This window comes from Pseudorca crassidens, chromosome 1 (assembly GCF_039906515.1).
Source record: "Pseudorca crassidens isolate mPseCra1 chromosome 1, mPseCra1.hap1, whole genome shotgun sequence".
Classification (NCBI taxonomy): Eukaryota; Metazoa; Chordata; class Mammalia; order Artiodactyla; family Delphinidae; genus Pseudorca; species Pseudorca crassidens.
In genome coordinates, this window is record NC_090296.1 from 65,936,688 (window position 1) to 67,002,951 (window position 1,066,264).

Consider the following 1,066,264-nt stretch of genomic DNA (forward strand, 5'->3'; position numbering starts at 1 on the left):
AACATACAAAAAGTAGACAGAAGTTGCCTTTTGCTGGCCTCTGTCAACTCTGAGACTCAAGGCCTAGTGAAGTAAGCAAACTTCTCCCACAAACTCCCCTTTCCTGCTCAAGAGGCATAGACACACTTTGAACTGCCATAGGGCACTCACTGGCCTCTCCCTGTTCAGCCTGCATGCCTCAGTTGTCTCCTTCCTCAGTTTTTCCTTCCAACTAATTAAACAAGGAGGCCATTAGACTGGGGTGGCTCTAATGCCTTGGTAGCTACATAAGCAAACAAAACCTAAGTCAGAGTCATGCGCTGGAATCCAAGAAAGTGAAACGTGAAACGACCAATCACAAACAGCCCACTGGCCTTTCCCAAATAAGGCGACTGCTTAAGCTACAACCATCAAATCATTGTTTGCTCTGTTTCAGTGTCCAATCTACAAAAATACTGCTCCTAGGTCCTGTCAGTGGAGCCCTCCTAACCACCTTCAGTTGGGGCTGCCAGATTCAAATCGAGTCACGCTCAAATCAACTCTTTAAAATGTTTAATGTGACTCAGTTTACCTTTTAACATGATTACTACTTTATGCTATCACTTAACAGAGAACTGCAACATTTAGAGATTTATAATTCTTAAATATAGAGGCAATAAACCACCAAAACAATGACTTCTCCAATCTGATCTGAATATTTTACATTTTGATATATTGTATTGAAACTGCAGTTGTTGAAATTTTTCCAGAACTTCCATTTTCTTCTATTGAACTAAGAATGGAAATTAGTAAGAATAATTAACTTTATAAGGATACTGATAGTTTTTTTAAAAAAAAGAAATACGCTCCTTTTGTATGCTGAACTGTGACAAAATTTTTAGTTGTTATATTAATTAATATGCAGTTTACCCAAGTATTGGGAATTTCATGAAAAATGCTCAAAATAAAGTCATGGTAATACCTAAGAAAAACAAAAAGAAATTAAAGAAAAATTTTTTTGGTGCCGAAACCCGAGTCAAACCAGAAATTAAAATTATTTTGACATACAATTATTTAGTAACTAGTCTTCTAAATTCATAAAACTATATAGTCTAAAACCAAAGTAAAAATTCAGTACTTAAAATTTACAATTTTAAGTCTGTATAATTTTTACAAAATTGACAACCTCTGCTATCCTATTGTTATTATCGTCACTTGTTTTATAAAGACCACAGAACATCTTCTGTTTGAGGAAAAACACTATACGACTAACATTCAAAATCTAATTCCAATTTTAGTATGTCTCTGGTCACTGGAAATAATAACAAAAAACTTCTGTAAAAGTCTGTGCCTAACTCCCCCCTCTCAGGGATCATCTTAATTTTTTTTAATCCATCCTGAAAAATGTAACATTTTTCAAGCAGCTGATGCTTTTAAACATGCTGGACTGGGCTGAGCATTCCTTCGTCCTGATGTCATGCACCAGCATTTGTCTCAGAAGACATCTTTTGTAGTTGTAACCAAAAGGCAAAAGAAATCAGGGCTGTGAACAAGGAGAGAGGGAGAGAGAAGGAAAACTGCTTAGACCAATTCACTGAAAAGAATTCCGACACAAACCTGTATATTTTTAGTCACTCAACGTGCACACTTTTAAAATAAAGCCTTCTGACTTTTATAAGGTATTTGCTTATTTTCACACTATTGGTTTTAAAAATACTCTCTGCTTTATGGTAATGTGTCACAGGGAAGTTAGCTATAGTTTCATGAAAGACGTTTTCATCCCTGACTGGCATCTTCTCAATAGCTGGGGCCCAGGCACACCGCTCTCTTCCCGGCAAGGCCCTCTGCGCTGAAACAGTGCAGCATTCATAACTTATTCTCAGCACCGCGGGGCAGCTCCACAGAAAAGCTTCTCCAACCTAATGGGTTACATCACTGCAAAGTCTTCCACTTGGCCTAGGTGAAAAACATGAATGCATGCCCCATTCATCTCTCCACCTTAAAAAAAATAAAGTAAAATCATAACCACCCTAAGCTAAAGACCTGCATTCCCACAGCCCAGCTCCATCAAAGCTACAACACTGCTCTGACTGAAGCTTAGGCAGTGTTGCTGCTAACTTTCTAAATCGCCACTAACCTTCAAACTAATGTTCACAACTTTTGCCGCTATTTAAAAAGCCCAATAAGATACCAAAAATAACTTAAAATTTTAATGGAAAAGTCTTTGATTGGTGCTAACACTGTCTTTAGGTTTAGGTCACATTTTTAAAATATACTTGACATACAGTCATGGAACCAAAAACCTCACCCTCCCCACTGACATCAACACACATAAATCAAGGCACACAGAGGGTTCCCTTTCTCCTTTCTCCATACTTTCCCTGATGGTCAAAGGAAATCATATGCACCCAAATCTTCCCAGAGTGTGCAAATATCCATGATGCTTTGGAAGGTAGACACTCAGTAGTCCATCCAAAACATTTTAAGTTGAAGAAAATACACTGTTTTCCTGTCTCCTCATTAGAATATGCCTTTTAAGCCTGAACCATAATGCATGGCATGAGAACATTTCCATCTTAGTCTCAAAACACAGATATATATATATATATATATATATATATATATATACACACACACACACATATATTCACACTTGGAGAAAAAAAACCCATTGGTCACATTCTTTTCTCTAAGTCATACAAATGAGTAAGGGCAGGGTATAGCTAATGCTCCAGCCAAAATTTTTAAAAGGCTGAAAAACATTCAAAACCACAGAGGCATACAGACTGCCCCGGGAGGCAGGCAGTGTTCTCCTGCACACGGTTCAGAATCCTCACGGCGGTATCCACGTGGGCTCCTAGGGCTCCTGTGACAACGGCAGCAGCTCCACATCCTTACTGCCTTACTGCTGTCAGTCTGAATGACAAGGGAAAGCCATGTCAATTATGAAGAATCACAGACCTTATAACTAAGGACTCACTCAAAGCCATTTATATCCTTGATCGTGTAAATCCATCCTCGCTCACCAACCCATGACGTGATAGAACTTTACAGCTTCTTCTAAGCTATTTCTGTGCATTATGGAGAATCAAGTTTCCATCCATGTTCAGAATCTGAATCCTAAGCATCCTTGTGAAGTGCTCACAAGTTTGCATTCCTATAAACCCAAGAGCTTTTCTTACACCTTCTCTTCCCCTCAATGATGTGTCCTTTCTTTGGAGTTGGCTGAGTTTTTGTTTTGTTTTGTTTGTTTTTCAAACATAATCCCTAACTTACATACATGAAAAAAAGATATCTTCCCTAGAAAGTCAACGTGGAGATTTCTAAAAGAGGCTCAATTTTTTTTACAAAACATAATATACATTTTGAGTATTAGATAAACACTTTACAAAAAAACAAAAAAAGCATAAACATTAATTCTTGAAATAGTAAAAGTCCCCATTTGCGCAGGAACAGCCGAACATCAACACAGTAGACTTTTTAATAACCAAAGATCCTCTCCCTGTGTTATTTGTGTGATGTATATTTTTTATGTACTGTATATTTCTGGCTTTTCAAAAATGTTCAGTAGCCTCTGGACTGTGTAGCTGTACCTCTCTCCTACAAGACAGATCACTGAAGCCCTCCATAAACTAAGTAAAAAGGAGACACTGGCATATAAAAAAACCACTGTTACCAAGCCCATCTATAGGATTCCTTTCCTTGTTTCCCATTTTCTTTACCAGTATATATTATCTGCTTGTTTACCTAAGTCTTATTATAAGCATATCTTGCTGAGACAGTATTCTGGCAAGTCATGCCCAGATGGCCCTAATAAACATCAAGTAATAATCATTATCATAATGTAAAGGACTCTTTATGAGAAAATAGATATAATTTGGCCCTCAAATTCTTTACATCTTTATGCAAATTACATCCAGAACTTAACTGGCTGGCAAGGTAGATGTTAAATCAGAAAACCTCCCCTAATGCAATCGGCCTTAACAATTAAGTGAGATACTGCATTTTTAGAACATAGGAATGACTACACTGGAACCACATACTTGGTGGCCATTCCTCCAGAAAGTCTTTTAGAAGACAGGGCAAAAATTCACAGAATATTCACATGACTAAGGATAATTAACGTCAACCATTTCCACCCTACAAAAGAAAATAGAGCTTCTGTTAAGAATGAACAATAAAGACATTATGTTGGTTCCATTGTTGTTGCTTTTCTTGAAGCAGTTCCCATCTCTAAAAAATATATGCAAACACAACAGTATTCCAGCTATCCCAATGTTACCCAATTTGCTGATAATGTTGTTGGAATAAATTTTGTAAATACTAGAAGAAAATTAAAAACTGCTTCAAATTATTTCCATTCGAAATACAGCACAAGAAAGGCTTAAAGAGAATTGAAACATAGTATTTAGGTAGTTATTCAACTTATATGCCACATCTCCAAAAACTGATGAAGACAAAATGTTGTTCAAAGAGCGCCAGATCGCTGTTATACTTCATCTCTTTCCTTTTTTATATTTACTTAACCCTTCTTAAGCATTTTCACCTTATATAATCACTAAAAAAAAGTGGCAAGATTTACATGGATATCACCCACTCAATCCAAGTGGAAGATCTCTGAAGAGCAGAATGAGGAAGATCCTCACTTGGCTTCTAACTCCATATAAAATTCTAAAACATAGCAGGGGTTAAAACCAAACAAAACTAAAATTGAGCCCTTATAATCCAGGTCAGGGTTACCTCTAAACAATACTCAACTCACTTTCAGAACATGGGACAACATAGAATGTGTTATATATACTGAATCTAGTCAGTGAGGCTGCATTTTAAACCACTGTGTATTAAAGTTTTTCTTCTAAATGAGTTTTCCTGTGCTACACTTGATAATTCTATCTCATTCAATAAGCTTTGATGAATTACATAAATATAGCACAACATCACTAATTTATAGCCATTATTGGAGAAGGAAACCCAAAACATACCATACCGTTTCAGCCAAAGATTTGAATTTATAGTGTTTGGCAAGGACTTTTGGAATGAATACTGGTGTATGTTATTTTTTCATTTATAAAGGGAAATATTCCATTCAAGATTATTGTTGAAAGAGTTAAGTAAAAAACCTACAATGCCAGATAGAAGTGTTCATCTCAAAAATGAATGCTTGAATATAAGTCAGTGCCCTGTTCCCTGAATATTGGGAATGTAAACAGGTTATTCTAGCAAATCATTCCACCATTATAAAGTATACACACACGCACAGTATTTGGTGGAGTAAGTTGTGGGAGAAGTTCTATAGTCTAAAGGAAAATACAAAATTTTGCAAAGAAAAAATTTTCAAGTTTGTAAACTCTACAAAATACTCTAAGAAAGACAGAACTTAAGGAATTTCTTGTCTTTGATGGAAAATATATTCAATATAACTACTAGTTGAGGACAATGAAAATCTTCCTCCATATCTTCGTGTAATAGCGAAATGCTATTCAAACATCTATGGTTCTGTATGTTGAAAATTGTTTTTCTTTTCTAATTACACCTAAAAAACAAATTGTCCTTTCATCTTCACTTAGGATAACTTATAATTACATACCATGCTGCAAACTACTACAAATGGCCAAACCAGACACATATTTCTGGTACAGCCTCAAACTTTCAAATCATTCCCGCCACTATGGGACAATAAATGAAAGCTGCAAGTTACCCAAAGCTTTATTTCAGCCAGTAGTTTCAGCTGTGCCTCCACCATCTGAGTGATACTAGCAGGTGGGAAATTGAGTGATTTTGGTTTCACTTTCTTTTTTCCCTCTATCCTACCGTTAGCAGTAAAATGCCCATTGAAGGATGCATATAACGTAGTGGACAGATGCAAGGGACCATGCAGAAGATAAGCATATAGAATTTAGGAACTAATCGGATTTGAGGAGGAGGAGTTTGTCTTAAATACTGCCAAGTATTGAGCATACATAACAGAAGTAAAAACCTGAGGTGAGATGTTAATTACTTAAGGAGTACATACAGAGAGAGGCGTTATTTTAAGGGGTATCCTATTTTGGAATTTGAAAAGCTGGGTTGATACCTCGAGGGAGGAGAAAGAAAAATAACACAGAAACTGAGATGAGACATGGGGAACAAAGATGCAACGTGATGGGCCATGGGCATAGAGCTGCTATTTGACACCCTAAGAATGGATGAGATCAGCTAGGGAGAAAGTACAAACAGAAGAGAAACTGGCCTGGGATTATCTGCATTTGTGCAATCAAGAGTTGAGTATGCTTTCGTTGTGCCCATCAAGACAGTATGCTGCTGAAGCTCTTACTACCATCCCAATGAAAATAGTGAAATAATTTTTCACTTAGTGAAATAATGAATAGTGAAATAATGTGAATAATAGTAGTGAATAATAATAGTGAAATAATGTGCTGCTGTAAGTACGCCTGAGAAACATCTATGTGATACCTTAAGGGAATCCTTTATGGCTCGATAAAAAGCTCAGCAGGATTTATTTTTAAATAGTCAATGTTCTGAGTACTTTTCTAATCAAAAGAACATACTATTTTTCAGTAAGAATAAAAATGCCTGAAAATTTTAATGTAACATATAATTTATATAGTTTCTCATCAAAAAATTTACTGAATAGAGACACAACTGTGCTTAAGATGGATCCCATTAAAAATAATTAAATGGCTGCCACATTTCACCTCAGAGGTGGATTCATTTCCATACTGGACTCGAAGATCACTTTCTGTAAAGTAGTCTCAAGATGCATGTTCCGTTTACAAAAGCTCTTCAGATGAAAGATGTTTTTGCAAATGCAAAATATGAATTATTGTCATCATCATCATTTTTATTGTGCTCGGCATGTGAATGGATTTTGCATCTGGTGGCTCTAAGGTTTTACCACAGCAGGGGTGGCTGGGATAAAATCGAAATTCCTAGAGCAATACTGTAATACTAATACTTGGAACCAGAGTGACATCCAAGAGGGATAATGACTTTCTGATGAAGCGAGCAGCTCCTCCGTGGTAAGAAGAGAAACGCCAAACCCGGAAGCTGGTGCAAACTCACTCCTAACTCCTGGCTGAAAGTGGATAATAAGTGGCTGCAGGCATTTCTTAGTTCTCCTGTGCGAACCTCTAACAACAAGAACCACTACAGGCCACAGTGCCGAGGAGCTGAACAATTTGAAAAATATGTGTGTGTTTATGTGTGTGTGTGTGTGTGTGTGTGTGTGTGTGTGTGTATATATAGATATATATATATGGCTAAAAAATTAAATTGAAATACTATTTTCTAAATACCTTCCACAACATAAGTGGCCTGTATCTTCTTTCAAGACAGAGTATCAGTTTATTTCAAATTTAGAGATACTGGCCTTGATTCAAATTCATGGCAGTTATAGAAACCAATGTTCCGTGCCTTGATTCAGGTGGCAAGCATTAAATCTTTTTCCGGCTGTCATGCAACAACAACTTTAATACAAATTAGCACTGCCAAACTCAGTTTTTCTGGGCTCAGAGGTCCTTGATGCTACTCTGTGAATTTTATTCAGACTTTCACATGAACTGTGCTCTTCCGAAATGGTAGCATCTGAGAAGAAAAAGCTAAACAAAAAAAATACTATTTAATTATTCTCAATGTATTCTAATTTACAGCTCATTACAAAAAAAATTAATATCCCCCTTTTTATTTTGATTAATGTGAAACAACCATTATGTCATACAGGAGAGTGTTCTTAAATGCAAATTCCGATTCTTATCACTGCAGTTCTCCCTTCAAGCTGTTTACATTGAATAGAGACCTGTCAATCAATACTAATTCAAAAATACAGTGCTTGTGTTAGTATCTCATGGTTTCTGAGTCAAACCTTTCCAAAGCTCACAACCATGGGAACAACAGACCAAAATAAAAGAGCCACCTCTTCTCACTAGATAGGAAAACTCAATTAACTCTGAACCTGACACTCCCAAACAACTTTGGGATGACTTCCAGCAAGGAAAGATCTGTCCAAGAAACAATATTTCAAGTTAGGAATGGATTCGTCTTGTTTCTCAAATTGTCTTTTAATTAAGACACCCCAGGGAAAAACATAGTGATAAAGTACTTAGTCTTAGCTTCCAGGTCTCTGGATGTGTGATATGTTCAAAACCATGATCCTCTGGCAAAATTTTAACACTCACAGAAACTCTATTTAGCTGCTTTAGAACGGACATAATGTCATTTCTTTTCTTAAAAAAAACGTTTCTGACAAGTCCGTTGGTATGATACTAAACTCACCTCCTGGTTTAGTAGCAGCTTTCACTTAATAACCACCTCAAAGCCCACAGATTGGGCAATGTAACACAAAAAGAATCTCATTCCGAACTTTGGTTATGTAGTTTTACTCTTTCTTGACCTGAGAAATTCAGGAACCGGTATTTTTAGACTGGTGGAAAAAAAGTTTAAAAACTGAGACTTTGGGGGAAAATGTGATTCCCTCAAATGTTATATTTAAATACCTAAAACAGAGAAAATTATGTTAGGGTGCCTTTAAAACCACGATGTATTTAAATACCTAAATAGAACAAATTATGCTAGGGTGCCTTGATATATTGCAGCCCTCAGACCCAAGGAAGGAGATGTCACCAATAATGGCCCACAGACATGTATGGTCTTCTTAAATGGCCTTAAATATTGTGAAGATGTGAAATACAGGAGAGTGGTATCAGAGAGACACTGACTCCTTACTACTCATCTGACTTTTCGACTGAAACCTTTACTCTCTGAGCCCTAGTGTTCTAAATTGCAAAATGAAAACAATAGTACCTACCTCAAGGAATTTCTGCAAGGTAATCGTTGAGAAAACGTGTCTAATTCAGTGATGCACACAATATTCACTAAATAACTGTTAGTTCTGAATCTTAACTACACAGCAAACAGTGAAGTGGGCATTAGCATCCCCATTTTACAGAATAAGAAACTGGGACTTGGACAGCGCAACTAGTTTGTTGGAGGGCACACAGGTTTTAAGCGGCAGAGCCAGATGTTTTAGAGGCAAACAGCAGTAAGCAGAATAATAACTAATATTATTATTAGCAAACATTTATTGTGTTCCTACACACTACACTAAGCTCTTTAAGATGTTATCCAGTGTAATCTCCTAAGGACCCTATGAAATTCACACTATTATCCCCAATGTTATAGATAAGGAAAAAACTGAGGCTCAGAATATTTGAGCGACTTTAAATCACTCAGCAATTATTTATTAAGTCCTTATGATAGTCCAGGCATGGGGGATACAAACACGAGAGGACAGACAGGATTCTTGACCTCTTAACTTTCCAAAATCACACCTAAACAATCTTGAAAGGTTGTCACCTTAGAGACTGAGGAAGACATCAATCTAAAACTGAACGTTGTCATTACCTGACACTTAGGGAAAAGAAATAACCAACCATTTACAGACCTCTTCTCCTTAATCCATCCAACATTTCTCTAGTACACAAAATTTTTATCATTTCCACTTTAAAGTGAAATACAGAAATATTAACAATATTGGATCGAAGGATTAAAAAGAGGTTTCAATAGAACATTTCTGAGGGATTGGAACCTAGACACCTAGTGAACCCATCCAATGCCAGAGACCCAGTTCCCTCCACGAAGAGTCTGGGGGGCCCTCCTTCTACCCCGCCTTCTATTGCCCAGATCTATACACAGCTAAGATTTATATACACAAACTCCAGGACCCCTTCCAACTTCCTATATATGAGACAGAAGCTCCTGGCAGGACCACCACTTTGCACAACTCGGGGTGGGGGGCATCATTTGCTTCAATTACAAGGGAAATCATGCTCTGTGAGCTGTACAAGGCATGGCCCTGGCCCCAGCTATGTATTTGTGCTTTTCCTTTGGAGTAAGGTGACATGCTTGTTTTCCCCAAAGTGGTCTGTGCCCACCTCAACTCCTAGCTTCCAATCTTACAAGAGTCAAAGCAGAATATACACACCCTGCTCCAGGTGCACAGAGCCTCTCCTTCAATGTACTAGCTGAGTGATTCTTAGCAAGTCTTACCACCTCCCCAATTCTCCATTTCCTCATCTGTAAATGTGATAATAACAATAGCACCCAACTCAAATGGTTATTGTAAAGATTAACTGACAGAACAAAGTACCTAGCACAGTGCCTGGCACATGTGGCCTCAATAAATATTATTAGTGTTTAATTATATTTATTAACACAATATTATAACTATTTTACCATTCCTCTCCAATTCACCCAGACCCATACAATAATACTTGTGAGAAATACCAGGAAAAATAGCACTAAAAGAAGAGATACATTTTTTAAATGAGACCCCAAAATAGATTTCAGATCTCCAGACACTGCCTGTGCTGTGTGGCTACTAAAAGAATGACAATATTGACACAAACTGTTGAAGTTTTTCAAGCCAGCGATTTTGTGTGTTTTTTTCTCCTCTATTGACAATTCAATTGACTAAATAGATTAGGGGTGTGTGTGTGTGTGTGTGTGTGTGTGTGAGAGAGAGAGAGAGAGAGAGTGTGTGTGTATGTGTGTATCAGAGACAAAACTTATAAAAAAGTAATCATGGTCTTACGTCTAGAAATACCAACTAGAGGAACCTGAGTTAGAAAATCATGGCCATCTTTGGAGCCTACAGTCTATTGTAAAGCACAGAAAATATGAGGAGGCAAAATCTTGATGCCTGCCCCAAATAAGGGAAGTGAAAAGTTGACCTAACAGACTATATATATAATTATGGTGATAATCGGTGTTTTCAGCTGTTGTAATCTAAAAATATCTTTAAAATAAATTTTATGCTGTGACAACAGTGACTTTTTTTTTTTTAACTTGGAGAGATGTACTTGATAGAAAAGAGTCTTCTGAGAACAGAAGAGAAGGAGCTAACTCAAGGACCAAGGACAAAGGATGAGTCGTGTCTCTAGAAAATCCACATTTACACTCATCCACCCTTGAGTCTCTGAGTGTGCTGTGACTAGACAGGACTATAAATGCTTGACGTGATGGCCATAACCTGATAGATGGAAGTTACCTTGATTCTTCTCTTTTCACTCTTCGGTGGGGGCTGTTTAAATAAAGGTGTCAGATCAGATAATTAACCATAGTACGCAGATATTTCTCCCTGACATAGATTGCAAAGCCCTTTCCTCCTCTCAGTCTTCAGGTATGGTCTGTGTATATGTATATACTAACAAAAGAAGCATTGACTAATGTTGATATCTAAATGAAAAATGATTAAGGAACAGTAAACTCTTGGAAAGAACAGGAAAGAGGTGTGGAATTGGGCCTGGTAAATCATTTAAAGCAGCAATCTCCAAACTTCTTTGATCGTGCACCACTATCAGTAAAACATTTTCTAGAATCGGTCTTTAGCATGCATGTACCATTTATAAATATGTACAACTGTACTAATATTGCATGTATGTTACAAAACAGAGACAAGAAATAAAATTTTAAAGGCAAAGTTTAAAAAGGAATATAAATCAAAGTTTCATTATTTTCTTCCTGAACCAAAATAGGTCTTTCTGCAAACCACTGGAGTGAGCACATCCCATTTGGAGACCCTGATTTCAGAGACAAGGAACAAGTGAGACACACAAAGACCTAGTGTGAGAGCTGTCTTCTCACTTGCCCCCTACCACCTCACTTACTGTCTACATGAATGTTTCTTAAAGTGGAGTCCAGGGGCCACCTACATCAGAACTGTCTGAAGTACCTGGAGATTCCCAGTCTTCATTCCTGCCTGATTTAATCAGTAGGTCTGTAAGCCTTCATGTTTATCAAGCTTTCCAAAGAATTTTTATGCACGCTAATGTTTGAAAGCCCTGATGTGCATCGATCCCCAGGAGCTGACTGCCTTTGCTCCTTCCTGTTTGTGGTCCCCAAGGAGGTCAGAAGAAGGAAAAGTCTAAGGTTAGAGTGATTCTGGCAAAACACACACAAACAGAACCGCCACCACTACCATCACAGTCACCATAACAGCAAGAAAAAACCTCCAAGAAAGAAAATCACTTTTAAGAGGTAGAAATGCTGTCAAAACTGCAGAGCTATTTGTTGGTATCAACCCTCCATGATCTGTTGAATTTTTAGTCTTCCTTTCCTATAAAGTACTTTGCATTCCTCCACTAAAAATATTACCAAAGTTTAAAAATTAAAACTGATATAATATGAATATACTAAGATATGGTGTATATATTTTTGCTCCATCACACTGGTTCAGTGATTTAAAGACAGCAAAGATGCTCCTTTGTAAATCTCTGCTGTTGTCAACAACAACAAAGGTGACCATGACCATTTGAAAGAAATAATGGAAATAAGACCCTTCTAGAAACTGAAAGAAAAAGAAACAACCATATTTCCTCAAAAGAAGACAAAGAATCACCCAGCTGTTGATACAAGTTCTCTAGGCTGGTGATATTAAAAGACTTGGTCTGGAGGCAAAAGGTTCTTTATTTAAATACCCACATCTGTTAGAAGTCTTTAATTTTTCAAGTGCTTGTTACAGACTTCTATGTCAAATTTTGCTAGTATGGTACAGTGGAAAACTATTCTACCAGTATCATCCTCTAACTATAGACAAATGTAGAGATCATGATTGATTACCTACTAAATTCTGACATTATTTTATTGATCAAACATCCTTCTCTATTTACTCTCATTAGAAATACTTTTTAAAACTTCTTTAGTTTGTTCTTTTGTGTTATATCTGGGTTTTGTTTGGTTTTAACTTTTTTAAGTACCTTCCTTCCTGTATAATTTGGATGATATTGTGATAAATAAGGGTGGCCATGTGGCACTGATCTGATCACTGAGATGGAAGCTTGGCGCTTCTGGGAAAACCTTTCTTTGCTTTTCTGATAAAAAGCATGAAGGTGGCTGTCCCTCCACAAGCCCTCACCCGCCATCGTGGAGCTGCAGTAGCTACCTTCTAATCATGGAAAAGAAACCAAGAGGAGCAAAGGTGAAACCAGCTCTGTCTTCTTTAGGCTGTTAAACGAACACCAATAGTCACCTACCTCTGTACTTGTCATTATCTTAAAAAAAAAATAATCTTTCTTTTTCTTCATTAACTTCCAAAATCGAGTCCAAACGTCACCAAATATTTGAATTATTCTCACTCTTCTGAACTAGTAAAGCACTCTATCTGTACAAAGTCTCATCATGTTTTTATGTGTTATTATGATGATTTTTTTCCCACTGGAAGGTGAAGTTCTTGAGGGTGGAGGTCCTATTTCATTCATCTTGGCTCCCCACAAAGCACTCAGCAGAGTGACTAGCAATCATACGTATTTAGTTTAATATTTATTGAATGAATTTATTGATAATGAATGATAACCTCCTTTGTCACTTAGACAACAATAATCAGACTCACAAATCTCCTTATGGAAATGGCTCCTGTGTAGACTGTATTTATATACTCTATATGGATATAACCATTCACTCATTCATTCCTCAACATTAATCTATTAATCTATGTGCAAGGCAACATATTATATGCCAAAGGAGCAGAAATCCATTTGATATAGTTTGTGACTTCAAATAAAGTAATTTATTGTAGAAAATACATGTTCACTTAAATTATGCCCTGTGGCCTATTTCAGATGTCAGCACTTGAAAGGGTTACTTAATCTGGGTATCCCTGCTATAGAAGTGACGTTCAAAATTCAAGATATACTTGTAGAACTAAAACAGATTTTCGTTTATAAGCAATTTCAAACTCACAAACAAATGAAATTCTAAAAGTATATTTTTATAGGAAACCTGGAATACTTTTTCAAACAAATCACTTTTTAGATTATGGTTAGATATCTGATCAGCCTCAGATGCCTGTGTAACCTTAATGTGGCAGAATTATGGATCAAATATTCCCAGCACAAACACTAGGTCAGTGAAAAATGAAATTAAAAAATTAACTCAACCCCACGCTACCCCACTCCTCGTTTGGGTTTGGAGTTAGCTCAAGGCAAAAACTCCAAATAGATGAATGTGTTCTTAGAATCTTTCCTTCCTTTAGAGTCTTCTCTTGCCTACATACTAAGCTGAAAGTGCCTTTATTCAAATCTTAATAACCACTCCCCTTCTTGTATCACAGAAGGGTCCCTAACCATCATCAAAACCATTACCTTTCCCACTCTAACTCCCCAAGCAAAACTCTCTTTACTTCAGGTAGAATAAAGAAGGCAATGTGATCACACTAATTTGCAAGGGTGCTTTCCGGAAGTATCTGCCTTGTAAAAAGAGAGCGTGTGCTACCCTATCCCATCACCATCCCATCACCCATCAACATGAGGTGAGCATTTCAGGTAAATCAGGGCAGCAGTTTTCCATCATGTGGGGGAGGCTTTCTTGAAACAAGTCTGGAATGAGCTGACTTTGGGGGTGAGCTTCTCTATCCTAACCCTTCTATCACTTCTCTTTCCCATTCCTGGACTCACAGTTCTCAAGGGCCCTTCTAAAAATGTATTTTATTCAACAAAGAAATATGAAGGATCTACTATGTGGCAAAGTGTTGCTTTTTACCCCTTTTCCTACAGTAGACAGAGCAGGGATTTTAATAAGGGAGAGAGCAATGGCTGAACAGGGGCAACCTGTTGGATTTATTATGGGTCATTTGAAATTTGGGAACCATCCGTACTTAAGGGGTTGAAGACTAATTAAAACAAAAATGTGACTGTAAGGAGTTTAACTGTTCTTTCCTGCTGTAGACTTCAGCAAAGTCTATGCGTGCGTGCGTGCGTGCGTGCGTGCGTGCGTGCGTGCGTGTGTGTGTGTGTCACTGAGTAACCATGATCTTTAGGAATCTTCTAAGGCAGTAATGGATATAAACTATTTTCAGTATTTTTTTTAAATCTGAGGAAAGTCTTACATTTGTTCTTAAATAAGGCTGAACAAGGTAACTAAAACATCAAGTTTCTTTGATTTTAACTAGTATTACATGGTCAGTGTTTACTACACAGCATATCTCAGGCTGACCAAGGGTCCCACTGGTAGACATCTATCAGTAACTAATAAAGAATGGCAAGACCTGAATACATCCTAATAAGTGCTGTTTACAAGATTAAAATATTTCTAAACGGGTCTGGAATGAACATAATACTTTGGGTCCTTGGTAATGAAAAGTCTGGAAAACACGATCATAAACTTCATTACAATAGGAACAAATTGAGGAAATAAATTACATTCCAGAAAAGTTTACATGGATATTCGTCATCAATTGATGAGGCAGTCTACACGAAAAAATTAAAATGTGATCTGAAATGGAGCTCATTTTAATGGAGAAGTAACAGATATTATTTCTTCTATTTTTCCTGCTGAAAGTTATAACTATTATTTTTAAGTTACTTTCACCTGTAAACGTAGACATTTTTAACAAATATTATTAAATATTTAATAAATGTTGCCCCTAGGAATTGAAGATAACATTATACCTGGAAAATAATTTTCAGTCCTATTTTTTAAAACTGATCCATTTCATGAAAGATGTCTTAAAAGCCATATACTTTGTTAAAGATGATGCACAAATGATAAGCCTATAAAGAAAAACAGAAATCATTTTCACAGAAGTCCAAATCATAACTACCACAGGGAGGAGGGGGAGTGCACACTTCCGGGTGGCCATTTCTGTGATGGTAATAGTATCTGTCTTACCCTGGGTAGGTGTTATGTTCAAGTCCTAACCCCCAGTACCTCAGAATGTGACCTTATTTGGAAACAGGGTCTTTACAGATATAGATATGGTCATTAGGACGGGCCCCAATTCAATATGACTAGTATAATTATAAAAAGGAAAAATTGGGGAGGACACCACGCGAAGATGAAGGCGGAGATGGGGGTGCTGCATCAACAAGCCAAGGAACGCGTAAGATTTCCAGCAAACCACCAGAAGAGGAGAGAAGCAGGAAATGCATTCTCCCGCGCTATCCTCAGAAGGAACAACCCTGCCTTCACCTTCATCTTGGACTTCTATCCTCTAGAAGGGTGAGACAATAAAGCTCCTTTTTTTGTTTGGTTTGGTTTGGTTTGGGGGTTTTTTTTGTTTTTTTGCGGTACGCGGGCCTCTCACTGTTTTGGCCTCTCCCGTTGCAGAGCACAGGCTCCGGATGCGCAGGCTCAGCGGCCATGGCTCACGGGCCCAGCCGCCCAGCGGCATGTGGGATCTTCCCAGACCAGGGCACGAACCCGTGTCCCCTGCATCGGCAGGCGGACTCTCAACCACTGCGCCACCAGGGAAGCCCAAAGCTCTGTTGTTTAAGCCACCCAGTGTGTGGTGCTTTGTTACAACTGCCCTAGAAAACGAATACAGTAAGGTAATTATTTTCTATAATTATTTTTAAACTGTATATACATACGTTGTATGGACTTTTCTGAAGTACGTTAATTTTATTTTTTTATTTTTTATTATTAATTTTAATTAACAATAAAAAGTCAAAATAAATCCCATTCCTTTTGCAAAGGTAAGAAAGAAAAACATGAAACTCTACACAAGAATCAAGACAGACATATTAGGTTAGGTCTCTGGGCTGGATAATTAAAGAAGTCATGGAGCTTGAGGGTAAGAGAACAGCCGAAGGCAGCAACAAAACCATGAGGACGCATATTTTGCCTTTCTTCAAAAACTGAGAACGTTTAGATGTTAATCTATTTCTAACCTAGGACAAATTGATAGAAGAGAATCAAAATCAAGTTCTGCTGTTATACCACTGATGACTTTTGATTCCTTTTAACCTGTGTTTTAAAATGTCCTTCCCAGGTTTATAAAATCATTTTTATTAATAGCCAGATATCTAAACGTCTTTCAAAATTTTAGTTCCCACTATTGCAAATGCCCTCTAAAAACAGTTTTAATTTCATGTCTCATTCAACCTACGTGCCTGTGTCTCTTTGCTCTTCTCAATTAGCCTCATTATATTAAGTTATTAGTAACATGAATTTCCTTTTACATATTTAGTTATAAGAGGCAATTCCACCTGATATTCTTTTCTAAATTATGGCGGGGCACAAGAATTAATTAATTTCTAATGCATCTTTTCTTTAAAAATGTTTCTGAAAATAAACACTTTTTTGTCTACACATCTACTAATTCCACTATCTACCATTTATTTTTCATCACCAGGGTAAGATTTTTGCAACTAGGATCTGCAAGTTTACAAGGCTAATATTAATCTTATTTTACAGATAAGAAAGCTGAGATTCAGAAGTGGCGCAGTGGGAAATGGGAAAGCAGACATTAAAATCTAGCACCTATAGTCCTTCCATTACAAAAAAGTTTTTTTTAGTCTGATATAACAAATTCCATCTAAACCTACACATTCAATTCAACAAAATCACCAAGGTAGGAAGAGAATTTGGTTCAGACTCTTTTTGGGACACAACATGGGCAATACCTTCTCATAAAAGCTTTAAGACAAATACTATACGATATCACTTATATGTGGAACCTAAAAAATACAACAAACTAATGAACACAACAAAATAGAAGCAGACTCACAGATACAGAGAACAAACTAGTGGTTACCAGTGGGGAGAGGGAAGTGGGACGGGCAATATAGGGGTAGGAGATTAGAGGTACAAACTATTAGGTATAAGATAAGCTACAAGGATATATTATACAACATGAGAAATTCAGCCAATATTTTATAATAACTATAAATGGAGTATAACCTTTAAAAACTGTGAATGACTATACTGTATACCTGTAACATATAATATTGTACATCAACTACACTTCAATTTAAAAAAATCTTTAGGACCTTATTGGTACATTTTTTTTCCTAATGAAATAGTTGTTGTGGAATCAGCCTCCAGGATGGTTCCCAGTAATCCCTCACCTCCTTGCATTTCACTTTGTGTAGTTCATTCCATCCACACTGTAGCAGGGTTGGTCTCTGTGACCAAGAGAATATGATATGACACTTCCAAGTTTAGGGTCTAAAAGACTGCAGCTTCCATTTAGGGTCTCTCCTCAGACCCTCTCTGTCTCTCATCACTCAATCTGATGTAAGCCAGTTGCCACTGTAAGGACACTGAGGCAGCCTAGGGAGAGGTCTAGGAGGTGAGGAAATGAGACTTCCAGCAATATGCAGCAAGGACCTGAGATCTGCCAACAACCATGTGAGCTGAGCCACCTTGGAAGTGAGACTCTAGCCAGCGTTTGACTGCAATCTCATGAGAGACTCTGAGTCAGAACCACCCAGGTAAACACTCCAAGATTCCTTTCCCTCAGAAACTGCGTTAGATAATAAACGTTGTTATATAAGTGTACTGGTTATGAAAAGTAATGTGATTTAAAACTTGAAAATGTACCATTTTTATACTTTATTATTGGATTTAGGAACCATGTAATCCATAATTATATTCCAAGTATAAAACTGGTAAACTCATTGACATAATATAGTTTAATACATATATAAGACTCCAACCTGGATCATCCTAAGAATTTTAACACCAATGATTCAAATCAAAACATTTTATATACACTTACATTATATGGCACATATATTAAAATTTTTTAAAATACTGTTAGATTTTCACAACTGCCATTTCTTTATGCTTCTCTAATCACACTTTTTTTATATATAAATTTATTTATTTATTTTGTTTTTGGTTGCGTTAGATCTTCATTGCTGAGTGCGGGCTTTCTCAAGTTGCGGCGAGCGGGGGCTACTCTTCTTTGCGGTGTGCGGGCTTCTCATTGCGGTGGCTTCTCTTGTTGTGGAGCACGGGCTCTAGGCACGCGGACTTCAGTAGTTGTGGCTCGTGGGCTCTAGAGTGCAGGCTCAGTAATTATGGCGCACGGGCTTAGTTGCTCCATGGCATGTGGGATCTTCCCAGACCAAGGATAGAACCCGTGTCCCCTACATTGGCAGACGGATTCTTAATCGCTGTGCCACCAGGGAAGCCCTAATTACACCTTTTTAAACGTACAAACTCCTTCTCTGGCAGATTAAATAGGCTACCTGATTTACAACAGATGCTCCCATGAAATCTTCAGGATTTCCTCTACTCATATGGAATTTTAAATATTTTCATTGAGATATTTCCTTCTCTTCTATTTACAACACAATATACGTACATATGTAACAACTGCACTTTTTAACTTAAATAAATAGTCAAAATAATGGGGTGCAGGGAGAAGTTCAGCACATTTACTATAAAATATCTGGTATATCAGACAGGAACCTGGGATCTGGAATCCAGGGGACCTGGGCTGGAATCCTGACTATAAAATTTGCTAGCTGTGTGACCTTAGGCAATTTACTTAACCTCTCTGTACCGCTGCATCCTCATTTATAAAATGGCAACAATAACACCTATCCCATAGGGTTGAATATGGAATGAATAATGCACAGAGTCTAGAATAAATCAATGATGTTTGTCATTTTTTAGTGTTGAAAAAAAAGTAAAACAAAAAGCTGAAAAAAATTTTCCAGTTGGGGACAATATTGTTTTGGAGTAGTCATTTTGTCCATATTCCATCATTATTTTTATAAGTGTGATCACTTTGGAACTCACATTTTAGTGAAGGCAAAATAACTATTGTTTGAACACAATTTTCAGGTATATCGAGGAAGAATATACAGTGAAAAACTGCATCTTCCATTAATGAATGGCATCTCAGACCCCCCAAACCGTAGCGCCTCCCCAGTCTATTTTTCTTTTTTCTGTAACAATAACAGAAGTCCTAAATACTAGGATTTTTTATGCCATGCAATTTTCATATTACTTGGTATTTATTATGTAGAACTTTATAATCTACAAAGCATTTTCCATGCATTATCTCACTGAATCATGTACTAAGTTCTAGCTACATACTGAATATTAATTTCAAATATAAAATTAATTTAAACATCAAAATGGGGAGCTCTCTCCTAACTTCAAAGTTGATCACAGCACCAAAGACTGCTTCTGTCTCTTAAATGGTTCTTCCCAGGGAAGGAGATGGGCTGGCTGGAAGCTGCGGTCCACCACATCCTTAAGTGTGCTTAGGGATTCAGTACACCCTCCTCGGTATCAGCTATACAAGTCATACCCACTCCATGCCCTCTCCCTGCAGTCAGCACTTGAGGTAAAAGGAGACCATTCTTCGAAAAAGCTGAAGAACCCAGTTTCAAAGTTTCTCTCTTCTTTTTTTCCCCCACAAGTTGCTTTGGAACAGCCTGAACCATTATCCTTTTTAGCAGCTCATTATTTCAGTTTAATGTCCTTATCTGCTGTCTTCTCTCCATTCGGCAAAGCTCCTCTTATCAAATGTTACTCTGTATTTAAAATCTAAAAGATAGCTAACATGGGGTTTATTACAGAAAATACAGAAAAGACCTGTTTTGCCATTATTTATTTGCATTCAGAACTGCCTGCATTTTTAAAGCAACTTCTTTAGCCCCAGAAAGTGTCGGGGTTTTTTTTGTTGTTGTCTTTTTGGTTTTTGCGGTACGCGGGCCTCTCACTGTTGTGGCCTCTCCCATGGCAGAGCACAGGCTCCGGACGCACAGGCTCAGCAGTCATGGCTCACGGACCCAGCCGCTCCGCGGCATGTGGGATCTTCCCGGACCGGGGCACGAACCCGTGTCCCCTGCATTGGCAGGCGGACTCTCAACCACTGCGCCACACAGAGAAGCCCGAAAGTGTCGTTTTTATCATTAAATTCTATCTAGACTTTCTTCAGGATCATCACCTATCATCACTAACAATGAGAAAAGTCACTGGATGGTACCCATTTAAACAATAAATAGTTTTCAGAAGGGAAGGAGATGAAGAAATCTTGAATTAGAAGGAAATATGTACTTTAAAATTGTGATATAAATTCCTAAACTTTAGTATACTTTTAGATTTCATATAATGCTGGTAATCTATCTCTTGTTAATGCTTGCATTTAAAACAGTTCCATTTATAAATACAAACTCTTCTTAACATTTTTCATCATTTAGTAATCATTTATTTTTTTTATTTTTTTGTGGTACACGGGCCTCTCACTGCTGTGGCCTCTCCCGTTGCGGAGCACAGGCTCCGGACGCGCAGGCTCAGCGGCCATGGCTCATAGGCCCAGCCGCTCCGCGGCACGTGGGATCCTCCCAGACCGGGGCACGAACCCGTGTCCGCTGCAGCGGCAGGCGGACTCTCAACCACTGTGCCACCAGGGAAGCCCCTATTAATCATTTATTAAATGCTCTGTCTAGTTCTAACTTTATGCTAATGTTATTACTTGCAGTTTGAAATCAGTAGCGCTTAATAATTTCAAAATTCATTTTTAACAACTTCAATAATAAACATCAGTCTTTATATGTTTCAATTCAAACCAACATTAATTAACCAATTCATTTTGGGGGACATCCTCCTTTACAGGTAGGAAGACCTTCAAAATATTTCATTACCATCCTCTCCTCTCCCTCCCTTTAACACAGTAAGGCCCTAATCTCAAATAGCGTCACACAGATTCTCAATGACGTCAGGAAGCAACACACCACTGTACCAAAATATTTGTTTAAAACAAAAAGCTTTCTTTTTTCTTCTAATTGCTTCTTTTGACTCCATAACTGCAAATGAAAATTATGTGAGGGGTTTCATATTTGTGTTTCATCATTAAGAGGATTTTAACTTATGTTACACTTTGATAACTGAATATCATATGCTGTTCTGTATTTGAACTTCTGAACCATTCTCTTTATTCTTTTACTTTTTATTTACCACTAAAATGTAGCTTTCTAAAAGAATTTAAGTAAGACCACAGCTGATTAGCAGAGAAGACACAGCTCCTCACCCATAAAATGGGGGTATGATCTCTTCCTCAGAGGGTTTCTATGGAAATTAAATGAGATAATGTGTTTAATGCTCTTAGCACATGGCCTGAGACACAGAAAGAGTTCAACACATGTGCTTTCATTACGATGATGCTGAAGACGGAGGGTGTGGCCACATAAGGTATCAGACAATCCTCACACTATGAATAACCCAGGGGCATCCTCAATTTGAGACATGGAGCAATTTATCACAACATGTTATACAGATTAAGTGTGAAACAGAGCAGAACCAACATAAAATGGCATCACTACAATCAGATATGAATTCACATTTTTCAGAGAAATGTTATTAGGTTTCAAATTACTGGTAAAATATTATTTTGGGTTTTAAATATTTGTTTCTATAATGGAAATAGTAACAAACAATTTCAAGTTTAAAAATGTTTATTTCAAGAACTGCCATGAAATTACCATTTATGTGGGGAATTAAGCAGCACAAACTTTCTCTAAATACTTCCAGAGTTTGGTGAGTATGTTTAAACACACATGCTGGGGGAAACACAACAAACTGAAACACAATATACTGCTGTCGGGGTTCTTAAGATTAAATGAAACCGTCTTACTACAGGTTTTCCTCTCCTACTATGTCTTAAAGGATCGCTATTACATTTTACATAAGTCCTCTGCTTTTTCCTAATTCTACATTAAACACATAAGTATACATTTTGTATGAATAAAATTCATGGATAAGCAAAGATTATATTCTATAGTAAAGGACCAAAATAATGTTTAAAAACTCAAACAAATGTATGGCTGCTTTGAGCTGACAGAATAATGAGGAAAATCATTGTATTATTTTTGAATTAATAAAAGCTATAATAGTGTATAGAATAGCTGCTTCCCCCACCCCACCCCCCAAAAAAGAAAACGTCTATAATTTGACATTACACTGTGGTGTTCTTGGTGATTCGTCTGAGAAGCTGTCTCAGCCAACTACCTCTGGGGCACAGGAAGAGATATGTCTCTTTAGTTTCCATTTGTATTTGAACAGATTCTTTACATGTTAATGCAGGATTTTACTTTTACTTTTCTCCTGTTCCAGGAAATATTCAAGGATATAACCTTATATAACCATATAATAAGTTATATCTTCTCCATGGCTATTGTAATAAACATTGTCTTTAATAAGTTTTAATAAGTTATAAGTTTTAATAAGTTATAACTTTTCTCCTGTTCCAGGAAATATTCAAGGATATAACCTTATATAACCATATAATAAGTTATATCTTCTCCATGGCTATTGTAATGAACATTGTCTTTCCTGCTTCTCTCCAAACTCATTACATGAGTTTGTTAATGACTGTAAAGGATATTTAAGTCAAAGAAAAAAAAATATCCTATTTAAATATAAAGAAAACATAAAAGTAAGGAAACCTTCTTGGATGATTTCCATTTTAAAGTTCTTCCATGTGTTTGATTACTATCTTATAACCAGTATCCCCTTCCCTTCCAAAGCCCCCTGATACATAATTGGAAGGATAGGAAGAGCTACAGATTCTACCTATTTCAACAATTAATCATTACTCACACAAAATGCAAGTGAAAACTGACGTAAAACATTAGACATGGGGTATCCCTTATGTACATGGGGTGTCCCTTTCATAATCTACCTGGCTTCAGTCAGCATATCCCCTTTTTGTGGAGTATACTCCAGCCAAGAAAGACTATAGATAATAGTACTACATTCATACTTACTACTTGGTGAATTCAGAAAAGAGGGTTTTCACCTCTGTAAACCTGAAGATAGTCAGGGATTTCAACAGAAAGTGGTGATGCTGTTATTGAGGAAATGAAGCCTGCCCAAGGCTTCTAAACCGAGCACCATGTGCATATTCCTGGGGCTCTCACTGAACGTGTTGTCTCCTCTACTATCACAGTCATAATTAAGTCTGTGTCTGCCAGAGACTTGAACACTATTCATGCAAACTGCAGATTTCACAAAAGAAAAGAAGTCTAAAAATGGCAAAATGACAATACAATCATGGTACATGAAGTATTTACTCCTGTAAATGAAAATATAGTTCTTCTGAAGGATTAGCTTATTTCAATTGTCCAAACTTAACATTACTAGACTTAAGGTCATTACTCATCTTTGGAGTCTTTATTTGATTTACTGTTAAAGCATGCAAATACACACACACACACACACACACACACACACACACACACACACACACACACACACACACACACACACACACACACACCCTAGTAAATACCCGGCATCTCCTATCAAAAGTTGAGCCAGATCCAGAAATAAAGGATTTGTGGTTTCTGGGGAATAAGATAAGAAGTAAAGCAAAAGTTTAGGAACAGAAACATCAAGGCATAAGTAAACAAGTTTAAGAGTTGATCAAAATAAGTAGAGTGTTCAGAAACCAGGAGGTCAAAAGAAAGATCAGAAAGATAGGCCAGATTTTAATGGTCAAAGCAGACAGCAGTATATTTGCCAGTAGTGTGTGTGACAGAACCAGATAGCAGTATCACCAACAACACACTGCTGTGAGCCTGTTCTAGGACTACATTTCCTGCCCGTGTATTTACTTATCACTCACTCATTTGGCATACAACTGAGCACATACTGTGTGCAAGTACTGTATAGTTAAATGTGGGGTCCCTTTGATTTTGAAGTGCCCAAGGGACATCTGAATGGCTATGGCCAATAGACAGCTGTGTATATGGATTTAGAGATCAGGAGAGATACTGGTCGAAAATGAACAGGTGTGGTTTTGTCAGCGTCTTTATTTGCTTTTATGAGCCATGGAAATAAGTGGTAGACTCCTGTAGGGAGGAGAGAATGAGGTGTGTTGAAATCAGGCCAGAACCCTGAACAACAGAGAGCTGGGAGGAATACCAGAAAAGCATGGCATCATGCAAGACAAGGGAACAGAGTGTCACAGAAAGGAAGGAGTGGTCAGAAGTGTCAGATGCTGCCAAGAGATTATGGAAATAAAGACTGAAAGTGTCTATAGGTAATAGGTCACCTCCAGAGTGGAGATATACAAGGAAGCTGACTATATATCATTGGCTAAGAAAAACTGAAGGTCACAGTAAGTTCATGGGGGTGAGAAAGAGGGTATTAACACTTCTGGAAGCATTCAGTTATTTGGGGAGAGGAGAGCTTTCATTTTAAAGAATTCATAAGAAAACAAGAAAAAAATCAAAGTAGAGAATAGAGGTCACAGGTTTTTTCAAAAAAGAAAAACAAACCTTTAGGTGGCACTTGGAAAGGTCCGACTTTAAGGGAATTGATGAAGTATATTTAAGGAAACGCTGAGTGAGTCTGAGATAAAGGAGCCTAGAAAGAGTGGTCAAATGTGAAAGCTACACTGAAGCTTTCCTGTACTGAGTTGGGGTGGGGAGCGGGGAGTATAACAGCAACGATTCAAAAGCGAGAGTTTCTACATTTAGGCTACAAAATGTCCTAACCTATAAAACTAAGAGAAAATGAGAACTTGCACAAGCTTATAATGCTTCCTTTGATTTTACCACCAAGTTCGAGATTAAGCAGCATACATTCTCCAGAGTGAGAGACAGAAGGATAACAGAGTGACTCTGTCAACCAAACCGAAACTTTTGCAGCTTTCATAATTTCTAAGAGACGACGCACATGTAAAATAAATGCCTGGAATAGAAAATAAATGCTTATAATGAGCAACACTTAAAGATATCAAAAATGAGTTACAAATTCAAATGCTGAGAAAGTTAATGTGCTAAAGAGTTTATCACTGTGACACAAAATCATAATGCAATAAGCAGTAATTGTTAACATATTATTATTAAAACTGTAAGACATATGTGTAGTTGCTCAAATTTTCCAGGTGGAAAAGCACAGTCCAGAGATGGTCCGTGTTTTTCAGAAAGAGAGCAATCTTTCTAAATAGACATTGGATATAGAAGACCACTTTTATCTGGAGTTGGGAAGCCAGAGTAGATCTGGACAAAATAAATCAAATCATCATCACACTGGGGCACCAGACCAAATAGCCATGCATCATTATACTCGTTTCTGGAACTCAGTGCTCTCATCGGGCAAATAGAAAGCTTTTGCCCATTTGATTGAGTTTTCATTATTAACACTGAATAGAATTTCTAACTGTGTCATAGGGCAGAGCTCTGTTGCCATGTGTATCGTGTGTGTGTGTGTGTGTGTGTGTATGGACATATTTAGGTGTATACATCAAGGGATCAGATGTTATTTTGGTTCCAGGGAATTCGATGTGCTTCTTTATGCCTACGTTAATAAATTTCTAGCTAAATTTTATTCCTAAAATTATTCAAGATATACATCAATACATCTGAATATGCCTGATAAGCACTGAAGACAAAATTTAGTGACTACAGATAATAAACTTTGGAGAAAGTGAGCAATGTTCAGAGTAAAGAGAGAAAGGAATAAGTATATTTGAACTACTGATCCATTCTTTCCCTAGAGTCATTAATTATTTCATTTCTTTATATATATTAAGTTCAAGCAAGTTTATCAAATTTTATCCCTCTACTGGTTTGAATGAAAGTAACAACCTTCACCACTATTAATCAATCATGGTAAAAAGCTAAATTAATCATGGTTTTTCACTGTATCCTTATATGTGATTTTCTGTGCAAAGATTCTTGCTATAGGTACTATGTACACATGGTCATGTGATGGATGGACTGTGCTACTAGAGAAGAGATGCCTGGAAAAATGTCAGCTCTCTTTGTCATCTGTTCTATTTTACAAGATTGAATTTTTTAATTTTAGTCTAATCAACTTAAATTATTACAGGTACAATTTTGTGAAATATAGAATTAATGAAATTCAAATTTTATAGAACTATAATTGACTATCAAATAGGTTTAATATGATTCTAATTGGAAATATTCCATTGCTTCAGAATTCATCCATTTGGTGCTATCGTTTGGAGGTAAAGAAACTATCAATGGCATATTTGGTTCTAACTGATTTTCTTGGTCCTCTGCTTAATAGAGAGTCCTGACACATCTTGAACCGAAGACTATTCTCTATAGAGTTACAGGGGTATACTCTTCAGGGAATCTAGAACAGATAATGTAAATAATTCAGCTCTGAAACCCAGAATGCACTAGAAATTTCTAAGCATTGGTAAAAATTTTATAATTATAAAATGTTTAATTTTCCCTAATAATTTATTTTTTAGATCAGTGGTCATGCAGTATGCAAAGTGTGTTTGTAGATTTCTGACAGATAAGGAGGATTTTTGGAATGAAACACAAATACGAAATAGGCATAATTAGAACTAAAATTCATTCATTACTTCATTCCCTAGCTCTGTTCCAGGAATGTATTTCACCACTGGGCATGCAAAATGAAGGAGAATAATTTCTTCCCTTCCAGAGAGGTCACAATCTACATAGAAAGACAAGTACAGAAGAAACTATAACTTATTTCTTTATCATCCATTATTTTGGTTAACAGTACTCTATTCTGGTTATGAATACTTAGAATTTTAACAACAGATTCTGATGATGAATTATGATTTGCTTGCCAACAGGTAGACAATCTCTATGTCCCACTGGCACGTCCTCAAGAGCACCTTCCAGTTTGATATTTTAGCATGATCTCCAGATATTTGATTGGCATTTATATGGATAAAGAAGATGTGGCACATATATACAACGGAACATTACTCAGCCATAAAAAAACCTGAAATTGAGTTATTTGTAGTGAGGTGGATGGACCTAGAGTCTGTCATACAGAGTGAAGTAAGTCAGAGAGAAAAACAAATACCGTACGCTAACACATATATATTGAATCTAGAAAAAAAAATGGTTCTGAAGAACCAAGGGGCAGGACAGGAATAAAGACACAGATGTAGAGGATGGACTTGAGGACAGGGGGACAGGGAAGGGTAAGCTGGGACGAAGTGAGAGAGTGGCATGGACATATATACACTACCAAATGTAAAATAGATAGCTGGTGGGAAGCAGCCACATAGCACAGGGAGATCAGCTCGGTGCTTTGTGACCACCTAGAGGGGTGGGATAGGGAGGATGGGAGGGAGACACAAGAGGGAGGACATTTGGGGATATATATATATGTTTAGCTGATTCACTTTGTTATAAAGCAGAAACTAACACACCAGTGTAAAGCAATTATACTCCAATAAAGATGTTTTAAAAAAAAATCCCCATTGCAGAGAATAACTAGGGAATGTATCCAATAGAGAATATTTGGATCTGAGTGGTCTCATTAGTTAGACCATGTACTGATAATGAATTTGCATTAAATTATGTTAGAATGGTATTGTTAAATCCTATTGGGATAAAAACTGGGCTAAAACACTAGAAAGGGAGAAAGCGAAGTGCCAAGTCATTGGGCACTGATTGGAGGTAAACTCCTAATTTATAGCTGGATCTGAATTAACTAGAAGCCACAGGTTATTTTAAGCAAGGCTTTTAAGTGAGATACATCAACAAACTATGGTATATAGAAAAGTGCCATGCTATGCAAAAGACGGGAATATATTATGACCCATGCCACCATAACTCACAAAATGTAAATCTATTCACATTTAAATGTTATAAAAACCATGCAGGAAGTAGAACTACAGATTATAAATTCCTAAATAAGATCATAATCTTCTCATAACAGTCTTTAATGTAATACCTTAGCATAATGCTAGGTATGATCTGCAAACTTTTGGCTGATCTGTTTATGTTGCAATTGTAATCATTAGCTTTACAGAGATAGTTACCATGAAATCAGAAGATAAGAAAGGTTATGATATAGTATAATTTGGGGATGCAAAAAGACTCAATACCTACAAGTCAATGGAATGTATTAAAGGCGATATATAAGATGGGACCTATATCATCAGTTGGATCCATGTGGGGTGGTACAGAAAAGGGAAAAACATTATGATGAAGGAAGGTGATGTGAGAAAGTGGCGAAGCCCCAGAATAAAGATTGAAAACAGAAAATAAATCCACAAGAGTCAGAAGGAAGCTAGTATGGTAAAAGGATGTCATCTCTACCATATACTAAGTCAACACAAACTAAGGTTTGAGCCCAGTTTCAAATCCTCACTAACTGTGACCTTATCTATAAATTGGAGATATTGGCAAAGCCTATCTTATTGTGTGACAGAGAAACTTAAACGATATAATGCAAAGGCACGATGTGAACTCTCAGCAAGTTAAAATTTATGGATAAATAGAGGAAACCAGGAAGAGAGCATGCTTACAAAATAGGACAGATATCTACTGTGATATAATATGTCATGAGAATATGAATGTATTAACATCGTAAGGATCCATCCACTACCGAATCAACTAAACCTACATAAGCTTCAGATACTGCATCATATGCAATTTTGGAAAGATTACATATTTGGAACCTTGGTCATTTTCTCTCCAAATCATTGACTTCGTTTTGCATTAAGCTCAAAGAATCTCTAAACTATAGGACTATGTCAGCACTAGATCCTCTCATCCCTTCTATAAAAATCCCCATAATAGTGATTCGTATTGTTGAGAGACAAGTCTCCATGAGTTTTCTTGCATTTTCTGCACATCTTGTAGGCAAGGTACCAACCGTCCCTTGCTCCAAACTATCTATTAATGTTTGTTTGTATGGAGAACAGCCTTGGAGGATAGAGCTAGCATTCCTCCCTTCATAGGAAAGGGGAGACATCTCTAAAAGGTTTAGGTTCCCTAAGATCGGAGTTCTTCTTATAACCCAAGCTACTGCATGTGCAGGTATTATCTAGTCTTCTTTGTATCATCCTGTAGGAACTGGGGCTCACAGAACTAGATGTTGATACCCTGGCTATTGCTAACGCTGTATTAAACTTTTCTTCATCTCTGAATCAGGGGTTTTGCATCTTCTACCAGCATCCATTAAACTGTAGCAGGCCATTAGCTTGCAAGTAGGATAAAGTCTCAGACTCTTCAAAATTCTTGAGACAGGTTTTCAGGGAAAATATACTCCCGTGTGTAACTGATGAAAATGTTATGAATATGCCATTTCAGGAGATTCTTGGATCCTCTGAAGCCCATTCACCTACTGCTATAACGTGGACCATGGGTTAAAGATTCCTGCTTAAGTTAGGAGAGGCCACACTCAATCAGGGCCTATCAAAAGTCTTTTTGACCATGTATAGAGCAAATGCTGCTAACAAGCGAATAACAGCAAAATATAGCTAGATGGTAATGTTTGCCCTTGGAACAAGACTTGGTAAATGAACTTCAGAAGAAGTGGGAATGGGATGGATCTGGCTAAGTCTATTGTGGTTTGTGGTTCAACCCAAATCTAAACATCTGCCGCAGACTCCTTTCTACAAAGAACACTATGGCCATCTATAAATTCCACATTTAAATTCTATTTCAGCACTGAGTGGACACTTCCAACCTTGGTGTCACAATATACCACCCAAATCTAAATCTCTTCTCTTGGTGCTAGCTCTTTACCACAGTGAGAGACTTTTAACTAGACAGAAAAAGAAAATGGTTACCAACAAAAATATGTACATTACATGTATTTAACCCAGCTCATGACATTTATCCATTTTTACACTCAATAATGTGAGAAAATTAACACATTATTTCTAAAACAATGTCACGATGAGATGTTAAATTTTCAGAAGAGGTATTTCAAAGTGTTGACTAATGTATCTCTTGGGAAGGGGTATATACATGTGATACGGAGAGACAGGCAAGAACACACTAAAGATTCTCTGTGTTCTATTAATTAAAAATTTGTTTATTATTATTGGTTCATTTTAAAAATGAAAATAAGCTTTATTCCTAACTATAAATTGTTCTATTCATATTATCTCCTAACAGCTAGCCAAAATCAGCTTTGGAAAAATGGTTTTGATGAGTGAAAGGGAGAGACAGGAGTTACAGAAGTCCAGTCTACACCATACCCTGCTTTTTTCTTTTCCTAAGTGTTTCCACAGTAAAAAATGGAAAATTACTTTTTGAGGAATAGAGTGCTTTTAGGGAAAATATTTTGATCAGTGGTGTTAAATTATCACTGACAAGTATAAAATAGGTTTAGGGGATAAAATACTCTTAATCTACAGATAATATATAGAATACAGATTTAGATAATCTGCATATATATAGAAATTAGGAAAAAAGTTAATTACCTCCTTGCAGTATCTATTAATATCATTAATCAAAGAAAACAATAAATAAGTGACGATACATCTATTTAAAAAGTCATTAGCCTATTAGAAGCAAGAAATCTTATCCAATCATAAATATTTAAATCTGTCTACACTACAAACACTAAGTCAGTTCAACTTTACAAGTAAGGGAGAGGAATTAGAAGAAAGCTCCTTTGAAAAACAAGGTTAAAGAGAAATAAATAATTGTTGTAGTTTAGGCATATATCTCACTACAGAAATTTATTCTTTTATAAATGTTTTAGGAACACACAAAATTTTCAGAGATTAGTTATTCCCCTAAGCACTCACCTGTCCATCAAATATTACATTAACTTCCTTCTTTATGGTATATCATCTGGTTTTCAAATATTTCCAGAGTTGTTCTACTGTCTTGATTGAATTTAACCAACAAATGTATTTATCACTGAACACTTTTTGTGTTTTTCTTCAGTGTTACATTGAGTCATGTGCATAATATGTCACTTTAAAATATAACTTAATATAGCCTATTGCTTCCTCTGCAATGTCCCTCTGGACATTCCTGCAATAAGAAGTTTCCTGTCAAAGATGTTTTCATAAAAGAAAAATACTTAGGTATCCTATATTTTATTGATTGAAACCTGCTTGACAAGCATCACATTTGATCTAAAAACTTTAATAGTTTTATAAATAAAGAATATATGTGTTAATACCATCAGAAAAAACATCCACAAATACTTCAACTCGTTACTTTGTATCATATAGTCATGCAATTCAAGTCATGTAGTCATATAATTTTGTAGCTGGAAGGAAATGTTAGCAACTCAGTATACAAATAAAGAAACTGAGGCTGTAAACGGTTAAAGGACCTATGTAAAGTACAACTTCCTACAAAGATAATGAAAGACTGACACTGGTGACCAGGACTTATGCCATGATCTGCTGTTCTACTGGAACCCAACAAGCAAGTAGCCAATGGTAATTCATAATGTATTGCCATGACAATCTCGATATATCCATGGGCTCCTGTCTTAAGCTTAAGAACACATTTATTATTGAGTAATGGAACTCTTCCTGCTTTTTGCCTGCCCTTTATTGTACACAGAAACTGACAGCCCTTTGCACAGCTTGACTTTTAGGGCTCTCTACTGACTTACGTCCTAGCATATTTGAATAGCAGTTTAAATATCCTGATCCAGGGATGTTATAGCATTCTTATTACAGTTATCTTTTACAATATACAAAACCACATTAACTAGGGGATGGTGCTACTGTCATAAAAAGTGCTATGCCCCAAATCATTTGTTTAAGTTGCTCTACAGCCACATCAATACTATGCAGAAACCGGCCTTGGGAAGTTCTTAACCTTCTGAAGATAAATACAAAGGTGTAAGATAGTTCTTTCTTTTTGCTAAGAATGTTCTATCTTGTTAGTAGTTGTTTGTATCAAATATGAAGTGACTGCTAAAAGATATATTTAACTTTTTATGATATAGGCTTCCCTACATTAATGGGGGAAAAAAACATTTTAGTTTTTTATTTTGGCCATCCACGTGGCTTGTGAGATCGTAGTTCCCTGACCAGGGATGGAACCCGGGCCCTCGGCAGAGAAACTGCAGAGTCCCAACCATTGGACCACCAGGGAATTCCCCCATTTTATTTTTTAAATGATCCCAATTCCTTGTCCTAAAAACAAAAAAATAATGTATGAGATTAAACCCTTGGATGAAACCATGTGCAGGAGCAGTACAGGTTATGGAAAAATATGCCTTCATAATACCTTCTGCTATCTCTGTTGCTAACTATAACCCTTGCATATATAATTCCATTATACTTTTATAATTCAGGGTTTTGAAAATGCTTTTGAACCATTAATATATTTTCCTGGTTAAAATTCTTTGAGATGTTCTTAACAAGAGTCTTAGATAATGAATTTGGGCAAACTCTGGAACAGTCTTTACAGTATTATCATTCTCATTAATTTTCAGAACTACCCACTGTGTTGAGATGATTGTCATGGGCCTAAGACTTCAATTTGGCTAAATATTTTTGCATATATTTCAACATATAAGTAACCAACAGATGTTTAAATGTTAAGTTCATATGGAAGAAATGGTTAAATGTGTTTACTCTTATCTCATGATTTCTTGGCAACACTAATTCTTATTTTATTATTTCTTTATGTATTTCACAACTTCCTCTATGCTTTGGTCTATAATGACCGATAATTCCAAAATCTCTTCAAAGATAAAACAATCCTTTAATTTAACCCATTTATACATGTATAATATTTAACAAATGTAACATATGTAGCATCACTAATTTTTAAAAACAGAAAACCTTAAATAGTAATTCAAACATTATTTTTATAAAATATACGGAATTCATATAAAGCATAGAACTACACTTCTTTTTTTTTTTTTTTTTTTTTACACAAAGAGAGTTTTCCATTTATATTCTTATTTGGCTTTAGCAACCTGATATATGATACTGCCCTAACCTGCCAGAAAAAAAGATGGGTAGGAGGCTAAAAACAATATTACTTTTAAGAGAGTTAATGCAGTACACAGTTCTATACTTTCATCCAGTTTATTCTTTTTTCTTTGCCTTTTTGGTTATCTCTGAAGACTGCTTCTGTTTCCATTGTTTCATCCTTTAGCATTCACATATCAGAGCAATAAGTATTTCATTACTGGTTTATCTGTCCAGAGGCTTGAGAAGCGGTAACAATTAACCCTCCCTTCACAGTGATTGATACAGGCTTTGCTTTCAATTTGTTCCACTACACAGATCATGAAATTCTGAATGCAATCATCCTCATTGACCTACACTTTCAAACACACAGCTACAATGAGACGAAAGTAATTATTAAAAGGAACACAGGACTACTAAGATCTGAAACAAAGTCTTTTAAAAATCTGTTAGATGACCTTCTGGTAAAATTGGCAAATTTTTATGTTAAGGAAAATGATAGCTTTGTGTCCCTGCCTGAAAATGCAAGCTGATCAATGTATATTGTGGTGACTGCAGTATGTACTTCCAAAATACAGAAAGCCATTTTAGAACTGTTACAAACTAGAGATAAACTGTCAACATTGTAGCTTAATCTGCCTAAAATTTTTCTCAAGGAAACTCAACTTCTTGATTTGTGTATAAAGAACAAACATTGACCAAAGCAGAGAATGAAGATTGGTAAAAGCAATAGCTTTACTCTATAAGAAGAGTTGCATACCTGAGTCCTACATCTTCCCTCTCCATTTTCCCTTTAGGTGAAGATTCACAGTAAGAAATGAATACATTTTTCACAAAGTCTGAAAAATAGCTTCAAATAAATATTAATCTACTGCAATCGATATATATGAGGAATGGAGAGGGGAGAGCAGGAGAGTGGTGACTACAGAACTATATTAAAACAAGGGTTGCAGTTAAAGAAAATCAGGGCAGAAAGCAAGGCAGCAGGCCTGAGGCTCTAATCACAGAACAGAGTGATGGAGATGAACCAATACTGCATGGATTAGCAATGAATTATTTTGAACTGTAATCATATGCCTGCACAGAAGAGAGGCAAAACTAGCCATTACTCATAAACTGATCTGCTGATTTCTTGAGAGAGGTGGTGGGGTGGGGGTGGGGTTGATGAGAATAAATTCATATGTTAAACTAATTCAGAATAATGAAAACGTAAAGATGTGGTTACACGTCAAGTTACATTCTATTTTTAATGTCTGCTCCATACTACATAACATGGGATGTTTACAGTATGAACTGTAAAGTGCTTGGATTCAAGTAGGATTAATCCAACCATTTCTTCTAAGATTAGGATGTGAGGTATTTACTCCACTCTCCATTTTTTCTTGTCCAATAAAACCATTTCTGAATAACTTTAATACCCCCAAATGTAAAACATTTAAGTAGTTAGTTATAAAGAAGAAACAGCATTCAAGGAATTAACTTCTTTTGGATAATCTGAAATATTCATACCAAATGAAGATTCAATTGTTAGAACTAATTTTGTTAGGAAGAAAAAAAATCAAAACTGCTGGTAGCAAGAGATTCCTGAGATTCTTATGAACACACTGTTTAAATGAAGAGCACTTTAATCAGTAGAGGAATCCTCACGTTTCTAATGTCTTGCTGTGCATTCTGCAGGTTATAGTAGCAGCTGGTAGAGGTCATATATCTTTTGTGAGCATCCCAAAAAGGCTCACTGCCAGACTGTTAAATTATGAATAAGCAATGAACAAAAGAATGCAGATACGGTGGTGACAAGATAATCCAAGCAAATTTATCTATGACAAATTTCACAGGATTAACAAATTACATTTACACAGAACAATAAAAATGTGCAAAAAAAAATGATGAGCCTACTTTTCCTTAAACCATTAGGAAAACAAAAAAGTCACCAATCCACTGCATAAATTTAAATTTAACTTGATCTAAAGTAAGACATTTATAATATGTTCAAGATACCTTTGTAACATTTTCTCATTTCAGGTAGATCTATACAAATATGGTATATCTGGTTTATATTTTATATATGTTACACTGTAAAGACTATATATAAATATATGTTTGGCTTATATATAAATCATGTATACAACATAAAGAAATTTCCTACAATAAATAAAAATCATCCCATTCATATATACGAATAGAATGGATATGTTTTTAAGAAATAGATTTTGAGGAATGAATTATTTTTGTAGGGAAAAATGCTCCCTCAATCAGTGTAATACATATTAGCTACTAAAATATCCTTATTCATTGATATCTCCTTTTTCTAGGACCAGAGAGAGAGGTTCTGCAAACAGTTTCAATCATTCCACTTGCTCCTACCAAAATACTGCAGTCTTTATGAGTAAAGTGCTTCTGAATGAAGTTTAGAACTAGTACCCTTTCCTGCAGTGTTACAATAGCAGAAAGGAATTCATAATTGTGGGGGGGGGGAGGATAACTGATTTCAGCTATATTCACTAAAGATGACCCTTAACCCACTATTACACTTTTCTTTATAATAAAATTTTTAAAATAAATCTTACAAATGAAGAAAGCCCCAGTCTATCAGAAGTAATCAGATATTACTGAAATGACCTGTGATTCCATAAAGTGGTCTTAAAATGCTATGTGGCACTACTTTCCAAAATATGTGATAAATATTTAAGTTTTAATGTTATATATAACCTCGGTACCCAAGTCAGAGCTGTTTAATTCTGCATTAGCATACCGATGATAATAAAATACTGTAATCAGATACAATTTCTTTTAAGATGATCTGAATGCTGTTTGAAATTTTGTAGCCTATTTTTCACTTATACTTCCTATTGACTGTTGCTTTTTATCTTCCATATTTTAGCAAAACATCTCTCTAAATGAGCCCTTTCCAACATTTCACAAGGCAACCTATTCTTTATGTAAACAAGAAATTTTCTGAATGTAAAAGTGAATATTTAATTGTTACACAAACAAAATACTCAGCTTTCAACCACAAATACTCAAGCGCTGCTTATCTAGTCCTTTCAAGCCCTGAAATTCCTACTATACATTTTATTTTTAAGGAAGCTATTTGGTTGACAGTATTAGATCTAAAAACGGGAAGATAAATGTGGCATGCTTGTCTATTACCTCAAATCTAGCATACATTCTACAATGAGCAGTGATAGAGTCAGATGCTACAAAGTTTCCTGAAGTATAGCTTTTGTCAAAGAACTGTTACACACCAGACCAACCTCTGTGATCCCTGGCATTAGAGGAATTAAAATGTTACCAAGACTTTCCCTTCTTGAAGATGCGGCAAGTGTGTGAGCTTCTGGGAGGAGGGTGGGGGGAACTCAGTAACGATAACTTATCACTTATGTATTTATTGTGGTCCATTTTTAACATGTTTTTAATTAAATGAGTTAATTAATATACGTAAAGCCCTTAGAACAGTACCTGGTACACAGTGCTATATAAATGCTTGCTGTCATTATTATAATGCCAGATAATTTGGCAAGAGGCCAACTTTTGAGATATACAAGAGTCCTTATATATCTCAGAAGATAACATTCAGAAATACAGGAACTAGAGTGTGTTATTCAGAAAGCCTATGAGGTTGTTTCTACCCATTCAGTGGCAAAACTATCCCAAAATAAAAACATCTCAACTGTAATCTTTAGATTAAACTGTGGCACACTCTGAGGCAAGAATAACACAGGCGGAAGAGGTCACTGAATACTTCACAGTCTAAGACCAAAGAGGCCTACGTACATGGCAAACTGATTCTTCTGAAACCATTCAGTAAAAAGTCTGCCCCAAAGTATAGACAGCTGTGGAGCTTGCCCACAAAACTACCAGAATGTTAAAAGGTAGAGTGAGAATAATTTCTTGATTCTTCCTCTAACTTTATAAACACGGTATTTCTGAACTTCTCCAAACATCTGAGGAAGGACTAAGAAGCAGAGACCTAGTTCACTACTCACAGCCCACACAGTCTTTCTGCCATAGGAACTTTCTGGCATCGGCTCAGAAATCCCCGACTCTAGAAAATCCAAAAATGTAGGCCCCTCCACACTGCAGTTAAGGTACATTTCTAGAGACAAACCTGATTTCAATCTCTAACTCTACCACCTTCTTTGGGAACAGTAAGCCTCTGTTTTCTCATCCATAAATGGGGATATTAGCACTTCCCTTGTAGGGCAGTGGAGAAACCAATGAGAAAATTACTACAAAGTATTTAACACAGGGCCTGAAACATGTAAGGTCCAATAAATCTTTATTATGATCATATGTGATCTATTTTCATTTTAAAATCCCATCAAAGATCTTTAAAATTTTTTGCTATAATTTCATTTACATTATATAGCATCTTTTCTTTCTTTCTCCCAAGAATCTCTAATCATTTTATAGTCATTACTTACAATATTTTACAGGCTGAATACCTGTCCCCGCAGAACACTAAGCTAACAGAAGTCAAAGTAGATAAGGAGTCTTATTTATAGGTCTATGAATTCTGTACTTCCTACTCTTCCAGAAAAGGGTGTTTTCTGGCCCTTGATACTATTTCACATATCCAATATAAAGACAAGTCTATAACTAGAGCAACTGCTCTTACAGGGTGTATTATTCACCACCATCCCCCACACAAGTCATGATGGTCCATTGCAGAGGTTGGATAAATAAAGCTGAATGAAAAAACCGATCAATAATTATAGACGGGGCCCATGAGCAGTTTGGACAACAGTAATGTGCGATTTTCATCTTGCCTCTCACGATTTTGTACACGAGATCACAAGTATTCCAATTAATTCACCAAAACATTACACTTTAGACATGTATACAGACTTCAAGTGTTGTTTAATCTTGTCACTGCCCTAGTAATTTCAGATATAGTAGCAGTCACCTTCCTCTTACTAAGCCATGTCCTGCTTATGCACTGTACTATTATTAATATTACTACAAATTATTCTATGTACAGTTCTATCAAACTTACTAGTGCAAACATCCTACTCACACTAATGGGGCCCAGCGCAGTAAAAAATATCATTCAGTTACAGTTGGTTTATTACACTGCCCAATGAGGAAATAAAAACGAACAAACAAACAAACAAAAAAAACAGGCACTGTTTACTGTGAAAATACTAACATTAAATGCAAAGCAAACATAACTGAATTTTCCCATAAATTCAGGAAGTTCTTAGCTAATCATAGTATAGATTTAAATATTTAAAGTTTCACATATTCCATTATGAGCAACTTTGGAAGCATTTAAATTTTAAAATTAATATTTAATCAAATGAACTAAAATTTTCAACATACTAACCCTTACACTAGGTTTCAGCCTTACCCATTGTATGCAATTAAGAAATGTTGATAAAGCACTTGAAGTTAGATTCTAAGCCAACAGCAATGCAGAATTTTTTAAAAGTTAATTCAAGAGATGAAACGCTATAATATAGAAAAAGTAGCCATGTAAACATAACAGGGGAGGGGCTAGTTATGCTCTCACGTGTGCTTAATTTTCTTTAAATTTAGTGAGTGGCATTCTGCATAGGAAAGAGAATCACTAGAATCGCAGGAAAAAATAGGAAAAGAAAAATAGACTATCTAAGGGTCATTAGTAATAATAATAAAGCACTTAAGGAAGTTTACAGAGAAAAACATCACCAGGAATGATTCAGAAATCTCTGTGACATATCCCCTGCAAATACCCCACAAAATTTAAAGCTCAACAGCTTAAAAAATAACTAAATAAAAGCTAAACTGCCTAAATCCTCCCGCAAAAGTTCTGCTTTACAAAAGCATATACAGTACAGATACACCATCATAGAAAACCTCACCACAGAGCAGGGGACCCTGGACATCAGGTCCAGTTTCAAACAGATGTAATTTTAACATGCCAGTGGGCCAGACCAGAAGAGTTGAGGGGTTCATGGAAATTCTGGCATTCCCATAAAATAGATCTATTGTAGGTAGGGGCAACCATTGTGTAGAAGAATTCTGGGGAAAACTCAAACTTCATATTGCCAAAAATATCAAGCTGTTACAATGTGTAGATTATATTTAAATTGCAATATAATTCTTACCAATTCATTGCTGAACAAGACATTAATTCCCCATAACTTTTAGTCAAAAATAAGTCATATTTTTAAGAATATTTTAAAGACACAGGGACTAAAACTTTACTCATAATACCACTAGGTGCTAAAAATTAACTCATGTAACTTTTTTTTTTTAAAACCAAAAGCATCAAATAATCTTGGATTCGAGTTTGCTCATTGTAACAAATCAAATCTAGTAATTGGCATATTACAGATTTGAAGTAGCTTTGTGTCTCTCAATTTATAAATCAGAAATTGGAAATATGAAAGGATGTTGTAATGTGGGAGGGTCCTACGTAATGAAGGTCATTATAACTCCTGGCTCCAGAGCTATACAATCTAATATCCTCTCTGGTGGTTCTATGATATGCCCATGCATTACAGTTCTTGTTGACAGTCTGTTGCCTTGGAAATATTTCATTATTTCAGTTTATCCATTTGTAGACCCTTGGCCTTGTGATATGAAGGCCATCCTATTTCATATTTTCGATTATCATTTAAGCAATCTTGTGGAGCTATTTATATATAAGCAAGTGTTAGACAACGCACATCATTATTTATCACTCTGTTTAAGCTTACACTGTAGGAAGAAATACCTCCAAAAAAGTCTCCACCACCACCTTTACTTTTTAAACCAAAAGCCCTGTGCAAATGGAATATGCTTTGCAAAGCCAGCATGGGCATATCGCATGCCTGACACTTCTGTCTAATTTTCTCGGTTATACATCCACATAGTGGAAACACTCTGTGGTAGTGCTATATAATTTGCAGCCTATTGGAGTTTTGTTTTGTTTTTTGTTTTTTGTTTTGTTTAAATGCACAAGGTTTTCAACTTGTTCTTTCAGGCTCCAAAGAGACACTTTGTGTGTATGAGTCAGAGAAATTTAAGGAATACTAAATAATAACGTAAGACATTATCAAGAAAAAGCTTCTCTTTCCAAAATTTACTCTGTAAACATTATTAGAAGGAAATGACTTTTGTACTGTATTCTTAAACTCAGGTCAGATATGTCATAAATAAACAACAAGACAATTCAAAAGATGTATTTTTTCAAGTTTTTGATTACTGGTATATTTGAAAAGCAGTAAAGAATAGTGTCCATAAATGCCTTTATGAAATCAATGATTTGGAAACCATTTTTTAAGGAAAAGCGAGATCACTTGAAGCATGTCCACAGAAAGCCATCTCTTATAAACATATTTGTGTTCAACCGTTACAGAGAAATCATACTACTAACCAGTAAGTTCAGGCACAAAGTGCACACAAAGGTAAAATGACTACTTAGCTGAAGCAAGTAACTATGAAAAACACCCCTCCTGAACCAACCATCTGACTTCCCATTTCTCATTACAAAACCAAATCAACTAACATGTGTAATGTTTACAGTTAAAGTGTTAAGAACATTTAAAACCCTAATAACAAAGTGAACCCTTGGGGCATAAAACAACTGTTTGGATAACGGGCCAAGTTTGTGGTTATTACTGTTTGAAAACATTTAGTTTTATAAGTCCTTCCTTCCTTTCCTCTATATCGCTCCTTCTGCCCCTACCTCCTTAGTACTACTCCCTCTCCCTACAGGTTAAACCTTCTCAGATCCAACCTTTAAAATGACAGCTTCCGAGCTGAACAAGAAGATGCTATTAAAGGGCATTAAATTAAATACAGTATATCCTCCTACAACTTCAATCAGAATTTCAGGCCAAGTGTTATTTAGTTCAGCTCTCAAGTGGAGCAGAATAACAAATCGCGCACTTTGATTTACCTTCTTCGAATGCCAAATGGAGACAGGTGATAAAGAACGCGCTCATGCACAGGCTATGAAGTTTCCTCTAGAAATTAATTCTATCTTCAAGATTCCCATCTCAGAGAAATTCCCAAAATGGCACACAAATAGGCCTCTGCTAGAGAGATTACTGGGGCCATCCCAGTAAATACACTTACTACCAGCAGAACTGGGGATGAAGGAGGCAAAGAGGAAGGAAAGAACGGAGGAAATCAATTACAAACTTCTGATTTCAAAAAGTATTCATCATCATGTTAAATAAGAAGTAATTATTAAAAGCCTTGCACGATGCTCTGAGACATAATTTTTCTACCTACAAGAGTAAAGTACTTAATACGTGAATTCTCATAAAACACTAAGACTAAATGTTCGTTTTAGCTTTTGAGTTGTCAGATAGTTAATGCTACTCACTTTTAACATCTTTAAAAACTGGACTGTGTATGATTTATTCTCAGGTACATGATTTATATAGAAATTAGCTAGAGTTTAGAATGAGTCACTTAAGCACCAACTTAAAATTATTTCCTTAATCCTGACAATTCTGCGGTCCCTACTGTATGGAGGAAACAAGCAACAGTGCAACTGAAGCTTTTTAAAGGAATAGCTTGTTTAATAATATCTCCCTACCGCCTCTTGATGTAAACTATACGTTAAATGCTACGTTGTACCAAAAATAAAACTACCCACGTAATAATAATTAAGTCTTGCTACTGCGGACTGCCCTCATCTTCTTTTCAAGTTCACTTAAGCCTGTGAGGAAAGTAAACATCGCTGCTTGGGGGCGGGAGTGGGGGGGACAGGGGGTGCATATATCTAACCGCATTTGTTTTCCTCACGATTCAATGGGTAACATTTCATACTTCCTACTGAGCATTTTCTCCTTGGAGACAGAGAGAGATATTCACTTTGCTCAAACCAATATGCTATATGCAATTAACGTCATTAACGCTGCCAATTAATAGCAAATAGGATTCCAAACAAAGTAGGCTGGGTGGACAGCAGGAGGGAAAACCACGTGGGGCGGAGGGGTGCTTAGTTACTCCGAAATCTAACAATGCCATCCACGTAGGACGGTTAAGGAAATTTTGAATACAAACTCCCTTTCCCTTTGGCTTTGGTTTAACTAACTTCAAACAGACATGCTCGGCTGAGCTCCTTGCCTGGCTAGGCAATTCTCACCAGGAACTTTTTTAAACACAGATCCCCAAACAGTAACTAACGGGGCAGAGATGCTCCAACTGTTGGCACATTTTGGATCTCGCTGTTGGCTTGCTGATTTGGATTGAAGGATTTTCTTCTTTCTTTTCCTTATTTTCTGTGGGGGACAAGGGAGTGGAGAGGAGGGCAGGAGAGGAGAACAGAGGGCAAAGCAGGAGACCCACAAGTTGCCGAGGCTGGGGACGCAGCCTGGGCGGCAGGGAGGCGGCGGCCGCGCGCCTCTCTCCGCCCGGCCCGGCCTAGCTGCTCCGCGCGGAGACAGTCCCTCGGCGACACCGTCCGGGCCTGGCGCGAGCTCCGCGCTCCCCGCCCCCGGCCTCCTCCTCCTCTCCTCTCCTCCTCCCCCTTCTCGCCTGCCTTCCCTCCCCCTCCCCAGCCTCATTCCTTCCTAGAGAGCAGCTGCCAAGGGACCTGCGGCGGCCCCGGGGATCCCCCGGCCCCCCCACCCGCTCCGCTGCTCCCACTCACACAGCAGCCCCTTCTTTTCTGTTTGTTTCTCTTTCTTTTTCTTTTCTTTTTTGCTTTTTCATTCTTTCTTTTTTTTTTTTCTGTCAGCGAGTCACTTCATTCGCCGAGCCGAGGAGGTGCGACCGCTCGGAGAGCCTGGCGCCGCCGCCGCTGCCGCAGCCGCCGCGGGCGGACAATGCGCGCGGGGACTGCGAGCGAGCGCGGAGCCGCCAGCCCGCCGACCAGGTCCCCGCGGGCTCGCGGCCCAAGAGGCGGGCTGCGGAGCGGGCCCCGCCACCTTGGCGGCGGCGGCGGCGGCGGCGGCAGCGGCAGCAGCAGCAGCCGCCTCGGCGGCAGGTTCAATAAACAGAAAAGTGTTACCGTTCTCGCCTGGAAGGATCCTGCTGAAAGCTGGGCTTGGTGGGCGCCATCTTCCTGCTATTTTTTTTCCTCTCTTACTTTTTGCCTCTCTCCCCCCTCCTGGGGCGGGGGGCGTGGGCAGGGCGGGAGGGGGTTGTGCGTGTGCGTGGGGTGGCGGGAGTGAGTGCGGGCGTGCGCGGCGCTCAGCGGCGGCCAGGCGGGCGGCGGCCGTGGCCTTGGCCGTGGCGGCGGCGGCGGCGGCGGCGGCGGCGGCCGTGCTGCTGAGGCCGGGAGGCTACGGAAAAGTAGTGGGGCCGGAGCCTCGCCGGCGGCCGGCCGTCCCCTCGCGCCGCCGGTGCCTCTCGCCGCAGGTCGCCGCCTCCTCCGCCGCTTGCGCCTTCTCCTCCCCCTGCTCTCCGGGCGCCGCCGCCGTCCATGCGCCGCAGAGCCCCCGCGGCCCGGGCCGCTCCGGCTCCCGAGACATGCCCAGCGCGGAGACAGGCGACCGGCGGCGGCGGCGGAGGAGGGGGAGGCGGCGGCGCGGGGGGGGGGGGGGAGGCGGCCGCGCGGCCCCGCGGGCAGCCAGGCCCAGGGCCCCGCCGCCTCCGGGTTCTCGCCTCGCGCGCCGCCACACCCCCCGCAGTCACCCCACCACCGCCACTCAGAGCTGGCCCGGTGGCAGGTGGGGTACACACCCTCCCGGCGGGGGGCGGGGGGGACCTAGGTCGGGAGGGGCGGGGACGGGGAGGACGCGCAGGGGGTTTCCAGCTTGACCGCTGTGAAAGTATTTCTGGGCATTTTCCAGCTGCTTTGCTCCAGAGCGCTCTCTCGCACACAGACACCCCCCTTTCTCTCTCCGTCTCCTCTTCTCTCTCTCTCCCTCTCTCCCCCCCTCTCTCTCCCCCTCTCCTTCCGTCTGTCTCCCTCCGTGTCTCCCCCCTCCCTCTCCCTCTCTCCATCTCTCTCTCTCTCCCTCTCTCTCTGTCTCTCTCTCTCCCTCCGTCTCTCTCTCGATCGCGCTCTCTCGCGCGCTCTCTCGCTCTCTCGCTCGCTCTCTCTCGCGCGCTCTCTCGCTCTCTCTCTCTCTCTCTCTCTCGCGTTCGGGGACTGGGAAGCTCCGCTGCCGGCGCAACAACGCCACTCAGTTGCAGTTTCGAACACTTCCCTTCTCTGGAGTATCGCGGCCAGGAGGAAAGAAACAGAGAGAGGAGCTGGGAGGCCACGGGAGCGGGCTTCACAGGACGGCGTCCGGGGCGCGCCTCCGGGGACAGCGCGTGGGGGTGTCCGGGCGGAGCGGCCCCGAGCGCCCCGTGAGCGAGTGCAGCGGCAGTACAGGCACCTTGTGGCTCGAGCGCTCTCAGCAGCGTTGCAAAGCCGGAGCAGCTGCATTATTCACGCACTTGCAAGTCTGCAGACCCCGGGGTTCACACGTGAATTCCCAGGAGTTTAAACGCAGTTAGATAAAACGCTTCTCTCGACTTGGCTTATAGGACCTGAGACCCGACCGGACTGCGGGCCTCGGGGATCCAGCCCAGTCGCCTCCTTATTTTACAGCTCAGCGAGGCCTAGGGAAAGGGCCACTCAGTGCAGGGCCAGTGCTGGAATCCTATTGCCTGGGGAGCCCCTGGTCAGAGCGTTTTCTCCACTAAACCGCTCAGCTGGGTGTGGGCAGCTTTTTAGGCAGAGAGTTGGGTCAGTCATGTGTCACCCAGGAAAGTAGAAAGGACTCTTAAAGCATTCCCACTTTGAATAAATGAAAGAGCCGGACGAAAAACATCAATCCTATGAGAGGCTTTGCATTTTACTTTAAACTTAAGAAAAAAATAGACCTGCAAAGGGGTCCCATTCAGTTCTACCATTCCAGTACAGTGGGGCTGAGAGTTAGAAACTTGGAAACATAAGTGTTTTTCGTGACAGACATGTTTAATCTGCGTGATGGTGTTTGAGTTGTCTTTGGAGTACACTCTACAGGTAGGAGAAGATGAGAGTGATTGAAAAATGAAGTGGAGAGCGTTGAGTACAAGATAGACAGGGGCTGGAAGGGAGGGGAAAAAGTTGCCTGCTGGAAGTTTTGGCTCCAGGACGGCCAGCTTAGGGCATTTCTACCCAAAGATGACAAATGAGAGAAGCTTGTGTTCTTCCAACAGGCCACTCTTTGCTTGAAAACCCTCCACCCCTGTCACTCCCTCATTAGACTCCCCAAAATAAGTTAATGCAAAAACAAATTTTGGCAGGGGGGAATGTTGTCGCCATTCACTCTGACAGATCCAGGTCTTGAGGTGGAAACTAAGTCTGCCCTTCACAGCCCCTTCAGCCTAACAAGTAGGTGGCCCACATTCCCAATAAAATTCCAGAGGACAGGGGACTTGTGACTCAGACCCTGCCAATAATCTTCTTGCCCCACATGACTCTCTCCCTTGTCCCCAAATTAACTAAAATTAAAGGCAGTAACAGGTGTCATCATATCTGAGTAACGAAACCAAGAGCTACATTTTTCACAACTAGCACCTTCTCTTCTGTCAATATGACAGAACATAAAAAGAGAAGAAGGGAACAATACATCCCAAAGGCTAGAGTTTAGAGTTGATTATTTTTAAAGCTTTAGACTTTAGAACTGCAGTGGGATTCAGACTTGAAAAAGTGGCCCAAATTCAAAGATGAAGGTGGAAGCATCGGTACAGCTTTCGGCGTTTGAGTGCGGGACCATGGAGGATTACCCCTGCATGCTCCTGACTTGCAGGGAAATTGGCCCTGGGAAGATCTTTATGATGAAAGACACCAACACTCAGAGAGTAAACATAAAGGCTGAAAGTTCATGACTACCTCTTACGCCCAATTCATATCTTAAGGGTTAGTTGAAGTTCCCTGGAGGTCCCTGAAATCATCCAAAGGCCATCTGACATTTCTGACCCTTGACTCCCTACTTCAGAGATCACACTATTGTGACTATTGCCTGCACTTCCTAGTTAAAGTGATCACTGGATTCTATTGTCATTTAAATGTTTTATAAGTGACAAAAAAAAAACCCCATAAAACCATACCTGAACCATGAAAAGGAAAAATCTAATTCTTTCCTGGTCCTTTATGTTTGAAAGATTCCCAGATCTTTTGTATTAAAGGTTATTGTAATCACTGAAGTAAAACAAGACTAAAATAATTTAAAAATCTCTTTGACAAGGAATAGCCTCTTTTTGACTTATTTTCAAGACTCTTTGTTTTAAACTTCTGACAATACTCAGAGCATATAATGAAGTCTTCTACAGAATATCTGCAATACTGGCCATCAACTTGGAAAACATTCAGTGTGTTATGCAAAACCTGCTCTGGTTGCTGAGCCACTGGTTAGAAGGCACAAAATATGGCAGTGATAGATTATCTTAACCTTTTCAGTTTAAACACTGTTGGTTCAAATCAAAGGTTCTCAAATCAATGAAGTTTGAAATACAAGGTAAGAATAGGAGCTGTTATTTGAATTATGCATTGTGTATATTTTAAGTTAAATGCCATTGGCAAAGCTCTCAGATGTTTAATCGTATGCAATCTGGGAAACACAAATATTTAATTTCACACTTTCATGTGTTCTTTTTTTCTTCCCATCTTCTATAAAACTGAGCCCCACAAATGGGAAGCTTACCTTTCATACTACATCGTTAGTATTTCTCAGCACATTTTTGTGGATTACATTTTTGATAAAATCTTGCAACATCTCAAGTTGTCCTTAAGGAAAAACTTCAGGGTTCTAGGGCTGTTGGTGGTGGTGGTAATTTTTTTCCCCTTTCTTTCCTAACTGAATCAAAGAATGTTTACTATTTCAATGTCACAACCATATTTTTTTAAATCCATAAATGTTTGGAGGAAATGCAAACAATAAATACTTTAAAACTTCCTTCTTCCCACCTAACCTAACTTTGTAAAATTTGCTTCCTAACTTGCATCTCTGAATCTTACGCATTTGCATTATAATACGTTTAAGATGAATACTTAACAGCGCCGAGGAGACTCGGATTTCATGCTGTATTTCCCTGTAGTAACAGGTGACATGATAACACTATTATGTAGAATTGCAAGTGTACGGCTACACGTGAAAACTGTTCCCATTCTGTTTGGAAACAAATGATCAATCAGCCTCAGGTGATCAATTGCCCCCCTGGCCGCCCGTCAGCGCGGGTCCGCACCCGGCAGAAGCATTGAGAAAATTCCGCTGAAAGGGACGAGGATCCCAAACTTTGCAAAAGCACCTTGTTCTGTGCCTCAGACTTCGCTGTAACTCCTTGGCTACGCGGGGTTGAGACTCTAGATTTGGGGCCAGGCAGAAGGCAAAGGTTGATTTGACTTCGCCAGTACACTGGAGTGCCTCTCAATCCGAATTGTGAATTATTTTTTCCTGTCTTATCTGTAGAACGAGGGGCAAGCAAAGTGAGCCCTGGCGATGTGCATGTGTGTTGTAACGCATAAAACAGGAGGCAAAGTGAGTCCCACCCCAGCACCCCGGAGCGGGGGCACTATCCCAGCCCAGGCGGGACTACTCACCGCTGCTGGTAGGAGGTGATGCCCTGGACGTTCTGCGGGGTGCCGTTGGCCGCGGCGCCGGCCCTCCCCATGCCCGCGCCGGCCGGCACCCCCGCGGCCGCCCCGCCGGCTGCCGCGGCCGTCACCTGCACGCTGAAATCCGGAAAGATTCGGATCATCGCCGCGGCTTCGGCCCCCGGGCGCGGCGGCTCTGGGCTCGGGCTGGCGGGGGCTCGGGCTGGGGCTCGGGCAGCGGCGGCAGCAGCAGCAGCGCGAGCAGCGGCGGCGGCAGCAGCGGAGCCAGGCACTAGCCTGCAATCCCATTAGTGAGCCGCGGCCACTGTGCGCGGCGGAGAGGCGCTTTGATGTGCGCGCAGCGGGCTGGGGGGGCCGCAAGCGCAAGGAGGAGGTGCGGGGGGGGGCGTGCGAGGGACTTGCAAACAGCAAAACGTGTCAGGGTGGGTCCTTTTTTCCCTTTTGGGGGGCGGTGGTGCTCCCCCCTCTTTTCCAGGATGTTGCTCTCACTGGCTGCTCCGACTGCGCTGCGCGAGCCCAGCTGAGGGAAGAAGGGGAGGGGGTGGCGGAGGAAGGATGCACCGGGAGGCTTAGAGAGGACTTGGCTGGTGCAAGGGGATGACGGGCAGCGGAGGGTGCCTTTCTTTCCCGCCCCCTCAACACAAACACGCACACACACACCGCGCACTTCCGACTCCAAGTGTAAGACAGGCGCGCTCTCTCCCCTCTTTTCTCTAGAGAAATAACCACCATCCAAGCAGGCTCGCGCCTCCCGCGGCTCCCTGTAACCTGAACTCTAGCCCGCGTGTGCAGGAATGGGGGCGCAGAGCCTCCCCTCCGGGCCGGGACCCCTCTCTGCCCGTCTTCTGTACACTAGGCAGCGCGAGGGTTGCCAACTGCAAGTTGGACTACTGGAGAACTTGATGCTTATCGAGGAGGGATGGTGTGCAAAGGAGAAGGTGGGGGGGGGAGGCGCTTTTGTGCAATGGAGAGTTTGTTCCCTTTATAAGAAGGGACTCTCCTAGCTTCTGGTGGGCTGGCATGTTGGTCTTGGACAAACTTGTGAGGTGGGGACCGCAGGTCCAGCTGGAGGGATTCGGGTGTGCCCCTGATGACCCATCTCTATACGCCCCTTTCGAACGACGAAACGAATAAATTAGCAGCCACAACTGGGGCGAACTCTGCAAATTCCAACCACCAGGGAAACAAAAAGAGAAAACACGTGCATTTATTTCCTCGTGTCTTCCAGTTACTTCTCCATATTGTTACATCGGTGTTTCTTTAGGGGATGAGGAGGGATGCTGTGGTTTGGGCGCGCCCTTTTACTGACAACTTGTACTCCTTATAGCCTGCATAATGGGTGGGGCCAATGGGAGTGAATGATTACCCCTACCCCCTGCCCAGGACCCCCAGTGGCCCCACTTCCTCCCTCTTTCTTCCGGGTGGCGACACTGGACCTGAGTTGCCGGGAGGACGGTGCAGCCCTTACGCGACGCGGGGCTCGGGCTCCCCTCCTTTTGCGCGCCACCGCCCCCAACAAGCTTGGCTGGTGCTCCTGTTGGTTTCCCCATCTCGCTCTCTCGTCTCTTCCTCTCCCCGCGCGCAGAGGCCCGGGCCTGGCAGCTGGGGGACAACTGGCCGCCGCGCCCGCCGCGCGAAACCACCTTGGGCTCGGCGGAGCGTGGTGGCCGCGGCCGCGCCGCTCGACCCTCTGCCAATAGCGCCTCGCCGAACGAGGCACCTGCTTAACCCTTTGAGCCTGGGGCGCAGCCGGCCGCTGGGACCCAGAGAGGCAGGGCCGATTGGCCAGAAGTTGCCGAGGACGAGAGCGATAGAGACTGCCCAGCCCGGCGTGCCGGCACAAGGTCTGGGGGCCAGACGCCTACCCTCGCCGCAGAACTGGGCGTCCCCTTTCACCCTCGTGGCTCCCGGAAAACAGCCAAGCCGCACAAAGGCCGGTCCGCGCCCCGGCGGCGTCCCGCTCTGGCTGAGCAACCTCTGCGCTCCCCTAACCCGAGTCAGTTTCCGGAGAAGCCGCCCGCGCCCGGCAGCCGCAGGGAGCCAGAGGGAGGGAGCCCCAGCTCTGGCTGGCCGGGCCCACGGCGCAGCTGCGTTTCCATTTTCCTCTCAAAGAAAATGCTTTGGACGGCAGATAATACCAGGAGATATGAAACTGCTTCGTCCCCCACATGTTGCACGTAAAAAGAATCGTAATGAGCATCTGTGGCATGTGCTAGGGATCCCACGAGTTAGTTGAAGATCTAACTGAGGTCCTGACTGCCTCCTTCCCAGGAAGGGGTCTTTTTCTAGTTCAAAGGCATTTCATTAAGAGATATTAATACTTGTTAAGTGGCCAAACGCAAAGTCACTGAACCGGCGAGGGTAGGGGCACGTGGTTAAGTGGAAAGACACCGTGGTGGGATCAGGTCACAGATGTGGCCAGGCCAGGCCTTGCGGTTTGACTCGGGTCTCAGAGCTCTCCCCTTCCCACCTCTCATCCTCAGGGCTGAGTCTGAAGAGATCTCAAATACCAACTCTTGGCTCTGCAAGCTTTCCTGTAGAAAGAAGTGGGAGTTTGTGCTAATTATAGCCAGGTCAGGAATGATCTAGGGGTTGGGAAAAGTTCTCCTTCTCTGACTGCATAGGTCAAGGCCAGCAGTACTGTAGGCCAAAGGAAGCCCAGTTAACGGCTGACCAATGAGACTTAACATGAACAGATATGCAGACAGTGGATTTCTATAAAATAGCATGTCTGAATTATTGGCCCTTTGTGGGCTGGTGCCTGTGCCTGGCATTTGATATCTAGGTCAACCAGTTGGTGGAGGTTTCCAGCAAGTGGCTGCTTCTTCCATGTGTACTTTGACTCCAATATGGGATGCCATGTTTCAGGTTAGATCTGGTGGATCCAGAGGCAGTCCCTCATATGCTAAACAATGCCAGAGGCAGATAAAATGCTCTTTTGCCAAAAAAAGGATTTTTAGAAAATTATTTTTCCTTTTAGAGTATTTTCTGCACAATCCACGAGTTACATTTATAGACAGTATCACCCTTCTTCTTTAACTGTTTTAATATTGATTCTATGAATAGAAAAGACCAGCTATTATATTTTATTGACTACTTATTTTACAGACTAGTTGGTCTGGAAATATGTGATCCTGCTTCTCTTCTTTTTTGGAGGGCAAGTTTTTCTTGGAAGCCCAAAGGGCAAACCTATCCCACTCGAAAGAAGATGTGAGGTCTGCTGTTAGATATTTGAAACTAGATATGCTTAAGCTACTTCAATTATACTTGATATTATTAAAATAGAGTTTAATGAGCACATTCAACTTCAAAGTTCCAAGCTTTCAACTGTCCATATTTAAGAGAATTAATATGGCTCCTGCCCTCCAGAAACTTTCTTTTCTAAAATAGAAATAAACAGACTACTCAAAGAAGACTTGCACAGTGGGTTACCTTAGAATGTATGTGATAAGTCTGTTTCAGTATTTTGTCTTTACATGTAAAAATTTGGAAGTTTGGTTTGCATGCATGACAGACAAATTCCTTATTGCATCTTCTTATCTCCATGTTCATTAAGGACCTTAAGCAAAATATAAGTTTATTCCCTCATTAGTAATTCAGATTTCATTACTCTACTCTTTCAGTTAAAATCTTTACATGCTGGCAGCCGTTTTGAAATATTTTGAAAGTTGCTTTGGCACTCATCCAACCAAAAGGGCTCCAGTTAACATTAAACTGTATACTTTCTCATTGTATATCCTTCTCCCCCCACCTAAAATCTACATATTGTTATGTAGAGATATAGAAAAGGATTTTATGTCATAACTCTGAAAACATACATATGATACACACACAGCCACCACAATTATATATTTACATCTTTATCCTTGGTGTCATTGTACAACTGTGCCTTTTGCTCATATGATATAAATATCTATTCTCTGGAAATTCATTTCCATTGACTTAGAGTTAAATGGTTTGACTTTGAATTTTCATGATTGGCTGTCAGAAGCTGCCAGTGACAGGTAGGAGACAGGAGCTACAAAGCTTTATTGTATCTAATTTTTGCTTTACTTTGGTCAGGTATTTAAGAGGAAAATAAAATAGTACACAGAGATCAGAAAAAGATAAAGCAAAACAAAATAAACAGAATGAAAATACTATATGTAATGAATAACGTAAGATATGCTTTACTCTGAAAAGTTGAGTGTTTTATTGAAGGGATCATGCTTCAATGAGAGGGGTTTTTTCCCATTAAAAAACACCCATGTGAGGACTTTCCTGGTGGCACAGTGGTTAAGAATCCGCCTGCCAATGCAGGGAACACGGGTTTGAGCACTGGTCCAGGAAGATCCCACATGCCGTGGAGCAACTAAGCCCATGCGCCACAACTACTGAGCCTGTGCTCTACAGCCCACGAGCCACAACTACTGAGCCTGTCCTCTAGAGCCAGCGAGCCACAACTACTGAGCCCACGTGCCACAGCTACTGAAGCCCACACACTCTAGAGCCTGTGCTGCTCAACAAGAGAAGCCACCACAATGAGAAGCCCACGCACCGCAACGAAGAGTAGCCCCAGTTCGCTGCAACTACAGAAAGCCCACGCGCAGCAATGAAAACCCAACACAGCGCCCCCCCCACAAAAAAGAAAACATCTGAGATCATTTACAATAATCTGAGAGATGAGTCTTCATTGTAGGAAAAGCCATGAGCTAAAATTAAGGTCCCTGCATATCCTGGGAAGGAGATTTTACATTCTGTAGAGGGGTTTAATATTTGATTTAAACAATTTTCCATCTTTGCTCCTCAATCCAAATTGAATTCAAGCTCTTACTACTAACTTTGCCATGTGATTAATATGTCTCCTAGTCCATTCAAAAGCAAAGCTACAATGTCAGGGTAGAAAAAAATGACGTGAACTTCACAATAATGTCTTTCTCAATATTCCAGAAGAGAAACTAAGGAATTAAGAGAGAATACCTAATAAATCATTATTTATAATATATGTATGTCCATTTATAATATATAAGGAGAGTACTGAGGATTTTTTCATATTACTACTACCTATATCAAATACTGAATATCTCAAGCTATTATGCTAAACTAATTCTCAGAGGACTTTATAAATATATAGCTAGAAACAGAAGAGGTTTAGTTAAAAGAGAAGAAAATCTTTTAGCTATTTTCTAAAATCAGCAGCAGGCAGTAGGAGAGGAGGAATTGTTTTAAAAAAAATTAGTGAGTGGGGAAGGGTCTCAGATCCATACGGTTTTATTTTTTTTTAGTTAAAATATTCACACATCATGTAATATTATTCCAAAGCATGTGCAAATCAATAGAATCTAACTAAAGCTAAACTTAGACTTACATGCAAAAAAACTAAATTGTCTTAACATATTTAAAAGACTAATTTGTCTTTAAACAACAATCTCAAAAATTGCTCTTGCCTATTTTTTCATGATAGAGAATTTGATTTGGGGGTTGAAATATCTCTAATTTTTAGGAGACAATTTTAAATCTACCTGTGATTATAAAGGAGTCCCAAAATGTTGGTTCCAGTTTGCTTCTTCTATGACTGTCAGCATAATTAGAACTTGAAAAGACCCACTAAGTTGTGAGTTGTGACTTGCACCTCAGATCCAGCAGCCCATGCTACTTTTTGTTTCAGTGAAAATTAGACCTAGTGCTCACTGGAAATTTTATTTCTGTTTGGCTGGATTCCTCCAAGTAGGCATACTTAAATAGCCAATGGACTCTTTTCTTCACTTAATTTTCTTATTAATTGTAAAAGTATTAATTCAGTGCATGCTTGATTGAAGGAGTGACATTGCTTTGGACTGATTTTTTTCAAAATGAAAACAACCATACTAGATGAGTTTTTACTTGAATTTTTCATTTTCAGTAGGATGGGATATTTTATAAACCTAATCACATAGCAAATCAAACAGTTTTATTACACTCCATGCTGTGTCAAACATTCTGTTTTTATTAAACTGTTTTGTCTTTTCACCTAGAGGAGTGATTCTCAAACTTTAGCATGCATCAGATCACAAGAAGGGCTTATCAAAGCACAAATTTCTGAGTCTTACCTTTACAAGATCTTATTCAGTAGGTCTGGGGTGGGGCTAATAATCTGCATTTCTAACAAATTGCTAGATGATACTGATGCCATTTGTCCAGGCACCATATTTGAGAACTGCTGACCTGCAGTGTTTAAGATAGAGGGTTGAGTTGGGAGGTCTAGATTCAGAGCCCAACTTTGCTACACACTGATTGAGCGGTCAAGGGCAAGTTCTTTAAGCTCTCTCAGCTTCCACAACCTAACCTGGTATTAATTCAGGTCAGCAAAAATGGATTTGCCCTGCCTGATGGGGATTTGGGCACAGTTCCTTCCTTCAGGGAGTCAAGGGTTTATAAGCAGAAGTAAATATATAAAGAAATTGCAGTTGCAATTATTGCAATTGCAATAAAGTGTCCTAAGGGCAACAACAGATTTACATAAAAAGTACAAAAGTGGCATGGGAGGTTGGGGTTTGAACCAGATGAGAAGAGAAATAAAATGTGGTCAGAAGCTTGGGGTAAGAATCATGCACTCTGGGTTTGACTACAGTTCTACCATTTACAAGCTGGGTGACTTCAAGCAATTTATTTATTTTCACCAAGGCTCTGTTCCTTTCTTTGTAAAACTAGTAATATATGTAGTTCTCAAAGGATTGTTGTAGGGTTTAAGTGATATAAGGTGTGGAAAGTACTTAGTACAGTGCCTGACTCATGTTAATTACTCAATGAAAGGTAGTCATCACCATGAGGACAGTCTCTTAAGTTCTCTTCCAAGTTCTCTTCCTTGGAGATGGGAAAGGTCTTGATGGTTACCCAGATAAGTTATGAAATATTTAGATGCTCTATTTATGAATGTTGACAACTCTAAAGTTATTTATTTTAAATTCTACAACAATACACCTGCAGTTCTAAGTGACTAATTTTGTTGATCAAAGTTAAGAAAGACACCAGATAAAATTACTGCAAGTGTTTCCTAAAGTCCAGTGCACTTTCCTAGAGGCTTGAAGTTCAGCTTTACACAAAGGGCAGTAAACTTCTGACATTAATCATATGCAAGATGTATAGGACCTAGAGATTATCATACTAAGTGAAGTAAGTCAGACAGACAAAGACATATATCATATGATATCACATATGTGGATCCTAAAAAATGATACAAATGAACTTAATTACAAAACAGAAACAGACTCACAGACTTAGAAAACAAACCTATGGTTACCAAAGGGGAAAGGTGTTGGGGGAGGGAAAAATTAGGAGGTTGGGATTAATATAAACACACTACTATGTATAAAATAGATAAGCAGCAAGGACCTTCTGTATAGCACAGGGAACTCTACTCAATACTCTATAATAACATATAGGAAAAGAATATGAAAAAGAAAAGGGGTATGTATATGTATAACTGAATAACTTTACTGTACATGTGAAACTAATACAACATTGTAAATCGACTATACTCCATTATAAAATTTAAAAATATATTTGTAAAGAAAACTGAAAAAAAAGGTGTGCAATGCAGTATCCCATCATCCTTGTTACGAGAAATATATCTGGTTGGTATTGTTATCAACCTTCATATTATAAATATGAAAAAGAAAGGGGTATGTATATGTATAACTGAATAACTTTACTGTACATGTGAAACTAACACAACATTGTAAATCGACTATACTCCATCATAAAATTTAAAAATATATTTGTAAAGAAAACTGAAAAAAAAGGTGTGCAATGCAGTATCCCATCATCCTTGTTACGAGAAATATATCTGGTTGGTATTGTTATCAACCTTCATATTATAAATAAACAATCTTTGATTAAAGAAAATTAAATATAGTAAAGATTTTTAAATAGATATGTAGAGGCATAAAATAAAATAGTAGATAACAGATCCACTATTGTATTGGTTATTACTGGAAACAAATATATGGGTTTTATTTCCAATCTTTTGAAGTTAATAAGGGTAAGGATAACTGAATCTTTTACCAGAGTGTTCCTTGGCACAATGATTCACAACATTTTTGTCTCAAGTCTCCTTTAACTCTTAAACATTTGGAGGCCATTCAAAGAGCTTTGGGTTATGTACATCACATCTATCAATATTTAATGTAGTCAAAATTAACATATATATGCAAAAATTTCTTATTAGTTCATTTTAAAAATAACAAACTCATTACATGTTAACATAATAACACTTTTTATTTTAAACACTATTTTGTAAACTATTTTAACACTATTTTTTCCAACCAAATAAGAAATAGTGATATTGTTTTATTTATTTATTTTGCTTTCTTTAATATCTGGCTTAATAGAAGACAACAAGATTCCCATATCTTTTCTGCATTCAGTCTGTTACAATAAGTTGTCTTGGTGAAGAAAATCTAGGTTCACATAGATACAAGGTTAGAAAAGAGTTGAGTTAAATTTTAATAGCCTTTACATATAATTGTAGATATTCTTCTTTGCTGTTATTATACCAACACTCGTAAGTAGTAATTTCTTAAAAGTTAGCTGTAATGTGGAATCTGGAATGATATTAAGAAAGTTTTCACACTCTAATCACTGAAATCCATTGGCCTGTAGATTTTTTTGTCCATACATGGCTTTATATCATATGCAATGATAATTTTTAAAACATTAACTAACTGGATTACGCAGTTTTTCCAAAGGTTAACGCATTTTATTATACAATATCAGTAAAAATCACAATTGCTAGTATCTCTACCACTCTGTTCAGTAAAGTCTCTGCATACTGGGAAGCTGTCAAGCTCACAATGACAGGTACAAGTTTCCTAAAATTCTAATTATCGCTTGGAATCTCAAATATTATTGGTAGCTAAATACCGTCAGTTGGATCTTCAAAGTGACAGACACACTTCATTCATTTTCAAGAAAATGTCTGTCAAATACTCACATCTGAATACCCATAGTTTGTCAGTTATTCTTTCAAATAGTGTTCCATGAAAAAAGTGGCTAGTTCAGCTTGCAACAAAAACAATGGCAAGAGTATTTTTTTCAGATACTTACACATATGTAGCAAAAGTGTTTTATGAGTACTTCCCATTTCACCACAAAGGATATTTAAAGATATGTGTTCAAGGGTCCAGATGTAATAAAGTTAATAATTCTTACTGCTTCATCAAGGCTGTTCTCAAATGAACCTGGCAGCTTTTTACTGTGAATGTGCGGCAGGGGAGAATACAGTGACTACTAGTGTAGTTTGGTGCTACTGCCTTGATTCATGCTGATGCCCGAGCAGTTCTACTCACCATTGCTTTTGTACCATCAGCATCCACAGTGAAACATCCACAATGAAAAAGGCAAATAATGTTTTAATATTATTATATTATTAGCATTACTATAGTATATTAAAATAGTTTTGACTTCATGGACACCCTGAAAACATCCTCAACCCACACTTTGAGAACTGCTGTCTTAAGAGTATGTGTCTAAGTTATTGTTATGACCAATAAGTAAGAGGAAAAGTTTAAACTTCCTTTCTGCTGTATTTTTTTAAAGAGTGAAAATACACTTTGCAATTATGTGTCAGTTTGCTATCAAATCATGAATAGATTATTACGAATGTTGTACTTGGGATTTTGATTTCATGTAGAACTCAGAAATAGATACTTTGTTTTCTTCTATTGTTATCCAGGAAGTGGGTATAGCTTCTAACAAAGCAATTCCAGCACTTAATGTTGAAGATCTGGGACCAGTAACTTAATTTTCCCTCTGTTCTCCAAGAAAAAGATGGGAATACAGAAATCAGAATGGTACTTCAGAAGGATGGAAAGATGAAACTCAGAAGGAGCTAGATTAAGTTCCATAGCAGAAAGAGGTTTTCCATTGTTCAGAACCTGAAGAGGGCCACCTCTGGAGGTGCTGAGCCTCCCTAACTTGGAACAAAATGACTACCTTCTAGAAGTTCAGATAAAGAGCTGGAGTCAGTGACCTTTAAGTTCATATTCTATGTAGACATAATATTTAATCATATTATCTCTATTCCATAAGCAAAATACCATAACACTATTTTCAAAGAAGTGTTGTACAATCTTTCTAACCAGCTTCACAGGCAACCACAAATATTTTCTATATCATTTATCATTATTCTTAGGCTGGAGGATTTTAAAATCTTGTTCAGAATGGAAAAACAAACTGAGTTATTGTGCAAAGCATCTTCAGTGTCTCAAAACCCACAAACCACAAGAAAAAGGGAAAGATCTGTAATTTAAGTATTTATACTAATTAATTTTGTTTAAGTACCCTGGACAGCTGCTCAAGATGCAGACCAAATAGGAGGAGAGTAACAATCTTTTGAAGTTAAATCACTACTTGTTATTAGTATTCATAATCAAAGGCATATCTCAAAGAGATGATAAACTACTGAAGAATTAATCATTTATTATGGAATTTAAAATAATCTGGCTCAAGAATTATATCTCAACTGTGAGATACATATTCGACGGAAGTTGTAGAAGAAGAAGCTTCTTGGCTGACTTATTTACAGAGACAGCTTTTCAGTGTTTTTGTCTCAGGGGAATCAAGAAAGGATGTGTATCAGAGAAATGTCATCCATGTATCTTTGCACAAAGGGAAGATACCAACATAACTCTGTTTTAATTTTACTTATTTTGACTGAGAAATGATCCCTCTTAAAAAGTGATTTGTGTAGTCATAGTCAAAGAAAACTAAAACTTGAGGAAGATTCATTGAGAATTATAAGTTATTATATATGAGGGGAAATCTAAACCAAATTTCAAAGTTTTGCCAATCTTATTTTGTTTTATTTTGGAGAATGATAAGAAGTATTTTCACTTGGAAAGTGCCTTGATGTCAAAGATCTTGGTTTATTATGACTTTTTAAATTTTATTTATTTTTATTTTTGGCTACATTGGGTCTTTGTTGCTGCACATGGACTTTCTCTAGTTGCCACCACTGGGGACTTCTCTTTGTTGTGGTGTGCGGGCTCCTCATTGCAGTGGCTTCTCTGGTTGCGGAGCACAGGCTCTAGGCGTGCGGGCTCAGTAGTTGTGGCATGCAGGCTCAGTAGCACAGGCTCAGTAGTTGTGGCGCACGGGCTTAGTTGCTCCACGGCATGTGGGATCTTCATGGACCAGGGCTTGAACCCGTGTCCCCTGCATTGGCAGGCAGATTCTTAACCGCTGAGCCACCAGGGAAGTCCCTATTATGACTTTTTATTCTTAACTTTTTCTAAAACGAAATATTGAACTTACCAAAGTAAAATATACTGTATATGAAATCACTTCAGCTTTGTGTAACAACAACCCAAATTAATAACTGCTGAGATAAAATAGTTTATTTCCCTCTCATGTAAATGTTTGGGATATACGAGTAAAATGTGATCACATTCTTTCTTTTTTTTTTTTTCTTAAAGGAAGAAGACAAATTTTTTGGAATTTCAGTGCAATAAGAAATCTTGTATTGTGAGCTATGATTTTAAACGTATTTATAACATAGAACTAAACCCAGCGAAATCTGCAGATATTATTTACTCAATACTAATGTGGTCAACTATTGTTCCTTTGACCCATATTCAGAATATGAGGGAGAAGTATCAAGAATCAAGATTGCTGGGCTTCCCTGGTGGTGCAGTGGTTGAGAGTCCGCCTGCCGATGCAGGGGACACGGGTTCGTGCCCCGGTCCAGGAAGATCCCACATGCCACGGAGCGGCTGGGCCCGTGAGCCATGGCCGCTGAACCTGCGTGTCTGGAGCCTGTGCTCCGCAACGGGAGAGGCCACAACAGTGAGAGGCCCGCGTACCGCAAAAAACAAAAGCAAAGAATCAAGATTGCTTATAGTGGGAACATGGACTCTAGAAAACCTCAACCACCACTTTCACTGAAGGAATGGCTGCAGGCATTCAGCAGTTTGAGAATGAGAGATCCTTCTATTGGTGATCTTGGGTGACTTAACATTTTCAATCTGGTTCTGCAGAGACAAGTTACATACATAGAATAACTTGCTCCCTCACCCATTCTCTACCAAAGACTCTCTTACCTTCAACTTGAGCTTCTTTTAAACTTGTAACTCCAGGTTTCTTTTCAAGCACATTTCAATATTACATGCCCTGTTGTTACCATTTGAAAATTATAGAGAAGCTCAGATGGTTTAATAATAGTTTAGGAAACTCCTATTCTACATTGTATGTTAGGGGTCAGGAAAGGGAAAACTTGAAATCCAGTGCCTGGATTTTAACCTGGCCAGGAACTTGAAGCAAATTACTTACCCTCTCAGGGAAGAGTTCCTTTCATTCATTTCCTTTTAATGATGCATGGATTTATTTCAACAAATACTCCTTGAACACCTATTATATGCCAAGTACTCTTTTAAGCAGCAGGGCTACAGCAGGACCTAAAACAAAGCCGCTGCTCATGTGGAGGTTTCACTATAGGTAAGAGGAGATAGCAATGAACTAACTTCTGTAAAAGTCAGAAACGACAACTTAATAGGGTTGTTATAAGGATGAAATAAAGTAAGCAATATAAAGTGTTTAGCCTAGTACTGACATGCAAACACAATTCTAGGTGGAAGCTATTATTGATGGTGTTACATGGGTTTGGGAATAGTATGAATCAAAAAAATTGAGTTTGCATTAATAGTCTAAAATAACATACCTAGTCTGCATGGAAGGAGTTATTCCTATTTTGAAAACAAACAAATGAAAAAAGCCTGTAATAGCTAATGGAAAATAATCCCACATTAAAATAATTTGTACCTCTCTTCTCTTATTTCTCTGATTTTTCAGGGTAGAATACATGTATTTTAAAGTACCCACAAATAATTAGTGGTGTTAAAATGGGTAAAGAAATGAAAATTAAAAATTGATGTTTCTTGGTCATCTGTTAGTAGTCAGGTACTATGTTAGGCATTTTATACACACTCTCTTCTTTAAACCTCATAACAACCCTAAAAAGTACATACTATTAGCCCCACATTAATAGATGGAAAAAATTCATTAATTACAACAGACTCCAGTAAATACTTGGAACAACTAAAGAAAAATAAAGACAATGAAAATAGCTTATACTTTTTAGCGGCATTATTGTTTTACAAGTACATATTATTGGCTGTATATATTTTTCACGTAAGAAACAAAGGAATGAAATACCACCGATCAGATAGAGAAGATAACTGACAGTTTTTATATTTTAATAATTAATTGTCCTAAAATAAATCAGAATTTTTTTTGCTTCCCCTTCTAAATTCATTCAGTAATGATATAAAATGGTCATAATACTCTAGTTCAATTAGGAATGCTCATAGAAATTTTAGGGATTTTTTTTTTCCTGTTGGGTAATGAGAGCAATGGTATAGATCAACGGTTCTCAATGTATGGTCCCCAGACCAGCATCATCATCATGGGAACCTGTTAGAAATGCAAATTTTTGATTCTCACCTATTGAATAAAAAATTCTGAGAGTGGGGCCTATGCCCCCCAGGTGACTATGATGTCCTTAAAGTTTGAGGACCACTGGCATGGATAATTATTGGTAACCACTAAACAATATTACAGATCATTATAAAGCTATCTTTTTCTGAGGCAAAAGTCTCTCTCCTTAGCATAAAAAATTTATGTCATTTGTTTCTTTATGTGAAAATAGAAAACAAAGCATTCCTTTAAAGACTCAGCATTTCCAAACATTTCCCAAAATCACCATTTTGGGGGCTGTGCAGATAGCGAAACTTGAGCAAATATTTCAAAGGCAAACCAAAGTCTCATTTCCTTTCTAAGTTCTACTTTTAAAGGACTAGAGAATATGTTGCAAAGACTCAAGATCCTGAAAGTACGGAAGAGAAAACCAAAAGAAAGAGTGAATACAGAGCCCTCACAAACGCGCTTTAGAGGCTTACTATCCTACCTGGAGGGCTGGAAGGAGCAGGTCCTATTCAAAATGTAGGAGGTCGGCGAGCGGGATTGGTTTGTTAAAGCTGTCATAGAGATTAAAGCTTCCCAAAGCTCCTGTCCTAACATCAAGTCAATTTCTTGCTAAACTCTTTCTCATTTTAAATGGGAAAAAGATTAGACTGTTGAGTGCTTGGGGAAAAATACAAAACTGGCTGGTAGGCAAGCTTTCCTTTTTAAAAGAAAAATTCTCGCAGCCTTCTGAACTCAAAGATAGCTTAATAAAAGTTACGGAGAAGTCTAAAACCCGTGGGGGAAAAATAAGAGGGTAAGAAAAAGGAAACCAGATCCTTTCTAAGATCAGTGTTCCTTAAATATCAGTGAAATAAAACATCTTCAAAGTTCTTCCAGAGGTACTGCTGAGACGGAAAAGACCAACAAATAATTCCAAATAAGTTTGGAGACTTTAACTCGAGAATAGCATGGAAAACACATGATATAAGAACAGAAAACTATGCTTGGCATTCAAAGTATTCATATTTCTCACATGTACACATGCCCTCCTGTGGTATGGATGCCCTCCTCACCATCTAATCAAAAACTCCTTTGACAGAGACCTGTTGCAGGATATAACAGGTATGTAGCGAAGACCTAAATTTTATTTTCATTCAAATGTAAAAAGTAGTAAAGAAAGGACTCCTGAAGTTTAAATCATTACCCCAGTCTGTTGGTCACAAAGCTATGGCTTGCACTATAGTTTTGAGAAATGAGGCGAAAGTGACAGTGATTGTAGCAAAATTTCTGGTGTAACAGGGCACAGGTGAACAGTTTCCATGAATTAAGTTGAAAGAAAGTTCAAGTGCTCCTGAAGCAGGTGGGCAATGTAGACTTTAGCCAAAATCAGAATCAAGTTATTTAGATATTGCAACTAGGAATGAAATGCAAAGATGAAGATAGGAGTGCAAGAGGTTTTAGAAGTTGTGTGTTGGATGGCGATGGGTCATAATGCCCAGGAAAGATAAAGAAAGAGGAAGCAGGATTTGGCAAAGTCTTTAGACTAGGATATAAATCTGAGATTTGTGAAAAGAAAGTGGGAGGAAGAATTGGGCAGGGAGTGTCTCAGATTGTGAAACCCTGGGGAGTCAGTTGTGTGTCAGAGGAATTCCACATTGGGCAGAAGAGGTCAGGCCCTGGCAGGCCTACCATGCTCAGTCACTCTGAGGACCACCAGGGAAGAGTGTGGTCTTGGCTCAAAAGCTGTGACATTCTATGCAAGCATTGCCCCTGGAGGCTGTCGGCTATCTCACAGCTGAACGGCAAGTTCTTTCCTGAAGGGAGATCCAAGCGGCACACTTCCGTGGTGCCCACAGGCCACTCCTGTGCCATAGGGATTCATGTCTGCAATCAGGAGCAGCCCTCCAGGACTCCAGTGGGTCTTTCTTCCTGAGAAGAGCTACAGCCCTTCTTGCAGCTGGTGTGCCTCCCTGCCCTTCTTCCCACTCTCACTCTAAATTTCCCTTGCCCTCAATCATCACCTCAACTGCCCCTCATGGTTTTTCAAAGGAGTGTTTCTCTCTGCCACAGATAGCTTGGACTTCTTTCAGAACCCCAGGGGCGTGCATTGAGATTCTCCAACTGGGGTATTCCATAAATTCCACTGTATCTTTTCCACACTGACATCTTCAAAATCATAAAATATGCCTGATCATATAGTCCAAGCAGCGGGGCTTGTTCATGCAGCCTGGAGCTGCCACAGAGCCCTGCCCCTGGTATTTGGGCTGAAGCAGTATTCCTAAGTGTGGAATGTGTTGCTTCCAGAACCCCAAGAAACTTCCCAGGCATTGTGCTTCTTTCTTTGTTGTAAGATTTACAAGATGCAGCAATTTGGGTTTTGGGGATATTTTTGGTTTTTTTTTTTTTTTTTTACTTTGGAGGGGATGTCCCAGCATGTCTATGATTCTATGATTGCTGAGTCCCTAAAATTTTACTGATATGACAGGCCCCTGAATCTTCATATGGTTTATTTCCTGTCCTCTGGAGGACATGTATCTTACCAAGGCTTTCAGTATGCTAGCCACCTCTTACTCAACCTGCCATATTTACATAATATGATCAATGCAATGGACAAATGTGATATTCTGAAGGATATTGAATGGTCCAGATCTCTTAGGACTATATTATGACAGTTTACATAGCCCTGGGGCAAAACTGTGAATACATACTGTTGTCTATACCATGTGGACCAAAGAGAACTATTTCTGTTCACTTTTCTTCATTAGGATAGAAAGTAACAAACACATTTGCCAAATCAAAGGCTGCATATCATGTCCTTGCCAAGGCGAAATCCTATATTCCAGAGTACCTCTAAGTCAATAAAGTCTCCTTTATCCAGTACTATGTTCTGGCCTCCTTTGTCAAGCACCTTCAAAATCTAATCCCCAGGGCCACTTCCCCAGCTTCTGCTGGAATATGCTGGCTAATTTAGGATATGATTTCTCAATTCTCAGGCTCAGCACATCTTTAGCTGGGTTACACTGAGACTTGATCCAGTTACCAACATGGCAGCCAGAAGTGGTAGAGGTAGATCTTGAGGGGAAGCCCCCAATTGCCTTCCTGCGAAGAAGTCCCAGCAGTGTCTTCCCACGTAGGGATGACCAGGCGCCCTACACAGGCTCTGAATGTTCAGAGGAATCTGGGGAGCCAAAAGCTTTAGGGTTATCTACTCTGATGCTTCCCTATCCCATATGTCAAACTTGCTGATTCTCCCAGTTAGTGCCCTGCTCATTAGGTCTGTCTCCACTGAGCATTCAATCATCTGAAGCTCAATGATTCTAAGTCTGGAGTTGGTTATTGGCTTTTTCTGCTTACCTCCTGCAGAAGATAAATACTGCTTTTGAAGCTGCTAACGAGGTCCCCAGGACTTCTCACTTGATTTTTGATCTGTTAATTGCCATTAGCTTTTCATTATTTTTCTCTAGTGTTTCAATTCAATCTAGTAACAGCAGCCAAATACATTGTCCTTATATACGTTATTCTCCACCCATCTTCCACGCAGCACTTTTCAAAGTCCTCAATCATTGTTGCAATCAGGGTGTCCCCCTCCACAGCAACACCTGTGAAATTTTTAGCAATGGAATCACCACCTTGTGACAGGGACTATATGTGCTCCGCTTACCACCAAGATGGGGGTCCTCATTGCCAGAGGAGGGCTGAATAATCCAGGCCCAAAACCTATTTCATCATCAGTTTGGGTCCCCCAGAAGACAGCTGCTGAGGCAGAGTTAGGAATGCATAAGGTCTACTGGGAGAGGTAACACCTGTGAAAGGTAAAGGGGAAGGAAGCAAGATTGGACAGAGAAAACCTTTAGACGAGTTGCAGGTCTAAATGTATGAAAGGAAAGTGGGAGGAAGCAAACTGGAAGAACCTCAGACTGCCATACAGACCTAACAAAGCATTGGTCAACCCAGTGGGAAGCTCCAAATAAAAAATCACCCACAGAGGAGAATAGCATCGGGCAGAAATGGCCAGGCCCCAGAACCCTGCCATGTTTGGTCACTGCAAAGGGTCACCCAGTCCCAGCCTGGCCCAGGCGCAAATGCTATGGTAGATCCTCAAGTCACTGCAACTGGAGGCTGGCTGTCAGCTCATTGCACTCTGAGTCCCACTTCCATAGCTGCCACAGTTATTTTATTAACAAACACTTCTCATTTCAAAGAATAGTGGTAGGTTTGATAGGAAATACAGAGTGAATAAATACGGTTCTTGCTATCCGAGGAGCTGGCAGTGTAGAAAAAGGGAAAGCCATGCACAGCACAAAGAAGTGGCCCAAGTTGCAAAGTTGCCAGGGGACACCTGTTATTTTTGTCTGTTCAGCATCCCTTTCCCTTTTTATGCAAACTTTACACCAGTTTTCCTCTGAGGAATCACCCCTCTCTGTTGATGTGGAAATGCCCCACCATCCCCATCTTCACCGACCCCCATCACTTCCAAAAGAGGGCAAGACTCAGACTTGGCCACTCGGGACCTTTGTTAAAAATATGCTTTATTTCCCCATTGGTGTTGCTTGCTGTAAAGATGCGGTAAGTCTGGAGTTGCCAGAGAGTACCTCATGAAGACAGCCTAACCAAGAGGGAAGCCAAGGCAAAGGAAAGCAGAGCTGAGAAGAAGAATTTGAGAAACTGGATTGTGATGACACATTTGGAGCCCTTGGAGGCCCCCCCCCCCCCCCAGACTTTGAGACCTAGATCCACTCCTAGACTTTTCAGTTTTAGGAACCAATAAATTGTCTCTTTGGCTTCAGGCTGTTTGAGATGGATTTAGTCACTTTCAACTAGATGAGTCTTAATACAAAAATGGTAGAGAAAGGACTGAACTGTGATATGTTTTAAGGCATAATCCTCTTTAATATGGGCCCAAGAAGGATCATTTAATATAAGAATTAGAAACAACCTCACGCAGTCTGGTTCCAATCCAATCCGATGTCAGCAAAAGCTGAGTGACTCATCAGAGGTCACAGAACCACTTGGTGGCAAATCACATGTTGACTCTAAGTCTTCAGTTTCTAGGCCACAATTATTTATACTGTGACACCCTATATCCCTTCAGAAAAGGGAGGTTACACAGTGTAATTCATAGAACTCAGAGAAAGAGAAAAAAAATGAATTTATAAATAATAACAGCTACTGCTAATTTAGTATTTAATGCCAGTAATCCTGGATAATGCGGCTATTGAAGAGTAGTTACTAGCGTGGGCTTCATATTATAATTTAGTACTACTTAAGTGAGAACAAAATCAAAATACACACTTTTTTTTTTTTTTTTTTTTTTGCAGTACGCGGGCCTCTCACTGCTGTGGCCTCTCCCGTTGCGGAGCACAGGCTCCGGACGCGCAGGCTCAGTAGCCATGGCTCACAGGCCCCGCCACTCCGCGGCATGTGGGATCTTCCCGGACCGGAGCACGAACCCGCGTCCCCTGCATCGGCAGGCAGACTCCCAACCACTGCGCCACCAGGGAAGCCCCAAAATACACACTTTTGAACCAAGTGTGAGAAATGTTTAATCCTTATTAATTTTTCCTTTTGTGATGGGCCTGAAAATTCTACTTTCAGCACACTTCTGTCTTTTAAAACTTATTTAGGACTTGTTAAAAATCTGGAATGTTGTAAGAGGAAAACCATTTTGGAAAATTCAAATGAACTTTTTCTACTGCACTGTTATCTACCTAATTATTGTAAAGAACATCATGGAGACTCTTTTGTCTTAACAGTGCCACTTCCTCGTTATGATAATGTATTCTTATAGCAGCATTTTAAAAAATCAGCATTCTTAGGTTTTAAAGTTAAATTAAAAGCTAAACTTTTGAGTGATGATCATGTCTACATAAAATACCTTAAGGAAAAGGTGAAGCATTTCTACATTTATGAGTAACTGATTCTTTTATAATTTTTTTATTTTCTAGAAAAGGGCTTATAAACAATCTGGGGCTTTCTATTTCAGAGATTTATTTGTAGGTTTTTATTTGTTTTACCAGGCATTATATTATTTTAATTTTAAAATGTGTTTGGATTTTTTTTCATATGTCCCAGATTTTTCTAAAAACAACATTATGCTTGATCACATGCTCACCATCATGTAATTAGCTTAGTGGATCAGTTTTACACTCCGCAAAATGGAAACAGAGAGGAGCAGACCACATTTGAAGAGAGCGCACTCCGTTATACACACTCCACTTGGCAACTCTCTGGGCTTCTATTTTTTAAGATAAATTTGATTTCAGAAATTTCATCTATAATATTCAAGTTAAAGCCTCAAGGAGCCCCATGCAAATCTTCAGATTCGAGATGCCATAACTGCAAACAGATGCACTTAAAGTGTACGTAAAAGTGCCATCCTTGCAAACCCCTAGTTAACAAAATATTGATGACGAGAAAAGCAAAGAAATGAAACTCAAGCATATTAATGAGAAAGGAGGAAAGTTGTATCTTGGTAGTTTGCTACTAAGGAAAGTCTGTTGTTTTGCCTCCTCAGATTCAGTAAATTCATTAGTACACTCAAGTCATATTCACTGAGCATCTATGTTCATTCAGCACTGGAGATACGGAGATGGATGTACCCAACCCTGATGCTTGAGGATCTCCAAAAAGTAGGGAAGTTAGAGACAGAAATAAATGACTAGGGTACCATGTGAGAAGTGCTGCAGTAGAGCTTTATGATGACTGAGGTGAAAGCAGAGATGAGAAGGTGAAGGTGGCCTAAGCAAAGGAAAGGTAAGATAAAAGAAGCCTCACAGACAAGAATATACAGTGGAGAAAAGACAGCCTCTTCTATAAGTGGTGCTGGGAAAATTGGACAGCTACATGTAAAAGTATGAAATTAGAACACTCCCTAACACCATACACAAAAATAAACTCAAAATGGATTAAAGACCTAAATGTAAGCCCAGACACTATAAAAGTCTTAGAGGAAAACATAGGCAGAACACTCTATGATACAAATCACAGCAAGATCCTTTTTGACCCACCTCCTAGAGAAATGGAAATAAAAACAAAAATAAACACATGGGACCTAATGAAACTTAAAAGCTTTTGCACAACAAAGGAAACCATAAACAAGACCAAAAGACAACCCTCAGAATGGAAGAAAATATTTGCAAATGAAGCAACTGACAAAGGATTAATCTCAAAAATTTACAAGCAGCGTATGCAGCTCAATAAAAAAAAGACAAACAACCCAAACCAAAAATGGGCAGAAGACCTAAACAGACATTTCTCCAAAGAAGATATACAGATTGCCAACAAACACATGAAAAGATGCTCAACATCACTAATCATTAGAGAAATGTAAATCAAAATTACAATGAGATATCATCTCATACCGGTCAGAATGGCCATCATCAAAAAATCTTGAAACAATAAATGCTGGAGAGGGTGTGGAGAAAAGGGAACACTCTTGCACTGTTGGTGGGAATGTAAATTGATACAGCCACTATGGAGAACAGTATGGAGGTTCCTTAAAAAACTAAAAAAAGAATTACCATATGACCCAGCATTCCCACTACTGGGCATATACCTGGAGAAAACCATAATTCAAAGAGTCATGTACCAAAATGTTCATTGCATCTCTATTTACAATAGCCAGGACATGGAAGCAACCTAACTGTCCATTGACAGATGAATGGATAAAGAAGATGTGGCACATATATACAATGGAATATTACTCAGCCATAAAAAGAAACGAAACTGAGTTATTTGCAGTGAGGTGGATGGACCTAGAGTCTGTCATACAGAGTGAAGTAAGTCAGAAAAAGAAAAACAAATACCGTATGCTAACACATATATAAGGAATCTAAGAAAGAAAAAAAAAAGGTCATGAAGAACCTAGGGGTAAGACGGGAATAAAGACACAGACCTACTAGAGAATGGACTTGAGGATATGGGGAGGGGGAAGGGTAAGCTGTGACAAAGTGAGAGAGTGGCATGGACATATATACACTACCAAACGTAAAATAGGTAGCTAGTGGGAAGCAGCCCCATAGCACAGGGAGATCAGCTCGGTGCTTTGTGACCACCTAGAGGGGTGGTATAGGGAGGGTGGGAGGGAGGGAGACACAAGAGGGAAGAGATATGGGAACATATGTATATGTGTAACTGATTCACTTTGTTATAAAGCAGAAACTAACACACCATTGTAAAGCAAGTATACTCCAATAAAGATGTAAAAAAAAATAAAAAAGAAGCCTCACAGATGAGGAAATCAGTAGAAATTTAACAGGTGTAGAAAGAAAGGGCATTCCAGGTCAGCAGTTTCTAGTAGATGAAGTGGAACATGCATGTTTCAGGCCAGGAGTGGAGCGTGGTTAGAGAGCAGACAGGGTCTGCAGTGGGGCATGTAGGTGAAGCAGCTAAGCAAAATGAGCAACAAGAAATTACACTCAGGTGTACAAAGTAGGCAGGTGCCAGATTTTAAAGACCTGGAAGGCCAAGCCATGGAATTTGGATTTTACCTCATTGTTCATAGAGAGTCACTAAAGATGTTTTTATTTTATTTTAGCAAGATTATAGCATAATCATATCATAATACAGAAAGATAAAGTCTGCAAGATTGTGGAGGGTGCATTAGTGGAAAAAGATACGGGAGCTATGGACCCTTTTGGAAAAACTGTTCCAATAGAAAGAGGCATGGGGATGAGCCCTTGAACTGGGGATAATGCAGTGGAGTAAAGGAGAAAGGAATGTAGCTTAGATGAAAGGTGGAGGTCAGTGACATTAATTTCAAATAAAGGAGGAAACAGGGAAAAGAAACAGGCTTACAAATAGGACTGGAGACAGGGGTTGGTGGAGCAGAGGTGGGGACATGTTTGAGTTGGGACATGTTGAGGTGCCTGTAGGTATCCAGGTGGAGCTACCCAGTAAACCACTGGAATATTGGTCAAAAACTGAGGACAGCTGAGCCCAGTTGAGGACAAGCAATCATGGCACAGAGGGAGGACAGGCTGCTTGAGGACCATTCAAGTCCATGCCAGCTGTAACCACAAGAAATTGAGGTTTTTATCATAATTGTCTTCTGGGTGGCTATAAACACACAAGAAAACATTTTTGAACATATATACACTACTATATATAAAATAGATTAACCAACTAAGGACCTACTGTGTAGCACAGGAAACTCTACTCAATATTCTGCATATAGGGCTTCCCTGGTGGTGCAGTGGTTAAGAATCCGCCTGCCAATGCAGGGAACATGGGTTCAAGCCCTGGTCCGGGAAGATCTCACATGCCATGGAGCAACTAAGCCCATGCACCACAACTACTGAGCCTGTGCTCTAGAGCCTGCGAGCCACAACTACTGAGCCCACGTGTCACAGCTACTGAAGCCTGCTCACCTAGAGCCCATGCTCCTCAACGAGAGAAGCTACCGCAATGAGAAGCCCACACACCACAACAAAGAGCAGCCCCCACTTGCCACAACGAGAGAAAGCCCGCACACAGCAACGAAGACCCAACGCAGTCCAAAATAAATAAATAAATAAATAAATAAAATTGTTTAAAAAAGATTATTCACTAAAAAAAATTGTTTTAAATATTCTGCATATAGATGGGAAAAGAATCTGAAAAAGAATAGATATATGTATATGTATAACTGAATCACTTTGCTGTACACCTGAAACTAACACAACATTGGAAATCAACTATAAGATAAAAATTAAATTACAAAAACATTCTTGAGCCCACAGAGCCCTCATTAAAGAACAGATGGAGGGGAATCAAGATGGCGGAGGAGTAGGAGGATGTGGAGCTGTTCATTTGTGGGTGTGCTCTGTTGTGTCCCCTTTTGCCGTGTGCGGGCTCACAAATTACACTGTTGTTGGCACTGCTCTCAGCCCTACCTTAACTGTGGGTATGCCAGCAGTTGGCCCAGGTGACTCTCAGGCATTGTTTACACCATGCCACTAGCGTAGATCCACTGAGGTCAGGTTCCAGGATTGCAGTAATCATGGAACTGGACCCCTTGTGGGCACTATGGAGGCAGCTCAGACTCTGGCCTGGCCCAGCCTCCACATGTACATGCCCACAAAGACCACAGCTGCTAAAGCTAGATCCATCTCAGCTGCAGGAGCATGCACTGTCCATTCAGATGTTCTGCGTGTGCTGAGTTTACAATGTTGGTCACAGGGGTGTAAATCCATGGTTTGCACAGCTGTGAGGAGAGATTTCAGCTCTTCTTCCTTAGTTGCATGACCCCTGGGGCTCAGCTGTGGTTTCAGACCCACTTCTGCATGTGGGCCACCCACAGGTGTCTGCTCTTGAGGCTGTTCCGAAGCATATGAGCTCACCCAAGCAGGGAGGGGGTGTGGAGGAGGTGGCAGTGGCCAGGGAAGGGAGAGCCCACCCTGATGGGGATGGGGCAGGAGACTTTCCTATTGCCCAGGGAGGCAGGGACCAGTGCATGGGGAGAGAGGCTGGTGAAAACAATGCCTGAGAGACACCTGGGCCAATTGCTGGCATACCCACAGTTAAGGTGAGGCTGAGAGCAGTGCCAAAAACAGTGTAATTTGTGAGCCCACAAAATAGGTGAAAGGGGACACAACAGAGCAACCCACAGATGAACAGCTCCACAGGAGGAATACTCAGTGGCTTCTCTCCCAGTGGGAGTGCTCCAATCCCACATACTTCGCATGACAGATAAGAAACACAGCGAAAAAACAGAGCTGGGGGCCTCTACTCCAACAACTAGGGAGCAGACACTGTCTCTGACAGGGCAGTGACAACCACAGAGCAAATATCTTGCTTAGTATCCAGTGCAGGCTCTTGTCACCATAATATCAGTCACACATCCTATCAAGAGGATATTGGTCAGCATACACTGAGGAAAGAGGTGGCAGACATCTGTACTAAAAACAGCACTTGCACCAAAAGATATTAAACCCACACAGGCTACAGAGGGACATTCCCACATAAAAATAGCCCTCCAAGACAGTCTAAGTGTCTGGCATCAGTAGGAAGAACCCTGAGAGCATTTAGCCTTGAATACCAGTGGGGCCTGAGTGCAGGAGCTCCACGGGGCTGGGAGAAACAGAGACTCCACTCTTGGAGAATGCACACAAGGTCTCATGTGCACTGGAACCCAGCAAAAAGCTGTACTTCCATAGGAACATGGGCTAGACCTACCTAGGGTTCTTGGAGGGTCTTCTGAAGAGGCAAAGGTTGGCTATAGCTCACTGTGGGGGCAAAGACACCAGTAGTGGAGGCTCCAGGGAATACTGCTTAGCATGAGCTCTCCCAGAGGTCCCCATTTCAGCACCAAGACCCGGCCCCACCCAACAACCTGCAGGCTCCAGTGTTGGAAAGCCTCAGGACAAACAACCAAAAAGACAGGAACTCAGACACACCCATCAGGAGACAGGCTGCCTAAAGTCATACAGAGCTCAGAGCCACATCAATACACACCCCTTGACATGGCCCTGTCCACCAGAGGGACAAGACCCAGCTCCACCCAACAGAGGCACCAGTCCCTCCAACCAGGAAGCCTATACAAGTCCCTGTTCCAACCTCACCCACCAGGGGGCAGACACCAATATCAAGAGGAACTATGATCCTGCAGCCTGCATAAAGGAGACCACAATACAGAAAGTTTGACAAAGTGAGATGACAGAGAAATATGTTGCAGACTAAGGAACAAGATAAAAACCCACAAGAACAACTAAATGATGAGGAGATAGGCAATCTGTTCAAAAAAGAATTCAGAGTAATGATAGTAAGGATGATTCAAAATCTCAGAAAAAGAATGGAGGCACAGACCAAGAAGATACAAGAAATGTTTAACAAAGATGTAGAAGATTTAAAGAACAAAGATGAACAACACAATAACTAAAATGAAAAATAAACTAGAAAGAATCAATAGCAGAATAACGGAGGCAGAAGAATGAAGAAGTGAGCTGAAAGACACAGTGGTGGAAATCACTGTCACATAACAGAATAAAGAAAAAAGAAAAGAAATGAGGACAGTCTCAGATATTGCTGGGACAACATTAAATGCACCATCATTTGCATTATAGAGGCCCCAGAAGAAGAAGAGGAAGGGAAAGGGCCTGAGAAAATATTTCAAGAAATTATAGCTGAAAACTTCCCTAACATGGGAAAGGAAACAATCACTCAAGTCAAGGAAGTGCAGAGAGTTCCAGGCATGATAAACCCAAGGAGGAACATGATGAGACATATATTAATCAAACTGACAAAAACTGAAGACAAAGAAAAAATATGAAAAGCAACAAATAACGTACAAGGGAATCCCCATAAGCTTATCAGCTAATTTTCAGCAGAAAATCTGCAGGCCAGAAGAGAGTGGCACTATATATTTAAAGTGATGAAGGGGAAAAAATCTACAGCCAAGAATACACTACCCAGCAAAGCTTTCATTCAGATTTGATGGAGAAATCAAAAGCTTTACAGACAAGCAAAAGCAAAGATAATTCAGCACCAAAAAAACCACATTTACAACAAATGCTAAAGGAACTTCTCTAGACAGAGGGGGAAAAGGGCCACAACTGGAAAAAAGAAAATCCCAAATGGAAAAGCTAACCAGTAAATTCAAATATAAAGTAATAGTAGGGAGCTGGAGGAATCAGGCTCCCTGATTTCAGACTATACTACAAAGATACAGTAATCAAGACAGTATGGTACTGACACAAAAACAGAAATATAGATCAATGAAACAGGATAGAGAGCCCAGAGATAAACCCACGCACATATGGTCACCTTATTTTTGATAAAGGAGGCAAGAATATACAATGGAGAAAAGACAGCCTCTTCAATAAGTGATGCTGGGAAAACTGGACAGGTACATGTAAAAGAATGAAATTAGAACACTCCTTAACACCATACACAAAAATAAGCTCAAAGATTAAAGACCTAAATGTAAGGCCAGACACTATAAAAGTCTTAGAGGAAAACACAGGCAGAACACTCTATGACATAAATCACAGCAAGATCCTTTTTGACCCACCTCCTAGAGAAATGGAAATTAAAAAAAAAAAAAAAAAAAACAAATGGGACCTAATGAAACTTAAAAGTTTTGCACAGCAGAGGAAACCATAAACAAGATGAAAAGACAACTCTCAGAATGGGAGAAAATATTTTCAAACAAAACAGCTGACAAAGATTAATCTCCAAAATATACAAGCAGCTCATGCAGCTCAATATCAAAAAAACAAGCAACCCAATCCAAAGATGGGCAGAAGACCTAAATAGACATTTCTCCAAAGAAGATATACAGATTGTCAACAAACACATGAAAGAATATTCAACACCAGTAATCATTAGAGAAATGCAAATCAAAACTACAATGAGGTATCACATCACAGCAGTCAGAATGGCCATAATCAAAAAATCTACAAACAATAAATAATGGAGAGGTTATGGAGAAAAGGGAACCCTCTTGCACTGTTGGTGGGAATGAAAATTGATACAGCCACTATGGAGAACAGTATGGAGGTTCCTTAAAAAACTAAAAATAGAACTACCGTACGACCCAGCAATCCCACTACTGGGCATATACCTGGAGAAAACCATAATTCAAAAAGAGTCATGTACCACAATGGTCATTGCAGCTCTATTTACAATAAGCAGGACATGGAATCAACCTAATTGTCCATCGACAGATGAATGGATAAAGAAGATGTGGCACATATATACAATGGAATATTACTCAGCCATAAAAAGAAATTGAGTTATTTGTAGTGAGGTGGATGGACCTAGAGTCTGTCATACAGAGTGAAGTAAGTCAGAAAGAGAAAAAAAAAATACCGTATGCTAACACATATATATGGAATCTAAGAAAAAAAAGGTCATGAAGAACCTAGGGGCAGGACAGGAATAAAGATGCAGATGTAGAGAATGGACATGAGGACACGGGAAAGGGAAAGGGTAAGCTGAGACAAAGTGAGAGAGTGGCATGGACATATATATATATACTACCAAATGTAAAATTGATAGCTAGTAGGAAGCAGACACATAGCACAGGGAGATCAGCTCGGTGCTTTGTGTGCACCTAGAGGGGTGAGAGGGAGGTTGGGAGAGAGACACAAGAGGGAGGAGATATGGGGATGTATGTATATGTATAGCTGATTAACTTTGTTATAAAGCAGAAACTAACACACCATTGTAAAGCAATTATACTCCAATAAAGATGTTTAAAATAATTAAAAAATAAAGTTATAGTAGGAAATCATCTACATATAAATATTATATCAACACCACAAGCATGAAGAGAGGACAATTGCAGGAAATGTGAACTGCATTTGAAATTAAGAGACCAGCAACTTAAAACAACTTGGTACATAATATAGACCACTACGTCAAAACATCATGGGAACTTCAAACCAAAAAATTACAATAGATACACACACAAAAAAGAAAATCAACCCAAACACAACCCTAAATATAGGCAACAAATCACAAGAAAAGAGAACGAAAGAAGAATGGAAGAAATAAGCCTGACGAAAACAAATCCAAAACAATTAAGAAAATGGCAATAGGAATATACCTATCAGTAATTACCTTGAATGTAAATGGATTAAATGCTCCAACCAATAGACATAGACTGGATGAATGGATACAAAAACAAGACCCACATACATGCTGTCTACAACATACCCACGTCAGACCTAGGGACACGTACAGACTGAAAGTGAGGGGATGGAAAAAGATATTCCATGAAAATGGAAATTAAAAGAAAGCTGGAGTAGCACTACTCATATCAGAAAAAATAGACTTTAAAATAAAAACTATTACAAGTGACAAGGAAGGACAGAACATAATGATCAAGAGATCAATCCAAGAAGATATAAAAATAAATACATATAAATATAATATAAATATATATATAAATATAAATATATATGCACCTAAAATAGGAGAACCTCAATATATAAGGCAAATGCTAACAGCCATAAAAGGGGAAATAGTAACACAATAATAGCGGGGGACTTTAACTCCCCACTTACACCAATGAACAGATCATCCAGACACAAAATTAATAAGGAACACAAGCCTTAAATGACACATTAGACCAGATGAACTTAACTGATATTTGTAGGTCATCCAAAAGCAGCAGAATACACTTTCTTCTCAAATGTACATGGAACATTCTCCAGGATAGATAACATCTTGGACCACAAAGAAAACCTCAGTAAATTTAAGAAAATTGAAATCAATCAAGCATCTTTTCCAACCACAACACAATGAGATTAGAAATAAATTACAGGAAAAACACTGTAAAAAAAACCCACAGAGACATGGAGGCTAAACAGTAATCAAATTACCAATGGCATTTTTCACAAAATTAGAACAAAAAATTTTACAATTTGTATGGAAACACAAGGGACTCCAAATGGACAAAGCAATCTTGAGAAAGGAAAACGAAGCTGGAGGAATCAGACTCCCTGACTTCAGACTATACTACAAAGCTAAAGTAATCAAAACAGTTTGGTACTGGCACAAAAACAGAAATATAGATCAATGGAACAGGGTAGAAATTCTAGAAATAAGCCCACACACCCATGGTCAACTAATCTATGACAAAGGAGGTAAGAATATACCATGGAGAAAAGACAGTCTCTTCAATAAGCAGTGCTGGGAAAACTGGACAACTACATGTAAAAAAATGAAATTAGAACACTCTAACACCATACACAAAAATAAATTCAAACTGGATTAAAGACCTAAATGTAAGGTCGGATACAATAAAACTCTGAAAACATGGGCAGAACACTCTCTGACATAAATCACAGCAATACCTTTTTTGATCCACCTCCTAGGGTAATGAAAATAAAAACAAAAATAAACAAGTGCAACCTAATTAAACTTAAAAGCTTTTGCCCAGCAAAGGAAACCATAAACAAAATGAAAACACAAGCCACAATATGGGAGAAAATATTTTCAAATGAAGCAACCAACAAGGGATTAATCTCCAAATTATACAAACAGCCCATGCAGCTCAATATCAAAAAAAAAACAAACAACCCAATCAAAAATTGGGCAGAAGTTCTAAATAGACATTGCTCCAAAGACATACGGATGGCCAAAAAGCACATGAGAAGATGCTCAACATCACTAATTATTATTAGAGAAATGCAAATCAAAGCTACAATGAGGTATCACCTCACACTGGTCAGAATGGCCATCATCAAAAAACCTACAAACAATGTATGTTGGCGAGGGTGTGGAGAAAGGGAACCCTCCTACAGTGTTGGTGGGAATGTAAATTGGTACAACCATTATAGAGAACAGTATGGGGGTTCCTTAAAAGACTAAAAATAGAGTTAACATATGATCTAGCAATACCACTCCTGGGCATATATCTGGAGAAAACCATGATTCAAAAGGATACTTGCACCCCAGTGTTCACTGCAGCACTATTTACAATAGCCAAGACATGGAAGCAACCAAAATGTCCATCGACAGAGGAGTGAATAAAGAAGATGTGGTACATATATACAATAGAATATTACACAGCTATAAAAAAGAATGAAATAATGCCATTTGCAGCAACATAGATGGACCTAGAGATTGTCATACTGAGTGATGTAAGTCAGAGAAAGAAAAATATCATATGTCATCACTGATATGAGGAATCTAAAAAAAGTGGTACAAATGAACATGTTTACAAAACAGAAATAGAGTCACATATGTAGAAAACAAACTTATGGGTACCAGGGGAGAAGTGGGGGGGAATAAACTGGGAGATTGGGATTGACATATACATACTAAGATATATAAAATAAATAGTTAATAAGAACCTACTGTATAGCATAGGGAACTCTACTCAATACTCTGTAATGACCTATATGGGAAAAGATTCTAAAAGAGTGGACATATGTATATGTATAACTGACTCTCTACTGTACACTTGAAACTAATACAACGTTGTAAATCAACTTTACTCCAATAAAAATTTGAAAAAAAACAGATGCCTAGAGAAAGCAGGTGACTTGTCTCAGCCACACAGCTGGTAGGTAGTGAATTGAATTCAGACCTCTAGGCCATTGTACCCCACCAGACAAAACCCCCAAATGTAATATGATCTCTGAAGTAATGAACAGAGCCAACCCTCTGGACCTCAATTACTTCATCTGTGAAAAACTTTTGGATAGGATAATCTCAAAACTCCTGTCTGACTCTAAAAGCCTATTATTATGTGCTTCACTAATGAGCAAAACCTAGTCTTTTAATCCTGGTTCATCACATCCAGTCTGAGTGAACTTGAGTAAATCACAAATCCTCTGAAGCCCAGTTTCCTCATCAGTACAAATTGTTATGAGGATTTGATTATTGTGGCAATGTGCTTTTACATTTATCACAGTGGTCATCAGGAAAACGCAAATTAAAACAATGTGATGTTACTACATATTCTCTGGAATGGTTAAAATGTAAAGGACAGGTAAGATCAGCAGCTCAGTGCAACAGCTCTCAACTGCTGCCAGTGGGATTGTAGACTGCTCAACCATGTTGGAAGACCAGCACTGTCCAAAGGACATGCACACCCTGTGACCAAGCATCTCTGCCTCAAGCAAGTACCCAGTAGAAACACATCTATTAACCAAAAGTCATGCACAAGCATGTTTATGCAGCATTACTCATATGAACCTGTGAGATAATAGAAAATGTATTTATTGGTCTTTGCCCCTGGTTCTTGACACAGAGCTCCTAAAACCCTTGTAATTTCTCGAGTGATAAGAGCACTAGGAACATCTTATGTTTTAGTGAGGCACTCAGGGTGGGCTCCTTGATGGCTTCTGGATGGGAGCTGGTCACCAGAAAGACCAAGCCATGATTAGAAGCTTGGAGTTTTCAGCCCTGTCCTCCTCTTCTCTAAAGAGGGCAGAGGGGCTGGAAATGGAGTTAATGATTGAACATTAACTGTGTGATGAAGCCTCCATAAAAATCCCAATAGTACAGGTTTTGGAGAGCTTTCAGGTGGGTGAACATGTCTACTAATAGGGAGAGTGACACACCCCAACTCCCTTGGGACAGAAGCTCCTGTTCTTGGGACCTTCCTAGATCTCGTCCTATATATCTCTTCATTTGGCTTTTTATCTGTATCTTTTATCATATCTTTTAATAAACTGGTAGGTGTTTTCCTGAGTTCTGTGAGCTATTCTAGCAAATAATCAAATCCCAGGGGAAGGAAGTGATGAGAACCTCCAATTTGCAGCCAAGTTGGACAAAAACTATGGGTAACCTGGGGACCCAGTACTTGTGATTGGCACCTGAAGTGAGGGGCAGCATTATGGGACAGAGCCCTTCACCTGTGGGATCTCTCACTATCTCCAGGTAGATAGTGCCAGAATTGAGTTTAATTGCAGGATATCCAGCTGGTGTCATAGGGAGTTGCTTGGTGTGGAGAAAAATCCCACCACGTGTGGTGACCACACGTGTCAGAAGTGAAAGAAAAAGATACAGGAGGAGAACCATAGGTTTTTCCAAAACAGAACCCTAAACTAGAAATTTTCCCAAAACCCATCAACAACAGAATGGATAAATAAATCAAGGCATATGCAAAGATAGAATGAGAATGAAAGAACTACGACTACATACAATGTGGCTAAATCTCACCAACAAAAGGCTGAGCAGAAGAAGTCGGACACAAAATGGTACATACAGACTATTTCAATTTATATAAAATTCCAAAGCAGGCAAAACTACTCCATGCTGTTAGAAAATAGGAAGGGGTTACCCTCAAGGTGGAAGATGAATAGTTTAAGGAAGGCTGGTAATATTCTGTCCCTTGATCTGGATGTGGATTATACACATATCATTTGTAAAAAATTGTAGGAGTTCTACACCTACAGTTTTTGCATGCACACTGTACTTCAATAAGTTTTAAAACTCTTCCACTACCCAGCAGTTATTAACATCCTCTATATGCAAATATTTATTTCTCGATATACCTATGTATTTATTTACCTTCTAAATATCTGTCTACATCTCTACAACAGCATGTCTTTCTGACTAGGTCACTCTTTTCTCTACAATAAATGGTTTGCTGTGATGTGGAAGAGCATCCGGGTTTTTCCCCACTGGTTGTGACCAGCAGTGTTTCCTAGTGCACAAGTGCTCAACTCCATACAGCATTTCCAGTGAACTCTTTGAGAACACTCTGCTTAGGGCCCCGCATGTGAAACTTTCTGAATAAATACCATCTAAGGGGACATGAAATATTTGTCCCTGAAAATAAAAGCATAAAAACCATAACCAACTAGGTTCTTGAATGAATTGGCAAGTAAATCATTTTTATAAAAGAGTTGATTTGAAAACACCATATAAAAATATCCCATGGTCTGATCTCCTTGTATACTTTATTCTATTTTCATCATGATGTATTACACTATAGAAAATTAATGATGATTCTTCTCTAAATGATGCTTTCTAATTATTATAATCTGGTAAAAGTATGTCCTATTAATTAGATAGCTATGCTAAAATTAACACAGTTTTATTAATTGAAACATTGCGGCAGGAAAACCAGTACTAAAAATTAGGTAATTAAAAAATGTAACAGTGTCAGAGGTTTAAATCCATGGAAATTAGGAGGGGGGAAATGTTGGAAAACTTGTGACAGTTTCAAATACTGGATATTTGTGGTGATGCAAAAAAAAATTTAAGCCTTTTAATTGAAATTTTCAGAGATATTTAGTATGTTTTTTTTCAACTGTGGTTTGTGTAAAATTAGAGAACTAAGATTGGAACTGCTGTTTGTCAAGCTTGAAAGAATGATTAAAATATGTTAAGTAAATTAAACTTTGTAGATTGAATATAATAGTATCTAAATCTTCTAATTCTCTAGCCCATTTTCTTTGTCCAAATTAGAATAAAAAGAACTTAGGTTTTAAATCCCATATAATTTCTTTCCTTATACTGCGTTATATTTACAAACCATCTCTAGGTAAGGGAACCCTCCTTCAAAGCATCATTTTAAGTTTCTTGCAGGAGATAATTTAACTACAATGCATTCAAGATGATCCAGCAATCCCCTTCTTGGGCATGTATCCAGAAAAGACAAAAACTCTAATTCAAAAAGATACATGGACCCCAGTGTTCATAGCAGCACTATTTACATAGCCAAGACATGGAAGCAATCTAAGCGTCCATCGACGGGTGGAGCAATAAAGAAGATATGGTATATATACAATGGAATATTACTCAGCCATCAAAAAGAATGAAATAATGCATTTGCAGCAACATGGATGGATACAGAGATTATCATATTAAGTGAAGTAAGTCAGACAGAGAAAGACAAATATCATGATATCACTTATATGTGGAATCTAAAATATACAAATAAACTTATTTGCAAAACAGAAACAGACACACAGACGTAGAAAACAAACTTACAGTTACCAAAGGGGAAAGGGAGGGAGGGATAAATTAGGAGTTTGGGATTAACAGATACAAACTACTACACATAAAATAGATAAACAACAAGGGCATACTGTATAGCACAGGGAACTATAGTCAATATCTTGTAATAACCTATAATGTAAAATAATCTGAAAAAGAATATATATGTGTATGTGTGTTTATATGTATATATATATATAGCTGAATCACTTCGCTGTACACCTGAAGTATAGTTGTAAGTCAACTATACTTCAATTTTTAAAATTATAGCAATAAAAAAAAAGAACAGTGGACAATTAATGACAGAGGCAGCTACATACTAGCCCACTGAGAGGAAAACCAGAAAATGATAAGAAACGTGAATACTTACTTGTTTGTCTGAAAGGGGTTTCAACATGATCACTTTATCTTAGCTGTGGGTTTTCCGCTTGAATGTGCATCATACACCTGTTGAAGGAAACATTCTGTTATTTAGCTGGGCTGGTGGGGGATGGGGGGGAAGAATTTTTAGCAACTTGGATCTCTATGCACCTGAACATGGCTTTGTATTTAAACTTGAAGAAACCCTTTGGTCACCTGCTCCTGACTGGCTTCTAATTTCTGACTTGATGAGAACATTCCAGTGCTATTCCTGCTCCCTCCCATGTTTCTTCCTCTTCCTTCTCCATCTCCTTTCTTCTTACTCACCCCTGTCAGAGGCCTTCAGGAGTGTTTTCATTTCAAGCTTTTACTTCACAACAGCTTCGCTGAAGTAGGATTCTCAAAACAAATAACACCCATCACCAGCCCTCCACCATTGTCCAATTAAAAGAAGAACACCATAGGGCTTGTTTTCCACAGAAAAGTAGTGTTGAGAGTAGCAGAATTATAAGCCTATCTAGGCATGTTGTAAAGCTGTTTGAAAAGTGACTCAGAGCAAGTTTTGTGAATGGAGACGTAGTGCTCAAGTCACACTCTGCTTTAAAAGTTGTAACAAATACAGATAAATTAAAAAGAAAAAGAAAAAAAGAACAACAATTAAAAGAAGAAACAAGGTTCATGTAAAAATTATAGCTTTTATTTAAAAAAGACCACTAATTTTTGGTTTTAGAAAAAACATGGAGGGAATGCAAATCTTGGTGAATAGAAAACTGCAGTGTTAAAGAAGAAAATGAATAGCAGTTTAAAGCTGCAAGTCCAATAATGACCAGCACCAGAAAGCAATGGCCAAATAAAGGTTAAAAAGGAAGGTGACAGGGCTTCCCTGGTGGCGCAGTGGTTGAGAGACCGCCTGCCGATTCAGGGGACACGGGTTCGTGCCCCGGTCCGGGAAGATCCCACGTGCTGCGGAGCGGCTGGGCCCGTGAGCCATGGCCACTGAGCCTGCGCGTCCGGAGCCTGTTGCTCCGCAACGGGAGAGGCCACAACAGTGAGAGGTCCGCGCACCGCAAAAAAAAAAAAAAAAAAAAAAAAAAAAAAAAAGGAAGGTGACAGATACTCTGACTAAAACTGATCTTGAAAATGAGCTTCCTTTGAACATGAAGTGGAAAAATCCAGAGTTTGCATTGCCAACTGTTTACAAAGGAAAGATGATTCAGAAGAAGTACGTGACTTAAACAATAAAATCTTTCAGATTCTTCTGGGAAGATTGGTCGATAATATGAAATTTAAACTAACATTTGGACTTTGTCCATTTTGTGCACAGGGAAGACATTTTTGGCATGCTATTTAAAATATTTTCATATCAGTTTATCATTCCAAAATATAGTGGAAACACGCACATCTGCAGTTGCACTCTGTGGTGTAAAGAAAAAAAATGGAAAAGGCTGAAGCCACTTTACCTTATATAGAAATAAATCATAATTCCCTATATACATTTTGTACTTATTTCCACCCTTGAACGTATGTAAGCTACAATTTTAAGAATTTCTTTGTAAGAGCAAAATCACCTTGAAAACTTGGGCAAGTTACTTAACCCCTGCTATGCTTTGATTTCCCAATCTAAACAACGGAGACAATAGTAAAGCCTATTTCCGTGGGTTATTGTAAGGATCTAAAAACTACTAAATAGCTAAAACTTCTTAGGGCAGTGTATGGAAATAGTACCAAAAATAAACAGAAGAAAAAAAGCCAAAATAAAGCAGTGAGGCAATACTTACTATTTATTAAATTACCAGCTATTAAAACATTTGTAACTGCTAGAAAAAAAAGAATACGTGACAGAGACTGTACGTGCCCTGCACTGCCTAAAATATTTACTATCTGGCCCTTTACAAAACTATTCATCCATCTCTGCTCTAATAGGTAATCTTGACTACAATAGATATGTTTTATAAGTGTAAGTGAATAATATATATGGAATGCCAGAGATATTTAATTTTCTCTGGATTACATAGCATTTACTAAGATTAAAAATTGATTATGTGACCAAATTATAATTTCTTGTATAAGTTCAAATGTTACCAAAATATTTATCAAAGGAAAGTATATAGAAGTATGTCTGATGCCAGCAAATTGTTAATCAGGTTTTTGTAATCCCTGTTTCTGTTATTGTTTAAAGCCTGGGCCATGAACATGACTACCAAGAGCTATCATATATGCGCAGATGCCACAGGGATTTATTACCAAATTAACCTCATTGAGGGCTATGGTGGATGCACAACTCCAGGGGGCACTAGCCACATTGTGTTCTATGAGTTACGCTTAGAGTTGTCTTTTTTTTTTAATTTTATATTGGAGTATAGTTGATTAACAATGTTGTGTTAGTTTCAGGTGTACAGCAAAGTGATTTAATTATACATATACATATATCTATTCTTTTTCAGATTCTTTTCTGATATAGGTTACTGCAGAATATTGAGTAGAGTACAGTAGGTCCTTGTTGATTATCTATTTTATATATAATAGTGTGTATATGTTAATCCCAAAACTCCTAATTTATCCCTCCCCCCAACCTTTCCCCTTTGGTAACCATAAATTTGTTTCCTATGTCTGTGAGTCTGTTTCTGTTTTGTAAATAAGTTCATTAGTATCTTTTTTTTTTATGAACAAATTCCCCTGTGTTGTGTGACACAATGGTACTGATCTAGGCTCCTTTTTAAGTGGAATTTGAGTTGGCAAATAAGGAAGATAATGTACGCAACGTATTTTTAAATTTTAACAGAATATTTGTTAAACTCCACCTTGACATCTTGAAAAGGGTGGTTATATTTTCCAGAGATTTAGAGATTATTGAGTGATGTATGCCAGCTGGTTGGGGGTCAGGGCAGTGGGACTAGTGGCCTATCATGGGACAGTTATCTTGGTCCAGGAAAGCTAAACTTAGTTTTAATCAATGCTCTAAATGAGGACAGAGAAGCTATGCTTATCTAATTTGCTTACGACATAAAGCTGGGAGGCCTAGAGGATACTAGGTCTGGTTTACAAATGGAAATTTACCGATGGACCAAAACTAAGGAAAACAATCATAATAGAAATCAATATTTTGCATTAAGGAACCCTCTAAATCATGACTCTCTCAATAAAGATACATGTAATTTATTTTTCAACCTAAATGTATTTTGGGTTCAAAAGACTCAAGGAATTTTAAAAAGATGGGGGTAAGTATAGAGAACAATAGTTGGTCTTAAATATCTGATTTACTTTTTTAAAGTAAAAGAGTAGAAATTTAATACATTTTTTCCAGAGGTGAAAATGTAAGACAGGACTTAGAAGTTAAAAAACTGAAGGGTTTCAAGCCAGGTTTAGCCCACAAATATATTTTTTTAATTTACCACCCTCCTCCAGAGTATTTTATCTAACATTTTTACTTAGTTACTTGTGTTGAAAAGCCACAAGACTTCATATATACATCTGGATTTTCAGCATCTTTTGAGTCACAGGAAGATCTGGCAGCATTGGCCCCACACTCCTCTAGCGGCATCCAGCAAGAGCCGGGCAGTGCCTTCCACTCACCACAGTCCCCACCGCTCCCTATTGACACACCTGGTCTGCCATACTCATTTATGCATGTGCCTGGCCTCTAGATATCTGAACTTTTGTGACTCCTTTAAAATAAAGGGATGAAGAAATTCTGAAAAAATGAAACCTGTCTCCAAATGTAGTGGGTTGCCTTAAGGGCTGTTGAGCTTCCTATCAACCTACACTTCCTATCGTTGAAGCGTAGGTTGACATGGATATTAGAGAGAATTCTGGCATGGGGCTGGAGGCTGGGCTAGATCAACGTTTATCAAATGTGTTTGTAAGAGAGACTTGCAGTGTTATTTGCTTAAATTATTTTTTATTCTAATGACTCCTCAACATTCACAAACAAAACTTGAGTTAAAATCTTATGTTTTAGCTCTGATTTGTATAAATTCCAAACAAATATTTAAATTCCAAAATTATTGCTGTCAACATCTCTTCAAAAACATTTAAAAAGCAGTCAAAACTTTATGTTTCCAGATTTTTATATTTTCATATTTTAATGTAAGTGTTTATGATGCGTAGACACAGCTACATTTATATTTCATCATCCACATAGTTTTAGATCAACACTTTGGCATTGTGCTTAGTTGGAACTGTAAACTGAGGGATGATTCCCACGGTCCAATTTACCCATGAAGCTAGGTCATTCGCAACCAATATTCAGAGAAAAATAAAAAGATGATCCTAATTATGCCAATTCATTTTGAGAATGAATTTTGAAGAGCTAATTTATACTATTTGAGATTCAAGTGAGCACATGTAGGTTCCTTTTTCCAGTGAAAATCTCTGACTCACTGAAATGAAGTCCATGGGTATTTGTAGTAAGTGCTTAATGGGTGGTCACCATTGTTGGGACAATAGATGTATCAGATAAAGTCCTTGCTCTTAAGGAGCGTACTCCCTCGCGAAAGTCCCAAACAGAAGAGAAATAATTAAAAATAATAAAAACAGTGTATAACCAAATATACTGCTGATTACATATACAATAGGTATCCAGAGAAAGGAAAGCATAACACACACCAATGTAATGTGTAGAGAATGAGTAGAATGTGGACAGTCCAAAGGAGGCAGAAAGATATTCTAAGATATTCTAAGTATTCCTACGTTAGGGAAACGACTGAGGCATGTGTGGGCATGTGAGAAGCTTGATTATAGAGGTCCTGAACACTTCCCAAGGTTGAAACCTCAAGCATAAGATTGCTATTTAAGCAGAGATGAAATAGTGTGAATTTGTAGCTGAGTCTGTTATCATGGCCCTGAGAATTTCCTCCAGCAAACTTTGATAAGAACCAAGGATGCAGAACCAAGAAAGGCGACAGTAGGTAAAAGAGGCATAGGATTTTAAGGTGACATCTCATGTGTTATTGACAGGATTGTTCTTTTCAAGAAGTCCACCCTGGGTAAGGAAGCAAATAAAACCAGAATCGCCTGGATATGGGCTGGAAGAAGGGAAGAATTTGAGGACACAGTGAGAACAAAGAGAAGAGCAGAAGGAATGAGGAAGTGAATAGGTTTCATATTTTTTAAAATTCCTGTCATTAATTCAAGGTGTACAAGTGTGGAGGGTCTGGGTGATAGTGTAGCCACAGATGAGGCTGTGCCGGGACCAAGTGAAGTTGAGTGATGCCTGAAGATGAGGGTTTGTGAGGCCAGGGAGTTACTGGGTCATCACCATCTGCACTGAAGCCAAGAAAAATGGTGACAGACATGGGTTTTAGAGGATGGTGGAGGCTTCAGCGCCACTATCATTGGGGAGACTGGGCAGCATCTGGGTGACCAGAAGCTGAGGTGAGGGAGAGAGAGGTTTGGGGAAAGGTCATGGATTCCGGAAGAGGACTGTTGACTGGGTAAAGTTAGGAGGATAATGAACTAGATGCAGCAGTGATTAAGGAATTGGTTGCCTCTTGCATAAAAAACGTCACGTGTATCTTTTCATGTCCCCTTTGGTCACTGGTTACTGCACACACAGCTGACCTGACAGCACCTCAGCTCTAGAACACACTCAGCTCTTACCTTCTAGCCCAGGGCCTGACAATACAATGAAGCCTTCACATACGTGCAATCTAAAACAGAGGGAGTTAACACCGATATGGACAGTACTTGTCCAACACTTCTCTGGTAGATACATGCTCCCCTCTTCCATCTGTCAGGCAAATAATTCTGAGGTGATTTCCAGAAGTCTCCTCAGAGCATCCCAGATGGACTGGCCTCCTGTTGTCCACAGCAGTGACAGGTCTGATAACACATCTTTGGACTGACTTTCCCTCCTTCCTGGGTTCACTCCTCCAGGCTCCCCATCCTGTTTCCTGGGGTTGCTTCTTCAAATATACTAACTGAACGCAAGCCCTTGTTGCAGACCTGCATTCCTGGATTAACCTAAGACCCTTATCTGAAGGTAGAAGACATTAAGTAGACAGTAAGAAAGGTTTCATGGTCACGTAAATGTCAAGTTTCAGTTAGGTGAGGAGGAAGGAGCCCTGAAAGACGCAGGAGGAGTTTATTACAGTACACAAGTTTCCAAAGGATCCTCTTGGAATGGGTGGCAGATCAGAGCTAGAGCAGAGTTGATAGAGACGAAAGCATGTAAAGAAAAAAGGGAGGTGATATATGAATCACATATGTTAATTTCCTCTTTGCTAGAAAATAAATATACTAATAACCACAAGGGGCATATTTTAGACAGCTGTATTTATTTCTGTAGCTTTGCATTTGTCTTCCTCTTCATTTGTTCCACCCTGGATAGATCAGACAGTCTAGCCTTGCTGTGTATCTCTGTTTCTTGCCAACATGCTGATGTCATCCTATATCTAGCCCTTAAAGTCACTTCAACTCACATTCATGTCTTTTGTCTTCTTCGTGGTGGCTAAGTTACTATAGCTTCATTGAACTTGCTTTTCTCTAAGTAGGATACATGGTCAATTCATCTCAGAGAAAATGTCAAGAAACAAACTATTTCCATACACAATAATATCATGTACTGTCCATTAGGGAAAGTTAAAAATATATATATGTATATATAATTGTGTAATTTTTAAAAATTACACACACAATTCTGATAGACTGCTAGATTCCTGGAGATATTTTTTGCCATATTCCCACCAAATTTTGCCATATTCCTTGAACTTTTGAAATTTGAACGAATAAATCATAAAATATTTTGTCTATTCTGAGCTGAGGTTCGTCATTTTTAGACATTTTGGGTTAAAATTCTAGGTTATAAGAGACATTGGTCATGAGTTATAACAAACAGAGAAAAGACATCTGTTGTTACTTCCTGAACCTGCTGAGTCACAAGCCATAAGGATTCACCAGCCCTGTATCAGACGGCAGGCCCAGGAGAGCGGCCGACATGTTTGACTTTCAACTGAACCTCGAATTGTTATTGCTTAGAAAGAATTCACAAAGGAGACACATTTGTTTTGGAATCATAGAAAAGTGAGATCAAAAGAGACCTTTCAGGTCACGGGCTCCCCATTTCCTGCCGCTCTTTTATGTCACTGTTTTGTTTTGTTTTTTCTTTTGTGTACTGCTCACCCTAGCCCTAAATTTCTTCACAGATGACCCTTTGTGGAATTATTTCACAATGTAACATTACTGATAAAAGTGCTTACATTTGTAGGTCTCTTGCCCATAGCTATTCTAGGTCTGGTCTTTCTAATGCAGAGCCAAGTTGTGATTACCCAGTTGGACCCCTCCTCTTCCCTGCCCACATTTTTGCACATGAGAATCATCTCATCTCTTATAGTCATGGCTGCATTCGTATACACAGCTTTTAAAATTCCTCTTCTTTATCCAAGTTTTGTCAATTATTTCTGCTATTTGTTTTTTAATTCCTCCTACTTTATGTCTCACCTCTCAATGATGAGGTAGTTTTAACAGGTTTTTTTCTCAAATATGATTCTTCACCTCATCATCAGAGTTAGTAATGGCAGTTTAAGTGATGGATTTCAAAGCACATTTCAAAAAACGTCATCCTAACCATCCAAGAGACTCTAATCCACAGAAACAGTCTTGTTGGGTACCCTCCCTCCTTTCCTGAACAGTAGGCTCTTCCAAAGCTAACTGATTATAACAATGCTGATATTAGACATGAAAATGTATCTGTTAAGCATGTATTGGCATGTGCTTACTAAGCCCCCTATCAAAGAAGTTGGTTTTTGTACTCTGTCCCTAGGAGTTTAAATCTAAGATTATCTATATACACAGCTAGTCAGATAAAAATATAGTATTTTACTGGCATCTGTTTATGTGAAATATAGCAGACTTGGGCTGCTTTCTATAGCTGACACATTGATTTTTTGGTTGGTGGAGGAGGGAATCACCCCTACCCCACAGTCAGTTCATGGGATTTAATCGCAGCTGATCCATGCCCTCCATCTCCTAACACACAAACATGTGCTTACACACACACATACACTCACTCACTTGGGAAGGGGAGAGGAGCACCTGACTCTGGCCTGGCCATTTAGAACATTCTGAATGTTTTGGAGATGGGAATGTGATAAAACTTTCCAGTGAGACTCAGTCATGGGACTTTTGTCTTTCCAATGAAGTTACTGAGAGGACGTATAAGCACAGAACTATTGGTGGCCATCTCGCCAACTTTTACAAAGGTTCTTTCTGAAGGAAACAACAAAAGGAAAACAAATCCAAAAGATGAAGAAAGAACTCAAATTCTGATGACATCCTTTGAAAGCCAGAAGAGAGATCTTTACTGAAGCCTGTTCTACTCCCATACTTTCCAATTATATGAGTCAATATACTTCTGCTTGGTTTAAGTCGGTTTGATTTAGGTTCCTGTCACTTGCAACTGAAAGAGTCCTTACTAACATGTGTAGTTTGCCAAATAACCAGTCTGACCAGCCTTTTATGTCAGCCTGTTGCATTCTAGCACATGTCAAAGGAGATCTACATACCATTTGCTTCAGAATCATCTGGAATGCTTAGAAAACGCAGATTGTTAAACTGTGTACCCCAAGCTTCTTAATCAGAATCCAGAAAGGTGAGGCTGAGGAACCTCGTGTTTGTCAAGTTACCTCTGGTGATTTTATGCACATTAAATTTTGAAAAACACTACAGAAGTCATAACTTTTGATTATATCAACTCAGATCAACCAGTTTTTATCAGATTGACTTGTGAGCTCAGTCAAATTGCAATTCTTTTCAAACAATTTTTCATCAGAGTTTTAAATGTCAACACTGATGTAGATAGAAAAAAGAGTAAATACTAAGGCCACATGTGAAAGAACTGTCATGGGACTTAACATGTTTAAATAACAGTGGAAGTTCCTTATCAATAGTGTTTTACCTGTAATCTAAGTGGCCATTAGAAGAAACAGATAAGTCAGGAGGGGAAAATTAAGTAACTTTATCTCAAACAGACGTGGGAATCAGGACAGACAACAGGAGAGACATGACTATTCAGTGTTTTTGTTCTTTCAGATGTTGAAGGAACTTTCCACCTTTCCAATATGGCATTAATCTCCCACACTGGAATAATTCCTCATTTCCCACAGACTGTTGGTACAATGAAATATTCTTCCCTCTGCTTCTTTGGGCCTTTTCTATTATATTTAAATGCATATATGTTTAAGTAAAGTTTTTGAAGCAGACACCTTGAAACTCAAGAAATTCACTTCCAAATCAGTTTCAGGAGACATGGAAGATGTGAAGCAAAATCTATATGAATCTCTCAACTGGTCAATAGATAAATACAGGGACTTCCCTGGTGGCGCAGTGGTTGAGAGTTCGCCAGCCAATGCAGGGGACACAGGTTCAAGCCCTGGTTTGGGAAGATCCCACATGCCATGGAGCAACTAAGCCCATGCACCACAACTACTGCGCCTGTGCTCTAGAGCCCGCGAGCCACAACTACTGAGCCCATGCACCACAACTACTGAAGCCCATGTGCCCTGGAGCCTGTGCTCCGCAACAACAGAAGCCACTGCAATGAGAAGCACACGCACCACAACGTAGAGTAGCCCCCACTCACCGCAACTAGAAAAAGCCCACGCACAGCAACGAAGACACAGTGCAGCCAAAAATAAATAAATTTATAAAAAAAAATAGATAAATATATTGTGGTAGATACTTAGTGAAAATTTGGAAAGAAATATTAACACCATTTAGCTATACTGATCAATCTAAAAAGCATTAGGCTAAGTGAAATATTCAAACACAATAGAGTGCATACTGTATAATTCCTATATGAGATTCTAGAAAAGACAAAACTATAATGACAGAAAGTAGTCAGTAGTTGCCTAGGGCTGGGCATAAGAAGGCTTCTCTTACAAAGAGGCACAAGAGAACTTTTTAGAGTGATGGAATTGTTCTATATCTTGGTGGAGGTTACATGACTGCATATATACCAATGCTTATCAAGCTGTACACTTCACATGAGTGAATTGTATTGTATGTAAACTATGCCTCCATAAAACTATTATTAAAAAGTGAACTTTACACGGCACAGATTTTATCAGAGCAGGGGAGGTAGAACCCAAAGAACAGTTCTAAGTAGTCATGGACTGAAGTCTTGGGGAAACTGCCTTCGGCCTGGAGATGCAGGCAGGTCCCAGCAAGGGAAGGACCTGGGAGTTCTAATCGGGGGGAGAGGGATCTCATTATAGAGTGGTAGCTTCCTCACTCGCCCTCTTTTATGGTGCTTGCTGGCTTCAGTGCCACAAGTGATCAGAGCCAGATGAGGCTCAAAGCTCTACCTAAAGGTGACTAAGGGAGGAATGAGGTCTTCTGAATTATCTCACTGATAGGGATGTATCGACATAGGAGGTAGGGACCAGGAAGGGCTGTGATAGATGAGAGTTAACACACAGAGAAGCATCCCCATGTGGGCATCTGTGGTGTGCAGCTGCGAGATGTACAGGGAAGGAAGAATACACTTCCTAGTCTAGGGAATATTTATCTAGAGACCAATGGCCTTTTGTCGTAGGCTAGTCCTGTTGGAATTATTTTAAAGATGTCACCAGGTTATTTGCCTGAAAAACAAGTTCTAAACAGCTTACAAATGAAAAACTAAAGGTTACTAAACATCTATTGAATTAGAAAGTTATCTTCTGGGGGGGTGGGGGGGAAAGGCTTTGTAAAAGATAGGGGAAATTGCTCCTGAAAAATTGAGGGCATTTAGCAAACAAGCTTGATTACAACTGCTTTACCCCAGACCTTCCCAGTGAGAAGATTTGTTTGTTTTTTAGGGGGAGGATGGGGTTTTGTTGTTTGTTTTTTGTTTGTTTGTTTTGAGAGTGCTTTCTCATAAATATCCTGTCTGAGAGACAGGAGAGAGACAGCTGAGAGAACAAATGAGAACAATTGAATTCTGTCTACTTCATGAACCCTTAAAAATAATAGGGTGTCCCCATCAGTAGTGTTTTATGAGCCGAAGGATGGGTTTGGACTGCCAAGTGGGATAACTTTTTATTTAAACTTTAATTTTCTCTTTCACTCATTTTCTGTCATAAAGCAAATGAAATTTGGCTTTTAAAAAAGTAGTAACTCATGTAAAGAAACTATTAGAGGGATTATTAAAAATCCATAAATTATATTAAATTTATAAAAAGCTCTTAGTGTCAATAAATAAGTCATGTCCTTATCTAGACACATTTAAACTGGGCATCCATAAAAAACCACAAGGAAATGAAAAGTTCAGATGGAAGAAGAATCACTAGATGAATTACTTCATCCTAAATGTTGCAGTTGGCTTCTTTTACAGGAACAATTTTTTTTCCAGAGGTGATAAATGCAGAACCTCATCAATCTGGCTCTTTACCCTTGGCAGATACTTGTCTTTCTATATGCATTTTATTTTCCTCTTTGGCTCCAGACACAAAATAGAGTATTCTTTGTGATCCAGGATTTGTTTGAAGGGATCTCATCTGGAAGGAAGTCAAGCAGGGCACTAGCAGGGGAGCTTTTACAGATTATGACCTGTAATCTGGTTAATACTCTGAAACACAAAGATCGGAAGGCTGGGATAAGACCACTTCATACGTGGCCATGTGCGCTCTCCCTCCCCCACCTCCTCCGAAGTCATCCCAGAGACTGAGAAGAGCCCAGCCTGCACTTGCTAGCAAGCTAAGAGGGAAGATAACAGAGATGTAATGGCATATATTCCAAGTCTAGCGTGGGTTAATCACCTAATAATAGGATTCCCTCATTCTGCTATTATTGCCGTATGCATCAATTTCCTTCTTAATTTAGGATATCATACCCATGGTCTTTGATCAAAAGAGGCTGTTAGGGTTGAATGTAAGGTTTTACTTTCACTCAGATATTTGGGCTGGTCCTTAAAGTTTTAGTTTTTTACTAAAAGGTTACATGAAACCAATGTTTAACTTTACATATCCATTTGGAGACCAGCAAATTTTAATTTGTCCTCTCTTAAGAACCATCTGCTGAATGTAAATCTTCATAACATCTAAGTTAAATTGTGACTATGTTTACCTTTCTTTGAATACAAAGAAGCTTCTAGAAGATACTACATGGTATAATTTTTCTATCTAAAATGAAAGAGGAGTGTTTATTTCCCAACTCAAATTTGATGCTTTTTTGATTGTATAGCTTACAAATAGCTTTTTAATGGCCATTTTTAAGTCCTAAGACATTATTTCTGTTTTGGAAATAATAACTTTGTGAGGGACAAAATCACCGAGACAGGTTTTGTGCAGATGAGTCTTCAACACGTTCACTTGCACACACATGCCCTGTGTGCAAGGGGATTAGGCATCCCAGCAGTGATTCCTCAAGTAATAAATTCTAGACTTAAGAAATCTATTATACATGCAGATTGGGAGTTTGGGGTTAGCAGATTCAAACTAGTATATACAGGGTGGATAAACAACAAGGTCCTACTGTATAGCACAGGAAGCTATATTCAATATCCTATGACAAGCTATAATGGAAAAGAACATGAAAAATATATATGCATGTATAACTGAGTCACTTTGCTATACAGCAGATATTAAACACAACATTGTAAATCAACTATACTTCAATAAATTTTTTTTTTTTAAAAAAGGAAATATACATGCAGGAAAAGTTTTGGAGGAAGCACAACCCAAACCCATAGTTCTTAAGGGCACCACCCCTTCGTTCCCCTGTCTGGGGAGCAATTTATTTAGAGGAATACTTTGTCTGACAGACATAGCAAGAGAGAAATCTCTAGACCTCAGAAATCTCCATCCACCTGTTCTGTGAAGCAGTCATCGTCCTTTGAATCTGTTTCCTCTGATTCTGATGCCACCAGGACAGGGAGATGTGTGAGAGGTGAGAGTGATTTTTGCTCCTGGAATGACACTAGAGATCCCTGATTCACTATGGGTGAAGTTTTTGCAGACTAGCTGGGGAACCAAATTGTGTTTCAAAGAAATACTACCAGGAAAAAAGTAAATTTCCAACAATTGACTTGTGTACTAACTCTTAGCTCTAACCCACTCGTAAATTGGGAGCTTCTGGGATTATTCTTCTGCGGTCAATTGTTTGCCATATTGGTTGAGAAACTGAAGTTAGGCTAAGTAATTTCCTCAAAAGGTTCAGAGACCAAAATGCCTAGAAATTTCCAGACATATCCAATTTACAGATTATTCATTTCATCCTGCACACTGTTATTTTGTTCATACATAAACTTACTTGTCAAAGAATGAGCCAAAGCACTGATCCAAGTGCATTTTTAAATATGAACATTAAAAAAAAATCCTTCTGGGTAAGCAAGACAGTAGATTTTAACTCTCCATTCTTCCATGACTCAATGGAAAGGATCAGTTCTAACACCACCTTCACCATCCCACAGTGTTCAAATAAACCTCTATGTGTTTTGCACATTTTTTGCTTGTAGAGAAGAAAAAGAAAATGGAAAGAGGGAGCTTTCAGCATGAAAATATGTGGCTGACTTAGGCACTTAGGAAGTTTCTCTGCCCTATTTTCTCTATTTATAAACCGTGCTTCTCAGTGCATTTTTGCAATGAGATTTTTAAAAACAGATTTATATTATTAGGGAAATGCAGAATAAAATGTAAGATACAGTTAATACAGTTCTGGGATGGAGCAAAGTGTTAATGCAAAATGAACATACATTAGAGAACATGTAACCTTTCTGAGGATGAATTTCCCACATAAATCTTCTCCTTTCTCTGGAGGCTGTGAGACAAATATCTAGGCTTTCAAAATCAGAAAGCTTTTGATTCCGAGTAAGAAGGGGCCTGGGGCAAGTGACATAACTTTTCTGTACCAATGTCCTCATTTGTAAAATGAGGATAACAATACCTTATGACTCTACAAAACTGTGAAAACCAAAAAGAAAGAAAGAAAGAAAGAAAATTAAAGTTCCAATTTTGTAATTCAAAAACTGATGGGCCATTTGACTGTGAATTTTAAATGCCTGAGCAGGTGAATTCTAGTTCTTTTGCACATCCAAACCTTTCTTTCCCTTTCTTTTAATCAATAAGTTTATAAGCTTGAGTATTTATGGTATGATCACAAGTTTACAATACCCGTCCACATACATCATTTCATTTGATCCTCACAGCAGCTCTGTGGGGCAGATGTAATGTTTCCAGGGAGGAAACTGAATGCCAAAGAAGCTAATACTTTGCCTGAACCTCCCGGCCTGGAAGCAGTTGAGTTCAGCAGAGTTCAGCCTTGAACTGCCATGTGGCCCTAGCAGGATCATGGCTGGACACAGCCAGTTCCTCATTAAGGTGAAGAAGGCCATATTTTTCTTTATCCCTCTTGTTCTCAAAGCTCCCTTAAAACCCACCAGAAAGGGTATATGCCCAGTAGTGGGATTGCTGGGTCAAATGGTAGTTCTAATTTTAGTTTTTTAAGGAACCTCCATACTGTTCTCCCTAGGGGCTGTATCAATTTACATTCCCACCAACAGTGCAAGAGGGTTTCCTTTTCTCCACACCCTCTCCAGCATTTATTGTTTGTAGATTCTTTGATGATGGCCATTCTGACTGGTGTGAGGTGATACCTCACCATAGTTTTGATTTGCATACCCTGAGAAAACCATAATTCAAAAAGAGGCGTGTACCACAATGTTCACTGCAGCTCTCTTTACAATAGCCAGGACATGGAAGCAAGCTAAGTGTCCATCGACAGATGAATGGATAAAGATGTGGCACATATATACAATGGAATATTACTCAGCCATAAAAAGAAATGAAACTGAGTTATTTGTAGTGAGGTGGATGGACATAGAGTCTGTCATACAGAGTGAAGTAAGTCAGAAAGAGAAAAACAAATACCATATGCTAACACATATATGTGGAATCTAAAAAAAAAAACAAAAGGTTCTGAAGAACAGAGGGACAGGATAAAGATGCAGGATGTAGAGAATGCACTTGAGGACAAGGGTGGGGGGAAGGGTAAGCTGGGACAAAGTGAGAGAGTGGCATGAACACATATACACTACCAAACGTAAAATAGATGGCTGGTGGGAAGCAGCCATATAGCACATGGGTGCTTTGTGACCACCTAAAGGGGTGGGATAGGGAGGGTGGGAGGGAGCCGCAAGAGGGAGGAGATACGGGGATATATGTATATGTATAGATGACTCACTTTCTCATAAAGCAGAAACTAACACACCATTGTAAAGCAATCAAACTCCAATAAAGATGTTAAAATAAATAAATCAGCAACATAAAAAAAAAATCCATCAGAAAAATGGGCTGAGTTCTCAGGAAGGTATATGTATATACAACAGATACAAGTTCTCTCTAGGCAGCCACAGAGTTTTATACAGCTCAACTAAGAATTGCTATTCATTAGTCCTTTATCTTATTTGTTCCAAATACCTTTTTCCAAACAATCAAGCGGGGGATGGGAGCAGGAGGGAATGAGCAAGAAAGAAATGCCAGTAATCACAGTGAGTAACAGTCGTAGGGGTAAAGTGACAGCTCAAGGCTTTACTGTTGTCATAAAAGTGGTGCAGTTTTAAAGCTTTAAGATGAGCAAATCTCTGGGGTCTCTGTCCACTGTGGTTCTAATAGCATTAGAAAGGGTGAGTTGGTATAAACAATAACAAGATTTATGTGAGCGCAAACTGCTGACTATTGACTCTGATTCTGAAGAGAGAAGAAAAGAGAAAGCAAAACTAGACTGGATTCCTGTTATGTCCCTATTTATGGGAAAGCGAGGAACTTGACCAATCCTAGTGGACATTAACAATGGAAAGGCAAGCAGATGATTCTGATGCCGTTGATAGAAATTAAATGGAAAAGAGACAATAAAAAAAAAAGCTGTAGTGTGGCTACTTTGTACCGCAGGTTTCTAACCAGCAAAAGAGACTGACAGTGAGCTGGGTGGGACAGCTTTGTTCTCAGAGGAACAAAGATTTTGAAATCCTACTGTGCGGGACAAAACATCTAACCTAAAGGGGCTGCCAGTAGAAAATAAAACTCAAACACTTTCATTCATGACTCACCTTTCAGTTGGTAAAATCTATCTGAAAAAAAAAAATCCAGAATTTGTTCTTCCTCTTGGACTTGACTTTTATACCATACTAGTGTATGAGGGATTCTACCTCCCCTACCTTCTTCCCTTGTTTGTCAGTAAAATACTGAACCAGAGTCTTTTCTTTTCAGTTTATTATGACTTAGAAGAGGTATTTTTCTACTCTGCAGAAACTTCCCATTGGCTTTATGATTATTTTTGAGCTATCACAAATATTTTGGCCTCATCTGTTTATGTTAACAATGTCATTAACTCAGCTAGATCTTTTCAGCAACAAAAGAATGCCTCTTATTACAATCTCTTAGATGGCAAGTCCATCTTCTTAAAAACCACATGATTCTAAAAACAAATATGTAGGGAAGGAGTCTTTGGCCACAGGAGGGAACTTAACCAAAGTACCATTGACAGATCTTAATAAAAGAAAAATCAAGCTTAAAATAGAGAATTGCATACTTGAGCACAAGACCTGCTCCCATAATCTGGGAATTTTATGGTCTCTCTAAAGGAAAGAATATGTGGTCTGTTCAATGTGATCATGAAATATCTCCCTGAGACCTTAAAATGTAATGTGTCAGATGTTCAATCCATTCAGTTTGGACCAATTGTGTAGCTAAGATGTCAGCTCCCCAGTTTCAAGACAGGCCTCTGGTGTTTTAGCCACAGTCTACAGCCTTCAGGAAAGGCTTGGAAACTATAAAGCTGAGGACATATTACAAATATTAGGATAGAAATATAGCTTTGTTATATATTTATTAAATATATTTGAATATCATATCTATACATCTACTTTTCTATAAAAGACTTGGAAAGACACAAATTAAACCCTAAGAAGAAGCTTTTACTTTTCATTTTGTACATTACTATATATATTTGATTTTTTTGCAATGAGAATTTAGTAATTTAGCAATTAACATAGAGTCAACACAGTGTTTTTTTCTTAAGTATGTTTGAGGTGATTGATACATTAAAAATATATATATATATCTGGTAGTCTCAGACACGTTCAGTGCACAGTTAAAACCAAGTGTTTTGGGGTGATCTTGGGGCTAAGACAGAAATCATGATGTGAGAAGGGTTATTTTTGTATTGACTAGAACAGCACTGTAAATTCACCAATTCACCCTAATTTTTTGTTACCCTTGAGATGCATTTAGATCAAGTAGTCAGCGATCATTTCTGCTTCAGGAGAATAAATGATTACCCCAGATAAGCAACTGATCCATTACTAAGAGTTCATCTCAACAAAAGAATACTTTAGAGTACCAATTCTAGGGATATGTGTTGTACATATTCTGATGGTTTGGCATTGGGAGCTCACGTTCAAGACGTAGAATAACAGCAAGATTTTAGCTTTGGAGCAAGATCTTTGATTGACAAGTCCCTGCTACTTAGAAAGTTGAATGCTCTGGGCTTAGAACTCTGTGTCCTGACACGCGCAGCCTCACACTAAATAAAGCATGTGTTCAGACATTTTTCTGAGAGAACGGAAACTAATAACCGACTGCAGTTAGGTTTGTTTACAAATATTTGTAAAATATGCAGTAGAAACAAAGGAACCAGTGCTGAGCTGCTCAGATGAGGAAGGAGGGGAGGGGGAGGGGACAGCAAAGGGAAGGGGAGTGTGGGTCGGGGTCGGATGCTCAGAGTTGTTCCAACCAATTGCATAAATCAAGTCACTTATGAAGATATAAAAAGTAGAAGACCAAGTTCACGAAAGCCCAGACACTGCAGATTGCAGAAGAGACATCCTCTCTAAAGCAACTGAACAAGGAGAAAAAGGGCAAGAAAGAGATACTTCATAAAGCCAGGCCTAAACGAATGCTTTCTGCCCTACACCTTCACATTTACACTTACCCTAAAAAGATTAAATATCATAATAATTCTGAGATTTCTGGCTCTCAAGATTTCCATTATGACACATCAATAAAGCAAGGCAAGGTGACTGAGAAAGAACGGCTGGCTTTCATTTCCTGCTCATTTGAAGGTCACTTTTGGAGATAAAGATTATATTTTTGCAGAACCAGAGTATACACGAACATTTCTAGAAACTTGTAACATCAGATGTTCTGAACGAGCAAAGGAAAATGAATGATCCTATTAAGATACTTCTGACCATAAATCAGAGGTGTTAAGCTCTGACTGGCTAACTTCAGCTTCCCATTTGACTCATTTGAAAACGGAACTGATGTGAATATAGATTGGAGACACATGCTCGGTACCATTAAAGGTACCTCATAAGCTACTACCCTCCGGTCATAGATTGAAATACAGTGTGCCTAGCACCTGGATACAAATATTTGCATCGCTTCATTGTTAAGTGACTCTGTACAAATAGCAGAAAAATGGGTGTCATGCTTTTAATACAAAAGAACTGCTGGTGTTAAAGCTCACAGACTCACAGGGGAGGGTGGAGAGCAATTCGCTAATGTATAGCACCTGAGAAGGGTGGTCTCATTTTCAAGCTTACCCCGCCGCCATTTGCAAAAGCATCTATTTCTCCCCTTGTGCTGCTCTTCCCACCTCCCTCCCTCTAATATGCTTAGTGACATCTTGCTTTGATCCTCTAGTGAGCAACCCTTCAGCAAGAGAGATGTAGACCCATCTTCTGCCATTTGCACTGAGTTCTTAGTTTCCAGAGACTTTTCCCCAGTTAGCATGGTAACGTTCTGCCACTCATTCACAGGCAAGTGATTAAAACCTTGAGCCTCTGTTTTTCCATCTGAAAAATGAAGCTAAAATAGCTCTTGTCCCAGAGACTTGTTCTGAGGCATAGAATTGAATTTGTTAATGTATATGAAATACCTGGCACTTAGCGGGTGGGCAACAAACGTAATTATCTTCCTTCTGTTAAAAAGGGGCCATGTAGGTAAAGACAAACTCCTTGACAACAAAAATCCCAACAGTTAAGTGATGCAAATAACTGTTCTTTTTCTTTGCTGAAAACAGGATTTGTTGGATGCATTAATTTACCTTTGTTTTTCCAGGGCTCCACGTGGTGTCTGGCATGGGGCAGATACTCATGACATTTGCTTCATAAATATTGCTTTAAAAGTCCTCTATAGGGGCTTTCCTGGTGGCGCAGTGGTTGAGAGTCCGCCTGCCGATTCAGGGGACGCGGGTTCGTGCCCCGGTCCGGTAGGATCCCGCTATGCCGCGGAGCGTCTGGGCCCGTGAGCCATGGCCGCTGAGCCTGCGTGTCCAGAGCCTGGGCTCCACAACGGGAGAGGCCACAACAGTGAGAGGCCCGCGTACCGCAAAAAAAAAAAAAAAAAAAAAAAAAGTCCTCTATAAATGCAAACAGGTCAACCATTTTTACAGTCAGCTGAAGGGGGAAATCGGTCATGATAGTTTAAGAAATGTTATCAAGAGCCTGCGTGATGGAGGCAAGTGTTTTGAGCTCCGTGAGAGCCTTTGCCTTCCTTGTGAGCTGGGTGCCACTAATCTACACAACTCACAGAGCAGAACATTAGAAACAGCTGCTTAAGGACTTTGTGACTATTACTTATCCTTGAATGTGAAATAGTGACATATATACTTACATCTGCACAGGATAGAGCAGAGATACCCAGACATAACCTTTAAAAGAAACCAAAGTAGTATCTTATATATTCTAATATAACCACCAGAGGCATTACAATTAGGGAAGTCACATATGAAGGCAATTGTATGGCTAAAGATAAAAAAGCATCCTAAGAACTAAATAATGACTCAACCTATAAATTATGATTTTATCATCTAAGCAGTTTTTGAGAAGTAAAACTAAATATCTTTCATACTTAGAGTTTAAATGATAAACTATAGTCCTTTAATACTAACACATTTCAAAGAAAGATGAAAAAGGTTATTGGTGTAAAATTCTATAGTTTTTTTAATCAAGAATTTTTTGGGAAAGTCTATAAAATTTTAAAAGAAATGCCTCAAATTAAGCAGGACTTCACTGAAAACCCACAGTGCATCTGAACTGAGGGTTTGTTTGTTTGCTTGTTTTTGAGTAAATAAATGATCAAAACGAGATGTTATAGAATCCAGAATCTGTTTCTATCTCCTAAAAAATTCCTGGAGAGGATACTCCAATTTTGTTTTGACATGTTTTTGGTGTTGTAGCGATGACTTTTGCACCTAGCTACAAATATTGTAGTCTGTAAGACTTTGGAAGTTATCTGTTTCTTCATTCAGTGCCATGCCAAGATATTCTGTTTTGTTTTTTTCACAAGACTCAGTTTTCTTTATTCAAGTTGGAAAATTAAATTAAAATATCAACTATTTCTCATTAATTCTGAAACTATTCACTAATGCTGTTTGGTGTAGATGTTAAAAATCACAAACAAACTATTTTAAAACTAGGCTTGTTAACTTATCATCTATGGAAGTATTTTCAAGATCTTCCAAACTTTATCAGAAAAAAGAAGAAAAAAAGAAAAGAAAAAAGATTGTCATTTCTTGTCTTTATTATATACTATATACTTGATCATATACTCCAAGTATAATGTTCACAGATTTCTATATTCATTCAAATGCTCATTCCACAAATTTTTACTTCCCTAAAATGCCCTAAGCTCTGGATAGAATTATGAAGAAATTCCACAGTATTCTCTGCCCTCATGAGGCTTACAATCTAACACGTGAGACAGACATTAATTTTTTGAAAGTCACACAAAAGAATAATTACAAACCATGATAAGTGCTCTAAAGCAAATGCATTGGGTGCAATGAGAGCATAGAACAGGGCGTCTGACCTCATTTGGTGGCTCAGGGAAGACTTCCCTGAGGAAAATAGCTGCATTGAGGTATGAAGATTACTGGTCAGTCATCCGTGATGGAAAAAGCTAGACATGAATGCCATTTTGCCAACCTAGTTTGAAAAATTGGGAAGAATCATTTTATTTTGCAGTAAGTAGAAAAAAGGCCACTGTAGCTAGAGAATGTAGGAATGGTTCCCAGCTCTGAGTACCAACCCTTACTTGGGGAGCTTTAAAAATATACCAGGGCTTGGACACCACCTCAGAGATTTAGATCCAATCATTCTGGGATGAGAGTGACCTATGGTATATAGTTTTTAAAGTTCCCCAGGTGATTCTAATGCACAGCTGGAATGCAGAACTATTGCTGTAGAGTTAGGGGGAGTGCAGCTGGAGAAAAAGCTCAGGATTAGATCATGGAGTACATTGCATGCCTTGTTAAGGTTTTTGGTCTTTAAACTAAGAGCAATAGGAAGCCTTTGAAAGATCATGGGAAAAGTAGATATGTAAATGTAATGGTGGTGGAGACAACCAACGGCTGCAATAATAGTAAACTATTAGCTTTAGCAATGATGTTACACTCATTCATTTATTTAGTCATTTCTTTTTCCCCATGGAAAAACAGTTCACCGAGATATTAATTTATGTTTTTCCCTCTTACATTTATTTCTCTCTCATCACCTTCATTATGTAACTACCCTTGCCTCAGGGAAGAATTTGAAGTGAACTCTCTTACTGTCTTTTGCAAAAGTTTCTTATCACTGAAGAAATTATTTTAGGTGTCCTAGAGTGGAAGGTAAGAGATGGCAGTGCCTGCAAACATGAGCATTGTTTGGGGCCAAAGGATGTAGAAGACCTTACACGAGAGTGGAGTGGGGCCGCAAGTGGTGACTTGGGGGTCCCAAAGCAGAGAATGCTGGTAAGCACACCCTCCCCCCATCCAACCGTCTATGTTGATTAAAGCTGCATTTCCCACCATCCATGCAGGGTTTGGCCTTAAGGTTGAGTTTAATTTGATTTAAACAAAATGAAGATATATGACATATCTAAGACACTAAAGTTATGGTTACAGATTCACAATCTTTATATTACACCGGACCATATCCAGTGAGCACATGTATATGACAGTCATCATGCTAGAGGCTCGGAACAGAGTACTGTGCAAACTAGTTCCTGGCTAGAGCTTACAGCACAGTGAGGAAGACGGACAAGGAATGGAATGAGAATGATTCTGTAACAAAAAGAGAAGAAATGTGCAGGGATGGTGAATATGCAGAAATGGCCGCATTAAGATGACATTTAAGCTGAATGAGACAGAAGTGCCCAGAAAAGAGGGAGGCTTAGGAATCCTGAGTTGAAAAAGTATGGCCAGCCAGGCTGGCTGTGCTTTAACAAGCGAAGAGGAGAACAGCATGAGGCAGGGTGTTAGAGGTAAGAGTCTGATCATGGAAGACCTGAGGTAGGGAGTCTGAATTGTATTAAGTGGCATGGGAAGCCACTGAAAAGTCTTAAGCAAGGGACTAACATGATCCAATTTTAAAATTAATTATAAAATAAGTCTAATATACATAATGACACAGAGAATAAGATAATTTTACTTTATCTACCATCTTTATTTAATAAATGTTAAAAGCATCTTTTTAAAGGTCTAAACTACAGATATATTTGAATCTCCTATTCCTCCCTTTCCTTGCACAGAGGAAACCAGTATCCTGAAGATTTTAAGACTTTTACTATAAATATTATCCATAAAGTTTTTATAATAGTTGTGTGGTTTTAAATTTAACATTGATAGCATAGTATTTGTGAATCATTATTCACTTTGCTTTTTTGATTAATATTTGGTTTGGCAAGACTAAAAAGAGAGAAGAGTGAAATTACTAAATACAAGAATGAAAGAGGATACATCACTATCAAACTTATAAAAATAAAAAGAATTATAGGGAATAATATGAACAATTGTATGCCAACAAATTATGTAATCCAGATGAAATGAACAAATTCCTAGAAAGATACAAACTACCAAAACTGATTCAAGAATAGAAACTTTCAATAGAACCGTAGCAAGTAAAGAGATTAAATTAGTAATAATAATAATAATAAAACTTCCCACAGAGAAGGCTCAGATAGCTTCACTGTGAATTCCTCCAAATGTAGGGAAGAATTAAGACAAACCCTTCACAAAGTCTTCCAAAAAATTGAGTAGGAGGGAATACTGCCCAACTCATTCTGAGACCAGCATTACCCTGATACATTATAAGAAATGAAGACATCATAAGAAATGAAAACTGTAGACCAATATTCTTTATGGATATAAATGCAAAAATCTTCAGAAAAATACTAGCAAACTGAACTCAGCAGTGTATAAAAGGATTATACACCATAGTCAAGTGGGGTTTATCCCAGAAATGCAAGGTTGCTTTAACATATAAATATCAATCAATATAATGCATCATATTAATAGAATCATGGGCAAAAATCATAAGATCATCTCAATAAATTCAGTATTGGCATTTGACAAAATCCAACTCTCTTTCATGATAAAAAATTCAACAAACTAAGAATAGAAGGGAACTTCCTCAGCCTGACAAAGGCAATCTGTTAAAAATCCTCATGGGACTTCCCTGGTGGCACAGTGGATAAGACTGCGCTCCCAATGCAGGGGGCCCAGGTTCAATCCCTGGTGAGGGAACTAGATCTGACATGCCTGCCGCAACTAAGAGTTCTCATGCCACAACTAAGGAGCCCGTGTGCTGCAACTAAGGAGCTCGTGAGTCGCAACTAAGGAGCCCTGGAGCTGCAACTAAGGAGCCCTCCTGCTGCAACTAAGACTGGCGCAACCAAATAAATTAATTAATTTTTTAAAAAAAGAAAGAAAGTAAATGGGGACTTCCCTGGTGGTCCAGTGGTTAAGACTCCAGTGGTTAAGACTTCACCTTCACCTGCAGGGGGTGCAGGTTCGATCCCTGGTCAGGGAGCTGAGATTTCACATGCCTCACAGCCAAAAAACCAAAACATAAAAAACAGAAGGAATATTGTAACAAATTCAATAAAGACTTTAAAAATGGTCCACATCAAAAAATAAAATAAAATAAAATCCACAGATAACACCATACTTAATGGTGAAAGATTGAATGCTTTCTCCCAAAATCAAAAACAAGACAAGAATGTCTGCTCTTGTTACTTCTATTCAACATTTTACTGGAAGTCCTAACCAGGAAAATTAGTCAAGAAAGAAAGGAAAGAAGGAAGGAGGGGAGGAAGGAAGGAAGGGAGGGAAGGAGAAAGGAAGAACATCCAGATTAAAAAGGAAGAAGTAAAACAAGCTCTATTCAGAGATGTCATGACCTTGCATATAGAAAATCCCAAAGAATACACACACACACACAAACTGTTAGAACTAATCAAAGAATTCAGCAAAGTTGTAGAATATGAGATCAATATATAAAAATCAATATTTCTATATATTGGCAATAAAATTTGAAAACTAAATTAAGAAAACAATTCAATTTACAATAACATCAAGAAGAGTAAGATATTTAGAATTAATTTAACAGAAAAAGTGCAAGATGTATACATTGAAAACTATGAAATATTGAAAGAAAACCTAAATAAATGGAAAGACATCCATGTTCACAGATTGGAAGACAGTACTCTTAAGATAGCAATATTCCCCAAATTTACCTATGGATTCAATGTAATCTCAGTCAAAATCTCAGCCACATATTACTTTTTGAGAAATTGGCAATGACATTAAAATTTGTATAAAATGCAAGACACTAATCACCAAAAACAATCTTGAAAGAGAAGAAAAATATTGGAAGTCTCACAGTGGTTTCAAACCTTACTACAAAACTACCATAATCAAAACAGTACAACACTGGCATAAGGATAGATACATTGATAAATGGAATAGAAGTAAGAGTACAGAAATAAACTATTAAGTGTATGTTTAATTGATTTTTGACAAAGGTATCAAGACAATTCAATGGGGAAAGAAAAGTCTTTTTCAAAAATAATGCAACCACGCCATACTGTTTTGCTGCTGCAAAGCAGGCCCAACAGCCTCAGCCCACCCTATGGGGATCTGTGAAGCTGGGATCGCCCAATGGAGTTGTTTCATGTTGGACCACAGGGCCAGACATTTAATTTCTGTTTTGATTAATCATTGGTTGTGGATCATTCCCAGAAGGGAATGACCTGTGATGAGTGGGTCTCTACAGCTGAAGCAATCCTATAAAGGGCTGACAGCTGAACAATCTTCATTGACAACACTCCCAGCTGCTGAGGCAACAAGGTCATTCTTAAAGGGGCAGCATATCTCCATGTCCATCAGAAGAACACTTCCATTATCTTGAAAAGGTTCCCTATCCCTCTTAGCACTCAATTCTGAACCCACCAGGAGCAAAGGCTCTTCTAGATATTTATCACCATAAAACAGTTTTGGTTAATCTTTAACTTCACATAAATGGAATCATAAAATCTGTTCTCTTTTATATCTGATTTATTTCACTAAACATGTGTTTGAGTTTCGTCATGTTGTCTGTGTGAATATTTCAATTCTTTTTAATATATACTATTTTATTGTATTACTATACAATTTATTTTTCCATTTTCCTCTTGAATATCTAGGTTGTTTTCAGACTTGTTTATTATAAGTAAAGCTGCTAAAAACAAGTCATTTTGTGGAAAAAGTATTTTCATTTATCTTGGGCAGATAATTAGAAGTAGAAATATTTGGCTATGAGGTGGATGTCTGTTTAAGAAATTGCCAAACATTTTATATTTTCACCAGTAATATGTGAGAGTTCCAGTTATTCTACACCTTTGCCACTATTTGGTATTGTCAGACCTTTTAATTTTAGCAATTATAGTGATTGTGAAGTGGTATCTCGTGGTCGTTTTAATTTGTATTTTCCTGATGCCTAACAAACCTTTACATGTACTTATTTGCATCTGTATATCTTCTCTTGTGAAGTACCTATTTAAGTCTTTTGCACCTTCACAACCCTCTCCTCTTTAAATTAGGTTTTCTTGTTTCTTAGTTTTCAGAAGTTCTTTATATATTCTGAATACAACTTTTTACATCAGATATATATTGCAAATATTTTCTCTTAGTCTATGACTTACCTTAATTTTCTTAACTATCTTTCAAAGAGCAAAGGCTTTTAAATTTGATGAAGTTCATTTTATCATGTTTTCTTTTATATTTCTTACTCTTTATGTCTTATTTAAGAAACCTTTGCATAAGTCAAAGCCACTAATATTTTTCTTCTGTTTTTGTATAGAATTTGTGTAGTTAGTCCTTACATTTTATTCTATGATTCATTTCAAAGTTGAAACTGTTATGGGAACCCCCCCCAGGCCCATGAGAGGCCAGCTTGGAACGTGGCTCCACCTACCAGTGGGCTATCACAAGCCCTGGGACGCTGCAAGGCACTGAAGTCTGCCACCTTGTGACTCAGGTCTGGCCACCAGCATCCAGCAGTCTCAATACTAGGCAGGGCCTGGCAACCAACCAGGCTAGGGACAAGCCACAATTACCAGTGTGCCCACAGTAGTCACCCACCACTACAGAAGGGCCCATGCAGCCCAGATAGAGGGCACGCCTAGAGCATATATAGCTCTGGTGACCAGAGGGAAGTGCACTGCTGGGTTCCATAGGATGTCTCTTACAAAAGGCCAATTCTCCAAGATCAAAAAACATAACCAACTTACCAAATATGTGGAAATAAAACCAGAAAATTGGGCAAAATGGGTCAACAGCAGAATAAGTTCCAAACAAAAAAACAAGATAAAACTCCAGAAGAACAACTAAGTGAAGTGGAAATAAGCGATCGACCTGCTAAAGAGTTCAAGGTAACAATCATAAAGAAGCTCAACAAAGTTGGGAGAAGAATGAATGAACACAATGAGAAGCTAGAAGTTTCAAATAGAGTTAGAATATAAAGAACCAAACAGAGCTAAAAGAATACATTAACAAATGAAAAACACACTAGAAGGAATCAACAGTAAATTAGATGATAAAGAAGAAGAGATCAGCAAACTGGAAGACAGTGTAGAGGAAATCACTGAAGCTGAACAGAATAAAGAACAAAAAGAAATGAGAACAGTTTAAAAGGCCTCTGGGACATCAAGTTTGCATTAAAAGTGACATAGAAGGAGAGGGAGTGGGGAGAGATCATATTTGAAGACATAATTGCTGAAAACTTCCTTAACCTGGGAAAGTAAACAGACATCCAGGTCCAAGAGGCACAGAGTCCCAAACAGGATCAAACCAAAGAGGTCCACACCAAGGCATGTTGTAATTAAAATGGCAAAAATTAATGATAAAGAAAGAATATTAAAAGCAGCAAGGGAAAAGTAACTAGTTACATAAAAGGGAACCCCCATAAGAGTCTCTGCTGACTTTTCAGCAGAAACTGCAGGCCAGAAGAGAGTGGGATGATATAATTAAAGTTATGGAAGGAAACAACTTACAACCAAGAATACTCTACCTGGCAAGGCTATAATTTAGACCTGAAGAAGATATCAAGAGTTTTACAGACAAGCAAAAGCTAAAACAATTCAGTATTATGAAATCAGCTTTACAAGGAATGTTTAAGGAACTTTTCTAAATGGAAGAGAAAAGGTCACAACTAGAAATATGAAAATTATAAAAGGAAAAAAATCTCAGTGGAAATATAAAGTAAAGGTCAACTACTTATAAAGCTACTAGGAATGTGAAAACACAAAAGTAGTAAAATCATTTATATAAATAGTAGTTAAGGAACACGTAAAATATGATGTCAAAAACATTAAGTGTGGGGGAAGGGAGTAAAAATGTAGGGTTGTTAAAATGCATGTGAACTTAAGAGATCAGCAACTTAAAATAATTGTGTGTGTGTGTGTGTCTGTGTCTGTGTGTGTATGTATGTATGTATCATGGTAACCACAAACCAAAAATCTATAGTAAATACACACACACAAAAGAGAAATGAATCCAAATATAACATTAAAGATAGTCATCAAATCAAAGGGAAGAGAGCAAAAGAAGAAGAAATGAACAAAAAAGATCTACAAAACTGAAAACCACTAACAAAATGGCAATAAATACATGCCTATCAACAATTACTTTAAATATAAATGGATTAAATGCTCCAATCAAAAGACACAGAGTGTCTGAAATGGATCTAAAATAAGACCCATATATGTGCTGCCTATATGAGATTCACTTCAGATATAAAGACACACTTAGACTGAAAGTGAGGGGCTGGAAAAAAGTATTCATTGCAAATGGAAATCAAAAGAAAGCCAAGGTAGCAATAATTATATCAGAAAAATAGACATTAAAACAAAGACTGTAATAAGAGAGAAAAAAGGACATTACAGAATTAACAAGGGATTAATCCAAGAAGATATAACAGTTGTAATATATATGTACACAACATAGTAGCACCTAAATATAAAGCAAATATTAACAGACGTAAAGGGAAAAACTGACAGTAAAGTCCCCAATAATAGTAGGGGACTTTACCCACTTACATCAATGGGCAGATCATCCAGACAAAAATTGATGGTTGTGCACTGGTGGTGCAATGGTTAAGAATCTGCCTGCCAATGTAGGGGATATGGGTTCAAGCCTTGGTCCAGGAAGGTCCCACGTGCTGCAGAGCAACTAAGCCCATGCACCACAACTACTGAGCCTGAACTCTAGAGCCCGCGAGCCAAACTACTGAGCCCAAGTGCCAGAACTATGGAAGCCTGTGCACAAAGAGCCTGTGCTCTGCAACAAGAGAAACCACCACAATGAGAAGCCTGTGCACTGCAGTGAATAGTAACCCCGCTTGCCACAACTAGAGAAAGCCCACACGCAGCAACAAAGACCCAACACAGCCAAAAACAAATAAATAAATAATAAATAAATTTATTTTTTAAAAATCGACGGGGAAGCACTGGCCTTAAATGACACATTGGATCAGATTTACTTAATAGACATATATAGAATATTCCATCCAAAAAAAGCAGAACAGCAGAGACCTTCAAGATGGTGGAAGAGTAAGACATGGAGATCAGCTTCCTCCCCACAAATATATCAGAAATACATCTACATGTGGAACAACTCCTACAAAACATCTACTGAACACTGGCAGAAGACTTCAGACCTCCCAAAAGGCAAGAAACTCCCCATGTACCTGGGTATTGCAAAAGAAAAACGAAAAAACAGAGACAAAAGAATAGAGACGGGACCTACACCAGTGAGAGGGGGCTGTGAAGGAGGAAAAGTTTCCACACACTAGGAAGCCCCTTCACTGGTGGAGACAGTGGGTGGCGGGGGGGGGAGCTTCGGAGCCACGGAGGAGAGCGCAGCAACAGGGATGCAGAGGGCAAAGTGGAGAGATTCCCGCACAGAGGATCGGTGCCGACCAGCACTCACCAGCTTGAGAGGCTTGCCTGCTCACCTGCTGGGATGGGTGGGGGCTGGGAGCTGAGGCTCCGGCTTCGGTGGTCAGATCCCAAGGAAAGGACTGGGGTTGTCTGCATGAACACAGCCTGAAGGCGGCTACTGCACCACAGCTAGCCGGGAGGGAGTCCAGGAAAAAGTCTGGAACTGCCTAAGAGACAAGACACAATTGTTTTGGGGTGCACAAGGAGAGGGGATTCAGAGCACTGCCTAATTGAGCTCCAGAGTGGGGGGGGACACTGCTATCAGCGCAGACCCCAGAAACGGGCATGAGATGCTAAGGCTGCTGCTGCAGCCACCAAGAAGTCTGTGTGCGAGCACAGGTCACTATCCACACCTCCCCTCCCAGGAGCCTGTGCAGCCCGTCACTGCCAGGGTCCCGTGATCCAGGGACAGCTTCCCCGGGAGAACACATGGTGTGCCTCAGGTGGTTGCAACGTCATGCCAGCCTCTGCAGCCACAGGCTCGCCCCGCATTCCGTACTCCTCCATTATCCTGGCCTGAGTGAGCCAGAGCCCCTTAATCAGCTGCTCCTTTAACCCTGTCCTGTGTGAGAGAAGAACAGACGCCCTCAGGCGACCTACATGAAGAGGCGGGGCCAAATCCAAAGCTGAACCCCAGAGGCTGCACAAACAAAGAAGAGAAAGGGAAATCTCTCCCAGCAGCCTCAAGAGCAGTGGATTAAATCTACACAATCAACTTGATGTACCCTGCATCTGTGGAATACCTGAATAGACAACAAATCATCCCAAATTGAGGTGGTGGACTTAGGGAGCAGTGATATATTTTGTTTTTTCCTTTTTTTCTTTTTGTGAGTATGTGTGTGTATGTTTCTTTGTGTGATTTTCTCTGTAGACCTTTGCTTTTACCATTTGTCCTAGAGTTCTGTCTGTCCATTTTTTGTTTTTTTAGTATAGTTTTTAGAGCTTGTTATAATTGGTGGATTTGTTTTTTGGTTGGGTTGCTCTCTTCTTCCTTTCTTGATTTCTTTTTTTAATTACTTTATAATTTTTAATAATTATTTTTTATTTTAATTACTTTCTTTTCTTTCCTTCCTTCCTTCTTTCCTTCCTTCCTTCCTTCTTTCCTTCCTTCCTTCCTTCCTTCCTTCCTTCCTTCCTTCCTTCCTTCCTTCCTTCCTTCCTTCCTTCCTTTCTTTCTTTCTTTCTTTCTTTCTTTCTTTCTTTCTTTCTTTCTTTCTTTCTTTCTTTCTTTCTTTCTTTCTTTCTTTCTTCTTTTTTTAGCCCTTTTCTTCTGAGCCGTGTGGCTGACAGGGTCTTGGTGCTCCAGCTGGGTGTCAGGCCTTTGCCTCTGAGGTAGGAGGGCCAAGTTCAGGACATTGGTCCAACAGAGACCTCCCAGCTCCATATAATATCAAACAGCAAAAGCTCTCCTAGAGAGCTCCATCTCAACGCTAAGACCCAGCTCCACTCAATGAATAGCAAGATACAGTGTTGGACACCTCATGTCAAAAAACTAGCAAGACAGGAGCACAACTGCACCCATTAGCAGAGAGGCTGCCTAAAATTGTAACAAGGTCACAGACACCCCAAAACATACCACCAGACATAGACCTGCCCGCCAGAAAGACAACATCCAGCCTCATCCACCAGAACACAGGCACAAGTCCCCTCCACCCGTAAGGCTACACAACCCACTGAACCATCCTTAACCACTGGGGGCAGACACCAAAAACAAAGGGAACTACAAACCTGCAGCCTGTGAAAAGGAGACCCCAAACACAGTAAGTTAAGCAAAATGAAAAGACAGAGAAACACACAGCAGATGAAGGAAAAAGGTAAAAACCCAGACCAAAACAAATGAAGAGGAAATAATCAATCTACCTGAAAAAAAATTCAGAGTAATGATAGTAAAGATGATCCAAAATCTTGGAAAGAGAATGGAGAAAATACAAGAAACATTTAACAAGGACCTAGAAGAACTAAAGAGCAAATGAACAATGATAAACAACACAATACATGAAATAAAAAATTCTCTAGAAGGAATCAATAGCAGAATAACTGAGTCAGAAGAACTGATAATTGACCTGGAAGATAAAATAGTGGAACTAACTACTGCAGAGAAGAATGACGATAAAAGAATGAAAAGAATTGAGGACAGTCTCAGAGACCTCTGGGACAACATTAAACACACCAACATTCGAATTATAGGGTTCCCAGAAGAAGAGAAAAAGAAAGGGACTGAGAAAATATTTGAAGAGATTATAGTTGAAAACTTCTCTAATATGGGAAGGGAAATAGTTAATCAAGTCCAGGAAGCACAGAGAGTCCCATACAGGATAAATCCAAGGAGAAACACGCCAAGACACATATTAATCAAATTATCAAAAATTAAATACAAAGAAAAAATATTAAAAGCAGTAAGGGAAAAACAACAAATAACATGCAAGGGAATCCCCATAAGGTTAACAGCTGATCTTTTAGTAGAAACTCTGCAAGCCAGAAAGGAGTGGCAAGACATATTTAAAGTGAGGAAAGGGAAAAACCTACAACCAAGATTGCTCTACCCAGCAAGGATCTCATTCAGATTTGACAGAGAAATTAAAACCTTTACAGAGAAGCAATAGCTAAGATAATTCAGCACCACTAAACCATCTTTACAACAAATGCCAAAGGAAATTCTCTAGGCAGGAAACACAGGAGAAGGAAAAGACTTACAGTAACAAACCAAAAACAATTAAGAAAATGGTAATAGGAACATACATATCAACAATTAACTTAAATGTAAATGGATTAAACGCTCCAACCAAAAGACATAGACTGGCTGAATGGACACAAAAACAAGACCCGTATATATGCTGTCTACAAGAGACCCACTTCAGACCTAGGGACACATACAGACTGAAAGTGAGGGGATGGAAAAAGATATTCAGTGGATACTGGTGATATGAAGAGTACACAAGTTTCTCTCTACCCCTATGTATTTCCCTGTCACTGGAGTCACTAATGGGGAAAATGATAAAAGCATGAATACTAATTAGTTAGTTGTAAAATGAGAAGCAGAGAGCCCAAAGGTATGCCACAAAAAGTGGGCAAGCTCAGTGGTTGGGAAGCTGTACAGAAGTGTAGAGGGACTAGGAGATATAGGATCAAGGACTGAGGGATGGGACTCCTTGAAGAAACACCAAAGGCAGGACTAGCGTTGCTTAAGACCAATTATTTTGAGTTGCTAATTTTGCCATCAAAATTTTCACTGCGGTACTTGCGATCAAAAAATGTCAGCAGTTTCTTCAGATGTTTTAGGAAGTATGGTTTGGGGACACACTAAATGTCAATCCTACTGTTAACTGCTATTGAGGAGTTAATGGTAGGATGGGGTCCCTAAAACATAGTTAGGTGTGGTCATCTTCCCTACAACCTCCTAGGCAACCAAGAGGCAAGTTTGGGGCAATGGGACTGTAAGAGAGATGCTATTATATATCGAGATCTGCTGATCTTAGAAAAGTTACTATCGTCGGAGAAAGGAATGTGATGATGATGGTGTTGATGCTGGTGGTGGTGGCAATGATGATGGTCGTAATGATGACAATGATTTGATAGGGTAAAAGGGGTACACAACCAACAGTGAGAAAGCCTGGGTACTAGCTCAGCTCTGCTATAGACCAGCTCCATGACTGTGAACAAATCAATTATTCTAAGATGTTGCTTTCTCATCTCTATGATGGGAAGATTAATACTTTCCTGTGTGCCTCTTAAGGCCGTTACATGGGCAAAGCAAGAAATAGATGGGATCACTCTGCAATAAGCGTTGTGCTTAATTAAGTAAGTAATGACACAGATTTGCTCGATTGCCTTTGCCAACCAAGTTGCCAGCCAGGTTGCTAGCTTTCACATGGGATCATGTGAGGTGAAAAAAAACTCCATATGCAGAGGCTGTGGGACTTTGGGAGCTTTGTGTGAAAAATGTAACCAAATATGTGAGGTTTTAATAAGTGTAAGGTTTGCAATCCTAATTCAATGTAACTTATACAAATTTTTTTAAATAACATATTTTTATGGCATTTATATTTTCAAAATGTTTTCTAAAATAGCTGACCCATAATAGAAAAGAAGTATTCATAAGGATGAAAGGGAAAATGGTACAGCTGAGAAGGAAGTGTTGGCCTAGCATTTAAAACTCTAGTCCATTATTATTGCAGGGCTCTGAGCAAGGACCTCAGTTTCCCCATCTGCCAATTGAAGATGAGGAACCGGATGATTTTCAACGTCCTTACTAACTCCAGCATTTGATAATTCTATGAAATTACCTATGTTTTCCCATGTTTCCAGATGGAGATGACTTTGAATGGCATTCTCATTTGAGCCAGCCCTGCTGTCATCTCTGGTAGTACTGGTTCTCCTATTATTGATGGAATGTGACAAGTAAAGAAGAGGTGGAGAAATGTGCTTTGAAAACCAAACATGATATACATATATATCTCAAAATATCTGCTTACAGTTTGCATGTAATTTGTAGGATGTAAATGTCAAAGTAAAAACTTGATAAAGTTAGCACACAGTAGTTGGGTTTAACAGAGAACCAGACATGAACCTGGACACCACTAATGAATGGGCTACCATACACAGGCTGGACCAGAGCCCTCCAGATCACAAGTGGCAGAAGACAATCTATAAGATGGGGGAGTACTGGAAATCAAGACACATTGCTGAAGACCAACCAAATGTCCGTAATGATCTGGGCTTTCTTCAGTGTAGTTTCCGGAACCGAGTGCATCCTGTTTCTAAAAGTTGCAAGGATAGCATGTTAGAATTTACTGTAAGTAGTTTAGATGCTTTAGGGTTATTAAATAATCTTAGCCCATTATGCCACAATCATCATCTTGATATTGAAGCACCCCTATATAAGATCCCACAGTGTTTGCACCATTTTACAGTTGCATTCCATGCAGTGTCCTTCCCCTTCATTAATCTTTCCCAACTCCTTTTAGTCAGTTTTGGAAACAAAGAGAAATCCCAGAGATGAAAGAACTCTTTATTAGTTTCCTTACTTTCTACACCACATCTTTCAGAGAAGGAAATCTCTTAATCTTCTCCTACAACTTCCTCTAAGGTCTAATCAGTTTTGTATCAGGAAACACTTGATACATAAGCTGATGCTGTCTTGCCATGAAAGAAAACCTTTACAAAGACCCCAAAAAGGTACTACTGAATAAGGCATTTGGCAGTTCTTGCCTTCCATGTCTCCACCATATCTCCCAGCACAATGTACACCATGTACTCCATAAGTGGCCCTTTTATGAATCTGAGCTTTTGTATATATCCTTACCTCCAACAGGAATGCTCACCTATCTACCCACTCACCCCTTCCTCTGACACATCCTTACTTACCCTATAATACCTAATTCAAATATCCCCTTCTCCTGGAAACTTTCTTTGACCAATACCACCCTTCATACATGCATATACACACATGCATACACATGCATACAGAGTTAGATGCTCTTTAACTCAGCTCCCATAGCAAACTTTGCTTTATTCCTACTTATCGCCACAACACACTGTAATTGTTGGCTTATTTCCCCCTCAAAATTTAGATAATAACTCTCTTGTGGTCAGGGACTGTCTTATTCATGTCCATATCTCTGCCACCTAGCACAGTACTTGGACTACAGAAAGTAGTCAAGAAATATTCAGTAAATGAATAAATGCATCCATCTCAAGTACTGGTCCCTCCCACTATTTCTCTAAAGCAATCTTTTTTGCTTCCACATTAAAATTATGAAAACTTAACAAGTTCTTGATGACAATTTGGAAGCCTCACTAGGACCTCTCAGACGGTATTTCTCTTGTGCTTCAAAATGTATCTGCTTTGCATGACAGTCCAGATGTCATCCTTTCCACATTTTCCCAGAATTACCTTGAGCTGAATATGTGCCTCCCGTGTACTTCCAAACCTTCTATCTGGGCAGGCACCTCTGTTGTTAGCTAACTGTCGGCGTTACACTGCTGTATTCATAAAGGATTGTCAGCACGGTGCAGTATTACTATGCGAGATCATTTGCTCATGTAAAAGACACATTAAACCTAGCAGTTGCTTTGTCTCTTGTCAAGGGAATTGTGTGCTGTTACATTAGAGATGAGAGTTTGCAGTGTCAACCTGCTACTGCTGTTTTTGCTACCTACTTTGGAAGAATCCACAATTCGTGCATTTCCTTGTTCTTCTTCTCTGTTAACAACTTAGCCACTATCCAAACAGGAATCTTATCAGTGCCAGGAAAATAAAATCCCTTGGGGCAAGGGTCATTTCATGCAAGCTTCTCTACCATGGACTTGAGTCATGTTCTTTATCCTCAGGCCAGTGTCTGGGGCACTGCCACTCCCTACTAAGAGGCTTCCCACCATCTACCATATGAGTTTCCAAACTGGCATTCAGGATTTCCCATTGTCTCATTTTTACCAGGCTTCCAACAGGCTTCATACTGAATGCCCCCTCCAACACCAACTTCTTACTGGAATTACCACCTATTTGTTGCCTAAACTTTTGGAAACCTGCTCTACTGGCCAGGCTAACTTGTTACCTACACATGCAGCAGAGTTCCCCTCCAGAACTGCCCCAACAGGCAGTCTAATTCCAAAGTCCTTTTCCTCCTAGTCTGCCCCATTCTACAGACATTAACTGTGCCATATCTGCCCTATCCTGAAACATGACACATGATAGGATATGATATACAGGATATTTCCAGTTTAAAGAAGAAGGAGAAATGATTACTGAAAGAAAAAAATCCAACTTCCTCCCTCTGTTTCCCACAAGATTTTCTTCCCTCCTTCATCCTTGTCTCCAAAATCCTAGCAGAAAATGAAATATCCAAACCAAGCAAAAAAAAAACAAGAAGAAAAAGCTTAAAGAACCAGAGGCTCTTGGGGAAAATTGGAGTCTTTGCAAGTAGGAAAAGGTGTTAATGTTAGCTTAATCACTGGCCAGGACTACTTTTTTTAAAGCTCACTTTGGTAACCTCTATTACTACTAAGAAACAGCACATTTTCAACACTACATCTTGCCTCAGCAGGCCCCTTTCAACACTATTATGGCTCTGTTATAGACTCACCAAATTGCATTAATCACTTTCTTCAAGATGCAGGTTGTACTGGATAATACATTTTTAAGTTTCCTTTGCTGCAAGAGCTTTCTAGCAATGGAGTAGCCTGTAAAAAGCCAGCCCTTTCCATTCTGAGGCCAACAATGCAGTATATTCTCTTTTCCTTTAACCGTCTCCTGCTCTCTGGTGTAGAGACCATTGTTTCAGGGTGCTTGAAGAGAGGGGATTCCTTCCCTGCCTGCCCACAGAAGGCAGAGCCCCAGAGACAGGTGTGAGCCACAGCTACCAGCACAGACCCCAGTGATGGACATGAAACGCTAAGGTTGCTGCTGCAGACACCAAGAGTCCTGTGTGCAAGCACAGGTCACTATCCACAACCCCCCGGGAGCCTGTGCAGCCCTCCACTGCCAGGGTCCTGTGATCCAGGGACAAGTTCCCCAGGAGAATACAGGGTGTGCCTCAGGCTGTTGTAATGTCACCCCAGCCTCTGCAGACACAGGCTAACCCCACATTCCAATTATAACTACTGTATCCCCTCCATCCCCAAGCCTGAATGAGCAAGAGCCCACTAATCAGCTGCTGCTTTAACCCCCTCCTGTCTGGGTGGGAACAAATGTCTGAGGGCTACCTACATGAAAAGGCGGGGCCAAAAGCAAAGCTGAACTCCAGGAGCTGTGTGAACAAACAAGAGAAAGGGAAATTTCTCCGTGCAGCCTCAGGAGCAGCGGATTAAATCCCCACCATCAACCTGATGTACCCTGCATCTGTGGAATACACAACGAATCATCCCAAAATTGAGGTGGTAGACTTTGGGAGCAACTGTAATCTTGGAGTTTGCTGTCTGAGACTGATATTTTTCTGATTTTTATATTTATCTTAGTTTAGTTTTTAGCACTTGGTATCATTGGTGGATTTGTTTATTGCTTTGGTTGCTCTCTCTTCTTTTTTTTCTTTTAATTTTTTTACTTTAATAATTTATTTTTTTTTTTTCTTTCTTTTTTTCTCCCTTTTCTTCTGAGACCTGTGGCTGACAGGGTCTTGGTGCTCCAGGTGGCTGTTGGGCCTGAGCCTCTAAGGTGGGAGAGTCGAGTTCAGGACATTGGACCACCAGAGACCTCCTGACCCCACGTAATATCAGTCAGAGAAAGCTCTCCCAGAGATCTCCACCTCAATGTTAAGACCCAGCTCCACCCAATGGCCAGCAAGCTCCAGTGCTGGATGCCCCATGTCAAAAACTAGAAAGACAGGAACACAACTAAACCCATTAGCAGAGAGGCTGCCTAAAATCATACTAAGTTCACAGACACACCAAAACACACGACTGGACGCGGCCCTGCCCACCAGAAAGACAAGATCTAGCCCCACCCACCAGAACACAGGTACCAGTACCCTCCAGCAGGAAGCCTACACAAGCCAATGAACAAACCTCACCCACTGGTGGCAGACACCAAAAACAATGGGAACTACGAACATGCAGCCTGCAAAAAGGAGACCCCAAACACAGTAAGGCAAAAAAAATGTGAGGATAGAGGAGTATGCAGCAGATGAAGGAGCAGGGTAATAACCCACCAGACCAAACATATGAAGAGGAAATAGGCAGTCTACCTGAAAAAGAATTCAGAGTAATGATAGTAAAGATGATCCAAAATCTTGGAAATAGAATGGAGAAAATAACAGAAACGTTTAACAGGGAACTAGAAGAACTAAAGAGCAAACAAACAATGATGAACAGCACAATAAATGAAATTAAAAATTCTCTAGAAGGAATCAAAGGCAGATTAATGGAGGCAGAAGAACAGATAAGTGACCTGGAAAATAAAATAGTGGAAATAACTACTGCAGAGCAGAATAGAGAAAAAAGAATGAAAAGAAAACTGAGGACAGTTTCAGAGACCTCTGGGACATTAAATGCAACAACATTCTACTTATAGGGGTCCTAGAAGAGAAAGAGAAAAAGAAAGAGTCTGAGAAGATATTTGAAGAGAGTACAGTTGAAAACTTCCCCAACACGGGAAAGGAAATAGTCAAGCAAGTCCAGGAAGTGCAGAGAGTCCCATACAGGATAAATCCAAGGAGAAACACACTAAGATGCATATTAATCAAACTATCAAAAATTAACTACAAAAAAAAATTATTAAAAGCAGCAAGGGAGAAACAACAAATAACATGCAAGGGAATTCCCATAAGGTTAACAGCTGATCTTTCAGCAGAAACTCTGCAAGCCAGAAGGGAGTGGCAAGACATATTTAAAATGATGAAAGGGAAAAACCTACCACCAAGATTACTCTACCCAGAAAGGACCTCATTCAGATTCGACAGAGAAATTAAAACCTTTACAGACAAGCAAAAGCTAAGATAATTCAGCACCACTAAACCAGCTTTACAACAAATGCTAAAGGAACTTCTCTAGGCAGGAAACACAAGAGAAGGAAAAGACCTACAATAACAAACCCCAAACAATGAAAAAAATGGTAATAGGAACATACATATCTATAATTACCTTAAATGTAAATGGATTAAATGCTCCAACCAAAAGACACAGACTGGCTGAATGGATACAAAAACAAGACCTGTATATGTACTGTCTACAAGAGACCCATTTCAGACCTAGGGACACATACAGACTTAAAGTGAGGGGATGGAAAAAGATATTCCATGCACATAGAAATCAAAAGAAACAGGAATAGCAATTCTCCTATCAGACAAAAAAGACGTTAAAATAAAGACTATTACAAGAAACAAAGAAGTACACTACATTATGATAAAGAAATTAATCCAAGAAGAAGATATAACAATTGTAAATATTTATGCACCAACATAGGAGCACCTCAATACATAAGGCAAAAGCAAATAGCCATAAAAGGGGAAATAGACAGTAACAGAATCGTAGTAGAGAAATTTAACACCCTACTTTCACCAATAGACAGATCATCCAAAATGAAAATTAATAAGGGAACGCAAGCTTTAAATGATACGTTAAACAAGGTAGACTTAATTGATACTTATAGGACATTCCATCCAAAAACAGCAGAATACATTTTCTTCTCAAGTGCTCATAGAACATTCTCCAGGATAGATCACATCTTGGGTCACAAATCAAGCCTTGGTAAATGTAAGAAAATGAGATTGTATCAAGTATCTTTTCTGACTACAATGCTATGGGCCTAGATATCAATTACAGGAAGAAAACTATAAAACATACAAACACATGGAGGCTAAACAATACACTACTTAATAACCAAGAGATCACTGAAGAAATCAAAGAGGAAATCAAAAAATACCTAGAAACAAATGACAATGAAAACAAAACAACCCCAAACCTATGGAATGCACCAAAAGCAGTTCTAAGAGGGAAATTTATAGCAATACAATTGTACCTCAAGAAATATCTCAAATAAACAACCTAAACTTACACATAAAGCAATTAGAGAAAGAGGAACAAACCCCCCCCAAAGTTAGCAGAAGGAATGAAATACAAAAATCAGATCAGAAATAAATGAAAAAGAAATGAAGTAAACAATAGCAAAGATCAATAAAACTAAAAGATGGTTCTCTGAGAAGATAAACAAAATTGATAAACCAGTAGCCAGACTCATCAAGAAAGAAAGGGAGAAGACTCAAATCAACAGAATTAGAAATGAAAAAGGAGAAGTAACAACTGACACTGCATAAAGACAAAGGATCATGAGAGACTACTACAATCAACTATATGCCAATAAAATGGACAACCTGGGAGAAATGGACAAAACCTTAGAAAAGCACAACCTTACAAGGCTGAACCAGGAAGAAATAGAAAATATAAACAGACAAATCACAAGCACTGAAATTGAGACTGTGATTAAAAATCTTCCAACAAACAAAAGCCCAGGACCAGATGGATTCACAGGCAAATTCTATCAAATATTTAGAGAAGATAACACTTATCCTTCTCAAACTCTTCCAAAATATAGAAGAGGGAGACACACTCCCAAACTCATTCTACGAGGTCACCATCACCCTGATACCAAAACCAGAAAAAGATGTCAAAAAGAAAGAAAACTGCAGGCCAAATTCACTGATGAACATAGATGCAAAAATCCTCAACAAAATACTAGCAAACAGAATCCAACAGCACATTAAAAAGATCATACACCTTGATCAAGTGGGGTTTATCCCAGGAATGCAAGGACTCTTCAATATACACAAATCAACCAACGTGATACACCATATTAACAAATTGAAGGATAAAAACCATATGATCATCTCAGTAGATGAAGGAAAAGCTTTTGCCAAAATTCAACACCCATTTATGATAAAAACCCTCCAGAGAGCAGGCATAGAGGGAACTTACCTCAACATAATAAACGCCATATATAACAAACACACAGCCAACAATGTTCTCAATGGTGAAAAACTGAAACCGTTTCCACTAAGATCAGGAACAAGACAAGGTCACCCACTCTCATCACTATTATTCCACATAGTTTTGGAAGTTTTAGCCACAGCAATCAGAGAAGAAAAAGAAATAAAAGGAATCCAAATGGGAAAAGCAGAAGTAAAGCTGTCACTGTTTGCAGATGACATGATACTATACAAAGAGAATCCTAAAGATGCTACCAGAAAACTAGTAGAGCTAATCAATGAATTTGGTAAAGTAGCAGGATAAAAATAATTCACAGAAATCTCTTGCATTCCTATACACTAGTGATGAAAAATCTGAAAGAGAAATTAAGGAAACACTGTCATTTACTATTGCAACAAAAAGAATAAAATACCTAGGAATAAACCTACCTAAGGAGACAAAAGACCTGTATGCAGAAAACTATAAGAAACTGATGAAAGAAATTAAAGATGATACAAACAGATGGAGAGATATACCATGTTCTTGGATTGGAAGAATCAACATTGTGAAAAAGACTATACTATTCAAAGCAATATATAGATTCAGTGCAATCCCTATCAAACTACCAATGGCATTTTTCATAGAACTAGAACTAAAAATTTCACAATTTGTATGGAAACACAAAAGACCCCGAATAGCCAAAGCAATCTTGTGAAAGAAAAACGGAGCTAGAGGAATCAGGCTTCCAGACTTCAGACTGTACTACAAAGCTACAGTAATCAAGACAGTATGGTACTGATACAAAAACAGAAAGAGAGATCTATGGAACAGGATTGAAAGCCCAGAGATAATCCCATTCACATATGGTCACCTTAATGTGATAAAGGAGGCAAGAATATACAATGGAGAAGACAGCCTCTTCAATAAGTGGTGCTGGGAAAACTGGACAGTTACATGTAAAAGAATGATATTACAACACTCCCTAACACCATACACAAAAGTAAACTCAAAATGGATTAAAGACCTAAAAGTAAGGCCAGACACTATAAAACTCTTAGAGGAAAACATAGGCAGAACACTCTATGACATGAATCACAGCAAGATCCTTTTGACCCACCTCCTAGAGAAATGGAAATAAAAACAAAAATAAACAAATGGGACATAAGGTAACATAAATGCTTTTGCACAGCAAAAGATTTTGCCCAGTAAAGGAAACCATAAACAAGAGGAAACGACAACCCTTAGAATGGGAGAAAATATTTGCAGATGAAGCAACTGACAAAGGATTAATCTCCAAAATATACAAGCTGCTCATGCAGCTCAATATCAAAAAAACAAACAGAAATGAGTGGAAGACCTAAATCGACATTTCTCCAAAGAAGATATGCAAGAAGCCAATAAATACATGAAAAGATACTCAACATCACTAATCATTAGAGAAATGCAACTCAAAACCACAGTGAGGTTTCACCTCCCACCAGTCAGAATGGCCGTCATCAAAAAATCTACAAACTATAAATGCTGGAGAGGGTGCATCGAAAAGGGAATCCTCCTGCACTATGGTGGGAATGTAAATTGATACAACCACTATGGAGAACTACCATAAGACACAACAATCCCACTACTGGCCATATACCCTGAGAAAACCATAATTCAAAAAGTCATGTAGGGCTTCCCTGGTGGAGCAGTGGTTGAGCGTCTGCCTGCCAATGCAGAGGACACAGGTTCGTGCCCCAGTCCGTTAAGATCCCACATGCCATGGAGTGGCTAGGCCCGTGAGCCATGGCCACTGAGCCTGTGCGTCCAGAGCCTGTGCTCCGCAACGTGAGAGGCCACAACAGTGAGAGGCCCGTGTACTGCAAAAAAAAAAAAAAAAAAAAAAAGTCATGTACCATACTGTTCATTGCAGCTCTATTTACAGTAGCCAGGACATGGAAGCAACCTAAGTGTCCATCGACAGATGAATGGATAAAGTAGCTGTGGCACATATATACAATGGAACATTACTCAGCCATAAAAAGAAACAAAACTGAGTAATTTGTAGTGAGGTGGATGGACCTAGAGTCTGTCATACAGAGTGAAGTATGTCAGAAAGAGAAAAAGAAATACCGTATGCTAACACATATACATGGAATCTAAGAAAAAAAAGAAAGTTCTGAAGAACATATGGGCAGGACAGGAATAAAGATGCAGACATAGGGAATGGACTTGAGGATACAGGGAGGTGGAAGGGTAAGCTGGGACGAATTGAGAGAGTGGCATGGACTTATATATACTACCAAATGTAAAATAGATAACTAGTGGGAAGCAGCTGCATAGCACAGGGAGATCAGCTTGGTGCTTTGTGACCACCCAGAGGGGTGGGACAGGGAGGGTGGGTGGGAGGGAGATGCAAAAGGAAGGAAATATGGGGGTATATGTATATGTATAGCTGATTCAGTTTGTTATAAAGCTGAAACTAACACACCATTGAAAAGCAATTATACTGCAATAAAGTTATTAAAAGATAAATACAGAAAAAGATCAGAAGACAAATCATATCAAGCATCTTTTCCAACATAGTGCTATGAGAGTAGAAACAAACTAAAAGGAAAAAGAATACAGTAAAGAAACACATGGAGGGTAAATAATATGCTACTAAACAATCAATGAGTTACTGAAGAAATATAAAAATAATCAAGGAATAACTGGAGACAAATGAAAATGAAACACAACTATCCAAAATCCATGGGACACAGCAAAAGCAGTTCTAAGAGGAAAGTTCATTGTAATACAAGTCTACCTAAGAAAAAGAAAAAATTAAAGAAAAAATTAAACTAAAAACCCAACCTCGCACCTAAAAGAACTAGAAACAGAATAACAAATAAGACCTAAAATTAGTAGAAGAAAAGAAATAATAAAGATCAGAGCACATAAATAAATAAATAGAGAAACTAAAAAAAAAAAAAAACCACCTAAAACAGAGCAATGAAAAAAAAAAAGAGCTGGTTCTTTGAACAGATATACAAAATTCATAAAATTTTAGCCAGACTCATCAAGAAAAAAATAAAAGATAAATAAAACCAGAAATGAAAAAGAAGTTAAGAATTGACACCACAGAAATATAAAGGATCATAAGCTATTACTATGAACAGTTATACATCAATAAAACATATATCCTTGAAGAAATGGACAAATAGTTAAATAGTTAGAAATGTACAATCTCCCAAGACTGAATCAGGAAGAAACAGAAAATACGAACAGACCAATTACTAGTAATGAAATTGATCAGTTAAAACAACAACAAAAAAAACAAACCAACTCCCAAGAAACAAAAGTCCAGGACCAGATGGCTTCACAGGTAAATTCTATCAAACATTTAGAGAAGAATTAACACCTATCATTCTGAAACTATTCCCAAAAATTGCAGAGGAAAGAATACTTCCAATCTCAGTTGATGTGGCAAGCATGACTCTGATACCAAAATCAGACAAAGATATCATAAAAAAAGAAAGTTATAGGCCAATATCACTAATGAATTTAGATACAATAATCCTCAACAAAATATTAGCAAATTGAATTCAACAGTACAATAACAGGATCATACACCATGATCAAGTGGGATTTACCCTGGAGAAGCAAGAATGGTTCAACATCTACAAGTTGAGGAATGTGCTACTCCACATGAACACAATGAAGATAAAAGTCATATGATCATCTCAGTAGAGGCAGAAAAAGCTTTTGACAAAATTCAACATCCATTTATGATTAAAACTGTCCAAAGTGGGTATAGAGGGAACATATCTTAACATAATAAAGGTTATATATGACAAGCCCACAGCTAACATCATTCTCAACAGTGAAAATTTTAAAGCATTTCCCCTAAGAAAAGGAACAAGACAGGGATGTCCACTCCTACCACTTTTATTTAACATATTATTGGAAGTCCTAGCCACAGCAATCAGACAAGGGAAAGAAATAAAAGGAAACCAAATTGGAAAGGAAGAAGTAAAACTGTCACTCTTTGCAAATAACATGATACTGTACATAGAAAATCCTTAAGACACCACCAAAAATAATAGTAGAATTCATCAATGAATTTGGTAAAGTTGCTGGATACAAAATTAATATACAGAAATCTGCTGAATTTCTATACACTAACAACATACTATCAGAAAGAGAAATTAAGAAAACAATCCCATTTATAATTGTATCAAAAAGAGTAAATATCTAGGAATAAATCTAAGGAGGGAAAACCTGTACTTAGAAAACTGTAAGACATAGGTGAAAGAAGTTGAAGATGACATAAACAAATGGAAAGACATACCATGCTCATGGATTAGAAGAATTAACATTGTTAAAATGACGATACTACCCAAGGCAATCTATAGATCCAATGCAATCCCTATTAAAATTCCAATGGCATTTTTCATAGGACTAGAACAAATAATTTTAAATTTTGCATGGAAAACCAAAAGACCCCGAATAGCAAAAACAACCTTGAGAAAGAGGAACACAGCTGGAGGAATCATGCTTCCTGACTTCAGACAATACTACAAAGCTACAGTAATGAAAACAGTGTGTATGGTACTGGCACAAAAACAGACACATAGATCAATGGAACAGAATAGAGCCCAGAAATGAATCCACACTTATATGGGCAAATAATCTAGGACAAAGGAGGCAAAAAACAGTCTCTTCGATGAATGGTATTGGACAGCTGGACAGCTACATGCAAAAGAATCAAATTGGATTACTTTCTCACACCGTATACAAAAGTAAACTCAAAATGGCTTAGACTTAAATGCAAGACCTTAAACCATAAAACTTATAGAAGAAAACATAGTCAGTATGTTCTTTGATACTGGTCTTACCAACATTTTTTATAAGTCTCCTTGGGTACAAGGGAAACAAAAGCAAAATAAAGAAAGGGTCTATATCAAACTTAAAAGTTTTGCACCATGAAGGAAACCATAAACAAAATGGAAAGGCTGCTTACTGAATGGGACAAGATATTTGTCAACAATAAATGCAATGAAGCGTCAATATCCAAAATATATAAAGAACTCATACAACTCAACATCAAAAAAAAAAAACCAACCTGATTAAAAAATTTTAAAATGGGCAGAGATCCTGAATAGATATTTTTCCAAAGAAGACAAACAGATGACCAACAGGCACATGAAAAGATGTTCAACATCACTAATCATCAGGGAAATGCAAACCAAATCACAATGAGATATTACCTCACACCTGTCAGAATGGCTATCATCAAAAAGACAACAAATAACAAATGTTGGTGAGGATGTATAGAAAAGGGAACACCTGTACCTTGTTGGTGGGAATATAAATTGGTACAGCCTCTATGGAAAACAGTTTGGAGCTTCCTCAAAAAACTAAAAATAGAACTACAATATGATCCAGCAGTTCCGCTCTTCGGTATTTATCTGAAGAAAATGAAAACATTAATTAGAAAACATATATGCACCCCTGTGTTCATTGCAGCATTATTTACAATAGCCAAGGTATGGAACTGACATAAGTACCCATCAACAAATGAATGGATAAAGATGTGGTACACATATACAATGGAATACTACTCAGTCATATAAAAGAATGAAATCTTGCCATTTGCAATGACATGGATCGACCTAGAGGGTGTTATGCTAAGTGAAATAAATCAGAGAGAGATAGACAAATACCATATGATTTCACTTATATGTGTAATCTAGAAAACAAAACAAATGAATAAACATAACAAAACAAAAACAGAGTTATAGATACAGAGAACAAACAAGTGGTTGCCAGAGGGAAGGGGGTTTACAGGGAGAAGAAAAGTAGGTGAGGGAGATTTTGAGTTTTAAACTTCCAGTTACAAAATAAATGACTCACAGGTGAAATGTTCAGTGTGGGAAATTTAGTCAATAATTATGTAATATCTTTGTATGCTGACAGATGGTAACTAGACTTACTGTGGTGATCATTTTGAAATGTATAGAAATTTAAAATCTCTCTGTTCTGCACCAGGAACTAACATAATGCTGTCGATTATACTACAAAACCAAATAAACAAACTCATCGAAAAAGAGATCAGCTTTCTGGTTACCAGAGGAAGGGGGTGGGGAGATGGGGAATTTGATGAAAGTAGTCAAAAGTTATAAACTTCCAGTTATAAGATAAATAAATACTAGGAATATAATATACAACATGATAAATGTAATTAACACTGCTGTATGTTATATATGAAAATTGTTAAGAGGTTAAATCCTAAGAGTTCTCAACACAGGAAAAAAATTTTTTCTATTTCTTTAATTTTGTATCTATATGAGATGATGGACATTCAGTAAACTTATTGTGGTAATTATTTCATGATATTTGTAAGTCAAATTATTATTCTGTACACCTTAAACTTATATAGAGTGCTGTATGTCAGTTATATCTCAAAACTGGAAGAAAGAAAAAAAAGCAATATATGAAGAAACTCTTATAAAATTCCAAAATACGGTCTTTTTTCTTGAACAGAGGTAACCTAATAAAGCACACTTGGAGAATTTAAAATGTGTCTATTTATTTCTTCATCCAGTGGTATTGATTACATGCTACCTGCTGTGCTGAGCTTTGGTACTCAAAATTCTCTGCTGACAATTCCTGCCCTCAGTGATCTTTCAGTCTTGTGGGGAAGACCATGAAAACAAAGAAAACCCCAAAGGATAATTACTGTCATGGAGACATATGCTAAGTGGTGTGCAAGTGTATAAACCACTCAGGGGAGATACCATCTAGTTTGAAAGGACCAGCAGTGGCTAACCATGGAAACCAGCAGAGCCTCTGTGTTCTAAGCAAGGGAAGAGTCACATGTGCAAAGGAAAAGATGAGAAAATTGAGAGATAGGGTAGCACGTTTGGAAAAGTACAGGGGTTCTTTCTGTGACTTAGACATCATAAGTCTGATTCAGGTATCTTTTACAGTCTACAGAGATAAGAGAGCAAATTGTTTCTGACAGATTCTGTTGCTCTTTGTTTCGAAACTTTATCCTGCCTACATCAAGGAAACTACTCCCATTCTTTTGTCCTAATAGTCAAGGACTAGAAGGAATCAGACATCCTGCAATTACCCAATTACAAAATTCCAAAACTTTGGAATAAGGATTTACCTTATTCCAAAGAAGTGTTTTTAAACAAATTTACAGTATGCTGGTGGCTAAATGTTGGGGTAAAAAAAAAAACTTTCAAGGGAGGGTATCAAATTTACATTTACTATTGTCTACCTTGCCATTTTCCAAATATACTCCTAAAGAAATTGCTGAAATTATACAATGGTAATAGTTAAACAGTTAAACGTTGCTATAGTCCAGTTTGTCAAGGAAATGTAAATCTTAATTTTTAGTTTCAGGAGGAACCTAATGTCTTAAAATTTGGTTTCCTTTACCATCTGCTAAATACATTTTCGAGAGCATATAAATCAAATTTACATATATTTACATATGAACAACACTAGGAAATTCTAAAGAAATATTTATGTGCGTTCTATTCAATTAGAAATGACCAGAAAAGTAAATCATGCTGGAGGTAAGCACTAAAGAAAAGACCCTGTAGCTTTCAGGAAACATCATTTTTATACTTGAAGGAAAGGTTATGATGGAGACATTATTCTTAGCAAATAATCCTAAACTCAAAAGGAAAACCTAAGTATTTTGACTCAGTGTTTTCTTTGAAGACACAACAACTTTAATTTGATCCAGATTTGATAAATATTTTTCTTCTTATCAGCAAAAAAAAAAAAGATGACAATCTGAGTTTCCCTTTAGGCGGTTTCCATTTTCTGAAGTTCAGGCACAGAGGCCTCTGAGAGAAGCATCCCTTTCTGCACTACACATTCATCACTGTCACGTTGTGTGGTCATCACTTATAGTTGCAGAAATATTCCCTTTTTTCTACCCAAGCAATATAAATAACACCAAGAGTATTTTCCACTGTGAAAATGGTATTAGGGCAACGATAATAAGTTGCCACCACCAAGTGTCTGAAAGACTCAGGAGATGCCACCCACAGACATTCATGTCCACATCCACGTCCAGAAAGGGGCAGAAAAGGCAACCTCCCGAAGGTCTCAGTGGCCTGCCTGGCAGCTAAGCCCGTCAGGTTTGATGTCATAGTGGTTTCTCCTATTGTCCATGCTTTGTTTATGGATTACTCTTTTGTTTACACAGAGTAATGCTTTCATAGCTTCAATTTACTGAATTCTGGGAAACATTATCTTGCTAAGGTGGATCAGTGGGTGCAAAGAGGATAAAATTCTTCCTGCTTCATTAATTTATCCAGGTATCACTGGTTTTAAACCACCTCCCCATATGTAGGTCCAGAGATAAAAAAAAGTTTCAGTGCGTCCAGAGATTCAGAAAGTTCAGGTTATCAGCCACAAATTAGCATTTTGAGATGCATAAAGTTTATTTTTGTTCTTGGCAGACTGTTTTTGAGCTTGTTTGTGACTGGATATATCCTATATGGTACTAGATTGAGTTACTGTCACTGGGCACCATGCCAATGTTGGATCTTATTTATTCCTAGTTAATCACTCTACATGCAAGGGGTATAACCAACACTAAACACAACAAAGCCATATTGTTAGGAAATCCAGCATCTGACCACAGTCAGGGTAAACCAGCTTCTCAGGTGTCAGTTTTCCTCTTAGAAAGTCCAGATTTTTCATAATAAAACTCCAGGGAGAAAACAGAAAGACAAGACTTGCTCTCTATTTCCTTTATTTCTTAGTTTAAGTTCTTAATGATATATGGGGATTACAGGAGAAAGAATCCTGGGAATTACAAATATGAGGCTTCCAGATTAAAATCTAAGAAGTATGCTTCTGGGTAAGTGGTTAGGGACACGTAGGAGAGCTATGATGGTGTAGTAAGTTCATTGGAGAGTGAGAATGAGAACTTAAAACAGAGAGCAAGGAAACCTTTCCTGATGCTTACTTCTAAGACTGTTACGGGAATTGTTTCAGGTGTCAAGTGATTGATACCAAAGAAATGTGAATATACAAGCTATGAATCAGATTGACTTAGTCTGCTTTTAGTGTGTGCAGCTAATATATACAGTTCATCAATGAGGTGCTAATTAATGGATAGGATAGTTGACTGTGGATTATTTCAAGCTGATTTTTGCCAGCCTCCAACATTGCCCCCTAAGATCTTTACCTCCCAATATTCGTGCTTTTATGCATATCCTCCCATATTGAATCATGAGTGGTCTGTGTGACCAAAAGAATATGGCAGAGGTGACTTCCTAGCCTAGGTCATCAAAGGCAATGTTCTTTTAGCTCATTCTTTCTGGAGGAAGCCTGTGATGATATCATGAAGACAATCAATGCGCCCTATGGAGAGGCTCCTGTGAAGAGGAACTGAATCCTCCCACCAACAGCCAGTACCAACTTGGCAGCCATGCAGGTGAGCCACCTTGGAAGTGGATCCTCCAATCCCAGCTGAGCCTGCAGATGACTATGGCCCCAATCAACTTCTGAATGAACCTCACAGGAAACCTTAAGCCAGAACTGCCTAGCCAAGTGGGGCCAGAATTCCTGATCCACAGAAACAATAAACAAATTTTACGATTGTTTTAAGGCTTTACGTTTTGTAGTAATTTGTTACAGAACAATAGATAGCTAATATTCAACTTCCATACTTTCCATCCCATTTCCCCCGGTTACTCTACTTACCTCAAAAACACCTAACCTTGGAAACCAATCCCCACTCAGGCCTGTCTCCTTGTAGGTTGTTAACTGTTCACCAAAACCTCTTTTCCTCAATGTCCTGAGCGCTCGGCTAGACCACAGTGTCCAGCCTCCCTGAGGTTGGGTGGAGCCATGTGATTAGCTTCTGCCCAGTGAGGGTAGGAAGTAGTATAACTTAAAACCTGGATCATGACCCTCCCAAGTGTGCTTCCCTCTGCTATTTTCCTTTCCTGCCCAATTGGGATGCAACCCTCAGGGTTAACCTCTGAAGCCACAGGGTAAAGATGGCATTGCCACTGTTAGCCCAGGACCCTGGAAGACTGTAGAGCAACGTGAACTATTTTGTAAGCAAGGAATCTCTTTGTTCTGATGCTGCGAAGCTTTGGGGGTCTATCTGTTACACCAATCTAGACTATTCTAATCTACTCACTGCCATCTCACTTTCCAGATTTTCTGGAACCTTTATCAGATCTTTTTCCCAGAAAATTTTGTTTTCCTGTATACTATTTCTTTAGAGTTAAGTTCTCTCATAAACTGGTAAACAAATCTATTCTAATATGATCAACAAGTGTGTCTGCATTAAGGTTTGAGCACTACAAGATAACACATTGCAATTTTAACAAGGTCTTCTGCAGATCTGTATTAAACTAAAGAAGCAACCCCAGAGAATTTCAAGAAACTTAGCAAGTCAGTGAAATAGAGTTTAGAGGACAAACAGATTTTGATGACTCCAGTCCCAGCATGCAGGAAGCTTCCAATATTTTTAGGGTGTTGCTACTGAACTGTAACCTATTCTCAGAGTTTTAGTTTGGCTGATTCTAATGCAGATGGAGGTTTGTCTCTAATCTTCATGACACCACACCATTATGTCTGCTGCTTCTGGAGACTGGCATTTGGGCTCAATTGTCATATGTAGTTGGCTGAGGTTTTTTTTGTTTTTTTTGTGTTTTTTTGCGGTACGCGAGCCTCTCACCACCGCGGCCTGTCCCGTTGCAGAGCACAGGCTCCAGACACGCAGGCCCAGCGGCCATGGCCCACGGGCGCAGCCGCTCCGCGGCACGTGGGATGCCCCCGGACCGGGACACGAACCCACGTCCCCTGCATCGGCAGGCGGACCACCCACCACTGCACCACCAGGCGAGCCCTGGCTGAGTATTTTTAATCCTCAAATATTTTCCATGTCCTTTAGGCATCAGCAAGAAAGGAAGCCAAATATAGTGACCTGAGGATCTGTGGTTTTGTGATATCCTAAAACATTGAGGAAGATGTTACTATGTCTTAACAAAAGCATTTTAGTTTTAGCTTATTTTTTGTTTGTTTTATGAAAACGAGATAAGAAAGAAAAAAGGATTGACGAAAATATACACACAGTGGTGGCTACACCTGAAAGGTGATGCCAACTACGGAAAGATTATGCCAGCATCAGATTTTAGCTTGCTATTTTTCCTCATGCTCCGCTACATATTTCCCACCATTCTCCAAGTAGCCAGAGATGGGTGACTGGAGACTATGTCAACTTCTAGCTTATTAAGATCTGCAAGTAGTAACAGAGCAGTTTAAGAATGTCTTCATATGGATAATAATAGCATGAAGACATTCTCTTTGTAATTGTGTCTTAATCTGGGTACCCCAGAAAGTAGAACCCCAGGCAGAACGCCTATGTACAAATCCTTTATTAAAAAGTCCAATCCTGACTCTTGGAAAGATGGTAGAGTAGGAAGACCCTGGGGTCACCTCCTCTCATGGGCCCACCAAAATTACAACTACTTCAAGAGTGATTATTGGTGAGAAAGATTGGAATCTATTAGAAAAGCTCCTCTACAACTAAAGCTATAAAGAAGGAACCAAACGAGATGGGTAAGAGGGGCAGAGTCACATGGTATAGTCAAGATATATAACTTCAGGTTGGTGACCCACAAATGGGAGAATAATTAAAATTTTGGAGGTTCTCCCTGAGGAGTAAGGGGTCTGAGCCCCACATTGAGCTCCTAAGTCCAGGGGACCTACACCAGGAAGACAAGCCCCCAGGATGTTTGGCTTTGAAGGCCAGCAGGGTTTACTTTCTGGAGAGCCAAAGGATTGTGTGAAATAGGGACTCCACTCTTAAAGGAAGTACACAAAATCTCACATGCTCTGGGACTCAGGGAAGAAGCAGTAATTTGAAAGGAGCCTGGGTCAGACCCACCTGATCTTGGAGAGTTTCCCAGAGAAGCAGGAAGCAACTGGATGTCATCCTGGGGACACAGACACTGCTGCCATTTTGGAATGCTCCCTGTACCTTACTAGCCTTGGGACCCAGCCTTGGCCCATCCCACCAGCCTGTAGACACCAGTACCGGGATCACTTTGGCCAGGCAATTAGCCAGGCAGGGACACAACCACACTCACCAGCAGGCAGTCTGGCTTCAGACCCCCAGAGCCTGAAGTCACCCCTGGACATGGCTCCATCCACCAGAGGGCCAAGGACCCAGCCCCAAACATCAGTGCATGGGTGCCAGACCCTAGTATCCCAATGCACTACATACAGAGACCCTGGGCCCCAGCCCTGCCCACCAGTGAGCAGACACCAGCCCCAGGACCACAGCAGCCCTGTAGCCTGCTGTGGCAAGACCCAGCCAACACCAGCAGGCTCGCACCAGCCGTGGGACCCTCCAGGCTCTGGCCCTGACCACCAGTGGCCAATTTCATCTCTGGGAGACTTTGGGCCTGTCAGAGGGTGGACCTAGGATGCAGCCTCATCCACCAGCAGGCTGACATGAGCTTCAGAAAGAACCCTTAAAGCCATACAACCAGAGACCCCAGACCCAGCTCCACCACCAGTGAGCTGGCGCTAACCCTGGGACACACTGGGCCCTGGCCCTGCCCACTATCATGCCAACACCAGCTCTAAAATACCTTAAACTCCTCAGACGGCTGCCCTTGGATCCAAACCCCTTACCAATGGACCAGTACCCACTTTGGGACATCCTGGAACCCCAGCCAGCTGAGTCAGGAATGAGCTTCAACCATCAGGCCAACCTAGGAAACTGCAACCCCACAACACACCCCAGAACCTGGCTTGCCCACCAGTGAGCCAGCACAAGCCATAGGACCCTATGTGGTTCAACAGTCAGGCACATTGTGACCTGGTCCCACCAACCAGTGGCTAGCAAGCTCCACACAGGGCAGGATCTGGCAATCAACTGGACCAGGGGCCAGCCACACCTACCAGACCACCCAGAGTAGTCAGCCTGCCACAACTGAAGAATCTATGCAGACCACATGGGGGCAAGTAGCTCTAGTGATCAGAGGGGAGCGTGGTGCTGGGGTGCATAGGATGTCTCCTACATAAGAACACACTCCAAGGAAACATAACCAACTGACGAGACACATAGAAATAAAAACAGAAAATTAGGAAAAATGAGGAGACAGTGGAACATTTTCCAAACAAAAGAACCAGATAAAACCCCAGAAGAACTAAGTGTAAAGTTGATAGGCAACCTACCTGATAAAGAGTGCAAGGTAATGATCACAAAGATGATCAGAAAACTTGGGAAAAGAATGGATGAACAGTATGAGAAGTTAGAAGTTTTAACAAAGAGTTAGAAAATATAAAGAAGAACCAAACAGAGCTAAAGAATACAATTACTGAAATTAAAAATATACTAGAAGGAATCAACAGTAGATAAAATGATCCAGAGGAACGAATCAGTGAGCCAGAGGACAGAGTATTGGAAATTACTGAAGATGAACAGAAAAAAGAAAACAAGAATAAAAAAAAATGAGGGCAGTTTAAGAGAGCTCTGGGACAATATCAAGTGTACTAACATTCACATTATAGGGGCCCTTGAATGAAAAGAGGGGTCAGAAAACATATTTAAGACGTAATAGCTGAAAACTTCCCTAACCTAGGAAAGGAAAAAGACATCCAGGTCCAGGAAGCACAAAGAGTCCCAACTAGGATCAACCTAAAGAGGTCCACACCAAAGACACATAGTAAATAAAATGGCAAAAATAAAATATACAGAGAGAATATCAAAAGCTGAGAGGAAAAGCAACTAGTTACATACAAGGGAACCCACATAAGACTCTCAGCTGAACTTTTAGCAAAAACTCTGCAGGCCAGAAGGGAGTGGCATGATATAATTAAAATTGAAAGGGAAAACCTACAACCAAGAATACTCTATCCAGCAAGGCTACCGTTCAGATTTAAAGGAGAGATGAAGAGTTTTACAGACAAGCAAAAGCAAAAATAGTTCAGCACCATGAAACCGGCTTTACAAGAAATGTGAGAGGGACTTTCCTAAGTGGTAAAGAAAAGGTTACACCTATAAACATGAAAATTACAAAAAGAAAAATCTCATTGGTAAAGGAAAATATACAGTAAATGTAGTAGGTCAACCATGTATAAAGTTACTAAGAAGGTGAAAATACAAAAGTAGTAAAATCATCCTTATCAACAATAAGTAGTTAAGGAATACACAAAACAAAAATATGTAAAATATGACGTCAAAAGCATTAAACGTTTTTGGGATGGGGAGTAAATATGCAGTGTTGTTAAATTGTATTCAGACTTAAGGGATAAACAAGGTATAATAATTATATATATATATTTATATTGCTATATATAAACCTCATGGTAACCACAAACCAAATATCTATAATATACACATACACACAAAAGAGAAAGGAATCCAAACGTAACACTAAAGATAGCAACCAAATCAAAGGGAAGAGAGCAAAAGAAGTAATGAACACAAATGAACTACAAAAACAACCCCCAAACCATTAGCAAAATGGCAATAAATACATACCTATCAATAATTACTCTAAATGTAAATGGACTGAATGCTCCAACCAAAAGACATAGAATGGCTGAATAGACACAAAAAAAGACACATATACATGCTGCCTACAAAAGACTCACTTCAAATTTAAAGGCATACACAACTGAAAATGAGAGGATAGAAAAAAATGATTCCATGTGAATGGAAAAAACAACAACAAAAAAGAGACAAACAAGGACACTACGTAATGATCAAGGGATTAATCCAAGAAGATATAACAACTGTAAATATATATGCACTCAACACAGGAGCATCTAAATACATGAAGCAAATACTAACAGATATAAAGGGATATAAAGGGAGAAATTGACAGTACCACATAATAATAGGGACCATTAACACTGACTTATATCAATAGACAGATCATCCAGACAGAAAATAAATAAGGAAACACTGGCTATAAATGACACAGTAGACAAAATGGCCTTAATAAATATATATAGGCCATCCAATCCAAAAGCAGCAGAATACACATTATTTTCAAGTGCACATGGAACAGTGTCCAAGAGAGATCACATGCTAGGCCACAAAACAAGTCTCAATAAATTTAAGAAAAATGAAATCATATCAAGCATCTTTTCTAACCACAATGCCATGAGACTAGAAATCAACTACAAGGAAAAAAACTGCAGAAAACACAAACACATGGAGGCTAAACAATATGCTACTAAACAACAAATGGGTCACTGAAGAAATCAAAGAAGAAACCAAGAAACACCTGGAGACAAATGAAAATGAAAACACAATGACCCAAAATCTATGGGGCATAGCCAAAGCAGTTCTCAAAGGAAAGTTTCTAGCAATTCAAGTCTACCTCAGGAAAAAGAAAAGTTTCAAGTAAACAACCTAATCTTATATCTAAAGAAACTAGAAAAAAGAACAAACACTTTTCCTTTAGTAGAAGGAAAAAAGTAAGAAAAGATCAGAGCAGAAATAAATGAAATATAGACTAGAGAGACATAGAAAAGATCAATGAAATTGAGTTGGTTCTTTGAAAAGATAACAAAATTGAAAAACCTTTAGCCAGAATCAGCAGGAAAAAAAGAGAGAGGACCCAAATCAATAAAATCAGAAATGAAAAAAGAAGTTACAACCAACACCACAGAAATATAAAGGATCATGAGAAATTACTACAAACAACTATATGCCAATAAAAGAGACAACCTAGAAGAAATGTACAAATTCCTAGAAATGTACAATCTCCCAAAACTGAACAAGGAAGAAATAAAAAATATGAACAGTCCAATTACCACTAGTGAAATTGAATCAGTAATTTCAAAACATCCCAACAAACAAAAGTCCAGAACAGGATGGCTTCACAAGTGAATTCTACCAAACATTTAGAGAACAGTTAAAACCTATCCTTCTCAAACTACTCCAAAAAATTGAAGAGGAAGTAATGCTTCTGAACTCATTCTACAAGGCTACCATCACTCTGATAACAAAATCAGACAAAGACATCACTAAAAAAGAAAATTACCAGCCAATATCACTGGTAAGGTAGATGTAATCATCCTCAACAAAATTTTAGCAAATCAAATTCAACAATGCATTAAAAGGAGCATACACCATGATCAGACTGGATTTATCCCAGGGATGCAAGGATAGTTCAATATCCACAAATCAATCAATGTAATACTCAAGATTAACAAATTGAAAATTTTAAAAATGATATAATCATTTCAATAGATGCAGAAAAAGCTTTTGACAAAATTCAACATTCATTTATTATAAAAACTCTCAACAAAGTAGGAACAGAGGGAACATACCTCAATGTAATAAAGGTCATATCTGGAGAGACCTTCAAGATGGCTGAGGAATAAGACATGGAGACCACCTTCCTCCCCACAAATACATCAGAAATATATCTACATGTGGAACAACTCCTACAGAACACCTACTGAATGCTGACAGAAGACCTCAGATTTCCCAAAAGGCAAGAAACTCCCCACGTACCTGGGTAGGGCAAAAGAAAAAACAGACAAAAGAATAGGGACAGGACCAGCACCTCTGGGAGGGGGCTGTGAAGGAGGAAATGTTTCCACACACTAGGAAGCCCCTTCACTGGCAGAGATGGGGGCTGGCAAGGGGGGAAGCTTCAGAGATATGGAGGAGAGCGCAGCAACAGGGGTGCAGAGGGCAAAGCGGAGAGATTCCCACACAGAGGACCAGGGCCGACCAGTACTCACCAGCCTGAGAGGCTTGTCTGCTCACCCACAGGGGTGGGTGGGGGCTGGAACCTGAGGCTCCAGCTTCACAGATCAGACCCCAGGGAGAGGACTGGGGTTGGCTGCGTGAACACAGCCTGAAGGGGGCTAGTGCACCACAGCTAGCCTTGCCAGGAGGGAGTCGGGGAGAAAGTCTGGAACTGCCTAAGAGGCAAGAGATCATTGCTTTGGGGTGCGCCAGGAGAGGGGATTCAGAGAACTGCATAAATGAGCTCCAGAGATGGGCATGAGATGCTAAGGCTGCTCCTACAGCCACCAAGAAGCCTGTTTGCAAGCACAGGTCACTATCCACACCCCACCTCCCAGGAGCCTGTGCAGCCCACCACTGCCAGGGTCCCGTGATCCAGGGACAACTTCCCCGGGAGAACACACGGCATGCCCCAGGCTGTTGCAATGTCACGCCAGCCTCCATCGATGTAGCCTCGCCCTGCATTCCATACCCCTCCTTCCCCCCGGTCTGAGGGAGCCAGATCCCCCTAATCAGCTGCTCCTTTAACCCCGTCCTCTCTGTGCGGAAACAGACGCCCTCAGGCAAGCTACACGAAGAGACGGGGCCAAATCCAAAGCTGAGCACCAGGAGCTGTGCAAACAAAGAAGAGAAAGGGAAATCTCTCCCAGCAGCCTCAGGAGCAGCGGATTAAATCTCCACAGTCAACTTGATGTACCCTGCATCTCTGGAATACCTGAACAGGCAACGAATGATCCCAAAATTGAGGTGGTGGACTTTGGGAGCAACTGTGGACTTGCGGTTCACTTTCTGCATCTGGTTTTACGTTTACCTTACTTAAGTGTTTAGAGTTTATTATCATTGGTATATTAGTTGATTGATTTTGTTGCTCTCTTCCATTTTTTTGTAATATATATATATTTTTATTCCTTGTTCTCTTTTTGTGAGTGTGTGTGTGTATGCTTCTTTGTGTGATTTTGTCTGCATAGCTTTGCTTTTATCATTTGTCCTAGGGTTCTGTCTGTCAGTTCTATTTTAATTAGTTTTATTTTTAATAATTTTTAAATTTTTTATTTTAATAACTTTTTATATTATTTAATTAAATAATATATTTATTAATATTTTTCTCCCTTTGCTTCTGAGCCATGTTGCTGACAGGGTCTTGGTGTTCCCGCTAGGTGCCAGGCCTGTACCTCTGAGGTGGGACAGCCAAGTTCAGGACATTGGGCCACCAGTGGCCTCCGGCTCCACATAATATCAAATGATGAAAGCGCTCCCAGAGAGCTCCATCTCAATGCTAAGACCCAGCTCCACATGACGACCAGCAAGCCACAGTGCTGGACACCCTATGCCAAACAACTAGCAAGACAGGAACACAACACCACCCATTAGGAGAGAGGCTGCCTAAAATCATAATAAGTTCACAATCACACCAAAACACACCACCAGATGTGGCCTGCCCACCAGAAAGACAAGACCCAGCCTCATCCACCAGAACACAGGCACCAGTCCTCTCCACAAGGAAGCCTACTCAACCGACTGAACCATCCTTAGCCACTGGGGGTATACACGCCAAACAACAGGAACTACAAACCTGTAGCCTGTAAAAAGGAGACCCCAAACACATTAAGTTAAGCAAAATGAAAAGATAGAAAAACACATAGCAGATGAAGGAGCAATGTAAAAACTGACCACACTAAACAAACAAAGAGGAAATAGGTAGTCTACCTGAAAAAGAATTCAGAGTAATGATAGTAAAGATGATCCAAAATCTTGGAAAGAGAATGGAGAAAATACAAGAAATGTTTAACTAGGACCTTGAAGAAATAAAGAGCAAACAAACAATGATGAACAATACAATAACTGAAATTTAAAATTCTCTAGAAGGAATCAATAGCAGAATAACTGACGCAGAAGAACGGATAAGTGATCTGGAAGATAAAAGAGTAGAACTAACTACTGCAGAGCAGAATGAAGAAAAAAGAATGAAGAGAATTGAGGACAGTCTCAGAGACCTCTGGGACAACATTAAACACAGTAACGTTTGAATTATAGGGGTCCCAGAAGAAGGAGAGAAAAAGAAAGGGACTGAGAAAATATTTGAAGAGATTATAGTTGAAAACTTCCCTAATATGGGAAAGGAAATAGTCAATCAAGCCCAGGAAGCACAGAGAGTCCCATACAGGATAAATCCAAGGAGAAACAAGCCAAGACACATATTAATCAAATTATCAAAAATTAAATACAAAGAAAAAATATTAAAAGCAGTAAGGGAAAAGCAACAAATAACATACAAGGGAATCTTCATAAGGTTGACAGCTGATCTTCTTTTTTTTTTTTTTTTTTTTTTTTTTTGCGGTACGCAGGTCTCTCACTGTTGTGGCCTCTCCCATTGCAGAGCACAGGCTCCGGACGCGCAGGCTCAGTGGCCATGGCTGACGGGCCCAGCCGTTCTGTGGCATGTGGGATCTTCCCAGACCAAGGCACGAACATGTGTCCCCTGCATCGGCAGGCAGACTCTCAACGTCTGCGCCACAGGGAAGCCCAACAGCTGACCTTTCAGTAGTAACTCTGCAAGCCAGAAAGGAGTGGCAAGACATATTTAAAGTGAGGAAAGGGAAAAACCTACAACCAAGATTACCCTACCCAGCAACGATCTCATTCAGATTTGACAGAGAAATTAAAACCTTTACAGAGAAGCAAAAGCTAAGATAATTCAGCACCACTAAATGAGCTTTACAACAAATGCTAAAAGAACTTCTCTAGGGAGGAAACACAAGAAAGAAAAAGACCTACAATAACAAACCCAAAACAATTAAGAAAATGGTAATAGGAACATACATATCGATAAATAGCTTATATGTAAATGGATTAAATGCTCCAACCAAAAGACATAGACTGGCTGAATGGATACAAAAACAAGACCCATATATATGCTATCTACAAGAGACCCACTTCAGACCTAGGGACACATACAGACTGAAAGTGAGGGAATGGAAAAAGATATTCCATGCAAATGGAAATTAAAAGAAAGCTGGAGTAGCAATTCTCGTATCAGACAAAATAGACTTTAAAATAAAGACTATTACAAGAGACAAAGAAGGATGCTACATAATGAACGAGGGATCAATCCAAGAAGAAGATATAACAATTGTAAATATTTATGCACCCAACATAGGAGCACCTCAATACATAAAGCAAATGTTAACAGCCATAAAAGGGGAAATCAACAGTAACACAATCATAGCAGGGCACTTTAACACCCCACTTTCACCAATGGACAGATCATTCAAAATGAAAGTAAATAAGGAAACACAAACTTTAAATGATACATTAAACAAGGTGGACTTAATTGATATTTATAGGACATTCCATCCAAAAACAAGAGAATACACTTTCTTCTCAAGACTCATGGAACATTCTCCAGGATAGATCATATCTTAGGTCACAAATCAAGACTTGGTAAATTTTAAAAATTTGAAATCTTAAGTATCTTTTCTGACCACAATGTTATGAGACTAGATATCAATTACAGGAAAAAATCTGTAAAAAATACAAACACATGGAGGCTAAACAATACACTACTAGATAACCAAGAGATCACTGAAGAAATGAAAGAGGAAATCAAAAAATACCTAGAAACAAATGACAATGAAACACCATGACCCAAAACCTATGGGATGCAGCAAAAGCAGCTCTAAGAGGGAAGTTTATAACAATACAATCCTACCTCAAGAAACATCTCAAATAAACAACCTAAATTTACACTTAATGCAATTAGAGAAAGAAGAACAAAAAAACCCCAAAGTTAGCAGAAGGAAAGAAATCATAAAGATCATACCAGAAATAAATGAAAAAGAAATGAAGGAAATGATAGCAAAGATCAATAAAACTAAAAGCTGGTTCTTTGAGAAGATAAACAAAATTGATAAACCATTAGCCATTAGCCAGACTCATCAAGAAATAAAGGGGAAGACTCAAATCTAGAATTAGAAATGAAAAAGGAGAAGCAACAACTGACACTGCAGAAATACAAAGGATCATGAGAGACTACTACAATCAACTATATGCCAATAAAACCTGGAAGAAATGGACAAATTCATAGAAAAGTACAACCTTCTGAGACTGAACCAGGAAGAAATAGAAAATATAAACAGACCAATCACAAGCACTGAAATTGAAACTGTGACTAAAAATCTTCCAAAAAACAAAAGCCCAGGACCAGATGGATTCACAGGCGAATCAATCAAACATTTATAGAAGAGCTAAAACCTATCGTTTTCAAACTCCTCCAAAATATAGCACAGGGAGAAACACTCCCAAACTCATTCTATGAGGCCTGCATCACCCTGATACCAACACCAGACAAAGATGTCACAAAGAAAGAAAACTACAGGCTAATATCTCTGATGAACATAGATGCAAAAATCCTCAACAAAATAAGAGTAAAAAGAACCCAAAAGTACATTTGAAGGATCATACACCATGATCAAGTGGGATTTATCCCAGGAATGCAAGGATTCTTCAATATACACAAATCAATCAACGTGATATACCATATTAACAAATTGAAGGAGAAAAACCATATGATCATCTCAATAGATGCAGGAAAAGCTTTTGACAAAATTCAACACCCATTTATGATAAAAAACCCTCCAGAAAGTAGACATAGAAGGAACTTACCTCAACATAATAAAGTCCATATGACAAATCCACAGCCAACATTGTCCTCAATGGTGAAAAATTGAAACCATTTCCTCTAAGATCAGGAACAAGACAAGTTTGCCCACTCTCACCACTATTATTATTCTACATAGATTTGGAAGTTTTAGCCACAGCAATCAGATAAGAAAAAGAAATAAAAGGGATCCAAATTGGAAAAGAAGAAGTAAAGCTGTCACTGTTTTCAGGTGACATGATACTATACATAGAGAATCCTAAAGATGCTACCAGAAAACTACTAGAGCTAATCAATGAATTTGGTAAATTAGCAGCATACAAAATTAATGCACAGAAATCTCTTGCTTTCCTATACACCAATGATGAAAAATCTGAAAGTGAAATTAAGGAAACACTGCCATTTACCACTGAAACAGTAAGAATAAAATACCAAGGATTAAACCTACCAAAGTAGACAAAAGACCTGTATGCAGAAAGCTATAAGACACTGATGAAAGAAATTAAAGATGATACAAACAGATGGAGAGATATACCATGTACGTGGATTGGAAAAATCAACATTGTACAAATGACTATACTACCCAAAGCAATCTATCAATTCATTGCAATCCCTATCAAACTACCAATGGCATTTTTCACAGAACTAGAACAAAAATTTCACAATTTGTATGGAAACACAAAAGACCCCGAATAGCAAAGCTATCTTGAGAAAGAAAAATGGAGCTGGAGGAATCAAGCTCTCAGATTTCAGAATGTACTGCAAAGCTACAGTAATCAAGACAGTATGGTACTGACACAAAAAAAGAAATATATATTAATGGAACAGGATAGAAAGCCCAGAGATAAACTATGCACGTATGGTCACCTTAATTTGATAAAGGAGGCAAGAACATACAATGGAGAAAAGACAGCCTCTTCAGTAAGTGGTGCTGGGAAAAGTGGACAGCTACATGTAAAAGAATGAAATTAGAACACTCCCTAACATCATACACAAAAATAAGCTCAAAATGGATTAAAGACCTAAATGTAAGGCCAGATACTATAAACCTCTTAGAGGAAAACATAGGCAGAACACTCTATGACATAAATCACAGCAAGATCCTTTTTGACCCACCTCCTAGAGAAATGGAAATAAAAACAAAAATAAACAAATGGAACCTAATGAAACTTCACAGCTAAGGAAACCATAAAGACGAAAAGACAACCCTTAGAATGGGAGAAAATATTTGCAAATGAAGCAACTGACAAAAGATTAATCTCCAAAGTATACAAGCAGCTCATGCAGCTCAATATCTAAAAAAACAAACAACTCAATCCAAAAATGGGCAGAAGACCTAAATAGACATTTCTCCAAAGATATACAGATTGCCAACAAACACATGAAAGCATGCTCAACATCACTAATCATTAGAGAATTGTAAATCAAAACTACAATGAGATATCCTCTCATGCCATTCAGAATGACCATCATAAAAAATATCTACAAACTATAAATGCTGGAGAGGGTGTGGAGAAAAGGGAACCCTCTTGCACTGTTGGTGGGAATGTAAATTGATACAGCCACTATGGAGAACAGTATGGAGGTTCCTTAAAAAAATAAAAATAGAACTACCATATGACCCAGCAATCCCACTACTGGCCATATACCCTCAGAAAACCATAATTCAAAAAGAGTCATGTACCACAATATTCACTGCAGCTCTATTTACAATAGCCAGCCCATGGAAGCAACCTAATTGTCTATCGACAGATGAATGGATAAAGAAGATGTGGCACATATACACAATGGAATATTACTCAGCCATATAAAGAAATGAAATTGGGTTATTTTTAATGAGGTGGTTGGACCTAGAGTCTGTTATACAGAGTGAAGTAAGTCAGAAAGGGAAAAACAAATACCGTATGCTAACACATATATATGGAATCTAAAAAAAAAAAAATGTTCTGAAGAACCTAGGGACAGGACAGGAATAAAGATACAGACATAGAAAATGGACTTGAGGACACGGGGTGGGGGAATGGTAAGCTGACAAAGTGAGAGAGTGACATGGACATATATACACCACTACCAAATGTAAAATAGATAGCTAGTGGGAAATAGCCACATAGCACAGGGATATCAGCTCAGAGCTTTGTGACTACCTAGAGGGGTGGGATAGGGAGGATGGGAGGGAGATGCCAGAGGCAGTCGATATAGGGATATATTAATATGTGTAGCTGATTCACTTTGTTATAAAGCAGAAACTAACACATGACTGTAAAGTAATTATACTCTAATAAAGATGTTAAATAACAATTAAAAATGCATAGGAAAAAAATTCTAAGGCTCTTACCAAGCATAATAGAATTATTTGAAAAATAATCTATTGAATAAAACATTTTTCCTTTATTTTCCATACTGTAAAATTCCAAGTGCAATGCAATGAATGTCTATTACATTCATTAAGTGTTATTACATTCAAAATTTACCTTTTAATTTGGCAGAACTTGGTGGTGTTGACCATGTTCTTTGTGTGCTAGTCCCAAGTGTGGCTAGACAAACAGAACTGTAATGAAGTATAGTATAATTTATCTTTGTTTCTTCTCTATTGTAATTCTTTTCCAATACCTACGTTTGATGGCAGAACTTTTGAAACATGTAATTTTACGCTACAGAATGGCTTATGATAATTTTCTACCTTACTCCTTCTCTTGGACTTGAGTGTTGCTGTGTCTGTAAAATATTTCCAATATACTCAAAATCTAAGACCATATGCACACACACACACAAAAGTTATATCTGATATGCCCAGCTAATGTCATATTCAACAGTGAAAAGCTAAAAGCATTTCCTCTAAGATCAGGAATAAGACAATAATACCCATTCTCACCACTTTCTTTAACATAGAATTGGAAGTCCTAGCCATAGCAATCAGACAAGAAAAAGAATCCAAATTGAAAAGGAAGAAGTAGAATTGTCACTGTTTGTGGGTGACATGATGCTATACATAGGAAAGCCTAAAGATGCCACCAGAATACTACTAGAGTTCATCAATGAATTTGGTAAAGTTGCAGGATACAAAATTAAAATGCAGAAATCGGTTACATTTTTATACACTAACAATGAAGTATCAGAAAGAGAAATTAAGGAAACTATCCCATTTACCATTCCCCAAAAAGCATAAAATACCTAGGAATAAACCTACCTAAGGAGGCAAAAAACCTGTACTCTGAAAACTATAAGACACTGATGAAAGAAATTGAAGACAACACAAACAGATGGAAAGGTATACTGTGTTCTTGGATCAGAAGAATTCATATGTTAAAATGAGCATACTACCCAAGTCAATCTACAGATTCAATGCAATCCCTATGAAAACACCAGAGGCATTTTTTTCACAGAACTAGAACAAGTAATTTTTGTTTTGTTTTTTTGCGGTACGCGGGCCTCTCACTGTGTGGCCTCTCCTGTTGCGGACCACAGGCTCCGCTCCGGACGCATGGAGCACAGACTCCAGACGTGCGGAGCACAAGCTTCAGATGCGCAGGCTCAATGGCCATGGCTCACGGGCCTAGTCGCTTCGCGGCATGTGCGATCTTCCTGGAACGGGGCATGAACCTGTGTCCCCTGCATTGGCAGGCGGACTCTCAACCACTGTGCCACCAGGGAAGCCCTAGAACAAGTAATTTTAAAATTTGTATCGCAACACAAAAGATCCTAAATAGCCAAAACAATATTGAGAAAGAACAGAGCTGGAGGTATCATGCTCCCTGACTTCAGACTATACTACAAAGCTACAGTAGTCGAATCATTATGTTACTAGCACAAAAACAGACACATAGATCAATGGAACAGAAGAGAGCCCAGAAACAAACCCACACACTTATGGTCAACTAATCTATGACAAAGGAGACCAGATTGTGCAATGGGGAAAACACATTCTCTTCAACAAGTGGTGCTGGGAAAACTGGACAGCTACATGTAAAAGAATGAGATTAGAACATTCCCTCACACCATGTACAAAAATAAACTCAAAATGGACTAAAGACCTAAATGTAAGACTGAGAACCATAAAAATCCTAGAAGAAAATATAGGCAGAACACTCTTTGACATAAACTGTAGTAATATTGTTTTGGGCCTATCTCCTAAGACAAATGAAACAAAACAAAAATTTAAAAATGGGAGTTAATTAAACTTAAAAGCTTTTGCACAGCAAAGGAAACCACTGACAAAATGAAAAGACAACCTACTGAATTGAAGAAAATATTTGCAAATGATATGACTGATAAAGGGTTAATATCCAAAACATATAAACAGCTCATACAACTCAATAAAAAAAATACAGCCCAATTAAAAAAAGGTCTGAAGACCCAAAAAGACATTTTTTCCATGAAAGTCATGTAGATGGCCAACAGGAACAAGAAAAAGTACTCAACATTGCTAATTATCAGAGAAATGCAACTCAAAACCACAATGAGATATCACCTCACACTTGTCAGAATGGCTATCATGAAAAAAAAAGCACAAATAACAAATGTTGGCAAGAATATGAAGAAAAGGGAACTCTCATACACTGTTGGTCAGAATGTAAATTTGTGTAGTCACTGTGGAAAACAGTATGGAAGTTCCTCGAAAAGCTAAAAGTAGAACTACCATATGACCTAGCAATTCCACTCCTGGGCATATATACAACGAAAAAAAAACCACTAATGCAAAAATATACATGCACCCTAATGTTCATAGCAGCACTATTTACAACACCGAAGATATGGAAGCAACATAAGTGTCCAGCAACAGAGGAATGGATAAAGAAGATATGGTACATATATACAATGGAATACTACTCAGTCATTTAAAAGAATGAAATTTTGTCATTTGCAACAACATGGATGGACCTGGAGGGTATTATGCTTAGTGAGATAAGTCAGACAAAGAAAAATACTATATATTATCACTTATGTGTGGAAGCTAAGAATAAAACAAATGAATGAATACAACAAAACAGAAACAGACTCACAGACAGAGAACAAACTAGTCGTTTCCAGTGGGGAGAGGGAAGTGGGTAGGGGCAAGATAGGAATATGGGATTAAGAGGTACAAACTACTATGTATAAAATAAATAAACTACAAGGATATATTGTACAGCACAGGGAATATAGCCATTATTTTATAATAACTTTAAATGGAGTATAACCTATAAAAATTTTGAATCACTATGTTGTATGCCTGAAACTAATATAATATTATAAATCAACTATACCTCAGTAAAAATAGAGGTACAAACTTCGGGAGCAGAGGTGAGGTTCGAGTGGAGTGATGCAAGATGAAAAGGAGTTGCATTTATCCAGTGATTCCATCACCTGTTGGCCAAAGATTCTTTCCACAAGGTGTAAACTCCCCTGAATTTCTGTGTTGTATTACTTGGGGAGGAACATATCACTATAGAGTAGTTTGCATATTCTGTAATTTATGTAAATATAATCAAAGGATGTGCTCTCTTTTTGTCTGTTTTTTTCACTCTTTGACTCAGCAAAATGATTTTGAGATTCATTCTTTTTGTAACATGTATGAATAGTGGTGGTGGACATGCCCTAATTTGATCCCCACATGGAGCCACACCCTTTTTGGCCCCCATTGTGGCTGGGACCTGTGACATGCTTCTAGCCAATAGAATGTGGCAAAGGTGATGGATGCCATGTTCCTGCTTATTTCACTTTTGCCCCATTGTTAAAATTAGATCTTTACTTCACCTAGAATTTATTTTGAATTATGATGCGATATGAATTTCTAAATTTTAAAGTATAAGTAGTCCCCAAATAACTTATTGATTTCTTTTCCCCAATCATATTGTGGTACCAGTTGTACCATATATTACATTTTTGTGTCCAGAATGTATTCTGGATGATGAAGAACTTTTCAGATCTGAAAACCAGTGGGGGAAAAAAATCGCAGAAGAGGGCTTCCCTGGTGGTGCAGTGGTTGAGAGTCCGCCTGCCGATGCAGGGGACACGGGTTCGTGCCCCAGTTCGGGAAGATGCCACATGCCGCAGAGCGGCTGGCCCCATGAGCCATGGCCGCTGATCCTGCGTGGCCGGAGCCTGTGCTCCGCAACGGGAGAGGCCACAACAGTGAGAGGCCCACGTACTGAAAAAAAAAAAAAAAATCGCTGAAGAAATGTAATGAGAAAAATTAAAAAGTTAAAAAGGTACTATGTGGGAAAAAATTTGGCAATGCAAATGGAAAAAGAAGTTTGTTCCCTGATTATAAAGTTCTTAAAATTTTGTGTGCAAAGGAATTTATAAGAGAAGAAAGGCAAGTTTCTGGTAAAAATAATGATAATAAAAACTAACATATTTGAACAATAACATCCAGAGTCACTGGACTAATTGCTTTATGTGGATCTCATTTATCCCCACACAGCCTTATGAAGTAATAGAGTTTAAGTATATCTTAATCTCAGGAAAATAGCAGCATATTATTTATTTTCATTTAGTAAGTTAGCAAAGTTTATTGAAATGTTGTTTGTTAGAAAATTTCCCAAGGAATTTCCCAAGAAATTTCCCAAGACACAAAAAGCACAAGTCATAAAAGAAAAAAATTATAAATTAAATTTCAGTAATTAAAATACTTTTGACATTCAAAATACACGATTAAGAAATGTAAGGACACAAATTGGAAGAAAATATTTGTATTAAGTATATCTGATAAAAGGACTTTTATTTGGGATTTATAAAGTTTCAAATCTCAATGAGAAGACGATGAACAATACATTTAAAAATTAGACAAAAGATTGGAAGAGACACTTCACCAAAGAAGATATACAGATGGCAAATAAGCGTATGAAAAAGCTCAATATCATGAGTCTGTAGGACGATGCAAACTAAAACCACAGTGCGATGCCACTACATACACATTAGTATGGCTAATATTAAGAAGATTGGCCATACCAAGTATTGGCAAGGATTTGAATCAAGTGGAACACTGCTAACACTGTTGGTGGGAATGTTCAGTGGGGTACAACTTTGGAAAAAGAGTTTGCATTAAAAGTTAAAAGTTAACTTTAAAAGTTTCTTTAAAATTAAGCATTCACTTATCGTGTAACCCAGATATCCCACACTTAGGTATTTGGTCAAGAGAAATGAAAGCATCTTCACAGGAAAACTTGAACGCAAGTGTTCATAGCAGTTTTCTTCAAACTAGCCATAATCTAAAGCAAGCCAAACATCTCAGTGGGAGAAAGGAAAACAAATTGTAGTTAATCCATACAATAGAATATTCCTCAGCAATAAAAAGCAAAGAACTTCTGTCACACAAGCAACATGGGTAGATATCAAAAACATTACACTGAGTGATAAAAGCCAGATCTAAAAGTATACTTACTGTGTGATTCTATTATCTGAAACTCTAGAATAGGCACAACATATCTATAGTGACAGATCAAATGTTGCCCAGGCCAGGGAAGTGAGGGACATAAAAGGACATTCTCTTTGAAGTATTCTATACCTTAATTGTAATACTAGTTGCACACATACATTTTTCAAAACTCCTTGACATATAAACTTTAAATGGATAATTTTAAGTACATTATACCTTAATAAAGCTAATTATCAAAAACGATTTTCATCCCAGTGAGTTTTTTTTTACATTACTGAAGCTAAAATACTAAAAAAAAATCTTCAAAAAAGTTTTGCTACAAAAATATTTTGCTAAAGAAATACTGACATAACTTCTTGTTGAAGAATTATAAATTATACAAAATGTGAACAATATTTAATGACATATGAAAATAACCAAGTGGATTTTTAAGGGAAAAAAGTCATATAACTATATCTGAATTGTACCTTTCTTTAAAATTTTCAAATCAGCCCTTACAGCTTGAAATTTAATTTTTTTTGTGCTTGTGTGCTCCCTTATTATTTTTTTAACTCTTGGAAAAATGCTTGTTTCACGGTGTAGCCTTTTGCAAATTATTGTGTTGCCCAAGGATACATTTTTTTTGTCCCTGACTTTCCATTCATAGTTTCGAAGAAAGAAGAACATAAGTACATAATCTGTTTCTTCAAGACCTGGGAATATCCCTAGCCACATGGAAAAATAAATTTTGCATGGTTTTTGTTTTGTTTAACAGGATTGACCCAAACCAGGCACACTGAAAATATTTCATATAAAAAAGTTGGTATAAATAATAATGTATTTAAAAACACATTTAGGTAGGGCTTATTGTGATTGTGCTATTTTCTTTCTTGAAAGTTAGAATTCATGAATTTTTGCACAGTACATGATTTTATGTCTAAAAATAATTATAAACACTCAGAAGAAATGTTTCACTTTATTTCACATTTGGTCTAAGATTTTATCATTTTAATTGTCCTTGTGGTTATTTGTGTGTCAGAGGAGCATTTCCCATTCTAAAAGTTACCCCAATTCTCTTTAATTGAAGGAATGGAATCAGAAATTGAGTCCTCAGGCAAAGCCAGGGAGCAAAATGGAACACTGGCTCCCTTTAGTTTTCAGAGCATTAAAAGTACGATGGTCTAGTATAATTCAGGGAATGAATACTCCCACTAATAAAATATTTTAAGATTTATTTTACTTTGCTCACAACACTTTCAGTGCCTCCCAGATGCCAATTAAATAGTCTTCTTTCTGAGAATGGAATTCAAGGCCTTCCATGATCGGCCTTCGTTCCACAATTTACCAGCTATGACTTTGGGCAAGAAAATACACAGGGAGAGTAATATCTTGCTCATAAATTTGCTGTGGGTAATAAATGAAAAATAAAATCATTGAGCACACTATATGTGTGGCATATAGTGAATAGTTAGTAGTGAGAGATATTCATTTCATGTGTTACTGTTATGTTTGTTTGTTTTGTGTTTTTAAAATTCCCCTACTGTGTTGTAACTTAAAGGATCACTGTTATTTTTATTTTTATTTTGTCTATTCAATGGACATTAATTGAAGGCCTACCATTGCCAGGCATCATGGTGGGTGCAGATGCTACATTGGCAAAGAAAATGAACATGGCACCAACCCTCAAGTAGCTTTCAGTTCCATGCGGAAGAGAGTCAATAAACAAGAAAAGAAATTTAAGGGGGAAAGTAGCTAATGGGGGATATCAGCATGAGATGGGGAGAGGGAGACCCAATTTTGGTGGTTGTTGTTAGAGAAGGCCTGAGAAAGGAGCTGCACATCATGCAAAGAGCTGAAGAAAAGGGCATCCTGGCAAGTGGAATAGCATGGGCAACAGGCCAGATTTAACATAGACTGGTAGGTGGATGAACAGAGAGAAGGGGCTTGGAAACTAATGAGCAAAAGGGATACAGTCCTGAGATCTGCCTAGAAAAGTCTGCACGGGCCAGGTCTTGAAGGCTTCGCAAGGAGTTTGGGCAGCATTCCGAATGCTGTGGAAAATCATGGCAGGATGCTAAGCAGAGTGATAGCACACAACTAAGTTGCAAAAAGACCATTCTGCAGGACGTTGAGGGTGGAATGAATGGGGCCTGGGAGTCGAGACAGTGGAGGAGGGGACAAAAGTGGAAGAGAACCTCCAACATCTGGCTCCTGCCTGCCTCTCTCAGTCCTCAGCTGTGCTCCTTTCCCTACTGCCTCCTGGTCCTTTTTTTTTTTTTCTTAATTTTTATTGGAGTATAAAATATTGTGTTTAAAATGTGTTTTGCCTCCTGTTCTTCAGCCACTTCTTTCTTCCTCTCTGTGTAATAAGCTGGGCTTTTGCATCATTTATTTTCTCTACCTGGAATGATCCTCACTCACATCACTGTCTGAATGGCTCAGTCTTGTACTTTGGGTCACAGTGCATAGTCCCCTTCTCAGAGAGGCCTTTCTTACTTCTTGCTGGATGCACACCTAATAACCTTTATGGATCAATGCTGAATTGTTAAGTGTCAAATTCAATATTAAGTTCATTATAAAAAGGATGCCTCTCCAGGATAGATCAAATCTTGGGTCACAAATCAAGCCTTGGTAAATTTAAGAAAATTGAAATTGTATCAAGTATCTTTTCCCACCACAACACTATGAGGCTAGATATCAATTTCAGGAAGAGATCTGTAACAAAAAACAAACACATGGAGGCTAAACAATCCACTACTTAATAACCAAGTGATCACTGAAGAAATCAAAGAGGAAATCAAAAAATACCTAGAAACAAATGACAATGGAGACACGACGACCCTATGGGATGCAGCAAAAGCAGTTCCAAGAGGGAAGTTTATAGCAATACAATCCTACCTTAAGAAACAGGAAACATCTCGAATAAACAACCTAACCTTGCACCTAAAGCAATTAGAGAAAGAAGAACAAAAAACCCCCAAAGTTAGCAGAAGGAAACAAATCATAAAGATCATACCAGAAATAAATGAAAAAGAAATGAAGGAAATGATAGCAAAGATCAATAAAACTAAAAGCTGGTTCTCTGAGAAGATAAACAAAATTGATAAACCATTAGCCAGATTCATCAAGAAAAAAAGGGAGAAGACTCAAATCAATAGAATTAGAAATGAAAAAGGAGAAATAACAACTGACAATGCAGAAATACAAAAGATCATGAGAGATTGCTACAAACAACTCTATGCCAATAAAATGGACAACCTGGAAGAAATGGACAAATTCTTAGAAATGCACAAACTGCCAAGACTGAATCAGGAAGAAATAGAAAATATGAACAGACCAATCACAAGCACTGAAATTGAAACTGTGATTAAAAATCTTCCAACAAACAAAAGCCCAGGACCAGATGGCTTCACAGGCGAATTCTTTCAAACATCTAGAGAAGAGCTAACACCTATCCTTCTCAAACTCTTCCAAAATATAGCAGAATGAGGAACACTCCCAAACTCATTTTACGAGGCCACCATCACCCTGATACCAACACCAGACAAAGATGTCACAAAGAAAGAAAATTACAGGCCAATATCACTGATGAACATAGATGGAAAAATCCTCAACAAAATACTAGCAAACAGAATCCAACAGCACATTAAAAGGATCATATATCATGATCAAGTGGGGTTTATTCCAGGAATGCAAGGATTCTTCAATATACGCAAATGAATCAACGTGATATACCATATTAACAAATTGAAGGAGAAAAACCATATGATCATCTCAATAATGCAGAGAAAGCTTTCAACAAAATTCAACACCCATTTATGATAAAAATCCTGCAGAAAGTAAGCATAGAGGGAACTTTCCCCAACATAATAAAGGCCATATATGACAAAGCCACAGCCAACATCGTCCTCAATGGTGAAAAACAGAAACCATTTCCACTAAGATCAGGAAGAAGACAAGGTTGCCCACTCTCAACACTCTTATTCAACATAGTTTTGGAAGTTTTAGCCACAGCAATCAGAGAAGAAAAGGAAATAAAAGGAATCCAAATCAGAAAAGAAGAGGTAAAGTTGTCACTGTTTGCAGATGACATGATACTATACATAGAGAATCCTAAAGATGCTACCAGAAAACTACTAGAGCTAATCATGAATTTGGTGAAGTAGCAGGATACAAAATTAATGCACAGAAATCTCTGGCATTCCTATACACTAATGATGAAAAATCTGAAAGTGAAATTAAAAAAACACTCCCATTTACCACTGCAACAAAAATAATAAAATATCTAGGAGTAAACCTACCTAAGGAGACAAAAGATCTGTATGCAGAAAATTATAAGACACTGATGAAAGAAATTAAAGATGATATGAACAGATGGAGAGATATACCATGTTCTTGGATTGGAAGAATCAACGTTGTACAAATGACTCTACTACCCACAGCAATCTACAGATTCAATGTAATCCCTATCAAATTACCACTGGCATTTTTCACAGAACTAGAAAAAAATTTTTCACAATTTGTATGGAAACACAAAAGACCCTGGATAGCCAAAGCAATCTTGAGAATGAAAAACAGAGCTGGAGGAATCAGGCTCCCTGACTTCGGACTATACTACAAAGCTACAATAATCAAGACAGTATGGTACTGGCACAAAAACAGAAAGATAGATCAATGGAACAGGATAGAAAGCCCAGAGATAAACCCATACACATATGGTCACTTTATCTTTGATAAAGGAGGCAGGAATGTACAGTGGAGAAAGGACCGCCTCTTCAATAAGTGGTGCTGGGAAAACTGGACAGGTACATGTAAAAGTATGAGATTAGATCACTCCCTAACACCATACACAAAAATAAGCTCAAAATGGATTAAAGACCTAAATGTAAGGCAAGAAACTATCAAACTCTTAGAGGAAAACATAGGCAGAACATTCTATGACATAAATCACAGCAAGATCCTTTTTGACCCACCTCCTAGAGAAATGGAAATAAAACAAAAATAAACAAATGGGACCTAATGAAACTTAAAAGCTTTTTCACAGCAAGGGAAACCATAAACAAGACCAAAAGACAACCCTCAGAACGGGAGAAAATATTTGCAAATGAAGCAACTGACAAAGGATTAATCTCAAAAATTTACAAGCAGCTCATGCAGCTCAATAACAAAAACAAATAACCCAATCCAAAAATGGGCAGAAGACCTAACTAGACATTTCTCTAAAGAAGATATACAGATTGCCAACAAACACATGCAAGAATGCTGAACATCATTAATCATTAGAGAAATGCAAATCAAAACTACAATGAGATATCATCTCACACTTGTCAGAATGGCCATCATCAAAAAATCTAGAAACAATAAATGCTGGAGAGGGTGTGGAGAAAAGGGAACACTCTTGCACTGCTGGTGGGAATGTGAATTGGTACAGCCACTATGGAGAACAGTATGGATGTTCCTTAAAAAACTACAAACAAAACTACCATATGACCCAGGAATCCCACTACTGGGCATATACCCTGAGAAAACTATAATTCAAAAAGAGTCATGTACCAAAATGTTCATTGCAGCTCTATTTACAATAGCCAGGAGGTGGAAGCAACCTAAGTGTCCATCATCAGATGAATGGATAAAGAAGATGTGGCACATATATACAATGGAATATTACTCAGCAATAAAAAGAAACGAAATTGAGTTATTTGTAGTGAGGTGGATGGACCTAGAGTCTGTCATACAGAGTGAAGTAAGTCAGAAAGAGAAAGACAAATACCATATGCTAACAAATATATAAGGAATCTAAGAAAAAAAGAAGGTCATGAAGAACTTAGGGGTAAGATGGGAATAAAGACACAGACCTACTAGAGAATGGACTTGAGGATATGGGGAGGGGGAAGGGTAAGTTGTGACAAAGTGAGAGAGTGGCATGGACATATACACACTACCAAACGTAAAATAGACAGCTAGTAGGAAGCAGCTGCATAGCACAGGGAGATCAGCTTGGTGCTTTGTGACCACCTAGAGGGGTGGGATGGGGAGGGTGGGAGGGAGGGAGATGCAAGACAGAAGAGATATAGGAACATATGTATACGTATAACTGATTCACTTTGTTATAAAGCAGAAACTAACACACCATTGTAAAGCAATTATACTCCAATAAAGATGTTTTAAAAAAGGATGCCTGATTTAAAAAATAAGTCTAATAGTTGAATAAATAAATGTAATTATTTCTACAGTCTTGTCATGGAAAATTTTAATAGTGGATTTTGAAAGTTTGAAACTGAAGGACAGAAACTATTTCTCAGCACCGTCAACCACTTGACAGCTCACTCAGTCACTGTAATGCTACCGCCTATTAACTTCAGTAGAGGAGAAGATAGTTTGGGGTTTCCTGCTTTTTCTCTGGCAGCATCATCTTGTTTTCATGCTCTCTGTAGTCTGCAGTATGAACAGATGCAGTGGTTTACCATGGGTGTTGTAAAACATGCTTTTTAAAGTTGCGCCTCATTAAGAAATGTTGAGGTATAAAATTTGGCATTCTGCTTTTAATTCATCTTAACAAGATGCAAATGATTCCCAAGGAGGATATTTTCTCAAAATTATAGCCTAAATGGAGTTTGATAATTGAAAGTTAAATATACATCTTAAAGGGTTTTGTTTGTTTATCTGCCAATCTACTTCCTTATTTATTTAACTGGTTAAAAGTTCCTCACAACTGCATTTGTACATAAGTAAAATTCTCAGCTTTTGTAATCATCATATAGCGTAACAGCTACTCTACGGTTATAGTGATAATAAATATAAATTTTTATTTCAACTGAGTCTTTGTAGAATTTAAAGCATAAAGTAGATTTCATTCCAAATTATGTCTATAATGCTTATCTATAGTTGAAAATAGATACTCAGATATTAACAATGAATCTTAATGATATATTTCATTTTTATTACTAATGTCATTTTCATTAGTAATGCTGGAAACCTACATGATTAACCAATCATTAATTATTGACAAGTTTAGGGATGCCAAAAATGACCTTGAAATAGGCATTCGGGTATTTTGCCATCCAAAGGCTGAGGTCAAGGACAAATAGCAGATTTTGTCTGAATATGAAGACCCAAACAAAAATGGAATGCATCTCTGCTTACCACCATTGCCTCCAAAAGAGAACCCTGTTTTATTAGTAGTAGTATATTCATCACTAACTGATTTTTCCTTCTTTTTTAAAATTATCTGTATCCTTTCTTTGGAATGCTGCTCCATGAGAATAGGGATTCTGTTTGTCTCGTTCAATGGTATGTTCCCTGCACCCAAAAGTGCCTGGTGCATAGCGGGAGTCCAATGAATGCTTGCTGGGTGGACGAATGGATAATATACAGTAGTAGAGGCAAGAGATGATGGTGGCTCGACCCTTGCAAAAGAAATTTGGAAAGTAATAGATTTTTTGTACACAGAATAAATAGCACCAGACAAAGGGTTGAATAGTAGCAGATGAGGGCAAATTATTAAGCAGGGTTGACTTCCAGGGTTCTGAATTGAGAAATTTTTGTATCTTCAGTGTTTAGCATCCAGCCTAACACATAGCAGGTGCCTCAAGAATGTTTGTTATGTTAGTGAATTGACTTGAGCTTGGACTTCGATAGATTCAATTAGCAGTTATGAAATTGACAAGCACCTGTGAGCATTCTGGACATGATTTTTCCCAAATTCGTGCCCACTGCTGACACCTGATGGTCACATCACTTCCCAGTGGCTGAACTCCACAAGCAGAAGCTGCTGAGGGGCAGCGTGTTGAACTTTACTGGCCCGGAGAGAGACACAGAAAAGTATGATTATGATTGCTATCATTTAACTTCTGGTTTCAACCAGGTTGCTCTAAGGCTTTGCAGTTCCTCATTTTCTTCCCTGGAGGAAAATGAAGAACACTAATTCAGAAAAATATGGCAAATTTTCAAATTAATTATTGGAGCAGTATCTGAACCATGAAAAATTCTGTTTCCAAAAGAGGATTTAAAAAGAGCATAGGCACTAATTGTCATCGAGCCCTTACTGCATTTTATAGATTTTTCATTTTGTAAAGCAGTGATTCATTCCAAAGGAAAAAGCTGAACAGCAATTCCAGCGAAAAGTTAAATTAATACAGACATTAGCCCAGACTCTACGCGGGTGACGTTGGCAGACTACATGAGGCTCTTCCTCCGGCGGACACAGCGCATGAGAAGACAACCTCCTGATTTCTTCACTGCCATAGTCATTTACTAGATTGTGAGCCCGGATGTGTCCTTCCCCCTGGAATTCATTATGTGGACTTCATGGACTTGCTGGCCCTCCAGTTAGCCAGTTTTCTTGCCTGATTTCTTAAGAAAGGGACAAAGTTATTTGGATGCAGCAGTATCCTGCACAATATGGAGTCTATCATTTTTCCCCTCTCAATGATTTCACGAATAATGATGTGTAGAGCAGAGAGAAGATAACCATTTCAGCATGTGGCCACCAATCACCTCTTACTGTTTTCAAAGAATGAGCAAATGTTCTTCTACACTTTGGGTCAAAATAATTTTTTTTTAAATGGCTAGAGTCATAGGTGTGCCTATGCAGAAAAGTTTCATTTTTAGAATCAACAGAATCGTAGTATCCTCTCCTCACTAACCTCACTACATCAAATCTCCATCCCCTGTAATGAGTCTGAAAGGCTGTAAGCTTGATATCCTTTCCCCACCTGCCCTGCCCCCACTCTCACTGGTTCTGTGGACTTCAGGTGACAACAGGACAGCACAGGGGCATGGGAAAACAATAGGTCTCAGAAGGGACTGGCCTGCCTTCAAATCTTAGCTGAGCCCCATCGTGGCTGTTTGACCTCAGGAAAGTTGCTGATCATCTTCTGTGCAATGGGTTTCGTAATAAACATCTTGCAAAGCATTAGAGACAGTGTATGCATTAGAGAGATATATATGAAGTTCCTGTCATGACTGATCACAGCTGTCATTGTTGCTGCCTAAACCCTCAAGCACCCCGATTTGTTCATTTATCAATAGGATCATCTTCCCTTGAGTTCTATATTGTGAGACTGCCTCATATTCCATATATTCAACATCCCCCTGTCATCCCTCACTTATTCATTTAACAAATATGAGCTGTGAAATTATTATGTGCTGGGTCTGGCGTGAGTCCAGCTGCCTTAGAAATCTCCCTGCCTTTTGGTATTAAAAAAAATCCAGGGTATCCTTTATTTAAATATCTATATTCATTTCAATATTAACCAACTTGTTGGGTGCTACTGTTTTGGACAGCATGATGCTAGCATTAGAACAAGACACAGACCACTGGGAGTTTGCAATCTAATAACTGATGCAGCTGTAGACAAAGTATTTCAAACAAGTAACCTAATAAACACATTTATAATTTAGGTAATTTAGGTCTGGAGTCTTAGAGTTTATTGTCTCTATCATGGGAAGCCATATAAAATCTGAGGGATCATAGAGAAAAAAGATGTATATAACATACTTATATGTTAACGTATTCATATGTTAACACTTATGTAAGCTTAAAACTTCCTAGATATATAAAATATACAATTTATATGTTCAGTAGAGGACCTAAAACAGTTATGTCTAGAAATAAAAGTCTCATTTTTGTACATGTGATTTAGTTTTTTAGTTTCTCTTAATCTTTAAACTGTTGCATCATAAATAGACTTTCTAATCACAAATATTCTGAGAAAAGATTACAGCCTGTGCCTGATTCTCTGGGGAGTTCCGAGACAGATAGAGCATGGATAACTGGTATCTGCAAACAGTATATCAAATCTCACTTTAGTCCAAAGTTCTAATATTTTTCCTGCTGAACCTTTGGCCAGAGCTACTGACAAATAGCAAAGTAGATAGAGTCTGCTAGTGACCATGAGCCCAGAGGCTTTGAACCCAACTGCAATGAGAAATTAGGAATGTACGAGAGGATCCAATGCTTGGCCACCCCCGCAGAGGGAAGAGAGACGTTTGCCCAGGAGCTAGTGGGGAAGTCCGTTCACCAAGCAGGGTTATAGGGCAGCAGAGGGAGCCAGGAGTAGTCTGTAAGGCTCTGTGCTCCCAGACCCGGCCTGCTCTGTGAGGGTAATTAAAACCTCACCCTTAGAGGAGTGACCCAGTCTTCTGAGTGCTCAGAATATTATATGAAAAATTTCCAGAAATGGTTATTCATTTAATCGTAATTAAGTGTCTACTGTGTGCAAAAGCTCCATGAATGCAGCTGTAATCTGGTGTTTTGCATGACCTTGCTTCTGCTTTTATTCTCCTCAAGAAAGTCAACCAGCAAAATCTTGTTGTTAGGGAGAGGAAAGTGCTCTATTTGTCATTTCTGAACTGAAATGCTTCCATCAACCTTGAATTACAGGAAGAGTCTCCTATACTTAGCTATTGTTTGCATCATCGTCATCATCATTATTCCAGGCTCCTGAAGGAGAGCGGAGAGTGCTTCTTTTAATGCCAACTGTGATTTGCATGTTCATAGAAGGTTTGAAGTTTCAGAAATTAAATGTCGGGGTGTAAAATTTTCCTGAAGGAAGAAAGTATGATTGCATCGAACTTTCAGAGTACAATCAAAGTCTAAAGGAAATATAATTATTATTGTCGGTTTATCACCTCAAACATGTTGTTGTAAATGTCATTATATCAGATGAGTTTGGTAACAGGTTTTCCATTTTGCACTTTATTTGACAAGGTGATTCATTGTTTAGTGCAGTTTAAGATGTCAGTCCTTCTGGAAGGAATTGAGCTGAGCTGATGTGCATAAGAACATTCTTCCATCAAAGTATATGATTAAAGAAGGGTTAGACTCCTGAAATATTGTTTCCAAACTTGCTTTGAATAAGACTAGTTTCTTTGTCGAGATATAATTTATCACCGTTTGCTGCATCTGGGAAAGTGTATGTAGACTATACATGCTGCCGGTGGCACTTTGTAGAGCTCTAAGTCTGTGCAAAATGGTCCTACTTTGAATAAGTTTGTCTGCATCATGGAAACCTAGTTAGTAATTGAAGCTGTGTTTTTTTATGTTTTTGTTTCAAATAAAGTATCTCACAGTAAACCAAGGTGATAGAGCAAACATTTGGTCCAGCATCACTGCATGCAGTATGTTGGATTAGTATGTGCTGGTCACCCAATATTAGACATTTCACAACAGAGCGTCCAGCTTTTGAGCCCCCAAAAGGGAGCCAAAACCTTCTTTTTGCCATTTTGATGATGCCAAAAGCATTTCTTTCTTCTCTTTGTTAAATTCTCATGTAAAAATTTTAAATGAGTATAGATCTTTGTAATAAAGAACATCATTTATATATATATATATATATATATATATATATATATATATATATATATATATATATATATATATATATGTACACACACCTACAAAGAGCCAGGAACTGGGCTAATTAATACATTATCTCTCATATTCAAAGCAACCTTGTCAATTATTTGCATCCTCATTATACAGTTGAGGGATCTGAGGCTCTGAAAGGATAAGTAATTTGCCTAAAGACATATAGATAGTGGGTGACAGAGTTGGGATTCGAACTGAGGCCCTGTGAGTCCAAAGCCCAAAGTTCTTCTTCTACTGTGGTTGGTGTGCATCCAAAGCACATCAAACTTCTCTCCTAGCTAGCAGTGTTGCCTATAGGTTTTACTGCTTGCTTATGCAATACCTATATTCATATACAGTATCTTTTAAAATTCTAGTTGGTGTCTGTTAGTGTCTTATTTCAGGTGCAATTGTACACATCAAACATAAGCTATAAGAAGGGACATTCTTTCTTTTCCTTCCCCAAATTGAAATATATGCTGATTTCAACAAAGGTCAAAATGGCCCAAGTCCCTTATAGGGAAATTAGATTAAAAAGAACTCCCAAATATCTTCCAAATTACATTATTTAAAATTAACCAGGTAGAGGGTGTCAGGTGATAAAATTCCTTGTTTAAATCGAATTGAACAGCCTTTATGAGACATGCAATTACCAACATCTGATGATGTAAAATAATTGTGACGTATTTATGCGATGTATTTATGTCATTAAAAATTGACAGATATGTCATAGTTGAAAAATATCCTCTCCAATGATAAAAGAAGAGTCAGACTTGAGGCTCACATGGGTACAAGGTTGAAATATTTTCGAGGCCCCTCAGGTTGTCTTGAGGATGGGGACGTCCAGGATAATTGGCAGGGCTCTCAGTCCTGTCTGGGCTCTGGATCCACTGGAAACCTCGGTATGCCAAACTGGGGGAGGAAATTTGGTGACTTCCCGTTTATGTCACAGCATCAGAAGCTTTGAAACTCGAGCGTTGTATGTGTATTTGACCATAGGTTTCTTGGACTATGTTACCAAAAATAAAGCTATCTCGAGATAAGAGGGCTTGTTTTCATTTCCATTTAGATTTTTTTTAACATCTTTATTGGAGTATAATTCCTTTACAATGGTGTGTTAGTTTCTGCTTTATAACAAAGTGAATCAGTTATATACATACATATGTTCCCATATCTCTTCCCTCTTGCATCTCCCTCCCTAAAGGCATATCAGTATGCATATGATCACCTACGCACACCTACCAACAAACACACACTTGATGGTTTTAAATTCAGTAATAGAGTTAAAACAGTCATCATACATCTTATAAATAACACATCACTCAGCAAACAACAGAGGACTGTAGAGTGATTCAGTGCTTGGTGCCGTGTGGTTCAGATCCCAGTTCTACTTCCGTACTATTTCTGGGACTTTGGGCAATTATTTAACTTCTCTGTTCTCAGCTTCTCCATATTTAAAGTAGTATCTACTTCATAGACTTATATGTGTTATACTTGTAAAGCTCCTAGACGAGTATTTGGACACATAGTGAGTGCTATATAACTATCTGCTTAATAAATAAGATGTTTTTTTCTTGAAGCAACATGATTATCTATTACCTCATACCTCCTAGAATGTCTATTATCAAAAAGACAAGAAATAGCAAAGGGCAAGAATGTGAGGAAAGGGGAACACTTGTGCACTGTTGATGGGAATGTAAATTGATGCAGCCACTATGGAAAATAGTATGGAGGTTCCTCAAAAAAAAAAAAAAAAATAGAACTACCCTATGATCTAGCAATTCCACTTCTGCATATTTATCTGAAGAAAAACAAAAACACTAACTTGGAAAGATATCTGTACCCCCATGCTCACTGCAGCATTATTTACAAGAGCCATGATATGGAAATAACCTAAGTGTCTATTGATAGATGAATAGATAAATGTGATGTACACACACACACTGGAATATTATTCAGCCATAAAAAAGAAAGTGAAATGAAAGAGAAATAAGTCAGAGAAAGACAAATATTGTCTGATGTCACTTATATGTGGTTGTGTAACCTAAAACCAAACAAAAACAAAAACTAGCTCATAGATACAGAAAACAGATTGGTGGTTGCCAGGGGAAGCAGCAAGGGATGGGCATGGGCAGAAAGAATAAAGGGGGTCAAAAGGTACAAACTTCCAGTTATAAAATAAATAAGTCATGGGGATGTAATGTACAGCATGGTGACTATAGCTAATATTGTATTGCACATGTGAAAGTTGCTAAGAAAGTAGATCTTAAACATTTCATAAAGAAAAAAAATTGTACACAAATTGTATGGTATGCACAGTGACAGATGTGAACTAGACTTACTGTGGTGATCATTTCACAATATATACAAATGTTGAATCATTATTTTGCACACCTGAAACTAGTATAATGTTATATGTCAGGTGTACCTTAATAAAAAATTATAATGGATTAGGAAAAATATACTTAGAAGCATATTTTGAGGAGCATTAAGTCTTTTAAAGTTGTGATAAAACTTGAAGGTACAATAGAAGTCACCTTTTAGTGTGAATTGGCTTCAGGGTAACTACAAAAGAACCAAAATAATGTACACAGGTAATATTGGTTTGCTCATTATTATTCTAAACTACTGTTCTTAAGTGGCCGTAGTCAGACAACTAAACTGCTTGAATCCAAGACCAACCCTGGACAAGTTACCTAATGTTCCTGAACCTCAGTTTCTTCATCTATAAAATAGGAATGCTAATATACCTACTAGTTAGGTTATTGTGAGAACCAAATAAGTTAACATTTGTCAGGCACTACTAACTACAGTGCTTAACTCAATAATAGTTATGATTAATATTAATATTTAGAGTTTTATTATTTGAGTCCCTTGTCCACATTCTCTCATTTGTTTGTTAAGAACAAGTGTAAATGCTATCAGTGGACTAACTGGAATAATGCAGGAGAATGCCAGTGGACCACAGCAAGAGGTGAGTAAGCCTATAGGCACACAGGCAGGGATGGCCAGATTTTTATAGAATAATTTGGCAAGTTTTGACTTCTGTATTTTTAAAAATATGTGGAGAAATCACAGTGAATTTAGAGAATGAAGAATAAAATAAAACATTGAGTGAGGAAATAGGAAACCAACCCTGGGATAAAAGATAGAAAGGATTGGCCTTATTTACCTGAAAAGAGACTGATAAGTTATTTGGTCAAGGTTTTGAAGGATAGCTTTTATGAGAGTGTTATTTTCATATATGAGAAGATAAGGGAGCTGACTGTAGATAGTAGACAGCAAAGTGGACAACATAAGGACTTCTGTCCACAAATGATGGACGTTCCCACCGCAGGACAGTCTCTCAAAAACCTCTAGAAATCTTCAAACATAAGATAAATAATCACTATCTTGGATGTTTAGAGTAATTAAATCTAATTCCTACGAATGAAAAGCTGGACCTGATAACCATATTCTACGCCAAGATTTAATTTTGTATACTGAAGACCAGAGCTTTCCAAACTCAGTTCTGTCCGACACCAGCCTGTGGTGTCACTGTTGTCTGAGGTTGGGCCCTCTCAGCCCCCATGGTGGCCCATCACCACGGACAACCTCCTCTATTTACTCCAGAGTAGGATGTCATCACTTCGTATGTGCCATGAGGTGAAAAATATAGGAAATAATGACTTGGTTGTGTGATGGTCTGAAAAAGAGCTGGCATCTACACACAAATATTATCAATCAACTGAAAACATTTTGGAGGCTAAATACAAGCTTGTGAACACATAGGATGAGCCAGGACAGAAATGAGAAAATTAAGGAATTTACAGTCTTCATTATTCAGACTGTTTAGGTGTTCCTTGGATTTTCCTTAGGAAAAGAACATTAGAGGAATCCAACTGGAACATTACAATGACTTGGCCAATGTGACATCTGTCACTTCATGACAAGTGCTGATGGAGCCCATCCATTTCCAATAATCTGTACTTTGAAAATCTGGAGTGATACAATTCCAAATTTCCTTGGCAGAAAGCCAAAACAACCTCTTGCGCTAAAGGACACAGATCACATTCATCATGTTCTTTGACTTTTTGTCTCTTACTTCTGTGTCACCAAATTTTATGCTTGGGAACTTTGTATTTCATCATAACCAGAGTAGGAAATATGACCCATTTAGTCATTCACTCACCAGTCATTCATTCTTTTATTTAGCAAAGACATAGAGCATTTATAAATTTAGAGAATGATAGTTCAAAGCTTTAGATGACCCAATAAAACAGAAAGCTAACTGGGGCTATGAGACAAATGTTAAAATAACTATTATATAAGGGAGTGTATAAGAAGAGTTATGAGGGTAAGTTGGGAAAATAGTTTAGGACAACAGAAAGGGAGGTGAGAAATCAGCATGCAGCATATATTTCTGAAGGTAAAATGCAGTCTTTCAATTAGGAGTATTTTAAGACTTTTCATGGAACTTACTGATTTATCACTGGTCACTGAATCCATAAAGAGGCCTAAGTGTATGATCTCAACATAGATTCAAGGCTTATAATTCTCTCTCAGGGCCATTACTGCTGGACAGTATGGCACAAATTAACGTGGCTAGGATGAGCCTTCTTTTTGACAGATGAAATGTCCATTTTAAATGGCATAAAACAGGGCTGGATCCCAAGTGCCCTCCTTTTAATTTTATAACTGAACAAATTGGTTGTCTTTAGATGACCCGGCCACAGCAAGACAAGTACTTCTCATGTGTTGATGACATGCCTTCCTCTATGGTTACAGAAGTGGCTTTGACAAGCAGTTCAGCCTATTGGCCAACTTATGTCAGGAGAAGCTTCTAAATATTAATTCTCCTAAAACCAAAATGATCAATTATGGCAGGCATGCTTTGACATGTAAATGGATAATATCAAACTAGTCTGCTCAACCGACTGCCATACATAACTCCTAAGGATCAAATTTGTGATTTACCTGGTTAACCCTTGGTATGCAGTTGGTCTCAAAATTAAACCTTTTTACAGGGGTCATGTTAAGGATCTTCTGTTATCCTCAAAACCTTCTAAGACAGGCCATCTCCTTTGTGCCTTATGGTACAGACTTCTGACGTTTCTATCAATTTGTGCAGACACTGAATTGCTTTGTGAGAATTGCCCTTGATCTGTTTGAAAGTGCTCATTTGGCTCTCTGTTGTACAGAGGTGAAGTGACTGTCCATTAAGATAAAAATATCAGACAAGCCTTTTTATTTTCACAGGGCAACAACATCTTTGTCATCTACACATCTGATCTTTTTTTCAGTCAGAAATGTGGACTATCTGTGAGTAGAACAAGACAGTAATCTCAAATTTGAATTGTGTATTATTCATCCCCTGTCAAAAGCCTGGCTGAGACTACTGATACTTATGTGGAATTGCCAAAGGGATCCACCAATCAGGCATTTTCAAGATTCTCCAAAATACAACCATGTTGTACCCTCAGTTTTCATCTAAGCTTATTGTAAGAAGTAGCTCTATGCAGACTTCTTTTTTAAAAAAGTAGACTTAAATTATAGTATCTATTGTGTTATTCAATGGTCCCCAAATAAAGACTCATTGGGCAAATTCCTCCTCCCAAAGCTCAGGAGCAGGAAAAAAGTTACTTCCTTTTATTAGATAAGGAACACTCTCATTGGTCACATTTTATTGTTTACTTTGCTGAAAAGCTCAGAGTAAATTTTTATGCTTAGATTCAGTACTTTCCCTTAGTCTGGATTTTCAAATAATTATTCCCTCACTATTTTTATTTCTTGGCTCATGTCTTTTATTATATTAATGATTTTCCACTTAATTGTGATTTTATTGTAAACTGCCTCATATCACACATCACTTTTGAAAGTAGGCAGTGTATAAATACATATGAAACATAGATTGGGTAGTGAGTTAGGGATTGTTTGGAGGAATGACTAAGAAAGCGTGGTCAATGTAATACCTGCAGAAGAATAACCTGATGCCTGTGTTATACAGACACTTAGGCTTTACCCCAAGTCTACTGGATCAGAATAAATGTGGGGACTGGGAATTTTCATTTTCACAAGCTTCTCCAGTGAGTCTCCTACAGACTAAGGATTGAGAATTACAAAGTTACGAACTTTCCTTCAGAAGAAGGATACGTCTTATATTTCACAAGCATTGTCTACAGCTCTAGTAAGACACAAATTTAGATATTCATAAAAGACTTGATTAAATGAAATGTGTGAGGCAAAGTGATAAGCCCTATGCCTGAACCAAGAATGAAAAAGGAATTGGAAAATTATTGCTATGAACCCTGTGTGAGTCATGGGGAGTCTTGGCAACAGGGTGGCAGTGGGAATGGAAAGTATTTAAACAAAATTTCAAAATGTGGGGAAGAAGGAACACCAGGTCTTTTCTAGTCACATTTGGGGGTGTTAGAGAGAGAGAGAGAGAGAGAGATTCCAGAATCTGAATGTTGAGCAAGTGGGTAAAGTTAATGTCATTATGTGAGATAGACAATCATATAAAAGAGTAAAAAATTACAAGTTTGGGTTTTAAAGTATGAGGTCCTAAGAAAACTATTAGGTGAAAAGACAGTTGGATAAATGGACCTAGATCTAGAATTCCTGAGAAAAGCCAAGCTCGGTGATGAAATGCTGGAATGTTCCACCTAGAGGTGAGTTGAAATCATGGAAGTAGAGGTTGCACCCTCTACTTCCATGATAGAGTGGAACTATAGAGTGAAAAGAAAGGTAGGCCAAGAAGGAAACCTGGAGAAAGACCTCCAGTGAGAATGGAGGAAGGAGACACGTGTCAAAACGTAGGAGGTAGAAGAGAGAATTGTGGGCTTCAGAAGTCAAAAGAAAAATGGCTTTCAAGAAAGGTTTCAACTGCCAGATGCTCCTTTGCTGTCTGGTAGGATTATAATTTCCCGAGGAATTGTAGTTGAGCCATTTCAGTAGAGTGGAGGGGGCAGAAATAAGACTGCGGAGGGAGAACAAATGGGAGGGGCAGACTAGCATAAAACTAGAATTCAGATAGTGTAGGATGGAGAGATATGATGGTCACATGATCAGGAAGAAGGATTGAGGAGGAAGCTGCTGTCAGACTCTATGGTGCTTTTTGAAAAGTTAGGACAATTTGACACTTTCTCTGGGTAGACATATTCCCTCGTGTGTGCTGGCGTGACTTGGCCAGCAGAATATTGGATGATTTCATCCTGACTGACCCCTTTTTGTGCAGTGTACAAACAGAGGTGACACTCTTTGAGAGAAAGTTTTTGATAACAGCACATATTTAAGAATGTTTCTAGGCCTTGATAAAGCCACCATTTGTTGGTGGGAGTAAGGATGGCATGGAGTGTAGCTAAGAGACAGGAGGATAAAGATAACTGCTAGGGGAAAATCAAGGGAAGCGTGAGAACATGGACTCAAACCACAGTTGCTCTTAGAAAACAATATGCCAACACCTTATTTAAAAAAAAATACTCATCATTAATCCTTTCACACAATATGGACATAGAATGAACTCCAAATCTCCTTTTGCATTTACAAAAGAGCTTCAAAAAAGTTGTGACTTCAGTGAGTGCCATATAGTTAAAAAAAAGAATGAGGAAGATCTCAAGAATTGATATGGAGTGACTTCCAGATGATATTATTAAATGAAAAAAAATCAAAGGCAAAAGACACAGGTGGTATGCCACCTTTTGTGCTAGAAAGAAAGGAAAATAAAAACATATTAGTATATCTGCTTATTACTACAGAAAGAAGCAGAGGAAAAATAAGCCAGAAGACACTGGAACTTTGGACTTACAAGGCCTGAGGGGAATCGAGGTTGATGAGCTAGAGGAAGGAGTGACACTGTTTGAATATACCTTTTGTGTAGTTTTCACTTTGGAAAGCATGTTAATATTCTACATATATAAAAATACAATTAAGTTAATAAGAGTTGGAGGGAAGAAGAAAATAACCTAAAACTGAAAGGAAATGGAAACAATGAACTTAATTTTGTTCTAAATGAATGTCATAATGGAAGGGAAATAATAAAGAAAGAAGGGAAAGAAAGAAGGAAGAAACGAAGGGAGGCAGGAAGGGAGGATGAGAAAGGGACCGATAACTTAGTAACAACGTAACTTTAGAACACAGTATTTGACCATACACCCTCAGTCTTGAGCAGAGTTGGGAAAGAGAATGTGGGGATGGGGAAACTGCAAATGAATTCTGAACTCTTTTTAGCAGATTTGTTTATTATAATAGTTCTGATGCAATTCTGAAACCATTTAAAATGTATTATATTATTCAGCAAATGAGTAAATGTGTTAATGTTGTGGGTATCCAGGGTTGTCATGGTGGAAGAAGGGAAATACGAATATGGAATGAGAGAAGTCAAGAAAGAATCTGTGGGATGGATTGAAATTGGAGGAACTGGTACAAACTCCTGATTTCTATAATAAGTCTATGTATATGTATATGCATGTTTGTATGTGCATGTATACATCTGTACATATGAATATGCCTTTGCACATATACGTGTACATATATGTATATACACACTTGTGTATTTCCTATCTTTGTTGGCTGAAGAGTCAAAAAAGCAAAAACACCTCAATAGCCCTAAGCACACCTACCACTCTAGATCTTGGTCTCTAATGCCAACCCCTACTAAAAAGAACCAAGGCTCTGCAGAGAAATGGCTGATAAAGAATTTGGGCAGGTAGGTACAAGGTAAGACTGGAACACCTTGTTATACCAGAAAGTAAGGGATTGTTTAAAAGATGTCATAAGAATTGAAGAGCTAGATTGAAGAGGCTCCCACTAGCCAAACCTGGGACAATTTCTATACCAAAATAATCTGAGTATAGTAATGAATTATAAATAATTGGGAAAAAAGAAATTCATGAATTCATACTTATGATAAATAGATAAGTAGGGGAGAAAGGAGAGATCTTATTGTGGTGAAATACCAAGGGCCACCTGGTAAGTGTGAAGAGAGTGGTAGAGTTGGAAAATCACAATTTTGCAACCATCTTGGTAAGGATTGGACCAGACAAGAATTATCAATGGATGCTAAATAAAGGGAAATTTTTGAGGAGGTTCAGGATATTTGCATGGTTTTAAAGTGTTTCTCCATAAAATGACCAAAATTAACATCACTAATGGGGGGCAGATGAACACTGTGTGTCTCTACATATGATATCCTGAGGACAGAAAATCACCTATGCAATATTCTTGTTGAGAATGCATAACTTTAATTCAATCACAAGGAAAGATCAAACACAAAATGAGGAATAATCTATTTTATATTATTATTTTTTTAAGATTTTTTTTATGTGGACCATTTTTTTAAAAGTCTTTATTGAACTTGTTACAACATTGCTTCTGCTTTATGTTTTGGTTTTTTGGCCATGAGGCATGTGGGATCCTAACTCCCTGACCAGGGATCAAACCTGCACCCCCTGCATTAGAAGGTGAAGTCTTAACCACTGGACTGCCAGAGAGGTCCCAGAATAATCTATTTTAAAAAGGGGGAATCTATTCTTCAAAATCGCCAATGTCATAAAAAGACAAAGAAAGGCTGGGGAAATGTTTCCAGATTGAAGGAGATTAAAGAGACATGACAACTAAATTCAAGACTTAAATTGTGTACTGAAGAGGGGAAAAGTGCAATAAGGGGTATTATTAAGGAAATTTACAAAATTGGAATGTGAAAGGTAGATCAAATAAAAAGACTTCATATATTTTATATTTATATCCATAAATATATCAATGTAAATTTACCAGGTTGACAACTGCACTATGATTATTTAAGAGAACTCACCTATATCCTTGTAAAGAAATATATAATAAAATATTTAGGGATAAAAGGCCATGATGTATATAATTTATTTTCAAATGGCTCAGATAAAAAGCCATATGGTTGGGTAGGTAGAAAGATAAAGCAAATGGGTTGAGATATTAACAATAGGTACACTATTAACAATGTCGTGTACCTATATTAACAATAGGTACACTATTGCACTATTTTTATTTTTGTAATAATTTGTAAATCTGAACTTATTTCCTAATAAAACTTTAAAAGTTGTCATTTGTTGTTATTTTAAATGTGTATAGGGGTGGAGTCAGGATTAGGAGACGCTGAATTCGTCTCTGCACAACTAGGCCACCTGCCAGGCACGGGTGGGGGTCCATGGGCACCTAAGGGGATGGGAGGAACCCCCAGCGACTGGGTAGGACGTGTGGGGGAGTGAGTGGGGAGGAGAAGTGGAGGCGGGACAGGACTGGCACCCCTGATGGGTGGCTGGGGGAGGGGAAGGGGTCCCACGCCATGCAGGGGAAAGGGGTGACCACTGGGAGGGCAGAGGATCAAAAGGGAGCATGGCCAGCATTTCCCCTGACTACTTGGGCCACAGGGAGCCTGCTGAGATCCTGTGCCTGATCCTCTACCACTGAGGCCCCCTCCAGCTGCATGGGTCCTGATGGAATGGGAGGGAGGGAAGGGGAGCAAAAGTAAAGGCTGGACCTACAGGACTGGCACCCCTGAGGGGCAGCTGGGGGAGGGGAGGAGTTCCTACATCCAGCAGGACCCAACCATGGTTAGGGGTCCAGCAGTGATGCGGGAGACCCTGGGTATGGGGGTGGCGCAGAGGAATGGAAGGGAGCACGGCCAGCACTTTCCCTGCCCTCTTGGGCACCATGGAGCCTGTTGGGATCCCTGGCCTAATCCTCTGCCCTTAGAGCCTCCCTCCTGCTGTACAGAACCCAAACCCCACCCCTACACCCTCACCCAGGGCCCCACCTCTACATGCAGCACTGGGAGAAGCCCTCCAACCACGCTGGGCCTAAACCCCACCCACACACCCTCATCCAGGGCCTTACCTTTAAACTCTAAACTCCACACTCTGGAGGTCCCCCTCTGGACATGCTGCCTCTCCCCTTCCATGCAGATCCTAAGCCTAGGCCCCATCCCACAGCTGAACATCACCTCACATAGGCCCCACCCCACCCTAAACCTAAATTCCACCCCTGTCTAAGCTCCACCCCCATAGCTAAGGCTTTTCTGGCCTTTTTTTTTCTTCTTCTTTTAGGTTGGGGTTCTGTTTTACCTTGTTGTTGTTGATTCATTTATATTTTTATTTTTTCTAATAAATCTTTTATTTTTCTAATTTTATTTTATTCTTTATACTTTGTTATCATTCTGCTCCTTTTGGCTTGTTCTCTTTTGGTTTTTCTTCTTTCTTTTTTCTGTTGTGGTTTTGTTTTACCTTGTTGCAGTTGTTTCAATTATATATATTTTTCCTAATATATTATTTATCTTTCTAATTTTATTTTTTATGCTTTGTTATTGTACTGCTACATTTTTTCTTTTCTTTTGCCACATCGCACAGCTTGCGGGATCTTGGTTCCCAGGCTGGGGGTCAGGCCTGAGCTCCTGTGGTGGGAGCACTGAGTCCAAACCACTGGGCTAACAGAGAACCTCAAGGAATATTAATCGGAGTGAGGCCTCTCGGAGGTCCTCATCTTGGCACCAAGACCTGGCTCTACCTAACTGCCTGCAAATTCCAGTGCTGGATGTCTCAGGCCAAACAACAAGTAAGACAGGAATACAGCCTCACCCATCAAAAAATAATGAAATGACAAAAAAATATGTTACAGACGAAGGAGCAAGGTAAAAACCTAAAAGACCAAATAAACGAAGACAAAATAGGCAACTTACCTGCAAAAGAATTCAGAGTAATGATAGTAAAGATGATCCAAAACCTCAGAAACAGAATGGAGAAAATACAAGAAACATTTAACAAGGACTCGAAGAACTAAAGAGCAAACAAACAGTGATGAACAACAAATAACTGAAATTAAAAATACTCTACAAGGAATCAATAGCAGAATAACTGAGGCAGAAGAACGGATAAGTTAGCTGGAAGATAACATGGTGGAAATAACTGCCATGGAGAAGGATAAAGAGAAAAGAATGAAAAGATTTGAGGACAGTCTCAGAGACCTCTGGGACAACATTAAATATACCAACATTCGAATTATAGGGCTACCAGAAGAAGAAGAGAAAAAGAAAGTGTCTGAGAAAATATTTGAAGAGATTATAGTTGAAAACTTCCCTAACATGGGAAAGGGAAGAGCCACTTAAGTCCAGGAACTGCAGAGTCCCATACAGGCTAAACCCTAGGAAAAACACACCAAGACACATATTAATCAAACAAACAAAAAATAAATTCAAAGAAAAAAATATTAAAAGCAGCAAGTGAAAAGCAAAAAATAACATACAAGGGAATCCTCATAAAGTTATCAGCTGATTTCTCAGCAGAAACTCTACAGGCCAGAAGGGAGTGGCATGATATGCTTAAAGTGATGAAAGGGAAAAACCTACAACCAAGATTACTCTACCCAGAAAGGATCTCATTTAGATTCCACAGAGAAATCAAAAGTTTTACAGACAAACAAAAGCTAAGAGAATTCAGTACCACCAAACCAGCTTTACAACAATGCTAAAGGAACTTCTCTAAGCATGAAACACAAGAGAAGAAAAAGACCCAGAAAAACAAACCCAAAACAATTATGAAAATGGTAATAGGAACATACATATCAATAACCACCTTGAATGTGAATGGATTAAATGCTCCAATCAAAAGACACAGACTGGCTGAATGGATACAAAAACAAGACCCTTATATACACTGTCTACAGGAAGCCCACTTCAGACCTAGGGACACATACAGACTGAAAGTGAGGGGATGGAAAAAGATATTCCATGCAAATGGAATCACAGAAAGCTGGAGTAGCAATACTCATATCAGATAAAATAGACTTCAGAGTAAAGACTGTTACAAAAGATAAGGAAGGACACTACATAATGATCAATGGATCAATCCAAGAAGAAAACATAACAATTATAAATATTTGTGCACTCTACACAGGAGCACCTCAATACATAAGGCAACTGCTAACAGCCATAAAGGAGAAATTGACAGTAATACAATAATAGTGGGGGAATTTAACACCCTACTTATACCAACAGACAGATCATCCAGACAGAAAATAAATAAACACAATCTTTAAATGACACAATAGACCAGATAGACCTAATTGATATTTTTAGGATATTCCACCCAAAAGCAGAAGAATACACTTTCTTCTCAAGTGCACATGGAACGTTCTTCAGAATACATCACATCTTGGGTCTCAAATCAAGCCTTGTAAAATTTAAAAAAATTGAAATCTTTTCAAGCATGTTTTCCAACCAAAGCTCTATGAGATTAGAAATCAATCACAGGAAAAAAAACTGTTAAAAAAAGCAAATACATGGAGGCTAAAGACTGTGCTTCTAAATAACCAAGAGATCACTGAAGAAATCAAAGAAGAAATTTAAAAAAAAATACCTAGAAACAAATGACAACAAAAACAAGATGATCCAAAACATATGGGATGCAGCAAAAGCAGTTCTAAGAGGGAAGTTTATAGCAATTCAAACTCACATCAAGAAGCAAGAAAAATCTCAAACAATCTAACCTTACAACTAAAGCGACTAGAAAAAGAACAAAACCCCAAAGTTAGTAGAAGGAAAGAAGTCGTAAAGATCAGAGCAGAAATAAATGAAATAGAAACAAAGAAAACAATAGCAAAGATCAATAAAACTAAAAGCTGGTTCTGTGAGAAGATAAACAAAATCGATAAACCCTTAGCCAGACACATCAAGAAAAAAAGGTAGAGGACACAAATCACTAAAATTAGAAATGAAAAAGGAGAAATCACAACTGACACTGCAGAAACACAAAGGATCGTAAGAGACTACTACAAACAACTATATGCCAATAAAATTGACAACCCAGAGGAAATGGACAAATTCTTGGAAAGGTACAACTTTCTAAGATTGAACCAGGAAGAATTAGAAAATATAAGCAGATGAATCAGAGGTAATGAAATTGAAATTGTAATTTAAAATCTTCCAACAAACAAAAGTCCAGGACCAGAAGGCTTCACAGGCGAATTCTGTCAAACAATTAGAGAAGAGTTAACACCTATCATTCTCAAACTCTTCCAAAAAATTGCAGAGGGAGGAATACTCCCAAACTCATTCTATGAGGTCACGATCATCCTGATACCAAAACCAGTTAAAGGATATCACAAAGAAAGAAAATTACAGAACAATATCACTGATAAACATAGATGCAAAAATCCTCAACAAAATACTAGCAAGCAGAATCTAATGACACATTTAAAAGATCATACACCATGATCAACTGGTATTTATCCCAGGGATGTAAAGATTCTTCAATATATGCAAAACAATCAATGTGATACACTACATTAACAAATTAAAGAATAGAAACCATATGATCATCACAATAGATGCAGCAAAAGCTTTCGACAAAATTCAACACCCATTTATGATAAAAACTCTTAAGTAAGTGGGCACAGAGGGAACCTACTTCAACATAATAAAAGTCATATATGACAAACCCACAGCAATCATTCTCAGTGATGAAAAACTGAAAGCATTTTCTAAAATCAGAAACAAGACAATGAGGTCCACCCTTGCCACTATTATTCAACATAGTATTGGAAGTCGTAGCCACGGCAATCAGAGAAGAAAAATAAATGAAAGGAAAACAAATTGGAAAAGAAGAAGTAAAACTGTCACTGTTTGCAGATGACATGGTCCTATACATAGAAAATCCTAAAGATGCCACCAGAAAACTACTAGAACTAATCAATGAATTTGGTAAGTTTGCAGGATACAAAAATCTCTTTGCACAGAAATCTCTTGCATTCCTATACACTAACAACAAAAGATCAGAAAGAGAAATTAAGGAAACAATCCCATTTACCATCGCAACAAAAAGAATAAAATACCAAGGATTAAACCTACCTAAGGAGACAAAAGACCTGTATGCAGAAAACCATAAAACACTGATGAAAGAAATCAAAGATGACAGATGGAGAGATATACCATGCTCCTGGATTAGAAGAATCAATATTATGAAAATGACTATACTACCCAAAGCAATCTACAGGTTCAATACAATCCCTATCAAACTACCAATGGCATTTTTCACAGAACTAGAACAAGAAATTTTACAATTTTTATGGAAACACAAAAGACCCCGAATAGCCAAAGCAATCTTGAGAAAGAAAAATGGAGCTGGAAGAATCAGACTCCCTGACTTCAGACTATACTAGAAAGCTACAGTAATCAAGACAGTACGGTACTGGCACAAAAACAGAAATATAGATCAGCAGAACAGGATAGAAAGCCCAGAGATAAACCCAGGCACATATGGTCACCTTATCTTTGACAAAGGAGGCAAGAATACACAATGGAGAAAAGACAGCCTCTTCAATAAGTGGTGCTGGGAAAACTGGACAGCTACATGTAAAAGAATGAAATTAGAACACTCCCTAACACCATACACAGAAGTAAACTACAAATGGATTAAAGACCTAAATGTAAGGCCAGACACTATAAAACTCTTAGAGGAAAACATAGGCAGAACACTCTATGACATAAGTCACAGCAAATCCTTTCTGACTCACCTCCTAGAGGAATGGAAATAAAAACAATAAACAAATGGGACCTAATGAAACTTAAAAGCTTTGGCACAGTAAAGGAAGCCATAAACAAGATGAAAAGACAACTCTCAGAATGGGAGAAAATATTTGCAAATGAAGCAACTGACAAAGGATTAATCTCCAAAACGTACAAGCAACTCATGCAGCTCCATATCAAAAAAAAAGAAGCAAAAATGCATGGAAGACCTAAATAGACATTTCTCCAAAGAAGACATACAAGATGGCCAACAAACACATGAAAGGATACTCAACATCACTAATCATTAGAAAAATGCAAATCAAAACCACAGTGAGGTACCACCTCCCACCAGTTAGAATGGCCAAAATCAAAAAATCTAGAAACGATAAATGCTGGAGAGGGTGTGTAGAAAAGGGAACCCTCCTGCACTATGGTGGGAATGTAAATTGATACAACCACTATGAAGAACAGTATGGAGGTTCCTTAAAAAATGAAAAATAGAATTACCATATGATCTAGCAATCCCACTACTGGGCATATACCCAGAGAAAACCATAATTCGAAAAGAGTCATACACCACAATGTTCATTGCAGCACTATTTACAATAGCTAGGACATGGAAGCAACCCAAGTGTCCATCGACAGATGAATGGAAAAAGAAGATATGGCACATATATACAATGGAATATTACTCAACCATAAAAAGGAATGAAATTGAGTTATTTGTAGTGAGGTGGATGGACCTAGAGTCTGTCATACAGAGTCAAGTAAGTCAGAAAGAGAAAAACAAATACCGTATGCTAACGCATATATATAGAATCTGAAAGAGCAGAACTGATGAACCTAGTGGCAGGATAGGAATAAAGATGCAGACGTAGAGAACGGACTTGAAGACTCAGTGGGGAAAGGGGAAAGTGGGATGAAGTGAGAGAATAGCATTGACATATATACACCACCAAATGTAAAATGGATGGCTAGTGGGAAGCTGCTGCATAGCACAGGGAGATCAATTCGATGCTTTGTGATGACCTGGAGGGATGGGATAGGGAGGGTGGGAGGGAGGCTCAAGATGGAGGGGATATGGGGATATATGTATACATATAGCTGATTCACTTTGTTGTACAGCAGAAACTAACACAATATTGTAAAGCGATTATACTCCAATAAACATGTGGGGGGAAAATGTGTACAGTTAGGTGTGTTGCCAGTGTGAAACTCAGCAAATATGATCCAGGAATTCTGCCATCTTAGAAAATATCTTCTGAAGATAATGAGAAATTTTGAGATAAATTTTTTACAAACTGAAACCTCAGTATTTACTCTTAAAACTATTACCTTTAGGGGCAAAAAGACCTAAGTGAAGAAAAATCAGATAAAAAGCCCACATTTTCATTTCATTAAATTAAAATTTAATTTATACTTATACTTTGAATTTTCTCTCTCCATCACCTCTTTCAGATATGAAACAAAATACATGAAAGGGAAATTGCATATTTTAAGTATTCTCAAGCAAAAATGTACGTTCCTACTAGAACATTAATCTCATCCTTCATAATTAACTATTGCATTTTTCTTTCATCAGGCTCTGACCTTTAAGGTGTTCCTGTTGTGTGTGTTTTTAATGCCTAACTTTTCTAGAAAATGTGCAGAGGTCATAATAAGGCATAATTATATACAGTATATAATTTTCTTTTGCCTTTTTCAAGTGCTAATTTAGCTATCATTTCTTCATATCGAATTTTTGTAAGAAATACTTTTAAAAACGAAAAGTCCTTTCTTCAGTATTGGCATGAGTTATATGTTCAATATATAATATAGACAGGAAATTTAGTAATATACGTATGGATGTTAAGTGAACTCTGTAAAATAAATCCTTATTTATCTAGGATGGGAAATGAGTTTCTGAAACAGCTTTTTTCCTCCACACACACTCTGCCTTTATGAAAAGGAAACAAGTAATAACTAGCCTGCTGTATGGTCAGGACACCCAAGGTGGCCGTTCTCTTTGCTCTCTGTACATCCCCTGCTCGACCAGTCCCTGCCTCACCTATACCTTACTCACCTGACTGACCTTCCTTCTTAATCATAGAGCCTAATCAGGAAATGCCTGTGTACTTGCCCTTGGCCCCAGCTAGCAATTATTCTAATTTTTAGATCAGGACTATCTCCACTATGTTGGTTTATCACAGGGGCTGTGAGGGGTGCGCCCCTCTGGGGTTTCCCTGGCAACCGATGAGCCAACTTGATGTCATTTCCCCCTATAACTGGTACTCTCCCTCTTCTCCTGGTAGCAAAGATTACTACCATATCCTGCCCACCTCCTGCTGCATGCAGTGGGGTGTTGCTACAGGATTTTGCTTTAGATGTGTAAGCTCCTCCATCCATTAAACCAGTTATGTCTCTGTCACTGACGCCGGTCTCTTCCCTTGGTCTTGAGGCTGGGCAAGTACAGGGCTTGCAGGTCTGCAGGGTACAGCCCCTCACCTACCTCTCCAGTCCTCAATTTCCTTATTGTAAAACAGGCATAAAATTAGTACAGTGCCTGGCACATAGTGGGCACTCAAGTAATAATGATTTATTTTGTTTTTATTTAGATTGATTTAAAAAATAATATCCAGAGTGTGTTTACTGACTTAGTCTGATTTCCTATAATTTACACATTTACCATACTGGACGATAATTGGTAATCATTATGCTGCTGAATCATCAAAGGTTACATTTTTTAAAAAAATGGTTAAGTTGCCAGGAAGTCATACATAATTTAAAAAATCAGACCCTTAGGTTAAGAAGAAGAATATTCTGATGTTCAGTCATTCTGAACCAATCAGAATCTGTAATCTTTTATTTTTTAAATATAGCAATTAAATATTTCATTCACGTTGAGCAATGCCTCTTAGCCTTTAAATAATTAGTAATTTTACATTCTATAAAATATTTTTCCATATAGTTTGTATCATTAGTATATTATAAGAGAATAATCCTAGACTTAGAACACTGAACAAAGCACTAGAAGAGGGGCAAATGGTATACATGTTAAAAAGGACCTGTTTCTGAAAAGTTAAGGAGCTTGTATTTTACAAAACCTTGCTGTAAGCATCATCGGTCATTTGAGATTGGCAAGGATGAGAGAACCTATATGAAGACTGATTTGATTTTCACACCATTTTAATGACAAGATAAAATTCAGCAACTTGGATTTCTATATAAAAAGACACTTTAAAATAAATGAAACATACTTGCAAGCAAGCAAACATGCACACGCACAGGGAAGTATTTGTTTTGAATTGCTGACAGTGAAAGTAACTTGATCAACTAATAGAACCAGACTAATTCTATAAACCTTAGAGTATTCTTTTATAAACCAGTGGTTAGGGAATATAGGGTTAGGGAATATAGGGATTTAAAGAGGATCTTATGCATTTTTATGTTCCTAATGCATTATGTTCCTAATCATTTTAGTCCTTGGATAAATTTTGCTGAATAATATTTGTTTTATGCCAGTAATGGCCCATTTTTTTATAGGGAGGTGGGATTTTGTTTTTAATGGAAGGTTAAGTGCAAGGACAAATAAATGTTTTAATAACTTTAGTATAGTTTTTATTAAATCATGTAATTAATTAGTAATACCTTTTATTAAATTAATAAAATCCATTATTATGTGTCTTGATGGTGTGGAAAAAATACCAAATTTTACATCTGGTGATACTAGTCCAAATTTCCCACATAAAATAGGTCAAGAAGGAGAAAGAACAATGCCACAGTCTATAAAGTTGATGCACATGGCAGCTTATGTGGTAGAGACACAAAATGTTTTGTGAGCCTCTGGAAGATCTTGATGTTCCATATCTTATGCCTCTGTAGTTAACAAGGAGTGAAGTTACTTAGGCTAAATCATCAAAATGAGCCATTTCACCAATGTAAGTCTGAGGCCAAGTTTTGTTGCATTTTACATCTACTTCTCTTAAATTCACATTTTTTGAAGAACGTACTCACCAGGAAGCACAAGTTCTTTGTGGCTGCGGAGCACCTGGGGCTGTACATCCACACACAGGGGTGTTGATTCTCTTGTTCTTTGGAAGTCCTTTCCCAGGTTTGGGGACACTTCCTTTCAAGCAAGAGAGTGCAAGCCTCCATATCAGTGGTTCGTAAACATGACGTCACAAGGGATTTGTAACCAATAATAAAGTACCAATATTTAGGAATCACTTTTTGTTTAAGTATGAATTAGATTGTCTTCAAAGAATTAGCTATACATAGACTAATGTCACCCCACTCAGCTGCATTAAGATCCCCTTCATGAGTTGGGGAGAAGGGGACACGGCCTTTCCTGACTGGAAGTTACTAATCAATGCTTGGCAAAAGTTGGAAGTGTCTCACACGTGGGAACACCTTCCATGTTGTGTGTGTTGCAACAGAAGAGGGACTGAGAAAAGTTGCTTTGAAGTCGCATGCCCTGGCTTACTTCAAAACACAAGTACAAACAGTCCTCATATTTTCTGTTTTGGTGAGGGCCCATTAGTCAAGGATCAGAATGGTCTCAAGGCATTGGCCAAAAGGCCTTGGCCAGAGAAACCTTAACATTGTGGGCCTGACTTGCATCTGTCACTTGTTATTTTACTCTGGAAATGCAAATACATGACAAGTCTCAAATTAAGAGGCTGTTGCTATATGCAAGGCAGTGGTTGCTTTTTAAGAAGGAGAAAGTGGCTAAAAGACCACTGTCTTTGACTGTCCCCTCTCTAGGTACATGGCAGTGGGAGATGGCAGTGCTGTCAAAAGTGAATTAAGAAAAAAAGTAAAGGGACTTCCCTGGTGGTGCAGTGGTTAAGAATCCACCTGCCAATGTAGGGGACACGGGTTCGAGCCCTGGTCCAGGAAGATCCCACATGCCGTGGAGCAACTAAACCCGTGTACCACAACTACCGAGCCTGTGCTCTAGAGCCCGTGAGCCACAACTACTGAGCCCACGTGCCACAACTACTGAAGCCCACGTGCCTAGAGCCTGTGCTCCACAACAAGAGAGGCCAGTATAATGAGAAGCCTGCACAGCGCAAGGAAGAGTAGCCCTCGCTCGCCACAACTAGAGAAAGCCTGAGTGCAGCAATGAAGACTCCATGCATCCAAAAATAAATAAATAAATTTATAAAAAAATAAAAATAAAAAATGGATGTTCTTTAAAAAAAAAAGGTAAAGAAAGACTGTTACCGTTGAACATCTATTCAATAAGAGTGTCGTTACGTATGACCAGAGCAGGGTGTGTGGTGAGTAATTATTTCCTTAGTAAATTCAGATTGTTATTTATGACCAGCCCTTAGGAAATGCAAGTGTATCTTAAACAGTCTTTGATCATGGTTTCACCTTTGTTTGGGTTGAAAAATAAATTTGAAAATCCTGACTCTGAAATGGATTGGTTTTAAATTTCTTTGGACTACTTTAGAAAAACATTCAGAAAAGGGATTCCAGTTTACTGGTGAATCGAAGTGAGTTTAGGTTGTGTCAATTTTCCTGATGGTTTTGATTGAAATTAATGACTTAGTCTGTAATTGAGTAACCCTTTAAATCAAACCCAGCCTGTAATAAGTGAACCAAATTTAAATCCTTAAGCCAACTATGCATGTAGAACAATCTTTAAGTTTATGAAACAAAGCACACTTCACTTTACTAAGGACACATGAAACTGAAATCGAGAACTCAATAAAATCTAGAAAGCAAAAAATAACTATTGCAGGTGCTAATAACTTACATTGATTTTGCAAATGAAAATCTATCTACCTCTAAGAAAATGGTGTCAGAATTTAGGGTACTGTAGACCAGGGATGAGAAAACTTTTTCTGTAACGGGCCAAAGAGTAAATATCTTAGGCTTTGCAGGCCATATGGTCTCCATCACAACTACTTAATTCTGCAATTATAGTGCAAAAGCAGCCATAGACAATATGTAAACAAATGTGTGTGGCTGTGTTCCAATAAAACTTTATTCATGGACACTAAAATTTGAATTTCATGTAATTTTCACATGTTATGAAACACTTTTGATTTTTTTCAACCATTTAAAAATTTTAAAACCATTCTTAGCTCATAGGCCAAACAAACAGGCAGTGGGCCAGATTTAGCTCACAAACTGTAGTTTGCTGACCCCTGCCTTAGCCTAATGAAGCATGAGCTGTAAGAGTAGGCAGGGAACTTCCAGACACATGAAGAATGTCAGTGGATCATTCGCCCTTCATTAAAGAGTAGCTATTGAACATAACATCACCTATGTACTCTCCTTGACAAAAAAGTTTACCCTGAGTTGAATGAGAAAACTGAACACATCCAGACTGTGGGTCATTCTATAAAACTGGACTGGGCTCTTCAGAAATGTCCGTTATGAACGACCAAAGAAAGAAAGAATAAAAGCACAGGGAAACTGTTCAAGATTAAAAAGATAGTAAAACTAAAAGTAATGTGTGACCTTTGCTTGGATCCTGGATTAAAGCAAAAAACAACTGTAAAAGGACACTATTGGGGCATTTGGAGAAATTCATTTGAGTATGTATTATCAGGTATTACTGTATCAATGTTAAGTTTCTTGGGTGTGAGAATGGTGTTGTGGACTTGTAGAATAATGCCTTGCTCTTAGGTGATACATGCCGCAGCATTTACACATCTGCAATTTAATTTCAAATGGTTTGATCACACAAAAGTGTGTGTGTGTGTGTGTGTGTGCGCGCGTGTGTGTGTGTAGAGATGAAACAAATGTGGTAAAATATTAGGAATAAATAAATCTGAGTGATGAGTATGCAAATATTACTGTACTACTCATTCAACTTTTATAGGCCTGAAAATATTCAAAATAAAAATTGGACAAAGAATATATAGAAAAAAAGAGACAGCTGTAAATTTAGTTGGTTCAAGTTAAAAAATTTGAAAGGTAAGAATTATATGGTACTTGAAAAATTAAGTATTTGTTAAAATTCTAAAAATAATACCAATTCCATTTAGAAATTAAAACAATCTGACTTATAAGAAACAGCTGGATCATTTCAGGGTGTTCTGATATTTTCATCTAATTTGTTCCCAGGAAAATTACAGCATTGGTAAAACCTGAGTTGGGCTAATCAAACACAACAAAGTTATTAAACTAAGCTTCTCAAAAGCCCTGAAATTAGATTGTTCTGTTGTTGCATAAGATGCATATTTATTCAGTGACCAGAAATCTGAAATATATTTTTTCTGCAATTAAAACTTACAAATATAAAAACCACTTCTAGTAGTCAAATCCAGGTAATTCTGCATATTGTTTGCTCACTAGATTTTTGAAAATGTAGGGAAACAAGATAGGAAACAAAATAAATGAGTCCTCTTTTAATTTGGAGAAATTACCCTATTCAAGGACATGAAAGGTACTTTCACAAAAAAACTGTAAACCCTTTGTAGACAGAAACCGTGTTTTAGTTGCCTTTGTACCTCTAACGCCAAACACATTGCCTCACACACGTAGCCAGTCAATGAATGAATGTTGTTGAATGACTGGATGAATAAATGGAGTGGGGGGGACCCTGCTTTATATGGAAACAGGTTAGGTTCAGATTTGACGTAAGGAAAGGATTCAACATGACTCCGGCACTGGACTGGGCCACTGAAGGAAGTAATGAATTCTTATTTATTTACTTATTTATTTATTTATTGAAATTTACAATAATAGAATAAACATATATCTTGGATATATTCTGAGAGAAAACTTACCACTTAAATGTTCGGATATTTTTCTACATGTATGATGGGCAAGACAGTTCCTCAGTTTCAAGGATACTGCCTCTTAACATTCAGTCAGGTTTAAATGGATCTGAAAATCATGACAAATGAAGGGTGGTGGAGGGAACCGAAGAACAGAAATCACAGCAGCTGGGAGAGGATGACTAACTGGTCTCTCTCTTCAGGGTGGCCAGGAGAAAGGAGCAGAAATACTCTGAGCGGCTCATCAGGACAGAACTAGGACCACTGAGCAAAACTAAAGGCGAGGGGAAAGCAGAACTATGCAGATTTTAGCAACCTAAGAAATAACTTTCTAACAAAGAGACGCATCCAACGGCGGGACAGCTTGCCTTGACAGACAATGAACCACTGTCACTGAAAGTGTGTAGGCAGAGTTGGTGCGACCGTTTTCAAGGCTGCCTGGTGGGGGGCAGGGGTGTCGTGCCTACCTAGACTGAAGGAGTGAGGCTATTCCATCACTTCCAGCCTGAAAAAGCACTGTTCAATAAACCGGAAAGTCATGCTACAAATTTGGTGTTAATACTAAGCAGATAATTAAAAAACACATTTTCAATACCTCAAAGTCTTCAATGAGCACACAACAGGTAAATAGAACATCTCGGTCAGTTTGCTCTTCAAATGTTTTACCAATAGACTTAAACTTGGCATTGTTAATTACTATGCAAGGAAAATTTAGGTTGTCTCAGTATATAAAGTAATACCGTACCTCAACGGAGCTCCAGAATGCTCTTAGGTATTTCAGAGACTCCAGGATTTGTTCCTTCTCTGTGGTCTGGCTGCTAACCCTGTGTACTCTGTGATAATCTCGAGCCTAGCTTATTTTCTACAGCTGCCCCCTAACGAGGCATTTACCTCTAATCTCTTTCCCCTGTGTTGAATACTGCAGCTAGATGTCTGCCTAAAACCCCTTTTGAACAAATTGCTACCCATTAAAAAGCCTAGAATGATTCATCAATTTAGAAATATGTATGGAAAAGATTAGAAGAGGCATAACAATACAAATAGTTATTAAGTGGCAGAACTATAGGCTATTATTTTTTAAATGTTCTTGGTGTGGTACTAATAAAGTTCTAATAATAAGTAAAATCAGGTGCAAAACAAAGACGATACAAAGTTTCCTTACTACTTAGCAATATTACGTACAAAAGCTCCAACCTAACATTTTAAAAGACCTTTCATTAAGTCTCACAATTTACTGTTTCTCCTACTATCCCTGCAATAAAGCTGCACTATTTTCTACTGTCAAACTTCCAGCTCTCTTTTAACCCTTTTTTTCCTCCTTGTCCTTCATTGCTGTTTCTGTCTTTGTGCCTCTTTCACTGCTTTCTTCTCTTCCTCATGTACAGGACAACTACTGAATCTCACTGTGTGTTCACCTCGTCCATAATGTAGGTAAGCCTCCTGAGGGCAGGGCTTTTGTTTGTTCATCATTGCATCCCCTGCATCTAGAACAATGCCTTGCAGGTAGAAGATGTTAATGAATTATCAGTTGAATGAATGATTGTCATTACTGTGACTATCTGAATCTACATTGTTTCTTTTTGAAATTTGATATAAACTGATTATATATTGTATGGTTTTATATTGCATTTCATCATTTTTCTAATTGTTTATAAGTGTTTTAGTGTAGGTTTCTCAAAATGAATAGATAAATGTCATCCATATTACCTAATTCAATACTTCAATTCAGCAAGTTTTTATTCTGTACCTACTGTGTGTCAGGCACTTTAGTAGGTATTAGGATATAAATTCAAAACTACATTTAACAAGAGCAATAAAGACTAAATGGAATATTTCTTAGCTAATTTCTTTTACACAAAATAAATACACCTGAAATTTATAGTCTAAATCAAAAAATAATCAACTTTTTTATACTTCTCTACCATCTTTCCATCAAACCCATTCAAAATAATTATATAAAATAAATACAAGATATACTAGGTATCCTGAAACCCAACACTAAACCATTAATGATAAGTAGAAATAAAATATCTAGGATAAATTTTTATTGGTTTAGGGGAACTGGCATTTAATCATTTGCGTTCCAAGATCTTTATAGTTACCAGAAAGATTTTGGAAATTGTGACAGCATCATGTGTAGTTTAAGTAATTTTAAGTCTCTTATACAATATGGATATTTTGGAAGCTGCTACATGTCACATTTTTCCAGAACCAGATGCAATAATTTGGTAAAGAACACAGGTAGAAGAGATCACTAATTTTCCTTTTCCCCCAATAAACTATGTTTATTATGCCAATTTTAATTACCATGCAATCTAATGGATTTAAGGCTTATATTTTCCACATCACTAGACATCACAAAAATGAAAGCATTTTATACTGTCATTATACATCAGTGTTTGTACTTGGTTATACATATATACAGAAATTATTCACACATCTTAACCTTGCTATTTCCTCCTTTCAAACCAACATAATTTTACCGTGAAAGCAGCTTTTTAATAAATGGTATAAGAAATACAGCAAGGCACACTTTTTTAAAAAACTTTTTTCTCATTGCCACCTCAAGAAGCATAAAAAACAAAAATGTTGTACATAATTTAATAGTAGAATGTCACCAGTTTATAATATACAACACCATATAGTTGTTTCCTGAAGTGCTGCATAGATTATTATTTTTAAAAGGAAATAAATAAAATGGCGCTTTTAAAAGTTGCTTAATTTTGAAAGAAGGGCCAGTGTTTCTTCCCTATGCTGCAATCAAATCAAATGTTGGCCTTTTACGTAAACCTCTTTCCATGAACATAGGCATCATAGCATAAAAAAATCCAGACTGAAACGTGAAATTGGTCAAGTACCAGCGGGGGGGTGGGGGGGGGCATTCCAGACAGGTGAATTTAATGGACCATCAATTTGGTGAACTCCAGAATTTTAGAGAGTAGATGGGGAGGGGAGAAGGCAAACTGAAAAGTCTCTCTGGAGAGGTGGGGTCGGTAGAGGTAGCTTGGGACAGGAATCCATGGGAGAACAAGCAGCTTTGCTGAACTTCAAAGACAACCACCTAAAGAGAACCAGTGCACACATCCAGATCACAAGGCTCATGTGGACAACCGCATTCGGAAGAAAGATTCATCTTGGGAGAGGTCAGTGTAACAAATGGCAGTGACGCGATGGAACCAGAGACCAGCCCAGGGCGGAAATATGAGGCCACCCCTGAGTTGCAGCCAGGCTTACCTACAAGAAACACAAAAGTGACAAGAAAAGATTTCAGAAGTGTCTGTTTCATTTGCAAAACTGAGCCCCTTTGAAGAACAATGAAGGCTGCCATTTAGAACTACTTGCTAATGTTCTGAAATAAAAGGATACATAAAATATAGTGATTTTAGTGATTTTGATAGCCCAAATGCTTCAGAATCAATGTGAAAAAAATATATATATTTTAAAAAGACATGGTTTTAAAGAAAAGAAAAATCATCAAGTTTGATCTTTTCTCTGGATCTCACCTACTCTTTTGCTTGTGAACTCAGTTTTGAACACTCAAGAAGCCTCAAATCAATATGAAAATGTGAGGCTGCCAATGCCAAGTGATGCAGAAAAGTATCAACAGTGATTCACAAACTGGGAGCCTTGACCCTCGGGTTTAACCTTTCCTTCAATCACTATATGTGTGACAGTGGAACTGAACAATTCCATTATTTTATAATGGGGAAATATTCATAACTGTGATAATCCCAAATGCTTCAGTCCCTTGTCTATAAAAGGATACAACTGGGGCTTCTAGCTCAAATAGGAATGCATTTCATTTAAAGCACAGACAGCATTGTGCAAATGAGAATGATTCAATTATTTCTGTACATCTGATGGCTCAGATACAAATTTGTTACAAACTCAATTGGTTCTTCATATTTCTGAGTAGCTAAAAGCAACCTGTCGAGTGTGAGGAACAATTAAATTCCAGGTTTAGGCAATGCAGGGTACAATTACGTTAGGTCCTCTGACCAGCTCTCAAATATAGCAAGGCTTTTGCTTGTATGGGTTTAAACTGAGTTCTGAAGTCTGATGTCTGATGTCAGGTTGCTTTACTGTCCTTCTAGAAGTAAATGTTCTCATTCTTTCTGTCTTGCTCTCTCTTCCTCTATAACCTTGCAACCTGTTTAAGAGCCAGAAAAACTTGAGCAAATGTGGTTTGGCTGAAGCCACAGGATGTTGGGGAGAGAAGGCAAATTATCAAAAACAGGGAGAGACAGACAGGAACAGACGGGACGAAATTTGGTACAGTAAAATAACGCAGTAACTCAAGAAAGCATGGTGCATTGTTCAAATGCTGAGGACACGACTCATTTGAAATCTGGCCACTGAGTAGGGAATCCTTAGGTGAGGCAAATACGGTCTCACTAAATGATGGTATTTAAATTCCTCTGCATAATCAAGACTTTCAACTTGGCCCACGTGGAAAGGGGCAGGACAAACTGGTTGAGACAAAGATCTGGGCTGTGTGTGTGTGTGTGTGTGTGTGCGTGCATGTGTGCGTGCCCATGTGTGTGTGTGTGCCCGCGTGTGTGTGCGGTTGAGACAAAGATCTGGGGTGTGTGTGTGTGTGTGTGTGTCCGTGTGTGTGTGCGCGCGCGTGTGCCCGTGTGTGTGTGCCCGCGTGTGTGTGTGCCCGTGTGTGTGTGTGTGTGTGTGTGTGTGTGAGAGAGAGATGGGTGATGCCCAATAAAATCTTTGTTATTTGGCATGGCAGGGCTCATTATTCAGAAGTGCTAGATAATCAGAAAACACTTCACATCCACCAAGACCTTGATTTATTAAAGTGATTTTAAAGGAAAATATGCTAAGATTACACCTATGTTGTTTAGTGAAAAATTAATACTCTATCACCAAGAGTAGTTTCTTAAACTTGCTTGGTCAGCTTTGGGTCACGTTAAACACTTAATGTCAATCCAATTAATAGAATAAGAATGTGTTGTGTACATGAGAAACGTTTGCTTTTACAGCTTTCCCAGTTTGTAAAAACTGAGCGGCAGCACTTTTTACTGTGTATGTGTATACTTGAGCATGTACGAATACAAGTGATTGCCTAAAATCTAAAATCTATAGGCCAGCTCTTTGCAGACCAATAAAGTAGGAAAGGCAATAGAGCTAAAAAGTTCTGAAGGAAATATATACATCCTAAGTAAATACAGTACCCCCACACACTAAAACAAGCCCGAAGAGCAGAGCAAACCGAAAGGAAAAGAAGTGTATACACTGGCTGAATGTGATGAGTTCAATTTTTGTACCACAGGATTTATCCAGCCTGAAGTTTACGGTTAAATCATTCACCAAAGATCAGAGGCTTATGATGAGGATTATGAAGAAATAACTATCAGAATACAGCAAAAAGATTAGTGCAAAGTACACCTCTTAGGCAGGTCCTAGGAGGCTCCCCAGAAAAACATTATATGCTTCCTCAAAATTAGGCAGAAATATCTGGATGTATCCAGTTACCTTTCCTTTGATGTGATTTGCTGTAACTGACCTCTCTATTTTTGTAGAAACATGACACATATATGAAAATAGTGAAAAGCACAGCAGTGTACCTGGAAATCAGTGCAAATGCATACTGTGTTAGATCGTGTTAAAGTTTCTCAGTTTCAGTGGGTTTTTGATTAGAACACAGTAAATGAAAAACGTGTTCCAAAAATTTTGAAAAAAAAAGTTTGTTACTGTTGCAGACTGGAACTGCTATTTTAAGTTATAGCTCTTCTAGAAGGCATTACAATAATTTCATCATCTGAGAACTTATTTCTGGGGAAAAAAGCAAACTGAATTTGGTGAACTTTATTTTCCCGATAAAAAGAGCACCTCAACTGATGGTTTTCAAATGGCTTAAAAAAGTAGAGCTTTTTCTTATAGGAAGAACAATGACAACAGTTAAGCTTTTATAGACATGAAACCTCTTATTTACCAAATAATTTTACTATGTATTCCTGACATTTAACACAGAAGGCATGTCAGCATTTTGAGATAAAATAACTTGTCCTGGTTGGTAGTATTTTAACAATATGTAAATATTTACACCAGGTGCCCAGTGTTAATGACTGGTGAAAAGTTTAGGCATCCAGACGTTTGTCTACATGATACTGGAAAAACTGAATAGGCCCAGTAAATATGGCTACCTAAATGGCCTTAGGCTGATAACAAGTCACTGGGTGGCGATGTGAGTTCTGCAGAAGTAAAATCAGGCTGCTTCTCCTATTGCCTGAGATCAGCCAGGCATCGAACCACAGGGTCCCACAAAATATTGCTAAATGGAAAGTGGGCTGGCTTGTAGTTTTACACTGTGCATGCCTGTAAAACGTGAGGATTACACAGATCCATCAGCATATTCCCATCCCTGGGTCTAAAGATGGAGCTGTGAGTCATTACATTTCATTCCAATTCTATATCTGTGTAGGGGAGAGAAGAAATCCCCGGAGCATCAAAAAGGGAGGAGTACACCCCATAGGCTTCTCCAGGGCCAGAGCTTCTTGAGACCAGATCTCAGCATGACTGGTGACTTGAGGGTCACAGTCACATGATGTCGTGCTCAGAGTGGTGTTGCTTTCAAGCCTTGATACCCTTTCAGAAAACAGAAATCAGCCAGGCTCTACCGGCCCTTTTGCGGAGGTTAGCAGAGCCGGCGGTACAATTGGTTCTCATAGAACTTGTTTTGAAGCAGCTTATGGAATCGCAGTTGTTCTTCCTTAATGGTCAGTTTTACAGCATACTGATAGAGAATGTGGTTATAGGGTGGACATGTTTCACAGAAAATACATTTCTCTCTCTCCTACTTTTGTTCTCCCTTGCAACCAATTGTAAATAGAGTCTGAAACACAGAAGATTAGTTGAGCTATATTAGTAAGTAGGATGCTTTTCTTCAATTTTGCATACTGAGTTTATTTTTAGGGTATATATATGGTATAGATTCCCCCCCTCACTCCCCATTTCTAGCAGCTCTACACAGAATCACACATTTTAATGAGCTGAGGGCACAGGTGTTGCAGGAAAAAAAGTAATGATGTTTGCCATTCATCTTTCAAATTAAATAATGTGTTTTTAAATAGTAACTTTTTTCATAATACATTATGGGAACAACATTTATCTGTCACATTTTAAAAGATGTATTTGTAATAAATGTAAATTACTTTTAGAAAATCAGTAATTAGGCTCATCAAAAAATAAACAATCTGCCACAAAAAAGATAATCTTTAGCATAGTTAAGTGTAATAACTGTTATTTGAATAAGTTAACAAATTAGGGTAGATTGCTTCTGTAATTCATTTCCTATAGCACAAGTTTAGGTTACTGCATTAAGCTTCTGGAGTACGGGTGGAGACGGCATTCAGTACCTCACACTTCGGTGAAATACAACTCTCACATTCAAAAACTGAAATTTTCTTCTTTAAACTTGATTGAGAAAGTATATTCATCATTGGGGCTTAGAAACGGGAAATAACAGAATTTTTGTGTCACTTTTAGAGCTGTATCATCATATCAGAATTATCAATCAATAGCTGTCTTATTAAACATGAAGAGTAGAATGACTTTCTCAAAAAAATTGGATGGAAATCAGCCTGTCACCTTCAGGCAAAATTCAAAAATTCTGTTCTTATCAAAACACCATTAACTTGTCACGTATTCTCTCTGCATTTGCTTTCTGAGCCTGTTCTCAGTCTCTGTGTGGATAAATAAAAGCCTCTTCTTTAACATCAACTTTCCCCTCCTATTTGAATCCTCAGACTTGGTCATGATTAGGAGCTGTGACAGCACAGCCTTCCACCGGGGAAGCAAATGTGATGATAGTTACATTAGACAGAAGCGTAAAAGGAAGGCTCAGATCAGGAGATGCAGCCTTTAACCTAATCATTGTTCATCTCCAGGCACTGAAGGAAGCGGGCATCTCTGTGCACAGAAGCTGAAGCGGGGAGCACTGTCACCGTGCATGCATTCTGATCAGAGGGTATAATTGCAATTTTCAGAACCTTTTTTCCTCCCTTAATGGAAGAATTTGAGGCCCTACATTATTTGACTACTTCCTCAAATTTTTTATTCTTCTTGCCATAATGATGTAATGAAGGTAATGTTGCTAAAAATGTCAACTGTGACTGTTCTCTCCCCTTTTGCTTCATAGTTACTTGCATTGTTGGGAGTATTTCTTTCATCTAAATGTCTTATTCAGGTAAATATCTGCCAAGAACAGCTATCCTGACTAGTCTTTTCTCCTATCATAGCTTTGTTGACTAAAATTCATATTTTAAGTATGTATATATTAAATATATGTTAAAATATATCATATATATATATAAAAAAAAACATGAGGACTATACGCACCTTTCAATGAGATGATTTTCATGCTTGGAGAGGGTTACATTCTACCTATGCATATTTCTATGTCGTTCTTCATGAAGGTTCAGAAGATTTTCTTCACAGGTTAAAGTTTTGGGGTTGGGATGCAATGCAGCCGTGTCTTTTGGCTGCTTTGCCTTCGAGGAGAATCCGGGAACTCTAGATTGGGCTGAAGAAGCATCATGTTCTTCTGGCCTTCCAGACTCACCTGAGTTTTCTGAACTCTCCTTTTCACCGCTCAGCCTTGAAGGAGTAGTTAACTCTGAGCTTTCTCCATAGACATTAGAAGCTTGGGGTAAACCATCCACTTCCTTTCCTACATCACCTCTTTTTGGAGGGGGAGGACCTGAAAGAGCCATCACGTCTGCATCATCGACGAGGAGAGAAGTATCACTGAACTTGGAAGAGCCTGCTGCTGCTTGCAGTGGCACTGGAGCTTCACTGGGAACTGCAGGTTCATTTGGAAGAGCGCTGGAGAAACAGGACTGGTATTCAGAAGGGTCCTCCTCAACACAGGCCTCGAAGAAGCATTCGGTGTCTTCCTTGTCTTCTGAGCCAGAGTCAGTCATGTCCGGTGGCAGTGGAGTGTTGCTCTTCTCTTCTATGTAATTGGTGACCTCCCCGCAATCACTGTCATGAGATGAGAGAGATAAGTATGAATAAAAGTCCCCCTTTCTCAGCTGGATGGGCCGGTGGGAATGTTCCAACACCTTCTCCTTGATTTGAGTTAATGAAGTAGGAGCAGCTGCCTCATTTTCAGGTTGAGATTTACATTTTAGGGCTGTTGAAGCCATGTCAATGATTTCCTTAACAAAGTCGTGTACGGAACAATCTTCGGCATCTTTCTGATGGAAAACATCTGGGTCACAGTTGCAACAGGAAACGTTGTCACTGATAGAAACGGTTTCCTCTGTTTCGCTTTGTTCAAGTGCTAGGCAGCAACGAGCAGATTTTCCAGCCATATCTGGTGCATCATTAGATGAAGATTTCAGTACCTCAGAGTCCTGTCTATTGATAACACTGGTTTCTGAAGGCAGTTCTGGACAAGACTTCTCAGTGGGAGTAGAAGCAGCACTTTGATTTTCAAAATGGTGGTGATTTTGACATTTCTTTGGAACATGTCTAACCATCTGGGGAACAAATTCCTTTCCAGCAATATTTGAATCATCTGAGCTATCCATAAGTGCTCTGCACTTACACTGCTCACTCTCTGAAATCCTTTTCCCGGTTGAACCAAGATTTTCTGATTCCTTTGAAATCTCATTCAGTTTGTCCTTCTGCCTTTCTGGAATAGTTTCAATATTGCCATTTTCCATGTCTGCCACATATGGATCTTTATTAACTTCGAAAATATTTTTCTTATTTTCACCCTTTGTCCCTAACTCACAGGTGTGGGGTAAATTCTTACTATTTCCATTATTTTCGGAGAGATGTTTTATGGAGCCATTTAGAAGGGCCTCAATGTTCAGGGTGTCAGAGGAATTGTTCATCTCACTACTACTTACATCCTTACTGCCCTTTATTTCATCACTGAGATTACACCTTCTCTTATCTCTTGTCAAGGAAAACTTCGGTCTAATCCAGGTCTGCAGCTCATTCTTTATATAGTCCAGCCCTGACATCAAGTTGCACTCTTCATAAATTTCATCATCTGTTGCAATACTGGAGTCGTCATCCTCATCTTTGATGCACAGTTCTTCTTCTGTCAAGGTGAGCGTCGAGCTGGAGAGGAGGTCACTGTCGTCTTCATCATCAGTGCAGGCAGAGGTGCAAGAGACATTCACGATCATGCTGACATTGACATCACTTTCATCGGCCACTGAACGAGGCAGGCGCTTCCTGAATGATGCATTTGATTCCGGGATCTTGTTCTTGTGTAACACAATATCCTCTGAGCAAAGAGAGAGCTCATCACTGCTGCTAAGTTCTGTAAGAGATGCTGGCGAGTCTTCATTGATAGAAGATGCTATGTCCAATGACAGTTGGCCAGGAAAAGACATCTTTTGGGAGCAGCTTTGAAGAGTGATATCGGAAACACTTCGCTTTATCTTTTGCTCCGAAGGGCTCTGGATATTCTCCAAACGATTCAGGAGATCTAATGTTCTTTTACTCAGTTCACCAACTGAGCCACTGCTCACGCTTATGTCCCCAGAGCTGTGACAGCTAAAAAGATCTTCATTGCTTTTATAGGATGTCAACCAACTTTCTAAAGAAGTGCTTCGCTGAAGGCTGTCACTGCCATTTTTAAAGATGCCCAATGCGAATAAATCACCCCCTGGAGAAAGAGACTCAATAGAGGAACTATGAGATAAAAGGGAGAGCTGTTTGGCATTCTGCATGCCACTGAAGGTCTTCTCTACATCACCACTTTTATATGAATTGCGATCCATTTCATGAGATGCACTTGCCAAAATCCTTTCATGGGGAGGTGCATCTGGTTGTAACTCTGTAGCCTGATGTTTAGATTTGCAGGATTTTTTATCAAAATAAAAACCATGAAGCAGGGGATCCTCCACATGTGCTTTTTCACTTTGTGACTGTTTCATTATCATTGGTAATTTGAGTTTTGAGCCTTGGAGGTATGAGTAATCATAAAATGTAAACACATCATGTTTTCCTTGTAATTCTTCTCCCAAACAATCAGGGGTATGTTTGGTAACAGTGTTTAAATCTCCAACTTTTCCATTTACACAACCGACTGGTGAAATGGATAACTGAGAGCTATTTGGAAGCTTAATTTGTTCCTCCTCATCTTTAAACTTTTGCTTTAACACGTTAACTGCATCTCCCATTTGTGGGTCCAGATGTTCAGTTTCAGGGTTACTTGGGGACCCATCCACCACATTGTGCAAGCACATTTCAGAGTTGGTAGTGGTTTCAGTGTCTCCTTCACTGACAATTCCACTCTCACTGCCTGAATTCTGACTCATGTCTCCTCCGTGGCACGGGCAGGGCTTCACCGAATTGGAAGCCCCTAGAAGATCCGGCAAAGATTTGGCAGATGAAAATGAAGAGTCTTTACTGAGACTCTTAGTTAAAACGCTAGACTGTGTCATGCTAGTGAAGGTCGGACTGTTTTTCAGGAATGGGATGTGGTTGTCTTCATAGAGCTCAACATTGTGGAGGCTGTATACTTGGTAAATGTGTGGACTGGACGGGGCAGTGATACTCGATGCACACTGAGATGCCCCGTGGTCACCTGCCTCTTCTTCATAACCAGGGTCCTCACTACCTGTCTCTTCAAGCTTTAAGGAAGGCAAGACAGGTTGGGATTCTTGATCAAGGTCATTCGATTCTTCATTCAAACTAATTAACTTGTTACTTATGTCAGTTTCATCCCATTCCAGGGCATCCTCACTTGTCCCATTTAGGTCCATCAAGCCAGGATCAATCACATTCAAAGTCTCCTGTGTAGGAGAAGTGAAAAAAAAGAACAATTAGGGAACACAAGCATGAACATTTTATCCATTCAAAACCTCTTGGAAGAGTCAGGAAAGAAATTTGCCCCAAGCATGAATTTGAAAGATAGCATAATTATCAGCTCTACTCCTTTCTGGAATAACATCCAAAATTATTGAAAAATGCTTTTCTATCAATAGTAATTTTTCACTGAGGGCAATAGCACAGATTAAAATGTAAGATTATTACAGTCAAATTGTAATATATGGAATTAGCCATTTCCCATTGATTCTTCTATCATTTTTAACCTTGGATTGGGTGAAGATAAAACTGTCAGGTAAATAAAGGTAAAAAGAGTATAGCTTATGACATCTTTTAGGGAATATTCACTCTGATATTATCTCAGTTCTGGAGTTCATAATGGAGTACTATCTGCAGCCACATATGGTGAACCCCCTCCTGCTTCTATTCCTGGATTCTCCACTTGAAGCAGCTTCTGCCTGGGAAAAGAGAATAGAGTTGTATCTACCTGTAGAGCCATTCACAGGCCAGAGGCTCTCACGTGTCTATCTTTTCCACTGTATTCCCTTTCAGCATTCTTCTTCTTCAGAATTTGGCTCTGTTCCCAATCAGACCCAAGATGAGCAACCTCCGACTGGTTTCCGTACCTACATCTTTCTGGACCTTGCGTCTCGGGCCCCACTGCTGCAGGGCAGCTTCTTAATCACAGTTCTCTCAGTCCCTCTCTTCCGCAGTCCCTCTCTATGACAGAGATTCCACTTTGAGCCTTGTTAACTTCTCTCACTATTGCCTCCTTATTTCTAACAAGCACTAACCTCCCGCTCCAGCCCACCTGCAGCCCTACAATAGCAACTATCTGAGGACTTCCTGACTCCAAGGATGAAGTAGCCCAGATTCTCTTATGCTGCTCTCTGCCTGCACAGATGGGACCTTGATCTTTCCTTGGACTTCTTGATTTTAACCCTGCTTGGTGGAGCTTGACACATTCTGGGACATAGAAGCTGAATGGGCTCCTGGACTCTGTATTCCTCCACCATCCTCACTTGCTGGCCAGCTGTCTGGATTCACGCTAGAGCCAAGAGAGGTGATATAGGTACTGCAGGCCCTGACAGGCTCACCTACAAACAGAAACTCAAACAGAACCCTGCGGTTCAGCTTATACTTATGCAGGGTAACCAGGTGGATGAACAGGATTCTAGAACGATGCAGAGCGGCTGAAGTGCTGACCTGCTGCTAACCAGCTGCATGGCCTCGGGCAAGTTGCTCAACATTTCCAAGCAGCAGTCTCCTCATGTCACTTTTTCAAGGGGGTGAGCATTATCTATCTTTGGAGATAATTCTGAGTACTAAATGGGCTAACGCTTGTGAAGGGCTGAGGAAGCAGTCAGTATAAAGCAGCTGTAATTCTCAGTGCATACGGAGAATTGCTCTAGAGTGGCCTTAATTCATGAAGGGAGAATCCTTCTCATCATTCCTTTCAATTTGCTCTTAAAATCACAAGGGAGGTCTTCCCTCGTGGCTCAGTGGTTGAGAATCTGCCTGCCGGTGTGGGGAACACGGGTTTGAGCCCTGGTCCGGGAAGATCCCACATGCTGCGGAGCAACTAAGCCCGTGTGCCACAACTACTGAGCCTGTGCTCTAGAGCCCGCGAGCCACAACTACTGAGCCCGTGTGCCACAACTACTGAAGCCCGCACACCACAACGAAGGGTAGCCCCCACTCACCACAACTAGAGGAAGCCTGCGCACAGCAACAAAGACCCAACGCAGCCAAAAATAAATAAATAAAATAAATAAATTTTTAAAAAATTATAAAAACCACAAGAGTTTCATGACATGGTAGGTAGAGAGAGGTGTCCCACAGTATTAACAGGTGAGCATATTTGCGTTACAATTCAGAATTATTTTAACAGTCTGGTTGAAAAACAGGCCATGATGCTTTTCTTCCTCAGGAGTGGGAAAAAGGCTTTACCAGCAGCACATTCACAGAACTTTCCTAAGAAGTCCTCAGTCCTTCCTGAAACTAATAGTTGAAGGATACCACACAAACACATTAAGTATAAAATAACCATTAGCACTTTATTATACTGGTTATGTAAGAGATTATCTGTATAGCTTACTTAAGTTTAAAAGAGTCCAGATACAAAGTAAACATTAATTAAGGGATATTCTTAAATGTTATAATAGAATCTTCCCTGCCAACGTTACAGCAGTTAATCTAGTACACTGGCCATCATCACGCCCGCTTAGGTATGGAGTATGTTCACCGTGATGAATTTTTATTAGAATTTCTGTTTATTCTTTGCTTGCTGATAAAGGAAGTACTAATGACCAGTTAGTACAGCTAATGAATGTTAAAATCTTCAGCTGTAGAAACAATCAATCAGTCTAATCAAATAGTATATTAATTTCAAATACTATCTTGGAGACACTGTACTCTGAGAATGCTAATAAATAATTGAACTCGTCTTTCAAAGGAGTTCTCTCTGTAACTTTCTGGTTGATTTTAACATTTAGAAGCACAGATTTTCTGTGAGAGTCCCAAACCGGGGGGCTCACACTAGCTGCAGGAACCTTGCCATCTGGATGTGCGCTGGGAGCTTAGCCCAAGTGATGCCTGTAATTCGGACTTGCCTTCCATGACAGTCATTTTCTGACCAAATGCTGCCTTTATGGCTTTACAAATGCAAGCCTACAAAAGTATAAAACTTGCAGCAGCATCTAAAAGAACAAATCTTTTGCTCAATAATGTAGTTAGAGTGGAAAATTTCCATAGGAGAAGCTTAAACTTTTGTATGTAATATCATCCTTTACCCTTCTTAATTCTTTCTTCCTATAAATCTCTTAAATTTATTGTAACTTCCAAAAAATTTTTATGTCAACTGCGGGGAATATCTGACAAGATCCATTAGAAAATCATTCAATTTAGACTTTAAATTTTACATATCAAAGAAGTGCTACTCACTCTGCCCTCACTCACTTTTTTTCTGTCGTGAATTAAATTCTGTCAATATTTTCAATAAAATCTCCATTTCTTCAAGATTTAACTTCAAACATAAAACATACCTTGGGGGCAAAAAATAGGAAAAGTTTCCAAGAGGAAGGATATTACAATATTTATATAAGAAAAAAGTTGTCTTTGAAAAAAAAAAAGACATGTACAGAGTAATGTTAACTGGCTGTAAAATTATTTGGTCAAATGCTCTCTTTGATGATAGCCCAAAATAGCCAATAATCCTCAAGCTAGTTAAGCATTTTTTGTTGTTGTTTTTTTCTCTAGAGGAATTGTCTGGTACTTTTTAAAAAGTCACAAATGTTCCTTTCTTTGATAAAGTGATAAATCAAGCATGGATTTAGAAAAAAATCTAAGAATATTTGTGAAGCCAAAAGGATGGTGAGTAGTACACGAGGTTCCAATAGAGAGTCTGGCTTTCCAGAGATAATTCTGAATTAAATTCATTTGTGCCAAGTCCTTTCATTTACAAACTTGTTTCACTGGTGCAGAATTTTGGCCTAAACCAAGGGCTCTATATAAAGAATTACAAACACACACACACACACACACGCACACGCACACGCACACATATACACACACACACATCTTTACAGATCTGCTCAAGACCAAGTGGAATTAATTGGTGTTACTTTATTTTTTATTCTTGGAGGCAGGTTATTTATATTAGTGTAATATATACAGAGAAAGTAACTAAAAAGTGGCTGGAGAAATATGATGATGATGATGATGATGAAAGAACCAATATTCCAGTTGCAGCAAGTAATACATATCTAAATTAATTTCCTTCTGTACTTGCATGACTTTGAGTTAGGTATCCCAGGATTGCATTTCTAGTATTTTCATAATATTTTAGGTTATGGTAGATTTTTATAAGCAATCAGAAACACTAAAGAGTGGAGACGAAGGAACCTGACATTCTATAAAACAAAAACCCAACAGAGTTCTGATATAGCTACCTCTGAATTCCTTTAATTTCCTTTAAAAAGTTGTAACTTTTGAAAAACTAAAGTATCTCGAAAAGACTAGGATGAACTGAATGTTCCAGTCAAACTTCTGGTACTCAGAATGGCCAAAACCATTAGGAGGTCTTGCAATCTGTGTTCCCCTGTTTATTCTAGATCTAGGAATTTATTAAGCAACACCACTTGCAAAGCCCTGGGAGGAAAGATTTATCTGTGGGAAAGTAGAATACAACAGAAACATACAATAAATAAAAATAACAAAAACATAAACAGCATTAACCGTAATTGAATAAAGATAAGCATATTTACCCTAGGGCAAAAGGCAGAACACAGGGAAGCCTGAGGCGGCAATGGAAACAGGGAGAAAATAATATATAGATCAGGGTCGGGGAATCCATTTAAATGAGGGGATATTCCATCCCTTCATATACTCATTCTGCTTTTTTGATGCAGTATTTTCCCACCCCTCCAAATGCAAAAACCAAAGTGTCTGATCATTAGATGCATAATTATTTTCCTAAATTAGACTGAGGTAGAAACTTTTTAAAAACAACATCAACAACCATAAGAAAGAGCTAGTCCTTAATAAATAGAAAGAGCTTTTATGAGAATTCAGAGTTTGTAGTACTTTGTCGCTTGTTGGGCAGAGAACAGATTCAGAGTTAGCAAGAAAAAAATATAGATGAAAAGAGAAATAGGATAAAAAGCAAAAATGTTCACTGTTTATCAACCATTTTGGGATTTGGGGCAAACAGATCTGGGTTTGAATCCTGGATATCCCCCCCTTCACAGGTTAGCGGTATGATCCTGGACGAGTTATTTAACATCTGTGTGCCTCAGTTCCACCATTTATCTATTCAAGATAATCAGAGCACATTGTGTCTGTCTTAGAGACTGTTGGGAGCTTTAAATGATAAGATGTCTGTAAAGACCTATGGGAAGGGCCTGACACACAGTAGTGGTACAAGGACTGCAGCTATCAGCATATACTGCCTGTAAAGAGAGAGGAAGATAGTGCAGCTGACTGTTAAATAACCTTATCAAGGTTTGCATTAAGACTGGTGGTTTGTTGACTAAGCTCTTTAGTGCAACCACATGCATGGAATCCAATGAAATCAACACCAGTTAGGCCCCTAACTCACTCCCATTGCACTACAAATGGGGTGTGGGTTTGTCTTTGCATGTCCTCACTGGGCTTACCCCTTAGGAAAAGCCAGATGAGAAAAGAAGCCTGTCCAGCCCTCAGCAGGGCCCATAGCACAAGGACTTTCTATTTCCTGAAAATAATCTTTATTTTCAAAAAGGCAGGTCTATTGTCTGTGAAATTCTATCACAACTGACACATTAGAGCAATCAAATCCTGCTCACTATCTATCAGATTGACAATAATGTTAAAGTAACTTGTCTCAGCTCAGAAAAAGCTTTGAAATTCTGTCTCACACTAATGATCAAAAACTGTTCTAGTGAATGCTCTTTTTCAATAACAGAGCTGATCAGAAACTCAAAACAGACAAGTAAAACCCAAAGCCATCTCACAAATCTCACTAAAATGAGTACTGACATGGACATATTTCCTAGTCTTGGCTCCAGAGATATTTCTGAATTAGCTGAAAATGAAAAATCCATTAGATGTTGTTTTAAAGTAAGTTTTACAATAGCAAAAATTGCCTTAGTTTTCAACAGGAACCAGGGACGAAAGAGAGTTCAGTGTTGAGAATCAGGGGTTTTCCTCCCAGCTATAAACTTTATGAGGGCAGGGGCTCCTCTGTCCTGTCTCCACTAGTGCCCTGGCAACTAAAACCATGCCTGGCAGGGAGCAGGTTCTCAAAAAATTATTTAATGAGCAAAGAAAGACTTGTCTGTGGTCTCATGAATTGTTGAAGAACTCTGGGGAAAGGTTCTGCGGTTTTTTTGCCATGACAAAACCACATGGAGAATTTTTGACTGTATAACTGGTGCTACTGCTCAGTTATAAGAGCGAGCAGCCTCAAAAACATTATGCTAGGTGAAAGAAGTCAGACACCAAAAGCCATATGTTGTATAATTCCATTTATGTAAAATAGCTAGACTAGGTAAATTCATAGAGACAGAATCGAAATTGGTGGTTGCTAGGGCTTCCCTGGTGGCGCAGTGGTTGAGAGTCTACCTGCCGATGCAGGGGACGCGGGTTCGTGCCCCGGTCTGGGAAGATGCCGCGGAGCGGCTGGGCCCGTGAGGCATGGCCGCTGAGCCTGCGCGTCCGGAGCCTGTGCTCCGCAACGGGAGAGGCCACAACAGTGAGAGGCCCGCGTACCACAAAAAAAAAAAAAAAATTGGTGGTTGCCAGAGACTTGTGGGAGGGGAGAATGGGGAGCGATTCCTTAATGGGTGCAGGGTTTCCTTTTGGGGAGATGAAAATGTTTTGGAATTAGATAGAGGTGACGGTTATGTAACATTGTGAATGTACTAAATGCCACTGAATTGCTCACTTTAAACGATTAATTTTATGTTATGTTAATTTCACCTCAAAAAAAGCCAAAAAACAAAAAACCCCCAAAAACCCAAGCAAATGTAGTTCTCAGTCCTACTGTTTCTGAACCTGTAAGATCATCAAACATAACAGGACATCATCGCTCTGTTGAGGAACTTGCTTACAAAAATATTACAACAGATATTTCTGAACTCATTTACATCACTGTACATATATTATCAATAAAGATAATTTTTTATTACAGGCTTCTTTGTTTGGTCTGAATGCATGCCCATCATTCCCAGAAATGCTGAAGACCATCCTGTGTATAATACTTCTCTTAGTTCAACTTCACTCATTTCGATGCAACAGTCTCTTGAGGAGAGAGGAGTGTGATTACCAGAGCCCTCATTTGCTGAACCCTCTGGCAGGGTCAACAGTGACCTTCTGACAGCCCAGTCCAACTGATTCTCCTTTGCCCTTATTTTACTTGATTCCTCCACAGCATTTGACTCCATTTTTCTTGATATTTTCTCCTCCTTTGATTACCTTGATGCTAAGCCTCCTTGTAAAATCCACTCAAGCCGACTGTTAAATGATAGTGTGTCCCACAGTTCTGTTTGGCTTTTTTTCACCCTACAGACTCTCCTACCATAGGTTTAGCCACATGAGGCCTGATTGTCTATTATTTTGAGGGTGGTATAGGCTACATTGAGGAGAAAGGCATTCAGAGAAAGGGTTGGAGGAGGGGGACACTGCAAGAAGAGGGAAGAGTAAGAAGCAAAGGCAGATGGGACAGAGCCTTGTGGGTACCTTCAAGGGAAGGATGAGCAACGAGCAAAAGAAACACAGGAAGAATATCCAAGTAGGACTGGTATGAAATTCTGGGAACTGAGAGAAGAATCCTTTTAAAGTAGCAGGTGGTTAAGAGTGTTATAGAAGCAGAGAAGATAAGATGAATGGGAGGTGAGGGAAAGCCAGTGAATTAGCAAGAAGAAAGTCATTTGTTGCCTTGGAAAGGGCAGGTCCTAGAGGCTGGTGGGTGAGGAAAGGAGCACAGGATGTGCTTGAGAGTAACCTGAAGGAATCCAGGTTCCACAGTAAAGCTACGGTTGAAATTGGGAGCCTGGTCCTACCAGGTGCTATTCACTGCCTTTCTTGCCTTCTAGCACCATCGTGGAAGGAGAGCACAAGTGGAGAAACCGTGGAGGCCACAGAATGTACAGGAAACTCTTCAGTTGTTCTAACATCTCTTCCCTCAACTTCAGACACAGTAACCCATCCTGACTCTGTATCCATTTGAAAACAAAAAAATCCTATTTAATACTTCTTTTTTTTTTCGGTACACGGGCCTCTCACTGTTGCGGCCCCTCCCATTGCGGAGCACAGGCTCCGTATGCGCAGGCTCAGTAGCCATGGCTCACAGGCCCCGCCACTCCACGGCATGTGGGATCTTCCCGGACCGGGGCACGAACCTGTGTCCCCTGCATTGGCAGGCGGACTCTCAACCACTGCGCCACCAGGGAAGCCCCTATTTAATACTTTTTAAGTTTGATTTTTTTTGTGTGAAGAACAGGTTGCCAAGAAATTTAAGGTTCTATAAACAGGGTGATTGTGAGGCTGTAAGGAGGAATTCCATAGAAGAAGGAAACACAAATTATAAGCACTTCTTTCTGCCCTTTCTGTAACTTCAGTGTCACAGTACTATTTTGACTAAAAGGCAACATGTTTGTGCCAATAAATTAAATAAATTTAATTACTGTTAAAATGTCTAAATAACTCTTAGGTGTAGTAACCTCAGTGTTGGTATATTAAAGCTAGGTGGCAAAGATGAATTTCTTGCATCAAGCTATTTTTTCAACAAATTAATTATTGTATAAATCATTATTCGTTAAGCATACACTGTAGGAAAAAGTTGTTTTCCCACCCAACTCTGAATGTTTCATTGAAAGTATTATAACTAGAAAAATAATCTACTTCCACTGGAAAATAAATTATTTTATCTTAAATATTGCTTTATGTGCAAACATTGAAATTTTATTGTATTCAGAACAGACTGAATAGGGAAATTGGCTTATTTTTCTGTTTTTAGTCACTCTTCTGTTTTCCAGAAAATTTTCCCCAGAGTTGCAAGAAAGTATCTACATTTAGGATTATTTAAAAATGAATTTAAAAAAACAGCAACTTGGGAAGAGATTTTTAAATAAAAGGAATTTCTTTATCTGACCTCTTCAGTACTGTGTAGAACTGAAACCAATAAAATGAAGTACAAAAGAAAAATAAACTCAATAAAGTTGTAAAAAACCCAACCGTAGTAAAATGGTGGCATTTTCTACATTCTACCACATGGTAAAACTATTTGAATGACAACAGACCCACATGCCAAGTTGCATAAATGATTTTTTCCCCTAATGATAACATCTGGCCCAATTCTTCTGTCATTATTCTGTTTGGTGTTTGCCTTTTGACTGTCAAAAGTTGACATAACATTTGAGTTTTGTGCCTTGGGATGTAATTTTTGCCTCACCTTTGCCTTAGCGAAAAGTATACTCTTGTTCCTCCCTTTATGATAAGGAGCTCCCATTAATAAAACCTACAATTTTTTAAAACCTACAAAGCATATTTGTAGTAAAGAGGAGGTGAACAGTCTTGTAAACAAGTGAAGTTTTACTGACATAGACTTAGTTTCCCAACTTTCAGACTGAATTTTAAGAACACAGATTTGTGGCATGATTCTGAGGTAGTTACATGTACAAGGAGAGCTTTGCCAACACGCTGAAGTCTGCCTGCAAAGCCAAATATCAGCTGACAAAGTTCACTCACGTCTAGGATCAGTGTCCTTTGTGAAGTACATATCATTGGGTTGGTCAAAAAGTTCGTTCAGATTTTTTGTAGCATTTTGCAGAAAAACCCGAATGAACTTTTTGGCCAACCCAGTAGTTGAGAGAATTGTTGTGTCTTTTCACTCTCTAAAGGTCCACATTAAGAACCAACATTGTGCTATTGCTGTTTTCTTTTTAAAAATTTATTTATTTAATTTATTTTTTTGGCTGTGTTGGGTCTTCGTTGCTGCGCGCAGGCTTTCTCTACTTGCAGCGAATGGGGGCTACTCTTCGTTGCAATGCGCACTCTTCTCATTGTGGTGGCTTCTCTTGTTGTGGAGCACAGGCTCTGAGCGGGCGGGCTTCAGTAGCTGTGGCGTGCGGGCTCAGTAGTTGTGGCTCACAGGCTCTAGAGCGCACGCTCAGTAGCTGTGGTGCACAGGCTTAGTTGTTCTGCAGCATGTGGGATCTTCCCAGACCAGGGCTCGAACCCATGTTCCCTGCATTGGCAGGCAGATTCTTAATCACTATGCCACCAGGGAAGTCCCAGCTACTGCTGTTTTTAATGGTTTGCTCCTCTCAGATAAATAGGGGTATGGGATTCGTTTTGTTTGTTTCCATTCAATTTTAATAGTGTGATTACAACTCACCATTCAGAGAAAAAAACAAGAAAAATGTTGGAATGACCAAAAATGGTACATATTATTTTAATCTCTTTTCCATCTTATTTGTGCCAGTCAACCAAACTTGTTTCTTGCTTTTCCCAGTTTATTATCTGATTGGCCCAATGTCTAACATGATTAACAAGGAAGTCAGTTATGATTTGTTTTCTTAAATGGCTTAACCTTTGTTTATACATCTGACTTGATTTGATTCACATTTTTGTTTTAATAGCCTCCTTTAAAGACAACTGCTTTTAGACTTAAGGAGAACTGAAAAACCTCTGCTAGAATAGCTCCCTAGAGCTATACTGTTCCTTCCATAAAAATGACTGGAAAATATACAAGTTACACTTTAGGCTAGAAAATTTGCTTGAAATTTCAGGATGAATTTTCCTAGAAGGTAGTAAATGTATTTGAAGTAAGTTTCTAAGAGATTTTATACTTCTGACTCCTAGAGTCCTTAGACATGTTAAAAATGTAGAATCCCTGGGCTTCCCTGGTGGCACAGTGGTTGGGAGTCCACCTGCCGGTGTGGGGGAACACGGGTTCGAGCCCTCCCTGGTCCTGGAGGATCCCACATGCCGCGGAGCAACTAAGCCTGTGCGCCACAACTACTGAGCCTGTGCTCTAGAGCCCATGAGCCACAACTACTGAGCCCGCATGCCACAACCACTGAAGCCCATGCACCTAGAGCCTGTGCTCCACAACAAGAGAAGCCACTGCAATAAGAAGCCCGTGCACCGCAACAAAGAGTAGCCCCACTCGCTGCAACTAGAGAAAGCCCGTGCACAGCAATGAAGACACAATACAGCCAAAAATAAAAATAAATGAAATAAATAAATTTATTTAAAAAAAATGTAGAATCCCTGGGGGATTTTCTTTTTTTTGAGATCTCAAGGGGAAAATAGTAATGATTCTGAGCTCCGATTAGATTTAAAAACTCAGTCTTCATTGGAATAGAAGCTCTGGTCCTGGGCTGTCATGAAGGAGGCTCTTGAGAGTTTTAAATGTTGGGACCTTAATTCAAACTGTAACCCAAATCAAAGAAATGTAAATTTCATTCTATGGGAGAAAATATTTGCAAATGAAGCAACTGATAAAGGATTAATCTCCATAATATACAAGGAGCTCATGCAGCTCAATACCAAAAAAGCAAACACTCCAATCCAAAAATAGGCAGAAGACCTAAAAAGACATGTCTCCAAAGAAGATATACAGATTACTGACAAACACATGAAAGGATGCTCAACATCACTAATCATTAGAGAGATGCAAATCAAAACTACAATGAGGTATCACCTCATACTGGTCAGAATGGCCATCATCAAAAATTCTACAGACAATAAATGCTGGAGAGGGTGTGGAGAAAAAGGAACCCTCTTGCACTGTTGGTGGTAATGTAAATTGATACACCCACTATGGAGAACAGTAGGAGGTTCCTCAAAAAACTAAAAATAGAACTACCATATGACCCAGCAATCCCACTACTGGGCATATACCCTGAGAAAACCATAATTCAAAAAGAGTCATGTACCACAATGTTCACCGCAGCTCTATTTATAATAGCCAGGACATGGAAGCAACCTAAGTGTCCATCGACAGATGAATGGATAAAGAAGATGTGGCACATATATACAATTGAATATTACTCAGCCATAAAAAGAAACGAAATTGAGTTATTTGTAGTGAGGTGGATGGACCTAGAGTCTGTCATACAGAGTGAAGTAAGTCAGAAAGAGAAAAACAAATACTGTATGCTAACACATATATATGAATCTAAAAAAAGAAAACAACAATGGTTCTGAAGAACCTAGGGGCAGGACAGGAATCAAGACGCAGACATAGAGAATGGACTTGAGGACACGGGGAGGGGGAAGGGTAAGCTGGGACGAAGTGAGAGAGTAGCAATGACATATATACACTACCAAATGTAAAATAGACAGCTAGTGGGAAGCAGCTGCATAGCACCGGGAGATCAGCTCAGTGCTTTGTGTCTACCTAGAGGGGTGGGATAGGGAGGGTGGGAGGGAGATGCAGGAGGATATGGGGATATATGTATACGTATAGCAGTTTCACTTTGTTATACAACAGCAACTAACACAACAATGTAAAGCAATTATACTCCAATAAAGATGTTAAAAAAAATTTTCATTCTAGAGGAAAAATGATCTCAAAATGTGAATTCATTTTGTAAATTAAAAAATAAAAAAAGAATATTAGAGGCTTAGGGTCACCTTAATCCCTTAAAATCCTTTTTTAATGTAACAAATAACCAAAAATAATTTCAAACCCCGAACTCTTCAGATATGGGCCCTTGAGCTGGCAACTAAGAGAATATACTGAGCTTATAGTCCAGAGAGGCAAGACACTGATGGCCAGTGGAGCTAATAACCTGAGCCAGACCTGCTCAATTTACCACTGCAAGCACGCGACCATGGTAGCATTTGTGACATCTCTGCTTTGCTTGCAGTCAGTGCAGACTGAGGCATACTTTGACTACAGAAAGCTTGGCTACTTTTTTTCTTAATAAATGGCAAGTAATCAGGAAAATATGAAGCCAGGTGACCTCCACCTCCTACCAAATCAACAGTTTTTCAAAGGCCTACTCTGTGCAAGACATTCTCCTGGCAGATATCACTGCTGTTATTAGGAAGAATGGGGAACACTTAGATAAACAGAGATCCCTTATGTTTGTCTACGGATAGGTTCTATACTAAGGTATCAAAGAGTTTGGTTTCTTTCTCCAAAATTAAAGTCCCCCCTCCCACAAAATTAACCATTTTCCCTCATTATTCAGTAAAACCACTAGATGAGCTCTGACTCCATAAACTTTAGGAACTCGTTTATTATGTTGTCTGATCAGACCTTGCGTTTATTTACACAGTGTACCCATAAAACCCAGCTTTCATTAGTGCTGGGGAGGCATAGCCCTGCTTCCTTTGCTGGGGAAGGTGAAGCTGGAGAAGATAATTAACCATGAAACAATAAGGAGGCTTGCTGGGTAAGCAGTAGTGTGAAAACAGTTACTCCTCACAAAAGAGGGGAAATTAGCTTGCTGGATAAAAAAGGAAGTGTCAGATTGAAGACTGAAAGGCCTGCCAACAGAAGTAGATAGCTCTATGCATCATTAATGAAATTTTTTAACACTTAAAACGCCACAGCTGTCCACATTTAAATGCATGTAAATGCCATGTGTTTCCAGAGATTAATATGCTTGTTAAAATATTTCTTTCCCCTTAAACTTCTAGATGTTGTCTCTGTCTATTTCATTTCACCTACTTCCTTTCCAAGAATAAAAATACACTAGCTTTCTCAGCATTGTGTCCTCATTTCCAAAGCCCACGTACACCAGGCGTCCTGGAGATAGGCAGCGTGCTCATTATATTTTAACAAACACATTATTTTATATTCATAATACCGATATTTTAGTAAACAGAAAGTTTGTTTTGATTTTGCTGCTTTACAGAGTGAAGACTTATGATGTGCATTTCCTTTCAAAACTTCCTCCTGGAGCATTAGTGCTCCCTGAAGCAGCCCCATTTTGGCAGAAATTCAGTTCTGTGCAGTGCCAAAAGAAATAGAATAAACAAACACTGCTCCATGCAGCTGGCGAGATAATTTACATATTACTGCACACCAAACATGAAGACCTGAATATGGATTAGAGCTACGGTGATGACACAAATGTCATATAGATAAAGAGAAACAAAATCCAACACATTGTTGTTTATTTTACCACTGCTACTGTATGAGTGTCACTCAGAAAGAAAAAAAAAAAAAAAGGAAGAATTGCTTTTTGAAAATTGGACTCCTTTCCTTATTTGAAGTGGGTTCTTTCAGACTGTAAAACAAGAAAAGAGCAGAAGGGCGTGTGTTATTTTGGATCCCCTAATATTCTGTCCTTTTGTTTTATAACAAACCCATTTTCATGTGCATCAATTTGGATGAGGTGGGTTAGTGATCTCACAAGAACAACCTTTAATATACAAAGACACCTGAATTCCTATCTAGCCTTTTCTCCACACTTGACAATTTCAGTTGAGCACTGTGCTCCTTAACTGACAGTTTAAGTTCCATGAATGGAATCCTTGGTTAGAGAGGTCCAGCAGGCCATTTGGGCCCATTAAAGCTCCATCAGGATATACCATCCTGTGGACAGGACTTGCCTAGAGTTCTCAGCTAACTTGTCTTTCTTCTTGCATGTCAGTTGACCCTTCTCATCCATATCTAGATGTACAGGTGTCCTAAGGAAGAAGGGACATCTCTCTGGATGTTTATTGCTGTAAGTCTTTTTCTAGTCCTTGGGGATGACAAGAGCTATATAAAGAGCTAAGAAAGTAACATAACAAATGATGATGGTGATATGGTAAGGAATAAAAAGAATGTAAAATATTTGAGTTTCCACCAAATAAAAAATTCTTTATCCTGCATTGGACAGGGTTGACTTTTGTTTACCTGCAAAAACTGCTCTTGAAATGGGATTATTTTAGGAGCGTCTAGCTCTTTAATTTTTAGAAGTAATTGTCACTACCCCTACTCTTGCCTAAGTGTAAAAACAAAGGGAGAAATCAGGGCCATGTGAGAGAATCTAGTTAGATATCATTAGAGTTTAACAGTCAAGGAATGTGTTTTAACGCTGAAGAAACAAACCATTTCAGAACAGTCAAGGGAGCTGGAGTTATTTTACCAGGTGAGGAAAAGGCTATATTGGGACTTATTTTCTATAGCACTTCGGAAGTTACTATGACTTGAACAATGAAAAAGTTCTCTATTTCCAGAACTCCAAACGCAAGAAATGGAATTACATTGCAACAGGAAAAAGCAGGTAAGATATACCAAAAGGATTTTTTATTAAAAGGGCAACAGAACATTCTCATAGACTCCCATGACAGTTTGCGAAAAATCTATCCCTAGACATTTTTAAAAACAGAAGAAGCAACAACATGTTCAGGATGATCCTACATACCACTTTCAAACCAAGCTTCCTAAAATAAATCCTTTCATTGCATTACTCCGCTCACTAAAACAAAACAAAACAAATAAACAAACAACTTGCAATGGTCATTTTCTCTTCAAATTATTCTGACCTGTTTTTTTTTTTTTTTTCTTCTTTTTTTTTGGCTGCTCTGCATGGCATGCAGGATCTTAATTCCCCAACCAGGGATCGAACCCGTGCCCCCTGCATTGGAAACGCAGTCTTAACCACTGCACCGCCAGGGAAGTCCCCTGACTGACTTCTAAGGCATTCCTTAATCTGGTCATCTAAAAATGACTGAGATTTAATTTAATGTTCCTCCAAAGCTGACCTTCACTATAGTTACTGCCTCAAGAATATTCACTGTTCATGTATGTTACCATGCCTATGTTCATAGTAGGTATTCAATAAATAATTTTTGATTGAATGAAAGAATGTGGTTTCTATTGCCCTCACCAAATATCTCAAAATTCAGGCTGAAACTCCTCTATAAAGGTTCCTCTGAATACTCAGCCCTCAGTGACTTCCCTCTCCTTTGATTCTTACACTAGTAATAGAACCACACAATTTAGTATTAACATTTGTTTATTTGTTCAACAAATGTTCATTAAATACTTACTACATAGTACGGCCCAAGCATTGAACAGATATAAAAGTAAACTGAGCACAGACTCACCTCTCAAGTATCTTGCAGCTTTGCATTTAGTTTTCTAACTGGTACTGTCATTTTCAGCCCACACACAGCTTGGAATAATTATTGTCTCATCTATGTCAATATTATCTTACTATATCACTGCATATAGCTTGCAAACTCCTTGAGACTGAAGGTCATGTCCTGAACTACTTCTGTATAGACAAATCTCAGAACAATGCTGAGCACAGAGCAGGTACTCAAGGGGCACTTGATCATTATCTGCCAATAGGTTCAGTTCCTTCCAATACTATGACCCAATGGAATCAGACAACAAACCATCTTGGCAAATAGGTTAAATATTCAGAATCCAAAACTTGCATAATCAGGAGTGATACACTGATGGTATTATGGCTTGGGAAAATATTTAATCTATATTAAAGCAGCGTTAGTTACTCTGACTTTAGGCCTACGGGTCTGCTCGTACTATTTTGCACTACTACACTCCTCTATGCAAAAATTAGCTTTTTCAATATGGGTGTTTCAATTTTAACCCCCTGGATAACTAAACACAGAATCTTTTCTTTGATATTCAGCAAACTTAGTCATTTATATGTTAAAAAAATCATAAGCATAATTCAAGTGAAAAAACAGACCTAAAATATTAGCCCTGTATAAAAAAGAAAATTAGAGTAAATCTGATCTTTCTATAGTGGGATAAGAAAATTATTTGACCCCAGTGGCATTGCCACTTAGATGTTTTCTCTTCAATCAAAATTTAAATGTGACTATTGCTTCATGATCAGCAGGTTGGTATTGAGGCTTAATACCTATTATTTCTAGACCTGTGCTTCCCAATATTTTTCAAGATATGACATATAGAAAATGCTAATATAGACTTACATACTGGGAAGGAAGGAGAGGTTGCTCACTGCAAAAGGCAAATAAATGGCTTGGACTCCTCCCAGGCCCCACCCTGCCCTCCTCCCCACACCAGGAGGGATAAGGATTTCAGTATTTTAATTCATCTCTAACTGATTCAGCATACATGGAAGGGCAGTTATACATGAGGATAAATATAATTAGAGGTTTTTCTGGTTAAGAAAGCCATAAACATATGAGAAGGCAGAGAGGTAGGTAAACGAAGACTGAATTAATGGCTGACTAGTGTAGAAAGAAAAAAAATGAGCATACTAAAGCAAGTTATCATGAACTTTTTCAACAACTTCATTCATTCATCCAATAAATATGTATTCAGCAAATTTAGTCAACACATATTTACTGAATGCTCAGTACTGAATAAGACAGACAAGATTTAATTTTCAGACCTAGTGAGTGAGATCACAATCTGTGCTAAAATAGAAGAGGTGGTCTTGATCTACTCTAGGAGGTCAAGAAAAAGTTGCCTGAGGAAGTGGTTCTTGAGCTGTTTTCTGAAGGATAATACAAACTTTCTGGGAGGAAACTCCTGGTATGGGTGAGTGGTGAAGGCAGAAGGAACAAGGCACTTAGGCAGGGGGGAGCATGCTGCATTTGAGGGCCTGATGGCAGAAAGTGGGTCTGGTCTACAGGGAGAGGATATGTGGCTGTTCTGGAGAAGCAGGCAAGGTGGCATCAGATCAGCATTTTTAAAAGATTACACAGGCTACAGTGTAGTGAACGAACTGGAAAGGGGGCAAAAGTTGGTATGCGGAAAGCAATGGTTGAGGCTACTGCGGTGATACAGGTAAAATAAGAATAATAACAACTAACACTTATTGAACACTTTCTCTGTGCCAGGTAACAGTATCCTAAACACTTTATGAGAGAGGCTAATAGCTTGGACTAAGGTGGTATACAGTAAGGGAAAACTGGATGGACTTTAGAGCCATTTAGAAAGAAAGACCCATAAGCCATGAAAAAATTTCTGAAAAATCATGATTTTTTTAATGGTTTTAAATATTCCATCAATTTACTAAAATGTTTACTTAAAATATATATTATTCAAAATCCCTATTGTTTCCCATTATGTTTGGTTTTGTCAATAAAACATGATAGGCATGTTCTGATAAAGAGCTCAGATTATCTTCTGAAAGCAAATTCGAGAAGGATAAAAACTAGGCCAAAGGGCATGAACACTTTTTAGGATATTGATAAATAGCTAAAGATTATGCCAGTTGGCAACCCATTCTCACCTCTCTACCAGTGGAATTTGTCATAAATTTTCCCTCTTTCTGATGGGTGAAAAAATAACAACTGATAAACTGTGTTACTTTGCATTTCTTTCATTACTACTTAGATTGGTTATCTATTCAATGGTTTAGTAACCATTTGTATTTATTACTTTGTGAATCACTTAATCATGTCCTTTGCCCACCTTTTTTCTTTTTTGATATTTAAAACTAACTGGATGGACAATTATTGGGGCAAAGGTTTATGTAGTATGAAAGGACTTCAACCTAAAATGGAACTGGAGGATATAAAAGGGAAAATCTCATGCACAGTCCTTCAGAAGAACAGAACTTAATAAATGAGAGACTAAGTTCCCTGTAAATGCCCAATTTCTGTAAATTGGATCGAGACTTACCTCCTGACCAATGAATATCCACCAAGAATTTCTCCCCGTCCTCAAGCCAATGTACTTACTGCTTGGACTCTGGCTCCCTGCACATAAATAGAGCCTGCCCCAAACCCTCAATGGACCTGCCTGTAGCTTGCTACAGCATGCCTTTCCTGAATTGCAATTTCTCTGCTATTCACAAATAAACTCAATTTCTAGTAATTCAAGCTTGCCTCAGTTTACCTCCTTATTTAGGTTGGCAATAGTCAGAGTGGGACCAGCCTATGTAGTCTTGGAAGATTATGAACTTTGACTTACAAGCAAAATGGAGCTACAACATATCCTTATTCAGTGGAATAACATCATTACAACAGCATTTCAGTCACTGAAGCCCGACAGTGGTACATTGTATAGAATGGAGGGCCTACTTGGAAGTAAGCACACCAGCAAGGAGTCTACTCTAGCCACTAGGCTGTGGCAATAGGAGTAGATTAGCGTTAGGGTAGAGAGAACAGAAAAAGGAGAATGTGTCCTTTCATCAATTTTGTCACACAAAAATTACTAAGGTAAATGGGAGTTTACATTCCAGCTCAAACCCACTTCCACCATTAACAGTTCTGTTTCTTCAGATTCTCAGTTGAAAAGGTCTTCACTCCTTTAGGAATCATTCTCATTGCCTTTGGGCCCTCTCTGCTTGCAGTCCCTCTGCTTCAATCTGAGTTTCAACCTCTTGCCCAGGCCCTTTTGGATTGATGCTTTCTAAGAACTGGATTCTTAGCACTGCTTGACCCTGATCCTGTATCTTAGATTTCTCCTGGATTTACATCCTGCAGCCTTGGATCAGGCTTTAAAGTCCTAGCTTGGACTAGAACCCTTCATTTCCACCAGTGCTGAGGACTTCTATTTTAGCTCCTACAGGTAAAGAGCTTTGGAAGTTGTCACTCCTGTCTTCAAAAGAAGGAAAAGCTAAGAAAATTGAAACTCAGTGACTTTTCTTGGACCCATCAGAGAACTGAGGTTGCAGGGCAAACTGTTACCCTGAAATCTGTAGACACAGGTGAATCTAGAGAATCATAGATAAGATCTGATCATCTGGAGCTGAAGTCACTGGAGCCATAAATTGGTAGCAACTATTAAATAGTAATTTCATTGACTTGCTGAAGGCTGCATGTGGTCAGCTTGAGAGTGAAAAACTCCTAGGGACCATAGTCTTGGGGGGTGGGAGTGGGTGGGACACATTTTCATGCGTTTTACCTCCAGGAACCCCAGCAGGTTCTCACAGTAATGAGCCAAGAATGATTCCCTTGTGGTTCTGACAGGGGGAGCGGAAGAGTAACCATTGTGAAATATATCCAAAACATTCTCCATAACAAAGGCTTTGCTGGGAAAAAGATCTTTACCAGAGCCTTATCCCAACTGAGGGAAGGGCACCTCTCTGACTTCACTCCCTGTAGCCTTCCTGTCTCACCTAAGAAGGTCAGGAAGCTAAGAAACATTTACGAAGGTCACAGCCCAAGCATAGGCCCACTAAAACTGAGTGATAGCCTTAAAATTATACACTTTTCCTCTCCCAATCATTATCACTATACAAGGGTTCCAGTACAATAATAGCAGATCAGAGCTAAAAGAGCTGCAAGATGTCTGAGGAAGAATTCATAGGAAAACTCAAAGGCAATACAGGAGACAAAAACAAGGACACCAAAGGAATTTGAAGCTCAGCATAAAAGAATTACAGCTATGGGAAACATGAAATACACCTCAACTCCTAGCCAGATTAACATAAAACCTCAACCTTACTAACTTCAATTTCTATCACCTGATAGGTCATGTCTAGTTTTAACAACAACAACAAAATTACAAGGCATGCTGAAAGGAAAGTAAAAGAACCAATATGAAGAGACAAAACAAGCATCAGAATCAGAAAGATATGACACATATTTGGGGACTAATGGACAGAAAATTTTTAATAACTATGTTTCAAATATTAAGGGCTCTAATGGAAAAAGGAAACAACATGTAAGAATACATGGGTAATGTAAGCGGAGAGATAGAAACTCTAAGAGTGAATAAAAATTTAATGTTAGATATTTAAAAAACTGTAAAAGAAAAGTGAAGAATGCCTTTGGTAGATTTGAAGATAAGTCAACAAAAAATTCCAAACTGAAATGCAAAGAGAAAAAGTGATAAGAATCAGACATTCAAGAACTTTGGGACAATTTCAAAGGGTACAATATGTGCGTAATTGGAATACCAGAAAGAGAAGACAGAGAGAATGGAGGCCAAGAATATTTCAAGTAGGCTGAGAATACTCCCAAATTAATGACACACTAAAACAATGAGACAGGAAGCAGGATAAACACTAAAAAATATACACCTAGGCGTATCATATTCATACTGCAGAAAAACCAAAGAGAAAGAAAATCTTGAAAGAAGTCAGAGTGGGTAAAAATCTCCCTTATAGGGGAACAATGACAAGAATTACAGCAGACTTCTCATCAGAAACCATGCAAGCAAGAGGAAATTGTAGTGAAATATATAAATTATCAAAAGACAAAAATCACTAACCTATAATTCTATATCCCAAAACTTCTTAAAAAGTGAAGGAGAAATAAAGACTTTCTCAGATAAACAAAAACTGAGGGATTTGTTGTCAGCAGACCTGCCCTGCAAGAAATACTGAAAGAAGTTCTTCAGGAAGAAGGACAAAAATATTGGTAAGAAACTTGGATCTGTATAAAGGAAAAAGCATTGAAGAAGGAAAAATTAAAGGTAAAATAAAATCTTACATATAAAATAAAAGCTTACACCCCAACCTGGGGGTCTGGCAACGGGAGGAGGAATTCCTAGAGAATCAGACTTTGAAGCCTAGTGGGATTTCATTGCAGGACTTCGACAGGACTGGGGGAAACAGAGACTCCACTCTTGGAGGGCACACATAAAGTAGTGTGCGCATCAGGACCCAGAGGAAAGAGCAGTGACCCCAGGGGAGACTGAACCAAACCTACCTGCTAGTGTTGGAGGGTCTCCTACAGAGGCGGGGGGTGGCTGTGGTTCACCGTGGGGAAAAGGACACTGGCAGCAGAAGTTCTGGGAAGCACTCCTTGGCGTGAGCCCTCCCAGAGTCTGTCAGTAGCCCCACCAAAGAGCCCAGGTAGGCTCCAGTGTTGGGTTGCCTCACGCCAAACAACCAACAGGGAGGGAATCCAGCCCCAACCATCAGCAGTCAAGCGGATTAAAGTTTTAGTGAGCTCTTCCCACCAGAGCAACACTCAGCTCTACCCACCACCAGTCCCTCCCATCAGGAAGTTTGCACAAGCTTTTTAGATAGCTTCATCCACCAGAGAGCAGACAGCAACAGTAAGAAGAACTACACTCCTGCAGCCTGTGTAATGAAAACCACATTCATACAAAGACAGACAAAATGAAAAGGCAGAGGACTATGTACCAGATGAAGGAAAAAAACAAAACCCAAGAAAAACAACTAAATGAAGTGGAGATAGGCAAACTTCCAGAAAAAGAATTCAGAATAATGATAGTGAAGATGATCCAGGACCTCGGAAAAACAATGGAGGCAAAGATCGAGAAGATGCAAGAAATGTTTAACAAAGACCTAGAAGAATTAAAGAACAAACAAACAGAGATGAACAATACAATAACTGAAATGAAAAATACACTAGAAGGAATCAACAGCAGAATAACTGAGGCAGAAGAATGGATAAGTGACCTGGAAGACAGAATGGTGGAATTCACTGCTGCGGAACAGAATAAAGAAAAAAGAATGAAAAGAAAACAGCCTAAGAGACCTCTGGAACAACATTAAACACAACAACATTCACATTATAGGGGTCCCAGAAGGAGAAGAGAGAGAGAAAGGACCCAAGAAAATATTTGAAGAGATTATTGTCAAAAACTTCCCAAACATGGGGGCTTCCCTGGTGGCGCAGTGGTTGAGAGTCTGCCTGTCGAAGCAGGGGACGTGGGTTCGTGCCCCGGTCCAGGAGGATCCACATGCCAGGGAGTGGCTGGGCCCGTGGGCCATGGCCGCTGAGCCTGCGCATCCGGAGCCTGTGCTCCGCAACGGGAGAGGCCACAGCAGTGAAAGGCCCGTGTACCACAAAAAAACAAACAAACAAAAAAAACTTCCCTAACATGGGAAAGGAAATAGTCACCCAAGTCCAGGAACTGCAGCAAGTCCCATACAGGATAAACAGAAGGAGAAACATGCCAAGACACATAGTAACATAGTTATTTTGCCAATAACACATAGTAATTGGCAAAAATTAAAGACAAATAAAAATTATTGAAAGCAGCAAGGGAAAAATGACAAATTACATACAAGGGAACTCCCATAAGGTTAACAGCTGATTTCTCAGCAGAAACTCTATAAGCCAGAAGGCAGTGGCATGATATACTTAAAGTGATGAAAGGGAAGAACCTACAACCAAGATTACTCTACCCGGCAAGGATCTCATTCAGACTCGATGGAGAAATCAAAAGCTTTACAGACAAGCAAAAGCTAAGAGAATTCAGCACCACCAAACCAGCTCTACAACAAATGCTACAGGAACTTCTCTAAGTGGGAAACACAAGAGAAGAAAAGGACCTACAAAAACAAACCCAAAACAATTAAGAAAATGGTAACAGGAACATACATGTCGATAATTACCTTAAACGTGAATGGATTAAATGCTCCAACCAAAAGACACAGGCTTGCTGAATAGATACAAAAACAAGACCCATATATATGCTGTCTACAAGAGATCCACTTCAGACCTGGGGACACATACAGACTGAAAGTAAGGGGATGGAAAAAGATATTCCATGCAAAAGGAAATCAAAAGAAAGCTGGAGTAGCAATAGTCATATCAGATAAAATAAACTTTAAAACAAATAATGTTACAAGAGACAAGGAAGGACACTACATAATGATCAAGGGATCAATCCAAGAAGTAGATATAACGATTATAAATATATATGCACCCAACATAGGAACACCTCAATACATAAGGCAACTGCTAACAGCTATAAGAGAGGAAATCGACAGTAACACAATAATAGTGGGGACTTTAACACCTCACTTACACCAATGGACAAATCATCCAAAATGTAAATAAATAAGGAAACAGAAGCTTTAAATGACACAACAGACCAGATAGATTTAATTGATATTTATAGGACATTTCATCCAAAAACAGCAGATTACACTTTCTTCTCAAGTGTGCACGGAACATTCTCCAGGATACATCACATCTTGGGTCACAAATAAAGCCTCAGTAAATTTAAGAAAATTGAAATCATATCAAGCATCTTTTCTGACCATAACACTATGAGATTAGAAATGAATTACAGGGAAAAACACGTAAAAAACCCAAACACATGGAGGCTAAACAATACGTTACTAAATAACCAAGAGATCCCTGAAGAAATCAAAGAGGAAATCAAAAAATACCTAGAGAAAAATGACAATGAAAACACGACGATCCAAAACCTACAGGATGCAGCAAAAGCAGTTCTAAGAGGGAAGTTTATAGCTATACAAGCCTACTTCAGGAAACAAGAAAAATCTCAAATAAACAATCTAACCTTACACCTAAAGGAACTAGAGAAAGAAGAACAAACAAAACCCAAAGTTAGCAGAAGGAAATAAATCATAAAGATCAGAGCAGAAATAAATGAAATAGAAACAAAACAATAGCAAAGATCAATAAAACTAAAAGCTGATTCTTTCAAAAGATAAACAAAATTGATAAACCATTAGCCAGAGTCATCAGGAAAAAGAGGGAGAGGACTCAAATCAATAAAATTAGAAATGAAAAAGGAGAAGTTACAACAGACACCACAGAAATACAAAGCATCCTAAGAGAATACTACAAGCAACTCTATGCCAATAAAATGGACGACCTGGAAGAAATGGACAAATTCTTAGAAAGGTATAACCTTTGAAGGCTGAACCAGGAAGAAACAGAAAATATGAACAGACCAACCACAAGTAATGAAATTGAAACTGTGATTTAAAATGTTCCAACAAACAAAAGTCCAGGACCAGATGGCTTCACAGGTGAATTCTATCAAATATTTAGAGAAGAGCTAACACCCATCCTTCTCAAACTCTTCCAAAAAATTTCAGAGGGAGGAATACTCCCAAACTCATTCTACGAGGCCACCATCACCCTGATACAAAAACCAGACAAAGATACTACAAAAAAAGAAAATTACAGACCAATATCACTGATGAATATAGATACAAAAATCCTCAACAAAATACTAGCAAACAGAATCCAACAACACATTAAAAGAATCATACGCCATGATCAAGTGGGATTTACCCCAGGGATGAAAGGATTCTTCAATATATGCAAATCAATCAGTGTGATACACCATATTAACAAATTGAAGAAGAAAAACCATATGATCATCTCAATAGATGCAGAAAAAGCTTTTGACAAAATTCAACACCCATTTATGATAAAAACTCTCCAGAAAGTGGGCCTAGAGGGAACCTACCTCAACACAATAGAGGCCATATACAACAATCCCACAGCAAATATCATTCTCAATGGTGACAACCTGAAAGCATTTCCTCTAAGATCAGGAAAAAGACAAGGGTATACACTCTCGCCATGATTATTCAACATAGTTTTGGAATTCTTAGCCACGGCAATCAGAGAAGAAAAAGAAACAAAAGGAATACAAATTGGAAAGAGGAAGTAAAACTGTCACTGTTTGCAAATGACATGATACTATAGAGAATCCTAAAAATGCCATCAGAAAACTACTAGAGCTAATCAATGAATTAGGTAAAGTTGCAGGGTACAAAATTTATGCACAGAAAGCTCTTGCATTCCTATACACTAATGAAGAAAAATCTGAAAGTGAAATTAAGAAAACACTCCCATTTACCACTGCAACAAAAAGAATAAAATACCTAGGAATAAACCTACCTAGGGAGACAAAAGACCTGCATGCAGAAAAGTATAAGACACTGATGAAAGAAATTAAAGATGATACCAAGAGATGGAGAAATATACCATGTTCTTGGATTGGAACAATCAATATTGTGAAAATGACTATACTACCCAAAGCAATCTACAGATTCAATGCAATCACTATCAAATTACCAATGGCATTTTTTCGGAACTAGAACAAAAAATCTTAAAATTTGTATGGAGACACAAAAGACCTCAAATAGCCAAAGCAGTCTTGAGGGAAAAAAATCGAGCAGGGGGAATCAGACTCCCTGACTTCAGACTATACTACAAAGCTAGAGTAATCAAGATAATATGGTACTGGTACAAAAACAGAATCACAGATCAATGGAACAAGATAGAAAGCCCAGAGATAAACCTACGCACCTATGGTCAACTAATCTATGACAAAGGAGGCAAGGATATACAATGGAGAAAAGACAATCTCTTCAATAAGTGGTGCTGGCAAAACTGGACAGCTACATGTAAAAGAATGAAATTAGAACACTCCGTAACACCATACACAAAAATAAACTCAAAATGGATTCGAGACCTAAATGTAAGACCGGACAGTATAAAACTCTTAGAGGAAAACATAGGAAGAACACTCTTTGACATAAATCACAGCAATATCTTTTTTGATCCACCTCCTAGAGTAACGGAAATAAAAACAAAAATAAACAAATGGGACCTAATGAAACTTCAAAGCTTTTCCACAGCAAAGGAAACCATAAACAAGACAAAAAGACAATGCTCAGAATTGGAGAAAATATTTGCAAACGAATCAGTGGACAAAGGATTAATCTCCAAAATATATAAACAGCTCATGCAGCTCAATATTAAAAAAACAAACAACCCAATGGAAAAATGGGCAGAAGACATAAGTAGACATTTCTCCAAAGAAGACATACAGATGGCCAAGAAGCACGTGAAAAGCTGCTCAACATCACTAATTATTAGAGAAATGCAAAACAAAACTACAATGAGGTATCACCTCACACCAATTAGAATGGGCATCATCAGAAACTGTACAAACAACAAATGCTGGAGAGGGTGTGGAGAAAAGGGAACCCTCTTGCACTGTTGGAGGGAATGTAAATTGATACAGCCACTATTGAGAACAGTATGGAAATTCCTTTAAAAACTAAAAATAGAATTACCATATGATCCAGCAATCCCACTACTGAGCATATACCCTGAGAAAACCATACTTCAAAAAGATGCATGCACCCCAATGTTCATTGCAGCACTATTTAACAATAGTCAGGTCATGGAAGCAACCTAAATGCCCATAGACAGACGAATGGATAAAGAAGTTGAGGTACATATATACAATGGAATGTTACTCAGCCATAAAAAGGAATGAAATTGGGTCATTTGTAGAGATGTGGATCGATCTAGAGACTGTCATACGGAGCGAGGTAAGTCAGCAAGAGAAAAACAAATATCGTATATTAACCCATGTATGTGGAACGTGGAAAAATGGTACAGATGAACCGGTTTGCAGGGCAGAAGTTGAGACACAGATGTAGAGAACATATGGACACCAAGGGGAGAAAGCTGTGGGGGGGTGGCAATGGTGGTGTGATGACTTGGATGATTGGGATTGACATGTATACACTGATGTGTATAAAATTGATGACTAATAAGAACCTGCTGTATAAAAAAATAAATAAAATTAAATTAAAAAAAAACAACTAATACTAAACTTTCTGTGGGTTATTTGTATGGAAATATGTTAATATAAATGTTTCAGACATTACATGAAATTCCTAAAAATATTATATGTTCTGGTATAATGTTATAAGTCATAATTCTAGTTGTTATTTTAAAATGTTCATCTCAGAAATAACTAAATTTCCTTGTCAATTGCCTTATTATGAACTGTCATCAAATCTTTAACCGTGGTCATTTTTAAGTCTTTTGTCATTTACAGACAGTTCTGGGTGTACTTTGATGCTTTTGCAAAAATGTTCTTATAAAAGGGTTTGATCTTCAAGGAATTCATGGAAAAGACTCTGACAAGCACAGGTTTCTGGTAACTGACTATACCGTTGAATTGAATGAATAAGCATTTTCAGAACTCTAATGGAAAACTGATGAATTCATAAAAGTGCTAACAAAAGATCAAGATGAAAAAAATATTAATTACATGGGACTGAGTGAACTGATGAGGATGAATATAATTTTTGTGACTTTCTGTTTGAATAAAAAAAAATTATGACTTCTGTTAACAAATGAATTACTTCTATACTTCAACAAAATCTTTTAGAATCTTTATGTTTATCATGCTATACATTTTGATTTTGTGTTCTATATTGTGTTCTATCTTTATATATGGGATACAAATAATTTGTAAGCATTATTTCATTCCCATTTTTGGATAATTTACTATTCCTTAAAAGAAATGATATAAATTTATGCTGTCCTCAACCAGTCATTACCTGTAGTATTTAAGAGAGCAGAAGAAAAGACAGCCTTACAGACTTGGAAGGAGATTTTTAACAAAAGTTAGCTTATGGCTATCTTGTAAATATTTGTTGGAAATTCAAATTTTAAATACTTGTTGAATATTATCATTAATTACAGCAAAATAATATAACATATATTTGTTATATACACTATAACATATATAACATTATAGTATATAATATGTATATAACATGTAATTATATATACAATGAAATCAATACCAATAACAATTTCAATTATAGAATTCAGGCATTTCTAGGAATACAAAGGGAAAAAAACAAACATGATAGATATTAATCCAACTATATTAATAATCACTTTAAATGTGGATGATCTAAATAATGCAATTAAAAGCTAGAGATTTTCAGCATAGATAAAAGAATAAGATCCAACTATATGTTGTCTATAGAACCTCACTTTAAATGCAAAGACTCAGAACAGTTAAAAGAATGGATAAAGATATACCATACTAACATTAATCAAAAGAAAGCTGAAATAAAATTTTTAAAATAAAATTTAAAAAAATTGAAATGACTTCCAACACAACAACAACAACAAAAAAGAAAGCTGGAGTAGCTATATATATTTAGACAAAGCAGACTCAAAAAACAAGGAAAATTATCAGGGATAAAAAGGGGCAGTATAATAATAAAGGGATCAATTCTTCAAGAAGACAATAATCCTAAACATGTATGTATCCAACAAGAGGATATCAAAATACATGAGACAAAAACGGACAGAACTGCAAGGAGAAACAGAAAATCCACTATTATGGCTGGATTTCAACTAGTGCTGAGGACTTCTGATCTTAGCTCTTTCGGTAACTGATTGATTAATCAACATTCTTTCAGTAAGTGATATATCAATCAGGCAGAAAACTAGTAAGGAAATAGTTGACTTGAATAACACTATCAATCAACTTGATCTTTTTTTTTTTTTAACATCTTTACTGGAGTATAATTGTTTTACAATGGTGTGTTAGTTTCTGCTTTATAACAAAGTGAATCAGCTATACATATACTTATATCCCCATATCTCTTCTCTCTTGTGTCTCCCTCCCTCCCACCCTCCCTATCCCACCCCTCTAGGTGGTCACAAAGCACCGAGATGATCTCCCTGTGCTATGTGGCTACTTCCCACTAACTAACGATTTTACATTTGTTAGTGTATATATGTCCATTTCACTCTCTCACTTTAATCAACTTGATCTTAATTGACATTTGTAGAATATTTTAGCAGCAGAATACATATTCTTCTCAAACTCACATGGAACATTTACCAAGACAGACCACATTCTGAGCCACAAAACACACCTTAACAAATTTAAAAGAATAGAAATCACGCAATGTATTGTTCTCAGACCACAACGGAATTAAACTAGAAATCAATAACAGAAAGCTGAAAAATTCCCAAATATTTGGAGATTAAACAACAAACTTCTAAATAACACAGTTAAAGAAATATCAAGAGAAAGTTTAAAATATTTTTTAATTTATTTTTTTAAAGATTTTATTTTTGATGTGGACCATTTTTTAAAGTCTTTATTGAATTTGTTACAATATTGCTTCTGTTTTATGTTTTGGTTTTTTGGCCATAAGTCATGTGGGATCTTAGCTCCACGACCAGGGGTTGAACCCACACCCCTGCATTGGAAGGTGAAGTCTTAACCACTGCACCACCAGGGAAGTCCCTTAAAATATTTTAAACTAAATAAAAATGAAAATGTAATTTATCAAGATTTCTGAGATGCAGCAAAAGTAGTGCTTAGAGGGAAATTTATAGCATTAAATGCCTATATTAGAAAAGAAGAAAGATATAAAAATCAGTAACCTAAGCTCCTACTTTAGGAAACTTAGAAAAAAAGAGCAATTTAACTCCAAAACAAGCAGGAAAAAAGAAATAGTAAAAATTAGAACAAAAATCAATGAAATTGAAAACAGAATAATAGAGAAAATCAACTAAATCAACCAGTGCTGAGAGGAGTGTGGCTTTAATTCAACTGGTTTAGCTTTGGCCAATTCTTTTTCTTTTAATTAATTTTTATTGGAGTACAGCTGATTTACATGTTGTGTTAGTTTCTGCTGTAGAGCAAAGTGAATCAGTTATACATATACATATACCCACTCTTTTTCAGATTCTTTTTCCATATAGGTCATTACAGAATATTGAGTAGAGTTCCCTGTGCTATACAGTAGGTTCGTATTAGTTACCTATTTTATGTATAGTAGTGTGGACATGTCAATCCCAATCTCCCAATTTATCCCTCCCACCGCTTTTCCCCTTGGTAACCATAGTTTGTTTTCTACATCTGTGACTCTATTTCTGTTTTGTAAATAGGTTCATCTGTACCATTTTTTTAGATTCCACAGATAAGTGATATCATATGATATCTGTCTTTCTGACTTACTTCACTCAGTATGACAGTCTCTAGGCCCATCCATGTTGCTGCAAATGGCAGCATTATTTACAGTAGCCAGACATGGGAGCAACCTAAATGTCCATTGAGGGAGGAATGGATAAAGAGGATGTGGTATATATACACAATGGAATATTACTCAGCCATTAAAAAAGAACAAAATAATGCTTTGGCCAATTCTGAATGAAAAGGAGGAAGATAAGCATGAGTGGTTATGCCAACCATGGAATCTATCACTTAATTCAGGATTTCCTCAACTACTCACTTCTCTGTCATTTGTTCATGTGTTTATTAAGCAAAAATATATTAATTGCCTAGTATGCCACATAATGTATTAATTTCTAGATAACTAAAAGATAAATAAGACTTGGTTCCTACAATAACATAAACAATAATAGCAGCTAACATTTATTGACCCTGTGGCAGCAGTTGTTCAAAGAACTTTTCACCTATTAATTCATTTAAACCTTATCAAACCCAAGGTAGGTATTACTGTTATCTCCAGCTCACATATGAAGAAGCTGAGGCATAGAAAAGTTAAATAATTTGCCACAATCACATAGAAACTAAGTGGCAAAGTCTGGCCCAAGCTCTTAGTCATCACATTCTATTGTAATACTCAAGGAAGGAAAATTCCTCAGCTTCTCTTGAAAATTTACTCTGTCTACTGGAAATGCTCACATTAAGGACACGTTTCTTATATTTAACCTCAAGATCTTCAACTGTAATTTAAAATTGTTTCTTTCCTTCTTTCTTCCTTTCCCCCTTTCCCTTTCCACCCTCCCTCTGCCCCTCTTTCCCTGCCTTCCTTCTTTTTTTTTTGGCTATTATGAGTGGAAACAGGAGAGAGGACATGTAGAGCTGTATATAATGCACTTTCATACACTGAAGAAAAATGGTAAGGGATATATGAAAGAAAAATAAATCAATTGGAAACTACTTTTAAAAGAGATTTGGTATTTGAAGCTTGGCTAGAAATACTCTAAAGGAAGAAAGTTGTTTTTGACATGTATAAAGATTTTTTAACAACCATCTCTCTTGTAAGTAATTAAGTATAAGTAATTACATAATTACTTGATTATGTAGCAGCACTAAAATTTTACAGGAGGTTTTTCACTTAAACTCTACCATTATAAAAATAATTGCCACAAGTCAAAATTATTTTCTAAATGCTGTAATTCTTTCTGCTTTTAATTTTGAGGGGGGTGGAATCTAGGTCTATTTTTGTTTAGCAACCAGAGCCAGAGAAATATGTAATTTAATAATGTGTCACTGTGTTCAGACACTGACTTAAAACTTAGAATAAATCCCTAAATTATGATGGTGAGAAACACTTAGATGGGAAATGAAATTATAAGCCAAGGCATATTCTAGGGAATTTCTTTGGTCATAAGTTTCTAAAATCATCAGTCATAATAGGGTGAGAATGCTATTGCTTTAGTCACAAAATGGCATTTTAAAATACTTGGTATCTCAAAATGCATCACCAAATAATAAGATTGAGAGATAGAAAAAGCTTTAGAAATAAAGAAGACTCACAAAACATCATGTTATGTAACCTCTTCTTGCAAGAAACAAGCTTGGGTAACAAAATATGTGGGATTCCCCCCCCCAATTTTCTTTCATTCTTTCTTTCTTTGCTTTTTTTCTTTTTAAAGTGAGCTGTCTCATTGCAAATTTTCTCAAGTTCTTAGAACTCTAATTAAAATGTGGTAATTGGTTATGTTACCTCAATTACCATGATGCATGGACATTGATGCAAAGCGACACCAATTGAATCCCTTGGGTGTTTTACCCTGGGGCCATCCCATTTATCGTGGCCTTATTATTTTCAATTATGTGGCTAGATGTGTTGCATACTTTCAAGGCCAATAAATATGCAGGGGTTTTCTGAACACAAGGTTGTGTTTTCAATGCTAGAGCTCTGGAGTGACAGGGCAAAAAGAAAAAAATATTTTTGTGAAGAATAAAAACTTAAAACCCTAAATACACTAAGGATTCAAAGGCACCCTTGCTGAAATAAAGGTATTTCAAAGGAATCCAGGTTACTTCTTTTTAAAACACTTGTATGGAAAGCAAGAATGATTTATTTGCTATTGATAACTACTTCTCCTAGGTAAGAAAATACTGATGGGACCATTCAGAGGCCTTATATGATGAGTTAGACAGGAGAGGAAACTGAGATAGAAAAGACAAAAGTTTTCTTCCTCTTTAGATAAAGGTTTGGGTTTTGAAAAGAGCTAAGCAGAGCTATACTGTGTACTTTACAGAGATACAATATAAGCACAATAGTATTTTACAGAGATCTGTCCCCAGCATGAAGGTGATGGTAAGAGCACCCTGAAATGGTTACAGCATATAATGTTTCCTAATGGGACACTACTGGTGTTTGTGGGAGACAAGCCATAGATTGCTCTATGCCTAGCTGTTGTCATCCAACATCTAGCCATTTAATGCTAGTGGTGTCCTCAGGTATTATGAATGACTCCTGGACATTTCTCCACAATAAATCCAGGAGTGAATTAGGACATTATTTGGGGACATCATCAATAAATACACGTTGACACTTTGTCAAACGAGTTTCATTTGCTGAGAATGATCCTTGTATCTTCACCAGGTTTTCGTTTTTAAAAAAATAATCACACTCTCAGAACAAAGAACATCTTCTGTCCTTTCACTTATTAATTTATGCCTTGATTTATTTTGAGTATTTTCAAATAGGTACAGCATCCATCCATATGCTGCAGATGACAGAAGAAACTGAGTTGGTAAAAGGAGGAGTTGTACTGTACAAAGATCTTTTAAAGACTGGCAGGACAGGTATATTTATGACAGAATCCCAAACTTCACTGCCAAATCAACACCCGAAGAGTCTTATATTTGCAACACTTTGAAAATACTTTACCATCTAAGCCTCATACATGTATTAATGTCAGGTCATTTTTCCCTTCATTTTTATCTTTGGATTCAACAGCAAACTCAAAAGAATTTTACATAAAATCATTCTATTACTTTTAGAAGTATTTTTGGAGTAAAAACGATTGACCATAACAAATTTATGGTTACCAAAGGGAAAGGTGGGGGGGGGGGGATAAATTAGGAAGTTGGGATTAACATGTACATACTACTATATATAAAACAGATAACCAATGAGCACCTACTGTATAGCACAGGGAACTCAGGGAACTGTACTCAACATTTTGTAATAACCTAACAGGGAAAAGAATCTGAAAAAGAATCTACCTGAATCACCTGATGTACAGGTGGATACCTGAATCACTTTGATGTACACCTGGAACTAACACAATATTGTAAATGAACTATACTTCAATAAAGAATTATATCGATAGACCCTTTAAGAGCTGAAAGAGCTGAAAGGCCTAGAATCAGGTATGCATGGATCCAGATCTTCTTCCTCCACTTACTAGCTCTATGACCTTGCACAATTTACTTAATCTTTCAAAAATTTAGTTTCTTCAAGTTGTTATGAATATTAAATGAGATAATGTATGAAAAATGGTAACCCAGTGACCAGGACATGGTACACGTTCAATACTGCTAGCAAATAACAAACAGTCCTGTCCTCATAGTGAGTAATCCTTATACTACTTAGTTTTTTAGAGGGATCTTTGCCAGACAATCAAACAAACAAAATTAACAAGAGAAAATAAAATAAACTGAGAAATACATTTCCTTAAGATATATAAAACTTTCTTATGTTAGCAACTTTGTGAATTCCCCTGAGGGAACGGATCTATATTAGACTGAACCTGTCTGGTAGACAGAAGTTTTATTGAGACAGCACTTGAATAAAGAAATTTGATCTGTGATACATACAAATCACTTCTGGAAAACTGGCTTTCTTGAGACAAATTCCATGAATGTCAGGAGTTTCTGTGAAGAATGTGTAAATTTAATAAGAAGCACAAATACCTAGAGGAAATGCTTAAATAAGTGTTAATGAGCTATCAGTGGTCAACCAACACACATGGCAGCCCAAATTCTTTTCTAGTTTTTCTAGTACTTTGAATGGGAAAATGCTTATTTACTCCACTTTCTTAAGGTTCTTATTTTTAAAAAGTACTGCTTTTCCTAGCCCAGTTAGATATGATTGATTTTTGGCAATGAAAACTTCTTTAGATATCACCTATGATAATGAAGAAATTTGATCCATGATTTCCTAAACTGTATTGGAAAAATGGGATTACTTAATTTCAAAATCCACTAGGCTCAATTTGTATTTATGAAAGTCCTATTATTATACTTGATTTGAAAAGAAAAGTGGTGGCATACACACCACCCTTATCATTAAAGAAGGCTTCATCTTAGAGAGACAATTTAGGATGTTGATTCAGGACACTGACCCTGGAGTGAAAATGCCAAAATGCCTATATTTGAATGCCAGATCAGTTACAAACTAGCTGGGTTACTTTGGACAAGTTGCTGAAACCTTCTTTGTCTCAGTGTGTAAAATTAAGAGAATAATACTACATATATCATATGGTTATCAAAATTTTTAAATGACTTAAAATGTAAATCACTTAGAAAAGTGCCTGACACATATTAAGTGCTGTGTTAGCTATTATAATTACTACTATTATTATTATTTTGGTTCTTCAGAAAATGATTGCTTATTTTTATTTACTTACTCCCAGGCAAGGATTCTCACTGTCGGGCTTCAAGGTAATCTATCCACCCATTTGTAATTACATGTAAAATTCTGTATCTGCCCATGTGTTTTTTAAACCATTTTATTGAGAAATAAGTGGCATAAAATAGACTGCATGACATGTACAATGTACAATTTTATATGTTTTGACATATGAATACACGCACAAAACCATCATACTATCAAGATCATGGATATATGTATTACTCCAGAAAGCTTCCTCTTTACATTTTATGATTCTTCCAGTGGTCAGAAAGATTTTACCCTATAATATTTTTTCTAAATTTTTACATCTTACATATAGGTTTATGATCCATTTTGACTCATTTTTGTATATGGTGCAATATATTGTTCAATTTCATATTTGTGCATACGGGTATTCAGTTAGTCCAGGATTATTTGTTGAAAGACTATCCTTGGAATTGCCTTTGCACCTTTGTCAAAAACCAATTAACCATTTATGTGGAGCTCTAGTTCTGAAATATCTATCCTGATCTATTTCTTGGCTTTGACACTAATGCCATATTCTCTTGACTACTATAGCTTTATCATAAGTCTTGAAATTAGGAGCTGTAAGTCCTCCAACTTTATTCATTTTTTAAAAAACTTTTTTGGACTACTACATTTAAAATAGATAACCAACAAGGACCAAGTGTATAGCACAGGGAACTCTGCTCAATATTCTGTAATAACCTAAATGGGTGAAGAATTTGAAAAAGAATAGATACAAGTATATGTATAATTGAATCACTTTGCTGTACACCTGAAACTAACACAACATTGTTAATCAACTATGCTCCAATATAAAATAAAAATTTTAAATAAAATAAAATAAAATAAAACTGTTTTGGCTATTCCAGTTTCTTTGCATTTCCATGTGAATTTTAGAATCAGCTTATAAATTTCTACCAAAAACATAACTGGGATTTTCATTTGTATTAAGTTGACTTTATAGATAAACCTGGGGAGAATTGATATCTGAATAGTATTGTGCTTAAGGAAACAATTCTACTTACCATCACATCATAAAGAATAAAAGACCTAGGACTAAACCTACCTAAGGAGACAAAAGACCTATACTCTTATACACTAATGAAAGAAATTGAAGATGACACATACAGATGGAAAGATATAATATGTTCGTGGATTGGAAGACTCAATATTGTCAAAATGACTATACTACCCAAGGCAATCTACAGATTCAATGCAAATTACCAGTGGCATTTTTCACAGAACTAGAGCAAAAAAAAAAAAAAAAAAAAAAAAATTAAATCTATTTGTAAATACAAAAGACCCTAAATAGCCAAAGCAATTCTGAGAAAGAAAAATGTTGCTGGAGGAATCATAGTCCCTAACTTCAGGCTATACTACAAAGCTACAGTAATCAAAACAGTATGGTACTGGCACAAACACAGAAACACTGATCAATGGAACAGGATAGAAAGCCCAGAAATAAACCCATGCACCTATGGTCAATTAATCTGTGACAAAGAAGGCAAGCATATACAATGGAGAAAAGACAGTCTCTTCAATAAGTGGTGCTGGGAAAACGGGACAGCTACATGTAAAAAAATGAGATTAGAACATTCTCTAAAACCATACACAAAAATAAATACAAAATGGATTAAAGACCTAAATGTAAGGCCAGACACTATAAAACTCTTAGAGGAAAACATAGGCAGGACATTCTTTGACATAAATTGCAGCAATATCTTTTTTGATCCACTTACTAGAGTAATGAAAATAAAAACAAAAATAAATAAATGGGACCTAATTAAACTTAAAAGCTTCTGCACAGCAAAGGAAACCACAAGCAAAATGAAAAGACAACCCACAGAATGGGAGAAAGTGCAAATGAAGTGACCGACAAGGGATTAATCTCCAAAATATACAAACAGCTCATGCAGCTCTATGTCAAAAAAAAACCAACCCAATCAAAAAATGGGCAGAAGATCTAAATAGACATTTCTCCAAAGAAGACATACCGATGGCCAAAGAGCACATGACAAGATGTCCAACCTCACTAATTATCAGAGATATGCAATCGAAACTACAATGAGGTATTATCTCAAACTGGTCAGAATGGCCATCACCAAAAAGTCCACAAACAATAAATGCTGGAGAGGGTGTGGAAAAAAGGGAACCCTCCTACACTGTTGGTGTGAATGTAAATTGGTACAACCATTATGGAGAACAGTATGGAGGTTCCTTAAAAAACTAAAAATAGAACTACCATATGATCCAGCAATCCCACTCCTGGGCATATATCTGGAGAAAACCATAATCCAAAAAGATAATGCACCCCAGTGTTCACTGTAGCACTATTTACAATAGCCAAGACATGGAAGCAAGCTAAATGTCCACCGAATGGATAAAGATGTGGTACATATATACAGTGGAATATTAGCCATAAAAAAGAATGAAATAATGTCATTTGCAGCAAAATGGGTAGACCTAGAGATTATCATACTAAGTGAAGTAAGTCAGACAAAGATAAATATCATATGATATCACTCATATGTGGAATCTAATTTTAAAAATGATACAAATGAACTTATTTACAAAACAGAAACAGACTTACAGATATCGAAAACAAAGTTATGCTTACCAGAGGCGAAACGTGGTGGAGGAGGGATAAATCAGGAGTTGGGATGAACGTACATACACTACTATATATAAGATAGATAACCAAAAAGGACCTACTGTATAGCACAGGGAACTCTACTCAATATTCTGTGATAACCTATATGAGAAAAGAATCTAAAAAAGAATGAATATATGTGTATGTATAACTGAATCACTTTGCTGTAAACCTGAAACTAACACAGCACTGTAAATCAACTATATTCCAATAAAATTAAAACAAATAATAATAATAATATTGTGCTTTCTGATCCATGAACACAGTATAGCGTATAGTGTATAGTATAGTGTTCATCACTCACTTATATAGTTTCTCTCAGTAATATTTTGTAGCAATATTTTGTTTTCAGCATATAGGTCTTCCATATTTTTATTAGATATATCCCTAAACATTTCATATTTTTGCTGCTATTGTAAATGATATTGTTCTTAATTTCAATTTCTGATTGTTAATTGATAGTATATAAAAATACAACTGATATTTATATATTGATCTTGTATCCTACAGCCTTCTTAAATCCTTTATTAGCTCTAGGATCTTTTTTGGAGATTCCATAGCATTTTCTACATAGATGACCATAGAGTTTATGAGTAAGATAACTGTGCTCCTTAATTTCCAAGCAGCATGTCTTTAATTCCTTTTTCTTGCTTTATTTCACTAACTAAAACTTCCAGTGCAATGCTGAATAGAAATGGTGAAAATGGACATCCTTCTTACCATGTTCCTCTTATGTTAGAAGAAAAGTGTTCAGTGTTTTATCACTAAGTTTGATGTAGCTTTTATCAGGAAGGATGTTGGATTTTGGCAAATGCTTTTTCTGCATACCCTGGAATGTAGTTTCCCTTTCTCTTTGTGGTGAACCACACTGATTTTTTTTCAAACTAATTTTGCATTTCTAGACCTCACATGGTCATAATGTGTTATCTATCTTATATACCATTGATTATTTGATAAAAATTTATTAAGAATCTGTTTATCTATATTCATGAGGGATACTGGTCAGTAGTTTTCTTGTAATGTCTTTGAGTAATGCTGAGTTGGGAAGTATTTCTTCCTTTTCAATTTTCTGGAAGATTTTGCGTAAAATTAGTATAATTTCTTCCTTAACTATTTGGGAGACTTTACCCATAAAGCTGTCTAGGCCTGGAGTTTTCTTTGTAGGGAAATTTTAAGCTAATGGTTTAATTTATTTAGCAGATATGGAGCTATTCAGGTTGTGTATTTCCTTTTGAGTAAATGTCTACTGTTTGCAACTTTTAAGGAATTTGTATATTTTATTTAAATAATTGAATTTAATGGCATAAAATTATTCATAATATTTCCTTTATATTCTTTTATATTAGTAGAATCTGTAGTGATGTCTATCTCTTATTCCTGATAATGATAATTTGTTTCTTTTCTCCTTTTTCCCTGATCCGTCTTGCTAGAGCTTTATTAGTTTCATTGATCTCAAAACAAAAAACACCCAGCTTTCTTCCTCATTAACTTTTTTCTATTGTTTTTTCTGTTTTGAATTTCAATGACTTCTGCTGTAAACTTTATTATTTACTTTCTTCTACTTACTTTGTGATTAATTTGTCTTTCTCTAGTTGCATAAATGTGAAAACTAAGATTATTATTTTGGTGGCAAATTTTCGTTGGTACAAATTTTAATATTTTTTCTATTTCTATTCAGTTCAAAATAATCTCTAATTTCCCTTTTTCATTTCTTCTTGGTCCCAGGAGTTGTAGATAAGTGTGTTATTTAGTTTCCTTATATTTGAGGACTTTACCAATATATTTCTAATATTTATTTCTAAACTAATTCCATCATAGTCAGAGAACAGGGTGTAATAAGAATGTTTTTTAAATTTGAGACTTGCTCTGTGGCTCAGAAGAGAGTCAATTTTGGTAGATGTTCTGTCAACACTTGAAAAGGATGTATATTCTCCTGTTGTTGGATGGAGTGTTTTAAATGTCAATTAGGTCAAGTTGATTTATGGTGTGATTCAAGTTTTTTATATCCTTACTGATTTTCTGTCTACTTGTACTATTGATTATTGAGAAAAGTATTGGAATCTCTGCCCCAAATTGTATATTCTTATCTTCTTGTAATTGTATCAGTACTTGATTTATGAATTTGTAAGTTTTGTTACTACAGCACAAACATTTAGTAATGGTGTGCCCTCTTGATTAATTAGCACTTTATCACTAAGAAATATCTTTCTTTATACCTTGTAATATTCTTTGCTCTGAACTCTAATTTGTTTAATATTAATATGGACACTCCAACTCTCTTTTGATTGCATTAGCTTAATATATATTTTTCCATCCTTTTACTTTTAACTTAATTTTTCTTTATAATTAAAATATAGTTCAGTCTTGCTTTTTTAATGCAATCTGTTAATTACTGCCTTTTAACTGGGGGTTTTAGTCCATTTATATTTAACAGAATTATTGATGCATTTGGTTCAGTTTTCTATATATTACATCTGTTCTTTATTCTTATTTTTCCTCTTTTTCTGCATTGTGTGTGATATTTTAAAATGATTTCCTTTTCTTTCCTTTGTTGGCCTATTTGTTATAGCTTCTTGTATTTTTAAAGAATCATAGTATATATTTTATCTTATTTATCTTTAAGTGATTCTATACCATTCTATACCACTTATCCATCTTTAAGTGATACTATATATCTTTAAGTGATACTATACTTAATATACGAACCATACAATTGTATAGTTCCATTTCCTGGCCTTTGTGATATTTTTGTCATATGTTCTACTTCTACATATGTTATAAATCCCATAATACATTGTTATTATCTTGCTTTAAATAACCTATTATCATTTAAAGAGATTTAAATAAGATGAAAAAAGACATTTCATATTAACCCACACAGTAAGTATTTCTAGTGCTTTTCATTTCTCTGTGCAGACTCAGGCTTCCACTAATACCATTTTCTTTTTTCCTGTAAGGGTTTCCCTTAACATTTCTTGCAGTTCTGCTGCTGCTGATTTTTTTTAAAGTTTTGATATCTGAAAACCATTTATTTTTGTTTTCCTTTTTGAATAGTATTTTCTCTGTGTATAGAATTCTGGGTTGTTTTCTTCCAATACTTTAAAGATGTTGTTCCACTATCTTCTGACTTGTATTATTTCTGAAAAAAGTATGCTATAACTCTTCCTTCTTATTCTTCTGTATATAATGTACCTTTTTCCTCTAGATACTTTGAAGATACTCTTATCACTGGTTTTAATCAATTTGAACAGAATACCCCTTGGTGTAGTTTTTTTCATGTTTCTTGTGCTTAAGTTTGGTGACATTCTGAATCTGTGGGTTTATAGTTTTCATCAAATTTGGAAAATTTGGGCCATTATTTCTTCAAAAATTGTTTCTCCCTCTGCCCTTTTTTCAGGGATTCCAATTACATATACATTAGGCTGCTTGAAGTTATCTCACAGCTCACTAATGCTATGCTTTTGTCTTTTTTTTCCTCTTTGCTTCATTTTGGACAGTTTCTATCGCTATGTTTACAGGTTTATGAATTGTTGCTTCCACACTGTCTACTTGGTTGTTAATACCAGCCAGGGTATTTTTTATCTCAGTTATTATAGTTTTCATCTGTAGAAGTTTGATTTTAGACAGATATCTTCAATGTCTCTACTAAATAAGCTCAATATATTTTCTAGTTTCTTGAATGTATGGAATGCAAAAAAAATAACTTTTAACGTTCTTGTCTATTAAATCTATAATATGTCATTTCTGGATTTGTTTCTATTAATTGAATTTTCTCCTCATTTTCAAAGATATTATACTTCTTCTTTGTACACTGGAAGCTTTTGGCTGGACGCCAGACACTATAAATTTTACCTTGCTGGATGCTGGATACTTAGATGCTTATAAGCATTCTTGAGTTTTGTAACTGGGATATAGTTAAATAACTTTGAAAGAGTTTGATCCTTTCAGGTCTTCCTTTTAAGCTTTTTGGGCAAGACTAGAGTAGCATTTAATCTAATTTTGCCTCATTACTAAGGTAAAACTGTTCTTGATACTGTGTCACATGCCCTGTGAATAATAAGGATTCTACTGTGACTGATGGGAAAAGGAACTATTCCCAGCTGTGTGTCAGCTCCAAGGATTGTTCCCTATAATTTTTTCAGGTGGTTTCTTCTGCTGAAGATTTAAAAGGATCCCTCTGCATAGCTCTAGAGTCATCTCTCTGTGCAGCTCTCTCCTCTGTGGTACTATGCCTTGTAGCAACTTTAGCTGCCTTGTCCTCCTCAGACTCCCAGACCTGTCCCCTCAACCCAGGGATAATGCTAGGCTCTGCATGGATTTCCTCTTTGCACACCGTGATCTGAAAACTCTGTCTAGGCAGAAATTTGAGTAATCACAGTATCACTTCAATCATTTCACATCTCTTCATTGCCTGGTATCCAAGGTCTTAAAATTGTGATTTTTCCCAGCTTTTAAATTGTTTCAGGTAGAAGGGTCCTGGTCCTTTACTCAATCCTGGCTGGAAGTGGAAGTCGGCCCATGCATTTTTAGAGGAAGAAGCCCTATGGCCTTTATCAATAAGTTATCTTCTCTTTGCTAATGATTAATATGAGTAGATGTATAAATTATTGGTATGGATTCTTGGTGTTTCCATGGTTGTCTCATATATTTTAATTAGCATCTATTGTAGGAAATGAGATTCAAACTTTTAATAGAAAAAATCCTGATTCTCTATAACTAACACATCACAAATTCAGAACACTATTTTGGCAAGTGGGACGATCTAAGGTAACTCAGGCACATGGTATTGCTAGCCAAAATGTAGCCTGAATCATAGAAAGAAGGCAGGAGACTAGAAATAATAACATATGATTCAAATGAAAATTAGAATTAAAGAGTAAAAAGTATAGACAGAGATCATTTTTTACAGGTAACACAGAAATAAACCAAATAAGTCTGGGAAAAGAGCTTGAATGTAGAAAGGACAAGGTGTAGTGTCAAATAATTACGCAATTTCAAATCTTGATGATAAGGGAGAAAGATGCTTTTGGGTTTTGTCTGTTTTAACTCCCAGAATTTAATATAAGCTCTCTTGCTTTCTTCCAGTTAAAAAAGAGAGAGAGAGATTCATTATTTACCTAGTTAGGAGAAAGAGAGAAGCTTGCTTAATTGACATTTGTACATTTATCTGAATTTTCCTGAATACTATGGAAAGAGTTTCCATATTTTTGTCAGTACTAACTGTAAAGCTTGAAGCGCATAATTACCTCAATAGACCTAGCATCATAGTTATTTGCATATTTGTATTAACTATACTTTTTGAGGAGAAGGAGGATATCTTGTTTACCTTTAAATCTCTAACACTGATTACTATAGAGCATCACTTAGAGAAAATTCACTTATTTAACAAATACTATGGAGTACCTGTTAAGTCCTGCATACTATGTAGGGCTTTTAGGAATGTAAAGGTGAGCAGAAACTGGCGTGCGGCTGCCTTCTTCAGACTAGTGGAGAAGACCAACAGTAATTAAATCATCACACAAACAGATGTAACATGAAAAATGAAGAGCACTGGATAGACGATTAGGTGACATCTCTTATACAGGCTATTTCCAAAGTGACTAAGGAAATTCTACAACACGGAGATAGAATTAGAGCTTCTAATTCTAAGTGCCAGAACGTAGCCCACACTTTCAGAATGACTTTATTCAATACCTCATAGAGAATTTCCTTCAGATATAATTTGAAGAAAAGAGAGTATACCCTGGGGGACTTCATATCATACTTTAAAACTTGGAAAAACTGACCCTACCAGGCAAGAATAAAGGTTAAAAGGTATCTCCTTGGTGATCTCACAAAGGTGAAATATTCACATAGGAACATAACACTCAAAGCCATTTTGTGAGGATATAAACATTGAGAATTAATATAGAAATAGTAACTCCAAACCAAATGCCAGAATGAAACAAAATTTATCAATTGAAAGCTTGTATTCATTCATTTAGCAAATGTCTATTAAACATCTACTATATGCAGGAATGTCCCAGGCCCTGGAAATATAGCAGTGAAAGTCCCTGTACACAAGAAGGGGATGGCATGGGGGTGGGGACATAGGATAAAAAAGCAAACAGACCACTTAGAGGCTTCTGAGTCTCTACAAAGGCAGTGTCCCACATTGGTAAAATACTTGTTTGCCCATCAAAGCAACTTGGACTCTTTACCCAACCAACAGAGATCAGAGCAAGAAATATCTCCAATGTAATGAGGTACATGGTGTTCATTGTATTGCTGGCATTAGTGCCACTCGATACTCTTCTATCCCTTTCTCGAGTGATTTTCAATCTTATTTAGCAAAGAGGACCTTATTTGCTACCTCATCATTCCAGAAAACCTAACATTCAGCAGCCAACCTAAAGAAAAGGGGGTGTTTTGTCCATCTGCAATTTTTATCTACCTCTCTGTAGTAGCTTGAGCCTCTAAGAAGCAGCCAGGGTTTCAAAGCTAAAGCTTACCGCTTTACCACAGAAGTAGGATAAAAATGTCTACAGCTAGTCTGCAGAGATCCAGTCCTGCATCCCTCATCATATGATTTCAAATAAATCTCCAAAGAAACCCAGTTTTGTTTCCTCCAAAGCTTGAATGTTTCCAAAATGTTAAGAGCTTCTCCAGGTGCAGTTGGTTTTTGGGTAAATTTTATTATCACCACTACTATGCTTAGATGTTTCAAACTATAGAATAAAAAATAACCTCTTCTATGCTTTCAAACACTCAGAGAAAAAGAAAGAAAGAAAGGAAGGAAGGAAGGAAGGAAGGAAGGAAGGAAGGAAGGAAGGAAGGAAGAAAGAAAGAAAGAAAGAAAAGAAAGAAAAAGAAAGGAAGAAAGAAAGAAAAAGAAAGAAAAGAAAAGAAAATACTCTAGCTAAATAGCTTCACAACAAATAGGTCATTTCAAGAAAAGACATCCAATTATATAGAATCTGATTACTGGTAATAACTTGGAAGTCTTAAGAAATTTAATGACTTCAGTGCAAAACAATTAAAGTGAACTACTGAGGATAAAATCACCCCCTAGACTCAACATAACTACAGATGCAAAAAGAGTGAGAAGGCTTACTGCTTCATTGTCCCTTCTGTTCCCAGTCCCCAATGCCAAACACATCAGATAACCTAAATATTTAGGTATTGTTAAAATTAGAATTCATAGGAGAAGTCTGTTTTTCAGTGGCAGGATTATTATACTTGATTTTACAATTTTGAATCTTGAACTTTCCAAAGACATAGAACTGATAATATAAATACACAAGAAAAAATTTCCATTGTATGTATGTATGTATGTATGTATGTGTGTGTGTATTTCATTTATGTAAGTCAAACATGAGAATTAGGCCTTCAACTAACAGACACTAACTTCAAGGTCATTTGGGGAATGTAATCTTTTTATCAATAAATCCTCTCCCTTAAGGTTTTCTGGACAAGTGTGTATTCTACATTATAATAAAACAACTCTAGTTATATATATATCTTTCCTTCATCTAGCAACAGCTTTTGCATTTACAGTCAATTTGGAAAATTCTTAAAAGGGGTCCCGACCTCTACCTTGAGCACTGCATTAAAACTCTCAGAGGAAACTTGCTAGTTCTCAGCAGCACAACTGTATTGGAAGGAGCTCTAAGCAGGAGCAATGAAGATTGTTTTACACGTCGATGGTGTTAATTCATATCATGTAAAGAAAAGGTAAACTGTATACTTTGTTGCCTTGTCTGTAAAGCATACACATTGCCCCATATGCTCCGAGAGTGGTAAACCACCTCCAAGCAAAATCTTCATGGGGTATTGTATGATTAATGATATTGTTGGTGAGGTTTACCAAACCTTAGTTTGGTAAGGTTAAGCAAAGTCTCCATATGAATTTTTTAAAAGACAATGAGACTAAAATGCATCTTATCGGTAGGCAAATGAATCTCTGTTGTATGATAAAAGCAGTTTCTTTTAGCGGTTAGAGATTTAGCTAGCAAAACCACTTGTAAGATGAACACATTTTCCAAGCCCTGAAAGAATTTCTTTTTTTTTAAGAAAAATGAGAGAGCATTATGCTTTAAAAAAGAAATCATCACTCACAGGTTCCTTTCCCATCTTCTTTTGTAGCCGTGTTTGCCACTGGACGGCTTGCATGACAATGGCTTCCCACCTTCTTTCAAGATTTACAATGATCAACTGCATGGGCTGGTGGTCCGCGTTCAGATTGCAGGTCTCCCGGTCATCCAGAAGATGTTGGCATAATCGCAGGATGGAGGCCACTCCACGACGTCGCTGCTTTATTTCACAACAGAGGGACTGCAACAGAAAGAGGGACCGATCCATTAGTGTTTCTAGGGCAGATTTCCCTAAAACATAAAACACCCTCTTCCACCGTAATTTTAAATTGTAGTGATATGCTCAGCTGTGAACAATAGGACAAGAAGGACTCTGGAGTTGCCTTTGGATTAGAGATCTTCTACAGACACCCAACTGATGCCAATGAATTTAGATGTATCTCATTCCTCTTCCCTTTTTTTTTTTTAAAACTGACTTCTACATCTAAAATGTTGGGTCCCACTTTGATATCTAGGTGATTAACTTAATGAAATAAAGCATTTATGCCAAACAGGTTGACATGCTTTGATTCAAGGTCACAGGAAACACAAAAGACAGAAAAGTCCTCCAAAAGGAAATGGAGTATTTCCAAATTTACTCCTAGATTCTTTGGAGCCAAAAGTTTACTTTTCTAGGCTGGAAATAAGTTAAATAAGATTGCAAAAAAATTGATATATAACAGCTATTGTTTGAAAAAAATGATAAGCAACATTTCTCTTCCGAAACTTGATTAACAAAGCAATAATGTTCTGAAAACAGAAATTAGGATACTGGATTATTAATGCATTATTTGTTAGTTGCGTGTTTCTTTTAATAGACATTCACACTATTTAAGAAGGATATGCATGCATCAAAGTAAGATTTTGCCCCCAGAAGCATTTGTATTGCTGCAGTGACCCTAAGCTGAACGATTCAAGCAAAATAGTGGGTACACATGTCTAAAAGTATTATATCTCTTCTTTGCCTACGGACAGTGTGTAAGTGATACTCTAATTCAAAGCCTTTGGGAGAAACGATGATTATATCCACAAACATCATTGAATTACTAATCTCCTTCTACTGCCACAATTGGACTGTTCTAACAGTTAACAGATTGCTTATTAATCAACAAGGATACACAAGACAATGCAATTTCATTTAGTGCTAGAGTTTTAATGCCTAAAAGTATTTGTGCTTAAAATGTTAATCTAGATAAGTCTTCATTAGAAGAAGTCTTAAAATGATTAAGTGCAGTTCATTGAAATGTGCAGAGTGGTAGTAGACCAGCAGGTGGACGTCTCATACAGATGTTCCACTTATTGATATAATACATGCTATAGCCATTTAAACAACCCTAACTCAGTAATAGCTGGAATTCTATTATTTCTGTAATGAGAGAACCCTGTGCCTTTAATATTTTTGAATTTTAAATAAGGTGAATGACAAATTCCCATACCTCTATTTACAGCAAAATATGACTAGGAATTTTATTATTCAGTTTATACCAGTACAGCATTTTTTGTTATGTTTCTTGAACTTACCCTTATTTATTTTCCTAGGGATCATTACTATTTTCCTATATAACTCCTGATAGAATGACCAGGTCTGACAAATTTCTTTACTGATGCTATTCATTAGTTCAATGCTGAATGAGGAGAAACCCCTACACATTCAAAGATAAAACTTGAGGGTCTACCAAAGCAATAGGCATTGTTTCCATTACCTCTCCCAATCCTGCTAACTGACCCTCCCCACATGCATTCTCTCTCTTTCTCCTTCTATTTCTCTCTCTCTTTCTCTCTCTCTCTCTCTCTCTCTCTCACACACACACACACACTCCCTTCAATAATTTGCTCTCTTGCTCTAGAACAACTGTCGAGCAAGTCAAACTATCAAGCCCACTTAATATCTGTCATTTTTTGGCCCAATCGTAAACACTTCAAGATAATAATATAGCCAACTGGGATTGATTCAGATGAGTTCTATGAATATACATGTTGAAGATTTTGGGTTTTTGTCTGTGTTTTGTCATTAAATTGTTAAAAATAAAGAGCTAGAAAAATCAAGAGATGTTTCCATGCCACAAAACTGGATCTTGCAAAACTCCATTTTAAGTTGACTAAAATAATGACTGCATTTCTCCAGCCAACAAAAAGTCCCTATGTTTCTTAGCTAAATGAGAGTTTGCCATGGATGACACTAAAGGTATGTGTGGACTTAGCATAGCCACATTAGGTGATATTCACAAAGCAGCCCAAATGGGCTTCATTCACCTCACAGGCATTTTCAAAGTTCTGAAACAGGACATGTGAGGTTGCTAGGGGAAATTTTCAAAAAGGTGATTGGCCATAACTTTTTATTAGTATATAGAATGTATCCAGTATTTAAGTATCCAGATGATCCCCACCCCACATCTTAATGACATTCTATGGGTTTTAAAACTGTGTTAGCTGTTTTTAAAAACTGTTGACACTGTTAACACTCAATATCTGATTTTCAGATCTCCACAATTCTTCAGTTTAAGAAGTTTTAAATATTCAAAGAACTTAGTGTACATTCTAGATTAATTTATTCTATACGCACACTTTGGAAATAACACTACTTATAAAAGGAGAGGAACATTGAGAATTTTACATGGCCAACATACTTTTCAGTATTTTTTTACATCTAAGTGATATAACTGATAAGATAACATTCTTTTACATAAATGTGTTTCCATGACAACCATTAAAATGTACATGCTTATTTATAATCACAAACACATACTAAATAAAATCAGTGCATCTGCTGGTAATGTTTCTTAGAATCAGTAGAGTTCACATTATTTCCATGGTACACTATGCGTAGAGAAATGTTAAATATAACTACATAGGAACAAAATGATTATTATAACTATTTTTGGCTTACATTTTCAGAGAACAGAACAGAAACCCAAGCTAAGCAATCTAAGTAAGGCACAGAAATAAGACAGACTCATCCCTGCCTTCCAGACCTCCTCAAATGTGTATTGCACCTTGCATCTGCCAGGCACTGTTTCAGGCATGGAGCCTTCAAAAAGGAGCAAGTTACTGCTCCCTCTCTCAAGGAGCTGAGAGTCTATTGGAGGTGGACTATACAGTACCAAGAATAATACAGAGAGGTAGGTGCTAACAGAAGTTTGTGCAGGTTGCTATCAGAGGAGTTGTGAAATCTTCAGGGAAACAATGTGAGCCAGATGGTCCAAGTTGGGTGGCTGCGGTTATAAGGACAGAAGGTCCAGTAGCAAGTAGCCTGGGACCCTGGGAGTACCCAGTGTGTTGGAGAAAAGAGAGAGTAAAGCAGATGGAAAAGGAAGTAAGGAACAGAAAAGTTTACAAGGTTTTTCATTTTTGCCAGTTTTGAAGCATTGTCCTTGATATCCAATGAGATCATGTTGGTTCCCAAGCACAGTCATATTGCCTTCCCAGAAAAGTAGAAAGAAAAGAAGTGGGAAAGAAAATGTAAAAAGAAAGAAGGAGAACTAATTATCAATATATCTAAGAGAAAGATATTCCAGATGCTTTTGTATTTAGTTATGTATTTAATTATCATTATTTTTGTACTTAGTTATGTATTTAGTATCATTATTATTTGGTAATCTTTAGGAACTTTTTCCTACAAAGCTATCTCTGTTAGTATGGAGGTCATTGTCTTAGTATCATTTCAGAATCCAATTGTTGGAATATAGGTCGGTGTTCTACTTTTAAGTCTCTAATGACCTATTTAATTTGGTTATTTTACACTTCTACTCAACTTCCTCATGTTACTCAAAAAGCATATTTGCTATAAAAGTTGAGAAGTATATAAAAGTGAAAATCAAAAATTCTAATTTGTTTTTTCCTTTACAAATCTCCAACCCTTTAAACATATCTTTTTGGACATGTTATAAGAGAGCTGCCAACAGACGGAAGATTTTTGCTTTATACTTATAAACGATCAATCTGATTTTCAATTCACCAGTGGTGATACAAAGGGGTGTTTTTGGTTTATGTAGGGCTTGTCTCCTCTCCTGACTTGCTTTATGAACTTCTCTGACTGTTGAAACCACTCATATTGTGGAGCCAAATGTGATGTAACATCATTCCTGCCACTGCCTTCAGTTCAACACCACTGAACGTAAGGCTTCCAATATTGGTAATTTATTCTTCATTATACATTAAATTTATGTATTTATGCACACATATTGCATAGAATGATTATATTTACTTGTACAGTTGACCCTTAAACAATGCCGGGGTTAGGGGTACCAACCCCCAGCACAATCAAAAATCTGATTATAATTTATGTCCAGCCCAGGGTTCCTCTGTATCCAGGGTTCCACATCTGCAAATTCAACCAACGCACTCATCATAGAGTACAGTAGTATTTACTGTTGAAAAAAAATCCGAGTATAAGTGGACCTGTACAGTTCAAACACATGTTGTTCAAGAGTCAAATCTCCACCCATATTCTTGACATTAAATAATACTGTCATCTCCTATTACAAAAGGATATAAATAAGGCTACAATTAAAGAACTACAATTAGACCAAGAACCAAAATGCACAATAAATAAAATGTAAGAACTAAATAGAGAAAAAAGACATGAGGAGGAAAATGAAATTCAAAAAATACCAAAACCAAGTATATGGTAAACGCAGAGAGAAAACAATTAAATCTAGCTGAGAAACTCCAAAGAAATTTGTCTCCATATCTCTTACATAATTTTATTTAGCAGTTAATGTAATATCATTAGGTAGGTCAACAGAAACAAAGTGGTGGGACTTTAGGTAATGCGTCAAATTAAAAAATTATTTATGAAGCAATTCCATTTCTAAAGTCAAACATGACTTTACCTTCTAGATGAATCAATTGTTTAAACACTATCTATTGAATATGCCTTCTATGTGGCAAGCACAACAAAGAAACGTCAATCTGTATATGTATATGATATGTACCTGCCTTCAACGTAGTTGGCGTGAGGAAATATACGGAGAGAAAAGAGAGAAGTGAAAAGACAGGCACATTCTTCTAGTTTAAATAGGATCATACAAAAGCAGACAGCTCCATCTCTTTGTTGCAAGGGTTTTCTACACTTTTTCATGTGCTTTTCTTCTTTTTTGCATTTTCTGTATTTTACCATTCTAATTATATGAGGTGAGCAATTGTCTTCTCTTAGTCTGCTACCTGTGACCAAATTTTCTAGAGCAAAATTTCTCAGTGTGTTCCCTGGGCCAAGCAGTATTAGTATCATCTGGAATCTTGTTAGAAACAAGAATTCCCTGGTGCCACTCCATATCTTGTGAATCAGCAACTCTGGGGTGGGCCCCAATGAGGCATGGTTTAACCAGCCCTACAGGTGATTACAATGCATGTTAAAGTTTGAGAACATTGCTCTACAGAAAACAGAGGAACTTAGTTTCTCAGATAAGAAAATTAATCTAGTTGAGTAGTTTTTTAGAAGTATAAAAATAGAAGGTGTAAGTTCTGATTCTGGAGTTGCACTTGTAGCCAAGAGCCTAAAGACCACACCCATGAGTGATCAATTATTTTTTTAATTAATTTTTATTGGAATACAGTTGCTTTACAATGTTATGTTAGTTTCTACTGTACAGCAAAATGAATCAGCTATACATATACATATATCCCTCTTTTTTGGATTTCCTTCCCATTTAGGTCACCACAGTGCATTAAGTAGAGTTCCCTGTGCTGTACAGTATGTTCTCATTAGTTATCTATTTTATACATAGTATCAATAGTGTATATGTGTCAATCCCAATCTCCCAATTCCTCCCACACCCAATTATTTTTTAATTGTTACTGAATGGCTAAAAAAATTAATGAATCAATCAATGAATAGATCTTTTCAGCCAGTGATAACTTTATATTATTAGTATTTGCTTGATGATCTCCAGAATTTTAATATAATTAAGAATGCTGAGCTCATGCAGCTCAATATCAAAAAAAACAAACAACCCAATCAAAAAATGGGCAGAAGACCTAAATAGACATTTCTCCAAAGAAGACATACAGATGGGCAAGAAGCACATGACAAGCTGCTCAACATCACTAATTATTAGAGAAATGCAAATCAAAACTACAATGAGGTATCACCTCACACCAGTCAGAATGGGCCTCATCAGAAAATCTACAAACAACAAATGCTGGAGAGGGTGTGGAGAAAAGGGAACCCTCTTTCACTGTTGGTGGGAATGTAAATTGATACAGCCACTATTGAGAACAGTATGGAAATTCCTTAAAAAACTGAAAATAGAATTACCATATGACCCAGCAATCCCACTACTGGGCATATACCTGGAGAAAACCATAATTCAAAAAGAGTCATGTACCACAATGGTCATTGCAGCTCTATTTACAATAAGCAGGACATGGAATCAACCTAATTGTCCATCGACAGATGAATGGATAAAGAAGATGTGGCACATATATACAATGGAATATTACTCAGCCATAAAAAGGAATGAAACTGGGTCATTTGTAGAGACGTGGATGGATCTAGAGACTGTCATACAGAGTGAAGTAAGTCAGCAAGAGAAAAACAAATATCGTATATTAATGCATATATGTGGAACCTAGAAAAATGGTACAGATGAACCGACTTGCAGGGCAGAAATAGAAACACAGATGTAGAGAACAAACGTCTGGACACCAAGGGGGTAAAGTGGAGGGGTGGTGGTGGTGGGATGAACTGGGAGATTGGGATTGACATATATACCCTAATATGTATAAAATAGATAACTAATAAGAACCTGCTGTATAAAAAAATAAAATTTAATTTAAAAAAAGAATGCTGATGGTTTGAGTACTGTATTTGGGGATTTTACTCCTTTTGGTTATTTTTATCAAGTAAGTCATTTACTAATTAATGACTCTAACATATTTGGCACTGTGCTAAATTAAATAGAAGCTTTGCTCTCATAGAGTTTACACAGTAATCAAACCTTGATGACTGTTTGGAAGGTACAAGGCATCAGGTAATGCTACTGCCTACAGCCATAGTCTGAGAAGAATGTATAGCAGGTGGGAAAAATGAGAGGCTATACTGGTACCTCTATGATTCTCCAGAAGATGCTTTTGACTGGTTGGTTCAGAATCATAATTTGGGGGCAAGGTTGGCAAAGATCACATGAATGATATTTCTTATAGCAATAAACATTTATTGGGTATCAATTATGTGCCAAACACCATAATTTTCATTACAGGAATGGCATTGGTGGATAAGAGGCATATAATATGATGTGGTATCTGATCTTAAGGGCTTGTAATCTGGCTGTGAAGAGAAGCCTCTGGCTACTCAAAATGAGAGCTATCAATGCAAGGCAAAGGTTTTTGATAAGACCTAACCCATCAGGTTGTGGTAGGTTTCTTTTTTTGGGGGGGCGGTACGCGGGCCTCTCACTGTTGTGGCCTCTCCCGTAGCGGAGCACAGGCTCCAGACGCGCAGGCTCAGCGGCCATGGCTCACGGGCCCAGCCACTCCGCGGCATGTGGGATCTTCCCGGACAGGGGCACGAACCCGTGTCCCCTGCATCGGCAGGCAGACTCTCAACCACTGCGCCACCAGGGAAGCCCTGTAGGTTTTAAATGAAGTAAGTGAGGTGAATGTGCCATGTGAATAGTGAGGCTGTGACCCAAAAGTAATGTGCAATTGATACACATGCTAAATTATGGGCATTGACTTTGGAGATGAGAAAGATCATTACCAGCTGGAACAGATAAAGATCCATAGGACTAGAACTAGGCCATGAAAGTTGCTAAAGTTCGAAAAAGTGGAGGGGAAGAAGGACAGGCATTACAGCTGGGGGATTCACATAAGAAAAGGTCAAGAAACCACAGATTTTTTTTTTTTTTGGCCGCGCCACTTGGCTTGCGGGATCAAACTCGTGCCCTCAGCAGTGAAAGTGCACGGTCCTAACCACTGGACCACCAGGGAATGCCCAAGAAACCATAACTTTTGCGACATTTTAAAAAGCATGGAATTTCAAGTGGAATGTGATGTTAATAATAATTCAATTATCCACCTATCCATCTAAATATACTTGAGTGCCTCTTATATTCCAGGCACTGTTCTCACTGGTAGGGATATAATGGTGGGCAGCAAGATTTCTGCTCTCATGGAATTTATATGCAAATTTGTCTGTGTGTTGTGGGGTGGCAGTGGTGTGAGGCTGGAAATAAAACATAAATAAATATACCAGAAAACATCAATATATGTTGGTGAGGAGACAGAGAAACTGGAACCCTCATCTGTTGCTGGTGGGATTTCAAAATGACGTACTCACTTTGGAAAACAGTACATTTCCTCAAAAAGTTAAACAGAATTACCATATGGTCCAGGAGTTTCTCTCCTAGGTATATACCCAAAAGAACTGAGAACATATGACCACACAAAAACCTGTAGACAAATTCATAACCACATGATTGCCAAAAGGTGCAAATGACCCAAACATCCATTAATAGATAAATAGATTAAAAAAAAACAGTATATCCATACAATGGGATATTTTTTGGCAATAAAAAGGAATGAAGTACTGATACATATCACAGCATGGATGAAAACATTATGCTAAGTGAAATAAGCTGGACACAAAAGGCCACGTGTTGTATGAGTTCATTTATATGAAATGGCCAGAATAGGCAAGTGCATAGAAACAGAAGGTATATTAGTAGGTGCCAGGGGCTGCAGTCGGGGATATAGGGAGTGACTGCTGAGAGGTAAACGGTTTCTTTTCAGGGCAGTAAAAACATTTTGAAATTAGATGTTATGGTATATGAATTATATCTCAATAAAGTTGTTATTTTTTAAAATCTCTCAGTTAAGGGCAGGTATATATTGTCAACCACAAAACTGATGATATAATCAGATAATTTTCCATTCCTTTAGAGTGTGTTATGACAACAGACTCGATATTACCAATACCATCCAGTCAGTCACCATGGTTCTGCAACCATGGATCAATACACTGATTAATACACTTACAAATGCAAATGTAGAACTTTTATTTATTTTTTTAAAAGTAATGGCTATAAAATTTCCTGGGATACAGTTACAACTACAGACCTATAAATCTCAGTCAACAGATAAAACATTCTGCTATATGATAAAAAAATACAGTTCCTTTTTAAATATAGCTGTCCTAACTTCTAGAGACATCATAAAACATAACAGAAAAGTATATATGTAAGAGCATGCCTGGAAAAGGAGTTGAAGAAAATGTGGGAGTTGAAGAATGTTAGTTAAGTGTAATTATTGCAGTGATGAGTTTCATATATATTTAGATACATCTTATGAAATTGTAATCTATTGTGTTAGTATCTGTACAAGAATGAGAGACCTGACATGTCAGATAGACTTCATATACTTTACCAAAGATGATTCTGAGTTGACTATATGGATCTGAACCAAAACAAAAAAAAATAATGCTGTGTTTACTTCAAATAATCAAGATTTACTTGAATGCAAAATAATAACCAACAATCATTGAGCCATAAATTGCTAGAGCTCTTTTCTTAGTAGTATTTTCTTAGCTATTTTTCACTAATCTCCTACACTAATGACAAATGTTTTTTGTGTATTTCTGTGTGCTATGCATTTTTTAGGTACTTTATATGTATGGACTCATTTAATCCTCACAACAGCACTCTGAGACATACATTGCTGTCATCTACCTATTTTACAAATGAGATAATGGCGACACAGAGAGGTTAAGTAACAGCAAATAAGGAGCAAAGGATTTTAACCCATGCCACCTGAATGCAGAGCCAGTTCATGAAAACACTATGCTACACCGCCTTTCATAAGAGAGCTGAAGAAGCTTCGAAAATTTCAACATTTTCAAACCATCTCTGCCCCTGAGTTCTAACCAGAAGTGACCACAGCCATAAAGTTACTGTTGATCAGAGAGCCAACAACTTCTTCCATATACCTGTCAGGGGTCTATTTTATACCCATTCCTAAGTCTGCAAATATGATAAGAATTTATAACCTATGCAATTCTTAAGCCCAGGGTAGTTAATGATAGCAGAGGTGGAAAAAATGCTAATTAATTAATTGAACAAATATTTATTAAACACCTTTATAATGGGCACTGTTCTCAGTGCTTGAGATACATCAGTGAACAAAACAGACAAAACTTTCTGCCCTCAAGGACTTCATATTCTAGCAGACAGTGGGAGATAATCTCTTTTCTGAGAAAGATGTAAATCATATAAATAATAAAGAAGAGATTTAACAAAAGTAAGAAACATTCATTAGGGCAAATGATTATCAAAGTTTCCAGCAAGGGGTCAGCTGATTTGGTCCTGACATCTCCATTCTTGAGCCAATTATGTGCTTAACTTAACTATACCTAGTGTATAGTGTATGTTACAAATAAGAAAAAATAAAAATAAATTAAAAAAAAAAATAAACTGACCCAGCAAGATTAACAGTTTTGATAGGAAGAGAAAAAAAAGGAAACAGGGAAAAGAAATTGGAAGTATTAAAGCAAGATACCCTTTTTCTAAATATGCACACCCATATCTATATTATCCTGAAAACCCCACTGAAAAGAATGGTGAGCAACCTGTTGTGTATTGACCTGTGTGAGCCATCTTGTTCTGGTAGAGGAGATGGTGGCCATCACAGATAAGGAATGGGCTGAGCAGGCAGCTTTGGCTCTTTTGGCAAACATGAATTTAACAGACATGATGTCAGAAATAAATCTAGTCAAAAAAAAGAAAAAGAAAAAAAGAAAGAAATCTAGCCCCAAACCAAAATGGAAGTGAATATCAGAAAAATGATTCTATTAAAAATGAACTTTAGGGCTTCCCTGGTGGCACAGTGGTTGAGAGTCCGCCTGCCGATGCAGGGGACAAGGGTTCTTGCCCCGGTCTGGGAGGATCCCACATGCCGCGGAGCGGCTGGGCCCGTGAGCCATGGCCGCTGAGCCTGCGCGTCCGGAGCCTGTGCTCCGCAACGAGAGAGGCCACAACAGTGAGAGGCCCGCGTACCGCAAAACAACAACAACAACAACAAAAAAACTTTAGGGAATTCCCTGGTGGTCCAGTGGTTAGGACTCCATGCGTCCACTGTTGAGGGTGCGGTTCAATCTCTGGTCGGAGAACTAAGACCCCACGAGCCACGCGGCATGGCCAATAAATAAATAAATTAAATAAAAATAAAACTTAAAAAAATATGGAACAAAAAAGGAAAAAGAATTTCCAACCTGGAATTGTAAAGGAGTAATTCAAAACAGCCAAAAAAATTAAAACACCTCAAGTGAGGTATGAATGACGACTTGCATATTTTAAAGAAAATATGGACAAAAGACATCTTCATATTTTACCTGATTCCAAACTTAAAAGATGTCAGCCAATATAGGAACTCAGCTCAGCTGCAAACTCTGGGACTTAATCTATATTGGAGCTAAATATTCTATAAGCATGCAGTGAACTGCAAAAACTAGCAATTGAAAAATGACATGATTAAATGGCACGACATGCAATCATTTGCTCTCAATTATATCAATGTATCTTCTTCATTTCTAGGAGTCAGGCAGAAATATTGTTTTTTAAATGCCTCTATCAAATTGGTCACCAATAATAAAATAGATGAGAGTCCTAATAAGCTCATTTACATACCATACATCATACAGTACAAAACTATTCTCTCTGAACAGTTTTGCTCATAGATTTGTCTCCTGGTTGTCATGAGTCTTTGCTACATTAGCAGATTTTAGAAGCGTAATACTGCCTTCAGGACCATTTGTAGAAAAACATTTATGAAACTCTTCTAGTTAACCCTTGGCAGGATCCTTATTGCTAATTATGGAAAAGGTACTGATATAATATCTTGGCTGTCACATTGTATTATGGTGACGGTAGAAGCAGAATCTAGGTCTGACATTTTGGAAATACCATCTAACTGCAAGTCAGAAACAGAGAATGACAGTTCTAAGTAGATTATAACTTCTTGCAAAATAACAAACTGGTTTACTTAATGTAAAAGCTGGATTTTAAAAACAGCAGTAAAGGCCCCTGAATTGATTCACCAAGCACATCTCTATCAGCTCCTTGAAGAAGGTCTGGGATGTGTGCCAAAATACTTTTTAAATTGTACATGACAGTATAAGTCTAGATTCTAACACTAAATGATTTATTTTAACCATTTAAAATCAAAATAGTTTCAGCGAACACTTTCATTTTTAAGAAAAATCATCTACCCTCTGTTCACCTAGGCAGCAGATAAGTGAGGTGTCATCTTTACCTCCAGTTCTAATTAGCCTGACCTTTGACCTAGAAAAGGATCTTGTTCTTGCAATCTAGTATCCTCACCAATCAAGTTGAATCATTAACGGCCGCCAGGACTATTAATTCTACATATTCTTGGACACCCTTCAATGAATGGTGTCATCAAGGGAAAAACTAAACATTCTTTTAATACACTCATATTTATGTTTTAATTCTTTTGTACCTTCATCTGTTAATTAAAAACATTAATTATATTTGGAAAGGAGTATTTCTATACCTCTTAGCTACTTTTTAGCTGTAGACCAAAATTAATAACCATTCTAAAAATGAAGACCCTCACTGTGTTATTCCATGAAAGCTGCTGTTAGCCCTGTGTAGCATTCTTTAATTTCTTTGTGACTTACCCTACACTAGGTTAAGTACTTTTAAACATGTTTGTTTTTAAGAATCAAGCTCAGTGGTCGTGTGCTTAGTTCATATTCACATGTAATTAGTAATAAGTTATATACTTCCTTTTCTAAATTAAAAACACTATTAAAATTCCAGACATACAAAACAATATGAAGATTACGTTACTCTAAAGAAAACTGTAATAGCTTACAGATTGCTTGTATCATTACTAAAATGCTGGTATCTATTACAGAGTCTCCCTGGAATAAAGAATGCACTTTAAAAACATGTCCATTATTGTTAAGATGCTAAACTAGTCTGCAATTACAGAAAGGTAACTTTTAGCAATAAGGGGGAAAGGGTGCTGGATATAAATGCAACTTAGCCATTATACTATACCTTTTCTTAAAATCCCACTCTCTTTTCATAAGCAGATGAGGCACTAATTGCCTTTTATTTTTACATTATATTTTGAAATCTTTTTACAATACCCACTGTGCTTTTTAACTCTTACCGATTCCACTCAAAGTAATTCTGGAGGGGACTTCCCTGGTGGTCCAGTGGTTAAGAATCACCTTCCAGTGCAGGGGACGCAGGTTCAATCCCTGTCTGGGAAACTAAGATCCCACATGCCACCACGGGGCAGCTAAGCCCGCGCACGGCAACTACTGAGCCCACACGCCACAACTAGAGAGAGAAGCCTGCGTGCCACAACGAAGACCACCGCACGCCACAATGAAAGAGCCCACATGCCGCAGCTAAAACCCAACGCAGCCAAAAATAAAATAAATATTTTTAAAAAACAAGTAATTCTGGAGAACGGATGAAGGTGATTTTCTTCTCTGGATTATTTGTGGATCCCAACTACCTGAACTCATCTGTGAGTTCAGATGAAAGAAGAACCATCATAAAGACCACACCTGGGGGATGAAATAACATTAAGAAGGAAAGCAAGAGAACACGGGAGCAAGGACGACACAAAAGGAATTCCCAGTGATAATGTGGAACACAGAGGACAGGACAGATTATTGGACTAATTTGTTTCATGAATCACTCAACTCTGCTGCGTGGTATTTTCTAACTCTCTCATCCATACACAGTTGACTATTCTTCACCCGCCTCCTCCATCAAACCGTATTTTTCCAGACTTATCTCTGGCTAACTTACTTGTTATTTCCTATGAAGCCACTCCTGGAACTCATCACAAAGCTCAGAGTGTTACTTGAAGTATAACAGCTAGGAATTTGTATTTTAGGGAAGTATTACTGTTATTCAAGAATCCTACAGATGGGAAGTAAATGAATTCAAGAACTCTAGGGACACAGCAAGAATGCAGGAAGAAAGTTAGGCTGTGGGGAATAACACCACTAAAAAAGAGGAAAATGATACTAAGGACAAAAAAGTCAATATAAGAAAGACCGTTCTATTTTTTTTCATTTATTCCTCCCTGACCTGGAAGAGGCTGAGGTATAGCCAGCTCTATAAACTTCATATTTCTGATTTTATTTTCATAGCACCTAAAATAAATAGGACATTTTCCTGTGGGTCTGGACCATTGGGAATTTGCTTCTTAGCTCTTTCCTTTGCTTTTGTGGTGGAAGCCCCGGGCAATTCAACTCCTTTTTTGCTAGTTTTCAGTATTCCCAGATGTGCAGTAATACTAACCACACTCTCAGGTTAGTAAACTTCTCTTAGAAGTTTAACTAATATATAACGGAAAAACTCTTTAACTGTTATATCAGGTAGTAGAGAGATGCTGACTAAATATTAGCCAACTGGTAAATTGCTCTGATGATTACTTAGCTCAAAGCAATATTCCACAACCTTATGAAAAGGAAATGTAATAAGAACTTCATTCTTTAAACACTCCCATATCTTAAACAAAGCAGAGGTCCAGGAGAAATTTTTGAGAGCAGTTTCTTGAAAAAGCTAATTTTCCTTTTAGAAGAACATGTTTTCTTTTCTTCTGAGAAAAGATGCCGTACCCCTCTCCTGCCTGTTCCCCAAAACAAGATTAAATACACTGGGGGGAAGTCCTCTCATTAAACCCCTTCATCTGGCACCAAGGTAGAACATAAGTCATCTAAGCATAAAGGTATTTTAGTTGAACATCTGAGAAGCAACTTGGATTGAGGGAGGGAAAGAAACACAGCTTAGGGCCTTCACCTAGTTTGGCAGTAATTATTTACGTGATCTCAAGTAAATGATGTAACTTTTATGTGCCCTCAATACCCCTTCCCTAAAATGCAATGATTCTTTAGCCTTTACCATCTTTGGCATCAGATTATTACATAATTTTATTTTGTTATGAGACAGGAAAAATATCATATGGCGGTCTGAGATGGTCTTTTAAAAGATAATAATAAAACATGGAATATCTCTCAAATCAGTTGCAAGATGATTCTTACCTGCTCTGATAAACTTTGAGGGGTGATAGGGTACTAGTTTCACTTTGTCTTTATCATTCTTATTCATTTTCCTTTTCATTGGCCTGAACTGTGGGCAACTGCTCTAAATGGACAAGTGTGTTGTTGCAGTTGTTTACATGAAACAACCTTGCTTGGCCTCAGATTCTTCTCATGTCTTGGTCATGTTCTAACATCCTCAAAGTCTAACTCCAAATATCTTTATAGTGAGAACCACATGCCTAAGCAAAGCACACAAGACTGAAAATTTAAGTTCTATTGCTGCTTTTGCAAAGCATTGAAGTCTGTTGCACCGGTGTTTTATAGAGTTAGTATGGCATGGTTGAATGGATCCATTGGTTCTCTTGCTGGTGGTCTTGGCTTACAAATAAAGGAGAAAATTGGTCTCGAAACATCCCTCCAAATCCTAAAAGTCACTTCTCCTGTCATGACTGAGGGGCAATAAAGGATATTTTTTAGAAAATGAGGAGAGCATATAGGGAAGGAGGAACCTATCGCCTATCCTATGCTTCGCAAATGAACTTCTAACACCAGACCTGTCATTCTGGTTTCACACTTATCTTCATGACATTACATTGAAAAAGAAAGAAAAATATCCTTGGGGAAGAAAATATTATATTTTAAGTGTACAGGGTATAAGTTAGAATTTAATCAATGGTTTAGAGTATCAGTAAAATTAAGAGAGATAAGTTAGGCCATTTTTTTTCCAGATAGGAATAATAATTTTTGCCCCTGCCCTATCTTAGAGAAGTTTTTGGGAGGATTAATGAGCTAATGTCTGTAAAGCTCCTTAAGCTCCTCATATGGAGGTACAACATAAACACTAGGTGAAAAATGATAGCAAACTCCATACTGAGTTGAACTCCTGAGAGTAAAACCCCTGAAGTGAGAAGATGCAGGGTCAGGATGGGTAGACTCTGAGTTCCAATGCCAGAAAAGCCTTGGTTTGTTGTCATATCTATTTTTAATACTGTTTAAAACAGTACTTCATAGCATTAGTAAGCATTTCTACATTTCCTATCAATCACAATGTCCCTTGTGATGATCATTTTTTATTTCTATTCATCAAATGATAGGCTTATTATCTCTATTTTGTAGAGGAAAAATCAAGATGTGAAAATTGCAAAGGCATCAATGATGACTCACATAAAATCATCGGTTTGGTATTATTGGACTATAGCCTGGGTTAGGATTCAGGAGATATGGGCTGCCATCTGGCTCTGGTTGTATGGTCCTGGGTGAGTCACTTAATTTATCAGAGACTTGGTTTTCTCTTCTTTGGAATAAGGAGGTTGAAATAGCCAAATGACCTCAAATACCATCTTGTGATGAAATTCTACAATGTGCTAAGTACTTCTTTAGTATCTAGCAACTCTAAGGCATTGTCTTTGTTACTGTGAAGGGCATGCAAAAAATGACAACTTCAAGATAGTTCCTACTCCTGGATGGACCTAGAGATTATCATACTAAGTGAAGTAAGCCAGACAAAGACAAATCTCATATGATGTCGCTTATATGTGGAATCTAAAAAAAATGATACTAACAAACTTATTTACAAAACAGAAACAGACTCACAAACATAGAAAACAATCTTATGGTTACCAAAGGGGAAATGAGGGGAGGGATAAATTAGGAGTTTGGGATTAACAGATACACACTACTATATATAAAATAGATAACCAACAAGGACCCACTGTATGGCACAGGGAACTATACTCAATATTTTGTAATAACCTATAAGGGAAAATAATCTGAAAAAGAATATATATATACTGTATATATTATATATATATATACATATAACTGAATCACTTTGCTGTACACCTGAAATTAGAACAGCATTGTAAATCAACTATACTTCAATAAAAAGTTTTTAAAAAAAATATAGTTCCTACTCTTAACAAGTTTATATACTTAAAATAACAATGAAATACCACCATGTACCTATTAGAATGGCCAAAATTTGGAACACACAACACCAAATACTGGCAAGGTTAGGGAGAAACAGGAGGTCTCATTCATTGCTGGTAGGAATGCAAAATGGTACCAACACTTTGGGAGACAGTTTGGGAATTTCTTACAAAACTGAACACACTCTTACCATATAATCCAGCAATCACACTCCTTGGTATTTACCCAAAGGAGCTGAAAAGTTATGTTCACACAAGAACCTGCACATGGATATTTATAGCAGCTTTATTCATAATTACCAAAACCTGGAAGCAACCAAGATGTCTTTTAGTAGGTGAATGAATTAGTAAACTGTGGTGCCTCCAGACAGTGGAATATTACTCAGTGCTAAAAAGAAATGACTTACTAAGCCATGAAAAGATGTGGAGGAATCTTAAATGCACATTACTAACTGATAGAAGCCAATCTGAAAGGGCTACATACTATAATTCCAAACGCATGACATTCTGGAAAAGGCAAAACTATCGGGAGTAAAAAGACCAGAGGTTGCCAGGGGTTGGGGTGGTGAGTGCGGGATGATGAATGAATAGGCAGAGTACAGAGGATTTTTAGGTCAGTGAAATACTAGGCATGATGATGGATGCATCATTATACATTTGTCCAAACCCATAGAATGTACAAACCAAGAGTGAACGGTAACATAAACTATGGATGCTGGGTGTATGATGTGTCAATAAAGGCTCATCAATATGCACTGAATATGACTTTCAAAAGGAGGGAACTAAACATATAAAGAACTTATGATAATCAAATAGTAGGTAAAACTTTCCTGATCTAAAGCAGGGTTTAAGTTCTCAAAATCAATTAGGACTCACCAAGTTCCCAGCAAAAGAAATAAAGAGACCAACACCCAGTCACACACAAATGAAAAACAAAGTTCTATGTGGCAACAAAAATTAGACTTCTCCTTTTCTGGCATCTCCAAATGCCAAAAGAATCATTAGCAGTTTTGATGGCAAAAGGTTATACTCCCCATAACAAAGTTTTCTGTTCAGCAAGCTATTGTTTATATGCAAGGTCAAGAAAAATACATTTTCAGACATGCAATGGTTTGGAGAATATACCAGGAAAGTACTTTTTCTATAAAAATTATTAGAAGGGGCTTCCCTGGTGGCGCAGCGGTTGAGAGTTCGCCTGCCGATGCAGGGGACATGGGTTTGTGCCCCAGTCCGGGAAGATCCCACATACTGCAGAGCGGCTGGGCCTGTGAGCCATGGCCCCTGAGCCTGCGCATCTGGAGCCTGTGCTCCGCAACGGGAGAGGCCACAACAGTGAGAGGCCCGCGTACCGCAAAAAAAAAAAAAAAAAAAATTATTAGAAGACAATCCAATAGTCAGTACTAAGAATAATTTTTTTTAATGGAAAACCATGGTATAAAAAAATATGTTGAGGAATAAAAAATGTATAAGGAATTAATTCTGAATTATTTTTCATATTCTTATAAAATAAATGCAAATGTCAAAAGAAACTATTGAAAGTATGAGAAAGAATGTGATTATATTAATAAAATAATAATAATTAGCTGCACCAATAATTAACTGGCATATTTCTTTCTACTTTTAAATCAACCAAGTCCTGATGAAACAAAACATGTTACCTGTGCCACCATCCTGACTGAAATTCATAACTAGGAAGACCTTTTCATTTGCATTTTATACAACATCTCTATTCAAATTATAAAGACACTATAATGTTAGAAAGGAAATGGGTATGAAGAGAAAGCTACCACGGTGCCAAAGGCAACAACATTGCAACTTTGGTTCAAAAGATGCCTTTGTCCTTCTGAAGCATCATTTTCAATGAAGTAAACATGAATCCTGGCATATAAAGTTGATTATATACCAGAAATTTTGTGCCAAACCAAAAGTATTGTTTAGAGGAATTAAAGGGCATCTACAATTGAATAAATTTACTGATAGAAAAAGATGGCTAGTATAGAATCACAGAATGCTAGAGTTGAATTCTTTCAATCCAAGAGCCTAAATTTACAAATAAAAACTATCAGGTAAAGAGAAGAGAAATTATTTGCTGAGATTACACAGCTGAAAATCCTAGATCATAATGTTGCCAACTAACAGAACCTAGTGAGAGATATTCAATAAATACCATTAATTGGTTAAATATAAAAGAATGATGTGGTAAAATTACAGAAAAATGACCGACAATTCAATATGAACACTGAAAAAAAAGACTTGTTTGTTTCCTTAATTTAAGGTCTAATTTTAGGGGGGGGGGCGGTATACGTGTATCTGTATAGAGCAATAATCTGTGAGAAATATGATGAAACTATAAAGGGGTGTTTACAAAAGAGAGTCAGGGAGACAGAAAATAGGGAAGAAAATGTCCTCCAAGTGTTACCACCTTGCTCAAAAGCTGTAAAGCAGCCTAATGTGGAGACCCACCTTTGATAATCTGGGACCTAGTTTTCTGCACCCCAGAAAAGCTGTCCAGTCCACAGGTCAAAGGGCAAACTTAGGAGGTCTACTGACTATCTCCTTTTTTTCTAGTCTTAAGAGGAAAACAATTCTCTTGTGGTCTTACCTGGGCAGTAATAGGCCAATGATCCAACTAACAGATAATTCAGTTCTTAAAGATCCTACAACTAATCCTGAAGTAATTGAAACCCATGGAATTTTCCCTGATTACTATTTACCATTTACTTTATCCATTTGCCCTACTGTATTACAAATAAATGCTTTTTAAAAAGGACAAGCTTATGCTATAATAATTATAATGCTGATAGCATTATAATGCTGAGTTCTCACTAGGTAGCCTCCATTTTAAGGAGCTTTCATATATATTATCTCATTTAATACTCACAGCCACTCTATGAGGTAAGTGTTATTACTATGTCTATTTTTATGATGAGAAACCTGGGGCTTTAAGAAAAATCGTGGATTAGAAATAGGTAGAGACAGGATAAACTCATGCGTCTTGAACCCACAGGCTTAAGCTTCTACATTATGGTGGATCAGATTCACTGCTTCAATCTTATCTACATGAAGAGCATGGAGACATGTTTGCAATGCTGTACTCCCAGTTTCTTCATAATTTGAGTTTATTATCAATTAAAACAACATTTAAATAATGTTAAGAAATCAAGTAAGAATAGAAATATTCATCACTGTGGTTTCAGAGCCTAAATGCAGTTCTGTCTGGTTTTTGAGGCAGCAGTGAAGGATGGGTGACATCTCTCTGTTATCTTTCTAGATTAGCAGTGCAGCCTTTAACTTCCATGAATCTGGTTTACCTGAGAGCAGTAATACAAACAACACATATGACATGAGTATATGGCTACCTCTATGAATCCTCAATTCAGGGGCAGATTGCCCCACTTCAGGAATCATTCAGCATCTTCTAGAAAAAGGTGTACTCAGAAAGAATTAGGCCTTTGTTACTCCATTTTCTTTTACTTTAGAAGGCTTACAATGGGATTGCCTATAAAAATTTCCTGTGGGTCTTCCCACTACCCCCAGATGGTAGTGTGAATAACATTTATTTAAATCTATCTTTGAATTTCAACCTTAACCAAGCCAATGTTTTTTTTCTTTACAAGGCAGCTCTATATTGTATCCAATTACTCAAAATTACTTCCAAAGAAGTGTTAGGCAATGGATTTTTTTTATATACAGTGGGGAAAATATCTAATAAAAGCTGATTTCAGTACTTACTTTTTGATGAACATACATGGTTAATATAATAGCTTTTTAAAAAAATGTATTTAAGACACATAGAAAGGATTAAATCCTGTCTGATATCTGTTGATTTTGAAAGCATTTTACATGCTTTTGTTACAGCCAGATTGAATTACTGTAATTCTTTGTTTGCAGCTTTGCCAACAGCATCATTACCAAGTTTGTATGGCTCCAGGACACAGCAGCAGAGATGATCCTGGACCTGTAGGAACCATGGCCTCCTCTCTCAAATCTCAAAACTTCCAACATATTCTCTTCTGTCTTTCAACCTTATCTCCTTAAAAATGCGGGTTTTGAAGGACATAGGACGTGATTATTTATGGTGCCATTTGAGATTGATTATAGTGGACATGGGAAATTCCCTCTAAATGTCTTGGCTAGATTGGTTCTATTTTTATTTCTGGAAATTACACAGTGAGATTTGGGAAAATACTTCTTAAGGCATGTGAACTGTGTTTAGCTCTTTTATGTATCTATTTTGTAAAAGTACATCAGTGATATTCCCTTTCAGAGTAATTACTTAGTAATGCTGCATACCTCATAGTTAATTTGAAATCCTGTTAAAGACCCTACTCTAAAATTTTTAATGTCCAAGGTTTAAAACATTGACTTGCTGACTTCCTCTATTGAGGCGGGGGGGGGGGTGGTCATCAAGAAGACGTGACTATCGTTTGACCTTCAAGCTGAACCCGGGCAACTGGACTCCTCTTCTCCTCCCCTGTCCTCGGAATGTGTGTTCTGCTTGCCTTCCCTGCCCTCAGAAGCTGCCCCAAAGATACAGCCTTGAGATAACAGTGTGGTGGTGAGATTATCTGGACTGTGTACATGACTGAACCCAGTTCAGGCCTCTATATAAACCTTTAAGATTCTGGAGGTGGGGAAATTTCTTGTCTCGTGGCTGCCCATGACAAGCCTCCTAAGTTCCCTTTCCTATTAAACCTGCCACCTGCCAATGTGGAGTGGTCTGCCTCTTTCTTCAGTCTCTTCCTGCCCTCTGTTTGTGGCGGTTGGTTTCAGGTTATATCTGGGAAGCTCCTGAGGAGGTTACAACCTAACATCCTCTAGATGGCTATCCAAGGAATCAGAAAAGGGATGAGGAACAATAGAGTAAGTTATGAGTTAACATCTTTTTCTCTTTCCAGAAAATAGATCTTTGACCCAAGGACTACTGAGTCTACAAAGTAGCGGCAGATTCTGAAAGACTTTCTAGACCTGACTATTGGCTCTATCACTTATTAACTGTATGAACTTCATTAACTTCAATTTTCCCTGCCTCAGTTTTTTCATCCATAAGTTGGGGATAATAAACCAGCTGCCTCAAGATGGTGATGAGGATTAAATAAGTGAATGGAGAAACTTAGAAACTGTGACTCACATCTAATGAGCACTCAATAAGTACTGGTTGTCACTATTACAATTATTAAAAGAATGTTTTCTTCCTCCTAATGCAATTATTGTGTGGCCTCCTTTCCTTAAAGGAGATGCAGATGGTACCCATTCCCATGTTTATGATAGTTTTTGTAATCCAGAGCAGGGTCAGAAAACTAAGGTCTGCTAGCCACTGCCGGCTCTTGTAAATAGTTTTGTAAATGAGTTTTATTAAACACACAATATTTATTCATTTACATATTCTCTGTGGCTGCTTTTACACTATAACAGCAGAGCTGAATAACTGCGACAGAGATTATATTACCTGCTTTTTATAGAAAATGTTTGCCAACCCTTGATTTAGAGTAAAACAAGGTTTCAATGTTTACCGAAGGGTCAGCAAATGACAGAATGGGAGAATACTAAAATTTGAACCCAAAGACCATGGCTTTTGCTTTGTCTCTGCTGCTGGTTGCTGTGCGAATTCAAACAAGTCACATTAACTTTCCATATCTCAAGTTCTTCATTCATGAAAATAAATAAAAACACACATAAGAAGGTGACCACAATTTTCAACTTATATAATTAGGGTAAGGTTTAAATATAATAACATGCATAAAAGTGCTTGGTCAAATTCCTTTTTTTTTAATTTGATTTTTTTTAATATAGCAGGTTCTTATTAGTTACCTATTTTATACATATTAATGCATATATGTCAACCCCAATCTCCCAATTCATCTCCATGCCCCACCCCCCGCTTCCCCCCTTGGTGTCCATAGTTTGTCCATAGTCACATCTGTGGCTCTATTTCTGCCTTGCTAACTGGTTCATCTGTACCATTTTTCTAGATTTCACATATATGCGTTAATATATGATATTCGTTTTTCTTTTTCTGATTTACTTCACTCTGTATAACCGTCTCTAGGTCCATCCATGTGTCTACAAATGACCCAATACCGTCCCTTTTTATGGCTGAGTAATATTCCATTGTATATATATACCACATCTTTATCCATTCATCTGTTGATGGGCATTTAGGTTGTTTCCATGACCTGGTTATTGTAAATAGTGCTGCAATGAACATTGGGGTGCATGTGTCCTTTTGAATTATGGTTTTCTCTGGGTATATGCCCAGTAGTGGGATTGCTGGGTCATATAGTAATTCTATTTTTAGATTTTGAAGGAACCTCCATACTGTTCTCCATAGTGGCTGTATGAATTTACATTCCCACCAACAGTACAGGAGGGTTCCCTTTTCTCCACACCCTCTCCGGTATTTGTTGTTTGTAGATTTTCTGATTATGCCCATTCTGACCTGTGTGAGGTGATACCCCATTGGAGTTTTGATTTGCATTTTTCTACAAATTAGTGATGTTGAGAAGCTTTCCATGTGCCTCTTCGCCATCTATATGTCTTTGGATAAATGTCTATTTAGGTCTTCTGCCCAATTTTTGATTGGATTGTTTATTTTTTAAATATTGAGCTGCAAGTGCTGTTTATATATTTTGGAGATGAATCCTTTGTCCATTGAATTCATTTGCAAGTATTTTCTCCCATTCTGAGTGTTGTCTTTTCATCTTGTTTATGGTTTCCTTTGCTGTGCAAAAGCTTTTAGTTTCATTAGGTCCCATTTGTTTATTTTTGTTTTTATTTCCATTACTCTAGGAGGCGGGTCAAAAAAGATCTTGCTGTGATTTATGTCAAAGAGTGTTTGTTCTTCCTATGTTTTCCTCTAAGAGTTGTATAGTGTTCGGTTTACATTTAGGTCTTTAATCCATTTCAAGTTTATTTTTGTGTATGGTGTTAGGAAGTGTTCTAATTTCATTCTTTTACATGTAGCTGTCCAGTTTTGCCAGCATCACTTATTGAAGAGACTGTCTTTTCTCCATTGTATATCCTTGCCTCCTTTGTCATAGATTAGTTGACCATAGGTGCGTGGGTTCTCTGGGCTCTCTATCCTGTTCCACTAATCTATATTTCTGTTTTTGTGTCAGGACCGTATTGTCTTGATTACTGTAGCTTTGTAGTACAGTCTGAAGTCAGGAAGTCTGATTCCTCCATCTCTGTTTTTTTCCCTCAAGATTGCTTTCGCTATTCAGGGTCTTTCGTGTCTCCACACAAATTTTAAGATTTTTTGTCCCAGTTCTGTAAAAAAATGCCATTGATAATTCGATAGGGATTGCAATGAATCTGTAAATTGCTTTGGGTTATATATTCAATTTCACAATATTGATTCTTTCAATGTAAGAACATGGTATATCTCTCCATCTGTTTCTGTCATCTTTGATTTCTTTTATCAGTGTCTCATCGTTTTCTGGGTACAGGTCTTTTACCTCCTTAGGTAGGTTTATACCTAAGTATTTTATTCTTTTTGTTGTAATGGTGCATGGGATTGTTTCCTTAATTTCTCTTTCTGATCTTTCATTGTTAGTGTATAGGAATTCAAGAGATTTCTGTGCATTAATTTTGTATCCTGCTAATTCACCGAATTCATTGATTAGCTCTAGTAGTTTTCTGGTGGCATCTTTAGCATTCTCTATGTATAGTATCATGTCATCTGCAAACTGTGACAGTTTCACTTCTTCTTTTCCAGTTTGTATTACTTTTATTTCTTTTTCTTCTCTGATTGCCATGGCTAGGACTTCCAAAACTATGTTGAATAATCATGGCGAGAGTGGACACCCTTGTCTTGTTCATAAAGGAAATTTTTTCAGTTTTTCACCATTGAGAATGATGTTGGCTGTGGGTGTGTCGTATATGGCCTTTATTATGTTGAGGTAGGTTCCCTCTATGCCCACTTCCTGGAGAGTTTTTCTCATAAATTGCTGTTGAATTTTGCCAAAAGCTTTTTCTGCATCTACTGAGATGATCACATGGTTTTTATTCTTCAATTTGTTAATATGGTGGATCACATTGATTCATTTGTGTATACTGAAGAATCATTGCATCCCTGGGATAAACCCCACTTGATCATGGCGTATGATCCTTTTAATGTGTTGTTGGATTCTGTTTGCTAGTATTTTGTTGAGGATTTTTGCATTTATATTCATCAGTGATATTGGTCTTTTTTGTAGTATCCTTGTCTGGTTTTGGTATCAGGGTGCTGGTGGCCTCATAGAATGAGTCTGGGAGTGTTCCTTCCTCTGAAATTTTTGGAAGAGTTTGAGAAGGATGGGTGTTAGCTCTTCTCTAAATGTTTGATAGAATTCACCTGTGAAGCCATCTGGTCCTGGACTTTTGTTTGTTGGAACATTTTAAATCACAGTTTCCATTTCATTACTTGTAAATGGTCTGTTCATATTTTCTATTTCTTCTTGGTTCAGTCTTGGAAGGTTATACCTTTCTAAGAATTTGTCCATTTCTTCCAGGTTGTCCATTTTATTGGCATGGAGTTGCTTGTAGTAGTCTCTTATGATGCTTTGTATTTCTGCAGTGTCTGTTGTTACTTCTCCTTTTTCATTTCTAATATTATGGATTTGAGTCCTCTCCCTCTTTTTCTTGATGAGTCAGGCTAAAGGTTTATCAATTCTGTTTATCTTCTCAAAGAACCAGCTTTTAGCTGTATTGATCTTTGCTATTGTTTTCTTTGTTTCTATTTCATTTATTTCTGCTCTGGTCTTTATGATTTCTTTCCTTCTACTAACTTTGGGTTTTGTTTGTTCTTCTTTCTCTAGTTCCTTTAGGTGTAAGGTTAGATTGTTTATTTGAGATTTTTCTTGTTTCTTGAGGTAGGCTTGTATTGCTATAAACTTCCCTCTTAGAACTGCTTTTGCTGCATCCCATAGGCTTTGGATCGTCATCTATTCATTGTTATTGGTCTCTAGGTATTTTCTGATTTCCTCTTTGATTTTTTTCAGTGATCGCTTGCTTATTTAGTAACATATTGTTTAGCTTCCATGCATTTGTGTTTTTTATGTATTTTGCCCTGTAATTGATATCCAATTTCATAGTGTTGGGGTCAGAAAAGATGCTTGATATGATTTCAATTTTCTTAAATTTACCGACGCTTGATTTGTGAGCCATGATGTGATCTATCCTGGAGAATGTTCTGTGTGCATATGAGAAGAAAGTGTAATCTGCTGTTTTTGGATGGAATTTCCTATAAATATCAATTAAATCTATCTGGTCTATCATGTCATTTAAAGCTTCTGTTTCCTTATTAATTTTCTGTCTGGATGATCTGTCCATTGGTGTAAGTGAGGTGTTAAAGTCCCCCACTATTACTGAGTTACTGTCAATTTCCTCTCTTATAGCTGTTAGCAGTTGCCTTATGTATTGAGGTGTTCCTATGTTGGGTGCATATATATTTATAATTGTTATGTCTTCTTCTTGGATTTATCCCTTGATCATTATGTAGTGTCCTTCCTTGTCTCTTGTAACATTTTTTATTTTAAAGTCTATTTTATCTGATATGAGAATTGCTACTCCAGCTTTCTTTTGATTTCCATTTGCATGGATTATCTTTTCCCATCCCCTCACTTTCAGTCTATATGTGTCCCTAGGTCTGAAGTGGGTCCCTTGTAGACAGCATATATATGGATCTTGTGTTTGTATCCATTTAGCGAGCCTGTGTCTTTTGGTTGGAGCATTTAGTCCATTCACATTTAAGGTAATTGTCGATATGTATGTTCCCATTACCGTTTTCTTAATTGTTTTGGGTTCGTTTTTGTAGGTCCTTTTCTTCTCTTGTGTTTCCCACTTAGAGAAGTTCCTTTAGCATTTTCTGTAGAGCTGGTTTGGTGGTGCTGAATTCTCTTAGCTTTTGCTTGTCTGTAAAGCTTTTGATTTCTCCATCGAATCTGAATAAGATCCTGGCTGGGTAGAATAATCTTGGTTGTAGGTTCTTCCTTTGCATCACTTTAAATATATCATGCCACTCCTTTCTGGCTTGTAGAGTTTCTGCTGAGAAATCAGCTGTTAACCTTATGGGAGTTCTGTTGTATGTTCTTTGTCATTTTTCCCTTGTTGCTTTTAATAATTTTTCTTTGTCTTTTTTTTTTTTTGTCAATTTGATTACTATGTGTCTCGGCATGTTTGTCCTTGGGTTTATCCTGCCTGGGACTCTCTGTGTTTCCTGGACGTGGGTGGCTATTTCCTTTCCCATGTTAGGGAAGTTTTTGATTATAATCTCTTCAAATATTTTCTTGGGTCCTTTCGCTCTCTCTTCTCCTTCTGGGACCCCTATAATGCGAATGTTGGTTTGTTTAATGTTGCCAGAGGTCTCTTAGGCTGTCTTCATTTCTTTTCATTCTTTTTTCTTTATTCTGTTCCATGGCAGTGAATTGCACCATTCTGTCTTCCAGGTCACTTATCTGTTCTTCTGCCTCAGTTATTCTGCTATTGATTCCTTCTAGTGTATTTTTCATTTCAGTTATTGTATTGCTCATCTCTGTTTGTTTGTTCTTTAATTCTTCCAGGTCTTTGTTAAACATTTCTTGCATCTTTTCAATCTTTATCTCCGTTGTTTTTCTGAGGTCCTGGATCATCTTCACTATCATTATTCTGAATTCTTTTTCTGGAAGTTTGCCTATCTCCGCTTCATTTAGTTGTTTTTCTTGGGTTTTGTCTGGTTCCTTCATCTGGTACATAGTCCTCTGCCTTTTCATTTTGTCTGTCTTTCTGTGAATGTGGTTTTCATTATACAGGCTGCAGGAACATAGTTCTTCTTGCTTTTGCTGTCTGCTCTCTGGTGGATGAAGCTATCTAAAAAGTTTGTGCAAACTTCCTGATGGGAGGGACTGGTGGTGGGTAGAGCTGGGTGTTGCTCTGGTGAGCAGAGCTCAGCAAAACTTTAATCTGCTTGTCTGCTGATGGGTGGCACTGAGTTCCCTCCCTGTTGGTTATTTGGTCTGAGGCGACCCAGCACTGGAGGCTACAGGCTCTTTGGTGAGGCTAATGGTGGGCTCCAGGAGGGCTCACGCCAAGGAGTACTTCCCAGAACTCCCATTGCCAGTGTCCTTGCCCCCACGGTGAGCCACAGCCACCCCCCGCCTCTGCAGGAGACCCTCCAACACTAGCAGGTAGGCCTGGCTCAGTCTCCTGCGGGGGTTGCTGCTCCTTCCCCTGGGTCTCAATGCAAACACACTTTGTGTGTGCCCTCCAAGAGTGGAGTCTCTGTTTCCCCCAGTCCTGTTGAAGTCCTGCAGTCAAATCCCACTAGCCTTCAAAGTCTGATTCTCTGGGAATTCCCCCTTCTGTTGCCGGGCCCCCAGGTTGGGAAGCCTGGTGTGGGGCTCAGAACCTTCACTCCAGTGGGTGGACTTCTGTGGTATAATTGTTCTCCAGTTTGTGAGTCACCCACCTAGCGGTTATGGGGTTTGATTTTATCGTGATTGCGCCACTCCTACCATCTCATTGAGACTTCTCCTTTGTCTTCGGATGTGGGGTATCTTTTTTGGTGAGTTCCAGTGTCTTCCTGTCAATGATTGTTCATCAGTTTGTTGTGATTCCAGTGCTCTCACAAGAGGGAGTGAGTGCATGTCCTTCTACTCTGTCATTTTGAACCAATCAGTGCTTGGTCAAATTTAAATTGGTAAGCAAACTTGGGACATTAGTCATTGTGAAGGTTACCAAATCTATCCCATTCATTCTTCTTATGACAGAGCCTCTTGGCTGGTCTAAACTTGTCCTTCCCAGGCTGATTCTGGGCCCAGTCCAGTGCCGCAGTCTCCTTTAGCTGGTAACCGATAATTTCTCCCCAATTTGAGTCTTCAGAATAATGAATTTTGTTATGGGATACAAGGAACATATGATTAAGTAATTATTTTCTTTTCTCTCTGAAGGATCATCATTAAAAAGTAAAGCTTTCCAGCCAATGGCATTGAAGCTGTCCATACACAGCTCTAAGGGGCCCTTTGCCAGCTGGCCTCATTAAATCTCTGATGTGCTCTCTGAGTTTTGTTGTCATGGTGTGTTCACTCTTGGACACTTTTGCATTTCTGTCCCAGGGTTTTTAGGTTCACACCTTCGTGTTTCTCCCATCCTGGGCTTTAACTCTTTCTTAGGTAGAATTTTGCCTCATGTCTAATCCCACATTTATCAATTACTGTCTTAGAGAAAAAGAATATTTTCCACTATTGCTTTTTCTCTTTTTCTGAAAACTTAAGATCCTGATCCTTTCTCTCATCCCAGACCAAACTCTGAGAAGGAAACAGTTGTGTCTATGAAGCGACAGATTTTCCTTTTTATACGCAGCACCCTCCCTCCCTGTTCTCCTGGGTAGTGCACTGTGGCTTAGCTATCATTACTCTGGGTGTCATATAAAGAAATTCATTCTGTGAAAAGCCTGAGATTTTAGAGAATGGAGAATCATAAAACTAAACCCTGTGGATAAAGCCTGTCTTCTGTGTTCTGTGTGACTAATGACAGCAGAAGACATTTGGGAACCCACAAGAAGAGGCAGAACATGGCAAAGAGTTTCTGACACATAAAGGTTCTTTAATAACTCTCTTATTTGAGTGGTTTTATCACTTAGAAAGGCAGAGGTTATCTGTTTTCTGGATTTGTGGTAAGTAAAAAGTTTTTATTCTGCATATGCCTATTACCAATTATGATTTTTGACAGGTTTTAAACATTATATTACAATATTATTGTGTTACAAACGTTTGATTTCATTCTTCCAATGAATGTGGTAATATACAGAACACTTAACTAATAGACTGAGCACTAAAGAGTAAACAGCTCAGAAATAGTCATAATTCTGGCTAGGAAAGACGTTTACTCCAACTGACACACAGAAAGCTTTCTTTAAAAAACAAAAAAAAAAGTGCTGTCATGCTAGATCCACTTAGCTTATCCAATCAAACTCCTCAAGATCAAAACTTTAGAAGGGACTAGAGTTTCAGGTCATACAGAAAAATCATCAGGGCTCCATATTCTCAAAAAGTTTTAAAAGTTTCAATTTAAAAAGTGACACATAACACACCACTGTAAAGCAATTATACTCCAATAAAGATGTTAAAAAAAATAAAATAATAAAATAAAAAGTGACACATGGCAAAGAAATTTACACTGATATTGTACAAAAATGTAAAATGAAAACACAAATATTTTCACCTCCCCAGATCTTTAATAGCTACAACCATTTGCTATTCTGGCCAAATTGCTGAAGATTGTGACTAATAAACCTTCCACAAAGAAACAATGATATTTAGTTCTGTCCTGCTCTTCCCATTGAGTCACCTGGCATGTTAAGGACATCCACTAAATACCAATAAATACCAATTTTGCATAGTAGTTCAGAGAATGGGCTTTAGAGTCAGACAGTTCTGGATTTAAAACCTAATTCTACCACTCATTATATGTGGCCTTGGACACACAAAACTTAACCTCCATGTGCCTGTTTCCATATCTGCAAAATTGGGATCCTAATACCAACCTCATAAGTTGCTGTTAGCTTTATATGTATATACACATATATTCACAAAGGAATATTCACAAAGGAATATTACGCAATGTCAAAGTAAGTGAATTACAGCCATATTCAGTGAGATGAATGAAGCTTGGCATTATAATGTTAAATGAAAAAGAAGTCCTAAAAGATAACATACAGCATGATTACCTTTTAATAAGTTTAAAAACAACTAAAATTAAAAATATTCTTTCTTACTAGAGGAAAGCAAGGAAATAAAGAACATGGGATTCAGGATCATGATTATCTTAGGTAAGGATAGAAGGGGATGGAATAGGGCTGGGAAAAACACATGATGAGGTATACATCACCATCAAGATCCTGCCTGTTGTTTGGAGTAGGAAAGTCTCTATTTATTATTTTATTTTAAAAATAGCTAAATAAATAAGAGTCGGGCATAAATGTAGTGAGTTTAATGAATGGTGATACTGAAAACATAAACATGCTTTGAAGAAATAAAAGAGCAAAAAGCATGTGATAATCTCTGGTACTTTTGAAAGAAAAATTCTATGATTATTTTCAGGCACTAAGATGCACATGGTAAATAATGAATTAGGGGTAGTGAATATTCCCTAGTGGCTACAAAGTATTTGTTAGCAAACGACTAGAATTCTTTAAGAATTATTCAATGATTTGGAAGCCCAGAGATTTTTCTCTGTCTCTCTCTGTGTCTCTTAATCTCTTTTAAATTTGTTACAAGGACCTAGCTGAAGATAATGTTGAGGACACTGTATAAGCCTAAAGCATAAAGCTAATATCATTTGGCAGCGCCCAATTTTTATGTAACATCTTTGGGCTTATAATGTTGAGATTTCTATCCTTTACGAATACACCATTACAAAAAGTAGAAATAATGATTTACATGTATGAACTCATAACCGCATAAGATGAATATTACCAGCATCCCATTTTATAGATGAAGAAACTGAGGCACCAGGGATCATACAAGAAATATGATCAAGGTCACACGACTGACTGGGGCCATTAACCAGTTCACTAAAGCTGCGATATAGATACTATAGAGAGAAAATAAATTTCACAACATCTAGCCTACTGATGACCGGGATGTTTTATATGGTACCTGTTAAGTTCAAACAACACAGAGGGAAATATCTGAAGACTCCATCTCCCTGCAATGGGGGGGTTAGAGTGAAACAAGCGGAGGTGAAGTAACAAATCATCTGGATGTTAGATTTTAGATAGTGAAACCCATTTGCCTTGGCAAGAGACTTTTTAACTTCTGGTTTTAACTTCAACTCAGTGGCAGACAAGGAGTTCAAGTAAAACAGTGTGTAGATGTGTAATGCAGACAGTTTACTGAGAAGTACTGTGGTCTTACCTTGGAGGGGGTCTCCTCTTGGGTTATGCAGGTGAGCAAGGGGGGCCTGTCTGTCTGGCAGAGGGAAGGTGAACTACATATGACTACGTTCTCTGATATGCAGAATGCTGGAAGACTGCAGAGCAGAATGTGAGATGACTAAAACCTGGTCCTAGAAGGCTTTGAGAAGAAATAGTTGCTTGGTCTCAAGAAGTTCTTTCCTTCTGGATTTTCCCCTTTCTCCTCTTTCAGATCTGTTAAGCCAGCAAATTCATGTTTGCAACCCCAAAGCCTTGGGCTGACACCAGCCAGAGTTCGAATAATCACTGCAGTTACAGGAGGGTTCAAGCAGTACAGGCCAGTGTGGCCAATGAGAACAAAGATTTCAACTTTAAACTGCTTTTGAATAGATATTGTGTAAACCATGGGAACAAACGCTTTTTCTTCATGGACATACAGCGAACACGTACACAGCCATGTGGCTAAGTTTGACATTTTTCTAGAGTGGAAAATGCCTCTAATGTAGGAAACACTTTTACTTTATTTCTTCCTTCCATAAATAGTTGATTCTTTCATGTGTAAAAATTATGTTTCCTTTTGTTAGCATTAATGGTCTTATCTTAAATCATGTGTTTTTATCATATCAATTTATGGAAGTATTTTTAGCCACATTATTTATAGAACATTTAGGTCTGCCTTTCAAAGTCCTCAGTAATCTTTAGTGTTTGCTGGTCTGCTTTTAATTTATCAAAGCCCTCCTTCAACAGGCGTTGCACAAAACACACAAGCAGCAGAGATTTCCCCTATACAATGTGTATTTGATACGCTTAATGTTCATCTTTATACACACACAGACGTTGGCATATAAGAAATGTGGAGGGTGCCTATAAATTCAAGGAAACATTTAAGAGCACAGTGATACATAGATACACGGGTATAATACTTTACGTACTTGATAAATATTTTATCCCTACCATAAAGAAAGCTTTTTATAAACTTTGATTGTTTTTTATTACCTTAAAGTATTGCAGTTGTTTCTCAGCATTCATTGTTCCTTCCTTTTCTTGTCTCAGACAGGAATTGAAGATGAAAAGCTCTGTATCTCTTAGCCACCCTTTCAGTTCTTTGATCCTGACCTCCAGCTGCCTTACCAGGCTTCCGCTTTCAGGAGAGAGCAGGTCACGTGCACCCGACCCACTGTGCCCTGCCATTGTGTCCTGGATCTTCTCTCCTAGGGTTTTCTAATGCATCAGATTAAAAACAAAAACAAAAACAGCAAAAAACAAAAACATTGATTAGCATAGGTACCAAATACGTATCACAGTTTGGCTGGTGACAAGAGCCACCTGGAAGGTGTCTGCTGCACCTCCCACCTCACAACTGACATTCAGTTCAGATTAGCTCAATGTTCCATTTAGGATTCGATTCTTGAGCCGTGGGTGTTGTTCTGACTACCACTAGAGGCTTACGAAGACGTCATTCACTTCTAATTTCCTCTAACAGAAAGGAGCTTTGACCCAAAAGTTCACCATGGTCACTGATAAAAACTCATTTCAATTCTCATGAAAGGAGTTTACAGTAAAAATTCTCTGCAAAAAATTTTCAGGAGATAGAAGTTTGAGTTTAATCAATATACTAAAGAGGCCAAGAGTAGACTATGCATGGAGAATTAAATTCCTTTTTTTTTCCTTTTTTTTTGTTTTGTTTTGTGAGGTACAATTCCCTAAACCTTATGACACAGGACTGTTAAGAAGGGGTAGCCTCCTCGGTGCTGTTGATTTTACCTGACCTAGAAATTGTTCAACCCTTCAATTCTTCCCACTTTGCATTTGTGGATGCTAGACTTTCTAAAATATGTGTTAAAATAAGCCCCAATCCACTATGCTAGAAGCCTGCTTAGATGAACCACTATGGCATGAAGGTACAGTCAGGAAAGGCTTTTTTTTTTTTTTTTTTTTTTTTTTTTGGTGGAAAACACTCTGGAGAATCAGGACGAGTTAATCTATAATGATGAATTAAAGCTACAAAAATAGGCTTTAAAACACAAATAAAATTAAGTCAACAAACATTCGTCTGCTGTGTAGTGTTCCGTAAATGGTATCTTTAGGAGAAAAATCGCCTTTCGTGGCAACACCCTTGTATTTTCATGGTGCAAATATTGATAATTTGAAGACCCTCAGTGGAATCCAGATTTAGCTATTGTTTTTATGCTGTAACAAAAGTAGCAGCAGGAGGTGAAATCAATGCCCTTGGAGGGTAGGGTCACAAAAAAGAATTTATTGCCACTTTTTTGTTCTGGAACAGTTTGCAATCATAAATTCTTCATAAACAGAATACTTCAGAGAATGGTCCATCTTCATAAATATACGACAGAGGACATCAATTTCATTTAATTCACAATTTGTGTCAGCACAGCAGATGCCAATGCCTGCCTTGATAGGGTTGTTTAATATGCAATTGAGACAGAGTAATATGCAGCACAGGGGACAAAATTTCACAGATTAAACTGTACGCACCACTGACATTTCATTCTAATGTATTTCCATTCCACACTGTTCACCTTAGATGAAAGTAATATTAAAAACCATATCCCTCTATTTTACTATTGTTAGAAGTTAAAATCCTTGTCTTTAATTTTTTTTCATGCCAATTAAAATGTAATCATGCCAATTAAAGCAGTATGCCTGGTGGTGGTAGTGTAGCACAGGTTTTGTTAAAATCTTCCCAGCACCCTTCTCTCCCCAGAAATCATTACAAAACTCTGCGTACTGCATTCGAATGATATTTTTGTTAAAATGACAACCATTTTTAAGGTATCTGCCTCATAAAGGATAGCTAAATATTCTGTTTCTTTTTTTAATGTTATCTTGATTTAAAATTTTTGTTTAGGGAGCTATATACGTGACATACTTCAAACAATTTTCCAAAAAGATTATTGTTAATTATTTATCAAATTAGAAATAGATATGTGAAAATACAGCACAGGCAGACTATCGCTTTATCTATCAAGCATATAAAGTTGCTGCTCTCATCTATTTAGTAAACAGTCTTTTAAAATGTCAGACACTAACCGCATTTCTCCTGTATGAGATCAATGAATTCTGTAGAATTTAGTAGGTTCTGATTTAAATCACCATATTATAAAATGAAAGCCATTAATTACTATTGAAAAGTAATGTAACAATAGGTCAGAGTAAAAACTTTTAACGTTTTAAGTTACTTTGCACGATTGCAGAGTGTGGTGAATTTAAATGAGAAAGCAAGGATTTCAACTTGCAGTTTTTTAATCACCTAGATTAAGCATGGCATAAACTGAACACTGGCATTCCTCCAAGTCATCAAGGTACATGGAGAGCTTTTTATTCAAAATATTTTTGGAGTATTATTTCTTTAAAAATTAAAAGGCAGGAAAGGGAAGGCATGCAAAATCATGCTCTATAACTGACACCACCCATACTTAGCTGTTATAATTAATCATTTAAGTAATTGACAAATTTAGCTTACCCTTGATTTGAAGTGAAGGCAATTTAGGAGAGAAGTTGATGAAAAAATACAGTTTAACCTCTCTCTCTCAGCTGTCTTCCTACAAAAGGACAATACTGTCTCCTGCACAGTGCCATCCTGGTCTCTGGATAACAGAATCTCTATATTGCCTTTTTGCCAGATTCTTGCATCTCAGTCTTTGGCTGAGACCCAGCCCATCATTGCGCGAAATGAATTACATGAAACTTTTTTTTTTTTTTTTTGGCTTTTGTTAAAAGTGAGCTGGAAATTGAGGCACAAAACAGAGGCCGATTTAATTCTGCAATTCAGATTTGGGTCAAGTTTGCATCTTTGTTTTTGTGGCTTTAGTGTGACTTGAAAGCTATAGTGACAACTCCACTTTTCATCTGAAGGGTACAGTAAATAGTTAAACAGTGGATGTCTCTAACATGTACCTTCAGAATAAATTCTATTAACATTCATTCAAGCATGACAGTCAGTGTATATCAGGATATACTGTATTATAGTTGACTTGGTGCATGCCCATAATACATGGCATATTTTACTTACCTTTTTACGTATTAAAGAACCAAAATTATTAAAAATCTGAGAGAAGACAAGTTCAGAGTAAAAAAAAAAAAAAAAAAAAAAAAAAACAGAAGAGGAAAAGCTGTGTTTTTCCCCCATAATAGCATGAATAGCTTGTTAGAAATGTAGGTAGTGAATTGAAAGAGAGAGATATTTGTGCCTCAAATTAGAAATCAGACAGGGTGCTTCACAAAAAATGTACACATAACCTACAAACAGTAATAAAAATGCAAATACCCCAAGCAGTTCCCATTTTTCATTAATTGAATCCACTTTTTCAAGGAGATCATTTGGTAGTAAAACGCCACCTTTCTTCAAAGCTTCAACCTTACTAAGCAGCTCCGTCTTTTTCAGGTCCCTGATGGACATTTCCACACTGTATCGCTAAAACGGGAAGAGAAAAAAAGATACCATTAGGGAAAGAGGTGTTCTTAGAAAATCTTTGAGCACAGAGTTAGTGAGGCTCATGGGTGTTAAAAGTTTGTGTTTCCAATAAAATTAATGGGGAGGCTAAACTAAGAAACTTGAGTAGTTGAGAAAAATTGCTGAAAACAGTTAAAAATATACAAATTTCTCACATATACACAAACATCCAAGGTATTCCATTTAGTTGACTACGATTTATGTCTTTCCAAACTAAAGTTTGTACACACATTTGATCTTTATCTTAAAATACTCCAAATAGGAACATACCTGGTCTAGAGGGATTTAATATCAAAATTAGTTTTGGCCAACATTTGGCTCCAGAGTACTGCCCATCACCCATCTCTGTCTCCCAAAGGACTAGTCTCAGAGTGGTACAAATAAAATGATCCCTAAAAAGCGTGTAACTTCCTCCTTATCCTATAAGTCCCCTAAATTCTGTTAACTTTTTTTTTTTCATTTTTCTTTTACTTAAAAATTCTGTGTGGGCTTGGAGAAGAGGTACATATAGAGAGGAAAAAACAAAAAACCAAAAGAACAGTGTTTTGAGAATGGTTACAAATCTACACTTCCTTATTGATTGCTGTAAAATGTCCCAAACATCACAATCGATTACAGAACTCTCTTCCCGCAATATACGTTGTATTCTAACAAACTGTCAAGTGTGTGTCTCCTAAAGGATGTTTTGCTGGTGATAATAAGTGCTATTTAATGTGACAGTTAACTAGGGTGATTCTCTTCAAATAACTCTATTTGGATAGCTTCATAGTTAGAAAGTCCTATATTATAGGACAACTATAATTGACTATGGATGTAGTTTTTAAATATGCACCTAAAAACAACTCTGAATAGAAAAACTGGATTCTGGTTAGAGCATTAAACATATTTTACAACTTTAGCACATTTCCAAATGTATACTGGCAATCCCTAAACTTCTTTCTTCAATGCATAAAAGTTAGGTTACTGGGGTCCTTGGTAATAATACACCATTGTCCTAACTGAGCTAAGATGAGCACCTTACCAGATCTAATAAGAAATGCTTTTGTCTGGGCAAAGTAGGAAATCAGCACATTCAAAACATGCCCAAGCACTTGGATGATTTTATTCAACTTGAAAACATGATACTGTGTAAGATCCCAAACTAAACTACAATTGGAAGCAGCTTAAAGGAAAAGAAGGTGTAAAATCCCTGTTTCGGTTAATAGGTCCTCAGCATTTTCCTGCATATGTTTGCATACTTTTAGTTTCATATTTTAATCTTTCATTTACACTAAACATGCACATCATTTGTATTATGTAAACTTCTCCAAATGCTAGTCATTTGTGGATCACAGAACAAAATGTTTTAAATGAGGTGATTTAAAGCATTTCGTAGTATTAATGAATGTTGATCAGGGTGTCAGAGTATCCAAAATTACATGAATATGCATAACGAAAAGAATCAAGGGTTGCTTTAGAGCTCTTCCAGAATTTGGCCTGTGATACATGGGAATTCTGATTGTATTTTCTAATGGCAGGCAATTACCAAGACCACATTACTACAACACTTATAAAACACACTGTCCACTCGAGTTTTCTGGACTCAACACTCAACAAGTATTCTAGAAACCTAAATAGTGTTTTATTTATCAGAGTAATGATTGGAGGAGAGGGCAATCTGCTTTATGTAAGCAGAGTTCCATCTAAAGATGATATGGCTGACAAAGATTTACATAATTAATTTGGTAAGACTTCTTTGACATAATATTGGGGGAACTAGCATTTCAAGCAAGTAGAAGAATCCTATTCAAATCTTTTGCTTATGCCATGTGCATTAATTGACAGAGGGAGTCCTCCAGCTGTGCCACCCGGGATCAGCCTCGACCAGTTACCACTTTCACTTGTAACAAGCTCACCTCCTCTCGTTACCCCAACTTTGAACAGCTCCTCCCCAGCAGATCAGTCAAGAAAGACAACAGTTTAAATGTGTCCCATAAACATCATAGTCTTGTAATAATAAAAATATTAAAAACAATTAATTTAATTTTAGACATAATAAAATAATTTTCTCTATGAAATCTAGTACTGGTAGTCACGGCAACAGCTATTATAAAAGGTTATTACATTAAAAAACTTGTCTTTAAGTATGCTCTCTGTCTTTGTCACCATGTAACCTACTGTATAAACAGACTGATGAAAGATGTGATTGATGGACAATGCCTTCAAACTATAAGAGTTAAGAGAATACAGCTAATTGTTAGATGTATTGGTATGTGCGTGAGAGGTAATAGAATGTCATGTAATTTAAGATGAAAATATTTATTTTAATGTTTGAAGCACTCTGAAGGTTGAATCTGATATAATTTAGGGCCTCAAGCTGTATATGTCATCATGCCAGAGGGTTATATTTTTGTTGACGTTAGTATGTTGCTTTTCTCTCTCCAACATTTTCAGAAGCATTAGAGAGGGACAATCAACTGTCAGCTCTATCAGTTCTCGGTCATTCTATCAAGTATCAAGTAGGGCTACTTTAGCCTGTGGTGAGAAAATAATTTAGTCTTCATATTCATTCCGTCCACAGCAGTAGGTGAGCAGAGGTTGCCCCACTGTGCCCTGTAGTCTAGGGATGTTATGATATAGACTACTCTTCAATAGTCAAAAATGAGATTAACAAAGTTAACAAAGTCAGATGGCTTTTCTTGAGTGCTAAGGTAAATAAGCATCCAGTATTTAATTTCCCCACAGCACCTGCTGTGGGCCTGTCTAGTCAAAAATAAAATATATTCTATTGAAAGGGCGTATTTACATTATTAAGTGTATTTGCTTGGCCAATTCAATTTTGACTAATGAAGCCTCCTAATAGATATGTGAATGATCTAAATTAAAGACACAGGCCACTCCTATTCTAAATGCCACTCCTGTGTGTATATAGAGATATATAAAGAAACCTTTAAAAACCGAATTAAAAATAACCACAAACACTAGCTCATTTTTAAAGCTAAGAGTTAAAGAAGTTTTTAGAAAATTCTTATTCAGTGCTTCCTTTTTAAAAGCACAAATACTAAAATTGAATTATAAAACAAAGTCAGCCAAAACAGGACTTCTGAAGTAAATAAAATTAGAAATGCATGAAGACTTGATTGAGATAACTTTTTTGACAGTTATGCTAAAGGGATTTTTCCCCCCAAACCTTTTTTTTCCTTTTTTTTTTTTTTTTTTTTTTGTTAAAAATCACACCGAAAATTCTGCCCAAATGGAGACTGGAACAATGCCTTGAAACAGTGTTAATTGTCACCATGGAAACCAGAAGAATAAGCCATTTTGAAACTGGTATAGAAGGCACACATTGAGCAACTCAAGCATTTTTCTGCCTCCCTCAATGTTAAAGAACAAGATGCCTTGTCACTGTGAGGTCAGAGAAAGAAAGCGTCATGAAAGGGATGTCGATGCTCACCGTCTAGTAAGTAAAAAAATAAAAAATAAACTACATACAGCTAATGCTACAAGACTCTACCCAGTGAATCTTTTTGAAATACAAAGATCATCAAAAGATGGCCAGGATTGGGGGATGGATTCCACCTAAGCAAAACTTCAGGGCTATATTATGTGAACCTTGCCCCCAAAGCTCCCTGGGAATTCTGCTGTTGTAATAAAACTTCAGAAGAGGAAAGAAAAAAGGCAGCATGATGGAATTCAAAATAATGCTCTAAAAAGCACACAGAGAGATTAAGACATCCATTGTAAGACTTTTGTATGGTGCTTCTGTTGGTTATGCTGAAAAGAGACCAGACATTGCTGAGCGGAGAGTGAAGTTTTGGCTACGAAAAACACAAGAATTAAACCAAAGAATTTTCTTGATTATTAGAATAGGGCTGTCAGATGCTGTATCTTCAGGGTTTGAGTATTTACATCTTACACTGTTCTTTAACTGGGCTTCATGTGATTTTATATGAGGAAGAGTAAAAGCAAGGAAAATGATCTAGTTATTATAATTACAGTTTGATTATCTTTCCCAGTGCAAAGTAATACCATAAACACCTGTATATCCAGCATAATCCCCTTTCCCATAAACACACAACAGGTAGAGAAAATACACTGAGAAAATAAAATGTATTATAGTCTATCAACAAGAAAGCTTATGCTAGGAACACACCAAAACGCCAAACCACTGGTAAAATTATGCGTGAAAATATGCATTTTTGCACAAAAATGCAGGGATGTGTCCGTCTATGACTCCCGTATTGTGTTTTCGGGCTAGTGTTTGCCCTCCTCATGCGAGGCTTCATGGTGGCCCCTCAGCAAGTCCATGCCTAATGCCATTCAGTGGTGAACAAAGAGTCTTTTTATATGAAAGTCCAGGGTTCACAGCTCAGCTGTACATGCTGAGTGCAGGAATCTGCTAGAGGCCAGTGTCCCCTTTGCAGCAGTTCTTGCACTGCCCCCTTTTTCAAGCACCAGTGTCCAGCATCTCACAATGCATGTGATGTTTCACATGGAGCCAATATCACCAACACTTAGGGAAGATGTTCAAGACTGAAGACGAGGGTTCAAGCCCAAGACAAACAATAAGTTTGTCTTATTGTTTTGTCAAAAGTCTTTATTTCTTGCAAATTCCTTGTATTTTACCATTAGCAATTTATGGCGAATAACTGCACAGAGAAATTATAAAGACTCCTATAATTGTCCTTGTAAATTGATAACAGGCTTTCTTGATTGGGATAAATCTGCTTGCTGAGCCTTTGGAAAAATTAAAAAGTGCAATGTCATTTAAAATTGCCAGAACTCACACAGCAAATTACATCTGAGGTTAAGAATTGAGTTTTCCCCCCTCTTCTAGCTTATTTCATTTGCATGATCTGGAAATCACATTACATTGGCCATGTATTGTTAATTGGATATAGATTGCATTATCTTTAATATAAATCAAACTACAAATATTAAAATGAATTGCAAATTCCCTAATAGAAGATCATAAAACAATCTTTTTTAAAGTATCCCCCATTAATAATTTAATTCCAATTATATCACTCAGAAAACTTAAGTAGGAAACCTGGCAACTTATTTCTCCAATCATTCCTTTTACATAACAAATACCTAAGGCTTTTTTAATAAATACCCAGAGCAAAATTCACTGTTAGAGAACAAAAATAACAAACAGCCATGACTGAAAACTTTTCAATGCCAATTTTAAGTAAAATACTGCATAAGAACACCAAATCTGCCTGTCTTGTCCCTTCCCTACCCAGGTCTAGGGTGAGAAAAAAGTCTCCTACAGAAAAGATTTACTAAGTTTAAGAACTATTGTAATCATACTCTGAAATTATAAAATTGATTATTATTCTTCTATTTATTTCTTAAAAGGTCCTCTAGCCCCTTAGATTTTTCTATAAATTTGATGTCTTTCTGAAGTCTCTGCATGGCCTTTAATGAGTTTATATTAAATATTTAATACTGTTTAGGGCATATCCACTACTACCAAAAACAGTTATATTCCCAGCAGTCCCACTGTTTCAGGCAGAGGACTTGATTGATCCTCCTAGCCTGAATTGAGTAGAATGAAAAGAAGCAGTTGGAAAATAGCTGCAATCATTTAATGCAGATGACCTCTGACAGCCTCGCAGCTCTTCTATCTGAACAGAAATTTGCATGGGGTCTCTGTGCAGAGGAACAATGTAACCTAAATGGTAGACAATCTTTATTCTAATGAAGTGGGTGTCAAGGTCAATGTAAAACTGCAATGATAAATGGTACACCACTAGGCAAGAGAAGTTGCATAGCCATTGTAGTGCTTTCACATTAATTGAAGACTGAAATGCACTGCGTGAAAAGCACAAGCCTCTCTTTTCACCAAAATGTGTTAATGCGCCAATGCTGAAATGATTTCAAGATGTTTGCCTGTTGACATGTATCTTATTGCAAAAATAACGTAAATATGAAATTATGGCACAAAATGGATATTTTTAGAATTTAGCTTTTTCCCTGAATATAATTACAAAAATCTAAATGAAATATCTCCAAACAACATACTGACACCTAATGTAATTCCTTTGATCCCCCTTCCTTTTCTTCTTCTATTTAGACCTGTCTTTAATTAGTTTCAACCAGCCACCTTTTATAGACCCTTCGATGGGTACTTTCATACTGAGCTAAGTGTAAAACAGGACCGAGTAGAGGAGAATCATTCAAATATATATATTTTCCCTCTTACTTCTAAGTTTTCTACTTGGTCTGTCGTTAAGATCTTCAGGTGTTGTCTGTCCTGAATAAAAGTGTAATGAAAAGCCCATGGTTTGCAAAAGAAAATAGCTATTTTCTAGCATGAGAACTAGAAAACTATAATCTGGTTGTTTGACATTGCCAAAATGACTACACAGCAATAATTACACCACTTCTTCAGTTGATCTAGCAATTCTGTGGCAGTCAATATTTTTCTTTATATGAAAATAAGGACAGTAAGCTGCTTTTAAAAAATCCTGATCTATTTAAGCCTGTGAAGGGAACATTGTTTGCTAATACACTCATTAGCAACCAAGCATTTTAAGTTCATCAATTAAACAGGAAATGGAGTTGCACCGTTAGCCACAATTTGCTAAAATACTGATAAGAGCATATTGCTAACCATTTGAGAAACATTTCCAGGCTCAACACATAATATGTTATAAACTGGATGCATTTTTATGGTTGACATTTTTTTCTGATTCCGGTAGACTCTGTGATACAGCCACCTTTCACAACACTAAGCTTCCTGCTACAAATAGATTTTAATAATGGAATTACAGTTATACTAGTCAAGAATGGTCTGTAGGTCTTTCGGTCTGCAGTCTCGGTGAATAGAAGGCTATTGGTACGATTTACTGTAAAATAACTGATATTGCTTGTTTGAAAGTCTGATGTAAAAACAAACCGTCTCAAATAGAAATCGACCTTCCTGAAATGGTAATTCAGAGAAAAAAAAATCTCAACATGAATAAGGATAGTGAAAAAGGAAAAAAAGTTACCGATGAAACTGTTTAAAAAACTGTACAGCTTCATCTGCGTGTGATTTGTCAGGTCTGAAGCTTTGACGTGCCCAAGGGGCAGACCCCAGCGGGGAGTGGGCTGCCGAGCTAAATAGCTGTGAAAGAAGTCTTAATGTAGGATGGAATTCAAACTAACCTTGACATGACCTCGGGAAAAATATGCAAAAAGTAAAATGAATGCACTCTGCAAGATACATCCTAATTTTGTGGTGGAGCTGGTTAGTTTTACAAACATAACTGAGACCTTAAAAGAAAAATAGAGAGCTAGTAAAACGGGAAAACTTTGGAATTCAGGCAAAAAAAAAAAAAAAAAAAAAGATGTAAGCAGGCATGATGTGTTACGGTGAAGGCATGTGAACCATTTGGAAAGAATCCAAATAAAAACCCACACCGAACAATATTGTTGTCAGCCTGTCTATTCAGGAAAATTGGTTTTTTTAGGTTGAATATAAATGACACAAAGCCAAGATTACATCATTGCATTACAAAGTCTGTTGTGGCTTTTAGCTGAACAAGCCCCATGGATCTATTGGTTTAGGACAGTAATTCAGTAAGGAGGTTTTAATGTGTTATTTTTCCTCCAGTGTCAATAAAAAATAGAAGAATTTAAGAAAGAAATATCGTGAAGGCTCTCTGGTCTCTTCCTTGCTTTTGATCCATATTTGATAAGCCAAACTCAAATTTTAGTTGATGCACTGAGTCTTGATTTGACTTTATTGTAAATTTTGCTGTTTTGAAGTGATCGGCTTAAGGAGGAAGGCATTTGTTCTAGCTCCCCAGCCAAGGACTGGCTAACTCATTGGATATACAGAAATTTTAATTGAGTGTCAACTTGTGCAGAGATTCAATCCTATTACCTTCTCGATGCAATTTTGGAGCAATACCAGTTATTTACTACACTACTAACCAGACTTTAAACATAATTAAATTGCTAAGAACATACACCCCAAATCTAATGACTTAAATCCCTACAGCAAGGATGTGGATCCCTGGATCAGGTATATAAGCTTCTATTAGATTTTCATAAGCATAAAGTGAGCAGAAGGATGCAATCATTTAGAAGTACAGAAGTACAAGGAATTTTGCTAAGAACCTGTTGAACAGCCATTTGTAAAGATCACTGCTTAATAGATATGTCATGCCATAGGGCCCTTTTTTTGGTTTAGTCTTATTCACTATTTTTATTAGTGAACATATTTGTATATGGCATGTTGATTAGATTGCCAGATTATACTAATCTCATTTATGAATAAAGAAGAATAAATATTTTAGCTCAGATATCATAAACTCAAGCACCTACAGGTAGTGGTATACTAGTAAGCTGGCTCCCTGAGGGAGTGATTTCCCTGGTGTAAATATTCCCATCATGGTGGATTCCAAGCTACCAATGGTTGCTACTGCTGGCAAAATTCCTGAATGTTTGACAATCAGCTCTCAAAAGCTAGAACTAACCAGATCCAGCAGCCCACTACCTGGCATCTAGTGTACAGGAGTTGAGTATAGATAAGTCATCTTCTATCTTTCATACTCTAACTATTGCTAGGGTCATAGAAAGAGAGAACTATTGATATTTTTCTCTACTAAAAGAAAATGCATAAATGTGATGATTACTAACATTTGATTCCAGTCAAGGGAAAATAAGAGGAAGTAGTGTGGATTACAGAGGACAGGAGAGCACAAGTTTCTCTACTCAGCTCTGCCAACTGTTCCTGTGTAGGAATATGGCTTCAATATGGCTTCTGTATGGCCAGGTACACATCTGAAGAGAAGACAGAATGTATATTTTTATGTGAAATCTTATAATTTTTATGTTGAATTAAAAATTTTTAACACTGTACACGTCAACCTACGTCTCTGAGTTAGATCTGAATTTGCAGGCAACTATTTTGCAGTGTCTCTTTTAGACGATGATACTAGACTCCAAAGAGAACACAACATGCTGGCATGGTAGATGAAACTGAAGAAGGAGATAGGACAAATATCAAGCCAGACAGAGTTAATAACCATCCCCTCCCCTCACAAAAAAAATAGAAATACAGAAATTGCACAAAGAATGGAGGTGACTAGGTTTCAATTGTCTTTAGGTTCAATGAGTCAACAGACAGTGGAAGGAATGTAAAAAAAAAAAAAGAAAGAAATATATTCGGGGCTGAACTGAGACAAACCCAGGGTCAAAAAAAAAAAAAGAAAGGTAGCAGACAGGTCAGCTTGACTATGGTTTACTAGGCCCAAACCTGTAGTCCTTGTTCTCATTGGGTTCCATGTTCTGAGAGGGACCTAAGCAATGTATTAAATATCCAAAGGAGAGCACTTAAGGAAGGGAGAAGATTCAACACTTCTCCAGGGAGCAGGCTGTGGAAGAAGCCAGAGATAGATATTCAGCCGAGAGATAAATAAGAGTTGAATATGACAGAAGAGAGGGAAAAACATGTTAGCAGATTTGGAATATTTACAGGAGTAAATAGAAAACATTAATTTGTTTCATCTGACCTCAGAGGTCAAGCCTGGGATCAAAGACTGAAGCACAAGAAGAAAGAAAGCTTGGGCGATAGTGAGTTCACACTCACCAGACTTACTTAGGCAGAGACCAGAAGTCTACCTAGTTGGGATATTTTATGGGATAATGAGGCACTGAATGAGGATTGGTCTAGAAGATAGTCTAGAATTCCTCCCTATTTTAGAAAGTTGAGCTTCTTTGGGCCCACATTTACCAGATCAGCCATAACAATCACGTTATTATGTGCAGAAGAAATGCCAAGACTGAAAAACAGCAAGTTAAGGAGAAGCTGTCACTTGCTGGAAAGAGACTCAGATATAAGATACTCATGCAGAGAAACCCAGGAGACCAACAGTGGAGCAAAGACACAACCACATAAAATGTAAGCTATACAATCTAAGCTCAAATACAGAGAACAAAAAGAAAAGGCAAGGTTGACTGAAATATTCTCAAATCATCTTCAATCTGTCCTACTTTAGAGGCATATTTGATGAATTCCTGAACTTAAGGAAACCTTTTGGGTCCTGTTTTTGACTAAATATTTTTAGGATATAGGAAACTTCTACTATACAATTTATGCAGTTAGGCCCATATTTCAAGAAGTCCTTCCTGTAGATATTTTAAAGACAAACTTCACAAATACCACTCTCAAAAATTTTCTTCCATTGATATATATCAGAACTTTCTCTAGCAGATATCTAGGAAACGTGTTATAACTCTTGCTACCAGCAGTGTGGGCATAATGGCAATTTCTCCTACATGCTATGAAACTTCATGGTTCTGCTGTATTATGTCGAAAATCTGCACATCTCAATGGGTTTTCTGTTCATTCCAATGCACTTCAGTGACGATGTGGATCATTGCCATAATACATCATGACTGTTCTAATTACAGTTTCATTATGATATACCCTATCAGGGCTGTTGTAATGCCATGTCAGCAAATAGTAAGAATAGTTATGCAATTATGTAATATCTGTTAGAGTATGCAGTGTAGAATGGAAAAAAAAAAAAGAAAAAAGACATGAGGAGCAGCAGTTAATGTAATGAAACCCAGTCTTCTCCTTTAAAAAAGTTTCTAATTTAAAATACCATTTCTTTTGTTTCCCATCTCCCAACCTAAACAAATGCCTTCAATCACATTTATTTTTGTTTAATTGGATACTACTATATAATTTAATGGACTGATTTTTTTTAATAAAGCAAAATAAGAAGAGAAAAGGGAAGTCCTTGACTGTAAGCTGTTCTCTGTATTTCACAAAAGAATAAGATTCACCTAATATATGTGACAAGAAATCCAGTAAAAATTTAAGTGTAATAAATTAAAGCCCACTGAGGCTTACTATTATGCAAACTTCAAATACAACGTCACATTCTTCTGTTGCCCTTGATCTCTTGTTGCACATAGAATTTCTTGCCTCATCTCCTAAAACTCAATTGACCAGCTCTGTCTTAAAAAAAACTAAGATAATGAAATGAGATAAAGCATTAGCATCCATATTTACTTCTCTAAATTATGACCATAAGCATTCACTTGCCTTTAGTCCAGCTGCCAAAATATACCCAAATATCTACAAAAATAGAAATCTTGTCATTTGTCATAAATTTGAAGAATAAACTCTCAAAGGATGAGGGCATGCCTTTTTGGTCAACCATGGAGTATCTTGAACATTTGAGGCCTTCAGAAAACACTGAGTCAATGAATAGTTTCTCAAACTGAGTGATACATGAACTGCTTTTTGTTGTTTTAATATACAATCATGGGAAAATTTATATATCAAAGCTTACCCCATATCTTTATAGCTGAATTACAGGCCTGTTCAATGCATTTATAATAGAAATGCTGACGAAGCCTAAAGCATGGATGTGTACAGTTGTGCAGCAGCAGCCATTTCAAATATAGATATATTTTTAGCATTAGGAGGGACCAAGTTTGTTTAAATCTGGACTTTTTTTTTTACAATTGCAAGTAATGTTAATAACACACTGTAAATGTTAAGGCTAAGTGTGCAATGTCAAAATAGATTGAATCTCTCTGAAAATTGGAAATTCAGGCTTTTCAAACGTAATCCAGATGTTTGGCTTTTATTCAGATTTCAAGAAAGAGGGAACTAATATGATATAAAATTCATACATGCATATTTCATTAGTGCCTTTTGTATCACTGAATTAAACATTCTGAAACGTGCTTTTCCCAAATCACATAGAGTTTTAAACTAAAGCAGTTGCCAAGATGTTGCTCACCTCAAACATAACGCCAAATGAATCTCATGAGGAAGAAACTATAGATTTCTTATGGTAACTCTGTTGATAATGTTTCTCCAAAGAGAGTATCCTGCTTTCTCTTTGAGGATGACAAGAAAAATGAGAAGTAGAACACTGTAGCCATTGTAGTGTATCAAAAAGATATTACTGCCGAACATGGTAACTTTGAAAATCTGTGAAAATCAGTGGCCTAAATGAAGGCTGAAAGCACTGTCTCCCATACTGTCATCATCAAAAACAATCCTTTCAAGTTTAGTGCATATGGGCATTCCCTAGGGGCCATGGACTCCAGCACTGAGAAGCATGTCTAGAACTCACCATGAAGGTGTTAAGACAGAGCCAATCAAAACATTTCCAGGGTTGTCTGCTCTGAAAACACAAGAGAAATGCCCTCATACCTTTATGTATTCACATCATGACTTTTCTTTGGTAGGGTGTTTTTAACCTTTCAAAGGGTTTTAACATCTATAATCTTAATAGATCCATAATGCCATGGGGTTCTTCTTGGTGACTGCCTGAGTCCATGTATAATAAAACATTCGATCTCTTAGGCCACTTTTTGAGAGTACTCTGGGTGTCTTCACATCAGATGAGGATGAATGTTGTTTCAGAATTAGGATATAAGCTCCTGCAATGGAGTATATAAGGTCAGGGACCATGTTTTGTTGACCCTCTATCTGCTGTAACTCTAAGCATTATGGCTTAGATATAGAAGGTAGTTGGAAAATATTTATTCATTTGAATTTCTCCTAAAAGACCAGGTGAGCCTGTATCAGGCTGTTGAAATATATGCCAGGTAAAATTATATAGTACACAGAAATGAGTAGCAGGTGATTGCCTTATTTCTCTTTGAATTTAATGCTCAGTAAAACTTATTTGGTTAAATCATTCCGTATAGAATTTTTAGAAACAGTGAACAAATTTAATTGTTTCCCATGGCCAGGAATGGTTAATATAAGAAAAGCTCCTATAAAATGTATCAAAGAAAAGAGGAAGGTGACAGCAGCTCTTTAAATATTTAAGGACACCTTTTATGAGTTCAGTGTTTTCTCACAGCAATAATATTTGATCAGAATGCAAGAGGCTGGCTCCAATTTCTAGTTCTAACACGAGACTGCTATAGACTTAAAAACCTTTCTGTTCTAGCCTCTCTTCTTTGTTTCTTTGGGGTACATGTCCATATTTACCAGACAGAGCTTTTAAGAAAATAAACTTTAAAGATTTTAGGCTTTAAGCTTTAAGTACTGTGTCTTGCTTCAGCCTCAAAAAGCTTGACTGTCATTTCAATGGATTTTTCTCTTTTTTGTTCTCCTACGCGGCAAACCCGTGGGGAAAGTTAGTAATATCACTTCTGTCTTACGGGTTAAAAATTGATGCACAGACGTTAAGTGACTTGCCCAAGGTCAATAAGACCATGCTAAAAGGCAGAAACAGAATTTTCTGGAAGAATTTCGGCTTAGTTTGCTAGGCCATTCTGTTATTCTTGAAAATGCATCTTTAGATATCAGTCCAGACATCTGAGGAAATTAGTGGGCCCTGGGAGTATAATGTAAATAAAGTCAAGAATGCCATCCAAAGTGACTTTAGAGTAGTCAAAACACAGTTAAGAACCCCACCCTTATAGCTTCTACAGCCAGATTCACTTTGGTGTGGGCTCATCTTCCAAACCTCCATACATCTTCAACAGCATGAGGCTGAGGCTAAAAGGGCAGATAGGAGAGTCCTCACTGTTAGTCATGCCTGTCATCCAGGAGCTCTGGGGTACAGGTAAAAATTTATTAGTATAAACTAAGACTATAAAGAGCAAACCTTGGTTGTGACAACTGCTTTTAACTGCAGTTATGTAAGGGAGTCTACCATAAACATTCAAGTAAGTTTACTAAAACAGCGCATCAAAGAGAAACATACTGTGTTTGTGTGTATGTGTATGTATGTGTATCCAATCACACAAGTGATAAAAGTAAGGAAGAGGATGGAGAGAAGATTTAGAGAACAAAATGAAGGAAATGCAGAGATGGATGGAGAGAAAGTAATAAGTAAATAGGGAAAATTACAAAGGTTTAAACAGATGGGGAAACAATAACTAGTCCGCAGAGAATAAACCACAACAACTACATAAAAATAAAAGTATTGCAGAAGAGGAAGAAAATCACAGCTGGAGAGAAGGTCTTTAGTGAATGACTTCCCTGAAATAATCAGATGAAAGAATATGATAATGATGGCTTAAAAAATTGTGTAAGGGCTACAGAAATTCACTAAGAGGAGATGAGAACAAAAAGAGGCAGAAGTACCAGGATGTGGCCATTTAGTACAGCTTACATCCATAATAAAGGATTACTTTTCAAGAATAAATAGGTACTAAAATTTGTGATTTCGAGGATTTTCTCTAAGCACCATCGCTAGGGAGCCCCTTCACTGGGCACCATCTTCCCCGTGACTGTTAATTCTGCCTTTGCTATATTGGTGGCTTGCTACATGGTCCAAGGGATGCCGTGTCATATTTCTGTGTAAAATCTGTTCCATTTAAGACAGGGACAATGATATACTCGCCACTTACCCACCACAGATATATTTTAAGAAGTAAATAGGTCAGTTTCTACAAAATTTCAAATCTCTGTGGAAAATGCATCATTAAAAAAAAAAGTCTCTACTTTTAATAACATGACTTTTGTAATAAGATTTTTTTGGTCTGTTACCCATTTGCAAGTAAGAATGCAAATTTCCCATTCATTTTTCTTATATGTCTTAGAAATAAGGTACTATAACTATTGTCTACATTAGAGAGTAAAACAAGTCACACTGGAGGGGAGTCATTGAAAAGGTACTATATATATATATTTTTTTTTTCCCTGATCTTTTAGAAAATATATCAACAAAGCATTACTATTTTTCTCTACCCTTAATGAAGGGAGGAGGGAACATGTTGATATTACCCAGTAATACTACTTCTCAAAATCTATACACACATGACCATTTAATAACCAAGTTCTATAAATATGGAAACAGAAAAGGACCCATGCCAAACATTTTAATTTGTGAACTAATGAGTTTCAAAGAGTTAGGCCAAAAAAAAAAAGAAAATATATGCCTGGAATCAGATTGCCCATTTTTAAACTCTGCTTGCATTGCTTACTAGCTGTGTAATTCTCTACGCCTTAGTTGCTCATCGGGGGATAATATTAATACTTCTTTCATAAGGTTGCTCTGAGGACTGAATGTGCTAATATATGCAATGTCCTAGACAATTCCTATTACATAATAAGCACTATATTCAAGCGTTTGTTCACACTTGATCCAAATGCTGCACGCTAAAAAAAATAACCTGTGGCATAACTTTTCTCATCTCTTTTATGCCCCTAGTTTGTATATTTATGTAAAACTTCCCTTCACTAAATAAAACACTGAATCTAGGAATCAAAATTCAGTAGGAAAAAAACCTTGCCTTTTATTGACTTCCACTGAACACATAGCTGAAAGCTATTGTGATTTGCCATTGGTTTGTTACTCTTCCCCAGTGTGTCTTCCTGATTTTGGTAAAGGCCTAGGAGCATGTCAAACTAATTCCCAAATCTGAGGGGTTTTCCCATATTGCATTCTTCTGCAATGCACCTGTCTCCATTCAACTTATTAAAATTCTATCTGGCAAGGTCCAGTTCAAATTTCATTTCTTCTACAAAGATGTTCTAAGATGAGCACGTTTTTTTTTGGTTTGTTTTGGTTTTTTTTTGCGGTACGCGGGCCTCTCACTGTTGTGGCCTCTCCCGTTGTGAAGCACAGGCTCCGGACGCACAGGCTCAGCGGCCATGCCTCACGGGCCCAGCCACTCCACGGCATGTGGGATCTGCCCGGACCGGGGCACAAACCCATGTCCCCTGCATCGGCAGGCGGACTCTCAACCACTGCACCACCAGGGAAGCCCAGCACTTTTTTTATACCACACAAATGTGCTATCTTGGCTGTAATTTCATGTTTTTTGGTTTTATTTTTCTAAATGGATTATAAATTACTATGGAAAAGGATAACCTTCCTTTTAGTTTGTTCTCCATAGAATATAGTAATACCTAACAAATGCTTATTACCTCATCTTCATAGTCAGACAGCATCATTCCTTACTCTTCCTTACTTTTTAAAGTAAGGGTGGAATTATTCAACCATTAATTCCTAATACGTGTATTAGAACATATGGACATATTTAATTTTTAAAATATATGTGAGAAAGGAGAATTAAGGTAGGAAATATCATTGTGTGTAGGCACACAGAAAGTGATGCAAATTTCATAAATTATTAGTGGGGCTTGATACTAATTAGTACAGTTTGGAAAGTAGAAAAAAACTTGAAATCAATGTTTCCCCAAGTAAATATGAATCCGCCTTTAACCAGATAGCTCTCCAGAGAAGTAGCCCCAGTAGGGAATTTGGAATTAGTGTGATCGTCTGTCACTAGGTCTCCCAGGGCTGACTTTGAATTCAAATGTGAGCCTATTCTCTACCAAAATACCCTAGAGACCATTCTGGTCTTTTTGTCATAGACAGCTAAATGCCTTTAGCCATATTTGCCATGACATCCAATGTGACGAATGAAATACAAACCAGGGGTGTACATACCGTAACACAAGCAGAAGGTAAGAACAGGTTGTTCATATGATGTGAAGTGACCCATTTTCAATGGAAATATAAATAAATATATCTATTCTACGCTGTCAAGAAATCTGAGGAACATTTGGTAACTCTGCCTAAAGAAAACGGTAGGAAAATTAAAATATGTGGAAAATAAGATGTCAAAGAGAAAGCTGAACTTCCATAACAGATTTAGCAAAGGACACTGTTGAGAACCTGATTGAATAGCTATGTAAAAAAGAGTGGATATATGTATATGTATAACTGATTCAATTTGCTGTAAGCAGAAACTAACGCAACATTGTAAATCAACTCTACTCCAATAAAAATTCATTTAAAAACAAATGAAATTTTATATAAATCTGAAAAAAAGAAGAGTTATCTACTACTGAATAAAAGTAAAATGGAAAGGAAAGGGTCCAAGAAGGCTCATAATATATGTATTTATGACTACTATCTGAGATGAACTAAAAATAACATGGCATTCAGAAATTACCACTGTTGGGCTACCCTAGTGGTGCAGTGGTTAAGAATCCGCCTGCCAATGCAGGGGACATGGGTTCAAGCCCTGGTTTGGGAAGATCCCACATGCCGTGGAGCAACTAGGCCCGTGCACCACAACTACTGAGCCTGTGCTCTTAAAGCCCGTGTGCCACAACTACTGAAGCCTGCGCGCCTAGAGCCCGAGCTCCGCAACAAGAGAAGTCACCGCAATGAGAAGCCTGTGCACCGCAACGAAGAGTAACCCTGCTCACTGCAACTAGAGAAAGCCCACTCACAGCAACGAAGACCCAGCGCGGCCAAAAATAAATAAATAAATAAAATAAATTTATTTTTTAAAAATTAGAAATTACCCCTGTTATGGTAGTTTTCCAAAAAAATTATATTAATTCAAATATATATTGTTTCCTTAGCTTTGAAATTGTTCCTAAAATCCTGATTTTTGCCAGATTGCCTATAGGCAAAATCAATTACTAATTAGAACAATCTTTGTTTTTTCACCAAAGAGAGAATATTGAAGTTGGAACACACCTTGGAGCTACCTAGTCCATCCCCCTCACTTTACAGATGAAGAAAATGAAACCTGAGAGCATGAGTGTCAGTGCCTAGGGAGAATCCGGCCTCCTTGTGCTTTATCACAGGGCTTTCCAATCTTTTTTTTCCTATCACTGGTCTTTAGTGAAGCTTAAAAATAAGATCAAAGAACACTCAAAAGAGGATCTAGATTATAAAATAACATAAAGAAACTGAGGCACTGAAATGAAGTCCATTCACATTCTCAAGAGAATTTAATACGTGGAGATCTGAGTGACAGTGGCCTTTGCCTTTTCCTGAGGAAGCCTCGAGATCAGTTAATCCTGATAGTATGCATATGAGAGTGTGACTGAGTTGTGGTAAAGCTCTTAGAGTAATAGCCAAACTTTTTTTTAAACTCCACTTTGTTGTACGTGTGTATGTGAGAGTGTGCAGCTACATATTTTTATTTTGTTTTTACTCTTTCTAAGTCTGATGGATAATTCATTTTCTAAAAAGGTCAGTGTAAATTTCTGTTTCGGGGTCAGACACGAAATTTAGGGTTCATAGAATGATTTCAGAGCAGTCCAGCCGCCAGAGAAATACTCATAAAAGCAGAATAACAGCCAAAGTTGAAAGAAGTGTGTTAGAGCCACTCTCTGCTTTCCTTTGGGTCCCGCAAGCACGCTAGAGTATAGGAGGCCACCTGGTGGTGAAATGAACCAATTAACCATTTAATATTACATTGAAAAGCAAGCAAAATAGGCAGATTTGGGGTTGTTAAAAAAGAAAAACTAGAACCTTGAGCAAAAAACTGATAGTCAACATGTATTATTGCAATACAACAGAGAGAAAATTGAACTGGAAAATCATTCGTCTGTAGAATAACGTATATTCCTAAAATGTTGCCATAATAGTTATTATTTATACCAGGGACTGGCAAACTTTTTCTGTGAAGAGCCAGATAGTAGAGGTGACCCTTGAACAACTCGGGGGTTAGGGGCACCAACACACACACAGTCAAAATTCCAAGTATAACTTTTCAGTGGACCCTCTCCACCTGAGATTCAGCAACTATGAATTCAACCAACTGTGGATCATGTAGTACTGTAGTACTTATTTACTGAAAAACATCCATGTATAAGTAGACCCATGCAGTTCAAACCCACACTGTCCAAGGGTCAACTGTAAATAGTTTAGGCATGTGAGCATGTAAACAGTGTAGGCCTGTGAGCCTAAACATATAATCACTGCTGAAACTACTCAATTCTGCTATCTTAGTGTAAAAACAGCCACAAACAATTCATAATGAATGTGCCTGGCTGTGTTCCAATAAAACTTTATTTCAAAAAATCCAGGCTATAGTCTAGATTTGACCTTCAGGCTGTAGTTTGTCAACCCCTGATTCTGTACTATGTATTGAGCGCGTACTATTTACTATAAGCAGAGGGCTGAACCCCTTACATACCTCAATGAGTCCTAACAAACTTTCAGGGTAGGTGCTATCCCCATTTCACAGGTTTAAAAACTGCAGCTTAAAAAGTTTAAATAGGAGCTTCCCTGGTAGCACAGTGGTTGGGAATCTGCCTGCCAATGCAGGGGATGCGAGTTCGAGCCCTGGTCTGGGAAGATCCCACATGCCGCGGAGCAACTGGGCCCGTGAGCCATAATTACTGAGCCTGCGCGTCTGGAGCCTGTGCTCCGCAACAAGACAGGCCGCGATAGTGAGAGGCCCGTGCACCGCCGTGAAGAGTGGCCCCCGCTTGCCACAACTAGAGAAAGCCCTCGCACAGAAACAAAAGACCCAACACAGTCATAAATAAATAAATTAATTAATAATAAAAAAAATGTCAGGTGCTGTGCTGACTGTTAAAAAAAAAGTTTAAATAATTTGGTGTATAATGTACTCTGCTCCCTCTAACTTAGAAATGCTTTATGTAGCCTCCTGACCATTTTTCTCTGTGATTGCGGACACCTGTTCTGACCCTCCCTCTCATTCATCCTGCAGAGGCTGCTTTTGGTTTCCCTCCATGGTGACTTTGCTCCTGTTTCTCTACCTCATGTTCTCTTGAAATGTTGTCTCTTACCATCTCTTTCTCCAACACTTCTTTTATGTTTAAAAGCTTTATGTCAGTTTTCATAACAACAGATGCAAGCAAGCACAGAAAAAAGACAAAAGCAATGTATTAAAAATAGATAGCCACATATACAACAATAAGCCAAAGAAACTGTCATACCATATTTGTTCCAAATGGAATGTGAACCAAAAACATGATGCTCACTCTTACATAAATAATATATTACACATCCACTGGGAGAAGAAGCAGCTCTGTCCCTAAGTGGCAAGAGGATTCTTTTGGTCCATTTTTATCTTATTTTCTTTTTCTTTTTAAACTCTTTTTTCCCCAGGTATACACTGTAAGTCATACCATCTCAGACCACATTCCTCTTCCAAACAAACCATGAACTATTTTATTAACTGTTAATAAGAGAAAGTTGAAAAACCTGATGCAGAAATCCACAGAGCTCACTAAGGCCCCTCAAATACATGGATTTACCAGCAGTCTCTCAATATTAGCATATTTTCTCCTACAAAAGAGGACTGAAGTGGTTTCATTTAGATGGAGTGTAGACAAAACTGAAATAAAGGATTTTTAAAAGATTTTTTAACTTGAAAAGAAAACTGCAAAAGATTCAGATATGTGACTATATTGGAAAATAGAAAAGATTTAATTATGGAACATGGATTCTGGCTGATTTGACAATTAAACCTAACAACAGAAGGGATTTACACTAGATATAAGAAGACTTTCAGGGCAGTGAGAATTGTTAAACATTTTAATGGAAGGTTGTGAATTCCCTCTGGAAAGGTCTTTAATGGAGGACAAATTCTCTCCTATCTGGAATGGATAAAAAACAATCTCTGGGGCTTCCCTGGTGGCACAGTGGTTGAGAGTCCGCCTGCCGATGCAGGGGACGCGGGTTCGTGCCCTGGTCCGCGAAGATCCCACATGCCGCGGAGCGGCTGGGCCCGTGAGCCATGGTCGCTGGGCCTGCGCGTCCGGAGCCTGTGCTCTGCAACGGGAGAGGCCGCAGCAGTGAGAGGCCCGCGTACCGCAAAAAAAAAAAAAAAAAAAAAAAAAAAAAAAAATCTCTGAAAGAGAGGAAATGAAATGAAGGTTGTTTTGAGGTCACTTGCAGTCCTGAAACTTCAGGTAAAATTCTCACTTCTCATGGGTAAATAACTGTACAAAACCTCTAAGGGATTCACTTTGGAAGATTCAGGAGAAAACACTTGTTAAGCAGGTGATTCAATTCAGAAAGTATTGAGTGTCAAATATTACCTAACTCTGGGGAGACGTCCACCCCAGGAGGGCACATGTCTGAGCAGCACCGTGGACAATGGACAGGGAACACAATTATTTACTTAATTTTTTAAAAAAATCTTTGAGCTCCAGTCAGCTTTCTGTAACTATTTCCTGAACTTGGTGACCTCAAAAATCCTGCAAGAGCTGGCTGTCACATGAAATTTCTGGCATTATTCATGGTATCCCTGGATCTTTTTGTAAACAGAAAAGGCTCTGACAGTGTTTCTATACTTTATTTCCTTTTCTAGCCCAAACTTGGATGGATGGAGCCTCTTAAAGTATCATCAAAACACTGGTTATAAAATGCTAGCCAAATCTGGGCTCTTGTGCTATACTCCCTTGTTGTAGAGAAAAAATGCAATGAGCTCAACTCTAGAGATTCATTTATATTGAAGTCTTCAGGAACGTGAGGAGTTTTGTTCGTGGCTTATAAGAAAACCAGAGATTCAAGGAATGGGTCTTTAGTATCACCAGGCTGAAGAGAGTGAAGAAGAGGAGAGAACAACCATACAGAGAGAAGTGTTCCTCAGGCTTATTTTCAAATCTCAGCATGTCCCAGCTGAGGAGGAAGGACAAAGTTCAGTGGGAAGACAGTAAACCCAAAAGGATGCCAAAGTAGACACAAAGAGGGGCAAGAAGTGAATTTATCACGAATCTTCATCAAATTCTAATTTTAAATGGCACATCTTTTAACCTTTTCTTTATTGCTTAAAATCATTAAAGCTTACAATTAATCACTAAAAGTATAAATGACCATAGGATTATTTTTTTAAATAATGAGTATAAAATTTTTAAATACAAGAGTGGGAGTAAGTTTCGAAATTACATTTCAGCTTTTTCTTGACATTATAGAAGTGAAATTTAGTTTTTTAAGTTTCATATTCTGAATTGGCTTGCTATAGCTTTGGAAAGATGAGTCAGTCTTTTAGACTCTCTCCCCACTTCACCCTCATCATGACGGACTTGGATTAAAGAGCCAGCCAAAGTCCAAATCTCCTATTTTTCTCACCCCTTCATGATTAAATTTTTAGACACACACTCTTCTGAAGTCAAACCAGATTTTCTACAATGAAAGTGTCAGTAAAATCTCCTGGTAACTATGGTACAAGAACAAATTATGGTGATATACTTCACATTTCAAATGACTGTTCATGTTTACCTATACTTATTATTCTATTATTAGGCTTCGCATTTGCATGGTTCATGTTATCCTCACATGTATAAACACTTGTACTGAGATTGTCTACATAATCAAGAATACAACAGTGAATACTACAGTTTGAAAGGTTGGAAACTAGCCATAGAATTATGGTGATTAGTTGTACATTTTTGTACCATTTGTCTCAGACATGGATGTCACTGTCCTTCCCTTCCTCCCTCCCTCTTTTTTTCCCTATCACCACGTTTTTTCCCCTGATAGCAACCTGGCCAAATCTGGGTACTCTGAGTATTAAGAGCTATCCTTAAGGCACATTGGTTTTTCAAGGAGAGAAATTTTTGTTTTTCTTTTTATATATAATGTAAGAGGAAGCCATGAAGTTTTAGACTCAATTACCACAGCATGAAAATAGGATTGTTTTCTTGAAAAAGTAACGAGTTGATAGTATAGCTCTGATTAATAGGATCTAATTAATAGATTATTAAATAAGCCTTATTGGAAAAATGTTTCTCACCATATATTTATTGAGTTTCTATTCTGTGCCAGGTACTGTGCTAAGCACTGGAGCTATATCAATAAACAACACAGACATGAATCCTGCCCTTGGAATGTGAAATCTAACAAAAATTATAATCATTCATTCTCAAATTTAGTCCACAAAGTTTAAATCTATCATATTATTTAAAAATATGCATTTTATTAATAACAAAGTACTCATGGCTAAATTATTCTCAAGGAGGGTTCTCTCAGGGAGGCACCTGTGAGTATTGAAAGGGATAATTCTATTGTAATGAAGGTAGCAAAATCCAGTATGCCAAACTTTATAACATAGAAATGAGCTCCAGACTGAAACTTGGCAGATATGAAAAGAGTTTGTATAGTTATTTATATATGCATGATTTAAATGTCTTGGGACAGCCAGCATGTCTGGTCCAAGGAGTCTGACTTCATCCAGATTCAATCCTGATGAAAGATTCTTTTAATTCAACATGTTAATACTTTGTATATGTGTGCATATGTGTAAACACACATAAATGTATGCATAAATGTGTGTACCTCTTCCACAGACTTCCTAGTTTCCAATGGCTAAAATGAGGTGACAAGGGGAATATCACAGATCACAAAGCTTTGTGCAAATGTCTATGAGCATATGGAATCAACCACTTAAGAAGCAGCCGAGGTAGTAAATTCAGACGAGTTTCAGGGGTGTATAGATATCCTATTGGAGAAAGTTGTGGTCTGAGAAAGACTGGAAGAAAATTTGAAATCAACCCCAAAAGCAATAAGGATTTTAGTCTGGTTGACTCTTTCCTAGCTTTAGAGAAAGAAAATGTGCGTGTGTGTGTGTGTGTGTGTGTGTGTGTATTGTGTCTTAGGTAAATGAATCAAGGTTCAGCAGCAAGACCACTCTTCCCTCTTAGCTTCCCAGTGCGCCTCATTAGGGATAGAGTGTCACAGAAGTGCCTATTTTAAGAAAGTATGAGCTTCACAAATGCCCACTCTATTAAAAATATGCTTGGAATGCCCTTGTTTCTGAGAAATGCATTTGCTTCCTTGACAGGACTGGAAGGTGGTTTTTCTGTAAATGATATTCCTCTAGAGCATCTCTCCATGGGGACACTTCTTCAATGACTCCCTTTGGCAATAACAGAATCCATGAGGTTGAATCTTCCTTGGGCAATGCTGCCTTTAGTGCATCTCCCAAAATGACATAAATATTTTCGGCCTTGGCTTTCCTGAATCTGACAGAATATAACAGGAGGCTCCTGTTATGGCAACACTTCCCCAGGGTGCTGAGGTGCTTAAGAAAGGCTGATGAGTGGCTAAAGAACCAGCCCAAACCCATCATGTTTTCTCTGCAGATGTACCATCTAAATATTTAGGACTTTCTTCTTTCTATCTTAGCACAAAAAGTTCATGAAGAGGGCGGAAAGAGAAGAGGATATGGGGCAACACTGAGCAGGCAAGGATCAAACCCTGACTTATTTACTTATTTCTTGTGGTAGTTATTGGTGCAGCTCAACAAATATTTCTAGTTTTCTGCCTTCCAGCATATAGTAGGAATGCATTTCCCCATTCAGTTTGGAGTAAGGTGGAGCCATGCGATTCGTTTGGGCCGATGATTGAGAGGAAGTGACAAGTGTTTCTTCCAAGTAGATTTAGTGACTAGAGTGAGACCCTCCAGAAGTCTCTCTTCTCTTTGTCACATTGAGGGAATATTTAAGAGGGTGGCTTGTCCATGAGTATGATTCCTGGAGTAACAGCAATGTGAAGGATAGCTCATAGCCAACTTGTGATGGACATGTAGTATAAATACATGAGAAATAAATCTTTGCAGGTTTAAACCTTTGAGATTTGGCGGTTGTTTGTTATCTCAGCAAACCCTAGCCTAATCTGACTGAGAAACTAGTTCTGTGTCTTTCAGGCTAGCCACTTAACTGTATTTCAGGCTCAGAGTACATGAAATGGGGAAAATAATTCATGAACATTGTGAGCATTAAATACAATGATGTACATAGGGCACTGACATAGTCAAATAGTAAGATCTGACCAATATTAATTTTTTTGTCCCTCTATCCTACTCCTATCTCATAACACACACACACACACACACACACACACACAGATACTTCCCTTCTTATCAAATGGTGAAGTAGGTAACATCTGCGTCCTTGGTCCCTTTTCTGGATTTCTTCCCTCTACCCACTCCCCACTCTATCTTCCCTTCTCAGTGTCTTTCCATTTAAACTAGATGTTAAAATTGGCATTTAATTCAATATTATTCTCCCCCTCCCCATAGATTATCTGCATCCAGTAGAGTACACTCTTTTTTACCACAAAGAAATGAATCTTAAGGATGGGATTTAAAGTTAGACATAGTAGTAAAACAAGGACAGAAAGGAAGGAGGTTAGAGAGTTTATCTGTAAAAGCACTATGGTTGAGCTTTGCCTGCCCCCTGCCCCATCCCCAGCCAAGGCTCACCAGCCTATTCTGAACAGGTACCTGGACTTCCTTTGAAATAACTAAAACATTATTTATGTACCCTTCTAGTCCCACCTCCCTGCTTTAGGAATATATGCATGAAATCCTAACAAGCTGTAAAAACTAGAATGATAATAAAGACGAAATATTTGGATTCAATAGCATATATATCTTATACACTTCCTTGTAGTTACAGTTACGATAACCAATGCCTTCCTGATGTAATTACATGAAACATTAAATCTAACATTTATCCTTTTACATTAAGACCACTTTGTCAATGACAATATTTGGTTTTCATCTTTAAACTCTGGTACTTATTTTTGACAAAATAAATAACCCCCAGTTCTTACCATGGCTGTCTGTAAAGTTTAATCACACATCATATAACTTTTTTTCTAGCTTCAAACCAGATTAGCTTACATATGAATATAACCGCTACAAATAAGTAATTTAAAAATAGGAAATGCTAAAAAGTAGGTGAGGGACATTTCCATTAAGTCACTGATCTGAAACATATCTATATAGTGTTGAGCGGTTCAGGAGCCAAAGGTGGCAGTGAACCAAACGCCCTTTCTTATAAGGAACTTAAATGTTCCTCTAATTTATTTTATAAAAACCAGAAAAAAATCTACAAATATGTAGAGTTAAAGCCAAATATCTCAGCTTAACATGGGGCAGGGGGGAACACTGCACATTCACATCTAATTAAGTAAAAGTCATTTTTCAAAAGCTAAAGGCTGAAATTTTCACAATTTAATCCAAATTTTTATTAGCAAACTCTAATGATTATCCTGATTGCAATTAATAAAATCTCCCAAACAGGTCAACTCATTTAAGTGCTATCTGCAATCATTTGGATTTTAACATGACGGTTATTACTTATTACCGTGAAACCAAGTAGCACAATGAGATATTGATTACTTTTAACCTTTAGATCCAAGGATTCAAGAAAGGTTAGAATAGCGGAACATTCTTCCTTTCTTGGCTGGCAAATGTATAGCCTTCAGGAGAATTCAAATGATTCCCATTGGCCAAGTAGATCCAAGATTAGTTCATTCTCTGGGCTGACAAGAAATGATGATGCTTTTAAAAATAACACCCAGCACGTATCTAGTGAAGTGTTACATTTATATAACCAATGGCCTCAAGATGTGCTTCACATCACAGCAAATCTCAGGCTGTTAACCCTTTACCAAGTTTTGTTTGTGAAAGTATCTTTGTTGGAATGAGATATTAAATATAATAGCTTTAATTGGAATAAACTCATCTCATTACACCAAGTTCTCTGGTAGGTTCCAAAAGGCTGAACACAATCACTGGCCACTGTTGGCCACTAGCACTTCTTTTGGTTTTCTTTTTTCCATGACAACATTTAGAAATAATTTTCACACTTGTGCCACTGAAAAGCAATGAGTTCTAGGTAGAGTCCAGCAAAACTATGGGCAAGGGAAACATAACAGTTATGTGTTAGATTAATTTGCAGAACACTTGGCATTATTATTGCCAAGTTGTCAAATTGCTCCAAGTTGTTCCGGAAGGTTGTTATTAATAGTATGTTTTCTGAGGAAAGTTCTGTCTACTTTTGGAACTGCATTTCTGTTGCCAAGGAAACTCCTTTAAGCACAGTTTTCTAGGAGCACACTGCTGCTTTTGTTTGCCAGTGTCCTATTCATATCATCTAAGTAAGCGTTTTATATGCTCCAGCCTGCAGTCCCAAATGTTGAAGTTTTAGCCCATTTAAGTTGCTTTTTCAAACATAGCTAATGCCTGCTATGATTTTCCTCTCCCTTTATCCCCGCTTCTCTCTCCACTCTCCACCCAAAGCCCCTCTCTCCCCGCCTTCTTCCCACTCTCCCTCCAACATAACCAAATCTTACTATTCAAGGTTTATTTTTTTAAACAGTTGCATTAGGGAAGATAGTTTTCACAAGTTTTTGATGAATTAACTTCAATTTGAATAATAATTCCATAGGTTGTAGCATTAGTCCTTCAAGTGTTAATTATCTTTTCACTCTAAAATTAATGTAGTCATTTCCTACTGACTCCTCTACCCCATTTACTGAAGTGCTGAGGAAAACATGTCATTGAGTCCTGAGCCAGCCCTGTTGTGATTAAGCGTGGTCACATGGCCCATCTCTGCCAAAAGGAGGGCCCTGAGAAAAGGTGACAAAGACAGTGATTTCCTGTCAGCAAAGAGTAAGACAGGGCTGTCTAGAAGTGATGCAAATGAGGGGAACTTTCCCCACGGCTTGTTTGATCCACTCTAGGCCAGAGCAGGCCAGGCCAGGGAGAGAGGGAGAAGCACAATACAGCAGAGGCTGCCCAGAGAGCCAACGCACCTTCCGGCCAGTGGCTCACCCGCCAGAGACAAAAACTGCTGGCGGGGCTTCCCTTCCTTGCCCCTCTGCATACAGAGCCAGCTATTTCTTGGCATACTATTCTCTTAACATCCTTCTTTTTTTTTTCCTTTTAAAAAAGCAAGGAAAATAGGTATTATAAGCTCCAGCATAAATAGTGTTTCATATATTGTTCAGAAACCACATCCATCTACTTTTTCTTCTAAACATTTTCAGGATAAGTTTTGCCCTTTCTCAAGAAAGAAAAGAAAAGGAAAGAAAGAAAACATATACATATATTCAAGTATTCAGAGCAAACACTGATTAATCAACGCTCAAGTTAATATGACAACTAATCTAAGGACTTTTTGAACTTTAATAAAAATGGAACAACAAAGTCACTTCTAGGTAGCAGTGGAGGTGGCCTAGGTTTTTCCATTCCGATTACTTTAAAAAAGATTAGATAATGTTTTTTGAAATATTATAATGATTTTAAGCATATTCTTCTTATCTTAATAGAGTTTTAATCTAACATACAATTAAGCTCTACAAATAATCTACTGGGAAAGAGGTAAAAAATTATCATTAGGTTCTTGTGCTTGATATATCTGGTACATTTTTACCTTGACGGCTTCAATAACTAGTAATTTGCTTCATTTTGAACAATCAAGGTAGAAAATTTAGGTACTGAAATTCCAATATAAGGCCTAATTAACAGAATTTAATTTTTTGACATGTACTTCTATTCTTGTAAATTTTTTTAATAAGTTCATGGATTTTCTTCTATTTTAATCCTAGCTACTATGACCTGGACTGTGAACCAGCCTACCATTACATTTTTAAGAGCTCAAGTTCAGTCATAAAGGTATCAAGCCACATCTGAAATTATTTAGATCAATGTAGTCCAGAACAAAATGAAAGAGAACTATTGTAGAGGGTTGAATTTATAAAATATAGGAATAGCATGATTAATCTGTTTTCTATGATTGGTTCATAGCTATGGCATCATTTTGGCATCAACAGTTATAAAATAACAAGTCAACTATGTCCCATTTTTCTTCTTTTACACTGTATTTCTTATCTCCCAGAATTTCCTATCTCATTCCATACATGTTTCTTTTAAAAGTCATAATGCTTTTCTTATAATATACACCAAAATTCTCTAAAGTAACATTTTCTCCTTTAAAATTTAGCCCTTTCTTGTACCTGGCTTTTCTTCCTGAAACAATTCTCCTTTCAATGTTTTGGTTTTAAAAATTTGTTTGTATTTGATTTTTTAGCATTTTCTTATTTATTCATTCATCTACCCATGATTTTAATTTACTCCTTTATTCTTTTTTTCTTTGGTTAACTTTGAATTAACTAATTTCAACTGCTTTTCCATCTCTTCAACGTTTATATTTCTTTCTCATTTTACTAATAACCTCTTCTTTTCCAATATATAATAACGATGTCCTTTCATTAATTCCATCTGGTCACACTATCATTGAAAGGAGCTACCTATGGGCGAGAGCTGTGCTCAAAATCTCTAACCATTACCTGGCAATAGAGTCAGAGAAAAAATAACTAACTCATTTGTCAGAAGTATTAAGTTCAGGCAGGGCTTCCCTGGTGGCGCAGTGGTTGAGAGTCCGCCTGCCGATGCAGGGGACGCGGGTTTGTGCCCCGGTCCGGGAAGATCCCACATGCCGCGGAGCGGCTGGGCCCGTGAGCCATGGCCGCTGAGCCTGCGCGTCCGGAGCCTGTGCTCCGCAATGGGAGAGGCCACAACAGTGAGAGGCCCGCGTACCACAAAAAAAAAAAAAAAAAAAAAAAAAGTATTAAGTTCAGAAATCTACTTGTAAGAAATATTGTGGTTAGGCATTTCTCTACTATACCATTCTAACCCCTTATATAAAAAAATCCTAAAAGAAAATATCTTTGTTTCTAAGTATCAAAATAAACAATTTCTCCAAAGGAAGTATAATGTTTTTTCTCATGGAAAATGTAAATTTAGCGTTTGACCACATTTCCTTCTTTGCTTTCACTACCAGGAAACCCAGAATAAACTTTCAGGATCATCTTTAGTAATTGTGTAGGACCTTATAGTCTGTGCCTACACATCAACTCTTCTCACAGAAATAGAATCCAGCTTACATATATTTTCCCAGTTCTGATTTGTACTTATATATTAAAAATATTTTTATTGTTCCCCTGTGAATTTTTATAAGTTCTTACAACCTCAAACCAATAACAAAATAAAAATGCAATTAATATGTTTAGTGAGCATTGTATTATATAGAATGAATGGTTCTTTTCCTTTTTCACACAGGATATATTTTTACAGATATGCCAATGGAGAAAGATAGAGGACACTTGCATTTTTCCCATAAAAGCGGAAACCATGAGTAACCAACCCTCTAAATTAAGTATAGCATCTTCAGTGTAAATTCCCTGAAAGTATACAGGTCTTGGTTGAAGTGAGTGTTAATATTGTTATTTTTTTTTTAAGTTGGAAGGGTTATTTTTAACCCCTGAGAAGTAATATAATCTAATATTTTATTGATGAGCAACAGCTAAGCCATTCACTCAAGGAACAAATCTATAAATGTGGTGTTTTAGTGAGCTTCACACTACCTGAAAACAGCTCTTGTTTAATTATAACAATAATCACCAGCCTACAACTTCTGAATTGGGCCCTTGAACTTAACCCTTGCAACCCCACACCAATCCAGGACGGCTAGGGGCTCTGTCACCTGTGCTCTGCAGATGGCAGAGAACAGCAGTGCCCTGTGGCAAGGAAAGAAGCCCATGACAGGGCACAGCCTCACGGCACTCCAGAACCAGCTGCGCCTGCTGCAGAGGGCAAGGCGGCAGCAACAGCCGCTGCCTGGCCTCCAGTTCTCCCATCATGGAGATGCTTCCAGGCCACTCAGTGTATAAAATATATAGGATGGGGGAGGAGGTGTCTTGCGCTTCCCTGAACCCAAGAATAATGCCACCTTTGATCTGCAGATATGAAAAAATGAAGCTTTTCCTTTGCAAGTGGGTTTTAAATATTTCTCCATTAATAGTTAATGCACATGCAGACAGCTCCCTGTGATTATGAATTCTGGCTTCGTAACGCTAGTCCAAATAGGAGCTGAACTTTCAAAATCATGGTGTTACTTTTGACAAATTAAATTGTCCTACTTAGGAAGGTAGCAGGAATGAAGAGAAAGAAAATGAGAGAGTGGGAGTAAATTCTCCTTGGAGCTTATTCTCAGATTGAGGAAGAAAAAAGACAAGAAAAGACTACATTTGTGTTTTCTAAGCTGATGATACTGCCAATGTTTATTAGAAAATAGCTTCAGAAGGTCCCCATTCTGAGGCTGAGCCAGACCGAAAAGGGGGAAGGAAAGACATTGGCAGTATGTCTCACTGTCTCCAAACAAAGAAGAAAACATATTTAAGGGAGTGGTTACTTTTTAATAAGAATCAGGTTGTTCTAATGGCCCTGCAGTTTAAAACTAATCAGAAAGAAAATGATCTTAAATTTCTAACAATCTGAAAATAACAAGAAATGTTTTAAACAGATAATCCACTTTACAGCCCACTGTAATATTAAGGTTCTAAATTATGTGAGGTTGTATCTATGTATTCTTTGCCTGTTAAACCTAATTCTCTTCCTTTAAAAGTTCCTTGAATATTTTGCTGGTTTGGGGTAACCAAGATATCATAATAGGTGCTCCGCTCAGGAGGTCTGCTGAATGAATAGTCTGGGGTCTTTATCAGAAGTTCCATATCTAGGAGTTAAGGTCACATGATTTTCTAGCAGAGACAAGAATAGAAAATAAACAGGTAAAGTCAGGAAAGGTGGTGTCTAACATTGAAAATGCTAAAAAATCTTCACACTCACTGACGACCATCTTACTATCTTTTCTCTAACCTAACATTTCCAAAGGTGATTTTCAGGCATCAACCTAGGACTAAGTAATGCAGAATTGGGGTCTGGGCATGCCTATGCATACCAGGAAATCAGCTGAAAGATGAAACAGAGAGAGCCCCACCCCAGGGAAAGGAGAACAAAAGTTTCAGATTCTACGATAACAGGAATAATGATTCTGTCCTGATCTACAGTTCCTGGAATTTTACCATCACTCAGTTGAAGGTCTCTCTTAAAAGTTTTTCACCCTCATTGTTTACATTAATAGCAGGGATCATGAGCTTCAATCCCATCCTTAACTGTTTTAACTCAACAACTATTAGTTCAATATCAACCATGTAAGGTGCTTTGCTTAATAACAAAGAATACAAGGGCAAAGCATTTTTCTTGCTGTTATACAAGCATTTTAAGAAATGAAGATGATGTAGATACGTTGAGATAGATTGAAAATGCTATGAAATGAGTTGGGTGTCCAACTGAGTTGTCACAATGACTAGAGGAACATGAATAACAAATGTCCTGTAGTGGAAGGAACGGTTGCACAAACTAATAAAAAATTGTTTTGTCCCAAATGTCAATGGTACCCTTGGTGAAAAATGCTGATGAAGCATTGGTAATTTTTAGGGCCAACAAATTTTAAGATTAAAGATGATTAAGGTAGACTCAAATGGTGTTGAAAGCCTAGAAAGGCCGGGGACCAACTGAAAAGCTTTAGTCCTTTAGGGGTCTCTGTGATCAACCGGCTCCAAACCTCCTTCGCCCAAGGCATTAGTTTTGTTGATTCCTAGAAAAGCAGATTAGAACAGAGAAATGGAACACTGAAAATGTTGACCTAACCTAAGAATCCCTGGGGATTCTGGGCAAAGACCTGAGATTAATTTTCTTCCCTCAGTTTTTCTAATTCAGGAGCCACCCCAAGTTCTAAATTACTCCTTCATCAATATCCTCAGGATTGCTTTGGAGGTTTCTAAACGTCTGGAATAATTTGGGAGCTTATATAAAGAGAGACCCTCTACAAACCTATAGCACTGTCCTTGGTTTCTAACATAATCTTTAATTTGTTTACAAGCCTAATGCAAAATCAGTGCTAGTCTAGTGAGCTTAGATATGCTGAGCATCTGAAAGAAGAAACAGAGGACATGAATCACAAATGAAGAGCCCCAGTATAAAAATGTTTGGAGGGCTTCCCTGGTGGCGCAGCGGTTGAGAGTCCGCCTGCCGATGCAGGGGACGCGGGTTCATGCCCCGGTCCAGGAAGAACTCACATGCCGCAGAGTGGCTGGGCCCGTGAGCCATGGCCGCTGGGCCTGTGCTTCCGGAACCTGTGCTCTGCAACAGGAGAGGCCACAACGGTGGGAGGCCCACGTACCGGAAAAAATAAATAAATAAATAAATGTTTGGAAAAATACTATAATCCAGAAGTACTGACTGGGTGGAATAATGGCCTTCAATATGCCAGAATGGGAATTCTCAGGCAGAGCACTTACAAGGAAACCACAAGTAAAGGAAGAGTGCATTTTTTGTTCAATGTCTTCCTATTAATTGTGATGTAAATTATATGAATGTGATTTTGACAAAGAATAGCACTGTTTCTAAAAAAAATAGTGGTTTATGTGCAAAATACAAAATGCATCAAGAAGAAAAGAAATGTTATTTGGCATCATGGGTGAAATAAAATCTGAGATAATGGCTTATGATTAGATAACTTTTGTATTTTTTTTCTTTTTTGGCTGAAATTTTAATGCTTAAGTCTTAGGAATGAAACAAATATTTTTATACCATTAAATTAATATAGACTTATAGGCACTTTTCACACATAATTCTTGATCCCGGCATGAAATGCGAAATCACCTGGCTTTGGTTACATTAGGTTGAAATTGTTACTCTAACAATATGTGAGGCCAGAAGATGGTAGCTTTGTGGGTAATGTGGACAGCTATCCATATAGGAAACAGCTAGTAGTCAACAAACTTGATTAATGTTGGGCAGAATTCTTTAGGGAGTAAAATATCACCTTTTGCTGAGTCCCTAGGGAGCTTATATCTTCTCTTAACTAAGATGATCCCCGAGGGACACTAATTAAAGTCTACCAGACCCTTGAAAATAAATCTCTCTCTTTAGAGGAGGGAAAATTTAAAATAATATATTAAGGAAAGGTAACTTAAAATGATAAAAATTGGAGAAGAAAGAAGACAACTTTTATTTGACCTTGAATGTACTTCTTATTCTATAAGAAATTTTAAAAAGCTAGAGGGTAGTTGTTTCTTGTCATTATACTGTTGCTGATTCTGTGGTTAGTTATTAATTTTATTTTTTATGATTCACAATCTGCTCTTTGAAATATGCCATATGCTCAAAGCAATTCAAGGATGACAACTGTCAGAATTACTCCAATAAAAATTGCCTAAATGAGGAAGATTTACTGCAGTCTGATTTTTCAGTGGAAAGTCCCTCTACCCTCCCCAACTGCTTTTTCAGACACTGAATCTTACAACCATTTTTTTCAGTCAAAATCTCATGCTTGTTTTGTAAGAACTTCTAAGACTATTTAAATAGAATTGGTAAAACACATTAAGCTAGGGGTGAATTAACAGACATGGAAAACAATATAGATAGTTATTAGATGGATTGCCTACAATCAATATGTTGAGTACAAAGACAGTTTTCTTAAATCACATGCAAATGCATTGACTTAATTTGACAACGTCTGCGCTACGTAACACCAATAAACATTAAATTGGACAAGGTCTGTACCCCGGAAGCAGCAAGCCAAACAGAAGGCAAATTTCTTTTATCTCTGGGAAGATCTGAGGGGTGGATAGACTCCACCTGAGTACTCCAATCAAAACACATTTTGTTAATGTTACCAATCCATTTATCCTTCATTTTGTTTCAGTCTACTTATTAATGCAGTTTCATTTATTGCTATTCATCTTGAAGATAAACCTTTGTCCTTCTATAGAATTACACCAAATAGAATGTGATAAAGGGAACTTTCTTGCAATTATGATGTCCATGCAGCCTGTCAGCACACAAGGGATGGAAATGAGTTTGGGGACAGGGAAGAGAATTCTAATAGACACCATGATACATACAATGAACGCAAAAGATATCCTGAGAGAAAGACTTGTCAGGCTAATCAGATCTTCCACAGCAAGGTAAAGGCAAGAAGGGTAGCTCTGACCTTGTAAAGATGCCGCTGCTGCTCCTCTGACATCATCAGGTCGTGACTGTCCATCACGAGGGACTCCATGTCAATCAGCCAATCCCAGAGCTCCTGATATTCTGAATCAAAGTCCAGAAGCCTGAAGATAAGGCACAGAATGTATTATGCATAAATACAGTGTAGTTGTTCAAATCTCATATTACAATAATATATTCTTGAAAACCTGTGATGTTCCTAGGTGATACCTATAAAAAGAGAAGGAAAAATTCTCTGTGTGGTTAAACAGAGAGCAAAATAGGAACTCAAGCTTGTGACATAGCCATTGCTTAGATTTTGAAAACGTAACCTGTAATTCTGATGCTCATACCTGAGACATATCATGGCTATTTCCATTTGTTCACCCTTTCTGAGCACTTGCAGCATTTGAACAAAATGATTACTACTATGTCCTTGAGAAAGAGCATTGCCATATTTAACAGAATGAGAAATGGAGGGTCAGTGCCTTGTGAAGGTTACACAGTCAAGAACTTGGGGTAAAAACAGCACTCTCAACATTCAAACCCCTTTCTCTATGACTAAATTTTCCACAGATATTGCATCCCAATACCTTCATGATTAAGAATACTAATTCAACTAACTTCTCTAAAATGATCACAATATACTATCCTATCCAAAATATTATTTTCACTGGGAAGTGACTCAATCATTTATCTGTCCCTCTGCTGTCTATCTGCCTATCTCTGCAAACATATATCCTACATATATTGTCATGGATGAGTAGCCAGCATTTCAGCTTAACACTCAGGGATAGGCTTGAGTGACTCTGGTAAGCCAGTGAGAACCAGGGGCAGATCCAGTATGAGACAGGTGTTCCCCACAGACATGTAGGAAACAAAGGTAAGGACAGGAAGTCAAAACAATGAATCTCTGAATAGCCAGCAATCATTAAAATTCAAAGGAGGATCACTGTGGTTTTCAACAAAATAAATCATTAGAATAAGGAGCTTAAAAGGATTAATGTGATTCTCTCTTGAAAGCTTGGTGAATAAGTAAAGCTCAGATTCTTCTAAAACACTGTGATCAGAAAATAAAAGCACAGAATGAAAAACTATGACTGTGTCCTTCTCCCCAAAATCATCCCCCTAAAAGAAATCCTAGAGTCTTGTCAAACTCTAACTGAGCAAAACCTTATCAGTACTAATGAAGCAGCAGCCTCAGGTATGAATCTGAATTTATCAAGTGAGCATTTTATTACCACCTTGTTCCTGTCTCTATACACGAAATGACTGCTTTCCAAGAAAATGAACATCCACTTTTCATAACTTACAATTTAATCTTAATAGATTTGTCAAAAAAAATTAAGGTGTGTCTGGTGATGAAGGAGACTAGATCTAGAATTGTCTAGTTTATTTTAATTACTTTACCATAATTATAAAGCTTCTTGATTAGAACCATAAGTGCCCAGGACAAGGATTATCATTGGCTAACACATAGAATTAATTAATAAATGTTTACTGAATACCAATGATGGGTATAGGTGATGTAGCCAAAAACTTTAGTAAGGCTAAGGTGGTCTAGAGCAGTGCTTTTCAAACTCTAATGTGCATATGGCATAGCTGAGGAGCTTGTTGAAATGCAGATACTGACTCAGTACTTCTAGGGTGGGGCTGAGATTCTGTGTTTCTCATGAGTGTTGGCACCTAACAACGCTGCTGGTCCTGGGTCTCACTTGGAGTAGCAAGGACTTACAGCATACATGTGAAATCTGAAATAGTATCCCATTTCAAAATACTACCAAACAAGCCAAAACCACTGCAACAGGGACAAATAAACCATCAGCCTTTCTTTATTCATTCTGTGAGTGACTAATAAGGAATGACTAATAAGCATTTGCTCACACGACGGGCACAGTCATTTAGAAATACCTCCTGAATTATGTTCATTGTTTTTCTCTCCTTGCACCCTCCCACATTTTGACCGTAAAGACAGGGCAAAGGTGGAATGCTATCCCCCAAATTAGGAGAGTATGATCCTAATACTTGCATACAGGAGAGAATATCCAGGGGAATAATAAAAGCAAAGGGTAAAGGAAGGAAAAAGCTCACCCCTTCCATCTCAGTGGATTTGGAAACTAAGAACAAAATAAAGGTAAGAGGAGCAGGTGCTCAAATGTGTGTCCGCCCCTCTCTTGGCCTAAGACCTAAAGGGAAAGCCAAAAGCACCAGGATGTCAGCTCTGTTTCCTGCTAGGAAGTCTGGGAGATTGCCTTAAACAATGTCCTCACAATAACCTGAAGTGGAGATGTTGTAGTCAGAGAGCTGTGGTCAGGACTCCCTTTGCTACCCTGTTCTCTCATCCCCCATGAGGAGACTGTTCTCTCATCCTTCCATGAGGTTTCTTGGAGTTCAGCTGGTGAACTTGACAGAGGTGTTGCCATGGCAACAGAGACACAATGACCACACCCCCCCACCCCTGCAAGGAGAGCCAGGGGGGCTTCTGAAGCCAGACCTCAGGGAGTTGGCTGGGCCAGTGAAGGCTGAGATGAGGCTTAGTCAGCAGGAAATACCTCCTGACCAAGCCAAGAGATAACAACACAGCTACAGCCTTCTGTCGGGAGCAACCTCATAATGTCGGGGGCAAGACCCATTTCACTGAACCCAGCCAGCCTGCACCCAGGGGCCACATTAAGCCAGGGGGCCTCACTGTACCCCAGAATCACAAGGTCATGTAAGCCCGCTATATGCTCAGATGTCATCCTGCACAAAAGGGAGAGGAATAGGAAATCTCAAAAACAGCATTTATCCCAAGAGGTTGTTCCCTAAAGAGAAGGTTAATTTGTTAGGAGAGGCTACAAGCATTTTGTGTAAGAGTCTGAACTCTGATCTTAAAACCAGGTTTTTTTCCCTTGCTGTACCAGGAAAGTATGTATTTAGGAAGTCTCATAAATTAGCAATCAGTAAGAGATAATAAGGAAGCCTGTTTTCTTTTCTATACGTGTATGATTTAAAAAGAAACTTTGATTATGACTAAACAATTCAAGGGCGAGGTATGAGTTTATCTTTGTATCCCTAATGCCCAGGATAGTACCTGGTAAATGATGATGATTGAATGTAGATAATGAAATCAAAAACTTTTAGTAGGACCAGAATGACTTCAGAAAAGCAGTATGTGATAGAGATAATATCTCATCCCCAAATGCCAATATCAACCAGTGCAATATAGATAGACTTCATTCGTTCTGAAGGTGAGATTTTGCCTTCAGTGTACAATCGTACATTTGCTTACTTGAAATGATTATATGCAGTATATTCTCAATTAATGTGAGTTGCCTTCCCATCCCTCTCACATCCTGCTTCTATATTAAAAATTAAAGGAGATTTATGAGTAGATTTTAAATAGATGAAAACTGCATATGGGATGATAAAATGTTCACAATCATGGAATTTTTTTTACTAGCTCTTTAACATGTCTTTATATCCATTGAGCTGTTCCCTCCTATTATTCTCCCTATCAAAGGACTTGGAACAAAAGCCATTTCTTCTAGTTAAATGTACCTCAGGCTCGTTCTCGGATGGTCTACACTGGAGACCAGCGAGTGGTGAATGAACCTAACACAGATACACTTCCTCCAGTCTAGTCTATTTTCATCCTAGCTGAGAATATTTAGGCTTGAGTTTGTTAAATATGGTAAATGCTTTGGTTCTATAGTTTGTTTCATTAAGTGTAGAATCGGCGCTAGTGTTTTCTAAACAACAAATTCTCATAAGGTCCTAATACTGAAGCCAAAAACTTTTTTTTTTTTTTTTTTTTTTTTGTGGTACGCGGGCCTCTCACTGTTGTTGCCTCTCCCGTTGCGGAGCACAGGCTCCGGACGCGCAGGCTCAGCGGCCATGGCTCACGGGCCCAGCCGCTCCGCGGCATGTGGGATCTTCCCGGACCGGGGCACGAACCCGTGTTCCCTGCTTCGGCAGGCAGACTCTCAACCACTGCGCCACCAGGGAAGCCCGACAAAAACATTTTTTAAGCATTTGTGCCTGATTTCAGGTTCCTTGCCATGTGTTAATTCACAGCTTAGAAAAAAACCTGACAGTTTTCCAAAATTAGTGAAATCAAATACATAACTTTGTAGCAAATCAGAAATAAATTACTAGAATTTCTTTGTTGGTTTTTTTGAAACCTTCTGAAATGACTATAATTTAACGTGCTCATTATATTAGGAAAATCCTTGGGTAAAGGAAGTAGCTTACTGTCTTATGTTTATATTACCTGCAAAGGTGTGCTGTATACTAGTGATTTTATAAAAGATGTTTTCCAGGGAAAATGCCAGCTACTATACAGGAAAACAAAATAGATCATAGATGAGTAAATTTATCAGGGGTAGCATAGAACTAGTTAACAGTTCTACATCCCTTTGAAGAATATGCTGATTCAATCAGCTGAATTCAGAACCAGGTACTTTTTTTTTGAAGTCCCTGTGACAAATGCTCTCTTTTTAAAAGGGAGAGAGAGGTGACTGAAATTGTGGCAAGTAGTTCAGAATCTTATAAAGCCTACAAGTACAGGAACTACTCTTTTGGAGGGATTTTCCTTATAAAGTTTTCTTTGTAAATGTGCTTGGGTTCATGTCAACTCATTCACTCAAATATATAATCTCCTAGATGTTAAAAGGTCTCAAAGCACACCTTTTCAGTACTCTATGAATATGTTATACTCTCTATGAAAATGTTACGAGGCAGACTTGTATAATACTCTAAGAAGGTGTTATAAATCAAACACATGACCAAAATGCTATTCTTCCGGACATTTTTCCTTTAAGTTGCCACATACCTGAAGGGTTCACAACAAAAGAGTTGGACATTCTATTGTAGGTATGATATAACCAGTTTCGGAGCTTTAAAAGCTTCATCATGGTATGAGGAGAAAGCCTTCTAAATCAAAGTCAGTTTTTGTTAGACAAATACAGAATTATGTGTTTATTTCATGGTCTGAAATTCTAATAGAGACAGAGACAAGACTATGGAAAAATAAATGTGCAATTTTTTCTTTAGAGTTTATTTCTAAATTTGGGCTAACTACTATGGTAATTGCCAAAAGTATTTCCCAATATCTTGTTCACCATTTTCTCTGTCTTTTTAAGGTTAAAAAAAGATTCCAGGGCCTTTCACCATAGAAATAAAATATTAACAAGCCTGTTCAGTATCATTTTTCTGCAGATTGGATAGCAATATATTATTTGTGAGGCCGGCACAGTCTAAGAAATGATCCTTCCTCTAAACCCTGGTGGGAGTTATGTTTGACCAGCTAAGTGTTTGAATACATAAATGCATTCAGCCTTTGGTATTTAAAGTGAGCATCATTAACTCAACATTTCAACTTAAACTTTGCTTAAAAGATAAAGTTTCACCCAAGTGAAATCAATGGGAGGTGTGTGTGAATATATGAGGTTCCAGCTTGGTCCACTAAGGAATTTTGATTAAACCAGACACCAAATGAAGAAATCATCAAAATAGAGCAACTATTGGTTGAAGAACAAATAATACTAAAAAGCCCTGGAAGTTTTTCTACCTAAGGCTGAGTAATACATATTTTGGAGCATTTAAGAATCCATCTTTTGTAAACTGAATGGTTCATTTCACACCAACACATCCAAAGACACAAGATAGGTTCCTGAGATACCAGCTTGTCTATGTTGGACCTTCTGTTAAATGATCCAATTTTCCTAGCGTCTTTAGCATATTGATTCTTTCCCCAAATATTCACTAAGTGTTCACTGTTCACTTTATTTGCTCAAGGAAGTTTGCCTCTGGTTTTCAAAAATGACACTAAAGGTAATGGTAACAAAATCTTGTAAAAAAAATAGTTTAAGAATATTACTGAAGTAAAATACTAATAATAGATTAGAATTTCCCATCATCCTCTATTCCATGTGTCACATAAGCACAGAAGGGAGATACAAGAGTGGCACCTAGCCCAATCATAATATCATTAAAGAATAAAATTTAGCTTTCTAGACATGATATCTGATATGCACAGTTGCATGTAGAATCCCTTTCCACTCTAAACATATTAAAGTGTGGACACTAATTTACAATTTTGAATGAAAATTCATGAGCCACTTCCTCATGAGAAAAGCAGCCTGCCTTTGCCATTAATAAATAAAAAGGAATATGGAGTTCTTTCCAGCAGTAATTTTCTCAATTCTCATATACACCCATGTACATATGAAAATGTCTAAGAAAAGTAAGATCAACCCTACAGATTTGTTAATGACTTGGCCCCACTTTCTCATGGTCTCATGGACAGTCTGTCCATAAACACTTGCTACTAAAATAAAAGCCATAAAGCAAAAAAATTCTAACCTCCAGGATTAGCCATAAAATTAGAAATATTAATGTAAATTTCTAGACCTATTTAGAGGATTCTGCTAGGCTGTCAGGAAGTCATATCTTTCTCTAAATTTTCAGATAATACACTGGACTAAGTTCTAGCCAAAAAGCTTGAAAACATTCTGAAGAATTTAGAATCAATAGTGATTCTAACACAAATGGGAGAACCTACACGTCCAAAGAGACAAAGCAAGAGATGATGTTTAAAAAAAAAAAAAAAAAAAAAGATATAAACCTTCCTACCTATGTCAGTGTCTGTGTGTTAGACGGGGCTGGATCCAGACTTGCTACTGGCACTGGTGAGCATTGGGCAGCTCAGCCTTTGGTAAAAGGTCTACTCCACCCTAGGCCTCCCTGTTTTTCAAAGATTTAAGAAGCAACAGAGAATATTTACCCTCAGGGTTAGGGTAGGAGGTAAATAACCTAGAAATAACTCTCGGCCACCCAATCCCTAACAAAAACCTGGTGGCAGACTTAATATGGAGACCTCTCCCAAAATGACTTTGTCTATCTCCTCCATCAAGGCTGACCCTGGCCACAGAGTGCTATGCTCAGACTACAGCGTTCTGGTTACTCGTAGAACGGCTCTCAGTGAATTGTGCTTTGCCATCACTTCTGCAGCCTACATCAAAAAACTGCCTTGGGAATTTGTTTTCTCTTATAGGGATGTAGTATCACAGATGCCTATCTTCTCCTCGAAGAACTACAGCAGAAATTCCTCTCAGGACTCAATGGCATAAGCAGCTGTTTCCGCAGCTTTATATATTATTTTTCATCTTAGGACACTATGAATTTTCTGATGGATGAGATTTCACTCTTTTCTTTGGATGTGGAAAGCTTAGAGCCAAATCACTGCCCTTCTTGAGGACATGCATAGAATATGCATTTGTTTGTTTTCTTACACATGTTTTACTTTTGCTTAACTTACTTCAGTCAAATATTTATTCTATTTTATTGTAAATATTTTTGTAAGTTGACTTAAATCCTCTGTGAAAGACATGGGGGAATGCATAAAGGAATAAATTTTAAAGAAAAGAATTAAGCTCTGCACATTAAAATGAGGTAGATTAGATTTGTCTTAGGTTCCCTCATACCTCTGTCCTTCTTCAACAGACCCCATAAACTCTCCAAAGCAGTACAGAAATTGTTTGAACATTATTAAGATGGATATATATATAATTGTTGACTTTACCGTTAACTTTGTTAACTTTGAAATAATACTTCCCCAGAAATTATGCCACTACCTCTCTGGTTTACCCTTTGTTGGCTCCTGGCATGGATGGCATTAGATTACTGAAGTGGAAGACTGTCTAGGTCTAAAATTAGTTTAAGGTATTTGCACATTAGAAGGATATAATATCATGGTCCCAAATGAATACATTTATACTGGTGAGATTTTTTTTTTTCAGCCCAGAAAGACCTATTTTAATAATCACATAGTGCCTAGAATGTCAGTTTTTCAGAAGGTAGTCAGGCACTTTTGGCTACTTTGACTACAGGCTGTGTTGAGATCTTATTGTTCAATAACACCACAGCACAAGAGAAGGTACAAAAAGAACCGGAACTGAACACTGAGCAGCTGTTCATTAGTTTAAGACAGGGGAATAATCAGGGGAAGAAAATAGAAATGCAGGGTGGAAATAAGGTCTCTTTGGGCTGTCTAGTGATATATCTGCAAAGGTGTTCTCAACATTGGCACACGTAAGAGATAGTACTTCATTTTAAGGCTGGTGTGTACCAAAAAGAAAACATTTTATGTAGCAATGTTCCAAAAACACCCATTGAGCAGAAATTCCAAATTGTCACTTTTTTTGTGTGTGTCTTTGTGTGTGCATATGAGAGAGAGAGAGAGAGAGAGAGAGAGAGAGAGAATATGAGTGAGCATGAATGTTCATCCCACTGCACAGAGATATTTTTGGCCTTTTGCTCAACAGAAAACTAGAAAGATCACCCTGCTGCAGTGAAATCCAGGGGTGATTATATCGCTTCTCAGGTAGTTACAGTCATTCAGTGTATCTTATTGCTTAATTAATTTAGAGTCAAATTTGATCTTTAATCAAGCAATGTTTTAAATAGTGATATATTTGTTTTCATCTGTCAGTATCATTCCTCTTTGGGAGTGTTTTTTATATATGGTGTGTATATATATATATATATATATATCTGTGTATGTTTTCACACTGATCCAGGGATACTTCTCTTCCTAAAGGAAAATGGACTCATCTTTCCTGCTGAACGTTTAGCCTTTTGTCTAATTAAAGTTCACTGAGTTCAGCCTGTTGTGCTTGGAAATAACCTATATATACTGTTTGTATTTGGAAGTAAAATTTACGCTAAAACCTTACAGGGTGAATACTCCTGTATTCTTACACACAGAGCATAAACCTTAACTACATATCCATCTGTAGACATTGCCCAAATTCCCCTACAACCAGAGGAAGCCTGGCATATGACTGAGACTGAGGTATCTTCTAGAACTTTACCACAAGAACAGAAGTCTCTAAGAGCTCCCTTGGGATTCCCTCCTGATCCCAGGAAGCAGAGTCAGGAAACATCTCCATGCCCTTCTGCTTCAAATTATTATTTATGGTAACCCTTAATACGTGCATGCGTGCACGCTCACACACGCGCGCACACACACACACACACACACACCCCTACATACACACCTGAAATCCTCACCCTCATTCTACCTGACCTTTTCCTAATGGCTAGTATCTATGCATCTTTTAAGACAGCTCAGATGTTCCCTCCTCCCATAAACCTCCCTGACCCCTTCTAGCCAGGCTGGATTAGGCAAGCCTCCTAAGTATCCCCATAATACCGTCTATCTGGAATTTTGACCATCATTTCATAAGGTTGTATCTGAGTGTCTCTGTCTTTCTCCCTCACTAGACAGTAGAGATCAAGTCATATGTATTTTTTCCATTCCTAGTACCTCATACAACTCCTCGCAACATAGTAGTTGCTCCGATGCATATTTCATTAACTAATTTTTCACATATCTATTACATTCCAGGTATTTTAGACATTTTCTTATTGATTATTGTAGTTCTATGCTGCAAAAAGCATGGGAAGTAGACTGGGATAATAATCAGTCTACTTAATAATAGGAATAATAAAATAATAATAGGAATAATAAAATACTACTATTTTACAGACTGAGATATTGCATACTGAGGAGGTTAAGTGTCTCAATCAAGGTCACACAGCTAAAAAGTAGCAGAGTGCCAACTTGAATCCAAATCTTTAATTTTTAATCATGTATGCTCTCTCTCCTCCTTTAAGAAATTAGACTAGAGTGAATGTATGACTGTCCCTAAAAATAAATGTTACTGTGCATTTGGAAGGAATCAGAGCAGACCTAATGCATTCTAATATCTAGGATCAGGACATGTTGCCTGCAGCTTTAAGACAGAAAATAATAGTCAACTGTAGTCCTCAATTCCTGCTAATCAAGATATCACATGGAATTTTCAATGGTGTAGTTTTTATTTTAGAAGACTTCTATAATAGAGCCTGAAAGAGTCTAACTGAAAGAAAAATGTTCCTATTAGCCATACCTTTTAAAACGAGCATTCTTAGAGATACTGTTATGTCTACCTGGGGTAGATTTTATGGGATAGACTACCACAAGGTAAGCTCCTAGATCTCTTAGCCTCTACCACCTCATAGTTACCATACTGTCCTTGTTGATGGTTGAGGAGCCCAAGACACTCCTGAGCTCCAGACCTGCTTCCTTAGATGTTACGCAGATCATAAAAAGAACTATGTCCCAAACACTCAGCTTCTCCCCACCCCCCTGCTCCTCCCTTTCAGGAGAGGCGCTGTCTTAAATGCCCCCCATCCACTCAGTGACCAGGGCCTGTCTTCAACGTCCTTCTTTCAGTTTCCATTCCTGCTGTCTTATTAGCTCAGGCTCTAACTATTTCTCACGTGGATAACTGGAATAGCCTCTTAACCGATCGCTGTCTAGTATTGCCCATGGCAATGTATTCTCCCGACTGCTGACAGAATACTGTTTGAAAATTGCCAGTCTAGTCTTGCTGGGATCCTTGGCTGGTTCCAGCTGTGTGTACACACTGTCTCCTTTGTGGGAGACACTCTGGCTGTCACTTCTGACCCTGGCCATCCTCCATGGACACTTCTCCTAGCAGGCGTTCCTGACTGACATGCTCCTGCCACCCTTTGGGTCCCACTGTCTCTACATCCCCAGTGCCTAGTAGAGTCTGCACTTCCTAGTTGCTCAAGAGTTACTAAGTGTTGAATGACACGGAAATCATTTGAATCCAAATCCTCCTAGTTTCCTTCTCCCCCTTGAGCCAGCAACTGGAGCATCAGAGTGGTTCCTTTTTCTCCCTCATTCCCCTCAGCCAAGGTTTATCGACTCCTTCTGGCTTTAGCCTCCAATCCTGTCTCCACTTTTTCCATTACTGGTCTCCGCCCCCAGACTTTCCAAGTTAGTACATGTGGAGTGGGACCCAGAATCTGCATGTCTAACAAATTCCCAGGAGACACTAATGCTGTTGGTCCAGACTTTGAAAACCACTAAAGCAATGGTTCTCAGCTGGAAGAGGGCATCAAATACATTTTGGGCCACTCCTGCCTACTGAGTCAGAATTTTTCGGGAGGTGAGACGGGCAGGCATTTTTTGGCTTAAAAGCTGCATAGGTAATCCTGATGCACTATCCTGGTTAAGAACCATGAACTCAGTGATTAACTCTAGGATCTGGACTTGACTTTCTTCCTAAGCCTGATTTTTCACCACCCCCTCCAACTTTCTACCCTCCTCTCCAGTCATATGGAACAGCAGGTAGTCTAATGATTCCAGACCTTTGCTCCCTCTCTCAGACCCCCAGATCCGTTTTAGTTATTCATTTATGCATCAATGCATTCGCCGAGCACCTAGCACATTCCAGGGTGCAGGGCTGAGTGTGGTGAACATGACAGGCACAACCCTGCCTCATGGAGCCTACACTGTTTGCTCTGAGCTTCCCTGGCACCCTCTGCTTCCTCTTCTTCCTCATTGCACAGGCAAATACTGGCTTAATGCTGCACTCTCTTGCTAGACTATTTCATGAAGGTAGGGACTACGGTCTGTCTTTGTAAGTGCTCAATAAATGTTTGTTCAGATTAAATTGGAAAACTCTTCCCCTGACCTAGGCTTCTTTTGAAAATCATCTCCAGAGTCCTCTCTTTCTGCTGTCTTTCCTGACCTGCTCCAACTCCCCCTACTGCAGTCAGCATTGAGTTTCGCCTTCCATAAGCCCTGATCCTGACTCCAAGCAGATTTCTAACTCAGCACTTGTGATCCTTTACTACATGTTGTTTACAGATCTGGCTCCTCCTACCAAACTGTGAGTCCCTCAAGGGCAGGGACCATTTCATCTCTGCACTTCATATAGGAGGTATTTAATAATATTCATCAAATTAATGAATGAAGTTAATTCTGTTTTCACTTACCACCTGCTTTGCAATGTTTTTGCCCAAAATTCCTTGTGGCTTTAATGAAATTGCCTTAAGACTCTTCCATTTTTCCACAGTAGGAAGATACCATAATTTAAATTTTATATAGTATGGAATATGCATAACATGTGTTTTAGGGGGAAAAATGTTTATCAAGGGTCTGAATGAAATTCTCAGAGAGAGGGCAAAGTGTAACTTTATGGGTTGTCCACTGCATCGTGACCCAGGACTCTGAGTTGAGGTCCTGGACAAGCCAGTCACCCCGCCTTTCTGCCTCTCAGTTCTATCATTTATAAGCTGAACAAAAGACCTGGTTTTTAATCTACACTAAATCTTGATATGGATGCTACTTAATGAATTAAACAAGATTTTGAAATTCATTAAAAAAATGAAATCAGATAACTCCTTGATAGAAAGAGGTGTTACAAAAAGAGATGGTTATACTTTACAAAGTACACAGATTATAAGTGTTCTTGACAAACTCTGCTCAGAACATCATGCCATGCACTTAGTAGGCCTTCAGTGGATATTTACTGGATGAAAGACACAAAACAATCTATAAGCTTTCATTTAAATCAGCCAGAATCAAAAGTACCAACCTGCTCCCACTGAGAATCACCAGTGATTCAAGCATTGTATGTCCCTACGGGAAGCCATGGTTTCCCACTTTGTGATGCAGGAGCCAGTGCCCAGAGTCTCCCACAGAGGGGCACACTCCGTTACTACAGCTCACACAGGTTCACATACTTTTGGGGAAATCTTCCCACTGCACATATTCATGACTGCTAAACACACATTGCACAGTTGTATATAAGCTGTGTTAAATCACCTTGATGCACACCTTTTCGTCAAGCCAGAAAGGTTATAAACTCATTTCTAAACAATACTTTGGTTATGCAAAATTCTTAGAAATTTAAGATCTCCATTCAGTCTAGCAGCTGAGTCTTCCCTGGAGTAACCTTATACATTTTTCAACTACATACTCTTCTTCGCATGCATGTAGGCACGGGGAGGAAATGAAAATATACAAATTGTATCACTAACTTAATGTTCTCTTTAGTAGATTGGATATCTATCTGCATATGGAATGAAGACCCTAGAAATCCCACACTATTCCCACAATTGCTTATCGGAAACAATGCTCATTCTATGTAACAAAATGAACGGTTAATGAAGTTTATGTATCATCGGAGCAGATAATTTTACAAGGCTGTGTTCTTAAGGCTTCAGAATTAAGGATTCAACTGTGGGAGCAAAGAGTCTTAGGGGCAGGACACCCCAGATAACCTCACCCACATACATTTCTCAAACAATGGTTTTCTGTATGTAAACAGAAAATAGAAAGGAGTATATGCTTTTTGTCCTTAGTATTAAATAGCTGCCTTTTCTTTAGCATACTGTTAAATTTCTGCACAATGCACAGCCTTCAGCACCCTAAGGAGCATAAACAAAGGATATCAGGCAAGTTCACGTACTCCCACTTTACAGAACAATGCTTGTTGTTAACTAAGCAATTCCCAGGGCAGATTTATGATTTGTGGAGCCCAGAGTAAGTACTCAGGTTGGGCCCTTGGAATCCAAGGTCAGAAGCACATGGTGCCCGCTCAACCCCCAGCACTTTTAGAAAACATGAAAATGTGACCTAAAGTTTGTGGTTGTGGGTACACCAGAGACTATTTAGGCGTTTAGAAAAATTAAAGCACGTTAAGGCCTCAAAACAGCGTATTGTTCATGCTCCAAGGTTTAACCTTTTCTTTCTTATTTGCTGCTATGCTTGTCCTCTTGCGAATAAATGCCTTCTGAATCGTATAAGATGAATCAAATATATGTATAACATGTCTATGTATAACAAATATCTTAATAGAGCAACAAATTATATGGATAGGTAAATTTTAAAATTTGAAAAGTCCTTTCCCATTTCCTAAAAAAGAATTATGACTCTGATTCTTTTCTTGCATTCTTAGACCTTGGGTTATATCACAAGACAGGATTTGTAACTTGTGTTCTTAATTTATCCCCCAAATTTGAATTTTAAGTCACGTCAGAACCATAAGCACTTACTTCTTTCCTCCTGTCTTTTCAAGGAATATTTTGGCTAGAGTTACACCCCATAGATTTATACTGTGCTATTAACATCTAATAGAACTTGGGGGAACAGTTTCTCCTCCGTGTTGTCTGGCTCAAGTATAAGAGCGAAATAGGTCACTGTTTCCATTTTTATGAGTATAATTATTATCAAGTCATTAAAACTATGAAATAATTAAATTTCATTTCACTCTTTTACTCTTTAATAATCACCTACTAAATATTCAAATTGAGCCAGAAAAAAATTTTTTTAATATACGTTTTTAAAAAATTCTATACATGTATTATATATACATACATATTTATATATACACACACAGTGTTCGCATAACTTTAAAGTAATTTGGAAATATTTGAATGCACGACTTAACTATTCAATAGCATGGGTAGTTAGTACAATATAGAGACAGCCATTAGTCCATTAGTCTCAGGCTGAATGAAATTGTTGGTGGGTCACTGAAATTGCTGGGTCTTTTCACATACCATAGACAATAAGCGCTAGTCCATTATTCCAGTTGACTTTATGTGACAAACCGGTTAGCTCATAGCCCCTAAACAATTATTAAATGTCTATATTTTTCATAAAAATTATGTTCTACCAAGTTTACAGTGAGGTTCTGGTATTTAAAAGTTGCTTCTATAGACTTTAAAATAAACGGTGAAGTTTAAAGAGGGGGAAATATACTGAAAAGAGTTACAGGCATAGTGTAGTGACAGAAACACTCATAAAATCACAAGGCTGTTTTGAAAACAATAATAACAAAGTTAGGAAGTTCTGGGTGAGATGACACACTGAAAAAATCCACAGTCTTCAATTCTGAAGTGAATGGAAAAGAACATAAATGCCTCATCTATCGCGCTTCTCTTGTTATCTAGGGACGAAATGCCTGCCTAACACCTACCAGTGGAACATCATTGAAAAAGTAGAGATTAGTGAGAATAAAACAACAAAAAGAATAGTTCCCTACCCATTGCCTCCTACTGAATGAACTTTTGACATATCAGCAAACTCTTCTTTCCTCTTGCTGCTGCTGGTATACTGCTCGCTGTACAGCTTGAGGGACATCTGCTCAACAGCATCTCTTTGTGCTTCCAGGTAGCATAGTTGAACCTCAGCCTGGAGAGAGAAAAAAAGAGGAATTGTTGTTTTAATCCAGAAGGAATGCATTTCAAGTGAGGTGTAACAACTCAAAGAATGGGAATTGTTCACATCATTATCCTGCTCCTTTTCAGGTTGGATTTAATGGGATCAGCTGGGCATATTACAGAATTATATTTTAGATTTGAATCTTATAAGTTCCTCCTTAAAATATGACCTGAATAAATGAATTCTCAGAAGACTCAGTAAATATCACAAAATATCCCTGAGATCGTAATACTGTATGATGAGACTTTACATAAAAATTCTGTGAAATTCCTTAATAATATTCTTCCTCGTATTGCCACATATGTAACATTTATTTTTTTAAAGATTCCCCCTCCGATCCATACATTTGCATGGACACATACTTTGAATGCTTCTCATTATCTTCCCCGAGGAGAATAAAAAAGCCTAGTATTAATTCAATACCTTTCCAATAGTGACAACGGACTTCCTGTATTACATTTTTTTTTTGGTTCTCTGGATTTTGTCTTAATAATGTTAAAATAGAGAGAACAGTGATTTTGCTTACATGCAGGCTTGAATTGTTAAATCTTTCATAGATACTTGGGGCTCACTGTAGTACAGGGAGAGGTAGTAAGTTCTCCATGCTGTTTTCTATCAAACCAAGGCCAAAAGAATGCTGAATAATATTTGGCATGGAATAGCATTGAATAGATGCTTTATTTATTGCAGCTGTTGTGATCCCTGTGGCTTTAGAGTTCCCTAGAACACCAGATGAGACGGGGAATGAAGTCTTCTCGGTGGCATGCTTGCCTATGGTGAAGGGGAAAGAGCAATGATGAGTTATGTGCACTGTGGACCAAAGGAGCTCTTATTTTCTTTTGGCGCACTTCACTAAATCCAACACATCCGTTAACATTTCTCAATAGCCTTAAAACTTCTGTTTCTTTATAATTTAATTATATATATTCTCCTACAAAAAAACAGGTCTGAGTCAGACCTGTTTGACCCAGGTCAGAATTCTATAACATGCAGGAAAAGCAGTTGCCAGAATGGAAAAGCAAAGTCAGACATGACCTCCTACTCTTTGCATCCAGTGCCAACCAAGGCCTTTTGCCTGGTCTCTGGTTTTACAGACTCAACCATGGAAAGAAAGAGAGAGTGTTGCAAAGTAGCAGCTGCTTAAAAGGGCAAATCAGGACTCTGTAAAGGAAATGGGTAGCTTATGAACTGTAAGATCTCAAACCACTCTAGAGTTCGCATTTTGTTGCTTTCCACAGCAGCTACTTATGAATGTTCTAGATACTGAGGAAGAACTTTAAAAATGCTAAAATTACTATACTCATATAACTGAAGTTTCAGAAATCAGTTAAGAACTGCAATCTATGTATTGGTTCATGTAAACTCTTCTTGCCCAAATGAATTGGCTTGAATCAGAATAGACTCAACTGGATTAAGAATTATGTCAAACAGTATAAACAAAGGATAATGTTACATGGAGTACATTCAGTATGGGAAGAGGGGTATGGCCGATGGAAAAGCACAAAGGAAATACTAGATTTAGTGTTATTCGGCATATTTATTAATAGATAGTGAAAGAGAAGGTATGGGGTATATTAATGGCAACACAGAAGAGTGCCAACTCAGAGCTTTGCAGATATCATAGAATGTGGAGAAATGATACCTACAGACCTAAGAATATTTTTTAACAGTTGGGGGGAGGTACATGAAACTGAATAGAGGGAGTCAATGATTAGAAAAAAACAACAGAATATATCTTTCAAAAGAGCATACAATATTCTTAAGTAACTAAATATGAGATAACTGAGAGATACTGAACAATAGTCAAAGAATTTAATGCAACTAGAGATTATCATACTAAGTGAAGTAAGTCAGAAAGAGAAAGAGAAATACCATGTGATACCACTAAAATATGGCACAATGAACCTCTCTACAAAACGGAAACAGACTCATAGACATAGAGAAGAGACTTGTGGTTGCCAAGGGGGTGGGGGAGGGAGAGGGATGGACTGGGAGTTTGGGGTTAGTAGATGCAAACTATTACATTTAGAATGGATAAACAACAAGGTCCTACTGTATCCTGAACCATAATGGAAAAGAATATAAAAAAAGAATATCTGTGTGTGCATAACTGAGTCATTTTGCTGTACAGCAGAGATTGCCACAACATGGTAAATCAACTCTACTTCAGTAAAATAACAGTAATAATAATTTTTAAAAAGAACTTAAAAACAATCTTTCCAAATGCTACCCCCCCACCCCTCCCCTCCTCAATGCTATAGGGATACTGAGGAGGACATCCCACACAAAGTATTCTATTGGTAACCCCATTAAAATATTGAATCTGCACCATTAGATGCCAAGGGGCATATCTGATCCCTACAGGTTCCCATTAATTTTTAACCACCCTAAGGTAGCAAATTAGACCACTGCTTTTTCTGGGTAAAGATTTCACAAATGTGTGTCACTGGTCACAAAAAGCATCATTAAGAGGGAGGTCAACTTAATATAGACTCATCACTACTATAGAAGAATAATTGAAGTTCATCCCTTTGAGATCCTAGGCCATTTCTGCGCACAGAGGGAAACACCTCTCATGATAGGGATACGTGGAAAGGAGCTCAGAGAGAGACAAGTTGCTGAGAGCAACTTGAAAAATAATTAGTCACCTTACAAAAGTGATTGAAATGTTGTTAATCTAAGACTTTTATTGCACAATATCTCAAAGGCATTTGACATAGGAAACTTCCCTGTGCTAACAAGGAGATGAATTAGATGGCCCAGGTCTTTTCTATCCACCTCTATTTCTATCTCTGCTTTCACTGATTCATTCCTAAACGTGATGATAAAAATAGAACCAAAGTTGCTTCTTCTGCTAAGGATGAATGACTTTGCCAGTCTAAATCTCTCTGCAAACTGTCTTAACTTTTTCTCATACTGTATCTTAGTCCAAAGGTAATTTTTTTTTTTTTTCTCTTGCAGTAGGTGGGCATCTCGCTGTTATGGCCTCTCCCGTTGCGGAGCACAGGCTCCAGACGCGCAGGCTCAGCGGCCATGGCTCACGGGCCCAGCCTCTCCGCGGCATGTGGGATCTTCCCGGACCGGGGCACGAACCCGTGTCCCCTGCATCGGCAGGCGGACTCTCAACCACTGCGCCACCAGGGAAGCCCCAAAGGTAAATTTTTAAGAAAAAGATTTGAAGAAACTATAGTTCTTAAAAAAATAGTAACACTGAATCTTTGATTAAAAGAATTTCATTTCTTAGCATCTATTACAATTGTGGACGCTTTTAAAAGTGACTACATTTTACAAATAGAAACTAAGACATTAAATAATATTACTGATCCTACTAATCAATCAATGGGATTGATTGTAATCAATGGGATTTAACAAACTATTAAGGAAAATAAAAAGGAACAAGAGGGAACAGACTCAGTGACAGATCCACCTCTCACTTCCTGGTAGGTGCCGTCAATGGGAGTAGGAATATAAAAACAGCAGTACAGGTGAATGGAACAAATGAGCTGGAATTGAGCCTTTTGGTTTGAGGTACTAGTGTGATTCCCCAAATGAGATGTTCAGCAAGCAAGTGGAAATATTAAGACTGAAATATAAACCCAGAGGCAATGGTTGACATTAGGACAGGAAATGAGACTGCCATGGGAGATGGTGTATGATGAGAAGAGAAAAAGAATCAGTTCTCACTTATTCTAATCTAGGCCTGCATTACACCTTAGCTGACCTAATGCGATGGATTCTCAAACACTCTCCCTCCCTCTTTCTCCACCATCCCCAAGTCTATTTTATAGATATTTCCTTGATCTTTTTGAATCACATCTGGGATCACTGGTCGTTGGTATTTCAGGGCTTAATTCTGGATCTCTTTTCTTTATTTATACTCTCTTCCATGGCTTTCCATGCCATCTATGTAGTAATGGCCTCCTATTCTCTCCTCTGAGTGCCATAACTACCTACCCAATCAATCACCTGACATTGCTAACTGAATTTACTTTAGGCATCACTGTTTAAAACACTCTCCATTCTCATCCTTATCGTGTGCCCCGAAAGTTTGTTCTTAGGACTTTCCCGTTAAATCAATGGCACCATCTGTTGCTTAGGTCAGAAACTTGAGAGTCTTCCATGACTCCTCTTCTTCATTTTCCACAGCCAGTTACTCCCTAAATTCTGTTGATTCCTCTTTCAAAATGTCTCTCCAGTCTGTCTTCACAGTCTGCATTGCTGCCAGACTGGTCCAAGCCTTCATCATCTCTCCCCTGTAGTACAGAAATTATCTTCTAATATGTATCTCCCCTCACCCATTCCTGCCCCTCTAACCTCTTCCCTTACAGGACCAGAGTGGTCTCTATAAAACTGAGTTGGTTTCATACTGCATTCAGATCTAAAACACAAACTTCTTCCACGGCTCATTAGATTTGGTTCCTGCCTGTCTCAGACTTCATTTCCTACTTGTCTCCCTCTTGATCACTATGCACCGTCATGCTTGCCTTCTCCCAGTTCTTTAAACAGCTCTTTCCTGTCTCAGGACCTCTGCATATACTGTTCCCTTTCTCTGGAACATTCTCTTGGTAACATCTTCTCATCCTTTAGCTCTCAGCTGACATGTTACTTCTCAGAGAGGTCTTCCCTGACCACCCAATCAAAAGTAGATCCACTCTATCTTTCTCCATTTCGGAAGTGTTAATTTCCTTCACAGCACATATCACAACTTAAAATTCTTACATTTGGGGCTTCCCTAGTGGCGCAGTGGTTGAGAGTCCGCCTGCTGATGCAGGGGACACAGGTTCGTGCCCTGGTCCGGGAAGATCCCACATGCTGCGGAGTGGCTGGGCCCGTGAGCCATGGCCGCTGAGCCTGCACGTCCACAACGGGAGAGGCCACAACAGTGAGAGGCCCACGTACCGCAAAAAAAAAAAAAAAAAAAAATTCTTACATTTGCTGGCTTACACTTTTTCTGTCTCTGTCTCCAGATTCTAAGCTCCATACAGGGACACTGTCTGTCTGTCTCCTCAGCCATTTTGTATTCCCAGCACCTTGGCAGTATCTGGAACATGATAGGGGCTCAGTAAATAATTTATTACTCATATATTCACTGAGCCTTTATCATGTGTCAGGAACTGTACCAGGGACTGTGGGTACAAAGAAGAACAAAACATAGCCCCTTTTCTCAAGGGACTGCAGTGTAGTGGAGGAAAGAGCCATGCCAACAGATACCTACAAATGTGCCAAGTGAAATGATTGTGGGGGAAGATGGGAAATAAAAGAACTAATTGCCTGAAGGTGAGGAGTAGGCAGTAAAGGCTTGACAGAGGTGGCATTTGAGCCAGATCTGGGAGCATGGCTATGACTTTGTCAGGTAAAGAAGCAGATGAATATCTTTATAGGCAGAGTACCTCATTTTGTTCAGAGACCCAGAGTTATGAAAGGATGTGGCATGTTCAGAGAATGGTGGCTGGAGTTTTGGAGGCATTTGGATGAAGAGGCTAAAGTAGAAGGGGATAGGCTATGGAGGATGTCAGGTTAGGGAGTCGGAACCCTATCCAATGACCTGCCAACAAAAGAGGACATTGTTTCTGTGATGGCATTATCTTCCTCCATCTCCCTTTTTCTGTCATGGGAACATAGGTGTCTGATGGATGAGTCCAAATATGCTCATAAAGCTCCTACCTCCTGGCGTACTTTGACAACATTGCATTGAGAAGGGAATCAACAGCTTCCAAGAGGCCAGAAGCCCAGCATCCCAAACAGGGGAAATGCCTAAGAGATTCTACTAACTCATATCTCTCTAGTAAACGTTTAACATAATGTTATAGACTCAGGACACATAATGTCATAACTTTTCAATTTGTATGTTGAAGCCTTAAACCCCAATGTGACTGTATTTGGAGACAGGGTCTTTAAAGAGGTAATTAAGGTTAAATAGATCACAAGGGTGTGGCCCTAATCCAACAGGACTGGTGTCCTTATAAGAAGATGCAGAGCGCTCCCACAGAGAAAAGGTCATGTGAGGACACAATGAGAAGGTAGCCAGTCATTTACAAGCAAGGAGAGAGGCCTCACCAGAAATCCAACCTGCCAAACCTCCCAACATGTTGATCTGGGACTTCCAGCCTCCAGAACTGTAAGAAAGAAATAAATAAATCTGTTGTTTAAGCCACCTAGTCTGTGGTAGTTTGTTATTGCCACCCTAGCAGACTAATACACATAATAAAGTTAGAAACACTGCCTTCTCATCTGAGGTTTAATACAATTGCTTTGCCGCTTATCATTGCTAGTATGTTTTCCCCTTTTATTTTGTATGCACCTATAGCTTAAATCACTACAGATACTCTTTCAAATTTAGACTACAAAATAATAATATAATCAGAACACAAGACAGTGTTCTAAAATATTTTATTTAAATTTGGCTTGGTATGTGGTGATCCAAATTCAACGATCTTCTCCAGGGCCTGAATAATTACTCAACCATCTACCTTCCTCTGATATTGTGTCTAATGACAAAATAGTTAGCCCATGAAAAATTTGGTGGTGGGGAGGTAAGTTTCAGTTATTCTAACAGTCTTTAAGGATTAAACACATACTTTTATAATCACATATAGACATATGCCTTATCCTTGCCCTAAAAAGCACTGATTTATTTAAGAAATATCAATTATTTCATTATCACTGCACGTCACAGCATCCTTTGTTGGGTTAAGTATCCTGAGAATGTTAAATAATTAATTTTACTCTTTCTTAACTCATGCCATTGTAGGTCTGCCTGCTCATTCATATTGTACTTCATAGCTTCCCACCACATCTACCCACCCACTTGCATCTGGGTCCACATCCTCTGCTTTCTCTCCTTTTTCTGTGGAAACAGTCCGTATTTCTATCCAAGACCAATCCCCTCTACTTAGGCACTAGACCCCCTCTTATCTACACAAAGATTATCACCCCAGCAGCAAACCACCCTTCTCCCCTTCATCAAGTTTTTCCTCTCTACTATAATTATTCTCATTAGCACATTACCACCCCAGCCCCAGATGCTGTTTCTCCCATGTTAAAAAAAAGAAAAAAGGAAAAATAATCTCTAGACATCAGTTGATACCAATCTATCCTCTGGCTAAAGCCCCATTTCTCTGTTCTCCATTACAGCAAAGTCACTTTTACATGTATTATCTATACTCACTATGTCCAATCCCTCTCCTATTTTCTCTTGAATACACTCCAACTAGGCTGTTGTCCAAATTCCCCAGTTGAGTCCTCAGTCTTCAACCTATCCGGACATGCTCCAGCATGGCTTGTGGGCATGCTCTAGGGGCATTTGGTCTTGTTTGCAAGCTAGCTTGGTCCCTAACCTCCCTCAGGTCTTGTCTGAAAATGTCATCTTCTTATTCAGGTCTTATTTGATCTTCTACTTAATACTTCAACCGATCCCCACCCCCAGCAATCCTTATCATCCTTTATACATATTCACCATGTGTAGCTAAAATATGTAACTTATTTTGTATTGTCCATCTTCCCCCAGTGGACTGAAAGCCACGTGAGGACAGGGACTTTTATCCATATATTCATTGCTGCATCTCCAGCACCCAGCACAGCACACAGTATGTGATAGGCACTCTATACAAATTAGCTGAATAGATCTTACTGAGTTTGAAAATCTAAAATGGTTTAAAGTCTACAAAGAAATAAAACAGATAGTTTGAAGGCTGTAGCCTCAGCTTGATTTTTAAAATAGTTGGCTTCATTTTCTCTTAGAAAGGAGACTATTTTTTTCTTTGACAGAAAATTATTGTAATATACAACTTGTTTACTTTTATCTAGGGAAAAAAGGAAGAAGAAAAGCTTCTTTATTTCGAGTCATTTGGTAATATTTTATTCAGCTAATAGAGTGATCCTATACTTCACGTATTATATTAGAAACTAACCACGATGGTCTCACACTTATAGAATGAAAATTTCGGCTATTGTCATCATGCAGTAAGCTGCACAATCCATTTCAAAATGAAGTTTTAAGTCTTCTGGGTAAGAACTTGTTTTAGCTTAATAAAATCTGATTTCCCATTAAAAAAGAGTCATTTGAGCTTTTGGAAGAAACATTAGCAATGTCACACTTTGGAAGAATCCACACCAATTCAGGAGGACCATGGAGATCCATCAATACAATGGAGGGGAACTGTACTTTTTCCGACAATCATTTTGTCATTTGGGAATATCTTCCTACTTTTACTAGTTGTTGTTGTTGTTGTTGTTTTTACCCTTTGATGCACTGTCTCTAATCACATGCCTTTTTCTCTTATTCCTTAGACAAATATTTACTATGCCTCCCCTCTCACCTCCCCATAGTATCCTTCTCACGCAACTAGCCCAACTTGCTTCATTCTTCTGGAAACACCTTCAGTCTCTAGACCCCCACAGGCTCTGACAAGGACTTTCAGGGTTGATTAGAATCTACACTTGGAAATCTCCATGCTTTTGTTTGGCAGAATTCCTCATACTCACTCCAGGATTTAGCGTTGTCACCTCTACAGTGTTTTCTTCCCCCAAGATCCCAGTTATTTTGTGCGTTGTTGCTTTTGCCATCACTGTTGGAGGTTCATGGTTTCCTGAAATAACTCATCTTTGGAATTGAATTCAAAGTGCATTTCCTTTGTCTAGAAATGAACTCTCTGAAGACATTTATCACACATCCATGATTAGCTACATTCTAACTAAGTACAAAGAATATTTGGCATTATAAAGGATAAGAGTCTCTCTTCAGCCCTGTGTGCACAACTGAATGGAGTAACAAAGCCTCCTTCTCCTACACAGTTGGAGCAGGGAGTCATAGGACTAAGGAGCAATGTTTCTCTTTGGAGTAAAGCTGATTAGAGGTCTTCATCTGACAAACATATTTTGGGAGTCTCTTATATGTAAGACATTGTACAAGATACAAATCTGGGTCAGACATGGTGCCTGTCCTTAGGGAACCTAAACATAGAATTACAGAAAATTATGTTACATAATAGGAGCTAAAATATTTATTCAAGGATATGACCAATATTACACTTTGAAAATGTTGTCAAAGAAACGGTAAGTTCATTAGAATATTCTTTTTATCAATGGATAAGAAAGTTATAAAAGTATTTAAATATATAAATATTTTCCCATTTAAAGTTAAATATACATTAAAAATTTAACAAGAATCTCAAAGCTATTTCAATATTATACTTAGCAAAGATTACTGTATATACTAATCTGTACATTAGGATATAAAACTTCTCTGACCATATTGGCAGCCCCAGAAAAACTAGCCTTAGGTTCCCAAGGTTTACTTATATTTATATTCATGGATAATTAACTCAGGACAACTGCAAAAGATAAATGATTTAAGTAAAAAATATTATATCTTTAAAATGTCATCTTTATTTCTATTGACTTGGTGCTATTTGCAAACCATTAAAACCATTCACTGTAATGTTTAAGAAATTCAATTTTAAAGCTATGTCCTTAATGATATTTGTTAAATGGTAAGCATTTAAACAAAGCAGAAAAATTAACATGAATGCTATTTTCATTATTTCTTCTGCATTTGTGTGTAAAGAAAAATGTTTCCTTCCTCCATGTTAATGATAGATGAGATGTTTAGTAAAAACAACGACAATAATGCCTCCACCTAACAAATATAAAGAACAAATATATCACACAATCGCATTTGTGGGTAGCCTTATCCACCACCACCCTCCTCCTCTTTGCAATGGAAGTAGTTAAAGCGATTAAAAATTCAGCATCCTATGTCATGAGCTAGGGTGGGAAGGGAGTGTGATTACACTGTGTGGACTGGAGGGGATGATCAGAATTTCGATGTTTCTCCATTACTGTTTCCTTAGCAAATCTCTGCACGATGACACAGGCATCAAGTCTGTGTTTATATTCTTCAGCTGTATCCTTATTCCCATCTTCCAAATTCCACTACAGCAAATCCTTATGTACTTTCTGGCAGAAACTAAAAATTAAAGATGTATAATGTGAAGATACAATCTTAGTTTCTCTTGCCCTGCAGGACTGGCAGTTCCTTCCCAAGTACAATTATGTTGGCAAATGCTACTATTAACTCTATGACTACAATGTGCACTCCAGCTCCTTTGAAATTCTATAAAATAGTTGTCCTTAGATGGTGATAGAAAGGAAGGAATGAAGCAGGAACAACAAGAATTACTTTACATACTAATAATAACAATTTAGCTATCAAAACAGAACTGAACAAGTCTGCCTTTATACTGTCCTTTTAAAAATTTAGCCTCCTAGGGTTCTAATAATCAGGGCCTATGGTTCAGGAATGCACGGTAGCACTCAGCTCAGTGCCTGTATCCTCATTTCAAAGAGAATCATTCAAACCGACATCCACCCTGTCAAGAGTCTTGACTTTGAGCTGCTAATGTAGAATAAAAATCAATATAAATTTTGATCATTTGATGAATATTTACTTCTTTCTTTAGTGTTTGGGGATTTAGAATTGAAAAGTGCTGAATCAAGTCATTTTATTTTTTTGTGTTTGTGCCAACACCAATTTACTACCCTCCAGAAAGTTCCTGAACAAGATGTCTCAGGTGGCATGCATGTTGGTTTTTCCTGTCAATCATAACAGTATGTCAGTAGGGAACCATAATCATTTCCCTTTCATACTCTTAGTGTTCCAAAAAGGAATATTTTGATTACATCCCTGGAAAAGGTAAACTTTCTCATTTAGACACACTATTGTGAGCCTGGGTGTCTGTTGGTTTTGGCATTTGGTTGAGCCTCAATTGATACAATCTATTAAAAGTTAAACACTTTATCTTAGGCTCCAAGGATCTTGCACAATAAATAGAGTTTCCAATTGGTTCCTCTACAAATAATATTCAGTATCACCCCCAAGACAAAGAGCTTTTATAGAAGCTGTCATCTTTCTCGTGCATTTTCTGAAAAATAACAAGAACACATTGACTAATCACTCTAATCAGCAGACCGATTTCAGAATAAAAAAGACTTTACATTTTCATTATAAATAAAAAGAAAATGCACTACAGACAAATAAGTCTAAAAAAAATGACAATTAAAATGTGATTCCAGAGACTTCCGTGGCGGTCCAGTGGTTAAGACTTCGCCTTCCAAAGCAAGGGGTGCGGGTTCGATCCCTGGTTGGGGAGCTAAGATCCCACATGCCTCGTGGCCGAAAAACCAAAACAGAAGTAATACTGTAACAAATTCAATAAAGACTTTAAAAATGGTCCACATCAAAAAAATCTTAAAAATAAATAAGTAATAAATAAAATGTGATTCCAATGTAAGTCTAGTTATATGAGTAGAGTAGCATGTCACCATTTTTATTATGATACCTTGATATATGTAACAAAAGCTTACTATTCTTGCACAATGTTTCCATAGTGATTTTTAAAAGAATAGTCTTTCCTAATTTGTAAAAGACTAACTGCAAACACCAAAAAGGTAAGCTATTCTCATTTTTTAAAAAATTTCGCATATGACATAGTGGCAGAAGATTCAATATTAAGGAGACATTTTTGGTGGTGCCTTATAAATTAAATAAAAATGGCAGCAGCTGCTTTTCCCAAGGATGATCTAGCCCTGGACAATCACTAGATATTATGTAGACAGATGTTTTAAATAAAATAAGTATTTAGATTGCTAGATACCTTGCTAGATATGAAGGCAATTATAGGATGTCTTTGTTAAATTACATTTTTCATTTTTGTGAGGGAAAAAAAGAATTGTCCTGGAAACAGTACCGACAGGAAATGATCCTATATCTAAAACAGCTGGAGACTGTAACTAATATAAATTTACTTGAAAATAAAAATGCTGTGTGCCTCTGGAGACATGCAGTAACATGCCATAAAAACAGATGAGAATATAAAAGTATTTAAAAGGAGAGAAAACACATTTTATCTAGATATTATACTGAGATGTGATTCACTGATAAATGAGAAATATTTGAAGATGAAGAAAGAAAAGAAAGTCAGAAGTCATTTAAAAACTTAGATATTTTATTTAAAACCATATTTGTAGGAAATATAAAAATAATTTTCTAGGGAAAACGCTTTGCTTTTCAATATATTCGTTATTAATTAATTTACTAAAGTCATAATAAAAATGTAAATGCAGATAATAGTGTTTAATTAGGAAATTCTAATGAAAGCAGAGGATGCTTAGCATGAGTAAGGCAAGGACCCCAAATGCTGAATAAGAACATTGGAGTAAATCTCAAAGCTATATGTAAGAGCCTCCATAAAGGGAAGGGAGGAAGATGGCAGAAGAGTAAGACGCAGAGATCACCTTCCTCCCCACAGATATATCAGAAATACATCTACATGTGGAACAACTCCTACAGAACACCTACTGAATGCTGGCAGAAGACCTCAGACCTCCCAAAAGGCAAGAAACTCCCCAGGTACCTGGGTAGGGCAAAAGAAAAATGAAAAAACAGAGACAAAAGAATAGGGATGGGACCTGCACCAGTGGGAGGGAGCCGTGAAGGAGGAAAGGTTTCCACACACTAGGAAGCCCCTTTGTGGGCGGAGACTGCGGGTGGCGGAGAGGGGAAGCTTCGGAGCCACGGAGGAGAGCACAGCCACAGGGTGCGGAGGGCAAAGCAAAGACATTCCCGCACAGAGGACTGGTGCCGACCAGCACTTACCAGCCCAAGAAGCTTGTCTGCTCACCCGCCGGGGCGGGCGGGGCTGGGAGCTGAGGCTTGGGCTTCGGTAGGATCGCAGGGAGAGGACTGGGGTTGGTGGCATGAACACGTCCTGAAGGGGGCTAGTGCACCATGGCTAGCCGGGAGGGAGTCCGGGAAAAACTCAGGACCTGCTAAAGAGGCAAGAGACTTTTTCTTGCCTCTTTGTTTCCTGGTGCACAAGGAGAGGGGATTAAGAGCACTGCTTAAAGGAGCTCCAGAGACGGCGCGTGCCACGGCTATCTGCGCAGACCCCCGAGAGGGGCATGAGACGCTAAGGCTGCTGCTGCAGCCACCAAAAAGCCTGTGTGCGAGTACAGGTCACTATCCACACCTCCCCTCCCGGAAGCCTGTGCAGCCCGCCACTGCCAGGGTCCCGTGAGCCAGGGATAACTTCCCTGGGAGAACGCATGGGGCGCCTGAGGCTGGTGCAACGTCACGTTGGCCTCTGCCGCCGCAGGCTTGCCTCGCACTCCATGCCCCTCCCCCCCCGCCCGCCACAGCCTGAGTGAGCCAGAGTCCTGAATCAGCTGCTCCTTAAGCTCATCCTGTTTGAGCGAAGAACAGACGCCCTCCAGCGACCTACATGCAGAGGCGGGGCCAAATCCAAAGCTGAGCCCCGGGAGCTGTGCAATCAAAGAAGAGAAAGGGAAATCTCTCCCAGCAGCCTCAGGAGCAGCAGATTAAAGCTCCACAATCAACTTCATGTACCCTGCATCTGTGGAATACCTGAACAGACAACGAATCATCCCAAATTGAGGAGGTGGACTTTGGGAGCAACATATATTATTTTTTCCCCTTTTCCTCTTTTTGGGAGTGTGTATGTATATGCTTCTGTCTGAGATTTTGTCTGTATAGCTTTGCTTTCACCATTTGTCCTAGGGTTCTGTCCATCTGGTTTTTTTTTTACTTTTAAAAAATCTTCTTCTTAATAATTATTTTTTATTTTAATAACTTTATTTTATCTTTATTTTATTGTATCCTCTTTTTTTCTTTCTTTCTATTTTTTCTCCCTTTTATTCTGAGCCGTATGGATGAAAGGCTCTTGGTGCTCCAGCCAGGAGTCAGTGCTGTGCCTCTGAGGTGGGAGAGCCAACTTCAGGACATAGGTCCACAAGAGACCTCCCAGCTCCACGTAATATAAAACGGCGAAAATCTCCCAGAGATCTCCATCTCAACACCAAGACCCAGCTTCACTCAACGACCAGCAAGCTACAGTGCTGGACACCCTATGCCAAACAACTAGCAAGACAGGAACACAGCCCCATCCATTAGCAGAGAGGCTGCCTAAAATCACAATAAGGCCACAGACACCCCAAAACACACCGCCAGACGTGGACCTGCCCACCAGAAAGACAAGATCCAGCCTCATCCACCAGAACACAGGCACTAGTCCCCTCCACCAGGAAGCCTACACAACCCACTGAACCAACCTTAGTCACTGGGGACAGACACCAAAAACAATAGGAACTACGAACCTGAAGCCTGTGAAAAGGAGACCCCAAACACAGTAAGATAAGCAAAATGAGAAGAAAGAAAAACACACAGCAGATGAAGGAGCAAGGTAAAAACACACCAGACCTAACAAATGAAGAGGAAATAGGCAGTCTACTTAAAAAAGAATTCAGAATAATGATAGTAAAGATGATCCAAAATCTTGGAAATAGAGAAAATGCAAGAAACATTTAACAAGGACCTAGAAGAACTAAAGATGAAACAAGCAACGATGAACAACACAATAAATGAAATTAAAAATACTCTAGAAGGGATCAATAGCAGAATAACTGAGGAAGAAGAATGGATAAGTGACCTGGAAGATAAAATAGTGGAAATAACTACTGCAGAGCAGAATAAAGAAAAAAGAATGAAAAGAACTGAGGACAGTCTCAGAGACCTCTGGGATAACATTAAATGCACCAACATTCAAATTATAGGGGTCTCAGAAGAAGAAGAGAAAAAGAAAGGGACTGAGAAAATATTTGAAGAGATTATAGTTGAAAACTTCCCTAATATGGGAAAGGAAATAGTTAATCAAGTCCAGGAAGCACAGACAGTCCCATACAGGATAAATCCAAGGAGAAATATGCCACGACACATATTAATTAAACTATCAAAAATTAAATATAAAGAAAACATATTAAAAGCAGCAAGGGAAAAACAACAAATAACATACAAGGGAATCCCCATAAGGTTAACAGCTGATCTTTCAGCCGAAACTCTGCAAGCCAGAAGGGAGTGGCAGGACATATTTAAAGTGATGAAGGAGAAAAACCTACAACCAAGATTACTCTACCTAGCAAGGATCTCATTCAGACTTGATGGAGAAATTAAAACCTTTACAGACAAGCAAAAACTGAGAGAGTTCAGCACCACCAAACCAGCTTTACAACAACTGCTAAAGGAACTTCTCTAGGCAAGAAACACAAGAGAAGGAAAACACCTACAATAACTAACCTAAAACATTTAAGAAAATGGGAATAGGAACATACATATCGATAATTACCTTAAATGTAAATGGATTAAATGCTCCCACCAAAAGACATAGACTGGCTGAATGGATACAAAAACAAGACCCATATATATGCTATCTACAAGAGACCCACTTCAGACCTAGGGACACATAGAGACTGAAAGTGAGGGGCTGGAAAAAGATAATCCATGCAAATGGAAATCAAAAGAAAGCTGGAGTAGCAATACTCATATCAGATAAAATAGACTTGAAAATAAAGACTATTACAAGAGACAAAGAAGGACACTACATAATGATCAAGGGATCGATCCAAGAAGAAGATATAACAATTGTAAATATTTATGCACCCAACATAGGAGCACCTCAATACATAAGGCAAATACTAACAGCCATAAAGGGGAAATCGACAGTAACACAATCATAGTAGGGGACTTTAACACCCCATCTTCACCAATGGACAGATCATCCAAAAGAAAAATAAATAAGGAAACACAAGCTTTAAATGATACATTAAACAAGTTGGACTTAATTGATATTTATAGGACATTCCACCCAAAAACAACAGAATACACATTTTTCTCAAATGCTCATGGAACATTCTCCAGGATAGATCACCTCTTGCTTCACAAATCAAACCTTGGTAAATTTAAGAAAATTAAACTTGCATCAAGTATCTTTTCCGACCACAACACTATGAGACTAGATACCAATTACAGGAAAAGATCTATAAAAAATACAAACACGTGGAGTCTAAACAATACACTACTTAATAACAGAGATCACTGAAGAAATCAAAGAGGAAATCAAAAAATACCTAGAAACAAATGACAATGGAGACACGACGACCCAAAACCTATGGGATGCAGCAAAAGCAGTTCTAAGCGGGAAGTTTATAGCAATACAATCCTACCTTAAGAAACAGTAAACATCTCAAATAAACAACCTAACCTTGCACCTAAAGCAACTAGAAAAAGAACAAAAAACCCCCAAAGTTAGCAGAAGGAAAGAAACCATAAAGATCAGATCAGAAATAAATGAAAAAGAAATGAAGGGAAGGATAGCAAAGGTCAATAAAACTAAAAGCTAGTTCTTTGAGAAGATAAACAAAATTGATAAATCAGTAGCCAGACTCATCAAGAAAAAAAGGGAGAAGACTCAAATCAATAGAATTAGAAATGAAAAAGGAGAAGTAACAACTGACACTGCAGAAATACAAAGGATCATGAGAGATTACTACAAACAACTCTATGCCAATAAAATGGACAACCTGGAAGAAATGGACAAATTCTTAGAAATGCACAACCTGCCGAGACTGAACCAGGAAGAAATAGAAAATATGAACAGACCAATCACAAGCACTGAAATTGAAACTGTGATTAAAAATCTTCCAACAAACAAAAGCCCAGGACCAGATGGCTTCACAGACGAATTCTATTAAACATTTAGAGAAGAGCTAACACCTATCCTTCTCAAACTCTTCCAAAATATAGCAGAGAGAGGAACACTCCCCAACTCATTCTACGAGGCTACCATCACCCTGATACCAAAACCAGACAAAGATGTCACAAAGAAAAAAACTGCAGGCCAATATCACTGATGAACATAGATGCAAAAATCCTCAACAAAATACTAGCAAAGAGAATCCAATAGCACATTAAAAGGATCATACACTATGATCAAGTGGAGTTTATTACAGGAATGCAAGGATTCTTCAATATATGCAAATCAATCAACATGATCCACCATATTAACAAATGGAAGGAGAAAAACCGTATGATCATCTCAATAGATGCAGAGAAAGCTTTCGACAAAATTCAACACCCATTTATGATAAAAACCCTGCAGAAAGTAGGCATAGAGGGAACTTTTCTCAACATAATAAAGGCCATACATGACAAACCCACAGCCAACATCATCCTCAATGGTGAAAAACTGAAACCATTTCCACTAAGATAAGGAACAAGACAAGGTTGCCCACTCTCACCTCTAGTATTCAACATAGTTTTGGAAGTTTTAGCCACAGCAATCAGAGAAGAAAAAGAAATAAAAGGAATCCAAATGGGAAAAGCAGAAGTAAAGCTGTCACTGTTTGCAGATGACATGATACTATACATAGAGAATCCTAAAGATGCTACCAGAAAACTACTAAAGCTAATCAATGAATCTGGTAAAGTAGCAGGATACAACATTAATGCACAGAAATCTCTTGCATTCCTATACACTAATGATGAAAAATCTGAAAGTGAAATTAAGAAAACACTCCCATTTACCATTGCAACAAAAAGAATAAAATATCTAGGAATAAACCTACCTCAGGAGACAAAAGACCTATATGCAGAAAATTATAAGACACTGACGAAAGAAATTAAAGATGATACAAATACATGGAGAGATATACCATGTTCTTGGATTGGAAGAATCAACATTGTGAAAATGACTCTACTACCCAAAGCAATTTACAGATTCAATGCAATCCCTATGAAACTACCACTGGCTTTTTTCACAGAACTAGAACAAAAAATTTCACCATTTGAATGGAAACACAAAAGACCCCGAATAGCCAAAGCAATATTGAGAATGAAAAATGGAGCTGGAGGAATCAGGCTCCCTGACTTCAGACTATACTACAAAGCTACAGTAATCAAGACAGTATGGTACTGGCACAAAAACAGAAATATAGATCAATGGAACAGGATAGAAAGCCCAGAGATAAACCCACACACATATGGTCACCTTATCTTTGATAAAGGAGGCAAGAATATACAGTGGAGAAAAGACAGCCCTTCAATAAGTGGTGCTGGGAAAACTGTACAGGTACATGTAAAGGTATGAAATTCGAACACTCCCTAACACCATACACAAAAATAAACTCCAAATGGATTAAAGACCTAAATGTAAGGCCAGACACTATCAAACTCTTAGAGGAAAACATAGGCAGAACACTCTGACATAAATCACAGCAAGATCCTTTTTGACCCTCCTCCTAGAGAAATGGAAATAAAAACAAAATTAAACAAATGGGACCTAATGAAACTTAAAAGGTTCTGCACAGCAAAGGAAACCATAAATAAGACCAAAAGACAGCACTCAGAATGGGAGAAAATATTTGCAAATGAAGCAACTGACAAAGGATTAATCTCCAAAATTTACAAGCAGCTCATGCAGCTCAATGACAAAAGAACAACCCAATCCAAAAATGGGCAGAAGACCTAAATAGACATTTTTCCAAGAAAATATACAGATTGCCAACAAACACATGAAAGAATGCTCAACATCATTAATCATTAGAGAAATGCAAATCAAAACTACAGTGAGATATCATCTCATACTGGTCAGAATGGCCATCATCAAAAAATCTAGAAACAATAAATACTGGAGAGGGTGTGGAGAAAAGGGAACACTCTTGCACTGCTGGTGGAAATGTGAATTGGTACAGCCACTATGGAGAACAGTATGGGGGTTCCTTAAAAAAGTAAAAATAGAACTACCATACGACCCAGCAATCCCACTACTGGGCATATATCCTGAGAAAGCCAGAATTCAAAACGAGTCATGTACCAAAATGTTCATTGCAGCTCAGACATGGAAGCAACCTAAGTGTCCAACATTGGATGAATGGATAAAGAAGATGTGGCACATATATACAATGGAATATTACTCAGTCATAAAAGAAAACAAAATTGAGTTATGTGTAGTGAGGTGGATGGACCCAGAATCTGTCATACAGAGTGAAGTAAGTCAGAAAGAGAAAAGGAAATACTGTATGCTAACACATATATATGGAATCTAAGAAAGAAAAAAAAAAGGTCATGAAGAACCTAGGGGTAAGACAGGAATAAAGACACAGACCTACTAGAGAATGGACTTGAGGATATGGGGAGGGGGAAGGGTAAGCTGTGACAAAGTGAGAGAGTGGCATGGACATATATACACTACCAAACGTAAAATAGGTAGCTAGTGGGAAGCAGCCACATAGCACAGGGAGATCAGCTTAGTGGTTTGTGACCACCTAGAGGGGTGGGAAAGGGAGGGTGGGAGGGAGGGAGATGCAAGAGGGAGGGGATATGGGAACATGTGTATATGTATAACTGATTCACTTTGTTATAAAGCAGAAACTAACACACCACTTTAAAGCAATTATATTCCAATAAAGATGTTAAAAAAAAAAAAAGAGCCTCCTTAAAAAAACTCTCATTACTTTTGTCCATGATCCCCATCCCTACTCTTGTTAGCTATTGAATTAGAAAGATACATTAGAAAGATCTGATGTACTAGTACATTTCAAATATTCACAGGCATTAACATTAACATAGTACCCATCTCTAAGTTCATGAATTTCAATATTCTTCACTTAAAGATTGAAATACATTGATCTACAAGATAATTTTAAGAAAGGTTAATGGATGGAAATCTATTTTCACAGCAGCGGTGAGGAGAGCCTGCAAAAGACCCCCAAGTCTTGAGTGTCCACCTCCCTCATCTCCACCTAAGACTCATCCCGGCCCTGCTCCCAGGGGTCTGGGTATCAGGCAGGAGGAAATCACGTGAAACTGGATTTCCTTTGGGGCCCCAATTCGCACAGCCAGAAAAGACCTCAGAGCCTCAGAAATTAGCTTATCTTGTCAACAGGGAAGGAGACCCAACGGGAGGAAAGTAGTATGAGGAGAATAAAGGCAAGTGGAAGAGCAAGGGAAAAAAGCAAGTGTGTATGATGAGTGTGAAGAATGGTTATTACAAACACAAAATGGAATGTTCTTAAATAAAAGCTTAACTTAAACAAAATTCTTTCATAGGCTGAAGTTGTAATATGCTTAAAAATGAAACTCTAGAACCCAAATTAAACTCAAAACGTATTTCTTATAGACTAAAGTATTTGTGCACCCCCCCTCCAAATTCATATGTTGAAACCTAACACTCAATGTGCTGGTGTTAGGAGGTGAGGCCTTTGGTAGGTGATTACATCATGAGGGTGGAGTCCTCATGAATTGGATTAGTGTCCTTATTAAGGAAACCCCAGAGAACTCTCTCGCCCTTCTGACATGTGAGCCACAGTGAACCAGGAAGTGGGCCCTCACCAGATCCCGAATCTGCCAGCACCTTGATCTTGGACTTTCCAGCCTCCAAAACTGTGAGAAATAAATTTCTGATGTTTAGAAGCCACCCAGCCCATGGCATTCTGTTACAGAAGTCCAAACAGACTAAGACAATATCCAATAATTCTTCCTTCCTTTCTACAAGTTCACCAAGTATTAAAAAGAGCTACTGGGATTATTTTCTGGTAAATCTGTGACAGAAGCACACACTCACATGCACACACACACACACACACACACACACACACCCTTGCACAAAAATTTGCAACAGTAGCTCCTATGCATTTATATCATCTTTACTACTACATAGATTGATCACCACTGCTGCTTACAGCTTATAAAGGTGGGCTTGTTGCTTAGTTGTTTCTGAAAATACTCACTAGCTTATTGCTATTATATCTGGAAGAGACTGAAAAAAATACAAATACACATTTTTATTTCCTCTTCGAAGGCTTGATTCCTACCCATCAGGCATACCGCTGTTCTAAGTAAGGGATAAATTAAGCAAAATTATATCCTCCTTCTTTCTCCTCCCTTTTGCTTAACTCTTTTTCTGATCATTATATTAGGACCAGAGTGAAAAAAATGAACTATTGCTATCTCCTAAGCCAAAAGACTAGTTATAAAAAGAATTTCTAAATATGGCTCTGTCCACGGCTGACAAATTACAACAGACTGCTCCATTATTATTTTATATTTCCATTATTCTGTATTTCCCCATTATCGATAACACAATAGTAGACATTAGATATTATGCTCAAAATCTATTTAAAGGAAAGATCTGACCTAGCCTCAACCAGTGTGGTGCAGACATACTTTCCCTTGGGTATCAGAGTCTTCAGGGTCCTGCTGTTTCTGGCCTTTGCTGTCTGTCATTCCTTCCAAGCTGCTCTCACGCTCACCCACACATTCCAGCTATACTAGGCTTCTTTCAATTCGTTGAATGAACACTAGCTCCTTCCCATGCTGTCCCCTCTCCCTAGAACTTTCCTCCTTCCTTCTTCATATGGCTATCACCTTCATATCCTTTAGGTCTGTTTAAATATTACTTCATTCCCTGATCATCTCACTGCAGATAAGTATCTCCTATTATTCTCTTTCTCAGGTCGTATTTATTTTCTTCCTAAATTTACTATATCTTACAATTATAGTTATTGGACTAAATGATTTTTTTTTTGCTTATTTACACACTTGCTTTTTCTGATCCATATCCCAGTGAAATGTAAATTCCACAAGGGCAGAGACCTTATCTTTCCTCTTCATAATTGTATCCTCAATGTCAGAAAATTGTGTGTTGATTGAATGAATGAATGAATAAATGAATGGGCTGTTGAGTGAAGGCTCATGAACAATCCTTCAAGGAAGCTTGAAGGAGAGGCAATGTCCTGGTAGAAAGCAGAGATCCTTGGCCAGTGCTGCAAACACCTCAGGTTGCCAATCTGAGTGGTAAGATATAAATGGTGGCATTTAAAGACTTCCTGAGCTGTGGCAGGATGAATATCCTTAAAGGTGATGCTTTGACCAAAGTCTACTGAGATTCCTTCAGTTTAAAATAGATTGGGATTGTCTAAGAATTGCAAACAAGAAAACTTGTGGGAGCAATGAAGCCTCTGTGTTACACATTTTAATTTAAAGTGATGATGCTTAATTTTAGCAGGTCTTATGATACTTTAACCCTGAGATAAAATACTTAGTTGAACTAACAGAAAAAAAAAAAAAGTGTCACTACTTAAGATGACTATTACCACAAAATTGGTAAGTAAAAAGAAAAAATAAGGTATTTCACTTGCTTTTTAAAAGAGAAACTGTAGTTCATCTGAGGTTGATATGAGGAAGCTCTACAGAAAAGAAATGCCAGTTAAAAATATGGAAGGAGGGCTTCCCTGGTGGCACAGTGGTTGAGAGTCCGCCTGCCGATGCAGGGGACACGGGTTCGTGCCCGTGAGCCATGGCCGTTCGAGCCTGCGTTGAGCCAGCCATGGCCGTTGAGCCTGCGCGTCCGGAGCCTGTGCTCCGCAATGGGAGAGGCCGCAACAGTGAGAGGCCCGCGTACCGCAAAAAAAAAAAAAAAAAAAAAAAAAAAAAAAAAGTTAGGAAATAACAGAATTAGAAAACCAGCATTTCACAATCCCCAAAGAAATCATTGATTCCAACAAAAATCATCAATGGATTCTAAAACCATTAAGCAAAGCTTTGATGGAGAACTAAATATTCACATGATGTCAAAACACTGTCCTACAGATTACCTGCTAATTATAAGGACAGTCTGATGTCTATGAAGAAGATATTTGGCTGTCATCACTTTACCATCACAGAGAATGGACAACACAACCTGATGAGATGTCATATGAAGTATAGGTGCCAAAACCATTCAACCTGAATCCAAGGAAGCCTCTGGACCAAATTTATAGGTTATAGGAAATAGGGGCTAGGGGAAAAGTTACAAGACACCATGAGGAAGTAATCAGACAAATCTAGAACATAAAACATTTCACATAATGATTCACCTGTTCCTTCAAATTGGTATTTAAAGGCTTCTGGGACTTCAGTTTGAGTGGAGTTGTTTTTCCAGTTTTATTGAGAAATAACTGACTTCCACCACAGTATAAGTTTAAGGAGTATAACATGATGGTTTGATTTACATACATACTGTGAAAAGATTATTGCAATAGGTTTAGCCAACATCCATCATCTCCTATAGATACAATAAAAAGAAAAGAAAAAAGAAAAGAAAAAAACCTTTCCTTGTGATGAGACTCTCAGGAATCACTCTCATAACAACTTCTCTATATATCATACAGCCGTATTAACTATAGTCATCATGTTGTACATTATATCCCTAGTTCTTATGTATCTTATAACTGAAAACTTGTACCTTTTTGACCACCTTCCTCCAATTCCTCCTCCCCCCACCCTCTGCCTCTGGAACCACATGTCTGATCTCTTTTTTTATGAGTTTTTTTTTTTATTACACATATAAGTAAGATAATACAGTATTTGTCTTTCTCTCTCTGACTTATTTCCCTTAGCATAATGCCTTTAATGTCCATCCATTTTGTCACAAATGGTAGAATTTCCTCATTTTTATGGCTGAATAATATACTATTTTGTAGAACTTCTTTAACCATTCATCCATTGATGGACACTTAGGTTGTTTCCATGTCTTGACTATTGTAAATAATGCTGCTATGAACATGGGCGTGCAGGTACCTTTTCAAGTTGGTGTTTTCATTTCCTCTGGATATATTCCTAGAAGGGGGATTGCTAGATCATATGATAGCAGTTATATATTTAACTTTTTGATGCTCCTCCACACTGTTCTCCATAGTGGCTGTACCAATTTACAATCCCACCAACAGTGCACAGGGGTTCCCTTTTCTCCACATCCACGCCAGCATTTGTTATCTAGTCTTTTTTTTTTTTTGCGGTACACGGGCCTCTCACTGTTGTGGCCTCTCCCTTTGCGGAGCACAGGCTCCGGACGCGCAGGGTCAGCAACCATGGCTCACGGGCCCAGCTGCTCCTCGGCATGTGGGATCTTCCCGGACCGGGGCACGAACCCATGTCCCCTACATCGGCAGGCAGACTGTCAACCACTGTGCCACCAGGGAAGCCCCCCTCCCTCTTGAGCCTCCCTCCCACCCTCCCTATTCCACCCCTCTAGGTGGTCACAAAGCACAGAGCTGATCTCCCTGTGCTATGTGGCTTCTTCCCACCAGCTATCTATTTTACATTTGGTAGTGTATATATGTCCATGCCACTCTCTCCCTTCGTCCCAGCTTACCCTTCCCCTCCCCATGTCCTCAAGTCCATTCTCTATGTCTGTGTCTTTATTCCTGTCCTGGCCCTAGGTTCTTCAGAACCTTTTTATTTTTTTCTTTTAGATTCCATATATATGTGTTAGCACACGGTATTTGTTTTTCTCTTTCTGACTTACTTCACTCTGTATGACAGTCTCTAGGTCCATCCACCTCACTACAAATAACTCAATTTCGTTTCTTTTTATGGCCGAGTAATATTCCATTGCATATATGTGCCACATCTTCTTTATCCATTCATCTGTCGATGGACACTTAGGTTGCTTCCATGTCCTGGCTATTGTAAATAGAGTTGCAATGAACATTGTGGTACATGACTCTTTTTGAATTATGGTTTTCTCAGGGTATATGCCCAGTAGTGGGTTTGCTGGGTCGTATGGTAGTTCTATTTTTACTTTTTTAAGGAACCTCCTTACTGTTCTCCATAGTGGCTGTATCAATTTACATTCCCATCAACAGTGCAAGAGGGTTCCCTTTTCTCCACACCCTCTCGAGCACTTATTGTTTTATGGTGAGTCTTGAAACCAGCAATTAAGAAAAGTTAGGTGATCTTTGTGAGAAAGTGGGAGAGTGAGCATTGAGACATAGACAGTCAAGGACAAATGGCTAGAGTGAAAAAAAAAAAAGAAGAAGAAATACAGTGATAGAAATAGCCCAAAAGCCTTTTTATATTTCCTGTAGGTTCTAGAAAAATCATGAGATAGTAAATTAAGAAAGATGTATGGTGAATTGAGTCATTAAATAGTTCACCTTCCTCACTCCAGCTTAATTAGTGTTTCCACATTCTCTGCGAACACATAACCTTTCCATATACCCTCAAAATCATATGTTTTAAATATTATTCACAAGGTGGTGATGAATCAACTATCTTCCTAAAGTGGATTCCAGGTTCATGTAAGCCTCACTGACACCTCTAAAAAGTTTGTTCTTATTTAGCACTTGAGGAAAAGCAGGTTAATTTTCTATAATCTTTTTCTTCCCTGTAAGCTTTTTACCAGGCGCTAAAATCACTTATTTTCAGAATTCTCTCAACCCCCTGGGCTGGAAGGTAGTCCTCCAGCCAACTCCTTTCTCCCACCACCAAACACTGACATTTCTTTCCAGGCTTTTTGAGTGATCGCCTCACAATTAGGAAAAGCCCAGTATACCCTTCAGGTTGTCACTTCCTACCAGATGTTTTCCAGCTGTTCCCAATGTCTTCCTGCTAATGCTCTGCCATTTTCCACCTTAATGGTGCCACAGTGGAGATTAGATGCTTTGGTGACTTTACTCTTAGACTTGTAAAGACCTGGCCCATTGCCTCATCATGAGAAATCTGATATGCATAGTTGTCACATTTCTCCAAATAGTTGTTGTATTTATCTCAGCTGCTAACTAACCAACATTGAGCCAATTGTGACATGAAGTATGTAAGCACTCACTATCACCTCTAAGCCTGTATCACTCTTAATGGACACATTCACTTCTCATTTCCAGCAATCATATGTCCTGCCATCAAGACGACACCTGATGTCTTCTTGCCCCAAAAGTACTATTAGTTTTTCCTTAAAAAAATTTTTATTTTTAGGCTTCCCTGGTGGCACAGTGGTTGAGAGTCCGCCTGCCGATGCAGGGGACATGGGTTCGTGCCCTGGTCCGGGAAGATCCCACATGCCGCGGAGTGGCTGGGCCCGTGAGCCATGGCCGCTGAGCCTGCACGTCCAGAGCCTGTGCTCCGCAACGGGAGAGACCACAACAGTGAGAGGCACGCGTACCGCAAAAAAAAAAAAAATTATTTTTTAAATCAGCAGGACGGTAAGCAGTTACGTGCCTTTTTGTCACCTTTCTGGTTATACCTTACACATGGAAATCTTATGCTCATTTGATATTCTCCACAGCTGAATGAAGACAAATCCTGGTCCTCTGAGATCCACAGTCAGTTAGAGTCAGAGTTTGCCCAGGAACAGCAGTAACTGGTGCTTATTTCCAGAGCCTGTAAATCAGTGTGTATACTTCTTGAGGAGATTTGTGTATACTTCTATACACAAATATAGTATTTCTATAGTATACAAATAGTATACTATACAAATAGTATACTTCTATACACAAATATATTTGTGTATACTTCTATACACAAATATACTTCTATACACAAATAGTATACTATACAAATAGTATACTTCTATACACAAATATAGTATTTCTATAGTATACAAATAGTATAGTATTTCTATAGTATACAAATATACTATTTGTGTATACTTCTTGAGGAGATTACTGCTCCCTTCAATTATGTAGAGTAATGGAAACTATTTTTCTGAAACCATGATTATACTAGATGTCAAAAAGGTTAGCACCATTAGCTCATAATCCTTTCCCAAGACCCAATGGGAATGGTTGTGACTGGGACTCCAGCAAACATAACACTAAGTTTCGGAGAAATGACATGCACACTAATTACAATGTACCTGTCTGCAGGCATCTATCTATATTTTTAATTCATTAATTTAAAATTTCGGCCCACTACATGATAACATGTTATCTTACAAGATAAAACAAGCCCTCTATGGCTCTCTTAAATTTATAGTTTATTTAAAGTATTCAATATTTGTGCTTATGGGGTCGCAAGCCAGATCTGCACGTAAAATGGTCAGATTATAAACCTGGGACTAAAAGAGGGTGTTCACATCATCCCTGCCAGCATAAACACAAGTCCTCTGATCTCCTAACACTGACTATTTTATATTGAACAAGAAGCCTCTTCCCCATTGCAGCTCATATTTAACTGAAATTAACAAAGCCATCGATCTTTTATTTGACAAAGCAGTAAGATCCCAAACAGCAACTTCATGCTTTACCTGAAGCAGTCACACATGTAGCAACAGTGCAATTGTCTGGCTGAAAGTTAAAAAATTCACTCATTTCCACTTCAGTCAATAAAGGTACTTAGTCGTTTTGCAAACACTTAAAGAGTATCTTCAATTTAGAAAACATCCTAGCATCTTATCAGGTGTGCTGGGCCTTGTAAGGGATGAAGATAAGGTCTTTAAGGAGCTTCTAGTTAGTTAGCAGAAGACACAGATTGTCACAGGTAATTATAATGCAAGGCAGAATGGCATAAAAGAAAGAAGAGCAACAAAAAGGAGCTAACAGTACATTGGAAATACATGGAAGAGATGGTATTTCCACTGGGTCTTAGTGGATGAACAGAATTTTGACCAGCAGACAAGAAATAAATACAGTTAGGCTAAAAAGAGCCTTCAGAAATGAACCTACCAAACTCCACTGTACTTCATATAATCACTGATATTTTGCACTCCTAAGAGTGTTATTTAAGTTTTCAATGCAGTTAATTGAAACCCTACTAGATGCAAATCAAAAGTTTCAGCCTTAATTGAGATATTTTGAAAACTGAACCCATTGATTCAGGCAGGTGCTACATGAGATTCCATTAATATAGGTAATTAACATTAGCCTCTGCTTTAATTAACATGCACACTTTAATTAGCAAAGCATTAACCAACATTAAAAAATCTGATCTTCGTGCATCACAAAAAACTGCAAAGTTATGACTACTATGTTATTTTTCTCCAAGGCTGTAAATCACAAAACAGCAATCACTTTTGAAGTACACACCAAATTTAAAATATTAAACAGGGAGATATATACAATATGAGTGAAAACTCTATCAAAATGAAAAAGAATGTTCTTTAGAAAATATAGAGCCAACAGCATTCACATTTTAAACATGAATTACATTATAATCTTTCAATGATCATTTGGAGGGCAGAAGACTTTGACTTAAAAGAATCCCCATAGACTGTTATCTTCCTTATATGAAATAAACAAATGACTATAATAGAGTTAACAATGTGACTACCTCCTAATCGCTTCTTATCCTTTCCAGGGACCAAAGAAAGCATCAGGTGCAATGTCGTTTAATACTTAAGGTTTCAAACTAGCAAAAATTTCATTTTTAAAACAACCTATCTTGCCTTGTTTTATCTTAAAGAGCCACATGCATTGGAACAGTTCTTTATTGTCAACTACCATGTACTGAACCACCAATAATTACTTACTAAGAACGTATTTTTGTAAAACACAGAATTGACTTTGTTATTTCTTTACTATGATCAAGTAGATGTGCCAATTTTCAAGTACTATTAATATTGTTAATATTCTACATTACCTATTTTTTTATCATTTTAATGAAAACAGCTTCATCTTTATATGGAATAAATGGTACCCATGTGAAACATTGTATTCTTTTGTCCCAAGACATACTAAAATTATAGTAAAAACATTACAAGCCTTTTAAAACCCACATTTACAGAAAAAGCAATAATATCCTGATTAAGCATTAAGAAAAACATTCATAATATTGCACAAAATTAAAATAACTAAGTCCCCACTGATCTCCTACTGTGTGTAAGGCAGTATTTTGGACAGAAAAACCCAAGTGACGATGACAAAAGTGTCCCTCATGAGCTTACATTCAAACCTGAAACTGAAAATACCAGAAATCACAGCCATTGTAAAAGTTGGTGCAATGAGAGAAAAAGCAGCGGCCTCCACGATTAGATTTGTAGGCTCATCTGCTGTCTTAAGCAGTTACTAACGTTGAAATTGCTTGTTCCCAGAGACTTCAGAGAGAGTTGGGTCTGTTCCCACCATCGGCCACTTCACCACAGCCTACTACACAGTGTCAGCATTTTTACCCTTCACTCTCTGAGCTCCTTTTCAGCTGACAAATTGGGCAGTGAATGTTTCTTGGGTTCTCCAAGCTGTTACAGTGAATTCCTTGCCCCCTTCTCCTATGGCAAATCAGGGTCTGGGCTCCTGGGAGACCATGCAGGAGCCGGGTGTCCTCCCGGGATCGGTGCTGAGGGCAGTGCCTGGAAACAGGTGCAAGGGCACCTCTCAATTCTGTTTAAGTGAATTTGAAAAGCCTTTATCAAATTCTTCCTCTGTTCTGGAGATTATGACAAAATTCCTTATATAGGGTGGCCATATATCAGTAGTACCTGTGCTCTTCCCATTAAATTCACTTGGGCTTTCATGCAGGAAAGGTACAAGCAGGAGAGACATAAGCACAGAACCCTGATTTAGAAATGTGTGACAGATCTTCACAAACATCCCTCCTGGTTTTAAGTTCCAAAGTCTTTCCTAGAGAAGTCCTCCAGTGTTCCAAGAGTGGACCCATTGCATCCAGCACTGAGCCATTTGTTTAACTGCATATCAACATTTAAGACAAAGGCCTAACAGCGAAAATTCACTCTCCACTGAATCGATTCTTTCTCCTCCTCACTCTGAAGTAATGTTTCTTAGACCACCAGCTTCAAAATCAGCCTGTGGGCTCACTAAAATGCAGATTCTGAGGCCCAGATGGGAGGAAATGAATCCTAGTTTCTGGGGGTGGGTCATTTTTAACCAGCGCATCCAGGTAACGCTTACTCAGAGTAAATCTGGAGAAACTCTGAGAGAGAGAAACCACAGGCCCCTACTTATCATATTACAGGACATGGTCCTGAAAATAAGCAAAATAGTCCATATCTAGCTGCGTAACTTCCGTATAGATTAATGTGGAAGGAAAAAATAAGTTTTTAGGGGAAAGATTTGTTAAAATTGAGTCACTTTTGACAACTTACAAAATTTGATGGGCAGATAATAAAAGTCACATAAAAATAGAAATATTTATGTTCACTTTGAATATATTTTTATAGTCATCTCTGCTGTAGATATAGATATTGCTTCATAACCACATTTTAGGCATGGAGTTTTCAAATACATTTCTTAAAAAAAAAAAAATCAAAGTTAGCTCCACTCTACTTTTATTACGTTTACTTCACCAATAGATGGCTGAATCTTTATCATGTTTCATATCAACCAACTCCTCATGATTTTCACGGAAATAATTAAAAGAGGTTTATCTTGAGAGAAACAGACTAATCTTAAAAGAGATAGATTTAACATACATTGACTTTCTTTAGATTTCTGATTATACTCCGTAAGACATGATCACCACAAATCTGGGAAAATAGGTTCAACTCACCCTCCTAGACAAAAGGTTAGGAGGGCAGAAAAGGTTTTCCCCATTTTGACCCTAATCTCCTTTTTCAATCTTATCTCCCATTACCTTCTACACAATCTTCTTCCCCAGGCCATTTGTCTATTCATCATGGCTCCTAACGAGAAGCTTTCTACTCCTGAGTCTTTGAAAGCAACATTTCTCCTCCATGAAACACTTTCTTTAGTCTTCTCTCTCACTTAGATAAAACCAAAAAGTCCTCTGCGACTTCCCTGGCGGTCCAGTGGTTAAGACTTCACGTTCCAATGCAGGGGGTGTGGGTTTGATCCCTGGTCAGGGAGCTAAGATCCCACATACCTCGTGGCCAGAAAACCAAAACATAGAGCAGAAGCAGCATCGTAACAAATTTAATAAAGACTTTAAAAATGGTCCACATCAAAAAAATCTTAAAAAAAAAAACCTCCTCGAAGGGCCAACACTAACACCTCCCCAATTCCAAATCTTGTGCCTCTATTCTTCCATTATGTATCACTGGCCACCCTGCACTGGTAAAGATCTATTTGCTCAGGTGTGTAAGTCTTCTTTTCCCAATTAAATCACAATCTTCTTATAGTCAAGGAATCTCCTAAAGCTTTTAGAACCTTGCCTCACACATCAGAGTTACCTGAAAGCTTGTTATCAACATTCTAAAAGATTGAGTCCTGGAAATGTAATGTACAACATGATGGCTATGGTTAACAATACTGTACTGTATATTTGAAAGTTGCTAAAGGAGTAGATCTTTAACAATCTTATCACAAAGAAAAAAACCTTTGTAACCATGTAAGGTGATGGATGTTAACTAATATTATTGTGGTAATCATTTTGCAATATGTACATATATGAAAACATTATGTTGTACACCTTAAACTTATACAATTTTGTATGTCAATTATATCTGAATAAATCTAGAAAAATAAAGAATACCTTAAAATCAAATAAATGAATAATAAAAAGATTTACAAAAAGATACAATAATATATTATTCAAATATGGTATAGGGTTTATCCTTTAGTTTGAGTTATAGTTAACATTTTTCACCCAAAATCCACATGAGAACCAGATATAGATTCATATAGGTCACAGATGTCACCAAGGTAGAAGAAGAATAATAGAATGTTAGTGACTAGGTAAGTACTGAGGTGAAAGAAGTTAAATTAGTAGCATCATAGGCTGGTACAGCTGGAGGTGACTTCAACTTTTTTATAATACTCAATTTCTGAAAAATAGTTTCAGAATAATAGCTACTATTGAGGAAAACTACACAAAAGTGTAAAAGTGCTTTACTGTCTACTCCTGACACTGAACAGTAATGATGTGTTTATTGTGTTGGGGAGGAAAATTTTTCCCTTTTCTCTTTCTAGGTTCTTTGGTTGGCCTAATAATTAAATTGACATAAGACGGATTAACAGGAGGAAAACAAACTTAATTATGTACATACAGGAGCCCCACAAAGACATGAGACTCAAAGGCAGTCAGGCATTGAGGCTTAAATACCATCCTGAGGTAAGAAGGGGGTAGGGTCTTGGGGCTTCAAAGGGGGAGGAAGACAACTCACAGGAAGACGAGATCAAATGTTTACCATGCCATGCAGACAAGTCTTTCTGTATAAAAAGTTATCTCTGGTAAGAGCTGGCTTCCTGGTACTGGCCTCCTTCTAAATTCTTTCAGGCAGATAAGGGAGAAGAAGTTTTTTCTGAGTCTGTTGGGTCTTAATGGCCTTCTGCTCAAAACAATCCACATGCCAAAGGGGCACACTGTGGTGGCCTATTCTGCTCTCCCACAGTTGCAATCTGTAGTATCGTACTGAGTAGAAGGTATACAGAGATACAGTTGTATACAGTCCTCAAAGTGTCAACTCTATCTACCATTCCTTAAAAGTAACCCAGAAATATCAATATTGTCTAAACTAGAGATAAGTGAAAGACAAACAGTAAAGACACTGAAAATACAAAGTGTGATTACTTCTGACATCCATCCATCCACACGGCATAAATTAACATAGCAGCATCACCCTGGCTTTTAAAACTATATATTACTTTGTATTTATCCCCCACATATTTCTGAATGATAGACAATTACATTAGGGAACAATTTTTAGTTTTACTGACTATTTTTCTTTTTTTCCTTTCCTTTCTCTTTCTTCTTCTCTCCCATCTTTTCCCTTTCCTCTCAAAAATGAAAATATATGAATGAATAGGCATTACCATTGAATTGAATAGTATCATCAGGGTAGAAGGTAATTGATGAGAAAAGAAAGGGTGATAATAAAGGATCTCACCCAATTATAACTGAAACAGGAGCAGGGTACACCTTTAAAAGAATGACATAGACATAGGACATGACAAAAATTGGTTAGAACCACCTAGGTCCAAGATGGTGGAAGATTTGACTTCCAGTGGACCTTGAGCCTCATGATATGCTCATTGTAATACATTAGCATATGCTAAATGGCATACCCACCAGCACCCGTGACAGTTCCAAGGCCAACCATCAAAGATCAAAAAGTGGGTGGTGGCCCAATTCCTAGAAATCTCCACCCCTTCCCCAAAATAGTTGGAATAATCCTCCCACTCATTAGCCTATGAAATTACCCAGTCCATAAAAACTAACCATCCCATATTTCGGGGCCTCTCGCCTTCTGAGATGGCCCACACTCTGTCTGTGGAGTGTGTTTCCCTCTAAATAAATCCACTTCTTACTCAGCATTTGGTCTCTCACTGAATTCTTTCTGCCCCTAGGCATCAAGAACCTGAGCTTCATTAAGTCCTAAGACCAGCTGTGTGATCTCAAAAGACCGTGGGTTCAATTCCCAATCTGAGGAGCTTGGTTTCATAAGCACTAACTCTCTCTCTCTCCCTTCCTCCCTCTCTCTCCCTTTCTCTCTCCTAAGAGAATGAACAACATCATTCAGATAAAGAGTATGTGTTTCTGTGGCAAAACATGGCAGAATCAGTGGGATACTCTGTCCCTTCAAGGAATTTGTAGGGATCTCCTAAAAATCAAGAAGAATCATAGGTGAATATTTTACAATATATAAAATGAATTAAAACTTGAATTCTGTTCTTAATTGAACATTAAAATTAAGCTTTATGGTAAAACCATAGTGATTTTTATGCTTACCAATTTATAAAATACTTTATTACAAAAATGGACTTTATATCTTAATTCAAATTAAAGCATTCCAATAAAACTCATTTTCTGATGAGACAGAAATCTCTGACAGTTAACTGTTTCTTAATCTGCTGCATATTCATGCTTTTCCTGATAGTTATTTCTATTTCGATAATCAATTTTACCCATTGATACAGTATTTGTGTTGATGAATTTTTCTGAATTCAACTCTTTTTAAAAAATAAATAAATAAATTTATTTGTTTTTGGCTGAGTTGGGTCTTTGTTGCTGCACACTGGCTTTCTCTAGCTGCGGTGAGCAGGGCTACTCTTCATTGCAATTCGCAGACTTCTCATTGTGGTGGCTTCTCTTGTTGCAGAGCACGGGCTCCAGGCGTGTGTAGGCTTCAGTAGTTGTGGCTCATGGGCTCTAGAGCTCAGGCTCAGTAGTTGTGGTGCACGGGCTTAGTTGCTCCGTGGCATGTGGGATCTTCCTGGGCCAGGGTTTGAACCTGTGTCCCCTGCATTGGCAGGTGGATTCTTAACCACTGCGCCACCAGGGAAGCCCTGAATTCAACTCTCAGTTTGCATTTTCATCATCAAAATATTTTACAACCAAAATTTAAGTAATAAATAAGATTGAGGCTGCAAGTCCTACATATGTTATTTTGTTAATTTATAGAAGTCCTTAGAATATGATTCTTTTGTATCCTTTTTTATTGTATAAAAATAGTTACTTAATAATATTTCTAACTGTGTACAAGGCATCTTCCTAAAATACTATAGTGTGATATGTCTCAGTCTTAACTAATAAGCCCACAAAATTGTGTGTTTTGTTTTGATTTAATTGGTTTGTTGCATTTGTGATTGGGTTCTTCCTAATTCACTTTCTCATAGAGGAGAAAATTCTCATTTTAGTCAAAGCCATTTCATTCCATGACAGAACATCCCCTAGGGGAGCCTTTAGGGTATGAAAAATATGCTGTAGGACAGTGTCAGGAAAACAAACCCAGAATGTCAGTGGTGCAGGCTTCAGAGTCCAACTTTTGTGAAACTAGAGTTTGTAATGGCCTTGCAAAGTCCCCCAGTCACTTGCAAATGACATACCAATATTAAATTGAGCATGACATTATTTAAAAGAGGAAATTACATAGCAGATATATAGCTGCTAAAAATTATGGGCATTTTATAGGGAAAAATCTGATTTTTAATAATGGTCTGAAATAATGACTTTAAGTTTGAGCAATTAGTAAGAGTTTAAGGTACAATGGTTTCCAATTAGACTTGTGCACATGGCAGAAGAACCCAAATGGCCCAAGACATGGGTCTTCTAATTTGTTACTATGAGTCTGCACAGGTTTTTAATGGTCAGAAACCTGTACGTTGCCACTCATTCAACTTGCATGAACATGAAATGATAGAAATCAATTCTTGCATTTTTCTGTTGAACATATCATGACCATAACCAAAAAAATGAGGCAATCTTTCATTTGCTCTAGTTTTGCTAACACAGAGACCAGAAAGAGCAAATGAACAAATACACACCTGTTACTGCCTACTCAACGATTTCATTATGTTCTTAAAGATAAATATCATCATTCCCATTACATAGATGAGGAAATTGATACAGAAGCCATATTTATAGATTAACAAAAGAAAGAGGAAGGGAAAAAAATGGCCAAACATGGTAATTACATTTTCAATGGTAGAATACCTAAATTGAGGCCAAACATGTAACACGTAGCATTTAAAAGTTAGAATAGATCACCGGTATGTCCTTAAAAGGCAAACTACTCTAAATTATGTTGGGCTTCTTGCACAGTACACAGCTAAGCTGCCTCAGGATGAACTACTGCAGAGTAAACTGCTTATACTTGTTTGCATTGCACACGACTTTAACATTTAGGGAGTTTCATTTGAGAAAAGAAGAATGAGACACCAATAATAAGTTATCTTTTTAAACTCTAACTCTGAAATTTATGGTTATGAGACAAACTCAGATCTACAAAATTCAAATAAAATCCCAAACCCTAGATAATTAGTTCAGCATCTATGTTAAATTAAGAGAGAACAAGAGGCCCTCTTAAGGCCTATTTTTAAAAGTGATCTATATACAATGTGAGCACTGTGTGCTGCTTAGAGAAACCCTGTGTCTCCATCAAAGACCAGGAAGTTTTCTCTACAACACATCTTCTGCCTTCTCTTCATTTGTTAAACCAGCTGAAAATCATTTACCAAACCATTCTGCAAAACCAGCTTAGTGGCCAACCAACTCTTACCTTTTTATATCATTCTTATGAAATCCAGGTCACTTCAGAAAGGTGTTGTGGGCTTCCCTGGTGGCACAGTGGTTAAGAATCCGCCTGCCAATGCAGGGGACATGGGTTTGATGCCTGGTCGAGGAAGATCCCACAGGCCGTGGAGCAACTAAGCCCGTGCGCCACAACTACTGAGCCTGCGCTCTAGAGCCCCCAAGCCACAACTACTGAGCCCGCATGCCACAACTACTGAAGCCCGTGCGCCTAGAGCCCATGCTCTGCAACAAGAGAAGCCACTGCAATGAGAAGCCCGTGCAGCGCAAGGAAGAGTACCCCTGCTCACTGCAACCAGAGAAAAGCCCGCGCACAGCAACAAAGACCCAATGCAGCCAAAAATAAATAAATAAATAACTCCCTTTAAAAAGGTGTTGTATAAAATTTACCATAAATTATTTAAAGTGATTTGTTTACTATTGCGTATTTGTTCTGTATTTGCATCCTAAATTTTCAGACTGCTAAAACTTATATTTAATTATCTCATATTTATAAAAAAGCAGAAGTAATACCTGACTTGTAGTAAGAAAAAAAAATGTCTCTTTAACTTTATAAGTGATAAGCACAAAATAAAAATAAAATTACAGTGGACTCTATTGTCGCCTTTCAGTTAATGTCTTAGAAATATAAAGATATTTGTAGAAATTTAATGAAAACTTTTCAGCACAATTAAATGTAAAATAAGTTTTAACACGCATTTCTCCTGCCAATTGGCATATGTAATAGAAAAATGGTACAGAATAGGTTAAACAGTCTAAAAGGATTTTAGCCTTAAATTTGGCAGAAGTTAAATGGCTGTGACATTGGGTTCTTCTGCTTTATTCCAGCTAGTAATCCACCCTCAAAGTTCCTGTCAGGTAAATGACCTTGTATTTCATTAACTGATAATTAAATGGATTTATTCCACTAACGGTTTTAATTAAAATGCTAGAAATATTGATTACCCCTCTCATCCTTATTCCCCCAGATGAAAAAAAGGTTTTAGGAATGTTTATTTAGAGAAGACAGAGAATTAAATTAGATTGAATCTCTATGAGACCCAAAGACTGGTTCTTTCATTTCTGCTGCTCAAGCAGAAAAAGGTTTCAATTTTTTGATGTTTGATTAATTATTTTGAAATCCATTTATGCTTACCTTGGTGTTTAATTAAAAATGTCATTTTTAGCATAATTAAATTGGCTATCTGTGGAAGACTAACTTCAAACTTATATTTTAAAAATGCAATGCCTTTTTTTTTGGTAAAAGAAACTTCTTAGTTATTCGCTTTTTTTGGTAGAGATACTGCCTCATGAATGAAAAACTAAGGAGAGCTGGAGCTTAATTGGATTTCCTACATTTGAATATTAGGCCACATATGCTTATGACTAGGCTAGGTTTATTTGGCTGTGCTCTTTAATCCATTAGTGATTCATTCATTCTAACAAATACAGAGTATGCTCTTCCAAATGTGCTGGATTTCACAGTGTTTACACTGACAAAATGTACCTCATAAAAGCTGTCTTCAGCAGGCTTGGGTGCTTTTCTACAGCACTGATTCAAGTATGTTAAGATACAGTTTCTACTGTCAGTTCTGTCAAAGCACACCCAGGCAACTGGAAACCGTTTTTGCTAAACATCAGACCTGATAATGACAAAGTGGGAAGCGTAATAAACAGGAAAGGAAGGCCCAATCCTTCTTGCTTAAGGCACACTTGACCAAAAGGAAATGTACTCCTATCTGTTCCTCAAAAAGGCAATTCTAAAAATGATCACCATTATTATTTATGAAACAGTGCTAAAAAACTAATTTCTACATAGGTGAATAGTAATTCATAAGAAAACCACAACCAAAGAAGTAACTAATGGAAACCAAATCTTACTCAAGACAGATATTTTGTTGTAGCTTTTAAACCAAAATCAGCTCAAATCAACATATTTTCTAAAATGGCTGCCTTTTAAACAACTCTTCCTAAATTCTCCTCTAGCTAAGTTTGGGCCTTAATGCATAGTCCTGGCTTGCTGAGGTCACAGAAATGAGAACACATGCAATTCTCACGTTCATGACTGCTGAAGCTTCAAGAACGGAAGTAGGCATTTGCATTATTTTAAATGGAAAGACAGTAAACGGAGAAATAGTGATCTAAAGACCCTAGACGAATTCCCATTTTGGCGCACTTTCATATATCACTATTTGGGTGTTTTTTTTCATTTATTTTATAGCTTACAGGTATATCTTCTCAGGGCATACTTGCATAGTTTCTCTTTTGATGGAAAAAGGCAAGTATAGTCATACTGATAATATAATTCTTTGAATTCTTCAATTAATTCCAGAAGGGCTTTTGAATATGTTTGTGCTCTGAATAAAAAGGCATATTTCATAGAGCTGGGCAGAGTAGATGGTGGTGGCTAATGCTCCACTGACATGAAGTTCAGAGCTTCAATTGCTAGAAAGAATAGTAACTTTTAGCACTCATACACCTAAATTATACTACTGGTGCCAACATCTATTAGCTAGATTTTAGCAGTCTAATTGAAACTGTGTGGATTTTCTCAAAGATTGTTACAAGTCATTGATATATCTTCATTCTGTCTTATTATCAGAACAAAATCTTGGCTAAAGCTTTTACCAGACAGCTTCATTCAACTTACTGAATGTGAGAAAATATTTGCAAATGATACGACAGGTAAGGGGTTAATATCCAACATATATAAACAGCTCATACAACTCGACATCAAAAAAACAAACAACCTGATTAAAAAATGGGCAGAAGAACTGAATAGACATTTTTCCAAAGAGGAAATGCAGACGGCCAACAAGCACATGAAACTATGCTCAACATTGCTAATCACCAGGGAAATGCAAATCAAAACCACAAAGAGATACCATCCCACACCTGTGAGAATGGCTATCATCAAAAAGAACACAAATAACAAGTGTTGGCGTGGATTTGGAGAAAAGGGAACCCTCATATACTATTGATAGGAATGTAAGTTGGTGCAGCCACTGTGGAAAACAGTAGGAGGCTTCTGAAAAAATTAAAAATAGAACTACCATATGGCCTAGCAATTCTACTCCTGGCTATTTATCTGAAAAACACAAAAACACTAATTGAAAAAGATACATGCACCCCAATGTTCATAGCAGCATTATTTACAATAGCCAAGACATGGAAGCAACCTAAATGTCCATCAACAGATGAATGGATAAATAAGATATGATGTATTTATACAATGGAACACTACTCAGCCATAAAAAAGAATGAAGTTTTGCCATTTGCAGCAACATGGATGGACTTGGAGTGCATTATGTGAGGTGAAATAAATCAGATAGAGAAAGATAAATACTCTATGATATCATTTACATGTGGAATCTAAAAAATAGAACTAGTGAATATAACAAAAAAGAAGCAGACTCACAGATATAGAGAACAAACTAGTGGTTACCAGTGGGGAGAGGGAAGTGGGGAGGGGCAATACAGGAGTAGGGGAGTAAGAGGTACAAACTATTAGATATAAAATAAGCTACAGGTATATATTGTATAACATGGGGAATATAGCAAATATTTTATAATAACTATAAATAGAGTATAACCTTTAAAAATTGTGAATCACTCTATTGCACACCTGTAACATAATATTGTACAGCAACTACACTTCAGTAAAATAATAATAATTTTTAAAAACTAAGGATGATATTTAAAGTCTGCTCAGGCTTCCTAAGCAAAAGATAAGGAAAAAGGAAAAAGGTTTATACATTTTCATTAAAAAAGAGGACTAGAAAAAGTGAAAGTAAGCAGGATTCCAAGAGCCTATTTTCCTTACCAGTAAAAGGAAACATATTTGGTCTTATACCTCAGTTTTCTCTTCTAGCAAATGGGAATAATGCCTAAGGAAAAGGATTATGCCTTCATGAAATCCCTGGCATCTGCAGATGTAAAGACCAATGAATACCACTTGTAAAATGATAACTGTATCAGTGGTTCAATTTGTATAGAAGAACAAAGACAGAGAGATAAGAGATGTCGGCCTGGGCTACTATACTTGAAAAGTGTCATGTTTCATTTTCATAATACTAGGAGCAGGGTTTTACATAACACCTACCATTTCTGGTATTTAAATAACAACCACTTGTCAAGATTACTGATAATCCTAGCAGGTACACCTACTTTTTTGACTACTGTTTTGGGAGAGGGTGACTTGGTATGCCATCAGACACATACAGAAATATTTTCAAGTTGCCAATATAGTTTTAGTGCCTTTCCCATGAACTTTAAGAACTGGCCAAGATGAATAACTTTATTTGTATCATTAATATGACACATTTTAACCTGTCTACATACAAAAGTAGTGCTGTTAACAATTGCAACTTTTTTCAAATATGCTATGAATCACTGTATTCCTTTTCCCTCTTTTCATGCACCATTGCCACTATCTTACCTTCAGCGGTTTTGCTAGATTTCAGTGAAGATGGAACTAGGGGGCACACATTAGAATTTTATATCAGTTCAAGAAGGGGAGAGAAGAAAGACATATGAAGCCAGAATGACATTCACTGAAGGTTCCCTAGGGAAGATAACACATGTTTTTGTCTCTCACCTGCTAGGCATGCTAAATCAGTGCAATGATAAGCTAATTTATGAAATATATTTCATTGAAACCTGGACATCTTTACTGTTGCTAGTTCAGCCATTAGAATGTCAGAAATAATGGCAGCCTAATTTTTAAAAAGTAGAAGACTTGAATTTTCTGAAACAATGCTTATAGTAGATTTCATACGCAGCTTCAGATTTCTAACAAAAATAAATGCTACCATGCAGTTGCTTAGCCTAAATCCAGAATCTCTATCTGAATTTCTCTGGAACTCGTCATACCGGCAGTGGATGCCATCATTGACACATTACAGTGTCAAAGTGATTGGGTTTTGGGAAATCCCAATACATATAAACATATCTATTATATGTGTTCTAAGATGTACAACTGCCATTTAGCTCTTTATGATCCTTTACAATGATGTATAACTCAAATGTCCAATCTTGGCTTTTTTTCTGCTTTTTCAAGACACATCTTGACCCATTTTTCTTTAGAACTGTGACTTTAACAAAGCTTTTAGGCCATCACAACCAGAAGAGTGGGCCTAGGGTTGATAGAGTGATTCCAAAGATGTGTGCATCAACCTTTCCAAGTGGGCACAATTAAAATACAATGCCATGGTGGTAGCCCCTGAAACCAATCCTCTTTTGTTAGTAGTAGAGCAGATAGCTTCTTGTATAATCAATGCCTTCTCCAAGGAATGGAAAATTAAATGTGGATCAAATTAAAAGCATCTAAGCATAAAATTAGAACCAAAACAGGAATTTCCCATTAAAAAGTGTTATTGAGCCTTGTGTGATATTTTTTGAAGACTCCTTTTCCCTGCCATGCTCTGATCCTCCTGCCAGGTTCCCAAGAATTATACATAAACAGTGTCTGCTTCCCTTCCCATCCTCCTGCATCTCTTGCCAGATTAACTTGAATTCAGCACAGCCCTGTTTGAGGCTTGGGAGCTCATCAACGCAGGAGTGAGCTTCTTTGTCACCCGCACTAGACTGCCATCAAGAAGCACACAAGGTAGGAGGAGACCAGTTACAAAAAAGATTGTCTGCTTACCCACGAATATATTAGCAATCTGCAATGATGGGAAAGGAAATGCAGCAAACATTCCTGAGATCTTAATGGAATTTTTTTTTTTTTTTTTTTTTTTTTTTTGCGGTACGCGGGCCTCTCTCACTGCTGTGGCCTCTCCCATTGTGGAGCACAGGCTCCAGACGCGCAAGCTCAGCGGCCATGGCTCATGGGTCCAGCCGCTCCGCGGCATGTGGGATCTTCCCAGACGGGGGCATGAACCCGTGTCCCCTGCATCGGCAGGCGGACTCTCAACCACTGCGCCACCAGGGAAGCCCCAGCTTAATGGAATTTAAATAAAATATTCAAGGTTGAAAAATTCCTCAGTGCTACCTTGCTCTTTTAAGTGTGCACCTTTTAGAATGAAATAGTTTTCTCTGATACTATACATACAAATAAATAAGTGGGATTTGGGCTTCCCTGGTGGAGAAGTGGTTGAGCGTCCGCTTGCCGATGCAGGGGACACGGGTTCGTGCCCCGGTCAGCGAAGATCCCACATGCCGCGGAGCGGCTGGGCCCGTGAGCCATGGCCGCTGAGCCTGCGCGTACGGAGCCTGTGCTCCACAATGGGAGAGGCCACAACAGTGATAGGCCCGCATACTGCTAAAAAAAAAAAGTGGGATTTTATTTAACGACAATTTTTCTATGCACAGAGTCAGAAATTGAGTAGAGCCTAACCTTTTGAGGTTAGGTCACTATCAAATATGAATACTATTTGTCTTTAGCTGGATAATAGCACCATCCTAAACAACATACTGAAGCATGTTTCACAGCAAAGATGATAACAAAAGATTTAGGTTTGTCACAGAAATAAACCTGTAACTGAGAGGTAGCTGGTTTGTAACTCTTGTGCATGAATGATCCACTGATTACAGTAAACACACCTGTTAGTCAAAGACCAGAAGAATCATGACATGGCAGTTTTTCTTTTAAAAAAAGTAGCCCTCCCTTGACAAAAACAAAATGGAATTTTATTGAGTAATCATATGAAGAACTCCTGCACTCTTTGTGGAAGAAATTGGAGCGATTAAGTGAGAAGGCTAAAAAAGAATTTATATGTGTGGAGAAATACGAATGTTTCAGTATGTGAGAGTTGGTGAGTATAAAGAATGGAGCAAAGGAAACAAAGGCAGAGAGAAGCTATGGGATTAAAAAAATCTTGGTTCCCAAAATACTATAGGGAACTTAAAAGCAACCCAAGGCTTTGTTATATAGACTTTGTGTCACTTTATAGAAAAGTAGAAAAATAGTTCAAGTATTTAAAACCCTTTTTAGCTCCTAGGCCAGTAGAACTCTTGGAAACATCCTGGAAACAAAACCCCTTGGGCAGTATTTACAGAGAGATCAAATGAATGTCTCCAGAAACCAGCGCTACCTTAGAGTTTCTTCGCTCCAAGGTCACCAGATAAAGCCCAGCCAGGTTACAAATTACTGAGAGCTTTCCTCTGTGATGTTGGCTTGGAAACACTTGATAGGAGGAAGAAATGACCCTCACAGAGAAAGCCACTTCTCTGGACATTATTTGACAGGCTTTGGAGGGTAGCAACTTCCCATCGCTACCACCTCTTCAAATTGCTGAAGTGCAATCCCAACTCCATCTGCACTAAGATCTATGTAGATGTTGGGCTTACAATGCCTCTGTTATCCTTCTGTGGCAAATAGATCACCAAACTAAATCAGACCATTTAACATCAAATGATCTGTTGGAAATGATCTACTCTAGCAAATGTCACATCCTCAAGGGTCTGCAACTGAGTACCTTTCATAAGTCAAAATTGTGTGCTCTCTATATATGTGTACCTATATGAACATCTATTAATGTAGGGTTCATTAATATTTCAATATGTCAGGTGAATATATCTATGAGAAATAGAGGGAAAAGGCAAATAACCAAAGTCAGCATTATAAGTATATTTAAGCCTACATATTGAATCCTAACTGAAGATGAAGAAACATGCATTTTTCATTTCTACTTCAGATGGCTTTAGTCTGGGCAGAGAATCAAGACTAAGTACCAAGTCCATTACAGCTCAAATGTCCATTTACTTAAAGGACATGTCTCTTGCCTTTATGTTTCCCCCCCATGACACATAGTTGGCAAAAGGCAACACTGTAACCTTTCTTCAACAGCAAAAATGTTTTTTAAAAAAGGAAACATTCTCATGCTCATAAATCAGGAGGAGAAAAAGAAGGGGGGGAGAATAAAAACAGGAGATCAAAAGAGAATGTAGAAAGAAAATGAAGAACAAAAGAAAAACAAAAGAGGGGAGGGAGGCAAACAGGACACACCTTTCTTTACATAATATGCATCCTCGTAGGTGGGTTTCACCATTGGTTCCTACTTTCTCCTTTCAGGGTTAGAAGATTACTGAACAGTCATTAGGGTAACACATTGATAAGATAGTCCCTTTCAAGAGATTCAGAGCATTAATCTTCCTTATTATATGTGTTTCAGAGTTATACTGAAATGTACACATTGGTTCTAGTTGTACTAGTAAGTCTCGATTTATCCTCTTATATTGTCATAAAAACTTTTTTATCCTAGTGAAAAAATTCTAATACTATGTGAACTTTAATTGTATTTCCAATTTCCTCATCATATTGTATTCCCATGGTACAGTATTAACACTGATATACTTTAACTGTGCTTCATGTATAAATTTATACACACAGAGGCGTATGAATTTTTTAATGGGATTTACCTGAGTAATGCTAATAGGGAGCCACACATGTAAATCCTTGTGCATTGAAATGAAAATACATCTCTACATATTCTCAAATAAGGCTTCTTGGGGGTTCATTTAACGCTTGTGGGGAATTCATTTATATTTGTAACCAGCTCTAATCATTTGAAGGTCACAGCATTTGGAGTAATTCTTAAATGCTTCTGTCTGTGGTGAATGAATAGAATAAACTATGTTAAAATTTGTTGCTTTCCTCAAAGCCCATTGAAAAATGAGATGCCTAATTTTAAGGACATTTTCCCCCTATTTAAAAAAATAAATCAACTTTGTGAAAGAAAACATGTAGAGCTGCCAAGTATATATAAGTTCAAAAGTTTTTCTATTGCCTGAAATAGATATGCAAGAAATTACATTAAAGTTTTAAACAGAAACAGAAGTTTTCAGTCAATGTAGATAAAAATCTATTAGCGATAAAATTGTTTGACAAAAACTGTGTAACTACAATGCCACTGGCTGCAAGCCTATTATTGAATGCAAGTGGAAAATAAGAATAGCACTCCTGAAGGGGGCATTGCTAAAGTGACACAAAATAAACACAGCCACTTCAGTATAATTTTTCACATTAATTATGTTCTCTTATCGGAGATGTATAACTAGCCAAGTATAACAGCAATAACAAGATAGCACCAAAGTTATTTTGCAAACAGGAAAAAGCAAATAAAATAATACTGATATGCTAGTTATTAGATTACTAGCCTTTTATCTTGTGGAATAGCTTCCCTGAACAAAAAGACTATATTAATCATTTCTGTTCCTTTCAGTAAATGATATTGCATTTCTGGAAAAACAATGTTAACAGTCTTTCTCCTTAAAGATACCTTCATTCATTTGCTGATTTGCCATTTCCAAATCTTCAGCTACTAAGAACATTTTCAAAAACAACTTTCAGCATAAAACGCTGGCTTTTTTTTTTTCTCTTTCTTGCCAGGTTAAAATGCAATACCCTAAAAACAAAATGTTCCTCGCTTTCTTTAATGGAACCCTTGCACCCTGTTATTTACAATTTTATCAAGCATGAACCTATGGATTATACCATTTTTAGTCTCCTTAAATAAATTCCCCTTTACTCAAGTTCTAATTGTAGCTCTCCATTATTTCTCACAGAGTGAAATGTAGGGACCACACTGAATTTAACCAATCTCCATCAGGAGTCTTTGAGGTTTGTCCTGTGGAGGCCATCGTTTTTGTCCATTAATCTTAGAAATAACCCCAAAGTTCAAGTCAAGCAGGCTTGGTTAATATAAGTCCTTTAGTTTTTCACCCAAAAGACAGAAGTTCTCTTTCTCTTTGCCTGAACATCCTAGCTTTCAGATTTTCTTTATTGTAGAGTATATTATTATATCTTCCACTTCTTCCATTTATATAATTTGTATTCTTCTTTTTGCACTCAGATCTACCCTTCTATACACGGAGCATGCCAGATATAATCAAATTATATTACCTGATTACTCATTACCGTCACAGAGAGGAGATGGGCATATTTTTCTTTATTAGTCTCAAAATATTATTTTTAGTGAAGGACAAATTCAAAAGGACCTCGCAGGGAGTAGAAGAGCAGTAATCTACTTCTCCTGCATCCCCACTAAAAATGGTATCCGCGACATGCCTTAAAAGAAAGCTGAGGATTCTCTGGGTGGAACATCCAGTGGCAATAGTTCAAGGAAACATGTCACCAAAAAGTCATCAAAGGAAAATGGCAGCAGCTAATGATTCCTTCCTATTTCACATCTTTAGATTTCTGTTTGTGCACTTCTGCTTGTTTCTACGTTTTTGTTTGCATACTTTTGTTTGTACATTTTTTTGTTGGTATTTGTCTGTAACAAAGAGTCCCATGCCATTACTACACAGATTCTCTGAGGCAGTATTTCTGTGTTGTTTCTAAATCACATTCTTTGAAGCTTAGCATTCATGTTTTAGAACTCTGATCTCTTTGGGGAATGATAGGATATTAAAATATACCACTAGATGTGTTTAAGACTCTGAATCAATCAAAGGTTATCTGTGAGGGCTAATGTGAGCATAGGTAACAGATAGTTGGTCTCTATTCACAATGTGAAGCATACAGAAAAACTCATTAATTTTAAGGATTGATTAGAACATATGCTTATGTTTGCATTTTATTTATGTAGACATTTATGAATTATTAAAAATAAAATTATTTCTTTTCATCCCCCTAGATTAGATATGAGGATAATAAAGAAGATATGTTGAGGAGAAAACTGGAAGGTCATGGACCCCCAAAAAGAAATAAGAGGGTTCATTCCTCCCTAAGGCCGAAATCAAAGCTCTGGAGTGATTTTAAAATGTTTTTTAAAAAATGATTTAATATAGTGAGTTGAGATACATTACATTAGATATAATTAGACCTAGACAGGAAAGGTGGTTCTGAGAAGCTAATGAAATATCATTAAGGTTGAATATAAGATTGTTGATTAGGATAAAGCTAATCCTGATTAGGATAAACAAGATAGGAGCTAGAGATCTTATTTTTCCTCTTACTTATACATTAATTTTGAGTGAAGAAAAGGTAAGCTATCTTGTCTTTACTGGAAAGAAAAAATAGACTATTACTGCCTTTACATTTTATTAAAATATTCTCTCATGACAATAATGTCTTCTCCACTTAATTCTTAGAAAAGACATTTGCCTTGAGATATATCTACATTAAGGTAAATGACATGAATAAAATTAAATTTACTTGCTGTATCTTTTGCCTTCACAGCAAAGAAGAACTACAAGGCCCTGAGCAGGCTGGCTGCTCCTTCCCTCCCAAATCCCACCCCCAGTCCCCCACCCTCACCAACATACACACACCATGGCCCTCTCTGCACTCTCTGCTCCAGCCACTACGGAGCATAATCACCAATACTCTCTCAGCCATAAAAGATTTTCAGTTTCTCACTCCACCGCACTTCTACCTATTTCGTATCTAATCATTATTTAGATCTCCATTCCATTTTGCTACCTTGGTGGACACGTGTCCGACCTCCCTGACTAGATCAAAACAACTGCAAGTTCTCCTAACACTCTAGACCTCTCCCTTGTGCTATTCTTTTCACAGGTGCAGTTTTATTTTTATCTCTGCAGATATTTGACTACATCCCATCTTCCTCAAGCCTCATGAGGGTACAAATCCTATCTGGTTTTGCTCACTGTCGTTTTCCCCAAAGCTTAGTGTGATCTCTAGCACATGGAAGGCACTCAATGAACATTTGGCAAGTGAATGAATGAGTGATTTTCACATTTTATTGGAATGATTATTGTTGTATAGACATTAGTTCTACTCTTGAGATAAATGAAGATGGATGCAGCATCCTCTCTGTAAAACTTTGATGTATACTTGAAACCTTTTCTCCAAGAGTAAATATCTCTGTTCTATGAGCACAAAAATGATTAGCCACAAGTCATAAGATCATGTATACACATGCAAAAACAACTTAGATATTTCTGGGTCACCAACAGTCCCTTTAATCATCTTCAGGGCTTACTGGTAAGCCTCAATGGAGCATAACATTAATTTATTTTGAACCGTTCAATGGCAATAGCATTTAAATACTATTATATATTGCATGTATGTCAGTTATCCATGCTGATGGCAGAGAACCAAAGTAAATCCTATATATATGAAACCATCTAGACTTTGAAATTTAGACAGTGTTATTGCTGTATCAGGACCAAAATTCCCAATGAGGCACATAAATTCATAAAGCATTTCATATTCTTTATTGCTCCTTCCTCTATACTTCCATAAGGTATCATGTATTCTCTGATTTTAGTCCATGTTTTTTGCTGGTATTATAGCTATAATTTTGTATATTGTCAGTCCCTTTCCTCACCTATAATGACCTTAGGAGTAGAAACCAAGTTTTGTTCATGGTATGCCACCTCCAACACTTTATCCAACCAACAACCAAGCACAGTGCTTTCCTAGTTAAAACACAATACATACGTTTTAAATGGAGGGAGGAGAAAAAAAATTAAAGAGAGAGAGAAGAGGAAAAGAGAGGAGGGAAAAGGAGATGGATACAAATGGTGGTCTTTCCATTGATTATACCATTTTGCTTGGGTGAGGCCATTTGCAGCAGTTATTTCACAAAAAACTCAGCAATTGTTAAGGTTTCATCACAATATGCCATCATCTGTGATTAGATTTTCATTCCTTCTCACTATCTCTCTCCTTCAATTATCTGGCTAAAACACGAATACACAGTGAAATAGTCAAAATGTTGGATGCAGAAGAGAAAAGGAAATGAAGCAGAGGCTATAAAACACAGAGTTGAACACACTGGAGCCCACCCTCCAGTGCCTCTGCCTGTGTCAGAATGGAAGTTTGGGACAACTGGATCCTACCATGTTTCTTTACTCAAAGGAGAGACTCCTTTTCTGTCTTTTCACTTACTCTTACCCCAATTCTGCCACCAACTCATTTTCCTCTTGACGTCCCCACCAGCCTTTTCCTCAGTGGGGGTTGCTCAGCTTCCCCGTTCCACTAACCACAATGTGCACAAGACAGTCTTCCTATTCCCCACAGCCTTTTCCAGATCACTGCTCATCACTGCTCACTGATCATTTGCTTGTTTTGATGGGCAAGTCATTTGATTGCCAGCAATTATGTTATATGTGTGTAGATATTTCAGCACATGTACCATTTACTACATTACAAAGTCTGTTATTTTTAAAGGTATATAGATTTTTTGGTTAAAATGTCTAACAGATACCAGGACACCTTTATTTTAAATAATTTTTAAAGTAAGTGCAAAGTCCTTACAAACACTAGTCTATACATATACAACTGAGCTAGAAGAACACTATTTGCATGTAAATCAATTAAGCTTAGTAGTAGATTCCAGATCTCTTGAGAACTATCTAACATAAATCAACGAATAAATCGAATGGTTCCACATTGTTCTCACAAAAGCTAATAAGCATGGCTTCATAACACCCTGTTTTTTTTGTTTTTCTTTTTTTTTTTTTTTGCGGTACGTGGGCCTCTCACTGTTGTGGCCTCTCCCGTTGCGGAGCACAGGCTCCGGATGCGCAGGCTCAGCGGCCATGGCTCACAGGCCCAGCCGCTCCGCGGCATGTGGGATCTTCCCAGATCGGGGCACGAACCCGTGTCCCCTGCATCAGCAGGCAGACTCTCAACCACTGCACCACCAGGGAAGCCCAACACTCTGTTTTTTGAAGTAATCTCCTCTTCTACCTTTATTTGGCTTAAGATATATTTTCCTACAACCTTCACATATGTATCCACACTTTAAAAAAATTAACTACTGTAATTAATCACTAACTTTCAACATTCTTTATGTGCTTAGTAAAATATGCCCAGTGAAACAAAATGATTTTCCCATAAAAATGCTTGACATTCTTTTCCCCCACTATAATTATCAATACCGTGAATGTAACCCTTGTCTATTTCTACCGGTGTCCTTCAATCCTATTCTGTTCTAATTCATTCATCTAGCTTAGCTATAACACTAGCTCCCAGCTTCAAGACAGCTTCTTAGCCACAGCTAAATTAATAATAGAGTTGAGGGTAGTACTTTCTAAAATTACTTTCAATTTGATAATTAGAGATGGACTGAGGATGTACTTGCTTTATGTGATTTTTTTTGTAGTGAATGATACAAGTTAAAGTGGACAATAAAACATCCAAACACAGAGCCCCGGTTACTTATTTTTGTATATAACTTTATACATACTTTAAGCCTTACACCAAAGACTTTTACTCTGATCACGACTCATACAGCAAGCTTTCTATAATTCCTTGTTCTTCACAGTTGTATAGAATCGGCAAGCTTGTTTTCCATGCCCCTATTCCCCCACTAAAATAAATCGACTCCTAGAGTTTCCTGGAAAGGCTGTAACTTGATTTTCCAACCTGAAAACAATTAATAAAGCACTCGGCAGTGAGTCCCAAATAATACAAGACAACTTAACCTTGGCAGACATACACTTCATTGAGCTAGAAATGATCTTCCCTTTCAAAACTCCTCTGATTAAATTCAGTAGTGTTGAGGTCACTCTTGAGCTCTTTATTGAAAACTAACCCTAGTGCCTGGGTCTCACTTCTTTTAGCTCTGAATTCTTGACATGTTTTTATCTCAACACCAAACCTATTGCTATGGCTACATGACTCTTTCAAGTTTGGGTGTATTTAGGAGAGAACTGGATGATATGCCAGATGTCAACCATTTTCAGAATGGTCTGAAAGTAGTAATGCATTAAAGCTATGGCCATTGCTATACTGACTCTACCCCCCACCTCACCCCCAAATAACTAGCTGTCAAGATGAATAACCTCAAGGGAATTACTATCAATCAATTAAGTTGGACAGCCACGATGTCCTCAGCCTATAGAAGGATTCAAAGCAGGTTTAACTCATCGCCATTTTCAAAAAGCTTAAAACCAGGAAGAAACAATAGTGAGCAAGTAAAAGACAGTACCAAAAAAAATCTGTCAGGGAAGACTTCATAGAGAAAGTAGGCTTTGAACTCAAACCTGAAGTTTGGTTAGAAGTGACTGAGGTAAATGAGAAGTCAGAAAAGCATTCCAGGTGAAGGAAACTACATAAAGCCAGTTAACATTTATTGGGCATTTACTATGTGACAGGGACCACAGTGAGCACTTTACAAGCTTAACATTGCTATTTCTACAGCCCCATGAGTTGGGTACTTTGATTGTCCCCACTTTGTAGATAAGGAAGTTGAAACTTAGATAGCCTGAGTATCTTGTTTAAGGTTACCCAGTCAGTCGATGGTGGGTGCCCTAAACTCTAGTGCCCTAAACATATGTGTGGAGGTTGGGGGACAATGAAGAAACTGACCCAACTAGTGATGGAGGCTATGTGGAGCAAATGCAGAAAATGTTTGATATATGAATTAGATTGTAGGCTGCCTTAGAAATAGAAAAGTTTGAATTTGAAATAAGGAGCCATGGAAGGTCTGTGAGCAAGACAGCAGTGCTGGAGGAAGACTTAGAGTTGCAGAGACATGAGGACTGGTTTGATGAGGCTGGAGAAACACTTGGTTAGGCCTTTGGTAATTGTATTTGGTAAGCTTTGCTTTAGTAACAACCACCAAATGTTTGGGGCTTACAAAAACAAATGTTTACTTCTCACTTAAGTTACATGTCTGCTAAGGACGGCTGTGAGTGAGTTGTGAGTCTTCCCCATCTGTCTTTTTCATTCCTGGATCCAGGCTGAAAGAGCAGCCCCTATTTGGACATGCTATTCTTGTGGCAGAGGAAAAGAGCCAGAGAGCTGACGAAGACATGCAATGGCTCTTAAAACATCTGCTCACTTACCTTTGTCAAAGGCAAGTCACACAGCCAAGCTCAAGCTCAATGTCAGTGGGGCAGGGGTGCATCCTCCTCCACAGGAGGCCTGCAAGTCACATGGTAGAAGGCAGGGTGTATAATCCTCTTACAGGAAAGGGGAGTGAATCGTGGGAACAATAATGCAATCTACCAGAGGAAGCCTGTGCTCTTTACAGATGCTGTGGCTGTAAATTAAAGCAACAGACTGAAATGAGTAAACTTCACAGAAGGAGGTGAAATCTCTTGTTCTCCCCAGATAGAGGGCTCTGTTCTAAGGAGAACAACTGCTGTTCTATTTCCATATTTGCTGATGTAAAAGTCTTATGCTGTATGATTTTATCATCCTGTGCCTAAAATCTGTCAAAGACTGAAAAATGAATCAAAGACAGTTTATATGAATTGATGGGGTGGATATGAATCCTTTATACTCTGTCTCATTACAATTACAACTAAATTAAATTAGAAAGGTAAACAGAGAAAGGACCCAGTTAACGTGTCTATACTGTCTTGATTCTCTATCCTAGATGGCATTATAATTAAGATGATTCTACCTATTGACTCTGAGGCTGCTGACTTAATAAACGATTCCAGTTGTGTACAAAATATATGTGATGCAAATGAGTGATAGTTAAAAATGAACTAACCTAAATACATTTTGGTGCTGTTAAAAAGGAGACTGCAGGCCGAAAATGGAGTCACTTGTGCTAAACCCCACGTCAGCAAACCAAGACTTAATACCTAACCTAACTGCCGTTTCAACTCCCCCCCCCAGGAATGTAACCTTTAACCAGTCAGGCAGGAATTATCTGGTCAGCACTAGTGAGGTAATCCACCCAACAGGCCTTGCCGTACCACTTAGGAGGGCAACCTTCCCTGAAGCAATGCATTCTTTGCTAATATTTTCTTTTTTTGCCCCCTTTCCACTCTTAAAGACCTTTTCTTTTCTATACCTTGGTGGGGCTCCTTTCTGTTTGCTAGATAGGATGCTGCCCAATTTATTAAATGAATCATTTAATAAACCAATTTGACCTTTAAATTTACTCAGTTGAATTTTTATTTAACAGCGCTAAACAAGTTACCCCAAACATGCAGATCATTAAATCAAATAAAAATGATATCACGATATTCTTAGAATGAGTCATTTCCAAATCTTTCTTTGGAATTTTTTAAACCTATAAAACTTAAATCTGAACCTTAGCTTTACACTATTTCGTTTTCTCAGTCAAGTCTCTTGTTCCCACTGATCATTTATAGCTTCCAAGGTCATTCCAAAAGGTCACTGTTTACCTGGTTCAAAGCCTGGTTCTTTGATTCCCCATCCTAGCTGCACATCAAGCTTTCCTGTTTGAATTCTTAAACAGAGATGCATGTCTCTGCAAATTCATCACTTCACCTGAGCATAAAGTTTGCTGATACCAGAACATTCCCATTAAAGATCAATTTTCCCTGACATTCCATTAGAAAATGGTCTGTCTCTCTCCTTTCTTGCAAATCCTACCAAATCTTTTAAGGGGAGCCCAAGTTTTCCCAGAGCATGCAATTTGAAAGTCTAGGGAAGACAACATATTGGGATGTGCAGTAGATATTAAGTACTTAATAAATATTTGTAAATGGAAAAGTAAATTGATTGATCATTCTAGCAGTTAAGCTTCTCTTATATAGAAAAAGCTCCTGAACTTTTATTTAAAGGGATTTAAAGAGAATTCAATATATTTTTTGCATAAGATGCTCAATAATTATTTATCGTTGTTTACCAGGACAAGGAGGAAAAAGTATAGTCCATAGTTCATAACAAAACAGATGTCCCATCACGTCACTTCCCATCCTCCCCCTATTTTTTTATTAAACAAACCTTTTTAGGTTCTGGGCATGCAGGTTGGGGGGAGGGGAGGAATGAATATAACGCTGAAAATTCTAACGTTAGGAAGAGAAAGTTGTCTCACTCCCCATCGTCTAAAATGCCATTTCCTAAATACTACAGAATGTTATTAGAATGTCATCAAGGTCTAAGAAGGCTTCTTTTGTATTATAATGATCTATTACATGTAACCATGTTTATAAAAGAACATTGACAACTCACAGCATAACCACATCTAGAGTATATTATATTTGCTTTCTAAAGAACTTTACCTAAATTGACAATCGAAATGCTGCTGTAAATTTTTAAATCATTTGAAACATCTCATTTACGTGGCAACTTCAACTGCTTATTCTAAGGTTACTTTCTATACAGTAGCTCAAATAGTCTTGAGTTGCATCTTATTGTGAAATGCTGGAGGGCTGGCTTCAATCATAGCTACAAACTTTGAAACACTGGAAAAATATGAACAGGATCCCATCTCTTCTTGCTGCAATTACTGCTCTCAGGAGATCAATAAATGTATTCTCCCAGTTTTTTTTGGGTTTTTTTTTGCGGTACGCGGGCCTCTCACTGTTGTGGCCTCTCCCGTTGCGGAGCACAGGCTCCGGACGCGCAGGCTCAGCGGCCATGGCTCACAGGCCCAGCCGCTCCGCAGTATGTGGGATCTTCCTGGACCGGGGCACGAACCCGCGTCCCCTGCATCAGCAGGCGGACTCTCAACCACTGCGCCACCAGGGAAGCCCTATTCTCCTAGTTTTGTACAATTGCATAACTGTAATATATAGTGTTTACTAACTCTGTTTTGCTACATTTGTAAAACCTATTTAAAATCTAACCAATCTCAATCTTAAAAAATCATAAACGAATCAATCATGAAATCCAATCATGAAATCATAAACTATCCAAGAAGGCATTCTGAAAAGTGGAAAATTGGTAAATATAAAACCTGTCATTATAACGTCATGAGTTCATTTGCATAAGCACGGAAGTGGTGCCAATCCTAATCTTACGCACAAACATAGGGTGCACAAAGAATAATTTTCTAAAAATAACATGGTAAACAATAGACGGGGTATTTCACGCACAATGTGAGATTTTAGTAAAATAGGTATGAGAACAAACCTCTCAAACAAAATGAAGTGCCATTTGTGGAAAATGCGTCATGGAAACCGTGTTTCTTAATATGAAGTATAAAATATCTTGATCTAATTTATTTTATTTTTTTAAATTTTTATTTATTTTATTTATTTATTTTTGGCTGCGTTGGGTCTTCATTGCTGCACGCAGGCTTTCTCTAGTTGCAGTGAGCAGGGGCTACTCTTCGTCGTGGTGGGCAGGCTTCTCATTGTGGTGGCTTCTCTTGTTGTGGAGCATGGGCTCTAGGCACACAGGCTTCTGTAGTTGTGGCACAAGGGCTCAGTAGTTGTGGCTCATGGGCTCTAGAGCACAGGCTCAGGAGTTGTGGTGCACAGGCTTAGCTGCTCCGCGGCTTGTGGGATCTTCCCAGACCAGGGCTCGAACCCATGTCCCCTGCCTTGGCAGGCAGATTCTTAACCACTGGGCCACCAGGGAAGCCCCTCTTGATCTAATTTAAATCTCTATATAATCTGTGAATTTTTAAAAATTCACCAAAATTTCTGGAAATAGAAAAAAGACTAGAAGGAAATATTATATGTAAAAATGTTAGCCATCCTTACAATTCAATGGTAAGGTAGTTATCACTTTATATCTTTTTTATTGTTTATTGTAGTTTCCATGTTTTCTTCAATGAACATCTATTACTATTAATATCAGAAGGAATAATAAATTGTCTAGAACATTTAAAGAAATAGCCCCTTTGAATCAAGAAAGGGTTATACTGTTAAGCAGACTTTATGCATTCTACATAGAAGGGCTTACCTTTTACTTTAAATTTCAAAGAATATTTGAGGCGTATATTATCAGGTTATAATTTCACTTCTGTTGGGGTTATTGCTTGCATTTGAGTCCTAGCAGGTAACACATTCGCTTTGATAGGAATATTTTCTCTCTGGTCCAAAACCATCTAGCCTTTTTCCCTGAACTAAATTATTACAAATATGTCTTGGAAAATAAAATCAATGCTGATACCCAACTCCATTGCATTTACAGGTTTTTCATCAAATTCTACAAGTAATGCATTATATTGCTTTTCTTTTCCATAGTAGCAACATGAGGTAATTTCCATTATATTCTTTTCGGAGTTGAAAAAAAAATCTTTCATTTCCTAAATGTTGAACAATACAATAAGCTGCTTGCTTATATTCTCATCTGGATCTTATTTCTTATTTCAGTTTAAAGATGGTTTGAAGTAAATTAAATGGGCCTATGAAACAAGATATTCTCAAAACCCAAGTTTAAAATGAGATGAGATCTTCAAGTAAAAAATTTACTTGTGGGGCTTCCCTGGTGGCGCAATGGTTGAGAGTCTGCCTGCCAATGCAGCGGACACGGGTTCATGCCCCGGTCCGAGAGGATCCCACATGCCGCGGAGCGGCTAGGCCCATGAGCCATGGTTGCTGAGTCTGCACGTCCGGAGCCTGTGCTCCACAACAGAAGAGGCCACAACAGTGAGAGGCTTGCATACCAAAGAAAAAAACAAAAAATTTACTTGTTATATTTTGACAACTTTATTTAATGGAGACAGAGGAGGCAGATGAGAACTATAGCCTCGGTTTACACACTGGAGAAGAAAAATCCACATATTAGAATAATAAGTCTCCAGGAATCACAATGAAATGGTGATAATCACCTAGCTATTGGAAAGCAGTTTTCTTTCCCTCTCACGTAGAGGTCATTCCAAACTAATACTGTGATTGTTCAGTGTAATATGGCAGAGTATTACCATTCTTAAAAAGACATAATTTCAAGTCACTGAAGAAGTTTGGTTGTGTTTAAAAATCTGGGGTCTAGCCCTTCCAGCTTCCTGGTAAATGAAAGCTCACAGGCAACTAGCTACACTGGAACATGTCATAACCTTACATGAATGTTCTCTGATTAGAAAAAAAGCTTAAGATTGTCTTCTCATATTTACAAAAGAAGCTCACTTACACTTGGGCATCCAGAGACATGGGACTAGTTTCAGAGTTTACTTCTAGTAAGTCAGACAGAGAAAGACAAATATCACATGATACCGTTTATATGTGGAATCTAAAAAAAATCGTACAAATAAACTTATTTACAAAACAGAAATAGAGTCACAGATGTAGAAAACAAATTTATGGTTACCAGGGGGTAAGTGGGGGGTGGGGATAAACTGGGAGATTGGGATTGACGTACACACACACTACTATATATAAAATAGATAACTAATAAGAACCTACTGTACAGGTAGGCAAGGATTTGGTATAAGTTGCTTGGCTGCCATTTCACAGCAAAGAAATTTGCTAAAGGAATTGATAATAGCCTTATCTTCCTTTGGAAAGGATTGAAATTACTTTACATTTTTGGTACTCTATTCAATACTCTACTCAATACTCTGTAATGACCTATATGGGAAAAGAATCTAAAAACGAAGGGATATATGTGTATGTATAACTGACTCACTTTGCTGTACAGCAGAAACTAACACAACATGGTAAATCAACTATACTTTAATAAAAATTAATTAAAAAAATAAAAATTTTTAAAAAGAGCTTACTTCTACTGGCTCCTGGGGAAAAATTATGCTGTATGGCTTTCACAATGAAAAAAAAAATATATATATATAATATAAAATATTACATTTATATATTATATAAACTATATAAATATATATATGCCTGTCTTTTTTCATTTCTTTCTCTCTCTTTTTTCTTTTTTTTTTTCAAGAAACTAGCACTTCAGCAAATCACATAGTTATGCTGTGTTATGATGCATGATGCTTTCATAGTAATGTGACATGTCTAAATGACAAAACGCTGGCTATCTACCAAAAATGTAAAGTAGTTTAAATCCTTTCCAAAGGAAGAAAAGGCTATTATCAATTCCTTTAGCAAATTTCTTTGCTGTAAAATGGCAGCCAACCAACTTAATACCAAATCTTCACAAAGTTTATGATTACAACGAAACAAAGGGTTTTAGGTATGGATGATTTTGTTTATGAAATTGTTCACTACCCATAGCTCTTTCCTTCTTGGCTCAAAGAGGTAAAATTATAAACCTTGAAATTGCCATCTCTCTCTTTTGTTCCTAGAGAAGGAGTAATAGCAGATTTCCTCCTCAAACTGCACATCCCTCCCATTTCTCCATGAGATCTGAACTGCAGGTAGTTGAAGTTTTTATTTAGAAGACAGCTTATTTATAAATCACAGATGGCAAAGTTCTGGCATTAATTTTCACTTTTGTTTGGCTCAACTTAAATATTTTAATAAAGTATTTTATTCTGACTTCTCACAGGTACTGCTACCCTGATAGAACCAGTGACACACAGATGTATGGAATTCTCAAGAGAGATGAGCTTTCCTTAAAATTTGAAGGAAAAAAAAACTCCATTGCGGGGGCGGTTTCTATTCCCATTTAGTTGGAGATAAAGGGAGAAACAGAAGGAATAAATAAAGAGAGGAAAGAAGGGAGATGTGTATTGTGTTTTAAAGGCTTGGCAAATGTATCCACACCTAGCCATATAAATAGACCCTTTCAATTAAAAAAAAAAAAAAGGCAAAAACAAACAAAACACTTCTTTCCTTATATCATTCCCTCCCCCTGCTATTTTTTCCTTGCAGTGGTCCAGGTTGAAATTATTTCCTGGAATCAATCAGCCAGCCCTAATTCTCATAGAAGACTTTAGAGCAGTTTGTGTCTAATAACAGCTCTGTGGAGGTCTTTGAAATTCTAATAAAGACCCATCAACCTATCAGAAGAACATGTAATTTATGTTCATTACTTCGTGGAGCCTGGCTGTAGAATTTGGATGGTTGCACCTCAGTTAAAACTTGAAGTTAATATCATTTAACTAAAAACTTCAATTAAAAGTTCTATTCTTAGTAGCATTAATACCCTCTTAATACCCACCAGATAACTGACCTCCTGATCCTTTCCTCACTGAGAAACCTTCTGGTAACACAGTCAGGGACTTAGCAGTGAAGAGCACTCTATGGGGGATTATTGTGTAACCAAGCACCTTGACTTACCATATCTCCATTCTTTGACAAATGTTGTGTTTTTCCATTATAGGTGTTTCTGTTTCTAAAAGAGAAAGTCGCTCAGGCTCCACACCAATCCGTCCACCTCCCTTTGCCCTGCAGAGGTTCACCATATAATTGGTAAAAACTTCAAATGTAATTAAAATGGTGTAAGTTAGAGTAGGTCTACTATTCGTGAGCAGTGATTGCTGCCTGTTAAGAACCTTAATCTCTACGATTTGAGATCACTCTAAAGAAGAAAAAAATGAAGACTTAAAAAGCAGTTAAATGTGGCTTTCTAAGTCTCTTTCCGACTGGGCTTTGCGAACGGTGTTAAACTGGAAAATGGGAGATAAAAAAGAAGAAAAGTCCAAAAGGGTGATTAAACAAGAGAGACTTCCACAAATCCTTGAAGAACTTCATTTCCTGTTTTCCTTCTTCCAGAGACCATCATTAACCAGGGGGTAGTGCCAGAGAAGAAACAGAAGGGACACTAACCCAATTTTCTGTTAAAATAACGTCCTACTAGGTTCAGCTCCTGAGAACATTGAGAAATTCTCATTCCATAATGTAAGTTATTTTAGGGGCACTGTTTAAGGAAAAATAATAAGCTCCTTATAATGCTCTGAAACTTTATACCTTAATTAAGAACGGATCAAGTTGGTAGAAAACAAATCCAATTTTTGTGGCAACTCAAACTCACAAACTAGAAAACTAAAATAGTACCAAATACAGAGTACTAAATAACTAATTTTATTCCAAGTCAAACTGGACTTCAAATTGAAGTCAAGTAGTGCTGATATATATGATACCCCTTGTTCAAAGTTCATGTTTTGTGTTTCTCTGACTTTTGCATTGAGTTTTTTACTGCAGCAGGAGATTATTCAAAGAATGACGGCCAGGTAATCTTTGATTCCTCAGAGGACAGACACAAGATGAACTAAGCATCTGATGGTACTTTCAGATGTAAGCAAAAGAATTTATTAACAAGGATTTTTCTGCTAATGTAATGTGTCACTCTGAGGAGATATATAATCCCTTTGTCTACAAGTCTGTCAGACTTTAGGTCTATATTCATGTCTATAAAGCCTGAACAAAGGCAGGGAAATTGAATTAAACTTCAGTTAATATCAGCCTAATCGTTCAGCGATTTCCAATTAGTTCAGGGTAAAAAAAAGAAAAGAAAAAAGAAATATTTTTCCTCCATTCACCAACAAAGCAGTACCTATTATATACTGTGCAAGGTATTGGTAAGAAAACAAAGATGAAAGAGGTGTATAGTTCCTGCCCTCAAGGAGTTTATAATCTAGTGAACAATAATAAGACAGAATGGAATATATGAGAAATCACACAGAAGCAACATGCTGAAGAAATGTAGCAGATGCGATTAATTTTGACTGGGGGAAAATTAGGAAGAGCCTAATGGATGGAGCAGTATTTGAGCTGAACTTTGGAGAAATAGAGTCTGAATGGACAGAAAGCAAAGAAGAACACTCCAAGGAAACAGTTTTGCACCTATGGTTGAGTGTGGTGCTGGAAAAGCAGGGCTGAGGTATGGGCTATGCAACAGAACTAAGGGCCAATGAGCCTGGAGAAGTGATTTGGTGCGGGATCAAGGACAATTCTGAATGCCTTGTTAAGGAGTTCAGATTTACACGTGGCAAGGCTTTTGAGCTGAAGTTTGATGTGATCCAACATGTATTTTAGGAAGATGACAACGGAAGTACAATGACTGGTACACAGACATAAAATTGAGGCTCAGAGTCAATTAAAAGTCAGTGACACTCATCCCCAGCACTGGGTGGGGAGACTTGGGGTGGGTTGGGCACCACCAAGTTAATACCATAGAATTATAGGCAAACAGTCAGGATACCCTTAGAACCTCATCTGTAAAATACAAATTACTTGCAATTCACTGATTCTGTCTGTGGGAAATTAGATTTCAAGATCAGTGTGGCTGGAAAATGAGGCCTAGACCAAGTACAGTGATTGGGGATAGAAAGGAGATGAGACATAACAGAAAAGCATCTCAATGGCTCAACTGAACGTGAGTGTCTCCACTGATTTGTAAATAAAATGCTCCTTGATCCAAGCTGGCGAAACAAACCAAGTTAGACACATACCTGGTATTATAACAGACTTCTCATTTCATCCCTATTGGTCTCTGTACATATTAGACCAAAGCCAGGCCCAAGTGGAGCCAGGCCCAACTAAATAACACCTGGAATGACCCCGGAAGGGCTGGTGAAATATTGTCCCTTTGGTTGAAACAGTGCTTAACTCATGTCTTTCCAGCAGATGCCAGGAGCAGGACAAGCAATGGTCTATGTTCTGCATGCAGCTGGGGCTCAGGTATGATCACAGGTGAGGCTTCCATAGACCAAAAAGAAAAACTGTCAACCAAACATTTTTACTACACTGAAAGAAAATGGCACAAGAAGGTTCTTTTTTTTTTTTTTGGAAAATATATTGTTCTTCCAGGCTGCAGTGAAATAGTTTCTATTTAATTGCACAGAAATCCTAAGAAGGTTACAGCAGTGAAACATTAAAATTCTAAGGGCAACTAATAACATTAAAACTTTATAGCCCCAGATAGAATAATTTAGACAAAAACAACATGAACATATGTTTTGTGTAATAATAACAAACATTTATAGCTGTCAAGAGAGAAGAACACAGGTTTATGCACACCTTAATGGTGTGCATGGGTGAGCATGAGTGTATTTAAAACATAATATATTACAAAAATGACAGCAGGCATGGCTCTTCTGGGTACTATGTTAAATCAATGAATAAATTACCAAAAGTGAGCTGTGGCTGTTTGGATGTGTAATTGAGCTTAACGTATGTAGTGTTATTTCAAAAGAAACTGTTCAAGGAGTTTCAAGCCCAATCCACTGCGCATCTATCCTAGGCAGTTTACAAATAGCAATAAATGAAACTGTTTCACAGTAGGAAGGAAGTTTACTTAAATGGAGGAAAAGTTAATTTTAATAAGCTTTGCAGGAATTGAAAACAAACTTATAAATAATTTGCTTATGTTCACCAAATTGGAAATTGAAATGTTAATATTTAAATTTATTTTAATTATTCACTGTATGACTCACAAAATCACTAGAAATTACCTGTTCAACTTAAAACAAATACATATATACAACCCTTCATAAAAATATGTTTATTATTCTACTTGTTTTAATTATACCATTTGAATGCCACCCTTTTTCAAAAAAATTATTAGGACTACAGAATATGAAATAAATTTTAAGCTTGTTTGTGCCGACAAGTTAATGGCAATTGGTAATAACTGTGCTGCAGATAAAGCCAGTAATGTGATTTTTAGAATAAAAATAACTTCTTATAATTTTCTTTCTAATTATAAGTTGTTTGTCTTACTTAGCACCCTACCACAGTTTTATGAAACAGAGAAAGAGGTATGTTTTCTTATTTTTCCCAGCCTTACTCATCTCACAGTTTTCTGTAATATATAAAATGCTGTGACCCTTTTACATAGGAAAAGTGAACAAAATTCCCTAAGAATTAAGTCCTGAACCATTTGAATTACAGATCTCGCCAAGTAGCCAAAACGGCCACTCAATGGCTGTAATTTCTTTTTAGGAACGACAATTTAAGCATTTTAAAATGTTATGATGGGTTTAGGTAACAAGCATGCTGACTCCTTATTTTTCATTTCTTTTCTGTTAATGGGGTCCTTATATTATGGTAGATGCAGGATGCAGGAATGTCATGTGCTTTATGAAAAGGAGCCTATTTTTCTTGAACAGCGTATTTTCATCTGTCCCATTGGTCCTGTGCTTTGTCGTCATTTATGGCCACCTAACACAAGTATCTTCCAATACTCTCTGCAATTGTATGGGGCCCTGGACTCATAAACCCAAAGACTTGCTTTTCATTCACATTAGATGAAATAGCTTCCTACTAGCCCTGAAAAGAACTAAAATAGCTTGTACTTAAAGATCTTTTTATTCAAAATCACAAAACGATTATGTACATCAACTATACCTCAATTTTTTTTTTTTAAAAAAAGCACAATACAATGAGGTAGGAGGCTGTCCCTCTGCACTTTCAGCACCACTTCTACTCATATTTCCAAAGTCAACTCACTTTGCCACTCGACTCTCTTCTCCCAAAATTTTGCACAAACCAACCAATTTACTGACTCTGTCAAGCACTAATCTCCCAGGGTTTCCATGCTTCTACGAGCAGATGATGATTAACACAGTCGGGGCAGTCAGATGCAGACAGACAGTGAAGCCCACTTACCGCTCCATGCTTGTTAGGAGACCAAGATATGAAAATTATTAGGACAGGAAATACTGCTTTATGGGTTGGAGTTTAAAGACCAGGCCACATATGCTGAAACAGGTGAAGCTACTTGGAAATAACTTCCTTATCTAACCCTCTTTTGAATCTTCTCTGTCTGCATCTGTGGTCATCATTCTCTCATCTCCAGGGGCTAACCCCACTGAGGCATCACTGGTAGTTAAGCCGCAAGAGTCAAATACTTTGCAGAAAGGAATTTACTGAGGCTCCTAAGGGCAAAGCCATAAGAACCAGAGCCTCTCCCTGACTACACTCATTTTACGCAACACTTTTTCCTTTCCTGATTTAAACTGAGTCCCACAGAATTAATGGGCAAAGAGTCAGGGGATGTGGGAAGCGGAAAGGGATCAGCAGCTAAATTAGTGCTCAATGCCAGTTGGCATGTTTTAAATGTTACCCTATGAATACTAGACCTACCAAGAGTAAATAATGAATATAAGTCATAGAAGCAATTTACTGTAGAGCTCTAGATACATATTAATATAATCTTAACATCGAAGACCCTTGACAAGATATCATACTAATTATTTCCAATAACAAACATAAAATCATAATTCAAGAGTTCAGATCCTGTATCACTAAATCTCAGGATTTAGTCACCTAAGGGTATTATCCTAGAGTTCCAAAAGTATGAAGATGTCACACACTGAATCTGTGGGGTCTATAAGGCTGGTATTTCTGCACTGAAGAGAAATTCCAGGAATCACGGGATGGTGTGTGGAAGGCACGGCCTGTGCTAGGACTGATTTTTCTGGCACCTTAACGGCTCCCACCACCACTGCCTCTGGTACCACCCAGGGTCCCTATTGTGAAGCATCTGGCTCTGAGTATTGGTGCCTCAAAGTGGCTATTTTCAGGTTTGACTTCCTGTTTTCCTTTTCACATCCATTCCTTCTGACTCCACTTGTGGATTTAGTCTTTGCTTACGACTGTCTTTGGTTTACTTGTTCACCTCGTCGCTGATTGAGTGACTCTCCTCCATTCTATGTCCCACTCAAAGCTCCTCACTGTAACCCAGTGAGGCCCCAGTCCCACACACCCACCATTGCAAGAGAACAGGGAGTCAGACTCCTACCCTGGCTGCAACTATAAGAGTCTAGAAGTGTACAAAATGTCTCTGGTCTTCTTAGCTACCACGTATGAATTAGTCAACCATCCAACTCTGACAGTACTTCCATATATATCATCTGATCTCATCAACAAGCTTGTGAGGGAGGGAGGTAGCATTATCACTCCTCCTTTGCAGATGATCACACAGGTGCAGAGAAGGGATTCTCTGACTTAATGATCCCTGGGGAAAGTACCTTCCATTTGTCTGTGGTTTATGGATATATGGACTTATTTCAAGCCCTCAGATTTCTAATTCTGAAATATATCTATTTGTCTCTATCATTATTTCTAGTCTCAATGTCAGTTCTTCCCCAGTTATGAAAATAATTGATAATATTAGTCTTGGGGGAAAAAACCTACTAAATTTATGTGGGCTTTTTCCTCCAAAGCATATTAATCACTATACTATCACTACTATATCATAGGACATATTCTTATTACAGTTTGTTTGAAATATCAATATAAACTTTACCAAATCAGCATACCTTTCCTTATCCCAAAACTATTAATAAAATTATGAAGCACTAAGTAACTAAACTGAAGTAATGGAAACTAAATAGTTGTACAGTGGTACATTTTCTCCTTTACCAGCTTTTGTAACTTTCATTAAACTTAATTGAATTCTCAGACATATTCTATTAAGGGATGATAATCTTATAGAACTTACAGGAAACAGAAAAATAAATACAAAAAGAGATATACTTTATTGAAATTACACATTTCATTGTCCTCCCTGGGAGTTCAATAACAACTATTTAAATGAAAATTAAAAATTATAGTGTTAGTACAGATGCCACACTTATTAATATATAACTGGTATGTCTAGGATGTCAGTGAGCTAACTCACTCATAAATAACCCTATTTAAAATATCAAGGAAAAAAAATGTCAAGAAAAGGCAAATTTCCAAACACATAGTAGGTTGCTTTGTTTTTCCTTTTTCTTTTTATTATGAAATGCAAAGCTATAAAACATTTTGCATTAAAAAGATACTTCACTTTAGTCTTATACAACTGGCCTAGATTCCATCATATCGATTAAATTTAATCATTGTAATCTACATAACCTCAGAGAATATAGATCAGTTTACAAAACTGGGACTAACAGACTAACAGAATAAGGGACTAACAGAAATAAATAATCTAAAAGAATGCCCACATAATTGAAGGACTTTGATTTCTGTTGTAAGTGTTTTGTTTACTGACAAGCATTTTTGAAAGTAGACTTTAAGGGACATATGTTGAGCACTGCAGTGTATAGAACGATTAACAAGAAATAGTTCCCTACCTTCAGACAGCAAACAGCCTGAGGGACAACTTTAATACAAAATTCAAAGACAGAATGTGATATGTGCTATAATTGAGGTACAAATGCTTTAGGAACGTTGAGAAAATTGAGTCATTTGACTTAGATGGGTATTGGGTGAGAGTGAAAAGGACTGAACAGTTAGAGATGGGCAAAGATATAAGGAGCAGAATGAGACGAGCATAGAAAAAAGGACAAGTTGAGCAGTTCTGGAGGCTAGAAGTAGGCCCATGTTGCAAAGGAAGACAAGAGACTCAAAGGAACAATGCTCAAAAGGAAGGAACTTTATAGGCAGGCAATGGAAAACCACTGAAGCATCCTGCGTAGGTGAGTCACGGTGCAAATGGAAAAGAGGCACAGACAAGAAGGTCAAATTGGGAGGCTAGTTTCAGAACTTCATCCTACGGAACCTGTGAGCTCTGCAGAGGTTGGGGACAGGTAGGGCTATAGAAGGTCCAGGTGGTAGCAAGCAGGGGACAAAGCCTCCAGGTTCTGAGTCAACCAAGAAATTTCACTTTGGTTTGTTTTCTATATTGGGATTATGAATAACATTTATTTTGAATAAAACTATTGGCTAATAATTTATCAATTAAAACCACTAATCAGGATCAAATGTTTTGTTTATAAATTAGGGAGCTGAGGCTCAGAGACTGTTTTATTTGATAACCAAGAAGTCATGAGTGAACACCGATGAGGATAATTTCAATAAAGTGACTGTGGCTAAAGTCATCACGTAGTCGTGGTTTGATGACTTTAATAACCGTTGTTTGATGCTGCTGCTGCTGATTGTATCATTAGTGCAACATCCCCAACCCACTTCCCTTTTAGGAGGAGAAGTGTGCCTATACTCCCTAATATCCAATTTTCCCATTTACAGGAAGAGAGAGAACTATTGATTGCCTAGGAAAAGTACACACAACAGGAGTTTCAATTTCCAGGTATTCACTGAAAGAAGCTGTTGTAAGACAGCGACTGCTTAAAATGCAAGATTTCCAAAGAAATTCTATCTTCAAACTCTTTTACCTGATTTCCTTTTTGTGCATTAGCCAAAGGAGAATAGTCATTAAGCTTTTTGTGTACAACTGAGACTAAAAGAAATCTGCAGATAACAACAGAAGATGATATTTGTCAAAGGTCTGAAGCAGTAATACAACTGAAAACTACTTCACAATTGGATAAAATACAAAAGTAATTAAAAGGGAAGAAAAAACACTCAGAACATCAAGTTTACCTTTATCCAGTGATATCTTTGTTCACATCACTGTTCTCTTTGTTCTATATTACACAGTTAATAACTCTTAGCCTTCAACCAAAATAAAAAAGGGGCAAAATTTTCAATTACTGATTTACAGTAACAGTTATAAAATTCTCAATTATTCGGAAATGAGATGATTTCATTTCATTCCAAAATGCAACATTATTATTAGCACTATTTAATGATAATTTGAAGAAATACATTTTGTTTTCTGTTGTCATGTTAATCTAATTTATTTGAAAGAAAAAACTCGTGACACAAGAACTTCATGAATGAGAATGGGCAGTGGGGTCCAGAAAGATGCTATTTTATAAATATGTAATTCTCAGAAGAGTTTGCAAAGAGGAGAAACAGTGTGTGACCAGAAAAGGGGGTCAGTATAAAGCACTTGTTATATACAACAGGCCAGGTTCTGTAACCTCTGAGGTCTTAAGTAACGGGAAAAATTCCAACACATTAAGCTGGTCGGCATCGTCCTACAAGAGTCAATTTCACTGATACTATTGAGCCTGCTCAGCATTGGAATCGCAAGTTTACATCATGTGGTTATTAGTTACTTTCAGATAGGAAAGAAATAAAAGCTTTGGGGATGAGGGACTGAAAAGGAGAAAAAATCTGAGACAGACAGAGTTTTTCAAAATTCTACATAATTCAAAAAGCATAGCCCTCAAATTATGGATGAATCTGAGAAGGTTCAGATAAGTACTGAAGGTCAAATATGCTGATGAAACTTTACTAATTTCTTTCTGGTTTCACAACTGGACCAAAAATTCCCATCAGAAAGTATTGGTTTTACCGGTTTTAGCCAGACGGAACTATCCAGTGAAATTCAATATTTCCCCCTATCTATCTAATGACAGCCAGACAAGGCATCAGATGAATGACAGTAGGGAAATACATTTGACCAAGCTGTTTTGGAAAAACGCATGCATGTGTGTTCTATAGAGACTCTGTTCCAGTGAAGTGATCTGGGACATTTTACAAAGCAGACCTCCCCAACCTTAAATTTCCTACAAAGGTCTAGAAGAGTATAAAAGAATATAATAAACTACATTATGTTAGCTAAACCTCATTCATCATTTACTAGAAGGATGTGTATGTACACAGATTATAGTGTACCAAATATAATATGTCAAAGATTAGGCTTTGTTAGAGATTCAAATAGTAGTATGATTTAGTTCTGTCCTTTGAGTTTATGTCAATTTAGAAACCTTTACCTTCTCAGGTTCAATCTCACCTAATCTTGTTAGAGAGCTTTCGAGCAAAGAGTATATATTTCATCAACCAGTGTGCTGGTCAGCTGCTAAGTCACATTAGATGCTTTTAATCTTTTTCAAAGCAACTCAGAATATATTTTTTTCAGCAAGTCTGTTTAAATAGAAACCAAAAAAAACAAAAAACAAAAAACTAACAGCCTATTAAAACAATTAACTAAGTGATTCAAGGAAATACAAAAAAAAAAGGTAAGTAAATAATATCACACTTCTTCTTTATCATATAAATTACTAGTTATTTGGGGAGAAAGAGGTGAAACAGCTCTTTTAAAGATTGTTTTATTTACAGTAAAAAGCAAGAGGCAAAGGAAATGCAAGAGAACTGTAGAGAGGAAGATCAGATGGTAAGATAGGATTGTGTCATTATTTACACAGCTAAGATAAAAAGATGAGAAGATAAAGGGGAGTGCTGTCTTTAACTTTAATAATAATATTATATCGACCAATTAAAAATTTTTAAATATATACTTTTAGCTCAAATAAAGTTTAAAGCGAGCAAAACAAAGAACTTTAGGATGTAGTCGCTGCCCTGAGGACTTTTTAGTCATGGAGTGTAATCACCTTAAAAGTTAACTTACAAAAGGTATAAATGAGAGCTCAAGACAACAACGGAAATGGGTCACAAGGCTGTGTGTGATTAATCACCAAATGTATGGTACAAATAGTAAATACAATATAGTTTAGAAGGAATAGCAATCACCTAGGACTGGAAAGTTGCAGGAAATCTCTATTGAGAAGGTGGGATTTGAATCTCACTCTTGTTCTCCAGTCCCTCCTCACTCTCAACCCTCTCTCTATTCATATAATTGCCTCACTGACTAATCACATTGACTTTGCCTTTGTTCTAAATCCTTTGGCTTCCTTCCCTCTTTACCATTGCTTACCACTCAATATTCTTTCTTTCTCTCCTATCTCATAAGACATACCCTCCCTTCCTGAAATCCACAGCTCCACCTGACTCACTTCCTCTCCAACATCTGAATCATTGTGCCAATTCATCTTCTTTCTCATCCTTCTTGCAACTATCTTCTTCAACCATCCCTTTTTAACTATTCCTATTCTCTAACCTATAAACATGCTAAGGTCACCCCTACCCCATGAAAATTTCCTTTTAACTACATTCCTACTATCCCCTGGTTAACAGCATTCTGGGAGGCAAGAGCTGGGAGTTTCACTATTGAGCATGTATATTCTCACTTAATCCCCAGTTGTAATATGACGTCCTTGCTCTCAGTTACCCTAGACATCCCTCAAGCTTCTATCATACTTCTCCTTCATTCTCACACAATAGGCTTTTCTTGTCAATATCAACTTCCAAGGCTACAGCTATTAAATCTACATGGACTTCCCTATCAAATTATCAGTGGCATTTTTCACAGAATATTAGAACAAAAAAATCTTACAATTTGTATGGAAACACAAAAGACTCCAAATAGCTAAAGCAATACTGAGAAAGAAAAATAGAGCTGGAGGAATCAGGCTCCCTGACTTCAGACTATACTACAAAGCTACAGTAATCAAGACAATATGGTACTGGCACAAAAACAGAAATATAGATCAATGGAACAGGATAGAAAGTCCAGAGATAAACCCACACACCTATGGTCACCTAATCTATGACAAAGGTGGCAAGAATATACAATGGAGAAAAGATAGTCTCTTCAATAAGTGGTGCTGAGAAACCTGGACAGCTACATGTAAAAGAATGAAATTAGAACACTCCCTAATACCATACACAAAAATAAACAAAGTGGATTAAAGACCTAAATGTAAGGCTGGATACTATAAAACTCTTGGAGGAAAACATAGGCAGAACACTCTTTGACATAAATCACAGCGAGATCTTTTTTGATTCACCTCCTAGAGTAATGAAAATAAAAACAAAAATGAACAAATGGGACCTAATGAAACTTAAAAGCTTTTGCACAGCAAAGGAAACCATAAACAAAACGAAAAGACAATCCTCAGAATGGGAAAATATTTACAAATGAAGCAACTGACAAGGGATTAATCTCCAAAATATACAAATAGCTTATGCAGCTCAATATCAAAAAAACAAAAAACCCAATCCAAAAATGGGCAGAAGACCTAAATAGACATTTCTCCAAGGAAGACATAGATGGCCAAAAAGCACATGAAAAGATGGTCAACATCACTAATTATTAGAGAAATGCTAATCAAAACTACAGCGAGGTATCAACTCACACCAGTCAGAATGGCCATCATCAAAAAATCTACAAACAACAAATGCTGGAGAGGATGTGGAGAAAAGGGACCCCTCTTACACTGTTGGTGGGAATGGAAATTGGTACAGCCACTATGGAGAACACTATAGAGGTTCCTTAAAAAACTAAAAATAGAACTACCATATGACCCAGCAATCCCACTCCTGGGCATATAGCCAGAGAAAACCATAATTTGAAAAGATACATGCAACCCAGTGTTCATTGCAGCACTATTTACAATAGCCAGGACATGGAAGCAACCTAAATGTCCATCAATAGAGGAATGGATAAAGATGTGGTACATATATACAATGGAATATTACTCAGCCATAAAAAAGAACGAAATAATGTCATTTGCAGCAACATGGATGGACCTACAGATTGTCATACTGAGTGAAGTAAGTCAGACAAGGAAAGACAAAGTAAGTGAGACAAAGAAAGACATCTATATTGCCTATAGATGGAATCTAAAAAAATGGTACAAGTGAACCTATTTACAAAACAGAAATAGAGTCACAGATATGAAAAACAATCTTAAGGTTCCATATCTGTTTTCCACAGATATGGAAAACAAACTTAAGTCACAGATATGGAAAACAAACTTAAGGGGGTAAAGGCAGGGGAGGGATAAATTGGGAAATTGGGATTGACATATACACACTACTATATATAAAATAGATAACTAATAAGAACCTACTGTGCAGCACAGGGAACTCTACTCAATACTCCGTAATGACCTACATGGGAATAGAATCTAAAAAAGAGTGGATATATGTTTATGTATAACTGACTCACTTTGCTGTACACCTGAAACACAACATTGTAAATCAGCTATACTCCAATAAAAATTTTTTGTTTTAAATCTATGTGTACTGTCAAACCTGCAACCTCAGCATTGATCCCTGCTCCAAGCTTCAGGCTTACATTTTCAACTGAGTGTTGCACATAACTACACAGATAATTTTTTGGCTTCTCCCATCTCTAAATCATTGTTCTCAAACTTGCCTGCACTTTGGAATCACCTGCAGAGGTTACAAAATATCTCTGCCCAGGTTATACATCCAGATATTCTTATTAATTAGACATCTGTCCTACCTCAGTTAATAGTAACACCATTCTCCTAACTGTTCATGCTCAATTCCTTTGAATCATCATTAACTATTCCCTCTGACCTCCATTCCCTCAATGCCAAATCCTAATATTTCTTCTATAATATCGCTTCTACTTTTTTCTTTCTATTATCATGGCCACTGCTTGAATTTCACTGCCTTTAGTTATTATACTAGTTTCCTAATTCATTGTCAGTCCTTCCGCTCTCATCCTACTTTTGCCATCTGTTTTCTGTGGCTAAATCCAATCATTAAAACAGGGGTCCCCAACCCCCGGGCCATGGACCAGTACCAGTCCGTGGCCTGTTAGGAGCCGGGCCACACAGAAGCTTCATCTGCAGCTCCCCATCACTCTCATTACCAACTGAACCCTCGCTCACAGTACTGCCTGAACCATCCCCCCCCCCCCCGTCTGTGGAAAAATTGTCTTCCACGAAACCGGTCCCTGGTGCCAAAATGTTGGGGACCGTTGATTAAAAACGCTAAAGGCATACTAACAAAACACAAACTCTTCAGCTGACATTCAGACCTCTCCAGTACATAGCTCAAAGCTTTTCAGGCTTTATTTTCCACTAGGTCCTCATCCCTTCCCATAAACACATGGACACTCTATGTTCAAAAGAGCCAAACTATTCGCTGTTCACCATTCTCTAGATGTCCCTCATATCTTCCTTTTTTCCATGCTTTTTACCATGTTATTTCCTCTACCTGGAATGCTCTCCCTTCAATATCTTCCTACTAACAATTTGTCAGAATATTAGAGACCTCCACAAAAATCCATCTTCTCTTAGAGCAAAGAGCTTTCCCAGGCACAATCAGATTGAAATAATGTCCCTTCCCCCAATTTCCCTATTTCTTATGTTCCTATCTCTTATTATAGTATTCATCACACAGTCTGCCTTAATTTAGAATTATATATGTGTGTGTCTTTCTCTACTGCTGGGCAGTGAGCATGGAGAGGAACAGTGTCCTGTCCAGAGCTATGACATCACAATGTAGTTACGTATTCAATATTTATCGATTTTAAGGACGGATAAGAGCAGTGTAAGTAGAGAGAATGGGAAAAGCCCTGGGCAAAAGCAAAGGGAAAAGGCATTTGGAAGATGGTGAATTAACTAGAACATTAACGAAATGAAACAGTGACATGAATCTTGACTAAGCAGGTGGAGTCCAATGACAGGGTAAGGAATTTGGCCTTTACGCTGTCACATACGGATTTCAAAAAGACTTTGAATAAGCCTGAGTACCTAATATGTGTTTGGAGCCTAAGTTTTTTATCAGTAAAGTAAAAATGACAACAGAAGCTACAACTGCTATACTGTTGGGAAGAATGAACGAGACGATCCAGGTAAAAGGCTTGATACAAACCTAGACCATAGTAAGCCTGCTAACTATGCTAACCCCATTAATAGAGTATGTTAGACACACACACACACAATGGTTATACAATAATGTCTAAGATGTCAAAAATAAAGACAGTTTTTCTGGCTTTGAGTTCCACAGCTAGAGAAAGGAAAGAATAAGATAGAAAGAGCAAGAGACATGAAAGCATTAATGTTCATGAAGCAACTTAGGCAGATGAACTTCACTGGATACATACTTCCTTCTTTTATCTTTCTCTTTCTGTTCCTTCTCTCTCTTTTCTTTCCCTCTCTCTTTTCCTTTGTCTTAGCCTCTTGCTTTAGGCTTCCTTTTTCCCTTTCCCCTTTCTCACACAGAAAGATCCATGGTCTTGCTTAGCCCTGCAGGGGGCAATGCTAAACCAGTGTTGGCCTCTGCAGGCCAGATAAGTACAAAGATGAGAAGTCACCACTCCCACCCAACGCAAAATGGCCTGGAAGCCGCAGTGAGATGGATCCCTGGACTCTGGCCCAGCAGGACCTCTGATCTAGTTAATGTTTGCTGAGAAACATAAACCTTCATTTTGGCACAGTGGGAGGTAAGACTGGTGATGTTCGGTGAGGCCTGGCGGCAAAGAGCACTACAGTACACTGAAAAAATATCTCTGTCTCTGTTAGCATCAGAACCACATAAATGGCTATATTCCAGGTAATTTCCGAGGAGAAGGAAAAACCAGAATGTGGACATCTCAATGCTTTTTGACCTCACTGGATGGGAGAGATACTCTGGGTGTGAGAACAGTTAAACAGACTTTTGGAGTATTCAGGGTGTTGAGTGCAGGTGTGTGTACATTTGAAAACTGCTGTTTTATAAGAAGTCCTAGGTGACTCAATAAACACAAGAGCCAGAGCAAAGTAATCCCTTTAGCAGGGCTCTCCCAGCTCAGACGCTCCCCTGCCAGAAACAACACATTCTGGGGAAAAAGTGTAAATCACACACTGAGGTAATTGTTCCACACTTTCAAATAATTTACTTATTAATTTTAAAGTGGTTTTTTGAAGCAATTCTGTATCTTGCCTTCTTTTTTGTGCTTAAATACTTACAGATTTTTAAAAAAATGTTGACCTCCACTATATATCAAAAAGTACCTCTAAGGTGTTCAACTATATATTATCTTCAAAATAGATCAGGCTGAGTTACAAAATGTGAGTTCTGCCAGTAAAAGAGTGTTGCTTTCTGCAGAATGTAACTTTGCTTCTAATACCATGCATCTCTGCAACTCTAGTTGTTACGGATTCAGAGATTAGGCACTCTTTGACTAAATAGGGAAAAAAAAATAGGCTACCTACTCTTGCCAGTGACATTTCCCTGTGTTGATTAGAGACACCAAAGAATTTCACTCCCAGAATCATCCAGCAATGGAAACACAGTACGAAAAATCAAGATAAGCTATGGTTTTATACATCATATAGACCATGATAGGGCTGACCATTAGCTGTCCTTTGACTTAATATATGTTATATCATCTCAATCATTTTTTCAGTCACCTAGTTACAGTGGCAGACTACTAAAAAATTTCCTCATCTTGGGCCCACCCACACATCTGATAATATGCAAATTTAAGTGCCTCAAGGAGATTAGAAGAACTATCTTTTATTCGATTCCATCACAAATTTAGTAACCACAACTGATCTTCAAAAAAATAACTCACTTTTGTTTCTGTCTTTCACAAACATTTTTGAAGAAAAGTTGCCCTTCTATTAACAAAAAAAGGACTACTGAAGAATCCACAGTAGAAGAAAGAGCTCTCCTTAGGTACTGCATTTCAGTACTGTTTATATAGTTTAGCAGGAAAGGAACTGGATACTGGCTTTTAGGAAGAATTCTGCAAGGAAGAGGTGGAATTGGTAATGCATTTACTACTCATTTGCTTGCATCAAGAACTCCATTCCATTTCAATATGCCAACATCCTAATTAAGATGATCTAAATCTTAGGTGATCTATTATTCTAGATCTAAGATAGCCCAATCTACATTAGACAAGATGTTACACTGTGTGCTTACACTGAGACGATAAGCCCACTGAGCAGAAAAGCGTGTCTTCCCTCATGTCTGACCTGGCACTGGGCAGAGCCCCTCTGTCAGCACTCAATAAATAATGGCCAGGCCTTTGCCTGTTGTCTTTGTTTCTACTACTTTAGGCCCAGTTTAAGCTTATGATATCATGTCTGGTTCCTTTGACAACATATACCTGTGCTCCTTTTTTTTGCATGAGGAAAAGAGAAAAGTATCTTAAGTAATTCTTTATATATGTCAGTGCCAAGTGTATGTGGGACTAACCATATATAAATGCAATTCCCATTCAATATCTTAAAGCTGTTTCTGAAGATCCTATATTAAACAGCATGCAACTACAAAAGCATTTGAGCCAGAAAAGAAAAGAATGCAGAGACAATGCTTTGTCTCACCAATGCTTTGGAAGAATCAGGATCAAATTCCGTTCCAGGATAATAATATCCAGCTGCACTGTTACCCAAGAGATACTATATAACACAGAGAAAATTATCATATAAAGTCCTCCCTAAATCAGCCTCTTTCTCTCCCTTCAGTTAAAGAAAGTTACCCATAACTCATTAGCATAAATACTAGGTTAAGACTTGGGTGTCTGGTAAACAAACAGAAAATATGTGTTAGTATTAGACTTGCCCACTCTTGACATTCAGTGAAAGGCTAGGTGGTCAGTGACATACCCAAGTTAGAGTACCCACAAACGTCCCTTCTCAGCCAATATCTGAAACTGTCATTCGTAGACCTGAGCAAACATTTAAGAAATGTCCTTAACCTTGTTCTTTTTTTTTTTAAAACATCTTTATTGGAGTATAATTGCTTTACAATGGTGTGTTAGTTTCTGCTTTATAACAAAGTGAATCAGTTGTTCTTGTGCTATTGTTGAATAGATAACATTGATGACCTTCACAGTCTGATATCCATTTCCAAAGGGATGACAACTTCAATCTAAGAACCTCAAAGAAGCCAGATAAAATAAGCACAACCCTAGAGTTCAAAGCAGCTAAACCCTCTATCTCCTTTCACTAAGGAAGTGAAGATCTTGGTTGGAACCCAGGCTAGGTCACCCTTCTAGTAGCTATAAAGTTCTCTGAATTTACAATAAAGTCTTCAAATATTCTTTATTTTGGAAATGTATATATTTCCTTAAAGAGGACAAAAGAACCATTGTTATGTGCTTTCTATGATGCAAAGTTCGAGATGTCATGTGGGGAAATCCTGGCCTTGATTCTAAGACATCTGTAATGATGGCAAGCTCTATAGGTAAAAAGTAAAAACAGAGGATAAGTACAGTTTAAAGGAGGCAATGTGCAAAATTTAAGAATGCTTCTTTCCTTTCAGGATTTTTGTTTTTTGCCTTGAGAGGTCAAAAAAAGAATGCACCCTTTGTTAGGAGTTAGATATTCACTGTGTTTTGAAATCCCTCCAGCTATACACCATTCATAAGTTTAACATACTGAAAAAGCCTAGTTTAAGGTGATAAACTTTCATCAATCTATCTTAAAATAAAATATATAATTACAAGCATACTTTCAATTCTTGGATATGCATGCCAAAGCTCTATTTCTAGAATTGGTGAATTTTGTTTTCTATTTCCATGTATAAAAGATCTCACAATCCTGGGAAAACACTTTTTTTAAAATGAAATACAACAAATAAGGTATGCTGCCGAGTCCTGGGGGAGAAGTTTCCCAGAGTCTTTGAATTTCCTCCTAACCTCCTTCTTTACGAGATTTCTAAGACCAAGTCATTTTCTGCAGTCTCTCAAACAAGGTAAAAAAGAAAAATACCCCCTAGATATATTCCTTAGATTTTCTATTATGCTTCTCAAGTTCCCAGTAGCTTCTGAAGTAAACCTAAGATGAATTCTGGAGTTATTTTTTTTATTATGTTTTAATTTTAGTTCCTCTTTTAGGACTAAGATGAAATAGATGATCATAACTGCTGTGCTAGGAGATGCATTTCATGGCACAGTTCGTACATGACCTGCTCAAGGTCACGTCACAGAAAGAGGGCCGACATGATAGATAAAAAGTTGAATCCAGCTTTCAGTCTTGGTGAACTCCAGGGTTTAAGCTTGCTCTATTTGGTGCAATATGGAAAGAAAAATTTCTGTTTAAACAGGACAGATTAGATACATTCTGTTTAGGGACCTCAGTCGGCTTGGATAGTGTCAGTTAGAGACATACGAGGAATTACTGCTCACATCACTGATCATTAAGGGTCATTTTTTGTCACATCGTGAGCCTTGGGTAGATTGCGGCAAGCTGGCCTAATCGTGGCCCAGAAGATCCCAGGTCTGTTCTCTGTGCCCATCAACTTCACCCAGGCAGAAATCCTTCCCTCCACCCTCCATTTAGAACATCAACCCCCCTGCAAGTCTCTCCTTGATACTCCCACTTGGGGGTAGTTATTTCCTTCTCCTTGTGCTCATAGAACTTTGTACCTACCTCTACTAGAGTATTTGTCAGATTCTATTAGAATTATTTGTCTGTTGTCTCCACCACTAGAGTATGAATTCTTGCACATTTACCCTCATCTCAGACTTACTATATGCCAGGCACCCCTTAATCTGCATCACAGTTCCTTGAGGTGGATGTTAGCATTGCCTCCGTCATACAAATGAGGGAGCTGAGGCACAGAGAAGTTAAGTCATTGCTAGTTAAGTGTCAGGAGTTGAGCTCAGACAGTCTGACTTCATAGTCTGAGCCCCTCCTGTTATTCCTTGTGCTTGCCCAAGGGACTAAGGAAGGCAGTTCATAAACATTAAGCAAACAGAAGGAATGACCATTCTGATTTCTCCTCAGTTTCCTAAGCTTAAATTTAGAAATATATTTTCTTTGTCTTAAGTTGATTTCACCTTCACCCTTGACCATGGATGAGTTCATCTGTCCTAAGAAAATTCAACCCAAACTGGGGAAGAGAGAACTAGCTGGGAGGCAAAGGCCTGGGGTGTGGCCAGCTCTGTCACATCCAAGTCTTAGACTCTCACACCTCCCTCAGGTTCTACATCTGTAGACGCCCACAGAAGCCTCTCCTCGTAGCCGCTTTTAGATGCACCACACTGTGCACATAGCGTGACATGAAAATGCTTTGGAATAGTAATACTATTAACCAGAAAAACTACTTATGCTATTCTTTGTAGACTGATGTGACTCAAGAAAGACATTTTCACTTGGTAGATGATTCAAATAGAGAGGGTTTTCGTTGCTGTTGTTGTTTTGTTTTGTTTAGAACTGAGACACCCAAATCATTAAGAATCAGATGTATCTATTTTTCCTCCTAATATCTAAATTCACATCTCAAGTCCCTTCAGATCAATGGCATATATTCTACCTTTTAAATCACTTTGTAATTCTTGCATTTTACATATATTCTTTATTTTTCTGGTTAAAATAATTCTAACTCATTGTAGAGACTTAGAAAATTCAAAGACATTTTAAAATATAAAATTGCATCTTATAGGTCTCTTCCAATGTTTAAAAATTCTCTTCTAAAACATTATTTTTAATGGTTATGTAACCTTTCATTAGGATAAGATGTAGCATAATTTAATTAAACAGCCCCTGTTTTAAACATTTTGGTTGATACCAATTATTTGGTATTGTAAGTAACAACAGGACATTCTTTCACATTGTGTGAGGATCCCCGTTATGTGAGGATCGTATAGCACCGTAGGAAAAGGGCCTTCTTAGAGCCTATGACAGCCGGTTTTCTGGGAGCTTGTGGAATGCAGATTCTGGGGCCCTTCCCAGGAGACTGACTCATTTGAGGCGGGGCCTGGGGAAGGTGGTCCTCTTTTTGAGAAATGTTGACATTGCCTCTCATTTAATAATACTTTCTCCCCATTTGGCTCAGTTATCCTCTTTACTTCATCTCAGCATCTCCCGACAAAATGAGCTCATTTAAAAGTGTCCAGTTCAAACTGGCCCTGGTGAATAGAGCCACTCGTTTTCAACACAGGTCTTCTATTAACGCAGGTGATTGCACCATCTCTGCAGCTCCACTTTGGTGCCTCCCCACCCTCACCCAGACTCACCGCACTCACCCACCCACGCTCCACACCAAAGCCAAGGACAGGTTTTTAGGCTGCGAATCAATGCTGTCGTTTCCCTGCTCACTCCCAAACCCTCCCCTTTGTGCCCACAGCCACTCAGCCTCCCTTGCACACTCCCCACCTCCCCTCTAGCTGCACAGCCTGCTCACAGAATGCCACTTCCTCAAAGAAGCGCTCCCTGATGCCCTGATCTAAATCGCTTCTCCCAGTCCAACCTCTGGTTGCTTCCTTTTCTTTTCTTTCACAGCCCATCATGGTTTCTAAAAGCATGGTTGTTAGATTTAAGTCTGTCACCCCACTTCACCACAAGCTCCGTGAGACAGGTACTGAGGCTGATTGTCCACCACCATGCCCCACCTTGAGCAGTGCCAGTAACAGGCAGTGCTCTAGGTGGTGTTGAAAATGGGCTCGGGGGCCAAAGGGCTCAGATTCAAATCCTAGCTCTGCTACCTACTACCTGTGTGACCTTAAGCCAGTTACTTAACTTCTCTGTGCCTCCATTTTTTCCATTGGAAATTAGAATAGGACTGCCTTATTTATAAGGTTTAAATAGTTTGTTGTGAGAATTAAATGAGAGAATACACAGAAGTACTGTAGAACAGTGTCTGGCATGTGGAATGCATCCAATACAGGATAGCTTTTAAAAAGTAAGCACTCAGTTTATTTTTGTTAAATAAATAAAACACAACAAAGTTTTTAGTCGTGTCCTTTCTCATCATCACTGCCCCCTATCCCAGCCAAAGTATTAGCCCAATCAACTTCTTCCTGCAGTCTGCTCCTCGAAAGGGCTCCACTTCTGCCCTGAGAAGTCTGCTGAAGACACTCTCCATTCCCTATGATTAGTTCCAGCTTTGATCCTTTCATCACGTCACTTCCTAAAATATGTGTGCATGTGCCAAGCCACCTCTCTTCCTTCCTTCAAGTATTTTCTGAAATGTGACCTCCTCCATGGAACCTTCTTTAAAGGGAACTGAGCTCATCATTCCATCCTCTGTTTCCAACAAATAAGTTCAAGGTTGTTGTTCGAGATTCCAAAGCTATAAACCACCTAAGTTTTTCACTGGCTGCGTGGCCTCACCACTGCAGGGCAGATTGGGTTTCTCCTTGCCTGCACTTGAGAATGTGAGGCTCAGAGGGCAGAGGGTTTGTTTAACTCGCTCTGTATACATTTAGCCCAATGCCAATCCACATGGGGACTGAATAAATGTGACTTGATGATGATTTAATTACTTTGTCCATGCCAGGAATAGAAGCCATGAACTCTTAAATCTGTTCCCCCCATGTTACAGTATGTTTCCATGCTTAGTCTATTATGAGACTGGTTTTCTGCATCAACTTTCACAAAAGAACAAATACAAAAGAAAAGAGAGATTGCAAGAAAATATCAAATTAATAAAATTATCTTCTACTTCATGAGTCCATTATCTTCTACATCATGAGCCCAAAGATACCTTTAGAACAGTGGTGCACTGTATCAGAAGGTGCCTCATTTAAAATGTAACTGCATACGCTTTACGGATTATTTTGTAAATCTAAAGCAGATAACCAAAACATGTCAATATTCATTCTTAAAGTACTTGTATTCGGTGCATGCACCATTGTGGAGAACTTACACTCAGAGCAAAAAGATTTTTAGCAAAGCATATGACCTTCTTCTCACTACAATGACCATCCCCTAATTAAGCAATGCATCTGATAGTCATTAACAGGAATGAGATAATGAATCACTTTCTCTCTTCTTTGTTAATTTGCTGTAACCAAGCGGCTAATGGATGTCAGAGCTGAGTGATTGCACTGATTATAGTGATTTATAGTTGCAACAAAACAATTTAAAACCATTCGGATTATTCATGTTAAAGATGCTTTATGTTTTGTTTACTAAATGTTTTATGTCCCCCTTTCTCCTACCCCTAAAGTACTTTCCCCCTCCTACTCTGCCACTTTTCACAAAAAGACCCCTTCCTGGAAAACTTGAAAGTTGTAGGCTTTTTTATTGTTTTAAACTTAACCATTTCATTTTGTTTATACATACCTATACAGAGAGAGATATATAAAGTTTACCCAGTAAAAACGAAAAGCCTTAGGAGTAGAAAGAAAACTTCAGTGGTGCCTAGTTCAAAAGAAGACAGAAGTAAGAGGAAATAAGACAAACTTCAAGCCACTTACCTTGGGGCTTCCCGTCCCTTCCTCACCCTCCACAGACACATCAGTAGCCAGAATCGCAGCTTTGATGGTATCCAGAGCCCTGAGAATCCAGCTGTGTTGCCGTTTGATTTGCCTCTGTAGCTCCTTCCATTGACTTGCTATCATCCGCAGCATGTCCTTTAGTCCTTCTCCAAAAGGAGGGGAAAGCACAAGTTACGAACTCAACTGCACTTTTACCCATTATTGTTTTTCATTTAGCAAATTAGATGGATATTTCTAACAATAAACATAATTTTAAGCAACCATTACCATCACCTGCCACTCAGAACAGAGGTTGGGGATTTCTGACTTGACAGAAGGCGTAAGGACACAAAAATGGGATGACCACGTAGATGCATGGTTTGGAATCGACTTAGATTTAATATATTGACTAAAGAAATGTATATGGAACAAAAAATCACGATACATAAAAATTATTAACACCACAGCTTCACATTCCAAATAAAAGGCCCTGTGTGTATCTGTGTGGAGACTTTATAATGATCAGAAAATGTATGGAAATAGGTAAAGTTAATTCAACCCGAACTATAGTAAATGGGCCAGATTTAAGACAGCAGTCTTTAGTGTTACCACATCAGATTAATGCTGCTCTTTTCTTATTTAGCTGTGGTAAGCTCAAAACAAGTGCCAAACTGTAATTCATCCTGTCTTATGGTCTTTTACTACCAGGATAAGTATAACCAAATGACAAAACTATTTCTTATTTATAATCTGTTCCTCATAAATACATTAATACTGGAGTAAGAATTGGTCTAAGGCCAAAACTCTGCTAATGCAATGACCAGCAAAGAACATGCAAAACGTTCATGTGTGTGAATTGGCAGGGAAATAATCAGGTATCTCTAGACTGCCTGCCTTATATCTGTAATGATATCTATAAGTACCTGAATGCATATGCATTATAACTATAGGCACAATTCTCCTTCATTATCTTAATGTTATTTCCAGAGCACCTACATCAAAAAGCATGTCAGTGAAGTTTTCAGGAATGTGATTTCAATTGAAACTCAGGCGAACACCAAGCCCCAAATGAACAGACCATTTGGAGGCAGTATTTCATCTTACAAGTATCACAGCATTGTGTGCAGTATATGAAACATTTATAAATCTTGAAGGTCAATCTGATAATGTAAATATTAATAATACATAAGGAAGTGAATATATGCAGTAATTTACAGCAATGCTTCTTCATTCTTAATAGTCTGGAGACATAAAGACTTGCAATATTTCAGGAGGATTTACCTGCTTTGTGAGATGCAATAAGCTCGAGAAGTTGGAGTCCTTCCTCCTCCACAGCTTCCTTGAGAGCACAATGACTGTCTACATTCAACTTAAAACTCTGCAAGGAAAGATACGAGCATCAAAGCCTGGCAAGGCAGTTAAAACATCCATACAAAATGACTTGCTACTTTTTATCAAGAGCCACACAGTCCAATTTACTCAATAGACAAACTAATTGGCAATACTAAAAGCTATTGATATTTGGGATCTGGGCTCAGAATGTTTCCATTAGGTTAGCAGAGTGCATCTGTTTGGAAACAGCTGACAAATCTAGAAATTCATTAGGTTTTTATGAAAAGTCACATCCCGTGGGCTATATCAAGAGTAGCAGTGTTCTATAAAATATACTGAATTTCTACCAGCACATATGAGCTCATTTCGTCACTTTTTAGAAATGTTACTGATAGCACTATTTATGAAACCATAAGAAAATTGGCAACATAAATTATATTAGCCTTATGTGCACATATATAAATCCATTAATATAGTGGGGTTTGATTCAGCTGTTTCTCAGATATCACACAAACCACAGGATTTTGAGGTGGATTCAGGTGCTGTAGTGAGGAGTCCAATGGTTTTCAAATGTTTGAATTTTAAGTTTATTCCTTACAATATGACATTGAGTTATAAATGAATATGTCGAGTACATCAGGGGCATTTTTCGCTCATGATAGTCATCCAAAAGACAAAGACCGTTATGGATGAATTGCAACTCAGAGCCATTTCTTTCAGGAAGCCTTCCCTAATGCCTTACACAGAATTAATTACTCCCCTCTCTCGGCTTCCTCTGCTCCTTATACCTGCTTCTATTGTAGAATTTATCATACTGAATTCTGCTTTATTCCTATACTTGCCTACCAAACTATAAGCAAGAAAGAACTACAATTGAAAGAATCGCCAGCTTCACATTTATTTCCAACTCATGTCACATACGAGGTGTTCAATAAATGTTTGCAGGAATAGTGGATATCTGCTGAACTGGATCAATAGGACTCTCTCAAGGGGAAGGTTTCCATTTAAATATTTCAAGAAACACAGATGGTTTTCCAAAGATTTTTCCGTCTCTGGAATGTTATAAGGTGTTCCAAACACAGGAGGTCCAATGGAGAGTAATCATAGTGACCAATCTGTTGAATCAATGGTTAGTCTTCAGGGTGAAAATCCATTCCTCGACTTGACTAATTTGAAAAAGTATGGATTTTGAAAGACTACGTTCCACATTTCGGCTTCTCCGTAATAGGGCTCCAAAGTATACAATATACTTTGCTCTCTCTAAACACTCACTGAGCAATGGCTGCATGTACTACACACTGAACTTAGTATTAAGAATATTTGACAGAAATTCGAGATGATAGTCTCAGTTGGAATGTAATTTGGATGAAAGAGGTTAAACAACCATAACTTATGAAATTAGATATTAATTTTTCCAGTCTTTCACTCATTCATTCATTCAGAAACCATGTATTATGCCTATTCTGTACACTGGACAGGGTAATAGCAATTTAAGGGGTATAAGGCATGGCCCCTGCACATCAAAGGGCATCCTCCATCACCTTGGATGTTCATTGGTGAGTCTTTTTCTTAGTGGAAAAAAGGGGTCTTTTAAAGCTCAAAAGAAAAAGCACAACAGTCAAAATAAGCTGAAAATGAAGGAGATAGGGACAGGCAGATCAGAACTTGAAGTATAAAGATAAGAATCTTGACTAAAAAAAATGACTCCAAAATGATGAATCATTTCATCTTACTAGAAGCATAAGAACAGTAAAGTTTCAGCATAATATGGCAGAAAGAGACTTGCTGGTTTCCCCAAGGGTTGTTCACTATTTCTTGTATTGCCCTCTTTCAGCTGCAGGTATTTGGTTGAATAAAATAAAGTATGACAATATATCAGAAGCCTGATGCTTCTGGTCAATCCAAACGATATAATAGCTATTAAAAATTAAATAATTATTATTTATAGCCAAAACACGACTGTAATTTACTTTTTGCCACTGCAGTGGAAATCATCACCTCTGAAGGAATGCCATGCAGATTGAGGTACATGTTTGTGTTTCAGGGAGAAGGGACATGGAAAAGAAAAATACTTGAGATCAACCCGAGAATGCCAACATTGAGGAAGAAATCTATTCTAGAGATTTCCTCATAACTGTAAAATTAGCCTAGTATTCTCTGTTTACTTACAACAGACTAGTGCTGAATAGTTGGTAATCATGAGCTTCCAAAGACGTGCATCAGGCCTATGTCTCAGCAAAAGAGAACCTTAGGACCTGTGGGTAGGTTGGACAATTTGACATAATTGAAGCCAATAGCATAGAATAGATGCAGCTGGATCTGGTTCTGCCTCAAGATAATGTGGAAGCATTTGATTAGGACATTGGAAAAGATGAAGTATTCATTATTAAAAAAAGATAAGCTTTATGCTATAGGAAAGAACCATTTAATATAGCTATTACCCAAATGGTACAATATTGCTTAATTTTCAGATGTATCCATTAACCATTAATAATATCAAGTAAGGAATTCACAATGGGCCTCTGAGAAGGCAGGCAAGCAGGCACATTAACAACATTGTCAATGAAATTTCTGGCTGCTAAAGGATTCTGTAATAAACTCTCCCCATTCTGCCCCCACTTCTTCCCTAAGGAAGGAAGCTTAGGCGAAAGAGTTTTTTCTTTTCTTTTCTTTTTTTTTGAACTTGATACCTGGACACATCTCCATTCTTGTGCTACTAACATGTTTCCTCAGCAATGCCTTATGGTATATAGTCCCTTTGCAACATCCATAGCACTCCCTGAAAATGCAGGGCATTCTCTGCAGATTTAATTTACAGCAACAACATGGCCATAGACAGGTACCACAGACCTACATCATTGACGATTATGTGAAATTCCATAAATATGAGTAACCTGGGACCTGTGAGACACCCCATCTTTTTCGTGTCTTTACAGCAGCATGAAACTGAACATCTAGATGAGAATAACTAAGGAAATGAAAAATACAGTGGCTGAGACAAAGGACTAGATTATCAAAAAGATGATGCTTCACAGGTTGACCAATGGGTATTCCTAGCCTCACCAGCATCTATAGATATGGGTACATTACTCCTTGTCAGGATCCAAATTCAGGTAAGCACACTGATTGTACTTTAATCATGATCACACCTTACTAAGTAGATAAAAATCTACATCTTATCCTATTCCATTCAAATTTCTGAAGATCCCAGTTTGATGGAAGTATGGAGATCATGTGGATATGAAATGAAACCAAGGAAATGTACACCTTGATGCACAAAACTATGACAAACATGAAGATAGCTACTCATGAGGGATCATAAGAATTGATATGAATCTCCTGGTACAGGAAATAGTGGGAAAGACCATAATCATATTCAGAAGCTTAAAGATCCAAAATGTCTAGGTTTTAGCAGAATCACATCATGAACATAGACTTTCTGCCATCCCCATGGAATACTGTTAGTGTCTGCCAGGTCCACTGAGGTCCATGAATTTTATAATGTTTGTGAACAGAGAGGCCAAAAAGAGTTACTGCATCTCTCCCGACATAATATATGCTTTTAAAAAAAGCATAAATTAATACAACAGGTATTTATTGAGCAGTCTCTGCCAGGCCTATAGACACAAAAATTAACAATACCCAATTCCAGCACACACCACTTATAGTCTGTTGGGTAAAACAGATCAAAAGCAAGTAGCCTTATATGACCCAGCACAGAATAAATATGTAATTGGGGTTTGATGTATAACAGAGAGTGGCAGGGCCTTAAACTGAACAGTGATATGCATGCCCAATGAGATTTAACTTTTTTTAATTAAAGTATCATGCAGGCCAAGTAAAAATAAGATTGTAGGCTATATTCCTTATGAGTGTGATAGTGGTAGATAGGTGCTGTGGGAGCTCAAGCTGGGAACCAGGTTCTGCAGAGGCTGGCACGGAGCTTGGGAAGAAAGGATTGATTTGCATGTGGGGCTGGAGACACGCTTTACTGCAGCAGGAATAGAGGAGCCAGAAGCAGCTTGGTATGGCTGGGACAAGGTGGAAGCAGGGGATGTGGGAGCTGCAGCTACACATGGCATTTTACTCCAAGAGCCATAAGAGTCATGGAAGAAGAGGTCAACAACACGGGAGGGTGACCAGTACAGTTCTGTGTTCTAGAAACATCTTTCTGGCTTTTATACAGAGTTGACTTTAGACGGGCAGACAAGGAGGCCGTTTAGGAGGCTGCTATGGTAATGGAGGCCAGATGTTTCTGTATGCTCATATTTTTTTTAAATTAAAAAAAGGTATGTTTTTTCTTCTAAATGAATGGAAGAAGGAAAAATGGAGAAAATCTTCTGTCTTTTTAAGTTTTTCTCAGTGCGTGAGAACAGCATGTGTCAGATTTTAGTTCTTTGGCTGTTCTGATGATAAATACCAGAGGTTTATTAGTCAGGAGTCTCCAAATGTGAAAGACATATTGAACTGATGAACTTTTACTCCCACTGTCATTTTAAAGAGATGCTATATATGCTGATGAATAAGACACTTGATGACACATTTTCTTCACACAAAAGATTTTTACTACCCTAAGAAAATGAAAACTTGCTTTTTCACAAGGGCAGGAGGAGGAACGTGTGTTCAGTCAGAAAAGCAGAGGCTTGAAAAGTCACCTGCTATCTGCCTTAGGCTGTCTCCACCCGGGCTCCATCTGAGCTGTGCCCAGAACCATCCTGCATTCCCAGAGGGGTTCTTGGTGGGGAAGAAAGTCATGATCCGCTGTGCACAGCCTGGCAGTTTCTCTCCTGCTCTGCCCAATGCCATCCATAGAGGATGGTCAGATGGTCCTCAAAATAGAAAATATACCTTCCAAATGCCACATGTGCCAAAAATGCAAAGATTTTCATGAGTAAATATTTTTGTTTAAGAACCTCCGAAAAACTTGATAAGACATTATACAGCCATTAAAATGAAGACTATGAAATCACATGAAAAATAGGTAGAACACATTACAAGCCAAAAAATGAAAGTTCAAATTGTATCCATGATTAAACTGTAACTGTGTAAATGGATAGTCCCAGTGTGTAGAAAAAGACTATAGGGAAATGCAACAAAATGTTAACACCACTTGTGCAGGGTAGGACTTAGAGTTAACATAGCCTGGTCTTATGGAATGAATTCTCAGGGCTTTAGCTTTCTGAAACACAAAATGACAAGTAATACTATCTAACTTCCAAGTTGTAAGAATTAGAGACAATGGTTGTAAAGCATTGAAGCAGTGCTTGGCAATGAGTGGGGCTAAAGAAAAATCATTATAGACTTTTTAAATTCATTTTCTCTATTTTCCAAATGTTCTGTGTAGCAAGTGGTACTTTGTGGCACTTACTGTTGAGGCTCTCTGAACTCCTCAAGTACAGATACCAGGTTCTCTTTGCTTTGGGGCCACCACCCAGCACAGGGGGCCACCCAAACACAGATGCTGCTCTCTGAGAGTCCAGAGAGCAGGGGACTGAGAGACCAGTGATCTGAGTCTTCCTTTTGTGTGCCCTTGGACAAGTCATCTAACCCTTCTGGGCTTCTGTTTCTTTACCTACAATCCAGGCATTTGGACTCAATATTTTCCATTTCTTGGACACTTCGATTTTATCTTTAAGCCACACCGTTAAGCACAGGTGGCTCAGGAGAATTTTTATTCTAAAGCAGAAAATTTTCAAAGCGGGAAAAATCCCAAAGGCCGTCTAACTATTCATCTACCCTAGGGCAGCTCTGTCCCTCCACATCCCAGGCAGATGTGTTCATTCTATTTTTAACTATCTCCAGGGAAGTTTCTTCTAACTTCTCATCCTGAGTCCGCAACGTTTCTTCTCAGGAATTTGAGAGCTCTGTGAATAGGAGCACAAGCTTCCCTCAGCTTCGGATTCTTTTGCCAAGTCATCTCTCCAGCGTAGGAGTTGGAGATCAGAAACACTGTGAGGATATGCCAACAAAATCCACACGTCCAGTCAATCACCAAGCCCTGACAATTTATTTCTCTATCCTCACCTCTCTGTATCGACTAACACTGCCTTAGATTCAGGCCCTCATCATCATCCCTTGCCAGGCTGACTTCAACAGCCTCCAGTCATGACCCCCTCAAAACTACATTTTTTTCTTTATTTGTGGCATGCCTATGAAGGTGCAGGCAATCATCCTAAGCTTGAGGGATGCGGCTGTGAGCAAGATAAATATAGTTCCTGGCCTCATAGAGCTCACAGTCTAGCAGCGGGGACAGGAGGTGGGGAATGCGTATCTTAAAAACAGGAGGCTGCAGTTGATTATATCAAGGGGACTAATGACATGGTGTGGGTGCTGGGGACAAGCATGGGCTCTGGAGCTGGGCAAGTCTGGGTTCAAATCCTGGCTCCTCCATCACCCCCTGTGTAGCTCGGGGCAATCTCTTTGTACTCAGTTTCTTCAAAGGTAAAAAGGGGGATACGTCAGTGCCTATCTCATGGGGTTGCTGTGAGGATGAAATGCCTTGATACCTGTAGAACAGAGCCTGGCATATTGTAATAGCTCAATAAAAACATTTTATTACACAGAATGTTCTGTCTACAAAACAACTCTTGTTAAATGCCTCCGATGTCTTCCCCAGGTTGCAGGATAAGGTCCAGCCTCCAGCATGACCTACAGAGTCTCTGGGATCCCACTCAAGGCTGCCTCTTGGGTCCCAGGTCTGCCTTGAAATGCACCAGCTCCCATCAGTCATCTTGGTCCTCTAAGATTCTGCTCTCGCTTGCACCTCTGCCTGAAAAGTCCTTTTTCCCCTCCCCTGGCTCGGCCCTGCTCATCCTTTAAAATTCATCCCAGGTGTCACCCTTGCTAGCAAGTTTTCCCGGACCATCTTCCAGCCTCCTGGTTTCCCCTCCTCAGCATCCACAGTGACTGCAGAGCTCGAACCTCTACTTACTACACTGTTGTATAACTACTGATGATGGGTCTGCTTCCCACCCATGAGTTGAAAGTAGAACTTCACTTTTCATTTGTGCTTGTATCTTCAATGCCTAGGACAGTGCCTGGCACACAGCACACACCTAATAAATGTTCAAGGAGCAAATGAATGAAGATTCGTACCAAAAACCTTCCACGAAGCTTTCAAAATGCTGCCTATAGTATTTTGGGCTATATTGGTGCAATCACTCTTCACTTGGAGGTGGTTGATAAATGTCCCCAAATTTTACTCATTGAACGCCATGTAAATGAGCTGTCATGTTCCTTCGCTTACAAAATTACTTGCCAATTACACTTAGATGATCCCGGTGTAATTGCCATGTAAACTGTACCCTGGCTGAGATAGCCCAAATCATCAATTTAACTTTACCCTCTCATCATATGGTACTTACCACATAATTAAATAAATGGTCAGCCACCACCACAATTATATATCTCCCCAACAAAATGAAGTGGCTACATTTGTCATTGATTTATTGGTTACGACAATATGCAACACACCACCACGTATAATATCAGAAGCTTTAAAAAATTGAAAGCACTATGTACTCTTGAGAAAGATGTTCCAAGTTCATGAACAAAAAGATAAGCATTATAAAAACATTGTTTTCCTTTTTTTAAAAAAGGCACTAAGATGTAAAGACAAAAACCCTTGTTCTTCCTGAGGAAACATTTTTTTTCCTGAAACCGCAGATAATAAAAACATTTCCAAGCATTCGAAAGTGAATTTAGCTCCTCAACCAAATCACAATTTCTTTCAAACAAGCAGTTGCATTTTTTTGTGGAAGGTAAATATATTTTACTAAGGCTGGCATTCTTTTTTTGATAGACTTGCTAAAATCTTATTCAAGGATTAGATAGATGGGAGAGATCCTGAATGTTGATGGTGCCTCTTAGTGACCAAATTTTCATTTGCTTTTCTGCATGCTACCTCCACACCTGGCACAGGTAATCACACTGACTCCCTAGCATGACCACATTAGGCCAAATGGATTTGCAGAGGTTCTGTCTAAAGGGACCATGTCACTTCCAGAACACACTGCTCTGAGGCCCTAATTGAAAAAGAGGTCAATGCTGGCCCAAATATCTCTCTACCTCCTGCGGTGGAATAATTGATGTGCAGCAGCCCCTACAGATGTGGAGTCACCAAGGTGACGGATGGATATAAGTATATTATTCACACGTACATCTGTTAATATACAGGTCCCAGTGCAAACACCAAGACCTAAGAATATTATGTGGATTTAGGACAATCCCTGAAGGACTCCAGTTTCATTAAAAATTTGTTTGGCAGCCTGGGGAAGATCTATTCCAACTCCCAGATGCTTCATGCATTTGAGAGGGGGAACCAAATTGCTTTAAAAATAAATTTAATAAATTTCGTAATGTCAAGTCATTAACATCCTGTGTAGTCATACAGTCTTCATCTTTTGAAATAGTAATGTTAACCTGTGGAATTTTAACCTTTCTAGTATCTGAGTTAACATTTTATTTTCCTTGTGTTTTTTGCCAAAGGGGATGAATTACACCCTGAAAGCAGAAGAAACTATCCTATTTTTTCCCTCTATAGGTGTTTTTCTTGTCACAAATATACCAGACAATACCCAGAAAGCTCTGTGACCAGAGTCCATTTTGATTTGGAAACTGTAAGGAAATAATTTACCTTGCAGACATTCTCAGTTATTGTTTGATGATTTATAATATTAGCTATAATTTGCTGCTGTAATGGTTGTAACACTGTTTTTACAAGTGCTCATTTAACAGATTTGTTTAGTACTTATTATGCATGTGCAGGGCAGGGTGTCAGAGCGACACCAAAAAGACACAAGCAGTCCCTCAAGGAGGTGACAGTCACAGGTGAATCATTAGGGCAGGGTAGGTGGGGAGAGATTCAACCTCTCTAGGAACACCTGAGATTCTCACACCACCTGTTCTCAGGGTCTCCGAGGGGTGTGCACAACTCCGTCAAAATGAACAAAGCATCCTCACTTACAACAGGTTTATGCGATCTTCACAACAACCTTCAGTAGATACGACAGGCATTTTTCTGGCTAGAGTAAAGATCTGTTTCAGGCCTGAAACTTTTATCTTAATATCATTTGTGCCAGGTGAATTGCTTCAAGATTCCCAAATTCCATGTAACACAGTAGATAAGTAAGATCTGCGCATGGGTCTATACAGGGAGACAGTGGGTGACAGCATCCTGGCTCAAGTGAGTTAGGTCACACACTGGCTCTTGTCCATACATAGTGTCCTTCGATCGTGCATAAACCCTATAGTACAAGGCAGTCTGCAAACTGTCTCTTCAGTGCTTAGCATGCCACCACCCTAAATAGCAAGTGCTCAATAAATCCAGTATTTCTCTGTCATTCTACTTTAAAACAGTCATCACATTCTAAAGAAAAAGAATAAAGTAATAAATCGGGAAAATGTCTGGGTGACAGCAATTTTTATCTTTTTAAAATTATTTAATTTAATTTATTTTTTTATACAGCAGGTTCTTATTAGTTATCCATTTTATGCATATTAGTGTATACATGTCAATCCCAATCTCCCAATTCATCACACCACCGCCACTTTCCCCCCTTGGTGTCCATACGTTTGTCCTCTACATCAGTGTCTCTATTTCTGCCCTGCAAACTGGTTCATCTGTACCATTTTTCTAGGCTCCACATATGTGCATTAATATACGATATTTGTATTTCTCTTTCTGACTTACTTCACTCTGTACGACAGTCCCTAGATCTATCCACGTCTCTACAAATGACCCAATTTCGTTCCTTTTTATGGCTACGTAATATTCAATTGTATGTATGAACCACATCTTCTTTATCCATTTGTCTGTCAATGGGCATTTAGGTTGCTTCCATGACCTGGCTACTATAAATAGTGCTGCAATGAATATTGGGGTGAATGTGTCTTTTTGAATTATGGTTTTCTCAGGGTATATGCCCAGGAGTGGGATTGCTGGGTCATAAGGTAAATCTATTTTTAGTTTTTTAAGGAACCTCCACACTGTTCTCCATGGTGGTTGTATCAATTTACATTCCCACCAACAGTGCAAGAAGGTTCCCTTTACTGCATACTCTCTCCAGCATTTGTTGTTTGTAGATTTTCTGATGATGCCCATCCTAACTGGTGTGAGCTGATACCTCACTGTAGTTTTGATTAGCATTTCTCTAATAATAAGTGATGTTGAGCCCGTTTTCATGTGCTTCTTGGCTACCTGTATGTCTTCTTTGAAGAAATGTCTACTTATGTCTTCTGCCCATTTTTCCATTGGGTTGTTTGTTTTTTTAATATTGAGCTGCATGAGCTGTTTATATATTTTGGAGATTAAACCTTTGTCAGTTGATACATTTGCAAATATTTTCTCCCATTCTGAGGGTTGTCTTTTTGTCTTGTTTGTAGTTTCCTTTGCTTTGCAAAAGCTTTTAAGTTTCATTAGGTCTCATTGGTTTATTTTTGTTTTTATTCCCATTACTCTAGGAGGTGGACTGAAAAAGATCTTGCTGTGATTTATGTCAAAGAGTGTTCTTACTGTGTTTTCCCCTAAGTGTTTTATAGTGTCCAGTCTTACATTTAGGTCTTGAATCCATTTTGAGTTTACTTTTGTGTATGGTGTTAGGGAGTGTTCGAATTTCATTCTTTTACATGTAGCTGTCCAGGTTTCCCAGCACCACTTATTGAGGAGACTGTCTTTTCTCCATTGTATATCCTTGTCTCCTTTGTCATAGATTAGGTGACCATAGGTGTGTGGGTTTATATCTGGACTTTCTATCCTGTTCCATTGATCTATATTTCTGTTTTTGTACCAGTACCATATTGTCTTGATTACTGTAGCTTTGTAGTATAGTCTGAAGTCAGGGAGTCTGATTCCTCCAACTCCGTTTTTTTCCCTAAAGACAGCTTTGGCTATTCAGGGTCTTTTGTGTCTCCATACAAATTTTAAGATTTTTTGTTCTAGTTCTGTGAAAAATGCCATTGGTAATTTGATAGGGATTACATTGAATCTGTAGACTGCTTTGGGTAATATAGTCATTTTCACAATATTGATTCTTCCAATCCAAGAACATGGTATACCTCTCCATCTGTTTCTATCATCTTTAATTTCTTTCACCAGTGTCTTATAGTTTTCTGCATACAGGTCTTTTGTCTCCTTAAGTAGGTTTATTCCTAGGTATTTTATTCTTTTTGTTGCAACAGTAAATGGCAGTGTTTCCTTAATTTCTCTTTCAGATTTTTCATCATTAGTGTATAGGAATGCAAGAGATTTCTGTGCATTAATTTTGTATCCTGCTAGTTCACCAAATTCATTGATTAGCTCTAGTAGTTTTCTGGTAGCATCTTTAGGATTCTCTATGTATAGTATCATGTCATCTGCAAACAGTGGCAGTTTTACTTCTTCTTTTCCAATTTGTATATTTTATTTCTTTTTCTTCTCTGATTGCTGTGGCTAGGACTTCCAAAACTATGTTGCATAACAGTGGTGAGAGTAGACATCCTTGTCTTATTCCTGATCTTAGAGGAAATGGTTTCAGTTTTTCACCATTGAGGATGATGTTTGCTGTGAGTTTGTCATATATGGCCTTTATTATGTTGAGGGAGGTTCTCTGTATGCCCACTTTCTGGAGAGTTTTAATCATAAATGGTGTTGAATTTTGTCAAAAGGTCTTTCTGCATCTATTGAGATGATCAAATTGTTAATATGGTTTATCACATTAAGTGAACTGTGTATATTGAAGAATCCTTGCATCCCTAGGATAAATCCCACTTGATCATGGTGTATGATTCTTTTAATGTGTTATTGGATTCTGTTTGCTACTATTTTGTTGAGGATTTTTGTATCTATATTCATCAGTGATATTGGTCTGTAATTTTCTTTTTTTGTAGTATCTTTGTCTGGTTTTGGTATCAGGGTGATGGTGGCCTCATAGAATAAGTTTGGGAGTGTTCCTTCCTCTACCATTTTTTGCAAGAGTTTGAGAAGGATGGGTGTTAGCTCTTCTCTAAATGTTTGATAGAATTCACCTGTGAAGCCATCTGGTCCTGGACTTTTGTTTGTTGGAACATTTTTAATCACAGTTTCCATTTCATTACTTGTGGTTGGTCTGTTCATATTTTCTATTTCTTCCTGGTTCAGTCTTAGAAGGTTCCCCCTTTCTAACAATTTGTCTATTTCTTCCAGGTTGTCCATTTTATTGGCATAGAGTTGCTTGTAGTAGTCTCTTAGGATGTTTTGTATTTCTGCTGTGTCTGTTGTAACGTCTCCTTTTTCATTCCTAATTTTATTGATTTGTGTCCTCTCCCTCTTTTTCTTGATGACTCTGGCTAATGGTTTATCAATTTTGTTTATCTTCTCAAAGAACCAGCTTTTTGTTTTATTGATCTTTGCTATTGTTTTCTTTGTTTCTATTTCATTTATTTCTGCTCTGATCTTTATGATTTCTTTCCTTCTACTAACTTTGCTTTAGTTTGTTCTTCTTTCTCTAGTTCCTTTAGGTGTAAGGTTAGATTGTTTATTTGAGATTTTTCTTGTTTCTTGAGGTAGGCTTGTATTGCTATAAACTTCCCACTTAGAACTGCTTTTGCTGCTTCCCATAAGTTTTGGATCGTCATGTTTTGTCATTTGTCTCTAGACATTTTTTTATTTCCTCTTTGATTTCTTCAGCAATCTCTTGGTTATGTAATAACATATTGTTTAGCCTCCATGTGTTTGTGTTTTTTACGTTTTTTTTCCTGTAATTGATTTCTAATCTCATAGTGTTGTGGTCAGAAAAGATGCTTGATATGATTTCAACTTTCTTAAATTTACTAGGGCTTGATTTGTGACCCAAGATGTGATCTATCCTGGAGAATGTTCTGTTTGCACTTGAGAAGAAAGATTAATCTTCTGTTTTTAGATGGAATGTCCTATAAATATCAATAAAGTCCATCTTGTTTAATGTGTCATTTAAAGCTTGTGCTTCCTTATTAATTTTCTGTCTGGATGATCTGTCCATTGGTGTAAGTGAGCTGTTAAAGTCCTCCACTGTTATTGTGTTACTGTCGATTTCCTCTTTTATAGCTGTTAGCAGTTGCCTTATGTATTGAGGTATTCCTATGTTGGGTGCATATATAATTGTTATATCTTCTTCTTAGATTTATCCCTTGATCATTATGTAGTGTCCTTCCTTGTCTCTTGTAACATTCTTTATTTTAAAGTCTGTTTTATCTGATATAAGTAATGCTACTCCAGCTTTCCCTTGATTTCCATTTGCATGGAATAACTTTTTTCATCCCCTCACTTTCAGTCTGTATGTGTCCCTAGGTCTGAAGTGGGTCCCTTGTAGACAGCATATATATGGGTCTTGTTTTTGTATCCATTCAGCGAGCCTGTGTCTTTTGGTTGGAGCATTTAATCCATTCATGTTTAAGGTAATTATCAATATGTATGTTCCTATTACCATTTTCTTACTTGTTTTGGGTTTGTTTTTGTAGGTCCTCTTCTTTTTTTGTGTTTCCCACTTAGAGAAGTTCCTTTAGCATTTGTTGTAGAGTTGGTTTGGTGTTGCTGAAATCTCTTAGCTTTTGCTTGTCTGTAAAACTTTTGATTTCTCCGTCGAATCTCAATGAGATCCTTGCCGGGTACAGTAATCTTGGTTGCAGGTTCTTCCCTTTCTTCACTTCAAATATATCATGCCTATCTCTTCTGGCTTGTAGAGTTTCTGCTGAGAAATCAGCTGTTAACCTTATGGGAGTTCCTTTGTATGTTATTCGTCGTTTTACCCTTGTTGCTTTCATTAATTTTTCTTTGTCTTTAATTTTTGTCAATTTGATTACTATGTGTCTCGGTATGTTTCTCCTTGGATTTATCCTGCCTGGGACTCTTTGTGCTTCCTGGACTTGGGTGGCTATTTCCCTTCCCTTGTTTGGGAAGTTTTCAACTATAATCTCTTCAAATATTTTCTTGGGTCCTTTCTCTCTCTCTTCTTCTGGGACCCCTATCATGCGAATGTTGTTGCATTTATTGTTGCCCCAGAAGTCTCTTAGGCTGTCTTCATTTCTTTTCATTCTTTTTTCTTTATTCTGTTCTGCGGCAGTGAATTCCACCATTCTGTCTTCCAGGTCACTTATCCGTTCTTCTGCCTCAGTTATTCTGCTATTAATTCCTTCTACTGTATTTTTCATTTCAGTTAATGTACTGTCCATCTCTGTTTGTTGGTTCTTTAATTCTTCTAGTGTTTCTTTTTTAATTCTTCTAGGTCTGTATTAAACATTTCTTGCATCCTCTCGATCTTTGCCTCTATTCTTTTTCCAAGGTCCTGGATCATTTTCACCATCATTATTCTGAATTCTTTTTCTGGAAGGTTTCCTATCTCCACTTCATTTAGTTGTTTTTCTGGGGTTTTATCTTGTTCCTTCATCTGGTACACAGCCCTCTGCCTTTTCATCTTGTCTATCTTTCTGTGAATGTGGTTTTTGTTCCACAGGTTGCAGGATTGTAGTTCTTGCTTCTGCTGTCTGCCCTCTTGTGGATGAGGCTATCTGTCTAAGAGGCTTGTGCAAGTTTCCTGATGGAAGGGACTGGTGGTGGGTAGAGCTGGGTGTTGCTCTGGTGGGCAGAGCTCAGTAAAATTTTAATCTGCTTCTCTGCTGATGGGTTGGGCTGGGTTCCCTCCATGTTAGTTGTTTGGCTTGAGGCAACCCAATGCTGGAGGCTACCCAACTCTTTGGTGGGGCTAATGGCAGACTCTGGGAGGGCTCATGCCAAAGAGTACTTCCCAGAACTTCCGTTGCCAGTACCCTTGTCCTCACAGTGAGCCACAGCCACTCCCCGCCTCTACAGGAGACCCTCCAACACTAGCAGGTAGGGCTGGTTCAGTCTCCCCTCGGGTCACTGCTCCTTCCCCTGGGTCCCAATGCACACACTACTTGGTGTATGCCCTCCAAGAGTGGAGTCTCTGTTTCCCCCAGTCCTGTAGAAGTCCTGTAATCAAATCCCACTATCCTTCAAAGTCTGATTCTCTAGGAATTCTTCCTCCTGTTGCCGGACCCCCAGGTTGGGAAGCCTGATGTGGGGCTCAGAACCTTCACTCCAGTGGGTGGACTTCTGTGGCATAAGTGTTCTCCAGTTTGTGAGTCATTCACCCAGCAGTTATGGGATTTTATTTTATTGTGATTGCGCCCCTCCTACCGTCTCATTGTGGCTTCTCCTTTGTCTTTGGATGTGGGGTATCTTTTTTGGTGAGTTCCAGTGTCTTCCTGTTGATGATTGTTCAGCTGTTAGTTGTGATTCCGGTGCTCTCGCAAGAGGGAGTTAGTGCACATCCTTCTACTCCGCCACCTTGAACCAATCTCCGACAGCAATTTTTAAAATGATGGGAACAAGAGTCTCAAAATTGAGTCAGGCAAAAAGTATGTTCCCAGGTGCTTGGAACAGTTCAGGGATCCTTTTTAACTGAAAAGGGAAGACAATACTATTTGTCTCCTAGATGCACAGAATAAGTTATATGAGCAAAAGAATGTGGTCCAGGACTTTCACATGTCCAAGATGAGCCTCCTCTCCTTAGGCATCAACCTCAAAATGCCTAAGTGCTATAAATTTCCAGCAGATCTTTCCATCCACAAGCTACCAAAGTAAGTAACTCAAGGCTGGGAGTCGAGTATCTCAAATCCCTCAAACAGAAGTAATGCTTCTCCCTGATAAACTCTCAGCTACTCACCTTAAACTGACAGGAATCAAGGATGACAAGCAAATGGAACTTCAAAGCTCCTATGAGGCCACCAGCCCTACTCAGCAAGGCTGAGGGGAGGTGGCAGCCAAATTGAGACAGCTCAGGCTTTTGAAGCGCGATCGAGTGTCTGTTGTTAACTGAAGAGTACAGGCATGTGGTAGCTGCTCGTGTTGTGAAGCTCAGCTTTCTTGGGCCAGAGCTGCCTGTCCTCTCAGCAGAGGAGTGTAGGCAGGGAGAGGTGGGCACCGGAAAGTGGGAAAACGGAGAGCCTGTCATCTCTTCACTTCAAGCAATGAGAAATGGAACACAGGTAGACACAGAAGGGCAAGCAAAAGAAACACAGCTGAATGTATTTTGGGAAATTTTCTGGTATGACTAAAAACTTTGTGAGAAGTATATTGTTTTTCTTACGATACAAATGAAAGCTATTTAAAAAAAAAAGATATAAATACCTAAATATAGATGGCAGGAAGACATCTGTACTGAGCTTTTGTTAGCCAGTCATATTATTAGTTTAATTCAGTCTGTTTTTATAAGTACTTAGAGTAATGACACAATAAGGAATGAGGAAAAAATTTCAGACCCTTCAAGGGCAGATTGTTATACTCCAATCCATTTTCCATTATGCCCATTGTTATTCTCTCATTTAAGCCATGGACTTATCCAGTTAATATATGGCAAGCTGACCCTCCCCCCATGGAATTTACAGTTGATTCTTGTCACTCTCCTGTTTTAAAATAAAATCAAACCTTCAATGAGTCCCCTTTGCCCTCAGAGAAAAGTTCAATCCATTAAAAGGACGTTCAATCTCTTTTACCACGCAGCCCTAACCTGGAGGACACAATTTAGCCTCAGCCACACCAGATGGCTCACCCCACCTCCCTTACTTGCCCATAAAATTTCCTCCCATCTCCTCTCCTCCCCTCTTTATCTAACAAATCATATATGGCCTGTGAGGTCTACATCAAATTACCTCTCTGAGCCTTCCCTACTCTGAGGAAGAACCAATAAAACTTTGTTCTGTGCTCCAAACAGTACTTTGCTTATCCTACAAGAAGTTTACTGCTCAAAATTATATTACATTCATCATTTATGGGTCCAAAGATGACTACATTTATTCTATGGTCATCTCCCTTAGATTGCAAATCCCTAGAAGAAAGAAGCGAAACTCATTCATCATGTATTCCTAACACATAAACAACTGCCTGGCACTCGCAGGTGCTTAACATATATGAACTCATCATCACCATTTCCCCCATGTTTTCTCATTTATCAAATTGAATTAAGAATGTTGTTTTTCCAAGGCTATTTCTATGTGGTTGGTTAATGTTTGCCCAACATGACATGGTGCTACCTATGCAAATTTATCTCCCAAGTTTAAGCCAGGCCTTTATGCTTGGCTCTTTTTCCTAATTATCGCACAGATGTCTGGTGTCAGTTTGACTTTGCTTTCTCCTACTAGATACTCTGATTGGCTACAGATTTAAAAAAAAACTTCTGCTTTGTTTTCCTGCAATTGATTGCATATGATGTGGTACCATTTTGTGAATTAGGCATGGATAAAAACTATTTGGGAGATGACAGTTATCTTTTCGGAAGCAAACGGACATGAAATGTAATCTCTTGAGGGAGAAGTTGCTGTCATGCTCTGCTGCTTACTCTTCAGCAGTCTAACTCTGAAGGTAATATAAATTCTTTCAAAGGAAAAAAATCTAAATAGTTATGATGCTTTTTTTATGATGCTTCTACTTACATGTAATTTTTGGTGACTTTTGCTTCTTTAGCCAATAAAAATGGTGGTGAGGGAAACAACCTTAGTGTCCACCATCAGTTGAATGGGTAATCAAATTGTGCTATAACTATGCAATGGAATACTATTCAGCAATAAAAATGAATGAACAATTGGAACATACAACATCAAAATAAGTATGCTGGGTGAAAGAAACCAGACCAAAGAAGAAAAAAATAGAGAGAGAAAGAGAACATGTTGTTTGATTCCATTTATGCAAAATTCTAGAAAGTACAATCTAACAGTGATGGAAAGTAGACCCTTGATTACTTAGGGATGAAGGAAAGGCTGAGAGGGAAGGGAGGGAGCAATTACAAAGGGTCATGAAGAGGCTTTTGGAGGTGATGGATATGTTCACCACCTTGACTGTGGTGACGGTTTCATGGGTGTGTACATTTGTCAAAACTTGCGAAATTGTTTACGTTAAGTATATACAATTTAGTATGCCAATTATACCTCAATGAAGCTGTTAAAAAAGTGGACAGAGGTGAAGAAGAAGGGAATCCATTCAAGAACATATGTATACAATGCTATTTTAAAAGTGGTTTTCAAAGAGCAATGTTCAATATGCTCAATACTTGCAAAATTCAAACATTTTCCTGCAAATGTCATTTTCTAAGGAGATAGGAATTGTATTTTTGAAGGAGCAGCCAGGTTGCAAGCAGATGATTAATTATCATGGAAAATCATTGATGTATCATCGCAATTTCACAGTATTTCTTACAGTTAGAATAAAGCTCCTTCATATCTCTCATAAAGGTATTGTGAAGGTTTAATTGATTTGTGTTGGTGAAAACCCTTGGTTACTGTTATGGAAAAGAATTGAATTAAGTATCAAAATATAAATGTACAAATTTTGCTATTGTTTATTTGCTTTTGTTTATAATAAATATTGCAGGGTGCCAACTATTCTAACACATTATTAACTCAGGGGAGACACCAGACTCAGAGGCTTGTACATCTGTTGGTTTAACGTTTAAAATATAGACTCGATAGAGATGTTTAATGAAACTCATGTACCTAAGTCTACATACTAGATAATCTTGCAAATAAATACCTCTTGCCCACTCATTAAGGAGCAGTAATGACTTATGTGGTGTGAACTAAGAAATATAAATCTCTAGACTTAGTTGTATACTTTCTTTATGGAAAGATAGATATTTTTTGCCTTCTTTGGAGAAGAATAACTTAGTATTAACTCAGCACCACAGTAAGGAAATAAAATAAAAAATATAAATGACAATATTGCTCAGGAGATATGTAGAGAGACATTGTGCTCAGATAGACAGTAACTCAGAGTTTGTTTGAAAGATGTTTAAACAACAGGCTGTATCTAGACTAGCAGACACAGCATGAAGTAAAACAGTGACTCAATAATTGTCTTTAAGTATCATTCAATGGCAATCCACACACAGTAGGTCTTCAGTAACTGTTAAACAGTATTATTCATAATTTCAGCCCCTGAGATTTTGAGTTAACAACAGTGAACAAATCTGGAGATTACAGTCCCTCACTATTCACAAAGCAGAGGTAAGGATGTTCCCATGTTATCTCTAGCCCAACTAATACAGACATGATGGTGGAGAAAATTCATTCAAGAAAGTGTTGACCATTAGGCGGGAACAAGGTTATTCTTTAAGAGATAAACATTTTAAGAAGGGCTGTTTGTTGTGGATCTGAGGTAGAGATCCACAGCAAAGGGGATAATGATTTTCACATTCTGGCCGAGAATGCCATTATGAGGCAGGTACTGGATACTTGCCATTCATTACGTCTGTAAAGAGTTCCACAATTTACAGGACTAGAATACAGTCATCACAAGCCACATGTGGCAATTTAAATGCAAACATAAGTTAATTACAGTTAGAAAATTCATTTCCTCAGTTGCTCTAGCCACATTTCAAGTGCTCAGTAGATAGCTGTGGTTAGTTATTGCACATTGGATGTGCAATATAGAATATTCCATCATCACAGAAAGTTCTAATGGATAGTGTTGGGCTAGAATGAGACAGAGGCCAACACAGGGATGCTAAGTAAAGAATTGTGTAGTACGGATTTGAGACCAGGAGTGCACGTTGGTTACAAAGAGGTTGTGTCACTCAACTCCCAAAGAGAGGAGAGACCTTCGTTCATATTCTCCTAGCCTGGCTTTCATTTCAATAAATAGTCTAGTGTTAAAGTGCCCTTTGTGTCCCCATGCCCTCTGGGACCTCAAAAACAAAATGTGTGTTTTCCATAAAATATTAAATCAAGAGAAATTAAGACAGCACACTTAATGTGAAATAAAGTTCATATACTCCTGTTTAAACACAGATTAGAATTTCTGTCAGAACAATGCCAGTGAAAAGTTGACATTCTAATTAATACAATTTACTTTATAAAGCATTGAATATCTTTATCTTGCTATTATGAAATGCCCTCTTTAAAAAAAAAAAAAATCAAGGCTCTACTCAACAGGGAATTGAATGCTAAGGGCAGTATTTAAAAACCCACGTACAAGAGAGGTGGTTAGGGTCACTGGCGTTTTTACACACCATCAACCCAGGTCTCTAAAAACAGAAGCATCCTCTACCAGTTTTGTGATTTTTTTTTATCTTTCACAAGACCATCTGCATGCAGCAATAGGATTTTGAGGCTGTTTTTCTTGCAATGATATAAAATACACTGCAAAACACAAGCAGCAAAAAACTAAAACATCCTCTCTGTCTTCCCCCTCTTCTCTCCTTCTCTCTTCTCCCTCTCTCTCCTTCTCTCATTTAATATCACAGGGAACCGTTCTGGAACCCTGTGAACTAACATACATGCAGGACTCCCACACACTGTTTACTCAATCCAAATTCTGAGTATGTAAGAGGGGCAGAAAATCAGCCCCACAGTTGGGTACCCAAGGATTCGTGTTCATTGCCTTTGTCGATTTTATGCTATCAGTGAAAGGAATAAAGATGAGATCCTTAAAGCTTGAATTTTCATTTCCTATGACAACGTGCTTTTTCTTCATGCTTTATCACACTCGACTACTTGGTTTCCACCCCTTCATAATTGATATCGGCCATTTGAAGCATTCAGTAAAAACCTCATGAGGTTCATCAAATGTCCCCCAGTCTATAATTCTTGCTTCTAACATATTCAGAAGCATATTCATCCAAGTGTTTTCTACTTCCTCTCCATGGATTTCCCTGTGCACAGGGACCAGTGTAATGACAGTTGTATTAATTATATGCTGAAAAACCCACATAGCAGCAAAAATGATGGAGATCATCGTTTTAAATATTTTATTAAAATAACCCAATGTAGAACAGATAAAGTAGACTCTCTTGATAATGAGAGGTTCATTAATTTTACAAGAATTCTAGAAAACTTAGAATGGTCATCAAAATTACCTCTTTCATTTTTTCTTTTTAAGAAGAGGAAAACCTTCAATTGTCACTTTAGAGAGCAAAGGTCTAGTAAAATTTTCTAAGTTATATTTTTAAATAATTACTTACCTTTATGGAAAAAGCTTTGAAAAAATAGCTTGAAATATGGAGGATTTAGATTTCATAGCATTACTTGAAATGCCTGTAAATTTTCAGCTTCTGCAATTTACCCCATTAAAACTTGGTTTATTAGCATATAATGACTTCTGATAAGTAAAACTGATATTCTCCATAAACAAACAAGTAGCACATTAAAATCCTTCCCTAACTAACAGCAAGAGCAGCATAATCTTGCCTACCAAGTGCGTCTCCAGGTACAGTTTAAGGCCATCCGTCTCTGCTTTGGGAGGTGTCCAATTCTCAGTGGTTTCCATGGCTTCGTTTAACCATTGAATAAATTCATCCAGCTTGTTTACAAACCCCTTGTGACAGAAAAGAGGAAAAAAGGACAAGAAAAGCATGTTAACTGGTTATTTTTTAAAGCCAATCTTAAAAATTCCAAACCTTGTCGATGGTAAAATTGATACCATTGCACTCCCGTCCTATTTCCACGTTGTACAACAAAATTCCCACCATTCTTGCCACTGAAATCTATTAAAATGGAAAGAAACTGTCCATGACTCCCTCTTAGTTTTTTCCTAGGAACACTTTTTTTTGAGGAATTTGGATTGGACTGCAGGGTGCCATTGGAAAGGTGACCTCAAATCATCAAAACATTTCTGGGTGTCTGGCAAGCGCCCCCTCACCAAAAAATCAGGTCAGGTCTGCTAGGAACACTCATTGGCTTTGGGGGATAAAAGTACTCCTATAAAGATGGTGTTCTTTACTCAGAAGCCCATGGAGTTGAGGTGTCTTAACTGAACTAGAAATCTATTTTTAAATTACAAAAGTGTTTAAATGGACTTGGATGAGTGATGAGTTCTACTAACAGCCCAAGTGTCTGTTACTGAATCTGGGTTCTAAGAAGCAAGGAAAGGTAAAGGACCAATGAACAAATGTAAACGCCTAACTCTGGGTGTGTCCTGGACATAAAAAAATATTCTTGGTTAAGAAGCACAATTCACAACAATCTTGCAAGTTTTCAAATAGTGGTTGACCATTTAAAAGAACACATCTGTGGAAACTGAAAATATTTTGAAAAAATGAAAGCCCAGCTGTGAACCTTAGGGGAAGGAAACGGGGCTGGGCACCTGCTTGCCATGGCTGGGTAAACAGCACCACCTGGAGGTCGAAAGGAGAAAGGACAGGCTCCTACATGTAAACTCATTGAGATGGCTTGAGAACTATTTCCCTATTGAACTTAACCCATTTTTCAGATTTACCTTTTGATTAATTTTGATTAACATTTTAATGCTCAACTTGTGAGTTAACTTGTAATAAAAAGCTAGACACTCCTCTATCAGGGGGAATCTTAGCTTTCCACCTCCCCTCCTGCTTACATGTGTAGCCACAAAAATATAAACAGAAATCATGAAAGCAAATGAAACAGTAGTCCATCCGATTCTTGATACCTTTGTCACCTGCTATTTCTCCACCTCTCCCAGCCCCTTTCTGTGTGTACTGTCACCAGTGTTCTGTGTAGTGGACAGTGTACTGACTACTATCCCAATATCATGAGACGGTTATTCTTAGAGAAACCAAGTAGTCTCCACTCTATATACCGAACTATGCAATGTGCAGGAGAATTCACACTTGGATGCAGACAACGAATATTTGATGCTCATTTTCAGAAGCTCTGCTAAAGGCTTTGTGGTGTGAATGAAGGAAAATGAGGCTGACATAAGTAACAACATAGGAAAATGAGAAAAAAATACAAAATTTTACTTATTTTGTAATATAAATCAAATCCTAGTACAAGAGATATATTGGTCACTCATTCATTCTTTTAACAAATATTTATTAAGCACCTACTCTGTGTAAAGCACACTGTTGGACATTACTGGGAATAAAATGATAAATATCACTGAAGTAAAGTTTCAGCTGAAATAAAGCATGTCTAAGCACTGGCCTACTGAATTCAGGTAATTTTAATCATTAGAAAAAGTTTTACAAGCAATAAAGAGTTGGGACACGCTCCCGGATTTTCCTGTGAAATGTACTCTGTCCATATCAGAATTGTCTATACCCAAATTTGTTTCTATTTTTAGTATTTGACCTGTCTGTTTCTCTAATATTCTGAGTTCCCATGTACTTACCTGGAGAGTCAAAGACAACTATAAAAATCACACTTTCTTCACGGCACAATCCAGTGTTGCATTACATAAAAAGCACATTTGACACACGTTCGACTCACTGCTACAGGCTGAATTACAAACCTTTGAAAGGCCACATTTTAGCCTTCGTCATTCAGACTCCTGTATCTCATCTGTTCAGTCTCTCTCGTCACTTTCTACCACTGGTGTCCTTCTTGTCCCTTTTTGCCCCTCTTCCATTACCTTTCTCTGACTCCCTGCAGAGCTCTCCAGGGGCACACTGAGGGTGACCAGTCCACAGGTCCCAGTCCTCTTGGGCTACCCCCTTAATTGTTTCCTCCTCGGTGGGCCCCTTGCCATAGTCATATTTGATACATGTTCTGAGAGCCTGATGATTGGAGCCAAGCCAGGATTCAACCCCTGGAAGAAATCTTGGTCATCCAACTTGGGAGAAAATGGAACAGCCGTTAGCCTGTTACTACCATCAGTGGACAGCACACTTCCCACTTCCAAATCATTTGCTGGAGGAATCAAATCATTTGCATTTTGAAAGTTCCTTAATGAGGTGCTTTTAAAAAATCTTACTCTTAAACTTTCTAGAGCATCAATCTCTTTAAAGACTAAGAAGCACAGTGCAAGTGTATGTAAAGGTACATTTTCAGGTTTGTGAAAAATAATTTGCTAGAGCCCTCAGCTGATTAACATACATTTGAAGATTATATTTGCAAGGAAAATATAAGGTTAGTCTTGCAAACAGCTACACTCTCATAACAGGTTAAGTACCCATTACTGAACCCTCCTGCGCTATCGGTGGGAATGTAAACTGGTGCAGCCATTATGGAAACCAGTAGGGAGGTCCCTTTAAAAACTAAAAAAAGAGCTAAAAATACCAATATGATCCAGCAATCCCACTCCTGGGCATATATCCAAAAAAAAGAGAACTCTAATTCGAAAAGATGTATGCACCCCAATGCTCATAGCAGCATTATTTACAAAGACATGGAAGCAACCTAAGTGTCCAACGACAGATGAATGGATAAGGAAGTGGTATATATATATATATATATATATATATATATATATATATACACACACACACACACACACACACACACACACACACACAATGGAACACTACTCAGCCACGAAAAAGAATGAAATATTGCCATTTGCAGCAACATGGATGGACCTAGAGATAATCATAGTAAGTGAAGTAAACCAGACAAGGACAAATATTATATCACTTATATATGGAATCTAAAAAATAGCACAAATGAATCTATGTACAAAACAAACAGATTCACAGACATAGGAAACAAACTTATAGTTACCAAAGGGGAAAGGGGGGGAGGCATAAATTGGGGGAGCGGGATAACTTAGGAGTACAGGATTAACAGATGCACACTACCATATATAAAATAAACAATAAGGATTTACTGTATAGCACAAGGAACTATATTCAATATCCGGTAATATCCTATAATGGAAAATAATCTGAAAAAAAATATATGTATCTGAATCACTTTGTTGTACACCTGAAACTAACACAACCTTGTAAATCAACTATGCTTCAATTTAAAGAAGAATACTCATTATTTCTTTTATTTTCCTAACTAGTTCTCTTCTATGACAAACCTAGTCTGGTTAACTAGAAACTGTGTGGGTGATTACTGTTGCCCTTTGACAAAGCTGTCATGTGCAGCTGGGACAAAAAGGAGGGTCTTCCTTGTATCAGACATGGGACCAGGAAACAGTGACATAGTAGGAAACAAGACATGGTCCCCGCCTTACGGAGTTAAAAGCCCAGGGGTAATTTTTTTATAGAATTACATGATTTTTAGAACAAACTGAAATTGAAAACTATTTCTCTAAAAGGGGAAGTATACAACAGGAAGTAGACACTTGTCAACACAATTCTGTGAAGTGGTGCTGATTATGGTCATTTTACAGATGAGAAAACTGAGGGTCAAAGAAGGTGACTAGCCCACTGGCAGGGTTGGGACCTGAACCCATATCTCATTCCAAAGTCTATTCCTCTCAGGGTACCACGGTGCCCTCTAGAAACAGCGCTCCTAGAGACACATTATCTGACCCAGATGAGGGTGAAGAAACATTTCTTGCCACTCCCACATTCTTACCGCTGAGATAAAACTCTCTACGTTCTAAGTCCTTCTCCCTTCACATTCACTATTTTCTGTTAATTTTTCTGAAAGGGGATGGGTGATGACGTTAGACACAACAAAAACCTTTTTTTTTAAAGCAAGCAAAAAATCACTGTAAATTTCATTTCTAATTTATAGAAAATTTAAACCAAAACTTTAAGGCAGTTACATGCTTAAGTGAGCCCATTCTAACAGTGCCTTAATTACAGATGAGTCTGACTCAGTTTAATCACAGAGGAGATGGCCCCTGGTTCATCAACTATCAGGAGATAGTTTAGCCAACGGGCTCAACTGCTAATGTCCTCTCAGTATTTGTTGTTTGGATGTGTGTGTGAACATGTGTGTGTTCACCCCCAGCAGGATGTACATTTCTCAGTGGAAATCAAGGTGAAATCTGACCTAGTCCAGATCAAGTCAGCTGCCTTCAGAGAGGGACCTGCTGAAAATTATCAGGAAGTGAACTATTTTCACTGTATTTTTGAAAATAAAAAAGGGCAGCCTCTGCTGCTGAACTTTTTAAACCATTCAAAACAAGTATTTACCCCTTTCTTAGTATTCCAAGATTAAAGGATTCAGTGAATGACCTCATCTGAACAATGCTAGCTGAAACAATAAGTAATCCTCATAGAACATTCACTATGTGCCAGGTATTGGGCACATGGCATTGGGCATGTCTCCTTACTTCTCAGGGCCTCAGTCTTCTCATCTGTAAAATGGGGTGACAGTAGTACCCACCTCACAGGGTCTTTAAGAGACTCAAATGATCTAGTTGGGCCAGCTGATCTAATAATTTGTCTAAGTTCCTGGCAGAAATTAGAACTTGAAAAACATTTAAATGAGGATTAATTGTGGCAGCAGAAGAGGGTATAGTAAAAGAGAAAAAAACATGCTTATCATCAACCAATGTGGATAATGGTAAGAGAATAGCTGCTACAACCAGACGAAACTGAATTTGATTCCAGGCTCCATCCACCTCTTACTAACAGTATAAACTAAATGAGCTACTTGATGTCTCTGAACTTCAGTTTCTTCATCTATAAGACAGGGACAGGGATATCCATTTGGGGTTTACGTGAGGATTTCAAGAGAAATTATATTTTAAAGCCTGGCTTGATAAATGATTTTTAAAAACCATTCCTAATTAACAGGTTCCAATTTGATGTTTTATGTCCAATTTGACCTTTTATATTTTCACTCAAAACTTTTGGTTATTCTCTAAGCATACAGCACTCTGCTAGGTGTCCAGGAAAGATGGAGAGAAAAGTCTTCTCACAGCCACTATATGAGAGGTGGCACCAACCACTCTGGGGGTGCAGAGGAGGGAGTCATGACTTCTGTCTCAGATCATCACATGAGGCGGTGTGGCAGGGGCAGCATCTGAACCTGCAGGCTAGCAAAGATTTCCCTACCTCCTTATTCCACCAGCAAGTCCGAAGGGGATCACATTTCTCTATTACACAACTACAAGTTTAAGAATAATTTGGCTTAATTTTTCAAAACAGGACCCATGCTTTGGAGCCAGTCTTTACATTAGCAATGGTTGCCAATGAGTAATCGCAATCCTCTCACCCTACCCACAAGGAAGCTTAATTTAGGCTCTGACAGCTGGTAAAATTAGAACTCCCCTTAGAAGCAAACTTATGCATTGAGGTTTTATATGTACATCTACCAACGTATATATTTCATCTTCCATTTTTGCTTAATTCTTATACACCGAATTCCTATATGAAATGACTAATTAAGCTTTTTACACAATAGCACTCAAGTGTAATGCACCTTTCCTAACCGCATATCAGTGTACTTACTGTGCCGCCAAGACACAGAGGCTCAAGGTAAAATCAAAGCGAGTTAAAAGTGGTACTTTGGACTCAACCAACTCACACATTTACCCACATCCTTACCTATAAAATGCAACGCAGTATCAGTAATTGACAGAAGGGAGGGTACGGTGTGTACTCTTAGAAGAAAGACTGAAGAGAAGATGAAATGGTTTAAGGCAGTTTTAACCCTGTTGCCACAAGAAAACTCAAATACTGAAATGTTTTATGAAATATTTAGCTTCTCTTCTAAAGGTTGAATGGAATGTCTTTAGAATTTTAAAATATTTCTGATAAAATTATCCCAGAATAAAGGCTGTCAGTTGGAAAGAGAGAATAAAAAGGGCATCGAGTGGTATTATCTAAAACTGACCAGGTGGGAAGTTCTATTCTGAACTCAGTATCATGTGGAAGGGATAAATTGAGCTGAATCCCCAATTTCGTCAAACACTAATGACAGTGGTTTCAGCTGGGAAAAGAAGAGCCCAGAAAGATCCCTGACTCTCATAATGGGAAAGGGTTTCCGCCAACAAATCCAGAGGCTTTAACTTCAGTTGCTCCCTATTGATTTCTAAGAAGAAATAATCGACAATTTTAAGGGAAAAACAAGTTTGGAATGCATATCATCAAAGTCTAATAAAAATAGGAATGAATAAAAGAATTGGGAATAAACTGGAACTAATAATAATATTAACTGAGTACCAATGATATGCCAGGCACTTATGTTATACTTACAACTACTCTATGCTGTAAGATTCCCACGCTCTCCATTTTGCAGAGGAGAAACCTGAAGGACAGACAAGCTCGAATACTTAACGGCTGTCAGCAGTGAAGCTGGGGATTCTCCCACACAGCTTTGCTCACTGGCTCTGTGTAAGACCTTGTTTCAAGCACCCCCAATCCTCCAGAGGCACTGGATGAGCATATCAGATCATCTTTATCTGCCTCTAAATCCCAAACAAGGATCTAAGATGCTCACACTTTAGAGTTTAGGATTATGATCATTTAATAGTTTACTTATAGGTATTTTCTATCCAGTATTATAAATAACAGTACTAAACATCTGGGTGCTGACTATCTACCAACTATTCTTCTGATAATTTATGTAGTCCTTTAATCTGCATAAATTTCTCTACTGTACAGAGGAAGAGGCTGAGCATAGAAGAGTTATACAATTTATTCAAGGTCATAAAGCCATTAAATAGCTCTTAAGTAGTTTTGCTCCAGGGCTCAAGCTCTGAACTGCTCCACCACACCGTCTTTCTCAGCAGACTCACCCTGAGGTTCACAGAGAAAAACAAAGGACAGAAACATCCACTGTTGTCCATTCTTACTTCCCAAGTCTCTGTGAGAAGCCCAGCCTGTGCCACACTACTTCAACGTTCCCATCACTGCCGCCTGTGTTTTAGGTAATTCTCCCTACTCTGCGCTCTCTTCCATCTTCCTTTTCTCCTTTCTTTCTTGACTACTGTTCTCTTTTGCCTTTTCCTTCTCTTTCCTCTCCCCCTAGTCCCTTCACTCCCTTGTTCTTCCCTCCTCTCTCCTTTCTTTCACTCCCCTCCCTTCCTCTCCTCTTCCTTCTCTCTTTTTTCTATAGCTTAAAGTCTCCCCCAACAATTGATTATTGGAGCGAATCAATCACTTTTAACAAACAACATTTCCTCACATGTCCATACAGTTTTAATGAAAAGGGCTGTCTCCTTGACACTGAAGTACAGAGCTGAAATGTTGTTATAATCTTGTGTTTAGATATAAATACTTTCCTGATTAGTAAAACCTCCTTGTAAATCTAATAACTGGAAAAAGAATGCATGTAGCAAGATGGGAGTGTTTGTAGATACTAAAATTATTAAAAAGATTACTTGTGATTGTTGAGTCTTATTTATCTAAATATTCTAAATTTTCTCTAGGGGACATACAGTTCTTCAGTAATAACAAAGTTACACTTTTAGAAAAAAATGGAACTCAATGCGGAGAGTTTATCACATTGAATGAGCAAAAAAATAACCAACTTCCTACCAGAGAAGTTCAGGGTGGTGAGTCAGTAAAGGGTAACAACTCAGCCACTGCACTATCATTGGAACCAAGAAGATAGAAAACAGCATTTACTAAATACATCTGCTTGAAAAGGAGAAGCATTCCCATGCAGATTAGAAGCACAGACCTGATCTTCAAAAGGCCCTTACATCCCATCTAGTTCAATGCCCCCATCTTACAGGTGAGGAAACCGAGGTTCAGAAAGGTTAACTACTTGATTGGTAACAGGCAGCCAGTTGGTAGCTGAGGCAGAAGAATGCAGGTGCTGTGTCCTTAAGTATAGAACTCTAATTGTTCACTTTAAAGTTTTTGTGGACATCTTTTGAACAAAATTTCTAGAGTTCAAAAAAGAGGACAGAATTAGAGTTTTAAAGAATAATGTAAAATTCCAGAGTACTGTTGGTTTACCTAATTGGGTATAGTATCTAGATTGGGTGGCACTGGACCAGCTGAAAAAGTATAGAGGGCACTGAGAGGAACAGAGAACATTCTTGGCAGATAAAATCCAGTAGAGAACAGTTCATTCTGAGAAATCTAAGTAGCTGATGGCTAACGCTCTGGAGGCAAATAGGGAAACTGAGAAATGAGGTTGGAGAGTCTGGCCAAGAGCCAGGCACCTACACCTCGCTCCGGAGTTAGGACTTTAACCTAAGAACGATGGGGTGGTCACTGCAGGTCTGAAGCAGAAGAGAGGGAGAATTTGATTAGCATCTGAGAAGACTTGCTCTGACTGCAGTGTGGAGAGTGGATTGCCAGGTGTTAGGCTGAGATCAGAAAAGCCAGTAAAAAGGCTGCTACACTACTGCATGAAAAAGTCGATGAGGGCTAGACTGAATAGCAGCAGTGGACATGGAGGGAACATGCAAGACTGCAGAGAGAGACAGAAGTTAGAGTGGACAGGACCAGTTGAATGTGATGGATTCAAAAACTTGAGAAATTTGTTACAATCTGAGATGACTGCCAGCTTTCAATTTTCATTCGAGGTACTATTCTCTGAAAGAAGCAATAAGATATTCAGAAGGAAGAAGTAATTTGCAGGTATATGATAAACATGGTATTAGATAGCATGAGTTTGGCTTCTGAGGTGTGGAGCAAGATCCAGGTTGGAGAAAGCAACATACAGGTGGTGCTGGAGACCATGGGCATGGAGAGAACCTAGGAACAGTGTGTAGGGGCATATCCGCTGTGTCTTCTACAGATTGAGGCCCCACAGTGCAATGCACTCAATTTTATTCACCCCAGTCCCTCATTCTGTGTCTGTCTCAGTGGTTCTCGACACTGGCTGTGTCCCTAAATTAAACTGTGAAACATACACCAAATTCAGAGAAGGGAAATCTGCTTCAAAGTCCATCAGGGCAACAAAGATAAAAAGCCAACAGCTGAGGTGCACTAGGAACATATTCATGTTGATCTTGGGAAAAAAAAAAAAAAAAAAGTACTTGCTGCCCCTTTGTGACAAGCTTTTTGCAAAATCTGGTATAACCAGAAAATAGGATGTGCTAATAGGAAGCACTCCTGAGAGAGGCATGTTCTAGCTGTAAAATGAGGGAATTAAGTTGGACAATTTCTCATGCCTTTCTTACTGTTACCATCTGTGGTTCTTGCATATAGAGCCTCCTTCAAAGCCAGGGATGTTCAGATGATTTCCCTGTTCTTTTAGTTACACAGGGAACTGATCTTTGGTGACTTCCACATACCTTCCCAATGTCTTCTACTCCTCTCACCATATCTATCCTTCAAGATGCAGCTTCAATGCTCATCTCCCAGCAAATGATCCCAACCTAGTGCTACCTTTTCAACACACTTGCTTAATTTTTCCATCTTTAGCAGTCAGGGGTCTCAGGGGCAATTGTAAACTTATTGTAGTCCCTTCCTTTTTCTTCCCATAATACGTTGTAATGAGATTCCTCTGGTTAGAGTGCTGTGGGAACTACTATTTATAAGTACATAATTATAAATACATATTATAAATATGTATAAATACAAATTATACATAAATAAGTACATATTATTTATAAGTTGTTGTGTGACAATATTATAAACTAGAAGGTTGTTTGTGTTTATCTGAACACACATTCATAGCATAAATTCCCCTACATAAACTTTCTAAGATGTCAGAGAAGTGCATTAACTAAAATTATTGGGCCAGTTAGAGGAGAATTATCTCTAACACAACATAAGAATCATCTATCAAGGCAGAAGGCCCAGAGTCTCACAGGGAAGAGGGGTGCAGGAGTCTAGGGTGACTATCACAGGTCCCAGGAAGGAGGACAGGCGGCCTTAACCATTGTGGGTTGGGGGTGAGTAGGAGGTTGAAGCTTCATAATGACCAAGATGCCTGAAGGTAGGAGGAGAAAATAGGGTGGTAGCATTTGATCCCAAAAGGCCAGAGCTATCTACATACAAAGAGCTGCTGAGGCCTCACCCCTCTCCTCCCATAATAGTAATAATAACAACAATAACAACCACAAGAGCTAACATTTATTGAATGCTTACTACATGCCAGGTACTATTCTAAGCTCTTTACACATTTAATGGTCCAAAAAAAAAAAAAAAACTCTATGTGGAAGATACACTTTTAACCCTATTTTGCAAGGGAGGAAACTGGGGCAAGAGAGATCAAGTCACTTGCTCAAGGTAACACAGGTGATAATACACAGAACCTCATCTACCTGACAGATGGAAAGCACCTGGGCCTCAGCATACAGGCAGCACCTTTCCTGGGTAAAGTTTCTTATTCACCATGCAAATCTCAGGCCAATCATCTTTACAGAATGAGATCAAGAGGCTCAGACATGATCTGACATCATGAGTGAGCCGGACACAGAACCCACACTCTTGGAACGATCTGCCCCCATACTGTCAGAACAGAGCACAAACAGCAGTGCTGACAGTTAATTTTAAGACATCACAACGGCAAATCTGCCAAGATGAATGTTTCCAATCTGCTCCATTTAGCTGACCTTACTTGCTATAAATTCGGGCTAATCCATATCTAATTCTTACTGGGTTACTCACTTGTGTGCTGTTCACCATTGTCCCTGATCTCTTGGCATCTAGCAAACACTAGCCAGGCCCCAAATTCCTCTAGGATGTCTGGTTCTTCTCACATTACAGTGCTGGGAATGCAGCATGAATAGTTGCATACCTCCAGGCTCACTAATGCCATGGCCTCATACTCACTTACCACTACGGTCTTCTAAGGGAGATTCACCCAGAATTCCATGGAACAGAAAGAAATTCCATGTTGAAGTGATATGTTCCGGTGAATATTTTGGAGAGAACTGGCTGCATCTCTTAGTTATGCCTCTTAGTCTCTTATAAAATTTCAGAACTGAGAGGTATCTTAAGAGGTCAGCCAATTCAATTTCTTTACTAATGTTTATTTTTCGAAACTGAGGCTTGGGAGTTAAGTTTCCAAGGTCACAATGCTACATAGGGGCAGAATTAAGATTCTTACTCTAGTTCTTTCTATTATTGTTGATGCTATTCCCTGAATTCATAGGAAAAGTCACAATAATGATAAGACTAGTATTTATGTAGCCTTTAGAGTTGACAATGAACTGTTGCTCTTTGTAATTTCATACAATAATCTGTGCAATGGCGTAACAAACATAATTAATATCCCATTTTAAAGACTAGGAGATTTAAACAGTAAACTTTCAGCAACTTATTCAAGTTTTCATAATTAAACAGTAGGGGGCTGTGAACTGAGCCCAAAGTTCCTGCTTTTAAGTCTTGTACCCTTAAGTAAATTACTAACTTCTCTATGTATAATATCTGTGTCCTCATTGGTAAAATGAGGATATAATAAAAGTGTCTTCATCAAAGAAGGACTTTTTTTTCTTGAGAATTAAATGTGTTAAATGAATAAAACTCTTAGCATCTTGCCTGACATGTTATAAGTAGGCAATATATGTCAAGGTTTTGTTTGTTTTTTAATTGCTACCTTTATAAAACATCCTACTGCTAATACAGAGTCATTACTTTAGGCTTAAGGATAAAGAAGAATTCACTAATATCCTAATAATAATTTTAGTTGAATTTAAAAATACAACACTGAGTTTATTCCTCTTTTGATTTTCATCATCATAGAAATATTTGCTGTCAAATGCAGTTAGGAACTTTCATCATCTTGACACAACAAAATGTAATTTAATCATAGCTTTTTCACACCAAGAAAATAACAAAGAACTATTTTCATCTTAATGTTTAAAACTGCAAACAAAAAACTGCACCTTCCGTATACATTTCAGAAGTTAAAAACGAGACGCACTGACTGGATGCAGCCTCACGGTGGTGCTAAATCATCATTGATAAAGGCTCGAGACCCAGCTAAGGCTCTGCAGAAACCAAACTGACGCAGGATTGAAACCTTCCTACTGGGTTAACCAGGAAGGTATTTGCTTTGGATCCCTATGGTTCTTCTCCAGCAACCTTGAGCAATGACCTTGACATACTCCCAACAAATCCATTAGTAATGTTAATTCAGTTTTTTTCCTGGCACTGCAACAAATAAATTATACACAAATATATACAATATTACCCTTAAAAAGAACTGTGCAGCTTTATATTTTAATGTTATTAATTGAGAATTCTCAACTTGGATTTGGCCACAGCATTTGCATATAAGATAACATTTACCTTTGCTCCATTCATCAACTGTGTATCTTAATTTCTTATGTCCCTTGGAACCATTTATTAAAGTCCTTACATCTCCCTGCCCCAAACCTCAGCTTGAAATCTCAACTCTTTTGACCCCCTTCCTCCACTATCTCATTTTTTAAAAGCCACAAAATTGTACTGATTTCTCTTTTATAACATCTCCCACCTCTGTTTCTTTATTTTCCTTAGTTGGCTTCCAAAACCACAGTTCAGACCCTTTTAGCAATAACCTTCAAAATTAGTCTTAGAGCATTAGCTACCAACCTTGACTGTACGTCAGAAATGCATGAAGGAGCTTTAAAAAATACCTGTTCCTCAAGAGTCTGATTTAATAGCTCTGGGTGGAGGCTGAAATTGGAATTTTTTTTCAAAGCACCCCGGTGATTATAATGTGCAGCTACAATCACGAACCACTTCGCTAGAGCTGTATCCAGCACACCATGGCCAGATCAACCTTAAACTACCAACCATCTGAGCCAAAAATTTTAAGTAATGTCTCCTCTTCAGAAAGATTGCAAATTAGTGACTTGAAGGCTAAACCTATCCTATGGATGTGTTTTATTTGGCCCGTTTTTAAATTGTTCAGACCCAAAATTAACAAATTGGGAGATGTCACATAAAACCCAGATTTGCTACTTCTTTTTAAAAATTGCAAGATCTTGCCACACAGGGCCCACACTCCCGTGCAACAATCACTTGGAACTGAGCAGTTTGCTGCCCTCTAGACATGGCACTTACCCTCCGTTACTCAGTCTCTTTCACTCCCCACTTCCACCCGGCTGTATGACCCATTTATATTATCTGTCTGCCCCTCTTAGAGTCATTTTAGTTTGTAACTCCTGGTCTAAAGGAAAAAGTTCAATCTGAATGATACATTCACTCACTCACTTATTCATTGATTCATGCATTCATTAGACAGGTATTTATTTTGTGTCTGTGCTACGTAAACACTTGGAATTCAAAGTTCATATTTTGGTCCTTTCTTTCTAACTTTATATTCCCCTTCCCTTCAACTAACTCTATTCTAACCAGCAATTGGTTTAAGAGAACATCTCCCTCCTAAAGTTCATAGCCTAGAGGCTAATTTCCCAAACTCCTTTGCAGTTAGGTGATGCCATATGACAAAGTCTGGACCAATGGGATGTGAACGGAAGAAATGTGTACAACTTCCAAGTCCTGTCTGTGAGAAGAAAGCTGGGTGCTCTCCACGTTCCCCTTCTGGTGAGATGGAACACAGATACAGCATTTGTGCACCATAGTGCAAGAGCGACAGGGAGAAAGCACCTGAATCCCTAGATGGCCTCTATCTTCCCTGGATCGTCTGCCTACCTCTTGTTATGTATCTGGGGATCTCTTTGTTTATAGCAGTTTAGCCTACACCCTTTACTATTTCCCAAATATACCTTAAATATTCTTGCCCTCAATCTTAGCTTATACCAAAGCTTCTGTCACTAACATTCTGCCTTCTCATCTCTCCTAAATTCTACTCATTATTCAAGGTCCAGCTCAAGTAGTCCACCTTCTGTGATGCTTGGTCTAGGTACACTTGTTATCTTCCTTCCTCTGCTCTCCCATTGTGTAACTTTCCACTTGAGACTTATCAAATATTATCTTATTTAATAAACAGAGCCTAGAATTATGTTGTCCTATCTCTTTCAAATTCTAAGTCCAGAATTTAAAACAAAATTTTAGATTGTGCGTAGCATAAAGAAGAATGTTCAGAGTTCCTACAGCATTCTGCTACTAACACCGCTTGTTGAATAATAATCTGTACTATCAATTCATGTTCAATTTGTGATCTTTTAGGACTCCTGAATCTTCCAATTTTAATTACAAAGCTGAGCCTTCCCAACTCTTTAAAAATGTAGCTTCTTCCTTGATATTTAAACTGAATTGTTTATTCTTGCATCTAAACAGTTCCTCAACCCTCTGGATACATATTTCTAAGACTAAGAAATGTACTGAGAAGATCAAGGGTTCAAGCTCGAATGGTGATGAAGAGCCAACTCACAGTCTCCTCTCATATTCAGAATCTGAGAATCTCTACGACAACATCAGAGGAAGAAAGTAGAAGATACTCTTGGGGAAGGAAATTAAAAGGGAAAATAGGGGCCAGAGAGTGAAAACTATATATTCTAGAAAAATAGTAAAGAAAAAGAATAGGAGAGAAGATATAAGGAAGAGAGAGAATTCAGATATAGGAGGAAGACTAGCAACTGTGAGGGAAAAGGTTAGCATAAGGGAAAGGCACATACAAAACGAAATGCCAGTGAAGAACAGTGGAATCCAATAACCTTAAAATGCTTCCTATCTGATAGGATGCTCTTAAGAGAGCATTATAAACACCAAAGTGCAGACTACCACTCCACCAACTCTAGGAAAACTGCTATGTGGTTGGTATAAAAGAAACATCAAAGGCAGGTGAGAATTAAATTTACAGCAGACCTTGATTATAAGTTACTCTGGGGACAAATAAAGAAAAATACAGCTGTGTTACAAATCAAGTAAAGAATGGCAGACAGGACTTTTTAAAAAGAGTGACTCCCAAGTGTTTTTCTAAAGACGAATCTTGTCTCTTGAAGTTGTGTCCTACCACACAAAAAAGCTAGGGGTGAGATCTTTAAAGCACGAGAGGTAATCACACTGAGATAAAATACAAAATAACTCAAAGACTTAAACGCGTAAACTGTAAAACTCCTAAAAGAAAACATAAAATAAAAGCCTCATGACATGGGTCTTGGCAATGATTTCTTGGATATGACACTAAAAGCACAGCCAACAAAAGCAAAAAGAGACAAATGGGGCCATATCATCCTTTAAAAATTTTGTGCATCAAAGGGCCCAATCAACAGAGTGAAAAGGAATGGGAGAAAATGTTTGCAAATGAAATATATAATAAAAGGTTAAGATCCAGAATATAAAGAACTCCTACAACTCAACAACAAAAAAATCAAATAACCCAATTTAAAAAGTGGACAACATACTTGAATAGACATTCTTCCAAAGAGGATATACAAATGGCCAACAAGCATATGTAAAGATGTTCAACATCACTAATCATCAGAGAAACGCAAATCAAAATCATAATGAGATAATTCAAAAGAGTGATGTGCCACAATGTTCACTGCAGCTCTACTGACAATAGCCAGGACGTGGAAGCAACCTAAGTGTCCATCGACAGATGAATGGATAAAAGATGTGGCACATACATACAATGGAATATTACTCAGCCATAAAAAGAAATGAAATTGAGTTATTTGTAGTGAGATGGATGGACCTAGAGACTGTCATACAGAGTGAAGTCAGAAAGAGAAAAACAAATACCATATGCTAACACATATATATGGAATCTAAAAAAGAAAGTGGTTTTGAAGAACCTAGGAGCAGGACAGGAATAGAGACGCAGATGTAGAGAATGGACTTGAGGACACGGGGAGGGGAAAGGGTAAGCTGGGACGAAGTGAGAGAGTGGCATTGACATATGTACACTACCAAATCCAAATGTAAAACAGATAGCTAGTGGGAAGCAGCCGCATAGCACAGGGAAATCAGCTCCGTGCTCTGTGACCCCCTAGAGGGGTGGGATAGGGAGGGTGGGAGGGAGATACAAGAGGGAAGAGATATGGGGATATATGTATATGTATAGCTGATTCACTTTGTTATACAGCAGAAACTAACACACCATTGTAAATCAATTATACTCCAATAAAGATGTTAAAAAATATCATAATGAGATATTACCTCACACCCATTAGGATGGTTACTATCTTAAAAAAAAAAACAAAAAAAACCCCAGAAAATAACAATTGTTGATGAGGATATGGAGAAACTGAAACTCTTGTGCACTGTTGTTGGGATTGTAAAATGGAGCAACCATGACGGAAAAGGGTATAGTGATTTCCCAAAAAATTAAAAGTACAACTACCATATGGTCCAGCAGCAATCCTATCCAATTTCTGGGTATATACCCACAGAATTGAAAGCAGGGTCTTGAAGAGGTATTTGCACACCTACGTTCATAACAGCATTATTCACCATAGCCAAGAAATGGAAGCAAGTCCAATATCCCTCCACAGATGAATGGGTAAACAAAATGTGGTATATACATACAGTGGAATTATTCACCCTTAAAAAGGAAGGAAATCCTGTCATATGTTGCAACATGGATGAATCTTGAGGACATTATCCTAAGTGAAACAAACCAGTCACAAAAAGACAAATACTATATGATTCCAATTATGTGAGGTATGTAAAGTAGTCAAATTCATAGAAACAAAAAGTAGAATTGTGCCCACGGGGGGCTGGAGCAGAGGGGGAAAGGGCAGGTGTTTAATTGGTATGGAGTTTCAAATTTGCAAGATGAAAAAGTTCTGGAGATCTGTTTCACAACAATATGAATACACTTACTACTGAACTGTACACTTAAAAATGGTTAGGAAGGCAAATTTTATGTTACGTTTTTTTACCACAATGGAAGAAGAAGGAAAAGAGAACACAGGACAACAGGATATTTCTTTAATGACTGCCATCATCAGTGTGGTATCATTGATGTGTCAACATATGGTCGAAATGAGGGTGAAAGATAGGATGGATCCTATCTGGACCATTTTACCTCTTGGAAAAAGAAATGCAGAAATCAGTGCCAAGTTAATCCCAGGACCAAACCTCTTCTATATTCCCATTAACCTGGTATTACTGACCACATCCCAGCTCTACCTCTAGGCAGCAGCAAGGGTGACTGTCTTTGTGCTGCTACCACAGACTAGACTGCAATTTTACATAGCCTAGTTACAAAGATCAAGCACTCAGACAAATATTTGCTGCACTGAATCTGAAATAATTTATGTGCAAGGACATTCTTAGCTGGCACCAAAGATTGGGTTTTTAAATTGGGTTATAGATGTCTCTGAGATAAAATGTTAAACAGCTGAGTCATTGAACTATAGCTGGGACACCATAATCTAGCATTTGAAGACATTTATATCTCTGGGGAGAAGAGGAATCAGCTACATCATGCATCCATTAACTTAGTACCAATGAGTCCAACCTAATGGAGTCATGTCTTTCAGGACGAGTTCTAAGGTCCCCATTGACTCTTTAAAACAAATCTAAAGGTTGAATTTTTTTTTTTTCTTTATCCTTATTCTTCTTGATCTTTTGCAAAGAATGAAGCTAGTGTTCATCATACTACACATCTCTTCTCCCTTCATTTACTTAATACCCGAGAATCCTGTTCCTTCCTGGTCCCCACAACTAGGCCTCTTCCTTACTCCTGCCTCGTAACTGGACTAAAACTTGAAAGTCAGTTGTCCTCCTCTTCTCTTCTCCATCTATCCTCAGTCTCTCAGGGAATTCTTTTATTCCCAAGACTTTATCTAGTGGGAAGAGCAAAGCAGATAGGGCTTGAAGCATGGCTCTATGACTTACTAGCTGTGCAGCTTAGGAGAGGTGATTTCATCTCTCTGAACTCCTCTCCTCCACTCTAAAATGGGGACTCATTCATCCTTTCATCCAACAACCTTTATTGAGCACCTACTATGTAGCAGGCAATGTTCTAAGTACATGAGATTCACTAGCAAGCTACACAGATAAACATGTCTGCCTTCACAGATCTCCCAGTCTAGCAGGGGGAGACAAAAATTAATAATAATACACATGCTAAATAAGAGAATGATATAAAATTACAGAATATGGTGAGAGCTGTAGAAGAAAAGAAAAAGAAGTCAGGTCACACTTTTTAAAAGGTGGTCAGGGTAACCTTCCCTAAGAAATTATTATTTGACCAAGTCCCAGGAGGTGGAGGAATTAGAAAAAAAATGCATCTGACAGAGAATGTGCAGCCAGAGGGAGCTGACAAAGGTCTGAAAGGCAGGGGTGTACCCAGCTTGTTCCAGGAACGGCAAAGGGTCCAGTGGGAATGGAGTGAAGTGAGCATGGGGAAGAGCAGTTGGAAATGAGTCAGAGAGGAAATCAGGGGACCAGTCCATGTAGGATCTCTGAATGCCATGGGAGCTGTTGCAGAGTTTTGAGCAGAGGGGTGACATGATCTGATTTATGTTTTTGGTTTTTCTGGCTGTGTTGGGTCTTAGTTGTGACGCACGGGCTCCAGAATGTGTGGGCTCTGTAGTTTGCGGCACGCGGGCTCTCTAATCGAAGCATGCAGACTCAGTAGTTGTGGCGTGTGGGCTTAGCTGTCCCGCAGCATGTGGGGTCTTAGTCGCCCCCCCAGCCGAACAGAGATCGAACCTGCATTCCCTGCGTTGGAAGGTGGATTCTTAACCACTGGACCTCCAGGGAAATCCCTGATTTATGTTTTAAAAGGATCACTCTGGCTGCTTTGTTGGGAATAGACTGTAAGGGGAGCAGAACGGAAGCAGGGAAACCAGTTAGGAGGCTACCTCAGTAATCCAGGCAGGAGGTGATGGTGGCTAGGACCAGAGTGGGAGTACTGGAGAAGAAGAGAAGTGGCCAATGTAAGATAATAAAACCTACCTTGTAGGGCTGTTGCTTTAAGAATCTTATGAGAGCACTACTTCAGATAAAGTGCCAAGTATTTGCCTGATACAAGGAAGATGTTAAATAATACCCTCTCTTATTATATTTTCCTGGTTGAATACGTTTTCTGGGTCACTATATGGAGGAGGTCAAAGCTAGAATGTGATACCCAAGGTCAACTGACATGGGGATTTGTAGTCACCCCTGCCTGAAGCATTGAAAGGAAGTTGGGCTGAGGAAGGGGCTTAATCCCCTTTCAGGTTTCACTTCATATCCCAACTCCAAGACAGTATTTCCAACGGCCTACATTTCCTCTTAAAAGTTTCATCGTATACTCAGTATCAGTGCATGTATTTTTAAAAATTACCTGCCTCACCTCTACCTCAAGCCCATCCAAATGTTTCCCATCCAAATGTTTCCTTCTATTAAAACGACACCAGTCCCTAGAGACTGATAACTTAGCTTCATCTTTGTAGAATTATGGAATAAAAGGATGCTTCCATTGGAAGTTGGTATAATAGCCATCATCTGCTTAAAACATCTCTATTTACAAAAAAGAAACGAGGCCCAGAATGGAGCAGCATTAGCTGTGGGCCACTCCTGGCTTTAATGACTGTGCAAGGGCTGGAACCAGTTTCCTGGATCCCGTTCACTTTATCAACAGCGCCCCCCATTCGCCCATCCCCCATCACAGCAGCCCCTAACACTGGCTGCCACAGGCATCTCTGCACTGGTCACCGCCATGGCTGCCATGACCATCTTTCCTGTTTATTGCCAATTAGGCCTTCCAGAAAGGCTATTGGAGGCCATGGCACACACTGCTTTAAGTGTGCTGGCTCTGGGTTCAAATTCTGACTCTGCACTCACTAGCTGTGAGGCCTTGAGCGAGTTTCCTAACCACAATCTGCCTTAGCATCTTCATCTGAAAAGTTCTTACCTCCCAGGACCTAAGTAGAATAAGGCATGTAAAGCCCTCAGCACAGAACCAGCACAAAATAAGAGCCCAAGGAGCATGAGTTATTGTTAGTTGTATAACTATTCTCAGTCCCTTTCAGAGACGTTACCATGGATGCCTGGTAAGCAAATCCTAATTGCCTTGGTCTGGCCATCAGGGCCTTGCAGCTACCAGGTCTATTAAATGTATGGAAACTTTTATTGCTCTCTGCTCACTGACCTTCCAGTCAAGACAGTTGTGGATCCCAATACCATGCTCATTCCCAATACCCACCTCTGCATTTTGGTTTTTGCTCCTTCTACCTGAAATGCCCACTTCCTTCTCTCTAAATCCTGGCACATCCTTCAAAGCCCCGGTGAAGGTTTATTATTTCACAAGAACTTCCCAGGTAAATCCTAGCTCTACTGATATTATTTCTTCTCTACAATACTACAGTATTTACATGTAGTACATACTAGTCACTTCCTAATGGAGAGGCAAGGGAGTATTTAGTTAATAGTATGGGTTCTAGAGCAGACTACCTGGTCTCTCTCAGCCTCAGTCTCCTCTACGTAAAATGGGGTTAATATTAGGGCTGTTGTGAGGGTTGGACACATAAATACTTAGTAAACAATTCTTAATATATGTTACGATTATTATATATTGCTGTTAGCTTTACCCTCTTTGTTTTATGTACCCATATGTACTATACTTTTATCCAGTATCTTAAATCACAGCTTACATTAAGGAGCTGAATTCTGAGAATTTTGACGTCTGTCCTTCAAGATTCCATCACATAACAATTTGTTCTAAAAGTACAGATTTACCCAAAATATCAACTCCCCAATCTCAGAGCCCACAGATGGTACAGAGTATAGGTACCATGGTTATTAGCCAGAGGAGGAAGACTGAAGAAAAAAATTCCTGATAAATTAGAAATACCTGGTCTTTTTCTACAAGAAGTTAATATTGGAGATGTGAGAGCTATTCTGGGGTGAGAACCAACAAATCAAAAAAGTACTGAGGGTAACTGGAACTTTCCCTTCATGTGTTCCTGAGGTACTGGCGTGTGCACAGCTACTGTTCTACCTTATTTTGTATTCCGTTCAAGGGGGTCCACCAGTCATCAGGAGCCATGTTAGGTTTGAGCAATATCAACAGAGAGATGTATACCAGCAGGGACACATCAAACTAATGCACAGACAAGGGCAGTTCCTAGTGATGCCACTGTTACAACTCAGTGATCATCGTGTGTTTTTTTTTTCTTTCTTTCTTTAGGGAATCGGTTATGTTTATCAAAAATAGCAACACATTTTATCATGGGGTGGGGAAGAGTTCACCTTTTCCCAGCAATACTTCCAAAAATCAGGTAAGAAATCATTCCGATTAAGAAGACCACCCTTACCTCTATTTTTTCCCATATGGCTTCATAGTTGTCTTGGTGTTGAATATCTTGCATCAGTTTCTGAATTAAAGAGGACTTTGTAGTGGAATGGCTCTCATTTTTCTCAGAGGATGAAGCTCTCTCTGACTTCTCATCAATGTATTTTTTCATGCCAGAGAGAGGCACGCACAACTCCTCGTCGGAAGGAAGGTCACTAAGGGGGCCAGATTCAATGCTCTCCCCGAGCGAAGAGGCTATATCACTGGATGAGCTTGGAGACACCCTGCCTAGCCTTGTATGCTTCTTCTTGACATGGTATGTTGGATAGATCTCAGAATCTGAATTCATTTCAGACAGTTCCCAGTCATCAATATTCTGAATGGTTTCTCCCCTGGGTTTCTGAGGCAGAAGCTTTGTTAGGTTTTCCAACTTCAAAGCTAATACTTCTGTCTGCTTAAGGTGAGAGGGCAGTGCTAGGTACTCATCAGAGCCATACCAGGCCTCCACAACCTGACCGTTCCTGGTGACGTGACTTGGGGAGGAGGTGTAGCTTTTTTTGCTTTTGTGTTCTGAAAGAAGGGGTACCACAGACGTGACGTTGTCTGAGCCAGCAGAGGACTCACTGCTCGGACTAAAAGGGGGTGAACTGGATGTTTCCGACTGCACCGGCAATTGGGCATTCCAACTACTCTGGTTATACGGCTCAAGTGAGGATGTGGAAGCAGAATCTGTTTCTGGCCCCTCTATGGCCTTGGAAGTGCTAGAAGGAATTCCATTCGGCACTACTGAGCTCCTAGTGCTTTGGGCTTGCTTGCCTGAACTGGGGTCCTGTTTAGGTGTCTGGCATGAAGGCACCTCTTCTACGGTCTTGTGAGGCTTTTTAAGTCGAAGTTTCTCTTTATGGCCGTCACTCAGCCTCCCCAGGCTGGAGGAGATCTCCTTAATGTGACTTGTGACTGTGTTTTCAAGATTCCCATCCCCCACCTGGTGCAAACACTCATGTGAGTAGCTGGCAGCAGAAGGTCTGTTGGGGTGAGACGACTGTAACACCAGGCAAAGTTTAGCTCTGTCAAGAGGGTCCGCCAAGGAAGGCGCGCTCCTGCTCATCTCAGGCTTGAGATCAACCACCTGCTTCATGCCACCAGCACCTTTCAGATTATTCTTAAAAGTCTCCTCTTTAAGGAAAAGCCCTCTTTTTGGCAACGTGGGCTGTGTGGGAGAGTCCTCGTTATAATTAAAGCAATCTCTGATGGATCGCTTGGGGGTTGCATTTTCACAAGGAAGAGGCTGTTGATTCTTTGCCCCGAGTTGGGAAGAGGAATCAGATTCTTGCTTCACAGTCTCCAAAGAGGGTTGTCCAGCATTTGTCAGAGCTTCCCCTGAAGATGACAGCCCCTGCGTTAAGCCTGGCTGCTCCTCCGCTGTGGCCGCACTGTCTTCCTCACACCCACCTCTGTCATCTGCTGAAAGAGACACCTGAGACGCCTCCTCACTAACTGCTTCGCTGCAGTTGGAAGGGACCGCGTCAGGAGCCACCGTAAGTAACCCAACGCTTCGGATAAGCTCAGGGAATTCCTTTTCCATTTCACTGTAGCTCCAAGAGTCAAAGGGTTTGGTTTTGACCTGGCTAGAGGTCATATCACCCAGGCCACTGAGCAAATCCTCACTTGGACTGTAGTCAGACAGTTCGAAAGCAGTAATGCCACAATCCAGAGACAAGTAATTCTGAGAGCATTTGATAGTTAACTGTCCTGAGTCATCCACTTCTGTTAGAGCATCAAGCCGGTCCTGAAACAGACAACGGGAATGGTTTCAGTAAAGGCAACATTATATTCAACTGCTGCTCACATGAAATCTCAGCAGAGGCCACTATAAAGGTCAAAAATGCTTCAATCTCAATTGTTTCTGGTTTGAGATATAGAAAGGCATGTTCATTATCATATTGCTTTATATAGTATCCTGTTCTTAAATATTTAAGGATTTTTCTTTAATCTGGAGAACAGAGCCTTGATAGAAATGGTCAAGGCCAAGCCAAAAATAACCATTCTTACCCTAACTTTCTATTTTAAAATGGTGCATTTTTCATTTAGTAAGCATTTCTTAAGTGATGCCTTAAGTAATAACATTTCTGAAAACAAAATAACATGAGAGTGAAATCTCCATGGATGTCTCTCTTGCTTATCACCCCATCACCTACCACAGTGGCGAGCTCATAGTAGATGCTCAGTAAATATTTTAAAGTAGAATAATTAATTATAGTAAGTCTGTTGTGTTAAATATATATTCACAAATCACAAGAAGATGAACTACTGAATGTGCATACATAACAAAAATAGTTCAAGGCCAACTTCTCTTTGTCCCCACCTTTTAAAGGTAACCACAGGAAATCCTGGAGAAAATTAATGAGTCAAAAGTGTATCATCTTAGCCCCCATCCCCGCCCTCTGTATGCACTCTCCCCTACCCTCCACCCCCATCCCCATTTCCATTTGTGTGTGCTAGATACCAAGTGCCCACCTTCCTTCAAGGTAAGCTGATGTGAAATTCCCCTATGCTAAAAAATAGTATTATAAGTAAGTGTTTTTAATTTTTTAATCTTTAGTTGTATAATTCAGGTTCTTTTCTCATTACTAACGCAGTTGCTGTTATCACACAACAAATGGGGAGACTTTTACTTGATGATTTGTTCGGGGCAGAAGGACCTCTGGAATCCTACATGCCTACCAGGCTGAAGGATAGCTGGTCTAATCTAGCCCCTTAGGAGATGAAGGAAGAAAACTGAAAAGTAAAGCGTGGCTATATCCCCAGATCTCTGCTCTCCTGGAGGAGGGATGGGGTGAGCAGGACCCTGTATCATTTCAACCAGGTTATCCCAAGATCTGGCCTTTCCAGGACCTTACATCAAGTTTTGGGGGTCATTTGTTTGTTTTGCTTTGTTCTCTCCCTTCAGACCTTTACCTTGCCTTTACCTCCTACTCCCTTCACTCTTTTTTTTTTTTTTTTTTTTTTTTTTTGCGGTACGCGGACCTCTCATTGTTGTGGCCTCTCCCATTGCGGAGCACAGGCTCCGGACGCACAGGCTCAGTGGCCATGGCTCACGGGCCCAGCCGCTCCGTGGCATGTGGGATCTTCCCGGACCAGGGCACGAACCCCTGTCCCCTGCATCGGCAGGTGGACTCTCAACCACTGCGCCACCAGGGAAGCCCACTCCCTTCACTCTTATTCCACAACATCCAGATAAATAATAATGACGAAAAACCTCATTTTACCTTTCTAGGCCTCAATGTCCTCATCTTATAAATGGGGGTGGTTGATTACCACTACTACTTTTTCATTTAATCCTCAAAACAATTTTCTTCTGGGGTCTGTACGATTGTCCCTGTTTTACGTAAGTGGAGCTGAGCCAAAAGAAGGTGCATAACTAGCACACAGCCTCGGGACTAAGGCTGAGCTAAGCCTTAAACAAAGGCTGTCTGACCCATAATTTGACCCCTATGCCATAATTTGCTCTGATTCACTGGATGTTATTTTAAACGGACATACCCCCTCCTCCAGTTTGTCCTGCACATTGCCACCAGAGTAACCTTTACAAATTTCAAGTCTTGATGCTATTACTTCTCTGCTTAAAATCCTTTATTAACTTCCTGCTGCTAGGTTAAAACCCAAACCCTTTAAGAACAGACATGAAGAGGCCTCTCTCAAGCCACTCCCCCCTCCCTGGCTGCACCCAGCTACGGTATCATCCCTCCAATTTTTTAATGTGTTCCTCCTGCCCCAGAGCCTTTGCACATGCTATTTCCTCTGCCAAGAAAGCTTCCCACCTGTAAAACTCTTAACTAGTTAATTTTTACTCACCCCTCAGACCTCAGATCAAGCTTCACTTCTGCAAGATTCTAAACACCCACCTAAGTCAGAATCTTTTCTTATAAGCGCTCATAAAACTACGTTGTTTGTCCTTTAAATATTTATCTCAAGCTTTAAATACATATTATTGTGATTATTTGATTAATCTGTTTATCCCACTAGTTTGTAAGCACCACAGAGTATAAATCACATAGAAAATGGCTGACTTTCCAGGATACCTGCAACACTTAGCATAGTGAGCTACACAGAATTCAAAGATACATCTGTTGAATGAATGAATGAATGAATGAAGACATTTTGGAATGTATCTCTATGCCTTCATGAAGTTTATTCCTCTGATTATGTAGTTTTCATTGATTCCAGTAATTAAAAGCCCAAACCTCAGAGTTAAATTCTAGCTCAAGCACTAATTGTTCATGTGATCAGGAACCAGTAGCTTGATATCACTAAGCCTCATTTCCCTCATCTGTAAAAATGAAACAATAAGCCATGCCATAGGGCTGTTGGGAGGCTTAAAGAAGACAGAATATGTAAGACACAAGTCTGGCACATGGATAGGTTCTCAATGAATGCTTACTCTTATTACTTATTTTTTATATATATATATATATATATATATTTTTTTTTTTTTTTTTTTTTTTTTTTTGCAGTACGTGGGTCTCTCACTGTTGTGGCCTCTCCCATTGTGGAGCACAGGCTCCGGATGCGCAGGCTCAGTGGCCATGGCTCACGGGCCCAGCCGCTCCGCGGCATGTGGTATCCTCCCGGACCGGGGCACGAACCCATGTCCCCTGCATCGGCTGGCGGACTCTCAACCACTGCACCACCAGGGAAGCCCTATTATATATTTTTTTACTAATCAAATATACCGAGGGGGGAAGTTTCATCAAAATGAGAGGTGTCCCTATGCTAAATTATACTGCACAAAGTAAGAAACCAATATTAACTGCCAATATCAACAAAAATGGTCTAACTGGAATTGTTTGGCTTTTATGCTTCATATCTGGAGCAGGATCTTTAAAGAAAGAAGTCAGAAGCCCAAAACACCAAGGAATGAGCCAGTCAAACAAAAGTCACAGCGCAATTTTCAAGAGAATAATAGAGGAAACTCCAATTTAAAAGCAGGTTGCATTTGCTAAAAGTTTTTTTATTTGGTTGTTCAATGTTCAGAACTTACTCCTTTACAAAAATAGTACTATAAATAGTGATTAAGCTCCAAAGCTATCCCATAAGTTAGTATTTAAATTATTAACTAGTTGAAATTTACATTATTTTTAATCATTTTTATCACAAAGTTACAGCACTGCATCTACTTAAGTGAGGTCAAAGAGGCATTAAGGAAAAATGTTCCTATGATGAATAGAAAAAAAAAGATGTGAGAGTTCAGGTAAAAATTAGACCCATGAAAATGTCAGCTACCCGCTTCTGGACAGGCAAGGAATACCATAACCGTGGGAAATTATTTGATCCCAGTTTTGGTGGTCACAGAACGTTAAGACCAGGGGATACTGTGTTGTTCAAAAATAACAGGTACTCAATAAATGATGTTAGCTGAACATACGGCATGAGACATCTAGATAATAGGGTATGGCTGCCTTTTCCTAATTAAGTCTTTCCCTGAAGATCCCTTCCCTAGCCAGTCTTTCGTTTGGAAAAGAAAATACCATACTCAAAAACACTTAATGGGGCTTCCTTGCTGGCGCAGTGGTTGGGAGTCCGCCTGCTGGTGCGGGGGACGCGGATTCGTGCCCCGGTCTGGGAGGATCCCACATGCCGCGGAGCGGCTGGGTCCGTGAGCCATGGCCTCTGAGTCTGCGCATCCGGAGCCTGTGCTCCGCAACAAGAGAGGCCACAGCAGTGAGAGGTCCGCGTACCGCAAAAAAAAACAAAAAAACAAAAAAACAAAAAAAACACACTTAATGCTCCAAAGGGAGCCCTCTCCCATCCTGTTGCCAATCAGGCCAACTACTGCTGTGCATGGCTGATTGTCATTCAGGGGTAACTAGTTTTAATTCATACTGCATTTTTTAATGTGAAAAAAAAAATTCCCTCCCTGAAAAACAAAACAAAAAAACAGCACATAGCATATGCATTTCATATCCTAAAGACCAAGTGGCAAGCACCTACCCATATATTTTAACACAGTTGGCCATTATTTAAGAGCATTCCTCAAAAGTATTTTTCTACATTTCACAGTGCAGAGGCAATTTAAAAAAAATACAGTTCTCTGAAGTTTCTCAGAGCAGATAAATAATGAGTTTCATTTCTTAAAATATTGCTTAGTAATACTAATATTTTAGTCCCACTGCTTTCTACTGGACCACCTTCCCAGATAGTTTTCTAATGCATGTAATTAATAAAGTCTCAGGTGGATATGGAGGTGGGGGAAGAGTGCATGTTGTTTTTACTGGCCTTTTTATTTTAGAAATACCACATTTTATTTTGTAGTGCTTCTAGCTGTGTCATGGCAGCCTAGCAATGTCCAAACAGACCCCCATTTAATATGTTATGAAGCAGTTTCTCAGATGAAGGTTATGTTTTATGGAGATGGTATCTTATTCACTTTATTGATGAGCAATTTATTCACTTTACTGCTGGCTTCAATATTGTCTCAGACATCAAGGAAACCCTTTTTCCTCCCTAATTTGAAACAAGAAATTTTGCTTTGTTCCTTACCCATAAATAAGTTTGAAGTTCTAATTCCAAATGCCTTCTCAGATCTTTCTTTGTTTAACCGTGAATTCTGTCACCAGCTGAACATGAGATTTGATACTTATAATTTAGAGATTTGATACTTATAATTTAGAGATTTGAAAATCTCCCTACTAAAATGCCCCCAAGGTTTATATTAGTGTCCATTGCCATTTCAGAGTTGACTTTGTGCCCTGATTTAGTGACCTTACTCAGAAGAGTTGAAAACAGAATTTCACTGTTTCAATTATGGTTACGGCAAAAAATTTTGTATGCCTCTCTCTACCCTTCCTCCCCTAATTTCACTACATGGTGTTTGTTATGCTTCAATTACTAACATATAAATTCATGGACCTCTTACAAGAAGGCGACAGCCCCCAGAGTCCTCAGACCACAGGGTCGAGACCCTTGCTCAGATTCCTTTCAGCTCTCCCATGTTGGTGCTCTGATTCTGACTGCCTTGCAGAGAGCAGCAGTGGACGAAGAGGAACAAGCAATGATAGGGAAATGGGAAGCAAGGCAAAGTTTAGTTTCTGATGGGAAAAGGGAAAACAGACAAAGTCTTTCAATATTTTTATTTATACTATCGTAATAATTCTTGACAATTTCCATTTTCTACAGGCTGAATTTATGAGTCAAATAGCTAATCTCCATGATCAATCCCAGTCAACCAACCTACAGTGATATCTCCCTCTTCCACACTTAAAGCAGTTATTATCTGCATTATTTACTTCAGTTCAACTCATCGACTTTTATATACAGCGACACGAACTAGGTGCTGTGGGAGATACAGAGATGATTATAATCTGGTGCCAACAATCACGAAGTTCAAATCTAGCACGCACTTTGTCGTAATATAAATTGCCCTGTGATGAGTGCTCGTGGAAGAACACACAAAGTGCAATGATGTGAGTGCTCTGGAAGGACCAATGTGTTCCCACTGAGAGGGTGAGTATCATTTAGGTAAAGTGCTTACCACACCATCTGGCATATGGTAAGTTCTTAATCAATGTTCGCTATTGTGTTACTACTATTAACAGTTATCACTACCTGTGTGACTACCTCTCTCAGCCTCAGTCTTCTTATCTGTAAGATGGATACAATAATATCATCTGTAAAATAAGGATAATAGCACTTGCCCTGCTAACTTCCCAGAACTGTTTGAGGATCTAACAAAAGTATGACGGTGATTCCTAACATTTAATAGCATGTGTTATTCATCTTTGAATGCCTAGTGCCTTATAAAGAGTAAGAAGTCAATAAATATTTAGGGGAGGTAGAAAGGAAAGTAGGAAGGAAGGGAAGAAGGAAATAATTATTATTATCTTTACCAAAGAGATCAGTTAAGAGCTGGTTTTGCTTGTTTTATTTAATTATTCTTAGGTTTATGCCCTTAAGCATTCGCTTAGCCTCTCTTAAACTCAATTTTTCCATCTATAAAATGGAACTATTTTTTTAAATTGACGTATAGCTGATTTACAATATTGTGTTATTTTCAGGTGTACAGCAAAGTGATTCAGTTACATATATTTTTTTTTAGTTTCTTTTCCATTATAGACTATTACAAGATACTTAACATACTTCCCTGTGCTATACAGTAAATCCTTGTTTTATCTAATTTATATACAGTGGTTTGTATCTGTTAATCCCATACTCCTAATTCATCCCTCCTCCCTCCCTTTCCCCTTTGGTAACCATAAGTTTGTTTTCTATGTCTCTGAGTCTGTTTCTGTTTTGTGAATATATTCATTTATATTATTTTTTATATTCCACATATAAGTGATAATCATATAGTATTTGTCCTTCTCTGTCTGACTTACTTCACTTAGTATGATAATCTCTAGGTCCATCCATGTTGCTGCAAATGGCAATCTTTCATTCTTTTTTATGGATGAGTAATATTGAAATGGAACTACTTTTAATACCCATTACCCTCCTTACTAAATGAAACAATAAATATAAATTGCTTATCACAGTATCTGAAATATAGAAAATTTCAGTATAACACATTTTTTACACAATGGGAGCTTTGCCCTAAAGTATTTTTTGTTTGTTCAGCTGGTTTTGTTTCAGTAAGGCATTTGCCAATTTGTTTACAAGATATGGTCTGCTCCATATTTAAATAAAGGAATAAAACTCACTTTGTTTTTGTACGGACAGAAAGAGAACTTGCCACTTTCTTGACTTTCAAACCTATTCTTTTTTTTTTCTTTTTTTCTTTTTGTGGTACACGGGCCTCTCACTGTTGTGGCCTCTCCCGTTGCAGAGCACAGGCTCCAGATGCGCAGGCTCAGCGGCCATGGCTCACGGCCCCAGCCGCTCCGCGGCACATGGGATCTTCCCGGACCGGGGCACAAACCCGCCTCCCCCTCATCAGCAGGCGGATTCTCAACCACTGTGCCACCAGGGAAGCCCCAAACCTATTCTTTAATGGGCTATGAAACTCAACTGATTTCCAAAAAGAGAAAAATGAATTTACCTTCACTGGAAGAACATTTACTATTCTAGTTTATTAGCATGTTTTACGCCATCTCCCTCTTCATCCCATAAATCTTTCACAGCTGAATTTATTCTGATAAAGCTGAGAATTTTATCCTAATTCTCTTCCTATTTTCCACAGTTCCAGTGTGCTGACAGAAACAAATAAAACTAACAAATAAGATCAGGAATCCATTGCTTCAGGAAAGACGGTAATGGAGACAGTGCTTCAATTCACAGAGAAATGTCCACAAAGCAGATGGCTAAGAATCCACTGTTCCTTTACCCCTCATACAACGTATTCCTGCATCTCTACAACAGGACTAAAGACTGACTTCAAACATGAAAATGCACTGAATTGCTTTCAATCGAATCTGTAAATAATTGTTGAGCTCACATTGTGAGACCCATGATGGGTACTACTTAATATAAACTCACTACATAGCTGTGAAAATAGTGGCCAGTAACAATTAGATAGTCTCAATGGCTTTTCATCTTTCTTGGGCTACCACTTTGTGAATAATACAAGTTCAAATAAACACATGATGAACATATTCCACAAAACACCAATAACAACGAAAACAATAAACCCTAGAGCACTTTCATATCCCCAGCTCTAATCAGAGTTGTGGTCAGTAAATGTTTATTGAATGAATAAATACATATGTAATATGAGTTGGTTTGACTCAATGATTTCTAATGCCCCCTCTAAGTGGTTGAAAGTGGGCAGATCTGATGACTGATCAATACTGGATTTTGGACAGAGCCAGGAAAACACATGGGTAGAAACAAAAAAAGAATGTACAGATTGGAGATACCAGGTAGATATCTAAAGTACTGTCTCTTCAGAGTTTAGACAAACCTTCCCCATCTCTGATCTCCCACCTCATTAGCATACACCTCCTCCTAAACACCAGATTTAGGGCAGAGTTGACTAGTTTGGGATTCTTTGTTGTTTCCCATAACCACAAGGGTCCCAATCAGGAACTTCTAGGGATCCCACTTGGGATGGATGGCATCTGAGGACTATCTCACACACCTACATATTCATTCTACGATTTTAAAAGGAACTCTACCAAAGTCTGTATCACCTCCCTCATTGCCACAATATTAGGAAAAGCTAAATGAAAACAAAGACTGTGACCTAAAGTTAGAAGTGAGCCCAGTAGATGTTCATTCCCAGAAACTTCCAGGGCCTGCAGGGAATTTGCCACAGCAAGAGCATCATTATTACAAAAACAATAATCAACAAATATAAATCATTTATGAGAAGAAGCCCAGATTTGTTTTGTGTTGTTGATAATGTTGGAGCCACTGAAACATTAATAACTTAATGAGATGCAACACTCTTTATAAGGTCTTTTAATACACATTTATATTAATGCCTTCTAAGCTTGTATAATACATATTTTCCACAAAATCAACAGCAGAGCACTAAACTGGGTTTCAAGAGTCAAGGGACTATATACATACACACACACTCTATGTATCTATACATGATATCTATTTATCTATCTATCTACCTACCTACCTATCCATCCGTCCAACTATCCATCCATCTATTTATCTATCTACCTACCTACCTATCCATCCGTCCATCTATCCATCCATCTATTTATCTATCCATCCATCCATCCACACACACGTATATATAGCCCCTACTTAGCTAGCACAATGCCTCTCCCTCTCTCTCTCTTTCTCTCTCGCTCTGACATATATGTCAGTTTTATTTGGGAATAGGAGAGTTCACTTGGATTTAACTTTACAGTGTTCATTCTTAAGCTATGAATCAAGATTAACAGCAGCAAACTCTTTAAACTATGCTTACTATGAGTACAAAAAAATCTAAATATACTGGTTGTGCAAAATTCTAAAGTCCATATGACTCACTGCAACCAGAATGATTTTCTAAACCATGAATTGAATCGCATCAATTCCCTGAACAAACTCTTCTGTTATCCGCAAAATAAAGTCCACGTCTCTTAATATGACTTTTTAATATGGCTTTTCATTTTCATGATCTGACCTCTGCTTACATATTACTTCAAATCCTGCTTCCTGGTCCCTTGAACTTTTTCCTCTCTGAGGCTGTCATTCTCTCTCTTACCTCTGGATCTTTGATCATGCCATTCCTTCTGTCTAGAACAGTTTCTACCTCTGTTCATCAGTCTAATCCTGCTTCTCCTTCAGGTCTCAGGTTAGACTCACTTCTCCTGTAAAGGCTTCCCTGTCTGAATTAGGTGCCCCTTCTCTCTCCTCCAGTGGCATCATGTAGACCATTGTATCTGCATGTAGATCATGCAGATCACAGTCTGGTCTTAATGTCTGTCCACTTGCCTCCACTCCCCACTAGTCTCTGCTCTTTGAAAGCAAAGGCCATGTTTTGATCACTATTACACTCTTAGCACCTAGTGCCTGGCCCATATAAGCACTCAATGAATATTTATCAAATAATTGAACAAGGAACAGGAAGCCAGGTTAGCACCAACAGCTACGGGTGGTATCTGTGCAAACTACCGCTGTGAATGAACTCTGGTTTTTAGCTTCATTCACATTAGAAGTGCCCTAGCCTCTAGTCACTATACCTAGATTCAACACCGGGCTTAGGACCTGCTTATTTACCTATAAAGAATTCCTATCCCACACCTCTGAACTGAAAACATCCTCAAATAATGACACCTGACAATGCACTATTTGGCTTCAGGGAAAACACCCACCTCCTGTGTCTCTTCGGAGAAAGCTTGCAGAATGTCCGTCTGTCTGGTGTAGTTGCCATTGGCGTCCTGCAGACCTTGCAGAATGCGCTCCCGCAGAACCAGCACTGAGACGCGGAGCTGGTGCCAGAGGAGTTGCACCGCGTGGATGTCCACAATCACGTTGACGGAGTAGGATAGCAGCTTCAGGGAGAACTCCGTTTCAAGGAGGGCATGGATTTGCTCAACATGATCAGAAATATCTTCACAAATGTCCTGCAATACAGAAAAGCAAATATACGATGACTCCTTTGCCTTAACCTGGGAAGGGGATGGTAGAAAGGTCACTCCTTCACCTGACACCAATGATCAGGGCCAACAGGTCAGGTGAGCACATGTTGGATAGCTGGCCTTTGTTTCAGTTCAGATAGAGTCACAGGCCATATTCCTGGGCATTGGGCCTTCAGTGCACACAGGTAAGTTGATCTCTTTCTAAGCCACGAAAATTCTACTATTTTTCAGGTACTCACATTGAAAGTTCATCCAAGGTGAGAGGTTACCTCACAAATCCGCTCTTTGTTCTCTTTATTTACTGTTAGTTTGGGATTTAGGTAAGGGAGCCAACAGCTCTTCTCTTTGCTACTGGTGAGCTCCACCGAACACATAGTATCTCAGGATAGAAGCATCCTCCAGACATGTAGCATGAAGAAAAATGGGCTAGAATGTGTGCTGCATTGGAACTCCTAGCCATTCTCAGTGAGCCATGGGATCTTCAAGGTAAGGGATAATTGTCAGTTTCCCACAGGGACACAATTTAATATTTAAATTCTTAATGGATATCCACGCTTTGCAAACAAAATCACTCTTAAGAAGGAAAGAGAAACCCCAAGAGTGAAGAAAAACAAAATACAGTTTGGTTTTGTTTTTAAGACTCAGACATTTAAAATAAAACCATTACTATATCAAAGTTTCAATGTCCTCCTCACATACTATTAGGTAGGCAGATTTTATCTGATGTGTCACTTGTCCTTACAAGTTCCCACATTTTCAATGTGCTGTCAGAGGCGAGCAGCATGAAATGGGCAGCATCACTGGTAATACCTACTTGAGCAACTGGAGTCCATTAAGCATCAAAATGATGCCCATGTCAGCAAAAAGTGCTCAGTTACTCACTTTTAGTTATGTATCAGTGATTTCTTTTAAGTGCAGCTTTTATTTATGATTTTTGTTAAAGCTAAAATTTTAAGACAGCCTTTGAGTTCTGAGCCCCATATTGAATATCAAAACAGTCATTCTATGCTGGAAATATAACCTTCTGATTTCATACAATTCAATTACTTGTTTTCAAAGAAAACTAAAATGTAACCTGTATTTGACAATGTGTAATAGTAAGCCAAAAAAACTATTGAATAATGATAGAAAGTTGTGCTGAATTCTGAACAAAAATTAATGTACAATTCCAATACATGCTCCAACATTAGTTCTTGAAATCCAAGACCTAACTGGTAATAAATTGGTGATAATAACTTGAAACAGATTAAAAGTTTAAACTAAATAGACTTTGGAGTTCTGATTAGGTAAATTTCTTAGAAAAAAATATGGCCCATGGGCTTATGCGGTCCAATAGAGACTTGGGGCAAAAATTATAATACCCTATTAACCAGTACATAAGAACCAATCATGGCCAGATTAGCTAGTCTCTGCTTACCTTCAGCAGAAAAGAGCAGGCCTCTAACTATCATCAGATATTCCATGTAGCCTGGGGTCTTAGCTGATGCTTGTTTGGACATCTACTCCATTTACCCCACGCATTTTATTCCTGATACCTCAACCACCACCCCAAAGCAAATGCCCTGCATGCTTTGTCCTATTAGGATGCTCATTTCTATGTAGTACTGTGTTGCCTTGGAAAATGCCCTTCCTCCCATTGCTGACCTCTTCCAAATTCTCAGGACTCTCCTGGCTAATATCCCCAATCCATTGTAAAAACGTGCCTTAACCTCTTCACAAATGCTACCTCTACCTCCTGTTCCTACCCAAACCTGACCTTGCTCAAGGCTTCTGCTTCCTCCACTGCTCTCCCAGGGGAAGCAGCTCATTCTCCCAGGCTCAGCTGAGAGATTGGGAAGGGTGGAGGAAGGAGGGGAGCTGATGGGGGAAGGGCAGACCTCAGTGCTTTTTTGTCACTTTCTGATCATTACTCTTTTGCCTTCTTTCTTCGTAGGTGCCTACTGTCTGCTAAACCTTCCTGTCATCCTCCCTTACTACTGTTATCTACATTCTTCTCTCTCACTCCTCTGCACTGAAGAATGCATCTGGTTCACGGTTTTCCTCTCCATCCTGAGCACACCATTGTCTTAGGTAATTTCAGCGTTCACACTGAGGAGCCAGCCAACACTCTAGCCTCGGATTTCCTTTACTTCACTCCTCCTAAGACCTTCACGCCATTCTACCGGATGACTCTGGATCTGGTCGTCACTTCACCTGGGGAACAACATCAGAAAGTCCCTTGTGCCCCCAACCTCTCTTTGACAGACCTTTTTACTCCCATTCCCCCACTACAGGTGCTTTTCAACCCCCTCCAGGCCACCATCCCCTCCAGCCGCTTTCCTCATATACCCCCTGTCTCCTAGCACAGCTTCCACAGTGGTTACACTTCAACCACTCTCTCGGCAGCGTGCTCAACTTCCTCGCACTCTTGATTCCATGACTCAGAATTTGTGAGTCTCTGTCTCTTAGGCCCCACTGCAATCTAGAGATGCAGAAAAATGACATACCTGAGAGAGAAAAAGGTTTGAGTAACCCTTCTGCCACCTGCTCAGAAGAGCTAAATAGGCATTTCTACACCATCCTACGCTCATCTCCCAATACAGAAGGTTATATGTATAGCCTTGGTACCATGAAAACTTCATGCCAAAGCACATGTCATCTGCTCTATTTACACACATTTGGCTCCTTCATAATGGATGCAGGAATCTAGTCAGAGCCAGTTCATGGGTCAAGATGTCAGGCAACCATCCAGGGGAAACTATGTGTAAGGGGCACTAAAGCATCAATGGTGCCAGTTAACTCAGGTTTTCATACCCTCCTCCTTAGTAACTGTGAAATGTGAATTAGCCCTGTTCCCACAGAAACAGATGGGCCCTGAGGAGAAAGAAACACCTTCCCCACAAGGGCTGACCTCACTCTGTTGAGTATTTTGGCAATATGCACATGAAGGATCTGCTGAAATTCTGAAACTAAATAATGCATAGCATGGTGCAATTTTCTGGAGTCTATTAATTTATTTAATTACTTTTATGCCCTCTACTTTGCCATTGGTTGTCTGGCTTGACAAAATTACATGCACGCACAAATTATAGAACAAGAACTACAGATAAATGTGTAGGTTGTATATTCGAGTGTGTGAGTATATATACTCCCTCTCCCTCTAAACGGGGACTATGCTTTGAACACTTGATGAGATGTTTGTTTAGAGAAAGGTAGCTAATTCTGAATCTACATCTAGGTTTTAATAACAGAAGACCTGCTTTTCCCTGTCCCTCTATATAAATGTCAAACAAATATTTAAAAAAATATTCAGTCTGAAGCTTCTTGTGCTTTGGCCCTTAAATACTGCCAGTTTGTTTGGATGTTACATGAAACAAGTTGAAGATTACGAACATTCAGTCAGATAACCAGGTATCAGAAACTTTAAAAACTGATTTGCTGAATGGCTTCCTCCCAGCAGAGATTGTTTGGAATTAAAAGGCACTGAGAGATCTGACTTGTTGGAGGCCCTGTGGGCACTAGATTAATAAGATGAAGTAGAAGCTTGGGTGTGGAGTTGGATTGGAGCCCAACTGATGCATGTAAGGAATCACTGGCTTTTCAGGTTCTACCAGATGTTTAACTTGAGCAGATAGCAACTGGAAACTGGACTCAACTCACATGGCTGAACTGCCCAGTGTATAACAAACTTTCGAGCACTGCAGTGCTACTTGGTGGAAACAAAGTAGTAACTTTAGAAGAAATTCACAGTTTTTTAGGAATATGAAAAGAAACAATCCCTTTGGGACTGGAGATACATAATATATATCTGAAGAACCTATAAGCAAAAATATTTCTCCCCATCTATTTACCAAGAGTATTAACAGGAAATAAAATCTTTCATTCATAGTTGGAGGTTTAAAACGCTTAACATGGCAATGACTAGTTATGCTGATACAGTGAATAAAATTCATAGTGAAGTGTAATTGCCCAAAAAGTGTTAATGTTTGATTTCAGATTCTTTTCTATTTTGATAGAGGGTGTTAGTAGGCAGAAAATTGAATGTCCACAGAAGAGGTAAGGTCAAGAAAGGGATGAGGATGCTAAAGATTCTATGAGTGACAGCCAAGGAGTCCTTTCCAGCAACCATGAGAAAAATGGTTAGGTCCACTGGTCCATCTTCTATAAAGCAATTTATTCCAGGCTCTGATTTCATAGTCGTAGCCTGAAATTATCCCATTTCTTCTGTTCACGCCTAATTCTGGTCACTATTTCCATCAGTTCCAGCCCCTCTCCCCAGTGTTGTCTGTGTTAGACCTTTCTTCTCTGACTTCTAGACTCCTCTCCTGATTCCCAAGTATGCATCATCTGGAATGATGCAACCATGGACAGATCCACCAGCCCAGACTTCTCACACTCTTAAGACTCTAGGTTCAGTCTATCGCCCTTAAAGGCAGCTCGCACTCCTTGTAAACCAAGTCCACAAACAGAGAGCTGGAGGACTCTGAGAATGTAGAGGTGGAGGAAAGCCAGATCCAGAGAGAGGGGCCAAGGATACCAAGACAAACTGTTAACCTTCAGAAGCTCACCTGGAGTTGGTCCCATTATCTTGTTCTGTTATAGACAAAGGAAAGCTAAAAATCGAACTTCCTATGAATATGTGGCAACAGGAGGCTGTTTCACATAATTAATGAAGATTTTATATCATCAGACGGTAGCTTCATTCCCAGAGGATTTATTTCAGCATGTGAATGTTTTCCGCAAGTAGAGGACTGGTTCCTCAGGACCTCTTTGTATAATTAGTGGCGACCATTAAATTGGGCAGTCAAGAATTTTGATGATATGGATCTTACTTTAACAGACTAATAATGAACAAAAACTTAATTTCAGTAGATAAAATTGCTAAGTTATTTTTCAATATCATCAATTGGTATCAACTGCTTTAGCTACTTAAAATCTCCCATAGTTCTAACATGAATTTCATTCATTCTCTTATATCCTTTCCTCTGAGAAAAGATGTTCTCCAGCAAGCTCATTTAAATGACTAAATCAACAGACGTCTCAAAGAATAACAAACTTTAATTTTAAACTGAAGATAGTCTTTAAATGTCCTTAAAGCAATAACATTTTTTATAGCTACTCAAATTGTCCCCAGCACAATTAAGGATAGAAGGATAATGTCTTTAGGAATTAATTACTTCTGTTTTTTCAGTGAATGTATTGAGTACCTACTATGTACTAACCCATGTGCTGGGGAAACAAAGGTGAATAAATGCCAGGGTTTGGTCCCCTGGAGTTCCCTGCCTGGTGGGAGGGGGCATATAATGAGAAATTATAGTCAGGAAAATAAGTGTTCACAAAGGGTACACAGATGAGGAGGAAATGATTGTGTCCACAGGTGCAAAGAGGAAAGGGGCACAAGCGCTTTTCAAAGGAAGTAAAGTTTGGGTCTTGAAGAAGACAACCAGGAGGATGAGATAGAGAAGAACATTCCAGGAAGTAGCAGGTGTCAGTGTTGTCTCCATAACTGTGGACCTGGGGTTTAGCACCAATTTCTTAGGCACGGCATATTACACACTGTCCATAAAAGAACAAATTTTGACTTCATCAAAATTTAAAACTTTTGCTCATGAAAGATATTTTTAAGAAAAGGAAAGGATAAACTACAGACTGAGAAAAATATTTGCAAATTACTTACCCAACAAAGGATTTCTATCCAGAACATACAGAGAATTCTCAAAACTCAACAGTAAGGAAACAACCAACCCAATTGTAAAATAGGCAAAAGACTTGAACACTTTACCTAAGTGGACATAATGATGGTAAATAAGCACATGAAACAATCTTCAGCCTCGTTAGCCATTAGGGAAATGCAAATTAAAACCATAGTGAGAAACCAGTTTATACTTATTAGACCGATTAGAATAAAAAATTGCTGACAATACCAAGTGCTGAGGAGTTCCAAAGCAGTTGGAACTCTCCTACACTAATGATGAGAATGCAAAATGGTACAGTCATACTTGAAAACAGTTGAGCAGTTTCTTATGAAGTTAGACATACATTTACAATCTGACCCAGCAATCCCACTCCTGGGTGTTTATCCTAGAGAAATGATGACTCAGGTACACACAAAAATGAAAAGACACTCTATTCATAAAAACCAAAACCTAAATGTCCTTCAGTGGAGAAATGGATAAACAAACTACAGTACATCTATACAACACACAGCAATCAGGGAAAAGAAGAACTATTGATACAGGCAACAATTTGGATAAACTTCAAAAGCAGTATGCTAAGTGAAAGAAGCTAGTCTCAAAAGGGTATACACTGTATAAGTCCATTTATACAACATTCTCAAAAGACAAAGCTATAGTAATGAAGAATATATCAGTGGTTGCCAGGGATTGGGGGTGGGGAGGGCATGACTATCGACTGAGAGCATGAGGGCATTTTTTGGGCTGATGGAACTGTTCTGAATTCTGATTACAGAGAAGGTAATAGAAATCTACACATGGGTGAAAACTCGTAGAACAGTACACCAAAACCCCCCACAATTTTGCTGTATGATAATTTTAAAACTAATGAAACAAAAGGAAGCCAGTTTATAGTCTCTTAGTAAAATGCATGTAAAAATTAATTTGGGGTCACACGTTCCCTTCATATTCTTGGAAATGACAAATAGCACAGCCCTTAAGGTCATGGCACTACTATCATCATCTCTGATTCTGTAGCTTCCACATTAGTTTCTGGCAAGTATCAAAGAAAATGAGGCTCATCTGGAGCCCATCTCAAAGTGAATTAAAGCAAATGACAGTGGAAACAATGTATATTCAAAAGTTGCATGAAAATTTTGTCCATAGGTATTACTGCATTAATGTGGGAAAGTGATGTTATTTTCTTGTTTAATTCACATAGAGCACAGTAGCCCCTGTGGCATTCAGTATTACTCACAGCACAAAATGCACTGAATACATTATGTTGCCAACTGCCCACTTCACTCAACCTTCATGACACCTTGCGGTCTCAAAATTGCAGCTGCTGCTGCCTGTCACTGAAACAGGACTCTTCTCTGGTTACCTAGTAGCTGATACAAACACCGAGGACCTGAGACTGTTTACAAATAAACTCCAGCTGGTTGGGTCAGTATTTTTCCTTTAATTTAGTTGTATGTTTATGTGAGAGAGGTGTCTTTCTTTGGTAAGATTGTTGTATATGTATTTTCCAGTTGTATCTTATTTCTTCTAGACAGATATAGGGCTTTTAAGATACCTGTTATGTATTTAACCAGTATGTCCAGTTTTCACCAGAGTGAGACAGAAGTGAGGGTGTCCTTCCTGTGAGTGTTCTGACTGCTTACTCTAATAACTCTAAGTACGACTGCCCCAGCTCCTGCTAACTGTCCCTGGGAGGGGATCTGTTTGCTGCCTCATCATTAGGCCACCACGCCCATTTCCAACCATTCTCAAAACATCTTGAACGTTTCCTCATGAAATTACAAGTATCTGTGGATCAACATTCTGCCAAAGTGCCCCAAATTGCCAGTCTCCAAGGGCTCCATGAGAATGTGGAGGGAAACCTGCCCTTCCAGCAACTTTCTCGCCCAGGTCCTAAAGCAACACTGGGCACCCCAGTTTCACTAAGTCCCACAAATGCAGCCGCTCCCACTTCTCTCTTGTTTCTTGCTTCCCTACATGCAATCCCCAAATGAGAAAACATAGCAAATCCCTCCAGTACCTATAACCTGACTCTGCATAGGGACAAACAGTAATCAACAGTCATTTCTGCATTCTTCTACTACCCAAATAATGTTTCTTTCTCTTCCCCCAAATAATTTCATTGTTTCTCTCAAAACACTCTTGAGTTACATTTGTATAACTGCAGGACACATTGAGATGGTTTTTCTAAAACAAAACATGAATTAAAGTCTACTTTTAAAGGATAGGTCTCCTCACTCCCACTTCCATCTTCTTCCCTATCAGAGTTTCAAAAACCTTGAGCCCTCATCTTATCCAGAGGATACCATTACATTTAAAATAAAGAGTTTTTATGTTCTAAAGTCAGTAAGCAAGAGATAAGTAAATATAAGATGTATTTTGTGTACATAATTTAGTCTTACTGCAAAATGCCATGTCATCATGACTGCTCATTTTGTTTACTAGCAATTGTAGAAATGAATGATTAAAGTGTCTTTTACCCATATGCTCACCATATGTGTGTGTTCATTAGAAAAAGCTGAAAAGAGATTCTTACCTAATACATGTACTTTGTATTTTAAAATACAGATCAAGGGAATAGCCGTTACTTGTTTAAAAAAACTTGCAAGTGAACCATGTGAACTAAAACTTGCAACCTCATATAAAAAATATTGCAGAGTATGAATGTCACCTACAGCTGACTTTCAAAACTGTACTTTCTCCAAAAGACAGATTAATAGATGTTCCTATGACAAGGTATTTTTATTTCCGCAAAAGTAGACTACCCTCTCTTTTTTCCCTTCCTCTACACTTTTCTTTTTTTTTAAATTATAGCCATATTTTTAAAATATTTTATTTACTTATTTTTATTTTTGGTTGCGACAGGTCTTTTTTGTGGTATGCGGGATCTTCATTGCAGCATGCAAGATCCTTTTGTTGTGGCGCGTGGGCTCTTCGTTGCAGCACAGAGACTTCTCTCTAGTTGCAGCGTGCAGGTTTTCTCTCTCTAGTTGTGGCACGCAGGCTCCAGAGCGCGTGGGCTCTGTAGTTTGCCGTACGTGGGCTCTCTAGTTGAGGCGTGTGGGCTCAGTAGTTGTGGCGCATGGGCTTAGTCGCCCCATGGGATCTTAGTTCCCTGACCAGGGATCAAACCCACGTCCCCTGCATTGGAAGGCGGACTCTTTACCACTGGACCACCAGGGAAGCCCTGTTCCTCTTCACTTTCTAATGGTCCTAGTTTCTTCATTGTCATATTGAGAATGACTGTGATGAAGACTGGTGAGAGGGATGCTGAGACTTTTATGATCATCATAGTACTTCTCTCCAAAGTTTGAAGAACTTTATGATTATAAAGAGTGGTTATCCTTTTAATTACTAAAATTCTGCAAGTATGAGGACTGAACTGAGATTATTTATGCAGAAGTGATTTTTCTGTTACCATTAGCTGGTACTCATCCACCTCCCTCACTAGATTGCACCTTTCTGGAAGCAGGAAGTGTATCTTACTCGTCTGCACTGCTAGGACACCGCCATACATGGGGGCAGTGCCCAAAGGATGCCTGAGGAATTGGATTCAATTGGATAAAATACTGTATTTCACAAATCAATGTAAAATCCTTAAAAAGCAAGTACTAATTTAGCTTCCTCTCCCAAGTATATCCACACTAATCAGTATGCAATCTGCAAATTAAGTAACTGACATCATCTCCTGTTTTGATTAGGAGAGGTGATGAAGAAAGCACATGGATTTGGGAGAGTGAAGGAGATTGTAGAAAGAGGAGGATGAAGATGCTTAATACAGACTTGGAAGCCTGCACACTTCTGCTTCCATGCTCTGAAAGCCTCCTTTGCCTTAAATTGACAAAGAACCAATTAAAAGTTCTGCCTGGCCATACCTGGCCATATCCAAATCAGGATTGTTCTGCTTTCCATTACTGAAATTTTTTTGGTTTAAAATTGTTATTTTAAAAGCGTCAGAGAGTTCACTGATGAAGATTCCACTTTAAATTCTTAATCCCAGGCTCTGACTTATTCGAGAGGGAAAAAATCCTGAGCAAAAAGACAAGAGGAAAATTGACAATTGCTATTGCACACTGGAAAACCCATTTTTTTCTAACTGAGCTATGCTTAGTCACATTCATATTCAGTGTTCTAGATAAAGGTTCAAAATGTAAGTTCATTCACTAGTGAAAATCACAGCTATGGCCTCAACACTCAATAGCCCATCTGGAAATTGCTCGGAAGGTCTGTACTTTCCCCAGGACATCTTTATAGAACTGATTTCAGGTAGAAATTGACAGAGAAGTCAGTGGCGGTTTTTATACTGAAGTGTGCAGTATAATCGTGTGTTAATCATGCAGATTCCAGGGCTGCTCCTTTTGAAGAGAGATGGGATGAAGAAATCTGCATTTTCTTAAGCATGCAGTGGTCATTATGCCCGTGTTCTAAGCAACCAACCACAATTGAAAAACACTGAGCCAGAGGTGGGTCATCTGTCTAGAAACAGGAGCTACAGCCAAGCCTGTTGCTACACAACCCTAAGAACAAAACCCAGCGACTTGAAAGGCAGTCTGCCACTGACATTACACAGATGTCTCTACCGGAGAATTTACATTCTTTGTGTTCCAGAACACAATTTTCCACAACCTTATTTATCTACTGCTTACAGTGTTGTGATAATCTCTAGGGTAGCATCAGGTTTGCAGGTTCCTCTAACATGCTTTATTTTTTTTTCTGATTTTTTACACTTTTTAAATATAATAGAACAGATACAAAATATCACACATAAAAATATATAGCTTAGTGAATTACGATAAGGCAAACAACTAACCAGGTCAAAAATTAGAACTTTGCCAGCCACCCCAGAAGTGCCCCCATGTGCCCCCTCCCCATCACAGACCCTCCAAGCCTCAAAAAAGTGATCACTATCCTGACTTGAAGAGCAATCACTTTCCTGCATCTCTTTATGGTTTTATCACCCAAGTATGCACGCCTGGTACTATAATTTACTGTTGCCCATATGTTCATTTGCTATGTCTGTAAGTCTTTTTAAATCTACAGAGTCCATCTCTATTCCTTTTGGTTTTTTTCATATAACTCACCTGTTGAAAGTCCTAGGGCATTAGACTTGCAGAGTTTCCCATAACTTGGATTTCTTGGTTGCAGCCATGTGAAAACAGTCAGTGTGTTGGTCCTCTTCCTACAAACTGGCAGCTGGATCCTAGGCCTGATTAGTTTAAGGTACAATGTCTTTGACTAAACCATCAGTAGTATTGTGTTCTTTCATCAAGAGGAATTTAACTTTGGTTTTTGCTCTTTTTTTTTTTTTTTTTTTTTTGGCGGTACGCGGGGCTCTCACTGTTGTGGCCTCTCCCACTGCGGAGCACAGGCTCCAGACGCGCAGGCTCAGCGGCCATGGCTCACGGGCCCAGCCGCACCGCGGCATGTGGGATCTTCCCGGACCGGGGCACAAACCCATGTCCCCTGCATCGGCAGGTGGACTCTCAACCACTGCGCCACCAGGGAAGCCCGGTTTTTGCTCTTTTTTGATAGTTGATGCTATCGACTATTTTGACAGTTGATGCTCTGTACCTAAAACTGTTAATGTATTGGAGATTGTAAAATGATGATATTCTATCAATTTGTTTTCATTTACTAGCTGGAATAGAAGATGCTTCTCTTTATGGAAAATTTGGTTACAGTGATATAATTCATAAAGGAAAGTCAAGATATATGCTTGATTCTTTCCTTTTCTTCAGTTTTCAAGATAATGAATTGGTTTTCAAGACAATGAATTGGTTCTCTGTTACATTCAGAAGGTAACCAACCAGTCGGTTTTTAATATCATGTTGTACTCATGGATTTAAACATGTTCGATGGATTTTGATCCATAGCAATTCTCAACCTTATTGAAGGGCAAACTGTCCATCTTTGGCCAGTGGTATCCCCTTCAATTTGACTCCAGATTGGCTATTCTAAGTAGACTTTGATAGCTTCCTTGCTCATCTTGTATATTTCCATACTTGAAATCTGCCATTTTTCTAATAAGCCTTGGTTTCCTTTAATGAGAAAAGTTTTTTCAGACTACCATCTGGACAGTAGGGATGCTCATTACTTCTAGGTTAGTGATTGTTTCTACGCTTTTTTTTTTTAATTAACAGAGCTAGTAGATATGTATATTTTTTAAAAAAAAACACTTTATGAGTTCATAACTGATATTTCCAATTCAAATTCATGACCACAGGGTTTTAACCTAATATCTTCTATATGACATCTCTATCTCCTTTCTTCCACACCAAGAATTCTGATTCTCATGAACACAGGGGGTGATGGAATTAGAGAATCCCGTAATTACTCATTTGTTTTATCTCACATTATACATATGACAGTTTCAGAATACTAATGCTAATACTACTATTAATACTGGCCCTGAAGCAAATGACTACGATAGGCATGTAAAAGATCTGGTCAACGTGGCTTTTGTTACCACAGAAGAGAGCTGGGTCACCTTTGGTTTGTCTTTAACTGGTCTTTGAGAGAACGGAACTTATACCCTAGTCTCACATTCATGGCTGTGCATATTACACAGTTTAAACATTTGCGGGTTTTGTAGGTTCCCACATTAATCAAGGTCCTTTTCGAAGGGAAAAAAAGCCTCAATAAAAATATAACCACATGACCATTAGTTTTCCTACAAGGAGGGAAAAGACTTTGCTTTTAGAAGGCATGCCTTAAGAGACTTCCTGCCTCAGCAGACCCTTCTAATCTTTGCAGATCATCACAGAATATGCAAAAGGACAAAAATCAATGAAAGTAGTAATCAACAATATTCCAAAGAGACTGCACCATTACATGAACTTGAGTGCTGGGTTTGCCAGATAAAACACTCTTTCTTTTCCTTTCTAGTATAACACCTACAGAGCATAGGGTGATTCTTATTACTTATTAGTTTAGGGCTGACCAGAGATGAAGATGGATCTTCTCTTTAAACCATGAACTGTGAAGATCTCTTCATTTTCCACCTCACATGGCCAAAGTTGTGCACTTCACATATTTGCTTTGTTTGTTCAGTGATCTATAGGTCATTTCTGTCTATTTCTATGAGGTCTGTCTGCCTTAGAAAATTCTTGTGTGGCAAGCACTGCATTTGTCTATTTTGCTTTATAGAGTATAGTACCACAAGCAAATAGATTCTTAATACATGCTGATGTTAGTGATCCTTAATTCACGGACCATGAAATAGGAGCTTGTAAGATGATCATGAGAAAGAATAAATGAATCATAATATGTATCTAGATTACTCTGCACCAGGATGAATATTAGAAGGTCTTAGTTCTTGGTCTTGCTGTGTCCTGGTTATCCTTGTCCCAGTAGATCACTGAGTCTCAGTTTCCTCATCTGCAATAAAGTGGTAGATGGAATAGCATCCACCAAGCTGGATGGTGTTCCATCCACCACCATCAAGCTCTAAAATTTTCTTTTGTTTTCTTTTTCTTTTATTTTGTGTAGCCCTCCCATAATACATAGCCTGAATTTTCATTACCCAGAAGTTTTTGTGTATCTCTGAAAATCCTCGTAACATGACTGCTACTTCCTTCTAGTAGTAGAACAAGCACTAGACTAGGAATCAGGAGACCTGAGTTCCAGTCCTGGGGACATTGAAAAGTATCTCTCTGGGTTCTCCAGGTGACCCTCCCATAAGATTTGAAATAACAGCACTGATCCATACCAGCAGGCTGAGGAGGAAAGATCTATGATTCATTCAAAATGAGAGCTAAACAGGGAGATCAGCTCGGTGCTTTGTGACCACCTGGAGGAGTGGGATAGGGAGGGTGGGAGGGAGGGAGACGCAAGAGGGAAGAGATATGGGAACATACGTATATGTATAACTGATTCACTTTGTTATAAAGCAGAAACTAACACAGCATTGTAAAGCAATTATACCCCAATAAAGATGTTAAAAAAAATTTTAAAAATTAAAAAAAATAAATATAGAATTACAAAAAGGAAAAAAAGAGAGAGCTAAGACCCCTACACTTCCACCCCAGGGTTAATGTCCTGAGGAGCCCCTTTGGTTGTGTTTTCCTTAGTCACCATGATAGACTCAGGCCATTATTCTTCCACTTTCCTATTCCCCCATTCCTGCAAACACACACACACACACACACACACACACACACAAACACGCCTGTGCGTGTACACATATTCCTTTGAGGCTCATTCCCATCTGCCTATACCACCCACTACTACCTCTTCATTCCAATCACTTAAGATTTTATTTTCTAAAAATTTATCAAAATTTTTAGCAATTTAGATTTATTTACCTGAGATGGAAATTTTCTAGTAACTCTCTTGAAATTTTGGAGCACTTCAAGTTATAAATGGTCTTATAAATTCATCTACAAATGCTTTCTCTTGACCTATTCATAAATACTCTTCATACTGGGAGAAAGAAGTGAAGAGGATGAAAGTCCTATTTGGGATTTCATTGCTGACTCATGATGCGACCTTGGAAAGGTCAACCTCTTTCTTAGATGTACTCTTTATATATTTAGATCACTAAGAACATGGCACAGCTTCTAAGGATGTGTTTCTATGTCTTCCTCCCCCACATAAATATATCCACAGCAACTAGCTTGGCTGTTGATTTGTATTTAAACACCTACAGCATGCCTGTTGGAAGCTAACATTATAGACACAAGTTTTTAGATCTCACATCTGAGAGTCCGGAACAGGAAATGAAACCTCATAGGATTAGAGTACTGTGGAAAACTAATTTTAGGGGCCATGGTTAACACCCTGTGAATGAGATAACAACAAATCCATATTCTGAAGCCAATACTACCCTTTTATGTAAGGTAGGTGGGAATGTAGGTCATCAATTAACCTTCTGAAAAACTCCCACTGCCTCCCATGGACCCAATAATTTCATTTCCAGGAAACTCTCCTAAGGCAGTAATGCATTTACCTACTGAAATGCTATCACAGAGTTGTTTTTTTAATTGTGAAAAAAATCTAACAGCCAAAAGATCAAAAGAGAGGAGATTGGTTTAACATGATGTGGTGTTCCATACAATGAAAAAATAGACAAATACTACAATATGCGTGTTGGATGTTCAAGATATATTGTTAATTGAGAAAAACTAACTTATATGAGTTCTATTAAAAATTATAGTTATGTATAGTCATAGGGAAAGAACTGAGAAATATGTTAAAATAAAGCTGTTCATAGTATTCTCTAGGTGGCAGCATTGTAAATGATTTTTAATGTACTGTTTTTCTCCACTAGAGATTCATTTCTTTTGTGAAAAAAAGAAGTAAAAAGTAAACAACAATGAAGAAGTTAGTTTCTATGGCAACATGTCAAGGAATGCAGAGTTATGCAGAGTAAGTAATATGTAGAGTACAGTATCAATAGAGTCAAAATCATTTACTGAAGAAGATCAATGTCAGAGCAACAGGATCCCAGACTCCTGGCATTCTTTTTCTGTAGGATAGACCTGTCACTTCATTCACAGATATCCTACCAGCATTCTCTTAGGGCTCTCTGTCAGATGGCCAGGTGCTACTAGCCAAGTACTAACAGATAAATAACATATCATTAATCAGTGGTTATTAAGACTTTCAGCTCTGTTTTTGTTTTGATTGCCTTTTTTAAAGTTTAATAGAATTGATATAAAGATACAGGTGAGGGAAAGACATTAATCACCTGAAATGAGTGAGAATGTATGTATTACTCATCCTCTCTCCCTTCTAATTTGATTGATTGATTTGTCCCAGAGCATGACTGCATAGATCATTAACCCTCTTCTATATTTTCATATAAACCCATAAGGGAGGGATGTTTCTGGGGAAAGATTCCATTACTTGACAAAGTAAGACCTTGTTTATCTCCAGGAGTGACCTCAATATCCTAGGATTCAGAATCTTCCACTTTCAAGCTACTACAGCCTTTGAGTAATTACTGGAGAAGTGAAGACATCTAAAGAGACCTCAGCACTCCCTTGGGGGTATACTTTACATAACTAAAGTAACAGTTCTTCACAATTGCTTAGGAGTTATTGAAATACACAATTTTTGCTGACCGATTTATATAAACTTTTGTTTACTTCCATAAATGCAAATAACTTGTACTGGTGGATTTGTTTTGTTCCTATGCTCATTCCTTCATCCACAGAACCACAAAGAGCAAAAAGCATACATCTAGCACATTTTCTGAAAAATTTAATGCTGAGCATCAAAGCCTAAATGAGAACATAGAATTCAGCTTATATCTTAGTTAAGAAAATCCATTTTGGTATTTTGCCTGCTCCGTCGTGCTTGACTGACTCTGTATCAGAACTGCTCTTCAGCAAGAACTAGACATACAAAGCATGATGAAAGTTACTGAATTCCAATAATGTGGTTTTAAATCTACCCTCAATTGCCTTTTTCCAGAGGCCCCTTTGGGAAATAAAAATGGATCAAAATAACATATCTGACCACCAAGTACAGAAACCATCCACTATTAATGTCCCAATGACACACCAAAATGAAAGACGAAGGATCCATTCAAATAGTCTTATAACACTGATTCAGGCTCCTCAAAGGACATTGTACTTTACTTTTGAAATCAGCAACCAACTGCGAAATAAATTCAATTTTAATTGCACTTTCCAAACTTCCAGACTAATTTTACCTATAAAATCATTTTAACCTCACTGCTTACTTAGTTTGACTGTAAACTTAGTGAGGAAGAATGTTCTGTTTTCTGACTACACACACAGAATCCTACTCATATCTCACAAGGAGCACAAAGCACACAAAAGGAAAAGCAGGACCAGTAAATGAGCTCTGAGCAAGCACAAAGACCAAGCAAACCTCAGGTTACTCCTTTCAACATTTAATCCATGATTAATAAGCTCCTCCCTATAGTATCCTAACTCTTAAGCCTCTCTACCCCTATTTAATTGCGGACAGAAACCGTCTTGTGAATGTCTAGTGAAAATTCTGGTGTGTACAAGTAAATTAATAATGAGTAATAAAATTAAAGAAATAAACTAAAAGGGGCAAATGACTTGGAGATCAGAAAATAAGAGTAAGGAAAGACGATAAGAGAGATTTACAAGGATAAGGTAACTTAGATTGTTTCTCCATGATTTAGATTTTACCTTTGCCCAAAAAAGGGGGAGAGAGGAATGTGGCTTACAAATAGTAAAGTTTACTGTTAAAGTCTGAAAAAGGACAGGAGGGAGAAAGATAAATAAGACACTTAAAATGATATAATTGCTGCATTCAAGCACTCAGTTCAGCTCTACGGAAGGAGAAGAAGATGTGTGACCAGAAGTGGTTGGTTGAAGAAAAAGACCTGGTGTGAGAAATTTGAGACATAAAGGAATTATCAGTAGTTAACACAAGAGGGTGGCAGTAGATGGTTTCTGTGACTGCGGTGAACTAAGGACCTGGAACAACCACACATGGAAGATCCTGCTTCTTTGGAATTGCACGACATCTTCTTGGCAATAATTCATACTTTGAGTGGAAAGCAGAACCAAAGTTTCAACTGAGAAAGTCAGGTGCAGAGAGGCCTACATAGACTGGAAATGGCTGAATTGAAATCAGAGGGAGAACATTGACAACAAGGAAATTCCTAAGGAAAATTTATCTCTGGAACTAGTGAAAAGCGGATTCTGTAATTAAACTTTGTCCATGGTGTTTGTCTGCTTATACTCTATAGAGGATTTGTTCTCCAGGTTTGCTCACACAAACATCAAGAAGGTTCTCACACTCCAAGCAGAGGGTAGAAGGTACGTGCAGAAAGATTTGATCCAGAGGGACCCTCTTTTCCTCCTTTCTCCCGCAGGTTGGTACAAAGGTCAAGATCACCAGTGACCCCCGAGGAGCCCTCTGTATCAAAATGCCCCTGGGGTTTCATCACAGAGCAACAAAGAATGAGGATTTGACGGGTCAGCTTGACTCCAGTGATTTCCTTCATCCGGGGCTGACATGAGAAAATAGACAGATGCTTCCCTGAAATTGACAAACGTTCTGTCATCATATGATGAGAGCAATGAGGCCATCTAGATGTTGGAAAAAGCAGCTAAGCACCTAATTATAATAGCATTCGTTCTCTATAGAACAGGTCACTTAGGTGGAAAATATTAGCATGGATACAGCTTAAGATCTATAAATAGTCTATGAAAGTGGCAGAACAAAAGCTGACAACAACTATGTGAGTAGAATGTAAAATAAGTATCAAAATATCTCTGGGAAACAGGATTGGAGGTAATTTTTTCTTTATATGTATCCATATGTTTATTTATATATTACAATTTAGCATAAGGAACATGGAATATTTTTCAAAAAATAATCATTTGGTGGTCTTTTTGCCTGCTTGTTTGTTCTTCAGCATATACACAAAGATCCTGTCTTTTAAAAATAGGAGGCAATAAGTGCATTGCAGCAGAAAGACATGGTTAGCAGTAGTCATGGGAGAAGAGCTGGGCAGAAGGAGGGAAAAAATAACACAAAGCCTTTTGTGTAAGGGCCCCGGATCCTAGGTGATGACCAGTGCCAGATCCCCCTTAAGGTACTCTGCCCACAAAGATATTACAGCCAAGTCCTGACCCATGAACTCACCCTAAAACTTCCTTTAAATGTAGCCAGAATACATCTTGTTTTTCAAACTGTGGGAGGTCAGCTGCTAGGGCTTATGGAATGACAAAGATTTCCGGGAGAGGCAACCTCAGTGAGAATAAAAGAGTGTCAAGTAACATACAGCAAGTGTAAACTGACACCAAGGCTGGAATGACCAGCCCTCAGATGGACTATAAAAAGCCAGCAGAGTTGCGCATCTCATCAGCAGGACTCTAGTTGCCTTGGAGCCAGACTGAGTCTGGGAATTGTGACCACTCCAGCCACCGACGAGCAGGCAGTGCCCTGATCCAGCCCAAGCAAGAGGCTGGTGTCCTGGAGCCACCTCCCCTCTTGTGTAAGCGCCTCGATGAGACACAGGCCAGGACAGTGTCATTTATAACAGCGCAACCTGCACTCCACTTATACAGCCAAGTAGGAGTCATAAAATACACTTATATACCACACCAATGGCCAATTAAAGGATTTTTTAAAACTTAAAAATTATTGTTCAACAGAAGTTTACTGCAAAAAAGTTAGAAAAGCTAAGACAAAATAATTAATCAGGGACCATGTCTGTCTCATTTACCATTTATCCCTAGATCCCAAAACAACGCCTGGCACATAGTAGGCTCTCAATAAGTAAATAATCACTGAATGAAGAATAATTAAATAAATCTCCAATAACCTACTCTTCATACAAAGTAGTGCATAACTTTCTAGATCGTATTCTATTTTTGTGCTGTTTTTCACTCAGTGGCATAACATGAATATTCTTTCATGTCAATAAATATGTTTCATAATTCTTTATGGCTGCACAGTATTCCATTTTATGAAAACAGAGTATTGTTTGAATCAATCCTTTGTAGCTGGATGTTGGCCTTGGAGTGTCATTCTCTTAACGGCACAAATATCCTATTGGTCAATCACTAAATTCCGATTTTTCCTTTTGGTAGAATACTAAGTTCCATGAGGATAGGAACCTTTCCTGTCTTGTCACTAGATCTCCGGAACCTAGTACAGTTTCTAAAGATCAATAAAGAATGAATAAGCAATGACACTTGTCTGTCCGCTTTCTTTGATTCCTATTTCAATGGCCCTGCTCCTGTCTGAACCACTGGCAAAGCCCTCAAGCTGGTTTCCTTCTTCTAATATGTCTAACCACCTTTCCTAAGGCACGTTCCCTCATTCCTTTACTGAGTTAAATACCAATACATGCCCCTTTAATTATGTGATGAATTCCCCCTTTCATCATGTGATTCCCTTGCTCAGAACAACCTTAAAGTCTCTGCAATGCAAGGATAAATTCAAAAGTCTTTATTCTAGTTTATCAAGGACCGCCATAAAATAATCACAGAATACTTTAAAAATGGGAATCTACCATAGAGATTTTTCAGTCTGAAACCATCATTTCACTATGAGGTAACTGAAGCTTACAAGTTTCAATGACCTGCCAAGGACACATGGCTGGCCAGTGGTAGAACCCAGGTCTTTGGCCTGCAGGCCACGGCTTGTTCCTTTAGGCCACGTCAGCTGTGTCCCAGTCTACCTTGCCAGCTTCATCTCCTACCCAGATCCTCACTTCAGAGGAGACAGTTTTCAGACTGTCACAAAATAAGCATGACTCGCCTGGCTCTTGCCTTTTGCTCAGAGCATTACTATTGCCTAAACTGTCCTCCTGTCTGGCTTCTGTGCCTGATCTAATCTTTTTCAAGGCCCAGTTCAAGTCCTGCCTCCTCCACAATTCTTTTGCCAGGCCAAGCTCAATTCTTAGTCCTCTGATCTAGAATAACACGTGCCTGCCCCACTCGTTCCAGCACTTAATTATACATTGCCTTGCAATGGGAAATATTTCACAGCTAGGTGAAGTAGCTTACTGCATGTGTAAGAAGGAAAAGAATGGTGGAAATGGAAAAAACACCATACAATGTGCTGAGCCAGCCAAATACATTCTGATGCTGGAGCAGGCCACTTAATAAGGACAGCCGCCCAGGCATTACATCTTGATGCTTCCTTTCACCCTTCCTTATTTTAAATGTCGAACTTAATTTAAGGCCAGTGTTTCTGGTTTGCTAATTTCTGCAAAAGCCTTCCACCTTCAAGGCAAGATTATTTTTTATACTTTGAGGCACTGTATGGTAAGACCTTTGAGGGGAACAACTGTGCCTTACTTATTTTAGTATTCACAACAGTGCCTTGTGCAAAGCATTATACTACAAATTTTGGAACAAATCTGATTACTTTTCTATAAGTAATTCTACAAAGGCCCAAATTGAGATTTGCTATGGTATGATCCCCTAACTGATTCATATTTTTGACAAGTAATGAGCAATTACTGGATAGATAAACACAATACCGACCAAGATGGAAAGAAGATGGTCAAAAAATTTTACTATAGTTACTATTATGCCAAAGAACAAACAAAACCCTGTAATACAGTTAATTTACCTTATTCGAGTCACCACTGTCTATTCTTATACCAATACCATAACTCAGGGAAAGTACCGCTTTTTAGGCACCATGCATAGACATTTTTTTTCTTTTCCTTAAGGTCTTCCTAAGAAGTATGTGTGGGGGGGCTGTGTGTATAATGATATATGAACACAAGAAAAGAGATAGGGAACTTACTTTAGACTGAAGAATTAAAATGAGATATACATATATGGCCGTTACATATGCCATAAAACTGTTATTTATTATTGACATATTGATACACAAGTTTGGGATCTACTGTCTCTATATGTATTTCTGAATCAGGGACTGGATAATGGATCCATTCACAGATTTACTGATGCGTGAATGGACCATCTCCCCCTATTGGCCAACAAATGTACATATGTCTAGATACCCACATATGCACACAAAATCAAGGCCAGATCTTACAGCCATGGCATGACTGAAATTCTGGAGGGGTTGGGGGAGGGAGTGCAGGTTATGTGGATGTGGTAGGAGCTGGTATCTTCACAGTAAAGCGTTTACCATAATCTTTGCAGTCTATTTTTATTTTCACTTTCTACACTGTGGCAGAACAAACAGAACTATGACTTTTGTTTTACACTCTATCTACAAAGCTGATTCAATGTTCTTAGGATAATTCTATTAAGTTTCAGACAATTATATTCCCTTCCATTCGTCAGGACTTTAGGACATTCCTTCAAGTCATTGATATGGAGGAGGATTAATGCTAGAGTTTATACATCCAAAAGTAATGTTTTCTCTCAAAGTCATCACTCTGTGGAGCTATCTGCCTTTTTCAACAGTACAGTTAAAATAGAAATTTCTAGAATTCCACTTTAAGAACAGCCTTCAGGACAAGTTCACAAATTGCACAGTAAAATGAATGTCATGTCTTCACATTCATTTCTTATTTTGACCAATAATACCCAGCTTAGTAACCCGGCTTACTCACCCTATGCTTGGCCCTAAATAACTTTTGCCTGTTTTCAAAAATCAAATTTACTATAAAAAGTTTGAGAACTGGACACCACTAAGGACTTTCAAAGAAGTATGCAGATGTCTCTAAAGGAGATTCCAAAAAATGGATTCTCAAACTACTGTGCATATTATTGGACTATGATTGTGAAAATGAGTACATTTGATACAAATTCCTTATGACTGAGCAACTAAATGGAATCATTCATATTTACATATAACTCATAAATAAGATATGCATATACATTATGCATGTATCAGAATGCCTTGTACATAATACTCAATTAATATACTTTTTCAATAATTGTTCCTAAGTACAGGATCAGTGTTATTGACACAGCAGTGTTATTGATCACATCTTTATTTAAAATTTTGATATTTTGTTCATCATGATTTGTCTACATTGATTTTGGTTATTTAAAATATTTCATTAAAATATTATTTATCTTGATTACTAAGTTTCTTTGTCACCCTCTGAAATTTTGTGCCTGAGGCAATTCCCTCACTTGCCTCACACTAATCTCAGCTCTGCTTTGGCTAACCTACTGGCTAAGGAAGATGACAGAACCTCCCATGCTAAGCCAGGCCTACATTGGCCACCACCAGCCAACCAACAGACACATGAGCTAGATAAATGCTTGCTGCCATATGGCACTGAATTGTGGAGTGGCTTCTCATGCAGCAAGAGCTAACTGATACAGCAATGACAATTATAGGTCTACACAGATTAAGTATTTGGGGCCAGTAGACTCTAAGAGTTATGATTATATTATTCAAAGTTCACTGCTTATCTGGAAAAATAAATGAGAAGTTATAGTAGATTGTATTACTGATTTCTAATAGTTAATGCTCTTCTCTGTGAAAGGATTATACTTCCTCACCCCATTGATAACAGGCTTGGCCATATGACTTTTGTTTTGGCCAATGAAATGTGAGCCAAAATGAAGTAGTTAGAATTTTAATAACCATAGAGTGACTCTCTCATCACTCTTTCCTTTCTGATTTCAGGAGACCTGAATATCACCAAAAGAGTCACTCCTTCAGCCTGATCTCAGAGGATAAAGACATGAAGCAGAGCTGAAGCCCAGTCTGTGATGGACATGTAATGATGGACATGTAATGTGAGTTCACATGTTGTTGTAAACCATGAAGATCTGGGAGTTGATTTACGATAGCCAAGATATGGAAGCAACCCAAATGCCATCAACGGATGAATGAATAAAGTAGATGTGGTATATATATACAGTGGTTTATTACTCAACCATAAAAAAAAGAATGAAATTCTGCCATTTGCAGCAACATGGATGGACCTAGAGAATATTATGCTTAGTAAAATGAGTCAGACAGAGAAAGGCAAATGCTGCATGATATTACTTATGTGTAGAATCTAATAAGTAATACAAATTAGTATATATGTAAAACAGAAACAGACTGACTATGTAGAAAACAAACTAGTGGTTACCAAAAGGGAAAGGGAAGTGGGGAGGGGCAAATCAGGGGTATGGGATTAAGAGATACAACTACTATGTAAAAATAGATAAGCAACAAGGATATACTGTATAGCATAGGGAATTATAGCAATTATCTTGTAATAACTTTTAATGGAGCATAATCTGTAAAAATACTGAATCACTATGCTGTACACCTGAAACTAATATAATATTGTAAATCAACTATACTTATAAAAAAAGATCTGAGAGTTGTTTCTTGCCACAAAATAACTTGGAGAAAGCCAACAGAACCAGGGGAGTGACTATTGGGAAGGAGAAGGTAAGCCTACTACTATTCAAAGATGATATGATTATATACTTGGAAAGTTGCAACAAACAAGAAAATTCAATCAGTGAGTAGAGTAAAAAACTAATACCTAGAAGTCAATAGCTATCATATTTGCAAACAGTAAGCTCTTGGAAGCTATAACTGAAGATTTCATTAACAATATAGCAACAATGAAGATAAAGTGCCTTGTAATGAACTTAAGAAAAATGTAGAAGACCTAAATGAAGAAAACTTTAAAACACTAATGAAGATTTTTTTTAAAAAAGATAAACAAGTGGAACAACAAAATATGTCCTTGGATTCCACATCATTAAATAGCAGCCCTCTCTAAGTTATTTTATAAATGTGATACAAGTCCCAATACAAATAACAACAGATTGCCCTTTTTATTGTGGGGAGGAGTTAAAGGTTGGGGTTGAAAACCCAACCCGTGATTCTAACATAAAACTGGATAAACAGGAATAACCAGAGAAAACCTAAAAAAACCACAATAAGGGCAGACTAGTCTAATAAATATCAAAATATGTTATAAAGTCTCAGTAATTAAAACTGTGTAATACTGTCACATAGAAATGGAAAAAACAAGTCCAGGAGTAGACCCAAATACACATGGGTATTTGAGCATGTGATAAATGGGGCATCTCAAAAAAGTGAGGAAAAAAGTAACAACTAGATAAATATCTAAAAAGATTAAGCTGGATCCACCATATGCCTGAATAAATCCCAAATGTATCAAAGATTTAAATGTAAAGAAATAAAAATGTAAAAATTACTAGGAAAAAATAGCTAAATTACTTATAACCTTGGAATGAGTAAGCCCTTCTGGATTCAAAATCCAGAGCTATTAAAAGAAAGATAAACTTGTCTAAAATGAAAAAAGAAAGGTTCTGCATAATGGTGAAAAAGTATACCTGAAGCATAGTCAATGACAAATGACAAACCAGAAAAAAAATATTGTGGCTCATAACCCAGGGCTTATACCCCTAATCAACACAGAGCTCCTACAAATCAATAAAGAAAAGACCAACAACACAGCTGAAAAATAAGCAAAGGAAATGAGCACAGTTCATAGAAAAAGTAATACAAATGGTTCTAAACATATGAAAAGCTACTCAACCTTTTTCAGAGTAAGAGAAATATAAATTTAAACTACACCAAAATATCATTTCTCAGCTACAAGGCAAAAATTCAAAAATTTGATAACACAAACTATTAACAAAGGTGTAGGAAAAAGACACTCATACATTCCTGGTTAGAGGGTAAATTACTGCAACCACTGTAGAGAGCTCTTTGGCTATTTCTATCAAATTCCAAATGCATACACACATTGACTTAGAATCCTATTTCTAAGAATTTATGTCTCTAATATATTTACACTTTTTGTGAAATGACTCATGTTCAAGCCTATTTATTATAATACAATTTATAATATCAAAATATCGGAAACAGACTAAATGTCCATTAATAGGTGGCTAGTTAAGTAAATTATGGTACATTCATCCAGTAGAATACTACACAGCTATAAAAAAAGAATGGTGATGATTAAAAGGATCTCTATATTCTGACACAGAAAGACCTCCATTAAGTTTAAAAATCAAGGTTTGGAATAGTGTGTATAGAATAACACAGAAGAAAGAATATATATTCATATTTGTTTATAAATGCATATACAAACTCAGGAAGGATCTATAAGAAACAGATAAGAATGAGTACCTACCTGGTTGGGATAGGGAAGGGAGAAGCTTGGCAGAAGGGCCAACCCTCTGCATTGGAGGATGGAAGGGGCACCTTGCAATATATATATTTTAATATTTAAAAAATTTTGAAGCCTGTGAATGTATTTCATATTCAAAAATTTAAGACAACACCAAAAACTCCAAACTAGTTTGCTATAGGTAATTTAAAGCTAAAGGGCAGTCAGTGGTCTAATCATATTATCTTCAATAAAACCTTACCTAAGGGACTCGTGCTATAATCAGTAGTCCATGGAGAGCCATCACTCTTTACTACTAGTCTGTTTTGAGGAATATTATCTCTTTTCTTCATCTAAAATATCCCCTTCCATCTAAGAAATAAAGCGGCTTATTCAAGCACTTCAATTCAACAGTTTCACCATTAAGAGCACTTCTGTTACTATTCTTCTAAGCACTTCTAAAAAGCTGAAAACTTCAATTGAACAGACTGCTCATTATAACATAAAATGCAATTTATACATTGATTGAAACAGCTTGATGAGGACCTTAATAATCCTCTGCTTTGAATGAGGAACTTCAGTATGCTGAAGGAAAAGGCCCACTCAAAATGATAATGCAGGGCTTCCCTGGTGGCACAGTAGTTGAGAGTCCACCTGCCGATGCAGGGGACACGGGTTCGTGCCCCGGTCTGGGAAGATCCCCCATGCCGCGGAGCAGCTGGGCCCGTGAGCCACGGCCGCTGAGCCTGCGCGTCCGAAGCCTGTGCTCCGCAACGGGACAGGCCACAACAGTGAAAGGCCCGCGTACTGCAAAAAAAAAAAGATAATGCGGTGCTCAGAAGAGTACTATTAGTTGAACCATTCAGTAATAAGGCATATTTGCTTCATATACTGGGGTGCCTGTCATCTAACAAAACAGCAGTAATAGGATACTGTCATTAAGTCATAGAGCAGCCTAGGAGAACTGATGAGACAAAATATTGAAGACATCAGGTTTTCTGCAAGAACTGTATCTACATGGACAGAATTAAAGAGTAGGTTGAGGGATAAATAAATGAAGGTTGGGCAGTCTGATTGAAGAAACATCACTCTAGGGACCTGCATTCTACTTACATTTCTTCATTAACTAGCCCATCATTTAGTCTGCTTGGACATCAGTTTCCTGATTTGTAAAATGTGGATAATAACACCCTATTTGCTATGGTAGAGACTCTGCTACATGCTCACTAAACCCATTTCGTTTTCCTCTTGGGCACAGGGCTAATTTCCCAGGTGCCCCAGGGAGTTAGGTGGGGTCATATGACTGAGTACTGGTCAATGGAATGTGGGTGGAAGTGATACTTTGTTGCCAGGCCTAATCCCCAAAACCTCCTTTGGGATACTCTAGGAACTCTCTTCCTTGTCTTCTGGCTGGATTCAAAAGATCCAGTGGAGAAATCTGAGGTCATAGAAAAATGGCAGAGTCTCAAGAACTGCACTGTCCAATATGGTAGCACTTGAAATGTGGATACTCCAAATTGAGATGTACTGTAAATATAAAATACAGGCTGGATTTTGAAGACTTAGTATAAAAAAGTTTTAAATAGCTTATTAATAATTTTTATAATGATTGCATGTTAGAATCATATTTTGGACAAACTGGGTTAAATAAAATAATATTATTAAAATTTATTTTGCCTATTTTTTAAATGTGGCTACTAGAAAATTTAAAATCACATACATGATTCACATTTGTGGCTCACATTATATTTTTATTGGACAACGCTGCTCCAGATGTTAGGAGCCTTGATCCCTGAATGACTGCAAAGAGCAGAACTGCTCCACTACAGTGCTGTGCCATCACTAGTCCAGAATGCTTCTGCAAGAAGAAACTGCAGGGCTCAGCCTTTGTTCCTTTGGGAGTTCAACCTATGTCCCCCGTATGCATACCTGCTCCAGCTGAGCTAAAGGAAAGAGATTTGTTTACACCAAGGGTAAAAGGGATGGGGGAAGAGTATCTTATGAGATGATGTGGTTATGACCATCATACATTCAGACTCTGGAAAACATTTGGCAAAGCTGGTAGAGAAAGGGATAAAAGTTTGGGGATATAGAGACTTCTCCACACAGGTGGTGATCAGCACTAAAGTACAGAACCGCTCAGTTCTATTTGCCCATCCAAAGCTTCACCATTCTAACTAGTACAGGCACCCCACAATGACACCACCATACCAATCCTGAGTAGATACATTACAGGAATGCAATTTTAACCATCGGCACCTGTGCACCCTGGATGCTGAGCATGCTCTCCTTCCCACCAGAGGCTTGAGATAAGTATGTTCAGTGTCACAAGTGCAGGAAACAGCAACTGGTTGAGTATGATATTTTCCTCCTTTCCTTCAGACATATTGCAATATTCATTTTCACATAATAACAACAAAAAATCTTACCAAGTAAATGTTTTGTAGCAATCTGCCAAACGGTCAGGTCACGGGATGTATGTGGGCGACTACTTCTTCACAAAGCCCACACAAGTCTTTTGTAAGCAAGATCATTGCTAAGAATAATCTGTTTATATTTCCTGTTGATAATTCCACAGATCAAGCTGATAAACCACGTTAGTGACTTTTTCCCTCCCTCTTTTGGTCTCTTTCTTTTTGAACACAAAGATCTTTTATAAGTGAACCAAGCACAAAGGTACTAAAGAAAGGGAAGAAAATCAGAGCCTCAGGTACTTCTTGGACATGTCAATTACAGTTAAACTGTTATAAATAATACCTATATATAGATACACTCTTTCAGTTCATACAAATTCTTACTGAAAAGCTTTAATTTTTTATCATGTACACATAAATTTATTCAATAAGTTCTACTTTTAGTAATAGGTATTTGGTATGAGTGAAGATTAATTAACTGCAATTGTGAGATTTTTCAGATTAAAAACCATGTAACAAAGACTGTGTCTAGTCTCTCTTTTTGATTAATGCTTGAAAAACTTTAACATTTGAAATAAGTAAAACTCAATGCCATTTTTAGTTTGAATAATAAATATGTGATAATATCAAATATATAATTAAAAATGATAATAAATGTATAGTAATATCTCAAGCTTCATGTAATATATTAATAGTGATATTTATTTAATATTACTACTACTGTATCAAAAAATGTTATCCAAGTTCTATTCTAAGCATCAATATCAAGGCTTTGCATTATCTACCACATTCATCTTCTAAACAGGTCACATTATAATATATACAGACCTGAGTGTGTAAGATCAAAATCAAACATCATCTAAAAGCTGAGCAAGGGGCAGCTTCCTAATTGTATAAAGAATGAGAGGCCTAAATGAGTGATTAAGAATAAAAATTCCTTCTCTCTCTCTCCTTTTGTTGCACTAAGTTTTATTTTTCTCAAGTGTTTTAAACTTTTGTGTTGTGAAATACAGCTTGCAAAGATAAAATTTATAAATCATAAATTTAAATTTTAACTAATAATCACAAAGTGAATACATGTGTAATCATCACTGTGCTGAAGAAACTGAACATTGCTAACAGCCAAGATGCTCCTCATACACCCTTTTTCTAGAGGTGATTAAGCCTATTACTTTATGTTAACCACTTCTTCCTTCTTTTTTTATCATTTTACCTAATTAGTATGGGCACCTAAATAAACAGTTTAGTTTATCCTGTTTCTGATTTTTATATAAATGTAATCATACAGTGTGTATTCTCGTTTTGCTTTTTTCATATGACATTAAGTTTAAAAGATTTTTTCCTATCCTGTATGTTTTCTATCACAAGCAATGTTCTAAAAATAGAATATATAATTTATATGTAAAGTATAAAGAATAATAATAAAACGAACACTCATGTGCCCATCACCCAGCTTTAGAAATTTCTCTCATTTATAAACTGGGTTTGCTTAACAGTTTCCAAAATGTTTTGACAAAAAAAGAAAAGGAGGGAAGATATGTAGAACTATTTAACAACCAACTATTATTAACTTGGTAGTTCAGAGCCTCTAAACATCTTTGCCGGTAATACAACCAAACCAGGCTGACCTCCTGACCCCAGGGCCTTGGAGCTGCCCTGGCCTAGATGGTGACTGAAGCTAATTTATTCCCATGGCCAAATTGCAGATGCTATATATACTGTATGGAAAGGAACAGAGGTAAATCCCACCTGGGGTCTGAGCTGCTGTAAGCTGCTTTTCTCTGAACTCTGTCCTCAGTATACTAACAGCTCTACACACAAAATCATTTTGTTGCTCTGATTTCAGTCCTATAGGCATATCATGATAGCTCATTCCTGGTCCCTGAAGACACCTTCCTCGCCAAGTGCTGTCGTGGAGTGCCTTCTGGTGATAATCACTTCCTTTAGGTAACACCCAGCTCATGACAGCACTGAACAAAAGCTCCAATTTCTTCCTATATCCTCCATACACATAGGTAAATACTCATTCATTCAACAAATATTCATTGAGCTCCAAGACTGTGTAAGGCATTCCATTAGGTAATATATGCAACATGGAGCATAGTAAGTAGAGTAAGAGCTCTAGTAAAAACCCAGACATGGACAAAAAAAGTAATCATTGAAGATACACTTATTACAAGGTAAATGGTAAAAATCTCTGGAAGAGGGAAGTAGGATATATATTAATAAAATAGTTGCTACCTCTTTGGAAATAGGTGAATTAATTTATTTTGGGCTCTTCTATCCTAAGCGATCCTATGAGGCCAGAGGGTGCCCTCTTACACTCCACTGGCCACACACTGCTGCACCACAGCCTAGGTGTGCTAGAACGTGCAATAGGCCTCTCTTCCTGACTGCACTAGCTTCTTGAGGGCAGGGACCATGTAGTGTCATTCATCCTCCAATTCCCATTGGCTGACATATGGGAGGGCCTCAATAAATAAGTGGTAAATTAATGAACAAGTATTTGCTACCTGAAACTTAAGCTAAAATCTAAAATAAAAGTTTAAAAATATTTCCCTCATGGAATTTTCCCTTATATGAAGAAGTTATGCCTTAATATGTTGATATACATGTTAACTTGATTACTGAATAGCTCTAGGGATTCTAAACAGAAAAAAGATTCTTTTTTAATAAAAAGTATCTACAGGGAATTCCCTGGCAGTCCAGTGGTTAGGACTCCACATTTTCACTGCCAAGAGCACGGGTTCAATCCCTGGTTGGGAACTAAGATCCTACAAGCCGCGCAGCAAGGTCAAAAAAACAAAACCAAACAAACAAAAAGTACCTACAGAAGGTAGAATACTTCTATTTCTCTATGAGGTGGGTCAAAAAGGATCTTGCTGTGATTTATGTCATACAGTGTTCTGCCTATGTTTTCCTATAAGGCTTTTATAGTGTGTGGTCTTAAATTTAGGTCTTTAATCCATTTTTAGTTTATTTGTGTGTATGGTGTTAGGGAATGTTCTAATTTCATTCTTTTACATGTAGCTGTCTAGGTTTTCCTGCACCACTTATTGAAGAGGCTGTCTTTTCTCCATTGTATATTCTTGCCTCCTTTATCAAAAATAAGGAGACCATATGTGAGTGCGTTTACCTCTGGTCTTTCTATCCTGTTTCATTGATCTATATTTCTGTTCTTGTGGCAGTACCATACTGTCTTGATTATTGTAGCTTTGTAGTATAGTCTGAAGTCAGGGAGGCTGATACCTCCAGCTCCGTTGTTCTTCCTCAAGATTGCTTTGGCTATTCGGGGTCTTTTGGGTTTCCATCCAAATTGTGAAATTTTTTGCTCTAGTTCTGTGAAAATGCCAGTGGTAGTTTGATAGGGATTTCATTGAATCTGTAGATTGCTTTGGGTAGTATAGTTATTTTCACAATGTTGATTCTTCCAATCCAAGAACATGGTATATCTCTCCATCTATTTGTATCACCTTTTATTAGATATTTTATTCTTTTTGTTGCAGTGGTAAATGGGAGTGTTTCCTTCATTTCACTTTCAGATTTTTCATCATTAGTGTACAGGAATGCAAGAGATTTCTGTGCATTAATGTTGTATCCTGTTACTTTACCAAATTCATTGATTAGCTCTAGTCGTTTTCTGGTAGCATCTTTAGGATTCTCTATGTATAGTATCATGTCATCTGCAAAGAGTGACAGCTTTACTTCTTCTTTTCCAATTTGGATTCCTTTTATTTCTTTTTCTTCTCTGATTGCTGTGGCTAAAACTTCCAAAACAATGTTGAATAATAGTGGTGAGAGTGGGCAACCTTGTCTTCTTCTTGATCTTAGTGGAAATGGTTTCAGTTTTTCACCATTGAGGACGATGTTTGCTGTGGGTTTATCATATATGGCCTTTATTATGTTGAGGTAAGTTTCCTCTATGACTACTTTCTGGAGGGTTTTATCATAAATGGGTGTTGAATTTTGTCAAAAGCTTTTTCTGCATCTATTGAGATGATCATATGGTTTTTGTTCTTCAATTTGCTAATGTGGTGTATCATGTTGATTGATTTGCATACACTGAAGAATCCTTGAATTCCTGGGATAAACCCACTTGATCATGGTGTATGATCCTTTTAATGTGCTGTTGGATTCTGTTTGCTAGTATTTTGTTGAGGATTTTTGCATCTATGTTCATCAGTGATATTGGCCTGTAGTTTTCTTTTTTTGTGACATCTTTGTCTCAGCTCTATTTACAATAGCCAGGACATGCAAGCACCTAAGTTGTCTTTCAACAGATGAATGGATAAAGAAGATGTGGCACATATATACAATAGAATATTACTCAGCCATAAAAAGATACGAAACTGAGTTATTCGTAGTGAGGTGGATGGACCTAGAGGCTGTCATACAGAGTGAAGTAAGTCAGAAAGAGTAAAACAAATACCGTATGCTAACACATATATATGAAATCTAAAAAAAAAAAAAAAAAAAAAAAGGTCATGAAGAACCTAGGGGCAGGACGGGAATAAAGACGCAGACCTACAAGAGAATGGACTTGAGGACACGGGGAGGGGGAAGGGTAAGCTGGGACAAAGTGAGAGAGTGGCATGGACATATATACACTACTAAATGTAAAACCTATAGCTAGTGGGAAGCAGCCGCACAGCACAGGGAGATCAGCTCGGTGCTTTGTGCCCACCTAGAGGGGTGGTATAGGGAGGGTGGGAGAAAGGAAGATGCAAGAAGAAAGAGATATGGGGATATATGTATATGTATAACTGATTCAGTTTGCTATAAAGCAGAAACTAACACACCATTGTAAAGCAATTATACTCCAATAAAAATGTTAAGAAAAAAAAAGGTAGAATATTATAGGCATGACTGGAAAAATGATTCTAGCACCTAATTCAAGGGTCATCAGTTGTTATATATTCAGGACTGATATTCAGGCAGCATCCAGCACTAAGGCCACACCTTAGTTTGCTTATAGCTTATAGCTGACATCAGTTATGATTGGCCAGTGCTCATTTTATGGTACATGCTAAACATATGAATATCATGCATTATATAGAAAGAAGGCTACTTACTGTAAAATGACAATCACACAACAGTGGAGGAGGGATGGCTATAGAAACTCTGCTACTGTGAAAACGGAATTGTAGAAGGATATCTGAAAGCTGTTAGTGAATTCTACTTATACCTTAATTAATAAAATAAATATATTAATAAATAAAAGTTATACTGTTTATTTTTGCATAAATACCTTAGATAGAAAGTCCCTAAAAGAGAAAAGCCTTTAAAACAAAGCAGGAGTCACTATATTAATATCAGAAAAAGTAAATTTCAGAGCAAAGAATATTACCAGAGATAAAGAGTCATAATGATAAAGGTATAAGTTCATCAAGGGGACATAACAATCCTAAATGTCAATGCATCTAATGAGAGTACCTCAAAATACATAAAGCAAAAATTGATAAAACTGCAAAGAGCAATAGATCACAATTATAACTGGATATTTCAATACCCCTCTCTCAATAACTGATAGAACCAATAGACATAAAATCAGTAAGGATACATACACAGAGAAGATTTGAACAACACTAGCAACCAACTTGACAGAATTGACATTTTACAAATCTTTCTCAAATAAGAGCAGGATACACATTCTTTTTAAGTGCCCATAGAATGTTTACCAAGGTAGATTTATTTAATTATAAATTTATTTAATTATAAAACAAGTCTCAATTTATATATAAAACAATTTTATATATAAAATTTATTTAATTATAAAACAAGTCTCAATAAGTTTTAAAAGATTCAAGCCATAAAAATTATGCTCTTTGGCTACAATGAAATTAAATTAGAATACTAAAAACAATAACAAAAAGACCTCTGGAAAATCCCCATATATTTGGGAAATAAATAATACACTTCTAAATAATTCATGAGTCAAAGAAGAAATCAAAAAATAAATTAGAAAGCATTTTTAAATGGATAAAAATAAATATACAATCTATAAAAATTCTTATGCTGCTGCTTAAGTAGTACTTAGGAGAAAATTTATAGCACTAAACACCTATATGAAAACTGAAGAAAAGACTCAAATCAATGACCTCAGATTCCACCATAGGAAGTCAGAAAAAGAAGAGCACTGAGATAGTATACGTAGAGAAACCCTAAAACTATAATATACATTTGGTCATTGATAAGCTACCAAGGATGAACCTTCTCAAAGACATCCCTGCTAAATATCAACTCAGCCACTGAGGATGTATGCCCACAGTCACCAGGCTTGACAAACACTGTAGGCAGCACTTAGCAGAAACAGTAAGTTCTTTTTAGAAGACCAAACAAAGAAGTTAAGAATTGAAAGAAGGATATAACACAGACATACTGGATGTATTCACAGGAAGTAACCTTGATGAGCATGTTTTTAACGAGATAGCTCTCATACTTCAGGACAATATTTCACTCTTGCTACTATTGTTGGGGATTTAAGGCTAAACTTTCATTAAAATGAGTTAATGTTCATAAATCACTTAGAATAAGCCACACAAAAGTGCCATTTTTACAGGTCCAAAATTATCAAATATTGGCAATTACATATTGTTCAAGCTAATAATTCCTGAGACTACAATAGATATAAATGTTAGAAAAGCAATAATACTGCAGCTTCTCAAGGTTATTAAATAGACATAATGCACAAAAAGCAGGATAATACTCTTTTCAACTATTATTTTTTTAATTTCTTAAGTCTCAGACCATGACCCTTGTCTCTAGAAAATCTTTACCCACCAAGGTTACAATTTAATATCCAATATATCCAATATAGGCCACCCCCAAATCCAACCCCACAGACATCCTTCTAGGGATACCCAAAAGGCTTCATGTGATCATATATATACACCTATGTGTTTCTTGATAATGAAAGGACAGTTTTTGCTCCTGAGAAATTTATCCGAGTTCATGCAATATCAGTGTATCTCAGTTTATGAACCTGATGCACAAAAAGAACCATCTAAACATAGTTTGTTATAACTTCTTATTCATTTTATACATAGATTCCTTAAAAATGATCAGCTTTTGAAGTATGTGTTAAATTATTCCAATTACAGAACCCTGTTTGCACATATGTTTCAGAAATACATCTGTCATATGATATGAGGTATACGTTTAAATCTGTATAAGTGCTGGATTAAATAACCCACCCAGGCAGAAGTACCAAAGCATCACTTACAGCATTTACATACTTATTTTATGTGCCAGATATCTGGAAGCCAAAACTAAATTCGATACTTTATAATATAGGTCAACATTGGAGCAAGAAGAGAAAATACTGCAGCATTTTATGTTAGTTACACTGATACAGAGCACAGACAGAAGGCTAAGTGAGGTTATTTGGATAAGAGTAGTGTTGATTTTCATCTTAGTCTAAAGATAAAAACCTAGACCCTCTTAAGTGGTTTTTTAAATATATGAAAACTACACTAAGAGGCTTAACATTTTCTCCCATTTTTTCTCACAAATATAAAGCCTGTCTTTTGGAGCTAGGATAAGAGAAATAAACAGAAAAGAGGAAGGTAAATTTTAAAGAGGAATTTCACCACATGCCAGATAAATTGTACTTTGTCTGAACTCCATCAGTCTCCCTTATGTCCTAGAATTTTCATGCACCTGAGTAAGAAAATAAAGACTTTCATTTGCAAAATGTCAAGGAAGGGACTGAAATAAAGTGCCCACCAATACAGACACACCGTGTGCAAAAGAGGCATTTGAGATCCCATGTCCAACTCTGGAACTCAACAGTTTTATGATCTCTGTCCAACTGATAAAACAATTCCATGTAAACAACAGCCTACCTGAACTGCACTGCAAGAAGAGATCCAAAGCACCGTGGGGTCCTACACAGGCTGCGGAAGTTTCATGTCCCTCAGCCAAGGCATCCGCTTCTGTCAGTTACTCCACCACCGACCAACAGATTGAAAGCAGGGCACTGAAAGCCCAGATCTTATAACTCTAGACTTGGTCTTTAACCAGCTGTCACTGGCTACCAGCTTTACAAACTGAGAGTATAAAACACATCATATAACTTTCTTTCCATACCTGAACACTTACATGCTTTGGGCCTAACTGCCTAGAGGCGTGTTTTGAACTGTTAACTATAGTAAGCTTTCAAATCCTCAGTCCCGTCAGTCCCCAGCTCCCAGACTGCTAACTGGAATTTCAGTCCACATGTGCCCCTCACAATTAGCAGGGTTATTTTAGGCACTGACCTAAGTTCTCAGAGAATGTAAGCTGATGGCAAGGGGGAGTCTAATGTGTCAAGCTGCTTGGTTACAATAGAAAGCTCATTCGAGAAGCTCACAATCTGTGTGCAGCGCTTCCTCAACACCCCACTACATGTATTTTGACTTTAGCTGAGGAGAAACACCGAAATTATACACCTATATTTAATACCCACAGAGAGCTTAGACCCATCATGAATAATAATTCAACAGAAGCATGCAAGCGACTTGGACAGCTTTTTTATGAAACAGTTTTAAGTTCTGACCGTCAGTATTTAGTCACACGGTGTGTCATTCCACAGGAAGTCCCAGTAAAAGTAAACTACCCAGAATCTAATCAAGATTATTGATTCCCTTCCAGGCTCTCAGAGAGAAAGCTAGAAATACAAAATACTCTATAAACATTTCTCATAATTATTAAAGTTAGTTCCCCTCTACAAACTAATACATGTCTACTAGGTCCTACTATTTCTAATAAAGTACTCCACCTACTGGCTAATATGACTGTTTTGCAGACACTGTCTCATGGGAGAAATAACCGAAAGAAGAAAACAGTAGCAGGAAACTGCACTGTGCACCTTACCAGTGAGTCCCTCCATGCAGCACTGAACATTCTGACTCCCAGGGGAACATGGGATAAATTCACAAACATTTCAACTTCCTCATCAACACCCTTCTCATGGTTTCCACAAAAGTCAGAACTCAAAGAGAGAACTTGAACTCCCAGGAAGGGGTGGATATAAATTAGACAAAGGAAGAATTTCCTGAGTTGGAGATTTGCTGAGAACTACTTGTAGAAAGAATGAGTCAAACCTCATTCTAAGAGAAGTTTAAATAAAAGTGTTGATAAATGTGTTAGGAATGGCTAGCCATGGCCTCCCTAAAGAGAAAGCAACAAAATGGGTAAAGTCTAAAGGTCTCATCTCTTTCCTTGGTTACTGCTCCCTCAAACTTCTTGATAGTCAGCTCAGTGGTCACCTCCTCTGGAAGCTACATGACTCCCCTTAGCTAGCTTAATGCCCCCTAATCAGTGCTTTCTTTAATGGTCTTGTTACCTCTTCCTAGCACCCCAAACAGGGAACTCTACTTGGCAGTCGATGTGCCATGTTCCTCTTTGCAGAGCAGGCTTAAATCAGCACTGGGCCCTTAGCAGATGTCAATGAATGTCTGCTGAATGAACAAATTGGGGGATGTTCTAGAATCACTGGAGCACACAAGGCCTGCTTCTGGGTTCAACAGGCCATTCCCACTGTATTCCCACTCTCCTGAGATATTGTTAGTTCAGGGTGACGAGCAGCTCCGAGGTGGCACAATAGATGTCTCACAGACTTCACTATAAAACCGGACGACTATTTGATGAAGGAGCAAACAAGTGAATAAACCACACGTCACATCTTTAGGAAAAGTGTTCTTAGAGCCCGTTCCCACTTCCAGGCTTAAGCCAGGCCTGCTCTAGTCAGTTAGTGCCAATGATAAATAAGAATCCACCTTCCCAAAGCCAAAAGGCTTTCACACAGTTCCCTCTCTGACATGAAATTACCCTTTTTTCTCTAACACCCCAGCTCAAACTTCCCACAATCTGAAGTCTTGCATTTGTGATGATGACACAGAAAGGGAAGACACATCCAGCAGTCAAAGCCAACTCACAACGTGGATGAATCGCAGACTATAATGGCTACAAACTGGTGGCACTTTAATCTTCAAATTCTTTGAATATCTTTCAAGAATGAGGAAAAAAACATATTTTCTATTAGGAGTAATGAAAAGTATTTGTACCACTGGAATATCTCTTAGGAGTTATTTTTTCATCGCTGATTTTTTTCTAGAACTTGATAGCATAGCCTGTGGCATTTTTTTTTTTTAAGAGAGAGAGAGATATAACCCCAGTTCTGTGGTCAGTTATATCCTGGCAGCAGAAAAAGAACATGTACTTCACAGGGTCCTATTTTTAATTCTCATTTAAATAGCTGTCAGCTCTTGCCCGCACAAAAGAAGAAAGATGACAAAATCAAGACAAGATTTTCTGACCAGAACCAAGTATTAATATTGGTCTGGAAATCTATACTTATCTGAGAATTTACATACTTCTCAGCGAGTTTAGGAAGCATCCATACATAACTTTCCATAAGTCTAGCACACAACACAAGTTATAGACAGATAGATAGATAGAAAGATAGGTCATCCAATAGAGACATTCAACAAAGCTATAAAAAAAGAGATTCTTCTAAAATGAGATAAGGGAAATGTATTTCTTTAATGGCTCTTTAATATATTGAGAAATATTCTTTAATATATTGAGAAATATATTCATTCATTTAAATATATATTAGTTTGTTCAATATACATTATATATTAAGTTCTGTGCTCAGCTCTCAGAAATTTAAAAACGAAAAGAACATGGCCTCTATCCTCATTGAACTTAGAATTTAGAGAAATAGATAAGTAAATAATCACAATGTTGTTTGAGAAGCACAGAAATGGTATCTGCAGAGGGTGTCATGAGAACAGGAAGGTGAGGAGGGGCACCATAGTCAGAATAAGACAGAGAAGATAGAGGTGAGGGGCTGAACCAAGATGGCAGAGTAGAAGGACATGCTCTCACTCCTTCTTGCAAAAACACCAGAATCACAACTAGCTGCTGGACAGTCATCGACAGGAAGACACTGGAGCTCACCAAAAAAGATACCCCACATCGAAAGACAAAGGAGAAGCCACAATGAGACGGTAGGAGGGGCACAATCACAGTAAAATCAAATCCCATAACTGCTGGGTGGGTGACTCACAGACTGGAAAACACTTATACCAAAGAAGTCCACCCACTGGAGTGAAGGTTCTGAGCCCCACGTCAGGCTTCCCAACCTGGGGTTCCGGCAACGGGAGGAGGAATTCCTAGAGAATCAGACTTTGAAGGATAGTGGGATTTGATTACAGGATTTCAACAGGACTGGGGGAAACAGAGACTCTACTCTTAGAGGGCACACACAAAGTAGTATGTGCACTGGGACCCAGGGGAAGGAGCAGTGACCCGAGGGGAGACTGAACCAGCCCTACCTGCTAGTGTTGGAGGGTCTCCTGCAGAGGCAGGGGGTGGCTGTGGCTCACCGTGGGGACAAGGACACTGGCAGTAGAAGTTCTGGGAAGTACTCCTTGGCATGAGCCCTCCCAGAGTCTGCCATTAGCCCCACCAAAGAGCCCAGGTAGGCTCCAGTGTTGGGTTGCCTCAGGGCAAAAGAGCAACAGGGAGAGAACCCAGCCCCACCCATCAGCAGTCAAATGGATTAAGGTTTTACTGACCTCTGCCCACCAGAGCAACAGTCAGCTCTACCCACCACCAGTTCCTCCCATCAGGAAACTTACACAAGCCTCTTAAATAGCCTCATCCACCAGAGGGCAGACAGCAGAAGCAAGAAGAACTACAATCCTGCAGCCTGTGGAACAAAAATCACATTCACAGAAAGATAGACAAGATGAAAAGGCAGAGGGTTATGTACCAGATGAAGGAACAAGATAAAACACCAGAAAAACAACTAAATGAAGTGGAGATAGGCAACCTTCCAGAAAAAGAATTCAGAATAATGATAGTGAAGATGATCCAGGACCACGGAAAAAGAATGGAGGCAAAGATCGAGAAGATGCAAGAAGTGTTTAACAAAGACCTAGAATAATTAAAGAACAAACAAACAGAGATGAACAATATAATAACTGAAATGAAAACTACACTAGAAGGAACCAATAGCAGAATAACTGAGGCAGAAGAACGGATAAGTGACCTGGAAGACAGAATGGTGGAATTCACTGCTGTGGAACAGAATAAAGAAAAAAGAATGAAAAGAAATGAAGACAGCCTAAGAGACCTCTGGGACAGCATTAAACACAACAACATTTGCATTATAGGGGGTCCCAGAAGGAGAAGAGAGAGAGAAAGGACCACAGAAAATATTTGAAGAGATAATAATCGAAAACTTCCCTAACATGGGAAAGGAAATAGCCACCCAAGTCCAGGAAGTGCAGAGAGTCCCATACAGGATAAATCCAAGGAGAAACACACCAAGATACATAGTAATCAAATTGGCAAAAATTAAAGACAAAGAAAAATTATTGAAAGCAGCAAGGGAAAAACGACAAATTATATATAAGGGAACTCCCATAAGGATAACAGCTGATTTCTCAGCAGAAACTCTGCAAGCCAAAGGGAGTGGCATGATATACTTAAAGTGATGAAAGGGAAGAACCTAAAACCAAGATTACTCTACCCAGCAAGGATCTCATTCAGATACAAAAGAGAAATCAAATGCTTTACAGACAAGCAAAAGCTAAGAGTACTCAGCACCACCAAACCAGCTCTACAACAAATGCTAAAGGAACTTCTCTAAGTGGGAAACAGAAGGGAAGACAAGGACCTACAAAGACAAACCCAAAAGAATTAAGAAAATGGTCAAAGGAACATACATATCGATAATTACCTTAAAAGTGAATGAATTAAATGCTCCCACCAAAAGACACAGGCATGCTGAATGGATACAAAAACAAGACCCATATATATGCTGTCTACAAGAGACCCACTTCAGACCTAGGGACACATACAGACTGAAAGTGAGGGGATGGAAAAAGATATTCCATGCAAATGGAAATCAAAAGAAAGCTGGAGTAGCAATATTCATATCAGATAAAATAGACTTTAAAATAAAGAATGTTAAAAGAGACAATGAAGGACACTACATAATGATCAAGGGATCAATCCAAGAAGATATAACAATTATAAATATATATGCACCCAACATACGAGCACTTCAATACATAAGGCAACTGCTAACAGCTATAAAACAGGAAATCGACAGTAACACAATAATAGTGGGGGACTTTAACACCTCACTTACACCAATGGACAGATCATCCAAAATGAAAACAAATAAGGAAACAGAAGCTTTAAATGACACAACAGACAAGATAGATTTAATTGATATTTATAGGACATTCCATGCAAAAACAGCAGATTACACTTTCTTCTCAAGTGCACACGGATTATTTGCCAGGATAGATCACATCTTGGGGCACAAATCAAGCCTCAGTAAATTTAAGAAAATTGAAATCATATCAAGCATCTTTTCTCACCACAAGGCTAAGAGACTAGAAATGAATTACAGGGAAAAAAATGTAAAAAACCCAAACACATGGAGGCTAAACAATACGTTACTAAATAACCAAGAGATCACTGAAGAAATCAAAGAGGAAATAAAAAAATGTCTAGAGAAAAATGACCATGAAAACATGACGATCCAAAACCTATGGGATGCAGCAAAAGCAGTTCTAACAGGGAACTTTATAGCTATACAAGCTTACCTCAAGAGAAAAGAAAAATCCCAAGTAAACAATCTAACCTTACACCTAAAGGAACTAGAGAAAGAAGAACAAACAAAACCCAAAGTTAGCAGAAGAAAAGAAATCATAAAGAACAAAGCAGAAATAAATGAAATAGAAACAAAGAACACAATAGCAAAGATCAATAAAACTAAAGGCTGGGTCTTTGAGAAGATAAACAAAATTGATAAACCATTAGCCAGAGTCATCAAGAAAAAGAGGGAGAGGACTCAAATCAATAAAATTAGGAATGAAAAAGGAGATGTTACAACAGACACCGCAGAAATACAAAGCATCCTAAGAGAGTACTACAAGCAACTCTATGCCAATAAAATGGAAAACCTGGAAGAAATGGACAAATTCTTAGAAAGGGGGAACCTTCCAAGACTGAACCAGGAAAAAATAGAAAATATGAACAGACCAATCACAAGTAATGAAATGGAAACTGTGATTAAAAATGTTCCAACAAACAAAAGTCCAGGACCAGATGGCTTCACAGGTGAATTCTATCAAACATTTAGAGAAGAGCTAACACCCATTCTTCTCAACTCTTCCAAAAAATTGCAGAGGAAGGAACACTCCCAAACTTATTCTATGAGGCCACCATCACCCTGATACCAAAACCAGACAAAGATACTAGAAAAAAAGAAAATTAAAGACCAATATCACTGATGAATATAGATGTAAAAATCGTCAACAAAATACTAGCAAACAGAATCCAACAACACATTAAAAGGATCATACACCATGATCAAGTGGGATTTATCCCAGGGATGCAAAGATTCTTCAATATATGCAAATCAATCAATGTGATACACCATATTAACAAATTGAAGAAGGAAAAACCATATGATCATCTCAATAGATGCAGAAAAGGCTTTTGACAAAATTCAACACCCATTTATGATAAAAACTCTCCAAAAAGTGGGCATAGAGGGAACCTACCTCAACATAATAAAGGCCATATATGACAAACCCACAGCAACCATCATTCTCACTGGTGAAATACTGAAAGCATTTCCTCTAGGATCAGGAACAAGACAAGGATGTCCACTCTCACCACGATTATTCAACATTGTTTTGGAAGTCTTAGCCACGGCAATCAGAGAAGAAAAAGAGATAAAAGGAATAAAAATTGGAAAAGAAGAAGTAAAACTGTCACTGTTTGAAGATGACATAATACTATACATAGAGAATCCTAAAGATGCCACCAGAAAACTACTAGAGTTAATCAATGAATTCGGTGAGCTAGCAGGATACAAAATTAATGCACAGAAATCTCTTGCATTCCTATACACTAATGATGAAAAATTTGAAAGAGAAATTAAGGAAACACTGCCATTTACTGTTCCAACAAAAAGAATAAAATACCTAAGAATAAACCTACCTAAGGAGACATAAGACCTGTATGCAGAAAACTATAAGACACTGGTGAAAGAAATAAAAGGTGATACAAATAGATGGAGAGATATACCATGTTCTTGGTTTGGAAGAATCAATATTGTGAAAATGACTATACTACCCAAAGCAATCTACAGATTCAATGCAATCCCTATCAACCAGCAATGGTATTTTTTACGGAGCTAGAACAAAAAGTCTTAAAATTTGTATGGAGACACAAAAGACCCCGAATAGCCAAAGCAGTCTTAAGGGAAAAAAACGGAGTTGGAGGAATCAGACTCCCTGACTTCAGACTATACTACAAAGCTACAGTAATCAAGACAATATGGTACTGGCACAAAAACAGAAATATAGATCAATGGAAGAGGATAGAAAGTCCAGATATAAACCCATGCACCTATGGTCACCTAATCTATGACAAAGGAGGCAAGGATATACAATGGAGAAAAGACAGTCTCTTCAATAAGTGGTGCTGGGAAAACTGGACAGCTACATGTAAAAGAATGAAATTAGAACACTCCCTAACACCATACACAAAAATAAACTCAAAATGGATTGAGACCTAAATGTAAGATCAGACACTATAAAACTCTTAGAGGAAAATATAGGAAGAACACTCTTTGGCATAAATCACAGCAAGATCTTTTTTGATCCACCTCCTAGAGTAATGGAAATAAAAACAAAGGTAAACAAATGGGACCTAATGGAACTTCAAAACTTTTGCACAGCAAGGGAAACTATAAACAAGACAAAAAGACAACCCTCAGAATGGGAGAAAATATTTGCAAATGATGCAACAGACAAAGGATTAATCTCAAAAAAAAATAATCAGCTCATGCAGCTGAATATTAAGAAAACAAACAACCCAATCCAAAAATGGGCAGAAGACCTAAATAGACATTTCTCCAAAGAAGACATACAGATGGCCAAGAAGCACATGAAAAGCTGCTCAACATCGTTAATTATTAGAGAAATGCAAATCAAAACTAAAATGAGGTATCACCACACACCAGTTAGAATGGGCATCATCAGAAAATCTACAAACAACGAATGCTGGAGAGGTTGTGGAGAAAAAGCAATCCTCTTGCACTGTTGATGGGAATGTAAATTTATACAGCCACTATGGAGAACAGTACAGAGGTTCCTTAAAAAACTAAAAATAGAATTACCATATGATCCAGCAGTCCCACTACTGGGCATACACCCAGAGAAAACCATAATTCAAAAAGACACATGCATTCCAGTGTTCATTGCAGCACTATTTACAATAGCCAGGTCATGGAAGCAACTTAAATGCCCATCGACAGATGAATGGATAAAGATGTGGAGACGTGTGTGGATCTAGAGAGTGTCATACAGAGTGAAGTAAGTCAGAAAGAGAAAAACAAATATCGTATATTAACGTGTATATGTGGGACCTGGAAAAATGGTACAGATGAACCAGTGTGCAGGGCAGAACTTGAGACACAGATGTAGAGAACAAACATATGGACACCAAGGGGGGAAAGCGGCGGGGGTTTTGGGGTAGTGGTGTGATGAATTGGGTGATTAGGATTGACACGTATACACTGATGTGTATAAAATTGATGACTAATAAGAAACTGCTGTATAAAAAAATAAATAAAATAAAATTCAAAAATTAAAATAAATACGTTAATTAACAAACAAAAAAGAAAAAGCATTTAAGCAAATGAAATACTGCTTCAAATTATAAAAAGTGACAATTGGAAATATATGAAGAAAAGATGAGCAGAAACAGTATAGTAGTGAAGACTTTAACAGACTACTTTTTAGTTACTGATTAGAAAACCAAAATAAAGACAGAGTATTTTAAAAATATATCTCATGAAGTTAATTTAAAATATTGTACCTTTAAAGTTGCAGGATACAAAATAAATACAAAGAAATCTGTTGCATTTCTATACACTAACAACAAAAGTTCAGAAAGAGAAATTAAAGTAACAGTTCCATTTATCATCACATCAAAAAGAATAAAATACCTAGGAATAAACTTCCCTAAGAGGGGAAAAGGCCTGTACTCAAAAAAGTATAAGACACTGGTGAAAGAAATCGAAGATGACACAAACAGATGGAAAGGGATACCATGTTCTTGGATCAGAAAAATCAATATTGTCAGAATGACTATACTACCCAAGGCAATCTACAGATTCAATGCAACCCCTATCAAATTACCAAGGGCATTTTTCACAGAATTAGAACAAAAAAATCTTAAAATTTGTATGGAGACACAAAAGACCCCAAATAGCTAAAGCAATCTTGAGAAAGAAAAGCAGGGCTGGAGGAATCAGGCTCCCTGACTTCCTCCTTTGTAGACTATACTACGATTTCCTTTGTAGACTACTACAAAGCTACAGTAATCAAAACAGTATGGCACTGGCACAAAAACAGAAATAAAGATCAATGGAACAGGATAGAAAACCCAGAAATAAACCCACACACCTATGGTCAATTAATCTATGACAAAGGAGGCAATAATATACAATGGAGAAAAGATAGTCTCTTCAACAAATGTTGCTGGGAAAATTGGACAGCTACGTGTAAAAAAATGAAATTAGAACATTCTTTAACACCATACACAAAGATAAACTCAAAATGGATTAAAGACCTAAGTGTAAGATCAGATACTATAAAACCCATAGAGGAAAATATAGGCAGGATGATCTTTGACATAAATTGCAGCAATATTTTTTGGATCCGTCTCCTAAAGTAATGGAAACAAAAACCAAAATAAACAAATGGGACCTAATTAAACTCAAAAGTTTTGCACAGCAAAGGAAACCGTAAACAAAATGAAAAGACAACCCACAGAATGGGAGAAAATACTTGCAAACGATGCGACTGACAAGGGATTAATTTCCAAAATTTACAAACTCGTCATGCAGCTCAATATCAAAAACACAAACAACCCAATCCAAAAATGGGCAGAAGACCTAAATAGACACTTCTCCAAAGAAGACATACAGATGGCCAAGAGGCACATGAAAAGATGCTCAACATTGCTAATTGTTAGAGAAATACAAATAATGCAAATCAAAACTACAATGAGATATCACCACACAGCAGTCAGAATGGCCATCATCAAAAGGTCTACAAACAATAAATGCTGAAGAAAGTGTGGAGAAAAGGGAACCCTTCTGTACTGTTGGTGGGAATGTAAATTGGTACAGTCACTATGGAAAACAGTATGGGGGTTCCTTGAAAAACAATAAATAGAGCTACCATATGATCCACCAATCCCACTCCTGGGCATATATCTGGAGAAAACCATAATTCAGAAAGATACATGCACCCCAATGTTCACTGAAGCAGTGTTTACAATAGCCAAGACATGGAAGCAACCTAAATGTCCATTGACGGATGAATGGATAGAGAAGATGTGGTATATATATACGATAGCATACTATTCAGCCATAAAGAATAATAAAATAATGCCATTTGCAGCAAAATGGATGGACCTGGAGATTATCATACTAAGTGAAGTAAGTCAGACAGAGAAAGACAAATATCATATGAGATCACTTATGTGCAGAATCTAAAAAAAAAAATGATACAAATGAACTTATTTACAAAACAGAAACAGACTCACAGACTTAGAGAACAAACTTACGGTTATGGGGGGCGGGGAAGGGATTGATTGGAAGTTTGGGACTGACATCTACATACCTCTATATTTAAAATAGATAACCAATAAGGACCTACTGTATAGCACAGGGAACTCTGCTCAATACCCTGTAATAACCTAAATGGGAAAAGAATTTGAAAAAGAATAGATACATGTATATGTATAATTGAATCACTCTGCTGTACACCTGAAACTAACACAACATTGTTAATCAGCTATACTCTAATATAAAATATTTTTTTAATGGAAAAAAATTTTTAAATAAATGAATAAAATAAAATATTGTACCTTTCAAAAAAGAAAAAGAGGTGAGGGGACTTCCCTTGTGGTCCAGTGGTAAAGAATCCACTTTCCAATTCAGGGGACGTGGGTTCGATCCCTGGTCAGGGAACTAAGATCCAACATGCCGTGGGGCAGCTAAGCCCACACACCACAACTACCGAGCTCACGTGCCTCAACTAGAGCCAGTGTGCCACAAACTACAGAGCCCACACACTCTGGAACCCGCACACCACAACTAGAGAGAGAAAACCTGCATGCCACAGCTAGAGAGAAGCCTGCGCACCACAATAAAGAGCTCGCGCGCCGCAATGAAGGATCCCACATGCCGCAACTAAGACCCGACCCAGCCAAAAATAAATAAAAAATAAATCTTAAAAAAAAAAAAAGAGGTGAGGTAAAGCTTTTTCCCAAAGAACAAGTAAAAGAGTCAGACATGGATTTTGTGGGGAAGCATTCAAGGAAAGAAAGCATCCTATGAGAAGACCTGGAAGCAGCAGAGTATGAGGTACTTTTGTTGAGGGAGCTGAAAACATGTCAGTATGAGAAGAGCCCAGCATGTGAGGGTGGGAGTGAGCAGAGAGCCAAGAGATGGAGCCAGAGGATAAGATAATTTGTCACACTGCAGGCCAGCCCAGAGGAAGGGATGTCTAGGATAATGGCTTGCAGTGCACCTTAATCCTGAGGGGCTTCTGCGGGCCTTTTGTGGTAGAGGACTTCAATTAAAACAATTCAATTAAGTCATGATTTAGTTTCCCATTTGAGTCATGAATCCATGTAGATAAAATCAATTGTTGTTACATAAAAATTGCATGAGTGATGTTTGATCTTACTCTTTATGTAGTATTTACAACCTAAATATGGATGTAGCTATAAACATAAGCTTCATTTTTAAAAGCACACATAGTACATTTTAAAGCAATGATTCAGAATCACAAAATCATTCGGGTTGGAAATCTTCTGGTTCAATTTCCTCTTATTGTAGAGGAGGAAACCATGGTCCAGAGAGGTTGTCACTTGTTCCAGTCATACGCTAGAAAGGGGCAGCCCCTGTATAATGACGGAGATCTATGAGTATCCTACAGCACACAGTCCCTGCCTTCAGTATTTGCTGTAGTGGGGAGGGGGGAGAGGATAAGTATAATACATATAATTTTATCTTATGGGTTACAGAGAGCTATTGTTGGATTTTAAACATAGCAGCAAAAGCTTGGGTGAGATTTGTATTTTAGAAGGATCACTCCTTATTTCGAAAGGGGAGTGAGAATAGAGGTCTTTTCAATAACTCAGACAAAGAATTATGATAGTTGGACCTAAGCAAAGGCAGTGGGGATGAAAAAGAGTGAACATATTATAGAAACAATAGAGAGATATAATCGACATTATTTGGTAACCAGTTAGACATTGTGGGTAAAGAAGCAGAGATATTGAGCATGGGTAACTCCTTGTTTCCTGGCATTGGTAACTGAGTAAATCAGGAGGAGGTATCTAATGGGATGCACATGAAGTATTTATTCAGAAAGGAGATGTCACCTAGCCTTGAGATGAGCAGAATGAGCCTGAGATCAGTGGAGTGACAGATGTCACAGCCAGATCACCTTCACATCCCATGGGACACTAAATGATATTCTTGGTATTTGAGCTAGTTCATACTACCTTTGTGGCTCCCAGAGGCATGGACATAAATCATAATTACCATTCCCTGATAATACCATTATACTTTGTGTCTTAAACTTCCATTTTTATCATTTCTTGATTTCTACTCCTAGTTATGGCAGACTAGCTTATGTAGACCAACCATCTCACTGAGAATAACTAGATAAGCTGAACAAAAAAGTATCAGTTTGAAGGCATAAGAGAATTACCAAGGCAACAGGGATTTGAGAAACTAAGATCCCACAGAGAATGGAAATTCAGAGAGAGAAGATATCTGGCACCATTTTCCCCTTAAAGCCCTTTGCAGAGTTGTAAGCAGAGCTAACAGGTTGAGAAGGCAGGCTGAACTTCTAGCAGTTTTCACTGCTGGAGGGACAAAAACTGGAGCTCGGAACGCAGCAAGGAGAAGGATCCCTGGTTAAAAAAAAAACAACACCACCAAAACAAACACAAAAATCAGGCTTTCAGGGGGAACCTCTAAAGGACCACTCTAGAGGAGTACAGTAAATCAGGAATAGGCCAGTCCTCACCAATGAATCCAGCAATACATAAAAAAGAATAATATATCATGACCAAGTTTGATTCATTCCAGGAAAGCAATGTTGCTTTAATGTTTGAAAAAGAAATTTTAAAAAATCACATAAAGATCTCAATTCAGGAAAAAAAAATTCACTAAAAATGCAACATTCCTGGATAAATCTCATAGACATATTTTGAGCAAAGGAAGTTAGATACAAAAGAATATATCTAGCATGATTATATTTATTTTAAGCTCAAAAGCAGGCAAAACTAAACTATATTACTTAGAGATGCTTACATGGCAGCAAAACTATAAAGCAATGAAATGACTATCATAAAGTCAGAATGTTGGTTACTTCTGAAGGGATGAAGGGGCTGAGATCAGAGGGAGTATGTGGGATGTTTCTATGTTCCTGGCAAAGTTCTACTTTTGTTGTTTAAGCTAGGTAGTAATAAGTCAAATGTTTGCTTTAAAGTTTTTCAAATCAAAAACATATACACACACACACACACACACACACACACATATATATATAACTACAGCAATTTTAAAAAGGAAATATATACTGATAGGAATATAGGAAGACTTGAATGGATAAGGAAACTATGAGAAGATACTATGTTATTGGATAAGAAGACTCAAGGTTATGAAGATGTCAATTCTTCCTAAATTCACCTCTAATGTAACATAAGCCTAATTTAAAAAACCAGAAATTTATTTGGTACCAGACAAGCTGATTATAAATTTTAAGTGGAAAAATAAGCTAGAAAGGCAGCAAATTTTTGAAAATATCATTCTTTTCAGAACTTTTCTTTTAGTTGGAGGTAGAGACAAAAACAACCAGATAACTAATGAAACATAAAACTATACTATATAAAGCAATGTAGTACTTATACATGAATAAAGAGATGAATGGAAATATAAAGCTAGAACCAGAAATGTGATGAAGATGGTGTAAGTGGGGAAAAGATCATTTATTCAACAAATAATCAAAGGTTACCTTAGTGCCTCAAGGTAACCTTTGATCTTTGGTTAAAAAAACTTTTATGCCCCTGTTTTTAAGATGTACGTCAATAAAAATTCTCAAAGAATAAAGATTTAAAATTTAAAAAAATCAAAATTTAAAAGTATTGGAGAAAAATACATGGAAAAGTTATTTACAGTCTCAAAGTGAGGAAGACTTAAATATGACACAAAACCTATAAGAGAAAAAATTTGATATATTCCACTATAAAAAGAAATTATACTTCTATATGAAAATAAAACACTATAAACAAAGTTAAAAGATAAACGGAAGGGACATCCCTGGTGGTCCAGTGGTAAATTCCAATGCAGGGGACGCAGGTTTGATCCCTGCTCAGGGAACTAAAATCCCACATGATGCGGAGCAATTAAGCCCGTGTGCCACAACTACTGAGATCACGCACCTCAAGGAGAGAGCCCACATGCTGCAAACTACAGAGCCCATGGGCTCTGGAGTCCATGCACCACAACTAAAGAGAGAAAACCCGCATGCCCCAACTAGAGAGAAACTCACACACTGCAATGAAAGATCCTGTATGCCTCAACGAAGATCCCATGTGCCACAACCAAGACCTGACACAGCCAAATAAATAAATAAATAATTTTAAAAAAGATAAATGGAAAACCAAGAAGAGTATTCACAAATATTCACATTATCTATAAATCAACAAATGAAAGGTCAACAACCCAACAAAGTTTATAGAAAAGGTATTAGTAGGAAGATTATATGAAAAGAAATACAATTGTCTTTTAAATATGTAAAAAGATATTCAACCTCACTCATTATAAGGGAATTGAAAATTAAAGCTACAGTGAAATACCATTTTCATTTATCAGATTAGCAATATCAAAGAGTTAGTATGTGTTGAGAGAGGCATGCTCATATCTTGCTGGTGAGAATATAAATTTGTATAAGATTTATAGAAAATGATTTGGCACTATCTATCAAAATTACCAATATAAATTTTATACCCTTTGACCAGCAAATTATAATTCTAGAGATTCTTTTCCAGCAGATATACTCACATAATAGAAGATGACATTATGAAGATATTCATTTCAGTACTGCAAATAACATAAATGTCCATTAATAGAGGACTGATTAAATAAATTGTTTATACATATAGTGCAAAACTATGCAGGCGTTATTCTGATTTGGAATGTTCTCCAAGATATGTATTGTTCTCATACGTGCAAAACACTTTTGTAACCGTTGCAACATTTGCATGAAAAAGAAAATGAATAATTCATTCATCCATAAATATTACTTGAACATATTTTCTGTGCCAAGCACTTTTCTAGGCCCTTGGAAAATATGAGAGGACAAACCAGAAAAAGACAGACAATAAGAAAAACTATATAGTGTATGTGTGTTAGTAGTAAGTGCTTTGAAGGAAGGGAAAAACAAAATAGGGGGAATAGAGAGCACTTAGGTGGTAGTGGGGACACTGCTTTATATAGAGTCGTCAGGAAAGACTTTCTGATAAAGTGATATTTGAACAGAGACATCAAGGAAATGAGGGTTGAGACAGGAGGGCATCTGGGGGAAGTGCATCCCAAGAAGTCAGAAGAGCAAGTGCAAAGGTTTAGGAGTGCTAAGTATGCTTAGTGTATCTAGGGAAAAACTAATTAGACCTGAACAAGGGGGAGAGTGTAGGAGATGTAGCCAGAAAGGTTGGTGGTGTGGAGGGAAGGACACATGTTGCCATTGCGAGGACTTAGGGCTTTTATTCTGAGATGGAAAACCACTGGAGAGTGTTACAGGATGGTGTGCTGGGAAGCAGACTCCACAACGAAGATTAGTATCCAGGAAGTTTTTTAGGGAGTGCTCTTGGGATGAACGCTTGAGGAAGGGGAAGGAAGGAGGCAGGGGTTGGGCAAGCTGGGCTGTAAAGCAGTCTCAACTTATGCATCAGTCCACCCCAAATGTAACTCTGAAACTGAGAATGCTCTTCAAATTGTCCCAAGTAGGGAAATGGCGGGGGGGCCCAGGCAGTTATAGCCCCACATAGCTTAAATGTAGCATGAAAATGGAGATTTCAGTGAGTTTATCAAAGGACAGGAGAAGAGGAATTGGAGACAGGAATTGAAGACAACTTTTCAAGGATTACTGCTGTAAGGCAAGCAAAGAAATGAGGTAGTAGCTGAAAGGGAATGTACAAGTCAAGGAAGAGTTCTTCCTGTTTCAGGCTGTGCTACGTTACTGCTTGTTTGTGTACTGAAGGGACTAATGCAGCTTATGTTTGTTTTGGAAGAATCTATATTAAATTGATAGCAATGATTGTCCCTGAAGAGGAGAACCTTAAGGCCAGATAATAAGGGTAGGAAGGAGGCATCAGTGTTTACCATTTTGTACCTTTGCATGCATTACCTAATCACAAATCAATCAATAAACAAAGTGGAACAATAAAGTAGATATTTATAATATTGACACAGAAAGAGATCCTAAAATAGTCTGTGAGGTAAGAGAGTTGGTTAAATAATAGTAACCAGTATGTTTTTTAAAATTATATAAGTACGAATATAAATATGGACTAAAAGTCTACAGAAAAATATATACCAAGTTGTCACCAGAGGTTATCTCAAATAAATATGAAAGGAGAATTCTCACTTATCTGTTGTTTTATTTTTTTACAACAATCTTGTATATCAGGAAACATATATATTTTTCATATTTTAAAACTATCTTTACCATATATGAATCTATAAATATGAATTAATCCTCTGTGTACTGAAGCAACAAGAAGACCAACTAGATACTTTCCTGGGTCACTGGGGTCTTCAGGCATGAGCAGATGGGGTAGGGGCTGAGGGGGAATAAGGAGAATTAGACCTGGGCTGATTGAGTAAAAGTGTACTGAACTCTGGCTCCTGAGAGCATGTCTTGCATTGCTTTACATACCAAACCATGCCTACCACAGTGACACCTAAATTCAAACAAATGATAACTGAAAATAGATTTTTTAAAAATATTTGGGCTCCACACTGGTTTATACTAAATCATGAAACCATTTCTTCCTTCCTTCATAATAGATATGTGAGTCACTTCACACAAATATCTACAAATCATGGAAAGAAATCCAATGTCAGAAAGCGTGACCAACTATGAATGGGCACCTTGACTATGAACAGGACACAAATGTTTAAGAAGAGAGCCCTTTGGATTCTGCATATTGTGCTATTATTTCAATCACAAGACTTCAGGGCTTAATACAGATCTTTCATTAATGCAAGAGCCCACACAGGAGAATTTACTATCAGGTCAGTTGTGAATTTTGTCCTCTTAAAAGATGACTCCAATGTTCTCTTAGTTAGGGCTATGATCAACTGCTTCTTTCTTTTAAACATCTGATATAGTGACCAATATTTCTCTCAACCAACAGCTGCCCATCACCTGTCTGAATTCGTTGAAATGTGAATATACATTTAGTCAGAATATGCTCCTCAAAGGAAGACTGTTAAGAGACACAAACCCCAACACCAAGGTCCAATTCTCTTACATTTGCAGAAAGATTGGTTTTTCCTCTCACAGCTCAAGACACCCTGCAAATCCCAAATTAGCCTCACAAGGCTTAAATGGCCACAGTGCCAGCATGAGGAAGGTAAAGAACTCTAGAAACCCCTGAGCACAAGAGTTGTGAGAAAAGATAAACATATGGGCCCATCTATATGATACAGAAAATGTTCAGGATATAATATTAAGTTAAAGAAACAATGATTTTTATTTTCTTCTCATTTTTATAAGAATATGTATTATTCATATAATCAGGGGGAAATAATAGAAGTGATTTTTTTTTTTTTTTTTTTTTTTTTTTTGCGGTACGTGGGCCTCTCACTGTTGTGGCCTCTCCCGTTGCAGAGCACAGGCTCAGCGGCCATGGCTCATGGGCCCAGCTGCTCCGCGGCATATGGGATCTTCCCAGAGCGGGGCACGAACCCGCATCCCCTGCAACGGCAGGCGGACTCTCAACCACTGCACCACCAGGGAAGCCCCAATAGAAGTGATTTTTAAAAGCAATTGTATGTGATGCTAAAAATAAATCAAAGTGGGAAGTGGATGTTTGCCTGATATAAGCTACATGTTCCTAAATCTAAACCCAATGGAATTCTTTCTCAGAAGGCATTTTCCCCATGTCCTTGGGGCATCCTTTAACATGTCAAATTCTCATGGAAATAGGAGTGGGTAGCCCCATCCTCTCCTCCCAATATATTTTCCTCAACGTCTCTAACTTGAAACTAGTTCCTTCTTCCTGTATACTAATTTTATTCTGAACCAAAGACAACATAGTAGAAATCAGGAATTCTTATGGTGAATGATGAATTCTATTAGTACCAAGGAGACTTGTTCACGCTGCTATCTCATTCTCTATCTTAATCCAATTATTCTCTCTCTAAAAGAGCCATAATCATCTTTCTTCATACACAGTCATCACAACGGAGTTTGTGTGTCCTGGGAGCTCCCCATAAAACCTACCCTGAGATGTTCATTTTCTTTCCCTGACCTGCACCTTGAGCAGACATATACTTCAGGCTAAATCTGGTTTTCCACATGCTAATTATCTCTTTCTGGCATCAAATTACATTTGTGTGTTTCCTGATGGCAGAGGTCTCCTCTGATGTGTCTTCTGTCTCACTTGGCTTTCCCTCTGAGGACATTCAGTTCATCTTCAATCCTTGTCTCCATGGTCTATTAGCTTAGCTGCTGCTGCTTCATGTCTTGACTCCATGTGGGGGCTGGAATTTTCCTCCTCACAATTCACTTACTTAACCGTTCAGCCATCTGTTTAGCAGAAGGACCTCATCTTCCTGACATCTATCCCTTGATTTCAGAGATCTGAGTGTGATGTCTTCTTGGCACATTTGATAGCAATCACATAGGAACTTGGCTTGTAGGCACATGGGTGTGTGTGTGCGTGTGCTTGTGTGTGTGTGTGTGTGAGAGAGAGAGAGAGAGAGAGAGAGACAGAGAGAGAGAGATGCTTCTTGGCAACAACATTCACTGATGTTGGCTCTTAAACATTAAATATGAAAACTCAAAACTCCATACATGGCAATGCTCAGTAAATGTCTTTGCTCTGAGTCTCAGTGTTTGCTTCTGGCTTTTAGGGCTGATGCCCACTAGATCTGTCATGCCCAGCTATGTGAAAGATTCACTGTGGATGCTAAACCCCAGCCAGGCATGCCCATTGACTGAAAAATCTAAGACTCTCATCATACTAGCTACATTTACATGGTGCTTATAATGGCCAGGCATCATTCTAAGCATTTCACAGATACTATTTAATTTATGTTCATTACAGTCTTATGAGGTAGATGCTATTATTATGACCATCAGAAAAGAAAAATGAGGCACAGTGAACTGCCTTTTGTAGCTGTGTAAGAGGTGGGGCTGGAATTTGAACCCAGACAGTTGGGCTCCAAGAATCAACTCCCTTAACCACCACTCTAAATGGCCTTTCATATGTAGCAAGAGCTCTATAAATAAAAATGCTTCATTACTGAAAAGATCTGGCTAAATTCTGAGTTTGGGAACCAAAGTAGTAAATATGCCACAAGGCATTCTTGCAAGTCTGTGATACACACTTGTCTTGAATTGTGGCACTAAATTAGTTTGTCAGGACAGACACTCACACACATATGGAAGCCAAGTTGCCTTGGAGCTGAGCTTCAACCAGCCAGCCTCAGCCACTCCTCGGGAGAACTGTGAACCCCACCCTCAACTTCCTTTTTCAGCTGCTTCTACTTATGGAATATTTTTTCTCTCTCTTTACTATTTTTAACTCTGTGATTCAGAATGATCCTCAACTTGGGGTCCAACATCTAAGGGTTTTAATCTTTATCTGCACAATTAAGGTATGGCTAGATTAAATTCTATGTATGGGAAATAAGGCTAAAATCCAGTAGGAGACTTAGACTGCTATGCAAGTATCTTAATACAATGCATCTTTGAGGTAATTTACACAAGGGAAGCTCAACTGAAACCTCTTCCAGCCCCCATTTTGCTGTTTGCTCTTGTCTGAGTAGAATCTGAGCTGGTTTTAGGGGCTCCTGAATAAGAAGGCGCCATGCATTTTTCCCCAGACCTCTCAACCCTATCTAAGGAGTTGTTGATTCTACAGATCTACCCTCCTTCCCTCGCCTTCTGTTGATAACCCTTTTAAAAACGATCTCTGCAAGAATGTTAAGTGTTCGAGGTCAGAATTTTTGTCAAGTTTTGTTCATTGTTATGCCAAGAAAAATGTCTGACATGTGGTAGGCTCTCAGTATTTATTGAATTGATAAATATCATATAAGATACCAGGAAATATAGCATATAAATATGTTTAAGAACAATATATTGAACTTTTGTTTCAGCATAGAAATAGTACAATCTAAAGGCACAAAGTAGATAATAATTGCAATACCGTGCAGTTAAAAGTGGGCTTAAAACATTTTTATGGCTAGTTGAAAGAGCTAAAAATGATTTCTGGCTGCAGACTCGGCTCACAGACTATGATGTAAGGATTCAGGTGAGCAAGTGGTTGTAAGCTAGTGCTGCAAACAGAAGCTGGTTTTCCTTGAATCTCCCACTGAGGAAATTCATCAAGATGCTTCTTTTGAAGCTTTGCTCCTCAAAGAATAGTCAATATGCACCTGCCATCAGTCCTTCAAGACACCTTGCCCAAATGTCACCTTCAAAATACAAACCAACATCAAAAATATTCACTAAAAATTATGAAATGGGGGGACGTCTGAATCAGCGCAGCCAGTGTGAGGGCAGAATGGTATAGTAAATTAACAGAGTAGGTCTAGAGATAGCCTGAAAGTCAGTCTTAGCATTGCTATTAACAATTTCGATTCCTTGGGAGAGAAACTTAACCTTGATGCCTCAATTCCCTCATTTGTTAAGTTAGGACCAGGACTCATGTCATAGGATGAGGATTAAATGTGATAGTACATGCATCGTATCTGACATATAGTAAGTGCTGAATAAAAGTTCACTATGATGAATTATACATTCATGGACCATTAAAAGTAAAGTATAAAAGAATACTACACTGAGATCTCTATTCCTTTGTATAATGTTCAACAGGCTGTAGCTCTGGCTTCATTTTCCGAGAGAAAATTTAAACAAATATACTTCCTATGTCTCCAATAAAAATATAAAGTTGAGAATGCATGTTCCAGAGCTGTGGAAGTGAACAAATGCACAATTCTTTCCCAAATGAATGGAAAGTTAATTTTCATCTAAAAGAACCAATATACTTCCTATCTTCCAAATCAAAGAACATATAAACAAATTTATAGAAAAGTAACAGAGATCTGGAATCAGAACAAATTTTGGAAAATGAGTAACATGCAAATACCAAGCAGAATTTTTAAGCTAAATGCAAGACCAAGTAAACTGGAAACATATCCCTCATAGAGAACTTCGATCCTCATCTCCCTCAGGGAGAAGCACGTTTCCTGCAAGAGGCAATCCCTATTTCTTTTCTGTTTGTGAACTAGGAGCCAGCCCCATCTGGAATTTAGTTCTTTACAAATAAGTTTGTCTGTCAGTTTGTTTACCTTGAAGCCGTTTTTCTCTCCTCAGAGAATTCTAAGGACGATATTCACAGTCAGTATATTTTTAACCAGAGAACTTGTTTGTATATGCAAGTTGAAACATGTGAAATTACCTATATTTAACTGCCTTTGCCCTACAAAAAAGCAATTTCATATGGTTCCGCTTCATTTTTTGTAAACTGGATGGATGCGCTTTTGGGGGAGCTGGGAGGTAAGGAAGTGGGTGGATAAGAAGGGATGTATTTCTCAACAAATTTTTACTTCACCTTTTCAAAGTTGTATCACAAAACCAAACACTTGTTGAGGAACTGGAACCACTTCCCATGGAAGGAATTAAATTCTTTTAGTGGTGATGAAAAAAGACAGGGCTGCTCACGTTGCCAGCAGCAGTAGACCCATGACCCAACTGTACGAGAAGGTAACAAAGAAGTAAACCACTAACCAAGCAAAGAAAACAATGACTTTCTGCCCCCTGCGCTGGGATGAAAGCTGCACATGCGGTGGATGAACAAGTTATTCTGAGAAACAAGACCAGGCAGTTACCTACCATGTAGAGCACTGGATTTTCAGTCCCCTCACCTATAGTACACACCCTTTCAATGAACTTTGTCCAGGCAGGTTTACTAAACAATGGCAAAATGCTTGAATTATGAACCTATAGGAACATAAGCAGAAGGCAGATTGCCCCATTAATGAGGCATTTCAATCTCTTCTTCCCCCATTCCCTTGCTTTCTCTCTTTCTGCTTCGGAATTTTCATTAAGTATGACATTGGACTTATTCTGAGAGCAAACACTGTATATTCTGGCTTTACTAATTTGAAAATCAGATGGTCTCTTTACTGGCCCCAGGGAAGAGGGAAAACAACTTGTTATCAACAATTGCGCTTGGCTTTTCATTTTCTAGTTTTCAAACTCATAATTCCATTATTACCTGTTATGTGTGTGCCCTGGCGACAGTGTGAACAGTCTATAAAGCAGGCTTCCAGCACGTCACTGCCTCTGAGCACTACCCCTCATTATCTGCCATCTCCACCTGGTCCTCAACCCACTGCCCACCAAAAGCAAAATAAAACATAATTCTAAACTGTCACCTGTTATATTGGAAATATTGTTTCAAAACTTGTGGTAAAAAAAGCAATAGGTCAATCTTAGAGAAAATAAATGCAGGACATAGAAACTGTTTTTCACATTGCAGTTCCAACATTTCACAGGAATTTATATTTAGGCAAATATAGGTGTTTGGGAGTGCTTCTGGACTCTAATCATTCTGAGAGCGGAATAGTCCAACCAGTTTAAACTAGATTTTCACTCTTTGTAGCCCATGTGGCATTCTCAACATTTCTATGCATTAGAGTTACATCATTTTCTCTCTTTTTTTCCCTTTAATACAACAGCCATTATATTCCATTTCACAACCCTTAAGTTTCCAGTATCAAATTACCCAGCTGTTGTTTCAACCTCTCTCAGTTGCTAAGAGATGAAGATGGTGGCAGACCAGACCAATTTTCTTCAACACAGAATTGCAAGTTGACAGAAGAAGGAACTAAATTCAGCCAAAGCACAATGAGCCCAACAGTTGGCAGCCAGGCTGTGCGTCTTTTCACAGCTGCAGGAGACAGTTGGTTCAGAGAACTTCGTTGCGGTCTCCCTGCCAACATCACTGCCATGTTTTCATGAGTTCTCCACAATGCCTCTCAGCAAAGGGGGGCATTTGCATTTGCATTACGGAGATCAGTCTGCTGTTACATTGCCTCTCCCAGAATTAAGTTCCATGGCTAAAGACCATGATCTTTTCTGGGCCAAGCCCTTTAATAATAATAATAACAACAACAACAACAACAGAGAAAAGCTGTGGGAAGCAGTTATACTCCCCCACCACTTCTGATTAAGACACTTAGGCCCCCAGCTGTAAGCAGAGTTGGCTGCTTATTGCTTTCAGCTGAGACCCTCTCTGGGAATTGCCCTCAGCTGCCTCACCCAAGGTCACACCCTTCCCTGGGAGCTTTCCACATCCAATGTCTGCTCCGTGGGGGGAGGTATAAAGCATTGCAGGGAAGGAGTGGGTACAGTTCTATGGAGTTCCCCACAGGAATGACTAGGGCCTCTATTGCAGCTGCACTGAGGTTCACCTCCTCCCTCTGCTTGATTTGACCTCTCTCACCTCTCTCAGGTGTTTTCCCAATGGTTCATTCCAATAAGCCTCCGACATGCAAATCTCAGAGCCTCAGAATCTGCTTCCTAGGAACCCAACCTACTAGGACAAGTACATTCTCAAACCTCTGGTTTCTTTTAAGGAACAACCCACTTAGCCTCCACATATTGAAGTCTGAAAGAAATCTCATTAGGACTATTTTTCTTGGTTTATTCACAATAATTGTGCCAGCACACAAGTCATAACCCAGAATGCATGACACGCGTGCTTGCTCAGTGGAGTCCAGCAAGGCAATGTCCAGTGTTTCATTCTTGGCCAAACTCCAGTCAGCAACGTCAACAGAACCACGGTAAAACGGAGGCAGATGAAACAGATAAGAGGCTATAAAGACAGTTTGTACCCTGGATGGGGGTGCAGGTTTCGATTAACGTTAATTGTGCAATGAGGATGTTAGCTGCAGCCCTGGTAGGGGGTACACAATTCTATCTACCCCAACCGGGTGAGAGGATGTTGAAAGAGTTTACAAGAAAAATTGAATAAAGATAGAAATATACCTCAGGAACAGGGGATGCACTGGCTTGTGAAACTAAATCCCAGCTGATGGCCATGGACTTGGATTGCCCCACTGGCAGGGAAGATTTAAACTATGTATGAGAAGGTTCAGCATGCTAATCTATGGTTTCCAAAGTAGCCCCCAGGGTTTGCATTCTGGGCCAGTGTGTTACTATACTATACATGTCCATAACTGGATTGAAGAACTGGTCATGGATCAAGTAACTTCTGCTTCCTTTATGTGTGTGACTACGAAACACTAGGAAAAGGTAGAAATGAGTATAGAGATGATAACATAAGTCATGGTACTTTGTGCTAGATTTAGTACTAAGTTTTGTAATTATCAAGATAATATCTGTTCATTATTTAAAGTTTTTGAAATCTTTTAAAGAATCTGAAATATAATATTGCCTTAAGGTTTTAATTTGAAATGTTTCATACCTGCTGTGATTTTAATAAAATTTAAAATTTGATTAATTTTTAATATAAAAGGATCTAGCTTATTATGGTTATAAGTTTGGTTTATTATATTTTCTAATTTGCCTAAGTGCATAGAAAGATTGGCTTAGTTAAGCTTCTAAGTCTATGCTAGTATTCATTTAAGGTGTCAGATTGATAGGGTAAAATGTTTTAGGAAATTTAACGGAATTTGTGAATGATATAATTTGTTAAACTTAAGAGCTAACTGAACATTAACCAAAAAGTTATCTTATTTTTATACTCAACTTACTAGATAAGTTTCCAGTATCAAATTACTTGATAGTTGGAATTGATACAGGAATTGACGTTGCACTATTTAAACGCTTAAGAAACATCAAGCTTTAAAATTTTCAACTTTAATAATGCAATTTCTAAGCGTTCCTGTCTACCTCAATTGTCAGCAATTATTTAAGCCTCACCTCCTACTGTCTGTTCAAACTATGAATCTCTCTATCACAGGAAACTTAAATATTTTGTTAGCGTTTACATGCCCTCCAATTTCAGATGGCAATTTTCCTCTCAGCTGCTTTAAATGGCTCCCTAATTATGTTTCCCAAGAGATGAAGCTGATGAATTTGGTAGGAAAGAACTATGCCTTCTTTGTTCAGTTGCTGATGTGAGTCCCAACAACAGCAATGATACAATTTCTATTGAATAAATCATGAGTCAGATAAGAAAATCATGTAACTTTCTCCAAAAACAAAATATTGTAAATCCAAAACTATAACGAAAGTTCTTAGTCTTGGTTTGACTCACAATCTCTCATGGGGTGGGGGGTGGGGGCAGGCGGGAGTTAAGTCTCTAAAACAGTGCTTCTCAGTTTTTAAAGGGCATATGGGTCACTTGGGGATCTTGCCAAGCTGCAGGCTCTGATTCAGTATGTCTGGGGCAGGAGGAGAGATTCTGCACGTCTAGCAGGTTCCCAGGCACTGACTAAGCTTCCAGTCCACAGACCACACTTTGGGTAGCAAAGCTCTAAACGTCAGTACTCCAGCTGATGTTCTGTAGCCTTTTTAGTGGTGAAGATTCTGTCAGGAGTAGCAGGAAGGGAGTGGTGGCGCAAAGTACTAACCCTGGACCTAATATGGTATTAATATATTTGCAGGAATTGATGTTGCACTATTTAAAGGTTTGTTGAAAGAGCAACTGAAGTTAAAGCAACTCAATAATTTCCCAACATCTACAGGCTATTTTCTTAGGAAATAAAAAGATAGACATTAGGCTTAAAAGAGTTAAAATGTCATATATGCATGTCAGTAAATATGTCCATTCTGATCATTAGGTAACTGAAGGCATAATCCTTCATTTCAGAAACATACAATGCAATCTGTATTTCATAACTCAGAGACATCTTTGAGCAGCATTTCTTTGGCTGACAGACCAAGAGTATGCTTTAGGCATCTGTTTCTGCTAAATAGCAAGGCAAGGAAAGCTCGAAAAGCTGCAGAGAACTGGTTTCTCTGTTGACGCTAGGTGGTGCTATAATACAAGTAAACTGTAAATGTACAGCAAATACCTTCCCCTGCCAGGATTCAATTCTTAATGATTTATCATTAAATCTTGCTTACTTTCTTACAGATCGAGTTCAAAATTGATCTTGAGCTTATTATAGAGATTAATGGACATGTTTCAAAAGTTTTCTACTTCTAGGAAACACTATAGCAATCTACTGATAGTTTAATATGTCACATAACCTAATAGTTATTTATGAACATTTGTATGCATATGTTTTTTAATTGTTCTTAAATTACATGAGAGAATCTTAGTGGTCACAAAGTTTGTGATACATTGGCATACAAAGGAAGTTATGAAAATCTCTTCCCTTAGAGATGTTTAAGGGCAACACAAAACCCTCTACTGATTTCCTGGATTCGTTTCATAGGCCTGCTTCAAAGAAGGTTGATGAACTTTACCAGACAATGGCTAAAAATGATTTCCAGGCACTAGGTCTCATGGCAGAACAGGAAAGTACTTCCCCAAAGCTGCATCAGTTCTCATGGTAAACCCCATGAGTCAGGAAGGAGTGACAAAGCAGTACGTTGGAGGGATCAGCAAATTTTCTAGTAGAAGGCTTAACTAATACCTCTTCCAGCAGCAGTACTATAGAGTTTAGGACAATCTGTTTTACACATTCCACTAAACAGAGATTAATTTGTACTAAACCTGCCTATTATTCACATCTTATTACAAGTCACTTTAAACAAATCTCAGATCAGTATCCTAGAAATAATGATGTTGATGAAGGTGCTTTAGGATTCTTAGAGCAGAGGGCAAGTCCAATCAGAATGCAGGGCACTTGGGGATTGGCAAGTCTCTAGAGGTTGTTGTGATTATGCGAGGGCTTGATCGGGGCGGGGGGGTGGGGAAACAACATGAGGGTGTGGAGTACCATGAAGACAGAATGGAGCAACAAAGATGGGAGATGGTAGGACAACAAAACATACCATAAACAAAAGTCCTGTTCTGCAGTTTTGCCTTAAGTCACGGTAGCACAGGTGTGTGACCTAGCAGAGACCTTGATCCGAACAAGAGAGATGACATCCTGCAACACCCCATAATTACAGGGTGCCTCAGCACAGAGATGTAAACTTTAATCAACAAGTCCCTGCCCTCAAGGAATGCCCAATCTAGTGTTTCTGTGCTACACTGATGGGGTAGGCTGACCTTCAGTCCACAAAAGGGCAAGGCATTGTCTGACAAGCCTCTGACGTATTCGTTTCCTAGATATGGAAAGCACTGGCAGACAGGGATGAAAACTGAGTCCAACCCCTCAAAAGGCACAGAGTAGGAAATATTTTTGTCATGAAACTAACTCTTCTGAGTATGTCATTTCATTTCCTCTTCATTGACATCATCTGTAAATATTAATGGGGTGCCTACTTTGTTCAAGGCACCAGGGTTCCTCTCATATTAGTGGCTGAATAGAAAAATCATGTCTTCCTAGATTCTAAATGCTATTGTTTGGGTTCCTACCTCATGAGGACTGCCTTTTATTGCTAAAAGACAAGGACCCCTCTTTTTAAACCTAACTACCACACCATTATTTTACCCCTAAAAATTAATTCCTTAATATTATAAAGTATCCAATCAGTGTCCATATTTCCTCAATTGTCCTGTATATATCTTGTTTGTATACCTTGAATTTTGAATCAGGATCCAAGCAAGTTCCAACACTGATTGGTTAATATGGCTCTAACACCTCTATTTATCTATAGGTTTTCTCTCTCCATCTCTCTCCCTGTCTTGGAAATTCTGTTGAAGAAGTAGCATTGTCTGTCCTGTAGAGCTTCACATTTCACATAGTCTGGGTTTTGCTGATTGCAACCCCATGGTATTATTTAACACATCTCCCTCTCCTCCATGTTTCCTGGAAATTGACAGTCAGATCTAAAGTCTTGATCATATTCAGGTTTCTTTTTCTTTCTTTTTCTTTTTTCTTCTTTTGGCAAGACTAATTTATGGATGGTATTGTACAGTTTTGTAAAGAGTTACATATGGTTGTCTTTTGTTTTGTGATTTTTATCAGCCAGTGAAAATTACTGCCAGCAGTTCTTATATGGACCTTTGTCCAGTCATTCTGATTACCTAACACATATTCTCCAGTAGATTCCTTAGTAACTACTCAGGAAAAAACATACCCTGATTTCTTGCAAATTTATCTGTGGTCTTTATACTTGAAGTTCTGTTTGGCTGAATCCTTCTTTCCCCAAGTATCCTAGACATGTTACTCCACTGTCTTCTGGCAAAAAAAATTTTTTAAATCAGCTGACAAAAATCTAGTGACAGTCACATTCTTTCCCTTATTAATGACTTGGTTGTTTAGCCTGGATGACCATAGGATTTTTTTCCTCCTTCTTATAGTCCAAAGGTTTTTCATTTTCTGGGTAGAGTTCTTTCCCCTCATATGTGTAGTTCCTTTCCAATACATAATTTTAAATCATTTTAAAATTTATTTCAAGAAAGTTTTCATGAAATAGAGATGTTAATATTCTATTCTAATGTTTTAATTTTCTTCCTTGGAGATTCTTACTGTGCATGTTTAATCTGCTTGGCAATCTACCTGTATCTATTACTCTTTCTCAAATCCTTTTTAACTCTTTATTTCTTTGTTTTTACTGAGGTATAATTTACATACAATTGCATTAATCTTTTTTAAGGACAGCTGACCCTTTAACTACAAGGGGGTTAAAACTTACAGTCAGCCCTCCATAACCGCAGTTCCTCTGCATCCTCGGATTCAACCAACCATGGATGGTGTAGTCCTGGAGCATTTACTAGTGAAAAATATCTGCATATAAGTGGACCTGCTCAGTTCAAACCCATGTTGTTCAAGGCCAGCTATATATACAGTTTGGCAAGTTTTGGCAAATGTAACTAGGAGCGTTTCTAACATATAGAACATTCCCATCTCCCCAAAAGTTTTCTCATGCCTCTTTGCAGTCAATCACTTCCCCCTTCCCCACATACATAAACTCCCAAACCACTGATCTGTTTTCACTCCCTATATTTTGGCTTTTCTAGAATGTCATTTAAATGGAATTGCACAGCATGTAGTCTTTTTTGTGTCTGACTTATTTCATGTAGCATAATACTTTTGAGATTTACTCATGTTGATACATGTACAATTAGTTCATTTTTTTATTAAGTACTATTTCTTTCTGGATAAATGAAAATTTCTTTATTTATCCACCAGTTAATGGGTATTTGGGCTATTTCCGTTTGGGGGCTATTAGGAATGTCTTTCCTCCTTTCCATATTCCATATTTCTTAAGGTATTAGCTGTTGTGTTTATTTGCCCTTGTGTTCCTTCTTTAAAGTCTTTATTCCTGAAATTATTTTTCCTTTATTTCTAATTCTTTCCTGAGTTTTTTTACCTCTGTTAAAATCTTCCTTCTCTTCAACAGTCATACTTCTGAGTTTTGTAATTCTGATTCATGTTTTTACTTCATAGCTTCTATTATTTTCTTAATTGCTTTTGGCTCAGTTGGAAATATTAGGCATCATTTTCATGTTTTGTGGGCATATCTTTCTGGCATGCTTTCACTGTCAGCAAAGATGTTATTCTGCTCCTTATTCTCCTATCTTTTTTTTTTAATTGAAGTATAGTTAACTTACAATATTATATTTGTTTCAGATGTACAACATAGTGATTCAATATTTCTATCGATTGCTCACCATACAATGTTATTATTATTTTATTGACTATATTCCCTGTGCTATACATTATACTCCTGTGACTTATTTATTTTATAACTGGTAGTTTGTACCTCCTAATCCCCTTCACCAATTTTGCCCATCCCCACCCCCACTCTCTCCTCTGGCAACAACTAGCTTGTTCTCTGTATCTGTTTTGTTATATTTGTTTCTTTGTTTTGTTTTCTGCTCCTTCATCTCTCTTTTTTTAATAATAATTTTGTATGGTAATCAACCTTTTCTGTTGCTCATTTTCTTTATTACTATTGTGGCTACTAATAATACTTTTAAGGGCATTTGCAATTACATATAATATAGGAAAACTTCCTAATCCAAGTGTATACAAAACTAGGTATGTCGTCAGCAACGCAGATAATTATACAGCTTCCATCAACTGTGGAGAGTAGTTAACATTACTATTGTCTATGAATTTTATGAAGTCAGTGTTTATCCTTATTTTACTGAAGAAGAAAGTGATACACCTGAAATTTATAAGCTTCAAGTTAACAGTAGGGCAAATATTACAACTCTAAGCTCCTAATTATCAACCTATATACAAAGATGTACATAACTGAAATGAAGATTCATTATCCTAATCTGAAGAACTGTCTTTTCTAAGTAGACTTTTCTCTGCTTTGGATTCCTTTTAGAAAACGAAAACAAATTTGATACACTTTTAACTGTTAATACAGCTTTAGGTTAGTAAAAGAACTGTCTTGAACAAGTTAACTTTCTTTTATATACTAACATATATTTGCCAAGGGTTTTCATTCACACTAACTTGCTATCAAGGAGGCAGATTGAACAAGATGTGACTTTGATCACTGGTGAATATCTGTAGCAAAATGGATGGAATCCTTACCTCGCAAAGTAAATTATTGTGATTTGCTAAAATAATGACCAGGTCAGCCTTGAAAAGTTGGGAAAGGAAGGTTTCAGGCAACTGAACATAAGGGAAACATTTAAATTTTCTATTTTGTCATAATTTGGGTCCCATTATATAATTAAGGTTTATGGTCTCCGAACAGAGATGAAAATGCCAACAGGAACAATTCAGAAATGCATGTTTATGATGTAGACAAGAAGCATGTGGTCCAGAGACCGGACCCTGTCTTTGCAGTTTCACCAGGCATCTGAACTTTATCAGAATGTCAGCCCCTGCAGCACACAGGAAAGAATTTCCAGTGTGGTCATCACACAAGTATCTTTCTGTTTGGTTTCACTCTCATCTAGTACTGTGCTGAAGTCCTGAAGTTGATCCTAGATTAAAAAGTAGTTTGGGATTTTGGAGTTTTGCCTGCCCTGGCCGAGTGCTAAGAATGAGGGGAAGGGGTATTTTACCATATTTGCAGTATAGACAAGTTTCGAATTTCGAGCTGCCTCCACTCTACACCAAGGCCATTTGAGGGCCAAAATGTGAAGCAGATGAAGTTTGGAATCTTCATGACTTCATCCGATATTGCTAAAAATGCTCATTGGCAGGGAAGTTTCAGGCCCATCCCCTCCCCCACTTGATCAAAACCTGCATATTCTATATTACATTTCCTCAGGTCCTACTCAGTAGATGATAAGGCCCTATTCTGTAGATTAATTCAATGGTTCCTCAACCCTGTCTTCACCAAGAAACCTCTTCTGTTAGCTATCTCACTATAGCCAATCCTTTCCCACCATAAACCCCATGTTCTGAAAGACTGTGCCTTTTGGAAAAATTAAATTTATTTAGAAATTATTTTTCCATTTTTCCATTTATTCAATGACAAATACAACTGCTTCTCAGAGCTCCCTGACCAATATGAGATAAGAGATGTTAGTTACCTCATGGGCTTGATAGAACTTCAGACAGAAAGCAGTAAAAAAAATGTCAGTCTCTGAAACCATATCATGGATAAATGTATAATATCTATTAGGCTTTTTGAAGTTTCCAAAGTAGTTTGAAGACTATCATTTTTTTTCAATATCATAGGTTAAAGATCATTGATTTATTTCATATTAAAATTATTTCTCCTAATATGTATTACTCCCTCCTCTTGGGTAAGACAATATCTTTCTTTGCTTAAATGCATATAATTATTAGCACTAAAGAAGTAGCAAGTCCATTAAGAGTTATATTTGAGGTCCATAGGCATGATCCAGTTCTCTAACTCTGGTCATGACCAGCCCTGTCTGCCACCGGCAAATAGATGACAATTTAAGGTACCTATTTTGAAATAGATATCTTTTTTATTTTTTAAATTTATTTAGGCTGCACTGACTCTTAGTTGCGGCGCACAGGATCTTCATTGTGGCCTGCGGGATCTTCAGTTGCGGCATGCGGACTCTCAGTTGAGGCATGCTTTTGGGATCTAGTTCCCGACCAGGGATTGAACCCGGGCCCCCAGCATTGGGAGCATAGGGACCAGGGAAGTCCCTTGAAATAGATATCTTGACTCAGCCATATGACAAGCCATTTTTAACTATAATATAATCTTGGTTGATTTAGATTTCACATCTATCAAAATTATTTGTTTCAATTTGAGAACACTATCTTATAAGTATTGCTACCAGCTACTTATTTTTGTTGTTCGATAATGAAACAAAAAAATCTTGAAAGTTGTATTTGGTGATTTGCAGTTGTATTTGGTGATTTGCTTACACAGTATGATAGTTTTTTACTCTGTATTTTGGGTTTTGGTTTTTGTAAAAAGAATTTTGATCTCTGCTTTCTGTTCTTTCTAAAGTCAGAACTGAACTACATTTCTGTGAAGACAATATTTCTGCTTTTTTCTTCATTTTGAAAGATTTGCTAAATTAAATACTATGCCATTCAAAGACTGCTCAACATTAAAATGAAACCACTGAACACTGCTTTTCATATAAGGCATTGTGATAATATCTAGACCAATTTCCATGGATCCTATTGTCCTTAGCACTATTATTGTACCTGCTTTATAATCAAATAGTCTCATGCATTTATCACATCTTAAAACAATGTTAATCCGGGCTTCCCTGGTGGTGCAGTGGTTGAGAGTCCGCCTGCCGATGCAGGGGACACGGGTTCGTGCCCCAGTTCGGGAAGATCCCACATGCCCCGGAGCGGCTGGGCCCATGAGCCATGGCCGCTGGGCCTGCGCGTCTGGAGCCTGTGCTCCGCTACGGGAGAGATCACAACAGTAAGAAGCCCGCGTATCGCAAAAAAAAAAAAGTTAATCCTTACCCCCTTGTAAATTTTTGAAATGCATGTATTTCTGCCCTTTTCTACATATGCTGTTCCACCACTTAAAAAAACAAACCAAAACCCCACAAAACTTCAGGCCTTAAAAAATGATGAGGCAAAGGCAACAACAAAATCCCTTCCTCTCATCAACGTGGCTGCTCCAGACTGTCCTGCTTTGATCCATCACCTTCCCCCACCGACCCATTTTATATAGGCAGATGGACAGTAACTCAGTCTCTGGGATTTATACTTCATGTACTTCCAAAGTAGGTTTGGGGCAAGTTACAAATGTCATGTAATGTAAAAATAGGACAGCACTGATAAAAACAGACCAGAGTCACTCTAAAGGAGATAAAAGCGACAGGGATTATAAGGCTCACCATTGTTTTTTCCCAGCGTCAATATCACAAAAGAAGATTTTGGAGCGAACAAATTTTGCTTCAATAAAAAGGGGAGGAGAAGGAAATTTATTGTCAAGGAAGTACTTCTTGGGACTTTGAGTAAACCATGTCCGATGACAACTTGGCAAACACACTGAGACCCTCTTCCAATGGATAATTCTCATATTAACATCATTCAGCTGCTACACGTTCAAGAAAAACACACCATCCAATTGCTGTATATTCAAGGAAAATACATGACCAAATTTTTAAATGAATAAAAGAAAGAAAACAATTTAATACAAGAAAGGATTTATGTTGGGGAAAATAACTCTATCATTCCAAATCTATAATTATATGCCTTTTTAACTATATTGTAAAAAAGAAATGTGAAATAAAAAACAACTCCTTAAACATCTAAAAATGTGTATTATCTGCATCTTTTCATCTCATAAAAAGATCAAGTTTTCACTATAATTTATCTTCCTTTTGGTCTGCCCCAGCAAACCATTGGTCCTTACATTGTGTCACCTCATTTTCAACTGCTTTACATCAGCAAGTACAAGACCAAGTATTGCCATGAGTGGAAATCCCTGTGGTATAGGTATCAGAGCTGGCCACGTAAGAAGCTGTGCTCTGACCAGAAACCTTGCGAGTCTTTGGTTCCTACAGAAGGAGAAGCATTCTCAAAGAGTTGATATCTAGCAAATGACTCACTGGAAGGCGTATGCCCTTTCTAAATTTAAGATCTCTTACGTGTCTTAGAAGACCCAGACGAAATAGAAGGAAGTCCAGCAACCTTAATTTCTCCAAGTTATTTTTTGCTAGCAGCCACTGGATGTTCAAAAAATGCCAGTGAAAAGAGAGATCCCGAGGAAGGCAATCACACATAAACACTCAAGAAAATGACTTTGAAGGCATATTCAAACTGCGGGAAGGCCGTGGCCATCTGGTTAGTTTTGCAGGCTGATGAAAACCTTATGCATAACTTGAAGCTGTCCGTCCTTACAGTTTCTTATGTAAAGTCATAAAGTAAATTAAGGTATTAAGTTCAAGTTTCAGAGATGAGCTGAAGACAGAGATTGACAGCTTCGCCAAACTCAAAGAACCTTCACTTCTAAGAATGTTGCCTAACTTGGACGCCATTCACGAGAAAAAAGATTTGATTTGTAATTTGGCTTAAAGAGTCAGTTTGAAAAATTCTATTATCACTACAGGAATTTGAAATAGTTAATAATTAGCATTTGGCAGCCTGACTTTTAAATGGCTTGTCAGCCTATATAAGCATTTACTTCAAAATAAACTCCTAGATAAATACTAGTTATCAAACCGGATTGTAACATTGGCTTAAACTTCATCTGAGAGACAGTATAAATCCTGCCACCACCTGACTTGTCATTTAGAGCTTAAGGATGTAGAGGAAAGGATGCTGGGTAGAGGATCAGAAGAGCAGGGCCTCACCTAGATTCTGCCCCTTGTTAGCTGTGTGACTCTGAGAACTCACTTAACTTCCCTGGACCTCCGCTTTCTCATTTGTAGAATGAGGAGTGGGATTGCATGATCTCTCAGGTTTCATCACATTGTAAGGTTAAAACAAAAATTACCCCACTTCTCTAAATGTCCTTGTATAGAAAATCCGACCTTAGTATTTATGCCTACCAAAAAAAAAAAAAAAATGTTTCTGAAGCCAGGGGTCCCTTTCCCATGATGAAGTCTTCCAAGTCATGTTGTCTCCACCACTACCACCATCATTAGTCCTTACTTTAGGTGTTAAACTAGATTGTAGAGGATTAAGGGTCTCTTGACTTCCATCCTTACAACCAATAGATGTTTTAATAATAGGAATATCATACATGACAGTAGCACTTTCCTTTTATTTGTTTAAAGTATTCATAAATATTATTTCATTTCTAAAAACTATCTAGTGAGTTAAGTGGTGAGTATTATTATTCATATCTTGAATAGAAAATTTTAATGAGACTTAAGAGAGGTTCAGTGACTTGCCCCAGTAGATATGAATGCCTCTCTCATAATCAACCAAGGGAATACTTATTAATGCAGTCTCTGGAGGGCAGCTCTGCAATACGGACCAATCTTAAATATTTTTTTATATGAGTACAAAAAGATATATGCTCAAAGATAATAATCACAACACTTTTTATAACAGTGAAAAAATTGAAGCAACCTATACATCAATAGCAGACTAGGCAAGTAAGTTAAGGCACATCCAGGCAGTGGATTACTACACAACATTAAACAAGATTGCAAAGAGCTATATAGTTAATTAAATGGAAATAAGGCTACAACTTACCCATGAATTAAAGACAAGGAGTGGAGGAAGTAGAGGTTAAAACATCAATCAGCACTGTCCAATAGAACTTCTGCAATTATGGAAATGGTCATCTGTGCTGTCAAATAGAGCTGCCACCAACTACACTTAAAGTGTGGCTAAGGAACTGAATTTTTAAAAGTTTTATTTAATTTTAATTAATTTAAGTTTAAATATCCATATTTGGCTAGTGGCTATTGATTCAGACAGCACAGCAGACATTGATATTTATTTTATGACTGTGTGTTGCTTTATAATCAGAAAAAATATTAAGTGTTTTGTTTAAACATCAATAGCAACAACAAATCAACCAACCTGTACTTAAGAGACAACCAGAAGATACAGGAATAAATTAGTTCACAGCAGGTTTATCAAAGGAGTTGCTCTTCCTGCAGAGTGAGATCCCAATCCATGGTTTATATGTATGGTTTCCAAACCTGGGCATGATTGCGCTAATTTGGCAAGTTTCCTAGATACTTCACATACCAGCAAATAAATAGCTTTATGCCAAGAAAGCTATATCCTTTGTGCTAGCTCTGGTGAATAGACCAGAAAGAAAGAGTGATAAATGGAAGACTGCAGAAAATAAAAGCTGGAGCATTGAAAGCAGGGCCAGATTTTTTAAAGGATGATGAATTATTCAACTCACTGAATAGATCTGTAGTGATTAGGAAGCTCATGCCTTCTACTTACAAGTTTTGATTATATCAAAATGTAATGAAGCAACAGAATACCTTATTTTCTCAAATGCCAGCTAGTAAAAAGCTTAGTCTTAGGGAATCATGCGAACTAGCTAAAGGCTAACTTGACTTTTAAGACCTGCATGAAGCAGGAAGGATGTTTGTTCGTTCACAGGTATTTCCAAATTCCAGTCTATTTGCAAACTAAAGCAACATTTTCCCTCAAGTCAATTAATTTTTTCCACTACCAGGTTATTAGGTAGATGAAATATAATAATGAAACCACTTTCCCGATTTGTGTTTTTCTTAATATTCTGCTATTATAAATAAGCTATAATAAACATATTCATGAAGAAGGCTTTTTTTTTTTCCTACATTTGGGGTTTTAAAAAGCCTTCTTAAAAAACAAATTGGCCCAAATTGTAGCATTCTTAACAATAAAACTATAACTAATTAATGTCCTCAATTAATTGGATCTTCCCCTTATTCTACTTTTTAGGAGAAAAAAAATAATCCCAAAAAGAATATTGAAGGAAAAAGGAAATGTTCAGCATACACCTCTTACTACGTCTAAATCTACATTACTCTATTTGGTGAAAATGATGTTCCAATGATTACCTCAAAAGCTTCAGTATCCTTAATTCTGAGAAAGATTTATGTATGTTCAGTACTATACACTTGAAATTTGGGGAGACAGTGTACTAATATACAGTAAAAATTTTTTTAGTATTTGTTCTTTATTTCATTCTGTTAACTAGGAATGTCAAATGAAATATGTCCTGCCCCTTGCAGCCCTTGTTACTTAAAGCTATATTTTATTTTTTAAAAGGCTATATTTACTTTTTTTTTTTTTTTTTTTTTTGCGGTACGCGGGCCTCTCACTGCTGTGGCCTCTCCCGTTGCGGAGCACAGGCTCCGGACGCGCAGGCTCAGCGGCCATGGCTCACGGGCCCAGCCGCTCTGTAGCATGTGGGATCTTCCCAGACCAGGGCACGAACCTGTGTCCCCTGCATCGGCAGGTGGACGCTCAACCACTGCGCCACCAGCGAAGCCCTTAATTTTTGTTTTTTTTATACTTTTTCAATATATTTGTGTGTAAAATAATAGTATAATTTGAAAACAAGGCTCAGAGATCATGTTCTTCCTCAATAGGTAAAAGAATAAAACTATGTTTTATCTTTAAAAAAAGCTATATTTTATTGTGCCTTAATGACAAAAAGCAAATAATAGAAAAGTGTATTGTAATTGGCAGTATACACAGTTGCCACAAATCTCACACACATACACATACGCACACTTGCCAGCTCACCCTGCCGTAGCCACAAAAGCAGCAAGCAGAGTTTGAACTGCAAAATTATAATCAAGACTAGGGACATTTATATAGCACCTGAGAGACGTCCACGTTCTTCTAAAGAATGAGCTTACTAGGACTAGGGACATTTATATAGCACCTGAGAGATGTCCACGTTCTTCTAAAGAGTGATCTTACTTGATCTTTAGCCTTTAGAGATAAATACTTACATCCAAGAAAATAAGGTTCAGAGGCATTACTGAACCGCCTGGTGTCTAACTTCTCGTGAGTAGCAGGGACAGGCTAAGAGCCAGGTTTGCCATCTCCAGATCCCGGGGGCTTTCCACTCAGCCTCACTTCCCGCCAGCCCTGAGCCAGCAGAAAGTGGGCAGGCATGAGGGCAGGGATGACAACTGACTGTCACTGATTTGAAGAACTCCCATTCCAACATTATAAGCTGGTTTATACCAGTGGGGCATCAAGTGTTCATTACTCTCTATGTGCTTCTGAAATTTTGGAGGCTGCTTAAACTAAAGGAGCCACCACCAAAAAAAAAGGACTGAGACATTCCAATATGTCCTATAGAAGACAGCTTCAACCCAGCTTTAAGAATACCTTCAGCCATTTTAGTAGTTACGACCAATATGTTTAGAATCTAGTTTCTTCTGCTTGAATTCATATGACTTGAGGTAAAAACTGGCAGTTTTCAACAGGGCCTCTTTCGGAAGCCTTTTCCTTCCATCTACCGTTCATGGGCCCAGAGCCCTCTCCTCCATCAAAAACATTTCTAAGAAAACCTCTGGTAGGTATTCTTGATGTGAATGTAAGCCCAAACATTACTTATCCCAATGACATTTATTTTTAATGCTTTATCTCCAATTATGGAAAGGAAGCCTTCGTGGAGGACAGAGGGAATTCAGGCATTAAAGAATATACTGGGAAGTTGATTTTTCAAGGTGAAGATCTCTCCTGCAATCTTACCATATACCTGGGACTGGGCAGCTCCCTCAAAGCTCCTGATGTTCATGTATGTTTAAAAAAAAAAACAAAACCTAATGCAAAGGAGAATCCAGGTGACTCTTTTCCACTAAACATAAGACTGTGGAATCAAGCATGCATTTTCAATATATCTCTTTCTCTTTCAGAATCTTCCCACTTTGAAATTAGGAAAAAGTGAACTGAAAAAGCAGCATTATATAGTATACTACAGGAATTAACTTGGAGTCCCCATGAATGGGTTTCAAAGGTGTCTTGAAATAGTATGCAAAATATTATGGGCATGTGTGTGCAATGCCTTGTGAAGATGATTTATAGTTTTCAGCACATTCTCAAAGAAATTACTAATCTAAAAAAGGTTAACACAGACTTTAGAATTGGAAAGACCTAGTTTTTATTCCTAGCTCTACCACTTTCTAGCTGTGTGACCTTAGGCAAGTCAATTAACCTCTCTGTACCTCACATCCCTCACCAGAAGTCCAAGTATTATTGTAAGGATTAACTGAGAAAATACATACAGATCACTTTGAGGAAAGCAAAGCATAAATGCTAGGTAGCTGGTTAGTATTATTACTAGCAGAGAAAAGGATCAGAGGAAATTTAAGAGGAAGGAAGTTTTCTTATCCAGATGCAGAAGGAGGAGACTGAGGATCAAAGCCACAAATTTGGCAGAATTTACAGTTTGCTTAGGGTATACCTAGTTATCCTTGCAAAATGTTATGGCTGGAAGGAGCCCTATGGTTCCCTCATTTTATAAATGAAGAAGATGAGACCCAGAAAAGAGAGGTGTTGCCATATCATAAGATTAGAGACAGAACTTGGACACTGGATTTTGGTCCTACTCCAGGCAGCCAAGAACAAACAGAAGCTGCCACTGAGATACTGTTGTTATCCAACTACAAACAAAATCACTCAGCTTCACCTGATTTACAGATGTTTTTCCTCCCTTGCAAGAGGACCTTTGGTCCTGGGCATCATTAATCAAGATGTCAGTGCATTTCAATTCTAGTTCTTCCCCCTCTGCTCTCCTTGCTACAGAAAAAGCAGTGTGCATGGGTAGATTTCTGATGGATTTAACTATGTCATTGTACCTGTTTTAACCTTTGAAACCAAGATCCCCACTAGGAACTGTTAGAGAGAATGTCACGAGCGAGCACATTTCCATACCAGCTTTCACTTGGACACAGAATGGGTGTAAAGGAACATTAAACTGCCAAGTAGTCAAAGAGGAAATTGGTTCATAATTCCACTTCCTTTCAAACATGAATACGTGTTACACTGGAGATTTAGAAGAAATGAACTGGTAAAGGACTTGAGTAGGACTTAACAAATTTAATTTGGCCCAAACTTTGGGTTTTATTAACCAGAATATCTTGTCTTTCAAGGGGATTTAATTAAGGTTACTCATCACCTCATTCTTATTTAGGAAAATGTCAAAGTTTGCTCTGAGTTAATTCCAACAAAATTATGCTTGTTTTTTGGCCAAGACCTAACCCCAAAACTACTGTGAACAATTATACTAATTTTGAAATGCTTATAAATACATTTTACTATTTCACTGAAATATCCTCGGGAAGTTATGTTTTCCCTGGCATGCTAATGCCACTCAGAGCAGTAGGGAAAGTTTAAAATGATAATATGAGGATTCAGTCAGTCAGCTGACCAAAAATGTTTGCATTTTTATACAAAAGAGTGGAAGAACTTTCCCTTAAAAAGCTTTCTTTTTTGCAGGGGGGTAAATTGGGAGTTTGGGATTGACATGTATACACTGCTATATTTAAAATAGATAACCAACAAGGACCTACTGTAAAAAAAATTATTTTAATAAAATAAAAAGGGGGGCAAAAGCTTTTAAACTTGTTTGAGAATATTAGAGAACAACATATGAAAAAGCAAATAAGAACGCAAGATAGCAAACACTGGTGCTAAATCATGGATCAAGAGAGCAGGGAGGGCTGAGAGCATCCAGGAAGGCTTTACAGCTGAGAGAGGAGATGTGTGCTAGGCTTTGGGTCACTGGTTTTAAGTTAGTTGTGAATGAGAATAGTTATGAGTCTAGAATTTGTGCTGTAATGTCTAGCTGGGGTTATGATATACGGAAAACATACTCATCTTCTTAAAAAGATTCAGTTTGGAATAAGATTTTTTTTTTACTATCTTTGAATAATAAATCTATAAAAATCAAAATAAAACAAACAACAGAACCTAAGTTTGATGATAAATAAAAATTACCACATTTGATTTACAAAATTAAAGCAGAGACCATAAAATTCTATTAAATAAATACATACTCTTTATTAAGCCTTGTGCTTTAAGCTTCAATACATTTCTTCTGGAAACCTGCAACACATTTATGGAATTGCATTTTAAAACATGTATTGAGCCCTTTGCATACCTCCGCCAAAAGTCTGAAAGTTGCATGAATACTTCAGTCTTTTCTTTTCCTCCCCAGGGAGAAGCCAGGAACTCAGAGTTTTCTCCTGATTATGCCACAGAGCACCAATGGGAGTACTAGCAAGATACTGCAGAGGATGGAAAATCCCTTCTAATGGCTCATGAAACTTGTCACAGCCGTGTGTCTGACAGAGGCTTGGTGCTCCAGCCGGGTGTCAGGCCTGAGCCTCTGAGGTGGGAGAGCCAAGTTCAGGACACTGGACCACCAGAGACCTCCCAGCCCCACGTAATATCAATCGGCAAGAGTTCTCCCAGAGACCTCCGTCTCAACGCTAAGACCCACCTCCACTCAATGACCAGCACTCCAGGGATAGACACCCCATACTAAACAACTAGCAAGACAGGAACACAACACCACCCATTAGAAGAGAGGCTGCCTAAAATCATAAAAGGTTCACAGACACCACCAAACACACCACCGGATGCAGTCCTGCCCACCAGAAACACAAGATCCAGCCTCATCAACCAGAACACAGGCACCAGTCCCCTCCACCAGGAAGCCTAAACAACCCAATGAACCAACCTTACCCACTGGGGACAGACACCAAAAACAACAGGAACTATGAACCTACAGCTGGCAAAAAGGAGACCCCAAACACAGTAAGTTAAGCAAAATGAGAAGACACAGAAATACACAGCAAATGAAGGAGCAAGGTAAAAACACACCAGACCAAACAAATGAAGAGAAAATAGGCAGTCTACCTGAAAAATAATTCAGAGTAATGATAGTAAAGATGATCCAAAATCTTGGAAATAGAATAGAAAAAATACAAAAAACATTTAACAAGGACCTAGAAGAACTAAACAGCAAACAAACAAGGATGAACAACACAATAAATGAAATTAAAAATTCTCTAGAAGAAATCAATAGCAGATTAACTGAGGCAGAAGAATGGAGAAGTGACCTGGAAGATAAAACAGGGGAAATAACTATCGCAGAGCAGAATAAAGAAAAAAGAAAGAAGAGAATTGAGGACAATCACAGAGACCTCTGGGACAATATTAAATGCACCAACATTCAAAATATAGGGGTCCCAGAAGAAGAAGAGAAAAAGAAAGGAACTTGGAAAATATTTGAAGACATTATAGTTGAAAACTTCCCTAATATGGCAAAGGAAATATTCAATCAAGCCCAGGAAGCACAGAGAGTACCATACAGGATAAATCCAAGGAGAAACACACCAAGACACATATCAATAAAAGTATCAAAAATTAAATACAAAGAAAAAATATTAAAAGTAGCAAGGGAAAAATAACATACAAGGGAATCCCCATGAGGTTAACAGCTGATATTTCAGCAGAAACTCTGAAAACCAGAAGGGAGTGGCAGGACATATTTAAAGTGATGAAATGGAAGAACCTACAACCAAGATTACTCTACCCAGCAAGGATCTCATTCAGATTTGATGGAGAAATTAAAACCTTTACAGACAAGCAAAAGCTAAGAGAATTCAGCACCACCAAACCAGCTTTACAAAAAATGCTGAAGGAACTTCTCTAGGCAGGAAGCACAAGAGAAGGAAAAGTCCTACAATAACAAACCCAAAACAATTAAGGAAATGGTAATGGGAACACACATATCGATAATTACCTTAAATGTAAATGGATTAAATGTTCCAAACAAAGACATAGACTGGCTGACTGGATACAAAAACAAGACCCATATATGTGCTCTCTAAAAGAGACCCACTTCAGACCTAGGGACACATGCAGACTGAAAGTGAGGGGATGGAAAAAGATATTCCATGTAAAAGGAAATCAAAAGAAAGCTGGAGTAGCAATTCTCATTTCACACAAAATAGACTTTAAAATAAAGACTATTACAAGAGACAAGGAAAGACACTACATAACGATCAAGGGATCAATTCAAGAAGAAGATATAACAATTGTAAATATTTATGCACCCAACATAGGAGCACCTCAATACATAAGGCACATGCTAACATACACGGGGAAGTCAACAGTAACACAAGAATAGTAGGGGACTTTAACACCCACTTTCACCAATGGACAGATCAACCAAAATGAAAATAAATAAGGAAACACAAGTTTTAAATGATACATTAAACAAGATGGACTTAATTGAATTTACAGGACATTCCATCCAAAAACAACAGAATACACTTTCTTCTCAAGTGCTCATGGAAAATCCTCCAGGATACATCATATCCTGGGTCACAAATCAAGCCTTGGTAAATTTAAGAAAATTGAAATCGTATCAAGTGTCTTTTCGACCACAATGCTATAGACTAGATATCAATTACAGGAAAAACACTGTAAAAAAATACAAACACATGGAGGCTAAACAATATGCTACTTAATAACCAAGAGATCACTGAAGAAATCAAAGAGGAATTCCAAAAACACCTAGAAACAAATGACAATGAAACCATAACGGCCCGAAACCTATGGGATGCAGCAAAAGAAGTTCTAAGAGGGAAGTTTATAACAATACAGTCCTACTCAAGAAACAAGAAAAATCTCAAATAAACAACTTAACCTTACACCTAAAGCAATTACAGAAAGAAAAACAAAAAATCCCCAAAGTTAGCAGAAGGAAAGATATCATAAAGATCAGATCAGAAATAAATGAAAAAGAAATGAAGGAAACGATAGCAAAGATCAATAAAACTAAAAGCTGGTTATTTAAGAAGATAAACAAAATAGATAAACCATTAGCCAGACTCATCAAGAAAAAAAGGGAGAAGACTCAAATCAATATAATTAGAAATGAAAAAGGAGAAGTAACAACTGACACTGCAGAAATACAAGGATCATGAGAGATTACTACAAGCAACTCTATGCCAATAAAATGGACAACTTGGAATGGACAAATTCTTAGAAAAGCACAACCTTCTGAGACTGAACCAGGAAGAAATAGAAAATATGAACAGACCAATCACAACCACTGAAATTGAAACTGTGATTAAAAATCTTTCAACAAACTAAAGCCCAGGACCAGATGGCTTCACAGACCAATTCTATCAAACATTTAGAGAAGAGCTAACACCTATCCTTCTCAAACTCTTCCAAAATATAGCAGAGGGAGGAACACTCCCTAACTCATTCTACAGGGCCACCATCACCCTGATACAAAAAGCAGACAAGGATGTAACAAAGAAAGAAAACTACAGGCCAATATCACTGATGAACATAGATGCAAAAATCCTCAACAAAATACTAGCAAACAGAATCCAACAGCACATTAAAAGGATCACACACCATGATCAAGTGGGATTTATCGCAGGAATTCAAGGATTCTTCAATATATGCAAATCAATCAAAGTGATACACCATATTAACAAATTGAAGGATAAAAACCATATGATCATCTTAATAGATGCAGAAAAAGCTTTTGACAAAATTCAACACCGACTAATGATAAAAACTCTCCAGAAAGCAGGCATAGAGGGAACTTACCTCAACATAATAAAGGCCATATATGACAAACCCACAGCCAACATCGTTCTCAATGGTGAAAAACTGGAATTATTTCCACTAAGATCAGGAAAAAGACAAAGTTGCCCACTGTCACCAATATTATTCAACATAGTTTTGGAATTTTTAGCCACAGCAATCAGAGAAGAAAAAGAAATAAAAGGAATCCAAATCAGAAAAGAAGAAGTAAAACTGTCACTGTTTACAGATAACTTCATACTATACATAGAGAATCCTAAAGATGCTACCAGAAAACTACTAGAGGTAATTAATGAATTTAGTAAAGTAGCAGGATACAACATTAATGTACAGAAATCTCTTGCATTCCTATACACTAATGATGAAAAATTTGAAAGAGAAATTAAGGAAACACTGCCATTTACCACTGCAACAAAAAGAATAAAATACCTAGGAATAAATCCACCTAAGGAGACAAAAGACCTGTATGTAGAAAACTATAAGACACTGATAAAAGAAATAAAAGACGATACAAACAGATGGAGAGATATACCATGTTCTTGGATTGGAAGAATCAACATTGTGAAAATGACTATACTACCCAAAGCAATCTATAGATTCAATGCAATCCCTATCAAACTGCCGATGGCATTTTTCACAGAACTAGAACAAAAAATTTCACAATTTGTATAGAAATACAGAAGACCCCAAACAGCCAGAGCAATCTTGAGAAAGAAAGATGGAGCTGGAGGAATCAGGCTCCCTGACTTCAGACTATACTACAAAGCCACGGTAATCAAGACAGTATGGTACTGGCACAAAACCAGAAATATAAATCAATGGAACAGGATAGAAAGCCCAGAGATAAACCCATGCACATATGGTCACCTTATCTTTGATAAAGGAGGCAAGAATATACAATGGAAAAAAGACAGCCCTTCAATAAGTGGTGCTGGGAAAACTGGACAGCTACATGTAAAAGAATGAAATTAGAACACTCCCTAACACCATGCACAAAAATAAACTCAAAATGGATTAAAGACCTAAATATAAGGCCAGACAGTATAAAACTTTTAGAGGAAAACATAGGTAGAAGACTCTTTGACACAAATCACAGCAAGATCCTCTTTGACCCACCTCCTAGAGAAATAGAAATAAAGACCAAAATAAACAAATGGGACCTAATGAAATTTAAAAGCTTTTGCACAGCAAAGGAAACTATAAACAAGACGAAAAGACAATCCTCAGAATGGGAGAAAACATTTGCAAATGAAGCAACTGACAAAGGATTAATCTCCAAAGTATACAAGCAGCTCATGCAGCTCAATATCAAAAAAACAAACAACCCAATTCAAAAATGGCCAGAAGACCTAAATAGACATTTTTCCAAAGAAGATATACAGATTGCCATCAAACACATGAAAGGATGCTCAACATCATTAATTATTAGAGAAATGCAAATCAACACTACAATGAGGTATCACCTCACACCAGTCAGAATGGCCATCATCAAAATATCTACAAACAACAAATGCTGAAGAGGTTGTGGAGAAAAGGGAACCCTCTTGCACTGTTGGTGGGAATGTAAATTGATACAGCCACTATGAAGAACAGTATGGAGGTTCCTTAAGAAACTAAAAATAGAATTAGCATATGACCCAGCAATCCCACTACTGGGCATATACCCTGAGAAAACCATAATTCAAAAAGAGTTATGTACCACAATGTTCACTGCAGCCCTATTTACAGTAGCCAGGATATGGAAGCAATCTAAGTGTCCATCGACAGATGAATGGATAAAGAAGATGTGGCACATATATACAATAGAATATTACTCTGTCATAAAAAGAAAAGAAATTGAGTTATTTATAGTGAGGTGGATGGACCTAGAGTCTGTCATACAGAGTGAAGCAAGTCAGAAAGAGAAAAACAAATACCGTATGCTAACACATATATATGGAATCTAAAAAAAAAAACAAATGGTCTGAAGAAACTAGGAGCAGGACAGGAATAAAGATGTAGACGTAGAGAAGGGACTTGAGGACAGAGGGAGGGGGAAAGGTAAGCTGGGACGAAGTGAAAGAGTGGCATGGACATATATACCCTACCAAATGTAAAATAGATAGCTAGTGGGAAGCAGCCACATAGCACAGGGAGATCAGCTCGGTACTTTGTGAACACCTAGAGGGGTGGGATAGGGAGTGTGGGAGGGAGACGTAAGAGGGAGGGGGATATATGTATACATATAGCTGATTCACTTTGTTATACAGCAGAAACTAACACAACAATGTAAAGCAATTATACTCCAATAAAGATGAATAAGATAAAATAAGATAAAATGATAAGATAAAAAGAAAAGATGTATTGAATTTTAGGGTAACCGCATGAAACAGTTATGAAATATTTATTCTTATTTATGGTCTTGTGGCAGACATAGAAATATGCATGCCCTCAGATTTCCAGCATAAGTGTGAACTAACTTTCCCTGAGGAAGACCTGCTAATTATTCACAAGTCTAAGTTTATCGGGTTGTATTCTATCAACAAAATAATCAGAGGAAATGTATTTTATGCTGATTATTTTCTTCTGTCCTGATTTCAAAGTCACACAAATGTATCATCAGAGATACATAGTTATGGAATAGAATAAAACAGGATTCCTCGTAACAACTAAAGTAGTAATAACTCAAATTGGATGCTGTGTCTAAAAGCATCTAATTCTCTAATCAAAATGCTGTTTTCTTCAGACTTTTCTCATTGAACTCATTTTCAAATTCTTTAATAATATTATTACTTTTCTCTATACCCTGTGTTCATGGTTTTCTTCAAATTGTGATGTCTATGATAATCCTCATTTTCCATGCTATTATTGCTATTTAAAAACTACACAGCTGGACAATCTAGTAGACTAGTTGGGCCACCTTGAAAATTAATGCTCCCATCCTGAGCTCTAAATACATTAGCACATGTGGCTAAGGTTCATGCGTACCCAAAGAGCTTCCATAATATGTGTCATAAACTACCAAAGTTATTTTTTCCATGTCACCCTTCCCAAGTCTTAACCAAGAGTATTCACACGTAAATATTTTTAAACATGTGCCTGATCTGAGATTTTTAGATAATCTCCCAAAATCATAATGAAAGTATATTAATCATTCAACAATCAAAAAGTATTTATTTAGCACTTGGAGTGTGTGTGGGGGAGGGGGAGGGGTGGAGAGATTATTACTCAATAATTAAGATCGATTTTTTTCACATAATTGTGTCTCTTACATGTCTAAAATTAGCCTTCCAAACATTAAACATTCTTTTTATTTCATCCATTTTTATTGGTCCATGATACCAAATATTCTTACACAGCCTAGACATTAATAATACGAAAAACTTTTCCACTGTTAATCACCATACTGACCCATACTCCCAGGACACTTAACAACTAGTATTCAGATTCCCTGAGAAGATACACCCTGAGGAAGACACATCAGCCAAAAAAGAGATTCCAGCCACAAATCTGGGCTTTGGGAAAATAAAAAAATTTAACATCCTCATACCCACCAACAGAGAAATCGGCTTCATTTTCCAGTTTTCTGGGATTTGGAATATACTGTGGGGGGTTGTCATGTGATCCCATATAAATACAAACTAATCACATTGCAAAAACTGGACCAAGTTACACTTACTTGCATAGTACGTTCCAAAATTAAAATACATATCAAAGATATTGAGGAAAGTTGAGAGCGGTCTAAAGCAGTAACTATCAAAATGTCCTGGCTTGACTCAGAAGAGAAAGACAAATTTTACATCATGACGAATCATATATATATATATATATATATGTATATGTATATAACTAAAACCAAGTTTCACAAGATAGTATTTATCCTTACTTCATGTAATTCTATTTCACTGTTTTAGCTCTTTAGTTCATCAAATTGATTTCACAACAACTAACCACTAACCACTGAGAGCTACTTCTTGAAAAACAGCCATCTAAAGAGCAAAGAGGATAATATTTACTCTTTCCCAGAAATAATGGTATTTGATCTGAAACTGGTACTTATTTAACCTAAGATACGTTACAAATTGAAAACTACTCAAAGACGTTATAAATTGAACGTTTCAGGCTTTAACACAGTTTATTAAGATCAGATCCTCCAAGCCCCAAACTGTTGATGTCAGAAGTTTAGTTCCACTCAGAGTCCCCATTATCAAGAATTTCTGAAACTCCTAGGGTGAGTTTTGGATGTACCCAAGGATCAACCCCAGCTCTCGCTCACTGTCACAGCCAGCCAGACCCTGGACTCTACAGTTGCCACTTTGGTACCTCCTCTGCCACTGCAGGCAGAGCTTGTTATGCTCCAGCAGTAGGAGACAGAGAATTCTTTCCCTCCTACACCTATGGAACAAGGGAGAAGTCCAGGCGGAGAGTCAGCTGAGACAGGTCCCCCGCGTTACACCCACAGCCCTTTGCCTTCACTGGGTACCCACACTGCCCAGGTGGCTGTTCAGGATGGGTTCCAGAACCGGGAACACACTTTACCACACACCATTACTCCCCTCCCCTCTGCTCTGAGGCAGTCTCCTTGCCCCAGGATGAAGGTGAACCCTCTTTCAAGAGCTCCATCATCCCAGGACTTCCATAGTCCTCAGTCCTTCAGGCACATCTGATGTGACAACCCCAACTGTGGAGAGGATTCAAGCCTTTTCCCCAGGAAGCCCTTCAGACCCCATGTAAGTCACTGGGCATCTGGATTTAACTCCAGATGTTAGGCACATCTCAGTCTGGGTACAGCCCAGTCAGAACGTCTTGTAAACAGAATCTCCGTTCAACGTTCTATCTTTGAGAATCAGGCGCAAATCGAAGATACAGACACAAATTTCACCTGGAGAGTGGAATTTATCTCAAGGGGGTTATTTGGGGAGCTGATTCCAGCAAAGTCACTTCAAGACTTCTATCTGGCATCCAGCCACATCTTTTAGTCTAAGCCTTGCCTCTTTCCTGCTATCATGTTTCCAGGAATACAAATAATATTCTCTCTAAGAAGACTGTTAATCAGGAAGCATGGGTATCTAATTTGCCTATTTAGCACCCAAATACATTCATCCAGACCAGAAGTTGCAGTTAAAGTCAAACCCTTTTAGGTTCTTGGTCTGGTTTTCCTGCACAGCACAGCCTCTGAATCCAAAGGACAAGGGGGAGGAGAAGGAAAGTTTCTAAAAATGGTTCAGCTGGCTTCTCATACTTACTCCTAAAGAATATCTGGAAGCTAAGAAGCAAAATATGTGGATTACATTTTCTATTTAAAAAATAATGGAAAATACTACACAGTGTAATATATCGCATTGTTTCCATATTTTAATCTTAAACTGAGATGTTTTTATTTATTCACTCTCTAGAACAATCACCAACCCCCACCCCAATTTTGGGAACTTTATAATAGTGGTTTGTAGTTCACCCTGGGGGTTACAATAAAACTTCCCCTAAGAACTTGGAAATAAGGTTGGTAAGAATAGTCTCTGATAAACAAACTTTAAGATCAACACAATGACCAGAAGATAAGCAAAGTTACCTTTAAAGAAAAAGAGCAGTTCCAGGCCCTCTAGCTCATGGACCAAAATCCTTGCCAAAGAAGGAGTCAAACAGAAAGTGGGGTGGAAGGAAGACCAGCACAGCTACCTAGGCAGAATAGACTCCCCCAGGCAGACTCCCCAGACAAGAGGTCCAAGATTCTGAATCACACGCAGACTCTCCCTGACGGGAGAGTAATATCCCAAATGCACTTGGGCCTGATTCATCCGACACCATTGTCCTAATTCAATCCTCACCACGAAGGCTTCCTCCTGTGAATTCCAGTGCAAGCCTGCCTATGGGGAGAGAAGGCACTGACCAGAAAGATTTGGACTCATCTATCCAACCACAGATATAAACTGGTTTCCACCAAATGCCCAGCCCTTGCCCTAGGCAACAGGGATACAGTGGAGAATCAGACATTTGAGGTCCTTGGAGCTAATACAAATAAATAAATAAGGAAATTAAAGCTAGTGATAAGAACTATTACAGTAAAGGAAACTATAAACAAGACAAAAAGACGACCCTCAGAATGGGAGAAAATATTTGCAAACGAATCAACAGACAAAGCATTAATCTCAAAAATATATAAACAGCTCATGCAGCTGAATATTAAAAAAACAAACAACCCAATTCAAAAATGGGCAGAAGACCTAAATAGACATTTCTCCAAAGAAGACATACAGATGGCCAAGAGGCACATGAAAAGCTGTTCAACATCACTAATTATTAGAGAAATGCAAATCAAAACTACAATGAGTTATCACCTCACACCAGTTAGAATGGGCATCATCAGAAAATCTACAAACAACAAATGCTGGAGAGGGTGTGGAGAAAAGGGAACCCCCTTGCACTGTTGGTGGGATTGCAAATTGATACAGCCACTATGGAGAACAGTATGGAGGTTCCTTAAAGAACTAAAAATAGAATTAGCATATGACCCAGCAATCCCACTACTGGGCATATACCCAGAGAAAACCATAATTCAAAAAGACACATGCACCCCAATGTTCAGTGAAGCACTATTTACAATAGCCAGGTCATGGAAGCAACTTAAATGCCCACCGACAGACGAATGGATAAAGAAGTTGTGGTACATATATACAATGGAATATTACTCAGCCACAAAAAGGAACGAAATTGGGTCATTTGTAGAGACATGGACCTAGAGACTGTCATACAGAGTGACGTAAGTCAGAAAGAGAAAAACAAATATCGTATATTAACGCATGTAAGTGGACTCCAGAAAAATGGTACAGATGAACCAGTTTGCAAGGCAGAAACAAAGACACAGATGTAGAGAACAAACGTATGGACACCAAGGGGTGAACACGGGGGATGCGGGGGAGAACTGGGAGATTGGGGTTGACATATATACACCAATATGTATAAAATAGATAATAAGTAAGAACCTGCTGTATAAAAAATAAATAAAAATTTAAAAAAAATCTATCAAGGCATAAAATATTTCCGTCGCCTCCCCCAAATTCTTTTATGTTGCTTTTCCTTGCTCTCATCACACTGTTCTGGTTCTTTTTAACCTCAGATTAGTTTTCCCTGTTCTAGAACCTGATATAAATGGAATGATACAGGATGTATATACTCTTTTGCATACTTTTTGTTTTGAGTTTCAACCATGTTGTTGCAGATATCTGCAGTTCGTGCTGTTTTATTACTAAATAGCAATCCATTTGTACAAATATAACACAACTTTCTTATTTATTTTCCTCTTGAAGGATACCTGAGCTTCAGACAGTTTTTTGCTATTATTTATAAAGCTGATATGAAAATTCTTAAACAAGTCTCTATGAACATATGCTTCCTTTTTCTTGGGTAAATACCTAGGAATGGAATTTCTGAGCTTATGGAATATATATGTTTAACTTTTGAGTAACTGACAGACCTTTTTTCAAACATGGTAATAGCATTGAAGAATTTTTGCCATTAACTGAGCTGAATAATGGACTAGATGATGGCTGGGGGAGGAGATGGGTGTTTTAAGAACAGGGGTTAGGAAGAGCTTCTTTGAGAAAGTGACATTAAATATAAAACCAGAGGGGGGAGCCCACCCTGAGCATTTTCCAAAAGCATTTCTCAACTAATTTTTTTTAAGTTATACATCAACAGGATGGCAGAGAAAACTGTGATGACAAGATTTAGAACAAGCACTGTGAAAGGGAGTCTGAGGCGTGTAGACGAGTTAGGTAAGGGTAGCTCCTTTTATGTGCTTGCCTCTCACGGAGCAGAGCACAGGCCCCTCCTCGCTCCCAACCCCTGCTCAGCCTTCTCCCAGGTTTGTGCCTCCAGATATTAGAACTTGGCTGCGCCGCTGGCCGACTGCTTGATGAGGATCCAGAATCTGCGAGGCAAAGCTAGAGCTAGGCAGAGGCAACAGGAAAAGCTGTGAGGCAAGAACTAGACTAACATTTCTTTTGAACTTTCAATCCGCTTGGAGCTTTATAAACAAGGGGAAAGTAACAGGAGACACGGCAAGAGAAGCAGGCAGGGGCAGAACCACAGGAAGAGGTTTGGGTTTTATTGTAAGCCAACAGGAAGCAAGGGAGTTACATGACTGGATTTACATTTTTAAAAGACCCCACTGGCTGCTGTGTAGAGAATAAACTGCAGGGTAGTAGAAGAGGCTCTAAAAGTAGCCCAGGCAAGCAGTGATGTGGCTTGACTAGGGTGGCAGCAGTAGCATAGGGGAGAAGTGAATGGATTTAGGGCATATTTTGGAGATGGATCCCCAGGACTTGTTAATAGACATATATGTGGGGCATGGAATCACACTTCGGCTTGGCAAAAAAGTGGTGCCTTTTACTGAAATTGGGAAGATGGGGTCGGGGAGGCATTCAGGGCTTTTCAATGGGCATATCAGTTTGAGATGCTCACTAGAGATACAAGATGTCTCTTAGGCAGTTGGGGCTCCTGGGAGAACACTGGGATGGATATATAAATTTAGAAATTATGTGCGCCTAGATGGTCCTTAAAGCCATGGCATTCCCATCCCTGCGATGGTTATTTTTCATAGTAAATTAATAAACTGAATAATTCACCAAGGCATGCAGCCAAGCGGGGATGCCCCATCGGAGATAGCTGGCCTTTCCCCGGCTGGGCCTGCCCCTCTGCTTTGCCATACACCTAACTTAAGAGCTGCTTCTACAAGGTTGTTTTGTTGTTGTTTTGATTCCACACATAAAATTCTGTGACCCAGTTCCCCTTTATTCTTGTGGATCAGTGTGGAAATCTGAAGAACTGACATGTATTTAAAATCTTTTTTTTTTAATGTATCAAAGTGCTTATTTGGTTAAATTAAAAAATGTTACGCAAATAAAGGGAAAACTTAAATAAGCAGATTAGGAGACCCTAAACCCTTGTTAACAAGGCCATAGCTCACTGACCAGAGCTTGTCGACTTTGGCCTCAATGTGGAAGGGCTCTATTATTATAGAATATTCTAGAACATTCAGAGAATGTTGGTTAAGTCACTTGATGAAATAAGCATCAAAAAAGGAATGATAGAAATCCTAGAATTAAATTAACATACGACAATTTCACTTCATCCCTTTAGCTGCTATTGATGAACTACTATGTGACTACTGTGCTGACTTCCTGCCCTCCTGGGGCTCCTTTCTCAGCAGGGGAGACAGACCACACTGTGGGACAGAGCTGAACGGAGGCAGTGAGATGCCTTTTGAGTGAGGTGAGAAGGTGACAGGCAGTTCCAATGAGAAAAAGAAGCAAATTGCCCCACAGGGGATTTCTCAACACTAAACATAATCCCGGTTGACTGTACAAAAACGTTTACATTCCTATTTGGAATTAAAATTTAAGTTTTCACTTAAGTACTATATTGATGTAATTAAATGAAGTTAGTTGACACACTGTTTTCAGGTGCCCTTAGCATTTTTAGTGGAATCTTCTAAAGATATTTCCATTCCCCCCATTCTCCTTTATCGTTTACCACCTTTTCTGTGTAGATTTGAAAGATTTTAGAGAGCAACAGGCATCTTTCCTTGCAAACCCAATCCTGTATTTCTTTTAGGGAGCTACATAAGTAAGTGCAACATTAGAGGGAATGGAGGAGGGGGTGGGGTGCTGCGGAGCCCCCTGACTCCCATCTCACTGCAACCCGGAGAAGCTGGGGAGCTGCTCCTCTGATTAAAGGGACTGTGCTGCAGGAACTGAGAGACACAACTCCCTGCTGCCACGGTGGGGAAACCAGTCGGGCTGGCATTCCGTTAAAGCTCCGTCCGTTAAAGCGGGCTCCTAGCCACCTCTGATACCTTTCATGCTTGCTCCTTCCCAAGAACCCGAAGAAAGAAGGCCACCCAGGCCTGCTCAACCTGGGAGAAGCCCAGCCACCTTGGCATTCTGGCCCTTTTGTTTTTTCTCTCTCTCTTCAACCCCCTCCTTCCCTTTCTTGGACACTCTCTCTCATGGGGCGGCTGGGCCCAGGATCTGCTGAACCAGCCTGGGAAGGCTAAGCCAGCTCTGCTCTAGGCTTTGGGGCACATAACGCTCTCTTAATTGTCCTTTCCTCTCACGCTGATGGCTGCATCTTATGTCATTTAAGTATTAAGATGCAAGAATCTGTTTGGTCTTTGGTTTCAGATCATTTAAAATGAACCAGCTGAGGTAGAGGAATTCTCCTTAGTATCTCATCTAACTGACTAGAAATTAACATTGGGGTTTGGGGCCAATGTCCTAATTGGTTATAAATCTGCCCTGCTTTGCCCACCATTGACCTGAGCATGTATTTCCCTCGGGGACCCGGAAGAGAGGAGTGGCTATGGCAGGGCAAGATTCACGGTATTTTGGGGTTCCTAGGCCAAAATCTCTATTAATAGCACTCTTTACTAGCATCTCCGTCTCATTATTATCAACGGTCAGGCTTTTTAACGGCTCTCTAAAAGTCACACACATTTTTTTAATGTCTAAACTTTAGATGAGCTGTTATAAAAGCACCTTTGTTCTGCATGATGTATTGTACCTTTTAGAATGTACTCATTCTAAAAGGAGAACACCGCCCTTCTCCATCATGCGAGAACCCACTGTTTGCCACAAAGGCAGCATGAACTTCAACAGAAGTTAGTAATCACATACATATACAATCACTGCTCAGTTTGATTTTTTACCTATGAGAGTCTTTGTTAAACCTTTTGTAATAAATATTTTTATTCTTTACTACTGATTTCTATGACATTGCGCAAAAATGCCACCCCCCCCCATTTTTCCTCGCTTCTCCGCATTATCCCCTGGGGTCAGTTTTATTCTAGATGTTTAGCCCACAAAGTAAAACGAGGAAAGAATTCCACCCATGTTTATCTACAAAAATAATGGTTTCAAACCTGTTATTCTGTTTTTCTTCTTGGATGCTTTCTCCTTGAGAATTACAGAACTCAGGCTCTAGGCACTACAGCCACCTTCAGACTTCTGTCTGGAATGGACCTGAGCCCAGAGACCTTCCTTACCTTTAGTTGAACTAGATGCACATCCACATGCTTGCTGTCCGAGTCCTGCTGGACTGAATAGGTTAGGTCTCGGACCCTCTCTGAGGTCATCCGGAGCCAGGTCTCAATTTCAGGTAAGTGGAGGACAATCTTCCAGTCGGCCCCTGTATGCAGTGGGGGTGGCTTTTCGTACTGCTGGTCAGAATCCATGTCTTTCATTGCCTCTTCTCCCTCACCCTGCTCCACAGTGGGTGTCAAGTTGATGGCCATGGGTGAAGCATCAGTAGCCATGGGATCCAGGTCCTGTGACCTCAGAGGGGAAAGTGTCACGCTCATGGTTAACATGGAGAAGTCTAAGCCTTACTTCTTTCCAAAACAGCTGAAAGGCAAAAGGAAAAAAGAGAGCAAAAGTCAGACAAGATTCCCAAATAAAGGAATGGTACTTCACAGAAGAAGCAAGATTTCTAAATTAAGCCAAGTTTCTAAATTAAGAAACCATAGCTCATAACAAAAACAGAAAGAGGTGTTTTGAGTTTCTACCAACTAGACCCAAGACCCAGCATTTATCCAGCGATTTCTAAGCTATTGGAAGCATCCTTCCTATACTGGTTCAATAGGAACACAAAACGGTGTGGTACTGCCTATCCCAACATCCATTCTCACCTCATTCCTTAATAACAAATTCCTGATTTTCAGTTGTGCATGTTCCTGCCAAGAATTTAAAACTACATTCCCTATCTCCATCGGAGCTCACTGTGGTCATGTGGCTAAGTTCTGACCAATGAAGTGTATGGTTTCTTTTTAAGATAAAGTTGATTAGTTTACTAATGATCTAGCTATGTAATTTATCTTTCTTCTGTAACCAGTCTGATATAAAATAACAACTTTTAGGATCTTGTACTTTGAACACTTTAAATAGACATTATTTTTAGTTTCAAGAGAAAGTTCTTCAAGGCAATGGGTTTCTTTTCCTTTTCTTTTTCTAGTTCTATACATTCAAGTTAGTTTATAACCCCATTCTTCCAAAGATGAAAGGCGGCTGATCAAAATATGAAATTAAATGTGATTGTCAGAAAGTAGTTATATTTCTTTATATTCTTAAGATTAACTTAATAACAAAAACAAAATTATTTTACCTACAAACGTGGAAGGGAAAAGTCAAGAATGCTCCCAGTTTGACTAGGAATATGTAACCTTCCACACAGGAATGAGCACAGGGAATAAAAAGACTTGTTGAATTGACAAAAGCCTTAAGAATAAGTTATTCTCATGATATATTATTTCAGAAGCCTTCTAATGCTGTAGCATACTGCCTCTCCCCCGATTTCTTGAGCATTTTATTTTTAAATTAAATGATAAGGGGGTTTACAGATGAATTTTTGAAAACAAAGTTATTTGCAAAGAGCAAAATATTATGTCATAAGGTAAGTTTATCACTTTGGTACCTGCCTTAGAGAATGGTTTTAGGCTTCAACAGCTTTCTACACCTGATTGCAAGAGGGGGAAATCCACGCCCCACATTTTTAACCACCCTTGCATACAGTCTTTAAAATAACAATAATACTAGACTTGACTATTTTTTGGAACCAATTAGAAGATATCAAAATTTCACTGGGAGGGATGAAGCTCCAGGAAAAGTGAGCTACCACACTACTTCTTAATAAACCATACCCTAGTCTCAGTCTCTGATTCTGATTTCCAGAAGCACTTTAAAAATTTTAATCAATTCACTGCCTTCTGGGGTGGTGAATCACTATTTAGAATCACTGTCCCAGAGAAGGAATCTGATACACAAAGGTTAATAAAGGTTTTTAATGCAAGGTCAAAGAACTAGTAATGAAGAAGTCACTGGTGTCACAGTGGTTCCCTCTTCTAAGAAACCAGACTCAAGCAAACCAGAAAACTAAGTGCCAGGCCAGTGTGAAATGAACCGTTTCACCTTCACCCACACACTCACTCGCTCCAAGCCCCTACCTAAGAGCCCTGTACAACTGTAAAACAATGCTTGGTCATTGTGCTTTCTCTGAAACCCCTAAATCGAGGCAAGGCCTCCTCTGAAATACATATCTTACTGTAAACTAAAGAACATACCAAAGAATTGGCTCAATGTAATTTATATCCCAACATACACTTCTATATATACTATCAGGCTGTGCACCAGGCAGGCACAGTGCAGTTTTGTGTGGTTTGGAGCAAGATGCTCCACGTTTGCGGGTCTCAGTTTCCTCATCTGTAAAATGACAAAATTGGACTAAATGATCAATAAGATTCCATCTGACCATGAGAATCTGTACTTACCTAGGGTTATTTATCCAGAGATTTCTAAGCTCTAGGGTTATTTATCCAGAGATTTCTAAGCTATTAGAAGCATCCTACCTATACTGAGAGCTATGTAGATACTAAAGGATGGACCTCCATTTCACCAAGCAGGCAAACGGCATCAATATTTGTCCTACTTAATGGAAAGAAATAAATTATTACCATGCAAACACATTTTGTAAATCATTATTTACACATTATATGTTGCTAATTCTTTCCAGAGGAATAAATATGGGAGATTCTTCCCTCTGGGAGTTTGCACTTAAGACTTAACACAGATGTGGTTATATATGCAAAGGACAAATAGAATAAAATAAAAACATTAAACAAAAATGTAGTTGGTGTGGGCTTCCCTGGTGGCACAATGGTAGAGAGTCCGCCTGCCGATGCAGGGGACACGGGTTCGTGCCCCAGTCCGGGAGGATCCCGCATGCCGCGGAGCGGCTGGGCCCGTGAGCCATGGCTGCTGGGCCTGCGCGTCCGGAGCCTGTGCTCCGCAACGGGAGAGGCCTTAGCAGTGAGAGGCCCGCGTACCGCAAAAAAAAAAAAAAAAAAAAAATGTAGCTGGTGTGCATCACACATGAGTAAAGGGCAAGGAAACCTTATATTCAAGCTGCCAAGGCAAAAGTTACCTGCATCTACAAAATTTCAACCTGCATGTGATGTTTCCATATTTAGCTGATCAGACTGTAAACAAGAGAATTTCCATAACACAAAACAGTGAAGCAAAGCAACGCTTTACTCAAGTTTTATTTCAACTTCTGTCTATTTACTTTCCTTCACATACAGCTTTGTCCCTGGGGAAGGAATACCGTATGTGTCATAACAGCATAGCAAGCCCAGGAAGTGGCATAAAATTGATTAATTACTTATTTTCATGGAAACTAATTACTATAAACATTTAATTTTCAATTCCAGTAGTTCACATTTAGATGTACCACCCATGGATAACCAACCTGTATTTCTGATTTTCACAAAAGCACGTCTGATTTCCAAGATAAATTTATACTTTAAAGGAAAACTGCCTCATATTGTAGAGATCTACAATAACAATCTTTGTGTGTATTTTTCCTGCCCTTATCATGACTATTCAAGCTTGCTTTCCCATCAAATTAATTACTCCATTTGAATATGCAAACAAATAGTAGGAAATTCAACACAACTCTATATATCTTCTAAATTCTAAGTTTTCTATTTTTTTTTTATGCAAGGATCCATGCAATAAGATTCCTTTCTAGTCACAGAGAAATTTGAAAAAAAAAAAAAGCCAGTAGACAACAACTTCTGACAATGCAAATGAAGCACTGACTCAAGTACATACAGATACACATGCAGTTATATCTCTGGCTGCAAAGCTGCATGAGAGGAGGGAACAACCAGCTTTCTGGAACCCAATGACCTCCTGTTCTCCACCCACCCCTCTGCCCCCATCAAATGCTTATCTGTGGCCACGTTTCCAGCATTAGAGATAATACCACCTTGAACCCAGCTGCTGTTAAAAATAACACAGATCAAATCCTTTCCTTTCCACAAACCCAAAGAAGATTCAACATTTAAGGTGCAAAAGCCAAAAGCAGTAAAGATTTTAAAGGTTTTTTTTAAAAAATTTGTGCTAAGGCTTTTCTTACCACACTCTATCATCCTACAGAAACAGAAGAAACATACCATGGCTTGCTTACTAACCAAGGACTGGTGCTGCTACCTCCCTGACAGTCCACAAATTTTCAGTCGAAACCTGACGTTAGCAGAATACATTCAATTTGAATAAGACATTTAAATCAGGAGCATGCTCTTCGACCAAACTAGGAAGCAAAAAATGCAGCTACACACCCATCAAAACTGCCCACCTCTTTCTCCCTTCTCTTGTGATTGTCTCTCTTAAATAAAAGGACGGAAAAGCTGGAAATCAGCTGACTGTACTCACTGTAAATGCTTTTGTCCCTAAAGGTCTTTCAGGATTAAGTGCCTGGCTCCTCCTCCTCTCGCCCCCTCGGGTTCTCTTCTTGTAGCCAAACAAGATAAAGGCGGGTATCAGGGCTGCTTCATGCCAGCAGGACACTGGTGAGTCTGTAAGGCACCAGCTTCAAATGCCCTTAGTGGCCTAAATCTCTTGCAAAGAGAGGGCTACTACACTGTCCCTATTTGGAAGCTAATCTATAAGCTCCAGGCTTGTGAGGTTATAGGCTGGGCTTTTGCAGCGGTGATAAGTGAGTTGAGAAAAAGGAGACAGTTGCCAAAACAAGGATCACTATGGAAAAGAGTATTTGGGTAGACAGAGCACAGCCAGGCACGGTTCAGAAGAACCAAGACTGTATACCCCAAGATTGAGCAAATCCTAAAGCAGGATAAATTTTAAAGTGTATAAATAAATTAATAGTACTATAGTAACATAACCAGCTGACAAAGTCAATCTGAGCTAAATGCATTCAAGCCCTCTCTCTTTTCTTAGGAAGAAACTGTTCTTTCCAAACAAGAGCATCTTCACGTGTATAGTTTGAGAGGTAGTCTTATCATCATGTAACTCACCCCCAAACCTAAATACTTACTCTCAATCTTTCTGTGCTCTGCTTACTGCCCCCAAAATGAGAGACTAAAGCATAATTCAGGCCAAATTAACGAATCTGCTTGCTACAAAGGACATGTTACCAAACTGGGGTAGAGAAAATTAAGTTAGGCATCACTAAGTGTGCTTTTTTCTCTTGCTTCTTTTTTTTCTTTCATATTCTCATAATCATTCTTCACAGAACCTATTCAAAGAGACTGAATTTTGAAAGGGAAAGAAAAGTTCCAGGGGAATGTTTTGAATTTTGTCTCTGGCTAGCTCTCATGCTTTGACTGCATTAAGGAAAAATAAATGAACTCAAGAGGTGAACCCTATATCCGATTCCAGGACTCTAGAATCGGGCTCTACAAAAAAAACCCCACAAAAACAAGCTTAATAAATTGCTTAATTAAATGTCGCAGTCTACCCAGATGAATGAGGCTCTAATTCATCACCTAGTTTTAAATCTTGCTGTCTGTCTCACTCTCTGGCCTCTTGTGAGGTCAAGAGTTGGGAAACTTTAAATGGCTTTAAGCTTTTTAAGAGGAGAGCCGAAGAATTCCTACAAAATATTAAGTTAAATCTGTACTTAAGGGAAAAAAGAGTGAGTGTCTTTTGTAAGATGCTCTAAGGAAGTTTCCATAATCACCGATTCCTCCTTCTCCTTGGCCCTCTTCTCCTCCCAGCCCCACACCCTCCAGCACTCATCTGGAGTAACACTGATAAACGAGATCACTGTGGTAACCCCAGATTAGGCTCACTTTCTAATCCTCCTGCCGTAACAGAGCAGCCTGCAAGTGGATGTCAGTGAGAAGAAAAATCTCAAGCTTTAAGTGTACAGGCTTGGGGAGCAGGAAAGGGAGTGAACACAGCACGTAAATACAGGGGCCCAGACAGATTTCTACAATTTAAAAGACCCTGATGTTATCACTGATGTTCCCCCCAACACTTTTCCCCTTTACTATATCCTTTTGTATGGCTGTCCCCTCAGGCAAATGGCTGATTACATCTGGTTAATCACACAGAGACCATGCACCCTCTCCTGGGTCTCTCCTCAATCACTGCTAACTCCCTTGCCCAGAGCATAGGGTCTTCTGTCACCCATAACACACTTCATCAATCATCTTCCTTGCTCAAGCCGTCCGTCCTCCTACTACGCGCCCCCACCCTGCATTATTCAGATCCTTCTCCTGTGGCGTGGACACCCAGATTGACTCAGTTAGTCATCACACCTCCCATGTCTTCCTTCCACCACTACAGTGGTCAGCTGCTGTCACTCAGAGATTCATTTGGCTGCATCACCTCACTTGGGGTAGATTTGTAAAAATAATACATAATTTATACAGTTGTTACTTTTGTCAATGCTATTGATACAAAGAAAATGAAACAAGATTCATTTCAAATCAACTGACATTACTGAGAATCAACTATATATAAGGTATTATGTATATCTATGACTCATCAGATTTACTTTCAAGGAAATTATAATTTAATGGGGACAATTTCCCTCTGTCTACTCTCCCCTAACACACACACACACACACACACACACACACACACACACACACACATCTACTGATACCTATTACATAGGCAGGATGTGGGCAAAGCCCTGTGAGGCCCCAGTGGAATGGCATTAATCCGGGATGGAGGAAAGATAAGGAAGAACCTTTACTGAAGAAGGAAATATTTGAGATGAGCTTGTAAAAATGGCTATGATTGGGCTTCCCTGGTGGCGCAGTGGTTGAGAGTCCGCCTGCCGATGCAGGGGACACGGGTTCGTGCCCGGTCCAGGAAGATCCCACGTGCCGCGGAGCGGCTGGGCCCGTGAACCATGGCCGCTGAGCCTGCGCGTCCGGAGCCTGTGCTCCGCAACAGGAGAGGCCACAACAGTGAGAGGCCCGCGTACTGCCAAAAACAAAACAAAACAAAAAAATGGCTACGATTTAGATGGGCAGAAAGAGAAGGGAGATGGGGAAAGAATTCCAGGCTGGGAGAAATACATGGACAAAGATACCAAGAAGTTGGGAGAATCAGCAAATAATTCAGTGTTGAGAGGAATTGGGAGCTTGATGGGAACCGGGAACCGGAAACAGATAAGGCTATAAGGTAAATTGCAGCCATGTTATAAGAGGGCTTTGAACACCAAACTATGGAGGTTGGAATGAGTCTCACAGGGATCAGGAACTCTAAAAAGACTGCAAAAGAAGAGAAATAAAATTACAGTTGTTTGCTAGAATGAGACAGAAAAATCAATATACAAACTTTTATTTACCAAGAAAATGAAATGAGAAATCAGCATTATGAGAGAATCAACATCTTCTTTTCCAGGCAGACTTCATCAATATAAAATGTAAGGTTAAAAACTTCTTTATAGCCCATAAAAAAACAGGAAGAGAGACTGATTCAGATCTAGAAGTCTGACTTTTAGATCAGAGTGATTAAAGGAGTTCTGTGCTCTGTTCTACCTACTCCATTAAATATAAAAAGAGTTCTCCATTTTTAGCTCTCCATTAACCCTAGCATCATAGATTTGAAGTGGAAAAAATTTTAGGATCATTTTATGCAATGTTTTTTCTTATTCTAAAAAGTTTTAATTAATTAAAAAGTAATATATATTAATTCAAACATTGTAAAAATAGATAACACTGAAGTTAAAAGATCCTCCTCTATCCCAACATTCTCATCCCCAGTCAATAAGTGATAAGGGGCTATTTAGCTTTTGTGCCCTCAATATGTAAAGTAGAAAGGAAATGAGCCCTAAAAGAAAAGTTGTCTTTAAAGATTCTGAAGCCTAAATTCGTTGGTTATCTCTACTAAAGAAGCAATATAGAAGTGTTTGCTAATGCAGTGTTTATTTACCAGGTATTAATAGGTATTCTACAAAAAGTTGCCCCTCACAAATAAATTGAGAGTGCTAGGCAACTTCTGGGAAGAGACAGCCAACTGAATATATGTGTCTAATTTGGCTCCCTCCAGAAACCTCACTAACACTACTGCAGAGTAGTTTTAGTTTGAAATTTGTTTTTGTTTTTTTTTTAAGTATAAACACTCAAGAATGGGAGGAAAAATAGTAATATTTTTGGAAGCTGAAAATCAGATGAACGAGTGATAAATGCCTTAGCCAACCCAAGAAAACAAAATCCTAAACTAATGGCACAGAGAGCAAAGAACCAACCTGATTTTACTTCAGAATTCTTCAAGTATTTTGAAATTGCTGGAACAAGATACCTCTGGAACTGGAGATGGAAAAGTATGTAGTGAAAAATTAACTTTACCCAAAAAAAAGTCTGGCCTTTGTTCCAACTCCTAAGAGGTAACCTCTAAACTTTCAGAATTTCCTGAGTGATAGGATTATTTTTGTTGTTCATGGTGGGCCCCTCAGATGACACCTAATAGTCTATACTAACAAGGTGATGCATGATGGGGGCTAGCCAGACAGAAAGACCATTCATGTTATTAGAGGGTTGGGGCTTTGAGCAACCACATGGGCAAAGATTCAATCATTCATGTCTAAGTAATGAAGCCCCAATAAGAACTAGGACACTGAAGCTCAAGCAAACTTCCAAAGTTGGCAATACCCCATGAGTATTGTCACACACCAAGGGCAAGAGGTAGTGCATCCCTAAGGACATGGAAGCTTTGTGTTGGGAAACTTCTCAGTCCCAGATTCCACCCTATGTGTTTCTTCCTTTGGCTGGTTCTGATTTGTACCCTTTTGGTATAATAAAACTACAATTATAAGTATAGCACTTTCCTGAGCTCTGTGAGTTGATTTATCAAATTATCAAATCTGAAGGAATCTGTGAGAACCTCCAAATTTATCATTAGCTAGTCTCATGTGAGGACAGTCCTGGAGACCCCTGAACTTGAAGCTGGTGTCAGAAGTCTTGGGCAAACTAGACAGTCTTGGAGAACTGTACCCTTAACCTCAAGTTTGGCCTAACTCTGGGTAAAGGGGCAATGACACATTGAGAAGATTAATTCTAATTTAAAAATGTTTAGAAGCAGTTAGAATTCTAGGTCTTTCCTTATTCTGTGTTGCTGGGTAGGTGTACCCACTCCAATTCTAGAGCTTTATTCTCCAGAAAGAATCAATCAAAGGGTCTCTGGACTTAGGGACTCTGGGCAGTTGAGTATAGAGTTACCTTGAAAATAGGTGAATTAAGTTAACATAGGCATTCTGAGTGCTGAGACCACTCCCAGCCCCCTTCCACAACTTGACTCTCCTAAGCTTTTATCCTCCAGTTAGCAGACTAGAGACCACCCCCCCCCCCAAGAAGATCTGATCAGTCCAAGAAGACATGATACTGAAAATTGGCACATCCAGATCACCCTACAATGACATTCAGTCAATAGGCCTACCCACACACTCAGAGCATTCAATCAGCTTTCTAGTCTCCTACTCTTAAATATGATCAGGCAGTCAAGGATTAGCAGAGATTAAGGGAAAACTCTAATTTGGATAACAGGCCCAAAGGAAGCAAACAAAAAACCTCAACCTAGAGGAAAGATTATGCAAGGAGAAGATGATTTTGGTGAAAAAGAAAAATTATCAGAGATAAGCTATTGTATCCATGAAACAAGAACAGAATTTTATTTTTTAAAAGAAATATTTATAGAACAAAAAAAAATTTGGCAAAATAAAAACATGATTGCCAAAAGGGAAATCTCATTACAATGGCTGAAAATAAAGTTGAGGAAATCTCACAGAAAGTAAAGAAAAAGATAAATAGACAAAAATTAGGAGAGAAAGATAATTAGTGACCAATCCAGGAGGTCTAACACCTGAAGAACAGGAGTCCCTGAAGGCAAAAGGGAAGAGAAAGGAAAATATCATTAATAAAATCTTTTGAGAAGTGAAGGACGTGAGTCTCTACATTAAAAAGACCCATCTAGTGTATGAAAATAGACTCACACTAAGGCATTTTATTGAAATCCCAGAATATTAGGAAAATAAGATTTGGGTTAGAGTTAGAGGTATATACAAAGAATTATAAATTAGATTGCTTTGGATTTCTCAACAGCAACTGTGATACTGTGATTTATAATAAAAATATATATTTGGTCTTTGTCCCCATTTCTGGCACACAGTGCCTAAAGCTCTTGGAAAGTCCAAAGCACAAAAGCAATGAGAGCATCTTTTGTTATAGTATTTGTTCTTTTGTCCTCAGTTCCTGAAATAGCTCCAGAGCCATGATGGTGAAAGGAGTCTTGTTATTCTTATAAGTCCCTTTCAACCACACCTGAGTTTATGTTAATGAGGTGACTTTCAGAAGGGACGAGGGCTGATTGCCAGGGAAACCAACCATGATTAGGAGGTTGGAACTTTTGGTCCCACCCCCCAACCTCTGGGGAGAAGAGTGAGGCTGGAGGTTGAATCAGTCACCAATGCCAATGATTTAATTAATCATGCCTGTGCAATAAAGCCCCCATAAAAACCCAAAAGGACAGGCTGTGGAGAGCCACAAGATTGATGAACGAGAATGCATCCACATTCTGGGTAGGTGGTATGTCCCAAACTCCACAGACAGAAGCTTCTATGCTCGGGACCCTTCTGGACACTGCCCTATATACCTCTTTATCTGATTATTCATTCGTATCCTTTAATATCCTTTGTAACAAACTGGTAATCTAGTAAGTAACCTGTTCTCCTCAGTTCTGTGAGTAGCTCTAATAAATTAATCGAAACTGAGGAGGGGTCATGGGAACCTGAGGAGGGGGGTGATTTACAGCCAGTCAGTCATATCCACAGGAAACAATCTGGATTTGCAATTGGTACCTGAAGTGGGTAGGGAGAGGGGGGAAGTTCTGTGGGACTGAGCCCTTAACAGGTGGGATCTGACACTATTTTCAGGCAGACAGTTAAATTATAGGACACCAAGCTGGTATCACTGAGTCACTTGGTGTGGGGAAAACCATCACACATTTGGTGATCAGAAATGCCAAAAGTGAAGAAGAGTACTGAGAGCGGAAGAGACAGACAGGAGTGTGACCTTCCATAAGAGCAACACTGGAAGCTAAAAGACAATTGTTTTCCTCGAGAAGGAAAAAGAGGGGACTTCCCTGGCAGTCTTCCCACTGCAGAGGGCATGGGTTCGATCCCTGATGAAGGAAGTAAGATCCCTGCATGCCGCAAGGTATGGCCAAAAAAATTTTTTTTAATTTTTAAAAAGGAAGGAAAAAGAACTCTAGCATATAATTGTATACTGAGAATAATATAGTTTGATAAAAAATCAAATGTGAGGATAGAATAAGAGATTATTTTCCAGACATTTTCTCAAGAGATACCAGTCTCTTTGGTAGATACTCTACCAAAATAAAAGAGTAAACCAAGAAAGAGGAAGTCAGGAGACACAGCAAACAGGAGATCTAGCACCCCAGGGTGGTGAGGAAGAGAACTCTAAGGATGCCAGCCATATACCTGGGCAAGGAAGGCATCCAGCACAGATTGGAACAGGTCACATACCAAGAACAGATTTATTGATCTAGTGGAGAATTGGGGTTGAATTAAACACAGAAAACTAAGCAAATAACAACAATAAACTCTAGGAAAAAGTTAAAAGGTATACAAAAATAGAATAGGAATTATATTATTCTATGTGGTTTACCTAAAAATTACATTTACATATTCTTAATATAAACACTAAATGTTGGTATAATACAAATCACAACATAATTTTACAGGAAGAATTGGGGGGGTAAGAATTGTGTGTGTGCACACATGTGCACGTGTGCCCCTGTGAGAGAAAAGTAAGAGAGAGAGAGGGATGGGATCAGGGAACAAGCTAAATAAACTCCCATCTTTCATAGTGAGAAGTCAATAGATTAAAAAAATAGAAAAAATACTCAGGAGGTAGCCATACCATTCTGTTGTTTTAAGATGAAGGTAGTTACCAAAGAATCAGCTAACAGATGAAAAATGGTTGCCTCTGGAGAATGGGAAATGGAAAAGAAGGTCTAAGGGCTGCTGTTTGTCTAAAATCCCAAAACTACTTGACTCTCAACTATTTGTGTATAAACACATAACTTCAAAATATCTAGATTAAAAAATGAAAGTGTTTCTTAATTGCGGGACAGGGCTTTAATACTCTCTGATATATTGAGAATCTCCAAATAAGGGGTAGGAATATTTGGTGCCTTAGTTCCCAAACTTATTTGACTATGAAAATGATTATTTTTGTTTTGTTTTGTTTTGGGTAGAGAATGTCACCAGACTGGATGGGGAACTCAGTTAAAATGCTAAATTTAAACTTGTACCTACCCACTTGTTTAAACACTATATTTTTAAATACAAAATGCTTACTGTGATTCAGTTCAATAATAAGGTTGTATTTGTGTCAGTCCAATAATTCCTTTAAGAAATAAGTCTTCCTATGAACTAAATCTGATATCATGATGAAAGCCACAGGTGATTAAGTGACCGAGTTTACAGGTTATTTCGTTATTTGTCCCATGAGTAGATTTGTTCTGGAGTGAATAACTTTTATTTCTGAAGACAACTGAATCAGACTGAAATACAAAATAATGAACTTAAGCCAAATCTTTCAACTAATATTACATTTGTTTGTGCTACTCATGCTGCAACTTGAGAACACTTCAAATAACTACCCACACTGCTGTTCTTTCATAAACAGAAAGCATTTTACGGGTGATGAACCCTCATAAAGACCAGGATTTTCAAAAGCATTATTTCCTATCCACTGTTATTTCCTACTCACCCTAACCTCCCAGACATGCAAAAAAAGATTTTCTTTAGAAGATTCTGATGTCAGATTTAAAAATACTAATGGAGACAGCAAAGGCTCTTAATATCCAAAGGTCTGATGTGATCAGAGATCCTCCCTCTGAATGCTCTTTACTACAGAAAGAATAATGAAAGGTCTGGTACTATATTTACTTTTCAAATAAACAATTTCAGCAAGGTAGAATCTATTTATTTCAAATATTTTACAATCATTTTGCTTTAAAATTTTTGTATCAAGTTCATTAGATACTGTCAAGCGTTTTTGCCCATCTACTCATCTAACTTGAAGGTGGGTGTCTGATAAAGTATGATTTGCTCCAACATGAATTGGTGTTTTAAAAAATAATTCCTATAAAAAATAAAAATTCTACATCATGGATCTTCAAGGAAAAATAAAATATATATTTTCTAATGAAAAGCAGATACATAGTACAAGCCCATATTTATTTAGTGTTCTGTATGTGCTGGTAGACAATAAAAGCATGGGGCATGAACTAGCTTAGCATAAATTCACATTCATTTAATTTTTGTCTTTTTCTTAATAAATTATTGATTCTCTTGCCTAAGAAAATAAATAGCAATAATAGAAAGTGCTGAGTAAGAGCTAATGACTTAAAAGCCTCTAAAAGCCTAAAAAGAACCTAGCAGATCCTTCACCAACCCTAAAAATTGTTAGATTGAATATTACCAGATGCTTTGACAGATCTTCCTTTCAGCATATGGAAAAAAATATTTTATTTTTTTAATTTAGGTGGCTCCTCTAAATCATAGGGGTAAAAGGGACAAAATGATGAATACTATAACAGATCAACCCATACTCTCTCCCCTCTGTAAGACAGCTAAAGCTTAAGTTGAAATCAAAAACCCTCCAGCCATTAGATTTTATCACTTACCACCAACCAAGTCTAGCTGTGGTGTGGGAAGGGAGCAGCAGTTTCCCAGAGAGGTCATCATTTCTGAGGCTTTCACTTCTTGCTCTCCTTAGGTAAGTCTTGGATAAGACTTTATCATCAAGCACATGAGCACCTGGCAGTCATCCAAGAGTGATTCAGATGCATTAAAACTGACTAAGATTTTTATTTTAATTTTTCATATCTTCCTTATCAATAGTTAAAATTGATATGATACTCAGAAACAGTAGTTCCTTCTCCAATAGTCTCAGAAAAGCATCTGTTTATAATTTTTCAGTTAATGCTTCACAATCATATCATACATCACATGACACAGCTATTTTGGGTCTTACTTAGTCATTTGCAGCCAAATACAAAAGAACCTCAGACAACTTCTGCTTGTCATAGCTTCTATTCATTGTGCCCTTTGCCCTGATCCTCTCATTGTTAATAGTTCCATAAGATTCCTTGATCTGGATATTAAACGTCTTTTGAATGAATTTCTTCAACAAGAAATGTTACTTCATATGATTGAAAATGAACAAGCGAGAATATTTCTTCAATATGTAGCCGACAATTTTTAAAATAAGAGTATTTGGAACGACCCTTTAATTAAACTGGAGTCTACAAGGTGAGAGTTTTGTTTCATTTTTTAAATAATGTAACACAAGCAGCTGAGAGAATATGGTTTTTCTTTGCTTCCACCATAATGCTCAAAATAACATGAAGAAAACAGATTTAGACGGCTTTATAAGGAAGCAGAGGAATATAATGGCCTGACAGTTTTATGTATACCACAGTTTCAAGAAAAAAGGAATTTAATGAGCATCTCACTTTGACACTTTCCTGGTGCTATGGAAAACAAGTGAGTCAACACTTGTTTACCATCCACCTTCCAGGAACTTCAGGTCCAGGAAAGGAAGAACTAGCAGGGCTTCCCTGGTGGCGCAGTGGTTGAGAGTCTGCCTGCCAATGCAGGGGACACGGGTTCGTGTCCCAGTCCGGGAAGATCCCACATGTCGTGGAGTGGCTAGGCCCATGAGCCATGGCCACTAAGCCTGCGTGTCCGGAGCCTGTGCTCTGCAACGGGAGAGGCCACAACAGTGAGAGGCCTGCGTACCGCAAAAAAAAAAAAAAAAAAAAAAAAGGAAGAACTAGCAGCTTCTGTGTGTACTTACTTCTCAACTGAACTATAAAGAGAAATAGGTTGGAGAAAAACTGATCTTGAACATAAAGAATAAGTCTGTACTTTTTTTTCCTTTTTTTACCAGCTTTATTGAGATATAATTGATATATAAAATTGTGCACAATTAAGTGCATGTGATGATTTGATACACACAAATATTGCAAAATGATTACCACATAAGGTTAGTTACATCCATCAACTCACATAATTATGATTTTGTGTGTCTGTGGTGAGATCACTTAAGATATAGTATTATTAACTATAGTCACAAGGCTGTCCAATAGATTCCCAGGACCTAATCATCTTATAACTGGAAGATTTTCTCTCTAACAACCACCATTCTACTTCCCATTTCTATGAGCTTGGCTTTATTTTAGATTCCACATACAAATAAAATTATACAGTATTTGCCTTTCCCTGTCTGACTTTTATCACTTAGCCCTCAGGTCCATCCATGTCACAAATGGCAGTATTTCCTTTTTCATGGAATATATATATATATATATATATATCACCTTTTATTTACCCATTTGTCTGTTGATAAACACAGATTTTTCTCATATCCTGGCTATTGTGAACAGTGTTTCAATAAACATGGGGGTACAGATATCTCTTCCAGATTGTGATTTCATTTTCTTTAGATATATACCCAGAAGCAGGATTGCTGGATCATATGGTAGTTCTATTTTTAATTTTTTGAGGAACCTTCATACTGTTTTCCATAGTAGCTACATCAATTTATATTCCCATCAACAGTGCACAAGAGTTCCCTTTTCTCCACATCCTTACCAGCACCTGTTGCCACTTGTCTCTTTGAGAATAGTTATTCTAATAAGTGTGAAGTGATACCTCACTGTGGTTCTGATTTGTATTTCCCTGATGATTAGTAACATTGAGCAACTTTTCTTGTACCCGTTGGCCATTTGTATATCTCTTCGGAAAAATTTCTATTCAGGTCCTCTGCCCATTTTTTAAATTGGACTATTTGCAGGGGGTGGGTTGTTATCAAGTTGTATAAGTTTCTTACATATTTTGGATGTTAACTCCTTATCTAATATATGGTTTGCAAATATTTTCTCCCATTCCATACACTGCAAAAACTCTCTTCCCAATTGAGTATTCCTGGCTCCTTTGTCAAATATGAGTTGACCATATATGCATGGTTTTATTTGTAAGCTGTATGCTCTATTCCATTGGTCTATGTGTCTGTTTTTATGCCAGTACCATGCTGTTTTGATTACTATATCTTTGTAGTATAGTTTGAAATGAGGACCTGTGATGCCTCCAGCTTTTTTGTTCTTTCTCAAGATTGCTTTGACTATTCAGAGCCTTTTGTGGTTCCATACAAATTTTAGGATAGTTTTTTTTTCTATTTTTGTGAAAAATACCATTGGAATTTTAATAGAGATCACATTAAATCTATATATGGCTTTGAGTAATATGGACATTTTAATAATATTAGAGAGATGGCCAAGATGGTAGAGTAAGAAGACCCTGAACTCACCTCCTTCCACAGACACACCAAAATCACAGCTACTTATAAAGCAACTATGAGAACAACCTGAAGACTAGCAGAAAAGATCTTCTACAACCAAAGACATAAAGAAGAAACCATAAGATGGGTAGCAGACACAGTATAGCCAGGACTCAGATACCTGGGTCAGCTACCCACAAATGGGAGGAACATCATAATTGCAGAGACCCCCAGTGAGTCCCCATGCAGAGGCCCAAACCTCACATCAGGCTCCCCAAGCCAGGGCTCCTGCACTGGGAAGACAAAGCCAGGACATCTAGCTTTGAAAACCAGTGGGAATTGTTTTGGGAAAGCAAGAGGGCTACAGGAAACAAAGACTCCACTCTTAAAGGGCACACACAATACCTCACATGCTCTGAGTCCCATCACAGAGGCAACAGTTTGAAAAGAGTCTGGGTCAATCCATTTGCTGATCTTGGAGAGCCCTCTGGAGAGGCAGGAGGCAACTGGGACTCCCCGCTTAAGACAGAGACACTTAGAGCAGCCATTCTGGGGAGTCTGTTCTACCACAATAACACCAGCACTGGCAAGTGCCATTTTGGAATCCTCTCTCTAGTCTATAGCACCAGGGACATAACTCAACTCACCAGTGGACTAGCACCAGCCCCAATCTTGGCCCCCCTCCAAGGTTGTCCAGACAGCCACATGGGGGCTCAAGTCTGACCTCCAGTGAGCAAGCACCAGCCCCTAGACCCCAAGGCCATGCATATAGCTGCAGCAGGACCTAGCCCCACCCTCCAGGAGGCCAACACCAGGTCCTAGTCCCTCTGGGCTGCACAGACAGCCACAGGGGGACCCAGCCCCACCCACCCCCAAGCCACACAGCCCACTGCAAAGGACGCCTACCCTGAAGCCACCACATGAAGCATGACCTTGCAGCCAATCAGTCCAGGGGAGAGATTGGCGTACCAGTGCACCCACAGTAATCAGCCCCAACACAATAGAAAGGCAAACTCATCCCACATTGAGGGCAACACTATAGTGTATAGCTCTGGTGACCAGAGGGGAGTGCTTCTGGGCCCCATAGGACATCTCCTACTAGAGGCCACTTCTCCAAGATTGAGAAATGTAACCAACTTACCTAACACATTGAAATAAACACAGAGAACTGAGCAAAATGAGGAGACAGAGGACTATGTTCCAAACAAAGGAGACATAACCACAGAAAAAGAACTAAACAAAGTGGAGATAAGCAATCTATCCAATAAAGTGTGCAAGGTAATGATCATATAAAGATGCTTTCCAAACTTGGGAGAAGAATAGATGAACAAGTGAGAATTTCAACAAAGAGTTAGAAAATATAAAGAACAGTGCTGAAGAATACAATAACTGAAATAAAAATATACACTAAAAGAAATCAACAATAGATTAGATGATAAAGAGGAACAGATCAGCAATCTGGAAGACAGGATAGTGGAAACCACCCAAGCTGAACAGAAAAATGCAAAAGGAATTTCAAAAAATGAGGATAGTTTAAGAGACCTCTGGGACAGCATCAAACATACTAACATTCATATCATAGGGGTCCCAGAAGGAGAACAGAGAAAGAAAGGGGCAGAGAACTTCTTTGAAGAAATAGCTGAAAACTTCCCTAACCTGGGAAGGAAAACAGACATCCAGGTCCAGGAAGCATACAGAGTCCCAAACAAGATCAACCCAAAGAGGTCCACACCAAGACACATTCTAATTAAAATGGCAAAAATTAAAGATAAAGAAAGAATCTTGAAAGCAGCAAGAGAAATGCAACTAGCTATACACAATGAAACTTCCATAATATTATCAGCTGGCTTTTCAGCAGAAACTTGCAGGCCAGAGGGAGTGGTACAATATATTCAAAATGAAAGGAAAAAACCTAAAACCTACCTGGCAAGCTTATCATTCAGATTTGAAGAAAATATAAAGAGTTTTACAGAAAAGCAAAAGCTAAAAGAGTTTAGCACCACTAACCTGGCTTTACAAGAAATGTTAAAGGGACTTCTCTAAATGGAAAAGAAAAGAATATTGTGAAAGGAAAAATCTCACTGGTAAAGGCAAACATACAGTAAAAGTACTAGATCAACCAGTTATAAAGCTAGTAGAAAGGTTAAAACACAAAAATAGTAAAATCACTATATCCACAGTAAGTAGCTAAGGCATACACACAACAAAAAGACATAAAATATGATGTCAAAAACATTAAACATGGAGATGGTAGTAAAACTGTAAGGTGGTTAGAATGTGTTCAAACTTAAAAGATCATCAATTTTAAATAATCATATATATGAACCTCATGGTAACCACAAACCAAAAACCTATAATACACACACACACACACACACACACACACACACACATACACAACACAAAAGAGAAAGGAATCCAAGCATACCATTAAGACATCAAATCACAAGGGAAGACACCAAAAGAAGAAGAAAGGAACAAAAAGAACTACAAAAACAACCAGAAATCAATTAATAAAATAACAGGAAGCACATAATCATCAATAGTTACTTTAAATGTAAATGACAGAGTGGCTGAATGGATAAAAAAACAAAACCCATATATATGTTGCCTATAAAAGACTCACTTCAGATCTAAAGAAACACACAGACTGAAAGTGAGGGGATGGAAAAGGTAATCCATGCAAATGGAAAGGAATAGAAAGCTGGGGTAACAATACATATATAAGACAAAATAGACTTTAAAACAAAGTCTAAGACTTTGTAAAAAGAGACAAAGAAAGACATTACATAATAATAAAGGAATCAAACAACAGGAAGATATAGCAATTATAAATATATATGCACCCAACATAGTACCTAAATACATAAAGCAAATATTCACAACATAAAGGGAGACATTGACAGTAATACAATGATAGTAGGGGACTTTAACACCCCACTTAAATTGATGGACAAATCATCCAGATAGAAAATCAATAAGGAAACACTAGCCTTAAATGACACATTAGACCGGATGTAATTAATAAATATATACAGAACACTTTATCCAAAACAGCAAAATACACATTCTTTTCAAATAACATGCTAGGCCACAAAACAAGTCTCAGTAAGTTTAAGAAGATTGAAATCATATCAAGCATTTTTTCCAACCACGATAATATGAGACTAGAAATGAACTGGAAGAAAAGACTGCAAAACCAGAAACAAGTGGAGGCTAAAGAACATGCTACTAAACAACCAATGGAAATCGAAGAAGAAAATCAAAAAATACCTGGAGAAAAGTCAAAATGGAAACACAACAACCCAAAATCTTGGGACTCAGCAAAAGCTAAGAGGGAAGTTTATAACAACACAAGCCTACATCAGGAAACAAGAAAAATCTCAAATAAAAAATCTAACCTTACACCTAAAGGAATTAGAAAAAGAATAAAGAAAACCCAGAGTTAGTAGATGGAAAGAAATAATAAAGATAGTGGAAATGAATAAAATAGAAACTAAAAAAAACAATAGAAAAGACCAATGAAACTAAGATCTGATTCTATGAAAGGATAAACAAAATTGATAAACCTTTAGCCAGACATGCTACTGATGTCACACTTTACATCTTTTTATGTTGTACATCCATTACCAAATTATTGTAGCTATAGTTATCTTTAATGTTATTGTTTTTTAACTTTTATACTAGAGACATAAAAGTGTTTCACACACCACCATCACATTAATAGGGTATTCTGAATTTGACTATATATTTAACTTCATCAGTGAGTTTTATACATTTTCATGTTGCTATTTAGTGCCCTTTCATTTCAGCTTGAAGAACTCCCTTTAGCATCTCTTGTAAGCAGGTCTAGTGGTGATGAACTCCCTTAGCTTTTGATTGTTGAGGAATGTCTTTATTTCTCCTTCATTTCTGAAGGACAGTTTTTGCCTACAAGGCAAAAGGGATATAGTATTCTTGGTTGGCAGGATTTTTTTCTTTTAGCACTTTGAATATATCATCTCACTCACTCCTGAAATGCACAGTACTGCAGAGAAATCCACTGATAACCTTATGGGGTTTCCCTTGTATGTGACAAGTCATTTTTCTCTTGCTGCTTTCAAAATCCTCTCCTTTCTTTGACTTTTAACATTGAATTGTAATGTGTCTCAAAGTAATCTTTGGGTGGATCTCATCTGGGATCCTTGGAGCTTCCCGTAACTGAGTGTTCATATCTTTCCTAAGATTTGGAAAATTTTCAGCTATTATGTCTTTCTTTAATTTTTCTGACCTTTCTCCCTTTTTCTTCTGGGACTCCCATGATGAGAATGTTCATTCGTTTGATGATGTCCATAATTCAGGTAGATTTTCTTCAGCCTTTTTCATCTTTTCTCCTTTTTGTTCCTCTAACTGGCTAATTTTTTTGAGGTTAATTTGTGCTTTTATTTGCTAGTATAACTTAACTACAATGACCTGAAAACTTTTTTGATATAAAAAATACATTTTATATCACAGTCCAACAAACACACACTTATCTAATATGTATACATATATAAGTGAAACAAAAGTTTTCTAACTGGCTAATTTTAAATGACCTGTCTTCTAGTTCACTGATTCTTTCTTCTGCACAATCAAGTCTGCTGCTGAAGCTCTCACTGAATTTTTCAGTTCTGTCATTGCATTGTTCAGCTCTAGGATTCCTGTTTCATTCTTTTCTATGGTTTCTATTTCTTTATTAAGCTCATTTTGTTCATGCATTGTTTTCCTGAGATTGTTTAGTTGTCTATTTGTGTTCTCCTGCATTTCATTGTTTTTTAAGATGATTATTTTCAATTATTTGTCAGGCAAATTATAGATCTTCATTTCTCTGTGGTTGGAGCTTTTTTGGTTTCCTTTGGTGGTGTCATATTGCCTGACTCTTCATGATCCATGTGGCTTTGCATTGTTTTTTGTGCATTTAAAGGAGTGAACACCTCTTCCAGGTTTTACAGACTGGTTTCAGCAAGAAAATACCTTCTCCTGTCTGTTCCTTGGGTTGATGGGATTACCTATAGAACCACAGTTATGCTGGGTTGGAGCTGGTTATGAGGTTGTTGCTGGGTATGCGGTGAGATCTTTGGTTGGCAGGCTTGTTATCAGGGTCTCAGGTGGGTATGGATCATGCCTGGTGCCCAGGTGGTTAGAACTGCCTCTAGTACCTTATTCAGTAAGGTGGTGCTGGGATAAGTGTCCACTTCAGGGTCCACAGTGGGGTCTTCAGACAGTGGATCTATTACCAGATGTGTGGCAGGTGTAGTGTCCGGGACGATTGCTGCCTGGTCACTGGATGGGTCCCTGTGTGGGCAAGACTGACCCTGGACCATGGCTGAGAGAGGCTGAAAGCAAGCCCCAGGACTGTTTCAGTTTTCACAGCCAAGACTGAAGTCTGCAGACCTGCCTCTGGAGGCATGGATCAGTGGGTCTCCCACCAGGTCCCTGAGCAGGCTTGACTGGTCCCTGACTGTGACTAGAGGGGCTAAAGCCAAGTGTAGGGCCTTTCAGGATCTCCTGAAGCACAGACATGTCTCCCACCTGGTCCCTGTGCCAGCTTAACTGCTCATGGACTGTGGCTGGGAGGGCCTGGAACCAAGTATAGGGCCCTTTCAGGATCTCCAAGAGTTCAGACAGAAGTGTCTGCTGCCTGGTCTCTGTGCCAACAAAACTGCTAGCAGACTGAGGCTGTGAAGGGACTGGAGTAAAGGGCCCTTTCAGGATCTCTGAGGGCACAGATGGGAGTGTCTCCTGCTAGGACCCTACAGCCTCAGGACTGTTGGCAGACTGGCAGACTGTGGCTGTGAGGAAGCTAAAGCCACATATAAGGCCCTTTCAGGTTCTCCTGGGATGCAGATGAGAGTTTCTCCTGCCTGGTCCCTATGCCAACAGGCCTGCTCATGGATTGTGGCTGGCAAGGGACTAATGCCTAGTCTAAAGCCCTTTCAGGATCTTCAGGGCACAGATGAGAGTATCTTCTACCTGGTCACGTCTCTGTACTTTTTTTTTTTTTAACATCTTTATTGGAATATAATTTGCTTTACAGTGTTGTGTTAGTTTCTGCTGTATAACAAAGTGAATCAGCTATATGCATACATATATCCCCATATCCCCTCCCTCTTGCATCTCTCCCCTATACTTTTTTTTTTTTTTTTTTTTTTTTGCGGTATGCGGGCCTCTCACTGCTGTGGCCTCTCCCGTTGTGGAGCACAGGCTCCGGACGTGCAGGCTCAGTGGCCATGGCTCACGGGCCCAGCCGCTCCACAGCATGTGGGATCTTCCCAGACTGGGGCACGAACCCGTGTCCCCTGCATTGGCAGGCGGACTCTCAACCACTGCGCCACCAGGGAAGCCCCCACTATACTTTTAAACTAAGTTTCTGAGTCTATAGTACAAAAAAAAAAAAAAGCTATCTGACTATCATTACCAGGGTTCTTATAACCTTTTACATTTACACTTATATATTTAACCTTCTTTTAATATAACAAGATTTATATATATATATTTAAATATAACAAGGTTTATATTATAACATGATCTCTGTGATCATGCATACTTTTACCATGAAATTTAAAATAATTATCTTTATGAGGGCAGAACATTTTAAAATAGCATCTTGGGACCACACTATGCAGCAGTCATTTGAATTAAATAACACTGTTTTTTATTATTCTAAAAGTAATCAAAAGTCTTAAAATAACAATGGTAATTCTTAAACACTTGAGTATCTGCTCAGTTAAGGCACTGCGGTAAGCACATGTGCAAAAAAATCACCCTAAAAACCTTAGGAAATGCATGTGTATTGCATACAATAACACTGTAGGATGACATCATCCGATGGCTAATAGAGTCTTCTACACCCACATATTGCATTACACCTCCCAAAGAATTCAACATCATGCAGATTGAACCCCTTTGTCTTCTTGTCGTTATTTCTTTTTCAGTAACACCAGATATTTCTGTGTCCATGAAATATTTACAGAGAAAAATATCTTAAAATCTCATTCTTAGGGTGTAATTGGATCAATTACCTCCATTCAAAATTCAACTGGGGAGAGGGGTTAAAAATACATAAAATAATTACTTCTTCTTCAAACTCAACATAATCCAAATTTAATTATCTGAACAGAGGCAAGTTTAACGTAGTGAGTGGATTAGTCTGGTAAATTATTCAAGGTCATCTGCTCCCTAGAGTAAGATTAATTAGAGACCTAAACTACCAGAAGTTCAGTTTGTCACTCTCATTTGTAACTTGGCTATAAAGTAAAAGGCCTTCAAATTTTTCCTCAATGCTTTGTGTCATCTTCATAAACAATGCCTAGAGAATAAGGATAAAATATATCAATATATTCATTCAGCTGCAAAATTTGACAAGGTAAGCTCTGACAGCCAGCAGAACAAATGTTCTGAACAGAAGACATAGAGATTCTATATGAACATAGATAGTGACCAGAGCATGATTTCCCAAAACATGGTCTACATAATACTGGTCCTGTAAAGTCCTTGTAAGAAAGGGTTCAGAGGTTGAATACATCTGGGAAACACTGTTTACACATTTCCCCTAGGGGAGATACACAGCACACGTTAGCTCCTGGGAGTCTTCGGAAAGAAACTTAATTTTGTTTAATCCAGTATTTTCCAAACATTTTTCTGCATTAACAGAACTTGTGCTCCTTGGGACACACTTTGGGGGACACTACTCTGGAAAACTTCAAGTATTCTTTGTATACAAAGAGTGTGGATTCCAGACCTCGTGTAGTCAAAAGCAAGAAGCCTTTTGTCTTTTGACTTCAGCAGTCCCTTCCTCTGTCTGCCCAGCCTGACACAACTGCAATCTACCAGTATTAAAAGAAGAAAAGACTACAAGTCCTGCTTAGTTTTCTATTTTATTTACCTTTTAATTTCAACTCTGAATCTCCCATTCTGCATTTGATAGGTGTATGTCTCTTTTGATATTTTCTTAGTTTCAGACTGGGACCCTTAATCTGACATTCTAGATTCTGGTTAGCCAAATCTATGACTAACTTCTGGCGTTTTTTTATGCTCAGTGTCTAGCTTTCCCTTTGATCCTCTGCAGATACCTGTCAATTTAGGTTTCTACTTTGGACTCATCCTTCTGCCTGTGACAGATTCAATAAAGGCAAACCCCAAACTGTGACAATGAGAATGTGCTCCATAAAGACACAGAAATCCAACAATGTTTCATGCAGCTTGGATTCACCCATCAGTCAATGAGGATACACTTGAAGAGCTTCTTCTTTCATCAAGAGCTGTGGCAAATTCAGCAGAAAGCACACTGGCAGGGCACTTCACTTTGAGTTATGTTTGGGGATGAGTTGGAGCAGAAAGCAAGAGAGAAATTTGTGGTTCAATAACTATGAAATTTCCCCATCCTATGGCTGTATAATTACAAGATTTAAGAATGGTTTTCCCTGAAACTTTTATTTTGTCCCTATGACTACCCCTTACTTGCTTAATGCTATCCTTACATGGTACCTTTGGGTGATCAGGACAAGAAGCTGTTAAAAAGAAAGACAGGCAATTTAAAGCAGTATATCCAATCCTAAGGCCCTCTAGATAGCCTCCACAGTAGAAATCCAGGAGACACTGTATATAAAATGGCAACCTGCCTTACTTAGTCTGGTCCTGTATTTCTTAACGAATACAAATGCCTTTGATTAAAGAGAAAAGATGGTAGGATGGGCTGAGAGTAGGTGTAGACAATGCACTTTTCTTTGTCTTAATCTTGACTCTGGAGGCTTTCATTGTAAACAAGGCAATCAATCCTACACTTGCCATTTAAGACGCTGCTAGAACCCCAGATTCCCTCTGTTGGGAGTCTGCCTCTCTCTAGAGAGAGTAAAATGAAGAGTCTCTGGACTACAGGATACAAACACAATTGAAGGCAGAGGTACCATACCCTACGCTGAAGAATTAGGTCAACATATACTTATTTAATGTTTAGATCTCATCTATTCTTCCACTCAGATCCCAGAATGCTATCAGCATGGCCTTAACCCTCTAGTCAGGAGGTTGGAATCTGATCAGATCCAAAGGAAAGACTGAAAGATATTGTTGAGGGAGGATATTCCATCAGTAAACAGCTCATATCACCCTGTAGCATGATTTTTCAACCTTGATACTATTGACATTTGGGGACAGATAATTCTTTATTATAAAGAGCTGACCTGGGACTTCCCTGGTGGCAGTGGTTAAAAATCTGCCGCCAATGCAGGGGACACGGGTTCAATGCCTGGTCCAGGAAGATCCCACATGCCGTGGAGCAACTAAGCCCGTGTGCCACAACTACTGAGCCCACGCGCCACAACTACTGAAGCCTGTGCACCCTAGGGTCTGTGTGCCACAAATCCTGAGCCCATGCGCTGCTACTGAAGCCCACACGCTCTAGGGCCCGCGTGCCGCAACTATAGAAAAGCCCGCACACAGCAACGAAGACTCAATGCAGCCAAAAAAAAAAAAAAAAAAACAGCTGAACTGTGCATTGTAGGATGTTCACCACCAGATGCCAATAGCACTCCCACCTCTCCGGTGATGACAATCAAAATGTCTTTAGATAGTGCCAAATGTTTCCTAGGAGCAAAATCACTCCTGGTGGAGAATCACTGCCTTAATTGAGACTCACAGTTGACATGCCCCTCCCACATACCCAGAGCTTCAAATCACCTTCTTAAATATTTTGAAATTATGTATGGGTGAATATAGATACTCTTGTAATCTGTGTTTGAATTAATTAACCATTTAGGAAGCATAGTGTAGTTTGATTCTTCTCAACTAAAATTATTTTGTTCTTTACAAGACCTAAACGTAAAAAAACTTTCTAAAAAACACCATCTAAAGTTAAATGTATTCCTCCCCCCAAATTTAAAAATTAAAAACAAAAACTATTAATATTATCTGTCTATGAGAGATGAACTGAGGTTTACTTTATTTTACAAAATTCTAAACAGTCTGTTCTTTCTCACTCAAGGAACATTTATTAGCTTAATCATCATCATCATCATCTAAAAATATCATCATACATGATGATCAAGAGAGGTGAGTAAGTCAGGTGAATTCTCCTGAGGATACCTCTGAGGTTCTGGCCACCTTTAAGAGATGTCCATCTAATATCAGTTTAAATATGTGGAATGTTATTACCTTTCACATTGTTAACTACTTTTAATGTCAATTTCAAATTAAAAGGGGAAGAAAACCTTTGCTATTACGCTATATAAATATGTGAAGTACACTGTGCATGTAAGAAAAATCCTTTTAGAATGTATATATAAAGGTACAGTATAACTGAATCACTTTGCTGGACAGCAGAAATTAACACAACAGTGTAAATCAACTATTCTTCAATAAAATACATTTTTTTAAAAAAGAAAGAAAAACGCTTTCATGAGAACCATACAATTTCGAAGTAGAAAGGAACCTCGGGAGCCATCTGTCAACCTCTTATCCCAGGAAAGAATCACCACATCAAGATTCCTGGAACATGATCAAGCATAAAGGGCTGCTGTTTTTTTAAGAAGATGGTTCAGTTGTGAATCAATGAGAAAGCTACCCAAATCTACTTTTATAACCTTCTTTTAAAGGTCTAACCTTTAACGAAAAAAGTATTTTTCTCTCTAATTCATCAGTTTCAGTTCAAAAGTTCTGGGCTCCTCCCTCATCCATGTATTTTGAAGCCCCTAAATATCCCTAAGCCTCAGCAGTGTCAGGAAATGAAGTAGAACAAGCTTCCTAAGACATCTGACAGTGCACCCATGCCACCAAAACCCTTCCCACCTGTACCTAACTCCTTTCAAACACACCCAGAGTCACCTAGGTAGTTAGCATTTTCAAAAGGGAAGGACTCGGGCTTTCCTGGTGGCACAGTGGTTGAGAGTCCGCCTGCCGATGCAGTGGAGGCGGGTTCGTGCCCCGGTCCGGGAGGATCCCACATGCCACGGAGCGGCTGGGCCCGTGAGCCATGGCCGCTGAGCCTGCGCGTCCGGAGCCTGTGCTCCGCAACAGGAGAGGCCACAACAGTGAGAGGCCCGCGTACCGCGGAAAAAAAAAAAAAAGGGAAGGACTCTTTGTGTAAGATTGGTTATATCAACTAATCATGCAGCCTTTCACCAGCATCATCCTCTCTCCATGGACATGAGCCTCTACCCTTCACCAATATCCATTCACCAAGGAGTGATCCTTATTCCTACTCTAAGGCCATGGGAGTAAAGGCACAAATGTCATCTTCCTCCCCTACATACACCTATTTGGAGATACCTTAAACTATAGCAGAGTATAATTAACATCCCTGATTATGAAAGAGGCTAAAATCGTCACACTCAATTTACTTGTAATCTTAGGGAAAACTGTACAGTAGACACCCAAGTTCTCATTCTTATCTTTAGAGAGACTTCTCATTCACCTAAGTGAAAATCCAATGAGCTCCCAACAGTTAAAACCATCACCAAAATCCATCCTGTCTGTTTCCCTGAATGCTGAAAACATTTTAGTATAAATAATTTTGCTAATCTGAGACCATTTCCTTTTTTGTAAATTTTTATATCTCCAGCCCAATTCAAGTCAATCATTTCAAAGTTAAATTTGCAAATGATGCAATGACTTTTACAAGATAATGCAACAGTTGAAGACTCATTAAAATTTTTATTGTACCTTTCAGTAGACTTTTGTTCTTTCCCCCTCCTTCTCTGTTCATATCCACTTGATTAATCCTGGCTCCCAGCCAGCCAGTCTGCTCCCCTACCCCGCAGCTAACCATGGTGTGCCAAATACTACTTTTTACTCATGCTGTGGCAGCTCCTCTCTTCTGAGAAGCTTTACTTCCTCCTCTGTGTTACAGTTTGGGGGAGTTACAAGGCCAATGATTTACACAGGTAGCAGAGGTTCCTGACACCAGCCAGAAGAAGCCCACTCTTCTAGCACTTTTCTGCACATCATCAGACAGTAGGTATCATCTGCAGTCCAGCAAGGAATTCTTGTTAGGACCTGGGGTGTTGCTGGTGCCTCAGCTCCTAATAGGCATTAAACCAAATATTTTACCCAGATTCATCCTACCTACCACTATGGAAGCTTTGTTTCCTCCAGGTTGGTACCTCACAACCCAGAATCCTAGGAGATTTTGTTTGTTTGGTTTTTGTGTTTCTGTGGAGGTTGCCATTGCTCTGAGGTTACCTGGTACCATTTATTAGAGGGTCTCTAAATCTAAAACTATGGGCTTCCTGAAAACTACTAGGAAGTAAAATGAGAATGATAGATTATAAAGTAGAATAAAAGAAGAAGTAGAGAAACTCTGAATCTCAAACCACCTCCCCGACATGCAGTGATTATTTAATTTTTCTTACTCTACAACGTTGCCCACACCTCTGTGCGGGTCAGCCTCCCCAGGTGCCTCTTCAGGCCTGGCAAGGTGGGCTCAACCTCTGCTCCTACCCTCTATGCTCTGTGGTGGCTGAGGTTCTTCTCTGTGCCTGTGTGGTGATCTCCTCACACATAGCTGAGCTGGTGAACTGACGCTGCCCAGGCCCGAAAACAGCGGGGGCTGGACGGTTTGTCTAATTCTCTGAACATAAACTTGGCAGGAGGTTCTTTGAGTTACTAAGCAACTGAACATCGGACATGAAGCCTTTTACAACCTTTCCATAGATTACTAAAAGTTCCCAGGACAAATTCAGGTCTGGTCCAGTGAAGAAAGAATTAGGAAATAGAGGTAGCCAAGAAGGGGGTGGGGAGAAGAGAGCCAAGAGAGCGAAAGAAAACAGCAATCTGCAGAAGCAGGAAGAAGAGGACGGCAGATAGATGGGAGGCACTTGGGTGAGGGATGGAGACTCTCAGAGAAGAATATGCAGATACGATCATACAAAGCCCAGAAAAGCATCTTCCAAAAGCTCTTGGAAGCAGTCTTGCAGCAAAAAAGAGAAGAGTTCCTAAGGTTTTTATTTGTTGTACAGAATAACGGGTCTGAGGCAGGAAGTAAATGGGCACCCCTCGGGTAAAGCAATTAGAGATTCATTCCCTGTGGATCGATACTCCCAGATGAGAATAGCAGGACAACTGAGAGAGGAGGTTGGGCCCTGCCCAGACAGAAGATAAGAGATCACATATTTCTCATTCTTGAAGTGAGGAGACCTCCCCGACTACACATGCACAGAAAGGCTCCTTAGAGGTCAAAAGGGAAGTGATGCTAAGCGACGCTAAACACCACAGGCCTCTTCGGTGGAATCCATCTTGGTTAAGAGATGCGTGTGCACACATGGGAAGATCTGAGATATACCAAATACGGACTTTGAACCAGGCAAATCAAAATGACTGGCCAAAGGAAACCCAGAAGAAATGCCCCATAAAAGTGATTCAAACTGCCACGGGGTCACAACTCTCTCTGAGCCCGCCCGTGTGTCTATCCACATGTATCATACTCTTTTTTTCTCCTAATAAATACTTTACTTGTTTTACTACTTTCCGTCTTTGTGGGAATTCTTTTTCTGCAAAGCTGTAGGGCCAGAGCCTTGTCACTGACCACTGGTCTCGTGGCTAGGATTCGGTGCTCTCACTGACACAACCCAACCTCAATCACTGGCCAGGAACTGAAACCCTGCTTCAAGCCACTGCAGGCCGAGGCCACCTGAGATCGGGTCCTTCCTCCATTTTGTTATAATCACTCCACTCAGCCACTCACCTCAAATACACAGCTGTCACAAAATCTGTGATAGGAGGCTAACACACCTGACAATCTCATGTAGACACACAAGGAATAGAAAACCAATTAGAGAGAAACAGCATGGATGTACGGGTTCACTACCTCTGGCTTAGAAAGCTCTCGATTCATACCTTACTGTCCTGGGCAAGACACATGTTCCTGCTGCCACTCTGGATCCACTTCCTATCCTGCTCCCCGGTATAGGCAATAAGGGGGTGAATTGTTGGTGGAAAATTGGAGAATTTGAAAATAAGAAATAAACCAACCAAAAGTCAATCAGCATTTTATTAACACATGGCTAAATATCTAAAACCAAGAATTGCTACAGTTTTAATAATATGTATATAGGCCTCAAATTTCCTCTCCCTTTCCCCCTCTCTCTCTATTTCTCTCTCTCTCTCTGACTTTACTAAACATCGTACTCAACATGGAAGCCAATTCAATTAGCTTCCAGTCATACCATCAGCCTCGACATACAGAGACCCAGCTACAGGCACTTCTTTCCAGAGTTAAATTCTAGGGGTCTAGAATCAGTGGTGTCTGCTACAAGAGCATTCTTGCCTCTAGCCCCCAGAGTACTACATATCTCTTGTTCAAACAGTAGATTAGAAAAAGTGATTGTCAAGAGGAAAACCAAAACTTGAGTTACATCAATTCTACCGTTCTGTGTGGTCACATGGAATTTTTAATTCATGTTTAAAATTTAAAGCAGTTAAACAGAGTGCAACTGTAATGTTTTGTTTGATAAATGCAAACTTAAGATCATACATGAACTATTTAACTGAATTTAAATACCTTTAAATTGTAATTTATTCTTTTTAATTGTTAACTATATGTATCATAAAATGTAAGGGTGAATCAATGAAATGATAATTATGACTGATTATTTGCATGATTATTATTGAAAATAATTTTTGTCCTATATGGGCAAGGGTAAGGGTATTAAAAATTATCTGTTCTGGGTGTCAAAAATGCTAGGTACACCATTACCTCTTTGGAGCATGTAAATAGTCTCCCTTGCTCTCTGGCTTCTGAGTGGGTTCTTACAGGACCACTGGTGGGGATTAGGAAAGCAGAAGAGCGAGATTGGGGCATTCATCAATTCGCTTCCTTGCAGGCTTGTCCCAGTCTGGCAACATCCTTTAACTTTTTTCCCAAGTTGTATTGAAATGTGATTGACAAATAAGCACTGTATATATTGAAGGTGCACAACATGATGTTTTGAAATATGTATACATTGTGAAATGATTTCCCCAATCAAGCGAATTTACCTACGCATCACCTTACATATTTACTTTGTGTGTGTGTGTGTGGTGAGAACACTTAAGACCTATTCTCTTAGCAACTCTCAAGTATATGATACAGTATTAACTATAGTCACCATGCTGTACATCAGATCTCGAGAACTTATTCACCTTGCATAACTGAAACTTAGTACTATATATTTGACCAACATCTCCCCATTTCCCTACCTCCCTGGCACTGACAACCACAGTTCTACTCTTTTTCTGAGTTAGGTTTTTTTAGATACCTCATACAAGTAAGATTATATGGTATTTGTCTATCTGTGTCTGGCTTACTTCACTTAGTATAATGTCCTCTAGAATCATCCAGGTTGTCGCAAATGACAGGATTTCCTTCTTTTTCATGGTTGGATAATAATCCGTTGTATAGTATCCCAATATACCACATTTCTTTATCCATTCATCCATAGATGGCCATTTAGTCTGTTTCCATATCTTGGCTATTGTAAATAACGCTGCAATGACATAGGGGTACAGCTATAGTGATGTCATTTCCTTCAGATATATATCAGAAGTGGGACTGCTGGATCACATGGAAGTTCTCTCTTTAGTTTTTTTTTAAGGAACCTCCATACTGTTTTCCATAATGGCTACACCAGTTTACATTCCCACCATCCTTTGGCTTTGGTCAAAGTCATTCTCTCTCCCCCCCTCGACCATTCATTCTCTCCCTCTCCCTCTCCTTCCCTCTGGATTAAGATTATTACCTGCTCACCTCATCAATTCAGACCCAGGGGTGGACAGGCACTGCTCTCATCCCTTAGTAGCCTGAGGATACTAGACTATCCCTTGTCATTTCCCTATACCCTGTCCATGCCTTTATAAATTTAGTTTTATTTAAACTCTCTGAAAATTATCCCGTTTGTAGAAATCACCTATTTCCTGCTAAGACCCTAACTAATATGTACTCTTACTCCTTATAACCCCAATTTCCATCACAATTCTTCATTATCCTAGACCTCAAATGGAAATTTTTCTCCTCCTTAACTATGTATATTCTAATTCCATAGGGTCTTAGGATCCTGGGAATGGAGTAGTTGATATCAGTTGTTTAATTACAGTTTCACTATTCAGGGAAAAGTAGATGTGCACTTAGCTGAGGAATCGCTGCAGCACAGCCTCTATATATCACCTCCCTTCTCAAATATTTTCCAGTCACCTCATAAAAATAACACTGGACAAATTGCCTCATTTAGCACAACTCCTCCCTCCATAAAAATCACTTTATTATTTTTCTGCTTCTCCCAACAGTGGGAACTAAGAGTTCACCACTCATACCATCTCTAAAAATTAAATTTGTACATTCTGAGATTAATCAAAACCTTTCATTATTTTAAAAGGGCTAATCTTAAAGCTATTGGGAAGAATTAATTCCAGGCAGCACTGACTTTAATCTGTCCACATCCTCTGCATTTCATTTCATCCATTTCTAAGTTAACAGCACTTAAAATCATAACTAAAAGACTCTACTGTAAGTTTCTCTTAGAATGAGGAACACTTTTGTTAATAATTTTCAAAACAATTTTATGGGAGAAAAGCCACATTCATTGAAATTCAAAGGATCTCTATTATCTGCCTTGTAATGTTTACAATGACTGAAACACTCTCACAGTGTGAGGACTTGACCTCAGGGTGCCAAGCAAACTCAAGCAAGAAAACAGAATTCTACCTAGTAAAGAGTAAAACATGATTTCTGCAAAGCAATTCATCAATCTGATCTGACTTTAACGTGATTACTCAGGAGAGAATCTGGTGGTGGAGAGGGCCACTGAAGATACAATTACCATAACTAATCTGACTTGATGAAAATGAGAGGTAGAGTTGAACAACGGCAACAATAGCAATAAAAACATCTAATACATCACGCTTACTATGTGTGCAAGGCACTGTTTTAAATGTTTTACGTGCATTCACTCATTTAATCTTCAAAGCAATCCCAGGAATTAGATCACTATCACTATTCCCATTTTACAGATGAAGAAACTGAGATTCAGAGAGTTTAAGTGATTTGTCCAGGATGACACAGCTAGTAAGTGACAGAGCTGGGATTCAAGTGTAGGCCATCTGGCTTAGCGCCAATACATCTAACCACCAAGACATACCATCTCCACTAGAACTTGGGAAAACAGTCGTTTTATTGGTGTGCAATTAAAAAAAATAAAATCAGGGCTTCCCTGGTGGTGCAGTGGTTGAGAGTCCGCCTGCCGATGCAGGGGACACGGGTTCGTGCCCTGGTCCAGGAAGATCCCACATGCCGTGGAGTAGCTGGGCCCATGAGCCATGGCCGCTAAGCCTGCGCGTCCAGAGCCTGTGCTCTGCAACGGGAGAGGCCACAGCAGTGAGAGGCCCGCGTACCGCAAAAAAAATAAAATAAAATAAAATCATTTTATCACAGTACATGAATTCCATTTAATTTCTACTTCCCTTTCAGGAACAACAACTAAAAATGGGAACTGAGGTATCCCAAGAGAACTCTTACTACCATAACATTTGTGAAGTCATAGACATGACATTAGGACCTAGTTTTGTCAGGAGAAAAGAAAATGAATAAACTAGTTCAGTAATTCTCATTATTTAGGAGGCAATCAAGAACCCTTTTGTGAATCTGTTGACAGCTATGGTCCCTCTCCCCAGAAAACATTTACTTTGCATTCCATTTCAGGGAGTTTGCAGAAGCCCTGATGCCCACCCATAGACCCTAGGTGAGAAAACTCTCTTCTTAGATGAATTCTATGTCTACATTGCTGTATGAATTCTATGTCTTAGATGAATTCTATGTCTACATTGCTGTATAATTCATTTTTTAAAAAAAAGAATCAACCAAAAAACCAATATTTATTGGGTGACTTCTACTTTCAAAGCACTGTGCTGAATCTTGTGTGGAGAATATAAGAAAAGACATTCTATACCCTTGTCTTCAAAGAGCTGCATAGTCAAATTTGCAAAATAAGACAGGATAAGAGCATGGTCATTAATGCTCTAGGGACTCAGAAGAAAGAATATTACTTCTAGCCTGGGTTGTCAGGCAAGGCTTTAAAAGAAGACTTGGAATATGATGTGGTCTAGAGAAATGATTATGACTGGAGAGGAAATAAGAAATGGCATTTGATATCAGAAAATAATAGAATTCTTCCTTTTAACACTTGCTTGAATTTGTAGGCTAAGAAAATTACTTTTATGAGAAATATTATGTTTTAGCTATAATTGTTAAGAGCCTTATTCTCCTACCAGATACTGTGCTTCCTGCCACATTAGTACCAATGTGCTCACCTCGGCCCAGCTATCTGCTGGGAGGACAGCACACAACTGGCAGCCCTTGGCCTTTCCTCTCAGAAGCCAAGTAGATGGTGCATCACACTGTTTACTAGGATAAGGATACTTGTCAACAGAAATTGGCTTGCAGCTATTAACTCATCCCCTTGTGGCCAGAGAAGCCAACAGATAGCAATTTATTTTGATTCTGAGGTGGCTTTCTAACTCATTAGCAATCCCAGGAGCCCCTACTCTTTTCATTCAACTTGAACAGCCCTTGATGTTGTGAATAAAGAAGCTGTCCAAACTAGGATTAAAAAGAAGGGGGAAAAAAATTACTGTTCCTTTTCTCAGACGCCATGTGGAGGTGCTGAACTGACTCAGCTCCCTAGAGAGCTCCCTTTTTCTTTTCTTTGCAACCCTGGTCAGGATTCAGGATTCAGGAATTTGCATCACATGGCCTTGATTCTTGCTGCAATTCTTTCCAGCAAAAATTCCACACAGAAGGACGGGTATAATTGAAATTCTGGTAGAATCAATGTTGACTTGATTGGGGAATTCTAGAAACTAGAAAAAAGTCTGAAAGGAGACAGGTTAAGTTACTAATTACCTAGGCTTGCCAAAAAATAACAATGTATAGAAATAGAATACAAGGAAGAAGACATCCAGTAAAACTGTCATCGTGCATTCAACCACAAATGGATACCGCAGTCCTACATGTGCAAAGGAGAGGCAGGTTTGGAGCAGTTGCCTCCTTTCAAGAGATTCATAGTTTTGACAGTGTTACAGTATATCCCCAGAGGACTGGGTAAAAGTGGAGGGTGGCAGGGTGAGGTAAAGCGGAGAAGAAAGTATCACAGAAAACTAGTAGATGAAAAAAAAGAACTGAAAGCATAATTTTAAATGAACTCATACTTTGACACTCTATAACTGGGGGTAGCAAGAATAAGACCTAACAAACTAATACAATGGCTGCATCACTTAGAATATTTGGTGTTGTAAACAACCAGAAAACTCTGACTCAAACTGTATTTAAAATTTTTAAGTTTTTCCATTTATACAATACCTCACATAATAAATAACAGAAGCAGGGTAGTACCTAGCCAAGGAGGAGCTATCAGGATTCCAGCTCTGCTGCCCTGGGATTCTCTTGGCTCTGCCCTCTACCCTAGACTGGCTTCATCCTCAGGATGAAAGCAAGATGCCTATAGTAATTCTAGATATCATGTCCTGACACAGTGGCCAGAGGAAAAACAGGACCAGCCTTTCCTGTGTCTTTTTCTCAGGACTGAGGGAATTTTCCTGGAAGCTTGAGGCTGACTTCCCCTTACATCTCTTCCAGCAGATTTAGATCACGTGCCCCTTCCTAAACCAAGCACCAGTGGGAAGAACAGGATTACCATGAGTGGTTGTCAAAGTGCAGTCCCCAGACCATCAGTGGTACCTGGGAAGGATGCAACTATTAGGACTAGCTCCAGACTTACTGAATCAGAATCTCCTGAGTTGGGGCACAGCAATCTGTGTTTTAACAAGAATTCCAGGTGATTCAGATGCACCTAAGTTTGTGAACCACCGGTTTAGACTAGAGTAGAATGGGTATTTGATTCCCAACCACAATGACCAGGACACTGGTGGAGGGATCAGCAACTGAGGCAGACCACAACCATTAAGATGACCAAAGACTTATATTCAACTAGTATTTGTGAATGCTTGCTCCATTCCAACTTTTTTTTTACCTTCACTATACCCTTTAACTCTACACAGCATCTCTGTCAGGTATTACTGTCTCCATTTTACAGATGAAGAAATGGAAGCTCAGGAAATTTAAGTTAACTCAATCAATTTTACATAGCAAAGTCAAGATCTGAGCTTAGGTCTTCTGATTCTAAATCTTGTTTTCGGGGGCTTCCGGGAAGATGGCGGAAGAGTAAGACGTGAAGATCACCTTCCTCCCCACAGATACACCAGAAATACATCTACACGTGGAACAACTCCTACACCTACTGAATGCTGGCATAAGACCTCAGACCTCCCAAAAGGCAAGAAACTCCCCCACGTACCTGGGTAGGGCAAAAGAAAAAAGAAAAAACAGAGACAAAAGGATAGGGACGGGACCTGTACCAGCGGGAGGGAGCTGTGAAGGAGGAAGGGTTTCCACACACTAGGAAGCCCCTTCACGGGCGGAGACTGCGGGTGGCGGAGGGGGAAGCTTCAGAGCCGCGGAGGAGAGCACAGCAACAGGGGTGTGAGAGCAAAGCGGACAGCTTTCTGCACAGAGGATTAGGGCCGACCGGCACTCACCAGCCCAAGAGGCTTGTCTGCTCACCCGCCGGGGTGGGCGGGCCTGGGAGTTGAGGCTCGGGCTTCCGTCGGAGCGCCGGAAGAGGACTGGGGTTGGCGGCATGAACGCAGCCTGCAGGGGGTTAGTGTACCACGGCTAGCCGGGAGGGAGTCTGGGGAAAAGTCTGGACCTGCTGAAGAGACAAGAGACTTTTTCTTCCCTCTTTGTTTCCTGGTGCTCGAGGACAGGGGATTAAGAGCAACACTTAAACGAGCTCCAGAGACGTGCGCGAGCCACGGCTAACAGCGTGGGCCCCAGAGACGGGCATGAGACGCTAAGGCTGCTGCTGCCGCCACCAAGAAGCCTGTGTGCGAGCACAGGTCACTATCCACACCTCCCTTCCGGGGAGCCTGTGCAGCCTGCCACTGCCAGGGTCCCGTGATCCAGGGACAACTTCCCCGGGAGAACACACGGTACGCCTCAGGTTGTTGCACTGTCGTGCCGGCCTCCACAAGCTCACCCCACATCCATACCCCTCCCTCCCCCGGCCTGAGTGAGCCAGAGCCCCCGAATCAGCGGCTCCTTTAACCTCGTCTTGTCTGAGCGAAGAACAGAAGCCCTCCGGCGACCTACAGGCAGAGGCGGGGCCAAATCCAAAGCTGAGGCCCTGGGAGCTGTGAGAACAAAGAAGAGAAAGGGAAATCTCTCCCAGCAGCCTCAGAAGCAGCGGATTAAAGCTCCACAATCAACTTGATGTACCCTGCATCTGTGGAATACATGAATAGACAACGAATCATCCCAAATTGAGGAGGTGGACTTTTAGAGCAAGATTTATGATTTTTTCCCCTTTTCCTCTTTTTCTGAGTGTGTATGCTTCTGTGTGAGATTCTGTCTGTATAGCTTTGCTTCCACCATTTGTCCTAGGGTTCTATCGGTCTGATTTTTTTGTTTGTTTTTTTAATATTTTTTCTTTTTTTTCTTAATAACTATTTTTTATTTTAATAACTTTATTATATTTAATCTTATTTTATTTTACTTTATCTTCTTTCTTTTTTTCCTTCCTTCCCTCCTTCCTTCCTTCCTCCCTCCCTCCCTTCTTTCTTTCTTTCTTTCTTTTCCTTCCTTCCTTCCTTTCTTTCTTTGTTTCTTCTACTAATTCTTTCTTTCTACTTCTTCTCCCTTTTATTCTGAGCCATGTGGATGAAAGGCTCTTGGTGCTGCAGCCAGGAGTCACTGCTGTGTCTCTGAAGTGGGAGAGCCAACTTCAGGACACTGGTCCACAAGAGACCTCCCAGCTCCACATCATATCAAACGGCAAAAATCTCCCAGAGATCTCCATCTCAACACCAGCACCCAGCTTCACTCAACGACCAGCAAGCTACAGTGCTGGACATCCTATGCCAAACAACTAGCAAGACAGGAACACAACCCCACCCATTAGCAGAGAGGCTACCTAAAATCATAATAAGTCCCCAAAACACACCACCAGATGTGGACCTGCCCACCAGAAAGACAAGATCCAGCCTCATCCACCAGAACACAGGCACTAGTCCCCTCCACCATGAAGCCTACACAACCCAAAGAACCAACCTTAGCCACTGGGGACAGACACCAAAAACAACGGGAGCTATGAACCTGCAGCCTGCAAAAAGGAAGCCCCAAACACAGTAAGATAAGCAAAATGAGAAGACAGAAAAACACACAGCAGATGAAGGAGCAAGATAAAAACCCCCCAGATCTAACAAATGAGGAGGAAATAGGCAGTCTACCTGAAAAAGAATTCAGAATAATGATAGTAAAGATGATCCAAAATCTTGGAAATAGAATAGACAAAAGGCAAGAAACATTTAACAGGACCTAGAAGAACTAAAGATGAAACAAACAATGATGAACAACACAATAAATGAAATGAAAAATAGAAGGGACCAATAGCAGAATAACTGAGGCAGAAGAACGGATAAGTGACCTGGAAGATAAAATAGTGGAAATAACTACTGCAGAGCAGAATCAAGAAAAAAGAATGAAAAGAACTGAGGACAGTCTCAGAGACCTCTGGGACAACATTAAACACATCAACATTCAAATTATAGGGGTTCCAGAAGAAGAAGAGAAAAAGAAAGGGTCTAAGAAAATATTTTAAGAGATTATAGTTGAAAACTTCCCCAATATGGGAAAGGAAATAGTTAATCAAGTCCAGGAAGCACAGAGAGTCCCATATAGGATAAATCCAAGGAGAAATATGCCAAGACACATTAATCAAACTATCAAAAATTAAATACAAAGAAAATATATTAAAAGCAGCAAGGGAAAAACAACAAATAACACACAAGGGAATCCCTATAAGGTTAACAGCTGATCTTGCAGCAGAAACTCTACAAGCCAGAAGGGACTGACAGGACATATTGAAAGTGATGAAGGAGAAAAACCTGCAACCAAGATTACTCTACACAGCAAGGATCGCATTCAGATTTGATGGAAAAATTAAAACCTTTACAGAAAGCAAAAGCTGAGAGAGTTCAACACCACCAAACCAGCTTTACAAAAAACGCTAAAGGAACTTCTCTAGGCAAGAAACAAGAGAAGGAAAAGACATACAGTAAGGAACCCCCAAAAATTGAGAAAATGTGAATAGGAACATACATATCAATACTTACCTTAAATGTAAATGGATTAAATGCTCCCACCAAAAGACACAGATTGGCTGAATGGATACAAAAACAAGACCCATATATTTGCTGTCTACAGGAAACCCACTTCAGACCTAGAGACACATACAGACTGAAAGTAAGGGGATGGATAAAGATATTTCATGCAAATGGAAACCAAAAGAAAGCTGTAGTAGCAATTCTCATATCAGACAAAATAGACTTTAAAATAAAGACTATTAGAAGAGACAAAAAAGGACACTACATAATGATCAAGGGATCAATCCAAGAAGAAGATATAACAATTGTAAATATTTATGCACCCAACATAGGAGCACCTCAATAGATAAGGCAAATACTAACAGCCATAAAAGGGGAAATTGACAGTGACACATTCATAGTAGGGGACTTTAACACCCCACTTTCACCATTGGACACATCATCCAAAATGAAAATAAATAAGGACACACAAGCTTTAAATGATACATTAAACAAGATGGACTTAATTGATATTTATAGGACATTCCATCCAAAAACGATAGAATACACATTTTCTCAAGTGCTCATGGAACATTCTCCAGGATAGATCATATCGTGGGTCACAATTGAAGCCTTGGTAAATTTAAGAAAATTGAAATTGTTTCAAGTATCTTTTCCGACCACAACACTATGAGACTAGATATCAATTACAGGAAAAGATCTGTAAAAAATACAAACACATGGAGGCTAAACAATACACTACTTAATAACAAAGTGATCACTGAAGAAACCAAAGAGGAGATAAAAAAAATACCTAGAAAGAAATGACAATGGAGACACGACAACCCAAAATCTATGGGATGCAGCAAAAGCAGTTCTAAGAGGGAATTTTATAGCAATACAATCCTACCTTAAGAAACAGGAAACATCTCGAATAAACAACCTAACCTTGCACCTAAAGCAATTAGAGAAAAAAGAACAAAAAATAATCCCCAAAGTTAGCACAAGGAAAGAAATCATAAAAATCAGATCAGAAATAAATGAAAAAGAAATGAAGGAAACGACAGCAAAGATCAATAAAATTAAAGCTGTTTCTTTGAGAAGATAAACAAAATTGATAAACCATTAGCCAGACTCATCAAGAAAAAAAGGGACAAGACTCAAATCAATAGAATTAGAAATGAAAAAGGAGAAGTAACTACTGACACTGCAGAAATACAAAAGATCATGAGAGATTACTACAAGCAACTCTATGCCAATAAAATGGACAACCTGGAAGAAATGGACAAATTCTTAAAAATGCACAACCTTCTGAGACTGAACCAGGAAGAAATAGAAAATATGAGCAGAACCATCAGAAGCACTGAAACTGAAAACTTGATTAAAAATCTTCCAACAAACAAAAGCTCAGGACCAGATGGCTTCACAGGCGAATTCTATCAAACATTTAGAGAAGAATTAACACCTATCCTTCTCAAACTCTTCCAAAATATAGCAGAGGGAGGAACACTCCCAAACTCATTCTTATGAGGCCACCATCACCTTGATACCAAAACCAGACAAGGATGTCACAAAGAAAGAAAACTACAGGCCAATATCACTGATGAACATAGGTGCAAAAATCCTCCACAAAATACTAGCAAACAGAATCCAACAGCACATTAAAAGGATCATAAACCATGATCAAGTGGGGTTTATTCCAGGAATGCAAGGATTCTTCAGTATACGCAAAACAATCAATGTGATAAACCATATTAACAGATTGAAGGAGAAAAACCATATGATCCTCTCAATAGATGCAGAGAAAGCTTTTGACAAAATTCAAAACCCATTTATGATAAAAACCCTGCAGAAAGTAGGCATAGAGGGAACTTTCCTCAACATAATAAAGGCCATATATGACAAACCCACAGACAACACTGTCCTCAATGGTGAAAAACTGAAAGCATTTCCACTAAGATCAGAAACAAAACAAGGTTGCCCACTCTCACCACTCTTATTCAACATAGTTTTGGAAGTTTTAGCCACAACAATCAGAGAAGAAAAGGAAATAAAAGGAATCCAAATCGGAAAAGAAGTAAAGCTGTCACTGTTTGCAGATGACATGATACTATACATAGAGAATCCTAAAGATGCTACCAGAAAACTACTAGAGCTAATCAATGAATTTGGTAAAGTAGAAGGATACAAAATTAATGCACAGAAATCTCTGGCATTTCTATACACTAATAATGAAAAATCTGAAAGTGAAATCAAGAAAACACTCCCATTTACCATTGCAACAAGAAGAATAATATATCTAGGAATAAACCTACCTAAGGAGACAAAAGTCCTGTATGCATAAAATTATAAGACACTGATGAAAGAAATTAAAGATGATACAAATAGATGGAGAGATATACCATGTTATTGGATTGGAAGAATCAACATTGTGAAAATGACTATACTACCCAAAGCAATCTACACATTCAATGCAATCCCTATCAAACTACCACTGGTATTTTTCACAGAACTAGAACAAAAAATTTCACAATTTGTATGGAAACACAAAAGACCCCGAATAGCCAAAGCAATCTTGAGAACAAAAAACGGAGCTGGAGGAATCAGGCTCCCTGACTTCTGACTATACTACAAAGCTACAGTAATCAAGACAATATGGTACTGCCACAAAAACAGAAAAACAGATCAATGGAACAGGATAGAAAGCCCAGAGATAAACCCACGTACATATGGTCACCTTATCTTTGATAAAGGAGGCAGGAATGTACAGTGGAGAAAGGACAGCCTCTTCAATAAGTGGTGCTGGCAAAATTGGACAGCTACATATAAAAGTGTGAGATTAGATCACTCCCTAACACCATGCACAAAAATAAGCTGAAAATGGATTAAAGAGCTAAATGTAAGACCAGACACTATCAAACTCTTAGAGGAAAACATAGGCAGAACACTCAATGACATAAATCACAGCAAGATCCTTTTTGACCCACTTCCGAGAGAAATGGAAATAAAAACAAAAATAAACAAATGGGACCTAATGAAACTTCAAAGCTTTTGCACAGTAAAGGAAACCATAAACAAGACCAAAAGACAACCCTCAGAATGGGAGAAAATATTTGCAAATGAAGCAACTGACAGAGAATTAATCTCCAAGATTTATAAGCAGCTCATGCAGCTCAATAACAAAAAAACAAACAACCCAATCCAAAAATGGGCATAAGACCTAAATAGACATTTCTCCAAAGATATACAGACTTCCAACAAACACATGAACGAATGCTGAACTTCATTAATCATTAGATAAATGCAAATCAAAACTACAATGAGATATCATCTCACACAAGTCAGAATGGCCATTATCAAAAAATCTAGAAACAATAAATGCTGGAGAGGGTGTGGAGAAAAGGGAACCCTCTTGCACTGTTGGTGGGAATGTAAATTGATACAGCCACTATGGAGAACAGTATGGAGGTTCCTTAAAAAACTAAAAATAGAACTACCATATGACCCAGCAATCCCACTACTGGGCATATACCCTGAGAAAACCATAATTCAAAAAGAGTCATGTACCAAAATGTTCACCGCAGCTCTATTTACAATAGCCCGGAGATGGAAACAACCTAAGTGTCCATCATCGGATGAATGGATGAAGAAGATGTGGCACATATATACAATGGAATATTACTCAGCCATAAAAAGAAACGAAATTGAGCTATTTGTAATGAGGTGGATAGGCCTAGAGTCTGTCATACAGAGTGAAGTAAGTCAGAAAGAGAAAGACAAATACTGTGTGCTAATACATATATATGGAATTTAAGGGAAAAAAACTGTCATGAAGAACCTAGGGGTAAGACAGGAATAAAGACACAGACCTACTAGAGAATGGACTTGAGGATATGGGGAGGGGGAAGGGTGAGCTGTGACAAAGCGAGAGAGAGGCATGGACATATATACACTACCATACGTAAAGTAGAAAGCTAGTGGGAAGCAGCCGCATAGTACAGGGAGATCAGCTCGGTGCTTTGTGACTGCCTGGAGGGGTGGGATACGGAGGGTGGGAGGGAGGGAGACACAAGAGGGAAGAGATATGGGAACATATGTATATGTATAACTGATTCACTTTGTTATAAAGCAGAAACTAACACACCATTGTAAACCAATTATACTTCAATAAAGATGTTAAAAAAAAAAAAAAAAATCTAGTTTTCATTCCATTATGCCAGAGCTGAAAGATAGAGGCTGCCCAAGTCCATACCTTTATATTCTAGGGAGGCTCTAAACTCCTTGATATTCACATTTAAATGAAGATTGACCAGAGAAACATCCTCAAATCTACAGTCTTTCTTGGGTCCTGGAATTGTAAGGAATTTCCAGGTTGTAAGGCTTCCCTGAGGAGTTTTCCTAACTGCTTCTTAGAGTCCAGAGTCAACCAAGCCTGAAAAGGTGGCCCAGAAATACAACAGATACTTTTTTCTCTCAGGAATGGAGAGGAAACCCCCAAAGTCCCAAAATAAAGAGAAATCTGAAAAACAGGTACTCAAGTTTGTTACTCTAGATAGAGATCATTGCCATTCTCAAGAACAAAGGGGCTTGTATGTAAATGATACATGAGGAGGCCACAAGATGGGGTGATAGAACTAAGATTCTTATGTTGAGCCAGGACCCTAGAAGGGCTATACTCTCTGAGAACAGGTGGACTAAAAAACAGATCTATCTACAGAGGGAGGAGAAGGAACCTCCTCTACCTCAGGCAGACCTCTAAGGGGAAAAAAAAAATCTCCCCTGATAATTTGTAACAACAGGTCTGCCCTCATGTGGGTTTGAGGTATGGGTTTACACTACCTGCAAGGATGATAAATCCCAGGCAGAGAAAGTAACATAAAAATTGGTTTCCAGATTGTCACTGTCCCTGAGGTCCTGGCTGAAGAAAACAGGAAGCCTCTTTGTAAAGACACATTCTCATCTCAGGTCACACGGGGTTCTCCCAGACAAGAGCTCACAATCCTAAATCACAAAACCTGAAGGAACATGTCACCATGGCTGAAAGTCAGCAGAAAGAACAAATATGAACTTCACGTAATAGAATTATCAGGACAGGAGGTTTTTAATTATTTTTAGAAGTCAAGAAAGACTTAAAAATATGAGAAAGGAAAAAGATACTATCAAAAAATAAAAGAACCAAGCAGATTTGAAAAAGATATATAATAGGGAAATTTCCAACCTCTTATCATTCTTAACAAGAAATGTATGACCTCGTTCAGAAATCATCCTGGGTTGCAATAGAAATTGTCAGAGAAGCTAGGGAAGCTTAAGGTTAATCTCATCGCCCCATAAAGCATTTTGTAATTTGAGGATCTAAGCAAGGAATCACCAAAATCACCAAAATGGTATCCAATGCCTATGCCTACCATGACATGGAGAGATTCATCCTTGTCCCCTGCGGTAACAGGGTGAGAAGCTGAGCAGTAGTTAAATGATTGGTAATGATGTTCGTGAGAATATGGAGGGAATGGTTGATGAAAAACTTTGTGAAATCCTTGCTCTGCAGAACTTCTTTATCAGAGTTTAAACTTAGAGCTTAATATTTATGGTATTTCACAACAAAGGCAAACATTACAGAAAGTACCATATTAAACTCAAACCTCTTTCTATCAGAGTGAGTCTTCTTTATCAAACTTATAGCCTTTTTCTCTGACTCCCTAAATGAGGAGAATTTCTTTTAAAATTTATTTCTAATAACTTGTAGAAATATAAAAAGGGAAAAATGCAAGTTGCAGAGTACCATCAATCTGTACCAAATACAAATTCAATTCCAGTGTTGGAGAAACACTGTTGTGAAGGCCTGCAGTTTAGTAATCATCATAAACTTACTTACTCACAAAGACTGCCACATCCCTTGTGCTGGCCAGGCCTAGCAGAAGCCTGAAACCATGGGAGAGGCCTGTATATATCAAGTGGATAGCTGGAAAGCACAGGGTTTGCGTCAAACCATGTTCATCAAATTTGATGTTTGTCTTAATCCATTTCTGGCTAAGGGAAAGGCGGCTCCTTCACATTCCTCCCTGCATCTCCAGAATGTGTGAATCACTTGGCAAAACCTGATGCCAAAAGAACCGCAAAAGGCTACTTAAAGCCAAGAAGCCCTTGCCTGACCCTGCCTCAGGGAAAACAAACACCTGTTTTAAACAGAGGCTTGGAGGAAGGAGCGACTCCCTCCCTGCCAGGGAGAAGGCTTCACACCTGCCCACAGCAGATTTCCTTCCATCACAGGAGAGAGGCAGAGCCTCACTGCATTTGGGACCACCGTTTGCTGCTTGGAAAGAAAGCAGAGAAGTACTCCTGGCCTTTGCACAATCACCAATTATGTTCCTTCTTTAAGAAACAGTTATTTGAATGCAAGCTATGGAAAGAGCAGGAAGGTTCTCTTCTCTTAGAAAGTCAGTTTGTTATCTGTCTGCAACACAAAGGTCTCCTTTATTATAAACTGGGAATAGATGTGTCTACCGAGGGAGTAAATATTTGAATGCACAAGAAACGCTGCTAAACTAGTAGAGCAGTATCCGACATTTATTCTGTAGTTAGTGTGAAAAGTAGAAAGTGACAGGTGATTAGTTTTCCTGTTCAGAAGCCCAAGGCTTCAAAGAGGAGACCTCAGAGCTGCCATTTCCCTAAAGGACAAGTTGCTAGTTTCTTAGCAACTAGGTGAGCTCTTATTTACAAAATCATTATCCTGGGTTAGTTTTAGCCTTGTATTGCACATACTCTCCTCTTAAAACATCCAACCACAAACACTTGGCAGATAGCGCTTTCCTTCCAGTAAGTTAATCAAGCATTAGTGAGCGCCTACAGCCTGTTTAGAGCTGTGTGTTAAATCCTCTGGGGAACAAAGATATTTAAGTCACAAACCCTCTCCACATGAAGTATATGGTTCATTTAGGAAGACAATCATCTCATCACAAGGAAAAATATATTTCCTTAATTTTGTACCTATATGAGATGAACGATGTTAACTAAAGTTATTGTGATAATCATTTCATGATGTATGTAAGTCAAATCATTATGCTGTACCTTAAACTTATACAGTGCTGTATGTCAATTATATCTCAATAAAACTGGAAGGAAAAAAACAGGTGAAAAGACAACTACAATTGTAAGTTGTCCCATTATGTGGGTTTACCTGCTTTGAGGCACTTGGTGGCTCCCTCGGAAACAGCTGGAGCTCATTTCTTGGCACCATGGCCCTGTCCCCGACTCTTGGATATCCCGGCAGAAAAGGCAGAATACTTGGAAATCTAAGGTAGTGATTCTCTAAGTGTGGTCGCTGAACTAGAAGCATCAGCACCATTGGGGAACTTGTTAGAAATGAAAATCCTCAGGCTTCACCCAGAGCTAAGGAATCAGAAGTTCTGGGACTGAATCGCAGCAGTTTTAACAAGTTCTTCAGGTGATTCTAATGTATGCTCAAGTTTGAGAATCACTGGTCTAAAGGAACTACTTTTTTAAAGCTCCTCCCTGCCAAACTGTCTTGCATTGTTTACACTTTCCACCTTTTCAAAACTAGAGAATTTTTGTTTTGTTTTGTTAACAAGTTATAACACTTTTGGCTGCAAGTCACAGCAGACACTTATCAAACTAGCTTAAACAATGAGAACATTTATTGGCTCGTGTAACTGGAAAACTAACATAGGGCAGATTCCCTGGTTGATCTAACCCACCAGCCCTGGCCTGGTTTCCCCAGAATTCTATTAATTCCGCCCTCCTCTGAGGTTGCCAGTGAGATGGCATGGCAGCCCAGTCTCACATCGGCACACAAAAGCCTCTCATGGAAGAGAGAGGGCTCACCTCTGGCAACTCCCAAAAGAGTGAGGGAAAGCTTTCCCAGAAGTCTCCAACACACCTTTCTTCTCTTTCATCACGGATCCGAACTGCAATATGAAGTCATTCCTGAACCAATTACTGGCAGGAAGGATAGGATTGACCAATCAGGCCCATTACTGCGTCTGAGGGTAGGGTCAGCTCCCTCCACCCCCCTGTAGAGGGTGGATGTCAAAAAGAAATCAGGGTTCAGCTAGGGAGGAGAAAGGAGGAATGACTGATAGGTGTCAACTCATTTCCAAGAACATCCTCTTAGCAAGGGAAATTATCTGTTCTCGACATGGCAGTTAAAGCTAAATATCATGAGGCTGGCAAGCCAAGACCACAAACTCCAGCCCTTAGCATTGAATGGTAATTAGTCTGGAGGAAAATTTATCAAATCCCACAGGCAAACTCAGGAGCTGAGTGAAAACAGAAACTATTTGCTTTTTGTTTCTTCTCCTACCCCTAATAATACAATTCTCTATAACATAGCTGAGGTCTTCTGGCCATTTCCCCAATGTGATATGAATACACATTGCATCAATAGATAATTAATGACATATTTGACTCACAAATAATGTAACCTGGAGCTATTTCCATAGCTTACTAGACATTACTTAGAGCAGCAACTCTAAGCCAGGCACAGTGTTAAGCAAAGGGGATACAATGAGGGTGGGTCCTCATCTCTAGGACCCACAGTGAAATGGAGAGACAGATATGTGAACAAATGAACACAATGCAGGATGCAGTGGATAGACATGTGCCCACACTGTAAATGTACTACTACACACCAAAGCAATGAAATCCACCTGACATATGAAGGATGGAAGTGATACTCCGGGAAGGTTCTGAAAGATAAATAAGGGGAAAAAAGTTGTTTCTGGCCAACGCTTAGAAGTCAACAGAGATAACACAGCATTTCATCTGTAAAACAAAGCAGCAGACCTGCACAGGGCAGAATGCTCCACTTCAGTGTGGAGGCTCAAAACACAACTGTTTTGAGATATTTTGAAAGTAACTTGCTACTAATAATAAAATACTAGAATATGCAAATGATTCACCACTTAATAAATGAGAGCAGGTTCACGGTTATCACTATAAGCCTATTACTATCATTTTTCATGTGCTTTCAGAGGTGGAGAAGAAAGGGAATGGAGTTATATTTAGCCTAATGGGGACAGAACATATGCCTGGGTTTCCTATGGTTGTATATAGTAGATATGAACGGGATCTGTCTGAGTGCCTGCTTGGAAAAGGTGAGGAGAGCAGTTCTAGGTTAATGCTGTTACTACTTAATTCCTTAAGTCAACTCCTAACTTGTGGTAACCAAGGCTATGGAAAGGAAACTAAGGTGGCCCTAACTTGTACCAGGATCCACTCTATAATGAATGATGCTATCCAGCAGACACCTGATTTTTCACATGTGCAATTCGCTTTGCCTCACAATTTTTCAGAGACAGGGGTCTTTTTCCTCCTTTTCCTTTAGTTTCTAAGAATGGCAAATATAGACACTTTAAATAAAAATAAAGCCATATCTAAAGGAATTGCTTCTCCAACTAAACAGCAGAATACAAATTAAGAAAACTGCATGTTTCAGTTGACTAGAACCAAAAGTCACCCCAGCAAAAAGAGACACATGCAACAAATAAATATGGTGCAGCCAAGTTCAAGGGTATCTGTGTGTATGTGTATGTGTTTGCATTCAGGTGTAGAGAAGAGAGAAGGAAAGAGAACTACTGTGTGATGTGAATATAAATTCTCCAAGAGTAGGTCACCTTGATTGCTTTTTAGTCTGTTTGCTATCATGCATCAGTGACCCCACATTTCCTGTCCTACAACATTTTTTATTTTATTCTTTTTGAAACTCTGACTCTGATGTTCCATCTCACTCTGTAGAACTATAAGACCACCCCATGGTCCCAGTTTTGGACCTTTATCTCCCTAATGTTATAACATATTTGCCAGACTCCTTTGGACTCCTAAATCTTTGGAAGTTTAGAATATTTGCCTCAAGCAAGCAAAGAGTGTATCCCTTGTGGGTGGCACACAACACAACATGAATGCTCAGTAAACTTTCTTGATGATAATAGTAGAAAATGATCTCAGAAGAAGAGTGTCAGAAATACTCCTGAAATTCCACTATCAAACGGCTTTCAATTTCATCTACTGCTCAAAGATCACTTTAATAAATGTTATACCACCAACTGTCAGTTTCATACTTGAATAAGCAGAATTCATGCACCTGTGTTAAGTATAATCATTTAACATGACTGTAGATGAGAGTGCTTGGTGGTTATTATTGATTTTAAATATGCAGTAATTGAAACCTGAGGAACCTGGTTAAAGGTAGATATTTTCTACATGATTTCTTTTCTCTTTAAAAAATTTCCTTTCCACTTAATTTCCACACCTCATTCTATTATTCATATATTCCACTCTGCCAGTTAAAATTTTAAATATATGACAAATCTCAAGTGTTTATGAATGTACCTTATTTTTAAAGAGCACTTTCTTCCTTTTTATCATTATTAGTCATACCCAGAAATAACAATAGCCAAGAAGATAACTAGAAACCATATTTGTCCTTAAGTCTCTCCTTGCTACAATTTTCTTTTTAGTTTTTTAAATTTAAATTTTTAAAATTTTAACTTTAACTTTTAATTTACAAAAGAGTTGCAAAATAGTACAAGGAATTCCAGTAAACTCTTCCCTTCATTTCCCCAAATGTTAACATCTTATATAACCACAGTACAATTGTCAAAATCAGAAAATAAATATTGATAAAATTTTATTAACTAACCAATTAACCTGATTCAAATTTTGCCATTTGCCCCACTGACGTCCTTTTTCCAGTCTAGGTCCATTTCAAGATCATACAATGCATTTATCTGTCATGTCTCCTGAGTCTCCTCCAACCTGGAGCGGTGGGTTCTTAAGTCTTTCTCTTTTATGACCATGACAATTTTGAAGAGTATTGGCCTGTTATTCTGCAGAATGCCCCTCAATTTGGGTTTGTTTGATGTTTGCTCATTATTAAATTCAGGCTATGCATTTTTGGCAAGAATACCATAGATTTGATATTGTACCTTTCTCAATGTATGATAGTAGGAGACAATGTCAATATGTCAACAATTATTGATGATGTTAACTTTGATCATTTGGTTAAAGGGTGTCTACTGGGTTTCTCCACTATAAAGCTACTATTTTTCTCTTTGAAATTAATAAGTATTTCGTGGAGATATACTTTGAGATTATGCAAATACTTCTGTCTACTAGTTTTAGCATCCATTGATGATTTAAAATTGCTAACTTGCACCCCTGTGAAAAAACAAGCCGTTAACCAAGAACATTATTTGTGTGCAGTCCTTTTAGTCTGTCACCTTACAATGTATAGTCAAAACCGGTTTTCCAGAGTTGCTTAGATTAATTCTTTCCTTCTCCATCCCATTCACTCTGGTTATGTTATTCATGTGTAATCGTTAGGTTTGTTTTTTATTATTTATATTCTATTTTGAGTTTCCCCACGTCCTGGATGATTTTTTGAGTAAATAAAACATTAACATGGTTCTAAGAGTCAGAACTATAGAAAAAGGTATATTCAGAGAAGTCACTCCCCACTTCATCTACTCCATTTCCATTCTCCCTATGCCCCCCAAAACACACACACTTTTTCCCTCCCCCCCATATAACCAGTTTCATTTGTTTCTGGTTTATCCACCCTGTATTTCTTCTTTCACAAATGAATATTTTCTTTTTTGCCTGTCTTTCTTACATGAAAGGTACCATACCATAGATGGTCATTTACACTTTGCTTTTTTCACTTATTATATCAAGGAAACCATTCTATATCAGTTCATAGAGATTACGGTTTAAATCTTTTGTTTGGGGGATGAAATTTTCTCCAGAAGGATGGAGGAAAATTATATGACAGCTTGTTCAAATTCTGGAATATCTGAACTAATATTTCCTAGAGGAAAACGTTTCTAAAAACACCAGTTGCAGAGATAAGCATACCTAAACCTGGCAGGACTCCTCCTTTTACTGCACAGAATTGCTCCTCACTCACCTACAGTAAAGCATCTCACCTAGAAAAATATTCCACATAAATGTTAAATTATGTCATCATTTCTAGTATCTCTCTTTTGTGTTATATTTTAACTATCTGGTAAATTAATGAAGTATTATTGAATATTTGTTGAGCACCTTCCAAATGCCAGTTACTATGGACCTAAGACAATACAGCTAGGAAGCTAAGAAATACAGTAACATAGAACTAAGGAAAAGGCTATAAAGCGAGGCCATATGACAGTAAAGTGATGTAAAAAGTGCCCTGGAGATTCAGAATGAGAGAGTCCTGTTCAAGAGAATGGTTAAAGACACACCAGATGGTTACCAATAGTTCTAATTTTTTTTTTTAACTAATGAAATATTATAGGCCTGAGAAATAAGAGAAAAGAAGAAAGCACTCATTTGTGTTGGAATGTAACATAACAGACGATGCTAAACTCCAAACTTTACCCAACAACTCAATGGATCCCAACTCTGATCTTTTTATATAATTTACTCATCACTGGAAAATAATGAATAATAGCTACAAGAACTAATAGGCTAGAAAGAAAACAAAAGAAAGATTAACAGGTTAGAAAGTAAAAGGAAAGATGTAAATAATAACCAAACTTTCACATGGTCAGCTTTTTCCATGGTGTGATGATCACTAACATAGATAACACAGAGTTAACAGAGAAGTTTTTCTGAATCCCTCAGTTCATACCACAGTTTTATCTCTTAAAAATTATCTTTTCTGGCTCTAGATCAGTGTCTCTCAACTTGTTTTTCATTATCAACACCCCTCAGGTGCTGTTTTAGACATATTTTTGTAATCACCCCTCATAAAATTTTACTACCACAGATATACTCTACATGTACTCTAGGTATATCTGTGCTTTAAATATCAAAAGAATACGATTTTTTTTTTACCCTTCAATAACCAATTTTCGCCCCCTGGGGCAGGGGTGTCATAGTGCCTCTATTGAGAATGTAGGCTCTAAGATCCTCCATGATGCCGTTTTCCTGTATATACAATTCTTCCATCTCCAAAATGAAAATGAAAAGACTTGAGAACCAAATGGGTGTCAAACTACTGAGCATCAAATAAGAGAAAAAGCATAAGGAAAGCAAATAACTAACCACTGAAAGTAAAAAATAAACTATAATTCAGGTATAAATTAGGAATAAATGAAAATAGATTTTATGCATTAATAAGACTCCACAGCAGTTAGAAACGGCCACCTAGTAAAGTTAGCTGTCTTTGACAGTGCTGAACCTCATGCTGAACTACTAAAGAAAACTATCTTCACTGATGATAAAACTGTAGCTGCACTTTCCAAAGGCAGTAAAACACCAAATGTTCTAGCTTTGAACCATATTTAGCTATGTTACTCATGGCTTACTATCAGAGAAAAGCTAACAAAGAAGCTAATTAAGTTACCTTTTTAATATAAGCGCCCCCCCCAAAAAAAAAAAACATTTTGTCAAGAGACTGTAACATTGGACCTAAAGAAAATAATCTGAGAATAAATGACTCACTTTTCAAGAGGAGGCATGTTGGTCTTTTTTTCCAATGATACAGTAAAATTAGGAAGCTTCCCCTTGACATTAGGAGGCTGAGGACAAAAGAAGTTATGGAGAATTCAAATTTATTGGGTCATTTCCCAATAAAGTTGGAGAACAACATTGAGTCCTTCGGTCTCTAATGCCCCAATCTCCCTAGAAACAAATTCTGGGGAAAAACTGGCATGATGGACTTTTGTGAAATGAAATAACAGAATTGGAATAGAGGAAAGTAATGTATATTAAGTGCCAAGCAATTTCATTAAGTTAATATATTTATTTCTTAAAACTACCCTATGAAGTGATAATTCACTTCATTTTCAGAGATGAAGAAAACATGCTTAGAAAGGTGATCTAATTTCCCCCTGGATCGCACAACTGCTACATGATGGAACATGGATTTAAATCCAGGTATAACTCCAGCATTAATGTCTTGTTCCATCATGCGTCCTTGAAACAGTTGTCTACTGCCCTTCCTGACTTTTTGATGCCATTTCTTCCTGCATTTTCCTCATTCTTTCTTGCTTAATGCATTGGCAAAGATACTCGAAACTTGCATGTCTCCATATTCCCTTAACCACCTCCTTTTTTCTTTCTCTTGGTTAGTGGCACTGGGTTGCTCCTTCATTTTCAGATTCAATGGAATACTTGAAGGGTCAGGTCTTTCTTGCATCTCTTCTGGAGAAGTCTTTAAGGACACCTGCCTGCTGAGTGACCTGTTCCTCACTGTTAAGTGCTAGCCAATACAACAATGCTTTGCTTCACACGGCTTGGCATTTTTCCTTCCTTCATTTCCCTTTCACTCTCAATCCTCACCACCTGGGTTTGCACCGTCACATAAAGCACTTAAATTCTTGTTTTAGGCTCTGCTTTCTAGAGAAACTAAGCAAAGACTCTTGTACTTAGCCTTATAATACTTAGAAATTTTATGCAGTGTTACACTGAATTTTTAATAGACTTTACTTTAGGTTTTAGGTTCACAGCAAAATTGAGCTAAAGGTAGAGATTTCCCACATATATACAATCTCCTCAAGTATCAAAATCTTGCACCAGAGTGGTACATTTGTTACAACCAATGAAGCTACACTGTCACATCTTTATCAGCCAAAGTCCATAGTTTACATTAGGCTTTACTCTTAGTTATGTACATTCTACCAGCTTGACAAATGTATAATGACACGTATCCACAATTATACTATCATACAGTATAGTTTCACTGTCCTAAAAATCCTCTATGCTCCACCTATACATACCTTCTTCCCCACTAACCCTTGGCAACCACTGAGATCCTTTCAGTTTTGCCTTTTCTAGAATGTCATATAGTTGGAATCATATGATTGGCTTATTTCACTTAGTAATATGCATTTAAGGTTCTTCATATTTTTTCATGGCTTGATAGCTCATTTCTTTTTAGCACTGAATAATCCACTGTCTGTATGTATCATAATTTATTTATCCATTCATCTACTAAAGGACATTTTGGTTGCTTCCAAGTTTTGTCACTTACTAATAAAGCTGCTATATACATCCATATGCCAGTTTTTGGGTGGATATAAGTTGTCAACTCTTTTTAGTAAGTATCAAGGAGCCAATTGCTAGATCATATGGTAAGAGTAAGTTTAGTTTTCTAACAAACTGCCAAACTGTTTTCCAAAGTGGCTGTACCATTTTGCATTCCCACCAGCAACAAATGAGAGTTCCTGTTGCTCCATATCTTCATCAGTATTTAGTAGTGTTGTCAGCATTCTGGATTTTGGCCATTCTAACAGGTACGTAGTGATACCTTACTATTGTTTTAATTTGCAGTTCCCTGGTTACATATGATGATGTTGGGCATCTTTTCATATGTTTATTTGCCACCTGTATATTTTCTTTTGTGACATGTCTGTTCAAGTCTTTTGTCCATTTTTAAATTGGGTTATTCATTTCTTTTTTTTTTTTAACATCTTTATTGGAGTATAATTGCTTTACAATGGTGTGTTAGTTTCTGCTTTATAACAAAGTGAATCAGTTATACATATACATATGTTCCCATATCTCTTCCCTCTTGCGTCTCCCTCCCTCCCACCCTCCCTATCCCACCCCTCTAGTTGGTCACAAAGTACCGAGCTGATCTCCCTGTGCTATGCGGCTACTTCCCACTAGCTAACTATTTTACGTTTGGTAGTGTATATATGTCCATGCCACTCTCTCACTTTGTCACTCATTTCTTATTGTTGAGTTTTAAGAGTTCTTTGTATATTTTAGATAACAGTCCTTTATCAGAAATGTCTTTTGTGAATATTTTTCCTAGACTGTAGTTTATCTTCTCATTCTCTTGACAGTGTCTCTTGTAGAGCAGAAGTTTTTAATTATAATAAAGTCCAGCTTATCAATTCTTTCATGAATTGTACCTTCAGTGTTGCATCTAAAAAATCATCCCCTTACCCAAGGTCATTTAGGTTTTCTCCTATGCTACCTTCTAGGAGTTTTATAGTTTCACATTTTATTTTTAGGTCTATGATCTTTTTTAGTTTATTCTGAGTTGCACCAGAAGCCACCTCTCAGGTCTATGATCCATTTTTGAGTTAACCTTTGTGAAAAGCGTAAGTTCTGTGTTTAGATTCATTTTTTTTTGCATGTGGATGTCCAGTTGTTTCAGCACCATTTGTTGAAAAGAATATCTTTGCTCCATTGTATTGCCTTTGTTCCTTTGTCAAAGATCAGTTGACTATATTTGTGTGGGTCTGTTTCTGGACTCTCTATCTGTTCCATTGATCCATTTGTCTGTTCTTTCACCAATACCACACTGTCCTGATTACAGTAGGTCTTTTTAGTAAGTCTTGAAGTCAGGTAGTGTCAGTTCTCTTTTGTTCTTCTCCTTCAATATTGTTTTGGCTATTCTGGGTCTTTTGTCTCTCCATATGAACTTTAGAATCAGTTTTTTAATATCTAGAAAATAACTTGCTGGGATTCTGATTGGGACTGCACTGTATATAGAGATCAAGTTGGGAAGAACTGACATCTTGACAAAATTGGGTCTTCCTATCCATGTATATGGGACCTCTCCATTTATTTAGTTCTTCTTTGTTCTCATACAGATCTTGTACATATTTTGTTAGAGTTATGTGTAATAATTTCATTTGGGGGGTGCTTAATATAAACAACATTGTATTTTTATTTTCAAATTCCACTTGTTCACTGCTGGTATATAAGGAATTTATGGACATTTGTATATTAATCTTGTATTTTGCAACCTTGCTATAATCACTTATTAGCTCCAAGAAATCATTTCAGATTTTCTACATAGACAATCATAGTACCCACGAACAAAGACTACTTTATTTCTTACTTCCCTTTCAGCATGCCTCTTCTATCCTTTTCTTGCGTTATTGCATTAGCTAGGACTTCTACTACAATGTTGAAAAGGAGTGATAAAGGGAGACATCCTTGTCTTGTTCCTGATCTTAGCAGGAAGGCTTCTAGTCCATCACCACTACGATGTGGGTATAGGTTTTTTGTAGATTTTCTTTATCAAATTGAGGAAGTTCCCCTCTATTCCTAGTTCACCAAGAGTTTTTAATATCATAAATGAGTGTTGCATTTTGTTAAATACTTTTTCTGCATCTATTAATATGATCATCTATTAAGAAAAATCATATGATATGATTTTTCTTCTTTAGCCTGTTAGTGTGATGGACTACATTAATTGATTTTCAAATGTTGAACCAGCCATGCATACCTGAGATAAATCCCGTTTGGTCATGGTGTATAATCCTTCTTATATATTGTTGGATTCAACTTGCTACCATTTTGTTTTGCATTGAATTTTGATATAGAAATGTACTTTTCTACTCTAAAAGTGTGGAAACTACATTAAAAAACAATGAATAAAATAGAAAAGAAAGAAATACCAGCCCAAATCCTACCATCTAAACAAATCAATGTTTTATCATTTCCCCGTATAGCCTTCTGGTATTTTTTATTGGTTTTACATAATTTCTAATAATTATTATAATGATAATGATAAAATTTCTATATCTGGTTCAAAAATTAAAAGGCACCATGAAAGCTACAAATGACAGTTAAAGGAAACTATATTTTTTTTATAGTTGTTAGAACAAACTATGATTTTTGGATACCTAGTTTGTTGTTAATCTGAAAAGAGGACAATATATATCAGACAGTCTAGTCTCCGTTTATATTTGTTTTAAATACTAGATAGACCTTAGTGTTTTTATTTCACCTTTACCTCTGATAAAATTTTTTTAAATGAGAAAGAAAAACAGCTGAGTGACATCCTAAAGATAGTAATTTTTATATGTCTTATCAATCTCTTAAAACTGTGGTTTTGATTCATCATTAAGGTTACCCCACGCTCCAGAATGTAATGCTGAACATTGCTACAGTGAAAAGTTTTATTCCAGGCCACTACTGTGAATTAACAACACATCCAGGTGACAAATCAAGAGGTGTACAGAAAAACCATCTGTTATTCTTGCTTCTTAGTTAACAGACTCAGTACAAAGCATATTTCTAAATGAAAAAAACTATGTATACCCACATATTTTATTTTCAGCAATACATTAATGTCACATCTGATATGAGGAGACTTTTTAAGAAATGAGTTTTAATCTCCATAATTTCTCAAATCTATCTACACAATGAAATACAAGGCAATCATTTTAAAGGGCGGTAAATATCTAAATTCTCTGATGTAAAATGATGTCCATGACACATTGTTGAGTTAAATATGCAGATGACAGGAGACTTGCACTTTGGGCAATGAGGGATTGGCAGAGCTCGGAATCACTTTCCCAGCATACATAACAAGAAAACTGGATAAAATATATAAGACAACTGTTCTCATCAGGGCTGGGACTAGAGTGAGGCAGGAAAGATGCTTAAGGTTCAAAATTTAAGGAGGCACTTTCATGGCCCTGAGAGTACCTTCTTAAATTCTGTACCCTTGGTACCCTTCCTCAATCTCATCTCAGCCCTGGTTTTTAGCCATTGGCCTGCAAGCATCAACATGACTCTGCCTCTTGGAAAAAGGGAAATAAATGATAATCAGCCCTACCGCAAGCCCAGATTTCTGCCTGGGGGCAAATTCCAGACCATACTGCAGGGAGAGGGAACCCAAAGAGAGCTGATGGTCTCTCACTGAATCAAGGAGACAGAAATGGGGGTTTGGAGAGGACATGGCAGCTTAAATTGGTAGCGCAGAATACAAAAGAAGAGAAAACTACAAGGAGAAAGAGCTCCAGAAATATGAATAGGAACTCCCTGAGTTTTTAGTTGAATGCAGTCTGTGTATGCATAGGATGAAACCCCACAAGGTCAGTCAACTTCCTAGGAAACAGCAATTAAAGAGAGATGTAAGCTGAACAATTCCCAAAGCTCACATAGAACTGCGAATTATTCTATCTTCCACTAGCCAGAGTACAGAAACTTTCTTGAATATGCAGGGCATTCAGAAGATTCCATAAGAGTCATACCCTGGTAATAGGACTAAACTACCTATTTGGTAAAGGCTGTTCTAGACCAGCACTATAATAGCTTATGAATAAAACTCTAAAATGTTGAAATGATTTGCAAATCCTCTAACTTCTTCTAGAAAAAGTTCAACACTCTTTAAAGAATACAAAAAAATCCAGCACACACAACATAAATTTCATAATGACTGGAACACAATCAAAAATAATGACATCATGAAAATTTTCTCTCTCTTACAGAAAATATATACCCACAAATCCCAAATACTCAATGAACTCCAAGCAGTATAAACACAAAGGCACATCATAATCAAATTGCTGAAAATCCATGTATACATGGATTTTAACAATAATCTTAAAATCAATCAGAGGAAAGAAAGATACTTTATATAATAAGAAACAAAAAATGATCATAGGTTTCTTATAAGAAATCTGCAAGGCAGAAGACAGCTAAATAACACTTTTAGTGTGTAAAAGAACATCGTCAACCCAGAATTCTACAACCAGTGAAAATATCTTTCAAAAATAAAAATATTTTACTGGTATTAAAAAAATTTTTTAGACAAATAAAAGCTGAGAAAATTTATCACCAGCAAACTTGTACTATAGGAAATGTTAAAGGAAGTTCTTTAGGTGAACGGTAAATAACTCAATAGAAATATGGATCTATACAAAGAAACAGAGTATTAAAAATAGCAAATATGTGTGTATATATATGTGTATATATATATACACATATATAGAAGATATTTTTCCCATTTAAAAACGTCTTTAAGAAATAATTGACTGCTTAAAGAAAAATAATAACAATGTATTTGGGGATTTACAACATATACAGAAGCAACATGTATAAGAACAATAGCATAAAGGTCAGAGGGGAGAAACTGAAGGTTGTTAGAATCTTACATTACACATTAACTACTATAATATTTTTTGAAGATAAACTGTGGTAAGTTAAAGATGTATATTATAAACTTTAGAGCAATAAAGCAGTATAGCAAACATAGAAGAGATAAATAGAGGTGGTAAAACAAATATTCACTCCTAAATAACATTAAATAATAATATTAAAATAATAAATACTCTACCCAAAAGAAGGCAGGAAAATAGGGAAAAGGTAACAAAGGATAGAACATAGACTTATCATGGTGATCATTTCATAATGCACACAAATGTCAAATCACTACACAGTACACCTGAAACTAACAATACTGTATATCAACTATATTTCAATTTAAAAAAAGAATAATTAGAGCAAATAGAAAAATAAATACGGGAGACCTTCAAGATGGGGGGAGGACTGAGACGTGGAGATCACCTTCCTCCTCACAAATACATCAGAAATACATCTACATGTGGAACAGCTCCTACAGAACACCTACTGAATGCTGGCAGAAGACCTCAAACTTCCCAAAAGGCAAGAAACTCCCCATGTACCTGAGTAGGGCAAAAGAAAAAACAGAGACAAAATAATAGGGACAGGACCTGCACGTATGGGAGGGAGCTGTGAAAGAGGAAAAGTTTCCACATGCTAGGAAGCCCCTTCACTGGCGGAGATAGGGGGATGGGGTGGGGGAGAAGCTTAGAAGCCACGGAGGAGAGCGCAGCAGCAGGGGTACAGAGGGCAAAGCAGAGAGATTCCCGCACGGAGGATCGGTGACGACCAGCACTCACCAGCCCGAGAGGCTTGTCTGCTCAGCCGCCGGGAAGGATGGGGGCTGGGATCTGAGGCTCAGGCTTCGGAGGTCAGACACCAGGGAGAGGACTGGGGTTGGGCGCGTGAACACAGCCTAAAGGGGGCTAGTGCACCACAGCTAGCCGGGAGGGAGTCCGGGAAAAAGTCTGGACCTGCCTGAGAGGCAAGAGAACATTGTTTCCAGGTGCCAAGGAGAGGGGATTCAGAGCACCGCCTAAACAAGCTCCAGAGATGGGAGCGAGCCGCGGCTATCAACATGGAAACCAGAGACGGGCGTGAAACGCTAAAGCTGCTGCTGCAGCCACCAAGAAGCCTGTGTGCGAGCACAGGTCGCTATCCACACCTCCCCTCCTGGGAGCCTGTGCAGCACGCCACTGCCAGGGTCCCGGGATCCAGGGACAACTTCCCCGGAAGAACACACGGTGCGGCTCAGGTTGTTGCACTGTCATGCCAGCCTCCGCAGGCTTGCCCCGCATCTGTACCCCTCCCTCCCCCGGCCTGAGTGAGCCAGAGCCCCCTAATCAGCTGCTCCTTTAACCCCGTCCTGTCTGAGCGAAGAACAGACGCCCTCAGGCGACGTACATGCAGAGGCGGGGCCAAATCCAAAGCTGAACCCCAGGAGCTGTGCGAACAAAGAAGAAAAAGGGAAATCTCTCCCAGCAGCCTCAGGAGCAGCGGATTAAATCCCCACAATCAACTTGATGTATCCTGCATCTGTGGAATAACTGAATAGACGATGAATCATCCCAAACTGAGATGGTGGACTTTGGGAGAAACAATATATATATTTTTTCCTTTTTCTCGTTTTATGAGTGTGTATGTATATGCTTCCTTGTGTGATTTTGTCTGTATAGCTTTGCTTTTACCATTAGTCCTAGGGTTCTGTCTGTCAATTTGTTTGGTTTTTTTTTTTTTAGTATAGTTAGTTTTTAGTGCTAGTTATCATTGGTGGATTTCTTCGTTTATCTCTCCTTTTTTTTCTTTTTTTATTATTTAAAGTTTTTTCATTATTAATTTTTTTTTATTTTTTACTTTTTATTTTAATAACTTTATTTTCTTTTATCTTTTACTTTCTTTCTTTCTTTCTTTTTCTCTCCCTTCTCTTCTGAGCCGTGTGGCTGAGAGGGTCTTGGTGCTCCAGCCGGGTTTCAGGCCTGTGCCTCTGAGGTGGGAGAGGCAAGTTCAGGACACTGGTCTACCAGAGACCTCCCGGCTCCAGGTAATATTAAATGGCGAAAGCTCTCCCAGAGATCTCCATCTCAACGCTAAGACCCAGCTCCACTCAATGACTAGCAAGCTACAGTGCTGAACACCCTATGCCAAACAACTAGAAAGACAGGAACATAACCCCACCCATTAGCAGAGAGGCTGCCAAAACTCATAATAAGGTCACAGACACCCCCAAAACACACCATTGGATGTGATCCTGCCCACCAGAAAGACAAGATCCAGCCTCATCCACCAGAACACAGGCACTAGTCCCCACCACCAGGAAGCCTGCACAACCCACGGAACCAACCTTAGCCACTGGGGTCAAACAACAAAAGCAACGGGAACTATGAACCTGCAGCCTGCAAAAAGGAGACCCCAAACACAGTAAGTTAAGCAAAATGAGAACACAGAGAAACACACAGCAGATGAACGAGCACGGTAAAAACCCACCAGACCAAACAAGAGAAGAGGAAATAGGCAGTCTACCTGAAAAAGAATTCAGAATAATGATAGTAAAGATGATACAAAATCTTGGAAATAAAATAGAGAAAATGCAAGAAACGTTTAACAAGGACCTAGAAGAGCTAAAGATAAAACAAACAATGCTGAACAACACAATACATGAAATTAAAAATTCTCTAGAAAGAATCAATAGCAGAATAACTGAGGCAGAAAAACGGAGAAGTGACCTGGAAGATAAAACAGTGGAAATAACTATCGCAGAGCAGAATAAAGAAAAAAGAAGGAAAAGAAATGAGGACAGTCTCAGAGACCTCTGGAAAAACATTAAACGCACCGACATTCAAATTATAGGAGTCCCAGAAGAAAAAGAAAGGGTCTGAGAAAATATTTGAAGAGAGTATAGTTGAAAACATCCCTAATATGGGAAAGGAAATAGTTAGTCAAGTCCAGGAGGCACAGAGAGTCCCATACAGGATAAATCCAAGGAGAAACATGCCAAGACACATATTAATCACACTATCAAAAATTAAATACAAAGAAAAAATATTAAAAGCAGCAAGGGAAAAACAACAAATAACATACAAGGGAATCCCCATAAAGCTAACAGCTGATATTTCAGCAGAAACTCTTCAAGCCAGAAGGGAGTGGCAGGACATATTTAAAGTGATGAAAGGGAAGAACCTACAACCAAGATTACTCTACCCAGCAAGGATCTCATTCAGATTTGATGGAGAAATTAAAACCTTTACAGACAAGCAAAAGCTGAGAGTTCAGTACCACCAAACCAGCTTTACAACAAATGCTAAAGGAACTTCTCTAGGCAAGAAACACAAGATAAGGAAAAGACCTACAGTAACAAACCCAAAACAATTAAGAAAATGGGAATAGGAACATACATATCGATAATTACCTTAAATGTAAATGGATTAAATGCTCCCACCAAAAGACACAGACTGGCTGAATGGATACAAAAACAAGACCCATATATATGCTGTCTACAAGAGACCCACTTCAGACCTAGGGACACATACAGACTGAAAGTGAGGGGATGGAAAAAGATATTCCATGTAAACGTAAATCAAAAGAAAGCTGGAGTAGCAATTCTCATATAAGACAAAATGAACTTTAAAATAAAGACTATTACAAGAGACAAAGAAGGACACTAAAGAGTGATCAAGGGATCAAACTAGGAAGAAGATATAATGATTGTAGATATTTATGCAGCCAACATAGGAGCACCTCAATACATAAGGCACATACTAACAGCCATAAAAGGGGAAATTGACAGCAACACAATAATAGTAGGGGAATTTAACACCCCACTTTCACCAATGGACAGATCATACAAAATGAAAATAAATAAGGAAACACAAGCTTTAAATGACACATTGAACAAGATGGACTTTACTGATATTGATAGGACATTCCATCCAAAAACAACAGAATACACTTTCATCTCAAGTGCTCATGGAACATTCTCCAGGAAAGATCATATCTTGGGTCACAAATCAAGTCTTGGTAAATTTAAGAAAATTGAAATTGTATCAAATATCTTTTCCGAGCACAACGCTATAGACTAGATATTAGTTACAGGGAAAAAAACTGTAAAAAATACAAATACATGGAGGCTAAACAGTACACTACTTAATAACCAAGAGATCACTGAAGAAATCAAAAAGGAAATCAAAAAATACCTAGAAACAAATGACAATGAAAACACGACGAACCAAAACCTATGGAATGCAGCAAAAGCAGTTCTAAGAGGGAAGTGTATAGCTATACAATCCTACCTCAAGAAACAAGAAATGTCTCAAATAAACAACCTAACCTTACACCTAAAGCAATTAGAGAAAGAAGAAGAAAAAACCCCAAAGTTAGCGGAAGGAAAGAAAGCATAAAGATCAGATCAGAAATAAATGAAAAAGAAATGAAGGGAACAATAGCAAAGATCAATAAAACTAAAAGCTGGTTCTTTGAGAAGATAAACAAAATTGATAAACCATTAGCCAGAATCATCAAGAAAAAAACGGAGAAGACTCAGATCAAGAGAATTAGAAATGAAAAAGGAAAAGTAACAACTGACACTGCAGAAATACAAAGGAACATGAGAGATTACTACAAGCAACTATATGCCAATAAAATGGACAACTTGGAAGAAATGGACAAATTCTTAGAAAAGCACAAGCTTCCAGTACTGAACCAGGAAGAAACAGAAAATATAAACAGACCAAAAACAAGCACTGAAATTGAGACTGTGATTAAAAATTTCCAACGATCAAAAGCCCAGGACCAGATGGCTTCACAGGCGAATTCTATCAAACATTTAGAGAAGAGCTAACACCTATCATTCTCAAACTCTTCCAAAATATAGCAGAGGGAGGAACACTCCCAAACTCATGCTACGAGGCCACCATCACCCTGATACCAATACCAAACAAAGATGTCACGAAGAAAGAAAACTACAGGCCAATATCACTGATGAACATAGATGCAAAAATCCTCAACAAAATACTAGCAAACAGAATACAGCAGCACATTAGAAGGATCATACAGCATGATCAAGTGGGGTTTATCCCAGGAATGCAAGGATTCTTCAATATACACAAATCCATCAATGTGATACACCATATTAACAAACTGAAGGAGAAGAACCATATGATCATCTCAACAGATGCAGAAAAAGCTTGTGACAAAATTCAACACCCATTTATGATAAAAACCCTCCAGAAAGTAGGCATAGAGGGAACTAACCTCAACATAATAAAGGCCATATATGACAAACCCACAGCCAACATCGTCCTCAATGGTGAAAAACTGAAATCATTTCCACTAAGATCAGGTACAAGAGAAGGTTGCCCACTCTCACCACTATTATTCAACATAGTTTTGGAAGTTTTAGCCACAGCAATCAGAGATGAAAAGGAATCCAAATCGGAAAAGAAGAAGTAAAGCTGTCACTGTTTGCAGATAATATGATACTATAGATAGAAAATCCTAAAGACACTACCAGAAAACTACTAGTGCTAATCAATGAATTTGGTGATGTAGCAGGATACAAAATTAATGCACAGAAATCTCTTGCATTCCTATACACTAATGATGAAAAATCTGAAAGTGAAATTAAGGAAAAAGTCCTATTTACCATTACAACAAAAAGAATAAAATAGCTGGGAATAAACCTACCTAAGGAGACAGAAGACCTGTATGCAGAAAACTATAAGACACTGAGGAAAGAAATTAAAGTTGATACAAACAGATGGAGAGATATACCATGTTCTTGGACTGGAAGAATCAACATTGTGAAATGACTATACTACCCAAAGCAACCTACACATTCAATGCAGTTCCTACCAAACTACCAATGGCATTTTTCACAGGACTAGAACAAAAAAAATCACAATTTGTATGGAAACACAAAAGACCCCGAATAGCGAAAGCAATCTTGAGAAAGAAAAATTGAACTGGAGGAATCAGGTTCCCTGATTTCAGACTATACTACAAAGCTACATTAATCAAGACAGTATGGTACTGGCAAAAAAACGGAAATATAGATCAATGGAACAGTATAGAAAGCCCAAAGATAAACCCACGCACATATGGTCACCTTATTTTTGATAAAGGAGGCAAGAATATACAATGGAGAAAAGACAGCCTCTTCAATAAGTGGTGTGGGAAAACTGGACAGCTACATGTAAAAGAATGAATTTAGAACACTCCCTAACACCATGCACAAAAATAACCTCAAAATGGATTAAAGACCTAAATGTAAGGCCAGACACTATAAAACTCTTAGAGGAAAACATAGGCAGAACACTCTATGACATAAATAACAGCAAGATCCTTTCTCACCCACCCCCTAGAGAAATGCAAACAAAAACAAAAATAAACAAATGGGACCTAATGAAACTTAAAACCTTTTGCACAGCAAAGGAAAACGTAAACAAGACGAAAAGACAACCCTCAGAATGCGAGAAAATATTTGCAAAAGTAGCAACTGACAAAGGATTAATCTCCAAAATTTACAAGCAGCTCATGCAGATCAATATCAAAAAAACAAGCAACCCAATCCAAAAATGGGCAGAAGACCTAAATCGAAGTTTCTCCAAAGAAGATATACAGATTGCCAGCAAACGCATGAAAGATGTATATATATGTATAGTTGGTTCACTTTGTTATAAAGCAGAAATTAACACACCATTGTGAAGCAATTATACTCCAATAAAGATGTTTAAAAAGAAAAAAAATTCGGGCTTCCCTGGTGGCTCAGTGGTTGAGAGTCCGCCTGCCGATGCAGGGGACATGGGTTCGTGCCCTGGTCCGGGAAGATCCCAGATGCCGTGGAGCGGCTGGGCCCGTGAGCATGGCTGCTGAGCCTGCGCGTCCGGAGCCTGTGCTCTGCAACGGGAGAGGCCACAGCAGTGAGAGGCCCGTGTATCGCAAAAAAAAAAAAAAAAAAAAAAAATTTTTAAATCTTGTTTCAAACTGAAAAATATAAAAACAAGTATGAAGATAGAAACCTTAAATACAACCATATTAATAATTACAGTGAATATAAATTGGTGAAGCATTCCAATTAAAAGTCAAAGATTAAAAACCAAGACCCAACTACATAATGTCAAAATAAAACATAGAAACAGGCTAAAATCAAAAGAATGGAAAAGATATACCACAAGAAATTAATAGAGTCTATTTCAATATCAAAGTGGACTTCAGAACAAGGAATAATGCCAAGGAGCAAAAGGGACTATGATAATGAAAAAGGAGTCAATTCACGAAGATGATATAACAATTCTGTACAATTTCAAACTCCTAACAGAGTTTCAATTTATGAGAAGCCAAAATTGATGGAATTAAATGGAGAAATATCTTCTTTTATAAAGTGTCCTTTCTTTGCCCATTTTTATTGGGTTGTTTGTTTTCTTATTATTGAATTGTAAGAGTTTTTTATATTTATCAAAACTCACTGAACTGTATATTTTAAATGAATGTATTTTATTTATGTAAATTATGCTTCAATAAAGTTGATTTTAAAAAAAAAAAGTAAAGTTTAAGTTTGAAAAAGGATTTTCACCTGTCTCTTCAATCCGTAGATTCAATAAAAATGATTTAAAACATTAAAAAAGCAAACTACAAAACAAGATGTACAGTCTGATCACATTTGTATAAAAATAAATGTGTGTGTTTGTAAATGTAAATATGCATAGACAGATGCCAGGAAGAACTTTCCGCAAATATTTACATAGGTTGTTCTTAGGTCTGTAACATGGGTGCATTTTACTTTGTGAATCATACTTTTGCTGGTGTCAATCAATGACAACATCCCCATTAAAGTGTGTGGAAGCTGCTGCCCTAAAAATATAACTGCCCTAAAAATCTACATACAGCTGGCAAGCAAAGGACTAACACTAGTTGAGACTGGAGAGTCACAATGATAAATCTCAGGCACCACCAGCATTTCCTTTCTCTGCAGTTCCTTCAACCACCCTCATCGAGATGCCTGGTGTTCTCCAGCTCTCTCTCTCCCATTAGCCAGACGAGTCAAGATATGAAAGATATCAGCCATGTTCACTTACCATTCCTTTGGTCAACCCAAAGGTCTCTTCTCTGCAGAAGATAGTATCTCTTCTCACCAGAGTCCTCCGCTTGACTAAGACTCTACCCTGCTCCATCACAGGATGCCTGAGGGAGCCTCCCTCCCTCAAAATCTTCACCTCAGTCTTGTTCCTACTGCAGAACAGGGCAGTCTCTCCTGCCTTCGCTTCCAGCTCAATTCCAACCAATCCTTTTTTTTTCTGTAGGCTCTCAGGTATTGTAAGTTTTCTGGCATTTTATGTATGCACACCTGTCCGGGGTGCAGCAGAAAGCCCTCAGAATACCAGTCAGCAGAATTGTGTCTAGTCCCTGCTCTGCCTCTGATCAGCTGGTGAGCTCTGGCAAAGTCTCTTAGCATCATTATACTTCAGTTTCTGATTCTGGGAAATGAAAAGCTAAACTGAGATCTTTTCCAGCTCTGATGCTAGAATTCTAGAGAGATTTTCTGCTCTTTAATGACATTCTGGAATATAGCCAAATTCCTCCTGTGGTATATCTTAAAGTCTAGCATATATATTTCTGTCTTTAAAAATGCAGTTGAAATGCAACACCTTCATTTTCAGTGACATTGTTGAATTATGGGGCCAACTCCCCAATTATATATGAATGTAATCCAGCAGAAGGTGAAACCTTCAAATAAATATTCTCTCTCAATCTCTCCCCCAGCCCCATACCCTTGCCCTCATCCTGCCCACCCCCACGCTTCTCCTTTCTACCTCTCCTTCCTCTCTCTCCCTCTCTTGCACACTCACAGACGGCATGAGCAGAGCAACACAGCTGACGATCAGAAAGCTAGTAAACTTGCTGAGCTATATTTGGGCATGAGATTCATGATGAAGTCTTTCAGGCATGAATACTAATTTATGCTGATTAAGCTCACCCAGAAATGGGTTAAAAGTAATCTCCACCCCCATCAGGTGATTCCCGTCAGCAATATATGGACACTTGCTGCTTGTAGCCCAGAGAGGTGGTGAGTTCTGTGTAGTGAAGAAGGCTTTAGGTCAGAATCCATGCAGAAGTTGCTTCCCTGTTGATACAGCTTCCTTCCCATACAAAACAAAGCTGGTGCACACTCCCACAGCCACCACAGACAGTGGACCCCATCAAGCATCTACCAAGGGCCTGCTCTGGATGTGCCCTGGTAAGTGCCACTTGAATCCTGCCATGCTTTTCTTCTGAGATGAGATAATAAAGCTGGAGCATTGAGAACATCATGCCATTGATCACAAGGCACAGTACAATTTCCTACATTGAGGTTACCTATAACATTTAGTCAGCACTTACAATGTGCTGGGTATTACACTGAACACTTTTCATGAAGTAGCTCATTTAATCCTTCCTATAACCCTAGAAACAGAAATAATTATTATCCCCAAATTACAAATGAGGAAACTAGGCCACCAAGAGAATATGCAACCTTCCCAAAGCTCATACAGTAGTACATGGTGGGACAAGGACCTGAATCTGTGATGTCTGACTCTGCAGCTGGTGCAGAGATGTCCGTACCTCAGAGCCTCCCTCTGAAACCCTTACTCTCAGACACAGGCATAGACTCCAGGCAGAATTCCAGAGACAAATTCCCAGCTGATGGCTTAGTTGGTGAGAAGAATGGAAAGCACTGGTATCAGCAGAGCAGAAGTGAAGCAGCAAAAAGTGGGAAGAGCAGCAAAAAGCAAAGAACGGAAGGGAAATGAATGTTTGTTGAGGACCTGCTGGGCAACTCACAATCTTGTGAGGTATGTGTTAGTAATCCTCTTTTCACAGATGAGGATACTGAGGCCCAGAGGGTTAAATAACACACCAAAAGGTAAGTTAGGACTCTGCTGAGCTGCAGATGAGCAGGCAGAAATTTCATCCACCTAGGGAAAGAAGGGAGGAGATGAGATCCCACAGCAAGCAGGACCATAGACGCTGGGCAGGTAAGGGTGTGGAGGCAGAGGCTGGGGAAAGAGAGTGATTAGAAAGCAGCGAGAGAAGAACTTGAAGTGCCTTGGCTAGACATGCCATTGGAGGATGGTCTGGGCCAGATGAGGTAAGTTAGAAAGGAGGGAGGGACGATGAAGTAGAGACCTCAAAGAGAAGGTTACCGGGGGTGGGGGGCGGAACTAGGGGAACAACCTCCTCTTCTCTTGGACTCGCTCCGCCCTCCCAGCCTTTTCTCTAATGCAGGCTGTGCTCTGCCCCCAGATCACTCTTACCTATTTTCCCTCTCCTTTAATTGCCCAAACAATGAAACTGAAACAGACTTCTACTTTATATATTTATTTAATAAAGTCAGATGCTCTCACTCAATTGTTAAATTAGTTAGACAATTTTCTATCTCTACCATTGCTCAGAAACATCGCTGAAATTAAAACCAAATTTCTCCAAGTAAGGGGACCTTATTTATATTTTCTACATTTCTTTAAAAGAAAAAAAGGTTTCTCATTTTTACCATAAGTTAGGTACTTTGGCTGGATGTTTCTCCCACTGTACTATCATTTTTTTTTAAATAAGATTTTGAGGATTTGTGTGTTTGATTTATAGGTCTTGCTGAAAACACCAAGAAAAAACTCTCTCACTAGAGGCTCTTAGCTGAAATCTTCTCAGAAATCTTGAGAGTGGAAACTCTGAAGCAGATGACTTCTCTCTATACCTGACTAAAAGTGGTTTTAATGATAGGGGCTTACTTTTCTCATGTAACAAGGACTCCAGCAACAGGTTATTCTGGAGATGGTACAAGGGTTTAAGGACATCCCTATGGACTGGAACTTTCTGTCCTTCTGCTGGACCATCCTCAGTGTATGGGCACTGTCTTCCCTTCTAAGAGATTAAAAAAAATTATATATTCTCTAACATATGCCTCCTGAAGAATCTGTTTAAATGTTTTATTATTTTAATGTCTGAACCAGCATCTCCAATAGCATAAAATAACTTCAAGCCCAAATGTAGGTGAAAAAGACTTCTCAGAATCTTCACTCACCAAGTATTTATTGATTTGTACCTGATCTGAGGTAGGCATTGGGATGAGAATTGACAGAGAAACAAATTATAAACTGCACTCTCCAGGAACTTTCATTCTGGTGCAGGAGACACATAAAAACAGATCATCACAGGTCACCTCGAAAGAAGAGAGGGTGGGAACCCAAAGAAGGGGGAAGAGACTGTCTGAAGACACTGGGGAAGGCTTCATAGAAAAGACACTCCACCTACTCTTGAAGGATATGCAGACATTTGCCAACTGAATCAAGAAGCATTTTCAGTGGCAGGAGCAATGGGCTTACTACATAGAAAAGGAGCTAGAGAGTCAGGACAGATTACAAAAGACTTTACATGCTCAGCTGAGGCAAAGGGGCGGGGGGGTGGTTCTTAAGTCTGAGAATGACATGGCCAGCATCCAACTTTAGGAAGAAAAGTTGCAACCTTGTGAAGACAAGTTTGCATAAGAAAGTGACCAGAGAGAAGGCAGTTGCTGTCATTGGCAAGATGTGTTGAGGGACCAGATGAGATAGTGGCAGGGAGGAGTGGAGAAGGAGCAGATCCTGGACTCCCAAGGCAGACAGGACAGGATTTGCTAAATGATTAGAGGTGGAGTGATAGGGAGGAGACACTGTCAAGGGCAATTGACAGATTTTCAGGCTAGATGGAGGCTAGCTGGAAGGTGATACCACTCACAGAGACTGAAAATGAAGATCTTGGCAGGAGTTGCTGAGCTCAGCTTTGAAGTATTGAGTTTGAGGCCCCGAGAGGCATCCAGGTCAAGATCCAATCGGAGGTGCAAAGCTCAAGCCTGTGACCAAAGTACACAGGCCAGACATTGACAGAGGCCCCCCCGCCCCCCCCTGCTCATAGATGGGGCTGACATCATGGGGGTGGATCACAAGGGAAAGGAAAAGAGGCAGGTGGTCCAAGGAGAGGAGGGACAGAAAATGAAGAGCAGGAAAAGACAAGGGGAGAGAAAAAGGAAATGAGAGAAGGGACCATCTTTATGTTTCACCCTGTAGGAAAGGTATAGAGCTACTTCAGGCCTCCGGGCCCTTCTTCAGGAAACTCCATGTAAAAGGAAGACAGCAGAATAGAAACGGAGAACACATGACCTATATTACAGAGGACAACTGGCAGCAGTAAAGGAAGAGGCAGGAAGAATGAGAAATAAATTACTTTTACGTTGCTCCAAAGTTTTTAACGAGAATTCTTTTTAAAGCCAAGCAGTCTGAAGTAATTGCATAGAGGAGAAAATAATCCTACACTCTTCAATTGTCCTTGAAGGAATTAGTCTATTAGACAATTATTAGTTTCAGTTATCTGGAAAATTCACTTAGGTGAAACAGTGTTTGTGAGAGTGTCAAGATAAAAGAATTATTTCCATTTAAAATATTCATTTTTCTCCAGTCATTTGAAACGAAAACCCTGCCCTAAAAAGAAGTAACTGTTTTCGGTCATCTTATTAGTTTTGTAATATTAGAAATGAATCAGACCAGTTGCAAAGTCACTTTAGCGTGGAGCCTAACAGACCATGCACATGAGGACAGTCAATAAATATTATTTCCCAGTGACGATTAGGCTGGTCCCTCTTCCGCAGCAGGCATCCAGTCCTCAGCCACTTCCCTCTCTTCCAGGCATGAGCTCCCACTGATTTCAAAGGAAGCTTTAAAAATGGATTAAAGCAAAGATATATTGACTTCAAAGGGAGCACTGAAAACACAGAAGATATATCATAGGGAAGGGGATAGAGATGGAAATTTTGCTCCTCTTATTATTTCATGCTTAATGAATACCATCAGCATCCCCTGTGCATTCAGCCAAAAGTGTTTTCTTCCCCTTGCAACACTTTCCACTTTGACGACATCATAATAGTTGTTCATTCTTTAAAAAAATTCTAAAGCTTGACCTAAATATTTCAGTATTATTAACAGTGATGCTAAATGTTAGTTTTCTCTCTCTATGATATGGTGGTCATGAAAATACAATTTTGTCACTCCATGTAAAATATTGCCATTTTAATTGCATACCATAATGTCACTGTGGAAAATGATGAGAATTATTTTTGATAGCACAATGTTCTTTTACCATACAGAGCCAGATCTGATTCTTGGGTCTCTCTTCCTCTCCTAAATTTCAAATCATTTACTACAATAAATTTAGAACTTTCTGTAAAGTGGCCACCAGGCCTGTTGTTTCTCTGAATGATGATTATCAAGGTACCATCACCACATGAACATATGCAAATTCAAAAAACTTGCTCTTTGTGGCATTAAAGAGACACTGGAAATAAAAATATACTCCAAGTAGGGTTTGTCTTCTCCATAAAAAAATCTCAGACTCATTCTAAAACAATAATTATGATTATCAGGGACTCTTAAACAAGCACGTGAGCTAATAAAACTCCTACGGAGCCCTCTAAGCTCACAAGGATCCTGGTGTCCTGCTCCAGGGGTAGGACATCCAGCTAAGGAATAAGCAAACAAAACTTGCATGGTGTGGTTGATGTGTAGGAGGAAAGCAGCCATTCTACCCTAATGCTCAGGCCCTTCCTAGGGGTCTCCGTGCTCCCGTGACTGCCTGTGCTCATGACTGGTCTGTCTCACTCTGCATGACTCCCCTGGCTTGTACACACACATCCTCTCTCTCTCTCTCTCTCTCTCTCTCTCTCTGACACACACACACACACACACACACACACTTCTAAATGACTTCACCACATGTGGGAGTTGTGAGCTGTATGATGCAGAACAGAGAGTGGGAGGGCATCAGAAAAGTCTCTCTTCTATCCCCACAGGGAAAACAGAGCAGGGCATTAGCTGAATGTGTTATACAATTCAAAGGAGGAAGGTCAGACACAACATCACACTTGATTAAGGTCCATATATAAGGACTCACAAATGAAACAATGAAACCAGTGGGACTGTTGCCAACAGTAAGTCAGAATGAGCAAGAGAAATAATTACATCAAACCAGTAAGGAAGTTCAAAGGGTACAGGTACACACTGATTTAACTAAGAAATCCAAGTCTGACAAGACCAGATACTGCTCAGGAAAAGTGGTGTTTCCAAGACCTCGCGGTATATCCCATTATGCAGTTAGGACAGAAATGAGCAAAATGTTACTTTCCTCAGTTTAATCCTCAACTGAACCCAAGAGCAAACAGTTCAAATGTAAACTGAAACTCGAAACATACATTCTCCTTATTCTCAAAGAAAAGTCTGGTTTGAGTCCAAATTTGCATCCATGTTTTGAACAGAAAAGTCCTTTTAAAAGAAAACTTTTATTTTAAGAGAAAAAGTACTAATTTCCTCTGTGTTTTGTGCATTTTATTTATCCACAAATAGATTTTGATGGAACAATGACTGTATGAAAGGCACTGTGCTAGGTCCCATGTAAGATCCTAAGATGAAACAGACGAGGACACCATTCTCCTGGGGCACTGGGAGGAGTGCAGGGCACAAACAATGATGTTTCAGGGGTGAATGTGTTCCATGGCCACCAAGAATGAGAGGCAGATAAAGCTACGTCATGTATCTCACTTAAAACCACCTGAGGAAAAGTAAAGTCTTGTTTCACTAGGAGGGTTTCAGAATTCTAGTTCTGAGGGGAGTTTATAGATTTTCTATGAGGAAAAGAGGGATGGGTCCCAAGGTCAAATAAGTTCAAATACGTTTGGGAGGCACTGATAGACAAAGTTAGAATAGGTTCTTTACTGCAGGACTTCCCAATACCTTTGATGGGCTAACATAAGTCGCAAATTTCCAAGATAATAAAGTTGACAGCATTTCTCAAACTTATTTGACCACAAGACACTTCTTTTCACAGAGCATCTCATGGAACCAGTGGCCTACAAAACACTTTGGGAAGCTCTAGAAGAGTTTGAGCTTGTGTCAAAGACATGGAGCATTTCAAGTTGACCAGTCTCGAGTAAGTGAAGAGTAATTAGAAGACAAGTTGTAATGTAGGTTAGGGTTCAGATCGTGGAGGACCGTGACCCTCTGACTACACTCTCCTGGAAATTCCCTCTTTCCTTGGCCACGATGATAAGACAAATCTGAATGACTTAGGTTCAAAACTGGCTCTGCCACTTAGTAACTGCAAAACCTTCAGCAAATTACTTGACATTTCTGTCCCTGAGTTCCCCTATTTCCTCATCTATAAAATAGGGTTGTTATAAGGATTCAATGAGTCCATGAATATAAACCACTTAGGAACCCTGGAATATAATAAACACATAATAAACCTTTGTCTGTCTGTCTGTCTATCTATCTGAGGCTTGATTTCCTTCCTAGCCTTTTGAGTATTCCTCTCTGCCTCTCGTGTGGGCTCAGCAATTTCCTCTTGTTCCTTAAATATTGGCTTTCCCCAGAGCGGTCACCTTAGCCCCGTTCTCTACTTATTCTGAATGCTCTCTTTGAGAGATGGCCTCAACTTATCTTTTGTTCTACTTCCAAACCTCTTTTCCCCTCTGTATTACATATCCCATCATCAAACACCCAGTTATCCAGACTAGAAAACCTTGGATCCATCTTTCACTTTTTATACTTCCCCAACCCAGCCTTTGCCCTCCACTCCTCCCCTCCCTACATTCAGCTGGTCAAGTGATCCATTGACGCCACTTCTGGACTGATTCTTGAATTAACTGGTACCTCTCCATTTCTACTACAGGCTTTCATTACATTCTTAGCATCTCTCATTTAGATTTTTGAAGCAGGTTTCTAGTTTGTTTCCCTCTTCCAATTGATTCTTCACATTATATTTCATAAACACAAAATCGATTATCTTATTCTCATACTTTAAAACCTATAAAGAATATAATTTTACATTAAATGCCTTAAACAACAAATTCTAGTTAGTGATATTCATGTTGAAATATTCAGAGAGGAATGTACTGAAATCTGTAATTTGTTTTGAAATGCATAAAAATAAAATGGATTGATGGATTACAAAGGGATGGATGGCTGGATAGATAGGTGATTAAACAAGTATAGTAAAATGTTTATAGTACCAATCTGAATGATAGTTATACAAGTGCTCATTGTAGAATTCTTTCAACTTTGCTGTATGAATTAAATCTGTTCATAATAAAATGTTGGTGGCCAGAGGATCATGAAGGCTCCCTGTCATCTGCAGTGGTCCCAAACATTTTTGGCACCAGGAACCGGTTTCATGGAAGACAAGTTTTCCACAGACTTGGTTGGCGGGGTGGGGGAATGGTTCAGGTGGTAATGCGAGCAATGGGGAGCGGTGGGGAGTTGCAGATGAAGCTGTGCTCTCTTACCTGACGCTCACCTCCTGCTGTGCGGCCCGGCTCCTAACAGGCCGCTGACCAGTACCTGTCCGCAGCCTGGGGATTGGGGACCCCTGATCTAGAGGATAGCATCCAAACATCTTAGGTGGGCCCATCACAATTGGGCTCCTATCTACCACTCCAGCCTCCCATTCTTCCCCCTGATTTGTACCCTATGGTCTAGACAAATGAGCCAAAGGCCTTACAGACTCTTCTGTGGCCAAGGTTTTATCATCCTTTTCTCTTTGTCTGGAAGACCCTTCCATTATTTCTCTAACTAGAAAATGTCTAATTGTTCTTAGCAAAAGCACCTCCTCTCAGGTGACCTCCTGGACAAAATTAACTGATCGCTGTATCAATAAGTTACTGTTGAGCTGTGGCTGGTGTTTTTCCTACCCATACTAGGAGCTTCTTGATGGACTATGTCTCTCAATCTTTATATACACGATATCCAGCATAGTCCCAACACATGTCCCAACAGCATAGGCCCTCAAAACATGTCTCTGAGTTAAACTGAGCACCAATCTAAGAAGTATGCTACTTCTTATACAAAGTTGTAAATTGCTCTCTCTCTCAGCCTTTCACCTCACTCAGTAGCAATCTCTCTGTCCTCTGTTCCATTAAACAGTTGTTCTCATCACCCCTCATCTTTAACCAGGAATAACTATGATACCAGGATATATAGTTGTTCTATCTTAATCCAGATGGGTTGCACACATTTCAAGTCTATTTTCTATAATTAAGGAATAAGGTTTTTTTTCTTCCTATAAAGATTTTTACATCAACATGCAAGAGAAGAGAAGCACACTTACAACAAGCTGATGCTTGGTCTGTTTCTAGAAGTGCTAACAACAACAACAACAAACCCTTCAGGTTTAAATGAAATTTTGTATTATAAAGAACTAGAACCATCAGACACTGAAACATTGAAAAGTCCCTCAGAATTTTTACCAACGTTTCCATCTAACATTCTTATCTTCCCCTAAAACTTAACAGGCAACAATTAGTAATAACACGTCAACCTCTCATTTCATTTCCCTCTAATCATTCTGTGTTCTCATAAGAAACAGCCTCCAAACTACACAAAATCTTGTTTTGGGCATGCCTAACCCCTCCTTCCACTGTGCTCAGGAAAATTCTTGTCAATTTAACAAGTAAATGCTTGATTCCAAAAATCTGAGTCTTGCCATTTCCTCTACTTTGTCTCTAGTGTCCAAAAACCAAAAACATGATTTTTAACAAATGCATTTATTATAAAGAAGTTTTACTCTAGTGAAAAGAATGTGACAGTTTCTGGGTTCACTGTGATGGCGTTTGATCTGGATGACTAGTACTGTTTACCCATTACAAACACTCCATCTGATCCACTAAATTTGTCCTGTGCAAAGGTTCACTGAATTAAAACGCCCCCTCCTCTGCCTGGCAATGCTGTATTTCTTTACAGAAATCTTCAGCAGTGACTCAGAACTCCTCTACCATCATAGAAATCCACAAAGGACCCATCAAAAGTAAAAGAAAAATGTTAATAAACAGCATTTACAAAATGCTGACAATTTTAATTTGCATAACAAGCCTCCCCTGCTTCCCAGGCTGTTAGCCGCTCCCCCAGCACGCTGGCCACCTCAGGCACACACGCATCCTCCCTTAAGGCAATTTGTTTGTTAGTCACCCCTTCAAGGAGAGGCAACAACAAGGGAGGGTGGGGGGGGGGTGGATTCTCTATCCCCAGGACATACTATAGTGCCAGGAATGAAGTCAGTGCTCAGTAAACACTGTGTTGACAGGAAGGAAGGAGAGGCAGGGATTATGGCTCATGTGTCCTGCTTATGACATCTTTTAGGTCCTAGAAAACAAGATGAGCATTTTTTCCTAGGACTTAGTTAATTTTCATGTTTCTGGAGTTCTCTTGCCACAGTTTAATGTATAATCTACTTTTCAATATTAATATTTAAACTAGCAAATATATCCCCTCAAAAGAAATAAACCAGAGTGAAGTTAAATGAGACGATTTGTTGACTCAGTTTTGCACCTTCAGGAATTCACTGAAACTAAAACCAGAAGTCATCATGAGTCACTCCTCCTCCTCTTGCACAAAGAAAAGGGATGCAATCATGGAATGGATTGCACACAGAGAATGAAGCAGGTCCCTCCGGTAATAAAACCTGCCCCAGTCTCTGCATGCCAGTAAACCTAGAAAATACAAACCCCAAACAGAACTTTAACCACTTACTCGTTTGTTTACATTTTGAGAGCCTTTATAAGAGTAATATATTTTAGCTTTAAGAGACTATCTTCCTTTCTCCCCATCATTTAACGGTAAAGTAAAAGATTTCTTTCACGCAAGTTAGACCTTCCATTTCACCAGCACTAATAGGGCCTGTGGTTTCCTCCCTGATCGATCAGTAAGTTATTTATGGCTAAGCCTCAGGACTGTGCAATTAGAGACACTGCAGAACTCTGCTAATGGTCATGTATTGAGAGCAGCAGTTCTAGTCTGTAGGAAAGCAAACTCAGTCATTATTTGGGTTCACTTCTAGTAATTAAGCATTTAAATAGCATTTTGCATATCTAGCACGTTCAGCAACAATTTTTATAAGCATTCCTCATAAGAACCTAGAACACCACCACCAGATCAACAGTATCATCTTTATAAGCCACAAAGTTATGGTGGTCAGGGACCAAGAAAGTCCCTCCCTTCTGCGTGAAAGTGATGCTTCTCCCTGAGGGTAAGTACCAACTTGCTTCTCTAACAGCAGTTTCTGGTTTGTGCTGATTTTTCCACAGTCCTTCAGTCTTTTACTAGTTCCTCTCTTGATGGATAGCAATATTTCAGAACTTCTGACCCTGTCCTGAAAATACCATGCATCACATTCTCTGTGGCCAAAGTGGAGCAAAACATACTGGCTTAGAAATAATGGTCATGTAATGGCCTGATGTTAAGCTGCTCTAGGGAGTTATGATTTAAAGGGAACTTACACACCTAAAGAAAAAGAAAAAAGGGATTGAGAACAACTAAAAGAATTGTTATTTATAGTTGGAGCAAGTCAACCACTAAACAGATAAACTCGGTGCTTAAAATGGATTGTTCTCTCCCTCACTTATCAAGGAAAAGATCCTTTAATTTAATCTTATACATGTATTATGCTTGTGATGGTTAATTTTATGTGTCAACTTGACTGGGCTAAGGAATGCCCAGATAGCTAGTAAAACATTTTTTCCAGGTATATCTGTGACGGTGTATCTGGAAGATATTAGCATTTGAATCAGTAGACCGAGTAAAAAAAATTGTCCTTAGCAATATGGGTGGACATCATCCAATCTGTTGAGGGACTGAATAGAACAAAAAGGTAGAGGGAGGGCGAAACTGCTCTCTCTGCTTGAGCTAGGACATTCATCTTCTCCTGCCCTCAGACATCAGTGCTCCTGTTTCAAGGACATTTGGACTCAGACTGCCACTTATACCACTGACTCCCCAATTCTCAAGCCTTAGGACCTAGACTGAGTCACACCATGAGCTTTCCTATTCCTCCTGCTTGTACACACCAGATCGTGGGACTTCTCAGCTTCTGTAGCTGTGTGAGCCAATTCCTGTAAGAATTATCTATATATAGGTATGTATATCTATATATGTATATTTATATGTATGTATATGTGTGTGTGTGTGTGTGTGTGTGTGTGTGTGTGTGTGTGTATACACACACACCTCCTATCAGTTCTGTTTCTTTGGAGAGCCCTGATTAACTTAGTGCACTAACTATAAGCTAATACTTGAAACAAAAGGAAGCAACAATCTCAGGATCAAGAAGCCATTCACTATGAACAAGTTCTATGAGGCTAACCATCCCTAAAATTATTTGTTTTTAAACAGTTTTACTGGACAAACAGTTCAGAAAAACATAATAGATGTGTATACCTATATAGATTCCATCAAGAATTTTGACTCAGTTGGTCAAGATATAGACAAGATAACAGGACAACAGGAGATCAGTAACAGATCTAATGACCTTATCTAATGGTTACTGGTTTCTGAGTTCTAATCAGTTTGGAAGAAGGCTTTTGGTGCCACCCTGCATTTCCTGTGCTTTGCCTGTTTTGGACAACAGGTCTCTCCCTCTAAGTGCTTCTCACCCATGCACTTCCTTCCACCTCACTGCACATCTTGGTACCAGTCCTGGCTATCTTTCACCTTGGTCCCTGCAACAGCCAATCTCTGCCTTTAGTCTTGCTTCTCTCTGGTCTTTTGCCCACATTTTAAAAGGGTGCCTACCTTTCTTTCTTGCTTTGCCCAGTTTACACCTATTGTTCTATCATAATTATTAATAATTACTTTCATTCTCAAAAGTGCCCCCCAATGGGTGAAATCATACGCCTAACTTTAAAACAGCATAATTCTAACCACATCACTCCTCCACTTAACCCTTTCAGTGGCTTCCCCTTGCCCTTAAAGTCCAAATTCTTTGATAAGGCTTTTTAACTTTTTAATACCACCAAACTGTACATACCATGAGGGAAGGGATTTTTTTTTGGTCTGTTTTCTTTACTGCCATGACTCCAGGGACCAGAAAAGTGCCTGGCACATAGTATATACTCAAACATGTGCTGACTGATTAGCTTTTAAGGAACCTACAGTGTGGGCACTACCTCCATCTCCCACTTCAGCTCTGCCTTCTCTTCTTTATAGTCTAACCTTCAGTCAGATTTTACTACTTTCAGTTCCTTCTCACCTCTAGGCCTTTGCATACGTTCTTCCTTCTGCTTGGTACATTCCCCTCCTTCCGCCTGGTACATTCCCCTCCTTCCGCCTGGTACATTCCCCTCCTTCCGACAGCTCTACCTCTCTCTTCCCCCTAATCTCTAGCCCAATTCCTTTAGGGCCCTGCCTTAAAGTCTTTCCTCTAGAAGGCCCTCCCTAACCCTCTAGTTACGAAATGTCCCCCAACTATTTATGCCCACACCACTCTGTACTTCTCCTAAGCTAATACTCATCATATTTACTTTCCAGTTAAGTATTTTTGCTTGCTCTCTCCCTCTCTCCTTCTTTCCTAGTCTGTTTGCTTCCGGATAGCATTTATACATATTCTCAGCACCCAGGCACCTAATACAATGTCTACCACATGGGAGGCAGCTAATAAATTACAGCTGAATTAGCGAAAATAAGCTAATGTGATCTTAAACGTACAGTATAAAGATAAAATGGGATGACAGTCCTGCCTCACACTGCAGTGGGTGAGGTTTAGTCCTGCATACCATTTGTTAATATAAACATAGCCCCTGCCTGCTCAGAGGAAAGCAATCAGGGACGTTAACAGACTACAACACAGAAACTGAGACAGTTCAGCCTAGAAAAGAGAGGGAAAGAGGAAACAAAGAAATGAGAACTGCCTTCACATTTCTAGGAGAAATATTAAACATGTTTCGTATGGCCCTGCTAGGATCAATGAAAGGAATTAGAGGACAAGAGGCTTGGGCTTTTTTAGCAGTCAAAGCTACCTGAAAATAAATGTGTTGTCTGTGAGGCATTCCTTATAGGCAAACTGTGACTTGGCGGGGGTGTGAGATTGGACTAGATTATTTTTAGTCATAAGTAGCAAAGAAAAAAGTAGTAGAGATTGAAGTAGTTAAAGCAGGTTGGTCAGATTAGAAGGGAAGTCCCCAAAAGACTCCTATGCATACCTCACTCAGCTGGCTGGGAATTCATCCCTGTCCCCACTCTACACACCTGTGAAGAAAAACAGGCTTGCTCAAGTAGGATAAGAAGCAAGGTTTAAAGAGCAGGATACTAACGGTAGTACAGTCATTGAGGAGAAAATTAAATGGTTGATGGTAATCCATTCCTGTTTAAAAATACAACAAAAATATACAAGAAGATATTGGAATCAGCAGTCAACTTTTAATAAACACAAGAAAAAGAGAAAGCTGTTCACTTTATTTCAAGGTAAAGAGAAAGAAAGATCTGATCTTCATAATAAATAATAACTAATAACACTTGTGTTCATAGCTCCTGAGTAATTAATAATTTTAAAAACAAACAAGCAAGGAGATGGAGTTTTCGACCACTTAATTCCATGTACATAATACTTTTGACCACTTCATATCCTTAACCCAACCTTCAAGTCACTGGTGTAAACATGCATGTCTTATCAGGCTCTGAGATAAGACTCCAGGTGACAAACTGATGACACTGATCTCCGTTTTGGAGGCCCTGTTGATCTGTGGACTTAGTGGGACAGGAAAGAAATTCCCAGCTGAAAGTCAGAAGAAATAGCTAGGCCTTCTCATTCAAAAGAGCCTGTCCCAGGGGAGTGGGACCGCTGTTCCCAGGAGGGCTTCCAAAAGATCTGAATTATTCATGGTTTGAGTTGGAGCAGCCCACTGCAGGGAATTTTAGAATGCCCTTATGTTTGGCTACCACGCAGGCCCATTTCAAGTACCTATTCCGGAACTCAGGGAGGTCAGGCTGGTTTGTAAAGCACCCTGGTGTGTGCCTTGGAACTTCTTTCCCCTGGCCTCCTCTGAGTTGCGCTATGACCTTGCACAAGCCTTTCTTTCTCCTAGGGGACAAATTTGAGATTTAAACACCTCAATGTTCATAATTAACATTTTGACGAAACAGACTAAATGTAAATAGAAATGCTTGCTACAGTTTTGCCACCACTACTCCCCAGCACCCCCCCCACACACACAGCATTTTCTAATCCAAATGTAAAGAGAGAAAGATATCACTCTCTAGTTAGAAAAGAAACAGAGCAAGAGATAAAATATGCGATGCCGGTTAAAGTCAACATTCTGAAAATTAAAGGGCTTCATTCTCAGGACAGATTGTCTTGCTCTCACAATGGTTTTCTAAAGACCTTGGACTGAAGTCAGGGAGTATCTGCCAAGGATCACAGCCATCCCCCTACTCCACCCACAGTCACAATCGGCCACAGACTATCAGCCCACAGTCTGACAACACATCCAGAGAGGATTCTGACCCCAGAAGGGACTGCCCCACGAAGAATTAACTCCTGGGGACCCCTGGCATCAAGGTTAGTTCAAGTGCTGTGTTCTAACGGAAGAAAGACTTGTTAGCAAATAAAATAATGAAGTCTGGTGATCAGTCATCAGGCCACTGCAAATGGCAGAAGCAGGATGTGGGGTGATGGCATAAGGGCCGAGCAGAGGTAGCTCTTCATGGAGGGGGGCAACAAGGAAGGGTAGGATGGCAGAGGGAGGCCAGGACCAATGGATCGTTGTTCGTTGTGTGTGGTTTTGCTCATGTCTGTTTCTTTTAATGGGAGAGACTTTGAGGGTATTTATATCCTAAGGCAGGGGTCCGCAACCCACCGGTACCAGTCCGTGGCCTGTTAGGAACCAGGCCACACAGGAGGTGAATGCTGGGTGAGCGAGCCAAGCTTCTTCTGTATTTACAGCCGCTCCCCATCGCTCACATTACCACCTGAGCTCCACCTCCTGTCAGATCAGTGGCGGCATTAGATCCTCACAGGAGCATAAACTCTGCTGTGAACGGCACACGCTAGAGATCTAGGTCGCAAGTTCCTTATGAGAATCTAATGCCTGATGATCTGAGGTGGAGCTGAGGCAGTGATGCCTGCACGGGGGAGCGGCTGCAAATACAGATTATCACTAGCAGAGAGGTTTGACTGCACAGAGACCATAATAAATCAATTGCTTGCAGACTCATATCAAAACCCTAACAGTGAGTGGCAAGTGACAATTAAGCTGCATCTTATGAATTAGACTGGACATAAGCAACACACTTCGGCTGTCACTGTCTCCCAGTACCCCCAGGTGGGACCATCTAGTTGCAGGTAAACAAGCTCAGGGTTCCCACTGATCTGCATTACGGTGAGCTGTAAAATTATTTCATTATATATTACAAGGTAATAATAATAGAAATAAAGTGCACAATAAGTGTAATGTGCTTGAATCATCCCGAAACCATTTCCCCCTACCCCCGGTCTGTGGAAAAATTGTCTTTCACAAAACTGGTCCCTGGTGCCAAAAAGGTTGGGGACTGTTGTCCTGAGGGGAAGAGTCAACAAAGAAAGAGAGGTTTGAAGATAGAGGAAATAGACAGGGGGTGATCAGTGGGCAAGGGCCCCGGGAAGGGGGGAGGGGTAGACTAACTGCAGACAGGGCAGGGATACCTCTCCCCCGAGGAAGGAGGAAACAGTGAGTGCAAATAGTGGTAGGCAAGCCTGGGTGTGGAAGCTGAGGAGTTCTTACCCAATGATCAACCACTTCTTGGTGAAGTTGAGGGGCATGAGGCAAAAGTTTGGACTGGTTCTGAGAAGACAGGGGAAAGGCTGACCAGGAGGATTACTGATGGCCCAGAGGCCCTCCTGATAGTTGGCCTGGGTACAGGTGTCCCAGGAGTAGCCCCCACGGGAGATCACAGAAGAGAGTAGAGTCCATGAGGGCCAGGGCAGCTGGAGGAAGCTGTTCAGAGGAGGTGGGAAAGGATTGGAATCAGTAGTCAAGAGGGTTAACTGACCATAAAGGGTGCAATTTATATGGTTGGTTTCAAAAGAAGGCTCAACAGGTCCTGGGGTCATCAGTAAGTCCTGGTGAGACATTAGACCCTCTTGATGGCAGTGTTCATGTGAGTGCTCTACAAAAGGGAAAGACTAGGTCCCAGGATGAAGAAGCAGCATGGAAATGCCTACTGAGCTGCAGAAGACTAGCACCTAGAGAACCTCTCTCCCTACTGTCCCATGACTTCATCATTAGATAACCCACTCTACCGTCCTGAGATGACTCATTTGACACACGTACTGCCACCTTGTAGCTTCCACAATCAAGGGAGAGATCAGAGCAGCTGGAAGCAATCAGGGAAGGGGAATGCAGCGCTGCATCCAGTCACCCGCAGCAGAGCCACACGCCAGGCGGGCAGGGAGTCCAGCCCGGAGACTTGAGGCAAGCCTAGCTGGGTTCCTGCGATAACAGGAGTGCGTGACTTGGACATTTTGAGTGTCTACATCTGTGAAGTATGGAGTTTGTCCTAGAATCCAGATGATTTCTAAGCTGTTCCCTGGTTCTATTATTCCTTATCATTCTATCGTTAATTCTACTTATAATTTAAACACCTGATGCCAGAGTCCGAGCATCTCTGGCAACCTAAATCTAGCACTTAGCAACAAAGGAATGGGAAACAATCTGGGACACCAATGTGCCTGTCATAATTTGTTGTTTGTGTCATTGATTATCATCTAGAAAAGTCGTTTTCCCAATTGGGACTTCTGAAATATAAATTAAGGGAAATGATTCAAAAAGCCCCCTTTTCACTTTTTCTTTGAAGTGAAAATCTTATCTCTTTTCCCTTGAAATTTCTATACTTCATTGGGAGGTGGGGGTAAGACAGGAAATGGGAAGTATTGGAATGGAGAGCAGGGGACATGGTCCAAATGAATAAAAAGTTGAAAATACCTCCCGTGTGAGAGATCAGAAGAAATTATGGCTACTCACCTTAGCCAAAGAGATAAGCAGTCACTTAGGCAATCCCACTCCTCCCCAGCACCCCCATCACCCGCCCTTCAGCAGAGGGGGTACAACACTCTGCCCTGCCCACCAGACAGCATGCATAGCCTACAATCCAATCAGATCTTCCAAGGGCCCTGGTTGTGCTAAGAAGCAAGGGGTGTAAAGGGAGCTTACAATGAAGGCCTTTCTGCATCAATATCTAGAAGAATCCTAGAGAGGACTGAACTAAACTGGTCCAAATCGACTTCATTTCTCCACATCAGTTTATTTCTCTCAAAACTTGCCACCTTCTTTCTCACACCTTCCTTTTCCTCCTCAGCCTTTTTCCCAAAGAACAATCTAGATTCATTACCTCTACATCCTCACCCCATGGTAAAGAGACTTCCTGCTACTACCCTTCCTCCAGTTCCTATTCTCTCTACCACTCAGATTCGAGATATGATGCTGAGCAAAAAGGACATGGCCCCTGCCCTCACCCCACTTACAGTCTAACGGGCAAACCAGCTGTTTCCTCTACAATCCTCTCTCATTATTTTTTACCTACCAGATGTTCCTCCCTCTTATCATCCTAGCAACCATCTATTCATCTTTTTAGTGGAAGCTCAAATGGTACCTCCCTTGTGAAATCTTTCTCTACTCCCCTAGGTAGACTTAAATGCTTGTTTTCCTGTGTTCGCACAGCACATAGTACATAATCAACCTGTTACTGGTAGGGTTTGGTTGGTTGGTTGGTTGGTTGGTGATTTTTGTGCTTCTGTCTATTCACTAGGATGGTAAATTACTCAAGACGGGATGACGTTTTCTCTCGGTAACTCCAGTGCCCAGAAGAGCATGGCATCTAGCAGTAAACAAATAAAACTGTGTTATATAGTCCATACCTCAGTTAATATTCCATCCATTCAGCCATTCACACTACAAACCTCAGGATCACCTTTGGTTCATCCTTTTCTCTCTTCCCCACCGAAGTCCTGACACATACTTCTGAGTCACTGGCTTCCCCTTTTCTGCTCTGCAACCCCATGGTCACAGCCTCATCCCAGCCCTTGTGTTTTCTTACCTGGCCTATGACAGCAACCTGCTCATCACTTTCAGCCCTCCCACCACTGACTGACCTTTCAAGTTGTTGCAAAAGTGATTTTCTAAAACACAGGTCTAACTTCTCTATTCAATAGGATAAAGTCAATTCCTTAGCATCGTTCCAACTCACCTCTCCAGTCCCATTTCCTACCTCTCTGTGATTGACCTGCCCCAACCAGCCATCTACTCACTTTACGCTTGGGTCACATTAAATTGGTACATGCCATGTTTGTTCCTGCTTCCATGCCTTTGCATGTGCTCTCCACCCTACCTGGAACACCACCATCACCTGTCTATTCCCTCTCTTCCCCAAACACACACACACACACACAGGCATGTGCACACAGATACCTTTTCCTGGCAAGTTTCTATTTTGGATAGAAGCCCAGCTCAAATATCAACTTCTCCCTGAAGCTTTTCTCAAGTCTGCCAGAATTCATTCGTTTCTCTCACACTGCACCCACACATTACTTTGTTCATACCCCTAGTATAGCACTTAATGTATTGAATTTTAATACTGTCTACACAGCTGTGTCCCCTACAATACTGTAACTTGTTGGAGCCCAAGACCTATCTAATTCATCTTTGTAATGCACACACGCCATACAATACAACATATAGGAGGTTATTAATAAATGTTTTCACCACTGCTGAAGATGACTGTAGAGTCCGCATGTCTAGAAATATTAGAAAACAAAATACGAAACTTTAACCTGAATGCTGGGGGCACACACTGGTCCCCAGGCAGAGGGACGGACTAGATAATCCCTCAAGGACCCTCTCAATTCTAGTCTGATTCTCAGAGCATTTACTGAGTACAACAGGCCAAGCACTATGCGGGTGATTTTTTTTTTAAATCAAGCATCTTATCTATCTCTCACAACAAACCTGTAAGGGAAGCAAATTATTTCCTTTTCAGTGCTGAAGAAAGGTAGCCTCGGAGAGAAAAAGACTTTCCCAAGTTCCCGCAGCCAGCCAACAGCAAAGCCCCCTACTGACGTGAAATTCAAAGACAAGCCTGGCCAAAAGGAATCGAACTTTTTTAAGCATTGAAGCACAGCAGCGCCCCACTGGCCCTAATGAATGGGAAAGAGCCATCAAAGATAACACATGAACAAGCAGAAATCAAATGCTTTTCCCTGTAGCTTATGTGAGCCCTGGTCTCTGCTGAGATTGAGCCATATATAGTGTAAAACTTAATAAAAACCAATAAGAACCCAATCCTTATTACAACTGCAGTTGGAAATATCCCCTACAGGAAGGGGAAAGATTTCAGAAGCAATGAAGAAAACTCTAATTAGTCCCTCACATCACACTTTACCCAGCAGAATCCAAAATAAAACTCTAGATGGCGTCCCTTTCAAAGGTCCAGAAATTCATTAGTTACTGTACTTTGAAATAGCTGCCAGCTAGTCTGTTTCCTGCCTTCCTTCCAGTGCTGGCCTCACTGGCCTCCTGGCTGGTGTTTCTCACCCCGATTCCCTTCATCCTCTGCCATGTATAGCAGAGCCTAACCTGAATCCCCTGATCCCATCAGGTTCTTTCCCTACCAGATCATTACTCACACTGTTCTCAGCCTGCGATGACCTTCCCCAGCTTCTCAAAAATATATATTCAGTGGCCAAAGCTGAAACAATCTGAGCAATGTAACAAATAACCATAGTATTGAATTATAACCTAAAGTATAAAATAAACGTCCATGAGTCTATACTGATATAAATAAATGCTTGAATAATGAAATAAAGGCAAGAGTGATATTCCTTACCAAAAATTCCAATTAATAAATGTAGGGAAATAGAAAATCACCATTATAATACCACAGTAATAATTGCTACAGGCAAGATCCACTGACGAATGCTAAAATCAGCGGGGAAAACTGTTCAGGAGAAAAACGATATTAGCACAGCCTCAAAATAGCACCTCCCAAATTTACTAATGACTGTGATGCTTTTAACAGATGCCCACAGATCCTCTGACAGACCTCCCTCCAAGAGATGAAGCTCAAGTCCCTTCACCTTGAGTGTGGCTGAACTTAGAGACTTGCTTCTGAGGCATAGTGCATGGAAAGGAAGAAACAGTAACTTTACTGGCAACCACGACCTTGACCATGTGATCAAAGTTAAAATCACCAGCAATCAGTTGTGCAGTTATCATGAGATAACCGATAATCTGATTTACATGATGAGAAGGGGACATCACTTCTGTGGTGTTCTCCCCAAAATCCATAATCCTAGTTTTATTCAGGTGAAAACACCAGCCAGACTAAAACTGAGGGACATTTTAGAAAATACCTGACTAGTCTTCAAAAGTATCAAGGTCACAAAAGACAAGCAAAGACAGAGAAACTGTCACAGACTAGAGGAGACTAAAGAGATGTGATGACTTAATGCAATGTGGGGTCTTGGATCAGATGCTGGAACAGAAAAGGGGCATTTATGGAAAAAACAGGAAAATCTAGAGGAAAAGAAGTGTTTGGTTAATAGTAGTGTAGCAATGCTAATTTCTTGGTCTTAATAAATATATCATGGTTATGTCAGAGGGTAACACTAGAGGAAGCTGGGTAAAAGTTATATGGGGACATTCGTACTATCTTTGCTACTCATAAATCTAGGTTTATTTCAAAATAAAAAGTTTTTTAAAGTACACCTTTTCTTTTTCTGATTCTTGTATGTATTTTATACTTCCATTTTTCTAAAAGGAGCATGTTTTCCTTGAAAAATCAGAAACAAACAGCAAGATGTTCATTTTTAACAACCACCTTCTTGGACTTCCCTGGCGGTCCAGTGGTTAAGATTCCGTGCTTCCCATGCAGGGGGCATGGGTTCGATCCCTGGCTGGGGAACTCAGATCCCACATGCTGCATGGCGCGGTCAAAAAAAAAAAAAATGTAAGGCCACCTTCTTGGAGAAAGCTCCTCTCAGGAGGGTAAATTGCTCCTTACGCTGCATTCCTTTAGGATTTTGTCTGTTCAGAGACTCTGTTGCAGCATTCAGTTCATTCTTCCTTTTTTTATAGTTGCTATGTGTCTCTGCTCTTAGCAGCTCTATGGAGGCAAGGGCCCTTTTAATCCTACCCAACACTTAGAATCCAGTGAGTGTCAGCAGAGCTACTGGCAGGAAGGAAACCTCCATCCATCCAGGGACAGTCCCTGAGCCAACCCTACCTTCAGGGCTGGCCTGCCAGCTGCTGTTTTTCTAGACCTTCTCTGCACCTGGGGCCTCAGCAGGTGTCTGCTCTGATGCAATGTTAAAGCAGAGCTCTGAGACCAATCAGTCCCAGGCCAATTCAAATCTCTACCATCCCTGGTCACCACTGAAAATACAGCCTGTATGATCATTGATCCTTACCCAGTGGGCTTTACAAACTGGCCCAGGCATCTCCCCATCTCACTCACATCTCACAGCTTTTCTCCCTTTCCACTGTCCCCTTGGGAACCCCACCCATCACTCCAGCTCCAAAGTAAACAGGCTCTCCTACAGCCTGTACCTATCCTCAAAATGTTCTGTTCACCTCCCAGCTTTATTGGGACCATGGTTCTCCTGTTATGCTGGTCCTCTTGGGAGGTTAAAAGCCAGAATATACCTAAAGTAAACTGCTGTGGCTCACTGCATCCCAGGCCCCTACCCAAAACACATGTCAGAGAACAAACCTAGAGGGAGAAAACACAGGATGCAAAGTATATCCAAATTATTTTAGATCCAAAACTTCATTCTTTATGAGAAAATAAGCAAATGTTCATTTTTATTCAAGGAACAAATAGTTCCCTGGCTTCATATGTTGACCATTAACTGCAGGATTTGCCTAAGAACAGGAATTCTAAATTCTACAGCAAGGGAGTGTAAGAAGTGGCAAAGATCAAATGGTGGCCATAATTTGTGGTGCTTTACCGTAAACCTAAAATTTATACTTGGAAATCTGTCTCAGAGTTCTAGAACAGGAAGTTGGCAACTGAAGGCGTACCCTTTGTGGAGCCATAGCTAATGCACAGGATGTTTCAGAACCCTTGAGGCTATGATACTTTTCAAGCCAGGTAAGCAACAGTCTAAATATAGCACTCTTCGGTGCTCTGATTCAGTTCTGTAGGAGAAAATGAATGGTCTGAGAGTCACCTGGCTATGCCCAAAGTCAGCTTCTTCTCCCCCTCAGTATAGCTGAGACTTTTTGTTTTTCATCTGCAAACTTTCACCATCGTTTGAACAATAAGTAATTGGTAGCAAAACTGCATACAAGGAGAAACTGCTCAATACAATCCCCTAGCTAAGGCTGCTATATATACCACAATGCAGGCTGCGCATTAAACAAGGGCACCACTTCTAGGGGGGCCCTTCACACCACAAATATCAAGATTTGCATATTTATTAGTGTGGTTTCCGGAAGATGGCAGGAAAGCACCCTATTCCATAAAAATCACTATATGATGACAGTTCCCTAAACGTGGAAGTGTTTTGAGGAAGGGATATCTTTTCTAAATTGCAAAAAGGTGCCATATGGGCTAGCAGCAGCTATGATTTTATTTCATGCTGTAAGACTGTTCTCCAACCAGTAATTCTGTCTCTAAATTCTTAAAACACCAGTCCACAGTAAGGACTCACAAGTATTTCTGACTTTCTGGCTTTTTCTCCAGGAGTTTTCACTTGCAGTAAATCTAACCTCAACTCAGATAAACATTTATAGATATGGGGAAAAAGAACAATTTCATACAAAATAATAATATAGCTAGCTAAAATAGTATCCTAAAACAGACATGGTTGGCTGAGCTTTTATATACAGAAACACATACCAGCTTTTTAAATGCCTATAAATTTCACTTTCCCAGCACTACAACTGTACCGTGACCTAGTTTCTCCACTAGAGAGGTCCAATTATGTTTCAAAGTGAGGCTAAAATTTTGTCCTAAATTTATAATGGGAGAGACTCATTAATTTGCTCTCATCCCCTAAAACAAACTTACTCCTTGGGTGAATCACATAGTGGTATTTTTATTTTTTTAGTAACAGTACATATGTCAACATATATTTGTTGGGAACAATGACTATATGCTAAGAGCTCTTACAATGCTAGGATCTGGAAATACATAAACGAATATAATATGGCCCTTTTCCTCAAGAACTTCACATGTTAGTGGAAAAGAGAACTATATGGATACATGATTGTAAATCATGTATTCCAAACTAGTAAAGTAATATGAACTTTACTGGGGACATATGCTAGGTTCAAGGACGAAAGGAGGTGGGAGGCATTAACTACATGTGAGGTATCAAAGATGCTTCAAAGAACCTGTATCAGTTTGGGTTATTTTGCTGTAAGAAATAGAACCAACTATCTCATGTCAGCAAAAAGAAATGCATTGAAAGAATATGAGGAAGATCACAGACTCCAAGGAAAAACTGAAGAGTTTGTCCATAGAAAAGACGGGGAACAAGAATGTCCAGGGGGATCGGGGTAGCAGGAAGGAAATGCCACCGTCTACAATTCCCCTGACGTGCTTATCCGTTTGGCCTGGCTTGGGGTCTTGTGTCCACCCCTCGAGCTGGAAGAGAGCAGGGCACCTGAACTGACAGTTACACCAAGGTCCACAGAGAAAGGCAGTTCCCAAGATGGCACACCAGTACCAGAACGGGAAAGCACGCAAGGTGAGCAAAAGCCAATGTCCACTTCCAGGGGTCTCACTGGTGACCTGAGTGAGAACGGTTTCTGTGTAAGGGGCATGGGATTCAGATTACTTTAGGCCAGGAGCCGATGTAAAGTGAAGCAGGGTATCCGTCTCTGTTAAAAAGCATGGCAGTGAGAAAAGGGAAATAGAACAACAGTAGAAAATAAAAGCAGGATCAAAGGAGGGGTTTTTGGGTTCTTGTTTACTTTTAACCTAGAAGCGACTTGACCATATTTCTAGATAGAGGAAGGAGTCGGAGCAATAGGGGCAGTTTAAGATCTGGGTGAGCCCTGGAAGGTGGATTTCTTCTGAAGAGAAAGAAGTTACTATTGCCATTTACCACGCCAGGTACTTACTGTGCCAGACACCAGGCTAAAGAGGCTTCTCCTGCAGTATCTTCTAATACTACCAAATGGGTACTGTAATTATGCCCATTTCAGAGAATGGGGAATTGAGTGTGGAAAGTTTTAAGTAAAGTGCTCAAGGTCACACAGCTACAGTGGCAGAGCAGAGAACAGGTAGATTTCTTTCTGACTCCAAAATCCATGCTTTTAACAGTATTTTGCCTCTTCTTGTAAAAGCAGGAAGAGAAGGTAGGTAAAAGGGGGTGTACCAGCTTATAGATTTGTATTAAGCAGGTAGGACATGGGAGAGATTCCTATCATTAATCTTCTCTTTTCTCTGCAGGATATAGCAGCCATTAGTTGAGAAATGGGAGGTTGGGAATGGCACAGTGAGGCTGACCAGTGAAGGATTGTTACAATGTGGGCTGGAAATGGGACAGACATATGATACAAAAAGGCCTGAGGAGCATGCTGAAGACTCCCCTACACCACACACACACACACACACACACACACACACACACACAGTTCCCCAAGGTTGCACAGGAACCACTGCCCATGGCTGTGTAACCCGCTGCAGCTTCTACAGCAAGTCTACCCAGTGCGGGTGGAGGCAGAGCAGCAAGATGCTAAGATAGAACCATGCTCAAGTCCCAGCTCTGGTTGTGTTAAAAAGCAGGGTAAAAATAAAGAAAATCTTATTCAGATCAGTAATTTCTCTGGCTCTGAGCTCAGAGATTATTATTCTTATCCTACCTGAGGCAGCAGTAAAGTAATGCTTTAAAATTATATACACACATATACATATACATACATACACACACATACACCCATATATACAGAAATATATTCAATTTCTATCATTAACAACTTCAGTTAGCATCCATCTACAGTTATGACATAAATGTGGTCAACTAGCAACATCTTTCCTATTTCTATTTTTTTAAATCATTAATAACTTTATTTTCTTAGTCTTTGTTTCTTAAAAGTCCATGATTACCAAATACTACTTTTAGAGCAGAGCAGGTAATAATCTTGGGCAATATGACTAAAATTTAGAAAGGCCTAAGATACCTACAAAAAGTACATCTAAAAGGCTTAAAAATTAGGTAAGATGTAGACTTGATAGCTAATGCCTCTGTGGAAGCAATACCCTCATGAATATTTAAAAGTCACCTGGAAAATCATTACATTCTGTCTTGAAGCTAATTCCATGGTTTTGTATTTAGTAGAGAAAAAATAAATCATGGGACAGAATGAAAAGCAAGATTCCAGTTACACATTTTTAAAGTACGCACATATAGATCATAGCAGACATCTGGAAAAATTTACCAATTGTTAAACTATATTTACCTCTGGGATTGCAATGGATGGGCTTGGAGTTCCTACTCAGAGAGGAGAGGAATTTTTACTTTTCATTTTCTACAATACTCTGATTTTTTAAAAAAATAAGCCTGTATTTCTTTAAACTTTTGACTATTTATTCACCTATTTATTCATTCATTTATCTATCTTAGTAAACTTTTTATTTTGGAAAAATTTTAGATTTACAGAAAAGCTGCAAAGATAGTACAGAGAGTTCCCACAACAACCACACACTGTTTCCTCCTTTCTTAACATCTTACATTATCAAGGGACGTGTGTAAAAACTATAAAGCTGATCTTGGTACATTACTATTAATTAAAATCCAGACTTTATTTGGATTTCACCAGTTTTTCTGTTAACGTCCTCTTCTGTTCCAGGACCCAATCTAGAGAAACACATTGCATTTAGTTGTCATATCTCCTTGGTCTCCTCTGGTCTGTAACAGTTTCTTAGGCTTTCCTTGTTTTTCATGACCTTGACAGTCTTGAAGAAGACAGGCCAGCTGCTCTATATAATGTCCCCCAATCTGGGTTGTCTGATGTTTCTCTCATGATTAGAATGGGGTTATGGGTTTTTGGATAGACTATCATGGAGATGAAGTGCCCTTATCATCACATCAGTATCGGGGGTACACGACTTCAGCATGATGTCACTGGCAAAGGTTACTTCATCACTTGCCTATAGTGGTGTTTGCCAGACTTCTCCCCTGTAAATTTACTTCATAATTTTCTTTTTCTGTACTGTTCCTTGGAAGTGAGCCATCAAGTCTAGGCCACCCTAAGTGGCGGGGGGGGGGGGGGGGGGGGCGGTAGGTTAAGTTCTTACTCCTAGAGATAGGAGTACTAATGTACATTATTTTGAATTCTTCAGTAAGGAAGACGTGCCTCTTTTCACGTTTGTTTATTTATTCAATCATTTATTTATATTAACATACATTCATGTATATTTATTTTATACTTTGGATTATAACTCAATACTATCTGATTTATTTATTTTATTGCTCAGAGTGTTCCAAATTTGGCTATTAGAAGCTCTTTCGGGAATTCCCTGATGGTCCGGTGGTTAGAACTCGGTGCTTTCACTGCCGGGGCCCCGGTTCAACCCCTGAAGAGGGAACTAAGATCCTGCAAGCTGTGCAGCTGGACCAAAAAAAAGAAGCTCTTGCAGCTTGCCTCCTGTGCCCCTTTGACATGCCCCATCCTTTTGCTTTTGTTTTGTGAGCACTTCCTTACTTTCTCATACTACATGATGTTCACACTCATCTTAAGCTTTTCCCTGTCCTAGCCTTAGAAAATTACTCCTTTTATTGAAGAAGGGTGTTTAGAAACCAAGCTCTGGGCACTGAATGTGTCCCTTCGACTACCTTTTAATAAATCTGTTGAAGATTTAATAAGTTAGCATATGTGAAGCACTTCTTAACATAGAGCCTGACACATAATTAGCACCCAATAAACAGAAGAAAGACATTATTTTCATTGTTATTATTACTATTATGTACATTTTTAACAAATTTGGAACTTTCAAATCCTAAACTAAAATTATATCCCATTAGTCATTATATCAAGCCCCAATAGGCCTACCAATCTTTCTGTATTTCTGAGGCTCAGGAACACATAAGGCCGAGAAATAGACATTCCTCCACCCCTGGCCCAGGATTCTACATTCTTTGACCATAAGACTTTTTTTCTTTCCTATCCTAGCATCTACACAGAGCCATAAAATCGAAAGACTTCTGTGGAAAAAGATGTCCCTTAATTTTTAAGTTTAAATGAAACATTTCAAGGGCATTTAAAAAAAAATCACTCCCATATACAAGTCAAACTCACTTTGGATCTATAGAGTGCAGTTCTGAATTCCTGCCCCAAATAACTGCTGTTTAGAAATGCTGCAATGTCATTGGAATGGAAATGGCTATTGTCCAATAGATCTGTAAAAACCCCTTCAAACAATTCCTGTTGTGTCAAACCACAAATGCCATCATTCTTATTGAGCAATAGGTACTAGAGAGTCCCTTTTATGAATTAAATAACCAATAGCAAGAGTTCTAAGGGGGTGACTTAAAGGGAACCTCTACCTTAAGTACTCTGGCCAGTTAGAGTGGCCACTAGGTATCCTCTGGTCATGAGAATCAGAGAGGTGTCCTGGGAGACACAGATCCTGGGAGGATCTGTGGGAGGACCCTGGGACCAATGGGCAGGCTCAGGACACAGGAATAGGAATGATTAAAAAATATAGGGTCACTCGCACCTTTCAAGGCATTACCTGGGCCCTGCAGAGTTGCTGGGTGGGAAGTACTGTGGAAAATTCACCCTGCTTTAGGATACATCAGAAGCCTCATAGAGTGCAGGGTAAAAGCATTGCAGGAGGAATGCTAGGAGATAAAAGGAAGCAGAAGTTTCCCAACATGACAAAACCCTTCTCAGTTTTTCAGCATCTACGATCTTCTTCCTAAACATTCTGGGTTTCTGTTAGCTTTTGGATAACTGCTTTTTGCTCTTGGTATCTCAGAATGTACTAATTTTTTTTTTTTTTTTTTTTCTTGGTCTAACCCAGGTCTATATTCTTCTGAGCAAGGCCAATTGATCCCTACCATAGGTTGCAACCTGTAAAATCCTCTGGCTCCCGTCTAGAATACTTCTGGTCTGGCCTACCTTGAACTTCTTGCTTTTGCTCCCAACATGATCCCACCCAGCTGTCTCTTCCAGGTCCTCAACCTGCTCAGTCCATCTCTATCTCACTATCCAGAGCAGCCCCTGCCCTTGGGTCATGGCCCTCAGGCACCATGTGGCTTCACACAAATGTCCTCCAAGCTCCGGAAAACATATCCCAATATCCTTGAGGAAGAGAGTTATATGAACCAGAGCAACCAAAGCCACCTTTTGGGAATGGAAGCAAAGCCTCATAATTCTGGTGGGGATTATCTTTCCCCTCCTCAGGAAGTACAGGAGGGATCAGGTCAGCAGAAGAAGCAATTCCTTACTTTTTAACATTGGGTTATTACTATTAACTAAGCTTTAGACTCTACTGAAAAGTAGCCAAGGAGCAGAAGGCTTCAATCCCAGGAGGCCAGCACTGGAAGTGCATACAGTCAGATGCATTGGTATTACAGAGAGCAGGATTGAGAATCATTTACACCTGGGTTCAGTTTCTGACGCCCCCCCCCCCCCAGCCCTCACCAGCAAAGAGACTTCAAGCAAATCATAGACTATAAGCTTCAACGTAAGATGGTAACCCAGTGTAAACAAAATCTATAATTTATTTTAAAATACTTCAGTATAATCTGTGTGATATACATATGACAATTAACTTAAGCTTCATTTCTAGACTTAGCTAAAGTAATATCTGGTAAATATAGTCGAGGGTGGGGGGTATGTGCCAGCCAGCATTATATCAAAAAGGGGGTAGCCTCACTCCTACATCAATCAACAATCACTGCTTTGTCATTTAGAAAGCTGAAAGTTAGAAATGGATTTTCCTTGGAAAAACTAAAGGTATTCAAGACATGTGAGTTAGTTAAAATACTGTAGAAACACTTCCGGGAAGAAAAGAATAAGAATTCTCAGATGTGCCCCTTAGTGATGTTGTCTGAGGCTCAATCCCTAATCTGTCTTTGTCTTCAACCACTGGTTCAGAAGAATTTCTGACTGTGTGATGCTTACTAAAGGGCACAGAATCCTACCTCAAGTAAAGCTTTTACTATACAGTTGGAGCACCTAAAAGGAAATAGAGCAGGAACTTCATTAATCCTATCAAACGGATTGTATGAAATATTTTGTGCCTACTTTGTTAATAAATGTTTGTCTAATAAATACCTGTATGCGTGGTAAATTTTGGTCTGAGTCTTGCAGTCATTACAACTTGGTAAAGGTTGTGGAAGAGTAGTTAATTATCAGTTCAAACTTCTTAGGTAGCTACTATGATTTCCAAAAAGAACCGGAGAATTGGGTGTGATCAAATTGGTTTAAGGAAATTCTCAATTCCCATCCTTCATATCCTACAGAGTTGTTGAGGAGTTACGTGTAAAAAGCTGACTGTAAACTCTAAAATCCAGTACAGACATACTGTCTCAGAAATGTTTTTGATTTGTACAACCCAAGATTCCCCAGGGCTGGCCAGCTCAGGGGTACAGATGGAGTCACATTATTGGTAATGTCTTACATTTACCAGTTTCTTTCTCTTACCTGCCTCACCAGAGTCTAGTTCCCTGAAAAAAGAGCACTGGGTAGAATTTCACGATGTTTCAGCATGAAATGTGTGTGCACACTCCTTACAGCATGGGCACCTTTGCCAGGAAGGGCTGATATTTCCAGGCACTAGCAGGCCCCTCTCACTGATGCTCTGGGCAATAATCTACAGGTTGGGGGCTCACCCCATGGGAGATGCAAGACAAACCTTTGAGAATATGAAGAAAATTTAAGATTTCTGCTTAATTTTTGTTTCATCCTTTTTAATTTTTACTTTTGTGTATGTTTTATAAAATAATATATTAATACAAGTGAGAGCTTAGACATTTTTTAACACATAAGGCTGACAAGAGAATTTGGAAACCTCTGGTTAGAGCATCTGTAGATAGATGGGAACACACTTTTCTCCCTCTTGCACAATATACTCTGCCTAAGGCTGCTGAAGCAGTGGTCTTGTGCTCAAATCAGATACAGATTCTTTAGTTGAATAGCTCTTATGTACACTACACTTGCCCCTCCCCAGTTTTTACAGGTCTCAGCCCTGAATCCAGGGAGTGACCACCTCAAACTGGGCTCAGGGTCACTTCACCCTTTGGCAATTAGAGCTTATCATGGCAGACTCCATTTCTCTTAGGATGAGTTCTCTTCAGAAATCTCTTCTGACCCTAGTGCCAATACACTCTGTCCACTGATGGAACAGACCACTAAATCATCAGCAACATAGGGCAGACATTCAGCGGACATGCCCAGACATGTCTGGAGCTCAGTGACGGAGGCAACTCAAGCTGAGAGGCTCCAGCCTACACCACATCTGACAGTGTAAGGAATATTAACCCCTCACTGCTAAATCATATAATCATTTCCAAGGCAAAGCTTTACCTGTACTGGGAAAACCTCTCTAGGCAATCGTGTCCCCTGAGAGTGGATGCATAACCTCTTTGTCTGCTTACTTACTCAATGTCTGTGGGAAAAATGTAAAATCAACATTTAATATTGAGTATTTAGAGTATTTTAATACCTGAGGGTGCAACAGATTGTGTGAACTGAATCTGTATTAGAAAAGTAAATGCACATTTTAAAGTGTGGAATTTCCCTTGACAAGATTATGAGAGTTTAACAGTAAATGTTAGTATTCACTGGGCCCAAAACAATTTTCTATGGAAACATTTTCCCCAAATTAGTGTAGAAAGGAAGCATAAGGAAAATAAAATTTGATATACAGACCGTCCCCAAGTTATGATGGTTCAACTTACGATTTATCAACTTTATAATGGTGCAAAAGCATACGCATTCATTAGAAACTATACATCAAATTTTGAATTTTGATCTTTTCCTGGGCTAGTGATATGCAGTATGACACTCTCTCTGATGGTGAGCAGTGGCAGCTTTGTCATTCACACTATCAAGAGGATAAACAACTGATAAACTTAAAACCATTCTATACTCACTCAACCATTCTGCTTTTCACTTTCAGTACAGTATTCAATAAATTACATGAGATATTCAATACTTGATTATAAAATGGGCTTTGTGTTAGAAGATTTTGCCCAACTGTAGGCTAATGTAAGTATTCTGAGCACATTTAAGGTAGGCTAGGCCAAGCTATGATGTTCAGCAGGTTATATGTATTAAATGCTTTTTTGATTTACAATATTTTCAACTTACAATGGGTAACCCCATCATAAGTTGAGGAAGATCTGTATAAATATCAGTCATATGATATGGTTGTTCCTGTCCAATTTAGGGAAGAAGCAGGGTAGTTGGATAAGATGCTGATACAAGACTCCTTTGACCACCGAAATCTCACAGGTCTGGGACTGGAACAGAAATTCTCCTAAAACAAGGTCAGGCAGCAAGGCTGGCCACCAGTTAGTCATGCTTTTACATTATGAATAGCTCCAGCCCCCACTAAACACTCCTGAGAGTTTTCAGTATCTCACACACTGTGCTAGGTGCTTTGTGCCTAAACTACACATTGTGCCTAAATTATACAATACTTGACAAGGCAGGTACTATGAAGAAAAGCAAAGCCCAGAAGGGCAACTTTCCTTAGGCACAGAGCTAGTATGTGACTGGGATCTGAACTCAGAAGATCTAACTGACCCCAATCACAGCTCACCAACATGCCACCTGCCTTCCTCAAGGGAACTAGTTGTCTTCAATGGGAAAAATGGTTGCTGATTTGCTCTCTTTTGAATATTACTGTGAACAATGCCAGTGTTGTGAGCCACAGAGTTAAAACTGGCTCCTGTAGAGGGTGGAGAAAAGGGAACCCTCTTGCACTTTGGTGGGAATGTAAGTTGATACAGCTACTATGGGGAACAGTATGGAGGTTCCTTAAAGAACTAATAATAGGGCTCCCTGGCGGCGCAGTGGTTGAGAGTCCGCCTGCCGATGCAGGGGACGCGGGCTCGTGCCCCGGTCCGGGAAGATCCCACATGCCGCAGAGCGGCTGGGCCAGTGAGCCATGGCCGCTGAGCCTGCGCGTCCGGAGCCTGTGCTCCGCAACAGGAGAGGCCACAACAGTGAGAGGCCCGCGTACTGCAAAAAAAAACCAAAAAAAAACAAACAAAAAAAAGACACATGCACCCCAATGTTCATTGCAGCACTATTTTACAATAGCCAGGACACGGAAGCAACCTAAATGCCCATTAATGGACGAATGGATAAAGAAGACGCGGTACATATATACAATGGAATATTACTCAGCCATAAAAAGGAACAAAACTGGGTCATTTGTAGAGATGTGGATGCATCTAGAGACTGTCATACAGAGTGAAGTGAAGCAAAAATTGAGACACAGAAGTAGAGAACAAACGTATGGACACCAAGATGGGAAAGCGGCAGGGGGTGGGTGGGGTGGGGTGATGAACTGGGAGATTAAGATTGACATGTATACACTGATGTGTATAAAATGGATGACTAATAAGAAAAAAAAATTTTTAAAAAACTGGCTCCTATCCATTGGAATTAATTCAAAAGACAAATGAGAATCACGCCTGCAAAACAGAAATACATTCTGGTGCTGAAGTCAGCAGTGTGTAATCCTCTTGAGTCAGGATGTAGTAACTTTATGTATCAACTTTTGGAACTCTGATCAGATAAATTTTTATTTCAAAGTGAAAAAAAAATAACACACTTTTTCCATCTAGGATAACACATTTCTTATTTGTTAGAGTCCCCATCCAGTGCTCACACTGTGCATTTTCTCCCCCTCTTCACCACAGCACACCAGCCACACTGGATACCTGAGGTTGTCCTGGACACAGGCTTTCACAGAGCTGGAAAAGGTTCAGAGCACAGCTAGAAAGATCATGGGGATGGAAGGGCCTTCCATGAAAGAAAGTCTAAAGTTATCAGGTCTATAGTTCAGAAAAGGGGAAGCCAGGAGGTGGGGAAGCATGACCTAAGTCTATTAGACAATAAAAAATTATTCAGGGTGACCCTAAGCTCATTTTCACCAAATTCAATAGAGTTAGAAACTCTACAGGACTTGGTGACTCGGCAGGACTTGGTGACTCAGCAGAACTTGGGTGAGGGGAGAGGTGAAACAGAAGGCTAAGGATGACACACAGTCTCTGCCCTGAGGGATGGGATTGAAGACAGGGCTTTATTCTAGACAAGGAGTTCAGAAAGAGGAACAAGTTTGGAATGGGGAAGAGAATGAGATTTTAGATGTGCAGAGTGAAGGTACTCAAGGAAGATTTGGGAGAACACAAACAGAAGGCAGGAGAAATATAAATCTGAATCTCAGGGAAAATAATCAGAGGGTAAAAATCTGAATTCATGAGTCATCAGCACATGGCTACAGGAGAAGCCATCGACAAGCACAGGATCATTCAGAGGAAAGGAGGAGAGTTAAAGATTGTCCCTTCTGCTCTGGGACCAGATTCACCGTCTCATGGGAGCTGTTTTAGGCTAAATAAAACATTAAACTCACTTACCTAGTGGGCCTTAAAACATATGTAATACTAGTGAACGTTTAAACTCTGTGACTTTTTTTGGCTCAAAGAATTTTACAAATAAAATTTTAAATCTATTTGTTATAAATAAATACAATTTTACAGTCCATAGTTTTCATAAGAGAACTTTGTTACTGTTACTATCAAAAAACAAAATATAAAAAGGAAAACATCTGAAGTAAATTTGCAGATGCCAGATGAATTATGGCATTATTGCTCCAGAAATAGTTATCTGAGGATGACATGAAAGACAACCTTCCCATTCTCCCCTAAAATGTCCCTTGGGAATCTTGTTAAAAGTCTACATGGCCCTAGAAGATAGGACTCTTCTTCCCAGGAATCTGCTCCTTCTTATAACCATTTCTCATTTAATCTATTTAGGTCAATTTGTTTGTTTTTCTAGCTAAACGTTTAGATATTTATCATTGCGGGAGTACAACGATGGTTACTAGTAACAACATCGTGACCATTGCTGAGTTTGAAGCATGTATCAGGCACCATTCTAGGAGCCATGAGCATTCTCCTCAGCAAGCCCATGAGGCAGGCATCAGCGTTTCCATTTTACAAATGAAATGGAAGCTCAGCAAAGTTGAGCAACTTGACCAAGGCACATCGTTGGTAGCAGAAAAGCAGAATTCAATCCCTGATGTGTCTTTCATTAAAGCCCCTGCATGCTCTTTGCGCTACTTCCCTAACTCATTTAGGGACTGACTTCATCACTGCATTATAAAGATAGTAAAGATATTGTTATGATAATTAACAAATTATTAGGTTGAACCGCATGAAACTGCAAATATCTGGCCATTTTTGACCTACGAAAATGGGAATTCCACATGGTTTGACCTTATAAAAGCACATACACAGGCATTTGGGGGAAATGTCTGGAGCAGCAGTGTGAGTTTCTAAAGAAATTCCACACCCAATAGAAAGGGTAGAGGAGAACCAAATATTTCACTCAACTCATTAACAGAAAATACATGTTATGGCTAAAAGGGAGAAAGAATAAATAGAAAATATTTGAATTTGCAAGATAAGGGAACTGTTTAAAAGTTTGTTGTGAGGGGGGTAAGAAGAGAGGGAATTGGAGGAGGGTGGTCAAAAGGTACAAATGTCCAGTTATTAGACGAATAAGTACCAGGGATGTAATGTACAACATGACAACTATAGCCAACACTGCTGTATGATATATAGGAAAGTTAAGAGAGTAAATCCTAGGAGTTCTCATCACAAGGAGAAAATTTTTTTCCTTTCTTCTTTTTTTATCGTATCTATATGAGAAGACGGATGTTAGCTGAATCTACTGTAGTGATTATTTCACAATATATACAAATCAAACCATCATGTTCTATGTCTTAAACTAATACAGAGATGTATGTCAATTATTTCTCAATAAAACTGGAAAAAAAATTTTAAGTTTGTTGTGAAAGACAGTAATTTGTTAGTTTAAGTGAAACCTTATGTATCGACTATAGGTTAACCACCAAGAGTACTGTGAAACACAAGCTAATGAAACACACAAGTGTGAAATTTAAATGGTGTATAAACTAAAATATGTTTTCATCTATATGAGGGCGTTAAGCAAGTTTAAAATATTCTAATGGAATATCATTTTGGAAAAATGACAAAGCTGAACAATTGAAAGACAGGGAGAACCCTTTAAGTGAGGCATAAAATATTAGAGATAAAAGGAAACAGAAATCAGTTATTTTAACCTTTTGTTTTACTGTGGAGGAAACTACAGTTCAGGAAGATTATATTAGCAGGAATTAAAACTCAGATTCCTGACTTCCAGTCCAGGGCTCTTTGAACTAGATCAAAATAGCATGCTATTTGAACACAGTAATGTCCTTGTGTACTGCAACTGGCCACGGCATGTATTGCAGCTGTAAGGAAACTTTCATAAGGCATAATTTTTATCCTATAGCATGATGAGGTTGCTAAAAGTAAATATATTAAAAATGTTTCATAACCATAAAATAAAAACACTATATAGGACTTCCCTGGTGGCGCAGTGGTTAAGAAACCGCCTGCCAATGCAGGGAACACGGGTTCAAGTCCTGGTCCAGGAAGATCCCACATGCCTTGGAGCAACTAAGCCCGTGCGCCACAACTACTGAGCCTGCACTCTAGAGCCCGCAAGCCACAACTACCGAGCTCATGTGCCACAACTACTGAAGTCCACACACCTAGAGCCCATGCTCCACAACAGGAGAAGCCACTGCAATGAGAAGCCCGCGCACCACAACGAAGAGGAGCCCCCACTCACCACAACTAGAGAAAGCCCTCGCACAGCAACAAAGACCCAATGCAGCCAAAAATAAATAAAATTTTTAAAAATAAAATTAATGAAAACATTGTGAACTATAAATTTAACAGCATTACATTTTCTTATTCAGCCCATTATTATTATGGTATAACAAGAACACTGCCTCCTCTCAAGATGTTTTTCTAATTGCTTTTGGATGTTGTTTTGCCTTTTAAAAGAGGAAGGCATTCTAAAAATAGGATGCTGTCAAAATGGTTTGAATTTCAAGAAAAAAATCTCACACCTGTTGGCTGAGAAATAGTTCAAAAGCATGACATTTAGAATATGTCTTTGGTACAAAATTCAGCTATAGATATCCACTGTTAAAAGATAGTTTGCCTCTAATTCAAAATATATAGCAGAAATCGGCTATCTTAATTATTTCCTTCATTTATGAAGTGGTATGTTCTTCTGACCAAGCAAGCGTATTGTTATGTGCCTGTACTTTGCTTTATTTCTCATTAGAGCATTTTTATAGCAATAGGAAAGGGTTGACTGCCATGGCTTATTCTCCCTATCTGGTACTTTCCTTGAAGATTCCTTTGAAACCCACCAATCCATCAATCAATCTGAGATTTACAGCTCAGAATTCATGATTTCAAGGAGAATAAATACGTGATCCTGAAGGAGTCTCAAATTCACTAAAGAGATAGAAAGAGACAACCACTGGTAGAAGAATCAATGTATCTTTCAAATGGCCAAGGAAACTCCAGCTCCCTCTTAGAAACCCCATGGAGAGGAGAAGCCCATCAGAGCTGCCTGGTCAATATCCCTGCTTTCAATGGAAGAATTTAGAATACTGGATGGTGTATGATGGCTTAACCATCAGCCAGAAGGGCTTCCTGACATGCTATCTGGAATAGCAAGAATCACTCAAAGGTGTTCAGAACCTTGAAAACCATCACTGAAAAAGAGAATTCATTTTCTACATACTGAATACAATCAAGTTGCCTCTCTCAAAGGGTTACGTGGATTCGTTCATTCGTGCAACAAGAATTTACCGAGCACCACCACATGCCAGGCACTATTCTAGGAACTAAGGAAACATCAATGAACAAAATAGAAAGGAGGCAAGACTATACAGTAGAGAAAAGACAGCCTCTTCAATAAGTGGTGCTGGGAAAACTGGACAGCTACATGTAAAAGAATGAAATTAGAACACTCCCTAACACCACACACAAAAATAAACTCAAAATGGATTAGGGACCTAAATGTAAGGCCAGAAACTATCAAACTCTTAGAGGAAAACATAGGCAGAACACTCTATGACATAAATCACAGCAAGAGCCTTTTTGACCCGCCTCTTAGAGAAATGGAAATAAAAACAAAAATAAACAAATGGGACCTAATGAAACTTCAAAGCTTTTGCACAGCAAAGGAAACCATAAACAAGACCAAAAGACAACCCTCAGAATGGGAGAAAATATTTGCAAATGAAGCAACTGACAAAGGATTAATCTCCAAGATTTACAAGCAGCTCATGCAGCTCAATAACAAAAAAACAAACAACCCAATCCAAAAATGGGCAGAAGACCTAAATAGACATTTCTCCAAAGAAGATATACAGACTGCCAACAAACACATGAAAGAATGCTCAACATCATTAATCATTAGAGAAATGCAAATCAAAACTACAGTGAGATATCATCTCATACCGGTCAGAATGGCCATCATCAAAAAATCTAGAAACAATAAATGCTGGAGAGGGTGTGGAGAAAAGGGAACACTCTTGCACTGTTGGTGGGAATGTCAATTGATACAGCCACTATGGAGAACAGTATGGAGGTTCCTTAAAAAACTAAAAATAGAACTACCATACGACTCAGCAATCCCACTACTGGGCATATACCCTGAGAAAACCATAATTCAAAAAGAGTCATGTACCAAAATGTTCATTGCAGCTCTATTTACAATAGCCAGGACATGGAAGCAACCTAAGTGTCCATCATCGGATGAATGGATAAAGAAGATGTGGCACATATATACAATGGAATATTACTTAGCCATAAAAAGAAACGAAATTGAGATATTTGTAGTGAGGTGGATGGACCTAGAGTCTGTCATACAGAGTGAAGTAAGTCAGAAGGAGGAAAACAAATACCGTATGCTAACACATATATATGGAATCTAAGAAAAAAAAAAAGGTCATGAAGAAACTAGGGGTAAGACGGGAAGAAAGACAGACTTACTAGAGAATGCACTTGAGGACATGGGGAGGGGGAAGGGTAAGCTGTGACAAAGTGAGAGAGAGGCATGGACATATATACACTACCAAACGTAAAATAGGTAGCTAGTGGGAAGCAGCCCCATAGCACAGGGAGATCAGCTCGGTGCTTTGTGACCACCTAGAGGGGTGGGATAGGGAGGGTGGGAGGGAGGGAGACGCAAGAGGGAAGAGATAGGGGAACATATGTATATGTATAACTGATTCACTTCGTTATAAAGCAGAAACTAACACACCATTGTAAAGCAATTATACTCCAATAAAGATGTAAAAAAAAACAGACAAAAATCTCTGCCTTCGTGCAACTTGCTTTGTACTAAGGGAGACAAACAATATGGTAAAATGTGTAGTTTGCAGATGGTGATAAATGCCATGGAGAAAACTTAAGCAGGAAAAAGAAATTATGTGAGATAATATATGTGCCTTTAAAATATATTGTAGCATTTAAAATATATTAAAGGGGTTTTCCTTCCATTAATAAAAGCTCTGAAAAGTATTTCACTGGTTTCAGGGCTGAAGTTGAGAAATTAAATTTCTTCTTGGGGGAGTAATAATCTTACCCCACTACTTGTGAATAGCGAAATAATAATAACTTTTATTTATCAAATGCCTGCTCTGTGCTAGTAACTTTACATAAAAGTACTTACTTCATGTCATTCTGTAAAATGGATATTCTCCTCATGTTACATATGGGGAAAATGACACTCTAAAAAACTCGAAATCACAGATCTTATCATCTTATGTTAGAGCTGATTCAAATGTAAATATGCCCGGCTCCAAAACCCACCCTGCCAGGCTCTGTTCTTGTTTACTGTTTAGGTTTAGGGTGCCAGGAGATCAAACGAGTCAAAAGGGAAGCAAGCTATTGCTCCCTTCTTGGGACCACCCACCCCTGCCCAACTCCCCCACCACTAATCTCCTGCACAGAGAATATCAGTCACATACATATGTGTAAATTGTTGGATTTTATGATTCCAAAATCCAGAATAGAGATCTCTCATTTGGTACAAGCCATTGCAAAAATTCACTTTAAATTTGGTAACGTGGCCTTTCCACCACCACTTGAGATTCTAGAGTATCTCTGAAAAGGAGCATTTTGTTTTCCCCTCAAACTGGTTGACAGCACTCATTTTACTACTTCGTGTTTGGGTATTAAGCGTAAGTAGTAATTACAAAAGGATGGAGTTAAGATCTAGCAACTGAGAACCAGAAAAAAACATCATGCCAGAGACCATGATTTTTGTTATTTTCTTAAAGAAAATACTTTTTTAATTAAAACAAAATGTATGGGTTTATTCACCTTCACAACCAATAAACCTAATAATACTAACCAGGGCAAGGACCAAAAGGAAAAACCCTCTAAGTAAAAAATAACATGGTGAAACATGTCTCTTCTTAAGCTGGTTATGTTACGTTTTTCTTGGTCCTCTGCCTCTTAGCATATTCATTTTCAGTTTAGTCAAAATTCAAATGCTTAAAAATCATGTTATCAATTATTTAATACTAAATTAGTGAAAACTCTAATATTTTAATTCATCAATCTGATTCTTTATTAGTTCTCTGAGCAATCATGCCTGTTTTGTGGTTGTTTTTATTTTTTACCATTATTTTTAGGTCTGTTCTTTCTTTTCAAGCAGCTGCTCTTCTGAGACAGATATTCTCAGTGTTCTATAAGCTGCGTGCCACTCCTAGCCAAGGCTGAAGAAATGTGTTTCTCTCTGGAGGCTTGCTGTGATGCCTACCTTCTCACCATCCCCTCCCCCCATTTTTATTTATTTTTAATTGAAAATGCAATGTAGTAATAACACTGAAGGACAAAATTTTTTAACTACATTTGTACACCTGTTTTAATTTTGCATGTAGTCTTCTACCACATAAGGCCCTGCTATTTTGGTAATTTCTAGTTGATGCCCCACATAGATTGCCTGGAAGAGTGACTAATATGCGTTTTAGACTCATTCTCTTTTAATTCACAGCAAAACAAAAAACAGGTTAAATACAGTGCAATATTTGAATTAAATATTTAAAGCTAAATGTAAGCAGATTACTTCACAAGGGGAGCTGAAGTGTCATTTGGTTTTAGATGGGCTATTTTTATGCTAATATAATGGGAATAAACAGTAGCAGGGAAGATGGGGGCCTGGGGGGCTGCTGGTGGGGAGGATTTTGGTGGATTCACAGCTATCCCAGAAGGTTACAGTGATTGGAGACTGATGGGATAGAAACAAAGGATGAGCACTAAGAATTGAAAAAGCTGAGAGTGGGTGGGAAACAAAGATTCTGAGTGGGCCAGAAAATGTAATGAGTTATTTAAGAAAAAACATTTAAATCAAGGAATTGAATGAAAAGAATAGAAGATGAGATGGCAGCCCCAGATATACCTGGAGCCCCATCTCAGAGTACCTCTAGAGCAAGGGGAGAACTAATCAGAATTGTCTATAAGCAGAGCCCAGACAACACAGTGTTAAATCTATGACAAGCTCTCCAAGTAATATACATGTGCTTGCCTTTGGCTGTCCTAATTGGTAAAGTGTTTCCTCAGCACATGGTCTTGCACATGGTAGACATTTGACACATCTGTTGATTGTTGACTGCTGATGAAATTATCTGAAACAGCTGGCTTTACAGCTTGTACAGTGGTGGACATGGGGGGCATTAGGATTGTTACAGGGTACAGCGTAAAGCTGTGAGTCCTTGGGGCTTGATCCTTAGAGAAGACTCCATCTCTAAGATGTGACAAAAGCCCCTTATGGATTTGTCAGGTCCTTGTTTACTGTCACACAGGCAAAAAATTAACCTTTTTCCAGTGCAGCAAATACCATCATTCATGTTAATTCTCTAACATTTCTCTGCACATCTGTAGATTACTACAGTATCTTTTCACTGTGACATGATGGGTGAGAATGCTTCACCGACTATAAGGTCCAGGAGTCTGTCACCAGCATCTCATTATTATAAATAGTAATGGCAGATCTGGACTTATGAACATTAACATTAGCATGGCTGGAGCTCCCTTGCTGGAGAAGGGTTCATTATAAATATTGACTGCAATTCCCTTTTTAACTAAAAAAAAGTGAACTCTTCCTACAGTAATAAAATCTCAAATTATAGGCCCCTAGCCTCCTGGAAAGAAAGAATAGAGGGAAAAAAACAGCGCTAAAAAAATACCCAGCCAGCATAAAAATGTTGTGTAATTTAAATAAAGTTAAAGCAGGGGATAAAAGTAATCAAGTAGTAAACAAAGGGCGGGAAAATTAATACAAACAATGAACCAACAGGACAGTTAATTAGCTTGCTTTGCAAAGAACATTTGATTTCTCCCCTGAAAGCAGTGGTGGTGACAAATAATCCTGACCTATCAAATATCTTCAGGTACAATGTAATATGTCCCCCCCATCGCCTATAAAAGAAATGCCACTGAACTACTGTGCATGGTGGTGAATTACCATGGATGCTTCTAAATTACTATGCATGGCATCTTTTCTCTGGGTTGTTTGACAATGGTCCTTCTGGTTTTTTTAAGCTCTACAATTGCCATTTGAATTTTTCCGGAATAGAAGTCTCAAAGTCAAATACCCACAGGGTTCAAGTAGCATCAGTGGGGGTAAATGGATGGGAGTAGCCGGGAGACCGTGATGAACTGGAGAATACTGCTCCATCTAAGGCAGTCAACTCTTGCCAAGTGAGCCACATCATCTAATTCTTAAAGAGAAGCTTAAAACTCAGATTTGTGTGTCAATTTTTTATATCAAAAGGGCCATACAAAACTGCCTAGGTAACTTGCAGGGTCCAGTGTAAAATAAAAATGAAGAACCCCTTGCTCAAAAATTACTAAGAATTGCAAGCTGGCAATAGCAGAGCATTAAACCAGGAGTTGGACCCCTCTCAGCGCAGGGCCCTATGCTGCGACATAGGTTGCCAGTCCATGAAGCCTGCCCTGCAGCTATACAAAACAAGCTCAGGAATCACCCAGTTTGAGACCCTGCTCTAAAGGTTCTACATTCTCTTCCCACTTCCCCTTGTGACTCAAAGCAAACAAATGCAAGATGGCTGGAAGAGTTTGGAGCATGCCCTACAGCTAAAGAACAGAGAAAAACATGGCTGGTGGCTTACAAGGGAAAAAGTCTCTGCTTCGTCTTCACCAAGTCTTAAAACCAACTGGGGGATTCAGTTGTTGATAGGTATGTGCTTGTGGAAATGAAATCTTCAGCCCTATTAATTCAAAATACCTAAAAGTCTGTTGCTGTAGCCAAAGTCCTATAAAGTGATACTCCCCTGAAAAACTTTCCCATTCATGGCCCATCTATAGAGTTGGGTATGTGCAATTGCCATCAAAGAGGAACAGTCAATCCACAAGTGATTGTCACAAGTCAGACATCCTTCACACACGCGTGTGAAGGATGAAAAATTTCATGAAAATACAGTCATAGTTTTGAGGGGCTTCCCTGGTGGTCCAGTGGTAAAGAATCCAGCTTCCAATGCAGGAGACGCAGGTTTGATCCCTGGTCGGGGAACTAAGATCCCACATGCTGCAGGGGAACTAAGCCCGCGTGCCACAACTATTGAGCTCACGCACCTCAACGAGAGAGCCCACATGCCACAAACTACAGAGCCCATGTGCCCTGGAGCCCACGCACCACAACTACAGAAAGAAAACCCACACGCCACAACTAGAGAAAAGCCCGAGCAGACCACGCTCTGTAACAAAAAGATCCCGCACGCCTCAACAAAGATCCCGAGTGCTGCAACTAAGACCCAAGGCAGCCAAAAAACAAAAACAAATAAGGAAAATAAATAAATAACATTTAAAAAATATAATCATAGTTTTGGTTTTTGTTCATGTTTATTTATTTATTTAATTTTTTGGCTATGTCAGGTCTTCATTGTGGCACATGGGCTTCTCTCTAGTTGTGGCACGTGGGCTCCGTAGTTGTGGCGCACAGACTCCAGAGCACGTGGCCTCTGTAGTTGCAGTTCACGGGCTTAGTTGCCCCACAACATGTGGGATCTTAGTTCCCTGACCAGGGATCGAACCCACATCCCCTCCATTGTAAGACAGACTCTACCACTGGACCACCAGGGAAGTCCCACAATCATAGTTTTGAATACATTAGTTAATATGATTGTTTAGACAAATGCTTCCCATTTAAAGTGACGTTTGTAAGGCATACTAGGGTGAATAAACAGGCTGCTTGTAGCTGGAGGTGACTGGCACATACCTCCACCAGTATGCTAGCTGGAATGTTCCATTTAGAGGGCTTACTGGACAGTTTTTAAAGATTAAAAATATCTTTCATAAAAATGAAAAAAACTCCTTAAACTGATCTGTCATATACATTTCATATTTCCATACGTCAGGTTTATGTCAATTGAGACAGACATGTGCTTTTTATTTAATTACAATTATACTTTTCAGAATAGCTTAATACAAACAAAATGCTAATCACCAAATTGGCTTTGTTCACACCCAGCAAGATTCTAATCCAAACTCAAGAAGAAAAAACCAAAGCTACTTGGCTCCACCAAAGCCAAAGTGATGGAGATGCTCTATGGAAATCAAGCAAAAATCACAGGGCTTAAGCCTGTCAAGGTAGAAAAATGAAAACAACTCCAGGATCTTTAAAAAGTTTGGACTGAACTATTCTGCTAGTTCACACTGCTCCCCTTTTTTTTCACTTAACATTGCATTTCCTCTTTCCTAGTCTGATGTGTCCACAGTTTATTTTTCTTTGCTGACTGGAACAAAATAATTTTTATTTTTTAATTTGTATTGAAGTTTGATATAAAAAAATTCTAGATGCTCAACCTCTTTCCCGCACCTATTTCTTGCTTACAGTGAACCTCTTTTCAATGAATATCTAATGAAGGCAGCTATTAAATAAAAATGAATGTTATATAAAAAAGTAAGAGAAAAACCAAACCTATTATTCAATGCAGCAATTTTACCTCCACATGTAGACCATATATGCATATGTGCAGAGATAATGGGTGTATCTCTGGAATAGAAGTAAATGGAAATAGTATTACAGTATCAAAGAGAATAAATTATTCCACTGTAAATTTATCTGTTTATTTTTATCTCCGCACCTCCACTCCTGCCGCTAGAATGCAGTGGGGTAAGAGATCTGCATCTGTCTTGTCCCACTGCTATGTTCCTAACATTGCCTGGCACACAGTAGATACTCAATAAATAGGTGTTAAATTGAATTGAATACATAGGATCAAAACAAGTTATCATTCCCTGGTTCTAAGATTGGAAATAGAAGGAAACCTGAGACATGTAGCAGGACTACCAACTTCCCTAAATTCCACTGGCTTTTTTATTCCCTAAATAGAGCCTAACTCCTGTGGTCACTGCACCCAGCAACTCCGTTGCTTTCTGGTCAGCCTCTAATCCCTGTAGCTCATGCAGACACGAGCTTGGGCCTCATTGAAACAGGCTAGGACAAAGATTAACTTCTTCCCAGAACCTAGTAGTGGCTAATGAGCTCTGTGGAATAATATTTCTAAGTATTCATCATACCGGAATCAATATCAACGTGCTGTCAGTGTGTGCATTAGCCCCACAGTCAAACAAAGAACAGCCCTTATGGCCCAATAATGACACTGGGCGTGGATAGCTGGGGATGGGCAAGATGATGCAGAGATGACTATAGCAGCTCTCCTCAAACACAAGGCTTCCAGGATGTTGCACAGACAGTCATTCTTGTACTTTGTCAGAGGTAGGCAGCATTTAGATTCAGCCACTGATGATACTCAGCAAAATAACTCTCTTTTATCTTCCTAACCCATGAGATGGATTACACCTTCCTGACTGTAAGAGAAGTCTACTCTTCTATTCCTTGCTGGTGCTGGCAAGGAATTCAAATGTCTTAAAGTTAGCAGAGCACTACATATGTAGCTGGTAAGACAGGTACAACAAACTTGAATCATTACTGACTCAGGTAAGACCTGCTTTTATTACAACTCTATCATGCCCACACTCATTTGTGTAGCGTTTCCCATCCTCAGATCCTGCTAGAAAGATATGTCAAGCAAGGGTAATGGCAAAAGGTCTGAGCATCAAGTCTGCATTACTTTAATCTCCGGGATCAGAGTAGAATCTGACCAAGATTCATGCTCATCCCTGTAGTAAAATGGATCTTAGTGCTGTAAATGAGATTTCATTCTACGTGTGAAATCTGATTTTCCAATTACAATGAGAAGGGTGGGGTGAGTTTGATAGAGTAAAGATGACTGCTCTTATGGTATACACAGTTAAGATGTTATAAAACTAAGATGACTGTGGGTAAGCAGGTGGACATCACAGTCAAAATCACATCGATTTGGAATCCTGGTCCAATAACTTATTAACTATATGACCTTAGCCAAATTTGGTAACCTGGCTAAAACTTAGTTTCTGTAAAATGTAAATAATAATAACTTAATCCTCCTATAAAATGAGATTGTTACTCTCTATCTCATAATGTCATTATAAGGGCTGAATAAGTTACATACAATGTTTAGTCCAGTGCCACTACATAATAAGAATTGAATAAATAAGAGCTGTGGTTGTTACTATGATTTTTCTTTTTATCACCCCACCATGGCCTAGTTATCTACAAAGAATTAACTTCTTTGTACCTTTGTAATTCAGTGAAGAAAGCCATAACCAAAAGCATGGAAGAAGTTAGTTTCTTGTTAGGCTTCCATGGTCTAAACTTGGCCACACAATAAATACGATCTTAATGATCTTTCACTAATCACTGTGAAATAAAATTCTCTAAATTCTAGAAAGTTTCAGTGAAACACCACAAAATGCAGCCATAGAGCAATCTCTCCCTTCCCCCATACACACACACACCCCATCCACCCCTTGGGGATATATTAAACTAAGACAACCGAAATAGCCTTAGCCAGTAATTAAGACACACAGCTAATCAGAGAGCAGCACAGGCTGTGGCCCTCTGCAAAGAAAACGAGCACCCAGGACGACAGCTCCCGTTACTAGGGCTTTGTTCTCCTAGAGCAAAAAGAGCACAAAAGCATAAAGTTGGGGAACTACAAAAGCATTTTGAACATTTGCAGAGGTGAGGAGAGATCACAGGCTCCTCTAAACTGGAAGGAGATTCTACCAGATAACTGCGTCAGCCCACACCCTCCAGCGCCTTCCCCACCCTCAAAGCATGACTCCACTTTTCCTATCATTGCCTTTAAGGAATCTGGCTTCTGCGACTTCCAGTAATGGTACAAATCACCCATGATGAAGCAGCTGAGAGCACTGTTAGACAAAAGAAACAAAAATTAAGCAAATAGGAAACTCCTTAAAATGCTGCCTTTGGTTATTTTTATTCCTAGCAATTTATGTTACCAAAGCAAGTCTTTCTTCATTGCTTTTCCTTGCAAGTAATACTTTAAATGAATTCCAATGGCCACTGAGTGATTTTCTCCAGACCCATAATCTAGCCACTAGACGCACTTTCCCCTCCCCCACCACCATCTAGCACTCCTCCCTGTCACCTTAGAGCTTCTGACTTAGCTGTATTCACACCCAGAAGTCCCAGCAGAGCTTTCTGTTCACATTTTACGACATAAAAAAAGCAGGCAATGAACCCATGCTCCTAAGTGCCTGCGATAAAGCCAGGCTGAGCTGACCTCTCCCATCCCAAACAGCTGCATGTCAGGCACATAAACTTAAAGGACCAAGAGCAGCATGTGTGTGATGTGTATAAACAAACTAATTAAATCCAAGATCTTTCATCCCAGCTAGCGCCTAATGGGACCAATAGGCTCGACTCTGTGCAAAAAAAAAAACACAAAACAACAAAAAAAACAAATCACTCCAAGCTAGCAAGAGGTATTGCTTTTCCTGCTTCCTGTGATACATCTCTTTTAGGCTCAATAAACAGCCTCAAAGAAGAGGAACTCAAGGGTTGCCATTCATTCCTGTACGACTTTTCAAATAAAAACTATCAGCTTGGCAGCACTGAGCCAAAGACCACTCCCTGATCCCAAGTGGACACACTGATCAATTGGACTGACATGCACCTCCTCCTTTCCTTCCCTTAGTAGCAATCAGCTGCACCGGGGAAATCCATTGCCCAAAACAAAAGACAACTCACTGCTCCTTATCTGATAATGTCAGGTCATAATTTTTAGAAAAAAAAATAATAATAATGAAGAGGCCTAAAGACAGAGCTAGGAGTTGAAATAAGCACCATACGTGTTTACATAGAGTTTCAGAATTGAGTTGAGGTTATGACTGAGCCCAGAGATCTGTATTCGCCACAATCACTGAGGACTCTGCTATTTATTCATCTTATCAGATTCTGGTTAAAGTTAAGCAAGAGGTAGCAACACCATTGCCACTTGCAGAGGCTCTCCATAGGGTTACCCTTCACTGCAACTGCCGCAGAGAGGAGACTTGTTACAAGTCAGCCTGCAGATAACTCCAGCTATTTTGAGGACTAGCTAGAGATGAAAAAATATTGTGGCAGTCTTTCAACTAACTATGAAGGACACGGGTTGAAGGACTACCATGTACATCAATAGGCTCAAGTAATTTCATTTTGTTTGGGTCTCTCTGTTTTTAAAAAATTCTGTCTTGAACATTCAAGAGATCCCCTTTCACATCAGGGCTATGTCAAATGCTTATTCAGCATTCGTTCCTTGCCATGAAGAAACTGAAACCCAACCGAGGTAAATACTGAATTTCATACTGTAAATCACTTAATATTTCATAAATCACAAGAACAAATAGGGGACCAATGAGCTCTCCCCATAAAAAGGAAATATGTATCTTTACAATCTTTAAATACTGTGAACTGCTCAATTTAGAGCCTATTTGGGGTTTTGCAATAGAAAAATATCTTATGTTTATGAAAAATTCCATGAGAACACTAAAAATAACAGGCAGAGATAGAACAAGAATAATTCCATATATTTTGATCCCTCTATGACTCTTATAGGCCTTTGTCTTAACCCAGCAGCCTGAAAACAGATTTAGGTAAAACAGCCCTTCTTTCCCTAGTCCATTTTAAGCAGACAACATCCCCCCATCACCGCCTTAGCAGACACCGACTAACCAAGAAAACAGCCATAAAATTAAGGCCCAGACATTTAACACTCACCATCTCCTGCTCCCACCGCCTTCTTTTGATGTTTACAGCACATCTGTAGGATGCAATACTAGGAGATGCCTTGTTTGACCTGCTGCATGATGCTGTGACATCAGTTCAGATGATGCAGCTCATTATGGGAAAGACTGCTGTTGCTATGGCAACTGGGATGTGCTAGGAATCCTTGCTGCATTTCCAGTGGAGCCTGAGACAATACGGAAGCCCTGTAAGAAACAGACAATATGCAAAATTTAGATCAAAGGAAGAGAATCCCTCATTGGGCTAAAATCCATAGGTTTAAAAGGGATTTCCCTGAAGTCATTTTGGAAAAAATAAAAATAACCTCCTACTTTGTTGTTACACACTTAGAAAAAGGGGAGGGGGGAATTAGATTTAGCGCTAAAACAAATAAAAACTCAAATGGACAATGTTTCTCTGTTAGGTAATTTGATTACTTTTTCCTCTCTGGACAGCATTTCAATTACTTTTTTAAAAAGTTATTAAAAAGAATTTTTCTCATTTGTCAAAGACGAAAAGAACAAAGCAAGGAACAGAAAAAAAAATTAAAAATGGAATATAAACAGCTGAGAAAGTGACTCTAATTCTAAAGAAAATAGGGTTTAATTCTCAGAATATGGACAAACTCCTACCAACAAAGTCTGTCCTAATCATTTCCACTGATGGACACCAACCCAGACACATGACACGTGACACAGAACCTTCTCACGCAGACTAGCCCCAGCTCTCACTTGAGCATTGGATAGGCAGGCACATGGAAGGAGGTTTAGAATCTAGGGGGCACATCACATCACCTTCAACTTCTCGGGCCCCTTCCTTTGACATGCAGAGAACCCCTACCACTCAGAGCCAAAATGCAAGAGTCTTTTTCTGGGACCAAACCTGGTAGTTGGAACAAATGGCAGACCTGCTAGAAACTTCCAAATCATTGGCATTCCAAACATTGGGGTTCTGTTTTCCTCCCTATGGGGAAATGAGACACACAGGAGGAAATTACTCACAGCCCTCCCCCCCACAAAAGCTGAAACTGTGTGAAAAGCCACATTTAGATAAGACATAGTGAGGTATTTCTGTAGTTCGTAAAAGAAAAGCAAATCTAAAGCAATCATTTCTTTCCACTCCTGAGCAGAAACAAACATTATGTGATGCGAACTGGGGAGAAGGAGACATGGACAAAGCAGCCATCTCTTGCATATTTAATACTCTCAGACCACGGATAGAGAGAGAATCAAGCTGACCTACATACATCCACTCTATCTGCACAACTCTGGGGAAGAACAACATTCTAAAACCCCCAAATCTAATGAGACAATTATATCGTCCCCTCCTACTTGAGATTTTAAATGGCATTGTTAACCAGCAGCATGGGGGATGGGGAGATGAAATAGCAGAAGGAATTCAGGCAGTGGCTTGGTAAATGGGGGCTGATAAAATGCCTGAAAGACGCCAAGATCCTAGCAGGGTGCACCATCAGCTATGCACAGAGCATCCCCTCCCTGATGCAAAGCCAGGATTATTCTTACTTCACCTAATGAGGAATTGGGAGGCCAAGAGCAAGATGTGAAGCTGCCTGCCCAAGTCATCCATGCTCTCAGTCATGCGCAGAGCCTGACTCCCACCCTTTATCTTAGGCCACATGCCACACCAAGGGAAGTAACAGGCAGCCACTCCAGTGTAAAGAGCACTGATCTGGGATTCAGGAAACCCAAGTGTTTATGCCAGTTCCTCCAGTGAGCATCTGTGTAACATCAGGTCAATCAATTAACCTCTCTGGGCCTCAAGTTTTTCACCTGCAGAGATGATGGATTTAGCTAATAACCATGGTTTTCAAGTTTTTTGTTAGTCGTGGAACCCTATCTTCTAATGATACAGACCAAAGCTGGGCTGCCCTGGGTGAGAGGGGATAAGAAGCCCAGAGCCAAGTTTGACGAGCTCTTCTCAACCCCATGCCCCATCTCACCTGCTATGATCTGACCTCTGAAGGCACTCTGATGAAACCCTCAGCCACTGGGGAAGATGGAGTGAAAGTCATGGCTCTATAACAGTATTATAAGCCTTTCCATAACTGAAATCTACGGTTCTATAAAAGGGAGAGAAGAGGGTGGGATCAGGTGTTCCAGACTTGAATATGGCTTCTCAGTATGAGTTTCCTTTGCCAGAAAAATGTCATTGGTTTGGTGGGAAGAGATGGATGTCTCATCAATTCTAAGGCCAAGTCAGACTTTTAACAACCTGAAGTGGCTGAATTACTGGCCCCCAAAATGGCCTAATAAAAAGTGGACCCATAAAGCAGAAGCAAGTCATGAAGTATTTTCTTGCTGTGTGAATGGGGCTGTAGTAATTCACCTTGAATTTCCTAATGGCCTTTCTCACTACCTCCAAATCCTCAATTTGTGGTGTTGTTTTGAGGATTGCATGCACTAATGTTTATAAAAGCATTTGGAAACCAAAAGCGGAACCTTTGTTAATATTGTCGTTAACAGCCCACTCACCCCAGTCAGGGGAGGCTATTTAGCTCTTGCCTGTAGGTCCAGTAAGATTCTGGACTCTGGAATAAGATGGTTAGGAAATGACTTACAAGGTCTGCACAACTACCAATGCGGGCTTACCCCTCACTATTCACTTCGACAAGGGGTCCTCCCAGAGGACAGAGCCAGGGCCATGGGCAGAATGGATAAACGCCTCCTCTTGGAGAACAGAGTCAGGGCCTTACCAAGGAAACTCTCCTACTTCCAGGTGGCCATTCTTACTAGCCAAGGGTCATTTCTACCCTAAGCAATGTTACTTGGCTATACTGTTGACATTTTATTATTTTCAGGTTTCCAGGAGAACAGAGCTACAGAATTAACCAAAGGTTGAAATCTTATGCAGAAGGAGAAGGGGTTTAGTTAATCCTTTACCAACAATGCCCAATTCTGGAATTCTGGCTTCAAAATTGACCTTCATTCACAAAATATACAAATACTCAAGCACTCTAACCACAGGCCTACATGACCATATACCCATGCTGGCTGTAGATGCTGTTTTAATCAGTACAGTATATACTTTCTGAGAACATTTGTTGGCCAAAAATATTTGGACACCAAATTACAGTGGTCATTTGTGGCTCTTACTGTTGTCAAATGCACACCATCCCTTCTACTTTTTTTAGATAATCACACAGATATTATTATTAATCATGGGTGATCAGAATAGAATTTGCAACCATAATATTAATAATAAGCTCAGTTATTATTGTAGTTAGCTAACGTTTGGATTTATTATTTCCTCTCAGACATTACCTCTTCCACATTCTGACTTATATGCTTTGGGTGGGAATCCAACCAAGGAATGCAGAATGCCACTCAGTCTTAAGCCAATAAGCTTGTTCCATCCCCAGACATACAGAAATTAGTTCAGAGATGATATGAGACCCCACTGAAGCCAATAAGATACAGTGAGACATTTTAAAGAAATCACTGTTGGCTCCTGGTTTTGAAAGGGTGTCAAATCTGAAGTAGCTCATCCATTTTGTATTCATGAGTGAAGAATCTGTCTAAGCCAACAGAGGGAGGGCTGAGATAAGTTGAGAGAAAAGAAACTGAGTTCTGATGACACTGCTTGGGCCAGAAATCAGCCCTACTCTGACTCTGTAGGTTATAAGAGCCAAAAAGCCCCTTTTCTGCTTCAGCCAGTATGTTTTGGGGTTTCAGTCACAGTAAACAGAGCCCTAACTGATCCAATCATTGAAGAAACTGTGTAAGGCATAAATTGGCACCATTAGCATGAAGCGTACTTGGAAGAAAAAAAAAAAGCTTGGGCTCTGGAGTGGTGCATGAGACTGAACAGTGAGACCCCTCAAAGGGTTAGGGTCGGGGCCAGAGCTGGCAAGACCCCCTCACAAGGAAGGCGCAATGCATTATTCATCTTTTCTCCTGGACATTCCCGGACTTGACAGTGACTACATACTCCAATCAGCTTAAGCCCCATTCCTCTGCCCTTTCCCAGGCAAAATTCCCATCAGCAAAGGCCAAAAAGCCTCCAAAAGCCCAGGGAGGATGGATTAGCTCCTGATTGAACACCTCAATTTGGAACCTGAAGCAAACCTTGGGGTGATTTTCGCCAAAGAAACTGGCCCCAACCTGTTCAAAGGTCTCCCTGTCATCTTCTGAATTTAAGATTTTCTCTTGCCCAACTTTAGAGTTAATATGGTTTGCTGCTTCACTAGATTTAACGCCAAACAAAAACATTCGACATAAAACCAAGTGGCTTTAATGTGCTGGTGGAAGTCCAGTTGTGCTGAGTTATACAGGTAAAGGAAATACCTATATATATCAGGACCAACATATGATGAGGGTTTATGTGCTGTTTAAACTTTGCACTGGCATTTCTGGGGCTTTCCTGTTGTAGTACTCAATTTTTTCATAGGTCTTAATCTTATCTACTCAAGTAAACAGCTCTTTAGGGTACTACCAATGTCTTGCGCTACTTTTGATTCCCCCATAACCTTTAGTGCACTCCTAGGCATAAGTAATCCCCTAACAAGTCCTTCTTAATTTCTTTTTTGTTAAAGTAACATTGTTTCCATTCCAGGCAAAGAAAAATTTCCTAACAGATTTCTCCTTATCACAGCAGAGTTTGAAATCTTATAAGATTTTACTAAGGCTTACATGTGTAAATCTTTTCCCCTTCCTTTTGCTGCCTAAAATAACAAAAAGTAATTTGCTACTAAGAAAATCTGACCAAAAATGATAACGCAAGCCAGCAAACAAACATTTAATCTCTGTCTCATCAGAGACAGAAGGAATAGTGATCATGATACCTGTTTCAAGTTATTTACAACTGAGTCTTTTAATTAACATAGCATTTTCAGCCCACACGGTCTTTTAAAAAACTAGATTCCTCCCCTTACCTGAGAAAAATCATGAATAAAACAACTAACCCTCATTTACATTAAAATAACTAACCCGGCATAAGCATAATGCATTCTAGAAATATGGAGTTTCCCGAGATAACTTTAGTTAGAAAAAGCGATTCTTTTCTATGGAAAAGAAACAAATTACATCATACCTTCATATGTAAAATTCCTACAGTAAATAATATGTTAAAGGGCTCACTAAATCAAAGTTACAAGTAGCTCTGATAAAAGAGATTTGTTTTACAAGGTACAAACATTTTTTTAGTGAATAATCCAATTTAGTAAATGTACTCTTAAAAATCAGCTCTATATAAAGTACAGAGTTACACACCATTGGTAAAGTTATCTTCATTTGCTAGAGTGCTATGAAACAAACAAGAGAGCTGAAATGTTCAGCCAATTACAAGTATCCATTTTGCTTTACATCTGAGTCGTTATATCAGGCTGCCTTATATTCCATTAACTGGACGCATGTCTGTCATGGAAGCAACTTCAAGCATCTTCAGGGCAAAGACTAAGTCTTCCAGAGCAGAGTAGGTTGTGTAGCAAACACTTGTCGTGTACATTGCCTAGTAAATGCTTCTTTACATGAGTTTGTCAAACTCAGAGACTTGATCCTGGCCAGCTAAAGACATGCAATTAGAAACTCCCAAACCACCAGTCAATCATAAATATACATGCATATAAACACATACACATATTGACTTGAAAACATAGGTGAGAATGAGTTTTTGCACATAATACCAATATTTCCCTCTTACTCTAGCCAGTGATAATATTTTACTTTCAAATGTATTAATTTACTGCTGGTCTAAACATTCTATCAAAATGTATTTATTGTAAAAACATTTCACCATAATACAAAATATTATTGCTTCATGGAATTCTTTTGAAAAAGATTACACAGACACAAACATAAAAGTAAATCTAAAATATTCATAAGTATACATGTCACAAAAAGAACATATACCATAATAAATACACTGAGATAACATACAAAACAATAAAGTCAAGTAATAAAAGCACTGCTTTACCTAGCTCTATGTTTATAGTGCTTGCTCGGTGCTATGGACTGAATATGTGTATCCCCCCAGAATTCACATGCTGAAATCCTAACCCCCAAGGTAATGGTATCAGGAAATGGAACTTTTGAGAAGTGACCAGGTGATGAAGGTGGATCGCTCATAAATGGGATTAGCGTCCTTACAAAAGAGGCCCCAAAAAGCTCCCTTGACCCCTTTTACCATGTGAGGACAAAGCAAAGAGCATTGTCTATGAACAAGGAAGTGGGTTCTCACCAAACACAGAATCTTCCAGCCCCTTGATCTTGGACTTCCCAGACTCCACAACTGTGTGAAATTAATGTCTGTTTTTTATAAGCTACCCAGTCTATGGTATTTCTGTTATAGCAGCCCAAACAGATTAAGATCCCAGCTCCTCAAAACTAAGTTGTGTTTCTATATACCTACTACAAAAGAAAAATTAAGAAAACAATCCTATTTACAATGGAGTCAAAAAGAATAAAATACTTAGTAGTAAATTTAATCCAGGAAGGTGAGAGATCAGTACACTGAAAATTATAAAACACTGATTGATGAAAGAAATTAATGAAGACACACATAAATGGAAAGGTAGCCCATATTCATGGATTAGAATAAATAACATTGTTAAAATGTCCATAATACTCAAAGCAATTTTCAGATTCAATTTAATCTCTATCAAAATGCCAGTGCATTTTTTACAGAAATAGAAAAACAACCCTAAAATTTGCATGGAACCAAAAAAGATCACAAATAACTAAAGCAATCTTGAGCAAGAAGAACAAAGCTGGAGGCATCACACTTCCTGATTTCAAACTATCATACAAGGCTATAGAAAGCAAAACAGTGTGGTACTGGCATAAAAATAAAACACATAGATCAATGGAACAGAATAGAGAGATCCAAAACAAACCCATGCATATGTGGTCAACTAACTTTCAACAAAGGCACCAAGAACACAAAATGGGAAAAGATAGCCTCTTCAGTAAGTGGAGCTGGGAAAACTGGATATCCACATGCAGAAGAATGAAATTGTGCCCTTATCTTACATCATACACAAAAATAAATTCAAAATGGATTGAAGACTTAAGGAAAAGACCTGAAACCATAAAATTCTCAGAAGAAAATATAGGGGAAAAGCTCCTTGATATTGGTCTTGGTGGTAGTTTTCTGGATACAACATCAAAAGTACAGACAACAAAAGCAAAAATAAATGAGACTACATCAAACTAAAAAGTTTCTGCATAGCAAAGGAAACAATCAAGAAAGAAGAAAATATTTGCAAACCATATATCCAATAAAGGTTTAATATCCAAAATATAAAAGAATTCTTACAACCCATAGCAAAACAACAATCCAATTTAAAAATGGGCAAAGGATCTGAATAGATACTTTTCCAAAGAAGACATACAAATGGCCAAAAGGTATATGAAAGATGTTCAACCTCACTAATCAGGAAAATGTAAATCAAAACCACAATGAGATATCACTTCACACCTACTAGGATGTCTGTTATCAAAAAGACAATAGATAACAAATATTGTCCAGAATGTGGAGAAAAGGGAGCCCTTATACACTGTTAGTGGGAATGTAAACTGGTACTGCCACTATGGAAAACAGTATGGAGGTTCTTCAAAACATTAAAAATAGAACTACCATATGATCCATAAATCCTACTTCTGGGTATATATCCGAAGGAAATGAAATCACTATCTCAAAGAGATATCTGCCCTCCAATGTTCATTTCAGTATTACTCACAATAGCCAAAATATACAAACAATCTAAGTGTCCATCAAAAGATGAAAGGATAAAGAAAATGTGGAAGACATATATAATCTGTGGAAGATATCTACATACGGGATTTATATCTCCCATTCCATATATGAGTGAGTGTGTGTGTGTATATACATAAAATACATTCAGCCATAAAAAGGAAGGAAATACTGCCATTTGTAACAACATGGATGAACCTGGAGGGCATCATGCTAAATGTAATAAGCCTGAGAGAGAGACAAATACTGTATGGTATAAGTGGAATCTGAAAAAAAAAATTTAACTCATAGAACAGAGAGTAGAATGGTGGTTGCCAGGGCCTTGGGGAAGATATTGATCAAAGGGTACACACTTTCAATTATAAGATGAGTAAGTTCTGAGGATGTAATGTACAGCATGGTGACTATAGTTGATAATTGTGTATTGTATATTTGAAATCTGCTGAGAGTGTATCAATAGACCTTACGCATTCTCACCAAAGAAACCAAAAAACAAAAACCCAGTGACCATGTGAAGCAATAGATGTGTTAATTAAGTTGATTGTGGTGATCATTTCACAACGCATATGTATAGCAAATCATCACATTGTACAAATTAAATATATTACAATTTTATTTGTCAACTATACCTTGATAAAGCTGGGGGATAGAGGGAGAAAATAACAACAACAAGAAAAAAGATACCCAGATCTTGTATGGAATTTAGCCAACAAGAAAAAAGACACCCAGATCTTGTATGTTTCCTAACGAATATAAGATCAAAATACTTCAGGACCTGTTTTAGTTGGTGTGCTGGCCCTTGGCTTAATGTCTTAAAACACCCAAGAAGTGTGGCATAACTGTAGATAGTACCTGCTGTAGTTGGTCAGCACTTTAATAATGTGCCACTCAGGTTTTAAAATGTTAGTGGTGTGCTGCAGAGTATCACGAATTGTACAAGAGATGAGCTAGACTGAACAAAAAGATGATGTGTCACAGTAAAAATGAGCCAGCACCATTTATCTATCTGGGACTTCAAGTGGTGATTTAAAATAAGTAAATACCACCACCCCACTCCCCCGCCCCCCGCCGAAGTGGCACCATTCTGAGGCACTGTTTCTGATGCTGTGTGGGCTCCCATGTATTGGTGGGCTTTGAAATCAGCTTTGGAGTCTCCTTCATAGGAGACAGCCTTATGAGTAACTGTCATACAGACAGTGGGACCTGAGGAGAGTCTAAGTCCCACCTGCCCCATGGTCTCCCTCACAAACCTGCTTTGGTTCCTAAATTACCTCAGAATCCACTCCACTCAGTTGGAAGCTAATGAATGTTTTGGAGGAGAGGTGTCACCATCTGCCATCGCAGCCATTGATACCCGCAAGGCAGTGCGTGCTGTGGGACAGGCACTAAGCAGACGAGTGGGAAGACAAATAGGTTGAAGCCTCACCACTAACAGCCACGGGAAATCGGGCAAGGCATTAACCTCTCTCAGAGTCCTCAACTGTAAAATGAGGAGTAACTGCTCTGCTTACCTAACAGTGCCATGAGAATCTAGAAGCAAATGCCATATTTGTAAGTGTTATAAGAAAGAAAGAGGGAAAGGAGGAAATGAGTAAAGGGAAAGGGAAAAAGAAAATGTTGGAAGGGAAAAGAGAAGGAAGAAAAAGAGGAAAAGAAAGAGGGAGAGAGGTAAGTAAAGGGACAGGGGAATGAGGAAGAGAAAAAAGGGCAGGGAAAAGGGAAGGAGGAATGAAAAAAAGAGGGGAGGAAAAGAGCAAGAGAAATGGGGGAAAGTGGAAGGGGAGAAGCAACAGGAAGGGAAAGGGGCACAGAGTAAGGGAAAAGGTGCGAAGGAATGTAGGTTTTGGAGCCTGAATTCTTCTAGGCTCTGCTCCCACCTAAGTGTATGTCCTTGGGCAAAGCATTTATCTAAGCTTCACATTTTTCCTCTGGGAAATGGGGATAATAATTCTGCCTTTCAATGTTATTATTAAGATTATCTATTCATTTTTTCAACCAATATTTAGTGAGCACCATTCTAGGTACTTGGCATGTATCAGTCAACAAACAGACCAGAATCTCTGTCTTTGGGGACCTGACATTCTAGTGTGAATCGAAGTGTCTAGCATGGTACTTGGCATATACCAGACACTCAGTAGACGTTAATTAACATTTTCATTGATACTAACAATGTATGGTGTTTATAAAATGTAAAATATTATTATTAGCTCAAATTAATCAGATTAGCCAGATTCTATTTCTATGGAGAAACGGAACTTAGAAGAGGTAAACTCTGCTGAGGAAGGGAAGAAAGTTCCAGCAAACCAGATGATACCAGGGAGAGAGATTGAGGTGGAACCCCTGCGTGCCCAGGATGCACCACCCTGCAGCATCAGTTGAAGAAAACTGCTCTTCGACCGAAACACCCACTGTGGACTGTTAAATGAGGAGAAAAATACTACTATAATATTTGAGATGTTACATGTATTTTTCAAAGCCCCCCAGGTTATTCTAATGATCAGTCAGGATTGAGAACTGCTGAACTAAAAAATTCATATGTGAATAATTAAGAGTAACTTTGCTGCACTATGTGAAGTATAAGTATATAATTAATGTACATGAAGGATCGCTATGCACTTCCTGTGGCTAGAACAGGAACTTCTGAGTTTTTCTACTAAGGGTGACAAATTCGTTCTGATCCACACTTTACTTGTTCACTTGACTTACAGAAGGTCAGGGGGAGTATGCAAGATGAGAGAAGTAGAATGAAAGGATCTTGAATGTGCGTTAAAGAGGGCTCAGTCTAGGGGGTGAAGGGGGTGTGGAGCCACTCAGAATTTTAAACTAGGAAGAGGCATATTCTAAAGGCTATCCTTCTAAGAGTTTTATAATACGTCCTCATCTGGAATTCCTAGAAACAGGCTCTTCTATTAATCTTTAAATTGGTATAGTTCTCCCTTTTTTTTTGTATCTAAAAGCTATCTTTTAAAAATACACTCTCGGACTTCCCTGGTGGTCCAGTGGCTAAGACTCCGCAGTCCCAATGCAGGGAGCCTGGGTTTGATCCCTGGTAGAGGAACTAGATCCTACATGCTGCAACTAAGCGTTCATGTGCCACAACTGAAGATCCCGCATGACACAACGAAGATCCCGCACGTGGCAACAAAGTTTCCACATGCTACAGCTAAGACCTGGCGCAGCCAAATAAATAAATATTTAATAAATAAATAAAAATATACTCTCAGCTTAAATTACTAAGGAGACATATATACAGCAAAGGTATACAGAGTAAGGGATTCAAATATTTTAGTCAAATATGAGTTACTTTTTGAGAAATAAGAAAGAATAAATGAGAGAAAAATTATAATAATTATTCTTATAATAGCTAACTATGTGAGAGGCACGGTTAGGGTATGTATTAATTCATTTAATCATTAAATAATCCTGTGAGAAAGGTACTGAGTCTCATTTTGCAGATAAGGAACAGAGGTGCCAAGAGTTGCTCAAGATCTTGCTGCTATAAGTGGAAGAACCAGGATTTGAATCCAGGTGGGTGGACTGACTACAGAGCCTGTACTATTTTTTCTTTTAATTAAAGTATAGTTGATTTACAATGTTGTGTTAGTTTCTGGCATACAGCAAAGTGATTCAGTTATACATATATATATGTATATATGTATTTTTTTCATATTCTTTTGAAAACAGTAACCAAACATTATGGTTTATTACAGGATATTGAATATAGTTCCCTGTGCTACACAGTAAATACTTATTGTTTACTGATTTTACTTATATAATATGTATCTGTTAATCCCATACTCCCAATTTATCCCTCTTCTTCTCCTTTCCTCTTTGGTAACCATAAGTTTGTTTTCTATATCTGTGAGTCTGTTTCTATTCATAAAGAAGTTCATCTGCATCATATTTTAGATTCCACATATATGTAATATCATATGGTATTTGTCTTTCTCTTTCTGACTTACTTCACTTAGTATATTTATCTCTAGGTCCATCCATGTTGCTGCATATGGCATTATTTTATTCTTTTTTATGGCTGAGTAATATTCCATTGTGTATATATACCACATCTTCTTTATGCATTCATCCGTCAATGGACATTTAGGTTACTTCCATGTCTTGTCTATTGTAAATAGCGCTGCTGTGAACACTGGAGTGCATATATCTTTTCAAATTATATGAAAATAATATAATTATTTTTCTCTGGATATATGCCCAGGAGAGGATTGCTGGATCAGATGGCAACTCTATTTTTAGTTTTTTGAGGAACCTCCATGCTGTTCTCCATAGTGGCTATACCAATTTACATTGCCATCAACAGTGTAGGAGGGTTCCCTTTTCTCCACACCCCCTCCAGCACTTGTTATTTGTAGATTTTTTTTTTTTTTGGTAGATTTTTGATCATGGCCATTCTAACTGGTGTAAGGTGGTACCTCATTGTAGTTATGATTTGCATTTCTCTAATAATTGGCAATGTTGAGCATTTTTTCATGTGCCTATTGGCCATCTGTATGTCTTCTTTGGAGAAATGTCTATTTAGGTCTTCTGCCTCTTTTCTGATTGGGTTGTTTGCTTTTTTGTTATTGAGTTGTATGAGCTGTTTGTATATTTTGGACAGAGCCTGTACTCTTAACCTCCAAGACACAGCATATTGAATATAATCCCCCAAATGTTTACATTTATCTCTGGAACACAGACACTCCCTCATTAAAAGACCTTTCCAGGCATCTTGCCTTGACCACTTGGTTCCCTAGCAGCAATCCAGAATTCAGTCAGCAGTGGAAAAGAGAGACCATGCTCACTCCAATAATCCACAATATAAATTAGCTGTGTATAAATCATGAAGAGGAGACTATGCCTTAAAGAGCTTCCAATTGGCCCCTCACATTTTAGAGGCTACCAATTGCAAAAGTCTTGCCTAACAAAACTTTGTTGGTACAATCTGACACTAATGGGCATGTATCAAGTTTTCAATAAATTCTTGTTGATCAAAGCAATACCCAGATCTAAACTATTCAGCCACTAGCTCAGGCATTTTTCTATTACAAACTCAGTTTTTATTATTCCTATGCATGTTTCCACAAGTTTACTAGATATTGATGCATCCATATACATTATGCAGTATTGTAAATTTGGTTTTAAAGTTTATGTAATGGTGGCCCTGCATAAAGTTGGGGTTTTTGCTCAACATTACATTTTTTATATCTATCCAGGTAGACAGAAATAGCTCTCGGACATTCATTTTAACTGCTATAAAGTATTTCATTTCATGAGAAGCCCAAATTTCATTTATCCATTTTCCTGTTGATGGACATTTATATTGTCACTGATTATTAGTCAAATACCCTATTTGGTATACGGTAAGATACTAATTTTATTTTTTAAGAAAAAAGACCTACAAAAACAAATCCAAAACAATTAACAAAATGGCAATAAGAACATACAGATTGATAATTACCTTAAACATAAACAGATTAAATGCCCCAACCAAAAGACACAAGTGGGCTGAATGGATACAAAAACAAGACCCATATATATGCTGTCTACAAGAGACACACTTCAGATCTAGTGACACATACAGACTGAAAGTGAGGGGATGGAAAAAGTTATTCCATGCAAATGGACCTCAAAAGAAAGCTGGAGTAGCAATACTCACATCAGACAAAATAGACTTTAAAATAAAGACTGTTACAAGAGACAAAGAAGAATACTACATAATGATCAACAGATCAATCCAAGAAGATATAGCAATCATAAATATATATGCACCCAACATAGGAGCACCTCAATACATAAGGCAAATGCTAACAGCCATAAAAGGGGAAATTGACAGTAACACAATAATAGCAGTGGACTTTAACACCCCACTTTCACCAATGGACAGATCACCCAGACAGAAAATCAATAAGGAAACACAGGCCTTAAATGACACATTAAAGCAGATGGACTTAATTGATATTTATAAAGCATTCCATCCAAAAGCAGCAAAATACACATTCTTCTCAAGCGCACATGGAACATTCTCCAGGATAGATCACATGCTGGGCCACAAAGTGAGCGTCAGTAAATTTAAGAAAATTGAAATCATATCAAGCATCTATTCCAACCACAACACTATGAGATTAGAAATCAACAACAAGAAAAAAAACTGTAAAATATACAAACATGTGGAGGCTAAACAATATGCTATTAAACAACCAATGGACCACTGAAGAAATCAAGGTGGAATCAAAAATTACCTAGAAACAAATGAAAATAAAGCACAACAATCCAAAACCTATGGGATGCAGCAAAAGCAGTTCTAAGAGGGAAGTTTACAGAAATACAATCTTACCTCAGGAAACAAGAAAAATCTCAAATTAGCAACCTAACCTTACAGCTAAAGCAACTAGAGAAAGAAGTACAAACAAAACTCAAAGTTAGTACAAGGAAAGAAATCATAAAGATAAGATCAGAAATAAATGAAATAGAGATGAAGAAAACAATAGAAAGGATCAATGAAACTAAAAGCTGGTTCTTTGAAAAGATAAACAAAATTGATAAACCTTTAGCCAGACTCATCATGAAAAAAAGGGAGAGGGTGCAAATGAATAAAATTAGAAATGAAAAAGAAGTTACAATGGACACCACAGAAATACAAAGGATCATAAGAGACTACTACAACAAGCATATATATATATATGCCAACAAAATGGACCCCCTAGAAGAAATGAACAAATTCTTAGAAAGACACAAGCTCCCAAGACTGAAGAAATAGAAAATATGAACAGCCCAGGCATTTATTTCCACATTATAGTGCCTATACTGCTCAAGGAACAAAGGTGCTTAAAGACAACACTACTGATCAAAGAGTGTGGCTGCACAAGGTACATGGCATGGCAAGGCTACAAGGATGTACAAGCTCAATAACTGCTAGAACTCTTGTTTCCCTGGCCTAATTTTCAGGCTTTGGGTCCGTGCTAATTTGAAGGGTTGCTTTATAAAGAGAGAGTCAGTAAAACACACTGTGGCTCCAGAGGGAAGCAGAACACAGGGCTGGGAATTGGGAGCCTTGAGTCTCAGTCCTGGTAACTAGCTCTGAGGGTCATTCATCTTCTCTGTGTTTCAGTTTTTGTCACGATACATGCCCTGCCATTTCTGGGGGCTATTGTGAGATTCCCTGAGATAATAATGGGGAATGTGCTTTCTGTATTTAAAGTCTACAGGCCAGCCCAGTGAAAATGGCAAAGGTTTTAGAGCCCAACAGACCTAGGTTTAAATCCCAGGTCTGTCATTCACTAACTGTGTGATCATGGGCAAGTTACTTGCCCTCTCTAAACATAATGTTCTCATCTGTTGAAAAGGGTTAATAGTAAGACCTATCTCTTAGAATAGTCAAAATAATGAAATGAGCTAACTATAGAAAGCATCTGGCACATATTAGCGCTAAATAAATGGTAAATATTGTGCTTGTTTGCCAGCCATTATTTCTCAGGTTAGTCTTACGTAGACTATAAACATCTTCAAGGCTTTGATAATGAATTTTTTAAAATCCCTACAGCTTCTGGCATAGAACTGAATATGTGAACGGTGACTAGTAGCAGCAGCAGAAGAAGCAATACTAGTAGGAGCAAAATCAGCCACAGCAGCATCAGCTGGATCACTGTTAGAGCAGCAGGTAGCAGCAACAATAATAGAGCAATAGTAGTCAGGGCAGCAATAAGTGCAGGAATCACTGCAATGCTATCCCAGCCTATGCCTTCTTCTGCTGTGGATCATCTATCCCCACACTAAGAAGATAAAGTCTCTCATGCAAATAAGCACTGATTTATAGGCATCGAGTCAAAAGAAATTAAGTAAACCCTGCAAGCTGAGGAAGCTCAAATGCTAATGGATGTTAAATACAGGTTTCATCATACCAGTCCTGTAAACTGTCATCTGTTATCAGATGCAGCAACTCTATGCTACCGTTAAATGGGGAAGATGCTAAAGAAAGAAGCTGGGAGAATTCTGAACAGTGGTGAGCCTGATTCATTCAATACTTCAAGAGAAAGAATCCTAGGCACCTGTGCTCTCAAACTTCAGCCTTGGTTAGAACCTTCTTCTCTGACTCTCAAAACCCCAACATCTTAAGAGGCTCTAGTCCTGCAGATACGAAGTCAGTTTTTCAGGTATCAGGGAATGAGCAGAAAGGCTTAGATAACTACCTGAAACAGAGGCCCAAGTCTGTCCCAGGTACTTCGGGGAAAAGGACGAAGAGGTTGGGAGAGCGACCACAGTGAAGCCAAGAAAATAAACTTAAAACACCAGATGGATTCCCCCATCTATCCTCACAATCTAGGTTTTCTTTCTGTGGTGAAGATTTTAATTATTGTTTGATAAAGTAACCAAAAGCATAGATACATTGGAATTTCCTCCTTTTTGCCCTTGTTTTTAATGCATGGATTCCCTTGGGGAACATGGGGGAGGAAGTTTATTTAATAATATATACCTAGTATATATTTAAAAAGAAAACAATTACAAAGAGCCAAAAGCGGGCAAAGCTTGACCATGAACCACATATAAAGAAACATCCTTCCAATAAGAGCAATTCCAAAGGGGAAAACACATTCTCTGGTTAGCAAATACATGTATGAAGACACCAGCACACCTATCCAAATACATGTATACAGACTCAGTACAGCCAAAGAAACACAGCACATCAAAATGACAACACAACAAGAAATAAACAACCTAATGGAATAACTCAAAGGAATTAAAATAAGATATATCAGGAAGACTCTCACTTACCACTACTATACAGTATTTTTATTAACGTGGGAATGAAGGGCAACAATCTGCCCTTTGGGAACAAACAAGTCAGGAGCCTTTTTCTGTAGAGGCCTAATGAGCTCTCCATAACCCAGCACTTTCCTCTTTCCTCAGTGATATGAAATCAGAGGTCACAAAGAAGGTTCCATTTGGCTGAATCCCAAGCGGAGAAGCAATTTTGCTCAGAGCTTTCTGAGCAGAGAGCCCAAGGGGTAGAAAGCTTAGGTTCTCTTCTGCTCTGCAGCGGATGCATGTGGGCAGTAATTCCAGGAATGGTACTGGAAGAAAGTGTCCATGGTTTAAAATCCATCACCTATCTCATCACCACACCTCCAAGGCCGGTCAGGGCTTACAGGTCTTGAAATTTCCCTTGGCTCACCCAGGAACGGATTTCCTGACTCTAGATTCCTAACTTGCCAAGCCCAGCTTTTGCCAACAGCGGCCCTCGGCTAGGTAATGGAAAAATACAGAATCTGGTGGCATCAAACGGGTGTGTACTAGCAAATATCCACCAAGTGGCTGATGGTGAGCCAGGATGGATACAGAAGTACAAGGACTGAGCTAATAATTTCGCATTCAGTCAAGTAACATTGTTATCTCACGGTCAGCTCTTTCTTCATTGGTGGCAAAGACTCCCTCACCTTTTTTTGGTCCCAGAGGCAGCAGAAGCTCTAGAAATGCTTGGGGCAGGTAATGGCAGGGCAGAGAGAATGGAGTGACCTAGCACAAGCAGAGGCAGCACTGGAGGTGGGAAAAACCAAAACTATGCTCCCACCCCCACCACAAATACCCACTAGTTATTTGAACGATGAGATTCAGAGTTACCGGCTTGGGCTTAAGCAGAGTGCTCAGCCCTAAAACAGACCTAACGGTAACCTAGCAAATGTTTTGTAAACTCTAAAGCACTATATAAGTGTTATCTTTACTATTATTACCAAAAAGATAATATCCAGAACTCCACCATTTGAAAATTATATTTTACTCTTATTTCTTGTTTTTAAGCTGTTAATGGTCTAGGTGGTTTCTTTTTTTTTTTTTTTAATAGATTTTATTTATTTATTTTTTGGCTGCGTTGGGTGTTCCATTGCTGCAGGCTTTCTCTAGTTGTCACGAGCAGGGGGCTACTCTTCATTGCAGTGCGAGGGCTTCTCATTGCAGTGGCTTCTCTTGTTGCAGAGCATGGGCTCCAGGAGCGCGGGCTTCAGTAGTTGTGGCTCGTAGGCTCTAGAGCGCAGGCTCAGTGGTTGTGGCGCACGGGCTTAGTTCTTCCGCGGCATGTGGGATCTTCCCGGACCAGGGCTCCAACCCGTGTCCCCTGCATTAGCAGGCGGATTCTTAACCACTGCGCCACCATGAAAGCCCCTAGGTGATTTCTTAAATGACTGTAGAGCACTTATTAGTCATGTCAAGTATTCTCCGTAGAAATTCTAGACAAATCAATCAATGAGGATAGCAGTGAAAAAGAAAAACACACTTTCAAAAATTTGTCCTTTTCTTCAAGAAACATTATTTTCTGTTATTAAAGAAAACATCACTCAGCCTGAAGTACAGTGGACCCCTGAACAACATGGGTTTGAACTAAACAGGCCCACTTACACGCAGATTTTTTCCACTAAATGTGTACTTTAGTACTGCATGATCCATAGTTGGTTGAATCCATGGATGTGGAGCTGCAGATATGGAGGACCGACTATAGTTATAGTAGATTTTCGAGTGCTTAGGGTCAGTGCCTCTAACCCCCTGATTGTTCCAGGGTCAACCTGGTTGACTTTACCAGTAACCAAGGCTATTTCATGCAACCAGGAGTTGGAGCTATCTGACCTAGAGGACTTTCAGAAAAAAGAAAAACTATGCTCCATATATTATTCCTGCTTCCACCCATTACATACAGAGAAAAAGCATTTCTGGAAGTTTTAGAATAGGAGTTTTCCTTTACTCCAGCTGCCAAGGTTCAGAGATACAGAGGTCTAGCTTCAAAGACTAAAATATTGCACTGTGTGATTTAGTACCAGACTCAATGTAAGTATAATGAGAGTTCTGGCCACTCCTGAGGTTTCCCAAGCCTTGATGGGTAAAATCTGAAGGGAAGAGGTAGTGGAAGAGAGGCTGCCATCTAAGTGCTGGAAACACTTGTATTTGCCCAGATACAGGGACCTGAATTCCCTTCAGAGTGGGTAGAACCTTCGTTTTGAAAAAAACATCTAAATGTACCTTGGTTACATCTACCAATTTTCCTTGGAGAACAATGTGAAATAACCTAAATGTAGCTGTTTCAAATTTACAACATAAGTATTCTTTTTGGTAGAGAAGGTTTTCACTTTAGGTTGAGCTTGAGCAGACTTTAGAAATTTTTTTTTCCTTTTTTCATAAGGGACCTATGGACTGAAAAAAAGGCTCACCTAAAGGGAGTGGATATTCCCAATACTAGGATGAGACAGAGACTTGGACAAAAAATAGGGACAGAGAAAGCCAACCATAGACTGGGAGGCGAGGAACTTTGTTCTCTTTTTGGGCCTTGGGAGAAGTATGCTTAGATTCTTACAAGTAGAGCACTCCAGTGTATGGTTAGCTGGCCTCTGCCACATAGAAGCATCCAGAAAACTAGGCAGGTGTACACTAAAAGGTCCCTGAAGGTATCCTGGAGCTATGTGCTTTGAAGATAACAACACTGCTATGAATTGAAATGTGTCCCCCCCAAAAATCCATGTTGAAGCCTTAACCCTCGATGTGACTATATTTGCAGATAGGGCCTATAAGGAGGTAATTATAGTTAAATGAAGTCATAGCGTGTGACCCTAATCAAACAGGATTAGTGTCCTTATAAGAAGAAAAACCAGAGAGTGCAAGCACGTTCTCTCTCTCTCTCTCTCTCTCTCTCTCTCTCTCTGCCACGTGAGGACATAGCAAGAAGGCAGCCATCTACAAGTCAGGAAGAGAGGTCTCATCAGGAACTGAATTGGTCAGCACCTTGATCTTGGATTTAGCCTCCAGAACTGTGAGAAAACAAATTTCTGTTGTTTAAGCCACTAAATCTATGATATATTGTTATGGCAGCCTGAGCCAACCAAGACACATACCTAGTAACTTTTAGGATACTTTTTGTATTTTTCGTTTGTTTGTTTCATTATTCCTTCACCTTAAATAGTCTTATTAAACCTGACAGTCTAGCAGATCTCTCAAGGTATTTGAATGCCTAATATGCTCTGTAAACTGTGCTAGGCAAGGGAAAACAATGACAAATAAGGTAGACACAGACACTACCTTTATAATTAGTCTAGACTGGAAGATATTAAACAAATAAATATGAAGATAATTCATGACAATTGTAACAAGTGCCATCCTATACATATGACAGCATTCAGCAGTCTCTCCCATGCTGTGCAGAATTAAGGGGAGATCCTGATCTTTGTACCCAAGAATAGGGCACGGCTAGTGTGGTAGTGAAGGCAGCCATGGCCTGAGGGAGATAAGAGATGACTGTACCACATAATGCAATGGACAGGCTTGATGAGGAGACTGGAACACTAGACTGAAAGCCCCATGAGGGCAGCAACCATCTCTCTCTTGTTCACTGCAACATCCCCAGCATCTAGCATCCCTTGGCACACAGACACTCCACACACAGACACTCCACAAGTATTTGTTTTTAAATGGATGGGCACAAATGACAGTACCATGGGGGAAATCTCAAAAATAAATGGGAGAGGCATGAGCTTCAAGATGGTGGAAGAGTAAGACATGGAGATCACCTTCCTCCCCACAGATACATCAGAAATACATCTACACGTGGAACAACTCCTACAGAACACCTACTGAACGCTGGCAGAAGACCTCAGACCTCCCAAAAGCCAAGAAACTCCCCACGTACCTGGGTAGGGCAAATAAAAAAGAAAAAACAGAGACAAAAGGATAGGGACAAGACCTGCACCAGTGGGAGGGAGTTGTGAAGGAGGAAAGGTTTCCACATACTGGGAAGCCCCTTCGTGGGCAGAGACTGCGGGTGGCAGAGCGGGGCAGCTTTGGAGCCACGGAGGAGAACGCAGCAACAGGGGTGCTGAGGGCAAAGCGGAGAGATTCCCGCACAGAGGATCGGTGCCGACCAGCACTCACCGGCCCGAGAGGCTTGTCTGCTCACCCGCTGGGGCGGGCGGGGCTGCGAGCTGAGGCTTTGGCTTTGGAGGTCGGATCGCAGGGAGAGGACTGGCAGCGTGAACACAGCCTGAAGGGGTTAGTGAACCACGGCTAGCCGGGAGGGAGTCCAGGAAAAGGTCTGGTGCTGCCGAAGAGGCAAGAGACTTTTTCTTGCCTCTTTGTTTCCTGGTGCATGAGGAGAGGGGATTAAGTGCACCACTTAAACGAGCTCCAGAGATGCACGTGAGCCACAGCTATAAGCGCGGACCCCAGAGACGGGCATGGGACGCTAAGGCTGTTGCTGCCGCCACCAAGAAGCCTGTGTGCAACCACAGGTCACTCTCCACACCTCCGCTCCCAGGAGCCTGTGCAGCCTGCCACTGCCAGGGTCCCGGGATCCAGGGACAACTTCACCAGGAGAACGAACGGCGCACCTCAGGCTGGTGCAACGTCACGCCAGACTCTGCCGCCACAGGCTCGCCCCACATCGGTACCCCTCCCTGTCCCCGGCCTGAGTGAGCCAGAACCCCCGAATCAGCTGCTCCTTTAACCCCGTCCTGTCTGAGCGAAGAACAGATGCCCTCAGGCGACCTACACGCAGAGGCGAGTCCAAATACAAAGCTGAACCCCAGGAGCTGTGCAAACAAAGAAGAGAAAGGGAAATCTCTCCCAGCAGCCTCAGGAGCAGCGGATTAAATCTCCACCATCAACTTGATGTACCCTGCATCTGTGGAATACCTGAATAGACAACGAATCATCCCAAATTGAGGAGGTGGACTTTGGGAGCAAGATATATATTTTTTCCCCTTTTCCTCTTTCTGTGAGCGTGTATGTGTATGCTTCTGTGTTTGATTTTGTCTGTATAGCTTTGCTTTTACCACTTCTCCTAGGGTTCTGTCTGTCCGTTTTTGTTTTGTTTTATTTTGTTTTTTACTTATGCTGGAGAGGGTGTGGAGAAAAGGGAACACTCTTGCACTGCTGGTGGGAATGTAAATTGATACAGCCACTATGGAAAACAGTACGGAGGTTCCTTAAAAAACTACAAATAGAACTACCATACGACCCAGCAATCCCACTACTGGGCATATACCCTGAGAAAACCATAATTCAAAAAGAGTCATGTACCACAATGTTCATGAAGCTCTCTTTACAATAGCCAGGAGATGGAAGCAACCTAAGTGTCCATCAACAGATGAATGGATAAAGAAGATGTGGCACATATATACAATGGAACATTTCTCAGCCATAAAAACAAATGAAATTGAGTTATTTGTAGTGAGATGGATGGGCCTAGAGTCTGTCATACAGAGTGAAGTAAGTCAGAAAGAGAAAAACAAATACCATATGCTAACACATATATATGGAATCTAAGGGAAAAGAAAAAGTCATGAAGAACCTAGGGGCAAGATGAAAATAAAGACAAAGACCTACTAGAGAATGAACTTGAGGATATGCAGTGGGGGAAGGGTAAGCTGGGACGAAGTGAGAGAGTGGCATGGACATATATACACTACCATACGTAAGGTAGATAGCTAGTGGGAAGCAGCCGCATAGCACAGGGAGATGAGCTCGGTGCTTTGTAACCACCTACAGGGGTGGGATAGGGAGGGTGGGAGGGAGACGCAAGAGGGAAGAGATATGGGAACATATGTATATGTATAACTGATTCACTTTGTTATAAAGCAGAAACTAACACACCATTGTAAAGCAATTACACTCCAATAAAGTTGTTAAAAACATAATAATAATAATTATTTTTTAGATTTTATTTTAATAACTATATTTTACTTTATTTTACTTTATCTTCTTTCTTTCTTTCTATTTTTTCTCCCTTTTATTCTGAGCCGTGTGGATGAAAGGCTCATCGTGCTCCAGCCAGGCGTCAGGGCTGTGCCTCTGAGGTGGAAGAGCCAAGTTCAGGACATTGGTCCATAAGACACCTCCCAGCTCCATGTAATATCAAACAGCGAAAATCTCCCAGAGATCTCCATCTCAACACTAAGACCCAGCTTCACTCAACAACCAGCAAGCTACAGTGCTGGACAAACAACTAGAAAGACAGGAACAAAACCCCATCCATTAGTAGAGAGGTTGCCTAAAATCATAATAAGGCCACAGACACCCCAAAACACACCACCAGACATGGACCTGCCCACCAGAAAGACAAGATCCAGCCTCATCCACCATAACATAGGCACCAGTACCCTAGAACAGGAAGCCTACACCACCCGCTGAACCAACATCAGCCACTGGGGATAGACACCAAAAACAACAGGAACTACGAACCTGCAGGCTGCAAAAAGGAGACCCCAAACACAGTAACGTAAGCAAAATGAGAAGAGAGAAAAACACACAGCAGATGAAGAAGCAAGGCAAAAACCCACCAGACCTAACAAATGAAGAGGAAATAGGCAGTCTACCTGAAAAAAATTCAGAATGATGATAGTAAAGATGATCCAGAATCTTGGAAATAGAATGGAGAAAATACAAGAAATGTTTAACAAGGACCTACAAGAACTAAAGAGCAAACAAACAATGACGAACAACACAAGAAATGAAATTTAAAAATTCTCTAGAAGTGATCAATAGCAGAATAACTGAGGCAGAAGAACGGATAAGTGACCTGGAAGATAAAATAGTGGAAATAACTACTGCAGAGCAGAATAAAGAAAAAAGAATGAAAAAAACTGAGGACAGGCTCAGAGACCTCTGGGACAACATTAAACAAACCAACATTTGAATTACAGGGTCCCAGAAAAGAAGAGAAAAAGAAAGAGACTGAGAAAATATTTGAAGAGATGATAGTTGAAAATTTCCCTAATATGGGAAAGGAAATAATTAATCAAGTCCAGGAAGCACAGAGAGTCCCATACAGGACAATTTCAAGCAGAAACACGCCAAGACACATATTAATCAAACTATCAAAACTTAAATACAAAGAAAATATATTAAAAGCAGCAAGGGAAAAACAACAAATAAGACACAAGGGAATCCCCATAAGGTTAAGAGCTGATCTTTCAGCATAAACTCTGCAAGCCAGAAGGGAGTGGCAGGACATATTTAATGTGATGAAGGAGAAAAACCTACAACCAAGATTACTCTACTCAGCAAGGATCTCATTCAGATTTGATGGAGAAATTAAAACCTTTACAGACAAGCAAAAGCTAAGAGAAATCAGCAACACCAAAGCAGCTTTACAACAAATGCTAAAGGAACTTCTCTAGGCATGAAACACAAGAGAAGGAAAAGACCTACAGTAACAAACCCAAAACAATTAAGAAAATGGTAATAGGGACATACATATCGATAAACAGCTTAAATGTAAATGTATTAAATGCTCCAACCAAAAGATATAGACTGGCTGAATGGATAGAAAAACAAAACCCGCATATATGCTGTCTACAAGAGACCCACTTCAGACCTAGAGACACATACAGACTGAAAGTGAGGGGATAGAAAAAGATACTCCATGCAAATGGAAACCAAAAGAAAGCTGGAGTAGCAATTCTCATATCAGACAAAATTGACTTTAAAATAAAGACTATTACAAGAGACAAAGAAGGACACTACATAATGATCAAGGGATCGATCCAAGAAGAAGATATAACAATTGTAAATATTTATGCACCCAACATAGGAGCACCTCAATACATAAGGCAAATACTAACAGCCATAAAAGGGGAAATTGACAGTAACACAATCATAGTAGGGGACTTTAACATCCCACTTTCACCAATGGACAGACCATCCAAAATGAAAATAAATAAGGAAACACAAGCTTTAAATGATACATTAAACATGATGGACTTAATTGATATTTATAGGACATTCCATCACCAAACAAGAGAATACACTTTTTTCTCAACTGCTCATGGAACATTCTCCAGGCTAGATCATATCTTAGGTCACAAATCAAGCCTTGGTAAATTTAAGAAAATTGAAATCATGTCAAGTACCTTTCCTACCACAACACTATGAGACTAGATATCAATTACAGGAAAAAAACTAAAAAACACAAACACATGGAGGCTAAACAATGCACTACTTAATAACCAAGAGATCACTGAAGAAATAAAAGAGGAAATCAAAAAATACCTAGAAACAAATGACAATGAAAACAGGATGACCCAAAACCTATGGTATGCAGCAAAAGCAGTTCTAAGAGGGAAGTTTATAGCAATACAGTTCTTCGTCAAGAAACAAGAAACATCTCAAATAAACAACCTAAACTTATACCTAAAATAATTAGAGAAAGAAGAACAGAAAAACCCCAAAGTTAGCATAAGGAAAGAAATCATAAAGATCAGATCAGAAGTAATTGAAAAAGAAATGAAGGAAACGATAGCAAAGATCAGTAAAACTAAAAGCTGGTTCTTTGAGCAGATAAACAAAATTGATAAACCAGTAGCCAGACTCATCAAGAAAAAAAGGGAGAAGACTCAAATCAATAGAATTAGAAATGAAAAAGGAGAAATAACAACTGACACTGCAGAAATACAAAGGATCATGAGAGATTACTACAAGCAACTCTATGCCAATAAAATGGACAACCTGGAAGAAATGGACAAATTCTTAGAAATGCACAACCTTCTGAGACTGAACCAGGAAGAAATAGAAAATATGAACAGACCAATCAGAAGCACTGAAATTGAAACTGTGATGAAACATCTTCCAACAAACAAAAGCCCAGGACCAGATGGCTTCACAGGAGAATTCTATCAAACATTTAGAGAAAAGCTAACACCTATCCTTCTCAAACTCTTCCAAAATATAGCAGAGGGAGGAACACTCCCAAACTCATTCTACGAGGCCACCATCACCCTGATACCAAAACCAGACAAAGATGTCACAAAGAAAGTAAACTACAGGCCAATATCACTGATGAACATAGATGCAAAAATCCTCAACAAAATACTAGCAAACAGAACCCAACAGCACATTAAAAGGATCATACACCATAATCAAGTGGGGTTTATCCCAGGAATGCAAGGATTCTTCAATATACACAAATCAAACAATGTGATACACCATATTAACAAACTGAAGGAGAAATACCATATGATCATCTCAATAGATGCAGAGAAAGCTTTTGACAAAATTCAACACCCATTTATGATAAAAAAAAAACCCTGCAGAAGGTACGCATAGAGGGAACTTTTCTCAAAATAATAAAGGCCATATATGACAAACCCACAGCCAACATCGTCCTCAATGGTGAAAAACTGAAACCATTTCCACTAAGATCAGGAAAAAGACAAGGTTGCCCACTCTCAACACTCTTATTCAACATAGTTTTGGAATTTTTAGCCACAGCAATCAGAGTAGAAAAAGAAATAAAAGGAATCCAAATCAGAAAAGAAGAAGTAAAGCTGTCACTGTCTGCAGATGACATGATACTATACACAGAGAATCCTAAAGATGCTACCAGAAAACTACTAGAGCTAATAAATGAATTTGGTAAAGTAGCAGGATACAAAATTAATGCACAGAAATCTCTGGCATTCCTATACACTAATGATGAAAAATCCATAAGTGAAATTAAGAAAACACTCCCATTTACCATTGCAACAAAAAGAATAAAATATCTAGGAATAAACCTACCTAAGGAGACAAAAGACCTGTATGCAGAAAATTATAAGACAGTGATGAAAGACATTAAAGATGATACAAATAGATGGAGAGATATACCATGTTATTGGATTGAAGAATCAACATTGTGAAAATGAGTCTACTCCCCAAAGCAATCTACAGATTTAATGCAATCCCTATCAAATTACCACTGGCATTTTTCACAGAACTAGAACAAAAAATTTCACAATTTGTATGGAAACACAAAAGACCCCGAATAGCCAAAGCAATCATGAGGAAGAAAAACGGAGCTGGAGGAATCAGGCTCCCTGACTTCTGACTATACTACAAAGCTACAGTAATCAAGACAGTATGGTACTGACACAAAAACGAAATATAGATCAATGGAACAGGATAGAAAGCCCAGAGATAAACCCATGCACATATGGTCACCTTATTTTTGATAAAGGAGGCAAGAATATACAGTGGAGAAAAGACAGCCTTTCAATAAGTGGTGCTGGGAAAACTAGACCGGTACATGTAAAAGTATGAAATTAGAGCACTCCCTAACACCATACACAAAAATAAACTCAAAATGGATTAAAGACCTAAATGTAATGCCAGACACTATCAAACTCTTAGAGGAAAACATAGGCAGAACACTCTATGACATAAATCACAGCAAGATCCTTTTTGACCCACCTCCTAGAGAAAGGGAAATAAAAACAAAAATAACCAAATGGGACCTAATGAAACTTCAAAGCTTTTGCACAGCAAAGGAAACCATAAACAAGGCCAAAAGACAACCCTCAGAATGGGAGAAAATATTTGCAAATGACAAAGGATTAATCTCCAAAATTTACAAGCAGCTCATGCAGATCAATATCAAAAAACAAACAACCCAATCCAAAAATGGGCAGAAAACCTACATAGACGTTTCTCCAAAGAAAATATACAGATTACCAACAAACACATGAAAGAATGCTCAACATCATTAATCATTAGAGAAATGTAAATCAAAACTACAATGAGGTATCACCTCACAGCAGTCAGAATGGCCATCATCAGAAAATCTACAAACAATAAATGCTGAGGGCTTCCCTGGTGGCGCAGTGGTTGAGAGTCTGCCTGCCGATGCAGGGGACACGGGTTCGTGTCCCGGTCCTGGAAAATCCCACATGCCACAGAGCGGCTGGGCCCCTTGAGCCATGGCCGCTGAGCCTGCACATCCGGAGCCTGTGCTCCGCAACAGAAGAGGCCACAACAGTGAGAGGCCTGCGTACCACAAAAAAAAAAAAAAAAAAAAAAAAAAAAAAAAAAAAACGCTGGAGAAGGTGTGGAGAAAAGGGAAACTTCTTGCACTGTTGGTGGGAATGTAAATTGATACAGCCACTATGGAGAACAGTATGGAGGTTCCTTAAAAAACTAAAACTAGAACTACCTTGTGACCCAGCAATCCCACTACTGGGCATATACCCTGAGAAAACCATAATTCAAAAAGAGTCATGTACCACAATTTTCATTGCAGCTCTCTTTATAATAGTCAGGACATGCAAGCAATATAAGTGTCCATCAACAGATGAATAGATAAAGAAGATGTGGCACATATATACAATGGAATATTACTCGCCATAAAAAGAAACGAAATTGAGTTATTTGTAGTGAGGTGGATGGACTTAGAGTCTGTCATACAGAGTGAAGTAAGTCAGAAAGAGAAAAACAAATACTGTATGCTAACACATATATATGGAATCTAAGAAAAAAAAAAAGTCATGAAGAAACTAGGGGCAAGACGGGAATAAAGACACAGACCTACTAGAACATGGACTTGAGGACAGGGGGAGGGGGAAGGGTAAGCTGGGACAAAGTGAGAGAGTGGCATGGACATATATACACTACCAAATGTAAAATAGATAGGTAGTGGGAAGCAGCCGCATAGCACAGAGAGATCAGCTCAGTGCTTTGTGACCACCTAGAGGGGTGGGATAGGGAGGGTTGGAGGGAGGGAGACGCAAGAGGGAAGAGATAGGGGAACATATGTATATGTATAACTGATTTACTTTGTTATAAAGCAGAAACTAACACACCATTGTAAAGCAATTATACTCCAATAAAGATGTTAAAAATAATAATAAAAATAAAAAATAAATGGGAGAAAATTTGAAAGGACTATAGTCCTAACCTCCAGCATATAAAAACATAAAGTTGCTGTAATAAGAGTATGAAGAAAAAGTGACACTTTATTACAATTCTCAGGGACATTCCAGTAAAACTGAGTGAAGATTTGTTTTGGGGACCATGTCAGAAATGCTCTCTAATAAACAGCTGTTGTTTCTACCCAACAGCCATTTCCAAAAGTTCTGAGATATCCAAAGTTTTTGTCTCTTAAGCTTCTTTTCCTTTGGGAAAGAGGATCCAAAATTACCTTTGGAAACCACCCTCCACTATTCTCCAGTCATGTGGTTTCCATGGAATTGAATCCAACCCTAGCTGCAGGGGAGTCCCAGACTGGCTTTAAAAAACAACGTATCCCATCCCTGTGGCTACACTGATTACTTCCAGAATGGCACATCAACCAGTCGGAGCCAAGGAAACATGTTTAGTCTTCCTCTGGAATTGGTAGTGAGAGCATATAAAACCACAAAGTGAGCCAGTAAAGCTGACACCCAAACGAAGCAAGCCTAGAGACTGATCATGGTGATAATATGTGAGCACTGGATCAGACCACACTGGAAGCTCAGCCTGCCCGTGTACTTTATGTGAACCAATACATTCTCATCTTACTTAAGGCACTTTAGGTTGGCTTTTCTAGTGCTTGCAATCTAGAGAATCCTAATGGACATGCCCTGCTTCCCCTGTCCTTACTCTCCTCCAGGCTGAAGTAGGCTGGGTCCCAGGAGCAGTAGGTCTCCCTACCTTAAGCCTCTCTATAAGGCTGCTGGAATTTCTCTGGCAGGTCTCCACAGTCATTCTACCAGCAATGAAGGTCCTGAGAGAGCTCCCTTTGACCTATGATTAAGGGCTCCGGCTTACAACCTGCCCTCCCTGCATCTGTTTCCTATGGCAGGAAGGCAAAATGCCCAATATGAGATAGATGGGGAAATCCCTGGGCTTGAAGCTCAGTTATTGATGCAATAACAGATTTCAGCTGTCTCCCTTTCTTTTACCACTTTGTCATATCACAGCTACTCAAAACCAAGAAAAGGAAACCTCAGTGGCTCAGTGGAATTACAGAGACAGAGAGTACAAGCCCTGAAGACAGAAGGGCAGTTTTGACTCTTTCCACACTGCCCTGCAGCCAAGATTGAGTGGCCATGGCCCTTCCCTTCAGTTCTCCATCACAGGTCTCCAGCACACAGCTACACCCTGTGGTCATAGAATGCTATGGACTGAACTGTGTCCCCCAAAATCTGTATGTTGAAGCCCTAATCACCCCCCTCCCCAATATGACTGCATTTGGAGTTAGGGCCTATCAGGAGGTAATAAAGGTTAACTGAGGTCATAAGGGTGGGTCCTAATCCGATGGGACTTATAAAAGAGGTAGAGACATCGAGCTCTTGCTCTCTCCCCACACACACAAGCACCAAGGAAAGGCCATGTAAAGACACAGTGAGAAGGCGTCTGTCTACAAGCCAGGAAAAGAGTTCTCGCCAGAAACCAAATCAGCCAGAACGTTTATCTTGAACTTCTAGCCCCCAGAATCATAAGAAAATAAATTTCTGTTGTTTAAGCCACCTAGTCTATGATATTTTGCTATGGCAGCCTGAGCAGACTAATAAACAGGAGGTTACAGTTACCTAAAGCCAGTAGGAGCAAACTGTGTGATAAGGTTGTGCAAAAAGCTAATGCAATCTTTACTTAAGAAAATAATAATGTACTGTTGACGGACAGTAACTGTCATGTTTTATTCTACCACACATAAAAAGAAACAGTCAGAGGGCCAACTAGGACGAGTTGGCCAATGAGTCACCACTGAGGGAAACGGAAGTTGCTGGCTTGCAAAAGAGGACATAGTGGTTTTCAAATAGCAAAGAGGTGTCATGCTGAAGAGTGAGCTAACCTTGTTCTGGTACTCAAAAACTAGAACACCAATGGAGAGAGAAAAGGCAAAGCTGCTTTCAGTTTAACGTTACAAAGCGCTCACAAAGAGTTGCCCAGCAAATGAAAGGGTTGCCTCCTTGGGCCCTGGAGCACCTTATTACTGAAGATAAACAAGCAGAGGCTGAATAAGCATCTCTCAGAAATATCAAGCAAGTAATTCACATTGTGGGGCATAAGGTTGAACTATAAAACCTCTATCTCTTCCTCCAACTCTATGATCTTATGAAGCCATGACTAATAGCATAGTAATTAAGAACCAGACTCCTGGTTTCAAAACCCAACTCTGTCGCTTACAAACGGTGTGACTCTGAAAAAGTTACTTCCTCATCTGCAAAATTAGGGCACTAAGAGTAACTTCTTCACCTTGTGGTGGTGACATCAGTTAATCTATGTAGAGAACCTAGAAGAGCACCTAGCCCATGGTAAGCCCCAAGTAAACATAAGCCTTTGTTATTGATAGCTGAGTGACAGCTTTGTTCTCAGCCCCATTATAACAAACGCAGGATGTAAAGATATGTGCATGGTCCTGGTTCTCAAGACTAATATATAAAAGTAGGAGCAAACAATGATAGCTACCAAGTTTTGAGTTCCTACTACAAATTGAACACTTTATATACATCATCTCTAACCTTCCAACAATCAGCAAAATAGTCATTACCATTCCCAATTAAAATGACAGAACCAAAAATTAAGATTAAGTAACTTGCAGCTAGTCACAAGGTGATAAGAGGATTCAAATCCACTTTTACCAGGCTCCAAAGTGTAGGCTTTTTCCATTCTGTCAGCCATCTCAAAACTAGTCTGTTCCTTTCAATTACCTAATTTCATCACTGCCAAACCCTATGGGGTAAATAGAGTAGACAGTATGGTGTGTGAGTTGTACATATAGGCTCTGGAGTCAGGATCAAAATGGTGACTCTGTGATACTAGCTATGTTCTTTAACTCAGGTCACAGCTCCTTCATGATAAAATGAAGAGGACATTAACAGTACCTATATGTGTTTAGAAAGTACCTGGCTAATCATTATAAGGTGTTAACCATTATTATCATTCCCACTGATACATAAAAGAAACTGAAGCAAATCAGCCAAAGAACCTAGACGATAAATCAGGTTTCTTGTTTGTCAACCATTTTTCTACTAGGTCATATAGTTGTACTGATATGACATGTTAGTGTTTTTCTTCTGAAAGACTGCATATCATATTTCCACAAACTTGAATATTCCTAACACTGAGCTCTTAGTCAAAATGATTATGTTTCTGCTACCTCTGCAAAGCTCAACTATCCAATACGTTTTTTGCTAATGATTCAATCCTTAACCATAACAAATTAGGCCACTGATCATCCCTCTTCTGTCCACGCCCTCCCCACATCACTCAGGAAAAGGCGGCGCCCCTGGTCCTATATCCCAGCCACAGCCGCCACAAGCAACAACACTGCCAGACCTCAGCCTTTGAGCTTCCTGCGCTGCTACAAATCCCAGTGTGTAGCTGCTACGGAAATGCTACTTGCCTCACATCTGGTTTCCATTTGCTTTACCAAATGGTCATGTTTTCACTTTGTGATCCTTCCAATGACCCATGCTAGACTTCCGAACAAACCCACCGTGGGCAAGCATTTCCTCTTGGAGAAACTCCTTGCCAGCCCAACCCTAATTATTGTTTTTTCCTTATTATAGTCCTTGATGGTGACAAAGGAACACTCATGCCCCTCTCCTATTGTGGGTTGGAGACCAAAACAACAGCCCTGGAATTAAAATTTTATAATTTTTTTAAAAAAAGAGAGGCAACTAGAGAGTGACAGTGCCTATTCTCCTCTCTCTCCCTCACTCTCAAATTAGGCCTCTGACCCACACTCTCACACAGATAATGGGGTTTCCACCAGCCTGAGGATCCCGATTCCATGCCAAATACGGCTCCCCCATATGGCAAAAAAAGGCTGCAGCCATGGGACAGCTGCTGAGCTGAGACTAAATCCTGTTTGGAGCACTTATGGCTCAGAGGGTGTCACCTCCAAGATGTTAAGGGCTCCATCTCTCCCTCCCAGCCTGCCCATTAGGCTTAGAAGCAAGCATACGGCATAATCACCCGTGCCTCTCCTGGGTCCCTGAGGGGAGCCCCCTCCTCAGGGTGGAGCGTCTGTCATATGGCTACCAAGCATCTGGTTTTAAGCAGGTTTTTTTGAGAGGTGAAATGGTGCCAGTGTTGTACTGTTTCCCTTCCCTGTGGGCATTCATCAGAGTAAATGACTAGAGAGTAGATTAGCCCTTTAAGAATCTGAGTCCCACTGGCTAAAATGGATTATTTGGATCCAGAGTGTTGAACTTCACATACTAGGAATCCCTTCTAGTGTTAAAGTGAAGGGGAGTTTGAGTTGTTTTTCAGAGTTTATATTGTTGTCTGATTGCCCCCCTACACACCTATACACACTCACACACACACACAATACATTCACAAACATTTTGTAACAGAAAGTTGGTTTCATTTTTTTCCTTATAACTTCTCCACGTCCTTGTTACTGATGTGGAAACATTTTGTACTTCGAATTCAGCTTGGTGAGTGTTAAAGCTAAATCGGCAAGAGGCTGGGCAATACTAAGGTCAAAAAGGCCATCTCCTCCCCCAGCACCAGAAATCGCCAGAACTGGAGGATTGGGAAGGCAGCCTGGTTGGGGACAGACACAAAAGCAGAAGACAAGTAACATTATCCAATGATGTGAACAAAGAAGGAGGAGAAGGAAGGTTTAGAGAGGGGCAAAAAGATTGATGAGAGGTGCAGGAAGAAATGAACATTTATTAAGGATCTACTATGTACTAAAACTTTATGATTCCATTTTTATGCCCACAACGACCGTGTAAGAAAGAAGGCACCCCATTTTTACAGACAAGTAACTTGTCTTACATTGTCTAGTAGCTAGTGTGATATAGCACCTAAATCCAAGTTTGTTAGAATCCAAAACCCCATGTTTTTAAATGCATCAATCTGTCTCTGTTAAGTCTAAATAACTGTGTTCATGTTTAACCACAAATAATGACTGTAACTATGGACACATGAAGTGTTAACATTAGAGGAAGCTAGGCGAAGGGTATATGGAAACTCTCTGTACTATCGTTGAAACTCTTCTGTAAGTCTAACATTATTTCCAAATAGATTTTTTAAAATGAATGTAACTGCATTTCACAGAGCACATGTAACCCAGACAAGGAGCTAGCGATACTATGGATTAAGAGCCCAGTGACTCAAGAATCAATAACCAAGCTTCACATGATTTACTCACTGTCCTTTTGACCTCAGATGCTAATGAGCCCAAATGTTGCTTCTTACTAAAATGAAGTAATTACTTTAAAAGTTGCTGTCAATCTGAAGATACAGTATTCAATTTGGCTGTACCCTGTTAATGTTGCTAATTTAAGCATAGTATTAAAAACTGCCATTACCCACAGTGCCACGTGCTTATAATGATTATACCTCACATTTTCAGAATAGACGCCCAAGAGTCTCATTCATATTATAAGCAACTAAATAAAGTAAAATATTTTAGGCTTTTAGGTGATAATGCCTACTACTATTCTAATGATTGGTAACTCAATCATCTAGTTACAAAAATAATGCCCTTAGTTGTAAAAGTTCTATATGTTGACCTGGCATCATCTTTTCAGATACTTATTAGACAAGAAAGAGGACCCAGATCCTTCAGAGGACACAATCAGGCAAAAGAGAGTGACAGCCATCTAACCTTGCTTCTACTTTTCCTGCTACCACCTTTTGTGTTTCTAAAGGGGTATCTCAGAGTCCTGCTTTTCATTTGGGTGTGCTCTCCTTTGACCCTCCTTGTGGTACTCCTGGGTCTCTCAGTCTTGACACCCTATCCTGGCTGAGAGGTAGGCATGTAAACAATCTACATCTGACCCTCTCCGCCAGGAAATGGAATATTGGGCAAGGGAGGAACAGATAGAAGATAAATGGAGCTGAATCATTCTGATGGCCGCTAAAGAGACTTTCCATGAGCTACTCCAACTGAGATCCCATGGCTTATATACTTGTGAGATCTTATTTTCTGTTATTGTGTGAGCTAGGCAAATCTATTCAATAAATTTTTTTTCTTTTACTAAAAGTTAGTCAGTTTCGGTTACAAGCAAACTTAGAGGATCAGAACATTGTATCTGGAAGGCATCTTAGAAATGAGGTAATAACAATGCTCCCTTACCTCCAGCCACTATGTTGCAGTTGAAGAAAGTGAGTATTTTAATTTGTGTTTAGTCTTGCTACATGGAAAGTCAACTTTTTGTCCTTGAAACTAACAGCACTCCAATGTAAACAGTGCCTGAGGGCTTGCCCATAAATATTTCATAGGATATTGCTATTTAAAAAAAGAAACAAAACTTGCTTTAAAGAGTTACTGATGCCATGAACTAGCTCTGCCTATAAATGGAGACCTAACAACATAGAATATTAATACTCCTGCAGTATTTCCTATCACGGAAATAAGTTAAAGTAGACAGAAAGCACCTCTGAACTCTTTTTAAAGTAGCTCATTTAAATAAGATATTAGAAGAGACATTGCTGTAGCAAAAAAAAAAAAAAAAAAAACTCAGTGGCTTAGAACATTAAAAGTTTACTTTTTGTTCATAGCGCAGTCCAATGTGGGTCATTAGAGGGACTCTGCTCCACAAAGTTATTTAGGACTCAGGTTCTTCCATCTTGTAATTCTGATCTTTAGTCTTTGAATCTCTCCATTCAGCAGACAAATGGAGAAGAGAGTAGGACTTGGTGATAGGAGACTTTTATGGGTCAGGCCTGGAAGAGGAGCACAAGAGGTTGAGAAATGAGGTCTAGCTTTGTGCCCAGGAAGGAAAGAACACATTTATTAGTGAGTTCCAGTGGGCTCTACCACAAGCAGCAAATTCCTGGACTTGAAAGAAAATAAAAAATCTGACAGGAATTTCTTTAGTGTAATTTATCTCTATCTAAATACAGAGATTGCCCTACCTGAATTAGCTACACACAGATATGATTTGAAAATACTTCATTTTACAATGACACAAGAAAAGCACTACAATTATCTAAGTAATCAAGATATGCAAGATTTCTTATTAAAAAATTTACTAGGATATAAAAAAGTCGAATGATTAGGCCTCAGATGGAAAAAGGGGCTATTTCCATAGAACTAGTTTGGTTTTGCCTGCCCTGTGGTCAATATAATCATATCAGTAAAAGGGGGAGGGGAGACGGGGCAGAGAACCAAGACTACAGAAACTCTAGTGTAAATAGTCAGGAAATGACCAAACTGCGATTTTCTTTGATGGAACGTGATCTATGGAAACATACTTCTGGAATTAAGGAGCAGAGAAGGACCCTTCTGGGCAGAACTTTCTGTCTTCTGCTGGACTCTCGCTATCTTCCTACTCCATTTCCATTGTCAGGCGGGCTGCCGCCACAGCAGAACCAGCTCCAGATGTTCCTGATGTCATTATCTGCTATGTGACTCATCCTGCCTGCCACCTTCAAATTAATGAGATTCTTGTTCTCAGTCTTGTGTCCTTCCTTGGGTTTCTCCTGGGCCACAGTGAGGGCGAGAGCATCCCCACAAAGGGGGCCTCATGTTCACAGGGAAGAGCAGCAAAGAATAGTTCTCTTTCCTAAACACCCCTCAGAGTAGAGTACAGTTGCCAGGGGGCACACAGTGTTCCTCACCCAAATAGGGCCACTGGCTCTGGTCATCTCCAAGATCTCAGGCCTGGGATATCCACAGTAAATCCCCAAGGTCTGAGCGCCTCACTCCTGGCACACCCACCTGGAAGAATAAAGCCCCTCAATTCCCTTGTTTCCTAATGATTATCCGTACCACAGTGGCTTAAAGAGGAAGGAGGGGGTAGACGGAGGGAGGGCAGGCCTAGCCAGCAGGCCTGCTTCGGAGGCAGCCAGCGGGCTGGGCTGGCAGGCTGCTGAGAGCCTGCTGCTTCCCACGGGGGGTTTTGCTCACCGGATCAGAGTGACACTCGAGAAGGCAGCAGCTGTGGCCAGAGACATCTCCTCTAACTCCTTCTTAGCTAATGAACTGGAAGGATCCAGAGGGAGCCAGGAAAGAATGGCTCCCCTGGGGTGTGCAGGGAGGCCTCTCCTCCCATGAATTTTCCATTTTTAATTAGGCTTGATGGTTCAGTCAGGATAAGACTTTTGAGACAAAACATCATACTGAGAAAGGAGGCCCAAGTCTTCATACATCAGATCTCTTAGGATCACAGACCCACTGACTGGGCCCCCTGACTTGTTTTAAAGGGGTGAAGAGGAAAGAAACAGGGTATTTTTAAAGTATGTTTTCTATTTCAAAAGGAACATGTGATAATTATTAAAAATTGAAACAGTTTTGAAATATAAAACAAAAAAAGAAAATGTGGCCCATAAACCTATCTCCCCAGAGGATAACAATTTAGTGTTTTTATTTAGCTTTCTTATAGACATACAAAGATACCTGTGTGCTATTTGTACATAAATGTAGACATTTAAGATGAAAATTTGATCATATTATACACTCTTTGCCTCTCGCTTTTTTCTAGTTGCTGTAGTTCCAGTTGCTGACATAAATCTATCTCATTTGCTTAAACAGCTAAATAGTGCTCCATTTTAAGTTTATGCCTTTATTTCACCAATCTTTTACTGAGTAGTATCACTGCATACTTTTCAGAGTATTTTAGTAGAATAAATTCCTGACATAGTGATTACTAGATATTCTAGTTTACTATATATATTTTTTATTTTAGTAGATTTTAATAGACATTGCCAAGTTGTAACTTTTTTGTTGTTGTTGTTCATTATAAATAAGCTTCCAAAACATATTTAAGTCGAGTTGTTTGAATGATTTGGCCATGAAACAAAGCTACCAGAAAAGTTCCTGCCTAGATAAATTAACTGTTTTCAAAATCTAGGAGTGTGGCTATGGAAATAGTTGGCAAAGAATTCACCGAAGATAGACAAAGCTGTGAACAGACAAGTCATTTGAACAATTTTACATTCAATCTCCGATCCTGGAAATTATACACAGTTGTACAACATTAACTTCTTTTAAAGTAAAAATCTTGAATCTCTTCATGTTTCTACAAGAAAGTCAGTCCTGGGTAGTTTGGAGACTAGAAATGAAACAGGGTCTATAAGGAAAGAGTCTAATATCCAGTGCCACAGTCCTCATGGCATGAAGGGGTGGGAGTGAGGAAAGTCCCTGGCCTGACACACACTTCTCTTAAGTAGATGCTAGATGTCCCTGCCCTGAACACTGGATTGGGGTATCAATGGTACCTCTGTCCTTGCATGTAACAGATGGAGAAGAGAAACCAAAAGAGTTACCCTCAAACTGCTGCTTTTGGGATCACAATTCTGCAACTCACATAAAATCCATCTCTTTCTGTCTCCCCAACTTCCCTTCCTCCATAAACAATGAAGCAGGTCTGTATCCTCACTTTCCTAAGTCACTGTTGAACCCCATTCCCCAATACACACTAGCCTGAATTCAATCCCAAATTGGTGTGTGTGACTAACAGAGGTCAGCATGGGAGCTTTTGACATCACTGGAGACAAATGTCAAAAGGGAAGAAGAAATGGACATGTCCATTCTCATCTAAACATGTTTCAGTCTTTGTAGAATATAAAAAGTGCTAGCTTGTGTCTGAATAAGAGGGAAACAGAATGAAGTAACACGTTTTATGGACATGTTTGAAAAATAGCAATATGAATTCATATGGCCTTAAAATATTTACTTCTATCTACAAGGTAAATTTTGTTAAGTGTGATTCAAAATTAATGACTACTGATTGTATCAAAGGCCTGTGTAATTGAAGACAACAGAACAAAAAATCAAAGAGAAGGACAAGGAAAGGAAACTTCCAAGAGTGAATAGATTAATTTTGAAAAAGATGATTTGGGTAGTCAGTTCTCTTCTTCATTCTCAAATTCTAAATATAATACAAAGAATTAAGAAGCTCCCTGGAGTTGAAATAAGAATTATACGAGAATGCTGGGACTTGCCTGGTGGTGCAGTGGTTAAGAATCCGCCTGCCAATGCTGGGGACATGGGTTCGATCCCTGGTCCGGGAAGATCCCACATACCACAGGGCAACTAAGCCCATGTGCCGCAACTACTGAGCTTGCTCTCTAGAGCCTGCGAGCCACAACTACTGAGCCCACGCGCCACAACTACTGAAGCCCGCATGCCTAGAGCCTGTGCTCCGCAACAAGAGAAGCCACTGTAATGAGAAGCCTGTGCACCACTACGAAGAGTAGCTCCCACTCGCTGCAACTACAGAAAGCCCACGTGCAGCGATGAAGACCCAATGCAGCCAAAAACAAATAATATATATAAGTAAAATAAGTTAATTAAAAAAAAGAATTAGATGAGAATGCTGATAATAATGGTTGCAATAATGCCATCATCAGACAATATCACCATAAAATGCCAATATAATGGTTCATGTATGTAAATACACACCTTATAAGTAATTCCCTTTTAAAAAAGGAAAAAAGAAGGAAAAGCACCGTTTTTTCACCATGCCCTTTTAACGTAGAATTATTATGCTTTTTTTTTTTTTAGAATTATTACTCTTAATGTAGAGTCAGATTAGATAATCACTCTACCTAACAGGAAAGTGTATGAGCATGAGTGCACATGTGCATATGTGTGTGTATATACACACATACAGACATCCTGCTGTTTCATGTAATTTTAAATCAGTGTGTTCAAGTGTATATCTTACGGTATATTAATAACAAACTTTACGAAGGAAACCTAAGCTTACTAGATCAGTCTTAATTTTTTAATTAAACAACAACAACAAAAATGGGCTTCAGAATCACATAGAACTGTGTTCAAATCCTGGCTCCACCATTTACAATTCAGAGAACTTGAGACAAATAAATGACCACCGTAAGGCACAGTTTCCTCCACTGTACATGGAGTTACTCCATAGCGCTGTAATGTGAATTAGTGAGATGAGAACACGTACATGCACCAGACAAATTCTGAGGATTCAGTAAATTTGATTATCTTCCCTTTAATTCAAACATGAATAATTTATGCAGAATTCTTCCTAAGCTATACATGGTACTGTTATTAATAAACAAATGACAACAGTTAATAAAGTTATAAAACATAATTTTACATTTTTTACTAGTATTTATCTCATGAGACCATTACTGCTAGTTAAGTATATAGCCACTGAGCCTTAAATACTATAATTGACATTTACCAAGAGAATTTATACTGAGGATATCAAAACTCCTCTCTAATCTTTCAATCCAGTGACCAAAAAGAAATGCCAAACCTAAAATGAACTGTAACCAGGATTGTTAAAGGATAATATATGGCTCCTGCTTATTGAAGAGAAACAAATGTCTCAGAGAGTTTGTTTTTAAATCACTCATAAGCACAGCAAAGGAAAGGTAAAACAAAGGGAACCACCTGACATTATACCTGAAATATACTACCCTTTTCCCCTTTCTGCTGCCAGAAAACAAAGCCCTTAAAATACAGGCCTCTAATCAATGCACATTACCTATTCCAATGTTTAAATTTGCCAGTGTTCCTAAATGGGAAAAAGTTCAAGTGTAGGGAAGAAAAGTCAGGAGTAGCAACAAATCCTGAGTAGATGAAATACCGGAATCCAAGTAAGATTCAGTCCCTGTTAAAGAAAGAGACAATCAGAATTCAAATGGGTTCAGTCCATCCTTGTGGGATCCCACTTGTGCTTATGGTTCCAGTTTGCTCTTGCTCTCCTGCACTGGCTACTTTACAGCCATCTTCCCTTCCCTGCCTGCTCTGTGTCCACAAGCTCCAACTTCAAATGTGAAGACGACAGCATTATAGAGACTGCTTGACCAGCTCCCACAGTTACATAAGGTCACACCCCTACAATAAATCCCTGTGTGTCTGTATGTGTACATATATATATGTACATATATGAAGGGATTTGTTACAGGTATGAGACCTTATATTATTGTGGGAGCTGGGGATTTATATATCTGACGAACCCTTACAGATACACACCAATATATTTAATATGTTGATAATTTCCTTGCTTTTCTCTGGATATCTCACATCTCTGTGCTCTCTTCAACATAGAAGGAAAAAGGCAAAAATAATTTTAAAACATCCCTCTCTCTCTCTCTCTCCCCTTCAGTTAACTAGGTCATAACTAAAAGCCATTACATGGTGACATTATAGGATAAAGAATACCCAAAAGCCATTTTCCATCTCTTTCTTGTTAGCAGAAACCCAATTTGATTCAGGCGTCAGAGGCCTGCTTGCCTCCTGGGAGGCTGGGCCTTCCTTGGCCCCAGAGGATGCATCTTGAGTAGCCCAAGCCAATCATGGTCAGTTATTTTCCTTCCCAGTGATTGGGTTAGGAATGGGCATGTGACATAATTCTGGCCAGTTGATGAGGGAAATATGTTGGGTGCAAAGAGGTTTTAGGAAATTTCCCCCCTCCTTCTTAAAAGGGGACATGCAAAAAAGATGACCTTTCTCATATCTTTGGATGTTGTTTTGCTGGAAGATGGTTTCTGGAGCTGTTGTAGCCCTTATGGTAGGCAGGATAATGCCCTCCAAATATGTCCATATCCTAATCCTCAGAACCTGTAAATATGTTAGGTTACATGGCAAAGGGGAACTAAGGTTGCAGATAGAGTTAAAATTGCTAACCCTTAAAATAGATTATCCTGGTTTATCCAGGTGGGCCCAATGTAATTCCAAGAGTTCTTAGAAATGAAAGAGGGAGTCAGAAGAGGCGAGTTGAAGGGAGATGTGACTATGGAATAAAGGCACAGAGATGCAACGTTGCTGACTTTGAAGATGGAGGAAGGGGGCCAGAGTCCAAGGAAAGTGAGCAGTCTCTAGCTCTGGAAAGGTAGAGAAATGGATTCTCCATGAGAGCCTCCAGAAGGCAAAGAAGCCCTGCTAACATCTTAATTTTAGCCAAGTGAGACTCAGGTGGGACATGTGACCTACAGAACCGTGAGATAACAAATTTGTGCTAATAAGCAGCAATAAGAAATTAATAGAGCCCTCTTTGACTATAATGCTAATACACTTGAACTCAAGAAATCAATGGCAGGAGTAGAGTAGGAGAGCTCTGGCTTCCCCCTGGAGTTTTAGTTAACTCAAACGCAGTATGTTCAAAATAATTAGTAAAACAAATGCAGAGCATGTTACTAGCCCAGTGTAACACTCCTACTGAACTTGTCACTTACGGATTGCCGTGTCCTGTTCTCAGCATCATGTTCAAAGAGGAACAGTTGCAACTAGAGCATTCACGTGACATCAAAGAAACAGCCAAGAACCCTGAGGATGCTCACCTTAGAGGAGACTTGAAGGGAGTCTACAAACCTTAAGAGGCTGGGATGTGTAAGTGGGAATGAGACTGTTCTCTATGGGACAGATTATAATCCATGGGTAGAAACAGAGGAATCAAGTTTCATCACAATATATGGAAGAGCTTTTTATCATTCAGAGATGATCACTGGTGGAGGGTGTTGCCTTTGAATGTACAGCACTTGATGTCACTGGAAGAGAGTCCTAGATAGAGTGGGTCTCATTCTCTTCTAAAATCCCGTCTAAATCTAAGGCTTTATGGGTTTATTTTTTAAGTGAGAGTTTTAGAAAGTAGTACAATGCTTACCATATAGGAGGCACTTAACTCACTTGAGAGAGTTGGGTTTGGAGGCATAGGACACAGACTGCACAATTCATCTACTTCACAGCTTGCTCATGTTGTTAACGCTTTAATAGGCATATCTGGCCTGTAGAAACAGGCCAGAAAACACTAGCAGTACAATTATCACTAAGAATTATCAGTAAGAATTAGTGTCCAGATAATACAATTGGTTCTTTTCACCCTGGTCTTTCCACAACTCACAGAGAGGAACAGAATTTATTTTGTTACTCCTCAGGTGGTTTCCAACCAGTGGTCATAACGTTTCTAGCTATTCATCATTCCACGCAATCGTTCAGTAAAGACAAAACAATGAACTGCTTAACAAGCAGTATTTGGTGGTGATGAGGGTGAATAGTATCTTTGTATTTGCCTCAATGTTAGGACCCTTTTCAGGACTGCCATCTGGACTAAACCAAATGACAATGCTGATTTCCTGCTGGCCCAGTCTCCATGCCTTGTTTTGCCCCTTTGGTTTCTCCAAAATCCAAGGCTTCTCTGACTCAGAATTAAAATAAGTGGCTAGTTACTGAAAAGGTTTTCGGAGTTTTGTTTGGTTGGTTGGGTTCTGTTGTTGTTGTTGTTTGGGGTCCAGGCATTACCCTTAATTCCCTTAGGTTAAATACTACATTGCCCTTTCCTATTTCTCTAAAAATGCATATAGTTCTAGTTCAGAATGGGAGTGAGGAGGTCACACATTGGTTGCTTTCCTAGGCCTGGAGGGACTGGGGTATCAGAGCTGAGTGGTGCAAGGGGGAAAAGGGAAAAGACTAGAAAGGGGGAAAACAAAGATGCACGGCACTACCCAGAACCACAGGGAGCTCTAGGCATCTCCTGTGGTATCACACCTTGCTTATGGACAAATTTTAGAACAAATTTAGCTGATGAGTGAACTCGCCTTAACTGTCTGCTTCCCTCACAGTGGCAGGTCCTGGTCCTGAAGCCACTTTGTATAGTGTGACTCTGTTATCCTGATTGGACCAAGAATAGGCATGAAGTCTAAGCTGGACCAATCAAAGTCCATTTACCAATATCTGAATTGAAATAGTGAAGAAGGAAGAAGGGAAAGACAGAGAAACAGGCTGAGTCTCTTGGGATGCTTCATCCAGTTACCATGATGTAGCTTAGAACCTGTAGGCTGACCATATTGTACTTGCCAAAGGTCAAAGGGGCAGAGGAAACAGGCCTATGGCAAGACACACCTGATCCTAGGCCCTCCAGAGGCCTGGCTACATTCTTGCTCGGCGTTACGTGAGTCACTCGTGGTATTTTGCAAGTTATTTTTTCCTTAGCTAATCTTGACTGGAGTCTGTTACTTGCCACCACGGAATCACAATAGTACTTATCTGTGGTGCCTTTTTTTTTTTTTTTTTTTCTTCTGTACGCGGGCCTCTCACTGTTGTGGCCTCTCCCGTTGCGGAGCACAGGCTCCGGACGCGCAGGCCCAGCGGCCATGGCTCACGGGCCCAACCGCTCCGCGGCATGTGGGATCTTCCCGGATCAGGGCACGAACCCGTGTCCCCTGCACTGGCAGGCGGACTCTCAACCACTGCGCCACCTGGGAAGCCCTGTGGTGTCTTTTTAATGTGTCAGCTTAACTAAGCTGAACCACGTTTTCCAGAATTCCCTTTCCTATATATTTCTGATGAGGGTCGGCCACAAGAAATATTCTTGTGGGAGATTTGCTGGGCAGAAATGATGCAGCAATCATTTTGCAGCTCACACAGGTGCTGCTTATCTTTGCTCACTCACCTCGTTTGCATGAGGCAGCAGCTGGGCCTGCAACTTGCTCTACTTTCCCCTGGATCTTCCCCAGCTTCTCCAACTCCTGGGCCAGGTGTGTATGTTTAGCTCTGTAATGAAGAATTCGAAATGTACTTTTATCCATATATTACTTTATCCTGTTGATACCTGGCCCATCCTCCCAACCTATCGAGATCATTTTATGTCATTCTGTATGTTAGCTAACTAAGCTTCATTACAATCTAATGCCTGGCTGTCCTCCCCATACCCTTTTTATTTATACTCCTCGGGGCCCTTCTACCTTCTAGAAATCTATTAAACACCCTGGGCAAGAATGGAGGTAGATCTAATATATTACTGTGCTGCCCCTTCCTTTTACATTTAAACAAAAGTTTCTGAAGATAATGGTAGCCCCAAGGAATGAGTTTTGCAGATACGGAAATTTCCATCAGGCCTGGTAGTGAGGTATTTGAAGGCAAAAGAGGGCCTTAAGGTAGGTGGCTGCCTCATCCGGCTACTCTTGTGACAAGCTTTGGCCACCCCACAGGAGATAGGAACCCCCAGCTTCTCCCATCTCTTACACAGGGCAAACATTCCTCACCCTTTGTCTTCCTTTCTCAGAGAACTGTAAGATTATAGGTCAGAGAATGTGACTTGTTTCCAGCTTTATCCCCCAGGTCTAGAATATGCCTGGCACAAGTAGCTACTCAGTAATAACTGTTGCTCTTTGCTGCATAAGCTTGCACAAGGCCCACTTTGACATAGAGGGCTCGGGAAATCCTAGCCAACCCTAAACTGCAGCACAAATACCACCCTCCAAGTCCATAGCAGAAGACACATCACTGGCCCTGACAAAATTTGGGGGTAAAAAAGGGAGGGAAGAAAGAAAAAAAAGGGTGATTTACTACTTTTTATCAAACCTATAACACAATTCCAATTTAAAACTAGAGACTAGTCAAATATATTATTATCCTTAAGCCCTTTTAATTCTGAGTCCTTGAAATTAATTTAAACTAAAATGCCCCACCTGAGCAAAGTGTGCATATTATGTTAACTGTTTAAGAAGGGAGAGGGAAATATGAGATTGGTAGACAGATAGATATCAAAAAATAAAAAATGGCTATCTAGGGACTTCCCTGGTGGCACAGTGGTTAAGAATCCGCCTGCCAATGCAGGGGACATGGATTCGATCCCTGGTCCAAGAAGATCCCACATACCGCGGATCAACTAAGCCCATACACCACAACTACTGAGCCTGTGTTCTAGAGCCCGCGAGCCACAACTACTGAGCCTGCGTGCCACAACTACTGAAGCCTGTGCACCTAGAGCCTGTGCTCCACAACAAAGAGAAGCCACCACAATAAGCCCGCGCACCACAACTAAGAGTAGCCCCCGCTCGCTGCAACTAGAGAAAGCCTGCACGCAGCAACGAAGACCCAATGATGAAGACCCAACGATGAAGACCCAACGCAGCCATAAATAAACAAATTTATGTTAAAAAAATGGCTATCTATAGAGGGAGGAAAGGCATAAAGTGAAGAGGACAGGATAAAAGCCAAATTTCTTTACATATACTTTTGTTGATTAGACTGTGGAATCATGCAAATATTTTATATCATTATAAAACAAAATTAAATTTTAAACAGCAATACTTTTATGCTGAATCCATACTCAGAAAGCTATATACTATATGACTCCATTCATATGACATTCTGAATAAAAGCAAAACTACATGGACAAAAAAACAGAATCAAATTGCTGGGAACTGGAGTGGGGGTTGACGGTAATGGAGCTTGGGGCAATTCGGGGGGTTGATAAGACTGTTCTGTATCTTGGTTTTAGTGCAGGGTACATGATTTTATGCTTTCGTCAAAATATGCAGAACTATACATTAAAGAGGATAAATTGTACAGTATATACATTATACCTTATTAAAAAGAAGTATAAAATATCCTTAATAATAAAAAGCAAAAAAAAAAAAAAAAAAGAACCTAAATGTGTGTCTAGTTGGTGGTATAACCACCAGAAACAAATCATGCCAAGTGACTTAAAAACACAGTGATGTGTCTGGTTATTCATTATTTTGGCATATGCCCTCATTACAAAAAAGAACTTCAAACAATTCTAACATTTTCAACTAATCACACTGTTAGAGTAGCATTAATAATGCTACACTTGGACTACTGTGTGTTTAGTGGGGGATAAGGAAAATGAGTAATTGGTGTTAAGAAGAGATTTCGATGTAGAAGAAAGGTACAGATTAAGATCAATGAAATTAAGTAAAAACCCTCTTTTTTGAATTAGAAGTGTCAATATGAATTCATAATTTATTTTATGTTAAAAAATATTTCTTGTATCTGTCTACTGAAAAGACCTAGAAATAATGACGAAACCGGAAGCAATAAGCACCCATAGCATCCAGGTAGTGGTCTCTAAAATACCCCAGGGCTTCTTGGAGAAATGGTAAGTTCATGTCTGGAACAGAAAATGTAAAAGAGGAGCCAAGAGCAGTTTTTTACACCAGAAAATAAAGAAGTCATCAAACATTACTGGAGTTGTATCTAGAAGACCCAGGAGTCAACGTCAATGCTCCTACTGGGCAAATATGGGAAACTTTAAGCACCAATAAGGATAATACCAGCAATGGATTAGAATATATCACGTGCGTTTAAATCCCTAAGTTCATAATGACCCTAGAAAGCACTGGTCATTGTTGCACGCTAGGGAACCACTTACTATCTGTAAAGCTGATAAACAGAAAGAAAGAATCAAGCACCTGTCCTGCCTTTCCTTTATGAACCATACCTTATAGGGGACTCTAGTGGTTGTTGAGGGCAAAATTTTCTTTAAACTGGAAGTAGTCTGGCTAATAAAGGAAGAAGCAAAAACACTGATGGGATTCTGTCAGATGCAATTATTAGCCAGAGGAATGAGCCTGACTTCTAAGCGAAAGAGAACAATTTAAGGTGAGAAGACACAAGAACATTTCTCATATGTAAGCATTTCATGAGAAAGTGGTATTGATCACTGAAAAGTAAATGTGTTTAAAATTTTTTTTCTTTTAATAATTTTATTGGGATATAATTCATATACAATACACTCATTTAAAATACACACTTCAATGGTTTTTAATATATTCAGATACACACAACCATCACCACAGTTTGAGAATATTTTCATCATCCCCAAAAGAAGCCTCATACCCATTATACCCAGCCTGGGCCATCCCCGTGGGTATGAAGTGTAATCTCACTGTGGTTTTCATTTACATTCTAAAGACGGATTTTTAGTGTGCAGAGAAATTATTTTTTTGAACTTTTATCACTCAAAGTGAGGAGAAAAGATCCTTTTGAAATGAGAACAAGTTGATTCACAATTCAAAAAATAATAAGATGAATCCTTTTTTGTGAGGGACTCTCAAGCCAGTTTTCAGGAATAAGAAGCATAATAAAGGATAAATCCTATAAAGAAGGAAAAGGCTAAGAACATGAGAAGATGGAGCATTATGTTTTTTGGTCACATTTTGACTGATAATTTGACCCCTAAACATTACGGTGAATAAAAACTTTTATTCCCAAGAACTGGTTTTTCAATCAAACGGTGTCAGAATGAGCAGACAACTCCTGAATTTAACAAACAGAAAGGAGAGAGGAAGGGGGGTAGCATTTGTGTTTTGGAACAATTTTTTTTTAATATTTAGTTATTTTATTTATTTTCCTTTTTTTCTTTTTTTTTTTCTTTTGGCTGCATCAGGTTAGTTGCGGCACATAGGATATCTGTTGAGACATGTGGGATCGTTTTCGTTACAGCGTGCAGTCTTCTCCGGTTTCTCTCTAGTTGCAGTGTACGGGTTTTCTCTCTCTAGCTGTGGCGCGCAGGCTCCAGGGTGTGTGGGCTCTGTAGTTTGTGGCACGCGGGCTCTCTTGATGAGGCACACGAGCTCAGTAGTTGTGGCACGCGGGCTTAGTTGCCCCATCTTAGTTCCCTGACCAGGGATCGAACCTGCGTCCCCTGAATTGGAAGGTGGATTCTTTACCACTGGACCACCAGGGGAGTCCCCTGGAACAATTTTTATTAAAGTTGAAACTGAGGAGTCTGAGACTGGACTAGCCTTTCACGGAAAAGAGACACCACCAAAGCCCTCAACTTAGCTAGAGAAGAGAATTCCAGAAACATAATTGTAATGTCTTGATGTGCTAAAAGGTTGGAAAAGGACCTGGAGAAAAAATTTTAATTAAACATTCAGGGAAGCCTAAGAGTTTGAGTTTAACTGGAAGGAGGTAAGTTGTCTAATTCAGATAAATTAAAATAACAAAAGTAAACAATCCAAGATCACTTGGTTTTGACATTTTGAATATGGTACATAAGTAAGTGAGCCTAACATGAGAATATGGAGTAAGCCATCTGGTGCCCTTAAGAGATAAGGCAAACTCTGGAAAATCACAGAAGTGACTGTTTATATACTCTTAAAGGAAAACTAGAAAATGGCATTTATGAAAATGAACCTACCAGAGGTCCAGAGAGGAAGAGATGTTGGGAGTATCTCCCTAACATGAAAGGAAAAATCTGACATTTTGTCTTGGAATCACTCTACCAATAAACCAATGATAATTCAGTAAGAGGAAGTTTTTGTGTCTTACAGGAAGAAGACAAAAAAGTGAAGGGAAAACAAGATTGAACTGAAATAAAGGAAACATCCAGAAATGTGAAAGAAGAAAGTTTCTTAGAGTAAAGAATACCTTTCTTAGACTCATAATATGAATGAGGCAGCACTCTGAAATCTATTAAAAGACTTCTCAAATCCAGAAAATCAATGAGATCCAGAAAATTTCAAAAAGAAGTAGGTTAACTATATTTCAGAAGAAAGAGAAATAAAAATAGGATGGTATCTTTGAAGAAAAAGGCCAAAGAAGAAAAAAAAAAAAGGCAAGGGACCAGGGCAATAATCTGAGAATAACTTGATTTACTCAAGGGATTTTGAGGTGAGTTTCTAGAGCTTTTTAAAAGCTAGTTAGATCTGTGAAAAATGCCATTGGTAGTTTGAAAGGGATTGCACCTGTAGATTGCTTTGGGTAGTAGAGTCATTTTCACAATGTTGATTCTTCCAATCCAAGAACATGGTATATCTCTCCATCTGTTTGTATTGTCTTTAATCTCTTTCATCAATGTCTTATAGTTTTCTGCATACAGGTCTTTTATCTCCTTAGGTAGGTTTATTCCTAAGTATTTTATTCTTTTTGTTGCGATGGTAAATGGCAGTGTTTCCTTAATTTCTCTTTCAGATTTTTTGTCATTATTGTATAGGAATGCAAGAGATTTCTGTGCATTAATTTTGTTTCCTGCTACATTACCAAATTCATTGATTAGCTGTAGTAGTTTTCTGGTAGCATCTTTAGGATTCTCTATGTATAGTATCATGTCATCTAAAAACAGTGACAGCTTTTCTTCTTTTCCGATTTGGATTCCTTTTATTTCTTTTTCTTCTCTGACTGCCGTGGCTAAAACTTCCAAAACTGTGTTGAATAATAGTGGTGACAGTGGGCACCCTTGTCTTGTTCCTGTCTTAGAGGAAATGGTTTCAGTGTTTCACCATTGAGAACGACGTTGGCTGTGGGTTTGTCACATATGGCCTTTATTATGTGAGGCCCACTTTCTGGAGAGTTTTTATCATAAATGGGTGTTGAATTTTGTCACAAGCTTTTTCTGCATCTATTAAAATTATCATATGGTTTTTATCCTTCAATTTGTTAATATGGTGTATCACATTGATTGATTTGTGTATATTGAAGAATCCTTGCATTCCTGGGATAAACCCCACTTGATCATGGTGTATGATCCTTTTAATGTGCTGTTGGATTCTGTTTGCTAGTATTTTGTTGAGGATTTTAACACCACATTGTACAGCAATTATACTCCAATAAAGATGTTAGAAAGAAAAAAGCACCACCCTCCACCCTGCACCCTGAAAGGCCTAGAATAATAACCCCCATAGCTTGTTCAGCACGCTAACATATTTACAGTACTTTTGCAGCCATTCTTCATTGAATGTCACTAACTAGCATCCTGCTGGCCAAATCTACTCCACAGACATGCTTTAGGTTGATCCACAAATTGATACACTGATACCTGTTAGGATCTTCTGTTCATTCCTAAAAAACAGACTGCAAACTGAAAAGCCAGTAAGTTTAAAAACTTTTTCCATTCATTTAAATGAAAAAATTGTAATGTATTGCATCCCAAATCAGTATACCCAAACTATTTTCTCAGGTTTAAAAAAAAGGTATAGCAGTTGAAAAATGAAAATAACTATATAGGTAATAAACAATTTAAAGGTGAACAAATATAGTTTGCACATAAAAAGGCTAATTAGAAAATAGAAAACATGGAAATTTCACAAAATAAGAGAAGGAAATATACATGAAGAAAATATTTTCAGAAATTATCTTGAAGAGAGGGAAAGAACATCAATGAAAATTTTCACATTAAGGAAGAAAGTAGCAATTCTTCTTTTAGGAAAAAAATAGGAATGAATACAAATAGAGAAATTGATATTTTAAATCAAATAGTAATTGTCATTTAGAGGTGGAAATATAGGTGTTTTTCTTAAACCTTGAACTCTTGACATTGTTTACTCTTTTCCTCATTCAATTATGTACAAGGCTTTTTCCCTCTTGCAGACTAAGAATTTTAAGCCAAAAGAGATACAAAAACTATTTCCTTTAAAGTCACTGCAATTAATACAAAGTAGACAATTCTTTATATTTTTGCTCCATTCAGGAAAGATCTGAGAACTCTGATCTCCATAAAATTGAGTGAATACTATGTACTGGTCTAGATTATTACAGATTAGTAGTCACTCAAGAAACATTGAATAAAGGAGGAAATGACGAACAGAAAAATATACATACACACAAAAACACTGCTTTTTCCTTGAGGAATCACTCAAGACTTTTAAGTCACATCAAAGACAAGACATCGAGAACTACTAAAAATATTCTTTCAAGAAAAATAATTCAATAAAAATGCAAAGCTTCTCAAAATTTTGTTCCTTAAAAATTCTTTAAAAGTTTGAATCACTAGGGCTTCCCTGGTGGCGCAGTGGTTCAGAGTCCGCCTGCCGATGCAGGGGACGCAGGTTCGTGCTCTGGTCCGGGAGGATCCCACATGCTGCGGAGCGGCTGGGCCCGTGAGCCATGGCCACTGGGCCTGCACATCCAGAGCCTGTGCTCCGCAGTGGGAGAGGCCACAGAGGTGAGAGGCCTGCGTACCGCAAAAAAAAAAAAAAAAAAAAAAAAAAATTTTGAATCACTAGGTTATATACATGAAACTAATATAATACTATAAATCAACTATACCTCAATAAAAAAGTAAATAAATAATAATAATAAATGAAACACAGTTTTTAAATATTTTATCTTTTGACAGATCATGAAAAGACATTTCAGAGAATTAAAGTTTTGAATAGGGGCTTCCCTGGTGGCGCAGTGGTTGAGAATCTGCCTGCTAATTCAGGGGACACGGGTTTGAGCCCTGGTCTGAGAAGATCCCACATGCCGTGGAGCAAGTAGGCCCGTGAGCCACAACTACTGAGCCTGCGCGTCTGGAGCCTGTGCTCCGCAACAAGAGAGGCTGCAATAGTGAGAGGCCCGCGCACTGCGATGAAGAGTGGCCCCCGCTTGCCACAACTAAAGAAAGCCCTCACACAGAAATGAAGACCCAACACAGAAAAAATAAATTAATTAATTAATAAACTCCTACCCCCAACATCTTCTTTAAAAAAAAAAGTTTTGAATAGGACTATAAGTACCTATTTTTTTTACCTAAGATTATGAACAGATTATTAATTTATTTTTATCTTTCACTGCATTCATCAGACTTAAATAAACCAGGTTTAAAGCCTTCTTTTTGCATAACAGTACCAGCGGCACTTTTTATTTACAAGTTTTCATGAAATTGGCCTGGAAGCAATTAGGATTAGTCAGAAACTTGCATAATGATCATAATTTTTCATGAATAGAAATGTCTATGCATTTTAAAATAGGTTAATCATTATAGTCCAGATAATGACATCTTTTTTATGTGAAACCTATACTGTTTTGTTAGACACAGGGTGGGAGAGGGAAGATTTTAATCCTACTGTGATACCTGAAATAAAGTTCAAGTTCCCCTCAAAGAAAGCCTGCTTGGACTATATGAAGCAAAATAAATCTACCAGGCTGTCATCACCCACTAGTACCCCTTGCCTTACTTCTACTATATATTTAAAAAAAGAAAAAAGAGAAGAGAGATGACAAAAAGATAATCTAGGGCACACATTTCCTTGCCTCCAGCCACTAGACTCTTGAGTCCTTGAAGGCACAGACCAAACATTACTCCTTTTTGATCTTGCGCCTGACACAGGATGCTTTTGATACATCTTAGGTGGATGAAGGTAGGTCAGTTCTTGGTACAAGATGCAAGCCAGGTATTAAATTGTGGAGGGATTTGTTGTGCTACCAGGCTATCCGGTATAATATTTTATTCTGTTTCCTATCCTGGAAAGCCCATTTCTTTATCCAGCAAACATTAAGCATCTTCTAGGAACCAGGTACTATTATTTTGCTTGGGATACAAACAAAAATTCCTTTCCCTCATAGCCTACATTCTAGTGGAGGGAGACAGGTAATAAATAATTGAAATAATCAATATCCTATGTTAGTTGATAAGTGCTATGGACAAAGAACAAAATAGAGCAGGTTAAAGGGGACCAGGTGTACAGAGGGAGTGATTGTGATTTTAAGCAACGTGGTCAAGGTAAAGAAGGTGACAGCTGAACAAAGAAGTGAGAGAATGAGCCTTGTCCTTTGCAGGAAGGGGAGTCTGAGGAAACAGCTTTAGCAAAGGCCGTTATGTGGGAGAGCCTGGCCTGCTTGAAAACTAAAGGTAGGTACCTAGAGCAGAGTGGGCAAGGGGAAGCACATGTAATGTGGGCCTGTGTAAAGACTTTGGCTTTTACTCTAAAACAGAAATCCTCTGGATGATTTCTGAACTGAGGAGTGACATCATCTGATTTACATTAAGTGAGATCCTTCTTACTACTCTGTTAAAAGAGACTGAAGCAAACAGATCAACAGGGAGGCTCTTGCAGTAATCCAAATGAGAGATGGTATTTGTATTCGTTTGTTAGGGCTGCCACAAACAAAGTACCACTAACTGGGTGGTTTAACCAACAGAAATTCATTGTCTCATAGTTCTGGAGGCCAGAAGTCTGGGATCAAGGTGTTGGCAGGGCCATCCTCCCTCTGAAGGGCCTAGGCAAGGATCTGTTCCAGGCCTCGCTCTTAGCTTGTGGTAGCTTCAGGTGTCCCTTGGCTTGTGGACAGCTATCTTCTCCCTGTGTCTCTTCATATCAATGAGAGCAGTGAAGGTAATGAGGTGGTCAGATTCTAGTTAAGATATGAAGGTCTGGCCACAGGTTATCCTGACAGATTGTGGAGAATGTAAAAGAGAAAAGAATAAAGGATAAGTCCATGATTTGGGCCTAAGAACAGGATATGTTGCCATGAAGATAGGGAAGACTACAGACAGAGAAGTGAAGATGGCAGCCATGAGGTGCACTGTTCAGATCTCCCTGCTGTGCGGCATGTGGTTAGCTGCCAGTCTCCAGCAGATGCACCTCCAGGCTTTGAGGCAGCACTCAAGCCAAGGCCACAGACTGCCTGAACTGCTCTCAGCCAGTGACTGTGCACAGCAGGGCACTAGGGCAGGCCCACTCCAGCCCGGGCAGGATGCCTCTAAGGGCAATCTTTGCTCTGGTTCCTTACCTGCCCCCTAAGACTACCTCAGAGCTGTGCTGAGTCTCAGGCTCTTCCTAGCCTTTCCTCCTTTCTTCCCTCCCTTCTTTCACTGGTTTCAGATTTACAGTGCCATCCAAAGGCCCTCCCTTCTACTCTGGCTCTTACTCCCCTTTATCCTTCACAGGTGTCTCCCTCTATAAATCCCTTGCACTTCTAATTCCATTTTGGCATCTACATCCAGAGAACATGAACTGACACAATCGGTAGCAGGAGTGGGCTGAGAAAGCAGGCAGTAAGATGAGAGTTTCAGACTGGATCAACGACCCCTCATCTAAAGAAGAGCATACCCCAGGTGGTTTGTGGGGCACAGACAGTCCCTGGCACAAGGTGGTGGGCCAGCTGCTGAAGATGTTACTGGTAGTGATGTGGGAACACATCCCATTGGAGGGGAATGCCCTTGCCGAGAAGATGCAGGCATTTGAAAGGTAAGGGGGGAACAATGTATAAAAGGACAGTAGAGTCAGTTGGTTATTACTAAATTGTATTGTCCTGCAGAGGGATAATGAACAACTTGAGAGCACCTTCTAACAAAGTATAAGTACAGTTGAGTATAACAATCAGAAAACCTTTTTGGTAGTTTACAAAGAGACCCTTCTCTCCCATAATGAGAGAATAGACACAACTGAGGAGCAAACACATGGCTGAATAGTCCAAAGCTCCAGAAACATTTAAATGCTTAGCCAAGGCAGGTCTATTACGCAAAAATCCTAATTAGAAAAACTTGAGACCCATATGGGGGAACATGGGTTAAAGCCCCAGAGGCTTATGGCTCTACACGCTCTCCTAAACCCTCAGAGCCTGCAGAGCCTACCACTCAGTGTTAGAAGCTAGCACATCCCCCATGAAGGAAGACACTACAGAGGCCTCTCTGCCACAAGAAGTACATGCCACCTTCAGGAGTAGTCCCACTTGTCCCCTGCCTGCCAAACTGATAACTAGAGATAAATTCCGGCATAATCTGTGGTGATGTGCTAAGGCTGATAAGAGAGCAAAGAGCTGCCAGAATTAGCATGTCCCGACAGTCCGGGGAAGGACTTCTGTGGCTGGATTTTAAGGGTGCTTAATCAAAGGAGGAGGAATATAAGACTGTGTAAGCAAGAATAAATTGCCTTGGGGCATTCTCGTGAGACATGGGATTTAACATCCTGGCAAGGACGCCAGCAAAGGAGCAAACTTGCGGTTAGGCGGCTCCTAGAAGCCTGGAGAAAACTATAGCCTATTGTAAAGAAAGTGGAAATGCTTGAGTGGCCACAGCAAGCAGTAGAAGAAGGGATAAAGAGGCTGGGGGAAGCTGGCATACTGGAATGGATGCATTATGTGATGCCACAGACTCACCAGAAGATTGTATTTCTTAGGAGAGCCAAGAGGATGCTTCATTGACCAAGGCCATCAGGAATTTGCTAGGGAGAGGAGAACCAGCTTCACTAAGAACTTCAGTAGTGGCTCTACTCTGCAAGCCAGAGCCTATGGTAAGAGAGGCAGTCACAAAGCTTGGCTTATTGACAGTGATGGGGTTGATGGGGCCCCAAAGCAATTGAGCCCTGGTGGCAGCACAGAAGCCAGGAGAACAAAATTACTGCAGTGACTGGAAAGGCTAGAGGGACAGCTGACTGGTCAGGGACCTGAAAGGAAAAGATACCAGAAGATCAGAGACAAAAATATACATGTAAATGGACATATAATTGTGAGAATGAAGTGTGAAGATTTTTGTATCATGTTAATGCCATAAGTGCCACCATGGAATAGGCACTGAGCAATTAAATAGGCAAAATGACTCGGCCAGCTGACATGAGTCAGCGTTTGCCACCAACCATGCTGAACTAACAAGATGGGCACAGGCCCACAATGGCAGAGTATACCTGGGCCCAACAACATGATCCCCACTTATCAAGGGCAATCTGGCTACTGCCATCTCTGAATTTTCAACCTCAGAGATGAAAGCTGAGCATCCTATATAGCACTATTCCTTGAGGAGAACAACTAGCCACTTGGCAGCAAGCTGACTGTACTCCTTCAAGGGCCAATGACTCATTCTTATAGGAGTAGACACCTATTCTGAGTATGGGGTTGCCTTTACTATCTGCAGAGTCTCAAGCAGCACCGCTATCAGGAATCACAGTGTGCCTATCCCACAGACGTGGAAGGCCACGAAACACAGTATATGACCAGGAACCCATTGCACAATGAAGGACATGTGCAGCAGGCCCATGACCATGGAATATACTGGTCATATCACACACCACACCATACAGAAGTCACTGGCATGACAGAGCATTGGAATGCCCTGTTGAAGGTATAGCTGAAATACCAGCTTGGAAGCAATTCTCTGCAAGGATGGAGTGCCATCTTCCAAGGATGTAGTGTAAGTATTGAATCTATATGGTGCTGTGTCCCAGTAGGAAGAATTCATGAGTCTGCGAACCAAGGCATGGAAGCAGGAGTGGCCCCACCTTACCATCATTCTCAAGGACCCACGGGGGGTCATTGTGTTTCCCATCCTTATCACTCTCGGCTCTGTAGGGTTAGAGGTCCTGTTCCCCAAAGAAGATGCACTTTGCCAAGGGGTACAGCTTTCTTTGATAGCATATGTAACCTGTTAAATGCAGAGCCCCTCATTCTCTTCAGTTTAAGACATAAGCAAGGCATCACCAGCTACACTTCTACAGCTCATGACTGGACAATGTTTGCAGTGCAGAAACTGCATGTTTGGGATCCCCTGTACATCTGGTTCCACCACTATTTTATAAGATGTTTGGGGCATGAAAGGATTATCCTCTGGTTTACATGCATGTTCCTTACAAAACTGCTAAATTACTTAACCTGCCTTCCTCAACGGCTGTTTCCTGTATAAGTCCCAGTTTAGTGAGAAGAGCAAAAGAACCACCTGCTGCTTGGGGCCAGGGCTGAACTGGTTGATGAGTCCCTGTTTATTTAACCCTTTCCCATATGCCAGATGTAAGTGACACTACCTCCCTCTCTGAAAGCAGAAGAGGAAATACAGCATTATAATGAACACCTGAGACCAGATATTTACAATAATGAGCTTCTGTTGTAATGAATGGAATGTTAGGAATCATGTTCTTAATATGCAGAGGCTAAAATGAAAGGTCGGTTTTTCTGTAGTGAATTAGAAAGTGAGCAGATGCTGTCTGACTGTGCTAGGAAAAAGAAGGCAGCATTCTGACCACACCCTTCCTCCTCTGAAATTCCCAAAGCACTTGTGATATTTTGTTGTGGTGGGTAGCTTAGATATTTGAATTTTTTTTTTAAAGAAACTTTAATGCTTGCTTTCTTTTTTGTTTTTAACTTATTTTATTTATTTTGGCTGCATCGGGTCTTAGTTGTGGCACGCAGGATCTTTATTGCGGCATGTGGGATCTTTTGTTGTAGCCCACGGGCTCCTCTCTGGTTGTGACGCACAGGCCTCTCTCTAGTTGTGACACATGGGCTCCAGAGTGCACGGGCTCAGTCGTTGCAGCACGTGGGCTCTCTTCTTGTGGCACGCTGGCTCCAGAGCACACGGGCTCAGTAGTTGTGGCACATGGGCTCTCTAGTTGTGGCACACGGGCTCCAGAACATGCAGGCTCAGTAGTTACAGCACACAGGCTTAGTTGCCCCATGGCATGTGGGATCTTAGTTTCCCGACCAGGGATCAAACCCGTGTCCCCTGCATTGGAAGGTGGATTCTTAACCACTGGACCACCAGGGAAGTCCCTGAGATCTGAATTTTTGAGGCATGGGAGAAATTGAAGAGCTAAGTCTCACAGGCTCACAGAACTAAGAAAAAAGGAACAAATGTAGTACTTAGATGTCTTTTCTCCTTCTAACATAGTGTACAGTCAGGCATTTAAGGTACCTCCCCTTAAAGTGAATTCTGCACAAACCGGGTCCAGAGTACTTGTGTTCTACAAAATTATTCCTTCTAGAAAATTCATAATCAAAAAAGTAACAAAGATGGACATTAGTATTCAAAATCAGTAGCAGTCCAAAAAGCTAGTTTTAGAATAAACTTTATACCCAAATAGAATTTCATTTGTACAGGCCTGGGTCTGAAAGAGAAGGGTTAGGTTTCTAAAGATAAATGAGTTAAAAGCTGCCGAGTCTGGAGAGCATCGTCTGAGTTGCCATTTATTTGGCATCAGCTACATTCGGTTTTTGAGTCAAAGCCATTACTACGGTATGAAGGAGACAGTTGTTGGTTTTAAGGTCCTTCAGTGGAGTATGAACTCCCTGAAATGCCAAGTGAGGAAAGTTCAGGCCAACCCAGCCTGTCTTTTCTGAGAGACGGCCAAACCTTAGTGACGATCTGATCTGGACAGCCAAGAAGTCTTAGTTTTGATCTTTTGTAAGGAAAAGTTGGGACTCTGCCCAAGTCAACAGAAAAGGGAAGAGGCCAGGATGGGAATACAGCCTGTGAGAAGATGTCTGCCTACACACTGGGGAGGCATGTCCAGTTTGAGGCCTCCTGCTTGCCTGCTTAGGCCTTAGGCAATTACTGAGCTGCTGTTCCATGAGCCTTTGCATAGAACATATATTCATCTACTACGTCTTTATCATGCTGTTTTAAAACATCTTAGAGAGGTCTTATCAGTGACAGCTAACTCTAAGCTAGAGAGCAGGACATTGTTGCCTCTCCAGACCCCTTTCCTGGGAGGTCTAAATCAACTCCTTGGTTCACTGAATGCTGGACATGAAGAAAGGTACCAGGCTGGGAGCCTGGGAATAGACAGCTGGGTTCAATTGGGCTATGGAAGCTGCTTTCTCTGTAGCATATTACTGGAGAGGCAGTATGGTGTAATGGTTTCTGTTCCCCATTCTGCCACGTACTAGCTATATAAATTCTAGCAAGTTTTTCAATCTCTATAAGCCACTATTTCCTCATCTGAAAGAAAAAAAATAGAAATACACCTACCTCATAGGAAATAATGAGATAATACATGTAAAGTGCTTGGCATATATAACTGGTTGACATCTGTGTTTTCCTCACTACAATAGAACAATGTATTGAGGAAAAGAGAGACAGGAAAGTAATTCCTTATCTATGACTCTGTTTCCCAAATTATATAATAGGGGCATGATTATTATAGCCATTTGCCTTAGGAGATATGTGAAAGACAAACAGATGTGAATCCCATTGGAAAAGAAATATAAGATGGTATCGTTAACAGAAGGCTATGACCTGAGGAAACTAGAACATGGCCTTGATGTTTGATTGTTCCCTTTTGGGAGTATTATTCCTGAACTCTACCTTCCTGCTTTTTAATTCTCCTACTAGATAGGAAAATTCACATTTTCAATTGCTGTTGAGTTACATACTGAGATTTTAAGGTGCAGGTAATGGTGAAATCTCATAAGCTCTTTCAGGCAAGAAAATTTTTAAAAATAAAAGCAAAAAACTACCAGGTGATAAAAAATGAAGCTATCATATGCCCAGTGTTGCTAAGTTAACAAGAAAATCATAGTAAACTTTGATAGCCACCTTCAATGAAAGAGAATTTAAACTGACCTAATTCTATCAGAAATAAGACCTCTTTCCCTCTCCCCCACCCCACAGCTACCCTTGGAAAAAAAAAAACAAAATTCTGATTCAAACGCTAACATTCCTGCAGTGCTTTGTTTTTGCTGAAGAAATTTTTTTTGTATAGTTTATTGCCGTTCCTTGAAAATAATATACACAAAGTCCTAAATATTTACCAGATGATACAGATCTGCCAGGGTTTTAAGCCAAGTTTCAAAAGTTTTATGAAATCACTTCTTGGACATGTTTCTAACAATCTGGTCCATGAAAATTTAACTGGGGAGGATTTTTCCACCTTCTTCACATGGCCTTTAGGTCACAAGCCTCTGTGTGTGCCCATATGAAACTCATACCCTGCAATCTTGAATGTCCTTGCTCGTTCAGAAGCACTTGTTATCACTAGATAAATATACAAAAACGTTTATTCTCTGGGAACATCTATTGATATTTCCAATGAAGACACCATGTGCTCTGGCTTCAGTACAAACTTATTTTCCCAGCCTCCACCTACTCAGATCTCAAATATCTGCCCTCTTAGCTAAATAGCTTCTCAGAAATAAATTTCAATTCAGTTTTTATACAATAGCAATTTTCAATTCAGGTTCCACAGAGCCAAATACCAAAACTACCTCAATCAGAGTAACTCCAGTTGTATTTTTATCTTTAATCTTTATAATTTTATTTGAATTAGGCCTTAAAACATTTGGGGAAAAAAATCATATGTTTCTGTAAGTATAACCCTTAATAAAGAAGAAAGTCAGTTTCATTACTTCAGTTACTAGAACCTTTAACTAATCTTAGATATCAAAATGTCATATTACCATTTTAAAATCTTTCGAAAGGATTATAAGCCTCTGAGAAATTTTAAGAAGAAACAAGGATGCTGGCCTTTCACATCCTGTCCCAGTTGCCTTGAGGATCCGGCTGCCAAAAATCTTAAGTCTTCCCCATGGGAGTCCCACAGACACATCCAGACAGGAAGGTCACATTCCATCAAGAACTCCAGAGGAAGAAAATGATGCAGAGGGGTGCGAAACCAGGCCAAGCATTTACTACAGACCAAAATCCATCTATAAAGCAGTGACCCAGTTAGTAAGGAGACATTATCCTCATTCTACCAGACTATTATTTTTGTGTTTCTATGTGGGTCATAGCACAGAAAAATCCACGGAGGATTTGCCAGGGAAAATATGGAAGCTACAACTGAGGATTGTTGACCCTACTTTTCTACTCGAGTTGTCACATGAAGGAAAAGGTGAGACCACAGGGAGTAGCAAACCCAGACATTGGGATTTCACAGACACGAAAATGTTTTTTAAAAGAATTAGGAAACTGACTCACAGTTGCTAACTTTTACTTTTGCCGTGCAAATATATGCTTAACATGATCACTCTCATCTATTACTATCATTTTGTAAAAGGGCATTTTAACACCAAAAAGGAGGGAGATTATGATCTCAGAGAAAAGGGCTGATCTTTCCTGAATAGATCAGTTAGCCCTCTTATACTAACATCACTACGAAGGCCTGCCCACCCCGACTTGGATTGAATGTTTTGTTTTGTTTCCACTTTAAACCAATGAAAAGTACTTCAAGGCAATCCCAATCAACATACTGTATAGCCAGAAGAATGAGGCCAGAGGGTACTGTGATGCAGGCTCCCAAAGCAACTTGGACCTGAGCTCAGCAGACTGGTAGGGAAATCCCTGAGATAACTCTGGTTGTGAGTTAAGGTGATCCAACAGAAAACCAAGTACATCATGGCATTTTACAAGCTTTGCTGTGTACTCTGCCCAGCCCTGAGAGAGGGATGGAGGCACCAGGAGTGCACACCCTCTCCCACACTGCCGGTCAGCTTTCCAAGCTTGGTGATCCTTTTCCAGCAGATGGCAGAACACACACAGAGAAAACTCCAAAGCCACCCAAGGTTTCTGCCTCTCAATTGGTCCCGGGTATGATTTCTTTAAAAGTCTTGAAAGAAGAAAGTTTGCAAAAAAAGTCCCACCCACACTCCACCTTGAAACCTATTTACACAGTACTTCACAGAGAGGCTGAAACTCTTTGCAAAGGGAAAAGCCACAAGGTAAAGAAAGCCTGACCAATAAACTGCAAAAACCAGGATAAACATCTTCGAGATGTTAGAGAGCCTAGCAAATAACTCGTGCATTTTTTCATTCTAAACCGAAAGCTTTCATTAATCTTCATCACATGAGCCTATAAAGGTATAGTTATGAATAGTCTTTACTAAAGAAGCCCATGGATTTTACATTGCCTCTTTCCAATGAGAGAAGTCATACAGTAACCAAAGTTATTCCTGACACAGTGGGTCAGAACAGCCAAGAAAACTAATCTTGTGTCTCTACGGGTGTGTGTTTTCACAAAAGCAAAACCATGTTCCAAGCTGAAAAAGTTTTTCCTAAAATATACTCTAACTGAATATTTCAGACACAATAGTAAGTAAGTAGGTCACTTGCTCTCTAGGATTCAAAGAATATCAGCTTGTGGTACTCCATCTGCAGTTAAAAGGAAAGCACTCCACACCACAAGAACATCTTCACCATAAAGCTCTTTATAGCAGAAGCTGCAGCTCAGGGGTCAGATCTATGGCCATGAGTTTTGTAGATAATGTTCAAAACTCATTAGCATCCTCAAGAGTACCAGTAATTGAGCTTCCAAAAAATCTGCAACAACCATACCTACACTACCACCCTCCCTTGCAGGCAACTTCTAGTCAGAAATTGGACCCAGGAATATATGTCCTAGAAACATTTTTAAATAGCCTTAATTTGGTTGTCAAATCATGCTCCTTCTCCATGCTCTCTTTTTTTTTTTTTTACAGTGTCTAATCCGGTCCTGCCCCCACCCCCAAACAATTACCCAGTGTTCCCAGGGATGTACCACACTCTGTGCTTTCCAGGATGCTACCTGCCATGCAAAATAGAATGTTAGATCCAGAAAGGATCTGACAGAGGAATTAACACAGCTGCTTCCACTGATGAGGAAACCTCGGCTCTGAAAAATACACTCCCCTGGGCCACAATTTTCTGGTGCCAGAGTTACCCCCGTCCCTCCAGGTCTCATCAGATTGTTCATTTTCACCAGACGACAAGCGTGGGGACAGAGTGTCTGACTTCGTGGTTACTCCTCTCAGAAAACAGGTCTTTGTTGAACAAGGGGTTTGGGTTTGGAAATTGCAGGAGAGACCAGTTGGAGCAGACACAATTTTGAGCAGTGGGTACTTTCCATGTCCTCAAATGACATTCTGCCTGTAAACAGACCACACTATAAAAATGTAAGCGTGGAGGACTGAGCCCTGGAACCCCTTGGCAACTGTAGAGAACATAAGCTCCATGAGGGCAGGGACTCTCTTTTATTTACACCTAGTGTGAATTCACACCCAGTACCTACAACAGAAGCTGTCACTGAATAGCAGCTCATCAGTAAATATTTGCTAGATGAACAAAATGAAGGATGGAAGCATCCCTCTTCCATTCTCTCTATACTCAGTCCATCTCTACCCACTTTTTGCTCCCTGTTATACTTAAGTCTAGTTCCTTTCATCAAAACTCTGTTGTCAGGTAATACCTATCAGTCATTTACATTTTAGTAGCCTTTAAACCACTGCTTGGAGTGTTTGGAATTTCAGTTTTCTAAAAAAAGCTCTGGCCCCTCTGCAGGCCCAGTCTCAGTCAGCAATGGAAGGTCTCTGTGGCCAGGCCCTATCCATCCTCCTCCCCGTGCATATGGGGAATTCTTTGGAAGAACAGCAAACTGTTCATAGGAACAGTTCCTTTCCCCAATGACCTCTGGATTCCCTCCTTTGGCTCTCCTTAGCTTTCACATCTTTGTAAAATAATCTAAAACCCTATCTTCCTGCTGTCTCTATCTTCCTTTCTCAGCTGTCAAAACCTAGAAGACATGCTGCTGTTGTGTATTTAGGCTCAGCTGTACTGTTCAATAAATGCCAAGCCGCTTGTTTCCCACACCTCACTCAGTGAAGCCAAAGCACCTCACCTTATTAAGCAGGAGCCCATCCTCACCCTATCACACACTAGAGGGCGCTGTTGCTATATCCAGGCCCAAGGAACTTGGAGCCATGGAGAAAAAGGAAGTGACAGAGCTCTCAAACTCCTGGGAGACATTCCTAGCTGGGCCTCTCTGCACAACCACGCTGCACAGTTTCTCAGAACCAAAGACCATTACACCTCATCAAACTATGCAATTCCAGGGTGAAGCTTACACATGGTACAATAAAATGGGAGGACTGAAGATTTCCAAACTAAAGATTTTACTGTAAGACTCATTTAGGGACACAGGTTCACATAAGAGTATTTATGATGACGACTGGATGTGAATAATTAATTCTCACTCACCACTGAAGAAGACAATTCTGTTTGGACAACCAAGCGGCAAACACTGTCAGGCAGAATTAGATGTATCAAAGGCAACCAGAACAGCCAGGAAACACTTGAGCTTGTCCGTGCTTTTCACAGTCATCTTTCCTGGTATGTGATGTCTAAGACTTTGGGAATGAAAGCTTCATACACAAACAAATGAATATCAGTCTCTCTCAGCCTCCAGCTTGGCTATTGCACAAAGCTTGCAGGCTGCCAGAGAAGCCTCCCTGGCCTCGGTTAACTCTTTGCTTGAATAACTGGTGGACCTGCATTGCAGGAAAAGCTCTCTCACGCAGCAGAAGGTCTTTTCAAATTTCTGAACAAGTCATCGTACAGAGAAAGTACACTTTCGTTGGGTTTGTGGGTTTTTTAAGATAAATTGAGAAAAATGGGTATTTTTTTTAAAGTTCTCTGAACGAGACTCTCACCTAACAGTATGAACGTTAAACATTCCCACACAGGGAAGAATGGATCTGCACCAAGGGAAATAACTCTGGTATTAATCCAAGAAGAAACAATCCCGCTCGCCCTCCCCCCACCACCAGCTGGGGTTTCACACTTTTGTTGCAGTTATTTGGGTACTCCACACAAATGCTAATGAGCAACAATTCACTAATGCTAATGATTAGAACTCTCCTTGGCTCCAAAAGCAACCCAGCCAAGCTAGAAGCTTGAAGGATCCCAAAGTGTTTCAAGAGGGACTCAGCCAGTCAGAGGTGCCTTTTTAGGGCAAGTCTTACACAGAACATTTTCCTTTTGCTCTGAACTCCATCCCTAAAAAAGACACCATCCCAACTACAGCTGCATCAAACTTTCACATTAAATTCAAGGAATTTCCAGTACCAGGTCTTTTGCAATAACTAGCTTGACATTTCCACATAAAGCTCTAAAGACGACGATAAATATACCATACTTAATAGAGTGCTGGGGAAACTTCTAAGAAAGTAGCCCTTAACCTAACTTCTGCCCTCACATACCCAAAAGATATACTCCCATTAGTTACCAAGGCTGTCTACCGCAGGGAACAGATCAGAATGAGGAGGCTGGGGGATGAGACGTGGGGTATAGTTTGAAAACGCATACTCTGAAAAAGTGACTGGAGAGCCCCCTGAAGGGACTCTGCTTAACCTCATTGGAAATCACTTAGGTTATTTAACACGATCATAAAGCAAAGAGAGAACACAGGTGGGTAACACCAACATATTCATGATTTAAGGTACTGATGAACAATGCGTGAGTACCTCCAGTCCTACCCTGAAGTTTTACTCTTTAAAATGAAAAACCCAAAGACAGAGCCTTGAATCTACAGTTAACCAAAAACCTTCATATGCAAAATGCTAACTAGTTTGAAAAGTAATAGCATAAGCAAGTTTTAACTTAACATTTTCAGCTACAAGTCATTCCTGTGATTTCCTAATCCAAACTGTGAAAGTCTTGCTTCCTTAGTAAATTGAGCAGAGATCTCAACCACGCTTACCCATTAGATTCACCTGAAAAGATTAAACCATCCTTCCCGCCTCAATGGACTATCATTCTTAATCGGCTTGGGGTGGGCCCAGAGCAGAGTACCTTTTTAAACTCCTCAGGTGTACGGCCAGGTCGAGTACCACTGAGCTGGGGTATCCAGGCCCACCACCTGAATGTAATTAACTGCCTTCTTTGAACTTCCCCATATCTGAATTTTATTCTGCACAATGAAGTTAATCGAGAGTCCTCCCACCGGAATAGAGTAAAAACAAGACTGTAATCATAAAAAACTTTGAGGTAATGAAAAAAAAGGAAGTGGGTACTTTTATCTTGATATTTGAAACCAGTTGTTGGCACTGCTAACAATGAAGCCACAAGATGTTGATGAGACGGTGAGATAATATAGCAAATATGTAGCAAATCTGTAATTCTGAGGTATAAATGTGTTACATCTCCTTACCAAAGGATTTATTGCATTGCAGAATTCAGCATTAAATTCAAACAAAGAAGCAACAGAGGGACAGAGAAGAAAGGGATGTGAGAAGCCTGCATCGTGAAAAGTCTAAACTTATATCCAGATGGTGCTGGAAGAGAGGTTCAAACCCTTAGTCCTATGGTGTGAACACAGCATCGCCATCTGGGGAAGAAGCCAGCAATGCCAAGACCTCCCTGCCCGCCTCTTCTTTGCTTTTTTTCCGCTCCCACACCTCCCTTCAAGGCCAGTGGACCTAGTGGGGTTCCTGACTGAAACCACTCAGATCCCTCTGCCCTGAACAGTACAGAACAGTCAGCCTCTTACTGCTGGCAGAAGTTAAGGGGAGATAGGCTTCCTAAGGCCCTAAACCATCACTCAGCACACCAAATAAGATCTGGGGACTGAGAATCAATAGACTAAACTGTAGAAATTAGGACTCTCAGAGTCCCAACTTGGGGTCAGAAGAGGCTAAATGGTACCCCTCAGTTACACAAGCTCTGAACTGGCAAATTTTACCTTCCTGGACAACAAGAATCACAGATCCGCTTGGCCAGCAGAGGATGGCGTATCTCCACTCACCCACGCCTGTGGCATCACCATGACAGTAACACAGCTGGCTACGTAAGGACAAAACACGAGAAACACCTTACATAATCAAAGATATGCAGAAAGGTGACATGCATGGACTTGTATCGGAATTTCACTCAGGCAAAAGTCTCTAGCTCCTTCCAAATGTATCTCTAATGACCTAATTTGGTCAGGATTTTGGTGATACAGCTTAGCAACTGTACAGTTTAGCACAAAGTAGCTTCCCTATGCCTTCCTACAATGTACCCACAACCCCTGTTTTGACTCTTATCTCAATCCTTCCCAGTCAAGGCAAGCCCCAGGTTTTCAGTTTCCTAAATGGGGCCCAGGCCACCGCAATGACTCTTCATGCAGTCACCTCAAACTCTTGCTTCTAGAAGACTGAAGCAGGCTTCTAGTAGCCACCAGTTCTCAGGCATATACTGTGTTCTAGGCTCTTAATTTTGTCTTCACAACAACTTATTAGGCAGGTGTATCATCCCTATTTTACAGATAAGGAAATTGGAGCACAGAGAAACTGAATAACTTCTGTCCAAGGTCACATAATTAGTAAGCAGTACAGCAGTCTTTGAACTCAGGCCTGTCTAATGCTAAACTCATGTTCTTTAAAATAATAATGGTGGTTCTTATATAGTACCGCGTGCCAGGCGCTGATCTAAACACTCTCCAAATCTAACCTTAGTCTTTACAATAACCCTAGGAGAGAAATACTATATTTGCCACTACCTTTATGCAGGGAGAAAACTGACAGACAGATGCAACAACTCTTAAAGTTGCAAAGCTCATAACTGGCAACACCAGGATTCAAACCTAGGCAGGCTAATTCCAGCATCCAGACCTTAACCACAGTACATACTGCCCCCTACCGCACTCTCCCTGTAACTTAGTTCTTTCTGTATTCATTCATTCAAATATTGCTTATGTCCCCAACATCTTACCAGATATTATAGAAAGATAACTGTTATTTGACAAATTTCTTCCCTCAGGGAGCAGCAGTTTAGATGGGAAAAATCAGCAAAACAGTATCAAGAAAGAAGGCAGTTACCAGAATGTGAAGTCAGGTAATACGTGATTGGGGCAGCAGAAGAACTCGAGCACTCGGACAGGCAGAAAGATCTTGCTGAGCACTGAAACTGAGTCAAATTTGGAGAGGTGGAGAGAATGGTCCAGGTGGGGGGAATAATGTGAGCAAAGGTAAAAGAAGAAGAGGACTGGGGACGGAAGGAGGTAACTGCCCCCCATGCCAGACCCTGTATGGCTGTTTTATGTATGTTATCTCATTTATTCCTCATCCAGGTCTATAAAGCATCCTCATTTAACAGATAAAGAAAATAAGGTGCAGAAAGTCCAACAACTCACGATCATACAACGACTAAGGGACAGAGCTAGGTTCATCTACCTCCAACACCCTTCTCTCAGCCAGGGGCCTCTTCGCAGGTGAACACAAAATGAAGAGGCCAGGGAATCAAGCAGAGCACTGGCGGGGCCAGGCAAACTCTAACCATTCTGATTTCTAGACCCCTTAGAGCAACTGGGGTTCTCTGTCTTCCCCCCGTCCCACAGGGTGTGTGCATTTTCAACTTAGAAGCCTCTTCCCATGGAGTTCCCACTCCAAACAAGCTCCCTTTCTGCAAACTGACATATTGTGACTTGCCTTGTCCAAGTATAGAGCAGTCCTTTCGGGCCAGTTTAGCTCACCAGGAAAGGGCCTCTCTGAGAACAAGCTCTCTGCTGGTGGGGCCAGCTGGCAGGGACACAGGCTAGGCCTTGGGGCCCTCTAGGATCCCCTAATCCAGACCCCTCTGTTAGGAGGAAAAATCTGAGGCTCAGAGAGGGGAGGGGAGTGACTCACTGAAGGCATTCCCTCACCCCACAAAAAAAAAAAATGAAAAAAAATTTAAAAATCTGAGCTCCATAAAAGTGCTTTGGCAAGCAGAGGTCTGAAATGCCTCCAACAGCCTGGAGAAGAGGGAACTAAGGATCTGCCTTCCCACATAGTCTCTCTTTAGACTCCAGTGCTGCTAAGACTAAAAAGGGCAAATCTGTTTTCTTAGCAAGGTTCAAGCTTGACTCAAATTTGTATGGTTAGGAAGGGAGTAGAGGTGCAAGGCCATCTAAATGTGAATCATCAGCTCTTAATCAGCAACCTGGGGGGTGGGAAGTTTTGGGAAAGCGCGCCTGCGAGACCTTTGGATTGGCGCTCTTCCCTCTGTAGGGAAAGCAAGCCCTGATGTGACAGCACCCACTTACAGCCTCTTATAGCATGCGTTTTACAGCACCCACTGTCTAGAACAGGTATGTAGGTGTCGTGATGCTTCCAGTGTACCCTCAGGTGGCCCTCTAAACAGACTTGAAGTAATAGACCCAACTACAGCAAAGGAGAATCTGCTGTCCAAAGAGTAAAAGCAGTACCCATTATGTCATCATCAGAGTGTTTAAAACATATATCAGGATCATTACTCATCAAACTTTCCCTCTGGGAACAGATATAGCCCATTGCTCTTTCTAAGGCCGAAAGCCTGTGTGTTATCTTCCATTAATATTTCCTGTCACTCTTCAGTTCCATTTCCACCAATCATCACATTAGACCACAGCCAAAAGACATACCGTTTTTAAAAATGTACTTACCTTAATGTGCTCAGAGTACTTATAGGTCAATTTCCCTGCTGGCTACTTTTAGTGTGGTTGTACAGTGTATGAGGAGGACTTCTTCTCTTTCTCTTTAGCATTAGGTAAAATCCTCAGACGGAGCAGAACCTAGATATATTTAAATAAAATAAACCAATGACCTTAGGCTATATCATTCACATAGGAGTGGTTGGATATGCATTTTTTCTAATCTAGGGCCTATTGGCCAAAAGTAGTTTGAAATATTTGGGAACCTAGAGATTGGATGACTTAAAGGTAAGGAAGCTGGACCTTTCCTCTTTCTTTAAATTCTCTTTTCCCCTACGCACACCTCTCTGTGTTTGCCGCCTACCTCTCTGACCACTCATGGTTAGGTTGCTTTATGTATCCCTCTTCCTCTGCCAAGCCCTAAATGTTGGTATTTCCCTGAACAAACTCATCTATTCCCATGGGCACAGCATATATTCCCAAACCTGTACTTCAACTGATATCTCTCTTCAGAACTTCAGACCCATTCACGAAACTACCAAACTCCCACAAGCACCTCAAACTCAATCTGTAGAAAAATGAACTCCTCATCTTCTCTCTCTGCCACCTCCTCACAGCCACTTCTCTCTCTCTTTCTTCTCTTGTTGATGGCACCATCTTCTAGCATTGCCCATGTAAGAGACCTAGGACTCACCCTTCACTCCTTACTCCTCCCCACCCAAGATCCCTCACATCCAATCAGTGTCAAACACTGTCATCATCCTCTCTTGAATCCATCCACTTTTCTCCACTCTCACAACCACCAGCCTAGTTCAGGTAAAAATCATTATTTCCCAAAGTTGAGATAAGTCTCCCAACTGGTCTCCTGACCCTACTTGAGCTCTTCCAATCCATTCCTTATGCTGAACCCAGTGATCTTTCTAATATGTATATCTAAGCATGTCATGCTTTTCACTAAAAATCCTCCTGTAGCTCCATTCTGCTTTTAGGATGAAGTCCAAATGTCTTAACCAACTGAAGATATCCTGCATAACTTGGTCTCCACATACCTCTCCAGCCGCATCTCTCACCAGAATTCCTTCACATTTCATGTTCCAGCCCCACAGAATCTCTTCCAGACCGTCACACCTGCTGTTCTCTTGCCTGCTGGCCTTCCTAGAATCACAGAATTGTACAGAGAAAACGGACTGAAAAATACCCAAATCAGGACCGTAAACCAATTTCCTCCTTATCTGCAGAAAACTCAATCCAATTAAATAAACATTTATTGAGTGCCCACCAAGGGTAAAATACTACCTTAGCAGCTGCAAAGACACTTAATAAGTAAGGCATAACCCATGCCTATGGAACTTGCAATCTCATTGCTTCTCTTAAACCTGAGTTTTAAAGTTCAGGTTCCTGGGCTTCCCTGGTGGCGCAGTGGTTGAGCGACCGCCTGCCGATGCAGGAGACACGGATTCGTGACCCAGTCCGGGACGATCCCACATGCCGCGGAGCGGCCGGGCCCGTGAGCCATGGCCGCTGAGCCTGCGCGTCCGGAGCCTGTGCTCCGCAACGGGAGAGGCCACAACAGTGAGAGGCCCGCGTACCGCAAAAAAAAAAAAAAAGTTCAAGTTCCTGAAATGTAGTTCCTTTCCTCAAACTTAAGTTCAAGGCACGCTAAGAAACTATCTGTTCGTGACACAACTGGCTTGTGCCTATATTTACTTTACCAGAATATTTCACCCCCATCTCTCCCAATCCAGGGCCCACATACCATCTCCCAATTTCTGAACTTCAAAGAAGCACTACCCGGCTGTTTATGCCTAGATTAGAAAGCTCGAAGTTCCTGTTGGCTTTTTCAGCTGTGGCTTATGGCAATCTAATTGGCATCGATCACCAGGGATTCCCAGGAGCCTGAAGTCCAGCATTTAGTAGCTATGTGTGGTGTTGCATCAGTCAGGACTGGAGTTTTAAGTTTAAAATACTGGAGCTCAGGAAAGGAGTAGAGAGAAGAGCCATCCTGAAGAAATTTAATAGATAGCCTTTTGGATTGCCCCTGAGCACACGCACAGCAAAATGATGGAGCTAGGCAAAGAACACTATCTAAAAGCAAAAGACTATATCCTATGTCTCTGCCGAGCCAGAATGTGATTTTAAGATGGAGACACAATCTTAGTGATAGTTTTCCTTCTTCTTGGTGGGTAGATGACTAGAAGGCTTAGTATTACTAGAATTTCAAAGAGGCATCCCCTCTGTGGGCAGACAAATGACCAAAAAGTCACTCCCTCCTCCTGACTGACTGGAGGCAGGCTTTGTGCAGGGCATGCACTGCATGTCCATGTGTGGTTGGCCCTAGATGGCACTTGTCTGCCTTCCAAATTCATGGCTATCACTACATAAATGGGAGATACTATCTCAGGTTTCTCACCACCCAGCCCTGAACAAGACGGGGTCTACTTTCAAAACACAGAAAGTTACTATAATACATTTTCCATACTTCTCTACTTGGAAACTCATGTGAAGATTCCTAGTGCCTTAAACTTTCATCATTTGTTCATAATGGCCGATCCTGGCCCACCCCTCCACCCCCCTCGATGAGGCAGAAATTTGGATTGTTCTCAAATACAACACAAAGAGAATTTCTGGCAACCAGAGTTTTACCCAGGGGTGGTAATGAAGCATAATTATCCTTGGCTGACCAGAAGCCGAATGACTATTAATAGAGAGAAGCAACAAGAAAGTGTCAAATAGGATAGGGAGCATGCTATACCTGGGTTGAAACACTCAACAATTAGGAACAGAATGTAGAGAACCAAGTGGCCATTTGCCCTATGTCTTATTCCTTTTGGTTTTTTAGGCTGGATTGATTCCTGTCTAGTTCAAGGTGGGGCGTGTACTAGCCTAATTTGGTCTGGGAACCAACCAAGGATTCTGGATGCTACTTTTAAGGCAGGTCCTGGGCCTTAGTTTACCTGTGTTCCTAGGTCTAAAACACCTTTCCTTCCATCTATTGCAAAGTAAGTTTGAGTGTTTGTCAGACAGCAACAGCAGTAAACGAGAGTCGAAAAAGATTGGATGCGGCATCATCAACCTCATGTTTTATTTGCATCCCTAGAACTCTGAAGATTCTGCATTTGGCATAGCAAAATCTCCCCCATAGGACTGCACGTGGAGTGACTTTCATATTTTCCACATCTCTGGTCTGGCCTTATTACTCAAAGGACATTAACCCCTGCATTCCATCTAAGAACCTATCAGTAAGTCTTTCAGTCTAAAGAAGTATCAAATAAGGAAATTACTGATTTACAAGCCAGAAATATTTATTGAGTTTGGAAACATTTATCAATTGCCTTCCATATGGAAAACAAAGGATTTAGCACTAGGATGAAGGAGGGTAGGGTGAAGAAGGGCTTGAAAGATGAGAGACAAGAAGCCTCCCCTCAAATGACCTTAAAATTGGGGGAAACACACAGACACAAAAATAAATAATACAAAAGAGAGACAGAGCCCAGGTGTATGGGGCTGTGCTTGCTGAAAGAGAACCAAATTTGGAACTTGCCATACCATCAACAACTTTTAAATATTTTTCATTCTTCCAGAGTAAAACCTTATCATACCTGCGAAGGAGAGAAACTACAATAAACAGAAATACGCTCCTTGAGGAAGATTTGTCTATATTCTTTTACTAATCCCAGGACAGAGGCCCTGAGGTTTATTTTCAGGTTGATCTGGTTTTGATGTGTATGAATGATTTGGTCAGTAAGATAGCAAATAGCCAAAGAGATCAAAAGGATTAGAAAGGCCCACTGAGACAAGATTATGATCCATCCATCAGCATATACATATCTGGGCTCTGCAGCACGGCTGGGACACAGACCTACTGAGCCAACTGGATGCCACCATAACTGTGTGCCCCAAGAGGCTTTTACACCCTGGGGAGACAGTAATGGCAGTCCTAAGAGGAAGATCTGTGAAACCAACTGCAGAGCTCCCCAGTACCCTGCATTAAAAGCCATCAAAATTGGAGGCTTTGCTGATAAGAGAAGTGGAGCATTAGGGAAGATAACTCAAGGTACTAAAAATCCTCAGTCAGACCCACTTCAGCTTGATTGTAATTCTTGGCTCCAGGCCTATTTCTGAAAGACATCAAACATGGAAAGAAAATAAGTCTGAGAAAAAATATAGCTTATTCCATTCGGAGGATAGACAATGAGACATGTAACAGATGGAATGGGAAAGGGCAAAGGGCGTAATAAGACTCGCTACAGGATTAAGCGCTCATCTGATTAAAAGCAGCATATGCAGGGCAGAGGCAGAGCAAAACCACACCACTCACTCCACGTTTCAGGGTGTGCAGCCGTCAACACGCCGGAGACCAAGTGGGAGCCACAAACACAAGCCCCGCTGAGAAGTATCATGACTGGTTAACTGGACTGTGAAGGTTTTGCCTTGATCTTTAGTCATGAAAGTCTCAGCCACAGAAAGAACTACGCATCTGTTGCAGAAGCAGAAGAGCTCAACTTTGTACCCTCAGTGCCAAGCATGATGCCGGACACATCAGGGCTTAATAACTGTGCTTTGAATAAGTGAAAGTCTAACCTCTTAGCTATATGCCCATGAGGTCTGGAAGGGGTAGAGGTAGTCTGTAACCATATGTCCTGATTTGCCTGATAATCCCAGACTATACCTGTTGTATCCGCATAATCAGTAATGGCCCCTTTTACTTGCTAAAGAGTATCAGTTTGGACAGCAAATTATATTTTACTTTAGGTATATAGTCTGTCACCAAAATGAATGTTTTCCATTGATTAGATGATCACAAATACACATGGGGCCCTTTATTTTTTCAACCAAGTCACTCCTCAGTCCTTGCAGAGCCTGTCTTTGGTGGACTTAGTGAGGTCCTTTTTTCTCTGGTCTCCCGTTTTATCTCTTCGCCCATGTTTCCCTTATTTCTTCCATCCCTGTTTTTCCTTCATGAGTCCTGGCTCTACCCCTGGGGTGGGGAGTGTGAGTCAGCCTCTCTGTGTCCTGTGAGTTCTGATTATTTTAAGTCCTTCAGAGTCTCAGAGGAACACCACTTCTAACATATCCTTCCTTGCTAATATTCACAACCTTTCATAGCATGACTTCAATGTATTTTTGTGCTGACAAAGTCTCTATTTTTTTTCTGACTTTCCAAAGACCCCTCTCAAGAATGAGTGATAATGGAGACAAGGAAAGAAGGAAGCAAGGGAGGAAGAAAACCCTGTATTGCTACAAATGGATAAATGAACAAAAAGCTTGAGTGAGGGCCTACATATGGACAAGGAGATGGACTTCTAGTCCTATGGCTTTTTCTTACCTACCAAAAAGAAAGGGCTGAATTACATCTTGCTTTTTAAGCAAGGAGTCTGATTTATTCCTGAGACTTCTATCTATTTCCATTTATTTAGCTTAGCATTTACACCAGCAGGATTCAAGAACAAATTCTATTTTGTTCAAGATAAATCATCATTCACTCCTGGAAGCCCAAAACCATCATAAAAATAAAAAGAAGTAGGAGGGAAAAGGAATGTTAGTAAGAATTGGATCCATTAATGAGTTTGGGATTTTGATATTTTTTGGGTAATTTTTTTCAATCTTTCTCTCAGACCATGAATGGGAGTTTATTATCTGGGGTGTAAACTTCTTATGAGCTTCTGACATTGCTGCTAATAAGGAAATAATAGCAGATCTATAGTCTCTGTCTTCATAAAAAGAAGCAAGAGACTCATTTGGCCATATCAGACTGAATCAGGAACCTTAAAAAAATAAATTAACTCTATATAACAGGATGTAAAGTTAGAGTCTGAAGACATGGATTGGAATCCCATTCTATTCGTTCCTAGCTGCGTGGCCTTGGACAAATCTCTTGGGGACTCAGCTTCTCAACTGCATAATGAGAGGCTTATTTGCTTAAGCTCCACCTATCACTCAAGCTCTATGAATCTACGGCTTAATCATTTGGTCAGGGAGAATTTCTTTCTCCAATAATCCCCACATGAAGGGCATCAAATGTTCAACTCCATCTCCTACTCCCACATCCCACTAGTTATCTTCTAACACCCCTAACAGAAGGCCTAGGATCTCTATGCTCCCTTACTGCCCCCATCTTCCCCTGTAATCCATATGCTCTGGATTCCATAACTTCATCAGGGTGATTTCTGGTAAATGAACTGACTCTGCTCACAGTGCCTGGCTGTGCCGTGGCTATGAGCTCTCTGAGGACAGCAAAACATCTCATATCAAAGGGTCCATCTGTCTTTAGCTGGAAAATATATTTTGAATAATCAAGTTTGCTACAAATTGGCCAGCTCAGGTCCACTACTGAGAAATCAATTGCTCAGCCTTTCATGTCTCTCCTGAGCCAGTGTATGTTGTTCAGTGGATTCAATACTACAACAATCTCAACCCCTGCTCCTCCTTGGCAAGGAATGTTATTTCATTACACCTGCCTAGAAAGGTACCAACATTCCCTGACTTGCTATTGACACTCATTGATTCAAACCTGACTCCCAGACATGTTTGCTTACTAAAAGGAGCCTAAATAAAGCATGTGTTACTCATTTTCCCCTAGCGAAAGAAGATTTTGTAAAATCGTCTTGCAGCAACCCTTGTCAATATGGTTTAAAAATAGTGCTCACAATTCACTAATACCCTCTGTGCCTGTGGGATGGAAACACCTTTACATAGTCAGACCCAGGGATCTTAAACCCCATTTGGAGATTTCCAGAAAGTTCTCTTATAACTACTTCATGGATTTGCTGGGACCATGAAATGAGATGATGCGTGCGAACTGCACAAACCCCAGCACATTACAGGAACTCTATTTTTTCCAGTGGGTGAGAAAGATGCCTTAGAGAAGGCAGCACTGCCGAAGCTCTCTTGATGATGATAGGAAAGATTACTGTGAATACACGGTAAAATGGTAGGGGTAGGACAGAAGGAATGAATGTATAAGTAGATAGGAAAGTGAAACAGATGTGGAATAAAGCATGAGCATAATGTGAGAAAGTTCTCCCAGACTCTGCCTTCTCAGCATCCCAAATGGCCACACTCATGGGAACAAAGTTTTCTGGTGGGTCTCAAGTTCCATCCTCATTACAGTCTATAATCTACCTACAAACTTCCCCTTCCTGCGCTCTGAATGCTGCCATCATAAGAACACATTCTCTGCTCCTTAGTTTCTTTTTTTTTTTTTGCTTCCTAATTTCTTATGTGTAATTCCTACATCTCTCCCATGGTACCAAAGACATTCATAGCTCTACCTTTGATTTCTCTGGTCTGCGTGGAAACAGCCACCTGAGATTCTGCTTTACAGATAACTTGATAAATTCCATTGATGTTGGAACCCATGTCCATTTAATTCTCTAGGAATTGTACCTACAACTGCTCTGTTGTATTCAAGGGTCCATGGTTTGTATTTTCTTTGTGACAATCACGGACGACATCTATAGACTTTCAAATGCTCTCACTGCCTAGCTGAAAACAGTGTCCCACACAAGGGGACACAAGGAAGAACTGTCCTGCTCCAAACAGCAATGCAGCTCTCTTGTCCTCTGCATTGGTAAACTCTGTCTGGCCTAGTAAAATGCTTCCTAGAAGAAAAGTGCATCAAAAGCCTCCATAATTCTAAACGTTAGCTTTGCTAGGCTGACTACCATGCTCCTGCACCCTGGTTGTAAGACAGATTCTTCATGGTCCCTGAATCCTGTTCCCTTGTCCCTACTAACTGGGTTCAGGGACAGTGGCTGGCACAAGGCACTCCTGTGAAAGAGACTCCCAACCCAAATCTACCAACCACAACATGAATCCCTCGGATTGGACTGTTCCCAGTCTCTTTTCCTTGATTTTCTTTCTCTAGCTTCCTCTGTGCTTTTCATAATTACTGTTCTTCCTCCTATTACAAATGAACCTCTCCTTCCTTCTGTCATCTCCTAAACTTCCCTGAAGGAATTTTTTAGTAAGTTCTGGCAAAAGTAGCAAGAATGCTAAAGACCAGTCAAAAAAAGGAAGCAAAACCCAAAAAAGCTAAAGGAAGCAGGCTTTTGGCTCTGGAAAACAAATGCTTTTATGCTACCTTAGGCACTAGCACAGAAGGGTCCCTTGAAAAGGAGTCAGGCTATAACATTACTTAATATTGAGTATCTCAGCAGCACTGCAAGGTGATGTTTACCATGGCTTTCCTTGTACCAAGGGCTGGGTTTCCAGCGACCCATTTGCTGGTGCCAATTTCTAATAGCTTTATGGCCAGAAACTACTGCCCAACTGGGGCGAGGGAGGGCAGGGTGCAGAGGGAGACAGGATTAGATCTAGGCCCAGGGGGTCAGTGGCAGTGTGCACAAAAAGCTGGCCCCTGGAGGGAACAAAGGCCAGGAATTCCCTTGGCCCCTTGGCAGCCTGAGGGTGTCACTTGTTGGAAAAAATGAGGTCTAACCCAGATAAAAGGGGAAGCTGGTACCTCACCTGCCAGGTCTATACTGAAATATAAACTCCAGCCTCTGGAGTTTCTTCCAGCTGCCAGCCAGGTGCCACAACAACTTGGTACCAGGCTCTGGCCCTCCCTTCACCATACCCTAGTAGGAAAGCATCCCCAGGATGAGGTTCAGCAATACTCTTGTCTATAAGGGTGATAAACAAGGAGTTTAGAGCCTAAACATCTTATCTGAGGTGATGACAAGAAGCCCAGAGAGAGACTATACAAGAGTCCTTGTATGGCCAACATAGTCTAACTGACATCTTTGTGTAAATGAGAAGGCCCTCCCTCACTGTGAGTAGATAGAGACCTGTGGGTGCACAGCTTGGGTGAAACACGGGCATGATTTGTGCTCAGGTACAGTGCACAATGCATAGCAACACAGAGCCGTCCCATTCCATAGCTCAGGGGTTAGAAATAATTAGGTTCAACGCAGAGTGTCAGAAAAGATGGCAGGTGTCATGTCTGGGTCAGCCTTCTCACACCCTTCTGCATGTTGGGGCATCAGTCTGTGCCAGGCTAGCTAAGGACAGAGATGCTAGGAGGAGCAAGGGTGACAGAAACATGGTGGCCCTACCAGGACTTACACTCAAGCCAGCCATGTCCTAACCTCACTCTGACACAGCCACTGAGACCCAACCCACTCCCGTCATCAGGCTCACTCACCACCATCTGTCTCTGAGGAAAATTATCTAGAACAATGCATGCCTGCTTGCTATGAGTGCATTTGGGGATCCAACAGTGATGTGAGGTACAGAAAATGGACCAAGCAGTATTATCACGATGAAGGAATCAAAAGGAATAGGGGAAAGGTCTCAAATAGGGGGGATTGGTTCCTAAAAGAAGAAGAATTGGACCACAACCCTCTCACTACTACTCCAAACATAAAGCAACAGATAAAATATAAAAAGAATGTATTAAGGGGCAACCTTCATGATGGCGGAGGAGTAAGACGTGGAGATCACCTTTCTCCCCACAGATACACCAGAAATACATCTACACGTGGAACAACTCCTACAGAACACCTACTGAACACTGACAGAAGACCTCAGACCTCCCGAAAGGCAAGAAACTCCCCATGTACCTGGGTAGGACAAAAGAAAAAAGAAAAAACAGAGACAAAGAATAGGGTCGGGACCTGCACCAGTGGGAGGGAGCTGTGAAGGAGAAAAGGGTTCCACACACTAGGAAGCCCCTTCGCGGGCGGAGACTGCGGGTGGCGGAGGGGGGAGCTTCGGAACCGCGGAGGAGAGCGCAGCAACAGGGGTGCGGAGGGCAAAGCGGAGAGATTCCCGCACAGAGGATCTGTGCTGGCCAGCACTCACCAGCCCGAGAGGCTTGTCTGCTCACCCGCCGGGGCAGGCGGGGCTGCGAGCTGAGGCTTGGGCTTTGGTCTGATGCAGGGAGAGGACTGGCGGCGTGAACACAGCCTGAAGGGGGCTAGTGCACCACGGCTAGCCAGGAGTGAGTCCGGGAAACGGTCTGGAGCTGCCGAACAGGCAAGAGACTTTTTCTTGGCTCTTTGTTTCCTGGTGCGCGAGGAGAGGGGATTAAGAGCGCTACTTAAAAGAGCTCCAGAGACAGGCGCGAGCCGTGGCTATCAGTGCAGACCCCAGAGATGGGCACGAGACGCTAAGGCTGTTGCTGCAGCCACCAAGAAGCCTGTGTGCAAGTACAGGTCACTATCCCCACCTCCCCTCCCGGCAGCCTGTGCAGCCCACCACTGCCAGGGTCCCGTGATCCAGGGACAGCTTCCCCGGGAGAACACACGGCTCGCCTCAGGCTGGTGCAATGTCACGTCAGTCTCTGCCGCCGCAGGCTCGCCCCGAATTCTGTACCCCTCCTTCACCCCGGCCTGAGTGAGCCAGAGCCGCCAAATTAGCTGCTCCTTTAACCCCGTCCTGAGTGAAGACCAGATGCCCTCAGGCAACCTACACGCAGAGGCGGGTCCAAATCCAAAGCTGAACCCCAGGAGCTGTGCGAACAAGGAAGAGAAAGGGAAGTCTCTCCCAGCAGCCTCAGGAGCAGTGGATTAAATCCCCACAATCAACTTGATGTACCCTGCATCTGTGGAATACCTGAATAGACAACGAATCATTCCAAAATTGAGGCAGTGGACTTTGGGAGCAACTGTAGACTTGGGGTTTGCTGCATGCGACTGACTGGTTTTGGGTTTTACGTTTATCTTAGTTTAGTATTTAGAGTTTATTAACATTGGTAGATTTGTTTATTGATTTGCTTGCTCTCTTCCTTTTTTATATATATATACATATATTTTTTTTTTCCTTTTTCTCTTTTTGTGAGTGCATATGTGTATGCGTCTTTGTGTGATTTTGTTTGTATATCTTTGCTTTTACCATTTGTCCTAGTGTTCTGTCTGTCCGTTTTTTATTTTTTTTAATATAGTTTTCAGTGCTTGTTATCATTGGTGGACTTGTTTTTTAGTTTGGTTGTTCTCTTCCTTCTTTCTTTTCCTTTTTTTCTATTACTTTTTAATAATTTTTTTTATTTTAATAACTTTATTTCTTTTTATTTTTTCTTTCTTTCTTTTTTTCTCCCTTTACTTCTGAGCCACGTGGCTGACAGGGTCTAGGTGCTCCAGCCAGGTGTCAGGCCTGTACCTCTGAGGTGAGAGAGCCGAGTTCAGGACATTGGTCCACCAGAGACCTCCCAGCTCCACGTAATATCAAATAGCGAAAGCTCTCCCACAGATCTCGATCTCAACGCTAACACCCAGCTGCACTCAAAGACCAGCAAGCTACAGTGCTGGACACCCTATACCAAACAACTAGCAAGAAAGGAACACAACCCCAGCCATTAGCAGAGTGACTGCCTAAAATCATAATAAGGTCACAGGCACCCCAAAACACACCACCGGACACAGTCCTGCCCACGAGAAAGACAAGATCGAGCCTCATCCAACAGAACACAGGCACTAGTCCCCTCCATAACGAAGCCTACACAACCCACTGAACCAACCTTAGCCACTGGGGGAAGATACCAAAAGCAACGGGAACTACGAACCTGCAGCCTGCGAAAAGGAGACCCCAAACACAGTAAGTTAAGCAAAATGAGAAGACAGAGAAAGACAAAGCAGATGAAGGAGCAAGGTAAAAACCCACCAGACCAAACAAATGAAGAAGAAATACACAGTCTACCTGAAAAAGAATTCAGAGTAATGATAGTAAAGATGATCGAAAATCTTGGAAATAGAATGGAGAAAACACAAAAAACATTTAACAAGGACCTAGAAGAACTAAAGAGCAAACAAACAATGATGAACAACACAATAAATGAAATTAAAAATTATTTAGAAGTAATCAATAGCAGAATAAAGGCAGAAGGATGGATAAGTGACCTGGAAGATAATATAGTGGAAATAACTACTGCAGAGCAAAATAAAGAAAAAAGAATGAAAAGAAGTGTGAACAGTCTTAGAGACCTCTGGGACAACATTAAACGCACCAACATTAGAATTATAGGGGTCCCAGAAGAAGAAGAAAAAGAGAAAAGGACTGAGAAAATATTTGAAGAGATTATGGTAGAAAACTTCCCTAATATGGAAAAGGAGGTAGTCAATCAAGTTCAGGAAGCACAGAGAGTCCCATACAGGATAAATCCAAGGAGAAACATGCCAAGACACATATTAATCAAGCTAAAAAAAATTAAATACAAAGGAAAAATATTAAGAGCAGCAAGGGAAAAATAACAAATAACATACAAGGGAATCCCCATAAGGTTAACAGCTGATCTTTCAGCAGAAACTCTGCAAGCCAGAAGGGAGTGGCAGGACATATTTAAAGTGATGAAAGGGAAAAACCTACAGTCAAGATTGCTCCACCCAGCAAGGATCTAATTCAGATTTGACAGAGAAATTAAAACCTTTACAGACAAGCAAAAGTTAAGAGAATTCAGCACCACCAAACCAGCTTTACAACAAATGCTAAAGGAACTTCTCTAGGCAGGAAACACAAGAGAAGGAAAAGACCTACAATAACAAACCCAAAACAATTAAGAAAATAGTAATAGGAACACACATATCAATAATTACCTTAAATGTAAATGGATTAAATGCTCCCACCAAAAGACACAGACTGACTGAATGGATACAAAAACAAGACCCACATATATGCTGTCTACAAGACACCCACTGCAGACCTAGGGGCACATACAGACTGAAAGTGAGGGGATGCAAAAAGATATTCAATGCAAATGGAAATCAAAAGAAAGCTGGAGGAGCAATTCTCCTATCAGACAAAATAGACCTCAAAACAAAGACTATTACAAGAGACAAAGAAGGACACTACATAATGATCAAGGGACAATTCAAGAAGAAGATATAAGAATTGGAAATATTTATGCACCCAACATAGGAGGACCTCAATACATAAGGCAAATGCTAACCACCATAAAAGGGGAAATCGACAGTAACACAATCATAGTAGGGGATTTTAACACCCCACTTTCACCAATGGACAGATCATCCAAAATGAAAATAAATAAGGAAACACAAGCTTTAAATGATACATTAAACAAGATGGACATAACTGATATTTATAGGACATTCTATCCCCAAACAAGAGAATACACATTTTTCTCAAATGCTCATGGAACATTCTCCAGGCTAGATCATATCTTAGGTCACAAATCAAGCCTTGGTAAATTTAAGAAAACTGAAATTGTATCAAGTATCTTTTCCGACCACAATGCTATGAAACCGGATATCAATTACAGGGAAAAATTTCTAAAAAACACAAACACACAGAAGCTAAACAATACACTACTTAATAACCAAGAGATTACTGAAGAACTCAAAGAGGAAATCAAAAAATACCTAGAAACAAATGACAATGGAGACACGACAACCCAAAACCTATGGGATGCAGCAAAAGCAGTTCTAAGAGGGAAGTTTATAGCAATACAGTCCTTCCTCAAGAAACAAGAAACATCTCAAATAAACAACCTAAACTTACACCTAAAGCACTTAGAGAAAGAAGAATAAAAAAAAACCCAAAGTTAGCAGAAGGCAAGAAATCATAAAGATCAGATCAGAAATAAATTAAAAAGAAATGAAGGAAATGATAGCAAACATCAATAAAACTAAAAGCTGGTTCTTTGAGAAGATAAACAAAATAGATAAACCATTAGCCAGGCTCATCAAGAAAAAAAGGGAGAAGACTCGAATCAACAGAATTAGAAATGAAAAAGGAGAAGTAACAACTTACACGGCAGAAATACGAAGGATCATGAGAGATTACTACAAGCAACTATATGCCAATAAAATGGACAACCTGGAAGAAATGGACAAATTCATAGAAAAGCACAACCTTCCGAGACTGAACCAGGAAGAAATAGAAAATATAAACAGACAAATCACAAGCACTGAAATTGAGACTGTGATTAAAAATCTTCCAACAAACCAAAGTCCAGGACCAGATGGCTTCACAGGCGAATTCTATCAAACATTTAGAGAACAGATAACACCTACCCTTCTCAAACTCTTCCAAAATACAGCAGAGGGAGGAACACTCCCAAACTCATTCTACGGGCCACCGTCACCCTGATACAAAAAGCAGACAAAGGTGTCACAAAAAAACTACAGACCAATATCACTGATGAACATAGATGCAAAAATCCTCAACAAAATACTAGCAAACAGGATCTAACAGCACATTAAAAGGATCACACACTATGATCAAGTGGGGCTTATCCCAGGAATGCAAGGATCCTTCAATATACGCAAATCAGTCAATGTGATAAACCAGATTGACAGATTGAAGAAGAAAAACCGTATGATCATCTCAATAGATGCAGAAAAAGCTTTCAACAAAATTCAACACCCATTTATGATAAAAACCCTCCAGAAGGTAGGCATAGAGGGAACTTACCTCAACATAATAAAGGCCATATATGACAAACCCACAGCCAGCATCATTCTCAATGGTGAAAAACTGAAACCATTTCCTCTAAAATAAGGAACAAAACAAGGTAGTCCAGTCTCACCACTATTGTTCAACATAGTTTTGGAAGTTTTAGCCACAGCAGTCAGAGACGAAAAAGAAATAAAAGGAATCCAAATCAGAAAGGAAGAAGTAAAACTGTCACTTTTTGCAGATGATATGGTACTATATACATAGACTATCCTAAAGATGCTAACAGAAAACTAGTAGAGCTAATCAATGAATTTGGTAAAGTAGCAATTAAGGAAACACTGCCATTTACCACTGCAACAAAAAGAATAAAATACCTAGGAATAAACCTACCTAAGGAGACAAAAGACCTGTATGCAGAAAACTATAAGACACTGAGGAAAGAAATTAAAGATGATACAAACAGATGGAGAGATATACCATTGTTCTTGGATTGGAAGAATCAACATTGTGAAAATGACTCTACTACCCAAAGCAATCTACAGATTCAATGCAATCCCTATCAAACTACCAATGGCATTTTTCACAGAACTAGAACAAAAAATTTCACAATTTGTATGGAAACACAGGAGACCCCGAATAGCCAAAGCAATCTTGAGAAAGAAAAACAGAGCTGGAGGAATCAGGCTCCCGGACTTCAGACTATACTACAAAGCTACAGTAATCAAGACAGTATGGTACTGGCACAAAATCAGAAATATAGATCAATGGAACAGGAGAGAAAGCCCAGAGATAAACCCACACACATATGGTCACCTTATTTTTGATAAAGGAGGCAAGAATATACAGTGGAGAAAAGACAGCCTTTCAATAAGTGGTGCTGGGAAAACTGGATAGCTACATGTAAAAGAATGAAATTAGAACACTCCCTAACACCGTACATAAAAATAAACTCAAAATGGATCAAAAACCTAAATGTATGGCCAGACACTATACATGTCTTAGAGGAAAGCATAGGCAGAATACTCTATGACATACATCACAGCAAGATCCTTTTTGACCCACCTCCTAGAGAAATGGAAATAAAAACAAAAATAAACAATGGGACCTAATGAAACTTAAAACCTTTTGCACAGCAAAGGAAACCATAAACAAGACCAAAAGACAACCCTCAGAATGGGAGAAAATATTTTCAAATGAAGCAACTGACAAAGGATTAATCTCCAAAATTTACAAGCAGCTCATGCAGCTCAATATCAAAAAAACAAACAACCCAATCCAAATATGGGCAGAAGACCTAAATAGACATTTCTCCAAAGAAGATATACAGATTGCCAACAAACACATGAAAGGATGCTCAACATCACTAATCATTAGAGAAATGCAAATCAAAACTACAATGAGGTATCACCTCACAGCAGTCAGAATGGCCATCATCAAAAAAATCTACACACAATAAATGCTGGAGAGGGTGTGGAGAAAAGGGAACACTCTTGCACTGTTGGTGGGAATGTAAATTGATACAGCCACTGTGGAGAACAGTATGGAGGTTCCTTTAAAAACTAATAGACTAGGGGTGCTTACTACCCAGAGACTCACTGAAAAAAACAAACAAAAAACTGAAGAATGCGTATAGAAACTGATAAAAATATAATAACTGTATATTTAATCCTTACCCATAAAAATAAACTATTTGGGGGGGGAGGGTTAGGTTTAAATAAAACCCTAGACAGCAATATGAAGAAAGATATGTGCAGTGTAGGTACAGGAGGAAGAGAGGAACAAAGAAATTATTTTCTTATCTAGAAGAGACAAGATATACTGAATAAACATAGGCTTTATAGAAATTTTTAAAATTATGTATATATGTTAAAACTTTAAGGACAACCACTAAAATAAAAGTAATGCATCATATATATTGCAAGCAACAAAGGGAATAAAGGAAAATAGAAAAAAAAATCAACCACACAGAAAGCAGAAAAGAAAAAAAAAAAGCAGCAAAGAAAAAGCGTGGCTACAGCAGAAGTGTCCAGATGTCTGCCAAAGATTTGTGATCCTCTACCATAGTGAGGAACTGCTGCTGGGAAGTGGCTGTCAGGCCAAGAACTACATTTCCCAGGCCCCTCTTGCTTCTAGGTAGGACCATATGACTAGTTCTCATCAACAAAATGTGAGCAGTAGTGATATAAATAACTTTCAGGCTGATGTGGTTAAGAAGCAGCCTAACCCTTTCTTTCCCTTTCTAGGGTGATCTTGGAACCAACATGTTGGGAGTGGCAGCACCGCAAGATGGAAGAAACCTTGATTCCTGAATGACTGTGTGGGGCAGACCATACCCTCTGTGCCACTGATTGGATTTTTACATAACAAAATACATACTTCTATTATGTTAAGCCACTGAGGTTTCCAGGTTCATCTGTAACCTCAGCTGGCACTACCCTAAGTAATACAGACGGTAAACAGAAAAAAAATAATTTGACAGAAATAATGTAGGTATATTATCAATCACAAAAATGTAAATGGACTAAGCCCAAGGGTTGGCAAACTACAGCTGGCAGGACAAATCTGGCTCTGTGCATTGATTTATGTATTGTCAGTGGCTATTTCTGAGTAGTTACAGCAGAGACTATATGGGTCACAGAGCCAAAAATATTTACTGTCTGATCCTTTCTAGGAAAAGATTGCTGACCTCTGAATTAAACCCATTTATTAAAAAATAGGATGAGAGCAAGTCAATTTTTTTTTTTTTTTTTTTTTTTTTTTGCGGTACGCGGGCCTCTCACTGTGTGGCCTCTCCCGTTGCGGAGCACAGGCTCCGGACGCGCAGGCTCAGCGGCCATGGCTCACGGGCCCAGCCGCTCCGCGACATGTGGGATCTTCCCGGTCCGGGGCATGAACCCCGTGTCCCCTGCATCGGCAGGCGGACTCTCAACCACTGCGCCACCAGGGAAGCCCGAAAGCAAGTCAATTTTTAAAGATTCAAATAATGCTATTTACCAGAAAACATACTTTTTAAAAATCTCACCAAAGGTTTGCAAATAAGGAAATGGATAAAGATATGTCAAGCAAATACTAACCAAAAGAAAGAATACATAGCAATATTAATATCAGACAATATAAAAGGTAATGCGTCAACATTAACAGGGATAAAGTAGTATACTACATAAGGAGAAAAAGAAAACACCCCAGGAAGACGAAACAATCTTGAACTTGTAAGCACCTAATTATATAAAGCAAATGTGATAGAACTACAATGAAAACTTCTTCACAGCTATAAATTCAGAGGCAAATTTCAGCACGCATCTTTCAGAAACTGATAAATCAAGCCAATTAATTTTAGTTATATTAAAGAAGGAGCAATTAGGAGATCTGAAAGCTGTGACTCCCAATGCAGAACGGGTGGGGGTTTCAGAACCACCTGAGGAACTTTTTCAAATAATACATTACCCAGAGAGGAGAAAAGGAGAGATCTTCTGAGAACTAATTCAGTACACCTCTGTTACTGTCAGAAAGAGGGGGATCGCTTAGGGATGTTATGTTGTGGTAAAAAGAGGTTGAGAACTGTTAAGTCTTTCTCAAGATGCTGGACAGTGGCCAACCTCAATGATAAGCGCCCTGAAAAGAAACATTTGTGATTTATCAAGTACTTAAACCGTTTCCAACATGAGCTACTGCATGGGTACCAGAGACATCAAAGTACTGGAATAAGAACAAAAAAACCTGTTATGAGAGTGACCGGCTACCTCTCCTGATTTTCTGAGTACTTGTTTCTAATTTTCAAAACATGTCAGAGTTTTGTCTTAGTAGATTCAGTTTAACTAAATGTACAGCTTCTCAGGACAGAAAATAGTTTTTAAGGTGTACAAAACTATATATTGACTTAAAATCCTGGCTGAACAGCTTTAGGAAAATTTTACCAATAGACAATCTATTAAAAGGTAATCTACTCCCTCTAAAAGTTCAAAGTTCACTGCACAAGAGAAATTCGTTTAATCTAAGGAAACCACAAAAATGAAATTTAACTCTGCCGTAAAACAGAGGAATGTAACGTTCTCATTCAATCAGTCCACCAGTCCACTTGGTTTCCTCTCTAGACCTCGCCTATGGGAAGGAATTTATAATAATGTAGTCAGTATATCAAAATTCCTCTCTAACAAATAAATTCTATGTCCATGGAAGTTTGCAAGGAATATATTTTGAGACTACACATTCAAAGGCAAGAGAAAAGAAATTGTGTCTAAATAATGGACTGAGGCACTAGTTCAGAAAATAAAAATACACAATTTCGGAGTAACGAGGAAAACATAAAATACTAGGGAGAGAAGTTCAGTTCTGACATGGCAAACAGGCAATACTACTTATTCTTGAATAGCTAAGTGACATGGTAAAAACGTGAAAGAAGGATTAGAGCAGAAAGAGAGAGGCTAGAAGACCTGGGTAGTCCATGCGTGAGTTGATGAGGGTGGGGATTTAGAGGAATGGCCCTAAGAATGAGATTTAATGTGAATGAAGACTGGGGAGGAGGAGCCAACCAGACAGGGAACGACTGGAAGAATGAGAAAAAAAGGAAGGAGGAGGAGGCAGGAGGAAAGAAGGGAAGATGGAAGAACAAAGATTACACTGATTACATTTACAAAACTGGTGCAGGCATGACGACAGGCAAAAGAAACCTGTATCTATTCGTGGAGGTTAGTTTTAGGCTCATTAAATTTAAGATGAAAGATAAAGATCAAAGATAAAAATCAGGCCAGCATTTGAATACAGTGATACTCAAACAGTAGCCCTTAGAGCCCTGCATCAGAATCCCCTGTGTGCCTATTAAAATGCAGATTTCAGGGCTCCCCTCCAGACCTACTGAACCACAATCCCAGGAATCTGGATTAAATGAATTTAGAGGAGGGAGGTACTGAGGGCACTGGAGTGTCCCCCATTGAACCAGAGATAAGATATGTATACTCTGTAGACCAAACTCCAAGTGGCTGAGCTTAGGATCCAAGCAGGATCCAAGCACTAAAGCATAGGGGGAAGGAGGTGGGGGGGGGGGGGTGTCTCAACAGTTATGGGTCACAAAGAGTAGCCAACGAAGGATACAGAAAGAAAGGAGTTCGTGAGCTTAGCAGGAACCAGAATTATACATTATCACAAGGATGAGGGAGTTTGTGGAGAAAGTTCTATTGGGTGCTTGGATGGTTTTTTTTTCCTCTGTAGTTCTAGATAATTACATTGGGACTCCTACAGCTGGCCAAGAATACAGCTTGAGCCTGCTGATAGCATCCTAGACAGTAAGAAAAACCAATAGGCTAATAGTAGGTATACAGTAGATACAAGTAGTAGGACGTTTAAGTCTTAACTTCCCCAAAGCAAGAAAAGATCTTATGCCCTCTCTCATTTTCATCATGTATTTAACAATAAGTTATGGGTTTAAAAAAACGATTAAGAAATGTTTACACAGGTGTCTAATATTTTAAGCTTTGGAAGAAAAAAGGTGATTGGGCCCAAGTGTGCTTTTCCTCCCAGTTACAGTATTTCCTTTCCAGTGTTTTTAAATTGTCCTAGTTTCCAAGGTAACAGCCAATGGATATTGGGTTGTATTCCTCCCAGTTTAAGAGTTGCAGGCAGGTGCAGTTCAGGATGTAGTGAAGGCCTCTGATCCAAATACCCAAATGCTCTTCTTGAATTAATGAGCAAAAAATATTCAATCACTGCAAACCTTAAAGTTGAAAAAAGCTTCTCATGGCAACGACAGCAATTTACACACCTGCAGAGCTTTGCAATGCACAAGGCACTTTCCCAATCATTTCTCATAGATTCTTCCATCAACCCTCAGAGGCCAGCAGAGCAGACACTATTATTTTCTCCCTTCACAGGAAGGTGTATGTCCAAGGGATGGAGCAGGGATTTGAACTCTGACCATCAGGCTCAGGGATCTTTTTATGATACATGAAACACACAATTAATTTAAAAAGGTTTTTTTTCTCTTCAAAAGTAAATATGAGAGAAATACTTGATTGATGTTTTATCTGCAATTTACATTATCAAATATTTCAATCAGGGTAGGCTCAGTTTTCCTGGTGAATTTGAAGGCTAAATTTCCTGGGAAAACAAAACCCTTCAGCTGCGTGAAGGAACAGTCGGTGGGGGAAGTGAAACCACAGTGTGGCTAAGGAGGTGTGAAATGTAAATGCTTTATGCAGTTGGGGTCTTGGTATAAGAACCAAACTCTTACTCACCCTACAATCCAGGGATATATAGAGCCACTCCTGGAAGCAGTGAGGCTAGCCCAAAAGTCCACCTTACATGAGGGCCTGAATGGCTTCCTGAAGGAGTGACTGGAGGCACATAATACAGGTCCAGAGTGTGGGGGGCAGAGTCTGGGTGTCTGTCATTCTGGAATCACCATTCTGGAATGATTCAGGACTAAAGATACAAAGAGCAAATTAAAACAAAGAATTATCTTACTAACGTCTCCCTGAGACCCTAAGAACCCAAAGCAACACTGTTTTGTGGCACTAGTTGTGCTGAAGGGCAGTGTGAGAGCACACTGGAGTGTAGAAGTTATTTCTGAAATAGGCCCTGTGTGAGCAGAGGCCTTCTTACCATGGAGTAAATGGGATAGTCATGGGAATATTATCTGCTCATAGCTATTGCAGCTTTTTTAAACATTAATTCATTCAGAAAGTATTTATTGAGGTCAGACTTTGTGACAGGTAGTTGGGATACAGCAGTGAGCAAAACAAATGAAGTCCTACTCTTTGGAAGTTCTATTCTAGTGGGGGAAGATAGAAAAAAAAAACAAATTGTGTGATGGACACAGATGTCATGGAAAAAACTGAAGCAGGATACAGGGGATGTAGCTTTCACAAAACACAAGTTGTGTGTCCATTTTAAATGTTTCTATAAATCAACAAAAATCCACTAGATTAATTTTACTAGTTGTGATCACTGAGGAACATTTCATAATGATAACAGGACCAATTCCTCAGGAAGACATAGCAATCCTAAATGTGTATATAGCTAACAACAACGTTTGCTTCAAAATATATAAAGCAAAAACTGTTGGAACTGAAAGACCAAATAGAAAACTCCATAATTATAGCTAGAGACTTCAACAGTCCTCACTCAATAATTGATGGAAGAAGTACAAAAAATCAGTAAGGATATACATGATTCTTTTTTTATAAAGCATTTTTAAAATTAATTCATTTATTTATTTATTTTTGGTTGTGTTGGGTCTTCGTTGCTGTACGCAGGATTTCTCTAGTTGTGGTGAGTGGGGGCTACTCTTTGTTGTGGTGTGCGGGCTTCTCATTGCGGTAGCTTCTCTTGTTGCATAGCACGGGCTCTAGACGCATGGGCTTCAGTAGTTGTGGCACACAGGCTTAGCTGCCCCTCAGCACGTGGGATCTTCCTGGACCGGGGCTCGAAACCATGTCCACTGCATTGGCAGGCAGATTCTTAACCACTGTGCCACCAGGGAAGTCCCAAGGATATACATGATTTGAACAACATTATCAACTAACTTGACCTATTAACATTTATAGAACACTCCAACCAACAACTGCACATTCTTTCTCTGCCCACATGGAACATTCACTAGGCATAGAACCTGGGCTGTAGAACAAGTCTCAATAAATTTAAAATAATTGAAACCATACCTCAAGGGAGTTAAATTTAAAAATAATACAAAGATATCTAGAAAATCCCCCAAATATTTGGAAACTAAAAGTAAGCATCTAAATGATCCATGTGACAAAGAAAAAAAAGATAAAAAGTAAAGTAAATATTTTTAACTAAATGAAAATATAAACACAGCACATTAAAATGTGTGGGGTAAACATACTCTTGGATTGGAAGAATTAATATTGCTATGATGGCCATACTACTCAAAGCAACCTACAGATTTAATGTGATCCCTATCAACTTACACATGATATTTTTCATAGAATTAGAACAAATAATCTTAAAATTTATATGGAACCATAAAAGACCCAGAATTGCCAAAGCAATCCTTGAGGGAAAAGAACAAAGCAGGAGGCAAAACCCTCCCAGACTTTAGACAATACTAGAAAGCTACAGTAACCAAAACAGTGTGGTATCAATGGAACAGAATAGACAGCCCAGAAATAAATCCACACACCCATGGTCAATTAATCTGCAACAAAGGAGGCAAGAATATACAATGCGGAAAAGACAGTGTCTTCAGCAAGTGGTGTTGGAAAAGTTGGACAGCCACATGTAAATCAATGAAGTTACGACACTCAAATCATACAAAAAAATGAACTCAAAATGGCTTAAAGACTTAAATATGACATGACACCATATGTCTTATATATAGTGTCTATAAGACACTGTATGTGTCTTATAGACACAAAACTATAATTCAAAAAGATAAATGCACCTAGAAGAAAACATAGGCACAACATTCTCTGACATAAATCGTAGCAATGTTTTCTCAGGTCAGTCTCCCAAAGCAATAGAAATAAAAGCGAAAAAAAAACAACTGGGACCTAATCAAACTTACAAGCTCTTGCACAGCAAAGGAAACCATAAAAAAAAAGAAAAGACAACCTACAGAATGGAAGAAAAGATCTGCAAACAATGCAACTGATAGGGCTTAACTTCCAAAATATACAAATGGCTCAAACAACTCAGTAACAAAAAAACAAACAACCCAATCAAAAAATGGGCAGAATACCTAAATACACACTGTTCCAAAGAAGACATACAGATGGCCAAGAGATACATGAAAAGATGTTCATCATCACTAATGATTAGAGGAATGCAAATTAAGACTACAGTGAGGGCTTCCCTGGTGGCACAGTGGTTGAGAGTCCGCCCGCTGATGCAAGGGACAGGGATTCGTGCCCCGGTCCGGGAAGATCCCACATGCCGCGGAGCAGCTGGGCCCATGAGCCATGGCTGCTGAGCCTGCGCATCCGGAGCCTGTGCTCCACAACGGGAGAGGCCACAACAGTGAGAGGCCCGCGTACCGCCAAAAAAAAAAAAAAAAAAAAACTACAGTGAGGTATCACCTCACACCAATCAGAATGGCCATCATCAAAAAGTCTACAAATAATAAATGGTGGAGAGGGTGTGGAGAAAAGGGAACCCTCTTACACTGTTAGTGGAATGTAAATTGATGCAGCCATTATGGAAAACAGTATGTAGGTTCCTCAAAAAGCTAAAAATAGAGTTGCCATATGATCCAGCAATCCCACTCCTGGACATATACCCAGACAAAACTATAACTCAAAAAGATAAATGCACCGCTATGTTCACAGAAACACTATTTACAATAGCCAAGACACAGAAACAACCAAAATGTCCATCGACAGATGAATGGATAAAGATGTGGTGTATATATACAATGGGCTATTAGCCATAAAAAAGAATGAAATAATGCCATTTTCAGCAACATGGATAGACCTAGAGATTATCATACTAAACGAAGTAAGTCAGAAAGAGAAAGACAAATAGCATATGATATCACTTATATGTAGAATCTAAAATACAACACAAATGAACAAATCTATGAAACAGACCCACAGACAAAGAGAACAGACTTATGGTTGCCAAGGGGGAGGGGGAGGGAGTGGGGAAGGGAAGGATTGGGAGTTTGGGATTAGCAGATGCAAACTAGTATATATAGGATGGATAAACAATAACTTGTATGGATTATCCATACACTTGTATAGCATATGGATATACACTACTGTATAACACAGGGAACTATATACACTACCCTGTGATAAACCATAATGGAAAAGAATATGAAAAAGAATATATATGTGTATAACTGAGTCACTTTGCTGTACGGCAGAAATTAACATCATAAATCAACCATACTTAAATAAAATTTAAAAAAAAACGTGTGGGGTACAGCTACAGCAGCTAAAATTGCCTAGAAGCAAATTTAAATGCTTCTATTAGAAAAGAAGGTCTAAAATTAATAATCCAAATTTCCACTATAAGAAACAAGAGAAAGAAGAGTATATTAAAGCTAAAGTAAATATAAGGAAGGAAATAAAGAGTAGAAATTAACATAGAAATGAACAAGCAATAGAAAAAAAAAAGAAACCAAAACTGGTGGGAGTTTTTGGCAAAATACAACAAAATTAATAAAATTCTAGCCAGACAAATCAAGAAAATAGGAGAGAAAACACAAGTTACCAACATCAGGAACAAAAGAGGAGACCTCATTACAGATACTAGAGAGATTAAAAGAAAAACAAGGTAATATTATGAAAAACTTCATGCTGCTGCTTCAGGACAAAACTAGTCTTTTCCTGAAAACACAGAAGCATGTACACAGTTATAATTCTCTGAAAATATTGCTTCTCAGTGTAGTCTCAACCATTTATAATAATTATAACTTTAAACCAAAATAACTTCTATTTTGCATAGAAGACTGGGGGCGTGGATAATGTGAACTGTCACACCCCAGCATTTTATCAGACTAGCAGAGCTCAAGAATTCACATAACACAACTTTCTACAGTCACTAATATTCCATATACAACTTCTCAAAATGGTAGAAATGAACGTGTTCATTAACATGAACCAAAGATATGATTTTTCTGTAGTATATAAAAATAAGAAGCTAAGGTATATAAAATTTAAATTATGCTTAATAATTAATACTTTAGTGTTCGATCTTACTTGCAAATGATCTAGGTATCCAGTGATTTTCCATTAATTAACCCAATCTAATGCCAATCCAAGATTTAACTTACCTAGATCTTGGAAATTTATTTTTAAGCTGATATAATTACTAATTAAACAAAGTACATCAGAATAAGGATTTAATTTGGTCAAACACAAATTTATATTTTTCATAAGCAAAGCATTAAATGGAAGTAAAGCTAGCTTACTTGACCTGTAAACATGTATAAGTTTAGAAAAAACATACCCAAGTATAAAAAAAATGTATACTTGCATTATATGTAACACTGATAAATCAGAGAAGACATAGCTATTTTTATTAATCTATCCCTTCTTTTTTTGCAGTTTGCGCAAGAGACTTTAACTGGTTTAATGCGCAGAAGACTGGAAAATCTGTTTAGGAAGCAAGGCTGCTGGTGATAAGGACTCTACCCCTGGCTGATTCTGATTACAGGGAAATGATGCTGACTGGGAGATCCAAGAATCAGGTTTATGATGAGTTGCAGAATCTACATTTTGAAATAGTCTCCTGCCACATTCATTCTACCAGTATTAAAAGGTCCTACTGCAGTCTTGGTCTTCTTGAAAAACTGGAAGTGGAGAAATCCACAGCATGGGTTCTAGTTTTAGTTTCAGGAGATTGCCATTCAATAAAATTGGAGGAATTTTTCTCTCGCCCTTGATTTGTTTCCATGTCCTCTTCATCACCAACGACAATTGTCTCACACGTCCCTTCCGAGAAGCCAATTCTTCTGAGGAAGGAAGAATTGTGGAATCATTTCATTGCAGCTCCTAATTTTTTGATGATATAAATGTTATGGTTCTTTGATCAGCTACCACTAGTGCAGAAGGTTGGGAAGCTGTACAGGTTCGATAAAAACATCATCATCATCTTCCACTGATGACTTCTGAAATTTATTAGACCTAGAAAGTAAAGGATTAGGTGGACCACTAAATGAATTTCCTACATTCATGAGACTAGACACAGATATTTAATGAATGAATATGTGAATGGTCCTCATTGAGTCAGCCCGTCAGAGAAACCGCTCATTTCCCTCCCTAATTAATGAGTGGCCTCTGCTTTCCCAGGACATCCCCTTAGAACACTCCACACAGGCAACAACAGGTTCCAGATACTTGGCTGCTCTTATGGAAAGTTCCCTCCTCTATTCTGGACCCACACTCACAGTTATTTTTAACACACAGATTGGGTTAAAAATAAACCCAAGCAATGATAACAGCTTCCTGCCTTAGCCCTCCTAGAAAGGGTATCACAGTTTAAAAAGGATGTTTTATAATTTGAGTAAAAATGCAGTGCTCTAGTGACTAGAAGAACATTCAGCCATCAAGGGTAGGAAGACTTCATCTGAGTTAGGCCTTTTGGATCATCTCATACACCCTCTCCTCATCATGCCCTTCCACACCTCTGAGCTTTTATGGTGTGACTTCCCTTGGCTTCTCATCAACCCTGGCCACCTGGTGAAATGTCGCCTCAAAAGTATCTTCTCTAGCTCTCCTGGTTAGCAACTCTCACCTGTTTCCATAGCAAGAGTTTACAACTGTGCTATGACCTATCATAGTTATATATGTTGTCCTCTCCTCCCCCATATGCATTAAGCCCAACAAGATGGGCAGGAATTTCTGAATTCAAGAATCGACTGGGCGAATAAGGAGGCAGGAGAGAATCAGAGAGATGGCAACAGAAGGACTCAGATGGCATTGCTGGCTTTGATGATGGATGGGGCCACAGGCCACAAAATGCAGGTGACCTCTAGAAGCTGAAAAGGTGAAGAAACAGATTCTTCTTCCCTAGAACTTCCAGAAAAGAAGTCAGCCATGCCAACAGATTTAGCTCAGTGAGATCCATGTCAGACTTCTGATGACCTCCAGAATTGCAGAATAATAAATTTGTTACTTTTATTTTTTTTACATCTCTATTGGAATATAATTGCTTTACAATGGTGTGTTAGTTTCTGCTTTATAACAAAGTGAATCAGTTATACATATACATATGTTCCCTTATCTCTTCCCTCTTGCATCTCTCTCCCTCCCACCCTCCCTATCCCACCCCTCTAGGTGGTCACAAAGCACAGAGCTGTACTCCCTGTGCTATGCGGCTGCTTCCCACTAGCTATCTGTTTTACGTTTCGTAGTGTATATATGTCCATGTCACTCTCTCACTTTGTCACACCTTACCCTTCCCCATCCCCAAATCCTCAAGTCCATTCTCTAGTAGGTCTGTGTCTCTATTCCCGTCCTACCCCTAAGTTCTTCATGACATTTTTTTTTCTTAGATTCAATATATATGTGTTAGCATATGGTATTTGTCTCTCTCTTTCTGACTTACTTCACTCTGTATGACAAACTCTACGTCCATCCACCTCACTACAAATAACTCAATTTCTTTTCTTTTTATGGCTGAGTAATATTCCATTGTATATATGTGCCACATCTTCTTTATCCATTCATCCGATGATGGACACTTAGGTTGCTTCCATCTCCTGGCTATTGCAAATAGAGCTGCAATGAACATTTTGGTACATGACTCTTTTTGAATTATGGTTTTCTCAGGGTATATGCCCAGTAGTGGGATTGCTGGGTCATATGGTAGTTCTATTTGTTGTTTTTTGAGGAACCTCCATACTGTTCTCCATAGTAGCTGTACCACTTCACATTTCCACCAGCAGTGCAAGAGTGTTCCCTTTTCTCCACACCCTCTCCAGCATTTATTGTTTCTAGATTTTTTGATGATGGCCATTCTGACCGTTCTGAGATGATATCTCATTGTAGTTTTGACTTGCATTTCTCCAATGATAAATGATGTTGAGCATTCTTTCATGTGTTTGTTGGCAATCTGTATATCTTCTTTGGAGAAATGTCTATTTAGGTCTTCTGCCCGTTTTTGGATTGGGTTGTTTGTTTTCTTGTTATTGAGCTGCATGAGCTGCTTGTAAATTTTGGAGATTAATCCTTTGTCAGTTGCTTCATTTGAAAATATTTTCTCCCATTCTGAGGGTTGTCTTTTGGTCTTGTTTATGGTTTCCTTTGCTGTGCAAAAGCTTTGAAGTTTCATTAGGTCCCATTTGTTTATTTTTGCTTTTATTTCCATTTCTCTAGGAGGTGGGTCAAAAAGGATCTTGCTGTGATTTATGTCACACAGTGTTCTGCCTATGTTTTCCTCTAAGAGTTTGATAGTTTCTGGCCTTACATTTAGATCTATAACCCATTTTCAGCTTATTTTTGTGGATGGTGTTAGGGAGTGTTCTAATCTCATACTTTTACATGTACCTGTCCAGTTTTCCCAGCAGCACTTATTGAAGAGGCTGTCCTTTCTGCACTGTACATTCCTGCCTCCTTTATCAAAGATAAGGTGACCATATGTGCGTGGGTTTATCTCTGGGCTTTCTATCCTGTTCCATTGATCTATATTTCTGTTTTTGTGCCAGTACCATACTGTCTTGATTACTGTAGCTTTGTAGTATAGTCAGAAGTCAGGGAGCCTGCTTCCTCCAGCTCCATTTTTCGTTCTCAAGATTGCTTTGGCTATTCGGGGTCTTTGTGTTTCCATACAAATTGTGAAATTTTTTGTTCTAGTTCTGTGAAAAATACCAGTCATAGTTTGATAGGGATTGCATTGAATCTGTAGATTGCTTTGGGGAGTAGAGTCATTTTCACAATGTTGATTCTTCAATCCAATAACACGGTATATCTCTCCATCTATTTGTATCATCTTTAATTTCTTTCATCAGTGTCTTATAATTTTCTGCATACAGGTCTTTTGTCTCCTTAGGTAGGATTATTCCTAGGTATTTTATTCTTTTTGTTGCAATGGTAAATGGGAGTGTTTTCTTAATTTCACTTACAGATTTTTCATCATTAGTGTATAGGAATGTCAGAGATTTCTGTGCATTAATTTTGTATCCTGCTACTTTACTAAATTCATTGATTACCTCTAGTAGTTTTCTGGTAGCATCTTTAGGATTTTCTATGTATAGCATCATGTCATCTGCAAACAGTGACAGCTTTACTTCTTCTTTTCCAATTTGGATTCCTTTTAGTTCCTTTTCTTCTCTGATTGCAGTGGCTAAAACTTCCAAAACTATGTTGAACAAGAGTGATGAGAGTGGGCAACCTTGTCTTGTTCCTGATCTTAGTGGAAATGCCTTCAGTTTTTCACCATTGAGGATGATGTTGTCTGTGGGTTTGTCATATATGGGCTTTATTATGTTGAGGAAAGTTCCCTCTATGCCTACTTTCTGGAGAGTTTTTATCATAAATGGGTGTTGAATTTTGTTGAAAGCTTTCCCTGCATCTATTGAGATGATCATATGGTTTTTCTCCTTCAATTTGTTAATATGGTGTATCACGTTGTTTGATTTGCATATATTGAAGAATCCTTGCATTCCTGGAATAAACCCCACTTGATCATGGTGTATGATCCTTTTAATGTGCTGTTGGGTTCTCTTTGCTAGTATTTTGTGGAGGATTTTTGCATCTATGTTCATCAGTGATATTGGCCTGTAGCTTTCTTTCCTTGTGACATCCCTGTCTGGTTTTGGTGTCAGGGTGTTGGTGGCCCGTAGAAGGAGTTTGGGAGTGTTCCTCCCTCTGCTATATTTTGGAAGAGTTTGAGAAGGATAGGTGTTAGATCTTCTCTAAATGTTTGATAGAATTCTCCTGTGAAGCCATCTGGTACTGGGCTTTTGTTTGTTGGAAGATTTTTTATCACAGTTTCAATTTCAGTGCTTGTGATTGGCCTGTTAATATTTTCTATTTCATCCTCATTCAGTCTCGGCAGGTTGTGCATTTCTAAGAATTTGTCCATTTCTTCCAGGTTGTCCATTTTATTAGCATAGAGTTGCTTGTAGTAATCTCTCGTGATTTTTCGTATTTCTGCAGTGTCAGTTGTTACTTCTCCTTTTTCATTTCTAATTCTATTGATTTGAGTCTTCTCCCATTTTCTCTTGATGAGTCTGGCTAAAGGTTTATCAATTTTGTTTATCTTCTCAAAGAACCAGCCTTTAGTTTTATTGATCTTTGCTATCGTTTCCTTCATTTCTTTTTCATTTATTTCTGATCTCATCTTTATGATTTCTTGCCTTCTGCTAACTTTGGGGTTTTTTTGTTCTTCTTTCTCTAATTGCTTTAGGTGCAAGTTTAGGTTGTTTATTCGAGATGTTTCCTGTTTCTTAAGTTAGGATTTTATTACTATAAACTTCCTTCTTAGAACTGCTTTTGCTGCATCCCATAGGTTTTGGGTTGTCGTGTCTCCATTGTCATTTTTTTCTAGGTATTTTTTGATTTCCTCTTTGATTTCTTCAGTGATCACTTCATTATTAAGTAGTGTATTGTTTAGACTCCACGTGTTTGTATTTTTTACAGATCTTTTCCTGTAATTAATATCTGGTCTGATAGCGTTGTGGTCGGGAAAGATACTTGATACAATTTCAATTTTCTTAAATTTACCAAGGCTTGATTTGTGACCCAAGATATGATCTATCCTGGAGAATGTTCCATGAGCACTTGAGAAAAATGTGTATTCTATGTTTTTGGATGGAATGTCCTATAAATATCAATGAAGTCCATCTTGTTTAATGTATCATTTAAAGCTTGTGTTTCCTTATTTATTTTCATTTTGGATGATCTGTCCATCGGTGAAAGTGGGGTGTTAATGTCCCCTACTGTGATTGTGTTACTGTCAATTTCCCCTTAAATGCCTGTTAGTATTTGCCTTATCTATTGAGGTGCTCCTATGTTGAGTGCATAAATATTTACAATTGTTATATCTTCTTCTTGGATCGATCCCTTGATCATTATGTAGTGTCCTTCTTTGTCTCTTCTAATAGTCTTTATTTTAAAGTCAGTTGTGTCTGATATGAGAATTGCTAGTCCATCTTTCTTTTGATTTCCATTTGCATGGAATATCTTTTCTCATCCCCTCACTTTCAGTCTGTATGTGTCTCTAGGTCTGAAGTGGGTCTCTTGTAGACAGCATATATATGGGTCTTGTTTTTGTATCCATTCAGCCAGTCTGTGTCTTTTGGTGGGAGCATTTAATCCATTTACATTTAAGGTAATTATCGATATGTACGTTCCTATTCCCATTTTCTTAATTGTTTTGGGTTTGTTATTGTAGGTCTTTTCCTTCTCTTGTGTTTCTTGCCTAGAGAAGTTCCTTTAGCATTTGTTGTAAAGCTGGTTTGGTGGTGCTGAACTCTCTCAGCTTTTGCTTGTCTGTAGAGGTTTTAATTTCTCCATCAAATCTGAAAGAGAGGGCTTCCCTGGTGGCGCAGTGGTTGAGAGTCCACCTGCCGATGCGGGGGACACGGGTTCATGCCCCGGTCTGGGAAGATCCCACATGCTGCGGAGCAGCTGGGCCTGTGAGCCATGGCTGCTGAGCCTGCGCGTCCAGAGCCTGTGCTCCGCAACGGGAGAGGCCACAACACTGAGAGGCCCATGTACCGGGGGAAAAAAAAAAAAAAATCTGAATGAAATCCCTGCTGGATAGAGTAATCTTGGTTGTAGGTTTTTCTCCTTCATCACTTTAAATATGTCCGGCCACTCCCTTCTGGCTTGCAGAGTTTCTGCTGAAAGATCAGCTCTTAACCTTATGGGGATTCCCTTGTGTGTTATTTGTTGTTTTTCCCTTGCTGCTTTTAATATGTTTTCTTTGTATTTAATTTTTGACAGTTTGATTAATATGTGTCTTGGCGTGTTTCTCCTTGGATTTATCCTGTATGGGACTCTCTGTGCTTCCTGAACTTGATTAACTATTTCCTTTCCCATATTAGGGAAGTTCAACTATAATCTCTTCAAATATTTTCTCAGTCCCTTTCTTTTTCTCTTCTTCTTCTGGGACCCCTATAATTCTAATATTGGTGCATTTAATGTCGTCCCAGCGGTCTCTGAGACTTCCTCAGTTCTTTTCATTCTTTTTTCTTTATTCTGCCCTGCAGTAGTTATTTCCACTATTTTATCTTCCAGGTCACTTGTCCGTCGTTCTGCCTCAGTTATTCTGCTATTGATCCCTTCTAGAGTGTTGTTAATTTCATTTATTGTGTTGTTCATCGTTGCTTGTTTCCTCTTTAGTTCTTCTAGGTCCTTGTTAAATGTTTCTTGCATATTCCCTATTCTATTTCCAAGATTTTGGATCATCTTTACTATCACTATTCTGAATTCTTTTTCAGGTAGACTGCCTATTTCCTCTTCATTTGTTAGGTCTGGTGGGTTTTTTCTTGCTCCTTCATCTGCTGTGTGTTTTTCTGTCTTCTCATTTTGCTTGTCTTACTGTGTTTGGAGTCTCCTTTTTGCAGGCTGCAAGTTCGTATTTCCCATTGTTTTTGGTGTCTATCCCCAATGGCTAAAGTTGGTTCAGTGGGTTTTGTAGGCTTCCTGGTGGAGGGTACTGGTGCCTGTGTTCTGTTGGATGAGGCTGGATCTTGTCTTTCTGGTCAGCAGGTCCACATCTGGTGGTGTGTTTTGGGGTGTTTGTTGTCTTATTATGATTTTAGGCAGCCTCTCCGCTAATGGGTGGGGTTGTGTTCCTGTCTTGCTAGTCGTTTGGCATAGGGTGTCCAGCACTGTAGTTTGCTGGTCGTTTAGTGAGGCTGGGTGTTGGTGTTGAGATGGAGATCTCTGGGAGATTTTTGCCGTTTGATATTACGTGGAGCTGGGAGGTCTCTTGTGGACCAGTGTCCTGAAGTTGGCTCTCCCACCTCAGAGGCACAGCACTGACTCCTGGCTGTAGCACCAAGAGTTTTCATCCACACGGCTCAGAATAAAAAGGAGAAAAAGTAGAAAGAAAGAAAGAAAGAAAGAGGATAAAAAATATAAAATAAGATAAAATAAAGTTATTAAAATGAAAAATTAAAAATTATTAAGAAAAAAAAATTTTTTAAGTAAAAAAAAAAAAAAACTGGACAGAGAGGACCCTAGGAGAAATGGTGAAAGCAAAGCTACACAAACAAAATCTCACACAGAAGCATACACATACACACTCAAAGAAAGAGGAAGAGCGGAAAAAATAATAAATCTTGCTCTCAAAGTCCACCTCCTCAATTTGGGATGATTCGTTGTCTATTCAGGTATTGCACCGATGCAGGGTATATCAAGTTGATTGTGGAGCTTTAATCCGCTGCTTCTGAGGCTGCTGGGAGAGATTTCCCTTTCTCTTCTTAGTTTGCACAGCTCCCGGGGTTCAGCTTTCAATTTGGACCCACTCCTGCATGTAGGTCACCGGAGGGCGTCTGTTCTTCTCTCAGACAGGATGGGGTTAAAGGAGCCGCTGATTTAGGGGCTCTGGTTCACTCAGGCTGGGGGGAGGGAGGGGCATGGGGTGCGGGGCGAGCCTGTGGCGGAAGAGGCCAGCGGGACGTTGCACCAGCGTGAGGTGCGCCGCATGTTCTCCCAGGGAAGTTGTCCCTGTATCCCGGGACCCTGGCAGTGGCGGGCTGCACATGCTCCCGGGAGGGGAGGTGTGGATAGTGACCTGTGCTCGCACACAGGCTTCTTGGTGGTGGCAGCAGCAGCCTTAGCGTCTCATGCCCATCTCTGGAGTACGCACTGTTAGCCGCGGCTCGCGCCCGTCTCTGGAGCTCCTTTAACCAGAGCTCTTAATCCAAATTTGTTGTTTTAAACCAAAAAGAAAAAAAAATGTACTGTTTTACTCTTCAGTTTATGTTGCTTATCTTGATTCTGACAAATCCTATTTTTTCAGCGGTTACTGGCAACATCCCCATGAAAGCATGAGGGCTTTTCAGGGAAGAATTATGGTCTAAGCCAGTGCTAAAAGCTGTGATTTCAGGTGGCTACGGTCTCAGCACCACTCACCAGTCTTTTTACACACATTGTTCCTCTTTTCCCAAGTGCCCTATTGGATATCTTACTTAAATCAAACTTTCCCAAATTTTTGAGTACCACCTTTGGGATTTTTGCCATATCAAAGTAGCACCTGAGGTAATAGTAACTGAATCCCTTTCTTCAAATTAATTTTTTTTTTTTTTTGCGGTACGTGGGCCTCACTGCTGTGGCCTCTCCCGTTGCAGAGCACAGGCTCCGGACGTGCAGGCTCAGCAGCCATGGCTCATGGGCCCAGCCACTCCGCGGCATGTGGGATCTTCCCGGACCAGGGCACGAACCTGTGTCCCCTGCATCGGCAGGCGGACTCTCAACCACTTCGCCACCAGGGAAGCCCTAACTTAATTTTTAAACAGTACTTTTGCTTTATAAGTAATATCGATAAAATATTAGGTTTGATGTGCTAATTGTTTATTTCCAATACACATTTAAAAACAAAACTATTAAAATGAAAAAACACCCTCTGCATTAAAATAAACTCATAACTATTAAACTTTTAAAAAAACAACTCTGCCTATGTACCCACGAAAATCGCCTCAAAGTACATCAGTGACTTAGCTCCTCCACTTTGTGAAATACTTTCCTAAGCCTTTGCTACCCTCCCCAGGCCTTCTACCCAAACCTAGCCCTTCATCCTCAGCAGGCTCCCTCACCTCCTAGATTCTTAAAAAGAGAATCCATCAGACTTGAAATCCATCAAGCATCTCCCTGTATATTCCCACTCCATACACACCCCTGAAAGCACACCTGCATCTGCTCTCATCCTTGTTTCTTCCTGCTCTGCTCTCAGAAGAGGAGCCTGACCTTCTTTCTGTTAAAGAAATGTCTGAAGCCCATCCTGATGCACTGCCTCAAGGATCTTACCATTAACAAAGTCTAGTTTGCCAAAGATTTACCTAAATTATGGGAACTTGAATTCTTTAAATGATTCTGAGCTGATTTCTTTTAAAATAGTTTTTAAATCTGGCACATTTTAAATCTCAGAAATTCAACCTCCTTATTTTCTGAGAATTACAGGAATATTATATTTAAATAAGCACTTATTTATCTCATAAGTCAATCAGAACAGGACTTCTTTAATTTAGGAAATTTTATAATCTAATAATACCATCTGGACTCAGGAAAGCGTTACACATCCATACAATGAGACGTAAAGACCTTTTGGAATTACAGACATATAGACATACAGACACAGAGTTTATCATTTCAATTTTAAAATTTCAGTCATGAGTTAATAGTAAACACAGAAGCACAAAAAATTTACTGGTTCATATATCAAAGAGCTGTTCTCCTTCTTGGTGGAATACAACATTCTTAACTTATTTGAGCCCAAATAAATGAATAAGCAAACAAACAAGACTAACAAACCAGTTTCTCTGTTGTCTCTCACCCAACAGAGAAAAGAGCTCTACAAATCATTAATCCGTTCACATGTTCTGGTCAGAACATAACACCAAATTCCTAATCGTTGCTACCAAGAGTGGGCAATGACATTGCTGTAAGCACAACAAAGACAAACCACAAAATTAATAGAGAACAATATTAAAACTAGAAAAACAGAGTGCAAAGTGAAGTTGTCATTTTGAGAGCCAAAAAAAAGATGTGTCTGGGCGTTAAGCAACCCATGAGCTGCATTTCTCTGGTCAGAACTATACCTAGTTTTGTTAGGTGAATCCATTGGGCAACTCAGTAGAAGACCTCCGAACTGTTAAAAGACATTTGGGAAAAAAAGGTAAAAATCATGCCTCTCATACAGATATAAAATGAACATGTGTTAAAGATTGTATTGAATGTATTAATCAATGAAGAAACAAGGTAGACATTGTAACCAGCTCAAAGGAGAAATCAAAACCCACAAACTTATATAGAGTAAAGGAATGTTGAAATGAATCTGCAAATGGAAGCAAAACAAGCTTCTTCCACAGTGGTAGAGAGAAGTCAACTGAACCTCTACTGGTAAGGATAGATTTTGCATGTCTATAAACAAGAATTATTTTGTATTGCTATCAGTTATCTACAAGTTACAGAGTTTTAAGATAGTTTCCATAGATTTGGAATCAGATAACCCTAATCAGATAACCCTAGGGGATTGTCTAGATTCTAGATAATGCAGTTGTCCACCTGGGCACAAATTTTTCCCATACAAGAGACACCTCACCCATGAAAACAGAAGAAACAGGGATGTATGTGAATATAAGCAAATCTGTAATAAGGACAAGAAATTAAGGAAGCTCATCTCTGATAAGTCTCTTGTGCATGCTTTCCCCTCTTCCCCCTTCCCACTCTCCCCATAAAACAAAACATGAGATTTATCTGCTACTACAAATTAAAGGAACTGGTTGCTATGAAAGGGCTCCATGCACAAAAATATCTCACACCAGCCTTACCACAGTGACTTTCTCATTTCAGTAAAAGTAGCCTTTAAGCCACAGATAGGTCATCTGGGAGATATGCTGTATCATCCTTTGCCTTGGCACTGGCCAATCCTCTGGGAATCTATCTCTGGGCAAGTTTGGGAAACCCTGCTCTATCACCTTTTAGTTTATGGAGTTAGCCAGAAGAGCCCTGAAAAGATGAAACCCAGGACTAGTAAGTTCTGAAAGGTCCTCGGAGTTCTTTTTAGGTGGGATATTTAGGAGGTGTCCTGGGGAGTCAATGGGTGCAACATGAGGGAAGGGGGAATGGCCATAAAAGGGAAGGAATAGTAAAGGAAGGGGGCTAGTGGGGAACTCCAACGAGCTTCTTCAGTAGAGCGACTCAGAGAAATGGAGAACAATTAAATCAGAACCTTCAGGGGAGGGCTCTGGCACGGATATTTTAAAAAGCTCTCATGGTGATTACAAACTGCAGCCCAGGTTGCTAACCTCTGTTCCCCAGCTGAAGTTCACCAATTTCACACCAGGTAAAGCTGGTCACTGATACTGTGGTTCTAAGTGACTCATCTGTTCCCTGTTCAAGAAGATGTGAGCATTTTGGTTGAGCTTCCTCTTCATTTTAATTAGAGCAAAATTCCTAAAGAGGAAATGACTTGTGGGTTTTGCCTGTTTCAACTGAGTCACATCACTGAATGTTCCCTTTCGGTGAATAAAAAGAAAAAGAATAAGGTAGATTTTCCGCTTATCAGTGTGTACTATCCTGTTGTTGCAGTAAAATGAGCAGGACTCAGAAATGTGGCTGTAAAAATGACAGGCTTGAAGTCTTTATTCTTTTCTAAGCTATTGCAAAGAGTATGACCTAGTAATACTACAAGTGGTACAGAAGGAAGAGAAATGAATTTGGCCTCAGAAGATGGTAGGACCAGTGCCAGTACTGCCCAGGGAAATCACTACACACTTACCTCAGCCTCAGTTTCCTTCTCTGAAAAATGAGATTTTCCATCTCTTTGGATCTATAATGCCACTGATTGTAAGATGCACCAGTTTTACATACCACTAAGAAAACATAGATGATTGTTTTATTCCACTGCTAATGTAAATAGTTAGAATTATTATGATGACAGCATTTATTGGTAACAGAGTCCAAATGTTCCAGAATATAAAAATAAAACGCTTTTTTTCTTGTTAAAAAATCGGATAAGTTGAGAAAAATCCTTTAAATCAACCTTTTCTAAAGTCTGTTTATTAAAAAATGCCTAGTGAGACTCCTCATGTGAGATCTTAAGATACAAAAGATTATCTAACTAAAAAGCCACCTTCCTCAGAACGTTCCTATATGACCTCCAAAAGACGTGTTTAAAGATCACTATCTCCCCGTAAAAAAGCGATTGGAGACTTACACATACTTAACTGGTGATAAGAACAGGAATTGTTTTCGTCAAAATCTAAATATGGGATCTTAAATATTTTGTAGTTTGGCAGAAGCCAATAGGGTTTGAATGCTGCAAATGTGTAGTGTGAAAACATGAGGGTGATTACAAAGGCATGAGGTGAACTGGGTAAATATGCTCAGTTAGCGAGGTATTCGATGTAGCTGGGAGGAGGGACAGGATAGAGAAAGAAGAAACAGGAGGAGAAGAGCAGGAGAACACAAGAGTTTTGGGGGGGAAAAAAAGACAACTGTGTAACAGAAAGGAGAGAACAGAGTACGGAAATCTAAGATGTTAATTTGAACACCTCCAGCAACTGTCCTCCTAGGTGAGGCCTTCAATAAATATATAGCCTGACAGAAAACATTCAGAAAATATCCAGAAAAGAAACAGCCTGCCTTCAAATAGTGATATGGGTGGGTGGGACTATTTTTCTTATCCAATTGATTCTACACAAGAAAAGTGTAGCTAAAGAAAAGCAGACTGTGTGAGGGAGGTGGTGTCTGGAGACCCGTTGCTGGCTCCATAAGAGCCTCTTAGCAGTGAGGAGACAGAAACTGGGCTCCAATCCAGCCTAAGCAAGAAAGGCAATTTGTTAGCTCATGTAACCAAATCACGGAAAGGACTGAACGACCAACGACACTCTTCCTTCATTTCTTTTCCTGGTCTTTTTCTCTCAATTTCTTCCTTGGGGTACAGAAGTTGGACATCAAGGGCCTTGGGTTTACATCCTTATAGCTCATGAGCCAAGGGTTAAAAACAAACCAACAAACAGACCGCCAGACCCTCTACCTGGGCAACGTTCATCAGTGTATTCTAAAATCATTAAGTGAAAGATGTATGAGAAACTTGATAATGGAGGGATCAGGCTACTGACCTCACCTGAACCCACTGGTGCAGCCGGACATTACCTGCCTTATGTTGAGATGCAATAGGTAGGATACGCCCTACCAATGGGGCTCTAAAGCTTAAGAAATAAATTAAACCAGGACCTAATTATGGCTTTAGATCTAACTACAAACTTTCAAGAAACATGGAGGATAGAGAAACAAGTTAAACGACATCATCAGTAACACATAAGCCAAATGAAAGAAATGTGACGTTTCATGGTGCAAGTATCCGGTTTCCTCAACAAATCAAGAGCGTGAAGAGAAATGGCGGTGGGGGGAGGGCGGGAGTGGAGAGGGGGCTTTAGGAGATTAATAGAGACCTAAGAGGCACAGCAACCAAACACCATGTGGGAGGACTGAACCTCGTTTGGATCCTTACGACAAACCACCAATAAAAGGCAACTTTAAAACAAGGAAATTGGAACGTAGAGTGAATATTAGGTGACATTAAGGAATTACCTTAACTCTTCGAGGTGTGATAATGGCTGGGTGATTACTTTTTTTTTTTTTTCCAAGTACTCATCAAAGGAAGTTTAAGTGGGAAACGACGTGCTCTGAAGTGCTGCACCAACCCAGGCGGCTCACTCCGCATCACGGCAGCCTCACGCACCGCGCGGGTCCCGCTCGTTCGCCGCGTCCTCGAGGGCGCCGCGCGCAAGGCAGGCCGCCGCGCTCGCCACTCCCGGCATGCTCCGCGGGCCGAGCGCCCCGGCGAGAGGGACCAACGTCCCGGACCTGGGACCCGCGACGGAGCCACTTACCCAAGGTGCCCCGGGCCCTCATTTGCATGTCGCTCCGAAAGATGAACTCGACAGATCGTCGCAGTCTAGCGACTACAGCACCAAATGTGCGAGCCTCATGAGTGGGGCTCGACATCAAATTTCCTAAACGTTCGGCGATCGCCGGGAAGACTCTCAGTTCAGTCACCGTAAGTTTAAGAGTCGAGAGTCACCGTGCTTTATATATGCTGTGGGTAAGATGAATATCGTGCTCGCTTCGGCAGCACATATACTAAAATTGGAACGATACAGAGAAGATTAGCATGGCCCCTGCGCAAGGATGACACGCAAATTCGTGAAGCGTTCCATATTTTGTGCCCTTCCCCACCGTCCCGACCCCTGTGCTCATTAACACAAAAAACAGTGGGGTTTTGAGAGGCAGCTCTGGAGACCGCTCTGAGGCCTCCTGCATGGCTCTCCCACCGGATACTTCTTCCTCCCAGGGTCGATTCTATCTCGATGGCCTCCCGGCATGCCCGTGGCCCGACCTGTCTCATTTCTATTATTAAACTGCCTCGATAATCTTGCTGTCTGCAGTCGAATGCTTGTTACGATTGGTTAAAATCTGCTTTTGGTTTGGGCAATTAACTTTTCTCTTAAATTTCCCATCACAGAATCCACCCGATTTAGGTAAAGCGGCATTTTGAGTGATAAAATGATCAGATAAAAATGACTTCTTAGGAAAGCAGATCAGAATGGGCTTGCTGCTTCTAGCCAGTTTTCAACTGGTGCTGGAGCTCTAGGATCCACAGGCACCGGCCAACATTGATCTCAACCGTTATAACCACTCCTTGGTAACAGTCCCTGCTTTTGTGTAGCTCAGTCTGAGAGCGTACGAACTCCGGTCTAAAACGACAAAAGAATGTCACAAAGTAGGCCCAAGATTTGTGCACTGCTGTTGCTTACTTCCTTTAGCAAGGATTCATTAACTTCGCAATAATTCAGTGACTTAATAATTTAGAAATGATTTGGTATGGACTCATCGAGCGATTCATGTGTCAGTCTATAGTGAATACGAGCTGGGCCTCTGGAGTTTGTGTTGTTAAGGGAGACAGACCATAAGTAAGGTGATTTCAGAACTTTCAAGTTCTATGAAGGAAATGCAAGTTGACATTTTCTCATTTCCAAGATACGTAGAAACGACATATTTGCACGTAAATTTCCAGGTGTGCAACTCGGCTTCATTCACATTTCATACATTGCCTTACACGAACATTTTTATAGTGAAAAATCACTATAGTGAAAATCACTTAATTTCAGCATTAAGTGCCAGACGTTGTGCTTCCGGCCCATAGCTTTTCCTTTAGGAGCTGATGAACAACGGGTGTCCAGATGGTGTGGAAGAGCACAAAATATGGAACGCTTCACGAATTTGCGTGTCATCCTTGCGCAGGGGCCATGCTAATCTTCTCTGTATCGTTCCAATTTTAGTATATGTGCTGCCGAAGCGAGCACGCTATACTTTCCCTCTACAGCCAATATAAGGCACGGGAGTTTCTCGCTTCTTTCGCTTACGGTGACTGAATTGCGCGTCTTCCCAGCCACCGCCGAACGTTTAGGGAAATATGATGTCTCGCAACCACTGAGCAGGCTCGCACATTTGGTGCTATGACTGCTAAACCGCGAGGGCTGTTGGGTTCACCTTTCGGAGGGACATGCAAATGAGCGCCCGGGGCACCTTGGGTAAGAAGCCCCGTCACGGGCCCCAGGTCCCGGGCTGTGGGCCCTCCCGCGGGTGCGCTCGGCTCGCGGAGCATGCCGGGAGTGGCGAGCGCGGCGCACTCGAAGACCCGGCCAGCGAGGTGGACACGCGCCCTCTGAGGCGGCCGCGATGCGGAGTGGGCCACCAGGCTGGCGCGATTGAGGCGGCCCTGGCGGCCTGCATGGAACAAGCGGCGCTTCTCCCAAGTCTCTCTAAGGTTTACGAATCGGTTGGCTTGCTGGGCCACCAACCAGGATGCTGGGTCACTAGGGTTCTGGATCGAGCTCGGGTCCTCCCAGCAAAATATGGAACGTGTCACCGATATTTCACCCATGACATAGGAGCCTTGTGCCAGTTCCAGAGGCTTTGCTGAAATGGCGAAGCCCACCGTCCAGCTCTCCGGGAGATTCCTCCCAACGACTGACCACTCAGATATGATGGTCAGCACCACACTCTAGGACGCCCTGGGCTCTTCGAGTATTAGCACAAGTGTCTCGATCTGAGTCCATTCTGCGCAGGCGTCATTGGGATGGGGGGTGGAGCTAGCATGGGCGACCACGCCCTTCACAAGTGTCATCCCTTAGGCCACCTTCTAGCCTGGCCTCCAACCCACTGGAACACGCTGAAGCGCACCTGTTCGGCCTGAGAGATGGATTCGAAGAATTAAACTGTTAGAGCTGAACTGGAGAATCATTCTTGTACTTAAGTGTACTTCCCCACACCCTAACCCTAGCCCTATTATGCTACAAACATGCAGGACAGATCTACCTGCAAGAAATACTGGAATGTTAGTGTTAAAACATTCTGATATTAACTGGCTCAAGTTACAGCCTTACACGTAGTGAACTGAGGGCCAAAGGTGAAAACCTTCATATATTGAAGTGAAGGGCACAGGTTTGCCTGTGTTGTGTTAAAATGGCACCCTCAACAAAGAATATGGCATATTTATAGAATAAGTGAAGTTTTGTTTCTTTTTTCTCCTTCCTATGGTCGTCCTATCCTTTCCACAACATAATAGTTTGAAGTAAAAACCTGTGAAAGATAAGTAATTTTGAGAAGTTTTAAAATTGGTATCCAGTTTTATGATGTACAAAAAGAAAGTAGTGTGAAACCATGTAAGAGTTTCTGGTATTGCTGAAACAAAAATAGAGAAAGGAACAGAAAGCCTATAGGGATTATTTATTGTTCAACCTTTCTTTCTCAGTGTTTATAGTTATAATTCTTTACTTTCACAGCTTTTGAAAAGTAATAAAATATACTGTTCTTCCCCCCCCCCCCAAATTAGGCAAAAAATGACAGCCGGTTAAGTTTCCCAATTACAAATAAAATATGCTTTGATGTATTTCTTCTAATAGCCTGTCTTTCCAATAAGCATTTCTGACTTCAAAGCTATTAAGAAATAGTAAATTGATGTTCAATTTTATGATTTGAAGAAATATATCAAAACCCCTTCATGTTCTTACTCTCTTTAGAAACCTTACAACCAGTTTGTTAAAGGATACATGATTAGAGGAATCTATAGTTGGAAGGATGGTCAGAGTTCCGGGGACATAAGCTCGATGTCTCTAACAAGTTGTAAGCTCCTTCAGTCAACTACACTTCTGGATGACCATGTTTAAACCAGGAAAAGGAAAAATGTTTATATTCTGAAAAGAGGAAAAATGTTTACCACAGACAGAAAAAAGATTTGAAAGTTGACTAAAGATCAAATCCTTTGGAGGAAAAATCTTTATAATGGCTTTAAATTATCAGATGTGTACAGAAATAGCAAAAATGCATGTTTTTAGAGTCATGGCACTTTTGAACAATGAGCTGTTAAAGAACTAGAGCAGAATTTCTCACAGGTGATATATGCATGACCCCCTTTAAAACAATAAATTCTCTCTAGGCTCCCAGTATTCCCAAATTACTTCTATTATATTGTTATTTAAATATGTGTAAACATAAAACTGGGTATAAACTCATGCTTATAGCTGTTACATACTCTAAAACCAAAGCAGATTTACAAATTAAACACACAACTGCAAATCAATACAATTCAAATTTATTGCAGTGATAATGATAATGTCTTTGGCTGAAACTGAATAACCACTGTTGGATTTGATAGTGGAAAGATGTAGCCTCAGGTTCAGTTCTATACTTAATTTGTTTCTGTGTTTTGACTAATGCAGAGAATGCCAGTTCCCATAAGTATGTTCTGAAAAAACTGAACCTTTGTTTACTACCAAATTATATAGATACTGGAACATACTTTTTTGATATTGTAGCATTTTTGAAATCAGGACACAGCACACAATAGATGGGAGCTGAGACTCTATGAAATAAGGTAGTTTCGGAAAATTAGGCCTCCTAATTAACATTCTGCAGTGAGCAATACTTGCTTGATGACTCTGTAAAGCTGTATTACTTATTTCAACATGGAGTTGGCATAACAGTATAATTGAAATCAGCACTAAATGCATAATCAAATTTTGCTGAAATTTAGAACAAGATTATGTGAAGTTAGTTTTAAACTCCTAGAAATACTTTTTAAGCTTTTTTTTTTCAATTTCAGCCCTGAGCTCATAGACTGTTGAAGGCAAAGAAGGAACTAGGTTTCTCACAGTGCTTTGTTTATATCTGGACATTTGGACAATATTTCAACAATTGTTGGCAAGAGAGAAAAGGATTAACAGAGAGGCTGTATAATCAAAATTACCCTCACCCCCAAAACAAGGCAGACAGGTTCCTACAGAGAAACAAGTCTGACACAGGCATCACAAGCCTTGTGGGTTTTCAACAGGCTCAGCGCCATGTTTACCACGAATGAGGCTTGAGAGTGCAGAATTTCACAGAGGCAATTAGATACTGAAAATGCCTCATTTACACCATTTCAAAATTGATCATAAATCAGATTTTATTATGATTGCTTCCACTCTGTTTTCAATTTAGAATATTCAAATTACCATTAAATCTTTATTTGTATAGAATGTCCTAAAGCATTTGGCTTTCTCTTGGTGCAAGTGCATCATTAATATTATTCAGTCTACCTCTGTTCATTTCTCATTAGCCTCTACAAAATAGTAAATACTCAGTGGCGTGTCATTTTCTTGATGAGAAATCAAAGTATTGATTTATTAAAAAGACAAGAAACTAAAGTCTTCATCATTGAAAATGTTATTCATATGTATGTTATTACTAGGAAATAGAAATTTTGCCTTCACAGACAACATAAGTATAATAGCAGACACTGGCCATTGCTGCCATTTAGATAGTAGGACATGCCAACCAAACAGCACTGACACATTGATGGTCCCTTAGTTCAGTAAGCTGAAATGGCAAAGGTAAATGCAAATTCATATTGAAATCTTTTGGCAATGCTTAGTTATAGCTAAAGATAACTTATTCAGAAGTTTCAGACTCTGCTTATTTTAATATTTTAGGATAATCATCCAAATATAAACAGTTTCTTTTGAAAATCCTGTAGAAAAGCCTCTGACCCCTGAGAATCTGTCTGAAGTCTCCAAGAGGTTCTAGATCCTAGTTTGAGAAACACGGTATAGGTTGATATAGAAAAATCTACTTTCTGGAGTTTGTGTAGCTTTATATGTGTCCTTTTCTTCAGAGGACAACTCAAGAATTAGAAATAGAAAAGGAGGGGGTCATAGTTATTGAGCACCAACTACTTGGTAGGCATTTTACATACAAGATTGCATTTAATGTTTGCAATTATTCTGAGGGGTAGGTATTATCCCATTCTACAGCTGAGGAAATTGATGCTCAAAGGAATTATGTACCTTGGGTAAATTCATATGGGTAATAATATTGGACTGGGGGAAGCCAGAATTCAAATTCAGTTTCCTCAGAATCCGAATCCACGCTCCTTCTTATTCTATAATTTTATTTAACATTAGAGGAATCCTAATGTAGCTTTAACCAGGAAAATCTTTATAAACTATTTTAAAATTCTTGGGCAATCAATACGTAGATCATAATAAGAGGAAAAACTTCAGTCAACTCTAGGTGTTCTGTTTCTAGCTTAGGAAGGAAAAAAATTGTCTCAACAGCTTATTTTTATCTTCCAAAATGTTCTGGGTTATGTTTTTTAGACCACTGAAGATAACTTATGAGTTAAAGGTAATATAATTGTTGTGGTCAAGAAAAAAAAAACAGAAGAAAAAAAAGCCTGTGACCATAAAAAACAATAATAAAATGGCCCAATCCAGGATTTATGCCCATGTTGTCCTCCATTAAAACAAGTGATTCAGAATTGCCTTTAGTGGTCAGTTCTTTAAAAAAAATTAAGCAAAATAAAATAAAATTCAGTTTTTGAAAAATAATTGAATAAAATAAATAATAACTCAATTATTTGAATGCATGTTTTATCAACTAAAATCAGCTTTCTGTTTTAGGTAGTAAGCTTTTGTTTTAATCAAATAGTTTTCATTAATGAACCTCAGCAGAGTCACATAGAGTTCTAGCATTTCTGAGAGCTCCTAAAAAGGTAGGTAAAACGCAGGGTTGTTTTTTTTTTAAACACACAAAAATTAATTAGAGATGGAGATTCTAAAGGAAATAGGAAAATAGTTTTGCAACCTTAGGGTTAGCAAAGCTTTCTAAGATAGGACACAGAAAGCAGAAACCATTAAAAAGTTGATAACTGGACTTCATCAAAATTAAAAATTTTTGCTCATAAAAAGACACCATTAAAAAAAAAAAAGGTAATCTAGAGGCTGGGAGAAAATATTCAGGAATATTTAACAATGAGATATCCAGAAAAGGACATGTATCTAGAATAAATCAGGAACTCTTACAACTCAATAAAAAGAACAACCCAAATAAAATGTGGCCAAAAGACTTAAACAGACACTTCACAAAAAAAGATATACAAATGGCTAATTAGCAAATAAAAAGATGCTCAACATCATTAATCATCAGCGAACTGTTAGTTTACACAATGAATACTATTTCATACCTATTAGAATGGCTAAAATGTAAAAGATTGATAATACCAAATATTGGCAATTATGTGGAGCAACTAAGAACTCTCATACATTGTTGGTGGGAGTATAAAATGATACAACATTCAAAGAACTGCTTGGCAGTTTCATATAAAGATAAACTGACACTGTGAACCATCAATTCCACTTCTATGTATTTGTCCATGAGAAATTAAGGCATATGTCCACAAAGATTTGTATAAGAAAGTTTGTAACTGCTTTACTCATAATAGTTCCAAACTGGAAACAGCCCAAATGTTCTCCATCAACAGGAAACTGGATAAATTGTAGTATATTAATACAATGGAATACTACTCAGCAATAAAAAGGATCATATCACTGATATGCATAGCAGCCTGGATGAATTTTACAGGTAAATTGTACAAAAGAAGCCAAACATAAAAGAATACATTTGTATGACTTCTTTCATATAAAGTTTAAGAACAAGCAATGCTAACCTAATAGTCATAGAAATCAGAACAGACATTGCTTAGGGGGGAGAGGGAAATGGGGAATGTACTGAATGTGGTACAGCGGAACTTTCTGAAATGATGTAAAGTTCTATATCTTGATCAGTATGTGGGTTATATGGGTGTATACATTTGTCAAAACATATCAACTATACACATGAAATGTGTGCATCTCACAATTATCAATTATACTGCAATAAAAAACCATGCTTCCATAAAAAAGAAGAAAGCAGCAAGAACAAACGAATTGTTGCTGAAATCTAATGCCGAAGGGTTTGCTGTTTTTAACCAGTGCTCCTGGAACTTTATCTATACTCCCTTACTAGATATATATTGATCCCATCTAATAACAAGGCACTTAGTAAAGCTGGTAGATACTGCCTTTGTGGAGGCTTCATCAAGGTGAATTAATAGGTATACTTTCGGCACTTCCCTGGTGGTACAGTGGTTAAGAATCCGTTTGCGAATGCAGGAGATACAAGTTTGAGCCCTCGTCCAGGAAGATCCCACATGCCAAGGAGCAACTAAACCCATGCGCCACAACTACTGAGCCTGCGCTCTAGAGCCCGTGTGCCACAACCACTGAAGCCCGCGCACCTAGAGCCCATGCTCCGCAACAAACGAAGCCACCACAATGAGAAGCCCGTGCACCACAACAAAGAGTAGCCCCTGCTCACTGCAACTATTAGAGAAAGCCCATATGCAGCAAGCAAGACCCAACACAGCCAAAAATAAATAAATATTTTTTAAAAAAAGAAACAGACAAATATACTTCTAAAGTAGTGCACTAAATATCTTTCAACTTAAATTAATTCCTTTATTTAATAAATAGTTATTGAGCACCTATTGTGTGGCAGGTATTGTTCTAGGAACCAGGGGTAGAGCAGTGACCATGGAGTTTCACTTGAGTGTGGAAGAGACAGAGATTTTAAAAGTATTCAAATAAATAAATGGGGTAATTTCAGATGGTGATAAATGCAATGAGGAAAATGAAATATTTGACCACACTTTACTCATTTCTGAGGCAGGGTGTGTGAATCACATATTTGTCTGTCAAACTGCATGTCACATTTAGCTCTGTTATGATTTCAAATATCAATTCTCAAATACTTTTGCTCTCACTCTATGAAGAAAACACATTTTCAAAACATGAGAACATGAAGGCCTATTTCACTGGTGCACATTTATGTACATTTTCTCACACACTCTTAAAAAAGGACAGATTGACAATTCACCAAATCATTACACATAAATTAAAAGCATATGGACTGTGCATTTAAGTAAAGAACACCACACTGTTAAGATCCACTATCATCCCTCAGTTTCACTGGGAACTCCCACTTTCTCCTCAAGGCTTGAATATTTAAGAAGGTATACTAGTAAGTGACTGGGGATTTCTAAAACCTACTGGCTTGAAATGACCCATGAAAATCATACTACATACCAAGCCCTCATTCATATAACATGTACGGTATAGGGAATAAAATTTTCAGACTCTAAAGTCGTAGCAACTAGTTCACTGGAATTGTTCTAGAGTCATGCAGTTGAGCCACAGGATTTCACCAGTTTAAGCATCTGTTACCACACCATAGTATTGTTGCTCTTGATGTCTTAAAGTTTATTTTGGTTCTCATCAGTGGAGGAACAGAAAGAGATTCTAGCCATTGGTGTTTTAGCTTTGTTTGACATTGATGAAAAGCTAAAATTGTATTAGTCTCAACTACGGTAGATCAACCCTTGTCCTAAAAACAACTTTCCCAAAGTCAGGTAGGCCTGTGCAAGCCAAAATGTGGGTGAAATTATTTCCTATAATTTTAGTTTCTATGATGCTTTATATCATTTTGAGAAATGGTGTTTTCTTTCATTAGTAAACCCTATTAGCACTTCAGGGAAAACAATGGGTGACAAGCATCTTTAATGTCACCTGCTTAGAAACAGAGACCATGCCAAAGGGCAGTGTGGTCTGCCCAGTGGCTCACTGGCAGAACTGAAATTAAACCAGAGAGTGCTGAACTTTCCATTTGGGGCTAATCTTCTAGCATCCCCTCTAAGCTACACAATTCATATGAAAGAAAAACTTTTGCTGATTGTCAGTGGAGTCTACACATGATGAAAATCGACATTTATGTTCATTCACCTTTCAAAATAATGATGATAACGATGATGATAGCTCTTGAGAAACCATGAAGCAGGTATTCAAGCGAAAGCAAGCAATTAAAGAGAAGGACAACTGGGGCTGCATAGTCACCTGAACAAAGGACAATTAAGAATCAAAATGATAAATAGTAATAAGAGTGAAAATGGACTCCTACAATTTATATGGTGAGGCTGAGGGTTTTTTTTTTCTTATTTTATGAAAATATATCCACAGTGTTAGTATTCACATGAATAAATAATAAAATTCAATTCGTTTTATCTTTTTGAGCAGAGTGAGGTTGATGGCAGAGACAGAAGAACGCCTATGATCAAATCTCACTCCATGTCTTCTATCCGAAGTGTTTTACATTCTAGGCTAAGAAAACAAGGCCAAATCATACAATCATGTATTGGAGGGCACACATAAATGGTGTCTGAAGTCACCCTAATATGTTTTATCCTCCTGGCTCCTTTCTAATTCTGAGAGTCATGGTCAGTAAGGACCTCTTTTCTATCCATCACATGGTTAAGGCCTGTGGGCTTGTTAGGAACACAAGTTTTGAGGCAGGCATATCTGGATTTGAATCTCAGCTGTGCCATTTACTAGTGTGATCCTGGGTTAGTTGTTTGGTTGTACTTTCCCACAGTTCCTCGAATTGGGAATAATACCAACCTCATTACCTTATTGTAAGATTAAAATAAGATGATGTATGAAACATGCCTGGCCTATGAAAGGTACTCAAATAACTTGGTTCATTTCCCCTCTGCTTCTTTCTCATAAGTCTTATCACACATTGCTCATATAATGTTATCTTGCTGTTTACCCCTCCTTAGATTATAACCTCCTCAATAGTGAGGATGGCAGATCATTCCTTTTTGCGTCCTCTGGCGGCCACCACATAGTGCCTTAAACAGAGGAGGCACTTGGAAACTATATATTGAATTTTACTTCTTGTAACTCAGCTTACACTCAGCAATTTAACGAAATAAAACCACGGTCAAAATGTCTAGTGATATTTCTTTTCTCCTGTAGAGAGGCTGCTTTTATTTTTAGAAGTGTCTTTCTGGAGCATTCACTTAGATCGATGGCCGTTTCCTTCAGACAGGCAGTCTTCCCAGTCTTACCTGGGAAGGTGGGTTATCCATTTTGGATGGGGCTATCTGTTTTCACCATTCAGCTGAGGCTTTGCTTTTGTCTTGAAATTAGTTTGTGACATACATGTTTAGATGAGTTTTCCAGTGAAACAGGAGGAGCCCAAGGAGTAAATCAGCCAAAGTATTCCACCTTTTGTCAACTAAACATCGATTAGCTGCAATTTACAGTACAGCTGACTATAGGTACACATGATACATTTTTAATAATTCATAAGAATTTTGGTGAGCCCTAAATGTGTTCAAAATGCTTTGATCCACGGAAATTTATTTTTTCAAGTTCTCCACAGATAAAGTAAATGGCAATTATGCAAATACTTTAAAGAGGCAAATTCAAATCAGTCACTTGGGGCTATGCCTTGTACATTTTACCTTGGGAAAAAATGTAAATAAATTAATAGTCTTGAATATTTAGGAATTAAGTGCAACTTTTCTTTCCTTTATCTTTCTCTTTGGCTCTTTGACCTTAGAGACTACTTCAGTTTTCTCACAAGTCTGTTTCAAGGATGAAATGATGTAAATATATACAATGCCCAAAACAGCGCCCACCGCACAGTACAGGCTGGAGGTGGGGCATCTGGGCAGCTGATATTGCCATTCAAGGCACAGCCTAAGCCTGAGTTTCCCTTTCAGGAGAAAGGAGAGTTCTCAACAACAATCCAGTAAGGAATTTCCCAATCCCCTTCTCTCTGAGCCCACAGACATTCCAAAGACCTTTGAGTCAAAATACTGTAAGAATTCTGGTCACAGTAAATTTCATCAAGGATAATATCTTGAAACAAACAAATAAAAATATTACCTTGAAGGGGAGTTCCCTGGTGGTCCAATGGTTAGGACTCAGAGCTCTCACTGCTGCTTGGGGAACTGAAATCGCCCTGTGTGGGGCTGCCAAAAAAAAAAAAAAAGACTAACAATTACCTTGGTAAGGAAAGCAAGGAAGCAATTATCATAGGTGGAGGGGTGGGGAGCATTCAGGGGTTTTCTGGGAGCTGCCAGTGTTCTGGATCTGAGTAGTGGCTACATGGTTTGATTTTATGATGATTAAGGTATACATTACTATTTTATGCACTTTTTATGTATGTGTGTTATATTTCACAATGGACAAGGCTTAAAATGAGGAGTGTGTGTGTGTGTGTGTGTGTGTGTCTCAAACAAACAAAAAATATGTATCTTCTTGCATTTTTAGGGTGTTTCATATCACTGTTTTCAAACAGGTGGCACACTGTTCATCAGATAGAACTTCTTCTATTGGACCCAAAGATATGAAAAGACTTGTCTGAGGCTAGTTCCTGATAGAGTCTAGTGCTTAGGACTAAGTTGTCCTAAGTTGTTTAGTGTTCTTTTCATTTCTCCAAACTTTCTTCCAAACCAGGATGTGCATTTTACACCATGTTAATATTATGCAAACTAATGAAATCTTAGATCATTTTTTTTTCAGGTGGTGAATAAGGCAAGGGTCTTTTATTTATTTTTTTATACAGCAGGTTCTTATTATCCATTTTATACATATTAGTGTATATATGTCAATCTCAATCTCCCAATTCATCACACCACCACCCCCATGTCACTTTCCCTCGTTGGTGTCCATATGTTTGTTCTCTACATCTGTGTCTCTATTTCTGCCCTGCAAACCGGTTCATCCGTACCATTTTTCTAGGTTGCACATATATGCGTTAATATACAATATTTGTTTTTCTCTTTCTGACATACTTCACTCCGTATGACAGTCTCTAGACCCATCCACATCTCTACAAATGACCCAATTTCGTTCCCTTTTATGGCTGAGTAATATTCCATTGTATATATGTACAACATCTTCTTTATCCATTCGTCTGTCGATGGGCATTTAGGTTGCTACCATGACCTGGCTATTGTAAATAATGCTGCAATGAATATTGGGGTGCATGTGTCTTTTTGAATTATGGTTTTCTCAGGGTGTATGCCCAGTAGTGGGATTGCTGGGTCATATGGTAAGTCTATTTTTAGTTTTTTAAGGAACCTCCATACTGTTCTCCACAGTGGCTGTATCAATTTACATTCCCACCAACAGTGAAAGAGGGTTCCATTTTCTCCACGTCCCCTCCAGCATTTGTTTGTAGATTTTTCTGATGATGCCTGTTCTAACTGGTGTGAGGTGATACCTCATTGTAGTTTTGATTTTCATTTCTCTAATAATTTTTAATGTTGAGCAGCTTTTCATGTGCTTCTTGGCCATCTGTATGTCTTCTTTGGAGAAATGTCTATTTAGGTCTTCTGCCCATATTCGGATTGGGCTGTTTGTTTTTTTGATATTGAGCTGCATGAGCTGCTTGTAATTTTGGAGATTAATCCTTTGTCAGTTGCTTCATTTGCAAATATTTTCTCCCATTCTGAGGATTGTCTTTTCGTCTTGGTTATGGTTTCCTTTGCTGTGCAAAAGCTTTTAAGTTTCATTGGGTCCTATTTGTTTATTTTTGTTTTTATTTCCATTACTCTGGGAGGTAGATCACAAAAGATCTTGCTGTGATTTATGCCAAAGAGTATTCTTCCTATGTCTTCCTCTAAGAGATTTATAGTGTCCGGTCTTATATTTAGGTCTCTAATCCGCTTTGAGTTTATTTTTGTGTATGGTGTTAGGGAGTGTTCGAATTTCATTCTTTTACATGTAGCTATCCAGGTTTCCAGCACCACGTATTGAAGAGACTGTCTTTTCTCCATTGTATATCCTTGCGTCCTTTGTCATAGATTAGTTGACCATAGGTGTGTGAGTTTATCTCTGGGCTTTCTATCCTGTTCCATTGATCTATATTTCTGTTTTTGTGCCAGTACCATACTGTCTTGATTACTGTAGCTTTGTAGTACAGTCTGAAGTCAGGGAGTCTGATTCCTCCAGCTCCTTTTCCCTCAAGACTGCTTTGACTATTCGGGGTCTTTTGTGTCTCCATACAAATTTTAAGATGAAATCTTAGATTATTTTTAAAATTATGAAATATTTCAAACATATACACAAGTATTGAGAATAATTTAAGAAAACCCTATATATAAAATCTTATTTGCCCAACATGCTTCAAACTTTTCAAAAATAACAATACATTACAGATATATCTTAGACCCACTGTGTATCTCTCTCAGCTGCCATTCTTCCTCTCTCTCTAAATTCCAATTTTCATGAGTTTAAAAAATAATTTTCCATACACACATATACATGCATCCATAAGTAATATATAGTCTTCTTTGGCAGATTATAAAACTTTATTTAAATTGTATCATATTAGAATGTCCTTCTGCAACTTTTTGCTTTGTTTTGGCTTAAAATTACATTTTTTATGTTTAACCATGCTAATACATGTAGCCATTGGGTAGTATTCCTTTCCTGGATATGTCACTGTTTTTTAGTTTATTCACTCTCGCATAAAGAATACTTAGTTTGTATCGATTATTTTGCTGCTGAAAACATTCTTATAGAACAGGGATTGTCAAACTATAATCCAATGGGCCAAATCGAACCTACCACCTATTTTTATATGTCCCATGAGCTAAGAATAATTTTTACATTTTTTAATAGTTGAAAAAAAATCAAAGAAGAATAGTATTTTATGACACATGAAAGTTGTATAAAATTCAAATCGCAGTGTCCATATATAAAGTTTAATTGGAACACATATATAAAATGGCAATTCAAAATAAGATACTGGCATAAAGCTGAGACTTTGAGAGGTGTCATTCTAATGGAAGGATAAACTTGGGCAAAACCCCATCACATAGAGGAAGATAGTTAGGAAATATGCGAGTCTCAATCTTATTTCTGAATAGAGTTGGGAAAATGTTCTCTGAAGATTTCCTAATCACAAGTCTGCCTTCATCTGGGTTACAGGCAAGAATTTATATTAAGCTGAAAGTTTAGTTTAAAGTGATGCTATGGGACTTCCCGGGTAGCACAGTAGATAAGACTCCAAGCTCCCAATGCAGGGGGCCCGAGTTCAATCCCTGGTCAGGGAGCTAGATCCCACATGCATGCCACAACTGAGAGTTTGCAAGCCACAAATAAGGAGCCCATGTGCCACAAATAAGAAGCTGGAGAACTGCAACTAAGGAGCCTGCCTGCCGCAACTAAGACGGAGTGCAACCAAATAAATAAATATTTTTTTAAAAAAGAGGGACTTCCCTGCTAGCGCAATGGTTAAGAATCTGCCTGCCAATGCAGGTGACACGGGTTTGAGCCCTGGTCTGGGAAGATCCCACATGCCATGGAGCAACTAAGCCCATGCGCCACAACTACTGAGCCTGCGCTCTAGAGCCCACGAGCCACAACTACTGAGCCTGGGTGCTGCAACTACTGAAGCCTGTGAGCCTAGAGCCCATGCTGCTCAATAAGAGAAGCCACCGCAGTGAGAAGCCCACGCACTGCAACAAAGAGTATCATCCCCTGCTCAGCGCAACCAGAGAAAGCCCGTGAGCAGCAACGAAGACCCAACACAGCCAAAAATAAAATAAATAAGTAAATAAATAAATTTATTAAAAAAACAAAGGAATACATAGTGGTGATCATTAAAAAAAAAGTGGTGCCAGATTGTAGTGACTATGTTTTAAAAAACAAGAGAGTATTAAGAGTAGGCCCAAGGAAAAAGAGACCATCAAAGTATCAGGTAGATCCAGGAAAAAAAAAAAAAATCAAACATAACATCTAAAAATGAAAAATGAAACTAAGATAAGAAACTCAATGATCAGGTTAGATATCAGATTGTTTATAATTAAAGAGAGAATTAACTAAAATGGAAGATAGAGCTAAAAATCAGAAAATAGCACAAAGATATTGTGATGGTCAATCTTATGTGTCAAATTAACTGGACCACGGAGTGCCCAGATTAAATATTATTTCTGAGTGTGTCTGTGAGGGTGTTCCTAGATGAGATCAGCATTTAAATCAATGGTCTCAGTAAAGTGGACTGCTCTCCCCATGTGGGTGGGCAGCATCCAATCTGGTGAGGGACTGACTAGAACAAAAAGCAGAAGAAGAGAGGATTTATCCCTTTCCTGCCTGCCTGTTTGCACTGAGACATTGGTCTTCTGATCTTGGACTGGCATTTACACCATTGACTCCCCTGGTTCTTAGGCTTTCAGACTCAGACTAGAATTACACCACCTACTTTCCTGGATCTCCATTTGCAGACAACAGACTGTGGAATTTCTTAGCCCCCATGATCATGTCAGCCAATTCCTCACAATAAATCTCTTCTCTCTCCTCTCTCTCTCTCTCTCTTTCTTTCTCCAAATTTGTAAATGGTTATATATGTAGAGGTAAATAAATAAATAGATCATATTGGTCATTCTCTGGAGAATGCTGACTAATACAGATATTAAAAAATATGTAACGTTCTAGAAGCTTGAAGTCCAAGATCAAGGTGCTGTTCTCAGGGTTGGTTTCTGGTGGGGTCTTTCTTCTTGGTTTGTACATAGCTGCCTTCTCTCTGTGTCCCCACAAGGCTTTTCTTCTATGTATGTGTAGAGAGAGAGAGTGAGTTCTGGTCTCTCTTCCACTTCTTATAAGGACACCACTGGATTAAGACCTCACCCTTATGACCTCATTTAAACTTAATTACCTCTGTAAAGGCCCTATCTCCAAATATAACTACATTGAGGGTTAGGGTTTCAACATATGGATATTAGTGAGACACATTAAGTCCATAACAATAGGCAAGACTAGATAGAACAGGAAAGAGATAATATTCAAAGACATAATGATTGAGAACATTTAGAACTGATGTTCAATAAATTTTAAAAATCCAAGCAGTATAAATGAAAAGAAATACACACTTAGACATATCATATTGAAACTACAGAATACCAAAGACAAAAATAATCTTAGGGGAAGACAGAGAACACAAATTATCTACAAAGGAACCTCTACTAGACTAACAGCAGATTTATCACCAGCTTCAATGAAAGTAAAAAGATAATGGAATAATAATATCTTCAAAATCAACTGTGAACTTAGAAATGCACAGCTAGTAAAACTATTTTTTAATAATAAGTGCAAAATAAAGATATTTTTCCAACACTAAAACTTAGAATCCTCACTAAAAGAAGTCATACAGAATATATTCCAGAAAGAATGAAAATAAATCCAGAAACAAGATCTGAGCTAAAAGGAGGAATTGTGAGCAAAGAAAATAGTAAATATGTGATTAAATAAAAACAAATATTTACTATGCTAAATAATAATGGGAATTAATTTATATGGTTATAAATTTTTTAAAAATACTAGAAAATAATAACATATAGGTGGGTGGGGGTGGTCAGAGTTAAAAAGCTCCTGTAATGATCAAGAAAAAAATAAATGTACTGACTAACTTAAAAATTTAAGAAAGCAAACTAAGGGACTTCACTGGTGGTCCAGTGGCTGAGACTCCATGCTCCCAATGCAGGGGGCCCGGGTTTGATCCCTGGTCAGGGAACTAGATCCCACATGCATGCCACAACTAAGAAGCCTGCATGCCATAAGTAAAGATCCCCCATGCCACAATGAAGATCCTGTGTGCTGCAACTAAGACCCAGCACAACCTAAATATTTTTAAAAAAGAAAGTATATTAAAATTTTAAGAGTAAAGCTGAAAGAACAGACATAGAGTGTAAAATTTTCCAATTAGTAGAGGAGAAGGAATAAACAAAAATACTCAGTCAAAGCCAAAAGAAGGCAAGAAACAAAGGAGGGAGAGAAAGTGGAACAGATGGAAAGCACAAAATAAGATGACAAAAAGAAATTCGAGTATATAAATGATTACAAAAAGTATATAGAACTTCCAATTGAAATACAAAACTGTTGCCCTAAGTTAAAAAGAAGTCCATCCCTGGGATTTCCCTGGTGGTGCAGTGGTTAAGAATCTGCCTGCCAGGCAAGGGACACGGGTTTGAGCCCTGGTCCAGGAAGATCCCACATGCTGCAGAGAAACTAAGCCCGTGTGCCACAACTACTGATCCCATGTGCTACAACTACTGAAGCCTGTGCACCTAAAGCCCGTGCTCCACAACAAGAGAAGCCACAACAATGAGAAGCCCACGCACTGCAACAAAGAGTAGCCCCTGCTCGCCGCAGCTAGAGAAAGCCCACACGCAGCAACAAAGATCCAACGCAGCCAAAAAATAAATATAATTAATTAATTAATTTTAAAAAATCAATCATCCTTGCTAAAAAGTGTAGTAGAGGGCTTCCCTGGTGGTGCAGTGGTTGAGGGTCTGCCTGCCGATGCAGGGGACGCGGGTTCGTGCCCTGGTCCAGGAGGACCCCACATGCTGCGGAGCAGCTGGGCCCGTGAGCCACGGCCTCTGGGCCTTTGCATCCGGAGTCTGTGCTCCGCGGTGGGAGAGGCCACAGCAGTGAGAGGCCTGCGTACTGAAAAAAAAAAAAAAAAAAAAAAAGAGAAGTCCATCCCTATGCCATTTACAGGAGAAATATTTAAAGTTTGAGATGAAGTTTCAACACAATGATTGAAAGTAAAGGATCAAAAAAAGACATACTCAGTAAATGCTAACACAAAGAAAGCAGCAGAGCTGTATTAATAATGAACAAAATAGATGTTAAGGCAAAAAGCATAAACAGGGATAAAAGAGACATTATACAATGATGATATTATTCACCAAGAAAGTTTAATAATCATGAATATTTATGAACATAAAAAAGAACTTCACATTATCTAAAGCAAGAATTGACAGAACGTAAGGAAAAACTGGCAAATTCTACATCATATGAAAGATTTTAACACACTTATCTTAGTAATTGAGAGCAATAGACAAAAAAAATCAATAAAAATATTAAGGATCGAAAGCATAACAATTTACTAAGCTTAGTGTAATTTAGGACAGGTATAGAACACGAATTGTACCCAAGAATTAGAGACTTCACCTTTTCTCTCCAAGTGTCTATGGAAAGAAAACTGATCACGTACTCTCCATAAAATAGATCTCAACTAATTTCAAAGTGTTTTTAGAAAGATTATGATTTCTAGGATTCTACCATGTGTGAGCTGCACCAGCTGGAATCCCAATTTTGAACTGCCCCAACTGAAGTTCTTTTCATCAACCTTTTCTCTTAGTTAAAAAAATCAGAGGACAGTTTGTAGACTTTGATTATGATGAAATAAATTCATATTTTATGGCGAGACAAGAAAAATTTTAGAAAGACTATGATCTCTAAAAACTTCAATTAAATTAGAAATCATACAAAAACTATAAATCTTCTGCATATAAAATATTAAAAATGCTTCTAATACACAGAAATTAGGAAATATTTCAAAATAAACAATGATAAAAACTCTATATCAAAATTTGTAGAATACAGTTAATGTACTACATATAGGAAAACCTATAGCTTTAAATGTACATTAAAGGAATGAAAAAACTCCAAAACTAATGATCTAGGTAACCAACCTGAGAAATTATAAAAACAACACAATAAACCCAGAAGAAAATGATAACGATAAAAGCAGAATTTAATGAAATAAAAAATAAAGACCCTATTTTTGAAAGAACCAATAAAGCAAAAACTTGATTTTTTTGGGAAAAACCTAATAAAATTAACAAACTTTGGCAAGACTAATCAATACAATAAGAGAAGAGGTACAAATAAGCAATGTTTAAAATGTAGAGGAAGGGATATTACAGATACAGCAGGAATTAAAAGGGTAATAAACATGAACAACTAGTGTCAATAAATTTGAAAGTTTAGATGAATGAGACAAATTCGTAGAAAAATATTGTCAATCATATCAGACTGATGTGGTTATGGACTGGTGCAAATTGAAAATTCACTAAAAAATTTCAGGCTCACACCAAAGAGAGGTGATCTTTTAGATGATCCTCCCAAGATTGTTTGGATTCCTCCTGACCAGAAAAGGAAGGATTGTCTGAACTCTCATATTTCATGTTAAGCCTCTGATGGTATAGTGAAAGACATATGAAATATTACTTGGGGGTGGGAGTGGGGTGGGAAAGGCCTAAACATCAGTACCCTATCAACAGTGGAAGACAATGCAAGGTATGAAATTATGTTAGAGTTCTTATTGAAACCATTGTTAATTTTCTTTTTTTAAAAAATATCTTTTTAGAGTTCTGACCTTATTTTTATTTTTTTATTTTTTTGGCTGCACCACGCAGCCTACAGGATCTTAGTTCCCCCATCAGGGATCAAACCTGGGCCCACAGCAGTGAAAGCATGCTGGACCGCCAGGGAATTCCCTAATTTTCTTTATATTATTATGTCCAATCTCAGAAATTCAAGTTTCAGGTGATACATCACTGACTTTGGAGTTCAGTTTTTTCCATCTTGATCAAAACTGGAGCAAAGTCAGCTTTTCAGGCTTACCTGACACTTCCTGGTGCAGTAAGAACTCATAGCACTATGGACTTCTTCAAAGGACCGACTGTCAAAGGATGGCCACTTCTTCCCAATCAACAAATCAAATGACGAAGAAGCAGATGAGACTGTGCAGAACATGGGCTTTGTAGTCAGAACAACCAGGGTTCAAATCCATCATAAAGCTTGCATGGTCTTCAGAAAATTACATTTAAAATATCTGCATCTCGGTTTCCTCAGCTTCAGGATAAAAATATTGTTCATAGAATTACTAAGCCCAGTACAGAAAGTGTTGTATAGAAAGTGTTTATTGTAGAGCCTCTAGGTGCTCTATTATGTAGTTCTTGTCCCTGTTCCTACTCAGTGTTAGGGATAACATGTTTCTAAGTGGGTATAACTCATACACGATGAAAATGCTTCTCCTAGAATCTGGCTTAGGAAGTTCTAAACATCACATACTTAATAATCCTATTGTGTGGACCAAAAAATTCCATTTCAAGAAATTTTGCATTTTGGGTTATCATAATTTCCAAGGGGCTGGTTAGCATTTTTTTTGTCTGTTATATTATAAAAGAGAATGTCCTGTTTTTGAAATGGCTGTAGAAGAAAACATAAGGGCATCAGTGAAGTGGCTGACTGCCCACCCCAAGATGCTGCCCAATTGGTGTCCTATTCCTGTGTATACATTTATGGAAAGAAAGTTTTGTGGACTGGCCTGCTTTATACCTTAAAAGATATATTTCCCAATGTGAAATGTATTCTCCACCCAAACAGCCAACTTCCAATAAGTGTTCATATTTTACAAATTAATTTTTATGTTTTTTTTTAAATTTTATTTTGTTGCACTGGGCCTTAGTTGCAGCATGCGAACTCTTAGGTGGGCATGCATGTGGGATCTAGTTCCCTGACCAGTGATCGAACCTGGACCCCCTGCATTGGGATTGTGGAATCCTAACCACTGTGCCACCAGGGAAATCCCGAAAAATTAATCTTTGAGTACATATTATCATCAAGTTATATTTAGAGTTTAGAATTTTTAGGCCTACAACTCTCAACACTGGTGTTTTGTTTTTGTTTTAACTTTGGGACCTAGCCTATTAATGGGCTGTGAAATTACCAGCTCAGGAGGATTGTAGCTATGATTAGTTGGTTATGATCAATACTAAAAAAATAGAGGAAATATTTGAAAGCATTATATATGGTAAGGGCAAGTTCTGTTTGGGAAACTTTCATATCTGTGTTGTATGTGTGAGTGTGTATGTGTGCACATACACACAGTGGGTCATGATGTCAAAAATATCTCTTACTCTGGGTCTTGGTCAAAATGAGAATTGAAAACTGCTGTTCCATGTAACCTGGCAGAAAGGTTTGTTGCCCAGTATATGGGGCAGGGGCAGGAGTATGGGGGAGGATTCCCTCTTATTGTTCTAAAACCTGAGAGCCCACAACATACCTCACACACATACCAAGAAGTTCCCAGTGTTCAAGTTTGTTTTGTAAGTCAGTTTTTGGGGACTCAGAATGCATTCTGTAAGAGAAAGACATCAAACTGGCCCACAAAATTCTCTTTAACCTATAATGCACTGTAGCCACAGTACTAAACAACCCAAGAATTGTGTGTAAGAATATTCCACAGGGAAAATGCAATCATTTTCAATTTATGAAGTGAGATACTCACTTACATGGAGTAGAAGACTCCTAACTTGGTTTCCACTAACCTCGTGATGACTTTAGGCAAAGTTATGTCTCTGGACTCAGCTTCCTCAATGGTGAAATGTTGAGGTTCTTTAAGGTTTCTTCCTCCTTTGTCATATAATGATCCAGTATCTCCCTTAGTGTCCCACCTTCCTCCCTACAACAGAGTGTGGACACTTGGTGTCCACAGTCAAATATTCCTTTCTCCACCAGAGCCCAGGAATGTGCCAAAAGCTGTGTTTCAAAAGATACAGGAATTTCCACTGTAGATGGCATGGCCTTGCTCCAGAACCCCAAGGGTCTGCACTGTAATTGTCCCTTTAGGACTTTCAACAAACTCTACATTTCCACTATTGTCCCCTCCAAGACCAGAGGGTCTACTGGATAGTATAGTATATTTGCTTATACCAAACCTTGTACCTTCTGCTGGGCTGTTTTGTATTCTGGACCACCCTGAAATCTGGCAGCTTTCCCTGTCACTTGGTACATGGGACAGCAGAATTCCTAGGTATATAACAATGGTTCTAAATCAGGGATGATTTTGCTCCCCAGGGAACATTTGCTAAGTCTGGAGCCACTTTTTATTTTCATGACTGGAGTAGGGGGAGTGCTATTGGCATCAACTTGGGTAGAGGCCAGGGATACTGCTAAACATCCTGCAACGCACAACATAGCTCCCCACACAAAGAATTAACTGGTCCAAAGTGCTAATAGTGCCAAGGTTGAAAAACCCTGCTGTAGAATGTGTTGCATTCAGAGCCAGAAGAGGCCTACCAAGTGCTGTACTTCCCTATTTGTAGAAGGGGATGCAAGATGCAGCAAATTTCTCTTACTTTGGAGGGAATATACTGGCACGTGCCTGACCGCTGGACCCCTAAAAATTCTACTGAAGTGACAGCTCGCTGATCTTTAAAGGGCTTATCTCCCTCTTCTGGAGTGCATTGTGTCATCAAGGACTCCACCTGCGTAATCAGTGTGACATCAGCCTAATGGATCATGGGATGCCCAGACACTTTCATCTCTTCACAATGTATTATAACAGATGTTAAGAGAATTGACAGAGTTCTGAGGTAAAACTTAAATCAACATCATCTGCTCCTCATGAAAGCAAACTGTTTCTGATTCTCTTTCCCAATTGGAATATATTCTTATACTTGCCAAATCAGTGGCCACATGACATGTATATTATTAACATACTCTATCAATGATATCATGCCTAACATTACATCTGTTATGTAATGTTACATAACACCCTTTGGTTGAATTTATGATAGTCTACAGTCATTCTCCAGGATCCATCTGGTTTCTTCGGAGGACAGACTAGTGAATTTCTAACAAAGGGGTGGTGATGATGCTTTGGGTCTCTAGGTATCAAAGGTCAACTCAGACCCTGTGTCTAATATTCTTTGAAATGCAAGGTTCTCCTCTTTCTCCAGTGTACAATCACCTGAGTAAAGGGCCTCAGTCGTTTTGGGAAAAGACAGGAAATCTTACAATATATACTGAGATGTTGTAGGATCTTTCCTCCTGGAGACCTGTTCGCCTTTTTAGTCAGTTGGTTCTGGTTGTGAATACAGGTCAGGGAACTAAGCAAGGGATTTCAACTTTTTTGGACTGGCTGCCTTTGGCCACTTGTTTCTCCATACTTGGTTAAAAAAATGTTTTTTAGATGTTAAGCAGCATCCTTATTGAATGCCCATCTCTTTTGCCCCCAGAGATGAAATGTTCTATTAGCCTTCTCCACAATTCCCTGGTCAAGCCTCTGAGATTACCCCTTCAACCTTGCAGGTCATTGTAATTATGGCCTTGTGACTTCTTGCAGTTTAGTGTGCCACCTGCTTTGGGATGCCATCATTCCTGTTGCTATTAATTAGCTCAGTTCTGTGACTACCTTTCCTACCATCATCTCCAGCCTGTAGATGAGAGGAGTCACCACTACACTCTTTAGTGATACTTGGTGCCCCTCTCACAAGAACATTCCTGATGGTCTTGATGAATGCAAAGTCACAGGATCTTGGTGAATGCAGAAATATTTAGATCCTAATATCTGTCCAACCCCACCAGTACTTGGTCATTGGCTATAGGTACCCAGAAATAGTATGTCTTGAATTTAAATGCTGCAGTGAATTCTGAAAGTGCTGCAGCTTAGGACTGTCAGCTGAGTGCAATCCTAGAGGCAATTCTTGAAAGATTTGAGCAGTGTACTTCCATGGCTACCATATGCACATGGTTTTGAACTGAGAAGCAGGCACTAGGGCAACACAAGTTGATGAGATGGGGATCACAATGACTTGCTTGTGCAACTTAATTGGGTCCTCCAGCCCCACTAAGGCCCAATCACAGATGTGCCACTTCCATCTTATGATAGATTGCTGCTGGGTCCATCTGACCTCAGGATGACTTGATGGATTTGACAGAACCTACCTCATCTTAAATAGTTCTGGCCACATGGGCACTTAATAGTCCATGATCATGCTTTCTGTCTTTTCCATGGCCCATAAGCATGCCAGGAGCTTTCTGAAAAGTATGCAGTTCTCTGCTGCAGATGACATGGATTGCTTCAAAATCCTAAGAAACTCTGTTGTGATTCTTCTGTTGGGGAATGATACCATAAATGCCACATGCTGTCTTTTCCCATCAAATACCTAAAAATATAGGTAACTCTGCTTATTTGTCTTTTCAAAGATATGAGTTGCGGTTAACATATACACACTACTGTATATAAAATAGTTAACCAACAAGGACCTACTGTATAGCATAGGGAACTATACTCAATATTTTGTAATAACTTATAAGAGAAAAGAATCTGAAAAATATATATATTTTATATATATATATGTATATATATATATATATATATGAATCACTTTGCTGTATACCTGAAACTAACACAACACTGTAAATCAACTATACTTCAATAAAATAAAATTTTAAAAATTTCACATTGGGGAAAGATTAAAAAACAAAAAGCAAAGATATGAGTTGTGGCTTTACTCTGTGTGTCTGTTTTCTACTTCATTACTTTTTACTCTTTTTCCTACTGATAATTTAGGTTTCCTAATACATGCATTGAAAGCTATAAATCCTGTTTATAATATACACATTCAAAGCCATAAATCTCCCTCTAAGCACAGCCCTAAGCAACCTCCCACAATTAACATCCCACGAGATTTGATGTTATTTTCATTATCTTTTAGTTCAAAATATGTTTCATTTCAATTTCTCTCTCACCCATGAACTTCTTAGAAGTATATGCTTAATTTCCAAACATTTGGAGACTTTCTTATCTTATTGTTAATGATTTTTACCTTAATTCTAATGTAACTGGAGAACAAACTCTGTGTGATTTTAATCCTTTGAAATTTATTGAGATTTCCTTTGTGGTTCAGTGTATATTCAATTTTGTAACAATTTTTTTTTTTTTTTTTGCAGTATGCAGGCCTCTCACTGTTGTGGCCTCTGCCATTGTGGAGCACAGGCTCCGGATGCGCAGGCTCAGTGGCCATGGCTCACAGGCCCAGCCACTCCGCGGCATGTGGGATCTTCCCAGACCGGGGCACGAACCCGTGTCCCCTGCATCGGCAGGCGGACTCTCAACCACTGCGCCACCAGGGAAGCCCCAATTTTGTAACAATTTCATGTAAATATCTACAATTATTAGGTGCCATGTGTAATATAGGTCCATTATGTCATGTTTGCTTACCATGTTCAAATCTTTGGTACCTTCAGGTATTTTATTTGCTTGTTCCATCAGCTATGAAAGAGAGGTGCTAATCTCCTACTTGGATTGTAAACTTTTCTCTCTCTCCTTGTATTTCTTTTTTGCTTTATTTATTTTAATGCTATGTTATTAGGTGCTTCCAAATTTAGAACTACTATCTCTTCTTGCTGAATAAACCCTTCATCATTATTAAATGTTCTCTCTCTAGTAATGCTTTTTGCGTTATATTTTACTGTCTGATAATAGCGTGGCAATACCAGCTATTAGTATTTGCATGATATATTTTTATAAAATGCCTTTTTATCTTTTGACACAATCATGTATTTTTCTTATTCCATAAATGCAAATTAGTCACTGATTTTTGAAAGTTGAACCAACTCTATTTCTTCCTCTTAATATCTTGCTAAATACAAATACTTAAGATTTTTGCATTTATATTCATGAGCTTGCCCCACAATTATGTCCTTGTTGAATTTAATTATCAAGATTATGTTGGCCTCATAAAATCAGTTAAAGTATTTCCTCCTTTTCAGTTCTGCTAAAGACTTTATATAAGATTTGTGTTATTTCTCCCTTATTTGGTGAAATTCACCAGCAAAGCCATGTAGGCCTATGTGTGTCATGAACTTTGAAGTTACAGATTCATTTTAATAGATATCAGTTGTTTATAATCTTTTTCCTTTTAATATTTCTGATCCTTATGACTTTTGGTGGGGCCCTTGTAAATGCTTGCGATTTTGTCATTTTTTAATCCAGTCTGATTCTCGTATCATTTAGAACATTTTTTTTAATTCAATGTACTTATTAATATATTTGGGTCTAAATGTACCATAATACATTTGTGTTCTGTTTGCCTTTATTCTTTCTTCTTTTTCTCCCCTTTTTATTAAGCATTTTTTATTTTCCCCCTTCTATTGACTTTGATGTTAGACTCTTTTTTACTATTATTGTTAACATTAGATTTACCAAGGTATTTTTCATTGCTTTTCATTCTTCTCACTCTTTCCTACATATCAGCATTCCATTGGAGATTCCTTAAAGGCTAAATTTTTTGTTACTGAATTTTAGGTAAAGATAATTTCACTGTTGTTTGGCTTCTAATATTTTGATTAAGAAAGCAGATTTTAGTCTAAGCAGTACTCTTTCAAAGGTGATTCTTTTTCTCTGGTTGCTTTTATAATTTTTTGTCCAGTTTTCAGCAGCTTTATTATGATATGCTTAAGTATGGATTTCTTTTTCTTTCTTGCATGGGGTTAATTCACAAACTTTGAATCAGTTGCTTGCTCTCAGATAGCTGTGCAAAGATCTCAGCCATTATCCATTCATATAATCCTTCTACCTCTTTCTCTTTCTGCTCTCTTTCTGGGAAGTTCATTAAATTTATCACAAAACTCTCTTCTCTGTATTTTTATTCTTTCAGTTCTCATTTTATTCTATTTTCTTCTGACCAGTCTTTCACGAATTCTATCGTCAGCTGTGTCTAACTGCTATAAGCCCATCCTTTGCGTTCTTAAATTCAATTAATATATTTTTTGGTTCTCTAACTTCCATTTGGTACTTTTCTGTACTTTCCCAGTTATCTGCTGCAATCTCCATCTTGACTTTTATCTCCTAGGGCTCAGTTAGCGTATTTTAAATTTTGTGTTTCTGTTACTTTTAATTCATGTTGCCTTATCTCCTCCACACATGCCTTATTTTGTAATGGACACCAAACTTGAGGTCTTGAACTCCAACTTCTGCCCACCTATGCCTACAGGAGGCCATCAGAAGTATTGCTCAGTTGCTCAGCTACCTCTTACAGAATTCTCAAAAAAATCCAAGGGGGAAGTGATTCCAAACACAGGTTTATCTATCTAGGCATCTTTTCTTTCCAAACTCCTGGCTGCAAATCTTCACTATCTTGTTAGTTTTTTGATGGACTTCAAATTGATTTTTTTGAAATAATTTTGTCCATTTTTTTGTAAGTGTCCTAAGTTGAAGAGTTGGTCCAAATGACCTTACCTGGCATTATTATAAATGGAAATCCCTTGTTACTGAAGCCATTTATATTCTAACTATATAGGAACCTGACTTTTTGTAAGAAAAAAGGTGGCTTGATAAGGGTGAAGATATGTGGGAACTGTGGTAAAACAAAACGAAACAAACTTGTGTAACTTTTTTTTTTCCTTTAAATTCCACTTGACTTTATGTTCACATAAAATGCTTTTCTTTCTTTTGTGGAGGGTGGCAAAATAGCTCTTACATGCAAAATCTATGCTGCAGTAAAGTCATCTCAATGACAATTAACATTGTTTGAATCAAAAGTAATGTCAAGCTACTTTATACCCTTTCAGTACTATCAGAAGTTAAAACAAGAAGTGAATCCTTCATTTCCAAATTTGCACTGGATGTACTTTCCGAACTTACACTATAATTCCAGCAGGATTTTTCGGACCTTGATGAAATTGCAAGGGAAATATCTATATCTAAAAATATATTTGTGCAATTGTGGAATTTCCAAACTTCAATTGGAAATGATTTGCGATGCAATGACGTTAATTTTTGTCAGTAGAAATACTGTGGACATTTGTTTTCTCTTAAGTGTCTATATAATATTTTTGGTTTTGGCCTCTTGGCCTACAAAGCTGAAAATATTTACCATCTGGCCCTTTATAAGTTTGCTGGTCCACACCCTAATACTTCAAACTGGTAGGTTTTCCCTCATTATGCATTATTACTTAAGTGAAATGAGATGCCCTTTCCTCAATGCATCCTTCATTTTGTTCTCCTCAGAGTTCCTCTCACAAATATATTTATATAGTTTCTAGGCTATATAAAATCTGTAATGTGCAATTTCATCTGATTCTGTAAGACTTTCTCACTTTGAAGAAACAGATTTTCTTTCAGTTATAAATTGATATACACTATAACTCATTCCAAGGCTCTTCCCACCGTCACTGCATTAACGGTGACTCAAGCATGACTACTCTGGTCATATTCAAACACTGTTTGGAAAAGCCTTCACACACACACACACACACACACACACACACACACACACACACACACACACACACACACACACACACACACACACACACACACACACACACACACACAGTTTCTCACATAGTTTCTTTCCCTTTTGAGTCCAGCAGCCACTGGATTCCACTGCTTCTGTGATATTTCCTAGAGGAGCTACCACAGTCAGCACACGCACACTCATACAATTTCTGTCTAGTACAGGTTCTCTGACATGTATTTTAAAGATTTCTTTACAAAGGCTCTCTCTTATCTGGTACAAATATAATTTTTCATTACAGGGAGTTTTCTGACATTTACTGAGATTTACTCTAGCACTTAGTGCTTTCTCACTCAGTACACATATATGATTTCACTCTGTGTGAATTTTGTTACACTTGGAACTGTGACTTGGAAGTGAAGGAAATGCACAATCACTGCATTCATAACGTATACCCCCACTATGAACTTTGATGTGCAATTGTGCTAGTATCTACTGCTGTGTAAATTACCCCCAAACTCAAAACCCACCTATGCCTACAGGAGGCCATCAGAAGTATTGCTCAGCTGCTCAGCTACCTCCTACAGAATTCTCAAAAAAACCCACTTATTACATTTCTGAGGTACAGGAATCTGCAAGGGATTCAGCTCTGCCTGTCAGAAATGTTCCGCTTAGCTTTTTTAGCCTTTCTAAGCTACAACATTTAATATCTTGACAGGAAGACTGGCTATTCTTTCAAACCTCCAATTTCGTAACTCCAGCCCTATGCAATCATTAAAAGCATAGCTGGTTTCTTTTTCCCTTAACATGGCCCTCTGCCTGGGCCAAATGCAGATCCCCAGACTATGCCCTGATACTGCAAAGGAAATCAGGGAGATTTTAAAAAAAAAAAAAAAAAAAAGTTTTTTGATCTTCCACTAACCTCTGAATAGTTCTCCCCTCTGTGAGACTGAAGTCTATTTTAGAGTCAGTCATTTCCATATCACACTGATGCCATTAAAAATATGGCCTTCGAAAATTATCTTGCTTTTATATGTTAGATGGTGTAGTTTTACCTGCTGTGACCTACTACGTCCCATTGAAAATAGAACCTCTACATCGTTTGTAAGGCAAATATTAAAGTGGTATAAAAATGAAAATGACAACTTTGGAAAATTCAGGATGTATAAAGTTAGAACACTAAAAAACGTTCTACAGTACAAATTACTTTTTCCTCCAATTCCTTGCCCTATTCCCTTTATTATCATTTTCCTCTCTATTTCTTTGATAGAACCCTTTTATTCACAAAAAGGGGAAGAAGGAATTGTAAATACTTGAATTTCTAGGAAATAACATTAAAATTTCCTTACTAACAAGCCCAGATCTCTGCCATTAAAAAGCTTAGTTTTAACTAGATTATTACAATGGATGATTATAAAATTGCTCAGTAACTATCAAGCCTACATGATATAGTTATGAGTTTAAATTTGAATACCAAGGCTTTTTCTATGTAATTAACCCTCACCATATGAAATTTTTCTTCTGGAAACTCCATTTTGTCCTCCCTAGATGGAATACAAAAGCACACGACTGGGAATAAATCTGTTACACTTGCACTTCAGAGATTTGTATAGTTGGCTAGCTTCTGGATAGCCTGATTCTTAAAAAGCTCCCACAAGTGATTCTGATGTATGGAAACCATTGCTATAAACAGAAAAACACTCAAAGGCCAGCACATTCTTAAAACTTGAGAAAGGTTATTTTTACCTGAAGGAACTTGTTTGAACTTAAGTATGAATCTATTAGGATTTGCCATTATAAGCTTCATATAGCACTTAAATATAGACTAAAAACAACCAAAAAGATTTCAGAAGTAGAGACCTACAGTTTGAAGAGATGATCCATTAAATGATGGTCACATACTTCTAGATCCATTATGGACATGATTTTATTTTAGGGTTAGCACTTTAAAGATATTAACCACTTCATTAACCTATACAACTTATTGACATACTTATTATATGATCATGATTAATATATAGTGTGTGGAGATGGCACTGCCCTCAAAAATATTACTTTAAGTTATCCTTAAGAAGAGAAATAAAGCTATGAAAGCAATTCAGTTCTGATGTATAAAATTATATCATCATTCCTACCTTCTAGATGCAACGTTTTAATAATTTATTATGATCTTTCAAAAAACTATTCCACATAGCTCTCATTACTTACAACTAAAAAAAGATGATCCCCTTTGGGAAAAAAGGCAGCATGAACAGCGGGCAACTGTCATCATCCTTCATAAAATTTTACTTTGACCTACATTACTTTGTGTTACTCTATCATACATTATTCCACATGGATAAAACTTGGAAGATCCTAATTCTACTAACCATCTGAGGCAGGGATCAATCAACTCAGCTCTGTGGACCAAATCCAGCCTGCTGCCTTTTTTTTTTTTATAAACACAGTTTTATTAGAATGCAGTCGTGTTAATTTATTTCTATATTGTTCTGGTTATTTTTGCACCACAGCAGAGTTGAGTAGTGCCAGAGACTGCATGACCTACAAAGTCTAAGACATCTACTGTCTGTCCTTTCACCAAAAAGTTTGTTCACCATGACCATAATTATCTAAGTGGATTTTAAAGTAACTTACAAGTCATTTTGCAATAAAGAATTGGATAGGGACTTGCCTGGTGACGCAGTGATTAAGAATCCGCCTGCCAATGCAGAGGACACGTTTCAAGCCCTGGTCCGGGAAGATACCACATGCCGTGGAGCAACTAAGCCTACAAAGACATTTATTTGGATAAAATGAAATACCAAGAATCTAGAGATAAGGGAAACTAAGAGCTCCAAATTTGAAACTGATAAGATAGTTTAAAAAATGGTAAGGGGGGGGGGCTTCCCTGGTGGCGCAGTGGTTGAGAGTCTGCCTGCCGATGCAGGGGACACGGGTTTGTGCCCCGGTCCAGGAAGATCCCACATGCCGCGGAGTGGCTAGGCCCGTCAGACATGGCCGCTGAGCCTGCGATTCCGGAGCCTGTGGCCTGAGAGGCCACAACAGTGAAAGGCCCGCATAGCGCAAAAAAAAAAAAAAAAAAAAAAAAACTGGTAAGGACCTAAAAATACTAAATAGTTAGGACAGAACATTTAGTTCAAGGTCATAAGAAAATGATCTGTGTGTGTGTGTGTGTGTGTGTATATAAATAATATATACATTATTGATACTATGTATAAAATAGATAACAGAAAAAAAAGAAAATGATCTGGTGAGTACAGATACATAACTAAAACTAAGTTTGATGAATTAGTAAAGCAATTAGTAAATATATCAATTGCTAATCCAACATCACTTGTGCTGGAATAAGATTTAACACAAAACAGAAATTTGAAAAAATAGGTTTTAACACTAAGGGAATCTTAACTAAGTATCAGATAAACTATTAGAACAAGAAAGCCATTATTAAATAGTTCATAATAAATTTATGAATAAATTTTATGAGGCAAATAAAGCTGAATAGAAAAACTATACTGTGGGAATAAACAAATATTAGGTCGTTTCTAAAGTACAAATTCCTTGACAACTACTTACAGCAGAAGTGCGTATACTGCAGGTCTTGGCACTCTTCTAATGATGAGTAAAAAATAACTAAACCAGAACTGCCAGCACTGCATTAATTTCAAGGTTTATAATTTTATACATTAAACTTAGTTATAACTGAAATCCTACCTTTGACTACCATTGATTAGCTTTTCAAAATCATTCCTACTGCCTGCAAAATTTCTACAGACTAATATTGAACATTTTAAGACTTAAACAATGTGAGAACTGTGGATCCTTCCCACGCAGCGCCACCCCCCAAACACACCCCAAGAGTTAAAACTAATATTGTAAGGGAAAAAAAAAATGGCTTCATGCTTATAGGATGATGATGAGGACCAACTGAGTAGTGGATATTCCCAAAGTTCCTTAGTTAGTAGATTTTTAACTGCTTTAAAAAGATCATGGTACTTGGATCACATCTAACGACTGGATATTGGATATGAGATGTCATTAATGCTTGTACAGTCTTCTCAACTACACACAGATCCTACCATAACAAATCAGTTTTGAAGAGTAGTTCCTTCCCTTATTAAACCTTAGAAAATTTTATTTTCAGACATTTGATAAATTGAAAATGCTAAGAACTTTAACAGTTCAGACACAATAAAAAATTTTAAGTGTCCCATAAAGTTCTGAAACAAATCAGAAATTGTTCAGCCTAAGAATTAAGGAACTTAATTAAAAGGATTAAACTCAAGATAAACAAATAAAATGATTCAGGTCAAACTGACCTCACCAGATCCATAGAATCTGACAACATATACCTATAGAAGTTTGACTTAATATTCATAAACCATGAAGAAAATAAAAATATTGTTGTTCAATGTTAGCACCTCTGTTATAAACTAGAATAGCCTTCAAAAAATTTTCAGTGGCTCAAAATATGTCTAGCCACAGCTCGAAATTCCAGGTAACATTTGAGTCTTAGAAATCTGTGCAATCCTGTTTTCCTAAACATTTAAAAATTAATTTTCATCTGTATGTATACATCCAGAATAAATTTTAGATCTCCTCTCATGGGTACAGTAAAAGCTCAATAATACACTTCCCTAATAAAATTTTCATCACAATTTTAAAAACATTTTCCTATTTTATGAAAAAATATTAGTTGATTTTTACCAATAAAATGGTAAAATTAGAGGCAACTATAACTTAAAATTACACAGCTTCTTAATGTTTTATTCACAGCATTCTTCATACAGAAGAAGCTTCACTGATATTTAATTTACTGCAGCATCCTGTTGGTGAAGCACAAAATTACATTAATTATAAACGAAGAAACAAAGCACTTTTGACTTTTTAAAATTATATATATATATTTATATCCAGTTGACAAATAGCATCACAATTATTACTGTATAAAAAACTAAAAATCACATGGAAGCTAAGGCCTAAGTTCTTATTCCAATTGTTCCTTTTTGTTCCTATCTAAGAGATATTAGAAATTAAATTGCAGTACCTCAAAAAAAAAAGTCTACATTATTTACATATAGTATGGAAAATAAAAGCTGCTTTTTGGCTAAGTTAGATTGCTGCTACCTACATTATTTACATTGTAAATGTTGGAAAAAATAAGCACTACTAACAAATACCATTTCAAATGAAAATATGTTGTGCCTGGAATTTTGTTCTAAAATTAATTGTATATCCTAATAAGTGTTTGTTGAATAGAATTTGACTTCCCATAAATCTACTGAAAATTTGAGAATTCCACTACGCTTCTTTATACTGCTAATCTAGATACTGTTAAGTACAATACTGTAATAATTACAAGCACTGAAGCTTAAATGAAACGATGGCAACATGTGTGTAGATGGAATTTTATTTAAAACTGTAAAATATAATGCCTTAATGTTTACGCATAATTACGAGACTACCTAATATCTTTTCATCCTTTAAGAAGTTTCATATATGATAGTTCCCTAAACAGTGAAACCTTCCAGTAACTTACCAGAAAAAAGTTTAATCATATTATTGTTTTTAGCATTATTTTTCTAATATTTAAAAACATTATCTAAACCCTTGGCAAAAACAAACGCAATCAATTCAGTGTAACAGACTGAGCTTTAAACCGTATTTTAATTTTCAATTAACTGTAACCTATCTGTTAAGTGAACCAAAAGTAGAATTTTAAATGACCCACTATGAAGCTTTTCAAATCAATTATAGAATGCATAGAAAAGTGGAGATAAATTTTTGGGAAGGTGTAAGGTAGTAAATGTGGAAAATGGTAAATGCTAATTTCAATAACAAAAGTTGTACTAAATGCACATGAAAGTTAAATTAACACAGTATAAAAGAGAATAGCTTAAATAAACTGGGATTCACATATTACAATAGCAAAGTTATGACCAAATGAACTGAAGACATGAACAGTTCTGAAAATTCTCTTTTCAGCCTACTTCCAAAAGAAATAGTCAGGCTTTTTTCCTGTACATAGTTTTGAGCTTTGTCTATACCATATATAGTAGAAAAATAAATTCTTTAGCAACCTAGAAACAGTTTATAAAACTCTTAAAGTTTAATTTTCTTTGCCAGACATGCCGATGTTAAACTGACAGCTATAAATTAAAGCTATATAGACAATAGGTATAAGTAATATAGAACAAGTTAAGAATACTACATTTACCAGATTTTTCTTTTTTAAAATTACTGTACTTTCTTAATTCCTGTGTGCTTTGCAATAGGAATAATAGGGACTTTGTTTTCTTAGAAAAGATAATAACATGTAAGAGTATAACACAAATAAGATAATTTATAATATACATGTACTTCAACAGCAGCCTGGTTCATGTCAACATCTTGATTCTGAAGTTAAAATTAGAAGTACAATACCTAGGACATAACAGTTGGGAAAGAATATTTATTTTAGGAAAAAATGGAGTAAATCAAACTCTTAGGAGCCTCAAATCTCAAAATCATCTATTTACTACAGTACACATAAGACAACCTTAAAATTGCAGTATGAAGATTACAATGTGGACCAAAGAATTTTTTCTTTACTACACAAAATATAACCTAGCAACAAAAAAACCATTTTTTCCCTTTCTGGGAAAAAAACCGGCATGGTTTGATAATGAACAAATTTTGAATAAAGCCTAACAAAATTTACCTATGCCACTTATTCTGAAAATTTTATCCATAATTTCGTGTTCTGGTTGTAACTTCACTAAAGAAATGTTTAACCTCCAAAGCAGCAGTCATTTACAGCAAATCTGGTACCAACATCAAAGGAAAAAATTGGTTTAAAAAATGGTGCAAAAGCCACTTTGGATTTTAGTACAACATATCACAGAAAAGAATATGAATACAAGTATGCAACTTTATATATACATACTCCAAAGAGGCTGTCAGTACCCAAAGTATTTTTATTGCTATATTAGCAATGGATTTTTGGATATGTTTTTAAGGGCCACATAAAAATAGATTCAAGGGACAGATTTAAATTGAAGTCCTAGATTAAAATGTTTGGTTTAAAGAATTTTCTACAACAAATTTCATGTTTATGTATGAAAAGTTATATAACCTTATATGAAAATGTCATGAAGTATTTTCTACACTATACTAAATGTATTTCCCAAGAGGGAAAAAATTAAAATATCTAAAATATATTAGATTAAGATTACAAGACCATAATAGATCTTTTGAACATGCATCTGTTTACAGAATTAACAGTATACAAGATGTTTGTTTCATCATGGACTATAAAGAAATGAGTTGGTGACAACTATCCTTTGCACAACATTATCAACTCACTTTAGCCACAAGCATGTCCTTGGTATGTGTGTACAAGAAATATGTCCATTTACCCCCATCAGATCATCCACAGGTTTACTTAGAAGATGAAGGTGCAGAAATATGTTAAGTGTACTTTTCTTTCTTTCAAACAACATCCCAAGCATGGCATAAGTAGCCTGAAATTATAAAATACTTAACTGGGCTTTTAGTTATCTATACAGACTGATAAAAGTAAATTAAGTTGCTCAAATTAGCACACCAAATAACAAAACCAGCCATAAAGCAGGCTGGAAAGCATTAAATGTTTCATATACGTGAGTTTTTAAATCATTTAATTTCTATAGAAAAATTTTATTCACAATATAATGTGACAGAAAATGCCACAGGAATGATATACTGATTGCAATAAGGTTGCATGCAACAGCAGCTTTGTATTTTATAGCTATTTTTGTTTATAAAAATTAAACCTCTCCAGTCATGCTTATCACATGGTCTTAGATTTGTAATGTAAATGAATAAGGAATACCATATAGTTCAAAGAGAAAATGTTTCATTATTTTGAATGTGAATTATCTGTAAGAAACATGAAGTATACTACTGAACCCTGAAACATGCATGCCTAGATTTGCTTTTGTCCAATTTCAGGCTGTCTGCAATCACTTCCTACTTATATAATACCAAGAGGATCCGTCTGTAACTGTGGTTGTATCAGCTGAGGTTGCAATGGTGGTGGTAACTGAAGCGGTACCATTGGTTCCACCAACTGTCCTGGGTTTGAAGGTGGTGGAGGAGCCACAGTGTTCGCAGTTTCCACAATTTCTCCATTGTAAAAGAAAAACTGACACTGTTGAATGAATGTTTCAACAACAGATTGATGGATCTTGGTGGTAGACAGAAACTCTCGATTTTCAAAATCAGGTCTCATCAAAGTTGGCCAAAAACAGATGGATAAGTTGTCTGCTGTCATTAGGTTGACTTTATTATGCTGACTGACCCTGAAATTATGATAGGAAAAAAAAAATTAGAAACCAGTCAAAACTCATTGCAATTAAAGAATCTGAGAGCTGGATATTATTTCAGATGATTTGGTTTTACCTTTTTTAAAAATCTTAACTTCAAATTTAAAACATTTTCTTGCTTGTGCATTCCATGTTCAACTACATTCTAATAACAGAAAAAAGCAGTAAAATCCATTCCTTATGAGAACCAAAGATGGTTTTTACTTTGGAAAAACTATCATATCCTCCAACCGGGAGACTTTTCAACTTTCAAAAAACTCAAGTTTCTAGTATTCCAAAAAACAATCTTTTTAATCATTAACTACCTTGTACATCGTTACAAATTTAATTTCAATGACAACAGTTCACAGAGCAAATTCTACCTTAAAATTCTTTTGATCTGACAATAAATAATTTACAAACGACCATATGTTAACTATTTTGCATCCAGTCTTTTAAATATGTGAGCAAGCACTACTACCATTGTCTGTAATAAGCAAGAAACATAAGAAGCAAATCTTGAATTTTAACTCAAAATTATTAAATTGGGAGGAAAGTTTAGGTATTTTATCCAATCCTCTCATTCACACATGAAGAAACAGCCCAATATGCAAGGTAGCAGGAAAATTTTTTATTTGAATTTGTATATCAAAAAATTAAAAATCTAAACCAAAGGACCCACACCCCCAAACACAGGAGTTGCTCATCTGAGGTAAAATAAGTGCTCTAAAAACATGTGTTCTGTGGTAAAAGTTATTACTATTTGTTAAGAAACTAAATTAGAATATTCAGAATAAAGTCAACCTCTGTTAAAATATAGTGTATAGAGGGGCCCAGTCAGGTGTGTCTATGTGGTAGTCAAGTATAGGTTCTGAAAATACCCATAGATTTGAAAGACATGAATATGGGCATCAAATCTAATTGTTGAGTCAAAAAGTACAAAGGAAAGGTAGCAAATCAGTTAGATGAGGGTGGTCAGGGTCCTTGAAGAGGTAATGTTTGAGTTGAGCCAAGGGTGATGGGTGTTAGTAAAACAGTAGGAAGAAAGAGTAATTTAGTCAAAACAGTGGTTCTCAGATACTACAAAGCTATAGTAATCAAAACAGCGTGGTACTGGCACAAAATCAGACATATGGATCACTGGAACACAAGAGAGAGCCCAGAAACAAACCCACACACCTATGGTCAATTAATCTTTGACAAAGGAGGCAAGAATATACAATGGAGAAAAGACAGTCTCTTCAGCAAATGATGTTGGAAAAGTTGGACAGCAGTATGTAAATCAATGAAGTTAGAACACTCTCTCACATCGTATACAAAAATAAATTCGAAATGGCTTAAAAATTTAAATATAAGACATGACACCATAAAACCCCTAACAAACATAGGGAAAACATTCTCTGACATAAATCGTAGCAATGTGTTCTCAGGTCAGTCTCCTAAGGCAACAGAAATAAAAGCAAAAATAAACAACTGGGACCAAATCAAACTTATAAGCTTTTGCATAGCAAAGGAAACCATAAACAAAATGAAAAGACAACCTACGGAGAGAAAATATTTGCAAAGGATGTGACTGACAAGGGGTTAATTTCCGAATACACAAACAGCTCAGTATCAAAAAACAAACAACCTAATCAAAAAATGGGCAGAAGACCTACATAGACATTTCTCCAAAGAAGACATACAGATGGCCAAGAAGCACATGAAAAGATATTCAACATCACTAGTTATTAGAGAAATGCAAATCAAAACTATAACGAGATACCATCACAGACTGCTCAGAACGGCCACCATCAAAAAGTCTACAAATAATAAATGCTGTAGAGGCTGTGGAGAAAAGGGAACCCTCCTACACTGTTGTTGGGAATGTAAATTGGTGCAGCCACTATGGAGAACAGTATGGTGGTTTCTTAAAAAACTAAAAATAGAGTTGCCATATGATCCAGCAATCCCACTCCTGGGCATATATCCAGAAAAGATGAAAGCTCTAATTTGAAATGATATATGCACCCCAATGTTCACAGCAGCACTACTTACAATAGCTAAGACATGGAAGATATGGTGTGTATGTATGTGTATATATATAGAGAGAGAGATAGATAGATAGATAGATAGATAGATATACACACACACACACACACAATGGTATATTGCTCAGCCACAAAAAAGAATGAAATAATGCCATTTGCAGCTACATGGATGGACCTAGAGATTATCATGTTAAGCAAAGTAAGGCAGAAAGAGAAAGATAAATACCATATGATATCACTTATATGTGGAATCTAAAAAAAAAAAATGATACAAATTAACTTATTTACAAAACAGAAACAGATTCTCACAGACACAAAAAACAAACCTATGGTTACCAAAAGTGAAAGGGTGTGTGGGGCATAAATGAGGAGTTTGGGATTAACAGATAAACACTACTATATATAAAATAGATAAACAATACTGTATAGCACAGGAACTATATTCAATAGCTTTTAATAACCTATAATGGAAAAGAATCTAAAAAAAGAATATATATAACTGAATCACTTTGCTGTACACCTGAAAACTAACATGACATTGTAAATCAACCATACTTCGATAAAAAAGCAAACAAACAGATTCTCAGTGTGTATCAGAACTTCCTGGAGGGCCTGTTAAAACAGATTGATAAGTATGTCTGGGGTGGGGCCTGATAATTTGCATTCCTAACAAGTTCCCAGGTGATGCTGATGCTGCTGCTTTGAGGACTGAATTTTGAGAAAGACTGAGGCAGTCATGTTAAGATGTGATAAGGGACCAGGCACAAATTGATACTTTCGGTTAAGTCCTATTAGTTTAATACAGTGGCACTTGGTGTTGCACGGTGGAAAAGGAAAGGAGATTTAACAGAGTAAGTTAGAACTAGGCCACTTAATGATAAACAATTTAGATTTTTTTCCTTTAGGATGTAAGTGATCTTTACACAAAGAACTTTTAGAAAGATCATTCTGGCATCAGGATCAAGGGAGAATCAAGAAGAAAAATAGGCAGAGAGAGAGCTCAATGACAAACTAGAGTTTCCTAAATGAGAAATGATAAAATTTAAACTAAAGCAGTGGCAGAGGAATGAAAAGGAAAACTAATCAGGAGAAAAAACTAATTTGACACAATAACTCACTGAATATGGAAGGTGAGAGAAAATACATCCAAAGAACAGCTCCATGGATTAATTTTTGCAATCTGTCAATCACCCAATATATATTTATCATTTATTTCCTATACTGGAATGTAAAGTTCCATGAAATGTGATTATTTTATTTACTGCTATGTCTGTATAGGGTTTACAAGAGTACCTGTCACAAAAAGTACATCCATTATAATCAATAGTTGAGTGTTTGTTCTAAAATTTAAGTCTGATGATACTATTTCTCTGTTCTACTCTCTAGTGGCTCCCCATACCATTCAGAGTAACAATCATGCAATGCTTTTTTCATTGACAAAGTCTTGCTCCCCACCCCACCCCCCATAAATGTCAGCTGAACTCAACAGTGCACTTAGTGATAGACATGAAAGCAACCTCCTTGTCAGTAGAATATTTTGAGGACTAAAACTAATCAATAGGCTAAACTCTGGGTAGTACTGCCCTATCCTTCACTCTGCTCAAACCACACAGGCCTTTTTGCTGTTCCTCAACATGCCAAATATGCCTGTCATTAACTGTTGTATCACTGGAGTCAAACACAGTTAAGTGTCTTAATATAACATTGATGGTGGGCTAGCACTGTGATTCTTTGCATATGCTCTTCCCTTTGTCTCTTTTCCCTATTGTTTTTAATAAAGTCCAATTCTTGTTTCAGCACTTTAATCAGGCAATACAATAATATGTTCATATACCATCCCTACATTCCGTATTGGGTAAGGTCTCCTGTAGTGCCCTGTACACATCTGTTAAATCATGAACCACGTTGCATGGTAATTTTCAAAAGAGGAAATTCCACTAATTATACTGCAATACTATGTATGTTGGTATTTTCTCACAGACGGAGACCCCAGAGAAGAGTTACTAGAAGTGCTAATATAATTTTATGCTACATTGATAACAACAAAAAAACTTTAAACACTGCTTAATACTCTCTTTTAAGAGGTATAGACTGAAATGTATTTGTTTTGGACACTGACATTATTAGTTAAAAAAAACCAAACCTCAGTTCGTTAAAATGCTAGTAGAAAATACTGTGAAGAGTAGACTTTTGAAAAATGTAGTACAAATACTAATAATTCTATTCAGTCTCAATAACAACTTTGTGAGCTATTATTCTTCTCATTCTTATAGTTGAGAAAAATCAAGACTTAGGCAGGGTGAAGTATTTGTCCAAAGCCACAGAACTAAAAATGTTTCAAAGCCAAGCCTATTTAATTCCACAGTCTTGAGCTTTACGCTATTATACAATATTAATATTGCCTTTCATTTAAGAAATGGTGTTGGGAAGAGTATCTTTATAGAAAAAAGTATAAACTTGAAGCTTAACATATTTAAGGCTTTTGATATAGGATTAATGTCCTGCATTTCAGTCACAGTCAAGGTGGATAGTAATATGAATTCAAGTTTCTAATAAAATTTCACTATGAAGAATATCCAAACAAAACAAGCAAGATACACAAAAGAGACACAGTACAAAAGAAGAGGCAATTAAACCACTTAATAAAACTTGGATTCTAGTTATAAGATGTGTCACTTGAGCATGTGATTTCTCTCTTTAAACCTCAACCTTTCCAACTTCAAATAGGTTGATCTGGTTAATTATCTAAGTGTCATTTCATAACTAAAATTCTAAGATTCTATAGAAGAGAATTGTTAAAGAACAGCAGTGACAAAAAAAAAGTACTCACCACACTTATTATTTATATAATCATGTTAGATACTAAAAGGGTCATATACCTTTCTTTAAACAAGTTGATGAAAAATCTATTTTAAAAATACAGAAAAACTAATTTAGAGAACCAAAATTGAACTGCATGTTTAAATTAGTCTCTCTTTCTCTATTCTATGATCACCCAATTTATAAAGTTACGTGTTTGAAATCCGTAGTGCATTTTATTTGCAAAAACGAAAAATAAAAATACCTGTTTAGATGTGTTATTACATATCTGAATACATCATAGTTAACAGGATGAAATTTCTTAACAATTTCTTTCAGTGCATGAAGACGTTCTGTTTTATCCGGGATTTCTGTAAAATTAAAGTAGCGAGGAATTTGTGTGAAACACAAACATTAAAAAATATTGATAAAGCTTCCTGCTATGCTTATTGTATGAGACAATCAAGAATGTATATAAAGCATATCAGGAGAGGGAAACAAAAACAAAGAAAATGTTGTAAAGAGCCTGCTAATAAACAGACCACCATCTATTTACAATAGCCTTTTCACAAGTAAAGCTAATAACTGAAGATCAAAGTAACCTGGGGGTGGCAAAATAGGAAATGGTATATTAGTAATTTCTCTAAGCAACTTATATAACTAGATACTGATTTAGAATTAACTAATTACTTACAAATCTGTTAGGCTCTTAATATTCATGCTACAGATAGTAAGTATTTTAGGCTTTGTGGGTGAAACTACTCAACTCTGCAGTGGTACAAAAGCGGCCACAAACAATATGTAACTAGAGTGACTGTGATCCAACAGAACTTTAAAAATCTGAATTCATATAATTTTAGTATTTCATAAAATTTTCTTTTAATATTTTTTCAACCATTTAAAAATGTAAAAAAACATTCTTAGCTTGCAAGCCTTCTGAAAACTGATGGCACACTAAATTTGGCCCACAGGCCAGTTTGCCAACACCTGATTTAAAGCATTATACTTATTTATAATCCACTTAGCTTATAAAACATTGTTCTTCACAAGTAACACAAGCAGTACAAGCATTTAGCTCAGTTACTTTCCAAATTTACACAAATTATGAAACAGGATAACTGAAATGTGGCTCTGCTGTAAATGGGAGAGGACAGAGTGCCTTACTGCTCTGCTCTTCCTCATTCAGTTCATTCTTCTAAAATAACAATGGATTCCTCTGGAGGAGGCCAGTCTGCCAACCAACTCATGGTAGTACACTAAGTACTAACAAATTTCTCATTTGCCACATATTACTTCTAAATCAGCCCTCAATATTTCCTAAGTAGGGAAGTTCTGAGGCTATTGTTCATGGCCAAAACGTAAGAAAATCTAAGCTATCAATTGGACTATTTTCCTAGTTTTCGTATGAGAGAATGTATAAGGCAACTGCATCTTATGACAATATACTGAAGTGGATTTCAATGAAAAGAAAATTAACTGAGAACTTTAACAATAAGTATTATAAGTAGTCTCATGCTACAGAGCTTGAAGACTTGTAATCAAAAGGAAATATTAAAGAGAAATATTTAGAAACTACATTAAATTTAGCCATTGAGAACACAATGTGGATTAAGCACTAGGTTACCTGATACTCAAATAGACCTTTGGTCTCATTTTCCAGATAACAAATGAGTATTTGATTCATAGAAACATCTGGATGAATGATGATGCCAAGTAGGAATCAATACTGAATGAGTACCCATTTTCCTGTCTGTCTTTTTCAAAAACTGAATTAAGACATGAGGCCAAAGTTAATTTCTTTGACTTAAAAAATATTTATATACACATGTATACAGACCATACACAGGTTAATATGTTACTAAAGTACATTACAGATACATTCATTTGAAGACTTAATTTCTTTTTTTCTTTTTTTTTTTTTTTTGCAGTAGGTGGGCCTCTCACTGTTGTGGCCTCTCCCGTTGCGGAGCACAGGCTCTGGACGCGCAGGCTCAGCAGCCATGGCTCACGGGCCCAGCCGCTCCGCAGCATGTGGGATCTTCCCGGACCGGGGCACGAACCCGTGTCCCCTGCATCGGCAGGCGGACTCTCAACCACTGCGCCAGCAGGGAAGCCCAAGACTTAATTTCTTTTTCTTACAATGCCTTTGAGTTTGAATTAAAAACACAAATCTCAAACTTCTAGTATAATGATCTAACTTCTAAGAGCACCTAGTCATCTGGGAGCCTAGATAAAACTATTTATTTAAAGGGAAAGAGCTTTAATAAACAGTTCTAGAAGCTGAATTTTTATTAGCTACATATTCTAGTGCATGACTGATTTTAACACAAAGCAATCAATGTACAAACCCCACTATCATCATCCCTCTCAAAAAAAAAAGGAGGCTTTTACTTACTTGCTGCTTCCAATAGCTCTGGATGAAGAGAATATGGAATTAAAGGATCTGGTAGATCCGCAAAGAAAGCTTTAAGAGCTCCAGCTACAGCATTTACTGTTACTTCCATTGATACTAGACTGATATTATGATCTATAAGACAAAAATAAAAATTAAAACTATAATAAATTTAAATTTATTACAGGAGAAGTAAGTTAAAGGGATACTTGTAGATCCAAAGACATTTAAGTCTTCTCATGGACCACCTTTCTTCACAGGCTGATTCATCCCTTCCCCATTGTTTTAATATAATTTTGCCTGACAAACTATAGATAAGGAAAGAGAAAACCAAGTAAGAAGCATTTTCTGTGACAATAAAAAAATGCTATTAGGCTTGTCAGTATATGAGACATCTCTCTTCTTTTGAAACATTCTGTTCACATAAGCTATTTAAAAGAGGCCATAAGGAAGCAGAAAGACAAAAGATAGGAATCATTCATATAAATTCAAGTTTTGATGGATGATGGATGTTCACTAAACTTACTGTGGTAATCATTTCATGATATATATAAGTCAAATCATTATGTCGTACACCTTATACAGTACTGTATGTCAATTATTATCTCAATAAAACTGGAAGAAAAAACAAAATCACTATACCTCATGGAGTATGCTTAACTGGACATAAAAGGGGTAAAAGGCGAACACTATTTTATTGTTTCAATATACATTATTATTCTCACATCGCAGGACCACTTTTGTGTGTTTTTTCTACAATATTATACTGCAAGCTAATATAAATTGTAATCTACGGTGTAAATCTACTAGTTCCCTGGTGGAGAAATTATACTTAAAAAATTTTAATATAAAACACTTTAAACACTTATCAGTGAAGTTCTGACTTAAAAAATAAGAATGTAACATATTAAAGGTATATCATAAGGTTAATTTGCTATTAAAAAAGTAACATTTTCCTTATTATAAATACAATGAATATTTATAATAAAAAATTACTCCCATAACCAAGAGATAATCACTGTTTATACTTTAGCATGTTTCCTTTCAGCCCTTTTCTGCTCATTAAAAAAAATATATATATATATAGATAGATTTTATATTGGATTTAATTTTTAAGGCATTATCCAAGGTTAATAAAATTTCACAAGCAACTTTTAAAAACTTTTTGAGGGGGCAGGTAACATTTCATTGTAATTTCAAACTTGCAGAAAATTTGCAAGAATAATAAAAATACAAAGAACTCACATATATCCTTAACCAAGAATCACCAATCCTTACATTCTGCCCTACATAAACAATTCTAATGGCTATAAAACATTCTCCCAGATATAAAAATTTACATAATATTCTATTACTGAACATTCAGATTTATTTCATTTAAAAATATTATAAAGATGTTATGATAACAACTTTTATGTACTAAAGCTTAGGTCCTTAGGCAGGCTATATTCCTTGTAATAACAGCTACCCAGTGAACATTTAACACGGTGCCTGGCACAGAAAACTCGTTATATGCATTATCTCATTATTCCTCAGTTACTCTTATCACTCCCATTCTAGATATGAAAAAGTTGAGATTTAGAAAGGTTAACCTCCCTAGGCCACAAAGACAGTAAGTGGCAGAACCAGAAAACAAAACCAGAAACTCTAATTCAAAAGGCCCTGGTACTGACGACTACTCTTCCTTCATTACCTGAAGTGAAATTGTACCAATTTGCTAAAGTCTAAGCAGTTCTTCTAACAATTTTTTTTAAATGAAATACCATGCAATAATGTATGGTATTTGAAATATCATGCAATAATGAAATACCAGTCTTTCAAAGCAAGGCACACACACAAACACCCCACCCACCACTCAACTTTACCATTTACCACTCAACATTTTACCATTTCAACACATATAATCTTCATTATTTTATACAGCTATCTAGTATTCTACTTGTCAACAGGATTGGTCCCCCTACCTTTAAAACAAAATACAAACAATGCTGCAATAAATATCTTGGTATGCTTACACAAAGACTTTTGTAACATAAGTATTTACAAATAGAATTTCTCCAACAAAGCTACCTGAAGCACCCATAACCAACAGCATACAACATACCTGCTTGCCTACACTCTACCAACAATCCTTTCCACTCACATAATAAAATAAATACAACCTTTTTGTTTTAATTTTTATTTCTTTATAACTGACAGAGGTTGAGCATATTTTCATATATTTGTTGGTTGCTTTCTTCTGATATGAATTGCTTAATCTAGCAAAGAAATTCCACAGCCACACCAAGTTTACAGTTTGTCCCCTGATTCTGTTTGCTTTATACACTATTTCATACAGAAGTTTTACATTTTTAGGCAGTCTAGTTTATCATCTTGTTCATGCTTTCTAGGTTTCATGTCAAGTTTAGGCCTCTCCCTACTCCAAGATTATAAATATATTCACTCGTTTTTCTCCCTAGAACTTAGTTTTCATTTTTTGCATTTAAACCTTTGATCTCATACAGATTTCCTTTAATATGAGTAGGAAATTCAGCTTTTTGAAACTTCCTAATGGTTAGTTGGCCCAGTATCATGAAGGAAAAAAAAAACCTTTTAAATCACAACTTTAAATAGGTGCAATCTGTGATATACAAAGATGATGATGCATCATAACTCAATTTATTGCTTCTCTAATTCTGGTAATGGATTTATAGCTCTCCCATTTGTTGACTGTGGTATCTGTTCCATTAAATACTTCCAATACTACTTCAAAACTTTCTCCCCTAAACATCCATATTCTTAGGAGGTTTTCATATGAAATTTCAATGAGGGAAATAATAAAACAATGATTTTATTTTATCTTCTATAATTATCTTACCTTGATCAAATATATATATAAATATATCTATAATTATCTTCTTACCTTGATCAAACTGCTTCTGAATATTGTCTTGATCAGTTTTGTTCCCACTAACACGGTACAGTCCTTCAGTACATAATCCTAAAAGAATAAAGAAATAAATAGACTTTTACACATGAATATATAGCTATAACAAAGAATTTACTTAACCTTATGTACATCTTAGTGACTTAGAAAATATGGTGGTAAAATATTTTTAAGAATAAAATATTCTTGAGCATTTCATTTAAAGTAAGTTCTTAATGGACTACCTTAATTTTAAACCATTTAGCCTACCCAGTTCCATGTAAAATAAGATACATTTCTTCCTAGTCCACTAAACACAGCTAAAATTCCTAAGTGCAATATATTAAAAACGTCAAAAGACTCTGAAAGGTGGAGAGAAAGTGAATTTGAATAGCAACCACAGAATTTGAAGAACAACAACACAGTGAGTTTCCTGGGTTTTCCTTTTGCTTCTTACGTATCTTAGACCAGGCAACAGAGAAGCCTGCAACCCAGAAGTACCAATGAGCACAGGCAAAAAAATAAAAATAAAAACAAAACACCACTCAGAAAACCAACAAGAAAAGCCAGTTCTCTCTAATGAAAGGATTGGGAAAGGTGCAGACTAGGAAGCAAAAACATTTTTTACTGTTACTGCCCTACTACAGCCAAACACCATGGAATCCACTCCTCCTCATCCACATCAGTGGAACCAAGTAGGGAGACTAGAATTCTACCTCTGCCAGCAGTAACAAAGGTGCCCCTTCCCCTCTCTAGAGTGTCAGCAAGGACTGAATGGCAAGTCTGAACTTCTACTACCACCTTGAGGTAAGAGGTACCCTCCCCTCTTCACCACGGTAGTCAACAGAGGCTGGTAGAGATCAAGTGGGGAGGGGAGTCCAATCTTCCAGCCCCACTTTGTAGTAATGAGGCAGCTGCACTTCCCCTGCCTGGTGCAGTGTCAGAGGAGGCCTGCTAAAATAGATTTAAATAAGATCCAAAGTTTCACAGCATACTACCCAAAATGTCTAGAATACAATAATAATAAAACTAAAATCATTCATCATTCCAAGAACCAAGAAAGTCTCAACCTGAATGAGAAAAAACAATTAACAGACACCAATACAAAGATATCAGTTGTGGAATTATCTGACAAGGATTTTAAAGCATCATAAAACACTTCAGTGAACAATTATAAACACACTTGAAACAAACTTCCCAATAGAAAGTTTTAGCAAAGAAACAGAAACATAAGGAGGAACTAACTGGAAATTTTAGAACTAGAAATACAGTAACAGAAACAACAAATTCACTGAATGGGATCAATAATAGAAAAGTGATGACAGAGTAATGATAATGAATAAATGAACTTGAAGACAAATCAGTAGAAATTACCCAATCTAAAGAAATTAGACTAAAAAAAAATGATGAGCCTCAGGGATTTGTGGGACAATAACAAAAGATCTAATATTTGTGTCATCAGACGAAAACCTATCTCTATGTTCAATGGGAAGTTTCTGAAAGCACTTCTGAAAGAGACTCCATTTGATAAGGCATTGTATTGTTCTGATCCCAAGGAGAAAAAAAGAATCAACAGAAACGCAGAATTTGTCAAATTTATCCCTGGACAAATGTCAAGGTGCTTGTATGGGACAATATGTTAATTCTAATTTTTTATATTCAGAAATTCATGGTCATAAAGGTAGCAAAAATCCACTGATAAAAGTGTCAAAGTTATTAAATCCAAAGTTTTAACTTCAGTGAAGCATGGCAGACACCACCAAATAACCAAAATTATTATCATCTACAGTGGGACAAAATAACATCCTATCCCAACAGATATGATGCATTTAGAAGGATACAACATTACTTTGGTGGTATTTCTAACAAAAATGCATAATTTGAATCTAATAATGAGGAAACAGTAACCTCAAATTGAAGGAGAAATAAAAAGTTCATTTGTACAGTAAAATGCCAACCAATAAACATACAAAAAATGAGAGACTAAAAAATAATCATCAACGGAAGCTAAAACTAGTGGCTTAAAGTCTGACAGTCTCAAAGTCAAGAAAAACAAAAGAAGCTGAGCAACTCTCCCAAACTAAAGGTGTTAAAAACGACATGATTACTAAAAGCAGTGCCCATAGATTAGATCCTGAAGTGTCTGCCTAATAAAGAATTAAAAACACCCAAAATGTCAATAATGCTGAGGTTGAGAAACCCTGACATAGTGATAAGCATTTATTTGCTAAATGAAAATTATAAGGTGCTTAATCATCCATGATAAAAAATCTTGCCTTCCATTCACTAATAAATGAGTGACTTTAAAAAAAAAAAAGAAGAAGCCAACTCAATTATCTAGATGTGAATTATACAAGTTTAACTTTGACTTAAATCACCCAAAGTATCTATCCTGGGCCTCCAAGTAATATATAGGTATTAAAAATCTATACCAATATTCCAAAACTAAATTTAAAATATGTTTGAACCAAATATCATCACCCCTTTTTCCTTCATTAGAAAGGTAACTAATCCTTACACTACACAGAACTCTTGATATCTGAAGTTCTAAAATGGTCTAAGTTCTCTTTGAGTTGCTAACAGATACAAGAGTTTCACTGAAGTCATAAAACAGATTACAAATGGTAAAGGAGAAGTAAGGTGTGTAGATAATCCACAAGTTAGATTAATATGTCCATGGGAAGTGACATCAGCAAAAGAGATAGAGAAAGGAATTTTGGGGCTTGGTTCCCCCATAAAAGCAACTAATGAGCAGCCAAAAAGTATCAGAATCAACTTCTGCAGAACCTCTGGAATCTAGTAAAAAAATTACAACCACCATTAGAAGGCTTGCTGAAGAAAGAAGATTTAAGCTGCCCACCTACCATTCCCGGTGCCACTCTAGACGGGCAACAACCATAAGGAAGGCAGCCTGCACTCTGGGTTTAGGTTTCAAGTGCCAGAGGGAGCAACACAGATCTTATTCTCAAAGAACTGTAGTTGCATATTTTGACCTGTCTGGTGGCTCCCAGAAGAAAGAGCATAAGGGCTTACCTATGTTTCACTATGTTAAAATATTCAAAACCTCTTATTTTCAACAAAAAAATTAAGAGGCATGGAAAGAAGCCAGTATGGCCCATTGTAGAAAAAAAAGAAATTAATAGAAACTGTCCATGAGGAAACCCAGTCACTGCACTTACTAGACAAAGACTTTAAATCAATCTTTAAAGGTGTACAAAAAGCTACAGGAAACCATGAACAAAGAACTAAAGAAAACCAAGAGAATGATGACTTAACAAATGAAGAATATCAATAAATACAGAGAAATTATTAAAAGAACTAAAGAGAAAATCTGGAGCTGTAAAGTATAATAACTAAAATGAAAAATAAACTATAGAGGTTTAACAGCAGATTTTAGCAGGCAGAAGAAACAATGAACTTAAAGACTGGTTAACTGAGATCATCCAGTCTAGGGAGCAGAAAGAGGAAAGAATGAAGAAAAATGAACAGAGCCAAAGAGACTTCTGGGACTCCATCAAGCATACCAACACTAGCATAAAAACTTTCCCAGAGGGGAAAAGGAGAAAGAAGAATATCTGAAAAAATAATGGCTGAAAACTTCCAAATATGAAAAAGAAACCTACAAATCTATACATGAAGTTCAATGGACTGAAAACAGGATAAACTCAAAGAGACCTACATAGGACAAAGGAAATAATAAAAAGTAAAATGGATATAAACAAAATAAAAAGTAGAATACAAAAATAAAAAGGTAGAAAAACAGAGAATCAACAAGGATGTTTGCTTTCATTACTTCTAATAAACACTGTACTGGAGTTCTAGCTAGATTAGGCAAGAAAAAGAAATAAAAGGAATCCAAAGCATAAAAAAATTAAGTAAAATTAGTCCTAATTGCTGATGAAAATACTTACTAAATATAAGAACTGACACCATAAAACTCTTAGAAAAAAACACAGGAGTACATTTTCATGTCAATGGATTTGGCAATGGATTCTTAGATACAGCACCAACACATAAGAAACAAAATAAAGATAAATTGGATTTCAACAATATTGAAAACTTTTGTGCATCAAAGGACATTATCAAGAAAGACAACCTATAAGATGGGAGAAAATATTTGCAAATCATGTATCTGATAAGGGTCTAGTACCCAAAGTAACTCAAAGCTTTCCCACTACAATCAGGTACAAGGCTAGGATGTCCCCTCTCACCATACCTTTCAACATCTGGTTGAAAGTACTGGAAGTTCTTGTACTTGCTAAAGCAATAAAAGGAAATCAAAGGTATACAAATTGGGAAAGAAGACATAAAACTATCATTTTTCACAGATGACATGATTGCCTATGTAGAAAATCTATCTGCCAAAAAAATCCTTGAACTAGTAAGTGATTATAGCAAGGTTGCAGGATACAAAAATCAACTTCTTCCCTTATATACCAAGGAATAAATGGACCTTGAAATTAAAAACACAATACCACTTACATTAGCATGTCCCAAAATGAAAATTTTCTAACAAATATGTACAAGATCTATATAAGAAAAACTACAAAACTGATGAATGAAATCAAAGAACTAAATGCAACTGACCCTTGAACAATGCAGTAGTTCATCCATGTATAACTCATAGTTGGCCCTCTGTATCCACTGTTGCTCCACATCCACGGATTCAACCAACCATGGATTGTGTAGTACTATAGTATTTACTATTGAAAAATATCCAGGTATAAGTGGACCCACGCAGTTCAAACCCACGTTGTTCAAGGGTCAACTAACTGTAAATGGAGAAATATAACATGTTCATGGAAAGGAAGACAAAATAGTCAGGTTGTCAGTTCTTCCCAACCTGATCTACAGATTCAATGCAACCCCAATCAAATTCCCAGAAAATTATTCTATGGTTATCAACAAACTGATTCTAGAGTTTACATAGAGAGGATAAGACTTAAAGCCAAGACAATATTTAAAGAGAACAAAGTTGGAGGATTGACGTTACATGACTTTAAGGTTTACTATAAAGCTACAGTAATCAAGACAATATGGTATTGAGGAAAAAAGAGGGAAATATTCAATAGATCAATGGAACAGAGTAGAGAGCCCAGAAATAAACACCCATTAACAGTCAACTAATCTTTGACACAGGAGCAAAGGCAATAAGAACAGAGCAAAAACAGTCTCTTCAACAAAAGGTGCTAGAAAAATAGGACATTCATATGCAAAAGAATGAATCTAGACACAGACCTTCACCCTTGACAAAATGAACTCAAACTGGGGACTTCCCTGGTGGTCTAGTGGTTAAGAATCTGCCTTCCAATGCAGGGGACGTGGGTTTGATCCCTGGTTGGGGAACTAAGATCCCACACGCCATGGGGTAACTAAGCCCACACACCGCAACTACTGAGCCCGCGCACTCTGGAGCCTGCATGCCGCAACTACTGAGCCTGTGTGCCACAACTAGAGAGAAGCCTGCACGCCGCAACGAAGAGCGAGCATGCGTGCCACAATGAAAAGATCCTGCATGCTGCAACTAAGATCTGACACAGCCAATTATATATATATAAATATATATATATATAAAATGAACTCAAAATGGATCACAAACTTAAATGTAAAATGGAGAGCTATAAAATTCCTAGAAGACAACATAGTAAAAAACCTAGATGACCTTGGCTACAGTGATGCCTTTTTAGATAAAGACACAATCTGTGAAAAAAATATTGATAAGCTGGACTTTGTTAAAATTAAAAACTTCGGCTCTGTGAAAGACAACATCAAGAGAATTAGAAGACTAGTCACAGACTGGGAGTAAATATTTACAAAACACACATCTGGTAAAGGACTGTTATCCAAAATATACCAAGAACTCTTAAAACTCAGTAATAAGAAAACAACTCCAGGGCTTCCCTGGTGGCTCAGTGGTTGAGAGTCCGCCTGCCGATGCAGGGGACACGGGTTCATGCCCCAGTCTGGGAAGATCCCACATGCCGTGGAGCGGCTAGGCCTCTGAGCCTGCGTGTCCAGAGCCTGTGCTCCGCAACGGGAGAGGCCACAACAGTGAGAGGCCTGCATACCACAAAAAAAAAAAAAAAAAGAAAAAGAAAAAAAGAAAACAACTCCATTGTAAAATGGGGCAAAGACCTTAACAGATACCTTATCAAAGAAGATCTATAGATGGCAAATAAACATATAAAAAGATGCTCCACATCACACGTGACTAGGGAATTGCAAGTTAAAACAACAATGAGATACCACCATTAGAATGGCCAAAATCTAGAACACTGACAACACCAATTGCTGACAAGGATGTGGAGAACAGGAACTCTCATTCAATGCTGGTGGGAAAGCAAAATGGTACAGACACTTTGGAAGACAGCTTGGTAGTTTCTTAACAAAATTAAATGTCCTCTCCACACTTCTACTGCCAGGGGACTGGGTTCGATCCCACAAGCTGTGCAGTGTGGACAAAAAAAAAAAAAAAAAAAAAAAACACCCCCCAAAAAACCCCAAAAAACAAAACTAAATGTACTCTTACCATACCATCCAGCAATCATCCTCTGTTATTTTACCCAAAGGAAGTGGAAACATATCTACACAAGAATCTGCACACAGATGTTTACAACATTTATTTTATAGCTATAGCTATGTTTACTGCATAACTGCCCAAACTTGGAAGCATACAGGCTGTTCTTCAGGAGGTGAATGGATAATTTAACTGTGGTATACCCAGACAATGGAATAGTACTCAATGCCAAAAAAGAAATGAGTTATTAAACCATGAAAAGACATGGAGGAAACTTAAATGCGTATTACTAAATGAAAGAAGCCAATCTGAAAAGGGTACATACTGTATGATTATTACAACTATATGACATTGTGGAAAAGATAAAACTATGAAAACAATAAAAAGATCAATGGCTGCCAGGGGTGAGGGAGGTGGGGAGAGATGAATAGGCAGAGCACAGAAGATTTTTAGGGCAGTGAAAATACTCTGTATGCTATTATAATGATGGATATGTCACTATACATATGTCCAAACCAACAGAATGTACAACATCAAAAGTGAACACTAATGTACACTATGAACTTTGGGTGATTATCATGTGTCAATGCAGGTTCATCCTTGGCAAAAAACGTACTATTCTGGTGAGTGATGTTGGTAATTGGGGGTGAGGAGGGTTTCACATGTGGGGGGATGGGGGTATATGGGAAATCTCTAAACCTCCCTCTTGATTTTGTTATAAACCTAAAACTTCTTAAAAAAAAAAAAAAGATATAGGGCTTCCCTGGTGGTGCAGTGGTTGAGAGTCCGCCTGCCGATGCAGGGGACACAGGTTCGTGCCCCGGTCCGGGAAGATCCCACATGCTGCGGAGCGGCTGGGCCCGTGGGCCATGGCCACTGACCCTGCGCGTCCAGAGCCTGTGCTCCGCAACGGAAAAGGCCACAACAGTGAGGTCCGCGAACCGCAAAAAAAAGGAAAAAAAAAAAAGATATAGACATATATAGATACATCAAAGCTTATAAGGATGAAGTAACACCAATGGAGCGAGAGTCTTTTAGCAATGATAAGTGACACTTCAGGGACAAGAATGTTACAGAAATAAGAAGGCTAAAGGCAGTATTTTTTTTCCTCAATCAAAAACAGTATTTTTAAATATGGGGGGGAAGCTATATTAAAAATATATATACATATGTATCTCTTTAATATCCAAGAAAAAGCAACAACAGTGTTCCAATCTTTCATTTTGTTACTTTCTTTACATATAATGCTTAAAAATACGTAATGTAAACATGACATACATTATTTTCATTCCATTTTCAAAATAACAGACAAGAGGCCTTATGTTAATGATAAGAAAACAAACTTAGAAAAGTGAAGTGACTTGCTAAAATTAGAAACTGGGCAAGCCAGGGTCATTAGTTTGTCTCATTCAATATATAAAAGGAAATATTTTTGACATGCTACCCCATTTGTTTTATGCTAGGTGATTTCCTCTCTCTGCATGATTTCTATCACTGGGGTTGGGCATAGCAATTTCATGTCTAGTCATGTTTCCTAGAAAATAAAAATGCGAGCATTGATGTAAACAAAAGGGTGCCATTATTGACTGTTTCAAGACATATCCAGAAATACGGAATTACTGAATAAACCATAATTATCAAGATGTTAGATACGAAATATAGGTCATAAAAAATAATTCTAAAGTATCTTATCAAATGGAATGAAGTTTTGCTCATATATTAAAAATATTACAAAACCATGTTGAGTTTTCCCCTTTTGAAAAAGCTGTATGTTTAAATGTGTAAACATTTAGAAGAAGAAAAACCTATCTCTTGCTCATGAAATCACAGGTGATTTTTTCAGTTCTATTCCTTATGGACTCATCTGTACTTTTTTTCCTGCTGTAATGAAATAGATAGCTCCTTTCCTTAAAACAAATCAAAACAAACAAACAAAAAAACCCCTGGCTATCAAATATCACCTGTAAGCGATAATCGTAGTGGAGCCTGGGCTAGAATCCAAATGTGTGACCTCAGACAAATTACTTAATTTCTCTGGGCCTCAGTTTCTTGCTCTGTAAAACAGAGATAGTAAATGCACACACACGCCATAGAGGTGTGAAAATTAAATGAATAAACTACAGGGAATTCCCTGGCATTCCAGTGGTTAGAGCTCCATGCTTCCACTGCAGGGGACAAAGGTTCAATCCCTGGTCGGGCAACTAAGATCCCATAAGCCACATGGCACAGCTAAATAAATAAATAAATAAATACTTTTAAAAAATTAAATGAAAAAACAACACACTTGTTTTATAGCATACCGAAAGTTTACTATACAAATAGCAAGCATTCAGTAAAAGCTGAATACATTACTAATTATTTCACCTTGGGGATAAAAAGAATAAGGGCTAGAGTGTTTCTTCAGACTTGCACCACATTCATTTTCCTGCTGGAATTTCACCATTAAAAAAACAAAAGAGCTACAGGTATAATCACCTGGTTGTCAATAAAAAAAAAAATGACGATTCCATATGTTTCAATCTAACTTTCAAACAAAGTATTTGACATAGCTTTCTCCTGAGAATAGCCTTTCTTTCCCTGTCATAACCACAGAGCATCTTGCATATTGTGTATCACCTTCATCATCCACTATTATTACAATGTTAAACCTGGGTTTTTAATGATATAACAGCTCAGCACAATACAAATTAGTCAATTGATATAAATGTAAATTATAAAAGTCACACTGTAGCACAAATGCCTCCATTCTCTCATCTTTTGCAAAGGTCATGCATTTTTGTAGGAAAAAGTAATAAGTGCTAATTCTAGTTTGTTAAATAAAGACTTAAAGAGATATCATTCATGTATAACTACTGGCACAAGGACACACACTTAGGATTATTAAAATTAAGTAGGGTTCATTTTTTAAACGTTTATTAAAAAAGGATTTATTCACATGTCCTCCTAGTTTTAGGAGCTGGGGGTCCCTCCTCTCTTAGAGATTATGGTCTAATGGCTGTGGTGTTTAAAAAACAAAACAAAGCATTGGCTGTAACCCAATGACCAACTACTTCAAAGAAGAAAATGTTCTTGCTAACAGATAAAAATTTATTTCAAAACTAGAAAACATAAAAGGTAACATATTAACATACTAAAAAACCTTAAGGAATTTCTGCTAGAAATAGGCATACTAAAATTATCTAAAGAAAGGCTTTAAGGTCTAATTTATAATTCCTCTTTGCTAGATCAAAAATAAACAAGTCACACTTGAATCATTAAATTCAGATGCCAATGATACCAACTTTTAGCATTATCTGACACAGATAAGGTTATTAAAAGCCTAGAATTTCAAAAGCAACATAAAAAGTCCTTTAGGAAATAATATGTCTCCTAGTGTGATGCATTAAGAAAGACACAACAGGGCTTCCCCGGTGGCGCAGTGGTTGAGAGTCCGCCTGCTGATGCAGGGGACACGGGTTCGTGCCCCGGTCCGGAAGGATCCTACGTGCCGCGGAGCAGCTGGACCCGTGGGCCATGGCCGCTGAGCCTGCGCTCCGCAGCGGGAGAGGCCGCAGCAGTGAGAGGCCCGCGTAACGCAAAAAAAAAAAAAAAAAAAAAAAGAAAGACACAACAGCCCTGTGTAGAATTCCAGCCAAAAATGTTTACCTTGAATCTGACCAGGAATCAGACAAAATTCAGGAACATTCTGCAAAAAAGTGACTTAAAATTTTCAAAGAATGTGTCAGGAAAACATGCATAAGGCTAGGGAACTATTCTAGATTAAAGAAAACTAAAGAAACATAACAAGAAATGCAATGCACGATCCTTGACTGGATCCTAAAGTGAAAGAACAAAAAAGTTGTAAGAGGGCATTATTGGGACAATGAAGGAAATTTGATTATAAATAAAATATTAAATAACAGTATTTTATCAATGTTATATTTCCTGAAGGTGGTATTTATACTGTGGTTATGTGGAGGAAATGTCCTTGTTCTTAAGAGACACATGCCAAAAAGATTTAAGAGCAAAGTGCCATGATGTCTGTAACTTTCAAATGGTTTGGGGGAAAAAAAAAAGTTGGGGAGAAATGTGGCAACCCAGCCCCCCATCCAAACTGGTATATCTAGATGAAAGATATATGGATGCTCAATCATACTATTCTTGCAACATTTCTGAACGTTCAAAAGTTTTCAAAATGTGAAGAAATAAAGAAAATATGGGATGGTTACTTCAGATTTGTGGTCACATATTTAACACGAAATGCATGGTTTTTGTTTTTCTACAGCTATAATCTACTTTCTGGTCCAACCACAGAGTAGACAGGGAGTTAGTTTAACCACAGTTGAGGTTTGCCAAGAGAATAACATGGTCAGGGTTGAGGAGGCATGCAAAGGAGTGAATATAAAAATGGATTGAGATATATATAGGTAGGACAAGGAAGTACAGAAGACATTAGGTAATGACATTTAGTGAAAAAGTGTCAGAATAATGAAAATTAGTAGGAGTTCTTCAAAAAAGCAAGTGGGAATGCTTTTAAATAAAATAAATTAATAAAATAAAAAGGAAGTTATACTGACCTTTATTTTAGCAATAAAACAAAGATTTGTTTTACCCATTTAACCTCATTTATTTCATCCATCATTGGTGCGTTGGAACAACATAATTTTTAGACCAATATTTAAAGAAACTTACCGAGACATTCATCCTTCTAACAGAGTCTTAGCAGAAAAATAACCTCTAAGCTATACAGATAGTTTATTTCTTTATAATTCATTTGTAATAGTGGGGGCATTCCAGATTAACTACATCTACATGCAAATATAAATTTTAGGATACAAAGGTGAAGAAATTCTTCCCCTATCTGGAACTTGGTCATCTGATCACCTAACCTGTCATAATTGAAAAAATGGAAACAAAAAGGATTATAAATAGCCAAAAAGATGTACAAAGCCCTTGCACTAAAATATATTATTTCCTTTATAGGAGGAATACCTCCTGTTTTTCCACAGATTCTATTTAACCTAACCAAAAACACAACTTAAACTAACTCTGCCATATGTTTTCCTCACTCACAGCAGATTAGAAGTTGCAAACTGGAAAAGTAAAATAAGATTATAAGCAGCAGGAGGTACACTGACAACAAAGCAGGAAATTGAAAAACTATAAAATCTAGAAAAAAATTTAGAAAGTCTCTAACATAGGAATGCTTCAAAAGATTCTGAAGACAGCACGTTTTTAATACCAGAGAAAACTTTCATTAAAATATCATTCTAAAGGATAAAAGGATAAAGGAAGAAACACTTCCTAGCTCACTGTATGAGGTATTACCCGGATACTAAAGCCAGACAGACACCAAAAAAAAACTATGGACCAATACCCTTTATGAATACAGATGCAAAAAACTTCAACAAAACACTAGTAAACTGAATGCAACAGCATTAAAAAGATTATATACCATGAGCAAGTGGGACTTATCACAGGAATGCAAAAGTGGTTCAACATAAGAAAAAAATAATCAATGCAACTCACCACATCAATAGAATGAAAGAAAAAAACCCACATGATAACTCAATTGATAAAGAAAAACCATTTCACAAAATCCTTTTCATGATAAAAAATATTCAACTAGGAATAAAAGGTTTTATGGGTTGACTCCGTCTCCCCAAAAGATATGTTGATGTCACAACCCCCCAATACCTCAGAAGGGGAACTTATTTGGAAACAGGGTCATCACAGATGTAATTAGCTAAGATAAGATGACATCATACCGGAGTAGAGTGAGTCCTTAATACAATGACTAGTGTCTTTCTTAGAAGACAGAGACACAGGGAGAATGGAGTTAACACTGCTGCAAGCCAAGGAACACCAAGGATTGACAGCCACCACCAGAAGCCAGAAAGAGGCAAGGAAAGATTCTACCCAGAGTCTCAGATGAAGTGTGACCCAGCTGGCATCTTGATTTCAGATTTCCAGCCTTTAGACTGCTGGCAAATAAATTTCTGTTGTTTTAAACTACTCAGTCTGTGGGACTTCATTATGGCAACTCCAGGAAACTAATACAGAAGGGAACTTCCGCGATGCGATAAAGAGCATTTATGAAAAACTCAGAGCTAACATAATGGTGAAAGAATGAAAGTTTTTCTCTAAAGTAAGGAACACCAGCAATGCCTGCTTTCACCACAGCTTTTCAACATTACACTGGAAGTTCAAGCCAGAGCAAGACAAAGAGATAAAATGCAACCAAACTTCAAAGGAAGAAGTAAACCTATCCCTATTCACAAATGGATATGACCTTATATACAGACAAAATCCCAAATACACCCACACACCAAAAAACTAATAAGCTAATAAAAAAAACTTCAGCAAAGTTGCAGGATAAAACATAATCACACGAAAATCAGTTCTATATAGTAGAAACAAACATTCCGAACATGAAATTAAGAAAATAATTCCGTTTATAACAGCATCCAAAAGAATAAAATACCTAGGAATAAACTTAGCCAAGGAAATGCAAGACTTGTACAATGAAAACTATAAAACAGTGTTGGGAGAAATTAAAGAAGACCTAAATAAATGGAAAGACATCTAGTGTTCATGGATTGGAAGACTTAATACTGTTAAGATGGAAATATTACCAAAGTCATCTACAGATCAAAATGCAATCCCTATCAAAAAGGAATAATAGGATGGCTAGAATTAAAACACACACACAGGACAGCTACATGTAAAAGAAAGAAATTAGAACACTCCCTAACACCATACACAAAAATAAGTTCAAAATGGATTAAAGACCTAAGTGTAAGACTGGACACTATAAAACTCTTAGAGGAAAACATAGGAAGAAAACTCTGACATAAATCACAGCAAGATCCTTTTTAACCCACCTCCTAGAGTAAGGGAAATGAAAACAAAAATAAACAGGACCTAGTGAAACTTAAAAAGTTTTTGTACAGCAAAGGAAACTATAAACAAAACAAAAAGACAACCGTCAGAATGGGTGGGAGAAAATATTTGCAAATGAATCAATGGACAAAGGATTAATCTCCAAAATATATAAACAGCTCATGCAGCTCAATATTAAAAAATCAAACAACCCAATCCAAAAATGGGCAGAAGACCTAAATAGACATTTCTCCAAAGAAGACATATAGATGGCCAACAGGCACATGAAAAGCTGCTCAACATCACTAATTATTAGAAAAATGCAAATCAAAACTACAATGAGGTATCACCTCATACCGGTCAGAATGGCCATCATCAAAAAATCTAGAAACAATAAATGCTGGAGAGGGTGTGGAGAAAAGGGAACCCTCCTGCACTGTTGGTGGGAATGTCAATTGATACAGCCACTATGGAGAACAGTATGGAGGTTCCTTAAAAAATTAAAAATAGAATTACCATGTGAGCCCAGCAATCCCACTACTGGGCATATACCCAGAGAAAACCATAATTCAAAAAGACACATGCACCCCAATGTTCACTGCAGCACTATTTACAATAGCCAGGTCATGGAACCAACCTAAATGCCCATCGACAGATGAATGGATAGAGAAGATGTGGTAAATATATACAATGGAATATTACTCAGCCATAAAAAGGAATGAAATTGGGTCATTTGTAGAGATGTGGATGGACCTAGAGACTGTCATACAGAGTGAAGTGAGTCAGAAACAGAAAAACAAATATCATATATTAACACATATATGTGGAATCTAGAAAAATGGTACAGATGAACAAGTTTGCAAGGCAGAAATAGAGACACAGATGTAGAGAACAAATGTATAGACACCAAGGGGGGAAAGTGGGGGAGTGGTGGTGGTGGGATGAATTGGGAGATTGGGATTGACATATATACACTAATATGTATGAAATAGATAACTAATAAGAACCTGCTGTATATAAAAATAAAAATATATAAAACACACACACAGAATATAACATGTGTTGAGGAGGATGTGGACAAATTTGAACCCTTATACATTACTGATGGAAATGTAAAATGCAGGAAACAGTTTGACATTTCCTCAAAAAGTTAAATATAGAATTACCATACAACCCACCATTTCACTCCTAAGTATGTACCCAAAAGAACTGAAAACAGGTATTCAAACAAATATTTGTACATGAATGTTCACTGCTGCACTGTTCACAACAGCGAAAGGGTGGAAACAAACCAAATGCCCACCAAGTGAACAAATAAACAAAATGCAGTATATATCCATACAATGACACATGCTACAACAGATGAATCTCAAAAACATTATGCGAAATGACACAAGCCAGACAAAAGGTCACACATTGTGTGATTCCATTTATATGAACTATCCAGAATAAGTAAATCCATAAATACAGAAAATAGGTTTATGGTGGCAGAGGATGGAGAAAGGGGGGAAAAGGGAAGGGAATAACCACTTAATTGGTATAGTTTTCTTTGGGGTGATGAAAATCTTTGGAACTAGATGAAGCGGTGGTTGTACAACATGGTAAATGTACTACATGTCACTGAACTGTACACCTTAAAATGGTTAATTTTAGGGCTTCCCTGGTGGCGCAGTGGTTGAGAGTCCGCCTGCCGATGCGGGGGACGCGGGTTCGTGCCCCGGTCCGGGAGGATCCCGCGTGTCGCCGAGTGGCTGGGCCCGTGGGCCACGGCCGCTGGGCCTGCGCGTCCGGAGCCTGTGCTCCGCGGCTGGAGAGGCCTCAGCGGTGAGAGGCCCGCGTACCAAAGAAAAACAAAAAAAAGGTTAATTTTATAATATATGAATTCCACCTGAATAAAAATGTAAAAAAAAAAGTATTCTAAGTCATCTAACCCCTGTAACGTCAAAGCTGATAACCATGCTTCCTTCTTATTAAAAATTTTCTTCTTAGTGTTTTAGGGCTCCATTCTTTTGTACAGCCTATTTGCAATGTGATCTTTTCTTCTCACTCTCTATGCTCACCCTGAATTTCATCAGCACATAGTTTACATTAATATCTATACAATGACAATTACCAAAATCTCATCTTAAGACCAAATAACTGGGCTTCCCTGGTGGCACAGTGGTTGAGAGTCCGTCTGCCGATGCAGGGGACACGGGTTCGTGCCCCGGTCCGGGAAGATCCCACGTGCCGCGGAGCGGCTAGGCCCGTGAGCCATGGCCGCTGAGCCTGCGCGTCCGGAGTCTGTGCTCCGCAACGGGAGAGGCCACAACAGTGAGAGGCCCGCGTACCGCAAAAAAAAAAAGACCAAATAACTTTCCAAAGATCCACAGCCATACATTCAATTGAATCTTGAACTTTTAAAGAACCAGGCCACACAGCAGGAGATGAGCAGTGGGCGAATGAGGGAAGCTTCATCTGTATTTACAGCTGTTCCCCACTGCAGTGCTGGAGAGCGGCTGCAAATACAGATTTTCACTAGCAGAGAGGTTTGACTGCACAGAGACCATAATAAATCAACTGCTTGCAGAAACATATCAAAACCCTATCAGTGAGTGGCAAGTGACCATTAAGCTGCATCTTACATACTAGACTGGACCATAAGCAACACACTTCGGCTGTCACTGTCTCCCAATACCCCCAGGTGGGACCATCTAGTTACAGGAAAACAAGCTCAGGGCTCCCACTGATTCTGCATTATGGTGAGTTGTATGATTATTTCATTATGTATTACAATGTAATATTAACAGAAATAAAGTGCACCATAAATGTAATGTGCTTGAATCATCCTGAAACCACCCCCCTGACACCGTGCCCCTGCCAGTCTGTGGAAAAATTGTCTTCTACAAAACCGATCCCTGGGACCAAAACAGTTGGGGACCACTGCCCTACAGGCACCTTAAGATTTAAGATGTACATAATATGAATCTATTATCAAACTGTCAAATCTGCTTTTCATACCATAATTCCTGTTTTCATTAATGGTGTACCACCTATGGTCACCCTAATATAGAATCTGAGAGGCATTTTTGAGACCTCTTTCAACTCCTTATCTATCCTAAATAGTTTCTTAGAGAGGACTATTACTCTTTCTTTTCAATCTCTCTCCACCACACTTTCTGTCTACTTAAAACTTATACTAATATTTCAAGGGTCATTTCCTAACTGGAACTTATCACAACTTCAACTAAAAACTGCAAACTTTATATGAAACAACAGTTTTCAGACACTGAACTATAGGCAGCTCAAAACTGATCTGTAAGGAAAAAGAAGCAAATAAATTAAAATGTCTGAATGCCCCGATTTAGTGCCTGGAAACAGATTTTAGATAGCAGTGCAGAGAGGTGGAATCATATTGGCCTACCAGAGTTGAGAATGTGGAGACAGGAGTTCAGAAAGGATGAGATGTCTAGAATTTGTGAGGTAGAATACCAAAAAAAGAGGGAGAGGTATATAGAGAAAGCCTCAGAGATATGCAGAAAAGACACTGGAGTCTTTGGTTGAATACTGCAAGTGTGTGAGAGGAAACTTTCTGAGGACAGGGGCTGAGACTAGTCCAAGTTCTATTCTCAAAAGACTTTTTTTTTTTAAGTATTGTTTTCTTTTTTTAATTGAAGTATAGCTGATTTTAAGACCTTCTAATATGCAGGGCAGTAAGTGAAGTCTTCATACCTTAAAGTAGGTCTAAATAAATACTAGAATAAAAGCTGCCATGGATCTGCCAAAATAAACTTACAAGCAAGCCTAGAAAGGACCAGAATGATCCACAAAAGGCTTAACACATGACAAAACAAATCCAACACTCTTTAAAGGAACACTAGAAAATTCACCACGCAAAATGAAATATTCAAAATGTCTGATGTCAAATCAAAACCGCCAGTCAAAGAAGCAGAAAAACACAACCCATAATCAGGAGAAAAGCCAACAGAAACATAAACAGACCGAGAAATAAAATATGACAGAATCCATAAAACAAGGGCCTTAAAACAGCTATTATAAATTTTATAAGTATATTTAAAGATGTAAAAGAAAATATCAACATGATATTGATAAATGATAAAAAAGAGACTTAAAATGGAACTTCTAGATTTGACCATACAGGAAAAAAAAAAAAAAAATCAGTGAACTAGAAGATATAGCAATAGATACACAGTCTAGGTGAAATGAAACACAGAAAGAAAAAAAGGTTTAAAAAAATGAACAGTCTCAGTAAGCTGCGGAACAATTTTAAGATGTCTAATACCATGTAACTGGAGTCCATAACTGGGAAATAGAACAGGAAAAAATATTTCAATAATGGCCGCAAGTTTGAAAATTATAAACCATGACATCTAAGAAGCTCCAGAAACCTCAAGCAGAAGTGTTTTTTTTTTTAAGCACACACTAAAATACATTTTTAATAATATTGCTAAAAACTAGAGAGAATAATGTTAAAAGCAGCCGGGAATCGAGGGAGAAAGGGGAACACATCATATACAGAGGAATACTGCTAAGAATAGCAGCAGATTTCCTTTTAAATATCATGCAGGAGACAAGAAGCAGTCTTTAAAAAGCTGAAAAGAAGAGCTTCCCTGGTGGCGCAGTGGTTACCCGCCTGCCAATGCAGGGGATACAGGTTCACACCCTGGTCCAGGAAGATCCCACATGCCGCAGAGCAATTAAGCCCGTGTGCCACAACTACTGAGCCTGCACTCTAGAGCCCACAAGCCACAACTACTGAGCCCATGTGCCACAATTACTGAAGCCCGCGCGTCTAGAGCCCGTGATCTGCAACAAGAGAAGCCACTGCAATGAGAAGCTCGCACACCGCAATGAAGAGTAGCCCCCACTTGCCACAACTAGAGAAAGCCCGCACATAGCAACTTAGACCTAACGCAGCCAAAAATAAATAAAATAAATTTTTTTTAAAAAAAGCTGAAAAGAAAAAAGAAATCCATCAACAGCCTAGAACTATCAGGAGAACAAAGTTGAAAGACTACACTTCTTGATTTCAAAACTTACTAGAAAGCTAAAATAATGAAAACAAAGTGGTACTGGCAAAAAAGGATAGGCATAGGGACTTCCCTGGTGGTGCAGTGGTTAAGACTCCATGCTCCCAATGCAGGGGGCCCAGGTTCAATTCTTGGTCAGGGAACTAGATCCCACATGCATGCTGCAACTAAGAGTTCACATGCCACAACTGAGGAGCCAATGACCCACAACTAAGGAGCCCACCTGCCACAACTAAGACCCAGTGCAACCAAATAAATATATAAAAAAAAATGGATAGGCATATAGATAAATGGAATATACGTGGAAGTGCAGAAGTACTCATATTTACAGTCAATTGATTTTCAAAAAGAATGTCAAGGCAATTCAATAAATGGTGCTTGGACAATGGATACGTAAAAGCAAACGAATCAAGCTGGAATCCTTCCTTGTGCCATACACAAAAATTAACTCAAAATGGATCACAGACCTCAATGAAAGAGCTAAAACCAAAAAAACTCTTAGAAGAACATATAGGAATAAATCTTTGTGATCTTGGGTTTGGTAAAACCTTCTTAGATATGATACCATGTGCACAGTAACAAAATTTTTTAAAAAACTGGATTTCATCAAAATTTTCAACTTTTGTGCTTCAAACGATACCAATAAGGAATCTGGGGAAAAAATTTTTGCAAGTCATATTGAAAGCAACTTGTATCCAGGATATATAAAGCGCTCTTAAACTCAACAGTAAGACAAACAACTCAATTTAAAAATGGTAAAGTATCCAGGGGCTTCCCTGGTGGCGCAGTGGTTGAGTCTGCCTGCTGATGCAGGGGACACGGGTTTGTGCCCCGATCTGGGAAGATCCCACATGCCGCGGAGCGGCTAGGCCCGTGAGCCACGGCAGCTGAGCCTGCGCATCCGTCCAGAGCCTGTGCTCCGCAACGGGAGAGGCCACAACAGTGAGAGGCACGCGTACCGAAAAAAAAAGGTAAAGTATCTGAATATATACTTCTCCAAAGACGATATACAAATGGCCAATAAACACCTGAAAATATGTTCAACATCATTTATCATCAGGGAAATGCAAATCAAAACCATATGAGATAGCATTTCATACCCAGTAGGATGGCTATAATCAAAAAATCAGAAAATAAGTGTTAGCAAAGATGTGGAGAAACTGGAACTCTTGCATATTGCTGGTGGGAATGTAAAATGGTGCAGCCACTTTGGAAGACAGTCTGGTAAATTCCTCAAACGGTTAAACATAGAGCTACCATATGATCTAGAAATTCCACTCTTAGGTATATATACTCAAAAGAAGTGAAAAACGTGTCCACACAAAACTTTTACAGGAGGGTTCACAGCAGCAATATTCACAATAGTAAAAAAGTGGCAAACAACACAAATGTTCATCAATGGAAAATTATTCAACAATAAAAATGAATGAAGTACTGATAGATGCTAACACTGATGTTATAAAACGCTATGTTAAATCAAAGAAGCCAGTCATAAAAGACCAGAACAGGTAAATCTATAGAGACAGAAAGTTAAGGGGGGTGGGTGTGGAGAAGAGGGAGTGACTGCTTAATGGGTGGGGTTTATTTTGGGAGTGATGAAAATGCTCTAAAATTGAAAGTGCCGATGGCTGCACAACTCTGTGAATATACAAATATACCACTGGATTGTACAATTTAAATGGGTGAATTGTAGAGTGTGATATCTTTCAAAAATAAGGATAATTATCTGTTTAAAGCAAAAATTATGAACATATATTGTGATGTTTAAAACATATTGGAAAATTAAAATGTACAACAAAAGAACAAGGGATAGGAGGGTTAAATGCACTGTTCCAAGGTTCTTAAGCTACATATCATGGTGGTGTAATGTTGCCTGAAGATGAACTGTGATTAAACAAACAGTGATAAAAATCACAAATGCACAACTAACTACAGTTCTGTACCACACCGTTAGCCACATTTAACATGATTCTGAGGGAGCAGGACTGACCTTATGTACAAGTCCCCTTTTCCCGCAAAAATGAATGAAAAAATAAAGTCAGCATCTTTTAAACCAGTGGCCACATAGTAAAAACTGTACATCGTTGTCCATTCATTTAAAAACCAAAGTCACTAGGATGGTATAAAAGTGATAACTGATGCCTTTTTAACTTTCTGAACTTTTTATTATTTCAAATTCTAGAGCACCACTAAAAAATCCTAACAGATAAATATAACTAATAACCCTGGCATTGGAGTTAAGATAGAATAAAAAATATTCAGTTAATCCAAAAGAAGGCAGGAAAAGAAAAGGAATAATGTTCACATGAGACAAAAAGAAAAATAAAAACAAGATGGCAGATTTAAAACCAGTCATACTGATTATTACATGAAAAGCCAATGATCAAATAAACGCTCTGCTTAAAAGAAATGGACTGTCAGATTCAGATATGCTATCCATAAGAAACTATGTTAAATATAAAGACACAAATGAAAGGATGAAAAAAGATATACCACATAGACACTACTCAAAAGAAAATACCATTGGCTATGTTAATTTTAGACAAATAAGGCTTCAGAACAAGGAGAATGCTTCATAACGATAATAGGTCAGTTCATAAAAAAAGACATAATCCTAAATGTATGTGCAACTAAAAGAATTTCAAAACACATGAAGCAAAAACTAACACACCTGAAAGGAGAAACAGACAAATCTCAATCATGATTTCAGATTTCAATAGTACTCGATTAAAAAAAACAAGTCAACAAGAAAATCAGTAAGGATAGACAAGACTTGACGAATACTCTCAAGAACTTGACCTGACATTTATAGAACCCTTCACCCAACAGCTTAAAAAACATTCTGTTGAAGGCTCCATGGAACATTCTTCAAAACAGACCACATTCTGGGCTATAAATAACAAGTCTCAATAAACTTACACTGAAATCAAACTGTTTTCCAACTACAATAGAATTAAACTAGAAATGAATAACAAAGATATCTGGAAAACATTTAGAAATAAAACACTCTTAATAATCAATGAGTTAAATTAAAAAGTCAAAAGAGAAATTACAAAGTATTTTGAACTGAATGAAAATGGAAACAACATATCAAGATCAGTGGCACACAGCTAAAATAATGTTTATAGGAAATTTTTAAACATTTAACATTATAGTAGAAGACTGGTCAAAATCATTAGCTAGCTTCCATTTTAAGAAACTATAAAGAAACAAAATGAAAGCAGAAAGAAGGAAAACAGAAAAAAAAGTAGAATTCAATGAATTTAGAAATGGACAAGAGAGGAAAATCAATAAAACCAGAAGTTGGTTCTTTGAAAGATCAAGAAAATTGATAAACCTCTCTCAAGAGGACAAAAAAAAGAAATCAGTAATGTCAAAAACAAAAGAGAAGACAGATGCTACAGACATTAAAAGTATGATAAGGAATTTTATAAACCACCTCTGCCAACTTGAATGAAATGGACAAACTCCTTGAAAGACACAATCAATGCTTACTGAAGAAACTGAAAATCTGTACAGCCCTGTATCTATTAAAGGAATTTAATGTATAGTTAAAAGCCTCCTCACAAACAAGATTCCAGGTCCAAATAGTTTCCCGGGTGAATTCTACAGAAATTTAATAAAGAAATATTACCATTCTATACAAACTTTTCCAGAAACTAGACTCAGTCTATGATGCCAGGTTTACCCTGATAGCAAAACCAGACAAAGACACTGCAAGAAAAGAAAACTATAGACCAATATTTCTTAGAATACAGAAACCCTTAACATTTTAGCAAACTGGATCCAGCGATAAAACATTATGACCAAATGGTGTATGACTAACCCAGGAACGCAAGGTTAGTTTAAAAATCAACATTTAAAAATCAATTAATGGGGTTTCCCTGGTGGCACAGTGCTTAAGATTCTACCTGCCAATACAGGGGACACGGGTTCATGCCCTGGCCCAGGAAGATCCCACATGCCACAGATCAACTAAGCCCGTGCATCACAACCACTGAGCCTGTGCTCTAGAGCCCATGAGTCACAACTACTGAAGCCTGAGTGCCTAGAGCCTGTGCTCCGCAATAAGAGAAGCCATGACAATGAGAAGCCCATTAAACAGCAACGAAGACCCAATGAAGATCCCACAGCCAAAAAAACAAAAAAAAAAACCTCAAAAAAAAATCAATTAATATAATTCACCACATAAACAGACTTTAATAAGAACTCTAGGATCATATCAACAGAAGCAGAAAAGCCACATGACAAAATCAACATCCATTTTGGATAAAAATGCAGCAAACTAAGAATAGAAGGATTGGGACTTTCCTGGTGGTCCAGTGGTAAAGAATCCACCTTCCAATGCAGGGAACGTGGGTTCAATCCCTGGTCAGGGAACTAAGATCCCACATGCTGCAGGGTAACTAAAGCCCACATGCCACAACTACTGAGCTCATGTGCCTCAACTAGAGCCAGCGTGCTGCAAACTAAAGAGTCCTGGCGCTCTGGAACCCGCAGGCCACAACTAGAGAAGAGAAAACCTACACGCCACAACTAGAGAGAAGCCCAAGCACCACAACGAAGAGCCCGAGCACCCCAACGAGAAAGATCCCGCGTGCCTCAACGAAGACCCCACGTGCCGCAACTAAGACCCGACAGACTTAAAAAAAAATAAAATAAAGAAATAAAAAAAAAATAAAATAAAGAAATAAAAATCTTAAAAAATAAAAAAAATAAAAGAGCCAGTGCTTTCTTTAAAAAAAATAGAAGGATACTTTTCAACCTGATAAAGAATATCTACAAAAAACTAAGAGCTAACATCATACCTGACAAAAGACTAGATGCTTTCTGAGGTGATAAAAATGTTCTAAATCTTGATTGTGGTGGTGCTTATATGACTATAGAGTTATTAAAACTCATACTGTATAATTAAAATTGGTAAATTTTATTGCATGTAAGTTATGACAGTAAAGCTGATTTTAAAAACTTCCACCATATTTTCTTCAGGGTTGTTTAAAAGGTTAGTCCTCTAAACAAGGGTGTTGATTATATTTACGTTACAAGTTAAACCTTAAATATGGAGATGGCTGCTCCAGTCCATAATGAGAATCTGATATTCAATTCTTAAACAACTGAGAATTTCTGCTAAAATGGATTAGCATTAATCAGTAACAAAATAATACATACTACTACATCAACAAAAGAACTAGCTTTAATCTTTATATAAGTATTCTTATGGTTTCATGGTACCTAACTAAGTATACTTCTAACAAAGCACTTAAATATATAAATTACCTGCCAGTTGACTGAACTAATTCAAATGTTGCTAAGAATTGAACTAGAATTTTCATTTTATCTTACACTTGGAATTTATTTTCCTCAAGCCAAATCACTCAACTACCATGAAAATATTCAAGAAGTGGGACTTTTTAATTATAAAAATAAATGTACAAAATGCAATCCATTATTACTTTATTATTTTCTAATCACTAAAGAAAAGTCTTTTTGAATTGCTCAGTCATATCCACAAGGCCTAATTATATTACTAGAGAAAATGAGATTTCTTTTACCTCAAAGCAGATAGCTAATATTATAAGAACTTCTGCATTTCTACTATGCTAAAGATGGACAGAAATACATAAAGAAATTTGCCTAATACTTCTGTTGAAGGAAAAAACAAATGATTAAAGGCATATACAAATACAGGCTCTATAAATTAAAATTTATTAACTTAAGGGAGAAGATAGGCTATTTCAACTCTAATACCAGTGGATAACAGGTATTGCCCCATATTCCAATCGTTATTAAAACTGAAAGTTAGCACTTCTCACCGGACAACCTAATATGTACATATAGAACTTAGCTGACAGTCAAGATTAAATGGTATGGCGTACATACACCTAAGTAAAAATGAGCTTGATTTTTTAGATAGGACATGGGCATCCTAGCTTGTTTATTCTTTAAAGAATAGTTGTTTATCAAAAGAGGTCATTAAGAATAAATAAAGCTAAAATGAAATTAGCTCACGTTTTCAAACCATTACATTTTGGAGTCTATTCAAATCACTGAAGTTTCATGGTTAACTTGTATTCATTTTAAATGCACATAAACATAATATTCTGCCTTTATAACCCAACTCTGACTACTTTCTGAATAGTTTCATCAGACAAAGTAAACATAAGAGCAGGCTTGTTTTTAAAACAGTGAGGATATCTACACACTCCTTACAAATACAACTCAAACCATACAAACCATATTAAGCTAGTGGGGCTGAATAAATAGTAACATCACAAGCTACCTCTTGCACATTCACAAATATTGCTATGAATTTTTAAAAGAAAAATTCGTGTGTAAAATGAGTTAAAAATAGTATTAGACTTAAAATGTTGCAAACATTCAAATTACTGATTTAAATCATAACTATGATTAAACAGTAGCATAATTTAATAACTGAGTTATTCTAAATTCCAGAAAAAGGTAAGTTTAACATTTTAGTATTTGACTTAGCCATTTAATAAAGAGAAGTCCAACAAAAGCATGACTGGCTAACGACAAAACTGCTTTCAAATATCAGATGGTTACATCTAGAATTAATACTCAAGATAATCAATCCTAATGAGAACGATACACCTCTTTCAAATTTTAGCTTGAATCAGGAACATTTGACAAACTATTGGTGTAGCAAAAGTGAAATTTTATATCAAACCTCTTGCAATGATACTTCTATCCTACCTGTATCTTCAATAAATTCCACACATTTTTCAACAAATAGTGGTATGGGCTTCTCAGCTGTAACCAGATCCTGGAGGGGCATCCCAAAGTAATTACTTTCCCAATTTCTACGTGTTGGTGGATTGAAGTTCTTAGTTTTCTTTTTCTGCTATAAAAAAACATATTCAAGTTAAAACTATTAAAATTAATTTCTTTCAGAAAAACATTAGTATTAAGCAATGTAAATAAACATTTTGTATCAAAAGATATATTTAAAAGCCATATCCAACCTAAATGTCCATCAATACCGGGTTCATTAAAAAAATTCTGCTAGAAGCAGCAACGTGACCAAGAGAAAGAGACAAAAGTGAACAGACAAAAAAATGGCTGAATAGAAGAAACTTTTTCCTTTGTAAAATAATAGAAAACTGGACAGGTAGGGAAATTAGAAAAGATCATTTTTCAATGCCAAGTGAAAAGGAGAAACTAGGAGTAAGCAATGCTCAATTCACAGTTTCAGTGTGGTCTGTTGATTGGTGCATTTGTTATTTGGTCTTTGGGGAAGTTCCAAGTGAGATTTTTGTGCATAGCTATATTAGTAAGAATATAACATAGCTTTAATTATTGATTATACAATGAAGCTATTCAACTCCATGAGTTTTAACCCCATCATTTCCCCATTTTCTTCCTATCTATTGACTCTATTTCTTAAATATTAAGATAATTTTTATAAAAGAAAATAACATCCTAGTGGGAAAGGAGATGTTAATTTAGTCTATTAAAAATGTTTTATTAAGCACTCCCAAAAAGATAATTTTTATAAGTAATGGACAAAACATTTTCACAATAATAAACAAAATTACGTAAGAATTTTCAAAGTTTAATTTCAATATTGCATTGGGAGAAAATGGGTTCTTAACCAGGGAGCGAACATTTCAAAAACCTAAGGAAATACTGCCTGGAATTCAACCCTTAAGGAGATTCTGAGTCACTCTTCCTTAAGTAGGGTGTATTTATATTTGTCGTAAGTATTGTTACTGACTTACAAATCACATAAAAACATACCATTTCTAATCAGAAAAGTGTGTGTGGGGGCAGGGGAGGGAACACAGGCAGAGCTTTCAATGCTTAAAGCAACAGTCCTCATTTTAATTTCCAGAGGAGTCTCTCCTTTGGATGGACTGATCTTTCAATGTGTTCTTCCAAGTTCCAAGTTATGCAACTGATACCCTGCATAATCAATCAAGTCCTTTCTTCATTTCAATTTCAGGCTGCTCTACCTATCAAACTTCCAGATCTCATGAAATCCAACTTCTAAGTCTTCATATATTATCACTCTGATGATACAGATTACATAAACTCTGGTAGGTACAGATTACATACAACATAACTAGTTGTCTGAAATGTTACCAACAAAGCATTGGAATACTTGGTATGGCTCAAGACCTAGCCCACCAAGTCAAGTAGTGTGGATCCTTCCTTACTCCTTAAACAATCCTTCCACTACCACCACCACCAAAACAGAACAATGTGCAAGAAAGTAGAAATGAAGAGATTGTTATTTCAAAGCTGAGGTAGGGATACAGCGACTGGGTCCTCTTCTTTCTCAGGAGCACTAAGGTGCTTTCCAGCCTGCAAACTATTAGCTGCACCATTTGATTACAAAAGTGAAAACTGAGGCAAAGATGGATGTTTTTGTTTAGAGAGATAATACAGTGGTGAAAAAGATTACACTTAAGCAAGTTAATGAAAACAGCAATGCCTAACCTATGGCAAGAGCCATGAAACAGGAATAAAAGATCTTAATCTGCAATGACACCTAAAAAACAAAGTTGTAAGAAAAGTAAGCTAGCTAGTCCTAACTGTTCCAATCAACTCTTAAGAAATTCTCTTTTCATATCACCCTTTAGGAACCAAACTAAACTCTGAATACTTCACTAAAATTGGGGGTAGATTTCTCTGGCTTATGCTCAGGGAATATCCATCCCTCAAAGTCCATAAAGTTACAAGGGCAAGTTATTTAATTCTGCAGTTACTCCAAGATCAGATTACACCAGTAATCTGAGGCAATGAAATGCTAAGTGGCTTATAGCATGGAATTTCTGGCAAAGTATAAAGGGATAACTTACTAACATACAACTGCCCTGACAGTCAAGTTATAGTTCACATATATGGGGAAAAAAAGCGTAAAAAGCTTATGTGACTTTACCAATTTTTCTACTAATTTACAGTGGTGCAAAAGAAAACTCTATGTAGGAAAATAGTTTTGAATTAGACATTCCTATATTAGCTTTTATGATGAATAAAAACATATATAACTTTTTTTTCTATAAGTGATGGTTCTTAAGCATAAGAATCACTTCAAGGAGTTCTTTAGAAATGTGAATTTTGAAAAACTATACATTATTCTAACATACAACCCTTAGTTAAGAGTTGCTAATCTATAGCTACAAATTTATACCAATTCCAATTAACTTACATAATTTAAAATCTATTTCATAAATTAAACTAAGGCTAGATGATTACAACTGCTATAAAATCCCATCAAGGTTCTCTGAAATGCAAGAAAAAGATGAGGCGTATGGTTATTTGGTCATTTATATCTATAGCTTTTGATGAACCAATAGTCAGAAATGGCAGGTCCCAATAAATAATTATGCCAGCAGGAAAACAGGATCTGATTTATGATAATCCAACTTTTGATTCATTACTACATTCATACAAATCTTAATTTCTGCTTAAATGCAAATACCCAAGGTCTTTTCTTCCTGGCCACTTAGGCAAATCTCATGTCTGCAAAAGCATATCCAGTAAAATAAACATTGTATTTCACAAATAATATAAACAATGTTATCAGTTAAGTGTCCAGTGGATATTAAAAACTATCATTAGTATAAGTAAACAGGACCAGGAAAAGGCATATAAATAGCTCTTTACAGAATCTGCTCTTCCACTTCAGCAATATCAGCAACACAACAAAGGAGAGCATCTAAGCAACATCCTCAAATATTCAATAAATACTGTCGATACAATCAATAACACTGAAAAAAACAATACCTCAATTGCTTCATATGTAACCAACGAACTGTAGAAAACTTAAGTAGCAAAAAACAGTTGAGGAGGCTTTCAAAGAATAAATCCAGGAAACAAGAAATTTTGGACTTCTCTATTCTCTTAAATTTATTATGGGATTCTTGAAATAAAAGATTAAAGAAGAAATGAGACAACCAGAGGCAAAATGTAAAGAAAGTGAAGAAAAAAATCCATTAAAGAAATGAATACCTCTTTAGTAAAAGACCCAATATGATTGAAAAGATCAGAATAAAGTGGAAAAGATCATCAGAGTTCTCTTTTCTACTGTATCATTTCTTTGACACATGCCAAAAAATACTTTTGCTCCCATTCTTAAAAGAAGTCTTAATCTTCTTCTCTCTGCTAGCTACTGCTCCAGAATTCTACTTCCTTTTGTAGAACAAACTCTATATAAATCATCTATACTAGTTGTCTCCAATTCCCCTCCTTCCATTCCCTCTTATATGTACTTATATTAGTTTATCACTCTCATCACTCCACTAAATCTGCTCTTATTAAGTTCACAAATGACTGTTTTGCAATAGTCAGTTCTCAGCTCTCATCTTACTCAACTTTTCAGCAGTCACTCTCTTTAGTGGACTTCAGGAGACGACCTCTATTATCTCACTTGTTCTCCCCTTATTAGTCTCCTTAGCTTGTCCCTCCTCGGCAACCTTGTAATACTGTGAATACCCCAGGCCTCAGTCCCTGCCTTTTTTTCTCAATATCTATAATCACCCTCTTGGTAATGTCATCCATATGCTGCTAACCCAAATTAATACTGCCAGCTCAGCTCTTTCTCCTGAACTCCAGATTCATTTGAAACCTTCTACCTGACTCTTCACTTGAATGTCTAAGAGATATTTCTTTCTTAACACGCAAAACTGAACTCCTGATGATTTCCTTAAAATGAGCTCCATCTTCAGCCTTCTACATCTCAGTTGCTGGCAATTCCATCCTTTCAGCTGCCAGGCTAAAATCTTGGAGTCATTTTTGATCCCTCTTATTTTCTCACACCTTACTTCCAAATCTATGAGATCTTAACCATCTTCACTGCTAATTCCCTGGTCCATACAGCTATCACCATTTCACATATGTAGATTACTGCATTGACTGCTCAATCAATCCTCCCTGCTTCTACCACCATTCTCTACATACTGTTCTCAATAAAGCACCCAGAATGATAGTGACCCACAAATAACAGCCTTCAAGGCCATATATAATCTAGCATGCTTTGAACTCGGCTTCTATATATTCTTACCTCATTTTCCTCTACTTTCTCCATCATTTTACTCCCTTTCCTTACTTCCTTGTGCAAGTAAGTTACACAGCTTACTTGCTTTTTTAGCATGTGACACATGCTCCTAACTTAGGACTTTTGCATTGGCTGTTCCCTTTACCCTCTCAATAAGGCCTACATGGACTATTAAAAATTGTGATCTATGGCCTGTCTTTCTCTAACTACTGCCCAGTACTTCTAATCCCTCTTACACTGCTTTTCCTACCCACAACACTATATAAATTTTCTCATATATCATCACCATCATCATTATTATTTTGGTGTACGCCTGCTACAATTTAAGCTCCACACAAGGGCACGGATTTTTATCTGCTTTGTTCATTAACATACTCCAATGCTCTGGAATTTTGCTTGTGAGAAAGAGAAAAGTGCAAAGATAGTCGAGGTCTCTTCTGAAATAATGAATTTAATTTGTAGATTGAATGATCTCACCACAAATAGGAGTAAACCATCAAGTTACAGACATATGCTGCTGAACTCAGTAAGCTTCAAAAATCTTAAAAGCATCTAGGCAGAAGAAACCAATGACCAACAAAGGAGGGAAAATATCAGGCTAGCCTCAAAGTTCTCACGAAAACTTGGGAAGTCAGAAAACTCTTCTACGTGAATATTCATGGGAAAAAGATTTGTCAAAGATTCTTTATTTAGCCAGTATGTCATCCAAATGTGTGTAACAAGCAACTACAGCTTTTTTTAAGTTCTCAAATATGTAATAGTTAATATTTAAATTATAGCACTCTCGAACTGCCCTAGAAATCCTAAACACATAATGAAACATCATCGGGCGGAGACAGGGCATGGAGGGATAAATTAGGAGCTTGGGATCAACATATACACACTACTATATATAAAATAGATAACCAACAAGGACCTACTGTATAGCACAGGGAACTATACTCAATGTTTTGTAATAATCTACAAGGGAAAAGAATCTGAAAAAGAATAACTATTAGTTCCTTTATTTCTCTCTCTCTCTTTTTTTGCTGATGAAGAATAAAAATAGATAACAAGAAAAAAGCAAATTAAAAAGTAAATGTAAATGGATTAAGATCAGATCAGCTATAAAAGACTCTCAGACTTGGTACAAAACTAAACAGGAGAACCTCCCTGGTGGCACAGTCGTTAAGAATCTGCCTGCCAATGCAGGGGACACGGGTTCGAGCCCTGGTCCGGGAAGGTCCCAAATGCCACAGACCAAGTAAGCCCGTGTGCCACAACTACTGAAGCCCATGCGCCTAGAGCCTGTGCTCCACAACAAGAGAAGCCACCGCAATGAGAAGCTTGCGCACCACAACAAAGAGGAGCCCCCACCTGCCACAACTAGAGAAAGCCCTTGCGCAGCATCGAAAATCCAATGCAGCCAAAAACAAACAAATAAACAAATAAATTCATTTAAAAAAACACAAAAAACTAAACGTGACTAACCACATGCCATTTAAACAGACTCCTAAAAACTGAAAACAAAATGATGGAGAAAGTAATGATTTTTTTTTGTTTTTACAAGAGCAAGGTTAACATTGCAGCTGTCTTCAAAGCAAAAAGCTTTGAACTATACAAAAGAGACTCACTTACAATTATCTAGAATTCAATCCACCAAGTAGCAGAAACAAAGTATAGCAGAAATATGTACCTCTATGGAAACAGAATAAGAAATTTTAAATGATCTCCTTTAGTCCTTGTCAAGATCTAGTACACCAAAATTAATGATAATAAAGACGAATTAAGAAGGTTGATTTTAACAGATTTACATATACTGATATATGTTACAGTTTAAGAACAGGATAAATAGTATAATTCCATTCCATCAAAATAAATCATTTATGTTAATATTATAGCAAAAATTAAAAAACAAATACCAAACTATTGACAACGATACCCTTAAATTTAGAGCAGGGTATAGAAGGAAAGAGAAAGAAAAGACTGGGAGGAGGTTATACAGAATTTTCACTGTAAATTGTACATTTCCTTTTGTAAAGGAAGTACTTTTTGAAAAGATAAAGATCACTTGTGTAACCAGAAAAAAACCAAGATTTAAAAAATTGTGTCTATGAGGGACTTCCCTGGTGGCACAGTGGTTAAGAATCCACCTGCCAATGCAGGGGACATGGGTTCAAGCCCTGGTCCGGGAAGATCCCACATGACGTGGAGCAACTAAGCCCATGCACCACAACTACTGAGCCTGCGCTCTGGAGCCCACAAGCTACAACTACTGAGACTGCGTGCCATAGCTACTGAAGCTCGTGTGCTTAGAGCCCATGCTCCGCAACAAGAGGAGCCACCACAATGAGAAGCCCACGCACCACAACGAAGAGTATTCCCCGCTTGCCACAACTAGAGAAAGCCTGCACGCAGCAACGAAGTCCCAACACAGCCAAAAACAAATTAAAAAATTTATGTCTATGATATATAAACTTTAATCTTCTTTTCAAAATGGAAAGAAATAGGAAATCAAATTTCTCCCCAATGGCTTCCAATTTGAGTTTTCTCTGGTCCTGCCCTATATACTCTGTCCCACTCAAGAGATTCTCAACATATCACAGCATGCTAAAAAATTCTGAGAAGTTGTACAATTAAAGAAACTCATGTAACTACAAGTACTACCTACCCTCTCTCTTCCTAATGTCCTCAACTCACATTTCATTGGAAAAGACACATAGGAATTCCCTTTTCTTCATTTATACCTACAACCAACCCACCTATGTATCTCTACCCTGATTCATGTTTTCCTTCTGTAGTATCCCCTGTTCATACAAGCCAATATCCCCTCGCCTCTTCTTTCATAGCATCAACCTGTCCCTCTCCTGGGTCATTCTTATGAATATACAAATATAATATCTCTCATCTTTAAAAACAAACATGAAAACAAAACCCTCTTTTGATCCCATATTGAACTCTAGCTACTGACCCAAATCTTGCTCCCTTTCATAGAAACACTTCTTGAAGGTGTCATCTACATCTATCTCTACTTTTCACATCCCATTCATTCTTCACCTTGCTTCCATCTGGCTTTCTCTCCCATTCCACTAAACTGCTTGTCAAGATCAGATACTTCCACACTATCAAATCAAAAAGAAACTTTTCATTCCTCTTGAGCTCTCAGCAACATTCTTTCTTGATCACTTCCTCCTTAAACACTTGCTCTCTTGGCTCCCATGTCACTACTCTTAACCAGTTTTTCCTCTTTTCTCACCAGGGATTCATTTTTCTTTCTTTCTTTCTTTTTTTTTAACATCTTCATTGGAGTATAATTGCTTTACAATGGTGTGTTAGTTTCTGCTTTGTAACAAAGTGAATCAGCTATACATATATATATATATCCCCATATCTCCTCCCTCTTGTGTCTCCCTCCCATCCTCCCTATCCCACCCCTCTAGATGGTCACAAAGAACGGAGCTGATCTCCCTGTGCTATGCGGCTGCTTCCCACTAACTATCTATTTTACATCTGGTAGTATATATAAGTCCATGCCACTCTCTCACTTCATCCCAGCTTACCCTTCCCCCTCCCCGTGTCCTCAAGTCCATTCTCTATGTCTGCATCTTTATTCCTGTCATCCTGCCCCTAGGTTCTGCATAACCCCCCCCTTTTTTTTTTTAAAGATTCCATATATATGTGTTAGCATACGGTATTTGTTTTTCTCTTTCTGGCTTACTTCACTCTGTATGACAGTTACTAGTCCATCCACCTCACTACAAATAACCCAATTTCATTTCTTTTTATGGCTGAGTAATATTCCATCATATATATGTGCCACATCTTCTTTATCCATTCATGTGTCAATGGATACTTAGGTTGCTTCCATGTCCTGGCTATTGAAAATAGAGCTGCAATAAACGTTGTGGTACATGACTCTTTTTGAATTATGGTTTTCTCAGGGTATATGCCCAGTAGTGGGATCAGTTTCACCTGCCAACAAGTCTTCCTGGTCTACCCAAACTCACTTCTGAGCCCCTCCCTTCTTCTCTAGCTATTCTCTGTCCTTATGTGAATTTGTCTAAACTCATAACTTTCAATCCTTTTATAACCTGATAAGTCTTCCTTTGAATACCAGATTCATAATCTAACTTTTATACTTCCACTGGGATGTCAACATAGATATTTTAAACATAATATAAAAAGCACAAAACAGATGTCTTGAGTCTCTCTGGTCTGAAACCTTTCATCCTTAACCTTCTTCACTATCTCAGTAAATCTAAATCTACCCAGTTGCTTAAACCATAAATTTATGAATCAGCTTTGATTTTCCCTTACTCTCCACAGTGAATGCATAAGAAGCCCTGTTGGTATGACTTCCAAAATACTCTAGAAACTGTCCACTTTTCCTTTTTAGTACCTATAACTTGGCACATGGTGGGTGCTCAGTCAACACTAATAGCAGCAAACAAAATTATAAACAAGAACCAGAGAAAGCCTTTACCATATAAAATTTCTGTTAATAAACATACGAAATACTGTTAGTTTATTTACCAGTTATGCAAACAGTTTCATTATACCTAATTTTTTTTTTACTACGGGAGTCATTATATAGATGTATCTAAGCTTAAGCATCTGAACCTAATAAAATCAGGATTCATACAAAATAATGATTCTTATCATAAAACTACAAGAAGGATTAAATAGCCAACTCTATGTGAATTCATTTGGATATAAGGTAATGTACTTTCAACAGTGTGTAAGAACTGAGCATTTACCATGTGCATAATAACATCATGCTAGGTACTGTGCAGGATAGGATACACAAAGCTACACGTGTGAAAATCTGCATAGAGTACACACACACACACACACACACACATGCGTGCACACAGTCACAAGTACAAGCAAACCTGGGGGAATCTAAAGTATCTGTGGGTCACATTAATGTCAATACCCTGTTTGTGATATTTTACTAGTTTTGCAAGATGTTACCTTTGCGGGAAACTGGGCAAAGGGTCCATGGAATCTTTCTGTATTATTTCTTACAATGGTATGTCCATCTACAATTACCTCAAATTAAAAAGATTTTTTTAAAAAAAGGTCATTGCAATAATCCAAGTAAGAATTTATGATAACCTCAACTAAGACTGTGACAATGAAATGGAAACAACATGTTTCACAGCAGAATAAAGATCAGACAAGTTAAATAGCAAGAGCATGTAGCTTTGACCCACAGTAACTCCTTCCTGAAAATACATCCTTACCCAATCATGGTGAGGATAGGGAAGAAATATCTATGACCTGTGAGGAAAAACCTGCCTTTCCTAATGAGCAAGTACAAACAAGCCTTGTATGACTGACTTCTAGAATCTCACAGGAATTTCATTAAAGACCACATTTGGCTACACAGGGTTTCTCAACTTCAGTATTATTGACATTTTGAATTGCAGGGTGTTTAGCAGCATCCTTGGCCTCAATCCAACAGATACCAGTAGCAATTCCCCACCTGAGTTGTGACAGCCAAAAATGTCTCCAGGTATTGCCAGATGCTCCCTGCAGGTCAAAATTGACCCTGGTTGAGAACCATTGCGCTAGGCTAATAAAATCAAGGACTAAGAACTCAAGTTTGGGAGATGGCTACAGATATAGCCCTGGGAAGTCTGAGACTTTAACTTTAAAAAAAAAAAGTCAATACATAATTCAAGATAGAGAATCACTACTGTACGGTACACAAAGATGAATGATAATCATAACTGCCTCCAAAAAGCTTACAATGTAGTAAGAAAAACAAAACTTATTAAACTACAAAGCAGTAAAACTACTAGAAAGTGATTACTTTATGTGGGAAGAATAAGTATTACACCATAGCATAACACATCAACATAAAAAAGAAGTCTTTAGAGTCAGTACTCCATGAAGGTCTACTTAATCCTTTTTTTTTTTTTTTTTTTTTAATTCTCTAAAAGCTGTTAGGTGCTGGATGTTGTGAATGCTCTTTCAGACCCTTTAACCTAACACTAGGTGAAAGGAGGGAAGAGAAAATAACTGAGGGCAAATAAATGTGGTCTGGGTTCTTGTATACATGTATCAGACAAACTGGTTCTTGCACTGATTCATCTCTAAGATGACACCTTCCTATAAAGCATTTCAACATATATTATCTACCTGGCAGGCATTTTATTAATGCCATTAACAATTTTACTAACAAAAAATTAGACCTGGAGTCACCTGGAGAGGGTCCTAGCAAAACATCTAGCTATTCAAGTTAACGATGAGTGATTTCTTCCGAACTTCCCTAAAAATATTTTTTCAAGTGTATTCAAATCAAAGTAAGTTTTATATTATACCCAGCATTTCATTCTTAAAACCATTACTTCTCCCTTTGCTTCCCATGTCATCTGTTAGGTTCTTTCTGTCACTCTGAAGATTGCAAATCAGAGCATCAGTAAAGAATGAGACAAATTCAAGTGCGTTCTTCTCTTCTCTTACATCAACAGAGGTTCTAGAGTCCATATATACTTTAGAAAGTATATATGACACCCTTAAAATGCCACTAAAATTTTGTGAACGTGCATTTTTCCAGTTAAAATATCCAAACCTTTCCTCAGATTTTCAAAGGCTAAGAACAATTTCCAAAAAGCTCAAAACAACTACACACACGTACACAAACATATGCAAGGTGTACCTTTATATGGACAAAGTTAGATACTAACTCAAGATCTCTTTTGTCACACCCTTATATTCTGTTGTAAGAACTGTAAACATCAGATATTACTACTTTTAAAAAGCAGTCCTCCTTCCGCTGAGGTTTCTCTTAACACAGTCACAGATTAAGCCCTATTGAGGACTCTTTCAACGCATCAGCTGAGATGACAAGAAAACATTACAGAGCTGAAAATCATAAAACTATACCTACTGTGGAAATAACTCTTCTAGGTTTGAGTGGGATGATTTGTAGTATATAAATTTTTGGAGCACATAAAATTGACAACCCTATAAACTCACTTATAAGTCTTGGAATAGTAGCAATTGTCCATTGATATAAAATTATAGTAAAAACACAGTAGTCTATGTTATAGAGGTAAAGTGCCTCCTTTATATATTAACTAAATATAGTCTAACAATTAATATAATGAATGTGCTGCAAAAGAGTAATTTCAGTAATTTGTGCTATGCCAGTTTTTGCTAAACATTCAACATGCTGTTATGAAAACTAAGTAAAAACACAAAGTTTGAATAGAAAGCCACACTGAAGACATTTACATTTGCTTTTAAATTAGTGAAAACAAGCATACCACTGACACAATCATTTAAACTGAGTCTTATTAGAACACATCAGTCAAAATATACTTTAAAAACTAACCATCTCGTTACATTTCATTCTGAATTTGAAGAGTAACAGATCATGGTCAACCCAACAGCACAGAACAAATTCAAAGAAACAGCAAATAGTGAAATGTAGGCAGAAATATTCACATTATATATCCACACTTATATCATACCATAAATTGATGTCACCAGCACCAGAAATGCTACTAAAGAAACCAATTTTAACTTTATGAGAAATTTCAGAAACACCTTAGAACTAATCAGTCAGATGTAGAACATATTTAGCCAATATGAAAGCAATAAAAATCGTTACTAAGACTTCTAAATAAATGCTTTCCAAATGAAATGAGAGATATGAAAGAACCAGAAGTTTTACTAACCTTGATGAAAATATAAAATGTTTAATTTTCACCAAAATCAAATGTACTAGACTGAATGCCTGAGAGCAGAGCCCATGACCAAGTCATCCCTGTATCCTTAGCTTTGGACAGTGTTCAGGCATAGAAGGCATTCAGTAAGATGCTTGTTGAATAAAACAACAGTTTCCTTGAGTCAAAATAAATGTAATTATTTTTAAAAACCCATAAATCGTTCTTTCATTACCACTACAAAAACAAACCTATATACTCCTACTGACTTCAAACTGATCATAGTACAACATACTATGCTAGGCCATGGAGATCAACTATAAACAACATATAAATCTAGCCTGCATTAGACACTGCAATTTTCATCCCTTAGAAATTACCCTAATTTGGGGGAAGCCAACCTCACCAAGAGCTCTAAAGGCTCAGGCCTACATTCAATAGCATAATTCTCCACCTCTGGCCAGACTTTACTGGTCAGGAATGGATATAAGACCCAACTCATGGCAATGAGGCTGGAAAAGATGCTGGCTGAGGAATCTGGGAAAGCAATTTTCTCATTCTTCTGATCATACTTCCTTTATAAAAGTGACCCTCACTCTCTCCCCTAAGGAAGTGTCTGCAAAGTAATAACATATATAATGGGCACCCTATTATCAACTGCCCAGAAATCTAACCAAGGTACTCCCCAAAAAATAGGTGAAAAATAGAAAACCTGAAACTGTCGAGCAGTTCAAGACTTTGTTAAATGACTTAGCTCATTAAACAAAGTGCAAACTACTCTATCTGTATCTGATCTGTAAGTATTGCTCTTCCTACAGTAAGCTCTTTAATCATCCAATTTTTTTTTTTTTTTTGCGGTACGCGGGCCTCTCACTGTTGTGGCCTCTCCCGTTGCGGAGCACAGGCTCCGGACGCGCAGGCTCAGCGGCCATGGCTCACGGGCCCAGCCGCTCCGCGGCATGTGGGATTTTCCCAGACCAGGCACGAACCCGTGTCCCCTGCATCGGCAGGCGGACTCTCAACCACTGTGCCACCAGGGAAGCCCCATCCAATTTTTATTTAGCCTTAATTATAACTCTTCCAAGAACCTCAGATGTGAACACTGACAGTCAGTTAAGTGACTGTCAAGAGGTTAAGTGATATACACTAAAAATAAAAAGCAAACTTACCCTACAACTTATACATTTTGATACAGACAAACAGCAGTTCACCACAGACATACTTTCATATACTTCATTACTTTTATATCTGGAATGAACAATCTATAAATCAAGAGAAAATTCTGGTCACCACTGTCTGGTTGACAGTGTTTTCAAAAGGCATTTTACTTAATAAAGACTGTAGGTTCTAGAAGTCAGAAGTCAAATAATTCTAAACTTAAGATTTACTATACTCTAAAGGATCTACCCTATTAATAGCTTGGTATCAGTTCACTATCTACTAATACTAAATTAACATCTTCGACTCAATATATACATATAGATATCTCTTCAGTTTTTTGAAGAAAACATATCTATTTTGGTATTCTTCCCTAAACAGGCTCCAAACCCTAGTATAGTGGCTAAAGCAGCAGAATCTTCTAAGATACTATTTGATAGAGGGGTTTAATAAGAAGGGACCAATAAAACACAGAGAAAATAATAAGGACTGGATGGAACATTTGAGAGTAAAATAGGAGTTGGTAGTTGCTAATATAAATAAGAGGATGAAAAGATTCATGACCTGGAAATAAGACAGGAAAACAATTTTAAAGAAAAGCTCAAAAAGAAAAATCATTAGAATACCAGCTTATTCTAATGCACCACAAAATTCACAAAGTATTCTACTATTTACTATCTGAATCAAGCTGACAGCACTGAAATGGATACTGAAGAAAAAACAAACTAGTTAAAACACAAGTATATCTCATTGAATGGATGTTAAAAACTGGCAATTTTATCAATATTAACTCAAATTTTCTCATTCAGTTCATTCTCTTAAGCACTATTTTTCAAGCACCTGTTAAGTTAAAGTCAATTCAGTAGGTCACAACCAGCACCCCTTTTTTCACTGCAATAGACTAGAAAATCAAAATAACTTATGAAGTAGGTATTGTTTTGCAAGATTTCCTTTACATAGAAATATTTATGTCTATAACGGGTTATGACTTAAGAAAATCCTTGCAAATCAAGAAATATCTTAGAGGTTTTGTTCCCACAACTAACACTAAACTCATTTTGGGGTATAGAACAAAAGATAATTAAGCATAAAGCCTTCTCTGCTTGGCAGGAATGACAACTAAAGCCCACATTAAGAGAAACAGATCTTTGAGCCTTCCTTAGATGCCACTAATGCCCAAAAGTTATAATCTTCCAATGTCAAGGAACCTGAGAAAATATTCCTAGACTATAGCTCCCATGTTGGAATCAAAGAATGAAGGTAAAAAGAATGAACTTTTCTCTTAGAGGAAAAAAAAAAAAAGAAGAAGAAGAAGAAGTACATAAATTCAGGATCAAAAATCACAGGAGTATTTAATTTAAAAATGAGTCAGGAGACTAATCCAGCAAATGGGTCAAAGGACTATTTTGAAATACAGACAGAGTATACTGAGATATTTCAGGCCTGAAGCACACTATAATAGCATTTATTGAACACTGCTGTATGTCAGGCACTTGAGACACACAGTTCCAATTTCTACCACAATTCCAAGCGAAACATTATCATTCCTAATTTACAGGTGAGGGAATGAGCTAAGAAAGGGTAAGTGGTCTATTTTTACTCTCCCTACCTTTAAGGATCCTCTCTGCTCCTTGGCCATTCAACATTGGTCTAGGCTGTGTTAGGCACTCCTCTGTATTCACTCCCTAGGTCATTTCATCTACTGCCATCTCTACTTCATTGTCTCCTAAATACATATCTCCAACTCAGACCTCTTCTCTGAGGACCTATATATCTAACTGCCTATTTGATATCTCCACTTGAACTCTAAAAGTTTTCATTTCCATCCCTCCACTCCAAACCTGGCAAATTTCCAATGCTCTACGTCAGGAACAGCATCATCACTGATTAAGCCGCACAAGCTAGAAACCAAGGCGATATCTTTCCTATCTCTTTCATCATCTTTACTCTTCCCCCACATATGCAATACATTATCAAATCTTATGTATTTTAAGTATTTCTCAAATCCATCCCATTCTATCCATTGAAATCACTCTCCCTCCCCACTCCAACTATTCAAAGCTTTTATCATGATTCGCTTAGACTACTGTAAATGCCTACTGGTCTTCTGTATCACTCAACCCATACTCCATACAGAAACCCAGTGATTTCAGATCCACTAACTCTGTTAATTTCAATATACTCTTAGGCTAAATAACAAAAATTCCTAACAGTGCTAAAAAGGTCTGCATCTAGTCCCTAGCCTCAAATCTCTCCTTGTATTATTCTCTCCCATAGATCAGGTATCAGCAAATTATGGCCTAGGGGACCAATCCACCCTGCTGCCTGTTTTTAAAAATAGCCATACTGGGCTTCCCTGGTGGCGCAGCGGCTAAGAATCCACCTGCAGATGCAGGGGACATGGGTTCGTGCCCTGGCCTAGGAAGATCCCACATCCTGAGGAGCAACTAAGCCTCTGTGCCACAACCACTGAGCCTGCGCTCTAGAGCCCGCGTGCCTAGAGCCCGTGCTCTGCAACAAGAGAAGCCCTCGCTCACAACTAGAGAAAAGCCCGCACGCAGCAACAAAGACCCAACGCAGCCAAAAATAAATAAATAAATAAAAAGAAGCCATACTCATTCACTTACATGTTGTCCATGCCTGCTTTTTTTTACCGCAGATCTGAGCAATTATAATACAGGAGGTATTACCTTCAAAGTCTCAAATATTTATTATCTTGCTCTTTACAGAAAGTTTGCCAACGACGGCTTTAGATCAATGACTAGCCACAGTGACCTCCTTTAAGAATATGCACATTCTATTCATTCAGCATTAAATATTCTTCCATCCACCCAACCACTCCCCTACTTAAGTCCAATTCATCTATCAGATCTGACAAAATGACAAGTCTCAGGGAAGCCTTTATTCACCCTGTAGACCAGTATATCCCAATTCAGATTAGCCACATTTCAAGTGTTCAACAGCCTCACATGGCTTGGAAGGACAGCTCCAAGTCAGAGGTCTGTGTATTTGGGAGCACTTTGTTCTGTTTTACTGGTAAATGTGCCTGTCTCTGAGCCAATAACACATTATGTTAAATACTAAAGTTTTACGTTATCTGATAGAATAAGCACATGTATCATCACCACTCTACCTCTGCCTTTCTTCTTCAGAAGTGTCCTGGCTATTAAATACTTGGTTTTACTATTTACTCTTCCATATTTGTATTAGAATCAGTGCAGAATTTCTTGAAAAATCTTTGACACTTTGAATGAAACAACACTGAATCTAGAGATAAGTCTGAACAGCAGTAACTTCTTTGTGATAAGCCATATTCATGGATAGGAAGGCAATAGTGACCCCATTTACTTAGATCTTCTTTAATGTCTTACAATAAAGTTTTATACTTTTCCACACGGAGGTTTGCACATGATGTTACAATTACTCCCAGGTACTTGATAATCTGCCATGCTTTTAAAAATGGTGTCTTCTCTGATTATTTTTTCTAGTTGTTTACTGCTGATGTATAGAGATGCAACGGACGATTACTGATCTTATATGGAGCTGTTTTGCTCTTTTATTAATACTAATAATTTATCTGTAGATCCCTTTTGGCTTTTACATAGGCAATCATATCATCAGCCAAGAGTGACAATTTTGTTTCTTCCTTTCCAATACTCATCCTTTTAATTTTTTTTCTTATCTTACTGCTTTAACTAGGATCTCTGTATAATACCAACTGGAAGTGGTGATGGTGTGTACATTCTGTCTTGTTCCTGGTTGAAAAGGGAATCCATTTCCCTAATTAGGATGATGCTTACTTGTTTGCATATTTATAGATACCTTTTCTGAAGTAAGTTCTCATCTGTTCATAATTTAGTAGCTTTCTCATTTATTAAATTTTATCAAGTGCTTTTTATATATATTGTTGGATTTTTTCTTTTGGTATTATACATTCACAATCCCTATGTAAAACCCTTAGGGTAAGATATTTTAGAATTCAGAAAATTTTAGTCATCATCCCTACTGTACAGTACAAAAAACGTGTATTAGGTAACAACCCCAACAAACTGTGGGTCAGTACCTGTATTCAAATACATTAACACACTTGCAGTGAACTATATGGATATTCACTCTAAATAAGACAATGCTTATATGTAGCCTCACACATTAGTTCAAGTCAGGTTTTCCCACCAAGAACAGGGTAAATCAGATTACACTGCCAAGTTCTAAACAAACTTTTGGTTTTCAGAGGTTATTGGATTTCAAAATTGCAGTTAAGGGTCTGTAGACCTGAACTTTATTTAGAATTTTTGCATGTGCACTCATAAGTAAAATGGGACTAAAATTTTCCTTTCTAATATTACCTGTGACTGGTTCTGGAATTAAGAATAGATAACTTCAGATAATGAATTAAAGAATGTATTCTCCTATTCTATTTTCTGGATTTGTAGAACACTGGAATGATCTGTTCCCTAAAAAGTCTCCTGTAAAATTACCTGGGCCTGGTATTTTTGTGGTAAGATGTAACTATTACTTCATAATTTATTTAATAGTTACAGGATTATTCTAAGCTTTCTTGTCAAGGAGTTTAACTTTGTTTAAACTTTCAAATTTGTTGACATAAAATTGTTGATAGTATTCTCTACTATCTTATTAATCTGATCTATCTGTAATTATATTCCCCTTTTCATTCTCAGGATTTATGCCTTCTCTTTTTATCTGATCAATCTTGCCAGATCTTTGTCTATAGTTTTCTAGTCTAAAAAACGTTAACCATCATCTGAGCCTACAGTGAGCTGTAATCTTTTTGCAACAGCAACATCAAAGATCACTGATCACCGTAACAAATATAATAATCTAAAAGTTTGGAATATTGCAAGAATTACCAAAATGTAACATGGAAGCAAGTAAGAAGTAAGCAAATGCTATTGGAAAAATGGTGCTGATGAAGACTTGCTTGTTGCAGGGTTGCTAGAAACCTTCAATTTGTAAAAAATGCAGTATCTGAGAAGTGCAAAAAGCAAAGCACAATAAAACAAGCTATGTCAATGTATCAAATTAATATTGCAAAATGGTAGATCAAAAGGGAAAAACAGACAAATGGGATGCTTACAGACAAACAGAAAAAAATGAACAAAATCACTTTATATCTGAGTTTCTGCAGAGAGAACACACATATTCAGCTAGAACTTTTATGCTGAAGAATGTGAAATCAAACTTCCACCCCAAATAAGATAAAGCTCAAGTAAATAAAATGTAATAAGTAACAAAAAATAATCTGCCCTCACAAAATACTCAGAAAATTTAAAAGAGCTGTCAATTATATTTACGGAATGACACAGGCAGCCTAAGTTCTCATTGATGTCAAATCCATTCTCTTAAAAAATAATTTTTTAAAACTCAAAAGCAAACATCTTTAGAAACATTATGAACCATAAATTAAACTTACCTTTTTATCTTCTTTTACTTTGTGTGTTTTCTTCTTCATTTTCTTATCATCTAACTCCTGGTCTGAAGTGATTGCAGGATTATCAATACCACCTTTCCAAGTTTCAACAGGAGAAAGAAGTGGATCTTCTTCACTTCCACGATGTCTTCCTTTTCTTTTTGTTTTAGAAGTGGTGAAAGCTTCATCATCACTTGCATCTGAATGCGTTCTTCTGTAGTATGACTTGGCTTTACTAAATAGGGTTTTAGATTTGTATTTGTATTTTGAAGGTCTCCGTTCCCCATGACTTTTTGAGATTCTATCAGAAAATCCGTTTTCCTCATCTCCTTGGGTGTTATTCACAAATGAGTTTCGAATTTTAATAATGCGATTCTGACTATCATCTGGGACAACATATATCTCATCAGAATAGCCCTTCTGTTTGAAAATTGTGTCAATGGGTTCTGAATAGTTATCTGAAGGATCCATATCTTCAGGATGTGCCAAAGGCACCCGGGAGGTCTGTTTTCTTGGATTTTTACCAATACCAGCTTCAATTGTTTTTAAAAGGTTTGGATCCAACTTTTTCACATTTGTCTTAGGTACAACTGGTTTAGGTTTAATAGGTGGAGGCACTTTATGGTTGCGTTCATGGTCATGACAGTTTGGTGTGCTGTGAATAGGATATTCATTTCCTTCCAAATCTAATCTATATCTGGAACGGTCACTAGGCGTTGGAAGCAACTGTACATCATCCCCAATTGGACTATAAGGAGGTGGTGCTTCTGTATCATCATCTGAATCAGGGTAGTTGTTATAGGGAAAACAGTCTCTGGGAGATGGCAGGAAAACATCTTCACTTTGATGGGTTGATTCCCTTGTATTATCAGATAAATAGGAATTTTCTATCATATTTTTTTTCTCTAGAACATCACTGAAAAACAGTGTAAACACCTCAGTTTGCCGATGATACTGAGATAAAGAATACAGTGCTGTAAATTTAGCAGTGATCTCAGTTGCAATGTGTTCTCCTTCAGTCATTAACTCTTTGATGGCTTCATTTTCAAAAAAGTCTGCTTGGCTGTCAGTAACTGCCACCAGCTGTACAGGAATGGTGTCCTGAACTTCTGACAGAAATGCTCGAAGCATTCCCATTGATGCTTTCCGTTTGGCAGAATAAACTAATATATACCCATGAACCAGTTCATCTTTCCTTACTCCAATTGAGGAATGGTATGATAATATTGTGATCTGTATTCGCCTCCTTTTTTCACCAATGATTTTATCAAGCATTAGGGAATTATTCTGTCCAGCTTGAGCAGCACTGCAAGAATGAGAATCAAGGAAGGGTGAAAGAATAAGATCCACACTAAATGGATCACCACACATGGCACACATGACAATTCTCAAGTCAGCTTCTGATACATCCTTATTGGTGGGAACTGGGCTCACCACATCTAAATTATGTTTAACTGATTCTAATACTCCTCTTAGAGCTTGCTTTATTTGGGTTTCATTAAATTTACGAGGATATGTACCAGCAGGTACATCTACAAAAGGACATTGTAACTTGTTTGCCAACTGTTGCCCTTGGTGCCTGAGAATTGGTAGATTCTTACTAATAGAATCTCTCTGATTAGCCAGAATTAATGTAAATGGAAGGTTAGCCATATACTTATCTTTTCTGATCTGAGAAGCTTCCGTTCTTATTTTTCCAATAAATTCCCCAATAAAATTCAGTGACTCAATGGAATTAAATACACAGAAGCACCCATGTGGTTTAAAGGCAGCAGTCCATAACTGACTCAAAAAGTAAGGCGACTTGGCATCAACAGGCCGAAGATCAAGTTCATAAATTTTTCCATCTAAGGCATACTCATCATCAGTGGATTGTGTCCTTATCTCATTTGCTAGTTCTTGGGAAAGGCCATCCTTCCCTAAAATGAAAAGGTTAACTTTATCTATATTGGTACTATCATGATACAACCGTAAGCGGCCATGATCCAACTGCAAAAGACTGCTGGCAAGTAACTGCTCTACTTTAATGTCTGTACAGTTTTGGCCACTAAGACATGTTTCTTTAGTGGGATGATAAACAAATCCTATATGCTTAAGTAGAAGAGACTCCCTATCAGGTGCAAGTTTCTGTAAAGCTTTGTATCTAGGTTCTTCACTCAAAACTGTATGAATTTCACTCATTTTATCTGAACTAGGTGTTGCATTAAGATCTAAATCATAAAAAAGTTCAGAATGTTCAAAAAGCATTTCCTGAAACTCTTCTTTGGCTTTTTCAACTATTTCTCGCTGATGCCTACCATACACCTCTTTGCTATCAGCCTCAGTGATATATTTGAAGGCTTCATCCTCCATAACAAAGCACATAACTTCCTCCCATGGCTGCCCAGGTGAAATAAACTGAATTTTTTCCAAAGTCTTCTTGAATTTTTCCTTCATTTCTACTCTCCTCTTCTCTGATATTAGATGTTGTACATGGTTCTGATAGACTTTTTCAGCTTCTAAAGTGCTCAGGAGGTCAAATGGGATCCGTCTATCATTAATTTTGTCTATATGGTCAGTTTCATCCCAAGGTGTTTTTTCTAGCACCACAAAACATAACTGAAAATCTGCTCTCTTTTCCATTAACTTCAAAGCTTCTGACCAATTCAAATGTTCAATCTCTTCTAGGTTTGGCAAAAGAGTGTTAAAAGCTCTTGGTAAAGTATTTATATATTCTTCTCTTCTTTTTCTTATATGTTCCTGTTTAAGTTGTTCTATATGTTTTGAGAATGTATTTCTGGCCTTTCTTGTTCCCTCTAAGTTGATGTATTCTTCATAATCAGGATGATTTTTCAATTTGTTACTAACAGTTTTCCAAGTTGCATGATAATCTCTCACAGTCTGCACAAGTTTTTCAAACTTATCTGTTGCTGTGACAACAAGCTGTCTCTGCGTTTTATAAGCATCCAGATAGGGAATAATTTTAGGCTTGCCACGAGTTTTATCCAGCATTTGTACCAGTGCAGTGAAACACGTCTCAATGTTGACATTAAATCGTGCAGATGTTTCCACTACAAGAAGGTTCTTTTTGTTTGAAGCAAATGCCTGAACTTCTCTAAGATAATGATCCACACATTCATCACATTTAGTTGCTGCTATTATTACAGGTTTTTTTGATTTTGATAGTTGGACAAAAAGGTTATTTACAAATTTAAGTTGATCATCAAACTTCCTATTGCATCCCTGACTTACGTCAATGCACAATAAAAATCCATCTACATTGAGCTTCCCTTCAGGCATTTGCTTCTGTTCAAAGTCTTGCTCCAAGCCTAGCTGATCAGTGCAAATGTACATCAGTTTTTCTGCTGACTGCAATTTAGAGGCAGCTGCACGTTTTATATATGGTTGCAAATTCGTACTCCGATGAGGCAAGAAAGTCTGGTCATCAATGAACTCAGTTTGTTCAATGACATGAATTTTGCATTCCACTCCATCTTCACCACTTTGTGTTATGTCACCCCAGTACAAAAAATGATCATTGTTTACTACTCGTCCTCCAAAGTCAATGGTGCTAAGCACAGAAGTATGCTCTGGATAATATTCATCTGCTTTTGAGCGTACATATCTATTGCACAAACAAGACTTTCCAACTCCACAGTTACCTTTGTCTTTTTCAGTCCCAGAGAGTCCAACTACACTGATGGTATAGGATGGGGGGCGAGGCTCTTTGTTTTTTGCCATCATAACTCTCTTGTCATGTCTCTACATTCATAAAGATAACCAGATATACTTCTCATTCTGAAAATAAAATCATCTCAAAATACAGATCCCGAATTTCAGAACGATATTTGGTTCTTTGTATTTCCCTCATTTCTGTGCAGAAAGGTCTTCAAGATCATATGGATCATCTTCCTAGAAAGAGAAAAAGGACAAATCTTAATCATGAATTACACATGTCGAATTATATACATATTAAAGATGTTCATAACAAAGCACCAGGCAAGTTAACAATGTTACATGTATTTTTAAGAAATCACCAAAGACAGTTTATGATTTACTGTTATAAATGCAAGATGACCTCAAAATTTAAGGCAAATCTAACAACAAGAAAAACTAAATACAAATTTTAATGTGATCTTACAAACTTTAAAATAAAACCCTCTTAACCAAATGTGCATTTTGTTTCTACTTCTTCCTATGAGTTTGAGGAAACAACTAGTCTTTTCCCCTCCCTCAATTTTCCTGCCTTTTCTGACTGGAGGCTGGCTATGTTTGACGATAACTAAAACATACTAGTTGCGTGAACAACTCTCTCACAACTTTAAAAAACTATCTGCTTTCTGTAACATGGTTCCTCAAAACTTATTCCCTAAAATGGAATTTCATATGAATTTAGCAAGATTTTAGAATTAAAAAAAATTTTCAAGAAGTTTCAACATACTCCTGTGAAATCTATCAAATTTTATATCTAAAAGCAATTAAGGATATTCATATACTTAAACAAGGAAATATAAATGAACAGTTAATACAAATAATGACAGCATTTAACTAGATCAATGCTTCTCAAACGATCTAAGGACCTTTTATTTCATATCTGTAAGTCAATTTTTAAAAATACAATGAATGAAATGTTTAAAAAATCTAGGTCCCAGTTTCTTATTAGATTCAAGAGATACAAAATTACTGTCAAATTGTTTCTAAATGTTTTTGATTTCTGTATTTATTCCCTCTGAGTATTTACAAAGAGCTCAGAGATCACATTTTGAGTAGCACAAAGCTAAAGAATTTTACGATTATGTATTTGAGAAAATCTTTTAGAATTATTTGATATACCAACAACATCAAATAAACTTTAAGAATTGCATGTAATTTAATTTAGGTTATTTGTGTGGAAGCAATGAATCAGTCTCTTACGAAGGTATTATTTGGAGATTCTTCACATTCTTTTGAGGTTGAAGGAAAAGCAATACATCATCATTTCTACCACATCAAAATTTCACAAGGAAAATATCCAGTCATGTACATCAACATATGTGAAAATTATCTTCAATCCAGACAAAATAAAATAAAAAGACCATGAGGAAAAAAATAAAGAACCACTACCTGCCCCCAATATGTGGCTTCTCCACTACCCTCAAAATTGCAAGTAAACATCTATTTAGGTTGTGCTGCACATCTGCTATACTAACAACTAATGGTAAAGAGAAATTATTCTTGAAATTTAAATTCTAATATTTCTAGTACAATAATATTTTAAAATAAAATTTCAGATCTATTTTTGTATTCTCTAAGTTTATCCTATCAGCCTCAACCAAGTATTACTTTTAACAATATCAGCCATCTGATATTCAAGCAAAATGTTCATTATCTTCAATTCGGTAATAAATAAAATATTGTCATGTTGAAGGAGCAACATAAGTAGTAGAACACCATGAGTAAATAGAACTGATTTCAAATTCAACTCCTAGTATTTACTAGTTTATGACAATAGTAAAGCCCTAAACCTCTTGAGACATGGTTCCCCCATCTATAAAATAGGGCTGCCTATCTATACAAATTTAAGAACTAATTTTTTCTTTAATGTTAAAGAAAATGTTTAATGTTAATCTTTAATGTTAAATGCTTAGCAAAGAAAAAAATGCTTAATAAATACTAAGTTCTGTTTTTAAAATTTGATTCTTAGAACCAAGGAAGCTATTGAAGATTTATTAAAAATGATGTGATCAGACTGGTGACTTACAAATATTTATCTGGTAGCAGTATATACAATAACTAGCAGTATAAGAAAGTAGGGCAGTCCCACCCAATGCTCTTAACTCTCTTTCATTAAGTAAAAATTTTTACAAATCTTAACGTGATCAAACTGAATATTTGCACTTAGCACCAAGTTTAACATTCTTTACCTAAACTGCATAAAAGAACAACTGGGCTACTTAATGGATATTTACTGAAAAGACAACAGTGAACTAACTGGATAACAAAGTTATAAACAGTGATAAAAAGGGAAATTAGTTTGTGAAAATAGCATAGTGATTCATAACTAACAATTAAGAAAAAAACTGAAAACACAGTGGAATACAAGGTCTATCCTTCTTTCTTACTAAGCAAGCAAAAACTTGCAGAAGATATCCTTTTAAATGTACATCAAAAGAAAACATAACCAGTGATTACTCTGGGGAATTTTTACATTAAACAGTACAAACACTAGAACTACATATAGCTCTTTATTAACTCTTTGGTAGACAAACATCTATTCTGAAAACTAAGAGCAATTCAAAGAAGTTTAAGACTATCCCCTGCTTTCCAGCTTAAGAGACACAAAGCTGTTAATAGAAAGGTAACAATACAACATCATATGGACCTGAATACTGCAGAAAAATTTCAACTACAAATCTAATCCTTGTCATGATGGTCACATCTTTGTTAATATTTTTTACATATACTTATCGAAACACATGAAAAGAATCATTCATGCTCTCCTAGAGCATAAACCTCAAAAGACTGAGATACTTTTCTATCTAAAGTTATGGAGTATAAGAGAAGAAATAAAAACACTATCACAAAATCAATTTTTAAAGTTTCAGAAAGAAAAAGGCCTTAAAAGTAAATGAAGATGAGTGGAGGCATGAAGTCTTCACGCTTTCATCAGTCATTGAAAACTGGAAAGCTTTTTATCTAACAGACAAAAAAAACCCCTCTATTATGTGTTTTTTTTTTTTTGCGGTGCGAAGGCCACTCACCGCTGTGGCCTCTCCCGTTGCGGAGCACAGGCTCCGGACGCGCAGGCTCAGCGGCCATGGCTCATGGGACCAGCCGCTCCGCGGCATGTGGGATCTTCCCGGACCGGGGCACGAACCCGTGTCCCCTGCATCGGCAGACGGACTCTCAACCACTGCGCCACCAGGGAAGCCCCTCTTTTCTATTTTTGACATAACTATTTTCATATAACTAAAAATACCTTGTTCTCTCTAACATCTACTATCATGCTGATTTTTGCTCATGAAAAAACCAAGATAAAAACAATGACCTACTCAAAGTTAGAGGGTTAAGATGAGTCTCTTGATGACCAATCTTTACTTTCTTAAGCAGTAGTGCTGCTTTTAATAGTTTGCAATCAGTTTCTCATCCTGCCTTTAAGACTACCCTATAAACTTTCACTTCAAGGAAATGTTTAGATTAAGCATCCTTACAGAAATTAATGACAATGTACAATTTTTGAGTGGAACTGTCCTACAGTTGTCTGCTGCAATGAAGCTACCTCTACAACTAAGTTTTCTGAGCAATTTTAAGCCATTCAAACGTAACGTGCTCCTTTTAATGGAGTTTTAATAACATGAAGTGGTTTTCTGCAAAAAAAAATGTTTTTAAGTTCTATAAGGGATCTAGGAAACTGAAAAGATTCTTATTAATTCTGGACTTAAACTAAATTTTGTTTTGTACCTTTTCACAAAACTATTGCACTCAATCAATAAAAAGTATATTTTAAAAACTATTTTACACTTTTAAGTTACCATACTGTGTCAGGAAATTCTTGCTGGCCCTATCTTCAAAATATATCCAAAATTTATTGCTTTTCACTACCTTTATTGTTGTAACTCTGATCTCATTCCACTGTCATCTCTGGCTCTGGATTATTCCAAAGGCTTCTAAACTAATTTCTCTGCTTCCACTCCTGCTCCCCTTCCCCCGTCTGTTCATAGAGCAGCCAGAGTAATTCTTTTAAAACTTAAGTCAGACCCTTCCTTTCTTTTGCTCAAAACTCTCCAGTGGCTCCTAAAAATAAAAGCCAAGTCCTTTCAATGGCTTTCTACAAGATCTACCTTCTCCAGCCCTACCTTACTCTCTGACCTACTCTCATACTATTCTCCCCATTCTCATTCTATTCCAGTCACAGTGAGAAACCCTGAACTGTTGCTCAACAAGCCAAACATGTTCCTACCTTTGCACTTATTTTCCTAATACTCCCCAAATTCTCCTTTGCTTACCCTCCTAACTTACTATACAACTTACTTCTTTATTATCTGTCATTAACTCTATCCCTCTCCCTGCCCCACTCCAGGTTTAATAAAGATGCACAAAGGCACAAATCTGTTCATTCCATCATCTGGGCTCCCAAGAGCCCAGAACAGTCCTTCCCACCTAGTAGCTATTCAACAAATGCATGAATGCTAATAAATATTAAAATCAAATGTTCTTAAATCTTCGGTTAAAAAAAAAAAAGTAAAGCATGTTAGGTTTACTAAATAGGTGCCATGATTTACTAATCTAAAAGATTTTCTAAAGCTACTTATGGAGAAAATATACATATATTCAAGGTCCCAAAATTTTTTGTCAAAAATTAAGCCATCAGAATAAAGACTAACTATAATCTATAATACTGTACAGGCATACCTCGGAGATATTGCAGGTTTGGTTGCAGACCACCACAAGAAAGGAAGTATCACAATAACGTACCACCACAAGAAAGCAAGTATCACAATAACATAAGTCACATGAATTTTTTGGTTTCTCAGTGCATATGAAAGTTATGTTTACACTATACTGTAGTCTACTAAGTGTTCAGTACCATTATGTCTAAAAAAACAATGTACATACCTTAACTAAAAAATAATGCTGTTGGAAAAATGGTGTCTATAGACTTGCTCTACACAGGGTTGCCAAAAACCTTGAATGAGCAAAAACACAGTATCTGTGAAGCGTAATAAAATGTATGCCTGTATTCAGCCAGAATAATCATCTAACTTCTATTTTTGACACCTAAAAATTTTTTTAAATCACAACTATTTACTACAGAAAACATTTCAAAGACCTAATTACGCAGAAGCAGCTCTGTAATTATGTGCTCCATCTTCTTTAAGTCAAATAGAGAAAATATCCCTTAAATAAACAAATATTCAAGACAGAAGCAGATCCAAGCCCAAAGGTGATCATATATTCCACAATCTTAGGTAAACTTATCGAGAACAGTTTGAGAATAAAAACATCAACTGTATACTAAAAGATGAATATGGCATAATATTGCCTTAAAATATACTTTTCTTAATGTTGCTAATTCTCAATGATAAATATATGCCATAAAAATTAGAAGAGGAAATGGAAAAGTCATTTTAACATATAAAAGATAGCTAAGTAAACAATGTTAACACCTGTAGGAGAGTCAATCATATTCCATGTTTTCTTTGACCAAGGTCTGTACCACATAAGCACACTATCTTAAGGGTGAAAGGAATGCTAAAGTCATCATTCCTATGAATTAGTCTTTATTGAAGCATATCTTGGTAAGATTCAGGATAAACTGTTAGGATGGAGATTTTGTTTTGTTTTTTACCATATTCCTAGCACTCAGATCAGTGCCTGACACACAGTGGGTGCTCAAGTATTTGATGACTGAATGAATCAATCTCCAGACTCGGATCCCAAACCACTGGACAATCTGGAAGTCGTATTCGCAGTCACAATTAACAAAATCACACACTATTATGGGTCCATAGGTTTAGCACAGCAGAATATTCTAATATAAAAAGTCCAGTATTTTTTCCAAGATCTTTAGTCTGCTCATTAACAAATTATGGGTTTATAAACATTAAGCCTGAAGGGTACCTTCCAGAAGGGTCTCAGTAGGCAGTACTCTTGAGATCTCCCCAAAACCTACTCAGCAAAGGTAATTCTGCTTTTATCCATTTTTATCTTTTGATATTTCAAGGATTTATTGTTTGAAAACGTTTCATTGCAGAAAATATTTGAAAAGCAATGACGTAAACTACTCCCTAGATAAACTGCCTATCCTGTTTTTAATCCACACATTCCTCTAACAACATGTTGCCTCTGAGGACATGGTGTCAAAGTTATTCTAAACTCTTCCTAGTCCATTTCCTTATTCTGTGATGAAAACAGAAGAACCAACAGTAACCTCATTTACATCAACCTATGTAAGCAACCCATTAAGTACATACTGTGCTTAGCTACTATTTGCTTAGCTTTATGTCAGAAGTTTTGAGGGTACAAAGGTATGTACAGGGAAGTCCACTAAGCCAGGCTATGAATATGCTCCCTTCCAGGGTCTGAGTCCTTTCTTCTCACTTTGAAGAACTGAAAAGCAGGGGGAAAGGGCATAATTTAACGTTTGTTATTGTAATGCTACACAGGAGGGAAAACAAACTGTATTAAGTTTAACAATATTCTTAATTATGGGAACATCAGGTGGTCAAATAAGAATCTCAAAAAGGGGTATAGACTAAAAAGGAGGTATGGATTTTTTTTAAAAGGCTGAAAAACACCTTCCCCACTATTTTTAAGAAGCTTTATATATAGTACCATAGCTGAGGAGTCATAGGCAGTGTGCTATACTATGGAACTGATAAATGTAACAGGAATTCAAAGAAATGAAAAATCAGTACATATTGGTATAGGTCAGGGCTTGGAAAACTTTTTCTGTAAAAGGCCAGACAGTAAATATTACAGCCATAGACAATACTTACAAAAATGATCACTGGTTATTTATGGACAATGAAATTTGAATTCCATATAATTTTCACATATATCAAAATATTATTCTTTTAACTGTTTCCTCAACCATTTCAAAATGTAAAAAGCCGTTAAATGAAAACAGGCAGCAGGCTGGATTTGGCCCAGAGGCTATAATCTGCAGACCCCTGCAACAGATTAAAGGATCTGAGTAAACTCTGAAAACAGACTGGATTTGGATTTTAAAAAGAAGTCCTTCCTGGTGTGTGATTAGGGTGGAGTGGTTGAGCACAGCTGCCATGTTGGAAAGTAGAAACTTACTTCTTATTTATTTCTGAAGATATAAGATCTATGGAAGGTCTTCAAGGGCAAACGTGAGTTAGACTTTGTAATGAGCAATAAGAAGCCATTCCAGATTAGACGTAGAATACAAAACTGGATTTGGTAGGGCACAATGCCCAAGAGATGTACATATACTAGAGGCTTGAAAGCACCTGAACTATCACAGAACTGAAAACAGCAGTCCAAGACAAAGATCTTGGTGACTGGCTGCTAGATAAAAGAAATAAAAACAAATGAGTCAATGTTTCTTAAAGAAAAACTAATCAGTCCCAGCAACAGATGGTGCTATCACTTGAGTTTCAGGTAACAGTATTACCAAGACAAATGAAAATACAGAAATGAAATGAGGCAAAGTCAAGATCAGTAACATCAATTTCAAGATCATAAACTTTAGAAAATTATTTAAGAGGCCATTTGATTTAATACTCTTTTTAACAAGTATCCAAAGAGTTACAAACTTACAGAGGAGAGTAGAAATCTGGATCTCAGTTTCCCAGATCATAGGAATGCTAACTTTCTATCTTCTCTTTAGTAATCAACCAAAGTAAAAATAAAGGAGCAAATAAAAAGAGATACATTATCCTGACTCTGGAAAGGCAAGTATAGAAAGAAACGTAAAATACTGGATCACAATATTGGATCACTAGGAAGGAAAAAAACAAACTATATACCTTAACAGAAGCCAAAGAATGAGTTTTCCAAGGCTGTTTGACAATGCCAAATATAATAACAAGGACAGTGATGAAGATGTAATTTATTTCCCGATTACTCCTCCTATTAACCTTGTGTTAACACTTTTCCCCAATCCTTCAATTTGGCTCACAACATACAAACTGATGCTCTTACATTTTTACCTTATATTTTCTCCTCACCTGTCAATTTATCCACACTTCCCCTGTGCTTTGGGTCCACAGTGTCATTAACTTAAATGTTTTTCTCACTCATTCCAATCCTAGGCAACTTGCAAATGACATCTCCTTTATCTAAATTCCTTTACACCAATTTTTAAATCAATAGGTACTGCCTTGTATATGGCTCTTCTACTCTACTTCTAACTGGCATTTAACTATTCCTAAATTGTCAAGCTCACTCCCCACCAAAGCTTTTAAGGGAGCAATATTTTATATTTCCTTGTGTCACTCACAGTGCCTAGTTGCTCAATAAAATACTGGTCAGGGATAATAAAATAGACTAAATCTAATACGAAGATAGAAAAATAAAAATTCACCTTTCCATTAACTCTTCATGATGAAAAGCTTGAGAATCTAACCAAATGGAACATACCAGTCATATTTTAACCCTAAAACTACAAAGTTATCCATAATTTTTTCCCAACAGTCTAATTCTAAGGAGTAAAACACACAGACATGACCAAATATTAACAACCTACTTTATCTGACTGCAAATCTAAGGAATTGTGGACAGTCAACCTCCAAAATACAGTGAAAAAACAAAAACCTTTTTTGTCTCTCTTACATTCAAACTATTTGCAGTCAAAACATCCAAATTCAAATGCTTCTTCTGTAAAGGTTTCCCAAAGAGGCCCTGACAGAAACAGTGGTTCTCTTTTCCGCATCTCTTAGTACTTGTAACTATTTATTCCTGGTAAAGTTACTACTAACTTATCTTGGTACCCCCAAGGCCAGGCATATAATAAGTGCCAAAAAAGATAATCTGAACTAATGAATACAAATTGAGGCTTTCAAAAAATTCCTAATGCAGATGATTTCTTTTTTCAAAGGAATTTTTATATTTAAGTATTGATACAATACACTTAATAGACAAAAATAAAGGCTGCCCTGGTTTTGAAGGGTGGGGTATCAGAGGAAGTCTCAAGACATCCAGCAAAAATCCATAAGGGATCCAAGGAACAGAATTTGAAAACCAATTAAAGTTCATACTTAAAATTCTTAGTACTGAACTATTTTTTCTTAATTTTCCGAGTTTGAGAAAATTATCAACAACCTTCATGTAAACAAATAGGAGCTTGATTACTCAAGTCACCAAATAATGGATCACTTCATAAAGTTTCTTCACAGTTCTTTAAAAAGCCGAATTCCCTTGGTGTACTTCAAATGTATTTTACAAACATCCTTTAGGAACATAAGACATTACTAAAACAGAACACTATACAGCGTTTCTTGAGTGAACTATATTACCTGTATCCTTCCTTGGTGGGCAAAGAAACAATTAGCCCAAATAAAGTTTTAAAAATAATATCTATGGAAACTGAAGTTGTGAAAATTAAAGCATTCTGTAGTTATCAAGAAAATCTCTATTATGCCATTTCATATTTAAGAAGTGAATACTAAAGGCAACACTTACCTTAAGTCCTGCTAATGATGAAAAAGTAAAAGTTTAGTAAGCTCTTCTTGAGAAATAATTTTTTCAATTTAAAAGTGAGTTACAAAACTATTATTCTAAGCTGTGCCACAACTTCAATTCCAAAAAAAGAATGCAAGTACAGTATTTTATTCCTTAAAAAATCTTAACTTTCAAGGTCAAAATAATTTTCTCCGAAAGAGCAAGTGTGCAGATTTAAATCTGCCTTTCAAACATAAAAAGATGGGGGTGGGGGCATGGTTTGAAAACATTTAGGATAAGTACCATGTGACAGAAGTAAGATATTAATTTTGCAATACAATTTCTAAATGGCTAATTTAAATGTGGGGGAGGGGTGCTAAAAAATTGATAAAGATATCAGATTCTGTGACAATTCTTTCTCATATCGAAGTGTAACACACCCCATTCCCCAGTGCTCTTACAATTAACGTACAAAGAATGGTAAAATAAGACATGCTGAGGTGGGTTAAAAAAAAATGTAGCCTACACATGACAACCAAATCGACTGTTATCTAGTCACCTGTATTGCTCTAATTTTTGCTTTAAGTCCATCTGATCAATAGTGCTATTTCTTGAAAGTTAAATGCACAGGTATTCCCAGCTTTTCAGTCATGTATGTTTAGTCATATGCTCCAAGGCCTATAAAAGTTTTTGGTGATCTGCATTTACCAGCCTCTTCCTCTGATCTATTGATACTACAGATACAAGAAATGTGAGTCAATTACAAAGAACACATGAAAAAGCCAAAAATGAGAAAGCAATTTAAAATGGAAGCAAAACCTTAATCTGGAAACTGTCTAGCAGGTTACCTATATGGTCAGTATGTCTATCTAAAAATACTAACAGTACAGTTTTATCACATTAAAGTCAAATAAACTGGAATTGACAGCAAAACACTTCCAAACACAATTTATTAACATATCTTACTTAACTAAATATTTTTCTTAAGAGTTGAATCTAGATCACATTTTTGTTAAAAGAACCATCTTAAATGGAGACTTAGAGAAATATGCCCTGAAATGAAGGAGAACAGCAATGTAAATAAACACTCCCTAATATACTATTCAAATTGAATACTGGTTTTGGATTTAAGTGGAGTCGACAAACCCCGCCCCCCCAACACCTGTAGAAGACAGCATAAGCAAAAATCAGTAAATATAGCGATGCATTTCACTGTTTTATACCTGAACACTTTTTAAAGAATGATGTCGTTTCCTACCAATCACAAAGGCAAATGCAAATTATCGTTGGGAATTTAAAGTTAAAAACGCGCGTACACACCATCTGCATGCCTATTTTGGCCTAAATTTAGAACATTTAAATTCCCATATATTCAGCATGGGCCCAGACTGGAGCTTCTCCCCTACAACTTTCTCGAAATTTTACTAAACGTCCTGATAGTTTGCCTTGACTTCCGAGCACCTTTCAGCCTCAGCTGCACCCAGAGCGTCCACCTCACTTGCATTTCTAGTAACGCTGGAGAGGGAGGGTGTGAAGGAGTGAGTGTATTTATGTGTGGATAAGTGCGCGCGCGCTCCCGCGCAGCTCCCCACCCCCACCCCGATACTTTTCTTTAGTGGAAACAGGGAGAATCTAGAGGTTATTCTAGCGAGAACTCAGTATCAAAGGCTCACCCAGTCGCAGTCAACCCTTAGGACTCTTGTGTTTTGGTTGCGCAGCGCAACTTCTCATATCCTACCCTGAGCTTTAGGAGCAGACGGAAAATTGGTGAACAGAACCCAGGGAGGAGTGGGGGAGCTAGGGGAAAAAAGTGAAAGGGCCGATCCCCCAGAAAGACGCTCAAGTTTGCAACGAGGACTGTGTCTCCGCGAATATGCGCCCACCCCCTCTCCCCCTTCCAGGTGGAACTCGTTAACAGCAGCCACCCGGGCAACAGACACGGCCACCTTCCTCCCCCACGCACCATCCGAGACCAGAGCAAGTGAGGGCGGCGGGTGAGGTCGGACACCCGGCGGGGCCCGCGCGATCCCCGGCCGCCACCAGGCCTCCGCCGACCCCTGCCCCGTCACCTGTGGAGAAAGCGCCCCCCACCCCCACGGCCTCTCTGCCCTTCACGCCGCCCGTATCCTCCCCGCGGCAGCCGCTCCCAGCCCCGGCCTGCAAGGACCGAGCGCGGCGCCAGGCTCCCCTCGGTGGCTGCGGGGCCCCAGCCCCTTGAACTGGTTACAACCGGCGGCGGCGACCGAGCGGGACAGAGGGCAGCGGGCGGCTCGAGGGTCCCCGGCGGGGAGGGGGCGAGCCGGCAGGCCCGAAGGAGCAGGGAGTCGCAAGGTCCTACCTAACACCGTCGGTCTCCTCCATCTCCTCCTCAACGGCAGCGGTCCCGGCGGTGGCGGCGGCAGCGACATTCCTGGGGAGCGCTCCCGCCGCCGCCTCCTCCTCCACTCTCTGCTCGTCTCTCTTCCCCGGCGCGCTCACCGTGCGCCGCGTCCCTTCAGCCACCTCCCCCCGCCCTCCCCAACACACACGCCCCGAAACCTCAAGCCCTACGGCTCCCGCGGCCGGGTAACCCACCCTCCCTCCCTCCCTCCCCGCCACCAGCGGCGGCCCCGTCCCTCCCCCCTTCCCCAGCGCCCGCCGCCGCGCCGGGCTCAGTAATGGCGGCCACTCGGGCTCCCTCGCGCTGACGGATCTCTCCCTCTCTCCCGAACTTTACCTCAGCATCTCTCCCGGCGCGCACCGCCGGAACGCACGCGCGCGCGCGCGCTGCCACACACACGGCCGGGGGCGGAGCGGCGGCGCAGCCTCGACGGGGCGCGCGCGCGCGCGCAGCCACAGCGCCCTCCCCACAATCCCCCGCCCCCGCCGCCCTCACCTCGCGACGCCTCCCGCGCCGCGAGCCCGGCTGGGCCCCGCCCCTGCCCTCGTCTCCCAGGAGCCTGGGAAGGCGCGAGCTCCCGAGAAGGAGGGAGGGAGCGAGCGCGCGGGGCCGCGTCCTCGCTCGCGTCCCGGCTCCCCCATTGGCTTCTGCCCCTCCCCCTTCTTCCTCCGCCCCTCCCACCCATTGGTTCCCTCTCTTACTCCATTCCTTCTCACCTTTTCCCTTTTACCCATTGGCGTGAGTGTTTTTCCTCTGCTTTCCCCTTTCTCCGTATTCTGCTCCTCCTCCGTCCCATCCTCCACGCTTTAGAAGCTGCAGACCATGCCGCCCTGAGCACGGTCGTCTCCAAACCTTTCCTGCTTTCTCCCTTTCCTTCTGTTCCGGTTTCTGGCCGTAACTGAGAGCAAACCACAATACTGAAAAGGAACCTGATATTGTGTTAGCCGCAAAACATCGCATGGGCACTGAATGATTCTCGATAAATCAGCCTACGGTCTCAGAGCGTTAACGAATTCAAGAGATGAAAATATGCGCCCAAGCTCGTTCTCAGGGACATACTTGCCTGCATGCTCTTGTGTGTGCAGCCAGTTTTCTGCCTGGGATCGCTGGCCAACTACAGACATCACCCGCCCGGGACCTGGTGCCATACTCACCCAGAAGGGAAAACTCCATGGGAGCAAGAAGAATCCATTTCGCCGTCGACACCGCACAAGGACGGAGGCAGGCCCTCGGTTTAGTCCGTTCTTATGGAAGTTGAGCGAGATGCCAAGACATGGGGCGGATTTTGGGGTAGCCCAGAAGACCCCTGCTCACACCACTACCAGCCCAACCTTAGGAACCATCGGCCACCCGGCTTTTATTACACTGCCTTAAATATATTCAATATTTTTTGAGACTTGTGGAAATCTCACAAGTTTGGGGGTACACTGAGCTTTCGGTGTATCTCTCATCTGGGCATTGGCATTGAATGGTGGAGAAAGGACGGTGGAAGAATGCCTTTTCTTTTACCATTGAAGAAACTGAGGTCTTGTGATTTTCCCAAGGTCATCAGAATCCGTCTTACACAGAGGTCTTAAAATAGCTGCCAGCAGATGAAAGAATGAATGAGCGAAAACATAAATCTACCCCAATTTTTTGTTAAGTTTAAAAGAAAGAAGTAATGTGGAGGAGAATTTCTCTTTGGGGATAGATTTCCTGCATTGAAAACAGTTTGTCATCAGTAAAGTTAACATATAAAAAAAAAAAAGTCTTTTAAATTCAAATTATTCTGTATATCTTATGTTACATAAGGTACTGAAGTTAGCCAAGGTTGCTTTTTAGTGTTATAATGATGCAGCTGCTTCCAGCCAGAAGTACGTTTCCGGTCTGTCAGTAAAGAAAAACAAAAACTGCCTTTTGGTAAAAATCTGTTAGAAAATATTTGTCAGTAAATCTGTCACAATATTCCAGCAGAAATTCTGTTCATTTCTTCCACACCCCTACCCCTCTATTCTCCATATTTCTCTAAGGTAAACTTAATAGACAAAAACAGAAGGGATGTTTAATTTCTCTAGATGTCTCTTGCTCCCTAAGTTTAAAAAGGTGTGACTAAAATTACTCCAGTCACTCCCTCGCATCTGAATGGTACCAGATAAGTAAGGTACATAGGTACTTATTTCTTTCAGTTACAAACTATGGGCAGGGAAAAAGGACACTAAAGAAAACTTGCAATGAAAGAAAATACAGAGAAAAGGAAGAAAAAAGAGGAGAGGAGGAAATTTCGGAGAGTGGATCCATCAACACATGGTACTAATGCCTTACATAGCCACACCACTTGTATAGGTTGGAAAGTTCATGCATTTAAATGCATTTTTTGACCTTTGTACTAAAAGTCCTTAAAAGTACAAGAAGCCAATTCAAAGCCATAATTTTGAGGTTGAAATGTTAAGTACTATAGGGTGTCCTAAAGATATTTTAAAAATTATTTCCTAAATAATCAGAAATTTCATAACCATGGACATGTATCAATATAAACCAAAGTCAAATCAGGGCTTTTAAACATGTTACTTTCTTTACATAATACTGTTTTCTTTAAAACAGGACATGATACTGAAGAGTCAGGACATAATACTGGAGGAAAAAAAGGACTTTTGAAATCTCATTTTCTCATAACGAAGACACCAGAAAGTGTAGGGGGAAAAATGTCATGGTTTTCAAAAGATAATTTTCATAGCTGGCATTGTTTTTACTTCTTAGTCCTCCTGCATCATCCATCTTGATTTAAGGGGTCTGGAACTTTACAACTTTGCTCCTTATTAATACTAATATACTGGTAAACTGCTTAATAACTAACAAATTTGTATCATTTTTATGTTAGTACCTGCCTCCTCTCAAAAAAGAAAGCATACAGTTTTCTGTACACATAAAAATCTGAAAATAGAAATTGGGGGCAAAAGTTCTAGGGTTAAAAATGCTTACATATATACAAATAAAAGGCAATAAACAGCAGAAAATAAAACCCAAGGACAACATGGCATGTTTTAAAACTGATCAGGAACGATGCGTTCAGAGAAATTGCTTTAAACACCAACACTCCCCACCCAAAACAAAAACTTTGAGAAAATAAATAATTTATCATTTACACACACACACACACACACACACACACACACACACGAGAGAGAGAGAGAGAGAGAGAGAGAGAGAGAGAGAGAGAGAGAGAGAGAGAGAGAGAGAGAGAGAGAGAGAGAGAGAAGAGAGAGAGAGGAAATATTACCAACCCCTCTCAGATCAACTACTCTTCTTATCTTAAAAAAAATTTAAGCATTTGTTCTGCTGTACTGGATAATTAAATTCACCTGAAGCTTTGTTCTTCATTTACTTTTTAAAAATTAGCAGAATAAGATTTCAGTCAGGTATTTTAGGTTTTTAGTTTAAATATTCTCCACAAGTTTCTAGTTCTTTAACACAGCCTAATTAAGTATTAATATGCATGGTCTTTTTAGGATCAAAAGAGATGACAGCCATAAAAAATGTTATCAAAACTCTACCTTCTACCATCAGTGGTAACACTACACACCATATTGAGATGTTTGATGTCATTTGGCTTCAATAAACTTACCCTATAGAAGCAGGTACACCCCCTGCTGGAAATCTCTGATCATAACTACTTTGGCTTTTGTAGGCTGAACCAAGAGCATAGGAAAAGCCAAATAAAGGGCCTTACCATTCATAACAAAATTGACCCATACTTTTTGCCTGTCTGACATAAGACAGGCTTTTGGAGAACAAACTATCTCAGAATATCAACCTGATTACAGACAAAATACCCAAAGAAGTTGGAGAATAACAAAGGCAAATAACTAAATAACCAAAGCATGGTAATGTTGTTTCTTGCCTAATTTCCTATAGAATGTCACAACTCATTTCCATACCCCACCTAATCCCCACCTTCTCCCTAGACTTTTCTCTTTCTCTGTATCTCATACAGTTAGGGCTATTAGAAGGAAGGAAGGCAGAGTAAGATGGAGTGTTTCTCCCACTAGCAGGCAAATACCAATAACTAATGACCACAATATAACCATAGTAGCCATTTGCTGAGTTGAGGTGCTGAAAAGCTTTCTCCAAATTTGTTTTATGGCTACCAATGATATTTTCAGCATGAAGAAAAGGTGCTAATTATGTCTTGGCTGTTACCATAGAAAATATTTTGACAAGAGTTAAGGTAATTGAGAGCATGGGACTGGAACAGTAGGAAAGTAATGCATTGACCTTCCTGGCATTTTGTTCCACAGAACCTTGTTCTGTTGATTTTTCAGAATTGTATTTTCAGACTGAAATCCCAAAGATGGTATCAGAGTCTAGTTTCAAAATGTCATGTTCATGCTGCTCTGGTTCTCAGACATAACTGAAAGAGTGAAATCAGAGCTCTAGTTTTGACTAATTAGTATTTTATAAAGATTATTTGTAATGCAGACTCCTTTTAAAGGAATAACCAGCACAAATACTTTAATTAGACAAAAATCTTCAAGTTATTTCCTCTCACAAAAGGAGGTAATGTTGGACCATCTGGACCCTCCATTGAGTTTTCATGAAAGATCGCAGCTTGAATTTAATCAACCCCAGTAAGGTTAACCCCGTAAAGATAAAAAATAACTGCAAAGGTTGCTAACTGAATTCTCTCTTTGAGATTGTTGGCACTGTAATTTGTAAATCATTACAATGGGAAACAGGAACTTGTATTGCTTGACTATTTAACCATACATATAATTTTTGTGAATATTCCTTATTCCCACTCTCTTTAGGCCAAATTTAGATTGCGAGCCCCTCTAGGTAGGAATCACAAATGAATGTTTGGACCTATACAATAACTAGAATACAACTAGTAGAAAGCTCAATAAATGTTTGATAATAATAATATGAAACACTCTAGGTTTTATGGATTTCTGTGGACTTATTACCAACAGAAGGCTTCGGATTATATTTTGAAATACAGCTGAGATAGTCACTTTGGAAAATACAAATCATTTAAAGAAATTGATGTATTAGCCTGTGAAAGCTGAGTTAGATGTCCTTCCCTAAGTACAACCCACATTTCTCCATATTACATCTCTCTGGTAGGTAAATGTGAGTTACTAGTGACAAGTAACCATGGATCTGAAACATCAGAGAACATTCTAAAGAAATGCAACTAGCAGTTTCTGAAATCAATGATAAGGTATATAATCATTTCACAATTAAGGCTTTGTCATTTTCCTCTGTTATTATAAACTGCAATAGATGGCAAATGTTTGTCTCACCAATCCATGCTACTGCATTTTCTTCAAAACGCTTCACAAATAACAATGTGATTTTTCTGATGGATGCACAGCTTCTTTCATACACACCTATTACATAGTGAGGAATAACAATACTCATCTTTCCCCAAATAGTCTTCCCATCTCTCTTCAGCAGAGCCCGGCACAGGGTTCTAGCATATACTTTATTATTTCTAGCTTTGGTTTTCTTAGAAGTAGACGTTAAGTAACTCTTTTCTATTCTTTCCCCCAAAAGTGTTTACATTAAGAATTCTGAGGGTTTCCCTGGTGGCGCAGTGGTTGAGAATCTGCCTGCCAACGCAGGGGACACGGGTTCGAGCCCTGGTCTGGGAAGATCCCACATGCCGCAGAGCAACTAGGCCCGTGAGCCACAACTACTGAGCCTGCGCGTCTGGAGCTCGTGCTCCGCAGCAAGAGAGGCCGCGACAGTGAGAGGCCCGCGCACCGCGATGAAGAGTGGCCCCCGCTCTTCGCAACTAGAAGAAAGCCCACGCGCAGAAACGAAGACCCAACACAGCCAAAAATAAAAAGTAAAAAAAAAAAAAAGAATTCTGAGATTTTACAAACATGATAAAAAAGTAAAAGCAATAATTCATAAATTTGTAAAAGCTCTGTGTGTCCTATAAATCAAATTCTTTAAAATTAAATTTAAATGGAGGCAAATATTTAAAATATTTTTCGACACCCTTTATTTATTTATTTATTTATTTTGGCCACGCTGTGTGGCTTGTGGAATCTTTCCCCAACCAGGAATTGAACCCGTGCCCCGTGCATTGGGAGTATGCAATCTTAACCACTGGACCGCCAGGGAAGTCCTAAAATACTTTGAAAGTATGTATTTATTGAGGTAGAAAGATATTCATTTATTTTCTGTGAAAAAATCAGGCTACAAAGTGAGGAAGGAAGCACAGTTCTATTTTTATAAAAAAGAAAATGTTTTGAAAAGATGGCGATATTATTGACTAACATGTTACTAGAGATTTAATCTACATGGTGATATTACAGCTAATGTTTATTTTATTGTTTTTGCTTTTTCTGCAATTAAAACTTTTAAAAATGAACCTATTATTTCTTGTGCAATAAAAGTTTGGATTATACTCGTGTTGAAAATTGAGAAAAAGGCAATGTATAAAGCAGAATAAGGTAAACTGTCTTGAAGCAATTGAACTGCCTACTATATATAGCTACTTTTTTTTTTTATTCTTCCCTTTTCTTTTCTTCACTCTTTTCCCCCTCTTACTCTTACTTTAGATGTTTCCTCCTTCTTCCTTTCTTTTTTGATTCTCCATCTTCTTTTCCTTCTCCCTTAACTTTCTCTTGGGCCTTTTACAAGCCACCTTGGGCATTGTCTCTTTCTGTCTGCAGCAGCCTCTGATGTAAGGGAATGAAACGGTCTAGGCAAACCTACTATTTCCACCACTAGATTGTACTGTCTTTGATGAATTTTTTTTAAAGTTCTTACAGACCAAATCAAGCAAAGAACATACATTTTATTATATTTAATGACTTATTTTTTTATTATTATTTTTAAAATTATTTATTTATTTTTGGCTGCATTGGGTCTTCATTGCTGCACGCAGGCGTTCTCTAGTTGAGGTGAGCAGGGGCTACTCTTCGTTGCAGGCTTCTCATTGTGGTCATTTCTCTTGTTGCAGAACATGGGCTCTGGGTGCTCTGGCTTCAGTAGTTGTGGCACACGGACTCAGTAGTTGTGGCTCGTGGGCTCTAGAGTGCAGGCTCAGTAGTTGTGGTGCACGGGCTTAGTTGCTCCACGGCATGTGGGATCTTCCTGGACCAGGGTTCAAACCCATGTCCCCTGCATTGGCAGGTGGATTCTTAACCACTGCACCACCAGAGAAGTCCCTAATGACTTATTTTAAATTATGTAAATCTGCCAATACCAATGCCTCTATTGTTGATGGTCTCATGGCACAGATCTATTTTTAAGCTCTGTTTCTACACTAAGACTCTGCTGAAAAGCTTTCAGGTATAGACAATAGGTAGCTTCTCTAATGCTGATAAAGCCAAACTGATCTTTCCACATGCTCTGGCATTTCCCTTTGGACCACAAGGTTTATGATAACATGTGTTCCATTTGGATGGTTTCCCATGTGGATTTGCTGACACTTAGGCTACCTTTTCTTCCTATCACCCCTAAGGAAATGAGGGTTGCTTTTCTAAGTCAGACATTTATCTTGCAGAGTTCCTCCTCCACTATATCCTCAGCACAGTACAATCGATTACCAGTTTAAAGGAAAGGTAAAGATGGTCTTAACTGTAGTACAAAGGAATGCTGGGGCACAAATTAGTCTGTAGTGGAAAGGCCACCAAACTGGGAATGAGGAAACTTGAATTTGTTATCTCAGGTTCTGCTTTCTGTGTGACCTTCAGAAGTCATTGAATCTCTCTGAAGTTTCCATATCCATAAAATTGTCCCTTTGCCACTTTAACATTATTGAGTTTGAAATTATTTTACAGGGTTAGCCTATAGACCAGGCTTCATTTCTTCCTGTTTCACACTTAATTTACACCCACCATCACACCCAGGACAATGTTGTTACTCTCAGCTTCCCTGCGGGTTTTGTCTGGGTCCCATACCTCATCCCTCCCCACAAAGAGAAAAAAAAAAAAAAAAAAACACTTTATCCTGATGAAACTAAATTAATTACATTCCTCCAAAACCCATCTCTAAAATCTATTTCATTAGGTTTGGACCTCCGTTTTCCTAGAACAAGCCAGCCACATCCCTGTTATAAGGTCAGCTTCTCTGAACCTTCTTTGACAAAAGGTTGCTTTGTAGTTTCTAAGCTTACAGTTCTTTATACTCCCACAATGTATTCATCACTCTGTCCCCCACCCCCCAATCAGCAGCACCATCCTGGGCATCCAGTAGCCAATCCTGGGTCCTCACAATCCTATTTAGTAATCTATTCAGTTGCTCATGGTCTCACCCATGTTTTTTCTCCCTCGTGCCCATTTACAATCAGTCTTGTTTCCACATTCAGCCCCAGACAACCACTAATCTTCTTTGTACCTCTAAGGATTTGCCTATTCTGGACATTTAATATAAATGGAATCATACAATATGTGGTCTCATGTATCTGGCTTCTTTGACTTATAATATTTTTGAGGTTCATTCATATTTTAGCACGCATCAGTAATCCTTTCCTCTTCATTGCTGAATAGTAGTCTGTTGTATGGATATATCACATTTATTTAGCTATTCACCAGTTAGTTAGCATTTAGATTGTTTGCACTTTTTTGGCTACCATGAATAATGCTGCTATGAACACACAAATGTTGGCATGGATATATGTTTCCATTCCTCTTTGGTAGATACCTATGGGTAAAATTGATGGGTCATATAATAAATTTATGTTTCATGTTATAAGAAAATGCCAAATATTTTCCAAAGTGGTTGTACCATTTTACATTTCTGTCAGCAGTGTATGAGGGTTCTAGTTTCTCCACAATCTGGCCAATACCTGTTATTGTCTGTCATTTTTATTATAGCCATTCTAATGGGTAAGAAATAGTATCTTATTCTAATTTGAATTCACATTTCCCTAATGACAAATGATGTTGAACATCTATTTATGTGCTTTTTAGCCATTGGTATCTCTTCTCTGATAAGATATCTATTAAAATCTTTTGCCTATTTTAAAATCGCATTGTGAGCCTTATAATTGAGTTGGGCCTCCCTGGATCTTAAATTCTCTGATTGAATTTTCCCCAGAAAAATCCTTAAGACTTTTTCTTAATGCAACAATGACTTTATTAATATTTCCCAATACTTCCTTGCATGTTTGTAATGCTTCTTTCTCCCTGCTTGCAAAATGTTGTAAAACAATACAATAGCATTGAGTAAAATATTTTCTCTTCTAGGGTATCCTTACAATCAGTTTGCTTAATTGGCAATACATAGCTGTTGTTTACTTTCCTTCCCCTTCCTTATTGTTTAAACAAGATGGCTTCATGCCAGTTATCCTATTTGATTTTGTTGTAGAAACAGTACACACATTCTATCAGAAAATCTGGGTGAACGACTATTAAACTCTGAGCCATACGCTCCCTGATCCATGGCAACTGGGGTCTCTATCTCAATAGCATGAGCCTTGAGCAGAACTTTTGAGGCATTTTGATCAAAAGTGAGTTACTACAACTAACCTTCTTCTCCTTGGTGCCTAATTCACTTTCAGTTGTAAGTGTTTTGTTTTGTTTTGTTTTTTAACATCTTTATTGGGGTATAATTGCTTTACAATGGTGTGTTAGTTTCTGCTTTATAACAAAGTGAATCAGTTATACATATACATATGTTCCCATATCTCTTCCCTCTTCCCTCCCACCCTCCTTATCCCACCCCTCCAGGCAGTCACAAAGCACCGAGCTGATATCCCTGTGCTATGCAGCTGCTTCCCACTAGCTATCTACCTTACATTTGGTAGTATATATATGTCCATGCCTCTCTCGCTTTGTCACAGCTCACCCTTCCCCCTCCCCATATCCTTAAGTCCATTCTCTAGTAGGTCTGTGTCTTTATTCCTAGGTTCTTCATGACATTTTTTTTTCTTAAATTCCATATATATGTGTTAGCATACGGTATTTGTCTTTCTCTTTCTGACTTACTTCACTGTGTATGACAGACTCTAGGTCTATCCACCTCATTACAAATAGCTCAATTTCATTTCTTTTTACGGCTGAGTGATATTCCATTGTATATATGTGCCACATCTTCTTTATCCATTCATCCGATGATGGGCACTTAGGTTGTTTCCATCTCCGGGCTATTGTAAATAGAGCTGCAATGAACATTTTGGTACATGACTCTTTTTGAATTATGGTTTTCTCGGGGTATATAGTTGTAAGTGTTTTTGAAAGTGAGTTAACTCTTTTAAGCCAAGGGAATACAAATTTAAAACACTTCAAAGTGATCTTTTCATTTGATACCTTGAAATACTGCCATGCCTTTTAATATTTTGCAGTGTAAGGCAACTTCTTGGCCTCAAAGAAATCATGTGCCACAGCAATTTAGGGATTAGAAAGAAAAGAGGCTACTGCAGTTTGGATACTCTCTTCTGATTTACTATGTGTACATCTGCAGTGTGGCCTGTGGGTTCATGCTACTGTGGTAAGCATCCCAAGGGTCGCCCTAATTCTAATAAAAGAGCTCTGGCTTTGACAGCATTCTGTATGTTCACCTTGTATTGGAACAGGCTGCTGACAATTCTTTGAATTTACCTGAGGATAAAACTCTTCACCCTCCCCAGTCATCTCATCAGTTAACTTGCTGTAATTGGCTACCACAGCCCACCTTTCAGATAAGTATTTTTAGCTAAATCATCACAATAATAGGTATTTGCCAAGGTGTTTTCAGAAATCAGATGTCACTATGTACACCTGCAGCTTAGAGGGAATGCTTGCCTATCAAACTCTCCTAAGATATTGCGAATAAATACTCTATAAGCTGCTAAAGTAAAATGCCCTCATTTGAAAATGGAAAGTCTTCATACAAAGGGGAAACACTCTAGGAGTGCTGACAACTAGAAATCTCCTCAGTCCCCCTAGTCCTGTTACATTGGTTCAAATCTTATTTAGTTTTTGCTTTTAGTTTAAATTTGTTGAGAATTCATTGTTTGAAAGTGATATATATTAAGTGTAAGCTGGTTATAGGGTAATTATTTTTAGTTTACTCTGGATTATTTTATATATGAGATATATGTGGAGTTTGACATATTTTGGAAATTCAATATGATTCCAAGTTTGTTCAAATATAAAAATCATATGAATACTTAAATAGCCTGAAAGGAAATATATAAAAATATGAACAGTGGCTATCTCTGGGTAATTTTCTAAAAAATATACTTATCATATATACTTCTTGCATATTCATCTTATATACTTTCTTATCTATCCATATACTTTATTGGACTTTTTAAAAAGAGGATTCTTTTTTTAATGCTGCACATACTAATCATGTCTTCTCATTCACAACGTTCCTTAAAATTACACTGTCTGGCAGACAGAATACAATCAACAAGAGTTTTGAAACTTAAGTAGACCATCTCTTTGGATTATTATTTTGATATACTCTCTTATTCAACAACTATCAATTTGTACCAACTATGTGCCAAAGACTCTGCTCAAACCAGAAATATAAACATGAAAGGCATGGCCCCTGCCTGCAATGAACTCATTTTCATGTCCTAGGATTGGATCTTTACTGAGAGCTAGGTCCATATATTATACCTGTGAAGGTCAAATAAGTCTTTCAATTTCTGTTATTCTATAATAACTTCATCATTTACAATTTCTCCTTTTAAACATGACAAGCATAGACAGATAAATAGATAGATTGATAGATGATAGATAGATAAAAAGATAGATAAAACCATCTATAGAATGACAAGTTTGAATGGACAATAATTTCTCCTTAATCTAACTAAACAACTAACTTGTTCAAATTACTTTTACGATTACGGTATTTTCAGATTCTGATCATTAGAGGTACTCTAACTCATTTTTTCTCTTCTACTGTCAAATTTGTAGTCTCATCGTTTTTTTTTTTTTTTTTTTTGCAGTTTTTAGGTTAGTGCCATACCACCAAATGACACAGAGACCGTTCCAAGACCAAGTGAAGTCTTGTTTTAACTGGCATATAACTGTTTTTATTTGGGTTTCTGTGGAATTTGAGTCTGCAACTCATCCAAAATGAGGGCATTCCGCAAATTCCATTTCATAAAAGCCATCCCTCCTTCGTATACTGTTTCCATTTCCTTCAGTGTAACTAAACTTTTAGCAGGACATTCCAAGAAAAGTGATAAAGGGAGATGTTTTAAGACAAGCAAAACACAGAATTCTTATTCAGCAAGTCCTCTTGGTAATATTAATAGTAGTAGCAGCAAGAGCAGTAATAATAGTAGTATAGAAAAATAATAAACATAATTAAACATTAACCCTTTTAAATAAATTTTGAAAATCCAAGAATTAAAAATATCAACATTTTGTACATGTATTAGTTGATCCAACACAAATAATAGTCACAATTCTTTAGCAATGTGTGTTATTTCTCAAATTGTTTAAACAAAAACTAGGTTTTTCTGGGTTGCCAAACTTTTAACCTAAAAATCTTAGTTATTCTTTTAAATGCAAAAGTGTATTTAGACTCCGAGCACTTAAATGCAAAGAGAGACAGATTCTGCTATGGAAAGGAGGCCTTAAGGAAGACCTTGGTTATCTTCCCATGTAAGATTACCCCTGTGGCGTCTTGTTTCCTGAGACATACAGAGAATGGTAGCTCCCCACATACAAGGGTCGGTCTCTTGATTGCGGGTAAAACTCATTAAAGTTAATGGGGATGAGGTGCATACATCAAAACAAACATGGAACACAGAGAATATAATAGAGGAGGCTCTGAGAACCTTCTGACTACAAATGCGCAGTTGGTTTGTGGAATTGTAATAAGGGCTGTGTTCTGGATCCTCCTTTCTTCTGGGAAAGCCTCAGAATGTTTTCCTGAACCCTGCTTGTGTGCAGACTCATGGCAGAGTGTTTTGCTCTAGTGATGTGCTACTCACTGTCTCCTCAACAGAGCGCAATTTAATATGAGTACTTCTGAGTGCCCTAATTTATGGAAAATAAACTCCATAAGAGCTGAAGTAACTTGAATTCCTTTGCTTGAGAAAAGGAAAACTATTTTTAAGCATATAAATGAAGCAGTGAAGAATGAACAAAAGGGAATGAGCTTACACTGCCATAAGGTTAAAAAGAAGGAAGATCTGACACTGCTAGATACCTTAGGGGTTTTCGGGCTTCTCCAGAGTTGCTTGAAAACCAGAATCAGGAGTATTGCTAGTAAGTCAGGATAAAGGACTAGGTGGATATTACTATGATACTACTTGTGTCAAGTGAAAAATGCCATTAGAATCAAATGTTCTGTGTGTCTTAACATGCCTATAAAACAAGGAGGTTGCCTTTCACTTGGTGTGAGTGCGTGGTAAATAATGCTGCAGTGGCACAGGGTACATACCAATATCAGCATGCTTACCTGAGCCCTTGGTTTCAGGCTCATCTTTGCATCAGTATATCTGGGCCTCTGTTCCCCCAGTTCATCATCATCATCGTCATCATCATCATCATCATAACAAATGAATAAATCATTATCCTTTCCAGCCATTCAAAATTTTAATAAATAGATAGGAGAAGGGATACTGTGTCATGGTTCCCAAACTTTTCATATTCTCTTCAAAATTTTTCAGTGGCTTCCATGTGATATTTTGTATTTTGAGAATCTATTGATGAGACAAATACAAAATGACAACAGCAAAAGTAACAACTATCATGAATTTTCTTATTATTTAAAAATGAATGTATTTTGTTAATCCCAGTGGCACTTATGTACATTTGAAAAATTGCACCTGTGGGACACTCTATGTTAAGTTTCCAGACACTGGTATGCACCTTCAAAGGTCCCAACAAAAGTCAGCCCTCTGAGAGAAATAACAACTGGAACTGAGGAGATCTGGATGTGCAGTCACTCCGTGAAAACATGAACAAATGCGTTTTCCATTCTGAACCTAATTTCCTCATCTATAAAATAAGGAGCTTGGACTAGCTGCTCTTTAAGAATCCTTTGAGCTTTAAAACTTTGATTATATCAGATCCTTGATTTAGCAACCATATGCAACTGGATTTAAATGTCATATGTGGCTGTAAATGTCAACCTGTGGCAATATTAATATGCTTTTCATGCTAGGGAAGTTGTTCTTACCAAAAATTTCTCAATATTCCTGCACATTTGTGTTCAGTAAACCCATTAAAAATATGCAGCATGCCTATTTTCAAACATTGCTTTATTTTTTATATTCCATTTAGTCAGTGGATCTTCAAAATTAGGTTTCAACATATTTATCCATGTATTATAGATGGAAACATTGAAGTCTGTCCAAAGAATCACATAGTATGTCAGTGACATAGTTTAGAACAGAGCTGTCTTTAGAAGATAATTTCTGCAAAGAATGCTAAAAGTATGTGTTAATGCTCTCCTGACAGCAATGAGTAAGTTATGGAAATAATCACTGTAGGAAATTTTCTTCTCCAAAACTATCATTATCCTTATTGCTGATGACTATTAACTCAGTATTTTTCTGGTTTGTGCTATTTGATTGTAATTGATTAATAGACTGTGAAGTTACTCTATCAGGGTTTGTGTATGCTTTTTAAATGTTGAAGTTGAACTATACCTTAAAATGTTTAATATTAATATTATTATTGCTCATGTAAATAGCATTTCAGGAAAATTTTGAGAGTGAATGAGTTAGTGAAATTGTAAGTGCTGTTCCTAGTAAATTTCAACAAATGATAATACTTTTTAATTTTAAAATATCAAATCTAATTTTAATGTTTATAGATCTATTTAATGTTCACTTTTCTTCAATAATGTGATTGTAGCATTATCTTTAACATTTATTTTACTTTTCTTTTTTTTAAATTAATTAATTTATTTTTGGCTGTGTTGGGTCTTCCTTGCTGCGTGCGGGCTTTCTCTAGTTGTGGTGAACGGAGGCTACTCTTTGTTGTGGTGCATGGGCTTCTCATTGGGGTGGCATTTCTTGTTGCAGAGCACGGGCTCTAGGCATGCCGGCTTCAGTAGTTGTGGCTCGCACCCTCTAGAGCACAGGCTCAGTAGTTGTGGCACACGGGCTCAGTTGCTTCGCAGCATGTGGGATCTTCCGGGACCAGGGCTCAAACGTATGTCTCCTGCATTGGTAGACGGATTCTCAATCACTGTGCCACCAGGGAAGCCCTGTTCTACTCTTCTGACCATGTTTTTTCCTGAAGTGAGTATATGTACAAAACTAATATGATTTTATACACAAACATATGATATTTAAGTGCCAACCAAGCACACATCTCTTCCTCTTCTTAATCATTTTGAACTTTTAGTGGATATTTTAGGTAGTCACAGAAATAATTTTATTCATAACTGTTCCATCATTTTAAAGCCTAATTACAGGAAATACTTTTATTTTAAAATACTGGGCGCCTAGAAATAAAGAGATTTCTACTCCAAGAAACTTGGGATAGCCAGTGTTTTAAGAGTAACTAAGCACCTAATGTACTGGGAAGAAGAGTAGCTTTTAACTTAGGGCAATAGAACTACTGTCCAGAATAAACCAGTACCAGTTTAAAGAGGATTTAGTATGTTTACATTTCACCCAGGTATAAAAAATTATATTGAGTAAGAATCTAAGAGGTCATGTCAAGATAAGTATGATAAAGTTTCAGCGGTTTAGCTGGCAGTGAAAAGGAGAAGAATAGAGCCTAAAACAGAAGGACCTTAAACCCAGAAAACTTCTATAGAGCTAAGGAGTATGGCATTAAGACTTTTGTCACCACAACTCTTCCTTCTTTTTATCCTTCTCATTCCTGAATAAAGTAGGATGGCTGGTCCACACTGCAGGCCCCTATTAGGGGTTGGCCCCCTTCAGAGTCACTCTGCTGTGCGGGTATAGATGCATTCATGGGAACTAACTCTCCAACCTTAAGCAAGCTTTGCACCCTGATTAAGCACTTGCAAATTCTAGGCTGCTGAACAATCTCTTCATGAAGCTTTCCCAGGTTCTTGGCAGGATAAAGATCTTCCTCAAAAACACACTGATTAAAGGAATGGTTCAGATACAAACTGAAAAGTGCTACATGAGATAGGTAGGGTCAGAAGCAACTAGTCAGAAATTCACAAGGGTATAGCTAAGCCCTTGATTAGCCACTGCATGATGGGAGGACACAAAATGGGAATCTAGACACAGACACAAATAAAAAGTTGAGAAATACTAGCATGGTTTCGTGGCTAAAAAACAGCTCAGAAATTAATTTCAGCTTTACATAATCACACAGGAAGCAATGAAATGAAACAAGACAACCTGCTTGTTCAGAAATTAATTTCTATGCTAATCTTGAACCCTAAACTTTTGCTAATCCTGATTCACTTTAATCACTTTTACAAAAGCACACACGCTTAACCATGTTTCCCGAATGCCACTGTTTAGCAGTTTTCACAGCGTATTTTGTTTTGATACAGGTCTTGTCACTTTGGCCATCATCTGACAAATTTTAAAAAGGCAATCTAATCTAAACACAATCACACACAAATTTTGGAATGTTTCTTGGTACACATGGCCCTGAAAATTTCAGATTTTTATGAATCAGTTTGGTCCAGTCCAGACGATCAGAGGTCTCTACAACAAAGCTCTGGAATCCTTTCCATGGGCTAAGTAAGAATCCAGCAAATTACCAAATGATGGATGAACAATTGCTGTCATGATGCCTTCTGGCACATTAACAAACACCAAATCACGCACTAGTCATTCTCCAAAGTAGGTGATTATCATCCATACTCAAATAGTTTAAAGCGTCTAAGTAAAATGACTATAGCTTTTACGGACTCAGAAAGTAGAGAGGGAACTCTAATCCATCCTTCTTCCTCTAGATTGAAAAATATTTATGACATTTAAGAAAGGACTGTTTATCCAGTTGGTTTATTCAGTCAGTTGTTCATTCGTCCATTCATTTAACCAACATACACTGAGGGCTGGATGTTGTGCTTGGTGCTGGAGATACAAAGATAAAGACAAATCTATTCTCACTGTTTAATGGGAGAGACAAACAGGAGAAAAATATCGGATTATAGTGATAAGCATGTTAGAAGAATGCTCTCCACTGGGAGTGAGGGTATACAAAGGATGCCTTCCATCACCAAGGATGTGATAACCAACCAGAGTCTGTATAAGGAGGAGGAACTGCAATGTTGAACAGAGTAGGGAAAGGCCAAGGAATGGGCACATGTGCTGAGGGCATGGAGAGGGAGATGTTTGATTTGCTCATTCTGTTCTTATTAGTCATCACTTTTTTTCTTTAGTTAAAAAATAAGTGAAAGAAATTCAATAGGAATCATTTGGAAAGACAGATGACCTGTGATTACACTAGAATGCAGCTCAGTTTTAGTACTTCAGGACAAGAGAAAGAAGTTAGTGGTCTCCAAGGACTCCTTTTCCACTTTAAAATTTTCTGATTTTTGAAGCTGTAGCAGAAGCTTAACAATAAGATGATAAAGAAAATCATTTCACTTGTGACCACAGCAGTCAGGATAGGTGGAGGAGGGTACCAGGAGATTCTAGGAGGGAGTCCAGGAGGTATGACCAAACAGCCCCAAAACACCATCATCCAATAGTTTCCCAGAACTCTATGGCCCTAGTTCCTCAGTCCTCTATGAGTGTTATTCATAACTTCCCATTTGAGGGGCTGTGATATAACCCCATTCTTAGAAATCTCCATAACGTTTTAAAAAGATAGCCCAAATCATGATCCATATAGCTGTAGCTTACATTTCTCATTTTCAACACTTAAAATTTCAGAATTCTTAGATTCTTCCCTTTCTGCAATACAAAAGAAATAATGAAAGTATTTGTTCCCCCAAAACCAAAAAACAGAAAATGTACATTAAATTTGGCAGCAATAGTTTTGCAGGGCTTCAGTAGAACTGGATTGCAATTGTATAATCTAACGAGAAGCACTTCACTCCATATTTGCCTGCCCCCCTCAAATCCATGCTGTGGGGAGACAACTTTTTTAAGTGACTACCAATTTAAATGGTTAAACTCCTCTTGGATGTGGCATAAGATAAAACAATAAGGTAAAACGAACTGAACTCAACTTTAAAAGAAACTTTGTTATGGTGAAAACCCGAACATTAAGACATCATTAAAGCTTCCTGATTAAATTAACATAAGAGGCACAATCTTTCCTTTCCCCCTTCTTTTTAAGAAGCAAAAGCTTCTTTATGCTGACATCTCAATGTATTTGAAGGATCAGTTAAACCAGAGTAGATTTCCAACCTCTATAAAACAGGAAAGAAAAAACAAATAGCAATGGTTACTAAATGCTGCAATAGACTGTTCTAAGTGGCACTCAGAAAAATGGTGTGCCCTTTAACACAGCAATTCTACTTCTAGGACTCTACCCTATGGAAAGATAAATAGACAAGAATGTCAATTGCTATACTATTTATATTGCAAAAGAGGGAAAACAAATGTATTTTGATTAAAAGAAGAATAGATAAATCAATTTTGTTAGAACCATGGCATGGAATACTATGCAGCCATTAGAATGAGATGTATTTATATGTACTAACATGAAAAGGCGTCTTAAGATATTAAATGAAAAAAGCATGTCACTTAATTATATATATATATATATATATATATATACACACACACACACATACATATATATGGCTGGATCCCATGTGTGTGAAAAATATATGTGTATGTATATGTACATATATCTATACATTTAATATACAGTAAAGATTTGGAAAGATGCGTACCTGTGGAAGAAAGTGGATGGAATGCAAGAGAAGGAGGGTAAGGACACGGCAAAGAGGAATTTGTTACTTACACTTTTATGTTGTTTACGTTTTATGATTAAAACTTTTTAAAAAATTAAAAAGAAAACAGTATGTATCAACTGTCAACCAAGAGAAAAGAATAGCAACAGCAACAAAAAGTCTAAAATAAAGAAAGTTAGGGGCCGTAGCACACACTAGAGAAGGGGTACTAGAAGTCTATTTGAGAAGACTGAAAACTATCTTGGTAGCAGATTCTTATTCTTTTGTTTTCTTCAGATAAGGTATTTTCAAACAGTGAATTATGTAAGCCCGAAGCATAACATCTCTGATTGGTATGCACTGCAACTTTATACTATACAGATTGTATCATTTCTTAATATGTGCCAAGCACATCACTAAAAAGGCACAAAACATATGCTTTTTACCTGTGATAAATCACCTTGACTAGGTCACAGACTGCAGTTTTCTAAGTGCCACATAAGAGCCCTGAAACATGGTGACACTCCTCTTATTTTGCTGGCCTGAGTGACACGTGCCATCAAAATCACAGCCCACCTCACATTTGTTACACTTTTGACAATCAATTTTCATTCAGTAATGCTTGTTCATGAACATTGGCATAAAACAAAAGGAGGGGCTTCCCTGGTGGCGCAGTGGTTGAGAGTCCGCCTGCCGATGCAGGGGACACGGGTTTGTGCCCCGGTCCGGGAAGATCCCACATGCTGCGGAGCGGCTGGGCCCGTAAGCCATGGCCGCTGAGCCTGTGCGTCCGGAGCCTGTGCTCCGCAACGGGAGAGGCCACAACAGTGAGAGGCCTGCGTACCGCAAAAAAACAAAAAAACAACAAAAAAAAGGAGAGATATATATATATATTTTTTTCATTTCAAAAGTATGAAGTAGCATTCAAGTATTTTTTATAGTGCTGGTAATGCTTCGACTTATTACAATTAGTATGATAAAACAAATATTTAAAACACAATAACTTGAATAATTATATAGGGGGTTTTGTTCCATGGTACTCAACTCTACCTAGTATTTAGTTCCCTCCATCTCTCACCTTCTCCTCCCTTTCTTCTTTCTTTTTTTTCCTCCCATCCTTCCTTCCTGCCTTCCATAATTATGTATTCAACACCTCTTATGTGTTAAGTAGTGTGCTGGGTGCTAGGAATCCAAAGATGAGTATAACATAATTCCTGCCACGAATGAGTTTGCAGTATAATGAGGTAAACCATATGTTAAGCAGGTTAGTCTGAATAAAACGTGGTGCTGTAAACAAAATCCTGACAAAAAAGAAAATAACATTTATCAGGCATCTACTACATGCAAAGAACCATGTTAGATGTTTTATCTACATTATTCATTTAACCTTCATAACTTCCCATAGGTATTTTTACTTTCTTTTTGCAAACGAGGAACTTGAATTGCAGAAAAATTAAACAATGTTAAAAATTTCAAAGCATCTAAGAAATAACCAGCAGTGCTGTTAAGATGGTAAATTATAAACTTAGCCGGATTAACTCACTTGTTTATACCTGTCCCTGAACTAGAACCCCAAAGTCTTGCCATCCACTGCCAAAGCTCACTTTTAGACAGACAGAAAGAAATGGGCTGCTATACCTCATTACGGTGAAACTTGGCTTTTTTTTAACATCTTTATTGGAGTATAATTGCTTTACAATGGTGTGTTAGTTTCTGCTTTATAACAAAGTGAATCAGCTATACATATACATATATCCCCATATCTCCTCCCTCTTGCGTCTCCCTCCCACCCTCCCTATCCCATCCCTCTAGATGGTCACAAAGCACCAAGCTGATCTCCCTGTGCTATGCGGCTGCTTCCCACTAGCTATCTATTTTACATGTGATAATATATATAAGTCCATGCCACTCTCTCACTTTGTCCCAGCTTACCCTTCCCCCTTCCCGCGTCCTCAACTGGCATTTGTTTTTAACAATTATGTTTCGAATTTTAAGTAAAGGAAGACAACAGTATCATTTTATTAACAATTAATTTTAAAAGGATTGATAATTGGGAGAGTGAAGTTTTCTGAAAACAAAAGTATTGACACTATATACAGAAAATGGAGGACTCTAGAAATGCTACTGAATGGTTTATCTGACCTCCGTTTTACCAAGTTTCCTTAATTTCACAGTTTAAATGCATTCTTAATTTCTCTTCCCTTTTTGGGGACAGTATTGGAGCAGTTTCTATAGCTAAGATGTACCTAGAAGACTTAATTAAGGCTGTGTAATTTTTACGTATTATATTCTGTAAGCTCTCTGGGGGAGAGCAGGAAGTAGGCATTTTATAGCTGGTAAAACTGAAGATCCGAGTATTGACTGAAGGTTGAAAGAAAGAACAGCTAATGAGCCTTCCTCATAAATACAGTTTAACACTTTCTGTTTTTTGTTAATAGAGATGAAATGTAGCTTGTTTGCTTCCTCCTTTTCTTCCAACAAACATATATTAAATACCTACTGTGATCCAGACTTTGTGCTAGGTACTGGGGATACAAAAATGAAGTAGCTCACAGCCTAACAAGGATAGCCCTGTAAAGACCATGTTCTAGGCACTGTACTATGTGGTTAACATGGATTATCTCATTTAATACTTACAATAATTCTGTCTGATAGGTACTAATATTGTCTCCATTGTGCAAATGAAAATAACAAGGCTAATAGAGCCCCCAGTCACACATCCAGAAAGTGGCATTGCTAAGTGTGTTTGAATTTTAATTACTGCATGACACTGCTAAAATAAAGATATACCTAAAGAACTGTGGGAGTCAGGAAGGCATAAAGGGGAGTGACCGACTTGGCTTCAGGCAGTCCAGAGAGGCTTTATAGAGGAGATAACATTTGAGCTCTACCTTTAAAGAAGACATAGTGGATATTCACTGGGTAGAGAAGAGTGGAAGGGCATTTTAGGCCGGAAAAAAAAATATGCAAAGACACAGAGTTGTAAAAGGGCATGGAAAGGTTGAAGAAACAGTTCAGGATCTGCAAGAAATGAGTCAACAGACCTACAGCTAGAAGAGGAGGGTTTGCATGCTTCAACAAGGAGCTTAGGCTCTATCCTGAAGGCAGCAGAAAACTAAGAAGGAAGTAGAATAAGATTGTGTGTGTGTGTGTGTGTGTGTGTGTGTTTAAGATAATGCTTGTGGCAATGCAGAGAATGGTCTGGAAGTACAGTGTCTAGCTGTAACTGCAACAGTCTATGAGAGAAAGAAGGGGCTGCCCTGAGGCTCCATGTGATACTGTGATTTATAATAAGAAATATATATTTGGCCTTCATCCCCAGTCTCTGACACAGAGCTCCTAAAACCTTTATAAATTCTTAAGTGATAAGAGAACTAGGAGCGTCTTTTGATCTAGTGAGGTGACTCCAGGTGGGCTCCTGGATGGGGGCTGATCACCAGAAAGACCAAGCCATGATTAGAAATGGAATTTTTAGCCCTGCTCTTACCTCCACTTCTCTAGAGAGGGGAGAGGGACTGGAAATGGAGTTAATGATTGATCAGGCCTACATGAGGAAGCCTCCATAAAATCCCAATAGTATGAGGTTCAGAGAGCTTTCAGGTTGGCAAACACATCCATGCTAGGAGGGTGATGCACCCCAGCTACACAGGCACAGAAGCTCCTGCATCTGGGACACTCCCAGACCTCGCCCTATATATCTCTCCATCTGGCTGTTCATCTGTATCCTTTAATAAACTGGTAAATGTTAGTAAGTGTTTCCCTGAGTTCTGTGAGCTGCTCTAGCAAATTAATCAAAGCCAAGATGGAAGTAGTGGGAACCTCTGATTTGTAGCCAAGCCCCACAGAAGTTGGGAACCAACTATTTGCGATTGGCATCTGAAATGAGATGAGAGCTGTCTTGTGGGACTGAGCTCTTAACCTGTGGGATATGACACTATCTCCAGGAAGACAGGGCCAGAATTGAGTGTCACAGAGAATTCCTTGTTGTGGGGAAAAACACTCCATGCATTTGGTGACCATTTTGGTGAGCAGAAGTGAAGTGTTCTGTGTGAACATAAAGGAGAAAGACACAGGAGGAAAAACTGGGTTTTTTCTTAATTTACTCTAGTTCTGTGGATGTTTAAGTATCCAAGCAGACAACACTGTGCAGGATGCTGAGGGGGGTGATAAGAGCAGGTAATAAGGGAAGTAAGTATATATACACCTTACACATGCGATGTTATTGTATGTATTATTTGCTTGATCCTCACAACAACCCTCAGAGGTTATTTCTTTCTCTATTTTGTGGAGAACTCTGATTATTAAGAAAGCTACCTAACATCATTCAAGTGACCACTGGCGGAGCTGGAATCCAAACCACCCAAGCCTGTCTTCTTCCAAAGCCTATGGCCTTTCACAAAGGACACGCTGAAGGACACTACAATCTAGTTAATGGTTCCATTCATTTCGGTTTGCCTTCACTGAATTTAACTAAAGTACCTTCGAGAGCCAAAGTGTTAAAGCAGCAAACAAAGATGACAAAATAAAGATCACAGAGCAGATCTATAAAATACAGACCAGGTTAGGGGCTCCTTTTAAAAGTACACTCTGGGGCTTCCCTGGTGGCGCAGTGGTTGCGAGTCCGCCTGCCGATGCAGGGGACACGGGTTCGTGCCCCAGTCCGGGAGCATCCCGCATGCCGCGGAGCGGCTAGGCCCGTGAGCCATGGCCGCTGAGCCTGCGCGTCCGGAGCCTGTGCTCCGCAACGGGAGAGGCCATAGCAGTGAGAGGCCCGCGTACCGCAAAAAAAAAAAAAAAGGTACACTCTGTACATCACGTTTGTGGGCATACTGCCATTCACCTAAAAGGGAAATTTCTAGAGATGCTTGTGTCATTTGCATTTGTGGTTTTGGAAACTTCCCAGAAAACCATCCTCTGAATAAAAGGATGTGGCCTTAAGGTAAAAATTATACTTAGCTTTACCTAGCAACCCAACGTCCAGAATCAAGGTTATCACTAAAATGATTTTGAGTAGGCTTTGTGTATTTAGATGCACATATATGCATGCACCCACCCACACATACATACACACACAAAGTGTCTTTTTACAGAAACTAGGCTTGCCTGCTGCCCTTAGGACCTGTTTGTAACATTGCATTCCAGTGACTAAATGGACTTGATACCATATTATAGTAAGCTCTCACACTGCTGTGGCAAAACGCCATTATACTTTTACTATCATTCACTAAGTTTACAAATGGATTGGGAAATATAATCCACATGGTGTAAGTGCTATATAATGTCAGTTGCTGCTGTTGTTGTTATTCATCATCATTATTATCATTATTTTTCTAATTCACACAGTCATCAGCATTAATACTATCAGGGGTGGACCCTAAAACTTTGGAGGATCTAGCAGTAGCAGGAATCTCATGGGCCTTTGACCAAAGAAGTGTCTTCTTTTTTCTGCAAAGGACACTCTTTAGATGATCAGATTGACTCAACCAGGCCAATCATCACCTCATAATTTCCCTCTCCCATTATTCCACCTTATTCTTCTTTTTTTTAACATATATTTTATTTTTATTTATTTTTTAACATCATTATTGGAGTATAATTGCATTACAATGCTGTGTTAGTTTCTGCTATATAACAAAGTGAATCAGCTATATGTATACATATATCCCCATATCCCCTCCCGCTTATGTATCCCTCCCGTCCTCCTTATCCCACCCCTCTAGGCGGTCACAAAGCACTGAGCTGATCTCCCTGTGCTATGCGGCTGCTTCTCATTAGCTATCTATTTCACATTTGGTAGTGTATATATGTAAATGATACTCTCTAACCTCGTCCCAGCTTACCCTTCCCTGTCCCCATGTCCTCAAGTCCATTCTCTACATCTGTATCTTTATTCCTGCCCTGCCTCAAAGTTCATCAGAACCATTTTTAAATCCTTTTTTAGATTCCATATATATGTGTTAGCATACAGTATTTGTTTTTCTCTTTCTGACTTGCTTCACTCTGTATGATAGACTCTAGGTCCATCCACCTCACTACAAATAACTCAATTTCGTTTCTTTTTATGGTTGAGTAATATTCCATTGTACATATGTGCCACAACTTCTTTATTCTTTCATCTGTTGATGGACACTTAGGTTGCTTCCATGTCCTGACTATTGTAAATAGTGCTGCAATGAATATTGTGGTACATGACTTTTTGAATTATGGTTTTCTCAGGGTATATGCCCAGTAGTGGGAAGCCTGGGTCGTATGGTAGTTCTACTTTTAGTTTTTTAAGGAACCTCCATACTGGTCTCCATAGTGGCTGTATCAATTTACATTCCCACCAACAGTGTAAGAGGGTTCCCATTTCTCCACACCCTCTCCAGCATTTATTGATTGTAGATATTTTGATGATGGCCATTCTGACTGGTGTGAGGTGATACCTCATTGTAGTTTTGATTTGCATTTCTCTAATGATTAGTGATGTTGAACATCTTTTGATGTGTGTGTTGGCAATCTGTATGTCCACTCTGGAGAAATGTCTATTTAGGTCTTCTGCCCATTTTTGGATTGAGTTGCTTTTTTTAAAAAATTAAATTAAATTAATTTTTTTATACAGCAGGTTCTTATTAGTTATCAATTTACATATTAGTGTATATATGTCAATCCCAATCTCCCAATTCATCACACCACCACCACCACCCTCCCCCTCACGCCACTTTCCCGCCTTGGTGTCCATATGTTTGTTCTATACATCTGTGTCTCTATTTCTGCCCTGCAAACTGGTTCATCTGTAGGGGTGTTTGTTTTTTTTTTGACATTGAGCTGCATGAGCTGCTTGTATATTTTGGAGATTAATCCTTTGGCAGTTGCTTCGTTTGAAAATATTTTCTCCCATTCTGAGGGTTGTCTTTTTGTCTTGTTTATGGTTTCCTTTGCTGTGCAAAAGCTTTGAAGTTTCATTAGGTCCCATTTGTTTATTTTTGTCTTTATTTCCATTTCTCTAGCAGGTGGGTCATAAAGGACCTTGCTGTGATTTAGGTCATAGAGTGTTCTGCCTATGTTCTCCTCTAAGAGTTTTATAGTGTCTGGCCTTACAGTTAGGTCTTTAATCCATTTTGAGTTTATTTTTGTGTATGGTGTTAGGGAGTGTTATAATTTCACTCTTTTACATGTAGCTGTCTAGATTTCCCAGTACCACTCACTGAAGAGGCTGTCTTTTCTCCATTGTATATTCTTGCATCCTTTATCAAAGATAAGGTGACCATATGTGCATCGGTTTACCTCTGGGTTTTCTATCCTATTCCATTGATCTATATTTCTGATTTTGTGCCAGTACCATACTGTCTTGATTACTGTAGCTTTATAGTATAGTCTGAAGTCAGGGAGCCTGATTCCTCCAGCTCCGTTTTTCGTTCTCAAGATTGCTTTGGCTATTCGGGGTCTTTTGTGTTTCCATACAAATTGTGAAATTTTTTGTTCTAGTTCTGTGAAAAATGCCATTGGTAGTTTGATAGGGATTGCATTGAATCTGTAGATTGCTTTGGGCAGTATAATCATTATCACAATGTTGATTCTTCCAATCCAAGAACATAGTATATCTGTCCGTCTGTTTGTATCACCTTTAATTTCTTACATCAGTGTCCTATAGTTTTCTGCATACAGGTCTTTTGTCTCCTTACATAGGTTTATTCTTAGGTATTATATTCTTTTTGTTGCAATGGTAAATGGGAGTGTTTCCTTAATTTCTCTTTCAGATTTTTCATCATTAGTGTATAGGAATGCAAGAGATCTCTGTGCATTACTTTTGCATCCTGCTACTTTACCAATTTCATTGATTAGCTCTAGTAGTATTCTGGTAGCATCTTTAGGATTCTCTATGTATAGTATCATGTCACCTGCAAACAGTGACAGCTTTACTTCTTCTTTTCCGATTTGGATCCCTTTTATTTATTTTTCTTCTCTGATTGCTGTGGCTAAAACTTCCAAAACTATGTTGAATAATAATATTGTTGAGAGCAGACATCCTTGTCTTGTTCCTGATTTTAGAGGATTTTTCACCATTGAGAATGATGTTGGCTGTAGGTTTGTCATATATGGCCTTTATTATGTGAGGAAAGTTCCCTCTATGCTTACCTTCTGCAGGGTTTTTATCATAAATCGGTGTTGAATTTTGTCAAAAGCTTTCTCTGCCTCTATTGAGATGATCATATGGTTTTTACCCTTCAGTTTGTTAATATGGTATATGACCCTGATTGATTTATGTATATTGAAGAATCCTTGCATTCCTGGGATAAACCCCACTTGATCATGGTGTATGATCCTTTTAATGTGCTGTTGGATTCTGTTTGCTAGTATTTTGTTGAAGATTTTTGCATCTATGTTCATCAGTGATACTGCCTGTAGTTTTCTTTTTTTTTGATATCTTTGTCTGGTTTTGGTATCAGGGTGATGGTGGCCTCGTAGAATGAGTTTGGGAGTGTTCCGCACTCTGTTATATTTTGAAAGAGTTTGAGAAGGATGGGTGTAGCCCTTCTTTAAATGTTTGATAGAATTCGCCTGTGAATCCATCTGCTCCTGTTCTTTTGTTTGTTGGAAGATTTTTAATCACAGTCTCAATTTCAGTACTTATGATTGGTCTGTTTATATTTTCTATTTCTTCCTGGTTCAGTCTTGGAAGGTTGTGCTTTTCTACGAATTTGTCCATTTCTTCCAGGTTGTCCCTTTTATTGGCATATAGCTGCTTGTAGTAATCTCTCATGATACTTTGTATTTCTGCAGGGTCAGTTGTTACTTCTTTTTCATTTCTAATTCTGTTGATTTGAGTCTTCTCCCTTTCTTTCTTGATGAGTCTGGCTAATGGTTTATCAATTTTGTTTATCTTCTCAAAGAATCAGCTTTTAGTTTTATTGATCTTTGCCATCATTTCCCTCATTTCTTTTTCATTTATTTCTGATCTGATCTTTATGACTTCTTTCCTTCTGCTAAATTTGGGGGTTTTTTGTTCTTCTTTCTCTATTGCTTTACGTGTAAGGTTAGGTTGTGTATTTGAGCTTTTTCTTGTTTCTTGAGGTAGGACTGTATTGCTATAAACTTCCCTCTTAGAACTGCTTTTGCTGCATCCCATAGGTCTTGGGTCATCATGTTTTCATTGTCATTTGTTTCTAGGTATTTTTTGATTTCCTCTTTGATTTCTTCAGTGATATCTTGCTTATTTAGTAGCATATTGTTTAGCCTCCACGTGTTTGTATTTTTTTACAGTTTTTTTCCTGTAATTGATACCTAGTCTAAGAGCGTTGTGGTCAGAAAAGATACTTGATATGATTTCAATTTTCTTAAATTTACCAAGGCTTGATTTGTGACCCAAGATACGATCTATCCTGGAGAATGTTCCATGAGCACTTTAGTAGAAAGTGTATTCTGTTGTTTTGGGATGGAATGTCCTATAAATATCAATAAAGTCCATCTTGTTTAATGTGTCAGTTAAAGCTTGTGTTTCCTTCTTTAATTTTCATTTTGGATGATCTGTCCATTGGTGAAAGTGGGGTGTTAAAGTCCCCTACTATGATTGTCTTACTGTTGATTTCCCCTTTTATGGCTATTACCATTTACCTTATGTATTGAGGTGCTCCTACCTTTGGTGCATAAATATTTACAATTGTTATATCTTCTTCTTGTATTGATCCCTTGATCATTATGTAGTGTCTTTCTTTGTCTCTTGTAATAGTCTTTATTTTAAAGTCAGTTTTGTCTGATATGAGAATTGCTAGTCCATCTTTCTTTTGATTTCCATTTGCATGGAATATCTTTTTGCATCCCCTCACTTTCAGTCTGTATGTATCCCTAGGTCTGAAGTAGGTCTCTTTTAGACAGCATGTATATGGGTCTTGTTTTTGTATCTATTCAGCTGGTCTATGTCTTTTGGTTGGAGCATTTAATCCATTTACATTTAAGGTAATTATTGATATGTATGTTCCTATTACCATTTTCTTAATTGTTTTGGGTTTGTTTTTGTAGGTCTTTTCCTTCTCTTGTGTATCCTGCCTAGGGAAGTTCCTTTAGCATTTGTTGTAAAGCTGGTTTGGTGGTGCTGAATTCTCTTAACTTTTGCTTGTCTGTAAAGGTTTTAATTTCTCTGTCAAATCTGAATTAAATCCTTGCTGGGTGGAGCAATCTTGACTGTAGGTTTTTCCCTTTCATCACTTTAAATACGTCCTGCCACTCCCTTCTGGCTTGCAGAGTTTCTGCTGAAAGATCAGCTGTTAACCTTATGGGGATTCCCGTGTATGTTATTTGTTGCTTTCCTCTTACTGCTTTTAATGTTTTTTATTTGTATTTAAGTTTTGATAGTTTGAATAATATGTGTCTTGGCATGTTTCTCCTTGGATTTATCCTATATGGGGCTCTCTGTGCTTCCTGGACTTGATTATTTCTTTTCCCATGTTAGGGAACTTTTCGACTATAATCTCTTCAAATATATTCTCAGGCCCTTTCATTTTCTCTTCTTCTTCTGGGACCCCTATAATTCAAATGTTGGTGCATTTAATGTTGTCCCAGAGGTCTCTGAATCTGTTCTCAATTCTTTTCATTCTTTTTTCTTTATTCTGCTCTGCGGTAGTTATTTCTTTTCTTTTTTTTTTTTTTGCGGTAGTTATTTCTACTGTTTTATCTTCCAGGTCACTTATCCGTTCTGCCTCACTTATTCTGCCATTGATTCCTTCTAGAGTATTTTTAATCACATTTATTGTATTGTTCATCATCGTTTGTTTGCTCTTTAGTTCTTCTAGGTCTTTGTTAAACCTTTTTTGTACTTTCTCCATTCTATTTCCAAGATTTCGGATCATCTTTACTATCATTTACTATCTGAATTCTTTTTCAGGTAGACTGCCTATTTCCTCTTCACTTGTTTGGTCTGGTGGATTTTTACCTTGCTCCTTCATCTGCCGCGTATTTCTGTGTCTTCTCATTTTGCTTAACTTACCATGTTTGGGGTCTCATTTTCGCAGGCTGCAGGTTTGTAGTTCCCCTTGTTTTTGGTGTCTGCCCCCAGTGGGTTAGGTTGATTCAGTGGCTTGTGTAGGCTTCCTGGTGAAGGGGACTGGTGCCTGTGTGCTGGTGGGTGGGGCTGAATCTTGTCTTTCTGGTGGGCAGGGCTCCATGTGGTGGTGCGTTTTGGGGTGTCTGTGAACTTATTATGATTTTAGGCAGCCTCTCTGCTAATTGGTGGTGTTGTGTTCCTATCTTGCTAGTTGTTTAGCATGGGGCATCCAGCACTGGAGCTTGCTGGCTGTTGGGTGGATCTGGGTCTAGCGTTGAGATGGAGATCTCTGGGAGAGTTCTCACTTATTGATATTACATGGGCCCGGGAGGTCTCTGGTTTTCCAATGTCCTGAACTCATCTCTCCCACCTCAGAGGCTCAGGCCTGACACCAGGCCAGAGCACCAAGACCCTGTCAGCCACATGGCTCAGAAGAAAAGGGAGAAAAAAGAAAGAAAAAAATTAAAAAGTAAACTAAAATAAAATAATTAAAATTAGGGCTTCCCTGGTGGCGCAGTCGTTGAGAGTCCGCCTGCTGATGCAGGGGACACGGGTTCATGCCCTGGTCTGGGAAGATCCCACATGCCGCGGAGCAGCTGGGCCCGTGAGCCACGGCAGCTGAGCCTGCGCGTCCGGAGCCTGTGCTCCGCAATGGGAGAGGCCACAACAGTGAGAGGCCCGCGTACTGCAAAAAAAAAAAAAAAAAAAAAAAATTAAAATTAAAAAGAAAACAATATTAAAATTAAAAAGTAATAAAAAAAAGAAAAAGAAGAGAGCAGCCAAACCAATAAACAGATCCACCAATCATAACAAGCAATAAAAACTATACTAAGAAAACAAGAATCAGAAACAAGTCAGCTTCAGACAGCAAACTCCAAGTCTACAGTTGCTCACAAATTCCACAGCCTTAATTATGGGTGGATTTGTTGTCTATTCGGGTATTCCACAGTTGCAGCATACCTCAAGTTTATCATGGGGATTTAATCTGCTGCTCCTGAGGCTGCACGGAGAAATTTCCCTTTCTCTTCTTTGTTCACACAGCCCCTGGGGTTCAGCTTTGGTTTTGGCCCCATGTTTGTGTGTAGGTTGCCCTCAGGCTTCTCTTCCTTCCCAGACAGGACAGGGTTAAAGCAGTGGTTGATTAGGGGGCTCTGGCTCACTCAGGCCAGGGGGAAGGAGGGGTACAGTGGTTATAATGGGAATGTGGGGCGAGGCTGTGGTGGCAGAGGCTGGCGTGACGTTGCAAGCTGTGTGTTCTCCTGGGGAAGTTGTCCCTGGGTCACAGGACCCTGGCAGTGGCAGGCTGCATAGGTTCCTGGGGCAGGTGTGTGGATAGTGACCTGCGCTTGCACACAGGCTTCTTGGTGGCTACAGCAGCAGCCTTAGCATTTCATGCCTGTCTCTGGGGTCCAAGTAGATAGCTGCAGCTTGCATCCATCTCTGGAGCTCATTTAGGGGGTGCTCTGAATCCCCTCTCCTCATGCACCCCGAAACAATGGTCTCTTGCTTCTTAGGCAGGTCCAGAGTTTTTCTCGGACTCCCTCCCTGTTAGCTGTGGTGCATTAGCCCCCTTCAGGCTGTGTTCATGCAGTCAACCCCAGTCCTCTCCCTGGGATCTGAACTCCGAAGCCATAGCCTCAGCTCCCAGCATCCCCCTGCCCCAATGGGTGAGCAGACAAGCCTCTCAGGCTGGTGAGTGCTGGTTGGCACTGATCCTCTGTGTGGGAATCTCTCCGCTTTGTTCTCTGCACCCCTGTGGCTGTTCTCTCCTCCGTGGGTCTGAAGCTTCCCCACCCCCACCCCCAGTGAAGGGGCTTCCTAGTCTGTGGAAACTTTTCCTCCTTCACAGCTCACTCCCAGAGGTGCAGGTCCCCATCCCTCTTATTTTGTCTCTGTTTTTTCTTTTGCCCTACCCAGGTACGTGGGGATTTTCTTGCCTTTTGGGAGGTCTGAGGTCTTCTGCCAGCATTCAGTAGGTGTTCTGTAGGAGTTGTTCCACATGTAGATGTATTTTTGATGTATATTTGTGGGGAGGAAGGTGATCTCCATTTCTTACTCCTCCACCATCTTGAAGGCCTCCCCACCCCCATTCTTTTCCTTCAACGTTTATTAACCCTAATGATTAATTCATGCATTTATTTAATTAATATTTATTAAGTGCCTACTCTATGCCAGACCTGGTTCTAGGTGCTGGGATTAGAGCAGTGAAAAAAGCAGTCAAAAATACCTACCCTCAATAAGCCACGACATAGAAACAATCTAAATGTCCATCAACAGATGAGTGGATAAAGAAAAGCAGTACATATATACAATGGAATACTACTCAGGCATAAAAAAGAATGAAATGAAATCATTTGCAGCAACATGGATGGACTTAGAGATTATCATACCAACTGAAGTAAGTCAGAAAGAGAAAGACAAATACTATGACTTATATGTGGAATCTAAAATATGATACAAATGAATTTACCTATGAAACAGAAACAGACTCACAGACATAGAGAACAGACTTGTGGTTGCCAGGGGGAAGGGGGAGTGGGGAGGATGGGTTGAGAATTTGGGATTAGCAGATGCAAACTATTATATATAGGGTGGATAAACAACAAGGTCCTACATATAGCACAAGGAACTATATTCAATATCCTGTGATTAAGCATAATGGAAAAGAATGTATATATTTGTATAAGTGAATCACTTTGCTGTACACCTGAAACTAACACAACACTGTAAATCAACTTTACTAGAATAAAATTAAAATTAAAAAAAGAAACTAATTAAAAACAAAAAACAAAACAAAAAAATACCTACCCTCAAGAAGATGCTATTCTAGTGGACCACTCATGCCACACATGTCAACCATACCACTGGTCCACCTGAGGGCCAGTATCGGACACCCTGTCAGGACCCAGGACTGGCAATAGGTAAAGAGTGGGAAGAAGAAAAGACCAGGGCTGCAGACAGCCACGCCCCACCCCCACCCTCCTGCCAGAGTCTGACTACACACCAGCATGGTTAAGAAAAAAATTCCGTATTGCTACACTCACCTTTGTGTGATGCTTTGGGTTTTACCACCTCTGGAGGCTCACAGTTCTTGCAGCTGAGATTGTGGCTCTCCTTTCCAACCAACAGACGCCTATCACCAAGAACTTTTCATGAGGAAAAACCTGAAGATCTGAAGGAACCGAGGGCATTTTACATGAAACTCTAGGCTCCTGGCTGCCGGCCCTGCGCAGGCACCTTCTCATTAGGTGTGAGCTATACTGACTGAGCAGCTCTGCGATCTAGGAATCCATCCACATGCAATCCACCTCTGCCACGCTAGAGACTCGTGTCAGCAGTGCCTGAAGGACATGACTGGGAGATTGAATTTGACCTACTTCATACTCGGGTTCCTTCTCAGTAGGATCTTAATGAGTTTCACTAAACCACATCTTCTCAGTTTCCCTAAAATGTAAGGAAGGAAACAAGATTCAGATGATTCACTTAGAAATATCCCTTTATCATGCAATGTTGACTAAAATCACCTGTTTTCAAATGAGGGCATGTCAAGTAGATGACTACCACTTTTCCATTACAAGAGCAGGAACAGAAACTATCTAAAAAATAGATAAACTCAATTCTCAAAAAAACTAAAAACTGTTATTTTTGTCAGTGATTCAGCCTCTTTCTCTCAAACCAAGCCTTTTAGTAAAAGTAATAACATATGAGGAAAATAGGTATTTTGAATTGAATTTCTTTTTTTCCATTTCCTCCTAGTGGAGGTGACTAATGGACAGTGAAATGGCCAAGAGATAGGCAGGGAGCCACAGAGGACAGGAGGAGGAGTGAAGGGCAGAAATAATTCACGGATGGTAGCTAAGTCTAAAACAATGTAGAATTCAATATATTTCTACTTTGCATGGGAAGGGAAGAGGCATGGAAAAAAATAGTTATATTAGCTTAGGTAATGACAGTAATTAATAACTGCATGCCTCTACTATGCTAGGCCCAGTGCCTGCCAGGTATTTTCTATCCATTATCTCTCAGCAATCCTGCAAGGGTGGCGTTATTCTTATTTTAAAGAAGAAAAATTGGAGACTCAGAGAGTTAAGTGCCCTGACCAGGCTCACACAGAAAAGTGGAAGAGCCTGGACTGAAACCCAAACTCAAGGCCCTTCCCTTTCACCCTGTCTCCTCTGCACCACTCCTGAGAACCCACTGCAAAATTTTACACATTTCTCAAATGGGAATCTATTATGTTATTATGACACTTTAAAATGTTTTAAATAACATTCTAGTGAAACATGTAGGATATCATTAGGGCATGGAAAAATTACCTAGAGAGCTTGTTTAAGTTGCATATTCCTGGGTTCCACCCCTGGAAGATTGAAATTCAGTAGGTCTGGGGTAGGGTCCAGGAATCTACATTTTAAACAGGCATCCAAGTAATTAATACAGGTGATCATCAGATTATACTTTGAGACACAATGTCATAGACCCTACACCAAATTTCTAATTCTCAATTTCTTATTCCCTTGCCTTGTCACTCACTTTATTCTAAAATGTATGGATATGTGCCAATGAGATAGTAGTCTGGTATATTGGGAAAAAAATAAAATACTGGTGGGAAGGGTCCTAGGTTCTGGGTAGAACTCTGTTGCTAACTAGTTGGGTAAACTCAAACAATTCCTTTGAATGTTGTGGGCCTTTGCTCCTTTACAAATGAGGAGTTTCTAAGATCATGCATCTATGATTTTATTTGGCTGCAGAAAGCCAATTTTTAAAATGATAATGACCTCTAGAGCCTAACCATTTCGATGGTGAAATCTAATAAGCAGAGTCTAGTTTCTCCATAAATTTTATAATATCAACACAGTGCCTCCAAATATTATGGATTTGAGGGAAGGGAATGGGAATCCAAAAATGGAAGCAAGTACAAGTTATATTTTTAAGACCATTCAGTTGTTTGCTTAGCAACTGATTTCTTCAATCAAGTAGTTACAGCTATACTAAGAATTCTTTAAGTATGTATACAGTAGACCCTTGAACAACATGAGTTAGAACTGTGCCAGTCCACTTATATGTGGATTTTTTCAATAGTAACTACTGTAGTACTAAATGATCCACAGTTGAATCTGTGGATACAGATCCACAGACACGGAGGGTCAACTGTAAAGTTATAGGAAGATTTTCCACTGAGCAGAGAATGGGGCCCCAAACCCCCATGTCGTTTGAGGGTCAACTGTATTTCAAATCTTAGAAAACAAGCTGTTGCACAATCATTCTAGTTTTCAGTAGCATCTTGAAGTCCAAAGCTATTTTGAGTTAGCTTTTAAAGAACTAAAGATAACCCTTGATTTACATCAACACACCCTTGGATATTGAAAACACAGGTTGAGAATTGCTGATTTACATCTTGTTTTTAAATGTCCAAAGTATGGCTTATTGGATGGTTAGTATCCATGGAGATAAACCTAACAAGTGAACTGAGTCACACAAATGAAGCCACAAGTTACAAAAGAGAAGGAAGACCACGGTGAAAGAGCTATGGTTCTAAGTCAGTGAGGAAAATCATGAAGCAAACTTGCTCACTTTCAGAAAATTGTGTAATATATTTACCTTGAAATATTCCTCTCAGCTCTGTGACTTATTAACACCTTTCTAAGGCACTAATTTTCTTGTTCAAACAGACTACTCTAGCAGCAGAATTTGGTTACAGAAAGAGACAAGGAAAAGATATATTATTACGTGGGAAATCTGAATCACCAGAAACAAAGGAAACAATTCTCTCAATTATGAACTACGTTGAGATGCCCTACTTATAGCAATGTTAAGGGAGACATTAATTTCACATTTAGATAGTGTGTAATAATTTCTCCAGCATTTTGCAGTATAATTTAACAGCTCTTATTTAAAAAGGAACTTTTCAACTCAATTGATGCTAGTTTTATCTCTGAAGCTTTCAATTATACCACATTCCCAAAAGCATCATATTAAGTAAATTCAATGCATTCATAATCTTACATAGCCTACATAGCATAGTAGAGGCACTTAGGGAAGTGTACTGAGATTATTTTACCTGTACCATAAGGATAAATATACATTTTCTATCTATTTTCTAGCTCTTTCCTTAATAAGATCTTGGAGAGTTCATAAATTGACTTTGACTTCTTCAGTTTATGATTTTGCAGCATCCTAGAAAGATGAAATGTTTGCTGCTGCAGCTAAGGAGTATAATATTGCTGCAGTCTATTTACTTGTATTGCAAGGTAAGCTCAGAGGTTAAAATGAAAAGGTTACTTTTTTAGATCAAGAATTCTAAGGAAAACAATTTTTTATACTCCATACTAATCTTTAATAACATTCATGACTGCTATGACCTAAAAAACCAAAGTAACTATTTTTTCCGGCTTAGAAAAAATTCCAGCCAATAACCTCTAATCCACACATAACCCAAAATATGAACTCCAGAACCAAACCCCTGACAAACCATCAAAGACCAGGTGGGTACCAGGCTATGTAGGTGCTCAAGCACCTTCCCCCTTCACATTTTACTGCATCTTCAAAAATGAAGAAATAGTTCTGTGAGCTAAAAAGGGGGTGGTGGAACTACAGAGCTCTCGCTACTGAGACAAATGAGAAGAGTGTGCCCCCAGTGGATCAGAAACTTCTATAATCATGATGTTCAGAATCATTGGAATGCTATTTGGCCTGCAAATTTTTCATTTGCCTGATTTTTTAGAGGTTCTGGGCTCACTTAAATAACTTTGGGTATAACTGTGGTCTAAGGATATTCTATCAGTGCTGAGGAAACCCAGAGAGCAGGCCTTTTTGGAAATGTGTCTATACTGTATCTGAAGAATAAATAACTTTCTCTAGGATTGTTGTTTAGGCATTTAAAATTTTGGTAGGCTAACGCATTCTCAATAATAATTCTGAATAATCCTGCTGTGTGAAATGCCAGACGAAGGAATATCGAGGTAGAAGAAATGAACTCATAATAATGGCAGCTAAAATTTATAAGTGTTTGACATGAACGATTTTGGTTAATCCTCACAGTAATCCTTTGAGGTAGGTATAATTATATATTCCATTTCACAAATGAGGAAACTGAGATCCACAGAAGTGAAGCAACTTGCTTGAGGATTCATAGCTGGTAGTGGCAGAACAAGAATTTAACCCAGGCAACTGGGTTCCAGGTCTGACATGTTTAAATGGTGTGCTATATGGCCTTCCAGAAGGCCTCTTTTGTTTCCAGAAGGTCCAGCTCCACAACGGTCCGCTTGTCTCTGCCTACTTGTCCTTAGTTGCTAAGGAGATGAGACAATCTCTAAGGTGAGCAGCATAAAACGTTCAAATGAGATTTAAATAAGGAACTTAACGTTTTTATTTGTGCTACGTTGTGCTGTACTAAAGGCAATTTATTTCATTCAGTACTTCAGAAGGCATACATTTTAGAATGTGATACTAGCATGGAAGATTTACCCTATCCAATCTATCATTCTTTTCAATAGGAATTTTCTGACATTGAGGATACAACATGTGGGGAAATGGCATTAACAGCCTCTGTGAACATATTCCAAGTTATAAAGTTCTTTGCAAGGGGTTGGGGAAGAAGGGGCAACTCTCTACCTAGAATTTGTGGGAAGTGACCATAAGACAGATGGAATTCTCAATCCTGTCACTTTGACTGGGAAAACCTCATTGCCTTGAGGTTCGTGGAAAAAACTTGTTGCCCACCCTGGGCCCCTGGGATGTCCCCACAGCGCCTCCTCAGCAGTAGACTTTTTACAGTATGTATACCCCTCGCCTCTAGGGACCAGGGAGTTCCTCAGCTCTAGTAGAGATGCTAAGGAATTCCAAGAACCCTGTGCAAATCCTAACATCTTTGGGTGCACAGCTAAATCATGCACACTATTTTCTTCCCTAGCTTTTCTATTCTCAGCTGTGGCGGTTCTGTGTTACCTGTACTCACACAAATCTCTATGCCTCTGGAAAGTGACAATGACCAAGTTCTCTCACTAATTCATTCAAAGTTTGTGGTCAAAATAGGCAAAGAAATTACTGGAAAAGGCTGGAAAGGCTAAGAAGGTTTTAATAAATGATGTAATATATTAAGTTGCCCCAAAGTACAAGTGCCTTTTCAAAAGGCAGCCCCCTAATTTGTAATCGCACTCTTATTATTTAGACCCAAGTTCATTCCATATTTCATGACATTTTATTATTTTATTATTTTATTATCTGGCAATGGTTACTCTTGACACTGTGGTCAGATAATAAGGTTGGGCAGATGGTACTTTCAATTTAAATGGACTTTTATGCCATTAAAAGGAATGTTTGCTCTGTCTAAGAAGAGCATTGACTGTAAAAGTCACAGGCTTCAGACCGTTTCCTGTGGGATTTTTCCGCTATCCTTCCAATTAGTCAGTCAATGTGATGTTTCCCTAAACATAATCATTTATTTTTCTCTGGAGGGTTACCTTCCATCCCATTCAAGAAAGATGATCCTGGAAAATAAGGAAAGCTTTCTACACCCCCCAGTACAATATTTATGATTAATTGCAGCCTAACATAATGAATGATAAAAGGAAAAAGTATTACGTTTCCTTGTGCTTCTCATATAAAAAAGCATTTGTTGCAGTTTGAGTCCCAGCCAACTTCCATTGTTTAGGCAATAATTAGTTGAATTATACCAATCACCAGCAATCATAACAGAAATTATATAATTGTACTTTAGACCAATGACCTTGGACTTATGAAAATAGAACATCGGGTATTTAATTGCATAATGTGGCACTACAATTCTATATCTATAAACTCGAGGTTTTATATTAATTAATTTACAATACCCTGTACCTAAACATTTCTGAAAGTGACAAAATTATGTAAGTTTCACAAGCTATCCAAATAGCATTTATTTCAAACAAACTGAACCATATTAAAAACAAGACTTCCACTCTCTTATAAATAATGACTTCATATATTTCAGAAATTTGAAGGGACTTTGCCACAAACATGTTTAAACTGAACTGTTTCCGAGAATTGGACTAGTTTACATTATTGAAGGATGAAAACAAAGCAACATCTTTTGTAATCAGAGAAACGTTGAATCTGTTCAATACTCACTGTCAGTAGAGTTCACCTTAAGAAACAGAATGGGCTGTGCATACAAAAACAAACCTCAAGTTGGAAGCTTCACATCAACAGAACGATGAATAAAGGACTCTTCCAACACAGTAGGCAAATTTCCCCTTTAATAAGCAGCCAGGAAAAAGCAATATTTCAACGTTTGCTTTCCTTCCTCTGAGGGAGAGGGTTTCACTATGACTTATTTTACTTCCTTTTTATTCTGTCCTATTTTCTTGGCTCTCACAGACAGTTCCAGTAGCAACATGACAATCCCACTTTGCACTTGCCGAAAGCGCCTTTTCTCTAAAACTCTCAGCTGTGGTCTATGCGAGGAGAGTGTAAAACAGGGGAAATGATGCAAACATTGAAGTTCATCCTCTCAGTACAAACATTTTGAAAGACACAGACTCATCTGAACCCCAGACTGGGAAAGAAGGACACCAACAAAACCCAAACTCCTCCCAAACTTCAGGCTTAGTATCCCTGAGGCCTTTGAGCAAGATTTACCATTATCTTGAGCTCTGACTCACAAATAAAATAAAGCAATGAATGACATTTTTTTTTTTTAGCATCTGAAGAGTAACTAGATTGCGTTTTCTAAAATAAAACTTGGAAGAAAAGCAGATTCTTGGAGTTCTAAAAATAAGACTAAAGTGGGTACTTAGTGTGTATTACTCTTGAATGCATGTTTCTAGGGTCAAAAACACTCACATTTCTATTTTTTTTAATGGAAAACTTACTTATCCAGGGAAAAATCATCTCAAAATAAAAAATGCTTCAGAATAAAATTTATCAAAAGGTTGTTGACTCTCTCTTCTCAAACCTATGTATATGCATGTGTAAATCTGCATCTATAGCTATCTACACAAGTATTTTTTAATGGACGAAAGAGAACTTTCTTTACAAACATCAGAGAACTCTATTGTATCTTAAAGTTATTTACAGTTACTATCATAAGATAGAGATTTTTGATTCCCCAGATTCCTGAGGAGTAGCTTGACTTCAGGAGTCTACGACCATTCCTTTGCTTCAGCATTTATAATGGCTTTCAAAACTTACAGCAGTTTTCTCTTCATATTTCATCAAAGATGCAAATAGACCTTTTCAAAAGTTATCAGCGAATTAGAAGAGTTAATTTGTGTGGACTGGAAATTTCTCATCCCCAGTCTGGAAAACAGTTTGGTATTTTCTTATAAAGTTAAACCTTTACCTAACATATGATCTAGCAACACCATTCTTAGGTATTCATGCAAGAGAAATGAAAACTTATTCCCAATTGGCTTTATTCAAATTGCTGAAAACTGAAGACAACTCAAATGTACCTCTGGTGAGTGGAAACCAACTATGGTACATCTATCTATACAATAAAATCTTAATAATAAAAAGAGATGAACCGTTCATGCACCCAACATGGGTGAATCTCAAATGCCTTATGCTAAGTGAAAGAAGCCAGACTCAACAGACTACACCCTGTACAAGCCTGCTTATATGACATTCCAGAAAAGGCAAAATTATAGGAAGAGAAAACAGATCAGTGGTCACCAGGGGCTGGGGACGGGAGTAAGAGGAGAGGTTGACTATAAGGGCAACAAAAGGAATTTTTTTGAGGTTGTTAGAACTGTTTTGTAATTTAATTGTGCTGGTGGTAACAGGACAGTGTGTGTCTGTCAAAACTCCACATTACACCAAAAGTGTGAATTTTACTGTAGGTGAATACGGCAAACTTAAAAAATGAATTAACACATACAAGCACAAACATAAAAACCTGGAAGGATATATGCCAAAATACTGATGGTGATTATCTCTTAGATGTGGTATTATGGGTGATTTTAATTTTCTTTCTTGTCCTCTAAAATTTTTAAATTATCCCCAATAAATATATGTTATTTTTGTTTCTATGGGAAGAATAAAATTGCATTCCTTTCATCTGTTGAATGTGAGCCTCCAGATCTAGTTGACTGCAACTGCCTCTTGGAGGCCTCCTTCATTCCAGTCCTCCTTCCTTCTGTCCTTTGTCCTTTATAATAGTTTCAACATGTCAACACTCAGTTCAAGAAGACGCAATGGTTGCCTAATGCCTTCTCAAGCAAGCCCTAATTTCTTTGCTGCCTTTCGAGTCTATTGCTGACATAATAAGATTGGGTAAAGGTTTACTGAGCCCTTATTATATGCCAGGAACTGCTAGCTGCTCTACATGAAATATCTTATGTAATCCTAGCACAACAGTCTTAAATGATATGTTTTTTCTGTCCTCAATTTATAGATGCCCACTGTCACACGCTAATAGAGAAAGAACTGTGATGATCCCAGAGCTCAAATTCTCAATCACTGCAGTGGAGTGAGGCGGTTAAAAAGTATGGCATCTGGAGGAAAGCTGCCTGGGTTCTGAAGCTTGGCTCACTACTGTAGCTGGTGATCTTGGGGGAAATTGTTTAACTTCCCTGAGTCTTTTCCCTGACATTAAATAAGGATAATAGTAGCAACTATTCATCAGTTGGTTGTGTGGATTAAATTATATTACACGTGTAAAGTGCCTAGTACAGAATAGGCGTTCCCTCTGTGCCCTCTCTCCCACCCCTTCCAGTGTTCTTTCCCCTTCAGCTCTAGCAGGAACCTTCAGCTCCCATCAAGGTGATCTCCTAACTATTCAGTAACAGTGCCAGGCTCTTCTTGTTTCTAGGTCACTGGTTTATTATCCCTTTAGTCGAGAACATCCGCTCTTCTCTTTTCCATCTCTGTCTTACCCTAGCCAACAAGGCTCAGCTCAAGTTTCCCTCCGTCCAAGACAACATTTCTTTATAAACCTCCTTATGGGTGGTCACTGATGATTTTATGGGCATTAATTTTGTCTTTGATTAAAATGCCCATCCAAAAAGGTAGAGAGCATTTCCATCATCATGGAAAGTTCTATTAAAGAGTGCAGGTCTGAAATCTAAACCTTTGGAGGGTAAGGACTATAGCTAAGGTTCTGGAAACCCAGCAGTGCGTAACACAGTGATTACATAGGAAAAATTCAGTTGAGCACTTATGTTTTGCTTTATTGATTTACCAAGGGTATGCACATTTGATGGGAATACTAATGTAGGCATGATCATCTGACCTCAGCTACAAAATAATGGTTGATTCAGTTATTTATACAATTTCAACTTTTGTTTCAAAAGACCAAATTTCCAAAGAGCCCAGCTCATCTCTCCCTTTTGAGGGAAATGAAACAGTTATTCTGCCAATGACCCCTTTGGTTATGAGCTGATGTCCACTGTGACACATGCAATTTTCACAGAATCTTAGATGAAAGCTGCCTGTGTTAAGTAATCTTTTGCAAATCATTACCTAAAATAATTGTCTTAAAGTGAAAAGACTTCCTTGTGCTTGACAAATACTGCCCTGATAACTTGCAGCATTTCAAGAAAAGGAAAAATGCATGTATTCACCTTATTTTAAAGGTAAAGAATTAAGGTCAAGTGATACAACCAGGGTCACACTTCAGCACTACTACTGGATCCAGTTCCCTCAGATACCTGAGCCCCTAGCCTACTTTCTCTCCACTGAATCCTAGAGTTCTAAATCACTCCCATACCCTTAGGGCATTTTGTGCCCACTAATGATGCCACTTATTCTGAGCGCCTACAGTTTGTAAGCTCTCTGCAAAAGCGGCAAAAGCTGAAGCCGATGCGCACACCTCAATCATGTAAACATCTTGGCTCTAACGCAGCTGAGTCACTGTCACAGAGTAAACGACTCTCAAAAAAGTCAGACTGAGCTTAAACCATTCTACTAAAGCTGCTGCAGAGAAGTAAGCTATTAAGAAATAAAACATAGGGCTTCCCTGGTGGCGCAGTGGTTGGGAGTCCGCCTGCCGATGCAGGGGACACGGGTTCGTGCCCCGGTCCAGGAGGATCCCACATGCCGCGGAGCGGCTGGGCCCGTGAGCCATGGCCACCAAGCCTGGGCGTCTGGAGCCTGTGCTCCGCAGCGGGAGAGGCTGCAACAGTGAGAGGCCCGCGTACCGCAAAAAAAAAAAAAGAAATAAAACATAAAATCAACAAAACAGCATTTTTTCCACCATATGCTAAGAGGTTTCTCCAAATGATCTCACACACACACACACACACACACACACACACACACACAAATCCACACATCAGACAGGAGAGCAAACTGAGAAAGTGGTTTCAGGGATGTGTTCATTGAAATACTCAAGCAAGATGAATTGCTTTTCGATAATTAGAATTGAGGAAGTCTTTTTATTTCATCTTCTATGACAGGGGTCTCCAACCCCTGGGCTGCGGACCAGTACCAGTCCATGGCCTGTTACGAACCGGGCCGCACAGCAAGGCTTCATCTGCCGCTCCCCGTCACTCCCCATGGCTCGCATTAATGCCTGAACTCCACACCACCCCCGTCCCTGGAAAAATTGTCTTCCGCGAAACTGGTCCCTGGTGCCAAAAAGGTTGGGGACTGCTATTCTATGACTGCTTTGTGTATTACAGAAAGACTTAAAATTCCAAGGAGGTAAAGGTCTTTCTCCACATGCTTCATCGCTTTGTGCTTATATCCAGGCCACAATGAGAAATTTTATAAAAATTTCTCTCATCAGGCTTATTTGCCAAATATTTTCAATGTTAAAACGGTTCACTATTGCACTCAGACTGTAATTAAGACTTGAAGAAGAAAGTTATTCCTCAGTGCATCATTATTAACATTCAAAAAGAATAAAAGGGGGATAAATATGCGTTTCAACAAATGAATTAGCAAAATGAACTTGATTTTATAGTTTTGGCATTCCCTGATAGCATAGCTCCTGGAATCATAGCATAAATAATGGCCCCTATTATTAAGACTGAGAAATTTAACAAGGCACAAGATCAAAGTGCACACACACTGGGTTAACCTCACATTCATTCAGTCACAATTATTAAAAAGTGCTTTCAGCTAGACTTGCACTTTGAATTTGAGAGGATTTCTTAACTGACAGCAAATTTACAGCCTCTCCTTACTGCAGCAAATTTGCTTGACTTTTGGTCTTTATGCTGACATTTTGATAAACTAGTACTCTAGTCCCATGGAGAAATAGCATGATAATAATCTATAGCAAACACTTGCAAATTAAAAAAAAAAAAAAGGAGCAGAGATATCAGGATAACATGCAGCTCTCCAACATCAGAAAAAATAATCAACAGTACCAACAAAAACCTATTGGCAGCCTCTTTGCTTTTGCTCATATTGAAATTCCCTCCCCCTCCCACAATCCCCTGGGAGGTGTGCTCCATCTTTTCATTAAAGAGATTGAGATGGGAAGGTAGCGAGAGTCAGAGACAGAAAGAGAGTGTGATGAAGAGATACAGACAGAGGAAGAGACCCAGAGACACGGAGAGAGACAGAGAGAGCCCAAGACAGATGACATAGAGCGAGAACCTGAGAGAGAAACAAAAGCCTCTAATTCAGAGCTAGTTGATATTAGGTTAGGCATTGAGTATAATAACCTGTTGGAAAGTCCAAACAAGAGTGAAAGGAAGGTGGATGTATTCAGCTTAAATTGACTTGCTCCGTGGTCCAATCATATTATCCCTGACCTTTCCTCCACATCATGCCCCCACGTCACGTTCAGGGGCTCTATTTTGAGCAACATATAACCTTGGTATTTTTACTCAGGTTGTTCTAGTTGGGTCAGTCACCAGAAAGTGGAGAATACTAATTTGTAATCGCTAAGGTATTTGGATCAGGGAGTTATTTTTCATTTGAAACTCAAACAGTCTGAGCCACTCATCCCCTGATACCATAATACTGCTTAGCTGCCCAGGGTGCTCGCAGATCCTGGCATTTCACTAATTACTGCAGGAGATGATTGCCTCCAACACTTGCGTTAGTTGAAGCACCCTCTTCACAAGTGAAGCAGGAGGTAGGAGACACTGCAGGATTGACTGATTCTGGGGTATTGACAACACAAAGCAAAAGTCTGTGAGATGTGCTCTACCTCAGGTGACACTGGCCTATTTGTTATACACGACTGAAGACACTGTGTATTCCAGTGAACTTCATTTTAAAATGTAGACCAATAACATCAACTATGCCAGTGGTTCTTGAACTTTGGCATGCATCAAAATTACCTGGACCTCGGCCAGAGGGCTTGCTAGAACACATGCTGCTGGGCCCTCCCCACAGAGTTTCTGACTCAGTAGGTCTGGGGATCCACCTTGAGAACCCAGCAATCCCAGGTAATTTAGGAGAGGAAGACTCAGTAAAACAAAGAGGTTCGTACATACAAAGAAGGAAGAAGATGCCTCCTCTAGACCAATGCTTTTTAAACTTAAATGTGCCTATGAATCACCTTGGAATCTTGTTGAAATGCAGATTCTGACTGAGTAGGCCTGGACTGGGTCCAGAGATTCATCATTTCTAATGAACTCCCAGGTGATGTTGATGCTACTGGCCCAGGAACTACTGAGTTTCGAGGCTCTACATTACCCAGGGAAGTGCTTATCAAAGTATGTCCTGAGGACCATCTACATCAAAACCACAGGGCTGGTTGGGGAGGGATGGTATTGTAATTATTGCAGATTTCTAGGCCCACCCCCTAGATATACTGTATCAAAAACTCTGAAAGTGAGGTCCCAGGAATCTGCAGGTCAAACAAGAGTTTCTATGATTCCTATACAGACTAAGAACAATGCACTGGGTGTTGGGGGATGGCATGGGGGAGAGGAAGTCAGGGAGAGGGGGACATTAATAATAGGTAGTTATTCAGGGATTAATATTTCCAGGTATTGGCTAGTAGGGCGCCTGGGTATTTTCTCTCTCTATTCTATTGCCCACCTTATGTTGGCTGTTGATGACATCAGAAAAACTAACTAGGATCCTAAAAGAAGGGGTGAAATGTCTAATGGCCTATTTTGCTCTGTACTAGCCAAAATTTAGTAAGGAAAAAATAAATGGAAACTATAGGCCATATTTTAAATTTTTTTCATAAATTTAAATTATTTCTGCTTTACCTATTTTCTGTTTCCATAGACAACCACAAATTGTCTAGACTTCTTTTGTTAGTAGTAAGTGAAAAAATGTTTCTGTAATGATTACTTAATATGTTGCGAAATCCAGGAGACAGCAACTGCCTGCCAGCAAGTACCATATTGAAGTTTCCTAAACACTACAAAAAATAGAAATTATTTATGGTTAGCATTCAACATTGGCAAACAAGTCATGCTATTAAAGTTGTATTTGCATATGTTATATTAGGAGGCATGCTAATGTATGTGCAAAACTGGGCATAATTAATCATTTCCACCAGTGATAAATGTCCCATTTCCAATCTTGTGGTCCAATCCCTCCTTTCTTGGGAGCAGAGACCTCCGGGAACACAGCATGATGTGCAATACCCCTCCCCCAACCCCCTGCTCCTATACCTACCTTTAAAGGACTGAACTATGAAAGATAATTCCATGTGCTTATCTGAAGACTAAGAAAATAAAGCAGTATTTGAACAGCAGTAAATATGGACAATTGTTTCTAATCCTAGTCTTATTGTCAGGAACATTTAGGGAGCTTTTCAAAAGCTCAGGTTCCCCAATCATCTCAAGATTCATATTCAGTAGGCTTGGGGTAGGCCAGAAACTTTATAACTGTCTAAAACACCCCAGGTGATTAAGATGATCAGCCAGCATTGGGCCCTACTGGCCAATGAGCATTGGACAGAATCAGGGAACTTCGATAATATTGTAGTTATTATTTTTGTTGTTCATAATAATTTCTGTTAATATTGAGTTCTTCCTACATATCAGGCATGGTACTAAGCACTTTACATATATTATCACTGAATCATCACAACAACCATGCATTTATGGGTGGGGAAACTAAGACTTGGAAAGGTTAAGTAATTTGCCTAAAGCCAGAGATATAGTAAGGGCAAAGCAGAAATTTGATTTTATCACTAAGTAGTAAATCAGTCATTTGAGTAGTTACGTGAGTCATTTAAGTCACTGGGTTTTCTCATTTGGAGATGAGGGCTGGTAGACTAGATGCTAGAGCTCTTCTAATCTTCCTTTTTTTGATTCACTATTTTATTTTATTTTATTATTTTTTAACATCTTTATTGGAGTATAATTGCTTTACAATAGTGTGTTAGTTTCTGCTTTATAATAAAGTGAATCAGCTATACATATACATATATCCCCATATCTCCTCCCTCTTGCGTCTCCCTCCCACCCTCCCTATCCCACCCCTCTAGGTGGTCACAAAGCACCGAGCTGATCTCCCTGTGCTATGCGGCTGCTTCCCACTAGCTATCTATTTTACATTTGGTAGTATATATAAGTCCATGCCACTCTCTCACTTCATCCCAGTTTACCCTTCCCTCTCCCTGTATCCTCAAGTCCATTCTCTACATCTGTGTCTTTATTCCTGTCCTGCCCCTAGGTTCTTCAGAACCTTTTTTTTTTTTAGATTCCATATATATGTGTTAGCATATGGTATTTATTTTTCTCTTTCTGACTTACTTCACTCTGTATGACAGTCTCTAGGTCAATTCACCTCACTACAAATATTCAGTTTCGTTTCTTTTTATGGCTAAGTAATATTCCATTGTATATATGTGCCACATCTTTATCCATTGATCTGTCGATGGACATTTCTAATCTTCCTTTAAGCTCTAATGTTTACTGGTAGAATTCTGTTGAACTAGGTAGGAGACATGGTTTTTGGCCTCCTGGAGCTCAAGATGCGTGGTCAGACTCCCTTGCCCTCCTTCCCATTTTAGGTTTAAAGCGTCACTTCATCTCTGTCTCCTCATTTCCTGTGGAGCAAAAAACCCCTTCACCAGCAACCCTAGTTCCTCTCTCAGGCTCCATCTCCCAGCACCTCAGGGCAGAACCCCAACCCTCCGGGCCCACTGGATAACAGCTTACCCAGCCCTGTGCCCTTTGCAAAGTGTTCTTTTTGCCTCAGTACTTTGCCCTTCTTGGTTACCTGATGGAATAACCTTGCTCACCCCTCACAGCCAACCCATATATCAACTCCTTTGTGCAAACATCCCTCTTTTCCTGGTCAGAACTGATTTGTTCTTTTAAGATTTTATTTTTGTCTTGTGTTATATGTAGAGTGAACTTAAGTTCTAGCTCTCTGGCAATCTCAGTTTCAAATATTCTGTCAGTTTATCTACACAAGGATGCCAGCACTTGGCAGTCTTGGTTTAGACAGCATGGCAACTGTAATTATGGCATATATCCCACTAGGAGTGTGAACTGTTTTCCTTTTGGTGATATTCTAGGGGACAGAGGCACCTGCCTTATCAGTTTGGCTGTTCTTCCAACCATATCCATCCATCCATCCATCCATCCATCCATCCACTAATTTATTTGCATATATGACAAGTTATATACCCCAAATTTAAGTTGCCTATACTTGGCACATAACAGACACAATTTTTTATTGAACTGATAGTAACTGATTTTATGTGACTCTTTACTTAGATAAATCTTTTGCAATCAGCTTCTTCTCCAGCATACCCCTGCCACCTTGGACAAAAACTATTTCCTCTGAAAAAGTAAGTAATGAAGTATCAAAGGAATGATAGCTATAGAAAATGAATAGAAGGGCAAAATGTTAAATTTGATTAGTGCAGGCTATCAGCATAATAAAAGAGACAAAGCTGACACTGTGCTTTGGTTAAAATACAATGATGAAGGCCAAGTTCTTTATCTGGACCTGTGCCCAGCACTGCCTTTGTACCAAGCCTGGAAAAGGATTCAGACAGCATGTGACCAATGTGACCTGTAAGATTAAATGAAGGTAAGCAAGGGGCCATGTCATATTCAGCTCAGGCTGCTAAAACAAAATACCATAGACTGGGGGACTTATACACAACAGAAATTTATTTCTCACTGTTCTGGAAGCTGCAAGTCCAGGATCAGGGTGTGGGCATGGTCAGATTCTCGTGAGAAATCTCTTCCATGTTGCAGACAGCTACCTTCTCGTGGTATCCTCCCATGGCCGAGAGTAGACGAAGCCGTCTCTCTTATGACTCTTCTAAGGGCACTAATCCCATTCATGAAAGCTCCATCCTTAGGACCTCATCTAATCCTAATAGCCTTCCAAAGGCCCCACCTCCTAGTACCATCACAATGTGGGGTGCAACTTCAACATATAAATTTTGAGGGAACACAAACATTCATTCTATTAACAGGGCACCAAAAGGTCCTCAGAGCTGTTCAACCCACCACAGCACAAGGTGACAGCATTCAGGGAAAAGAAATATGGTAGACTTCTGAAAGTGGTTTCATCTCCCAAGGCAATAGGAATAAAAGCAAAAATAAACAAATGGGACCTAATCAACTTATAAGCTTTTGCATAGCAAAGGAAAGCATAAAGAAAATGAAAAGAGAAGCTATGGGCTGGGAGAAAACATTTGCAAATGATGCAACCAACAAGAGCTTAATTTCTAAAATATACAAACAGCTCCTACAATTCAATAACAAAAAACAAACAATCCAATGAAAAAATGGGCAGAAGACCTAAATAGACATTTCTCCAAAGAAGACATACAGATGGCCAGTAGGTACCTGAAAAAATGCTCATCATAGTTAATTATTAGAGAAATGCAAATCAAAACAGAAATGAGGTACCACCTCACACTGGTCAGAATGGCCATCATTAAAAAGTACAAATAATAAATGCTGGAGAGGGTGTGGAGAAAAGGGAATCCTCTTACACTGTTGCTGGGAATGTAAACTGGTGCAACCACTATGGAAAACAGTATGGAGGTTCCTCAAAAAACTAAAACTAGAGCTGTCATATGATCTAGCAATCCCACTCCTGGGCATATACCCAGACAAAACTATAATTTGAAAAGATACATTCACCCCTATGTTCATAACAGCACTATTTACAATAACCAAGACATGGAATCAATGTAAATGTCCATTGACAGATGAATGCATAAAGAAGATGTGGTATATATATTCACAGTGGAATATTACTCAGCCATAAAAAGAATGAAATAATGCCATTTGCAGCAACATGGATGGACCTATAATAGAGCTTATAATACTAAGTGACGTTAAGTCAGAAAGACAAATACTATATGATATCACTTATATGTGGAATCTAAAATATGACACAAATGAACATACTCACCAAACAAAAACAGACTCACAGGGTTTCCCTGGTGGTGCAATGGTTAAGAATCTGCCTGCCGATGCAGGGGACACGGATTCAAGCCCTGGTCCAGGAAGATCCCACATGCCAAGGAGCAGCTAAGCCCAAGCACCACAACTACTGAGCCTGCGCTCCAGAGCCCACGAGCCACAACTGCTGAAGCCTGCGCGTTTTTTAGCCTGTGCTCCGCAATAAGAGAAGCCACCACAATGAGAAGCCCTCGCACTGCAACGAAGAGTAGCCCCCGCTTGCCGCAACTAGAGAAAGCCCGAGCACAGCAACAAAGACCCAACACAGCCAAAGATAAATAAATAAAATAAATAAATTTATTAAAAAGAAAAACAGACTTACAAACATAGAGAACAGACTTGAGGTTGCCAAGGGATGGTCAGCTAGGGGAGGGAAGGATTGGGAGTTTGGGATTAGCAGATGTAAACTACCATATATAGGATAGATAAACAAGGACCTACTGTATGGCACAGGGAACTATATTCAATATCCTATGATAAACCATAATGGAAAAGAATATGAAAAAGAATATATATATGTATAACTGAGTCATTTTTCTGTACAGCAGAAATTAAACACAACATTGAAAATCAACTATACTTCAATAAAATTTAAAAAAATAAAAGGGGTTTCTGTGTGCTTGGATACCAAGAGAAGAGCATGCATATGGGAATTGTTTACTCAATTTTCATAATCTCCTTTTAATGGTTATTGTTTGCCAACTTGTAGAAGGTGTCACTAACTTCCCAAGGTTTTCTTAAGCATCTCTTCTCTGTGCTCCTAGACCATGTATCTCCCCCATTAACCATACTGTAGTTTCCTGCGACTGATCTAACCTATCTATCACACACACACACACACACACACACACACACACACACACACACACACACTAAACTGAAAGCTCTCAAAAAACAAGGTGTAATTCGCTTTGGTCTTCCCAAGGCTTAGTAGAGACATGGAAATTGCTCAGCATAGGTTTGATGAATTAATGAAGGGAAAAAATTAGCCACCCATACCTATCATGAGTAGTTCCTTCTAATGACCACCTTTGGACTTTCAGAGTAGGTGGTGTTCTGTTTGTGTCATCCTCATAAAAATGTAGGCTGTGTCAGACCAGAGGTAGGTTTCTGACCCTGGGGGTATCTAAGTTTGGTGATGATGAGGTAGAAAGGATCAAAGCTCAGGGGGACTAGTTGGGCTAAATCCCCGCTAAAACAGAGAACACCAGAACTTTACTATCCCAGCCATTGCTAGAAAGCAGTTCTAATTCTGATTTTATTCTAGTAAGATAGGCAAGTGTTTCCTTTGCAAAGGTTTGTCCTCTTCTTTCTGACTTTGCATGAGTATCCAAAGAATTCTTGTAGAGGTGGCAAATGGACTCCTTCTGTGCAAGATAAGAATTACAGCTTTAACACTTACTTCCTCTTAACGAGGACTCAGGAATCCTGAACCAAATTTCAAAGACCAGATGAGATGGACTTTGCTTTGTAATGTGTTCTTCTGCCTCATTATCCACACACCCTGCCCTTTTCTTTTCTCAATCATCTGTAATTAGTTTTCTGCTATGACCTGTTTAGAATAGTGGATGCATTTCCCTTGATCATCTACTTGAATATTATATCATTACTTCACATTTGATGAAACCTTGGTTATTCTAGGAAGGTTGGACACAGATGACCATGTTTTCTTATAGGGCAGTGGAGAACTAAGTTTTGAGGCTTGCCCCCAACATAAAAATGTTGGGGCTTTTGACATTCTCCCAGCACGGCCTCTAATCCATTCTAAGTCACCTTCACTGTGTCTCTGTCAGAAGTCAAAGATCTGTGATCCCTGCCTCAACGCTGTTAAAAATAAGAGGATATACTTTTTTTGCTTTTTTTTTTTTTTTTTTTTTTTTTTTTGTGGTACGCGGGCCTCTTACTGTTGTGGCCTCTCCCGTTGCAGAGCACAGGCTCCGGACGTGCAGGCCCAGCAGCCATGGCCCATGGGCCCAGCCGCTCCGCAGCACATGGGATCCTCCCGGACCGGGGCACAAACCCGCGTCCCCTGCATCGGCAGGCGGACCCTCAACCACTGTGCCACCAGGGAAGCCCAAGATGATATACTTTTAAAACCACATGCTGTATGGTGAATGATCACTGCATTGACTCTCTTGTACCTTTTCCTGTTCCCGTTCTTTTCCCTAATGCACATCCAAAGAAAATGGCCCAGCTGAATGTCAACCAGTGGAAGCAGAGGAAACTATTTTGCTACAGTTTTCAGATCCAGTGGGGATGTGGCCTAAAGGCCTCAGATGACTGAGGTCTCATTATTCTAAGATTATCCTGTGTTGTTTTTATGTTTGTAACTCTTTACTGTGCAAATCTCCAGGAAGAACAATGTTTCCTTTTTTCATTTTTCAAATCTGGTCACTTAATTGTTTAAACATAATGCTGTGTATACGTGATGTTTCCATCTACTGAGGGGATCTTATATAAATTATAACTCTCTCAAGCCCTTTTCATATGGGAAGTTTTAAAGTCAGATTAGATCTAGATTGAGCTTTCAGAGGGGTCTTTCAATGGTAAAAATAGCAAAGCATTTAAGGAAATGTTATCTACATATGAACAGTTCATATCTTCAAAGGATATTTCATTGTATCTAACATTCAACAATCCTGACCATTTCAGTAGGCCATGCACAGAAAACATAATCCTCCTTTCCCTATTTTATTTTTTCTGATAGTGATATCACAGACCAAAGGATCATTAATCAGGCCCTGGATTTTTTATTTTCTTCAGAGGAAAGTGTCAAGAGAAAGTACATGCTTTTAAAATCAGCTTATCACTGACAAGTCACTCCTTAGATTATTAAAGTTGCAAGAACTTCCACAAACATCATTTACTTCTTATAGAGAAAAAATTTGTTATGGTAAGAAGAGAATAATAATGTAAGTCTATTCAGAACTGTTGAAAGGCATAACTCACAAGACACTATGCAGTAGTTTGCAAAACTGTCACTTCTCATTCACTTGATTTCCAAATCTCTACTTGGGTGTATGAGCAAAATCTTTTGCTGCTTCTCATCTCTTTAGGGCCACAGGTTCTCCTTCCAGACTATCTGGTGCATTGTTTCTCAAAATGGTGTTTTGCAGAACACTGACCTTCAGGATGGTGGACAAGACCACACAGCACAGTGGTGGCAACCTCAGTGGGTATGGGCATGAGCTATATGTGGATTATGACAAGGAGTGTATTGGACTCAGGTTACTGATTAATCCAGTGCTGTTCACCTGATGCCAGCAACATTTTAAAAGCAGACTTTAATGCACATATAGTCCTAGTTCTGGTATTTCCACCCCTATGATTTTAAATGTGACCTTCTCTAATCCTTGGTCTCATTATTTATAAAATGGACATGATAAAAGTAGTCCCTGTTGCACTAGTTGAGAATATGAGATGAGGCATGCTGATTTTTTTGTTCACGTGTTTGTTTACCTGTTTCTCCTCTGTCTTCTCTTTACCTTACTCCCAAGTAAAAATCAGGGACTTTATCTTGTTCATGAAGGTATCACCAGTGCCAGGAACAATGTGGTCACATAGCAGGAGCTCGCCAACGTTGCTCTGAAGAAATGAATGGCTGAAAGAATACAAGAGAAGTTCTTGGCATGATTCCTGGCAAATAGTAAGTACTCAATAAATATCAGCATAAAAACCAACCTAGTTCTCTGAAATGTTTCTCAAATAAAGAAGCTTGTGTAATATATATTGTAAAGACTCTGAAATAGCCTTTGGGGAAGAAATTTGCATAATTTTGGCTCCATTTACCAATCTTATTTGGCCGCAAAACCCCCTCTTCTCAACTATACTTGTTAATTAATATTCTGCAACATTATTGTAACATTGAACACACTTTGGGAAATAATGAATTAGTTCAGTATCCCTATTTTAGAGGTAAAGAAACTGAGGTCTAGATATTAAAGGGTTTGCCTAAGTGAAGTAGCCAGGAGCAGCAATTCCAGAGCTAGAAGCAGATGTTCCAAGTTCCAGGCCTGCATTCTCTCCCCTAGGCCAGTGTGTGGGCAGTGACATTGTACTCTGGAATTAGAAGGTATTGGATTCAAATCCCACCTGCATTGTCTAACACTGAGGTCTGTATCAGACATTGCTGGTGCCCCACCTCATAGCCTCTCTTCTCTCAGTGGTTCTGCTTTTGACACCTGAGCGTGGTTTACCTATTGGAACTGGCCCCCAGGAATGTGTAACCAGGAAGTTCTCAGGGATTAACACCCCACTGAGCAACCCTTGACCAATGGGGGATGGTCACTCATGGGTAAGTGCTTTCCCTTTCTACCCGCCCAGGCAGATAACTCTGAGGTGCGGTCTGTATGTCTCCCTTGAGTGTCCCTGTGGGGTGGATCCCAGGCGCCCGTATCAGTGGCATAGCCCACAACTGGATAGGAGTACAGGCGAACTCTCCACATTCCTAGCTTTCCTCCTTTCCAGTCATGCTGCCTCTTCCCAGGTGTGTTACTCTTTTTTTCTTTAATTAATTAATTTATTTATTTTTGGCTGCATTGGGTCTTCATTGCTGCACGCGGGATTTCTCTAGTTGCGATGAGCGGGGGCTAGTCTTCGTTGCAGTGCGTGGGCTTCTCATTGCGGTGGCTTCTCTTGTTGTGGAGCATGGGCTCTAGGTGCGTGGGCTTCAGTACTCGTGGCTCGTGGGCTCTAGAGCGCTGGCTCAGTAGTTGTGGCGCATGGCATTAGTTTCTCTGTGGCATGTGGGATCTTCCCTGACCAGGGCTCGAACCTGTGTCCCCTGCATTGGCAGGCGGATTCTTAACCACCATGCCACCAGGGAAGTCCCCCAGGTCCGGTACTCTTTTGCTTACTGTCGAAAAGAGCTGTGTCGTCTCTTGTGAGCCTATCAAACAGGTGCCAGGTTTCACACCAAAGGTGGCTGCGATCTAGCAGGCGGAAGTGTAAAAGAGGGAGTGACATCTAAATATAAGTTGGACTAGAGTGGAGGCCTCTGAAAGATGAGAGGTGCTCCAAGGCTCAAAGCCCTGTTGTTTTTTTCTTCCTGAGTTTTCAAGGATTTTGAGAAGTCGTAAGAACAATGTGTTTAAAAACATACTCCGTGTTTTTGACACCTTCTGGTTTTCCTGTTATGCTGAATAAAAAGAGGGAGCTACTCTTGGTGTGGGAAAGCAGTGCAATCTGAGGTGGTTACCATGCTCCTTTAGCAACGCTGGGTAACCTACCAGGGCAAGAGAGGTTCAAGCTTTAAGCTTACTGCCCTGCTCTTGACCCGAGGCAAGAAGGTGAGGCAGCGTGGCTGTTAGACTGTGGAAACAAACAGACCCCAAAGTCTCAGTTTATTTCCTGCTTATGCAATAATACAATACAAGGGTTTCAGTTCAGCAATTTTCTTCCATGTTATGACTTAGGGACCTGGGCTCTTCCACACCGTGGCTCTGTTGTTCCCTGGAGCCCCATCTGTCATCTGCATTCAGCTGGCAGAAGAGGAGAGTGTGCAGAAGGCTCTCTCTGCCCACAGGTGACACTCAAAACCAAAGTTCATACTCCACTGGCAAGAACGAGTCACATGGCTCCTGCCCCCGGACAAGGAGGTTAGGAAATGTGGAATATAAATTGGCAGGAGCAGCCAGCCATCTCTGCCACAAAGGTACAGTTGTCAAGAATGCCAGTTCTAGAGCCCAACGGACCTGAATCCAGACCCCAGTTCTACCACTCACTAGCCATGTAGACAGGGGCACGTTATGTCACCTTTGAGATGCTTTCCTCCTCTGTAAAATGGGGATAACGGAAGAATCTGTCTCACAGGTTTGTCATGGGGTTCAAGCAAGATGATGCAAGCACAACTCCCGTCACAGCGCCCAGCACTTAGTGAGCCATCAGCAAACGGTGTTTTCATTATTAACTGTGAAGAAATGCCACCATCTCAGTGAGATGTGAAAGTTTCCTTCGGTTTGAAAGAAACAGAGGCATATACAAGTTTTTTCAGTTAATTTGAATTTTTTAAAGAGATAAAAGGAAACAAGAAACAGCAGGAAAAAACCTGAGCTAGAACGTCACATAGGTGATGAAAAGGACTCGAATTGGGGACAGTATTCCTGGAAGCTCAGGAGTACCTCTCAGGAGGGACTTTGGCTGCCCTACCCACAAGACTCACCTCCTCACTGGTCCCGCATCTTTCTTTCCTGCTGCTTCTGATGGTCTCTCTGTTCTTCTCAGCACCTCCTGGTTTCTTCTTCCTCACTACTTGTGTGAGCTGTCCTCTGTGTATCTTGGCTTCTTTACCATTGTGTTTTCTGCAAGCCTCTGTCTATGTCTGTGTTCAGACACCCTGAGAGGATCTGTTGGGTAGCCCTTACCCAATAAAGGGCACCCATCACTGGTCAGAACCCAGAGCCAGTCCACCTAGGCTATCAATGGCTTTTTATGGTGCCTACAGTGAATCTCTGACTCAATCATCTATGTCTTTGGCAGTGGGAATATATCATACAAGCACGGTGTCCTGGTGTAAGAAAATGTTTCATGCTTCCTTGTATAGAAAGGAAGAAACTGTGGTTGGAGCCAGCACTCAGAGAATGAAAATAGGACAAATCATGAACATTTTCCCTGGTGAAAATCTTCAAATGTATTACCTGCCTTCAATTTGCTGTGGATTAGCTTGGTTTCTCAAATCTTATGAACGAATGCTTAATAGTGAAGTATTCAGTCAATTCACTTAACTGGTATCCCTGGTTGAAGTTTGTCTACATTTATCCATCTTCCATACTGCCATTAGATTTCTGTCCCCATATAAATCTGATTATTTTATTTTCCTGCTTAAAAATCTAAATTGCTTTTTTTCTACCTAGGAGTTAAGCTCCAACTTCTTAGCCTGGTATATCGGGCCTTCTAGATGCTGATACCGTCCCCTCCACCATCCTTCCACGAAGGCCTCAACATGCTGGATTTTCTCCATTCTCTTTCACACTTTTGTGGCCACGTATATGCTGTTCTCTGCTAGGAATTCTGTTCCCCACCTCATCACCACCTGGAAAATGCCCATTTCTCCTTCAAGGCCCACTCACCTGACCCCTTTTCTCTGAAGCTTTCCCTGGAGCTGCCAGTCTCCGCCTTCTCTCACCACCACCACACCCCTATGCCTGGGTGAAATCAGCTACCCCTTTTCCTGATTCCGATAGCATGTAAACACACCTCTATGGTGGTGTTTATTATTCTACATCCTGGTTTTCCAAGAGTCAGTCTCCCAGGCACAGCTGTGAGCCTCAAAAGCAGAGAACATGTCTGATTCATCTTTTACATTCCCAGGGCCCGAGAGAATCCTTCTCATTTAGCACGCAATACCCAGAAATGTTGGATTTTGTTGGAATTCAAAACGCTGACATCACAGAGGAATCTGGAATATGGAAACAAAATCCACTCATTCTCTTGTTGTGTTTCTCATTATGCAGGATCTTTACTTCTCAAGGGTTATTTTACGGTGGACCACATGCAATCTACTTCATAGAGTATGAAAGAGAAATAAGTCTACATCTTCTATAAAGTTACATGTTGCCAGCTTCGATTCTTATTTAAGATCCAGGAAAAGTGTACGATGTTTTATAAGTCATATGATTCTCAAACATCCTCTCTTATGCTTTTTCTCTTAATATATGTATCATCATCTGGGGAGCAATGAAGTCACCAAGGTACGTCGACTGGAGACGAGGACTGAAATGATGAAATGTCTCATTCTCCACATGTGGACACAGACCCTCTCTGGGCTTTTGAAAACTAACCTCTCATTACCAGACCTCCTTTCTGCAGAGGGACACTTCTACTTTGGACTGTTTCAGAGGAGTTGGCATTTGGTAATGTGTGTGGGGCAAGTATGGTTGTCGAAATGGTAGGAGGGTGCTTCTGGCATTTAGTGGGTGGGAGACAGGAATGCCAGATACCTTGCAATGCATGGTCAGTCATGAAAATCGAATATTGTTCCACCAACAATAATAACCCTGCAGCTGAGAACCACTGAGTTAAAGGATATGTTAAGCCCTTGGTTGAGAACCATTAAGTTAACCATTCATATGTTTCTTATTTTTATTTATTTATTTATTTTTGGTTGCATTGGGTCTTCATTGCTGCACGCAGGCTTTCTCTAGTTGTGGTGAGCGGGGGTTACTCTTCGCTGCGGTGTGTGGGCTTCTCACTGCGGTGGCTTCTGTTGCAGAGCACGGGCTCCAGGGTGCGCAGGTTTCAGTAGTTGTGGCACGTGGGCTCAGCCGTTGTGACTCGTGGGCTCCAGAGCACAGGCTCAGCAGCTGTGGCACATGGGCCCAGTTGCTCCGCAGCATGTGGGATCTTCCCGGACCAGGGAGCAAACCCGTGTCCCCTGCATTGGTAGGCGGATACTTAACCATTGTGCCACCAGGGAAGTCCCAACGATTCCTATGTTTAAGTCTTCTTTTTTTTAGGTGAGATGCGAACAAATCATAAAAATCCAAAAGGAAGCTCCTGCCTCAGTTTAAAGACCTTTGATTTAAAGAAATTAATATTACTTTTCTTCTATGTGCTAAATATGGGCTTATATCACATTCACTGGAAACAGGAGACTCCTAAAAGAACCAACAGAGAAAGCATTTAGCATGCCCTCTTGCTTGTGAATATAAGACAGAATAGCAGAATAAAAACGGCCCTTCCTTTGAAATGCATTTAATTTAATTAAACACCAGATTAAAGGTAAGACAGTCTCATCCTTATTACAAAATAACCTGCAGAGTGAAAACTGAAACATGCACAATTTCATTAACCTTCCATTCATAAAGCAAAATGTAAGGAGAATGCCATTTTAACATCCAGCTGAACAAGGCTATTTCCATGCCTTAAGTGTGCTTTGTGCATTAGCATTATTTGTCAGTGTGCCTACAGGGAATGGTGTGGAGGAAAAAATCCCAGTGCAACAAAGCATTTAGAAATATGTATCCTCTTAATCATCTATTTTTTGAATGAAGATATTTCCTTTTCATACAGTGTTTTGTTTGCATTGTTAAACATTCTTTTTATTGAAGTATAGTTAATATACAATATTATGTTAGTTTCAGGTGTACAACATAGCGATCTGACAATCAAATACATTATGAAATGATCATCACAACAAGTCTGGTAACCATCTGACACCATATAAAATTACTACAGTGTGATTGACTGTATCCCTTATTACCTGGTTAAATATTCTTAGCAGCATATGAAAAAGCATGTCAGTTGTGGCTTAGTGATATTTATCAAATTTGGGGTCTCTGTTAAATCTTGACCCAGGGTGTGCAGAATCATAGAACTTTACAACCTCAGCATTTCAAAAACCCAAGAGATCATTGAGTCCAGTTCCCTATTTTGCAGATGAGAAAACTGAGGCTCAGGGAGATGAGGGACAGTGGAGGTGATGGTTCTCTGCAGGGCCAGGGAGAAACAAGAGTGGATCTGGGTAGGTTTGCTTTGTGAGCTCTCAGCATCTTCCAGTTACAGACTGTCTTTAGTGAACCTCTAATTATTTTCTGAATAGATAACGGCACTTCAAAACCTTGCTCATTTTACATCCTTTTTTAGCTGTTAGTACCAATACAATGAGCTCATGACCAAAAAGGAGAAAGAGAAATTGGGGCAAAACCAAACAACCACAATTTATAAAACTGTGAAACATAACCACCTAACATTTGAAACACACGTCATATTTCATTAAAATGTTGTGCTGCATTCAACTTCAGTCACTGCAGAAAGATGTAACATCATTTACCTTCTCTGGCTCTAACGGGTTGGCACCAGGCAAGCAAGTCCTTTGGCACCCATCTCTTCCCCCCCGCCCCCACATGTCATTTGCAGACGAATTGTATACCTAACATTTGCTTTGTGCAAGTGAATTTTAAATCCAGGAAACAATACAGTATATTTTAGTATATTATAACAATAAGGTTCAAGTTTAATGAGATTTGGATCTAATGTAGCAATTTGGAAGTCTCTTCAAGCTTATTAAAATGAGATTCTACTCAAGTTTACAAGCAGGTACAATAACACTTGGGATATGACTATATCTTGCATTTGAGAGGCTTTTTTAAAGTACGTGTAAAGCATATTGCTTGTGTAATATTCTCTTTTTCTTTCCAGATTTTTATTTTATGACCACTGACACCGGAATAAATGTCCTTCTTTGACAGGTACTGGTGTAGCATTTTGGTAATTAGCTTAAAATACAGCTGATTTGTCCTCCTGCTGCTTTCCCCCAAGGCGACCAATATCTGGAAGTTTGTTTTAAAGCCATTTAACAAGCAGGAAGAGCCATACCTGTTGCATCTGATTTCCTCCCCATTAAATCAGGATGAATAATTTAATAAGAACTGCTCATGCATAGACACTCCAGTGATTGGTTGAAAGATAAGACTACCAGGCTGCTGGCATTTTTGCTATTTCTGGCTGGTCTTGTCCAGAAGCTTGTTTTTCTTCCCCAGCGGCAGTAAGCCAAATGACCCTGTGACCTCAGACTTTTACCTACGCCCTTAGTGCACTAGGACCTTTCCCCTATGACAAAGGCCATTGTTCCTTTCGCAACCATGGCAGACACTTTTGGTTGGCTATGTAACTGACTTTCACAGCCCCTATCTTGCTATGGGTTGAAGTAGGCAGATACTTGTATTCCCAGCCTCCCTTGCAGCCATGGTGGTCATGTGACCCAGGTGTAAACCATGGAGCATAAGGTAAGGTTGCTGAGGGGATTCTGGAAAATCTCTTCTTCCCTAATTGGGAGCTAGTTTGACACTGTAAGGTCTCTGGAGACAAACTGTCAGAGGGTGAGTCCCAGCTCTACCACTTCTTATCTGTGTGACCCTGATAAAGTTAATTGTACTCTCTTTGGTTTCTCAGAATCGCAGACTCTGACTCAGAACCCTTGAGTTCTGAAGATGCTGACACAAACCTGGAAAGCTTAGCTCAAGGTTTTCTTAAGTAAACAATAGACATTCTCATAGTGGATTTTCTGTTACTATCTACTGAACAATTCCATCTAATACTGTCACTACTTAATCCAGGGTTTAAGCCCTACCATCTCTGCCTCCAGCTGTTCTTCTGGCTTTGTTCACCATGTACTGCTTCCTCCTCTGGTGGAAATCTTTTAGGAGAGTCCCTCCTGACAGTCTGAGACTGACTTTCTTGAATCCTCTCTGGGAGCTCTCTTAAATTGACTGTGGGCTTGATAACAGCCTCCTGTGAGGGAATTAGGGTTTAATTGGGGAGGGGGAGTTATAAACCCATTACTCTACTTCATCTGAGCAAGATGGAGCTGTAAAATACACAGGCCCTCCTGCCTCCTGCAGGGCTGGCCACTGCATGCAAACATCTCAATAAGTCGCAGGGGTCCCAATCTGGCAACTCACAGGCTGTGTCTGAGGTGGCCTAGGGGTCTCTGCAATCTTTAGGCACCATGGCATGTAGGCTCTGATGGGAATTCAAGACCACCACATGTGTGGACATGGAGGGGAGAACTGAGCGGCCTCTGAATATCACATGGTGCTTCTTTGCCAAGATCACTATAAAGCTGCCCCACCTCTTCTCCCTCAGTGCGGTTATGTTTCTTCTGGCAAAGTTTGTTCTCCACGCTTCCTTGTTTTCCAGACCACTCCTGGGAAGACTATTATGAAAAACATTGAAGGCAATGATATTGTAGAATGACAGAGGTAGGAAGAAATACAGAAGTAGAAGCTCTGGGACTCACTCTTCTCTAGCTAATCAGTTTCTTGCTGGGTGCCTTATATCTCTGTTTCTATATCCAACTTTGATGATAAGCCCCTAAGGATTTCTTTCAGTCTGTACATCGCTGAAAGTACTGCAAAATCACAGTAAAAGCAAGGATAATGAAAAGTGGGTCACTTTGTAGCCCACCTGCGTTCTGGGATTAAATCCAGCTCAGGTCAGGAACAAGCCGTAAGACTCAGTTTCTGTCACTTATCATGGGGCCTCAGTGAAATTATTTTCAATATTTCCAGTGCATTTATAGATGATTTTTCTATCACATAAAAGTCAGAATGAGAAGGAAGTTTCTCTGGGGAAATTTAGAAGAAAAGCACATTCATCTATTGCTGGAATCTGTTTTCATTTTTTAAGCATATGGGGGTATTTGTTTTTTAGCTAAATCCACGAGGTGTTATGTGTAAGGATCAACACATTGCCATAGGCTACATTCTTAGAAGATACTGGACCCTCCAGAAGCCAACATAAATGGTTTAGGTTGTTAAGGTACGAGTTGATGAATTGCCCCAGTGCTTCAGCACCCTGTGTCCTGCTAACTCCCAGGATGTGCTTACTTGAGGGAATAGTTTGACGCAATGTACACATAACAGACGCACTGCCATGCACATCTTGGGATGACCCAGAGTTGGACAGGGACCTGGGTTTGTAGAACTGCCAGACATAGAGGAAGCTCCTTCATGGCTATTCCACTCCACACTGTCAGACTTGCCTAAGCCCCCTCTCCAGCTAAACAAGCCATTCCCCCGCCCCCCAGTGCTTCCTGAGTCCTTAATCCTTTTACTGAGAAGCCAGAAAAAGAGGTCAGTGCAGATGGGTGTTGAAAAGAAAAATCCTGGGTCTCTTTTAAACAAGAAAAGCAGAGCATTTCTGAATTCTGGCTCCAACACAGAAAAACCCTGTCTCTAAGTCCCTGCTCATGATGACTGCCTGCGGACTTGCTGGAAAATATTCTTGCTGATATTAATTGCCGTGATCATGTATCCCGGGGAAGCACTTTGAAAGTACTCAGAGCCAGTTTTTTGGAAGCAAGAAGGCCAAGCAGTCTACTATGCATTGAGTTTAATGAGAGGAAAAAAAAATCTATATATCTATCTGAAGACTTTAAGATCTATAGTCCTAGGTGTGTGCCTAGCACTGTGCCAAGCCCCCTAGGAATGCAGAAGATTCAGAAGACAGGTTTGTTATGTTCCAAGAACTTAGACACAGGAAGTGAGACACGATCATCCCATAGTTAAACAACTGATAGTTAAACAGTTAAGTGCTCAACTGTGCGGTAATAAGTAGAGCTGTGCCAGGTGGTCATGGGAAAGCCCTGCGCCTGAAGCTTTACAGCTTTCCTGTACCTTTACAGGAACACTTTGTGGAGAAGCCACCCACCCAGTGGCTGGTGCCATGTCAGGAAGATGAAGTTAGAAAGGATTGAGATGGGGCAACTTGTTTTTATCCACAAAGGGTATCTGTGTGGGTCAGGAATGCAATCAGACAACTTATGTTGGTCTGACTCAAACTTTGTACTTAGTTCAAGGTCTGATTTATAGCTTCAAACACATTTACCTATAAACACAAAGACACTGCAAAATGACTTGAGTCTTTAAAGAGTTGAGAGCTGGTTTTACTATGGCATGTGGCGACGTAAGAAATGTTTGATGGCTCTTTCTTACTACAAAGATGACAAGTCAGGACTTTAAGTTTCCAGGAAACGCACATTCACGGCTTTAGTCACCTCCTTGCTAGAAAGACAATAGGAGGAGGAACTGAATTCATTCCATCCACGTGTATCACTTTGCCTTGATTCCCAAAGTAATGAATGAGTTTTTAAGCAGCAGTTGCTGAATTCTTTGCTTTGTCCTGACTTGCAGACTATTTAAGAAGGAAAGCAAGCCAGGGAAGTATTTAGGGGGAAGAGTGCCTGCAATTTACTTTAAAATGCACCAAAAACTAAAATGGATTATTGGGTTGGATAGAGAGATGGATAGATATGTAGACATGTCATAAGGCAAGTATAGTGAAATATTAATGGAAGAAATCTAGGTGGTAGGTATAATCACGTTCATGTAAAATTTTTTTAACTTTCAACTTTATTATTAAACAGTTTATAATAATATTGTGGTAAAAAACTGAGTCAAGGTTTTGCTTTGCTTTTTTAATTTTCTTGCCCTTTCTTCTAATAGTTAAAGATCATTATCTGAAAGGACACAGAAAGAAAATAGCCTGGACTAAGTCCTAGACATAATGAAAAGTAAGAATTGTATATGTGATTTTTTTAAGGAACCCTCAAATCTATCTATAGCAGCCAAGTATTGATGCCAGAAATTCTACCATTACAAACATGGTCTTCTGAGTTTAGGGATTGTTCTATATAAACCTCCTGAGGTGCTAGGAGGACTACCAGATTAAACTCTATTAGTTATTAACATTCAACTGCAAATCTTTTTTTTTTTTTTTGGCGGTACGTGGGCCTCTCACTGTTGTGGCCTCTCCCGTTGCGGAGCACAGGCTCCGGACGTGCAGGCTCAGCAGCCATGGCTCACGGGCCCAGCCGCTCCGCGGCATGTGGGATCCTCCCGGACCGGGGCACGAACCCATGTCCCCTGCATCGGCAGGCGGACTCGCAACCACTGCGCCACCAGGGAAGCCCCTCAACTGCAAATCTTAAGTGACCACTTCCAAATAATATGTAGCTAAAAATGTTGGGATAAGGGAGAGAGAAAAGAAAACATAAGCACTGAAGGTTTTAGGACATGAGTGCAAGATGCTGAAAATATATCGGCAGAGGCATTAAAGATCAATTTCACCTTCTTAGAAGGTTACCCTGGGCCAACCCAAATCTGATACTAGTGTTTGCTGCTCTTGAATTCTATATAAAAATATCCTGAAACTCCAATGGAAGTACCCCATGGCAATTTAAAAAGGCTTATAAACTGCCCTTCTATAGCTGTTGCTACCTGACACCAAGGACTCAAGTCTAAATCTCAGCCCCACTGGGGACACTTGGTACAGTGGACTGTTCATCTATGGTTGGGCTTAAATTTTGACTTATCTTTCCTCCATGGAGGAGGATGATTTCTTTTGTATATTTATCTATTTTTCTATCATCAGATACATTTTCTTAGCCTGGTTTCTTTAGAAAGCAGAGCCTGAGGCAAGGGTTCATGTGCTACTATATTGTTAGGGAGGGTACACCAAGGATCAGGAGTGAAGGACAAGGGAAGTAAGGCAGAAGAGGAGATAGAACCCATACAAGGAAGTACACAGTATACAAGTACACAGACCAGCTGTGTACTGAGCTGACGACCACTGAGCACAACTGATTGTTTGATATCACAGGACCATCTTCCATGGAGCCATGTAAACAATGTCTCAGCAAAGTACCTCTAGGGAAGAGTAGGGGAAGAATTTATCCCCTGCTCTCACAGTCCATTGGTCAAAAGTTTCACTCCATAGAGTTAATTCTCCTGCACACCCAGGTGTACAAGTGTGAGGGTTGCTGTGAATGTCTATGTCTATGTCTTGGTATCAAAGAAGTCCCAGAGTAACAGGCAAATGGTGAACAGCATGCACGTGAGGCAAAGCGTGGTCAGGTTGTGCCTTTGTGACACTGCTTGACAGCTGGAACTGAGAGATCTAAAGTGGTGGATAAGAACGGTCTAGTACAGCCCACCCCTGTACCAAGCAGCCTACTGTGCCCTCTGTCATCTGGCTCACTTAGTTTACTCTGGAACCTCTGTTTTCCTAAGAGCAAGATGCTCTCACTTTTTTTCCCTGAAGGGGAGGTTTAAATCTAATCAGTCACAGCATTTCCCTCAAGGTGGTGGCAGCTGAAATTTTCAAAAAGCTCTAAAGCAAGAGGGTTAATGATATGAGATGTAGTACTACAGTTGCAGCTGGTCCTAAGGCTATAATTGACATTCACCATCCCCCTCTTCCACCTCCCGTTTTAGATTTCTATCACATTGGCCAGCACTTTGCCACTGATCTGCATTGCTTGCCTAGTAGCATAATCAAGATCTACACTCCCAAGGGATCTGAGGTTTTTATTGCTTTGCCCTTGGGCTGTGATTGCTGTCATTACCCATTTTCTATCGATGCAACAAAATACATCTTCATGAATCCTGTGGGTTTCAGAAGTACTCTTCCCTGTTCACACTGCGCAGAACAACCACAGCTCCTCTTCCTTTGCTTGCTGATCCACCAGCATAAGGAGCCCAAAGTGAGCCAGTTGTAGTTGCCGTTCAAGTTCAAGGGAAACCTCTGAATACCAGGGCCTCTAAACTTGGACAATTCTGTTTGTGGGAACGTAAAATAGATTCACTAAGAAGGTTTCTGGAACTGATAAGATAGGCCATGCCTCCTTCCCAGACCCATGTGTTCTAACTACTGGGAACATAACACCATATATTGGCTGCTGGTGCAACACATATATTATACGCCCAGAGGAAAGAGCTCCAACTTTGCAGGGTGTTTTCTCCAAGGTGACAACTTAGCTGAGACTTTTCTAGCCTATTCCACCATTCTATGAGACTGGCTGCCTCTGGATGACAGGGTACATGGTAGACCCTGTAGTTAGGTGCCTATTGTCACACCTCTTTTGCTGTTGCTGTAAAATGGGTCTCTTGGTCTTATGCAATGTTGTAAGGGCTACTACATCAATATATCAGGCATTCTGAAAGGCCTCAGATGGTTATATCGGTGGAGGCACTACGGGAAGGGAAAACAAACCCATATGCAGAGTAGGTATCAGCCCTGAAGTGCTGCCCATCAGGGTAGAAGGGACCAATATGATTGCCCTGCCATGACGTAGCCAGCTGCCTCACTGAAGAATGGTGTCATAGCAAGGAATCAACACTGGTCTCTGCTTCTGCCAAGAAGCCTTGAGCAGCCTTGGTAAGGGGGAGCCCATACTTTGGGCCCATGCACAGGCTCCTTGCTACCTTGGCCACACTGTTTACAGGATCACTGCTCAAGCACTGGGTAGCTGACGAGAGACACTGGCTTATATCCACAGGATAAATCAGTGGTCCTCCTGGTTATTGAAATCCTCCTCTGTGGTGGATACTCTTTGGTGATCATTAATATGAGACACAAAGATCTGCACACTTTGTGCCCAGTCACATAGGCCAAGCTATGTGTCTCTTCTCCACACCTCCTTGCTCCATCTGAAGGGACCATCCTCCAAGAACGTGCATAAACTGCACCTCAAAGATTGTATGTTGTGCAGGGATGGGAGAGAAAGACGGAAGAATTTCTCCACCGTTGGTGGAGAACTCCCATTTCCCACTGGTCAAAGGTATGACCCATGAGATTGCTAACTCTCTTGCACTTCTAGGTTGTTGCTCATGCATGGGCACCTGGGGGGTGGGGGTCCCACACCTTTGTGTCAATAGGGAAGCACCAGGAAGGTGAACAGCTTACAGTGCAGTCATGAGGGTAGACAGTGTCAGGTGGCAGCTGTGTGAAGCCCACTGGAGTCCATGCAGAGCTGGCTACTTCTGAAGCAGCTGGAACAAGCAGGTGAGGCTGAGAATAACTGAAGTAGAACATGACGTGTTTGATACACCCCTCAAAAAAGCACATTTCCAAAGAAGTGTGACCCAACTGTTTCCAGGCTATAGGAATCAATGAACCAATTTTGTCCTTAATATGGAATTTTACTGGCTTGTGTAGGACTCCATCTGCATTATTCCCTCTCCACAGCCCCTCACCCTGTAGGTGTTCTTGGGAATCTGGGGAATGTCTCAGATGTGTTTGAGACTCCATCGGGCAGTGCTCACTGTGACGACCACACCTCTGTTTGCATCCCGTCCCACCTTTGGCAGCCACGGCCACTGCAGGCTAACAGCCCTGCCAACGCCGATGCTCTGCTTGGGGGGCACAGCATTGCCAAGCGCCCTGGCCACACAGAAAGGAGATGGTGTTCTTCCTTGTGTTAAGCTCTGTTGGGGGAGAGGCCTCACGCTGCAGTGGAGTTGTCTGGGCTCTGTGGTGTTACACTTCGGTGACACTGCTTTTCCAGTTTTATTTATTCTTCTCTCTAGGGCTAGCATACAACACTGAGATAATTGGGCCAGGGTGGCTTCAAATAATGGCCTCTGTGCTCAACCAAGACTCATTACTCTTCGATCCTTAAGTTCTCTTGCTAAGTCCAGCTTCCTGTGCCAGAATTTTTCTTCCCCTAAGAGGTTTTCTCCCAGGGACGGTACAGCTCTTGCACTTTAGTATTTGATACATCTTTCTCTTCCAAATCCCTTTCCTGCAGTTTGCTAAAGGACTCAGTTCAAATTCTTTGCCTAGGAGGTTCCTGAAGATTCTTGTAAACCAGGACTACTGAGGGCTGGGAGATACTATTTGCCCAATTCCTCTCACTAGTCATATCTGACCCTTAGCTCTTGCCCATCCCTTAGGGCTCCCTAATCCTTAGGAAAGGAGAACAGAGCAATCATCTCCTACACACACACTATCAGGTTAGTGATTTAAAGGTTTAAGTTGGAAGCCGTTAAAGAAAAACTCCTATTAAATATTTACAAAGCTTGTACCTGCTTAGCATCCTCTGCCACCATGCTCCCTTTGCCGACCACTTCCTTGTTGGTTTTTGGTACCCCTTGAGTTAAAATATTTGAGCTCTTCTGCAATACACAGAGACCACGAAGCCTGATAAAAGCCTCAGGGAAGCAGAGCAGTGTTTACAGGAAAACATGCAGTGGACACCCTCCATGCCAGGGCTCCAGTCATCACCCACTATCGCCACCTGTCAGGAGCTGGAACTCTGGATGAGCCCAGATCAAGGGAAAGTCCATCATCCCCTGTAAAGTTATCAGGATCCCAGACCCTGTCTTCTCAGACTTTGGGTGGGAACTTCCCCTTTACGTTTCCATCGTTCCTTGGACAAAGGAAGTCCAAAGGACTTTGTCCAAAGGACAAAGGCTGGCATTGTATGCCAGCCACGATTCAAGTTAGTCAATTCAAACCTGGCTGACACAGTATTGATGCTGCAGGTAGGCACACCCTGGATTAGCTGTCTTCAGCTGAAATACTCATGCAAATAATCACTTCAAAATGTGTGGGCAGGGCAGGTCCTGAGACATATTCCAAGATGCTGCTAATGTTTTACTGGGCTGTCACTTTGTGGTGGCTTCTTAAGTGCAGGAATCTTGGTGTCATCTTCCTTTGGACAGCATCAGGCACACAGTTGGTGTTAAAAATGCTTATTAAGTAACTGGATGAAAGAATTAAACGTAGAAATAATTACTTGAAATAATGCCATGAGCTGGGGAGCTGTACTTTTTTTGATGATAGAGCAATTTTCATTATAAGAAACTTTGAAAGAGAATCAATATATAACCCATTTGAATGTTTGTCTAGACATTGATAAACATGGACTAACGCAGCATCAGAATTCCAATGTGCAAGAATATATAAAGAGTAGAGCTCTGTCTTATTTGCTATTTCACATGTACATACTCGTGCTTTAATAAGTTAGAACGTTAGGGCTGGAAGAGACCCATCAAATTTAAAAGCTGAAGTCTGAAGAAATGAAGTGACTTGCCCAAGGTCACACATTAGTTAGTAGCAGATTCTGGACTAGGACCCAGATGTCCTAACTCCCATTAGACATTTTCCCCCTCTATTCCCTGCTCAGTTATCATGCCCTCTCCTTAGCTGTACTTTTGTCACCGTGTCACATGAACAATTCCCCATTTAATTTTGAAGTCCCCTGTTCCAGAGGTGAGCCAGTCCCTCTCTTCGAAAAAGGCTGCTGAAAGCAGTAATTATACCACCAGATTTTAGTCATTCTCTTTCTTAATGACATCTCTGATTAATTGGTGGAAACACTGCTGTCTGAAATATCTCCAAGTCAGCAGCACCTCCTCATTTCACTAGCTATGCTAATTTGAGGGAGAGAATATTGTAGAAACAATTTGGTTAGAAATGCCATGATTTTCTCTTCTTTGCTTCTTACCCGCTTGTCTCTCTATCTCTCTGTGTCTCTGTCTCTGTCTTTCTCTGTCTTTCTCTCACACACACACACATGCACGCATGCACATACACACAGATTATTTCCTGTACCCAAAGGACTGCAAAAGAGCCTGAGAAGTTATCTAGTTTGTTCACCTTAGACATGATCACACCTGTACATCCCAGATGTAAGCAAATCTGACTGTTTATACAGAGGACTCCTCCCTCGGGAATGCCCTTCAGTAATTCTTGCTAAGTGTGAACCCTGTAGGAGTACACACCACACACAGGCACACTGTGGGCAGCACAGGAGACCAGAGGACCCCCACTGCCCTTGGAGGCCCATAAAAGGCAGTGCAGATGGAGAAGGGTACAAAGTTACCCACAGCTCCATTTCCTATATGCATGATGCTGGGCTCTTTATTAAGGACCTTTTCCTGGGACACATGCTCCAATAGTCACTCCCTTCTAAATGGACACACCTGAGGTGTGGCAGAGATCTTGTACCTGGTGCAAGATTCTCTGGATTTAGCATACCACCTCCTCAGCAGGAAGTCCTTCCTAACCTAACCCTCATTGCAAAGGCCATTCCTATCACTTCTCGTTGACCACTGCAAAGATATAGAACAGCAAGTGACCCCCTCTGTGTCACTGTTGACTCTTAGTTCTCTCCAGGCTTAATCACCATCCCATGAGAGGCACATCTAGCCTCTTACTGGATGCTGGCAGATTGCTGTGAAATCCATCAAACAGATTTTTACTGACAGTGTCCTATGTTCTGAGCTCTTAGTATACAAACCCTGAAAATGAAACTTCTGATAAAGTGAGAAAGATGATATTATTAATGATAACGGTGATAATGATTAGTATATGCCAGGTCCTTTACTAACTTACTACATCTTCCCTATGAAGTGTTATTACCTCTAATTTTTATGCATGAGGAAGCCAAGCATCAGGTAGGTTAAGTAACTTGCCCAACGTCACACAGCTAATCGGTGAAAGAGCCAAACAGCCTTTCTCCAAAGTCTGTGGTGCAACCACTGTGAAAATGTAGACAATTTCAGTAGAAGGTAACAAGAACTATAAAGGAGTTTGTATACGATACCTGGGGAGCACAGAGGAGTCACCTAACTTGGGCTGAGGAATTACAGAAGACTTCCTGGAGGAGATGGTTTCTGAGCAGCCTCTGACCCCCAATTCCTAGTCCAGAGGCAGGGTCACTAATGCAGTCACAAAGGGTGGTCACCTCCTTCACCTCTATGGAGGCCTGTCCAGCCTCCAGTCCCTTTTCCTCCTCCATATCTTGGCTGGATGTGATTGGCCCAAACTGTTGTTCCTAGTCCTACACTCTTATTCAGAGGGAGTTTATCCTTCTTATGCTTCTGCACCTCCCCCCAGCTCCAACTCTGTTGCTCAATGCCTTACAGTCTAAAGCAAGTAAGAGAATTGGATGCTGCCTCCCTTTCACCATTAAGTGAACCCTGGTGGCAGGCGAGGAGAATTAATGCATTGAATCCGAATATATCTGGGATGGAGTGACTCCATAACAAACTCATTGTGTCATACTTGAACAATATAAGGATTCTTTCCTTCTCTCCGAGATCCCACAGCTGCAACATTTCTGTGCTGCTTTGCAGACTCTTATCAGGGCTTTAATGAAGTATAGTTGGTTTGAAGTAAAGTCTGTCGGTTCTCATGAAAAGAATTATATTTTGTTCTTGCACTGCATATTCAGCTTTAAACCAGGACTCAGGGCTCATTACTCAGAAAACAGTAATCGATTTTTATCCCCAAATATTAATTGTGCTGCTGTATTTTCCCCTGGTAGGAGGACGAGCTCATTATCGAGAAGGGTTTGCCCATAGGAAACAATTGGTTACAATGATCTAGAAACCAGTTGCTCAAAGGGTTTGAAAGGGCCAGACACTGCTATGCTGAAGGGGGCTTTGGCTGGGAAAAAGGAAACTAATTACCACACATAATCCTAGTGACATTCCAAGGAAAACCAGTATGGCCATTGGGATGTTTGCAACATTTGTAAAAGGCTCTGGTTGCACTTTTTTTGTAGCAATAATCACTGATTATGAACACAGAGCTGGGGAATAACACAAGGGCTTTTTAGTCCATCTTCTAATCTTCGATTAAGCCTATGTGTCAGATGAGCAAGACTATCTCTCAGTTTAAAGATTGCCGAGAGCTTTAATCTCAGGGATGGGGCACATAGTAGCTGCTCAGTAAATATCTGTTGAATGAATAAACAAATCTGAATGCCTGTTCTGGCTTTCCTGGACCTCACAGGAGTGATTTTCAGCCAAGCTTCCTATTGTAGATTCCAGAAGCAATCTAGTTTTTCCAATCATGACTCTGGAAGGTACAGTAAGCATGTTTTAGAAGGGGAAAGGAAGAAGGGAAGAAGGGAAGAAAGGGAGGAAAAGAAAGAAAGAAAAGAGAGAAAGAAGGAAAGAAAAAAAGAAAGAAGAAAGAAAGAAGAAAGAAAGAGAAAGAAAGAAAAGCTCGCTTGCTCTCAGGAGGAGAGACAAAGGGTAAAAAAAAAAAGGAGGACGTAGGGAAGCAGGAAGGACAGTGGAGCATATAGGAGGAAGGAAGTGCAGTGAAGTAGCCAGACTGGAGGGAAGAGGAGGAAGGCTTGGGAGTTGGCATCTAGTAAAGCAGTTAATGGCCTAATAGCAGCTTCTGAGAGCTCTGAGTTAATGGAAAACAAGTGATATGACCTGGTAGTCTCCATAAATGGGAGGCAGAAATAGCCCCCTGGGAAGAGTCTGTGTCTGTGGTGGTATAACGGACTGAATAAAACATTTAAGATAGCAAGAAAGAAAGAGGGAGGGAGGAAAAAAACTCTCCCAGTTAAGAAATCTATAGTTTTCCTGAAACTGTAAGTTCACTTTCACAGTGATGAGAAAGGCTCTCATTTCCAAAAAGGGAGAGACCCTAAAATTGCCAGGCCCACAGGTTAGAGTGCTGTTTGTGAGGAAAGGAAGCCTGCTTATGCCAGAAAGCAGACTTAACTTGTTCAGATAGTTCAGATATGAACTCTTTCCCTGTGGGAAATCTGGCCCACTTCGTTGCCTTTTTTTCAGCAGTGAAAGCGCAGAGTCCTAACCACTGGGCCGTCAGGAAGTCCCTTCATCGTTTTCTATATTGGCCAAGGCCAAGATTATGGTTTTACTTGCCCTGCTCAGCAACTTAAAATACTCATTAACAGCAAGTTCTTCATTATGTCTAACCTGTATCTCTCTTGCTTTAATACAAGTTTCCTTTTCCCTCTCTCTGCAGCTTCAGCGGAGGAGACTAATTAGCACCCATCTTCTGTGCAGTACATTCCTTGATACTCTTTACTCTTAGGTTATTCATTAGCCAGCTCCACCCCCTCCTCTCCAGGAAGGCTTTGAACAATAACTAAATAGACAATGAGACCTGCTTCTGCTGCCTTTTCCTAACACATCCTCGTGCGCAGCATCATGAACCAGGCACAGGGAAGAGAATCACAATAAAACAATTTCAGATTGGGAATTAACTGCATATTTCTTTAACGTTTAGCCTAGATTATCACCCCAAAACTGACCACATACTCTTCCAAACAGTTTTATAAGACTCATATAGGGCACGAATTATCACCTCCACATGAGGGAAGAAACCGGAATGTGCCGTTCCCCAGCAAGTTATCAGCACAGCCAGGAAAAACCTCCAGTGTCTGAACTTGAACTTTCTTGCCCTGCCCACAGTCCAAAGTATCCTTCATGTCTTCAAGGTAAAAGTCCAGAAAAATCTCAAGGAATTTCCGAGAACCACAGCCACGAAGGGGAGCTTGTTGTTGGTCCCCCTGCGGTTCTAACACTTCCCTGGACTTCCTGATTCATCCTCCCACACCAGGTGTCTCACCGTGAAATTCTCTTTCTCCACCTCAAAAAAAACAAGCCTTGCAGGAAATTCTCTGGCCATTTAATTGCTTCACAATGACAACTTTCTCAAAATTTTCCATTAGCCATCAGTTGCTCTTTAATTTAGAGTGAAGAGAAAGGTCATCATCTTTCTTGCTACTTAAACTAGAGCATGACTCAGAAGAACAAACAGAGAAGAGACGGCACAAATCCCCACATTATTTTTTAATACCCCATGTGGTATTGCAGGCTCCACTCAATAAGATCTAGGACTAAAGTAAGTCTATCTTTCCTTACGTAACTGTTTACCTTTGCAAAGACTCACAGGATTCTTTCATACAGGACAGACACTCACTCAGCAGGCAAGACTGGCATCCCCTGGGGTCAGGGAAACAGACGGCCAACCCCAAGTCAGAACAGAAGGTTGCAGCTCAGAGTGTGGGCTGACCCCATACTCAGAGAAGGCGGTGGGGACCAAGGGGAGAGGAAAAGGCCCCACTCCCAGCCAACATGCCCTCCCAGCTCAACAGCATCTGTGGAATTCCATCATTAGAGATTCCTTGCCCTTGTCTCCTGGGAGAAGACAACAAACCACACACTGAATCATTAACAAGCCGGTGGGGATTTGTTCATCATATGACTCCCTCTGGAAGCGGGGCTGGGGGCAGCGGGAGCTCTTCCATTCACAGTGCTGCCCAAGCCCCGTCTAAGAGGGTGCGAGCTGGAGCGGGCAGCCCAGTCTTCTCTCCTTGGTCCAGCCAGTGGGTTTTTTTAATTCGTTTTAATTGAAGTATAGGTGATTTACAATGTTGTGTTAGTTTCAGGTGTACAGCAAAGTGATTCAGTTATACATATATTCTTTTTCATACTGAGTAGAGTTCCCTGTGCTATACAGTAGGTCCTTGTTAGTTATCTATTTTACATATGTAGTGTGCATATATTAATCCCAAACTCCTAATTTATCCCTCCCTCCTTCCCCCCTTGGTAACCATAACTTTTTTTTTTTCCTATGTCTGTAGATCTATTTCTGTTTTGTATACAAGTTCATTTGTATCCTTTTTTTTTTTTTTTTAGATTCTACATATAAGCAATATCATATAATATTTGCCAGTGGTTTTTAAGACTCCATAACTTGTTTTGACTCACTGGCCTGCTGGGCTGGCACACCTCTTGCACACACACTTAGAACAGTGCTGCTCTCAGAACAGACCCCTCACAATCTTGATCTGCAGCTCTAGGTTTTCAGCCTAGAGTTTTCCTGGGTATAATGTCAAATTAGGTGAGTAGAATCTCTTTGGTTACCTTGGAAATTCTCTCTGAAAGTAAACGCTTGGTTTCAAAAGGGAAAAAGGAAAGTTGATACCTGCCCAGCTACCTTTTGGGTGAGGGTTGGTAGAGCTACCTTTGCAGTGTTAAGTGTTACCAGCCCCCTACCCACTCTGTCCTGAAGAGGCTGCATGGGCTGGGAGCCTCCTTTATACCTCCAATTCCTGATAATACAGTGTCCCATTGGCAACTTCCAAAACACAGGGTATGAACTCTCTCTTCTCGGTTTTAAGGCTGGAATTTCAGAAGTGATTTCAAGTTTGATTGCCCGGTTCTCATTTTCTGTGGATTTTGGCAAGTCAGCTATTCATGACACCATTTTCATCTGCTAGCCCCACCCTTGGTGGGACGCATTTCAAACTGAAATAATCCCATCCTGAGCCATGAGATCTCTCGCTTCATTTAAAAAAGTGAGAGAGCCTAGTACTCAGCTGCAGACAGATCTCTAGGTTAAAGAACAGCCATTTTTCGTCAGCTTTAGCAGATATTGTGATTTCCTTGGGACGTTTACCACATGCAAATGTAGTCTCTCTCTCTTGGTGGAATGTCTCCCAGATTTTGCTGGGTAGATCAAGTGGCATTGCCAACTAGAGAGGAGAAAAGTAATGGAATGAGGAACACAGTCATGATTCCTTTCTTCTGCAACCAAGGTTTTTCAAGGAATTGGTCAATTATTCTTCTGGCCTTGGTATGTCTCAAACAGTTGTATTCACATTCTTGTTTTGGGGCAACCTCTTACAATCTCAATTGCCATGGGCAGTTCAGGCAAAATCTCACTTGTGTCTGAATCTAGATGAATTCAGGAACAGGCTAGAATTTTACCAGGATACTTACCTCCACATTCTGTTTTACTTTGGAGACCTGTATTTTTAGGTAGAACTGGAATCTCTCAATTCTCTCTCACGTGGATTACCTGTGCCAAAGTGACCATATTATGAAGTTGAGAAGGGATTAGATTTTACTTTACTTTCATCTCAGTTTCTATCCTATTTTAGGAGAGATGGAAATTACACATCTTCTTTTACGCCCATTATTTCCACTCCAAATGAAAAAGGAAGAAGTTAATGACCAAACATTTTTGATCATCTCTGTCTCAGAACATTTCTTACAGGTTTATCCAGAGAGGACAGAGGCTGTGTTGATTCTGTCTGTGAAAGACCGAGACAAGTGGGTTTAAATAATGCATAGCTTTTCAGTCTCTTAAGGAGGTGGCTATTTGGTTGTTTATCATACTTAAATGGCTGAGAATTGGCAGGAACTGACTTTCAGATGACACCAACATGAGAACATAGGACGGAAAGGAGGAGCAGGGGTGGTGGTGGCAGTGCGGAGGGATGACCTTTAAGCAGTTTCATCCCTCTCTCAGCATACGCAGCATTGCTACTCATTTCCACTATGCTCTATTTCTCAAACCAGAATTTACACCTTCCTCCTTCCGGGAAATAGGTAGCCATGTGCCTGGTACTGGTAGCCAAGGGATAAACAAATCCATCTTCCCAGAATACAAACGTTTTCCCCAAAGATTTTGGGGTTGGGACATGTAAAGCAACTTAACTAGTAATTTAAATAGTTTTATATTGAAAAAAAGCAATATATTGAGTATAATATTCTAATATAATTTTAACATGAAAGGAGAGAGTGAAACAAACTCTTCCAATGTCCGTGAGTAGTTTGCTCAATGCCAGGCTTCCAGGGAGTAGCATGTCTGTGCTCTGGCAAGTAGGATGCCTGAGCAGAAACGTTTGAGAAGCACAAGCTGCTGTATTTAACAAAACTACCTACCACATCCGTGTCCCGAGGCTGGCCAGCAGCTGGGTTCTTTTGGGCGGGGCTGACCCAGGCATGCTGCTGTATGGGCTGGTTGTGTGATGCCTGGCCCCAAATGAGCCATTCCACCCCTCTTGCTCTAAATAAATCCCGACCGTCTGCCCGTTGCTATTGCTTTTCACTTGATGGTAGTTATGAGGCCATTGGTAGAAAACAAGAATCTGCTCTTTCACCATCTGCATATTGGACAAGTCTTGCACTATTTAGCTTCTGGGGCCTGATAAGAAGGCAGCACAATCTGCCCATTGACTGCTGCCCTTCTTTCCAGCCCCAAGTACCAGAGTCTCCTGGCTTAGACTCTGATTTTGCATGTCTCTAGCTGTCCCCAGTTGGATGCTTTCAGTTGCACCTGCATGGCACTTGTAAGAGAAGAAAAAGGGCTCCCTTGAGCTAATTCAAACTCCTGGCCCTCACACTTGTTGCACTCTCATACGTCCCAGGGATCTCTAATTTGAGGACTAAACATGTTTAAAGAATGCTGTTTTCATGCGTCCACAATCCATTGTTTATTTTGACCCATATTCCTAGGAACATCCTGCATACTTCCCTTGTATTTTTTTTTCCATAGAAGAAGGCAGGCGGTGATGACAGGGCTCTTTCTCCTGCTCCATCTTCATGATGGCTCTGAGGTCAGCTATGCCTGTGTCCAGGCCATCAGGGAGGGTTCATAATAATCTCCTCTGGATCTAGCATCTTTTATTTTTTTTAACTTATTTAAAAATATCTTTATTGGAGTATACTTGCTTTACAATGTTGTGTTAGTTTCTGCTGTACAACAAAGTGAATCAGCTGTTTGCATACATATATCCCCATAACTCCTCCCTCTTGAGCCACCTTCCCACCTTCTCTATCCCACCCCTCTAGGTTTTCACAAAGCACCGAGCTGATCTCCCTGTGCTATGCAGCAGCTTCTCACTAGCCATCCATTTTACATTTGGTGGTGTATATATGTCAGTGCTACTCTCTCACTTCGTCCCAGCTTCCCCTTTCTCCACTGTGTCCTCAAGTCCATTCTCTATGTTTGTGTCTTTTATCCTGCCCTGCCACAAGGTGCATCAGTACCATTTTTTTAGATTCCACATATGTGCATTAGCATCCGGTATTTGTTTCTCTCTTTCTGACTTACTTCACTCTGTATGACCGACACTAGGTCCATCCACCTCATTACAAATAGCTCAATTTCATTCCTTTTTACGGCTGAGTAATATTCCATTGTATATATGTGCCACATCTTCTTTATCCATTCATCTGTCAATGGACATTTAGGTTGCTTCCATGTCCCGGCTATTGTAAACAGTGCAGCAGTGAACATTGAGGTACATGACTCTTCTTGAATTATGGTTTTCTCAGGGTATATACCCAGTAGTGGGACCCCTGGGTCATATGGTAGTCCTATTTTTAGTTTTTTAACGAACATCTATACTGTTCTCCATAGTGGCTGTATCAACTTACATTCCCACCAACAGTGCAAGAGGGTTCCCTTTTCTCCACACCCTCTCCAGCATTTAAGGTTTGTAAATTTTTTGATGATGGCCATTCTGACTGGTGTGAGGTGTTACCTCATTGTAGTTTTGATTTTCATTTCTCTAATAATTAGTGATGTTGAGCATCTTTTCATGTGTGTGTTGGCAATCTGTATGTCTACTTTAGAGAAATGTCTATTTAGGTCTTCCACCCATTATTGGATTGGGTTGTTTGATATTTGATATTGAGCTGCATGAGCTGCTTGTATATTTTGGAGATTAATCCTTTGTCAGTTGCTTCATTTACAAATATTTTCTCCCATTCTGAGAGTTGTCTTTTCCTCTTGTTTATGGTTTCCTTTGCTGTGCAAAAGCTTTGAAGTTTCATTAGGTCCCATTTGTTTATTTTTGTTTTTATTTCCATTTCTCTACGAGGTGGGTCAAAAAGGATCTTGCTGTGATTTATGTCATAGAGTGTTCTGCCTATGTTTTCCTCTAAGAGTTTTACAGTGTCTGGCCTTACATTTAGGTCTTTAATCCATTTTGAGTTTATTTTTGTGTATGGTGTTAGGGAGTGTTGTAATTTCATTCTTTTACATGTAGCTGTCCAGTTTTCCCAGCACCACTTACTGAAGAGGCTGTCTTTCTCCATTGTATATTCTTGCATCCTTTATCAAAGATAAGGTAACCATATGTGCGTGGGTTTATCTCTGGGCTTTCTATGCTGTTCCATTGATCTATATTTCTGACTTTGTGCCAGTACCATACTGTCTCGATTACTGTAGCTTTGTAGTATAGTCTGAAGTCAGGGGGCCTGATTCCTCCAGCTCCATTTTTCTGTCTCAAGATTGCTTTGGCTATTTGGGTTCTTTTGTGTTTCCATACAAATTCTGAAATTTTTTGTTCTAGTTCTGTGAAAAATGCCATTGGTAACTTGATAGGGATTGCATTGAATCTGTAGATTGCTTTGGGTAGTATAATCGTTATCACAATGTTGATTCTTCCAATCCAAGAACATAGTATATCTCTCCATCTGTTTGCATCATCTTTAATTTCTTTCATCAGTGTCTTATAGTTTTCTGCATACAGGTCTTTTGTCTCCTTATGTAGGTTTATCCTAGGTATAAACCTAGGGATATCCTAGGTATCCTTGGTTTCAGTGGTAAATGGGAGTGTTTCCTTAATTTCTGTTTCAGATTTTTCATCATTAGTGTATAGGAATGCCAGAGACTTCTGTGCATTAATTTTGTATCCTGGTACTTTACCAAATTCATTGGTTAGCTCTAGTACTTTTCTGGTAGCACCTTTAGGATTCTCTCTATATAGTATCATGTCATCTGCAAACAGTGACAGCTTTACTTCTTCTTTTCCAATTTGGATTCCTTTTATTTCTTTTTCATCTCTGATTGCTGTGGCTAAAACTTCCAAAACTATGTTGAATAATAAGGGTGAGAGTAGGCAACCTTGTCTTGTTCCTGATCTTAGTGGAAATGGTTTTAGTTTTTCCATTGAGAACGATGTTGGCTGTGGGTTTGTCATATATGGTCTTTATTATGTTGAGGTTAGTTCCCTCTATGCCTACTTCTGGAGTGTTTTTATCATACATGGGTGTTGAATTTTGTCGAAAGCTTTTTCTGCATCTATTGAGATGATCGTATGGTTTTTATCCTTCGGTGTGTTAATATGGTATATTACATTGATTGATTTGTGTATATTGAAGAATCCTTGCATTCCTGGGATAAACCCCATTTGATCATGGTGTATGATCCTTTTAATGTGCTGCTGGATTCTGTTTGTTAGTATTTTGTTGAGGATTTTTGCATCTATGTTCATCAGTGATATTGGCCTGTAGTTTTCTTTCTTTGTGACATCTTTGTCTGGTCTTGGTATCAGGGTGATGGTGGCCTCGTAGAATGTGTTTGGGAGTGTTCCTCCCTCTGCTATATTTTGAAAGGGTTTGAGAAGAATAGGTGTTAGCTCTTCTCTAAATGTTTGATAGAATTTGCCTGTGAAGCCATCTGGTCCTGGGCTTTTGTATGTTGGAAGATTTTTAATCACAGTTGCAATTTCAATGCTTGTGATTGGTCTGTTTATATTTTCTATTTCTTCCTGGTTCAGCGTTGGAAGGTTGTGCTTTTCTAAGAATTTGTCCATTTCTTCCAGGTTGTCCATTTTATTGGCATATAGTTGCTTGTAGTAATCTCTCATGATCCTTTGTATTTCTGCAGTGTCAGTTGTTACTTCTCTTTTTTCACTTCTTATTCTGTTGATTTGAGTATTCTCCCCCCCTTTTTTTTATTTGCGATACGCGGGCCTCTCACTGTTGTGGCCTCTCCCGTTGTGGAGCACAGGCTCTGGATGCACAGGCTCAGCGGCCATGGCTCACGGGCCCAGCCGCTGCACGGCATGTGGGATCTTCCCAGACCGGGGCATGAACCCGTGTTCCCTGCATCGGCAGGCGGACTCTCAACCACTGCGCCACCAGGGAAGCCCAAGTCTTCTCCCTTTTTTTCTCTTGATGATTCTGGCTGATGGTTTATCAATTTTGTTTATCTTCTCAAAGTACCAGCTTTTAGTTATATTGATCTTTGCCATCATTTCTTTCTCATTTACTTCTGATCTGATCTTTATGATTTCTTTACTTCTGCTAACTTTGGGGTTGTTTTGGTCTTCTTTCTCTAATTGCTTTAGGTGTAAGGTTAGGTTGATTATTTGAGATTTTTCTTGTTTCTTGAGGTAGGATTGTATTGCTATAAACTTCTCTGTTAGAACTGCTTTTGCTGCATCCCATAGGTTTTGGGTCATTGTGTTTTCATTGTCATTTTTTTCTAGGTATTTTTTGATTTCCTCTTTGATTTCTTCAGTGATCTCATGGTTATTTAGTAGCATATTGTTTAGCCTCCATGTATTTGTATTTTTCACAGTTTTTTCCCTGTAATTGATATCTAGTCTCATGGCATTGTGGTCAGAAAAGATACTTGATATGATTTCAATCTTAAATTTACCAAGGCTTGATTTGTGACCCAAGATATAATCTATCCTGGAGAATGTTTTTCCCTTGCTCCTTCATCTCCTGCATATTTCTCTGTCTTCTCATTTTGCTTAATTTACTGTGCTTGGGGTCTCCTTTTTGCAGGCTGCAGGTTCGTAGTTCCCGTTGTTTTGATATCTGTCCCCAGTGGGTAAGGTTGGTTCAATGGGCTGTGTAGGCTTCCTGGTGGATGGGACTGGTGCCTGTGTTTTGTTGGATAAGGCTGGATCATGTCTTTCTGGTGGGCAGGACCGTGGCCAGTGGTGTGTTTTGGGGTGTCTGTGACCTTATTATGTTTTTAGGCAGCCTCTCTGCTAATGGGTGGGGTTGTGTTCCTGTCTTGCTAGTTGTTTGGTATGGGGTGTCCAGCAATGGAGCTCACTGCTCATTGAGTGGAACTGGATCTTAGCGTTGAGACGGAGATCTCTGGTAGAGCTCTTGCCAATTGATATTACATGGGGCCTGGAGGTCTCTGGTGGTCCAATGTCCTGAACTTGGATCTCCCACCTCAGAGGCTCAAGCCTGACACCCGGCCGTAGCACCAAGACCCTGTCAGCCACATGGTTGTGGCAGGCATCCGACACTTGAGAGAGCAGAAGGGTTTAAAGTTAGAAGAACTGGATGAAGTGATGCCTCGGGCACTTGCTGGTTGTGAACCCAGGCACAGCCCAAATCTCCCTGAGCCTGTTGTTCACCTCCACTCAGCCCCAGGGCTGTTCCAACATCGTTGGGGCTCCAGCTGTCACTTAGGGCTGGTGCACCTCCTCTCCGGTGTCCGGCCCTCAGCTGACCCGGAAGCAGACGTTGGCTTTTTACATTTTGTCTTGCTCCTGTCTGAGGATGAAGCTTGTCAGAGTGGTGCTGCTATCGGATTTTTTCAACCTGCTCCTCCGGGTCGTGGTGCTTCAAGCCACCACATCCATTAAGAAAGACTCTCAGGGTGCAGGGTCCGAGTCCCCGGCATGGTCTGGGGAAGGCTGCGGGTTCCGGAGCGGGAGCGCAGAGACCGGACGAGGTGAGAAGGAGGAGAAAGAGGAGGAGAGGAGGAGTGGATTTAGCATCTTAAATATCTCTCTGGACCTGTTCGCCTTTTGTTGACTTTAAAGTACTAAAAGTTACTTGGGACATGAATAGCCCACTGCCATGTTCCCACGAGGATTTAACAGATTTCCAAATTATGATCACGATGACAGAATATTGGATGACATGATGAATTAGGAAGTTCAGATGCCAATTTATAATGTAGTGAGATTTAAAAGGAATTACTATCAGAACCTTTGCTACCAGAATTCCTTTTGTGTAGAGAACTGACTGCTAAGTTCCATGAGGATAGGAACTATATCTCTTTTAATTCTCTTTGGATACCCAGTGCCTAGCTCAGTGGTGGGCACATAATAGGTGCTCAATAAATATTTCTTGGAAAAACATGAATGCATAAAAAACATTGATGGACCATTTACACAGACTAAATACAGCATCTGGAAGGGCAAGGCAGAACAAAGGAAAAGCTAAATGGTTATACATAAGCAAATGGAAGAAATTAGCTTTTAAGAGGGGAGAGAAAGGGAATAGGAGAGGGTCAAACATTTCAGGAGGCAGGAGCAGAGATGTTTAAGCTCAGGGGTGTATTAAATTCAATTTGAAGTTATGTTTCAGGGTTATATAATCCCTTCATCTCCCCATATTTATATAAAGTCTGCTGTACACACAAGGGTCACAAGTGAGGCCTTTTTGTTGTTTTACTTGCTTTGTGCCAAGCAGTGAAAGGTGCTGAGTTTCATGTGTGGGAAAGTACCAAGTGAGTAAGAAATACACACGTAGGTGCTCAGATGACCCAGTGGAAGCACGAATCAAGAGCAGGGGTGTCACCTCCCACCCCTTCTACCCAAACTCTAGGAAAGTTTGGATAGTGTGGGGTGTACCGTGCACATGAGGAATGGGTTTCATTTTGATCTCCCATGACATCTAATCATAGTAAGAAACAACCATCGGGCTACATACTTCATTGGTATCTGATACCACTCAAGTCTTGATTTCTCATTCAGCCCTTCCCATTATCCTCCTCTCCCATTCTTTATAATGCCTTGAATAATTTTCATTATCATGAAATATGAGAGAAAGGTTCTGCTGACAACAAAATGAGAAATATGTCTATTCCCATAATACTCAGAGACATTTAGGCCCAGATTTACCACCTATGAAATCTATTCTTGCCCTCCTATAAGACCCAGCTTAGTATAGGTAGAATAGCTTTTGAAAAATGCTTGAATCTGAAGTAATAATTAATTGGTCTGAATCTAAAGTAATAATAATTAAATATAAGAAATTATGATGAAGTCTAAAATTCCAAATGAGATTTGTTGAAGAAAAGAAAAATCTTTCAGGTTACTGAAGAAATGTGCTTTCCTAGCTGCAACTATCTCAACTATCATGATGGATTAGTGAGATTAAAACAACTCTTTCTCTACCACCGACTATGACAATAGGTGTTCTTTATCATATCTTTTTATTTAAATTTTTAAAAATGAGTTTGATTAAATCTGAACTTGTAAGAAACTTGCATACCAAGAGACAGTTTAAAGCTAATGTTCTTTGAAACTATTTCAGGCTTTTCTCCAAATTCTCCAAAGATTTTTCCTAGAACAGTATCTTGGGAAATGAATGGGGAGGGTAGACCCTTGGCATTTGAGGATTTCACACTGGCATGTTTACAATGTGCCATTTCTGCTATTTGTAAGTGACTCTGGATTTCTATGATACACAGGAATTTGTCATTTTGAATCTCGTCTTAGCCTGACTTTGTTGTTCTCTACTGTTCTCCAGAAGTGATAAACTCTTTGTCTATGAAAAATGGCCATTGAATTTATTGAAAATTGAAAAGCTGATTAATTCATCATATGAAAGATGGGACAAGAGACTTTTGTTTGAAATGTGGTTCTAGAAAAACGTGGATTCCCCAAAGTAAAGAGAAACAACCTTTTCAAATATTAAGAAGCTGTCTACTGGTGTTAAGGTGACAGAAATTAAGGTTCAGGAAGAATTATATTCATTACCAGTTCTTAGCTCACATTTTTTTAAAAAAAATTTATTTATTTATTTAGCTGCACCAGGTCTTAGTTGCGGCACGTGGGATCTTCGCTGTGGCATGTGGACTCTTAGTTGCAGCATGTGGACTCTTAGTTGTGGCACGCGAACTCTTAGTTGCGTCATGTGGGAACTAGTTCCCTGACCAGGGATCGAACTTGGGCCCCCTGCATTGGGAATGTGGAGCCTTAGCCACTGGACCACCAGGGAAGTCCCCTTAGCTCACATTTTAATATAGAGGCATAGTACAGAACTGACACTGCACTCAGATTCTATTTCCCACTCACCCACTAACCAACTATGTAAATCTGAGAGAGTCACTTCACCTCTCTGGTCATTGTCATCATTATCACTATTATGGAGGCCTCCATTTATTGAGCCCTTACTATGAATTAGGCACTGTGCTAAGCTCTTTACCTGGATTATCTCATTTAATGCTTGCAACAGCCTGATGCTGTAGGCACTATCATTATTATCTGCAGATGCAAATAATACTGAATAACAACAGCTAACAGCTCCTGAATGCTGATTGTGGGGGACAGTATGCCAAGTGTATTACATGCATCTCGTATAATCCTGTTAATAATGAGCTGGCTACTATTTAACCTCTATTTAACAGATAGGAAATTGAGGCTTAGAGAGGTTCATTAATTTGTCCAAGCTGACACAGCTAGTAAAAGGTGAAGAAGGATTTTGAATTAAAAATGCCATTTGCAGCAACATGGATGGACCTAGAGATTATCATACTAAGTGAAGTAAGTCAGAGAAAGGCAAAAATCATATATCACTTATATGTGGAATCTAAAAAGAATGGTACAAATGAACTTATTTATAAAACAGACTTACAGACTTCAGAAACAAACTTATGGTTACCAAAAAGGAAAGGTTGGGGGAAGGGATAAACTAAGAGTTTGAGATTAACATAGACACACTACTATATATAAAATACATAATCAACAAGGACCTACTGTATAGCACAGGGAACTCTATTCAATTTTCTGTAATAACCTATATGGGAAAAGACTCTGAAAAAGAATGGATACATGTATATGCATAACTGAGTCACTCTGCTGTACACCTGAAACTAACACAACATTGTAAATCTACTATACCCGAACATAAAATAAAAACTAAATTTTAAAAAAATGCAAAAAAAAAAAGTTCTCTGACTCTGGAGCTCAAGATCTTAATCATTAGGCTCAACTGGTTTTATAAAGAAATTAATCATACTGAAAAAACAGACATCAGTGTACAGATGTTGAGCTCTTTACATTTACATAAGCACCAAGTGTTGGCAATATTCTGTCATTTAGTCATTATGTCATATAGATGGTATTTCCCATTGGCAGGGCCAGCTCTTTGAGCTATTTCCTCTGTAGTAATTTTCATGGAGCTCTACTCACTGCATGTGGTTTCCTATTTGTGGGCAACAGTGAACACTGAAAGGACAACTGGTCAAGGTTCAGGAGGTAGAAACACTATGAAGCCAGGTCTCATCTGTGTGTGACTCGAGGTGGTCCATAAGGGATTGAACCTGTGCCCTGGTCACGTTAGCACTGCACTTCATCCAAAGAAACCAATTGCCCTCATCAAATCCTAAGTGTTATCTTCAGCAATTCCATTTTTTGTACCCTAGTAAACAGATGGCAAGAATCTGTGTTTCTGACAATTGAGCAAACTTTCTTTTTTGCCTTTCTTGGCTTGCAAGAAGAAAGGAATAGAAAATGGAAATTCACTGGGACAAACAGAAGAAGGCAGATTTCTAATGTGGATTGTCCAAACCCTACACACATACACCATCACACACACAACTGCACACACAAACATATACATACACACACATGCACACACACACAGAGCCACCAACAGCAGTACAGCAAACACAAGAGTGATAGTGATTTGTCTATAATGAGAGCAGGATGGGAGATTTAGTAATACTTCATTTTCATGCATTTTCTTTAAGGGAGCACAGGTCAACATTTAGACTTTTCATAGAAGACACAGAAACAAATATACAATCTTTTAGATTGATTGTAAATCTGAGGAGCAGATGTATCCAAATGATAGTTATTAATGTTATTTCTGTCTCTGGGAAATGGTAAATTATATTCAAGTCTGTTACTTAGCAGAGTTATTATGCATTTAGGAACTTAAATGGGGGACAGTTTTGATTTTCTTTGGAAGAGAAAAGGCAGACTCATCTTTCGGCTGAAGCATGACTACTTTGGGATCTGGTCAGATATCATCTTGAGAGAGAGAGAGAGAGAGAGAGAGACTGGCCAGGTGTCACTCTTGTCCTCCATGGGTGGTACAGATGAAAAGAGGAGGCATGTGCAGGGGATTTGTTCTCGGCTTCATAATGATACTCTTCCTTTATCTGACATTCACTAAAAATAACATTTGAATGAAGGAATTGGGTCACCTGGTAACATTTTTGGTAGCAGCAGTACCTTGTGGGGAAAGCCTTTATGTTTTCATGCAGCACAGCACAAGTTCAGTGTTGGGTTTGTTGAAGGCATTTCCAAAGACAGCTCTGGAAAGTCCTCATTGGAATCTCTCCAAAGCTCAGGAGAGGGGGCTGCATTTCTGGGGCAACTTGGGAGCACACCCACCCCCCCACCGTGGAGGCAGGGGCAGAAGTAGATGAATAAAACTTTAAAGGCTTGTTTCAACCCTGCAGTTCTGTATCTTTTTCCATGCGTTATATTCGTCCGAGGAAGTGAGCAAATTACTTGACCGCTTTATCTCTCCTAATATATTTGTTTCATTTTCGAGTATGGAAAATACAAGCTGCAGATTATTTTAGTGTCAGATGGCTGGAGTGAAACTGGGAGCCTTTGAAGACAAAAGACATTTGTACCCTAATTCCTAATTCTAGAACTTTCAAGAGATCTAGCACATAGCAGAGTTCAACAAAGGTTATTGAATGAATAATAATAATTGGAAACTCTGATCCATCTTCTGCGGCTCTCACCCTCACTCACTCAGTCCAGCCACTCGAGTCCCGTGGCTGATACTCAGACACACCAAACATGTGCTTCCTTTGCATTCACTGTACTCTGGGCCTGGAATGCTCCCCCCAGATATTTGTGGGACTGGCTCTCCCACCTCCTAAGGTCTCCACTCAGATGTTACCTTATCAGTGAGGACTTCTGTCATTTCCTCCACATTCTTCCGTTGTAATTCCCAGCATCTGATATAGTATATTCACTTGTTTATCTGTTTAGCCTCTTTTATCCCTCCCTGACCCCGACTAGAACATGAGCCCACAGGAGCAGCAGCTTCGTCTTGATCACTGCTGGATCCCCAGAACTTAAAAATAAATATTGATTGAGTGAATGAGCAAATAGATGAACATGTGTTTTAGGTATCACTCCTCTGGTTGATATGAACAGACACTCACTCAGGCAATCTCAAGTAAAGGGGATTTGCCTTAATAAGAAGGAGTCTTACAGAAACCCAACAATAGGACTGTTGGTAGGTTACTTGTTGGGGCTGGGTGTCCTGAAGGCAAGAACTGGAGCAGGTGGCCAGGACCTCAATGGCAGGGCTGGGAAGACCTTGACTCCAGCACTCCAGCACGACCACGCTTCACTTCTCCCCTCCTCGGAGATTCCTGATTTCCTCACCACTTCAGCTTGTACTGGGCCACATGACAGCTCCGGGTCTGAGTTTACTGCCTTACCTCCATCAACTCTCTCGGTCACAGTTTACCCACAGAGGAGTCCGATGATCTCAGATCATCTTTTCAAGCCAGGTCAATAGTTCCTAAGTCTCTGGCTTTTCTACTGGTTGAGTCAATGCTCATTGGCATGAGCCAATGCCCTCCCCAGCTCCACTCACCTACGATGTGAAGCAGATTTCTGATTTCACCAGAAATCACTTGAGGGACAGCTTCTAGAAGGATCAGGCCATTGACCTCCCAAATACTATCCTCCTCCTTCTCCAAGAATGCTCTTTTATCTCCTATATTCCCCTTTAAAGGCAGTAGGAGGTTCATTTCAATTTTTTGATTGATTTTCAATCAGTTAGTTTTACCCAAAAATGTCTTAAAAATCATGACATGTGTTAAAGACATTACAGTTCATGTGGAATCAAAAGTCACACAAGCTTTTTTTTTTTGCCTTGGGCAGATTCTAGATCTGACAAGGGCAGCCTGTGTGGCAGGTCCTGGGCAGAGACCAGAAATGCTGTATTAGGGAGTTTGCTTCTCTTACCAGTAGGGAGGACTGCTTGAACTTGGAGAGGGAACAAACTGAGACAACTGAATTCACAGCAAAGGGACTGGCAGGTGACAATCATTCTGTTTGGCTCAGATGATGGAGGCTAAGCTCTTGAAAGGTGTGTAATTAATCTCTCTCATGTCCTCTTTAAGTCTCTTGTCAAGCCCAGGATTTGTTTTCCTTTCTGATCTCAAGATTTTACTACTGAGAACCCTAAGCTAAGTAGACTGAGGCCTGCATGGACCCTGATGATGTTCCTGGGAGACTGTTGCCCTCAGCATTCTACAGAAAGCAGGCAGCCATAAACAACGGGACAGTGACCCTTATAGAAGCCCATGAATGCATTCAGCAGGCCCAGGGCCAGTCACCACTGCTCTGTGGCCCTCAGCAAGTAATAGCCCCTTTGGGCCTCAGTTTCCCCTGCTCTGAATCTCAGAATTATGAGGATCAAAATCTAATGGACACATTGTGTGTGGGAAATTCCACAATTTTAGGAGACTTTTTCTTTCAGAGTATGAGTTGACAACTATGGTCCATGGGCCAAATCCAGCTTGCTGCCTGTTTTTTAATGACCTGTGAGCTAAGAATGGGGTTTACATTTTCAAACGGTCGGAAAAAATCAACAGAAGAATAATATTTCATGACATGAAAACAATATGAAATTCAGATTTCAGTGTCCATAAGTAGAGTTTTATCTAATGCAGCCATGCTCGATCATTTCCATCAGGGCCAAGGACTAGTACCCGTCTGGCCTATTAGGAGCCGGGCCGCACAGCACGAGGGAAGCTTCATCTGCTGCTCCCCATCTCTCCCCATCGCTCACGTTACTGCCTGACCCATCCCCCTGCCGTCCCCGTGGAAAAACTGTCTTCCACGAAACCAGTCCCTGGTGTCAAAAAGTTTGGGGACCGCTGGTTTACATACTGTCTATGGCTGCTTTCTCACTACAGTGGCAAAGTAGTTGTGACAAAGACAACATGATCCACAAAGCCTAAAATATTTATTTTCTGGCTCTTTACAGAAAAAGTTTGCCAAGTTCTGTTTTAGAACATAGAGGCTAAAAGTAACCATCTAAGTCAGACACACCTAGGTCAAATAACAGCTCACCCCTAACTAGCTTTGTGACCTTGGAAAGTTATTTAACCTTTCTAAGCTCCACTTTCCTTATCTGTAAAACAGAGACAAAAACAGTCCTTATCCCAAAGATCTTTGGGAGGAATTGGATGAGCAGGCACTGAGCTGAGATCCCAGTCTGGCTGAGTAAACCAAGGCATGACTGTGAGTTTCTTATCCTCAGCATCTGGTACAGTAATTGGCACAGAACAGGTGCTAAATATGTATTTGCAGGATAAATACTTGAATAAACTGCAGAGTGTACATTTAATATGAGTTTGGCATATTACCCTGAAGGTGTCTGGGGTGGAGTAGCCAATAAAAGAGGGAAAAGACAGGCCAGAAGTCCAAGAGGGCTCAGGACCAAGCAGAGCCAGCCCAGCCACGAGCTGTTGCTGTTACTACCACTGCTGCTCCCAGGGCCAACCAAGTCTTGGGGGACTCTCACTGGGCACTGAGATTTTTCTTCTGCTCATGTTTATCATAGTACTTATTCCTAGAACTAGAAGCCACTCACTCACTCTCCTACCCATTAGGAGGTCTTTCTGGCTTTACCTTCATAGCCAAATATATCCAGAATCCTCCCTTTCTCTCTCTCTCTTCACTCTGCCATTCCTAGTGCTCTGGGCTGAACCACCATCATCTCTCACCTTGATGACTGCCTCAGTCTCTGCTTCCTCCTTCGTTCTCCTATAGCCTGTGCTTAGTACAGTAACCAGCGTTATCCTTGCACAAGGTCAGATTATATCACTCCTCTGCTCAGACTGTCCAGTGGCTGCCCATCTTATGCAGAGTAAAAGCCAAAGTCCTTCCAATGGCCTGCAAGTCGCTACTTGCTCTGCCCCACCCCACTGCTTTTGACCTTTTCTCCTACTCCCCTCCCGCTTGCTCACTCTGCTCCAGCTACAAGGCCTTTTGCTGTCCTCAAATGCACCGACAGGCTGCTGCCGAAGGGCCTTCCTCTGATCTGTCCCTTCCATGTGGATGCTCTTCCTTCCGATAGCCCCATGGAGAACTCCCTCCCCGCCTTCAACTCTCCTCAGAACCTCACTTCTCAATGAGATCTATCCTGGTCACTCTACTTAACTAATACTGTTTAAAATCAGAACTGCACCCTTCAATGCTTCCAGTCCCCCTTATCTTTATCATGAAAGATGATTGATTCTGCCTATTTTTATTGGTTTTATTTCCACTAGAATGTAAGCTCCATGGGGGCAGGAATTTTTGTCTTTTTTGTTCAGCAATGTATTCTAAGCATCTGGAACAGTGGCCAGCCCATAGTAGGTACTCAATAAAATTTTTTGATTGAACCAATTAATAATCTAATATGTCATAATCCAATAGTCTTTCCACCCATCTCAGAATCTACCTCTCATTGAATCTGCCAGGAAGCTGACCACCTTCTTGAAGACTCTGTGCCAGTATCTTAGATTCTATAAAGGAAACTGTGGGAGAAACTTTCCCCAGGGGAATCTGAGGGAGCCCAAACCACACCCCAGCTTCAGCTATACCCCCTGGGCCAGGAATGACCTCACCAAGGGCAGATAATCCAGCACTGGACTGTTCAAACTCCTGCTTTTTTTTTCTTTCCCTCTCTTTGTTTGTGCACCAGCATTATTGATAAGATCGCAGAACTTGAGCAAAAGGGTAGGGGAAACATAAACCTCAATAGCACTGAATTTCCAGCCTGTATAAAAGATCTGGCAGGAAAAAGAGCTTGAAATATTGGCAAGAATTAGGGGTAGGCTCTGTGCATTGAGTTATCCCAATTACTTCAGATAATGGTGCGATTATACTATCACCTCTGAGGAGGATGAAAGGAGAATATGAAATGGCTCTGATCTCCTCAGGTTCTGTACCCTGCCCGGCACAGCATGGGCTCATTCTGCATCTCACATCCCAAGAAGGAAACTGTTACCCACAGATACTCGGTTCCCGGTTGTCACGTTGTGAGGAATCCTGTTAGTGTTCACATGAAACGTCCCCATGGCTCTCTCCCTCTGGCCCATGTTCCAGGAGAGATGACTGTGGTCAGAGTTGTCATAAAGTTTAAGTGTATATGAATCATAAACAATGACGAATAACCACATTATAAATTTTGCAAGGCTTGTTGCACAGAGATGAGATTTATACCTAAAGATACTGAGAGTAAAGCCCCCCTCCACCCTTTTAAGGCCTCAGGATACCCAGCAATCAACAGGGAAAGGAAATGGCCTGAAGAATTTACTGAGGAAAGTCCTTGACCAGCCACAGCTGGGGCACTCCTGGTGTTGGCTTCCAATGTGTTCTTTCCCTTCTCAGGTGATACCTAGAGAAAGGGGGTGGGAAGAGGAAGATTCTCCTGAGAGAGCAGAATATAGACTACATTTCTGGGCTCCTCTTTAGAACCTGGAAGTTTAAGGTAAAGTTTCAACTCTTTTTCTTACATATAGAGCTAATTATTGATATAAAATAGGTATCTACAATTTTTTTCCAGCTATCAATTATGTAGGTGTGCTTAAAAAAAAAAAAAAACAAAGAAGCCAAGCCCTTGCTTCTCTCTGCTCCTGCCCAGTCAGAACGTAAGGAATAAAATAAGTGAAAGTTGTATGCTTTTTTATAATGACCCTGTGGGCAGCGCTGCCCGTCTCTCACCCTGGGCCGGTGAGTCTATTTGCAAAGCTGATTTAAGATGAAAAGCAAAGTGTAATGAACAAGCTGTACCCCTCTGCCCTGATGAATATTTTCTGAGTGAAGTTTTACCAGCCTCAAAATTTTTCACCAATTCAAGAGGAAAAGGCATTAGGCTTCTAAATGGCCTGGATCAGGTTTCCATAGTAGCTTGGTTAGACAACAGACCTTTTCCCAAGAGTTATGCAGATCTTGTCAATAATGCTGGTGCAAAAACAAGAAAGCCAACAATGGGGTCTTGTTCATTTTAAGCTGAGTCATGAAAATCATGCACTAAAACCATCCTTGGAGAAAGACCTGATTGGTAAAGCAACAGCCAGTAAACTTGGAAGGAATTTTTGAGAGGAAATGTTACCCTCTGTCTTCTGAAAGGCATTCAAAGCAATGAGATATGGAGGAAAAAGAATTTGACGTTGCACTTCTTAACCTCATAAAACATTTTAAAAACTAACTCACTGTCATAATTTATAGCAGGAACTAGTTTCTTGTGTCTCAATGGACAGCCTGTGTGACGTCATGGCCCCATTTGTATGATTCATTTTTTTAAAGGCAATCTTGCCAGACCATTATAAAGTAAAACAATTAATTACTTTTATGATAGTTGGTTGCCTTCTGGCGTCTACTCTTTCCTTCATGGGGGACATTATCACCTCATGCAGGCTTGCCTGATACTCCTGCCAATGTATGTCAGAACGCTGCCTGTACATTAACACGAATCATCCAAGACATGCAAAATGAGCCCTCATTTCATTGGCCAGTGCAAATTTAATACTGTTCCTGTCTTGCGTTTCTTACAGCTCTACCTTCTACTATCCTTACAGCTCTATGCTTCTACTGCAGGATCCCTTTACAGAAAAGCAATTATTCAACCTGACCTGCGCTACCGTTACACCAAATGTCACCATTCATCCCAACAAATAGGAAAGCTTTAGTTAAGGACAGAGATGTTTTCAGCTCTCTCAAAGAGGACAGTGAGAAGGCTGTGGTGATGCAGAGTAAAGGATTAGGAAATTACTCCTCCTGAGACTCTTCTTATCTCCATCTACCTCCAAGGGAGAGTCAGATGCCATCCAAGTCAAAGTGAGGCTAGCTTTTATCTCTCTACCCCCTCCTTCTCACTTCCCAATCTTCCTCACGATTACAGCAAAAGTAGAAAACCACTTCTCTCTTTAGATTCTCTATTGCTTACTATAATTATTATGGCAGCAATTGCTGGGTGGATTTACAATCTGATATTTTACCACAATGCAGATATTAAATCCTCTTATGAACATGATCTCATTAATTCTTATAACGATAGTCTGATATGAAACAAGGACTAAGACCTTCAATATTCATTCTCTATACAGACAGGGAGAGCGAGGCAAGGTGCTGGGAGGCCACAAGGGAATTAGCTAAGCTGGAATTCAAACCTAGTATTCTGATTTTCATTTAGTTCTAGTGCTACCCTAAATGATTCTACATCTTAGAGGCGTAAAATACCCACGTGAGGATCAGCCAGGATGGAGTGAAAGTAAACATAATTCCATAGAGTTTCACAGAGCACCATTTGACTGCAGTGGCTGAGTCTCTTAATTCAGATCCTTAGGGGGAAATCTCACTGGCGAAGCACTATCTGTAGATTGATACCCTTAGGTTAGTTGTGGGGGAAGAAGCACGTGTGATGCTGAGGTGCTCCTGCAGCTAGAAGGGGAAGTTAAATCAGACTTGTCTCACCTATTTGTTCCAACAAGTCTCAGTATGTAATTGTATTCAGCCTTGTCTTCATATTTAACTTGACTTTCCTAGTACATTAAAAGTTTCTTGACATTAGGGCTCTGGTTTTTTTTTTCTTCTGCCTCTCAGGGCCCTATATGTGGGTTAGCAAAAATATTGGTTGAACTGATTTTATCTTTTATTTGGTACACACCAAGTAAAAAGTGTAAATACTTCTAAGCCATTGGATGGATGAATATTCATTTAAAAGAGATAGAAAATAGCCATATTTTTCTTTACAGAAGCTTGGTCTTCTCATTGGCAAACATCACATACAAGCATTCCATATTTCAAAATGGTTTTAAGATGATGTGTTCAGAGACTTCAGCGTCCCACAATGACAGAGTAACTGATACCTGGCTTGTCTTCCTACTGCAATAAACTATGACAATGAACAAGACATATGAGGCAACTGTTTTCAGGCAAAGAACAATAGGGGGCATAGGACTATAATTCTTATAATTCTGCAATTCTTGAGAGAAGGGAAGCATGAAATGAACCCCAGAATTGCCCCAGTTTTCTGCCCTGGGCTTACTTCTGCCATAATATGAGGAGATGGAGACAAAGCAGAATGAGCAGATAAGGCAGAGATTACAGTTCCAGGCTGCTAAAACAGTTAGTGCGTGAGATCAGATGCGAGAGAAGAACCTGTGCAAAGGGAGGTCCCAAAAGTCTGTGTGGGGATTCACCACGGGTTCTTGGTATGGGTGGGGCTGTAGTAGAATTCAGTTGAGACCTGAGAAAGACTGTGTTTTAGGATTACAGTTCCTACTTGAGAAATAAGAACTTTAAGAGTAAGAATCATATCATAAAGACTAACTTCAAAACCAAAACAGTCCTCCCCTAACAAAAAACAAAACTGAGTCTGACAGAACCAAAAAGTATGTACCAGTGACTTAACTACCCAAAAGAACAAAACTCAATACTCTTTACACCCAACACTCAACACATAATCCAGAGTCTCTATAATGTATCATCCATAATGTCCAGCCTACAACAAAAATTTACCAGGCATGCAAAGAAAAAGATAAATATGACCTAAACTAAAGAAATAGAGGGAAAAAAAGAAAAAAAACAACCAAGATATTCCAGATGTTGGAATTATTAGACAAATACTTTAAAAGAGCTACTACAAATATGTCAAAGGACTTAAAAGATGGTTAAAATGAGTGCACAGATGGGAAATCTCTGCAGAGATGAAAAATACCGAAAAGAATAAAATGGAAATTCTAAAACTGACAAGTACAAATATATGAAATGAAAATTATTAGTAAACTTGAAGAAAGACAAATAGAAATCATCCATTCTGGAGATAAAAGATAGGTTAAAAAATGAACAAAACTCAGTGATCTATGAGACAATCATGTGGTCTAACATACTAAAAAGTATTTCTTTAATCCAAAAGAAGTCAGGAAAGGGGGAACAAAAAACAGATTTGGCAACTAGAAAAAAAATGAGATGATATACTTGAAACTAATAATCATATTAATATAAATGAACTAATATTCCAATTAAAAAGGAGAGATTATAAAGTGAGACCCAACTAAATACTGTCAAGAAGAGATCCACTTGATATATATAAACACAGAGATAACTTAAAGCGAAAGGTTGGAAAAATATATACGATGTAAACAGTAAGCGAAAGAAAACTGCTGTGATTCATTAATATCAGACAAAGTAAAGAGTATTATCACAGATTTTTTAAAAGGATAATTCTTAAGGAGAAATCAGGAAGACATAAAAATTCTAAATGTATACTTACCTAATTACAGAACTTCAAAATTTATGAATAAGAACTGGCAGAACTAAAGGGAGAAATAGACAGTCATAGTTGGGGATTTTGATACCCTTCTCTCAGCAACTGATAAAACAATTTAAAAACTCAGAGTGGACAAGGAAGATTTAAACAAGATTATCAACTAACTAGATGCAGTTGCCATTTAGAAAACACCACACTCAACAACTGAGAATACACTTTCTCTTCAAGAGCATATGGAGTATTGGAGGTCCTAGCTACAGCTAGGACAAGAAATCAGACAAGAAAAAGAAATAAAAGGTATCCAAATTGGAAGAGAAGAGCTAAAATTGTCATTATATACAGATGACATGATACTATACATAGAACACCCTAAAGACTCAACACAAAAACTACTAGAACTGATAAACGAATTCAGCAAAGTAGCAGGATACAAGATTAACATACAGAAATCAGTTGCATTTCTTTACACTAACAATGAAATATCAGAAAGGGAAAGTAACAAAACAATCCCTTTTAAAATCACATAAAAAATACTTAGGAATAAACCTGACCAAGGATGTCAAAGACTTATATGTTGAGAACTATAAAACATTGATAAAGGAATTTGAAGATGATTCAAAAAAATGGAAAGATATTCTATGCTCTTGGATTGGAAGAATTAATACTGTTAAAATGGCCATACTACCTAAAGCAATCTACAGATTTAATGCAATCCCTATCAAACTACCCATGAGATTTTTCGCAGAACTAGAACGAATAATCCTAAAATTTATATGGTATCATAAAAGGCCCAGAATTGCCAAAGCAATCCTGTGGAAAAAGAACAGAGCAGGAGGTATAACCCCCAAATGGATCTTAGAGAATGACGATTATTGTAAAGTTAACCAAGTGCTGACTCCAATTGCATCTGCTGTTCCAGATGTAGTTTCATTGTTTGAGCAAATGTAACACTCCCCCTGGCACCTGATATGCAGCTATTGATCTGGCAAATGCCTGTTTCTCAAAGCTGTTAAGTAAAGAACACCAGAAACAGTTGGCTTTCAGGGGCAAAGCCAGCAATACATCTTCACTGTCCTACCTCAGTGGTACAGCAACTCTCCAGTCCTGTTAATTTAGTCCACAGTACCTTGATCATCTTTCCCTTCCAGAAGACATCACACTGGCCTTACTATGGACCACCAAGTTACTATGCAATCTGAGCTTCCCATCATGTACTGGGTGTTGTCTGACCTACCAAGGTTGGGTTTGCACAGAAGCACTCCATTATCAAATGGAAGTGGTATATACAAGATTGGGTTTGAATAGATCCTGAAGGCACAAGTAATTTATATGAAGAAGTGGCACAAATACTCATGGTCCCCACTCCTGCCACATTACCTTCTCTCCCCTAGCCCATACCTATGACTTCATGGGGAGTTCCCTACAATAAGTTGGCTGAGAAAGAGAAGACTCATGCCTAGTTTACAGATAGTTCTGCACTATATGCATGTGTCACTCAAAAGTGGATAGTTGCAACACTACAGCCCCTTTCTGGGATATCCCCGAGGGACAGTGGTGAAGGGAAATCCTTCCAGTGGGCAGAACTTCAAGCAGTGCACTTTGTTGCTCATTTTGTTTGGAAGGAAAAATGGTCAGAGGTACAAGTCTATGGTAATTCATGTTCTGTGGCCAATGGTTTGGCTGCATGGGTAAGGACTTGAAAGTAACATGAATGGAAAATTGGTGACAATAAAGTCTGAGAAAGAGGTATGTAGATAGACTTCTCTGAATGGGCAAACAAAGTGAATATATTTGTGTTCCATGTGAATGCTCACCAAAGGGTGACGTAAGCGAGGAGGATTTTTTAATAATCAAGGGGATAGAATAACCCTTTCTGCAGTACATGTCATCCTCTTTTTCCAGCCACTCTTGCCATTTTCCAAAGGGCTCATGAATAAAGTGGCTATGGTAGCAATGAAGGAGATTACGCATGGGATCAGCAACATGAACGTCCATTCACCAAGGCCCACCTGAATACAATTACTGTTGAAGACCCAATCGGCCAGCAGCAGCGCTGAGTTCTTGATATGGCACCATTCCCCAGGCTAATGAGCTGGCTATCTGATGGCAAGTTGATTACAATGAACCACCTCCATCATGGAAGGGGCAGTTCTTTGTTCTTACTGGAATAGATAATTACTCTGGAAATGGATTTGCTTTAGCTCTGTGCAATGCTTCTGCCAAAACCACCATCCGTGGACTTATGGGATGTCTTATCCATCATCACGGTATTCCACACCGCACTGCTTCTGATCAAGCGACTCACTTCACAGTGATGGGCTATGTGGCAATGGGCCCATACTCATGGATTTCACTGGTCAAACTATGTTCCTCATCATCCTGAAGCAGCTGCCTTGACAGAGTGGTGGAATGGCCTTTTGAAAACTTAGTCACAGTGCCGGCTAGGTGGCAATACCTTGCAGGACTATGGCCATATCCTCCAAGAGGCTATGTATGCTTTAAATCAGCATACAGTATGTGGTGCTGTTTCTCCCACAGTCAGAATTCATGAGTCTAAGAACCAAGGGGTGGAAATGGGAGTAGCACCACTCACTATTACCTCTAGTGATCCACCAGTAAAATGTTTGCTTCCCATCCCTGTGATTTTATGCTTTGTTGGTCTGTTGATCTTTGTCCCAAAGGGAGAAATGCTTTTACCAGGAGACACAACAATGATTCTATTGAACTGGAAGGTATAACTGCCATTCAGCCACTTTGGACTCCTCATGCCTCTGAGTCAACAGGCAAAGAAGAGGGTTACTATACTGGCTAGAGTTATTGATTCTGATTATCAAGGGGAAACTGGGCTGGTACTACACAATGGATATAAGGAAAAGAATGTCTGGAATATAAGAATCCCTCAGGGTGTCTCTTAGTACTACCATGCTATATGATTGAAGTCAGTGGAAATCTAGAACAATCCAATTCAAGCAGAACTGCTAATGGTCCAGACAGACCCTTCAGGAATGAAGGTCTGGATCACACTATGAGGCAAGGAACCACAATCAGCTAAGGTGCTTGCTGCAAACAAAAGGAATATGGAAATGTAGTATAAGAAGCTAATTATAAATACCAGCTATAACCACGTGACCAGTTACAGAAATGAGGACTATAATTGCTATGAGTATTTCTTGCTTATTTTATTAAACATGTTTATGTATATGTGTATATATATTTTTGTTTGTTTTCTTCCCTCTCTTATCACCATATCATCTAACATAGATATATTAATAGTGAACTTTACATAACAGTATTTAAATTATAGGATATCAGGGAGAAGAGTGAACATCACCCAAGACCTTTTCATCCTCTTTTGGAGAAAGGATCAGTGTGTTTTTGGTTATATACAGGATAGTTGTATCATGTTAGGCAAAAGTAGGGCTTTGTTATTGTCTTTATTTGGAAATTAAGTATAGTTTAAGGAGATATCTATGAGCGTCACATTGATAAGGGATAGACTGTGATGATCTGTTTTATGTGAACTCTACTAGGCAATAGTCCCCAGTTATTCAATCAAACAGTAATCTAGGTGTTACTCTGAAGGTATTTTGTAGATGTGATCAACAGCTACTGATCAGCTGACTTTAAGGAGATTATCCTCACTAATTTGGACAGGCCTGACCCAATCAGCTACAAAGACCTTAAGAGCAGAACTGAGGTTTCCCTGAAGAAGAAAAAATTCTACCTGTGGACTGAAACTTCAACTCCTGCCCACTGCCCTTCTTTATGGCCTGTCCTACAAATTTTGGACTTGACTACCCAGCACCCAATAAGTATAAGCCAATACTTGCAATATAGCCATCTTTCTTTCTTCCTTCTTTTCTTCCTTTCTTCCTTTCTTTCTTTCTTTCCTTCCTTCCTTTCTTTCTTTCTCTTTCTTTCCCTTCCTCCCTTCCTCCCTCCCTCCCTCCCTCCCTCCCTCCCTCCCTCCCTCCCTCCCTTTCTTTCTTTCTTTCTTTCTTTCTTTCTTTCTTTCTTTCTTTCTTTCTTTCTTTCTTTCTTTCTTTCTTTCTTTCTTTCTTTCCTCACACACACACACTCACACATACATATGTATATACACATATATTTACCCTACTAGATTCTTTTCTGCTGGAACCCTAATGCATATACTCCTCAACTCCTTTTTGAGGCCAGAAGAACCTTGATACTAATACTTGACAATAACATGCAGGAAAAGAAAATTACAGACTAATATAGCTCATGAATTATAAACACAAAACTTCATAATAAAATGCTAGCAAATCAAACGCAGCAATACAAAAAGGATAATACATCATGACCAAGTGGGGTTTATTCCAGATTGAAAGTTAGCATAATATTTGAAAATCAGTCATTGAAATTCATCATTTTAACAGAATAAAAGAGAAAAGCCATATCACCATCTTAATAGAGGAACAAAAGCATTTGACATTCCACATTCATTTGTGGTAAAAATTCTCAAAAAATGAGAACTAGAAGGGAATTTTCCAGAGTGTGATAAACAGCATCTATAAAAACCTACAGCAAATATACTTAGCAGTGAAATATTGGCTGCTTTCCCCCTAAGATGGGAACAAGGTAAAGCGTCCACTCCTACCATTTCTAGTCATCGTTGAACAAAGAAGTCATAACCAGTGCAATAAAGCAAGAAAAAGAAACGGAAAGCATAAAGATCTGAAAAGAAAAAACAACACTGTCTTTATTTACAGATGGCATGATTGCTTATGTTGAGTGGTAACTACAACACATACTATCTTTGTGATCTTGGACTAATTACTTAGTATAACAGGCTTATTGTCCTCGTCTGTAAGGTGGTCATACCAAGTTATGAGGATGTGATGAAATAATACACATAAAGTGTTTGGCACAATGTCAGGCTCATGAGATGTTAGTGTTGACAGTAATGGTGGTAGTGGTGGTAACTTAAATAATCTAGGACATTATCCAGAATTTAACTTCTCTGTGCCTCGATTTCCTCATCAGTTAAACAGATAATACTATTGCCTACCACATAGTGTTCTGTGAGGATTGCAAGCAAATGCATATACCATGCTTTGAACAATGCCTAACACAAAATAAGTGTCAATAGTGTTAGCCACTTTTATTATTATCCAATTATGTGTTCCATTTTTAGAATAATCTCATATCTTAAAATTGTTCTCTGAGAAGCCACCTTAATAGAAAGGATATAGGATTCAATCTTTTTGGTGAGAAACATAGTGGAGCTCCTCTGGAACCCAAAACTGATTTGTAGCCAAAGAAATTTAATTAGATTCAATAAGCTGTTATTGAAAACCTACTCTATACCAGTTGCTGCTAGGCACGTTTATACATTTTAACCTCTTTTAATCCTCAAACCAGCTTTTGGGTGGGCACTTCCCTCAGGTCCATTTTATGGGAGATTGGGACACGGTATATAATTTGCCCAAAGTCCCGCTGCTAATAACTGACCAGGTTAAAATACCATTTCAAGGCCTCCAAGTCCAAGCATTCTCGTTGCTTCTTCATCACGTACAACATAAGTAGCCCCCAACTAACCTCACCAGATTGTGTTTATTCTTTATGTACAGATAAAATTAGTCAGTCACGAGCATTTATGCTAAATGTCCAAATTAACACTGTGAGTGTGTGTCAAAGGAATCCAAACTGTTGGTGGGGGCGGGGAAGGAGGGAGGGAGAAGGTTTCTCTCCAGTCCAAGTGATTTGGATCCACACCAGTGTATCCGCCCCCGCTTTCTAGACTCTGTGCTGTGAGAAAGAGATATCAGGGTGTATAGTAAATGGAGTCTCACCAAACTCCATACCTAATTCTTGCCGGAAAAAAACAGAAGCAGTTAAAAATGTAACCTGTGTTGGATTCCTGCACAAAGTCGGCCTTCACTAGCTATTGCTACATGTTGATCTAGAAGAAATATTTCATTAAGTACACACTTGCTGTAGATTTTTATCTAGTTGCCATAGAAACTTTGGAGGAAAAGCTTGTTTTTAACCCTTGGACTAGGTTTGCCACCCAGTTTTATAGCTCTATTTAAGAGCCCCCTTATTTTAAACTCTTCCCCTTCTGCTCTCCTGTTTTCTTCTCCTATGAGACAGCTGGACGGGACCTGTTCATGACCTTCAAAATGCCCCTTAGTGTGTTTTGAAGGCACAGTTCCTGAGGGTAGATGGCAATAGCCAACGGTGCTTTTCTGTGTTTATCTGTGAGAAGGGCTCCGGTCACGACAGAATTTTTTTAAGCTGAAGTTTCACTTCATCAAAAATAAAAATGAACTTTCGTATTTCTATCTCCTCTGCCAAGTAAGCTTTCCCACCTAGCCCAAGTCCTTAAAGAAGAAGTAATGAGCCCCACCCAACTCCCCAGATAGCCCCCAAACTGGAAGTGTCTAGTTTCTAGATGCCCTGAGTCCTTCTGTCCTCCCACAGCCCCCCTCCTCTCTGTTCCTAGAGTTTCCAAGTACACCACTAGGGCTGTGCTTGTCTGCATAGCTTTCCCATCCCTGAGGGATGTACGCATGTATCTCAGAGCAGGAGTCTAGGCTCAGTTTACAGCCAGTTGGCTCCCAGGATGTGAACTCGTAACTGTCTCCATACTAGATGACATGTTTCTAAAGTTGTCCCTTTCTTCTCCTGTCTGAGAGCTCACTGACACAAATGGAAATCCTCATCTGGTTATAATTGGTTTTGCTCCACAGGAAAGAGGTGGGTGTTGGACAGTGGGTTGTATTTGGTATGGGGGGGGGGGGGCGGGGGCGGGGTCAGTCAAGGCCTGGCCTTGCTCTGGTTTGGACGGAAGGCTGAGGGCCAGATGTTGGACATTTCTGGAAGTTAGAAAATGTAAGCTGTAGAGGACAGGAAGATGCTTCCAAGCTCTTTTAATTTTGGTTGTGGACGGAGGTGTGGTTGGGTACCATGGCTGAGAATGATCTCACATAAATAACATACTGTCCCTGCCAAGGCAGACATGGTCTCCCAGAGAGAAAGTGGAGGTAGGGCCTCATCTTTGTCCAGGAGCGTGACTGCCACTCCATGGACTTAGCCTCTCAAGGTGAGGATGAAAATTGGTTACAGTGGCCTACTAAGGACTTGGAACTGCCAGGAATCCCACCTTGCAGGAGTGCACACACTTGGGAGAACGTCTTGTATTAGCATTCTCCTTCTTGTATTAGCTCTGGGGCTCTGATTATGGAGCCCTTGAAAAAGGCCTGGATGACTCCCACAAGCATAGGGAAAGATAAAAATTCATTACAAACTGTTCTGTTCCTGTGATTACTAACAAATGAGTGAGATAAGCCAGCTCATCAGTGCAACACTCCCTGGAGATGAAAGGGCTTCAGGGTTGCCAAGACAGGCAGTCTTTCCTTGGTAGAAAGTCCAAAGGTGACCACTGTGGCTGGACGGGTGTCTACACCTGACTCTAGGCTACCAATATCCAGGTGAGCCCTAGATGTGGGCAAGGAGGAGTTTCAATTGCATCTGTGGGTTGCTTGTAGCTACAAACTCCTGTTTGTCTCATTTCTGAATGCCTCTCATGCTTCAGACAAAGCTTGATGCATATAGTAGATGCTGAGCAAGTGTTTGTTAAATGTATCCCAGGGTATTGGTTGCTGTCTTTGCTACACATCATAGATTTCTTTTTTTAAATAACAACTTTATTGAGATATACTTCACAAACCATGAAATTCACCTTTTTAAAGTATACAATTCAGTGGGTTTTAGTGTATTCACAGAATTGTGCAATTATTACCACTATCTAATTTGAGAACATTTTTACCACCTCTCCCCAAAACTCTGTAACCGTTAGCCATTCTTCCCTATCCTCTATCCCTCAACCCCTGGCAACCATTAACTCAGTTTCTGTCTCTGACAACAGTTTTCTGATAATTGCGTCCCACAGTTTTATGTATTTCTGCATAAGCACACAAAGCAAAATGTCTACCCGGTCATGCTCTTCAGAAAGCATTCCCTGTGTTATCCTGGTTCTAACTAATTCAGTCTCATCCTTTCTATCACTTAAAAGAACAGATGGCTTCAGCCTTCTCCAGGCCAAGGCTGAGTCTCTGGATTGCCAAACATGTTGATGAGCTCTGAAATTCAGCCCAGAATCACAATGAAAGCAAATGTGAAATACCTGGATATCGCCAAACTAATTCAGGCCTATCCCATGCTCTTTCACCATTTAGCAGCTACATGGGTGACCCATTCTGGTGCAATGACTCTTAGCGGAAGTGGAATTTGGGGCATGCCAAGTCAGCGACAGGAGGTCAGGCTTGGTCTGAAAAGGCAGCACTGAAGATGGGCAGTGGCGTCAGCCACGGGACTTCATGTGAGGAAACAACAAGTGCTGTTTTAGGAAGAGGCCTGAAATCTGAAGCCCCAGGTTGTGAGGTTACACTGGGAGTGGGAGGCACAGCCTGAAGATCTCAAGCCCAGGGCAGAGCTGATTCAGGATGCAGGATGGGCAGCCAACTCCTGAGCATCGGAATCTGTGCAGGCTGAACAGGGTGGTTCTGAGGACTATTGCCAAATAGCTGGTTGCTACCTCAGTCAGATTTATTAGCCCAGTTCAGCAGTTTTTGCCTGAGAGTGTTTTAAAGGCACCACGGGAACTTTGACACTGGGAACTGACTCACTGATAGATAACGTGGAGGAGGTTAGTTCTTCCTTCTGAACTTCCTTCCTTCAACAGCTTAACCTCTTTAGAAAATGAAAGTTGGTGAGAACAATTCTCCAGTTCCAGGAACATCATGGCGGCTTCCCTTAGAAGAGGTGGCAAGGCTTTGTGATCTGTTTATAGTCAGTTGTTAACATGTGGCTTTTCCAGGCCAGAATGTGAGCTTCTTGCAGAGAGAGTCGGTGTCACTTTCCTTTTTGTATCCTAGTGCCTAGAAGTTCTGGCACATAATAACCACTCAATAAAGACTTATTTAGTGAGTGAATAAATTTCTAGTACCTGTCTCCATAAAATATATGTTCCCATTTTTTTTCTAACTTCTCAAGGAAATAGAAGGGAACTACTAGTAGCAAAATTTTCTATGGAACTCAATGGCAAAAAGAGTACCCTTTCTCCAAGAATCACTGCACTGAGGAGGGCAATTATGATAAAATGTAAATGTGTGCTTTTAAATATGCTACTCTTATCAGGGGAAAAAATGGTACTGCACATCCAAGGGGAAAATATGTGAGCTGAATAAAGAACAAAACAAAACAAAACAAAAACACGTGATGTGAGGCCAGGGAAACAAGCTCTTAAAATGCTGGTGCAGAGACAGCAAGTACCTCACATGCATGTTGACCCCCTTCCTCCCGTGCCCGTGACAGACACCGCTAATCAAGTCTAGGCTATTCTTTCCCACCAAACTGAGGCTTAACTTCAGAATCCTTGTCAACGCTGTATTTCATGCGGTCATTACTGGGTGGTTGGTGTTGATGGACATAATATAAGCCATTAGTTATGGCTGAGCTGGAGCGTAGGAAGGACAGGGTGGTGAAAGAGTGTGAGGTCATTTAAGGAAGACGAGAACGGGGCCCGGGAGGAGCCCCAACAGACGGCTGAGATCTGTGGTGTGGCTCAAGCCTTCTATGTAGGTTGTTGGGTGCGTGTAGAACAGTCTCAGCCTAACTCAAGGAATGTCCTGGGGCTGGATCCGAGACCCAGAAAGAAAAAGGTCCTGTTTTCCAAGAGGCCCAAGAGGCTAAGCTAAGAAGTCAAATCACCTGGCAAAGTCTGTTATCCCAAAGCATGAGTCCGGAAGAGCAGCCAGTTTATTGAAGGAGGAAGGAAACAGCATTAATTCTGCACCAGGCCCCATGAATAATTGAGTCTGCCCAGAAGACATGCCTGTGCTATAAGCTGCTTGTACCCCAAGATCGCCTGCCCATGTGGAAAATGCTAGTGTTATACAATTTGATGGAGCAAACTGCTTCTGCTCCTGGGTTAGGGGTGACACGGGGACAAGGAAGGATGGATTTGTTTCAGAAGTAAAGGGAAGCTGGTAAAGGAAAAATCTTTTTCCTGTCTTCCCAGGAGGGGACAACAGAAAATTACCTGGGTATAGCTTTTTGTCTGTCAGTAGCACTTTTGTAAACCTGAAATGTTTGCATCTATCTTCACAGCAAAGCTCTGTAGGGCATGGGTTTCAGTTTCTCCTTTGAGGTGGAGGAACTGGAACCCAGACAGGCTGCATGATGAGTTCTCTGACACACAGGAGACAGCTGGGACCAGCCGTCAGGCTCTTCTTGTTCAAGACTTGTCTGAGCTGACAGTAGAAAACATGATGCCCAATGGTTCATAGCATAAGGTCATCAAAATAGCCCTGAAGAGAGTGGTCAAGAACCACTATGAACCTAAGCTGAGTTTTCTATGGCATTTTTCCTCTGAGAAGCTAGAAGCATTTTCTTGCTGTACATTGAAGGGACTCAAAAGGTATATATATATATATATGTATATATATATTTTTATGTCAATAACAGCATGCTTGAGTACGGATCAGAAAGAGCCAGTGTACAGGCTGGCCCACCCATTCTCAGAGGCAGTGTGGAATAAGAGAAGTTAGGAAGACCTCGATTCCAGCTTTAGCACTTAATAGCTGTGCAGCCTTAGGTAGTTATTTTCACTCTCTGAGCAACCATAAATTTAGGATACAACTATTTACTTCTTAAGGGCTGTCCTGAGGATTAACAGGGTATGTAAGTAGCTTGACACATAATACATGATCAGTAAAGCTAAATCCATCCCTCCAAGTCAAGACAGAGGCTGGTGGTTTTGTTCTTATAAAGTAGGCAGCACAGGGGAAGGTGGTTAGAGATGGTTCTGGACTCCGGGATGTCCAGACGTCCAGGCCAAAGCTCTTTCCCCTTCTCCATCTCTCTGCTGCCTCGCCAGCCCGTAGGCTCAGGCCAGGGGTGAAGGGGGCGGCGGGGAGGAGATCGAGTGGACTCTGGCTCCCAGGGCCCTGGCTCCTAAATGGAAGCAGGCAGCTATGTCCTGCCCTCAGGGCTGCTTTTGAGTTTATTTCAAACGAAGCACCATTTGGAGAGAATTATATTCATCTTTTTGGGAGGTGACAAAAGCATGGGAGTCTGAAGGGGGAGCTGGAATTAAGGAGAGATGAAGCAGGGAGCCACACCACAGAGGACCCTGGTCACCGGAGAATGCTCCGGAAAAGCACCAAAGCTGGTTGCTCAGTGAATCCCCTTCTTGGCTCAGAAAACACACACCTGTGTCTCTGTCTCCTCCCACCCTCAGGAGCTTGGGCTCAGCCTCTGCCAGCTCCCTCAGCCAAGCCCACGGCTTGCCAGGAGGTCAGGTCCAAAACACAATTGCAACAGCAATAGTGAAGGCTGAGCAAACAGCCCCGAAATGATGATGAAAAGCTGAACTGGGGGAGCAGGCAGGCTGTCCGGGAAAGACACCAGGATGATAAATCATGGCAACCAGGCCCCGAGTTCTCGCCAGACCAAGAGCTTCGCTGCGAGCGGGGACACAAGGGAAATGGCGACTCCTCCTGAGCACATTCTGGAAAAGTGGCGACTTTTCTTTTCACGTAATACGTTCATGTGACGGTTGTCAAGACCACGATGAAAAGCCGTTAGAGGGAAGGGTGAAAGCAGAACCCTGAGGCCTTAGAGAAGGCAGTCAAAGGCTGGCATATTTTTAAAAACGAATTCTTCCCCAGCGACCCCTGGTACAGTCCGGCCCTCAGCTAAGCCTCCAGCACAGCCTGGGTTCTCTGTCCTGGAGGCAGTCGAAGCTCTGCAAGGTAGCTATCCTTGAACGCCCGCCTGGAAGACAGAAGCGTGGTGCCGACGGGAGAAGGTTACCCCCCTGTGCTTGCCGGGGGAGTGAGTAAAAGCTGCACAGGAGCACCGCCCTGGGGAAGGGAAGGTTGGCCGGCAACCTCCATGAGGGGCGCCAGGACAGCAGGATGACCTCCAAAGCCATCTCCTTCCTCCTCATCGGTCATCCAGTCCCTGGCCCCTGGTTCCCAGGGTGCAGCCACTTGTACCTTCAGAAGAATCAGACCTGTGGCTTTTGAAAAGCATAAAATGCCTCTAGCTGAGGCTGGCCTGCCATTCCTTTCTCCAAAATGTTTTCTTTTTCCCCTCTTCCCATATTCCTGCATCACCCTAGCCCAGGCCATGTCATCTCATTCTTGGGTAATTGCAATGGCTACAGTGTGGCCTTCTCAGCACAGTTCTCTCCCCTTCAGGTTTTCCTTGCCATGACCATAAGACTTTCTTCCTTCACGACTTTTTTTTAATCACGAAATTCCCACTCCAAGTTTTACATCAATATCCTGTCATGCAGTGTCTAGAGCCCAGACCCCTCTGCCTGGCTTTCCAAATCCTCCAGGATCCAGCTCCAGCTTCTACAGGTCGTGGAGAATCTGGACCTTCTGTTCCAGCTAAGCCAGCCTCCTCCCTGTTCCCTGTTCATGCCAGACTCATCCCCACCTCCATTTCTTATTCCTCCTTTCCGCAGTGCCCGCCTCACCCTCTCTGCCTAATCAAATTCCCCCCCTCCTTCCAGCCCAGCTGCAGTCCCCTTCACTCCTTGCCTCACAGGACTTCCTAGGCCCCCAAGCTCCTCGCTTCTCTGAATTTCAGCTGAAATCAGCAGCTCAAAGAGGCTCTTGATGAGCTTCTGATTGTCTCATTTGTCTGGCTCATCTGCAAAGGATTTGACAGCAGGGCCACTGCTCATATCCTTCAATGACCTCAGGAGAACCAGGACAGAGCATGGTGTTCACACATAAAAGGGGCACAATTCATACTTGTTGGCCCTACAAAGTAGGGTGACCTTGAATTACAGTGCGATCATTCATTCAACAAATGCCTACTGAATACCTACTGTGTGTCACGATCTGCGCTGGAGATCAAAGTGTGAGAAAGGTGGGGAACTAACAGGCCAGTGGGAAACATAGTTAAATAAGCAGTTACAACACAGACTGGCAATGAAGACCCTCTGACGGGGAGAGAATAGCATGCTACAGGGTACAGAACGAGGGCAACTCTTCTCCTAGGCTTGAGAGATCGTGAAATGCTTCACATCATTGGTGTTTCTTAAAATAAGACCTTGAGTTAGCTGGTTATGGGTGTTAGGGAGAATGAAAGAAGAGTATTTTCAAAGAACTGAAAGATTTAACATAGCTTGATCATGTCTAGGATTGTCACCTTGGCTTTCCTCTATTTATTTAAACGGCCTCTGTGCCATAAATAGTTATTAAATCATAATGTAACTATCTGTCTGTATCTACTGATCTATCGATTCTATCCATCCATCTATATATTCCTAGCCAAGAACACACAAGTCCTTTGTACTTGCTAGACATGGTCTGGGGAGGTGCACAAGCATACATATTTTATAGCATCTCTGTAGCTTTTCATTCTTAGCTGCCTGAGATGTTTGGGATAGTGTTTCTTACAAATGGAAGGTGTGGGGGAAGGGGGATGGGAGAGGGATGGATTGAGCTCTCTCTTACAGAACACTCCAGCCCATTGGTTTCACGCAGTTTATTGCTATTCATAGCATTCCGTTTTCATCCGAAATGTGGGAATGATCTGACTGCCAAGCTATTATGGATAAAGTGAAGAGACTGCCTATGTACAAATCTGTATTCTCTTTCTATTACTAAGAGCCAAAGGTCTAAGGCCCATCCCAGCCAGATTTTCACATGTTCAGACTAGCAGGGTAGTTCCTTGAATAGAAAGAAAGCAAGATTTACACGTCACCCATCTCTCAGAACAGAGTCACAGCCTGGATGTACTGGCATTTTATTATGCTACTTCTGGATTATTTATTTAATATTGTTTCATTAAATTTTCAAAGAACACAGGTGGTTTTTACCAATAAAACATGGAATGCCAGGGTATGAAAATGGACGGGTAAATTCAACTAATATTTTTGTTCCTGAAAGAAGTATAATGTTTGTATATTTATGTGGGAAAATAGATAACTATTTTGTGACCAAAGATCCTTTCAGTCACATTGAGACCATCCTCTCTGTGGACCTGTGAGTACAGCGCGTGGTGCTGCCTAGCAAACTGAGCTCTACCCCGATCTGTCCAAGCACCACAGCCTTCCACTGCCGTGCAGAGGGAAGGCTGGACCTCAGCATCTTGTGCTAAGTATTCAGGGCACAGACATCAAACTCCTCTTTGTTTTCCACGGGATGGCAAAAGGCTGGGAAACACACTCAGGGCCCCGCACCTCTATTGACTGGTTTGGAAACAGGAAGGCCCTGGCTGCAATATTCAACCGCATTAAATGCCCGGCATTATCCAGGGCCCTGAACATGGGTTCATTGTCTGGCTGGTCTTTGCCGCTGAATGCGCTGGAGAAAGGCCGTGCGTAATTAGGGACCGCCTGGTGAAAAGGGCTTCGCTCACACCACATGCCCAGTTTTTGTCCTTAGAGGAGGGTGTCAATCTGAGAAAGGGTGAGCCCCTAGGGAGAGACATTTATAAACGATTTTGAGGAGGGGTGGCTATCTTGTTACGGTGACTTTGGGGTGTGGAGAAGATTCCTGGTCAGAGTTTAGATTTAGGCCACGACAGCTGCCAGTGAGAGAAACTAACAGAACTCTGCTGTTGACAACTGTGCATGGTGAGCTGTGGGCTCCTGTGCTGGGGGACTGGGATGTGTTTTTCTAATAAATTCTTCCCAGTCGGATGTGAATCGTTTCCAGGTACTTAGATGACTCAATGACTTAATATTTCATTTTAAACCATGCTCTGCACAGGAAACAAGGCTGACATTACTAGGATTTTTAGACTTTAGATGTGCCTCATCCAGCCAGATTGGTTTCAAACCCTGAGGTAGCATTACAGAAATATTTCTTATGAACATTAATAAATAACCCACACTGTTCTTTCGAAAAGCAGAATCAGTCTTTTCAGTGGCATGAAAAAGCTTTGAAATGAGGAGAATGTGGAGGTTTTCCGCACTCTTTAGCATAAATTCAATCTCTCTGAGTGGAGGGTTCCCCCCCCCGCCCCCGCTATTGCCAGCTTTCGTTTGCTAGACCACAAGCCTCCTTTAATTCCCGGACCCTTTAGCTTGTAATTTTTTAAATAGACAAATATGTTCCCATTCAGGAGGATCCCAATAATCTGAACAAGCTAACAAGCTTTCTTTCCCTGTCCTTTGCTCCTAGCATAAATGTGGTTTCCGAGCTGACTCTGGTACCTACCTCAGCAGCTCTGCTTCCCCTGCCCCACAGTCTGGTTGTGGAGATGTAACCTCAGAGCTTTGGCCAGGCTTGGCTGTGCTGAGACCAGCTGTTGTGATTTAACCATGAACAAACTCAGAAGCTTAGCCTTTGAAGAGAACCTGAAAGTTGTTTGGTTCAATGACCTTCCCCAAGTTATCTCCTCTCCAGTTGAAATCCTCACTAATTTGCAAGATAGTCTCTGTATCAGTTGACATTGCTAACTGCCATAAAGCTTTCCCACCCACCACCCCAGGGATCCTACTTCAGTGTTCCCATTTCCTATATATATCCTTGGTACAGCCCTCTCCAGAATGACCATAGCTAGTTGCTTATATATCATTTTCCTCTGCTGAAGTCTTGAAGGCAGTAGCCCTGTCTTATTCATCTTTGTATCCCCATTGAACAAGAGCTGAAAAGAAATGGGCAATTCTTTCACTTCAGCACTGATTCATCTCACTCTATCAGTCAACCAAACCAATCTATTTAACTATTTCATAGTTCAATACACATTTCTCCAACTTGTTTGAAAAACTATCATGAAAAAGTCTGTCAAAAAGCCTTCTAAAACCCAAACATATTCCCCTGATCTTTGGTTTAATATTTCAGTTTAAAAAGTGTTAATGAACTTGATTTGTGATGATTTCTTTCTACTAAATCCATCTTAGAACCTGGTAATCATGTCTCCCCTGTCTACATTTTAACAAACTATTTGTTAGATAACCCATTCTAGAAATTTGCCAGTGGCTAACGTTAAGATCACCAGGCTGCAGTGTGCAGAGTCCACCTCTGAAATTTGGGGGATACCCATTTCTCCCTCTGACCTGTGGCTATTCATTCCTTGGTAACTTGTTCAAAAACTGTTAAAAAGTTGTTCCTTAATCATATATTTCAATTGTTTTGGTTCCCTGGAAAGTAATTTATCTGGCCTTGGAGACCTGAATGCATTTCAAACGGCCAGCTGCTCTCAATATCTTTGTCCTCAATTGGGGCTTTACCTCATCTTTCTAGGATGTGTCCTCACCAATGAAGGGAGATAAAAATCAATTCATTCCTGCTCATGGGGATAGTATAACTCTGGGAGGTGGAGTGTGGTGAGAGCCTGGAGCATTCCCGCCAGCTATTGGCAGAGGTGGATTTACTGTGAAGCTCACGAAGCTTAATCTTCAGAGTCCTTTACTAATTTTGTATTCTTTTTCTTAAAATTGTTCTGTTAAACTGTGTAACCTTCAAAGCACAGACATATGGATCTGCCCTTGAGTCTTGTGTAAGGTCACGTATTATGCTTCTACTGGAAGTGTTCTTACGGGTATTGCAAATAACCGGTCTATCAAAGCAAGAATAGAAAATATAGGGGTGTTTTATGGGCTAACCAGGAGACTTGAAACACTCAGTACTGATACTACCATTTCACCAAGACTTTAGGAAATTCACTTAACCTTACTGTTGTTTCATTCTCTTACCCACAACATGGGGAAAATAATCCTTCTTTCAGTCTTAGTTGATACTCATTCAATGCTGACCCACTATAGGTATACCTCACTTTACAATAATATGATAAATAAAAAGAAATATTTGTTGACATACATATTAAACAGAAAAATTAACCTGGCATAATGAGCATTTATTCTACAAGGGAATTAATTTAATTAATGAGTACTGAATTTTAAAAAAGAATATAAGATTTGCAGTAAGGAGAACTGACTTCTGAACACAAGCCAGGAAGCCCTGGAAAGTTGAGTGTGCCCCTGCACCCTCATGAATCTTAGTTCCTGCATCTGGAAAATGGAGATGACAACACTTCCTCACAAAGATGGTGTGGCAGTTGATACCAAATATACTAAAATGCTCTGTAAACTGTAGAAGTGATTTAGAGATGTATGGTGTTATTATTGCCTTAAACCATCAAAATTATGATTGATTTAAAAAAGCCAACCTACACAAAATTTCCTGAAGTACAGACTACATACTATTGGCAGTCACGTAGGGCAGGAGTTAAAAATTTAGTGAACGACAATGCAAATATCAAGTGTTATACAGATAAATATCAGTGTAAAAATCAATAAAATATCCTACCTCAAGAGCACATCTCTCTGATCCAGGCCCAACTCTTTCCATTCAGCACAGCAGAAAAGCTAGTGATGCTGGGAGTCACACTGGGAGTTCAGGATCAGTAGACTTGTTATCCGACCTTGTTATGGAACAAACATTCCTTCAGTTCCTTCTTTACTGTGTCCCAAAGTCTGGAATATTTTGTTGATACTTCCCAGCCCAGAAAAATGTCTCTCTAGAGTTCCAAAGTTCTTGCAGCTGAGGGTTCTGTCTTCTTTTGTTTACGCATAATATCACAAATTTCCGACTTGAGGATGTCCCTCCATTCAGAGAAACAACCTTGGACAATAGTTGCAGGTTGCCCTTGAGATGCTTAAGATCCTACCTGGCAGGAGGAATTTTACAACTGTTTCCTTTCAAAGGTTGCCAGGAGATTTGAGAAGGCTTCAGGCCTCTTAGACATTTCCAAGCACCTTGCTTGCAGGACAAATCTGTTGAGTTGGAAGGCTATGGCTTGACTTTGCTTAGCTCAGTTTAACAGCAATTTAAACATAGAGTCCGCCCCTCACAATCTGTTGTTCTACAAGGAAGGCCTCATTTCACAAAGTTCCACGCAGAGTGCAGCTTCTAGGCTCAATAGAGACAGCTGCATTTATTATCACCAGCCCTGACTTTCATTTCAGCGAGGAATCCTGTTTCAGTTCATTATCTCTCAGAGTTCCGGCTTCATCAGTCTCCATTAGGAAGTACCTTGCCTTTCTGCCAAGAGGCACTGGAGGTGAGTGGCCCAGTTCCCTGCCTCAGGCGCCAGCTGCCAGCAGCCCCCACTCCCCCCGCCCCAGCCAAGCACCTCACCCTCCACCTGTAGGCCAGAAACCCAACTTCCCTCATTAGGGAGAATGTCTTTTCTGAAATTACCTCTGACACGTGGAGTTCGGACAGCACGCTCTCCTAAGTTCCTCCCTGTTTCCTTTCATCCGTGCCATGGAGGGTTACCTCACAACTCTCCTCTCACCTCAAAACTCTGAGCCCGAGGGGCTTCCCTGGTGGCGCAGTGGTTGAGAATCCGCCTGCCGATGCAGGGGACACCGGTTCGTGCCCTGGACCAGGAAGATCCCACGTGCCGTGGAGCAGCTGGGCCCGTGAGCCATGCCCGCTGGCCCTGAACGTCCGGAGCCTGTGCTCCTTAACGGAAGAGGCCACAGCAGTGAGAGGCCCGTGTACCACAAAAAAAAAAAAAAAAGAACTCTGAGCCCGAAAAAGATCTAGGCTGGGGGTTCAACCCACCTTTCTCAGCATCTCCCCCCTTACTAGCAAAGCCATAGCTTTCAAAGAAGAAAAAAAGGAGAAGGAAATAAAGAAACCAAGCCCAATTTTGGATAGAAAGGGAAGAGTGAGGAAGACAAAGAAAAAAAAAAGATGTGGAGTGAGTCTTCGATTTCAGGGGGCACCTGGCATTGAATCAGGAACACGTCCAAGGACAGCTGAGACCCCAGGGCCACGAGGTCTCTTATTTTCGTTTAAAAATCAGTAACATGGAACTAAAACACGTTTGCGGACAGGTGGGATTTTCTCCCACCTTCACTCATGGCATTTCTTTCCCTTCACTGAGTTTAGTAAAATAAATAAAAAATCAGACCCTGTGTAGCATGAAACATCAAAGCTTTGTCCAAAGAGACAGTGCACACAAGCAACAGAAAGGTGATCGTTTTGCAGACTTTCCACTCAAGGATTTAAAGCTGCCTCAGCCCGGCTCAGGAGGGACTTCATGCAGCCTCTTACAGGATGGAGGCAGGAACCGCCCAATGGAGCTGCCCCCTTTCCCCTCAGATCTATCACCTTCATACACACCAGCTTCAGCTGTGCCTTCATTCCCAACAGCCAGCACCTGCTTCTCATGTAAAGGCCCACCCTCAGGCCTGCACACAGACAGCTGGAAGTGATGGGGAATTTCTGTCCTGGGGAGGGAAAGGGGGAGGGGTAGGACTTAACAACCAATGACTGTTGATTAGGTGGAAAATATTCCAGCGCCTTGCCCATCCCTTCCTGATGAAGACAACTCTGAAGTATGACCTCCTCTCTCTCCAAGAGCAGCTCTGTGGGACTTCGCTTGATATTTTCCTATACCTCCCTTCCTGATCGACCTCCCTGCCAATTTTTCCTGGGAATGCTTCCTAATAAATCTCTTTCACATGATCCTTATCTCAGCAGCAGCCTCTGAGGAGCCCAACTTAAGACATCCCAGGACGAAGCCAAGAGGCTGCGAAAAGGGGAGAGAGAGAGAAACGAGTCTCCAACAGTTGGGACCCGGAGATGTGGATGGAGGGAAATGAGAGAGGAGGGCTTGATAGAAAGGGCTAGACAGTTTTTAGACCGAAACTAAAGAAAAATTTTGTACAATCTTCCAGATCCCACATGTCTTCTAATATGTGTGTGTGTGCGTACATGTGGTGTATGATTTTCCTTTCCCCTTTCTCTTTCTGTCAAAAAATTGCACTGCATGCCCTTTGGATATTATAGGCATAACTAAAGAGTTGCATGTTATTTTAACCTAAAATATATTTTCTTTATGCTTTCTTAATTTTGGTAACAACAAAACAGCTCTGACAGGAAATAAAATAAATGAAAATACAGTTTAAAGAAGTGACATTATATGAGCCTCTAGCAAAGTAACTCTAGGGCATGACGGAAAGAGGTGGTGGGAATGGAGGGGCATCTTCTTTCTGGGTTAACAGAGGTACCCATTTGATCCTCTTGCCCCTGAGCTGTGAGGGACAGCCCTGGCTTGGTAGTGGGTTTGAGAGTCTTAGCTGAGACTCTTACCCTCCATGTCTCCTTTCTCTGACTGTGATATGAATAATGGTGATGAAAACATCATCCATTATATCACGTTTACAGGGTACCAGTGCTCAAATTTATTAATGCATTTAACTCCTGCAATGATCCTTTGAGCAGCTATTGCTATCTTCATTTCACAGAGGAGGAAACTGAGGCACAAAGAAATAATATAACCAAAATCTGCACTGGTACATAAAAAGATGCTCAACATCACTAATAATCAGGGAAATGCAAATCAAAACCACAATGAGCTATCACCTCACACCTGTCAGAACGGGTATCATCAAAAAGACAAAAGGTAACAAGTGTAGGCAAGGATGTAGAGAAAAGGGAATTCTTGTGCACTGCTGGTGGGAATGTAAGTTGGGGCAGCCACTATGGAAAACAGTATGGAGATTCCTCAAAAATTAAAAATAGAACTATCATATAAATCCAGCGCTTCCACTCCTGGGTATTTATCTGAAGAAAATGAAAACATTAACTCAAAAAGATTTATACAACCTCATGTTCATTGAAGCATTAGTCACAATAGCCAAGATATGGAAACAACCTAAGTGTCCATCAGTGGGTAAATGGATAAATACAATGTGATTTACTCAGAACAGAATATTATTCAGCCATAAAAAGAATGAAATCTTGCCGTTTGCAACAACATGGATGAACTTTGGGGGCATTATACTAAGTTAAAGAATTCAGGAGAGAAAGATAAATACCATATGATCTTTAAGAAAAAAAGAAGCTCATAGATACAGAGAACAAATTGGTGGTTGCCAGAGACAGAGGCTGGGGGTGGGTAAAATGGGTAAAAGGGGTCAAAATGTACCAACCTACGGTTGTAAAATAAATAATTCACGGGGATGTACAGCATGGAGACCATAGTTAATAATACTGTATTGCATATTTGAAAGTTGCTAAGAGAGTAGATCTTAAAAGTTCTCATCACAAGAAAAACATTTTTGTAACTAAGTATGGTGATGGGTGTTAACTAGACCCATGGTGGTGATCATTTCACAGTATATACAAATATCAAATCATCTTGTACACCTGAAACTAATATACTGTTATATGTCAATTATTCCTCAATAAAAAAGTAAAATAAAATGAAACAAAAGAAAACCTGCTTCTTCCTACTTCACACAGTTGTTGTGAGGAGCAAATAAAATAATGGATACGAAAACACTTTGACAATTCTAAGGCACCACACATGGTATACAGTATTAGCATTACTGTTGTAGTTATTATTGACCAGGTTAACAGTTGCCATCAGAGCTACTGACCTATCCAGGTTATAAATAATCTTTCCTTATAGGTCTTACAAAACCAAAAAGCTATATTCCTGACCAGGGTTCAGTGGGGCATTGTTTACCTGTAGAAGGTGTTTACTTGGGGTTTACAAGGCTTTCCCTGTTTGTAGCGTGGGCCTCAATTTGCACCTAATGTCTCTCTCTACTCCAGTCTCTAGTTGTATCTGGAAGACTGGCAAAGTGGGCTCACCAGGGAGCTCCTGAGGGGACCCATGAGAGGAACAGTAGAGATATTTCTTGGCCCTGACCTTAGCCTCTGTTATGGGTTGAATTATGCCCCCCAAAAGATGCTGAAGTCCTAACCCCCAGTACCTGTGAATGTGGCCTTATTTGGAAATAGGGTCTTTGTAGAAGGTCAAATTAAGATGAGGTCATTAGGGTGGACCCTAATCCAATATGACTCGTGTCCTTATAAAAGGGAAGACTTAAGACACAGAGACAGACATGTACAGAAGACAGATGATGTGAAGACACAGGGAGAATGCAATATACAAGCCAGGGATGCTCAAGGCTACCAGAAACTAGGAGAATAGCATGGAACAGATCCTTCCCTCACAGAAGGAACCAACACTACCAACTCCTTGATCTCAGACTTCGAGCCTCCAGAACTGAGACAACAGGTTTCTATTGTTTAAGCCACCCAGTTTGTGGTACTTTGTTACTAACACAGCCTCCTTTATTACTTTGTTATGGTACTTTGTTAGTAATACAGTTAATGTAATAAATTAATACAGCCTCTCATTGACAATCTGCCTCTGCTCCCTGCCCCTGACAGAGAAAGCAGGATACCCTTGTAACCTCCTGCCCTGGGTCAAAGCTATGGGGAAGAATTGCGGGAAAGAGTTCTGAGCCAAGGACAACCAATCCCCAGGCTCACCAGGACCCAGGACCGCTGCAGCCTGGGTCAGGGAGATGACTCGGGACCAGCCCGTGCCCTCTCCAACAAAAGGAAGTTGTAGTGGGTGGTGGGTGCTAAAGTTGGAAGCCCACAGAGACCCTGGCATGTGGCTGCCAGTTTGGGTTATGTACAAGATGAGTAAGCAGAGGAAGCCGGTCAAGAGAAAGTAAAGAGAATGGAGAGAGGTGACGCTGATGAGAAAGACAGAAAGAGAGACAGACACACAGAGAGACAGAGAGACAGGGAAAGACTGGCAGGGCCATAGGGCTGTCTTGTTTCTACCCTTCCCGAAGCCAGATTTCGCTGGGTTCCCTCATGGATATCCTTTAATAAATTCCCCCTTTTTTCCTCTGGTAACTTGATTGTTCTCTTACTTGCACCTAAAGTGGCCTGAGTATGACAGCTCAGAACAGAAACATCAATCCCTGGAGAAGAATGATACTTAGTAAAGCAATGATTTGGATATTTTATTTAATCCACCTCCCCATGTTCTCCTGGCTTAATCTGAGAAATGGCAGAGTAAGTGAATTAAAAGCTAAAAATAAGTAAGTCATGTTGATGTAACGTACAGCCTGGTGATTATAGTCAATAATATTGTACTGCATATTTGAAGGTTGCTAAGAGACTAAATCTTCAAAGTTCTCACTGCAAGAAAAAACTTTTTTGTAACTTTGTATGGTGACAGATCTTAACTAGACTTACTGTGGTGATTATTTAACAGTGTACACAAATATTGAATCATTAGGTTGTACACCTGAAGCTAATGTTATATGTCAATTATACCTTAATAAAAATATATTTTTTTAAAAAACTAAAAAATTGCTTTAGGTAAAAGCCCGAAGATATTAGGCTCAAGGTAGAATTGTTTTGGAAGCTTGGAACAAAGTATAGCCCAAAAAGGGGATGGGGTTGAAGCCTGGAAGGTTCCAGGGGCCTTGTTCTGAAGAGCCTTGCAGACCAGGTGAAGCAGTTTGGCCTTCTCCCAGAGAAGGAGAGTGACCCAAACTGATTTGCATTTCAGAAAGATGAGGACAGCAGCAGGGTGAGAATGGAAGAGAGTGGTACAAGATTAGAGGTAGGCAGTATGATTAAGAGGCTGTCGCAGGAATCCAGCCATGAGATGATGGTGGCCTTAGATGAGGACAGGACCCTGGAGGAGGAAAGAGGAAGGGATTGAGTTAAGAGATGTTAAGGCGGAAACCTGAGTGGACTTGGTGAATGTGGCTGAGGGGAGGGAGGAATGGATAAGGACATGAGGTCATGCGAGGTGACTGGTGGGCAGAGGTGGGCCCCCGGGGCCAAGGACTGAGGAGCAAGAGCCAGTCCCCGATATTTAAGACCCGGTCCTCCAGTGTGGCCCCCATCCCTAGGGACCGAAAGCACATGTCATCCCTCCAACAGCAGAAAAGCTCCTTTTCAGGCTGTTGGCTGCCTGGAGCCTCTCACTGGTGCTCTGTGTTTACACATTCAGGAGGATTCAATCTCCCATAATCGTATATGTGACAAAGGCCTCGCTATAAGCAACATTAATGAAGACAAATGAATGGGCCAAATGCTGCAGCCTGCACGGCAGCTCCCAGGGCCCTGCCTCGCAGGGAGGCTGCTTTGTGGGGGAAGCTCATTTCTGGCTGGGCTGCCCCGCTCTTGCCTTGCCTAACGGAGATGTATGAGAACCCTCCCACCACAGGGCGACTCAGCCACTGCCTGGCCAGTGGGGGCAGCCCCCGCAGGGGGGTTTTAAGGGACTTCAAGAAGATTATTAGAATGTGCTTACACATTTTTGTGAAAGCTATCTTAGGGGAGATAGGCAAGTAGAGATTAGCTGGACACAGTGGTCTGATCGTGTTAAATAAACACGCTCCCTGCATCCTCGTGGGTGCTGATTGCGAAAGCAGCTATTAGAATTTAATTCCAGCCAGTGAGTGACCACACCACGGAAGGCATCTTGCTGAGTGCCATGAATCAGTCCTGCATCCAGGATGGGGTTGGCTCTTAGCTGAATTCTCTTCTCCCCTTTAAGGCCACTTATATATCTGCTCATCCATTTCTCTTTGTGACGGATCAGAAAATATTCAGCTTTGGGACTTTTACTCCAACCTCTCCTGGGGGGAATCACAGCCAGTAGAAAAAAAGAAGGTATTTATAAATCAAGCAGCACGCCACTGGGGCTGGTGAAGCGGCCGTGGCTCTGTTCTGGCCCCGGACGGCAGGGGTGGACAGCAAGCAGGCCCCACCCGGACAGGCTAGGTGTTGATGCTTAGAAGCAGCTCAGACAACCTCTAGAGGAAAGATGGTGGTCCAAGGTGCATGTGGTGAGAGGACACGATAAACTGCCCCATTAACGGGCAGACGTGCTTGTTGTAAAAGCACCCAGACCTGGCAGCAGGGAGAGTCTCACCACCGTTTCGGCATCTGCTGTGTAATTCAGGAGATTGTATGGAGGACAATGTCTCTCTCCCAAGGGATGTCTCCAACAGGACATTATAAAAAGGTGCCCCTCATCAGAGTCGAAACATTCTCAGGATTTCCCATCACGAATAAAACCAGCCAATTTTACTAGACCAATATGAAGGGATTTGAAACTAATTAATCAGTGCAGAGACCAGATCAGCCAGTGACAGTGAGACAATGGGATGAAAACCTGGTAAGTCAGCGCAAGGCCTGCCTGAATTCAGACAGTGAAATAACACTGGGGATCATCCCCTGTGGAAGAAATTCCAGTTGCTCGGTGAAAAGAAGTAAGCTGGGTGACAGATCCACTGTCCCCAGCAAGCTTCTTCAGGGAATATCCTCTTAATGACACTCGGATTGATTTTCCATTGCTGGAAGGAAGAGAAGGAAGTAGAAGTGATCAGAGAACATAAATAACTTTTAATAAAGCCTGGCAGGCTGCATGTGTATGGGAGAAATGAACAACAAAAATAATGCACGAGTTTCCAGCATCAACAGGGTGAGTATGAGTAAATAAAATTGGGATGGGACACACTCTGGAGCATCTTACCACTTTGCTTAGCCAGCAGCCACAACCTTGAGGTGCAGGCATGTAGTGGGGCCCATCTCTCAGGCTCCAGTTTCCTCCTCTCCTAGAACAAAGGGTTGGGCCAGATGAACTGCAAGGCCCCTTCTGGCTTAAATGTGCTACTATTTGTTACTGTTCCAGAGCCACTCTGAGAGGGGCCCAAGTCAGCGTTAATCGAGAATTGGCCATAATTGTGTCGTGGGAAGACACAGAGTCTTGCCTGGCTTTATTAAAAGTTATTTATGTTCTCTCACCACTTTTACTTCCTTCTCTTCCTTGCAGCAATAGAAAATCAATGTGAGTGTCATTGGCCATAACTCTGTCGTGGAAAGACTCCTAATTCAGGGCTAGATCTGGCCTCTACCCACTCCCATCACTTCATTTGTCAGAAGCCTCTCAGAACTCAATCAAATTGTATCACATTATTTTACACTTGCCTAACACCATGCAGGCCACGCGGCGGCTCAAAACATACACATCCGTCATGTCTCCTGGAGTGGTGAAAGTGCTCAGCCTTTGGAGCCAAAAAGAACTGTTTTCAAATCCCCACTACACCACTAACTGATTGTGTGATTCTAGACTAGTCACTTCCATACAATGGAATATTAGGCAGCCATGAAGAATGAGCTGGCTCTACAGGAACTCACAGGGAAACATGCCCACAATATATTATTTTAAAAGTCCATAGCAGACAAAAGCCAGAAGATGAAAGCAACCCCAGTGCTCAATAATGGATGAATGGACAAACAAAGAGTAGTATATACATGCAATGGGATATTATTCAGGCTTAAAAAGGAAGGAAATTCTGACACATTCTATAGTATAACATAGAGGAACCTTGAAGACATTATGTTAAATGAGATAAGCCAGTCACAAAAGAACAAATAATGTATGATTCCATCTATATGAGGTACCTAGAGTGGCCAAAGTTGTAAAAATAGGAAGAAGAGTGGTGGTTACTAGAGGCTGGAGGAGGGGGAATGGGCAGTTAGTTACAATAAAAAAGTAAATGGCAGAACAGTAAGTACACTATGCTCCAATTCTGGTTAAAATATGTTGTCTTTGTACAGAGGAAAGTCTGGAAGGCTACCCACCACATTGGTAACAAAGGTTCCTTTGGGGAGTGGGATTGGGAAGGGGTGGTAATGGATAACATGACTGACAAGTTACCTGTGTCTCAAGACATGAAAGTTTGTGTTCAATTTTGACGGGGCAGTGTCAGTAGACTCTGACTCTCAAAACCCCTCTGTTTCAAAAGGAAAAAGTATTCATCATTACTTTTGTCATTCCCTCCTGGGCTGCTGTCTATGGCTTTCTATTTTTTACCAAACACAGTCCAAACTCCTTAGCCTGGCACATAAGTCCCGTACAAATGGGCTGCAAGCAGCCTCTTACAAACCCCTTTTAGCTGTCTCCGTGCACCAGTGTCACAACCATTCAGTACTCTCTGAGCACAGTCCTTCACCTCTGGGGCTTTTGATCAAGCCATTCTCTCCATAAACTGTCCTCCCCCTCAATCTCTGCCAGTAGACTTCTCGTCCATTCTTCAAGGGCACAGTCTCTAAATCCCTTGGGTGGAAGTGATTCCTCCTTCCTCTCTCAAGGCACTCATCACACCCAGCTCATCTTCGACTCATCTGTACATCTTCTCTCCCCTTATGGACCCTCTGCCCCTGGTGAGAAAGGACCAGGCCTTGTGCAGCTTGATAATTCTTGGGGCACCTACTATGGTGTAATAACTCAAGAGCAACAATGGTGATGGTGATGAGAGCTCCACACGGTGCACCTCGCTCACTTCACCTCGTCCCGGCCGCCGCCGTTCACTGAGTGCCTGTAAGCTGGGATCTGAGCTCAGAAATGACATATATCACCTCACTTTATTCTCACAAGATTTCTCAGGTATAGGTGTTATCCCCATTTTGCAAATGAGGAAACTATGGTTTAGAGATTAAAAAACTTCCTAAGATCATACTGCAAAAGTGGGGATTCGAACTCAGGCCTGCCTGACTCCAAAGCATGTGATCCCAATAACTACAGTCTACTGGCTCCCTGGTATACTGGCACATGCGGTAGGCACTCAGTACTAGCATGGTTAATGACTGCAACTGGACAGAGGGCGGCATGTCATGGGAAGAGCACAATGGCTGTCGACCCAGTGCTGTAAAAACCCACAGTGCTCTGGGCTCCCTGGCCAGTGAAAGCACTGGAACTGTCAGCTCACACCTACTTGCAGCATTCAAACGAACACTCATGGCTGTTCAGGCCAACCACAGCTCTCCCTTCGCTCTCTTCCTCAGTCTAATTCAGACACCCATTTCTCCCTAACCAAAGCCTCAGCTTCTCCCACCAACACCCAGGGGATCTGCTCGTATCTGTCGATGCTTAAGTCTGGAAATGGGGAGAGGTGGCTGTGAAAGCCTCTTAGAGTCTGACCTCAGACACACAGACATGAAGAAACAAGCCCTGCAAACCAGACGTGGCCCTCTTCACCTCTCACGCTCTCCAGAAGCACTGATGGTGAACACAGGAAGATTCTCAGATGCGGAGGACAGATTCCAGGGGCTCTAGGAGGGGCGGGAAGGAGGGGCCCGCCTGCTGACCCCCATGCATCAGCCCTTCTTCAGAAGCTGATGGCCCCAGTACTTGGTGTATCCAGACCTGCACTGTCCACATGTGGCCACTGAAAGGTGGCTAGTTCGAACTGAGATGTGCTCCTGTACAACACATACCTGGTTCCAAAGACTTGGCGTGAAAAAAAGAATGTAAATTATCTCACTAATACTTATGTTGATGGCATGTCAAAATGATAAGATTTTGGATAATTAGGTTAAATACATAGTTAAAATTCATATCTAATTTTTTAATGTGGGTAGAAAATATGAAAGTATGTATGTGACTCACATCTGTGGCTTGCACGATATTGTCATTGGACAGAGCTGATCCAGACCTCCAGACTCTCTGTTGCAGGTCCATGCTTTATCCAACCGAGACCCTGGCTTTCTGGACTCAGCTCAACCCCACATGGGTTTTCTGCACAGCAGCAGCTATGGTGCTTAGGGTTTCCCGCCTCTGAAGCCAACAGCAGAGTTTGAGAATAAGAAAGAGCTGGATCTTTGTGCATTCACTCACATTTCCCTCCCAGCCCATCTCCCTGGCTTGCTTTCTTTTAGGATAGTGGTTCTCAAAATGCGGTCCTTGAACTAGCAGCATCGCTTCACCTGGAAACTTGTTAGAAATGCAAACTATCAGGCACAATCCAGAAACTGATTCAGAAACTGTGGGGATGGGGTCTAGCAACCTGATTTTTAACAAACCCCCCTCCACGTTATTCTGATGCATGCTAATACTTGCAGGTCTTAGGGTAGTGTTTCTGAAACTTGGCAACATATTAAAATCACCTGGGGAGGATTTAAAATTTCCAATGCCCAGATCACATCCAATGTCAAGTAAATCAGAATCTCTAGGGGTGGGACTCAGGCATCAGTTTTTTGAATTCCCCCAGCCTTGATTCCAATGTGCAGCCATGGTTGAACCCCATTGTCTAAGGGTAAGGGATTCAAGATTACCAGCCATTCCCCCAGAGCTGGTAAGCAGGTGAGTAAGGCAGCCTTACTGTACGGAAGAAAACAGTGTTTAAAATGGAGTGAGAAAGGGGCTGAACTGTACATGCCTAAACCTTGAAGGCCTCTTCCATTATAGGTCAGCTGCTGTAACGAAACAGGGAGATGCACCTTAAGATTTTCTGAGGTTAAAATGACAATGTGGAAAGGGGACAGTTTTTCCCACAGTCCCCCAAGAGGAGAGTGGATGATGGTCAAGAGAGGCCCGGGATGCTTTCATCCTCTGAGGCTCCAGGCATGTGAAAACAAAGACATGTCCAAAGAGGGTTTCAACAACTGTGATATATTTTAGAAATTTACATTTAATAAATGAAGGCTTGTGACACGTGTAAAATTTAAAACACACTCACAAGGCAGTGTGATCATCCTACTCACAATATAATAGCAGAATTTATTTTTAAAATTCATGGGCATGGTACCAAAGTCTGGCAGAAGTTTAAAGCCGATGATCATTTCCTTCTTTTAGTCCTATTAGCATATCTTTGAAGATAAAATTTTTAAATCCAAATTTGAAGCCTTTGGTGAGTGTGAGATCCCTGGATGAAAGGCCTTCCTTTGCCATGTGCCCCTGGAATAGGTCCAAGAGGACCCCTGGAAAGGGGTCCTGAGTGTGGCTGGGGGCAACTGAGCCATGGGGGTTGGCCAGCATCTGGGAGCCCGGTAGCAGCGTGCTGGGGTGGGTCGGGGGACACAGGAGAGAAGTCGGGGCTTTGAGGGTGTGCCCAAGCAGTGCCAGTCTGTGCCCACCCCGCTGCCCCACATGACTGGTGCCCACGTCTGCAGCTCGCCACCCTCTTGGCCTCTGGTGCCATCCATCCACAGGCTGCTGGCCCCAGGAAGTGGAGCAATGACAGTCACAAGACACCTTCCTTTCACCGTAAGGTCATTCCTCTGGTTTGATACACAGTTGTTGGGGGAGGGTAGGAATTGGAGAATCACTTCCCTGTGCAGTACCTGCAGTATTGTGGGTTTACAAAAGCACAAATTCTTCTGTCCCAGAGGCTAGACTGGGCTCAGGGCTCAGGACTCCATGTGATATTATGCTTTAGGAAGAAGAGAGAGCAATGCCAGACCGAATAACTACTGCCTAGGCAGCGGACACATCAGTGAGGAGCACCGCTGGCCCCAGCAGCATATGCTTTCTCCTCTGGGAGGTGAACTCAGAGACACGCTGACTAACGGCCCCACCAGCTGCAAGCCTCTGAGGTCTCTTAGGAGGCCCCCGGCAAGTGTGTGGCATCCAAGCAGTACAGGCAGCCTGGGTACCACAGGGCAGGGTGGGGGTGGGGCATGAGCCCAAGAGGAAAGAGCAGCCCTTGTTCTCGTGGGCTCTGTCTGAATCAGTGGCAGCCACAGTCTTCCTGCTTCCTGGAGATTTGGCCCCAGGCCTCATGCCATTCTCTATCCAGAGGACCAAGGCTTCCAGGGAAGAAAGGCACACCCAGGCAGAGGTGGGTGAGGCTGAGGTTCAAAGTCCAGGGCCAGCCCTTAAACCTCATGGTATCCTCAGCCAAGGAAGGGTCAGTCTGATTCCTCTGTTTCATTTGTCTCATCACCCTCCCTCTGGGTCAGTAGGTTCCTAAGTTTCTCCAACCTATGGAAAATCTGAGGAGGAGGGGAGAGAAAAGGAGAGAGGGGGAGAGAAGGAGGGAGGGGGATAGAAGGGGAGAGAATGAGCACATGGGCTACCCACAGCCCCATGGCACCAGGGTGGTAAACATTTGGAGAGAAGCCAACCGTCTGGCACCTCGAATCTTCCACATCTCCCCAGCCAGCTCCTCTGGGCTCTTTGTGCCCCATATCACCCAGGCTTTAAATTACCAAGACCTGGGTCTGGGTTATTTTGTCCAAAACTTTCCTCTGGACATCTAGATTGCAACCCAAGATGTACATTCTTGTTTTTTCTTTTTTTAAAACTTTTTCCTCTTTTTTCAAACCCTTCTGTCGAGGGCTGACTTTCAACAGGTCGCAGTGAGGGAGCTGCTCTGCTACTTACGAAACCCTGACCCAGAAGCAGGTCGTCTACGAATGGTTTAGCACCAGGTTCTCCACGAACGTGCGGACGGGCGAGGGGGCGGCCGCCTTTCCGGTCGCACCCCGTATCCCAGGACGAAGGGCTCTCAGCACCGGATCCCGGTCCCAACGCGCGGCGGGGCGCGCTGCGCCATGCCCCGGGGGACGCGGGCGGCGGCCCACCGGTGGGGACGGCGGGGAACCGGCTATCCGAGGCCAACCAAGATGTACATTCTTGGAATCGGATTTCTGAGGCCTAAATGCAGGACAGTGTGGTCTTAGCAGTCTGGCTGCATCCCATTTCCATCAGCCCATCTGATGAATACACAATGAGGTGCGCATCACTTCCGCCCAGCTCAGGAGACGGCAATGGTGCAGGTAAACCTGAACAACCCAGCCAGGGCTCAGCTAGTCCTGGCTATTTAGGGAGAGTAAGGAGGATGCAGAGGGTCTCACATGACTTGTGGTATCAATCCCAAGGCTGACAAATTGCTCCTTCATATGCTGTGAAACTATTGGTTCCAAATCCACCCCTCGATTCTGTAAGACAGAAGACCATTTCGGAAAGACAACCCAAGCCAAATCCCAGACAGCCTCGTAACAAGCGCTATAATATTAATAGTAGCAGTAATAATGATGGTTAACAAGCATCACTTACTTTGTGCCGGGTACAGTTCTAATCTTCACGTGGATTTACTAGGAATATGATCTGTGGGGCAAGGCAAGGACCATCCTGAGTCAGGTGGCCTCAGGCAGCTTCCTTGCCCTCTGCTAAGCCTCCGACACAGACTCGTCTTGACTCTCCAACTTCAACATTCTTGCTCAAGTCTTAGCCAGCCTAGGACCTGGGTCTACATCGCCTTATCAAAAGGGAAGAGTAGCAAGCCCCTGACAGCTTCATTGAATGGGGTGACCTTTAGGAGAAAACCCCAGAAGGAGGGACTGTGCATCCCCAGGAGGCAAGCACTGTTTGCTCATTGCTTTTGTTCCTCTAGGGAGCTGTGAGATGGGGAGGGGGTTGTCTAATTTGGTGAAAATACGATATGTAAAAAGCCTAAATTAATTCATAAAGTTATTATTGTCTTTCTAAAGCAGCCTATCCTGGGGTACCTTTCTGTAACTCCCTAAGTATATCTAAAATATGATTTTAAAGTTAGATTTACGGAAACCTCATCAAGCACACATGCACCGCATGGCACACACCTGTGTAAGTGCTCCTAAAATGCTAGTATGCATGAAGCTTATTTTTCTAGCATGTGTCCTGTGTAGGGGAGGGGAGGAGGGGAGTAAGAACAGCGTCATGTAGTTGCTCCCTGTGCACTGGCTGCACAGTGGAGCACAGGGTGCCTGGGAACTTTAGCAGCATCGTTACACGTTGTCCTCACAACATACACACGGGGGAGGTACGATCATCCCAATTTACAGATGAGGAAACTGAGGCTTGGGGGTCAAATGATGTCTTCATTATTGCACAGCCATCAGTAGCAGAGCTTGGTTGGAACCAGGCTTGTCTGACTCCAACGACCAGAGCTACAGATAAGATGCAAACAAAATAAGATGCAGAAATTCTCCCAAGTTATGCCCTGATGCTCCCTAATTACAGATGTGACTGTAGAATCCTGTCATTTCCTTTCTTTTTCGTCTTCCTTGCTTTCTGAATCCAGTCAGAATGAATTTTAAATGTGTCCCAAGTGGGGTGTGCCTTTGGCTGCAAAGAGCCACTCAGACACTGGAGCAAGTCCAGCCAGTAGGTCTGTGAATAAACGTCCCCTTCCAGAAACATTCTCTACAAGCACAGCTTGACTAGAAGGACTTAGATGATGAAGCTGGTCTAAAAGGGCCATCACCGAAAGCTGCCAGGTCCGAATAAGAGATGCCCTAGCTGCAGAACCAGTGACACCACTGGCTCTCATACCATGTCTGAGAGGAGCACAACAGGAGGTTCTCCAGGAAGCTTCTTGAAGTTCAGAGGAGTTGACCTCTGTGCAGATTCAGCAGCCTGACGAGCCAAGGCCAATTCCAGGCCTGGCATGTCTAACAAATGCAGCACTCGAGCCCAAGACGCTCAAATTGTTACCTCATGTTAAAAAAGAGCCCGAAGCTGCAAGCAATTAGCACTGCATCTGTGAGACTAGGGAAAGACAACCAAGAGAACGGGGCTTAAAATGACTATTTTGGTCCATATGGAAAATCGATATGTTGCGTGCATGATAAAATCCTTTTGGATATGTTTTTAAACCTTACATTTTTAAAATTCAGGTTTTAAAAGTTATTCTGGGAAAAGCAGCATGAGTTCTATGGCATCAGGAGATCTGTAAGTAAACTGAAAAGCTGTTGGAACCTTCAGCAGAGGAATTAATGTAATAAATGAACCCGGGCATTAGTGCAAATGAATCAAACTGCATAAATTATAATTTTAATCAGTCATGGAATTTCAATACTCAAAGGGACCTTGAAAATTATCTGTTCCAAGAGCAAGAATTATGGAAAATAAATGGTCAGGTGGAGAAAATCTCCTGGCTAGAGAAATGTGCAAAGAAACAGAGAGTCAGGAGGCAGCATGCACAGTGGTTTGAAAGTTCAGGGCTTTGCAGGATTGCAAGAATTCTTCAATAAATGCAAATCAATCAGTGTGATAAACCATATTAACAAATTGAAGGAGAAAAACCATATGATCATCTCAATAGATGCAGAAAAAGCTTTCGACAAAATTCAACACCCATTTATGATAAAAACCCTCCAGAAAGTAGGCACAGAGGGAACTTTCCTCAACAAAATAAAGGCCATATATGACAAACCCACAGCCAACATCATTCTCAATGGTGAAAAACTGAAAACATTTCCACTAAGATCAGGAACAAGACAAGGTTGCCCACTCTCACCACTATTATTCAACCTAATTTTGGAAGTTTTAGCCACAGCAATCAGAGTAGAAAAATAAAAGGAATCCAAATCAGAAAAGAAGAAGTAAAGCTGTCACTGCCTCCAGATGACATGATACTATACATAGGGAATCCTAAAGATGGTACCAGAAAACTACTAGAGCTAATCAATGAATTTGGTAAAGTAGCAGGATACAAAATTAATGCACAGAGATCTCTTGCATTCCTATATACTAATGATGAAAAATCTGAAAGAGAAATTAAGGAAACGCTCCCATTTACCACTGCAACAAAAAGAATAAAATACCTAGGAATAAACCTATGTAAGGAGACATAAGACGGTATGCAGAAAACTATAGGACACTGATGTAGGAAATTAAAGGTGATACAAACAGATGGACAGATATACCATGTTCTTGGATTGGAAGAATCAACATTGTGACAATGATTATACTACCCAAAGCAATGTATAGATTCCATGCAATCCCTATCAAACTACCAATGGCATTTTTCACAGAATTAGAACAAAGAATTTCAGAATTTGTATGGAAGCATAAAAGACCCCGAATAGCCAAAGCAATCTTGAGAAAGAAAAATGGAGCTGGAGGAATCAGACTCCCTGACTTCAGACTATACTACAAAGCTATAGTAATCAAGACCGTATGGTACTGGCACAAAATCAGAAATATAGATCAATGGAACAGGATAGAAAGCCCAGAGATAAACCTATGCACATATGGTCAACTTATCTTTGATAAAGGACATAAGAATATATAATGGAGAAAAGACAGCCTCTTCAATAAGTGGTACTGGGAAATCTAGACAGCTACATGTAAAAGAATGAAATTACAACACTCCCTAACACCATATACAAAAATAAACTCAAAATGGATTAAAGACCTAAATGTAAGGCCAGACACTATAAAACTCTTAGAGGAGAACATAGGCAGAATACTCTATGACATCAATCACAGCAAGATCCTTTTTGACCCACCTCCTAGAGAAATGGAAATAAAAACAAAAATAAATAAATGGGACCTAATGAAACTTAAAAGCTTTTGCACAGCCAAGGAAACTGTAAACAAGATGAAAAGACAACCCTCAGAATGGGAGAAAATATTTGCAAATGAGGCAACTGACAAAGGAGTAATCTCCAAAATTTATGAGCAGCTCATGCAGCTCAATAGCAAAAAAACAAACAACCCAATCCAAAACTAGGCAGAAGACCTAAATAGACATTTCTCCAAAAAAGATATATAGATTGCCAACAAACACATGAAAGGATGCGCAACATCACTAATCATTAGAGAAATGAAAATCAAAAGTACAATGAGGTATCACCTCACACCAGTCAGAATGGCCACCATCAAAAAATCTACAAACAGTAAATGCTGGAGAGGGTGTGGAGAAAAGGGAACCCTCTTGCACTGTTGGTGGGAATGTAAATTGATACAGCCACTACGGAGACCAGTATGGAGGTTCCTTAAAAAACTAAAAATAGAACTACCAAATGATCCAGCAATCCCACTACTGGGCATATACCCTGAGGAAAACATAATGTAAAAAGAGTCATGTACCACAATGTTCACTGCAGCTCTATTTACAGTAACCAGAATATGGAAGCAATCTAAGTGTCCATCGACAGATGAATGGATAAAGAAGATGTGGCACATATATACAATGGAATAGTACTCATCCATAAAAAGAAATGAAATTGAGTTATTTGCAGTGAGGTGGATGGACCTAGAGTCTGCCACACAGAGTGAAGTGAGTCAGAAAGAGAAAAATAAATAGCATATGCTAACACATATATATGGAATCTAAGGAAAAAAAAAAAGGTTCTGAAGAACCTAGGGGCAGGACAGGAATAAAGTCACAGATGTAGAGAATTGACTTGAGGACACGGGGAGGGGGAAGGGTAAGCTGGGACAAAGTGAGAGAGTGGCATGGACTTATATATACTATCAAATGTAAAAGAGATAGCTAGAGGGAAGCAGCCGCATAGCACAGGGAGATCAGCTTGGTGTTTTGTGACCACCTAGAGGGGTGGGATAGGGAGGGTGGGAGGGAGACGCAAGAGGGAGGAGATATGGGGATATATGTATATGTATAGCTGATTCACTTTGTTATAAAGCAGAAACTAATACACCATTGTAAAGCAATTATACTCCAATAAAGATGTTAAAAAAAAAAAAAAAGGAAGTTCAGGGCTTTTCACAGACAGGCTGGTTTCGAAGCTCAGCTCTGCTTCTTGATGGCAGTGTGAACCTGGCTGGGGGTATGATCTTCCTAAGTGAGTTTACACCTCTGCAAAATAGGTCAGTGCAACATAACATTTTCTGAGTCTTAAGGGAGAACATCTACAGAAAAGACTTAATATGGTGCCTGGGAGAACACATGGTGCCTGGGATGTCAGCATTCACTACATAAACAGAATCTAAGTGAGCCAGACTGACACACTCACTATATATCCCTGTTGCCTTTCTCCCATGTGTCTATGAAAGAAAAAATAATATACAGTAGACCTAAGCAGTCAGATTTCTGACCATAAGAGCAGGACATGGTACTCAAGGACTTTTCTGGATTAAAAGAATGATCTTCATAGAAGGCATCTGCATCTCAGCTGAGAAAGAAGCCAGACCTGTTAAGCAAGAGAGGAGGTCCCATGCAGATGGTGAATCTCCTCCCTTATAAGGGTTAAGTGAAAGCTTCCAGCAATGGCTCTTGATGCAAAGCTGCCCCAAAGTGATATAACTCTGGGCAAATTTCTGGCCAAGGGAAGTTCAAAATGAGCTTCAATGGTGTTTCCATTTTAGCCTGGAGTTTGAACCAGTGCTGCAGTAACAGTGACTGAGAAAAGCTGAAGGTTAACAGATATTACTCCGTTTGTGTGTCTTTACATCTTAATATAACCTAGTTTAGCCTTATAACATTTATTAATCATGCCGAGCAAGACAGTGTAGAATAGCAGGAGAATCGCAGGCTGTGGAACAGAACAAATCCTGGAACTGTCCATTGGTACCGAGAGCTCTTAACATGGGGATAACCATACCTGCCTCAAGGATGCTGTGAAGCGCTGGCATAGGGCCTGCCACATAGTTGGTGCCTAATAAGCATTTGTTTCTTCTTCCCATTTCTTTCACATTTGTTATGTTAAAAAACAGCTCTATTTTTGAATAGAAAAGAGGGCTATACTTGCTTGACTCGGTTTCCCACACCAACAGGACTCCCAGCTGCTCAGACCAAAACCAAGGACTAGATAGCGCTCTCTATTCGGCAACAGTGCACCTGAATCACAGACACGGTGTCTGTGAAGGGATTAGCTGTGGAGCATAATTTCCCAAACCTGAACCTACAGTAGCAGAAAAGACAGCTGGGCTTGGAGCAAGAGACAAGGGTTTTCATCCCATTTTTGCTATTAGGTAGTCTTTTTTTTTTTTTTTTCTAAGCACTTTTATTCAAGAAAATTTGAATTTTATATATATATATATATATATATACACATACATACACACACACACATACACAAATACTTACAAGAACATATTAAATACTACTTTGTCATGACTGCTGATACTAGCTAGTCTTTTGACTGTACGTAAGTCACTTAACACTTCACCTGTGTCTCTCACTCCAATTCTACAAAACAAGGAATTTTCTTTTTTAGACTGGACAACATCCAAAGTCCTTAAAGCTCTAAAAACTCCATGTTTCTACAGTTTGGTTCATGCTGTTTGTTAAAATGTGAGACTGTGTTCCATTCCAAATCCTGCTCTGTGTCCGCCACGTTGGTCTGAGTCATGATTTGTTCCCTAAGTTAGAGGCTCCATGTAAACAGTAACTGCACAAACAGAATCTGAGTGAACCAGGGTGCCAGCTGCTTCACTGCTGTAGCCTCTGCTCACTCTGGAGATCAGCTAAAGCCCTGGGAGCTGGGAGTAAACAGATCTGCCGGGAAGATAGGATTTTACTGTGAAAATGAGCTTTCTGACATGTTTAAAGCAGCAGAAATGGTCTGAAGATTGTTTTATACCTAAATGATCCCACGTGAATTTGAAAACAAAACAAAACAACCTCCCATACCTCTGTAGGTATTTAGTTCCTGTGGCTGATATAAATTTCACTTAACTCCCAGCTGACCCCTCACCCTGGAAAATTTTTTGTCAGATTTCAAAATAAAATGAAGGCACATGCCAATTAGTAGCTCCAATAGTCAGACTGATGGGAGCAAGAGCTTTGGTTTATAGAACATTAACATCTCACAAAACTAAGTATCTGATTCATCACTGTAGCCTTATAGTTTCCCTAACAGTTAGCAGTGTTTTGCACACAGCAGGATGGGAGCTCTTTGAAGGCAGAAAAGGTATCTTATTCATGTCTAGCACAGGGCCCTGGTATATTATAGATGCTCGTAGTAGTTTGCTAGGGTTACCATAACCAAGTGCCACAAAGTAGTGCTTAAACAACAGAAATATGTGATTTAAACAACAGAAATGTATTTTCTCACAATTTTGGAGGTTAGAAATCTGAGATCAAGGTGTCAGCACGGTTGGTTTCTTCTGAGGCCTCTCTCCTCTGCCTGCAGATGACCACCTTCTCCTTGTGTCCTCACATGATCTTCCCTTTGTACATTTCTGTCTAAATTTCCTCTTTTTAAAAGGACACAGGTCATATTAGATTAGGGCCCACACTAATAATCTCATTTTAAATTAATTAGCTCTTTAAAGACCATATCTCCAAATACAGTCACATTCTGAGATATTGGAAGTTAGGACTTCAACATATAAATTTTGGGGGGACACAAATCAGCCCATTATAAGTGTTGAATGAGTGAATGGTGGAAGGATGGGTGGATGAATAGATGGATGGATGGACAACTAGGTAGTCAACGAACACTAGGTAAATCAAGTAAATTTACATAATCACTTGTGGAGATTGGTTTTGCTATAATACTCCAAAGGTTTTTACATTATATATTTTCATCCAACCTTACAAGATACTTTTAAAAATAATTACTCACCAAATTCCATCAAGCTGACAAAACATAGCCACACCCAGACTTATCAATGTCATTTCCCCTGTCTAATTATCCCCATTTGTAATGACTTCCTGTACCCAGGAGAATATCAGTATCTGCTTACAATAAATAACCACTACCTCTCCCATAAATAACTATATACTTAGAATCTTCACATTAGGGAAACAGAAAGAACTAAAATAATTGTTTTAGTTAGATCTGTTGCCTGATAATTTCATTATTCAGCCTGTTTTGGTTTTCAACCAAACCTGGCCAGCACTCAGTTTCTAGGTTGTCTTAGCATACTGATTCCATTCAGTGAACTATAGAAATGCCCCTATAGAATTGTAGGGAACAAGGAAAAGGCCCACCAGGGGTCTCAGGTTCATTTGGTAGCTTTGAGTGCTGTCACACCTCTGATGGCACAGAAATTCATGAACTCGCCCTCCACCGCCAATGATCCTTCTCTATGTTTCCATCTGGCTGTAGAATAAACTTGATCACAGTAAAACTATCAAGGTGGTTGAAGGTGTGTGTCTGGAGGGGGTCAGCAAGGTACCTGAGCTCCTTGCCCTGTCCCACAATGTCCTGAGTCATGGTGCTGCCCGCCAGTCTGATTCACAACTCCCCTGGTGCCAGCCTCTGTCACAATGGGAGGAGCTGCCAGGGGACACGCCCAGCCTTAATGAATGAACTCTTTGTGGCACAGCCAGTATGAGACTGATTCATGGTGGTGTGGGTCCATGTGGGCACTCATTCATTCATTCCTCTCTCATCCATTCTCTACTGGAAACCTTGTTCAGCAGATAAGCCATAGCATGAGCTTCCCTTGAAGAAGTGTGGTAATTTTAAAAGGTTCCTTTATGTTTCATACCAATTCTCTGCTTAAAGATAATAACAGAGAGATAAACAGATAGTGTGAGTTGTATCCGTGTAATATATGAATTAGGTATTAAAATTTAAAGACAAATTTATTGTGGTCCTTGGTCGATGACAATGATGAATTATCTTGGCTATGACCCTTGGGCAGATTAGCTACTCTAAATTTAGGATTAACCCATGCAATTGCCCCCCTGCTGCCTTCCCCTGAGGCTTCCTGAGACGAGGTGGTATTAATGAGTATGTCCATGGACATCACTAGGCATGATGCCATTTGATTTTGACTGTGTGTATAGAACAGGCCCTTGAGGTTCTAGGTTTTCCCCATCTGCAGAGTTCCTTCCCCATCCCCACACACCTAGACAGTTGTATCGGGAATTAATCAAATATATTCATGTGCCATAAAACTTCTTGTCAGGGATTCAAACCGAGTGATTTCTGACCTCTCTCTGACTGCCTCTACTTTTAAAAATGTGCTTTAACTCTATTTGTGGCATGTTTTATTGTAAACCACTTCACATTCTTTTTGAGAGTAGGTGGCATGTAAATCATAGTTGAAGAAAACCCTTCAAACCGATGTAATATTCCCAGAGCATGAAAAAGTTCAGTGAGGAGGCAGCAAGATGCAGAGTCGGTTCCCCTCAGGCCCACCTGGCCAGGCACACCTGTCATTCCCTCATCAGGGCCTGTTCTCTCCAGGCTGAGGGATGATGGAAGAGCCATCCAGAAGTCTGTTAGGAGCCCCACTCTGCCAGAAGCAGAGCATTTAATTCACTCAAGCCTTGCTCTGCTGACAAGCTCACATCATAGAAAGACAAAGATACGGTGACGAGAGCTGTTGCTTGGACCTATTTTTGGCCAACGAGGGAGAAGTAGATGGATGACAGAATGGAGCTGACTGGCACTTGGAGAGAAAGGGGCCTTGCCATCACATGATTGTAAGAGCCGAAGAAAGGAATATGTGCAGCTAATGTTCCTGTGACTGTAGGAAAGCAGAACTCCACAAGTCCAGCGAAAAGAAGGTGTGGTTCGATGGACTGAACAAACCCAGAGGGCAGCATAATGTGGAGGTTAAAGTACACACTCAGGAATCTGTACATACCTGAGTCAGGCTCACAGCTCTGCCCTCACAGCTGTGCAAATGTCACCTCCCCGTAGCTCAGGTTCCTCACTATCATCATGAATAACAAGACCTACCTCATATGTCAATTATGGGAATTAAATGAGATGAGATATGTAATGCACGGTGCCTGAATCATGGTAAGCACTCAAAGGGTGACAATTACTGTGCTGTTACCACTCTTGCAGGCCTCCTATGTGTAAGGCACTAGGCTAGATGCTTTTTGATCCCATGGTCAGAGACTCTAATCATATAGAGTGTGATTCTGAAAAGATTGAAGGCTCCACATAATATAATTCTGATTATCTATTCATACCTAATTCCGGAGAGGAAGAAGAGAGGGAGTTATCCAAAGAAATCACTATGTCTCCAATCAGTTTGTATTTACAAGGACACTTACAAAGGCAGGAAGGAGGAATTTGCAGCCAAGAGCAGACACAAAGGAATGGCATAAAATGAAAGAATCAAGTCAGGGAAGTGGAAGGCTGGGTTTGGGATTAATGCACACAGAACAGCAGCTTAGAACAAGAAAAAGAACAATAGAAGGGCTCGCCTACTGCTTGGGGCAGATGACACCAGTAACTTAGACATAATACAGTGAATACAGGGTTATTCAATTCCTAGTTTGTTTCCATCTTCTCTATCAAGAAGAATGATCTGTGAGCCAGCATGGAGAACACAAACATGGCCAAGGGGAAATTAAAGTCTGAGATAGTGAGGAGATAGGAGGAGGGTACCTGCCACCGTATTTAAGTCTCCAGGCTCCGATGAATTCTGACTCGGCAGCATCTCTAAGTGCTCCCAGATATGCACTGCAACAGGCACGGCAAGACATACAGCCCCAGGGTGCTCAAAGAACACGAGTTCATGATTATAATATCTGAAAAATGGCACTATGATAATATGTAAGAGTTTATGAAGCATGGAAGAACTTCCAGAAACTTGCAGAGGGGCAAATGTTTCAATATAAGTATGAGAGACTGTTAGCAAAATTCTAGCACAGATTCGATGCCTTGTGTTGACCCAGGAAGATGAATGCTGGTCGCACCAACCTCATCCCTCACACAGGGTTCCTCAAATGGTAACTCTGTGCCACAGACATTATCCACTTAGGAAATGGTAACAAACAAGGCTTCACAATCTCTTTGTGAACCAGGTAGAAAAGTACAGACTCTGTGACAGTACAAGTAAGAACTCAGAGTGGCTCAACTATAATCCTCAAAGAGGACTGGAGAACAGGTTAGCATCCGTCTGTAGAGGGATTTTAATGTCACAGAACTTGGTCTTCAGTGCCTTTCTATACAGACAGGGGTCTTGGCTTGCAGAACAAAGGAAGTTTGATGACATCTGCTGGGAGAAAGACCAGGAGGCAGTGGTGGGGTGGAAGAGGGGCTGAGAGGGCAGCTGAGGGAGCAAAGAGCCTGTGTTTGGATCCTAGTTCCACCCCTTGTTAGCTGTGTGATGTTAACAGAGTTACTTATACTCTCTGACTCAATTCCCCCCTCTGGAAAATGGGGGGAATAACTATCAACCTCACTAGATGAGGTAGATTAAATTAGTATGTATTAAAGCATTTAGAACAGTACCTGATTGGAGAAGTTATCAAGAGCCCAACTATCTTGTCTGGCTGAAATGGTGGAATCTTATAAAATGAAAGCTATAAAGAGAAAATATTAATAATAAATGCTAATGCCAAATAAGGAAAACAACCTAAAAGTCTAACAATAGGGAATTGATAGTACATATGTATGATGGAATATGATGGCCATGAACATCATGTTACAGAAGAATAATTAAGGCAATGAAGAAAATGAATCAGGGTTAGGGAAAGGAGGTGATGGAGGCCAAGGTACTCTTTGGGGAAGGTGGTCTCTGAGGGATGGTACTAATCAGGGACTGAAATGAGAGGCTGGAGCCATGCAGCCCTGGGAAGAGCAAAGGCCCTAAAGCAGGAAGGGGCTTGGATTGGAAGGAAGCACATGAGGCTGGAGCACAGTGTGCAATGCAGAGAGGAGAAGGAAATGGGGTTGGAGAGGCCTCGCCATTCAGGGTCCTTCCAGCCAAAGGAAGCTCTGGGGTTTTATTTTATGTGACATGGGAAGCCACTGGAGACTGTGAGCAGGAGAGAGTTAAGATTTTAAGGGGTCACATTGGCTACTTTTTGGAGAACAGACTGTAGGGGGTAAGAAAGGAAGTAGGGAAACCTATTTTGGGCAATAATAATTTAATAGTTTAGTGGTAATTTTTTTGTTTTTGTTTTGTTTTTGTTTTTGTTTTGCGGTACGCGGGCCTCTCACTGTTGCGGCCTCTCCCGTTGCGGAGCACAGGCTCCAGACGCACAGGCTCAGCGGCCATGGCTTCACGGGACCAGCCGCTCCGCGGCATGTGGGATCCTCCCGGACCGGGGCACGAACCCGTGTTCCCTGCATCGGCAGGCGGACTCTCAACCACTACGTCACCAGGGAAGCCCCTAGTGGTAATTTTGTAATTTAATTTTTTATTTTTGACCGCGTTGGGTCTTTGTTGGGCGCTGGCTTTCTCTAGTTGCGGCGAGCGGGGTCTGCTCTAAGTTGCAGTGCGCAGGCTTCTCATTGCCGTGGCTTCTCTTGTTGCAGAGCACGGGCTCTAGGAGCGCGTGGGCTTCAGTAGTTGTGGCACGCGGGCTCAGCAGTTGTGGCTTGCGGGCTCTAGAGCGCAGGCTCAGTAGTTGTGGCGCACGGGCTTAGATGCTCCGTGTCATGTGGGATCTTCCCGGACCAGGGATCGAACCTGTGTCCCCTGCATTGGCAGGTGGATTCTTAACCACTGCATCACCAGGGAAGTCCCCAGGTTTGTGGTATTTTAAGAAAAAGACGATGGTGGCTTAGGTTGGGAGGAAATGGTGAGAAGTGGCAGACTGAAAATATATTTTGAATAGTATGACCCTAATTTTGTAAAAAAGAAATACACACATACACATATGCTGGGAAGATATATATGCAAGAATGAATAGTGGTTATCTCTGGATCATGCTATTCATGGTGACTTTAATTTTCTTCTTTGTGATTTTCTGCATTTTTCCAACAAACATGTAGTATTTAAGAAATCAGAAAGAAAAAGAGGACATTTTTGGAAAAGAAAAAATCAATTACCCAGAGACAGGCCAAGTGAGGTGTGGATCAGTTAGAGCCTAAGTAAAGAGATGTCCAGGATCTGACTGACAGCAATTTCAATACTTGTTGACAGTGTAAATGACGAACTAAAAAAAGGAATAACTGCAGGTAATACGACATAATTTAGGGACCGCCTGATAGGGACCTCGCTCTCCGTGGGAGCAGACTGTCCCTTGCACTCTGCTTTATCCAAGCCCACCTGGTGTATCATGTGTAGTTCTGGGTGCCACAGTCTAAGATCTAAATGAGCTAGAGGAGAGCACTCAGGATAGGGAGGGGGCTTCAAACCACAGACTGTAATGGCAGGAGGGGTTACCACCCACTGAGCACCCATTCTGTGTCAGGCACTTTAAAAATGTGAAGTAGTTAAGATATGAGATGCTCAGTTTGACTGGAGGGAAAAGGTGGCAAATGAACATCTTTTGAGCACTAATGGAACCACTGCACTAATCCCTTTTTCATACTTTATGACATCTGATCCTTACCATGATATTCCGAGATGAGCATTATCTCTGTTTTGTAGAACCACAGTTCTGTGAAGTTGAATTAGGGAAGCAGCATTGCATCACTGTGGACTCTGGAGCCAGACAGCCTGGGTTCAAATTCTAGCAGCTGTGTGACCTTGGGCATGCTACTCAGTCTTCCTAAGCCTCAATTTCCTCATCTACAGAAGAGGGGTATGATACCTACCTCAAGGGATTGTTCAAAGACTAAATTAGTTAATACATCAGAGTACTTAGCACAGTGCTTGGCATATAGTAAGCTCAATAAAGATCAGTTATTATTGTTAAGAAAACATGCCTAAAATCACCCTGTAAGTTGGGGAACCAGTGGAGAAGAAAAGAATCCTAGTTACTTTCTAGGGGTTGAAGTCTGTCAAAGGGACGGAGGGGGAGGCTTGTACTGACTTAAAGAAGTAGAACCAGACCCAGTGAACATAAGTGTAACAGGGCGTTTGGTAAGGCGCAGCCTGAAATCAGTTAGCTAGGTAATGTCAGTTACTTTCTGCTAAAGTAAATACAGATTTTCCTGGTTCAGACAGAGTCATTAAGTGGTCACTCTTATTTTCAATGCTGTAAGATGCCGTGCCCCATTGGCCTGGAGGGAGAGTCTAGTAAAGCTACCTGTGGCCTGACAAAGCCTGCCCCTTTGAGCAACACCCCTTGTTATGCAGAGCTGATCTCTGAGAGGTGGAGCAACTGCACAAAGGTCAGGAGCCTCCCGGGAGGAGATGTTATTAGGATCTCCCTCATGGGTTAGGATAGACTCTGTAAGAAACCCTTTGAGAGGAAAGGAACCAAAGATCTCAAAGGGAAACGCACCATGAGAAAAGGAGCAGTCTAGTCTGATGGTCTTGGGTTACCAGCAGGGCTGCAGGGTAACTCCTGCAGGGGTGTGGGGGGCTTGTTCCAACACAGCTCGTGGCTGCAACTAGACACTGTTCTGATGTGGGAGCGACTTGAGAACAGTGACTGAGACTATGAACTAAAAGACCTGCCACCTTGGAGCCCAAGCACACATACCGCACAAAGGCTCTAGGGTGAGAAGAGAATGCCCGCAGCAGTGGGCAGTGGTGCTGGACCGTGCATAGCCAGAGTTCATTGTCACCGCCTGGTGAGAGGCAGCAACACCAACAGACCGTGCAGACTCCCCAGGTTTTTCTCTGCCTGCATTTGGAACCCGGACTGACCCTTGTGGAGTGAATGAAGGGTGTTCTTGGTGTTCTTATATGTTTAGAAGAGGTAGGAAGTGCAGGGGTTAAGAGAGAGATTTTGGACTTCCTACTGGTGTGCGCAGGAAGATATTCCGGCAACTAACAGGGGGAAAAAGATATATCTATTATATTTAATCCCCATGCTAAACTGGTAAAATAGGTTAAATCAGTTGTATTTATTCAATAAGACTTGATTAAGCTCAACATTAAGAACTTTCTAAAAATCAGAATTGGGATTTCCCTGGTGGTCCAGTGGTAAAGAAACCGCCTTACAATGCAGGGGATGCAGGTTCGATCCCTGGTCAGGGAACTAAGATCCCAGGGCAACTAAGCCCGCACACCAGAACTACCGAGCTCGCGTGCCTCAACTAGAGAGCCCGCGTGCTGCAAACTACAGAGCCCACTGCTCTGGAACTTGCACACCACAACTACAGAGCCCACACACCCTGGAGCCTGTAAGCCACAACTAGAGAGAAGCCCGCCTGCTGCAACGAAGAGTCCGCACACTGCAACGAAAGATCCCTCAGGCCTCAACGAAGATCCCGCGTGCCGCAGCTAAGACCCGACGCAGTCAAAAATAAATTAGATAAGTAAATAAATAATAAAATAAATCTTAAAAAAAAGAATCAGAATTAATAATAATAGCTAATAATTATTTAACGCTTATTATAAGCCAATATCTTTCTATGCCTTAGCTCATTAATCCTCACAAAACTCCATGAGATGGAGACTACTTTTTATCACCATTTTACAGATGAGGAGACTGAGGGGGGGAGAGACTAAAATAACTTGTTCACGCAGTAGACGTTGATGGAACAAGAATTAGACGATAGGGCTTCCCAATCGCAGAGCCTATCCTTTTAACCCCTATATCCTTCTATCCCCTTATAAAGATGGAAAGAGAGTGTAACACAGCATGGCACAGGAGCTGATGGGATTAGAATAGAGGAGTGTTTGGGCTAGAATGCCCATAAACTCCTTTCCTTGTTGCAACACTGAGATTTTACACTTCCTTGCTATCTTAAGAATCTGTGTGTTTCATTTATCTCTACAGAATTGCTATCAAAATGAATTGTTTGTTATGAGTGGAAAATAAGCATAGGAACTATTGCTAAGGAATATAAAGATAAGCCACATGTTGAGACGCATCTAAGTCTGTAGGTCAAATTGCATTACAATGGCCTTCAGAGGAGGAGTATTTGTTCATTCACCAAATATTTATTACATGCCTTCTATGTGCATTGTTCTAGGTGCTTGGTACATAGCAGTGAACTAAATAGACAAAGATCCCTGCCTGTGTGGATTTTACAGTCTTATGGGGGGAGAGAAAATAAACAGTAAACATTATAGCTGAGTAAATTATATAGTATATTAAAAGGCTTTAAGTACTTGATCATAGTTGCAGTTTTAAATTAGGCTGGCAGGGAGACCTCTTTGACATCTAAGCAGAGACTTGAAGGAGGTGAGAGAGTCAGCCATGTAGGTATCTGAAGGAGAAACATTTGAGGCAGAGGATACAACCAATGCAAAAGCCCAGGACAAGAGCCTGCCTGGTTGGAGGAACTGCAAAGAGACCCCCATGACTGGAGCAGGTTAGGGAGAGGGTGAGGGGAAGAGGTGAGGCCCAATCAGTGGCGGAGGGGTGGCAGGTCTTCCAGGCCATTGTCAAGATGTCGGCTTCGATACCAAGTGAGCTGAGGAACCGCTGTGGGGTTGAAAGCAGAGAAGTGACATGATCCGACTTACATGAGTATATTAAAATGCACTGCATTTTAGGTTGTTTCAAAATGTTCTTTATCACTGAGATCGTTGTTCATGAGGAAATGGAGCTGACACCTAAACGAAGGTCTGCACAACGAGCTGAGAACCACACAGGTCTTGTGACTGGAGTGGAAGGAGAGGGGGGGTTGGTGGACTTGAGTAAAAATAATTTTGTCATTTAGTTCAGAGCCGATGGGAGGAATAAGTAATAACAATAGCTGTAAAGGTCACTGCAAATATTAAGTGCTATCAAATACTAACCACTACTTAAAAATAAAAAGCCTGTCATTATTCTTTGGCCCAGGAGTCAGGACCTCTGGCCGCCTGCAGGCCTCGGTCAGCCTGTTATCGCTTCGGCACCTTTAAAGGACTTTTCCTTCAGCCTGGGTTATCTGATGGCTGAATCTCCCATCGACAGCTCTGGTGGAAGGAACCAAGCTGTTTACCATGTGTACTCAGCAACAAAACACAATCCTGAGGGTAGGGGTTGATGAACATTTGTTTAAACAAAAATAATCATTAATTTGTAAGCTGTGCTTACAAGACTCTCTGAGAAGCACTGAATGTTTAAATGAGTGACATGGGGATAGACGTAAAAAGCTCTTGCAATGAGCTGTTTACACCAATCCATTGGGTCATGGAAATTTTGCTTGAGATTTATTTGTGTGGGAATAACACTAGAATACTAGCTTGCTGGTGCCAGCTTTGAAACCGACACAATGAATAGCTATTGTTCTGACACTGTATCCGGCCGCTCACATCCATACACACTGAAGACGACCTTCCTCTCTAGAAATAACTTCCAGCCATTATAAATATTTTTAATTGTTATTGGGATACCCAATGTTCTAGATGCCTGGAAAGGAGGGAAATTGTATAAAGATATTTCAGATTCTCTCCTAAAAGGATTCCACAACTTCTCTATTTCGGTTAAGTCAGGTCACCAGTGTTACTGCATTCCTAGCATAATGAGATATGTTAAAATAGTTATATAAGATAAAGGGAGGCGAAAGGAAGTGTTATTAAACATCTATTAAATACCAGATTCTGTGTTATGATACCACTTCATTTCACCATTACAACCCAGTAAGAATAGATACTATCCCCTATTTTGCAGAAGAGGCAATGAAGGTTGAGAGAGATTAAATAACTTGCTTAAATTACTTAGTAAGTGTCAGAGCTGGGACGTGCACTTAATTCTGTGGACTCCAAATCCAGGCGCACCTAACACACAGATCTGCCCTCGAGAATACTGTCATCTAGTGGGTAAGGCAAGGCTTACACGTAGAAATCCATTGGAGAAAAATACCAGCAGTACAAAATCAAATGCTTACAATTCACGTGATCAGGACTCCTGATTCCAATTCTATAAATGAGTATAAATGCCTACAAAGATCAGGGCCCTGATCAAAGCACTTTCAGGGACATTAGTGAAGGGACCAAAGGAAGCATGATTTTTATTATCAATGACATAAATGCTTCAGATGATGCAAGATGACTGAGAAGATGGGCACGAGGCTGTAGGCCCAGGACTGCACTGCCCACCTTCTGAGGGGCCTGGGCCCACTCACACCTTCTCCCTAAAGTTCCACGGTCTATAGGATAATAGACTCAGGATGGGGGATGTCCAATGAAAAGTAAAATCCTAAAACAGTAAAGAAAACGTGAATTAGGTCACAAAGACAGCAAACAGAACTCACTGGTAACGATGAAAATAAGCCTGAAAGGTGACTGATGACCTGCGAATGTTTTAGGAAATCTTTAGCTTCTAGGATGTCTGCCCTCTTTCTTGGCGTCCACTGGGGTTTACTCTGGGAATGGCCACTGTGTTATAAACTCAACCTTTGGTGCTCCGCCTCGTGGTTCTGGGATGGGACCCTCTGGCCTGCTGCTCCCTATTAGGCTCTGCAGGTGGCAGGGGACACACGGGGAGTGCGCTAGATGGAGACGGCAAGGCTGTAGAAGGAAGGAGGCTGCTTTTTCCTGTTTGCTTTCTGCTTGCCTCCCACTTCTCAGCGCCTCCCCAGCCTCACTTCTTCACCCTGGCGGTGACAGTTCATTCCAGTAGCAGGAGTTGATTCTAGCTTGCAATTTTTCCAGTACTCACAGAACTAGCCTCATAATGCATGACCACCACCAGCGAAAGCTTTTAGGTTTTAATAATTCTGACCTCTTCCCTTGTTCCTCTAAACTTTGGGCTAGTAGCTACTTCCTTCAGTGACCACCCCCAAGATACCCTAATGTAGTCTTGGTCTTCTCAGTCCTGCAACACTTAGTTAATAATTCTGTATATTAAAATTCTCTCTCTTAAAATAACAGATGTGGTTTCTGTCTCCTGACTGGACCCTGACTGATACACAATTAATTTCATTGTTAATTTAAATTAAAGCAAATTAGAAAGCCATTTAATATATGCTAAGGTCCAATACAGATGTCTGGAACAGAAATATTTAGTTCATCCCTCACACCCACACAAGGCTGATGGTTACAAAATGCCAATCTGACCATGTCCCTGCCTGGTTTAAGGTCCTACAATGGCTCCCCACTGTGTACTGGATAAAGTCCAGGCTCCTGGCACCTGGCCTTCCAGCCATCCAGACTCTCCCACTATGCCTTCTCCAAACCTACCACGCTGTTGATCACACCCCATGCCTTTGCCTAGGTTGTTTCCTCTGCTTAGAATTTATCCTTCAAAGTCCAGCTCAGATGTCACCTCTTCTAAGACACCTTCCCTGTTTCCACTCTCCCTCTAGCAGCTAAACCCTCTGTACTCTCTACCCCTAGTGTTCCTAAGTCAAAATGTACTCTCCTATCAGACCATGTGCTTCTTGAGGCCAAGGTAGACATAGTCTATCACTGTTTCAGCACCTGGAACAGTGCTGGGCATTCAGTAGGCACTTAATAAATGAACTTGGACTTATCTTTTTTTTTTTTTCACTATCCAAGTTTCTTGCTGCCTACTTGATGCATATCATTTAAAACAAAACAAAAAACCCCCAATGTTCAGAGAACTTTAAAACTCACTTTCTTTCCACTCCTCTTTGGATAGAATACGTCTCCAGATACAAAGCTGTTCATATATTGTTGTATTGGATTATATCCTTAGGAGGTGAGGACATTATAATTTCCTTAATTCAGTGCCAAGGCAGGCCGACATCATCATGAGCGCAGAAGCTACAGTTGACAAAGGGGTAGAAATGGCCATTCAGGTTGTTGGCTAAAAGAACAGTGGCTCCTCTGGCCAGGGCAGGCCACCACCATGCTGAATGGTCCTCACAAAAGTCCTCTGAAGTCATATACGATCGTGCAAGAGGGTAAGCAATTTGCCTAAGGGAATCTAGAACTCAGCTGTTCTGTGTCACCAACTGTGGGGATAAGGATGTTACTCCTGGGAGTAGCTGGTCCAGGCAACCCAGTGTGGCCAGGGGTCCCACATGGATTAGGCAGTGGTAACACTTCCTAGTTGACTATGTCCTCAGGGCAGTAGGATTTTTGCTGTCTCACACCTTGGCAGTCATTTCTCCCACCGCTGGCTAATCATGCATGTGCTCCACCACCTTAATGCTCCCTCAAGTCTGAAAGTACCAAGCGGGTAGATGTGGCAACAACAGTGGTACCCTGGAAGCATATAGCAGGCAGTGCAAATCCAATTCCTACCAAGACCACTGTGTACTCAACATTCTGGAAGTGAAACTGGAAAGGAACAAAGGCAAAAAAAAAATTACAGTTTCTCTTTGTCCTATAATCTATCTTTTGATCTTTTAATATGTAGATAATATGGATCTGTTCTTACATGGGGAAAGAACATGAGTCAGTTTGCTCAGAGATAACTGTGACCTCTCTAAGAAAGATAGTATGTTTTCACCCACAGAGTTGCTAAGAGAGTTGTGTTTGCACACTTGAAGACATCGCAAGGATTCAGCTGAATCTTACTGAGAATAACAATTACCTGCCCTACGTCGGGAGCAATTACACCTGTTAGCATTTCTGTCACTTTATTTTCAAGAATCTCTGCTGAACAATTGCACAACTATTTGCTTTTTATCATTCTAATACTGAAATTTTGTGTAAACCTGATCTATTGTGAAAAATCCACCTGAGAGTTGTGGCTCTGATGTGGCACTAAGCATTAACATGGAGCATGAAGTCAGTTAACAACAAAAAGAGATACATTTCCTGATCGAATGTAATAAATTTAAAGAAACAAGCTAAATCTTTCTCCTTGTAAAGAGCACTTGCTGCGGGATGAGAACTATTTTGAGAAATTCCGCAGAAGGACAGTGATTGACAGTGGGCTGGGTTGTCTTTCCTCCAGATCCACTCACCACCCTCTCCAGTCTGACTGTCGCCCCAGAGGCATAACCTATAGACCGTGTCAATGGGCTCTTGTGCTTCCCAGCTTCTGGTTGGCTTCTGCCAATGGGGAACTCGCAGGAGATGGGTCCCTGTTCAAGCTGTCCCTGGCAAATCAGAATCTGTCTTCAGGACCCCTTCAGGTTAACTGTGTCCCTGACCTAAGGTCACTTCTTTCAAGGCACCTTTCTCTTATCTGTATTATGGCCACCCCTCCTCCACCCATTAGGGCCCAGGGTGAGGGCAGTTTTGCTGCTTCTAGTCCTGGGTTACCACACGACCTCTGCACCCTGCCCCAACACACACCCACATCTCTGTAAATAGCTCCCTTATAAATAGACTCTCAACAGATTATTTTAATTTGGTGTGCCATCTCTTTCTTGCTAACTGGACAATGGACCCTAACTGGATAATGTTATATTGCTCAATATGGGGGGGGGGGGGAGGAGAAACATTGCAGTCTCATACTGAAAATCTGCTTTCCAAAGACTTACTATGCAGAGATGCTACTCAAAACTTTTAACGTGGTGCTCCAGCAAGGTCCTGGAGGCCCTGCTGAACCAGGCATTATCCTTTTAGTTGCTGGATTATGGAAAGGCCTAGAGCATCCCAGGGGAGGGGCTGGGGCAGCCAGGGCAGAAAGCACTTGCAGGGGGTGCTGTCAGGATTGTAGCTATTGACCAACCAACACGGAAGGGTTTAGCGTTTTAACAGCTGGTGCATCCCAGCTGAACATCAGCCTGGGTAATGGGCCTACCTATCTATTTTCACCTTTGGGTTAGCAAGTTTCAACCACAAAGTTCATTTCTATGGTTATTTAACATACTCTGAAGGCAGAAATGCAGACAAAAAATGAGCAGGGGACAGATGTTGCCTTGTATGTATAATGAATGAGCAACAAATTTTGTATTCCCTCCCCCCACCCCAAGTGAACCAAGAAAAGAACCAATTTTAAGCCTCTGGCAGAATGGGTAATGTATTGACAAGCTCGACATATGAACCAAATTTCAAAGGCTGCCCAGCACTATCAGGCGATTTTTAGAACTGTGACATTTGCTTCAAAGATTGTGTCTGTGCTAAGCATTTTGCATCTCTTACGACAGTCCTTTTAATCCTGGACTTTGGTTTCTGAACTTATTTGTTTGAGTCCATAAAATAAAGCACTGTTTGATCCTTAGCCATACACAAGGAGTTTCTTGATCCTTTTAGAGCTGATCCTGTGTAATATAATTGGTTATACCATCTCTGAATCAGAATTACTATCACATATTTTTATATTTCCTCCTATTGCTTCTACGGTGACACCATTTACATATCTCAAGTGATTAGTCGTGAAAACAGGCCATATGCTTGTAACACTTAACTATCTGGGTTTTTAATCCTGTTAGCTTCAGCCATGGACAATTATATAAATTCCTTTCTTATTCACCATGTTGAAAATGATGAATTGCTAAACTATCTTGCTAATGTAGCATCAGATTTAAGAAAACAAGATACCTTATGAGTTTGCCAGAATTTCAGAGAGGATCTTTAGCTACAGGACAATGGTTTGATGTGAGAGAATATGCATGTCAGCAGCTAGCATTTCAAATACGGGTATTTCTCCTTTGCCCCATTATCAACTGGAGGTAACATGGTGCCAACAGAATTAGAAAGCAGGCATGGAGCATGTGCATATATGCACAAGAGGCTAAAGGATACAGGATCAATTAAGCTATAGAAGAAAATACGGTGATTATCACAAATTGTACTGTGCTGTAAGCCAGCCCTTGTTTAGGATTAATATCAGTGTCAGCTGATATCTATAATATAATTCGCAAATTTTTACTTCTGCTTAGTCTTCTGTTCACAAGAGTAACTGATCAAGGAGGATATCCTGTCTTGATATGAAGATATGTTCTTCAAAGCTTGTTTTTTGAGTCTTTCCTTATGAGATTTATGAAATCAAACATTTCTCCTTATTAAAGAAAAATATTATGCCATAAGCCTGTACTTAAACAACCACCTCTGGAAATAGGTAAAAAGAAGTGCAATTAATTAATTGTGCTAACTATTCTTCCCTGAGGACACTAGCCAGGGCTTCAGGAATTAATTAGAATAATATTAATAAAACAGAATTATCAAGCTACAGCTAGTACTTTTCCGTCTTATAAAACATACCTAGAAACGATAGGTACTTGGTCCAGTTACGTGAGCAAACAAATTCTTTCAACGTTTCTAAGTTTCTGTGTCAAAATTTTCTGAGAACCGTGGCAGTCCCAGGGTCTTTGTTCGTCTCGCTTGCCAGTATGTTCCAAAACACACCACACAAAAGATCTCAAGGCGTGGAAATAATAAGTAATCTTCTTGTTTTCTAGTAAAAAGTTAGTTGTTCTGGGAATAAAATGTACCATTACCCAACCTCCAAGTGGGGAAACTCAATCAAACTGCAATAAAAGTATACCGCAAAATAGGCAGCAAAGTAAACCCTTGACTCCTAATGCTGCTGACAAACGGCTGCTGGCCACCCACAGAGACAATTACAGAACCCCTACAATCCATTACCTCAGTCAAGTAAATTTCCATTTACTACTCAGGAGCAGAAGCTATAAATTTTCCTCTAAACGTGCTGCCCTAGCAAATCTGTGGCCAGAAGATGCCAACAGCATTGCTTCAGCCACAGCATTGGCTCTCCCACCTGATACCAGTTCCGGGGCTGCCTCTCTAAAATGGCCTTAGGGGACTTTCTTTAGTCAGAAACAGACAGCAATCAATTTGATAATATAAAAGTGTCAAACCAATTCATTTACAACTTAAAAAAAAAATACTGCTGAGATTACAGTCTCGAAAAATGCAGACACCGAGCTATCTGTATTCTCAGCGGGGACACAAAACAGAAGATCATGGAGGCCCAGAAGTCAAGGGGGCCTGCAAGGTCTTCTAGCGGGATGACCATCCTCACTCTGAGAGCACTTCTGTGCCATTCCTGGCAGAGAGGCTTTTGCAAGGTAGTCCATCGCTGCTTAGGTCAAATTGGCAATTATTCATACAGATCTAAAACTTCCATCTCTCTAATATTCCCCTTCGGTTTTCACTTTTTGTTTTTCTGAGGAAGTAGAAGTCTAACCTTCTTCTCCCTTACAGCTCTGCATGAAGTTGGCGTCCACCATAATGTCTTCTCTACGCCTTATCTCTTCAGTCTTACTGGCTGCCTCTGTCAGGTTAAGAACATAGGGGATTCAAAAATGAGCATGATGCAGTGTCAGGCACACGTGTAATTAAACTTAATTCATTACGATGACTGCCATACCCACAGTATAAAGTCCTTTAGAAACTGCCTTTTAAAGTTTGGGGGATTTTTTTCCCCATAGCAATGTAAACCCTTTCTCAACAAAGTCTTATATGAAACACTATACGTGGGTCAGACTGAGCAGAGCTGCTGCGGGTGAAGTGAGATGAGGGCTCAGCCTCCTTCTGCTCCCTTCAGAGGCCCTAGAAACACCCCCACCCCGTGGAGCCCCAGAGCCCTATGCAACACAGTGTAAACAACCACGGCTCTAGAACATCAGAGAAGGTAATCTGAATATAATCTGCTGGTCAGATCTGGAGGGTGAAGGTATAAAAAGCAGGTAATGGAAAACTTCCCTAAAGTAAGCGGCACCTGAGCTAGATGGTGAAGGGTGAACAGGATTGAGCAGCTAGAGCAAAGGACGGAAGCTTGGCATTCTGGCTGCACTGAGGGAGTGATTAGCACAGAGAGTGTGTGTAAGGGAGTGTTGCGAACCAAAGCTAGAAAACAGACTGTGGACAGAGGGAGGAAGGCTTTGAATGCTATGCTAAGGAATTTGTACTTTTCCTAAAGGAAAGGCCATTGGAAGCTTTTAGACTGGGGAGCGATATGAAAAGATCTGCATTTTAGAAAGGTAAGTACAATGGTGATAGGGAGTTTACACCACAGAACAGAACAAAGTGGTAGAAATTAATACTGAGGTTGTTGCACTGGGTGAGATGAGAAGAGCTTGTTGGAAGGACATTTTGGAGACAGAATTAGTAGGAGCTGTTCGCTGGTGGATTAAAGGAGACTTCTAAGATAAAGCTAAAGCTTCTTATTCACTCATTCAGTTAACAAACATTTACTGAGAACCTACTATGTGCTGGGCACAATTTAGAGATGAACGAGAATAGTTTTTTGCCTTCAAGAAGGTGACAGCCTGTTCAGAGACAGACTGGTAGTCAGTTAAGTAGAACACGAGTAGTAAGTATGTCTACAGAATGTGTACATGATGGTATGAGGGCATAAAGGAGTGAGAGGCAGATATACAAGCTGCCTCCCTCTACTCTATTCCACCCTCCTTCCAGTACACCTTACCGTGCATTAGAGACTGGAAAGCTAAGGACTACATCTCCCAGTTTCCTTGCTGCTCTATTTCCCCACGTGGACTTAGCCTTTGCCAAACAAAAGCAAAGACTGAACGACTTGGAACACAGGTGTACCTGATGTAGAGGTTACCTGTTACTGCTGCCATCATTTATACTAACAAACATGGGTGTGGAGGCTTTTTTATTTTTTAGTGGCAGTCCCCAGCTTCCTGGGTACCAGCTTCCAGCTGACATAGATCTTCGCGGAGGCAGTGATCCCTTGGTGGGCCAGTTCTGCAGTGATAATTTTGGAGTCACCCCTGGAAACTCAGCCTAGAGCCTGCTCCTCTAACCCTTCCAATCATTTTATGAGCACCTGTTCCTCCCCTCTTCCTTTTTTAAAGCTAGCTGAATAGATCGTTAGCTACAACTAATTCCTAATTGAATCAAAGAGATACTTAACATAGGCTGGAGATGGTCAGGAAAGGCTTCCAGGAGAAGATAAAGCTTGGATGAATCTTAAAGGATGAGGACCAGGAAAAGACATTCTCGGCAAAGCCAGGAAGGTAAGGAAGAGAGAGAATGATGTGTTCAGAGAACTGCATAAGATTCACAAAGGGGAAATCTAGGAGGTAAAGATAGAAGGGCAGGCAGAGGCACATTCATGACAGCCTTACGTCAGGCTAAGCAATCTGAGTTTTACTCATAAGAGTTACTGGAAATTGTAAGCAAAGGAATAATATAAGCAGATTTGTATGTTAAAAAAACATCTCTGCAGAATTGTGAAGTGAAGATTGGCACAGCTAGAGAGTAAAGAGAGGAGACTTCAACAGGAGGGAATCGCAATAATCCTGGCAAGAAATATTGAACATTGAGAGATTAGCTAAGAGGAAGCAGGAGTGGAGTGATGGGGACAGATTTTAGAAGTAACAAGAAAGCAGAATCTCTGAGACTATAAGGCCATCTAATACCAGGGTGTTGTCGAGGGTGATACTCCATTTTCTGGCTTTGGCAACAGGTAGATGATGGTGCCATTTACTTAGATATGGAATAAGAAAAGGGGAGTGTGTTTGGTAGGGGAGATGAAGAGTTCAAGTTTGGATATGGTAAATTTAAGAAGTACCCATAGTACAACTAAGTAAAATTATAAGGAGGCTTTGGGATAGATGAGTTTGTAAGTCAGTTTGAGAGTCCTTCCATGTAAGTGAACACTGAAGACTTAGGTAGAAGGATTGCAGAAGAATGTGTAGCCTGAAAAGGAGGTAGGGCTGATGATAGAGACCCAGGGACAACAACTATTTATAAGATAAGAATGGAAAAAGGAGAAGATTGGGCCAGAGAGATAAGAGAATGAAAAGAAAATGGTGCCTTGGAAGGCCAAGAGAGAGACAGGAAGAAGGGAGAAATGGTCTAGTGTCAGATGTCTCATACTGGTCAATATAAGCACACACACACACACACACACACACACACACACACACACACTGGTTTTTGCAAGGCCTAAGCAAAAGCATTTCAATGGGAGAATTGGGCAATGCATTTTAACAGAGGGGGAAATGTAAGCAATAGAAAAAGGGAGAAAATATCGAAGGCTACTTTTTTTTCAAGAGACTTCAATGTGATGGGAGGAAAGGAAAGGCAGTTGCTAGGGGAAGACATAAATACGAAAGTCTCATGTGCTTTTTTAGATTGGAATGACTTAGAATAGCATACAATTATTGTGAAGTTGTTGTATGCCAGGCGCTGCTCTAAGTGTTTCACATGCATGAATTCCTTTCAACTACCTAATGTGATAGGTACCATTATTCTCAGTGCTTTTCAGAGGAGGAAACTGAACAAGGATGAGCTTAAATGACTTGTCCAGGGTCACAACAGCAGCTCCAGGATCCATACCTGAGTGTTCTGGGTACAGGGTTACACGCATAATCACTGTGCTTTACTGACTCCATACCTACAGGATGAGCAACCAGGCAGAGGAGAGGAAAAGGTCGAAGATGCAGAGTGTGTGGCGTTCCCAAGGAGCCCAGACAAGACAGAGCCCTCAGGTAGGAGGTAAGAGGTAAGGACGAGTATAAATAAAGGAGAGTTATAGCTGAGGGGGTCAAACAGTTGACGTTGTTGGCACCAGACCTCTATTTTTCCCTGCCCAGTAGGAGGTAAGAACATCTATTCAATGTGAGAGAAGACATGGTAAGGGAGAGCCCTGGATCTGAGAAAGAAGAGCCGAGGTAGCTGCTGAGCAAAGGAGAGAGGGCGTTGCTGAGGGACAGTGAAGGGACTGAGGAGCTACCCTGGGCCACAGCTGAGGCTGGAGCCCAGGACTTTGCTCTCAGTTTGCCAGGTGTGCGATATGACTGAACAGAACTCAGCTTAGAGCAACAGAAACTGGGAAGTTCTCTGCGAGTGAGGGAAAGGTAAGAAAATGAATGATATGGGATAGAAATAGAAATAAGTATTAATTTATTTAACAAACACTAAATAGTAATTACTATGTGCCAGGCACTCTTCTAAACATTTCTAAATATTAACTTATTTAAAAATGGTCATCAATAGTCATTGTTTCCATTTATTGTTCTGTCTAGGAGCTTCTTTAAAACTCTTACGACCCTCACAACCTCCCTATAAGGAAGCTATTATTCTCATTTAAGGAAAGTAAGTTTCAGACATACTAATTAATTTGCCCAAGATCACAAGATTTAGCATGTGGTGAAACCAGGCTTTGAGCCTATGTCTGCATCTCCAGAGCCTGTGTTTTCCACCACTCCACTCCACCTTCTTTATACAGAATGAGGTGATGAATCAAATGTTTAGGCTGGATAGAGGACATAAAGCCAAAAGGGGACAACTGTTTGGCTGAAAATGGAGGAGTGTAGGGTGGAGGTCTCGGTGTGTTTCAAGGGCAAATAGAAGGGGAATAAACTGAAAAAGTAGAAGGTTGGGGTCAAACATTGATATTCCAGAGTTTAGGATTTCAAAGGTAGAGCAAGAGCCCTGGGTCTGAATGGAGGTGCTGGGCTAGGGTCTTAGATGAACACAGAATGTGGAAATGACAGCAAGAAGGCAGAAGTATGAACAGGTACCATGAGGCTCAGGGGAGGAAGGGTTTTTACAAGAGGATGAAGAACCAGTGGGTTGGAAGGGGCTGTGGAGGGCTAGGGATGTAGCAGCCAATCTCTCCTCCTACCCTCTTCCACATCCCTACTCACCCCTTCCACTTGTAGTAGAGTTAAATGATGAATTCAGCACAACTGGGATGAGGTTAACTATGCAAATGGTGCCACACATACACAAAAGTGTTCAGTATGAGCTATAGGAAGAGCAAGAACTTGGTATAACCTGATCGAGGGCATGCATGTATGTACATATGTATTTAATAAATATTTATTGAGTTCCTATTACACGCCAATAAATTCTACTGGAGACAGAAAATAAACAAACAAATAAAACAAGACTGATGGTAAGTGCTATGGAATAGAATAAAAGCTGGATAAGGGGTATAGGGAGTAAAGGAGTGGGGAGGTATGCGTGTTGCTAGTTTATACAGGGAGTTTGGGGAAGGCCTCAAATGAAAGGTGACATTTACGCAGCCTTGCAGATATCTAAGAGAAAACACACCCATGCAAAGGGTCTAAGGTAGTACACGCTTAGTGTGTTCAAGGAACATCAAGAAGGCCAGTGTGTCTGGAGCAGAATGAGCGAAGCAGGGAGCAGTAGGGGAAAAGGTTGGGGCAGGAGCAGAGCATGTAGGTCCTTATGGAACATCAGAGATTTTTTTTAGCAGAGGATTAACATGATCTCACTATCTTTTCAAAGGCTCACTCTCACTACTGTGTGTCAAACAGTCTGTGTGTAGTAGGCGTTAGGGAGGAAAGAAACCATTTAAGAGGCTATTGCAACAAGCCAGGTGGACCAGGGTGCCAGCAACGGAGGTGGTGAGAAGTACTTGGATTCTGCACATATCTGGAAGTAGAAAGAGCAGAGCTTGCTGTTGGATTGTGTGGGTGGCAGCCTCTATGATGGCCCCCAATGATCCTCACTTCCCCTTGAGTGTGGGCTGGACCTAGTGACTCACTTCTAATGAAAAGAATATGGCAAAAGTGACGGTATGTCAGTTTCAAGACTAGGTTACAAAATGTGACTTCTGTCTAGCTGCCCTCTCTCACTCTCTCTCTCTGGCTAACTCTGGGGAAATCCAGATGCATATTGCAATTTTCCCTTGGAGAGGCCCATGTGGCAAGAAACTGTCATCTCCAGCTAACAGCCAGCGAGGACCGGAGGCCTGCCAACAGCCACGGGAGTGGGCTTGGAAGTGGGCCTCCGCAGTCAAGCCTTGAGATGACTGCAGCCCTGGCAGCACCTTGACTATAGCCTTGTTATAGACACAGGCCAAGGGCATGCCAGTGCTTTAGAAAACAGAGGGGTGAGGGGAATCAGCAAATGAGACTGAAAAGGAGTAGATGGTCAATAACGCGGAGCAGACCTGAGACAGAGTGGGGGCCTAGAAGTTTCCAGGTGAGGTTTCTAATGCTGACATACCCTGCTGATAAGTGGGGAAGAATCACACTCAGAGTGGACCACTGGACATGGCAGTGTAGAAACCACCAGATAAGCACTACTCTCATGAGTACGTGTGTATGCTGGGGGTGGGGAGGGCTCTAGAGTCTGACTGGAACAGAACAGGAGAAGAAGTGAAGACAAATACAGACTCTTCTGAGGAGCTCTGCTGTAAATGAGGAAGAAAAATTGGGTGGCAGCTGGAGGGAACTATGTGACCAAGGAAGGGATTTTCTTTTTTCCATGAAAGATGTAACAGCATATGTATGACAGCTAACATGTGTACAGCTAGTGAGAAAGATCCAACTGAAAAAATAATTGATGATAAGTAGAGAGTGGTTTAAGCGCTGGAACCACGTCCTTGAGTTGGCAAGAGGAGATGGGATCTACTGCACAAATGGAGAGGCTAGTCATGTATGCAGTAGGCTGGCAGGCGTGGTTGCAGAAGCAAGTGGAGGAAGGCCTCTTCTGATTGCTTTGGTTTTCCCAGTGAAGTGATAATCAAGGCCATCAGCCAAAACGGGAAGCACGTAGAAGTTGGGGGTTTTAAAGAAATATAACAGAAAGATTAAGAGTCCAGACTGTGGGCCAGGCCGCCAGGGTTCACATCCCAGCTCTGCCATCTAACAACATTGTGACCTTAGGCAAGTTATTTAACCTCTCTGTTTCCTCAGTTTCCACATCTATGCAATGTGGATAATTATAGTACCTACCTCAGAGGGTTGCTATGATGATTAAATGAATTAACACACATAAAGCAAGGTTTTACTTGCATTACAGACAATATTGAGTTTCTGGACGTGTTATGCTAAGGGACTAGTCATGGACCAAAGGGAAATCACCAAAGTGGAGCGACAGGCATTTAGGTCTTTCCCTGGAACACATGTTAGTTTGTTTCCCATGTGGATCAGGGGGCAGGGAGCTCTAAGGCAACTTGGCAGCAATGCTCTGTGACCCTTGTGCATTGTGATTCTCAACTCTGGCAGTAGTTACAATCTCCTGGGGAGCTTAACATAAACATCAATGCCTGGACCCCACCTTCGATTCTGACTCATTGGTCTAGGGTGGAGCCTGTGTTGGTACTTTGAAAAGTTCCTTTCGTGAATGTAATGTGCAGCTAGGGTTGGGAAGTGCTGGTCTACTAGGTGGGCCACGAGAGTTGTATTCTATTAAACATTCTACTCATCCAATACACTCTGATTCCACATCTACCAAGCAACTTTCTAGATTTATTTTGGTTCTGTAAATGGTTTCTCCATAAGAGGAAAGTGTGCTGGTCAGGCCAGAGTATCTAGCCTGAGTGGTGGTCACCTTCTCATTGTAAATGACTAAAGTGTCTCTGTGGTCATGTGCAGTGGCATGAATCTCTGGGGGGTACAGACAAGTGGGAAGTCACCGAGGTGTCACCATCTTCTCAGCCTCATCTGTGGGCGCAGATTAGCAAACCCCTCCCTGAAGACACTTTCATCTCCAGGAAGTAAGTGACTAGACGTGAACACCACATTTCACAAGAAGTGTGGTGAAAGGGAGAGCAGAGAATACTGGTTCAGCTCTCATACCTGTGATATTGGCATGGACACTGGACATAACTTCTCACAGCCTAGAGCCATGGTTGCTAACGTATGACCCATGGACCTCCTGTATCAGAACCTCCTGCTAAATTATAATATCTGGAAACAGAGCAGAAATCTACATTCTAATAGGCTCTGTGGGAAAATACTACGTATGAGTAAGCAAGGGAATTTAGAGAGTTGAACAGATTTTTACTTTCCATGAAGATAATAGATGAATAAGTCAAATAGTGCAGAAGACCTTAAAACCTACTGTTCCCTTTTCCACCTCCCAGTGGCACTACCCAAAGGGCAAACTTTCTTAATATTTTTCTTTTGGAAGTTATTTTACCTCTTTTGGATAATTTGTTGGATAAAATTAAGAATTATTTCTATTTCTTAATTTCTCAACTAAAGCAATTTTATTGACTCTGATATGAAAGATAAGGATTTCCCTTATACTATCCCATTTCTCTCCTCTCTTTCTAATGCTTTATATATTTTTACTTTTTCTAACAGTAACCACTGTAACATTAAATAATGTTCAAACCTCTATTTCTTTTTACATAAAAATTTACATCCTGTCTTGACTTCCCATCTTTCCTAGTCCCTTCCACATTCCACCTTGTGTCAGGTACATTTTGAATTTTACATTAATAGATTCTTCAACAGATAGACCTTCAATAGATATACCACCTCCTGCCCCCAACCCCCAACTGCTTACACCTGCTTCCATAGGACCTGCTGACTCTCAACCTAGTGCCGTCTCTACTGGGCAGATGGCTCCCTCATCCCTGTGACTGGTGCTAGGCCATCACCTTTCCCTGCCTCTCATCTGTCAACTCTTCCCTGGTTCCATTCCCTTCCCTGTCATGGGTTCATTCTTTTTGGTACGTCTGTACTTTCATTTTGGTTGGTTCTTGGGAGTAATGGAAGGCAAATGTGTGCACCTTGTCCATCTCCATTAAACAGATGTCCTGGAACTCATTTTATAGAACAACGAACTGCTGGTCATTGTTGTTTTGCACCTCAGTTCCAATGCCCTCTTAATTATGTTTGTCCTGCTCTTTTTTATTTAAAGACTGTTCTTGATAGAATACGCATTAGGCAATTTTTCATTTCCTTTGTCATAAGTTTATAACAATCTGTTCTCCTTGCTTTACACTCTTTTAAAATCTACCTTATTGCCATTGAAAGTACTGCACATAGCTCATCCTATCTATAATTCTTGGATATTTGTCACCCTCTTGGGTATTTCGCATTGGCCATACCTCAACCTCTCTTTTCATTTTGAGTCTAACTTTTAAAAAGGAAAATAAAATCTCCTAAAGTAAGGAAAAAATATAAAGTTGAATATCTCATTTCCAGAGACAGTGTGATTCCACTGCTCTATAAAGCCTATGCCTACAGGAGACTGCATTTAAACTTCAAGTCCTCTGTAGTGTGAATGTATGGCTCTGTGGTTAAGATGTCAGCTTTGGAATGGGATCAACTGTATTCAAACTCTGCTGTGCCACTTCCTTGGTATGTGACCCCCAGGAAGACATATCACATGGCAGAACTTAGTGGGCCATTCTCCATACTCCTTTCCCTTTCCTCCTGGGGATGCAGGTAGACTCAATTTCCTAGCCTTCCTTGCAGTTACAGGTGACCACGTGATTGAGTTCTGGCCACTGAAATGTAGGTGGAAATTCTAGCCCACAAAAACTGCAGAGTCCTCCATTGCCTCAATCACCCTGGCTGCTGGCCTGATATGAATATCCAGGGCAACCTTGGAAGCCAAGGATGGAGTGGGAACTCCACCCCACCCTCAACTGAGGCTGCCAGTGAGATTTTACATGATTCAGAAATAACCTTTCCTTGATTAAGGGATCAACTTCCTTTTTGTTAATCCAATGAGGCTTCAGGTTTATGTTACAGCTGTTTGTTATACTCTAACCAATATACTTAACTTCTCTAAACCTCACTTGTCTCTTCAGGATAATTCTAGTACCTACCGTCATAGTGCTGTTAAGAGGTTTAAAAGACAAGCAATGAATATAAGGTATGCTAATGCATAGTGCCTGGCAAATGGTAAGTGCACAATAAAGGTTCATCATTATTATTCTATGAAACCTGTTGTTAATTATTGTTGTCTGTTATGTATGATATAATAGAAGGCTCTCACACACAGTAAGATGCCCATTCCTTGCTGCCTGAAATTCCACCATTCCTTTCTATAAATCAATGTCCTCTCCTTTAAAAAGTAACTTTCCCAGTTTTAATTATATGATTAACATATTTATATGTTTACTGCAAAAAAAATCTATAAAATACAGAACTTATAAAGAACTAAATATTGATCATCTATAAATGCTGTCATTCAGAGATAATCACTGCTAGCATTTTGGCATACTCCCTCCTAGTTCTTTATCTATTATTATAGGAGTACATATATATAATACACACACATATATAATCAAATTAGGAACAATACTAAACATATAGTTGCTTTTTTCACCTTACATTTCATCTTAAACAGTTTGCCAGTATGCAAATATACTTTGAAAAGATGATATTTGATGGGTGCTTATGGGCATACAACAATTTATTTAACTATTACCTGGATATATCACACTTTAACCATTCTTTACTGTAACACATTTTTGTCATTTCTACCAGAATAAATAATTGTAGAATCAACCTCTTGTATGGAAATCTTTGCCTGATTATTTTCCCTTTCTGCTTTCATTTTCCTTTACCTGGGCCCATAAAAATAGCTTTTAATCCCACAAATGATATAATAACTGATACTTATTTCATCTTGATCTATGTTTTATCTTTGCTATTTCTTTTGTTTTTCTTGTAGTTTTAAAACAAAAATGCACTTGGAAAAGTTCATACATCTTTTCTCTGAATGCTTCATGTTAATATATTTATCAAATTGTTTTATTTGCAGAAAGAAAACACAGGGCTATATTTAAACTGTGAGAGTTAGAGGCAAAAGGAGTTCTGAGAGAGGGGAAAGGGACAGGAAGTGGATGTGAGATTAGAGATAAGATCTCTGCCTATCTCAGAATTTCACATCAAGGGAAGTCTCCTCTTCTCCTGTTGTTCCAACCGTCACCAGTAGATGAGCTACTGTAGTCCTTCCTTTTATACTCAATCAGATGCAAAAAGAACATGAAACATTAACAAGCTAGGAGCCTGCTTAATTGAGTTTTTGCTGAGCATATAGATAGCAGTAACACCAAAAGTAAACAATGGCACCAATAAAACGTAATCCTTGCATTGGACTCTTGTTTATTGAATGGCTTTGGTCAGTGTCTATAGATAAATTAATAATGATTCTAGCTTCCTCTGTCTCTAGCAGCTAAATCAATGCTCACTCTTCAGGTCAAGAAGATGCAATATTTCTACACTACATGGTATCTTGGCAAAATGTTTGGATATGTGTAGGAATGTAGGTTTCAGACTTCCTGGAAGGTTTCCATGAATCATAATTTTATATTCTCACAGATGGTATGGACCATGTAAGTCTGCAACTGGCATGGAGTGTGCAGCAGAGTCATTTTCTAAGATAAATGCTCTTTTATCTCATTTGCATTTACTTCTGAATTGTTATCTATCCTCTTGGGTGAAGGACTAGTCACAGATATTTATTGGAATGACTGTGTCGCTCTGCTTCCCCCTCAAGCTTCCATCAAAGTGTAACATTAAAATAATGGACATGAACTCAACCTTCAAGATGGAGAAGTAAGATGTGGAGATCACCTCCCTCCCCACAAATACATCAGAAATACGTCTACATGTGGAACAACTCCTACAGAACACCTTCTGAACGCTGGCAGAAGACCTCAGATTTCCCAAAAGATATATATATATATATTTTTTCCTTTTTCTCTTTTTGTGAGTGTGTATGTGTATGCTTCTTTGTGTGATTTAGTCTGTATAGCTTTGCTTTTACCATTTATCCTAGGGTTCTTGTCTGTCCATTTCGTTTTTTGTTTATTTGTTAGATTTTTAGTATAGTTTTTAGTGCTTGTTATCATTGGTGGATTTGTTTTTTTGGTTTGGTTGCTCTCTTCTTTCTTTTTTTTTTTTTAATTAATTTAATTTTTGGTTGTGTTGGGTCTTTGCTGCTGCAGGTGGGCTTTCTCTAGTTGCATCAAGCAGGGGCTACTCTTCATTGTGGTGTGTGGGCTTCTCATTGCAGTGGCTTCTCTTGTAGTGGAGCACGGGCTCTAGGCGTGCAGGCTTCAGTAGTTGTGGCACATGGGCTTAGTTGCTCTGTGTCAAGTGGGGTCTTCCCAGACCAGGGCTTGAACCCATGTCCCCTGCATTGGCAGGCGGATTCTTAACCACTGTGCCATGAGGGAAATCCCTCTCTTCTCTCTTTCTTTCTTTTTTTTAAATTACTTTTTAATTTTTAATAATGTTTTTATTTTTTATTTTAATAACTTTATTCTATTTTCTTTCTTTCTTTCTTTCTTTTTTTCTCCCTTTTCTTCTGAGCCATGTGGCTGACAGGGTCTTCCTGCTCTGGCCGGGTGTCAGGCCTGTGCCTCTGAGGCAGGAGAGCCAAGCTCAGGACACTGATCCACCAGAGACCTCCCGGCTCCACATAATATCAAACAGTGAAAGCTCTCCCAGAGATCTCCATTTCAACACTAAGATCCAGCTACACTCAACTACCAGCAAGCTACAGTGCTGGACACCCTATGCCAAAAAACTAGCAAGTCAGGACCACAACCTCACCCATCAGCAGAGGCTGCCTAAAATCATGATAAGGTCACAGACACCCCAAGACACACAACCGGACATGGTTCTGCCCACCAGAAAAATAAGATCCAACCTCATCCACCAGAACACAGGCACAAGATCCTCCACTAGGAATCCTACAAAACCCATTGAACCAACCTTAGCCACTGGGGGCAGACACCAAAAACAAAGGGAACTACGAATCTGCAGCCTGAGAAAGGAGACCCCAAACACAGTAAGTTAAGCAAAATGAGACGACAGAGAAACACACAGCAGATGAAGGAGCAAGGTAAAGACTCACCACCCCAAACAAATGAAGAGGAAACAGGCAGTCTACCTGAAAAAAGAATTCAGATTAATGAGGGTAAACATGATCCAAAATCTTGGAAATAGAATAAATACAGGAAATGTTTAACAAGGACCTAAAAGAACTAAAGAGCAAACAAACAATGATGAACAACAGAATAAAAGAAATTAAAAATTCTCTAGAAGGAATCAATAGCAGAATAACTGAGGGAGAGGAACGGATAAGTGACCTGGAAGATAAAATAGTGGAAATAACTACCACAGAGCAGAATAAAGAAAAAAGAATGAAAAGAATTGAGGACGGGCTCAGAGACCTCTGGGACAACATTAAATGCACCAACATTCGAATTATAGAGGTCTGAGAAGAAGAAGAGAAAACGAAAGGGACTGAGAAAATATTTGAATAGATTATAGTTGAAAACTTCCCTAATATGGGAAAGGAAACAGTCAATCAAGTCCAGGAGGCAAAGAGAGTCCCATACAGGATAAATCCAGGAGAAACACGCCGAGGCACACATATTAATCAAGCTATCAAAAATTAAACAAAAAGAAAAAATATTAAAAGAGGCAAGGGAAAAACAACAAATCACATACAAGGGAATCGCCACAAGGTTAACAGCTGATCTTTCAGCAGAAACTCTGCAGGTCAGAAGGGAGTGGCAGGACATATTTAAAGTGATGAAAGGGAAAAAACTCCAACTAAGGTTACTCTACCCAGCCAGGAACTCATTCAGATTCGATGTAGAAATTAAAACCTTTACTGACAAGTAAAAGTTAAGAGAATTCAGCACCACCAAACCACCTTTACAACAAATGCTAAAGGAACTTCTCTAGGCAGGAAACACAAGAGAAGGAAAAGACCTACAATAACAAACCCAAAACAATTAAGAAAATGGTAATAGGAACATACATATTGATAATTACCTTAAATGTAAATGGATTAAATGCTCCAACCAAAAGACATACACTGGCTGAATGGTTACAAATACAAGACCCGTATATATGCTGTATATGAGACCCACTTCAGACGTAGGGACACATACAGACTGAAAGCAAGGGGATGGAAAAAGATATGCCATGTAAGTGGAAATCAAAAGAAAGCTGGAGGAGCAATTCTCATATCAGACAAAACAGACTTCAAAATAAAGACTATTACAAGAGACAAAGAATGACACTACATAATGATCAAGGGATCAATCCAAGAAGAAGATATAACAATTGTAAATAGTTATGCACCCAAGATAGGAGCACCTCAATACATAAGGAAAATGCTAACAGCCTTAAAAGGGGAAATCGACAGTAACACAATCATAGTAGGGGATTTTTTTTTTTTTTTTTTTGTGGTACATGGGCCTCTCACTGTTGTGGCCTCTCCCATTGCAGAGCATAGGCTCTGGTCACGCAGGCTCAGCGGCCATGGCTCACGGGCCCAGCCACTCCGCGGCATGTGGGATCTTCCCGGACCAGGGCACGAACCCACGTCCCCTTAATCGGCAGGTGGACTGTCAACCACTGCGCCGCCAGGGAAGCCCCATAGTAGGGGATTTTAACACTCACTTTCACCAATGGACACATCATCCAAAATGAAAATAAATACGGAAACACAAGGTTTAAACGATACATTAAACAAGGTGGACTTAACTGATATCTATAGGACTTTCCATCCAAAAACAACAGAATATACTTTCTTCTCAAGTGCTCATGGAACACTCTCCAGGATAGATCATATCTTGGGTCACAAATCAAGCCTTGGTAAATTTAAGAAAATTGAAATCATATCAAGCATCTTTTCTGACCACAACGCTATGAGACTAGATATCATTTACAGGAAAAAATACAAACACATGGAGGCTAAACAATACACTACTTAATAACCAAGAGATCTCTGAAGAAATCAAAGAGGAAATCAAAAAATACCTAGAAACAAATGACAATGAAAACACGACGACCCAAAACCTATGGGATGCAGCAAAAGCAGTTCTAAGAGGGAACTTTATGGCAATACAATCCTACCTCAAGAAACAAGAAAAATCTCAAATAAACAAACTAACCTTACACCTAAAGCAATTAGAGAAAGAAGAACAAAAAAACCCCAAAGTTAGCAGACGGAAAGAAATCATAAAGATCAGATCAGAAATAAATGAAAAAGAAACAAAGAATAAAAAAGCAAAGATCAATAAAACTAAAAGCTGGTGCTTTGAGAAGATAAACAAAGTTGATAAACCATTAGCCAGATTCATCAAGAAAAAAAGGGAGAAGTTTCAAATCAATAGAATTAGAAATGAAAAAGGAGACGTAACAACTGACACTGCAGAAATACAAAGGATCATGAGAGATTACTACAAGCAACTGTATGCCAATAAAATGGACAACCTGTTAGAAATGGACAAATTTTTAGAAAAGCAAAACCTTCCAAGACTGAACCAGGAAGAAACAGAAAATATAAGCAGATGAATCACAAGCACTGAAATAGAAATGGTGATTAAAAATCTTCTAACATACAAAAGTCCAGGACCAGATGGCTTCACAGGTGAATTTCTATGAAACATTTAGAGAAGAGCTAACATCCATCATTCTCAAACTCCTCCAAAATATAGCAGAAGCAAGAACAGTCCCAAACTCATTCTACGAGGCCACCATCACCCTGATACCAAAACCAGACAACGATGTCACAAAGAAAGAAAACTACAGGCCAATATCACTGATGAACATAGATGCAAAAACCCTCAACAAAATACTAGCAAACAGAATCCAGCAGCACATCAAAAGGATCATACACCATGATCATGTTAGGGTTATCCCAGGAATGCAAGGATTCTTCAATATACGCAAATTAATCAATGTGATACACCATATTAACAAATTGGAGGAGAAAAACCATATGATCATCTCAAGAGATGCAGAGAAAGCTTTCAACAAAATTCAACACCCATTTATGATAAAAACTCTCCAGAAAGTACGTATAGAGGGAACTTAACCTCAACATAATAAAGGCCATATATGACAAACCCACAGCCAACATCTTTCTCAGTGGTGAAAAACTGAAACCATTTCCACTAAGATCAGGAACAAGACAAGGTTGTCCACTCTCACCACTGTTAATCAATATAGTTTTGGAAGTTTTAGCTACAGCAATCAGAGAAGAAAAAGAAGTAAGAGGAATCCAAATCAGAAAAGAAGAAGTAAAACGGTCACTGTTTGCAGATGACATGATACTACACATATAGAATCCTAAAGATGCTACAAGAAAACTAGGAGAGCTAATCAATGAATTTGGTAAAGTAGCAGGATACAAAATTAATGCACAGAAATCTCTTGCATTCCTATACACTAATGATGAAAAATGTGAAACAGAAATTAAGGAAACACTCCCATTTACCATTGCAACAAAAAGAATAAAATACCTAGGAATAAACCTACCTAAGGAGACAAAAGACCTGTATGCAGAAAACTGTAACACTGATGAAAGAAATTAAAGATGGTACAAAGAGATGGAAAGATATACCATGTTCTTGGATTGGAAGAATCAACATTGTGAAAATGACTCTACTAACCAAAGCAATCAACAGATTCAGTGCAATCCCTATCAAACTACCACTGGCATTTTTCACAGAATTAGAACAAAAAATTTCACAATTTGAATGGAAACACAAAAGACCCCAAATAGCCAAAGCAATATTGAGAAGGAAAAATGGAGCTGGAGCAATCAGGCTCCTGGACATCAGATTATACTACAAAGCTACAGTAATCAAGACAGTATGGTACTGGCACAAAAACAGAAATGTAGATCAATGGAATAGGACAGAAAGCCCAGAGATAAACGCATGCCTATATGGTCACCTTATCTTTGATAAAGGAGGCAAGAATATACAATGGAGAAAAGAGAGCCTTTTCAATAAGTGGTGCTGGGAAAACTGAACAGCTACATGTAAAAGAATGAAATTAGAACACTCCCTAACACCATACACAAAAATAAATTCAAAATGGAGTACAGACCTAAATGTAAGGCCAGACACTGTAAAACTCTTAGAGGAGAACATAGGCAGAACACTCTATGACATAAATCACAGCAAGATCCTTTATGACCCACCTCCTAGAGAAATGGAAATAAAAAAAAATAAACAAATGGGACCTAATGAAACTTAAAAGCTTTTGTACAGCAGAGGAAACCATAAGCAAGACCAAAAGACAACCCTCAGAATGGGAGAAAATATTTGTAAATGAAGCAACTGACAAAGGATTAATCTCCAAAATTTACAAGCAGCTCATGCAGCTCAATATCAAAAAAACAATCAATATCAGAAAAACAAACAACCCAATTCAAAAATGGGCAGAAGACCTAAATAGACATTTCTCCAAAGAAGATATACAGATTGCCAACAAACACATGAAAAGATGCTCAACATCACTAATCATTCGAGAAATGCAAATCAAAACTACAATGAGATATCATCTCACACCAGTCAGAATGGCCATCATGAAAAAATCTACAAACAGTAAGTGCTGGAGAGGGTGTGGAGAAAAGAGAACCCTCTTGCACTGTTGGTGGGAATGTAAATTGATACAGCCACTGTGGAGAACCGTATGGATGTTCCTTAAAAAACTAATAATAGAACTACCATACGACCCAGCAATCCCACTACTGGGCATATACCCTGAGAAAACCATAATTCAAAGAGAGTCATGTACCACAATGTTCATTGCAGCTCTATTTACAATAGCCAGGCTATGGAAGCAACTTAAGTGTCCATTGACAGATGAATGGATAAAGAAGATGTGGCACATATATATAATGGAATATTACTCAGCCATAAAAAGAAACGAAATTGAGTTATTTGTAGAGGTGGATGGGCCTAAAGTCTGTCATACAGAGTGAAGGAAGTCAGAAATAGATAAACAAATACCATATGCTAACACATATATATGGAATCCAAACAAAACAAAACAAAAAAGGTTCTGAAGAACCTAGGGGCAGGACAGGAATAAAGACGCAGATGTAGAGAATGCACTTGAGGACACGGGGAGGGGGAAGGGTAAGCTGGGACGAAGTGAGAGAGTGGCTTGGACATATATATACTACCAAATGTAAAACAGATAGCTAGTGGGAAGGAGCTGCATAGCACAGGGAGATCAGTTCAATGCTTTGTGATGACCTAGAGGGGTGGGATAGGGAGGGTGGGAGGGAGATGCAAGAGGGAAGAGATATGGGGATATATGTATATGTATAGCTGATTCACTTTGTTATAAAGCAGAAAGTAGTGCACCGTTGTAAAATAATTATACTCCAATAAAGATGTTAAAAAAATAATAAAGTAAAATAACGGACACACGTCTGCCTTTCTGTCTTCACACAAAAGATGGTCACTCTCAGTAACATCGTCTTCAAATAAAAAGGGCAACAATAGGAGGTACAATCAAGGTCCCAGCAGGAAACAGATGGCATACTCAAATTAGAGTAATTCACGGAGGGCTTAATGGAGGGACTGTTTACAAAGGTGTGGGCAGGGTATACGGAAAACACAGTGATAGTATGATGCTCTATGCCTAGTAAACAGTGGGGCGGTGACTGGCCCTAGGCCTGAAGGGGTCAGTTACCAGAGCCAGAAAGGACAGAATCATGTGGAAATGTCTGTATTGAATTACTTAGTTTAAAAACTGAAGTAATGTTAGCTTACAATATTGTCTTAGAATATTGTATTAGGTTCAGGTATATAAAGAGTGATTTGATATTTTTATAGATTACATACCATACCAAGTTATTATAAAATGTTAACTATATTCCCCGTGCTGTACATTACATCCCTGTGATATACTTATTTTATAATGGGTAGTCTGCACCTCTTAAGGCCATTCACCTGTTTTTCTCACCCCCACCCCTTTCTCCTCTGGTAACCACTAGTTATCTGTGAGTCTGTTTGTGTTTTGTTATAGTTTTTCATTTGTTTTGTTTTTTAGATGCCACATACAGTAAACACTTATAGTACTTGTCTTTGTCTGACTTACTTCACTAAGCATAATACTCTCCAGGTCCACTCATGTTGTCACAATGGCGAGATTTCATTCTTTTTTATTGCTGAGTAATATTCCATTGTGTGTGTATGTGTATATGTATATATAAAACATCTTCTTTATCCATTCGTCTGTCTATGGGCATTTAGGCTGCTTCCATATCTTGGCTATTGTAAATAATGATGTGAACACTGGGGTGCCTATATCTTTTTGAATTAGTGTGTTCACTTGCTTTTGATAGAGGGATGTACCCAGCCCTGTGTGACCCTGAGGAATAAACACCCTGATGTCACTCAACTCTCTGCCCTGATCTCCTGCTGTGATTGCCTTGGCAGAACCCAACTTGAAGCCAGAGAATGGAATAGCCATACAAGTCACTCTCACAGGGCAGAGAGCAGGAGAGAGTGGGGGAAGGTGAAGAGTGAACATGGAGAGATGCATGGAAGATAGCTGGCAAAGAAGAAAGACCAGAACTCAGTGTGGATGTGCCAGGAAGAGACATCTATGAGACATCAAGACAAGGGGTCAGGGAGGCAGGGCATCTACGACTGCAGTTCAGGCCAAGGCCTGAGGTGGAGACACACACTTAGGACTCAGCACATAGATGCTTTTTAAAGCCACGGCGCTGAAGGCGATCATGAGTGGGTTGTGGAGGCAGGTGAGATCCGTGGGCAGAGACCTAAGTCTGTCCTAGCAAAGAGGCTGTAGGGAGAGGAAAGCTCAAGGGGTGTAGAACGTGGAGGGCAGGTGAGCAGAGTGAGCACCGGAGGGAGAGAGGACCCAAGGGCCAGCATCACAGGAGGCTCATGGGTTGACTTGGAGGAAACATGAGACATGGTGTCATTGGCGACCTTGCTGCGTTGTGGTGGAGACTGAGGGCCCAGGGCTTGACTGCAGAGCTTGGCAGAAGGAATGGGAGCGGGGGATGGAGAGTATGAATGTGAACAACTTTTTTGAGGAGTCTGTGCTGCAAAGAGGAGGAAAGAAATGGGAGGGAGCAGCAGCAGGAGAAGTGCAGTCAAGAACAGTCTTTTTAATCAGAGAGATAACATTACGTTTGTATTCTGATGAGAATAATCCAGAAGAAAGAGCCAAAACGATGGTGGAGGAGAGAGAGGGGACTATGGCAACAAGATGCTCCCAGGCCCCCCGTGTTAGGGCAGCTGCCACTCAGTTCCAGCCAGTTGCGGCCAGATCTCTGGTTTCTCTAAGAGAAGTCAGCAATTGACTTAAAAAATCAATCAAACAAACATGAAGTCTCCTGATATTTAAATGATGACAACTAATTAAAAAAATTTTTTTTAATTCTCTGAAGCCCAAACAAAACTCATCAGCAGGCTGCCAGTTGGCAACCTCTCCTATATGGCAAAGCTTTATCTCTTCCACGGTTACCAGGTGTGGCCTCCTGATTTAGGGACCTTTGAAGGACACTTGCTGTATGATCTCTAAATTCTCTCAACTTGTAAGGACCCCTGCGGAGGTGCTTGGCCAGGGTGAGGTTAATGATACAGTCACTGTCCCCTTCGTAAAGGGCAGCGGAACTGAGGTTGCCAGTGCGGGCTGCACATCCTATACTTAGCCCTCATAGTTAATACTTAGGCTTCACATATGCCCTTTACCTCCTCCCACCTCCTGCTCACTAAGGAAACTTACTATTATCTGCAGGCCAATGCAAATAAAGGTCACCAAGAGACACTTTCCAGCCAAACACCGAATGCTGGCATGCGGTAGAAGGGCTGATTGTTTGCAGGTTCCCAGCTAATAAAAGAAATGCCAATCAAAGGGGGCCTCTGCCTGGTCTGAAACTCACAAGGAGCCCTAGCTGTGAGCGATGGCCCCAAGCAGGACAGCGCCTGGACTTCCAAGGATGCCCAGCACCTGCACAGGAAAACTGCAGAGCCTGGAGAGTTGACGGTCCTTCACTGACCCAGGGAGGGCACGGGGCCTGCCAGGCAGGGAGGAAGGAGAGCTGACACAGTCATACAACCTGCCTTCTTCCAGAAGCAAGAGTGAGGAAAGCCACCTTGGGTGGGCGGCTGTGATTTTATACTCACAAAACTGGTCTTCAGAATAGGGTTAAAATCGTAGACCTCTCCAATTTTCACCATGTGAATAGAAGCATTAAAAATGCTTCTCTGGCCACAGTGCTGGTTTCCCCTAGTGGTGCCTGGCTCTGCCTGGAAGCATAATATCGGCCCCCGAAAAGCTGTATTTTAAATGAGTTCCTCCTATTTAAGAATGAGTCACTAAAGCTTCAATTGGAACAGAAACAGCTTTCATCTCTGAAACATTCTGCTCTCAGTCACCTTTTGGTTCAGTCCTATGGAGAGCAAGACAGGAAAAATGTTCCAAGTATCCTGTCACACTGTGAAGCTATAAAGCATACCTGTTTTCCCCTCCATCCTGCTAAAACCTGCCCAGGGAGAATAAAGAGGGCTTGAGCAGGCTGAGGAGAAGAGAGAGTCCTCCATCAAAAGCACTTTCAAATATCTTCACCAAGGAGGTTAAAATGGTTCTCCCTGCTCCCAGGGAGAAGGAAACTGGGGAAGAATTGATCAAGAGCTCCTTGGTAGGGCAGGATTCTGGAAAACAGAAAAACCAAACAACCATGGACAACATTTAAAACAAAACTAGATAACAAAGTATCCCCATGAACCCCAAAATATAAATGGGTGGAGACAAACCAACACTCGTAAGACCTGCATGGTAGCCCATCTGTGCAGGAGGAAGAAGAGGGAAGCAATGGGGCTTCTGACTTATGGACCCAAGAACAGAAAAACCACAATATAGTCTATAGGTATCACTGGAAAATATGGAGGACCAATTTGAGAACAGCAGCTAAAACTGGGAGGTTTTACCTTCACTAATAGCAAGTGAGTGCAAGGGGCCTGAAGTAAGAAGGACAGAAGGGGCCCCTGTGAAATCAGGGCTCCCTTCTAGGACGGGACCCATACTAGGGAGGAGCTGCTGGGAGTGCAATCAAAATTGAGCAGAATAGGGACAACAGAGCCAAAGGAAAGAGAAAGTTCAGACCAAAGTAGGGGAGGGAAACGGAGCCAAGAAAGCTGAGAGAACAAGCTGCTACATATTTGAAGACTACACAAAATCAACAAAAGAGGGGCTCTGTGAAGTAAGAAACACTTTGCTGAGCCCCCGCCTCATTCTAAAGTTGAGAAAAACTAATTTCACTAAAAATGAGCTATAGAAAAATATCAAGGTAGATACCATACAAATTATCATAAGGAAAAAGAAAATAATGAACTCAATAGCATCCCACAGGCAAGGAAAGCAAGCCAGAAAGACATGTCCACAATATACTGAGAGAACAAACTTGTAACCTAATAAATGAGTTTAAAATGAATTCAAAGACATTAAGAAGATGATAGAAGACTTGAAAAAAAATCAAAGTTAGAAAAACTCAGAAGTGAGGTGAGAGAACTCACAAATTAGAAACAAAAGAGAAAATCATTTCAGAAATGAAGAGTAAACTAGAAGGAATCTAAGAACAAATACACAATAATGCCCTAAGAGAAACAAAATGTGATAAGGAGAAACATTTTAAAAAGCAAAAAGAATCTGGATGATGCCAGATTGTGGGAAACTCTGAAGAGTTCAACAGAAAATGAGAAATACTAAAGATATACAAGGGAGCTTGAATGTATAGGTAAGAGTCCCTTCAGAAGAGAAGCCAAATTGAAAGAAAAAATACTAAAAACTATAACTCAAGAAAAAAAATCTTCTAAAATAAAAAACCATTATATATAGAATGGATAAATAGCAAGGTCCTACTGTATAGCACAGGAAACTATATTCAATATCCTGGGATAAACCATAATGGAAAAGAATGTTATATATATATATATACATATATATATATGTATAACTGAATCACTCTGCTGTACAGCAGAAATTAACACAACACTGTAAATCAACTATATTTCAATAAAATAAATTTATAAAAAACAAAAAATAAAAAACATATATTTGAAATACATACGGAAAAAAACACACTATGTTCCTGAGAATATCAACCCCAAATGATCAACCCAATATGAGGCCGTATCTGGAAGGGAAGGGAAGGAACAGGAAGGGAAAATTGTTTGGGCACCTAGAAAAAATAATACGTGAATTATAAGGGAAAGAAAATGAAATTGCCATTAGTTTTTGTTTTTGTTTTTTTTGCGGTACGCGGGCCTCTCACTGTTGTGGCCTCTCCCGTTGCGGAGCACAGGCTCCGGACACGCGGGCTCAGCGGCCATGGCTCACGGGCCTAGCCGCTCCGCGGCATGTGGGATCCTCCCGGACCGGGGCACGAACCCGTGTCCCCTACATCGGCAGGCGGACTCTCAACCACTGCGCCACCAGGGAAGCCCTAGTTTTTTTTTTTTCCCCACAGCAATGCTTTTTCCCAGAAGGAAGTAGAGTAAGATAGTCAAAGAAAGAAAGTATGAATCAAGGATTTAATATCCAGCAAAACTCATTTTCAAGTATAAAGGGTACAGACAAACTTAGCAACATGCAAGGACTCAGGGAATACTACTCCTAACACCCTTTCCTGAGAATGAGCTTCGGACAACCAAGATGGCTAGCATGGCACTGATATAAGGACTGACGGTGGACATTACATATAGTATATTTTACCTGTGGAACAAATACTGTGTGAGGGCTAAGAAACACTGTAGACAAAGTGCAACTATGAAAAAATGGGGGAAAGTAGATGCAAATATATGCATAGATGTATATATGTATCTACAGACACATCCCTTTCCTAGCTGTGTTTGCTGAAAAGGCCTAGACACAAAGACTGAGCATCCCTAACACTAGATATGGTTTTAAAATGTAATTTCTCACTAAAAGAACCTGGGGCTCATTAGAGAAATGGTAAATTCCAGGTATAATGTGATGATTTGATATAGATGTGATAATTTGAGTTTCAGTAATAATAAATGCAATGTATTTAAGCAAATAATTATATTTAAATCCATAAGTTCTTAAATAATCTCTTAAAAAATGAATTGGTCAATTTTGAGGTATGACAGGGAACTAATTCATGAGAATTAGTAAATGAAGGGAAAGAAACGCACATTTATCTTTCTTTCCCTACATGAACTATACCATTGATTAATCAATAATAATGAAGAATCTCTTTATAAATGTATTCCAACTAATAAATGGAAAGAAAGGATAGAATTAAAATAGCATCATTTTGCAAATCTAATGAGTTAAAGAATGTACACATTAAGCATCAAAGTTGTTCCTATCATTAAAAGAGAGACAACCAGGTATCACGTGCCTCCTATGATCTTACCAAATACCACCTAAAATCTTGCCCAAGTGAGTCTGATCCAGGGTCTGGATCCAGTTGCCAATTTTCAGGAAATACAGAGGACATGGGAACATGTTGCACTGCACCAAGAGACTGCAATCAGCACAATCCAGATTTGGGGAAACTCTAAAGATCAAATGGCCTGGATTCTTGTGTACAGATTTTAAGGAAAAGAAAGGGACAGAGAGGAAATCTATAAGTTAAAAGAGACTTAAAGACACACTGAATTTTTTAAATAAGCAAGACTAAACTATAGTGCTAAGGATGCACATATGCAGGAGAACACTAAAAAACGCAGCGAAGTGATTATAATAAAGTCAGGATATGGTTACTTTTGGGGGGAAGGTGGGACTTCTGGGTGGGTGTATTAGTCAGGGTTCTTCAGAAAACAGAACCAACAATATATTTATAGATACATACATACAAATCTATCTATCTATCTGTCTGTCTATCTATCTATCTATCTATCTATAGATTGATTACAGGAATTGACTCACGAGATTGTGGAGGCCGAGAAGTCCCACGATCTGCCATCTGCAAGCTGGAGAACAGAAAAGCCAGTGGTATAATCCAGCGTGAGTCTGAAGGCCTGAGAATCTGGGGACCGATGGTATAAGTCCGAGTCTGAGTCCCAAAGCCTATGAATCAGGAGCTCCAACGTCTGAGGGCAGGAGTGGGTGTCTCAGCTTAAGCAGAGAGCAAAGTTGTCCTTCCTCTGCCTTTTTGTTCTATTCAGGCTCTGAATGGACTGGATGATGCCAGATTGGGGGAAACTCTAAAGGTCATATGGCCTGGAATACATAAATTTTAAGGAAAAGAAAGGGATAGAAAGGCAATCTGTAAATTGAAAAGGACTTAAAGACACATCAGATTTTTAAAATGAGCATTGGTAAGGGCAATCTTCTTCACTCAGTCTACTGATCCAAATACTAATTTCTTTCAGAGGCACCCTCCTCACAGACACACTCAGAAATATATCATGTTTTACCCGCTATCTGGACATCCCTTAGCCCAGTCAAGGTGACACATAAAATTAACCATCACAGTGGGTGACAAAGTCCTATTTATTGACTTGACAAGAATGTTCATCTCAGAATAACTGTCATACAATCGTTTTATGTTGTTTTCTGTATCTGTGTTTTATAATAATAATAATATCATATTATTATAATAATAGCCCACCTGAAAGGGCTCTCCACCCTCTGTGGGTGGGAGAAGAGCCTGATGTGAGGTTAGGAGATGGGAGGAATTCCTCTACAATGTTGAGGAAGCAAGCAGGAAGCAAGGTGGCCCTTCCCAGTAGGCTGATGAACCACCAGCACATTTTTGGATTCTCCTTACCACGTGGGAAATATCACTGGACCCTCCTCGAGAGAAGTATTAATTAATAATACTGGATAATTATTATTTTTAAGTCAGGAGCTATGCAAAAAGTACTTTAACTCAGGTTAGAAAAGCTCAAACTAATTTCACAGACACCTTTTTTGTTTGTTTGTTTGTTTTTCTGTGTTTTTTTTGCGGTACGCGGACTTCTCACTGTTGTGGCCTCTCCCGTTGCGGAGCACAGGCTCCGGACGTGCAGGCTCAGCGGCCATGGCTCACGGGCCCAGCCGCTCCGCGGCATGTGGGATCTTCCCGGACCAGGGCACAAACCCGCGTCCCCTGCATCGGCAGGCGGACTCTCAACCACTGCGCCACCAGGGAAGCCCCACAGACACCTTTTGAAATAGGTTGTAAGTGCATGAGGATTGGAAAGGGGGTGTATGACTTTCTGGAAAAAGCGAACCTTGTTCTAGCCCTCACCGTCAAATCCTGTTTCACCTAGAGCTGTGGTCAATTCAACTGAGTGTACTACTGTGCTACGGTTATCTAATTCTTGGTGATTTAAAGACTTTTAAAATCTGTAAAATGGAAACATTTCATCCAATTAAAAAGAAAATTTCCCATCGCAAAAAGCTTATTAGCCACTAGAATAAATGACTAAAGGAAGTTTTGCTATCTCTTTCCCATGACAGCTCACAGAGCCGTCTGCTCAGAGTCCCCCAGGTTCAGGCACACGTGGAGACAGGTCTGACAGATGTCTCTTTGGTGTCTCCCAAGGAGATTATGACTGCACTGTCACTGCCCAGGTGTGATGGCCATCACAGGAAGGCAGAAGAGCATGGCGGCTGGAACACAGACGTGTGTCAGAAAGACTTAAGTTCAAATCCTGGCCTTGGTCACTTACTAGCTCTGTGACATGGGGCAAATTAATTAACCTTTCCAAATGTTTGTTTCCTCATCTATAGAATGAGGGTAGTGATCACAACTATTTCATTAAGTTGTGTGAAAAATGAATGTAATGATGGATGTAAAGGGCAAAATACCTGACACACACAAGAACTCACTAAGTGTGAGCTATTCTATCTTTATTACTATTAACGTCAAGGTCATCACCAGAAGGATAGTCTGTTAAGGAAGAAAATACTTTAGACCAGTGGTTCTCAAAGTGTAGCCCCCAAACCAGCATCATCTGCACTTGGGGACTTCTTAGAAACGCAAACCACCCCCCTCCCTCCAACTCCAGACCTACTGAATCAGAACCTCTGGGGTAGGGCCCAGCGATGTGTGTTTTAACAAACCCTCCAGTAATTCCAGGCAAGCTAGAGTTTGAAAACCATTGATCTCATTCCATCGTCTGTTGAAGCCTCCTGTAAACTTTTGCAGCCAGAGAATTTGAAATTTTCAGGAAGCCTGCTAAAATTTTGTTTTATTGACTGAGCACAATCAACTTGAAATCTAGCCTTGATTCTATCAGCCAGTGATGCTGAAGAGAGAATCCCTGCCTGAAGTCTCACTAGCTTTATTAGTACACTGAAAGCAAGATTGTGGATTGTCATCTATGTGTTCCTCAGCATCTCACACGCTGTCTGACAGGCTGTAGACACTCGATAAATATTCATTGCCTGAACAATGAATGAAGAGTTAGGAGAAAGACTGGAGATGATTATAGCATTCCACCAGCAGATAAGTGCAAATCTAAGGTAATCTAACTTAGGATTTTGCTTTAAAATACTTGCTTTCTAGAACTCAGGGGACAATCATCTCCTTGGCTTAGTCAGCAATGTAAGCATATCTTATTAAAATGTACGACTTCCAACTGAAATTTGAAAAAGGGATCAACAGTGATTTTAAAACCTTTTAAATAACTAAATTCCCACTGAAACTGAATTTGGGGCAGTACTCAGTTAGCCCTTGGATTAAAGAGACAACCAGAAGAAAACAAATGGACAAAGAAGGATTTCAGCTATTGTTTTAAATGCAATTCTGGGGCTAGACCCTGAAAATAAAGAGAGGGAAATTACTTTCTCCCTCTATGTATGTATACACACACACACACACACACACACACACACACACACACACACACATATATATAATACATGTATATTATAATAGAAGCATAAATGATCCTTTATACCCTGAAGCAAGACAAAAATCCAGATTAATCAAAGGAAAATAAAAAGACTATACTGAATATAATTTATTAAGGCAGGAAATTATAAAAATTTTGTTTAAGAAGGTTTCAATAATTCCAAATTTCAATTAATCTGCCTATCTCATTAAACTAATGTATTTAGAAAGCAGCAGTCATTATCTAGTTGAAGCACCACATCTTCACATAGAAAAATATCTTTTCCTTTAAGATACAGTACCTAAAACTAACAAGTGCAATTCTGGGAGGCACAGGAAAATTAAATGCAGTTTGGCACCCATACACACCTAGTGACTCTACAGAAAAATATTAAAGTGATAAAAAAGTGCCAGCAGCAGTAATGCCAGGATCATCCATATTTATTTTGCTTCTTGTATTTGACCATCTATCAGTGTGAAGAGCCCTCAGTAAAAATGAATGGTTTTATCAATATTCTCAGCAAAACATATTTGGTTTCATCGTTGTAAGATCTACTGCCACCAACCTTGAAAGTTTGGTCTCCTGGCCCGGGGACACTGCCTCTCTTGCAGATCAGTATAATCTGATGAAAAGCATATATTATCTAGAGCAGCTCTATACATTAGAGAAAAAGAAAAAAGAAAACTGGGTGACTGACAGCAGTTCCTTGGTGGCACCTGATGAAATAATGCAGCATTAACTAATGAATTAATAGGGATATTGGACCTATCATTTTTTATTTTGGGATTAGAAGTAATGGAAGACCCTCAGGCACTAAAGAAGCAACATCCATTCATTTGTAAGTAGGTTGAGAAAGATAAGAGACATCCCAAAGAGCTTAACTTACTCTCAAGGAGAACTTACTGACTCATACTTTCATCCGTTCAGTCATTCATTTAGTTCTCTGTAATTCTGTACTTGGGTGTGCCTTTAGATTTACTTTAGTATTTAAAAAGTAGGACAATTGACTTGTCCATTTTTCTCTGCATTCTATTGACTCTCTTTTTGGTGACTGCAAACTTTTCAAGGATTTCCTTCTTGTGAGACATTTAGAAACCTCTCTAATCTTTCTGAAATTAATAAAAATAGTTTAAAAATATTCCTCTTTTAAAATTTGACAATGTTGCCTCCCTTTATTTTTCCACTTAAAAAAGTTACTTATACCCTACAGCAGTGGTTGTTCACAACTGTGATAATGGAAGAAAAACTCAATACTCTTTAAAGAGTCACATGTCTGCTGAATCTTTGCACAGTTAAGGAGAATATAAATTTCTAATACTGAAATTATGGAATTTGGGAGCTGAAGAATATAAAAGGTACTTAAGGAAGAAAAAAATGCTCCAACCTCCACTACTATGTAATGACTCCCAAAGCTCTGTCTGAAGCCCAGTCTCCTTTCTGAGCTCCAGGCTGGACACAGAGCTGCCTTCCTGACACTATCATTCTGATGGTAAAGAGGTTTGCAAGGTCTTCTCACACACACCCACACACACCCACACACACAGCATTTGCCATCATGAATTCATGAAATGGCCTTTTAAGAGTGGGCCTTTATACGGGAAATGAGCTGGCTTCTCCATCTAGAGATAGACTCAGGAGATTGTATCAGCAAACGTCTTCTTCCATGCCTGTTTCTGACGCCAACCAATGTTGCAAATAGCAGATGACAATTCTGATCCTCCCAGATGCTAGCAGTGCAGTTAGGAGCTGTCCTCACTACATGCTCCGCTTGCTGGCTAGCATTTGAAGGAGCAATTTTATTACTTGCTTGGATTAACTGATGAATATACACGCAGAGGTCTTTTTGAGAAACCTTACTTAATAGTTCTGCAGAAGCTATGCATTTGACCCAAAGAATAAAATGGGTAGTCAG

General features: G+C 38.9%; 3 protein-coding genes, 1 long non-coding RNA gene, 2 other non-coding genes and 1 pseudogene across 27 annotated transcripts in view; 2 read left to right on the top strand and 5 right to left on the bottom strand.

Annotated features, from left to right (window-relative positions):
• Window positions 1-48,249, bottom strand: part of NPAS3 (neuronal PAS domain protein 3) — an 871,164-nt gene extending 822,915 nt beyond the window's left edge. For 3 of the 11 annotated variants that reach the window (XM_067737808.1, XM_067737815.1, XM_067737799.1), the window contains exon 1: window positions 47,793-48,249. In XM_067737808.1, the coding sequence (XP_067593909.1) occupies window positions 47,793-47,950 (158 nt within the window). In that variant the 5' untranslated portion in view covers window positions 47,951-48,249. Of the gene's footprint in view, window positions 1-42,923; window positions 43,488-47,792 lie in introns of those variants that run through there. The other 8 variants (XM_067737848.1, XM_067737833.1, XM_067737842.1 and 5 more) reach the window with 5 other exon arrangements.
• Window positions 48,250-185,766: 137,517 nt separating this feature from the next.
• Window positions 185,767-780,476, bottom strand: AKAP6 (A-kinase anchoring protein 6). Of its 9 annotated transcripts, XM_067737915.1 has the most exons (19): window positions 780,337-780,476; window positions 742,366-742,471; window positions 741,329-741,457; window positions 716,431-716,531; window positions 672,680-672,891; window positions 569,987-570,119; window positions 556,507-556,864; window positions 464,826-465,077; window positions 453,098-454,864; window positions 431,690-431,812; window positions 410,446-410,542; window positions 409,165-409,331; window positions 328,509-328,657; window positions 313,622-313,742; window positions 279,109-279,255; window positions 275,817-276,041; window positions 242,982-243,197; window positions 194,232-197,653; window positions 188,972-189,110 (listed from the first exon to the last, which is right to left on the bottom strand). In XM_067737915.1, the coding sequence occupies exons 7-18, from the start codon at window positions 556,828-556,830 to the stop codon at window positions 194,273-194,275; spliced, it is 6,969 nt and encodes a 2,322-aa protein (XP_067594016.1). In that variant the 5' UTR covers window positions 556,831-556,864; window positions 569,987-570,119; window positions 672,680-672,891; window positions 716,431-716,531; window positions 741,329-741,457; window positions 742,366-742,471; window positions 780,337-780,476; the 3' UTR covers window positions 188,972-189,110; window positions 194,232-194,272. The 9 variants fall into 9 exon arrangements, with proteins under 9 accessions (XP_067594072.1, XP_067594016.1, XP_067594005.1 ...); XM_067737904.1 differs by lacking the exons at window positions 741,329-741,457; window positions 742,366-742,471; window positions 780,337-780,476 and adding an exon at window positions 736,147-736,286; XM_067737937.1 differs by lacking the exons at window positions 569,987-570,119; window positions 741,329-741,457; window positions 742,366-742,471; window positions 780,337-780,476 and adding an exon at window positions 736,147-736,286.
• Window positions 472,081-483,063, top strand: LOC137224890 (uncharacterized). Its single transcript, XR_010943556.1, has 3 exons — window positions 472,081-472,189; window positions 480,033-480,130; window positions 482,586-483,063. It is a non-coding gene; the product is annotated as an uncharacterized lncRNA (long non-coding RNA).
• On the bottom strand, window positions 766,602-780,566 carry LOC137216882 (zinc finger MYM-type protein 2 pseudogene; annotated as a pseudogene).
• Window positions 780,567-780,864: 298 nt separating this feature from the next.
• LOC137208117 (U6 spliceosomal RNA) lies at window positions 780,865-780,971 on the top strand. The gene has a single exon (XR_010935467.1). It is a non-coding gene; the product is annotated as a U6 spliceosomal RNA (small nuclear RNA).
• Window positions 780,972-782,004: 1,033 nt separating this feature from the next.
• LOC137208148 (U6 spliceosomal RNA) lies at window positions 782,005-782,111 on the bottom strand. The gene has a single exon (XR_010935495.1). It is a non-coding gene; the product is annotated as a U6 spliceosomal RNA (small nuclear RNA).
• A 32,118-nt stretch (window positions 782,112-814,229) lies between these two features.
• ARHGAP5 (Rho GTPase activating protein 5) lies at window positions 814,230-887,288 on the bottom strand. 4 transcript variants are annotated; one of them, XM_067738006.1, is made up of 7 exons: window positions 887,145-887,288; window positions 870,963-874,850; window positions 852,410-852,557; window positions 827,285-827,362; window positions 824,386-824,517; window positions 822,256-822,361; window positions 814,230-817,158 (listed from the first exon to the last, which is right to left on the bottom strand). In XM_067738006.1, the coding sequence occupies exons 2-7, from the start codon at window positions 874,680-874,682 to the stop codon at window positions 816,831-816,833; spliced, it is 4,512 nt and encodes a 1,503-aa protein (XP_067594107.1). In that variant the 5' UTR covers window positions 874,683-874,850; window positions 887,145-887,288; the 3' UTR covers window positions 814,230-816,830. The 4 variants fall into 4 exon arrangements, with proteins under 4 accessions (XP_067594107.1, XP_067594097.1, XP_067594116.1 ...); XM_067737996.1 differs by lacking the exon at window positions 887,145-887,288 and adding an exon at window positions 886,765-886,841; XM_067738015.1 differs by lacking the exon at window positions 887,145-887,288 and adding an exon at window positions 886,387-886,561 and having other exon boundaries at window positions 852,410-852,554.
• Window positions 887,289-1,066,264: the final 178,976 nt, after the last annotated feature.

Coding starts and splice junctions, on each gene's coding strand:
- AKAP6 (XM_067737915.1), bottom strand. CDS start 556,830: ATGTTAACCATGAGCGTGACACTTTCCCCTCTGAGGTCACAGGACCTG. Junction 313,743..328,508: donor CATTCAGTAGGAGGCAATGG/GTAGGGAACTAT, acceptor CCTTATCTTCAG/GCTTCTGGACTTTGATTCAG. Junction 243,198..275,816: donor AACAACTGCAATACTTTAAG/GTAATAAAAAAC, acceptor TTTCTGTTGCAG/TCCCTCTGTTGTGAAATAAA.
- ARHGAP5 (XM_067738006.1), bottom strand. CDS start 874,682: ATGATGGCAAAAAACAAAGAGCCTCGCCCCCCATCCTATACCATCAGT. Junction 852,558..870,962: donor AAGTAAAAGAAGATAAAAAG/GTAAGTTTAATT, acceptor GTTTTTTTATAG/CAGAAAAAGAAAACTAAGAA. Junction 824,518..827,284: donor TCAGAAGCAGTTTGATCAAG/GTAAGAAGATAA, acceptor TTTGTCTTATAG/ATCATAATATCAGTCTAGTA.